Source organism: Ambystoma mexicanum, chromosome 11 (genome assembly GCF_040938575.1).
Source record: "Ambystoma mexicanum isolate Mex_15411 chromosome 11, UKY_AmexF1_1, whole genome shotgun sequence".
In the NCBI taxonomy this organism is placed as follows: domain Eukaryota; kingdom Metazoa; phylum Chordata; class Amphibia; order Caudata; family Ambystomatidae; genus Ambystoma; species Ambystoma mexicanum.
The window spans coordinates 1,296,938,855-1,298,092,287 of record NC_090934.1 but is presented as its reverse complement, the minus strand read 5'-3'; the positions used below and the strand labels follow the sequence as shown (position 1 = coordinate 1,298,092,287).

Here is a 1,153,433-nt window from a genome sequence, read left to right as displayed (position 1 = left end):
GGTACAGCATTTATCCACAGTATGGAAAAATGAGCACATAAAAAAGAATGCAGAAAGACTAGTGCAGAATGGTATCACGTGCCTGCAACACAATGTAGGAAAGGGAACCATGACTCCAGCAGGTAGTTTCAGCCCACCCTCTATGCCATTTGAGGTAATCCATTTTGATTTCATAGAAATGGAAAGGTGCCAAAACTACAAGTATGTGTTGGTGGTAATCTGTGCATTCAGCAAGTGGGTGGAGGCATATCCTTTAAAAGACTGTACTGCCATGTCCACAGCAAAAGTAATGCTGAAGGAGTATTTCTCCCGGTTTGGGTTGCCTCGTGTCCTGTGGTCAGACAATGGCCCCCACTTTGTGGGCGCAGTAGTGCTACAGATCTGTGCAGGTCTGCAAATAGAGAAACGGTTCCACAGTTCCAGGCATCCCAGTTCTGCCGGGCTTGTGGAGAGACACAACGGAATCCTGAAGTCAAAGATAGCGAAAGTTTGCGCTGGGAGCAAGTTGAGTTGGGTGGATGCATTACCCCTAGCGCTGTTGTGTATGCGCACGTCTGTGAAGGCTAAGACTGGGCTCTCCCCTTATAAGATTATAATGGGGAGACCAGCAAATGTATGGTGCGCACCGCAGCCTAGAAAATTATGTGAGGTCAAGCATCCTATGTTAAGCACTTACTGTGGACTTTTAATACAAAAGTTGCGTTTGATTCATCAGCAGATGCAGGAGGCATTGCTGATGCGATATACAGGACCAGGACACTCACTGAAGCCTGGGAGCTGGGTGCTAATCAAAAACTTTGAACGGAAGACAGCACTAGCACCCAGGTGGCGTGGCCCCTATCAAGTACTTTTGGCAACACAGACGGCCATCCGAGTGGACGGACGTAAGGCATGGATCCATGCTATCCATGCCAAAAGGTTCCCAGCGTCACTGAAAACTTTGCCTGATCCAGACGACGAGGAAAAGACAACGGTCTCGGAAATGAAAGAAACTATTGCCAGTCCAGTGCCACAGCATCAGCCTGAGCGAGAAGTGAAAGTTGAAACAAAGCGCAAACGAGAAGTGAAACTCGAAACAGAGTTTGAGGAGGCTGCCAGTAAGGGGGAAGGGCGAATAGTGCCCCAACGTTGCTCAGCGGAAACAACATCACTGCCGAGCGACACAAACCCTGCATTGCAAACACGAGCAGAAACAACAATGTGTACCCCTTTGGCGCCGACCAGTTCTCACGAATGCACTAAAGCCAGAGAAAGAAACTACATCATTGCCACAACGCCCATCACTGCCCATCATTGTGCCACAGGCAGACACTGAGCCTGATACTAAAAATGCAAGGGCACTATTCACGGATCATACCATAGCAGGAGTGAATAGATATAATCTGCGGCCTCGACAGGCAAAGTGATCCACAGATCTTTGGTGCTTTTCTTTTTGTCCTTTGGTTCTACTCACGGATGGAGTAGGAACCAGGGGCGTAGAGGAGAGAAGTGTGAGAATTGTGCAAGTCGGACAATTCATAACTCACGGCTCCTCGGTGCGCTTATAGAGTACCTGTGTCCTAAGCCAGAGCGGGACAAGCTGGATGCACATGGTACTCTATCAATAAAGAACTGTTCAGAAATCGTCTGAGCGGTGGGAGAAAGAACAACTAATCTTGCTCGGAGTGGATAAATGATCTAGGCTGTGAAAAGGCTGGAGAATTGAACTGTGACATTTTTTCGTTGAACTTTTCTGGCATCAAGAACGAGAGACATTCACGACGAACTTCGCCAGCAAGAAGAAGGACGATGAAGAACAAGTCAAGACCGGTTTCAGCCTCCTCCTGCACCCCTGCTGAAAAGATAATAGATTTAGAGACTGTAAATTTAGGGGAAAAGCATGATGAGAAGAATAAGGTACTAATTTGGACATTGGTCCTATGTTTCTTAAGTGTGATAGTACCAACAATAACAGCTATTACATTATGGTTCCTGGAGTACGTACACCCATTAGAAACACTTTGCCAAAAACAGCTACTGAAAGCCCGGTTCATGTAATCACTGGTACTTTGTCCCCAATGGAAGAAAGACATAGAGAAGGTTACGACAACAATACATTGTTGCTCATCATGAACATGACCCATGCAGTGTTAAAGAAAAAAGATTGATGGGTTTGCGCCCATTTACCACAGCACAGTGGGAAAGGGATAGGATGGTATGCACAACCATTGCCATTGATTTATTCCTGTGAAGTAATGTTAAGTGCAATGTTCTTTGGGAAATGGAACAAGAGTAATACGGGTCAGCTAGATGAGACCAATATGAATGAATTTGAGGAAGTAATCATGAGACCTGTGGGTTGTTCCATATTCCAAAAAGCTTGCGTATTTGCACTAGAACCCGTGAGAAAGAATACACGAAAAATAACAAGACTAGATAGATTACATAGGCAGAATAGACCAACCCCGCCAGCAGAAAGAGCATCAGTAATGACATTTCGGATGAGGGATGAATGGAACAAAGATGCTGTGCCCCCTGCCTATGCAGTGGACCACAGCCCCAAAACTGCTCCCCTATGTCTACAGAAAAAGGGTTCCAATAAAGTAGGAACGTTTAGTAACTGCCTGAACACAGTGGTTTTAAAACATGAAATAGAACCCCTGTACGTGGGAGACCCTGTTTATTTTATGTGTGGAGAAAAAGCATATCCATGGTTACCTAGGAACTGGGGAGGTACATGCTACCTAGGTCTACTGTTTCCAGGAGTGTTCCTCTTGGAAACAGCAGAAGTAGCCAGACGAACAAAAGGTAGAACTCAAAGGAGTAGCGAGGATGGAATGATAGCAATGGATATAGCCAAATCATTTATACCGTTCTTTACCCAAATAGAAAACTCTTACAATATAAGAAAACTGTCTGGAATATTACAAAAAACAATAGATTCCACAACGGATATTTTATTGAATATGACGTTAGAAGAAAAAGGAATAAGACTGATGGCACTTCAAAACAGGATGGCTCTCGATATAATATTAGTTGATCGTAGGGGAGTTTGCAAGCTTGTAAAAACTGCATGCTGTGTGTATATCGATGATTACTCCCCTACGATATTTAAAGCAATCCGGAAATTACATGTCATAAGTTGCACACTCTCTATTGAAGCAGGGGGTTGGGGGATAGAATCCTGGTTATGGGGATTATTGCGGTCTTGGGGATGGAAGTTAATTTCAATACTAATGATGGTACTTGGGATATTCATAACATGCCGTTGATGCATACAATGCTTACCAATGATATGCACTGAAATAACTGATGGATGTACTAAGGGATGTATGCACATGGTGTTGAGAGGAAAACAAACACATGGCCGGAATAACAGAGACACTGAGGAAACAAAAATAGTAAAACAATTCATGGCGATAGACATTAATGATAGAGATGATTCAGATACAGATACCCCAGACTCCTCCTCAGAAGAGGAGGATACAATGAATAAATAAGACGTTTGGCACATGGCCAAAAGAAGGGTTTGTCAATCTGGAAAAATGAATACCCTTCATTTGAATGACAGACGTAACTTGATGGCCATGGGCCAACCGTTTTATGCACCAAATTATAGAAATATAGACTGTTATGCTTGACCAACAAGCGGCCATTTTAAACGTAACAGAATCACCATTTTGCTTGTTAACCATTGCTCATTGCTTTCTGACTAAAAAACTGCTTTGCAGCTTGCAATTCTTGCAGATTCTGCTTACTCTGCTCAACTGTTAACATTGTTGTCTGAATATGAAAGGACAAGGTCGCGGGACTGAAGAGTTTGCTGAACTCCTCATGAGTAGCCCAGAAAGGAATGCCCACGCTCCCTCACTGTAGCCTTGGGAGGAAGCTGCAGGGCATTTAATCACTTCACAACTGCCAGCCAGTCTCGTAAGATGGTAGACTATGTTAGAATAATACAGTTAACGGCTTGAATTATGCTTCTCTTACGGCCCCCCTTCGCAAAACCCCTTAGAACGTGTCGGCTCCCAGGACACGAATAGTACCTCATAGATAGTAAAGCTTGGAATGTGGCTCTTCCCCCATGTACAGATTGCTTCCAAGAACAGAACCACCGTGTTCTAAAAGATGCCTCCGCACTTTCTAAATTGCACATTGTTACTAGAATAGACATCGAAAGCATTATGATCGTCATATTCGTCGGATATGTCCATCGTCATCCCGAGTTCAAAGGACCTTAGTACAGAGGGGTGTTGAACATGATTTTGCTGATTGTATGATATGCATTTTGTATATATGTAACTGATGTACGTAATTCGCTCTCTTGCGTCCCTCGAGGTCCAGGAAACTCACGTCGCGGGGCGTGAGATCAGAATTGACCAATTGATACTATCTTTTGCTTGCAATAAACCCTAGCATTGGGATTTTGAAACCTCGTGTCTGGCTCATCTTTTCGTGTATGGTCATTGCCTTGCCTCCATAGCACGAGGGACCCCTAGGGGCCCCTTTTCATTCCGCAAATATGAGGGGAATGGTTAGACAGCCAAAACTACACCATCCACAGTCACACCTGCATGCCCTGGGAACAGGGTGGGTGTGTCCCCAAACTAGGAGGATTCCAGACCCATGCATGCATCCCATAGCCAGGGAGTGCACCTGGATGCAATACCACATTAATGGGACTTACATTTTCCAGATAGACCAGCATAAGGCCTGTATAGTTACTAATCATTCCTTGCTTATTAATAATTATAGGGTGCTAGGAAACCCTCAAGTATTTTGTGTAGATCAGGTCATGACTATTTTAGACATTGTTACTCACACCCTATAGTAATTGACCCGATGGTCTCACTCCACTTTGCATGCTGAGCTCACGCAACTGCTTCACTGGACTGTACCCTATGGAGTAATCACTACCAGGCTTCAAGCTATAAGACAATTTGTGCAAACCGCTTGGAAAGACTTCCAAACGTTAGCCACCTCAGTCATCTCTGCAGAGTGCAAGACGATGATAAACAGGAATCAATTAATCAAAACTGTTGACCATCTGCAATCAGTTACTTCTCACCACTGGTGGGATGTATTCACTGGATGGTCACCCTCTTCTACAAGGCTACTTAATATAATGTTGCATCCCTTGCTGTGGCTGCTAATTTCCCTAATACTAATTGCTATAGTTTTTATTGGGCTCTTGCGCAGAATTACTTTCCTCTTTAATAGAATGACTGCGCTAGAAAAACGTTTGATTGGCCTACAGCACACTGTACATGCCTCAAGATCATGGAACTGAGTCAGCATTTTCAGACCTAACTTCGAAAGTGGTGGAATGTCGTGAAAAGCCTCTAGGCGCTTACGGTAACCTGCACTTGCGTTAATCTACTGAGCTATTTTATGCGTGTATTTAGAGCTTACTCGAAGCGTGGAGGAAAATGCTGAACCAGCCAGGCCTCTCGAACTGGGTGAGCCTGCATGCATGTGAGGAGTTAACTGCAAAGGCCCTTCTTGAAGACATAAACATCTAGTTTTGCAAGAAGCCCTGCGCAGCTTTCAGGAGCTAGGCACAGCCTTGCTCTTCTTCGCTCTGTGAGTCAGGTGCACTGATAACACTGGAATGTAGAAGGCCTTCCCAAAACAACGTACACAGAGCCTGGGAGCCAAGACTGGCCGTTTCTAGTTGTAACTTTCCAGGCGAAAACATATTTTGCTGCATAAAAGGTTGGGCCCAGAAGATTCTCGAAGAGCTAGTATGTCATAGTGATTGACATTGTAGTGATACACGAAATTGCAACCTTGCCAATCAGGGCTTTAGATGACAGCATTAGCCGCTGAAAGCCAATAGTGTATTCAAAGTATGTGCTAAAAATGCTGACAGTAGTCTGTTGTAGCACTTCCATTATGCAGTAGTGAGCTACAAGGAATATGCAGGCCTAGTATGAAATAGGTCACATTATGCATTGTTGATAGACAGGCAGGGAGAGGGCCCCAGCTATGTAGCTAATAGGTATTTTTGGAGTGTTTGGAACATCATGGCACCTATATAGCGCTTAGATAGCCAGTCTTAAGCGCTATAAACACTAAGCTATGAGTGCATGCCTTTTAGAGCTTGCAGATGGGGTTAATACATCCCTGCTTCCCTTAGAATATTCAGCCTCACTAACGGTAGCCCTGGCTCCAAGCTAATCTTCCTTTTCTCTGGGAAGGTACTGATAAGACATTCCTCAGTCAGCGCAGATGGGAACCAGGGAGGGGTAGGAGCGAGCAGGGTGCCTCTCAGAGAGAGTTGGGTTTTTTCCATGAGCCAGTTGCACAGGGAAAGTTCTGGAACTGTGCGTCATGGTGACTGACAGCAAGAGATTATAAAATATCCATGCACACATGACTCGTGGGGAGATCGTCCTGTGGACTTGATTCGTGTACAGTCAAGTGCCCGGAATTGGCTCTCACGGTGTCCTCCAGCATTGTTTTTCTATGAAAAGCCCAGGTCTCCCAGTGCTGATTAAAGGGACGTAAGACTGTGTTTCTCTATGTTTCTCTATATTTCTCTATGTTTCTCTATGTTTATCTAAGTTCCATGTTTCACTATATTTTGCATTGTTCTAAGTTTATGCTTTGTAATATTCTTTAACTTGAATCCCAAATGTATATGAAATTCACTGCTTAGAATAAATATGCTAAAACTTTGAAAGTGTCATTTGTCACTAGCATGAGATCACTGCTCAGCACAATAGAACCTGTATTTTGGGCTGAATTGGGTATTTTTGCTCTCAAAGGGCTGGCCCCGAGGAAGATTTTGCCCATATCAAGACATTTGGTGGCAGCGGTGGGATTTGTGAAGAGCAGTGCCATGCTGACATGACAAATGGTGTGAGAGAACACAGTGTAGAGTGGGGAGCAGGCTGTCGCATTTCCTTGGTGGTCTCACTGCAGCTCTGAGACTTCAAAAGGCAGCAATGTTGTGTCGGCTTGCCGTGGCCGATAGCTTGTGTGGTTAAGACTCCCTTCAGTAAATCAGTCGTGACTGACTTATTGCATGGGATTGGTGCCAGGGAGTACAAGGCGATAAACGAGCGGGAAATGGCTTTGTTTAAAGCACTCCGATGAATGGTTAAGAAAGATCTATGCTCAATTAGAAAAAGAATTTTATCATGCGGTTTCCCCAGTTTAAAGTTGTAATTTGGAATGCATAGTGAGACGGAGTTCTCATCTCTATTCTGTCATGAGGGCAGGAAAAAAATAATTGCAAGAATTTGACATGCAAATTGTGAATAGTGATTTAACCATTGACTCAGCCCCAGTGTGCTAGCGAGTGGGGGCTGTAATGTTCGGAGGCGAAGGTTCGCTTTTTTGATGTATGCTTTTGAATGTTGGCATTCCTGAATAATGAGGAGCCATGCTTAGGAGAATGAGTAACATCTGTGCTGAGAGCCTAAAGGGTTTGTTTTTCTTTTGGCAACTGTAAAATTCCATGTGCTGGTGGTGGCGAATTCTGTTTTAAAGGAAACACACTAAAATGGTTATATTGCATTTTAAGCTGTGCCATGCTTTTAATGGGTGAGAGACTCACTTAAAAAGGAAAGTGAGTGAATTTTATTTGGATTTTCGATTGTGTGTATTGATTTGAATTTGCAGAATCAGTTTGCAATGGTTGGGGGGAAAAACAATTTATATTTTTCTAAATTGCCCCTGGAGTATTTTTGATCCCATGCTATGCCATGGATTTGTGCTGTTGCCTTATAAGTGATGTATGATTTGGAAATAGTGACCTGTTGACTGTGATACATGGGGAAAAATGTTGTTGACACATTAAACAGCCCACAAGCAATAGAGTGTGGGTTGTTCTTGCAAAAAAAAAAACGTGCAGGGAGCTGCAAACTAAATATGGCATTTTTTATTTTTTAAATGCACTGAAATGAGTGGTTATAGTTTGGCAATGGTACAACAGAATTGACATCTGTGTGTGATAAGATAGCACAAAGATTTAATGGGTTGTGAGTTCTCTTGAAAGATCGCACATTACAAAAAAAAAGACGCTTTGACATTTTGCAAAATTACATGGAGTAGAATCTGATGACAAGAAAAGTGCCGCTTTTGAAAACAAGAGTCTTGCTGTGTGTGCAGAGCTTGTGCCTTGAAGCTGTTTTGGGCGAGGTGCGCGAAAGGAAGGCAAACAAAAGCAGAAACAGTACAAGAAAGAGTTAATCTGGATGAACTGTCTGAAACGAGTGCTTCCCATTGAAGCCGCCACAGTATAAGAGTTATAGGCAAAAGAGATAAGCTGCGTGCTCATGGCGCTGCCAGGTGCACACGAAAGATAAACAATGCCTGCATTCCTGAGGAAGGGGGAGCAAAGAGAGAGCTGTTCAGAAGTAAAGAATTTGCCCAGTAAACTGTGGTACGGAGCAAAGGCTTCATGCAGGATGGCAGACGGGCACATCACATCTGAACATTTACCTATGCATCTGTGAATGGGCCAAGAAAAGACAGCTGCCCATTCCAACAGACATTACTGTGCAAACCGCATTCCCATGTGATGTGATGTGAAGTGAAACGCTATTGCTGTGCAAGCTGCATTCCAGTGCTCCATGTGATGTGAACTGAAGTAAAGCGCTGTGCACTGGAGAAGAGACCTCTAGGCGCTTTGAGAAGAGAAAATACACATCTGGCAAACTGCAAGCTACATTGCCAGGGATGGAGCAACTGACAGAGACATTATGGCATTCCAGATGGAAGCAAAACTGACAAAAGTGCTTAGCCGTTTTGCAAGAGACAACATGCAGAGCGGGGCTTTGAAGTATAACATGAACACTGCACATTAGCCATGATCCAGAAGCCTCATGGCTTAGTGCAAGAATGAATGATTTGTTGAAGCAACAAAAGAAACTGACTTAGACTATCGCACTCAAAGGGGTGGTTCAAGAAACAGCAAACACCCTTTGAAAAAATGACAAGTGAAAAAACCAGAGGCTTGAAAAGACACTGCCTGTAAGGAAAGAAAAATAAACAGCTGCTTGTGCAACTGTAAGCGGTATTGGACTGAAAGACTTTACCTTTGAAAAATGGAGTGATGCCAGCAGGGCAAACTAAATCAAGATCATGGGACACTGGAAGCAAGTTGGCGCCTGGCATTGTGATCGCTTTGGTGAAAAAGAAAAGCATTGTGCGACCTGGGTACTTACTATATGGCTTTGTAAAAGCACAGATCAGTCTGAGGTACCATTGACCAGCTATGATTGCATTGCACAAATAAGTTTGTGATTAGGCAGTTACACCCCGTATGGTTGAGTGTAAATAAGCCCCCAGAAACATGCAGAAGGGTGATAAATAATTGCAGTAGCAATGACAAAGTGTGTAGTTACCTGATGAGACTTTTTTGAAAATGGGGGTGGTATTATGGGAAGGGGTGGATAACGCTGATATTGAAGTTTTGATGACATCCTAACATGAAGAATAATGATATTGAACTTTTGATGAAATCCTAACATTTCTGTTTGTATTTTGCCTAGGCAAAAAAGACAAGGCATTTCACAATATCAGAAATAGATGTATGCAGTTTGTGGGTGACACTGATCTCATAGAGTATGCGAGTTACTGATATGCGAGTCAACTTTAACGTGCCCTGCACCGCACTCAACGCTGCTGCAACCTGCGAAAAGTGTCCAACAGAGTAATAACTCTTGCTGAACTGGCACGATGCAGACTTGGCTAATTATCAAGTATTTGATGCTACACATTCAAATGACTCAGTTGCTGGAAATAACTTAATTGACATGTTTTGCCCTTTCTTGTTTAAAGGACTATGGACAATGAGTTGTGGACTGTAACATCAGGCACCACATACAGCTGTGTGACACAGCAATTGAATGCTAACACATTGAAAAATGGTTTTTAAATGCACTGCTAAGATGAATCTGAAAAAACGAAATGGTTTTACTCTTCCAACTGAATTGCTTTAACCAGAGATGTTTTGTTTTTTGAAGAAAAAAAAAAAATATTCTACATTGCACATAGGCAGGAGAATGATTTATGAACTGTTGGGGCAGCAGAATTATGCAAGCAGGAGCGTAATTTATTTTGAGATAAGATGAGTGCGCACATCAAAGTCACCTGTGCGTAGGTTAAGATTCTTAATTGAAGTAATGCTGCCAAGTGTGTGAGCTATAATTTGAAATGGTAATCTTTGAAACACTGGATACTTTTACAGCCAGCTTAAGGCAGGTAAATGAAACCATGACTGACTTGATGTTTGATTTTATGACACAGAGTGTGACACGGTTTTTGTTAAACCAACCAGTTTCATGTTTTTGTGGGGACAGCTGTCTCCAGCACACTAATGCAAAGAGTCACCTTTTGATTGTAGACATTTGGAATAATTCTTTGGAAAAGCGCTACAAATGAGTATCCACATGGAATTGCTAGCGTGCTGGCCTGGCACATTGTCAGGCATCTTTTGTCACTGAATGGATACCATTTGTTTAATTTGTCTAATGTGATGTTTTTCTGACCAAGAACTGCAGCGAGTGTTCTCGCCAAGATTTTATGGACTATAACTTGACTAATGCATTTGTTTAATGTGATGAAACAGCCACTGCCGGATAGTAGTATGGTGTTTGTGGCTAAAGTTAATATTGTATATGGTAGATATCCCACTTGAAGAAGAGTATTCTCCAAGTCACAATAGGTAGACTGGTAATGCACACCTCCATTATTACAGTGCTACACTTAGACATAGATTTATGAGGCAATGTTTCCTTAGTACTACCAAGCTGCTACAAATGGAGTCCATTTCTATGGCCCATCACTAGAGTGCGCGTAGCTAGGGAGCTAGATTCATTAATTGCAGGAGCAGCGGGGAGTAACAGGAGCTTTATATGCTTGTGACATAGAAACTGTGCACAATAAGCTAGCCACTATGGGTTCTGATGCCAGCTCTGCTATAGAACTTCTGGCCTGGCGGGGCCCATTGATACGCCCAACACTGCTACAAGTATTGACAACCACTGAAAATGGCAGAATTTTAGATATGAAGACATTTTTTCTGCCATAGGGCAGGTCAACAAGACTGCTAAATACACACGATGCATTGTATGGCAAACATTGTTAAATCAGCAGGTGTTGGCTTTTTACTGGGTGGGGGCAACCATCCTCCACACACTGGCACGCAGAGCTACAGTTACCAGCATACATATGGATTGAATTGCTTGCTTTTGATTGCATGAATAACACATGCCATGCTTTGATGTAAATTAGTAGAATTGTTTTTATTTAGATAACCTGGTGCCCATGGGTTCACCTTGTTCATGAAATTAGATGGTTTCTGGTTGGGTTCCACATACATGGGGGAAGTGTCTAGTCACACAGCCCATAGTCACGCTTGAATGCCCTGGGATCAGGGGGAGGGTAAGCCCTTAGAGTGAAAGGCTGCCAGGTTTTAGAATTGGTAACCATACATAAATGCAATAGTGCATTGTAGATTAGACTACACTGGATTGCCTTGAAATTTTAACTGCATGCTGCTTTTTAACTGACAATCAGTTATACAAAATTGATTTAGGTATTTTTGTGTAGGCCATGTTTTGGCTAGAGTAAATGTCCATGTTCACTTGGTGTAGGTATTTTTGTGTAGGCCAGGTTTTGGCTAGAGTAAATGTCCATGTTCACTTTGTGTAGGCCAGGTTTTGGCAAGGGTATATGTCACTGTTCACTTTGTGTACATTTTTGTTTAGGTAGTGTTTTACCTTGCATGCCACGCTAACTAACCGCTAGAAGATAGTTTGCTTAAACCTCTTGCAAAGCCCCTAGGTCTTTATCACTGCACTAAATACTATATTGATAGGTATTAGTCAGCATTTGTCGCACAAACATTGAATAGGGGTGGAATGTAGTGATACACGAAATTGCAACCTTGCCAATCAGGGCTTTAGATGACAGCATTAGCCGCTGAAAGCCAATAGTGTATTCAAAGTATGTGCTAAAAATGCTGACAGTAGTCTGTTGTAGCACTTCCATTATGCAGTAGTGAGCTACAAGGAATATGCAGGCCTAGTATGAAATAGGTCACATTATGCATTGTTGATAGACAGGCAGGGAGAGGGCCCCAGCTATGTAGCTAATAGGTATTTTTGGAGTGTTTGGAACATCATGGCACCTATATAGCGCTTAGATAGCCAGTCTTAAGCGCTATAAACACTAAGCTATGAGTGCATGCCTTTTAGAGCTTGCAGATGGGGTTAATACATCCCTGCTTCCCTTAGAATATTCAGCCTCACTAACGGTAGCCCTGGCTCCAAGCTAATCTTCCTTTTCTCTGGGAAGGTACTGATAAGACATTCCTCAGTCAGCGCAGATGGGAACCAGGGAGGGGTAGGAGCGAGCAGGGTGCCTCTCAGAGAGAGTTGGGTTTTTTCCATGAGCCAGTTGCACAGGGAAAGTTCTGGAACTGTGCGTCATGGTGACTGACAGCAAGAGATTATAAAATATCCATGCACACATGACTCGTGGGGAGATCGTCCTGTGGACTTGATTCGTGTACAGTCAAGTGCCCGGAATTGGCTCTCACGGTGTCCTCCAGCATTGTTTTTCTATGAAAAGCCCAGGTCTCCCAGTGCTGATTAAAGGGACGTAAGACTGTGTTTCTCTATGTTTCTCTATATTTCTCTATGTTTCTCTATGTTTATCTAAGTTCCATGTTTCACTATATTTTGCATTGTTCTAAGTTTATGCTTTGTAATATTCTTTAACTTGAATCCCAAATGTATATGAAATTCACTGCTTAGAATAAATATGCTAAAACTTTGAAAGTGTCATTTGTCACTAGCATGAGATCACTGCTCAGCACAATAGAACCTGTATTTTGGGCTGAATTGGGTATTTTTGCTCTCAAAGGGCTGGCCCCGAGGAAGATTTTGCCCATATCAAGACAGACATGCAGCCCCTAATAAGAGAACTTTACCTGGGCCAGTTAGGGGAGGATTCCTCCTGAGATGTTTGTGAGACGCGTGCACAGAGAGACAACACCTGGATAACCAGCTAGCACTAGAGGGCAGAGGATCCTGGCAATCACATTCCCGCTTTGGTTGCAGGCCTTCGGGGAACTAAGCCAGTCCCTGACTGGTGCCGGGCACACTGAGTGGCGTGGGTCCTTGGTGTGGTTCTATCGTATCGCCATTAACGATTCCTAGGAGCGTAAGATTCATTGCTTATTCATCTGTAACTGATAATGTGTATTATTCAGCTTGTACTTCCATTCCCATATTATTGAAAACTGCTGCTTAATTCTGATTAGTCACTGTAGAAATAAATGCAAGCATCAAATCTTCTGTGTGATTGGCTTTCTTCCAGACTGAGTTCATTGTGGCTCACATAGATTCTTACTTGTGTAGGAGAGTGATTTGGAATGATTATTGCACCAAGGGCTGGCCCCAGGGAAGGTGCGGGTTCCCCTTTTCACTACAATGACCTCCTGAGAAGCTAGGCCTTGATTGCTCGACCAGCGCTACCCTATAGAGAATCTTGGCTGGGGTCCTCTGTGCCTCTCCTCTGCCATATAGAGAGCAGGAATACAGACACCGCCCTCCAGTCTTTACACTGCTGGCAGCGGTGGGATGCTTATGGTTTTAAGAATCAGTGTATAAACGTGCCACTTTGTTAAATTGAGGTTTAGTTGTGTGCAAGATAACTGGATTACAAGCAATGGAGTCTATTGCAAATGGTACATTTGACTAGGATGAGTTTAGAGGCTCTCCGGAGTGCTTGTGAAGCCAGGGAGTTAGACTTTGTGGATAAGTCTAGGGCTTAGCTGATAGCTGCCATGGTGGACTACCAGACTGATGGTGATGCTCTTGAAGGGGGGGATGCAACCAATGAGGACTCTGCCCCTGGGGTTTTTGCTGAATCTGATTCTGGGAATGCCACCATTCCTACTGCCTCTAAAACCCCAGCACTGCTCTTCAAGGGGAAGCGCTGAAGAATTAACTTTTAAAATTGGATCTACAATGGGAACAGTTAGCCTTTCAATACAAAAAGTTGGCAACAGAAGCTGAGTTGAAGAAAGAGGAGTTAGCACAGCAAGTGATACTCAAAGATAGGGACACTGAGCACCAAAGAATGCAGCTAGAGAAAGCTAGAGTGGAGACTTCAGCTAAACCAGTTGGGAGTGGCAGGTCCCCGGCCACCAAGTTTATGAAAGATTTGGTTGGTGTGTTTGTGGAGGGTTCAGATATCCTCCAATGGATTGAAGCGATTGAAATGGCGTGTGCAATTCATGATGTTGATAAGAGAGATTGGGCTAAGTGTTTGTTAACCAGAGTGCCTCAGACTGGATATGACTGTATTCTGAAAATGAGTGTGGAAGAAAGGGGTCAGTATGAGTGCATGAAGTCTGCTTTGATTGTCAAGTTTGGCAAGACACCTACCCAATACATTAAAAGGTTCAGGGATTTTAAGAAAAGAGAGAATGCGTCTTGGGTTGACTGGGTGAGTGCTGCGCACATGAACATGATGGGGTGGATTGATGGTTACAAAGTGAAAACGTTTGTTGAATTGTCTCACCTTTTGTTTTTTGAGCATTTTTCTGAAGCTTGTTCACCAGAGCTCTGTCAGTATGTTGCTGACCAGAACATTTTGGATCGTTTTGAGCTGGCTAGGTTGGCTGACAAGTGGGTCTCCCACCACGTGTCCCCTAAGGACTCCAGTGGGAAGGACAAGGACAAAGAAAAGGGGACCTCTCAGAAAGCTGAGGAGTCCCAGAAGCAATCACAGTCGAATACACCAAAACCTTCCTCTCCTAAGACCCAAAAATCTAGTGGGGATAATTCATCTGTGGGTGGGAATAAGAGTAGTGGTCCACCTGCTGCAAAGCAGGCTCCCAGTGGTTCCAGTACCATACCCCACATTCCTGGCACTTGTTGGGAATGTGGGGCTCTGGATCACAGAAAGGGTGACTCCAAGTGTAAAGGTAAGTCACTTGGAGTACTGGCTGTCATCCTGAGCTACCCTTACCCCATGTCTGAGGTGGAGGCCACCATCCTCCCCACCTCTACAGGAATCACCTTTGGTGCTCCTGTAGAGTTATCTTTAGTGTCCCTTGGGGCCTGGGACCAGTATGCGGAAGTACTGGCGACTATCCCACAGAACACCCATAGGTTTTTGAGAAGTGTCCTCTTGAATGGCCAGCCTTCTACTGGCTTGAGAGACACTGGGACAGGCATGACAATTGTGGACAGGACCCTGCTCAAGCCAGAGGACTATGTAGGTGCTCCTCTGAGAACCACCAGGCTAGCTGATGGGCCTCCTAAATTATCGCCTGTAGCCTTAGTCACACTCATGATTGGAGACAAGACAGCAAAGCTTCCTGTCCTGGTTCAGGACAATGTCCCTGCTAACATTTTGATAGGTAATGATCTAGTAGAGTTGGGGTTGATCTCTGATGGTCTCCCCATGACTGCTGCTGCAGTCACTAGGTCACAGGTGACACAGGGTATGGCTGTGAGTCAGGTACCCGAGCCAAAGGCGAGGCCTAAGGCAAGAAGACGGAAGAACACGAAGGCCACCTCTGTGAAAGGGGAGCCTTCTCTTCCTGCTATTCCTACAGCAACCATTGGGATACATGCTCCGGACGGGCTGGGTCCAGTGGAAAACCCAAACTCAACTCCTGAGGGAGAAGAGACAGAAGACTCTCCTGTGGAAGAGGATCTCAACCCGGAGGACCACCCCGACCTTCAATGCCTGTTGGCTGAAGGGGGACCCTCCCGGGCGGACTTCTGTAAGGGACCGCAAGAGTGCCACTCTCTTGAGGGCCTGAGGAAACAGGCCCTGTCCCAGGCACAGGGAGCAGTGACTAGGACATTCCGGATCTATTGGGAGGGTGAGCTCCTTTTTAATGAGCCCACTATGCCAGAACCTGGTGCCCTCAAGAGGTTGGTGATACCCCAGGTTTACCTTCCTGCTGCGGTTGGCACTAGAGGTGCCCTTAGCTGGTTATCTTGGTACCAAGAAGACTAAGCAGAGGCTCTCTGCCCATTTCTACTGGCCTCGGATGGGAGTAGAAGTGGGGTCTCACGGACCTGCCCAACTTGTCAGTTGTTGGGCAAGACTGGAGGCAGTGCCATTGCCACACTGCAGCCATTGCCAGTGGTTGGCACCCCATTTGAGAGGTTGGGCATCAACATTGTCAGTCCCCTTGACCCTCCCACTTCGGATGGACATCGGTTCATCCTGGTCTTGGTTGATCATGCCACCAGGTACCCTGAGGCTATGCCCCTTCGGACTGTTACTACCAAGGTGGTTGCCAGGGCTCTCCTGGGCATTTTTACCCAGGTTGGATTCCCTAAAGAGGTTGTCTCTGACAGAGGATCCAACTTCATGTCTAGTTACATGAAGACCATGTGGAATGAGTGCGGAGTAACCTACAAGTTCTCCACCTCTTACCATCCCCAGACCAATGGTCTGGTTGAGAGATTTAATAAAACTCTCAAGGGCATGATAGGTGCTTTGGAAGAGCCCCTAATGAGGAAATGGGATCCCCTCCTGCCATGCCATGTGGAAAGAGTGCGGAGTAACCTACAAGTTCTCCACCTCTTACCATCCCCAGACCAATGGTCTGGTTGAGAGATTTAATAAAACTCTCAAGGGCATGATAGGTGCTTTGGAAGAGCCCCTAATGAGGAAATGGGATCCCCTCCTGCCATGCCATGTGGAAAGAGTGCGGAGTAACCTACAAGTTCTCCACCTCTTACCATCCCCAGACCAATGGTCTGGTTGAGAGATTTAATAAAACTCTCAAGGGCATGATAGGTGCTTTGGAAGAGCCCCTAATGAGGAAATGGGATCCCCTCCTGCCATGCCTGCTGTTTGCTTACCGAGAGGTACCTCAAGAGGGTGTTGGTTTCAGCCCCTTTGAGTTACTCTTTGGACATCCCGTGAGGGGGCCCCTTGCCTTGATCAGAAAAGGTTTGGAAGCCACCCCTCCAGGTCCTGCCAAGCAAGTGGGGGACTATGTGTTAGGCCTCAGATGGAGGATGACACAGATGATGGGTCAGGCAACAGCAAATCTCAAGGCCAGCCAGGAATTGAACAAGTACTGGCATGACCTTAAAGCATCCCAAGTGGATTGGACTCTGGGACAGGAGGTTGTGGTGATGGAGCCTACCAAGCCTCGGGCGTTGGCAGATAAATGGACTGGATCCGTCAGGATCATCTCCAAGATGGGCAAAGTCAATTATCTGGTTGACATGGGAGTCCCGGGAGTAGCCCCTCAGGTATTCCATGTTAACAGTCTCAAGCCTTTCCACAGGCGAGCAGAAGTCTCATGTCTCTTGCTAGCTTCAGAGCAAGAAGAGGATGAGAGCGAGCCCCTTCCTGATTTGCTGCATAGCAACCCTCAGGATGGCTCGGTGGAGGGAGTACATCTCTCTCCAGATCTGATGACAGAGCCGCAGTAGGCCTGCAGGGCTTTGCGCCGACAGTATGCCTCTCTGTTCTCACTGACACCAGGCCTTACACCGTGGTGTGGGCACAAAATTGACACTGGTGACAGTGCACCTGTCAAAACCAGGTGCTACCGTATGTCAGATACCATTAAGAACCACATCCAGGCTGAGGTCACCAAGATGTTGGATCTGGGTGTTATTGAACCCTCAACCAGTCCCTGGTCCAGTCCCGTGGTCCTTGTCCCCAAGGCAAGTTCGCAGGCAGGTACGAAGGATTGGAGGTTCTGTGTGGACTAACGAGGAGTCAATGCGTCATCAAAACTGACGTGCACCCATTGCCCAGGGCTGATGAGCTCGTGGACACCTTAGGTGCTGCCAAATTTGTGAGCACCTTTGACCCTACCTCAGGCTATTGGCAAATAGCTCTGACGGACCATGCTGAGGATAAGACAGCGTTCTCAACACCAGAGGGACTCTACCAGTTTAGGGTCATGCCTTTTGGGTTGAAGAATGCCCCTGCCACCTTCCAGAGATTGGTCAATCTTGCGCTCAGTGGGCTTGAGGCCTTTTGTGTGGCTTACTTAGGCGACATTGCCGTCTACAGTTCCACCTGGGAAGAGCATTTGACACATCTGGATAAGGTGTTGCAGGCCTTGAAAAGGGCTAACCTCACTATCAAGGCCACCAAGTGCCAGATAGCTCAGGGGAAAGTCACATATATCTTGGTCATGAGGTAGGAGGGGGTCAACTCCAACCTCTCCCCAGTAAAGTACAGGATGTAGAGGACTGGGAGACTCCCACTACTCAAACCTAGGTGAGAGCCATTTTGGGCCTCATTGGGTATTATCGTAATTTCATGGCAGACTATGGAAACATAGCTGCACCCCTGACAGCTCTGACTTCACCCAAACAGCCTAAGAAGGTTAATTGGACTGAAGACTGTCAGAGGGCCTTTGATGGCTTGAAAGAAAGTCTGTGTAGGGCACCTGTGTTGTGTGCGACCAATTACAGCAAGCCCTTTATTGTTCAAACTGATGCCTGCAACCCTAGAATTGGAGCTGTCTTGTCCCAGTTAGATGACAAAGGGAGGGAACATCCTATCATATTCATCAGTAGACAACTCAAGGGCAGAGAACTTAGGTGGGCTACTGTTGAAAGGGAATGTTTTAGCATAGTTTGGAGCCTTAGGCATTTTAGGCCCTACCTTACAGGGTCTACCTTCAAGGTCCAAACAAATCATAAGCCCCTGAAGTGGCTTAGGCAGATGAAGGGTGAGAACCCGAAACTGCTCAGGTGGTCCATTAGCCTGCAAGGGCTAGACTTCACCATAGAGCATAGACCAGGGAAGAGTCACAATAATGCAGATGGCCTTTCCAGAAGGGATGTTGACCGTCTGGATGAGGGTGTCTATCTCGTGGGAGATTAGGCACCCTAACCTCAGTATGAGGGGGCGACTGTAATGCTGGAAATGCATCGGAGGGACAGGGCCTCCGTATCGTTGTCCTTTACTGCCTTTTATTGTGTGTTCTGTCGTGTTTTCCGTACAGGGACTCCTGGGAGTGCAGCTCTCTCTTTTGGTTTGGTGTACAGACCCATGGGATACCCTTATGGCACCCATGGGTGGGGGTACAACCCTGTGCCCCTAGTGTATGTTTTTTGGCACTTGTGTGTGGCCCACAGAGCAGGGTACGGGCTGGTGGCAGCCCCATGCTGAATTTGACAGGTGCTCTGAGTATCCTCCATTTTGGGATACCCAGGCCCTGCCATTGGAATCAGTTGAGTCCTGATAGGAAACAAGATGGCCCCTGTGGCCTCTTGCTTTCTATTGCCTGGTACCTTGTTTTGCCAAAGTCCTGGGAAGCTCTGACTCTGTCTCTTCCCCCGTTTGGTGGAAGTTCCATATATGGTGTGGTTGTGAAGTCCAGGCCAGACTGGCTGTAGCCTTCCCAGTGACTATATGTTGTGGGTACACCCTGTGGGTGGGACCTGGGTGAATGGAGTGTGTGACGAATACGCATTCTCTGTTGTGGATGTCTAGTATCTAGTGTTTGACACAGTGACTGAGACAGCCCTGCCCGAAACTGGTATGAATGCAGTGTGGAGTGTTGAATGGCTGGGTACTTGTCACAATACACATAAATTGTTGTGATGTTGTGATTGTCTGGAGAGAAGTGAATAGCCTGAATGCACTATGCACCTGATTAGATGCCTGCCAGCATGAATGCCCTTCTGACCGATTGGTTGCCTGAGTGTGACCCAGCAGAATGAATGGGAGATCAACTAGTATATCTGGGGGCCTCTCACTGCTAGAATTTGTGTTCAGAAGCTGAGTTGACACTTGAAGTGTCACTGTAACTGCTTATCCTTGACGCCCAGCTGGAAGAAGAAGAACAGCTGCTATTTGTTTCAACCGGATCCGAAAGCTGTCGAGTTCATCAAGGACTGATCCGAGAGAGGACCTGGTTAGGCGCCCTCTTCCCGTGCTCCAAGGGACCATTGAGCACCGCTAACCTTCGCCGAAGCTCCCTGGAAATCAGACCTCCGAAAGGCTGCCGACCGGAGACGGGGACCGCCGAGGAGAACGAAGTAAAGCACCCGGACATAGACGCCGTCGAAGTCCATTGCCGTCGACCAGGGTTCGGAGTATCGCTGTAACCGCTGCAGGCCCGTCGAAGCTGGGTTGCCCAGAAGAAGGGACCGCTTGATGCCGTGCTGCCGACGACCGGAGCTGCACGCTCCTTTGCCTAAGACTTTTGATTCACGGACGCGCTCGTCCGCACCGCCACCCGCCTTATCCTGCCGGAGAAGGCCAGGCTGTCGACATGTCGAGGAGCATCTGCCGGTGGGTTTCCCGCCACCCGAAGACCACAAAGACTTCGATTACTCGACGTTGTTGTCGGGTCACAGTTCTTCAGAAACTCTTTACGGTCCTGAACTATCAAACACTGAGGTGCCCCGCACACGTCATCCTCGCAGGACGTCGCCGACGAGCACTGCCTGGGTCGGCGCCGTGGTCTCGGCACATCAAACTTTTCGACACCGTTGACGCCAAGTTCACCTTCTTCGACCCCTCTTGATGATCCGTGGCTCCTGCTTTAAAGGGAGTCACTCAAGAAGGATCCATCGACGCCTCGTCGAAGAACTCTGCTCTACCAGGTACATTGGGGGTTAGAAACCTTATAGGAGGAAATAAGACTTATAGAACAATATATGCACTGGGTTTGTGATATATCTTTAATTTACAGGTTGCCCAGGTGGAGTGATCTCCACACAGAATTGTGCCTAATTGGTAGGGGTCAATATTCCACCCATTATTCTAACCAACTGCTTTCCTCCTATATCTATTGTTGGTTACTTTTATTCCTTGATCTGTGTGACATTTGACCAGAGTATAGTTAATGTACTTTAATGAGATCTGATAATAATTGTGGTGCCACTTTAGAACTGTGTATATTTGTCATTTTGGATTTTCTGAGCACAAAGTGAGTTACTGTGATAGTGTACATAACCTTGAATATTAATTATATAAAGACTGTGTTTTAACTAATGCAGTGTCTGGACATTCCTTTGTGGGGGCTTGGGGACTACACTGCACTTAAGAACCAGCCTGCATCACCTCCTGAGAAGCTAGGCCTTGATTGCTCGACCAGCGCTACCCTATAGAGAATGTTGGCTCTGTGCCTCTCCTCTGCCATATAGAGAGCAGGAGTACAGACACCCCCTCCAGTCTTCACAATAACCAACGAAAATCTAAATAGAGTAAACCTGCCTACCATCAACACCACAAGCACAGAACACTTCAGATGCCCACTAATATAAGAAAAGCACCCTGATAAGGGGCCTGAGACCAGACAGACATTTAGGAGAACCATGCCCATCCGCTCTTCCAGTAGTGCAAGCAAATACATTAGCAAAACTGGTAAGAGTATTCATAAACAAATCCACACAAATGTGGACCAGTCCCCAAAGTCTAAAAAACTTTCCAAATACTCCCCTCCTACGAAAAGCTTCCCTAGACCTGGCTGTTGTTACCAAACAATAGCAGGTGTTGCCTGACATAAAGGCCCTGATTCATGGATTATTTGCACCAAACAAAACGGGATTTGTGTGCCATTCTGCCCGCAAATCCCTCTTTAAAAAATGGTGATTTGTGGGCAGAATGGCGCACAAAACCCGTTTTTTTTGGCGCAAATAATCAATGAATCAGGGCTAAAATCTCTATATATATAAAAGTCAAAAATGTTTGTTTGTGGCTTGGCGGGCGGTTTCTCCCACAGGCAGTTATATGTCACCTGTTGTAGAGTGGGTTCCCTAAATCAGTTGTATATCGTTGCTCCAACTTGGAAAAATAAAAAAAGTTGTTTATAAACAAGACTTACAATGAACATGTACTTTGGTAATATTAAACTCTAGGTCCATAGTTGTTGGTACTGTCTGCATCATGCCACTGATCATGCTACTCAAGAATCTCTGTGTTGTTCTCGCGTACAGTTATAATTTTGAGAATTAGTTTTTAAGAAGATCAGAAAATTGTGTTGTGTTGTGTAATCTTTAAAAGAATACATTATTAAAATATGAAATAATCGTACAATGGAGTGCATTTTTCTTTTCACCTTTCTTATGGAGCCTTTCCGAAAAGCATAAAGCTACCTTAAGGTATTTCTAACAAATAGTGCCTATGAGAAAATGAAATCCCAGGCAACACCGGGTATATAAGCTGTTAGTTTATAAAGAAGTCAAGACAGAACTGGAAATACACATGGAAACCTACAAGAAATCAACAATTACCCGTCTGTGTTTTGTCTTCATCACGGCACAGAAATTGCCCATCTTCCCACCAGGGGTAACAGACTTGCTCATGCGAACAAAGGATCCCCCTTCCCTGCCAGTCCTTTTCACCCTCTCTGTGGCATTTGATACAATCGATAATGACGTCCTCATGCAGTGCAGCCCTATCTGCTTTTGGGCATTCCTGTGGGAGAGCAGAGAATGAGCTAGGAGAATTAATTTCCCCCCAAACCAAGCGAACTGCTGTGTCACCCAAGGGTCCCTTCTCTCCTGCCTAGTTTGTGACATAAATGTCAGGCATCCATGAACCGTCTTTAGAAACACCAACTACAAACCGTGCGGGAACACAAACATATCTATGTGCGATGGCAAACGGTAAGCCATTTGCAACTGTGTCCTTGGTTCTACGTAGACTAGAATTCATGGTGAACCACAACAATCTTAAATTAATCAAAACCAAGACAAAACCTCTAGCTCTAGTCCTAAGACATATATGTTCAAAAATGTTTATCTCCTGTCCTAACTATATTCGGGGAAACAACGCTCATTAAGCAAACGGTGAGATTCCATGGGGTAATACGGATTGCTGACCTGAGCTTCAATATAGTGGTCGGCCTGGAAATTCTTTCAATACAAACACCTAAAGAAATCCTGGGGCCTCTAGTAAACTCACAGACTCATGAAAAACACCCGATTACAAAGAGTTAGACTACAAAGAGTGTCCAGTGCAACAGGGAGGCTACGTTTTTGTCCAAAAAATAGTCTTCTCCCAACACCTAAGAATTCTTCACCGACACATGCATTATTTTTAAATACAAGGAACAGCACCAAAACACATACAGGAATAAAGCACAAAGTAACCTCATGAACCGTACACCACACACCACTCAAGGTGGCAGGCAAAGAATATACCAGACAAAAGGTACAAGAGGGAAAGGAAGGTTCTCAGTAATTGCTACAGAATCTGGAACGCGTGGTCACGGGACATAAGAAATATCCTATACCTCATGACTGTTATGGAAAAGGCTAATGACGAACCAGCTTTCACACTAACACAATCCACGGTCCGCATGGCAAACATAGCCTAGTACCTATTATGCAAGTCTATGCAAAAAGGACGAGCATACTCGTCCTTGGCACTTAAGGGGTTAACAATGTGAACAACAAATCTCCAAAACAACCGTGGTTAACCAGATAACTGTCTAACCTATGTGCCAATGTATTGTTATGGAAGCAGTGTAATGATGTCATTTCCAGCCATCTCCAAGTCAGCTGCAGGGTCGAGAAGTGATTCGGTGTGTGGTTGTCAACATAGAAACAAAGGTTCCTCATAGGAACTAATATGTTTTGCTCCATTATTGTTTTGCGAAATCAACAGTGTTTGTCAGCTTTTATACTTTGGCATTGTGTGTCCTATTAGAACCCCAACACGTTTGCAAACCTACATAGATTGCCACAATCCAACTTTGCCTACCTAGGTCCAGGGTCTGCGACCTGTGGCTCTCTGAGTGTTTTGGAATACTATTCTCACTTTCTCCCCAAAGTTTGCTGACCCCTGACCTACGTGGTAATCTACCTGCTGAAGTCTTCTTTATCATTTTTAATGAAGCATGCCAGATCATACAGACTATGTAAAGTATCTTCTGTGTTGGCTGAACTTGCGGTCCATGCATTTGTGATTAAAACCATAGGCATGCTACATGATGCATTGCGTGGCAGCCATGAAACGCATCTGTTTTATATCTTAAAGAAACACACCCGCTTCCAGAGTGACAGGTCCTTTCGGCAGCTCTGGGATGACCCAGTCGAGAGAAACACCCCTGGCAGCCGAGCGAGAAAGAATGGAAAACAAACGCCACCTTTTCTAATTCTCATTTGTTTAGATTTCTATTGCCTGAGCAAAGCTTTTCACAATTGATCTTCCAAGTCAGAGTTGTTGAAACTTTCGTTTGATGGAGAACAGTTGATTTAGGTGTCTTTGCAATATCCATATTTGCTAACAGCTAGCAACACTTCATCTTATAGCCACATATTACATCTTATTAAATTTCAAGTTATGGCTAGGTGGCAATTCTGTAGGCAATGCAATACGCTGTCCAAGGTGCAACATTAACCACGAAGATGCCTATGGCCTTGATTCACAATGCTTTGCACAGAAGCAAATGACGAGATGTCTGCGGGCATCTCAGATCTGCACCTGCTACCTTTTACCTGGGTCAAATTCTGCATCTCATCATGTGCTCCCAAAAATGCACCCTATTCTAAAAAGGCATTTGAATGTGCTCATCTTAGAAGCGCACATTTAAATGCCACAAATGCCCTCTTGTACCCCCTTTATGTATGTGTGAAAATCAGTGGGCGTTTCTGTGCATTTTGAAGCGCATCCCATATTGAAAAATCCGATGCACTTTAAAATGCACAGAAACCAGAGACATCCCCCTGTGCCTATTTGGAACTGCTACCGTCCCACTTAAATTGATATGGCGCAAACACATATACAAAGGTTTGTTTACAAAAAATGTTTTTATCATTTCACAATGATAGATCCTGTGAAATGCGACCCCCAACAACACTGGGGGTGCCTGTTGTACATTAGTGGCGGGAGCATGCAGCAGACATTAGTGTATGCAAGGGGGCTGACGAGTTCCCCTTTTGTGCTGCACCTCTGAAATGCGTTGGTCAACTTTGAGAATACAAGCTTAGCTGGCTACATGCATGATACTACTCCTCTGCAGTTCACTTGAAACTTTCGGTGACTCACGCCACACATACAGAGCAAAACATACATGTGTGACAATAATGACACATTTTAGGTACACTCAATGGACGTGTTCTCCAAACTAATTGGACAACACAAAATGATATAGACAAGTGTGCACTTTCTCACGAACCATGAAGCAACCTGGTGCGTATCCCATAAAGTGTAGCGTTAATTTGTATAATTATATAATAATCATATTTAAGAAAGTTCCCAAGTATTAGTTTGCTGTGTGCAATTTGTACATGTAGTTCACAGCTTTATAAGACACAGGGCCTAACTTTTTGGGTTTTGTCACTTTGTTTTGATTTCAGAATATATGCGCACACAAGACTGAGTGTTCTATATATTTTGTAATTACCTTGAAAAAGCTTGGGATGAGTGAAACACTTGTTATGTTTAACATAAATATTTGAGAATGAAAAACGAGAAATTAATTATGTATTTTGTTTTGTACTGTGCAAGCATTCATTATATCTAAGGTACACAGTATTTATCACATTGTAATTCAGACCAGCTCAAGGAAGATTACTATTTGGGTACCCACGGGACTGTGAACCTGTTCAAAACAGGAAGTCTTTCTCAGACGAGTGTCTGAGTACAGAGCATGCTACGAACACTCTCTGGGTGCTTAGGATAGAACAGCCCAGCGTCTGTGCTCCTTTTCCATTTCTCAGTAGAAAGTACCAGTGTGTCCATTTGGATTCCCAAAAGTGCCTTTTAAGTAGTGCCTGCAGAACATCGCCTGTGTAGCAGGACCCGCTCTTGTGTATATCTTGACTCCGTCTTTGTGCACTGAAGCCGATATTAATTTGCACTCTTGCAAGCACAGTCCTGCTTTCCTTTCACTTGGTATGGCCGGCCACGCTGCACTGTTTGCACCACCACTCCATCTCAAGCTTAGTGCAATGATCTCTGTGACATTGCTTGCTTTATGACAGATGCAACACAATGGTACCCTAGCTGTGCATATGATGATGTAACGATATCAGCCCCTCCAATGGGCCATAACAAAACTGCTAAGTTAACCTATCATAATATCTAAGAGAAGGCGGCTCCCTAGGCTTTACTTCGGCTCTGTCTGCCTGCCCCATGACACAAAAGGTCACTCAGATACATGTTACTCAATCTTTGATACTTCTAAGCTCAATTAAATGGGCATAGTTAAGCATGATAAATCGATTTATGCAAAATTGTGGCTATGTCCGTGAAAATTGTGGAACACAAGACAAGATAACTTAATGCAAGAAAATGTTGTCAAATAGAGCCTTCTGGATATATGGTGGGATGAGAAACAAAAGAGCATTGGCATTATCTAGTTGGCATTTGATTGCCATCTTGATGTGAGTTCTGTAGCCCGGAACCCAAATCTGGGCAGGAGAGGGCACTTGTGGGTGCCGATGGACGCATTATTGATTTTCTGATTTTTTTCTCCTCACCTCCCAACTGTGGGGTAGATTTCGCCTTTTTGTATTACATTTAAACTTTTGAACCGCCCAAGGGTTTGTGTGCCAAGATGTGCTAATAAACATCTGAATTTAATGATTGATGCAAGGGAAAATTGTAGCAGTAGTTTAAAATATGAATGTTTAAAATAATAAATAATAAAAAAAAGACATAAAGATATTGAGCAGAATTATCTTTGGGCAAGCTAAATCCTCCCCAAAACAAGGTAGGACTTTTGTTTTTTAAACACCTGGAGATTTTGCTAATGTATGTTGATGATTGAGGGCTTTCAATGTGTCCTTTCTGTGGTGCTTTTACCTCAAAATTATTGCCGTTCTCCAAATTGTCATTCTTAATTTGAAGCTCAATCCTTTTTCTTGTACACGCAAGTTTTCATGAAATTGACAGATGGCTAAATTGTGTGTAATTTCCTAGAAAAGTGTTTGATCTTTAAGGGAGTGTCCCTCATGAATGATAGTTCAAAAATGATGTTTAGGCCGGAGAGATCCATTCCTGCGTGGATTGTTTTGCTCTCTGTAATGGTGGCTCATGCCAACATCCATCAGCCCACATAAAGAATTAAGACACAGCCACATGAATAGTTGCTCAGAAGTGCAACTCATCCTTTAAAGGTCATGCTAGCTGGTGCAATTCCAGGGGCAATTAACCACTTTTGAGCTACTTAACATGTGTATTACATCATTATAGTTTTACTCTTAACTTTTTCAGTATTTACCTTGTATCTTGGAAATGTGATGTTGGTAAGGTTTCAGTACAATTATGGTATATGTCAAATTGAAAATAATATATATATGTGCACTTTTCACATTTTGGCTTTGGTCTACAGCATACCTATATGTGAAAAGTGCACTTGCATGCTATCTAGAAACACATTTCCGGGTAGTATGCAATAAATGTCCTTTTCATTTAATTCTATATATATACTATTCCATTAGAAACAAGTAGTCTAGCATGCATACAGTTGCAGCTCCGCCTCTAAACTCATCCTGGTATCTGATATGCTTTCCGTATAACAATGGGCCAGGGCCGTATCAGTATTAATATTCATAGAATTCACATAAATATGTGCATCAGTGGACTTCGTTTTTTTTCATCTTCTCAAACTTCTAAAAGATTTTTCTCAATTTTGGTATTGTGACATTCTCAGATGTCTTACTTGTCCCCTGACAAATAGCATGAACTTTGATGTGAGTTCTTTAGTAAACCTTCAGTTTACATTCGTGTTTATGATCATTTATATAGCGCTTAAAAGCGATGGCATAAGTAATGGTCTATTGTGGAAATCAACAACATTACAACCTTTCATCACTGTTTTGCAGCCTATTCCCATCTTTTTAAACCTCTGCACACGTTTATCAAGTTTGCTGGAAAAACTGCTTTCCCTATGCTTGCAGGGAAGTGGCTCCATGGTGGACTTCAAGGAGCAGGAAGTTTCTTAGGCAACTGACTACTGGCCTGGTCAGAGTTAAACAGAATTGTGAATCTGTTTAATTTCAAGGATAGTCCTTCATAATGAAATCAAGTGACAGTGTCCCCCCCAAAGTTGTGTCAAGCACAGCTGCAGAAAGTTACAATCAAGAGTAAAAAGTGCCCTGACTTGGCTAAGGTTGTAGCAACAGCGTGCTTTCTGATAGCCAAAGACTGCGACACCTGGTCCGTTCTGAAAATGTCCCATGCCCGGCAGATGACTTCCTTCCCATCAGCTACTGGAATCAGCCAAAAAGGCAGCGGTCCTCCAAAATTAGCCTATTTCCCAGTGTTCCGCTCATTGTCACACTAGGACTTGCAGAACTTAAAGCACAGACGCAATGTGTGACACACGCAAAACCAACATAACTAATAGTCATGTGGTGACTGTTGTGCAGAGTCGCCTTGCCCTGAATGGTATACATACAAACTATTGACTACCAGTATAGCGCCCACACAGTGCTGTATAGCTACTGTGCCAGTTAATATGTCTGGCCAGCGGAGTTGAAGAGCCTGAGGTGGAGAGCCAGTCTGCAGCGTTTTGTGCAGCCCATCCACGCTATTGTGCAGGAGGTGCCTATAAGTGCCTCAATACACCGCGGAGCGGTGAGCGGAGTTGGAGAGCCTGAGGTGGAGAGCCAGTCTGCAGCGTTGTGCAGCCCATCCACGCTATTGTGCAGGAGGTGCCTATAAGTGCCTCAATACACCGCGGAGCGGTGAGTGGAGTTGGAGAGCCTGAGGTGGAGAGCCAGTCTGCAGCGTTGTGCAGCCCATCCACGCTATTGTGCAGGAGGTGCCTATAAGTGCCTCAATACACCGCACAGCGGTGAGCAGAGTTGGAGAGCCTGAGGTGGAGAGCCAGTCTGCAGCGTTGTGCAGCCCATCCACGCTATTGTGCAGGAGGTGCCTATAAGTGCCTCAATACACCGCGGAGCGGTGAGCTGAGTTGGAGAGCCAGAGGTGGAAAACCAGTCTGCAGCAGTCCGCTGCACACGCGAAGTCGGAGTCGTATGGAGCCGGAGGTTCGATCTCTAAATTCACTGAAACCACTCTTGAGACCACACCTAAGAAATTCGCCATCGACCAAAATAACCAAGCCGGAGGGGGCGATGGTCCCGGGATCAACCGACGGGAGGAGGAGTAAATCGGATTCGGCACCAAGACCGTCTTTAACATCAACAATGGTGGACCTTCTATCGATAACGCCCGGACGGACATGTCCACAGGTACTGGTTCATGGACTCGGCAAAAGAAGCAAAAAAGAAAATAATATCCTACCTGAACCACGAAGTAATGGGCGGGAATCCGCTGGAGTGAAGAAGTCCACGGCATCGGCAGAGGAGCTGGAGGAGTTAGCCGCCCGAGAGGAGGAGGCGGAGGGGGCTCAGGAGGGGCCGCGCCCGCCTACCTCGGCTATAGTACACCAAGCTGGGTGCGGTCCGCCGTCACCGGAGGTGGTGAGTGGAGTTCGTCCGGGCAAGGTCAGAGGACGGCGCCCGCCCGAATCAAAGCGGCCGCTGGGCGGCAGAGTTGAGGAGAGTCCCGAACTAGAGGGACCGGAGGATCGGGAGGCACGCATACCCTTGGAGAAACTAGCTGGAAACGGAGCAGTGTCCACCCGGGCACGGGACCCGCGCAGCTGGTTCGAACTGGGGACCATAGAGTCGGTAGCAGGTCTTGAAACATCCGAGACACCAGAACAGCGCTTGGCAGGAGAGGGGCTGTCCCGTCAGCATAGCACCGAAGTAGAAGTGCTGACTAATCCGCCAGGTAGAGCTGAAGACAGCGAATTAGCCCCAAATACAGTGCGCATCCAAGCTATGCTCCATGATACATACCGTGAAGGCGATGATCTCATACAAAGGCAGGGTAAAAGACAATCAAGGGTCTCCAGACCCGTTCTAGAGATCAGTGATAATGAGAGGAACGCCGACCTAAGCAAAGAGGAGGAATCAGATGAATTTGTCTCGGAAAGTGAAAAACAAACGGAGGGAGAGCCGGAGGACTCGAATAAGGAGACGGATGGGGAGCAACTTAAAACTGGTTGCGCAGTGAAAAGAAAAAAGAGAAACAAAAGCAATACCCCGGCCAAAGCAAGGGACAAAAAACACAGCTAACATGAGAGCCCTGAATAAACTTTCCATGGGAGAATCAAAAGGAAAAAAAAAGCATCAGAAGACAGGGGCAAACATCTAAAGGACTGCCTAATCCACTTCTGTCTTGCCCATTAAAGGCGTTTTTTACCCAACAACATAAAAGGAAACAGAGTATAGAGACGGAAGGATCAGATGCAGAAATGCTTGAAATAGCAAATGAAACACAGCCAGCTCTAAAGCAGAGGAAAACTGAAGCGGCAACATTGACAACTAACAATCAAGGGCGTGAAGCCGGTAGCCCCAAGGAGAAAACGAATACAGCTACTAAAGAACTGAGCAGTGATACAGAAAAGGGAGGGAGTCTGGATACATCGGCACTGGGTACATCGGTACTGGGTCTAAAAGGCCTATCAAGAGGGAATGCCCCCACCCCACAGACTCAAAAGGCATTGAAGGGGGTTCCGGCAACTATAGAGGAGATTGAGATACTGGAGGATGAACGGGAGGAGGAAAGGGAGAAATTTGAACAAATAGCCCGGGACTCGAATCGTGAGTCCATCACTCAGCCGGAAAAAGAGCTCCGTCTAGCATGGACAAAGCCCCATTTGTCCACGGGCCATTTGATTTCTTCTCCGACTATGGACAAGAGTTAAAAGCAAATTGGGACAAACCTAATTTAAAAAATGGACCATTAAGAAACCGGGTGAATTTGGATTGGAACATAAGATCCCCAGTGGAAGGCTTGGTTTTGGACTCATCAATACCCGCAAGGCGATCCGAAAAAACCCAAGTATCTCCAAAAAAGAGACGACTTAGTGACATTGCAGCGGCTATGCAAAATGAATCGGCAAATAAAAAACCGGACATGATAGCTATCATGTCGGCCATGACCATCGTGTTAGCACCCTTCTGAAAATTATATGAAGCTACAAAAGAAAATGTGCATGACAACACTGCAATCCTTTCGAATATAATAGGGAAATTAGCGAACGTAGAAAGTTATATAACAGCAATTGAAGATAAAGCGCTCAATCAGAAAACCTGTTGGGAAAGGAAAATTTTAGCCCTGGAAAAAAAGATCGAATTTATGGATACACAAAACAGAATTCAAAAATCAACAACACTGGTGCATGAGGAAATGGTTCAAGAGGTTCAGGTGCGGCCAAAGGGAAAGGATAAAAGCGTGCCAACGCTCCCTCTAGTGTCAAATGAAGTGAGCCATTCCGCAAAACCTAAAAAGACCCTGCTGCCTATAACCCCCCAGATTGAGAGAAACGCTAAGTTCAAGAACACCATTGAAGCGTTGGTTAAATCAGACGGTAGAACTGAAGCGCCCCTAATAAAGGTTAACCAATTTGAGCCACTGATACAGCCTGAAGAAAATAGCGCACCCAGATCGCCAAGAACAGCGGAAGAATTTTTAGTCTGCTCGGACTTAATGAATATATCTCTACACTCAGAAAAGGAGAGGAAGGAGATAAAGGAAGACCGAACAGAAGGTAACAAAAAAAGGAGACGCAAGGATCAAGATGTTTCCTTTATAGACACGGATAAAGTGGCCAAAGAGGGAGCCGTCTGGAATAACAAGAGCGGTCCCTCCCAGCCGGATTCAAATGAGGCCTGGCTCAAAACCAAACCACACCGAAGCTGTGAAGAAAAGCAGGATAAAAGCTATGAGGGTAGAGCAAGAAGGAGTCCATCGAAACCCCGATATGAACGAAAGGAGGCAGACAAACGAGGAAGCTCATGGAAATACCGAGCTGAAAGGGTTGAAGTGGAGAACCATAAAAAAAAAAATGGAAAAGAAGAGACATGAGTTTTTAAATTGGAGCAAATGGAAGCAGATAAAAACTTCCTAATACTGAATAGACCGACAGTATTGCAAATAACACGGAAAACAAAAACATTGAAAAAAATCAGAACGGAGGACTATGAGCTTGTGGAACCATACCACAGGGAAATGAAGGCAAAAGCCTTTCTACATATGAAATCGGCAGGCATTCAATATATTGATGAGTCTGCCCATGAAGAGCTTGAATTTTTGGGCTTCCGTCTGATGGAAATAAAAAGGAAGATTGATGGAGAAGATTATGAAGTTGAAAAAAAAGAAAGGAGCAAAATCCAAAAGCACTACCGATCAAAAACGGAAAATCTGTACCGCAATAATTGATGGTACAGGTCTTAGGAGTCTGATGAATCCAGCAGAAGATCTCATTGGAAGGGTGGGGCAGAGAAGCGTTGGTTTGAGGCAACTTAGAGAGACTCTCCAAAACAAAACCGAAGGCAAAGCCCCAGCAACCAGGAGCATCCTGAATCGGGTTGCAAGGGACCTAGATCCCAAAGAGAGGAACACTAGCAGCCCTCTCCCCGTACAGAATTAGGTCCCAAATACTCAGAAAAGAAGAAAAATTCATATCGATATATTAAAGAGACATCAGGTGTCATGATGCCTACCCCCGGAGCACCAGGCCAGGCCCAGCACCCCCGGAAGCAGGCATCATGCCCTCGGTTAAAGCCCAGCGGCCCCTTATAGGGGCTCTTTGGACTCAGGCTCATAAAGGGAGGTGTTTTGTGCACTTACCTGATGCAGACCATGCTGCACGCTTCAGGCCTCCCTGAGACCTGAAAGGGACTATTTTTTCATAGGGACTATTTTTTCACTCGGGCGTGGCCAGGGAAGGATACACACCTAGTTGGGGAAGGATACATACCTGGGACTTCTTTGGAGGCTATTTAAGCCACGCCCAGACAGCAGCTCATGCTTCGCGTTGTTCTGCTTCCTGCAGCTTAACGCTCACTGTGTCTGCTCCTGCTCCTGGACTCCAGCCAGGCCCGCCTCGAACCTGGAAGACCTGCAAGGAAGGAAGAGAAGAGAAAGGTGAAAACCAAGGACTATTTCAAACTTCTTACCTGCATCCGGAATCTTCTCGCCAGCATCCCTGAAGAAAGACTTCCATTTAAAAGCATCGCGTTGCTCGCTGCAGCGCCATGCTTCACTCACCTGTCCTCGAGACATCTCCCGGCTCCATCGCGGCTGTCAGCATCGGACGCCACATCTCTGCACCTAGGGGAGAGAGGAAGAAACAAAAGGTGAGCAGAAGGAACACAGAAGGAAAGCCTGATTAACAGCCATAATACTTACCGGCTTTTCTTCCACATTTCGGGTCGGCGCCGCCCCGTTGGCAGGTACCGTACCCCGGCCCCTATGGGGAAAGGACAAGAGACATTTCTGGGGAATGATAAGGACATTTAGAGGGATCGCCCTCATCACTACTCACCTCGGCAGTTTAACCCCTCGACGCATCGCCTTCATTCTGCACCTGAAATAAAGGACAGATCACAGGTTAGAAAGACAACATAAAGGGGGCCTCACTTGAACTTTGAACTTTCATACTTACGGCGCATCGCTCAGGAAAGTCAAGTGGATTTTGCCAGCGCCATTCTGAAAACCAGTGAAGTAACTGGACGAACACGCGCCCCTGCACCAGAAGCAGGATGGAGAGTTCATCCTTCCAAACCATAAGGTGAGCTTAAACCGGGATTTGGAGGAAGTTAGAGAGGAACGAAGGGGGAAGGGGGAAAGGGAGGAGCTAGCACACTATTCTGCAGACTGTTAATCCCCTTTCTCATCTGCAGAAGGATATTCCTACGGGCCAGGCAAGCACGATTTGGAGGTCCTGTCCAATCGGTGTTCCGGGTCCTGCGCATCACGCTAGAAGAGCCACAGCAATCCAGACTAGACCAGTGCCCCCGTGGGAACCAGGTGAGCGTTACATCAGGATCGAGACAACCTAAAGGGCCCTGCAAGTGGCTAATGTCAAATTGGAACAAAAATACTGGCAAATAGCAACGACCAGGGTTAGCCCGACTCGACAACAACAACTGCAAGAGAGAAATCGAGCAACCCGTAAAGGAAAAGTATAGTCTGGGCTCATGGAATACGAGAGGACATGTTCACCTCACAACACCTGGAGACGTCAATCTGGGTCTTTTCGACATAGTTTGTCTGCAAGAGACCTGGTTGTTGAACCAACCGGCTCTCGATGGCTTCACAGTGACGATATCACCAGCAGTGAAAGGCCTGTTAGGTAGACCATCATCGGGTCTTTTAACTGCTATCAAAACAGGAAGGGGTCTGAGTGAACCCATAAAGTGGAAAGAGTCCTATGAAATGCTGGTCATTCTGACCTTGCAGCCAGAATTGAACGACAAGAACCAAAACGGTCTGCGAAATCCCTTGGCTATAGCTAATTGCTATTGGAATCCACAGCGGATGTCGATAAAAACATTCTGTTCCAACATGAGTGCAATGATAGACCAGCTTTACGTTGAATTTGACAAAATTGAGCTTATCATCTGTGGTGATTTCAACGCCAAATGCTCAGTGACGGCGGTCGACCAACAAAGACCCGTCCAACCACAGGGAGGCTCTGATCGTACCATCGAGAGAGGCAAGGCGTGAAACGAAGTTATTGCCTCAAGAAACATCCAAAATGTCGCCTCCTTGTTCCCAAACCAAGTGAACATCCCGACATGGGAGCGTGATTCTTCAAAAGCAACTCTTGATTATATTTTTGTCTCTAATGGGTTGATTCAAGACCTGATGGGCTTCAAGGTGCACAAAATGGTGCACAGTGATCACAACGTATTGATGTGTACGTGGCAAACAAGAATTTTGAAGCCAAGCTCTTAGGATCTGGCCATTGAAACAAATCTCCAACAGACACGGCTACGATTGACTGAACAAAATATCATGCTAATTTAACAGGCCTGGGAGCAGAGGGTCAATGGCGACGCCTTGAACTCAACGAAGGATAGACTGAACTACCTGTCTCTACTATTGTCATTCCAAGTAAGGGGCAAGAAGAAATTAATGAAACCTGAGCATACGAACCATACCTATAACAAAGACTTGGTTGCGAAAAGAAAGGTGGGCCGCAGATTGAAAAGAATAGCGAAGAAATCAAATGCCCCTGAGGATTGGGAAAAATGGCAACTGGAAGTGAAAAGCTATAACACCTGGCGCAAACAACGCAGAGCAGCTCAATATCAAAATGATGCCAAGAATATGATGAGCAAACTTCAAACAAAAAAATCCAACTGATTTTGGACTCTGATAAAAGCAAAGAATAGCCCTCAAAGTGCAGTCCAGTGTAATGCCGTGGCGGGAGTAAGGTGGATCAACTATTTTACAACGGAATTTGAAGGCGTAAATCAAGACCCAGCAATGATCAACCAGGTTTTCAACACACCCTGGGAAGACCTCTCGAATGCAGAAAACATCGAAGTAGCCATAAGGAAACTTAAAACATCGAGAGCCCCAGGTCCTGATGGGTTGACGAATGTGGACTTAAAAATGTTCCCAAAGCAATGGTCGGAAATGATTAGCAAGATTTTCGCCAAATGCGGTAGAACAAAGATGATCCCTGAGTCATGGCAGAAAGCGGTGATAGTCCCGATTTACAAAAAAGGAGCTAGAAACGAACCTGAGAGTTACAGGCCAATAGCCCTTTTGGACATAATAGGGAAAATCTATGCAACCCTCCTGCTAGCTCACTTCAGAATTTGGGAAAAAGACGGCCCTTCAAAAGACCATCTAAAACGGGCTTTCAAAAAAATGGCTGTACAACAATCAACCTAATGATAATAAACATCTTGAAAGCCAAAGTCAAAGAAGGTGCACCAAAGATCTACTTGGCTTTTGTTGACCTTTCGAAAGCTTTTGATAGGATCGACAGGAACAGATTGTGGTTTAAACTTCAAGGTTGGAATTGTCCAAAAAAAATACTCGACCCAATAAAAGCTCTTCATTCGCTCACGAAAATCAGAGTTAAACTAAACCTCCAAGGCGCACTTTCCGAGGAGATAGTGGTGAATAGAGGGGTCAAGCAGGGGTGCCCTTTGGCCCCGGCCTTGTTCATAGCGTTTCTAGGCGATTACCAGCTCTCAGAAAGTAAAATAAGATCTTTTCCTCCTAAAATCGGGAATATCGAAATCCCACGTCTTCTGTACGCCGATGACGTCATCTTAATAGATCAGACCCAAGTGGGGCTTTAAAGAAAACTAGTAAACCTGGAGAAATACATCGCTGAAAACCAATTGGAGATAAATAAAACAAAGACCAACATTTTGGTAATTGAAAAAGTAACCAACAAAGCAACGAAAAAACTAAATTGGTTTCTCGACAAGACCAAAAATGAAATTGTCAGAAATATCAAATATCTAGGGGTCCAGATGGACAGTTCAAGAACAGACATGAGTGCGCAAAACCAACTGTGGGAAAAAGTGAGATGTCTAACCTCCCAGACAAGAGTGGTTGACTCCAAGTTTGGAAAGTTCTCCTTAATACCAGCGATAACCTGCTACAAGGCTAAAGTCATTCCCGCGATGACATATGGAATGGAAGCTTCTTTGTATGTACCACGCCATCTATGGAGCAAACTAGAGAGCTATGTTTGGAAAACACTTTTGGGCCTTCCGAAATCAACTGCCATGCCGGCCATCAGGAGAGAGCTGGGGCTAGTCTCACTAGCGTCGATGGTAGATCAAAGCGCCATGAGACTGTACAGGAGAATAATCATGTCGGATACAGTACCCATTTTTAACTTCATGAAGGAGGAAATTGAAACAGGCAATTGTGAGGCTTTAAAAAAATGGGTCAAGGCCAGAAAGGCCGATCTAGCACTAATAGCATGTACAGAAGTAGAGCTGAAGGAAAACCCAGATCGAATCAAAAGAAAAATGGAAGAGATGGACTGGATACTGACAATAGAGAAAGCGGTGGGGAACACACTCTTAAGCCACCTGCCACCGGCTTTTAATAAACTGAGAAAACCGATGAACTACTGCCAAAAATTTCTGGACAAGAAGATGAGAATATACGCCATGAAAGCGAGATTGAACATTTTGTTGACCCGAGATATCATAGCAACTCGAGGAACCACAACCGACAAGAGATGTCGCCTATGTAAGGAGGATTCACCTGTTGAAACACTTAAACACCTGGTGATTGATTGCTCTAAAACCAACGCAAACAGAAAGATCTACCTCCCATCGCTGGTGGAAAACCTATCGATATTCAAATCTGACGATATGTGGAACAGACTGATCTCTGGCGAAAAAACGAGATGGACCATTGCACTGGTCAAACTACTCGAACTCGCATTCGAACAGATAAATCGCCAAGGGCCTGAGGGTGGTGTGGCGTAGGGCGTCCATTTCAAAAGGCTATTTTTTAGTTCCTTGTTCTCATATAATCAGCCACTGCTACGTACCAGTTAGTGTGGGAGGTTTATGTAGTTGGTGAAGTTTTTTCCTCTTTTCGTTCGGCTGCAGATGAGGCGAAATTTTGATAAAACTTATTGTAACTAAGTAAAAGTTCAAATAAAAAAATATATATATATATGTCTGGCCATTAGCTGGTAAAGCTCATATGCAAGTCATATGACTGTTATGGTATATTATGTTACTGTGAATGATACAGCATGCCGCTGCCCTTTGCATGGTCTCCAGGAGCCGACAGGTTTGATCTGACTGATTTCTTATCTTGATGTTTCTTTAACTTTTTTTATTTCTTTTTCAGAACAAAAAGCAAAAATATAATTCATTCTGAAATCATTGCTATTGAAATAATGTTAGAGGCAGAAAAAAGTCTACGAATGGCCTCTTTCCTGGAGAATGGCTGCTGTGAGGAATCTGATGGCATCCTCACTTCTTTCCCCAACATATCACTCCTCGCAAGTGGCCAGCGGAAGGCTGTTGCTTTCAGATACTGACCCTAGGGGTGGATATGCGAGGGAGGATCACCTGTGTGTAGGAGACATGGGGCGAGGGGATGAGGCACCCTTTTGTGAAACATGGTATCCCCCATTTCCCTTTTCCAATGAGCCTATTATTCCCCAGGTCTTTTTTAATAAAAACTTATCTTATACAGCGCACGTTCACCCGAAGGCATCATGGCGCTCACTTAACAGATAAAGAATCAGAAGGGCAGCAGAAATTTCTAACTAAAAAGAAAGGTTTTCATAGCCAGGCGGAAGAGCAAATGGTTAGAAGTAGCCCACAAGGACAGGGGGAGAGAGTTCCAAGCCTTTGCGGCCGCCAAAGAAAAGGCACGACCACCCATGCAACTAAGTCTCACCAGAGGTATTTGAATCATCAAAGATGATTGGGAGCGAAGAGCTCTAGAAGGCGCATACAGCGGGAACTTGGCTTGGAGATAATCAGCACCAAGTCTGAAAAAGGCTCTGTGAACGACGCACAGTGACTTTAACAGCACTCGCTTCTCAACAGGGAGCTAGTGAAGCTGACGAAGAAGGGGTGACATATGGGCACCAAAAGAAGGTTGAAGTACTGCTCGGGCTGCTGCATTTTGCAGTAACTGCAAGCAGTGCAGGAGGTAAGCAGGTTGAGCAAGATAAAGAGCATTGCAGTAATCAATATGGCTTAGCACCAGAGCAGCCACAACAGGAGCATTAAATGTAAGGGGGATAAAGGGAAGGTCTTTCTGAAGAATTCTGAGCTTAAAATGTCCAACTTGGCAGACTGAAAAGACCTGATCGTGCATCAACAGGGAGGAAGATAGTGTAATCCCCAGGTCTCTAACAGAGACAAAAGGAGAAGGAAAAGGGCCAAGAATGGAGTGCCGGAAGTCGGGGGTCCAGAAAGACAGAGGACAGCAAGAGCCAACAACCAGCACCTCAGTCTTCTCACCATTCAGCTTCAGCCAGTTCTCGGCCATCAACACACCAACCTCCACAATGCATCCCCTAAACCGTGCAGCAGTATCCGGTCTGGCAAGATCCAGACCAAGAATAATCTGCATATTGTCGGCATATGAGTAGCACATGAAGCCATGGGAGTGGATAATGCTGAGAAGTGGCTGAATATAAATGTTGAACAGAGTGGGATAAAGTGCACAGCCTTGAGGGACACCACAAGACAGGGGAACAGACGTAGAACAAAATGGAGAGAGAGATAGACGGACTGAGAACAATCAGCCAGAAAGGCAGTGACCCATGTAAGAACCTGGCCCGAAAGACCTGCAGAAGGTAGCTGGGCAATCAGGGTGGAGTGGTCTACAGTGTCAAATGCAGCTGACAATTCTAATAGAATTAGAGCCCCACCCCGTCCTGATCTACCAGGCGAGCAAGGTCATCAACCACGGACACTTAGACGGACTCAGTGTCCATACCAGGCCGGAAACCCAACTGGAAGCGGTGAAAGAATTTAGATGATTCAAGAAAAGAACCAAGCAAGTGGGAAACTAAAGAGTCAAGTAGCTTCATAAGGAATGGTAGAAGCGAAATAGGACAGTAATTAAATACATTAGAGGGGTCAAGAGAGGGTTTCCTTAGCAGGGGGATTACCAAGGCATGTTTCAAGTCACTAGGTATTTGGCCAGAGGAGAGAGAAGTATTGCTTGCCATTGTAATCCATGGTATGATCTCAGCTGAGATCTCCTTGAGAAGAGAAAGAGGAATAGGATCAAGAGGTGAAGCAGATTTCAGTTAATGAATAGCAGCAAGAACATCGTGATCAGTAAAAGTGGGTAAAGTGGACCAGTTTGCAGTGGACGAAGAGTCCAAAGGGGGATGAGTAGAGAGTGAAGGGTGAGAACAGGCAGTAGCGATGTTATGACGAATGGTAACGATTTTATTGAAAAAGAACTCGGACAGAGATTCGCAAAACCCCTGAGAGGGCAAGATCCCAGAATTGGCCGTAGTTTCGTCTTAGCAGGAGAGGACAGAGAGTGTACCAAGTCAAATAGTGCTTTAGGTTGATTGATTGCAGCCTCAACCTTAGTAGTGTTTGTCAAGAAGGATAGCCTTCTGGTAAGTGGCAGTGGCTTTGCGGAAATCAATTTTATCCGCAACGCAGTAGCCGACTCTCCACTTCCTTTCAGCCTGTCTGCACAATCATTTATATGATTTCAGTTCATCAGAAAACCAGGGCTCAGAAGGGCAGTTTTTCTTTTTACAAAGTTTAAGAGGACAAATGGAGTCAGCTATACTGCTAAAGACTGACGACAAGGTCGCCAAAGAGCAAGGAACAGTGTCATCACAATGAGAAGCAATGCGAGCCACAAGATCTGACCATGGAACACAGTGCCAGCTGCGTTTCAGAATATCCTGTCTCCGAGCAAGGAGAATAGGCTCCGAGAGTGGAATAGAGAAAGGTACAACATAATGGTCAGACCAGATAACAAGATAACGGGAAAGGGGGGGGCGTAGACTAAAGAATCTCAGAGGCAAAACAAGATCAAGAGTGTTACCCAGCTGGTGTGTGGAGTCAGTAACCTGTTGGGGAAGACTAAGATCTGCCATAGATGCAAGAAAAAGAGGGACTGGTTGTTCACAAGCTTTATTAACCGAGAGACTGAAGTTGCCAACAATCACATGGTTAGAATGCTTAAGTTGTAGTTCAGACACAAAAGCAGGAAATTCAGTAAAAAAGGTACGATCATAGCCGTGAGGATGATTAATCACTAAAACAACCAAAGTGAAAATGGGCAAAATGGAAATGCGGACTAATAAGCTTAACATCTTGATAGTGTGATCAATCACTATACAAGTGGTTTTAAAGATAGATTTAAAAATCAAAGTAGCCCCCTCCCCCGGATGAATAGAAGGGCAATCACAGTGAACAACCTCATAATTAGGGCACAGGGCTTGAATTATGGAGGGGCCCGAACTATCACGAAGCCAAGTTTCCATGACACAAAGTAAATCAGGCTGGGAGATGGCTAGCAGATTGTAGCAATCCTGAGCATGTGCAACCAATGAATGAGCATTCAATAGGAGGCACTCTAATGAGGTACTTGATTTATGATAACAGTTAGCATTAGGGGCCAATGTTTTAAACCCTACTGACCAACAGGTCTCAGTAGGTGCAAGGCACAGCAAATCACTGTGGGAAATATAACCCACAGGCACATGTGTGCAGTGATTAACTTTATTTTCAGCCCATGGCCCGGTCTGCGCACGGACAAGCACAGACAGGATCGACTTTGGCGTGTGAAGCTATTGCCCGCTGAGCCCTTGCCCTGCACTTCCAGCCAAGGTCTGAACTTTGTATGCACATGATTGCACACTAGAAAGTGTGTCTGTAGGGAAGCCAGGCACCTTCCACGCCGTAAGCGGCGTTCCAAGTAACAAAGTTCGCACTACACGTGTATTTAAAACAATGAGCACAGCAAGGTCTGCACCACGGCGTCCAGTCACAAGCCTTGCACAGTAGGTCTGCTAAAAGGAAATAAAATACAATATGCTAAAAGCAAGGAGTGGAGCAGCATAGCTGACCGTACCTGTAGATGTGTGTTAATGTGTCTTTGTAGGGTATTATCAATCCCTTCCTATGTTTCTAGATAACCATCTCCCAACAAACACCACTTAGGTACTGAGATGAGAAGGCCACCATTAAAACTGAAGAAAGACTGGCAGAAGGAACATGATCGGTCTGGTTCTTGGACTCATTATCTTGGACCTGGGAACTTTAAAACAGGCTCAGCTCAGAGGTATGGAGAGAAGCACAGCAAGCATGAAGGAGAGTTCTACAGCAGAAGTTGTGGCAGCGAGAAGGCACCTTCCCAAGATGCTGGGAGGTTTCTGGAGCGTGATCCGCTGCAGCAAGTGAGAGGGGCTCGTTGGCAGCCTGAGGCGGAGCAGAAAATAAGCAGCGGGAAGCGAGGAATCTGTGGAGAACGGAACGCCAGAGGGAACCAGCGCAAGCAGACCGTGAATGGAGACGAGTATCCGGAATGCCACCGAAATTGGAAATTCAACCATAAGGAAACCAGTGAATCCACCTGGGTAAAAGGGCAGTCCGTAGTCGGTGGATGGGCGGTTTTGATGGCAGAGAAACTAAACAAGCAAGCATTGCTAAGAATTGAATAAGCTATCATTGCTGAGAGCCAAGAATAAGTGCTGTAAGAAAATTAAAATTGTAGAAAAGCTGGTATGCAAGAGAATACGTTTTCTAACAGGAGAGTGTAATAGGAAGCCTATGATGGACTGTGCAACCTGAACTATAACAGTAACTGCCTTTCCTAGCAGGAACGTGTACTGGGAAGCCTATGTTGGTCTTGCAAGTAGAAGCTATTGAATAGGTGAATGTTAACAGAACCTGTGATAATAAAGCCTCAAGGGCAGTTGAAAGGATGCTGAGTCAAGCTTCATTGTGAAGCTGAAATTGTGGCAAGAAACCTATGAAACAGAACCAAGTAAGGTGTATCGGTTGCGTGACCTGTAATGGGTGGACCGTATGGACTGACAACTGCACCTAGACCGAATACACCCACGTAAGGGAAAGCCATGCGGTGAGTGAATAAAGGAAGCCTATGTGAACTGAGATTGAGTGACTAAAGGAAATCTATGTGAACTGAGATTGATGAGCTGGACTTTATAAAGTGGTGACAAGTAACCAAACTTAAAGAGCTGGGGAAATATCCCAAATAACCGGGTTAAGTTGGAACATTACCTATCCTAAGGAATTGTGTTCTTTTGAAACATTGGAAGACTTGAAAGCTAGGGAAGGGAACCCCTCTGTTGTAAAGTGAACTATTTGAATCATAGGGGTAGGGAAAACCTTTTCCACTTAAGAGCTGGAAGAAGCTCTGAGTTATTATTTGGAACACTTCTCATTTGATGCTGACATCCCTACACATTATATTCAGTTAGATGTGAGGGCAAGTATAGGTTCTGGACAAAAATGCAAAAAAAGGTAGCAGGCGCCCCTCTCTCAAAAGAAACTGGCATGATAACTTGTTCTGTGGTTTTTACCCACTGTGAGAGTCCACAGCCATCGCTTTTAGCTCACTGTACTTTTCACAAAGGAGGAATATCCATTTGCATATCAGTCTTTGTCCCGCCCACAAGGGCAGTCCAGCACCGAAATGCCAGGCAAACCTCATTTGAATAAGAGTACCAACAGCAACCCCATACACGTGGTTCAGCCTTGTTGGGCCTCATCAGTGAGCTCGAGCTGTGCCTCTCTGAGCACAGTGAGCAAGGAGTCCACGTCTGGGTTCCCCCAGGCAACTTAGGGTGACCAATCCCAAGTTCCTTACAAAAATGCAACAGATGGACACAAACAGACATTTTCTTTGGACTTCCTGACAAATACTAACATTAGTTTCTTTTAGGTAGGGAAATAACACCTTTGCTTAGGGCAAGTTAGGCATTTTCCTAACCCATATTTTTAGTTAATAAATGTTTGTGCATCAAAATTCTATCTTGTTGTCTGTGTCTCATTCATGATGCCTTCACACTGTCTACGATGTATGATGGGATCAAGCGCAAGTATTTCAGCTCACTTTTGGAAGAAGCCTTTCCTAGTGGTAAACCGTCTTTCATTCTTAACATTTCGGCAATCTGACCAATTTGTATTCTTGGGTAAGGATTCCTTCCTGAGATTACAAAGGTTTTTTTTAGTGCTTTTGCAGTTGCAAGAACGGATACTCCTCTTCTGCCGAATGTCTAAACCATAAGTCTCGAAGCCCTGTCCATCAAAAGCTAAATTCACTTAATGGTTTCAGGATATCCAAACAAAAAGATGTGAATACAGTGAATCTAAATGGAGGGCATTACAATGTAAGTGGTTGTCCTGAAAACCTGATGTGGTTGGACCAGACTTTGAGACTCCTCGTATAAACCAGAAAATAGCCCTTGGTCCATCAGATCTTGTAGAATTGGCAAGATGGATAGAGAGTAATGATTTCAATTATGGTGTATATCTTGTGGATGTGTTTTCCTATTTACTGAAAAGTTACAATCAGGGCACAAACGTTTCACCCACTGCCCCCAAGCCCCTGCCCTGACATTCATTGCAGAAATAAAGCCATTATTAAGCATATGTATCCAAATCTGACAATGTATGCAAATCTCCTTTCTTTTATGTGGCATGGAAGAAAAATCAAACATGAATGTTAATACAAAACAGGTGGATTCTGCCAAAAAGCAATATTGCTTTGTGTTATGGGACAAAGGTAGGACTCTGACAACTGGACATGTTTGACACAGGATCTTTATTAATTTAAAGGAAGAAAATTCCTCAACTAGCCATTTTGCTACAAAGAGGCTTCCTGTCTAAGAAAGTAAATTCTAAAGGTGCTGTTCAGGACGTCATACACAAAATAACACTGCCCTCTGGTCCAAACCTAAGCTACCTAACTGGCCCTGCCACTCTAAAAAAGAAACCAAAATACTATAGATAAATGTTCTGGCTCGGTTGTTGTTGGGTGGTGTGTGCCCCCCTCCGGCTTCACATGTTTTGTTTTGCAATTTCCTTCGCTGGTTCTCCCAAGCTTTAGGGCTTCTTGCCACAGTTCCAACATGTGTCTAGAAAAAAGTCTTATACAGAGCTACAATTAGCCCTCTTGGCTAATTCCTCTTTACAGTCTTTACACTTTGAATGGAAAATGTATTGTATTCTTCTTTTAGACTTTCCTAATTCTGATAGGTGACAGTTCTCAGAAGTTATTTGACTCAAATAAATAGGGTGAATTGCAAGGCTCCTTCCCTGTGTCCCTGATAAGCCTTATCAGTTGAACCCGAGGGGTCTCTTTAAGATGAGGTGGCGCTCTTATGGGAAGGATGAGGATGCAGAAATTACTCAAACATCAATCGTTTCGAGTTTCTTTTCAATATTAAATGGTATAAAAACGAATAGAACTTGGCATTCATTGTCTCTCAGCTGTACCTTGGCAGGAACTTGGCTCGTCTCTTGTATTCATTGTATCCTTTGAATAGACAACCAGTTTTCGGCAGCACTGGCCTTCTTGACACTGGGCCAGACAAGCCTCCTTGATTCTTTCTTGCTCGCCAGCTACTGTTTGTGAACTGCAACACACTTCAGGCTTCCTTCTCCTGGAATCCCAGTTTCCTAAAACACGATGTGGAACATCCAGATTTATTATGCTTACATATACCTTGGCGGCACCGCCTGTAGTAAATATACTACGTATAGCTAGTTTCTATGATCACTTAGTCTACTTGCGTTACTGACTCTGTACAATTATCAAATGGTTTCGCATTTTCTTCCATGCTCTTCACACGTGTAATCTTCTTTTTTCCATGTAACAGATTACTCGACTCTTTACTTCGTTTCCTGGATTCTATATGTTCTCTTTATGTTCTCCACTGTTATCTCTTCTTAGTGTGTCATGTTGCATCATGTGACGTCACCAGTCTGCTCTTTCATTCATCTTCTCCCGCTCTTCAGGGATCTTTTCCAAGGGGCTGTCAGCTCTTTGTGGACACATAAAGAATGGCTTTCCCAACTGATACTTTGCTTCAAAGGCTGCTCGTGTTATTGGCATCATTACAGGTGTCACCTTTGTCACAATCTCTGGTTCCCAACATATAGGCAGGTTAGGGGCTGGGCTTCTAGTTGAGGCTTTTGGCTCCTCCTCTACACTCCCCCTCTGGTTGATTCATCGACCACTCCTTCATCATTCTTCATTTTTAGACATCCTTTCAAGAAAGAAATGCTTCTTTGGAGTCCATATCTTCATCACTTCCTTGAAGGATCCTGCAGATTTTGCATGGTCATCAACGCTCCACACCATGTGACTGCATTGTCGGCTTGAGCCACAGTAAATCCAGCTTCCCACATATATCTTGTGATCTCTTGGATACAGGAACTTTATTCCCTCAGGTGCATGGATGCTGGCTTTTATGTAGTCGCTGATCTCTTCATTCGTTTGCTCTTTAGGTTCAAATCCAGATCCGAAATCAATCATGATTTTCATCCCTATTGCTTTCTTTGTTGTCTTCTTGCATTGTGTGATGATTTTCCTGATCACACAGAATCCAAACATTATCATTACTAGAAGTGCTCCAAGGAACTTGAAGATGTTCGCCATCCACTGTGGCACCCATGAGAAGATCGATGCAAACCAGCTGTCATCTGCAACATCTTCCACTTCATCTTCCATCTTGATGTGTAAATTCATCAACATCGTTATGATCTCTGTCAAGGTTCCATTCTCGTCATCATGAGAAGGTATGAATGTGCAACATGAATCTCCAATTTTGGCACAAACACCTCCATCCATCATTGTGATCATGTCTAGGACATATCTGTTCTAGAATGCCATTGGGCTTATGGCTCTCAGCTCTTCCTTGATTGAGTTGAATCCCTTTATGGTAGTGTTGATTTTCTGCAGGAGCTCCCATCTGGTTATTTGTAACCATTTAGTATTCACCAATCGTCTGGATCCCTGGCATGAAAATAATTGTGAATATCGATGATGTCTTGCTGAACAACCTGTGCTCATATGGAATGGAGTCAAAAGCCTCTATTGATTTTGCTGAGAAATAATTCTTCTTCTTCATCAGTTTGAGAATCTTAAGTAAACTCTACTTTCTCAGATGAATATCAGCTTTGGGAAACTCTCCAATGATCAGGTCACTTTTCAGAATCACTAGTGCTGGAACATGAATGATTACTATGGAGCACAGTGCACCCCAGTTCTTGGGCAACTTCATGTATGCTCTGGATCCACAGGCCCAGTAGTGGTTAATTATCATTACTGTCCCATCCTTCATTCCTGGTACATCGAAGATTCATCGCACTGCTGATTCTCTCCAAGTTTTCTTGTGCCATTGTTTCTGAAACACAGTTCTGCATTTGCCAGAGGCACTATCTGAACTGGGCCACCTCTATCTTCAACCTAGGTTAGTAGCTTGCCAAGCTTCGGCCATAGAGGTTTGCCTATCCTCTCCACATTCTCTACAGTTGATTTGCGAGGTCCTGTTACTGCCAGTCATCTGCATACAACCACGTCTTTTTCCCATCCATCTTGTGAAAGTACTGTTCCCCAAATCTGCATTTGTCCTCTCTCTTTGCAATTTCGTATTTCTTCTTCATTCTTCCCTTGGCAATTAAGCTTTGTATTTACCTCCCATCTGATTCCTGCTCCTGTCATTCCAGGCTGTTCGTATCTTATCACATGATTCCTGGTTTGTGATCTTGCTCTTGTTTTTGAATCTTGAACATAATCATCTTCTTCTGGTGCTGACCATTCTGTTACCCAGACTAAAAATTCTGTTCGGCCCTGGAATTGACCTCTCGTATGACAGAGTGCACGGTGAGTCAGGCAATGAGCCGTCTGGACATCTACTTCGATAGCTATAAATAACTTAGAGTTCCCCAATGCGTAAGGTAGGAGAGCACAAATATAGCAACTCTCCTCTGATGTTATTGTGCCTACTTCTTTTATGTGCTGATACTACATGTTATTCCCCAAATGTGCTGTACTGTCAAGATAATTATTTAACTCATAATCATCTTCCCTTATGCCTCTTTTGGGTCTCTTCCTTGCTAGAAGAGAACCTCCAAGTAACTCATGAAACATATCAGAACACATCCTTCCTACAGGGGGAATCATCGGGACACTTGTCAGAGAGATAGGTGATCACATGCCACTGGTGTAGGGACAATCACATATGGCCCTGGCCTTCGTGAAACAGTCATGTGTGCAACAGTCACTTGTGTGGGAAGGATCAAGGGACCTGTTACCTTCCTCTGACCAACAAGATAAACAGTGTGTATCGTGAGAAACAGGAAAACAATAATGAATGTGGTGCATGCATATATTATACACCAGTACATCAATCTCCACCAACAATGATTCCTTATACGTCACTGTGCTATGTCGTTGTCTGCTACAGTATCACTATTAGGACTCCACATCATGCCTGTAGACTACTTTTTGAGGAAGGAAACATTTCTTTAATCAGGCCAAGTTTGTCGGATGCTCTGGAAGTTGTCGAATCTGTTCAATAATCTCCATGTTAACCGACGAATTGCAGGACGATTGATAGGATCTCCTAGAAACACATAAGTATTGGTGTTGCGCCAAACAAGATAAGGATGAACTTGAAGTATATAGTAAAAGATCATAACAAGTAGTCTGTGGGCATCGTCATTAGACAGTACCATTAGGGAGACCAAACAAGAACTCGTGAGAAAGGAAACTGCTCCCTTTCCCAGTTGTGAAATAGAAACTCAAGATTTGGCATACTTTTTCAGGACTTCACAACACTTTTCTAAAGTTCAAAATTTTTAAAGATTTCTGTGGCTCAACCAATGGGTTTTCACACATGCTATAATATCTATAAGGAGTGTTCCAGGGGAGCCACAGTCCAAATGCACACTTGCATTTATTTAATCAGCACTTTCTGTGTCCTTCTTCCTCGTCATCGATTGGGTCTGCACGTGCTGAACTACTTTGTGTCGACTTGCTTCCGAATCAACAGGTGGAGGTGATCGGTCTCACCGGCATATGGCTTTATGTCGTTCAAATGTATTCAGGGTCGTCTTTCCTGGACTTTTACTGCTGAAGGGGTCATGTTTTCAATTACGAAGGTACCAATAAAACGGGGCTCATGCCACTTCTTAGTGAAATTTTGAACTAGGATTGGATCTCCCAAAAATAGTCTAGGTAGTGATAATAACTCTGGTAGTCCGATTGCTGAATGGTCTTTGCTTGCATCCTGAGACCGACACCCCTTGCTGCTGTATTGATCTGAAATTACATAGATACTAGCTGTCATACATGTGAAATAATCAAATATCTAATTTCCTAACATTTCTGCTGTCTTCTGGGCATCATTTCTTTTCCTCGATGGAGGAGTCAGAGGCGTTCTCTTTGCAACCCTTTTGGCCTCTTCGTCTGCGGCTTCTTTTCTGCATGAAATAAAATCAGTTCTCTTAGTGTGTGCTGTGCATTTAACCATTGCGATTGCTGCTACTGGGAGCTGTAGTGCCTTAATAAGCCTGTCCAATAATACTGCGTGTTGCACCGGAGTTCCATCCGCTTGGAGGTAGCCCCTCCTCTTCCAACGTGCTAACACTGCGTGCGCGGTCGACATCACATAGGTGGAGTCACTGTACACCGTCACTTCCTCCCCTTCACATTTCTTAAGCGTGATAATAAGCGCCACCAATTATGACGCCTGTGCTGAAAAATGAGATGTCAGCCTTATGCTTGTCACTGCTTCAAACACCCCATTTTCCCTGTATCTTACTACAGCTGACCCAGTCCACCTTTCTCCATTATTTTGATCAATTTTTGATGAACCATCAATAAAGACAATCTCTCCTCCCGACAATGCGGTTTCACTTACACGTGGTATGTCGTCATACGATTCCTCATAGCTAGAGCAATCATGCACATGTTCACCCTCTGCCACTGGTTCAGCTACAAATGTGGCAGGGTTTACTATCCTGCACCTAACTATCTTAATTGCAGGATTCAATATGACTACTTCATATGCAGAAGCTCTCTGGTGTGTCAATGTGCCCTTAGGTTTTTCCAAAATTGCAACTGAGGCATGCTCAACAAATAATGTCATAGAGCATCCCATCACTTTATTTGTAGCCTTCTCAATAGAGAATGTGGCTGCAGCCAGTGATTGTTCACAAGGAATGTGTCCTTTCATGACTGGATCTAAAATCCCACGGTAAAATGCTAGAGGTTTATACCCCAGAGTAATCCTGTTTCAACACTGCTGTCATAACTGTCCCATTTTAATGTGAAAACCAGTAAAACTCTTCAGAATAATTGGGAATCCCTAAAATGGGAGCTGTGCGATTGCTTTCTTTAACTCATCAAATCCTTCCTCCATCTCCTCAGTCCATTCTATTGTATCTGTGTTTACTTGTGCCTTTTTGAGAGCATGTAAAAGTGGTCTTGTGTTTGAATTGTAATCAAATACCCATGCTCTTACATAGATGCACAGTCCCAGAAACTGTTGCATCTGTTTTTATCATGTGCAGTTTTGCTGATTTCATGATTGCCTCTGCTCTTTCAGGTGTAACCTTTTTTCCCCTCATGTGAAATCAAATGGCCGATGTATAACACCTCCTTTTGGCAATACTGTAACTTTTCCTTATCCACTGTATATTCTTTTTCTGCTAGAATAATCATTAACTGAATCGAGTCTTCCCCTGACTCATCTTCTGTCATGCTGCAAACTAAAATATCATCTACGTATTGCAGTACAACACTTTTCCCTTTCAATTCAACATTGTCTAGGTCCATCTGAAGGACCCAATGAAAAATTGATGGAGACTCACAGTACCTCTGAGGTAATCTTGTGCTTTTCAGCTTTGTCTGATGGAATGTAAATGACGTCAGATCTTGAGAGACTTTATGAAATGGGATTGAGAAAAATGCATTTTTCAAGTCAATCACTGTGAAATATTGTGCTTCAATGGGAATACTACACAATATAGCCACATGATATAGAACTATAGGAAACTCTGTTTCTACAATCTGGTTGATTGGCCTCATGTCCTGGATTAAACGCCATGACCCTCCCTTCTGTTTTTTAATCGAATATACTGCGGGTTGCACAGTGACTCTGACGTCAATAGAATACCCTGTTCCATTAATGCGGAAATGGTCTTAAAAATTCCTTCATCTGCCTCTCGAGACATGGGATACTGCCTTGCTCGAGGTAACATTGCTTCTGGTTTCAGCTTAATCTTGACTTCCCCTATCCCCTTCAATAGGCCTACGTCATAAGGGCCTGTAGTCCATAACGGGGTTGGCACCTTTCTAAGTCGTCGTCAAAATATTCTGGATGCTGCTGTACTATCATCATCCATTGTGGGACCTCTCTTTTCTCTATTTTAATCCAATATGTAATATTCATTTCAAATATCAACTCATCATCTGCTGAATCGCCTTTAAACAAATCCTCGCCTGTGACATCAGCCAATCCATACCCTTCCCTGATGGCAATGACTGTTCTCCATGGTCTGCCCTGATCCCATCCTTCGAGCATGGCCAATTCCCCTCGTACTACAGCTGTGACTAGTTCCAGAGGAACCACTTGTCCCCCCTCTTCGTCCCTGGGTATCTGTAGTCTAAACAGAAACTCATCAGGTATTCCCATAGTCTTCCCCACTAAGCCAGGCAACCATGTTAGCAAAATGCGTATCCCATACAGAAACAACTTCCTAGCTTATTCCTGTTTTTTGTTCTTCTCTTGCAGCAGTTGACAATGATGCACAATGGTCAACTGTATTTCTGCCCATGGTTTTGCTTCCATACCCACTAATTCCTTGAGCTGCTTCTGCACTTGCTCTGGCAGTCCTTGACCTAATATGTGGTCAAATACTGCTATTGATTTCCCCAAAGGCTTGCACGTTTCCAAAGACGATTGCTCTTGAATAGTTTGAATGTAAGCAAGCAGATCTTCCCTTTCTTGCATCTTACGTGCCATAATTGCACCCATATCTGAGCTATCAGGGTACTGTACTGTATGTCGTCAGCCCTTTCCCCAAGAATAGCAGCTAGGAGGCCCTTAATGTCCCCTATTGCTAGAGTATTCCCTCCTGTCATTTTTCCTAGCTCATAGATCCATTTTCCCGTGCCCGTCATTAAACTAGGGAGTTTACATCTTAAATTATCCTTATCCATCTGCGGCCATGGGATATACTGTGGCCTAGCTCCTTTCTTCTCTAACAGGGGGAACTGCATATACCCAGCTCCGCCATCGGCACCCATCGCCTGCCTATCCATAGCAGGGACAATGATTATGCATTGCCGTCTACCTGGCAATGACCTTATCCTGCTCACATATGGTGGCAATTCTCATCTCTCACTATGTGATCGGCCTTTAGGTAGCTCAGGATATACGATGGGATCTGGTGTCCTATCCTTAGGTTGTTCCAGATCTGACCATCTTACTTCCTTGTCTGACAGCATCCATCCTTCCGGACCACATGCGCTTTCTCCCTCCTCCCCTTGGAAGGCTTCCCTTTCATTGTCTGACGTATCTAGTTCCCAACTAGTAGGACTTTCATCCCTGTCATTCCTATCTAAAGTTAACCTGTCCAAAGACAAGGTTCTGTGTTCAAAACTAAACAGGCTTCCTTCCTTGCCTCGCGATTGGGCAATTATGGATCGATCTTCTTCTCCCCTGCTTCTCGATTCACCCTTTGTCCTCATCTCTTGATAGACTTTATTGATTCTATCTCCGATACTTCCTATCTTAAAATTCTGCTCTATGTCTACCCTGGATGATCAAGGCATTGCTTCCTTTGATGGAAGAAACTCTTCTAAGTTTATTCTAAGTGGCTCTGTCGTCGCTCCCTACAACAGGAGAAACGTCTCTATATGACTCCATGATATTACTGGACTCGGTTCCATGAGCTTTTTATGAATGTGATCAATGTTGCTTGCTCTCTGTCTCCTTTTTCGCTCCATTTCTTCATCTAATTCCCTTTGTTTCTTTCCTCATCCTTCCGTTTCTCTTCCCCTCTCTCGTTTGCTCTACCTACTTCCTCATCTCTTCATCTTTGCCTCTCAATTTCTGTTCTTCTTCCTCTTCTCTCTTCTTTTCTAATCTGTCTTGTTCTGCGAGTGCTCTCTGACTGTTGTTATACTTCCTTTGTTCCTCGGACCTTTCTTCCTTTCTTTGTTGCTTCTTCCTGATATCATCTGTTCTCGTTGTTGTCTATTCTTTCTTTTGTCTCATCTTCTCTCAGCCTTCTTTCTTGTTCCCTGTCTTTTTTTATCTTGGTTGGCTTGATCTTCCCCTTGCCTAACTTCCTTGATGCTTTTCCCATCAAGTTTAAGCAATATCTGTCCACCTATCCATTCATTCTGTACGAGCGTTATCTTGTTAGCTTTCCTCTTTTCCCCTTTCCATCTCTTAATCTCTTGTTCAATATCTGTGGTCATGCTTAATCGTTCACTTGTTTCCTCCTTGTTCTGCAAGGCCATAATGATTTCTTCCTTTCTCTTACTGTCCTCTGAACTATCGCCACTGCTATACGCAGGTGGTTTGTATATCGGATTAGTATACTCTGTCGCCGTTTTTAGTTCCATTAATGGATACAGTCCCATATCTTCTGTACTATCGCCGTTTATTTCTGATGGAGTAAGGGGAGCAGAAGGCTCAGCACCCTTCTCCTTGCTCTGGTTAAGCATCCATTCCTCAGGAGGCGGATCCTCTCACTCCTCCTGGTATATTTTCTAAAGCTCTAAAATAGCTAATCTTTGCTCTAATTTCTTTTCCGTGAATGCTGCGTGCAGGTATGTGGTCATGTGTTGCAAAACTGCTTTCGACAGTAACCCCCCTTGTGGCCAAAGCATGATCATCTTATCTGCTGTGCCTTTTATCCATTCTGCACTGTACTGTTTGATCTTGGGCATGTGTTTGGGCAATGTTTTGCACATGTGCATCAATGGTGTGTCTTCTCCCATTTTGACAAGTCTCAATCGACTATCTATACTTACCAGTATTTACATAAAAATATGTTTCAGAAAAATAATAAATATGAGCGTGCTCCACACTTGCCGCTCAAAGCCTTTACTTGTCAATAATTTCAATATACTCTATGGTCGGCGCCAACAATGACCTAGAATAGATAATGGGCCTCATTACGACCCTGGCGACCATGGTGCTATTAGCACCATGGTCCATGCCGGATTCCGCCATGGTGGATGGCGGAATTACCGCCCCATTACAAGGTTGGTGGGGCGGTAATTCCCCATTCACCATGGCCCCTTCCCCATTCCCATTTTTGGCCCATAGGGCACAATGGGAATGGGGAAGGCGCTAATTACTGCACCGTAAATTACGGTGCCGTAATTAGCACCAAGGTCCCTTAGCGGGTTGGACTTTAACGCCTGCAAAAAGCAGGCGTTAAAGTGTGAATCGGGCGTTAATGGTTTAACGGCACCGTAGCCTTTTACGGCGCCGTTAACCCCTTAACGCCAGGGTTGTAATGAGGCCCAATATCCTTTGTCTACATACAGCACAGCCTATCTTTGCAGTCTTTTCCAACACTTCTTTAAAACATTCAATCCACAAACAGACAAACTTAGTCGACTCTTACATGCACGTCATGACACCTCTTTTCACTAGCCCTTAAGATACTGTGATGGGAGTGTAAGTCAATTCCTTTCACAGATCTATCTGCATCTAGCCTATTTTCTCCACTTGGATTTTGAAATTACTTCTTCTGCGCTCCTTGAACGAGGACTACCGGGCTTTCAGACATGGATGTCATTTCACCAAAATGCCAGGGGTAGCGGAAGTGACATCACATGACCCTTGACCTCTGATGACATCACAGGAAGTGATGTAATTTGACCCCACCCCAAAGTGATATTGCGGGAAGCGATGGAACACAATCTTTCACCCCTTGACAAAACAGGAAGTGGCATCACATTGCATTGTTCCTAAGTAAACTATGAAAAATATGGTTACGATATGACTATAATGTAATATACATTTCATACAAGAATGGATCGCCATATGTATCATTAAGATCAGTGTCTAGGCCCATATTACCAAATTACTGTGAATGCAAGCTGACGTCCATGGCCAAATGATAATGATGTGTTATTTATTTATTTATTTATTTTTTACATTTGTAAAGCGCACTGCAGCCCTGAGGCATAGAGGCGCTGATAAGTGGTGCTTAAGAAGGCTTGATTAAGGGTTACAAAAAAGCCACCCCAGAGGAGATCTTAGAGTATACAAGCAGAGTTACAGATACATAGGTCCAAGGTAGCGAAACAGAGAACAGGCACATTAATTGAAGAGACTAGTCTTGATGGCCTTGCGAAAGGCCGTGTGAGAGTCGAGTCGTCTGATGTGCGGTGGAAGGGAATTCCAGAGGGTGGATGCCATGGTGGGAAAGCTTGTGCCACCAGCACGTACTCGGCGGGTTTTTGGCACAGTTAGTAAATTGGAGTAGGCCACTCTGGAGGGCCTGGAAGCACAAGGTTTAGAAAATCTCTGGGCGAGATATATGGGGGCCAGATCGTGAAGACATTTGTGCGTGAGGGCAAGGGTTTTGAACAGGATTCTTTCCTTGACTGGGAGCCAATGGACCTGACGCCTGAGGTCAGAGATGTGGTCCCTGCGTGATAGTCCAGTGGCGGCCCTTAGGGCATTGTTTTGGACTAGTTGGAGTTTCGCTAGGTTTTTTCCAGACGTACCTATTAGAAGGGCGTTGCAGTAGTCCACTCTTGAGCCAATGATTGCCCTGGCGATAGTTAGGCAATTCTGTTGGGAGAGGTACGGTCTGATTGCGTTGAGCAGTTTGGAGTAGTAGGCTGAGGAGGATGCAATGGCATTGACCTGCCTGTTCATGTTCAGGTTCGAGTCCAGGTAGACACCCAAGGTCTTGACTGTTTGGGATACAGGGATATGAATGTTATCTATGGTGAAGGAGTTGTATTGCTTGTCCAGCTTGCCCAGGGTGGACGGGGAGCCAATCAGCAGAAGCTCGGTTTTCTCGCTGTTGAGGCATAACCAGTTTTCTGCCATCCAGGATTGGATGGTGGTGTAAATGGAGTTGAGCGTGTTCAGGTCAGACAGGTAGTCCCCAGAGAGGGGGATAAGCACCTGAGTGTCATCAGCATAGTTAGTGTATGAGATGCCCAGGGCGTCTAGGATCTTGAACAGCGGCCTCGTGAAGAGGTTGTAGAGGGTAGGGGCGATGCATGATCCCTGAGGGACGCCACATTGGATGATGCTCGGGTCAGCGCAGGAGGAGTCGGAGAAGACCTTCATTGCTCTGTCCTGCAGGAAGGAGGTTATCCAGTTGCAGGCAGTCGGGGAGAAGTTGGCTGCGGTGGCAAGATGGTGGCATAGGGTCTTGTGATCCACCAAGTCGAATGCAGCTGATAGGTCCAAAAGAAGGAGTAGAGCAGGTTTGCCTGCATCTCTGAGGTCGTCCATCTGGTTTTTGAGGTCAAGAAGTGCCGTTTCGGTGCCATGTCTTGGCCTGAAGCCTGACTGCCGAAGACCAAGAAGATGGTTATCTTCGAGGAATTTTTGAACTTGCAGGTAAGCTGCTTTGTCCAAGATTTTTAGTAAAAATGGGACAGTGGTAATGGGTCTATAATTCCCTGGGACCGAAGGGTCTAAGGAGGGTTTTTTGATAAGCGGACGAACCCATGCTTCCTTGAGCTCAGCTGGAACATGGCCAGACTTGAATGAAGCATTAATGAAGGCAGTGATGAGGGGGACAAGGGCAGGGGCACAATCCTTGATCACCTGGGCTGGGCAGACATCCCCTTTACAATTGGAGGGCTTGATGGATCTAAGGAGGGCAGCGACTTCGGATTCAGTCAAGTCCTTGAACTCAAACAGAGGGGCTTGGCAGGTGTCAGCTGGTGGAGCAGGGGAGCCAGTGTGTTTGGCTAGAAGGTTGTTGAGGGCTTTTTGGTGTGCAAGGATCTTGGAGTGTAGAGTGTCCAATTTATCCAGCATGGCGGATTGAATTTTGTTGCACCAGGCTTCATCTTTTAGGAGAGTAGAAGGGGGGGACGCAGGGGTCTCGAGCTCTCTAAAGATGGAGAAGATTTCTTTGGTCCCTGATTTGGCTTCTGAAATCCTAGTGTTGAAGGAAGACGCCTTAGCCTTGATTATGGAGATTTTGTATTCAGTGGATAGGGCCTTAAAAGCGGCTTTGGTGGTGTCATTGGGGTTATTCTTCCAGGCCGAGAGTGCAGCTCTTTTTTTTTGACGTAGCTGTGAGAGCTCCTGGGTGAACCAGGCATTGGTATGTTTGACCTTTTTTGCTTTTTTGAGGGTAAGAGGGGCTGCAGTGTCTACGGCCTTGGTGATGATCCTTTTGAAGTTTTTAGCAAGTATTGATGGATCATTAGAGAAGGGCGGAGAAAGTGCAGGTACGAGGAGATGTTTAGTAAGGTTCTCCTTTGTGAGCTGCCGAGAGCTTCTGGTGAGTGCGGCAGGGAGGGAAGTCGCTGGTCTAAGCGGCCCTTTTGAAGTGGAGATGTCAAATTTGATGCAGTGGTGGTCAGACCAAGGGATAGGGGAGATGTCTTTGACCTCAAGGGTGCAGTTGTGGTGGGCAACCCAATCTAGCGTCCGCCCTTTAGAGTGGGTAGGCCTGGTGATAGATTGGGAGAACCCAAGGTTGGAGAGCGCTTTATTGAGGGCAGTGGCGTGGGAGTCCTTAGAGTCATAGAGACCGAGGTTAAAGTCACCTAGGAGGATAACTTTAGATGAGCTTTTTAGATTGTCTGAGAGCGAGTGAATTAGAGCTTCATGGAAGTCAGTGCTCGGCCCAGGCGGACGGTAGACCGCATGGAAAGCAATGGTACAGGTGGCTGAGAGCTGGAGTTTGAGCAGAAGGTAATCAGAGCTCTGACCCAAGTCTGCTTGAATCCTTCTGAGTTGTAGATTCTCCTTGGCAATAACAGCCACCCCCCCACCTCTATGAGTGGAGCGATCTTGTCTATGGATGGAATACCCTTCCGGGATGGCAAGTGAGAGGGCAGGGCCAGATGTATCGTTAAGCCAGGTTTCACTAATGAAGAGTAGGTCAAGTTTATTAGAAGTGATAAGGTCGTGAATATCGAGAGGGTGCGCCGGCAGGGACCGTGCGTTAACTAGGGCACAGTATAGTGTGGTGTCCTTAGGTTGCAGGGTGTGGTCGGTGGTGGCTGGAGTTGTCACAGTGCGAGTTGGTGGTACAGGGCCGGGGGCAGCATTAATACCAGGGGCAGCAGTCATGGAGATCGGCAACAAAGTACAAGGCGCAACAGTATTAGCAGGGGCAGCAGTCATATAAGCAGGCACCAAGGTACAGGGCGCAACACTTTTACCTGGGGCAGCAATCATAGAGACAGGCAACAAAGTACAAGGCGCAACAGTATTAGCAGGGGCAGCAGTCATATAAGCAGGCACCAAGGTACAGGGCGCAACACTTTTACCTGGGGCAGCAATCATAGAGACAGGCAACAAAGTACAAGGCGCAACAGTATTAGCAGGGGCAGCAGTATCATATAGCACTTACGCTTAAGCACTTTATATAGAAGAAATATGCATACAATATCACCCAACCCGTGTTGGTACTCATTTAGCGACCTCAGAAGGATGAAAGGCTGAGTTGAGGTGTTCAAGAACAGACCAAATCAGTGACTCACCCCCTGAAGTGTGCCTGAAATAAACCTTTAATGAGTCTAGCAATTATTGTATAGAGTTCCAGAAAGACACATTATTTGGTATTCCTATTATTCTTATTTAGGGTCACTGCTGAAAGTGTTAGACTTATGGAACCCATGTCATTTTTTTTTAAAGGCCTGAACAAGAAAGCTGGCCAATCCAGAAGCAAAGAGACAGATGGGGCCTCATTACGAGTTTGCTGGTAAAAAATGGTACAAGTTTGCCGGCATGCTGGTACTACCATTTCCGTGTAGCACTGCTGCCGGAATCAACGGCAGATTCCGAGTCAGCGTGCACGCTCATTCCGGCATGCCGGAAACGTTAGCACTGGCATGCCTGTAATGGCCCCAAAAGCCCTGATACCGGCATCGATGATGCCGCAGACACCGACTCCGGCACCTACAATGCCGTAATTACCGGTATCGGTATAACCAGCACCGGAAGCAATGTCATCGCGCCAGAACAGGAAATTAACCATTGCAATCCTCATTCTACAGGAGTCTAACTGGAAAACCAAGTAGATACTGACAAAGAAGAACATGTCAGCTAGGCAAGGCACCGTCTGTCGGCACAAACCCCGTTTCAGAGAGCAGGAGTTCAACATGTTGGCAGGCACACTTGTGGACCATGCGGATGTGGTGTTCTGCGCTGATCTGCGGTGGCCAGCACAACTTAGAAAAAAGGCCATTTGGGAGGAAGTGGCCAGCAAATTGTCGGCAGTGAGGACAACACCCCGGATCGTCTGAGATTATCAGAAGAGGTGGGACGATCTACGTCTCCGTGTCCACAACCTCCTCGCTGCATAGCACAGCCAGGGGCTGGCCACAGGAGGTGGTGCGCCATCCCCCATCAAACTCCAGGCATGGGACGAGAACTGCAGCACCGTACTCCACATGGAGAGCAGAGAGGGAGTAGGAGATGTGGAGACGGGAGCAGCGACATCCGATGATGACGGTGAGTGTCCGTTACCGTAATCCCAAAGTCACAGCACACACCTTGTATCCCCAATGCCAATGATGAAGTCCAAATGTCAAGTAAGTGGCACCAGAACCCTGCTGCATTTCCACCAACTGAAAGCCTCCTTCTACACAAGTGCAATGTAGCTGCCAGGAAGACAAGCAACAAACCCCACTGACACACCCCACATGTCCCCTGTATTGCCCACACAAATACCATCTGCATGCACACAGACACACAGAACTGTCCAACTGCTGCGGTCACCACCGTGCCACTACATGGCCAAAGCCACCTCATGTCAAGCTGCACACGTCACCGGCACCCGTTGCATACCTGTCACACCCACCATGTCCCTACACGCAGAGTCAACATCAATTCATCAACGTATACAATGGGAACACATCAGTTTGATAATCAAACTCCACATGGCACACAGCCCCTGTGGCATGGCCACAACACCCAAGCCACTAGACACCAGTACCCCAGCCAACAGACACTGCGCACTGCATGGACACACCACAAGGATGCTCCCACACTGCATCCCCCACAAATTCATGTGTGCGCCATGCCAGTCCCTCCACCATGTCCATGACAATGCACATGACTCTGAATGTACTAGCATCGATGTATATCAGATGGATTCACACCCATTACTAATGCCCTGCCTCACTGTCCTCCACAGGCACCTCATCTGACAGCGAGGGTGAACATGCCACCACACCCCAGTCCACTGCTGCACATCGCCGCCACTGCGAATCCACCGCCTCTAACCAGGAGCCAGCCACCTCCACAGCAAGACCTGAGCATGCCACGGCATCTTCCGCAAAGCCACCCCACCACCAGGAAACACATGCTGCCAAGCAACCCCAGCACCCACCAACACCTGACAGAAAGGCCGCCCGGCAGTCCACAACAACTGCCAGCAAGGACCCCTGGCAGTCCACAACACCTGCCAGCAATGACCCCCGGCAGTCCACAACAACTGCCAGCAAGGCCCTCCGGCAGTTCACAACACCTGCCAGCAAGGACCACCGGCAGTCCACAACACCTGCCAGCAAGGACCCCCGGCAGTCCACAACACTTGCCAGCCAGGACCCCTGCCAGTTCACAACATCTGCCAACAATAACCCCCGGCAGTCCACAACACCTGCCAGCAAGGCCCCCGAGGATGAGGCAGAATCCCCAGTGCACACCCTGCAGGAGGAGGCAGAATCCCCCGTGCACAGCCTGCATGAGGAGCCAGAATCTCCAGTGCACAGCCTGCATGAGGAGCCAGAATCCCCAGTGCTCTGCCTGCAGAAGGAGCCAGAATCCCCACCACCCAGGCAGGCAACCATACATGCAACACCAACAGATGGCAATGGAGCACACAGCACTGTGGATGCCAGTGGGCTGGACAGACATATGCAATGTTGGACATGAGGATGAAGCTGTGTTCTCTCCCCGAGGCCCTCGGAGCCCACCTCCCTTGCCACTAACTGGACTCAGACACATAAGAGATATTGAGGAGCGCTTCACTAAAATGGTAGAGCAGCAGCAGGCAATGCACGCCTTGATCACCCAGTACCTCACAGAGGCACAACTGACACAGCAGACTATGCAGGACTCCATGCGTAACATGGGATGTTTACCACCTGGCGATGCGTGTGCGGTAGGGGAATGGAGTGATGTCTACTAGAGCTGAGTCCATTAACATGTTGGTGAATGCTATCGCTGAACAGCGGCACACCATCACCCCAATCGCCCAATCCTCTAGCACAACACTGACCAGTTCCATCCAGCGTAGCCCTTTGCGTCAGTCACAATGACTCAATCGGCCACCAGAGGCTCACCCCATCCTCAAAAAAGGTCCCGTAAATAGGTCAAGTGACTACTGCATGTGGGGAGGGAGTAGTTGGGGAGGGGTAGTTGGGGTAGTGGTGGAGGGGGTGTTGGGGTATTGGGTGTGGCGGTAGTGGGGGAGGGGTGTTGGGGTATTGGGTGTGGGGGTAGTGGCAGAGGGGGTGTAGGATGTGGGGTTAGTGGGGGAGAGGGTGTTGGTGTATTGGGTTTGGGGATAGTGGGGGAGAGGGTGTGGGGTCAATTTAACAGGGTAGAAGTGTTAGGTATAAAAGTTCTAATTTGTACATAGTTTATCCTCATCCAATACACATGGTGTCGAAAACAAACATGGCTGGACATTGCTTCTTCAGTATGTGTCAATTTAATCATGTAGTGTCCAGTGCCCAGTGTGAACCATGCCCAGTGCCGTTTATTCTCCAGTCCATCAAAAGTTGTGGTCAATTAATTCTTGACAAGTTGCACATCCATCAGTACTATTGTGACGCTGAGGAATTCCAGCATCTCCTTCATCCTTAGGCTGCATCATGTCCATGTCAGGGGACAGGGGGACGTTGCGCCGGATGCACATTGTGTGGCATGGCACATACTAGTATGATTTTTCCCACCTTCTCTGGCCCGTAAATGAGGGCTCCCCCGACCTGCTGAGGCAGCGGAACCGGGCCTTCAGCAGGCCAAATGTCTGCTTGATGGTGACACGAGTGCGTGCATGTGCACGGTTGTAGGCCTCTTTGTGCCTGTTGTGTGGTTGCCTGATGGGGGTTATGAGCCAGCCCATCAGGGGATAACCAGAATCACCTGCATGGGAGCAAGAGAAAGGGTACTTGTGATTTATTAGGTCATTCCATGTAAGCAGTAGCTCTAAAGTGTTCATCATAAAATGCAACTAAGCACAGGAAATCGTAACTGTACATGGCATGTGTCATTCTCTATGAACCCAGTAAGTGAACTTAGGGCTAATCCATGGGTGGGGGGGGGTGCAGTTGCTGTCACATGGCCCACTCAAAGTGGACCTGCACTCTCACAATTCAAGTACAACAGACCACAATGGTATTGATTTTCCAATATTGTGTTACCAATGGAAATGGACTGTGCATTTACAGTGTCAACTCACACATTTGCCTAATTTGCTTCATGTAATACAGTGGTATCCCCAGTAAGCATTCAACATATACAGGTCTCCGTGTACATGTCCATCGACACCTTCCCCCATTTGACTAGGTCAGATCTCCATTGGTAGTATGTATCACGGGTGATGGGTTACGTTACTGTGATACGGCGGGGTGGATGTTAGCATGCTGGAATGAAGCTACATTGGATGTGTCCCGCAGCTCTCAATCATATGTTGGGTGTGCTCAATAATTATGTATTATTTCATTGTCATACTTGACCCATTCTACTTGGAGGTGTTCCTTAAGGTGACATGACAGGCATACTGATATGCGGTGTACCTCGGACTGAGTGCAGTGACTAAATTTTTTCAGTGTGGCAGACGGTTTTCTCTCTGGAGGAGCATCATGATTCGTCATTTGCTTTGCTGAGATCATGCATCTAATGCATTTCCACTGGAGGGTGGTGCATTGTGGTACATGTGGTTTGTGTTTTGAGATGTTCCTGATACATGTGGTGGTGTGAGCACTGTGTCTGTTGATTGCATGTAGACACGGCTGTGAAGGCCTTGCACAACTGTATGCATTAGCTCTATTGCACATTCTCTTACATTTACATAAGTCACAGTTCAGGGCACCTAGTACACTGTGTGTGGTCTTGTTCCATTCAATGTGTGAGGTTACAGGTTGGGCAGGTTGGGAATGATGCAGTTGCTTGGTCTAATTCCTCATCTGACTTAGCCTTCTATTGCCCTACCCAGTCTCTCTGCGCTTCAGTGCATACCTGTTGATGTTAACAGGTTCTTGCAGGAGTGATGATGGATTATTGCATGCAGTGTGCACTTGTGCTCCTCATCCATGCATTCCTATGCTATGTTCCGACACCCCTCATGGCCCTGTGGTTAGACTCACCCAGCAGACAGGTTGCCTATGCTGTTCATCCCCCCGGCCCGAATTCAACACCCCTCATGGCCCATCCAGCTGACAGATTGCCTATGCTGTTCACCCTCCCCCTCCATTTAAAACCCCTTGTACCCCTGTGGTTAGATTCACCCAACAGTGATGTACGATGTCTAGCGTGTCGTGCCATGTAGCAGGGCAGCGTGGAGTTGCACAGCACCATGGCGTCATGTGTGGAGCCAGGGTATCTTGCACAGCAATGCATGAATATTGTGTGTGCATCGCACACCATCTGGACATTCAGGGAATGGTACAGCTTCCGTTGTGGTACACTACCTCCACAGCATGCCGGATAACAAGCTCCACATGTGTGTAGTCGAGCGCACCTATTACATTTGACATGTCTGCAAGTGCAGGGAATGCTATTTTGGTAGCATTCACCTCTGCCGCATTCCGTGGTAAGCTAATGTGGTCGCATATGTGGGACAGAAGTGCAGCTAGCACCTGGGTGAGCACACGGGAGAAACAGGTTTGGGAGATTCCATGAAGCTGCACCACTGCGTGCTGATAACTGCCTGTGGCAAGGAAGTGTAGCACAGACACTAACTTCAGAAAGGGGGGGATGGCTGTCCAGATGGTGATTAGGCTCACCAGGTCATCATTTATGAGGTCCACTATTGTGGGGATGGTGTCCCTGTCCAGCCAGTACAGGGTGTGGATCTGAGCAGGGGTTAGATTGAATGGGTTGGCCCTTAGGCGAGGGATTGTTGGCTGCCTGCAGGGTACAACTGCCTGCACAATGGGTATTCTCGCCCTCCTTCTCCCCTGCGCCTCTGCAGCATACTCTAGCGCATTCCCTCCTCAAGGAGTAGCTGTGCATGCATGTCCTCCAGCTCCAGCAATGCTAGTGCTAATGGAAGCATTGTGGAATTGGGAGGAGTGTGGTGTGTGGGAGTGCTCCTTTTGTGCTGTGCCAGACTCCATTGTCTCCACCTGTGCTGATTGTGAGCACTTGTGGCAGGTTTTGACACACCAGATTCCTATTAACGGTTGCTCCGTGATGCCGGCGTTTACGGCATCATTTTATCCATTATTACCGGCATGTCCATGCCGGTATTTGCATGTCCATTCACCTCTTAATGTGGACTTCATTGCGGCATGCCGGTGTCACTGGCATGGCTGCCGCATGTCAGTGCTGATACCGGTAACGGTGTGGCAAGGGTGTGGCTGGCCACGGTGTGTCCCTGTCAATGGCGGTCACACCGGCATCGTGACTCAGAATACTCCGGTCCAGTAAAGGATGCCGGTACGGTGATACTGGAATCGTTTTTACCGGACCGGCAACCTCGTAATGAGGCCCACAGTCCCATTGACCCTAGGATTGCGGCTTAAAGGAGGAGTCAGCAACCACACCAACCATCTCTGAAAGTCCCAGTAAGTCAGCATTTCTCTCTATTCCCATATATGCTGAGAATACTGGGATCATGGGAACTAAGGGATATCCTACAGTTTTACTAGATTGGAAGCCCTTGTCCCCTAAAAGTGAATGACTATCAGTGAGATCTGCTTGCCCAAACCACAAGGGAGGGTTTTGCGTAGCAGGCACACCCCTCTGGTCTCACTGAAGGCGATTCCCCCTTGGGGAGAAGGAACTGGATTCGTCCCACATTTGGTTAAAGACTTAATTTTAACCCTGCAAAGAATAACTGCTTGATGATGGAACCTTTGCGGTCTTCAAAGCTAACAACCAGAAATACGAGTTAGCTTAATTAAAGGTATTACCTCTGCAAAAGTTCAAGGGTTTTTTTATCACTAAAAAAGTTGCACTTGATTAATCCAAGGGTATCATTTTTAATGAGTGGACGGACTGTTGTCAGTTGGAAAGCAGGCTTCAAAGGCATGAGGGTTTTGGATCCGTGTCTCCTTTCCCAGCGTGCCATAGGCCTTGCCGACATGTCCTGTCAGCAGCTCGCTCAACCTCTTCCCAGTTACCGTCCCTCGTGGCCCGGAAGGCCTATTGGTGCATTACCAAAGGAACTAAGCAGCGTGAGGCAGCCAGATTGCCAGGGCATTGTCTCCCAGCGCCCCTTGAATCCGGGAAAAAGTAGAAATTTGCCAGCATCCATTACCGTCCTGCGGGCAAGCACTTCACCACAGTGGGCAGTACCAACAGCATTGCCACTGCTGGTATGCCTCTCTGAACCCCGGATCTTCATAGCCTCTTAGTGCTGACCTTTTTTCAATTTCTCCAGCAAACCATTATCACATAGGGAGTGGTAGGATTAGCAAACAGGATTGGCAGCCGTGTAAAAATACATGGCGACCCGTAGGGAGACATTGCAAGTCTTTGCCCAGTGCGCATATTTTGTACATTGCTACTTCTATAAACTGGGCAGAGCTAATGTAACACTGGGTGGATGCAAGATACATTTTCCATGCTCTGTTGTTCTCCCTTTGTAACCCTTCCAATTAGCTAATGGGCCACAGTAGATTTGAAAGTATGAGCGCATGTGGGCAGAGTTCAAAGCATATTTGCATGATTGCATCCCACCCTGGTCATTTAGTGCCTTTAGCATAAAAATTGAAACATCCATGTTTCACGTCATTTCTTTTCCCCAATGTGACAAAAGAATGTCCATAAATCATATTTTTTCATGCATTAGTGGGGCATATTTCTGGTTCGCACCCAGGGAAGGCCGCTCAGCCAATCAGGCCAGACATTCGCAGCCCGCTGACCCAGCCACCCAAGGCCCTTCCACGGGTGGCACCATTTTTTATTGTTTTGTTAATGTGGTGAGGCAACAGGGAGCCTCTGCAATATGAGCGTGATCTGCAGGTTCCAATCCCCACAAGGCCAACTCAGCCTTTCATCCTTCCGAGGTCGATAAATGAATACCAATTTCGGTTGGAGGATATTGTATGTAAATATGCACTCTTTAAAGTGCTTTGGATGAAGGCGCTACTCAGCCTTTCATCCTTCCGAGGTCGATAAATGAATACCAATTTCGGTTGGGGGATATTGTGTGTAAATATGCACTCTTTAAAGTTCTTTGGATGAAGGCGCTATTTGAATAAACATGTCATTATCATATGGCGGTGGCCATCTTTTTTTCCTAAGGACATCGGCTGTGCAAGCAGCGCAAATCTCCTGAGGAAAAATAATGAAAGCCATTCGCACCCCATATGAACCCCGGGGTGCAAATGGCTTTCATGCCCTCTCAGGAAGGCGGACATGGCTGGTAACGACCCACAGCCCGAGCTGAGGTTCTCGCTTCGCTCAGGCCTGCCTTAGCTTGGGCTGGCAGACCGTTACTGACCATGCCCACCCTCCTAAGCGGGCACGAAAGCCGCATTCATTCAAGGTTAGTATTGTAACAATCTGATACTCAGTGGAACATAACCTAGAACACAAACCCTTCATAATGTTCTAGATGTGACATCACAACTGGTAAATGAAATGATGCAACCGTCCCTTAGCTGTGGCATCATAATTGTCCGAACGTATTATGAGCCATTAGTTGCGATGTCAGCAAAAACAGTTAGCTTGAGAGTTTGACCTTAAATCTAGGGGCTGCATTATGAGTTGGGTGGTAATACGACCGTCGTTACCGCCGTGGTTTCTAGCAAAATTACAGCTGCATTACAAGTTGTCAGGAGTACACAAACACACCGTAAGCGTTAATGGTAATTCCATCCGGCAGAATTACTGCTGTAAATGAGTTTCGGGCAGAAATTCCACCTACATTGATGGAAATTACCATTACTGACAGGAACGGGAAGTCTGCCAGCAGCAATTTAGAAAAATGTAATCCACTGTGAATCTCCCATTTTCCGGTGTCATTCAGAGACAAGAGTTGGTAGGAGCATGTCCCAGGAAAAGTGGAAAGCAAAGGTGGCAGAGATGAAGCTACAGAAGCACAAATTTGGTGAGGGTGAACTGCAGGTGCTGGTCGATGAGGGTGTCACTCATGCGGCTAAGCTATGTGGAATCAGACAGCGGAGGACCTCTGGCCAGAGGAAAGCTGCCATCTGGGTGAGCATATGGGACAAGATCGTGGCAGTGGGCATTGTCCTACTAGACGGTGAAGACTGCTGCAAAAGGTCAAATGACCTGAAGGGCAGGGTCCACAGCCTCATCGCCAAGCACAGGCATAAGACATCCGCCACAGGAGGTGGCACCGTGGAACCACTCGCCCTGACTCAATCGGAGGAAAAGGCCAGCTCATCCCTACCTCCCACCACATCACCTCCATCATATTGGAACAGCAGGAGATGAGCCCTATGTGGGAAACCAGGTATTACCCCAATACGGCATTGAGTGTATGAGAGACGATATGCACTCAGACAACCGTATCGAATGTGCCCTCGCACTGAAAGGGTGGAAGGATGTCTCCACACACCATTGGACATCGAAGACCTATACGTGAAATCGCACAAGGGCCAAGTGACATCATGAAGGAAAGACACAAAGACCCACTGAAACGATATGCAAATAACTAAATGATAAATATGTAACTAGAGTGATTAGAGAAATATGTAATTGAATACAAAGAAATCATATGTACCAAAGAAATAAGTGAGGAGAGATAAAGTGAATGTACAAACGCAGAAACGCAAGGTAGCTGTGAAGAGGGAAAAACCGAATTTCACTTCCCTCCCGACGGGCCAACCAACCGGAAGAAGCACCCCCGACAGAATAACCAACGACCGTATGAGGTTGCACCAATCCCCACTGCTCCCAGCATGAGCACGCACCACGAACGGTACCCAGCCGCCCGACCATATAACCCTGCAATGGTATGGACTCTATCCAAACCAAGCGACAACAGTCAAGACCGAGCTGGAGATGATTATATGGACCGAATCGACTGAATCTCCCGAAAACCATGCTGCAGGTCGTTAGAGACACCATGACAACATAGCTGCGTTGGACAGGAAGCACACATGCAACCTGCACATTCGAGGCACTCACACACCAAACCACACGAAGAACACGTGCGTACAGTTCGATGAGTTAGAGGAGGGTGACATATACATACTGTCTGCATGTTCATTATTTTGCCACTTAGGTTTGCTACAGCACAGCAGAAACGCAAGATGACAGAAGAGCTTGTGTATATGCTTGCAGAAGCTACACACTATTAACCCTATCAATGGACCGGAGCATTCAAGGGACCTAACCGACCATGACATGCCTTAAACCTATGGATAATTATGCCGAATGCCGGAGCCGAAGTAGGCCTTAGGAAAATCCAGCAAACCAAAATCCTCTCTCAGACATCCCAAGCCGCAAGATGCTGTGCAAGCAGAATAGCCCTGGCAGGGACTGCAGACGCCAAGGACATGATGTTGCAAGTGACATTCCTCACCCAGCGCACCACGGTGAGAGCGGCTACAGGAGAGAATATTCCAAGCCAAAATACAAATTAAGTCAAAGTAATTTGGCCTCACCGACGGTCTCCTCACACGTGACTTGGCCGAACTGACACAATGCCAAGGCCTGGAAGCTGGGAAGGCGCGGCTGTCTCATGACGGGGACCGAGCTCGCAACAAATTGTAACAATCCACATACAGCATTTGCTGGGAATGGGCCGCTCTCATGGCATTAGCAGAAGCACCCCATTGTAACACACAGTCACATAGTCATACCTTATCGATACACACTGTACGTAAGCAGATGTCTTGCGGGCTAGGAACAACGGTGGTCCCAGGCTTGGGGGCCCGCAGCCTGACCAATGAGGACACCGGGGGCTAGGGACTGGCGGCGGGAATCCCCAACCAATCATTGGGCCTCTAATGTAACACTTTTTAGGTAGCAATTTTTAGGGAGGATCCAAGTACACCACCTGACACCATGGCCACCAATAAACATGCTCTCTATATGTCCCTATAGTGGACCTACCTCTCCGGGAGCCAACCCAGAGTGGCGCTTGGTTTGGGGAAGGATTTTGGTAAGTGACGCTGATTGTGACGTCAAAAGTGTACAAAAGTGGCTTGCGAGCCTAAAATCAGCGAGATGTGCCTGGACTAGATTTTGCTGCTTGCGTGTGATCCCTGCTTGTTTACTATAATAAAATAGCAGTAACCCTTTGCTCCTTGTGTGCACCTCGACTTTGTTGGGACATTGGAAGGAGTTAGGGCCTTCCGAGAGCTGGAGGTCCGCGGAATTTACCCTAACAAGTTGGAGGCCCCAGCGAGATCGTGTGTGACGTTGGCTCGGCAAGGCGCTGCCCCCTCTGCAAATTGCGACACAACCGGAAAGCGCAACTGGAGAATTGACCGTCGGGAGCTGACTTCATAAACATCCCGCCCGCGGTTGGCGAGTGTCCAGACGTGGTCCAGAGGAGGCGAGACGAGCCGAGTGGGAGGGGAGCCAGCAGCCGAGCGGAACCGGGAGACGTCCACCTAAAGTAAGTGTGGTCCACACAACAAGCAACAATCTATTGTGCAGGTGGGGGGAGGATGTGTAAATAGGACGGAGGGTGGTGTAACATTGTCATAACGTTCGGTACCGAGGCGGTGGTTGGCACGTGTATCGTAGTAGGTAATGGAGCAGAGGCAGTCTCTTCTTGTGTTAGTGAACGTTTTGGGGGTGGAGCAGCATGTCCCCATGTGAGAGAAGGATTGTTGCGCCGATAGGTCTGGACAGTGAACACATGCGTAGGGGCGTGGTCTTCCTATGAATCAACATTGTAGCTCGGTGAATAGATGTGTATTTCCTATTAATTGAGCATTCTAGCTTGATGAGTAGATGTCGGATTCCCTTAAGATGTAGCTGAAGCTATCTTAGATTGCGGAAGGTAGTTGGCTGGTTAAGTTTCTATGGTAAGAAACGTATCACACGTCAGACGGCGCAATGGGTGCAGTTCAATTACAAGACAAGTTGATTGATGATGTATACTCCACTCCGGGGGAGGTGGGAAGACAGCTATGGGGATTTTGGATTTTTACATGCAGAAGTAAAATGGCGGGATTGTTGTGTGTAATACGTGCACTAATTGGTTGTGAAGCATTAGCTTGGTGACGTCACCCATAGGTCATTGCATAGGACACTGGGTTATCAGCGAGCGCGGGGCTTGCAGCTCGGCGCTGAAACTACAGGACAGGTGAACAGGCGGCCGTGCGCAGAAAGCACCGGCACATGATCGAAGGGGCATGCCGGGCAGACCTCGTGAAGGCGTGGCGGTATAAGAGTACGCCGTGCAAGGTGTGAGGCTGCAGGGGGCTTTAGACATTTAAGGGGCGTGCCGGCTGCCCCAGTGAAGGCGGGGAGGTATGAGTGCACGCTGCGCAAGGTGTGAGGTCGCAGGGGGCCTTGGATTGCGAAGGGGTGTGCCGAAAAGCAGCAGCCCTAGTGAAGGTGGAGCAGCACAAGAGTCTGCCACAAGGTGCAAGGCCGAAAGAGGCCACAGGTGTTGCTAACTGAATATTGAACTGTATAACAAAATACATTTTTTACCCTTGCACTGACAGCAGAAAGTCAAAATCCTCAACTCGAGGTCAGGTAAAATTACAAACAAACAATGATGTACCACGGGGAGGGGGAGGGACATCATACGGTGGCTACGGGACCCTAACAATCCCAATTCAGCACATCTGTAAAACGCTGGCTATTTATAAAGATAGAATAGTGAAATACAGCGTAGAATGGACTAAGGGTACGGATGGAAAGACAACAGTACCATGGCTGCCTAACGGTAGTTTCTCCAAGGATGTGCTGCAGTCACTACTCACCTACCTACACAACATGTACAAGGGGAAGAAGCTAGCTAACCGTATGGAAATATTTGAGTTGTGACGTATGTTTCAGGGGTATTGATGGGATGATGAGTGTACAGGAGATAAAAGAAGGGGGAGGGGATTCCTGTGTCCCACCTCCTGCACCTCTCAGCGTTTTCTCAGGCGATGCAGAGGAGCGGGAGGAGGAGGAGCAGGGATTATATCCGATTAGAGAACTGAGAGAGGCTACAGAGCCCCGAGAATTAACCGCTGCAGAGGGCTATTCAAATTCCACATACAAGCCGCCCCCATACGCGTACGCCCACAATGCCCCACAAGGTGCGGGATGGGCAGAGGCAGACAGCACAGGTGCCGATGGAGGCGGGCTGCGGCAGGCGAAGAACAAGTTTGCTGGAATTGGCCCGGATGAATGGGTAGCAGCACAGGTGCTCCTGAAGTTACAAGGGACTACTACAGGAGAGGCAGAAGGGGCAACTAAGGCCATAGAGGAATTGGAGCTGGGCCAGGGATGCAGAGGAAAGTCAGTGCATGACGTGAGTGTAGGTGAAGTGCGGGAAGAAGAGGAAGCGAAGTTAGAAGCGAAAATAGTGGAATTAAAAGAGAAAAGGAACGCGTTAGCGAAACAACTAGATCAAAAGGAACAGGAAAAGCAGTTGGAGCTAGAAAGGAAGGAGAAGGTGGAGCGGAAAGTAGGGAACGTGAGGCATTACTGGAAAGGGAGCAGAGAGATTAAATGGAGAGAAACACAACGGGAGGGAGAAGCCAGGTCAGTACGGAGGCGAGAGGAGGTAGAATACAAGAAGAGGAAAGAGATGAAGATGAACGAGAAATGGCATTTTGGAGGAGGAAGATATTTTTAGAAAACACACGTAAGTACGATGAAGGAAGATTGAAGAAGCTAAGGCTAGTAAGGGCAGGGGGAGCATGAAATCAGAGAGATGACAACGAGAGAGTGCTACGAAAAGTAAGCGAAGAAATTATAGGAGAACTAGATCGGTCAAGGGAGGACGAAATGGAACGGGAAGAGCAACAGAGCCGACAGGTATCGAAGGGGTACACGGGGAGCGGCACGAGAATGGCAGGGGTGCACCCGAAGGGGGCCGGAGCACCGAGTAGCGAAGGGGGCGAGAAGAGAATGCAACTAGCTTTACAAATATTGATCTTGAAAGTCTAACTGTGTGTTACCCACTCCCATGCAAACTAACATTCTCAGACGGATTCTGTAGTGAGGAAGAGGAAGACAGTAATGATGTAGAAAAGGAAGGGCTTAACAAACTTTACATTACACCAACAGGCACGGGAATGTCATGGGAATGCAGGACACAAGATGAAAGGAGCGGCGGACAGCACAATGGCAAAACGACTGAGGACACAGCAGCAGCAGTAGCCCCGCATACACCCTACACGAATAGGCTCAGAGACCTCCCCGGACACAGACGAGATGGGACAGCTGTAACACACAATAGGGGACACACCTGTCATCGGAGTGGGCATTCAGGAACATGGGATGCCCCACAAGGGTCACATAATATAGACATTACAGACATTTGAGCTGACATGGAAGATGAGATAGGACCCATCCAGATACGACAGTATAGACGGTCACCTGAACAAAGGGCTGGTTATACACAGATGCCCCTATTAGAGAGAGAGGGGACAAGGCCACAGTATGTACCCTGGAAACACACAGACAAGGAAAACATTAGGTACAGGTTACCGTCTTTAAGTGGAGGAGCAGGAAAATGGATATACGAAATGGGAAAATTGATGGCGGGGCACAGGTTGGCAGTGGGGGACGTAAAGGGGTTGCTAGTATCCATATTGGATGTTGCAGCAGATGACATCTGGAAGAGCGCAGGGTTCCCGGGGGTGACCACACAAAACACAACACATGACGGATCCCCATTTGAAAATTGCAGGCATGTGGTATGGCAGACACTAAGGACGCAATACCCTGACACATCAGACATAGGGGCAATTACGTCACGCAAGATGCATGACGATGAGGATCCCGTTAGCTACATTCAAGAGATTCAGGAGCTTTGGCGCCTTGAAACTCGAGAGCCGTGGGACAAAACAATAGCTATCTTCTATCACATCTTAATGCAAGGGTTGCCAGAGCCAGTGCAAAGACAGCTGAAGAAATTGGTGGGGATGGAAGCAAAGGCATGGTCAGAAATACAACTCACAATAGTGCACCATTGTAGATTATGGCAGGAGAAGATGAAACAAATGGCGGAGGATAGGAAAGAAGAAATTATCAAAATGCACTCTAGAAGGGGCAGTAATCACCAGCCCAGCAGCACAAACCCAGACAGCAGTGTCCCAACCCTAACCTCAGCTCCAGCAGCAGCTGCCACAGCCCAGCAATACCAACAACCCACGGGGGGATACATGGGTTTGGGTGGATACCCAACAAAATTTAGAGGAAGGGGAGGGTTTACGAGGGGGTGGGGTTTCGGGCCACAAGCACAGCATCCCGGAGGTGAGTTCTGAAGCTACCCACAGCAGGGATTGCAAGGCCAAGGGGAGGGAGGAGGAGGATTCCCCTGGCAGGTGCGAGAACCACCCCAATGCTGGACGTACGGGCAGTTAGGTCACATTTCTCGCACGTGCAGATACAGAGCCATACAACAAGGGTGGGGTGAGCAAGGGCAACAAAATTACCAGGGAGGCCGGAACGGGTATTACCCACAGGCAGGGCAGAAGCCAATGGTACAACAGCAAAGCATACCCCAGCCACAGACGCAACACCAAGCGGGGCCAGGGACATCACAACCACAACAAACACAACAACAACCACCACAATGCATACAAACATCACAGCAGCTGATGTAATTACAGGATGACTTACCGCAACCAATGGACACAACGGTGGTGGTGCCAGTAACGAAAATGGGAGGGGTTACAATAATGGGACGCGCAACCCATACACTGGGAACGGGCACTCCCTATATCTACAATAGGACAGCCCACAGACCAACTTGTTGTGTCCCATCCTATTGGTAACACCTAACCCTGTGGAGGAACATCATGGCGATAGGTGACAAAACTTTTTCCTTTCTGATCGACACAGGGGCCACTAGATCATGTGTACGGGAGAGGAAATACACATTCTATGCCATGAACACTCAAGGATTTTCTGGGGCTCGAAAAGTGGTTCCATTTACTGATAACATCTCCTTATCTATAGGGGATCACGATTCATCACTACCCCTACTTTACTCTAAGCACTCGCCTGTAAACATCTTGGGACGTGACATAATGAGTAGACTAAACATGACTATCTCCTTCACAGACAAAGGTATAGTGTGTTCCACACCAGGCATACACATGCTCACAGCCAGGCAAATACTTCAGGCTTACTGTGGCAAAAGCATGCAGAGGAGGGAGCCAGTAGACCCTGAAGTATTTCAGTACGGGACAGACATGGCGTTGGCATGGCTACACGGGATCACAGGGAAAGTGTGGAGGAGGCCAGGTGAGTACCTCTTTAGGCCAGAGACACCAACAGATGAGAAGGAGGGAAGGTTTGTACCAATAGACATAGAAGGAATAGTGTCAAGGGAGGATTGGATTGCAGTACATGCACTAGATGATGAAGGAAAGGCATGGAGGGCGGTAATAGCACTATCAGAAGGGTGTTGATTGACTCAAGTCTCAGACGAGGAACTTTTCTCACAAGAAAAAGCAGAGAGTGAGATGATGCTAGGGATGAGAGTGTACTTTTGGCAATGATTAACATACAGAGAAGTGGCCCAGAAAATGGCAATGGCATTGGAAGCACCCCTCCCTGCACCACCCCCCTTCTGGGAGGAAGACTTAGCAAAGGTAGCCACAACACTATGGACAACAAGTCCCTATGACGTAGGGTGCATCAAAAGGATAGGAGGAGTGAAAATAAAAATGAAAAAAGGAACAATTCTGCCCAGAGTTAGACAATACCCACTGTCGAAGGAAGCAGATGATGGCATTTATGAGACAATAAGTGCCCTCATAGAAAGAGGCATCCTGGTCCCATCAGAATCCCCCTGAAACACTGCTGTGTACCCCGACCGCAAAGCAAATGGAGGTTCATGGCATTTCATACAAGATTTGAGACCCCAGAGAGTACGATTTTGCAATATGTGGATGATATCCTCATCTGCAGCACCACAGAAGCAGAGTGCCGGAAGGACACAGTCAAAATTAACACTGTATTAGCAGAGAAAGGATACAAAGTAGACAAGGCAAAGCTACAATACTGCCAGAAGGAGGTACTGTACATAGGACAACTAATATCCCAAAAAGGCAGGCACATAGCACCACAGAGGGCACAGGCAATACTCGAGACACCCCAACCAAAAACAGTACGGGAATTACAACATTTCCTCGGTCTATGCAATTATTGTAGAGCATGGGTATTCGACTAGAGCACATAAACAGGTCCTTTGCGCACAGCCCTCAAGGAAGCATAAAGGGGAGGGAAGAAGCTGGGGTGGACACAGACACGTTCAATGAATTAAAGGAAGCAATATCAACAGTATCAGTCCTGGGTACCCCCGACTATAAAAAAGAATTCTTTATATTCTTATACTCTGATGGAGTGGTAATGAAGACAGTGCTCACACAAAAGACAAGCCTGTGCCACAAATCAATTGCATACTACAGCGGGCAACTAGACCCAGTAATGACAGGGCACACAACACTTGGCTGCTGCAGCTTTCGCTGTAGAAAAAGCATCATCAATAACTATGGGATGTTCCACAACACTTCATGCGGGGCATGCCCTCGTCGCGATTCTGCACAAGCCAAAAAGCACACTGACATCACACAGAGCAACAAGATATGAGATTATACTCTTAAGACCTGAACTAAAAATAGTGAGGTGTAAGAATGTCAACCCAGCACAATTCCTAGCAGAAGAATTCAAAGAAGGAGAATATGTCCATGATTGCACAAAATCTATTGAATACTGCACAGAGACACGCAAGGTAGAGCTAGAGAGGGAGAGGTGCTATATATTGACGGGTCATCAACAATTGATCAAGGTGATGGGGTGAGAACAACAGGGGCGGCAGTGGTAAGATTAAGAGAGGATTGGACAAGCGAGGCAGTAAAATGTGCTAAATTACCCTCCCACCCCCCAATATTCGGCGCAAGCAGCAGAACTAGTGGCCTTGATATTATCCATCAGAGAAAGCGGAGGGAAAAGGGTCACCATCTATTCGGATAGTGCCTACGTTACATCAACAGTACATTCTGGCTTAGCAAGATGGTTAAGAAGGGGGTTCAGAAGAGCAGATGGCACACCAGTACAACACGCTCTCCTACTAGGGGAACTAATAGAGGTTATAACATCCTGGCAGAACTCACATTAGTGAAGTGCCAAGCACATACTAATGGGGAAGACCCGATAGCAAAAGGGAATGAAGCAGCAGACTTCTATGCAAAACATGCCTCCTATTTTGGGGAAGTGTGGGACCTCAAAGAAAAACAAAAAGAGAGGGGAGAGGCGAGACAGATGCTAATGAAAGAAGGTTATAACCACCTACCAAAGACCCAGGGAATGAAACTGCAGGTAGTAGCCCCAATGACGGAAAAGGAACTCTGTGTAAAAAGAGGGTGCTCAATGTCCCCTCCAGATGCCCTGTGGAGGCAAAACAATACGGGGAAAGTCGTTATGCCCCTTGCATTATTGAAAATAGCATTAACAGAACTACACCATCCTACACATACAGGAAAAGAGATGATCGCAGCACGTATTGGAAAATCATGGTTCTGCCCTGAGTTAGACGCCCATGTATCCAACTTCATCAGCAATTGCCTTACCTGCCAGCAATTTACTACCGGCCACACTCTAAAGGTGATCAAAGGAATAATACCCCTACCCGAAGGTCCCTTCTTACACCTCCACATCAACTACGTTGATATGATCAATGTGTGTCAAGGCTACCGCTACATGATTGTGGTGGTCTGCCCATTCTCAGGGTGGATAGAGGCAGGCCTGTGCTCCCATGCTGACACTCTAAGGGCAGCCACATTTCTGGTTAGAGAGGTATTCCCAAGGTGGGGCGTCTGTGAGGTCTTGCGGTCTGACAATGGCCCTCACTTTGCAAATGAATTATTCCAGCATATCACCACATTGTTAGAGATAAAGCATACTTTCTCATGTGCATATCACTGCAGGCCAATGGTGTCTACGAATGCCTCAATGGACTTCTTATTGAGAGTATAGCCAAAACACAGCAAAGTACCAAGAAAAACTGGCTTTACTGCCTGCCCTGGCTCTTTTTGAGCTGCGGAACAAACCCCGGTGAGATCACCACCTCATACCCCACGAGGTGGTGACCGGACGCCAAATGCAGCTCCCGTTAGCTCCACACACAAGGGCTTTCAGACATAGTGAGGGCGGGCAGCTGAAGTCTTTGGCATGGAAATATATGAATATGTCAATTCACTTGTTTCTAGCGCCTCTTTTATCTTTCAACAGATCCGACGGGCACAGGGGAGGTCGGAGAACGACAGTCAAGAAACAGACGAGACCCAAGAGCCCACAACAGATCTGCCTATTAAGAAGGGAGACAGGGTCCTTCTTAAAAATTATTTGAGGAAGTGGAACCCACCCAGATTTACCGGTCAGCATACAGTAGAGGCGGTCACAAATAGGGCAGTAAAACTTGAAAATAAAACTGTTTGGTATCACCTCCACGACGTCAAGCCCTACAAAGCATCAGCCTCACCCTAACGTGCCATTGACAGGGCCAACGCTGCAGCAACGATATGATATGATATGATATTTTATTTGTATCGCGCTCGTACCCAAGTGTTTCAGAGCACGACTAGGCAGACACACAAGACAGCAGTAGTATTCCACTAGCAATAACTTCAAGTGTAGATACTTCCCTGAACACAAGTGAGCAAGAGTGTATCAATCACCCTATGGTCAGACGCTCACAAGCACTTGATGCCCCCACAGCTTCACTGAGACAACTAAATTAATAAACTGAATATCCCTGTTAAAAGGTACAGAGTTCTACAGGAAATACACACAGAAAAAAGATGAACAATGTTCTGATGTAGATATGACCATACAGCATGCACAATCTCATTAGGAATACATTGTGTTTACACTGTCTTAGCATGTTCTCTTTTTTGTCCACACATGCAGGGTTCTGCATTTAATAAATGCATATGAATGAATGTTAGAGGTAGGCACTGTCTCACCAATATATACATGCTCTACAGAGGCCAACCCACTCCAGACCAAGGCCACCACGTGTATATTATAACGCATTCGTAGAATACATAGCCCAAACGTACCCAGAACTCCACCACGCCCTACCAATACTTAGAAACAGATTCATATGAAAAATCTGGGAAGAGCTATTTGCGAGGGCATTGAACGATTATTTAGTGCACCGGGCTTGAAGTACTTACAAATTCTAACATAAGTAACATTTTTTATCACGATTTTCAGGCGGGCAACTTTATCATCTTATCAATGGCTGGACAGGGTTTTAAGTAATATATATATATACTCATGATAATAAAATTTGTTCTGACAACCGTATGGCTAATGCTGTCTGCAGGGCTGCTAGCCGCTGCCATTTGACAATTGTACACCGCTCTGCTTGTCTCTGCAACCCCTGATAGTAACACTTCCCCTACCCAAGCGGCAAGGAGCACTGTGTCAGGTGGTGCGACCAGTAGGGCTGAAAAGGTAAGCAGAGGTAAGCGTAGTACTGGTACTGATGTTAATGTGGTTGACACATACCTCACTGGTACGGCCCACCTGTCAGAATTTGCTAAGGACACCACACGGCACAGCTGCTATGTCTGCTCATTGATCCCATATGCCATGAGCGCCTCCATGACCTTCAGAGCTACAGAAGTACCAGCAACGACGGCACAGTGTCTCCTATATCTCGCACTGTTCCAGACATGAGGGAGATTCCAAGAGAAAACAGCAACACTCAGATGGAGAGCAAAGGCAACATACCCTACAAGGATAGATTTATAAAAACACTGCCTATGTTCGATAATTATTGGCAACACACTCAAGCACTACGGTACATGACTGATGGACCAGAAAAGGGAGAAACAAAGGAAGTAACATTAGACTACCTCCCGTGCAAATGGAACGCTAGGAAGACAGGCGGAGAACTCAGCTGCTCGTAACGGCCTCAGATGTTGGTATTTGGAAAAGTATACACTAAAGAAGGATGGGTAGATGGAGTGGTGGGAAGCAAACTGCTAACGTTGACAAAAGCTGCAGTAAACAAGGTTTAGGAAGAAAATGACATGTGTCTCAAGGAATGGGCCAGGAGCTCAAGCTTGCTGACATGGTTGGATAAGGAAGATGGACTGCTAACAATTATTCCCTTAACAACACCAACATTTTGCTACCAACATGACTGGGCTAATGAAGTAGGAACAAACAAGGGAACCAGGCGGATAGAGAAGATAGTGGAGATGGGATCAGGCACTGCAGTGTTCATGGATCATTATTGGGCCTATGGGTCAAAAGCATACGACAAACTACCACTGAACTGGGGAGGGATTTGTTCACTGGCACATGTCAACGTACCCCCACTGGCAGTATCTAAGAAACATGTCAAAATAGATGACTTCCCCAAAAATGGATGAAGGCAACAGAAGAAGGAAGAGGTTGTTATCCCCAGCCGAACTACCACCAGGCAACATCACCACCAAAGATAGGAAATTACGGAGATTAAAACGACAAGGAAACTACTTCTGGGACAAATCGGAAGCTGCTTTCTACTAAGTAGCACCATCACATCGGTTGTTCAGCAGGACTGCCATGTTCTTCTCAGCAATAATACATCTGGGATTCCAAACGTATGCAAATGCAAAATGGCTACAGATCACAAGATGGGAGCTAATGATGAAAATAACCTCAACAGTGAACGGATTCAACGCAATAAAAGAAGAGCTCTGAGCTATACAATTGATGGACTTACAAAACAGGTATGTCTTGGACCTCCTCACAGCAATGGAGGGAGGAGTCTGCGCAAAGATAGGAAGTTCCTGTTGCACGCTCACAGCTGCAAATGATGAAGACAACGGGACATTATCAGAAGCAGTATCACAATTAGCGAAAATGCACGCTAAAATGGAAGAAGAATCCAAAGGCACAAGGCAGGATGAAAGCTGTTTTTTATACATTTGGTCCTGGATGCTGTCCTGGCTATCGGATGGTCTAAAAATACTGAAAGGATGCCTGATCCTGTGGATGGCCTCACTACTTGGGGTAAAAGCGTGCATGGCAAAATCCAAGACGACGGCAGAAGAAATGATCGGTATGCAGCTACTCCTGCCTGCAGAGGATGACCAGCAGATAGATATCATACGTATGGAACGAGAGAGACTACGGCAACAGCTAATGGAATCAGACATGTATCCACCATCAATGAAACTAGAGAATCTAAGGAATCCAAAGATTTATGTTGGAAAATGAGTTTACTGCAAGCCTGGAGGAGGATGCGTGTATATGTATTGGTCGTTTGAAGACCACGTAAATCACTACGGACATCTGGCTGGGATCAGGAAGGTGTGGCGCCTGAGAGATGACAAACAGAGCTATAATTTTGGAGTTGACAAGTCGACCAGAGGGGGGACTGAAGAGGGAAAATCCAAATTTCCCTTCCCTCCCGACGGGCTCCCAAACCGGAAGAGGCACCCCCCGACAGAATAACCACCAACCGTATGAGGTTGCACCAATCCCCACTGCTCCCAGCATGAGCAAGCACCACGAACGGTACCCAGCCACCCGACCATATAACCCTGCGATGGTACGGACTCTATCCAAACCAAGCAACGACAGTCAAGACCGAGCTGGAGATGATTATATGGACTAATTTGATTGAATCTCCCACAAACCATGCTGCAGGTCGTTAGAGACATCATGGCGACATAGCTGCGTTAGACAGGAAGCACACATGCAACCTGCACTTTCGGGACACTCACACACCAATCCACATGAAGAACACACACATACAGTTATATGAATTAGAGTATGGTGACATATACATACTGTCTGCATGTTTATTATTTTGCCACTTAGGTTCGTTACAGCACCGCAGAAACGCAAGATGACAGAAGAGCTTGTGTTTATGCTTCCAGATGCTACACACTATTATCCCTATGTTTGGACAGGAGCATTCAAGGGACCTAACTGACCATGACATGCGTTAAACCTATGGCTAATTATGTTGAATGCATAATCGGAGCCGAAGTAGGCTTTAGGAATATCCAGCAAGCCAGAATTGTCTCTCAGACATCCCAAGCCGCAAGATGCTGTGCAAGCAGAATAGCCCTGGCAGGGACGGCAGCCGCCAAGGACATGATGTTGCAAGTGACATTCCTCACCCACCACACCACGGTGAGACTGGCTAAAGGAGAGAATATTCCAAGCCAAAATACAAATTAAATCGAAGTAATTCCGCTCACCGACGGTCTCCTCACACGTGACTTGGCCGAACCTACATGATGCCATGGCCTGGAAGCTGGGAAGGCGCGGCTGTCTCACGACGGGGACTGAGCTCGCAACAAATTGTAACAATCCACATACAGCATGCGCTGGGAATGGGCGCTCTCATGGCATTAGCAGAAGCACCCCATTGTTACACACTGTCACATAGTCACACCTTACTTATCGATACACACTGTATGTAAGCAGGTTTCTTGCGGGCTAGGAACAATGGTGGTCCCAGGCTTGGGGGCCCGCGGCCTGACCAATGAGGACACCGGGGGCTAGGGGCTGGTGGCGGGAACCCCCAACCAATCATTGGGCCTTTTAATGTTACACTTTTTAGGTAGCAATTATTACGGATGATCCAAGTACACCACCTGACACCGCGGCCACCAATAACCATGCGCCCTACATGTCCCTATACTGGACCTACCACTCCGGGAGCCAACCCATAGTGGTGTTAGGTTCGGGGAAGGATTTTGGTAAGTGATGCTGATTGTGACGTCACAAGTGTACAAAAGTGGCCTGGCGAGATGTGCCTGGACTGGATTTTGCTCAATGCGTGTGATCCCTGCTTGTTTGCTATAATAAAACAGCAGCAACCCTTTCCTCCTTGTGTGGACCTCGACTTATTTGGGACATTGGAAGGAGTTAGGGATGTCCGAGAGCTAGAAGTCTGCCAACCCTAGGTACGGCTCTGTCGACCCCAGAATTTACCCTAACAGCTGAGACATATCGAAGCTTGCTGCAGAAGAAAACATAACGTGGCTAAGGCAGTCATGAGAATAAGATGGAAGCCAGATGGAACTCGTGTTAAAACCAATCAAGCTATCTAAGAGACAGACCAGGGCTCTGGGAGAAGCTGGAAAACCATCTTTGTGTGAGGAATAAGGACGAGTCTATTGGCCTGGGATCAAGGATGCCACATCAAGGATTAATTGCAAGGCACAAAGGGAATAAAGAGGATAAGCCATATACGAAAGACATATTTCTCTTAGATTAAGTGAAGAAGAAAACATCTGCAAGTCCCAAGTATTGGACAATCAAGGATGCAAAAAGCATTTTCAAGGTAGAGTGATCAAGTCTCCAGAGGCCAAAAGGAGCAATAACACCCAGCACAATTAAGTCAAATAGCAGTAAATAAAAGGTCAAAATTGACAAAATCATGGTCTCCTCACAGGTGATTCAGAAGTAAAAAACAAGGGCTATTCATTAAGCTCTAAATGAAGATAATGGTCTACTTACACTCCCTTGAAAGTCCCTGAACAGAGAACAGGCTGCAAGGGCAACTATTAAGAAGCCTTGGCTTAGGGCCTGACCGATGAGAGATGAAGAACTAATTGTGCAAGTCGGTAGTAGTCTGACATTGCTCTCTGCACCTAAGTTTTGTTTTGCTTAGGTGCTGCTAATGAGCCGAAAGTCCACAGTTGGGAGAGAATGCTAACCAATCAAAGGGTCTATGTAGCAACATGTTATACAATGTTACACAGGCCAAACCGCTGCTGCTATTCTGCTATCATTTGCATTATATGTATTTAGAGGTGGTTCAAGGCATGCCTATTAGATAAGGGGCATGCAGTGATATTACTAATACTTATATGATATATAGGTACATATGTTCCCTTAACCAATCCCTCCCGTCAATAGTATGCCATGTAGGAGGTCCTCATAGCTGACGTACATTGGGGTATAAAACCTTTGTGTACTCAAAAGTGAAGTGTAAGTGCGCGGACTACAGTTTGTTGTTTGCCAGATTTTTCAACTTTATTTAAGCTGATAATAAAGTATTAATTTGGCATATTCTTTGAGTCTGTATGGTTAGTTGGGTCTGAGATCATTATTGGTAATTCCATCTAGCACATGAGACGCTTCAAGGTGCTAGAGCACATTTTGGTAGCTGCACGGATGGTTCTGGTGCAGTCGACCTGGGCTTGGATCTAGACTCTTGGACTATCAACTGCTTTCGCCATTAGCCAGAAGATCGTGGAGCTTCCTGTGGAGAATGGTGCGTAATACACAAGTGTGAAAGAAGTGGTCAGAAGTGCCCCTTTGAAGAAATTCCTGTCCGGTCCCTGCAGGTGCCACGCAGACTGAAGGCGAACTGGTCAATTGTGGAAGAGCGGATGCAGAGGGACTCAAGCTAAGCCAAGGATGTAAGTAAAGCATCGAAAGTGGCAAATATAGGGGGAGGGACTGTACTGACAATATATGAATATAAGTAATGGGGTTTTTGGGGTTTAGAAAGACAAGAGATAGCTACCTCGTTTCCTGGTTCCAAGAGGGACGAAAGGGTATGCACTAAAACTCAAATAGGGGTATTATTTAAGGATTCTAAAGGCAAGGCCAAAAAGAAGAGTGCGTATCAAACTCCAAAATGGGGTAAAAGTGAGATAAGATATATTTACTAGAGATAGTAAAGGAAGGCATATGCAAAAAATGAAAAGTGCACATGTGTATGGGGTTATACATGTGTCAGTGTAAAACTTGTATTGTGTTTAGATTAGGAGGAATAAAATGATAGTAAAACATTAAGGTGATCAATCAGGAGGATAAAAATCAGAGAACAATAAATAAAAAAAGAAGAGATTCTTAAAGTGTTAATAATAAAACAGCGAGACAGAAAAAATTGATAAAACTGTAAACGAAGGAATAAAAAGAATATCACTGCATAGATTTTTTTAATTGGTTAAAAATGTGGTTTACTGCTAATGGGTGGCGATTGATGGTGCTTGCTCAAATCAATCAGTGTGGTATATTTGATAACGTAAATAAAAGAATAAAAGAACTGGTAAGTATTGGCAGACGAAATCGACTTGTCACCATGGGGGATGCTCCCCCTTTACATCCATGTAGGACACTGCCATGATATACACCCAAAATAAGGCAGTATCATGCAGACTGGGCGAAGGGCACAACTAATATAACATGCATGCCGTGGCTCCAAGAAGGCTTGTTGTCAAAAACAGTATTGCAACACATACGATTATTATTATTATTATTATTATTATTATTATTATTATTATTATTATGACTACATACTCGCATGCTAAATATAAGGGGAAGAAGTTACAGAAAAGTATGGCAGTTTTAGAATTGCAGACGATGTACCAGAGTGAGAAAGAAGATCTGCCTGAGATGGAGTGGCTTTGTAATCAGCATAAAGGGGAGGATGTAACGCCTTCCGCTTCTTTTTCCCCTTCTGAGAGCAAGAGCGCAGACACTGAAAAGCAGGGATTTTATTCTTTAAAAGAATGGAAACCAGCAGGACCCCACTTATAACAGTGAGGACAATGTTGAAAAGAACAAAAGTAGAGAGCGCAAATATATGTAAACACACAATGAAAGTAAACAGTGTGATGAGAGAAAGCACAGCCAGAAAGAGATGGAGGAAGAAGCAAAGAGACAAAGAGAAGTGAAAGACAAGGCTAAAGGAGTGACGATAGTACAGAATGAATGGATAGGAGGACAGATATTACTCAAACTAGATGACAAGGGCATTGATGTGTTAGAGAAAGAGAAGAGCGGAAAAAGAAAGAAAGATAACAAGAGAAAGCATACACAGAAGAGAAGGAAAAAGAGAGGAATCAAAAGGAAGAAGGAATGAGAAAAGGAAGGAAAATGAGAGACTGGAAGAGAAGAAACGAGAGGCGATAGAAACACAGAGATTGAAAGTATATAGGTTGCAAAGAAGGCAAGAGGAAGAAGATATGAGAGAGATGAGGAGAAGGGAAGAAGAGATGAACAAAAATAGGGTTCTAAGGGATGACGAAATAGATCATCTATTCAATAAAGGCATGGTGCCGATTGAAGCACAAGAACGATTGGAAAAAGAGAGAGGGTCACAACAGTCCCGTAGAGAGCTGCAAGGCATACCGACAATGCAAAGATGGGCTGACAAGCATGAAGCAGAAAATAGGGAAAAGGATTAGGGATTTATATAGGAAAATAAGGGATAAAGATGGGTATGAATCCAAAGAGAATGTCGAAGGATCTTTATCGAGGGAAAAAGGAGGTAATATCAGATGAACATAGAGCGCTGTCCTTAAGTAGACTAGATATTCATGATGTAGAAATGGACGCTAGCCATACAAGCTGGGGCATAATAATGTCAGATGAGGAAAGGGAAGAAAAAAAGAAAGCGCAATGAGAGGGCGCATTCGAATTTCGAAAGAGTCAAGTGTAGAAAAAGGGGTAATATAGTTAGACTTAGAGGACGCTAAAGAGAAAACACCAGAACCGACACCATACAATGATCGACCAGAAGTACTATTGTGTAGTACATGCGATATATCCCGCCGTATGTAAGCAGATTAAGGTCACTACCAGGACGAAGACAAACGAGCGAGACCAGACCCACCTGGAAAACAAGAAGTGTAGGTGGGTATGATTACCGAATAGGATTTACACAATTCTCATTATTAGAGAAAGGTGGAGGGTGACCACAATATATACCGTGGCCACAAATGGACAAGGATAATTTGAAATGTAAATTACCTAGTTTGACTTCAGATGTGGGAAAATGGATTTATGAGCCAGAGAAAATGACATCAGGAATGACGTTGGCAATAGGTGACATAAAAGGCCTGCGGGCAGCCATTCTAGGGGAGAGGGCTGAAGACATTTGTAAAACAACGGCGTATGCGGGTGTGACTGCACAAAACACAAAACACGATGGAGTGCCATTTAACAATTGCAGAGCAGATGTATTGTGGGCACTCAGAGTACAATATCCTGATATATCAGACATGGGTGCGATTATGACTAGGAAAATGGGTGAGGATGAAGATCCTGTTGCCTTTATTCAAGATATTCAAGAGCTATGGTTTCTCGATACGAGAGAACTGTGGAATAAAACAGTGGTATTATTTTACCCCATTTTATGCCAGGGTCTGCCCGATCCAGTGCAGCGGCATATAAAGAAACAGGTAGGGATGGAAGCAAAGCCATGGCCAGAAATACAGTTGACTATCGTACATCATTGTCGATTGTTGCAGGAAAAGAATAAGAAGAAAGCTGAGAATAGAAAGCAAGAGGAAGCAAATTTAGTGCAGAATTATTTTTCAAAACTAACCATACCGAGAGCGGTATTGACGAATGGTGAAGGTGTGACGACACAAGAGATACGACCAGCGCAGCAAAGCAATGAAGTGAACCCTATGGATCAGAATGGATAAAGGTTTTGGCCAAGAGGGAGAGGGAATGGACCTAGGGGAGGACGAGGTGGATTTCAAAACCTTCAGAGAGGAGAAGGATTTAATGACAGACAGCCGCAACAATGTTGGAATTGTGTGAGGATGGGACATATAGTTAAAACATGCAGAGGTAGAGGGGGCATGCAGCAAAACTGGCAAACTCCAAGAGGAGGAATGGGCTATGCGCCACAATACAATACAGAACGGAGTGTTATGTCCAAGATCACACGCAGAATCGAACATGTGTACCACAAACACATTAAACACATTTCTTTTTATTGTTCATTTATAATGCGCATAATACCAACAAGTGGTTTCTAAGCGCAGGATCGGAATTCAAACCTGTGTATTGTGCTGCATTGTCTTGCTTCTAAAACAAATGTGTTTCCCCTAAGCAAGCTCAATTACAAATACAATCGCCAAAGGGCAACCACAGCAAGTGCCTATGCAAACACAACAGATACAAACCCAGCAAGCGCAGACACAACATGCCATGGTACCACAATGGAATTGGAATGCAGGAGTCCTGCAAATACCCATACCTAGAATAGGGAGTGTGACCATGGTAGGAGGAAATCCTTTCACAAGTGCAGGGATGCATTTATATCCACAATAAGACAGCCCACAGAGCGACCTGATGTTTTCAGTACTATCAGTGACACAAGACCCCCAAGAGAATCCAATGCTCAAGGCAACAATAGGAGGCAATCTGAACAGATGGGAGGTGCACCAAAGTGATGATCACTGAAACTCAATAGGTGTGAGGAAAATTCAATACTAATGTTTCTAATAATTCACAAAAATTCAGGTGGAATCGGCTGGTGCCCCATGACCTGTTGGGGCTCTGGCATCAACTAAACAAAACACATACCAGTCGTTGCTGGCTGGTGACCCCGAATGCACTCCTCAGAGTCCAACAACCCTCTGTAGTTAAATTGAACTTATATACCAAAATTTAAAAAATTCAAGCATATCTTACAAGTGTGTTTAATACAATAAATAACATGAATTTGTTCACACGTGCTATTAAATACAATCCTATATTTTTTCTGTAAAGCCAAAAACAAATTTGAATCCATGGTGTCTAAATCACATTACATGTGTAGAAATGTACATATGGTCAGATGAAAACATCAAACATTCATCTAGATATTCATCGCACAGTGTTAACATGGAATGTCCATTTTGATAGGTCTCAATAGTAAAACATTCCAATATGCCGACGCGTTTCTGTGTGAGTATGATGGAAAGTCTCAACATTCATCAGTTCTCATGTGTAAATAATATGTTAAGAATAATAATGCTTACAACACCATCCTTTCAACTGGTGGATTCTATCACAATGGTAAGAAACACCCACTCAGAAGTAATCTAGCAAGTGTAGCCTGTTTGTAAAGAAACTTTTCCTCAGAGGTCTGTAATATACCTGGATCTGTAAATGAAGAATTCTGTAAGAACTCCCGAAAGTGTAAAACACACAAATTTCCCCTAGAGTTAGTGTGTAGTCCTACATGTCAGAAACGTTTCAATCGGACCACAGAGCATCAGACCGGCGAACCGGTCTGGTGCCCTGCAGCCATATTTAAAGGCAGAGACAAGTCAGGCACTTTTGGGTCAGGCGAGGCTGGCATTTTGGAAAGGCCAACAGAGCAGCCATTCTGGAGTAACTATAATATTGAGAGTGTATACTTGTAAGTGCCCACAGCTTTAAAATAATTATTGAATGAACACTGAAGAAACGCATGAATCCATTTCATAACTCACATAACCTCAATACAGCAAACAACAGTAATCCTAGTCAATCCCAATCTTTAGGAGTGAATGTCACCAAAATTAGATCATCCAGAGCATCAAAACAATACTGTAATACCCCATTTCATTGGGAATCCTAGTTGTACAAAAAATACATATTTGGAAATTCAAATAAACCAATGTTCTGCAGATAAGCCTGCTCACAGTCTACCATGACATTGTCCCCTTTCACATCCTCTTCCCTCACAGGTAACACATGTAGTCTACATCATGATTCATACCCCTTGGTGTCATCGAGTCCATACGCTCCACCCATACAATTTAGTTTTGCAATAATGTTCTTGCTATAGGAGGCAAGACATTTCTGTTCCTTGTAGACACAGGAGCAACTCGTTCCTGTGTACGGGAGGGTAAATACCCAATGTCAGGCATTGCCATGAATGCACAGGTATTCTCTGCAGCGATGAGCTTAGTTCCTTTTACAGACAAATTACCAATCTCTATAGGAGAACATGACGTGTTTATGCCATTATTGTATTCTCCACACACACCAGTTAACATATTAAGGTGTGACTTGATGACCAAACTTAACAAGACAATGGCCCTCATTACGACCCTGGCGGAAATCGAAAAACGATGGCGGAAATGCAATACCGCCATCGAATAGCGCTCGGTGCGACTATGACCCGTCACCGCAAAGTACGATGCCATTAGCGACACCGTAGTGAACGCCAACGCTAACTGCACCAAGTACGCGCGCGCGCGCCATGCCAAACCGTAAATACCACCATGGCGCAAGGGTACGCGAATTCCGACCCTAGCGGACATGTACCTAACGCCATCAACCACGGCAGAAAGTACCATTCCGCCATGGCGAGAAGTACGGCATCGCGAATCAACCGTAAACGGCCCCACTGAGTGCCTGTACACCGCTCCCTGCCCACATAGTACAACTCCCCGTAGGTGCAATGAAGTCACAATGCAACCAGTGAAATGTACAAGTCACCCATGCATGCCAACGAACAAAAGAATCACAAGAGGGGCCAATGGGAGCTGCAGGGCACAGATGGCACGAATACAGAAGCCATTCCAATGGACATGACCACAGTCCCCCACCAAGAAACGCACGCAAACACAGGCACCTGTGACCAGCAATATTTCGAAAATCACATCATTCCACCAGTCCACCTGGCTGACCGGCATCTGTTACACAAAACCCAATCCCCCGCCCCTGAGCATGACATCATTCAAACAGTCATATTGGCAGCCCTCATCCCTGACCTCACTGGGCTTCGTAGGCAAACGCGCCCAGCACAGTACCACGCAACTATACTCCGAAGCTGGAACCCAATGCAGATCTCCTCACAATACATCGCTCCCCAAATAGGAATATGCCACATCACTTGCAAAGAAGAACGCTACACGGCCCATATCAGAATAGAAATGTAATGCACAACAAAATCACCAAGCCCATACAGCCATTAGGCCATGAACTCCAAAACACATTTCACCATTGTGGGCTGCATCCGCAAGAAATGACCAGCTACTTCTTGTGTGACGCCCTGTTCCATCATGGTACACAGAGCCACTTTCACGTACGAAAAGGCAACATGGAAGCGCACAGAACCGCAGGGCCGTCTCAATGGGGAGGCACTAGTCCAGCTGAAAGGCCGAAATGTTGCTCCGAGCCACTAGTACTGCGTAAGGGCATGTGGCCCATTGGCGATCGTCCCATAAGATCGTAATGCTGCTCCACTGATTAACACGAAGCAGCAGGTGTCGGGAGTAAAAGCCATCTGCAGGAGTGGCATACAGATGGCAGTGGCAAAAGGGGAGGAGATACCTGTCAACCAAAAGAAAAGAAAAAGAACCGAATGGCCATCAGAACTACATTCGAACAACTCACTTCAATGATCACACTAAATCCACAGCCATATGCATGCTAGCCCACTCCAAAGGATCATCACCACCCCAAAACCACTTGCGACTCATAACTATCTATATCGAGGTGTAAACACCATCACAAACGAGTGTACCTGTGCATGCGTCTGTGAAAACAGAATCCATCAGATGGGATTGGTAACGTGCATGGACACAAGTGTCTGAGGGCGCGTCGAGACAGGGAGGGCTCAACAAGGCCAGATAGACGATGGTCCCACTATGGCAGCCCTGCATCACATAGCGCAGGGGAGGCGGACAGATTTCAAGAAGCCCTGTACATGGCAAACACTGTATCAAATCATCTGTCCATGCATCCATTCATCATTCCCTCATCCCGGGATAAAAACGCCTGAATATTTACTCACATAACATTAGAAATATCCATTGAGTCTGTGCGTTATGCAGCCTGCAAAATCCACAGTGCCCCAGCCCGTAATTCCAGTGTTGTGAAGTAACATGTATTTGGGAACGTCCGGCCTCATCGCCCACGTCGCTATTGCGCATCCCAAACTATTCATATCAATCATTGTATCCTCGCCATGGCCCCTGTCTCAAGGACATTGAACAATAGAACGTTATATTTGCAGTCAGACCTGTGGGCATCTCCTCCCCGCTAGCTGATAACCGAAAGCGCCGCCCTTCGAATTCCTCATTTGCAACATCACGTCGAAAAGGCATCTGTGGCCGCTTGAAATCACAAATTAATCCATCTAGTGCGGCTGTGTGTGAAAATGGCAACTGCCTTCACTCACAAATGGGACGCCCCACCCGTCGTTGCAACTCGGTACAGTGATGCATGAGGGCCCACCGTTACTCGAGTACTACGTTCCACTGACCCTTCACAAGTCTGTTCGCGACTGCAAAGATTGTATGTGAAACAATGGGACCATAGCCGAATGAACATATCAACCAATGTTACACGGCCATCGGGTACAAATACATGATTGCAATAGCAAGATGCCATTCCTCGAATTGCAGCGTTGTGTGCGGGACGTGCTCGGCCAAAGGGGAGAGCAGCTTGCACAGGTGGAATGAATCACCACAGGTGGAGGCCATACAGCCTGAAAACACATAAATTGCACACCCAGTCTCCTCCCACAACCACACCCACTCCGAAATGCTACCGGCAGGACTCGCGATGTTGGCCCTGGGGGACCTGATAGCACTGCAAGTACTCCAACTCCAAGAAGAAGACGAACACCAACTTCAACCGGCCGCACGGAGGAGACGCAGGAGGAGGAGGAGGGCAAGGCAGGGCCAGCAAGGGCCGCCAGCACAGCCACTACCACCACGCAGGCAGCCCGCAATCCCACGCCTCCGAGCACATCCGTTCAACCTCACTGATGAGCAGATCCACACCCTCTACCGTTTGGACCGGGACACCATAGCCGCCATCGTGGACATGACACAGGCTGACCTTGTCAGCATGATAGATAGCCCAACCGCCATCCCACCCCTACTGAAGGTGGTGTCTGTACTCCACTTCCTGGCCACAGGCACCTACCAGCACACAGTCGGACAGTTGCATGGCATTTCTCAGCCACTGTTCTCACGGACACTATTGCAAGTGCTCGATGCCCTCCTGCAGCACGCAGACGACTACATCTCTCTACCACGCTCGGAGCAGGAAATTACGAACACAAAAGTGGGATTCCATGCACTTGCCGGCATACCGGGTTGCCTTGGTGCCATCGACTGCACCCATGTGGAATTGGTCGTCCCACATGCCATGGAGGCCCAGTACCGCAACCGAAAACAATTTCATTCTCTGAATGTACAAATGGTGTGTGACTCCAACAGGATCATTACACATTGTTGTGCCCGATTCCCTGGATCAACCCATGATTCTATGGTCTCGAGGAACTCTACAATACCACGCTACATGGAGCGACACGCAGGGAACAGATCCTGGCTACTCGGTGAGTCTCATTTCATGCATGATGATGTGGGGTATGTGATTCGGCAATGACCTGGCAGGAAGGGGGGGGGTGTGTGTGCGTACGTAGCAATGGCATTCCACATTATACGTTTATCGTCCACATACAGGTGATGCTGGATATCCACTGAAGAGATGGCTCCTCACACCAGTCCGGAACCCACGGGACCAGCATGAGGAGGACTACAACCATGCCCACTCACGTACCCGTGTAGTCATAGAACAGGCATTCGGCCTACTGAAGACTCGTTTCCGCTGCCTCAGCAGGTCTGGCGGGGCACTCCTGTACCGCCATGAGAAGGTTGCAAAGATGGTGATGGCATGTGTCATGCTCCACAACATGTGCGTACGTAGAAATGTGCCCATGCCCCCTGACGCAGAACTGCAAGCACCTGAGGATGGTCATGATGAGGGTGGGGATGTGGCAGCACCTCAAGGAGTCTGCGAGGCACAGGAGGGCCGTGACATTCGTCAGCATCTTATTGATGCATGCTTCTAGCACTCACGCCTGGTGGCTGATACATGGACACGGTACTCGTGGCACTGTGTGTGTCTGGTACATGCACAATATGGACTGTACGCCTATGATGGCCTAGTACACAAAGATCAATGTCCACACATCTCATTGGTTGATCGTGCATTGTTTATGGCATATGTGATATCATGTTAAACACCCTATCGACCCGCCACCCAAGTGAGCCCAACACACCCCCTCCACCCTCCTACCTCCCCCCCGAACACCAGTGTCCAAAGATGCTCATTGTCAGTGGGCAGTCGCTATTGCAAGCCCCCTCTGCGGGTATCAGGGGCACCCCTGCCTGTGGAGCGCAGGTTCCTCCCAGATCTACGTTGGGGGCTGCCCTGGACGGAACTTGCAACGGATGATATCTCTGCCTGCTCACGTCCATGCATGTCCCTAAGGGTTTGTGAGAGCTCAGTGAGCACACGGCGCACTGCGGCAAGTTCGGCACATACGTCTTTGGACGTCGCATGCAGTTCCCCCCTCAGGCTCTCGGTGCTTCTCTCCATTTGGACTCTCAGGCTCTCGGTGCTTCTCTCCATTTGGACTCTCAGGCTCTCGGTGCTACTCTCCATTTGGACTCTCAGGCACTCGGTGCTACTCTCCATTTGTGCCCTTAGTGTCTCTGTACTTCTCTCCATTTCTGCCCTAAGTGTCTCAGTTGATGTTTCTATGTCTGCCTTAGTGCCCCCACATTCATCGGCATGGTCCTTGAGGAGCGTGGCCAGTTGCTGCTGTTGCACGATTAACTGGTCGAGGGACTGTTGCCTCTGCTGGGCCATGGCCATTTGCGGTGGTGTCACAGAGTGGCTGTTCGCCTCATGTTGCCCTGCCACAGGGCTTGTGGGGGATGGCCAGTCGTCGTCTTGTGGGTGCCCCTGCGTGGTATCCTCATGTTGTACGGGATGGGACAGACAGGGGGATTGGGACAGGTCATGGATGGATCTGACTTCGACATCCCCGTCTTCTGTGTCGGAGCATGCTGCCATCAATGGGGTGTCACCTATGGTGCTGCTGCCACCAGAGGCAGTGCCTTCTGTGGCATCCATTGGGGGGACCTGTGGTGCTGCTGTTGTGGGCATGCTGGCTGCTGGGGTGCCTGTTGATGTTCCCTCCTCTGTGCTGCCACCTGATTTGTGCTGCTGCCGTGTCTTGATGCGTGCAGCTGAGGTGGAGGGTCTTTGGCCGTTGGTCTTGGCCCTCTTTGCAGGTGTGCTGGTAGGGGTGTCCTGAAGCTCGTCGTTTGGATCGGACCCTGTGGTGGAGTAAAGGAGGGCGAGGGTTATTAATGGGTCTGTGGGAATTGGAATGGCATTGTATCACATGCATTGGGGTGGTACCTGAGGGTGATTTGGGTCGGGGCCTTGGAGGTGCTTTCATTTGTGTGTGGAGTGAGGGTGCAGTTGTTTGGCAGCCTGCAGTTAGGGTGTGCCTGCTGCACGTGTAGTGGGTGTTTTTGGGTTTTTTAATTATTTATGTATTTATTGTGTGTTTTAAAGTGCGCTATCAGGCCAATGTGTGTGGACGTCCTCCTGGCCATGTGTTTCTGTTGCACTATGTGGACACATGGTACTTCACATGATTGGACATTGTGGATTTGGCATTGTTTTATTTGGGCCACCTACCTGATTCTTCGGATGTCTGCACTCCTTTCTCCATCCCTCCGACTCCCTCTATGCTCTCCATTCCAATGGTGGAGGCACAGATTTCTTCCCAGGGGGTCAACTTGATGGGTGATTCCGATCCTCCCCCGGTAGCTGTGGCAATGTTGCGGTTGGCAGAAAGTATGCTACGGACGCGTATCCGCAGGTCGTCCCATCGCTTTCTGCATTGCTGTGGGTTGCGGGGTGCGGTCCCCACCGCACTTACCCGCTGTGCCACCAGAGCCCATATGGCCTTCTTGTTCGCAAGTGCCGTCCTGGTCATTTGCGTGGAGAAGACGGCGGCGGCATTCTCCTGGAGGGTCTCTGTTAGCACGGTGAGTTCCTCACGGGAGAAGTGGACCTGCCGCTTGCGGTCGCACGCTTTCTTCGCTACTTTTCCCATTTTTCTTGGTTTCGCTAGGGTGGATGACGGGTTGGGGTGTGTCTCAGGGTAGTGTTTTTAGTGGTTGTGTGGATTTTGTGGTTTTATAGGTGTACGGCGGGATGTTTCCCGTTCCGGGCCCATGTTTTTACTTCCGTTTCCGTATATTTACGGTCACCGTACTTTCCGGTTGGCGCTCACTGCGGTGTCCGCTAAGATGGGTGGCGGTATTGCACCTAGGGCGCCGTACGGCGGCGGTGTGGGCCGTTTTGGGGTCATTTCCGCCATCGCGGACTTTGCACTTCCGCCATGCCGTGGTGCTCGTGCCCGATGGGTCGGAATGGGCCGCACTTTGCTCCATCGTGCAATGGCGGAAACGCTATTTACGCTGTGGCGGTCCGGTCAGTCACTTTCCGCCAGGGTCGTAATGAGGGCCAATATCTTTTATTGACAAAGGAATAGTGTGCTCCACTCCAGGGATACATTATATGAATGTGCAAGAGTTTATATTAGCCTTTACAAGGCAACAGGCATTACGAGGAGTCCCTTTAGATCCAGAAGTATTTTTGTATGGAGTGACTGTTTTATTGAAATGGTTACCCAGAATTGTAAGTAAAATGTTGAGAATACCTGAAGAGTTTCTGTTTAGAGCAAAAATACCTATGGATGATGAAGAAGGACAGGCTATCCCCTTATAGTTAGAAGCAGCAGTGGTCAGAGAAGAAAGGGTGGTTGTCCATGGGACAGATGATGAGGGAAGAGGAAGGAGAGCAGTGATAGTCCTCGGTGAAGGATATATGTTGACAGACTCGACAGACAGGGAGCTTTTCAGGGATGATTACTCAGCTAATGAATTAGTATTCTTCATAACTCTCACTTATTGGATTAAAGTGGAGAATAGAGAAATACTGCAGAAAATGGAAATGGTAAAGAAGAAACTGTCATTTTTGCAGGCGGATTTAGGGAAAATGCCAAATATTTTATGGAATACTAGTCCATATGGCGAGGGTCTATTGAAAGGAGTAGGAGCAGTTAAAATCAAGCTTAAACCAAGAGCAATCGTGCCAAGAGCAAAGCTATATCATATGTTCAGAGAAGCGGATGAAGGTGTATTTGAGACTATTTCCGCTTTAATGAAGATGGGAATATGCAAATAAAAAGGGAGATACTGGGTGTCTCTTTACTGGCCAATAACTCCCGGTTTCGAGAGTCTTATCCAGATTCTTTAGCTCACTATCTCTTTCACAGAGGAGAAATATCCATAACATATCTGTCTTTGTCCTGCCCTGGGGCAGTCCAGCACTGAACTGCCAGGCAATTCTCCTCTGAACAAGAGTACCGACAGCAACCCCAGACATGTTTTTCTTCCTCGTTGGGCCTCATCAGTAGGGTGGAGCTGTGCCTCTCTAAGAGCAGTGAGCAAGGGGCCCACGCCCGGATTACTCAAGTAATTTAGGGTGAGACCCAAAGTTACTTTAATTATGCAAAAACAAGGGGGGTCATGGGAGTCTCTCTGTCGGCCAGTAAGTCCCGGTTTTGATAGTCTAACCCAGATTCTTTAGCTCACTATCTCTTTCACAGAGGAGAAATATCCATAACATATCAGTCTTTGTCCTGCCCTGGGGCAGTACAGCACCAAAATGCCAGCCAATTCTCCTATGAACAAGAGTACTGACAGCAACCCCAGACACGTGTTTAAGCCTTGTTGGGCCTCATCAGTAGGGTGGAGCTATGCCTCTCTAAGAGCAGTGAGCAAGGGGTCCACGTCTGGATTACCCTAGTAACTTAGGGTGAGACCCAAAGTTACTTTAATTATGCAAAAACAAGGGGGGTCCTGGGAGTCTCTCTGCCAACCAATAAGTCCTGGTTTCGAGAGTCTTACTCAGGTTCTTTAGCTCTCTATCTCTTTCACAGAGGAGAAATATCCATAACATGTCAGTCTTTGTCCTGTGCTGGGGCAGTCCAGCACCGGAACGTCAGGCAATTCTCCTCTGAACAAGAGTACTGACAGCAACCCCAGACACGTGTTTTGGCCTCTTTGGGCTTCATCAGTAGGGTTGAGCTGTGCCTCTATAAGAGCAGTGAGCAACGGATCCACGTCTGGAGTACCCCAGTAATTTAGGGTGAGATCCAAAGTTACTTTATTAATACAAAAACAAGCAGGGTCAAGGGAGTCGCTCTGCCAGTCAATAAGTCCCAGTTTCGACAGTCTTACCCATATTCTTTAGGTCACTATCTCTTTCACAGTGTAGAAATATGCATAACATATCAGACTGTGTCCTGCCTTGAGGCAGTCCAGCACCTAAATGCCAGGCAATTCTCCTCTGAACAAGAGTACCGACTGCAACCTCAGACACGTGTTTCAGCGTCGTTGGGCCTCATCAGTAGGGTGGAGCTGTGCCTCTCTAAGAGCAGTGAGCAAGGGGTCAACGTCTGGAATACCCAAATAACCTAGTGTGAGACCCAAAGTTAATTTAATTATGCAAAAACAAGGGGGGTCCTGGGAGTCCCTCTGCCGGCCAATAAGTCCCGGTTTCGAGAGTCTAACCCAGATTCTTTAGCTCACTATCTCTTTCACAGAGAAGAAATATCCATAACATAACAGTCTTTGTCCTGTCCTGGGGCAGTCCAGCTTCGAAATACCAGGCAATTCTCCTCTGAACAAGAGTACCGACTTCAACCCCAGACATGCGTTTCAGCCTCGTTGGGCCTCATGAGTAGGGTGGAGCTGTACCTCTCTAAAAGCAGTGAGCAAGGGATCCACGTCTGGATTACCCTAGTAACTCAGGGTGAGACACAAAGTTACCTTAATTATGCAACAGCAAGGGGGGTCCTGGGAGTTCCTCTGTCGGCCAATAAGTCCCGGTTTGAAGAGTCTTACCCAGATTCTTTAACTTACTATCTCTTTCACAGACGATAAATATCCATAACATATCAGTCTTTGTCCTGCCCTGGGGCAGTCCAGCACCGGAATACCAGGCAATTCTCCTCTATACAAGAATACCGACAACATCCCCAGACACGTGTTTCGGCCTCATTGGGCCTCATCAGTAGGTGGCGCTGTGCCTCTCTAAAAGCAGTGAGCAAGGTGTCCATGTCTGGATTACACTAGTAACGTAGGGCGAGACCCAAAGTTACTTTAATTATGCATAAACAAGGGGGGTCCGGGGAGTCCCTCTGCTGGCCAATAAATCCTGGTTTCGAAAGTCTAACCCAAATTCTTTAGCTCAGCATCTCTTTCAAAGAGGAGAAATATCCATCACATATCAGTCTTTGTCCTGCCCTGGAACAGTCCAGCACTGAAACGCCAAGCAATTCTCCTCTGAACAAGAGTTCCGACAGCAACCCCAGACACACGTTTCAGCCATGTTGGGCCTCATGAGTAGGGTGGAGCTGTGCCTCTATAAGAGCAGTGAGCAAGGGGTCCATGTCTGGATTACCCTAGTAACTCAGGGTGAGACCCAAAATGATATTAATTATGTAACAGCAAAGTGGGTCCTGGGAGTCCCTCTGCCGGCCAATAAGTCCCGCTTTGAAGAGTCTTACCCAGATTCTTTAGCTCACTATCTCTTTCACAGAGGAGAAATATCCGTAACCTATCAGTCTTTGTCCTGCCCTGGGGCAGTCCAGCACCGAAATACAAGGCAATTCTCCTCTGAATAAGAGTACCAACAGCAACCCCAGACACGTGTTTCAGCCTCGTTGGACCTCATCAGTAGGGTGGAGCAGTGCCTCTCTAAGAGCAGTGAGCAAGGGGTCCATGTCTGTATTACCCTAGTAATTTAGGGTGAGACCCAAAGTTACTTTAATTATGCAAAAACAAGGGGGGTCCTGGGAGTCTCTCTGTCGGCCAATAAGTCCCGGTTTTGATAGTCTAACCCAGATTCTTTAGCTCACTATCTCTTTCACAGAGGAGAAATACCCATAACATATCAGACTTTGTCCTGTCCTGGGGCAGTCCAGCTTCGAAATACCAGGCAATTCTCCTCTGAACAAGAGTACCGACTTCAACCCCAGACATGCGTTTCAGCCTCGTTGGGCCTCATGAGTAGGGTGGAGCTGTACCTCTCTAATAGCAGTGAGCAAGGGATCCACGTCTGGATTACCCTAGTAACTCAGGGTGAGACACAAAGTTACCTTAATTATGCCACAGCAAGGGGGGTCCTGGGAGTTCCTCTGTCGGCCAATAAGTCCCGGTTTGAAGAGTCTTACCCAGATTCTTTAGCTTACTATCTCTTTCAGAGACGATAAATATCCATAACATATCAGTCTTTGTCCTGCCCTGGGGCAGTCCAGCACCGGAATACCAGGCAATTCTCCTCTATACAACAATACCAACAACATCCCCAGACACGTGTTTCGGCCTCCTTGGGCCTCATCAGTAGGTGGCGCTGTGCCTCTCTAAAAGCAGTGAGCAAGGTGTCCATGTCTGGATTACACTAGTAACGTAGGGTGAGACCCAAAGTTACTTTAATTATGCAAAAACAAGGGGCGGTCCTGGGAGTACCTCTGCCGGTCAATAAGTCCCGGTTTAGAGAGTCCTACCCAGATTCTTTAGCTCACTATCTCTTTCACAGAGGAGAAATATCCATAACATATCAGACTTGGTCCTGTCCTGGGACAGTCCAGCACCGAAATATCAGGCAATTCGCCTCTGAACAAGAGTACCGACTACAACCCCAGACACGTGTTTCAGCCTCGTTGGGCCTCATCTGTAGGGTGGAGTTGTGCCTCTCTAAAAGCAGTGAGCAAGGTGTCCATGTCTGGATTACCCTAATAACCTAGTGTGAGACCCAAAGTTAATTTAATTATGCAAAAACAAGGGGGGTCTGGGGAGTCCCTCTGCTGGCCAATAAATCCTGGTTTCGAGAGTCTAACCCAGATTCTTTAGCTCAGCATCTCTTTCAAAGAGGAGAAATATCCATCACATATCAGTCTTTGTCCTGCCCTGGAGCAGTCCAGCACTGAAATGCCAAGCAATTCTCCTCTGAACAAGAGTTCCGACAGCAACCCCAGACACACGTTTCAGCCATGTTGGGCCTCATGAGTAGGGTGGAGCTGTGCCTCTATAAGAGCAGTGAGCAAGGGGTCCATGTCTGGATTACCCTAGTAACTCAGGGTGAGACCCAAAATAATCTTAATTATGTAACAGCAAAGGGGGTCCTGGGAGTCCCTCTGCCTGCCAATAAGTCCCGCTTTGAAGAGTCTTACCCAGATTCTTTAGCTCACTATCTCTTTCACAGAGGAGAAATATCCGTAACCTATCAGTCTTTGTCCTGCCCTGGGGCAGTCCAGCACCGAAATACAAGGCAATTCTCCTCTGAATAAGAGTACCAACAGCAACCCCAGACACGTGTTTCAGCCTCGTTGGACCTCATCAGTAGGGTGGAGCAGTGCCTCTCTAAGAGCAGTGAGCAAGGGGTCCATTTCTGTATTACCCTAGTAACTTAGGGTGAGACCCAAAGTTACTTTAATTATGCAAAAACAAGGGGGGTCCTGGGAGTCTCTCTGTCGGCCAATAAGTCCCGGTTTTGATAGTCTAACCCAGATTCTTTAGCTCACTATCTCTTTCACAGAAGAGAAATATCCATAACATATCAGACTTTGTCCTGTCCTGGGGCAGTCCAGCTTCGAAATACCAGGCAATTCTCCTCTGAACAAGAGTACCGACTTCAACCCCAGACATGCGTTTCAGCCTCGTTGGGCCTCATGAGTAGGGTAGAGCTGTACCTCTCTAATAGCAGTGAGCAAGGGATCCACGTCTGGATTACCCTAGTAACTCAGGGTGAGACACAAAGTTACCTTAATTATGCAACAGCAAGGGGGGTCCTGGGAGTTCCTATGTCGGCCAATTAGTCCCGGTTTGAAGAGTCTTACCCAGATTCTTTAGCTTACTATCTCTTTCACAGACGATAAATATCCATAACATATCAGTCTTTGTCCTGCCCTGGGGCAGTCCAGCACCGGAATACCAGGCAATTCTCCTCTATACAAGAATACCGACAACATCCCCAGACACGTGTTTCGGCTTCATTGGGCCTCATCAGTAGGTGGCGCTGTGCCTCTCTAATAGCAGTGAGCAAGGTGTCCATGTCTGGATTACACTAGTAACGTGGGGTGAGACCCAAAGTTACTTTAATTATGCAAAAACAAGGGGCGGTCCTGGGAGTACCTCTGCCGGTCAATAAGTCCTGGTTTCGAGAGTCCTACCCAGATTCTTTAGCTCACTATCTCTTTCACAGAGGAGAAATATCCATAACATATCAGACTTGGTCCTGTCCTGGGGCAGTCCAGCACCGAAATATCAGGCAATTCTCCTCTGAACAAGAGTACTGACTACAACCCCAGACACGTGTTTCAGCCTCGTTGGGCCTCATCTGTAGGGTGGAGTTGTGCCTCTCTAAGAGCTGTGAGCAAGGGGTCCACGTCTGGATTACCCTAATAACCTAGTGTGAGACCCAAAGTTAATTTAAATATGCAAAAACAAGGGGGGTCCGGGGAGTCCCTCTGCTGGCCAATAAATCCTGGTTTCGAGAGTCTAACCCAGATTCTTTAGCTCAGCATCTCTTTCAAAGAGGAGAAACATCCATCACATATCAGTCTTTGTCCTGCCCTGGAGCAGTCCAGCACTGAAATGCCAAGCAATTCTCCTCTGAACAAGAGTTCCGACAGCAACCCCAGACACACGTTTCAGCCATGTTGGGCCTCATGAGTAGGGTGGAGCTGTGCCTCTATAAGAGCAGTGAGCAAGGGGGCCATGTCTGGATTACCCTAGTAACTCAGGGTGAGACCCAAAATGATCTTAATTATGTAACAGCAAAGGGGGTCCTGGGAGTCCCTCTGCCGGCCAATAAGTCCCGCTTTGAAGAGTCTTACCCAGATTCTTTAGCTCACTATCTCTTTCACAGAGGAGAAATATCCGTAACCTATCATTCTTTGTCCTGTCCTGGGGCAGTCCAGCACCGAAATACAAGGCAATTCTCCTCTGAATAAGAGTACCAACAGCAACCCCAGACACGTGTTTCAGCCTCATTGGACCTCATCAGTAGGGTGGAGCAGTGCCTCTCTAAGAGCAGTGAGCAAGGGGTCCATTTCTGTATTACCCTAGTAACTTAGGGTGAGACCCAAAGTTACTTTAATTATGCAAAAACAAGGGGGGTCCTGGGAGTCTCTCTGTCGGCCAATAAGTCCCGGTTTTGATAGTCTAACCCAGATTCTTTAGCTCACTATCTCTTTCACAGAAGAGAAATATCCATAACATATCAGACTTTGTCCTGTCCTGGGGCAGTCCAGCTTTGAAATACCAGGCAATTCTCCTCTGAACAAGAGTACCGACTTCAACCCCAGACATGTGTTTCAGCCTCGTTGGGCCTCATGAGTAGGGTGGAGCTGTACCTCTCTAATAGCAGTGAGCAAGGGATCCACGTCTGGATTACCCTAGTAACTCAGGGTGAGACACAAAGTTACCTTAATTATGCAACAGCAAGGGGGGTCCTGGGAGTTCCTCTGTTGGCCAATAAGTCCCGGTTTGAAGAGTCTTACCCAGATTCTTTAGCTTACTATCTCTTTCACAGACGATAAATATCCATAACATATCAGTCTTTGTCCTGCCCTGGGGCAGTCCAGCACCGGAATACCAGGCAATTCTCCTCTATACAAGAATACCGACAACATCCCCAGACACGTGTTTCGGCCTCATTGGGCCTCATCAGTAGGTGGCGCTGTGCCTCTCTAAAAGCAGTGAGCAAGGAGTCCATGTCTGGATTACAATAGTAACGTAGGGTGAGACCCAAAGTTACTTTAATTATGCAAAAACAAGGGGCGGTCCTGGGAGTACCTCTGCCGGTCAATAAGTCCCGGTTTCGAGAGCCCTACCCAGATTCTTTAGCTCACTATCTCTTTCACAGAGGAGAAATATCCATAACATATCAGACTTGGTCCTGGCCTGGGGCAGTCCAGCACCGAAATATCAGGCAATTCTTCTCTGAACAAGTGTACCGACTACAACCCCAGACACGTGTTTCAGCCTCGTTGGGCCTCATCTGTAGGGTGGAGTTGTGCCTCTCTAAGAGCTGTGAGCAAGGGGTCCACGTCTGGATTACCCTAATAACCTAGTGTGAGACCCAAAGTTAATTTAATTATGCAAAAACAAGGGGGGTCCGGGGAGTCCCTCAGCTGGCCAATAAATCCTGGTTTCGAGAGTCTAACCCAGATTCTTTAGCTCAGCATCTCTTTCAAAGAGGAGAAATATCCATCACATATCAGTCTTTGTCCTGCCCTGCAGCAGTCCAGCACTGTAATGCCAAGCAATTCTCCTCTGAACAAGAGTTCCGACAGCAACCCCAGACACACGTTTCAGCCATGTTGGGCCTCATGAGTAGGGTGGAGCTGTGCCTCTATAAGAGCAGTGGTGAGCAAGGGGTCCATGTCTGGATTATCCTAGTAACTCAGGGTGAGACCCAAAATGATCTTAATTATGTAACAGCAAAGTGGGTCCTGGGAGTCCCTCTGCCGGCCAATAAGTCCCGCTTTGAAGAGTCTTACCTAGATTTTTTAGCTCACTATCTCTTTCACAGAGGAGAAATATCCGTAACCTATCAGTCTTTGTCCTGGCCTGGGGAAGTCCAGCACCGAAATACAAGGCAATTCTCCTCTGAATAAGAGTACCAACAGCAACCCCAGACACGTGTTTCAGCCTCGTTGGACCTCATCAGTAGGGTGGAGCAGTGCCTCTCTAAGAGCAGTGAGCAAGGGGTCCATTTCTGTATTACCCTAGTAATTTAGGGTGAGACCCAAAGTTACTTTAATTATGCAAAAACAAGGGGGGTCCTGGGAGTCTCTCTGTCGGCCAATAAGTCCCGGTTTTGATAGTCTAACCCAGATTCTTTAGCTCACTATCTCTTTCACAGAGGAGAAATATCCATAACATATCAGACTTTGTCCTGTCCTGGGGCAGTCCAGCTTCGAAATACCAGGCAATTCTCCTCTGAACAAGAGTACCGACTTCAACCCCAGACACGTGTTTCAGCCTGGTTGGGCCTCATCTGTAGGGTGGAGCTGTGCCTCTCTAAGAGCAGTGAGCAAGGGGTCCACGTCTGGATTACCCTAATAACCTAGTGTGAGGCGCAAAGTTAATTTAATTATGCAAAAACAAGGAGGGTCCTGGGAGTCCCTCTACGGGCCAATAAGTCCTGGTTTCGAGAGTCTAACCCAGATTCTTTAGCTCAGTATCTCTTTCAAAGAGGAGAAATATCCATCATATATCAGTCTTTGTCCTGCCCTGGAGCAGTCCAGCACTGAAATGCCAAGCAATTCTCCTCTGAACAAGAGTTCCGACAGCAAACCCAGACACGTGTTTCAGCCATGTTGGGCCTCATGAGTAGGGTGGTGCTGTGCCTCTATAAGAGCAGTGAGCAAGGGGTCCATGTCTGGATTACCCTAGTAACTCAGGGTGAGACCCAAAATGATCTTAATTATGTAACAGCAAAGGGGGCCCTGGGAGTCCCTCTGCCGGCCAATAAGTCCCGGTTTGAAGAGTCTTACCCAGATTCTTTAGCTCACTATCTCTTTCACAGAGGAGAAATATCCGTAACCTATCAGTCTTTGTCCTGCCCTGGAGCAGTCCATCACTGAAATGCCAAGCAATTCTCCTCTGAACAAGAATACCGACAGCAACCCCATTCACGTGTTTTGGCCTCATTGGGCCTCATCAGTAGGTGGAGCTGTGCCTCTCTAAGAGCAGTGAGCAAGAGGTCCACGTCTGGGTTACCCTAGTGACTTAGGGTGAGACCCAAAGTTACTTTAATTATTTAAAAACAAGGGGGGTCCTGGAAGTCCCTCTGCCGGCCAATAAGTCCCAGTTTCGAGAGTCTTATCCAGATTCTTTAGCTCTCTGTTTCACAGAGGAGAAATATCCATAACATATCAGTCTTTGCCCTGCCCTGGGGCAGGCCTGCACTGAAATGCCAGGGAAGAAATCAACTGGGAGGCCATGCAGATTTATTCAGGCTCTCTGCTCCCTAAACAATATACAACATCCCATCTAAGGCCAAATATTTGACAGTTATAGTTTTAAAAAATGTGTTCATCTCAATTCCCCCTTCATGAGGACTCAAGATTTGACTTCATTTTCATATAGAAATACGTGCCTGAAACATTTTTGCTTGCCTCAGGGGTACTGTGAGTCCACCTCAATCTTTAACAGGGCCCTCCAGATGGACCTAGGTAATTTACAGCTTGAGAGTGCATTCATTCAGTAAGTAGATGACATGTTAGTCTGCAGTGAGACAGAAGAAAGATGCAGAGAAGACCCAGTTCAACTCATGACCATACTAGCAGACAAAGGATACAAAGTAAAATTACAATAATGTCAAGAAGAGGTCCTGCATATAGGACAGTTAATCTCTTAAGAAGGGAGAAAAGTTACGCCTGAAACAGCAGAAGCAATTATGAAGACTTCCAAAACTAACAAAGTGAGGGAAATGCCACCATTTTTAGGCCTATGTAACCAATGCAGAGCCTGGTTTTTCAATTACAGCGCATATATTCAACCACCTTTAAAAGGACTTAAAGAAGCACCGGTAGACAAAAGTAAGATAACATTGACAGATGAAATGATTGAAGGATTTGAAGAATTAAAAAAAGGCAATTAGTACATCCCTATTTGCTAGGAATTCCAGACTATCATGAAGAATTTGATCTATTTTGCCATTTAAATGGAGAAGTTATGACAACAGTCCTCACACAGAAAATGACATTAGGACATGGACACAAACCATTGGCTTAGTAGAGTGGGATTTTAGATCCAGGAATGAAAGGGCATTAACCTTATAAACAAGCGTTAGCTGCTGCTGCACTGCTGTATTTGCTATAGAAAAAGCTTCAAGTATTACAATGGGGTGTTTAGTGACATTATTTGTTGAGCATGCATTATTTGCTTTTTGTCACACATCCTACTCCTGCTCCTGCACACGCCACTAACACCCTTTGGGTTCCCACAGCTCAACCATGTCCTACATCTTCTCTGCACATTACTCACATGGGTCGGGGCTCACGGGTGCAGCTGGGTGTCCCTCAGGGACATGCGCGGCATGCCAGGTGCACTGCCCAGTCCCGACTGCGCCCGTTTCTCCACTGGCAATTTGCCTGGCGCTTTGGTGCCTGGAAACACAGATGGGCGCTTCCGCGTCACGTGACCGCCTGCTCCCGCTCACGTGACCCGAATCTTCGTTCACGTGATGCTATTGCCCGTCACGTGACAAGGAAGCAAGAGGTACTAAAGCAGTGATTCGCTTTACGTTCATCGCTTCACAGCTGTTGTTTTGGAAACTCTGTTTGGCGCCACGTACCTGCTTCTGCTTTATGGAACCTTCGCCCTCGGAATTGTTACACAGACTTCTTTGGATTGCCCCTTTTTGCTTCTGGCACCCTGTTTTTGGACTGCTCCTTGCCGATAACGGATCTCAGGATTGTTTCACGGACTCCATCGGATCTCCCTCCTGTTCTCGCATTTTGTTATCTGAACTTTCGCTTCCTGTTGGCTAAAACAACTGGACTGCTTTACGCATTTCTGGTACTGGTCTTCAGCTCAAGTCACAGGTGGGCCATTTAGTGTTACTCAACACTCCAGTAGGGCATTCCCATCACCCTCACCATCATCTGAGGCTGCTGCTCACGTGCCCCCCACGGACCCATTGTCCCAACCTTGCATGGTTAGCAGTGACCCTACTGCCATTACTTGGTAAGCCTCTTTCCTTCTCCTTCCATACCGTGTTGGTTACTGTTATTGCCTGGTGCTGATTGCTATTTTCTTTGCAGCGGCTTTGGGGTTTCCAGTGTTCCGTGGTTCTGGTCTTTCAACATCTCCCACCTGTGGCCTCAAGGACTGTACAGAGAATGGCGTTGTTTTCTCTCTGTGCGGTACTTGGGGACGGTGGTCTCTTTTATCTTCATGACAATCAAGTCTCTACACTTTTCTAGAGAAACCCAAAAGTACATTTACTACACAAAGGGCATCAGGATATTAGGTAATAATTTCAAACCCTGTGATTAAAATTGTTAGATGTAGAACAGGGAACCCAGCAACATTTATAGCAGAACCAGTAGGGAAGGATGACTATGTACATGATCGCACAACGTATACTGAGTTTTATGATGACATTCCCTGTGTTAGAGAAAATGCTCTTGGAGGGGGGAAATTCTCTTTATTGATGGTTCTTCATAAATTTGACCAAACACCTGGTGAAAGATATACTTTATCAGCAGTAGTGAAGCTAAAACCGTGAGGGTGAATTTGAAGTAGTAACAAGTGCGAGATTGCCTTCAAATTGCTCAGCACAGGATGCAGAATTAGTGGTGCTTATCGCTGCACTTCAAAGATATGAGAATGAGGAAGTGACAGTGTACTCTGATTCCACCTATGTGACATCAACTGTACACGCAGGCTTGTCACACTAGAAAAGGAGGGGCTTCCTTTGCATGGACGGCACACCAGTGCAACATGCATCTCTACTGGATAAGATTGTTGAGGCGTTAAGACTCCCATTGGCTATCGCTGTTGTGAAATGCGCAGCCCACACTAAAAGAACAGACATGATTTCTTGCGGTAAAGAAGCTGCAAATTTAGAAGCCAAAAAGGTGGCATATTTCCAAAACATTTCTGATCTTTAAGTAAAAAGTGTTAAACTGATGTCAGGACGGTGTATGAAGGTAAACAAGGGTTTTAATATATTGTCTATTGTTCTGTTAATTGAGTTATAAGGCTGAGTCCCACAAGAAGAGCAAAACCAATTGAGGAAGTGGGGGTTTTCTTTATCCCCCACTGAGACAATATGGAAATAATAAGAAGAATCAGTATATAGGTGCACTCCGGGAATTTGGTAGAAATGGAGTGAATGTGGTCTTTAGGATGTAAGAGGGTGTAGGGGAGAGGTAAACAACCCTGTCACTGGGCTGTACATTCACAAGGAGAAAGAAACTGGTGTCCACAGACTGTCAAACACTTGTGTCGCCTGCACACCTGGTGTGTTTGCCAAAACAAACAATAGTTATGCTGTATCTGTATTGTAGAGTTTAGGAAATAAATTCAATCATAGTGTTTTCATACCCAAAGGAGTGTATATAGTAACGGTTATAGTAACATGCTGGTAGTGGTATGATCCTTTTCCAGATGGATTGAGGCAGGTCCATGTACACACCCTGATGCCACATGCCCTGCCAAGTTCCTTGTGCGTGAGGTGTTTCCAAGATGGGGTGTGTGAGAAATCCTGCAGTCTGACAATGGACCGCATTTTGTAAATGAACTATTTGAGCAGGTTACTTTTTTATTAGGTGTAAAGCACAAGTACTCTTATGCCTATCACCCTCAGGCAAATTGGATTTTTGAACGTTTAAATGGACTCCTTAAGGAGAGAATAGCTAAAATCAAGATTACTTTAAAGAAGGGGTGGTTACATTGCCTACCCCTTGCATTATATGCCCTGCGAAATCAGCCTGGCTGAGATCACCAGCTAACTCCTCATGATTTGGTGACTGGACGCTGCATGAGAATACCTCTTGCTCCTTCTACTAGGTTAGAAACACAGTGTAGCAAAGAGGATAGGTGATGTGATGCATGATTATTTGGCAACTATGACCGCTAGTCCCTCTTTTATTTCTCAATAGATCAAGAACCAGAGGGAGGGGTGTTACATTGCGGCGGATGCCTCACCTACAGAAGCTCCCAGGGGGTGTTCGGATGTCTACAGTACTCCCTATCTGACGAGGACCCATGGATCGTGTGGCCGAGAACCGAACTGGCAAACCAAACAACAGCCGGCCCGGAATGCCGTTCATAGACGGCAGGAAGCTGTTAAACAATGGAACTGATGTTTGTGTGTATTTCTGACCTTATTTTCCAAGAACTGTGACGAAGCTGAGAGGGAAGGCGAAAGCTACCACTGGGCCTACTAGCTGCCTCTTACACAAAGTAGAAAGAGGTCATCACTACCTAAGAGCAGGGAGCTTGATGGTCAAGTAAACAACCAGGACTGCTCGGTTTTAAATCTTGTTTTCGCTTGACCTGGATAAGCCTGAGTCTGGCTCGACTTCTTCACAAGGGGTCAAAGAGGATTGAAGAAGACAGCCAACCAATGATCCCGAAAATCTATTGAAGCAATCTAGTTTATATACAGGGGACCAGGTGCTGGTATGAAAGTTTGTTCGCAATTGGAATAAACCCTGTTTTGAGGGACCATACAAAGTGGAAAAAGTTACTCCCACATCTGTCAAGCTAAAAAGAAGACAAGCCTGGCTGCACCTGCACGGCATCAAACTGTACAAAGGAGAGACCTTAACCCCTCCTGCATCTGCTGACAGAGAAGCAAGAGAAGAGGTTCTGCGCCTTTAGACCAGATCGGCCACCAAGAATAAGGATAAGGAATTAATGGACTAGCAGCTGTTGTGGAACTATTTTTGATAGGAACAAGAGACAATGTATTGCGTATCACACCCAAAGAAGAAAAGCAGACTGTGCTGCCAATAAAAATAACATTGCACAATTTCTTGTATGCGGTTTTACCTGTATATTGCAGTCTTATCCAGCTCTGATAAGACGACACATGGCCATTGTGACATTTCTTGGCAATCCTAAAAACAGTCATATTATTATCAGAATCACTATTGCAAATATTTTGCAGGTTTTTATATAAAAGTGTGATTTACAAAAAATAACAAAATTAGCCATTGAATTAAAACAAGATGGGATGGTTCTAAAATATAAAAGACTCACTACCATCAGGATAATCGCGGAGTTTTTCTGGAATAGTAATTGTGATTTAATTCTGCATTACGATTTGTATTTTCTTCCTTATTATTATGGCCTTTAGACACATAAAGTTAAAAATGCAGATTCAGTGGTTGAGAATGAAACATTTCTTATGATCCCTAACAAAAGCACAAGTAGCATCTTCCCTGATTTTATATAACACTTTGTTTGACTTTAAAGGGATGCTGGTGAAAATAATGAAAATATAAATACATAGCTTGATAATGCGACCCATTTAAATAATAACATGCAGGGTCAGCACATGAAGGAAGTGGGACAGAAAATGTCAGATGAAAGCTGCTACATATGTTATCTTACCCCCTAAGCCATGAACGCAGCCAGAACATTAAGTGCAAGAGAAATACCTGCACATGATGCGAAGCACCTCAGCCATCCAGCAGCATGCACAACCAGAAGACAATTTGAAGGAAGATGGGCAACCCTACGATGGCGATCAAGAAGATAATTTCCATATGAAGATACATATGTGAAAACCCAAAAAATGGAAAAACAGATAGGCTGGATGAGCAAGATGCTTATATATCCATCCCTGACTGGAGAACAAATAAAGGTTGTTGAAATGAAGAGGCTGGGATGTTCAGACATACTGGAAAAATCAGGAGTACCAGGATGCTGGAAGACAACTCAGCTATTGGTATATGGACGAGTTGCCACCAGTACAGGATGGGAGAAGGAATGTTATCTTGCACCGTACACTTATTGAAGAAGGAGTCAATAAGCATAGAGCAAATAGTAAATGATATATGCCTAAAGTCATGGGCCAAGTATTCTAAGCTACTAACATGGGTTGACAATGAAGCAGGACCGGTGTCCATAAGCCCAATAAATAATGTGATAACATGCTTCAGGAACAAAGGTCTGGTTCTAGTTGGAGAAAAAAAAGGATGCAAGCAGATACTCGAAATACCAGGAATTAGTGGAGGAACTGCTGTGCTAATTCATCACTATTGAGCCTGTGGATCCAGAGCTTATATGCAGTTGCCCAAGAATTGGGGAGGAATATGTTCTATCGTGGTCATACATGTTCCTGCATTAGTGATCCCCCAAAGTGACCGTCATATTGAAGAGTTCCCAAAAATGGATGAATACCAGAGAAAGAAGAGGTCGCTCAACCTCCATCGGCTGAAGAGGGAGAACTATTTCTCAGCAAAATGAATAGCAGCCTATGACGATATTCCAGTGGAGCATAGATTATTCAGCAAGGCATCAATGATATTTACATCTATATTTATGCCAGGACTCCAGACTGTAGTGAATGCCAAGTGGTTACAAATCACCAGATGGGAGCTGTTACAAACGATCAACACGAGTATAAAAGGATTTAATGCGATCAAGGAAGAACTGAGGGCCATCAGGCTTATGACCCTCCAGAACAGGTATATCCTGGACTTAATTAATCACAAGGGCCTGTACCTGAACCTAATTAGCCCGCATGAGGGGCATAAAAGGCTTCAGCACCGAGGAGTAATAGAAAGAAGCTAGGGCTGGAGCTGGAAGATCAGCACTAGCAGAAGCAGAAGAAGCAGAGTACGTAGCCAGCAGTTCACAAGGAAGTGTGACCACAACAGAGACATCAGAATAGAAAAGAGGCAGATTTCATTTGCAGACTCTGAGTTAGTCCTGTGCTCACACACCCTGTATAGCTGTGGCAGCACTGGAAGGGACTGGAAGCAACAGGCAGTCTTTCCAGGTGCGTCTCATTGCTGTGAACGCAGAACTAAAGTTGCAGTTGTTACCAAGGCCAATGAGCAGAAGCAAGCCGAGGGAAACTGCAGGGTAGGAGACGCTTCCGTGATGAGGCCAGATTGGAGACAGCCATGCAACCATGTGGTGTGGATCCGTAGAGTGCCCGCAGTAGTAGCAGAAGAAAAAAAGTTGAGAAGCAGCAGCAGCAGCCTGCAGTCGTAATTAGGAGTTGGAAAAGGAAGCTCTGTACTCCTGAACAGCAGAAGTACCTTGCTGGTAACTGTAGCCAGCTTTTATTTGCACTCACGCTTACATCTAAGCAGGTGGAAGTTAACCGCTGAAGTGGGAAGTCTTTTTTATTAATGGGAAAGCAACATGTGCTTATGTGAAACACTTTTTGTGCGAAGGTGATGTATTCCAAAAGTGTGTACATACAAAAGTGTGATGCATGTGAATATTTAAGTTACTAGAAATAATGTTCTATGAGTTCTTGATGCATCAGGCATCCATCACGGGCTTTCTCACACTCATTGTGAGGCGGAACAGCATCAGCAGACAGTGCATCGTTGTCTGCTGGTGGAGGCATATCCAAATCAGGGGCTGGTGGACATTACGCCTGAGGCAGATGTTGTGCAGCATGGCATAGGCCACACATAGATGCCCAACCATCTCAGGCCTGTACATGAGGCCCATCCAGTACGGTCCAGGCACCTGAATCATGCCTTCAGCAGGCGAAAGGTCAGCTCGGTGCTGAGTCTGCCTCACGTGTGCCTCATTGTAGCTGTGACGAATCAACTTCCGGGCTACCAGTGGTCCAGGGGTGAATAGCGGTTTCTAAACCATCAATCAGCCCCACACATCTAATGCACCTTAAGAGATCCGAACAGATTGGAATAACAAGCCAATTATAAACCTTCTTGTCCAACTCTGGTAACATGGGCGGAACGTCAAGCTTATCTCAGAAAGGTCATGGATCGTTGGTTAGTTGCAACACAGCAAAAATACAATCATTACCCAACGATAAAAGGACTGTCCAGTCAAGGTTGTATTACAAAAAATCTACTTTATTAATCACAACAGTCTAACAGCACTACGAAATACAACCCACTCTGGAAAGGAATGCAGAGGACAGACAGTTTCAAAGAAGGAACAGGGATGCACTCTGGATACTGACAAGAGGGGAGTCGGTATGGTTAGTAACCACAACAGTTTGCTAAGGTTTCTTGGCTTTAGTACAAAGGGAGCAATGGGTCTTAAACTGTCTCTAGGGGCTTTTATGGGAAGGTCCACAGGTACAGAACCAAAATGTGCCTTGTGCTGTAGATGTTCTTGGTGCTTGACAGGGTCAAGTCGGCTTCAGGGTGCTTTGCAGGCTTTGAGATGGGAGTCAGCTGCAGGTATCAGGTTGCAAGACGGTTCAGCGAGCTAATATGGACGAACGGCTGCAGGCTGGCCTACATGGTGGCTCTGGGTCAGGAATCATCTCAATGCTGATTGGCAGTTCTGAATCATTGATCGAGACGTCTCAGGTGGCTTTAAGCAATGGCGGATTGAGAACGGTCAGTGTTGCCCCTGGTTTCACATCGAGGAACGCGACTGGCTCAAAAATGTCTTTTAAGGCGGACGACAGTAGATGCTCGTCGAGGAACTTCTCCCAGCTTCTTTAATGGGCTTGTGTTGTCCTGTAAGGAGGACAGCCTACAGTTGTGAAGTGTGTTGCAGGCAGCTGGCTTGTCCTGGGTTCGAGGTTCAGAGACCTTCTGTTACTTCCTATCCAGGAAGCTTGCTGCAGAGCCTAGCAGGGCATGCTGCGTGCTGGCTGGGTACCGGTTCAGGAGAGGTTGGAGGGTCCTCTGAGTTCTGTATCTCCCTCTGTTCCCTGGAGATGTTTAGGGGAGAGATCTTGCTTCCCTCTTTGGATATCCTGGTCTCCTTCACTGGCGGAAGATGTAAGGCAGACTGTACCTTCAGACAAGGTCCAAGGTTGCGTTCTTCTTTGTTACTTCAAGTGAAGTCTTCAGAAGATCTGCTTAAAGAGGGGCTCCATCCCTCTTTTGAAGCCATGTGAGCCACAGTGATTGGTGTAGGCTAAGCCTACCTTAATGAACCAATCCTGGGGTCCCTACCAACAATCTCCATTATGTGTGAGGTCATAACCAGAGTGATTTGCAACAGGAAAGGTAAAGGGGTCAAAACAGGAACAAGGTTTGCCCCAGAATTAAAATGGCGGAAACCTTCTCTCAACAGAAAGCTCTGGCCACACTGCCTTGTGACACTAAGTTCCACTGATCTTCCTGTCTGTTTTGTTCAACGAGTATCTCTGGTTAATGGTCCTCTCTATCTGGTCCCTGTTAAAGCGGTATGTCTCCCTTGAAGCTGTGGCGCGACCAGACACTCTGGCACCTGCAAACCACATTCTCATACCTAATGAATGAGGTCCCCCTAGCTGGGTGGCCTACTGTACATTGCAGTCCCAGATATGACAGCTCACTGTCATTGATACTCAGGGTGAGAACTGGCCTCAAGTTGACACATATGAAAGGTTTTTGGGTTTCCTGTCTCCTTTGTTAACCTCTGCAGCCAGGCTCCATGTGGGCCTGTTTGAAGTACCCTTCATTGGTATGTTAATCACTGACACCAGCTGCAGCACTTTACAAAAGAGCAGAGCGGATCCATGGAGCCTTCGTTAGTTAATCAGGCTGTCTATGAAAGGGGGAATCTGGTCCTCCCCCTTCCTGGAGATGACATAGTATACTCGTGGCTGTCACATTGCAACTAAATATGACAGGGCGGACTGTGCCTGTAGGCTGTGTCCAACCAGAGTACACAGGTATAAGCGTTTGTCACGGTGTCGCATTGGAAAATGTGTGCGGATTAGCCCCACACATTTTTCTGAGGTTGGTCTACCATCATTCAGTTTAATAAACTTTTCAAAATGCCGAGGTGAGCACACGCCCATCATGCAGACGGTCACATTCCTCACAGTAGCCCACCTCCTGTGGTGTATGTGGATGTCTCACAGGTGTGATCTGATGGTAGCTGTGGGTAACCAGAGTGACCTGCAAGAGCACAGAAGACAGGTATGAGTCACAGTGGATTGAGTGTGCATGGCATGCTACACCGCTTTTTGATGGGCACTCTCTTACTGCAGTTAGGGTTAATTTGTACATCATTATTTTCATTTCCAGTTATTGCATAAAGTGTGATGTACTATGGGTGCGATGAATCCAAAGGTATCATCACTTCTTTCCCAGCAACAACCTCCTTCCATGTGGCCAGGGGATGCTAGCTGCTACCTGATCCTGACCCTGGGGTTGTTATATGAGGGAGGATCACATGGGGGGAGGTGGCCTCCGGGAAAGGGTTGTGGTATCATCGGGTGAGAGTATCCCCCTTTCCTTTCTGAGGATAAATCTCCAATTCCCCATGCCCTAATAGCCTATTGTATCACCTTTCCTCTTCCGCCCATGAAGAGTAGTAACAATCTTTTGTTACACCCCAAACGCCAACTCTCAAAATCTAACTTGTCTTTTAAAATTACGAAAGACACTTTTTCCAATTCCACCTACTCTTCTTCCAAACCCAGTTTGCCTTTAAAACCCATTGCACACAGTGTTTTCAGGAAGGGACTACTATCCCCACAACACTGAGACAAGGAAGAGGAGCAGAGTAATGCAGAGCTCAGGAATCTACGACCACAGGCATCGCTCTAGTGGGAGCGAGCGTACACCTGTGCCAGGACATTTAAATCAGCAAAGCAAGAAATGCAAGGAGGCTGCTGGCAGGAGCGGATTGCTCCTCTCCATGCAAAGGGACGTCTGGATGGAAGTCAGTGGAGCTAACTTACTTGGGAACCTTAATGGAAAAGGCTGCTCGAAGCGGATGACACGTGGTGAGATGGCCAGAAGACAGTGGAGGGCTTCTGGGCATTCGCCGGCATTGGAGAACAGCACTTTGCTCACCAGAATCCCATGCGAAGCAGAGGAGTGCAGCAGAAGCCTCGGGAAGCAGGAAAACAGTGAAGAAACGGTTGCAAAGCAGAAAGCGGCAGGAGACTGTCTTCGGCAGACCGCAGAAGAAACAAGAGATGACATCAAGAACCACAAAGGGACAGAGGCAATACCGGGGTGTATTGGTGACGTGCCAAAATGAAATAATTACTAATAGTGAAACCAAGAGAGAGAGAGAAAAGAAACGGTATCTAGAACTGGAGAAAGACTAAAAGAGCAATTATCTAAGACAGTGGTCTTCAAACTTTTTTGGCCAGGGCCCCCCTGAGCAAAATTTGGGCAGGTCGGGACCCCCCAGAAATGCCAAATGGACAGTATATATTGCGCGCCGTCAACTGCTCCCATCAAAGTCGCTGGGCTCCCTCATCCCACTCCTACCAGTCGCTGGTCTCTCCCCACCCCATCACACACCCAGGGCTCTCCCCACTCTGCTCCCATCACTATCCCATGGTTCCCGCCCATTGTGCTCATACCATAGTCCCTCGGTTCCCCCATCCCGTTCCCAACACAGTCTGAGGGCCAGTGGCGGCTGGTGAATCTTTTTTAAGTGGAGGGGCATTAAGGGGAGGTCCGGGGGGGTTTCCCCCTGTGAATTTTTTTTTAAATAATAGGTTAAAATGTTGCATTGTAGAGCATACTTTTAACAAAAAATGGGTAAATAGCCAAACAGTTTGCAATTGTTGCTGGGAGTCCAGGGGGCAGGCATTGATATTTTATTTCTATCGCGCTCGTACACAAGTGTTTCAGAGCGTGACAAGGCAAGGGAGGGGAACAGAGGAGAATAAAACAGCGATCTTACTAGGCCCAGTGACATTGAGAACGCGCAAGTGTGAGGGGAAAAGTGCATGGAAGGGGGGAGAAGTGGAAAGTGCGAAGCAGAGGAGAAACAGATAAATAACAATAAATAAATAATAAAGGCAACAAACAGTGGTAGTGCAGCCAGCAATTTGCAAGTGCTACGTTTAAGGCAGCAGACAGGGTAGGTCTGATAAGTGCAGGAAGAAAGATGGTTCTCCTCAAGTTTTAGAGTGGCAGGGCGCTGTTCCAGAGGGAGGCCCCAGCCGAAGACGGAGATCTACCCCCAGCTCGTTTCTTTGATAAACGACTGACCCTGAGGGAGTTGGAGGTAGAGGAGTGAAGAGCACGAGAGGGGAGGTATTTGCGGAGGAATAGCTGAAGGTATTTTGGACCCAGGCCCCAGAAAGCCTTGTGGACAAGGCAGAGGGTTTTGAATGATAGATGTCCGGTAAAAAGATACCATCCCTGTCCCCTGGGCCCCACTGGTCCTAACACAATGAACATGATTATGTGTATATGCAAGGCGCTGCACATTCATACAGCAATCACTCTATCATTCACATGAGCATCCATCACCATACACTCACTCATAACGCATCCATACACATGTTTAAATAAAAACAATGAACATAAACGTACCTTCTGCATTGGCCTGTGTGTGGGTGCTGAAACGGCCTGCTCCAGCTGCTCTGTCCGTATGTGCGAGGAGGCGCAGGAGCTCCCCCTCGGATATACAGACATGCAGTGCCCCAGCCAGCATTTCCAATGAGCTATGCAATGCTGGCGAAGCAAAACGCCCCAGCACTTGCATGGCTCAGTGAGCATGTGCGGCTGGGGAACTAAACTGAACTGTCAAAGGGAAACAGTGTTTCCCTTTGACAGTTCAGCCAGCCCAGGAGCACTCCATTAGCTGGATAAAGCAGCTGAGGGAGTGCTCACTGTTTCACTGGGCTGGCTCCTTAGCTCCTCCATAATGGGTGAGGGGCCACTGGGTGGGCGCCTCTTGCCATTATGGATGAGCCGCCAGGCTCGGACAGGCCTATAGGGCAATGCCTGTACCAAAAATGTAAAATGCTAGTTTGGGCCAATCAAAATGGGCCACCATTTTGGCCAATGTGGACCATTTTGATGAGTTACTTAACTATGCAGTTAGTAATGTTGACCATTGTTGCTGAATATATCACAATTTACTTACATTTTAACACAAAGCACCCCTTTGGGTACTATTGAAACAGTGGGCTTCATAACTACTCTGGCGGTAGCTGTGCCGGTAAAACCGGCACGGCTGCCACTGGAGTTGCATCCGGGTCTGGCCCCCGCGAATGGGCAATTACTAGGTCATGCCGAGTTAGGCGGACATGCTAATTGCCCTTTCGAAGGTGCCGGTAGATTCCCCATTCCCATTTGAGCCCCATATGGCTCAAATGGGAATGGGGAGCTCGGATGCACCGGCACCGTTAATAACGGTGCTGGTGCATCCGACGAGCTGAGGTCAGACCTGGCGGGGGCTGTCAAGCACCCACGAGCACAACTCTTACTATGGCGGAACGGTAGCAACGGTGCCGGTAGCTTACCAGCACCGTTGTTACTGGTCCGCCATAGTAGTAATGAGGCCCAGTCTGTGACTAAAGGAATGAATATCCATTTACAACTGTGGGCCACTTTTTCATTGTTGCCTGAGACAGTTTCATGCTTCAGCCCGCCCATGTGGGCCACCCCTGCCCATTTCTTCCAATCTAAAAAAAAAAAAAAAAAAAAAATCTTTTTTCATGCTGAGCTCTCAGGGCCCCCCTGGGATGCACCCGCGGACCCCTAGGGGGTCGCGACCCACAGTTTGAATACCACTGATCTAAGAGGAGAGACTTTCAAGTGTGCCAATGCATGTCGCAAGCATTAAGAGATACATTAAAGAGACCATAAATAAGAAACCCATTATATTAGTCAAGAAAGCAAAAAAGTGGAACCATCAAAGGTGCGAGATTGAGCAGGAGCTCACATATGTCAGAAGAGTGCACCAAGCAGGTATAAGGTTGTGCATTTGAAAGAATCCCTGGTAGAAGAGTACTCCAGGCAGCTATAGGTTTGTGCATTTGAAAGAAGCCCTGGAAGGAGAATACACCAGGCAGCTATAAGTTTGTGCATTTAAAAGAAGCCCTGGCAGGGGAGTATACCAGGCAATTACAAGTGTGTGTTTTCAAGAAGCCCTGGCAGAAGAGTATACCAGGCAATTGTAAAGGTGTGAATCCAGAAAGCCTGGTAGGAGAGTTTACCAGGTAGTTGCAAGTGTGTAAAAGAAATCCTGGTATGGAAATACACGAGGCAAGGTGGAAGTGAATAAGATACGAGAATAGCCAGCTGGCTGAGTTTGTTTAAGAGACACGGGACCCAAAAACCCTGGCATGGGAGTACACCAGGTATACCAACCACACATAAAAAGGAAGACAACCAGTTTGAAGATCATTTTTGTTGTTGACCCAAGGGAACGTCAAGAACTGTTAATTGTAAACCAAGAAAGTGACAAAGAATCCAGGGAAAGGGAAGAACCCTCTGGAGCAAGGATAACCATCCTTGATAGACTTAATTTTGGAGGAGTTGTATATTTTTCCTTTCTTTTGAACATTTACAAAAACACTCAAGGCCAAAGACATTATCCTTTTCACTTTAGAATTAATGTGTTTTGAGTGAGAGGGTCAGAATTGTACTTTGGACATGGACGGTTTTGTTTTGGACATTTTCACACCAACAGATCCTTCATTTTGAGTTTAGGTAGGGAATCCCTGCTAGTGCAGGGACAGAGAGACCTTTTTCCAACTCCTTTTATGTTACAATAAATGTCTTTAGCCAAAATCATGTGTCACTTGTGTCCGAGTATCATTCCATACTCTTCACAGGGGGTATATATGCATTGTCACTTCGAGATACACTGTGCACACAGCTCACACACCAGTTATGCCAGACATGGCCTGTGATGGGATTTCCAATGTGCATGTTGTCTGTGTTGAGGCAGTTCTGTGCTACTAAGCATATATCCCGCTGGGTGAATTGTTGCTGTTGTGCTTGTTTGTGGTGTCAGCATCCTGTCGCAATGGATTCACATAATTGATTTGCAGTATAGATGCCATCACTGTCTGGCAGTGTTGTACTGTCGTTGTGCAGTGTTGAACTGTTGTTTTGGCTGTGTAGGTATGTGTGCCTTATTCATTGTGGTTCCTGTAGTTACCTGTTTGTGTATGAGTTAGTTGCTGGGGCAATAAACATTGCTGGCATTCTACTGAATAGTCCTGCTGGGCTTAGTCCTGTGGGTTGGTGGATGCAATAAGCAGGGTGAGAGGGTAGAGCCTGCATGCACTGGGCCTTGACAGGGCATGCATTGGTCTGTGGTAGTGATGCCCCCTTCACATAGCATTCAACTTGTGCTGCGAGATTGCATTGTGTGACGTCTCTTGCAATTACCCAGAAACCATGTGTGTTGGCCTCTGTGCTGCTCCGTGTGCGCTGGCAGGGTGCTACTGCGCAGGATCATGGCATCATGGGTGGATCCAGGAAAGCATGTGCAGCAGTGTGTAATCGTCAGGTCTGCATCGCACGTAATCTGCACATTCATGCAGTGGAAGTGCTTCCTGTTGCACAATGCCTCTCGTGGTTCTTGAGGGGCAACCAACATCACATGGGTGCAGTCGAGTACCGCAATCACATTGGACATGTGACTGCTTCTTGCCTTTGTGGCATTTATCTGTGTGGTGGGCCTGGAGATGTGCTGGGATGCATGTCACAGGATTGCCTCTAGCACCTGCCCAAGCACAAGGGAAAAGTTGGGCTGGGACTTGCCATGCAGCATGCCCACAGTGTGCTGGAAGGTCCATCTGGCCAGAAAATGTAGCACCAACACTAGCTTCAGCAGAGGAGTCAGGGCAGTCCTGATATTGATCCTGCTCTGGATGTTGTCATGGATCTTGGCCAGTACCTCTGCTATTGTCTCCCTGTTCAGCCGGTACAGGGTAATTAGCTGGATATCAGTTAATGCCCAGGGTGAGGGCTTGGCACTGGGAATGGGCACTCACCTTGCATAGCATCTCATCCTCCTCTCTAGGCCATGTGCCATGTGCTGCTGTTGCAGCCTCTGCAGCATGAGCAGGAGGTGCTGCATCTCCCCGTTCCTGACTGCTAGTGGCAGCATGGGGTTGGAAATTGTGTTTGGGTCAGGTGTGGGCCTTATGTTCTCCTGAGTGGATTTGGTGCACGTGTGACTTGATTTCCATCACCTGTATTCATTTAACTCCACCTTTTAGGTGGAGGTAAATGCACTGGGTTTTTGGCAGAATTATTGCCCATTTACAGTGGTATTTCAACTTGTAATACGACGTAAATACTGTTTTTTGCATCTTGGCAGTAATTATTACTGCTGAGGCTAATTCCACCGAACGTTAGTGGTAATTCTGTCGCCGCTAATTATGCTGGCGGAATTAGCGCCAACCCCTGATTTGGCTGTGTGGTAAAAGTGGCAGTAATTCCAACGCGTAATGAGATTTCATTTCAGGGACGTTCCAATTGGTCATTTTAAGGACCTGGCATCTCACCAGCCAGGTTCTGTTATGTTACTGTGACAGGGCTATTGATCCACCCCTTTCAGGGGTGGGGGGAGACAACCCCAACAACCCTGGGTGCCAGAGAATGTGTAGACAGGCCTCCTCCAATTATCTCCTTACTTGCCAGGACGGTATCAAGGCAGAACCTGGCGTTGCGCTGCACAACATCCTTGCAAAGGAAAACGACAGACCAGAAAAGGAGAAGAGCCAGCTTACCAAGAGAAACCCCCTAATACAGCAAAGCCGCATAGAAAATGGAGTCGGGCTTAAATCCCTTATGTAACCTCCCAAGCCTTCCCCTGTCATACCCCTTGAAAACAAGGTAAGCCATGTAGGGTAAGCCATTGGTAGGGTAAGGGGCCAATCCAGAGAGAGAGGGGGAGGGATATATAAGAGGGAGCTTGGGAGTTGTTTGGTGTGGGCTGCAGTTGGGTGAGGACTGGTGGTGGAGGAGGATGCCCAAGAGACCAGAGGAGGTGAGAGCGACTGGAGTGCAGAGACTATTGGTAAGGAGGAAGTCTGTGGAGTGTTTGTGAGAGAGAGGGTAGAGGGTGAGTAGTAGAGGTAGAGTAGGAGTAGTGGTGGAGTGGAGTAGTGGTAGTTGAGTGTAGCAAGTGAAGGAGATAGGTGGCAGGGGGTGGTAGACTGGTGTGCAGAGCACCATATCCCTAGGTTTCCCTGGGGGTCTGACCAGGGACTAGCGACAGAGGTGCGCAGGGCACTATATCCCTGAAGGTCCAGTGAGAGGAAGACAGTAGCAGTAGAGAGGTAGTGGTAGTAGAATAATAAGAACAGTAGTAGAGGTAGAGCAGAAAGAGTGACAGGGAGTGGGAGAGTAGCAGTAGATATTGGTGTAGACTAAAATAGAAGTTATAACTAGAGAATCAGTAAGAGGCGGGGAAAGTAGAGTGAGAGTGTACAGAGGAGCGGGGTTTCACTGACGGGCCCATAGATCAGTGCGCACCCTCTAGTACCTGTAAGCCAAGATAGCTGCACCATGGGAGGACTGAGGGTGCAGGATTCACTTACTCCAACACAACTCAATAATGAGGACTCAGTAATTTGGCAAAGGGAAGTCAGTTTAATGACAAGTACATCAAACAGAGAAACAAATGGAAATCAGCAGCATTGCGATCACCTGTCTCGCTCCAACTTCCCCGAACTTCAGTCGAACAGCAATAGTTATAGGCTAAACTCGTCATCACTGACGTCTAATTCTACAAAAACTCGACATGCAATACAATTGGTTAGGAAAGGTAACTTAAGTATAGGTGCTATATCTGTGTATGATAATAGGGCATGCGGATTGGATAACTCTTATCGGGTGGGCGTCTACGCCCATCCCACTATATCACACGTGATTGACGTCACTACAAGTACAACGTCTTATTGGTTCTACTATCTATAGGACTCCACATAACTTGGTCCATTGTGATTGGGCAGGTTCCACCCCTAGACATAAATCCCCATTTTAATTAGCAGCATGCAGAATGGACACCCATGTGCCTGGAGTCCCAAGTTTCACCCTGCCTCCCTTCCATCAATCAGTATCTTAGGGCTATGTGTCAATTAGTTGGCTGGGCATGGCCTCGAAACTGTAGCCTCTTATCGGGAAAAGTCATGGCATCCTCGGGTCCTGGATGACATCAGGCGGTGGTACCTCTTTGTGCCTGGCTGGTCACGTGTTAGTTCACCATGAATCTGCTTCAGCTTCCAGCTTTTAGCATATTTAATTCTGTTTCAGCCTCGCCACCTGCATGGGCCCCCCTTATCTTGACCTTCATGGGGCAGGCTGGTATGCTCTGAAGTTTGCGTCTTGTTAGCTGACGCTCTACTCCCTTCCTCTGGATGACCTCGATTTCCTAGGCATGAGCCGCTCTTTGTTGAGTTTCGATTCCGCTCCTTCTCCTGCCTCTGGCTGGGTTACGAAACTTGGCCTGTCAGGCCTCTGGCAGCCTGGGTAAATTTCTGCTTTTACGAAATGGAGTCGCACTTGCATAATGTGTCTTATTGAGGTAGATATATAGTTGGCGCTTGCCGCTCTAATCTTCTACTAAGCATTGCAAGCAGTATCGTTTCTTTAGCCTCTTTCGTTCCAAGCCTATTTACACACGTTAAACTGGTTGGTTGCTTCCATCTTGTCTCGTAGCAACGTTTCCTTATGTTTTAACATTGTCTCTTCTCTGTGTCCATTACATTTATTTTCGTAGTTACTGGCGTGCTTGTCTTCGATAGCCGCTTTTGTTCATTCACGAGTCTGTTCAGGCCCTTGTGTCATTTCCACTGGCCTTCCATTAGGGCTCTTTGGGTCTCTTCATGGACCGTCTGTAGGTACTCTTCATTTCGTATCAGCTGGTACGGCTGTCTGATAGGGTACCGTGCTGCCCACGGTTGTCTGGTTATGGGCGCTTCAACAGGTATGGATCTTCTGATGTATACTGGGCAGAGTCCCAGTGCAGCTCTTTGTTGATTCATTTGCTCCTCATACGTCACATACCTTGGCGAGTATGCGCCTGGTACCTCGAAATGAGGGGATAGGGTGCAGGCCATGTCTGGGACCTCCTCTACACACCCCCCTCTGGTCAGTTCATCGACCACTTCTGCAACCTCTTTTGTATTTATTTCTTTTGATTCTTCGGTGTCATGTTCATCGTCTTCAGGGTTTGTATATGATGGTGTGAATGTGTGAGTCTTTGGAGTCCATATTTTTATCACCCCTTTCAAACTCCCTGCTGTTTTCACATGTTCGTCTTTGTTCCATGTCATTAGCTGACATTGTCCATTTGGACTGCAGTAAATCCATTTTCCTTCATATCTTCTTCGTTTCTTAGGATATGTGAACTTTGTTCCTTCTGGTGCAAATTTGCTGGCCTTCACAAAGTTTCTTATTTCTTCATCAGTCAGGTCTCTGTGCTTCCACCCTGGCTCGACATCAACCATTATTTTCATCCCTATGGCTTTCTTTGCAGTTTTCTGGCACTGTGTAATGATTATCTTGATAACACAGAATCCTAGCAGTAGCATTGCTAGTAAAGCTCCCAGAAACTTGAATATATCTGCCATCCATTGTGGGACCCATGAGAACAGGGCTCCAAAACAGCTGTCATCGTCCACTTCATCACTTTCATCGATCATCTGGTTTTTCAAGTTTGTCAACATATTTATGGCCTCTGTTAAGGTTCCGTTTTCTTCATCGTGTGATGGTTAAATGTGCAACATGATTCTCCGATTTTTGCACAAACACCTCCATCCATTGCTGTGATCATGTCAAGCACATATCTGTTTTGGAGGGTTATCAGTCTGATTGCTCTCAGCTCTTCTTTGATCGTGTTAAATCATTTTATAGTGGTATTGATGGTCTGCAATAACTCCCATCTGGTTATCTGCAACCATTTAGCATTCACTCCAATTTGGATGTGTGGCAAGAGTATCGTGGTGAACACTGTTGAGGTGAGGCTGAACAGCCTGTGTTCGTATGGGATTGCATGGAATGCCTCTTCGGATTTGGTAGAAAAGTAATTTTCTCTCTTCATCCTGGATACCAGTTCCACAGATCTCCTTCTTCTTAGATGAGCAACTGCTTTTGGGAAACTGTCCAACTTCAGGTCATTCTTAGGGATCACTAGCGCGGGAACGTGGACGTTCACTAGTGTGCATATGCATCCCCAGTTTTTCGGCAGCCTTATGTATGCCTTGGATCCACACGCCCAGTAATGGTCCATAATAACGGCGGTTCCTTGTGTCATTCCTGGGGCTTCAAAGATTTGTCTGCAGTTTACATTCTTTCCCATCTTCCTCGTGCCATTATTTCGGAAGCATAGTTTTGGGCTTTCCAGTGGTACTATCTGCAGGGGTCCTCCTCTGTCTTCGACCCATGCTAGCAGCTTTACCAGTTTTGGCCATAGAGGTTTGCATAACCTCTGCGAATTCTCTATTGCTTCTCGGCATGCTCCAAGGACCATCCAAGCTCGGCAGATTACTACTCCTTCTTCCCATCCATCTGGGGAGACCACTGTTCCCCAAATCTGCATTTGGCCTCTGTTCTTCCAGCTTTGAGCCTCTTCTGCAGTTTTTCCTTGAACGTTCAATCTTGGGTTTACTACCCATCGTATTCCTGATCCTTTGACGTCAGGATTCTCGTATCTGATCACATGATTACTTGTGTGTGCCCTGTTTCTTGTCTTAATGTCCTGGACTTAGCCATCTTCGTCCAGGTAGTCCTTTTCTTTGGCCCATATCAACAAGGCTTCTCTTCCCATAAATTGCCCTCTGGTGTTGCACATTGCTACATGTGATATACAGTGGGCTGTGGGTACATCAATTTCTACAGCCACGAAGATCTTGGATTTTCCCATACTATATGGTAGGAGTGCACAGACGAAGCATTCTCCTTCTGACTGCCTTCGTCCTACTTCCTTCATGTGCTGGTACCATATGTTGTTTCTGAGATGGGCTGTGCTGTCCAGGTAATTGTTAAGTTCATTGTTATCTTCGAGGGCTTCTCTTGATTCTCAGCGTTTTTCTATAGTTTTCTATGACTATGTCTCTGAATGCGTCAGTGCTGCTTTTCCACTCTGGGTGTCTCGGTGGGGCAGGGTCCTTTGGCTGCATCGCTGTGGCAGGAAAAGGTTTTTCATTTCTCTTCCTTTCCTTTTGTAAATCTTCATCGAGGTTCTCTGGCCGCCATTGGCTCACCAACTCCCCAACGTGTGGCTGTGTCGTAGATCTGGTGCTTGTTAGCAGTGTTCGAGCTGGTGTGCTCATTATTACAGTATCTGTAGTTCTATTTTTCAGCTCCTCGTGCAGTTTCTTTGCTCTGACTATGAATGGGAACAAATAATCTATCAGTGCTTGTGTTTTCTCTGTGAGTTCCTTTGTGGCTATTTCTGTTCTTTTGAGGAATTTTGCTATGCCCTCTCTCTTGGGTTTCTCACTTGACTTCTCTTGGTTACTTCCACTATTTTCTGGAACTGATTGTTCGGCAGGCTGTCTCCCCTTCTCTGCTGCCTTCGTTGGAGGCTCTGTAGCCATTGATACTTGCCCTTGTCTGTGTGCATCCTGTGTGTGGGTGCGTGCAGTGGTCAGTGCCGCATTTTCATTCATTCCGTGCTGACCCTGTCTCCAGCTTTTCTCTTCATTTGTTACCTCAAATGTGTCTAAATCACTGCTAATTACATTTAATTTTAGTTTGTTAATTTTACCATCAGGTTTTCTTGGGACTGGAATGACTATATAGGGTCTGGGTGCTTTCGTAGGCCCCAGACGTTCAGTATCTGGTGGGTGTACTGAGATTGGGACACTTCGTGCCCCAATAAAGAAAGCAGTTCTGATTGTTAATGACAGAAAAACAATAATAATTACTATACATATGCACATTATCGTTCGGAAAGATAATTTGCAACATTTTCTTCCAGGGAAGTGGGGGCGCCCTTCTGCTGGGGGTAAAACCAAGTTACTTCTCTGGGCCCCCATTTCGAACGAGTTCATAGTCAGTTATTTATTCCTTCTCTTGCTCTGATCTTGTAGTTCAAAAGTTAATTACTATTAAAGTGACAAGTGCTTTTTCATGTTTCCCCCCTCTTGCGGGTGCTTTCGGTAACCTCTGGGTATGCAGTACAGTTCCTGTGCCAAACTATGGAAAAAAGGTTAGGCTAGCAACTTCATAATACATATTTACTGTAGGTAAAAACCCAGTGCATTCCTCGACTTTGCCTTGGTGCTGTGGACATGCTGGAACCTGCTCAATGCGAAGGAATGAAAAGATGGAACTGCTAAAAATCACACAAAAATAAAATGTTGTAAAAATAAAAATAAAAGTGAACATAAAAAATAAAATAAAAATGAAAAATAAAAATAAAAATAAAAATAAAGAAAACTAGAGGGAAAGTACAAAGAAAAAATAGGATGGTGTAGTTCTTGTCTTTGCTCTCCTCGATCTGTCCTGCGGCTGAGTGGTTGAAGAACTGTGTCTCTATCCTCGATCTGTCCCACAGCGAAAGTCTTACTGGAATCTCCTAAGGTACTCTCGCTGGAAGTTGGATAGCTCCACCTGGAGCATTATGCCGTGGAGGAGTGTGCCCATGTGTGGGGCGTTGGCCGGATCTCTAAGGAAGGTGATGACATCAACATCTGCAGGCCTCCCCACCATTTCTGGATAGTCTGTGACTAGTCTAAGCAGGACATTGTGCGCCAGCCGGGTGTCTTCGGTGATAGGGACATTTGTCCTGTGTTGGCTGGGTCCTGGTCATTCGTTTTTCTTTTGATTTGCACAGTCTCTGCACCTTCCTGTTGCATGGACTACCATGAGGTGATTTAGTTTAGTCCACAGCTGGTTCAACTTAGCTAGGTTTCTTGGGTCTCTGATGAAAGTGCGTGTGTCAGTTGTTCTCCCGACAAGTCCTGGGCATTTCTCGATTATTTGAAAGAACAAATTAAATGTGAGTTCATCAATGTCTACTGGCAGTGGTGCATTTGTGTCCTCTTTGCTGTGCTCGGGTAGCTCGGCGAAGGCTTCCATGATGACAGTCAGCAGTTGCCAAGTTACCTTCTTGTTTGCAGGATCTTGAATAAAGTCTGTGACACTGGTCTCTCTCCCTATGAGTGACAGGTATGACTGCACCACCAATTGAAAATACGTAAGCACATCCCACTTGAGGCTTCTGCTAGGAGATACCATGAGTTCTGTGAACAAAGTCTTGATAGTGGTTACTTCAGGATACTGTGTTACACTCTCTACAGTCTATCAAAGTCTTGATTCTTTGTACTACTTGGGCATGACGTGTTTTCAAAAGTTCGTTTTATCAATGTTGTCGTGGCTTTGGATGTGCTTCTCTTTACCCTGCAACTAGGATGCAAAGGGTGTTCGTTTTATGTCCTTTATTATCTTTCACTGGTTTGCGAAAATGTCTTGTTTAAAAGCCACACTTTAAAACTGAGTTCTTTTTGCCTTTATTTCGCTGCTCATGCATCCTTCTTCCTCGTCATGGATCTTGTCTGCACGTGCTGAGGTTCTTCCCCGTTGTCTGTGGTTTCTTCGTGGTTAGATGTAGCTTGGGGGCTCTCTCCTACATAAGGTTTAATGTCATTTATGAAGATCCATGTCCTTCTGCCCTGGAGCTTGACGCAGAAGGGGTGCAGTCCTCTACGATGAAAGAGCCACTGAATCGCGGCTCATCCCACCTCTTCCTGGTAAAGTTCCTTACCAGCACATTGTCACCAGGGAAGACGATGGGCGCATGAAGACTTTGCGCGATGCCTGCTTCAGCACTTCCTGATCTGTTTTGTGCTGCGCTGTCCCCTTTTCGCCGTCGCTGTAGCTGGCCTGAAATGACAGAGGCGCTGGATGTCATACAGTTAAGGTACTCCTGCATCTCTGCTCCCAGAACCTCTCTAGTCGGCTGGGCATCACATCTAGCTCTATCTCAGGGGGTAAGAGGGGTCTCATCCTTCTGCCTGTGACTATCTCGTGCGGCGTGAGATGATGGTCGGAGCCTGGTCGGTGCCGAAGTGCATACAATGCCAGTGGTAGACAGTGCAACCATCCCTTTTTTAATGTGAGCTTCAACTTGGCTATCCTCTCCTTTTACACGCCATTGAGCCGTTCACATATCCCATTCCCCTCCGGGTGACACGCCGACGAGAACTTGTGCTTTATACCAAGCGACAAGCTAATCTGTTCAAAAACTGAATTAACAAAGTGGGCCCCATTATCTGATCTCATTACCTCACACACCCCCATCTAGGGAAGACTTCCCTCACCAGGAACTTGGCAGCACAGGTAGCGTCAGGGTATGTACAGGGATCTGCTTCTATCCATCTAGAGAATGTACACAACACCACAATTAAATACCTGTACCCATTGCACACTTGAATCATATCGACATAATCGACGTGTAAGTGCTGAAATGGTCCATTTGGCCTGGGGATAACTCCTCTCATTACTTTTAATGTGTGCCCAGCGGTGCATTGCTGGCAGATTATGCAGTTCACCATAAAAAATGCTCCGCTAAATTCGGCGTGAACCAGTCTTCTGCGCGTGTTGCAGCTAGATTTTCTTTTGACATGTGGATGGGGTAGTGCAGTTGTTCTAATGCTACCTTTAGCAGGGCAACAGGCATCACTGGTTTACCAGTGCTGTCTTGCCTCCACAATCCATCAGAGGGATTTAAGGAACACCCTCGATGCTTCCACAAATTTTTCTCCTCCTGAGGTGCCTCCCCTTGGAGTTCCATTAGCTGAGTCTTCCCCATGTTACTATAGGCCTCAGGTGTGGCTCGTGCTACCATCATCCTGTCATGGGTACGTGCCACCTCACGTCCATGATTGTTTCATTTTTGGATGCCATGCCCTTGGCTTCCGTGTCCGCTTCATGGTTTCCACGTGACACGAAATCTGTCCCCTTGCTGTAGGTGGCGCATTTCACGACCGCTATGCCCACTGGGAGCTGTAGTGCTTTTATCAACCTGTCCAATAAGGCTGCATGTTGCACTGGCGTGCCGTCCGCTCGGAGGTAGCCCCTGCTTTTCCAGCGCACTAGACCTGCATGTACTGTGGACGTCACATAGGCGGAGTCACTGCACACAGTTACTTCCTGGTCTGCATGATTCTCAATGGTGAGTATCAGCGCCAATCGTTCTGCAGCTTGCGCAGAATAGTGAAAGGGTATTCGCGCACTGACGAGTGCTTAGAACTCTCCATTCACTACGCCTGTATATCTTTGTCCGTCTTCTTGATCGATTCTCGAAGAACCGTCAATGAACACGATTTCGCCACCTGCCAGGGCATTTTCCTTTAACCAGGGGATTTCATCATAGAATTCCTCATAATTTGCACAGTCATGTATAGGTTCTCCCTCTGTGACTGGCTCAGCTATGAATGTGGCTGGGTTCACAGTTTTACATCGCACTATTTTGATCGATGGGTTAGAGATAATCACTTCATATGCGGATGGCCTCTGAGATGTCAGCGTGCCCTTTGGTTTTTCTAATATGGCGAATAACGAGTGCTCGACGTACAATGTCATGGAGCACCCCATCACAATGGATGACTCCTTTTCAATGGCGAACGCAGCAGCAGCTAGATTTTGTTCGCATGGGAAGTGGCCTTTCATGACCGGGTCCAAACTCCCACTGTAATACGCTAGGGGCTTGTACCCCAGTGAGGTTCGCTGAGCGAGTACTGCCGTCATAAAATTGCCATCGGTGTGTGAGAACAGGAAGAATTCCTCTGCATAATTAGGAATCCCGAGAACTGGGGCCGCACACATTGCCCCCTTAAGTTCTGCAAACCCCTTCTCCATTGCCTCAGTACATTCAATTTCTCCTTTTGTTGCCTGGGCTTTCTTCAAAGCCTGAAGCAAGTGCTTGGTATACGAGCTGTAGTCGAAAACCCATGCTCTGACATAATTGCACAGGCCTAAGAAGCTTTGCATTTGTTTTATCGTGAGTGGTTTAGCCGTGTTCATGATAGCTTCAGCCCTTTCTGGGGTTACCTTTTTCCCTTCATGTGAGATTAGCTGGCCTATGTACAGCACCTCTCGCTGACAGTATTGTAACTTTTCCTTATCAACTTTATATCCTTTCTCAGCCAGGATAGTCAGTAGCTGGACAGAGTCGTGCCTGCATTGTTCCTCAGTGATGCTGCAGATCAGAATGTCATCCACATACTGCAAAACAACACTGTCTACTGCAATATTGCTTAGGTCCATCTGCAGGACTCTGTTGAAAATGGATGCAGACTCACAGTACCCCTGTGGCAACCTTGTGCTTTTCAGGCGCATTTGTCTGAAAGTGAATGATGTCAGGTCTTGAGAGTCACGCTGCAAAGGGATTGAGAAAAACGCATTTTTCAATTCAATCGCTGTGAAATATTTTGCCTCAGTGGGTATGTTGCATAGAATTGTGGATGGATTAGGGACTAGAGGGAATTTGGCTTCAACTATATCGTTTAATGCTCTTAAATCTTGGATTCAATGCCAAGACCCTCCTTTTGATTTCTTGACAGGGTAAATCACTGTGTTGCAAGGTGATTCTGACGTCATTAGAATGCCCTACTCCATCATGGCGGAAATTGTCTTCGCGATTCCGTCATCTGCCTCTCTGGTCATAGGATATTGTCGTGCTCTTGGTAAAATTACTCCTGGTTTCAGTTTAATTTTCACTTCACCTGCCCCCCTCAGGAGGCCTATGTCATAGGGCCCTGTAGTCCAGACCGCGGCAGGCACTTGGGCCATGTCGTCATCAAAGTATTCTGGACGTATCAGCGCCAGCATCATTCTCTGTGGCACCTCCCGTTTGATCATTTTGACCCAAAATATGAGACTTACTTCCACCCTTGTCCCTTCTAGATCAGGGTGTTCTTCGAACAGATCGTCATCAGTGACGTCAGTTACTCGATACCCTTCTTCGATGGCGATAATCACACACCATTGTCTGCCTTCATCATCATATTCCCTCGCACTGCGGCAGATTGTATCATTAAGGGAAATACTTGTCCCTCCTCTTCGTGCATAGGTATTCTGGGTCTGAATAGAAACGCATCAGGTGTCCTCATAGTTCTATCTGCAAGGCCTGGCAATCCCGCCATGAGCACCCGCACCCCATATGCAAAGACTTCTGGATCTAATGGTACATCTCTCATGGCTATGCGTCCTGAGTATGCTCTGATCATTTCACACACGTTCGAATAATGCATTCCTGGAGTGGAGCACAGTATACAGTTCTCGGTAAACAAGATTGTCATATTCAACTTAGTCATTAAGTCCCGACCCAGGATGTTTACTGGGGTCTGACATGAATATAATAAGGGTACATTCATTTTGCGTTCTCCCACAGAGACTGGGAGTGCGTCTGTAAAGGGAACTCTACTGTGAGCTGCCGTGAAACTCTGAGTATCTATGGCCTTGCCGGACAAGGAACACTTGCCTTCTCATATGCACGAGCACGTCGTACCCGTGTCAACTAAGAAGGAATATTCTTTACCCCCTATGATGACATTCACCCTAGGTTCCCTATTAGGGTCTGGTGTCACTGATAGGATAGAACACATCAGAGTCCCCCGTGAGCTGTCCTATTTCATATATAAGTTCGGCCCACTGTATACTTGCTGATTTCCCTCAGCCCCAGGGTTGACTCCCTCTCTGGAGCTAGTGCCCTGTGACATTTGTGGTGGTGCCTGCTGGGATTGTCCCTGCGGTACGTTCTCCATGTGCGGGGTTGAACCACTTGCTGTGCATCTTGCTGCAGGCCTGCTGCCTGCTGCTGCACTGTGTGATTTTGTGCACTTCCCTGCTGCGGGACGGCAGGTTGATTCACCATGCCTGCCCCCATCCCTTGGCTATTTTGCCACATGCCTTGGCTTCTTCACATGCGCGCCACATGTCCTGTCATTCCACACAGCCAACACACTGGCGGTGGTCGGGCCATCTGTCCATCTGGCATAGCTGGACTGCCCATCTGCGCATTCTGAAAGCCACTTTGATTATTCTGAAAGCCTCCCCGGTTACCTCGAAACCCACCCTGATTACTCTGCCATCCTCTTCCTCCAAAACCCCTTCCCCTTGGGTAAAATCCCGCGCTACCTTGGTTATTCTGTGCTGGGTTAGTCGCCTGCTGTGTGCGTGGTTCAGCTGGGCTTGTCAGCATGGCTCCCTCGAGAGCATACTTTGAGAGTTTCTTTTGCACCAGCTTTGCCTCCTCACCCTTATGGGTTGCTTCCTTTTTCCGATTCTTTTCTTGCAGCAATCTACAGTAATGTGCAATTGTCAACTGTATTTCAGCCCATGGTTTAGCTTCTATTCCTACCAATTTCTTGAGCTGTTTTTGCACTGGCTCAGGCAACCCTTAGCATAATATATGGTAGAATACAGGGATAGATTTCGTCCAAGACTCATGCATTTTGAGCACCCATGCGTCTTGAAAATTCTGGATACAAATCAACGGATCCTCTGACTCTTTCATTTTCCGAGTCATTATTGCCCTCATATCAGAAGTGTCTAGATATAGCGTTTGCAGCGCTTTCCACACTGCTGCTCTACAGTTATTAAATGGTGCTCCGTCATGGGAGGTGTTAGTTAGGGTTACCCTAGGGTAGCCTGCCCGTTTCCATACATCATCTGCTCTTTCACCAAGTATGGCAATTAGGAGGCCCTTAATGTCCCCTATAGCTAAGGTGACACCCCCCGTCATTTTCTCTAACTCATGTATCCACTTCCCGGCTCCCGATGTCAGCATTGGAAGCTTATTTTTTAAGTTCTCTCGGTCTATGTGTGGCCATGGAATATATTGTGGTCTTGCTCCCCCCTTTTCTAGTAGCGGGAATTGGAATACGCAGTCTTCCTTTTCTTTCCCCATAGCTCTCCGGTCTATCGCTGGGGCAGCATTTCCGCCTTGCCATCTCCCTGGCAATGCCCTTAATCTATATGCATAAGCAGGTGCTGACGCCCCCCTCTGACCGTGGGGTGTTCCTTCATGTCGGCCAACTGCGCGACAGGCTTCGGTGTCCTACTTGTGGACCCGCTAGCGTCTGACCATCATAACCCTCGGTCCCCTGGGAGCCGTTTTTCGCACCGTCCCCCTTCCTCGTGTGCCACATCCATTTCCCCACCGGAGTCAGATTCTGAATACTCCCAGTTTACACAACTCCTTGCATCCTCTTCGCTCTGCCAATCTCCAGCCTGTCTAGGGACAGTCCCCTGCTCCCACTACTTCGGGTGACATCCTCAGTGTCATATAGCTGAGTGCTCTCTAGGCGCTCATCTTCCCTTCCCCCATTGGATATCTGTTCTAGCCCCATCTCATCATATATTTGATCAATCGTTTCCCTGATGCTTCTGGTGTCGAAGTCATCTTCAATATTTGCCCCACTTATACCTGGTACTGCATCGCTTGCAGGAAAGAATTCTTCTTTGTCTTCCCATTCTACTGTAGGATTGGATTTTATGACTTCCCGCTCCAAATATTCAAGATCTTGTGCCCTTTGTTTGCATTTACATTCTCTTTCCTTGTCTATTTCCTTGCCCCTCCTTGCTTCTTCTCTAGCCTTATCGACTTCCCTCATCCGTTCATTTCTACATTCCTTTGCCTTTCTAATCTTTTCACCTTCTTTTCTCTTCACTCTCTTCTCACGTACCCTTTGCTCTTCTTTCAACCTTTGCTTATTCTGTTTGTACTGGTCATAGGCTGCCTTCTGTTTGTGCTCGAGCTGTTTTTCTTGCTCTTGGCGATATAGTTGTTCTCACCTCAGCCTATCCTTTCTTCTTATCCTTTCATCCCTCATTTCCTTCTCCTTTTCTTTCTCCCTTCTTTGTACTTCGTCAGGCCTTTCTCTCAGGATGACATCATCACTTCTCTTCCCATCTAATTTCAATAATATCTGTCCTCCTATCCATTCGTCCTGTGCGAATGCTATCTCATCGCTTCCTTTTCACTCCTTTCCCTCTCTCTCTTTATTGATAGGTGCACTAGTCTGTGCCTGGTCCTTTCTTCCATCAATGCGTCTCTCCTTGTCCCTCGGGACTGCGGAGGCCAGATTAATTTCCTGCTCCTTCTCTTTGATTTCGTCACTACTGTATGTAGGTGACTCATATGCAGGGTTACTATACCCCGTGGCTGCCTTGAGTTCTCTTAGCGGGTAAAGTCCCTCTGACTTACTTCCCTCGATGACTGGCTCAGGCGGGGCTGGTGGCGCTGTAAGCATCTCACCGCCCTCCGTACATACGTTTAATATCCAGTCAGTGGGTGATTCTTCCTCCTTCGTCTGCTCGAACATTTTCCAAAGTTCGAGAACTGCGAGACATTTCTCTAACCGCTTGCCGGTATATTTGGCATGTAGGAAAGTCATCATATGCTGTAAAACAGCCTTAGAAAGGGACCCATTCTGTGGCCAGGGCATAAACATCTTGTGGGTGGTACCCTTAACCCACTCTGTGCTATACTTCTTGAGTTTTGGTGCATGCTTGGGTAGCTGCTTGCACAAATGTGCAAGTGGAGTAACTTCCTCCATTCTTGATTTTGTCAACAACAATATTTATACAGTTTTTTATCCTTCCAATAGTATGAGCGAGCACCAAATACGCAAGCTCCAATACAATCTTTTCCCACCAAAATGTATACTATCAATTTGCTCAGAAAACCATCAATTCGTTGGCGATTCCATCTTAGTTACAGAATCGCGTAAAGCCAAATTACATTTCAAACAATCAATAATACAATTATTTTACATTCGCCGTACAACAAAACACATATGACAGACACTTGACAGACTAGACAGACACCAGCTGGTCATACATATACCTGCCGTTTCTTCTGACCGCTGTATTAAAGCGCAGGAATAAGGCGAATCCTTACATTTTTATCTCAGGTGCCCCCCTGGTAATCCTTCGTTTTTATCTCAGGTGTCCCCCTGTTACCCCTTGTTTTTCTCTCGGGTGTCCCCCCTGTATCCACTCTTTATATCTTATGCTCGAGTCATTACCCCCTATATATATATATACAGTTTTCTCTACTTCTGACTATTTTAATTTTTTCTCCGCCACCCAACGTTACATTTCCCTTACTGGCTCTAATGCCTACAAGACATTTGCCAAAGTAACGAGTTTATTGTTTCACTCACCGCTCGCATCTTTTCCTCTCTGGGACTTCGGGATCACCGCCCCTTCCTCTTCCAGCGTTTTAAGATTTTTTCGTCCGATTGGCTGCCCGTGGGAATGAGAAGGGTTATGCTTGGAAAGGGGGGTTCCTTCAGACCCAATGCAGATTTTTTATGGACTTACACTATCTTTGTCCACGGGGAGCTTCTCAGTCTACTCAGCCGGAATGACGAAAGGACACGTGATATTGCCGAAGGCCTAGAGTTACTTCGTGCCGTTGGACTATAGGTGTCTTATGACTATATTAATCAATAATCAATGGCCGAAACCACCCTCACGCTACCAAGTGTACAGAGGAGCAGGGTTTCACTGATGGGCCCATAGATCAGTGCACACCCTCTAGTACCTGTAAGACAAGATAGCTGCACCATGTGAGGACTGGGGGTGCATGATTCACTTACTCCAACACGACTCAATAATGAGGACTCAGTAATTTGGCAAAGGGAAGTCCGTTTAATGACAAGTACATCAAACAGAGAAACAAATGGAAATCAGCAGCATTGCGATCACCTGTCTCGCTCCAACTTCCCTGAACTTCAGTCGAACAGCAATAGTTAGAGGCAAAACTCGTCATCACTGACGTCTAATTCTACAAAAACTCGACATGCAAACAATTGGTTAGGAAAGGTAACTTAAGTATAGGTGCAATATCTGTATATGATAATAGGACATGCGGATTAGATAACTCTTATCGGGTGGGCATCTACGCCCATCCCACTACATCACACGTGATTGACGTCACTACAAGTACGACGTCTTATTGGTTCTACTATCTATAGGACTCCACATAACTTGGTCCATTGTGATTGGGTAGGTTACACCCCTAGACATAAACCCCATTTTAATTAGCAGCATGCGGAATGGACACCCATGTGCCCGGTGTCCCAAGTTTCACCCTGGCTCCCTTCCATCAATCAGTATCTTAAGGCTATGTGTCAATTAGTTGGCTGGTATGGCCTCGAAACTGTAGCCTCTTATCGGGAAAAGTCATGGCATCCTCGGGTCCTGGATGACATCAGGCGGTGGTACCTCTTTGTGCCTGGCTGGTCACATGTTAGTTCACCATGACTCTGCTTCAGTTTCCAGCTTTTAGCGTATTTAATTCTGTTTCGGCCTCGCCACTTGCATGGGCCCCCCTTATCTTGACCTTCATGGAACAGGCTGGTATGCTCTGAAGTTTGCGTCTTGTTAGCTGACGCTCTCCTCCCTTCCTCTGGATGACCTCGATTTCCTAGGAATGGGCCGCTCTTTGTTGAGTTTCGATTCCGCTCCTTCTCCTGCCTCTGGCTGCGTTATGAAACTTGGCCTGTCAGGCCTCTGGCAGCCTGGGTATATTTCTGCTTTTACAAAATGGAGTCGCACTTGCATAATGTGTCTTATTGAGGTAGATATATAGTTGGCGCTTGCCGCTCTAATCTTCTACTAGGCATTGCAAGCAGTATCGTTTATTTAGCCTCTTGCGTTCCAAGCCTTTTTACACACGTTGAACTGGTCGGTTGCTTCCATCTTGTCTCGTAGCAACGTTTCCTTACGTTTTAACATTGTCTCTTCTCTGTGTCCATTACATTTATTTTCGAAGTTACTCGCACTGGCATGCTTGTCTTCGATAGCCGCTTTTGTTCATTCATGAGTCTGTTCAGGCCCTTGTGTCATTTCCACTGGCCTTCCATTAGGGCTCTTTGGGTCTCTTCATGGACCGTCTATAGGTACTCTTCGTTTCATATCAGCAGCTCGTACGGCTGTCTGATAGGGTACCGTGCTGCCCAGGGTTGTCTGGTTATGGGCGCTTCAACAGGTATGGATCTTCTGATGTATACTGGGCAGAGTCCCAGTGCAGCTCTTTGTTGATTCATTTGCTCCTCATACGCCACATACCTCGGTGAGTATGCTCCTGGTACCTCGAAATGAGGAGATGGGGTGCAGGCCATGTCTGGGACCTCCTCTACAAGAGGAAGGTGGGAAAGGAATAACAGAGGAAGGAGGATAGTTGGAGATAGAAGTGATAGCAAGAACAGAATTGGGAAAGGAAGTAAGATCAATGGGTAGAGGTGGAAAGGCAGAGTTAAGGATTGGAGGGACAGTAAAGTGGTGGGAGGAGAACAGCTCAAGAGATAAGTATAGCAAAGAGCCAGGTACAAGAGGGTGTAAAAGGTGTGAGCGTGACACTGGGCGAAAGAAGGCACCGTTCCCTATTCCCTGAGTACTAACCGCTGACAGGAGAGGGAAAGTTAGAAGTTCCCTAATGCGTCAGGTAGCCATTGTCTCAGGGCAAACACCTAAAGTGTATAGAGAAGAAAGACTGATAGGGGTTACCATTCTGAGAGTTACTAACCACCACGATAGGGATGTCTGGGCTATGGAGGTGGGAACCAAGCCTGGGAAAGCTTAAGAGAGGAAATCATCAGCCCATTAGGCCCGGAAAATAACATCCATTCTGACCAGTAAATGTTTTAATAAACAGCCTTGAATTTTACTCTAGGAGTCAGCGTGGTTATTTGTGGCAGGCCGCTCCGTCACATTTCTCTGTAATTCCAAACTTTGTGGTCTTAACAAAAAACATCAAAAGTCATCTTCTGAAGCCAAGAGCCAACCTGTTTGCCTGAGACCATGCAGGACTTTGCATTTCCTCAAGGGCATGGCTCCTGCTCCCCGAATCCATCTTCTCAAACAGCAGGACTTTCTCCTTCTTCATTGTTGTAATGTGGGACCAGTCAGCTGCTAGAAGCCTAAGTGCAGGGATTGAAATTAACATTTGACGAACAGGAGCTAAAACCAGCTCCTGGGTATTGGGCAACACCCGATAGGCAGGAGCTACCTCTGGGGTGCCAGGAGTTCATACTTAGCGCACTGCAAATTAAACTTTCACACTAAAGAGAAAAGTACACTTTTTGGCCATTATCTATGAACAATTGGGCTTAAAATGTGTTCTAGATGCTCCCTAAAGCTGCTTTATAAATTCGGACAAATACAAGTTATTGTCACATCGGTATATTTGTATGTCACAAGTTCGCTGGGGCGCTAAAGTAGCTCCTGGGAGCTGTTGGTGTGAAGCAGGGGCACAACAGCCCCTCAAGTTTAGAAAGAAGCTAAAATGTGTAGTTTCATCACAGATAGGGTCCGTCGGAGAGACCAGCAGAAGAGCACCTTGAATGCAAAAAGTGCATGGAAGGAGCGGGAAATCAGAAACAACACTACGCAATGAATGTGCAAGAACTGCATTGCCCCCTGAAAATTGAACTCAACACATCTGAAAGGGCTATGACTCTGATGAAGAGTGACGCGCCAAATGGAACAAAGGATCCTGAAATTCAAGCAGAGAACAGCTGCAGCTGTCATGCTCTGAGAGTTGGACAGGGAGCCCGATAGCATTGATGCAGCCGCATATCTTTATCAGGATCTGAAAGCACGTTTCCCCTGAAGCATTTTCAGAGTCTTCACATGGTTTCACCGAAAGCATCCACTGACCAGGCTCAACTTTGTGAAAACCTCTCCAGACCCTGCTCTGGCTGGAGAGAACTTTCCTCTCTACCGGTGTCTTCAAGAGAAGTTACTGAGGGATCATGATCCACCAGTAGCATATCTAATTTCAGCCTTTGACAGTACTTCTTCCACCCTGGAGCTTTTTCTTTACCTCAGGTCTGTTTCCATGAAGGCTCAGATTGGATGATTCTCCCAGTCATCGACCATGGTGTAGGCTTCGCTTGTAACCAGTTTCGACTCGAGCTACCTGAGCTCTGAAAAAGACTTCAAAATCCTTGAGTAAATTGTGACAGACAGCCCAACTCACACTTGCCTCTGTGAATGCAGGATGTTAGTAGTACGGCTGTGGGTTCTCCGGTAGAAAGAGTTAACGCCCTACCTCCACTCCCTCAGTGGTTTTCTAACAGGGGGAATATGCTTAGTCAATCATTTGAAGAAGTATGGTGGTAGAACTGCATACCTAAGAGGTTGTACAGAACCCACTTATTGGTTTCTCTTGGAACCCCTGATAAGCCTGTATCTTTGTTCACTCTTGTCTATTGGGTGCAGGATGTAGTTATGGTGATTCACACGTGTATTCCTGCAGGTCATTGAGGGGATTCTCAGTGCTCCCACATTCAGAAACCCAACTGTGTTTGGTGGGCTGAGTCGAGATGGGCAGGTTGCCTGGCCTCGCTTTCTGTGAAACTCTTGCTCCAAGATGGATGGTGCTAGGAGCAGGCGGTGGGTTGGTAGCTGCAATGTATCGCAAGGTCATCAGTGTTGTGAACACTGGCTGCCGGCTCCCCAACTTCGACCACCACCTTCTGCTGTGCAGCTCCCTTCCAAAGGAGTTGGGGGAGGCCTGGAACCTTTGTGGGGCTGCAGAGGTACATGCATGGAGTCAGAGGGCTTCACATAGACTTGGTCTCTTCTTTTCTGTAGCTAAGCCCCATTTTATGTTAGATGCAGTCAGGTATCCAATGCATACGCATGTCTTTGAGGACAGCACAGGAAACACAGCAACAGTTTCAGAAGCTCTTTAATTAGCCTTAAAGGCGGTCCTACGCCTGTGATGCCAGGCAGATTCTGGTGGTGTAATCAGGATTCCTTTTGGAACAGAGAAGAAATTTTGATAGACTCTAATCAAATCTTTGAGCACCTTTGCGTTATCTGAATGTTTGGACTTACACATTTAAATTCTTGTTTGAACTCGTTTTTAGGATCTTACAGGTGGCCCTTGCCACTGCATGAAAAGAAAAATCTGTATTTAAAGTATATGTTGGCTTGGCACAATTTTCTGGCATTTGTAGTTGGATACATAATAATAATAATAATAATAATAATAATAATAATAATAATAATAATAGTAGGCCAACAGGTTGGACATTCTCTGTATTACCTACATTTCTGCTGCATTGGAGCCTTGTTTTAGTTTGCAGCACAAACCAGTTGCAAAAGAGTGTGTGCTGCATTCCCTGATTCCCTGTCCCCAGCTGTCCCTTGCCCCCACTTCACTCACCCACGCCTACCCCCGCGTAGAAGGCTTTTGAAAAAGGACAATAAAAGGTAATTTGCCTTAGTTATTCACATAGCGCTTCCCCACCAGCAAAGAAGAGAGAGTAAACTGCTATGTGATGCAGAACCAGCAATTACAACAAGTATCAGCATGGTTGGTTGCATGCCACTCACAAACACAGACTTGCTTACCTGTAAATCAGTGACAGTGGATCCAAGCAGAATGCAGGAACTCTAAAATGAACTTCAACATTTTTCAGGGCAGGCTGCCATTGACAAAAACTGGCAGACCTCTGTGAGGAAAAGGGACGGGACTTATCCCACTTTTTATGTATTCACCTGCTTGTAACACCTCCCTAGGGGGTAATGTCTGAACTAATTGGCCCAGGGAACCAGTGGGGAAACACCAGTAGAAAAAGGGAGAAGGATAAAAGCAGGCACAGGAAGGCATGGTTGCTTGGGTAAGGTCAGAGGAGACAGAGGTGGAAGACCAAGAGACCCAAAGGAGGAATGATGGTGTGGAGTGGCGGGGCGGGGGGCGGGCGATTGCTAGAACAGGTGAGGTATTGGTTGATGAGAGAAAGTGGTACTGCATGGTGAATGAGCGGGTAATCCCACAAACTAGCGAATCAAAAATCCCGAATGCACTTTTACCGTGCATTCGGCACAAATGAAAATAGCGAATCACAATATACCGAACAGGGGTTGCGGGGGTGACCCCCTCTCCCATATTCGGTATATTATGATCCGTGGGCGCCTTTCGAAGCTATTTCCAACTTGCACAAACTTGCACTGAGGAAATCTGTGATTTTTTTTAAAGCTGAACGTCGGGAAGATTAACTTTTGCTTCCTCGTTACCCACTCTCGTGAGGTAACAAGCGGGATTTCAGCGAGCCGACAAACAACACGGAGTGGCTACCCGGCATGAAAAAAGGAAATATATGTGGTTTTCGTTTAGCGATTTTGGGCTAGAGTAATGTGCACAAAACGTCCTTGCATTGTGAACATACAGGCATTAATCGTTTTCGTTTTTCGAGGCATTGTGCCACAGAGTAAACTGCTGCGTTGTTTACGGATGCAGGTTTTCTACGAAGAGCCGAATGTGCGTGCCAGTGGTGTGGGAGTAGTAATAGGAAGATAGGGTGTGGGTGAAAGGGTGACTGACTGAGGGAGGGAATTGAGTGTGACTGAGTAGAGGGAGGAGTGTGAGTAATGTGGAGAGAGGAGTGGTAGTAATTTGGAGGGAGGAGTGGTATTAGTGGAGTGGGGAAATGAGAGTAGTAGTGGGGAAGAGAGCAGAGAGCAGCAATGGATTAGAGGGGGAAGTCGTTGTGGAGTGGAGAGGGGAGAGTATGAGAAGAGAAGAGAATGGAGAGCAAAAGAGTAGAGAAGGTGGGGTAGTTTTAGAGGGGGAGTAGTAGAGTGTAAGATATAAAGGTGGAGGTAAACTGTAGAGATAGAACATCAAGGGTACAGCAGAAGCAGAACTAGGAAGAGAGTGGAGAGACGGCAGGTGGAATAATAGGGGGGAGAGTAGGACTAGGTGAAGTGACAGAGAGACTAAGGGATAGGGAAGTCAGAGCGTAGAATGGACAGAGGGGGCGAAGGTTTTTGAATGGTGCAATCCTTAAACCATCTGCAAATCCTGGAAAGGAATTTTCAGACTTCTGAGCCTTCTACATTGTCATGGCGAGCCAAGGCATGTAGAAACCATGTTCAAGAAAACACAGCATGCAAAGCCCCCCTATTCACTCACCTGTGTCCTGAGTGGCCATGAGTGGCAAGATTGTATAAATGGGAAAGCTGCATGGCAATATGGGCACAATTAACTGAGGGTGGGATTTCAAGTACGGCTTCCTTAGGAGCAGAATTCCCAGTCTGGCTTTCCTGGAGATTCCTGGGTCCTGCTAGGGCCTTTAAGGTAATGGTTACATTGGTGTGTGAGGCAGGAATCCTCTTAGGCTGAGGTTTGGCGATAATGGGAGTTAATTTACATAATCCTTCCTTTGACTAGCCTGCTGACCCTGGGCTGGAGTTACTGTGTCCTGTTAATAGGAGGCATCATGCAAAGGTTAGGTCAAAACAGGGGTGCATGATCCAGTTAACAGATTAGATTTCCTAGCCTAGCCTTCTGTTTTTTTTTCTTATTTTTTACATGTTTAGGGGGTTGCTACCTGCCGTTTTATGGAAGATTCAAAGGCGCTTGAAAATTAGACATTTAAATCAAAACAATATAATGAAACTTCAACATAATATAACATGGCCTATTCAGCGAGCATAAAAGGAGGCCAACATCATACCCCCCTCCTCTCCTCTTTGTCTTTTTCCTCCTCTGCCCGTAACCTGGGCGTCATTTTTGACTCCCCTTTTTCTTTCTCTTTACATATTTTCTCTACCACTCAATCGTCTCTACATGCTCTTTATAATATTCGACGTGCTCAACCGTATCTTTCTTTTCACGCTACTAAGCTCCTTCTTTCCTATCTAGTGTTTTCTCAAAGAGATTATTGCTCATCTCTGCTCTTTGGCTTCCTGCTTCTAACCTTCTTCCTCTTCGCGCAATCTATAATTCTTCTGTTCATCTTCTTTTTTCTCTTTCTCCTAGATCTTCAATTATGCCTTCTTTACTTTCTATGTGGCTTCTTCCTTTTTTGTCTTGTCTCCTATATCACTCCTTGTGATTGTCTTTAAGTGTATCCATGGTCTCGCCCCTCTCTATCTTTCTTCACTCATTTCGCTCCATCCACATTCCTGGCCTCTACATTCCCAGAATCAATTTCTTCTTTCTGTTCCCAAAACCCCTTGCGCTTCTTCTCGTTTCCGGTCCTTTGCCCTTCTTGCGCCTAAGCACTGGAATTCTCTTCCTTTTCCTATTCGCTCTTCCCCTTCTCTTTGTGATTTTCAGTCTAACCTTAAAACCTATCTGCTATCTTTTTTTTCTAATAATTGACCGGTTGTCTCTCCCACTCTTCTGATTTCTTATTTTGGGAATGCATTGCTCATATTGATTGTACCAATGTTATTTTAATTTGTAACAGTGCTTTTGGTAAAAAGCGTGATATAAATTCAATAAAATACAAAAATACAAATGAGCTCATACAGTAGCACTCGGGTATATTCTAGTTAAAATGCATTTAGTTTTGGGAAAAGGACGCATTGATCCCAGCAGAATAAGACATCACACAACATGTTTCTACACCTTAAAACATTTAGCATAACATATGCGTGTGCGCATGTACACACACACAAAGCAAATGATAAGAGTGGATGGAGTGCCACTTTCCCCCCTGTCTCTACACAATGGACCTCATTCCGAGTGCTGCGCTAAGGGGTTAACGGCGCCAGTAAGGATGCCGGTGCCGTTAACCCCTTACCGCCGCATTCCGAGGTCCTTTAGCGGGAGCCGCTAAAGGACCAGGGAGCTAATTAACAGGCCCGTTATTAGCTCCCTCCCCATTCCCATTCGAGCCTTATGGGGGCTCGAATGGGAATAGGGATGGCTTCCCTGAATGGGGAAATACCAGGTCCTCCAAAATTTGGAAAGACCTGGTAAAGTCCCCATTCAGGGAACCCGGACCCGGTGTGCGGTAAGGGGGTTGCCATGGTGCTGCTAGCACCATGGCTACCTCCAAACTCGGAATGAGGCCCAATGTAGAAATACTTATGGCTACATGGACATCACTGAATCGACAAAGACGAACCAAATACAAACTGGAGACATTCAGTGAGTGAGCACGAAGCCTCTAGGGTACTGTGACAAGGCGCCAGAAGCAGGAATTGGTACAGAGGATGCATGGTTCAAATTGAGATTTATTTATAAGAAAAGAAAACCTAACTATCCCTAACTCTACTGGGATTTGCCCACCGAGTAAGCAATAACCTTGGGTCAGTCTAGTCAGAATATCCGTTCAATGAATAAATCTGTCCTTAGTCCAAACTCCCGATCTAGCCCTATCACTACTAACAGAAAATCACTAAATATTATTCAGGAGGAGGAGTCCCTATTCCTGATTAACAAAAGGTTTTAACCTTCCAACACTAAAAACTTAGAATTCAAATCAGAACGCCGATAAAATGACTCCCTTCTCCTCACTCAGTTCCAACAAGGATTTCCAAAGTTGTAGTTTTTGCTACTCTAGGGTCCAATTTGCCAACCAGGAGAATGTCTTTGTGACAAATCAACTTGCGGGGCACCAGTGGTCCAGGGGTGAATATCGGTTTCTAAACCATCAATCAGCCCCACACCTCTAGTACGCCAGAAGGGATATGAACAGATTGAAATAACAAGCAAACTATAAACCTCCTTGTTCAATTTTGGTAATGAGGATGAAACAGCAGGCTTATCTCTGAATGGTCATGGATCGTTGGTTAGTTGCAACACAGCGAAAATGCAATTATTACCCTATGATAAAGGGGGCTCTGTCCAGTCAAGGTTGTATCAAAAATATCGACTTTATTTATATCACAACAGACAGTTCTAGAAACACTACGAAATACAACCCACCCTGTAAAGTAATGCAGAGGACAGACAGTTTCAAAGAAGCAAAAGGGATGCACTCTGGATACTGACAGGAGGGTAGTCGTTATGGTTAATAACCACAACAGTTTATGGTTACTTGGCTTCAGCACAAAGGGAGCAATGGGTCCTAATATGTCTGTAGGGGTCTTCCGGGATGGACCAGAAGGACATAACCATAATGTACCTTGGACTGTAGGTGTTCTTGGGGCTTGACATAGCGAGTCGGTTTTAGGGTGCTTTGCCGGCTTTGGTGACAGAGTTCAAGACGGGAGTCATCTGTAGATATCAGGCAGCAAGACGGTTCGGCGATTGAAGCTGGATGAACGACTGCAGGCTGGCCTACACAGCGACTCTGGGTCAGGAATCATTGTCTCAGTGCTGATCGGCGGTTCTGAAGCATTGGCCAAGACATCTTGGATATCTTTAAGCGAATGTGGCTTGACAACGGTCAGCGCTACAGTGGGTTGCAGCTTGATGAACTCGACTGGCTCAAAAATGTCCTTTAAGGTGGACAGCAGTAGATGCTTGTCGAGGCACTTCTCACAGCTTCTTCAATGGACTTGTGTCATCCTTTAAGATGGATGGACAAAAGCTGCAGAAACGTTTCAGACAGCTGCTTTTTCCTTGGTTTCAGGTCCAAAGACCTTCTGGCACTTCCTACCTAGGAAGCTTGCTGCAGAGACTACAATGGTGCGCTGTGTTTTGGCTGGGTACCGGTTCTGGAGCTGCTGAAGAGTCCTCTGGGTTCAGTCTCTCCCTCTTTTCCTGGGAGATGTTTAGGGGAGGGATCTTGCTTCCCTCTTTGGAAGTCCTGGCCTTCTTTAACTGGCGGAAGATGTAAGGCATACTGTACCTTCATCCAGGGTCCAATGATCAGTTCTTCTTTCTACTCCTTGCAAAGTCTTCAGATGATCTGCTAAAAGAAGGGCTCAGCTCTATTGTAAAGCCAAATGGGCCACAGTGATTGGTGTAGGCTAAGCCTACCTTAATTAACCAATCCTGGGGTCCCTACCAACAATCTTCTATAAGTGTGAGGTCATAACCAAAGTGCTTTGCAACAGGAAAGGTAAAGGGGTGAAAACATGTGATACTAAGTCCCACCCACCTTCCTGTCTGTTGTAGATCAAAGAGTCTCTCTGTTTAATGGATTTGTCTGTGGTTCCTGATTAAAGCGGCAGGTCTCCCTTGAAGCTGCGGTGAGACCACACTCTCTGGCTCTTGCAAACCACAATCTCGTACCTTATGAATGGGGTCTCCCTGCGGGGTGGACTTCTGTAAACACGCAGTCCCAGACATGACAGTTCACTGTCATCGATACCGAGGGCGGGTGCTGGCTTCAGGTTGACACAGTTGCATTTGAAGGGTTGATGGATTTTCCTGTCTCCTTTGTTAACCTCTGCAGCCAGGCCCCACATGGGCCTGTTTGAATTACCCACTGATTGGTATGCAAATTGCTGCCACAAGCTGCAGGCCCAACAAAAGAGCAGGGCGGATACATGGAGCCTTTGTTAGTTAATCAGGCTGGCCATGGCAGGGGGAAGTTTTGGTCCTCCCCCTTTTGGAGATGCATTGTGTACCCTTTCTGTCCTATCCCAACTAAATATGACAGGGCAGACTGTTTCTGTAGGCTTTGTCCAACCAGAATACACGGGTCTTTGCGTTTGTCATGCTGTGAGCATAGGAAAATGTGTGTGGATTAGCCCCGTACATTCCTGAGGTTTGTCTACCATCATTTTATTTAATTAACAATTTCAAAAAAGTCCAGGCGAACGCACACCCACCATGCGGATGTTCGAATTCCTCAATTTCACCTCTCCTGGTATAAATAGTTCCTTGGTATGATCAACAAACACTTTCCATCAGACATTGTAACTCCTGCCACAGTTTCCCCAATTGGTGTTGCACTTTCCCCTTTGAACCCTGGATAATGGCCCAAAGATCCTCTCTTTGGTTCACTGTCGATTTACCAATTATTCCCAACCTTGAACAGTATATCTCTTGATGAGATTTGTATAAGGGAGTTTACTTTTGACCAATACTGCACAGTTCTTTTCTTCTGTAGTTTCTTCACTGCTACTGTGCCGATGGAGACCACCCCTGACGTCCAAATTAGTTTTTTCCGTGAGTGGCTTTATCTCCACCACTGGGCTCAAGGAGATCACTTTCAAAGTACAGATTAAAGTATCTTTCACTAGTAGTGTTTTCTCTGTCACTGGGCCAAGGGAGATTACTCCTGATACACAGATTACAGTTTATTTCACCAGTAGCCTTGTCATTGCCACTGGGCTGGGCAAGGTTACTCCCAATGCACAGGTCACAGTCTCTTTCACCAGTAGCCTTATATATGCCACTGGTCTGAGGGAGATTACTCTCAATGCACAGGTTACAGTCTCTTTCACCAGTAGCCTTATATATGCCACTGGGCTGAGGGAGATTACTCTCAATGCACAGGTTACAGTCTCTTTCACCAGTAGCCTTATATATGCCACTGGGCTGAGGGAGATTACTCTCAATGCACAGGTTACAGTCTCTTTCACCAGTAGCCTAATCTCTGCCAATGGGCCGAGGGAGATTGCTCCTGATGCACAGGTTCTAGTTTCTTTCACCAGTAGCCTTGCCTCTGCCACTGGGCCAAATGGGATTACTACCTATGCACAGGTTACAGTTTATTTGACCAGTACCCTTGTCTTTGCTACTGGGCCAAGGGAGAATACTCCCCACGCACAGTTCACTGCTTCTTCCACTAGGAGCCCTTTTCTCCGCCACCCCCGTATTCCCAGCAGTTCTCCCGTACTTCCATTTACCTTCCTCAGGGTTGCGCATGTCACTAGTTCTTCCTGGGACTGGGGTCCATGTTGGCGACTGCTCTGGTTTCTCTATTCTCTTTATGCTGTTACATGATGGCTCTGCGGTCCTCATCTCTGCACGGTGTCAGAGAAGTCGTTGGACAGAACGGTCCACCTCGTCGAGGTCACACCACAGTTTCTCCTCCCTGGCCTTATAGTCGGGTCTGCCCCTGCAAGACCACTGCAGGGCTATCCCAGCTTGTTGCCGGCGTCCTTCGTTCTGCAGTCTGTCCTCCGAGATTGTAACTCCCGCCTCTGGTCTGCTCCACTCCTGGTATTCCCAGCTGGACTTGACACTATGCTAAGTTAATTGTCTCTTTTTATACAATGTTGCCAGTTCTATCTAGAGTCCTTTATCACTTCCAAGGGATTGATCTTCACGCCTCCTCGGGGCCTCCTGGTCTCAGTACTTCAGGGGTCTACCGTGTTACAATATAACATGTTGGCACTATGAAGAGTGTTATAAGACTGTTGTGGTTAGCTTGGGATTTCAGATGGATGGGGGTCAGGGAAGGGAACCACAAAATGAACGGCCCCATCCCCAAGAAGAGTATCCTCCCCTGGAAAGTTCTCCCGCATGTTACCACCCCAAGGGGGATTATTGATTAGCTGCCACACCACCCTAGCCTGAAAGGAGAGGGCTCCCTCCTGGGGAGAAGTGACATCATCCAGTGTTTCGTCACAATACTTAGAATAACAAAGCACAATAGGAGTACTAAACCCAGTCAAACATGAAAGCACATAATCATATTTGAGGAACACAAAAAGAAGTTTCCGGGGAAAAAAAAATATTCCAGAATGTGATTTGATTTGATTTACTTATATTGTTCTTGATCGAGCAGAGGGAACTGCATCTGGCGGTGCAGGTTCTAAGTCAAAAGATGAACAAAGGAGAAAGAGGGGACACTTATTTTAAAAGCTTAATTGTAAGAGCAGGTCAAGAGCGGGCTTTACTGAAGTGGGTCAAGGACTCCACGATTCTCAGACTGATGAATGGAACCACATATGCATTCCAACACAAATAGAATTAGAGCTTTGGTGAAAATAGTCTTTCATGCTTCTTTCTAACAGGAAAATCACAATAGGAATATTAGAATTACCAGGTGACTCAAAGTCACCTTGTCACTAATTTTGCAGTTCGTTGTTTTCTTTGTATAACTTAATGGCATTAGGTGTTAACGTCCAGTTTGTTCAATGGATGATAGCGAGGACTACAGCCCCCAGAATGCAATAGGTTGTTACGAGAAAAGTGCTTTCTTTGTGATAATATACCCTCATCTGGTCTGACTAGCAACTATTCATTTAAGGATGTCAGATCATCGAAAGGCCCACGAAGTGCATGCACGCAGGGCTATGAAGATATAACAGAACTAATGATGGAGCAATCAAAACTAAATGCTACAACTCTGAAACCCTTTACACAACCCAGAACACTCCACACCTGCCTCGCTATCGTCCCCTAATGTATGAAATCCCATCATCTCCGAATTAATAGAGCCAAGACTGCAATTGTGCATTTTAGTGTGAAAAATTGTAAAGCACTACAAGCAATCACTATTTGAGCCTTTTCTTACCTTTTAAGTCGTAAAATAAAAATATTAGGCTTTATTTTTTAGAAGGAATATGACCCTTGCCCTGGAGGTTAATGCAGTTATTAGTTGCTTCTTCTTCCAGCTGCGAAAGCTGAGAAGGGATGTTCCTTAACATCATGTGATGCATAAAGAACTAGTGGTTGGGGCTGAAATTCACCCTAGACGGGACTATTCGAATATCCTGGAACGGGGGTCTTCTTCTATCCCCTGTCAATAAAACTGCAAGCCACTCAAAATGGGGCACTACAATTCGTTTTTGGTCAGGGCAAACGTGACCATGTCCCCACAGCTGTGGCCTCATTAAAGTGACTACAGGTCCACAGTAGTGTTATAGATGACCCTGGTGTACCGTGAACACTAGATGGCACGTGATCGCCAAAGAGCACACAGACACTGTTTTGGTTTTGCTGGTCCATGTCGGTCTGGCACACCCATATCAGCCAGGACCTTCTAATTATCTGCGGCGTAGTGATGTCAAATGCAAGTTCCTGTATCTGAGATGGTACTTGAGAAGAGTGTGAAGGTATAGTCCCCTGAATGCATCGGTCCATTAGTGCTTTGCAGGAGCCACACCAATCGAGGAGTGTGCGTTGTTCCTCACTACAACAGGAATTGGTACAGACCTTGAGGCAAAGAACTGTCCAATCCCATTGCAATCCTAAACATCTTGTTCGGGAGATGCAGAAATCGTTCTGCATCTCTCTTGGCCCGCCCACAGCGGGATGTTTTTCGATGATGACTAACACTTAGTGTTTGGGGGTATGTCTGAAACTCAAACCCGGAAAAGGGGATCCATTGGCAGTCTTGACTTCCACGGTTATTCCAAGTGTTGCAAATATTTGCTCCACACTCAGAACTACATCCTTTGCTGCAAGGGACTGCACTAAATCCACTTCGGAATATCTCAACCACTAATCAGTGTTGACCGTTCCAAAATCGATGCTGATTTTCTCAGATGGAATCACACTTATTACCAGTGATTGTATGAGAGTGCTCGGATAATTAGTATGGATGATTGACACCAAACTGATCATTTCACGATCTCTTTCTGTTTGGATTCTAACTGCGCAAGCCACACTTTTTCTCATAGTCGGGCATTTGTTTTAGCTGTGCCTTGAAGTCTCTTGTGTGGCAACTGTAGCACCTTTGAAACAAGAATTAACAGAACCACTATGCGGTCATCCCTTAAGAGAAGGCCTTCAGGTGAGACAGAGTTCATGTCTAATGATCCATAAGCATTGTAGTGTGTTTTTTGTTTCTGCTGTGTGTAATTTCTGAAAGGCTAACAGCTCTCAGTCTGCACTGCTTCGACCACCATCTGGGGGCACTCATTCTTACTGGATGCATCAGTGATTTCACTCAGTTTAATGGCATCCACCATCGTCCATATGTGGTCTTCTGCCATTAGTTCCTAATGCTCAGAGTCAGTGTCTGACTATGCGGGGGTCTGGGTAGATAGTCAGCTGAGTTATGCCATCCAGCTAATATGTCAGGGTTATGCCATATTCATGGAGCTGAAGTAGCCATCTTTCAATCCGAGCAGGGAGGAGTAGAGCTGCCCCAGACTTTACTGGTCTTCACGGCTTGTGACACGTCACTAGGGATACTGGTTTAACCTCCTTATGCAAGAGATAGTGGTAGCATCCCAAGATTATTTGCCATTGCTTCCCGTTTGATCTGTGAGTATTGTTATTCTGCTCCAGAAAATGATTAGCTCTCATTGGCGATGGGCAATACTTCACCATTGCTATCTTTTTATGTAACAACCATCCTTAATCCACAAGGGCTGGCATCCAATATAATCTCCATCTGTGAGCTGGATTAAAGAAGGCCATTTCAGCACTATCTGTTGCTTTTTTCATGTTTTCAAAAGCCTTTTCCTCAATAGAACTCCATTGCAATGGTACTTCCTTTTGGTGAGATTGTGTAAAGGTTCTGACATTGGTTGCCAGATGTTTTATGACTCACACATAGTACATAACCATTCCAATAAAACTTCTTACTTCAGCTGCATTCTTTAATGCAGGCACCTTGTGCATGTCCTCACTTTCTTGGGGTCGGCCGATAATCCTCATGTCTGAAAAACCTAGCCAAAAAAAATTTGTTTGTGTTTTCATGAATTCACACTTCTCTTTGTGTGGTGTGAGACACTATTCCTGTAGTCTGCTAAGCACTGCAGCCAGATGTTCAACGTGTTCTGATTCAGTGGAGCCATACACAAAGATGTCATCGCTTATGTTGATGACTCCCGAGATGCCTGCTAACACACTTCTTACAAAGTGCTGGCAAACCTTGACTGCTGAAGGTATCTGAAAGCTTAATCTTTTGTACAGGTACAGGCTCTTACCAGTGGTGAAGGTAATTATGTACAGTGACTGTGGGTATAGCACCACTTGGTGGTACCCAGCCTTTAAATCGAGTTTTGAAAAAAGCCCTGCCCCTTGGAGGTCAGCTACCACATCATGTATGGTCGGCGTCAGATGCTGTTCTCCCCTGATGGCTTTTTTGGGAGCATCATGTCCATGCAAATGCGTATTGATACAGTATGTTTCAATTTGGTACCAATCACAATGCGAGATACCCATGGGGTGGGCCCTGTAACACTCTCAATGATTTATCCCTTAACCAATGTGTCCAGCTCTTGTTTTGCTTCTACTCACTAATAGAAAGGCACCTTCCTGTGTTTTCGAGCCACATGTTGAATAGTCTCTTTGATATGTAACCTGATGGGCTTTCCTTTCGATGGTCGTACTTCTGAGCCTTTTGCTCAATTAAGCTGGAAACGTCTTCAGTGTACACTCCAAAAGTGAAATTTACCACTTTCAATTCTTCAGCTCTATCACACCCAAGCAATGTATACTCACTGATTTTCATGACATAAAACCTTGATGTGAGATCATTGGGGCTGTAATGTACTTTTGTCATGAATGTGCTTTCAATGGGATTGGCATTTTGCCACCAAACGCGTATATGTATGCCTTAGCAAGGGGTCAGGGCTACTTGATCTCGCAAGGCAAAGACATGGGAGTGAGCCAATACATTAACTGAGGCTTCGGTGTCACTTAAAAGTAGGGTATCCTTTCCTTGCATATTCACTAAGCAGCGGGGCTGTCTTTTCCGTTTTTGTCCTGCACCTAGGAGAGCTGATATGAAGAACACGATTTACACCAGTTCTTCTTGAGGGATATCTGTCCGGGAATGGCTTGGTGATTTTACTTGAGCTATTTAACCTGTGTTGAGGTATGAAGGCCCTACATACCTTTGCAAAACGACTGGGTCTGCCACATCTAGCACAGTTCAGACATTTGGCCGGGCATGAGCCGTGGTGTAGTAGTGTATCTTTACAATAACCACAGGCTCCTGCAACTTTGTTCTTTGTGAAGAAGCACTCGCTTCTTCCACTGTTTTGGCTCGCAAAGCTCTGTTCATTTATGTTGCCCTTTCATTTGCCAATTCATGAGCACGACCCAATTTAAGTATTTTGGTGAGGGAAATGCCAGGTTCTCGTAGTATGTGTCTGCATAACTTAACCGTAAAACATTCCTAATACCCTGTGCCCACACCTCACTCATCTTCTTCGCTTAATAGGGTGCCGATAAATGCTAATTGTCTGAGACTAGCAAGGATGGCATCAAGCCTTCTGTCTTCTCCCTGTTTGGCATTATGCAAAAGAAATTGTTTATAGTGCTTATTTAAAATGGGACTTAAAAGCTGGCGAGTACGCTTTGGCCATTTGATAGGTGGGAGTGCTGGCGAGAGAGTTTTGAAAATGTGATGCACTTAAGGGACTGCCATGTATAGCAGTGAAGATCTCATTGCTTCCTCGTCATCTTCCTATATAGCATTATAACACATTTTAAATCTCTTGACCCAGAGGGGCCAGTGGGGTCCTTGGCTCGAGGGAGCCTCTTTAACACCAAATTCAGCTAAAGACGCTATCCAGATTGCGGTTCTGGTCCTCTCCCAACCATCAGCAGCTGCCAGCTCCATTGCTGATGCAGATATGGCAAGATTTACTTTATATAATTCCAAATAGTCTTCCTTATTCAAAATGGTGACAGCTAAGTTTCCCCATAACATTATGATATACCGGCACGGGCAATGGTTTGCATTATGAATGATGACCCTTGGTGTGGGAAATTAGTGGGCCGCATGAGCATTCTCTCAGGAACCGTTGCCCTGAAGCACCAAGCTGAATGTTTGTGGTTGTCTTCCCCGGCTTCAACCATTTACCTCAATGGTTGAAGAAGCAATGTTCAAGGTTTTTTAAATTTAATTTTTGGAGGAGTGCTAGTTGGCTTGCCTCATTGGTCTTCAGGGGGCTGCTATTGATTCTCAGCGTTCTTATTGTAAGCCGCGACAACTGCTCTCTTTTTAACTCAAAAGCTTGTTGATACAGAGTGTGGTAGGCCGCGCTTAGCGCGATGCTATCAGGGTAATCAGATACCACCCTTGTTGCCAAAATGCGATAGATGGGCCCGGCGTACGGTTAATACTAGATGGCACCTGCGGGCCAAAGAACACACAGACAGTGTTTGGATGTTGCTGGTCCACGTCAGACTGCCATGCCCATAACTGCCAGGACCTTTTATTAATCTCAGCATTGTGATGTCAAACGCATCACTACACTCCCGCGTGATCAACCATGACACGTAAAAAGTAGGATCACATTCAAAATCACTTGTCTCACTTTCAGGTGAGTTAATTCCTCATCTCTGGTGTATCTCTCTTTTAAAGTTAGATATTATCTTACAGAAAAGGGAGTCCGGTCAAAGATTCGAATCCAAAAGGATCGAATGCCATAGGGTCGAGTCAATAGGACCTAAAACAAAAGGGTCGAATTTTCTTTTTAAATGTATCTTTTTTTTGGGGTTTCCGTATAAAGTGTTTTTTACCACAAAAACGGGGGTTTGGGTGGGGGACCCGGACCCCCCCCAAAAAAAAATTAAAATAAATACTAAAATAAAAAAATGGACCCTTTTGTTTTCGATCCTTTTGATTCGATACTTTGACCTATAACCGCAGAAAAGTACTAGTCAATGGTTATTACCCCCTCCCCTTTCAAGGTGGAAACAGGATGGACACCACATTGCAGTCCTGGAATAGCCCGCCATTAGCTATTTGGTCAGCGAACGCCCTCTCAGTATTCAGGTCACAGCTACAATCCCATCTTTTCCCCTATGCCATGGTTCTGCAACTTGTGGCTCTCCAGATGTATAAGTGTACTATACAAATGGCCTAACTCAAGCATTCAAGGTCGCCAATTCCTATTGAAATCACTGCACATTGTTTCTAAGCAAAGACATAACCTGAAGAAAGGAAGGACCCGCCATCTTACACATGTTAATGCATGTTCTAGTAATATTTGCCTTTAAATGATAGCGGTATGTATGTATGCCTGGCTCAACATGAGTATGCGACAGTAGCCAGGGCAGAGTGAAAGATTTGACTTATTTCTTCGTTGGCGGTGGAGAAAATAACATTTTTATAGGAGGAGAGGGAGGCTTGGATTCTGAGAAAATGAAGTGTGCGGGGCACTAGCAACAAAATGGGTGGGGACGGTAACAGAATAACGAGAAGCATATGGGCTGGATACATAGGGAAAGATGTGGAAAACTAAAAAAAAAACTAAAAGACATGGGCACCATTGCCAACACCTGCCACAAGTAAAAGTTCCTGGATAGCCCGGGCTTGAAATCTAGTCCTTGAACTCTAATTGCAACCATGTATTGATTTATCAGAGAGTCATAATGATGTGTGAGCTTCTTCAGGGAATTCATATTTTAGAGTTGCACAGATGTGAGTAAAGGCAGCAATGCAAAGTCTGTCAAGGGACTGAAACATGCATAGTTTATGCACCGGCCAACAGCAACGCCTCCAGATTGGGGGCCGATGCGTGGAGATGGAGGGAGCATGGCGTCTGAACACCAGGGATTGTTCTCTTTGTCCACCCGCTGAATCACGAGATTCAGGTTTAATGGAACAGTCACGAACTCCAAGGAAAAACACTTTCATGAAAAAAAAGAACTCATCATTAAAAAGAAAAAAAAATACATTAACATGTTCTCAAAAGTTGTCTTTTTGAATGCTTAAGTATCCATGCCAGGGCTGCGAGGAAGCTCTGCATGTGCATGGGTAGGAAAGGCTGCAAAGAAAGAAACTGTGCCAATTTGGCAGAATATCCAAACACCACATGGAGCCTGGATTAAGAGGAAGTTGGACTGTAAAAAGAAGTAAGAACAGCAGAGCATAGGAAGAGGTGGAGATTATGTGGGAAGGGCAGGGGGATCCTATACAGAAGGCATCCTACGTGGGCAGAGAGGGAGAATGTGCAATGAGTGGAAAGTGGCTAGGGGTTCTGGGGTGTCGCCCCATAGGGTATAGTAGCAGGAAGCAAGGTACAAAGGCAGGGGCGGGCAGCACAGCAGGCACAGGGGCCATTGCTTGTATACGGAAGACACTACCAATGACCCTGTTGAACTGTTCACAGAAACATTATATGTATGCTATAAACACAGACAAATAAAATCAAGTAAAAGAAGTGAAAGAAAAACAGCATATAGTGTAATAGAGAGATGGCCAGTGGATTAGTACTGAACCAGTTGTCTCAGCAAGATACAAAGAGGAGGCAGACAGAACTGCCATAAATGCACTGGAGCGAGGAGCGCGACATGTACTCTGAAAACCAGACCAATGGAAAGATGCAAAGTGGAAATTGATGAATATTCATTTGTAACCGTACCTTCCCTTTGCAGGGTACTATTGGACACTGAGGTATTCCAGTCCTGAAGAGAGGTCCATAACAGGACCCTACCTGGATTTTTGCCCTGAGGCGAAGCCAAGGGCCCTTAACGAGAATAAAGGATGATAATAGCGTTTTACAGCCATCTCCAGCAGGGCGGTGGCACAGTAGTGCATTATGATATAGGTGAATTAAAAAAACAGGTTAGAAACAAAAGAACACATTTGGAGAAAGTGCTCAAGGCTTGCAGTGGGCGTTGTCCTGGTGGGATGTTGGCTAAGGGAGGCAATTGGGGCAGAATATTGAGAGAAACATTAAGCTTTGTAACAGTGGTTAAGGCTCCCTGCTGACCCAGGCCACACCAAGATTCCAATGTTATAATGTAGCATTAATCAAGCATTGGCAGAGCATGCTAATGCCCCACTAACCTGAGCCATGTTATGCCCAAGTGAAGCCAGGGCTTCTGCAAGATCTACGGCCAAACCCAACCCTCAAAGTGTGGATTAACACTATTAGCACCCTGGGCTCTGTTTGGGTTGCTAACATTGACTACAGAACGAGCCCAATTCCATTAATAAAAACACAGTGACCACCACACACACATAGAAAAAGATGCAGTTGCTGGTGGTGGTCATGGCAGGATGGAGCAGAAGACGAGACACCGGAGTGGTGGCTAGACGATAAGTGAGAGCAAGGGAAAGAAAGGGAGGAGGTAATGAACGTGGGTAATGAACGAGGAAGGGTGTACAAAGGCGGGGACAGGGCATTGGCACACAAATAATGGCAGCACATGCAGGAGACTGGAAAAGAATGCAGGCTTTCACCAGCAGTTCCAGCCTGCGTTCCTAGCTCATATATTGTGAACTGCATGTCTGCAATTCAGGAAACTGGCAGTTACCCTAGAGCAATTTGTCTTTTGTTATATTGGCCACTTGGAGTCACTGATCCCAGCAGTGTGGAGAATTAAACCTTCAACTCCAATCATGATCGAAGTGCCCCAATGTTACCTCTGAACTGGTACAGTGAACACATTAATTTGACATCAATCAATGCCAGTGGTAAAATGAGATAACTCTGATAAAGGTCCCTTGAAGCCCCCCACCCCCTTTACTGGATCCAGCGGAAAATGCAGAAGAAATGGGAAAAGCTGGTGCAGGATGGAGGATATGCTTTGGGGGGCGGGGGGAGCGAATCCGTGCTCCAACCCCTGGCAGGAAAGAAAACACCAGAGATGTTGGTATATAAATGGAGCAGTCAGATGTCAGGATGTAGGATGCAAGCTCAATGAAATGCCTGAATGGTGACTAGTATGGTAGGAGACCAAATCCAAGACGGTAGAGGGTCATGGGACCTATGCTATCCAATGGCGTGTGAAAACGAGGCGATGTGAGGTAGACTCGACAGAATGCAGATGGCAGGATGGTGTGAGCACGGCAGGGTGGGGAAGGAGAAAAGAAGGCTGGTAATGTTAAGCAAAACAAGGACAAGGCAGAATCAGTCCAAAGGCAATGCACGATTTATAAACTTGCAAGCTTAGGAATTACCCAGGGGCTGACTGAAGACGTCCAAAAGGCAGTCCTGTTTGTGTATGGCTTGATGGCTAAATCGAGGCTTATCGGGTCATCACGAGAAAGTGTTGCTAGATAAGCAAACACGATGGCAACGGCAGTCCAAACAATTGGTCCAAGTTGCCAATGGAATAACAGGCAGAAACAGGACACAGTGAATATAAAAAACACTCTTGTCAGCCAGGAACACTATAGAGTATAAAGTTGTGTGGCGAGAAGATGGAAATAGGCCCAGCGGCATGATGCCACGCATGCGGGTGCTTGGAAATGGGAGTCCATTCCGACATGATGAAACAGAGTAAGGTACCATGCAGTCTCCCCTGATGCCATTTCGGGACCCTGTTTGGCAAACCGCGAGTGCCATAGCGAGTACACTTGCATTGGACCAGACTTGACCGCAGATGTTGATAAGACCAAGCTGATTTGTTAACACAACTTTTACATCGTTATGCACAATTATTGTGTGACAATTTGTTATTAGAAGGAAAAATTATTCACCGTAATGATCTTTCTATGGATTCTCTTCCCGCAGATTCCTCATCTTGATAGATATCTATCATCCAGCTCGGCTGTTCTGAAATATTTCAACAGAGGCGTAGTGGACCTCGACTCGGCCGTCGATCGTTGATCCATCTTGCTGCGCTTTCCATCATTGGCTCGTGAAGTAACATCAGGCGTCATATATATAGCACGTCGCTACCTCCCATGATTCAGTTCATACATTTTCTCCCCTGTGCTTGAATGCTGCAGAAGGAAAAACCACAGGCGAAGGCTAATAAGCCGGTAAAAGACTTTAACAAGGATACATCGCAACAGGGTGATCCAACACAACAATGAGTAAATAAAAACGTTGTTTTATTTTTGTTGTTGTTGAAATAAGACAGAAATGGTCATCACCAGACGTGTCCTCGTTTGGACAAAATTGACAAGCCACAGAACTTTGTGAGCAAGGACGGATGGGAGGGTCGACGAGGAATCTGCAGGAGAAGAATCCATAGAAAGATCATTACGGTGAGTAATTTCCCCTTTAATGGATTGCCTTTCTCCTGCATATTCCTCATCTTGATAGACTCCCCAAGCAGTTAGATTTACGTAGGCGGGCAGAAGTTTTAAATAAGTAGATTCTGAAGAAGCACCCTACCAAACTGTGCATCAGCTTCCCGTGCGACATCCAAGGCATAGTGCTTGGTGAATGTATGTAAGGATGATCAAGTGGCTGCCCAACATATATCCCTAACAGGAGCCCCTCTATGGAGGGAAGTAGAGGCTGAAATCCCTCTGGTTGAGTGGGCCCTGATCCCTGCCAATTGGTAACACTAGGATATGCACAAAATAATCCAACGTGACAGGGTTTGTTTAGTGATGGCAAGCCCTTTACTAGGCAAGGAATGTGCCACAAACAACTGGTCTGACGTCTGACACTCGGATGTGCAAGCAACATAGAAACTTAATGCTCTCTTGGGATCAAGGCGGCGGAACCGCTCTTCCTCTTTTTCGAGGGATGCAGAGAAGGCTAAAAGACAGGTAAATCAATAGACTGGGACAGATGGAACTCTGACACCACCTTATGAAGGAATCAGGGCCTGACATTGAAAGAGATTTTCTCACGAAAGAACTTCAGAAAACGTTTGCAGCACAAGGCTTGCAGCTCGCTAACCCTCCTGACAGATTTGATTCCAACCGAGAAGACTGTCTTAAGGGATAACAGCTGCAAAGAACATGAGTGCATAGGCTCAAACGGAGCCTCCATTAAGCAGGTCAAAACCATTGTTGAGAAGGCCCTTCATGAACTGGGCCATGACTGGAAAACTAAAAAAGGGACATTGTTCTGGGGACCTCTTGAACACAGACAGGGCCGCCGAATACCCTTTTACTGTGGCAACCTGAAAGCCTGAAGAGGCCAGTGGCAGAAGGAACTCCATCACTGTGGTGGTAGGGCAAAGGCAAGAGATAGGGTCCGTCTCGTGTTCCCTGCGCCACGGCTCAAATCTTCTCCACCTGCTTACGTAGAAATCTTGTAGAAGGTCTGCATGCAGCCAGCAACAGTTCAGGTACCTCCTCTGAGAGGTCCCAGTCATCATACCTAATCCTGTCAAGAGCCACAGATGTAGGTTGAGGGAATCCGGGGTCAGGTGGAGCACTCGACCCTCCGACTTGGTAAGGAGATCCGGACACCGAGGCAACCAGTGAGTTGGACAGATGGTCAGATCCAGTAGATCGGAGTATCACATTCTCCTCGCCCCATTCGGGCCGATCAAGATCATGGTCGCTCAGAATCTCTTCAACGTCCTGAGAATCCAAGGAATGACGGGAATTGGGGGTGGGGGGAAGGCATAGTGGAGAGGGAAGATCCAGTCCACCAGAAATGCGTCCCCCAGTGCACCGTTCATTGGGGATTCCCTCAAGCAAAACTGTTTGCACTTCCTGTTGGACTCCGTGGCAAACAGATCCGATGCTGGGGTACCCCAGAGAGTGAAAACCTCCTCTAGGACTTCCTGGCACACTTCCCACTCGTGTGTGTCGAGTACGAGGAAGGGAGAATAATAGAGAGTATACTGGAAAAAGAGGGTGGGACGTGGAACGGCAAGGACAGAGACGCAAGGGTGCTAGGACAGGTAAGTGACGCCATACGGGGAGACGTGAAGGTGCTAGTACAGGTAAGTGACGCGATAATGAATGAACTTTGCAGGGCGAGTACGGAGTTAGAGAATTAAGTAGACCAACAAAGCAATCAAGGGCTAAGAGGAACAAGCCAAGCACCCAGGAGTAAGATCAATGCATGTAGTAGTAAAGAGGTAGCAATACCGCAAGTATGGGGAGACACAGAGGAGACAGGTGAGTACACAGATATAGATTTGGAAACTGCAACAGTGGGAGGAGCACGCCCATGCACAAAATTGACATTCTCAGACGGCTTTTGTAGTGAGAGGAGGAGGGATCCTGCGGAGGTCAGAGTGACAGGAGTGGAGAAGGGCTTGTCAAAAGAAAAAAGTATATTGTGCCTCCTATTGTAATAATTATATTAATATTGGCCTACGCCAAGCTGCTCCAAAGTCGCTTGCGAAAGAAACCCGTGTTGCAAGGTCCTGACCTTAAATCCATGTAAACCGCCATTTTAGGTCAAACCGCCATTTTAGGATTCGTTGTGTAAAAGTCACCCTGTGAGTTAAAATGGTGGATGATGTCATTCCATAATACAACATGGCCGTCTTGACCTCTGTACATAGCTAATGTGTAACTTGCCTGCAGGCCACTTGTTGAGGTCGTGAACTGAGACCTTGTCCTTTGTTGACCTATGTGTAGAAGGATTACTTGTGCAATGAAGCTAATCCACGAGCACATGTTGAGACAATGTATTCAAATACTGAACGAAGAACATCTGTTTAAACTACATTGAATTAATGTTTAAGAAGGCCTGCATGGAAAATCTTAGAATACACAGTTATTGCATAGGCTTGTTGATACATGTATTAAAGGCAAACCAGTTATATGCGGTTGTTTGAGACTTGGCACGAACCCTAGATCGGTGATGTATTAAAAGGAATATTAACCCGAAGTGGGGCTGGACATCGCGCCCACCAAGTGTATAAAAAGCTAATGCATTCTAATGTACAACGTCTCTCACTGAACACACTGAACCACGCTGGAGTTCGTTGTGTTGTACTGAGGGCCGATAGCTATCTGATTTTGCTCTGTTTTTGTAACTGGATTCAATATAAAATAAAGTACTTTGTATGTTCCTTTGTAACCCGTGTTCGGTGTATTTCTTTTTGGGGTACTCAGCCTCGATATTTTGATTCTGTTTTCACAGTTGGCGCCCAAATAGGGACCCACAAGATTGATGCCGGATTGTTGAAGGTTGACACACGCTATCAGACCGGGATCGGACGGTGTGACATAAGGGGCCCCCTGAACAAGACGCGACACCTCAGCAGCGCTGCACGACCCGATCCTTGGACGATAAGCGTGTGGTCCGAGACAGCATCTTGACGAGGGTCCAATTAACGAGGCGTGTTTGCCGAAATCACCATACACGAGGTAAGATTAGTTAGGTAAGATTCTTAGAAATCCGATCGGACCTCCTTAGGTTTGGTCAGGTGAGCCGTGACGAGATTCTTAATTTGACCCTGACAATTTGAATGTTGGCGCATTGTATCTGCAGACACAATTATTGACCAGGTAACACCAAGAATTTGAGATATGCCTGGGAAATTGTCTACCTGCTCTAGGGCATTATTCCGCAGTGATAGACAATCTTTGGAATTTAGCTGTCCTGCACCACAGGAGGGGTCGCCGGAACTTACTATGCACTGTAAGCATGGCATTGGAAGCATAGTATTTAATGACATTTGGCAGAGACAAACCAGACATGCCTCTGAACTTCAGTGGCTAATCAGGGGTAGTTTTGAAATCCCTTGTATTGAGTATTTAGAGTCAATTCTATTAAAGAAAAAGGCTAGACCTGCAGCATTTGATGTTTTGCAGAATTGGAAAAAAGAAGCGTTGCAACAACTTAAAAGTAGAGAGAAACATGCCCGCCGTCATAAAACGAACACTGAAAAAGCGTTCTTATATGATCAGGACAAACAGTCTGAGGCGACTAAAAATATGGATAGGGCTTTTTCACTCGGAATTCAGAAAATCTACCCTTCTGAAGATCTTCATATTTCTGATGAGTTTATTGACAAAATATTAAATGAACGAAGGCCTGGTGCCTCTGCGCCACCTCCGTATGTTCTTCTTCCTGCTGCTTTGCCTCTTCCTCGTCTTATTCCTGCTCCGCCTGTTGTTGTTCCCGTTGTTCTTGCTCAGCCTAATGTTCCCCTTCCTCCAGCTCCCCCACCTCTTTTTATCGCACCGGTTATAGTACCTCCATCAGATATGCCTGCTCCCTCCCTTCCAAGTGGTCCTGAGCCACTTGTAATCGATCGAGGTACATGAACAAAGGTTGTCACTCGCAATACCGTACCACCGGAGAAGAAACGTGATTTAATTGCATGGGCTAAGCATTGTATGGAGAAGGATGATCAAGCTAGCGTTTTTGCCACACTTTGTAATACGGATACTTTTCCTGAGAAAATGTTTTTATTGAAGGTTTATGGATTCAGTTATGTATAATGTGGGGAAGATTAAATAATGCAGATTTTCCGCAAGCGTTAAGGGATCTAAATACTCTAGCACTTTCTAGAGACACAGTGGAGAAGGTAAATGAGCATGTCGAGAGGTTGTATGGGTAAAGAAAGGAGTTAGAAAAGTTACAGAATGAGGATGACGAAGAGGAAAATATGTATGTACAGAAATGGTTCCTTCCGTGTCGTAAACCGATATCGGAGGAAATACGAATTTGTAAGAAAGACGCGATTAGATGGATTTCAGACATATCGATAACTCCAGTTGTGGTATATGACACATATAGTCAATATACGCTAGAAATGCAGAGGAAAGCGATACAGGTAATGGTAGAGTACCTACAGGATGAATGTGTAAAGAGAAAGATTAGTTGTCCCACAGAGTTATTGGATATTTATAAGAGGGCTTTTTCACTTGACACTTCTTCGACTGCTTTAGCGCTCGATTTAGCTCTGCTGCTTAGTAAGCGTTCGGAGTTCCCTACATCTCAGTTGCCTATGAGAGAGGTTCCTCCAACATTTGGCCCAAAGGTTGAGATTGCGGCCGATGCTGCATGGGGTATAGTCGCTGTGGACATTCCTGCACATTATGTATCGCAGTTCGTTCACGTCCCATTCTTCAAGACAGGAAGTGAATACTATTAGGCAATCTATTCCTGATATTAGGAAAAACCCGACAGGGTTCTATAAAGAGATAGAATCCGTTCTGCAGTCCTCAGTGTTCACCTTAGGTGACATTGATTTGTTGTTTCCTGTACTCCTGCGTGTAGATTTATGGAAACAAGTTAGAACTATTGACGACGTACCCGGGTTGAGAGATACATGGGTGAATATAACTAGACTTGATGGGGAAAGGCCAGCTAGCGAAAGACCACCTCAGGTGATATTAACTCTGCCTGATAGAATCGTTGCTAAATTAAAAACCATAATTCCCGAAAAGAGAATTATTTGGGACAAGCTTACGGCCTGTGTCCAAGGAAAGTCTGAGGGTGCTACCGAGTTCTTTAATCGGTTCGAACAGTTATTCTCAGATTTCAGTGGACAAGACTTAGGCACAGAGTCTGGGAAATGATTATTTGTGGACAAATTTGTACGTGGATTGCTGCCTGACATCCAGTCACAAATTATGTCTTCTGAGAGCGCTTGACAGGCAAAATCACAATCAGAAGTACTGCAGATGGCTCAGTACTACAAAAACCGTGTCAATAATGAAAAAGATAGGATTGAAAAACGGAAAGGCAATTTAAAAACTAAAATGCTATTGCAGCAAATTGTTAGGGGCCCCAGATGGGGTAGTTCTCAGGTTAGAGGTCAGTATGTCCCACAGGGGAATGTGCCCTTGGGTCCTGTGAACATTAACCAGTGCGCTTATTGTCGTCGAGAGGGTCATTGGCGAGCACAATGCCCCCTCCTTCAACAAAGGTCGAATAATACATTTGGTAATATGGGTAGGCGATCCAGTGGTCGCCCGGGCCTAGGGGGCCCTGGTAGAGGTTAGTTTACACAGGACCCTCAGCAACCTTTTTCGCAGGACAATCAGACTCCGAGTGTGGACACCAGGAACATATTTGATCATCCTTCCGCTGCATATTTATCTGAAGAACTTCCTTTTGATATTATGTTTCGTTAGGATTGCCCGAATGCAGGGTTTGGAACCTACAATTATTCCCGTCAATCAGAAAGGTCCCTACATTGAAATGGTGGTGGGAAATAGGAAACATCCGTTTTTGATAGACACTGGATCACAGAAGTGTTCCATTGATCATTCGCGGGTTCCAAACATTCCACTGTCAGGGCAAACCAATGTTTCTGTAGGGTTTTCTGGTACACCAGTTGTTTGTCCGGTTTCTCTGCCGGTACCTATTTCTTTGGGTCCCTTTACGGACCATTGTCCATTTCTGTTGACTTCGGATTGCGGAGAGAACATGCTGGGGTTGAATCTGCTAAAAGAATTAAATGCAATGATGTATTGTTCTTCTGATGGAGTGCGCGTGACGATTTCACCACAGCAATTTTCTGCCTCGCAATTCTTGACTAGACCATTGCCTCCAGAATTCATTGATGTACCAGAGAGTTTGTGGGCTGTCGACGACAATGATGTTGGTGTTTTACAGATCGAGCCTGTCAAAATAGTTTTGAAACATGGAATTGAGCTGCCACGCATTCCCCAGTATAAGATGTCGGTTGAGGGCTAGCGAGCTTTGAAATGTATTGTTTCCGATTTTGTGCATCGAGGGGTGATTGAAGAAATTTCAGGAAGTTTGTGTAACAGTCCGATTTTACCCATGTACAAGAAAGGCGATAATTTATTTCCATTCTGTTTCATAATTGATTTACGTGCCATTAATAAAGTTGTGGCACCACAATTTCCAATTGTGCCTAATGTAACGACAATCCTAACCATGATTCCAGCTACAGCTACTTACTTTAGTGTTGTGGACTTAAAGAATGCATTCTTTAGTATTCCTATACACAAGAATAGTAGATATTTGTTCGCGTTCACCTTGGCGGGACGCTTGTTTACATTTACTTGTGCACCTCAAGGGTACACAGAGAGTCCTAGCATTTATAGTAGGGCTTTGAAAGAACAACTTGATACCCTTGAATTGCCCTCTACCTGTACTTTGCTTTAGTACGTTGACAATTTGTTTCTAGCTGCTGACTCAGAGTTCCTGTAAGGAGGGCACTGTGTCATTACTTATTCATCTAGCTAAGCATGGTCACAAAGCTTCGCTTAAAAAATGTCAATATTGTTGTCAGGAGGTCGCCTATTTAGGCTATCTCCTGTCAAAGGAGGGAAGAAGATTGACACCTGAAAGAATAAAACACATTTCTGGTATGTCTGTCCCAAATACACAGAAGGAAGTTAAAGCCTTGATAGGTATTGCTTCTTACTGTAGGTTGTGGATCCCGAATTTCTCACTAGTGATCAAACCGATGTTGGCTTTGACGAAGAAGGGCATTTCTTCGCCATTGCCATAGAACGCGGTACACCAGCAGTCGTTTGACTTGCTTAAGACTGCATTATGCTCTGCACCAGTTTTGGGCACACCAAACTATGAAAAGGCCTTTGTGTTGTTTGTTCATGAATGTGATGGATGTGCTTTGGCTGTATTAACGCAGGAACATGGAGGGAAGAATAGGCCGTGCGGTTACTTTTCTTCCGCCCTTGATCCTGTAGCATGCGCTTTACCAAGATGTTTGCGCGCTGCCGCTGCCGCGTCTGTAAAACAGAGTGAGGGAATGGTCCTAGGCCATGATCTAACCCTGATGGTGCCTCACTCTGTAGATGTTCTACTAAACCGAACTCAAACGCAACACCTCACTTCTGCACGGTTGACAAGATATGAATTGATCTTGTTTGCTCCTCACATTCAAATTAAGAGGTGTTGTGACCTTAATCCGGCTGAACTCCTACCTTTCCCGCAAGATGCTACTTGCGGCGATGAAGTGCCACATGACTGTTTATATACGACCAAACAAGAGACAAAGGGTAGAATTGATTTGAAAGATACTCCCTTGGATAATCCGCAAGGAGAGCTGTTTTGTGACGGCTCCTGCCTCAAACTTCCGGATGGTACATCCACAGCTGCTTCTGCGATCACTACATTCAGCACGGTTGTGGAAACTAAGAGAATCACGCATAATTCTGCGCAGGCTGCATTGACCCGAGCTTGTGAACTTTCCGAAGGGCTTGCAGTAAATATATATACTAATAGTCGGTATGCCTTTGGGGTGGTCCACAACTTTGGGAGACTTTGGTCAGAGAGAGGGTTCCTAACTACGCATGGCACCAAAATTCAACATGGCCCCCTAATAGTACAACTACTCTCAGCGCTTGCGCTCCCTACTCAGTTAGCAGTTATGAAATGTGCAGCACATCGAAAGATTACAGATGATATCGGGAAAGGGAATGCTTTCGCTGATCAGATAGCTAGGCAAACTGCTACCGATCTCCTTACGGAGATGTGTTTCAAGGGAAACTGTAGATGCTTATAGAATAGATGAGGGTGTTGGGTCTGTATGGGATATCCAAGCTGATGCCACGTTAGAAGAATCCAAAAGGTGGGCTGAAGGCTTGGGGAAACTTGATGATGACGGGTGTTGGGTGGACATAGTAGAAGGGAAATGGCTACTCCCTGACGCGTATGTCATGATGATGGTCATGATGGCCCATGGTCCTACGCATGTATGTGCCCAGAAAATGACAACAATGTTAGAGAAGGTTTGGGTAAATGCAAAAATTTCGAAAATTGCCCAGCGCTACATGCGGGAGTGCATGATTTGCCTGCAACACAACGTGGAAAAGGGGACAGTAACTCCAAGGGGTCGTTTTGGGCCACCCTCCGTCCCCTTTGAAGTGATCCACTTTGATTTCATTGAAATGGAATGATGCGATAATAAGAAATATGTACTGGTGGTTATCTGTGCTTTTAGTAAATGGGTTGAGGCTTTCCCTGTTAAAGATGCTACAGCTATGACTACTGCAAAGATCATGTTAAAAGAATACTTTCCATGGTTCGGTTTGCCAAGAGTTATCTGGTCGGACAATGGTCCACATTTTGTCGCCGCTGTAATTCTACAGATATGTACAGCATTACGAATTGACAAACGGTTCCATTCGGGTAGACATGCTCAGAGCGCCGGACTAGTGGAAAGACACAATGGTATCATCAAGAACAAGCTCGCTAAGACGTGTGCCGGCACCAAACTAAGATGACCGGACGCCTTACCGATCGTGTTGTTATCTATGTGCTACGAGTAGCACTAGCTGTGTTGTTACATAATAGTGAAGGGTTAACCCCTTGAATTTGAGGGTATGCTAGTGCTATATATCCCTTTATCTCTCTCTTTTGTTTGAATGAGTTATCTATGTGCACAACCCCTCAAACTAAGACTGGGCTCTCTCCATTTGAGGTGGTAATGGGTAGGGATGTAACGGTATAACGGTATACCGTTAAAGATACTGTGAACCACTTAATTGAACAATAAACACCGTCACATTGTTTATACCGTTATACCGTTCATACCGTTAAGTGTGCTTTCCAATCTGATTTGGAAAGGCTGCAGTAAGCAATTGCTGCGCAGTCTTGGGTTTGCACTGTTGGATGTGCCGTCTGCCAAGTAGTTTCAGTTGGAGCAGTTTTTAATGCCATTCCATAAACCACACGTGCCTTACACAAAATCAATATGTTAGCAATAGGAAGAATAGATACAGTGCCAATAAGGAAAAGGGTTTACTTTGGGGTGGCGGCTTTGGGGTTTATATATTTATAATGGATAATGTTCTCTGAACATATGGCAATGGGGGATTTCCCTGGTTCTGTCATTGAATTTACATATAATAAGTCACACTGCGAAATTCATTCATCTCTGTGGGTATTCCCTGCTGCCATACCAAAGGGTAACATGTCAGTGATTACTGAACACCTTTTGGCCCGCAAGTAAACTAAAGGCTGTAACGTAAAGAGAAAGTGCGTGTGTGTGTGTGTGTGTGTGTGTGTGTGTGTATGTGCACAAGCGTATACTACCATCAGCCTCCATTGATCTGTGGCATGCAGGTTATCAAGATGGCAACATGTTCATCTTCACCAGTAGCCAGTGGGGAAGCAAAAAGCCTTAATGACCACTTAAGAAAAGCTATTCAGTTTGCTTTGCCAGTTGCAGCAGGCCCACCCCCCCCTCTCCACACGTGTGTTTGTGTTTGGTGGAAGCAAGGCATTTCAGTGGAAAGTATGTTGAAAAGCCCAATTCTGGCCCTGGGTGCCTGGTTTTGTTTGTGATGATACATCTGTCAATTTATGACCTTTTAGAAAATATTTGTTAAGATCAGTTAACTCCACCTGCTATACCGCGATAACCATGATATACCGTCATTTGGCAAGAAGGTTATCGTACCATCATAAAACGAATACCGTGACACCCCTAGTAATGGGGAGACCTGCCAATATTTGGAACCTTCCTAAATGTAACCCGTTAAGAAATGTTGAAAATGTACTACTTTCAGATTATTGTAGCCAATTGACTAAAAACCTGTATTTGATTTATCACAAGGTACGAGAAGCTTTACCTGTGCGATACGAGGGCCCGGGCCACGGCATACGGCCTGGGAGACGACATACCGCCTGGGAGTTGGGTGCTCGTCAAATCGTTTGAGCGCACCTCCTGCCTCGCTCCTCGTTGGCGTGGCCCATTCCAAGTCCTGTTGGTCACCCAGACAGTGGTGCGGGTCGCTGGGCGAAAGAACTGGATCCACGCGTCCCACATCAAGAAACTTCCTCACCCTGTACCACACGTTACAGAAGAAACAGAACCCCTCGCTGACACTGCAACCAATGGTCCCAAAGCAGTAAACACCATTGAGAGTGTGTCAGAGAATATCTCTGAGCCCGGGAGGCTTGGGGAAGCTGTCATTTTGTCTCTGCACTCTCCACAAATTTTGCACCTGGAAACTACTGTTTCGAATTCAGCCCCTTTACTTGCCTCCAACACGTTGCTTCCAGCAGGAAGTGACGACATATTGTTTCCGGATCAATCAGTAGCAGGAAAAGTACGATATAATCTACGACCACGAAGATAGACTTACAGCACGGTTTTGCTGTGCATCTGATAGACTTACGGCACGGTTTTGCTGAGCATCTGATAGATTTACAGCACGGTTCGGCTGTTCATTCAGAGAAGGGAAAAAGTCACCGAGGGCTTGCTTTATGCCCAAATTTGAGTAAGGGGATTCTGTTGGCTAGGGTAGTGGAAGGACTAAGAAGTCGCTCGACCGGGAGATCGCCAGCAACAAACTTTGGAGTGTCCGTTTGAAGACTACGATGCCCGCCACCGCTACCGCTCGCATGGGACTTGTAAATAAGGGGGTGACCAACCGGGACAATGGACAAAATGCCTGGGCCCCGAAAACGTATTGCTGTATTCTTATAATGATATTTTGCTTTTTAATAGTCACTGCCTTAGGATTGTGGTACCTAGAGGAAACTCACTCTTTAGAACTTTTGTTGCCTACTGAAAGTGCGCCCATTGTTCTTACTCCCTTTGTACATTCGCATACTTTATCCCCTCGGGATTCCCAGCACAGACAAAGGTACCACAATAACACTTTACTACTTATCATGAATGCTACACATGCCATTTTTAATAAATCTAACTGTTGGGTCTGCTCACATTTACCGCAACACAGGGATAAGGGGCTGGTTTGGTATATTCATCCTTTACCATTGACAACTGCTTGCTATGCTTCTCTTAGAGCACTGTTTTTTGGCCGATGGAATGATAGCATCTCAGGGAACTTTGATGGCACCAATTTGAATAGTCTTGAGAAACATGTTTTGACTCCCCTGGGATGCTCGCTTTTTGCAAATAGGAGTAAACCGAATGTTGCTTCTATTAGGCCTTCTGATAAACTGTCCCGTCCTTTCTAATCTTTGATTTCCTTTAAAATGGCTCCAATAGGCAATAAAGACGCCATACCTCCTTCTTACACTGTTAACCATATCCTCAATTCAGTTTCTTTTTGCATACAGTGGAATGGAACCCAGTCAATGGGAAATTTTCTAGGTTGTGCCAACGTTACAAATTTGACTGGGGAGAACAGACCTTAGTATGTAGGTGAACCTGTCTACTTTGTCTGCGGTAATGTAGCATTCCCATGGTTGATTAGGGATTGGCAGGGAATCCTGTTGTTTCTTTGTTGCTGTATTCAGTGTCTACCTGGTATGTGTTTGATGCTAGGGGGATGTTGCGCACAAGCGATAGGTTCGATAGGGCATAAAGTGTATGCCTCAGATAAGACTTCTAAAGAATATGTGTTGAAGGATATTTTAGCAAATGACATAATGGCAATAGATATTTCCGACAGTGATTCAGGGTGCATGGCATGGACGATGATGCATGGAGTTATTTGCAAGGAGATCCAGAGTAGTTTTTTAGCACTTGGCATAGGCCAAAAGGAGGGTTTGTCGAAAGACAAAAGTATATTGTGCCTCCTATTGTAATAATTATATTAATATTGGCCTACGCCAAGCTGCTCGAAAGTCGCTTGTGAAAGAAATCCGTGTTGCAAGGTCCTGACCTTGAATCCATGTAAGCCGCCATTTTAGGTCAAACCGCCATTTTAGGATTCGTTGTGTAAAAGTCACCCTGTGAGTTAAAATGGTGGACAATGTCATTCCAGAATACAACATGGCCGTCTTGACCTGCATACATAACTAATGTGTAACTTGCCTGCAGGCCACTTGTTGAGGTCGTGAACTGAGACCTTGTCCTTTGTTGACCTATGTGTAGAAGGATTACTCGTGCAATGAAACTAATCCACGAGCACATGTTGAGACAAGGTATTCAAATACTGAACGAAGAACATCTGTTTAAACTACATTGAATTAATGTTTAAGAAGGCTTGCATAGAAAATCTTAGAATACACAGTTATTGCATAGGTTTGTTGACACATGTATTAAAGGCAAACCAGTTATATGCGGTTGTTTGAGACTTGGCACGAACCCTAGATCGGTGATGTATTAAAAGGAATATTAACCCAAAGTGGGGCTGGACATTGCGCCCACCAAGTGTATAAAAAGCGAATGCATTCTAATGTACAACTTCTCTCACTGAACACACTGAACCACGCTGGAGTTCGCTGTGTTGTACTGAGGGCCGATAGCTATCTGATTTTGCTCTGTTTTTGTAACTGGATTCAGTATAAAATAAAGTACTTTGTATGTTCCTTTGTAACCCGTGTTTGGTGTATTTCCTTTTGGGGTACTCAGCCTCGATATTTTGATTCTGTTTTCACAGGCTAAGTAAACTATATATCACACGCACAGGCTTGGGTCATCATGGGAATGTAGGACACAAGAAGGAGAAACAACAGGATGGGAGGGCAAAAACTCACAAAGGGAGGGGGCACTACGAACAATGACGCCACCAGCACAGCACATGCCATATGTCAACAGGCTTAGAGACCTCCCAGGACGCAGAATGGAGGGATCAGCAAACACACACAACAAGGACCAAGCAGGTCAACGGAGAGGTCATAACGGCGTAGGGGACACACGGCTTGCACAACACCTTACTGAATTTATCGAAGACTTTTTTGACATGGAAGAAGAGAGTGAACACACACACATATCACCACACAGACGCACACCAGAGGAAATAACAGAATACACACTGATGCCATTATTAGAGAGAGGGGGGGGCAAGACCACAATATGTCCCATGGAAGCATGCAGACAAGGAGAATATTAAATGCAGACTTCCATCTTTAAGCAGAGGGGCAGGAAAATGGATATATGAAATGGAGAAGCTAACTGCAGGGCACAAGTTAGCTGTTGGAGATGTCAAGGGGTTATTTACTTCAATATTGGGTGATGCAGCAGATGACATTTGGAAGAGGGCGGGATTCCCAGGGGTGATCATCAGTGACTCTTCGCATGACGGGCACCATTCGCAAATTGCAGACACGCACTATGGCAAGCACTAAGGGTACAATACCCATTACATCCAGGAAATTCAGGAGAAGTGGAGCCTGGAAACGCAGGAGCCATGGGACAAAACATTAGCAATTTTTTACTGCATACTGATACAGGGGCTCCCAGGACCAGTACAGAGGCAGTTGAAAAAATTGGTAGGGATGGAAGCAAAAGCATGGCCAGAAATACAGTTAACAATAGTACACCATTGTAGGTTATGGCAAGAAATGATGAAACAGAAAGAAGATAGGAAGGCAGATGAGGCAAATCTGGTCCAGAAGAAACTGTCAAAATATTCCATGGAAGGTGCCATGGAAGGTGCACTGATAACAAGCCCTGCCCCACCGACACCAGCCGCTGCACAGCAGTCACAACCACCAGCAACACTGTCACAGCAAGTACCAATTACAACACAGCAATTGCCACCACCACCCCGTACACAGCACAACACATATACACACCACCGATGGGGGGTGGATACACGCCAATGGGTAATGGCTACACCACCAACTACAGAGGGAGGGTGGGTTAACAAGAAGGAGGGGATTAGGTCCAACGGGACACATGCCAGGGGGAGGGTTCCGAGGATATAACCAATACGGATAGCATGGGTATTTAGACAACTCTGGAGGATACCCGTGGCAAGCACGAGAGCCACCAACGTGCTGGTCTTGTGGACTAATAGGACACGTATCACGCACATGCAGGGCAAGGCCGACACAAGCAGGATGGGGAGAGAAAGGGCAACAGGCTTACAACGGGGGACAAAATTACTACCAACAACCACAGCTACAACAAATGGGCGAAACACACATGCAACAGCAAGAGGGACTGGCACAAGTGCCACAACGACCACAGCAGCATACATACGTGACGCCCACCGCACAACAAATACAGCACCAACTAGCCCAGCACCAAGCACAACAACAAATGACGACGGCACAACAACAACACATCCAAACGGTACAACAGCTCACACAAATACAAGACAATACACAACTACCTACAGACACGCCAATACCACAGACACAAATGGAGAAAGTGACGATACTGGGTCACAAGCCATACACAGGCAACGGACAATCACTATATCCCCAATAGGACAGCCCACAGACGTCCTTGTTGTGTCCCATCCTGTCGGTAATACCTAACCCTGCGGAGGAACCACGCATAAAGGTGGCGATAGGTGACAAAACATTTTCTTTCCTAGTTGACACAGGGGTCACTAGATCCTGTATTAAGGAAGGGAAGTTCAACTTGTCAGGCGATGCCATACACACTCAAGGATTCTCTGGAGCTCAAGGGCTGGTTCCTTTTACTGATAACATCTCCTTATCTGTCGGAGATCACGACCTGTCTCTGCTACTGCTATACTCAAAAGAATCACCAGTAAATATACTAGGGAAAGACATCAGGAGCAGATTGAACATGACTATATCCTTCACTAACAAGGGAATAGTATGCTCAACACGAGGCATACACATGCTGACCGCACAACACATACTTCAGGCTTACTGTGGCAAGACAGTGGCAAGGGCAGAACCAGTGGACGAGGACATCTTCCAACAAGGAACAGACATGGCAATAGCATGGCTACCGGGGATTGAGGGCAAGGTGTGGAGGAGGCCGGCAGCATACCTTTTCAGACCAGAAACGACCACTAGTGAGAAAGAAGGGGCAATAATATCAGTGGACATTGAGAGTATTGTGGCAAAGACTACATTGCAGTTCACGCTCAGGATGGGGAAGGGAAAGCATGGAGGGCAGTAATAGCAGTGGCTGAAGGATGCAGGCTGATGCAAGTGTCAGACGAGGAACTGTTCTCAGACGAAATAGGAGATGGGGAGTTGGTGTTCCAGATGAACGTCTACGTTTGGTTGAGAGTGACCTACAAGGAGATAGCACAGAAAATGGCAATGGCACTAGAAACTCACAATAAACTTAAGAGAGACTAGAGATAATATTTCCTATGACCGATAGTGAACAGCCCTCTATAAACAGAACTCTTAAACAATACACAATGTTCACTCGGTCCCTTGCACTAGAAACACCCGTCCCCACACAATCAGACTTATACGAGGAAGACTTAGCAGCTGTACCCGCCTCACTATGGACTACTAGTCCCTATGATGCGGGATGCATAAAAAGCATCTTAGAAGTGAAAATAAAGCTAAATAAGGGAACAATGCTGCCCAGAGTAAAGCAGTACCCACTATCAAAAGAAGCTGATGAAGGGATTTATGAGACCATAAGTGCCCTTGTAGAAAGAGGAATATTAGTACCATCAGAATCCCCATGCAACACTGCGGTATACCCAGTGTGCAAGGCAAAGGGAGGGTCTTGGCATTTCATACAAGATTTGAGACCTCCTAACCACATTGTGGAGGCAGAGTACCCGATAGCAGCTAACCTAGCCACAATACTGTGCGGAATACCAGCAGAGGCATCACGGTTCACTGTGATCGACCTCAGAAATGCGTTCTTCTCAATACCACTGCACACTGACTCACAAGATTTAACAAGTTTCACATACCGCACCACCAAGTGGAAACACACTAGACTACCCCAAGGATACTGCGAGTCACCATCCATCTTTAACAAAGTAATGCAAATGGACCTAGGGAACATCGACCTGGAGAGCACAGTGCTGCAGTATGTGGATGACATCATCATCTGCAGCACCACCGAGAAAAAGTGCAGGAGGGACTCTGTAAAGATGCTCACAGTGCTGGCTGAGAAAGGATACAAGGTTGACAAGGAAAAACTGCAGTACTGACAGGAGCAAGTACTGTACATAGGGCAGATCATCTCAAAAAAGGGAAGGAACATTGCACCACAAAGGGCACAAGCAATAAAGAACACACCACAGCCACAAACGATAAGGGAACTGCAACAATTTCTTGGCCTATGCAACTATTGCAGAGCATGAGTTTTTGGCTACATCACATACATAGGACCCCTATTAGAGGCTCTCAAAGAGGCACAAAGGGGGACAAGAAAGTTGGGATGGACAAGAGAGATGACTGATGCATTTAATGAACTCAAAGAGGCCATTTCAACGGCACCAGTTCTAGGTACCCCTAACTATGATAATGAGTTCTACATATTCTCACATTGCAATGGTGCAGTAATGAAGGCAGTGTTAACACAAAAGACAAGGATGGGACACAAACCAATAGCATTTTACAGCGGCCATTTGGATCCAGTAATGAATGGACACTTCCCGTCTGAACAACACTTGGCTGCAGCAGCTTTTGCAGTAGAAAAATCATCTTCTATTACTATGGGTTGATCCACCACACTATACGTGGGACACGCCCTCTTCGCGATATTAAACAAACCAAAATCCACACTGAATACCCAGAGAGCAACAGGGTATGAGATTATTCTCTCTAGGCCTGAATTGAAAATAGTAAGATGTAGTAATGTCAATCTGGCGGAGTTCATAGCAGAGGAAGTCGCCGAAGGAGAATATGTACACAACTGTACACATGCAATTGAATTTTTCTCATCCACTAGAAAAGTAGAAGAAAATGCCGTATAGGGGGGCTGAGGTGTTATACATTGATGGGTCATCGGCAATTGACCAAAGTGATGGTGTGAGGAGGACTGGAGCAGCTGTAGTGCGATTGAGGGAGGATTGGACATACGTTCCGGTCAAATGTGTTAGATTACCCGAACAATACACAGCACAAGCAGCAGAGTTGGTAGCACTGATCATAGCTTTAAAAGAAAGCAACGGGAAAAGAGTAACAATATATTCTGATAGTGCATATGTCACCTTAACGGTACACTCAGGATTAATAAAGTGGCTCAGAAGAGGATTCAGGAGAGCAGATGGTACTCCAGTGCAACATGCTCTCCTCCTGGGTGAACTAATAGAAGTAATAGCATACCCAGCAGAGGTGGCTTTGGTGAAGTGTCAGGCACACACGAATGGGGAAGATCCAATATCAAGAGGTAATGAAACGGCAGACACACATGCAAAGTATGCTGCGTACTTTGGCGAGTCATGGGACCTCCAAGAAAAACAAAAAGATAACAGAGGGTAAGACAGATGATAATAAAGGATGGGTACACACACATTCCAGAGACACAGATTATGGAACTGCAAGCGGCAGCTCCAATGGCAGAAAAGGAACTGTGGGTTAAAAGAGGATGCACCATGTCCCCCACAGATGCACTATGGCGACAGAATAATACAGGGAAAGTTGTGATGTCCCTGGCCCTACTAAAAACAGCTCTGGCCCAACTACACCACCCCACTCATACAGGGAAAGAAGTAATTACAGCACGAATAAAAGAATCATGGTTCTGTCCCGAGCTAAACTCACACGTTGCAAATTTCATTAGCAATTGCCTCACCTGCCAACAATTTACGGCGGGTCATACGCTGCAAGTGATCAAAGGTACAATACCCCGGCCCGAAGGATCCTTTCTGCACCTACACATTGACTATGTCGACATGATCAATGTATGTCAAGGATACAGGTACATGATTGTAGTAGTATGCCCATTTTCAAGGTGGATTGAGGCCGGCCTGCGCTCTCATGCAGATGCATTTAGAGCAGCTACATTTTTAGTAAGGGAGGTCTTCCCGAGGTGGGGGGTTTGTGAAATATTAAGGTCAGACAACGGTTCCCACTTCGCCAATGAATTATTTCAGCACGTAACGGCCCTTCTGGGGATCAAGCATAAATTTGCCTGTGCATATCCCCCACAAGCCAATGGCGTCTGTGAACGCCTCAATAACCTCCTGAAAGAAGCGATAGCTAAGATCCAACAAACAATTAAAAAGAGCTGGCTCTATTGCCTTCCTATGGCTCTGTTTGAATTGAGGAATAAACCAGGCTTGGACCACCACCTCACACCACATGAGGTGGTGACCGGATGTCAAATGCACCTTCCCCTCACACTGCCATCAAGGGCTATGAGTGATTGTCATACAGCAAGTACTATTTCTGGTGAAGAAATGCATGAGTATGTCTCTTCCCTGGTTACTAGTGCTGCTTTTATCTCTCAACAGATTCAACGGATGCAGGGCGGGTCAGAGAACAACCAATGGGAAACCGCAAACAACAAGCAACAGGAGCTGACTGGACAGTGAAAGAAGGAGACACAGTACTCCTTAAAAACTATTGGAGAAAGTTGAAAGCCCCTAGATTTACGGGGCGACACACAGTCCAGAAAGTGGCCCCTAGGGCCGTCAAATTGTATGATAAGGACATTTGGACACACATTCACAACATCAAGCCCTAAAAAGCACAGACCTGCCCCTATCCCTACAGCGACAGGGCCAATGCTTCAGCAACGACAACTAACAACAACGACACAGCACAAGCACCATATATCCCAAAAGACACAAAACAACAACCACCCGTAGCGCACCCCATGGTTACGAGGTCGCAGACCAAATATGCCCCCACGCCAGAACAATAAAATTATTTTAATTAGGAAACTGCCAATAGAACTGGAAACATAAGTTTAACTAAAAAGCACCCGCCAACAGCAAAAGAACAAAATTGTCAAAGAGATCTGTAATATACACCACACAGTGTAAACACGTGCATGCTCTCTTCTCTTTTTGTCTCGCACATGCATGTATCGCGCATTATTGTTGTATGCAAAATATCTGATAAGGAACATACGCCACTGTCCAGAGGCAAATGCTACTCACAGACGATATCCCAGAAGCCCTGTCACACCCATTGTGTATACATTATAAAAAGGCCAAAGTACTTATGGCCCAGGAGAATATACATCTATTATAACGCGCGTCTCATGCTAATAGTATGTTTGTTTCCACACCTCCATGCAGCATAACCTGCCTTGAGAGATAGGACGGTAAGGAAGGCGTGGGAGGAGCTTTTTGCTTGGGCATTGAACGACCACTTGATACGCAGGGCTTGAATAACAAACACTAACAGAAATAAAGCAACTTTTTAGAGATTTTCAGGCGGGCACCTATATCATCTAAAGTAAAGTAGCTGCAGGAGGGCAGCACAGGTAAGATAAAAATGCCAGTGGTAATAGCAACTGTAATAAAGATGTTAGGGATATTTGTCACCACTGGTCTGATAATTGCCGCTGTCTGGCAGGCCTACTATGCTTTTAATGTGACTGCAACTCACAATACTAACATTTCCCCTACCACGGCTGCAAGGAGAACTGTGTCAGGTGGTACAAGTAACACGGGAGCCAACGTAAAAAGAGGTCAATGTAGTATTTCTATAGATGTACATGGGGTGGATACATATCTTACAGAATCCGCACACGTCTCCAACAAGATGTGGTATAAGCGCATGTTCAAAATTGGTAAGGACACGACAAAGGACAACTGCTATGTGTGCTTGTTGATCCCATACGCCATGAGCGCCTCAAGAACATTTGTGGCTACTGAAGTACCAGCAGCAACAGCAGAATGCCTTTTATATTTAACATTATTTCAAACATGAGGGCGATTTCAAGGTAAACAGGCAACACTAAGATGGAAGTCAAGATCAACATACCCCTACGAAGACAACTTCATCAACATACTACCGATGTATGACAAGTACTGGCAGCTGACTGAAGGACTTCAACACATAACCGACGGACCCGACAAGGGAGACACAAACGAAGTGGCACTGAACTACCTGCCATGCAAATGGAATGCAAGAGAGGTTGGAGGTGAACCAGAGTGCTGAGAGAGACCACTAATATTAGTGTATGGCAAAGTACATACGAAGAATGGATGGATGGATGGAGTAGTAGGAAGCAAGGTAGTGAAATTGGCAAAATCATCAGTCATGACAGTACAAGAGGAAAACAAGTGCTACAAGGAATGGACAAAGAGTGCAGCGCTGCTAACATGGTTGGACAAAGAGGAGGAACCCATAACGATAATACCCGTTGCAGAACCTACACTATGTTACCAGCATGATGGTGAGGTTGATGTTGGAGTAAACAAAGGATGTAAAAGAACAATAAAGATTCCTGAGGGGCGAGCAGGAACAGCCGTGCTGATGAATCACTATTGGGCCTGCGGAAGAAAAGCTTATAACAGTTTACCACAGTCATGGAATGGGGTATGTACCACGGTACATGTCAACGTACCATCCCTGGTAGTACCGCAAAAACACATCAACTTGGAGAATTTCCCTAAGATGGACGAAGGAAACAAAAGGAAGAGAAGGTCCCTGGAAAAAGCAGGAAGCACCTCAAGGAGTGACATTACTACAGAGAATAATGTATCCAGAGTAAAAAGACAAGGAGAACCACTGACTGGAAATTACCTGTGGGGAAGGTCAGAAACAGCACTGAGTGAGATTCCACCAGCACACAGACTATTTAGCAGATCAGCAATGTTCGTTTCCTCTGTGATACATCCAGGAGTGCAGGTGAATACAAAGTGGCTACAGATAACAAGATGGGAGCTAATGATGATGATTAACTCCACCGTTAACGGATTCAACGCAATCAAAGAGGAACTGAGGGCAATAAGGATGGTGGCCCTACAGAAAAGGTATGTGCCAGACCTTCTAACAGCAATGGAAGGAGGTGTTTGCGCAAAAATTGGAAGTTCATGCTGCACGTTCATTCCTGCAAACGACGAGGACAACGGCACCCTATCTGCAGCAGTTTCCCAGCTGGCCAAGATGCATGCCAAGATGGAAGAAGAAGCAAAGGGAGTAAAGAAGGAGGGTAGCTGATTTTCTTATATCTGGTCCTGGATACCGTTCGGGCTGTCGGACGGCCTCAAGGTTGTGGCAAGATGCATGATCCTGGGAATGGCTTCACTAATCGGTATAAAACTATGGATGACCAGGTCAAAGCTTACTGCCGAGGAAATGATAGGCATGCACATGCTAATGCCCACTGAAGACAACAAACATGCAGATATAATCATCAAGGAATGCGAACGGCTGCGGCAACACATAGTGGAAGCAGACCTGCACCCGCCATCGATAAAAGTTGAAAATCCACGAAACACGAAGAGCTATGTTGGAAAATGGGTTTATTGTAAGCCCGGTGGTGGATGTGTGTATATGTATTGGTCATTTGAAGATCACGTGGTCTGATACGGACACCTGGCAGGAATAACGAAGGTATGGCGAGTAAGAGGCGATAAAAGAGTGGATAATTTAGTGGTGAACAAGTCGACCAGAGGGGGTACTGAAGAGGGAAAATGGGATGATCCCTTCCCCCGATTCCTGTCCAGACCATGGCCTATGACGTCACGACCTAAGCACCCACCACGGGATGAGTTCAGCCCTCTGACTGCTGCACCAGACGTCAAGATCCACCGTGGCCAGTTGCACGTCATCCAAAGCATGTGGTGGGACCTCGGGTGGAGCTGAAACCGACCATATGGACCAACTCGATTAGACGTCACCCACCAATATCGCCATTGTTAGAGATGGCATGACGACATAGCCAACGGACAAGAACACACATGCCACCAAGCACCTGGATCAGACACACACTAACCCACACAAAGAACATACTCAGTGCTATGACGTAGAGGACCGCTCACACTCACACTCATGCATCATTGCTATTTTTTAACTACTGCACTGCAGAAACGCAAGACGCCAGAAGAGCTTGTGTATATGCTTGCAGACACTTTTTTGCTATTAAAACCATGAAGATGTCATCCTGTATGTATAAGGACCCAAGTCTCACCTCACGACCCCCGTGTTATGGACTGTATGCCGCCACCCATAGACTAAGCCAAGGTAGGCCGCAAACCAGAGTCCCCAGGCCCGGAGCAGCTCAGACGGAGCTGCAAAATGCTGATCATGCAGAACAAAACCCTGACGGGATCCCCACAGCCAAGACCACGAAGTTGGAATCTACACGCCGCGCTCCCAGCGCCAAAGTTACACCTGCCCCTGCTAAACACTCCACGGAGCAGAAATACAAATCAAATCCCTGTAATTCTGCTTCAGCCACGGTCTCTAACACGTGACCAGGATGATCTGATACGATGCCAAGCTCCAAGGACCAGAGAAGGTCTGGGGTCTCATGTCTGGGACCCAGACTGAAACAACGAAGTTACAAGTTGGACACCGGAGGCAATGGGAAAGGGACACTCAACAGCCAGTAGTAAGACCTGTCCATTGTCCGCCACTGCCACATAGTCATACATTGTTGCCAACACGAGGTAAATCGCGAGCTGGGAACGACGATGGTCCCAGGCTTGGGGGCTTGTGGATGAACCAATCAGAATACGAGGGGCTAATCACTGACGACACTATAATTCAACTAATCACTAACTTTCTTCATGTAACACTTTCTATGTAGCCATTTTTAGGGATGACCCAAGCGTACCACCTGACCTCTTCTCCACCACTAATATTTTCTCCTATAATGATCCATACTGACCCTACCACCCGGGGAGCCAACCCGGGGTAGCGTTAGGTTTAGGGGCAAGCATTGCCAGGTGACACACGTAGTAGTGTCATCCGGTTAGAAAAAGGGCCTGCAAGCCCATCACCGCTGAGATGTTCCTTGGGTGCCTATGCTCCGAGAACCTGTCCATGTCTGTTTTGTGCAATAAACAGCAGTAGCTCTTTGTTCTTGTGTGTGCCTCATACTCCTTTGGGACACGGGAGGAGTTGGGGCCTCCCCAACCACAGAGGTCCGTGGACGGCCCTGTCGACCCCCGGAAAATCACCCTGACAAAATGCAAGCCATTTAATAACTGTATAGTAACAGCAAGGCAAGTAGACTAAACAATCATAAAGGCTGGCTATACGTAGTGAATAGACTACAGGCGGTGCCGCCATTATATAGAAGTAGGACATCAGTGTCACATGTTTAGTAAGCTCAGACCCGTAAAGAAGGAAGGATTGGAAAAGCTGTGTCGCAGCAACATGAAGCTAAAGGCATGGAAAAGCCTGGAAGAACTGTCTGGCCTGGTGTCAAAAGATGAAGTAGCCAAGGACTGGTTAACTATCTGAAAAGAACAGTAACCGTGAGATGCTGAATCGTCTCTTGTTAAGTTATAAAGAAAGAACATCATGAGTGCCAAGTTTGTTAATTAAAGACAATGGGGGTGATTACGAGGTTGGAGGTAAGTAACAGTCCTTACTAGCATGGAGCAAATACCGTGTCCGTGTAGTAAACATCCCGATAATAGAGGGCTATTACGAGTTTGCGTGCATGAGCTTTGCGCCATGCCGGTAACAACATTACCGGCATGCCATTAAACTAAAAAAATGGCCCTTAGCGGCATCATGGAAAGCGAAGACAGCACTATCGGCATCAATGGAAACAGCATTAGCGGGCACCGCTATTAGCGGTGACCGTAAATAAGCAGAACCGGAAGTAGCGGCATCGCACAGGAACGGGAAAGAGCACGGCGGCCATCTTGAAAAACACAATCCATTGCCATACTCAGCACTCAGGACCTGAAGCATATTGCTGACTACAGACATCAACCTCTCACAACAAAATCATGCCCAAGGCAGTAAAAAAAGGTGCCTCCCGCCAGTGCAAAGAGGGCTTTAATGAAGATGAACTAACAATGCTAGCTGAGACCCTGGCTGACAATGCTGAGGTTGTTTTCGCAAACAGTGTCAAGAGAGAGGCAGTGATAAAGAAAAAAGAAATCTGGGAACTTGTTGCCCAAAGAGTCAGCGCGGTAGGCAACACCCCCCACACAATAAAGGATGTTCGGAAGAGATGGGAGGACCTGCGCCTGCGAGTCAAGAACATCCTGTCCGCAAGCAGGAGCCACGCCATGGCTGCTGGTGGAGGACCAAGCTCACCAATAAAGCTAAGCCGGTGGGAGGAGATCTGCGCCAGCACAATTGGCATAGAGGCCATCGAAGGTGTGGGCGAGATGGAGCGTGGCGCCACCTCATCGGTGGAAAGAGGTGAGTGTCCTAAGAAAACACTGTAATGCAAAGTATGATGATAGTCCACCAATTTGTTTGTCTAAAGAGGCAATGCATGGCCCAATACATAGACATTCCCTGCCTAGTTGTCGTCCACAGCACAGACACATGCACACGCATCCAGCATGGCAATGCCATACCTGAAACACGCCACACAAATATGAAAATGGCATAAGTCACACTGCACGCAGGCCACAACAGAAATGCATGTCACATAGCATACGACCGCCCTAACATGAGTGACACCGACAGATGCCTGCATGCTCCACCCAAATAGCAAGCAACGTGATCATCAAAACTCCACTGCCTAATCCCCTCTAATGTGTAGAAGAGTAATAATACAAATGTATGCATGATGCTTGTCAAACCATCACTCATGCCATTCTTCTCTTGGTCCCCCACAGGCTCAGATCCTGACAGCGAGGCCCGGGACCATCCCCACAGGCGACTACACCCCGGAAGAGGGCCATGGATGAAGGCAATGGGCCTTCCACTTCGAAAGGCCCAGACAAGCCACGAAAGGCACTGAAGACCAAAACAGCCCAGGATGCCACGGCACTGGTGCAGCTAAGGCCCATCACCACAGTCCCCACAACACCTGTGACACCTGCACAGGAGACAGTTGATGGGGCACAATCTGCAGATAACAGCTCTGTTGGGGAGGCGGCAGCTATGGCACCCCTGACAGATGATGATGTGCAGGGCCAGGTGTGTGTGCCTGTCAATGGCGACTCCTTGGACCTACCTGCAACACCAAGTCCTGCTCCATCCCCCCAGTTCAAACCTGTCGACTCCTACCATGACACCACCCCGGAGCAGTCTGGGGGGAGTCCGTACAAGGGAGCATGAGTCCCACAGAGGATCCAAATGGATTTTTCTATGTCACACATGCACCCTCCACCTCCACTGGTGTAGAGGTGGGGGTGCAGCAGGCAGGACACGCAGCACGGCGCCAGGAGGAGCTCACTGCCCTAGTGAGGCAGTTCGTCGCAGACAGGCCCAAGCAAGGCAGGAGGGACGTGACAACACTGCGTCCCTGAGACAGGTAAATGTGGAAAGCACCGATAGATTATGCGAGAGGTGTCTGTCCTGAGGCAGGTCCTCACTCGCATTGCAGATTCCATGGAGGCTGAGCGTCCAGCCCCCAGAATGGAGCAAGCAGCCACCCCTTCTTCGTCAAGCTCCACCCAAACCAGCCCCCTACGCAGGTCAGTGCGCACGCTGTGCCGCTCGGACATGCTGCCACCAGGTGCAGGAAGTGGAAGGATGTAGACTGGGCAGCCTGATGAAGGCAATAGACACTGACACATGAAGCATTTGCTTGGACACTATGGGGGTCATTCCGAGGTTGGAGGTAATGGAAAAACGATGCCGGTAAAGGATTACCGGCATCGCATACGGCTCCGGGCTATTCCGACCTAAGAACCCGCTATTAGAGGAACCATTAATAACAGTGCCTAAAATAGCGGCATGGGCGCGGACACGCGTCCCATCATACCGGCAATACCGGCATGCCGCTGATGGGAGGAAATCACAAGTAAGGCGGACAAGCAAATACTGGCATTATGAAGACGCTAATAGGGGATACCGGTATGCCGGTAATACCGGCATCTCGAACCAACCGTAAAATGCTATGTGCAGTGTTCCCAACTGCCACAGGTGCACACAATCAGCACCTGGTGGAGGCAGTGGAGTCTGGGCCAGTACAAAAGGAGCACACACCACACCCTTTCCCACACCAAGATGATTCCAATAGTAGTAGAAGCTGGAGGACATGCTTCCATTGCTACACCAGCAACAACAACAACAGCAACAGCAGGCACCACAGAGGAGATGCAGGAGGAGAAGGAGGGTGAGACAGGCCCAGCATGCCCCTCCAGTGCAGCCAGCGGTACCATGCATGCCACACCCAATCGCTCACATCAGAGCCAGTCCTTTCAACCTAACCCCGGAGCAGATCCACACCCTGTACCGTCTGGACCGGGACACCATCACCACCATTGTGGAAATGATACACGACAACATTGTCAGCCTCATTGAAATACGCACCGCCATGCCCCCTCTACTGAAGGTAGTGTCGGTGCTCCACTTCCTTGCCACAGGCACCTACCAGCAAACAGTTGGGCACATCAATGGCATTATTTTCTCGCATTATGAACCAAGTGCTGGATGCCCTCCTCAAGCACACAAGGGACTACATATCCCTACCACGGACTCCCCAGGAGATTTTTGATACAAAAGTTGGCTTCCATACACTGGCAGGCATGCCAAATTGTATATGTGCCCTCGACTGCACCCATGTGGAGTTGGTGGTCCGGCATGCCATGGAGGTGGTGTACCGCAACCGCAAGCAATACCACTCCACCAATGTGCAGATGGTATGCGACGCGAGCAAGATCATCGCACATTGTTGTGCCCGATATCCCGGATCAACTCATGACTCTATGGTCCTGCGGAACTCCACGCTACCACGCTTCATGGAGCGACATGCTAGACGACGTGCTTGGCTGCTTGGTAAGTTGCATGACAGGCACATGGCACTGAAATGGGGAGAGATGCACACAACACCATGGTGTCAATGTTGATGTGACAGCAAGATGTGCACATCACTAAACACTGTGCCCCAAAGCATCCCAAACAGAACATGACACCCAAATCCCATAGGAATTAAGTAAGTTCGACACCTATCACAACATGACAAACAGTAAACCACCCCACATCCCATAACACGTGCACCACTCATCAGCGGACCTCTCCCTCCGTAACACCATCCAGCAACATGCAGTGTATATGCACTATGTTGCTGTCTCCAGCAAATCACCACACAGGACAAGCATCCATGGGAGTGCATTGAACAGAACCACCAAGGGAATCCACTGTCTGTCACAGGGCCGCCACAACCAGAGAAATGCTGCATGTCACCATGGGAAAAATCAGCGCTGAATGCCTAATATTGCTGAGCCTACTGCCAACGCTCCAAGTCAGAAAACCATACAGAACACAACACATCACAAATTTGACACGAACACAGCTGTATGCATAAACAATGTATGACCAACAATATGGCAGTGCACACCGTGTAGCAACTTGAAGATGCAACCCACACCATTATTCCATGGCACAGGACACATTGAGGGCCTGCAAATGCTGTGCATACAACCAGGGACATGTGCATGTGACCAACGATAATCTGCAGGCATGTGTGACTAGTACAGCTGTCCATCATGAATCCACTGAATATCTTTTTTTGCCTCCCATGCAGGTGACAGTGGCTATCCCTTGAAGCCGTGGCTCCTCACCCCTGTCCGAAACCCACAGAACAGGCACGAGGAGGACTACAATCGTTCCCAGACCCGTACCCGTGTGGTCATCGAGCAGACCATTGGCCTGTTTAAGGTACGGTTTTGCTGCCTTAGCCGGTCGGAGAGGAAGGTTTTGGTTTACCCGACTGTGACTGCTTTTGGGACTCCGCAGCTTTCTGAGAGGCCCCCTTTTCTTTGTCCTTGTCCTTCCCACTGGAGTCCTTAGGGGACACCCGGTGGGAGACGCACTTGTCAGCCAACCTAGCCAGCTTAAAGGGGTCCAAAATGTTCTGGTCAGCAACATACTGATGCAGCTCTGGTGAACAGGCTTCCGAAAAATGCTCAAAAAACAAGAGGTGAGATAATTCAACAAACGTTTTCACTTTGTAACCATCAATCCACCCCATCATGTTGATGTGCGCAGCTCTCACCCAGTCAGCACAAGACAAATTGGGCCTCTTTACGAATCCGGCAGTAACCAGGCGGTTTTACTGCCTCAGTTACCGCCAGACTCATACTACCAATCCGCCTCCGTGACTCCCGGAAATACCAGGGCATTACGACCCTGGTGTCCCGGGAATTCCGGAGGCGGAATTCGGTAAATCCCCATTCCCACTGAGTCCAATAGGACTTAATGGGAATGGGGAAGTGGAAACACCGGCACCATCTCGTGATGGTGCTGGGGTTTCCATGTCCGCCTGCAGGCGGGCGGTGTTAAACCCACCAGGTCAGACCTGGCGGGAACATCACCTCCCGCCTGCAGGACTCGGGATCAGGCGGTCCGGAATTAACATTGGCGGCGGGTTTACCGCCACTGTTAATTCCGGACCGCCCGACCTGTAATGAGGCCCAGTCTCTCGTTTCTTAAAATCCCTGAACCGTTTAAGATATTGGGTAGGCGTTTTGCCAAACTTGGCGATTAAGGCAGACTTCATGCACCCATACTGACCCCTTTCTTCCACACTCAGTTTCAGAATACAGTCATATCCAGTTTGAGGCACTCTGCTTACTAAACACTTAGCCCAATCTCTCTTATCAACATCGTGAATTGCACAAGCCATTTCAAACGCTTCAATCCATTGGAGGATATCAGAACCCTCCGCATACACACCAACCAAATCTTTCATGAACTTGGTTGCTGGGGACCTGACACTCTCAACTGCTTTCGCTGAAGTCGCCACTCAAGCTTTCTCTAACTGGATTTGCTGACATTCAGTGTCCTTGTCTTTGAGTTCAAGATCCCTATTTTTGAGTTCCACTTGCTGTGCCAACTCCTCTTTCTTAAGCTCAGCATCAATTTCCAACTTGCGATATTCAAAGGACAACTTCCTTAATAACTCAAGTTCCAAGGAACTGCTGGGGTTTGGAACAGAGGCAGCAGGAAGGGTGGCATTCCCAGAATTAGATTTGACGACAACCCCCAGGGTAGAGTCCTCATTGGTTGTATCCCCCCCTTTAAGAGTTTCACAATCGATCTGGAAGTCCACCAGGGCAGCTATCAGCTCAGCCCTAGACTTATCCACAAAGTCTAATTCCCTGGCTTCACAAGCACTCTGGAGAGCCTCTAAGCTCATCCGAGTCAATTTACCATTTGCAATAGATTCCATTGCTTGTAATGCAGTTATCCTGTACCCAACTAAACCTTAATTTAACAAAGCGCAGATATCCTTCGTAAGTGGCACAGTTATACACCGAGTCTTAAAACCATAAGCATCCCACTGCTACCACCAGCAGTAAAGACTGGAGGGGGGTGTCTGTACTTCTGCTCTCTATATGGTAGAGGAGAGGCACAGAGAGCCCCAGCCAAGATTCTCTAGTATTGGTAGTTGTGGTCGAGCAATCAAGGCCTAGCTTCTCAGGAGGTGATGTGAGCTGGTTCTTAAGTACAGTGTAGTTCCCAAGCACCCACAAAGGAATGTCCACACACTGTATCGGTTAAAACACAGTCTTTAAATAATTAATATTCTAGGTCGTATACACGATCACGATTACTCACTTTGTACTCCGAAAATAAACAATGGTAAATATATACAATTCTAAAGTGGTACCACTAACGTTATTAGATCTCCTTAAAGTGCATACGGTCAGAATGACACACAGATCAAAAAATAAAGAAGAAACCAGCAGTAGAGAGAGGAAGGAAAGCAAGATGGTTGAGCAATTGGCAGAATACTAGTCCGGCTACCTAGACACAGTTCTGTGTGGAGATCCCCCCCACCTAGGCAACCTGTAGAAGAAAGATACAAGCCCAGTCCATATATTGTTCACACTAGACTTTCCAATAGTTCTGCACCCCCAAAGTACCTGGCGTTGTAGCGTTCCTCGCCGGGGAAATCGACAACCCTGCTTGAGTGTCCTCCCTTTCAGGCAGGAGTCACAGATCGTCGAACGTCCGACGGAGAACAGGTCGAGCTACGACGGTGAAGTGGCTGCGTCGTTCCTAGCGGTTCTCATTGACGGGGAAGCGTAAACGTCCTGCCAGGAAGAGGCATGCGGGGCACCTCGGTGTCGATAGTTCTGGACCGCAAAGAGTTGAAGAACTGTGGCTCAGCAAGGGCGTTGAGTCGTCAGCGTCTCTGTGGTCGATGGTCAGGCCTTCTCCAGCAGGATACAGCGGCGACGATGTGGATGAGAGCGTCCTTGGATCAATGAAGTTCTTAGGCAACGGGAGTGGCGGACAACAGTCTGGGCGCTTCTCCTTGGAGTTCCGCAGCAATCCCCGTATCGGGTCGGCAGCCTGTTGAAGGTCTGTCTACCAGGGAGCTTAGGCAAAGATCATCTGTGCAAGATGGTGCCTCATAGCTCGGGAAGAGGGCGCCTTACCAGGTCCTCTCTGGGTCAGTTCTTGAAGCACAGCAGCTTTCAGATTGCAAAGGAGAGCAACAGCAATTCTTCTCGTCCAGCAGGGCTCAAGGTTAAGCTTCAGGTACTCCAGTTACTCATCGTAGTAGACTTCAGCTTCTGAACATGATTCCTAGCAGTGAGAGGTCCCCAGATATACTGTTGATCTCCCATTCATTCCACTGGGTCACACTCAAGCATCCAATCACGACTACGGTCATTCATGCAGGCAGGCAGCCAATCAGGCACACGGGGCATTCAGGCCATTCACTTCTCTCCAGACACTCACAACAAGTTATGTGTATTGGGACAAGTACCGAGCCATTCAACACTCCAAGCTGCATTCTTACCGGTTTCAGGCAGGGCTGTCTCAACCATTGTGTCAACCACCAGATACTAGACAGCCACAACATAGAATGCATATTCGTCACACACTCCATTCACCCAGGTCCCACCCACAGGCGTACCCACAACATAGGGTCATTGAGAAGGCTCCAGCCAGTCTGGTCGGCACTTCCCCACACTACCATATATGGAACATCCACCCAACAGCCAGTCAGGGGGAAGGGACAGAGGCAGGGCTTCCCGGGACTTCGGGAAGATCAAGGTAACAGGTGATGGAAGGCAAGAGGCCATGGGGGACATTTTGTCTACATCCGGAATCTACCGATTCCAAATGACAGGGCCTGGGCATCCCAAAATGGAGGACGCTCAGGGCACCAGGCATTTCAGCACGGAGCTGCCACCAGCCCGTACCCTGCTCTGTGGGTCACACACAGGTGCCCAAAAACATACACCTTGGCCACAGGGTTGCACCCCTACCCAGGGGTGCCATAAGGGTATCCCATGGGTCTGTTCACCAAACCAAAAGAGAGAGAGCTGCACCGCCAGGAGTCCACATGAACTCCTGCACAGAAAACACGACAGAACACACGATAAAAAGCAGTAAAGGACAAGGATACAGAGGCCCTGTCCCTCCGATGCATTCCCAGCATCACAGATATGCCATGCATGTGCCCCACTGTGTGTTGGTAGGTGCCTGAGGCAAGGAAATGGAGCTCCGACACTACCTTCAGAAGAGGGGGGGATGGCGGTGCATATTTCAATGAGGCTGACAGTGTCGTCGTGTATCATGTCCACGATGGTGGTGATGGTGTCCCGGTCCAGACGGTACAGGGTGTGGATCTGCTCAGGGGTTAGGTTGAATGGACTGGCTCTGATGCGAGGGTTTGGGGGCTGCCTGTGTGGTGCCACTGGCTGCACTGGAGGGGCATGCTGGGCCTGTCTCACCCTCCTTCTCCTCCTGCATCTCCTCTGTGGTGCCTGCTGTTGTTGTTGTGGTTGCTGGTATAGCAATGCAAGCATGTCCTCCATCCCCAGTATTGCTACTACTAGTGGAATCATTTTGGTGTGGGAAGGGATGTGGTGTGTGGGTGTGCTCCTTTTGTGCTGGAACAGACTCGTTTGCCTCCACCTGTGCTGATTGTGTGCACCTGTGACAGTTGGGAACACTGCACATAGCAGTTTACGGGTGCTTCGCAATGCCGGTATTGCCAGCATGCCGGTATCCCCTATTAGCGCCTTCATGATTCCAGTATTTGCATGTCCGCCCTCCTGTTAGCGGCATCCCAGTATTGCTGGCCTGAAGGCCCGCGTACCCGCGCCCTTGCCGCTATTAGAGGCACCGTTATTAGCGGTGCCTCTAATACCGGGTTCTTAGGTCAGAATAGCCCGGAGCGGTATGCGATGCCGGTAATTTCTTTACCGGCATCGTTTTTCCATGACCTCCAACCTCATAATGACCCCCACTGAAATGCTGCAAAACAGGCCGAAATACGGTCTTCTGCTGCGTGAGCTAAGGATGGAAATAGAAGGTAGGCATGCTGCTCTGAACTTGAGATAGTGTGTCCCAGTACTCCCTTTTATTCCCAGGAGTAAGGATACATTGCAAGGCCAAGTTCAAAGACAATCTGAATGGCAGAAGGCATGAGCGATGAGAGATGCTGGGCTAATTGGGTAGACATGGTCAAAGTCCAACCACTGGCACCTGGGGTACCAGCGTACATGCTGCTAATGAGCCAAATGTTTCAGAAGGGTACAAGCATGATATGACATGATATGATTGTTTATTTATATAGCGCATATACACAAAGCGCTTCAAGGCAAGGGAGGGAACAAGGGAAAATACAACCACATTCTTACAGGCCATGAACAGTAAGGATGTGAAATTAACTATCGTACTCGGCCTGACGACATTTCAGATAGCGCAAGAGCTAAGACATAGATAAGGAAGGGTGGGGGAGAGTGGGAAGGAAATGGAAACAGACAGGCGACTACCGTACTAGGCCTGATGACATTTCTGGTAGAGCTGGAGAAAAACAAAAGGTGAGGGAGAGGGGTGCAAAAAGGGAGGGGAGGAACGAAACAAGCGACTATCATACTAGGCCTGACGACATTTCAGATAGTGCTGGAGGGGTAGTGGGGAGGATAAAAACAGTAATGGGAGGGTGGAGGAAACAGACGAGGTTGTTATCATATTAGGTCCAGGGACAATTCCGATAGAGTAAGTGCATAGAAGAAAGTAAGGGGAGGAGATAGGAAAAGGGAGAAGGGAAATGAGGAGAGAACAGAGAGTAAGCAGTCAAAAAGAGTGGAGAAGCAAGAGTGGAGAGCGAATACAATTGCAGAAGTCAGTAGTAACACATAATGTTGCAAGCCAGGATACAAGATGAAGATGAGAATAGCATGATTCAGGGCCACCATGAGTACAAGATGCAAAGGAAGTCCAGCATGAGAGTTGAGAAAGAGTGACGCACCGTGAATGAATAAAGTCCATAAAAGTCAAATCCAGCATTGGCCACAAGACGGTGATGGTGAAGGAAAGCACCAGGTGGGCGGGGCTTGCTAAGTAGTGAAAAAGAGCAGCAGGCAGGAAGGCACCAGGTGGGCGGGGCTTAGGACAGGTGACCTAGATCACGCCAACCAATTATAGAGGACCATATAAGGAAAGGCTGTATATTTTGAAGGCCAATAATATACTGTGCACCTAATAACTGATGAGGATGACTTGCACTAGGGATGGGCATAAATTGTCCACCTGACTGTAGAGACTCAATCACAACCCATCCGTATATAGAAGATATACTTAGATATTCCCTTTGAGTGTATCACAACCCCCATAGGTTTTTCTTATTTGGTCACATAGTATAACGTCACGTATGACACATTTTTGCTATATAAATGTTTTTTATTACATTTTTAGGAGAGAACTTAAGCGAACCTCCGTTGATGTCCGTTGTAACTCCCTGTTTTAGACAATTGATAATAAAACAGTCTGAGGAGACTTTTTGCCAACTTCCTGAGACGGTCTTATTTGGTGTAAGAGTTATTCTGTGTCCCATTCATGCATGACGTGTTACTGATTTAATGACCCCCCCCCAGGTTCAGTGTTCCACCAGCTGAGTTTGTGGACTACCTGGCTGGACACTGAACGGCGATCAGTGAGCGCTCCCAGATACTGGTACAACTGGTCTCTCAGGAGCCACTGGAGGGATCTTATATGCAGCCTGGCCTCTGGCACTAGAAAAATACAGGAGACCATGAGACCCAAGAGGTGGAGGAAGGAAGCCGCTGGAAGGGTGGTGTGATTCTGAAACAAATGCACCATCTGGGTTAGGTTGCTGACTCTCTCCTTAGGAGGAAAAGTCTTCCCTACCCAGGTGTCTAGGACTGCTCCGATGAAGTGGTGTCAAATGGGACTTTGTCAAGTTGAGGGAGAAGCCCAGCCTGTGCAGCAGAAAGCAGGTGTCCTCTAGATGAGACATAACCTGCCCGGCCGACTTCCCTCAGATCGCCAGTCATCCGGATATGGGAATACGTGGACCCCGGAACTCCTGAGGTGAGCCGCAACTACTGCCATGAGCTAAGTGAAGACCCTTGGTGCAGAGGTCAAACCAAAGGGAAGCACTTTGAACTGATAGTGCTTGTCCCCTATGAGGAACCTTAAGAACTTCCTGTGCTTTTGGTGCATAGAGACATGGAAATAAGCGTCCTTTGGGTCTATTGACACTAGTCAGTCCTGAAGTTCAAGAGTGTGGAGAATCTCTCTCAACATCACATCCTGAATTTGTCTTTCCTCATGAACTTGTTCAAGGCCTGAGGTCCAGGATGAGACAGAGACCTCCTCCCTTCTTGGGCACCAGAAAATACCGGGAATACCAACCCGACCCTCTCTGATCGGGAGGTACCTCTGGCACAGCACCCTTCGACAACATCACTCTCAGTTCTTCCTGGAGCTCGTGTCCCAGTTGGATTGGGGGAGGTTGAGGTCTGTCTGGAGGCCTCTTTAGAAAAGGCAAACAATAACCCCACTGAATCAACTACACGGCCCATGCGTAAGAAGTTATTTCCTGCCACTGGGGCAAATGCCCTGCCAACCGTCCACCAACCAGTGCATCGTGGCCTCTAGAGGCCCCTCTGCCCCTTCAGGGATGCGAGAAATGCCTCTGCCCTTTCCTGGCTTGCGGGAGCTGCGCCTTCGTGTGATAAGGTACATAACGTCAATAGCCTCTGCCCCTCGAGGCGAAGCCGAAGGCAGGTTTTGCTGCTTGCGCCACTAAGCCCAATGATTTAGCAGCCAACTTGGATTCCTTAAAATCCTCTAAGGATTTGTCTGCTTTCTGACTTAAAATCATTTCACCTTCAAAGGGCATGTCCAGCAGCCTATTCTGAACATTCGAAGAGAAGCCAGAAGGTTTTAGGTAGGCTTGGCATCTCATTACTACTGCTGAACCTATTGCTCTGCCAACGCAGTCCGCTATGCCCAGGCCCGTTTGCAATGACTGCTTGGCTACCTCCTTCCCATCCTCCACCTGCTGTAAAAATCCGTCCTGCATGGATGTATTCAGCAGCATATTGCACAGCCTTTCATAAGCCAAAGGAGTACTTGACGAATCCACAGGCTATGTTTGTGGCTTTGACTGCCATGCTGCCAGAGGACCTAGGATGTGTATCTAGTTCTATGAATATTTTACATTCATCACTCAAGTGGTATTGACATTCAGGTGCTCTGTTGAAAGTAGTTAGATAGGGTCAGTAGTATAGGACAGGGTTTGTCCAGTTGTGATAATTTGATTGACTCACAGCTATAGCTAATCTCGTGTTTGATCATTCATACTCTAACCTGATGTCAACAAACAAGACGTGTTTCCTTTGTTCTTCATATTTGATAACAAATCATGTATAAATGTCATTGGGCCTCATTACAACGAGTGCGGCCACGGAATGAACGGTGCCGGTAAGGGACCGGCACCGTTCATTCCGGGCCGCCTCATTCCAAGGTCTGCAGAGGGTCCCGCAGAGGACGTCTGGTCAGACCAGGCGTCCATAGCGGGACCCGCTAGCAGACCAGGATGCTAACAACGGGCCCGTCATTAACAGGCCCCTTTTTAGCATCTTCCCCATTCCCATTGAACCCTATGGGGGCTCAAATGGGAATGGTGATGTACCGGGTCCGGGACCCGGGAAACGGAATTACCAGGCCCTCCAAGGTCGGAATGGCCCAGTAATTCCCTATTCCTGGAACCCGGACCCGGTACCTGGTTTTGGGGTAGCCAAGCCACTAAGAACGGCATGGCTACCTCCTAACTTGTAATGAGGCCCAATGACTGCATTATAGGTCTGCTAGCATGCAATCTTTGGTCTGAACAACAGGCTCTAGGTGGGGTTTTATTTTTTTGTTCATTTATTCATTTGTCTTATCTGTGTAATTTGACACAGATTATATTCATCATGTTTATGTTTGTAGGATCCATGGGCCTACAGAATAAATAATAATTATTTTTTTTAAATATTCGATTGTGTGCTTTTTTACAGATTTATTCAAAAATAATGCACAATAGCCACGTGCCCTAGCAAGGGCGTGGCCTTATAGAATCATAATTTGAAGTGGTTCATTTAGGGGACTCCCCTTTGTGTGACAGATGCTGCCAGGGGTGAACACCTTTCTGGCCAATGCGCCCGATTTATTTCCCTCTCTGTCCATAGGCAGATTGGAAGTGGATGCCGCAGGTCTGGTGGAAAGAGTGGCAGCCTGTATAAGTAACCCGTCTATGGACAGGGGTGTGGAGAGGACAGAAAGGTCTCCTCTTGCTGACCTATACTTCCCTGTAAAATTGGCATTCACAGGGGGAATAGTACATGGGTGCTGCCGTAAGGAGCCTAAAGGGTCCGCAATGGCTGGGTTGAATGGCATGTTATGCTCAACTGTGGGACCCTCGTCCAAAATGTCAGTGAGCTCCTACCCCTGAAGAGGTGTGGTGGGCGCCTTCAACCCAAGGGTGTCAACATCTCTGTGAACCAGATACCTGAACTTCATATTAGCATGGGTATAGGGCTGATTTTGCTGTAACTCAAGGTCTGGGGAAGTATCCAGACCACTGGTGTCTTGTAGGCCTTGAGCTAGGGTCAATACATCGGCCTGGTTGATGAAAATAGTGAGGACGCAGGCTCCCTTGTAGGCAACAACTACTGGGTTAGGGCGGTCATTGATGCCAAATATGGATTGCATGGAGTCGAAGAAACCTGTTCTCGACAGCGGCACAAATGAACCGTCGCCGACTGTCAGCGCTGAGGGCTTGAGAATAGGTTTCAAAGCCAAAGCTTTCGATCCCGAAGGTTCTTTTGGTGCCAAGGAACGCTCGGATAACCGATGGGCGTCGTGGGCCTCGGCCTTATGGCCATCCGGCGATTTATGCCTGGTAGGCGGGATGCCCAAAGGCGTCTTCGACGTTGACGTTGTTGACTGAGTGGATGGCTTGGGGTTGGGAGCACCAAGCGCCGCTTTCGCCACCAAAGATTGTTGGTTGGGGGCCGGAGCAGTACTTCCAGCAGCTTGTTGCCTAAACATAACAAGCATAGAAATCCTAAAGCTTTCCCACTCTTCCTGGCCCCACTGAGGGCTTACCTCGATCCGACAATGAGCTGGACTTGCATCGATGGCGGTGGTGCCGCTTCTTCTTCCGCAAGGAAGGTCGATGGGAATGGCTCCTGTGGTGGGACTGTTTCTTAGTCTTCTTGTGATGTCGTTCCTTCCCTTTGTCAGGGATGGACTCCTCAGTCTCGGCCTTTGAAGACCAGACAAGGGACCGCGACAGAGATTTGGTGACCGATCAGCCCAAAGCCAGTTTCCCGGCCCTCTCATATAGAGACTTGGGTTACATCTTTGCGCACGACGCGCATGCCTCTGTGTCTTTAACAACACGTTGGCACCACAGACACACGTCTTGGGGGTCGGTTACAGACATTTTGGCATCGCAATCGAGGCATCGCATGAAGCTCGAAACCCTGTGAGATGACATCGCATACAACTAGGTACGAAATAACATAGAGTAAACTCGAGTCGTGTTCCCGAAGCAACGCACAAGCGCGCAGAAAAAAGGAACTAAAGCATGGGGTGTAGTGATGTGCTATATATAGGATGCCTGATGTCACTTCTGGAGCCGACGATCGAGAGCCCAGCAAGACGGATCGACGATCAGCAGAGCTGAATGATGGATATCTATCAAGATGACGAATCTGCAGGAGAAAAGCAATCCTTTGAATGACTGACTTCCCTGTGTACACATATGATTTTGGGTATGTAGGTTGTAGAAGTTAGTAAGCTTAGTAGTTAATTATTTTATTTCATTTAGGTACTGTAGGAATTAAGGGCCTCATTATGAGTTTGGCGGTGTAGGAGAAAATGGTGGTAGTAGAATTTCCTCCACTTTACCGCTACTTTCCCACATGGCCAAATTCCTAAATTGATGTGAATTGGACTCTGAAAATGGGGACTAACGCTACCGTTATCCCACTCGTAACCCTTTGTGGCTGTTAAGTGTTTAGTTGTAATGATAATCTTTATTCGTGTGTACTGATTTTTAAGGCAAAGAGCTGTGAAATCACTTAGTGCCATGGTGAAACAGGGGAATGTACAGTTATACATGGGTTTAGTTGACAATCCCAATTCTCCTTTGCTCATCACAGCCAAAATAGAGAGTGAGGCACGTTTCCTGCTTGTTATATTTCACCATATGATCATTCAATCATCAGGGACAGCGCCAGCCCCTAGCTTAGGAGGACTTAAGCCCTCTGAGTTTGAGGAGGATTCAGGAAAAAGGCATCCTGTCGAATTTCTCCCCTGGAAGAGCAGAGTATTTACATTGAAATTATCATTATCATAGCAGCAGCAAATCATACAGCGGGAGAAAACAAAACCCTGCCTAGGCGATATCAATATATCCTCTAGGATGAAGGCAAATGCTTGACTGCTGGGCTCAGCTTTGAGGTGGCCCACGCCTCCAAAGATCAGCATCGCTTTGTGAAACTAAATAGCCTCAAAATTGGGGTGAAACATGCATCTAATGGACCAAAGGAATGTCTAATAGCCATTCGGGCTCCTGGGCTCAGAGGAAGTAGGTAGGGTGGGCCGACAGCGCAATGGGTTAATGGCCCGAATCACGATCAGCTTTCCAAGTTTTCATCCAGCCCACCCCTGATAATGTTGAGGCTGTCTCTGCCCCTGTCCCTCATCAACCCTGAACTCAGGTCGCCTAACTTTTGGGGAAAGAAAGGGATCATACCAAAATAGAGAATCCCGAACAATTCGTAGCCTAAAATAACGAAATTCGAGACCCCCACTTTACCACATATATATATGTTGGGGGTGGGTTAAGTAAATAAAAAAGGTTGTTGGTATTGGGAGGGCTGGGGGAGTCTCATGCCGTATATATATGCAGCAAAAAGGGGTCAAAATATTAATACATTGGTAATTTGTGATTCGATTTATTTTTTCTCGCAGTATTCACATAGATCCGGAAAGAAGAGCAGCTAGGAGACAGGCTCCTGATATGATTGATAAGCATGTAGACTCACATGGTAATTCATTGAGATATCTATGCACAGAGAACATACTTTACTGAGACTGTTAAATACTTGCTCCATGAAGCCTGGCTTTCGCCCAACGTTCATGAACTGTGATCGTTGAGTATATAATAGTGCCTTGATCATGAGTGTCAATACTTATGGCACCGTGAAAGGACACTGGGCCTCCTTAAGAGTGTGGTGATAATTCAGCTGTTAATCTGCCGATTTACTGCCAAACTCGATTACTTTTATCACCACTTGATCCTGCGGGCGTACTGCAGAATTACAAGTGCTGGCAGGGCGATATAATTCCCCATTGTTGGATTCCTAGGACTCCATGGGGATTTTTGGCAGACCTTCCGTATTGCGCAGATTTTTAGAGGTAAAGTGAATTATATTTTCACGCTCTGAAACACTTGTGTATGGGCGCACTATGAATAAAATATCACATCACATCATAGCAACAAGCTGGAGGTGAATCTGTAGCTTGTTGGAAGCTTTTCCTACAAAGCTTGCAAAGTCTGCAAGCTTATCCTACAGAAATCAGTGGATTTACCACGCAGTACTTCTACTAACTGCAAATCTGCCAAAATCTGCAATTTGGCAGTGTAGGAAAAACGGTGGTATTTCCATTACCACCAAAAAAGGTGGCTGTAAAGGAATTACTGACACGTTTTGCCCACCCTGCCAAATCTTTTTTCAGATTATGGTGCATTTTGCTACAAACAGTCATTGATGAAACAAGAAGGCTGACAATTTTTTTTTAAACTGATATAAAAGTACTGAGCTGTTTGAAAATCTTACAACGTTCATAAAAAGACCATTTTGGAGGAGCTTCTGAAAAAGATTAATGAGTTTTGAATGGGGAAACCTATTTTGTCCCCTCTGCCTGAGCTTGGATTATATTCCTAAACCCTACAATAATAATAATACCTCGTTTTTATATAGCGCTTCATGCTGGATTCCTCCCTGCCCCTAAGCACTGCAATGATAGGTGGTATTATTGCCCAACTTAAGGGTGCTCAGTGTCTCCGCCTCTGAAGGATAAAGGCCTGAGTCGGCCCTGCCAGGATTCAAACTTTCAAAGTACGGGCCACCACCATATCTGAGGCGAGCGCTTAGTTCGTGGACTACCCTCCCACTGCCCTAGACACACCCTCCTTTCTTTTCCACAAAGGTTTACTCATGGAGTAGTACCAGCAGCTAAGCTAGCATCACCTAATCCCATAGGTGATTTTGTCTCCTTGCTTTCTAGGGCTCCCTGATGACCAAGCATTCTAGGTGTAGCTTTCCAGAGGGCAAGGCCTCATGTGCCGTGCTCACAGCCAGCCATAGCATACAGGGAACCAGGGACAGAATCAGGGCATTTCAATTGAAAGGGGCCTCGAGCCTCAGGGGCCCACCAGCAACTACCCCCATGTTCGGCAGTCTTATAACACAGCAATATATTTCTTTCTATATTCCTTCTGTTGTGGGGCGTCAAGTGTGTGGAGCCCTTCCGTCGTCACTTCCATCGGGGTAAACAGAAGTGTTATCACCTTGTTGTCTTTTAACACAGATTCCTTTACAACATCCACTTGCTGCCAAAGAAAGGTTTATAGCTTTTCAGCGGGCATTTCATGTTTTAGCTCCCTGCTATCAGCGGCTATTAACCCCAGCTATATTTATTTGTCTCCATTATAATCAGGCTTGAACTGTCCTATTGGGCAATGCCCAAACCAAAAACACAAAATGTTAGTGTGGGCCAGATTTTTGGGTCAAAATTAGCACTCTTTAGCCCATGTTGGCCAGTTTGATAATTTACCTCACAATGTGGTTAGTAGTTTTGACAGGTGTTACTGAATAAATATTCTTTAAAATGCACAATTTAAATCACATTTGATCAAAAACCTCCCCTACTCAGTCTGTCACAAAATGAATTGCCATTTGCAACTGTGGGACACTTTTTCAATGGTGCCTGCAACAACCTTATGCCCCAGTCCAACCCTGATTATAATTTATGCACCACACAGGTTCTCAGACTGTTTTCCACTCTAAGCAAGGGGGGCCCCAACATGTTCAAATTGGCCCCTACACATCATGAGCAGGGCCTGCAGGGTAGTGTCACATCAAGTTATAGTGTATGTTGGTGGTTTCACAGGCAAAGGTATGCCGATGCCCTGCTCTGCAGTGCAAACCAGCTTTTGACTGAGCCACTGGGCAATGGAGCAATCGCTAGTAGCTACAGAAGGAGCCGTACACAAATCTCGCAAGTGTTGAACGTGATCCGGCGTTGGCCGTCGGGTGCCACTTGCTCCAGCCAACGTGATGCATCAGTCAGTCACTATCGTTGCCTCACCACCTACACCGGGCTAAACATTTATTTAAACGAACGTAATTTAGAACTGACTGCGTGGTGCTGACAGAACGGTACAGGTTTCGCAGCATCCCCCTCCCTAAAATCATGTATGGACAGCTTTTTCATATGCAGGCCCTTCTTTTTCTTGGCTCCCAGCCTCTCATTTCCTGTCAGCCCCTCCTGCAACATGTATTTCTCTCCAACCGCCGCAGCTTAAATTCTCACCCTGCCCTTCAGCTCCGGCGGCCCAATTCCCCGCTCAAATACTCACTGCGGCAGAAGCTGCGTCACGCCGGGGCCCAGGCGCGCATACTTTCCGCCAGCACTTCACGCTTGGCTTGCGCGAGGAGCTCATAAGAGGGGAGGTCGCTGATAGGCCAGGGGCATTCCCAGACCGCATGCCATTTGTCACCCCCTAGTTCATTGTCCCTCCCGAAGGCCTTTCACATACTCAAGGGCGGTGGCTTTGGCAGCACTGCATGTGGCAGGCCTTAAGACAAACGGAACAAGAATGTACTTTTTGTCCTAACTTGCGAAATACATTTTCTTTAACTAATAAATCAGCGCTCTTTAAAAAATAAGTATTTGAAAGTATTAAAATCACAGCACTTACACATTTCAAACTACAAATATCCAATACATGAATAAAATATGCATTTTATACATGAGGTTGTACAAATGTCACATGCTAAAAAAAGGTGTTTCACATTTAGCTTACAAAAGTGTGCATGCATGCACAACTGTATTTGTCCATCTATCCTGTTTAATTATACCTTTGTGACGCACTGTTTCAGGTATTAACATGTCAATGATACACACCTGTTAGTTCTATGCTCCATCCGGAATTCTCTGGTAATCCGTATTGGAAGAAACCAACAGACACTTGGCCTCATGACAAGTTGGGTGGTGTGGTAAAAATCGGCGGAGTGAAGCAGAGTGTTGTCAGTGTGGAAGACGCTGCTTTTGGACGCATTTGCTTCGTTTTGTGAGGAAGTCCTTTCCTCAGACTCAAATACACTGCTCCGGTCGCGGAGCGACGCGGAGTGAAGCAGAGTGTTGTCAGTGTGGAAGACGCTGCTTTTGGACCCATTTGCTTCGTTTTGTGAGGAAGTCCTTTCCTCAGACTCAAATACACTGCTCCGGTCGCGGAGCGACGCGGAGTGAAGCAGAGTGTTGTCAGTGTGGAAGACGCTGCTTTTGGACCCATTTGCTTCGTTTTGTGAGGAAGTCCTTTCCTCAGACTCAAATACACTGCTCTGGTCGCGGAGCGACGCGGAGTGAAGCAGAGTGTTGTCAGTGTGGAAGACGCTGCTTTTGGACCCATTTGCTTCGTTTTGTGAGGAAGTCCTTTCCTCAGACTCAAATACACTGCTCCGGTCGCGGAGCGACGCGGAGTGAAGCAGAGTGTTGTCAGTGTTGCCAGGGGTGCAGGGGAGCATTCCCTCACCGTAAAATCCTATGACTACACTGGACCCCGGCCCATCTGGGCTGATCCTGGAAGAAGCTGTGATCCTTCAAGGAGGAGGCGAGGTGGCCCACCCGCTAACAAGACAACAGAGGCGTCTCCTTGCCGGTGGAGGTGGATCCACCGAATCACGGGTCCCCCCTTTGGCAAGCAACGGCAAACACCACAAAAGGGTAAGCGCCTCTACTCCTTCCTTATCATCCATAAGCTCTGAACCTTTTTTTGATTGCCGTACAACAACCTCCCCTAGAACAGTAATGAATGCACCCCCACTACTGCAAAGACACTCGGCTAATGGCCTGATCGCGGAGGGCGATCACTACAGGCATATATTACCAGATACATCTCCAGACACATTGCCAGACGTCTTTTCAGAAGGTGAGTCTGACGTCGAACCTGGCAGTCGACTGCACAACAACGTGCAACAAACACCCACAGTCCACAGACGAGAGGGTGAGGGCGCAGGCGAGCCCCCACGCGTCAAGACCCTACAAGCCCTGGCAGGCCAAGCAGGCCAAGCAGCGACAAATAATAAGAGGGGTCCAGTTGGGGGCAACAACATAGTGGAGAGGTGTGCGATCCTAGACGAGCACAAGTCTGGCCCCCTGCCTCGCCCAGCTCGACGGCGACCCCTAACGAAAATGACCCCACTGCGCACGACAGTAATGGAACCAGTCCTGACAGTATCAACTTATTAAGGACCTCGCAAGTAGCACCTGGCACTGGCAGAACGGACTGGCCTAATTCGGCTAGCGTCCTGGACCTAGTCTCTAATCCTGGGACAAGCCCCAACCGGCGGAGCTCGATCTCTATTGTGGACAAGGTCCTAAAAGACCTTGTAGAAATCAACATAAGATTGGGAAACCAACAGAGCGCCGAGAAAACCGCTGATCTACCACTGTTCGAAAAGTATGAGTCTCCAACAATAAATGAACCGGAGAGCTGCGCATCTAATCCTGCGAGGGTGAACGTCTCCTCTCTTCCCACCACAACACGAGGGAAAAATCAAAAGAGCATCTTGTGGCCGAACCCACTGATGAAAAGGAAAAGAACTGACTCCCTGAACGATGACGACAGTGACCAGCTGTCCCCCTCACAAAAAAGACATATAAACGTGAGTGATTCAGCCCTCCAGATCATAGCCACACATGATGGCATCCCTTCTTTAGCCCTAGCTGGGTCCTCCCCAGTGGGCTTGCGCTCAAGGAAAAGCAAGACACAGAGAAGGAAACATAAAGCCGATAAATCAAAGGCAAGCACTTAAGAAAAGGCAAGTGCTCCAACACAGTATCTGGCAGAGTGCCTGTCGAGAGAAATTACAAGAGACCTAAACTCCCTGATAATGGCCGCACACACCATATCGATGCTGCCATACGTGAAACTATATGAACAACTGAACGAGAACATCAAGGACCAATCCACGCTCCTGGCAATGTTAAACTCAAAAATGATAAATGTGGAACAAGAATTAAATCTAATGAAACAAGCGAATTTAGATGAGCACTCAACATCTGAAGCAAATATAAGGATAATAACGGAACATACCAAGAACAGTGCGACGGACAAACGACTATTCGCAGAAGTAGCCCGTGAAGCCATTGGACTACTAAAACTACAGAAGCCATACAATTCCGGTAAGTGGCTTGCTCCGAAAGATAACCAAGACTCCTGTGTCGCGACTGAGGAGATGTTACAGGTTGTAAATGCATCCAACCAAGACACCTGCAACACATCTCCAGACATAGGGAATGTCGGACAGAACAACTTAAAAGAGACAAGGAAGGAAGAGGATGGCGAGAAAAACGCACCCATGAAGTGCAAACAAAAACTAAAACGACTAAACGTTGTTATCTCTCTGAAAGATAAAGCGAAAAGCACAAGTGACGAAGCGCAGCTGAACGAGAGGTTTGTCCCCTCAGACTATGCTTCCCGAAATCCAGAAGGTGACCTGGAAACGAACACATCTCAACTGCATGACGAGCATCACGGGCCTGTTAACCGCCTGACACCTGAGCTCTCTACATGTTCTGGTGCTAGTTCTGCTACACCTGCCTCTCAAGAGGCCCCCAGTACAAATCATAATTCAGTGAATCCATCAAAAGAGAAAGACGAGAGCGGCTCCAGAAGTGATCCAACGAACAACGGGCTGCCATCCCAAAAGAAACGTTTTCCATCTTCTCCAAAACACTAGACTCCAGCGTAACTACCAAAGTGAGGGAGCACTCAACGGGCAAAAAACAGAAAAATATGAAGATAAGAAAAACCCACACAAGATCAGGTGCGCGCTCCTTTCTAAGGAACATAAAAGGCTTCTGCACAGCAACATCTGCCAAGCCAAAAGTGGACGCTCCGGCAAAGTCCATTGCTGGCAACATGAAGACCCCCACTATACCGGATAAACTGAACAGCCAGAAAGTAACCAAATTCCAACAAACTGAAGGCTTGGGAACCACAAAGGACCTAATTGGATCCCCACCCACTGAAACACAGAGCCTCTCAGAGGATCTCCTTGACCTCTCAACGTACGAGGACTGCGAGGATGACCCAGCTGATGTAAACGTTGCGCCAGAGGCGGAACGGAACAAAGACTTTGCACTATCAGGTGTGGCCATAAACATCGACCCCAGTACAATACCGAGTAAAGAGGCATTGTCAGCCACAAATCACCACCTGCCCGATTACCTCACAAGCAAATCAGCTTTAAAATCCTGCTGTATAGCCGTGAAGAAATCAATAAACCAACCCAGAAGCGTCATGATGGACACGCTGAATCATGACGGAACTAACACAACTCGCCCAGAAAACAGAGACTTAGAGTGCATCACGCTAGAAGCAAGAAGAGCTTCAACTATAGCTCTAAAGAAACGTGAACCGCTTGTCACGCCCAGCACCTCTTATAACATGGACTTCCTAAAATATGAGCAAAACCTTACAGCTTTGGAGGCCAAACTGGCCTCAATAGATGCCAACATATCTAAACTCTGTCTACGGAGTAAATCCGGAACTGAAACCCAGAAACATAACAATCTCCCCATCCAACGACTGTGGAAAGATCGATCACCACAAAAAAAGAGCGTTGACGACATGGGTTTATCTGTGACTGTAGACACTCGGTTCACTGAAAGATTCAACGATGCTGGTGGGAAAGCTCATGGTAACCAACTGCAGAGCAAAAAGAAAATGGGAAGATACATGCTGCGACTGGAAAGAATAGAGAGAGAACAAGACGGTCTCCTGTTGAACAGGAAAAACGTGATGAGACTATTACATCACATCCCGCAATTGCGTACTGTTACCTCTGACGATATTCAAATTGTGGAATTTGCAGACGAAAAAAACAACGACTGTGTGATTCTACACATAGCATCCAAAATTATTCGGGACTTACTTCTGAACACCGGTGCCATAATGAATTCAATGGGGTTCGACATAAACGACATAAACGAGATTCGGACCCCCAAGGAGCTGGAACCTCTGCCGGACACACAACTGCTATTAGCAGGTAAAACTACACCAAGCAGTATTCCCGCTCCACGAGCGGAAGAACGTAGCACTGAGAGTAAATCTGTCACCTTAAGGAAACTACCTGACGATGCCACCCCAAAGACACTGGATGAATCATTCACAACAATGATGAAGCACCGGAACTCCACAAGCGGGAGGAACCTCAATTCACGATATGAAGATCTTGACTGGTCCTGGGTTGCCAAAACCATAAACAAACCAAAAAACAGCTAACGCCAAAAGTTAAATGCGTATGGCAATCTATGCATAGCGTCATGGAATACACGCGGGCATACGCACTTGTTTGAAGAACTTCCAAACGACCTGAAAGACATAGACCTACTGTGTCTTCAGGAGACATGGCTAATGCAACCTCCGATCGCAGATGGTTTTGAGATCGCCTTCAACCCAGCGATAAAAGGAATCAAAGGACGCCCCATGTCCGGAATGGCAATCTTTGCAAAAATTGAAAGCAAAGTTCGCATACTATCTGCAACCAACGTGTCCGCGTACATACAGGTATGCAAAATTCAACTGCCTGCGAGCCCAATGAAGAAAGTAAACTCACTCATGTTGATAAATATATATTGGCAACACCTAGCCATAGATCTTGACCGATTCCTGGAAACCATCTCAGAACTCATCTGTAACAGCAAAAGAAACGACAAAGACACGCATATCATTATATGTGGAGATCTTAACATAAACTGTATGATTAACAAAAATCACATTGCCCACGACAAGAATGAAACAAATGCCCTACTAGGCGCCAAGCGCTAGCTGTCGGAAATGAAGGCGTGGAATCTCCACATGCTGAACGGGCAAACAACAGGAGATATGCCTGCTCAACACACTTGGCGAAGAAACCACTCAAGATCGACAATCGACTATATGTTTGCCGATGATTTGTTGAGGTGTGAAATATCTCACCTAACCATCATCGAAATGGAGTCCAGCGACCATTGTATTCTAAAACTATACCTGAAGCCACATAACCGTGGCCGTGAAAACGTCTTGCCAAAACTTCCTCTTGAAGTTGGACCAGGTCGTAATCGGCTGAGACTCAATGCGAACAAAGTGAGCTCATTGTGCAAAGCACTGGGAGAAAAACCAGTGAAAGAACAAACTGAATACACAACTCTATTGGAGACCTATAGAGAAAAAAGATCTGGTAAGGCAAAAGCAAATTTCAAACAGACACATGTCTGGGACGCAGAGCTGAACCTAAAGAAAAAAGTCCTGCAAAAATCCTTAAGACTGCTCAAAAACAATGGAGTCCCCAGTAATCACGATAAGGCTAAACAGTTGAAACAGACTTACAAGAACTGGCTCATCAGTCACAAACATATAATGGTGCAAAGAGACGCCGAACACATGATGAAAGCACTTGCAAATAGGAACACCAGCGACTTCTGGAGCTACCTGAATAACATCTCAACCCCTCAGGGTGCCATCATAAAATCCATGATCCCAGAAGACATATGGGTAAGCCACTATGCAGAGGCCTTTAACAACAACTCAACAAAGACCATAACAGCCCCACGTCAAGAGCAAGAATGGTCAATTGTAATAAAGAAAGAAGATATACACAAGAATATCGCCCGATTGAGTACCTCAGGAGCACCAGGCCCAGATGGCCTAACAAACCAACATTTGAAACAATTCCCTGATTTATGGGCAGAATTTTGTTACTCCCTATTCAGATCAATAATACAGTCGCGAATGATTCCATCGTCCTGGAGGAGTGCCATTGTGGTACCGATCTTTAAAAAGGGTGATCGAACAGACCCCAAGAACTACAGGCTGATAGCCCTGCTCGACGTAATTGGGAAAATCTTTGCGGCGCAACTTCAAATCCAACTACTCAAATGGATTAACGACTCTAAAAGATACGATCCCCGCCAAACAGGATTTGTAAAAGGAGTCGGCTGCGGGCTGAACCCGACTATCTTAAACTTCCTGAAGATGGAAGCCATTCGTCAAAACCGGAAGATCTACGTTGCATTTATTGATCTGTCCAGCGCCTTCGACACCATCGATCGAGAGCTGCTATGGACTAAGATGAAAAAATGGCACTGCCCGGAGAAACTGCTTCAACCCATAAAAGATCTGCATTCTAACACAGAACTCAAAGTAAGGCTGGACTCTGGTGGAACACTGAGTAAACCTATAAAAACAAATCAAGGTGTGAAACAAGGCTGCCCGTTGGCAGCCACATTATTCGGACTATTTCTGTCCGATATTGGAGAATACCTCGAAGCTGTCACATCATTCCCCCCAAAAATCAATGGGATGACTGTAAACTGGATGTTATGCGCAGATGACATTGTAATATTGGATCAAACCCCAATTGGCCTATCCAGAAAGCTTGTTGCACTTGAGGGCTACGTAAAAGAAAACAAACTGAAAATTAACTCTGCAAAGTCAGAAATAATCATCCTCCAAGACCTCACAAGAAACAAAAAACGGAACTTAAAAAGTGCTCCGAATTGGAAGCTGTGTAATGACAACTTGAGATGTGTGAAAAAGGCCAAGTATCTAGGAGTCTGGTTCAACAGCAACATAAACGATGCCCCCTGGACGGAGAACATCATACAAAAATGCAGACAACTAGCATGCCAAGGGGTCATCATAAATAAAAAATTCGGAAAATTCTCCTTGCTACCAGTGCTAGCTCATTACAACCAAAAAGTCACTCCCACGCTCATATACGGCGCGGAAAGCGCCCTAGGCGCCTCTGCCACCTTGTGGCCACAGTTGGAAAACCAATACTGGAGACGAGTTCTGCACATACAGAAAGGAATCTCGAGTGCGTGCATCAGATATGAACTAAATCTCATCTCTTTGCAGGCACGAGTGCTATGGAACATGCTATCCATCTACCGGAAAATAATCTCAGAAGACTGTACTCCCCAGTTTAAGATCTTACAGGAAGCACTTAAAGGCAACCCTGAAACCGTGCTGTGTAGATGGGCAACTGGTTGCAATAATCAGCTAAAGCAACTCGGCACGGACCAACTTACACTGCAAAATAATCCTACACTCGTTAAGAAAAAACTATGGGAACAAGACTGGTGTCTAACAGTGGATGCTCGAAATCGCCACAAGCTCTTTGACGACGCACCCATTGAAGCTAAAGACCGCAACCAGATGTTGCAATACCTGATAAAGACACCTAATGCTCGACATAGAATGATCTATATGAAACTTCGCTTAAACCTATTCAATACAAGAGTAAGCCAAGCGACTAGAGCACGAAAAGTAACAGCTATGCTCAAATGCCGCTTTTGCGAGAAACAAAATGAGACTCTCAAACATCTTACATTGTACTGTGAAAGCCTGAAAGATCTTAGATCTGTCCATTTAGGCCACCTGGTACTACAGAATGACACTTTATGTGGAGAGGACCTGTGGCGCAAACTCCACAACCCCAGGGAAAAAGAAATCTTTGGGTTATCACATTTTTTACAAAATCTAGAAACACTACTGAAGTTGGACACGAAAGATGTAAACTAGTGAGGCCCATGATGGTGTGTCGGAGTAGCTGCAAAGCGAAACAGGGGAAAATAAAACAGCAGCACACTGAGACACTGCCGCATGAACGAGAATTGAGAGTCTAGAAGTGGCTGCTAGCTGGTTTCTAGTAGCTCCACAGACTAGCTTCTCTTCGCGGCTTGGGACCCTCATGGCACTTCTCCGACACACTGTGGGAGGGGCATGGGATATCTCTTTTCAAAAAGTTTTGTATAAACTAAATGAAATAAAAAAAATAAAAAAAAAAAAAAAATCGGCGGTAATGTGGTGGTAATACATGACAAGGAAGAAGGCCAGGAAACACTGCAATCACCCATTCTATTTCGGACCGATTCCCAGTGGTCCAATTAAAGATAAGTATGTTGAGAGATACCCCCTCAGCCAGCCATACCCCTCAACCAGCCCTACAGACCAGGTGCAGTGCGGATTTATCCCAGCGTGGGTGAAGAGCCACAGGCCATGATCAAAGACACCTCTATTGACAGCCTGGACTAAGCACCAAGAAGCCATGTTGCTTACGCCGTTAGAGACACTGCGACATAGCAGCATGAGACATGAAGCACAAGTGCCATCCGCACTTCGGGACCCAAACATACACTTGAATACATGAAGAACACGAGTGTACAGTTCTATAGTTAGTGGACAGATACATATACATACTGTCATTGCTTTTATTTATTTATTTATATGATATTTATAGAGCGAACAAAGACTGCAAGGTATCGAGGTGTTGAAGGAGATGAGAGAGAGGGAGGTCAGAGAACTAAAACAGAAGGTTCTTTGGAGCCTTTTGCAACGGGAAGAACTTGTGAAGATTGCAAAGATCTAGAGGAAAAGTGTTCCAAAGGGTAGGGACAAGAACGGAAAAGTATCTGCACCCAGCTCTGGCACGGAAGAATCTGGGAGCATGTAGCAGAAGTGTATTAGCTGAGCACAGTGGGCAATTTGGAGAGTAAGGTAGAATCCGTGATCGCAGGAATGCAGGCCCTACATTGTGAATTGCCCCATGAACCATACAAAGAACCTTAAACTTAATTTGGCTCCTGATGGGAAGCCAAAGCATTCTGAAGAGTTTGAAGTCGTTGTAGTAACCTCTCCAGCTGCCCGAGGTAAATTGCATTGCAATAATCAAGAGAACTCATGATTGAAGCTGTGACAATTTTTGCCCTAAGAGCAGGTGGAAGGAGGGGGAGAACCTTTTTTAGAACCTTAAGTTTAAGAAAGCCAGTATGGAAAACTGCAGAGATCTGAGCTTCCCGCGAGCCAGTGGTCATAACCTTGATCCCAAGACTTTTAACCATGGGGGAGAGATCAGGACAAGGGCTAAGGGAAGACGTCAGTGATCAGAAGACCAAGCGTGACTATCCACATTTGAACCAACCAAAAGAACCTCTGTTTTTTTGCCATCGAGTTTTAACCAGCCATTAGCCATCCAGTCTCCAACTGCAGCCAGGCAATTTCTCAATTTACAGCGAGGGTCGGAGGAAGGCGTGTTGAGGCGAAACAAAATGTGGGTATGGTCAGCATAGGAAAAGAAATGTACTACATGGCTGCTGATAAGTTTGGCAAGTGCCTGCATATAAAGGTTAAAAAGCAAAGGGGACAAGGCAAAGCCCTGAGGGCCCCCGTAATGCAGCCCACTGGGAGGAGATGTGAACGGGGGAAGGGAAACTGAGTGGGCCCTATCTGATAGAAAAGAGGAGAACCATTTAAGCGGGATGCCCGATATTCCCACTCATACAGGCAGGACAACAGTTTCTGGTGGTCAACTGTATCAAAGGCCGCAGAGAGGTCAAAGAGGATCAAAGTTTCCACCTCTCTGTGGTCCTGAAGCAAAGCAATGTCATCAATAAGTGCCACTGAACTGGGGTATCCGACCCAGCACATTAAAATGAGGCAGCAATACTTAGAGGCAGATGGGGATGCAGAATATACTTAAACATTAATAATCAAACTGACTCAGGAAGTTGGCAAAATATGTCTGTTTTAATATCAATTATCTAAAACAGGGAGTTACAATGAAATTAAATGATATTTTATTTATATCGCGCTCATACACAAGTGTTTCAGAGCGCGACCAGGCAGAGAGAGGGGAAACGGGAGACAAAAAAACCCCAACAATCTTACTAGGCCCAATGATATTAAGAGCGTGCAAGTGCACGGGAGAGGTGTTACGCTCACCTGGCTCCCACAGAGGCGTCGATTGGTTCTCGACAGCTGAGGTCTCCACCAATGTGACGCGTAGGGCCGAGATGACGGACTGGACTGGCCCACCTAGCTTTGTTTGCTTGGCCCGTAGGAATATTCTTCTGCAAATGGAGAAAGGGAATTAACCACCCATGGAGTTGAGCATAAATCCCCCAGCCCCCGCTGTTCTCCCCACAGATCACCTTTGATGTCCCCTCTTATAGTCTCACTTGATGGTTTGAAAAGATGAGCTCTCCATCCTGCATTGAGCGCAGGGGCGCGTTGATAACTAGTTCCTACACTGGCTCGAAGGAATTGGTGAGTTCCAGAACAATATTGACTCAGAGATTCCCGGCAAGACGCCGTACGTATAAAGTTCGTAAGAGTTAAAATACCTGACTTTCACTCTTGTCCGATTCCTTGCAGGTTGCAGCTTGATCGTAATGAAGAGTTCCTCGTGGCAACCGGCAGTATTCTGGTAAGGATTTGTATTTTCCAACACAGTTGGATAAAATAATGTCAATATGTAACCTGTTGCTTTCTCCCTTATTCAGGCGCTGAGAGAAAGTATGAAGTCTTGGGGAATAATACCTCCGGCGGTAAAATCAGGTAAGTCTATTGTGGTGAGGAGGGTTCCCCTTGTTAGTCCCTTTGTTTCACCTTGCTATCCTTTTGTTTCCCCTTAGGGGCCGGGGTTCGACGAAGATGCAGTGGAAGCTGCGCCGACCCGTGAAGAGGAATAGTACCCCCGGTGGTAAAATCAGGTAAGTCTATGGGAGGGTAACTAATATTCCTCTGTGTATTCCCTTGGCTCACCTTGCTGTTCTTGTCTTCTCCTTAGGTGCCGGAGTGCGGCGGGAACATACAGGAGGATGCGGTGGAATGTGAAGATGCTCCGAAGGCCGGTGAGTTCAGCGCGGCGCTGCAGCAGGCGAGGCGACACGCATAAAATAACTTCTTTCTTCCAGCTCGAAGGCGCGATGGATCGGGAATTCAGGTAAGGATTAAAGGTATTGCTCTTATTCTAACCTTTTCTCCTTCTTTCTCCCTTTTTCTAGGCGCTCCAAACTCGAGGCGGGCATGGAAGAAGGCTGGATGCAGACTTGCAGGCACGGTGAGCGTTACGCTGCTGGATGCAGAATAACGCGAAGTGTGTGCTGCTCTTCGGGCGTGGTTTAAATAGCCTCCAAAGTAGTCCTAGGTAAGTATTCCTCCCCAGCCCCGCCCGAGAAAAAAATAGTCCCTAAGTAAAGTAGTCCCTTCCAAGCCTCTTTTGGCTTGGAGCTCTTGCAGCATGGTCTGCATCAGGTAAGTTTGCAGCATGGTCTGCATCAGGTGAGTTTTAATCTATGAGCCTGGTACCTATGGCACCAGGACTGACTCTCCATATGAGCCTGGCGCCATTGGCGCCAGGACTGGATCCAAATAGCCCCTAGCAGGGGTTGTTGGGCTTGCTTAGGATAACTTGATGCCTGCTTCTGGGGTTGCTGGATGTGGTCTGGGTCCCCGGGGGTCGGCATCATGACAGCACTCTCCCCCAAGGCCCCTCCTAAAGTCGTTCTTCCCTGTGGTTTCGGTTTGTCTGGGAAATTTCGGTGGAATTTTTTCACCACTCGGGGTGCATAAACATGGTCACTAGGTTCCCATTACCTTTCCTGTGGTCCGTAACCTTTCCAGTCGATTAAATAAAAGAGTTTTGACTTTATCAGCTTGGAGTCCAGGATGTTCTTAACTTCAAATTCGGGTTCTCCGTCGATAAGGATAGATTCTGGTGGCTTGGTTAGTCTTGTCCCTGGTTGCACTGGCTTCAAAAGTGACACATGAAAGACGGGGTGAATTCGCATATTAGCAGGTAAATCCAACTTGACAGCCACCGGGTTGATAATGGCCTTAATAGAGTAAGGTCCCAAATATCTGGGGTTAAAGGTCCGTGTTCCCTTTAGAGGTATATGTTTTGTGGCTAACCATACTTGGTCCCCTATCTAGTATTGTGGAGTATCACTTCTATGCCGATCAGCATCTTTTTTGTATTTTTCTTTCGCCTGTTTTAAATGTGTAGTTGCTTCCTCAAAGGCTTGTGTAATCGTAGCGTGCAGATGGTCCACTGCGGGCATTTCGAAGTGTTGAGGTGAGTCAAGGTCTGAGGTTCGAGGATGGTGCCCATATAAGGTATAAAAGGGGCTTTGTCCAGTTCCAGAGTGTACTGAATTATTGTATGCATATTCGGCGATCCAAAGAATGTCTTTCCAATTACTCTCGGTCTGATGTAACATACAACGCAGGTATTGTTCGAGAGTCTGGTTGGTCCTCTCCGTTTGACCATCGGTCTGGGGGTGGTGACTGGTCGATAACCTCACATCAATTTGCGCCAATTGACATTTTTTTTTCCAAAAATGTAAAATGAATTGACTGCCCCGGTCAGAGACCAATATGGACGGAAATCCGTGTATGCGAACAATGTTTTCGAGGAACTCCTTGGCCAGGATTGAAGCTGAAGTAATCCCTTTAAAGGAATAAAGTGGGCCATCTTGGAAAAAAGATCCACAATAACTAGAATGGTGTTAAATCCATTGCATGGGGGTAGATCAGTAATAAAGTCTAACAATAAGCTGTGCCATGGTGTAGGCGGAATGTCTAAAGGTTGTAAGAGTCCAGCTGGTTTTTTCTTTTGACTTTTGTTTTGGGTGCAAATGCCACAAGACATCACAAATGATTTAATATCCTTTCGCCAGGTGGGCCACCAGAATTGTCTTTTAATTTTAGCTTCAGTTTTTGCAATACCTGGGTGCCCCTCCATTAGGGTATCATGATAACGGGAAATGACTAGCTCTTGTAGTTCCTTGTGTGGCAGAAATAGCCGCCCTTGGTAATAAGTCAGATCATTGGTGACAGAGTAGTCCGGGCCTTTTTTTACCCAGTCCTGCAGGGCTGTAGGATCAAAGAGTTGCTGGATCTTTACCTGAATGTCCTCTAGTGTCTGTAGAGTAGTCATGCCAAGAATTCTTTGTTCGGAGATTATAGGTACTGGTTCTGGGTTCACTTCTGCCTCTCCCATCCCTATTCGGGATAAGGCGTATGCTTTACCATTCTTACAATCTGGTCGATAGGTTATTACAAAATTGAACTCAGCAAAGAACAATGCCCATCGGAGTTGACGTGACGATTGGACCTTGGCTGTCTTTAAATACTGTAAGTTCCGGTAATCGGTGATCACAGTAATGGTATGCCTGGCACCGAGAAGATAGTGCCGCCAAGCCTTGAAGGTGGATTTAATGGCTAATAACTCCTTGTCGGTAACCGCATAGTTTAACTCGGGTGCCGAGAACTTTCTGGACCAAAATGCTACTGGATGAAGCTGGCCAGTTTCAGGGTCTTTTTGAGACAGGACAGCTCCCATGGTTAGACTGGATGCATCAGTTTCCACTATGTATGGAAGTTCAGGGCGCAGGTGCTTTAATACAGGTGCACATGTGAATTTCGCTTTCAGCTCTTGGAAGGCATTTTCAGCTTCTTCAGTCCATATAAAGCGTTTATTTTTTTTCGCAAGAGTGCTGTGATGGGATGTACAACATGTGAAAAATCCGGGATGAATCTGCGGTAGAAATTGGCAAAGCCGAGCATGCTTTGTACTCCTTTAACTGAACTTGGTGATGGCCACTTAAGGGTTGCGTCCACCTTTCGTGAGTCCATTCGGACTCCCTTTGGGGTCAGGATAAACCCAAGGAATTCAACTTCTGTGGCATGAAAAACGCATTTTTCCAGTTTTGCATATAGTTTGTGCTGGCGCAATTTTTCAAGGACTGCTCGGACGTGCTTCACATGGTCAGATTCTGAAGAGGAGTATACTAGAATATCATCGATATATACGACAACACAAACGTCAATGAGTTCACAAAGGACATCGTTCATGAAGTATTGGAAGGCTGCTGGTGCGTTGCACAACCCGAAAGGCATCCCCTGGTATTCGAATAACCCATACTTAGTGCGGAAAGCAGTCTTCCATTCGTCGCCTTCTTTTACACGTACCAGATGGTATGCCCCCCGGAGATCTAATTTAGTGTATATACAAGCGTCCTTCACTTGGTCTAGTAGTTCAGGGATCAGAGGCAATGGGTATCGGTTCTTAACAGTTATCTGGTTCAATGCGCGGTATTCTATGCACGTTCTGAGGTCACCTTCCTTTTTGGGCACGAAGAACAAAGCTGAAGATGCAGGGGACTTGGATGGGCGAATAAAGCCATTGGCAAGGTACTGATCTAAGTATTGTCGTAGGTGAAGGTTCTCAGGTTCCGTAAGGGCATAGATCCTGCTACAAGGGGGTTGTGCACCGGGTATGAGATCGATTTGACAATCGTACGATCTGTGAGGAGGTAAGGTGTTTGCCTTTTCTTTTTTGAAGACATGCTGGAATTCTTGGTATTCTGGAGGTAGTTGCATGACTGCTGTGGTTACTGTGGTCAGGCCTGCGTTCTGACTTTTCTTTGGGTAACAGGTTTGTGCACAATCCGGGAAGGTTATTCTCTTCTCTTCTCTTGGTCCATGCCGGTAAATTACCGGCACCGCCGTGGAGGAAAGGGGAATTACCGCCCTATTCCAAGGTTGGTGGGGCGGTAATTCCCCCTTGCCCCATTGCCCTTCCGCATTCCCATTTTTGCCCCATAGGGCATAATGGGAATGGGGAAGGTGCTAATTACGGTACCGCAAATTGCGGTACCGTAATTAGCACCCTGGTCCCTTTGCGGTTTGGTTTTTAACGCCTGCTAAAAAGCAGGCGTCAAAGTACCAACCCTCAAAGGGACCTCGTAATCAGGCGGTAAGGGTTAACGGTCACCGGTACCATTACCGGTCACCGTTAACCGTTACCGCCTTCCGTGTAATGAGGCCCTTAGAGTTTCCTGGTTGCTGATTTAATGGGGGCTACACGTGCTGGCCCCTTGTATAGGCAGCCCATGCTCTACCCAAAGAAACAAAGTGTTGGCAACTTTTTGGTTACAGTCGTTGGTGCTACAGGTCAGCTGCTGGGCCTATTCAGCAAATAGCCCAATGATTCTAGCTTGAACTTGCATAACAGGCTCTGCAGCGGTTTTAGGTCACAACCTTGACCAGAGTTCAGAATGTTGCAATCTGTGCCCTGATGAATGCTGTATGCTACAACACAGCAGAAGCACCGGTTCTTCAGTGAATTCCAGTCAGGTAGGATATTCTTATATCTTCACAACCATTCACTTCAAAACCTTGCGGTTGGCTTTTTCCAATTGTCTCAGTCAAGTGAGGGCATTCAAAGAGTTATTGCACCGTGGTAGCAAGATTCTCCCACAAAAGGCTTCAATGTGCAAACCAGCATTCTCTGGGGATATTGTAGCAGTTCCCAGAATCTCTGCTTACTAACTGAATCTGCAGTAGGTCACATAGATGGCTCTGGGACACAGATCTTCACTCTTCGTCCATACAGATGATCTTGGTAGTCCCTCTCAAGATGTTTTTCCCGGCCACAGATCACAGATACAATTGGCGCTGTCTCTTTGAGAGTTGCAATGTCCAGGCTCTTCTCAGAACCTGAACCTTCTTCAATCTTCTCAACTGGGTCTGCAGAGGATTCCTCTGGAGATTCACCTTTTTTTCCCCCACGCCTGGACTCGCCTTTCTTCTCTTTCTTCTTGAAAAGATAGGGGCGGGCTCCTTCGGCGGCCACTTTGCCTGAATGAGCAACAAGCCAGGAAGTGGGGACTCCGGGGAGCCAATCCCTGTCCAGGGAAAAAACCCTGGAGTCCTTGATCAGGGTGTCCTCAAAGCGTGATGTTGTTAGGAGGATGATGGTGGAATTGAGGTAAGTAGGCCACCACACAAGTAAGCACCGAATTGTCAGCACCAATGGGTGACAGCAATGAGACGTTGTCAAGGATAACGATACAGGTGGGAACAAACAGAGTTGGTAATACGGAGAAGAGGATGTAGGTAGTAGGAGGTAGCAACGAGGGAAACAGAGTATCCCTGGCAGGAAGGAATAGGCAGCCGCAGCTGAATCAGAACAGAGAACACCCAGGAGGAACCACAGAGCGGGAGGGAGAGAGCTTAAGGAAAGCCAGAGCGGGAGGACCGCTGCACAAACGAGGTGCTCGCGGAAGCCAACAGAAGGTAAACAGTGTAGGAAAAAGGAGAAAGCAAGGCAGCAATGGAAGAGCGAACTACAAGCGTCTTACCCGAATGGAAGATGAGGGTTGCAACGCTCCGACGGGCGTACTGAACGCTAGTATAAACATGCAGCGGCCATATTGAAAAAAGACTAGACCACTGCATTTGTCACGGCGGGACATGGTGGAATCTAACGAAGCCGCCAAAGTCTCCATAGACTCCAATGCTGATTCATGACAGCTCTCTCACTTCAGGATCTGTGCATTGGTCACAGCTAGGCGTCCCTGGGCAGGGGACCTCGAGAGCTTGTGACTCGGAAGAAAGCACAACATCGCTCCCTGTTCTTTGTAAATCTAATATGTATGTACATGTATATGCACACATACACACGTGTGGCAGGCCAGCCGAACTTCCTCACAATACACCTTGGTTTGGCTTCATATTATGTTTGGAGAACATCCCGAGGCTCAGCTTCCATTGGCAGCCAGGTATTGGGGCAGACGGAATAGAGTGCCAACTCAGCTGCTAATTACAGGATTCCAGTCATTAAAATGTTTGCTGGCCGCCTAATCACCCAATCAGGGTTTTGTTGAAAAAATCCACTGGGCCATCTGTATGGAAATGGTAAATGGAAATTCACAGAGTTTGGATCTTCATTCGTTCTTTCATTTTACTCATTAGTTTTGACATAAAACTACTTCTGTGACCTGTCAAATTTTCTCATGAATATCAGGTTGCGCAGTTTACATTGACCAGGATGTATCGGTTGCCTGATTTGAGGATACCAGTGATCTGACTACGTCCACAGGGCACCTCAATTATTGGTAATGGTTGCAGAGGTGCTCCGGGTACATCATCCAGAGGTCTTCTGACAGACGGGAAAAAAGGAGCAATACTGTTGGTCTCAGCATACACTCATGGGCAATAAAACTGGCTGTGTAGTATCTTTTGCACCTTTTTTAGCCCTAGATGCCCTTGTGTCAGATTAAAATTTGTATTGATCACTATTATGCACCTTTACACGTGTGTCTCAAGGCACAGCAAGGCAATGGGAACGGGGGTGATCCTACCAGGCCTTGTACATTCAGATTGTGCAAGTGCAGGTTATTTATAAAACGCTTAATCCCAAAATCGGTTTCAGGCGTGGATCTGGGATTCAAACCTGTGTTGCTCAGCGTGGTCTTGCTTCCCGACGCGCATGTTGCCACAGAGATATCCTCCCATCACAGATTGCAGTTGGCTAATTCCAGCACAGCCTCCCGCAAGAGTCTTGGGACCAAAAGCGAGTGATAGTTGATGCCATCTCCCCTGGGGTTTACACTGACTCGATGCATCAGCTCTAGTCTTTCTATAAAATGTGGAGTCTTCAGAGTTGGGCTCTCGGCCTCTGAAACCAGGATCTTCCAGGCTTGGTCTAACAGTAGATATGTTTTCTGTGCCTCTGCAAGCTCCAATGTGTCAGGATTGTGAGGGAAAGACTGTGTGGCCGTAGCCATCAAGGGCTGGCTAATAAACCCCCAGAGTACATTACCCAGGAGTCCGGGGGCCTGCATACAGTGCCATACGTTGAGCCAAAGGGGTTTATAAGGCCTGCCCATGCAAGGTGCTGGTGATTGATGGTTGGCGGCATGGGCGGAGGCCATTGCAGTTGTACATGTGTCCTGACTTCCCCAGCTTCGGCGGTGAACTTCAGGCAACCCAGGTACGGCGGTGAGATTATGGGCATCTGACTCACGCCACCCGGCTGCTTATTTGATCGCTGGCAGATTGTTGGATCGAACATTGACAGGCTGCTTCCTTCAGGTTGCTACAAAGATGACTTCAGTCCGGGAGCGTCAGTGAAAAGTTAGGCGCACTGTGCACCATCAGGCTGATTCAATGCTTCACTTCTTGTTCCCGGGATGCCTCACGGGGCTCCCGGGTTTCCGTTAAGTGTAATGAAATAACTGCAAATGTATGTGGGTACAATCATGTGTGAAGATAACACATGGCTCTTCAAGTTGGAAAGGCAATATCTGGACGTTTGAATCATATTGTTCGCATTGCTTGTCTTTGTATTCATATTTGGTTGCCTTCCTTTCAAGCTATTTCATGCCTATTATCTGTGCTTACCATTTCATGTGTTTTGTTATGTTTATGTTGCTTGTGCTCAGAAAACCATGTTTCATTCTATGATTGTTTGGTCAAGAGGCTTTCCATAAGCTTTTCAGAGTTTAGGTTGGAATTTAGAACTCCACATGTACTAAGATGCGCATGTCAGGGGCCGGGGGTGAAATATGATGTGTGACTATAAGGGTTGCCGGGGAAACATATTATAGGTGAAACAGGATTGGTTGCTCAGGAAGTGTGCAGGAAAGTGTGTGTAGTCACAACTAATAATAATAATAATAATAATAACAATAATAGGAGTGGCTGCAGAGTGTTCAGAGATTTTTTTCCCTAAACTCCCCCTCACCATCCAATTATGTTACCCTAACCCTCTTTCTGGTTTCCCTAAAAAGAAACTACCTAACCACAATCCCTCCCTAACCCCTTTTCCCTCCATTACCGGCCACACGGTCACCTGTAATTCTGAAATCAATAAAACCTGTGCCAACCAAGGTGGGAGGGTTCATCCTATTCGGCTTCTGTGGTTCAGGAGGGGGTGTTGATACCCTTTCTTTGGTTGTGACATAATCACCAGCCCCCAGTTCGGGTTAATAACAACACCCAAGCCAAATGGAGGTGGCTCCTCTGCATTAAGCTGAGGTGCTAAAGGTGCTGCAGGATATTCAGTTTGAGTTATCTATCTCTATGCAGGAAACAACAGCATTAAAAGCCCAGGTGCATGGATTGATGGCTCAGGGAACTGCTTTACATTCTGCTGAGGCTGTTGCATCACCAGGACCTGCGGGACGGCCACCCACGGTAGGGGTTCATCAACCAAATAATGTTGTCTTAGCTACTCCAGAGCGATTTGCAGGACACCCTAAGAAATATCTGACATTTTTAACTCAATGGCAGTTACATTTCCTATGCAAACCCGCAGCAATAGAGACCATGCAAGCTAGAACAGCCTTTGTTATTTCGAATTTGATGAGTGACGCAGCAGTTTGGGCTACGTCGTTAGTTCAGAAAGATGACCCCATGTTATGTAATTGGGACTTATTTAGTGCCGAGTTTGGGAGACTGTTTGATCGTCGACACGTGTCTCTCGCACAGGATAAGGAATTGTTGGCATTTTGGCAGGGCTCTAGGCATCTCGTGTCTTATTTATTAGCATTTTTTGTGACACAATTCAATAGACTGATTGGCCACAGTCAAAGCAAACAGTGTTGTACTACCAGGGTCTGCGGGATGAGCTTAAAGACGCTATTGCCCAGAAAGAGCCACAGCCCACGACCTGTTCCGCTCTCATTGATTTGGCGCTAAGGTTAGATCATCGGATTAACAAAAGAAAGGGAGAGAAGAAGAAACCAGAAACACAACATTTTGTACGTTTGGATATAAGGCGTGATTCGGGAGCATAGCAGGCAGAGGGCGAACCTATGCAAACAGGGAGTGTACAGGGACCTTTGTCCCACGAGGAAAAGGAGAAACAGAGTCTAAATAATCTCTGTTTATATTGTGGCAAGTCAGGGCATTTTATTCTGACATGCCCTAACACTCCTAACGGGGGTTTTGGGAGTGAGAAAAGCAGACAGAGTCGGGAACAGCCATGGCTCAACCCTAGAGGGGGCAATGCAGCCAAGCCCGACAGTGAGTACATTCCCCAGCATGGTGGCTAACACACTGCACACCAATGTACTGTATTTGTACATTCTGGTCACTTATTTTCGCTGCAACTAAACATACGGTGTCGGCCATGGTTGATTCCAGAGCCAACGTTAATATTGTGGACATCACTCTGGCAGACAAACTAGGGTTACCAACAACTAGTAAAGGGAATTCAGAGGTGGTTCAGTCAGTGGATGTGTCTAATTTAACATCAGGGCCAGTCACTGTGCAAACACAACCAATACATATGCTGAGTTTACCGGGGCACAAAGAAGAAATTGAGTTTGACCTTTTTTGGGCTTATTCTAGGCATGCCATGGTTGGGCAAGCATAACTCCACACTCAATTGGGCAGAGCAGAGAATAGCTTTCAATTCCAATGGGTGAAAAAAACATTTACAGGACATGACGAGTCCAGCTACATACTTGGTGGAAGGGGCTAGCAAGGTAAACATGATAGGGGCTGTGGAGGTGGTACCCCAAGAGTTATATCAGGAGTTTGCAGAGGTATTTGATAAATGAAAGGCAGAATCCTTGCCACCACATCGGCCATACGATTGTGTCATTGATTTTGAACCCAATGCTAGGTTACCATATGGCTGTATATATGCCTTTATGGAAGCAGAGAATGTACATTTGAGAAAGTATTTGGATGAAATGCTAGAGCGGGGTTCATACGAAGCTTACATTCAACAGTGCCGCAGTCCTCACTGCTGTTCTTTGTACCTGAGAAAGAGGGCACTCCAAGAACTTGCATTGATTATTGAGCATTGAATAAAGTCACAATTAAGAATCGCTTTCCGCTCCCTCTAATCTCTGTACTCCTTGACCAGGTGAAGTCGTTAGTGATATATACCAAGCTGGAATTAAGAGGCGCTTATGATCTGATACAAGTGAAAGAGGAAGATGTCATTCAGGACCAAGTTCGGGTTGTACAAATATTTGGTGATGTCATTTGGACTGTGTAACGCCGCTGCTATGTTTCAACATTTTATGCAGGAGGTGTTAAGGGATGATGTGTTCATCATTGTTTACACTGATAATATTTTGATTTACTCTGAATCAAGGGAACAACATATCCCCATGTGAAAGCAGTACTTAAATGATTGCAGGAGTATCAATTATAGGCAAAATTGGAAAAGTGGGTGTTTCATGCAGAAAAGGTGGAGTTCTTGGGATTTATTTTGACTCCTATGGGAGTGGTCATGGACAAGAAAAAGTAACAGGCAGTAACTGAGTGGCCTTCACCACAATGTGTGAAGGATGTGCAATCTTTCGTGGGGTTTACAAACTTTTATAGGAGATTTATTGGCAATTTTTCACAAATTGTGACATCTATTACACAGTAAGTTTAAGAAAAACATGCCTTTTGCATGGGATAAAGAGGGCAATGAGGCATTTCAGGAGTTAAAAATCGCCTTTATGAAAGCCACCGTGTTGAGACACACAGTGTAGTAGAAACCCTTTCAAGTTAAGACAGATGCATCAAATCAAGGCAGTCAGGCAGTTTTGTCTTAGATAGATCAGGAGGGAGAGTGGCTCCCAAAGGCATTCTATTTGATAAAACTCATGGGGTGTGAGCAAAGTTATTCAATCACTGACAAGGAATTATTAGCCATTAGAGGCACCATTTTATGGGAGTATGTCATCAGGTCACGGTGGTGACTGACCACAAGAACTTGCAGTATTTGTAGTCAAGGAGAACCTTGAGTCCCAGGCAGTTGAGGTGGTCCCAATACTTTAATGAATTTCGATTTTGTGGTGACCTATCGGCCTGGGAGGAAGAATCGGAAGGCGGCTACATTGACTAGGCAACAACATCAGGAGGTTCCTGTTACAGAAAGTAAGGCAATCATTCCTCTGGAAAAGATCCTTAGGCCAGTGACGAAAGGCCTACTTTAACAAGTACGGAGCAGTATGACGGGTCAGGATTTCATCTCCTGGATGGTGGGCCATCCTTTAAGAAACATTCAGGATTGGTTTCCCTACCATGACCAGTGTCTGTATTTACCTACGCAAGCATTATGAGAGAAAGCATTTTATTGGTGCTATAAGTCACTGTTGGCAGACCATTCTGGGGAACGGAAGACACAATGCATGCTAGAAAAAATATTTTTGGTGGCCGGGTATGAATAGGCATGTACATAACTATTTGCAGGACTGTGATGTATGAATGTGGGGTAAGGCAGATCCTACTAGGAAAATGGGATTGCTGCAGCCGTTGCCTACTCCTGATGTTGCTTGGACACACATGTCTATGGACTTTGTGACAGATTTAACAGAGGATCGTAAACATGAAACGATTATGGTGGTCATTGACTATTTATCTAAAGAGGCCCATTTTGTTCCATGTAGAGGAGTGCCTAGTGCTAGTCAACTGACAGAATTATTTTTACAGCACATAGTGCGACTGCATGGTTTCCCAATGTACCTCTCGGTTTTGGCGAGCCTTCTGCATACTGTTAGGAATCAACTGCACGCTCTCAACTAGTTACCATCCACAAGCAGATGGAAAAACAGAAAGTGTGAACCAGACCATGGAGCAAGATATGCAATGTTATTTTGAAGATGGAATCACTTTCTGGGTACAGGTGTTGTGGTTACCTGAATTTACATATAAAAATACAGAGCACATTTCTCTGGGGATGTCACCTAATTGATGTTTATATGGAGCAGAGCAAAATATGCTCCCAGAAACATTACCTGTGGTGGATACTGTTTCTGCGGTAACAGAGCACAAGCAGTTGCTTCTTGATATTAGGCAGAAGGAACAACCACATTTGGAAAAGGCGAAGGAGGTCTACAAGAAACAAGCAGATAAGAAATGCTGTATGGCTCCCACATATGAAATAGGAGACAAGGTGTGGTTATCGACTCAACATTTACGACAAATGGGGCCATGTAAATTCATGCCTAGATTCATTGGGCCATAAGTGATTGATAAGTGTGTGTCTCAGACAGCAATGTGATTGAAGTTGCCTAGTCATTTGAAGATCCATCCTGTTTTACACGTGCCTTGGCTTAAACCTGCAGCTCCTGGTATTCAAACGAAAAGACTGCCGGTCATCATGAAGGATGGACAGGAGGAATTTGAAGTTTGAGTGTTTTGGAATCAAGAACACGGCAAAGTAATTTGTGGTATCTTGTGGAGTGGCTGGGGTGTAGACCTGAAGACTGTTCATGGGAGCTGATTCAGGCGGTACATGCACCGCATCTGGTGAGACAATTCCACATTTGATTACCAGGAAAGTCTGAGAGGGGGTAATGTCAAGATTGTGGGGGCAAACCTGTGTCACCATAGCCATTAAGGACGGGCTAATACTCCCTGGCAATGTGATTCATTGGGCCCCCAAACTACATTACCCAGGGGCCCTGGGGCTGTGTACATTGCTGCACGTTGACCTGAAGGTGATTGATGGTTGGAGGCACGGGCGGAGGCCATTGTAAACGTACGCACACCCTGACCTGCAGCGGTGAACTTCAGGCAACCCCTGGTACAGCAGTAAGATTATGGGTGTCTGACCCATTATTTTATTTCTTTTATTTTATTTTTTTGCATTTTTAAAGCACTCACACAGCCCGCGGGCATGAGGCGCTGTTACAGGTATCTTTTTTTTTCTTAGTTGTGTATTTATAACACCCTTAAATACCCAGAGGTTTCTAAGCATGGACCCGGGATCGAACCTGTGTTGCTTCGTGTCATTTTGCTTCCAAGGCGAACAAGCTGCCACTGAGCCATCCTCCCGGGACATCCAAGCTTATCCAAGTGCTGACAGATTGTTGGATCGAACACTGACAGGCTGCTTCCTTCAAGTTGCTACAGGGATGGCTCCAGTCCGGGAATGGCAGTGAACAGTTCAGCACACCGTTAGGCCGATTCAAGGCTTCACATTGTGCGCCCGGGATGCCTCACAGGGCTCTGGGTCTTCAGTTAAGTAATTCAACAGTGCATAAACATGTGCGAAGATAACACATGGCTCTTCAAGTTGGGTAGGCAATATCTGGACGTTTGCATCATATCCCTCACCTCACATTGTTTGTCTTTGTACTCATATTTGGTTGCCTTAAGCTTATCAGAGTTTACATTGGAGTTTAAGACTCCTCATGTACTAAGATGCGCAGGTCAGGGAGTGGGGGAGGGGGGGTGAAATATGATGTGTAAAATAGTATTGGTTGCTCAGGAGGTGTGCAGGAGAATGTGTGTAGTCTCAATTAAGAGTGGTTGCAGGGTGTAGAGAGTGTTTTTCCCTAAACTCCCCCTTCCCTTCCCTTTCAATTATGTTACCCTAACCCTCTGTCCGGTTTCCCTAAAACCCCCCTACCTATCCACAACCACGCCCTAATCCCTCTTCCCCCCATTGGCTGCTTCATGGTCACCTGTAATTCTGAAATCAGGAACACGTGCCAACCAAGGTGGGAGGAGTCGTCCCAATCGCCTTCTGTGGTTCGGGGAGGGTGTCGATACACCTCCTTTGGTTGTGACAAATGAAGCCTGGGCTTAGAGGTCTGATTGTGAGACATCTGCTTATCATATTTTGGTCATGTATCCAAATCCTGCTTCGGCTTTGTCGGGAGTGTCCAACATTTTGAATTTTTCTATAGCAGGACTAGTATCTTCTTGCATGTATGTTGGGCAATGGGTTGACCTTGTTTCAGGTTGAAGGGTGTATTCCTGACATTCAAAGGATCATCTTGACCCCTCCACTGCAATCCTGGTCAAAGACTCAGGCTCCCGCTTCCAGGGAATACTTGTGGGGCAACCCAGACTTTGGAGCCACTCTTCCATAAGTTCCCTTCTCTAACTCCAACTTCAGTCTGGTCCAACCATAGCTTGGGCTCTGGTGGGAATAGTGACTTGTTCATCACCATAAAGGTCATTACTGCTCTGGGCTAGACTCTAGTGGGTAGCCAGGCCGTATTCAACAATCAAATAATTATTAACATCTTGGACGGCAGTGTGGGACCTCTGCTTCAGGGTCTGCAGAATCCCACTTCTTTTTCTTTTTTTTATTGAGAACTTTATTTATGAAATTTTCACAAACATTACACCTCAGTCTGTCTCAGAGCCATCACTTGCCCGACCCCTTCCCTGACACCTTACTTCCTGATGCATTCCCTGTCTCCTCCACCCCTTCCCCTTACCTGCGTGTCTTGATTGGTTATATTGAACAACAATCACCCTGTGTATCATGTCTCATTAAGCACTATAAAGTGCGCCATCTAGCCCCGATCCCTGCCCGTAATTCTACCCATGCTCACATTTTTTTTGTAAATACCACCTTAGGGGGTTCCAAATGCCATGCGGTCTTCTGCAGGCTGGTAGCGCATGTCCACATTATATCTCATAAATCTCACAGTACGCCAATGCCTGTAACCAACTTAGCTACAAGGTACCTAGCCGTTATTGACACCATAGTAAGGAATTTTTCGTGAATAACTGTCTTCCACCTGAAATGTACCAAGAAGCCATATTTTAGAGGACATCACTATATCTGCCTCGATCATCTAATTCGTGATTGTTAGAAATTGGTTCCAAAGTTCTGCACTGATGCGGAGGCCCATGCCAAATGTTAGGAATCCTCCTCCACCGCGTGACATCTAGCACAGCTCGAGGAGGCGCCCATGTAGTATTTAGCCAGTTTACTCGGGGTATATTATGTTTGATGCAGGTATTTATAATGTGTAATAGTGTATTTATAATGTGTAAGGCTAAACCTACTGTTCAATGCTATAGTCCTAGTCTGTGAGCAAGCCTGCTTCCATTGCTTGTCCGTAAATGTTTCCCATAGCGAGGTCTCCCACCTAGTTCTTGCCGCCTCTTGTCCCTGCACTTTTCCGCATCTTGAACATCTTATATATAGTGGATACCATTCTGTTGTATCTAGGGAGCTTGTAATGTGTATAGCCAGAGGAGATATGACAGGTGCTGTAGGTGTTCCTTGAATCTGTTCTCTCAGCATATTTCTAAGCCTCATATATAAAAATGCCTTGATCTCATTTACCAGTCCTTTCTCCCTAAACTGGTGCATTGTTATGAATTGTCCTTCCAGTACAATTTGTGTAATGTATGAATACACAAGGCCTCGAAGTGTGAACGGAATATTTTTTCCTGCGTCAGCTCAATCCCCTCCACCCCGGATTTAGAAATGTTTGGTGCATATAACCGGTCTAGTCCTACTAACTTGGCCATCTTGTCCCACGCCGCACATGTTACATGCACTGTTTGTCTTTCCTGCTTGCTCATAGATCTCATACCCCACAGCACTGATTTTATGTTTGCCGGATGCATGATTGCTTTTTTCTATTCTCACGTGCGGGTATTCATGTTGTTCAGCAAACCACCATGTGGCATACTGCGCCTGTGCAGCTAGATAATACACGTACAGATGGGGGTAGTCCATTCCCCCCTTTTCATATGGTCTCGTAAGAATCTCATTGGCGACTCTGGTTTACTTACCGGCCCACACTAAGTTTGTCATCATTTTAACTCTATGCCAGTAAGCCACAGGTGTGATAAGTGGGACATTGTTAAAGATATACAACAATTTAAGAACAATGACTATTTTTGCCAGCGCCATCCTTTCTGCTTGTGATAGCCATAGTTTTATCCGTCTCTCCACCATGGCCTCTAGTGGAGAATCCCACTTCTGCCACCACGACACAAGAATCCAACTCTCAATGGTGGCTCAAGGGTTTTAATTATTTTTATTACAATGCCCTAGGGCCATCCCTCTCTCTCTTGTCTTGTTTAGCACCTCCTCTCTAACCAAGACATCCCTAAGCCAGGTTAGTTGATACAGAAGGATGACCGTTTCTGTTTCATTTCTGTCTTATACTAGGAATGAAGAGCTAAAGGAAGATTTGCCTTCGAACTTCCTCAGGGACTTCCTAACTTTCCGCATTCTCTCCAGTGGTTAGTGTTCTGTTTGGGATTTTGGAAGTTGTACCTTACAGACACGCTGTTGGATTTAGTCTCCCTTTTATCACGCTAACTCTTTGATCTCACTCTCTTGCTCTTCCTTCTCCCTACACTCTTCTCTCTCCAATCTTCTGTCACTCTGATTTCTTCCACTCCTTCTAGGTCTTGCCTCCACCCTTTGATGTTACTCCCCCCATATATTGCACTACCACTCCCTCTTCTGCACCACTACTCCATTCTCTACATCACTACTCGCGCCTCCATACTGCTACTCCCTCCTTGTCCTCCTAGCACTCCTCCCTCCAATCTACTCAACCACTCTTTTACCTTGTACCATATGCTTCACACCCACTGCTTTACATTAACTTCTCTAACCACTCTTGCCACACTAACATGTACCCTCACACTGCAGTACTACTTCCACTCCCTAGCCAATACCTCATCTGCTCCTGAAAATGCCTAAACACTCAGCACCTGCTGGTCTCTTGGATATACAATCCCTCCTCCTCTGACCTCGCTCACACTTCCTGTTGTCAACTTACATCCCACTTTCTTTGCTGGTATTGGTTTCCTCTCCCTAGCAAATCTGTCCCTGTCTTCCACACCCAGGGTGGGATAAAGAAACAAAAGGTAACAGGCTCAGCCCCATCCACCTTTTCTATGCAGGTCCACCGGGGAACAGAAATGGTGGCCCGGGAAGACAGTTATTCATGTTCGTGTCTCAGGGACCGCTTCACGTCCCCCTGAGGTAAGTTCCATGGAGGAGTGGTGGTATTTCTCCCTTCTTAGTCCCTGGTGGTCTAGACATTGCACAGGCTTGCCGGTGTCCCCTGGTAGCCCTGCAAGGTCATCCTATCTGCTGGCTATGGACACAACTTCTCAATGCTACTCTCCCTTTTCCTGTCAGGGATCACAGAAGCCAGTGGTGTACATCTGCATGGGTGTCGTGGCTTCTCCTTGTTGGTTTCTCTCTCTCTGTGGCTGATCACTGATGCAGGTTAGCTGCGTATCACTAATGTAGGGCGTCAGGTCTGGGTGTCCGCTCTGATGTTTCTTCTTCGTTTCTCCCTCAGATGATGTGCCTCTAAAAGGGAAACACTTGCAAGCACGTTGTATTTGAAACATGGCTTCAGACAGTAGTGTACCGCTGAGATAGATACTGGTACAACATGGGGGGCAGGAATGGGTCCCTCTCAACTGCTACCATCCTCCTCAGTGGAATGACTGCATCTGAATTGCTTCCTGGTAGGTCTACCACCCCTGGTTTAGAGGGTTTGACGTCTCTTGACCAGGTCAGATTACTTGCCTTCTCACAACTGTCATAGAATTTAATGGCAGTAGGATAACTGTGCATTACACAAGCATCTGATATCCCCACGCTAAGGAATCCTTCCAAGGATGTTCCAGTTTACATTTCCTTTGCTTGGTAACATTGCAATTTCTAGTAGGTTACCTGGTAATAGATACATGAACACAGAATTATAGATGAGTCCCTGAGAACCCAAAATAAGCTAACCATCTACCTACAAGATCATACCTCAAACAAGAGTTTCAAACCAGTCGAGCAGCTTACAAAATCAGGGTAACATGGGCGAGAGCTTGAGGCTGAACTCCCTGTAGAATAGATGAAGACAAACTCTCCAGTGGCAGTAAACAGACACTTTTGTCAAAACTCCACAAAGTGAAAATGTGCATTTATTACCCAACACCACAATAGAAAGTAGAGAAAACATGAGAGAGAGTAATAGGAATAATGCCTTGTAAACTGAAGCACCCAATCTCCCCTTTCTGCTCTTCACCCATTAATGGTGGCACTAGATGGGAAGTACTCTTGGCTTACCTCTCATCCTCTAGGTGCATCATTAATGTCTATCACAATAACACTATCATGGCACAAGGTTCTCAACCGACTCTTCTCCTTCTTGACTGGCGCCTGCCCTCTCTCATTAATTTCCTCCCTTCTCCTGCTACTCTTCCTTTGTCCTCTCCTCTAACCTCTCCGCCACCACGGACGGGAGTACCACAAAACTGTACCCCTTCTCAGAAAAATTTAAAAGGTGGTAATCAGTTACACTTAGCTACTCTAAATGCTTGTTCTGCTGCCAAACATGCTCTGACATCTGTCTCCTTCTTGAAGACTTTGACCTCGATGTCGCCGTTACTAAGACGTGGTTCAATGCCAGCTCTGTCATTGCTCTTGACACTCTTTTTCCTGAGGGCTACAAACACCTCTCCAAACCCAGGTCCAACTCGCCTGGAGGTAAAGTGGCCCTGATTTTCCCTGAGTGGGTCCCTGCTTCTAGCATACCTACGTAATCCTTCTCGTCTTTTCAATGCTTCATCTGTAGGCTCAGGGTCTCTCCTACTCTCTCACTCACCCTCACTACCATCTACAAGCCCCATAGTCCTATCCCTCTCTTCCTCTCTGAATGGGCCAACCTCACCTCCTCTGACTTGAAATCTTCTTCCAAATTCCACTTCCTGTGTGACTTCAATATCCACCTCGACTCTCCTGAATCAGCCACCTCACTGTTCTGTGACCTCTGTGACTCCCTCTCTTTCACTATTCTTCCTTCCGGTCAGACCCACTCAGCAGGACACATCCTGGATGCCTTCATCCTGGAGACATCCTTATCTCTAAACACCTCCTCTCGTGGTCTGACCACTCTCTCCTCTTCTCCCACTTGGGGCCCATCAGTCCTCTGAGCCGTCCCCTGCACTGCCAGCCCCCTTTGCCATCATTCGACCAATGAAGCGAGTGTCAGTTGCTGCTTCTGCTTCCACTTTCATCCACCCTCACGCCCCTGCTTCTGACTCTCACTTTGACTCTCTCCTTGCTAAACTTCACCTCTCCATCTCTAACCCCCTCGACATCCTTGCAGCTGTCATGAGGATCTGCCTGAAGCCTGCATCCAAGTGCAACGGCTGGTATGACTCTGATCTAGCGTCTCTGAAACTTCAGTGCAGAGTTTCTGAAACAAAGTCGCAGACCTTGGGTTCATCCTCTGACAAACTGGCCTGTCGCCTGCTCCAAAGGCAATATAATTTTCTAATCCACTCAAGAAGAGGGCCCACATTCAATCCTGCATCTCTGTAGACACTAACAACATTGCTGAACTTTCCAAAGTCTGCATAGAACTCACCAAGTTGTCAACTGCAGTCTCCACCTCTCTCCTTCCTTCCCAGGCTCTCTGCACCGCTTTGGCCTCCCATTTTAAATCTATACCTCAGGACACCCTGTCCTCACTCTCCACCACCACCTCTCCCACCCCCACCACCACCCCCACTCCTGCTCTCCTGCCTCCCCTGGCTAAACCACCCTCCATCCCACACTCTCCTCCCTCCTGCCCATAGCACCTGATGAGGTCTCTAAAGTTCTCTGCTCTATGAAGGTCTCATTCAAACAGGTGCGCACCTACTTTTCTAGTACCATTAAGCAAAACATCTCCTCTCTCTCCAGGCTCTTGCCAATTTCTGTAACGACTCCTTTGCCACTGACTCTTTCCCTCTATCCCTAAAGCACTCCCTTGTGCACCCTCTCTTAAAAAATCATCTGCTGATCCCGCCTGCCCATCTACCTTTTGCCCACCACCCTCTACCTTGGTAAACTCTTGGAGAGGTTGGTCCTCCCCAACTGATCCTTCATACTGAACTTGTTGGTTGCCTCCATGACCATGACTCTGGATTCCGGGCATCCAGAGGCACAGAAACTGCTCTCCTGAACACCTGTAAAGACATGCTTGCATAACTTGATTCTAACTCTCCTGCTGTTCTCATTCTCGTTGATCTGTCCTCTGCCTTTGACACAGTCAACCATTCTGTCATCATAAAGCGGCTCTGTGATACCCTCAGCATCATGGACCAGGCACTGGATTGGCTGACCTCATTCCTTACTAACCACCCTTCCCAGTTGCAGCTGGGCCCTTTCTCCCCCACCACTTCACTCTGTACCTGTGGCGTCCCCCATGGCTCTATCCTATCAATGGCTCTTCAATATCTATCTCGCCCCTCTTGCTCACCTGATCTCCTTCTTCTCTCCTAATGTCCAGTGTTATGCTGATGACACACAGCTTTCCTTCAAACTTCCCTCTACTACCTCCTCTTCCTCCTCTCTCATTCCCAATTGTCTGACCACTATCCATGCATGGTGTGCACGTAACAACCTCTGTCTTAATGCCAGTAAGACGGAGATCCATTTTATTCGGACAGCTGCACCCTGTTTCCCTCCTACCGTATGGCCACCTTCCTTGGGCCTTCCTACTCTCACCCTCCTGTCAGGCAAAAACCCTTGGGTTCATCTTCGACTCCTCTCTCTCCTTCATCCCTCACATCTTGGACCTTGCCAAGAAGGCCCACTTCCAGCTTCACCTCCTCAGAGGCTTTCTCCCCTTCCTCACCTTTCCCCATAAGCTCAATGTTTCCAGAGCTTGGGTCCTCTCCAGGACGGACTACTGCAACAGCCTCTTCATCAATCTCCCCCTTTCCTCCCTACACCCACTTCAGCTAATCCAGAAGAGGGCTGCTAGACATATCCTTGGCCTCAAGCCCAGGGACCGTATCTCTCAAGCCCTAAGATCTCTCCACTGGCTCCGGTGGCTGCGAGGATCAGATTCAAGACCTTCTGCATCATCCACAAGGCTTTCTGGGGCCTGGGACCACACTATCTCCAACTTTCTCTCCCTAAATACCTTCCACCTAGAGCCCTCTGCTCCTCTAACTCCAACTCTATGCTTGTCAAACACTTCTCAAAGCAGAGAATAGGGCGTGGGGGACAGATCTCTCTCTTGGGCTGGTGCTGCTCTTTGGAACAGCCTCCCTGCCAGTCTCAGACTTGAGCAGGACCTCCTTACATTCCTGAAACATCTCAAACCTCTGCTTTTATCTACCTCGTTCCCTGCCCTGCAAATCATCCCACTGCCGCTGAGACTGGCGGCCTGGACCTTCATGAATCTCATAGGTTACCAGGCCCCTGCCCAGTCGACACCAGCATCCCTCCCCACCCATCAGCACTGTCCTTGTGGGACCCCTACCTGTCGGCTGTGCATCCCACCATTGGGATTCCTCGATCAGAGCCCTTAACCGGGGTCCTCCTCCCCTGGAACCTCTCAGCAATTCCCTCCCGGGCCCTCACCAGCACTTGCACATCCCTTGCTCCCTGCCCCCTCTGTTCCCCATCTCCTGCACTTCTCTTCACTACACTTGCACGTCTGAATGCCACAAGGCCTAGTAGGACCACGATTGTATAATTACTGTTTTTTTGCCTCTAATATTTACTCCCCTTGTTCACTTCCCACTTTGTCTTGTGGCGCCTGGAAACACCATTTTATTTTATAGGCGCCTAACAAATGTTCAATAAATAAAATAAAAGAAATAAATCTCAAGCAATGATACATTTAAAAAATTGACCAAGTTAAAAATACCTTAAAAAACAATTCCCTTTTACTCATGTGACCCGAGAGAGAAGCACGATTCTTAGTAAGGAAAGGTTTACTTAGTTACCTTGTTTACTTTTCACCGAGGGGGCGAGTGGTAACATTATAGCATACTATCTTACAAAGGTTCCTTTCTTCTTATTAAGGAAACTATCAGCTATCATAGGACTTCATAGCAAATTAAACTCTGGTTTGCAAAACGGCGTGCAGAAATAGCGTGGCATGTGATAGAATGGCCAGGAGAGATCTCTTGAAAGAACGTTCGTTGAAGAAAAGATGTCGCAGAAATATGTTTAAAAACACTATGGGGATTCAGAGCATCAAACATGATCAAACTGTGACATGACGTAAAAATAACTTGACGAAGAAACACCCCCGGAGAAAGACAACCTGACGAAAAGAGTTTCTAATGAAATTTGACTCATACATTAGAAGTAAAAATATGAAAAGCGAAAAGGTGTAAAACCACCAAAAAGCACCAGAGGGCGATTCAGGCCAAGAAAGGGGATGGATGGATAAATAAATAAATGAATCAATGGGGATATGTTTCCAAGTGTAACTTTTCCCTCTGGAAAGAGAGAGAGAGAGAGAGAGAGAGAGAGAGAGAGAGAGAGAGAGCAAAGGAAAAAGTAGACATGTAGAAATAAAAATGAACACGACGGAAATCGGTCAAAAGAAAACCAAACCAACTGACACAAACACCCAGGAATGCAATTCGACAGAATTTCAGTAGATATTTGTCCAGTTTGCTTTAAAAAAAATAAATAAATAAACCTGTAAAACACAACATTAGCATTCAAAAATCAATATGGATCATAAATGTTTTCTCTGATTATGATTTGGTTCTGAAAGCGCTCTTTCAATTTACATACAGTAGACATGTTTCATGTATCTGGCTGCCCTACCGCTATGTAGCTCATTTTGCTCCAGTGAGTAATTTGGCAGCGAGGAGCTGTTGCGTGTAGGCATGCACTGGGGCGGCTCTCCGCGTCCACATGTTGCTCATTCGCTCCATAGGGATCCCCAGCATTTGCGCCGGCATGAAAACAATGCTGCTGCCAATGCTGCGCCATTTGGATGGCGGAGGGGCCGGGAGGCGGCGGAAACGCAAGTTGCGCTCTGCCCCTTCTCTGCGGCATAGAAATGGGGGAAAATGTGGTGTGGCCTGAGTAAAAGGTGTAAATGTCCTATGCAAGGCTTGGACACCTGTCATGCACGTTACGCCACAGATCAAAATGAGCTCCTATGCGCTTTGTGAAGACTCATGTCGTTCAGGAAGTAGCCCGTGTGCCTTCTCTTCAGGGTACACATAGGGATCAGTTAGGACCTGCTACTCCCAGGCATAAACTATACCCATCGTATGTAGCCTCCCACCAGCACTTGACACCTGATGTCTGCACTTACCCTTGCACTTGCCAGCAGCTGGCCCTACTTCTCTTATTGTTTTAATGTATTCGATTACCCCACGTACTGCACTGTCCCCACCCCACTCCCACTCTGCACTTTTCCTCTTCCCCCTTCCCCTGCACTTGCGCGATCTGAATGACACTTGGCCTAGTAGGAGCGCTGTCTCTGTCCTCCCTCTGTTCCCCTCCCTTGCTGCGTCACGCCTTGAAGCACTTGTGTTTAGGCGCGTTATAAATGTCATATCATATCAAATCATTCCACTCAGCTCTGTAGGCACCAAATTACTTGTACAGCGTCCCATTGCTTCCTTTACAATCCTAGTTTCTCCCTCCCGCCTTGCAGGTGGTTTGATATCATGATAATTAGCAATTATGAGTCTGTCATTTTCAATTGACTCCAGATCATATTCCGTAATTTGCAGATGCAGCTGGTGGCGGCCTGGGTTATTTTAACGTAGCAACAGCGTAAGTCTTGAGTATTGGCCCAGGTTTCATATCCTGGCTGGCTCTCCCCATTGGCCGCAGCTGAACTGACAAAAGTCTGAACTCACTTTCTGACCCCGCCCTTTCTGTCAACATTGAGGCCAAAAGTCCTCGAGTAGCTCGACGTTCTCGCCCTAATCAGGTTTTCTCGTGTATATTTGACTTTCAGTAGACAGATGCCAGAAGCAGAAAACGTGCAACACGGTTGCACTGGATGCACAATAGCGTTAGCGATAGCTTTCTCCGTTCTGCAGCCTCTTCCAGCAACGTTTCCGGGTTTGGCAAACCCTATCTGGCCTCAAGAAAAACAGTGGGCCTCTTTCAGACTCTGGTGGCCATGGAAGGAACGGTGCCGGTAAGGGACTAGCACCGTTCATTCCGGGCCGCCACATTACGAGTTCTGCAGCGGGTCCCGCTCTGCACGCCTGGCCAGACCAGACGTGCACAGCGGGACCCGCTAGCATCCTCCCCATTCCCATTGAGCCCTCTGAGGGCTCAATGGGAATGGGGACGTACAGGGTCCGGGTCCCGCGAAAGGAAATTACCAGGCCCTCCAAGGTCGGAATGGCCCGGTAAGTCCCCTTTTGTGGGACCCGGACCTGAGTTTGGAGGTAGCCATGCCGGTAATGATGGTGAGGCCCAGTGTGTCATGATAACTGTAATCATTGTGAACCCAAGGGATCCACGTCTGGCGGTTTAAAAGGCTGCCAAATTCACAAAGCATTCTGTTACCTTTGATAAATAAATAATATTTGTGAAAAGGCCTTGGTCTGATTATTGCAGCTGTTAATAAAAGTCTGCCTTGTGATTGCAGCCCACATTTGACAAATTACTGAAATAAAAGGGGATGAGTTGGTAGTTTTTCTTCTGTGACAAAATTTGAGTGGGGCAATAGTCTATGGCCCACGTCATGGTATTATTGAATAAGTCCATCAGTTCTTCAGGGTCTTCTTATCTAGTGGAGTTCAGTGTTGGGATAAGAATAGGTATTAGCTTCTCAGCTGTGATGTTACGTTTGTTTCTGGTGAGAAGAGGCAGCGCAATGATTTTAGTTTTAGTAGCTGGTCGATTAGCACAGATGGTGAAAGAAATGAGACTGGTCGGTCTATGACTGGGGTTCAATGGCTGTAATTGACGTGACACAGTTATGGTCAGCTAGCCAGTCTATTGGTTGATGCTTGGTGGCCTTGAGGTGTGCTCAAGAGCTCCTGGGTGGGAGTTGTAGAGCTGCTAACCAGATAATCCTATTGGATCCCTTCTGCTGGTAGCCGGAGAGGGTTCTGGTAAAGCCATGTCTGCTGACTGAGATGTCGGAGGCAGGACTTGACTGTGTGCAGAAAAGAGTGCTGTAGAACAAACAGATCTTCACCCCCCACCCAGAACCATACCAGACTGGCCTTGGTCGAGAAGAGCGAACAAATGTTGCCCTTGCAAAATTAGTAAACGAGGCACTGGAATGTAGTATCGCAGAATTAAATAAGTGGTATGTTGTAAAAAAAAGTATGGCAGACTAGCTAGGTCAAATGATAAATTCACATTAACTCTCAGCGGGCAACTGTCCATCGTAAGGCCCATATACAGAAGCTGTCTGGCACCTTATGTACAGTCTTTGAGGCCTTTCTGTACTGCATAGGTGTATCCAAGCAATGCTCAAATGGGCTGGAGAGCCCATGCTCTTTCCTTTACTTCATGGGCATTAAACGTCCAAGTCTTATAGATCGGAAAGCAGGGAGAAAGTACAGGTACTCTTTAAATGAGTGGCATTTAGTGTATTTGTATTTATTTGAAGAACGGGCATGTCAATTTTGATCAGAAAATACTTGCAATAACACATTATCAGAAGGTGGAGGCATTACCACAAAGGATGCCTGTACAATAGCATAAAGATCAGACAATGTGGTAAGCCGATTTGATGGTGTAACAAAAGTGAGACATATACCTGGGACCAAACAAACGGGGGAAAAACATATGTAACGTAACAGTTTCAAACTAAAGAAGAGTGCTGTTTAAATTTTAAAAATTACACTATGAAGCGTAACTGAAGGTAGTGGTGGGATCAGGTAGGCAGGATAGGGGAGGGCCAAGGGGAGATCCCTCTTCAGCAAGTAAGTGTTAAGGCCAAGCTTTGAAGAGGTCTGCAGTTAGGCAGGCTTTGATTGCTGTGGGGCAGCAGGTTCCAATGGAGTGAGACAAAAAGAGAGGAGCTGTATCATGAGGATGTACAAGAGGGCACAAGATGGTGAGTAAACTGAGATACAATCAGGCAAGTACTAAGTAACAAGACCATTGATCGCTTTTCAGATTAGGAGAATGAATTTGAAAAGAGAGCCGGGTGCCATGTCATTTCCACAATTTATTTTGTGTGGAAATGACATGGCATTTCCCCGCCACCCCCTCTGCACCTCTTCCTCCTTCACTACCACCCTACCCCAAACCTCTCCCTACCTCCTTTATATAATATATAAAGGTTGAAGTAATTTACTGTGTGGAAACAACCAGAGACTGAGCGCAGTTGTGCATGGACAGCTAACCAGCTTGTTGTGGGTAGATATGCGTGGTAGAGGGTCTGGGTGGGTTATAGAGTGCAGGTAGAAGTGGAGGACTCTTGTCCAGAGACTTGCAATGGATTTCACCTTTTTTTTTAACACTGCCCACCCCAAACCCCCCCCCCCCACCCCCTCCAAACCCCATCACCCCTCTCCCGCCCTGTGTAAATATATTGTTTTGGGCACCCCAGAGGCTAAAACTACTTATCTATTCAAAGCGGTCACTTTGGTCATCTTTTGGGGTCAGCCCCACAGTTTGAAGACCACTGGGAGGGAGGAAGGGGGAGAGAGGCAATCCACTTTGCTGAGCACAAGAGTGTAGATTACAGGTTTTGTAGAGTGGTTAGTAAAAAAAAGAATGTTGAGGTGGTTAATGAGCAGCAGTAGTGGTGAATTGTTGGTTGTATTTCGCTATCAAAGAGGACCACAAGATGGCGATCCTTGGTTGAGGGAGCAAGAAGATCAGCTGCGAAGGAGAAAGTAGAGTATAGGTTCTGGATGTCATTGTAAACCGAGAGAAAGGTGACTTCCATTTTGGTGTGTGACCCGGGCCTGGTTGCTTTGTAGGATGCCGAATGGTAGCTTTATGGAGATCTAGTAGTGGTGGTGTGGGAGGTTAGGTTACTCGTGGTCCGTGGATGGGCTCTTCTGGTTGTCAAGGTGCATAATCCAGCCTTTACTACCCTTCTCAGTCTGGGCTGCTATAGCTCGTCCTGTTACCAGAGGACAGCAGGGTAATCTTTGGTTCAGAAGGGTTGTAGTGTGCTTTGCAGGTCTACATAGTGCAACGTGGACCTTTCCCTTGCCTGAGTGCCGCCAATGTTTATTTTTCTAATTGGGGTGTGTGTGCACATGTTACCCTCCCATTACTTCAGACCTTGTGCGCCTTGTACAAAACGATATGAAGTAACAAAACGTGACCTAAGCCTCATGGTTGACTTTACACAAAGTGTTTAACACTATTTTTTTGGTTTGTAATATTCTTCTCAAAGCTTTATCGTATCACTTAGGTTTGCGAAACACCCTTTTTTACATTCAGTTGTGGAGAGTGCAGTGAGACCGTAAGAGATTTCAATGTTTTTTAGATTGTATTTCTCTCCAAATCACGCCCACCCAAATGAGACTGGTTTCTTCCAGGCCACTTGCCCAGTTGTACAGTTCAAAGTTCAGGTTTACACCATGTCCCTTTATTCTTCCTACCCTCCTTGTGTAACAGTCTGACTTTTGTAGCCAGATTATAGTTACTCAGCCCTGGAAGATGGTGTCTCTCTCTCCCCCCCCCACCCCCCGCTTTGGGTTTGTGTCTTGCATCTCCTAACCCGCCTTGGGGGGGTGGAGGGGTCTTGCTTGTTTATTCCCAACCCACCATGTGATACGAGAGGTAGCTACTGGGTTTTGCACCATGCTTGCTTGTTTTTTTTATTTAATCCACTGGTCTCCCGCATTTGTCCTCCTGTTGTCCATTAACCAGTTCTCTCAAGTGGTTTTCCGAGGGGTTAAACTGGGTGGTCTTTTAAAAGGTCTATTGAAATGAAAATTCCACATCCAACAATATTTGGACGTGAATACCGAGATCTTCCTCCAGCATGACCCATGGATTAAATGGAAACTGTTGCCAAAGGCATGGAGGGGGGCGGTGGCTGGGTCCGGTGCAGAGAGCTATCTTTTCAGTCTTTCAACACTTTAGAAAACTGATATCTTAGCCTGAAACACACAACTGAAGTTATGTGTCCTGGACACAGGAACGGAAGCTGATCTATGAAATTCAGAACAGGTTCTCCAGGGGCTTGGTATCCATTATAAACCGGGAACACATTATAAACCCTGAGGTACACACTGTTAGGCGGCAAAATAGATTGACAAAGGTACCTCATGCCATTTTTGGGTACCTCTGTTGGAAAGAGGATTAAAAACAATTGTGCTTCAGTTGGCACACAGCAACAAACCCCAGTTAATGTATCTGGCTACTGTTCGAGACCCGTCAGAAATGCAGCGATCGGCTCAGGATTTTAAGAGGATATTGCAATTTCCACTTTCAGATTGTTTTGAAGGGCATACAAGACCATTTTAGCAAATGAACTTAATAAGGCACGGCTTGCCTTGTGACCTGCATAGAAGTTATAGGTAGATCCTTGCCAGTGACCAGCATATCTTTCCAGACACTGACCAGTGGAGGTTAAGTTCCATGTTGGGGCCGGAGTCCAAATTGATGAGGATCAACGTATCACTCCCCTTCTGCATGAAGCTTATGCATTCTTACTATATTTTCCGTGATCTTTGAGACGCCCAAATGGCCTGCAATAGGATGATTGAGGAATTGCCACAATTTAAATTACCCCTAAGCACTTTAAAGAATGCAAGCAGGGTTTTCAAATCGCGCGCAAGTGAGGACACTGGAAAATCCTTAGCTTTTTTAAAGTGCCTACTAGTACTTCGATTTGGACTTAATACTAATAAAGTCCTTAACTCTGGAGAGCATTCCAGAATGGGTGCCTCTGTTGTGCCAATTGGTATGTTAGTTAAAAAAGATTGTCAGCTTTCTGAAAAATGTAGTATGCAGCAGGAAAAAATAAATAAATAATTTGGGCTTCAGGTAGTGTGCAAGAGATGTAAAAGTATTCTTTAGGGACGTGAAGTGAAATTCTGTGACCAAAATGTTGTCTTAAATAGATGCTAGACCATCAAACCGCAACCATAGTGTGCACATTTTCTAGTCACCTGTTTTGCGTACAGGATCATAGAGGAGATACCTTAACCCCCACACCAAAAATCTGATATTTTAACATAAAGAAAACCAGCTTGTTATTGCCATTTGCTTATTTTCAAATCAAAATAACATATTTAGTATCTCAGCACCTTCCTCCAACGGTATTGCTTCTTTCCAACTGCATGCATTCATGTTATTACCCGACCAATGGGGTTTTAATTCGTTTTAGGCAGTGAGGGAAATACTTGATTGAACAGAAAATTACTCCTAAGAACAAATATACTCTATCCTCCAGCACAAAGAAGCAATAGTCTCCTTTGGCGCGACGTAGTTAATTTCTACCTACTTTGGTAAACTGCTCAGAGTCTGGAGAAGGCTGAGCTACGGAAAGCGCCCAGTTTCCCATCTGCGATTGCTTAATGCAGCCGCCAGATTCTGTGAGCATATGAATAAAAGGTGGTTTTATCAGGTTATCAGGTTGGTAACTGCAAACTTGATGCAGCATTAGTGTGTAGGGATATGGTCCGTCATGGAACACCATTCCCCTCTGTACAAATGGTTACTTTCAGATGTTACACCATTACCCCAGCTTGTCGTTTTTGTAAAGAAGGACTTTCCCCCGAAGCACAGCCTAACAAGACTTGTTCTAAAGGTGAGTGAATTCTGCATAATGACATAGTCTCGGCTTTGCCAGCACAACTCTTGTTGTTCTTGACCATTCTTTTATATCATGTTATTAGGATTTGTATGGCACACCACTGCCTGCATTGTCTCGAGGCACTCTGGTGGATATGGAAGAGTGGGTGGATTTTGTAGTAGTAGGAAATGGGGAAATTGCAATGCTTTGTGTTGAGACTGTAGATCTGCATGTAAGATGTCTAGGTGTGAAGTGCAGGATGCATTGTGCCTATAGTGTAGCTGTGTGTTGGCCAACGACGCAGATGAAGAAATATTCACCTCCACATGCGCAGGAGAACACGCAAGATCCATCATAAATGACTCCCTTTCCTCGGGTATCTTTCCCGACGCATTCAAAACGGTTCATGTCAAACCTCTATTAAAAAACCTTCTCTCGACCCCCTCGAGCCCAAAAACTACCACCCCATCTCAAACACAAGGTTCCTTGCCAAACTCATTGACCGAACAGCCTACTCCCAACTAAATGCCTTTGTCGAGGCAAATAATCTCCTAGACCCCGCACAATCAGGTTTCAGAGCCCGTCACAGAACCAAAACCACCCTAACCTCAATCTGGGATAATCTCAAAATAACGGCCGACTCCGCGGGATGCGCTGCATTAATCCTTTTTGACATATCCGCCGCCTTCGACACAATCAATCACTCAATCCTCCTTGACCGCCTCCACTCCCTAGGAATTTGTGGAACCGCTCTTAAATGGATAGCTTCATTCCTCAAAGATAGGTACCAAATAACGATACTCTCCACCTATTCCTCCCATGCTCGACCAGTCGCCGCGGGAGTCCCACAAGGTGCATGCCTATCTGCCCTCCTGTTCAATCTCTACTTGATCACCCTCCCACCAATAATTCGCTCACACAACATCCTATGTTACAACTACGCTGACGACACTCAACTAATCCTAAAACTCCTGAACTCAAAACCCAACTCCCGACCTGACCTCGCATCCTGCCTCCTTGACACAGAGCTCTGGATTACCCAAAGTCACCTCTTGTTAAACCCCTCCAAAACTGAAATCATGGTATGCGGCAACTCCGAACTTCTTCCAGACCCACCCCCCTGGCCATCCGCCATGAGCAACCCACCGACCCCCTCTAACACAGTAAAAAACCTTGGATGCACGCTTGACTCTGACCTAACACTCTCGCGCCAAGTCAACAACGTCTCAAAGTCATGCCACTACCACCTTAAAACCCTTAAGCGCATCTTTCCATATCTCTCCTTTCCCAACAGACTCTCCGCGGTCCAATCAATTGTTATATCAAGACTCAATTACGCAAACCCCCTCTACCTCGGACTCCACGCATACCAACTGAATAAACTTCAAAGGGCACAAAACGCCGCAGCCAAACTGCTACTTGCGCTCGGCCCAAGAGACCACATCTCCCCGGCCCTTAAGACTCTGCACTGGCTTCCAGTCGCCCGAAGGGTGACCTTCAAAACCTTATGCATCTCCCATCGAGCAGTGCATAAAACCGGACCTCAATATCTTCAAAACAAGCTAAAACCCTATCACCCTCAACGCACTCTAAGATCAAGCTCAGCCGGCCTCCTAATCATCCCTAAAACAAACTCAGTCAGGTTAGGCGGATCATCATTCTCAGCCTTGGCCCCCACACTGTGGAACGCACTCCCACCCCACATCCGCCTTAGTGAGGATCTAATGTCTTTCCGCAAACTGCTGAAAACCTGGCTCTTCCCCTAGAACCGACCCGTACGCGAAATGACCCAAACAGAATAAAAGCACCTCAATGACACCAACCCAACAAACTACCAGATGTGAGACTCGACATCTAACAACCACTAATATAAACTGAAAAGACAAACAGAACAGAATGAGTAAAGTAGAGCAAAGCAGCGAAGTGAACAATAAGAATAAATCGTACAAAAACAGATTTAAATCAATGAAATGGATATTATGCATGATGAATGAATGGAGTGAATGGAGTGGATGAAATCGATAAAACCGATGAAACATGTAAAACGGATGAATGCACTGACCGGATGAATGCGGTGGGCAGATGAGTGTGTAGATCAGATTAGTGTGTAGATATGAGGAGTGTATAGAACGGATGAATATGTTGAACGGATGAGTGTGTAGAGTGGCTGGATGTGCAGAATGGTTGAACGCATAGAGCAGATAAGTGCGTAAGTACAGAGATGTGCGTAGAATGCAGAAGTGCGTAGAGCAGATGAGTGTGTAGACCGAGTGACTGCAGAAAAATGTGAAGAAAGCTGAGAAGATGAGTGTGTAGAGCGGATGAGTGTGTAGAGCAGATGAGTGTGTGGAGCGGATGAGTGTGTGGAGCAGATGAGTGTGTGGAGCGGATGAGTGTGCAGAGCGGATGAGTGGATAGAGCGGATGAGTGTAGAGATGAATATGTAGAACAGGATATTACTGTTAAATGCGTGGAAAATGATGAGTGCATAAAGCTGATGAGCGCGGGGAGCAGAAGAGCACGGGGCGGGGATGAGCACGGGGTGGGGATGAGCACGGGGCTGGGATGAGCACGGGGAACAGATGCATAGATGCGGGGAGCGGATGAGTGCAGGGAGCGTATGAGTGCGTAGAGCGGAAGAGTGCGTAGAGCGGATGCGGGCGTAGAGCGGATGAGGGCGTAGAGCGGATGAGGGCGTAGAGCGGATGAGGATGGATGAGTGTGGAGAGCGGATGTGCGCCGGGAGTGACTAGAGGGGACGAGTGAGTAGAGGGGACGAGTGCGTAGAGGGGACGAGTGCGTAGAGGGGACGAGTGCGTAGATGGGAAGAGTGCACCGAGGGGAAGAGTGCGCCGAGGGGAAGAGTGCACTGAGGGGAAGAGTGCGCCGAGGGGAAGAGTGCGCCGAGGAGAAGAGTGCGCTGAGGGGAAGAGTGAGCTGAGGAGAAGAGTGCGCAGATGGGATGGGTGCGCCGAGGGGAAGAGTGCGCCGAGGGGAAGAGTGCACTGAGGGGAAGAGTGCGCCGAGGGGAAGAGTGCGCCGAGGAGAAGAGTGCGCTGAGGGGAAGAGTGCGCTGAGGAGAAGAGTGCGCTGAGGGGAAGAGTGCGCAGATGGGATGTGTGCGCCGAGGGGAAGAGTGCGCAGATGGGATGGGTGCGCAGATGGGATGGGTGCGTAGTGTGTGGAGCGAAGGAGTGCCGTACCAGGAGCAAAGTAGTGCGCGGAACAAATGGACGTGCTGCGTAGAGCAGACGAGTTACGTAGAACGGAGGATGACGTAGAGCTTGCATGGTCCAGACTCGTGCGCGCGGGGCAGACTGGAGCGCGCAGGACGGACTACAACGCGCAGGGCGAACTGGAATGCATGAGTGCGTGGAGCGGACCGGAATGTAGGGAACAGACTGGGTCCATGGAATGGATAGAGTGCATGGAACGGATGTTGTGAAGTACATAGGACAGTTTGGAATGCTGAAAACCTTCGAATGACCACATAACCCACCACATCTCTCTCCTTTACTCCACCACTCCACTAGAACACAGAGATACTATGACACCATTCGGTATAACTGTTCTCATACCAACAACCGCCACATACTCCACATCACTCTATGTAAACCCTGCTGGTTTCACACCCCCAGCCAGGCGTACTCCTCAGGCCTAACGCAGCCACATCCGGTCTGGATAAATCCTGCCAGAAGGAACACATATTCCTGACCCCGCAACCACCACACCTACCGCTAAGAAGCAGCTATTACACGCTCAAGCTGCACATATACCTGGTGCTCACACGCACCTTTGACTCGTCCTTACTCCCTCTACTGATCTGAACTTCGGTTCCCAAGGGCGTTCAACCTACCAGCACCTTCAGACCATACCAATGGTATGTAAGGCGCTATATAAATGCAAAATAACATAACATAACAATAGACCTGGAGGAAAAGTGGCTAAGGGTAATCGGTAAGTTTACTGTCTTTGGAACACAGAGATCTGCGTTGCAATCCATGTTAGATTTTGACCAGAAAATCGTGGAATTCTGGGAAAGCACTCCCTCTGCCTCAAACTGTAAATATGGAAAAATAAATGTTTACATGTACTATTAAGTACTGTTTAAATGTTAGGTTCCCATTTCCCTCACCTCCACATCTGTTTTTTGTCAGATAGACCCCACGAAAGATGTTAGACGGGCAGCAACCCATGTTCAAGATGCTCCTCATACCTGAAAAAGGCTCAATTGTATTCTGGTGTTGAATTCATCTGAAAGAGCACTTACCACTTACGTGGTGCACGCTCTTATTAAGGGAGTTTGATTATTCACTGCAAAAATAGGCTTTGATCTCCCCCCTTGCACGCATAGTGCAAACCGGACACGGTGGCCATCTTGAAAAAAATATAAGCATCACTACAGAGGCTCTTTGTTGGCTACACCTCCTCTTGGCAAGTGCAAAAAAGCCAGCAGCGTTTGCATGGATCCCTGCTATGGTGATGTGGCCACGCTATGCCCGCGAAGGAGTGACGTAACTCCATCACGGGGGAAGAAATGGGGCAGTCCTGTGCATGCGCAGTAGTGCGCATGCAGAGCCCGGATGGAACTCCTGCAAGTGTGTGTCCATCTCTAGGGGGCCTAGGGGCTACTGTAATGCGAGGCCGGGTGGCCATATAACAATGGCGATGAGGAGGTTGGTTTCCCGAATCCACGTGCAGCATCAGCTGAGCTGACGGAGGTGTATGGAAATGTTTGTTGTGCTCGACAGCTGTGCCGGCACAAAGGGGAAGGTGAGACAGCCCCAATAACACCAGCAAGATGGAGGTTGCGGTTTCCCAGCCAGAGAAGTGCACGTGTGCCTCAGGACAATTTTTGAAGCACCTGAGGTTGCGCATTCAGAAAGAAATATAAAAAAAGAGAATTCTTTTTTCTCTCTTTTCTCCTGACTTACAAGAGAGTTTTGAGAGATTTTCTTCATCGCTGATATTTTTCCTTGGAGCTGCTCCTGTGCAGGTCCCATAGGCAGTCACGCTGAGTTGCGGCCTCTTGTACTAGGGGGTGCCTGTCCACACAGCGTGAAGCTTCCCAGTGGGGTGCTGCACCAGTATGCAGGACGGCCAGGCGGCCGCCGAAGCTGCTCCGGCGGTGGCCCATGTGCATCATCAGCAAGAGGCACTGGATCCCAAGCCAGAATTTGACGTATCTGGGGCGCCAGAGGCCCTGGGCCCCAGATGCAACCTGTGGCCTAAGCACCTGGACATGTACTTCTCCACTGTTAGGAGGTGGATGACCAGTCAAAGAAGTCGACACTTCTGTATGCTGCAGGACCGGCTGTGTTGAAGCTGTTTGAGACTTTGAGGCCGGTGGATGAATCCTATGGAGCAGCTAAGGACTCTGAGAGACCATTTCATCCCTTTGGTGAACTTGGATTACGAGAGGTTCATGATGTGTGCAGCTGAGCAGAATGACGACGAGTCATTGGACTCCTTCCACAGCAGATTGAGGAAACTAGCGGCCACATGCATTATGAAGTCGAAATGGTGCCCAAACAGCTAATTCAGGGGTGTGCCTCAGGGAAACTGAGGCGACAGATCCTGGGAAAGCCATGGCTCACCCTGGTACAGATCCTTGAACTGGGGCGATCCTATTAGCTGGCTAACACGAGGGCTTCCAGAATGGACGAGGTGGATGAAGCTGGAAGATGTCTGTGCGATAGTGCGACAGAAAGGCACCAGTGGCAGTCGGTGTGGAATGGGCCCCAGAAGAGATAGTGGGCCAGACCCTGTGCAGGTACGACCTCCTACATGCAGCTGATTACCCTGCAAAAGGGCAAGTGTGTGGGAGATGTGGGGCAGTCGATCACTTTGCACGCATGGGCAAAGCCCCAGGGCCAGTAGTCACACCATGAGGCCATACAAAGATGGACATGTTTGCTCAGAGACGATTCCCGAGGCTTGCCCAAGTGGATCAGGATGGAGACCAGCCAACTCATGAGCCAGACCCGGAGGATGAAGAAGAAGATGTGTTCTTTATCTCCAGCCTCAATGACTCGAAAGGCAAGAGGAAGAGGCAGCTGAGATGTGCCGTGTCTGTGGATGGATGTGAGATCCCAGTGTTGATAGACACAGACGTGGCTGTGAGCGTAATGGCTTTGGAACAGTATGGGGGGCTGCCAGTCCCACCACCCCTAGCACGGGTGAAAGTGAGAATCTTCACCTTTGGTGGCAAGCAGCTGCTGCTGCTGAAAGGGGCTTTTGTCTTGAGAGTGGGCCATGAGTCAAACACCATCAAGGTGAGATTTTTCACCACCGATGTCAGCAAGGACACTCTATTAAGTTGTGCCACGTTTGAGGCCCTGAAGATTGTCAGTTTCAGGTATAGAGTCTATGTGGAGGACATTCACAAGCCACTGCAGAAGTTTGAAGAGGTGTTTGTGGGCATGGGTAAACTGACAGGCAATCCAGTAAAACTGCATATTGATGAGTCCATCCTCCTGGTGGCCCTCAAGCACAGGAGGGTCCCGTTTCCTCTTAGGGACCAGGTGGACAAGGAGATAGAACACCTAGTGGAGATGGACATCATTGAGACAGTAGAGGGGCCAACCCTGTGGGTATCACTGATAGTAGTGGCAAGGAAGCTGAAACAGCTGGAGTCAGTTTGGATTTGTGTGGACATTTCTATTTTATTTATTTGTAAAGCGCTGCCGAGCCTTGAGGCAACTGGGCGCTAATCCTACAGGTTTCACAAGCATGAAGTAATCAGGCAATACGTAAGGACATAGATAGGCACACAATTTACAGACAAAAAATCTTACAGGTTACACAGGCAAGAAATAAAACAGGCTATACATATGGACATAGATAGGGCACAAAATTTACAGGCAGATATTTACAGAAGGAATTGAATAGCGGAGGACGTTAAAGTGGTTTACTTTAAAAGAACGGGCTGGTCAAGGTCCTGCTCCAGGAACCCATTTTTCACCTTTTTACGGAATTGGGCGAAGGAGGGTTCCTCTCTTATGGAGATTGGGAGTGCATTCCATTTCTTTGCAGCCAGGACAGGGAAACTGGCTCCACATGCGCGTTGTTGGTTAAATCATGGGATGGAAACGCAATGCGTTTGTGTAGTTCTGGTAGGTCACGTCGATGTGTGTCGTGAGAAGGTGTCAGATAGGTAGGTGGGCGCCTGGTTGTAGAGACACTTGTGTGTATGTGATAGTGACTTCAGATCTATCCTTTGCTTTATATTAAGCCACTTTCTGGTCTGTCTAGTTGTTGTGATATGTGGTTTCCTAGGGATGTTGCATGCCGATCTGACAGCGTTATTTTGCATAACGTGCATTTTGTTGATATTTTGTTGAGATGTGCCCAAGTAGAGCGCATTGCAATAATCAAGCTTTGATAAGACTAATGCTCTTGCAACTGAAATGCAATTAGTTGTAGTTAGGTAGGGGTTGCAGGCCGTGATGGGCTTACAATGTATAGGGAGTGGAGGGTGCTAAGGCATTATATTGTCTCGTAAGTGAAAGTGCTGAGTTGATATGGATTCCTAGGATTTTTACATCCTTAGCGACTTTAATAATATTGCCGTCGATGTTAAAAAGGGTAAATAAGGCCCCATAGTTAGTTCAATTTGGTTGGAGATCTAAGAAGGCGCAGTTTGGTCTTTTCGTCATTTGGACAAAGACTGTGCTCTGCCATCCATATTTGTATAGTACTATAAATATCGTTCAGTGTCTTATTGTCTACCGTGTAGTCACCGGTGATAGGTTTGAGTATCTGGGTATCAACCGCATAGTTGGTGTACGTGATACCCAGATAATCAAGTATATCAAAAAAAGAGGCTTAGTGAACACATTGTAGAGAGTTGGGGAAAGGCAGGATCCCTGAGGAACCCCACAAGTCACTGGCGAGCGTGGGGCAGATTCAGAGGGAGCGAAGACCCTCATGGACCTGTTGCTAAGGAATGATTCGATCCACGCATTGGCTTTGTCCGAGAAGTGTGTGGCAGATGACAGTTGTTTGCATAGGATTTTATGGTTCACCAAGTCAAATGCCGCAGATAGGTCAAGTACTAAGAGTAAGGCCGATTTGCCTTTATCTTTTAAGATCTGAATTTGTGTTTTCAGGTTGATAAGCGCTGTCTCTGTCCCATGTCTGGGTCTAAAGCCTGATTGTCTTAGTCCTAGCAGATTATTTGTTTCCAGACACTGCTGTATCTGAAGGTAGGCTGCACGATCCAGGATTTTTAGCAAGAAAGGGACTGTAGTCATGGATCTATAGTTTGATGGGTTGTTAGGGTCTAAGGATGTTTTTTTAATAGTGGGAGTACCCATGCGTCTTTTAGATTATTGGGTACGGTATTTGAGTTAAAAGAGGCATTGATAAAAGATGTATTGAAAGGGGCAAGTTTGTTGGCCGCCTCTTTGATAAGCGAGGCAGGACAGGTGTCGCCCTGGCAGTTATGAGGTTTGAGTTTTAGTATAATTGTTTCCACTTCTTTACTAGTGAGAGGTTTGAAGTTAAATTGCGGTATGTTCAAAGTAGGGTGTGGGGGCTAGTCCTGTGGGATAGCTGCATCGATGATGTTTTTTTTTATTTGAATTTTGTTTAAGAGTAAGCTAATTTTGTCTTGGAGTGCATTCTGTATGTTTGTACACCATAAGGTGTCTTTGGTGCAGGTATCGGGTGCAGGGGCAGGAGTTTCAAGTTCTTTCATGATATTTAATAATTCCTTTGTACTGGACTTGGCTTTGCCTATGCGATCATTGAAGTTGTCTTTTTTTGCCTGGACAATGGCTGTCTTATAATTGATTGAGGCGGCTGTGAAGTTGTCCTTATTGGACTCCGAGGGGGAGTTTTTCAAAGCAGATTCTGACGATCTTTTTACTTTCCTTAGAATCTTGAGTTGGGGGGTGTACCACTTATTAATGTGAGCGCAAGATTTAGATTTTTGAAGTTTCAAGGGTGCTATTGTGTTAATGGCCTTAAGGATGGTATCATTGTATACGTTCACTAGGAATAAAGGGTCAGAGTGCAGTATGCCTGGATGAGTAATAGGTTTTAGTAAGGGTAGTAGGTTCTCTAACTTGAGATTCTGTTTGCTTCTCGTCATCCTAGCAGGAGCTTGAGTTTGTGGGGTAGAGGGCGCTGCCTTGTTGATGGTGAATGTGATTAAATTATGATCGGTCCATGCGCACAGGGTATTGGCAAGTATGTTAATGTTGCAGTTAAGGTCTGATAGCCAATCTAGCGTTCTTCCTTTGATATGGGTGGGGTTGTTTATGTGATGTAAGAACCCTAGCTCAGAAATGGTGTCCTTGAGGGCAGAAGCTTTGGGATTTTTCGGATCATGGAGGCCTGAGTTAAAGTCTCCTAAGATAATGGGCCTCATTACGGGTTTGGCGGTAGCCATGCCGCTATTGGCTATTGGCGGCATGGCTGCCTCCAAAACTGGGTCCGGGTTCCCTGAATGGGGAATACCAGGCCATTCTGAGTTCTGAGGGCCCGGTAATTCCTCCCTCAGTGAACCCAGGCCCGGACGATCCCCATTCCCATTCGAGCCCCCATAGGGCTCAATGGGAGAGGGAGCTAACAACGGGCCGATTACGACTGGCACGTTGTTAACTCCCTGGTCCCCTGACGGGACCCGGTAATGATGCCTGGTTTTACCAGGCGTCTTTACCGGGTCCCGCGAGGGGACCTCGTAATCAGGGGGATTGGGAATAATGGGTCCGCACCCATTAGTGGACCCTGTTAACCCATTTTGCTTGACTTGTAATGAGGCCCAATGACTTGGGAATTACTTTTAGTGTTAGTAGACATTAAGTGTGATACGTCATTTTCAAAGGTAGTGGTTGGGACTGGGGGTCAGTAAATCAAATGCATAGTGATAGTAGATGTGGTGGAAGTGGATAGTTTGATGGATAGTAGTTCAGCAGTCGGTAGGTGTTGCTTGTTGGTCATTCTTAGATCTAATGCTATTTTGTAGATGATTGTGATTCCACCTCCCTTGGATGTGTCTACCCAACAAGGCTATCAAGCCGGAAAGGCGGCTCACGCCCATCCTGGATGACATCATTGCAGAATAACAAGGGGCAATGTTTTTCTCCAAACTGGACCTCAGGGCGGGCCATCATCAGGTGGTCCTGCACCGGAGTCGCAATACATTACAACCTTTACAACTCACAAGGGCTTGTATAAATACAAGTGGCATAGTATTGTTCTATCGTCAGCCACAGAGGTCTTCCAAAATAAAAATATCATACGCGGGGTGCTGGCCGCCCTGACCGGAGTGATCAACATCAGTGATGATATTTTGGTGTTCGCCGGGTCATAGATTGAGCACATGGAGCAGCAGGAGAATACACTGGATAGAATCAGGTTCCTGGGGCTAACTCTCTACAAGGAGAAATATGAATTTTTCAAGGAGAAGATTGAGTTCACCGGCTTTGTATTTCAGCAAGAAAGTGTATTGCCGGCTCCCAGGAAAGTAAAGGACATCAAGGAGGAAATACCAACAGAGTCGATCACAGTGGTGAGAAGTTTCCTTGGTATGGTGACATACTGCAGGCGATTTATCCAGAATCTAGCGACGCTGTCAGAGCCACTGCAAAATCTAACAAAGAAAGAGTGTGCTTAGCAGTGGGGCCCACTCGAACCGAATGCAGTTGCGGAGATCCGGTCGGCCCTGATGGATGAGAGCACTATGGCATTTTTCAACCCTGCCGTGGCGCCGGAGATTGTGGTTGATGCAAGCCCATTTGGTCTTGGAGCAGTGCTGACCCAGCAGAACTCGAAGGGTGATGTCCAGCCAGCAGCGTTCACAAGCAGAGCCTTGACAGACACGGAACAGCTGTATTCCCAGATTGAGCGGGAAGCACTGGAGGTGCTCTGGTGGTGCACACACTTCAGGCTCTATGCATTGGGGAAACTGGTGATGGTGGTGACCGACCATAAGCCATTTTTACCAATCTTGGTGGGGTCATCATCGAAGCCCCCCACTCGCGTCGAGCGGTGGATGCTAGCTTTGCTGGAATACGTCTGTCTTGTGTACCGGCCCAGGCGAACAATGCCACTGATTATCTGTCCAGACATCCAGGGAAGTCTGCAGCAGAGTCTGGGAACAGAGAGATGGAAGTCAAGGAATTTGTCAGGCTGGTGGTGGATGCCAACGTTCTGAATTCCATGTCTGTGCAGGATCTGGTGGATAGTTCCCCCGGAGACGAGTGTTTCTCCCTTTTCTGTGCAGCCCTCAACAAAGAAGACTGGAAGCAGGCCCTGATGGGGTTGGACAAGCGCACACAAGAAGGAAAGACCTTGCTTGAGCAGCTGTGGATAGTGAGGAATGAGCTGTCTTTCACAGAATCGGGGCTGCTGTTGTGAGGCTAGAAGATGGTCATGCCGTTGGCGCTGGTTGCCAAGGTCATATGACTGGAACATCAAGGGCATCAAGGGTCAGCCAAACCAAGTCCCGATTGAGGATGAAGGTGTGGTTCCCCAATCTGGAACTGCTGCTGGACGAGTTTGTGAGGAATTTTGTGTGGTGTCAGGCTGCAGCCCATGTGCGGAGAGAACCCTCAATCGAGTTGATGCCAAGGGAGAGCGAGCTGTGGAAAGTGGTGCACATGGACTTTGGCTCAATAGGGAGAGATGTGCATTTTCTAGTGGCTGTTGACAAATAGAGCAGATATCCGGAGGTGGAGTTCATCGAGTCGATATCATTTGAAAACGTCATATCCGTGGTGGAGAAGATGTTTGCGTTGCATAGCTTCCCGAAGGAGGTGTGCAGACGATGGTCTGCCTTTTTGAGATTTTTTCAAGTTTTTCAAGTTTCCTGCAGGAGTGGTGAGTCAAGCACAGGAAGATATCTCTGTTGTGGCCCAGAGCGAATGGGGAGGCTAAACACTTCATGCAGATGCTGAACACAGTGTTTTGGTTGCCAATGGGCAGGGGCAATCTTTGCGTCGAGCCCTATATCAATTCCTGAGGGGGTACAGAGCCACCCCACACTGCTCCACAGGAGTTGCTCTGCAGACGTTATGTTTCGTAGGTGCCTGTGTGTGGTTTCTTGCCAGGCAATGAGGACAGAGAGCTGGGGTGATTGATGATGAACAGGGGGCCCAAGATCGAAGGAGGCGAAACGAGAGGGCGAACATAAGGTGGAAACTGTGACCACCAGACATATCGTTGGGCGATGAGGTGCTGGTCAGGAACCGGCACCCGGAAGGCATGATCTCGCTGCCCTATGACACACAGCCGCTGGATGTCGTAGGAGTAAAAGGGTCCATGGTGACTGCATCTAATGAGAGAAAGACGGTGACCCGGAGCTCCAGTTTCTTTAAGAGGCTTAGTGGGAGAAATCCTGTCGATCTAAGCCCGGTGCAGGATGAGACTGACCCATACCATGATCAAGCCTGGAGCCCCTCAGAACCAACAGATCTGGGCCTAGGGGCAGAGGAAGAAGCCTGAGGGTGCACAGGTAGGAGATATCCCCAACGTGATTCCTGGTGCCGTCCGTCACGTCTGAAGGACTATGGGCCTCATTACAACCTTGGTGCTAAGTGCACCAACTTTACCACCATGGTGTAAACTGTGTTTACACCATGGTGGATGGCGGATTTACCGCCCCATTCCAAGGTGAGTGGGGCGGTAAATCCCCATTTCCCATTTTCCCTTCCCCATTCCCATTTTTGCCCCATAGGGCATAATGGGAGTGGGGAAGGCGCTAATTACGCCGCCGTAAATTACGGCGGCGTAATTAGCACCATGGCAGGTTAGCGCCATGGATTTTAACGCCTGCTAAAAGCAGGCGTTAAAATCAGAATCAGGCGTTAAGGGTTAACGGTGGCGTTAACCCTTAACGCCTGAGTTGTAATGAGGCCCTATGTGATGGACGATTAACATGTTGTCAAGATTGCACCGAAATAAGTCAGAGACTGGCGGTGTTTGTTGTTTTTTGAAGTTTAACGATTTGCTGTTTGATGTTTACAGTGATAACAAGTTTGGTGTGCCTGTAATATTCATTGTTATGAAAAAGGAGGGATGTGGTGACGTGGTCACGCTATGCTCGCGACAGAGTGACGTAACTCTGTCCCGGGGAATGAATGGGTCAGTCCCGTGCATGCGCAGTAGTGCGCAGGCAGAGCCTGGATGAAATACCTGTGTGTGTGTCCATCTGTGGGGGGCCCGGGGGCTACTGTAATGCGAGGCCGGGTGGCCATATAACACCTGCCATGATTATGCATTCAGGTTCCCAGCATAGAGAAGTGGAAATTCAAAGAGCAGATTTCCCGCTGTTCATCCTGGTCTAAGCAAGAAGCCAGATTGAAATAATGGCTCAGAAGCATGCCTGTCTAATCTCTGAGTTTAGCTCAGAGACTCTGGGTTTTTACACTATTCGCCACGTCTGCGGGGAAGAGCGTAGAGACTCTGTGTTTTCTGACCGTCCCATAACATTTCACTGCTTTTTAAAAAAGAAGAATAGAAATTCCGACCAAAAACTTGTTCATGGCCGTAGTTCTCAGTATCGGCTTATGAGAGCAGGCAAGAGACGGCCCAATCCTTGGCTGCCACTATCACAGAACAATAATGAACCAGTGATGTTTGCCTGACCTTTATGTCATCTGTGCTCTCAATACAGGCACTGCGTACAATTGGCCGCACATGCGCAGTTCTTAATATAAATAACTAACCTCTAGTGGATTTTCATACCTGCCAACATTATGTGACCAAAAAGATGTAGGATTTTTGAAGTTTCAAAAATTAATTCCCATAACAATGACATCACGGGAAAATACATTACATACATTGTTGGCACCATTGAAGTATTCTAAAATACACAACCCATCAAATAGCACAACATGGAAAGATGTTCAAATGTTAAAAATGTATAATTCTGAATGGTAACTTAACACCAAATTCAATTACCTAACTTCACAGAAGGTAATTACACAGAGCTGGTGGGCAACGTTTGATACTGCTCTGTAGCAGTAGCCCAGGCAGTACATATTTATTGCAAGTTGAACACTGAATGACATGGTGACTGATACCCCCCTAAGTCTGATAGGCAGATGTTGTGTGAAGGTGTTACACTCTGCCACCTGCCTTCACTGGTGGTTTACCTAAGGGTTATCCCGGCCAGAGTGCAGGACACTTATGTAGCTGTCAGGTCAGTGGATTGGTCTGAGCCCAATCAAAGTAATTACCTACCAGTCCACTGTACAGACAGACTAATTAATGTGTTGCATGCTTTGTCCTGGAGCTTGCCTTATAGTCACATAAATGACATCACTATAAAAAGCAGTAGGATCTGTCACTGAAATCTGTAGGCGGTAGGACTGCTTAAAAAGCAGTGGCCTACTGCCTAACTCTGTAGGGTTGGCAAGTATGGATTTTTGTTTTGTTTTGCTATGCATTGAACGCGTCAGCCATTTTGTGACAGGTTATGTCCCTTCCTTCTGGAGAGGGAAAAGGAGAGGAACTAGCATCCTTTGCAAGACAGAGACCGTGAAACTAACAAGGTTCAGGCGGGTTTCATGTGCATTGGCCAAGTACTACGGTTTTCGACATCCACGGTCACTTAAATAATACGCACTGGCAACGCCAATAGTTGTAGATTTTGCCGCTGTTCTTTTTACAGGCATTTATGAGCACTAGGTTGTAAGGAGTAGTGTGCAAGGGCCGCCCAGTGTGGGCGTGTCCTCGCAAACGTGTGCGTTGGGCATTCTGGTGAGGTGACGTAGATCTCTGGGTTTTTCATTTTGGAATGTAGGCAGGAATGCTCCGAAGCTGTAAACCTGGTAGGATCTGTTTCCACTTCTTTTTCTTCATCCATTTATTTTACGACCCAAGGAAAATGGGACTGTAAGTGGATATTTTTTTTAAACATGCCAATTGCAAAGGGGCTTGCAAACATGTGCACCCCAGTCTCCTTCATGCAATTTTGATTGCTTGGACTGTGAAGTGCATATGAGGCACACCCATCTGCGTGGACCCTGACTGCCATGCATTGTTTGACCTTTATAGTGCAAATAATCATACATTCCGCCTGCCATGTATGTGCATGGCGCAAGACATTTCAATAGATTGCTAAGCAGGCGCTAAAAGCTTGCGGGTTCCATGGGAATCCAATACTTTTAAAACCAGATTGCGGCAGCAGTGGCAAAGGCAGATAGTGCCATGAAGGGCTGTGCTATGCTGTGATCAGAGCTGTTCCTGGCTGCTGACATGGGTGCATATTTGCTTACTTAATGTGCAAAAACATGTTAATGAGTGTTTGCTGAGCTGCAAATATTATGCAGATTATGTTAAAAAAAACAAGATGCATGTCTCCTTCAACAAATTACTAAACACGCGTGACTCTGTCACACAGGCTTTTCTGGAATGTGTCTAAGTCTTGAATGTAAGGGAGGATCGCAAGCTGTGCCTTGTCAGATGTGACACACTCAATTGGGCTTCTTTTACATTCTGGTATTTGTAGTCCTGTATGTGTAAACTGTCAGAGATGCAAAATGGCCGGCTTTACCAAAGGTGGCTTGTCTCCAGTACTAGCTTCAGATCTTTCACAGCCAGCAGCTATTTTGTATAGATATTACTGTTGTCTGACAAAGGAAAACACATGTATCTATTTATGTATGTATAAGATTGATATAGCACAAACCTAGCTACCAAGCATTAGTACTCAGCGAGGGGGGTTGGCACCCTGCCAGCCGTTGAGGAGGCTCAGAACGGGGTCTTTACCACGCTGGGAAAGACCCCACTCCGAGCCTCCTCAGAGTGGGAGGCCGCCAAGTTCCCTCCCCAGTAATGAAGATAAGTTTGCTCCTGCGTCCCCTGCCTTTCTCCTCCACCCCACCCCCATTTTCCACATAGCCTCTCCCCTCCCTAACTCCACCCCACTCACTTGTGCTACTCTGTTCCTTGCTGGCGCCCTGAACAGTACTGTTCCTCGCACATCTCTGCTGTGCAAATAGCCACCATGGAAGGGCAGAAGGGACTATGTGTAGTCCCTTCTCCCCGATCCATGGCGGCCATTTTTTTTGCATTTTCTCTTTTCTCGAGTTGAGAAACGGTTTACACGCTGTTTCTCAACTCGAGAAAAATACAATGTGCCGGGGTGCTAATAGCAATAGAACCTCGGCAGGGGCGGGGGGGACGGGGGGGGGGGGTATGATCAATCAGGTAATGCCCCAGGCCTTACGTTAAAGCCCTTGCTTCGCTTGGGTTTGTAACTGACAGCCTGGGGCATTACCAGACCAGTAATGCTCCCCTCCAAGGGTTTTATTGCTTAAATTGATCACTGTACAAAACAGCAAGTTAATGCAGAGAGAGAACATCAGGGAGAGCTGGGGGAGGAAGGGCAAATAATAAGGGTTCTACCATAAGGGCCTGTCTAAACATATGCAGAACTCTGGCATCCTTTTTGGAACCCACATGCATAACTTCAAATGATGGTATGGGCCTTTCTACCTTACATCCTTCCAGTGTATTTTATGAGTACAGTGTATATGCCTCCTAGTTGCAGCTGTTATTTGAAATGCAATGAAGACAGGCTTGAATAGATCACATTTTAACTGTTTGTGGGAGCGCTCAAAGAGCAACTCTTCCTCCAATTAACAAAATACATTGCCCTTTGTTTATGGGGATCCCTGCTCTAGGCACACTTGCTTACGATGCAGGGCCACCCAGTAGTACACATCATGGTGCAGCACTGACCGGTGGAAATGCAATTATTTTTGATTAGAAGAGCCCCACTCTCGGCCTATCAAAAAAGATGAAAATCCCAGAGAATATTAATTGAGGTGTAAAAACCATGTGCAATGTTTTTACAGCTCATTTATCACTCCAGGGTCTTGCAAAATTACTCCTTAATAGTTCTCTGCTGAGAAGGCCTGCTGCTCCTTCAGGTGGGTCTGCACAGTTTCCAATACCTAGAAAAGTTAATTTCCGGTATCAAAGATGAAATCACAATTTCAATGATTGCACAGCCGCCTCCATAGAAAAGGGATAATGCATCTTGCGGAAGTAACTTGTAATCTGTCAAATTGTTCAGTTGCAGTGAAGTTTGGTAAAAGTAGTATCTGGTATTGTGAGCGATTTAAGACTAGCCTGCCACAGCCCTATACAACGAAATAGTGGAATATGGACAGAGGATAGCACAGGGGCATGCAACTGGTCTTGGAAGCAAGACCACGCTGAGCAACGGAGGTTCGAATCCCAGATTTGCGCTTAGAAACCAGACTCGGGTACGGTATTAGGCGCGTTATAAAATAAATAAATAAATAAATGTAACCATGAGTTATTTAAAGAATAAACCGTGACAGGTGTGAGATTTACCTGGTCAGGTAACGCCCTGGGGTTACAGGACAGATGACAAGAATGCCTTAATGTGAGCCCTGCAGCATCACCAGACCCCATTTATTGTTGTTAGCATCCCTGGATGCTAATAAGTGCCATTTCACAACCTAAAGACCGCAAACCAAAATGGCTACCATAGTTAAGGGAGAAGGGAACTAAACGTTGTCCCTTCTCCCTTTTGAGTGCCGGCATAACAGTGGTGGGGAAGCATGAGAACACTAAGTGTTCTAGACGCCTGGGAGGGACCAGGCAGCTTAAGGTAAGTGGGGCAGGATTGGGGGAGAAGGAGGAGAGTGTGTATGTGTATGTGTGGGGGGGGGTGTACGGGAATCCTCACCTGTCAATTGGCAGGGCAGATGGCAGCCTGCTGCTTCTGACGAGGCTTGAAAACATGGGCTTTACTATGAGGTAAAGCCCCCATTCCGAGCTTCTTGATTGGCTAGCAGTCCCCCTGATCTCCACCCCATCCCGCCGCCGGTGTGCTAATATTATTTATTGAAGCTTTCGGCTTTTCAGTTGTAATGAGACAATGGCAGGGCTCAAGCAACTATCACTTTACTTTAGTGAAAAAATACTTTTTTCCCCTGGTGGGCCTCATTAAAGTTGGACAGATAAGGTCACAATGAGCATGATTTTGCATAATTTTGCATGATTGTGCATATATGTGAAAATGTGCATTTATTTTTGTTGCACTTTTTCATATGTCATGCCAAACTGCCGTATGCAGCATTTTCCGTCAGTAACTAAGTCAGGCTACTCAAACGATATGCGTGCATTATCCTAACAGAATGTTTAGGATTTGCATGTATAGGTAGGTTACCCAAAAAATACGCATCGTTAACATTAACACATTTTTATTAAAACTGTATGGGTGAGGAGGAAAGATTCATGGGAAGTTGGAGGGAGTGTGGGAGTGGACATGGGATGTGGGTGTGCCATCACGCCGAGATAGTTGGGAAGAGGGTAATGGGCAACATTTAGGGGTTCTGAGATCATTAAAATTCAGGACTGGAAATTGCAGCTTGGAACTGCCATTGTTGAACATATGAAAATGTATAAAACATATAGACACACACATGCTAATGTACATGTGTCACTATATATCTCTTGCTATATCCTACGCCTGATAAGGTTGTTTTCCTCTTTGTTTAGCCTCGTGACGCTTCTGAAGATGGTCATTAGACGAAACGCATTAAGAGTACACTCATGTTCACATGGCTCTGTTATAATTGGATTAACTACAATGTTTGCATTCAAATGTTTTTCCTTCAATTATTAGGGAGCACATATTGTCTAGACTATAACTAATAACATGGTACTTACCTCATTTTGAGATGTGTTTTAAAAAATCATAACATGATAAATTATATAAAACATTGTGAAGCTGTGAAGTTGAGCATTGGGAGTCTCTCCTAAGGTAGGAGATCTCAGTGTATTATTGTTCATTAGTACCCGGCTGGCGGGCGGGTGGCGGGGGTTGGGGGGATAGCAGCCTTCCAGCCAATGAGGAGGCTCGTAACGGGGGAATTACCACATTGTAACCCCCGACTCCGAGCCTCCTCACGGCTGGAGGCTGGCATCTTCCCCCGCTGGGGAATCAGGTTAGTGCTTCGCCTCCCTCTTCCACTCCACAGATCCCCCTCCCTTCCCTCCACTTAGCAGCTTTTTCGCTCCTTTCTTTCTCCAGCTAGTCTGCTCCCGATCTGCGACACGCCGCCATGGAAAGGAGAGAAGGGACTGTGTAGTCCCTTCTCCCATTTCAATGGCGGCAATTTGTTTTGTTTACTTTTTAAAATATTTACATTGGCCACCATGAAAAGGAAGAACGGACTAAGTCAGACTAAGTATGCCCTTCCTTGGTGGCCATCTTTGTAACTTTTTTTTCTGTTGCGAAAAGCCAGAAAAAAATGCTTTTAGTACCCTGTTCTTACGGGCCGGGGTACTAATAGCAATAAGACCTGAGCAGGGGGGGCATTACCACTTCAGGTAATGCCCGGGGGCCTTCGTTAAGGCCCTCGCTTTGCTCAGGCCTTTAACTATGGGCCCCGGGGCATTACCTGAAGTGGTAATGACCCCCTGCTTGGAGCTTATTGCTTAATTACACGCCAAGCCAGGGTGTGCTGACCTTTGCTGCTCATGGACCTAGTGTAAGGGTGCAGGAGAAGGACTCTGACACAAAGGTGGCATGTTTGGAGCTAAAGACTTTTACTAGGTAGAAAAGCAAAAGAAAACCTATCTTTCCCTATTCCTAAGAGGGGTTTCCCTGCCCCAACTAAAGATCTAAGGTGCCTGTCAGGATGTCTATTAAAGTAAAAATGTCCACCGTCCTGTGTCAAGAAAACCCTACTTCTGGCCAGATGTATGTGATCAATTAAAAGGAAAACAAATTTGAAGACGAAAATACAGATTTTGTTTTGCAAACATTTTCCCGCAGTTATATGAGAGGGAGACCCCCGCAGCCCTTCCATAATGCCCTTATATTTTTTCTAACCCTAACCTCCCACATATCATTGTGAGGAAATGTGCATCTCGAAATTTGGCATTTTGATCTTTGACTTTTTTCATGCTCAGTAATTGACTGATAACCTTCTGGCCCTTCTAGCCCTTACACTATAACCTAAAGAATAACATAGTAGTGTTCTGATAACAGGAGAATGTCTTCCTTCTCCTGTTTTATGGTTCAAGTCTCCATACCATGTTTCCTTGCTGAGCCAGGAGAATGCCTTCCTTCTCGTGGCAGTCAGTCTCAAACAGCCTGGTGCAATGACTCCCTTGCTCACGGCCACCCGCCAGCGTCTTCCCGACTCTCTCTCTCTGGGTCTCGCAGACCTGTTCGAAGCTCCTGCCTCCTGCACGCTTGGTGACTAGAGCCTTTCGGGGCTGGATTCGACACAGGATACAATCACGTCTCTATTTTAATACTTTGTTGCTGTTTGTAACACTCAGAGTCCTTTGTTGGTTTCCCCTGGGTAATCCTTGGATCTTCACCTGGCCTCCTCTGTCCCTGTGGGGGAATCCCTCCCCATGAGATCCCCCTCATTATACCAGCCACAGGGGGACTATCCGGTAGCAGCCTCACCTCCCTGGCCTCATGGGAAAGGGCTCCACCTCGGGGAGAAGTGACGACATGTAGTGAATCGTCACACTAGCAAAATTCTTTCGTATTGTAGAAACGTTCTTGAATATTGCTGACTAAGGTGTTGTGCATTTCACCTAGTATTGATTCCGATGGAACCACAGCCTATCATCTAAGCTTACTAAGGTGCGTCCTTCCGCTGATGATGCTCTCCCACAGTTTTGCCCTGCAGTGGTCCAGAACCATGCATCATGTCTCATATTTTACCTCCAAACATAGGACCATTTAACGCTCAAGCCTCTACAGCATTACCACTGCTTTTACTGCACTGCCGAATTCAGAATTTGACCTTGAAGTGAAGGATTTACCTACAGCATAACATTTTATTTACAACATTAATATATTTGACATGTTATGTAATGCTGTCAATAGAACATATATACCCAACCTCTGCCTTCCCCATTTAGTGACCATAAACTCGATGTGAACCTTTATTCAGGCAACCTATAGCACTTTCTCAATGAAACAAACCCAAACCTTTTCTAAGAGATTCAGTGTATTTCTTACTTTCCACAGATCTCTCTCTGCTAGGGATATTCGGCACAATTCTTGCACCCATTCAGCCTCGATCGGAGATCTAACATCTGTCCAACTTTTTAAAATAACTTTTTAGCCGACTTTGCTGCACTAAAAACTGTGGCTAAGGCTTTGTCGAGACGTTTGGAGAAGATTTTACCTAGAATGGGTAAGGCAATGTGTGAGAGTAAAGCTTTACAATCCAGTGTCTTAGCAATATCACTGGATTCAGAGACGGCATTTGACTGGATAGAATGGGAATTTCTATTTAAAACCATATCGATATTAGTATTTGTAACTGTTTCATTGTTGTGCGCATACTTTAATGCTTGTGCTCCAGTGCGTCCACATTATTCTGCTGCATATTATTTCATGTTTCTCTTATTAATATATGTTGTTAACTGTTTTCCGCTTGGGCTATTAGGTGGCGCTGAAAGCGCGGCCTACAAGCCAATATTATTGTCATGGCAAGTGAATGTAGGAGAGAGATGAAATGTGAGCAGGGACACATAGCCCATGGGTGTTGTTTGATGATTTACCCACCCATTGATCACCCATGGCCATACTAGTCCCTATTCCCACCCACTATCTGTCCCTCTAGTCCATGTTGAGCTTAGCTCTGTGCTTTCTGTGCAGGTCTCTGAAATGTAATGACTTAAAAATTATAAGATCTTTATACTGCACTTCATATTTACATATATTATTATTACCCAATCGAAATTGGTACTCACTTTATCGATCTCGGAATGATGAAAGGCTAAGTTGGCGTTCCCAGAATTTGAACCTGCAAACTGCAGATCAAACACAGATCAAGCGCTAAACCTGCTGAGCCATTTTAGCGGCTGTAACAGTAGATATAAACTAGCTACAATAGCTCCAAATGTAATACAACCAGTTATAGGTCAATAGTTTTTTTAAATGAATAACAAAACTTCAATTTAGTTTAGTTGAATAACGTTTAGGCTTTTTCATCGTAAATAATTTTGTATCACATATTGTTTCTCTGTCATGTTGTGCTATCTAGGGGACTTTGATGGCATGAAAAGACAGCTAAACAACTACATGTAGAAACTAATTTCCCATGCCTATTACTATTACAATTGTCTAATGGCTTACATATTATGTATTTATTTACGGGGCACCCCAAGCCCCTCTTACTGCCCCTTTGCTCCTCCAACCCAATCCCCATCCTACACCTTTACACCAACCTGATGCCCCCTACTGCCCCTTCGATTCCCCCCAAACCCCACACCCAACACCTTTACTTTAGAATGGTATCCAGTGATTATCCTTGCTAATAACTACATTACAATGTTCTTTTCAAACAACATTTTTTTAAAAGATATTTTTTGCACACTATTTTTTAAATTGAGTTGTTTTCACTGATAATATGACTGGATACCAATACAACCCTCTTAACCAAGTTTGCCTTTTTATCACTTAATTTATAGTCAATAAGTGTGCCCTTGCATCTGTTCCTTGCCCTGAATTCCTGTTAAAACAAGCATTAGCAAAGCAAAAAGTTTGGTCTTTTTTGCAGAAATGCAAGTCATTTACCCAGCGCTGACATAGTAGTATCACCTTGCCATAAAACGGCAATAGCTGGAAAATGGTGTACCTCTGCCTATAATGGCAGTGCGCTGCAAATGCCTACCTAATGCCTATACACAGGTAAAAACTGTTGGCTTTACCAATCCTTATTTATTCTCCTATTTGGATATAAGTTGTATGAAATAATTAAAAGTTTTATGATTTTTTTAAATTATATCTTTTTTTATGCTTTGTCAAATTTTTGGATGGAAGTGATATCTTTTAGGACACAATAGGTTGCTACTAATTAGAACAACATTGTAATTCCTTGTTAAAATGAAGCTTGCATATGCACATTTTTTCTTGGTGTTTACTTCAGACATGTATCGACTTGACAGGACACAAACTGAACTATTTGGAATCTCCTCCTCACATGACGTTATGGAGAGGAAGAGTTTACCCATTACTGTGGTGATGGACAATTAGGGCAGGGAAAGTCTAGAAAGAAATCAGCCAGCCAATAAGAACACTTAATGCCCCCGTCACCTTATTACCCACCAAATAAAAGGGCCAAACTCTGCTTTATGGGGAAGGGGCGATATTCATGAGATCTGGTTTTAGAGAGAGAGAGACAGACAGGCAGACCGATCTGAAGGGAGGTTGGAGAAGGAGGAGACAGAGGAGTAGAAAGCATGGAGGAGTGAGAGGGAGAAGTTTGAGGAGAAGTGATAATGAGAGCAACAGAAGAACAAAGAGTGAGAACAACAGGACGACAAGAGGGAGTTGAAGTAAGAATGGGGGCATGAGTTGTTGGAGGAGCAAGAGCAGGACAAAAGGAGTGGGAGGAAGTCAAGAGTTGGAATGTAAAGATCTGGAAACTATCCTTAGGGAAGGCAGAGCCAGGGGCCAATTGGGAGTCAGCTCTAAGGAACCAGTCCCGAGCAGCAGAATCTAGGCCAAGGCCTGTTGAGTATCTGGGGACAGCAGCTGGCAGGAGGGAGACAGATCCCCTTAAGGTTGCTGGGGGAGTAAGGATTTCTGTGTCACATTATGGTTGCTGGAGCAAGTCAGGGGCCTATAGCCCCTGAAGGTGTCAAAGCGAGAGGGCTACTGGTACTATATCGCCCAGGCCAATAATATCAGAAAGTCATGATGGTGTACAGATTAGCAGTGTTCAGTGTGCAGGCCATAAGCACTTCCCAAAGACCCTAGAGTTAGTAGACAGGTACAGGGCGAGAAAAGTGTATCCAGACTGTCCCAAGTAGTGGTGAATACCTTCCAAAGTTGTCCCAGGCATGACAGCTCAGCCTAGGAGACATCTAGCTTCAGAGGGTGAACGATGCACCTGTCCACTCCAGCCCTGTGATGACATGAGGCAAGCCGTTGATGCCCGTTTAGCCAGACTTGAACAGCAGTGGATCTATCAGCTTCAATCTCACATTGATGGTCTAAATGATCAGTTAGGTAATTCTTGTTGTAAGAAATTGGTATTAGCTTCTAATACTCCCACCTACATTGGATGGGCCACACTATGTAAGGATTTTGTATCTGGCTACCAGTTAGGACATTAGCCTTTGTGGTACATTGATGTTTGGGCTTGAAATATAGTGTTTGTTGTGACTAAAGCACAACTTGTGCTGTCACGTGTTGGTGTCCAAGTGATCATAGCACATCACTAGAAAGGATGGCTGTGATCACATGTTATAAGTCAATAAAAGAGGAATGCGGTATCTCGCTCACCGGTTACTTCCACTCTAAATCTGGCGCCAGTGTGTTATTGTATGTGCATGCTGAAGCAGGGTTCGCCTCCCCGGAGCCCTTAACAACTGACAACGAGGGTTGTGCCTGGCTCCCTGTAATGGAGCCCCGAGCAGCAGGTGCATCCTGTGGGGCGACCGGTCTTCCCGGCGCGTCAGAGGTGCCTCTGTGTGGAGGTTCCCTTTCCCCTCGTGTGAGGGATTTGTCAATAGAAAAAAAAGAGGCTCAAGGTGCGGTGCAGGAGGAGGCAACCATCTGGCCGGGCAGGCCATGAACTACCGACCGGCGCCCATGTCGTTCCTTACCGCGCTCCCGCCTGTAGGTTCCCCTCAGCGGTGGAGTGCATGCAGAGGGCGGGAAGAAGGCTGGACGCTGGTGGGTGGCCAGCGAAACAAAAGAACTAGGCTCCGCCTTTGTAATCATCTCGGTGGTGGAGCGCAGGGCCCAAATACAATATAAAAAGGAGAAAAGTAAGCCTCCAGGACCATGCCTGCAATGGTAGCACAGCGCAGCCTGCCGGCAGGCCCACTGTACCTACAGTCCCCATTGCGGCTCTTGTTCCGCGAGTGCTTATGCAGCGGGGGAGGCGATATGTAAGTGGGCAGCCCGGAAGAAGGGTCCAACAGGCTTGCTACAGATCAGTGGTGTTCCCAAGGCTGCTTTGGTGCTACAGCCTGCATTACAATGGCCTTAAAGTCTTGACTACAGTGACACTACAACACACCAGTGCCCATCAGCCATCCAGCCTTCGGCAGCAGGATGAGAAGGGCCCAGCACCATCAAAAGACATCCAGCACCATTGTCCATCGGTGGGTGACCTTTCTGCTGTGGCCCAAAAGAGGGTGCTTGTGCGGCAGGGGTTACATTGGCTCCTGAAGGAGCACACCTGCATAGTAGTAAGATCAGCAGGGGCCCATCACGATGCAGGGCTCCATGTTTGGCAGCAGTGGTAGGGGTGCAGATGCCTAAGGGGTGGGGCTTACAACACCAGGACGCCACAACTTCCTGACCCCAATCCCAAGGGGCACTGCACTGCCCACAGCCACGCCGTTCCACAGCCACCTGGTGCTAGATTTTGACATCAAGGCAAACCCTGCAACCCTAGGCCCAAGCTGGACACATTGCCTGGAGCGGCTAGACACGTTTTTCGAAGTGGCCGAAAAAAGATGATGATGATGATGCCAAAAGGAAGACACTCCTGCTGTTCTACGCTGGGAGCGAGGTCCATAAACTGTACAGGGAGCTGCCACCAGGTGATGGGTCGTACTGAGCGGCGGGAGGGCACTGTCCAACTATTTTGCCCCAATGGTCAACATTGACAATGAATGATTCCTGCTCTAGCAGGCGGCACAAGGGCCCACAGAGTCCTTTGATGCATTTCACACCCTACTGAGCCATTTGGAAGTGACATGCACATTTGTCAACGAAGGAGAGTTGTGGGCCAGATAATTCAAAAATGCTGGTCCAACAAGTTGCACACCCAGATACTAAAAGAGCCAGGAATTCCTCTGGCACGAACCCTCGAACTAGCAAGAGCCCAAGAGCTGGTCAAGGTACTGTCGACCCAGATGGAGGTAGCAATGAAATGGGTGCAAGTGAAAGAGGTGCACACCTTCTGGACACAGAGCAATAAGACTGCTCCAGTGACAGGTGCCGCAAGCACGCCAAGGAAGAGCAAAGAAGTGGTGTCCGAGAGACTGTGAGTTCCGTGGAGGAGGGTTGCTGCTGTCAGGGCTGTGTCCCATGGTGGGACGACAGTGTGGAAGGTGCCACAGGGCATGACATTACTCCAACTTCTACGAGGCCTCCTGGGCATTAATCACCGGGGCCAGCGTGCCCACGCCATGGAGAAACAGGCAGGCCGAAGTAGCTGCAAACATGGCACTCATTATGGAAGACGCCAACTGGTCAGAGGGGGAGGCATGAGAACGCACCAACGAGGACGGAATGGTCACCCTGGTTGAATATGACTATGATTTTGAGGACGTGTTCTTTCTACAGAGGAGGAGCCGATACCACCTGCAAGTGACCTGTGGGCGGTGGACCAGAAGAGGCAGAAGAAGAGGGCACAGAAGGTCTGTGCCCGCCAGCGCAGAAGTGTGAGTGGCCAGGGATAGTTGCTCAGATGAACTCTGGATCTGAATAATGCTGTTGTTAATAAAGTTGACGTTAATGTTGATGTTCCTACCCTTGGCATGGGATGTTGTGACTAAAGCACGGCGTGTGCTCTCACGTGGTGGTGTCCAAGTGATCACAGCATGTCAGGGGCCAATATCACAGCACGTCGCTAGAAGCGACGGACCAATGGAAGGCTGCCTTTAAGACTTGCATTGGACATGACCAGTATCTTTTTGTTTGGGAAAGTATTGCCCCAGCAGCCTTTAACAATTCTGTTCATTACATATTCTGTGCTTCATTGGATGTATTCATTTTTTAACTATCTGTAGGACAGGCCGAATGATTCATCTACATATTGTGAGAACGTGAAAGACGTAAACACAGTTCTAAGCCATCTGCTGAACCATCACCATATTCATAAATCACAATATCCCTGTTTTATCAGTGATGGAATGTAATTCTATCAATAGGATAGCTATCTTTATTGGCCCATAGCAATACCATTAACTAATTACAGAGATTTCTGTGTTTCTATCATTTAGTTTTGCTCAATTCTTCAAGCACTTCCAGCCCCTGAACCAGTTGTTATGTAATGATAATCCATATAGTTGGATAGCTAAAGCCCAATAAGAAAATGATACTGTACAATGCATGCATGTACGCATTAAGGGTGTGATTTAAAAATCCCACCTAAGACCGTTATCCAATTTGTTAACCAAAATTTGTCATCTGCTCCATCCACCCACACTCCAAATGCACGACAGCTGTCTTTGTATTTTGGACCCAACATCTTCAGTCATCAATGATTGCTGACAGTGATCACCTCTGATCAAGGATCACAAATTGTGCTATAGGTTTGGAAGACATTCAATATACTACTGGAAACATATCAACATTGTTTATAGACATATCATCCCCATGATGGTAGACAAACAGAAAGGATTAAGACATATCACCCCCAAGATGGTAGACAAACAGAAAGGATTGAACAATGGAAAGATCAGTATCTATACCGCTGCCCTTCAGGAAAACAAATGGTCAAACTATCTAGCCATTGCAACAGTTTCTTGTCCTAAGCTACCAAGATATCACTGCTCTTCACTAACTATGATGCACATCCTAAAGAAGTTTCAGCTATGGAGCCTCTCAGAATATTTGTTTTAAGTACTTCTACCTTTTTCTAGTTCATTTTTCCAAAGAATCTATGAGAGTGCCAGACAATTATTATAGGAAGTCTGCTCATCCACATGCCATAGTTGATTAATGTTAATGTTTAGTGTAAGCAGCCGGTCTCAAAGGGGTGCTTCTGAAATCCCATCCAAACTTTCAATCATACCCGATTAAGTCAATTGTCAATTCTCCAGCGTAGCATGCACTGAATTTTTCATGCATTCATGAAGTATCCAGTGTGAATAGTTACAAAAATATTGGTTGTCTGAAGTCTTCCATAATTCAGTTTTTGCAAATTCTGTTTAAAGTGGCCTGGGTGTTCCATTCCTGGTTAAAAGGCCCGCACATCTATTACCTGCTGGACTGGAAATGCCATGACCATGATGACTGCACTTGGAAACCCGTTAAGCATATCCGAGATATGCTGTTGCCCAGGGATTTCATCGTGTTCATCCTGTCAAACTGTAGAGGAAGTGGGAGTATTGTAAGGTCCCCTCGGCCCCTAACGCTAGCGTTCCAGACTATTAATGCATATGAAGGAGTAACCAAGAGTGTTTTAGGCAATTCAAGGTCAAGATAAAGGCAGAAGAATGTATATGCAGAAGGGTGTATCACATAAAAGCCACTGGCTAGGAGATACCAGTGAGGGGTAGGAGTGGATCGTACCATGGAACCCAGGATCCTGGCAAGGGGCCAGTAGGAATGAGCACCTTTTTAAAGTTAATGTGGGGTGCCTGACAGGCAGAGGTTGCAAACTGAGCCGTCACGGCATCCAGCAGATTGGTGCTTAGAATGATGAACCCAGCGTGAGTGGCACAATTCTACGAGAGGATAATAGTATATTTTATATTAATTATTTTCATGTGCTGAAAAATCTTTTGAAAATGGTTGTTATTGGTGAAGATGATACTTTAGTTCTTGTTCCAGACTCTACCATTCTTAGTTACTAGAAAATTGTTTGAAAAATATACAAGCACTAATTCCAGGTTATAAAAGGGAGAATAAAAATCACATCATATCATGGAGGAAACAGATGAAAAGAAACAGTGCAGGTTACTTTTTTGACAGAGACATATTAGGGAAAATTGGAATACTGTTGAACTGCAGAACAATAGAGGATCAGTTTATTGCTTATGTCCTAAAAGGTGTTCATCCAAATACTCTGCACAAATACCACAGTTCTGTATTCTGTATACAGTGCTCTGTGTCTTCCCTCCTTATCCCTTTAACTGTATGGCAGGATTTTAGGATGGAGATTTTCTGATCTCTCATGCCTCTGTAGTTTAATTTAGAATATCTCAGTGTGCTAAATAAACTAATCCCCTCATTCCTTTGCATTTATAGTGGAAGACCTTTTGGAAGAAGACAATGTACTAGACCAGGGATCTGCAACCTGTGGCTTTCCAGATGTTTTGGTCTATGACACCCAGGACCCTTGCCATTGACTCTACTTGCTAGGGCTGTTGGGAGTTGTAGTCCAAAACATCTGGTGAGCCACATGTTGTAGACCACAGACTGACCGCCGCAGTCTGCCTCCTCTCAGCTGGCTTTGTGAAACTGACAGGCTGCCTTTTATCTGTCAATGACATTGTCGAGGGAACCATCCCTTATCTTCCATTCCAGTAAGGAAGATGATGCCACCAACACCACATTCCACAAGATGTGGGAAAACATACCTATTGCACACAAGATGTCCAAAGCCTTTAGCACCATGAACCCGTTGCAAAGATCTTTTTGCCAGGGCGTCAGTCTTTTTAGCATCCTCATCTGATGGAAGAGTCAACTTTGACAGTTTTCATTTCACTGTAGTGTCTTGAACCACCAGCCCTTCAGGAGTTGGATGGGTTCAGAGAAACACATGGTCACCACATGCTGACTATTACTTCCTGGTCAGCTCTTTATAACTATCTGCACCAAGAAAGGTTGTTGCAACAGACCCATACTGCATTGAACAAGAGGGCAGACTCCAACTGAAGACCTCTATCTAGAATGCCTATCAGGTCGTATTGAAACAACGGTTTCACCGTAGCACCGAGGCCCAGAGCCGCTACCAACTTTTCAATAATATTTGGGAATTGTGCTTTCAGCTGCATAAATGGTGACATCTGGGAAGTACTAAGGATGATTGCATCATGGAGCCCTGAATCTAGCGCTATGTGCTCAGCTCGGTCCATCAAAATATCGGGCAGGGGGTTGTGCCTCGCTATCTCGATCCCAAAAGTGACAGCGTTCCCTTCTTTGTTGAATATCAATGCCATGGATTGGAAAAACTGCTCTCAACTCCAGCGCATAGTCCAAGGGCTGTATGAAGACCAGGGCAGAACCCGTGGTGGCATTGGCCCAACTCAGTGTTCCAACTATAACTGTCACCAGCTTTGAGGGAACCAAGCTCAAGGGCATGCAGCCTGACTCCTTTGCCTTTTCAATGGCTCCTACAGGTATGGTGGATAGCAAAGATGCCAATGACATCAAGACCAAAGCTATATCCGTCATGGCCTTGGCAAAGAGGTCAAACATTTGTTGTTTCAAATCCTCCCACTCCTTCCTAGACACCCCCTTGGACAGATGAGACTTAACCCAGTCCCTCGACTGAACAGTCACTTCTTGTTGGAAAAGGTAGAAGAGGAGTGTTGTCACGCTCTGAAGACTAAGGAATCAAGCATGCTGCCGACTTCAAAGGGGTAGGCGGCCTAGCACTGCTACATGTCGTGGTCTGTCCCCAGAGATCACATGCAGATATTGAGCGGGTCGGTGATGGACATCTTGGAGCTGCAGTCATCAAGATGCAGGCATATTGATGTTCTGAGAAAACACAGTGCAGAGAGTGCAGAAAAAAAGGAACTATGATAGCGGGTGTAGTATTTACTTTATATGAATGAGTGCTATCATCATTTCCTGGGTCGAAGTGCACAGGAGCAGAGGAAGAACTTGTTGAACCGCACTATGCCGCTGTCGAGATTGTCCAAGAATAGCTGCGCTTGAGGATAAACATCCAGATGAGGAATCTGTGGGTGGATGCAATCTACTGAAAGACTATTTGGAAGAAGACAAGCTACTTTCATATGTGGACTTATAGAGGGGATGCATGTTAAAATGCAGGGGGAACATATGTGTACTATTGTACAATGCAAAAAATATAGTTGTGAAGAGATGGTCACTGGAATACCCCTCGTGAACCCTATATGCTTGATAGCCCGAAGACTAAGAAACAAGAGATGCCAATCACTGTTTGGCCAGCCCCCAGAGGGCCACTAAATTCCACATATGTGAACAGTTATCTTAGACAACCATTTAAACCCTATCCAGCTGATGTCTTCGTGGACACAGGTGCCTCAACGCTGAAGCAGGTTGACTAACGATAAGTATCCAGCTGTGCTGATGTCACTAGAGACACCATGACATAGTAACATTAGCCATGAAGCAAACTCGCATACCTGTTCAATGTTACACGGACACACACATGCACACACGACTAACATGCATACACAGCTCTATAGATAGAGGACAGACACACACATACGGTAGAAAGCCTTTCTTATTTTCTTTCATTAGCCAAATGCAGAAATGCAAGTGAGCAAGAGTCACACAAAACAAGTTTGCAGCCGCTTATTGCAACTAACCATATTGAACATCAGGGACCTTAAAGGAACCTGGAAGAAACACATACTAACCTCAAGAGAAAGCAATACAATAACATATATAGGCAGGTGGTGATGCGGGAACATTACCCCTGCCGTAGATAGAGGAACCATGAGAGAGCTATACATCCCAATTTCCGTTACTCGAAAAAGGGGGAACAAGACCACAATATATTCCATGCCACACATGGCTCGAGAACATTTGAAAAACAAGCTTCCAATGCTGACATCGGGAGCCAGAAAGTGGATACACAAGTTAGAAAAAATGACAGGAGGGAACATGTTAGCTATAGGGGATGTCAAGGGTCTCCTAATCGCCATACTTGGTGAGAGAGCAGATGATGTGTGGACATGGGCAGGTTACCCTTGTGTGACCACAATCAACACTGCACATGACGGAGCTCCATTTAACAACTGCAGAGCTGCAGTATGGAAAGCACTTCAAGTGCTTTACCCAGACACTTCCGATATGGGAGCTATAATGACACTAAAAATGAAGGAGACTGAGGATCCATTGCTTTATATACATAATTTCCAAGATGCTTGGTTACTCGAAACTCATGAATCTTAGGGGAAATCAATACCTGTATTCTACCATATATTGTGCCAAGGGCTGTCAGAACCAGTACAGAAACAGCTCAAGAAATTGGTAGGAATCAAAGTCAAGCCATGGTCAGAAATACAGTTGACCATCGCACACTATTGCAGATTGCTGCAAGAAAAGAACCGCAAAAAGGAAGCTGCACGAAAGGGTGAGGAAGCGTAATTGGTACAGAAAAAATTGTCAAAATATGCTCTTGAGGGAGCCATGATAACTAGCACAGCTGAATCGAGCATGCAACAGGTGACTAATCCACAGCAGAATAATCAGAGCAATACTGGGATTTACCCCAGGGGAAGAGGATTTAGAGGAAGAGGATGGCAGAAAAATCAGGGAGGTTTCCAAAATAATCAAGGAGGCTTTCAAAATATGCAACATGGTAATCAAGATATGTCAAATGGGCAAATGATCCGACCACCGCCAGTATGTTGGTTGTGTGGGATGGCAGGGCATTTAGCGCACACATGCAGAAACCAAGGCATGGTGCAGAACGGCCAAGGGACAAGAGCAGGTACGGTGAATCCACCTGCATTCATGCAACAAGGTGTTGCACAGAATCACACAATGCAACAACAAGCGCCAGGGGCGCAACAAGGCGGGCAACCTCAGAATATGGGGAGTTTTCCACAAGGACAATCCCAACAGGCACTGATGCAACTATCACAGACAGTGAGCACAGGACAGATCATGAACCCTGGAATGGGAAGTAACAATGGGAATGGGGGAAATCCACCAGCACACAGTGGGCCAAAATTGTATATGGACTAGGACAGCTCACTGGGAACCCTGATGTGTTCTATCCCATCAGTGACACCAGACGTTCACTGGGAACCTAGGGTGGATGTTGTTATAGGGGATAAAGAAAATTCCTTCTTAGTTGACACGGGTGCAACACGCTCGTGCATACGTGAAGGCAAGTTTTCCTTGTCCGGCGAGGCCATAAATACTCAGAGCTTCACAGGAGCTACAAGTCGTGTTCCCTTCAAAAATGCACTTCCAATCTCTATAGGAGAATGTGAAATGAATGTGCCTTTATTATATTCACGTCAGACCCCAGTAAAAATTTTGGGCTGAGATTTAATGACAAAGTTAAACATGACAATCTCATTCACGAAGGAGGGCATAGTATGTTCAACTCCAGGAATGCACTATTCAAATGTATGCAAAATGATCAGAGCATACGCAGGACACACAGCTATGAGGGCTATACCATTAGAGCCAGAAATATTTGCGTATGGGATGCACATACTAATGGCAGGGCTGCCAGGCCTTGCAGACAGAATCATGAGAACCCCAGATGAGTTCCTATTCAGACCAAGAATACCGATGCACGAGGAGAAGGGACGAGTATTTCCCTTGATGATACACCCAGTTGCAGTATGAGGTAGAATGGCCTTGATTGATGGTTATGACGATGAAGGCCAACAATGGTGCGCAGTAATGACCCTTAAAGATGGATATCGATTGAGTTATGTCACTGATGACGACCTGTTTGAAGAACAAGCAGATATGGGAGAGACAATGCTGGAAGTGAGTCTCACCTTTTGGGTGAGAATGATCAAAAAAGAAGTGCCTCAAAGAATGATGTTGGCACAAAACCATCCTGAATATTTTGATGATGACATGGCCCAGGTGCCTGTCTCAATATGGACTACAGGACCCTATGACGTAGGACTTTTGCAAGGGGTTGGAGAAGTGAACATTTAACTGAAACCAGGAGAAATTCTACCAAGGGCCCGACAATATCCCATGTCTAGAGAAGCAGATGAAGGGATTTTTAAGCCAATTTCAGCTATGATGGAGCAAGGCATCTTAGTGACGTCAGAGTCGTCATGCAATACTGCGGTTTATCCAATCAAAAACTCAAAGGGATTGTCTTGGAGGCCAATTCAGGATTTACGCCCAATAAATGATATTGTTGAGGCCGAGTTCCCTTTAGTTCCTAACACGGCTACAATCCTTTGTAATATACCTGTTGAGGCAAAATATTTCACGGTAATTGACTTGAAAAATGTATTTTTCTCAATCCCGTTGCACCGTGACTCACACGATCTGACGTCATTCACATTCAGACAGATGCGTCTGAAAAGTACGAGGCTAACCCAGGGGTATTGTGAGTCTCCATCTATTTTGAACAGAGTCCTGCAGATGGACTTAAGCAATATTGCACTAAAAAGTGTTGTCCTGCAATATGTGGATGGCATCTTAATTTGCAGAACGACAGAAGAGCAATGCAGGCAGGATTCTGTTCAGCTATAGACTATACTGGCTGAGAAGGGATATAAGGTTGACAAGGAAAAGCTACAATATTGTCAACAAGAAGTGCTGTACATAGGCCAGCTGATCTCACATGACGGAAAGAGAGTGACCCCAGAAAGGGCTGAAACCATACTGAACGCGGCTAAGTCACACACGATAAAACAGATGCAGAGCTTCTTAGGCCTGTGCAACTATGTCAGGGCATGGGTCTTCGACTGTAGCTCGTACACCAAATCTTTGCTTCAGGCTTTAAAGAAGGCCCAAGTGACGAAAGGAAAAACTGAACGGTCTGAGACCATGGAGGAAGGATTTGCTGAACTCAAAAGAGCTATTTGCACAGCACCAGTTCTATGGATTCCCAATTATGCAGAGGAATTTTACCATTTTTCACACACAAATGGCAGCGTTATGACGGCAGTGCTCACACAAAGAACCACATTGGGGTACAAGCCCCAGGCATACTATAGTGGAAATTTAGACCCAGTAATCAGAGGTCATTTCCCATGCAAACAGAGTTTAGCTGCCGCAGCATTTGCCATAGAGAAGGCTACAACTATTGTAATGGGTTGCTCAATGACGTTGTACGTCGAGCACTCACTTTCTGCCATTCTAGAGAAACCGAAGGGCACATTGACATCTCAGGGAGCTTCTGCTTATGAAGTGATCATATCAAATCCATCGATTAAGGTAGTCCATTGTAAGATAGTGAACCCAGCTACATTTATAGCAAAGGCAGTCACTGAAGGAGAGCCAATACATGACTGTGCAAACTATGAAGGATTCTATGACAAAATTCCCAGGGTGAAAGAAAATGCCTTGCCAGAAGGAGAAAGTGGCCTCATTACGAGTTTGGCGGTAGCCGAGGCAGTAAAACCACCTGGTTACCGCCGGACTCATATTACGATTCCACTTCTATGATTCCCGGAATTACCGGGGCATTACAACCCCGGTGACCCGGGAATTCCGGAGGCGGATTGGTGCTAATCCCCATTCCCATTGAGTCCTATAGGACTCAATGGCAACGGGGATCATGGGAACACCGGCACCATCTCGTGATGGTGCCGGTGTTTCCTCGTCCGCCTGCAGGCGGGCGGTGTTAAACCTGCCAGGTCAGACCTGGCAGGTTTGACGCTTCCGCCCGCAGGAGTTGTGATCACCCGGCATGGAAACAACAGTGGCAGCGGGTTTACCGCCACCGTTGTTTCCATTCCGGGTCGATTGTAATGAGGCCCAGTGTCTATATTGAGGGCTCTTTGAGAATCAATCAAAATGATGGGCAAAGATATACAGGCGTTGCTGTGATGAAGCACAAAGCAAATGGAGAAATCCGAGTACTTATTAGTGCGTGAATACCATCTCATTATTCAGCACAGGCTGCAGAATTATTGGCATTGATACTTGCTATTGAGAACCACGCAGACCAGGAAGTAACGGTGTACAGTGACTCTGCCTATTTGACGTGGACAGTGCATGCAGGCCTAGCACGCTGCAAAAGGAGGGGCTACCTCTGAGCAGACGGCATGCCAGTGCAGCACGCAGCCTTATTGGACAGGCTGATTAAGGCACTACAGCTCCCAATGGGCATAGCGGTCGTGAAATGCGCCGCCCACACAAGAGGGACAGATTTTATCTTACACGGAAATCAAGCAGCAGACACAGAAGCCAACCGTATGGCATCCAAAAGTGAGACGATCATGGAAGTGGAAGTCATCCATACCAATGAGAGAATAATGGTTGCACGAACAACACCTGAAGGCTATAACAATCATGGGCAAACAGCTTGTGGCAACAAGAGAGCACTGGTAAACAAGTGATGCCTGCAGCCCTATTAAAAATAGTGCTGGAGCAGTTAGATTATCCGGCACACATGACAAAAGAGAATTTAGCAGCAACACTCGCAGAAGAATGGTTCATACCCAATTTAACAGAGCACGTTTCATTTTCTTATAGTAAACTGTATAATCTGCTAACAATTCACAGCTGGGCACACATTAAAAGTAATGAGAGTGGTCATCCCCAGGCCAAATGGGCCTTTTCAGCACTTGCATGTCGATTACATCAACATGATTCAAGTATGTAACGGGTACAGATACTTAATTGTTGTGGTGTGTCCATTCTCTAGATGGATTGAGGCAGGTCCCTGTACACACCCAGACTCTACCTGTGCGGCCACATTTTTAGTGAGAAACGTGTTCCCCATGTGGGGGTGTGTGCGAGGTCATGAGATCAGATAACAGAGCTTACTTTGTAAACGAGACATTCGAACGGATTAGCTTGCTGCTTGGTATAAAGCACAAGCTCTCGCTGGCGTATCATCCACAAGGTAACGGGTTCTGTGAGAAGCTCAACGGCTTATTAAAGGAAAGGGTAGCCAAGTTGAAGCTCACTCTAAGAAAGGGATGGTTGCACTGCCTTCCTTTGGCACTGTATGCACTTAAGAACCAACCCGATTCTGACCATCATTTTACGCCACACGAGATAGCCACAAGAAGAAGAATGCGAACTCCTCTGACAACCCGAGACAGAGCTAGATGGGATGCCCAGTCAACATAAGACATTTTAGGGTCTGAAATGCAAAATTACCTGAATTGCATGACATCTTGCCTTACTGTAATTTCAGACCAACTGCAGTGACGACGAAAGGGGTGCAGGGCAGCACGGAACACAGAAGGAGATACTACTACCGACACAGCTCAAGGACTTTGTGTACCATCAATTTAACTTGGAGACACCGTCCTTGTAAGGAACCATACAAGGAAAAGGTGGGATGAGCCAAGATTTAACAGTCCCTTCACAGTGGAGGACTGCAATCCATCTGCAGTGAAACTACAAGGCAGGAGAGCTTGGATTTTTCTGGGCGATATCAAACCCTACATCTGAGAAGGCTCCCTGCCTGCAACCCAACACGAGGAGACTACGAGCGACGGAGAAGGACCACAGCACGTGCAGACGAGATCCATGACGAAGAAAAAGGACGCATGACCAGCCAGACAAAGACAAAGAACTTTTTGCAAATTGTGTCTTAAAATTGGACACTTTCTCTGAACAAAAAACAGGGAATAAGGAAATAAATGAAGGACACTCTGTGTATCCTAGTTGCAGGGTGAAGAAGAGAATTGCACGTATAAGCCACAACGTAGTTTGTTCAACTTGAACTTTGAATCAAGACACATTAAAACTGTGACGAGGAAATAACATGCCAAATTTTGATCGAGGACACGTAAGTTGGAAGAAAATACAGTATCCAGACTCATTCCACATCAAGACCATATTCGGAATCACTTATGGTGTCCCACAGTAGCAGCATCGCCGAAGACGTGGTTGCATACTCTGATCTAGTGCTAAGATCGTACCGGTCATTGGTGGGGAGACTCACCAGTGTCACTGCCTTTCCTCAAGATTTTGAAAACAAAAAGACAATAAGGAGGCTGCTTACTGTAATTGCCAAACAATTCCTCCTACTTCCTGAGTACAGCGAGGAGAAGCCAAATGTCCCAAGCAGAGAAGGAAGTAAATGAGCTTGTCAATACATTGTTCTTTCGAATAATCGAAGACTGTCCAAATCTTGTTGGAAGAACGACAGACACACTGACGTTTCTCCGAGATCCAGCGAATACAGAACGTCTGAGCACACCTCTGAATAACATTGTGATCTTAGTTGCACTCCACGCAAACAGACGGTGCAGACATTGCTTACATTGAAGTGAAAGCATACTGTCCTAACATCAACAAAAAGGGACAGATGTCCCTGTCACCAGAAGACAGTAGATTGGCACACAACGTCCTCTTTCGTCTTGTCACTAACTTTCCAGAGCTAGTGGGGAGACCAATCAATGTTGACATCCTCACATACATCAGAGATCCAGCTAATGTTGCACAGATGGGCATGCTCTTGCATGGAATCATACTGCAAGTAGAACTCTCTAATCGTCAACAGAACTATCTGAGGAGATTCTAAAAGCTTTCCGCCGAGTAAAATATCGAGGAAGAAGTGTCAAGGGTTTCACATTATTCCATTTGTTATTATTTTGTCTCTATTCTTCATACTGACCAAGATACAACATGTCTTTGGGACTGAAGCTAATCCGAGGCGTGGACTGGGAGCTGACCTACTTTGAACATGCACAGTAAAAGAAATTGCTGAAGTGTTATTTGATTTGATTTTCCCCATAGTTTAGCAAAGGAACTGTATCCTGAGATAAGAGACAATTCACCGCCCGCAAAAGGGGGGACACTTGTGGGACACCTGAACCTCTTAAACACAGAATCCTAATGACAATATTGTTTAAAGAAGTACAGTAAAAGTTAGACATTTGGCGAATGATCGAGATGGGGATCCAGAGTAGCACGCTTGTCCTTCCGCAGGAGGAAAGAAGTCCACATTTCTCTGGAAGTAAATGCTGCCGCATGACCTAGAGGGGCATAATGTATTTGTGTATCATATTCATCATTGTTTTACTTACTGTCATTAATGATCAGAACTGCATTTTTTATTGGAGCACAAAGCGTTCCAATTCCAGTGCACCCACCTAATGATGCATGCTTGAAACCCACAAAGACACCCAGACCTTACATAATCATTCCGGTCCCTAGACGATCTGATGGTGGAATGAATGAGCTTGAAATGGATGTGACTAGCAATGACACACACACACTTGTGGTAACAAACAAAAAGAAAAGCCAGAGACAAGGTCGGCAATGAATGATGAAAGGTTACTGACAACCACACACATGCAAACACTGAATGCACACACAACAGGCATAGTGTCAATGACTGCAGAACCACAATCCAAAGCATTAGAGCAGAAAAGACTGCACACTATAAGAAACTCCACAACAGACTTTGTGGAAAGACAAGAGGAATTGGAGAAGAAACCAACAGAAATGATAATGATAATCACCCCTGAGACAACACTGATGGAGACAAAGACAAGCTCAACGAAGATCTCACAAGCACAACTAATAGTAGGCGCAGTAATGCCATCATTAGCCAGAGAAAGGAAAGACTAGAGGAGCCGAAGAATAAACACCCAGAGACAGCAGTAGCAAACATATATGTTGCAACGAAAGGGACAAGTACAAGTTCCACAGTACGACCATAAGCTTGGACCAATTTCAGTATGGATACAAACATTCCTAACCAGAAAGAAAAAGTTGTATGAGGACCAGGAAAGAACTGCCAGAATTTGGTCTACTCAAATGGTGCAGATGAGGAAGCCTGCACCATGGACCGGGATACCTGAGAATCCTCCAGCAAGAAGGAGCCATCCAGATGCATTCAGGGATGTAGTTATAGCCAATTACAGGAAAACACTAAGAATCAAGAGAAGCATGCACGGAGACGACAACAAGCTAAACGATTACTTGGACAGCACAGCACATTTGGGAAACAACATTTGGTACCAGCATAGGAAAGAAGTTGGAAGACATAGTTCAGAAGGGGAATGCTTTGTTTGTGCACTCCTACCATACATCATGGGAAAGTCCAGGATCTTCGTAGCTGTAGAAATCGATGTCCAGACAGCACACTGTCTTTCACATGTAGCCATGTGCAAAACTAGAGGCCAGTTCATGGGAAGTGATGCTTCCCTAATATGGGCAACTGAAACAGCTTATCCTGACGTGATGATTATGTTCAAGACATTAAGACAAGAAACAGAGCTCATACTAGAAACCATGTAATCTGGTACGAGAAGCCTGGAGTTAAGGGAGCAGAAATAAGATGGGAAGTGAACCCGAAACTAAATGTCCAAGGAAAAATTCCACAAGAGGCTTGAAGCTGGAAGAACAGAGGCCAAATGCAGATTTGGGGAACAGTGCTTTCACTAGACGGATGGGAGAAAGGAGTAGTAATCTGTAGAGCCTGGATGATCACTGGTCACTACCAAGGTACCAACGACATCGTACAGAATGGATGCAAGCCATTATGGCCAAAGCTTGCAAAACCTTTGACATGGGTCAAAGACAGAGGAGGACCCTTGCATTGCCACTGGAAAGCCCACAATTCTGCTTCAGGATGGCACAAGAAAAATGCGAGAGAATCAGAACTGTGGACGAGTTTTTGATGCTCCAGGAATGGTTCATGGGTCTACCGTAATTATGGATCATATCATTATTGGGCATGTGGATCCAAAGCATACATCAGACTGCCAAGAGACTGGGGAGGTATATGCATAGTAATGAATGTCCACGTTACAGCATTAGAGATCCCAAAAAGTGATCTGAATATTGACAGTTTCCCAAAAGCAGATTCTCACCTGAGGAAGAAGAGATCTGTGGAACTGCTAACTTGAATGAAGAGAGAGAATTACTTCTCTGCTAAATCAGAAGAAGCCTTTCATGCAATCCCATATGAACACAGGCTCACCTCATCAGTGTTCACAATGATTTTTGTGCCGAGAATCCAAGTTGGATAAAATACTAAATGGTTACAGATAACCAGATGGAAGTTACCTCAGACCATCAACACGACCATAAAAGGATTTAGTGCAATCAAGGAAGAACTAAGAGCCATCCGACTGATGACTCTCCAGAACAGATATGTCATTGACATGATCACAGCTATGGATGGAGGAGTTTGTGCAAAAATCGGAGAATCATGTTGCACATTCATACCTTCTCATGATGAGGAAAATGGAACTTTAACAGAAGCTATACATATGCTGACAAATCTGCAGAACCAGATGATCGATGAAGCTGATGAAGTTGATGATGACAGCTGGTTTGGATCACTGTTTGCATGGGTCCCACAGTGGATGGCAGATGCATTCAAGTTCTTGGGAGCCCTGCTACTGATGATATTACTAGGATTTTGTGTTATCAAGATAATAATCTCTCAGTGCCAGAAGACTGCGAAAAAAGCCATAGGGATGAAGATCATGATTGATGTCAAGCCAGGTTGGAAGCCCAAAGACCTAACTGATGAAGAAATAAGAGACTTTGTAAAGACCAGCATTCACGCACCAGAAGGAACAAAGTTTCTCTATCCGAAGAAGCACAGAAATTATGTGGGAAGATGGGTTTACTGCAGCCCAAATGGACTATGTAAATTGATGACATGGAATAAAGACGAACATGTAAGGACAGCAGGAAGCCTGAAAGGAGTAGTACAAATCTTGACTCCAAAGAGACACTTCTTCAAACCATCATTTACAGATCCGGAGGACGAAGAAGGAATGAACCCAGACAATGGAGTGAAGGTGAATACAGAAGAACAAAGTAAGATGAATCCGAAGACGGAGGTGAAAGTGGTTGATGAATCGCCCAGAGGGGGGAGTATAGAGGAGGTCCCAAATAAAAACTGCCCTCCAGTCGCGCATTTTGGAGTACCAGGAACGTTCACACCAAAATATGTGATATTGATGAGCAAATAAACCAGCAGAGAGCCGCAGTAGGGCTCTGCCAAGTGCCTATCAGAAGAGAAACACCTATTGAAGTACCGATACCCAGAAAACCATGGACAGTAAGGTATCCATTAAGGAAACCCTACCAGCAAATGAAACAAAATGAAGATCGGCTAAGTACTGTCCCAGAAGAAACCAAAAAGGTCTTAATGGAAGATGAATGGTGACATCACGAGGACTCGGACTGACTCACAGATAGAAGAAATGACGACCAGAGAATGACACAAAGAGACGAAACGCCATGAGTAAGGATATTGTGAACTTAAAACAAAAGAATGATGTCCAAATGTAAGAAAATTAAGCTGTAAGTAATACGAAGACAGTCGACCAGTTTACACCTGTAAATATGCTTGAAACCACAAGAAAGCTAAGTAAACAGTGCTGCTTGCTATGCTAAGTAGAAGAGTAGTGCTGCAAGTGCCATTATACATAAATCTACCTGAAACGAAGTACTTTATTATAAATATATTTCCACTTTGCAAACAAAGCAGAATCAACCCAGGTTACTAAAGGCCAAATGAGCAGAGATTCATATTTAGCAAAACGAGAAGAGACGGATGAATCGAAACACGGCAGAAGCAACTCGTGCCAGGGAAGCCAAGGTCATACTAAAAGATGAGGCGAACAGTAGCTACATTTAATTGAAACTAAGAACAGAATATCCTGCCTCTGAATGATTGAGATAAGAAGGCGAAGGCAGGTGGCGGGTGAAACGAAAATCAAATACGCAAATTGATGGAAAAGAAGCAAATTCACAGTGTCTGCATCACGTGACCAGCCGAGAGAGAAGAGACTACAGTTCACACCTACGCTTGCCACCCAACCAGGCAGAGATATCAGAACTTTTCCAGACAGAAGATGCAGTTTCAAGGCCAACCACAGTGAACTAATTGACACATGGCTACTAAAGTGGTGATTGATTGTAACCATAATCGGAGGAAAGCTGGGTAACTAAGGGGCACCCCACACGTGGTCGACCATTCTGCGTGCTGCTAAGCGAAGTGGAGAAGTATGCATGGGGTTGGTGCCAACCCAATCAAAATGGACCGAATAATCTAGGGTCCTATAGTTAGTAGAACCAATGAGACGTCATACTGACAGTGTTTAGTCAATCCCCTCACTCCGTTACCATATACAGTTATATAGTACCTATAGTAAAGTAACCTTTTCCTAACCAATAGAATTTCATGTTAACTTGTGAGTGTTACACGTCAATTATGACGAGTTTTGAGTATAAATGTTACAACTTGTATGAAGTTCGTTGGAATGGAAGCGAGAAGGACGATCACATCATTTCTGATATCCATGACTCCCTGTTTTTTGTACTTGTCTTTAAACAGACTCCCTTTGCCAAACCGTTGAGTTGTCCTTATTGATTGGTGTTGGAGTAATGAATCTGCACCCCCATCCATCTGAAGGGTGCAGCTATCTCGTCTTAAAGTACTTCTGAGCAAACCTTGGCTCTGTGGGCTGGCCGGGGGTCTCGGAGTACAACTCTACAGCATGAAACAAGGGGCCAGTGCTCGCAGTCAAGGACAAAGGCGGTGGAAAATTCTGGACTCCAGGAGCAGGGACTACCTGAAAAATAACAGAATACATCCTTACTAATTGCAGACCAAAAACCTCATTTGTACGGTCCTCACCCATGTGATGCGGCTGAGCCGAACAATAGCCGTTTACCCACCGCGTGTAGAGGAGCAGTTCCCAGCAAAACAGACAAGAACTGCTACATGTGTTGACTGACAAAGTTGCAACCTGCAGGCACTCTCTCGGGCTAGGTGGATATACCAGTAGCAACAATTAGGACACATTCTTTCTCATCACTTTGAGAAGGTACACAGAGTGCTGAGAACAGAGCAGGGTCCCAGGCCTGAGGAAACCCGCTCTAGCCAATCAGGGAACACAAATCCTAGGGTGGAAGGTAAGGGGAAAGGGCCAATGGTAGTCTTGTGACCCTGCAACAATGTAATAGATAATTTTTGGGGAAGTCTCAGGCGAGACCACCTGACATGCAAGGATCAGTTAGCTAACACCTATATGAGCCTTCTATAGGTGCCACCACCCCAGACACCCAATTGTTTGGGGTCATAGGTTTTTAGGGAATGTGACGATATTTGCTAACAAAAATCCCTGACATGGGATCAGGAGCTGTGATCGCTGGAGAATTGTTTTCCTGTATGATCCCTGTCTGTTTGGAATATAAAAGACAGTTATAACTTGCCCTTGGCTGAGTCTTCATTACCGGCGGAGGGTTTGTTGGGCCCTGGGTACTCTGCTGAATGGTGATTGTGTAGCACAAACTTCGGTTCTCTGGTACACCTAGTTTACAAATTGGTAGCAGAGGATGGTTCACTAGGCCCGCTCGGCATAGAACCGCCTCTTCCAATGCAATGCCTGGAGGGCTTTGAGGTGACTCACGGAGCGCGGGTTACACGGAGGTGCACTTCGTGCAGAGGCCATCAACAGTCGCTTTTTGAAATATCCTTCCTGCGGTCTGTGAGGAGCCCAGCAGACCAGAAGGGTGGGGTGGCAGTTTTGGGGAGAGCCAGTGGACGGACGATGGCAGTGGATCACAGAGTGTAAATATTGATTCAGCCACACAGCAATTAAGGCGGGTGGTAAAATGATGTTGGTTGTAGGGTGGTGATGCGTATTGTTCAGTATCGTTGAGGTATTGTTCAGTATTGTGGAGTACAATTAAGAAAGGAGCACAGGTAGATGTCATTTGTTCGTGGTTAGGGAACATTCGATCTTGAGGTAAAAGGCTAAGGCGGTTAGCTTAGACTTTTGACTTAAGGGTACGGATGACAGAAGTAATGTAAATATTGGATTTCCTGTGGATTGGGCATTTTAGCTCAGGTCATGGATGATGGTATCCTTGTTTATAAGGCTTAGCAACTGAGGCTAGCTTGAACAGCGGAAGGTATTCTTCTGGTTAAGTCTTGGACAATGTCATTGTTAGCTCTGAGAGTGGTCTTTATCGTTCACTTACTGATTGTAGAGTTGACGTCACCAGTAAGGCCTGTGTATAGGACTAGGAGAACATGAGGAGGTGCAGAAGTAGTATTTGACAATAAAGGAGTGACAGAGTAGGGTGTTGTGTGGCAGTGCGCGGAAGTCGCATGCACAAGATTGGTAGGTATGCCTAAAGGAGGCAGAGAGTTGCAGAAGGGCAGTATGTGGAGCACGCCTAAGAAGTTGATTGAGAGCCCAGGAAACTTGTGATGTTGTGAAAAGGAACTGGTAACTGTGAAATAGAAGACAAATACGATACAACTGTATTTCTGTGTCTGAATAACAGCAGAAGTGTTGAAAACCTCGATTTGAGGTCAAGTAAGTATTAAAAAGCAGTGTATTGTGGAAAAGGTGCAGGGGAACCAACCCTACATGATATAAGGACAAGATCTGTAAATATAGCTTGTCTAAGCCATGGCCAAAGGGCCGGAGCTTCTTCAAATACGTGCAGCAACGGTTACACGCACACATACAAGAGCTTTATAAGGGGAAGAAGCTGAGCAATTGTATGGCAATATTTGAGCTCTGGAAAATGTTCCAGGACTACGGAGGGGGTGTAGCGCGGCAGCAATGGATGCTGTAACGCCCACCTGGTTCCCACGGGGGCGCTGATCTAGTCTGGATTACTGCGGCCTCTTCTGGCGTGATGCGCAGGACCCGGACCACCGATTGGACAGGACCTCCAAATCGTGCTTCCTTGGCCCGTAGGAATATCCTTCTTATGGTTTAGAAGGTTGAGCTTCTGGTGCAGGGGCGCGCGTTCGTCCAGTTACTTCACTGGTTTTCAGAATGTTGCTGGCAAAATCCACTTGACTTTCCTGAGCGATGCGCCGTAAGTATGAAAGTTCAAAGTTCAAGTGAGGCCCCCTTTATGCTGTCTTTCTCACCTGTGATCTGTCCTTTACTTCAGGTGCAGAATGAAGGCGATGCGTCGAGGGGTTAACCTGCCGAGGTGAGTAGTAATGAGGGCGATCCCTCTAGATGTCCTTATCATTCCTCTGAAATGTCTCTATTCTTTTCCCCATAGGGGCCGGGGTACGGTACCTGCCAACGGGGCAGCGCCGACCCGAAATGTGGAAGAAAAGCCGGCAAGTATTATGGCTGTTAACCAGGCTTTCCTTTTGTGAGTCCTTCTGCTCACCTTTTGTTTCTTCCTCTCTCCCCTAGGTGCAGAGATGTGGCGTCCGATGCTCACAGCCGCGATGGAGCCGAGAGATGTCTCGAGGACAGGACAGGTGAGTGAAGCGTGGCGCTGCAGCGAGCAACGTGATGCTTTTAAATTGAAGTCTTCCTTCAGGGATGCTGGCGAGAAGATTCCGGATGCAGGTAAGAAGCTTGAAATAATCCTTGGTTTTCAACTTTCTCTTCTCTTCCTTCCTTGCAGGTCTTCCAGGTTCAAGACGGGCGTGGCTGTAGTCCAGGAGCAGGAGCAGACACGGTGAGCGTTAAGCTGCAGGAAGCAGAACAACGCGAAGCATGAGCTGCTGTCTGGGCGTGGCTTAAATAGCCCCCAAAGAAGTCCCAGGTATGTATCCTTCCCCAACTAGGTATGTATCCTTCCCTGGCCACGCCCGAGTTAAAAAATAGTCCCTATGAAAAAATAGTCCCTTTCAGGTCTCAGGGAGGCCTGAAGCGTGCAGCATGGTCTGCATCAGGTAAGTGCACAAAACACCTCCCTTTATGAGCCTGGTGCCTATGGCGCCAGGACTGATGTCCAACATGAGCCTGGCGCCGAAGGCGCCAGGACTGAGTCCAAAGAGTCCCTATAAGGGGCCGCTGGGCTTTTACCCGAGGGCATGATGCCTGCTTCCGGGGGTGCTGGGCCTGGCCTGATGCTCCGGGGGTAGGCATCATGACAGCACTCCCCCCCAAGGCCCATCCCAAGGTCGTTCCTTCTGGAGGTTTCGGTTTGTTTGGGAAATTCCGATCGAACCTTTTTACCAGCCGAGGTGCATGTACGTGATCACTGGGTTCCCAAGACCTTTCCTGAGGCCCGTACCCTTTCCAATCAATTAGATAGAAAAGCTTTGATTTTAATATTTTGGAATCCAAAATGTTCTTTACTTCAAATTCTGGCTCTCCATCTATCAGGATTGGGTCTGGTGGCTTTATTAATCTGGTTCCTGGTTGTACTGGTTTCAAAAGTGACGCATGAAAAACGGGGTGAATCCGCATGTTGGCTGGTAGATCGAGCTTGACTGCTACTGGGTTAATTATAGCTTTGATTGAGTAAGGGCCTAAATACCTTGGATTAAAAGTTTGAGGTCCCTTGAGCGATAAGTGTTTGGTAGCCAACCATACTTGATCCCCAATTTGGTACGGAGGCGCCTCCTTTCGATGTAGATCCGCATTCTTTTTGTATTTCTCTTTCGCATGTTGCAAATGTGCAGTTGCATCCTTGAAGGCTTGAGTTATCGTAGAATGCAAATGACCCACTGCGGGCATTTCAAGGCTCGAAGGTGAGTCCAAGTCTGAAGTACGAGGGTGATGTCCATATAGGGTAAAAAAGGGGCTTTGACCCGTTCCAGAGTGTATCAAGTTATTATAAGCATATTCAGCCACCCACAGAATATCCTTCCAAATACCCTCCGATTGGTGCAACATACATCGTAGAAATTGTTCAAGGGTCTGGTTCGTTCTCTCCGTCTGACCATCGGTCTGTGGATGGTGGCTGGTCGAGAGTCTTAGGTCGATTTGTGCCAGCTGACAAAACTTTTTCCAAAAATGAGAAATAAACTGGCTTCCCTGATCGGAGACTAGTATGGACGGGAATCCATGCAAACGGATGATATTCTCGAGGAATTCCTTGGCAAGAACAAAGGCTGAAGGTAATCCTTTCAACGGAATAAAGTGGGCCATTTTGGAAAATAAATCCACCACGACCAGAATAGTATTGTAACCATTACAAGAGGGCAGGTCCGTGATAAAATCTAGTGACAGGGTGTGCCAAGGTGCTGGTGGAATGTCTAAGGGCTGAAGAAGACCGACGGGTCTTGTCTTTTGACCTTTGTTTTGGGCACAAACTCCACAGGACATCACGAAAGATTTAATATCCTTTCGCCAGGAAGGACACCAGAATTGTCGTCTAACCTTTTCCTCAGTTTTGGCAATGCCAGGATGTCCTTCCATCAGGGTGTCATGATGACGGGAAATAACCAGTTCTTGCAATTCCTTTTCTGGCAAAAATAAGCGTCCTTGGAAGTAAGGTAAGCCATCCTTGACTGAAAAGTTAGACCCCTTTTTGATCCAATCCTGCAAGGCTGAAGAGTACAGGACTTGTTTTACTCGTGCTTGAATGTCTTCAAGGGTTTGTAAAGTGGTTATTCCCAAAATTCTTTGTTTGGGAATTATCGGCACAGGTTCTGAGTTTGTGTCTATTTCTTCCATTCCAATTCGGGATAGAGCGTCCGCCTTACCATTCTTAGAACCGGGGCGGTAGGTGATTACAAAATCGAACTCAGCAAAGAACAAAGCCCATCGGAGCTGTCGAGACGATTGGGCCTTGGCAGTTTTTAAATATTGTAAATTTCGGTGATCAGTGATCACGGTGATGGTATGCCGGGCACCGAGGAGATAATGCCGCCAGGACTTAAAGGCGGACTCAATGGCTAATAGTTCCTTATTGGTAATCGCATAATTCATCTCCGGCGGTGAGAACTTTCTGGACCAAAATGCTACGGGGTGCATTTGGTTGGTTTCAGGGTCTCTCTGAGACAGGACAGCTCCCATGGCTAAGCTGGACACGTCGGTTTCGACTATATATGGGAGATCAGGACGCGGGTGCTTCAAAATAGGTGCGGACGTGAACTTAGCTTTCAACTCCTGAAAGGCCTGTTCGGCTTCCTCGGTCCATTCAAAACGTTTATTTTTTCGCAAGAGTGCAGTGATGGGTTGCACCACACGTGAAAACTCCGGGATAAACCTGCGATAAAAGTTGGCAAAACCAAGCATGCTTTGGACACCTTTCACTGAACTAGGTGATGGCCATTTGAGGATGGCATCCACTTTCCGTGAATCCATTCGGACCCCTTTAGGTGTCAGGATGAATCCGAGAAACTCAACCTCGGTGGTATGGAAAACACATTTTTCCAGCTTGGCAAACAGTTTGTGCTGGCGCAGTTTCTCTAGGACGGCCCTGACATGTTTTCTGTGATCAGATTCCGAAGAGGAGTACACAAGAATGTCATCGATATACACGATAACACAGACATCGATGAGTCCCCGAAGGACATCATTCATGAAGAATTGGAAGGCAGCAGGCGCGTTGCACAACCCGAAAGGCATCACCTGGTATTCGAATAGTCCATATTTTGTACAGAAGGCCGTTTTCCATTCGTCGCCTTCTTTTACTCGTACCAGATGATAAGCCCCCTGGAGATCTAACTTGGTGTATACGCAAGCGTCCTTCACCTGGTCAAGGAGTTCAGGGATCAGAGGCAGACGGTAACGATTTTTAACAGTAATCTGGTTCAATGCACGGTAATCGATACAAGTCCTAAGGTCGCCCTCTTTTTTAGGCACGAAGAACAAAGCTGAAGATGCCGGGGACTTTGACGGGCGAATGAAACCATTGGCGAGGTATTGATCTAAATATTGTCTCAAATGCAGATTCTCAGGTTCAGTAAGGGCATAAATACTGCTACAAGGGGGTTGTGCACCGGGCACCAGATCGATTTGGCAATCGTACGATCTGTGGGGAGGTAACGTGTTGGCCTGTTCCTTTTGGAAGACGTCCTGAAAGTCTTGGTACTCTGGAGGTAGTTGCACGGGGACAGAGGTTACTGATGCTAGATTAATCTTTGGATTTTCTGGGTAACAGGTTTGTGCACAATCCGGGAAGGTTATTCTCTTCGCTCGCCAATCAATTCGAGGATTATGTGTCTCTAACCAAGGGACTCCGAGAATAAGCTGAAACTGTGGAGCCTTGATCACATCAAACACAACTGCCTCCCAATGGCCATCCGGACCTACAAGTGTCACCTCAGCTGTGGAATGTGTTACCGGTCCAGAGGCAATTTCGGTTCCATCTACAGTGGTGATGACATCTTTGCTGGTTTTAGGACGCAGAGGGAGGTTTATCCTAGAGACCAAATTATCGATCCACATAGTTTCCTATAGCCCCGCTATCGATGTATGCCTTTATAGCATGCAACCGTTTTGGCTGTTCCAGATCTATGAGGACCATTGGCACAATGAAATGCGAGGTCTGAGAGTTAGTTTTCAAGCTCGGCAAGCGGACCCCTAGGCTTGCCGGGCGTGGTAGTTTCCCGATACAGAGTTTCCATGGATTTTATCAGCGGCTCCTACCACCTTCTTGGGCGGCTTAACCGGGCAATCTCGTAGAAAGTGTCCTGAGGACCCACAATAAAGGCATAATTGCATCTGTCGTCTTCTTTCCCGTTCTTTTTGAGTTAGGGGTCCTTTAACTCCTCCGATTTGCATAGGCTCCGAGGCATCAGCCCCCTTGGGGTTAGCGTGGGTTTTGGCCCACACCCGGGTTTCAAACTTGGACCGATCTGCTTTTATGTTTTGCAGCCTGTGATCCAACTGGACCACTAAGTCTATATATTCAGTGCATTCTTGGGGTGGATTTACAACTTGTGCCAGGACATCTTTAAGTTCTCCGCGTAGACCTCGATAGAATAATGTGATTCTTTTATCCTCTGGCCAACCAGTTTCCACAATTAGTCTATTGAAGGTTGCAATGTAGGATAGAAGGTCTTGATTGCCCTGTCGCAGAGATAGAAGTTTGTCATCCAGAGCCTGTCCCTGGGAATGTCGAGCAAATAACCTTTCCATGCTTGTTTGAAATCCTTGAAAATCACGAAGAATCGGGTCATCTTGAGTTACCAGTGGGACTGGCCAATCGGCAGCACAGCCGCTGAGATATGACAACACAAAGGCTACCTTGGTCTGATCATTAGGGAAGGCCCCGGGTTTGCATAGGAAGTGCAAACGACACTGATTCATGAATACGGCGAATCGTTTGGGGTCCCCAGCAAAGCGTTCGGGTGGGGCCAGCGGCATGTTTGCCGGTAGATTAATCAGCACAGGGTTACTGGAAACCACAGGAGTGGGGTTTCCCCCGGAACCGGGTAAAGGAGTTTGTCCAGTTTGACCTTGCAAAAGCTGTCTAGCCAGGTCATCAGTCCTTCCCCTTGTTACAATCACTTCTCTTCTGAGGGCATTAGTCTCTTGACGAGCGGCGTGTACCTCAGCCCGTAATTCCCCCAGTAGTTGGGCCAGTTGGTCAGTCTCAGAAGTTTCCATAGCGCCTGGGTGGGAATTTGTAGGGAGGCTTCGCGTTCTGTAACGCCCACCTGGTTCCCACGGGGGCGCTGATCTAGTCTGGATTACTGCGGCCTCTTCTAGCGTGATGCGCAGGACCCGGAACACCGATTGGACAGGACCTCCAAATCGTGCTTCCTTGGCCCGTAGGAATATCCTTGTTATGGTTTAGAAGGTTGAGCTCTCCATCCTGCTTCTGGTGCAGGGGCGCGCGTTCGTCCAGTTACTTCACTGGTTTTCAGAATGTCGCTGGCAAAATCCACTAGACTTTCCTGAGCGATGCGCCGTAAGTATGAAAGTTCAAAGTTCAAGTGAGGCCTCCTTTATGCTGTCTTTCTCACCTGTGATCTGTCCTTTACTTCAGGTGCAGAATGAAGGCGATGCGTTGAGGGGTTAACCTGCCGAGGTGAGTAGTAATGAGGGCGATCCCTCTAGATGTCCTTATCATTCCTCTGAAATGTCTCTAGTCTTTTCCCCATAGGGGCCGGGGTACGGTACCTGCCAACGGGGCTGCGCCGACCCGAAATGTGGAAAAAAAGCCGGTAAGTATTATGGCTGTTAACCAGGCTTTCCTTCTGTGAGTCCTTCTGCTCACCTTTTGTTTCTTCCTCTCTCCCCAAGGTGCAGAGATGTGGCGTCCGATGCTGACAGCCGCGATGGAGCCGGGAGATGTCTCGAGGACAGGACAGGTGAGTGAAGCGTGGCGCTGCAGCGAGCAACGTGATGCTTTTAAATTGAAGTCTTCCTTCAGGGATGCTGGCGAGAAGATTCCGGATGCAGGTAAGAAGCTTGAAATAATCCTTGGTTTTCACCTTTCTCTTCTTTTCCTTCCTTGCAGGTCTTCCAGGTTCAAGACGGGCGTGGCTGTAGTCCAGGAGCAGGAGCAGACACGGTGAGCGTTAAGCTGCAGGAAGCAGAACAACGCGAAGCATGAGCTGCTGTCTGGGCGTGGCTTAAATAGCCTCCAAAGAAGTCCCAGGTATGTATCCTTCCCCAACTAGGTATGTATCCTTCCCTGGCCACGCCCGAGTTAAAAAATAGTCCCTATGAAAAAATAGTCCCTTTGAGGTCTCAGGGAGGCCTGAAGCGTGCGGCATGGTCTGCATCAGGTAAGTGCACAAAACACCTCCCTTTATGAGACTGGCGCCAAAGGCGCCAGGACTGAGTCCAAAGAGTCCCTATAAGGGGCCGCTGGGCTTTTACCCGAGGGCATGATGCCTGCTTCCGGGGGTGCTGGGCCTGGCCTGATGCTCCGGGGGTAGGCATCATGACAGCTGCTGAGCCAACAGGACACCCCGGGCGACAAGCCCTCGGCCCCCTTCTCCTCCTTCTGAACATGGGAGCGATGGGGCAGCAGCAGGAGTACAGGGAGTATACCCAATATGGGAATTGAGAACAGAGACGGGGTACACAAACCCAATATTTGCACCTCCACCATACACCAAGGCGGAGGGGCAGAAAGGGGTTGCACAAGCTGGAGGGAGAACAAAAGGTGCTGAAGGTGGAAAAGAGGGACATAGCGAAACACAGATAAGGTTAAAAGACAGTGACCTGGGAACAGGGGGAAGAAGAGAGGGGCTGGAGAATACAGTTTTGAAAGAGTGGTTGGGAGGTCAAATATGACTGAAAGTAGACGGGAAGACAGCTGGAGAAACAGGAGGGATGAGTAAGGAAGCAACGGGGTGTAAGGAGAAAAGTGAAGCACGAGAATGGGAAGAGATAATGGAGGAAGTGGAGAGGCAAGAAAAACAGGAAAGGGATGAATGCGAGAGAGTGCAAAGAGAAAAGCAAAAGTCAGGAGAAGTAGAGCGAGAACAGCTAGAGATGAGGAAAAAGAGAGAGTTCGAGAAGATAGCAAGGAAAAGGGAAGATGAAGAAAGAGAGTGCATAGTGAGAGAAGTAAGGATTAAGTTCGGTTTAACACATTTCGAGGATAACATGGAGAGGGAAGAGCAAGTAGATAGAGAGCAAACCCGAGGAGTGACAGGGCAGCCACACTCCCAAGCAAAAGCAATACCGAGTCCTCCTTGATGGGGACTGCAGAGGCATGATTGATATGGAGGAAGGGCAGTGGGGAGGCACTGTGTTGAGAGGACTAAGCTTCCAAGACGATATTGACAGTGATGGCAAAGACACTGAGTGGGACGATGACTTTAGAGGAAGTAAGGATGAGGTACTAGGACGGCCTGCCTGAGGAAGCTTAGGGAAGGGCACGGACCAAGACACTATAGAGGGATTGGTCAATGACGGACGTGGATTGCGGGGTGACAAAGATGAAAGGATACATCGTTCTAGGTCAAAATCATGCAGCATCGACAGCGCTACCCTGTAAACATAGAGACTAAAGGACCTTCCAGGGTGCAGGAGGGGAGAATTAGCGAGGGCGTTCATTGCCACCAAAGACAAAGACATTGGGAAACTGGAGGGGGAGATCGGACGGACACAGTTCCCCTTACTGGAGAAGGGAGGGAGGGCGACCTTAATATATACCATCGCAATAGATCAACAAGGAAATCTTAAGGTGTAAACTACCCTCGTTAACCGTGGGTGCGGGGAAATGGATATGCAAAATGGAAAGAATAACAGCAGGACAGACACTAGCGGGGATCCTCAGAGAGGCTGCAAATGATGTATGGAAATGGGCTGGATACCCAGGAGTAACCACCCAGAACACGGCACACAATGGTTTGCCATTTAACAACTGGCGAGCGGCTATATGGCAAGCTCTATGGGTGCAGTACCCAGACACATGAGATATTTGCATGATCATGGCATGCAAAATGGGGGAAGACGAGGACGCCCTACAATATATTCAGGCTATTCAAGAGTTATGGAGACTTGAAACATGAGAACCGTGGGATAAAACAGTGGCATTATTTTATCATATACTATGTCAAGGGTTGTCAGAGCAGGTGCAAAAGCAACTGAAGAGGTTGGTGGAATGGAGGCAAAGCCATGGTCAGAAATTCAACTTACAATACTACATTACTGCAGGTTAATGCAAGAAAGTGCGAGGAAAAGCATGAGGAAAGAAAGCAGGAGGAGGCAAAGTTAGTGCAGAAGAAACTTTCTAAATAGGCCATGGAAGGGGCAGTGTTAACAAGCACGGGAGGACAGAGCGCACCACAGACATAGTACACAATCGCCACCTGCGGGAGGAGGGTTCATGCGGCGAGGGGTTGCACAGCATGGGTTCCGAGGAAGAGGGGGCCACCTAGGGGACATGGGCATCAAATGGAACAAATCCAAGAGGGGTTTTCGGGAGGGTATTGCAGATATGGGCAATCTGTAGAACAAGGTCCAGAAGTGTTAGCTAGGGGTACCAGAGGCAGATGAGAGAACCACCCCAGTGCTTGGTCTGAGGACAGGTAGGGCACATTAAAAAGAGTATGCAGGAGCAAAGGGGGGATGCAGCAGAATGGGGGAATGCAATATCAGCCAACATATCAAGGAGAACAGACTGAGTACTATGCCCAGGACCAGACTCAACAACAATGACAGATGCCAAATGTATACTCGCAGACACACCAATCCATGACACAGACACCACAAATGCAGGCACCAGCACAAGAGTATTTGCAGACACCACAGGTGCCACAGATACAGAATACCATGCAACCACCATACACGGCACCACAAAACGACAGGACATTAGCACACAGACTCCATGGGAATGACTCCCATTTGGAAACTAGGGGGGGCTACCGTGGTGGGGCAAACCCATTTGCAGGGAAAGGAATCTCATTATATCCTCAATAGGACAGCCCATAGACAGACCTGGTGTGTTCCATCCTATTGATTACACCAAACCCAGCGGAAGAACCATGCAAATGGGTGACAATAGGTGACAAGACTTTCTCCTTTCTTGTAGACACAAGGGCAACTAGATCCTGCATCCGGGAGGGGAGGCATAGGATCTCAGGCAATGCCCTGAATGCTCAGGGATTTTCTGGGGCAACGCAATTGGTTCCTTTTACAGACAATCTTACACTTTTTATATAGGGAGCATGACCTAGCTCTACCCTTACTGTATTCCAGACAGACACCTGTAAACATAATGGGAAGGGACATCATGAGCAAACCTAACATGACCATCTCATTCACTGACAAAGGGATAGTGTGTTCCACACTAGGAATCCACCTTCTAAACATGAGAGAAATTATTCAGGCTTATTGTGGATGCACGGTACAGAGGTGGGTGCCAACAGATGAAGAGCTATTCTGATATGGGGCTGAATTAATATTAGCATGGCTTCCAGGGATTTAGGGAAAATCGGGGAGCCTTCTGAATTAATACATGTTTAGACCAGAAGTACCACTTGACAAGAAAGAAGGGATGATAGTACCACTAGATTTGGAGGCAGTAATAGTGGGAGATGACAGAATAACAGTACGTGGGACAGATGACACCAGATGAGCATGTAGGTCAGTGATCGTGGTGGCAGAACGGTATAGGTTAACTACCGTGACAGACAAAGAACTGTTCAAAGATGACCGCTTTGATCACGAGGTAAGATTCGACATTAGCATTACATACTGGGTGAAGATACACTACAGGCAGGTACCACAGAGGATGGCGATGATGCAACAAGCACCGCCAACATTTCTCGAGGAAGACTTGGCAAAGGTTCCCAACATCTTATTGAACACAAGTCCCTATGACGTGGGGATTCAGAAAGGGATAGGAGCAGTACAAATACAATTGAAGCCAGGAGTAATTTTACCATGAGCTAGGCAACATCCCCTGTTGAGGGAGGCAGAAGAGGGTATTTATGTGACAATTGCAGCACTAGTGAAGCAAGGCATCTTAATACCATCAGAATCATCACGCAACACAGCGGTGTGACCTGTCAAAAAGGCAACAGGTGGGTCATGGTGTTTTATACAGGACTTGCACTCACTGAACCATATTATCAAGGCAGAATTTCCTTTATTTCCAAATCCACTTCACGGTTATAGATTTGAAGAATGATTTCTTCTCTATACCCCTACACCCAGACTCACAAGACTTAACCTCATTTCTATATAGAAATAAGAAGTGGAAACACACTAGACTTCCCCAAGAGTACTGCGAATCACCATCAAAATTCAACGGGGTCCTTCAAATGGATGTAGGAAATGTACAGTTAGAGAGCGTTGTTATAAAGTATGTAGATAACATATTGATTTGCAGCAAAACAGAGGCACAGTGTAGCAATGACTCCGTACACATGTTGACTGTGCTTGCAGAAAAAGGATACAAGGTAGACAAGGCCAAATTACAATATTGTCAGAAAGAGGTGTTGTACATTGGACAACTAATATCACAAGATGGGCGAAGAGTGAAAAAGAGCAGAGGCAATACGTAAGACAGCAAAGCCCATAGCCATTAGACAAAAGCAGCATTTTCTAGGACTATGTAATTACTGCAGAGCATGTGTATCTGACTACAGCACTTATACTAGGCCCTTGTGAAGCGCACTGAAAGATGTACATAGAGGGGAGGGCACCTTACAGTGGACAAAAGAAATGACTGAGGCATTTGAGGAGCTGAAGGAAGCAATATGTACAGCTTCAGTATTAGGGATCCCAGACTATCAAGATGAATTATTCTTATTCTCACATTCTAATGGAGTAGTTATGACTGCAGTACTGACACAAAAGACAAGCATGGGGCACAAACCGCTAGCATATTACTTTGGGAAGTTAGATCCAGTGATGAGAGGACAAAACGTGTGCGAGAAGGCACTGGCTGCTGCCGCATTCACGGTAGACAAGTTAGCAAGTATTACCATGGGATGCAGCACCACTCTTTATGTGGAGCATGCTCTATTCCAATATATAAGAAATACCCAAATGTACATTGACTACACAGAGAGCTCTGGGGTAAGAGATGTTACTGTCAAAACCAGCCTCAAGATGGTGAGGTGCCGACATGCCAATCCGGCGACTTTCATTGCCGAACCCATAGAGGACGTGGACTATGTGCACGACTGCACCACCAACATAGAAATCCATGATGACATCCCAAAAGTACAGGAGAATGTACTTGAGGTGGGAGACGTACTTTACATTGACGGGTAATCAACAATTGACCAGGCAACAGGGGAAAGGCATACAGGGGCAGCAGTAGTGAGATTAAAGGAGGACAGGACAAGTGAGGTGGTGACAAGCGCACGATTACCATTGCATTTTTTAGCACAGGCTGCAGTGCTAGTAGCGTTAAAAGTGCCACTGGAACATAGCAAAAACAAGGAAGTGACGGTTATTCAGATTCAGCCTACATGACATCCACAGTGCATTCTGGGCTGTCACGTTGGCTGAGGAGGGGCTTCAGGCGTGCTGATGCGTCACCGGTTCAGCAATTTACGAACAATGATATTAAAAGAAGGGTATAACAGATTACCAGTGACACAGATTATGGAATTGCAGGGAGCTTCACCCAGGGAAGAGAAAGAATTATGGCTATAGAGGGGATGTACAGTATCTACGACAGATGCCTTATGGTGGAAAAACAATACAGAGAAAGTAGTAATGCCACTCTCACTATTACACAATGCACTGACACAGTTACACCATCCTATCCATATGGGGAAGGTGGTGCTTTCTGCTCATACTGGAGAAGATTGTTTCCGTCGTAATTTGGAGGAACATGTGCATTCTGGACTGTCATGACAAATTGCCTTGTGTGTAAACAATTTTTAGCGAGTCATACACTAAGAGTAGTGAGAAGAGCCATACCTCGTCCAATGGGTCCATTCCAACACCTTCTTTTCGACAATGCTGATATGTTCCAAGCATGCCAGGGTTACCGCAACATGATAGTGGTTGTATGCCCATTTTCCTGATGGATCAAAGACAGTTCCTGTTCCCATCCTGATGCCATTAGAGCAGCAAAATTCCTAGTGTGTGAGATTTTCCCACAATGGGGCGTGTGTGAGGTACTGTGGTCTGACAAGGGTCCACACTTTGCTAATGAGATGCTTCCCCACATCACAACCTTGTTGGGAACACAACACAAACTCTCTTGTTCCTATCACCTGTAAGCAAACAGGGTTTGTGCACCTCAACGGGCTGCTCAAGGAAGGCATTGCCAAAATAAAAAAGACGTTCAACAAAAGTTGGCTGTATTACCTGCCTTTAGCATTATTCGCATTACAGAAAATAAACGAGGGTCCGACCACCATTTAACCCCACATGAGGTTGTAACCGGACGGCATATGAGACTTCCCCTTGCTCCTCCCACTAGGGCGTTAGGAGATGCAGAAATAATGTATGATGTATTGGGGTAACAAATGTATGAATACACTGATTCCTTAATGGCTAGTGCTTCTTTTATTCCTCGCCATCTGCAGGGCCAACGGGAGAGGCCTGAAGCAAGAGAAGAAAACAACAACCCAGAAGCAAACAAAGAACTTTTGAAACTGCCACAGCTATATCCCAGAGACCAGGTGCTTTTACGAGATTTTACATGTTGATGGTACAAGCCCGGTTTCCAGGACCATGTACAATAGAGCAGGTTACAGATCGTGCAGTAAAATTGAAAGATAAAAAGGCTTGGAATTACCTTGGGGGCATCAAGCCATGTCAAGCGATGGCCTCTCCTAGCACCAACAATGAAAGGGCCAACGATCCACAAACCGAAGAGCAAAACGATCACCTTGGAACATCTCAGCCCAGCAGGGGCCAACCTATGATTACTCACTCCAGAGCAAGAGAGATAAGGAAAGGAATTCATACACATTCAGAGTGAGGGCACACTGTCTGCTTATTATTTTATTTACCGCACATTGACAGCATTCATCGTGAAAGTTGTGACTGTCATTATTGCATTATCCGATGCTTCCCTTTGATCATCAGCCCGAGACTTTCCAAGGCCAATTTATCCAATTCGTTAGTAGATCCAGCCACGATAGGAGACTCCATCCTAATGTGTTTTTTCATGTTTTCCTGGCCTATTTAGCACAAACGTGCCCTCAGTTGAATAGAGGAAACCCTTCTGTGCTTGCAGTACTTCGTGATCCTAGAATATGCACAATTTGGGAACAATTATTTCCCCTTTGCAATGACCCAACATCAAGTTCGCAGGGCTTGAATCAATAAAATACTAATAACCATAACGTCTTTTCTAGCGCATTGCAGGCAGTCAACAAACATACACAAGATTTCGAAGAGGAGTAAGTAATGTGTGATATTATTAAAAGAATTCTTATTGTGTCCTGTGCCTTATTTACATGTGTTTTTTTTGCCCACATCTTTTGGCGAATATAGTATGTTACAAGTAATACAGCTGTAACCCTTACTAACATAACCCCAACATCGGCAGGGGGAACTACCACGTCAGTTGGAGAGGGCAGCACTGTAAGTACAGTAAGAAGAGGTGGACGCTGTGCTGATGTAGACATGGGAGCAGTGGATCTCTATCTCACTGATACTGCTCGAGTATCTAATAACATGTGGGACAAGCACATGACTAACGTAGGCAAACAAACCACAGGGTAGAGCTGCTATGTCTGCTCTCTTATCCCCTACCCCCATGAGTGCCTCTAGAACGTTTTTGGCAACTGAAATACCAGCAGCAAGTGCACAATGCCTTATGTACCTGTCCATGTTTACAATCCGAGGAGGATTCCTAGGGAGAACGGCAACATTGAGATGGATGTCCAAGACAACATTCCCATATGAAGATAGCTACATCAAGATGCTTGACATGATGGACAATTATTGGAAGAAAGACCAGGCTATACAATACATAACTCATGATCCACAAAAAAGAGAGACAAAAACAGTAACACTAAAGGAATTACCATGTCCTAAGAAGGGACCCAAGGAAATAGGAGAACAAGGATGCTGGGGACGACCACAGATGCTTGTGTACGGCCAAGTGTATACAGCTGAAGGATGGAGAGTTGTAGTAGGGAACAAGGCACACACACTCCTGACAGTTCCAGTATACACAGTACAGGTCGAGAATGACAAATGCCTAAAGGAATCAGATCAGATGTGAAGTTACTGACCTGGGTGGAAAATGAAGCTGGACCAATGCCCATATTACCATTGAAGAAAGCAGCATTATGTTTAAGCATTATGTTTAAGGATCTAAGGTGTATGAAAAAACTGCCACCCAACTGGGGAGGTGTATGCTCACTAGTGCACATCAATACGCCAGCACTAGTGGTCCCACAAAAAGACATTGAAACAGAAGGTTTCCTTAAAATGGACAATGCCAGAAGAAAGAAGAGATCTGTAGAAGTGAGTAGGGTAAAGAGAGAGAACTACATGTCGTCAGCATCAGAAACATCTGTGGATGACATACCACCTGAGGGCCAACTGTTCAGTAGGACAGAAATGTTCTTCGGCATCAGTAGTTCCAGCTGTACAGACATAAACAAATGGAAAATGTCTCCAGATTATGAGGTGCGAGCTTATGTAGACAATATATTCAACTGTCAACAGCTTCAACGCCATAAAAGAAGAGCTCCGAGCAGTAAGGTTGATGACCCTCCTGAACAGATATGTTCTAGACCTACTCACAGCAATGGAAGGAGGGGTTTGCGCAAAGATCGGGTTTTATTGCTGCATGTTTGTGCCAGCAAATGATGAAGCAAATGTAACACTAATGGAAGCGGTTACCAGATTATCGAAAATGCATGCCAAGATGGGGGAGGAAACCAAAGGTGCGGGAAAAGACGAAAGCTGGCTGTCATATATATTTTCATGGATACCCATGTGGATGAAGGATGGACTAAAAGTACTATTAGTAGCAGTGATAATAATATTATTAACATTATGTCTAATAAGGATATGCATAACACAATGCAAGAAAACGACAGAGAAAACAGTAATGAGGGAAATATTAGTAGACAGAAATGGTGAGGAAGACAAGATAGTAGAATTGCATCATACGCCGAAGGCTGCCAAGACCTGGGTACATCGACCGTCGACGACGAAAACCTGGGGCCCTCATCGATCAACGCCATTGTGGCCGACGACACCACTGTAGAGACAGACACTGCAGCTGACAGTGAAGCCGTCGATGACGGGACCCCGTCAATGGCGCTGGCAGTTGTGGCACATCCCCCTTTTTCGAATCTCTGGACAGGTGCTTCACAGATTCTCTAATCGAGGAAGACCTATGATGATGTCCTGACGAGGAGCATTTTGAAGACTCCTTTTTGTCCTTTTTAGAAGAAGAAGATTTCTCAGGCCTTCAGGACTGGTCAGATTGACCATGTTTAGATGATGAAGGAGCCCCTTTCGTCAGATGTTTTCCCAAAGAGGGGCGACTCTTTTCTGTAGGCTATGACTTCTTTGCCGGTGGATCATCTGATACCGACCGGCGAGGAACTGCGGGGGAAGGCCTCTCTGATGCTAGACTGCGCACTGATCCTACCTCAGATGGCGGGTAGGCTCCTTCGTTCAGCCACGATATCAGACGCCGATTGTGGTCCTTCAATGTTTTCTGCGAGAAACCTTTGCAGATGTCACATGTATCGGCAGAGTGATGAGGGTAGAGGCAATAGAGACAGTCCATGTGCCCGTCCCCTTCATATATCTTTTTCATTCCGCACGTAGCGCAGGGCCGAAACAACGCTTTCCCCGACATTGGGAAAGAAATGACTACAACCGACAAAAGTGTAGAAAGCACAAGGTGATCCGACACTTTGGAGACGGTTGAAATCTGAGGAGAAGCCACGGGGCGGGTCTATTTATAACCTACGTCCTACTGGGTGGTGCGTAAGTGCCTCAAAAGGACATCGATAGGACACTAAAGTGTCAAAGTTTTCCAAGGGAAAACGCTATTTAAAAAATACAGAGGGTTCCCATCCTGATGACGGGGAATATTCTAAGAATGTGAATCCATGAAAGATCCAATGCTGGAGAAGACAAGATAGTAGAAGCATGAACTAAAATAAGGACAAAGATAATGGATTGTCCACCCTTCCCGACTGAAATGATAGTATTCAATGATCTCTGCAACTACAAGAAATATTGGGCTAAATGGGTGTGGTGAAACCCAGAAGGAAACTGCTGTTACATGACATGGAGTTTGGATGACCATGCAAATTACTATGGACATCTTGGAGGAGTAACGAAGATATGGCTGCCAAGAGCTATGGTGAATAGATTTGGTGATGTGGTCGACAGTTTGACCAGAGGGGGGACTAAAGAGAGTGTGCCTGTAAAATCCCTTGTGACCCCTATACGCATGAAATCCCAAAGTCTAAGAAATGAGAGATGCCAGTCACTGTTCGGCCAACCCCCAGGAGGTCCAGCATATTCAACATATGTGAGCAGATATTCTCTTAAACAATCATTCAAACCCTATCCAGCTGACGTCTTTGCAGACACTGTTGCTTCAACACTGGAGCAAGTTGTCCAACACTATGTTTACAGCTGGGCTGACAACATTAGAGACACCACAACATAGTAACGTTAGCCACAAAGCAAACTTGTAACCCTGCACCAAGTTACACGGACAAACACGTGTACACATGAAGAACCTGCATACACAGCTCTATAGACAGACCACAGACACGCCTTTCTTATTTTCTTTCTTTAGCTAAATGCAGAAACGCAAGAGTCACGCAAAACAAGCTTGCAGCTGCTTATTCAACAAACCATATGGAACTTCAGGGACATATAAGGAACCCGGAAGAACTGAATACTACTAACCTCATGAGAAAGCAATGCAATAACATATATAGACCTAGAGAAACCATAGAACAACTGTAGTGAAAGTGCACAAAGCGACAGGCCTCAGGACAACAAACAAAGACATGCAGACTGCAGCATGAAGCAAGGGGTCAGTGCTCGCAGCCAAGGCCAAATGCTTGTGGACAGTTCCGGATTACAAGAGCAGGCAGCCACCTGCAAAATAACAGAATAAATCCTCATGAATTGCAGACCAAAAAGCTCAGTTTTGCGGTCCTCACCCACATGATGCGGCTGAGCCGAACAATAGCTATTTACCTGCGGTGGGAAGAGGAGTAGTTCCCAGCAGAACAGACAAGAACTGATACATGTGTTGTCTAACAATGTTGCAACCTGCAGGCACTCTCTCAGGCTAGGTGGATATACCAGTAGCAACAATTTGGACACATAGGGCCTCATTACAAATCGCCCGGTATGGGAACAACGGTGGCGGTAAACCCGCTGCCACCGTTGTTTCCATGCCGGGCGATCACATCTCCTGCAGGCGGAGGCGTGAAACCCGCCAGGTCTGACCTGGCTGGTTTAACACCGCCCGCCTGCAGGCGGATGTGGAAACACCAGCACCATCACGAGATGGTGCCGGTGTTTCCATGATCCCCGTTCCCATTGAGTCCATAGGACTCAATGGGAAGGGGGCACCATTCCGTCTCCGGAATTCCCGGGATACCAGGGTTGTAATGGCCTGGTATTTCCGGGAGTCACGGAGGCGGAATGGTAATACGAGTCCAGTGGTAACCAGGCGGTTTTACCGCCTCGGTTACCGCCGGACTCGTAACGAGGCCCATAGTCTTTCTCATCACCTTGAGAAGGTACATGGACCGCTGAGAACAGAAACCCGCTGCAGCCAATCAGGGAACACAAATCCCAGGGTGGAGGGTAATGGGAATGGTGCAGTGGTAGTCTTGTGACCCTGCAACAATGTAATAGATCGTTTTTGGGGTAGTCTCAGGCGAGACCACCTGACACGCAAGGACCAGTTAGCTAACACCTACAGGTGCCTTTTATGGGCACTACCACCCCAGCCACCCAATAGTTTGGGCTTATAGGTTTTTGGGGCATGGTTCTAAATTGTGACGATATTTGGCAACAAAAACTCCTGACACAGGCTCAGGAGCTGTGATTGCTGGAGAATTGTTTTCCTGTATGAACCTTTCTGTTTGGAAAATATAAGAGAGTTTCAACTTGCCCTTGAGTCCTCCGTCATTACCGTGGGAGGGTTGGTTGGTCCCTGGTTACTCTAATGAATGGTTATCGTGTAGCACGAACCCTGGCCCCCTGGTATATGTAGATTACAGTTGCATTATGAACATGTGTGGAGACTCACTGCATCCCGCAAAGGTCTCCCCTTACGTCCTCATTAAGAACGAGCGATCTCTCGTATTTTTGCACGTTTAATCATTATGCTGTGTGTGCTTCTTTAAACTGCCCTTTTCACCCCATTCAAGTAGTGCTTAACAACGTTTTAAAATGGCATTCTTCATTCGTACGGACTTTGTTTTAAGTGAATTATATTTTTTTCAGTAGATTAATTTTACTTAAAGTTATTCGTTTTGTGTTATACTAACAGCGTAATGTGTAACATGAATGGCGCTGGGAGACAGGCCCCACTTACATATGCATGTCTTTAAACATTTTAAACCTCTTCTGATTGTAAGCAAAAATCAAGTACACCTTAAAAAAAATAACATGACAAGTTGAACATGTCACCTGAACAATTAATTGCTCGATTTAAACCCACCATGTGTTGACACCCAACTGGTGCTCAGAGCATTCAAATCCTGACCTACTTTCCCATATGACCTTCAGCTCCCTCCATTTGCTTAATGGTCCTGACCCCTGGATGCACCCAGTGAACTAGCCCTGAGAGCTGGTAAAACAGAGAGCCTGCTGGTTGAATCCAATACCTATACGGGCAGACTTTCGTTTGACCCTCCAAAGTAGCCTCTGCCGCTGCTCCAATGAAATGTCTCTACAGCCTCAGAGTACAACTTGATGACAAACTCTTTCTTAAGGTCCAGTTTCGATACACTTATAACATCCTACATAATTCACTTCCTACCAATAAACTACAGCACCAACCTCATTGGAGCCATCATGGTCTACAGACAGGGCACCCTTTGCATTAGTCTTCTTCTATCTTGTACGGACATGCTCTAATGCATTCAAAATAAAATGTCCATACAAATACAGACGAATACATCACAAAGGCGCTGAAATGATACAACGTGATTGTGTAGCTGAATATTCCCTGCACATATTATTCAGTGCACAATATTCAGCAATAAAAATCACCAAGCATTGACAAATGAAAAGAAACAGATGGTTCCTTTGGGCAAGGGGATATTGAATTAATAATGGTCAGGGATGGGGTTGGGCCCCTCCCCCCCTGGGCCCCTCCCTCCCTCCCCCACCGCGCGTTTTGTTAAAGAAATAAGTTTCAAATGTGGTAAACATAATCCGTGGTATAAAAAGTGGCAAGAAATGGGTGATAAAAACACACAGAATCGCTCAAATAACTCCTCAGGGCAAGCTGTCTCATCCTGCATGAAGCAGGAGGTCTGTAAGGGTCAAGACCTTTAGCTTCACAGACAGAGCAGTCATATACAATAGTCCTTATTACCTCCAAGAATGTCTCAAACTACTACAACCTTCAGAAACCTGCTGGTCCTCCAGTTCCTGGCCACTCACCAGGTTAAGATTTTCAAAGCCGCCACTTTGCCACGCAAGCCTTGAAGACATGCCCCATGACCACCCAGAGAAAATCCATGACGTTCTTACACACACATTCAAGATGTCGGAGCTCTGCCGTGACTATTGTACTTTTGCCATCCATTTTCCCTATTAACTTCTCTCCCAGTCCTCCCTTCCCACCTGACCTCTTGTCTTACACGCTCGCAGTGTCTTCCTATGTAACATTAGTGCTTTGCAAGTTCACGATACATAATGCGAAATCATCCTCTTCTTAGATTAACAGAATTGAAGCAAAATAACAAATACTATTTAACACAACAATCATATTTTGCACCACACGGCGGTGATGATCTGATCCAGCTCAAGAGTGATATATCGATAAATAAGTACTTACTTTAAAAAAAAGTTACACTATGGAAGTAATCATTTAAAGAATATCTATGCGTCTGTGCATTACATTGCCTTTCCATCATTATTTCTGCTTTTCATTAAAACCCCCCACTCAAGGGAATTAGCTAATCAAAATATATATCTTATTTTAACGTTGTTCCATATTTCCTGCTTATAGCATATTTTCTCTGTCCAGAGACACATTCCCTTCACTGTTTCTAGCTGGAACCAGGGAACGGCAAGCCAGTACAGCAATTCTTCTCCTCCTTCCACAGCAATTTGCAATGCCACATATAGATTTCGGTGCCCCTTCACATTGTCATATATCTTGTACAGAATGGGTTCCTTTAGTAAATTCGGGAGTATATTTGTCAGATCAATTTCAATTGTTTTTTTCCAGAAAAATACATTAAGTAAAAGAACATGGAAATTAATATTTGTAGAACGTCAAAGATTTTAAGTAGAGTGAACAATTTTGGAAGTTAAAGTCACGTTTTTAGAACACGGTTTTTATTTGGATGGATTTGTTTTGGCTTGTGAATGCCTTATTCACTGAGCGATGCAAGTCAGCTCTTTAGCTGGATGCAAACCACGTGTTCGCAGCACTAACAGTAGGATGTTGTTTTCAAGATTCTATCATCAACTTCCAAAGCATCCTTTCTGTGTTTTATGAACCCAGCACAGTATTGTGCTTGAATAAAACAAATCAAACAAAGGCCAAGTCATTTGGGGCAACGCATTTAGCTGCAGAAATTTAAATGTATAAACACTATATTTAGTACATTCTTTTGCTATGCACACAAATAAGAAAGCCAAAGAGAAATAATAAAAACACTGTTTTATTGTGACGTTCATGACATGGAAACCTTGGTCTGAACACTTTTGGGCAGTTGTGATATTTGAAACCTATGGAATGTTTTCTGACAGCGCTGCATATTGTCTGCATTTCTACAATTGCACTGGCTCCTCTTGACCTCTGTGCTTTTTGTTCAATCACAGAATTTTCACCATCAGGTTTGTGTATACAGTTAAACAAAAAGTATTTGGTTTCTATAAGCACCATTGCAAACCCTCAAATAAGGGTTTTCATCTAGTTTACAAATGCTTCATTGATAAAAAAAAAGCATGGTTACAGTACAGAGACTTAATTTACATAAAATATAGGTTTTAACAGAATTTGACTACAGAGCTAACGATGGTTGATTGTAAATTAATGAAGTATTTAGACTGAGTAATTGTAGCTTGACTTCTAAGTTGTGTAAATATTACAGTGCATTCATAAAACTAGTTTTGAAAAATTATTAGCACCAACAGATATGATACGCAAGTCGCTGATTTGATTAAGTTGTACTTGGCAAAGCAGTTTACGAATTAAAGTTACAGAGCAGTGCATAAACTGAGAGCTCATTCTGTGCACCTCTGCTGAAAGGGTGGATGGATTCAGCATCAATGGCCAACTCCCAATGAGCAAGTCCCGTTCTCAAGATTCAACATATCATTGTACAAGAAATCAAGGTAGGTTAGCTACACGTGTAGGGAGCCTGAGGAAGTGGTTGTCTTGAGCCGTGATGTTCATCCGGTACCTCAATCATCTAGTATTATAAAAGTGCTTGTTCGTTGACACGCATGAGGAATTGTACCTATGATATGGAGAACCTGCCTGGGAGAAACGTTCAGTCCGACCTGTCTATCTTTGGTTTCAAATGTTTGGTCTTTGGCTGGTGATTTAATGAAGGAAGATCTGGATTTTCATTTTTAAGATGTCCCCTATCTCCCCACTGAGGTAGTCTTTGTCGTGTTTGTCTTCGAGGAGGAGGAGTTCTCTTTGTTTGTAGAGGGGGACACTGCTAATGTGCAAGGAATAGGATCCAGACGCAGGTTTCTTCTTTGTTAGGTGGAGGTAACTTATTCCATCTTTTTTGTTGATTTTGAAGAAACCGTTCTCATTTCCGGAATCGATGACATATCGGTTGTGGTTGATCAGGGTTGTTAGAGCAGGGGTTAGTTCCAGGATGCGGTCTTTGCTGTCGAGTGCGGAGATGTTAAAGGTCAAGGCGACGGCTTTTTCAATGTCCCAGCTAGCGAAGTTGACAGGAGATTCAATCTGTGGTTCCTCCTTGAAAAAATACAAAGTATATGTATTTTGATCATTGGGAAGACATAGTGGGATCATTAAACAAATGCAAACAATGCAAGTATAAGTCACTCAACAGGACATGCAGGATCCACCCACTCCTGTAGCTCTCATAATAAATATTTATGGTCTCATTATGAATATAGAGGTAATTGCAAAAACAGCTCATATTTTGAGCACTAAACACTTTCTTCTCCATCTGACAATAGCGATGGAACTGCTGTTCTTCCCATGTGACTATCCACACCTCAACCAGGGTTGCAAATATTTTTTTTTTCTTTTTGATCAAAGAGGACCATTAGATGTTTTGGAGCTCCCGCGTGGAGTATTTCTGAATTTCTGCATGGACGGTAGGCTTTTAGTGACTGTGATTCAATAACAGAAGCAGACTCCTCCTGCGTACCTTGACTTAATAATAATTACTAGCAGAGGTACTGCCATATGAAATAAAATAACATGCCGAATGAGGAGCATAGTGGGTTGTTTCCGCCAAAAAGAGTGAATCGTTTGTCTATTACATTGAGCTCTAATGATGTCAAAAATGTGCAAGTGGTTTAAAAAATAAAGTGGGGACACACAGAAGTCGTTCACTTTATACCCTATGAGCAAATAGTAAGTCGTACAATTTACCTTTGACCAAGGGCCGAATGTTCCACTCTGAAAGCCGCCTTTTCTAATGCATGAGCTTAGACTCCAACTTCATCCACACACACCAAGAATCCAGTGCCCTCATGATGCCTGCACCTGGGCTGGTAGCACTCATGAGATGTTGCAGATGTGTGTGCGGCCATCTTGTTTAGAGACAGGTTGTGGTCTATCCGAATAGATGGATATGAAACCGGAGCAAAATATTTCAAGCGGCACCATGGATTTTTTACCATGAAGCCGGGAAATTCATTGAATTAAGAGAGCTATACGGTTGCTGTAAGAGAGGCCAACACGACCCTATCAGGCAATCTAGACACTTGGATCCATCTAGCTAGCTGCTTGAGTGTTTGATTTGTATTCAAATGCCTGATCTATAGTTGCATCAGCTGTTCTACAGCATGAACGTGAAAGATGATAGGAGGGAACATTTTTTGCATGAAGTAATATCAAAGAGAGATCTTTGCTGGGATTTCAGGCACGCCTACCTGAGAGGTCAATTTGGTATGAATTTGACGTGCTGCTGAGCTTTGATCTTCGACCCTCCCCCGATCCCCCAACCCCTCAGCTCATGAATGCAAAGGCAACATCAGCCATGGAACAGGGTTTTTCTAAAGCCAATTATACAACACAAATGTGTGACAAACGTTACCTCTGTGTCATTTGAAGCCGTTTCATTGGTGCTCCTGCGCTTCCTCCCGCGCTTGGGATAACCGTTGATTTTGCAGTCGTAGCAGGCTTCCGGTGAGAGGGCATTGTCGTCATCCTCACCGCTATCGGACATCTCCTGGCCTCTGCTGAGTCCTGCGCCAGACACGCAGTGCCTATTTTGAGAACAGACAAATGTGCACAGAGTTTTAATGCACAAACACTGAAACGCATTCACAAATAAAAAAAAAGACTGAACTAATTCAGCAATGGGCAAGAGTTCACTGGGGCTCCCTGACGAATCAAGGCAGCTGCACAGAAAACTGATTGCCTTGGAACACCCGAAGCGCCTTCCCTTTTCTTGTTCATCTTCCATGATATTAGCTGAAGAGGGCACAAGCTGCAAAGACTGCTAAATCCTGCCAGCTCTAAGCCTTAGAATTTAGGGAGCTTTCTCAGGCCTCTGTGTGTAGGCCCGGCTTCCTCTTAGGACTCCGGCTTTTACATAGGTCTACCCATTGGCAGGGCCCACGCTACATGTACATACAGATGCTGCCGAATCCTCACTGCTTCTCCTCTGGAAGGCGGGACTTGTTGTACCACACTGACAAGCATCTTCAATGTCCATGTGCACTGCCGCAAGGGTCTACCACTACTTGCTGCTTGGCCCTAACTTCTGTAATAAACTCCTCTAGGAATTCCCTCTGCAAATGAATGGCCATCTTCAAGTAAGACAGACTTTGCATATCTTCTTGTAAGACCGAAGTAGGCAAGCAATGGCACTCATGCGCCAGCTCCTAGGAGATGATTACTGCTGGGCACGCTCTAGACGAGTAACTTACTGACTCTCACCAGCTATCCCATTCACTCGCTCATCCACCATTCACTCCCTCATTCACTCACCCATTCACTCAATCACTTACGAACGCTCTCATTCATTCAGCTACATCCCACCATCCACTCCCTCAATCACTCACCCATTCACTCAATCACTGAGTAACTCTCGCATTCATTCAGTTACACACTCACCCATTCCCACATTCGCTCCCCCACCCGCTCCCTCAAACACTGACCCATCTGCTCCCGCAACCACTCATGCGCTCACTCATCTACTTATACACACTCCCTCCCCTCCCACTCACTCCGCCTCACATTCAAGTAGTCACTTATGCTGGTAAGTTTTGGGCTTCACTTCAGGAGTAGGTAGATGGATTGAGCTGACTCATTTTAGCTAAACAAAATATAATTTGAAATACATCTTTTTTTAAGCGGAATACTAACTAAGATGCACTATGATTCGTTGAACAGATTGTATGCTTTTGTGTTCTTTTTTCCTTGTTCTTTTTGTCTTTTTTCTATGTCTATACACATGGTGAAAGGTTTGCAATAGACCAATGCACACACACAAACGTCAACGCATGCATGCAAGCTGTGGAACTGGCAGCCCTTCCTTACCCTTGTCCTATTCTGAAGTAATCAGGTGGGCATCCGCAGACATAGCCCCCCTCGGTGTTGGAACAGCCAAAACTGCAGGGCATTTGGGAAGAGCCGCATTCGTTCACGTCTTGGCAAGCCCCGGCAAACTGCTCGTACTGGAACCCGGTGGGGCAGGTGCACTTGAAACTTCCCAGCGTATTGTGGCAGGCGGCGCCACCGCAAATGTGGGCGTTGTGGCATTCATTTTCATCTGCAAGAAAAAGCAGAGCTCGGTTTCAGCAACCGTAACTTCAAACGTCACGTTTCCTCGACATAACAATTGTGTCCGTTGTAAACAACTTTCCGTACAGCTCCAAAGCGTGTCACAGGAAAATATTGCAATTACAACTCAGCTTGCTCTAGCTGCACCACCAAATGGATTCCATCGAGGACCACTCACCCTTTTTATTTTTTTGATGTTTTTAATTAAATCGTCATGAGTTGCAACATATGCACAGTGTTGTAGTCCTGTACCCTCAAATCTGCTGCACAATGTGGGCGCTCGTTCCCCTCGTCGCCAGAGTTTGTAGTCCTCACCTGGACCACAATATGGTGTCAGCATGCACCTCTGTGCCTGTGAGCCCTGAGGGGGCCATATTGTACAAAGGCATGCAGGAGACAGCTCAGGGAACAACCTCCTTTATTGCCCTCTACATGCATCTGTCCCGGGCTCCAGTAGCCCCTCCTCTTTCTCCCATGTCCCTTGTGTCAAGTCCTTCCTCCTCGCCATAAGGTGGCCCCTCACTTAAGGTGGCATGCCCACTTTCACCCTGCAACACACAGTACTTATATTTATTTGGAACATGTGGAATAATCCGTTTATTTAGCCTAAACTTCTTTCACACGCCCTCTCTACCTCGGAGAGAAGCAGGCGTGCAGTGCTATCGGAAGCAACGTGGCTTCGAGACATCATCCAGCAGTCACACGTTAGTCTTAAATCTTCAATAGAAGGCTTTACTGGCTATTAAAGGCCCGGGACCAAATTAAAGAGCCAAGCCAAGCAAGCCAAGTAAAGTGCGGGCCTTTAACACAGCCTATAGAGTCTTTAACAACGGATATAGCCCACTACAGTGGGCCAACCGAATTATTAGCAGCTATCACAAACAAACGAGTGCTCAGTGTGTTCGGTGTGGGACCTTTGGTTTTGCTCTGGGCAAGCTTCCTGCACTGAAAAAAAATACACTAAGATGGCAAAATTTAAAATGGGAAGCGAACTCCTTCACAAACCAGACAGATCCCTTTGCATTTCCAGAGGAGCCACGCGGAGGAGCAGAGCGGCCACTGGAAGGAAGGACGGGAGGGGCCACGCGGCACGCAGAGGGCTCAGGGGTGTGATCAGTACACTCACTCAACTGTGGTCTACAGGAGGCAGCCACATCGTGGTCCAAAGCACCCTTCCAGCAACCAGCGAGTAGGGAGTGGCAGCTGCAGCCCAGCCAGCAGAAAGAACATTCTGGAAAGGGGCTCAAGATAGAGGCTGTCCGATTTGATGACCTACTGCCAGAGATAGATCAGAACTACCTACTAGCCATTGAGCATGCCCAGACCCATCTCATGCCCCCTACAGCCAATCAGACTAAAGGCATTCATTTCAAGTGCCATATAAAAGCCTCTCCCCAGCACAGAAGGGAGGAGGAGTTCTGGAGTTGATGAGTGGGAGATTGGAGGCAAGAACAGGAGGAAGTAGGCTAGAGAAAATTGGCCAGGGGGCATGAGAGGAGGTTAGAGATTGTGAAGAATAAGGAGGCGCCAAGGAGGGACAGCAGGAGGAGGTACAGAGAATAATAAGGTGGGAGGGAATGCAGTAAGGGAGAGGAAGAGGGTGAAAAGGGAAGAAGGGGATGAAAGGAGATACAGAGGATGAAAGGAGTGGTGGTGGGAAGAGGTGCAAGACCGGAACTGGAGAGGAGTAAGGTAACACAAGGGGTGAGGATGAGAGGAGGAACATGAGGCGGAGAGAGGAGGAAGTTAACCAGGCCCGGTGCTAGCACTAGGCGCTGCCTATAGTCAGAGAATGGCAGCGAAGACAATTCCGCTGACGGCAATAAGCATGCAGACATTTTTGTATACGTTATTTATTATTCTCCCTCTCTCGACTACTTGAAGGCGGCACTCGCAGCACTGCTGCAGCAGCCACTGTGCGGTTCGGTTTGGATGTGGGTGTGGCGCTGTGAGTAGGGTCTCAGAACGCCCCTGTGCATTAGCACTGCACATGCCAAACAAATGTTCTACTTCTCTGGACCGTGGCCCGCCCTGCACTTGCTGCAGCCTGCTGCACTGGCCCGTGGTGCTGCGGCCCTGCCTGAGAGAGACAGCTGATTTTGAGCAAGAAAGAAGCCCAATGAGAATGATGGCAGACAGGCTCAGGAGAGAAGTACATACTGGTGGTGCCCACTGCTCAGCTAGTAGCAGCAGTACAGTCAGCACTGCAGCAGGTCAGTGTCTAGTCTGTCACACCGGCCAGTGCGTGTGTGTCAGCGTGTATGTCTCTACTCTGACCCTAATTCAGGGAGGCACGTGGCATATTGATATTTGGTGCATCCCCAGTCTGTGCATTAACTGGCTTGCGTGCCCTTCACTTAGACATCCTAAAGGGTCTTCAGCTTTGCACCTATCTGCAAAGCGCTGTTGCTCGCTTGAATGTGCCTCCCTTCCACACACTACAGCACTGGTCTTCAAACGTTTTTGGCCTGGGCCTCCCCTGAGCAAAGTTTGGGCAGGCCGGGCCCCACCAAAAGTGCCAGATGGACAGTATGTAGAAATCGCTATGAACTTTTGCGTGCCTACAGCAACATAATTCATTCTCTCGCTCTCTCCATCTCTCTCTCTCCCGCTAGTCTCTTGTAGCTGTGATGCTGCTACATGTCTATTCCCTGCCATGTCTTGGCAGGGTGACTACACCGTAAGTGGTCTCCAACTTTTCCCTCATTCAGTGCGATTAATCCACATGTGTGCACCAAATGCCACATGATCTCCATCGTTACCATTGCTTAGCCAGTGTTAGGGAATCCCTTAATTGGTATTAAGCACTACTTATCCAGTTCCATAACTACCCATTGAAAAACTGTATTCTTGTCTCTACAGTACTTTCCGTCCGCGTGTCTGCTCATGCAATCATCACATATCCCTACCACACAAGCCTTTTACAGGCCCAGAATCGCTGACGCGTTTTATAATGGCACAATCTCATAGGAAAACGTTCTGTGAATCAGGCCCATAGGGCCTCATTCCGAGTAGGGCGCAAAGGGATACCGGGCACCATTAAGGACTTCGGTGCTGGTAATCCCTTTGCGCCCTTCTACGAGGAGCCGCTAAGGGACCAGGGAGCTAATAACGGTACCGCAAATTGCGGTACCGTTATTAGCGACTTCCCCATTCCCATTGAGCCCTATGGGGGCTGAAATGGGAATGGGGAATGTTTTTTTCAATGGGGACTTACCGGTCCCTCCAAGGTCGGGATGGACCGGTATGTCCCCATTGAACCAGGGCGGACTCGGTACCGATATGGGAGGTAGTCAGGGCGCAAATAGCGCCATGATTTCCTCCATACTCGGAATGAGGCCCATAGACTCCAGATGTTATACATCCTTCTTTGTCAGCAAGTGGCTGATGTGGAGGAGGAAGTGGAACCAGTGTTAGAAGGCAATGAGTTGACTTCTGCTTATCCCGTGAAAAGTGACGACCAGAAACACAGCCTGTTATGTGAGCGGTGCCTGCAAAGCGCACATTTTAAGCCCGAGAACAAAAACAGAGAAAGGGAAATATTGCAGTGTTACAAGACTGGTGACAGCAACATGGATGCAGTTGCCGCCCCCCCTCCCCCGAGGCGGGAGGCCCCTTTCATTTGAAAAGACTGAAAGGCCCTGACGCTGTCCCTGCACCCATGTGTCTGCCTCATGCCCATCCACTCAGCCCTCTGCATTGCCTACCACAGAACTCACAGCTCTGACATGGCCTGCAGATTAACTCTGTTTAACTTTTATTCCCCCAGCCCATGAAAATACTTACAACGTATGTATCTGTCACATCACAGTGGCGAGCTTCATGAAACCGAAACAATGTCAAGTGCGCTTTATGCTAGCCTCTAAGCACTATATAATTGTTGGTGTCTGCTTGCATTGTGCTACTAGCAGTACTGGGCTCGTGGCGCTACATGTGGGACTCAGCAGCAAGCATTTGGTGTTTTATTATTTTCTAGTTATTACAGAATAGGTTTGATTAGAAGTGAAACACCTTCTTGAAGTAGTACGTTTCCCGTGCCTTCTAAACCTATTTCGGTCTTTGCCAGAACTTACTTGCCTATAGAGGTAGTCCCAGCGCTGGGAGTTTTCTAAAACTCGCGCACGGCAATCTCTCGCTCCCAGGAGGGGGCGGAGCTCAGTGCAACTCACGTGACTGCTCACGTGACATTCCCTGCCCACAAAATCGTGCATTAATTGATATTAGGTTTAGCTCGTATCTGATGCACGCAGTAGATGTACCCTTCGGTAATTGCAAAACTCTTACCCAGAAGATGTTTTCTAGGGTAGACCAGACATCGGCGGAACAACCAAGAGCATTTTCTGCACCAAAGATCAAGGCCGGCACTACCTTTTGACAGTAAAAGTTCCTTACCGGTTTTATTGAGAATTTTCCGTATTTCTTATGTAATACGCTAGCTTGGCATGCAAATTGCCGGCATTTGGTTTTGGCTACCTGTTCCCATTGGCTGTCATTCAGGCTTGAATTGATTTGCATGCCTAAATATCTTGTGTTTGTTGTGTTGTTTAGCCATCCCTTTCCCAAGTGCCATTTAGGTTTTATGTGCTTTGATGTTTTCAAGTTTTGCAATGTTAGCACCTCACACTTCTTTTTGTTGATTTGTAAGCCGTTTGCACTCACATATAGATCTACTGCGTCGATCTTTCGTTGTAGCCCTATAGGTGTTACATCTAGCAATATTAGATCATCGGCATATAGCATCCAGCTTAATGGGGCTCCGTGTATTTTTGGAGAGAAGGAGCGTACGCTGTCAATAGCTCCTCCAATGTCCGATAAGAATAAGTTAAATATTATAGCAGCCAGTGGGCAACCCTGTTTAACCCCGCGAAAGGTGTGTATCGCTTTGGATAGGGTGCCTTTTTGATCTAGGCGGATTTTAATGCTTGTGCCAGTGTGGAGCTCTTTGATGGCCGCTATCAGATCTTCCGGACATTCCCACGACTTCATTTTCTCCCATAGTAGCTCTCTATCTATGCTGTCGAAGGCGTGTGAGAAGTCTATCAGTGCGAGGTACACCTTAGATCTTGTTCGTATGGCTTCCATTTTGAGAAGGTTAATTAAGAGGAGGTTCAAGGCGCAGCCTACCCCCTTGACAAAGCCAGTCTGTCGTGGGTCCAGGTGGTTTGAGTCAGCTGCCCATTTCACAAGTTGTTGTTGTAGGAGAGTCGCATACACTTTGCCTAACACATCTAACAGCGCAATGGGTCGATAATTTGTTGGATCAGATCGATTCCCTTTCTTGAAGATTGGGATGATTATTGCACATTTCCATGAATCCGGGCTTTTACGATTAGCTGCTATTCTTTTAAACATCGTGTGGCATAACTCAGCCCACAGCTCTGGATTTTCTTTGATTGTGTGATTTGTTAGACCGTCCGGGCCTGGTGCTCTGGAGGAGCTAGCTCTTTTTATTATCTCCTCGATATCGTTTTTCTCAAATTCCAACTTCCATTTTTCTCGGATAGGTGATAGTGTCTCGGCTGCGGTGGTTCTCTTGCTGTATAGCTTCGAGAAATGATGTATCCACTCAGCTTCAGTAATTGCGTTTGTCAGTACTGCCATTTGCGGGGCTCCTTCGTGGTTAATTATCTTCCAGAAAGCAGAGGAGTTTTTATTTTGCAGTTTTTCCATAATTAGTTCTGCGTCGTTCTGCATCATGTCTGCTTTGTGTGCTCGTAACCAGTTTTTATACTTTTGTTTGCACTCTCTTTTTGCAGTTAAGTAACTGTTGGCGTCAGTTTTCGGTAGATGTCTTATTTGCGCTCTTAATTCTCTCTTTCTTTTTCTCAGCTCTAGATCAAATTTGTGTCTTGCAACAAAGCCACGAGCTTTGGATCCTTGATGTTTTTCTTTGAAATCGTCTAAGAGATGGATGTAATCGATCTCTTTTTGTTCGACTACATATGTGGTTAGTATGTTTTTAACCTCTGTTTTCTTTAGTTTCAGTCTGACCCTGTTGGATTCAATCATTACCGGGGATTTCCATGTTGTGGGTTTGGCTCCATAAGCTGTGATGCATGACAGAATAACTAAGTCATGATCACTATTGGTCATAGGGTGCACCACGAGTGAAGTTGCGTGTTGATGTATTTTCTCGCTGACGTAAAAGTAATCAAGCGTCGATCGTTGGGTGCCTCTGGACCAGGTTGGTTGAGCTGGAATATCGCCTGCTATGTTTCCATTCATCAGCATGAGGTTTCTTAGCTCCATCTCTGTCGCCCATTGACTGGCGAGTTGTAATTTATTGGTGTTTTTTGGATCTAGTTTGTTATTTGTTGTTAGGCAGTTCATATTCAAGTCTCCACAGATCACTATATCGACGCCAACATCTGCTTCGAACCAATCATCTATGACAGTAGTAACTTGATCTATGTATTCATTGCCGCTTGTAGTCTTGTGGTTCCAATATAGATTCAGGATGTGGGTTTTCTTGTTTCCTAAGTTGCTTTGTACAATTGTCGTGGCCTGAATGTAGGGAGTCACGTTTTCAGTATTGAGAATTTGATATCCAGAACTTTTTTTAATCAGGGTAATGAGGCCTGCCATGGGCCTACCCTTCAGTTGTTTGATGGCTGGATTAAATGCGATCTCATATTCTCCAGAGATGGGGTGCTTGTCCATCCACGTTTCTTGAAGGCACACAACATCCAACCCCGGAAAGCAGCTCTCTTGATGTAGATGCACAAATCCTCTGGTGTTCCAGGAGCCGAACTTGACTGTCGGGGGCGGGTTTTCTAGTTGGCATTAGCTTTGAGTTGTTTTGTTCAGGGCTTTTGCCAGCCACCCCCAGTTATCCGATGATTCGTTTTCGTTATTTTCCAGTTCGGCAGTACAGTTTTTTTTGTTGAGAGCTTGAGTGCCAGTAATTGTGATTTGGATTTGTTCCACCATGTCATTTTGGACATGTTCCGCTTTTCCTGAGCCACAATCACTATTGATGCGCTGAATTCTATTAAGTTGTCCAACCTCTTGCTTTTTCTCAGGACTCTTCACTTCATTACTTTTCTTCCAGAAGGATGAGACTAACTGTGGTTCTGTAATTTTGTAAGAGTGGGTTTTATGGTTTTCTTCATTATTTAGTTCCAGAATGTCGAATCCAAGCGACATCAGCTCTGGCGTTGCATCCAGGATACTGTTGGTTATCATTTTTGATTTTAGATGTATTAGTACAAGGTCGTTTTGACCTTCCTGTGGGAATTCCACTGTTTTAATGTCGTACGATTGTATCGTTCTCAGACGCGGGACGCAGTGAAGTAATCGTAGAACATTGTTACGGTTCATGATCACGTCATCTTGACTTTCCAAACTTTCAATCTTTATTTTGTAAGTAAATGTGGAAGTTTTGTTATCTAGGTGTTCGTTTTGGTAAGAGTCACTTCTTTTGTGTTCTCCAAGCATTTGTTTTGTTGCGGGAGCTTTGATCACCAGAGATCCTTTCCCATAACACTTGTTTGGTGCGAATTTTCGAACCTCTTCGTGAGGCTCTCGAATTACCTTCCTGGATTCTGGTTCGGGCAGGCTTTTGGGTATTTTTATGTTTTGACAATCTCTATCCTCAATTTTTTTTAGCGTCATTTCTCGTCTTTCTGTCAAAGTGAGGAAGGTGGTGCTAGCTTCCGCCAGTGGGGCTTTTTCGGTGTTTACGATCTTGGGCATCATTGTGCAAGTTCTTTGTGACGTTGTCGTATGTGAGGACAACAGTGTGGGTGTTGATTTTCGTTCCATATTCGTGTTTACCGTGTCTCGTAGAGGCTCATTAAGACTTGAAGTTGACTCAGATGAATTCCTGTGGTCAATTGGCTCTAATTCATCAGTGTCATCGTAAGTTGACATATTTATCAGCTCGTTCATTTGTTCAGCTTCCTTGTTAGATTCCTCGCTTTTTTGATTAGAGAACTCACCTGTTGCCTCCTTTTCTGAGCTCTTTTTGTTCAGAGTTGGATCCGCAGGTTTTATATTCTGGTTTACGGTTACATTTACTGTTTTTATGTTACGTAAGAACTTTCTGGAGTTGTTACCACGTCGAGAGTTCTTAATGCATTGGTTTTTTGTTTTTTTAATTTGAGATTCCTTTCTTATTAGGTTTAGGGGCGTTCCAGTAGTCTGTTTAGTGTTTTGCTTGAAGATCGCAAAGATGCCATTATTTCTTTCAGTTTCAGAATCAAGCTGCCCAGGGACGCAATCTTGCAGTCTGGCACAATTCTCAATATCAGTTGAGGTAGTTGGTATTTGGGGATCAAGAGAGGCTGGATTCAGTATCGATCTTGTTTTGTCTAAGATTGTTTGAAAACAAGGCTTGTTTAGTTGGTCCTGTGGGTGCATATTAGGTGAGATGATTTTTGTTGCGTTGTCAATTAGTTCAGAATTTCCTATCTCCTTCGATCTTGTGCCAACATGTAAATGTGTCTGCTGTGTGGCAACGTCTTTGGTTAGATCAATGGATGGAGGCAGAGGGCTAGTCACCCCTTGGCTTTCGATTGGTATGCTCTCGGCTTGTTGCAATGGAGAAACTCGTTTATTCAGGTCGGGCTCCAGGTTGGTGGTCACCTGAGGACTTGTTTTGGTGTTCTTACAGATCCGCTCTTGAGATTCCGGACGGATAGTGATTCGTTCTTCATCGGCAGACTCCGTTGTAAATTTCCTTGTTTTTAGGAGGTTAAGTGCTTCTTTAGCGACTTCTGCCAGTAGCTTTTTTTCCGATCCGTTAGTTTTCCTTTGATCCAGAAGAGTAGTCAAGTGAGTCTCAATTCTTTTGTTGGAGTCTCGTTGCACTTGGTTTGTTAATGTGATTTCCATGTCCAGACCTACCAATTTTGAGTTGATCATTGCAACTAGTGTGGACAGATCTCTAAGGTTCCCGTCAACTTGCTCATATAGTTTTAGAAACGGAGCTATAGATATTGCAAGAGAAGACATTACAAGTGGTTGAATCTCTTTCATTATGCAACCGACTAGTTCAGAGGAGATCTCCTCGTGCTTATTTTGAGGGGGTTGTTGCATTCGAGGTTTGAGGCGCCTTGATATGTTGTACTGTGACTCTGAGTAAGAAGAGTCAGATGATGATGACGGAAGGGGGGGTGATTGTCTCATCTCTGGGAGACCTTCGTGACTAGGTGAGAGTGTTGTTGGTCTCGTTAAAGTTTGTGAAGGGATTTTTTTGCCTTTTCTCTGTGAACACGGTAGAGTAGGAGATCGACTATACTCGATACGCCTACGTTTCCCATAGGCATTTTTCCATTGTGATAGAGAAGGCGCACCCAAGGTCTCCTTCATTACGTCTACAATATCTTCAATAGCTTCGATGACACTGGACTCGTGGATCGAAGAGACCAGACTGTCTTTTACTGTGGCACCTCGTGCTTTGTTTATTAGTGTGATGTCATTTAGTATCTTATTAACAACCTCCAGTGAGTTTCTCCTGTTGGATCCCGAAGCAATAGGCTCTTTATTGCGTAGGGTCTCAGTTGTATCATGATTTGCTTGATGGAAAACCTCATCGTCATTTGAGGCACCGACGCAAGTGTCAGTGAGTCCCGTTTTTTGCTTTAGATGCAGGTGTGCATCTCCGTTTACTTGCCAGTTCTTCAAGGAAGTTATGGAGGAATCATGTCTATTTATGAGTGGTCTATCTTTCGTCGCTTCCATCACGGTGCCCTCTGATAAGGAGCCACTTTCGTCATGTATCAAAACCTGGCTCCTTTCGATTTCTAAAGGAAAATTACGAGGTGAACCGTTAATGCCTGGCTCGCCCTCGCAGATAACATTGCTCAGAGGTACACTTGGAAGATCACTTTCTTGGTCTTCTTCTGTATTGGTGAGAGCAGAGTCTAACGCCGCTGGGCAGAGTGCTATCCAGTTTTGACCAGCATTCTGTAGACTTATAGTGTGTTGCTGGTTATCGGTGATAACATCGGTAGTCTTCAGTTGTTCTTCTCTTGATTGGGTCTGAACTGAGTCTTGGTCTAGATCTTGTGTATTTTCGGGGTCAGAAGCTGATGGTAAACAGTTTATCTCCCCCGTGTGGTCGCCGTCACCGTCTGACTTACCATCGGGTTTACGATTGGGCTTGGTCGACTGCCGCCCAAGGGGTTTACATGAGGTAGCCAGCGAGTTCCATCTTCGCAGTTGTGATCTTGTGTGTGGATGTGTCAGGCTTTCCGCCGGTATTTGGCCAGCAGACAGCGTTCTAATCGTTACTGATAGGTCCACATTAGGGTTTCCGTTGTGGCCTTGTGTATCAGCCATTCTCCTTTTGGTGTAAGTGCTCGAGACTCTACAGCTATGTGGTTCGGTCAGCTCAGTTTTGGAGTAGTCACTGAACTGTGGGGGATTAAGGATCGAGGGGGTCAGGCCCCTCGCAGACTCCCGATAATGCCCCGCCCAGATGCTAGACTATATCTATCAGGCGTTATGCGATATTTGATTGGCTTACAAGAGTATATAGGGTTGGATATCTGCTTAGAGTACGGGATTAGCTCACCTTGTGTGCTCAATGCAGTGCGTTCAGCCTGTCTTCGATCTCAGCTCAGGATAATATCCCCCAGATGTAGGTAATCCGTTAGTCTGTTAGCTTTGTCTTGCGCCCATCCAGCGCCAAACAGCCGCACAACAGCCAGTAGACTTTACTCCCCCGGGCTTAACGCCACAAGGGTAGACTGGCCCGATTTTGTGGGCAGGGAATGTCACGTGAGCAGTCACGTGAGTTGCACTGAGCTCCGCCCCCTCCTGGGAGCGAGAGATTGCCGTGCGCGAGTTTTAGAAAACTCCCAGCGCAGATTCAAAGGCGCAGTGTCGAGGCGTTCGTCTGCAAAAGGAAATGCTTCTCTGCAATGTGAGAAAACTGCGTGTTGGGAAACTCCCACCCTTTGATGACACAAGTGTGGTTCTTCTCCTAGACCTCTCTGCTCAACCTGTGGGAAACTCAGCAGAAGTGGCAATGTTTCCAGCAGTAGCGAAGCAAGCGAGATTAGGATGGGAGAGTCACCCTCTGGTGCAATTTTCAGATAACGATGCACCCCCTCCCACCTCCTGTGACCACATAAAGTAGTGAAATTGTACTTCATGTCAACCCGGGTAGAGACCTCCGCCTCTGGCACTGTGGCACTGATGGGACTGTGCTCTTGTGCAGGTGGCGAAGTGAGCTACATGGTGCACCTCTGACCCGGGACAAAAGGCAGCATGAACATGTGTTGTGCTTCCAAAACATAGAGTAAATAAAAGGCGGATTATTAGAATACTCTGGCTGCAGTCAAGAGAGAATTAGTTCAGTGATGATTCCTGGAATGTGTGGATTGTTTGTACCATCTTTGCGGGTATGCTCCCAGTTTATTTTAATTTTACTCCTGCTTCGTGAAAGGGGCCAGTACTGGCGTGCAGTGCCAGGCAGTATTGTTTGTATTGGGCACAAGGCATATGAACATGTGTTTTACAGTGCCAATAATGTTACAGGGCATATGGTTTTCTTAGTGTGTTGCAAAAGGCTCTGGTGCCTCGCTGGAGACTTGGCATCTACTAAACTGCCTCAGATGTACTGCTACGAAACTGATGTGTTTTTGCCCAATTTCTCTGACATTTGTTTGGTAAAATGCACCACTCCTGCTCAGTATTTGCCAAATGCATCTGAGTTGGTTTGGGCACTTCTAGTTCAGGAAAAACATTTACACCTCGCCGCTTTACAAATGCCCTAGCCACCACTGGCTGCACCTGTTCTATGTGCAAGTGAAACCTGCAGCCCTGATGCTCATTCTGTCACTCTTATGCTTGTGAGTTGAATAATTGGTGCGCGTGTGTAGCAATGCATTATTAGCCAGTCAGATAGCACAGTGAGTAGAGCGCTTGCTTTGACATCCGTGCAGTGCCTGCCGACGCAGGGTCGAGTCCTGGCAGGGACAAACTCAGCTTTTCATCCACTCAGCAGACCTCCTTCCGAGGTCGATAAATGAGCACCACACGTGGGAAATAAGCAGCGCTCAGATATCTGAGGGTTCGTAGCGCTATATAAATGCACAAAAAAACAAACAAAACAAGCATGGAGAAACAGGGCTCATTTGGAGCAGAGATTGCAGTGGTCAGGATGTAGGGGGCAGCAAAAAGACCTTTCGCCTAGGGTGGAAAACATCCTTGCACAGGGCCGGAAGTTAACAGGAATGAGGAGGAGGTTAGTGGAGATACTTGGAGAAGAGAGGTGGAGAATGGGATGAGGAAGAGGGTGAAGGGAATATCCCGGAAGAAGAGGAGTCGAGTACTTTGAAGGCAGCTAGAGGTAAAGGGGAGTGTTTAAGGGGAAGGGTGGAAAGAGTGTTGAGGAGGAGGAGTGTATTCAGGTAGTGGTTGGGGAGAGGACGTGCCAGGTTATAAGAGGACCATGGTGGTATACGTCCTAGAGGAGCACCCTAAGACTAACAAGGGAGACCCAGGAAAGGGCTGAGGAACGAGCGCATTGGGAAGGGCGAGGAGATGCAGGTAAAGCACAAGTGAAGAGAGAGAGATGAGTTTGCAGGTGAGGAGGAGCATGAGAAAGAGGAAAAGGAGCAAACAGCCTAAATCTGAGGGCTGTGAGTTGGGGAGCGGCACGGGTAACAGCATGTGGCAAAGCAGCGAGGAGGTGGGAAGAAGAAAGAAAGAGAGGAGAGGAGAGGAGAGGAAAAATAGTAAGTGCAGGAAAGGTCCAATGCCAAAAACAACGGATCCATATCATATTGCACTTGCACAGGGCAGTGAACCGCCGACTGCGGCAGATGCTAACATCATTTTGCTGTCATATCTTTCCATTGGCCACAGTTCAGGGCCTAAGAAACACCTCAGTACAGGCGCGTTATAAATGCCATATCATATCAAGAGGTGGCATGCAGCACCATGAATGCCATTGCCCATTTTGCCACATGACATTGAAACATTGGGGGTCATTACGAGGTAGATGGTAAGGGATTACCGGCACCGGTAAGGACACCGGTGCCGGTAATCCCTTACCACCCTATTCCGAGGTCCCTTAGCGGGTCCCTCCTTAACACCTGGTTTTACCAGGCGTTATGGAAGGGACCAGTTAAGGGACTTCAGAGCTAATAACGGTACTGCAAAATGCGGTACCGTTATTAGCTCCATCCCCATTCCCATTGAGCCCTATGGAGGCTCGAATGGGAATGGGGAATGGTTCCCGGAATGGGGATTTACCGGGTCCTCCAAGGTTGGAATGACCCGGTAAGTCCCTATTTCGGGAACCCGTACCCAGAATGCGGTAAGGGGGTAGCCATGGTGCTAATAGCATGGTAAGGATGCCGGTGCCGTCAACCCCCTACCGTCCTATTACGAGGTCCCTCAGCGGGTCCCACCAGGACCGGCTGGTTTTACCAGCCTGACTTAGTGGGACCCGTTAAGGGACCCTGCAGCTAATAACTGGCCCGCAAATTGAGGGCCCGTTATTAGCTCCTTCCCCATTCCCATTGAGTCCTATGTGGGCTCAAATGGGAATGGGAATGGTTTTCGAAATGGGGACTTATCGGGTCCGCATAGGTCGGAATGTCCCGGTAAATTCCCATTCCTACACCACGAACCCAGACCCGAGTTTGGAGGCAGCCATGGTGCTAATAGCACCATGGCTGCCTCCAAACTCGGAATGAGGCCCTCTGACATGATTGTTTCAAATCAAATGTAATCAATGTCTAACAATCTTCAGCTAACTGCCCTTTTAATTCGGTAAAGAAAGTGAATGTAAATGTATATTTCCTATCATTGCTTTATGGTATTCCTATTTTTAACCATGATGATTATTTTAATGAAGTCCTTAACTGAAGTGTTTTAAATCGTATTTATCACTACGTATGGGCCGCCTAAAAATAATTTCTATTCTACTATTCTTCAATGACTTTTTTATCTATTTAATTTATCTGCAACAATGTTATATGATGTATTCTTATGTTCATATCTGAAAGGTTGTGATTCACAACCAAAAGAAATAAAGAAATACAATAAATAAGATTTAATAACATACTTGAGAGAGATTTTCATCCACATAGAATGGCGCGACTTCATCCTTTGGAGCATGCCTGCTCCCCTTGTTTCACATACCTTGAATACCTATTTATGACGTGCCGAGGGGGCCCTTCCATCAAACAGGAGAAGAAAAGGGGATGGGGACGAGGTGAAGGGGCCTCAAGCAGACGGGGCAACAGTGCTTTCCCCATCTCATCTCTCCAGCGTTCTCGCTCAGACTTTACAATGGTGAAGGAGAACCACTTCTAAGAATGGTCCCCAATCCTCACAGCACCGTTTCTGCCTCTGTAAGACTAACATCACGATCATAGCTTTACTTTGTTGGGGTGATCTGATGTGTTTGGAGTTATCTGAAGAAATTGTGAGGTAGAAGGAGCCCTGACTCAGCATGAAACACTCAATCCATCAATAAAAGCTTATTCAGACATAATCAAACATATCCAAAACAAAATAACACACATTACAACCTAGTTAGAGAATAGGGTCCAATTAAATATACAAATATAAAATCCTATAAATATAAAATGATAGGTGGTTGTTTTCAATCAACAAGCATTTAAAAAAAAAACTTTTAAGTGCAAATGACTGATTCTGATGAATAGTGCAAGAACAAAATTGAAAGTAACCTGGCACTGGGTAAAACAAAAATCCTGCAAAATCAGAAGCAAGTATATACGTCTGTGCGGGATTGTGCATTGCATTGTTAATGGACTCTTGATCACAATGGCAAATTGCAGTGTGGGAGATGCACCCCTTCCAAGCGGCACATGCATCTTTTGTAGGGAGCTGGAAGAATCTCACCTTTGGGGTACAACATCTTCTTTGCCTATTACTTAGCCAATCTAGATACAACTCTGAGACGGGCGTCAATGTCAAGGATAATTCTGATCTGATATGATATGGCATTTTTAATTCACCTATACACAAGCGTTTCAAGGCTCGAATGATATCCAACTGATGCCATATCTTTCACCTTTTAAAAAGCATACCCTCAGAGTGTGGCAGCTAGTGAACGAGGTCTACACTTGACTGCAAATGTCAAAAATCTGTAGGACGAGGATGCCACTGAACCCCCAAAGGTCTCCAAACTTGGTCAGATATAACAGAGACAAAGTGATGTAATCCCCAGTTTACAGGTCATTAGGTCCTCAATTATCTGATGAGAGAGAACCACTGCAGGTTTAGACCACATGTTTGACCTGAGCTTAACAGGAACCTGTTCCAATTTGACCATAACTCGTGACATTCCAAGCTCCCAATAGAGACGTTCCTCGGTGGTGAAACTGGACAAAATGAGAATAACTCTCATGTTGTCGAGTTTCATACCCTCAAGCACCTACAGGGATCTAATCATCCAAATCCAGGCCCCATAGCTGAACAGCCCAATTGACTTTGCTCGCTATCCCTCAGCAGCCATGGACAGAGTATTCCCCTCTTCTGCCTGTATAGCACCACCACCCTAAGCAGCCTCCTGGCTTGCTTCATTATATGAGCATCCCATTTCCAAATATTGTACTATGCAAGTCTTAGGTAATCAAATGACAAAACTTATGATGGATCCCTGCCACTTGCCCTATTAGTTATAAAGCTCCTGGGATGCTTAAAGGCTACGAGTCAAGGTACAGCTGATTTTACAACAGTGACTGCCAATTCATTATCAGTCATATAACCTAAGTAGGACAGAGGTCTGCAACCTTTGGATCTCCAGATGTTTTGGGTTAAAGTTACCATCAGCCCTATCCAGCATAGTCAATGATGAGGGATCTTGAGACTCGTAGTCCAGACCTTCTGGAGAGCTGTTGGTTGCAGACCTTGATGTAGGTGGAAACAAGCTTTTGCATGGCACGTAGGAAAGGATCGCTGCATGGTCCATGCATAGTAGGTTAGCCACCTACTATTGCCCATGCTGAGAAAATCAGGGGTGACCTCGAGAAGCTCTGCATCTACTCCATTCACACAGAGTGAAAACAGAAGGGAGGCCAGGACACATTCATGGCAAACTCCCAATGAAACCACATATGGGGCTGACAATTCTCCTAGCTCACCATATCTAACCAAATATGGCAGATTGGAATATAAATGAATCATTCGGGACAGACTGGGCCTCATTACGACTTTGGAGGTAGCCATGGTGCTATTTGTGCCATGGCTGCCTCCAAAATCGTGTCTGGGTTCTCTGAATGGGAAATTACCGGGCCATTCCGAGTTCGGAGGGCCCGGTAATTCCTCCTTCAGGGAACCCGGGCCCGGTCCTTCTGCATTCCCATTCGAGCCCCCAAAAGGCTCAATGGGAATGGGGAGGGAGCTAATAACGAGCCCGTCAATTACATCCCATTGTTAGCTCCCTGGTTCCCTCGAGGAACCCGATATGTACGTCTGGAAAAACCAGACGTCCAGAGCGGGTCCCCTGAGGGGACCTCGTAATAGTGTGGAGTGGGTTTAATGGTGCCGGCACCATTACCGGCGCCGTTAAACCCATTCCCCACTACTCGTAATAAGGCCCACTGTGCCCTACCATTCCCACGGACCTCCGGGCTTCCCATAAATATTGATCTATATGTTTATCAAAGGTAGTACTTAGATCCATAAAAACCAGAACCAACCAACCACTGTCTGATCGTCAATATGTATTGACTAAAGGCCAGAGAGTCACACATTGTTGAACTGTGCAAATCCTCCTTCTAAAACCAACACACTGAACCTCAGACAGTACATTTCCTTCCTGACGCCAAACCTCTAGTTGGCCAAGGAGGAATTTGCCATTTATTTTCGCTGCCAAATCTAAACCAGAGTTGATAGCAAGTAGTCTTTCTCTTGTTTTGAAAATGGGAATCATTATGGCACTTAATCACGAATCAGGGATCTGTCTGGCTGATAAAAAAGTAGAAGCTATAGATCAGGATTTTGTTTGAAGTGATCTACAGGAAGCAGTTCAAGGTCCGTAACGATGAGAAAGGACAGGACCAGGATGTTGAGTGTCACCTGTCCACACACCCGCAAACAATGCAGCTATTAGGCAGGTGGCAATACATGGTTTCTAAAGGCTGCGATTTCAAACATTTCCGGCCACCTTATTTTCCATGTGCTGCATTTGTTCGATGGCCTTGCCACTAAGCCCTGCCTCGGTACCATTCCCACAGTCCAGCTGTAATACTATTGCATCGCTGATCAGAAAGGATTGCTTTTGAGGAGGTAAAGGTGATGATGGCATGCACTGGCAAAGCACATACCTGCTCTATCAGTATTCCTAACTGTTTGAGTGATTCCCTTGGTATAGGTTGCCACCTAAGAATAAAAGCCGTGGGAAAGGCATGATATTCAAAATTGGTATAAAGGATGGGGCTGCTACTTCTGCTTCTACTTTTGCCCCTTTAGCCTGGGACATCAAACAGCCAATCATGTACTGCCTGAGTAATGGAAAACCAAGTCGATGTTGGACCTCTACTCTACCCCCACCAGCCCTGTTCACCACCTGAGCATCCACTGAAGACCAGACTGAGCTGCAGTGTGCCCTCACGAAGTGGGGGCGTGTATATGTGAAACAGGCCGTGGGGTATGCAGGGTGGTGAGAATCCTGCGGAACCCCACGCCCCAATTGAGAATGTAATGATAAGAAATGTGCCATCTGTCTGTGGTGGGTGTAGTTTTAGGGTGCACCTCACTGTGGCTTCTCATTATGCTCTCAAGTCTTTGCCTCAGCCCCCAGTGGGCTAATGCGGTCAAGAGGCTTCGGAGCCGCAATGCCCTTCGTCCATCCAAACCACCCTTCGTCCATCCACACCAACTAGCATTGGCTCAGATTTCCAGCAGCTCTGCCTTAGTGGCATGTGCTAATTGAAAGGCATGGCATATTTACTCTATTCTGCTCCAGGGCCACAGTTCCCATGCAAATATCCATTCTTTGATTTCAGAGATGAACAGGGTATTGGAAAGGGGTGTGTGTATGAATAACATAAAGGGTGGGGGCAGATTTGGTTATTTTGCAAAACAGATATAATGTGGTTTTGGTAGAGATAATCTGGGTATAGACCAGCTAGGAGAGAGAGGTGTTAATTAAGTGCGCTTTTAAATGGGCACAGTTATGATGGTCCCAGCAGGGCAACATCCCACTGGAAATTAGCCATCTCAAGCTTGATTGGTGTTGGCGAAAGCTGGCCGAGCAGAGACTGCTTGGAGCTATTTGACAGATCAATGTGGTGCCCGATGCGTACAAGTTTACAGATGTTGTTGCTGATTGAATACATGCAGTGCTTTAAGTGGGGTAAGAAATTGAGGGGGGGGGCTCGTTTGGGGGCGTGGCTTTCATTGTGGGCGTGGCCTAAAAGTGCACAAATCATAGTAAGGTGCAGAAACAAATATATAAATGTATGTGAGCATGTATATGTTTGTATGCGTACTACTATGGTGTGTGTACTTTTCAAGCCATATTTTATAAACATAGCAATGTTACATATTTCTATGTTTATAAAAGGTGGCTTGAAAAGTGCACAAACCATAGTAAGTTACGCACACTCGTGTGCTTACCTTACTATGGTTTATGTACTTTTCAAGCAACCTTTTATAAACATAGATATTTGTAAGATGTTTTTATGTTTCTAAAAGAAGGCTTGACACGTAAACAATTCAAGGCATCTTTTATAAAGCGTTGATGACAGACAAAACAAACCGCAAGGTGGCTTTGTCCGTCGACAAAGCTTTATAAAAGATGCCTTGAATTGTGCACGTTTCAAGCCGTCTTTTATAAACATAGAAATATTTCTACCTTTATTAAAGATGGCTTGAAACGTACACAGTTCAAGGCATCTTTTATAAAGCTTTGCCGACGGAGAAAGGCACCTCGGGCTCTGTGATCTATCTGCTCAGAGCACATAGATCACTGAGCCCGAGGCGTCTTTCACCCTCTACGAACCCGCGGGCTCCGTGATTTAATCTGCATTTTAGATCACGGAGCGTGCAGGGGTCAGTGACCTGGAGAGGGAAAACAAAGGGACAGTAACTTCCTCTGATGAGCCTGATGAGGGGTCATCAGAGGGAGTTACGCTAACTGACAGAAGTGCCGCCAGCCTCAGCCTCGCTGTGGCTGGCTGGCACTTCTGTCAGCTTGGCCGACATAATGACGGGCGCATCTCCCGTCGCGGCTGCGGCGGGATAATGCATCCCGCCAATGTTGTGTGTGACGGGGGGCCCCGGCTGGGCCCCGGCTCAGCCCCACTTTCTGGAGACTGCCAGGGCCCGGCCCCGGCAGGCCCCGGCCCACTTAAAGCACTGAATACATGTTTACCAATGAAGAGATCCTACAGCCTATTACAAAGATGACCTAGTGCCGGACCTTGGTAATGCATTTTTAAACCCTTGCTGTGGTCTGACTTACAGCAGAGACCACAGGCATATAGGGACATATTTGAGGGAAGAGATCTGCCCAGGGTCAGTTAATTCACCAGTGCTGCCACTCACACACATGGGTTGGTCTTTTCAGACATTGATGCTAAGGGTCTGGAAATGTGTCGTCGGCGGGGGCAGACCAAGCACTGATCACATTTCCATTCCCAAGCATATGTTATGCACCCATCTTTCAGTGTAAAGGCAGGCAGTTGTCAGTCCCCTTTAGGGCAGTCTGGTATCCCCACCTCACCCACCATAAGGATTCATTTCACAGCTTCAAGAATCGACAAAAGAAGCCAATTACGGGAGTGGGAGCGCAAACAACAAATCACCACTGAATTCTGCTAGGTAGGTATAACGCACTACTGTGGTGGACACTGGCCGCAGGCATGGCTACCCGCACATATCAGAATACAGAAAGGACTATGACAAAATGTGGTTGTGCTTTTCACATAACTCTTTGCCTACTCACACCAGGCTATGCCTCAACACTCTTGACATCAGAATGCAGCACAGACCTATGACAAATTTGGTCACGCTGGAAACATAGTGAGTCTACAGTACACACACCATTTTCTAATTCCTCTCAGCACCCATCCACATGCCTGACTGCATGATTTGCTCTCTACCGGAGCCTGGCCAGCCATGCTAAGCCTTATTTGGCCAAATGCACTCCATGACCTCCAACACTCTGGACTTCGGTTCTCAGAGGGTGTTCCCATGAAGAAAGCATTGAGACTATAATAATGGTAAAAGGCGCTATATGAATGACAAGTACAATACAATACAATACAATAAGCCCAGGCAACCCCAGAGAGACGAATGGATGCCTTAAACATAAACACTTTCACATCATTTAAAGTGGTGACCGCCTTCAGAATTCTCAGGTTTCCATATGTGGTTGAACCTGAACTTGACCCACATGCAGACATGGCATAAGGTACCCTGGAGGCAGCTAGAGCCAGATGCAAAACTCATAAAAGGGGTGATCATGGGACAGCCAAAAAGAAATAACTCTGCTTGCAAGATCAATGAATGATTGAACCCATCCAATGCGTTCTTATGATGCCACCCAGCTCTTGCAACCCAGGTTCAAACTATTGAGTTTTGGAGGTACCAGGTTTGATGTACAAGCTCCTTGGGCCTGGAATACAATTTCCACTCAGTTACGACAGGTGAAAATCCTTCTGAATTAAAAAAGAGAATTAAGACCCCAATTTTCAACTGTGACCCTGATTAAATTGGACCAGCTTGTGCCTTTAGTCACTTAGGTTTTCGTATGTCTGTTACTGTCTTGTTCTATGTGCGCTTTGAGGACTGTGGGCGATTTAGCACGATATAAGAATTAAAATCAAATCAAATCGATTAAATCAGCCATGTAGCATAGCTGGGGTTCTTAAGGCCGGGCCCCCGGTGGCACAGTGACAGTGAGACCAATAATACAAGAATAAAGCTTCCCTTTATCCCACCCACACTGTTTCCATAACCTCATCCAGCCTCTATCAATCGCTGACCCGTACCAAGTGAGGAAGGCAGCCACCCAAATAAAAGCAGCCAATCGCCTCATCAAGCTTTTCTCTGTGACTGGCATAAGAGATTGTTTACGCCACTTGCACTGAAAGAATACTGAGCTCATAGAAGCCTCCTTCTGAAAAGGCGCTATCCCTAATGCGATTAACCAAGCCCTCATGCTGCCTGTGCTAGCAGGCAATACAATGGCAGTCTGTGAGGAGGCTGTGTAAATAGACATTCCTGCAGAATACGTCAATAAACATCTCAACGGAACAAGGACAAAGCATGAAGCATCATGCATCGGAGAGCGGCGCGCTCTGGCAATAACTAGAACCGAATCTGGAAGCACCGGCACAGGCCCAGGGCCAAACAGCTGGTGGTCTCAAAATGGAGGAAATAAAGGAGCCGGCACTCACATCCCTTTACCCCCCTTTTCCTGTCCAAATCTGCTCTCCTTTCCAATCTAGTCCAAATCAACTTGCAAGATGAAAACGGTGCAAAGAAGAGCGGGAGGCGACTGTACCGCTTGCGTTGACTCTGGCAGGGCCCATGTCCTTGCTCCAGCGGCCGCTGTGGACACTATCTTTGCTTTTGGGGGCTCAACCAAGGAATCAACCTTTGGGAAACACAGAAACTGTCTTCATTTCCTGGAGGAGCCACGCCCCCGACTAAAAGAGGGCACCCACGGTTGGGGCCTCCACCCCATGGTCTGTGGGGGAACCCATATGATCGTGGCCAACTCTACTTCTACAAGCTCCGGGGAGAGTGCCCCAAGAATGAACCTAGAAGCACTAGTGCCTAACAAAAACGTGCTCACCACACTGGGCAACGGAGCTGAGAAGATGTTCCCAGGTGTAGCCAAGTCCCCCTGGCCCTTGGCCCTGCTGCAGCCACGGGCATGCTGTTGGGGCCTTCTCCTGGGTTGGCTCTGGGCCCTGGATTAACTTACTGCTTGCCCACTCCATCACTTATTGCCTTGGATCCAATAGACATTGCCACCGAAGGGACCAGCGAAGAAAGAACTTCCCTCAGCTCGATTTGCAGCACTTGGAGTGAGACCATTTCGGCCGTGCACTCGGGTGCCAGCTCCTTCCTCCGTTTAACCCCCCTTTGAGCACCTGGGCCCTGCGCTCAAGGGGATTTGCCCCCCACCCCAAACCCCTGAACCATCACAATCAGAGGCCCATACTGCCCTGGGATGCTCTTGTGAACGTGTGCTTTTAGAATTGGCTGCAAAAAAAAAATATTTGATCAATCGAGGCCCCGGGAGGGGAATCGTTGGGAGGGAAGGTGAGCCTCTATCAGTGGTTCTCATGGGCAGTGCCATCCTTGCTGTGGAGCCTTGTCCTTTGTGTCCTCGCCTGCACACCCCCCCCCCCCCGGTGCTCCCAATGCTCCAATAGTGACGAAGTAGTATCAGGTCCATCAGTCACAAAAATCCAGCGTTCCCCGAGAGCCACCTAGGATTTCCCTGCTGGGGTCTAAACACCTTTCCCCAGGGGCCCATGGCCCTAGCACTCTGAGTACTTTATGCCCAAGTGAAATGCCAACCAGAGCACGTAAATTCAATACAGGGAGGCGCTCGCCTATGAGACTTCCTCTGGGGTTGGGGGCATAGTTGTAATTTTAGGGGGGGGACAAGGGTGTTTGTCCTCCCCAACTTTCATGGCACACCATTTTGTCCCCATTCATTTGGCTGGGGCACCTTTTCTTCAGATGTCATGTCCCCCTCAACATTTTCAGAAAAGTTACTCCACCTTGCAAGAGGGTCCACTGTGTTCCTTCATGGGGTCCCCAAACTGCCCCTAGATAAGCAAGAACCGAGGGATGCCCTTTTGAACAAAATGCATCCACTGGCTCCACTCTTCTGGGGACAGCGCCTTTGTGACCAGGGATGCTATGGTGGGGTGCCTTAGACTGATCAGTGACAAACCCGTAGACTTTGTCAAATTGATTTCTAGGGACGGACAAATGGCCAGGGATGTCTGGAGAAGATCTGAGTGGTATGGAAGGTCAACCAGAAGTGGGATCGTTGTCAGTCCTTCCTCTATCCTGGGAACTGTGTCCTTCCATGAAAATGACCCCATTAATCAAGTTTGATCTGGTGCGAATCTCATCCCTCTGGACCCCTGGCGATCTGGGGGTTGAAGTGGCATCCGACCTGTGGAAATATGAATAGAGAACTGCCCAATGTGGGGTAACAGTGGACCTCTTTTCTCCTCAGGTCTACTCATTTGAACGTCTGTCATCAGGTACTTCGAATTAATCTACTCCTGAAGGCCATGGATGCGTCAATGGTTTTTTACTCTTCCCTGATGCACTTTCTTACTGGGTATGTCCATTGTATTCTTATTATACTGTGTATGTAGGTGTGTGTTTGACAATGAATTGCGTTTATGGTTTCTACAGCCAAGTGAAGTTATGTCGACTCATTTATTTGCTGCATTTTTATGATCAAGTAGCCCTCCATTCACACTACGCCTCCCTCCCTCCCCAACTCCCAAAATAATTAAAAAATTGTTCCCTAAGCCTGCACCCCTTCCCCCAAAGATCCCACAAAAAATGCAGCCAAGCGACCATGACGAGCGGGCCTCCTGCGAGCTGGGCCGGTCCCGTGCAGCACAGCATCACAACATTCCATACCAGCCAGATACTGAGAGATGCATGGGGAAATCAGCACCACATCTGGGGCAGACGCTACCTGTAGAGTAGGTTTCAACACAACAGCTAGTGCTGTGTGTGTGTCAGGTTTCAAATAGTGTGTAAAAAGATGAGTAGTTGAATTATGCTGTGACGCGTAGCCATTGTTAATGTTCAGTACATGCAGGCGCAACACTACCATCTAAGTGAATTGGAGCACTCGTTATCCTTAAAGTCAGTGCACCAGTCCCTACAGTACCCCATCGCCCGAGGGAAGGGTACCCGACACTGTGCTGGCCGTGGGAGGACGAAGGACTGCGCTGCCCCCATTAAGATTCCATCTTGTGCCTCAATTAAAGTATATGCATTGATCCAGCGAGCTTTCCGACTGGCAAGGCGGCATCTTAAAGCTTCTATGAAGGAGAACAGTGAATAAAGCTTGCCACAAAGGGATCAAATAAAGGTTGAAATGTGTAACAACGTATCTTTTCACCGGCAGCCAAGGCCTCGTTGAATATGCTGTTGAAGACTCAAGTTAGAAATGTGATCCATGAATGCTTCCAAACAGCAGGTGTCGTGGCATATCGATACAGAACACATTTCAGTCGCTTTCAACGAGAAAAATGTGATTCTTCATTGAAGAAGCGGTACAGCCCACACAAGTGTACTCGATTGTGTGGTAGGTGCCTGCCACCCAAGCTATTGGCCCTTAAACAAAGGCAAAGGCCTCTAACAAGGGAGAAGGTCGCCTATCACACAATAGTGCCCTGTGGCAAGGGCTGTCAGTTATAAGAGCTTGTGATGGTGGAAAAAAAGGAAGCATTTCTGTGACAGCTCGTCCAGGTCTCGCTGCCCTGTGCCCCAGTATCCAGTGTGTACACATCACAAAGGGAAGCTTTGAATTGAGCCTTTACTGGTGGTTATAGCCTTCGGTACAAGCTTGCTGATTGGCTAGAGAGCTGGAAGCTGTGAGAAGAACAAAGAGGAAGCGTAGAATGCAGGCGTTTACTGCTGGTTAGAGCTTGCATTCCACATATTCTGGTTGGAGGAGAAAGCATATTCTAATGTCGATTTATACTTCATGGCAAGTATCACGAATTCTGAATATATTACACTGTTGCCTTGATCCTGTAATCACGTTGGCTCATGCTCTCGCAGGCAAGGAGTGTGTGTGGTCGGAGGGGTGGAACCTGGACCTAAAGGGATTGGCTAGGGGGCAATGATAAAAAAAGAACCCCACAGAAAGAATTTATAATTCATTTTCGAGGAACAAGGTAGGTATCTGCTGTGTATTATCACAGCTATTATAAGCGATTGCACATTTTATTGTGTGTTAGGATATGGGAAGTAAAACAGTTCTCCCCGTAACCACAACATGGAAAAAGCGCCTCACGGCAAAACTAAAGCATTGTCCACATCTCCTCTAAAATCGAATGCCAAGCCACACACGTAGTCACATGTAGAGGAACATACGTGGCAACCGAAGCATTGGCATGCGCTCAAATAAATATGAGCCAACGCTTAATCAAAGGTCCCAAAGCACTTGATATAATAAATGAAAGGGCGGTCCAGTTCAATTGGACCACCGACTGCTTTTCTAGCAGACCACCTGGCATTTTCAATAAAGCTGTTCACAATCCTGATTTATACCTGCTTCTTATTTGGCACACACTCCAGGGCAAACATACATGGCAATATTGCTTTTGCTACTGGTTTCCATTTTACATCAAAATCAGTACAACAAAACATGTTCATCATAGACCTTCAACAGATATCACCACGCGTGTGTGGGCCATTGTGGGTACGACGGGGGACTATTGTAGCAGAACAAATTCAAATGACCATCATTTCATAGGATGGAGACCATTATGCTGTGTCCTGTGCGCTACTATTTCAGTGCACAGGCTATCATGTAATAATGTCCCCATACATAATGTCGCCAGGAAAAGCCATTAGCGACATTATGTATGGGGACGAGATGTGGGCATGTCCCCTGCTCCCATTTTTTTTTTTTAAAAAGGGGGTTGCGGCAGTGTCGCCCGCATGTTCAATGTAATAATGTTTTGACAAAAAACAGCAACTTTTTTCTCAGGCGACATTTTTGCGGGACATTGTTACATGGAACCGTGCACAGGCCCTCTCCTTTACCTAACAATTCCACCATTATTCTGATGGAACATTCAATTAACAAAGCTGCCGGCACTTCCAGGGCTTTGTTTGGTTTGACAGGATTTGGCGGCCATAGCAACTGCAGGGCAGCATGAACTCTGCGGCTGTGCCATATTGTATTCCCAAGCTTCTCCTAAAAGAGCTACATTACTCACACACAGGGGAAAGGCTCCCTTTGCTCCTGAATGTCCGTCTGTTTGAAATGGAGGGTTCCCACCATTAGTGCATTACATTAAAGAAGGGCACCACTCTGTCACTGCACGCTAAATCCCTCACGCGAGTGGTCCATACACTAGGGGCGATGTCTTTTTACTCATGGAGCTTCCCCATCTCATACAATGTGCCCTAGGACCCAAGCGCAGTCCTCTGGTGCTCTACTTCATCCTCTTCGTTTGATGCAGCTTTATTAATTTATTTGTTTTCTTTCCTGGGCTTTGAAACACACTGGAGTGCATCGAAGCTCGAGGAAGCTGATGCAAGGCAGCATGTTAGCAATGTGCAGAAGACAAATCTAATAAGACTACACTCCATTTGTGGAAGTCATCAGTTGTTTCAAAGAATGAGCCATCACTCTCTCACCAGAAAGGACCCACGTGTACCTTCCTCTGACCTGGATAGATAACACGCTTTAATTAAAGGTGTTGTGGCACATCTTAATGAACGGAAACAGCCATTTGCACCATGGCAGGACGAAGGAAGGGTTTGAGGAGTGGACCTGTATTGCGTCTGAGACCCAAGGCCTTGTCCTACAAAAGAGCACCCATTCACATCTTGAAAGCATTCACCCGAAGACCTCAAACCCAGAAACAGACCTCAAACCCAGAAACAGTGAGAGTCGAGCAGAGGGTGTGTGTGCGAGTGCACGCAACCCATCCAATATCTTTCTGTGGACATGCTACATTTGTGGTGCTGGTTCTGCTGGGTTCCATCATTATTTGTTTGGGATACCTAGTGATGGCATATTTTATTATGTACCTGCACTAATCTAGTGTGTCAATGCTCTGCCCTGTATTGAAGTACTACACTCCGTTAGGTTTAGTATGCTACACTGTGTTATGTCATGCTATGCCATGTCATGTTTTTAAGATGTAGAAACATGTTGTGTAATGTTTTGTTCTATTCAGAACAATGTGTTGTTTTCCTTCCCCGAGTGTTGCTGTTTTTTTAACTAGCATTTGTGTGTACTTTTTCACTCTTTTGGAGTAGAGGGGGAGAATATGTTTTTGGTTTCCTTTTATACTGGCTGGTTAGGTCATGTTATGTCAGTTTATGTTGAGGTTTCATTATTATATTGCGCTTGAAATGTCTAATGTTCAAGCACCTTGAAGCAGCCATAAAGCTGCAGGTAGCACGCTGCTAAACAATCAAATGAAAAAGCTAAACAGGAACAGAAGGTAGAGCTGTAAATCTAATCTCTTAACTAGACGCTACACCCCTCTTTTAACCTAATATTCACATGAAGCCCACTATTAACAGGACACAGCCCAGATTGAGAAGGCTAGTCAAAGGCTAGATGATGTAAATTAACTCCCATGAGCGGCTAGCCTCAGCCACAGGATTCCTGCCTCACACACAACTATAATCATTCCCATAACGTTCCTAGCAGGACTCAGGAACTCCAGGAAGCAGGATCGGGGCTTCTGCTCCCAGGGAGGCTGTGGTCGAAATCCCCACCCATATTTCCTTCCAGCTTTCCCATCTATAGAACCTGGCCATTTGTCGTTTAGTAGAAGGACTTTCGCTGCTGTGTTTTCTTGGCATAGGTGTAGCATGTCCCGGCTCAACATGACACTGTGGAAGGTTCACAAACCTGGTCACTTCAAAGCCAAGGACAGTCTTTGTGTCCTTAAACAATTTGCCCAGCAGCACACACCTCGGGTACGCTCGAGTAAAAAAAAAAAGTCCTGATGGTAACCAATAAATAAATGAGGAAACAAAAAAACAAGGTTGTTTTGCTCACATTTCAGGGAACCTTTGAAACCCTGGCAAATTCGGATTTCTGGCATACAACCCCTTTCAAAAGTTATTGAGGGCACTAGGGAAGTAAGTAGAAGGGCTTTGCCACCTGTGTTTTCTTGGGCATGGCTTCAACATACCCAGGTTCACCATGACACTGTGGAAGACTCAAATGTCTGACCACTGAATGAGCCAAAGACAGGCTATGTGTCCTTAAGCACTTTACACAGAGGACAAGCCTAGGGTCTGGTCAAGTATTAAAATCGCTGTGGTAAGCATGACATAAAATGCAGGCTGGGTTCACAATCAGGACACTGAGGGTAATGTCATTGCCGAGGTAATAATGTTTATGAGGGTTATTCTTCCTCTCCTCTTGCTGGTGAGGTTGACTAAATTAATCAGGTAGAACAAAGAGTAAACGTGTGCTATCTTAAAGGAGTAGTTAATAGATATTGTCATTTGGACACGGAATGAGCATCAATGAGCAGGCATCTCGCTCTGCGGTTTCTTTCTGTCTGATCTGGAGGATGGTGCTTTGGGTATCCAGCATGTGTTGGAATGCATCCTGCAAGAGGCTAAGGTTCCACCAAGGAATGTCATTGTATTCCTAGCTTGGATAGCTGGTCGATTGAGCTATTTCTTATGAATATTATTTTATTAGGTTACAAGGAATTGTACCTAGCTCATGGATTACAGAACCGGAGGTCAATTAAAGACAGACCGGAGTTTGTGCGGCCCGTGAATTGCGAAGACGCCAACATTGAGAGTGGCTTCTCTGCCGCCATTCGACAATTGAGGAAGAAGGACACCGGAGGTCAATTAAAGACAGAATATAAGTGGCGACCAGATGGGAAGCAGAGTCAGACCTGGTTGAAATCAAGATTCCGGCAGTGTAGAGAATTACTGAAAATATACCTACAACAGATGGTGACAAAAGAGAGAGTCCAGTAACGGCAGCAGATGACTGCCACTGAGCAAACATATCGCCCTGTGAGACAGAAAACCGGAAAGAATCAGAATATCGAAGGAAGGAAATATAATTGTTAAATAAGTGTATAAATAATGTGGAAGTGTAAATTAGTGTTCCCCTGATGAAATTCCTGAGAAATAGTTCTTAGAGTGATAGAGGAATGAAACATGTTGGGTATTGTATGAAATGTGAGTGAATGGTTGTAACTTAAGTCAAATGTGAGACGTATAATTGAAAACAAAGTGTTTTACTGCAGGAAGGTGGTGATTTATAGAGAAACATTCACCCCCACACTAATGTAAACTCAACGAAACCATGCCGTCGTATATGAACAACTAGACGGTTGTTATTTTATGTGCAAATGTGATAAATTAAAATCACAGAATTGAAAAAGAGATGAGGTATGTCAGGCGATTGAAGATTTGGTTGAATACTCAAGATATTGTTATGCTATGTGAAAAGAAATTGTGAAACACAAGGTTTGGTCACAAAAAAGTGGAATTGTATGACATTTGAGAGAAGTCACCATGCATAGGGATCCAAAACACAAGACTGGTAGAATGTGTTATTGAAATAATAGTACTGGTGAGTCTGTTCAAGGGCCCTTATAACTGTATAAGAAACGACACTGGCCTTTGATCTACAGGATAATCTCACTTTTAGGCTCCGGAGAAGACTTTTTTTCCCATACCTATTTAAATTCAAAGTCGTTCCTTAAGTTACTTTGAACACCACTTTGCCGGTGGGAACAAGCGTCCTTCTCGCCCCGGTCTTACAATGTGTGTTGGGCTGAAATCTATTGTGTTATTCCCTGTTCAAAGAAGCTGTGTTTATTTCAAAGTGGCCGGGAGGGCATCTTTTACCACCTTGCCAATAGTATTGCATCCTCAGTAACCTTATACTCACTGAAGAAAATGAGAGCGACCAGGTAGGTGGGTGTGCCCACCCCAAAAAGAGGAAACATCGCCTAAATCAAAGAATCATAATGTTAAGCTCACTTGTGGAGAGTGTTATGTTATACAATTGTTATGACGTGTGCCTATCGCAAGGACTAGAGCATGACATTGAAGTTATATAGTTATAGCTGGCCGTGACCATTTTATGAGGGAAAAGGTGTGTCTTTAGTAGCGTAATGCATTGCTCATGGTCTGATGTTAGTATTAGAGTTATCCGTACACTATTCAGTAACCTGGCTCCCAAGACCGAGAGAGAACTGTCTCTTGTTCTCTCTTTTGCTGTCCTGAGAACAGCGAGGAGCTGAATATTTGCTGAGAAAAGCATAAAAAGAGAGGTCTAGTACCAACATCTGCCAATAAGAAACCTTGGTCCTTGATTGGGCCGTGATTCGTGGACCATGTACAACTATTTGAATTTCAATATAACTTTTGCAGGTAACGAACAAAGTGAATGGAAAGCCACAGAACGCCATCATGTGCAGTAGAACAAACCCTCTGCGACAGAAACCCGAACCCACCGGCCAAAATGGCAATGCACATGCAGGAAGGAGATCCAAGGGACTGATCTTTGGCAACCTATTTCTGGTCATTAAGAAGTCCTTGGGCAAGAATCCTGATGAAAGAGATGACAGTCTAATGGTTCTCTTGGGAATCTCTCCCGATCTATTGGAACATCCTAGAAGCGTGTCAAGCGAGACAACCACCAAACATGTCAACAGAAGCAAGAGTGTTAGGAGGAATGGGTCATTACATCAACTGCTGAGTCGGGTTAAATAACGGCTATTGTTGGAGGTAGTAACAAGAGAACGCTGAAATACCTTACTGAGAATAGAGCTTCAGCCACTCGGGGTAGACTGAAATTGGCCCAGAATCCCCTTTCCACAACTTTCTTACTGCCCACATAGACAGATGACAGCACAAAAAAATGACACCCCAGAAGTATAGGAATTAGGTTTACAGAGATAACAGCGGAGGCACAGATGAGGACTTCATCCGAGAAACATAGGCCAGGGGGATGTGGCCAGACCTTATGCCACTGCAGAATCAATGGATAAAATGCCAAAGGAAAGGGAGTGGAGAGGAGCAAATCCATCGAATTGTCACAGAGTAAAGGGAGAGAGGATCTTCAGGACCAACGTAGAATCTATGAATGATAAAGGTGAGGCATTTCATTTAATTGGTTTTTATAACTTGCGCGTTGCCCCTGTGCTATCCTCCGTTTACTATCATAGGAGGTGTGCAATGCAGAGTTGTGGAATTGGAGGGGACAATCAGAGTGACTGGAGCACATTGCGGGGTTCATGAGACTAACAGACGGCCTGCATGTACAGTGACCTGGCTGGAATAGGTCTAAATAGATGGGTTGGCATGTGAGGTTCACGCAAGTGAAGTAGAGATAAATACACCGGTCAAGATTCCCATGTGAATTCTGGAAACTGCTCTCGTGAAAAAACCCTCAAGATCTGCACAAAGTAATCACTTGAACCACAAACCTGAGAATTCATTGGATAATTGACTGCGGGCTTGACAAAAGGTAGCACTTCACGACGTGGGGCAAATGACGTGAAAATGGTGTGCAGATTGTATGCAGGGATATCTGACACCATCGAGTGATAGCACAATAGTGTATACAAATAACTACTTGGTCGAACATGGACCTGAAGGACCTGGGATCTTTTAAGGTAAGGGCAAATGGGGCATGTGCCCCGAAACGCCAAAATGTCCATCCCCAGGTTGCCTCATGTCAGTGCTCTAACCTCAGCCTGTAGGCTGCAACAAGGATCTTAGCGTGACCCGATCTGTCATATGTCTTAATGGGGGCCATGCGTATTGTCCCACAAACAATGTACCGTAGACTGGAGAGGGCCTTTATTGACCAGCATTTTAAACAAAATTGGAAATTACATCAGTATTATTACCTTTGGTGAACCCAGCCCCTCCTTTAAAATAAAAGGAGGGGCTTGGAGCACCAATGGTGTGACACCAGTGCGCCCCAGCTCTCAGATAAAGCAGGCAGCCCTTTCATTCAAGAAGCTACATAGTTAAAAAACACGGACTCCTCGAGTGAAAGGTTTGTCTGCTGCATGATGTCGCTGTACTCAGAAACAATAGGACAGCAGGGCCCTCCCCCTGCTTCTGAGTACAGAGTCATCAGGCAGCCCGTGTAGCCGAAAGCACGGTTACATGCGCGTTCTGCATGTGTCAGCACGTCAGTTTAGAAAAAAAGAAAAGGCAATGCGATTTCTTTTTTTCTATTCCGAGGTGCTGACACCTGCAGGCAGCCCGTATAATCGGCAGTGCTTCGGTTACACAGGCTGCCTGAAGTGTCGGCATGCCTGGGGCTACTCAGAGGTGGGCCTCAGCATGGCCCTGGCTCTGGAGCCCTTTCTGGAGACAGCCGGGGCTCGGCTCCTGGCTAGCCCCGGCCCACTTTAAAGCCCTGATTAAAATGCTTTGGTATGGAAGATAATTTTGATGAGTCACAGTTAACAAAATTCTAATTTTGTAGATCGGGTCTGCTGGTTGAGCTTTCCCAAAGTCCCTTGGAAGTTGGGACTAACACAGTTGAACGCCCAAAACCTGCTGTTTGTATAGCAGATGCGCGCAATAGGCATAAAGAGAGTTGCCCGCTGCAGAGTTTGCTGTCACTTGCATGCACACCACCACTGAAACGCTAAAAGGGGGACCCTCGCTGCAAGAGTGCAAGACATGCACCGTAACAGGGGGCATTCATTGCCCATCCTCATCACCATTATCATATTCAAGAATTTATTTAAAAAATAATGGTATAAAAATAATAGAAAAAAGCCACTACTATGCGTTATTTACTTTGTTTTTTTCAATCCTCTAAACTGCCCAGCCAGCTCCTTACTCAATTAAGCAGTCATTCTCACGCCCTGATGCTGCGAGGCTCATTTTAGAGCCTTGGTTGTATGAAGCAGTACACCTAACCCATGGGGTTATAGTGAGCTCAGATCCTTAACCTGCCGGGGGAACTAACTCCTGATCAGCCAATCAAATAATTATAAATATGTCTTAGGCATGGTCTCCTACTTGTATCCCGAAGTCCTGTTCTTTTTAAGGTATTCCAATGTTCCAATGACCATCTCAGAGCTCTGGCTGACTGACCTCAAGTTGCCAGCCTTTCCCTGCTCTCCCTTTGAGTACTAAGGGTACCTCTGAGAAGTATTATTTTGTAACTATGTCTACTATTCATCCGCACATTTAGACCACAGTGTTATTTGCTTTTCCTTTGCAATGAAATATTTCATAGAGTCGGTTTGATTTGTTCTTCTATGTGTAGATCAACCTGCCAACACTCAATCGAAAGTCACATCACATCTAATTAGCCAAAGTCAGGCTCGGACTTGCCTATAGGGCAATAGGCCTAGGGACGAACCAAACACACAAAAAGCTGCTATGGGCAAGCTTATTTGGTCAAAGTGGGCCACTTCTTTGGCCACTGTGGTCCAGTTTGATGATTTACTTCACTATGCGGCTAGTAGTTTTGACGAGTGTTGCTGAAGGAATATTCTTTATAATGCACAATATGAATCACATTTTATCAAAAAACTCCACCTTGGGTACTATCCAGTGTCACAATAGGAATGAACAGCCATTTGCAACTGTGGGCCACTTTTTCATGGTGCCCGGGACAATTTGATGGCCCAGTCCGATCCTGGTTGAAGCAGAGTATACCCACGGGAAATAATTCAAATCAACCGCGGGCAAATTGATGAGACAGGGAATGAAAATGAGATATGAACCAACCATACTGCTTCTCAGTCTTTCTTGAGAGTAGCAGAGCTGAACATCCTGTCTGCTCCCCTTCTCTCCCTGTTGTTCCTGGCAGAGGCAGAACTCACAAAGTGAGTGCTTCCCGCTTTCTCAATCATTCCTGACAGTAACAGAGCAGTCATCTTGTCTCTCTTCCTCTCTCTCGATCATTGCTGACAGAGGCAGGGCTTACAGGGGATGCTTCCATTATTCTTGCAGAGTCATAACCGAGGCGAGAGGGAGAGCAGACAAGACGACAGCTCTGTTACTCTCAGGAACGACTGAGAAAGAGGGGAGCATTACAGTGATCGGGAGAAGTCTAGACCAGACAAGATGACAGCTCCGTTACTCACAAGAATGACTGAAAAAGAGGGAAGCTTTCAATTTATGAGTTTTGCCACTGCCAGCAGTGATCGGGCGAGGTGGCGAGCAGACAAGACGAGCTCTGTTACTCTCAAGAACGACTGAGAAAGAGGGAAGCATTCAATTTGTGAGCTTTGCCTCTGTCAGCAGTGATCGAGACAGAGGTAGAGCAGGCAAGATGCCAGCTCTGTTACTCTGTGGAATGACTGAGAAAGAGGGAAGCATTCACTGTATGAGCTTTGCCTCTGTCAGCAGTGATCAGGTGGAGTGGAGAGTAGACAGGAAGGCAGCTCTGTTACTCCCAGGAATGACTGAGAAAATGGCACACATTCAATGTATGAGTTTTGCCTCTGTCAGCAGTGATCAGGGCAGAGTTAGAGCAGGCCATATGCCAGCTGTGTTACTCTGAGGAATGACTGAGAAAGAGGGAAGCATTCAATGCATGAGCTTTGCCTCTGTCAGCTGTGATCGGGGGAGGTGGAGAGCAGACAAGATGACAGCTCTGTTACTCTGAGGAATGACTGAGAAGATGGAAGCATTCAATGTATGAGCCTTGCCTCTGTCAGCAGTGAACAGGACAGAGGTAGAGCAGGCAAGATGCCAGCTCTGTTACTCTGAGGAATGACTGAGAAGATGGAAGCATTCAATGCATGAGCTTTGCCTCTGTCAGCTGTGATCGGGGGAGGTGGAGAGCAGACAAGATGACAGCTCTGTTACTCTGAGGAATGACTGAGAAGATGGAAGCATTCACTGTATGAGCTTTGCCTCTGTCAGCAGCGATTGGACGAGAAGGAGAGCAGATAAGATAACAGCTCTGTTACGCTCAGGAATGACTGAGAAAGAGGGAAGCATTCAATGTATGAGCCTTGCCTTTGTCAGCAGTGATCAGCCAGAGTGGAGAGCAGACAAGACGATAGCTCTGTTACTCTGAGGAATGACTGAGAAAGAGGGAAGCATTCAATGCATGAGCTTTGCCTCTGGCAGCAGTGAGCAGGACCGAGGTAGAGCAGGCAAGATGCCAGCTCTGTTACTCTGAGGAATGACTGAGAAAGAGGGAAGCATTCAATGCATGAGCTTTTCCTCTGTCAGCAGTGATCGGGGGAGGTGGAGAGCAGACAAGACGACACCTCTGTTACTCTGAGGAATGACCGAGAAAGAGGGGAGCATTCAATGCATGAGGTTTGCCTTTGTCAGCAGTGATCAGGACAGAGGTAGAGCAAGCAAGATGCCAGCTCTGTTACTCTGAGGAATGGCTGAGAAAGAGGGAAGCATTCACTTAATGAGCTTTACCTCGGCCAGGAATTATCAGGAGAAAGGGGGAGGAGTCATATTGTCATCTCTGCTATTGTATGGAATGACTGAGAAAGATGCATTTGACGACTACTGGCACACAGAGAGGCACACACTTCGAGCTTCATTGTCTGGAATGCGCAGGGCACAATCTGTGTGAGCTCTGCCATGGTCAGGAGGGACTGTGAGAAAGGAAAGCATTCATCCTGCGAGTGATCGTGAGAGAGGGGAGCGTGCCATACTGTCATTACTGTTCCTGTCAGTAACGATTGAGAAAGGGGAGTACTCATGGTGTGATCTGAGAGAGAGAGAGAGAGAGAGAGAGAGAGAGAGAGAGAGAAGAAGAGAGAGAGAGAGAGAGAGAGAGAGAGAGAAGAGAGAGAGAGAGAGAGAGAGAGAGAGAGAGAGAGAGAGAGAGAGAGAGAGAGAGAGAGAAGAGAGAGAGAGAGAGAGAGAGAGAGAGAGAGAGAGAGAGAGAGAGAGAGAGAGAGAGAGAGAGAGAGAGGAGAGAGAGAGAGAGAGAGAGAGAGAGAGAGAGAGAGAGAGAGAGAGAGAGAGAGAGAGAGAGAGCTGTTAGGAATGAGCCACGGAACATGGAGAAGTCACAGTGGGATCTCTGTCACTGCCAGGAATGACAGTGAGGAACCTGCACTCCTTGAGTGAAGAGAGCAAATCATTCACCTTCAAAGCTTCCTCTGCTAGGAACGAGTTCTCTGGAAGTGGGCATTCCCTTTAAAATGAAATCTCGACGGGTAGCTCAGGGTTAACGTGCGACACGGAGCATCACAGGTTCGATTCCCGCGTCCACGTCTAGAAATTCTGTGGTTATTAAGTGCATTATAAATAACCTATCATATCAAAAGCTTTGGCTCCGCTAGGAATTGGCAAGACAGCACAAACCATTCATATTGAAGCTAGAGAGATAGGAGTGCGCTGGACAGTGGGGAGGATTCCTTTTTAGATTGTGGATCACACATGTCACATGGGGGTCAGCCATGTTGCCAAAACCAATTGAAACGAGAGGGCATGGTTGTATTTGCGCAGGTTTACACCTACGCCAGCCAAATAACCAGCAGCCGATCCTCTGTGTTATCGGAATTCCTGTCACATTACAGTAATTTATAACAGCCAGTTCTGGCTGCAAAACCAGCTATCTGAAAGGGCACTGGATACATGTTAGCCGCCAAGTTATCTCCTTATCTTAATCCGTGTCATGTTATGAAGAGTTCTCATACCATTTGGACCAAGCATGTCGATGTTAGGTCCTTGATGGCTAAGAACTGCATCCTCCCACATGCTAATTTGAGGTGAAACTATTTGCAGACACTTCACGCAGGTTTCATCTGTAAAGCATGTTTTATCCTGATCGCTCTTATGATGGGGGTATGCTAGAAAATGTACATGGCCGTATTATCCCGTGTATATAGACAAGGAATAACCTGGCATGTATGTGTTCTAACTCATAATTACTGATCCACGTCCAACTGGTGCAGTGAAACAGCTCATCTAAAATAAGGAATCTAAACTAATCTAATGTAATTCGTTATTATACAAAACAGTATGAAGTTTGACTAAGTAATGTAAAAGTAATGTGAAGTAATTCAAAGTAATGTTCACTGACCCAAAAGTAATTCAAAGCATTTGGGCCCAGTGAAAAAAACATTTTCTAATGGTTTTTACTAGATCTAGTTGCTGACCTCTGCGCTTTTTGTAAATCTCCTGAGCTGCTACGAAGAAGGGTTTAGTGGAGCTTTTTTTTCCCTCCCTGTACACTGCGCCGCCGCCCCTCTCCCTCCCTGTACACTGCACCGCCGCCCCTCTCCCTCCCTGTACAGCGAGCCGCGGTCCCTCTCCCTCCCAGTACACTGCGCCGCCGTCCCTCTCCCTCCCTGGACAGTGCGCCGCCCTCCCTCTCTGTACACTGCGCCGCCGTCCCTCTCCCTCCCTGTACAGCGAGCCGCCGTCCCTCTCCCTCCCTGTACACTGCGCCGCCCCTCTCCCTCCCTGTACAGTGCGCTGCGGTCCCTCTCCCTTTATGGGGTGTGAGTGTTCGGGAATAGATAAAACATTTAAGGGGTGGACTCTTGGCAGAGGAACCCCCCCAAAAAAACAATTCGATTATTTTTTCGTTATAATATCCGTAGATAAAAAAAACCTGCGCAATTTCATCCCGCGATGAAATGACATGGAAACCTACGCCTCTACTAGCCAACAAGAAGCCTAAGGGTGGAATTTCATAACCCGCTAAAGTGCCAGAATAAATATGCCCACCCTGAGAGTAGACCCCTCCATGGTCAAAGCGTCTTCCTCTGGCACGAATGACTGCTGACTTCTCACTGATGCTATGTTGAATGGAGTTGGCTAGCCCAATATGATGCTGCTAAGGGAACATGACTCTTAAGTAGAGCTGCCCTGTATGATTATCCATAAACCTCACCACAATAAAAGTCACACATACAGTTAATTAAAAAAGAGTTTACATCATGAGTTCATTTCCTAATGGTCTGCTTTACCCTCATCATACTGCAGTCGCTAAAATGAGTGTCCTCTAGACGAGTAACAGTAACAATTCCTATTTGCATCCAGTGCTATGCAGTCGCTGCTGTGGCAGATTGCATATCCAATGCACGAAAAGAGATGTCCATACAAGTCATATATTAAGATTATCCTGAACTGGTTAAAGTGATTTATTTCTAGAGAATGGGGAGGCCCCCAAATAACACCTCTGTGATCCTCTAAAAAACGTGCTTTCCTTAATTCTTCAGCAACTAAATCCAGAATATCAAAATGTTTCTCTCACCCGACGCACAGTCTTAGCATGCCAAATAGGACAGGAAATTCAAAATGCCAGGCATATGCGGTGGTCTGATATGCAAGAGTTCTAAGTGACTGAGAGTGGAGTTGCCATTGAGGAAATGTAGTGTAGCCTCACAATTTATCACAAAACCACAAATAGCAACAGTCTCCCTCATACTACAATCCACGATATAGCTGTTCCTCTTCACCTGTTTGTCAAACGCCATGCACAGTCAATTCTTCACCCCTAAGCGGTGGTGGTTGGTACAATGTTTTCAAAGTCCAGGAAGCCTTCCACACATCCTCAAGACCAGGATCAGTACCTGGCCGTCAGACAGAAGCTATTATCATGCCCGCCTAAAATATGCATACTCTGCTGTCCCGAAGAACCAAGCAAACTCCAAAATGTGAGCAAATTATATGAAAACCAAAAACAGTTACACACTGGAGCATCATTCCTACTTTGTGATCAACAATCAGATTTCAGACCAGATAGACTCGGGACAGAAGCCATGCTTTCAGACATAACACAGTACTTAGGGTTATAAATGTGGAAGACCTCAGTATCAAATAAGTCTGCCTTTGCAGAATCCTGCAAACACCATATGCACCCTTGCACGATCACTCTAAATGTACAACTTTCTATTCAAGAGGTACGCCAAAGGAACCCTGACCATTCTTCACTCCAGGAAGATAGATCCGTGGCGAAAGAGTTCCCAGCGTCTAAACGGAGCTTACAGCCAGATCACATTTGCCGGAAACCATCTCCCACCTTTCCACTAGCAACCAACATTGGGGTACGCATTAACACCTGTAACCAAAGCAAAGCATTCGGCGATATCACTGACATTCAAAATGTCCTTCATCCTTAATGATAACTTAGTAGTCAAATAAGCAGACTTGGAACTTAACACATTATAAAGATGTCTCCTCTGCTCCAGACTGGGGTTCAACGTAGCTTTAATCGTAACCCAACTGCACCATACTCAGGTGATTTAGCTTTGAGGGACCAACACCAACCTGTCACAACTAACCTTTACCTTAAAAGGCATCCCCTCATCCTGCTACCCCAAGTTGCCACCATCATCTGACTGCAGAGCCGAGAATCTATTAACAGTTCTCAGGACTGTTCACATGGCTTCTGGACTATGGGGCCACCAGATAGCTATAAGCACTGTAGGTCCGCCCTTGATGACTGACAAGGTGTTGCACAAAAAATACAAACACAACAGATTATATGTTTACATACAAGATTGACAACTTTGGAAAACCCCAGACCTGAAGTTCGTGTTCCCTGGCTAACTACCAGCTGTACAGAAACAACTCAAAACTATTCAGTTCGAAGAGGTTTTCGACACAACTACTAAACACTAAGATCTTAGACATTCTCTTCAACCCGGGCAGGCCTCGGATACAAGCTTTGCAAGTCCAATGGTTTCCACTGTGGCGTAACGCTTTCACGGTATGTGTTTCGATATTTCCCACCACAAGTCCCCTAAAGTTTCTAAAAGTTGGCATGCAGGGGGCATACAAACCACAATGTGTGCATTATCACATTATTGCAATTGCTATTATGATAAACGTGCAAACGATGCCCCTATATGTAGCATGTGAGAAACTACAACCGCTGGCTATATGTTGCAGGGAACGCTGGAATAATCCATGAAGAAAGCTGTCTAGCGTGCCAAGTGAGAACTGCTTCAGATGTCAGACTGTTTGGTATGCATGATTAAAAGCAGAGTCCTCCAGACTGCTATGCAATCATAATGGGAATAGACAGTTTTATTTGCTCATTAAACAAGCAAGGCTTATGGAACTCAACAGCGTGACCTCAAAAGAAAGGGGCCATGATAGACATATCTGCTTGTCCTTGCAAAACCAAAGCATGTCGGAAAAACAATTAAATATGGGCAGATCCGTCGAAACAGTCATGGCAAAGACCTTCATCCCCCTTTTATTAGTACATAGTATTCATTATGAATTTCCAGTGAGAAAACATATAGCTCCCAGGCACCCGGGGCAAATTAAACTAAGTCAGATACAGCCCTGCCACAAGAACAATCTGCCTTGTGTATTTGACATCTTTCAATAACAGACAGGAGTTCATTTCCAAGCAAATATTCCCTAATGGCAGAATATGTTCCTCAGAATAATTCTTACGCCTCTAGCCATGCAGGGTTCATTTTATGGTGTAATTTGCATGGACAGGATTTACTTCTGAGTTATGTTTTCTCGGTTGAATTGGGACCATCGTATTGTACTATTCCATGAGTCACACTCACAAAGAAGAGTACAATGAGCCCCACCACACTAAATAAGTCTAAGAGAAGTGTTGAACCTTTGTATAACACAGCTTGTTGCGTGCGGCCTTTGAGGCACAGGCACCACAGGAGGATAATCAGAAGGGGTTCTTCTGCAAAGATTTTCACCATCAACCACCTCACACTGCTCAATAGGCTGCTCGGCCTCTGTAGGAGGGCAGAGGGGCACACCCATTGGGCTTTCTGCTTGATCCACCTTTCCCAGTCCCTGAGCTCATCACAGACCAGTTAGCGAAGTGTGGCTGGTCCACCAAAGGGCTGGTGAACTTTCTACTGTTGCAGCAAGCTGGGGTAGAGCCCAACACAAAGAAGGAACAAGTTACTTACCTGTAACTGTTGTTCTCCAGCATGGGTCTGGCATGGATTCACATGCTCATGAATATTCCCCGTCGTCAGGCTGGGAATCCTCGGTAAAGAAAAAACCAGTATCAGTTTCGTTTCTGATCTGTCTTTCGTAGTAATAACCAATCACTGGTCTCTGCGTCATACTGACCACAGCCAATGACTGCCCTCTACCTAAGCACCGCCTCTGGCAGCCATCTTCAGATTTGGAAGCACGTGAAGTGGCAGTATGACCAAGTGAAGAGCCGCAGAGGGGTAGGCGGGAGGGTTCGCATGTGAATCCATGCCAGACCCATGCTGGAGAACAACAGTTACAGGTAAGTAACTTGTTCCTTCTCCAGCATGGGGTCTGGCATGGATTCACATGCTCATGAATAAAGAATACATAGCAGTACACACATGCACAACCACAGGAGGTGGCAAAGGCTCAACATTAAGCAGTACATCAAACTCAACATTAAGCATCTTACCTCCTCACCAGGCTCACCTCAGGCGAACAGGTTGCGCAGCACTGCTTGGCCGACCCTGGACTCCTCCCTGAAATCCCGTTCGACGCAGTAGAATTTTGTGAAGGTGTGCGTCGACCTCCACGTAGTAGCCCTGCATATGTCCAGCAGGGGCACACCAGAAAGGAACGCCGTGGTAGCTGCGATCGCTCTGGTGGAATGGGCTCTCGGACGGCCAGGCAGCGGTCGGTTTCCCAACCGATGACAGTACATGATACAGCCGGAGAGCCATCTGGAAATGGAAGCCTTCGAGAGAGCCTTCCCCTGATTGACAGGTCCAAAGTTCACAAAGAGTTGTGACGTCTTCCGAAAACACTTTGTGCGGTCCACGTAGAACTTCAGCGCTCTAGCCACATCCAGCGAGTGCAAAGTCCTCTCAGCCGGCGACGAAGGCGACGGGAAGAACACAGGCAACACCAAGGGTTCGTTGAGATGGAAGTCCGACGGTACCTTGGGCATGAAGGAGGGGTGCGTCCTGAGCACTACCCTTGTGTCGTGAAAAGTCAAGTACGGGGCCTTGCAGGAAAGGGCCTGGATCTCTCCCACCCGTCGTGCGGAGGTGATGGCCACAAGAAACGCTGTTTTCCACGACAGAAACTTGAACGGGGCCGAGTGGAGAGGCTCGAACGGAGGTCCCATGAGCTTGGTCAGCACCACGTTGAGCTCCCACGCCGGGGCCGGAGCCTTCACCGGCGGGAACGATCTGAACAGTCCCTTCATGAACTCTTTCACCAGACGATGAGACCACAAGGCCGTCCGGCCCGTGGTTCTGGTGTATCGGGAGATCGCAGCAAGATGAATCTTGATGGACGCGTGTGCCAGTCCAGCTTTGGCCAGCGTCAGCAGGTACGGCACTACCTGGGGAGCCGTAATCCGTAGAGGGTTAATCTTCTGTGCGTGGCACTAGACAGAGAACCTCTTCCATTTGTGTCCGTAGCATTTAAGAGTCGAGGACGCCCTGGCCTTTGCAAGAACCTCTCTGCAGTCGGCCGGTATGTCGTATCCTCCAAACTCTAGCGCTGCAGGAGCCAGGCCTGCAAGTTCAGCGATTTCGGGTCGTGGTGGAGGATGGCGCCTCCTTCCCTGGAGAGTAGATACGCGTCCACCGACAGCTTGATTGGCGGGGACGCTGACAAGTCCAGAAGGTCCGGGAACCGTATCTGCCTCGGCCACGCAGGTGCAACGAGGATCATCCTGCACCGTGACCTCTTGAGCTGGTTGACGAGCCGGATTAGCAGTGGCAAAGGAGGGAACGCGTAGAGGAACAGGCCCTCCCAGGGGAACGAGAAAGCATCGCCCATGCTCCTCGCCTGGGGAAACCTGCTGGCGAACCTCCGGCACTTGGAGTTCGTCGCCGTCGTGAACAGGTCGATCTGGGGTGTGCCCCACCATCGGAAGAGGCGATCCACTAGATCCTGCCGTAGTTCCCACTCGTGGCACGAGCGCAGCTCCCTGCTGAGTGAGTCGGCGATGGTGTTTTTTATCCCTGCCAGATGAAACGGCACCAGAAACATCCTTTGGGCGACGGCCCAATGCCACAGGTCCTGCGCCTCCTTGGACAGTGCTGGGGACCTGGTTCTGCCCTGTTTCCTGATGTAAAACATGGTGGTGGTGATGTCGGTGAAGATCCTCACCATCTTGCCCTTGAGGGATGGAAGGAAGGACCTGAGGGCCCAGAACACTGCACGGAGCTCCAGGACGTTGATATGGAGGGACTTCTCCGTCGGGAGCCAAAGGCCTCTCGCGTGCAGATTTTCGGTGTGCGCTCCCCACCCTTCCAGGGAGGCATCCGTGGTCACTGTCCCCTGGTGGTCTGGGGTCTGGAAGTCCATGCCCGCCGTCAGAAGCGCGCGGTTGCCCCACCACCGGACCGCTCGGCGGAAACTCTCGTCGAGTGTGATCCTCTCCTCGAAGCCGCCCGTCGTTTGGATCCAGCGCGCGTCCAGGAACTCCTGCAACGGGCGCATCCGGAGCCTGCACATGGGAATGAGGTAGATGCAAGAAGACATCATTCCGAGGAGGGACTTGATGGACCTCACCTTGGCCGCTTCGGAAACCAACATCCGCTGTACCTTGCCCAGGATGGACCTGGTCCTTTCCTCCGACGGGGAGGCCAGAAGGGACACTGTGTCGAGCTTCGCTCCCAGAAACAGTGCGTTTTGCGCGGGTACCAGGTGGGACTTGGCGTAGTTCACGGAGAATCCCAGGTCCGTGAGAAGTTGGACGGTCCTTGCCGTGTGCTCAACGGCGAGCTCCCTCGTCTTGGCTCGGATGAGCCAGTTGTCCAGGTAGGGGTAGACGTGGATCCCCTCACGGCGCAGCTGCGCCGCCACCGGTGCAAGGCACTTGGTGAATACCCTGGGTGCCGACCGTAGTCCGAAGGGGAGGGCTTTGAACTGGTAGTGACGCCCTTGGACCACAAACCTGAGGAATTTTCGGTGCCCCTTTAGGATGGGAATATGGAAGTAGGCATCCTCCAAATCCAACGACGACAGGAAGTCTCCTTCCTCCAGCTGACCCAGGACGTGCTGGAGGGTGACCATCCGGAACTTCTGCGCCTTGATGAACTTGTTCAGACGTCGCAGGTCTAGGATGGGGCGCCATCCTCCCGTCTTCTTCTTCACGAGGAAGTATCTCGAGTAAACTCCGGAGCCCCGAAGCCTCTTTGGGACGAGTTCGATGGCGCCCTTCCTGAGCATCGCCTTTACCTCCAGGAGAAGCTGAGGGACGTGAAGCTCTTTCCTGGCCACGGGGGGGACGCGCGGGCACCTTCTTTGAAACTCGAGCGCGTGGCCCCGGGCTAAGGCGTCCAGCACCTAACGGTCGGTGGAGATGGACTCCCACATGCTGACGAAGCTCGCCAGCCGGCCTCCCACCGGGGTGCTTCGGTGGGGGCCCGACCCCACGGCCGGTTCAATCCTGTTTCGATGAGGCTTTGCCGCCTTGACCTCCTTGGCGACGACGGCGGGGTCCGCCAGACTTGCCTCGTCCTCTGTAGGCCTCCTGAGACGACGAGCGGGCCGCTTGACGGTAGGTGGAGAAACCGCCGCCGGAACCTTTGGAGGCGCCCTTGCCTCTGCTGCTCCGAAAGGGCGTCTGTCGTTGCTGCAGAACCCCAAGGGCCCGGGCCGTCTCAGTGTCCGCTTTAATGGCCTGAAGGGAATCGTCCACTGTTTTCCCAAACAGGTTGTTCCCATCGAACGGCATGTCCAGGACTCTGGTCTGTACGTCTTGACGGAAGTCCGTAGCCTTGAGCCATCCACGCCGCCTAAGGCACACGCCGTTGCCCAACTGGCGAAACCCAGTGTCGGCGATGTCCGTCGCAATAGTGATGGCGTGGTCCGACGCCACCTCACCTTCCTGTAGGATCTCCAGGGCATCCGCCCTCTTGTCGTCCGGTAGGAAGTCCAGCAGGGGAGTCAGTTTGTACCATAGCTCCCTGTCGTAGCGGGCCACGATAGCCAAGGCGTTGGCCGCTTTAATCGTCGTCGCTGCAGACGAGATGACCCTGCGTCCCATAGCATCCAATTTCTTTCCCTCGCCGTCCGGTGGGGAAGTCGATGTGGAGGCCGCACCCCCCCGCTTACTTCCTGGCCGCCGCGGAGACGACGGAGTCCGGGGTAGGCTGCGCCCGGAGGCACAGGGGGGCGCGTCCGGGACCCGGTACTTCTTCTCGTACCGGTCTCTTCTAGCTGGCGTCGTGGAAGGGTTCTTGAGGAGGGCGAGGCCCTCATCCCAAATGTCGTCCAGTAGAGGCACCGCGAGGACCGTCTTCCTCTTGGCCTCGCGCCGTTGATAAAGGAATCCTTCCTTTTTCTTCTCCTCAGGGCAGAGTTGGAAAAGCTCAGATGCCCTGGCGATCATGGAGTGGAACGATCCAATCTCGTCGGGCGGAGAAGCCCTGGTGGGAGGTGACGACGGTAGATCCTCGTCGTATACCTCGTCGTCCGTACCCGTCGCTGCCGTGTCAGTCCCCGTATCATCCCCTCGGGTGGACGGGGAGGAGGGCTGGACGGGGCGCGACGGCTGAAAAGGAGGTGGAGGGTGAATCCTTCTTTTCTTGGGCGGGGGAACACCAGAAGGTCCCGGTTCAGGATCCCCCGACGGGAGAGGTTCCTCCGTCGGCAACGGTAGTCTCGTCCTTATCTCTGAACATAAGGACTGTATAGCCAACAAAATGGCCGCCGAGTTGTCCTGCGGCGCTGGCAGAGGGGAATCCGATGGGCGATCAGGGGCCCCGTCGGCACCCTCGACGATGTCGTCATCACCTGCGTCAGGATCCATCCCGACGGGCCGGTCTTCTTCCACGCCAAGGCCGTGGCTTAAGACCTCAATCAGCTCTTCCTCCGAGGTTGAGGCCGAATGTACGACGACGCCCTGCCCCCCCTTTTTCTTCCCCGCCGGGGATTTCACGGGGGTCCTATCGATGGGCACAAAAGAGGACTCCCTCCGAGGTGGCAGGGAGACTCTGAGCCCCGAGGTCGCCACCACTGGTGTAGCCTCCACAGGCTGAGCCAGGGCCGCCGCGACAGTATCGATAGAGGGCTTGGCCGGATGGATTAAGGCCTTCACCACCTTAGGTGCGCTCACCGCCTTATCCTTGAGGGGGGGACACTGCCTCGCTCCCCCTCCGATGGGGCCTTCGAGCTCGACCGGGGCCTCTCCAGGAGCTTCGCTGGGTGCTCGCCCTTCCTCTTACCCGACCCAGAGCGTTGGCTCGTGGCTGAAGGTGCCGGGGAGGGTGCGCCCTGCCTGGCGCCCGTAGAGCCCGACCGTTCGGCGCTCCCGGTGCCAGCGGACTCGCGGTGCTTGGCCTTGTGTTGGACCCCCGTCGCCGGGGCGTCCTCAAAGGTCTTAGAAGACCGCTCGGATTTCTTCCTCTTCTTCTCGCCTGACGGGCTCTTCCCTTCCAGCCAGTTGGCGAGACGCTGATGGCGGTCCTTCATGGTCCGCTCCGACATATTGCCGCAAAACGCACAGTCCTTCTCCACGTGCGTCTTGTCCTCATGTAAGCAGTAGAGACAAAAGGAGTGTTCGTCCTCCTTAAAGACGTTCTGCAGCTGGCATCCAGGGCAGATCCTGAACAGCTTTCCGGGCGTCGAGCTTCCCTTCTCCTGGGCCATGTCCGGGCCTGAGAAGCTTCTGGAGTCCTCCAAAAGCGTAGCTCGACGAAATCTTCACCCTTGAGGGGCGCAGACGAATCCGACACGGGTCCCCGTTGATCGGATGGAGAGTCGGTGGAGCTTGAGGCTCTTTTGACCGAAAAAACGAAGTTTTTGAGAAAAAACGTGAAAAAATAGCACTAACGCTCAAGAGCAATAGCACGAGGATCCCAACACATGAACGTGCGGTAAAAATCTGAAGATGGCTGCCAGAGGCGGTGCTTATGTAGAGGGCAGTCATTGGCTGTGGTCAGTATGACGCAGAGACCAGTGATTGGTTATTACTACGAAAGACAGATCAGAAACGAAACTGATACTGGTTTTTTCTTTACCGAGGATTCCCAGCCTGACGACGGGGAATATTCATGAGCATGTGAATCCATGCCAGACCCCATGCTGGAGAAACAAGGGTACAAGAAATAGCACAAAATAAATGCTATAGCGCCCGTAGGTGCCCATCCCACAGGCTGAAGCAAATTGCAAAGAAATGATTGGACGTCACCAGGAAAGCCAGTACAGGGGTCATCATAGGTTAAGGAAGTGGTTGCAGCCCATGGACCAATTTCAGATGGAATAAAGCCAATGGAATTTAGAAATCAGACTAATAACCCAGATGGGATGAAGTTGTCACCTCAAATGCCCTTCCCTTAATACGGGGCGGTCACAATGAAAGCGAATGCAGTGATAATAATTCAAATTGACATGATATATCAGGAGGGTCAGGGGAACATTCTGTGACAATAGCAGAAGGAAAGTAGAGAAATAAATACGATGAGTGAAGGAATAGGTGGAGGGGTGACTGCACGCAGATTAAATTCAATGGAAGAGAGCGTGGGCTAGACTGACATCAATTGGAAGTCCGATTTTGATGTAGATATGTGGATATCTGTGTGAATGATACCCATCTCCTCATACATTTGGATGGTAAGCTGGGTTACCCAGCTTCCAGGTCTGTGTGGCTATTACCTCCCTCGGCGTGAGCTCTAACTAATAAAAATTACATTAACACAAACGTGATTGAGGTGGTCATTGTTGGCAGTCATGTCAATATCTGAGCCCACCGGTTCTTGCCCCTCGTTGCTGGGAACCGGCTCCAACAAAGTCTCCACTTTAATATATCTTGACTTTAAGTTTGATGACAACCTCACACTTATCCCCACTATTACCCAGCTATCATCGTCTTGTGATTCTTTTTTGTCTGTTATGCGCGATCATTCCATTTCCCAATCATTGGGCTCTCAAAAAGTCTTGATTTGATTTTTCAAATGCTCCTAATTAGGGTCTTACTGCTTTTAACCACAACGGTCTTCAGATTCTTTAGAATGCATCTGCTTGGCTAGTGTTTGGCCTTCATCGCAATACCCTTAATCACTGCTTTTTTTTGGCCATCCTCCACTGGCTTCCTCTTAAACAAAGTGTCCAGCTTTAGACACTCTGCATCACCTTTCACTGTGTTTTTCCGCAATGGGCCTAATTTTCTGACTGCTTGATTCAACGTTTACAGCCAGTTGGATATCTTCGCTCTTCAAACCATGAACACCTCTCTGTGCACAAGTTACACCGAGACTGCAGAGGAGGTCACACTTTTTTAGTGCTAGGCATATTCCCTTTAATTTTACCTTATCCTATGTTCTATTGTCCTTTTGTCACATGTTCCTTTCTGAAGTACACCATTGCCCCATGAAGTTAGATCCATGTTATAGGACTATTTAAAAATAAATAAATAAGTCTAGAATAAATAAATGATGGCATACATATTCTTCCGTAATGAAATGTGTAAGTGTGCAAGTGACATGAGAATGCAATGGTTGCATAATTGCACCACAGTTCCACCTTATAATGTACTATGAAAGCTGTACATATATATTCCTGTTCATTGTTTTGGAGGATATTCACCCACTGCAAATATATTAATCTCCCTGCGGAGCATACTTGTGCAATTTATAGTCACGCATGGGGCAAAGGAATATGTAAAAAAAACTGAGCGTGGCTCTAAATATAAATGAAGCTAAATCAAAAGGTTAGGTGAGATACAAGGCATATAAAAGGCAGATATCTCGGACAAAAGGCGATCAATTCGTTCAAGGTGACTGAAATTAACTTTTAAAAAGTTCTTGAGGATAAAGAAATTGGAAAACAAATGCAGGGTGCCCAAGTGATAAGATACAGAAGACTAAGGGCATGAGAGATGTTAAATCATGGTTAGCAAGAGAAGAGGACCATCTATGTTCAACCATCCTGATACATTTCCTGTCCTATCATGTGCTTGGGCTAATCTCAGAATGTCCTTAGTATAATTCAACCTGGTACATTGGTTTGATTACCCCTTTATGATACCAGATAATGTGATGTCCATTATTAATGGAGAAGGCAACAAAAGACTTCCCCATGCAGATTAGCTTAAAAGCGTTCTATGCCCTTGGTTTATGCATTTCTCCAGGGAGTCAACTAGAAAGGGCTAGTGAAGTACTTAGATCTGATCCTTAACTCGGTCAACAGAAGGTTAATGACATGTTTTAGGATAAATATGCTCTCCCTGAGGGATTCCTAAGGAAACATTCAGAAGCATTACATGTGCCATATGCAAATGAAAGGAACTTGGCACACTTTACACTATTTTGTCCTTACATTACGTTGTTGAGAAGTAAATGACTAGTACTATTTATCCGAGCAGCCAAGTTTGTATCGTACAGAGAGGCCATCTTAGATATAGCTTCAATGGAGGATCAGATGCTATTCCATAGACCAGAGAAAAAATGCTACTAATATCCCGACCCCCATTACTCTGACTAATGAAAGCAAGCGTGGTGGGGGTGTCCCCCTCTCCTGTTAGTCGGGGTAATGGCGGCGCGGGGTCCCCCACATCCATTAAATGGTAGCGGGGACACAAAGGGTAAAGAAAAGAAAAAAGAAAAAAAGGACCCTGCAGCACCAGCGCCGACACACGTAAGTGGGTGGGAACTGACGATGCAGGGATTGAGGGAAGTCGGTGGCACACTTCCATGTGCCGCCGTTAAGGTAAGTGGCCGACGGGAGTGGGGTAAGGGGATGCGGGCCACAGTGGCCTATCTGATCACTGCGCCGCGCCGTAATGGTCATTGACATTTTCGGATGCCAGAATTACGGGCGGCCCAGTGATCAAATAAATCCGTTTACACCCTGCAATTGCTGCTCTGATCTCAATCAGGATTAATATTTCTTTTGCTTGGTGCAGCTTGGGTTCTGACAACCCTTCTGTATCTGAAAAGAGCTCTGCACTTTAAGGAAAGCATACAGAGTGTTCAGATCTGAGGCCGTATAAAGGTTATTAGTGCACAATTTAGGGAGCTGTACGACTGTGCAATTTCTAGCTGTATTGAGGTGGTTTTAAAATGCATGTATTATTGTGAGGGTTCACGTGATGTAATTAAGAAAACAACATGATGACGTTTTGAGGATCTGCATTACAATGTGTGATGACTGTTGCTGTTTTTTTAATGTCGTTTTGTTGTTTCAATTTTTAATCAGTTGTATGTCTCATATTTTGCTGTCCTCAATCCTAATTTTAGGCTGGTTTTGATAGTTTGAATTTGTGTTTTTATGGTAAATTACCAAAATAAAGGTTGATTTGATTCCCTTAAATAGATTTGTACAATTCTTCTTTTTCTTGACTTTGTCATTTTAGAGTTAGACTGTGCATATTTTATTTCTTAAATTATTGAATTGTGTTATAAACTTAACTGTGCCTCAGCACAAAATCTAAATTAAAGCGTTGTAGCAGGCAGACTGCAGGAAAGAAATCAAGCAGTAACACCCTGTGGCCAATCAACACAATAAAAAAAATAAAAAAAACGGCAAACAAAAGAAAAATAACTAAAAATCTACCTGCTCATAAAGGTAATTAAAGGAAACCTCCACATACATGTGTATACTCCCTCCCGGTGGAAGGGGAGATCATCGACCTGAACTCTCAGGGGTTTCCTGACATGGAAAGAAGTCTATCAATTGACTTGTCTATCTCACATGAGCCACCTACAGAACCCGGCCAAAGGGGGGAAAAAGAAAAATGACCACTTCAAGTAGCCTTCAAGAGAGGGAACTTCTAATATTCCAAGGTCTGGGTTATCCTCAGTATCCAATCTCGAACCTTTACATCAACCCTCTGCTAGTGAGGGTTCTTCTCAGCAGATTGAGCAATAATTCGCATGTAGTACAATTGCACTGTCAGTGGCACCAGGGGCCAGGCAGGTAAGGTTAGACCTGAGAATAGGACTCAGGGTGCTAGTAGTACAGCTAGTAGTACACATAAGCATGTGGGTGGTGACTTTGGGAACAAAGGTAAATAGGTTTCCTTGTTGTGTTCTCTCGGGGATCTGCTGAGTTATGTGTTCAAAATGGAGGACTGGGCCAGAACCCAGTCCAAGATGGTGGATCTTCGCAGCAGGGTTCCAACATAGAATGTTGAGGGAAGAAGATCTTGACTGCCCATTCCGAACTGCATTTCATCACTTTCCTTTAGAATAAGCAGCCAAGTTTCTTGTAAGCTCCCTTAAGGCCTACCTTTTTGAACATTTCAAGTCAGAAATTGCAAGTTAGCTTTGGAAGAGACCTTCAATCAACAACTCTGGTGGGAGCACCACTTTTTATTAAGCATAACAAGATTTTAGTGCAGCGAAGACTAGCACTGCATTTTTTGGTAGAGTTATCTGCATAGTCTGTAACGTGGAACTGTTTACCAAGAGGGATATTTGTTTTACAAGCTGTTTAAACTGAACTGCTTAATACCGTAGAAAAAACGCAAGTGATTTTGAAGGTGCGCTTGTGAGTTGAAAATACGTAGTCTGGTGCTGACTCGGACTCGCATGAAGCAGCGAGCCGATTAGGAGCGGAGGCAGAGTCTTTGAGCTGAACTTTTACTCCACATCTGAGTTTGAAGTTAAAATTTGCAGTAGAGTGCAGCAGGTTGCTTTCGCTCATTTAGTTCTTTGAGCGTGAGCGGTTGACGAAACGTGAGGCGCGCTCGCAGCTCCATTATCAGGCTGCGGCCGTCTGGAATGAGCGAAAGGTCGTTCCTTTTGATTAATTGCATTCAAGGAAGAAAAATAAGGATTGTAATCCTCTCACTCATCAGATCATTTTTTCGGAGCGCGCGGATGCGTGCAGCAACTGGTCTGTTTAATCTCGGCATGCTGGGAAATGTAGTTAGGAAGAAGTTTAAGGGAATTTAGGTATTTAGGTTACACGCTTTGAATTGAGTTGCTTGACATAATTTTCAAACTATGTTTTGGGGCACATTTATCCAGAAAAGAGGTGCAACTGAACCCAGAACACTGAAACTACGCAAGGTGTTTTAAACTACTGTTAAAAACTGCCGAATAAGAAAAAGGTTATCTTTGGGAAAATTAAATGCAGAAATGTCCTGGTAAGGCAAGAAGCCATGCAACTGAGAAGAGATGTGTAGAAAGGCTTGATAAAGGCTGTTGTTTGAAAAAACTTAAAGGTTTTGATTCCTCCAGGCAATTCGTGGAGGAGCCACAGGTATTTTGGGTTTTGAAGTGAAGTGAGAATTACGCAGCAATTAATATGTGATGGTGTACTAACTCTTTGACTCCTATGCAGGGTGCAAGTAAGAAGCAAGACTGTCTGAAACCTGACAAAGACAAGCTCCTGTGTCATTTGTTGTTTTGTCCCATTCCCTCTTCCCCCCTCTGACTGAACTGCCTCCACTGTAATTCTGAAAGTGGGGCGCTGATCAGCTAGTGAGGGACTGAGGGGTCCAGCAGCTCCCACGGAAGGTTTGAAGAGAACCAGACAGTGGTACAATCGCTCTGACTACAGAAATGTCAACTCTGTACCCAATACAACACCTAAACAAGTCAGTTTGACAACTAGGGTTATAGGCTGGGAGAACATTGTGACTTTAAACGGTGAGCTAGCATTAAAGAGAAGCAAGCTACTTGAGATCTTTCAGAACATACCAGAGCTGAGGCCACTTCATACAGGGGATATTGGCCACGTATCTCTCCAAGATCATGGTGGTAACCGTGTGGTTTGTCATCCCTATTTAAACCTAGTGGCATGCTTGGTTCTAGTAGAAAAATCTACTCTAAGAACATTGGGCTATGACTTGTACGAACTTGAATTGCTCGAAGAGACCTCCAAATTCTTAGCTGCTCTACCATCCAAAAGCAGTGAATATCTTAAGGCTTACTCTTACCAGCAATGCCCTAGAAACCCACAAAAGGCCACATTTCATATGACCTCAAATTCCAGGTTGAACTCGAACAAAGAAACAGCACAAGACTGGTCTTGGTTGGAACCAGCTCTTAAAATGCTTGCTAACTCCAGAGCAGGGGGGTCCCATCTTTAACCCAACAGAATTATCTGTGGCAGCCTGGAATATTTGCAGCTGCACCAATTTACTTAGGGGCTTACAGAGTTTGAAGTTTCCCCTTAAAAAACATATTCTGATGTGCCACGAAACTATGGCAATTAATCAGTTTGACATGGATGGCTACAAGACCTTTACAAAAGCTGTGCTTAAATGTCCATTGGGGTGTCCATCTGGAAGCCTATTAATTGCAATAGATCTACATTTAAAAGTGTCCTAATACGAAGTTGACACACAGCATGACAGTCTTTTGGCAATTGGTCTTCACATCAAAACTCTATTTAAGGACCATTAATCATAAATATATACTGGAATCCGAGAACCAGTTCCTGTTCCAACATACAAATGGCACTCAATGAGGTGATTAACAACTGGTTGGATTCAGGACATCCGCATTACATCCTCATTGCTTAGAACTTCAATTCTGACTGTGCCATTGGGCACTCATACAATGAAAGAAAAACCGTGTTGCTTCATGCCTCTTCCAGTCGTATAATCAACAGACTCCAGTGGGACTCTTACATGTGCAGCTGGGGGCTTCTACTTTGTGCCCCGAAGGGTGCATCTCAGGGTAAGTCAATCTCCACCTGGAAATGTGGTGGGGCTCCGTCATGGTTGCATCATGTATTTGCCTCCCATGCTTTAATCTCTGTGTGCAGCCCCATAACAATCACTACGACCAACTTGAGTGACCATGCAATACTTTCCTCTGACGAAAGGCTTCCGGTTGAGATGTTTACCTGTTACCCGACTAGGACGAGATTATGCCGTCTAGGAATGGCCGTACCATAAAATGGAACAATAATACTTGCAGGGGCTTTCTAAAAGCTCTAAAGGAGACTTTGAATTGCCACATACCAGGTAATACAAGATCACTGAATCATTGTACTGTTTCTACATTAATCGCACTATGCAATATTGTCTAAAGACCGTTGTGTCTAGGGGAAGACTAACCACGTTAAGAACGCATAGGCACAGTTACAAGGACAATATTGTGGAAGCAAAGAGGCTAAAAAGGAACATGTTGAGAAAATTGGGACTGTTACAACTTGTGCCTGATTCTTAGGCTCAAAACAAGAGGCTCATACTACAGACATAAAAAGTACATCAAGTCGCTAAAAATCCTGAAGTTCAACAACGACAATCAGAACATGTTAGAGGAATTTGCTCTTAGCAATACTACCGACATTTGGTCTCAAACTACTAATAAAGTTGGGTGGGGGGGCAATTGTCTCCATGATGTCCTCTGTTACTGAGCAAAGCCGGAAAAATGTTTTCACTGCAAAATATGCCTCTCCTATCAACGCCATACAGTTAAACACGAGGATCGCGCGGCCTATTGTTGAAGCAGCATAAATATGGAACAAAGATGACATCCTTTGGGCTATCAGAAAAGCCGAGGCATCCAGCGCTCTGGGTCCCGATGGCCTTGCCCGTGCAGTCATCAAGTGTAATCTTGAAGATTGTCTAGGTCCTCTCACAACAGTTTTTAAATTAATCTTTGAAACTCACAAACTTCCACCCACGTGGCATGAATCTATTATAGTCCCCATCCACAAAAAGGGTGACCTTAATGACCCAATAAACTTTAGACACTTGCTCTACTGGATGCCTCCAGCAAAATGTTTGCATCCCTTCTTTTGAGAGAACTTAATACATGGTCCTCACGTCTTGGTATAATTTTTAGATTTGAGGTGGGTTTTAAGTTACAAATGGGCATGACATTGAATGGCGTATCTTTCTGCTGAAGTAAAAAAAGGTGTGGTAGGTACTGGCTACATAGCATCTCTAGACATGAGTAGTGCATTTGATACAGTAAACAGAGAACAGCTTTGGAATATAATGTTTGACTGAGGTGTGCCTTGGAAGTTGATTCAATTGCTGGCTGCTTTGCACAACTGTACCAAGATTAGGGTAAGATTAACAAAGGAGGGCATGATATCCGGTCCAAGTCCAAACGTTTGTGGGTTTCAAACAGGGCTGTGTCCTGGCGCCTGCCCTCATCAACATCTACGTATCAGATATAGATGAGCTTTGGTCGCCTGAGAGACACTATCCTGCGAAATTTGGTCATCTAAGATTAAATTGGTTGGCTTTTGCTGACAACCTTATATTTTTTGACCAAACTCCCCTGGGTCTCCAACGAAAGCTGGAGTCCTTTTTAAATATTCAACCAACAACAACCTTATGGTAAATGGGGAAGAATCTAAGGTTATTATATATACCACCAAGAAAAAACCTAAAACAATGTACTGGGGGTGGGTGAGCAGAGACTGGAAAGGGTCTCTAGTATTAGATATCTGCGCTAAACTATGTCTTATCGCTCTTCAAAGTCTTAATGGCAGAACATCTTGATAGAGAAAAAACTGTCCTTGGTCAAACAACTTAGAAGACTTTACAGTCAATTGTGCAAATAATAATTGCTCCCTCTCATCAGATTTTATCTGGCAAAAGTGCAACCAACTTTATTGTATGGTTGGTTACTAAGCAGCTTGACCTAGGCCCTTACTTAAACATTCTGCAAGGCCTGATTTGGAAGCAGACGCTTCAATCGACAAATTCTATTCCTAATTCGGTAATAAGGCAAAAGTTGGGTCTCACCTCATTACACTACAGAGACCTCCAGAGACAACTCTCTAGCTATGCAAAAACGCTCAGGCCCCCATCAAACTCTCTCTCTATATTGATTTGGGGAAAATTATTGTTCTGAAATCGTCAGAATCACTCACTGGCTTCAAGATTAGGATGGTCGATCTGCTATATAAAATTCAATCATCAGAAGTAGAACTGGCCAACAGACCATGACAAACAAATAAAAAAGTGATCTCTGTGGACTGGATAGAGACAGTCAAAACATTGGAGTCCTATAAAACCAACAAGGAGTATGTTATGCTTGCCAGGAAGAGAAACACGCTGTCTCAGTATGCTTATCTGTTTCCTTGCAACAAACTTCAAACTTTCTACTTGCGTTTCCGTCTAAACCAATGTTCTACCTTGGAACGCCTTAGCCGGATGACCAAAACATATAGGACGATCACTGACCTGCAGATTTTGTAAGCTGTCTGTTTCAGACTCTCTCAAACACTTGGTTCTGGACTGTTCTTTTTTAACGAAAGTAAAAACTCTCTGTTTCAAAAATCTTGGGCCTGCCTAACAAGGGGGAAAAATTTCTCCTTAATACTGGCTCTATGCAGATTCCTTCCAGAAATATCCATCTATTTGTCAGACGATGTCAATTGAGGGTCCTTGATGAACTGACTTGCTTGATTGCGTCTAGTTGAATAATGGGTGTCCAACGTTGGAGATTGTAATCAATGCTAACTTTAACTCAACTTCTAACTATAATCAAACATTGTTGTTTACTGTAATGTTTATTGCTTTTCTTCATTTCATTATAGACTTCTTTATTTGGTTTTTTTTCCTCTTGTATATGCCATTGTGAAAGGTTCATATTCTTAAACCATAATACAATAAAAAAAAAAGAAAAAAGAAATCAGTGGTTACTGAAATAAGCTGTTGGGCTCTTTTTTGGGCTTGCTATCAACATCTGCTGTTGGGAGTGCTGCTGTGGAAACTACCACTAGCTGAGGGTTACATAAATCATCACATTCTCTATATTTTCAAAAGCAAAATCTCCCCCAAGTCATTGAAGGATAACCTATTTTCCATTTGTTTCAATTCTGCTTTTATCAAAGTTGACTGCGCAATCACTCGATTATAGCCTGCAGGTTCAGGTATGACTACTTTGAACTAACAGTCAGCAGGGTAACACATGAGCAGCTGGCCGGAGTGTACTTGCTTTCGATGCTAAGGATAGACAAGGGACACAGAGAGACAGATCAGGATTGAGGTCATAAAATCCAACAGGACAATAAGCCACAATGCAGGCAGCTATTAATATGAGTTTTGCTTCATTGAACATAAAAGAAAAAAGGACTTAGAGGTGTGCATTTCTATAAATTGACGTACATTTTTGTTGCCACAATGATGCAACGTTGTTCTGTGGTGTCCTATGCAGAGGCTGGCATTAAGGGCTGATGTTACAAAAGAGTAAATCACAAAGGGCTGGGCTCTTAAATTATACAATTTTACTGAAACAAAAACAACGAACAAAATACAGTTTTTAGGGGCGGGGGCGAGGCTCCCATTTCCCCATGTTTAAAACCCCAACCCAACCCCCTCCTCACCAGTTTTAACAACTTACCCCACCCCCAGACGTATATTTTGTTTAAATTCGGTATTTATTTGTTGCATTTATTTTTGTTGAAAATGTATTCTTTATTTTCTATTCGTTAAAATCACGGGATACCCTGTGCCCTAGTTGCAACATTTTAAAAACTCATTTTATATTGTTTACACAGGGCGGTCCAATTCATACAATCTATGTTTACAGGCCGGACCGTCCAATCAAAGACACTCACGTTCAATGTTTCATTCTTGACAGGGCCAACACAGATCATTACGCTTTAGAAGTTTACAAAATGGGTATTACTGGAGTTGATCTGAATAATAATAGCACATGTTATTTGAGTACCTAGAGGCAATTGCATTTTGATCGGCTGTATGTAACTAGAAATTGTGATTTGCGACTGATTGTGTATATTGTGTTTTTCATTTTTCAAATCTGTATTAATCTGTGTATCCAACCTTAGTTACCTCTTTGAATGCATCAGTTAGAACCAGAAATTGCTTCTCTGATAGGGGGTGAGAAGCCAGCCTTCATGATAAGCACAGTGACGCTTCATAATATTGCCCCAAACAGGGAATAAAAACATACGTTTGCCTCACCCTTTGTTTGGACACTGGTGATACAGTCATTTTCAAGCTTGATCATGGAACAAAGTAAGAGTAATTAGTAATCTGTTTATGGAATCTACAATATAATTTACTTTTTATCAGATGACATTTATTTGTGTATGGTACAATCAATGGCCATATTGCCCAGGACCTTGGACATATTCAAACAACATGTTTGTACTGTTTCATCTACCTTGGGAATCCTAGTTATATGCAACCTGCCCCCCTAATCATTTGTTTCTACAAGTGTGGGCTTTCTTTACCTCAGTTCATATGCCAGACAGGCCCTAAAAGAAGAGTATTACACAAATCTGCTGGACGCATAGTAACCTTGAATAAATGAAAGTGCAAGAAAGTGTAATGATTCTGCTTAGTATTGTGTTACTTTGCGGATTTTGTAAAAGGGGAACTTCAGATTACTGGGAAAGAAATACGTTTGGATCATGTCTTGTGCTAAGGGGAATCCCCCAAAAATGAAACTGGATGGCAGCACTACACTCTGTAAGTAAAACTCATTGGTGTTTGCTCTGCCATAAGGCGCATTTCAAGCTTTCCCAAGAGGGCTTTCTTGCTAACCTACTTTTTCACCTTAATGAAGAAAGACAAGAAAGACTGCCCTATTACAAATTCCAGCAGACGTTGGTGGCATCTAAATCTTACCCGCCCCATGGTTCTTTAAGCCCTTTCCATTTGGTGCGTAATTGAAGTGTTCATTTTAGCCTGGAGTCTACTTTACAGTATAAGGGACTATACAGAGCAGTCCTGCTAACGCTAGCATTTTAGTTCACCAGCAGATGTGAACATTTCTGAGAGTAACTAGACCCAAAAATGAATAGTTTAGCTGCTACAGTTTCGTGTTAACTTTGTAAAGTCAGGGTACAGGTATTTATAAAGTGGCAGGGCATGGAGAACGCACATGATTTTCATAGAAAACGTAACCTTCCAGTGTTGTAATGAAGACAACACACACCATTTAATTATTACATGGATGCTTTAAAGATTTATATGAGGAGCAAACCTACATAGTTTGTGATTAAAAAAGGAGACGAGAAACAATTCATTGAAAAACTTCTACTGATTATGAAGAAGACAAATATATATCTTTAGAGATTGGGCAATCACAAGTCCAATTCCAAAGTTTAGCACCATTAAATGAACAGAAATTGTAAAAATAAAAAGGTATACAATATATGAATGGCACAACAAGGCGGGATGATCAATGAGTTATCTATCAAATATTAGTTAGCCTATTGATAACACTAGATAGGTTGTAATGTCGAGTGTTAGTGAGATATGATGATGAAGATTACTGAAGCAGATGTGTTTTAACAAGCTTTATTTTGGCTTTAAGAAGTGGAAGGAAGCAGCATATAATCACGATTGACAGGAGAGGACAATACACATTGCAATAAGCCAAAATTAATCAGATGTTATCAAGACAATTATCAAATAAATGTTGGATTGAACACTGCCAACAGGCTAGGCGTTGGTCAGCCAAAAGGTTATTGACTGAGCACTATAATAGAGCAAAGTATTTGTACAACATTGGTGTGTACCCCCATGGCAGAAGTCTTGGTTATAATTAATAAAGGGCAGCCAAGTTGCGACGTAGGTTGAGTATTTCCCCTTGGCTACAGCTGTGATTTTCTCAGCGGTCAGAATGTCCCAAAGCTTGTCCCACCACGTTGCCAGGAGTGGGCCCTCGGGGGACTTCCAGTTATGGGCTAGGGAGATCTTAGCAGCCAACAGAAGATGGGTGACCAGTTAGGAAGTTTTCCCCATTAGCGGATACACTCAACCCCCACTATCCCTGAGTAGGATTACAAGAGGATCCTGGGGAAGGGAAACCTTTAGCATTGATTTAATGTGGAAGCGAACATCCTTCCACTAAAGCACATAATAATCTGTATTCACCCAGGTATATCTCAGAAAAGGTGTACGCTGTAATGTTAATCAAAGGTTGTGAGAAGAAATTGTGTTTCTTGGGTTAGCTAAGAAATAAAAGGTTAGGAATGAAGAAAGAAATAATGAGCAGGGTGGGTGGAGAACTATTCAGAAAGAAATCTACAGCCATCATCTCTAAAATGCTTTAAGATGAATTGACCTCAATGTCAACTAAAGTCATCAGCTATAACTATAACCACTAATGAAGTCCCACTCTTTCTTGCAGAAGTCATTCGATATGTACTGCTTAAAATATATGGACTTAATAACCTATTTCATTACTCAAGATTGATAACTAAATGTTTTAAAGATAATATTTTCAATAAACATTACGACAGTATGGGCACGTAAAGAGGCAAATATATCTACTGTGAAATGCCCATTTTAGTGCTATTAATACACATAGCCAAAAAGATTGCAAAACCATCAATCATGTAAATATTGAAAAAGCAATTGGCTGGCTAAAATGGTCTTGTTTATGGAACGTGATGGCTAAGGAGTGGCAATGGGTCTGGCAGAGATTTATAGTTGAAACCTCCAGGTAAAGTGGTCACTCATAAATCATTTAAACATAGTGTGGCATGTGGTAGTGATGATCCTCTACACCTCTGCTTTATGTTTTATATCTAGAGTCACAAGTCAGGAAACATTGACTGTTGTTATATAAGTCTGTACCTCTGTACAGTGGATACAAGCTAAAGTGACACAAACTACAGCCCTCCCTTATTAGTATGATTTATTTAGGACAGATGGTTGTGGCCTGTGGATTCTTGTATTTGAAGGTGTTATGAATATGAATTTACAGCCAATTTATGAAACGTATGAGACAATGTGTCAGACTAGTTTATACAGGCATATCTAACACCCATGATATTGTGGTGTTCATTATGTTGTCCTGAATTCAAAGGTGTGGTGGGCGGGGTGTACTGTGTATTGCAATATGGTATGACTTTGCCACAACTACTAAAAAAGACTCAAATTATTCAGGAACCTACTCTATGAAAAGGAAGAAGAATATTACAAGGTTTACATATTTGTACACTAGGACATATAGTACTACAATTTGACAAATGTAAGATGTTTTTCAAAACAATCGAATCTTGGACTTAGTAACATAAAGGGCATGTGCTGGAGATCCTCATAGAATTACAGTGAACAATCTACAACATTATAGCCCTTTTAGAGGCTACCCTAATATATTATTAGCTTTTTTGCAAATGGATAGGTGAGTTATGTGAAAGTGACGAGTTTGGAAATTCTGTACTTAGTGAAAAGTGGCGTAATTTCGTTCTTGAAGAGGATGAGGTCCCAATGATAACTTAATGTATTTTGGATCTTGTGTTTCAATTAACATGTGAGAACTGAAATACAAATAAGACAATGCAGATTGCGTCAGTTGTTTGAGCAATACGCAAGACTCTATGATCATGCTGTTACACTGCTACAATGTGTTTACTGCTGTTGAAGCGACCGAAGCTGTGCGTCCTGAAGAGTCTATCCATGCTATCCATCCCGTTACCTTGAAAGCAGCCCGGAGGAGCTGAGCAAAGCGGAGTGCATTGAGTTTTTGGTGGGATTGGGCAGCGGGGTCCCATTCAGCCCGAAGCAGCGAGGGGCCAGTTAATGTTCAATTTACACATGCATACCGCAAACTGTGAGTAATACGTGAATAAGCATGAGCCCTATATAATATCCTCTGTTTACATGAGCGGAGCCAGGATAGTGGCCACCCCTGGGGTCGACGCCTTACTAACAACGAATTGCCTGTGCTTGGTCCACAGTGTGTATGACAAGTATTCACTGTACTATTGATCCCAACGGCGGTTGGATGATCTATCGCTCGCATTAATTATAAGAGCGTTGGTAGTGTCAATAGAGATTAAGCACACTGTGAGATCCAAACTGGTGAAGAAAACCAGCCTGAGGAGCGAGGTTCGTCCTAAAGGCAAACATGCCCATAGCCCCCAGCTATCCATAAAACTGAAACGAGATGGCCCTAAAAGGAAGAAGAGCAAGAAAGAAGGGGGTGTAGGCGAGCTTGTTGTCACCTCCACCCAGTCAAACATATTGGGATATTGTTTGGGACAAGGACCAAGAAATCCAGCCCTGGACATGGATTTAGAAATTGATAAAATTACCATAGACCCAGGGAGGTTACTGAGTTTAATGCAAGTGGAGGTGGGAAACGGCGAGGCAGACCTGGATTGTCAACTGTCCGGTATCGACCAGTCACTGGATAAAAATGGTTTGTTATTGGCCCTCTGTAACACTCTCAGAAGGAAATCTTCAGGGCATTGCCGGAGCAGATGGGACAAGTTACTCAATTTAGCTACTTATCCGAGAGCCCAAACTTGGAAGACTTGGTTTAACCAAAGGATCAAACAGGGCATATGGGAACCGCTATTGGGGTAGACCGTTGCTCGATGAGCCTAGGTTCATCGAGGGGACAATAGCACCATGGAGCTATTGACAGCTCTGACATCTAAGATGGACGCCTTATTTGTCCTGTGCTCGGTGGTGGCAGCTGACCAGCGAAATCTACATACATTGATGTCAAACCTCACCTGTGACAAAACTGCTGCTAGCTCGCCCAGTATTCCATCAGGCCAGCCACTAAGGACATCTATGAGACCCCTGGTGGCGCATTGTCATAGGCCTACCCCTGAACCCCCACGTTATCCAACTAACTTAGGGCTATCACCAGATACAGCCGAGGTAAGGCCCGACATAATAACTGTACCAGACAAATCTGACATCTCATGGAGATCCCAAAACTCCGTAAACAGAACAGCCATGTCAGAAGAAGGTGCAATTGACGCCCTATGCGTGGAAATCTCATTGATGGAGGCCGAGACCCTAGCCTGTACACCTGGCCAGCTACGCAGGGAGCAACGGCATCCGCCACAAGATGAGGAAGAGCCCCCCATGAGAGCTTTCAACCTGGAGTATGGAAACATCCCTCAGTGAATAACCGAGGACAGGGTGCCAAGGCACCAACTGTAGTATCCGGGACTCAGCAGGATGGGGTCAGAAGATTGGTTATTTTGCAAGGCCCTTTGGACAAGTGGGTACACGCGCAACCATTTAAACCTCTAAAGTTCCATGTTAACCAAGCACTAATAGGCGGCTCAGCCACTGAGGGGGGGGGGTCTCCAGCAAACTAGGGAGAGAATCGTAGACCTGCCAGGCAAATCTGGCCACCTGAGACCCACTCCGGGATGACACAACATCAAATTGATGTTGGGGCGACCCTATGCCTAGGCGGGTGAATTGGGTACCCAGGCCGAAGACTGTCCTCTATGACAGATTTACACTCCCAGAGTCACGAGGACCAAGAAATCATAGTGCCAACGAAGATAAACACTTACGCCCAGGTTGCACCAAGTAATTTAAATGGGAACCAGGAAAAGACTCAGATGGTCGCACTAAGACTAGGACTTTCAGTGAAAATGGAGGAGATCCATACTTGGGACGCTAGTCTGTTTCTAAACCGAACTGCCCTGTTGAGATTATGGTCCTCTATTCCGTTGGTGTCAACTATTACCTAAAGGGACATGTTACAGATCAAATTGCCTAAATACGGAAGTGAACTTAATCGGGCACTTATCCGATTTGCATCACCAACAGAAGTATCCTTGCTGTGTGCAAATGCTAAGCTGTTGCACAATGTTGGCTTAGAACGTACTGTTTGTAAGGTACAGCCAGTATTTAATGAACAACGTAGTGTTCCACAGGAAGAAGTTGAAAACACGCCCCTGGAGAAACAATGTCGTTTAAAGCCGCGTGGAGTGAAGACACCTGGGGGAGGTCACAGGGCCTACGAAGCAATAACTTTAACCTCAGAGGAGAGTCTGCAACCCCATTCGCCTATTGGAGTAGCCAGTGGAACAGACAGGGACATAGTCATTTACTACAGGCACAAGGATCTATGGTGCCGTTGAAACGATTTGACATCTTTATGTTACAGGGGACATGGCTAGATTGCCCTCTGTACTTGGATGGATATCATATCTACCAAGTTAGGGCTAACAAGGGTAGAAGGCGTAGACCCTATGGGGGATTGGTCATTGGTGTTAGCCAGAAGATGCTCTCGCGAAAGGTGGGTGGCCAGTCTATCGAGGACAATGTGATTGCTGTGGCAGTGTTCTAAGACGACAGCACACAAGGCTGGAAGATGTTTATTATTGTCTACACACCTCGCAGTAGCCAAGGGAGAGTCGATATATAACTATATAGACAACATTTTGTTGGCAACTGAGGGCAATACGGGGACATACCCGATAATACAGGGAGGTGACTTAAACACCAGATGTGTGGATGAGAAGTTATGTGCAGTGTACTGTAAAGTATCACAAAAAAAGTGTCATGATGCATGTTGGGTAATGCCAAGGGAGCTCAGTGGGTCTCTTATTTGGAACAATGGAACCTGCATGTGCTAAACGGTAGGACAGGGTGATATCCCAGGGGGTTACACCTGCGATTGAAATAACTGTGTTGCCACCCTGGACTACCTGTTTGGCAATAACGACAGTCTCCGGTTGGTAGAAGAATTAAAGGTGGTACCAATAGAATTTAACAATCACAATGGCTTGGCTTTTGTCATCAATGAACAAGCTCAAGGGCTAAGGCTGAGTGGCTACACTGGTACCCATGTTAATCACAGGGGGAATGCCGGGAGATGGACAGCAAAACACTTACAAAAAATGGATAGGAAGGTAACGCAACTTCAGGAATCTGACTAGGTTTCCATGGGTACTAAATAATGGGATGAGTTCGAGGCATGGATCAGGAAACTTACTACCGACACTAGCTTAAATAAATCATGGCCACATGTGATGTGTAGCAAAGCCACATATAGGTTTGACAGGACTATCCAAGAGGCAAAGCGGGCAATAAGGATAGGAATCCGACGTGTAGGGGGACAGACCTTTCCTACTTCGGTTGTAGCTTCACACATCAGGGGCATTCTCAGGTACTGTCAGGTTACAGTGGCATATTCTCAATTACATTGGGTCTGGGGAGATTTAGTATAGAAAGGTTTTGGGAAGTTTTTATGGAGTTTAATTTTAAAACAGCCAATTTTGCCCTTAACATTCATTGCAGTCTATGGAGAATGCCCCAAGCCAAGATGGAGGTCCTCAGTCTAAATTCTAATTGGCTGGTGATTGTTTATAGGGAAGACAGTGAACATTCTAAACTGCCTTTCATCGTCTTTGCCCAGCTGAGAGGTCGTGTACTAAGCTGCTCCTGCTTAACTTGTTCAGGGGTTTCAAGTTTCAAGCAGTCGAGCGGCTTCTTTGGAAAGTAAGCAGGAATCTTTATGGAGTTCGTTTTGGCACAGGACAAGAGTAAGAAGATTTCAAGTTGCCTAAGAAAATAAGTTTCCAAGACTCTTCACAAGATAAGTTCTTTTAAAACTCAAAACTCTTTATCTAATGTTCTTGTTGAAGAGTTAAATTGATTTTCAAGCTCATATGAAGACATTTAATAGAACGGTAGTGCTATCGTTTGTTTTTCTTTTTTACGCTACGTTTTTTCTATCAAGCGTGTGCGTTTACTCGCTCCTTGGATAAGCACGTGTGGATTTTTCCCGCGGTTTAGACTTCAGCGCATGTGCGTTTATTCGTTACTTGGATAAAGCGCGTGTGTATTTTTCCCGCGGAATGGACATTATCGCGTGTGCTTTTTACTCGCTCCTTGGATAAGCGCGTGTGGATCTTTCCCGCGGTTTAGACTTCAGCGCGTGTGCGTTTACTCGCTCCTTGGATAAGCGCGTGTGGATTTTTCCCGCGGTTTAGACTTCAGCGCGTGTGCGTTTATTCGCTACTTGGATAAAGCACGTGTGTATTTTTTCCTGCGGAATGGACATTATCGCGTGTGCTTTTTACTCGCTCCTTGAATAAGCGCGTGTGCATTTTTCCGCGGTTTGGTTTTCAGCGCGTGTACGTTCCACACTCAGTTTGGATTTTTATGCTTGTGAAAGATATTTCCACGTGAAATTTTTCGTCGCAAGTTGCAAAGGCAATTAATAAGAAATATAAGAACTTTCCAGAAACACTAGAACTTCCATTTACTTTTAATGAACTTAAGACTTTGTTCAAGCTTCTTGAGTTTTTAGAAGATATCTGCAAAGTTAATTTCGCATTCATGGACCTACTGAGAAGGCTGAATGATCATTGAGATTCAAGTCAACTAGTAAGGAAGTCTAGTCAGCTTATCACTTCTCTGGGCATTCTGTAGAGAAGTTCCAGGTATGGTTTTTACTTTTATTGGTAAAGGATATTGAGAATTAAGGTTAGTATAGTACTCAATGAATAACAAGGTGTATATATGTTTATGTTTTTACTACAGGTGAAGAACCAGCTAGTTAATAGCTTCCAGCCTGGTGTTTGTTAATTTGTCCCTTCCCCCTTTCCCCTGGAAGTGAGGTAAACTGAGCAGTTTATAGTATCAGCTCAGAGTGCCACATTTTGGGTGGATTGTTGGGGGCTCAGCAGCTTCCGCAGACACCAGGATCTCAGCCTGACAGGCATAAGGAAAACATACTCTGGATGGCTTAAGCGATGTAGGTATTCCATCCAAAATGAGAGCTGGCAACAGATGCTTATGGCCCTTCGGAGTAACTGCCCCAAGAAGATCTGGGAGAAGCTGTCCAAAGCAAAAGGGGAAGTCAAAAAAATGATATTTAACCCCATACAGGAATTGGAATGGGTCAGGCATCTGGAGGAAAGTGCGAGTGTCAATATCCCAGTACCTATTCCGAATTATTTGGTCGGAGGGTGGCCTTTGAAATTACGCGAAGATGAAATTGATAATATCATTCACAAATTAAAAAGCTCTAGGGCACCCGGTCCTAATGGGTTGGCCAACACTGTTCTAAAAAAGAACCTGGAACAGCGGGCCAGGATACTGAAGGTATGGTTTGACAAGGTGTGTACATCCCAGAATATCCCAGAGTCATGGCAGCAAGAAAGGTGACTGTATGCGCCCAGAGAATTATAGACTGCTGTCGCTCTTAGATATGACCGGAAAGCTATTCTCCGACTAGGTCTTGAAGGCCTTACAGGATTGGGCTGACGAATCAGAGATCCTGTCATTTACGCAGACAGGCTTCCGGCCAGGTAGTAGTACGATACACAACCTCATGGTATTGGATTCATTGATAAAAACGGACCGAAGGGGCGGGTGGGCAGACACTTTATGTGGTTTTTGTTGATTTTAGTGCAGCGTTCGATGGTGTGAATCGCTCAAGGCTGTGGGGTAAGCTACTAACATGGGGTTGCCCCATGTGGATTGTTAATATATTGAAAGGTTTACATCAGAACACACAGGCATGGGTCTGTTTGACTGCGGATGGGGATGTCACTGCCCCAGTTAAGAGCTCTAAGGCGGTCAAGCAGGGCTGCACACCTGCACCCCTGCTGAACAACTTATATATGCCAGACCTGCCATCCCATCTGTCATCAATTATTGGGTGCTGCCCAAAGAGTGGTGGGCGAACAATCCCTTGTATGCTCTATGCAGACGACTTAGTCATGCTAAACTACACATACAGTGGAGCAAAGGCCATGTTCACCAACTTGAATAACTATGCAATTGATAATGATCTCAAAAACAACAGGGGGAAGACAAAAATATTGGTTGTTTCTAACAAAAAGGTGATGCGCCCTAGTTTTACCACTGCCTTGGGTAAGGTGGACTATGTTGAGACATACGCTTATTTGGGCATAGATATGAGTTGTAGGAAATCCTATAAGAATATAGTAGAAGCCAAGAGAATGAAGGCACTATGGCTGACACAGCTGATCTCCAATTTTGCAAGACAGGCTGCAGGATTCGCATTGGAGGGGATCATAATATTATATAAACAATGTTATTGTCCCATGGTGCTGTACGGGCTGGAGGCTTTGGCTTTGAGATTTCTGGAATGGCTGGATGGTTTAGAGGGAGTGTTCTGGAAAAGGATACTGAGATTGAGTCCCTCTACATCAATGCATAATATTTGCTTAGAGTTGGGGTTGGTCTCGCTCAGAGGCGAACTCCTAATCCGGCGAGGTTTACTGCATTTGAAAATGCATTCAAACCCGAAATGCTAATTGTTTGCTGTGTTTGCTGAGTGTAGTAATTCAAGCAAAGGGAGAAGTGAGGATGAGTTTGAGAAGTTAGTGGTTAAATCCTATAAGGACATCGGATGGAGTCCTGCTTTCCTAAGGGGAACCAAGTATGATACATGAAAGCATACCTTTATAAGTAAAGCCAAAGAGTGGGATTGGATTAATAACTACAACCACCTGGCAACCTTACAGAGCTCCTCCTATGTCTCAGGAGTTACAGACAAATACCTCCATCCGCAGAAATATTTGAAGCAGTGGCCTAACCTTTCAGTCCTATATTTTCAATTAATGCTGCAAATTAATCAACTGCCTGTACATGTCCGCATTGCTGCCCAATTGGGGATCCTTTTTAAGGACAAATGTTGTCGAATTTGTAAAAACCCTGGTAAAGTAGAGGCTGCTAAACACCTTTTGACGGAATGTGCTGCCTTGGGTGTTGAATATATTAGCATCTTGGGTAGCATGGCTCACTTCTATGATTCCATTAAAGATGACACCTTCTGGAATTCCTGTTTGAACACAGAGAACCAAAGCATCCATATAGCCATGTATCGATTGTGGGATGTTATTAAAAAGCTCTTAACTTAGGGAAGGCGAGCGAGCGGGAATCAGCACATTGTAGTAAACTGTAACCAAAAAAGTCGGATGGAGGCTCTGGACTCAGTGTATATTGAGTATTTTAGACAAGCCTTAGATAGATTTGATAAAATGGTTATACAAGTTGTTTTATGATGTTTTATGACATATCAAGATAATTTTATGAAGTTTATGTGGATATAATGTGCATTTTGTAAAGTTCTTCTGGAACTAAACAAATAAAACAATAAATAGGACAATAATGTATGAAGGCTTGATCCATGTGAATGTTCTAAGACTACAAAACAAGTTGAGTTATCTAGCTGTTTTGTGTTCCAAGAGGAGGGTGAGTGTTGCATGAAACAGTCACATTTCATATTGTGAAGAATATCAGAGAAGTAGGACTTAATCTGCATCCTCCAGAATTGTTGATTTTATTTGTTCTAGATTTTAAACAATGGAGTGGTAGATGAGGATGTTAACGTTTTGCCACACTGGCTAGTATATCCATAGTTTGGAGCCAAAGGTTTCTGCTACTCCACCTTTCTCAGTATGGCATAATGCATGAATAAAGAAAAGGCTATGAACTTGCTTGAGAGCCAATTGAAAAAGAGGAACCAAGCTTGGTTGTCAGACTTAGCAAAGCAAGCATTTCTAATATAACTCTGACACCTAGTTTTTTAAATGACTGTAAATGACATTTGGGCCTATAGCTAAACATCAACACCTTATTTCGTTCTGTGCAATAGAATGCAGATCATATTCATTATTAAATTAGTGCAACTATGTTTCGTTTCTCTGGCATTTTGAATGCCTAAAATTGATTTGCAGCTATGTATGTGGGGGTCACTGAGAGACCTAATTTATGTATCTGTTTATTTGTAATGCGCCAGAGCACGCAGGCATCAGGGCGTAGACGAAAAGGGAAAAGTCAAGGTCAAGTGCCAGGGCAGGTCAAATCAAATCAGTGAGTTCATTCAAACGGTACTGTATTCAAACGTTTCCTAAACGTTGCAAGGTTGCTATCCGTGCGCAGGTCTTTAGGGTGCTTATGGCGTACTTGAGTTGCCTGTGACTGGAAAGACCTACCAAGGCCTTTTGCCCGTTTACTCTTTGGGACGACCGGGCATATGGAATCACTAGATCTAGTCATTCTTTTAGAGCTAGACCCACTAACAGAATAGTTTAAGTACCACGATGCTTGACGGTAGAGGGATTTATGCACCACCGTGCAAGGTCTTCACTGGAAGCCAGTGCAAGTTTCTCCGATGGATCAAAATCAGTTCCTGTCTGGAGATGTTTTTTACGATGTGCACAGCATCGTTTTGCAAAATCTGGAGTTTTCTCAAACTGCCTTTGCACAAGCTTACAACGCACTACAATAGTCTATTCTTGGCAAAGGACTTCACCATCCTAAGTAGTCTCAGGTGATATTGTGTTTTACTGGTGATGTTGTGTACCTGCATGTCTGCATTAAGGGATACCTCAAGGACAACTCCTTAGCGACCATACTGACGTGATGAATTTGAATAGTAAAGCCTGAGTATGTGTAATCAAGTTTAGAACGTGTCTGAGAGGAGCCAAAAATTAAGAGTTCAGTTTTGGCAGCGTTCAAGCACATTCCATTGGTAGCCATCCAGTTCTGAATGGTTCCATAGATCAGAGAGATCCTCTCTGAGTCTTTTTCATATTATCCAAATATTTATAATCAGCTGAGTATTGTCAGCATAATTAGAGAAACGCACTCCTATTTTAACTAGGAGGTCGCATAACGGCGGCAGTAAACATTAAAGAGAGCCGGTGAGAGACAAGCGACTACATAACACAATCTCTCTGGTTTGGAACGTGCTTCGCCCCATACAATTTTAGACATTCTATTATGGAGAAAAGATTTGATTCAGCAGACTGCATCACTAGAACAGTCACCTAGGTCCTTGAGGTGGTCAGTGAGTTTTTCAGGGTCAACAAGGTCAAAGGCTGCTGAAAGATCTAGTAGCATCAGCAGCCCAGCTTTACTGTTGTCCATGATTTTAAACATCTCCGTCTACATGTCCAACAAGGCACTTTCTGTGCCATGATGAGATCTGAACCCAGACTGCTTGGGATGGTAAACTTCAGATGTCTCCAAGTGTTCTTGAAGGTTAAGTGTAGCCATTTTATCAACCACTTTCATCAGAAATGGAACATTAGAAATAGGCCTGTAATTAATGTATATCTTCGGATTCAATCCTGACTTTTTCAATAGCGGGGTCACTGCTACATCTTTCAGTGAGTCTGGGATAACATTTTCCCTTGGCGTAGCATTAGTAAAGTGGTCCAAGAAGGGGAGGAATACCTTGAGGTTTTGCAGAATTACTTTAGATGGAAGGATCTCTCCTTCGCAAGTGGTAGGTTTCATTTTGTTTGGAGCTTTAGCCAGAGTTTCTTCAGAGATGGCTTGAAATGTAAAGGTTCGGTATCGCTCATGTTTAATATCCTCCCTAGACTGAGCAGATGGTACATGCTCTGGATTGACCAAGTTTTGCTTAATTCTGGCATGAGCTGCAGCGATCCTGTCCACAAAAGCCTTCTGCATTGCCTCACAGTCCTCCTCTGTTGGTGTGAACTGATGGAGCATTGCTTTTGGTTTTTCCAAATCTCGAAGGATTTTAACCAGATTCCTGGAATCATTTTTTGAATGCATTATTTGGGAATCAAAATAGCATTTATTGGCTGACAACATTTCGCCACAATATAATTCTTCCAGGGTCTTCCAGGCCTCTCCATTTGCCTGTGCCTGGTCCCTTTGCAAAGTTCTTTCTGCTTTTCTTGTTTCCTTTTTCCTAGCAGTCAGCGCTGGGGAGAACCATTTTTGATCATTGGACTTCTATCTAAGAGACTTAGTTTTAAGAGGCGCCACCCTATCAAGGCAACTGGTTATTCCCTTTTCATATTCTACTACCAAAGAGGGTGGTGAGTCATCATCTGCAGTGGAGTTCATGAATCCGTTAAACCATTGCTCCAAGCGGGCATGGTGCACCCTATTAAAATTCCTACTTGTAATTTTTGTTAATGTGTTACTTCTCTGGGTTACAGGAAAGGGAAGGGTCAGATTAAAAGTCACCAAGAAGTGATTTGACCAGACACATTGTTTAACGCATATCGGGCTGATCACCAAGTTCCTTGCAACGACCCAGTCTAACACGTTACCCAATTTATGGGTTGGCTCCTTGCTATAGACCATAAAGTCATTAGCTCAAAAAAGCTGTTCGAGATGAAGTGCTTCAGGGTCCAGAGGATTACCACGCCACCTGTTAAAGTCCCCCAACGCTACAGTGGAACTGTTTGGTTTGTTTAATGAGGCTATGATACCCGCGATTTCTTCATAGAAGAGAGGCTTGTCAGTAGGCGGACAATATATGAGCACAATATTAAGACAGTTATTAGGGGTAGGTGTGGTTTTTAGTAAGATAATTTCGCACCCTGTGCATGCTATAGGGACTTGAAAAAGGTTTCAATTTTTTCATGCCAAGCATGCCACTCCCCCACCCCTCCCGCGATCTCTGTGTTTGCCATAGAACACGTAGTCCGTAGGTGTTGCCAGATGGATGCTAGGGCACTGGAATCTCGTAGCAATGTTTCAGTAAGGCGCATAATGTCTATTTCTTGTTCCAGTATATGAACCCTAACATCCATGGCATGTCTATCTAAGGACCGGGTGTTAAGTATGGCACAATTTTAACACACTTTTGATTAATTTCTCCAGGTTTATCAGGACAGGACTAAGGGGTCTCACAGGACACACGTTCTGGTAATTGTGAAGACCCAGAGGGAACTACCTCTGTAAGATGCTGCACTGTAGGCATAGGACAGACGGGAGTACAGTTAGAGAGAATGAGGGACTGTGGGATCAGACACTGCTCAGACATCTTACCTTGTCACGGCAAAGCCTGTGTAACCGATACACACCAGGATTTGTCAAGGCAAAGGGGAATGAAATGAAAGAGCGCTCAGTGTTGGCGCATCACACGCGGAGTTGCTGGACCCTGACGCGCCTGGCTAAGAGTAAGTATGTGCTGAGGGAATCCAAGTCTGATGGGATCTGTAGTTCCCAGCATAAAATGCGCGTGAGCTGTGCAACAGAGCCTTTGTTCACAGGAACCCCACTTCTAAATACACAAATCAACAGTAAGCAACACAATTTCCTAAAAGTTCTAAAATATTACAAAAACGATTCTAAAAATAGGGTAATTTATACAATTAATTCTAAAATCGAATCTAGCTGTGCAAAAGTAGCGTATTATGGAAAGCAAGCTAGGACCAGCGTACCAACGCTGCAAATTTAAATATTTTTTTCAAATGCAGAGTTGATGGAAAATAATTCTTAAATAAAACATTAAAAAAATATTGTCCAGCATATATAGGTTCGAATGGATGTATCCAGACAGGAAGTGTATATGTGATGACTGATTTCCATGCAATCATAGTATGCTTGCAGATCTCAGTCACGTTTAGGGGCATAACATTTTGCCCTAATTAACATGTTTTCAACTTCTCAAGGATATGGCCTTTAATGGCTAGCAGAATAGTTTTTCTTTTCGATTTTGAGCATTTGTGATAATCTCTACTCTTCCTACAAGAACCCGTGCTTCACTATCCATGCAAAGGAATTCCAGTTGTAGAGTGTAAAGGAAGAGATAGGTGTTAGCTATAACCCCCAGGATGCATTTAGCCAAAGTCAGTAGGGCTGGGGTGTGTGGGAATAACCAAGAAGACTCCTTCGATCAGTAAAGGGTCATTTCTTTGAGAAACTCTCTTTTGCTCTACCCACCCTAATATAGTGTGGTAAATTTCTGTAAGATTTTTTAAACATTCATTACATGACATGGGATTGATACAAATACTGGGGGGTAACATGTCACTTTAAATTTGTTAGTCTATTCAAGGGTCTGCAGCCTGCAGCTTTCCAGATGTATTGGACTTCGACTTCCATGATCCCTCACCATTAACTATGCTGTCTATGACTGATGGGAGTTGTAGTCGAAAACATCTGGAGAGACGAAAGTTGCAGACCTCTGGCACTCTACAGGTACAAAAACAAAATCACTTTGTAGTCATGACTCCACGCTAAAGACAAGACTTTCAATAATCTAGCCGCGGCTCAGAAGATTTCAGGATGAAAGCAGCCCATCTTCAGATTAGCTTAACTGCCTATTTTCAGCCAGAGCAATTTCCCCACAGTCCCATGTCCAGTCCCTTTAGGCTTCTATGCTAAGGCTCAATAATAAGGAAGATATTGCAGGCACTGCTACGGATGCCTACTTCTTCAGTGTGCCGTAGGAGAAAAGACAGCACCGGTCAAGATTCCCCCTGCTCACCGTAGAGGCTTAAAGTCAGGGTCAGGGAGCCATTCCAACAAAGTGATGGGCTGGTTGGAGCACGAGTCCCACTTTTGTCAACCATTGTCTGTTCAAGGACAACATCAGATTCAAACATGGTCATTTGCCTGTAGAAATGTGCATCTAGTGTCCAGCTGCTCATTGATTCCATAACTCAGCATTGTGAGTCATTTCTGCACTGTTATTTGATCTGGCTCTGGAGAACCTAGACATAGGCATTAGGGCTCACACAGATATAAAGGGTAGGCAATAATGGGGTGAGGTGGGAGATGGAATGCAGATTACAACTTTACAGTATTTACCCTTGCCTGCTTGACTGGATTGACAACTTTGGCAGCTTCGAGGGGTGCAGAGTCCATTAAGCCAAGGCCTTGTGTTCTCTCTCAGTCCAAAGGTCTTCACAAGGATAATGTGACACAATGGGGTGAGTTGACCTCAATAAGCCTACCTGGGCATTTTCTACAATTCCAGTACCTCCAACTTGATAACACCAAAGGAACAACCGATAATGAGCCAGGATCAGGAAAACATCATTAGAGAGAACACGTTCAGAATGTCACTGTTGGAAGCAGAAAGGTGTCTGCTTCCTCAGTTGTTGTACGTGCTCACAAATGCCCCTCTGAGATGCCCCAGGTAGGTCTTCCCTGAGTGTCGCATGCTTGTACAAGATCTTCCATTGGGTTGTTTCGGGAACCCATACAATCCCTTCTAAGTCACAACGCCATGGGAAGTTCTTTTTTCTGAAATCCAGCACTGCCATGTGACCCAGCCCTGCATACAACGCTCGTCCATGGAATCCCCAAATGGGCACGCGAGGAGCAGAATTCATAAACATACATCACTCTAACAGTCTCTCTATTCTCCAAATCCTTGAGTGGAAATGGCCCCATCTTGGAACCTCTTAAGAACATTCAATATGATATGCCCTAAAAAAATGGACAAGATACTTGGTGTTAAATTTGCACTTCACAGCTGGGCTGTTATCCGCAAAAGTGCTGTAATAAGATGGAATAAGAGGAAACTCTGATGACCTCAAGGATTGGAAAAATAATTGTATGGATCCATGGGGACTAGATTACTCATGGGGAACTGTTAACCGTCAGAAGACTTTGTTAGTCCTTTGTCTGCCTGCTTCATGTGTATGTGAGTATCTCAAACTCTCTGCAGTCAGTTTGTCACAGCTTGGGAGGGGCCTGATGCTCATAGCATCCCATAGCCTGAAAGTCTTGCAAAAAACGTAAGGCCTTTACTTGATGCAAGGCACTTGCTTCAATTTCACTCCCATTGCAGACAAAGTTTGACAAATGGGGGCACAACCCTGGAGTTCAATTGGGGCTAAAGGACTGGTCAAGGATCATTAAAAATTAATAGGCACAGCCAAGCCGATATTTGTGAGCCAACTGAATGTCCTTCCTCCAAGGCTTTGTTCTACTGGCTAAAAAGTCAATACTACAACATAGGAATGAGAATGGTTGCTAAAATGTGTGCCCATGTGTTACATCACCCACCCCATCATGTTCCTTTAGAATCCCAATGCTTGAGAACAATGACAATGAGCAGGGTTAAGTATCTTAAAACGCCCAGTGTGATGGCCCAACAACCTCAACACATTAAATGATATCCTGCAAAGTAAAAACAATCTTACACAACATAGGACTCATTGCCGGGTGTTCCTGGATAAGTTTACACGTAGAATCTGGTATACCATTTAACTTTCATCACAAGGATACTGCAAGAAGATTGACTTGAACACTCAGTATAAACAATTTAAAGGTAACAACATATGCCAATAGTGTTAGTAAAAAACATGAACTTGCCGACACACTGATTCCATTGGTAGTGCTGGAGGTATCCTTGTGGGCAGCCACACCTGTATCCTCCCATGATGTTCTGGCAGCCATGCTGGCACCGATGGGGCCCCTCACATTCATCAACATCTACAATCAAGACACAGTACATCCTTTAGATATTGAAGAGGTAGAGTACTGATGCAGATAAACAGGAGCGATGCTAAGAGAGCCATAATTCTCACTGAGCAGGCAGGATAAAACATTACATTAGTGAGTGGGTGAGTGGGTAAGTCGGTAAGTACTTTTACATAGCACTGAAGGTTCAGTTAACCCTATGTTAGCACCTTTACAGATGGCTTAACAAGATTTTATCTTGACACTAAGGGATTATGGCTTCTTGTTTATTTTATTTTATTTATTTTATTCAGCATTTGCAAGGCACTTTATACAATAGAATTGCATTTCAAAGCACCACAAGGATAAATGGGAAAGGAACAGGGGAAATAAAAACAATGGCAAAACAGGAATATAAGAGTTATGGTCCTACTAGGCCTTCTGGTAATCAGCCGTGCAAGTACATTGAGGAGAAGTGCAGGGGAAGCAGATGGAAGAGGAAACAGAGGAGTGGAGAAGTGCTGGAGAAGGGCCATGGAGGGAAGTACTAAGGGGAGACAGGAGGATAACCTCAGGTTAAGTGCTGGTAGAGGCGTCTCTCAAGATGCCATGTGGCACCACCAAGAAGGGGCCCACAGGACAGTTCAGTGGGAGGGAGTGGTGCTGGTATTGACTTGGAGGAAGGGCCGGGGATCCTGTGAGATTCATGAGGATCAGGCCACCAGTCACAGAGGCAGTGGGGCGATTAGCAGGGAAGGGAAAGAGAGAAAGAGGTAAATAAGGGCAGTATTTGACAGTTTTAGGAACTTAAGGAGGTCTGGCTCAAGTCTGAGAAGGACAGGAAGGCTGTTCCAAAGGGAGGTAACAGCCTAGGAGAGAGACCCGACCCCCACTCTCTGCTTGGAAAAGCGTTTGGCAGTCAGATAGTTGGAATTAGAGGAGTGTAGGGCTCTAGCAGGAGAGTATTTAGGGAGGGAAAGTTGGAGATAGCGTGCCCCAGAAGACCTTGTGGATGATGCAGAGGGTCTTGAATTTGATCCTTGCAGCCACCGGGAGCCAGTGGCAAGATTTTAGGGCTGGAGAAATGCAGTCCCTGGGCTTTAGGCCAAGGATAAGTCTTGCAGCACTGTTGTGGATTAGCTGGAGGGGGCATAGGGAGGAAAGAGGGAGATTGAGAAAGAGACTGCTGCAGTAGTCCAGCCTGGAGAGGACCAGAGTTCTGGACATTGAGCTTCTGTGGGAAGGTGTGAGAAGAGGAAGAATGCCTCTGAGGAGGTGGAGCTGGAAGTGGGACTTCTTGGTAAGGTCCATGATGTGAGGGGTGAAGGAGAGAGCAGAGTTGAAGATGACCCCAAGGTTTTTGGCCTCACAAGGTGATAGGGTAGAAGGCCCAAAGAGGGTGGCCAAAGGGCAGGAGGAAAAGAGGGCACAGGTGTCCCAATGAGGAGGATATCCGTCTTACTGGTATTGAGATAGAGATCATTCGCTGTGCACCATGCCTGAATGGCAGACACACAGTTGGGGATGAGAGAGGAGGAAGAGGGGGAAGTAGAGGGAAGTTTGAAGGAAAACTGTGTGCCATCAGCATAAGACTGGAAATGAGGAGAGAAGGAGGAGATCAGGTGTGCAAGAGGGGCGAGATAGATATTGAAGAGCCATGGCGATGGGATAGAGCCCTGTGGGACGCCACAGGTAGAGAGGGTGGTGGTGGAGGAGAAAGGGCCCAGTTGCAGCTGGGGAGGGCAGTTAGTGGGGAACGAGGTCAGCCAATCCAGTGCCCTGTCAGTGATGCCGAGGGTGTCACAGAGTCGTTTAATGAGTATGAAATGGTTGACTGTGTCAAAGGCAGAGGAGAGTTCAAGGAGATTGAGAACAGCAGGAGAGACAGAGTCGAGATTTGAGAGCATGGTTTCATGGGTGTTCAGCAGAGCAGTTTCCGTGCCTCTGGATGCCTGGAATCTTAATGAAAAGGAGGGGATCCTTTTTTTGTCTGTGAGGCAAAGGGATGAGGTTGCAAGGTTGTGGGTCAGTAACTGGTGTATGAGAACGAACACTAATATTACATTTGTGCTTGAGCTAGTGGAGTCTGATAGGGGAGTGTGCTCAGGTGCTTTGGGGAGGCATATCGTGGAATCAAACCAAATCACTTAAAGTTCCAGATGGCCCTAAAAAGGTTCCTCAACAAGGCCTTTCAAATCTACCGTTCTCTGATTGTTGTGGTTCTCCTTGCATCACAAACATGCACGTTTTGGCATATTTCACTACAATATGTCCAAAAGATGCAACACAATAGGTTTTGTCATGTGGGAGCGAGGTGGAGAGGCAACAGGAAGATAATGCTCAGGACCCTCCAAGCTATAACTTCCACCTATAGTTACAAAGGCGTGTACATTTATTTGCCACAGTCATCTGCAAAACTAACATACTGGGAAACAACAAGGGCGGGGAAGTAAACGCATTGACGTCAAATTGGCACAGCATGTGAGCAGCAAGTGACAAAAGTCATTTGAAGATTATGTGCAGCCAGGAGAAAAAAAAGTGTTTCGAGGCCAGAGGTTTTGTATCCACGTGACCACACGTTCAGGCGTAAGCTTTTTCTTGGACAAACACTGACATTCAAACAGGTAATTTACACCATGCATAAGACACATAGTTTGAATACTTTTGTGTGACTCCCATGTCCAGTAATAATGTAAAATCACACCTAGGTGTAACTTACACATGGCATAACTTACACACGGAACATCCTCCCTTCGGCACACATCGCCTTTTACATATTGCTTTTGATGGGTTCTATATTTTCCTGCAATGCTTACTTGAAATATTATGTTAAGCCGAGGCAAGTTAATACTTCGACAAGTTCCATATAATATAAAAGGTTGGTGCAAAGAAAACACAAAGAAAACACTACTGTTTTTGTTCTGTCAGGGAGAAATCACCATGATTCTATTGCAAAGTAATTTTTCGGCATAATCACCCTCTCGCATTTTAAGGCGTTTTAGAGCATTTTGTCCGTAGAAAAGGCCTACAGGCAAGCTCCCTTTAGAGTGTATCTGGGAAAGGGATCTTACATGCTGAGCTATATCCCTTGCAGGGGTGTTGCTAGGTCTGGAAAAGATCAGGGGCTACACTCATTTTGGGAATGTCGGGACTGGGGGCTAGCTAGCCTTTTTGGTTGTAACCCCTGAGCTTTTATCCAGGGCTACAACCAATAGACCTGGGGCTACAGCCCCCGAGCCCCCACACCCCCCTCAGCAACGCCTCTGTGCAGGACCATTTTAGCTTCACTACCATTCATCTTGAGCCACCTTATGTTCACGTGCATACCCTGGGCCCAAAGGTCCCCTTACTTTTCTTTTATTCGGACTGAAGAGCAATTACTAATATTTTGCAAAATGGTGGGCACTGTTTGAGAAAAGCTGTTTTAGTGAGAGCAAGATATCTACAGACGTTCTTCAAGGGAGAGTGCACATACTCTTCAAACCAAGAGCTTCAAGAAGCGTACTCACTCTCGATAAGACCGCTCATAGCCAGGATGCTGACACTTGCTGTATTCCAAAAGAAGTATCACATTTTAAGCTGAATAAGAAAAAACGCCCAAGAACACACTTGCAGTATGGTTCTGGGACTTGATAGTGCTAAAACGCAGTAGTTTTCCAGGATGTATTGAGTTGGTCAGGAGAGGGTTCCTTTGAAATGAATGACTGATGTTAAAAAATAACAACTGGGATTTTAAAATAGCATCATTGCTTCCCATCATGGAAGAGTTGGGTCTTGGCAACTTGCACTATTGTAGAAATGCACACCTAGTCATCATACACTCAGAGAAGCTGGCGGCAATGCACTTTGAGGATACATGGGGTGTAATACACAAATAAGTTCCTAAGACTAACTCTGACTTTATCCCGACTAAGTCCGAACCACTCACAGGAACATCTTTCTTAATTGAATAACCCTCTACAGGTCTAAGCCTAGGGTACATCAGAATAACCTCTTTGTTACTCACTCTGTGGTATTTTTCTGACCACCTGATAACCCTCCCTCTAGGATATGGAGGCGAATATCATCTTATGAAATAAACCATTTTGAAAAGTATGTGTCCACTTAAATTTGTACCATTTATTAGAGCCCTAATTAGCCTCAGAATGCTGGGAAACACTATTTATCTTTTATTAGTTCACCGGGTACAGAGCCGCCAACCAATCCGGTAGCTGGGAACGTGGTCTTTACTGTTTAATAAAGCCCGCATTTCATGTGGGCCACTGGTTCCTCTCCACCAGGCCGCCATTTTCCACTTCCGGCTCTGACCCTGTGCAATGGCTCCGGCTGTCCCTAAGACCCGAAACACGTGCTCCCATTGCCCCCCCCCTTCCGCCCTTAGCCAATGCACACATCTAACTCACACACCCCAACCCAAGCAACAACGTAACTGCGCATCTGTTCCCTCGTCGTGCAATACTTAACCTGGGACGCAACAGTGATAGACAATGGACTATGTTCAATGTCCATGGCAGGCGTCATTGTCTTGTTTCTTATTTTTTTTTTACTTGGGCCTCAAACTTGGGCGAAGGGGCCGTTAACTACCAGTAATGCCCCCTCCTCATTGTATTGCATGTATAGCAGACGGTATTTTGCGAAAACCTGTGGCACCTGTCCTTATGTTGATGGGATTGTGATTCAGAGTAGAAACACCACCAGAAGTAGTGTGCACCTAAAATTCTGTTATACTGACCAGACCCATTTTTTTCATTTTCTTCAAAATTGTACCTTCACAACCGGCTCCGCTTTGATCCAGAGAGAAGCCCCGCTGGCACTCGCAAGCAAAGCTGCCCGGTGTGTTCTGGCAGACGCCTTTAGAGCCACACAATTGAGGTTCAGCGGTACATTCGTTGTTATCTAGAAGAAAACAAGTAAGTTAAAGCGTGTTTCCCTGTCTGAGGACCACTATTTATCACACAAAATGAAATACACCAAACATTAGTACTCGTCGCAAATTAAGAAAAGCAGCTCCAATTCATGAGAACCTAAAGAAGACAGATAAAAATACCAAAACAGTGGGGCTCATTCTGAGCCTACCGCTCCGGAATCAACGCTGCCGGTGAGCTTACCGGCAATGTTGTTTCCAGACCGGAATAATACAGGTCTACATTACAGGCCAGACCCAGCCGGACACAGCGGCCACGGTAAGCAGACCGTAAAAGAAGCACCGGCATCGTTATGAACTGTGCTGGTGCTTCCATGTTCCCCATTCCCATATTATAATGCGGAATTACAATTTACCAGCGCTTGGCTTTCCGGACTGCCGGGGTTGGAATCCCCCGGTGTTACCTGGAAGTCAGGCGCCGGTAAATATTTACGGGTCCAGCTGCAACCCACCTGTGGTACCGGAACGGTTACCGCCGGACCCGTAATAAGGCCCATTGTCCTTTACTGATAGTACGGCATGCTTCCACGGGAGGCCATTTACCATCGTTTTTCAATGGGTGTATGAGTACAAACAAATATTTTTTATTATTTTAGGTCTCGCCATAAAATGTAATCTTCCTGGGCTATGTCAGGTCAATGAAGAGTTATATGTAAGTTAAACGACGTTATGTGCATGTTTGTGCTATTAAAATCCCTCTTGGGGAAACATATTACTTGGAGAGTGGCGCCTTCTTGGCGTGTTGAGGGAACAGGCAAGGACTGATTTTGGTTTCTGTAGGCTTCCATTTCTGGTGGAGCTGTGCATATGGACCCTGGTATAGGTGTCTGTGTTTAGTAATAGAACAACAGTCAACCTGGGTTTCCTGTTGTTGCATATGTTGGATCCTCCACAGTGGGCTTTGCTTGCGATGATGATGCATTTGCAGGTAGTTTGTGCTTGAACTGAAAGCCTGTCCTTAGCAACAATTGGGCTGATGGGGGCTTGCTTTGTTAGTTTGATGATCTTGGCTATGCTGTTTGGATTTTTGCCTAGAGAACAGCTGTTTGATAACTCCGCCATTGACGATATCTACAGCTTGTGCAACAATGTGTACAATTTATACCAGTTGACATCCTTAAAACACAGTGGCCCTGCTCTATTTATTGTGCAAGGACGGTTAACATTTTCCCACCTTTTATTCACTGGTTATTAAGTGTTGTATTAAATTATTCCAGCCACAGGGCTGTTGTACTAATCCCTTGTGTGATGATTTCTCTATGCTCTTTCCCGCAGATCGATGCAGGACTCTAATTTCGGGGAGAAATGATTATAACGTCACATTTTTATGAATCTATTTTACTTTTATATCGTGTTTATACCCGGACACCTTGCGCTTTGGAAAGATTCTTACTCTTCACATCTTTATTTGCAGTGGGCTGTGTGCATTTTAGTAGGGTGATTTGGGTGGTCCGCCAACACGTGTTTCGACCTCTCAGGGTCTTTATCAAGGCTAGTGTGTTCGTTTACATAGACCGGATGTCTGGGTATGATGGATAGTCAGCTTTATACGATGGTGTTTACTGACAGCAGGAAACATGCACAGTGAACACGGTGAAGGGTACAAGAAAAACCTGTCCGAGCTGTTTGAGTGACTCATCTATTGTCATCAGACATGTTATGATGCTTGTGTGATAAATCTAGAGGGGGCAAAGTCTTCAAGATCAGCAATTAAAGACAGGAGATTCCCCTCTCTGCTGGAGGATGTCTCTTTCAACAGCCAATTATGGCATAGGTCATCCATTTGATATGATCCCTACTGAAGCAATCAGAATCATTTCACAAGGGGTGTAGTTTCATAATTTGTTGATGTCTTTCAGAAAGCTAAAAGGAAAGCATGGGGGTGCATGGTAGGGTTGAAGTTAATGGGCCCTTAACAGGCCTGCACAGGGTGATGACCGGGTCATACATACATGTTTATGAAGATCATTAAAATAGCATTGTCTATGCACACCAGGTTTTCCCCTCAAGGGAATGGAAGATCTCCTTGAGACCCCCATTGTCTCTGGGAAGCTAATTCTGTATCCTTGACCACAGCCTCTGCACCGTAAATACGACTCTTGTGGACTCCACAGCAGGCCCTCTGAGGGTAACTCTGGCTGAAGAGACTTTTCACCCAGAATCCTGTTTCCATGTCTCCCTTAGATGCTGGCAGCTGGTGCAATATTCTCGTGCTGAACATTTTTTGTGAAATGATCAGTATTGGGAGGCAGTGAAGGGCTGTATGAGTTCTTTTGAACCACCAGGTCAAATTGTAAAGACACCTCTCCAACTTGACCCATTGAGGGGATGGAAGGTATGTCCAGTCCAGACACAATGAAGCAGAGCATTCTGGTCAGGAGGATAGCCCAGGGGCAACGCGTTTGTCTTGCATGCAATACAACACATAGCAACACAGGTTCAAATCCCGGGATCGTGCTTATAAATTAGTCTCTGATATTAAGTGCGTTATAAAAGAACAATTATAATTCTAGTGTTAAAAGGCTTCATTGTGGGATATTTAAAATCAGTCTGTGGGAGTGTAAATTCTCCAGGGTGGGGTTCAGCCATCCAGTCACTGATGTTTGCACAAACCTACACTGATGCAATTACTGGCATGCATTGGTGATGATGGTATTTCCATGTAAAAAGCACGCTGTGAACCCGTGAGCTACTGCGTTCATACAAACAAAGAGTATTTTGCACTAGGGCCTTGAGATATTGCTAGTTATTACCCTTCAGTAGAATGTGGCTAAGCACAGACAATACCACGCCTGGGTGTAAATTGGAACTGTGACAATCTCCTGCTTTATTTGTCCTTTGTGTCGAGCCATCAGAAGAAGTCATGCCCTCTTAATCCCTTTGGGACCAGTTTGACAGCATGAATTTGCATGGGGTTTGTAATCTACGGGGCGTGTTCTTAGCAGTATACCAGCTATTTTCGGGTGCTGCATGAGTGTACTTCATAACGATCAACCAGAAAACAATGTACTATTGAGAGAACCCATTGATGCTATTGAGAGAACCTATTGATGCTATTGAGAGAACCCATTGATGCTATAGAGAGAACCCATTAATGCTATTGAGAGAACCCATTGATGCTATAGAGAGAACCCACTGATTCTATTGAGAGAACCCATTGATACTCGAGACTAGTTTGATTAAACAGATGGCTCTAATGTCTTGCTCGGGAGCGACGGGGATCCCCCATCTATTTTAAGTTATTTCTTTGGCCCCAGAATTTGGGGACAATGCTTTTGTCCATGCTCTCTTTAAGAACCACAGCAGGACATGTTCTGCTGTGAGCCTTTGTTATAAGTTTGCTTTGGCAATGGGGGATCTTGCATAGATCTGCTGATTGTGTTTCCAAGGGAAGGAGCCTGTACATCATGCCCCCTTGTGTGGCAGCTTAAAGACCAGAATAAAACAGTGGCTCTCTAAATGGAAGTCATCCTTTTAAAAGGGCCTGTAGTGTAAGTGTGGGTTTATGGCATTGGACTTCAGGATGTCTGATTTCAATTCATCATCTCAGCATTTCAACGTCAAGCACCCAAAGAAATCCACTAGAAAACAATGGGAAACATAACCTTCTCTGCAGATTATTGAACGGGTTCACCCTGCTCCAACAGATGTAGAGACTGGAGGCTGCAGTTGCCTGTGTTGAAATCTCAATATCTATTTCCTCTATGTTCACCTGCACATTCTTAAATAAAAAAATGTCCGGGTCCATTCTAGGGTAGATCAGAGACTGTACTGGGAAAGATTCAGAAGCATTGCTACTGTTATTAGAAAACCACGTGTAATATATTTAATTGATCGGCTTAGAAGGCAGTGATAGTCAAAAGACATGAAGCCTATGGTTGTCGATCAGCCGGGATGGCACACTCTTTTGCCAAGTGGCACCATACATACTCACTGGCTTAAGAGACTTTAGAAAGATGTCTTCCGAAAGAATGTGACCTAGTACTGGGGACATCAGGGAGAGAAGCTCTCCTTTTGGTATGGTGCAGGACGAGGAAAGTCGTCAGGCACCAGATTGTTGTACTGAGGCCTGGAGTATGTGTGGAAGAAGGACCACATGATTTGATAATGTGGGTTTATAGTGACTTTTTCGACAGTCACTATTTGGAAATACCAATATGTGGAACCAAAAGTGCAGAAATATTTTTTTTTCGAATGCCTTTTTTAGGGGGGGGGATCACCCCAAGCCCCACGTTTTTTTTAAAAATCTGATAGGGTGCTGCACCGGGGTGACACATGCCCTGCTTTGGAGTATCTCACTCTAGGCTACTCCCCCCCTTTCCCCACTGTGGGATTGGGTGTGAGTTTGTTTCTGTTAAATGTCTTAAGTTAGATCATCATAAAATACTGTATGAACTAAATCGAATTTCTACATTTTATGTCTGTCTCATATATTATATAACTACCTTCGAAGTTTGCATTTCCATGGGGCATCTTTATAGTCGAAAGGGCTTATATAATGTATATGTGATAATGTATATGTATGGATGTAACATTCAGGACAGAGGGAATATTGTAAGTAATGTATCTGTAAAAGAATTACTGGGCTGCGGGCTTAATACAATTCCAAACATCCCGGAATCCTCTTTTTTTCAAGTGAAACCACAAAGCCAGAAAAAGACAATATTATTTAACCCAACTAATTTCAACTACTATAATGGTAGTCAACTAAATAAGGATAATAGAACAGAGTCAGTACATCACTGCAGAGCCGTACAAGGATGTATCCTAAAGTGGTGCATCTGTACTTGACATGTTCATTAGAAGTGATGGAGCTTTCTGCTTTACAAATGTGGGAACAATCTGATAAGGTGGGCTATAGGGGCAATGTTTGTGTATGTTTTTGGGGTTGGCAAGGACATTGCGGTGTCAACTGAGGAAATAAACTTGCACTGTACCTTCCATTATTCAAATTTTGCCAAATCACTTTGTCCCAATTATATTCTGGATGCAAAACATCTGGTAAATTAGTTACTTAATGGCAATTGGAAAGGTGGATAGTAATTAATGTCACACTGGCAAACTATTTTTATATTAGGGTATTTATTGAGTGCGGACCTAGCTCCAGGAAGCAACGTAGCGCTTTACAATCACAGGGGGAAGAACACATTAAGGTAAGCAGAGAAAAAGGGAGCAGGGAGCTAACAGGGAAGGGTGAGGGTGGGCAATTGGCAGTAAGGGATCTACAAGCAACCAGGGGCAGAGACAGTGGGGAGCAGATCACCGAGTCTCAGGTAGGCTGAGGAGTGGAGTCTGTGTGGACCTAGGTGTTAGGGAGGAACCATTCCTTGAAGAGGAAGATCTTGAGCTCTTTCGTGAACTGTAGAAGTGATGTGGCAAATCTGATGTTGACGGGGGGAGGTTCCAGAGTTTGGAGATGGGCTGTCTCCTGGTTCTTTCCATCCTGTTCCATCGGAGTTAAAGTCTGCACATTTCCATTCTGGTGGATCACAGGCCTCTGGAGATGCTGAATTTCTCAGAGGATAGGTTGGGGACTTCTGGGTGAGAGTAAATGATGCAACAGTATCTGAAGATGATACAGGCTTGCAGTGGGAGCCGGTGCAGTTCGATGAGGGTCGGGTTGATGTGGTCGAATTTGCAGAGTCCTTTAAGGAGTCTTGCTGCAGCATGCAGGAAACATATCAAGCGTGCCAGAGTAGTCGCCATAAGGCCTTCCAAAAGGGCATTGCCACCATCCACGTGGGAGAGGATCAAAGTTTGGATAGCGGATCCAAATTTGTTTTCTGGGATGAAGGGCTGGATTTTCTAAAGGAGAGAACGTTGGTACCAAGCCATTTGTGTCTTCCTTGCTATGTGCTGTTAGAACATGAGGTGTCTGTCGATCTTGAACCCAAGGCACTTTTCGCAGGTGGCCAGCTGGGGTGTGAAGCCCTCAAGGTTCATAGCAGAGCATCAGGCCTGGATGTCAGGGTGTTCTGTGTTGTTGGTCAGCAGTAGCAATTCAGTCTAGGTGAGGTTGTGCTTAAGGTAAGCACTGGACATCCAGAACTGGATTAATGTGAGGTGAGCTTTGAGTCTGTTGATTTCTTGCATGGAAGAGACTTGTGTGTCATCTGCGTTTGGCAGATGTAGATGTTATGTGGAGCGAGGAGGGTTCAGAGCGGTTCCTTGTAAAGACTCAAAATCATAGGGGACAGGATGGATCCTTGCAGGACTCCACAGGTGATGGGTAGAGTTGGTGTTTTGAAGGAATCCATTTGTACGAAGTGTTGGCGATTAACAATGTAGGATTTGAACAAACTGAGGACAATCCTGCTAATCCCCATGCAGCGATGTGGATTGTCGGTAAGTGTCTGGTGATCTAATGTGTGAAATGCTGCTGAGAAGTCAAGGAGAACTAGGAGACAAGGACCGCCATCATCAAGGATTTTAAGGGCATTGTCTAACACCTTGATGGTAGACATTTCTCTGCTGCGTCTGGATCACGAGCCAGATTGTAAGAACTGAAGGAGGTTATTGGCTTTGACGTGTTGGAGCAGATGCGTGGCTACCTCCTTCTTGAAGATCTTACCTAGAAAGGGAAGATTGGTGATGGGGTGCTAGATGCTGAGGGTGTCAGTGTGCAGTGTTGGTTTCTTAAAAAATGGGAGGATTTGTCAAGAATAGGGGAGCAGTGAGGGAGGGCGATGTAGGGTGGGCAGAGCAGTGATGATGAGGTCGCAGATATTACCTTTCCTATCAGTTGGGTATTTCGTGTGCTTTGTGAGGTTAAGTGTGTCGAGTGGGCAGTGGAGATATTCCTTCATTGACTATGTTGCTGGGTTGTCAGGGATGTTGAAGGTGCAGAGGTAGATGTTTTTGGCATGCGTGAAAGACATGGTGGTGACCCAGTCAGTGAAGTCTTCAATGAAGGAGGAGTTGGGCTTGGGTGGTCTGTGAATGAGGCGAAAGTGACGGTGTCCATTAGGGAGAGCGGGAGTGGCAGGATAGTTTTTTGAAAGATCCAATTGTGTTGACATCCAGTTGGGTGCCTGCCGAACAATAGACATCAAGCTCAGACAGAATAAAGATGGGTATGTTAGACTGCACATGTGGCTGAAACAGGATTACTTGATCCTGGAAATACATGATGGCTTGACCTGAATTATCTCACCTACATTGAGGACGCAGTGAAGGCAACGTCATTCCTTTGACTAGGGTGTGCTTCGCTCTGTATTTCGTATTAAGACATTATTCAGGATCTTGTTTTTTGTTTGACCTTAATCCAAGACACTGCCTTCCATTACTCTTGTCATTAAACAAGAACACGCCATAAAACACATTTTGAAGCTGGACACGGCCGGGGAGTTTGGCTAACTTGCAAATGCAGTAAAACGTACCATCAAAATGGCTCCAAGCAAGCCAAATAAATGAGTCAACCCCTGGCAATGGGACCCAGCTGAAACCGAGCGGTTGCTATTAGTGCTGGTCACAGATACTTGACGCTCCATAAAGTCTTTTTATTTTAATGTTCGGGGGCTTCAGAGGACCTCAGAGATGCCTGTTTTGCCCGCACATGTTAAATGTGCCTCACATTCCAAAAAAGCAGAGCCAGAGGAATGAGAAAGATGCTGCTGCCTTGTGTCAACATAATTAAAATGCAAGTGATGCTGGAAAACAAGCGGACAGCACTAAATGTAGTGTTTTGTGACTGTACAAAGGGGTCTTTTAAGGTCATCACACCGCCTTATTGAGAACTGCTATCCTGAAATCCTCCAATTTGTAGTCTGCCTTGCCCCAATCCGACACCACCCCAAAATAAAGTGTGGGACATGCATCTGTGCGTTTCCATTTGTTGTAAAGGGTTTGTAAGCATTTATATGAAGTGCCGTAATCTTTCTTTTTGAATTTTCTTTTTATTGTCTTTTTAAAGTGTTTCTAACTTGGCCTCATCAGCAATCCTAAGGTAATGAGTCAAATAAGCATTTTCTGAATTTAGCCCAAAGCAAAGCATCCCTGTTTATACATCAAAGGTTACTCCAGAAAGCAGGTTGCTATATTTTGATGTACAACGATTTTACTAAATAAGTAGTTTGCCATCTAATGTGGCTACTAATGTTGGGCTTGTCCAACCATGTTTTATGCCAACATGCAGGGAGCGCCCCTCTCCATGTTGAACCTTACGCTGTGGGGCTGGTGCCGACAACACTCAGTTTTCCCAATAGCCTCCCATGATGTGGTAGTGGAAAGTGTTTGGGCGGCCACTCTGAGCGAATGCGTCTTCAGAGATTGGCTGCAAATTTGCTTTGTGCTTACACCAGCCACCCGTATTAACCCTTACAGTGCCATATGCATTTGTTTACCTGTGTTTAATAAGTGGCAGGAATGTACTCTCTCTGTAATTTGATTGATACACTGCACTACTCTCATTCTCTACGCCTTGTGATCTGTACCCATGTATGTCTGCATGCAATACGGTACCCTATGAAACAACAATACAATAAAAAAAATGATGGAGCTCATTTTGATCAAATGCGTAATTTAGCGACGGGGAGCCGTTACCTATAGACATACACGTAGGCAGCTCCCCACTGCCAAATTTTGGTCATTTGCACAGCAGAGTGCAAACGTGCAAGGCAGAAGGTGGCAAACACGCATGTACGCCACCTTTTCCCTGCACTTTTGCACTCTGCCGTGCAAAGTGAGTAAATGCTGCCTGGTATGTGAGCATGCCAGGCCGCATTTACTTATAATTGTGCACGCATGGTAAGCAACAGTCACAATTACAATTAAACGCTGCACGACAAGCGCGCATGGTAGGCAAATTTAAATGTACATGCTTCCTGCCATGCAAGGGAGTATGTACAATGGGACCATATGGAGTGCGCCGGCTTTATAAAGCCAGCGGGCGCCATAAGGATCCCCAGCATTTGCACCGGCATGAAAATACATGACATGAAATAGTGAAGACTAGAGAACACAGAAGTCAAAACAAGAATCTCAGCAGCCAGGAAAACAAGAAATGGCTAAGCCTTGCGGATTTAGTAAAGTTGGTAATGACAAGACCAAGCAAGAGAAGAATTATTTAGAGTGAAGGAAGAGAAAAGAGTCCATCGCTCTTACCTGACACGATGTGCCAATGCGTTTCACAATGTTTTTGAGGTCAAAAGTAGAGATCACTCTCTTTTTATTATTAGTATACGAAATCTTTAATATATAGTGAATCGAAATGACATTGTATGACAAAGGTGCATTTAGAAGGATAATGCAAGCTTTACATTATAATTCAGTTTTTCTCTATTTTGGTCTACATTTAATATATTCCCTCTATTTACCCGGGCAGTTTACCACTTACCTCATACCCCCACTGAATGACTGTATCACTCACCTATACACGCCGTCTGATGCTGTGTAAATCCAGGTGGGCATTTGCAAGTAAAACTGCCAATGGTGTTCACACAAATGAACTGGCAGTTATGCTGCTTGGTGGAACACTCATCAAGATCTGAAACAAAAGATCAGCCATTTAAATGCTGAAGTCACAAGGATGGTTTCACTGGACTCCTGATCTCAACACAAAGGAGAAAATCAAAAAACACAGCTTATGTCATCCCATCTTTTTCAGGATAGGCAGGTTGTTGTAGCTAACCTGTTTCACATCTCTATTGACATGATCTCTACTTGCCCTAAACTCAAGTGTTGACAAGATTGAAAGCAATTGCCAAATTGTCCTTTGACCCTCCTCCTTCTGACCCCTCTCCTCCCTCGAGGGTAGCCTCCTCCACTCAATGCTCTGGGATTAACACATTTGTATTTCTTCTTAATAAACTTTTCCCTCCACCCAAATCAAGTGAATTGTTTTTATTCAATTCTAAAATCTGCAGTTCCTCAAGAGAATTCTTCCCTGCCTCCCCTTCCCTAACAGGGCAATTGCCTTCGATGCGTTCATGTAATCGAGGCTGTATTAATGCCACAACCTTGACTTTGGTCTGTCTTTTGCCTCAGTCTCCAAACAGCAGAGTACAGAATGAGGCGGCCCACTATTTCTTTCCCCATAACTCCTGTGGCTCTGGAAGCGTATACAAATTCGCCCTGACCTTATCTCCCATCACTGGAGTCAGGTTTCCCGGCCGTCCCCACTATGGACTGCCACGACAGCGGGGATGTATGGCCAAGATTGTGAGCTTTCCTGGCGGCGTTGCTGACTTTGATTCCCAACATCCTCGGTGCGGCGCGCCTATGTGTGCTTGTCATGCACCTCATCTCAGGATACGGGAGATGGAGGATATCCATCCCTTGAGAGCAACAGTCCGTGCTCAACAAACTGTTAGGCTTGCTCTCTACGTTCCCTGCATTCCTCTCCAACTATATTTCTAATGGCGCTTTAGATTAAGGCGAAGGCTGAAAGAGACTCCTTCTCCTGCTTAGCTGCTCGTTTCTTGAAGCCGTTTCCAGAATTAAATAGGAACAAGCAGGATCACCTCACCATCTCTATGACCATCAACACTTGGCTCTTCCCTCTCAAATGCTGCCTCTTTCAAACCACTTGTCTCCATCACCAAGTGACCACATCAGTCATATGCACTGCACTTTCCAAGAGACCACATCAGTCATTTGCACTGCACTTTCCAAGAGACCACATCAGTCATTTGCACTGCACTTTCCAAGAGACCACATCAGTCATATGCACTGCACTTTCCAAGTGCTCCAAGTAAATAATGCAAATAAATACCACAAAGAAAGATATTGAAATAGACTCATATTAGCTGAAATAAACATCCATGCACAAGTCGGTGGATGTATGGGTATTCATTTTGAACACAGTGCAAGAATGACAAATGAATGAATATGATATCTATATAATAAAAGGCTTACAGTTAGTTTTTACTCAGTACCTGTTGTGGCATACAGACCCTGACAAATGAGTAGCAAACCGGCAAGAGCAGGGCAAGAATTTTGTGCTTAATATCGATTAAGGGGTGGTTTTCTTTAATTCATGTGTATATTTCACCATACCTACTGCATACTACCGTATTTTAGTGCCCATATATAATTAAGGTGATCTATGATAATTATGACATCATTAAAACACTTTACCTAAATGTGCCAGTAAAATGTTGTCTTCTCAATAGGATTGGATCGCCCCCTTTGTTTGGCTAAAGTTCTAGATGGTGGGTGAATTGTTTTGGTGTAATTCCTGTGGTCTGTATCACATTTTCCACTTATATCTAATGATAAACTAATGCCACTAGCAGGGCACACCAGGGTTGTAGTCAAAAGAATCATGTAAATAGCTGAACAATGGCTAATATGCTCTCCTCTTGAACTGGGCATCTCTAAAGCTACAAGGACTGTGTATCGAGCATACTGAAGATGGACTCCATGTTGCTTTTACTGCATATCTGTTAGAATGTTACTCTGTGACAGAGATTTTCATGGAATCTTCATAAAATACAATTCAGCACATATCAAGTGATAGTTGTTATAAAGGCACTGTAAGTACCATTAACACTGATATGACACATTAAAAAGAAAAGAACTAACACAACTGATGCTTTCGCGCTCCCAAGTGGTTTAAAGAACTTCTACCACAGCCCCCATTTATCATGTAAGTGGTGTCAAGCCAATGAGGCACAGCTGGTCCTAAAACAAACCCGGATTGGTATCCGCTAACGAAAGGCTAGCAATGTAAGCAGTTGGACCTAACATTCTACGGGTGGTATAGTTGCTAGCTAGCACCGTTTCATCCGCTTCAGCCATAGCTAGTGCTATAGCAGCTTTGTGCATGTTAAGACTTTGCAGCGCCTGGGCTGGTACACGGCAGCCATGGATCTGGCATCTATGTCCCTCTATGATCAGGGTTCTTCTGACATGTGGGGTGAGCGGTCTTTATCCAGAAATAGTCTCAGTGCCAGATTTGAGCAGTAATCCAGTCTCACGATTGGTTAATAAGCTCAGGATGAGGAGTAAGGTCTAATTTTCTAAGCTGTGACTACTAATTTCTTACATTCCTGTACTGATTTATAACTTTTGCATGCAGAGCTCTTTCCTCTGACCTCAACAGGAACACTATTTCTGATGTGCCAGAGGAGGAGTCGAGGTACTCAATGGTAGTTCCCCAGGCGAGTTTCCTGGCCTGTCTGACTGTGATGTGCTGCCTGATCGGTGGCAGCCTTTAATACAAGCCCGGGGATACATGCTGGATGTACTCATTTGAGGTGACAACCATTTTCCTCTTTTTCTAAACTCCACGGCAGGGATTGAAGTTGAACATTGTTCCCACAAGAGCACATTTGGGGTCATTTATGGCCATGGCTTCCTTGTCTGAGTTTTCCATTTGCAGTGTGTCAAGAGCAGATTGACTGGGAGGACTTGACTGAATCCACTTCTTCAGAAAGGAGTCCACTGAAATTGAATTTGACAGCCTTCACTGACTGGGTGGCCACCAGCATGTTTGAACATGGGCAAGACAGTGACAGGGGCTTGGGCTACAAACCTCACACCATTTACCATTAATGTCAAGGGAAAGCTTCCCTGCCATGTTGATCTACAGATGATGCCAACATAAAGACGCCCTTCCGAATACGTGACAAAACACAACCTGCTAAAACTGCCTGAAAGCATAGCTATGCCCAGTATCCTGGGAAGCGGGACTTCCTTCCCACCAGGGTGAGATCAGGGTTGGCGCTCAGCTCTCTTGTCTCTGTCGATCCAGCAGGGGCACCCTGCACCTGACAGTGTCTGATGCCTACAGCTTTGAATCCTACAATGAATTTAAACCAATTTTCTGATCTGGCCTTTGTTGTGGGATGTCATCCTAACATCAGCAGAGCCAAGCAGGTCTACCAAACTTGAGGGTCTGCACTGTACGCCTCAGCAACACTGACTGAACTCCTTAGCGTCTTGCAGCCCTGATGCCTGTCAGAAATTATTTTTCGTCTCCACCCTGGCCTTCATTTGATCGAGATCTCCAGCACTAAGGCTTAGCACCACAAGATGCCCTGAGATATGTCTTGTAACCCCAAAAGTTCTTAACTTCAAGAATGAACCATTTGACATCTCAAGCCGACACCAACAGAAAACATAGGACCAAGTGGTAGCACCATGATTTGTTATTTCATATAGCCCTTACACCTAAGCGCTGTACATTACATACATTAATCATCCCAACCGAAGTTGGTACTCATTTATCGACCTTGGAAGGATGAAAAACTGAGTTGGCCTTGTCGGGATTCGAACCTGCGACCGGCAATTCACACGTCCTGATGAGGACACACTGTCTGAGTAGATGTATCGCCTTTTGGCCCAAATCCAGCTTCTCTTGCTTACATTCTCGCATAGAATCCATCTCTAGCCATGATCAGAAACAGCACTTTTTACCTTAAATAGCAATGAGCACTGCTGGTCTAAAACCTTGGTTCCCGGGCTAATTCAATGCTTCAGTTGTGCTAAGAATCCTTAAGCAGGCATTTGGTTCATCCCTCTGATCACATATGGAACTGAAGGACTTCCAGTAAGGTAATGAGCCACAGTGACCTTGTGGTTAGAGACTCTTGAATACCCAAACCAAGGGTCTTGGGGCTTTAACAATTTGACACTACTTCCCACTCAAACTACCTACTCATTGTGCCTTATAGTGACATATCTCCTACCATTCCTTTTATTGTGATCACTTGTTACACTCTATCCAGTGCCGAAGCACTCCCGTAAGTAAGGCTAGACTGCTTGCCAGCGTCTCTCGAGAGTTGAACAAGACCAGCTGAAGAAGGACTCTCTGCCTGCTTCAAGAAGAACAAATGGCATCTATCCTAAATGCTGGAGAAGGTTCCTGACATGGGGAACAACAGGTGTGCAGAGTCAGTGGGTGATACTTGAAAGGTGGAGTGCTTGTCAGATGCGTTGTTTGGAATCGGAATTGGTAAGCGGGCCTGATCCCTCATTGGAGGGGCTTCGTTGGTCATGCCTGGTGATCAAGCTGAGAAACGTTTTGAATAATATGGTTTCTCAAACTTTCCGGAAGGAAGCAAGAGTTGTCTAGAGATCCAAGGCCAATGCATTTCAGAGACAGGAACGCTGTACCTGGATGGTTTTCTCTCTATGAATCACGCACCTAATTGCACCATAGGAGATTGATCAGGTGTGGCTTCCACCCAATGTTCCATGTCTGTGCGTCATGGGAGGTCAATTTCCGACAGTGGACGTATTCTTTGTCTCCCCAGCTTATTTATACCATGCATAGGAATTTGAACTCAATATGTTGACCTACTGATAAGAAATGAGAAGCTCATAAGGCAGAAGTGGTTCCCCTATCTCAAGTTCAAACAATGCCCGGATGGCTTGTACCGAATCCTCTAAAGCGCTCTTTATGTTCGTGTTTCCCATGTCGACTCAGTTGTGTCTCTCCAGGCTGCAAGTGCCAATACTCCAGTGATTCCATTGAACATCTGGCATCATATAGGACACTAAGGTTCCTAGCTTTTAACAAGGATCTTGGTGCGCTTTTCAGCAACTGAGACCTGGTGATGAGTATGCCATTCTGCCTCAACCTATGCCATGTACTGTCAGCCTATACCTATAATGAAAAAAGGACAACTACAAGCCCATGACATGCAAAGACACATTTAGATGACATTTTTGCATCTGGCAACTAATAGCTAGTCGTTGGTAAACCAACATGAATTAAAGAAATGAATATTCATTTTGAGACAGATATTAAGTGCAAAATAGAGGCCTCCCTTTGCAAAAGCAATGTCCCTGTATATGTGCCATGTGATGACGATGTTCACCAAAGGGACCGGAACTGATGAGGTCAAGGGAATCATTCTGTTTGCAGTTCATGAATCACGTTGCAGGTTATCCACCTACCTTTGCAGCTCCTTCCGTCTTCCTGGATAAGATACCCTCTAGGGCAGGAACACTGGTAGCTTCCTGCTGTGTTTTTGCAGATGAAATTGCAAGGTTTCGGAGCCTGGTTGCACTCATCAAGATCTATAGGTTTAAAAATATGTTGAAAATAATATTGGGCAAAAAAGAATCAGCCGCAACAGAACTTATCTAACTTTTAAAAAAGGGGCCTTATATCATAAATCTTTTATTGACAGAAAATGTCTAAATGAGAATAAGATTATTAATATTATTATTCATATTAAAAAATAAGCATTTACATTTAAATACAAATATGATTTTACTCAAATTGCCTAAATGTATGGTGTATGAATTAACTTCAGACTATTCAGTAAATGGTTTATTAAATGTTGATGGGAATAGCTCATTATACAGTGAAGGCTGAGAGACAATAGTAGAAATTCACCCAAGCAGATGGTGCCTGAGATGTCTGTGGTGTATCCAACTTTGCATTCACATCTGTATGATCCTTTCTCGTTGACGCATTCTCCGTTGCGACAGATGTTGGGTAGAACCTTGCACTCATCAATGTCTGCAGTCAGAGAGTGGAAATAGAGGCAAATAGGTTAACTCTGGTAGGCTCGGGTCTTTAAAGAAATGTAAAGAAGTTATGTCTGTCAGAAGGGTTTTCATGTCATGTGCCTATTTCATTATTCAAAACATTGCTATCGAAAATGTTTTTCATAATAATTGTTTCAAAAAAACAAACTGGCGGTGCAGGTGGAGCATTCTTTTCTTTCTCATTATTCCTTGAGGTACGGGGCGGGGGGGTCACATCCATGTCCCTAATCTTTTGACCCATTTGCTCCTTTTCTTCTTTAGAATTTTTTGTTGCTATTGTGTTTCATATTCTGGGCTTCTTGCCCAATCCTGGCATCCCCATGCCCTGTACTCTTGTCAGGTTGACACATTCTTACTTACATTGGGTCAGGTGTTACATTGGGTCAGGTGTTACATACATTGACATGTTCTTAGGTCAGGGGTTACATACATTGACTTATTTTTACATACATTGGGTCAGGTGTGGCACATATGTAGTTAGTAAGGGTTTTGGTGTGTTATGATTGGGTTTATTTGAGATACAGACAATTTAGCCTTAACCTTAATTGCAGCCTTTGGAAAAGGCCCCAAGCCAAGATGGAAGTGCTCAGCCTAAGTTTTGATTGGCTGGTGATTGTTTATAGGAAGGACAGTGAGCATTCTAAACTGCCTTTCATCGTCAAAGCCCAGCTGAGAGGTCGTGTGAAAAGCTGCTCCTGCTTAACTTCATCAGGGGTTTCAAGTTTCAAGCGGTCGAGCGGCTTCTTAGAGTAATAAACTGGAAAAGAATTATTTGGATTTCGTTTTGGACACAGGACAGGAGTGAGAAGATTCCATTATCAGTGATAAGAACTTTTCTGAGACTCATTCATGAGATAAGTGCTTTCTAATCATTTTTAAGTGGAAGGAAACTTAAATACAGAACTATCTTAGACTTATGTAATTTTTTTAAAAAAGTTAATTTAATTGAAAAGGTTCACGAGCAAGTTCATCGTATCCACGCAAAACTGTAATGCGCGCGCATGCTTTCATAAGCTACGTGACTTTTCAGAGCTAGCGCGTGATTGAGCCATTAAATAAAGCAACCGCGCGTGCGCGCAAATCCTGCTATGTGAATCAACTGCGCGTGTGCGCATGTTTGCTATGGGAATTAATCACGTATGTGCGAGAACTTTGCTACTGGAACAAAAGCGTGTGTGCGTGTTTTCTGCTACGTGGATCTATAGCGCGTGTACATGTTAACTGCTACTGGAACTAAATCGTGTGTACGTGTTTTCTGCTACGTGGAACTAAAGTGCGTGTACGTGTTTTCTGCTACGTGGATCTATAGTGCGTGTAAGTGTTCACTGCAACTGGAACTAAAGCGCGTGTACGTGTTTTCTGCTACATGGAACTAAAGCGCGTGTACGTGTTTTCTGCTACGAGAAACAATCGCGCGTGGACATGTTTTTTGCTACGTGGACGTATAGCGCGTGTGCGTGTTTTGCCACGTGGAATTTTAGCACGCAAGTGTGAATTTTACTACGTGAATTCCCTTCGCAAGTTTCAAGCTCTACATCTTTAAGAGACTAATAATAGCATACAAACAACTTTACCAGATTGAATTTCGTTGGAACTTCCTTACTTCATCTTGAACTAAAAAAGTTTGTAAAAGTAAAAGAAGAATAAGAAGTTACTGGGAAAGACTGTTAATGCATTCAAGGACCTATCTTAGAAGGCTGAATGATCCTTAAGTTTTTCTGGCAACTAGTAAGGAAGTCTTACTACTAAATCACTTCTCCGGACATTTTCAGGAGAAGTATCAGGTATGGTCTTTTTAACTATTTAGTAAAGGATATAGTTTATAAGGTCAGTGACTCAATGAGTAATTGTGGTGCTGTATATGCTTTTGTCTCAACTGCAGCTGAGGAACCAGCTAGTCAATAGCATCCAGCCTGGTGGTTGTTATTTTATCCACTTTTCCCCCTTTCCCCTAGAAGTGTGGTAAACTGAGCTGTAAAACAATTTGGAGCTCTGAGTGTTACATTTTAGGTGGATTGTCCGGGGGTTCAGCAGCTTCCGCAAATGCAAGATCAGAATCTCAGCCTGACAGAATGAAAGGCCAATAAAGGTAGTCTGCCCGAGCTGTTATGAACCCCGATGAGACAACCATGGAGGCGTTGGGAGTAATGGTTAGAGAAATGTGCGAAGAGTTACGGGTTGCTCATCAGGAGTATTCAAATCTTTGTCAGAGGTTGGATGAGTTAAACTTAAAGGGATGGTCTAGTAAAAAATGTTATTTAAAAAATAGATAGGCAACATAAAAAAAAATACTAGCATTCTCCGTTTTAAAACTTCCTATGAAAAATTTTGAGCTATTCAAGCTCAGAATTCGCAAAAGCAAGCACACGGGCGCATCCATTTTGTGAAATGGAGGCCCTCCTGTGCTGGCTTTTGCTTTTGCGGCACTAATGAAGGAAAAGCCAGCCAGCTGTAGTAAACAAAGGCTACCGCTGGGTGGCTTTCCCTTCATTAGTGCTCTAGGCGGAGGACGGGGACCGGAGACCAGAGCAGGAAAGCTGCAGCTGAATCTCGGTAAGTGCTATTTATTTAAAATAATAAAATAAGCACTAGCTGTGGTTTTTTTTCTAAGTTTTCCGGGCTGGAGGAGTCCGGAAAACTTAGAAATAAAACCGCAGCTTTAAAAACGTTGTATTTATGTTTGCAGTCGCTTTTGAAGCGACCGCAAACATAAATACAACGTTATTGTGTTGGAAAACGCTGCGGTTTTTCTTTCCAAGTTTCTCAGGCTCCTCCGGCTCGGAGGAGCCTGAGAAACTTGGAAAGAAAACCGCAGCGTTTTCCAACACAACCGCATGTGTTTCTGCCTGCTGTGGCTATCACTTTGGGTCTCCGGTGCTCCCAGGGGAGTACCGGAGACCCAAAGTGAAAGCCAAGGAAGGCAGAAACACATGCGGTTATGTTTACATGCCGTGTAGTGTTTCTACCTGCAGCTGATTTCCCATTTGGGGCTCTCGGGCTCCCCGTGGGGAGAAGTTTTTTAGTAGAAGTTTCGGGGGGTGCTGGGTCTCCCCCTGAGTTGGTGAGAGAAGGGGAAGAACAAGAACCTAGGCTTCCAAGAAGAGTGGAGGCAGTGGGGGGTTTAGGAACTTTAGTTATGCCTGTTCCTTTGGCTGCCCCGGGGGGCTTTTTGGGAGATTCTAAAAAAATACAAATATTTCAGACTCAGTGTGAATGACATTTCCTAAGTCATCCAGAGTTATTCACCATGGATGCCTCAAAGGTGACATTTACTCTATCCTATTTATCTGGAGAAGCTTCTGCGTGGGAAAGTCTTTTGGTGAGTCAAAAGAGTTGGGCATTGAATAATTATTCCCTTTTCCTGGCTGAATTAAAAAAAATGTTTGACAAGAGACAGGTATCTTTAGAGGTTGATGGTGAACTACTGGAGCTTCGTCAGGGAGGTAAGGAGTTGATTTCTTATATCACTCAATTTAGATCTCTAATTCTAGAGATTAGGTGGCCAGAGGAGAAGAGGGCTTCTTTATTTTATAGAGGTTTAAAGGATGAGTTAAAAGATGCCTTGGCGGGTGTTTTGAAGCGTCCTACTACTTTGGATGCTTTAATTGATTTGGTTGTGCAGTTAGATTTTCGTCAAACTGAAAGACGTCTAGAGCGTAGACGTTCTAAGGGAGATGTAAGGTTTCAGGGAAGGAAGGAGAGGTCTATGGTTGAGATGGTGAACAGAGAAGTGAAGCCAAAAGGGAATGAACCGCAGAGTCGGGTGAGGGGTTGTCAGGGCTGGCTGGAGTAGTAATCAGGAAGAGTTTGTACATAGAATTAACATTGTGGTTGCCCAAGTCAAGATGGAGAGAAAGAAACTTAATCTGATTGGTTTAAGGAACAATAGTATGTTTGGTTTGTCTGATTGGTGGATAGGATAATGGGTTGGATTCTTGGGAGGTGAGCAAGATTCTAAACTGCGTTTCATCCATAGTAATTCAGTGGCTGGTTGTACATTAGTTGAGCTCCTTAAGTAAGGCCTTTCAGAGTTCAGAAGATTTACCAAAGAAGTAAGAAAATCGTTTGCTGAGCCAGAGTGAACTAGAAGACATCAGGTGGGATCGTTCTTTTTAAAAGCTAAAAGATTTTCACAGTGAACTTTCATCTTTCATAAGAAAACTTAAAGAGTTAACGAGTTTTAAAGTTTACTGAGTGAAAAGACGTTTTACAGTTTTATTACTATAAGGAACCACGTGTGAAGACTGCGCGCTCAAGTTTTAAAGTTGTTTACTGCATGAAAAGTGTTTCAAGACTGTTTTAACGCATGCGCGAGTTCGCGTGACGTCAGTAACATTGTTATGGGAGCACGCGGGTATTCTGAGCGATAGAGCGCGTGTCCAAATGAATAGCGCGAGTGTTTTTTGAGCGTGTGCACATTTTTAACGTGAGAGACGTTGTGTAAGAAAGCGCGTGTTCGGTTGCGATAGAGCGCAAGTCCATTTTTAAAAAAAGAAAAGGTTCACACGCAGAAGGAGAGCAGCATTCAAGAAAGTTTATGAGTTTCTATTTAATGTAATTTTTATGCAAAAGGAATTCAATTCTTCAAAGAAAGACTGCATTTGACAAAAGCATTTAAAAATCAATCTTCATAGAGTTAAATGAACTTAAAAAGCAAAGAAGAATATCTAAGTCTGTAAGGTACTTGCAAGGGTCATTACTTTAGGATTCTAAAGAGACTTGAATGGCTTGAGATTATATGCACTAAGCATGATAATTGTTTACAAGATATTCCGTACAGATAATTAACCTCTAAGTCTTATACAGAGGTTTAAGAGGTAAAGAAGTTAGAGTTTATTTTAAAATAATTTTAGAAAAGAAGTTTATATTAATATATAAGTAACCAAGTGTATTTGTTTACTACAGATACCAGAGCCTACCAGAAGGTTGCAGGGCTTCAGTGTCTCTGTTGTTATATTTTCCAAATTCCCCTATCCCTTTCTTGGGGTTCTCAGCTCAGCTTATTCTTAAGGGTTGAGAGGTGAACTCCTGGTGAGGGTCTGTGGGCCAGCATCAGCTCCTGTGGAATTCAGTCAAGCCGGACCCTGACAGGATGAAAGGCCCACGATAATTTTTTGCACCTGAGCTGATATGGATCCCACAGAAGCATTAGCAAGTTCCATTAGGGACATGTTTTCAGAGTTAAAGGAGGAGATGAGGGATGTGCGAAAAGAGAACCAGGAATTACAAGTTAAGCTTGAAGAATTAAACTCTAAGGTTACCCGTAGGGGTGAGGACATTTCTTTGGAGTCAAGAGTTTCAGAGAATCCTAGTAGAGAATTACCAGAGAGCATTTGGGTGAAGGAATGAGTTCTCAGGGGATAAGTAGGGGAAGTTTGAATATACCTATAGGTCCAGTCCCTTTAGCACCTCCAAAACGTTTTGGGGGAGATGCCAAGAAATGCCAAATTTTCCTTACACAGTGTGAACTTCATTTCCTTTGTAGACCTGAAGCTTTTAAGACAGATGCTACTAAAATAGCTTTTATGCTGTCTTACTTTACTAGTGAGGCGGCAACTTGGGCAGTGTTATTAGTTGGTCAAGAGAATCCTATACTAAAGAACTTGTTAGCCTTCAAGTTAGAATTTGAAAAAAAGTTTGACAGACGACAATTATCTCAAGAAGTTGATGGAGAATTATTAGAGTTAAAACAGGGAACCAAAGATTTAGGGGCCGATTCATAGAATTCAGCGCACAAGTGGCGCACGCGGCTGGCGCACAGTGTGCGCGTGCGAATCCCTGCGCCAGCCGCGTGCGCTAAAATCCATTTCCGCGCACAGCGTATTCATGGATTCCAGCCACCAAAACCAGCCGTGGCGCACAGTTGCGCAGCGACCCTGCAGCAGCGCCAGTTACGCCTCCAAGAACGCCTCTCGCGCAGGGAAAAGCCATCAAAATCCCCAACCCAGCGCAAAGGGCAGCAGCAAACGCAGAGCTGGGAGCGTGTATTCCAGGGGTGTGCGGGTGTTTCCATACGCGGCTGGGCTGGGTACGTGTATTTCAGGGGTGCGCGAGAAAGTCTACACGCGATTGGCCTGGGTACGTGGATTTCAGGGGTGCGCGAGAAAGTCTACACGCGATTGGCCTGGGTACGTGGATTTCAGGGGTGCGCGAGAAAGACTACACGCGATTGGCCTGGGTACGTGGATTTCAGGGGTGCGCGAGAAAGTCTACACACGATTGGCCTGGGTACGTGGATTTCAGGGGTGCGCGAGAAAGACTACACGCGATTGGCCTGGGTACGTGGATTTCAGGGGTGCGCGAGAAAGTCTACACGCGATTGGCCTGGGTACGTGGATTTCAGGGGTGCGCGAGAAAGTCTACACGCGATAGGCCTGGGTACGTGGATTTCAGGGGTGCGCGAGAAAAACTACACGCGATTGGCCTGGGTACGTGGATTTCAGGGGTGCGCGAGAAAGTCTACACACGATTGGCCTGGGTACGTGGATTTCAGGGGTGCGCGAGAAAGACTACACGCGATTGGCCTGGGTACGTGGATTTCAGGGGTGCGCGAGAAAGTCTACACGCGATTGGCCTGGGTACGTGGATTTCAGGGGTGCGCGAGAAAGTCTACACGCGATTGGCCTGGGTACGTGGATTTCAGGGGTGCGCGAGAAAGTCTACACGCGATTGGCCTGGGTACGTGGATTTCAGGGGTGCGCGAGAAAGTCTACACGCGATTGGCCTGGGTACGTGGATTTCAGGGGTGCGCGAGAAAGACTACACGCGATTGGCCTGGGTACGTGGATTTCAGGGGTGCGCGAGAAAGTCTACACACGATTGGCCTGGGTACGTGGATTTCAGGGGTGCGCGAGAAAGACTACACGCGATTGGCCTGGGTACGTGGATTTCAGGGGTGCGCGAGAAAGTCTACACGCGATTGGCCTGGGTACGTGGATTTCAGGGGTGCGCGAGAAAGTCTACACGCGATAGGCCTGGGTACGTGGATTTCAGGGGTGCGCGAGAAAAACTACACGCGATTGGCCTGGGTACGTGGATTTCAGGGGTGCGCGAGAAAGTCTACACACGATTGGCCTGGGTACGTGGATTTCAGGGGTGCGCGAGAAAGACTACACGTGATTGGCCTGGGTACGTGGATTTCAGGGGTGCGCGAGAAAGTCTACACGCGATTGGCCTGGGTACGTGGATTTCAGGGGTGCGCGAGAAAGTCTACACGCGATTGGCCTGGGTACGTGGATTTCAGGGGTGCGCGAGAAAGTCTACACGCGATTGGCCTGGGTACGTGGATTTCAGGGGTGCGCGAGAAAGTCTACACGCGATTGGCCTGGGTACGTGGATTTCAGGGGTGCGCGAGAAAGACTACACGCGATTGGCCTGGGTACGTGGATTTCAGGGGTGCGCGAGAAAGTCTACACACGATTGGGCTGGGTACGTGGATTTCAGGGGTGCGCGAGAAAGACTACACGCGATTGGCCTGGGTACGTGGATTTCAGGGGTGCGCGAGAAAGTCTACACGCGATTGGCCTGGGTACGTGTGTTTCGGGGTGCGCGGGTAGTTCCACACGCGATTGGCCGGGGTACGTGTGTTCCGGGGTCCCGTGAACTTTCACACGCGATTGGTTGGGATCCACGTGTGTACTGTCATCACGTGCAATGAGGGATACTCCCTCGCACGTCACGTCACAGACGCGCTCACGCGCTGAGGGCCTTTGGTCCAATGAAAATGCGTATGCGTGCAGACGCGCTTACGCGCTAAGGGCCTTTCCTCGAATTACACGCTGACGTGCAGAATTTTCACGTGCCAAATCACTCCGTATCAAGCTGGCCACGCGTAAGCACACGGAAGACCACGCTCCTGCCCAGAAGGCCGAACTACTGCCCCCCAGAGCCCCGAGCACGCTCCCACCTGCCATCTGCTGCTGCCTGACTGCCTGCTGCCCACGTGCCCTGCCATTTGCTGCCTGCACATCAGCCAGGGGTGCTGTTGGTGTGACCACCCCTGCTGGAACCAAAGACTCCCGACTGGGATTCCATCGCTCCACAGCCCAGCCCCAGGACCCAGTTGCCCACCCACTCCTGCCTCTGGGGTTGTCATGTCGGGGCAAACTCCATCTGTGACCACTGACAACCCCCGGCCAGAGAGGCAGAGGGGCACCAGCTTCAGTGCCACCGAAGTTGGTGTCCTGGTGGAGCAAGTCCTGGGGCAGTATGATGCCCTCTTCGGAAGTTGCCGCGCCGACAAGGAAGGACGGACTCGGATCTGGACTGACATCGTGACTGCCATCAACGCGGAGGGGGTGGCAGTCCGTGACTTCCAACATGTCAAGAAGCGCTGGGAGGACTTCAGGTCCAGGACCCTGACCAAGGCCCGGCGCCTCTTGAAGGCAGCGGATGCCAAGGGGCGCCGGGGCCACTTGTCGGAAGAACAGATGAGGGCCCTGGAACACATATCCCCAGCGCTCCACGTCCAGGTCCTTGAGAGGCAGACCCGTCTGGAGTCGAGCGGTGAGTGTACATGCATCCTGATTGTGAGCAGTGCGTGTGGTGATTGTTCAGTAGTGTGCAGGTTGCACATCTGTTTGTATGGGGTCGAGTATGGGTGCGGGTGTACAGGGCCGTGGGGCTGACACATGCGAGGGCTGTAATGTGTGAGACATGGATGGTGCCTGTGTGTGTGGGCTTGCATGCCAAATGCAGTTGTGTGGGCACACAAGTTTGTATGAATGTGTATGTGAGTAGACATGTCCGTGATGTCACGCATGTATGTTGTTTTCAGCTGATTGTATCAGCGCTGTGTACATGTGCATGTGTGTGTATTTGACAAGGGTGCAACAGTGATGCAACATGGATGCATGTGACAGCGGTATGTGGAAGCCTGATTGGCAGATGTGACATGGATGCCCGTCTGATCACTGCGACACTTAGCAGAGGTGTACACATGCATGCAAGTGTGGTGGTTGGTGTGTACATGTGTGGTGCACTTCCTGTGTTGCATGTGATGTCTGGCTCACCTTTGGCTGCTGATGCTGTTGTATGTGTATGGATGGTGTTGGCAGTTGCAACATGGCTGTGGTATGGCTCGTGTGTGCAAGTTGTAATGACATGTGTGTTGGGGATTGTGATGACATGTCTGAGGTTTGCCAATGCCACTCATGTACAACTGTCATGTGTGTATGTGTCCATTGTACAGTGCCCTGATGCCTGTGTTTTTTTTCTCCCTGTCTGCAGCGTCAAATGATGAAGAGGGCGGAGAAGGTGCTGTGGAGCACAGCGGCGGGGATCCCACCGCCAGCCGGAGACGCAAGGCCCGGCTCCCCTCCCAGGTTGTCATCTCGTCGGGGAGTGAGGAGTCCGGTGCCGCGTCCCAGGCCACAGCTGCCGGGGGGAGGTCCAAGAGGCGGAGGTTGCAGTTGGACTCCTCGGCAGCAGAAGGGGCAGCTGGGACCCCACAGGGCCCAACGGGGGAAGATGGCACAGAGTCATCCAGGTTGGTGGGGGGTTTGGTGGAGGAGGAGGCCGTGCAAGCACCGGAGACGGGGTCTGGGGGTGGGGATCCCACTGGTGCTAGTGGTGCAGTGCAGGACCAGGGACAGGAGGCAGCACAGGCCGCCGCGGAGGTGCCTGTGTGCAATCCTGTCCCTGATCCTGTCCCTGCATCATCTTGCACCAGCAGGGATGCCCATGTCCAGACCAGTTTTCAGGCAGGGGATGAGCTGACGTCAACTGGCCTTCCTCTGCCTGCGGACGTGGCTATCCAGGCCCGGGTTGAGCCTGTCCTGGCTGGAGTGGCGTTGCGTCAACGGGCCATGCGAGGTGACCTGCAGTCTTTTCATGAAGAGACTGCACATCATCTCGAATGGCTCGTTGACCACGTCAGCCTGCTGGGACAGGTCACCCAGGCCGGATTCCTCCGTCTGATGGGGCTTGCCACGACCCCCTCCTCAGCTGGACCCCCTACGCGCCAGTCGTCCTCTGTGCCATCTTCCCACCCATCAGTCACCTGGGTGCCCTGTGGAGCTGCCTCTGACGGTGCGGCCAGGCTGGTGGAGGAGGCATCCCTGCCGCAGTCGGGAGTCGGACGTCCAGCAGGGGTGGCCACGTCAACGACTGCACCCCAGCCGGCGGAGGATGTGCAGGCAGCAGGAGGCAGTGCAGGGGCAGAGGCACAGCAGCAGCAGCACCATGGTGGGAGCCATGAAGGCTCGGGGCCTTCGACATCGGAGGGGCAGGCATCGGCCGGAGGGCAGGAGGACCCAGGACAAAAAGTGTCTTCCGTGTGGCAGCGGTTGGGCCACGCCATAGATGCGGAGCGGCAGCGGGCGGAAGAGGCACGGCTCTCAATGGTCAGGGCGGAGAACTCCATGCAGAGGGCCCTGAGGCGGGTCGAGTGCCTCGAGGCAATCCGCAGGGCTTTGGAGGTGGACACGTCGACGGCCCTGCGGACCCTCGGGGCCATGGAGGAGGGCCGCCTCCGGGACATTGAGGAGGAGTTCGATGATGCCCTGGCCCGGCACATCCAGAAGTGAGCCGTGGAACTAGCCCGCTGCCCTTGTACATAGTTATGTAGGTAGTGTTAAGTTTCATTTTTGTTTTTATTTCATTTGGACCTTTTGGACATTGGCCACATTTTTGTATATAGTTTTTTTTATTAGTTAGTGTAGTTAGTTAGGTTTCCTTTATTTTGTTGGGATGATGGACCCTGGCTTCTTGCATTGTACATAGTTGTGGACTTGTACATACTTTCTTTTTTGACATTATCCATGGATCAATGGCTTATAATTTTTTTTTCACATTGGATTTTGTTTGGTGGACATTGACTTTGTACTACATTACTTTGGATTTCTATGTTCTTTAATTTTTTTTTTATTTTGAACGGACATGCTTCTTTTCATTTTTTTCCATTCAGATTTCTGTTTCTTCATTTTTGTTTCTATTCATCTTTCCTTTAATACATTATTTATTTGTTGCACTTCAATGTGTGGTGTCTCATTGTTTTCATGCATTTCATGTTATGTGTTTAGAGAATCACTGACACCCATTGGGTGTATGTGAGGGACATGTGTTTGTTTTGGAACTTGCAATTGGTGTTCTGTGATGTAATTGCAGAATATGAGTGGGTGGATGCAATACTCGGGTGGGTGTTTTGCATTTGGGGGCTGACCATAGAGACCAGGGATCTGGACTGTGATGACATGTTGGGTGGGGAACATGAGTTGGACATGGGTGGGGGCCTGCTGGAGGCTGCCCCTGGTGGCTGGGGGTTGGGGGTGGTGGGAGACATGGGTGGGGGCCTGGTGGAGGGTTCCCCTGGATGCTGGGGGGTGGGGGTGCAGGGGGACATGTGTGGGGGCCTAGTGGAGGGTGCCCCTGCACTGCTGGGGGGTGGGGGTGGTGGGAGACATGTGTGGGGGCCTGGTGGAGGGTGCCCTGCACTGCTGGTGGGTGGGGGTGATGGGTGACATGAGTGGGGGTCTGGTGGAGGGTGCCCCTGGATGCTGGGGGGTGAGGGTGCAGGGGGACATGTGTGGGGGCCTGGTGGAGGGTGCCCCTGCACTGCTGGTGGGTGGGGGTGATGGGTGACATGAGTGGGGGTCTGGTGGAGGGTGCCCCTGGATGCTGGGGGGTGAGGGTGCAGGGGGACATGTGTGGGGGCCTGGTGGAGGGTGCCCCTGCACTGCTGGGGGGTGGGGGTGGTGGGAGACATGTGTGGGTGCCAGGTGGAGGGTGCCCCTGCACTGCTGGGGGGTGGGGGTGGTGGGAGACATGTGTGGGGGCCTGGTGGAGGGTGCCCTGCACTGCTGGTGGGTGGGGGTGATGGGTGACATGAGTGGGGGTCTGGTGGAGGGTGCCCCTGGATGCTGGGGGGTGAGGGTGCAGGGGGACATGTGTGGGGGCCTGGTGGAGGGTGCCCCTGGATGCTGGGGGGTGAGGGTGCAGGGGGACATGTGTGGGGGCCTGGTGGAGGGTGCCCCTGCACTGCTGGGGGGTGGGGGTGGTGGGAGACATGTGTGGGTGCCAGGTGGAGTGTGCCCCTGGATGCTAGGGGGTGGGGGTGCAGGGGGACATGAGTGGGGGCCTGGTGGAGGGTGCCCCTGGATGCTGGGGGGTGGGGGTGGTGGGAGACATGAGTGGGGGCCAGGTGGAGGGTGCCCCTGGATGCTAGGGGGTGGGGGTGCAGGGGGACATGAGTGGGGGCCTGGTGGAGGGTGCCCCTGGATGCTAGGGGGTGGGGGTGCAGGGGGACATGAGTGGGGGCCTGGTGGAGGGTGCCCCTGGATGCTGGGGGGTGGGGGTGGTGGGAGACATGAGTGGGGGCCTGCTGGAGGCTGCCCCTGGTGGCTGGGGGTGCAGGGGGACATGCGTTGGTGGGCAGTAGTGCTAGTTGATATGTGGGTTGGCTGGTGGGCATGGCCATGGTGGATGGGGTGCCTGCAGGACATGTGCTGGGTAGGCCCCTGTGGTGTGAGCCACCTGCAGGGGCCGTGGAGGGTGTAGAGGGTACACCTGGGAGGACCCACACGTGCAATTCACGTGTGCTGCTCCCCGCGCACCCCCGGAATACACGTACCCCGCTCAATCGCGTGTGGAACTTCCCGCGCACCCCTGAAATCCACGTACCCGGCCAACTCGCGTGTGGAACTTCCCGCGCACCCCTGAAATCCACGTACGCGGCCAAATCGCGTGTGGAACTTCCCGCGCACCCCTGGAATCCACGTACCCGGCCAAATTGCGTGTGGAACTTCCCGCGCACTCCTGAAATCCACGTACCCGGCCAAATCGCGTGTGGAACTTCCCGCGCACCCCTGGAATCCACGTACCCGGCCAAATCGCGTGTGTCACTTCCCGCGCACCCCCGAAATACACGTACCCCGCTCAATCGCGTGTGGAACTTCCCGCGCACCCCCGGAATACACGTACCCCGCTCAATCGCGTGTGGAACTTCCCGCGCACCCCTGAAATCCACGTACCCGGCCAACTCGCGTGTGGAACTTCCCGCGCACCCCTGAAATCCACGTACCCGGCCAAATCGCGTGTGGAACTTCCCGCGCACCCCTGGAATCCACGTACCCGGCCAAATCGCGTGTGGAACTTCCCGCGCACTCCTGAAATCCACGTACCCGGCCAAATCGCGTGTGGAACTTCCCGCGCACCCCTGGAATCCACGTACCCGGCCAAATCGCGTGTGTCACTTCCCGCGCACCCCCGAAATACACGTACCCCGCTCAATCGCGTGTGGAACTTCCCGCGCACCCCTGAAATCCACGTACCCGGCCAACTCGCGTGTGGAACTTCCCGCGCACCCCTGAAATCCACGTACCCGGCCAAATCGCGTGTGGAACTTCCCGCGCACCCCTGGAATCCACGTACCCGGCCAAATCGCGTGTGGAACTTCCCGCGCACCCCCGGAATACACGTACCCCGCTCAATCGCGTGTGGAACTTCCCGCGCACCCCTGAAATCCACGTACCCGGCCAACTCGCGTGTGGAACTTCCCGCGCACCCCTGAAATCCACGTACCCGGCCAAATCGCGTGTGGAACTTCCCGCGCACCCCTGGAATCCACGTACCCGGCCAAATCGCGTGTGGAACTTCCCGCGCACTCCTGAAATCCACGTACCCGGCCAAGTCGCGTGTGGAACTTCCCGCGCACCCCTGGAATCCACGTACCCGGCCAAATCGCGTGTGTCACTTCCCGCGCACCCCCGAAATACACGTACCCCGCTCAATCGCGTGTGGAACTTCCCGCGCACCCCTGAAATCCACGTACCCGGCCAACTCGCGTGTGGAACTTCCCGCGCACCCCTGAAATCCACGTACCCGGCCAAATCGCGTGTGGAATTTCCCGCGCACCCCTGGAATCCACGTACCCGGCCAAATCGCGTGTGGAACTTCCCGCGCACTCCTGAAATCCACGTACCCGGCCAAATCGCGTGTGGAACTTCCCGCGCACCCCTGGAATCCACGTACCCGGCCAAATCGCGTGTGTCACTTCCCGCGCACCCCCGAAATACACGTACCCCGCTCAATCGCGTGTGGAACTTCCCGCGCACCCCCGGAATACACGTACCCCGCTCAATCGCGTGTGGAACTTCCCGCGCACCCCTGAAATCCACGTACCCGGCCAACTCGCGTGTGGAACTTCCCGCGCACCCCTGAAATCAACGTACCCGGCCAAATCGCGTGTGGAACTTCCCGCGCACCCCTGGAATCCACGTACCCGGCCAAATCGCGTGTGGAACTTCCCGCGCACTCCTGAAATCCACGTACCCGGCCAAAAAGCGTGTGGAACTTCCCGCGCACCCCTGGAATCCACGTACCCGGCCAAATCGCGTGTGTCACTTCCCGCGCACCCCCGAAATACACGTACCCCGCTCAATCGCGTGTGGAACTTCCCGCGCACCCCTGAAATCCACGTACCCGGCCAACTCGCGTGTGGAACTTCCCGCGCACCCCTGAAATCCACGTACCCGGCCAAATCGCGTGTGGAACTTCCCGCGCACCCCTGGAATCCACGTACCCGGCCAAATCGCGTGTGGAACTTCCCGCGCACCCCCGGAATACACGTACCCCGCTCAATCGCGTGTGGAACTTCCCGCGCACCCCTGAAATCCACGTACCCGGCCAACTCGCGTGTGGAACTTCCCGCGCACCCCTGAAATCCACGTACCCGGCCAAATCGCGTGTGGAACTTCCCGCGCACCCCTGGAATCCACGTACCTGGCCAAATCGCGTGTGGAACTTCCCGCGCACTCCTGAAATCCACGTACCCGGCCAAGTCGCGTGTGGAACTTCCCGCGCACCCCTGGAATCCACGTACCCGGCCAAATCGCGTGTGTCACTTCCCGCGCACCCCCGAAATACACGTACCCCGCTCAATCGCGTGTGGAACTTCCCGCGCATCCCTGAAATCCACGTACCCGGCCAACTCGCGTGTGGAACTTCCCGCGCACCCCTGAAATCCACGTACCCGGCCAAATCGCGTGTGGAACTTCCCGCGCACCCCTGGAATCCACGTACCCGGCCAAATCGCGTGTGGAACTTCCCGCGCACCCCCGAAATACACGTACCCGCCCAAATCGCGTGTGGAACTTCCCGCGCACCCCTGGAATCCACGTACCCGGCCAAATCGCGTGTGGAACTTCCCGCGCACCCCCGTAATACACGTACCCCGCTCAATCGCGTATTTTACTTCCCGCGGCGCCACTTTTTTGATGCGCTGGGACTCTACCGCCTGCCTTCGTGTGGCGGACGTGTTTCAGCTTGTGCGCGGCTTTGGCTGTGCGTGGGTTTGCCCTATTCCATTCCATGAATACGTGTGGTTCGTGTGCGTGTGGGCGTTACCTCTGCTTCCGTGCAGTGCATCCCCAGTTACGCCCTTATTTTCGCGTGTTGTTCCCCATTCCGCGCGTTACGCCCCATGTCCCGCCCACTTTCTGCTGTGTGCGCTGAGGTGTGCGCTTTCACTGTGCGCGTCGCGCACCGTCGCGCACGCCTTTCGCGATGTTGCAGTGACTTGTGCGCCATGCACGGGTTTGGCGCACATCCCGCGGTGAACACGCGCAGGGACTTCCATGAATCGCACGCGTGCGCGTGCGCCTGTTTTTTTCCGCTTGCGCATGCTTGCGCATGCTTGCGCCTAGATTTTCGGCGCACGTTGGTTCCATGAATCGGCCCCTTAGTGTCTTACATCACACAGTTTAGATCTTTAGTATTAGAGAGCAATTTGCCAGAAGAGAAGCAATCATCTTTGTTTTATAGAGGCTTGAGAGAGGAGTTAAAAGATGCTTTATCTACAATTGTTAATAGACCCACTCCATGTGAAGATTTAATTAATCTAGTCATACAAATTGATTATAGATTAGCGGAACGCAAGGCTGAGCGTAGAAGAGGAGGAGTTGAGCAACCCAGAGTTTTCCCTAGAGTTGATAAGGGAAGATTAGAATTTGTAAATAAAGAATTGAGAACTGGGAATGCAGAGAGAGTAAATAAAGTGAGAGGTCCATTAACTAAGAATGAGAAGGATAGGCAAAGGCAGAATAATTTATGTTTATATTGTGGTAGATCAGGACATTTTGTTGGAAATTGCCCTTGGTGTCAAAAACCTCTTTGTCTACAAACAGTTCCAGAAATCAACAAGTGGCTAATACAATCCAAGCTGCGGTACCACATATTACATTGAATGTATCCTTGTATATAAAAGAGGAATTAAAGGGAAGTGGTCCAGTAGTAATTGATTCTGGAGCCACTGGTAACTTCATGGATTGGAATGTGGTTAAAGATATGAATGTTCCTTATATTGTAAAAAATATACCAGAGAATGTGAGAGCGGTGGATGGATCTCAATTCATTTCTAAGTTTTGGTGAGCTTTCTGTAAGGAGTTGGGGATTGAGATAAAGCTTTCTTCAGGTTATCATCCACAAACCAATGGCCAAACAGAACGAGTAAATCAGGAGTTAGAAAAATATATCAGAATTTATTGGCAGGAGAAAGGGAGCTGGGTGGATCTTCTTTGGTTGGCAGAGTTTAGCTATAATAATTCTGTCAAAGACTCTACTAATTATTCTCCTTTTTTCAGTCATTACGGTTTTCATCCACGATTTTTGAAAGAAGTGTTACCATCTGAGTATTCCAATCCAGAGGTTGAGCATCGTTTGACTAGTATTAGGGATGGTTTAGAACAAGTAAAGAAAACTTTGGAGAAAAGTAAATTAAGGTTTAAGGCCTTTGCTGATAGAAAACGTCAAAATGCACCACATTATCAGGTGGGTCAAAAAGTTTGGTTGTCCACAAAAAATCTACGCTTAAAGGGAAGAACTAAATTTAGTCCGAAATGTATTGGTCCATTTGAAATTGAAAAGATAATAAATCCAGTGGCAATCAAGCTGAAATTACCCCCCCAATATCAAAAGTCATCCTACATTTCATGTCAGTTTAGTTAAACCTTGTGTGTTAGGGACTTGATTGGGAAAACCACCACCAACAGTTTTTACAGAGGAGAATGAAGAAGAGTTTGAAGTTAAGAACATTTTAGATTCCAGGTTTGTTAGAAGTACTTTGCAGTATCTTATTGATTGGAGGGGATTTGGGCCTGAAGAAAGATCTTGGGAGGATCAGATTGATGTACATGCCCCTCGATTAATAAGAGAGTTTCATAGAAAGTTCCCTGCTAAGCCAGGCCCTGGGACAGGGCTTTGAAGAGGGGGTACTCTCAGGGCTGGCTGGAGTAGTAATCAGGAAGAGTTTGTACATAGAATTAACATTGTGGTTGCCCAAGTCAAGATGGAGAGGAAGAGACTTAATCTGATTGGTTTAAGGAACAATAGTATGTTTGGTTTGTCTGATTGGTGGATAGGATAATGGGTTGGATTCTTGGGAGGTGAGCAAGATTCTAAACTGCCTTTCATCCATAGTAATTCAGTGGCTGGTTGTACATTATTTAAGCTCCTTAAGTAGGGCCTTTCAGAGTTCAGAAGATTTACCAAAGAAGTAAGAAAATCGTTTGCTGAGCCAGAGTGAACTAGAAGACATCAGGTGGGATTGTTCTTTTTAAAAGCTAAAAGATTTTCATAGTGAACTTTCATCTTTTATAAGAAAACTTAAAGAGTTAACGAGTCTGAAAGTTTACTGAGTGAAAAGACGTTTTACAGTTTTATTACTATAAGGAAACACGTATGAAGACTGTGCGCTCAAGTTTTAAAGTTGTTTACTGCATGAAAAGTGTTACAAGACTGTTTCAACGTGTGCGCGAGACCGCGTGACGTCAGTAACGTTGTTATGGGAGTGCGCCGGTATTCTGAGCGATAGAGCGCGTGTCCAAATGAATAGCGCGAGTCGTTTTTGAGCGCGCGCATATTTTTAACATGAGAGACGTTGCGTAAGAAAGCGCGTGTTGGGTTGCGATAGAGCGCAAGTCCATTTATTAACTAAGCGCAAGTTGTTTTGAGCGCGTGTACAATTTTTATGTGAGTGACGTTGCGTATAACCGCATGTGTTCGGTAGCGATAGAGCACAAGTCCATTTTACTTAGCGCGAGTTGGTTTTTTTGCGCGCGTACAATTGTTTTCACGCGTGCGTGTATTTGTTAATATGCGTGTGTGAATTTTATATGCGAGGACAATTTTTCACGTCTTGTGATTTCACGTGTTTATCGCAAACGCGTGTCAAGAAAGAAACTATGCGTTCGTATGTGTAAAAAAGAAAAGGTTCACACGCAGAAGGAGAGCAGCATTCAAGAAAGTTTATGAGTTTCTATTTAATGTAATTTTTATGCAAAAGGAATTCCATTCTTCAAAGAAAGACTGCATTTCACAAAAGCATTTAAAAATCAAACTTCATAGAGTTAAATGAACTTAAAAAGCAAATCAGAATATCTAAGTCTGTAAGGTGCTTGCAAGGGTCATTACTTTAGGATTCTAAAGAGACTTGAATGGCTTAAGACTATATGCACTAAGCATGATAATTGTTTACAAGATATTCCATACAGATAATTAACCTCTACGTGTTATACAGAGGTTTAAGAGGTAAAGAAGTTAGAGTTTATTTTAAAATAATTTTAGAAAAGAAGTTTATATTAATATATAACTAACCAAGTGTATTTGTTTACTACAGATACCGGAGCCTACCAGAAGGTTGCAGGGCTGCAGTGTCTCAGTTGTTATTTTCTCCAAATTCCCCTTTCCCTTTCTTGGGGTTCTCAGCTCAGCTTATACTTAAGGGTTGAGAGGTGAACTCCTGGTGAGGGTCTGTGGGGCCAGCATCAGCTCCTGTGGAATTCTGTCAAGCCGGACCCTGACAGGGGTCCATTGTCCAAGGAAGAGAAGGCTAGAAGAAGGGAGAATAATTTGTGTCTATACTGCGGTAGGAGTGGCCATTTTCTTGGAAACTGTCCTTTTACTCCCAAGAAGATCTTCAGTTCTTCCGGCAGAATGCAACAAGTGGCTAACACTATACAGACAGCTGTTCCTCACATAACTATAAACGTATCCTTGCTGTTTGAAAAGGTGATTTTAGGTTCTGGGCCAGTTATAATTGATTCTGGGGCTACAGGTCATTTTATGGGCAAGGGATTGGCAAAGACGTTAGGGGTTCCCTTGGTGGCAAAGAAGGAGGTGGAGCAGGTCAGAGCAGTTGATGGAACACCTCTTTCTTCAGGTCCAATCACTCATACTACAGCGTTACTTGTGATGGAGTTGACTGGAGGTCATAAAGAAAATATCTCTTTTGAGTTAATAGATGCTCCAATCGTGAAAATTATTTTGGGTATCCCCTGGCTTTCCCTTCATAATCCTAGAATTGATTGGGGTGCAAGAACTATAGCTTTAGAGTCTACTTTTTGTCAGGAACATTGTTTCTCTGAAATTTGTCCAGAAGAGGGAGAAAGAGTTGTGAGTTCAGTTTCATTTTTGCTTGCAGAAGGAGGGGCAATAGGTTTTGACATCGGAGCAGTTTTGGGTGAACTTCCTGCTTGTTATCAGGGTTTCTGGGATGTATTTGATGAAAAGGAAGCTGGAGAGTTGCTTCCACATCGGGCCTTTGATTGTAAGATTAATTTGGAGCCTGGGGCCATTTTACCTAGCAGTAGGGTTTATGCTTTAACAGAAAAAGAGAATGATTATTTGAAAGAATATTTAAAGGAAAATTTGGCTAAGGGATTTATTCAGCACTCTCAATCGCCGGCAGCTTCACCATTGTTCTTTGTGCCTAAATCTGATGGATCCCTTAGGACTTGTATTGATTATAGGGCAGTAAATAGAGTGACTGTGAAGAATTGGTATCCTCTCCCTCTCATCTCAGAAATGTTAAATCAGATCCAAGGTGCCACCATTTTTTCTAAGTTGGATTTACGTGGGGCTTACCATCTTGTACGAGTCCAAGAGGGAGATGAGTGGAAAACGGCATTTAAGACCAGGTTTGGACTGTATGAGTACCAAGTGATGCCTTTTGGTCTCTGCAATGCCCCAGCGGCTTACCAATTCTTTATCGATGAGGTTCTTAGAGAATATCTTGATATCTTTGTTATCGTTTATATTGACGATATTTTGTTTTTTTCTCAGGACTTAGAGGAACATAAGGTTCATGTTCGACAGGTCTTAAGGATATTAAGAGAGAATAATCCTTATGCTAAATTGGAGAAGAGTCAGTTTCATACTGATTCAGTTGAATTTTTAGGTTTTGTGATCACTCCAAGTGGTTTGGAAATGAATCCAAAGAAGGTGCAAGCGGTACAAGATTGGCCAACTCCAACTAAGGTAAAGGAGATCCAGAGTTGTTTGGGCTTTGCAAATTTCTACCGAAGATTTATTAAGGGATTCTCCAGTTTAGTAGCTCCAATTACTCGGCTTTTGAAGAAAGGAGTTCCGTTTATTTGGGAGACTAAAGTTGATGAAGCTTTCCAGATTTTGAAGGAGAGTTTTGTTTCCAGTCCGATCTTGATTCACCCAAATACATCTAAACCATTTTTTGTAGAGGCGGATGCTTCCAATGTGGCAATGGGAGCAGTGTTGTCACAGAGACATAATGTGACTGGGCAATTACATCCAGTGGCCTATTTTTCTAAGAGGTTTCCACCAGCTGAGGAGAACTACACCATTTCAGACCGTGAGCTTCTTGCTATTAAAGTTGCATTTGAAGAATGGCGACATTTCCTTAAAGGAGCACGTCACACTGTGACGGTATTAACTGACCATCGAAATTTACTTTTTTTGAAAACAGCAAGAACTCTGACGCCTCGCCAACTTAGGTGGTCATTATTCTTCACAGAATATGATTTTGTAGTAACTTTCAAGCCAGGAAATCAAAATAAAAAGGCAGACGCTTTGTCTCGGCAATTTCCAGAAAGTGAAGTTAAGTCGGAGAGTGAGCCAATTCCGTTAATCGCTCCTGAACTTTTTATTCTTGCAGGAATTGAAAAGGAGAGTGAAATTTCCAGAAGGTACGGGAATGCATCTCTGGGACGCAACTTGAAGATTGGGCTCGTCTGGACCCACCTCGCAAGATTAAAGATGGTTTGCCTTATCTCGATAAAAGACTCTATTTACCTTCTGTAGAACTGAGAGAAAAGATTTTGAAAGAGTGTCACAAATCTGTTTTGGCAGGACATCCCGGGTATCGAAAGACTTTAGCGTTTGTCAGAAGAAATTTTTGGTGGAATAAGATTCGACAAGATACACTGAATTTTGTTAAGACCTGTGAGGTTTGTGCAAGATCAAAGAGCCTCGTCGGAAAGCCATCTGGGTTATTGGAGCCTTTACCTGTTCCACCGTGGCCTTGGTATTCAGTGTCCTTCATTTCATCACAGATCTTCCGCTGGATAAAGGGTGTACTTCGGTTTTGGTTGCAGTTGATTTACTCACTAAAGAGGCACATTTTATACCGATGGAAGGAGAGGTTACCGCCGTTAGTTTAGCTCACAGTTTCCTGCAAGAAGTTGTTAGACTACATGGAATTCCCAGTCAGGTCATCTCAGATAGAGGGTCTCAATTTATTTTGAAATTTTGGAAGGCTTTCTGTAAAAGGTTGGGAGTCGAGATATGTCTTTCATCAGGTTATCATCCCGAAACTAATGGTCAGGTGGAAAGGATAAATCAAGAGTTGGAAAAGTATTTGAGGTGCTATCTGCAGGCAGGTGAAGAGTGGGTGGATTTGATGTGGGTTGCGGAATTTGCATATAACAACTGCAGTAAAGATGCCACGTCTATGTCCCCTTTTTATGTGGGACGGGGTTTTCATCCTCGTTTTTTAAGTATTGAGGTAAATAGAGATTCACGAAACCCTGAGGTGGAAGAAAGACTAGAAGTTATGAAAAGAAATGTGGAGAAGTCTAAAGGTGTGTTGGTGGAAAGTAAACAAAGATACAAAAGGTTTGCTGATCTTAAACGAAAGGCGAGTCCTCAGTATTGTAAAGGAGATTTGGTGTGGTTATCAACCAAGTTTTTGTTGGACCGTAAGTTGTAGAAAGAGTGATAAATCCTGTGGCAGTTCGTCTTATATTACCTAGGCATATGAAAACTCACCCAACTTTTCATGTTAGTTTGTTAAAATCTGTGGTTAAAGGAACTAGATTAAAACCTTCTCCTTCGGCAGTTGTGGTTGAAGAAGATGCTTCAGAAGAATTTTTAGTTAAGAGAATTTTAGATTCGAGAAGAGTGAGAGGAAAGTTGCAGTATCTTATTGATTGGGAAGGCTTTGGACCGGAGGAGCGCACTTGGGAAGAAGCAAGAGATGTGCATGCTCCTCGTTTGGTAGAAAAAATTAATAAGAAATTTCCTTTTAAAAGTGGCCCAGGGACTGGGCTTTAGGAGGGGGGTACTGTCAGGTTGACACATTCTTACTTACATTGGGTCAGGTGTTACATTGGGTCAGGTGTTACATACATTGACATGTTCTTAGGTCAGGGGTTACATACATTGACTTATTTTTACATACATTGGGTCAGGCGTGGCACATATGTAGTTAGTAAGGGTTTTGGTGTGTTATGATTGGGTTTATTTGAGATACAGACAATTTAGCCTTAACCTTAATTGCAGCCTTTGAAAAAGGCCCCAAGCCAAGATGGAAGTGCTCAGCCTAAGTTTTGATTGGCTGGTGATTGTTTATAGGAAGGAGAGTGAACATTCTAAACTGCCTTTCATCGTCGAAGCCCAGCTGAGAGGTCGTGTGAAAAGCTGCTCCTGCTTAACTTGATCAGGGGTTTCAAGCGGTCGAGCGGCTTCTTAGAGTAATAAACTGGAAAAGAGTTTGGATTTCGTTTTGGACACAGTACAGGAGTGAGAAGATTCCATTATCAGTGATAAGAACTTTTCTGAGACTCATTCATGAGATAAGTGCTTTCTAATAATTTTTAAGTGGAAGGAAACTTAAATACAGAACTATCTTAGTCTTATGTAATTTTTGTAAAAAGTTAAATTAATTGAAAAGGTTCACGAGCGCGAGCAAGTTCATTGTATCCATGCAAAACTGTAATGAGCGTGCATGCTTTCATAAGCTACGTGGCTTTTCAGAGCTAGCGCGTGATTGAGCCGTTAAATAAAGCAACCACGCATGCGCGAGAATCCTGCTACGTGAATCAACTGCGCGAGAACTTTGCTACTGGAACAAAAGCACGTGTGCGTGTTTTCTGCTACGTGGATCTATTGCGCGTGTACGTGTTAACTGCTATTGGAACTAAAGCGCGTCTACGTGTTTTCTGCAACTGGAACAAAAGCGCGTGTACGTGTTTTCTGCTACATGGAACTAAAGCGCGTGTACGTGTTTTCTGCTACGAGAAACAATCGCGCGTGTGCATGTTTTTTGCTACGTGGGCGCAAAGCGCGTGTGCGTGTTTTTCTACGTGGAATTTTAGCGCGCAAGCGTGAATTTTACTACGTGAATTCCCTTCGCAAGTTTCAAGCTCTACATCTTTAAGAGACTAATAATAGCATACAAAAAACTTTACCAGATTGAATTTCGTTAGAACTTCCTTACTTCATTTTGAACTAAAAAAGTTTGTAAAAGTAAAAGAAGAATAAGAAGTTACTGGGAAAGACTGTTAATGCATTCAAGGACCTATCTTAGAAGGCTAAATGATCCTTAAGTTTTTCTGGCAACTAGTAAGGAAGTCTTACTACTAAATCACTTCTCAGGGCATTTTCAGGAGAAGTATCAGGTATGGTCTTTTTAACTATTTAGTAAAGGATATAGTTGATAAGGTCAGTGACTCAATGAGTAATTGTGGTGCTGTATATGCTTTTGTCTCAACTACAGGTGAGGAACCAGCTAGTCAATCGCATCCAGCCTGGCGTTTTTTATTTTATCCACTTTTCCCCCTTTCCACTAGAAGTGTGGTAAACTGAGCTGTAAAACAATTTGGAGCTCTGAGTGCTACATTTTAGGTGGATTGTCCGGGGGTTCAGCAGCTTCCGCAGACGCAAGATCAGAATCTCAGCCTGACAACTCTCACACTTCTGTTTCTCCCACTGAAGGGTGGTGGTTTTATACTAGAAAACATGAAAATATATCACTCATGATATTTCAAAATAATGTTTGCAATGCATTTTGTTCTTCTGAAACTGTACCTGATTACCTTATAATATGTTATGGGTACATTTGCATAGACGGCTTTAGGGTGTGCTTTTACAGGTTAGCCCATGTGTCTCCTCCTGTTTTGGCTAACTTAGCGTTGATCTAAGTTTTTAAATGTTTGTAGACTTGTGTGAAAGAGTTGAATTAAGGAACATGCTGATTTTCTTGAGGTAATACTTTCTGATGCTCTGGGAAAGGTGTGCTCTAAGTGTGTTCCATGTGGAATATCTGGCACCAGAGGGCAGAGCCTTAGCGGGCAAGGACCACCCAACATCTGTAAATACCCACTCATCAGCACTAAGTGGGCATTTATAGATGCCACTGTGCAGCCTGAGCAGCAGGGGTCACTCTATGGCTCATCCGCACATTGCACGGATGAGCCGGAGGGCGGCCCCTGCTGTGTGAATGTCAGGAACCCGGAAGCTCTCCCTGCTTCCTGGCTGTGTGGAAGCCAGAGTCCTAGAGAGCAGCTGAGCGGACAGCACTGTGGCGAGACTGGGGGAGACAGGTAAGGGAAAAAAGTGGTTTTGTTTATGTGTATGCGTGTGTGCAAGGATTGTATGCATGTATGAATGCATGCATGCGTGCATGCATGCAATGGGGTTTGTAAGTTTGTGTATGTATGTATGCAAGGGGATGTCTGTAAGGGCACACATATGAATGACTGCAGTGTGATTAATGTACATGGGTGTGAGAGTGTGTGTGAATAAGAATGCAGTGTGAATGTTCTAGGTGCTTGTGTGAATGACAGAGAAGCTGTATGGGTGCATGGCTGGTAGATATATATCTGTGTGTGGGTGGTGTCTGTGTATGTGTGTAGCTGTGTATTTGGGTGTCTGTGTGTGTCTGTGTGTATGTGAGTTTGTGTATTTGCGTGTGTCTGCATGTGTGGGTGTCTGTTTCTGTCTGTTTTTGTGTGTGTCTGTGTAATTGTGTGTATGTGTGTGTGTCTGTGTGTCTATGTCTGTGTGTCAGTGAGTCTGTGTGTGTCTTTGTAAGTGTATGTTTCTTTATAATTGTGTGTGTCTATGTATGTGTGTGTGTGTGCGTGCGTGCGTGCGTGTGTGTGTGTGTGTGTCTGTGTGTGTGTGTCTGTGTAAGTGAGGCTGGAGCCCAGGGACGGGCACTGATGCATGAACATGTTTTGACAGGGGGATAGCATGTTTTACCGGCATTTATGGACAAAGCAAAGCCAACATGAGTGTTATTATGTGAAGAAGGGGTTAGGGTGGGGGAAGGGTACCACAATGGGGTTGGATGGGTACTCCTGTGGGATGGAATCTTGTACTCATATTAAGGGAAAAGACAGCATGATGAGTGTTCTTACATGGGGTAGGGGAGGAAATATTTCCTTATTGTGACATGGCATTTATTTTACTGGTGTTAAGGTCAAAGGCAATATACATGCATGTTCTTAAATGGGGGTGGGGACATTTGTGCAGCCTCCAACGCATTGTTGACTTACTGAGGCATGACATTTTTTACTGGTTTTAGAGGGCAAATACAACATGATGAGTGTTTTTATAGGGCGGGAAGTGGGGATCTTTGTAGCCAGCAAGGACATGTTTTCTTACTGTGGCATTGCTTTTTTTTTTTTACTTCTATTAAGGCAAAGCCAACAGGAGTATATTCTTATGTGGGAATACTGCCATATTTTGGCAGAGCCAGCATGAACATGTTTTGTCATAGTATCATTACTGGCCTTATGGGCAAAGCAAACATTCGTTTTTTCTGATGTGGGACTACTGACACCAGAATGGACATGTGTGGGCACAATCAGTATACACATGCTTTTTACACTTGCAGAGTACTGGCATATAGTGGGCAAAGGCATTATAAAAATGCATTGAAAAAAGCTCCTGAGCATTGTTGGTTACTTGGCATCTAATGGATTTTTTGTATATCTTACCCTAAAAAACGATGCAGCACTGTGTGGCTTTTTACTTAATTTATCACCAGACGTGGACTCCCTGCTCGCTGTGCTTAGAGAGGCGCAGCTTCACCTCACTGATGAGGCCCAACAAGGCTGAAACGTGTATGGGGTTGCTGTTAGTACTCTTGTTCAGAGAGGAATTGCCATAGCATTTCGGTGCTGGACTGCCCATGTGGACGGGACAAAGACTGATATGCAAATGGATATTTCCCATCTGTGAAAGGTACAGTGAGCAAAAAGCAGATGGCTGCGAACTCTCAAAGTGGTTAATAACCACTGAACAGGTTATCATGCCGTGTTCTTTTCGAGAGAGGGGCGCCTGCTACCTTTTTTTGTATCACAGAAAATGTACTGCAAAATACACCATTTTAACCCATTATTTTAAAAATGTTCTTGGGGAGAACCCCTTACCCCATACCCTCCTTGATCGGGTTGCGCTCCCTCACTATGCTCAGTCGTTCCTGCGCATTCAGCTGGGGTCAGAACAAACCCTCTCCCCTCTGCGGGTTCCCCTTACGGTGGCCCCCTACAACATTAGCTCCAGGCCCCACTTGTTACACAATCCTGGCTACGCCGTGGTCTGGCACACTAGAGCTATGAAAAGCTATGTTCTGTCTGAAATTAGTTAAGATAATCATCCTGGTCATTATTAAATTTGGACTGAAATAATGCAGGAATGTTGGCTTCTAGTTGGTTGTTGTGCTGATAACACATTACAAACATGATACAGGTCCAAGGCAGCCATGCAACTTTGAAATGAAAGGTGCCAGGAAATTGGTGGCGGTTTAAACAAGAAACAAGAAAAAAATAGGACTGGTTCTGGAAACAAAATAACAACTGTTTTGTAAAGACCATAAAATTCAAATGATACCTAGCTTTCAATTTTGAAATGTGATGGTATAGAAAGGTGAACCCGCAAAGAGGGCAATGTGCAGGTTCCACTACAAACTAGTGCAGAGCCAACCCCCATTCCAAGCTCGCTTACCCAACTCTACTACTCAGCGGAACAACAACTGCACATACAAAGGTGATGTAAAACTAAGGAGCAAAAGTAAGGCATAAGCAGTTTACACCTTACTTTTCTACTTCAAGGATTCTGATGGCATTCCGCCTTCATCTTGTTATATGGTAGAATGAGATTTACAATGCAATCTGCCTGTTTCCAGCACCTACAAAAAGCAGGTGGATTCTCGTAGAAATCCATGGTAAATGCCACCTGTCATGTGTAATTGACAGGCAGCATTTACTCTTTTAACAAAACCGAATGCAAAAAAATGAGACGTAAAGGTAATTTCAACTGTTTCACATCTTAGTTTTTGCACCGATATATGAAAATTGAAGAAAATTAAGTGGACGGGATCCAGCAGATGCTTAGTGCTAATGTTGGCAGTCCTTTCCAAGCAATTTGCACTTCATATAAAAGACGCACAAAGTGTTTTATTCAGATCAGTACAGTACCTTCTCCAGTTGTGGTGTAACCTCTGCCATGAGGGCAAAGTTTCCGGAATGGGAGTGTCCCAGGCAGCGGGCAGATCTCACAGTTAGCGCCCCAGCCTCGACCGCCATCACAGCAGCACTCTGACTTAGTGACAGTGTTTCGGTTGCTGGATCCAATTTGGCACATGGTTTGCAGTACTTCCGCAAAACAATATCCTTGTCGGTTGTCTGTTAATGAGATAATCAGAAGCATTGTGATGATTTCAGTGGATAGTGGCATCAACGCAAGTTTGCACTGGAAGGTGCCCACAACAATCAAGTGTGGAAAGAAGGAAATACACCATGGTGGGCACTAGTGAACAAGCACGTCTTTGAAAAGATAGAGAGAAATAACAGAGAAATAACAAGATAGGACTCATGTCTCAGCACCATGCAGGATCTCTGACATGGAACCACACATTTGAGGATAAAAAGTTTGTGGTTTTCAGAAGTCGAGGAAAAGGAGACAGCATTTAACAAGTAGGGGGAACATTTAGATATGGGAATGTGTGTTACATCAAGAGAGTCAGTAATGGAAGCAGCCTCATTTTTACTATTAACTCATGACTACATATCAGCTTGAAAGTGACCTAGTGCCAGATTTTAAGTGGCATTAGATTAAGACTTTGTATTCATTTCTAATTCTATCTTGGGAGGATACCTCAGGGGCAACGTCCTCGCCTTGAAAGCAAAACAACACAGAGCACCACAGGTTCGAAACCCCAGCTCCGCGCTTAGCAACCTCTGGGTATTAAGCGCATTATAAATAACCTATCATGTCATGTCATGTGCAGTACCCACTTCTCCACTAAATACTTATGCACCTGAAAAACATAAGAAGATAGACTTTGTTCTGCTGCGTTAGGGACATTCGTTGACACAGATTAGCAATTCACCAGGTCAGGGTTTACGTGGTTGTATATTGATCAGACAAAAATTGTATTTATTTTGCTAAGAACAAAGGCTAGTGGATGGTGGGTTGTTATTACCAACAGTAAATAGGTTTTGGATCATGGCCTTTTCAATAATTGATAACTCTTTGCTGGTTTCGTCAGCAGGATACGCAACTTACCAATGCATTCATTTTGCGACTCGCTAGCTGTAAATCCATCGTTGCACTCGCATCGGAAGCTTCCCTTGGTGTTAATGCAGCGTCCATTTTCACAGATGCCAGGCTTTGTCTGGCACTCGTTTTGATCTAAATTTGAAACAAGACAGACCATTCTTATTAATGCTAGTTCTCAAGAAAACCAAAGTGCTCCCAAGGAACAATCGTAATTTAGAATAAAAAATAAAAAAACACAAGGGATACAAAGAAAAATATCACAATGATATAGTGTCCAAAAAAAAGTACATTTTTAGAAAATGTTGGAAAACTCAGAATCAGCATAGGCTTAGTAAAATAAAACACTGTTATAGAAATACAAAAAATCTCTAATTATTAATATTATTTGGGACTTAGCAGGCCTTTATGTCAAACTGGGAAACAAAGAACTTGTTAAATTTTATAACATAATTTGAGATTGTTTGATCAGTATTAGACAGAGGTTTATTAATACACTTTAGTCTAAAAAATATAATAACAATGTTAATCTATTGGTGCCGGTGGCATATGTGAGGGTGACGGTTATTCTTTTTCATTTCAATACTGCACAACAAAGCATGACGACCATATCTCCTATACAGGGATGACATTACGAATGTAGGAAGGAACAAGGGTAGGAAGAAGGAAGAAGAGTAAAAATGGTGATACCTCTGGTGTGTTGAAAAAGTGATCATTCGAGAAAGATTTCGGAAATGTTCTGAAGCTAATTTTTTACAAGCACTATTTACAAAAATGCTAACTCAACAAGTTAGCAATACAAAATATACATATTACCACCAGAGTTATTACTCAGATTTTCAGAACCTTTTTAACTGTACCTTGGAGTATTAAAATGGAAACAGTTATTGATTCAAAGACCATTTATTTAGTTGCAGGTAATATCAATGCTGAGGGAAGACAGTGTTTCGGATTTGCCAGTTTCAGGGCATACATGGGAAAACATAGATAAGAAAGGGAACTGCCTATCATGTGACTTTGCTTAACTGCCACAAGGATGCATAATAGACAATGATAAAAAAAAGTCAGGGAATAGCTCTGAGTAAGATTCTGAGATAGGAGGAGAGAAAGATCATAACACCATGTTCTTTATGGCTTATGTAGTTGACCTGTAAGTGCAGGTGAAATTAAAAACTCAACTCAATTGCAATTAGTCCTGACAAGAAAATAGTAGACACAATACCTCAATACAGGATACAATTTGGAAGGAAATTGATAGTATGGTAATAGATGATCTAAGAATTATTTCAAACTTAAATCAAGATTACTAATTTAGGACACCTGTTATTGAAAGGATTATGATATGGCCATACGGCTGCATGAATGGACACAAATGAATAGATATGATAAAAAGACTCTGAAAACAATTTGGCCAGCTCTCTCCCGTAGGTGCTAATGTATAATGCAATCATAATCGGAGCAACACGACCTCTGGAGGCTAACTACAGTGTATGATATTGCAGTGGCTCTGTAGATGTACAGTCAGGATGGAACTATTGATCACTAGTTTGCGTAAACATCTGGTTAGTTCTGCCTATTCATTATGCTAGAGGAAAGAAAGACTATGCAGAGTAGATACCATAGCAGGCAGAGAACTGTATAAACTAGGTGGAATATTGTAGTTGGCAGGCACCGCACTCTCAGGGTAGCTGGTATAAAGCAACAGGTTGATAAGAGATAATGTCAAGGAGTTTGGGATCAGCTCATGGGTTCAGCACCAGTTGCACAGATGCATGCTACCAGCAGATCACAGAACCAGGTTTGCCATCAAAAACATGTGGCTGTGAGATCATGTACATTTTCAAAATTGTTTGCTCTGCAAGTCAGGTAAAGCTTCTTGATGGACCTCTTTTGTGTCTGACACTTGTTACATGACATAGATTTATGAGTCCAATGAGTTTGAAAATCCTGCCCTCTTTCTTCTAATTCTTCAACGGGAAAGCCACACTCCTTCCACTCGTTGTGTGTTTTTGTGTCTGCAATATTGAAAACAAGTAGATATCATGATTTTCGGAAATGTGGGTCGTATTAGAATATACTACATAAAAGATAATAATGTGATAAATATAGAAACCTGATGTTAGAAAATATATATATATTCTTTAAAATCCTTGACAAGCAATTGTACCTGGAAATATTTATCCCACCCAAATGGACACCATGAAGAAATGTCTCAAGATGAAGTCAGTGTGGAGCCTGCCATCTATCCATAACACAAATGAGTGTGCATTAAACTTCACAGGTGCGGGCCAAGGGTATTGTTTTTAATAGCATTAATAAAGCAGGTTTTAATATTCCTGGGCTTGGTCTAATGATTGTGATGTACAACTCAAGGTGATGAAACTTCAAAAGCCTATGGTGTGATTTAAAAGAACATTCAATGGATCTACTAAAGATATGCCCAGTCTACTAATATTGATGTTTGTGCATCTGATCAAAGGGAGCCATGCCTTCAGCAGGAGGAAGCCACACTGACAGTGCGAACCTAATTTAAGAAGTCATTCCATCCCTAATTTAAGGAAGGATGCACTGCCTTGAGGCACCTGCCTGAGAACTTTTGTCCACATACACCCCATTTTCAGGAGACCCCGTACAATTGACAGCACTATTTGGTGTCACATTAAATGAGCTGACATGCTCAGTGTACATTCTCTCCTTTCAGAGGTATACAAATAAATGAAGGTGTTGGTACCGCAATTCCTTGGACAGACTCTTCAAAATGATACCCTGCAGACTTTACACCCTGCCCACTAGGAACGAGACCTCCACTCCTGCTCTTAATGAAACACATCAACTTATGACTAGCAAGAGGGGCATGCATCGGTCTAATGCCCAGTCATTGGTACAGGTTGGGCAGTACAACGCTGCATGCTTTGCGAGCTTTGTAAAATGCACACGGTCTGTGAATAGGGCACAAGTGCATATCTGAGCTGAGCATTCTTTTTATGAGCTGACATGCAGAACATGTATGTGAATTCCTCCTTCAATAATTACTTTAAAACATTGTGGCTGCTTGACATATTTTTCCATGTACAATTTTACTTTACAAATGCACACATCATTGTTGGGGACAAGGGAACTAGGTAGTAAGAGGTGTTAATCCTTCTAAAAAGTGTTACCAATAAGACACACAATTGTAGGCTGCAGAAGGGTTTTAATAATCCCTCAGAATTTGTATGTAAAACAATCAGGTATTACGTTCTTGAAAGTGACATTCCATAAAATCAGGCTCCCATGCCACATGTTTTACCATTTGATGTTGTCATGGACCACAATATGGGCAGCGAAGGAACACATGCTGGACCTAAGTCACATACTTGAACGTCATCACTGAACCAGAGTTGTAATAAACCTTGTACCTGAGGAGCAGGGTATTGAAAGATGTTCTCTGGTTGATAGAGAGGCGGGCCACGTGTGCAGCATAGTGTATTTATATGCTTGCATGCCATTTTGAGTACAGCTGCAGAACAATCGTGAACATGGCACAACATCCCATTTGCTCGTGGCTGCATTCGTTTTCCTCGCAGATCACGTGACTTGCTCTACTGTAGACGGACTGCAGCCCTGTATGGAGCACCCTTTGAACGCGTCCCACCCGTACACAGAGCACTGCTGTGGCCTTGCTGTGCCACAGTCTGGTCCGAGGTAAATGGTGCCACTGTGTTTCCTGACTAAAACGTCCCCAAAATATCACAGCTCCTAAATGAAAGAAGCCTGCTCGCTCGGACTATGGAAGCAGGACGATGTCTAAACACATACATGCAGGACATTTCATATCGATCCTCCCAGCAGTTATTCCGAGTTCATTCTAATCAACTACTTCTAATATGGTCAGTATTGTAACTGCATGGCCCATCTAAGACCAATTATGGCCCATCTAAGACCAATTATGTAACGCGCTTGACATCTGGAAATGGGTGTCAACAACCTCATTCTCCGTTGGACCAGTGGGAACTACCATCAGCTTTTCAACCTTCATTGCATCCCTCTGCCCTCCCCAAGGCACTGAAGAGTCCAAAATGCAGCATGAGCAAGAGACCAAAAATCCTTACAAAATAAAAAAAGTATAATAAATGGGAGCGCCACCCTCCATGTCTTATTCTATCCTCAATTTATCGCAAACAACTAGACAAGCACTCCACGGATATAGGGTCATTTCAAATGCATATGTGTGTAACCCCATGTGAGCAATACACTGCTAAGCATTGTAGGTACAGTATGGTTAATATAACCAATGATCATATTGAACACTTTTATGGTAAATATTGGACTGTTTGGGAAAGAGGCAAAGAAAATGTGGTGATTTCAGTTTTCCGCTTGATTTGATCCTATAGCTCTATCCTGTGTCAGTGTGGGTGCATATCTTCAATATTCATATTTTCTGTTGGTTTGATGCCGGAAAACCGTATAGCATTTATAAAACATGAAGCAATAAGCTTATTGATACCAAATAGGTGTCTGCATAAATATGAAACCACTTTTTAGACTGAAATGAAAACATTAGCTTCACTCTGTAGGGGACAGGTGAGTGGGACCCATTTTACTAAAGATGAATGCAAGTTGCAGCACTTATGCTTCCTTTCATAGGATAAAGGGGTCAAGTAAAAACAACTCAGGAAAGGCACTGCAACTCAAAGTTAAGCAATACACCCTTAGAAAATGTGCATCAACAGATAGGGAAGGCAGTGTGAGTGGCAATGGCAAGAAAAGAGAAAAGCCAACCCGAGGCAACTCTTAGTAAGTACTCTTTACAACCAGAGTGCTAGAACTCTCACCTCTACATCAAGATTGGCATTACACTTCTCTCTGTGTAGCTCAGCTTGAGGTATTTTCTTTCATTCTTTCCCTTAAAACTCTGCACCTGATTCAATCTGGTCAAATAGGGCGAACCTCCCAGCAAACAAAATCCTGACTTTGGCTAGGTACCTGATCGAGGTCCTTATCACAGTTCATCCAACACATTTCACACCTCCAATCAGTCTCTGGCAAAGATCAGGAAACAGAAGAATTTTTCCACCCATGAAAATACCTCCTAATTGGAGAATGCATTCAAAATGCTGCCTCCAAGACATTCTCCAACAAGATCACCTTCAGTTCCTCCTTTTGAGACCGTGTATCTCGGAGAGGTAGTGTAAATGAACTTATAACTTAAATTCTGGTTAATTCTTAACAATTTGTTCTATTACATGAACAAAATGGAAATAATAAACTTTACTTTCTTTCGAGGCAATTTGTTCAACAGAAGGAATCTACCAAATGACAACACAGAAGGTACCTACAAATGTCACGGCCAATGGATACCAGTTTGAGATCCATTGCATTTGCCATTGTCCGTACTGAAGAATGGACCCATACTGTACCTATACACCCTTCACCATCTGGTCTGCGCTGATATCCCGGTCCACAGATACACATGTATGTTCCAATCAGATTTTTACAGGTCATTTGCTTGGCATCACAATCATCAATTCCTTCTTCACATTCGTCCTGGTCTGGAAAGGAGTTGAAGATCGGAACATACAACATAAATGATTGCTTTTTAAAGAACATATCACTTTAAAGATGCATCAAAGTGAAGGCCTTGCTACAGGGTTCGAGCTCCATCAACGTAAGTGAATACTAAGGTCAAACACAGACAACGACAGAAAAAAGGTTTTGAAGTAGAACGGAGGCAAAGGTACACAGAGATGTTGAAAGAAAAGTAGGTTTGGAACCACAGGTACGTTTTCTACCAGAAACATACTTATGAGAATTATGATATGATCATTTATTTGTATCGCGCTCGTACACAAGTGTTTCAGAGCACAAAAATAATGATATGAGTACCAGCATACTGATTTATGGAAACCCCACAGCCCCCCCACAGCCATACAACACAAAATAACAATTTCACAAGATAATAACACAAAAACAGCATTAGAGTCTCTGAGACAACATATCTTTTTTGTAGCATAATCCAGATAGATTATACTACAATATTTTCTTTATATGAAAAACATGCCACGGTACATTAATGCTCAGGTAAAGTGTGGCAAGTACATTTATGTGTATCTCATGCTGTTTTGAACTTGCAGTAGCGGGTTATCATATACACTGGTTTAAGCAGAAACCATTTGAATGCATATCAAGATATTTGACAAATGTATATTTGGTTCTCTCGCTTTCTTGTGAGATTTAAGGCTGTCAGGCTTGTATTAACGCCTGTAGATTGGAGTTCTGGATATAGCTTTGCTTAAACTCACCTTTGCACATTCTGTTGTCCTCTCTGAGTACATATCCAGCTGGACATTTGCACTCATACGCCCCATAGGTGTTTACACATCGGAAAGCACACAGCAGAGGATTCTGAGAACATTCATTCACATCTGTGGTTCAGAAACATAAAGGAAATGGTTAGAGTGGACAGCATTAGATTTTAGCCCTGCTTTTTTAGCATGCATGTAAAGTTAACAAAATTCCAACAACTCACAAAAGACAAAGGTGCATATGCTCTTTAAAATAAGGCATCAATGACATGATTGCAACTTATTCAAAAAAGACAGATGGCAGCTGTCTGTTATTATCATCTTAAAGGCTGAAAAATGTTTGTGGATGCTTGTTGTCTCGTATAGAAGGGATGTGACCTAGCAGTTCAGGCTGGACTTCCCCTTTGGGGTGGAACCAAGCCTGATTTGCATATGATCTTTCCCCTTTCTGTAATGGCTTGTCAGGCGAAGAACGATGGTCTGGAGGGTTGCCCAGAGCAATGCCAGAGGTTAAGATGTATTCAAAACCTTCCAGCTATCACCTCTTTGTTTTGCTTTAGTCACCCCAAGTGGGATGGGTATGCCCAGACTTGGGTCCCGTGCCTACTGGGCCTAGAGACCCAAGCTACTCCTCACTGATGAGGCCCAAGAGGCCACAAACCTTTTTGGGGATGCTTGTGGTCTCGTGCAGAAGGGATGTGACCTAGCAGTTCGGGCTGCAGTTCCCCTTTGGGGGTGGGATCAAGCCTGATTTGCATATTGTCTTTCCCCTTTCTGTAATGGCTTTGAAGGTGAAGAACAATGTTTTGGAGGGTTGCCCAGAGCTATGCCAGAGGTTAAGATTGATTCAAAACCTTCCAGCAATCACCTTTTTTTGTTTTGCTTTTCCTCTTTAAAATAAGGCATCAATGATATGATTGTGATTTATTCTAAAAAGACAGATGTAAGCTGTCTGTTATTATCATCTTCCAGGCAACATGATTAAAAGTTTACCATACTCTAAATTCCTGAGAGCATAGCGCATTATCTCAAGAGACATACCTGTTGACCAAGGTTTTCAGAAAACTTAGAGGTAATTTTAGAAAGAGAGGATACTGTGAGAAACTGTGGGTTGATCCTCTAGCCAAATTTCACTCCAGGTCAAGCATTCTTTATTATTGACCACCCCACAGTGCACCGCAGATTAAATATTGCATTGCATTCTTACTGTTTAGTCCCCTTAGTGTGCTAATTGCAAGAATCATCAAAACAATATGGAACCCTCTTGCAAGCTGATACTGGAATTACACTCTTTGTTAAACAAAATCCTATGTTAATTTTAAAATGGATTAGCAATATGGGAGATGATATATCCAGAACTGATTGCCGTAACTGATGATGCAACAACATTTGGCAACTATCAAAATTACAATCTTTCCCTGCAAGTGTTGTTCCAATTGTGGGACTGTAACTAAATGGCATTATGTTTTTGCCATTCATGAACAGGTGAGAATATTAATCAGTGACAATCTATCACTTGTTTGTGGGATTTTGCTGTTTACAGTCCCAAGAATCTTGTGGTCTCTTCTACCTATCACAACTCTCGAGGGATTGGAGACCGAACATTGAGATGAAATCTGACATTTACTTTCCTAACGTGAAAACGAATGTGGTGAGAGACTTTGTGGATAATGGCCACAACAACCAACCAACTACGTTTTCAAGGTTTAGAAAAGATTCTCAATTATCACAGGTTACGTGCCAGATCTTACAACTTAAACGAGTGGCCTTTTGAATCCATAAACTGGGTTTTTTTGTACCATCTGATACAAATAGGATGGTTGACCTTTCCATCTTCATTTGAGGGAAACTTGCCCAAATGTATGATCAACTGTAATGTCTTACTAGATCTCCCTTCTGTCTACATCACTTTTTCAACTTATCGACATGTATTTGATGTTTTCTTTTTTGTCATGTTTCTTTTCTCTGCGTGCCACAGCATTTTTTAATCATGATCCTTGTTTTATTTCTCATTTCCTTATCACTTTTCTTTCTTTCAACTCTGTAATTTGTGTCTCCTTTTCTTTATTAAGGCCATTTTGTAGTTTCCTTTTCTAGTCTTTCTTCTATTTTCATATCTTTCATATCACCATTGGCATCACACACTTTTTTATAAACATGCATCCAGCAATCTTTCTTCCAAACTGACTTTTTCTGTTCACAAATCACACTTTTCATTTTTGTTTTCCCTTCTTACACAGGCAATGATTATTGAGTCTATGCCAGAAGGACAATGCAATACATAGTTCAATTTACTCTTAAGCATTCTACATTCTTCGTCACACCATGGGTTTGAGCCTTTCGATCTTTTAATTCCTCTTATATCTGAAGTAAAATATGGGAATACACTTTATATATACAACTAAAACTATTTTCTGTATAAGAAACTAATATTGCCAATTAATTAGCGGAAAAAATGGATTTTGAACTTATGAGTTGGCAATGTTTACTTACTGCAGCCATATCAAAGGATATGAAATGTTTCTGGAAAATAGTTCGACATAGATTAAGTAAACATGATTACTCAGAGGAAGTACCCCAAATAGACCAACAAATATGGCTCACATATTTTGAAGGATTATATGGCTCTATAATTATTAGCCCCACTAATTCGGAAAAGAGACTCCCATTATTGTGTTCAAAGGAAGAAGTTGAAATTGATCTTCTAGCACAAAGGGTTGGAAAGGAAACAGAGCTGGACATGATCCTGGTTGATTTTTTATCAAAATGAAAGAAAAATGTGGATTCCCTTTTTAACTGAATTTTTTAATGTTATTAACAAACTGCATTTTGTTCCTGAGAGTTGGAGAATGGCAGAAATAATACCAGTCTATGTATAAGAAAGAAAGCAGAGACTGCCCATAAAATGACCGGCCCTGACGTCTCTACTGGACAGTGCTCTAAACATTTATGGTAAATTAATCTTAATGCAACTAGAAAAATGGATAAAGAGTAAACAGCTTATTACCAAACCACAAGGGAGTTTAGGAAAACGTGAGGCACTGTGGAGCAGGTTTTTATTGTATCAGTTTTACTACAAACACGTATGGTTAAAAATAAAATGTTGCTATATATGGTATTTGTCGATGTTAAAGTTGCATTCAATGGGAATTCCTAATCCCTTTTTGGAAGCAATCAAATTATTTTACAGTGATAAGAAGGCGAGGATATGATATGGGGCTACTGGGGAATATACTGGCCCTCATTACGACCCTGGCGGAGAGGGGTTTACGCCAGCGTAATGCATGGCGTACCTCTCCGCCAGATTACGGCTTTCCGTAGCGCCATGGTGATTTTTACGCCCGGATTTTCCGGCCGGAAAAATCCATGGCGCTACGGGACCTCTTGTTAATTACGCCACCGTAATCTACGGTGGCGTAATTAACGCCTTCCCCACTCCCATTATACCCTATGGGGCAAAAATGGGAATGGGGAAGGGTAAATGGGGATTGGGGACTAACCGCCCCGCCAAGGTCGGAATGGGGCGGTGAGTCCGCCAACCCCCATGGCGGAGTTGGCAGCTCTGCGCCATGGACCATGGTGCAAATTGCACCATGGTCCTCCGCCAGGGTCGTAATGAGGCCCACTGAGTTTTGTGGTATAAAATAAGGGTCAGACAAGGATGTGTTCTTGCCTCCTCCTCTTTCTAATTTACATCAATGAGTTGCCTATAAACACTGAAGAAAAAGAAGAATGTGATGCCCCTTATTTAGGTGTTTTATGTTACGCTGATGATGCATCTTCATCTCTAAAACCCTGAAGGTTATTAACAAACAGTGAGAAACCTTAAGTGATGGTCAATATGGCAAAAACAGTCCCTGTGACTTACCAGAGAAGGAGAGTAGGAAATGTTTTAGTCAAATTTAAGGGCGTCATAAATAGCGGTGTCTTTTTTTATTATCTCAGGTTTACGTTGTCCTGGAATGGGAAATGGCATCGACACATAACAAATAGACACACTACAATGGTTCAGAGAATAGGAGCCACATATAGGTTTTCTAACACGTGCGGAGGTAAAGCAATTTTGCCAGCAGTGGAGGTTTAAAAAGCTCAGGCAAGTTTGGTGACATTATATGGCGCTGAACTGTTGGGGAACTTGTCTTAAGTATTTTTGAGGCAGATGAAAGAGGATTTTTAAAGAAACTCCTGTCTCTCCCCACAAAATGCACTATCAATCCCAATCTATATGGTATTAGGTTTCTGCCGTCTTAATTTTGACAGCCAATTGAGGCTCGATATGAATATAGCCAATGAGCTTTGCACATGTACACACATTGTTTGGGATATGATCCACTCAAATAAGCGAGTGACATGGGGCTAGTTAACTCACATTAGGGCAATGCTAAGTAAAATAGGATGTGGATATCTGTGGAAAGATAGCGGGACAACAGTACCCCGAGATCTTGATAAAGTTAAAGAAGCTTAATGTGAGTGGGCCAGGAGACACCTTTTAAATGATCAAGCTATTGGTATGGTGTCTGATGTTTACTTGTACTGTGTATTATTCTTTGGTCACAAATTGTAACTTAATGTAATTACAATCACTCGTAAGAGACTGCTATTTATGAAGTTTCAAATTGATATAGTCCCTTTCGCTTCTGTGACTGAAGATGACTTAAAATTAATTTTCTGTTTACTCATATTGCAAAACATCTTGCAAACCCTTGCAGATTGTGCTCTATTGTGCCCTCTTTATAGGCAACTTTGAAATCAATGGATTCCCTAGCATCATTTTAAGAGGGAGCACATTAGTCAAATCTATGTATAGCCAACTCTTTAGATGGTGCTTGGTGTTTGCATGCTAGAATCTGAACATACATTAATAGGCATTATTTTAGTCATAGTTTGTATAGTCCAGCTTTACTGTACTTTGTGGCATTGATGACATTTTAAATAATTATTTTGTTTTTAAATTGCATGTATTTAGATGTGTCATTTATTAATGGAAATGGATTCTTTCCAAAATAAAGAATTGCGAGTTTTTCTTTTCATTCTTGTTTTTCCAGATTCTATGGTCAGATACTGTTACCATAACATGTGTATTGCCCCATACTTTATTCTGCACACTTGCTCAAATTATGCCATGAATACCTCTTCCATTTCTGCTAGGAGAGGCATATTCTGGCTGGCCAGGTATCTCTATGCTCTTCGCCCACGGCTGATGTTTCTTTTTCATAGTTAACTTCCTGTGGCAACCACCTAGAATGGAGTCATTGGAGCATGTTCCTGAAAGTGTCTTACCTGACGGATTGGCGTTTTGTTGACTTGATACCTTTTTGCAAGAAGGTGATGTTTTGGTCAGTGTGCATTGAGCCCTTTCTACAGATGTAATTTAGTATAGCTCACTACTTACTTTATATAAGTGTTGGATTAGACTAGCTGCTACTTTATGTTTGTTTGTCTTTAGTGCTTAACAAAGGACCTAATTCTTAAACATGTTGCGCATGCAGTAAAAATGGATCCGTCACATGGTCTTTATATCACGCTTGACAGTGGATACATTCATTGCTTCAAAGTATTGGAGTTTTTGAATGCTTCATAAGGAGGCAGGACACAGCGCTGACAAGAATAGTTGGCCCACTCATTTATTTCCACATTCTACCCAGCCTGGGGTTTGTGTACCAGCTGAACCAGTGGGCTTGATTCTCTACTTATTGACAATCATTGATATGTTTATTAACTTTTAGAGTGACGTTACTACACTCCCAAGGGACTCAGCCTTGGGGTCAACAGGATTTGGGGACGGGCACATTAGTTACTGCTCCCCAAATGAGCATATGCATACATATACAGTTGTTAGCAAAACTGGACTTCTAATGTACAATGTGTATTTACATTCTGAGGGCACTCAGTAGGTTAATTCCTTATTTTAAATATTTTACAGCGGGGTCCGGAAGCACACATTCGCTCTCCTTTTCACTGAATGGCATGTTTGCTCATGTTTATGTTTTGCTCATATTTTTTAAAAAAATTCAAATTTGTGTTTCAAGTTACTGTGTGGGTGTACCATTGTGCACCCAAATTAAGAAGAAGAATTTGGTGGAAGTCCACAGACCCCATTACAAAATATACCCTTATGTTTATTCTGTACTGTGGGAATGTGCCACGGTAGAGAGGGACTAAAGAAAGGAAACACATGGCTAATGAAGTGTAGCCCAGGAGGTGTAAGGTGAAGTGCTTCCCTAGAGTGCTGGCAGCAGTCTAATCCATAGGCAGACAGTGGCTGATGTGATCTCCCACCGGCAGCCAAGATGCCCAGCAGCACTCCTCCACCGCCATGACAGGCCACGAAGAAGCACAACGTATCTCCCTCAGCATCATCAGAAATAAGAAGCACAAAAGCTCTACTTTCTGGGTGTGTTGGGCCAGCATCTGATAGTCCTGGAATGCGCCAAAGGATTACAGCGCCTTCACAGGTTGAGGGCAAATCTCATTTGCATGAGGCATGTACTCATGGAAATGTAGTCTGTTTGTGATGAGGCTACTCCTGAAGGCGTGAGGGAGAACCCACATTTAAAAATAAACACATCTGTACAGATACCTTTGCATAGTGTGTTACCTAGATTTTGAACCTTTTCTAAAAGTACACTCAGTCTCCTTTCATTTCCCTGGTGGAGCAATTACGAATGACTGGTGAATTATCCTGCTTTAGAGTCTTAATCTCCAGCGAAGGTTGGGTCAAGAGTTTGACTTGTCAATTAAATGTGGTAATTAGCCATGCCTGCCAAGAAGTTCATGCGAACAAAGATACATGGACACATGTCTTCTGGGAATGCTTGGTGGCTTAATCCTGATGGGAGAAAGTGGAGAGCTAGATTTGAAATATGGATGTTCATAGCTATACTACGGCAATGCTCGGATATTCCCATATCCTTAATAGCAGTAAGGATCGCGACTTTGATTATGCAATCTTAAATTGTAATCTACATTGCTTTTTTTGGAGATAGTGGTTGTTTGTATAGTATTTTCTTTTTAATCTCAAAGTATCTCAATCCTTCCGACAATAAATGTTTTTTTTTTTTAAATGAGTGATATCCTATGCTAGAGTACACGGGTCAGTAACTGTCTGCAGTATACCCAGTCTTGAATGACCCCTTTAACCAAATGGAGTCAGTCTGAAGTGGAATGAGGCCTTCTTCACCAAAATGAAGAAAGCAGAGTGTGGGCAGATCGTTCAGCAGGAAGGGGACATCATCGTAGGACAAGCCTAGAGCAGCCGAAATCTCAATTCCCTGGGCCGATGACCACCACTATGCCAAGTAGCTCTTAGAGGTGGACTAAAAGCCCAAGGGATGCTGGGGAGGGACTTGCCAGTGGGATGGGGCTGGGTGAGATGTAGCGGTCTGGACATTAGACATGCTTTTGCCAAGAGCTGGTCTTGCTATTTTGCAAATATTCCGGTACTGTTTTTCCTCCGAACATTTAAAAGGGATTTCAATGTTTTTATAAAAATAAAATCCTACGCATTTGGGTGGAATGTAATGCATACATTTAAACCTGATATTTAGGGTGCAGTTCATGATATTTTGAAAACATTTACTTTTTAATAATTTGAGGCATTCTGTGATATTAATATTAGTGATAGTTCGAAGATATTTATTAATAATAAATTGCGGAAGCTTCACGATATTTTGCAGCATTTAATGTTTATGTTTTGGTGGGATTTCAAAATATTTGGAAAACAATGGGCCTCATTACGACCCTGGCGGTAAGGGGTTTACGCCAGCGTTAGCTGCGCCGACCCCTTACCGCCAATTACGAGGTCCCTTAGCGCCATGGAGCTTTTAACACCCGCTTTTAGCGGGTGTTAAAATCCATGGCGCTAAGGGACCATGGAGTTAATTACGCCACCGTAATTTACGGTGGCGTAATTAACGCCTTCCCCACTCCCATTATGCCCTATGGGGCAAAAATGGGAATGGGGAAGGGTAAATGGGGATTGGGGACTTACCGCCCCGCCAAGGTCGGAATGGGGCGGTAAGTCCGCCAACCACCATGGCGTAAACGTAGTTTACGCCATGGTGGTAAAGTGACGGCCCAGGCGGTAACTTACCGCCTGGGTCGTAATGAGGATGACTCTTTACAATCTTGAAGCATTTTATGAAGCTTTGGCCCACATGCAATCCAGATGTTACAATGGGTTGCCACGATCGTTCAACCCTTTTCCTGTCCACTTTAATGATGTTTTGGAAGGCTTCATTTATATTTCGGGAATTTTTATTATGCGTGTCAAATGTTACCCTGATCATTTGAGCAATTGCATGACTACTTTGGAAAGTATTTAACCTTGTATCCTGTGTGTCACTTTGCGGTAAATCTTCCACCTTCTATTGTATACTTGTGGGTATTTGAGAATGTTTTAAGCAACATTTGGTAATGATATTTCACAGGCACTCCATAGGCAATTGCCTCTCAATAATCCTCTCTGGATGTTTTATCCATAATGGTGACATTTCCTGACTCTATTTCTCGCTGCTATAAACAAACATTGGACCTTACTTACAAAGCGTTTTCCAACTGAATTTCCCCTTTATAAAACGCTTTGCTGTAAATCAGGCTCATTGTCTGCAACACCAACACTCTTTGGATTAATAAACATCTTTAGACTGAATGGAACTTTCCCTCACTGACGAAGACACAGACACACAAACACACACACACACACACACACACACAGACACAGAGACAGACACTCACACGGACATACACACACTATCACTAGTGGTTGAATTGTGGTTTTAATAAGTGATGTGGGATTTTCAAGTAATAATTCTGGCATCACATTGGTTGTTAATGCTGCAATGGCTGATCTGAACAACTAAGAGCACTTTGAACCTAATGAACCTGCATACAATGACTCTACTGAGATGTGATACTAATATTATGTACTCTTTTTATGTATTTTCCTTTTTCTCTACCTTCTTTTTCTTTGCAATGTGTTACCAGTGTTGTGTTCTTTATGAATAATGAATGATTCATGTAAAACTCTGCAGAACATTTCAAAATATTATTTGCGCATGATAACTGATGTGAATGTTTGTCCAGGAGTACAATTGCCATTAGACATTCTTAAAAATGACCAAGACTGGTCGAAACACGTGTTGGCTTGGGCAAATATTTTATCTATCTTTTGCAACCACAACACAAGGCCTGTATACAAACAAGAGGTTATGCTCAACTGTGATTAAAATAAAAGCTGCTTTTTTATGACAATAAGTCTGACGATGTTTCAGGATATGCGCAGTTGCACTGTTGTACACACTTTTTTGTTACTGTTGTATAGGCTTTTGGCTTAGCCTGTTATACACATAACTAGCAGCTGTCCACAGTAAGAGAGACTGCAGAAACATTATTATTTTTCCAAGGCGCAGCTGAGCCTGGTTTGCCCAAATACACACACACTTGCCAGCTCCTGTTTCTTGTTACAGTTTTACTTATTTCAGTGTTAAGAAACATGCCAGCCTTAGTTGTCATGCGCAGACCATTACATCACTTTAAAGAGAAAATCACCACTTAATTATACTAAGAGATGCACAGATTACATTGTTCAAATTGTGAAAATGCAACACAATCACGAAGTGAGACATGTTTGTCATTGATTGGAGCCAAAGAATCATCTTTGTACTTTCTTAAATAATGCCTTTTCTTGTTGACTCTTTTCTCAAAGATTTTCCTCATCCTATTACTGTATACCTATTTTAATTCTTAGTTTGTCGATGTTTAGTCTCTATTGACATATTGCCAACCTTTGATCTGCTCCAGCCAATAGCAGTCTCATTTGAGACAGTCTGAATTCTGTATGTCAACCTTTGCTTGTTAGAACTGTGTCAGATGTTGCGGATCTCAGGAGTTGATTTAATTTGTTTTGGAGGAGCTGGTTGCAGGCATAATTGGTGCCTCTCTCAAGTTCCGGCGTCATCCCAGTCCGTACTTTACTGCCAAGCGAAGGACACCACATCATGCTCACCATGAGATTTTAGAGATGGTGGAGCACTAACAGAGGAATGGCGTAACATCATGGCTCTCTTTTGAGCCAGTCCATTCATGAGGCGAGACAAAAGAGGTCTTGTAAGGCAAAGAATGTGGCCAATCCAGATGTTGGCTCTACTCTTTAGCAAGCGACACATAATTGATTTGTGAAGATGGGCTCGAAGACAGACACCTGGTTTAAATCAACCTGTTGCTACATCAGATTTATGCTCTTTATACATAATTTTCTCCCCTTAAGAATGTCCAATACTAACGTCTTGGGACAGAAACATGTTGGGATAATCCACTGCAGTAAGTCATTTTGCAGGGAGAAAGTCTAAATATTTTTTCGATTTACGTTTTCTTTGTGCGTACATTAGTTCACTATGTCACTTGGTGGCGGTTTTTGGTGATGTTAGACAGTGTGAGAATTATCGGAATAGAAATTGTGATGATTCACTCCAGCAGGTTATTTTTCCGTTGCTTTGTATATTAAATAATCTGAATTGTTCTTTGTGATATTGTACACAAATGGGATACGGATGATCCGGTTTTAACTATTTATCAAAAATACATTTTCCACGTTTCGCATCAATTGAATAATTAGTTATAACGTTTATTACAGATGTATATTACCACTCATGTATTTGGAATCTATTGCAGCTTCCGCTCTCCCCTTGTTATATTGATTTTTACAAAGGTTCAGTATTAGAGAACAGTTATTTATCCGGGTCCTTCTACTTTTTGGGCGTAGCCTCGCTCCAGGGAGCCTTTCAGACAAGGCAGACGAGGTTGAATGATGATATCCATTCCAGTGGGAACCAAAGGATAGTGTAGCTTTCAATACGCAATATTAATGTTCCAAGGCTGAGTTCGGGTTTTGCTGCTGTGTTTTGACACAGGTTGTTACTCCAATCGGCTCATGGCTAGTTATTGGTGAACTAGGTTGAGGGAAACTCCACCACCTGAATTTTGGGTAGTTTCAGGACTCAGAAACATTTTCAGAGATTCAGAGATGAGAAAGTTTAAGGTTTATCCATGGTCAGACCCTGCAACGGGGGAGGGCTGCCATCAGTCAATCATTACTGCTGTGAAGCAGTCAACATACGAGTGCATGCAGGACCTTGTAACATGTTATGGCCATTTAGACTATTTTTGTGTAAGTAAATATTGCAAATAGCCATTCATTTATTTCTGTGCCAATGTGTATGTGTCAGGTACTGTTAGGATACAGTGACATAATCTGAGACATTAGGTCTGGGGAAAATTAGTATAGAAAGGTTTTTGGAAGTTATTATGAGTTTAATTTTAAAACAGCCAATTTTGCCCTTAACATTCATTGCAGTCTATGGAGAATGCCCCAAGCCAAGATGGAGGTCCTCAGTCTAAGTTCTGATTGGCTGGTGATTGTTTATAGGGAAGACAATGAACATTCTAAACTGCCTTTCATCGTCTTTGCCCAGCTGAGAGGTCGCGTATTAAGCTGCTCCTGCTTAACTTGTTCAGGGGTTTCAAGTTTCAAGCGGTCGAGCGGCTTATTTGGAAAAGCAAACAGGAATCTTGCGGAGATTCATTTTGGCACTGAACAGGAGTAAGAAGATTTCGAGTTATCCAAGAAAAAAGAAAGGTTTCAAAGACTCTCCACAAGATAAGTCCTTTTAAAACTCAAGACTCTTTCTATAATGTCATTGTAGAAGATTTAATCTGATTTTCAAGTTCATATGAAAAATATTTATTAAGAACTTTATTGCTGTCGCATGTTTGGCTTTGTTACGCTACGTTTTCTATCAAGCGCGTGGTTTTTCCGTTAACAGAAGCCTGCGCGTGAGAGACTTCGCTTGAGTATCTAGCGCGAGCTCTTTGGTGTCGCGTGATACTCTTTTGCGTGTGTTTTTTACCCGCGGTTGAACTTCAGCGCGTGTGCTCGCATATTGGATTAAGCGCGTGTGGATTTTTACCCGCGGTTTGTCGTCAGCGCGTGTGCTCGCATATTGAATTAAGCGCGTGTGGATTTTTACCCGCGGTTTGTCGTCAGCGCGTGTGCTCGCATATTGGATTAAGCGCGTGTGGATTTTTACCCGCGGTTTGTCGTCAGCGCGTGTGCTCGCATATTGGACTAAGCGCGTGTGGATTTTTACCCGCGGTTTGTCGTCAGCGCGTGTGCTCGCATCTTGGACTAAGCGCGTGTGGATTTTTACCCACGGTTTGTCGTCAGCGCGTGTGTTCGCATCCTGGACTAAGCGCGTGTGGATTTTTACCCGCGGTTGAACTTCAGCGCGTGTGCGTGCTTTCGTTTAATCGCGTGTGGATTTTTTCTGTGGTTTAATCTACAGCGCTTCAACGATCTTCACTCAGTTTGGATCCCTATGCGAGTTCAAGAGATTTCTACGTGAGATTTTTGACGCAAGTTTCAAGAACTGTTAATTTAAGTAAAAACACTCTAAAAAGAAATAAATACTTTCCAGAAACACTAGAACTTCCATTTACTTTTAATGAACTTAAGACTTTGTTCAAGCTTCTTGAGTTTAAAGAAGATTACCTGCAAAGTTAATTTCACATTCATGGACCTACTAAGAAGGCTGAATGATCGTTGAGATTCAAGTCAACTAGTAAGGAAGTCTAGTCAGCTTATCACTTCTCTGGGCATATTGTAGAGAAGTTCCAGGTATGGTTTTTACTTTATTTGGTAAAGGATATTGATACTTAAGGTTAGTATAGTGCCTCATGAATAACAAAGTGTATTATATGTTTATGTTTTACCACAGGTGAAGAACCAGCTAGTCTTAGCTTCCAGCCTTATGTTTGTTAATTTGTTCCTTCCCCCTTTCCCCTGGAAGTGAGGTAAACTGAGCAGTTTATAGTATCAGCTCAGAGTGCCACATTTTGGGTGGATTGTCGGGGGCTCAGCAGCTTCTGCAGACACCAGGATCTCAGCCTGACAGAATGAAAGGCCTATAAAAAAGAAAAAGTCTGCCCAAGCTGTATGAACCCCGACGAGACAGCCATGGAGGCGTTGGGAGAAATGGTTAGGGAAATTAGAGAAGAGTTACGGGTGGCTCATCGAGAATACTCAAATCTTAATAAAAGAATAGATTAGTTAAATTTAAAGGTAACACAAATACAAGAAAAGGAAGTTTCGGAAGGTGCAGGAAACCCACCTGAGCTAGTGAGAGTAGGGGAAGAACAAGAACCTAGACTTTCAAGGGAAGTGGTGGGTGGTTTAGGAACTTTAGTTATGCCTGTTCCTTTGGCTGCTCCTGAGCGTTTTTTGGGAGATCCGAGAAAGTTTCAAATTTTTCAGACTCAGTGTGAATTACATTTCTTAAGTCGTCCCGAGTTATTTTCAACGGATGCTTCCAAGGTCACATTTACATTATCTTATTTATCAGGAGAAGCATCTGCGTGGGGAAGTCTCTTGGTGAGTCAAAAGAGTTTGGCTTTGAATAATTATTCCCTGTTCCAGGCCGATTTTAAAAAGATGTTTGATAAGAGACAGGTATCTCTAGAGGTAGATGGAGAACTACTGGAGTTGCGTCAGGGAGGAAAGGAGTTGATTTCTTATATCACTCAATTTAGAACTTTAATTTTAGAGAGTAGATGGCCAGAGGAGAAGAGGGCTTCCTTATTTTATCGGGGCTTAAAAGATGAATTGAAAGATGCTTTGGCTGGTGTTTTGGAACGACCAACTACTTTAGATGCTCTAATTGATTTGGTGGTTCGGTTAGATTTTCGTTTAACCGAAAGACGTTTAGAGCGTAGACGTTCTCAGGGGGAAGTTAGGTTTCCAGGAAGAGTAGAGAGATCTAAGGTTGAGGTGGTGAACAGGGAAGTTAAGTCAAAGGGAAATGAGCTGCAGAGTCGGGTGAGAGGTCCGTTGTCAAAGGAAGAGAAGACAAGAAGAAGGGAGAATAATTTGTGCCTATACTGCGGTAGGAGTGGTCATTTCCTTGAAAACTGTCCTTTTACCTCCAAGAAGATCTTCAACTCTTCAGGCAGAGTACAACAAGTTGCTAACACGATACTGACAGCTGTTCCTCATATAACTGTGAACGTATCCTTAATGTTTGAAAAGAAAATCTTAGGTTCTGGGCCAATTATTATTGATTCAGGGGCTACAGGAAATTTTATGGACAGAGGATTGGCAAAGAGTTTAGGTGTTCCTTTAGTGGCTAAGAAAGAAGTTGAGCAGGTAAGGGCAGTTGATGGTACATCTCTTTCTTCAGGTCCAATCACTCATAATACAGAGGTACTTGAGATGGAGTTAACTGGAGGTCATAAGGAAACTATCTCTTTTGAATTAATTGATGCTCCAATCTTGAAAATAATCTTGGGGATGCCCTGGCTTACTCTGCATAATCCTAGAATTGATTGGAGTGCAAGAATTGTATCCCTAGAATCAAATTTTTGTAAGGAACATTGTTTCTTAGGGAAAAGTCATGGAGAGGAAGAAAGATTTGTGAATTCTGTTTCGTTTTCACTTGCAGAAAGAGGGGCAATAGGTTTTGATGTTGGAGCAGTAGTGGGTGAACTTCCTACTTGTTATCAAGATTTTTGGGATGTATTTGATGAAAAGGAAGCTGGAGAGTTGCCTCCTCATAGACTGTTTGACTGCAGGATAGATTTGGAGCCTGGAGCTATTTTACCTAGCAGTAGGGTTTATGCCCTGACAGAAAAAGAGAATGACTATTTGAAAGAATACTTAAAGGAAAATTTGGCTAAGGGTTTTATTCGGCACTCTCAATCGCCGGCTGCCTCACCATTGTTTTTTGTGCCAAAATCTGACGGTTCCCTCAGAACTTGCATAGATTATAGGGCGGTAAATAGAATGACAGTAAAAAATAGGTATCCGCTCCCTCTCATCTCTGAGATGTTAAATCAAATTCAAGGTGCCACCATTTTTTCTAAATTGGATTTAAGGGGGGCTTATCATCTGGTACGAGTTCAAGAGGGGGATGAGTGGAAGACGGCATTTAAGACCAGATTTGGCCTGTACGAGTACCAAGTGATGCCATTCGGTCTTTGCAATGCCCCAGCGGCTTTTCAATTTTTTATCGATGAGGTTCTTCGGGAATTTCTTGATATTTTTGTTATTGTTTATATTGACGATATTTTGATTTTTTCCCAAAGTTTGGAGAAACACAAAATTCACGTTCGACAGGTCTTGAGAAAATTGAGAGAGAATAATCTTTACGCTAAATTGGAGAAGAGTCAGTTCCATACGAATTCGGTGGAATTTTTAGGTTTTGTGATCACTCCTAGTGGTCTGGAAATGAATCCGAAAAAGGTGGAAGCGGTTCGTGATTGGCCTATTCCAACGAAGGTGAAGGAGATCCAGAGTTTTTTGGGATTTGCCAACTTTTACCGAAGATTCATTGAAGGCTTCTCCAGTTTGGTGACTCCAATTACTCGACTTTTGAAGAAAGGAGTTCCTTTTGTTTGGGACGTTAAGGCTAATGAGGCTTTTAAAGTATTGAAGGAGAAATTCATAACTACTCCTATCTTAATTCATCCTGATACTTCCAAGCCATTTTTTGTAGAGGCTGATGCTTCCAATGTGGCAATGGGAGCAGTGTTGTCGCAGAGGCATAATGTTACTGGACAATTGCATCCTGTGGCCTACTTTTCTCAGAGGTTCTCACCAGCGGAAGAAAATTATACCATTTCAGATCGCGAGCTTCTTGCTATCAAAGCAGCATTTGAAGAATGGCGACATTTTTTAAAAGGAGCACGTCACACTGTGACAGTATTAACCGATCACCGAAACTTACTCTTTTTGAAGACAGCAAGAACTCTGACACCTCGACAACTAAGGTGGTCTTTATTTTTTGCAGATTATGATTTTATAGTTACTTTTAAGCCAGGAAATCAAAATAAAAAAGCAGATGCTCTGTCACGACAATTTCCAGAAAGTGAAGTTAAGTCGGTTTGTGAATCACTTCCTCTGATCGCTCCAGAACGTTTTGTTCTTGCTGGAATTGAGAAAGAAAACGAAATCTTTAAACAAGTACGAGAATCCATATCTGAGAGACAACTTGAACATTGGGTTCGTTTGGATCCAGCTCGCAAGATTAAAGATGGTTTACCTTATCTGGACGACAGACTCTATTTACTATCTATTGAACTTAGAGAAAAGATTTTGAAGGAATGTCACGATTCAGTTCTGGCAGGACATCCAGGATATCGAAAAACACTTGAGTTGGTCAGAAGACATTTTTGGTGGGAGAAAATTCGACAAGATACTCTTAATTTTGTTAAGACCTGTGAAGTTTGTGCTAGATCTAAGAACCTCATCGGAAAGCCTTCTGGGTTATTGGAACCGTTGCCCGTTCCACCGCGGCCTTGGTATTCAGTGTCTTTAGATTTCATCACGGATCTACCACTAGATAAGGGGTGTACATCAGTATTGGTTGTAGTGGATTTACTCACTAAAGAAGCACATTTCATTCCAATGAAGGGAGAGGTTACCGCTGATAGTTTAGCTCACAGTTTCTTACAAGAAGTAGTTAAACTGCATGGAATTCCCAGTCAGGTCATCTCAGACAGAGGGTCTCAATTTATTTCTAAATTTTGGAGGGCTTTCTGTAAGAGATTGGTAGTTGAGGTATGCCTATCATCCGGTTACCATCCCGAAACCAATGGGCAAGTGGAAAGGATAAATCAGGAGTTGGAGAAATATTTGAGATGTTATCTACAGACAGGGGAAGAGTGGGTAGATATGTTGTGGGTGGCAGAATTTGCATATAACAACTGTAGTAAGGATGCCACCTCAATGTCTCCATTTTATTTGGGACGAGGTTTTCATCCTCGTTTTCTTAGTATAGAGATCGATTATGATGCTGAAAACCCGGAAGTGGAAAAGAGACTAGAGATCATGAAAAGAAATTTGGAGAAGGCAAAAGGGGTGTTGGTGGAGAGTAAACAGAAATATAAAAGATTTGCGGACCTTAAAAGAAAGACTAGTCCCCAGTATAGGGAGGGAGATTTGGTATGGTTATCAACCAAATTTTTGAGAATTAAGGGAAGAAATAAGTTTTGCCCTCGTTTTGTAGGGCCGTTTGTGGTTGAAAGGGTGATAAATCCAGTGGCTGTTCGCCTTAGATTACCAAGACATATGAAAACTCATCCAACTTTTCATGTTAGCTTGTTGAAACCAGTGGTTAAAGGAACTAGATTGACACCTACTCCTTCACCAGTTGTATTTGAGGAAGATGATTCAGAAGAATTTGTAGTTAAGAAAATTCTGGACTCTAGAATAGTGAGAGGAAAGCTACAGTATCTCCTTGATTGGGAGGGTTTTGGTCCTGAAGAACGCACTTGGGAGAAAGCAAGTGATGTACATGCTCCTCATTTGGTTAAAAAATTCCATAAGAAATTTCCATTGAAAAAAGGCCCAGGGACTGGGCGTTAGAAGGGGGGTACTGTCAGGTACTGTTAGGATACAGTGACATAATCTGAGACATTAGGTCTGGGGAAAATTAGTATAGAAAGGTTTTTGGAAGTTATTATGAGTTTAATTTTAAAACAGCCAATTTTGCCCTTAACATTCATTGCAGTCTATGGAGAATGCCCCAAGCCAAGATGGAGGTCCTCAGTCTAAGTTCTGATTGGCTGGTGATTGTTTATAGGGAAGACAATGAACATTCTAAACTGCCTTTCATCGTCTTTGCCCAGCTGAGAGGTCGCGTATTAAGCTGCTCCTGCTTAACTTGTTCAGGGGTTTCAAGTTTCAAGCAGTCGAGCGGCTTATTTGGAAAAGCAAACAGGAATCTTGCGGAGATTCATTTTGGCACTGAACAGGAGTAAGAAGATTTCGAGTTATCCAAGAAAAAAGAAAGGTTTCAAAGACTCTCCACAAGATAAGTCCTTTTAAAACTCAAGACTCTTTCTATAATGTCATTGTAGAAGATTTAATCTGATTTTCAAGTTCATATGAAAAATATTTATTAAGAACTTTATTGCTGTCGCATGTTTGGCTTTGTTACGCTACGTTTTCTATCAAGCGCGTGGTTTTTCCGTTAACAGAAGCCTGCGCGTGAGAGACTTCGCTTGAGTATCTAGCGCAAGCTCTTTGGTGTCGCGTGATACTCTTTTGCGTGTGTTTTTTACCCGCGGTTGAACTTCAGCGCGTGTGCTCGCATATTGGATTAAGCGCGTGTGGATTTTTACCCGCGGTTTGTCGTCAGCGCGTGTGCTCGCATATTGAATTAAGCGCGTGTGGATTTTTACCCGCGGTTTGTCGTCAGCGCGTGTGCTCGCATATTGGATTAAGCGCGTGTGGATTTTTACCCGCGGTTTGTCGTCAGCGCGTGTGCTCGCATATTGGACTAAGCGCGTGTGGATTTTTACCCGCGGTTTGTCGTCAGCGCGTGTGCTCGCATCTTGGACTAAGCGCGTGTGGATTTTTACCCGCGGTTTGTCGTCAGCGCGTGTGTTCGCATCCTGGACTAAGCGCGTGTGGATTTTTACCCGCGGTTGAACTTCAGCGCGTGTGCGTGCTTTCGTTTAATCGCGTGTGGATTTTTTCTGTGGTTTAATCTACAGCGCTTCAACGATCTTCACTCAGTTTGGATCCCTATGCGAGTTCAAGAGATTTCTACGTGAGATTTTTGACGCAAGTTTCAAGAACTGTTAATTTAAGTAAAAACACTCTAAAAAGAAATAAATACTTTCCAGAAACACTAGAACTTCCATTTACTTTTAATGAACTTAAGACTTTGTTCAAGCTTCTTGAGTTTAAAGAAGATTACCTGCAAAGTTAATTTCACATTCATGGCCCTACTAAGAAGGCTGAATGATCGTTGAGATTCAAGTCAACTAGTAAGGAAGTCTAGTCAGCTTATCACTTCTCTGGGCATATTGTAGAGAAGTTCCAGGTATGGTTTTTACTTTATTTGGTAAAGGATATTGATACTTAAGGTTAGTATAGTGCCTCATGAATAACAAAGTGTATTATATGTTTATGTTTTACCACAGGTGAAGAACCAGCTAGTCTTAGCTTCCAGCCTGGTGTTTGTTAATTTGTCCCTTCCCCCTTTCCCCTGGAAGTGAGGTAAACTGAGCAGTTTATAGTATCAGCTCAGAGTGCCACATTTTGGGTGGATTGTCGGGGGCTCAGCAGCTTCTGCAGACACCAGGATCTCAGCCTGACAGTATGCAGCACCTGGTCACTCATTAGCATATGTGAGAACTTAAGTAACTGAAGGGGACTATTGTTTGATACTAATCCCAGTGCCATCAACCTCCCCTGTGGCCTGACACACAATTCCCCCTGATCACCTTGAAGTCAGTGAAGTCAATGTCAGGGAGATTGTGTAGTTGCTGCTGTCAGTGTTGCATATGAAGCTTCAAGTGCCATTGTAATGTCATCTTATGCCAGTTGCAGAAAAAGAAAGTGCTTGAGTGACAGCTTTAGTGAACAAGCAATGGAGACGGATAAAGGGGACAGCCATTTTCAGGAACATGATCTCTATGCCCTGTGAAAAATAGCCGCTGCTTTTCACATTTTCCACCCTCACAATTGCCCAATTAAATTGAAGAATTTGCTAGAAAACGTACATGTTATTGACTGCTGATGGATCCTGGATTCTTACCTTCACACGTCATCATTGGTCCGGGCTCAAAGCCTTCATCGCACGTGCACTCGAAGCCTCCAACAACATTCTTGCATGTGCCGTTTCCACAGAGGTTTCCCACCAGGCATTCGTCGATATCTGCAGTTGAAAAAGCAGTTATGTATTCATTTTTTGATCAAGCGGAAGACACCACAATCTGCCAGAGAGTTGCTTCAGGGTGCCCAAAATAATATCAAATAATAATAAATGTTAGTAAACATTACAGTAGGCATATTATAAATTATAGTTTTAGAGCCTATCACCAAAGGCTTTAGCAGCCATTTTATATTGAGCTACCAGCATTAAAGGACCATGCCCCACGGAAGGGATTACCACAATGCTGGGGACATCACTATGGCTCCATGTGACCTTGGACAGATAGACTGTATTGCTGTTAGAAATGTCCATCCATTGAACGCCGAATGCTTGAATCAAAGCATGGGCAGAGATAGGAGAAGACACTTCCTGCTTTACCACTGCAATCAAGGTAGCTTCTAACATTCCACTCTACTAATTAAGCTTCATAGACTTATTCTGAGGGACGTACCAGGGCCCTAAAGAGAGAGAGTTAAAGCTATGAGCACGACGAGGGTGTGTAATGTGGTTTATGGGCCAATAGTGCCCATTATGGTCAAAGGGAAGGGGTCTATGAAGTTTGTATATACCAATTTTGGGATGAGAAAATGATACGAGGATGCAGGACTATTGCCTAGATGGCTGCAGGGAATTGGCAGTGGGATGGGAGAAGAGGCTTTTTGGGGCAGCTGCGCTGTAAATCCCTTGTTGTTTCTGTCAGGTGCTGCCCAGGCAAGGATGGGAACAGCATCACGGGAAGAGTCACGGCCATGTTCCACTGGAGCTAGTAGCAAACCAGGGTTGAGGTGAGGAGTGGTGGGGGGCAAGGCTAGAGAGGACAGAAGTCCCAGGATGCATCTGCCAGCAACGACTCAGGTGAAGATGGGAGTGTGGTCAGCAAAAGGGCCGGTAATGATTGAAGTTACGGCCCTCATCTGTCAAGAGCCATCCAGGTGCAGAGTGGAGCTATGCTGTCAGCAGGGTCCACAGCGGGGCTCCTGCGATGACCGGCAGTGCGTGCTGAGAGCCCTAGTTGTTCAACAGATGACACAGTGACAACATGGAGGGAGCACTGCCATTGGTGAATCTCTGGCCTATACTGGTTCGCGTAGCTGGGGTTAAGACATTTGCTACATTCTCTCAGTGTTCTCGTAGACATAATGTAGAGTACAGATTTAAAGAGACAAAGACGTGTTTCAAATTTGTGAATAATTAAACTCCTACTCCAGAGTAATACATTAGAACTGTTAAAGTTTATTATGTAAAACTCAAAAGTATGCAGATATATATGATGTTTTAAAGACAAAACTAAGACCTTCACAGTACCCACCTATGCACTCCACTCCAGACAGGATGAATCCAAAGGGACATTCACATCGATAAGAGCCATCTGTGTTGATGCACTGCCCATTTTTACATCTATCCGGGTCTTCACATTCGTCCACATCTTAATGTAGTGAATGACAAAACAATGGAAGAAAAACACAGACACAATAAATAGGATTAGAGAACCTATATTTTCTCATTATTCTCTTGCAAAAAAATAATTTACTTGCTTTTTCCAGTCTTCAGGGAAATAATCATGATAACATAGAAGACACGTAGACAGGTTTTAATTTGGAAGTCTAAGAATTACTGCCACTCCCTTAAATTCACTTGATTTGTAGAGGTATTAAGATGTTGGAGGCTTTTCTAGAGTGAGAATTAAAAAAAGAGAGAGTGTGTGTGAGAGGGAAAGAGAGAGAGAAAGAGAGAGAGAGAGAGAGAGAGAGAGAGAGAGTGAGAGAGAGAATGATAGAGAATGAGAGTGTGTGTGAGAGGGAAAGGGAAAGAGAGAGAGAGAGAGAGAGAATGACAGAGAAAGAGAGAGTGTGTGTGAGAGGGAAAGAGAGTGTGTGTGTGAGAGGAAAGAGAGAGAGAGCGAGAGAGAGAGTGAGAATGATAGAGAATGAGAGTGTGTGTGTGTGAGAGAGAGAGAGAGAGAGAGAGAGAGAGAGAATGCTAGAGAATGTGACAGTGTGTGTGAGAGGGAAAGAGAGAATGAGAGAGTGTGTGAGTGTGTGTGAGAGAGAGAGAATGATAGAGAATGAGAGTGTGTGTGTGTGTGAGAGAGAGAGAGAGAGAGAGAGAGAGAGAGAGAGATGGAGAGAGAGAGAGAGAATGATAGATAAAGAGAGAGTGTGTGAGGTCCTTATTGATTTGAATGTTTTATCTATGTTCCAATGGGACGCTAAGGCACACAAATGTTGAAAAGTAAGTAATGATAAAATAGAATGCGAAAAACGATCAAAACATTAAGTAACGCGTCTAGAAAACAGAAATCTCATATTTGAAAATAAAGAATTAACACAAAAGCTGCATTTAAAAAAAAACGATCAGAGACTGGACAAAGCACAAAGGCTGGGTGTGCAACCACGAGAACTGCTTTTTCGTTCAGATAAAGTGAACAATACCTTCATTTAAGATGTTTTTTAAAGAAATCGGAAAGCTTAGAGGCAAGCATGGTAAGATTTAGGTGAACCATCATGTGTAGCCATTCAAGTTTAAAGTTTTGACTAAATTGAACTTACAATGTAACACATATCCTTTCTATCATTTGAGAATGATTTCAAGATGTTCGCATAGAACTGTTGCACACAAAAGATTACGAAAAACCACACAAACACACAAAAACACAAAGAGATACAATCTAAAACAAGAACAATGACATAATTAAAGTCACATGAGGCAGAAATGAATCCTGTATTCAGGATTGTACTGAATGAAGGCAGAGGGAGGCAAGCAGATGGGGTGGACGAAAAGTATGGGGGGAAAAGGGACACAGGAGGATAAGCCATGATGGGAAGGAGACTATCGTGAAAAGCTACAGGCCTGCAGTCTAATTCTGCAAATCCCATCAGGCTGATCCTGTTTCATGGGTGTGTGTCTCAGGTGGGCATGAGCTATGAGTGATAAGGGGCAACAGGGAGTGGGCAACTAATGGTAAGGTGTAAGGAATATGTGGAATGAAGGCACTGTGACACAATACCATAGGCTAGGCTGAAATAATGCAGTAAAAAAATATACACCTACCCAGGAGCTCATCATTAGGTCCAAAGCGAACTCCAATTGGAACTAGGCAGATCTGTTTGAAGGACTCTGTAAACAAAACACATGCATTGTTAAAGTCATACTGTGTAAAGGGTAATGATAAATAAGTTAGAATCTATGATGCATACATTGAAAATCTGCCATTTCGCGTGTGCCCACTACCGGAAATGTGTGCTATGGTGAGTCCCCTCTATTTGGCACGGCTAGTATAACATCAGGAATATTTGGTGAGAGAGTAAGGGAAATATTAGTTAGATGCACATGGCTAAATAAAATGTCTGCAGTCGCCTGCTCAATGGCTGCTCGGAATCCACATTTATGAAAAAGCATGGACTGTAGGGAAACTGGGCGATCTCCCAGCAAGAGGGCTTTTCAGAAAGACAAGCATGGCTAAGGCAGAGCCTGTGACATGTAAATAAAGGAAAACCAGTATTTTGAGTCACTGACCTGCAGTTCTAGTAAGAATGTTGCATAGAAGGCATTTTCCCTCCACACATTCCACTTAATAGCATGAGCTGTGTGAAAAGCCCAGAGCAAACCTTGGAATCGCTTACTTGTAATAGTGTGGAGAAAGAGAGAGAGAGAGAGAGAGAGAGAGAGAGAGAGAGAGAGAGTCTCCGCCACACCTATATATAGTCCAGATTAGGGGGAAATGTAATTTTTTTTAATTGGCTTTTGGTATTTATTGAGCATGAACACAGCTTCAGGGAAGCAAAGGAGTGTAGTACACTGTAAGGGGCTACACACATACATCAGATTAGGGGTCTGCAACTTGCGGCTCTCCAGAAGTTTTGGACTAGAACTCCCATGGTCATGCACCATTTACTATGCTAGAGCTGATGGAAGTTGTAGTCCAGAAAAAAAGAGAGCCAAAGGTTGCAGTCCCCTGCATTAGATGGTACCGAGGGGAGTGAGGCTGTTTTTGCAACATAGCATTTAATACCAGCATACCATTTAGTGTAACAGGGAATAGATACCATTTACGGTTAGCGGGGAAACAGGCAACAGTGTTGAAGGGGGGGCACTAAGCTAAGGGGGTGATCTTTAGTCAAAGTTCATCAGGAGGTTTGCTTGACTAGGTGGGTTCATGAAGGCGTGTTTCTTACAGGATATGTGTTATTGCGCCCATTTCTACTCATTATTTTTGCTGTGTGTGTTATTTGTTATAGGACAGATTACCAGCTTTTTTTTGCAACATACCATCGCCTTCCACTGGGCAGAGCTCACATGGGTCCCCCCATCCAGCTCCATTGATTGTACAGCAGCACTCCTGCTTGGAATGGTTTTTGGCTTTAGGTGCAGAACACCTTCCATTTTCAAATTTTGCAAAGCAGAAGCTTGATCTAAGATCTGCATTAAAAAAACAAAAACATTTAAACAACCTTTATCACATTCAAATAACCAAAGAAATGTGAAGCACTTTTATCCCTCTAGAGAAAAGGAAAACAAACTCTTATGTGACAGTCTACAACTACATTTCATTTAGAAACTTTTTACTAAAAGACCTTGACAAGCATTATGTAGAAAATGGTAAATCAAGTGAATTTACGAAATACAGTTTTACCAAATATGAAGTATTCTTGCAATCAGTGTGGTTTTTTCACCAAATAAGTGTCATAGCAAAATGATTATTAACAAGTTAATATTAACATTTGCCAGCTTTCGGAATACCTTGGATGATTTGTGACAACATTATCACCATTATTTCTAACCTTCTAAAATTGTTAACATTAGAACAGCTAATTATTATTGTGCTTAGAACTTGGAATTGTTAGACAAAAATCAAATTTGAATTAAATTTTAATTTGAATATAGACTTTCATACATCATACATGTTGTTAAAAAATATAGCCTTTTCACAAAATCTTTTGAACACGTTCTGAAAAAGCTGACTGTTTTATAAATGTATGTTTAAAATGTTGGACAATTTCAGCTTTCTTAAAAATGTTAAAGTTATATTATAGTTTGGAAAGCATAATGATTGTTAAAGAAAAATGTCCAAACATTGATGTTAGGGTTTAATAACCAAACAAACTTTTAGACAAATTATATACTCTTTCAGAGTTTTGAAAATGTTGCAGCTCTTTTTGAAAAGGTTGTAATTCTTCCATGAACAATGACAACTTTTAAAAAAGTTATAGAAGGGATCTGGAGCTTTAAAACAAGGCATTGCTGTTTATGAAACAGTTGTACTTTTTGAGGGTTTAAGAAAACCAAACTGCAACAAAGTTGTAAATATGATTTATAGCTATCATATCAACTAATTAAACACTTTTAAAGTTGTTACATGTAAGGAGAATGTGCTAAATAATAATAAAACACTTTTAAAGTTGTTACATGTAAGAAGAGTGTGCTAAATAATAATGAAACACTTTTAAAGTTGTTACATGTAAGAGAAGTGTGCTAAATAATCAATCTGAAATTTGATAACTGTATAAACTGGCTCAGACATGAGGTTTTCTTAGTGAAACAGGAAGTGGACATCTGTCTTTCTTAGAGAAACAGGAAGTTGACATCTGTCTTTCTTAGAGAAACATGAAGTGGACATCTTTAAAGGAGGTACCATGATTAAAATAAATCTTACATTATTGGGAGACTTAAAGGCTGCATTGATGGGTTCACTTCATTTTCGTTGATACTAGCACAAGTCACAATACCATACAGATTGTACTTTCTTATCTGCCTGTCCTAAAAGTAATTGAATTACTCATCACAAGTAAATCCCTCTCTAGCTCAGCAGAAACACTTGCAACTTCATCTGAGGAAGCATGGCATGAATGAGAGAGGCACTTTCCATATGAATATCACTCTTGTCAGTAAAAGGCAATCTATACTTTCCCTGCATTGCGGTCACAGAGTAAAAGTATTAACAAGAAAAATTGATTGACTTTTTACTCTTGTGACCTTACCGATCCCAAATCAAATCAGTTTTGTTATTCCTTCCCACCCATGTATGGCACTTTACAAACATTCAAAGTGTCAGGTAACATAGCAATAAACTTTACAAAATTCCAATGGTTCAATTAAAATAGTATTATAGCATCCTGGAATGCCATTTAGGATTAAGAGGAGTGCAAGCCTTTAAATTCATCTTCATTTTGACTGTGCTACAAGAATCCAAAAATGTGAATTTCCTTACCCATGCATCTTCTGCCAGTGGATGATAACGCATATCCGTCAGGGCATTGGCACGCAAAGCTGCCCGGGGTGTTGCTACATGTGCCAAGTGTACAGATGTCTGGTTCTTCTACACATTCATCAATATCTAAAGTAATAAAAATACAATGAAAAAAGAGAGAAAACATGATACAATTATTCATTGAAAGTAGTACACAATAAAGTGCCAATGCCCAGGTGAGAAATTGAAAATGTTTAACTGTAAATGATCTCATTAAGTATCACAGCCTATGATTGTTGGTTGTTCATGTACATTATTAGCTGTAAAAACAAGTAAGATAACTCTGGATTGTGGAAAGGAAATGCACTGTTAATTTTGGAGCACAGAACCGACAGTCTATGTTTACGTACATGGCAGTCTACCACCAGAGGTTCCAGTACACCGATGCCGACAGTACAAGACTGTCCATTGCAGGACGTTAGCTCTCAGCGCTGCTGTGCTGAGGGCGTAGCCTGTCCTGGCAGGATCTGCTCTGCCAGTGGACCTCATTTACATGGAGGCATGCCCCAAACAAATGATGACTGTCCTCAATCTCCTCAGTTTGTGTCATGCTCTACCATGTTCAACATCGGACGGAGGCAGGCCTGGAAACAGCCATAATTTAGACTAGATATTTACTGAGTTACATTAACATTAAGTGTTGTCCTTGAACCATCACGCATCTAATGCTAACATTGTCCTTTACCTGTGCAACTGAGACAATGCACTTTGATGAGTCTATTCGTATTGTTATTGTTTAACTATTCACGTGTGTCTAAAAAGTTTCCAAACATTGGCAAATCTGATTCCCTCTACCAGTAACACATCATCCATTGCAGACCTCATCTGCTGCTTCCATTTCAGCTACTAACTAAAAAGAAACTTCACCCATTTCTGCCTCTCACAGTAAATGACAAACTACCCACCATTATTTTTTAGTATATCCCTTTTAAAATGAATTGCAACAAGAGCAGGTAACTCCTCTGGCCCCATTTCTGTTCTGATGCATTTGAGTCTTTCTCGTTTTCTTGAAGGTAAAATAGTTGCTTCGACTATAAATTCAGCCCAATGGGCTCATTAATTATGGTGGAGCCAGTAAAAAGTGGCAGTAAAGTGGCAGTAATTCTGTTACTTTATTGTCACATTACAGAACCACCGTACTATCCGTTTCAGAGGTAAAATGAGGGTGGGCCTCCAGTAAAACGCTGGTGGTAAATCATTCATATAGCTCTACAAATGGCTGTCCTTACCACAGCAGAATTACCGCTCATGGTGATTCCCAAAAATTCCCCATGGAAAATGGGAAATAAGACAACCATGATATATGATATGATAATGTATTCATATTGCGCTCGTACACAAGTGTTTCAGAGCACGACAGGGCAAGGGAGGGGAACAGGGGAGAACAAAAACAATGATCTTACTAGGCCCAGTGACATTGAGAATGTGCAAGTGCATGGGAAAGGGGAAAAGTGCATGGAAAGGGGAGAGTGGAAAGTGCGTAGCAGTGGAGAACATATAAATAATAATAAATAAAAAATAAATAGATAATAGAGGCAACAAACAGTGGTAGTGCAGCCAGCAAGTGCTGTGTTTAAAAGAACAGACTGGGTAAGTTTGATAAGTGCGTAAAAAAAAGAAAATGGGGGGTGTGGAGAACTGTATGGGTACAGATAAGGGGGGGCCGGGAGGCAGTGCAGGAGGGTGGCAGGGTGAGCAGGTACCTGGGCCCAGGTGACAGAGGGTGGCCAGGTGCACAGTGCCAAGAGAGCAGTTCAGCAGGGCAGAGTGTGAGTGAAGGCAGAAGCAAAGAGGAAGGTCTTGAGGAGCTTCCAGAACCAGAGATGGTTCTCCTCAAGTTTTACAGTGGCAGGGAGGCTGTTCCAGAGGGAGTCCCCAGCCGAAGACAGGGATCTACCCCCAGCTAATTTCTTTGAGAAACGACTGACCCTGGGGGAGTTAGAGGTAGAGGAGCAAAGAGCTTGAGAGGGGAGGTATTTGCAGAGGTATAGCTGAAGGTATCTTGGACCCAGGCCCCAGAAAACCTTGTGGACAATGCAGAGGGTTTTGAATGTAATCCTTGCATCCACTGGGAGCCGTGGAGAGATTTCAGAGCTGGAGAGATGCGATCCCATGGCTTGAGGCCAAGGAAAAGTCTTGCAGTCCTGTTCTGGATTAGTTGCTGAGGGCGGAGAGTAGAGGAAGATAGATTTAGAAAGAGGCTGTTGCAATAGTCCAGCCTAGAGAGAACCAGAGCTTGGGAGACAGTGAGCTTCTGGGGGAAGGAGAGGAAAGGTAGTGTACCTCTGAGGAGGTGCAGTAGGACATTTGACTTTTTAGAGACCTGAGAGATGTGGGCGGAGAAGGAAAGTGTGGAGTCAAAGATGACCCCGAGGTTCTTAGCCTCGCATGTGGGGCTAGGAGGAGGGCCAAGGGAGGCCGGCCAGAGAGTGAGGGGAAAGGATGGTGAAGGTGTGCCAATGAGGAGGATCTCCGTCTTGCTGGCATTCAGACAAAGATCATTGGCGGCACACCAATCTTGAACGCCAGTTAACCAATCAGAGATGAGAGAGGGAGAGGAGGTGGCCGAGGGATGCCTGAAAATGAGTTGAGTATCATTAGCGTAGCACTGGAAGTGTGAGCAGAAAAGGGCAATGCACTGGGCGAGAGTTTCCAGGTATTGGTTGAAAAGCCAGGGTGAGATGTTAGACCTCTGGGAAACACCACAGGTAGAGAGGAAGATAGATGATAGGAGGACCCAAGTTGGACCTGGGAGGGTCGATCAGAGAGGAAAGAGGTCAGCCAGGCCAGATCCTGATCAGTGATACCCAGGTTATCACGGAGATGGTTGAGCAGAATGGCATGGTAGACCGTGTCAAAGGCAGAAGAGAGATCGAGTAGGATGAGGACAGAGGGAATGTTAGAGTCAAAGTTGGAGAGCAGATCTTCACGGATGTTCAGGAGACCAGTTTCCGTACTTCTGCCAGCTCTGAAGCCAGACTGATGCTCATGGGGACAGCCAACAGAATCCGAATTAAGGTTTAGCTGAGAGATGGCCAGCTTTTCCAGGAGTTTGCCCAGAAAGGGAGTTATGTAAATAGGGCGATAGTTTTCCGGACAAGAGGGATCAGCTGTAGGTTTCTTGAGAAGAGGATGCACAAGGGAGTGCTTCAGAGGAGAGGGGAAGGATCCTGAGGCAAAGGAGTGGTTGCAATAATCGGCAAAGGCCAGAGCGAGGGTGTCAATGTGGTCCTTGATGGTTTTGGAGAAACAGGGATGAACCTGCTTTGAAGAGGCCTTCATACATCGGACTTGTCTAGCAACCTCATCAGGGGAGAAAAAAGGAAAGGATGAGAAGGAGGGTGAGGGAGTGGTTGAACGAGGGTCAGCAGACTCAGACTGAGAAGGAATAGGTGGGGTGGGGGAGGGGAGGAGAGGGTGGACCGGATGTCCTGGGTTTTTGAGATAAAGTGAGAGGCAAGGGCATTGTAGAGAGCCTGGGAGGCAAGAGGAGGGGTAGAGACTGCAGCAGGGTTGGCCAGCTCCTTGCAGATTTGAAAGAGTTTGGCCGAGTTGTTAGATGCCGCAGAGACACAGGCTTGAATGTGGACTCTCTTCTTGGTGCGGACAGAGAGTTGGTATTGCCTTTGGAGCAGGCGACCTCCATTTCCTCCCAGCCACCCTACACTTACGTTTAAGTGTAGTTAGGTGGGAGTCATACCAGGAATTGTACTTGGCTTTGGACTTAAAGCGGATCCTCATGACAGGGGCCAAAATATGTAATCGCGTGGTAAATTCACGGGACTGAGTGGCAGTAACGGTAATCTATTTTGGTGGCAATTCTACAGAATTACAGCTGAATTACCACCAAAATGTAAAATGAGGCCCACATGTCTGCCTGCCTGCTAGACAATTCCATGTCATAATATCATCAAGCCAAAGAGAGAATAGCTTACTAGCAACCCCATAAAAAAGGAAGTCCAAGCATAATATTCATACTAATTACACTTCACCTGATGGAAAAAAGATACATCTCCTGATTAGTTCAATGGGACTGTATGAAGAATATTCCAATTGGTTTTCCAAAGAAAGCTTAGTGGGGACCCACTGTGTCCCCTTACCCCCATTTGAACAGGGCTTTCTGTCTTCTCTCTCTTCACCAATAATACTCACTCTGCCAACTGTTTTTTTGCACGCTCTATTTATTGGCTTTTTCTTTTGACATGCTTGATATTTTGCATTCGTTGTTTTGACCCTCTTTATTTCCCACTCTAGATTTTGAATGGCTAGTCTGGTCAGTTGTCCGACGTCCCTATCCTTCAGGTGGGGGAAGTGAGACACTGGTGACTTGGCTGATCCTTCCATTACCTAATGCGTCTCCAGAGGGTGGATGAGGTGGGTTCCAGCTGGCTCAATGTCTCCGCAAAGACCAGGTAATGCCTTCATGGGGGTCTAATTGCTGAGCACAACACTGCCACAATTAACACATCCTGGTGAAGCTTGCAGGTAAAGAATTAAGGCTTTGCAAGTCTGAGGAGGTCACAAACTATGAAGAAACTAACAAGAAGTCTACCATCAGGCAAGTGAACAACGGGCAGAGCCACAGCAAAGTAGGGGAGCGGGGAAATACAATGGATTTCTACATCAGGGAAACATCCAAGATTGCACTGCACACCGCAGTCACATTTAACATTTTCCAGGCCCGCTCTAACAGTCCTAACTGTCCTAATGGAAGGGCCCAATACAGAGACTCTACTAAAAATACTCAAATATCCCTGAGGAAACTCCTGTCAGGGGTGAGAGTGGTGACCCAGCCACTAGGTAGGGGAGGTTAAAAGATAGCATGGAAACAGGTAGAGAGACTCCTAGAGGAGGTACATGGAAGGGGAGCTTTGGGAGGGCAATGCTTGATGGGAGAGGATGCTGTGGAGAAGACCCTGTGCTCACTTAAAGGAAGGGTGCAAGCCACCCATAACTTGGGGTCCTGGAAGAGAAACATATCCTGGAACTGTATGCCACTGACCCCCTACCTACAGGTAAATATATGGCTGAAGTCAGAGGCTATACACCAGTGACCTTGAGGTGTAAGTGAATAACCTGTGGGAGGTTAGGTGGGGGGTGGGAATACATATTACCAAGATGTGCAAAACCTCTGTGAAACTAAGGTCAACCAGGGGATCTGTTGAAAACCTGTTGTGAAGTCATAGTCCAGGAGGCAACTGGTGTGAAACCAAGGTCAAGAAGAGACAAATTGTGAAGACAAGTTTCGGGAAGACCAGCTGCAAAACCTCTGAGACGAGGTCAAGTTCCAGGAGGGACCTGTTGTAAAACCACTTGTCAAGCCAAGGTCAAGAAGGGAGCTAATGGGAAACCCCTGTGAAGTCACAGTCCAAATGGAATACAGCATAAATTCAGTTAGTTAGTTGAGGTCTAGGAGGGACCAGTTGCAAACCCCAACTCCAGGATGGACCTGTTGGGAAAGCGTTGTGAAGTGAAGGTCAAGGAAGGGCCTGTTTCTGAAATCCAGGTACAAGAAGGGACAAACCCAGAGAACACAGGGCTACTGGAGGTACTTAGTGAAGAGATTGATTCAAGAAAAATGATTACTGAAAAGACCGAATTAAAAAAACTGATCGGAGATTGCTCAGAGTGACCTTTCTAAATCGGACTGTCAGCCCCTGCGACACACACGAGTGTGGCCAGGGCCTGACAGGTGCGGCCGGGCTGGAAGAGGGGAGATGGAGGTGCCCAAGGGGGGGAGGTGTTGGGGGGGGCAGAGGGGTGTGTGTGTGTGTGTGTGTGCATGCAATGTTTGGAGAGGGAGCGGGTAAATGTAAGTGTGTGCATGTTTGTCTGCCTGTTAGTATGTAGCAGGTGAGGGGTGGCACTGGAGAAAAGCTTTTGACGGGGCGGGCGGAGTGGTAGGAAAAGGAAGATTGGGAGGAGAAACCCCTTGATTTAGAAAGAATCTCGCCAGTGTGGTAGGGAGATCAGATGTGTGGCGAGGGATTGGTTGGGGGTCATGTAATGTCATATTTCTGCATATTGAGGGATGCACAAAATCGATCAAAAACAAATCAGTCTTTTTTGTGTTTGGTCTTCAATATGCAGAAATATCACATCGAACCCTAGCACAGAAGCAACAGTGACAAGTCCGAAGAAAGCCTAACGAGAGGTGGAGACTCCCGGAGGGAAGTGTGAGGAATACACCCGTGAAAGCAGGAGACCATAGCTAGAAGGAGCCAGTCTGAGTAATAGCAAAAGGGCTTTCCAGAAGAATACTTCTGGCTATAGTTGTTTACATTTTCCAGACAAACCTTTCAAGAGTACTTTTAAGACTTTCCGTTGGGCCAAATGTTGGAACTGTTGTGTCATAGAATAGGGTTAGCCATGAGGCTAAATGACTCAATAAGATTTGAATTTGAACTTATCACTGGCCAATTTCCTGCTGTAGACTATGGTGCCTCAAGGGGGACAAAGCCATAATTAGTTTAGGGACCAGGTGTCAGACAACTGAAGAAAAAAAAACAGATGTGTGATGGGATCCCCCATAGACTGTTTTGTTTAGGGCATAGCTCATTTGGGTAACATCCTTGAAGACATGTATCCAACTCGAGAAACCTAATGCTAAGAAAAATAAAACTGTTTTGTGATCCTGACAAATTGTGTCAGTGTATCATTTACTCGGCCTCGCTGCACCACCCAGCAAGAAACTGACGCAGCCTGGATGGGTTCCCATAGGGAGCCCTGCAAGTGTTACCTGATTTGCATTAACATGAACACACTGAACGTACCTTCGCAATTGTCGTTCTGCAGAAGGTATCCAGGGGGACAGATGCAACGGTATGTCCCATCCAAATTCTGGCACGTTCCTGGTGCACATTTACCGGGATCCACTAAACATTCATTGATGTCTGAAAAACACAGGGAACTTGGTTATCATTCCAGCATGAGGATATATATATATATGTCTTTCTGATCTTTGAATGGTGTCATGGCACAGTACATTCTGAATTAGCCCCATAAGTCACTTCGAGGCTATGTTTTAACATTCCTTCCTAGTATGAGAAAGTGTGTTCTCGTAGTTGTAATCCAAGCAGAATGTCCTCCAGCAGCAAGGCAATCACAAGGCTTGGTATACAACTGTCAAGCATGGAGAAGAGTAGGAAACAGTACTTCTCCTTCTATGCCCCAGCTTACTGGAATACCATCCCAGCTGCAATCAGAACTACTCCAGCATTCCTCCGATTTAGAAAAGAACTAAAGACCTTGCCTTTTAGGAAAATGCTCTGTATGAAAAATGGCAGTAACACAATCCGGATATTGATGTTAGACACAAAAGCCCCTCCCTATACATGTATGTATGGTTTTAATAATTCTTTCATACCATTTCTACTTTTCTACGGTTTACTGTGATATGACTGGAAATAAAACAAATCTCAATAGAATGTTTTTTTTCTCCCCCTTTGACCACAGATATATCTGGGGGAGACACCCGCAGCCTTCCCCCTTTGCCCTCCACATTTTGTATTCATTTTACCCCCCACCCTCCTCCCCATATATATGGGGTCAAATTGGGCATACCAAATTCGGTCTTTTGAGATTCAGTCTTTTCTATATCAGTCTATTTGGGTGTTTCCCTTTAGTACTATTGGTAAAAGATTTTTTGGAACATAATGAATGTTTAAAATATTAACATGTTATTAAAGCAAATGGTGCAGCAGGGGAAGCATAGATTCCCAAGATTCGATAGATTTCTGGGATTCCTAATCCCAGAAATTGGGCATAATTGCTTGGGGTCTTCGATACCTATAAAATACCCTGATGTCTCTACGGTTTTGTTAACAGATGTCTCTTAAAACCTTCCTTGACAACTTTGTTAGCCGCAAACCTCAGGCATCTCCTTCTCTGGGAGTATTTCCCGTAACCCCTGTAGCCGCAATCCTCAAAGCTTTCAAAGTGTCTCATTTTGTACAGCAATACGTGCGTGGCGCCACATAGTAGAGCCACGCTGCTCCCCAACTCCCTTTACAAGGGAGACATAGCCATGTGAAAAGAAAGGTGAGCGAGGGGAGGAAAAATGATGTTTATTGCCCTGGCACACGCCCCCAGCAATCCATAGGAGAAGAAAGTGTGGCTCCCATTAGCCTGAGGCGTCAAAACAATGGAGATTGCCATTCACCCTATATAGCCGTTTGGGGAAAACATTCCTGTCGACTAGGTTTAGAATAACACTTAATTGCCTCTTAGGTAGCAACCTGTAGTCCTCCAGAGAGAGTTTTTTTGTTTATAGGAACCCTTTTGACATTTTACTACGTATCCTTACAGAAGGGGTCTGCAAATGTTGGCTCTACAGATGTTTCGGACTACATTTCCCATGATACCTGGCTATTGACTATGATGGCTAGGGATGATGGGAGTTGTAGTCCAAAACATCTGCCGAGCTGAAGGTTGCAGATATTGCATATGAAACAAATGAGATACATTCATCCTATAACTTGTCGATAAACGCTGCTCTTTGGTTTTATATCCATCGCTGTCATTATTTAAGTTGAGGGCAAATGCTAATATGCCATGTCAACTAACCGATGCAAGTCCTGCCATCCGGTGCCACCTCGTAGCCATCATTGCACAGACAGGTGAAGGATCCCACGGTATTGATGCAGCGCCCGTTCCTGCACATTAGTCCATTTCCTGCATCGCATTCATCAAAATCTGGAAACATAATGACATTAAACATTTGAACAAAAGTGACATTTAAAAGAAAGAGAAACTATCTCCAAATATGATAAACTTTAGTGATGTACCAATTCCGTACTGTTTCTGGGGAACTGCTTTTTGAAGTACTGTTTTTACTCATACTTGTCCACAGGTGTAAGAGTTCCTGCTGGATGAGCCTTGCAGCTGCTATAAGGGATGGAAAGATGGGCTACAGACGACGTTGTGGTAGAGTTCAAGTAGGACGGGAAGGGGATGGACACACTTTGAGCAGAGCTTGCATTGGTCAGTCTGCGGGGCATCCTTGCACTCGCCATCAACCCTTTCGCTGCCTTTAGAACGTAGATTTAGGTCTGAAGGGACTGGTCCCATTGTGCCCTTAGGATGTGTGTGTGCATATATACTTTCTAAACAGGGAGGAGGATGAGGGTTGATGTGTGCCCCACATGTCGCAGGCACTGTGGATGGGGGATTATCTGTGTGCCCTCCATGTCGCAGGCACTGTGGTTCGGTGGGGGATGATCTGTGTGCCCTCCACATCACAGGCACTGTGGATGGGGGATGATCTGTGTGCCCTCCACATCACAGGCACTGTGAATGGTGGATGATCTGTGTGCCCTCCACATCACAGGCACTGTGGATGGGGGATGATCTGTGTGCCCTCCACATCACAGGCACTGTGAATGGTGGATGATCTGTGTGCCCTCCACATCACAGGCACTGTGAATGGTGGATGATCTGTGTGCCCTCCACATCACAGGCACTGTGAATGGTGGATGATCTGTGTGCCCTCCATGTTGCAGGCACTGTGGATAGGGGATGATCTGTGTGCCCTCCACATCACAGGCACTGTGGATGGGGGATGATCTGTGTTCCCTCCACATCACAGGCACTGTGAATGGGGGATGATCTGTGTGCCCTCCACATCACAAGCACTGTGAATGGGGGATGATCTGTGTGCCCTCCACATCACAAGCACTGTGAATGGTGGATGATCTGTGTGCCCTCCATGTTGCAGGCACTGTGGATAGGGGATGATCTGTGTGCCCTCCACATCACAGGCACTGTGGATGGGGGATGATCTGTGTTCCCTCCACATCACAGGCACTGTGAATGGGGGATGATCTGTGTGCCCTCCACATCACAAGCACTGTGAATGGTGGATGATCTGTGTGCCCTCCACATCACAGGCACTGTGAATGGTGGATGATCAGTGTGCCCTCCATGTTGCAGGCACTGTGGATGGGGGATGATCTGTGTGCCCTCCACATCAAAGGCACTGTGGATGGGGGATGATCTGTGTTCCCTCCACTCCGCAGGCACTGTGAATGGTGGATGATCTGTGTGCCCTCCACATCACAGGCACTGTGGATGGGGGATGATCTGTGTGCCCTCCACATCACAGGCACTGTGGATGGGGGATGAACTGTGTTCCCTCCACATCGCAGGCACTGTGGATGGGGGATGATCTGTGTGCCCTCCACATCACAGGCACTGTGGATGGGGGATGATCTGTGTGCCCTCCATGTTGCAGGCACTGTGGATGGGTGATGATCTGTGTGCCTTCCATTTCGCAGGCACTGTGGATGGGGGATGATCCGTGTGCCCTCCATGTTGCAGGCACTGTGGATGGGTGATGATCTGTGTGCCCTCCACTGCGCAGACACTGTGGATGGGGGATGATCTGTGTGCCCTCCATGTTGCAGGCACTGTGGATGGGTGATGATCTGTGTGCCCTCCTTGTCGCAGGCACTGTGGCCAAAGCTTTTTTCTTACAGTTGCAGAATGATGGCCCTCAGGGGGAATTGGCAGGAACAGGTCAGTAATTAGAGTTCTTAGTCAAGGAATACCTGGGAATATATTTGAACATTTTGGAGGGTGGGGCACAGTATGAGAAAAGCCATATTTGACCTCATTCCTGAAAAGAAGATGGTGCTTCGTGGTAAGCAATTTTGTAGGTAGGAAGGTCTAGAAAGAAGTATGACAGGAATGCTACTAAAACCCCAACTCCTTCCACCAACTGTACTGCGCTACTGTATAATATGCCAAGCCCAATGCTGGTAACCACCGCTGTATAGGGCTCTATTGCTCTCGATCCAAGTTCGTGGGACGATGGACTATTCTGGAAATGCTACAAGAAACTTGAGGATAGCCAGGCTGCAGTAGCACTACAAAATCACTCAGATGAGCGACTACTCCTGGTCATCTATGTATGTTTCTCAAAGTGAGAACTATAGGTATTGGTTTAAGCGTGCAAAGGATGCAAAGGTGTTACAGAACGTCCTCCATCTTTAAAGGGAGATCCGTGACGGCTGATATTTGTATTATCAGACACAGAAATGCAAATCGAAGAACCATTTGTCATCTATACTTCCATATTTACTTCTGTGTCTGAAGATGTTAAACATGTAATGACATTGTCCCACACTTATTGCCACTACACAAACATTTTTGTACAACCATCACCAAAAGGCTTGTGTCCCTTCTAAGATGGCATCCATTTTGTAACTCTCACAATATCATCTTTTGCTCCTTTTACTATCTACCATCAACCTGAGATCCTCCTGCACTGCTACGACCAATGATGGGTTCCCACTTGGAGGGTATCCAGCAGGTTCTTAAGTTTAATGAAGTTCTGCAATTATCAACCAATTACACGTTCTCAAAATGTAGATGGGAGAGGACATTGGTTCCCTAAATAAGATGGCTTTGTAGATTCCTGCTAACAGAGTTCTCAACTATGCCTTTTCATTATTACAGTGGACGTATACTGTGCCATGACTCATTTCTACCAATAGAGGTTAGGATAACACGCTTTGATGTGCACAATAAACTTGTCCTGTGTGATTAACAAATAAATAAACACACTTCATAAAGTTGACATCCTACTACAACTATACATGGTTCGAAAGGCGCAAGACATTCCAAAGTAATATGTCTGAAGGCGTTTCATATAGGCTACCTGTTCTATGGAAAGACTGTAGGAATAATATACAAATACGTGAACACCTGTGTTATTCATGTTTGGGAACTCGAGGTGTCGGGGTAGACGCTACTCTTCACCATATTGGAAATCCATTATGTAAACCCTCACGCACATATTTGGTCATTCCCAGGATCCACGGCAGAGGAAGGGTGCACGGGCTGCGTATCTATCAGTACCTTACCTATGCAGTCGTTGTTGTGGGAGAGAATGAAACCGTCAAAGCAGCGACAGTTGTAGGAGCCAATGGTGTTTCTGCATGTTCCATTCCCACACGGGTCCCTTTCACATTCATTGATGTCTAAAAGAAGAAGACACAGTATACATTGACATTATGCATCAGCGATACAGAACACAAGATCATGTTACCTATTCTCTGAAACGTGCTGATTGTCCAATGGGGGTCGTTTCTGCCACGGTTGTGTGCCTAGTTCATTTTTTGTAATATGGCCCCATTGGTCATATTCCACTTAATTTGCTCAAGAGCAAATACAAAGGTACCTGGAACCTTCATTCAGTACTCAGTTAGTTGCGCAATCCCTCCAAACATCTACACATATGTTTGATAACTATGTAAGTTATACAGAGTCAAGGCAGTTACTAACTATGACCCCAAATCAAAGCCTAGTTCTTTATGGAGCAGGATCCCTGTCTGGGGGGCCCTACACCAGAGGTCTAACATGGGGTTCCAGCAACATGCAGGAACTCCTCAGACTCTTCTGCAGGAATCAGTTATCTGATCCCCACAGACCGATTTTATTACTACAGGGTGTGCCCAGTTCTCCTGCACTTGGAAAAAGCAGGCGCAGTCCATAGAAATCTACTGGCACCACCAGCCTCCATGTTTCTCTGGTGGCTTCCCATTGCAGATCTCCTCCATAGGCATGTGTGCATACCTGAGAAGGAGCGCAACCTCTGTGGATCCAGAAACAGATAGCATTCAGGCTTCCCCCCATTCAATTTGTACATAAGACTGAGACCCTGTGTACTAAAGAATATACCAGTGGACCGAGATTACCCCAATGACCAGCTCATAATCTTGCTCATCGTCGGAGCGGCCCGTGTCCGAAGTAAGTAGACAAAAATAACTTGACATCCTGGAGGGCACAGATGCTCCTGCAGAGACTTTTTATCACTCAAAAACCCTGAGCAGCCAGCATGGTGCAGACTCTATGAGAAACACTGCATTTTGTCACCCTTTTCCCCCACAGAGTCAAACGGGTCAGTTTAAGCTTCATCAAACTAATATTACATTCTGTTCCACTCAATAAAGCTTATAAGGAGCAAATGTTTTAGTTATGCGTAATTTACACAGAGGGGACACGTTATGTTTACACTTTAGCGTAGGAGGGTCTCGTCCGCGTAATTTCCTACTTTTGCATGGCATGGAGCAGAAGTGGAGTGTAAAAAGGTTGTGTACTCGCTTGTACGCCACCCTTTTGCGCTCCACCGTGCAGAAGTTGTAAATGATGCAAAGGGGCCTGGCAACGCAAAGATTGACGCATGGCAGGCACCGTACAGAAGGGATTCCTATAGAATCTGCCTTTTTGTTGGTGTAACATCTAGGTGAACTCCACAGGGATCCACGTCATTTGCGCCAGCATGAAATACATGCTGACGCAAATACTGGAGTATTTGCATGGCGGAGAGGACGGGAGATACAGAATCATACCTTACGATCCGCACCTAGTCTCCTCCATAAAAATAAACCAAAATTTGCTGTAATGAAAATTACGAGACAAAAACCTGTTAAGGAAACTACTAATAACGAAAAGACCAATAATAAAACACTATTAAATGCCACAGATGGTCTATATAATAAGACGGATATTGGTCGTCACCTACCCATGCACATAGTTTGGTCAGCGTTGGTTTTAAATCCATTGTTGCAAATGCAGTAATATCCGCCGACCGTGTCCTTGCATTGTCCATAGCTGCAAAGGTTAGGGATCTCTTGGCACTCGTTTCGATCTTTAAGAGAAAACGTTGTGACATTATATACCTTTGAAATCACAGGTGTGCAACGTCAACTGCGGAATTATAGACAATACCTGGCGTGTGGATAGTTCAGGAAGGTTCAAATTTGTATAGGAAAAACACATTTCCCACTTAGAAAATAAATACATTGCACAATAGCTGGTAAATGTCAGTCTAGCACAAACAAGATAAACGCAGCATCATCATTTACAAAAACAGACATAAAAATATAAAATCAATATATAGGATACATTAATTGCCCATCCAGTTGTCGCAAATGCCCAATCAAGCATAACTTCAAAAGATTATTAATTTTTTTTTAAACAGAATCCAATGAAAGCAAGTAGTAGACCATGGCCCCGTCTGCACGAATGGACACATCCTGTTGGACAGCTCTTTGAAGAGAAGCGGCAAAGCAAGGAAGCCATGTCTTTTTGGACCTTGGAAGGCAGAACCTTCAATCCACATTGCATGTGAAAGTACATCCATTGGGGCAGCTCAACCCATGTGATTTCAATCATTTTTGGACTCATTTGAGGCCAGCTGGCAATAACTGTGACCATTTCCAGCTTTTGTTTCTCCAGAGCATCTCACAATATCCTTGCAGCCAAAGCATAATTCAGTTTTGCTTTGGTCTTCTGAGTCATAGCACGTGCAAGCATGAGCGCGACCGCGTCTGCAATCAGCGTGTTCCCTGCTACTTGAGCGTACTGCCAGGCCTCAGACTACGCAACAGCAATGGCTGCTTCTACTTAAGGCGGCACGCCCGCCTCCAAGCAAGAGCTATTTCATATGTTATGGTGGTTACTTTCATTGTGATTGCAGTTAATTACGCTGTTCTTCATTCTTCTTCTTTAGTAGGAACTAAGGAAAGGGAAATAACAATCGTACCAAGGCATGCCATGTTATTGTGACTCATATCAGATTTTCTTCCCATGGTTTTCCTGTTCTGCTCTTCAATAAATGGGTTACAATAACAACTCAATTCGGGGCTTACTCAATTTTTCCAGTGCGCTACTTTACAGGGAACAAAACAAGCCCTGGTTATTAATTCCTGTGTTTCTAGTCCCCTTTCATGGACAGGTTTCATGAGCAAGGGAAAAGGCATGTAAGGATAAGAGGAACTTGAGGAACTGTGAATACAGCCCCGCTGTGAAAGTCAAGAGAGAGAGAACATTTACCCCAGTGATGGCAAGGTAGTTACCAAACATGTTCTTCAGGAGTTTTATTTTTTAAATGTCATGCTGGCTGGGTTTACCGCCCCACGGAAAAGTAGAATCCCATCATGTGTTTCAGAATATCCATTGTAAGACTCTATGCACCAATTTTACGTACATGTTATTTCTATGGAGATATTTCCATGGATCTACAAAGCATTTCCAGACAGAGAAGGGATTACCCAGGGATGGTTCAGATGAACAAATTACTAAACTGCTGGTAATGTTCTTTCCACTGGATACGGTTATTACTCCCACAGATTCCTCATCTTTGCAATGCATCCAGATGCAGTCATCTCCGGTTAGTCAGACAGTAGGTGGCACCATGCGGCTCAGTGGCTGGTCCTCCATGGACCCCCGGCACCACACGTATCGAAAGTGACATCATGACTGCATATATACTTGGAGCCGCTAGCGCCGTTTCCTCAGTTACGCAATGTGAAGAGGATGCTGAGAGGAACATTCAGTGACTTGAATTAAAAAACAATGTTTGAGTGAATTCCGAAGCTTCCAATTAAATCGTCATGCGGTGGGTAGGAGGGAAGGGCGGTGCGGAATCTGTGGGAGGAATAACTGTATCCAGTGGAATAACTGTATCCAGTATCCAGCAGAAAGAACATTACCACAAGGTAAGTAATGTGTTCTTCTGAGGGATACATTCCTCTTACAGATTACTCATCTTTGAAAGACTCCCAAAGTTGTCTCCGCTACAAAAAGAGGGAGGATGTCAAGTAGATCTCATAACAGCAGGTTTGGCAGCACCAAGCTACCCATCGCGGCTTCTTCACCCGCTATCTGGTCAGCAGGTAATGTTTAGTACAGGTATGAAGTGAGGCCCAAGTCGCTGCTTAACAGATTTTCTTTAGTGGGACATCCCTCTGCAGGGTGGACATTGCTGCTTGACCGCTAGTGGAATATGTCTTGGGGTGCTTCTTTTTTTGCTATTTCATTGCCAATATTTATACAGAGGACGTTCTATCTGGAAATGGATTCTTTGCTGATTTCCGTGCCCTTTATAGGGCCGGAAAAGCCAAGCGGAAGATCTTTATCAATCTGGTTGTCACTCTTCCTGGATAAGTGACATTGCAATGCCCTTTCAGGGTTCAATCTTTCAAATCCATGAAATACAGGTACCACTTTTGGCAGAAATTAAAGTTTCACCCTACGTTTGGCCTTGGTCTTGACGAATAATAACAATGGCGTGGAATAAAAGCAATGCCTACGCGGGAGGATAGCTCAGTGGCAACGTGCACGCCTTTGAAGCAAGACGATACGAAGCAACACAAGTTCGATCCCCGGGTCCGCGCTTAGAAACCTCTGGGTGTTTAAGCGCGTTATAAATACGCAACTAAGACAAAAAAAATCAATTATGTAACTAAAAAAATAAATAAAATAACAATCCCTGTAACAGCGCCTCGATGCCTGCGGGCTGTGTGAGCGCTTTAAAAATGTAAATAAATAAAAAATAAAAATGAAATACAACTATGTGATCTTATGTGCCAAAGTTGTAGCAATCAGGAATGAGGCTTTACATGAAAGAAGCCATAAGTGGCAAGAGTGGATTGGTTTGAATGGGGCTGTCAAAAGGAATGTGAGTACCAAATGAATATCCCACTATGGTACATACAGCAAAAGGCTTTGAAGAGAAAGCATTTGTGAGCCCACTTAGAAATTGAAGAATCACAGCAACCTTAAATAATGAACCTTGTTTGACCCTGCATTGAAAAATGGATAAGGCTGCAAGCTATGCCAACGTTAAGACCAGACTGGGCCAGTGAAAGCAAGAACTCCAGCACTGTACCAGTGGAACACGACAATGAATCGAGCACACTGTCCCGGCACTACATAATACATGTGTGCAAGTGACAAGTGTAAATAACCTAGTACAGGTGCTTTGTAGAAGGTGTCACACCAAGAACATGTTTTGAGAGATCTCAACACTTGTCCCTCAAGCGTTCAATAGCCAGGCATGAAGGGTCATAGCCATATGCCGCATGATTGGGTCAGTAGATTCTCCCCCCATAATAATCCTCCAAGAAGGAGGGCATGGAGGCATGTCTAGCACAACCGTGCACCAGGTCCTCAATGCCCAGTCCAGGGTGGTTAAGAACATTGTAGTTCCACTCTCCTGCACCAAAGGAATCAGTGAAAAAGAGGGACAGTGATACCAGGTCGAACTCCGAAGTGATCACTAGTGCCGCACCCAGAAAGACCCCTTCCGAAACTCCCTGGAGAAAAATCATTGCTTTTTTGTTTGCACTTGTGGTGCAGATGTGGGCCTGGGGAAATCCTACCTGTAGAAGATCTCCTCCACAGTCTCCCCGCTTCTGCTCCCATTAATGTGATACAACAGAGAGTCAACACATCGAATCCGCCTGTACATTGAAAATACTGGCAAGGTGAGATGTTGTCACTGTCACCCGGTTCTCGATCGCCCAAAACCAAATGAGCATGGTTTCTTGCACAGCTTGAGTAGTCACAAACCAGCCATCTTGTTGATGCAGTGTAGAGCATAGGGGAGGGTGTTGTCCCGGAGGACCTGAACAGTTGAATTCCTCATTGATGGCGAAAATTATTGCAATGCTAGACAAACTGCCCTTAGCTACAGCAAGCTGATGTGGAAACACTTCTCTGGGCCTTCCCACAAGCCACTCACTTCAGATGAGTGCTTCAATCAATGAGAGATTCATCTGTGCCCAAGTAGGTCATCCGGCCATGGATGCTGGAATGGGCCACCCCCAGGAGGTTGGTCATGGATGCCCATCAAAGCAGGTCATTGTGAATCTCAGGGGGGTCCAGATAATGTCCTTCACGCCACCATTGAATTGGGACCACTAGCTTCTCAAGGACCGCTGTAGAGCTCGAACCCTCACTCTTGCTTTTAGAACGAGGAAGATGCAGGACGCCATGAGTCCTAGCATCTTTAAGAACATCACAGCTGGGAGTCCCCCATCCGGTTGGAGGTGGGCTCATGGTCTGAATGCTTTGCACCTTCTCCCATTGGGTAAGCTATGCCACTCTCCATATACAGAACATACCCCTATAAACCTAGAGGAGGCAGAATTAGCTTTTTTAGGTTGATGGAGAAGCCTAGTTGGTGGAACAGGATGCATCTTGTCCCTAAGTCCTTTAGCGTGTGCTCTTCAGATGTGGCCCACAGGAGCCTCTCATCTAGGCTAAATGGGAGCACTGTGAGCTAGCAGTGAGTGTTTTCCACCATACAGCTGTGGTATTTTCAATGATTGGGGTGTAGAGAGACTTGAAAGTGCACTTTCTGCAGAGCTAACAATACCCATCAAGCTTGCAACTCCAAAGCATGGGGGATCTGCACGAGGGTGAAATATCTTGAATCAATCCTTTTGGAGGAGCTTGTGAAACTTGTTCAGATCTAAGTTGCGTCTGAGACCTCCATCCTTCTTTGGAACTCGGAAGTAGCGGGAACACCAGCCTTTTCCAAATTCCTGTGGTTATACAAGCTTCACCACACCCTTCAGCAGCAGCTGAGAAGATTCCTGTAATAGGAGCGGGTCCAGAGGAGGCAATGCCAAAATAGGGAGATTTTAGCAGAACCTCAACAGAGAGGAAAGGCGATACTCTTGGGTCCAGGATCTGAAGGTCTCACTTATCCAATGTTATTTTCTGCCAAGATTCCCTGAAGAGTCCACCGCTGCCCTGTGATACGAGACTTGTGTGATGAGAAGGAAAAAATGTAAGTAGGTTCGGTGCTGGAGAAATGGAAGGCACTGTAGCTGCTGATTTGGCTTTTTGAACACCTCTCCCCCCTCTAAGGTTGGTAAGGCTTCTTCAGAGTTTGTTGCTGCTGATGCTGATGCGGTTGCTGATGCTTCAACTAGCCATGGAATATTCGTGGTAAATAGAACAGTCTAATAGTCTGACTCTGCCCCAGAAAGATTAAGAAAGAGTGGAAGAAGCATAAGGAACTCGAGTTTTTGCCGCCTAGCGTGAACCTGTAAAGTTTGCAGACTTTTATCTGTTTGGTCTCATTGTGACTGGATCCAACAATCAGCATGCCTGATAACTAAGATGGGACATCATCCTGAGTAAAATTAGTGGTACAGGTCCAAGAGTGCCATGCATATCTGCTGCAGAGCCCATGGCGTGGCCCACACAGTCAGTCAATCAAGGCCCACATCTAGAATATTGTGAGCAACGTCGTTCCCATCCTGGAACAGTAGGGTAAACAAAGCCTGAAAATCCAGAATAAGATGTTTCCAGGCTAATTTAGCCACGTGCCACAGGGTTCCATGTGTTAATATCCCCTCAAAAATATTGCCATACACAAATATCACCATATTTTAGCTGCGATATATTCAGGCATGGAACGCATTATTTTTAAAGGAGCGGGCGACACCCGCGCAACCCCCGTTCCCAAAAACCCAAAAATTATCCCCCCAAAAAGTATCACCTATGGCCGTTCCAGATGACCATATATACGGCGATATTTTGGGTGGGGATAATATGTAGTGATACTGTGCCATAGTACATGAGAATATCTAGCTCGGTGCAGAAGGAGTTCAGAGCCCTTCATGCAATGCTACCATATGCAACATTTTGCATCAAGAATCAGCTTTATTTAGGACTTATCGGGAGGGGTTGTCAGAAAGGTCCTACATTTGCTCCTGCGGTGGCTGTCTGAAATACTAAGCACTCAGGTGAACAGTGAGCCGCAAGGGACACTGGATCACCCAGACCGGATCAATGTTTTTGGGCCAGGTCCTTGTCAACATGATGTATACTGGCAGGTCTTAACCAAACCAGCAGTAGTCTCAGTAACTCCCCACTGAATAGCAACAAAGGTACTTTTGTCATTGTCAGTTGTAAAATGTCAGTGATGGAGTGTGTTGCAACCTTCTCCATGATAGTGGCCAAGCCAACGGTATGTAGAGCCCTTTGAAGTATTGACCTAAAGGACCAAGCTGTGAAATAGGGTCAGCCGCAATCTCCCAATCTGGCGATGTATACAGGATGCTTCCTTTCTGGAAATTCTTCTTAATCTGCAGCAAGGACTCTTCATGGCCATACTCTTCAGGTAGGTCTCCTGTGGTACATCCGATAATGGCTGCAACCCATAAGTCATATCATTTACCTCTTCATGTTCATCTTGATCGTCAAAGATACTGTGAAATCTTTACATTTTAGAGGCTGTGCTCCTGATAAGAATATATGAGGTTTCCATTGGTGTCGGATGCAATGGAGCTCATAAGAGCGTCTCTGAATCAACCTAGCCCTCAGTGAGCCGTCGCTGACCACATCAGTTTTGAGGGCTTCGGTGCCAAAGGTAAGGTGGAAGAGGGTCCCGTATGGCACGCTGTCAGCGTCAACACTGCCGCCGGGACTGTGTCCGAACATGATGAAGGAATACCAAATCCCAAGCTCTTAGGCGTGCAGGAGCGGCTTGTTTAAACCACTGGGAGTGGTGGGGACTGTGGTCTTAATAGGCCCCGGTGCTTCTTCGAATAACCTGTCCATTGTATGTCTGAATGCTTCCTCTGTTATTGAGGGCAAGATGAGAAAGGCAAGGGGAGCACTCGCCTGTACAAGTTGCGGCACCACTTTGTCAGAGTCCCGGTGCTTGTGTCGAAGTCACTTGTGGTTGGAGGGCGAATGTGTGTGAGACCAAGAAGTCTATCTACTGGAGGAGTGGTGCCCTTTCCTTTTCTTTTTCTGTCTCTCATTCTCATGCGAGCTAGTTCAACACAACACAGGTTCCGCGGGGGAAGTCTTTGTCGTATCCAATTTTTCTGGTGTAGTTATAGAGGAGGCTAAAAATAACCTTGCCACCTGTTCTGGAATGGCAGTGAGGGTTTGTCATCGATGTCGAACTATGCCGTTATTTACAGACCTTGAAGTCTGATCATGGAGGAGACTTCTCAAAAAAAGTAAACAGACATCCTGAAGTGACTGCTGTTAGAAAACATCCCTTGAGTGTTATCTAGAACAAAAGGAACTGAAGAAATGGTGTTGGCAGCGCCAAGTATATATGTGGGTCTGATGTCGTTTCCATCATGTGTCAGCGTCTGGTGCCCATGACATATACAACCTCGGATCTGCCATGTGCTACTGACTGGCTGAATAAAGTACATTTCCATAGTTGATGGTGTCACAATGAATTCCAAAGATGAGGAATCTGTGCGAGAACGTATCCACCTGAAAGCATTTGTAGACAAACATTCAAATATCTTATATGTTGGAAACAAGATTAGCACCAGTTCCATATACAGGTGGTCGCTGAGGCCTTCTTCTGACCACCCTCGCCCGAGCAATCACTACGAATTTCAAGTTTCGTGGTGACAGTGGCAGCCCCAGACATTTTTTCATAAGGGTGGCCTGATGAGATCACTGAAAATCTTGGGGTTGCACATGAAGTTGCATTCATAAGCAGGCAGGCTTGTGACAGGCAGTGTCTTTATAAGGGTGGCCATGGCCCCCCTTGGCCACCCGTTGGTGGGCGTTTCTGCATGGTGAAAGCAATCTACCTTTCAGTCGATTTTTAAAATTCTAACCATGTAACTGTAAAATACTCCGAGGGCACATTAAGCAGTCGCTTACCCATCCCTAAAGCATTTGCAGGCGGAAGGATTTTGCAGGATATGGGAGTAAAAAGAAGAACAGTCCATTGCGTTCACTTTCAATGTCAGTTTCAAATGTTTACACGCATCTGGCTTTTAAGAAGTAATTTGACTACATTCATCTCCCACTACCCCGCATCTATGGCACATATTTCGCAGTAAATATGTACAATTTAATCAGATTCTGAGGAACGGATAACTTCCGGTGAAGTATCTGATGAACACGGAAGTGCTTATAGACGGAAGCGAAAGTGGTAGCAGCATTGTTGTGCTCCTCTCTCTCCATCGCGTGCTTCTCCACTGGAGGGAAGTGGCAGCATGCTCGGTGATGTGCCACCCCTGACCCCCACCCCTATGAAAAACGCCTTTGAGAGAATCAAGGCAAAGAAAAGGTTTGGTGCTGTGTTGGTCCATTTTTAAAATCACATAAAATCCAGAATTGTATACCTTTTATTGGACTAGCTGGAAATGTTGTGCAGAAATTGAACAATTCTTCTCTGCATAATATGTCCAGTAAAAGTATTATAAATCTGCATTGTGTTCAGAGAAAGAAGCAAGTGTTGCTTGAAATAGTGGCCGTCAATTGGGGGTAGGTCAGTCCTGCCAGACAGCTCAGGTAATTGAAGAGCGGCATTCCCATTTGTCTTTCTATTTTTCGGAGCGAAGCACCCCGTGTTATCCTCTTACGCCACACCAGCTATACCTCATCCTGATCCCTGCTTTTATGGGGAAATAAGTGTTACATTTGCAGCCATTGCACTTCAGATTCACAGTATGTTAATAAACCAATAGAAGCACACCAATCACGCCAGGGTCATATAAACATGCATTGTGCACCGTGTGTTTTAAAGGGTGATACACAATGGCTTTGTTCCTGCTGTTGGTGACGTGCCAAAGCTGCATATCGAGTGGCAGAGGCGTTGCTAGGGGGGGGTTTAGGGGGCTTTAGCCCCAGGTGTTTTGGTTGTAGCCCCCGATAGAAGCTCAGGTGCTCCAACCAAAATGCTAGCTAGCCCCGAGTCCCGCCCGTCCTGACATTAGCTTAGCCTCTGATCTCTTTTCCAGACCTAGCAACACCCCTGCTGAGTGGGGGCAAAAACGCTTATACTAAAAAGAGAATAAGTGGCACTTTTTATGACACAGCTCCCACACTGGCACCCCCTCTCCGGTCACACAGTGTGTCATCCCATTTTTTTGTTTGTGTGGACCCCAACTCTTACTCCAGAGCCTAAAAATGCTCGACGCGTGGGGGCACATCTCCAGACAATATAGGTGGAAATAAAGCTGCACTGGTGGTTTGACCAAAAGTAGATACATGAATGGTATGAGCAACTTCCCCATGCCCATGCTTACCAAGGCACTGCCCTGTGGATGTGAACCTGTACCCAGGTTTGCAGTCACAGCGATAGCTGCCCGCAGTGTTGATGCAGTCGGCATTCCGCTGGCAGACGGGCCCATTCTGGCATTCGTCAATATCTGTGAATGTGAAATATAGATATTAACATTACTATTCAGAGCTTTGCAACATTTCAGATCATGCTATTCGGAAGAACATATATACCGCGGTCAAACCTCAGAACGGGCATCTTTTCACTTTTCAGCCCCACTAAAATGGCTGGATTTAGTTTTATTACTGAAATATTCAGGCAGTGGGTTATTCTATTTGGAAACATTCGGGAACTGGCTACAGAATGTCTACCAATCAGACCCCTGAATTGTGTTGGATGATACTTTGATCAGCCAGTACCCACCAGCAACGCCCACAGGTTCTAAGGTGATTAGCTGACAACAATGTGAACGTGCTAAATTTGGTTGAAAGAAATGTGGTTGCAGCATTTTGTTCTTTTTTTCTTCCAATGGAGGGGTCCTCCAGACCCTCACTAACTTCCTCTGTCCGCGCCCTTCACCCACCTATTCTAACCTGCACCTTAGCTCTCTCACTCTATCTATATATATAACACTTTCAAATTTGCATCAATGAAAACCCATGGGACCACCCACTAATCCACGTATCTTTAGGGATGGACTGTTCACACTAAACATACATTTGGATCAAAAGTAATGTTGTAAAATACACATTGATGTTGGCTGGTTGGTATTTTTCTACTGCTCACAATTGGTACACAATTGTCCAATGTGCTCAGGGTATAAGCAATTATGTCAATGAGGACAATTTTGGAGTGTGTATGGGCACATAGAGAGTATCCTGTATAACGGTACTTCCCGTTGATTATGCTTTAATCTACAAATGATATGTATGTACATTTGGATCCATAGAGTTAGAGCAATATGATTTTAGAAGGTTAGGGACAGGTCAAAGCAAAGATGTTACTGCTGTTGATGTCCTGGGCAGATGGCGGCCACTCTTGGATAGAGCTGCTCAGGCTGCTGGAGTCAGAGCACTGGTGGAGAAAGGCACTGTGGGGCAGAGGGCACTGGAGCATTTACAACACTGATTTACCCAGCACATGGACAGTGCAGACCAGTGATGCCCGCTACTGATGGTGCATTGCCAAGATGGCACCATCCAATGATGAGCAGGGTACCTCGAAGGGTGCAGCGAACACTGTAAAGTCTGGAATTAAGAGTAATGAGACACTAGATGTACTTAGGAAGAATCAGAGGTGGAGCTGCAATTATTGACTTGTTATGTGTCTTATGCGCTACCCAGAAATAACAGTCAACCATGGGGGAGAGTCGCCGAGTTCAAGCAACCACCAACAACTATGAGATTTCCCCAGAGGCTCTCATCCAGGTCGCATTTGCTATGGTTTCAAAGTCACATGGCATTTGTTTGACCATGGCTCTCCAAAGCTTTGGTTTTACCATTCCACGCCATCTGCAAAGTCCTGTGTCATCATCCCCTTCATATGCATGCAGAAGAGGCCACAGTGGCTAGGACTGTGAAGTTCTAGCTTATGATGGTTGATTTGCGCCACCTGAGGTCATCCACTGGTACAGACGCACTGATACTGTGATACACGATACACAAAACTCCTTGTTCTGCCTAAGATGCAAACTTCAGTTATGCAGAATGCTTCTGCTTGAATGCTGTGGGGGAGTTGTGTGCTATGCGCACCCCAATCCTGTCTCGAGACAAGTGCACTAGCTACTGATTGCTTTCCATGTGAAATACATGCTTGCTATCATGGCCCCCAGAGCTTTGCAGGGACATGTTCCACTTATTTGCTGTTCTATGTGGACACATAGGAGAAATGTGCCATCGCTCAGATAGGAGGTGCCACTGGAGGCCACGCCTTCTGGAGGGTTGCCTCTGAGATCTAGAATGCTGATGTCCACTTTCGTGTTCTAAGACACATCCTTTTCTTGCTTGGTTTTTGCCTCTCTGGCCCGCATTCTGATGAGACGCAAAGGCTTGTTTTAATGAAAAGGACATGCTAGTCAGCACTACACTCATGTTGCATCATACTCTGATGCAAGAGTGCAGGTCAGCATTTTGCAAGCCTTTTGCTCTTTGGAAAGGTGATGGCACTGACATGAGAAAAGATGTGTACACATTTAGAAACATTGTAGGCAAATCTATTGCATGATTGTTAATACAGGGTATCCTGAAAATCCGCCATGTTTCTGACCCTGAGGCCTGGAATGGGATGTCCTTGCACGACACCCATCTTTGCTCTTAGAAACAAAGGGCGTGCTTAACTTGCTAGCACTTTCAGGGCAGATGTGCACAGGAGTAGCCTCAATGCCATATTCAGCCTTCCCTGCATGGCCACTTGCAAACGCTGCTGCACTTGTGCTTGGCTTGCACGGCACATCCGAGGCAAAACAGATGGCGACCTAAAATCAGAGGCAACGTCCATGTTAACCCTCAATTTTCAACTTCACTTGGCGATTGCCTGCTCGCCTGCTTCTCAGCCTGTCAGCATCTCATGCAATTTGCACTGGATGGGCCGATGCAGTGACACTGAGGTGCAGGGGAAAAACAAAACAATCATCAGAATGGGGGGGGGGGCACTTTTCATTCTATGTGTTATTCCCTTACACAGTTTTCTGTTGGTCCCATAAGTAGGGGCATTGTAGGACTTCAATAATTAAAGGTGAAAGTTGAGAGACTGCAAAGGACCCTGAAAAGCGAGCAGTTGCTCTCATGCAGAAACTGCATGCTCTCTGGTGTTATCAGCGACTAAATGCACCTTTCATCGGCAATGTCATGTCTGGGTCTTCTCTTTCGGGTCTGCCTTTCACTGAAACATGCAAATCATGTGATGGTTTGTGTATTTAATAGGAAAGAGACGCAAAAACGGTTGCATTGAACTTTGCAGTTCCCACTGTGTAGATGCAGGGATTGGGAGTCTCCTGCTGTGATGGCTGAGGGGGGAATGCTAATAGATAGGGATTGCGACTCTCTTGTTCTAATGCTTGCGCTGTAATGCTACTGAATACGGTTTGGGACTCTCCTGTTGTGATGGTTGAGGCTGGAATGCTACTGAATACGGTTTGGGACTCTCATGTTGTGATGGTTGAGGCTGGAATGCTACTGAATACGGTTTGGGACTCTCCTGTTGTGATGGTTGAGGCTGGAATGCTACTGAATACGGTTTGGGACTCTCCTGTTGTGATGGTTGAAGCTGGAATGCTACTGAATACGGTTTGGGACTCTCCTGTTGTGATGGTTGAGGCTGGAATGCTATTGAATAGGGATTGGAGCTCTCTTTTTGTAATGGTTGCAGCTGGATTGCTATTGGATAGCGATTGTGACTCTCCTGTTGTGATGGCTGAGGGTGGAATGCTATTGAATGGGGATTGGTTCTCTCTTGTTGACATGGTTGTCCATTTGTCCATTTATTTGTCCATTTATAGAGCGCCAGAGTCCACAGACATCAGGGCGCAAAGAGGGAAACGACTACGAGAACACATTTGATGCTGAAATGCTATTGGATAGGGATTGTGACTCTCCTGTTGTGATGGTTGAGAATGGAATGCTACACTAGGGATTGGGACTCTCCTGTTGTGATGGTTGAGAATGGAATGCTACACTAGGGATTGGGACTCTCCTGTTGTGATGGTTGAGAATGGAATGCTACACTAGGGATTGGGACTCTCCTGTTGTGATGGTTGAGAATGGAATGCTACACGAGGGATTGGGACTCTCCTGTTGTGATGGTTGAGAATGGAATGCTACACTAGGGATTGGGACTCTCCTGTTGTGATGGTTGAGAATGGAATGCTACACTAGGGATTGGGACTCTCCTGTTGTGATGGTTGAGAATGGAATGCTACACTAGGGATTGGGACTCTCCTGTTGTGATGGTTGATGCTGCAATGCTATTTGGTTGAGAATGGAATGCTACACTAGGGATTGGGACTCTCCTGTTGTGATGGTTGAGAATGGAATGCTACACTAGGGATTGTGACTCTCCTGTTGTGATGGTTGAGAATGGAATGCTACACTAGGGATTGGGACTCTCCTGTTGTGATGGTTGAGAATGGAATGCTACACTAGGGATTGGGACTCTCCTGTTGTGATGGTTGAGAATGGAATGCTACACTAGGGATTGGGACTCTCCTGTTGTGATGGTTGAGAATGGAATGCTACACTAGGGATTGGGACTCTCCTGTTGTGATGGTTGATGCTGCAATGCTATTGAATTGCGATTGAGACTCTACTGTTGTGATGTTTGAGAATGGAATGCTACACTAGGGATTGGGACTCTCCTGTTGTGATGGCTGAGAATGGAATATTACACTAGGGATTGTGGCTCTCCTGTTGTGAAGGTTGAGAATGGAATGTTACACTAGGGATTGGGACTCTCCTGTTGTGATGGTTGAGAATGGAATGCTACACTAGGGATTGGGACTCTCCTGTTGTGATGGTTGAGAATGGAATGCTACACTAGGGATTGGGACTCTCCTGTTGTGATGGTTGATGCTGCAATGCTATTGAATAAGGAGTAGTGCTCTTCCGTGTGGTAGTTGAGAATGGAATGCCAATGAATAGGGATTGGGATTCTCTGGTGGTAATGGTCGGGATGGGATGCTATTTCATAGGGGTTGGGACTCTCCCGTTGTAATGGTTGATGCTGAATTGCTATTGAAGAGGCATTGGGACTCTCCTGTTGTGATGGTTGATGCTGGACTGCTGTTCAATGAGGATTGGGGCTCTCCTGTTGAGCTGGTCGAGGCTGGAATGCTATTGAATAGGGATTGGGACTCTCCTGTTGTGATGGTTGGTGCTGGAATGCTATTGAATAGGGATTGTGACTCCCCTGTTGTGATGGTCGAGGATAGAAAGCCATTGAATAGGAATTGGGAATCGAATGCTATTAAAGGTGAAATGTTGCAGCTCATCCACCAATGGTTCAGGATTATAATGGTTCAGGACTATTCGTATGTAGAAAAATCTGAGGTTATTTAGGAAAATGTGGCAGAAACATAACCACGGGTAATTTTGGGCTGCAAATTACAGAAGATGGTAGTGTAGCAGGGAGTGTGCAATGGGCCACCCCAGCTTTCTGAGTTGGTAAGTGATGCGCAGGTGTGATCTGCTTTATGTAGAGGCAGGCAGCCTACAATGCGCTCCCATCATCCTCGTCTGCAGCACTGCAACTGCATATCCGCCATTCCTCTCCCCGGATACCCTCACCTGCAGCTGATTGTCAAGGGACATGGGCTACACAGATGACTCCATTGTTTGCAATGATGAAACACATGCACACTGGCTGAAAACTGAAACGGGAGGGGTGCAAATGTTTCTGGAGTCTGAAGCCACTCTCCTGGAGTAGCTGCACAGAATCAGACCACCAGTGGCTCACATTTCTGCGATCTTTCTGTGGTAGGGAGTCTCAGAGGTGATCCATTGGGCCGCCATGGTATGGCGACGGGTTACCTCCAGGATCCGGTGTGCAGCAGCCTGTGGCACTCTACGCCCGTCTCAAGGAGAGAAGAAGGTGAGGCCGCACAGAGGGGAACTGCGTTGGGGAAAGGCTGCCTACTGCATGTGGTTATCATGAAACCCCGGGGATATCCGCTTAGTGGGTGAAGTGTGATTATGAATGATGGTTTATCTTGCTTTCATCTTGATTGCTGGGAAGGAAAACGGATGACAAGATGTGAAGTCTTGGGTGGATTAGAAATAATCTACTCCTGAAAGGCATCATGGGTAATTTACAGAATTCAATGAAATCATACTGTTTCGTCTATCCAGCCGATACAGTGAAATGCCTTACCTTCGCAGACCAGTAACTTGTCGTTGTACACAAATCCCATTGGACATTCGCACCGGAAGCTTCCCACCATATTTATGCAGATTCCGTTCTCACACACCCCGGGGATCTCTCGGCACTCATCAATATCTGAAACCAAAAGCACAAATAGTCAGAGTACGGTTCTGACTCCGAATGAGCAAATTACCAAATACTGGGAATACAGGTAATGAGAAAAAATTGCATTAAATTTACAAACACACAATACTATGAAAAATAAATATAATAATTCATAGGTTCCTCTAGAAGCATGAAGAATTCAAACGAGAACAAATGCCAGTCCAAAAATAAAAATGGAATCCATTTAAGATACAGTCAACATAAAAATCAAAATAAAGGCATTGAAATGCATCTAAATGCGCAAAATAAAACATAACATAGCATACTGAACCCCTAAACAGTAATTCATCGTTCATGTTCCCAACACCACAGGTAGAGAACTTAGCCACTTCTCAAGTATTCACAAAATAATAGGAAATGTTCAATGGATGACATTTGGTCACAAGCACAGAAGCCCACCTTTTCAACCAAATGTTCCCTTTTCTTAATGTTCTGTAGCTTTGAAGCAAACTTCTTTTTAGTTTGGGATATTAGGTGTCCTTGCGACACGTATAAGCCGAAACTATTGCATTGGAGTAAAGATAGGGCAAAGTGGCATATGAGGAGGGACGCACAGCTTGTAGGGTTTGTTTGGTTATTTGCCTACTCAGTGACTGCCCATAGCCACACGAATCCCTATGGTCATTCCCACCCAGGTCTTGCCTCTCACCACCCAAAACACCTCCTCATGGGAACTCTTTGGGCTCGCTTTTACCGAGCCTTAACACCAAACGTTTTTTCAAAGCAATCTGCTGAGAGTTAATGACTTAATTGGAGCTCTAAACCTGCTACTGGTGTAATACAAGTGTCTTGACCAGGATCTGCCATCTGCCACTTATTTATAAGCACTATGTGTGTCCTTCACTGAAGTCATTGGCAAAGCAAGCAAGCAGTTTTGGCTTGTGTGTAAGTATTGGGCATTTGCCATGCACTACCATTCGATGTCCAGGTACTTGCACCATTTTGCACCTGATACTATCAATGGCCAGTTAATGCCACAACGGCGGTGCCTGGCAACTGTTGGCATTGCCAATGCTGGCTTTCTTTTCATTGGTATCCAAATCAATATGTGCCCCTAGACCATTCACATATCACACACCACTATGACTGCTTTTATCCAGGAATTCCCACTTCTAGAAGCAACATGAAGTGTGGGGTGCTAGGGATACCAGTTGCTTTCTTTCCACCATTTCTATTGCCAGGTTCTAGTATAGTAGTAGGTTCATGTAGAGATTGTCCAATGATCTTGGACATGCTAAGTAGGCATTGTACTGGGTGAATTTGGAGCAGGTTTGATGATCACTTTCTGCATGTTGCCAAACTGCTGCATTCTCAAGACAGTGGGCCTCATTATGAGTATGATGAAGGAGAAGAGAGAGATAGGGAGAGAGCGAGAGAGAGACAGAGTATAGATCGCAGTTTATGAGGGCGGCGGTGGAGGGCGGGGGGGGGGCTCTGCCATACATGACATGCAATGATTCATGCTAGCAATGCAGCAGGCCAACAGCATTGGGAACACATCATCCAACCCTTCCCACCCACATTCACTCTGAACCCCAGTTACAGACATACAGCACTATGATTCATGGAATGATTTGCACGGTGCACAGTACTTTTCACAGGTGCAAAGTGACTTTGCATTGCCAACAAACACCCTGATTCATGGAGTGCAAAGTGTATTTTTGCAGTGCAAAGTGACTTTGCATGGCAAAAAGCCACGTTGCATTATTCCATGAATCAGGGAGTTTGTTGGCAGTACAAAGTCACTTTGCAACAGTGAAAAGTGCTTTCCACAGTGCAAAATATTCCATGAATCAGGCTCCATGGTTGTAGCTCTTTATGGCAATTTGTTGCCCTTGCTTGACTAATGAGCAGCAATTTCCTCATATTTACCAGTTGTAATTAGACCATTCATCCATTTCCAGATTGCAGACACATGCCTTTACAAATCTGATGAAGATGTAAACTATAAACACTGTATGACTATGTTAACATTGCCTTATTTCCCAACCCATAGGCCTTTCATTATACTTCTTCAGCAATTACACATTGTCAAACTCATAGCTTACTTTTACATTTATTTATTGCACATTTGTAAGGTGCCTATACAACTAATGGGTTTTCAAGGCACCACAAGACAAAAAAAGGGGGGGGGGGAGATAACAATAACGGTCCTACTAGACCGTGTAACATTTAGATTGTGCAAGTGCAGTAACAAGAGGTGCGCTGAAGGGGAGGGGAGGGGTGCCAGTCTGTGTGAAATGCGAAGTGCTAGGGTGGGAAGGGAAGTGCAGGGAAAAGAGGACAGAGTGTAAGTGAAAAGGGGGAGGATGGAGGAGAAGAGGGCCAAAGGGGCTAGGCGAGTGCTAGGGTGAGGAGGCCAGGAAGGCATGTGCCAGGGAAAGCATGGGGTACAGTGGGTAGGAACCCATGCTAAGTGCAAGGAGGGGAGGGGACTGGGCAGTGGGGGGGTGCCCTGTAGAAATCAGAGGGAAACCAGGCAGCCAGTCACAGCAGCAGACAGGTTGTACACATTGTCACTTAAGCATCTAGTTGCATTCAACACCCTACATAATGAGTGGTTTAAATGTACCAAATGGAAACGTCGACTATTGCAGTGTAGTCTAACGTTTTGAATTTGAATCTGACAAGTGTCTGCCTGGACCTGATGCCAGTTCCTCTTTATCAGTGCATAGCACGTATCGCCCTTATAGGGAAGATTGCCGATATCCCAGAAATAGCCGCTTATCCCCTTGTTCACTCCCAGAGTATGCATGTTATTCTTGCCAGCTTGGACACTGGCATGGTCTGATTCACGCATGACTCATAGGAAGGAATGCAGACAAAACTAAGAGCTATGCTTTCCTTTATCAGGGAGGGAACCACAGCATAAACCAGGGGAACTCGATCTTGCATGTTCACCCTTCCCAAGCCTTAGAAGGCCGACTGAAGAAATAAGTGATCACTCACCCACAGGTAGTCCAGTGTAAATGTCGATGACAAATCCAGGCCTCTGGCTCCCGCAGAAAGATGTAAATTCATCTGCAGGAAAAGACGAGATCATGAGTAAACTGCAGGCTTCCAGTCAAATAGACATGTCTGGCTCAATTAGCTTGTCAAATGGATGTCCCTGGTGTGGTCCTTTAGCAAATCTCCATTCTGAACCCTTAAGAAATGTCAGCAGAGAAATCACCTTTGACTTGCAGCCGCCGCTGGACCCTCTGATGAGCGAGGACATTGCATTCCTTAAATAAGGTTAGGATTTCAGAACTACAGCACGGACTCCAGGGGGTTCAACATGGGTCTTGATGATGGCGTAGTATGTAACCAGGGCAAATAAGGAAAGGCAGAATGGGCATCTCAGAAAGCGTTGCCCTTACTTCAGGAATAGGGATGCATGAGGAATCTGCTATGTCCAGGCCGATATGGGTCATTAGTATTGGCTAATACTAGTAATGGATGTAAATATGTCCTATGTAAAGCACTTTAGATTAAAGCGCTATATAAAAACAAATTATTATTAGGGACATGGGATCTAAATCCAATCTTACACAAGGGAACAGAGGATTGGAGGGTTGTATAAATCTGAGAGGTTCGAAGGGTGTCCTCTAGTGGTGAAAGAAAGGTCCAGGTTGCCCTGTTTACTGCTGGAAAAATGTGTCTCGTAAGACTATTTTTAACCATGTATTCCCATTATAAGGAATTATAAATGGACGAGCCATGTGGCCTTTCAATGTTCAGGGATTAATGCCTCCACTGAGGAGACAAATGTTGCAAGGACCCTCAAGATGTAGGAATGCTGTCTCAAAAGAGTATGTATTATCATACGAGTGTCTTCAGGATATCTTCTCAACTAATTGAGATAATGCATTTGAAGTGGGACTCAAATAATTGCAACATGTTTCATATCTGTACAATGCTGATATTACTAAACATTTTCTCAGATCAAATAATATGTCCCCCCCCCTGCGCGGACATACGTACCCGTAGTAGGCACAGGACATTGCTCGCAAGGCCTGTTCCACGCGCGCCCAATGTTGTAGGAACAGCAGCACATTTTCTTGGTCATGTTGAAAAGCAACTCTCCATCACAGGTTTGGTTGTCAGCGTAATAGTTTCTGAAGCACAAGCTCCTTCTCATATCTGCAATGAACAAAATACTCAGCTGATTGGACAGAAATACCTTATGGGTGTCTCTGTGTGAAATGAGCCGCAATGAGGTGGAACTATGCCACCGAGGAAGGCTATTGAATGGATGCTCCCAGCATTTACAGTGATTGTAAATCCCCACTGCCTTAATAAAACATCTGCTGCAGCATTCTACTCTTAGAAGGTCAAGCAATGTCAGGTATGAGAGCTATATTCCATGTACGTTCATGAGGAGTGGATGTAGATTAATGGCTGTTCTAGAAACATGCAAAGGTGTTTGTCATGGGGCAAACAGAATGGTATCCACATTTTATATACAGCTTTACACTCTAGGCTGGGCTGGGACCTTCGCCGCTACACTCACAATGCTTATTTTATATTATGTACTGGGTTTTTATAATGCGCCTATACACAATGTGTTTCAATGCTTCCTACGTATTTCCTTCAGTCTAGCACTTCGTTGCTAGATGTGGCCGCATACTGGGCCACAACAAGGCACAGAGTTGACAACCTATTTAAAGACTGCCAAGTTTGGACTTTTGCAATATTTTGGTCACAACTGCTGCGTTGCGTTTGCCCGTGAATTGGGAGTCCCATCAGGGACGTCATTAAGGGGTCGTGACTGCAACCCCTGAAGTCTTCCTTGCTACCCCTGGGGTCTCCCTTGCTCCCCCTAAAAAAATATATATATTTGTTGTCATTGAAGCTCCTGGGCTGTGGCCAGCAGCATGTGTTTTTTTGTTTCTGGAATGCCTGGTTTTCTGGTAGCTATCGCCTGTAAGATAGCTCAGTGGGTAGAGCGCTAGCTGCTGAAATGTGTGTGTGTGTGTGATTAAACTGGTACAGGTTCGAGTCCCGGCAAGCTCAACTGAGTCTTTCTTTCTTATGAGGTTGATAAATGAGTACCAACACAGGCTGGGTGATATTGTATGCGTATTTGTTCTATATGAAGTGCTTAAGCGTAAGTGCTATATAATAACTCATTATTATCATTTGGCCTTGGACTTCTGCTTGCATTCAAAGTAATTTGGCAATATGGGCCTATGCGCACTGATATTAACGATACACGTGGGGATCCATTCTTGTATGCAATGTTTTTCACTTTATAGTGATACCGTAACCATATTTTTCATAGTGTACTTAGAAACAATGCTATGTGATACAGCTTCCTGTTTTGTCAAGGGGTGAAAGGTTGTGTTCCATCGCTTCCTGTGATGTTACTTCAGGTCAGATGACATCACTTCCTGCGATGTCATCAGAAGTCAAGAGTCATGTGATGTCACTTCCGCTACCCCAGGCATTTTGGTGAAATTACGTCCCTGAGTCTCATGAGGTTATTTTATGGTGTTTAAGTTTGATAAGTAGAGTCTTGGTTACTTGAAGGGCATTTAAAGGTGCTATTGTCATGTAATAGTCACTCAGTGAATAGCTGTGTTCTCTCATTTGTATAAAAATTCCAATGCCCTCTAGCCAGGCTAGCAGGATGCTCAGTTAGAGGGAAGGTACTTAAACAAAGTGTACTATCCCTGGCTGAATTTGTGAGGGATGGTGCAGTTTCTTCATGGAACTCTGCAGGGTTCAGAGAACAATGCCTGCTATTTTCCCCCTTAACTATTATCTTAGATTGAGGTAGAACCATTAACTGAAAAAGGTCCCTAGTACTCATCTTAGCAATTTAATTCTCCAAATGGCATGGACTATCACTGGCGTGTTCCATATTTACCATCTTTAAATCTCAGCAAAGCAAAGCTCCATGTGCAGCCAGCATTCATTTTGTATTGCTTTGCTTTTGCATTTTTTATAATGTAAATTAGTATCCGGCGAGGGACAATCAGATTGCAAGAAACCATCTGTTTTACCCTTGCTGGGCCGATACCTACCTGAGGAAGACTTGCCTGCTACGGTTTCTGAGTGGGGTCCCTCAAAGTTCCTTCCCTTTCTCTATCTGCCCGCCATGTACAGGGAGAAGAGATTACGTATAGTCCCTTCGCCCGATCCATGGCGGACATTTTCTTTGTTTTCTTTTTTTACTATCTTTTGAATGGCCGCCATGGAAAGGGAGAAGGGACTACAATGTAGTCCCTTCTCCCCGATCCATGGTGGCTATTTTGTTTGCTTTTTTTGCTCAAGTTGAGAAACTGTTTACATGCTGTTTCTCCACTTGGGTAAAAATACTTTTAGTACCCTCCAGTACAACGTTCCGTGGTACTGCTAGCAATAGAATCCAATGGGGGGGGGCATTACCGGTCGGGTAATGCCCCCGGGGCATAAGTTACAAGCCAGAGGGAAGCAAGGGCTTTCACCTTCGTCTCGAGGCATTACCCGACCGGTAATGCCCACCCCCCACCCTCGGGTTCTGTTGCTTTAGTAAACATTTTGCATGTGATTAGTCTTCTATTTCGGAAACTCAAAGTGCCTTACTCTGGTCCAGCTGAGCTTACTCCATGGAATGTGTGGTGTCTACATATTAGACGCGTTATGTCGGGGTACGTTTACTACATCTAATAGACCTGGAATCAGCCACAGGCACCTGAACATTGATTAAAGTACCTTGTCTGTAACGACAGCCGACACCACATGACAGTGAACAAATGGTTCAGGGAACCCTGACCATGATTGCTGACTGAACAATCTTGAGTTCTGATATTGATGGAGGAAAAAGTATACATCAATAACTGGGAAATATACCCTACGGATTTAGGGGTATCAGGACTATTTTTGATCCCCACATTTCAGTGTATGTAGATTCTACGGAAGTGCTACATGGACTGATGTTGGGAGGGCATTGTGCTTCCGGCCCAGAATCAGAGGCATTTAGCTGGCCACAACATTCTTTCTGAATTCACCTAAGAGAAACGGTGAGTGTTGCATGAGTCTCCATTTTCAGCAGCCAAAGGCAAGCCACAATAGAGAGTCAATAAATGAGTGTGTTCACTTTCCCTCTAAACTGCCATCAAACATTGTTCTCATTGATGGAAGTACTCAGATCAAAGACATCATGAGTAACCCACTCTGAAATCAGGAATCCCCTTTTTGAGTATTTCAGGGTGTGCCTACTCTTTAAAGCTCCTATTGCAGCAATATATTGTCTTTCTTCAGCAGCCAAGCGCTCTTCAGAGCTGTAATGGGCCTCTTCTTTACTGCCATTAAACACACTTGCTTGACTGCACGGTTTTGTGAAAAGGAATTGCAAATTTCAGGATTGCGTTGAACAATTGGATGGCATCAAAGGAGGCGGGGTGGACACCTAAAAATTCACTCACGTCGCCAATAGTCACAGCTTGTTTACAAAAATATGTGGAGGTAGGTAGTAAGTGAGAGAGGTGCGTACCCATGCAGTTGTTTCCACCATTGACTTGCATGTAGTCTGGAGGGCAGATGCAGGTGTAGTTTCCGACTGTGTTGTAGCAAGTACCAGGGCCACAGATGCTTGGCGTGTCACATTCATTGACATCTGAAAAAAGACAGAGCTTATTGAAACATATGAACACAAAATAACAGCTGTATTCTGAATATTCACCCCTAGAGTGGTATCTTGGCATTATAGAGAGATATTAGATGTCTCGTTACCCACTTCAATGGCACTCAATAACTTCTAGTTCTTTTTAATTCTTCGAATGCAGCAGTTACTCCTTAAATGCTTTTGCATTTTTTATAATCTAAATTAGTACCCGGCCAGGGACAATCAGATTGCAACAATCGATCTGTTTGAGGAAGACTTACCTGCTACGGTTCCTGAGGGCCGGGTCCCTCAAAGTCCCTTCCCTTTCTTCGTCTGGCCACCATGGACAGGGAGAAGGGATTATGTGTAGTCCCTTCGCCCGATCCATGGCAGACATTTTCTTTGTTTTCTTTTTTTTACTATCTTTTGAATGGCCGCTATAGAAAGGGAGAAAGCTTTGGATTAAGGCTTTGGATTAAGGCGCTATATAAATAATACATCATTATTATTAGTGGTGCCATGCCAGCATCTTCTGCAATGGATCTGACATAGCCAGACAGAAAACGCTTTCAAACGAGCCACAATTGGCACCTCTGTAATTTGGCCTATAGCTGCACCCAACGGAAAGGCAGGCTTGGAGCATAATACTCGCTGCACTAGGTCTGGGGGGGGGGGCAGGTTTATGGAGTACTCCAAACAAGCCACTACAGGATACGCGCACGCACATCATGGTGGGTGGTCATAATTTCGAAAAAAAAATTTCGACAGACAAAAATGTCGACAAAAAAATGTCGAAAAAAAAAATGTCGACTTTCGTTTTTTTTAATTATATATTTATTTTAGGGGTTCGGGAGTTAAAAAAAGGGAAAAATTAATAAAAAATTAAAAAAGGGGGGAACCCCCCCATTTAAAAAAAAAAATGCATTGGAAAAAAAAAGTCCACATTTTTTTTTTCGACATTTTTTTTCGATATTTTGACTTTCGACATTTTTGTTGTCGAAATTATCACTGTAAACCGCACATCATATCGCGTATGACGGAACTGCTTGCTGTTATTGGTAAGGTGGGGCAAATGAAATGAAGGCGAGTGAAAAATGTATATTTTCATCAGCACACAATACCAAAACAATCTATTTTGAGAGTGGCTTCCATCAGACTGATTATGTGAACGCTGTCAAGTTTTGCCAAATAATTTTAAAAAAAAGATTGCCCTTGATACTGGACAGCCATTTTGTTGGATTTTTTAAAAATAGAAACATGACAAAAACATGATTGGCCTACATTCCGAGGACAACCATCACTGGAGCCATAAGACTAGGCAACGGGGAGAGCAGGGCAGGCGCAATGAATCATGCATGACCTGGACATTGTTTGGTCAAACTAACTGCAGCACGTCTTTAATCCCCAGCTGTCTCGGCAGGAGAGATCTATGCACTCTTTCTTCTCCTCTGCCAACGCATAGAATGGCTGGGGGAGTAGCCAAAGGTTTCTAGCTTTTGACCCAGTAGGACTTCAGGCATTCCCCAACTCAAAGCCCTATCAATCCCCTCCCAACTCTCCTCCCTCTGCCCATGCATATTATGAACGGGCGGCTAGACACGCCCTTCTCTGGATTATACGCCTGCTGCTGGGCACTGGAGAAGGGGTCCACTCCCCTGCCCCAATGAGATCAAGCCCAACTACTTGGATGGTGGAGTCACTAACCTAAAAAACAGAGCAGCCAATGAATTGGAGTGACAGGAACAGGCCACTTATGACAACAGCCGTGTCTGAATGTTTGCATTTTTTTCCATTGTCAAAACTAATTAGGCTTTTTATAATTTTTTGGGTATATTTATTTATCATTTTTATGACAGATTTGTTTCAAAAATAAATACAAATGTTTGCTTGATTGGCTTATTTTATTAATAGTACATTTTTTCAAAAAGAAAACTGTTTCTACTGAAAGTAAGCTTCTGGAATTATTTTCTGGCTTCCCTGTTACCGGCCCATAACTTCTTCACTCTGCTCCGTCCACACTGGAACTCCATCTAGTGTCTACAGCTCTCAACTGCGCAAACTAGCAGGCAGCCCTGAAATATAGAAGACTTCTCCCCGCCTTCATTTTGCATACCACTTGAAATTGCCCACTGGCATGAAGCTGCTACCTGTTGACCCCATAAAAGTGGGAAAGGTCCCCCCCCTCACAGCCTCAGCACCCCTCTTCCGTTCACGCATTTCTTTCTTTGAGATACCCTGGTTTTCTGATCATTAATTAACCAGGATTATCAGGGATTTCCTCATGTTCGGACATTGTATTCAAAATGGGGATCCTTTGGGGTGTATTAAAAATCGATTGACCTCAATCGACCACTGTACTTCCAGCTTCTAATACCTCCACTGTTTAACACATCTCAATGTGTTCAGGAGCTGCAGAAATAACGTTTATTTGATATAAATTATAGTTTTGCGCAGATATTTTTTTTATTACTGAAGTGGAAACATGCTGGAAATTACAAATTGTTTCCAAACCTTTCTGCAAATGTCTGCAATGGGAATCTTCTTCCCACTTGGAGATTATGCAAAGACCACTTACCATCACAAACCCGGGTGTCTTCGTTCAGATAGTAGCCCGTGGGACACTGGCACTGGAAACTGCCAAAGGTATTGATACATTTTCCTCCTTGGCAGAGGCCTGGCAACTCTTGACACTCATCAATGTCTGTTAGGGTGACACACCAAGAGAATGTATTTCAGGTCCTGATAATAACACATTGCTGCACGCAGAGCGTGTACAATAGAAGCCTTGCTTACCCTCCAGTATAACTGTAATTTGATTTGGCCGAAACCCTTCTCCTCCAGGACACAAGATTTTGTAGTCAGCTAAAAAAAATAGAAATAGATTAGTATGTTAAAAGGTTTGAGGAAAAATCTGCAACTTGTCTGTGGGGCAATTTTAATTTACAGGAGTGGTGCGGACAGGCTAGATGTAGACATCTCGGGGATCTATGAACATTCCTCATATCTACTTTGCCGAGTGACAATTGCGACTATTTATTTTTGCAGATTGTACTGCTTTTTTTTACCTCAAAAAGCAGGGAGACACCCCCACACCATCCTCTTCCCTTAAACCTCCCCTTCTATATACCTAACGCAAACGTACCATTTATTTTTGTGCAGTAAAAAGTCGGCAAACATTTTTTGGGGAAAATGCAATTAGGTGAAAGTGGGTAATACCACCTCAGGTGGCCTATTAGATAAGCTCAAGCGGGTTGTGTAGAGACTTCAATAGGTGGGTAAACACGTTTGCATGGACGCTTAAAGCCCAATACTGCTGTAGAGTCCAGACAGTTTACTGTGGCTTATTGTCTTAGATTTGAATGAATAGTGAGAGCATGATTTTCAGTCATTATCAAATTATGTTTGTGTTTGCAAACCATACAATATCCAAGCAGGTAAAGGGAGTACACTCCACGATATTTGATTGCATATCCATTTTTTTGAAATGGCTCTAACAAAGCACTTGAGTCTCCACTGTACCAAGTGCAGAGACAACAGCGACTGGTTTCGCTCTCTTTCCAGAGCTTCATCAGGACTCTTTAAAGTGAATCTAGAATCTATTCATATTTCTTTAATTATCAATGAAGATAACCCTGGAAATATGCCAAGATCAACTTACATGTGTTAGTTGCAGGGCACGTTTCGCAGGGAGTACCCCAGGCTCTGCCGAGGGAACAGCAGCAGGAGGCCTTTGAGACACCAACGCCGATTTCATTGCTGCAGGAGACACCGCCATTGTCGCCGCGGGATTTGACATCTAAGAAGCAGTTGCCATGTCGTGTGTCTGTTCAGAAGAGGAAGAAAATGCAAATGATATTATTGCTGTCAAGGAGCGGGAGCTGGAGATTTGTGCGGAACACATCGTGATCCCTCCCAGTGCCCTCATGTGAATTTTGAAAGTTTGGTTCCGAGACTTTGATGGCGAACACTGGCGCTACCACAGTGTGAGCTAGCTCACTATGCCTATTAATGAGTCAGTGTTGATGGACCCTTTTGCCCTTCTACTGTGGCGGTCTAGCAATGCAGCCATGCCTGCTACTTGTGATTGTGCTTCTATTGTCAAAAGGATTCCACCCTACTTTGGTCGGAAAGAGGCCTCAAATTGGCTCGGGTGCCAAGAAAAAGTGTGCCACGGTCGCAAATGGTGACTCGTCCCTTTGGTGACAGACTGTTTGAGTAGCCCCCATGGAGACATTTTGCGGTAAAATGTCCGCCAAATTGTGCATTTTAAAGAATATTTGTTCCTTAACACTGGTAAAATCTACTAGCTGCACTTTACAGTAACTCATCAAATTGTCCCACATTGGCTGAAAACTGGCCTACTTTGACCAAAAGAAAGTGGCCCATACTAGCATTTTGGGCCTGCAATTCGAGGGTTTGCCTGATTGCCGTATAGGCCAGTCCGAGGCTGGACCCTTTGTATAACAACATCACAGAATTGCAGGGAGATCCGGCACTTAGGCAGTTCTAATCAAACCAGAGGGTCCCCCCAACAATACAACTTATGCACTTCTGGTCGTACTGCTGCTCTTACCACTCTAAGAGACGAACTAGGGTTAAGGAAAGTCGCAACCCCTCCTCCCTGTGATATATCATTCATTAACATCAGCCCGACTACCACCATGGGAATTACCATTATTAGTCTAATCGTTCCCCTAGAGTGGGACAACCCTGTTCAAAGTTCCCCTAGAGTCGGACAACCCTGTTCAAAGCTCCCCAAAGTGTACACTCTTGTAAGTGGGCCACCAATAGATCCAGTTGCGCCTAGACGCCAATACCAGGCTTACTAAATCCCCATTTCAGAATGACCATGCCCCAGTCCTGACGAAAAGACCCCATGCAATCATACACCATCGCTGTCAAATTACAAATATGTCCCAAAGCTTGTTCAGCCAGTCTGCTTTAGTGGGTGTGTTCCGGCTCTGCCACTTCTGGGCTACCGCCATTCTACCTGCTCGGGGCATCGCTACCAACAATCTGGTGAACCGATACTCTTCCCTGTCCCTCGCAGGAATACCCAACAATAATTGTCGGGGGCCCATCTTTAGCTGTACCCAAACTGTGTCCTTTATCCAGCTAAGGAGCACAGACCAATGCATTTGAAAATGTGGGCATTGGCACCACATATGAAACAAGGACCCCAATTGACCACAAGCTCTGGAGCAAAGCGGGGGAAACACCACTGTACATTTTAGAGAGTATTAGAGGGTCCAAGTGCCATCAATGCAGTATTTTAAAATGATGCTCCATGGTCGCTGTAAAGAGATTGCCATGGAACGTCTCTTTATACATTTCATCTCAGGTCTCCTCTGATATGATCAGCCCTGACTGTGTCGCCCAACAGCCTTTATGTTTTTGCCTCGGCAAGGTATCTGCAGTCACCAGAACCCTGTAGAGCCTAGAGTGTGTCCCTTTCCTGGACACTGCAGTGTCAATGGTTGAGGGGTCGTGCCAGCTCCACGCTCCATCTAGCATCTGCCAGGAATCCTTTTAGTGCCAGATATCGTACAGTGTGGATTGCCAAGTGCATGTTGACTGCTTATATTCCTGCTTTCTATTAAGGCCCACAGGGCTTGTCATCTAAAAGGCTGTTGTACATTTCCACTCACAAGTAGGGGTGCAAATGTACAAATAAGAATCAAAATGCTCATGCTACACAGGGACACATCCATTCTAGACCCAGCAAAGATGGCCGCCGGCTGATTTGGCCTTCCCCTGTGCCTGGATTGTGAAAGGGCAAGCCAGTCATAGTGGAAGGTGCCTCACGTGAAAGCGTATCCCTTCTTCTTCTTCTTGTTAGGGAGACTCATAAACATGGAGCCATCGATTTGTTGTTCACCAAAGTATGCACCAATCAGCCAACCATCACAACTAGATCTCTTCCCACTTCCCAGTCTCCTGCACAAACTGAAGCAGGAACCTACACTGTTTATCCTCCACCCCTCTTTTCCAACAGACCAGATCAGATAACACCCACACAACCACCCCAGTGCCACTCATCCTAACTGAGCAATTCCCTCTGCAGATGAAACCTCACCCAATCCAACCTATAATGAGACCCCGTCTCCGGCCACCCGCAAGCCTCACACGCCGCCATGGCTTTGGGACGCGTGTTCCACATCTCCGGCATGACCAACACACACTGTTTGCTCAGCATACTCTACATGCACAAGCAGCTAGCATGCCGACAAAGTACATGAACTGGGCCTTGTGTGTTCACAAATGTATGCTTTGGTAGGATTCTCTCAGAATGTGTGCCCTATTAACAATGTAATTTTTTTATATTTCTAACGAGTATGTCTGGCTCCCAAAGGTGTGTAGCTTTACGCACGTCTTAAATGAGCAGTTCTAATGTGCGTTGACTTAAGAATGACCTTTTAGACCAGAAACTTCACCGAAGATATAAAAAACAGTGCCACATGGTTACTTTTGTACTTGCTAGAATAAAATGGGTATCTTACCTACGCAGCCGACACGGGTTGGGTTCAGCTCAAAATCGGGTGGGCACTCGCAGGTGTAACTGCCGGGGGTATTTTCACAACTTCCGCTGATGCAGGTGGTAGGGTCTTCACATTCATTCACATCTGCGGAGAGAGGGGCGCCACATGCCAGGTTAAACTTGTTCAACCAAAGAGGGCAAAAACCGGTGGGCAAATGGGAGGAACCAGGACTCGGCTATGAAAGCCAGCAGAGCTGAGTGGACGGGGAGATACCACCTGCATAGGACCTGGAGACAATGACACTGTGGTTTATACAGTAACCCTAGGGGCTCATAGTAGCCCAATACTTTGACGACTGCCATCAATAAAAGAACATTTGGAGATGGACACATGCATTGAGTACAATGAAATGGTCATGATTCACAATTATTTAAGAGAGCTGTCGAATTGTAGTTATTTTGTTTTTAGAAATAATCATTCCCAATCTGATCTAATGTTTGTTCTTTTTGGCCAGCTCTGCACAGCTAAATAGGAAAATAATTCATATGTACATTTTTAATGACACTTGAACGTTGACACAACAATTCTGATTATATGCAAGCCAGGATTCTATAATAGGTTTTGCATTAAAATTGTCCTTGTCAAATGCAGTAAATACTGCAGGTCCAGTATAAACATACATGTGGACAGCATTTCTATTTTCTATGACCCATTACTGTACCCATCATCCATGGCTGGCGAAAATGCCAAGCTCCGTGTCAGTGAGGCCGGAGCAGCCCGGCCGAAATGGGCATCACATCACTGCTTCTCAGGCATGCCGCAAATACTTCTGATTGCCCCATAACAACTTGGATGTGTCCCTCCAGCGTTAACAATCACAACATGATGTGGTATTTCTTTCCTTAAGGGGAAAGTTGGCTCACATGGAGGCATCTTGGCGCTCAAGAAACTGTCTGCCTGTCCTGGGACCTGATCAAAAACCTTGCCCCACGCTGTGGTTGGGCCAGAACATGGGCAAGAGATGGGGAAACATGCAGAGAGAAAGCCCCCACCCACGTGTTTCTCTGCCTCTGGTCCATTTGGGTCCAGAGTCCATGGAGGGAGTGCCGCACAGATCAGCAAATCTGCTCCATGCGTTCCCTCCATCCGGCGTCTCCGCCTGCATCAGGTTTTAATGTGAGCGACAGGCTAGGATACTGCCTCCTTTTTTACCCCACGTAAGAGCAGGTGGTATCCATAGGGACACCTTATAAAGGCAACTGGCCTGTTTGTATATGGCTGCCCCTGTTGCTGATCGCCACCTTAGGCGGATGATGGTGTGGGAACCTGGGGACCACACGAAATCCCACGCCGTTATCTGCCCCAGGATGGAAATCCCTCAGAAGGAACTGCCACCATAGAAGCAGTCCAGAACATATTTCTTCCCACAGATTCATCATCAGCTTGAAATTGACCTTGCGTGTTGGTATAATGTTGTGGGAACAAACATGTCTCGGTAACTTTCCTGACTTGCAAGCAGTTGTCCTCCTTCCATGACTTGAGTAAGAAATTCCACAAAATGGCCGCCTGCACTCTAAATATTCGTCCATCTAATCGTCCCACCGGAAATGGGGGAACAATCTGATTTTCTGAGTTTTCGGATGAGGAGTGCAGATGTCTGCCATGCGGATAATGGGCAGAAGTTAAGCCGAGAAAGGTGGGCTCATTGTCATGCATCTCTCTGTGTTATGCACGAAATACATTTGGAAGGTTGGCCGACAGCAGCAGAGAGAATGCAAGTGAGGACATATGGACTCAGCCCAGTCTCCTCTGGAAAGAGGTGTGCTGACATTCCTTGCACTCCATAGATCCTAAAATTACTTTTTTGGGAATCCTATGGGCAATGATTTTACTAACGTCCTAATGTTTGGAAACAAATGTGTTGACTGCCAAACCACGCAGAGCATCAACAATAATGTAGGATTACAGTACTTCAAAACCAGGGCTTGAACAGTAGAAACATGAAACATAGGCCAAGCGTTATCTGGGGATTGGCAGAGGTTTCCAGATTCCTGAAACATTCAGGTACACTAACTACTATGCGAAGGAAGCAAGTGCAAGCAAAGGACCACCCAAAACAGAGGATCACTCGTGCACATGGGGTAACCTCTGCAAGCCCAAAAAGGAAAAAAACACCAATACCCTCCCACATTTGATATTATAGGCTTCCTCGCTTTTCTGACTCTTCACCCCAGAAAACTGAAAAACCACATGCACTCCACACAAGGATGAACAAAATATCCTACACTTCAAGAAACATCTGAAAAAGCCGACTTCTGCATGCCCACTGTTCTGTTCCTCTTACTGAGATGGCACCCTGAAATGTTAGCAATGCTCCATATTCCATGAAGTTAAAACAAAACTATCTCTGAATAATTGTTTAGGCTCTTAAAGTCTCTTTCTTACCTGTGCAGTTCCCGCCACTTCTGTCCAGTTCATATCCTGAGTCACACTCGCACCGGAAGAAGCCGGGAAGGTTCTTGCAAGTGCCAAACACACAAATATTGGGAAGGGTGCACTCATCAATATCTAAAATAGAAGGAAAGAAGAGGAAGCCACATTACACTGCAGAACTTAATGACAGATGCCAAAGAAATTGACTCATGGACTTTCTTGTTTCTGCAATATACACCTCAGATTAACTGAAATATCAATGGTACATATGTCTAAGTTTGCATTAGTAAATTCATAATTGTGTCACTGTAAAAAGAAATATGAGCAAAAAAGAAAATACTGATGAAGTAATATGAAAAATCATGTCTCTGCAACCCACTGACTGACAGAAGTGGGCGTGACAAGTAGCGTTTTGAACCACATAACGGTGGGCCGAAGTGCTGAGCACAATGATGAGGGAAACACCACACAGCCCTCCCTGTGTTCCATTATTTGTACTTGTATTTTGATATTTATATAGCGCTCTTTCCCCACTTGTGTGACCTCAATGCGCTTTTTCCTTGGTTGGAACGCACTTGGTGACCGTAGTCGATGTGGTTAGAGATTCTAGGGGACTAGCTTAGATGTGTGTGTGCATGTTGCCATTCTAAGACTTGGGTGGCTGGCAAGGCTCAACTAAGCAGCCCAGTAGAGGTCATTCACATGGGTGGGCGCTCTTTGAGGGTTGGAGATAGATTGCTGTTGTCAATTTATCTAATGTAAAAAGCAGAATGGGGCCCTGCATTGTGGAAGGAATGCCCGTGGTTGCCACACATGGTACAGCAGAGAAAGGTGAAACACACCTTTTCCCAGGACAGTCTACTTTCCAGTGGGTCTTCTAGGTGGCTGCTTCACCTCCTGAGTATTGATGTATAAACTTGTCTTTCTCCATCCAATTGGCTGTTTTGAGATACTGGGGGATGTGGCTCATAAAAGGGGCTTTTCCGCAAAAAGAGGGCACACACTTTGCCAGCCTGGTCTGTGTATCCAACACACTGAATGAGTATTGTCATGATTAACCTCTCGTGCTGGTAGAGAGATTCCCAGACCCCCCCTTGTTTTGCATAAATTAACTTTTGGCCTCACCCTAAGTTAAAAGGGCAATCCAGACGTGGACCCCTTGCTCACTGTGCTCAGAGAGTCGCAGCTTCACCTCACTGATGATGCCCATCAAGGCTGAAACACGTGTATGGGGTTGCTGTTGGTACTCTTGTTCAGAGGAGAATTGCCTAGCATTTCGGTGCTGGACTGCCCCTGGGCAGGACAAAGACTGATATGCAGGGAAATGTCTTCTCTGTGAAAGGGACAGTGAGCTAAAGACTTGGTAGAGTCTCTCCCAGGGTTTACTCACCCAAGAACAGGCCATTTGGCTGTGTTTGTGCTGGTAGAGAGATTCCCAGACCCCCCCTTGTTTTGCATAAATTAACCTCAACATATATTGCTGTCACTCACATGCTTGCCACTCAACGGGAACAAGTTAATCTTAGAAGGCGAGTCATAGTTTTGGTTCTAAAAGTGTCAGATGGAAAATGGCTCCCATGGAGCAGCTCTGTCAATGCTCATGGACATTCTGAAACACATCAGGTAATAGGATGGAGAAGAAGAACTCCACCAATACTGATTCACATTATTATCTTAAAATTCTACAGTGCCCCACACAGGTGTGTTAATGTTGGGATTAAAGTCACTATGTTGGGATTCCCTGTATGGTTATCTTGGTGTAGTCACTCTGTGCTCACAAGAGATTCATGTTTGCATGGTCAATGGGGGATGTCCCAGCCACCACTCCCGAACTCTGCCAATCACTGTGACCATGCATTCCCAAGATCCGGACAGTGACCCAGACACCACTCCCGAACTCTGGCAATCACTGTGACCATACGTTCCCAAGATCCGGACAGTGACTTCAGACCTCCGTTCTTGCAAAAGCTGGAAATCATTTGCAAAATCTGACCTTTGGCAGAAAAATGAATACATCTCCCCAACATTACAATCGGACATTATAGTAGACTGCTTAGCCCGGTGATAACTCGCTTTACCTTGGCATGTTTTCCCATCAGGACTTGGTAAAAATCCCATTTCACATTCGCATCGGTACCCTCCAGGAGTATTAAGGCACAAGCCGTTGTCACATAGGTTCGGGTTTTCTGAACACTCGTCAACATCTGCAATGAGAAACATGTACATTTTACTTTTAACTATTATCTGCCACTATATACAATAAAGGTCCCTAAAGTATGGTATGAAACTAGACAGGTGACTCTTTCTGAAATGTAAAGATCGCAAATAAAGGCCGGCACAGTTTCCACAGTTTCATTAACGAGGCGGCATCAGCGGATGAGGTGCCCACAGGACCCTGAATAAGGGAATTGCTTTTGCAAGCTTACATTTTGCCCATGGAGACATGACAAAATATAAACTATTTGTGTACTGCTTTTTAAGAGCTGCAATACTAGAGGGATGCATTTACTGCTCCCCAGAAGCATGTCATTGCAAATGGCAAAGTTGACTGTGATCAAGTTCAAATTGCAACACTTAGGAATTCACCCACACTGGAGTTGGGTCTTTCTGCTTACTTGGGTTGGGCAAAGAGGTGGAGGCTCAGACGAACAATTGATGTCAATTACATCTATCGAGTAAATGCTACAGTCTTACACCCCCCTAACTGCTAAGAGCTTGTGTGTTCATCCTGGACTTCACAGGGAACCATTGTAAGCCCTGCACACTCCAGCAATTAAGAAATGGTCCTCTGCATGCATATGTAGTTTTCCCTCATGCTAACACATGTTTTTCTCATTGCAAGCTTTTTAAGGCAACGTTGTACAACACGAATTATTCCAAATTGATTGTGTCCTCTGTTATTCTCCCACTTGGTGTTTGGGATCACTTGATATGTTTCTCCCTTGTGTACCATGTTGTTGCCTGCATTGTGCAATCGTGCATGTTTTATGCTTTGTTGGTCTCTTTATAAACTCCTTCGGTTTAAGGTAGTTGAGTCGTATCAGAGCTGTAGCGCAGCGTGTAAGCTTCAGTTTCTCATTTTTTCCACAAAATATGGGCACATAAATACGCCCTCACACACATGCAAGCAAATACAAATAGAAGCCTCCTAATTACATACAAGCACCCCACTTCTGAACTTAACTCCAGAAAATGAAATTCACACTCCACTTCTAGATGATTATCCACTCACCAAAACATTCATTCTCTTTACCGACCGCTAACTCCCACATCCACACTTTAACTACTCACACAAACATCCGGCTCACTCCCTAGTGATACCGTTGCAAATAAGACACAATACTTCTTCACTCCAATACACTCCACAAGTGCCAATTCCGCACATGACAAACACACATCACTCATTCACCAACAAAAAAACAAACCCCAAAACAGAAACACTCCACTGACGTGTACGCTCCAAGACCTAAATACTTTGCCCACATTCGATCTACAATATACGTGAAAACAACTGATTCCCATTGGAATCAAACAAAAACCACCCTCTATACACATCAACAGACCATTGTTCCACATACTCGTATTCCTCTGGCGCACATTACTCTCTCAACATACACAGAAAGTCCTTATTTTCGTGCATCCATACATATTCTACAAACATTAACACCCGCTTCCCACTCTTTTTTCATGATCCATTAAGTCAGCAAACTATCCATTGCACCCCTACACACACGACTCACTCACATGCTATACTTACCCACGCAGGGTGAGCACACACGGGGGCGTATCCAGGATTAAACTACTTTAGGCAACATCTAAGCAGCTGCATATTAGTTCTTTTGTAAAAGAAATTCATAGTCTGCATTGATTATCAGCAACTGGAAGATCTCTTACATTAGAGTAAGGAAGAGGCCAGGTATTAAAGGGGATGACAGTGCATGGCCATGTATTATAAGGAATATAATACCCCCTAAATGTGCGTAAAAATGATATTGCGAGTCATCTTGGAGCTCTGTGACCTTATAAAGGAACCCAGCTTTCAGCCTTGTTCCTCAAATTAGTCGCGGACCAGCCTCGTTCCTCTATTTAGTCGCGGACCAGCCTCGTTCCTCTATTTAGACGCGGACCAGCCTCGTTCCTCTATTTAGTCCCCGACCAGCCTCGTTCCTCTATTTAGTCCCGGAACTCCTCTGTGACTTGCAATATCCTTATAATGTATGGTAGGGAGTAACATATTTATTATTTATTATCTGTCAATGATTTTTTTTTTTAAAGTGAAGCTCAATTTCCATTTCGAACGAGGAATGTGTGCATTGTGTTACATTTGAATCAATCCATAATCTGAATTTCCAGGATTAATTATTACAAGTAAAGCAGCTACTCTGGGCAACGTAATAAAAAGTGATGATATTTGATCTTTAGTTGCATTGCAGGCTAGATGCCAATAGTTTCCAGGATTATGGTACAATGACGGGCAATAAGAACATTGAATATCTTTGGCATTCCTGCAGCGCATTACAAAACACCTGATCCATAAATGAGTAAATGTCATCAAGATATCTAAATGAGAACTTACCAGTGCAGACCAGTCCATCCCCAGTATAGCCTTCCTTGCAGAGGCAACGGTAGGATCCCATTGTGTTCTTACATTCTGCATGCGTGCTGCACATGTGTGTCCCATTGGAACATTCATCCAAATCTAAGACATCAAAGAAAAGCAATCAATACATGAAGAGTCAACCAGTGATTATTGATTAAGCAAACAGGCGTTTCATTTCTATGAACTGAGGGGCAGAGGTGCAGTCTTGGTCAGCATCTTGAGTCTCGGGCAGGAGGAACTAGGTGCCAGTCCAGCCACTCAAACATGGTGCCTTAACAGTAGACCATCTGTGCGTGCTCCGCGTTAATCAAGTTTAGCAATGCAGACATGCATTGGAAAATATACATTTATCAATCTAATGAAACAATGTTGGTTCCTATATGTAATGGAATGCAAATGGAATGTTAATATTTTTAACAAATCCTTTAGGTGGTTAATGGGTTCTGATGACATCATAAATGAAAAGGTTGAACGTTTAGAGAATGGTCCTTTCACAAGTACCTGGGACGGCCTTTTTGTGCTGAAGATTGTTTAAAAAAAGATACATTTTTAATATGCTTGACTCATTCTGCTCTCCAAGTTATTGTGTCCGAAAGCATTTTAAAGACATGGGGAGGTGTAAAAAATGTCCATGATTGTGACTCATTATTGCCACTGTACTATTTAACCCTCTATATTTGTCATTAAAATGATTCTTTAGTCCCTTAACTGCTTCAAAGTCCTCCCAAAAGGACCTCCATTGACACAGATATACTCAATGATGCAGGCATCTCTCTTATTTGTGATCAGAATGCCTCCAAGTAAGTCATCACTCGCAACTCTAAAATTATAGTCATATAGAGAGCCAGCAACCTCCTAAAGAGGGAGGAAAGAGAGTCTACGGATGACTGACTTTTTGCATCTCAATTTACAGGCCTGCACTGATGCCTCCAGACTTGACCAGCAGTAAATGGGGGCGGGGGGTGTACCTGACGCCCTCTCTGGCTACCTACTGTCCATTACCATGCCAAAGTTCCCTGCACTCCCTGCAGAAGCCCTCAAGGGTTCCCCACCAGGCAGCGTTCATGAGGACTCAGAATGAGTACCATAACTCAGCATTGGCGTGAGCTGGGTTGGTCCATCTCTCCGCATGCGTTCATTTCCTGTAGGTGCATGCAGAAAGGCAGACTAGCTGACCCAGGGGACCTTGTCATGGCGTGCTAGTTCTGCAACTGTCCAATGTACGTTTGATACTGCAAACGCAACACCTATTGAGTTGTAGAGTATAATGACATCATCTCACTAAGTGGCTGTGTGGACGCAGTCCCCCCTTACCTGTGTACATACATGAAGAAAGGGGCAGAATGATCGATCCAAAACTAGTTAAACTATTAACTTTTTCGGACTGTGGGAAACTAATTGCTTCTCATTAGTTCAGATTAAATATTTGTTTACCAGTAGTACTGATACTTGAGCCACCTCTCCCTTTAGACATTGGTAATGGGAAAACACAAACAAATCTTTACATTTAGCAACCTGGAACATGCTTACAAGTCCGGTCCTTCAATTTCGTGCACCCAGATTGCGACTCTCTCATATGTGTTTGGCCGCTCTGTCCTCTGTTCGGAGACTTGGAAACAGAAAGCAGGGCGACTCTGCCTGCAGCACGCCTAACCACTAAGTTTCTAACCACTCTTTCTCTTGCAGCTATGTATTGCATTTGGGGCCTATCATTTGAAGGTATCCTCTGCCAATACAATAACTGAATCTGAAACTGTTACACGGATTGCTGGAATCAAAACTTACATTTGCACCTAGCAGAGTATTTTCTGTAGATAGCCCTTTACTAACATGTTGGAAAAACATACTGCCACACCTAAAGAAAAATCTTTGAAGTGCTAATTTCTGATATGGTGTTTAGGTTTTGTGTAATTGCAACTTTTTTCTATGTCTTTGTGCATGTACAAACGAACCATTCCTTTTTTGCCATAGTTGGCAAGCTGTTTCATATTAATGAAGAAAGTGTGACTCAAATTCAGCAGTCATTCAAAGATACAGTCTGAGACCCAAAACTTTGAAATTCATTTTCACACCAATCAGAGCGGATGCACATGGGTCTTTCCTAAAATCGTATTTATGTCAACCTAGATTTTGCGTCAACGAGCTGCACAATCAGCCGCAAACTAACGCAAAACGATGCGAGTCCCCTGAAAAGCGTGTTGAGGGGCACCTTAGATCCCCACCACTCGGGGGCATACAGAGGCTTTGGGGCCAATCTGGTAAGAGATGTTTGGGGGTTCACCCAAACCTAGGCTTTGTGAAGCCAGGCTTAGACCCAATAAGGCAGTGGGGCACGAGAAAGATTTTCGATTCCGAGCGCAAATGTGCAAGAAAAAGAAAAAACATACTTTTCTACGTCTACTGCAAGCGGGCCGCAAGTACCTTTTCAGTTTCTACCACAAATGGGACAGCCCGAGCTGAAAATATTAAACTTGTTTGTCGAGTTCCAGTGCAAGCTATGGATTAGTCCAAAATTGAGGTCAAAACCCAAAATCAGAATATTCCAAGATTTTCGATAAATCCAACCATCTCTTTGAGAAAGGTCGAGAGGTCATAGTAAGGGATGAAAACTGCCCCTCCATGCACATAAGGCGCTGCATGAGTATCTGCAATGCACCTAATGATCAGTGGTGGTACCCGAAAAGAGTAGACCTTGATGAGAATGGAAGCCTTTGACCGCATCTCCCCCATGCTGTGACCACACTTACCGCTACACTTGATACCGTCACCGATCCAGCCAGGGCTGCAGTTGCACTTGAAGCTTCCGGCAGTGTTTGTGCACACCGCGTGTCGGTCACAGTTGTGTGCTCCAATTTCACACTCATTAATATCTGTGAAAGAAAAAATGATATCAGAAGTGTTACACATTCAGCCACTGTGAACAGATTAGAAATTCAATCTGAGTGGGCTGGTGACATTCACCAAAACACATTTGATTCATGCATTAAACATCACAGTGTTTTTTCGTTTTAATTTTTTACTTTAGCTCCCAGAGAAGCCCTCAAATACATACATTCTTTAAAAAATGGATCGATTCAATTTCTCTACCACACAAGGACATCACCATTTAAAAAAACTGTGATGCTACATGGCAGTCGGAACACTTAACACATTGCATACATAAGAGATTTGTTATGGTGGGCTATTGGACCTTATTTACTTCAGCTTCGACAAGTATTAATAACAAGTTACTGTATCTGAATGTGTTCTTATCTTCTGTTGTAATGGTCTATATAAACCATAAACAAAATAAAAAAATTAAAAAAACCAAGTTATTTATCCAGAGTGATTTAAATGCTTTAATTCATGTTTTGCATTTAATGAAATGCTCTATGCAGCTAAAAAAAAGTATGTTAAGGGGATTAGAAATCAAACATAGGGTTATCCATTCTCTGCATGATGCACTGATTTCGAGTGAACGCCTCCTACTCAAGGTCACCTGCCAGTCTACCCATGCAACGCAGCAAGCTAGATTTGTCTTCTAATTCTTTTTCCATAAAAACACCTTATTTTCTCTGTGTTAGGAAGACACTGGATTTTTCGTGCTGGTTGAACTCAAGTATTGACTGCATGCATTTTACCCAGTTCTCTGCTAAACACCTCAACACATTTCTTCCTGGGCCACCGCAATACTTTGATCTCAACCAAGTTTTGATTAATGGTCAGAATTTTGGTAAGTGATTTTGTCTTCTCCTCTCTCTACTCTACTAACCATGCTACCGCCCTACCTTCAACTATAGGGCCCTCATTACGACCCTGGCGGAAAGTGACAGACCGGACCGCCACAGCGTAAATAGCGTTTCCGCCATTGCACGATGGAGCAAAGTGCGGCCCATTCCGACCCATCGGGCACGAGCACCACGGCATGGCGGAAGTGCAAAGTCCGCGATGGCGGAAATGACCCCAAAACGGCCCACACCGCCGCCGTACGGCGCCCTAGGTGCAATACCGCCACCCATCACAGCGGACACCGCAGTGAGCGCCAACCGGAAAGTACGGTGACCGTAAATATACGGAAACGGAAGTAAAAACATGGGCCCGGAACGGGAAACATCCCGCCGTACACCTATGAAACCACAAAATCCACACAACCACTAAAAACACTACCCTGAAACACACCCCAACCCGTCATCCACCCTAGCGAAACCAAGAAAAATGGGAAAAGTAGCGAAGAAAGCGTGCGACCGCAAGCGGCAGGTCCACTTCTCCCGTGAGGAACTCACCGTGCTAACAGAGACCCTCCAGGAGAATGCTGCCGTCGTCTTCTCCACGCAAATGACCAGGACGGCACTTGCGAACAAGAAGGCCATATGGGCTCTGGTGGCACAGCGGGTAAGTGCGGTGGGGACCGCACCCCGCAACCCACAGCAATGCAGAAAGCGATGGGACGACCTGCGGATACGCGTCCGTAGCATACTTTCTGCCAACCGCAACATTGCCACAGCCACCGGGGGAGGATCGGAATCACCCATCAAGTTGACCCCCTGGGAAGAAATCTGTGCCTCCACCATTGGAATGGATACCATAGAGGGAGTCGGAGGGATGGAGAAAGGAGTGCAGACATCCGGAGAATCAGGTAGGTGGCCCAAATAAAACAATGCCAAATCTACAATGTCCAATCATGTGAAGTACCATGTGTCCACATAGTGCAACAGAAACACATGTCCAGGAGAACGTCCACACACATTGGCCTGATAGCGCACTTTAAAACTCACAATAAATACATAAATAATTAAAAACCCCTAAAACACCCACTACACGAGCAGCAGGCACACCCTAACTGCAGGCTGCCAAACAACTGCACCCTCACTCCACACACAAATGAAAGCACCTCCAAGGCCCCGACCCAAATCACCCTCAGGTACCACCCCAATGCATGTGATACATTGCCATTCCAATTCCCACAGACCCATTAATAACCCTCGCCCTCCTTTACTCCACCACAGGGTCCGATCCAAACGACGAGCATCAGGACACCCCTACCAGCACACCTGCAAAGAGGGCCAAGACCAACGGCCAAAGACCCTCCACCTCAGCTGCACGCATCAAGACACGGCAGCAGCACAAATCAGGTGGCAGCACAGAGGATGGAACATCAACAGGCACCCCAGCAGCCAGCATGCCCACAACACCACCACCACAGGTCCCCCCAATGGATGCCACAGAAGGCACTGCCTCTGGTGGCAGCAGCACCATAGGTGACACCCCATTGATGGCAGCATGCTCCGACACAGAAGACGGGGATGTCGAAGTCAGATCCATCCATGACCTGTCCCAATCCCCCTGTCTGTCCCATCCCGTACAACATGAGGATACCACGCAGGGGCACCCACAAGACGACGACTGGCCATCCCCCACAAGCCCTGTGGCAAGGCAACATGAGGTCACCAGCCCCTCTGTGACACCACCGCAAATGGCCATGGCCCAGCAGAAGCAACAGTCCCTCGACCAGTTAATCGTGCAACAGCAGCAACTGGCCACGCTCCTCAAGGACCATGCCGATGAATGTGGGGGCACTAAGGCAGACATAGAAACATCAACTGAGACACTTAGGGCAGAAATGGAGAGAAGTACAGAGACACTAAGGGCACAAATGGAGAGTAGCACCGAGAGCCTGAGAGTCCAAATGGAGAGTAGCACCGAGAGCCTGAGAGCCCAAATGGAGAGTAGCACCGAGAGCCTGAGAGCCCAAATGGAGAGAAGCACCGAGAGCCTGAGGGGGGAACTGCATGCGACGTCCAAAGACGTATGTGCCGAACTTGCCGCAGTGCGCCGTGTGCTCACTGAGCTCTCACAAACCCTTAGGGACATGCATGGACGTGAGCAGGCAGAGACATCATCCGTTGCAAGTTCCGTCCAGGGCAGCCCCCAACGTAGATCTGGGAGGAACCTGCGCTCCACAGGCAGGGGTGCCCCTGATACCCGCAGAGGGGGCTTGCAATAGCGACAGCCCACTGACAATGAGCATCTTTGGACACTGGTGTTCGGGGTGGAGGTAGGAGGGTGGAGGGGGTTTTTTGGGCTCACTTGGGTGGCGGGTCGATAGGGTGTTCAACATGATATCACATATGCCATAAACAGTGCACGATGAACCAATGAGATGTGTGGACAATGATCTTTGTGTACTAGGCCATCATAGGCGTACAGTCCATATTGTGCATGTACCAGACACACACAGTGCCACGAGTACCGTGTCCATGTATCAGCCACCAGGCGTGAGTGCTAGAAGCATGCATCAATGAGATGCTGACGAATGTCACGGCCCTCCGGTGCCTCGCAGACTCCTTGAGGTGCTGCCACATCCCCACCCTCATCATGACCATCTTCTGGTGCTTGCAGTTCTGCGTCAGGGGGCATGGGCACATTACTACGTACGCACATGTTGTGGAGCATGACACATGCCATGACCATCTTTGCAACCTTCTCATGGCGGTACAGGAGTGCCCCGCCAGACCTGCTGAGGCAGCGGAAACGAGTCTTCAGTAGGCCGAATGCCTGTTCAATGACTACACGGGTACGTGAGTGGGCATGGTTGTAGTCCTCCTCATGCTGGTCCCGTGGGTTCCGGACTGGTGTGAGGAGCCATCTCTTCAGTGGATATCCAGCATCACCTGTATGTGGACGATAAACGTATGATGTGGAATGCCATTGCTACGTACGCACACCCCCCCCCCTTCCTGCCAGGTCATTGCCGATTCACATACCCCACATTATCATGCATGAAATGAGACTCACCGAGTAGCCAGGATCTGTTCCCTGCGTGTCGCTCCATGTAGCGTGGTATTGTAGAGTTCCTCAAGACCATAGAATCATGGGTTGATCCAGGGAATCGGGCACAACAATGTGTAATGATCCTGTTGGAGTCACACACCATTTGTACATTCAGGGAATGAAATTGTTTTCGGTTGCGGTACTGGGCCTCCATGGCATGTGGGACGACCAATTCCACATGGGTGCAGTCGATGGCACCAATGCAACCCGGTATGCCGGCAAGTGCATGGAATCCCACTTTTGTGTTGGTAATTTCCTGCTCCGAGCGTGGTAGGGAGATGTAGTCGTCTGCGTGCTGCAGGAGGGCATCGAGCACTTGCAATAGTGTCCGTGAGAACAGTGGCTGAGAAATGCCATGCAACTGTCCGACTGTGTGCTGGTAGGTGCCTGTGGCCAGGAAGTGTAGTACAGACACCACCTTCAGTAGGGGTGGGATGGCGGTTGGGCTATCTATCATGCTGACAAGGTCAGCCTGTGTCATGTCCACAATGGCGGCTATGGCATCCCGGTCCAAACGGTAGAGGGTGTGGATCTGCTCATCAGTGAGGTTGAACGGATGTGCTCGGAGGCGTGGGATTGCGGGCTGCCTGCGTGGTGGTAGTGGCTGTGCTGGCGGCCCTTGCTGGCCCTGCCTTGGCCTCCTCCTCCTCCTGCGTCTCCTCCGTGCGGCCGGTTGTAGTTGGTGTTCGTCTTCTTCCTGGAGTTGGAGTACTTGCAGTGCTATCAGGTCCCCCAGGGCCAACATCGCGAGTCCTGCCGGTAGCATTTCGGAGTGGGTGTGGTTGTGGGAGGAGACTGGGTGTGCAATTTATGTGTTTTCAGGCTGTATGGCCTCCACCTGTGGTGATTCATTCCACCTGTGCAAGCTGCTCTCCCCTTTGGCCGAGCACGTCCCGCACACAACGCTGCAATTCGAGTAATGGCATCTTGCTATTGCAATCATGTATTTGTACCCGATGGCCGTGTAACATTTGTTGATATGTACATTCGGCTATGGTCCCATTGTTTCACATACAATCTTTGCAGTCGCGAACAGACTTGTGAAGGGTCAGTGGAACGTAGTACTCGAGTGCCGGTGGGCCCTCATGCATCACTGTACCGAGTTGCACCGACGGGCGGGGCGTCCCATTCGTGGGTGAAGGCAGTTGCCATTTTCACACACAGCCGCACTAGATGGATTAATTTGTGATTTCAAACGGCCACAGATGCCTTTTCGACGTGATGTTGCAAATGAGGAATTCGAAGGGCGGCGCTTTCGGTTTTCAGCTAGCGGCGAGGAGATGCCCACAGGTCTGACTGCAAATATAACGTTCTATTGTTCAATGTCCTTGAGACAGGGGCCATGGCGAGGATGCAATGATTGATATGAATAGTTTGGGATGCGCAATAGCGACGTGGGCGATGAGGCCGGACGTTCCCAAATACATGTTACTTCACAACACTGGAATTACGGGCTGGGGCACTGTGGATTTTGCAGGCTGCATAGCGCACAGACTCAATGGAAATTTCTAATGTTATGTGAGTAAATATTCAGGCGTATTTATGCCGGGATGAGGGAATGATGAATGGATGCATGGGCAGATGATTTGATACAGAGTTTGCCATGTACAGGGCTTCTTTGAATCTGTCCGCCTCCCCTGCGCTATGTGATGCAGGGCTGCCATAGTGGGACCATCGTCTATCTGGCCTTGTTGAGCCCTCCCTGTCTCGACGCGCCTTCAGACACTTGTGTCCATGCACGTTAACATTCCCATCTGATGGATTCTGTTTTCACAGACGCATGCACAGGTACACTCGTTTGTGATGGTGTTTACACCTCGATATAGATGGTTATGAGTCGCAAGTGGTTTTGGGGTGGTGATGATCCTTTGGAGTGGGCTAGCATGCATATGGCTGTGGATTTAGTGTGATCATTGAAGTGAGTTGTTCGAATGTAGTTCTGATGGCCATTTTGTTCTTTTTCTTTTCTTTTGGTTGACAGGTATCTCCTCCCCTTTTGGCACTGCCATCTGTATGCCACTCCTGCAGATGGCTTTTACTCCCGACACCTGCTGCTTCGTGTTAATCAGTGGAGCAGCATTACGATCTTATGGGACGATCGCCAATGGGCCACATGCCCTTACGCAGTACTAGTGGCTCGGAGCAACATTTCGGCCTTTCAGCTGGACTAGTGCCTCCCCATTGGGACGGCCCTGCGGTTCTGTGCGCTACCATGTTGCCTTTTCGTACGTGAATGTGGCTCTGTGTACCATGATGGAACAGGGCGTCACACAAGTAGTAGCTGCTCATTTCTTGCGGATGCAGCCCACAATGGTGAAATGTGTTTTGGAGTTCATGGCCTAATGGCTGTATGGGCTTGGTGATTTTGTTGTGCATTAAATTTCTATTCTGATATGGGCCGTGTAGCGTTCTTCTTTGCGAGTGATGTGGCATAATCCTATTTGGGGAGCGATGTATTGTGAGGAGATCTGCATTGGGTTCCAGCTTCGGAGTTTAGTTGCGTGGTACTGTGCTGGGCGCGTTTGCCTACGAAGCCCAGTGAGGTCAGGGATGGGGGCTGCCAATATGACTGTTTGAATGTTGTCATGCTCAGGGGCGGGGGATTGGGTTTTGTGTAACAGATGCCGGTCAGCCAGGTGGACTGGTGGAATGATGTGATTTTCGGAATATTGCTGGTCACAGGTGCCTGTGTTTGCGTGCGTTTCTTGGTGGGGGACTGTGGTCATGTCCATTGGAATGGCTTCTGTATTCGTGCCATCTGTGCCCTGCAGCTCCCATTGGCCCCTCTTGTGATTCTTTTGTTCGTTGGCATGCATGGGTGACTTGTACATTTCACTGGTTGCATTGTGACTTCATTGCACCTACGGGGAGTTGTACTTTGTGGGCAGGGAGCGGTGTACAGGCACTCAGTGGGGCCGTTTACGGTTGATTCGCGATGCCGTACTTCTCACCATGGCGGAATGGTACTTTCCGCCGTGCTTGATGGCGTTAGGTACATGTCCGCTAGGGTCGGAATTCGCGTACCCTTGCGCCATGGTGGTATTTACGGTTTGGCATGGCGCGCGCGTGCGTACTTGGTGCAGTTAGCGTTGGCGTTCACTACGGTGTCGCTAATGGCTTCGTACTTTGCGGTGACGGGTCATAGTCGCACCGAGCGCTATTCGATGGCGGTATTGCATTTCCGCCATCGTTTTTCGATTCCCGCCAGGGTCGTAATGAGGCCCTAGGTGTCTGATTACGGTGCACTGCTGGATTCCCGGTAAGCATCAAAAGATCAATGCCTTACCCCACCAACTTCCTGTGCACAGAAATCCTGGCGGCCTAGCAGAAGGCAACGGAGGGTACTGCCTACACAGACCCAGGGACTCAGCAATGCAGTGAGATGGTTGGACCATGTGAAACTCACACAAATATAGCTTCAACTGGTTCATGGCTGCATCAAGACTAAGTCCGCCTATCCCCCAAAACCCAATCCGTATCCTCATGCCTGAAACTCTCGACAAGTTCTTCCAACCGTCCCTTTAATATGTGAACCTTATAACTATATGTATATTATTCACAAATAAGTTCAAGCTATATAAACGCAGAACATACGCAAACACATGGGTTAAGGGTTCAAGATGGAAGTCGCCCTGAGAAAATGTGCAGAGGCTACTGTAGGAGGTTCCATGAGACTGTGTGTCTGTGCGAGCCGACCCTGCCAGGGCCGGGCCCAGACCACGTGCTGAAAAATGTGAAATAAAAATAATACCTTTCTCAACAGGAAACCAATGTCTGTTACTGATCTCAGGGGAGGTCAAAGATACACATTTTGGCTAGAAGTGAAGGGAACGGCTATAAAAAATTTCAAGAGGTCACCTCGGTAGTGACGGGCAAGAGAAAAGGTCCAAACAGTCCATGTTTTATTTTAAACTGAAGCATAATACAATTATGCAGTTAATCAGTTGTGGATATACAGCGCAGCTGCTCTGCGTTTGATTATTTAGACCTTTTTAAGATTTATGGGATCACATGCCTCCTTCAAATCTCCGGGGCACAACAAAACAACAAAAGGGTAGCAACCCTTTGCCAAGCTGCCCTGCCAAGTATTTTCTAAACTACCATTAAACACCAAGCGGAAACTTGCACGCAAGGGCTGTGCTGCGAGCGGTTGCGCAGAGTCTGTCTGACAGCAACTGGGACCTAGCCAAAGAAAATGGTTCCAACAAACCATTGCATGTTGTCAAGGTCTACCTTTGTAGAGTGTTGGAATGAAGGTCTCATTGCCAAAACAAAGAGTTTCCCGCAGGGATCCTACCAGCCGACTAATTTCAATGAAGTCGCCTCCAATCAAAGTTGAGTGAATTTGAAGTGATTCTGTCTCTCGGTCTAAAGCTATTCGGACTTCTCCGGGGAGGTGTAGTGCAGAGGGGGGAGGAGGTCGCCTAGACTGGCAGTATACAGGCCAACAAGAGGATGCACCATGAATGATAAATGCTGGAAAATAAGGTATCTGCTGACAGTTTAAGGAATGAACGCCAAAGGCTTAAATTAACTCACAGACTTTGAGGAGAGCCTGGCGTGCAGCATACAGCCAATTGGGTGTTACCTCTCACCTTTGGGGAAGGTCGCAAAACTCATTTGACGGGTAAAACCATACATTAAAGGGAATACTCATTTTCATTCATCAAAAGGTTTACCTGCTCCTCCTGCAGAACGAGTCCTACATTTCCAAAGGGAGTAAAAATTGATTCAGGACTTGGTGGTATGTGAGTAACAGGGTTTCCTGTTTCAACCCATCCCTGTCCGAAGGGACCTGCACTATCCTTAAAACTGAGCTAGTATATCCAATTTGCAAAACTATGATTTATAATACATTTTTAGGATAGGTAACACAGTTCGATTAGATATGGTTGACATAAGACTGTGCCAATATCGGACCTACTTTGAACAATCCTAAGAACATTTTGAGTGTGACAATACATTAGGAACAGTCAATGCAAAACACGCACAGCTTTTCTGCGCGACCATCCTTGCTACTTTATTTGTATTCTCTTAAGCCTTCCTCGCGTGCCCTACGCTGATCTTTTGTACTCAAGTGTACACATGAGTCTTATTATGTTTCCCATAGAGCTGGAGCACATGTTGATGGGTGCATACTTCAAATGCTAAATTGTCCTTTCCATGAGAAGCATTAAGTGACTTGTGAGAGCAAAGGGATGGAATTTAGGGAACTTCCTAATTGGGCAGGAATGTTCAACATTTCATTGCGGAAATTATTCTTTTCAACCAAATAAAGATAAAACATGTGTCTCGATGACCAGAGCTTCAAGAGGCCTCTTTTTTATTAGAGTTCTAAAGTTTCTGGGCAGTTTGTTTAGTATATACACAAATGTAATGAATGAAAAACATTAAATGAGGACATGATCATAAATCCATCCCCAGATGTCTCTGGTGACTGAGGTCCAGGGACACTAAACAATAAGTCCAGTATCAGGCCGCGTTCTATTGAACAAATCAAGTTCCTGCTTAGGTTTCATTTAGTTTGTGGATAGTTTTTGTCTGCTTCTTGCTTACGTCACATTTATTTAACTTTTTGTTCTGGTCTAGATTGTATTTATTCTTGTTAATCTTGCATTTTTTGATCCAATAAACTTGATATTGATGTTGAGTTGAGAAAGCAGCTTTAAGGTAGGAGGACTCCGTTTTTAATGTTACACAAATTCACCTTTGAAACGAGGTGGAGGTAGCCAAAAAACAAAAAAAAAAGCAACCATAAACATGCATGGTTCAGCAAGGAGATGAACACAAACACAACTGCATGTAAATTGGTAAGTGTTGCAACTCACAATTGTTCCATTGACCAATACAATAAAACGACTGTTTGTCAATGCAATAAAATGCATTTTTTTTTGTTCTTAAAAAAAATAGTTTGAACATCTATAAACTTAATGAAAAAGCACAAGCACATAATATCATTTTATACTTATTGATTTTTTGGAGTTAAGGTCAAATATGCTTCAGCATTTTTTGTTTTTTTTTAAATGCCTGATGTGGGTTGTGTTGCAGGTCTATGGGCCGCGTTTCCTAGACTGCCCACAAAGAGGGCAACCAGTAAAGGCTGCCGATTGAGTCCCGCCAACGAGTGCAGGAGGCCTGCATAGGCCAGGTCATAGGAGTACAGCATCACCAGTGTGTCAAGCAGGTATGTGCATGGTATAGTGTGGGTGGGGGCTGTGAGGAGGGCTGGTGGGATGCTGGAAAGCCATCAAGATCTTGGGTTACAGGGCTGGGAAGACGCTGTGTCAAGCGGGATGCGGTTGGTTGCTTTGGGAGTGGCCAGGGGCACCCCGTGGAAGGTTCGGGTGTTGAAAACCCTAGATGTAAAGGGAATATGTGTATTGCTCACTAGTTTCAGGCCACCTTAGTGCAGCCAAAAAAAGCAGTCTGTTTTCAGAGTGACTTCAAATTTGCAACTTAGACACGTAGGAGTGACGTTTTCATAGGAGCGATGGTTTCATGCCTCTTCAAAAGCAATTTTCTCAGTGGCTCAGTTGTTCATGACACTGTATCTCGTTCTTTTCACACCACAACTAAGAGTCTCTAAGTTCCTGAAATACTGTTCTGGTCTCTTCAATGATTATGTATGGATCAGTGAGGAGAGAGGCGGAAGGATCCATCTCTACTGGGCCTTCCCTTCTACTCTGCAGGAGCGTCACCTTACCTCTTCTCTGAGCTATCGGTAGGCACCTTGACCCTTGAACCTCCTCATTCCTCCTGGACCTGGCTTGACCCCCGGGACCTTTACCCTATAATTGGCTGATCTTTTCCGGGAATGACCCAAAATGTCATCATCACAATTGAGATGCCCGAAATGGTGACTTTTTTTTAAAAACACCCCCTTTACACCATATGTGGGGGGTATAGGATATTATAGTAAAATGGGGAGCTGTGGGGCGTCTCCCCCGCATATCTATGTGGTGTAAAGGGGGTTTAAATAAAAAAACACATTTTTAAAAAGTCTGCATTTTCGGTGCTCGCCTTGATCACATAGGTCCATCTTTTCCCAGTCATCCACTTTGCAGGTTAGTGCTTCAATACAATCTTGTTCTCTTTTCTGTATCGCACTCTGACTCCACCATCTTATACCAAATAGGTTCTCTCCCACTAGCATTTCCTAAACCAACTCCTCCTTAGATGATACCACCGCCATGACACTCCTGCTACCACTATTAGTGCTGCCTGTCTCCCTTTCTGAGGGCACCACCTCCTTTCTCTCCATCTTTACCACCTACTTAAACACCTTCTTCTTATCTGCTAGCACCACCTCCCCTAGTCCTGGTGCAACCCCCTCCATCTTCCCTTCTGATCTCACTGCTTTCTTTGCCTTTGTGGACATCACCAACTCCTCTCTCCCACTCCCCTCTCCATCTCTCCAGCCACCTACACTTCTCTTCCCCTCACCACTCCTCGCCAAAGTCTCTCCAGCCAACCCTGTCCATGCTGCTCTCCAGTCTCAAGACTTCACTAAATGGGAGACTCCTGCAACCAGCATTGCCAAACAGAGCTGCTTTGGCTTTCTGAGAATCTCCTTCCTCTCCCAAGGAGTAAAAATTCGGGTGTGGGTCTACAACTCTATTCTCTTGTTGTCATATGGCTGTAATTCGTTATGGATCCTAAGTGTACAAGGGTCTGTTTTGGGGTTAGGGTGTGGGGCCAAGACTATAACTGGCCTAGCCACCATCCTGGAAGCCAGTAATCCATCTGTTTCTCTCCGCTGTTTAGCCAGTGCTGCACTGAGAGCCCCTGCTCTCCATATGTGTGAATTGAATGCTGGAAAGACAATGGTCATGCTTACCACATTCCTCCATTTAGTAAGTAGGGTGGGTCCTTGGGAAATCTGCAACATTGCTTTCCTGGCGGAGAAACATACTAGCACGGCAGAATGCTTCAGTAACTTGGTCTTTTGATGCAGACCCTGGTTAAGATGGGGTGGGTTTGTAATATGGTATTCTTGGCATTGCCGGACACATAGAATTCCCTCTTAGTTATGAAATAACTTCTCTGATGTTCTGGATGAAGTAATAACAATGCTACAGCACACACTAGAAGTGTCCCCTGAGCTAAAACCTTTTTCCTAAAGAGAAAGGGAGATGTTTCTACACTAGAGCCACAGGTTTCTTCAAAGGGCGCTGCATGGTCTCTCATTTGGTGTAGCGCATTATCATTACCCTGGTTGGTTGAGGATTAAGCCTGTAGGACTGCTTTGCCTTGATAAGTTTGTGGTGCATGGCGCGATAGGACCCTTGTGTGTCGCCTGGGCTGAGGGAATGTGACTCTCCACTGCTAAGCACGGAGGACCACCACAGTGTGACCCCAGGGATTAGCCACATTCCACACCGGCCCTGAGCAACTCTCCCAGTAGAGTCAGGAAGTGGACTTCGTTACAGTACGTGAGCGTGTTTGTGGGGCATTCACTGGCGCGTGCACGAGTGTGTGAGGTGAGAATGTAGTGGAGTTAGCCACCTGCAATGGCTCATTGTTCACTTGGAGGGAACATGTTCAATTGGGACAGAACAGTCTTCCAGTGTTGAGAAGTCACAAAGGTAGTACTCATTCTTGACATTGGGGCATTACGTTAAGTGAGCTTTTCAACTGAGTCTATGTTTAATGTGGGAAACCCCAAAAGAGCCAGACAAAAAAAGCAAATAGGTGGGATAAGGCAGTAAAGGGAGTAGTGAGGGTGAACAAACATGTTGTTGTAGGTGTCACCTAACATGTTTTAAAGTGTTTGTTTATTGATTTGTAGGGCGCACAGAACCCATAGGTAACTGGGCACACAAGACACAAGAAGACTTAAAGATTAGGTTACCCAATGAAAATCAATACAGTGAGGTGACAGGAAAAATAAAACAATAAAGTAATTTCAAACAAAAATAAATAAATATGCACAGATAAAGGTCCACCGAAAAAATAGCAGACAAGAAAAGGCATGACTCTGTAAAGTTGTGGGCCAAATTTCAAAAGGAGATACCTTTTTAAAGATTGCCAAGAGGCACTGACAAAGGAGCTGTGCAGTCTTCTGCAAGAAAACAATCTGTAAGCCCCCATGTAAACATGTGGTCACCAACTATCTCCATTCAGCCTGTGTGCAGGCATAAATATTGTTATGTTGCAACCACTGTAGGTGATTTAAAGGTATGCTAGGATTATGGATCAAAAAACAGCAAAACTCTCAGAGGTCTGTCACAGCTAATGATAAAATGCCCTGTGCAACATGTCATAAATAATGTATGAATAGGTAAATGAAAGCTGATCTATGCGTTGTCCTCCTAGAATTGTGAGGGTATTTCGATGTTGAAATTGTAAAAGCTTAGACGGTTTAATAATGGTGCATTCCTCAATTCTTAATGGGAAAGAGCTCGAGCCAAGGCTTCTCCCTCCAACATTAATGCAAGTGGAACATTCTAAGCTGACGGACAGGAAGTGTTTTTGAAGAGATGACAGGAAGTGATCCTGAGGAGAAGAGGCAGTTGGAAGTTGGTGTGGTTGTAGCTGAATGAATGGAAGCACGTGGTCCTGGCAATCCCTCTCAGATCTAGAACCCCTGTCCTGGACCTTCAAAATGAGGTCACAGCAGTCTGCCAGTCACGAACTCCAACCACTGGGACATCAGTACCACGAACAGTCTGGTTGGCACTCAAGCCGTGAGAGAAATGGAACCATTGAACAGTATCCTTTGTCCTGACCCCAGAGGAGTCACGCTGCAGTGTTCTCAGGAGTGCACTGAAGCCCAGCAGCACCCGCCACTTGGCGGTCCGCTCCACTGGGGTGGGCGGAGCTCCCCGGGTGCTTGTCTGTGGTGATCTGATGAGATTTGTCACTTCGGAGCATCTGAGTCAAATGAACCGGCAGGCTGGATTGCCCGTGTTCGGCTGTTTAACCCGCAGCGTAAAGTAAGGTGAAACTTATTATACCTCAAACTATTCTGAAGTGATCACCATCATTGTTTGTGTGGTTGCCAGGCAACTTGTATCTCCGCAAGCAGCAGCTGCAAGGCCACTTTATTTTGTGGCTTAGACTTCAGTGTTTTCCTTCGTGCACTTCTTCCCCTGTTACCGAGTGAAGCAAGGCTGTGTTTCTTTATGTGAGGACCCACATTCTCAAGTCTCTCACAGGGCCTTTTTCTCATCTTAATAAAATCCCCAGCCTCCCTTTTCAACCTATATAGATGCATCCACGCCTCTCCTTACCATCAGCACGCTAGGTGGCGCGCGTCAAAAACGCATTCTCTTTAAATACTTGCTACTCATTAAATCCATTCATGGTCTTGCCCCCCTCCCACACTACTTCACTGAATGTAACTCACTGTACTCTCCCTCTCAGGCTCTCTCCTCCTCGTCTATTCGTCACCCATCTGTCCCCCGCCACACATGTGCCTCCTCCCGCTTTTGCTCCTTTTCACTACCAGCCCCACTTCCCTGGGAAACGCCCCCTCCCAGGGCCTTCAAAGCCATCTCTTCAGTGGAACTCATCAAAACAAAGGCTCAAACTTACCCTGGTAGCAATATAAGGCCCCCCACCCCGATCCTACCCTCCGTTCAAAACTACCACCCACCCCAATCGCCTGCATTCTGGCATCAGGACTACTTTACGTAATTTGAAAATAGGTGCATGTTCACCTCATTCTCTGAATGTTCAAAATATTGTTATGTCCTTCAGTCATGTCCCTGGCATATGTTTCTACACTTAGGGCCTTATGAGGAGTTGGGCGGTATCCCGGCTGTAATACCACCCGACTGTAATAGCCTTAGCACCCACCGGTCCGGCAACATTACTGCCGGACCACGAGTTGGGCGCTAACGGTAAATCCCCATTCCCCACTGGGTCCATTGGATCCAATGGGACACTTTCAGAGCTAATACTGCGGGCTAATACAGCTGGTGGTAATACCGCCAAAAACAGGGCGCTAAATGGGATTTTCACCTCCAGAAAAAAAGCTGGAGGTAAAACAGCCCATTTAGTGCCCAACTCATGATAGGGCCAGTCCTTAAATGCGGTGGTAATACTGTTACTGCCACATTTAAGGGCTACAACCCAACTTGTGATGAGGCCCTTAGTAAGTACCATTCACTCCTAGGGCCTCATCACGAGTTGGGCGGTATCCCGGCGGTATTCCTGCTGGGATACCGCCTGCGCTATTAGCGCTACTGCCCCCTGGTAGTGCCGGATCACGGGTTTGACGGAACGGTCCTTCCCCATTCCCCATTGGGCCCATTTGGGAATTCCCCATTCCCCATTGGACCCAATGGGGAATTTTGGCAATAATACTGCCAGCGGTATTACCGCACAGTAATAGCATCAAAAATGGGCAAATTTCCTGTGGATTTCCAAACCCGTGATTTGGCAGACCCTTAATTGCGGCAGTAATAGCGTTACCGCCGGATTTAAGGGTTACCGCCCAACTCGTGATGACCGTGTAACAATGTTCATATGTAAAGGAACCTTACCCTGGGACTGCCTCAGCTCTCTTTTACTGCCTATTTAATAAGTCATTTCTGTTCGGTATGACACGCAGTTCATAAAATACAAAAATTCAAGATACTTGCTCTGTAGAATGACGCCCCCTAGCGTTCTAACCCAAGGATAGCAGCTCAGAATTCTCAGCATATATTGAATGCCATTTAGCAGCACTTGCATACAGAGAGCTTTCTATGGTCCAGCTCTGACTTCTCCTTGACCTCTTAGATGGCGGGAGCCACCGCACTCAGAAATCCTCATCTAATCGGTGCATACTGATGAGCGCCACACTGCCGGCAATTCAGGGACATACACTGTAGTTCATACGTCGAGTGCACGCAGCCTGAAATCGCAACAATCCGATTCCGCAGAAGCACCGCTGCCATAAGGGTAGGATGAGGACTTTTCGACAAAATCTCCAAGGGTGTTCTTTGAGATGCCAAATGGACTGCACAACTTTCCTTTCAATTCCGCCATCACATTTGCTTTATTCGCAGACGCAACGGCAGGAATGAGAAAGGAAATATTTGTATATGTATTGCCTGCAAGTCAGGACGACCATGGTACTGCCGGGTTATGGTTCCTCTTGGCGAACTGGACATGCGAATGCAGAAACAGTGCATCCTCAGAGAAAAAAGGACAGGATCACCCTATTCATATTTAAAAGGCAACCCCCCGAAATATACATACCCCTCCTCTGGAGAAGTGGAGTAGGAGTGTGGCTGGAATTAATGTGCTGATGCACCCACAAAAAAGATTGCAAGGAACTTTGACGTGAGTGTCAGGAGGGAAACGGGCTCGGGAGGATAGCTCAGGGGCAACGTGCTCGCTTTGGAAGCAAGACGATGGAAGCAAGACGATGCAGAGTAACACAAGTTCGATCCCTGGGTCCACGCTTAGAAACCTCTGGGTATTAAGCGAGTTATAAATAACCAATTATGAAAAACTAAGCCACCTGCGAGAGTTTTATAGGGGAGTATAGTACCCGCGCGCGGGATGGAGGGTCCAACACAACAAGGGTTCCGAATTGCACATTCTCCTTCTGGCTTGTGCAGCGTCTTTGGAGTCGTTTTCTGGTCTGCGTTGCTGCAGGAATAGGCAGCATCGCTACTGCCCCGGGAAGCTGAGGGCTTTTTAGGGGCTGGTGACCAAAAAGATCTGACTGGAGCTGTTAGAAGAATGTCATCAGTCCAAAATGCGTTGCCATGAAAACACCTTTCAAGATGGTGTTTGTGTCTTGCTGTACAATCTTCTGCAGCATGTGTGCTGTCGGTGTGGGCATGCATATTGTACTAGAGGCAGATGGACAGCTGGTGCAAGTGGATCTAGGTCAAGTGACCTCTGCCCCAATCACCTACTGATCACTGATAGTCTTTTATCAGTTTTTTGTCTGCCCACCCCTTCTTTCCCCTTCTTAAGGTGCCCCACAGAGGGCCTCATCACGAGTTGGCCGGTAACGCCGGCGGAATTACCGCCGGTGCTATTAGCCCTACCGCCAAACCCCCCTGCGCTATTAGCGCCGGATCACGGGTTTGGCGGAACAGTTAGTGCCCATTCCCCATTGGGCCCATTCGGGAATTCCTCATTCCCCATTGGGCCCAATGGGGAAATTGTGCACTATTACCGCCGGCGGATTTCCCACCGGCGGTAATAGCACCAAAAATCAGCAATTTTGCCACGGATTACCCCCCAGCTCAGAGCTGGGGGGAAATCCGCCAAGGCCATGATCTGGCGGACCCTTAAATGCGGTGGTAATAGCGCTACTGCCGCATTTAAGGGTTACCGCCAAACTTGTGATGAGGCCCAGACTCTTTTCCCTTGCAGTTTATCATCTGGTGCAAGTTGACCGAGGTCACGTGACCTCTGCCCTGCCCACCCCCTAATCACTGAGAACGATCTGGCACTTTGTTATGTCTGCCCTGCCCTTTTCTTTCCCTTCTTAAGGGGCGTTTTAGCCTCTTTTCTTTTGCAGTTGGTCAGCTGTTGCAAGTGCATTTATGTTATGTGAGCTCTGCGCCGCGCACCCAATAATCCCTGCTAATAGTGTGGTGTGCTTTTTCGACGCCATGTCCCTTTTTTCCCTTCTTGACTCTTAGATCATCAGGCCTCTTGCCTGGGCACCGTAAGTGAAGGTTAGATGAAGGAAAAGGAAATTCCGTGTTGGTCCTATTCAGGTCTGGAAAGTGCTAAACCCCGGCTCCATGTATCGCAGGTAAACCCGCAGCATGTGTATCAAACCTCACTCAAGCCTTCCCATCTCCATCCTCACACATGAATGCAAACAGCCATTCTGCACCCCACTCCCGCTTTTTGAAGTGCCACTGAGACCCTGCTCTCCACAAATCTAGAGATCAAATGAATGATCTCTTTGGCATTTGGAAACAACCAGATGTGCCACAGCTGGACTGAAGATAAACCTTCATTTTGTAATGCAATACAGAGCGGGCCTGTGAACAGCCTCTGCCACAGAGGTAGGCCTTTCCTGACCTTCTAACAGAAGACATTAAATAGTGAAACACCCCGCAAATATTTGTGGGTCTCTAAAATTGTGCATCAGTATCGGACTACGATGAATTGGTCAGGCCTAGGGTAGTTCGTCCGACCTGACTCTACGGCCACTTTGCATCGTTATGCGCCTGTGATGTTAGAGCAGATGCGAGGTGCTGGGGGCTCCCCCGGGATGGTAGGATCCTGATTGGTCCACAGTTTGTTTAGTAATGTGGCACAGGTCTGATCTTCTTCATCGAGGAGTTGTCCCTCGTGCTGAGCGTTGACAGGTTGCGGAACTAGCCTAGAAGTTGCCAACTGCATTTGAATGTACCGAATGTATAATTTGCAGGAGAGGAAATGTTTGCTCAACCTCTAAGGACGTTTAATTTGCACGAGAGGAAATGTTTGCCCAACCTCTAAGGACGTATAATTTGCACGAGAGGAAATGTTTGCCCAACCTCTAAGGACGTATAATTTGCACGAGAGGAAATGTTTGCCCAACCTCTAAGGACGTATAATTTGCACGAGAGGAAATGTTTGCCCAACCTCTAAGGACGTTTTCAACACAATGAGCATCTGCGTGGGATAGGAATGTGCTGCATGTTGTGGGCGCACCCTGGGCCCTCTTAAATGAGTGGGAAAAACATGTTTATTTGTTAAAGTGGAAACACTGTGTAATGACAAGGGAGCTGAAATATTTAGACAGAAATGTAATAGAACCCAGAGGAAACGCTTTCTGCTGTTCTCACGGATAAAATGGCTCCCCATCAAAACCCCATTGCCATTTTTTTATTTTTTTTAACACAAGGCAAAAAGCGGAAAGAATTCTGGCTGCATTTTTCAAATGATTCCTAGAAGAGATGGGGACCAGGCCAATGTTGGTCCAGTGCACTTGGCCCCCGTGGGCACTAGTTCAGAGAGACTGGGACCCACCCAAAGCAAGGCAAGAAGGGGGCGAGAAGGGTCCGGCTGAAAGATCCACGTCGCTGGCAGGCCACCTAAGAACCAGATTGTTTATTGTGTGGAAAGAGAATTCACGTCCTGGGACTTGGGAATTGTGCTGAAGGCAAAACTTGAAGGAAAAATGTATGCTGGACTAGAAAAAGTACATTGCTCGGTTCTGTCAACAAACCAGGACCAAATTCCTTGGAATTTGTGCCAGGCCTAAAGAATCACCCGAGTGCAAATATGTTTAGCTACTGGAATGGGTATGGGGTACACATTTCCGTGTCCTACTCCTCCTGTTTTCAGCGATATTGCTAAAGATTAGTACTGATACTGGTAATATGCACATTCTAGGGTTTACGATTCGGGTGCCCGGAAGCTCTCCTTCAGTCGGCCTCGATGTCTCCTAGTTGTGATAATGGTCTAAGACATGTCACCAGCGATAGCCTGTGCCTTTCCACATACATCGAATGCTCTTTTTTCCTGCAGTTCATTGGGTGATTTGGGAAGCATCTGTGCAGATACCTGCGTGGTGCAGCTCCTTCATTTCTAGAAATGGCTTTCCCGTTTCATTCAGTACGAGGATGCAATTTCCTAGGTTGTCGTTTCTCCCTAATAGTTTTTCAATGTTGAAATATTTCCTTGATTGTTGAATATCTACTCTGTTTGATTTTGCTGTGCAAAGCTTTACTGCTTCTAAATGGTTCTTCCAATTGCAAAATGTAAATTATCCAACATATACAACCTGCTCATGAGTGCCAGACACTGGAAAAAAACCTCTCGGTGCGTGAGGAGGCTAAACACTGGGTGGTCACTAACTTGAAGCAACGCAGCGCAATGAAACTGCCTTCTACAAACCTACCTGTCGGCATGTTAAAATGCACCCATCTCCTTACAGAAGCCTACCTGTAGATATGTTAAAATAAGCCCTGCTCCTTACCGAAACCTACCTGTTAGCATGTTAGATTAAGCCCTGCTCTTTACAGAAACCTACATGTAGGCATGTTAGAATACGCCCGCTCCTTATAGAGACCCACCTGTGGGCATGTTAGAATAAGCCCGCTCCTTACAGGAACCTACCTGTCATCATGTTAAAATAAGCCCTGCTCCTTACAGAAGCTTACCTGTCAGCATGTTAGAATGAGACCTGCTCCTTACAGAAACCTACCTGTAGGCATGTTAGAGTGAGCCCTTCTTCTTACAGAAGCCTACCAGTCAGCATGCTAAAATAAGCCCTGCTCATTATAGAAGCCTATCTTCCAGCATGTTAAAATGTGCCCTGCTCCTTACAGAAACCTACCAGTAGACATGTAAAAATAAGCCCTGCTCCTTACAGAAACCTACCTGTGGATATGTTAGAATGAGCCCTGCTCCTTACAGAGACATGTCAGCATGTTAAAATGTGCCCTGTTCCTTACAGAAACCTACCTGTCATCATGTTAAAATAAGCCCTGCTCCTTACAGAAGCTTACCTGTCAGCATGTTAGAATGAGACCTGCTCCTTACAGAAACCTACCTGTAGGCATGTTAGAGTGAGACCTGCTCCTTACAGAAACCTACCAGTCGGCATGTTAGAATGAGCCCTTCTTCTTACAGAAGCCTACCAGTCAGCATGTTAAAATAAGCCCTGCTCATTATAGAAGCCTATCTTCCAGCATGTTAAAATGTGCTCTGCTCCTTACAGAAACCTACCAGTAGACATGTAAAAATAAGCCCTGCTCCTTACAGAAACCTACCTGTGGATATGTTAGAATGAGCCCTGCTCCTTACAGAGACATGTCAGCATGTTAAAATGTGCCCTGTTCCTTACAGAAACCTACCAGTAGACATATTAGAATGGGACCTGCTCCTTACAGAGACCTACATGTCAGCATGTTAAAATGCACTCCACTCGTTATACAAACCTACCTGTAGGCATGTTCGGATGCGCCCTGCTCCTTAAAGGAAGCTACCAGTAGACATGTTAGAATGAGCCCTGCTCCTTACAGAGACATGTCAGCATATTAACCTGATGTATACAGACACAGGTGATGTAACTCTGTACACATGCAAAATGGGTCACGGTCGGGATCTACGTGAATGGTGATACAAGATTTAATAGTACTGTATGACTGGTCGAGCCGGCCTCAATTGCTCTAGCTGCCTTTTTTCTTTTGTTTTTGTTTGTTTTGTTCGTGTTATAACTATTCAATAAAAAAATGTTTTATTAAAAAAAAAATGCACATTGCTCCTTACAGAAACCTACCAGTAGGCATGTTAGATTAAGCCCTGCTCTTTACAGAAACCTACCTGTAGGCATGTTAGAATAAGCCCTGCTCCTTACAGAAAGCTACCAGTAAACATGTAAAAATAAGCCCTGCTCCTTACAGAAACATACCTATAGACATGTTAGAATGAGCCGTGCTCCTTACAGAGACATGTCATCATGTTAAAATGCACATTGCTCTTTACAGAAACCTACCTGTAGGCATGTTAGAGTAAACCCTGCTCCTTACCGAAACCTACCTGTAGACATGTTGGAATAAGCCTGGCTCCTTACAGAAACATACTTGTAGACATGCTAGATTAAGCCCTGTTCCTTACACAAACCTACATGTAGACATTTACAAAAGTGCAGGAGCCCCTCTACTGAGTATGAACACGGTTCAAATAACCTGTTTTTTGGAATTTCTTCCATTAGCGAGGGTCTATAACCGCGTTTGAGCTCACTGTAACCTTCACAGAGGAGAAATAACCATGTGAATATCAGTCTGATTCCACCGACATGGGCAGTCCAGCACTGAAATGCCAGGTAATTCTCCACTGAACAAGAGTACCATCGGCAACCACAGAGAGGTGTTTCGGCCTTCTTGGGCCTCCTCAGTGAGGTTAAGCTGAGCCTCTCTAAGGCACTCTGAGCAAGGGGTCCACAATTACGTCTGGATTACCCTTAGTGACTGAAGGTGAAACCCCAAGTATTACAAAATTTACAAGAGTGTGGGAGCCCCTCTACCAAGAACGAGTATGGTTCAAATAACCTGTTCTATGGAATTTCTTCCACTCAGGAGGGTCTACAACCACGTTTTAGCTCTCCGTACCCAACAAGGCCGAAACAATTGTCTGGGGTTGCTGATGGTACTCTTGTTCAGAGGAGAATTGCCTAGCATTCCGGCGCTGCACTACCCAGGTGGTGGGAACAGACTGATATGCAAATAGTTATTTCTCCTCTGTGAAAGGTACAGTGAGCTAGAACGTGGCTGTGGACCCTCTGAGTGGGAACCTCCCAATCGAACAGGTTATTGGCCATGTTCATCTTGGTAGAGGGGCTCCCAGACCTTTGCATATCTGTAGACATTGTAAAATTATCCCTGCTCTTACAGAAACCTTCTTGTAGAAATGTTAAAATAAGCCTAGCTCCTTCCAGAAACCTATCTGTAGGCCGGTCAGACTGAGCCCATCTCCTTATAGGAACCTACCAGTATGCATGTTCAATAGGCCCAGCTCCTTACACAAGCCTTCGTGTAAGCATGTTAGAATAGGCCCTGCTACTTACAGAAGCCTACCTGTAGGCATGTTAGAATAAGCACTGCTCCTCACCGAAACCTACCTGTAAGCATGTTAACATAAGCCCTGCTCCCTGTAGGCATGTTAAATAAGACATGTTTTTTACAGAAACATATCTGTAAGCATGTTAAAATAATCCTTGCTCCTTACACAAACCTACCTGTAGGAGATCTATGTGATCACTGAGACCGTCTTAATTACGACGGCTGAAAATGCCAACTTTTTTTGGTTTATTTTTTTTAAACCCCTTTACACCACATATATATAAGGGGGAGACCCCCGCACCCATCATATTAATATTATATCATATACCCCCCCACATATACATGTGGTGTAAGGGGGGGCTAATTTTCGGCCGCCGTAATTGTGAGGGCGACATTTTGGCCCATTAGCCCTGTAGGCATGTTAAAATAGACCCAGCTGCTGACTCTAATGAAAGTCTTAAGAGTGAAGTTGCAGGCATCAGTTCTTACAGGAAGGATCAGTAATGGGTTCACTTGTCTAACCAGTTAGTTTTAATCTGATACATTCATTTTTCCCTAAATGTAAATAGGAAACGTGTTTTAAAAAAATAAATAGATGTGAAAAATAACGATGTGCATCTTTTTTTGGGGGGGGGGATGCATTCACATGCCAAAGTGTATTTCTGTACATCGGTGTGTGCATGCACATGGATGTATGTGTATGTGCGTGTATGCATTTGTTTTTTAATGTATGTGTGTGTATGCACCGGTTAGGACAAAATTCCCAAAGTAGAAAAGTCCTACCACCAAAAGTCTGACCCCCATTTATTCCCACATGTATATGTGGGGGGGTAAAGTTAATAAAAATGTATAGGTGTAAGGTGGGGGGCTGCGGGGGGTCTCTGCCCATATATATATATATATATGCGAAAAAATGAAGGGGAACAAAAACAGACTTTTGGTGGTCGGACTTTTGAACTCAGTAATTTCACGCAGATCTGTATGCACACATGCATACATGTGTGTATGTGTCGGAGTGCACGTGTGCCTTGATCATGGAACTTTGAACTGCAGCTAAGTTTGAATCACAGGAAAAACCTTAAAACCACTCTAGTAGCAGCTGCTCTTAGCAAAGAGATGGTGGGCTGCTTTATTAGGTCAACATCTGAACCAATGTATTGAGTTTCATCTTGAGTTTGAGGAGCGAGAATATGAGACTGCTGGTGTCGTGGGCGAGCTTGGGAAGGTCTTGGGTGGACATCCATTCAGATGACAGCAGGAGGCAGCTGCTCCACATCTGAAGAGTGTGCTGTTTCTTTTACTAGCAGACATAAAATCCCTGGCCCCTCCAAGAAATGGGAATTCAGCCCCGCAGATTACATCATGTCTTTCAGGCGCAGTTGAGGAATTAATGAAAAGAGATAAGGTTTTCTTTGCTGTTTACTGGCCACATAGATAGATTGGCCACACAGGGCATGTCATGCAGTGTATGTTACGTCTACAGCACTTGGGAGAGTACAATGTCAGCCCTCAAGCTCCAGAACTCCTCACTCTTGTAGAGGAAGAGGCTTGTCTGCTCAGTTGGCAGAACTTTCAATCCGAATACCAACTTTTTGCTGCGGTCTGTGGGCCCAAGTCAAACTGTCACATCTTATTTCTGAAGTGGAAGGAAAATCTTCTAATGATGGCGAAAAGGGCGAACATTCCAGGAAAGGGAGAAGCTTCCCCATAGAAAAGCGGTGTGCATGGAAAGCCGTCCCATCCCAGGGAAACATATTCCCAGAGAGTCTGGGGAACCGCAACTGAGTAAGAGGAAATGATCTATTGAAAATTACACAAATATGGGTAAAGATCTGTTGTAAACATGCAAAAAAGCAATTTTCTTCTAATTCGATTTATTAGAGCCACCATTTGATGAGCATGATGCTTTGAAATACAGGCACCGGATGTAGCTGTTTTGCTAGCACAATGCTGCTCCTGGTAATGTGGCTATGGAGACTGTATGGTGGCCTTTCGCACAGCAGTTTACCACCCAGTCATCAAACATAACAGGCGCATTTGTAAACCGCACGTTCACCACCAAAGGGGCATCTTTGTGCTAATAACAGATGTTTATTTTTACACAACTTAATGGTACTCATTTTATTGATCTCGGAAGAATGAAGGGATGAGTGGAACTGCCGGAATTCGAACCTGTGACCATGAGGTCAAACACAGGCCTGGATGCATTAGTCCACTGAGCCGCAGACCCGGCTCACCGCTGGGCCGACCAAACCACTGGACTGATTCAAAGTGTAAGGCCAATCATCTGTCCAGCCATAATATCAACCAGTGTGCCCTTAATTAGTGTGGTGTTTCCCGTTTAAGAACATGAATTGCTTCTTTAATGATGTGTCATGACAACGTCATGACTGGCCGGAAATAAAAGGGGCCTTTGCCAGCACGTGCACCAGAACGGAGGCAGACTCCATGTAATGGTACTGTGTCTCTGTGTCTCATTTCGTGGGGCCTGCAAAACCACACAGTCTGATCATGGTCCTGCTGCCCTGCTGGTATGGATGCCCCCAGACCAGCATGCATAACCTGGGTGCCCCCAGGCCGCTGTCCCTATGAGTGATCCCAAAGTAGCTGCTTGTCCGGGAGCCCCCAGCAGCTGAGGCCTGGCCGTGTGACCACGGCTCACAGGGTGATCCCTGCAACGATCAGAGTGTGACCCATAAACCAGCCTGCAAAGGTAACTGCTGAGGTGAATGCTGGGTGCCCCCAGCAAAGCTCTGTCTGGCCTGTGTGCTCACAGGTCCAGAAAAAACAATTAGAGAGGCCTGAGAGGTCTGCAGCCGGAATATACTGCAAAATGGCGGTCCCACATATCTCAGGAGGTCTACAACTCCCCCCAGCTCCCTTGAAGGTCTGCAGATGGGAACTAGAATGAAATGGCTGTTCCATATTTTTCAGGTCATCTAGTAACCCTCCCTGCTGAGGGGCCACACATGGGAACTAGAATGAAATGGCACTTCCATATTTTTTGGGAGGTCTAGTAGCGCTTCCTCCTGAGGGTCCACAGATGCCCAATAGAATGAAATGGCAGGACCATTTAATTCTGTTCGTCTGTGTAACTAACCCTCCCTCCTGACAGTCCGCAGATGGGAACTAGAATGAAAAGGCTGTTCCACTTAGTTCTGTTTGTCTGGGTAACCTGAACCAAGGTGCCTTGGCGGGGGAATGGAGGAAAAGATTGAATCTAAAATGCCAAATGCACATTTACTGTGCATTCGGCATACTAGATTACATCGAAGCCCATAATTACCGACCAGATGAGCAGGGGTTGCAGGGATGTCCCATGATCCCCCACTTCGGTATTATAGGTTACAGGGGTTGCAGGGAGTGTCCCACGCATACATTAAAGGCAGTGCGGGGGACAAACAGGCAAAATCCCAAAAGATCAAATTACAAAATGTGGGCAAGTGGGCAGCATAATTTTGCAATTCGATCTTTTGGGATACGTTCTTTTAACGTACATCCCTTTAGCGGCAAATATTGGCACCCATGGAAGTTTAACGCTGGGCTCCTTGAGAAAGTTGAGCCTGAGGATTGAAAAGGCTCACACTCATCCCTTTAAGTGCCTTTGAATCGCTGCTTCATGGTGGAAGGATGCCTCCGTCTTAGGCCTACATGCGGTTGCATTTTCAGTAGGCCGCGTTGCACATCATAACAGTCAGCAGCCACCCCAAAGCTGCGCACGGTGAGCAGAGGATCAATGCTCTCCTAAGAGGCGTTGTGGCCATGCTATGCGGAATGTGAACACCAGATAAGTGAAACTGGGCACGCGCATTTCATACCATGAACTTCAAAGATCAGAGAAAGTGTGCTGGCCAGGCACAGTTTATGCCATCCTGCACTTCGACGTAAAAGAGATTAGCGTCTTAATTAGTTGGGGCACATCAGGCGTATTGGGAGTTGGCATCATCACAGTTGGCAACGTCACCCAGTCAGGAACTGTGAAACCACACAGGGGAAAAAAGCTGAGCAGACTTCAGTTGAAAAGACATTGCGCATTAGTTACTAATACACAAGGGAAATTCAATTGATCTTCAATTATTGAAATCTATTGTGAGCAATTCGTTTTGAATACATACGCAATTTCAAGTAGGTGGCATGTTACTTAGGTAGTTTGTAATTTTAGGCAGGTAGTTAGTTTCATAGAAAGATATCTCATCACTTTTGTAAATAAATCCTCTGGTTAAAGAGAATACCATTTGTAAGAAGGTGAACAGTCAGTACAGTTTTCATCTGAAAGAGGCTTCTCCTTTTTGAGACCATGGCTTATTGGCACATCTACAGGAAGTTCTGCTGAGACAAACAGGTGAATAAGATACCTGGGGAAGGAGGGAGGGAGGGAATGAGCAGGACAAGAAGGTGTGCCAAGTGCTAATGTAGCTTTCTTCTTCTACCTTCCAGGGCATAGACATTGTGACTTCAGGAGGCTGCTTTGTTATTTTGTCCCATCCCCTTTTCCCTGAGGGCTAGGAGGTCGGAGCAGTAGATTGTTAGACTCGAGCACTGGGCCTCAGTGGTAATACAGGTGAACCTTATCAAAAGTGATCCGCCAGCTCGCTCGACACTCCTAGTGAGAGTCGCGTAGGTTTGTGGGTTCTGTGGATTTTTCCTCTAGACTGAAATCTGCCCGAATTGCCTTTAAGTGCATCTTGAGGGAAGTTTGGGGGAAGATCCGGCAACTGTTGGCTGATTCGTGGAACCTCTAAAAAGCCTGTAGGCCTTCGGAATATGCAGTCATGCATTGCGGGTGCATTAGGATTTTCCTGCCGTAAGGGCTACTTAGGTGATTTATGCAATGAAGTTCAAGGGTACAGGTGAATGATCTTAGAAAGGCCACTAAGGCTGAAGCAGAATCAGTTACATGTCATGATGTAGACTTTTGACATTCCTTAAAGAAATACCATTTAGTCAGGTAGCATTGCCATGTTAGGAGCTTTGCACCTGGAGAAAGCCACATGACATATTAAATACACTGAGAGGCCTACGGGTGCAGGGAGCGCCATACATTCTCCCTGCACTAAAGAATGAAAGGGGGCTGGCCCGCATATTATTTTGTGCTGCAGCACAGCCTTTTAGAAATGTTCAGGATACCTTTGTTAATAAAGTAACATGGACATTTATCAAAAGAATGCAAAGAAATCAAATGTATCCTACCAGCATTTTTAATGTGCATTGCATTGTGAATTTGGCACTTAGGGCCTCATTATGAGTTTGGCAGTATTTTGGTGGTAATTCTGCTGAAGTACCAACAAACAGAAATATCGTTGCTGCCACTTTGTCCTGTGGGTTTACCATGGGATTATAAGTGGTGGTAGGCATAGTTAGTCCGCATTTTTGGGAGTCCACAGAACTCCATTGGGGACTTTTGGTATAATTACTGAGTTGTAATTCTGCCCATTTTTGCAGTAAAAGTGGAGGATTTAACTCCAGCATCAAGTTGGAGGTAAATCCTCCACTTTTCCTCCTAAAATCGATGGAATTACCCCTCAATAATTCCACCGGTGGTAATTCTGCCAAACTTGTAATTTGGCATTGCAGGGAAAGTGGCGGTAACAGAATTACTGACACTTTTTATGATTAGAATTTTATGTCAGCTGCAAAGAAATAGTAAATTTGTGTTGCTATATTAAAGAAACAGCCAGGTGCAAGCCATTAGTCATTTAGACATGTTGCTTTCTTTGTGCATCCCTGGCAGGAAATGTTCCGAACAGCTAATTTATTCGATTCACTTTATTTCTACGTTGTGTGTTTTGAACATGTGCTGGCAGGAAAAGATCTGACCTCACAATGTTTTCAGCAACAATTAATTATCATGAATTGTCGTAAACTTAATCCAAATCTGTCATCTGAATCTCTTAAAGGTTTGCCCAAACCCGAATGACCAGAATACAGTGAACAAATATCCCCTTTCCCAAACAATCTGTTCTTTTTTAGTTATATATCGTAAGTGATTTTCTCAGTGTTGAATATTCTACACTGCAAAATATGTGTGCTGAATTTTCTGCAATGAAATCACTGGGTATGCATGGGATGAATGAGGCAAAAGAGAGTTTGCCAAGGTCTATAACTTCTCTCTTTATATAAAAGATGTTAAAGGAAAAATCCTATGTTGATATACATTGGCATTTTCAATCTCCACTTCTTTTGTCTTAAGGAATAGTTCTCAACTTGTCCGCCAAGGGAATGAGCACTTTATGAGTGTCTAGGAACAAAGTTAAGTTGATGGTTAGACCTGCAAATGCCAGCGGTTTGAAAAAGACTCCCTTCATCTTCCACCCACCTCAATTTTGATCTGCTGTATATTTTCAACAGAATATTTCTCTCAGTACTTCTTGGATGTTTCAATGTATCTTCAATAGTGTTCTTGGCCCAGATGATGGCTTAATAAATGAAGTGCGTCATTGCAGCATGTTATTAAACATGGATTCACGGTAGGCGGAAGCAATCAGCTGCTAAAACCAGCAAAATCTGCAGAAGTACTGACTTGCATAGATCGGAAGTCAGATTGGGTCAATGAAAGTGGTTGCAAAGCAGTCAACAGGGGTTCCACGCACCAACAGAGGGTGGTAGGGCCAGCCATAGCTTCCCCCAAACGACACCCCTGGCCTAAAAGATCAATTATGAAGCCTACCTGTACATCCAGTTGTTCCCTTTTTGCCAGAATATCCTTGATCACAGTGGCAAATGAAGGAGCCCTTTGTGTTCTCGCAGGTGCCACTCAGGCAGATGTTTGGATTGAGTTCGCATTCATTGACGTCTGTGAAGGCAAATTATTCAAGTTATGAATCGTGAGGAAGAGGAACATGTGTACATTTTCAGATTTTACAATTAGTTTAATGACAATCTTGTAGTTTGCCTGTGTGGTAATGTTATTGATTTTATGATTGGCAATCCGCAGTGGACTCCCCATGTGGGGGATTGCAGTTTGTGAAAAGCACTAAGGTTGTGGTGGTCAAAGATGATGTTATTCCTTGCTAATATTTTACCGCTGCTAGATTAGTTTGATTGAATAATCTAGCCTTATAGACCGAGGGAGGGGTCATTATCGCGCCTCATGCGATAGTTGTGGAAGGGTCATTAGCCCACGCGATACTGACCCCTGCAGAGGGTTCAAAAGACTACATTATTAAATCAAACCTAATCTAGCAAGGGTGCAATTACTATATTAGCAAGGAAAAACAACATTCATTATTGACAACATTATTGACTGCACTCTGAACATTCTGATTGGCTGAGAGGAGGTCATGAACGATCTCCATGTGCTAATACGAACTATAATAGCATTTCAACATAATATTGCAGTCTGGTGTTTTTATTGCATTGTTATTGTAAAATTATTTTTATATGACAACTTTTGCATCAAACTAAAGGAATGAATGATGATGAGAATCGTTAATAAATAATGTGAATGCCATGTACCTATTTGACTAGGGTAGCACAGGACTTACACTTCAAAGTATTTGTGTTACCCTTTTGTTCCAGCTCCAGACATAGCTAAACATGGAACACCCTCTAGTAAAAACAATCCTCCAGGCAGGCTTTCTCTGTGGCAGCACCACCTTTCTGGAAATGTACTGGTTTCTTTACCACTGACATCTTCACTTCTATGTTACAGTTTAGGACTGAATTATAGGTACAGCCTTTCTCCCAATATTAAGTTAACTGCCAAGTCTGTTCTTTTATTCTTATGTTTCTCTGATATCTTTGATTGTATGTATGTTTGTTTACAGCACTGTTTTAAACTGTGACTTTTTTGCCTTGCATTTCTTTTTCAATGTGTTATGTTTTTCTTTATGTTGTGATGTAATGCTCTCATATCTATTGTATAGTCATTCATTTGTTGAAAGGTGTGTGCTATGTAGTAAATACTTGAAATAAAATGCACAATGACATATTTTATTAGGGATACGCTCTTTTTTGTCTTCGTTTGAAAACTTCAGACACAAATATAAACACATTCAGGAAAAACAAAATGGAAAGAGTTATAATGATAAGCCTTGATGGCTGGATGATGGCTTGGTAGAGGCCTTCTGCGTTTGTACAGACCTATGCAAGTCTTCATGTCGTCAGATGCCATGAACCCATCGTAGCATAGGCACCGGTATTCGCCCGGGATGTTGGTGCATTGGCCGCCGTCGCAGATGTTAGGATTGCTTTCACACTCGTCGATGTCTACAGCGGAGCAAACAGATGAGAGTTAGCAACATGCAGAGTAGGACATTTCCATGCACACATGACTCTTCTGCATAGAGCTGAACCACCCAAAGCTCAGGATCCATTGTTGGCTTTCCTTTCAATAACATAGTGCCCTGTTAATGCAACTAACAACGGGAGGCACTGTGAGTGTCCACGGGCAAAGGGCGTATCACGCTAACATTTAGGTTAATCGGTCAATTGCGGTATAGGGACTCATACAGCTGCACAGACCAATTATAATCATTAATAAGGTGGATTTCATGGAAAACATCAATCTTGCACTTCTGATGAACCCTCTGGTTGGGCCTTTTGGAAATGATTTAATAAAGACACTAGAACATAGCAAGGTGAGGAAACACTATTAAGAAGAAATACAATCACATCAATTGAAAATGTGCTAATAATCTCCCCTTTGAGTTGAAAAAGTGGACAAATTGTTCTGAAATTGATGGAGAAGAGGGGCGATCTTGGGAGCTTTTCATTGGTGTAGTGCAAGAGGCCTGGTGGCCATCACCCACTTACGCTTTGATTGGGAATAAGCAAGATTCCAATCCATCAAACCTGGTTGGCGAAGCGGCCATTTGGAGAAATGCAACAAGTGCGAGTCGATGGTAGCTCGTCTGCACTGATCTGCTCGCGACTGACCCAATGGGAACACAATACTAGCGCTCCCAATCTCGGTCTCTTAAATCTACAGTCTAATTGATTCTAAATGTTCCCTTCACAAATGCACTGTCAGTGGGCTTAGGCCAAAAACCCAACAATCGTTCCGCATGACTGCCATGACAACTTTTCATGTCACTCTAGACTGCATTTTCAATCGTAGAACATTAACAACAACTATCAATGCCCTATTAGAATAAACCTAGCATTCTCCAGAACTTGAGGTCTACGTTCAATTTTGGCACTGTGGTCAAAGATCTTTGTACCGCTTGTCAGTGTTGCAAGGAAAATAGTGGGTTCTAGCCCCTTATGTGTTTCAGCTGCCACCTGATATCTCTTCTGGAGCACACTAATATGTCCACGTACATCCTGGGCCATGCTGTTGGCTGCCACTGGACTACTACAAACTACTCCATTTGCCTCTCGCCCTTTTTAACTATGTTGCTTGTGTTCTCTTAGATGAATACTCGTTTTGACTCCTAAAAATGGACCCATCAGTCGTTAAGATCTTGATTCTCCATACGATATGACTGCTAACATTTAGTCAATTTGTGGGGCATTCAATGTGATGCTCTGCTTTCTCAATGACCGCCGCCAGCTTTGACCGTTCCCCAGCAAGTACAAGTATGTAATATCACAATCCTCATGCCGCCTATTTTATCAAGCCAACAATGACCACATAAGGTAGCGCCACACAGAGAGCAGACATTAAGTCAACGCATGAACTCATAAGGCTTTGACACACTGTGTGCAGTCTGCGTGGTGTCCCTTCCTCTCCGGTGCTGATAAAACCCTTGAACCCCCTCCCCCCGGCTCCAGCATTTCTGGTTTGTGTCCGGTGAGCCAATGCCAAAAAAGCCACATTCCACAGCTGATCTCCATTAATGTCAGCCTCTTCAGCTTTCCCCCTGGTCTCTCATTTCAGCTGCCAAACAAGCATACTTTCCAAGAACGTTCCCACACGAGTGCAGCCACTCTGCCCACACAGTACAGGATGCAGCCTCCACTGCTGTGGGAGCCATGCATCTTCCAGCTGAAGTCAACATCTCCTACATGATGTTCTCAATAAAATGTTCGGATGATGTTTACATTTACGGCAGCTTTCCAGTGTCGAGCATGTTACCTGGACCCTATGCATGTCTCCATTATACAATGAGGATGGCAGAGTGTAGGAATGCTACACATTAATGGATGGAATGTAAAGCTGGCAAACCAAGGAATGGCTTGAAGATATGGGCAGGTGTGAAAGGGGTAATAGCTTGCTGGGTCTGACACTCCCAGGCGCTGATTTCAAAGTGCGAAGTAGACAGTATTGGTGAATAACTATATTAGATTGACTGGAGCAAGCCCTTGGCTGCTTCATGAAGCATTTCCTTCATTTGATTGGTTCTAAACTTCACAATTGGATGAATGATACCCTTGCAGGCAGTGGAGCAGGAGACCCAGGCTGGAAGAAGTGAGGGCAAATACGGCACATGCGGCCCCTTCCAAAGGGGAGTGGCATTGCCTGCGGCTGCTCAGAAGGCTCCCTTCAAGTCATCTTCCTTTTTTGAGGCGGGTTGGAAAATTGTATCATGTGGCTTGTTAGAGTGCTCCTATCGGGTGCTTCTATCATCCGGTGCCTGATGGGGAAGGCAGATCTCACTCCACGTTGGTGGCAGAGGCCAGATGTCCCCGCCACACTGGGGCGACACAGGGTGGGACCTAATACTGACCCCGCCCACTACCAAAATAAAGACCCATCTTTGAAGGGTCTAAAATCTGGCGATGCCAGCCAGCAGCTGCCATTCCATTAATACAGCTGAGGACGAACTCACTGGCAGAGTCTGGGGGAAGAGTGCACTTGCATGAGGGACACCCCCATGTCAATGACCTCCCATCACACTCCGCAGAAGCAGGGGAGCACTGAGAGCAGTAGGCCCTCCCTCCTCATTACATGCAAAATGCTCACTGCTACTGCCAGGAGTTAGGAATAGGGGCTAAGCGTCTGGCAATCTTTAAACGTTTCTATTGGCTAAAAACCTACCATTGTGGCATAGCGATGTTTAGGCACATTTGCCAAGCATATTTAAATATACCTTAGTTCTGACATTATGTAAGAGATGTCGAAGTCCAATAAGTTCATTACAGTGATCTACTACCTCTTAGATATGCACGAATTCCATACCCTTTCTATAAATTGTGTTCCCTACATGGACGTCATTTATCGGTTGCACATGCGACCCCTGAGGTCTCCCTTTGCTACCCCTTAAAAAAGTTTTTTTTTAATTGAGGCTCATGGGCTGTAGCCAGCAGCATGTGGCTCTTTGTTTCTGGAGTGGCTGGTTTTCTGATAGCTATAGTGGTAAGATAGATCAGCGGGTTGAGCACTCACTGCTGCAATGTGTGTGAGAGTTGCAGGTGGCAAGTTCGGCTCCCGGCAAGGTCAACTCAGCCTTTCATCCGGCTGAGGTTGATAAATGAGTACTAAAACAGGTTAGGTGATATTGTATGTATATTTGTGCTAAATGAAGCGCTTAAGCATAACTGCTATATAATAACACATAATTATCGTTTAGCCGTGGACGTTTGTTTGCATTCACAGTAATTTGGTAATATGAGCCTATACGCACTGATATTAATGATACATATGGTGATCCATTCTTCTATGAAATGTATATCACTTTACAGTGATATCATAACCATATTTTTCGTAGTGTACATAGAAACAATTCTATGTGATACCACTTCCTGTTCTGTCAAGGGATGAAAGGTCGTGTTCCCTTGCTTCCCGTGGTACCAAATGACATCACTTCCTGTGATGTCATCAGAGGTCAAGGGCCATGTGATGTCAATTCCGATACCAGTGCCATTTTGGTGAAATGACGTCCCTGGTTCCCTTTTTATTTCAAGAATAAATTAAAAGAGTTTCTCCTTCTGTATGTTCAAAGAAAAACATGCTTTAAAAGCTGCAGCTGGACTGGTGAAATAATCAAACACTACTGCCATGTTTTGATGTTTAGCTGTTGCTAAGGAATGACATAGCAGTGAGGCTAGCTCTGGGGTCAGGCGCTCGGAGAGAGAACGTGGGTTCAAGATGTCCTTATAAATCTGTCCCACCTGCAGCTTTTAAAACACACGCTTGCATATTTCAGGTGGAAACCCTTAGCCACAGGAATTCTAACATTAAACATGTCTTCAGACACCACAAATACATTACTGTCACTAACCAGCCACTCTCATCCAGCAAATGGCTGCGCATTTTTGTGCTAGTGATTTCTAAGGCTCTATTGAAGATGGTTTAACGCAAAGGGAACTGGTATGTGGGTGGCACAGTCCAACAGGTGGCCATCAGAAAAGTGGTCTTTTGTCACAATAAAATCAGCAGGATGGCTCTGGTAAGGGCCAGACTTTGGTGACTGAAATTAAGCATCTCCCACAAACATGCCACCGAGCTCATATCACGACATCTGACGACAACAGGTCTTCCAATAGCGGCCAGGAAGAGAAGGATTTCAGATGTAAATACCTTTTGATGATTGTAAAGGAATGCATTGCAATATTTAATTGTATTCAAGGGTCGTGATATGCCTAATACCTATATTTCAACAAGATATGGCAACATGGTCTTATAATGCATGCACATGTGGGCAGCGTAATGCCGAAATGTTGGGCAGGATTATATTTTTTTACAACATTAACATGGTTGCTTTGGCAACACAACTGAGCCCTATACAACTGCATGCAATAAGTATGCGGTCAACTTCCAGGCCCATCTAAAACTTCATGAAAGCACTACCGACTCGTGTGCAAGTATAGTCACCCCACAACAAAACAAACACTCCTTAGACAGACGGACTTAACAGTGCTCCGACTTGACTGGCCATGCAGCCAGAGAACCCGCTTCACAACCTACATGGAAAGTGTGCCCCCCTAAATCCAGATTAACATTGGCCAGACCCTACCATCCAACCCCAACCTCGGAACTAACATGGTTGTGAAGTCCTGTGTCACCAATGACGCTAAATGCTAGCCTCCTAACAATGCCTCATTGTAGCACCTTGGTCATTAAAATGGCCGCCTCACGACTAGAGTATGGCAACGCACACAACAAAACAGCAACTGCCAAAAGCTAGAATCGAATTTCAAATGACAAAGAACTATAATATGTTTATCGTTCCAGATTTGCAGAGAGCAGACTATCATCTCAAACGTTTTGAATACCCTGCACCGACTAACAATTGGGGAGCATGCCCAATTCTAGAATCTTCCTCAGAAACACAAACTATTACATGGAAGGGCACCAGATTATCACTAGAAGCTCGCCCATCCTTATTGACCCACCAGACACTCAAAGCCGGCTTTTTTTTTTAACCCAGTAACTACTTAACCTGCTATCAATACACAGTTTGTCAAGAGATTTTTCCAATTACAAGACTCCACCTTCTGGAACTCTCTTCTCATCTGCTCTAGGCTTGGAAGTGATTCCTTTGAGGGGCAATCACTCCAGGTAGAAACAGCGGTAACTCCCTTTCTACTGAAAAGAATAATCCTCTGTCTAAAATTTCCCATTCTCCAGCTCGGTAGAGGAAGCCAGCAGAAGACAACATGAAACCTCTCAGGCCAACGCTCATCCCATAAAAGAAATACCACATGTGAGATCATGCAAGAGTGACCGTGTAGGCCCCGGGGAGAAGGACATCTGGAAATCCACAGGGACTTTTAGACTGGACTGCAGTCAACGTCTCGCTTGATTGCCAGGCTCGAAGCTAAAAGAACTAAACATAGAGGCCCCCTGGTGTGAGAGAAACCCCAAATGGGAGTGTTAGAGAACAGGTTGAAGTATGGGATGAGGTCACATTTGAGGGAACTAGGGATGGGGTTTGAGGATCCCTGAGGGCCGGGGATTGTCGCTCTCTCAGCAATGCTCCCCAATAGGCAGTATATGCTCAAAAATTTCAACCCATCCTTACTCTCATTTAATATGAGCCATGAAAGGGACAATGATCCTCCCTTGGGTCCCTAGAGTATCAGTTGCTAACAGAAAAAAGAAATGTGGGATACGAGGTAAAGGACACTTGCAATCCCGTATTTATGGGGCACTGGGCGATGCATATCACCTTTAGAGAACAGCTGCTAGAGGAAGACCAGAGCATGTACTTAGTTCACGAGAGGCATGGCTACTCCACCCCTCTGAGAAACAAAGGGAACTTGGGGTCAGGCCCAAGCCACAGGGAATCACACAGAGTTAGTAGCCTTTCCCAGCGGCACCATCCTTCAATCGGGCTGCCATGATTCAGGGCTGCATGACGCCGAGATGAGGGACTGCATTTATAATCGCTCATTAGGTGGAGCAACCAGGTGTCCCAAAGAACAATTCCATACAGATGAGGGATCTGGTATTTGTTTGGGGTTCTGGTCAATGTAAGAGCCCTCTCCCAATTCCACCCTAGCTGTCATGCATCCCTTATTCCCAGGCCCAAGTACACTACTCCCAGAAGTATAAAAGCTCGGCCAAACAGGACAGAGTAAGAGGTGTGGTGGCAAATAAGGAGAGAGGCAAGTGGCTATGAGACAGAGGAGAGAGAATGAGGAAGAGAACGTGGAAGGGAGGAGGCAGTTACAGAGATTAAGGAGGGGGAAGGCATGGAATAAACATTTCAAAAGAGTGAGTAGAGGAGGTGAAGAGGGAACATCTGAGGGAGGGAGGATACGAGGTGAGTGAATAATATCTTAGAAGGTGGGGAGGTGAAGGAGAAACATCTGAAAAGAGGAGAAAGAATAGGAGGTAAATGAGAAACATCTTAGGAGGGAGGTGAAGGAGAAACATCTAAAGAGAGGGGGATAGGAGGTACATTAGAAACATTTTAGAAGGTAGGGAGGGGAGGAGAAACATCTGAAGAGAGGGGGGATAGGAGGTAAATTAGAAACATCTTAGAAGGTAGGGAGGGGAGGAGAAACCTCTGAAGAGAGCAGAGAGAATAGGAGGTAAATGAGAAACATCTTAGAAGGTAGGGAGGGGAGGAGAAACATCTGAAGAGAGGAGAGAGAAAAGGAGGCAAATGAGAAACATCTTAGAAGGGAGTTGGAAGGAAAGGAGCGGGGAGAATCAGCTGAAAGGGGAGATAAAGGAGGGCAAGGATTGACAGAAGGTAGGTCATATGTAGAGATTGAGAAAGGAAACCAAGGTGATAAGGAACATTTTCACAGCAAGAAGGAGGAGGGATTCAGAGAGACAGTGAAAGGAGAGCAGGGATAGGGAGGGGAGGCATTACTTTAGAGAGAAGAGTGTAGGGAAAGCACCACGAAAGAAGGCGCAAAGGGCAGAGTGGGGAACGAGAGAAAACTAGATGTGGAAGACAGTTCACAGGAGGAGTGTCGAGAACTCAAGTAAAAAGAGAGGGTGAGGAGAAAGCAGAAGGATGGAAAACCCTGTTAAGGCCTGAGCCAGGAAGAAACTTAAAATCTGGTGGAGAAGGGTCTGATGGCAGATACCAGAGAAGGATCTTGCTGGTATAGACAGAGCTAATAAAAAGTCATCAGAGAGTAGGAAGGCCCTTCTTTAGTCAAGCCCCACTTTGAGAGGGGCATTGCTGAAATCCAATAGAAAGGGAAAAGGGAAGCACCCTGGGGGTTACCCTGTTCATGTAGAGTCTGCAACCTGAACTATATCAATTGACCTAAGTGTGCCGGGTGGAGGCACCATGTAGATGCATCAGGAAGAGCCAATGAGAGACCCTGACAACCCTCCAACATGCCAATGAAGACAAGCGCAAAGAAATACAGAATTGTTCGGTAGACTATTAAATCTATTATATCCCAGGGACTTTGAGTGACTGTACTGAACTGCCCAGAAAAGGACCAGTCTTAGTACATACATTCTACATCTGCCACTGTTTCTTTACACATCTGAAGACTTTAGCATGAAAAATAAAGTATCTGGAAGCTCTCATATTGGTCTAGAGCAGGGGTCTGAAACCTGCGTCTCTCCAGATGATTTAGACTATGATTCCCATAATCCCCCATCATTGACTATGCTGGCTTGGGCTGATGGGAGTTCTATTCAAAAACATCTGGAAAGTCAAAGGCTGCTGACCCCTGCTCGAGAGTCATCTCTTTGTCCATCGGCAACATATCGCCGCAGCCACACATTAGAGAGAACTTGCGCAAGTAAAATGGCTTCTTACAGTCATTCAAACCACGTCATAATTATCTTGAAAGGAAGATCCTTTCAGTATTCAGAGCTTAAAATGAAACAATTTACTTTTTAAAAACAACATATTTTTCATAACTGTATTTGACAGATTTGCCAAATTTTTAAAATATACCTTACCAGTGCACGATCTTTGATCAGGCATCAAGGCAAAGCCGGGTCTGCAGCTGCATTCATAGCTCCCTTCGGAGTTTGTGCAGAAGGTATCGCAGCCACCGTTTATTATTTCACATTCATTAATATCTAAAAGTGAGAAAATGACATGGATTATGATAGGATCACAGCTTGAGGTTCGTATTCATGCACATGGAACTTCATAAGGCTACAGTTTGAGAAACAAGCAGGGAATTATAAACACAGCTGACTCACTGCGAATATGGTCTTGGATTTGTTTTCGCCTGTCAGTATCATTAAAATCTGCCACCTGACTTGGGTCTGGGAAACATGAAGGCTTTCGGAATCAGATCATGGTTTGGAGCTGTTTAAGGATTGTTCCATTAGATGAAAACAAGGCCAGGCTGCAGGCCCTCTCGAATGAACATTTGGTACTGCCTGGCAAGGAGTCCATTTTATTTTCTTCCGACCCTCTTTTTTTCAGCAGAAGCCAGATGGCAACTCTTTGGATTTCTGCACCCCTCTTGGACACACTTGGAGGGATTTCTTGGTTGGCAGGATCTGCTGATGTCCCCCAAAGCTGGATTAAATTTCCCTTGATGGATCAGAAGAGACAGGACTGATGGGACCTCACAGCTTTCGCCCCAGATTTCATTTCATGTAAGTTATATCTCTGGAATTCAACTTGTGTGGATAATTATTATCTTATTGACATCTATCTAACTGAACAGGATGAACTTAAACTCTCACTCAGCAGGTTGATAATAATGCAATTTAGTTTAGTGGTCTTACGCTAAAAGGGCACTACTTGGGTGTCCCTTTCTATGAACTTTCAGATTTCTGCCTCAGCATGACCGGTAGGAAGTGTTGCCTAAGTGAAAGAGTTGTTATAGATGACAACACATATATCCTGTTTGGGACAGAAGAATCAGTGCTGCAGCAGGGCTAGAACGTGCTCATATAATAGGAGGAAAAAGGTCACTTGTTTTTCATTCCTTAGCTCTGGCAATTTGGAGGTAGTGCCTTAAAACACACCTGATAGAAAGGTAGGCAGCTAAGTAAAATAGGCTCCTACCAAATGCACTTAGCTACGTGCTAAGTACAGCTAGGCAAAACTACTACCCATGGAAAGTAAATAATTAGAACTTGGAGGCTAAATTGGCAGGAACTCCACCTTGTAGAATTTGGTTTCCTGCTTTCTCTGTCCATCCGACTCTGCCCGCCCACCCACACGGGGAACATTCCGGAATTCCCTTGCCCAAACCCGACAAACTAAAAAGAATTGCGGAATATTATCACATGCCGATGGAGAAGGGACGACTATTTTAGTTTTCACTGTGGATAAATTGGGTTCTCCAATGGCAGCTTTCTTTCAGGAAGAAAAAGGCAAAAAGGAAACACGCCCCTTCCACTCCCGACCACCCGGCCACCTGTATGTTAAGAACCTGGTTCCTGGGATTCAGAGTTAGATCTGGAGTGAGTGACCCACCTGTGCCCGTGAGCTGCTAAAACTGCATACAATGTGCTGGAGTTTTATCTAGGCATGTTCCTGACTGTTTACAAAAGGTCTTACGCACTGTTTAGCAACTCATAAATGATGGCATATTTTGATAAGGGATACAAACATGTGAATTCTATATACTTGTTCTCTGAGTTACCTTTTTCAAAATCAGCCAAAAACAAAATGTGTGGGTACATTCCCTCATAAATGCAACTTTGCATTCTTGTCCCTTAAACCTTTTGCAATATGGGGTTTCCAATCCATTTGATGAACTTACCGATACAGAACAGTTTGTCCGGGGTTGGGTGGTATCCTGGATCACAGGCACACTGATAACGTCCAATGAGGTTCACACAGCGGCCATTGTTGCAGAGGTTGGTGCTGAGCTCACACTCATTGATATCTAGAGGAAGAAAAAGAAATACAAAATGGTTGGCGCCAGCTTCATTGGAAAAGAGTGGACATACTACAACTCTTTCAAGATATTTTCATGTGGCTCAAGCTATTAACTGTGGCTATGTTATGCTACAAAGCTTTTCTACTAAACCAATTACCACTGCAAGGGTGTTTCCACACTGGTACCTTGCCAGAAAAAAATGGCGTGCTGTGCCCCTGCCAACAGTAACCAGTGATGATGGAATCCATTATAGATTAAGAATTTGGCAGTTATTAACTGTACGTTCTGAATTATGAAAGCCATATGTCTGAAGGACATGTCATTCAGCAGCTGTTGCCATTTACAAACAATGGGAGTCACTCTAAGTTTGGCGGTGCAGTAAAATATCGGCAGTAATTCCATTGCCGCAGATCTTTTAGGTGGAAATGGAATTACCACCAGATTATTTTGCAAAGAGGCCAAGTGGCTGATATACTGGCAACAGCTGGAGGTAAATACCCCAGTCGACTGCCCAAAACTGTTGGTTACCACAGTTAATTCCACTTGTGGTAATTCCACCAAATCCCACATGGAGTCCTTTGGACTCAGTCAATGGGGACGCACGCTGCCATACCGCCACTTGTTATCCAAAGGTAAATTCATGGGATCAAGTGGGAACATTGGTAATGGAGTTTGGCGCTATTTCTGACTAAATTACCACCAAACGCGGAATAACTCCCAGATGTGTTAATGGCAACCTGAGAACGGATAACTGTGCATTTGTCCAAGAGAAAATGCAACTTGCAGAGGGGCAACTGCAATAGCCACAGTGAAAAATCAGGGCAAAGTACTTTTCAATAGTGCTAAGGCAATCACACAGGTGCAATGCTGCTTGTGCAAGCAAACTAGTTATGAGGTTCAACAAATGTACGGTAATCCAGCTCATTAAGTCAATGCATTAGTAGATCACCACTAGCAACTGTCCAATGCAGACTGCCCAGATTGAAGGATTGTAATACACTCATAACTGTACTGGCTGAAACTCATCCACATATAACTAACGATGAGAACAGCTGAGGTCAATACAAATGTTCCAGTTCACAAAGCACTGTTAGGGTAGAATGCATGAGGACTTTGCCCCCATCCTCATATCTGCCATTGCAATGCTCCCTTTGGAAGGCCCTGATACATTACAGCATGGATGTGCAGCTGTTCCTATCCAGATGTTCTGGACTACAGTTCCCATCAGTCCTAGCGAGCAGAGTCAATGGTGAAGAATCATGGGGGTTGAAGTCCAAAACATCTGGTGAGTTGCAAGTGGCAGACCCCTACTTTCCAAGGACTTGGAAGGAGTAGGTGTGGCTGGCTACAGGGACAAGGAACCCACAATCAACCCTCTATGCATATTAAAGTGCCAGGAATGCTCACATTAACCCACACTAGTGGAGAGCTGGTGACAGGCCTCTGCACACCTGGACCTGCCTTAACCACTTTCATTTGTTGGAATAGGAGCAATGTGCCATAAGGATCTTCGTTAACACGTCGCCCGTAATCTTCAGACGATAACTCCTCCTACCAAGTGATCCCCACCACAAATCCAGGAAGTATAAGATTCTGGGTCCCGCACACTGCATCGCTTTCAGTTCAGCAGTTGCCATGAGGAAGCCCACCATAGCCCTAAGGTTAGCACCCACCAGCATAATTGTGCCCATACACCGTTCATTCATCAGTCTTCTCTTATGCAGCCTGTAGGATGTATGCATCTGCAATGAGGAGGCAGGGCAAACAAGTTTGAGGGTGAGGGTTTGAGGGCGCCTCCTTCCTGAGGATGGTGTCGATGAACTCTACAAGACCATCTTCTCCAGCTTGGGGTGCCAAACCTGGGCACTCCTATGCCGGCCTCTCTTGGCATGTCTATCAGATGGAAGCAACCACGTCAGAGCCTTAAGTGGATCATGTTATTGTCAGCCCCTAGTTTTCCAGCTGTCATTCCCTGCTGCTCAGCCTTAGTGCATTTTCACGAGCATTCATAATCATTGCCATCTTTTCATTATATGGTGAATGCACAGGTGTATTCAAGTGACTACCATGATCTTACCTAGGCAGGCTGAACCATCCGGAGCTATGCTGTGTCCGGGGGGACATTCACATCGGAAGCTGCCTTCAGTGTTGGTGCAAATGCCGCCACGGCACAGAAGAGGATTTCTTTCACATTCATCGATATCTACGAAAAACGAAAGGAAGTTGATAGATAATTAGTCGTACAGGTAAGTCGCACGTGCAGGGTTACAAAACCTTAGCCAATGTGCCTCGAGTCAGAGCCAAGTGTGCGCTTATGTAGAAACTGTGTGGTAAGGAAACATGGGAGACTGAGTGCATCTCACAATACACATGTCCTGTCCTATTGTGTGTCTGTGTGCTAGCCTCCAAAGCATATTCCAATGCGACAAACGGTGCAAACAACATCTTTGAAAGACTGCCTAGTCTAAATGTTGCTGTGTGTCTGCTCTGTGCGTTTGTGGGAGGGGGAGACTCTTAAAACCATCTTTATGGCAAATCAGGGTCAGGGTCGGGCTGGGACATAAAATTGTCTCAGATACCAATGAAAAAGTGGCCCACAGTTGCAAATGGCTATTCATTCCTTTTGTGACACTGTTTGGATAGTAACCATGGGGGAGTTTTTTGCTAAAGTGTGATGTAAATTTTGCATTTTAAAGAATATTTATTCAGCTATACTGAACAAACTTGCTAGCCGTAGAGGGAATTCCCTCCCTAAATACCTCCCTGCCAGAGTCCTTCGGTCCTCTGGCTCCAACTCCCTGCAGGTCAAATGTTTCTCTAACCAGAGAGTGGGCGGTAGATCCCCCTTCTTGGCTGGTTCCCCCCTCTGGAACTGCCTCCCTACCCCCTCAGACTTGAGCCAGATCTTCTTAAGTTCTGGAAACTTCTCAAGACTTTCCTTTTCTCCTCTTCCTTCCCTCTTCCCATCCCATGCTAAATGTTCCCTTGGCCGCTGCAACTGGGGCCTGGTCCCTTCCTAGTCATACAGGGGCCAGACCACACCCCTACCAGTGCCCCCAGCATCCCCTGCCAGCACTTGCCCTTGGGCTATCTTCCCCGGACTAGCCCTAACCTGTTCCACCGTCTGCACTGCACTCACCCTCCCTTCCCGCCTCTCTTTCCCCTTGGCCCCCCCAGCACTTGCCCAAACTCTCCCTTTGGGCACCCCACTCCTACACGTCTCCCTCTTCACCCTCCCTCCCCCATTTCACTCATCCCCTTGTCTTGTACTTGCATGGTAGGATTGTCACAAGGCCAATATAACGTTCTCTGTTGTTTTCCTATGCCACCACCCCTCCACCCCCGCACCTCCAACTTCTAGTGTGGCACCTGGAAACAGTTGTGTATAGGCACGATACAAATGTCCAAGAAAAACATAAAATCGCATTCAGCGGTTGCGTGAATTGCATGTTTAGTCCCTAGATTTCTGTTCTGTATTCATTATACACTTTTAACCACATACTTCTCTGGCGTCAGTAATTTCTATGCAGGTTGGATCCCTTTTTTTATCTCTGAATTAAATTACAGGCACAGGCTCCTTCTGCTTCAAATTACTGATTGCGTGATTTTGACATTGGCACGGCTTATCCTCAATAACATCCACATTGATCGGGTCCGGTCTGACAGTTGCAAGGGTCATCAATTGTTATTACTTCGTGGGTATGGATTTTTAATCTTGAGATATTAAAGGTCTATCTCTTCGGCTTCCCAGTGGGGGTAGCCATGTGTCTGAGAACGCTCCCCTTCACCCCCCACTGGATTCCAGATTTGCCCCCCTGCAATAAAAAGGAACCCTTTAATCTGCAAAATGCCTATGCAGCCCCCCACTGCTATAATCCTTCCATCATGCTCCGGTTGCTCCTGCGTTCACCGTAGTTACTGGAAGGCTCCCAATAGTCAAAGATGAAATATTATCTTAGCTTTTTTGGAACAGGGCATCAATTCTTTGGCCGTTCCATGGTGGGCTGGGCTCAGGCAGTTTTGCTAGGTTTATCCTGAGTCTGTATTCCTGGAGTATTTGTATTGGTTATTTATAACGCGCTTAATACCGGAGAGGTTTCTAAGCACGGACCTGGGATTCAAACCTGAATTGCTCTGCGTCGTTTTGCTTCCAAGACGAGCGCCTTGCCACTGAGCCACACTCATAACTTTAGCCTATACATGTAGTCTGTTTATAGAGGATCATTTGTGTATGTTCTATTTCTCTTTTCCTATACATGTTTCTAGAACCAGTGGTCTTGGTCAGGGGTTTCGCTTGAGGGTTGCAGTCTTGGATGGGGTTTTGGAGGAATCACACAACAGACCCATAGCGCCCTCACATATCCAGGCACCAAGATATGCGTGTTTGTTGGCACTGTGCAGGTAGTGATCTGCATGGTGTGGTGAGTTTGGCTGGCATTCTTTTCCCACAGACACAGGGAATGGCTTTATTGCTCACCAAACAGTTATTATCTCTGTACATTGGCTGGGGTAGCGGCCTAACTACATATGCAAACCTCAATTGACGGCTACTGGCAACAGATCACCTCCTAAGTTGTTACTCTATTGCTGAGAGTGTAGCCCTCTACAGTTTGCGCCAGACCCTAAGAGTTTCCTTGTGGATGTCAGCATTCACTCTCTCAAGTTGAACATTTGTTCACTATGTTATGTTCACACTATATTACCGTTGTGTATGATGGTAGAGTGAGGTAGACTGTATTCACTGTTGGTCTAATTTGAGCTTTCATACGGCCCTTCGATGTAGCTGCCACATTCCCTACATTGCCTCCCATTCATTGCCTTCTCGGTGGTTACCGCCAAGGCATGGAACGCTCTTCCTCTCACCTTGCGTGAGACCATGGACCACCTCTCCTTCCGTCGATCACTGAACACACTTGTGTTCTAGACTCTGGTAAATAATTAACTCCTGATTAGGCTTCAGCGCCATGGAGCCCTTGAGCGTATGTTCGCTCAACAAATTAAGTTAACATAACATAAAATTAATCAATCAACAGTTTGGGGGCAGTCGTTAAGAGTTACTGCCCGGGCAGCGGTCTTGGAAACGTACCCATGCAGTTTTTCATCATCATGAAACCACTTTCGTAGCCTTCGAAGCAGTCACATTCGAAGTCCCCGGGAGTATTTATACAGTTTCCTTGGCCACAGAGATCAGGAGATATTTGGCACTCGTTGATATCTGCAAAGGGAAGAAAATGTTTACACATAGTTTTTAAAATTCTGCCTTGTTTTATGAAAATCAATATTTGCGACAATCCAATAACAGCGGCAAATCGGCTTACCTGTGCAGTTCCTCTCTTCTGAATCGATAGCGAAGCCGCTGTCACATCTACATTTGAAACTGCCAATGGTGTTCCTGCATTTTCCATGAGTGCACAGGCTGGGGATCATTTTACACTCGTTAATGTCTAAAAAGGGGGAAAGAAGAGATGCCTCAGGTTTGCTGCCAAATACTCTTTTTAACTTGAACTTGAGATGACTTTTATGCCTTGTAAAGAAGCTTTTTTTTGGTGGCGATGCCTTTTGTCTGAGCGTGGTGGGTCGGGCGCTTTCTGGGTAGCACAGGGTAGCATGCTGAGGTGATGACAGAAAAGATTAACCATTGGTGGGTAGCAGAGCTGCTAGGGTATTTAATTATGAATATACAACTTTCAGAATGCATGCCTCTTCTGCTTCTAATGACATTAATCAAATACTATTCAAAAGGAGTGCATCTACATATCAGTCATTGCAAATAAAGAATACGGCCATCATGGCTGGAAGCTGCAACGGTATAACAAACTGAGCCCTGTGCCAAACAAGAGGTGGGTAGCGCAATGGCCACTTCAAAAAGGGTAGAAGAGAACAGATTGGCTACATTTGTCAGAAAGCAATAAGTGTCAGGATTAGAGGAATGCTTGGTAAAGAGGGGAGATAAGTGTGGTGGGCAAAAGGATGATTTCCTGCAGACTCAATAAAAGGCACTTTGTGAAAAGGAAAATGGCCACCAAGGAGCGGGACAGGTTATAAGAAGGGTAGAGACCTTGGCGTATTCGGCTCTTTTCGAAGTGTTGGACCCAATCACTAGACAGGGCAGAAAGACCAATGGTGTACTCCGAGTGGTAGCTACCAATGTAATACTACTGGAACGCCCGATTGGATTGCTGCCAAATTGCTTAATGAGGACCCCTCTTATCTCAAACATTTGAACATAACACCGGGGGTGTTTACCTTTGTTAAAAAACTTGTCAGGTCAATAAATAAGATCTGGGGGACTATGAAATTGCTGTTGTATACATTTCGTCCCAGCGGGGTGCATTGAATGCCCATTTAAAGAAACAGATGATTGGGCATGCCACCCATAGAGTAGGACATCAACAAGAGGTGATTGAAGCTCTTCAATCTAAGATCACATACCATGGCCCACAATTAAACAGGACAGAAAACTGTAAAACCCTTGCTCATATATTGTTCCTGTGTGCGGAATTACAAGACAAGCTCAGGTCCAGAGGTGGTTTTGTGCTAGAGGACATCCTGCTTCAATACAGTAGTTCCTCCAGATTACAGATGAGAGGGGGTTGCTCTTTGAGTAATTTGCCATTAATCCCAGATATGCTTGTCATATACGATATTCCTCTACAAAGTCCTGCGTTGTATTGTTCCACCATTGTTCCACCATCCCTTTCATTCGATGATGGAGAGGCCCTCAGGAGTCCATTTTCAGATGTCAAAGACAGAACAAGCATTATTGTTAAAGCTTGCAAGAGAAATCTGAGCAGCTCGTTCTTACTGGGTATAGAGGAGAACATTTGATGTGTACTGAGAGAGACAAGTGGGTCACGTGAGTGTGTCGTGAAAATGATGAGCAGTGGTTTTATTATGGGTAGGTATGTTCCAATGGAAAGAGAATAGTATTTACTTTTAGGTACTACATTTCTCCTTAATTCTGAGGTGAAGGAGGGCAAATGCAGAAGTGTACTTTAGTCCAGGCTCACAAAATCTACTAGCCCACTCGCATTGGCGAGGAGGTTTTATGAAGGGGGAGTACCATTTGCATGCATCATCCCGATGCAAAGGAGGGAACTCGCTCTGAAAGGTTCCAATGAATGCTTGTGAGCTTGAGAAGGGTGGGGAGCAGTCTTGCAGGGTCACCAAGGATACATTGAGAGCACGAAACATGGAGAAACAGACATGAAATCTGTGTGAGGGCCATCCATGCTGGGAGACTTGGCGCAACACTGCAATCAGAATTCTGATTGGTACGAGCTGTTCATTGGGGGATCATGTGCTGGTGGAGTTGGGCATTGGTGCATTTTGTTGGGCTTCTATAAATAAATTACAGATTTGTTATGGGTTTTGGGCTAAACCTGAGCTGTCACGTCTCACCTCCAAGCAAGGGATTTACATGATCATTTCTCACGCATACACGCAGACGTGCACCTACGCTAGATTTGCCACTGAGAAATCCTGTCTGTGACTTACTAAGAATCAAAAAGAAGCAGACTTCACCTTACCTTTAAAGAATGGTTTTCCATTGATAACCTCTCCCCTGGTGGCAAACCCGGGGCCCCTTGGGCACAGAGCTTCATATGTAGGTGTTCCCTTTAGGGGGCACTCTTCACAGTCCGGACCCCAGGCGGCCCCCACGGAGCAGCAGCAGCCATCCACCCGATGCCGGCCGGAGATGGAAGCGGTGCACTCTTCGTCCTCATATTTCATGTAGCACGTTTCCAGGCGAATATCTGTTGGCAAGTTAACAGGACAGACGTCAATGGCGCAGTTCATCTGCCATCTTTGAATTCCCCAAAAGGGTGATGGTTTTTAGGGAGGCGTGTCAACATGGACAAGGGGATGGTGCATGGGTAGTTTCTGTAATCTGCCACTAATGAGTTATGATAGCTCAATCGCCTAGAGGAGGGTGAAACTAAAGCCAATGATTACAAGCCATCACTCCCAGACCCTAGGGTCCGGAGGAAACCTTCTTTGCTATTTGGTGAACTCCCACTCTGCAATAACAGAGTTGTGTTGGCTGGTGTTCACTACGCCCTAGGAAAATATGCAGTGTGTGTTCTACTCCCACAGGCTTCCTAGCCTCCTTAATATTTTTCTAGCCACCTTTTTGCTAGGATATCAATGGTGCAATGCATTGACTTTGGTTACACAGTGTGGAAATCTGGACAGGTGTCATTTGATAATTTGGTAATATTTAAACCCCTTCCCTCCCCCCCTCTGATCCCCAGTGGCTTGGTGTTTACCCCCACCTGCTTCATATTTGAAAAAAAATAATTGTGTTGTCCCACAGTCCTAAAATGACTACCTCCACTCTAGGAACACTCTCAGGTAGCATGACATTATTGTTATGCTGGAGGTGGAACCAAAGTCGCATAGGGTAAAGCACACCATTGAACAGTCGGAGCAGAGGAAGGAAAAAATGTATGTTATGATTGGTTATTTATAATGCGCTTACTACCCAGAGGTTTCTAAGCACGGACCCGGGGATCGAACCTGTGTTACTCCACGTCTTCTTGCTTCCAAGGTGAGCACGTTGCCCCTGAACTATCCTCCCGAGACAACACAATGACACAACACAATGGGGGTCATTACGACCCAGGCGGTAAGTACGCCAACTTTACCACCATGGTGTAAACTAAGTTTACACCATGGTGGATGGTGCATTTACCGCCCCATTCCAAGGTGAGTGGGGCGGTAAATCCCCATTTCCCATTTACCCTTCCCCATTCCCATTTTTGCCCCATAGGGCATAATGGGAGTGGGGAAGGCGCTAATTACGGCACCGTAAATTACGGTGCCGTAATTAGCACCAAGGCGGGTTGGTGCCATGGGTTTTAAAGGCTGCTAAAAGCAGCCGTTAAAATTGGAATCGGGCGTTAAGGGTTAACGACGGCGTTAACCCTTAACGCCTGGGTCGTAATGAGGCCCAATGCATATAATCACAATTATGTGCCTTAAGGATATATGGCCTCGTGAGTTGCCAACGGCAAATAGTTGCTGTTACTTAATGAAATCTTTTTTAAAAAATAAAAGGCTAGCTGTTGAATAGGACATTTGGAAAGAACTATTTGAAATCATTGCTAGAACATAGTGTCAATAGTCATGGCTTTTCTTTCCTGTACACATCTTAGTAGTGTAAGCGCACACCAATATGGACGTGAAACTAGTATTCGATGATGGCCCATGCATAGATTGTCGTATTAAAGTGCAATCATACCAAGACATGTGCGCCCAGCTGTGTCCAGAGTCATTCCGCTTGGGCACTGGCACAGGAAAGAGCCCAGGGTGTTGACACACTGTCCGTTTGTGCACACGCCAGGGAAGACGTCACATTCATTGATATCTGTTTCCGAGAAAAATCCAGTTTAGTACACACAGAATCACTCGCTGGGAAACACAATTCTGCCAAAACCAACTGCATGCTACCAACAGTGCATAACACAATATCAATATTGTAACCAGTACAACAGCCCACTCGGAAACTGGCCAACTAGCCACATTTGGGATTGTCAAGCCCAGCGTTGTGGGCTTGCAGCGAGCCCCCGAGCCCCGCATGGCAAAAAAGTGTTTCTTCCTCTTAGGAAATATGAACAGATCACTCTTGTCAGTTTACGGATGAGATGCTGCTTGACTGACATATTGGCAATCAAACAAACAGCTGGTTAGATGTGGATTTTAAATTTATTTATTTAATTGTTTTTTTTTTATAATGCACCTAATAATATACCTGATTTCGGTTTCTAAGCTCGGATCCAGGATTCGAATCTCTGTTGTTCTGCGTGGTCTTGCGACCAAGACCAGCGCGTTGGCCGTGTGCTATCCTCGGTTCAGATATGCAGATGTCTGCAATGCAAACTATTTTTCCCATTCGGAGCGCACACATTTTCCCCCAAATTGCTATCGCTTCTTACCTAACTGTCATCAGTCTGAATACTGATAAACACTTGTTGAAAATACATTTATCAGTCAATCCCTCACTTCTAAACACAAGCCTGGATATCGACCCAGAATCTGAACCAAAGTAAGGTACCACCATGTACAGATGGGGCCTCATTATGAGTATGGAGGTAGAATGGCCCGGTATTTCCCCATTCAAGGAACCCGGACCCGGTACATCCCCATTCCCATTCCCATTTCAGCCCCCATAGGACTCAATAGGAATGGGGACCATGCTAACAACGGGCCTATTAATGACGGGCCCGTTGTTAACATCCTGGTATGCTCGCGGGTGCCGCTAAGGACGCCTGGTTTTACCAAACGCCCTTAGAGGGGCCCGCAAGCAGACCTGGTAAAGAGGCGGTAGAGGGTTATGGCGCCGGCAGCTCTACCGGCGCCGTTAACCCTCTACCGCCTTCCTCGTAATGAGGCCCATGGTGTTGATCCATGTCAGGGGCTGGATTCCAAGTCCAGTTCCCAAGAGCCAAATCCACTTTATGTTTTCAGGGTATCCTCACAAAATGCCTTTGAGTTCTGTAAAGCAACGTGAGAGGTTATCCTGAAAACCCGGTGCAGATCATGGGACTGAACAAATGGACGTGGTGACCTCTGGACTAAATATATGTGGACGAGAAACATGAATATATCTTGAGCAAAGGAATATGAGATCTAGTTGAATGTATTCCTAGTGTCTTGAGGCACTAAGATAAAATAACATAACATTTTACAGAGTATTGCAAAGGTACTACTAGCCTGTCTTCAAGACTGCTGGGGCTGAAGCACCCTCAAGCTGTACATGAGTTTACTGGTCTATATTGCCTGATCTTCAGAATCATTTCACAGGATGAGGCGCTCAAATGTTTAGAATTATTTCAGGGATGGGCAACAGGCGAGCCCTATGCCAAGCCTATGGGCCTGGGCCTGGGGGGGCACTGGATCTAGTGTAGGAGTCCATTGCGGGGCTGGCTTGTTATAAGGGCTCGGGAGTACCCCCCACATTCTACATTTCATAGATCCCCTTAAGGACGGAGGGCCGCGGCAAGACTAGGATGGTGTTGATATCCACGACCATCTCATGCGCGAGAAGCCATTTCTGCTTGTCTCTGAGGTCCCCTGTCTTAAAGGATGGGCTGCAGTGACTCGCCTGCTCCTGTCAGGTCTCCTCCTTATTCCAGAGTGTCTCCCACCTTTGCTCCACCCTAAAAGCTTCTTCTGAAGAGGGGACTGTGCGCTCGCAGCACTCTCATTGTGGAGTACAGGTCACTCTCTGTGTTTTTACCCTCTCTCCTGCCGGATCCCTATTAGTTTCCTTTGCCCCAGGCTGCCCAAGTTGGTATATTGATTGCACTTATTAACTGTTTTATTGATCAGCTATACTTTCTAAAATGTCAAGTTCTGCTCATCCTTCTGCCGGTGGCACGATGTCTCTTTGGAGGTGAACAAGTGCTCTGTTTCACTAATACTCATAAACATGTCAATAGAAAGCGGTGCCATCCTGCTGATGGCCTTCACATACTTTGCATGGAAATAATGATATATCTGCATGCATACATATGGCATTCGCATGCTTTACAGTGGTAGCGGTGCGCATGTGCAGGCCCCCTGCTAGAGTTCACAGCAGCTGTGGCTGGCGAAGTCTGGGGTCCAGCATCTCAGAGGCATGTTTCAAAACATGTGCACATTGAATATTGGCAGGCCGGGCATCCCGCTTAATGGGCTCAGATAATACTGATATTTAAAGGAGGTGTTTCCGGTTTATTCAAAGGCATTTCTCAAAATATGCCTCAATCTGCTTGGCAGGCCAGGAACAGCCACCATGTCTTCAGCACTCATGTCCGCGCGCCCCCCTCCATCACCTACGCAACTTCACTTTGGATCATGTTCTTACAAACCCACAAAAGGTTTACACAAGAATAACAAAACCCCAAAATGTAATCACAGAATATAACACCTTTCATTACAGGCGCATACAAATACTTTGGCCTAAGAACGCATCTCATGTACACCAACTGACATCATTTCCTGTCCAGCCCCTTGCCCTATCAATTTCGAATAAAGTGCAAACTATCATAAAGTGCCTGTGGCAGTAAAGATGGCTGACAGACCATACAAGCTGCCAACATGAGTCAAATAGGAGATATTTTGCTTGAAAATGTATTAACAAAACAGCAACAGACCTTCAACCTTGCATTCAGGCAAACGGTAAATGGCAGTGCCTAGAGGTCGTTAACAAGGACCAGGTCAGTATATGTTGCCAGTATAAGCAATGTTTTGGGGGCTCCAAGCAAGAGAAGCACTTGTCAGCATCTCTGTAGTGGCAACATCTTCAGAAGTGATAAACTAAAGAGGCTAGTACAGGAGATGAATATGGCAAAAGATAGGAGTGTGTGTGTTTTTGTAGCTCTCACCATGAGAATGTGGAAAGACAGGCGACGCCCCAGCTGCTGTTGCTTTTGGCCACTTTCACGCAAGGACTGTACAGGTCGGACACGTCAAAAAATTGTATCAGGAGAGGGCGGAGGCAAAACTATGTGGTCACCGTTTGGAGAACAGAGCCCATGGGGGCGGAGGAAGGGGGGCTCTCTGCTTAGTGCTATGATGCAATCCCTTGGAGTAGCTTTTGGAAGGCTTGTGTTACAGCGTCCTATCTGTTCGTGGCAGCGGTCAGGGAGGGGTACCCTGCTCTGGGGAGACTGTAATCTTTGGGGTGGGGTGTGCCGCATTGTTCGACACGCCAAGCTGTAGCCAACCTGCTATCAATAACGCGGCAGCCCACTCCCACTGTCTTGCATGTTGGCTGACCTCGTATGGGGCAGTGAAGTGGCCTTCACAATGCGGGGCGGACCCCCAATACATGCCTGAAGGAGGTCTAGTGCTTTAAACAGGGAGCACGGGGACTGCTATCAACAGAACAAATAAGCAATATTTGCTTGAATATATTTATTCCAGGGGGAGGGGTCCAGCATAAAACGGTTCGGATGACCAAGGACTGGGGCATCACCCTTTGGTACAAGCCTACGCCTGCCTCACCAGATCTTTGTATAGATTAAGAAATATTGGACCTAACATTGAAGGAACAAACATGATAAAAACTAAGAATCGCAGAAACCAGGCGAAAATGAAAAGCAAGTTTTGCAAAGGTTTAAAATGGCTGTGCCTCTTTTTCATGGCCCTTACATGGCCTCAGTGGCAAGAACCATGCAGTACACATGGGCGTAATTTTAGGGGGGGACAGGGGTGTTTGTCCCCCCCAACTTTCATGGCCCACCATTTTGTCCCCATTCATTTGGCTGGGGCACCTTTTCTTCAGATGCCATGTCCCCCCCAACATTTTCAGCAAAGTTACTCCACTGACAGTACACCCTCATTGTTTCGGCAGAGCCATCCTCCCACCCTTCCCTAACCACACCTAGCAACTATGTCATACCTCGCCCAGCCGCCCCCCTGGCCACGCCTCCTGTCCCACAGGCTCCGCCTGCAGTCTGCGCCTTATTCCGTGTCCTTTCCACCCGTGAAGTCTGAACAGCAACTGCCTTCTATTCTCCTAAGCAGTGACTTGCCAGAAAGTGTAAAACTCTGTTGCTTGATGTATAATTACGTGCCTTTGCATTTGCAAATCATAACAAAATATGTACTCATCCCAATGGGGACCATTTAAGAAGTTCTGGAATTTATCTGGGCTTTTCTGTAGACCTTTTCATGTTCGCTTCCGACGAGGGATTCGAACTGATGTTTTAAGTTATTATTCACAGCCGTGCATTTAAATCCCCTTAATTTTAGGAATTTGGCTGCACATTATTTTGACATTAGAATAATATTATTCATGATGTTCAATTATATCATAAAATTGTCCTTTTTTATTTTTGGTAAAACTACACTATTGCTGTTTCGTTTATCAAAAATATTGGCATGTTCTGTTCTTTATAAAAACACAAACATATTCAAAATGTTTCTGACCCGCAACTCATTAGTGTGCAATCTGAGCACCCTTCAAAAGTCACCAGCACGATGCAATCCACAACACTGTGTTGACCATCAGTGTCATGGGGTGGGGGGAATTCCCACAACACTGTTTAGTCCACCAATGTCATGGGGTGGGGGGAATTCCCACAACACTGTGCAGTCCACCGGTTTCATGGAGCGGGGGGAATTCCCACAACACTGGGCAGTCCACCAATTGTCACGGAGTGGGGGGAATTCCCACAACACTGTGCAGTCCACCAGTGTCATGGGGTGGGGAATTCCCACACCACTGTGGAGTACACCAGTGCCATGGGGTGGGGGGAATTCTCACAACGCTGTGCAGTCCACCGGTTTCATGGAGCGGGGGGAATTCCCACAACACTGGGCAGTCCACCAATTGTCACGGAGTGGGGGGAATTCCCACAACACTGTGCAGTCCACCAATGTCACGGAGTGGGGGGGAATTCCCACAACACTGTGCAGTCCACCAATGTCACAGAGTTGGGGGAATTCCCACAAAACTGTGCAGTCCACCAATGTCACGGAATGGTGGGAATTCCCACAACACTGTGCAGTCCACCAATGTCACGGAGTAGGGGGAATTCCCACAACACTGTGCAGTCCACCAATGTCACGGAGTGGGGGGAATTCCCACAGCACTGTGGAGTCCACTAATGTCACGGAGTGGGGGGAATTCCCACAACACTGTGCAATCCACCAATGTCACGGAGTGGGGGGAATTCCCAAAACACTGTGCAGTCTGCCAATGTCATGGGGTGGAGGGGAGTTCCCACAACACTGCGCAGTCCGCCAGTGTCATGGGGTGGGGGAATTCCCACAAAACTGTGCAGTCCACCAGTGTCATGGGGTGGAGGGAATTCCCACACCACTATGGAGTACACCAGTGTCATGGGGTGGAGGGAATTCCCACAACGCTGTGCAGTCCACCAGTGTCATGGAGTGGGGGGAATTCCCACAACACTGTGCAGTCCACCAATGTCATGGAGCGGGGGTGGGGGGGAATTCCCACAACACTGTGCAGTCCACCAATGTCACGGAGTGGGGGGAATTCCCACAACACTGTGCAGTCTGCCAATGTCATGGGGTCGGGGGAGTTCCCACAACACTGTGCAGTCCGCCAGTGTCATGGAGCGGGGGTGGGGGGAAATTCGCACAATGCCGTGCAGTCCACCAGTGTCACAGAGCGGGGGAATTCCCACAACACTGTACAGTCCACCAATGTCACAGAGTGGGGGGAATTCCCACAACACTGTGGAGTCCACCAATGTCACGGAGTGGGGGGAATTCCCACAGCACTGTGGAGTCCACTAATGTCACAGAGTGGGGGAATTCCCACAACACTGTGCAATCCACCAATGTCACGGAGTGGGGGGAATTCCCAAAACACTGTGCAGTCTGCCAATGTCATGGGGTGGGGGGGAGTTCCCACAACACTGTGCAGTCCGCCAGTGTCATGGGGTGGGGGAATTCCCACAAAACTGTGCAGTCCACCAGTGTCATGGGGTGGGGGAATTCCCACACCACTATGGAGTACACCAGTGTCATGGGGTGGAGGGAATTCCCACAACGCTGTGCAGTCCACCAGTGTCACGGAGTGGGGGGAATTCCCACAACACTGTGCAGTCCACCAATGTCATGGAGCGGGGGTGGGGGGGAATTCCCACAACGCTGTGCAGTCCACCAGTGTCACAGAGCGTGGGAATTCCCACAACACTGTAAAGTCCACCAATGTCACAGAGTGGGGGGAATTCCCACAACACTGTGCAGTCCACCAATATCACGGAGTGGGGGGAATTCCCACAACACTGTGCAGTCCGCCAATGTCATGGGGTCGGGGGAGTTCCCACAACACTGTGCAGTCCGCCAGTGTCATGGGGTGGGGAATTCCCACAAAACTGTGCAGTCCACCAGTGTCATGGGGTGGGGGGAATTCCCACACCACTATGGAGTACACCAGTGTCATGGGGTGGAGGGAATTCCCACAACGCTGTGCAATCCACCAGTGTCATGGAGTGGGGGGAATTCCTACAACACTGTGCAGTCCACCAATGTCATGGAGCGGGGCCGGGGGGAATTCGCACAATGCCGTGCAGTCCACCAGTGTCACAGAGCGGGGGAATTCCCACAACACTGTACAGTCCACCAATGTCACAGAGTGGGGGGAATTCCCACAACACTGTGCAGTCCACCAATGTCACAGAGTGGGGGGGAATTCCCACAACACTGTGCAGTCCACCAATGTCATGGGGTGGGGGGAATTCCCACAACACTGTGCAGTCCACCAATGTCACAGAGTGGGGGGAATTCCCACAACACTGTGGAGTACACCAATGTCACGGAGTGGGGGGAATTCCCACAACACTGTGGAGTCCACCAGTGTCATGGGGTGGGGGGAATTCCCACAACACTGTGGAGTACACCAGTGTAATGGAATTCCCTGATCATGGATGTGGATAGATATAAAACGCTGCCTTTCCCAATCCCCCCACTGTAACCCTGCCACATAACCTTCAAGCAGCTTAATGGTCCAAGCTACAGTTAATATTATTGGATTACAGGTATTATGGCGGATCCTAGCTTTGGGGTAAACCAGCAACACCTGCAGAAAGACACAGGGGTCCAGAAACCTGGGTTCTCCAGATGTCTTGGACTGCAACTCGCATCAACCCTAGACAGCACAGTCAAGGGTGAGGGATCATGGAGGTCGTAGTGCAAAACATCAGCAGAGCTGCATTTTGCAGACCCCTAGGCCATGCCCTGCAAAGCAGTCAGTTAAAAGGATTCTCGTATTTATTGCATGTTAAACCTTGCTAAGAGTTTAAAAAAAGAACTTACCTTCACACATTGTGCCTTTGCTTCTGGCGAATCCTCTTGAACAGACCTGGTCTGGAAAAACAATGCACAGTGATGTCAAACACATGTGGACCCAGGACATGCCTTTGCATCAGACATACTGTGAAAGCCCACCTTCGGTCTCCAGAGAGGTAAGGGAGGAGAGAGGGGACAGACAGGTTAGAAGGCCTCACCTGGTTCGCAGGGGATGCATGGGCTGCCCCAGGCTGCACCCATCGAAGAACAGCATTGCGATCGCAGTGTCCCACCGTTGATGTTAACTTCGCATCGTCCACCCACGTAATGCAGCCAACACGTACCTTTGATGGTTTCTAATGGGTGGAAAAATCACAATTTGGCACTGTCACATGATGACGACCAATTCGATATTGGAGCTGTCTTAAGACCTTTAATGGCATATGACATTGAGTCAGCACCCTGGCTAAGCAGAATCAGCCCAGAAAGGTGCCTTCCAATGCCGGGTCCTGAGCCGTTCACAAACTTATACTGTTACTTGTGTTTACCATTTTATTTTTACTTTAGTCACCTTCACGTTTTCTTCACTTTACAGATCACTCTATTACTTCCAGATCAAACAACTGCATGCCTCTTTTGTTTTCATTTGTCCAGAAGCACTGTGAGGGTTCTAGTAATTGTTTCATGCCAATCAGTGTTTCGTCATTCATTTTTTGTTTATACCTAACTTGACCCTGAGGAAGCACTGCTGGCGAAACACACAGGCCTTTTATCATATTTTGATGCAGATTAATGATTTTCATTGTCTCTGGATGAGCGTGCAATATATCTTATGCTGGGATGTCAATGAATCGCCTGCCATATGTAATATCATGACTCCCCCCACTAGCACTGGTACCTACTCTAGAAATGCTTCCAGACAGTGGCGGCCCATCCATAAGGGGAGACGGGGTGAGGCAAACCATCAGGGTGGGGCCAGCATTGCTTGTCACACAGAGCACTCATTAGTAAACCTGCGGACCATCAGGTTTACTAAGTAAGTGCCACATGGAGTAGGATCTACGCACTCAGATTGGGGCAGAACTGTGGCCGGGAGGGCTGCATGAGCAGAACATAGGTACTATAAAATACATAGGGGCAGAAGTTGGTTACAGAGAGCAACATTTGGGTAACACATGGTAGTGAGGGACACATAGAGCAAAACTGAAGTATGGAAAGGGGTATGAAAAGAATAAGTGCATAGAGAGAAAAATAGGGCAGCGCTTAGAGGCGGGGGGGGCAACACTCAGCAGAACTGGACCATTAAGAATTATGAAAACATGTTTTGCAGTGGCAATGCTGCCACATCTATTGTTGATGGAGGACTCATCGTTATTGTTGTGTATAAGTAGCATGAAAACGTGTTTTGGAGTGGCAATGCTGACATATATGACTGAGACAGGCCTAGGTACAAATAGAATGAACATGTATTTTACAGTAGTAATGCTGGCATTTATTATTGAGACAGAACCTCACAATTTTCTTTGGGCACATATAGCATGAAAATGAGCTGTAAAACACTCCCTGTACTAAATATATTTTATTTATTTATTTAATCGTTTTTTTATAACACGCCTTATACCATACCTGAGTTCAGTTTCTAATCGCAGGTCTGGGATTCAAACCTCTGTTGCTCTGCGTGGTTTTGCTTCTAAGACCAGCACATTGACCCTCTGCTATCCTCCGTTCACTACTATATACAGGCATGCATCATTTGTTTTCGGAAAGTTGTGCTGAGTAGGTCTCGGGAGGATAGCTCAGGGGCAACGCGACGACGCTGAGCAACACAGGTTCGATCCCCGGGTCCGCGCTTATAAACCTCTGGGTATTAAGCGTGTTATAAATATTACATTTCACTTATGCACCATTTCACCCATTATTGTAAATTCTGTAAGGTTCCCCCCAGGCCCCTGAATTGGTGTGTGCTCGTTCGATATACTTGCTCAAGCTAATGTGCAAAAACAACATATACCCTACCACTTAAACATTCACCAGTCACTACTTAATTTTGAGAATCTACAAGTGCACTAAAGCACACTATGCGCCTGATTCACAGAAGTGTTTTACAATGGCGCAATCTCATTAGAAAATGCTCCATGGAGCAGGCCCTCCATTGCAAACACGTGAAGTGATGCGGGTGCAGCATACGGCTAGAATGCCACTCACCTGTATATACTCCCAACGATATGTCATGGTTTCCAAAGGCACATCTCATCGGGGACGCGGAGCCCGTATCCTGAACACTGAGATACCTTATATTTGTAGAGTTCATTGTTGTTGCTGTTATTGCAGTCATAATATCGTGTCCCCATTTAGGGCCTTCTTTTTAAGGTGTTTAATGTTTAGATCAGCAGATCGAATCAAACCTGATGACACGTAAGGCGTTATTTCTATGTGTGTGTAATATATAACTGGACATGATAGCCACAGAACACACATGTGAAAGGCGGTAGTCACTTATGCATGATGGAAATGACATACCGAGTTGTTGAAAATTCACAGAGAAACACAATTACACTTGGAAGTTGTCGCACTCTGCATGTGTATAGTACACAATATAAGCAGTAGGATAACAAAAAAAGGCATTTTAACCCCTTAAGTGCCAAGGACGAGTATGCTTGTCCTTTTTGCATAGACTTACATAATAGCCTGGCACTTAATGTTAACTTTTGATTAAATTTGTTCTGCCTACAAATACTTTGCCATGATTGTTGCCAGTTCCCGTGCAGGGCACTATTCAACAGCTGAAGCACTTCAAGGTGCTTACTGCACCACATAGGAGCAGATAATGCAGGTGTAAGGTGCACACATATGTGTCCGAGATTGCACTTAAAGTGCTGGTGAGTGCCCAGGCAGGTTATGAGACTGTGTCCGAGTTCATCAACATTTGCATAGTCCATCTGTATCCCCTCCCCCACCATCCCTAGGAAATACCCACTAGTTCCGATCTAGTGCTTCTTTGTGACTGTGCCCCAAGTCTCTCTTTCCCAATTATAATATCCCCTAGAACCAGGGGTCTGCAACCTTTGGCTCTCTTTTGGACTACAACTACCATCGGTCATAGCCAGCATAATCAATGGTGAAGGATCATGTGATTCATAGTCCAAAACATCAGGCGGGCCGGACGGATTGATGATTGCTCTTATTCTTCACTTATTTATTTTATTCATAATATGTATATGTTTTCTATTGAATCAATCTTTTCTTCTGCATTATGCTACAAATGTGAGGCTCTTGTTTGAGATACATTGCTATTTTATGTTTTATTGTATCCCATGTTTTTCATTGTACCTGTAATTATTTTAAGTGCATTTCCATTTAATTTACTGTTTTATATGTTTTTCTTGCAGATACAGTAGGTGGCTTGTGTAGGATTATTGGTAACCAAAATATTAGTTTACAGTTAATTTGACTTGTTTACAAGCAAGATCACTGAGAGTCTCTTTTCATCTTTATTTTGTATTCAATTGTCAGTACTTTTGAAAAAAGGGGATTTGCAACCTCCTGTTGTACAGATGTTTTAGACTATGACTCCCACGATTACTCACAATTGGTGATGCTGGATAGGGCCGATGGGAATTGTAGTTCAAAACAGCTAGAAAATGAAAGGTTGCAGTCCCTGCATTAGATATAGACGAATTCCAAAAATGTACTTGATCCCTGCCCCCTTATTTCAAAGAAAGAGGGAAAAGTAGGAATTAGGGTGCATAACAGAGCATGCATGTTCCCCTCACCTATGCAGATGGTCGCTGTTGTATCCAAAGTACTTCCTGGGGGACACTCACATAGGAAGGAGCCTGGGGTGTTCTTGCATACTCCATTAATACAGGGGCTGGACTCACACTCATCAACATCTATAGGATGGAAGACGTAAATCAATATGATGTATAAGAACCCCGAAGATGATATCCCAAACATCCCAAAAGATATACAAGTATCACCGTGGCAGGCATGAGCGAAAGGCACATGATAAGTATGGGACAAAGACAGACTCAAAGAACGTCTACAACAGTCCTAAAAAATATTCTGAAATTATAAGACAATAACAAAATGTTTCCACTGCCCTTCTACATTACATCAAATAGGTAACTCCAGCATCCATAGCACTGAATTACTATTGGATGGATGGAGATGAAATGGAGTAATCCTGGTGGATTCCAAAAGTGAAGCTTCTACAGGATGTGAGACCCTAGCTTACCTTCACATGTTTTCTGGTCCGGCTTGTAGACAAACCCCTTCGGGCAGGTGCAGGCGAAGCTTCCCGGGGTGTTTCGGCACTGGCCGTTATCACAAAGCAGCCTGTTGAGCGCACACTCGTCGATGTCTGCGAGGGGAGAAGGGAAACCATGGGTACTTCTCAGAGTGCCACTAATGTGCTAAAATGAACATATTTTTTTATCATATGCCATATCTATCACACAATTAACTGTGTAATATACATGGACATATACACACATTCTGTGTAGTTAAACTAAAGGGTCTTGAATTAGTGTGTGTTCTCTTAGCTCAATGGTACAGTTTGTCCTATTGGGAACATGCAATGGTAACACACATCCAGCGTAATATTTAATACATGGGACAATCTCTTAGCCCAGCATCTATCAGAATAATCAGAAAAATAATTGTAGGTATCCGTTTTTTATCAGTAATGTGGACTTTTATGTTATATGTAAAATATGAATAAAAAGTAATATTCATTAACATTTTAAAACATTCTACTACAACCTAATGCCTTTCACGCATGCCACATTAAGTCTAAAAGGTTACACATTGATTTATGTGGGAACTGTGTAATTACAACTCTGTTTTACATGGACGGAATCCGCAGACGTCCTGGCATGCAGTGAGTGCACTGTACTCTGAGGCGGGGTCTTTGCAAGGAATCCCTACCCAGGCAGTTCTTGCCGCTGTAGTCTATCTCATATCCAGAGTTGCAGATACACTTGTAGGTGCCCCGCAGATTTTCACAGATTCCATTGGGGCAGATGTCAGGGTCCAGCGCACACTCGTTGATGTCTGTGAATGCAAAGTGGCCAGAGTGAGCACCTCGTTTAATCAATAGAAGTGAAGCAGGAGGAGAAAGGTACAGCTTTGGTAAAGATCGTTTCCCTCGATTTTAATCTCTTCACATCTACCTACAGACTGCAATCTATAACATAAAAACAAACATCACGGAATGCCTTACCATGTAAACATAAGGGAATGCCTTGCCATGTAAACACCAGGGAATGCCTTGCCATGTAAACATCAGGGAATGGCTTGACATATAAACACCAGGGAATGCCTTGCCATGTAAAGATCAAGGAATGCCTTGCCATGTAAACACCAGGGAATGCCTTGCCATGTAAACACCAGGGGATGCCTTGTCATGTAAACATCAGGGAATGCCTTGCCATGTAAACATCAAGGAATGCCTTGCCATGTAAACACCAGGGAATGCCTTGCCATGTAAACACCAGGGAATGCCTTGTCATGTAAACATCAGGGAATGCCTTGCCATGTAAACATCAAGGAATGCCTTGCCATGTAAACAGAAACAATAGCTTGAAAAACAACATACATATTGTTAACTCCCCAATTAAGGAATTCTGGGTATAAGGCACTACTCCGTGTGCACTTTCTGCAATGCTCCCCTGCATAAGCTCACTGAAGCATAGTGGAAGTTTACAGAGATCCAAACACTTGAAGTGCACAATTCACCATAATTCCATCGTTCCATTCGCATTTAACCTAAAAGAGGTTTGGCTTGGGAAGCTATTTTCAACAACCCATTGTTGGATGAAACATGGGAAAAGTGTAGGGTTGTGGTGCACGCTGATTATAACTAAATACATTCCATTAGGAAATAAATAATTAAATTAAAATAAAAACACCTCTGGAATTTGGTCCGTTTTTAAGTCTTTTTTTAATTCTCTTTGTCCTTTACGGGAGTTATACCCCGCATGCTTTTCCTCTCTTGCTCGACACCTTCGCAAATGTTTTTTAAAATCCATTACATCTTTTGATGAATGTGCTTTTTTGGTACAACTTTTTTAATTTAAGTTAGTTGCAAAAAAAAATCAAATGCTGCTTCTATGTGTTACCAGTAGAACCCTTGAACGTATATTCACAATAGACACTTTACTTCTTGAGATGACACTTTCCTCGCTTGCGGGACTACACGCCTAATGTGTAGTGCTATTTTTCCAACAGGTGTTCTCATTTGCCCACTTTCCCTTTTTTTCCCTTTTACATTTTGACTCTACCCATTCTCATTCTCTTCCATCTAATCCTACTTTCTCCCATTGCAATTTTCCTTACATCACCCGAAGTCCTAAAGTCTTCGAGTACCGTCTTAAGGGGGGCTAGATATGCCCCAGAAAGGACATGCACACTGTACGGAGGCCTGCAATCCTACCACTAGTTCTGCTTTTTTCATCGTTACTCACAAGCATCACAAAAAGAGTATGGCTATGAATGTACAATGGTGAGAGGATAATGTACATGCCATTCGAGTGTGTCCTACCAAACGAGCCCCGTTCAGACATCGGAATGATAAAGATGGATGCTAGAATATTTCACCACGGAGCAGCTGCGGCAACTTCTTTGTCACTGATGTCTCAAGGCGCCCTGGCCTCATTGCGGAAAGGGCTGTATGGGTAATGGCGGGCGCAACTGATGAAACACTGCATTTTACACAAGGGAAAACCTCCCAAGAGACACATCCTCCAGGCTGCTGGATGACTCTAGGACCACTAGCAACCCGCATCATACAACAAAATACAGCCCAGCAATAGTTCAGATCAGCGCCAAATCCTAGCAAAAAGGCAAAAGAAGTGGTGTACACTGGGACATCGTCAAAGCTTTTTCTGATAACTGGTGCGTTAAATACAGGTACAAAACAATTGCCAAATAGCCCCTCATGGCACTGTGTCTCTACCCACTGACAATAGGGCAGCTCGCATGACGGCGTAGTAAAAAGCATTAAAACCATGGACTGGGTCCTTTCCTCCCAAATATTACATGAAAGTTTGATTCTTACTAGCTTTTTTTTTATCGGTTACGCATCACGTGGCCCTCCAGATGTTTTGACTACAAGTCCCATGATCCTTCAGTATTGACTTTGCTAGCTGGAGCTGATGGGAGTTAAAATCCAAAACATCTGGCGGGCCACATAACGAGTAACCATACATATAACTTTTTCCCACGTGATTTTGAGCCACATCAAATGTAGTTTGTCTCTGAAATGTCTGTACAATCGCATAAACATATATGTTTAGATATGTATGTCATGCATTCTTACCTCTTCCGGGTGATGTCATTCCAGGCCCGCTGCTACAAAGAGCTTGGTATTCCTCTGAAAGAAATCAGAATATTTTGTTAAGCCTCACTTTTCTTTCTTTATTGTCATTTGATAATTAAGCAATAATAAGTCGTTCCACGGGCTGGAAGGGGTGGTTACAGCCCGAGGCCAAAGTTAAAGGCATGAGTGTCTCCGGTGCTGTTATTCCCCGTTCCGGCACATAGAAAGGGTGATTATTGCTATTAGCACCCCAAATTGCCCATCAGCTAGGGGTGCTAAGACCAATGAATTTTCTCTCACTGAACAGAACGCCTTGCGGTGTCCCATTCATTGAAAGAAAATACTTTCTTAAGATGGCTGCCATGGGTCAGGAATGCGGAGCTCCTCTTCCATTTCCATGGCGGCCAGGATGGAGATGGAGCGTCAACAGCGGCGTAGAAATAACGTAAGTGGGGGTCGGCAGGATAGGAAATTTATCATGAAGGGTAGGGAGGCAGAGGGAAGATTGCGGGGCGGGGGATTCAGCCTTCGGGTTCGTTGGAACGCGGGCTTGGATCGTGAGATTCAGCCCGCAATCCAAGCAACCTGATTGGTTGCTCCCTTCCCCTCTGCTGCTAATATAAAATCAGTCCCAAAAACAGTCATCTACTTAAGAGATTAATGCATCCCTTTAATAAACATTTTAGCATACCCTGCAGGAGGCTGATTCCTTTTGCTAACTGTATGATATAATTTCTTTTGGGCGGGGGTTATAAAAATAGGGGTTGACTAACTCACCACTCCGGGAAACCATTACAAAAGTGGGTGTCGTGCATTCAGCTCGGGAATGATGTTTAAGGGCCTCAGGCCCTTTTTAGTTTGAGCTATTAGCTGGTGCTAAAGCACCACCGATATGTCAAAACTATTGCATGAGACTACGGCTGGGGAGAAATGGCTTATAAGTACGGACACAAAGCTTGTAGGTGTTGTTCAGCTATTTACCCACCCATTGACTGTCCATGGCCATGCTAATCCCTATTGCCATTCCAACCCACTTCCTGCCCCTTCCCACCCAAAATACATCCCCCTGGGAATCTCTTGCGCTTGCTTTAGCAAGCTTTACTATCAAATTGTGAGCTCAAAGTGCCTGTCAGTGTTTTATCAAGGCAGTCTTCTCAGAATTAATGACTTAACTGGCGCTGTAAATGAGCAACTGGTGTAATAATGTCACCCAGGCCTGATTTCAGACACTCGATTTATAAGCACCAATGTGCCCTTCACTGAAGTCCTGTTAAAAAATAAGCATTGGCAAAACCAACAGTTGGTACAGTATGCCCATTTACTCGCTCCATTTGGCAGTTGCTACCACCAATGGCCACTTACCACTTGCACAGTGCCGGTAAATGCCTTTCCCATGCCTGTACAAAAGCCCAAGCTGTTGGCATTGCCAATGCTTGTTAGATGACGTACTGACGGTATCCAGGAGTGTGGGTAAACTCAAGGGGGTTCCGAGGCTGCCCTCAAGGCAGAGTTCCAAAGCACAGAGAATCAATCTGGCAGAGCGTGGCGTCATGCACCAGAGACACTGTCCCAAAGGGCCAGGACTTTCATGCCAAGAGGTTAAGATAATAACTGTTCTTTGCAACCCCCTGAATTCTCTTCCTAAATTCGCCATCCAGAGGCTGTGGGGTGCAAAATATAGAATGCTTCCTGGGTTATTGACATTTTTCACGTGCCTTAGGAGTGACCCCAGCCAGGTAAATAGTTGGCAATGGGAGCATGTGGTGGGTTGGGCTGAGCAGACTTCCCATGCTAGGTATATCCCGCCATTTTAAGTGCGTATCACTGAAAGAGCAAGTCCCCTCTTAGAAACCTAAGGACATATGCATTGATAAATGGTTTAAATGCTTCATTTAGCCTATCCACCTTCATCCATATTCTACTAAGGAAGGGTGAAATAAAATACGAACTGATATGGAAATAACGAATATAAGATAATTAATAAAGAATTTGCAGCAATGCTATCAGAACAAACATTGGCAAAGCCAATACGTCTGGTTTTGAAAATGTTTTATTTATTTATTTGGTGTTTTGAAATGCATCATGGATGCATAGGAAATGCATAGGATACTTTTTAGCACAACTGTAGATGATGAGACTTCTTGATCCTGTGGGTGTGTTACAAAAAAACATCTCACCCTCTAGATCTGCAGAGCCAAAACGGTTGGCTTTGCCAATGTTCAATATACTGGAGGCCATGATGGATTCTGAACAATGCTCACGTACAAGGCTCTTAATGCATCATGGTCCCAGTCTTCAACCACACAAAAAGCAGCAGCGGAAGACATTAGTAAAGATAATAAGGATCACAATGAAAGTAGCAAACAATGTAAAAAAGCACAAAAGTGGAAACTATGTTAACGTACCAGGCGCCCTGGAAATAAAATATGCTCTTAAAAGTAACATTCAACCATTCTTTCCCCAAGTTAAACAGTTCCACTTGCTTCACCAAAATAGCTGCCACTAAGCCAGTGCTATCATCATGAAGCACTCGTTCTGCGTCGTGGAGGGGCTGGTTGAAACCAGGGCCTCTTCAATGTGTATCTTCAAGAGCTGCAGCAGAGGGCCACAGCTCTCTCTAGCAAGAACTAAAAACAGGAACGGGTGGTCGACTCTTGAAGCCAGTTCCATGGAGAGGTGAAGGACATGTAGGCATGCCATGGGGAGAGGACCCGGGATTCCAAATTCCAAATTCCGTGGTTGCCTGCTGCAGCATCTTTGGAGCAGGTTTCTGGGCAGGCTTGCTGCAGGAGCAGGTGTCTCAACAAGCTGGGGAGGAGGAAGAAGGTCGTGGACCGAGGAGTCATTATTGTGCAGGCAGGGTGCACAATTGTGTTCACCTCCCTACCAGAAACAATGTATCCTGCACAAATTGTATAAGAATAATTCGAATTTAAAAGCAACATGTAAAAGGACCCTCTGGAACACATCTTCCATGAGGTGGACCAAAGGCTCCTCCCAACATTAACAACAGGAAGCCCTGGGTGTAACGCGTTGTGCAACTGGAACATCACTAACAGCCTTCCACAGGTGCACCCATGTGGGGGATGGGGTAGAGGAGACAGTGGGGCTTCTGAAAAGTTGGTGGGGTCCATTAATGTGCTCACCATTAGTGGGGCAATGAGACCTCTCCACAAATGTTTTTTGCATATTGGCAAGGAGAGCTGTTCTCTTCCAGTATGCTGAGCGGTCTGCTCCATATTAAACCACCAGGTTGTACTGGTAACACAGTCACGTGATGTTTGTCGAGAGGCTTGTCCCTTGCATGCCAGTGATCCTCTCTTTGTAGCGTTGGGATAAGTAGAGTGGTAGGCATCTTCATACTTCTACTTCTCATCACCTTGTTTAATATAATGCATAACATTATATTATTGCTACTGTTAGGATAAGTGTAACATGCCAGTCATAACTCAACTGAAAGCTAGAAGGAAAGACGCGATTCCATGGAAGGGACACGGGAGCGTGTCAAGCAATGGTCAGAGCAGGTCAAGATCAAGGAGTCGCCGCCACGATTCTGCAAATTCGCAAACTATCTATTTATGTTCCAGAACTACAGAGATATTTACCAGTCTGAAAATATGCTTTATTCTCCGTGACAGCTCTATTCATACTGTACCTGCGTTCATTGCAGGGCAGGGTTGACAAGGCTCTCCGAAAGCAAATTCCGTGTTGGCGCAGCAGCATTCCGATTTGGTTACCGCTCCTAACAAAGGCCTCACACATTGACCTCGCTTGTAGCCACCGTAGCATGTGCTTCGTATGTGTGTATCTAGGTGGAAACAGAATGACTCAGCATTGCGCCCATACCTTAATATGAACATCACCACATGTGGTAATACACTTTGACTCTTTTAATTAGAAAACATCTGTGTCCTTTTCCAATTCACAGCTCTGAAAAAATGTTTGTTGCTTTGGCATTAGAAACAAATATTCAAGTAAGCTAATAAATATAATGAAGTCATAGATGATGCAAGCAATTTATATAATCTAGGGCAGGGTTCTGGAGCCATTGCCTTTCCATGTGTTTTGCACTACAACTCCCATGAGCCTAAGCCGGCATAGTCCATCTCAAGGGATCATGGGAGTCATAGTCCAAAACATATGTAGAGCCAGAGGTTGCAGACCACTGGCCTACGGGAAGTAACGTAGTTCACAAGCTTCACCTTCCTCACACGTCCACGCTTTTAAAGCGTGTGTCGCTTGCCTGGGCTATTTTGCTCACATTTGCCTCGTATTGCCTTGCCCTAGAACCAGCCCTGACTGAAGTATAATGCATCTCGTTTAAAAGTACCAATGTTTTTTCCACGGTGTCCACATTTTACTAAAACCCCTATGTTGACGTCAAAGGAACAATCCTCATGAAGAACATTATCACAGGGTCTTAGCGTTCCATTTTGCAACAATTTTGGCCTTGATCCAGTGATCAGGAACTGGACAAACCTGAATGGACGTATTCAACTTGGAGGCCCATCTTAGAAAGAATGATTTTGTAGCAGACCAACAATGAGAAGGGGTGGGCCTGCAAGGTTTGCTGCATCAAATTGAATTACCACAAAGTAATTAACGTTGATGTAACAAGGTGTGTCCTCCATGGTTAATCATTATGGGGCCCTCCAGATATTTTGATCTTTCCATTGTCTCTAGCTAGATTATTCAGTGGTTAAGGATCATGGGAGATGTGGTAGAAATATACACAAGGCCACACATGCACTAGATGCAAAGTTATCAGATTGTGCTGCCCACAGGGATGCAGGGATGTAAGTTAATGCAACATGAGAGTCAACCAACACCCAGTCCTACCGGTGGTGGAGGGGCCTTGGAGGACCATGGAGATGAAGCACAGGACCTGCTCTCTCTGTCGTAAGTAAGCTGTACTCAGAGAGGAGTTTAGGCTGCTCTGTGCCATGTTGGCTTGGTGTAGAGACAACTATCTTTCCTCACATCTACAATCCATGCACAATTCTGTTGTGCAATTGATTACTTTATCAAACGTGCTTTAGGTGCATATAAAGTACGTCTTGGTGGTAGTAGGTTTTTGTGGCTACCTAGTGTCCACATAGCAATTCATGAATATATTTTATTCTAACTATATTGGTACTCGACCCTCGTGAAATTGTATATTGCTGATTACCTCATGCAACATTCTGTTCTGGATAATATATTGGTTTGCTTCTTCTGTCACTTTTATATACTTTCTTAGTATGCCTTAATGCGCACATATTGAAAGGGACAAGATACACAATTGCCAAATCGTGCATTTGTTGAAGTGGGCAGCATGCAGGACATCTTCATGGCAGGTTCCATGTGATCATTTTAAGTAAATCATCAATGGGCCTCATTACGACCCTGTCAGTACAGAAAGAACGGTGGTAGTAAATCCGCCACCGCCGTTCTTTCCAGACCGGCTGATCTGGCATAGACGGAGCTGGTGTTTCCATGGTCCCCAGGGAGTCCTTTGGGACTCCATGGGAATGGGGATTTACCGATTTCCGCCTCTGGAATTACCGGGTCACTGGGGTTGTAATGCCCCAGTGATTCCGGCAATCACGGAGGCGGAACGGTAATACGAGTCTGGCGGTAACCTGCCAGAATTTCTGGCACGGTTACCGCCAGACTCGTAATGAGGCCCAATGTCCTTGTTATTGACATGTTCTCTGGCATTGCGAGACCGTGGTTCTTCCTGATGGTTTTACTTGTTTAATTCCCTGTAAACTTCCCTTTCTGCCCTCACCTGTCCCCAATCTCTTCACATGTCTGTGCTCGACATTTTCAGTCGTTTTGTTGCACACACCCACCTGGTTCCTAGTCTGGCCTTTCTTTAAAGTGCAATTCTTGTGCGTGCCACCCCATCCCCCCACACCGGGCCACCCCCAGTTCCTTATACCCTGCGCCCCTTGCTACAAAGCTACAAAGCATAATTAATTGTATTGTAGCATATCTTTTCATCACAGTCAACTCAAAGGCTTATCTTTTCATCAGTTACTTTTCACTGCGGATCCATTCAAAGCAACAACAACAAAATTATAAAAAGAGCTATGCAGGGGTCTATCACTTTAAAAAAGAACAAAGAAATTACAAAAAAACAAGCCATAGAAAAAAGATTCATAACGAAAGGACCACCAATGCACATACGTGAATTCATCTGATTTTTCATGATCAGTCATGATCAGTCATGATAAGTCATGATAATTCAGGCTTTTTTATAATACTGGAACCAATGAAAAGATACAGATTCCAAAGCTTTTGTTCAATGTTTGCACTGCCACTGTTCTATTTCTCTCTCTATTTTAAATTAGTAGGGCAGAAAACAGGCGACATTGTTTTTTCCGGGGCTTGGTCCTGTGAAGAAGGAAGGGATTCATGCCAACACATCTTCATCTGAAGGCATCACAGTGGGTTTAGAAAGAGCTGTAAATTGACGCACGCCGCCTCGGATTCATAAAGTTACATGCTTTCTAAGCCTGGAAAACATGGTTGCTCGTTAAGAAGGGCTATCTTACCAACACAGACACGCCCATCAAGGCCAACGGCTAGGCCGGGGAAGCACTCGCATCTGAAGGAGCCGTCCGTGTTCACGCAGTGGCCGTTCATGCAGATTCCGGCGGTCTCACATTCATCGATGTCTGTGGGAACATCAAATACACTCAGTATTAAAGCAGCGGAATGCTGTGCCAAACCAATGATCAGAAAACACATAGGAATCTCATTGCAAAGTAATAGAGCAAGTTCATACACAACAGGGGAGCCTGATTTAAGATACGACTGAACTTATAGACCCCATTGGGGTTTCCAGGATATCTGCCATTATAATAAATCCGAAAATTCAAATGGAATGAATCACGGTGGGAATTTGTTGGCAATTTGTTGGCCGCTCTGAAATCCCAAATGGAATGTATTATTCCGTGAGTTTACAAGCAGAGGCCTAATGCAAGTGCAGGTGTCCGTATGGCTAAGTACTACATATTGTACGCCTCACAACATGGCCTCATGGGTGGTCGTGGAAGAATTGGACCAAAGGGAGTTTAATCTTTGCTTTCAGAGAAAATCACATACAACAGAAATAATAAGATAGAGTATACACACTATTGACAATTAATCACTACCTCGTTCTTACGTTCTGTTTATACGCATTTATCAGAACAGACGACCCTTCATATTTTTCAGAGTTTTTGATTGGTAATTTATATTGCACTTAATGTTGGGCCTCTCCAGCTTCTAAGAGCTGGAGAGCAGATCAAACCCATGTTGCACAGCATCATCGTGTTCCCATGGCCAATGCATTGCACCTGAGCTATCCTCCGGGCCTTTGATATGTATATGAAATGATAAACTAATTTCTTAGTATAACAGCCCGGGAAGACTACATATCCAGCAATACACGAGTGATTATGTATTAACTGAACACAGGCCGATCGAAATGAGTGGACATTCTTAAAGCATGATCCGAGTGTCAGGGTATGGCAGCTTAATGGTGGGGGATTGTGAAAAACCAGTGAACCCCAAAACCAGCAGAAGGCTTCCTCAACAGTGCTCCTTCATTGCATTATAAACATCTTACGGATCACGCCTTCAATTGCACTAGATCGCGCTATTCTCATTGCATACTATGAGCTTTCTGAATTGGTGCAATAACTTTAATGATATTTAAAAAAGAAATACAAATTAAGATTGGCAGAGTAATAAAATGTGTACTTTGCTATGGAAAGTACTACTTATATGGAACAGCAGATGGGCAAATATAAAAAACAAGAAGGCTTTACTCTGGGGGCAGAAGCGGGCTCAGGTTGGCATCTTGGTCTAGAAGAAAGCTCATGTTTTCTATGATGTAACTTGGAACCCTTGAGTGGAAAACACATCCTTGTTCATGTCTCCCCAAATCTAAGTTCATGTTGTGTAAAGCCTCAGTGTCTCCCTTCTCACCCCTGGAATGTCCCAATGGATCTTCAGTGCGGTGAGCAAAAGGGAAGTCATGATAGGACCATAAACAACATGAGTGGGAAAAATATATCGTCTCACTGAACGCTCCCCAAATCCCTCATGTTTTACCACCCCAAAAACAAAGAATACCTGCCACCTCATTCCCTCTCCGTGCTCCCCATCCACCCCATAAAGCACAAAACATAACTGGAGCCCTTCCACCCTCTCGGGCTTCCCACAAGTGACTGTCCCATGATAATAAAACCGGGCCCACTACTTCGCTCTTGTCTTTTCCTTCTACCAAACACAAAAAATAGAACCCATCTTGCCAGCTTTCCTACCTACCCTTATGTGCCTGCCACCCAACCCCAAAACAAAGTCCTTTCTCATGTGCTTTCTAACAACACAAGAAATAACTGGCCTGCTTACACCCTCCTTGTGATGGGTTGCCATCTGCGAGGATGTGACCTAGCTTTTTTTAAATTTTAGAAATAAAATGATGTGGGTAATTCTGTGTCAGGTCCTAATCAGACACTCTTTCATAATTCTCCATGACAAAATCTTAGTGCAATAATGTGCCTTTGGCCTGGCCATCTCGGACATCTTCAACAGCTGCCCTGCAGTGGCAGCAGGACAGGTTCAAAAGTCACAGGTGCAATCCTGAAAACTGCGTGAACACAAAGTTCTAACAGGCAGATGTAACTTTTTAATCATCTGCACATCTGATTCAAAACATAATAATTATGTATCCTATTCAGCCTGTTGGTAGATTAAACTGTAAATATAAGCCATGTCGGTTATGACATGGTGACTACTAGGGTCATACAATTATAGAGCCATAGCATTTGGATGTCATATTAGTGTCAGCTTGGTGAGCAGTGTTTCAGACATGACAGGGCTGGTGCATATTAGTGGTCTGGCCTGAGTGTCTCCACCACAGTCATGTGGGGCCAGGCTCGGGAACTCTCTCTTTGGACCCACCCAGAGGAAGGTGATACCTTCCTCCTAGGACAAAGGTGCCCTCACCAGGAGGTCCCAGGGAGCCAGTGATTCAAAGGCAGGCCTGAAATAACAAAGCCACTGTCACACCAGGCTGCTGATCACTGGAGTCCTTTTGATGTAGGCAGACCTGGGAAGGGGGTAGAGTTTGAATAATCAAAGAACAGGTTTAGGCCAAGAAAAGGGTCCCATCATCTCTGAGTGTGCTGAGCTCCCTACACTTCCTGCTCACCCTCCACCCCCCTTCCTGCAGGCAAAGCACTCTGGATATAACATCAGAAGGCAAAGGACATGGGTTACAGAAGCCTGATTCGAATCCCTGAGAACAGGCTTGCTTTAGATCAACGCACTGTAGCAGTTTGCCTTTACAATGGGGCGGAAGAACTGCCCTTACTTGATTTATCTTCGGAAGAAGAAGAAGAAGAAGAAGAAGAAGAAGAGAAGAAGAAGAAGAAGAAGAAGAAGAAGAAGAAGAAGAAGAGGAGGAGGAGGAGAAGAAGAAGAAGAAGAAGAAGAAGAAGAAGAAGAAGAAGAAGAAGAAGAAGAAGAAGAAGAAGAAGAAGAAGAAGAAGAAGAAGAAGAAGAAGAAGAAGAAGAAGAAGAAGAAGAAGAAGACGTCTTCACTGAAAGTCTGCTGGGAATACATTATATTCTAAACTCCTCTTCTATAGTGGTGAGGACAGAACGCTCCAAGGCAGAGGCAAATTCAACTCCCTTCTCATCCCAGGGGCACTGAGACACTGGTACCAAGGACCCTTCTCAGTGGAGGCAGCAGAACCATGCAAGTGTTTGCTACACCCTCAAGGATGGGAAGTGCAGGAAGAAAGGACTCTCCTCTTTAGAGAAGACCTCCCAGCAACCCAGAAATCAAGGAACAACTCTGGGCCCTCAGTCCCACATCAAACTGCTTGTGAGTTAGACCACAACAGACATTGGCTGCCTGTCCTAAGCTTATACGTGCCACTGCTACTTCTGAACAAATTAAGTAAGCTTCGCTAAAACCGAATATCTTTTGGATTACAAAATAGATTTCTCTATTTTCGTATTACGATATACTGATATACTAACATGAACTATGCGTTGCCACAGAGCTATTGTATTTTGTAACCTGTTATGTTTTGCTCTGTGCGCTCTGCTATACAGTTCTTGGAAGGGATTGTTAATGTTCATGGGTTTACTTCCCACTGTCCACTGTATCAACAGCTGGAGCACTTTGCAACTGGACAGCTATTTCCCGAGGCAAGGTTTATCATTTGTTTGTGTAGTTCCCAGGGTTATTCCGGGCTAATTGCAGACATCGGAAGTTGCCATGTGCCTCTTTGAGATGCTCACAAGCCAAATGAAAGCCCCTAAGAATTGCCTCAATTGCCAATTTAACCTTTTGGGTGCCTATCCCTGGAGGGTTAGCAGTGTTTGGACAGAAAGGTTTTGGCCTGTATCCCTAAGGCTTGGGATGGGGTGGGGGGTGCTGCATGCTATACGTATGTCATCCCCACCCCAAATTAGGATTTGTATCTATACACTTTGCGGCAAAGCAAGATCACTTTTTAGGGTCCATATACTCGCCTTAAGGCAGTGGTATTCAACCCTTTTCACACTGAGCCCCCACCCCCTTTGAGTACAAATATTGTTTCATGGCCCCCGCCATCTAGGGGTTCCGCCCCTCCCAACCCCCATGGGTCCCAAATGATGTCCATGGGTACCCAGGCTCTTTAAAATACAAGCAGATTTTCTACTGCTTATATTTTCTATTTAATGTACCTTTTTAAAGTCCTTCAGGGCCCCGCCCAGTTTGAAGGTACAACTTAATTTCATCGCCGGATGTTTTTTCGCAGTGTTTTTGCCACAGATTTTTTTTTTGGAAAAAAAATCATCACATTTTTTGGGGGGGCTGAAAAAATATATAAATTGGGTGTGGGTGTACGGGGATATAAAAATAATTATAGGGGATAGGGTTTTGGGGGGTAACCCCCCAAAAAAAAAACATTCGAAGATTTTTTCCCCAAAAAAATCTGTGGTAAAAAACCCTGCGATGAAACAGCAGGCGATGAACTCACATGGAACCAGTTTGAAGACCCCCACCCTAAGGTCACTCAAAGTGTTGAGATCTCCAGTGCCAATCTCTGTGAATACCCTGCAAGGGGACTTGTGCTAGTCTGATATGCCCTGGGCACGTCTAGTCTGCTCCAAGGAAAACCTTTGGAACACAGGACCTCTCTGTTTAGCAGTCTCTGCAAATAAACATGTCTTTGCGAATACACAACTATGTGGTGTAAAGTGCTATAAAGGAGCACTTCTTTTGAACGTAATTGGATATTCTCAACCCTCTATTGCCCTGATATATTTCAAGAAAAAATAATGGGACACCATGATTGCATTGATCATAGTTGTTAAGTAACTATTACCCCACTCATCAAATGGGGGAAAAGTCTATTAAAATGATCCTATTCAGAAATGTTTCTTCCCGATTCCTAATACCGGGAGCAGCCCCCAAATGAATCTGTCTGCAGTCGTGCGTGGAGGAAGTGGAGGTGAATCCCTTCAGGTCTGCCCTTAGAACTTCCTTTCCCTGTTCCAGGCCTTGACCCAGGGGTATCTGAGGGCCAGGTGGTGAGACACTGACCTCAGCGCTGAAGCCGGCAAGTCTTCCCAAAAGCATTGTGTCAACCGGGGAATTTTTGAATGCCAATAAACCGGGGGCGCAAGTGAGGCTAAAAGGGAAATTTGAAAGTGTGGAAGTGGCATGAAAGAAAAGCAGAGAAACTGGAATGTGCGAGCGGCACGAATGGAAGAAAAGAGAAGGGCCTGAAGTATCAGAGTGGCAGCGCATACGGGAAAGTAAAGCTGTGGGTTCTTGAAAGTCTGTGATACTGACCCAGCATTAAAAGGAAGATACAAATATCACTAGTTGAGAGAAGGTGAAAGGAAGGAGAGCTACACCAAAAGTGAAGTGGGAGCAAAATCCCCAACATTTTATGAAAGGCTGTTTGAACTAAAGAGAAAGAATTGTGTTTTGAAAGTGAATCTTGAAAAACAAAAATGTTGTGCTTTGTGAACTTTGTGGTGGATCTTGAAACAATAGAGGCCTAAGCTTGGGGAAAGGAACCCTGAGAGGACTAAAGGAACTGTTTGCTTTAAGAAGCTTGGGGAGGGGAGTCCAAGCAACTCTAAGAGGATTTTGTGAACTAAGATGTTTTGAGGTTACAGGAACCTTGCCTCTAAATTGTTTTGAAGCTACAAGAACCTTGCCTGGGAGGTTCTAAAGATACATTGAAGTTGAACTATATGATGTACTGGCATTGCCAATCCTGACAAGAGGTCCACCTAAATCCAATTTTGGATATATTTCTTTGGGGCACTATTTGTCTTTTAGAAGAAACCCTTGCACAACATATATTTCCAGAGTGAGGACCAGCATAGGTTTGAAACGGACAGTTTTTGGTTTTGGGACTTACTGACATTAACTATCCTTATAAAAATCAGTTGAGGGAATACCCAGAGTAGAGATAGGGCAAGATAGGTATTCATCCCAAACCAAGTATTTCAATGAAACTTGTAAGCTTCTGTGTCTGTGTCAATCTCTTGTCACCATGCCTACCTCACACCATGTTTAGCTTTCTCTTTGCGATGTTAAAAAGTATGTTGCAGTGAAAAACCAAGTGCCTTGGAAGAAGTTAGTTATGAGTCAAACAACAAAGTTGTACAGGATCCTGACAATATACACTTGCGCTAGATAATTTGAGTGCTGTAACTCTGGGTCTTTGCGAAGGAGAGGTGAGATCCCTGAATGAAATCTTGCCTGGAAATTGCATCATTGTTTCCCTGTCAGCTTTTGAATTCAGAATGTTCAGGACGCAGTCAATGCCAGTAGTTATTGACTGCACTCCGAACATTCTGATTGGTTGGTCTTGCTATTGATTTCTTCACTGCATTCAATTTATTACTTGATATTCTGGGCCCTGATGTGCCTTTTTGGCAATTGTCCAGTTTCTTTTGTCCACCCCGAGCCACCCTGAGCTCTACTTTATAGACGCAAAGGTAAATTGGTATGTGGCATGTAGGGTGCTGAGTGCTGCATATGCAGGGCTTTAAGGGCCCTGGGCTAGCCGGGGCAGAGCCCAAGAAGTCTCCGACAAAATGTCTCTGAGATGGGGCGCTGCCAGGATGCCCTAAAGTACCCACTAGCCCCAGCCGATGAGCCCACTAGAGGCCAAGGCCTTTTAGTTTCTAAAGCCTGAAGCTCTCAGTCATGCACAAGAGCTTCACACAGGCTTTAGAAAAGAAGGCTTTGGCCTTGTGGCTTTGCCTTTTCTTCCATAATGGTGGCAATGGCCTCCACCATGCGTCCCTTTAACTAAGAGATGCAGCGATCACCAGGGGGTGATACCTGCGTCTCTTAATTAAATGGGTGCCTAGTGAGGGTCAGTGTCACCACTAAGGAAGAAAACGGGTGGTGCTGACCCCCACCAGGCATTCCTTTAGCTGAGAGATGCAAGGATCAGCACCCTCTCCCCATGGGTGTGAGAGTCATGACCCCTGAATCTCTTAGTTAAAGGGATGCCTAATGGGGGCCATCACCACAATTAAGAATGAAAGGGTGTGGTGCAGACCCCACAAGGCATCCCTTTAGCTAAGAGATGCAGGGATTATCACCATTGCACCTTGGATGAGATGTGATGATTACTACAGAGGGCTGCCTGGTGGGGGTCTCTGCTGCCCATTAGGCTACATCCCATTGGATACCATGTCACTTAAACGACTGTGTATATGGTAGGTCCTGTGGTACAGTGGGGTCCAGCTGAACTGAAATGGTCAGAGTAGTGGGTGCATGCCAGTGTATAGCAGCACTGTGCTTGGCTGGTAAGGCACAGTCTTAAGGAAAATAGCTGCACTGATGTAGTGCCTGCACACTCATTCTATGCACTGTGTTTGCGACTTCACCTGATTATGGTTGGGACATAGAAGGAGGTAAACAGTGTGCACCATGTCTGTTTACAATATTTAAGATTTTCTAGCCTTCAACCTGGGAAAATACCCATTCTTGCTCTACATTGTTAGCACCCCCTTAAGCCGAAACTATTGCATAAGAGGGACACGAAGCTTGTAGGTGTTGTTTGGTTATTTACCCACTCATTGACTGCCCATGGCCATGCTAATCCCTGTGGCCATTCCCACCTACCCCCTGCCCCTCTCCGCCTAAAACACATTCCCCTGGGATCTTTTTGAACTAGCTATATGAAGCCTTACCATCAAACGTTCTGCTCAAAGTGCTTGCGGTCTTTTTTAAAGCAGTTTTCTGATTGAGTTGAAGAGTTCATGACTTAATTGGAGCTATAGACGCGCGGCTGGTGTAATAAAAATGTCTTAACCAGGTCTGCCTTCAGCCACTCGATTTATAAACACTATGCGTGCCCTTCACTGAACTCCTTTTCATATATAGGTCTAGAGGTCATTGATGTTTCTATCTACATAAAGCTATGTTCATAATTCTCATAGTATCGTTTTTCCAACAATAAAAGTAATAAATAAAATGAACATGTCAAAGGAAACTACAGAAATAACACTCATTTTCTTCCTGAAGTCAGGGAGGGACGAGAACACAATTTTTCGTCTTAATGAAAACATTCTTGATACATTAGGAAATGATTTTTATGACCCTGACTTTTAGCTTGTAGATCAAACTGCGTTGGACAACGGTTTTACCTTAAAAGGGCAAACGCGGAGGAACACCTCCGTGATTCACGTGTGTGTATCATTTCGCACAGAGCAAGGCTCGTGTGGCACGGAATTTATGACATAAATCGAGCCTTAAAAATAGAAAGCGCCTTCAAGGAAATGTAGAAAAGTCATTTGAGATTAGCCTTCGGCCTTGGCTTGAGAGAGCACAATGTTTGGAGAAGCACGGAGATTAGATGAAGTATACAGTGCATTAAGAGGGGGCCTGTGGAAACGTCAAGGTCTTAGCCTTGCAAAGCATTATGCGGGGGGGGGGGTGGCGAGCGGTGCGGGGGGGCGATTTCCAGATGGAGAGCAGCACCTACGCCTTCGAAAAAAATGCATGCAATTCACAATGGAACATGCAAATGAAAGAAATTGCATTTCATGTATTAATTTACTGGGGTTCAAAAAGGCAAACGCGCCAGAAAGTGCTCCGTGGCTCAGGGGGGAAAGGGAGGGGCAGCGGAAGGGGGAAGAAGGCGATGTCATTTCTGGAGCCTTGTCAATTATTGCAGAGACCATTTACGTTATGTTATGGCATCTACGCTAGGGTTAGGGGTTTGCCATCCAAGTTGACTCCTGGAAACCCAAGAGAGGGCAGCCTTCAGACTGCAGGATGGAGGGGGAGCAGGTCAGACATATAATCGAAGGCCCGAGGGAGCAGGTGAGTTTTCAGAAACTTCCAGGACTTTAAGTGATCTTTCTGAAGTCTGAGACCCAAACGGAGCTGATTCCAAACCTTTGCTGCCATGGTGGAGCGCAGTCTGTGGACTTTGCGCTCCTTTTTAGTTTGGATATTAGGTGTTGCTTGCGCCACCTAGAAGTCAAAACTATTGCATTAGAGTACAGATAGGGAGGAATGGCATATGAGAGGGTCACACAGTCTGTAGGTGTTGTTTGGTTATGTGCCAACCCATTGACCGGCCGTGGCCGTGCTAATCCCTATAGCCATTCCCACCCATTCCTGCCCAATAAACCTCCTCATGGGAACTCTTTGAGCTCGCTTTAATTAAGCCCACTATCACACCTTGCACTCAAAGTACCTGCCAGTGTTTTTTTCAAAGCAGTCTTCTTAGAGTTTACTTAATTGGAGTTGCAGTGTTTTTTTCAAAGCAGTCTTCTTAGAGTTTACTTAATTGGAGTTGTAAACCCACTACTGGTGTAACAAACATGTCTTACTAGGCCTTCCTTCAGCCAATCAAAGTATATGTGCCCTTCATTGAAGTCCTTTTAAAAACAAACATTGGCAAAGCCAACAGCTTTAGCTTTTGTATAAGTATCAAGCTTTTGTCAGGCACTGCTATTAGATGCCCAGGTCACCACAGCAATGTTCACCTAGTACCATCCATGGCCAGTTAATACCACTATGGTGGTGCCTTGCAAGTGCCTTTCCCATGCCTACACAAAAGCCCAAACTATTGCTATTGCCAATGCTTGTTGAATTTGCCACTGCCAATCAACTCTCTGTCGTTGAACGTAGATTCATAGAGTGGGACGGAGCAATGGCAACAGTGCGTAGCTTTTTAGGACAGGTTTCCCGTGGCCTTGTGGGTGTTGCATAGCACCTTGATGATTATACAGTAGTCTACTGCAAGTCAATACCAAATCTTCAAGACTAATGAGATGTGTTGTGGCCCCTTATAAAAAAAGTTCTCATGCCAATGATTTTTAAAAAGGTTAAAGCCACGTGGTCAATTTCTTTAGGAGAGGCTGCGCATACTGGTGGCATTTTACATTAGGCCGAAATAACGTACATGATCCGTGACGGTACTGAATGGCAGCCATCATTGTGGCATTGACGACAGAGCCGCAGCCATGCTAGGAGAGGTGGCGCAGAATGAATATCGTTGATTGGCAAGCGCTAAAATGTCCACAACGCTGTGCGATAATGCAGCAAGCCACCTTCCGAGTCACGGGTACGCCTGCCCAACATGACAGCATGAAGGCAGGGTTAGCCGCGTGAGAACAGGTATGCTGATTACGTAAAGGCGTCCACATGTTATTTTTTTACCATTCAGTGTAATAGAAATCTCCCGAAAAGGAGGTGGTCTGTGTGACATGGGTGGGCCAAGCAGTATTACATCAAGCTCAGGTGGTCCTGAAAAGCTAGTATGTACCATTATGAAATCCACTGTTAATAGGACAGACTAAATGTATCATACTGACTTTTCTGTATGAGGTTCGTGGTATAAAACCTTAAGAAAACTCAAAGGTTTTTGAGATGAGGGCCGACTTTATTGGGACAGGGATGTTATGCTGGTTTCCCGACTCCTTTCTGCACAGCTGTAAGAAAATAAACCCTATCTCTACAGTTGCTGCCTGTATCCCCTATTGGATAGTTTGGTGATGTGCTGTGGGTGTCTGCATGAATCCCATGCCAGGTCCAAGCTTTACTCAAAGACCAAAAGCGAACACATTTCCTTTAACATGAGGCCGTTAGAAATTCACTTTCTTTGCCAACCATGCGACACACTAAGGAGAGATCTTAATCGATGATTACACCAGGATACTAGCGCTTGGTTGGTTGGAGTAGGGTTCACCCAAAGAGGACAGCCATGGGCCAGGGAGGGTGCTTATGCTTGGTGTGCTAAAGTGGATGATCTCTGTTTGGTCGGAATCCGGAGAGCGACTGCTTGCCGCCGCCCACACCTGGATCTTATCATTGCCCTGCTCAATGCTTCTTGGGTGGCTACTATCTGCCCCAGGTGGGACATGATTTGGACATAAACCGCATAGAGTTGGGAAGGTTGAGGAAACATGTTGAAGGCGGAGGCCGGGGGCTTCAAATAGATTTTGAAAGGGTTGTGGGTTGGTCATTCAAGATGCACCCCCCAAAGGAAGAAGTTCATTGATTGGACAAGAACTGTCCCAGTTTCCAATGACAAGGTCCACTCCGGAGAAAGGTTACAACCATTTAAGCACCTCTCCTCCAATTCAAGCATCAGAAACCTTTGCGAATTATGGGCTCATTCACACAGGCTTAGGGCATCCCATGACCGCCATAATGTGTTCAGCTTCCGTCCGATTTTAGAACACAAGAAAGAAAGTTAGTATTTAGGATCCGAGGTCTATTCCTCCACTATGGCTACCTCCACATCCACATTCATCATAATGTTAAAAACGAAAGTGCACAAAATGGGCATATTTGATGGAAAGGTATTTCAAGTGTGTTTTGTGAAAAGGAAGACTAGCATGGGTCTGATTTATTCCAAGAGTTATCTGGGAGTAAAAGACTCTCCACCAGCCGGTCATGTGCTCACATACAGCCCACGGGAGCTGTGATATCAAGGCCTGTCATCATAGGGTCTGTTCCATAATCTGTCCAAATCAGGGTGTTTTCTAGGTTTTTCCCTTAGTATCTTTATGCTCATAGCACGGTGGCCAGTTCCCATTTAACCTGTGCAGAGCGTTAACAGAGGTTGATGTGTGAGATGCAGGCGTGGAACATGAGCATCAACAGAGGTTGATGTGTGAGATGCAGGCGTGGAACATGAGCATCAACAGAGGTTGATGTGTGAGATGCACACGTGGAACATGAGCATCAACAGAGGTTGATGTGTGAGTTGCAGGCGTGGAACATGAGCATCAACAGAGGTTGATGTGTGAGATGCAGGCGTGGAACATGAGCATCAACGGAGGTTGATGTGTGAGATGCAGGTCAACGGAGGTTGATGTGTGAGATGCAGGCGTGGAACATGAGCATCAACGGAGGTTGATGTGTGAGATGCAGGCGTGGAACATGAGCATCAACGGAGGTTGATGTGTGAAATGCAGGCGTGGAACATGAGCATCAACAGAGGTTGAAACATCAGATGCACGCATGGAACATGAGCATCAACAGAGGTTGTGGGAGATGCAGGCGTGGAACATGAGCATCAACAGAGGTTGATGTGTGAGATGCATGCTTGGAACATGAGCATCAACAGAGGTTGATGTGTGAGATGCAGGCGTGGAACATGAGCATCAACGGAGGTTGATGTGTGAGATGCAGGTCAACGGAGGTTGATGTGTGAGATGCAGGCGTGGAACATGAGCATCAACGGAGGTTGATGTGTGAGATGCAGGCGTGGAACATGAGCATCAACGGAGGTTGATGTGTGAGATGCAGGCGTGGAACATGAGCATCAACAGAGGTTGAAACATCAGATGCACGCATGGAACATGAGCATCAACAGAGGTTGTGTGAGATGCAGGCGTGGAACATGAGCATCAACAGAGGTTGATGTGTGAGATGCATGCTTGGAACATGAGCATCAACAGAGGTTGAAGCGTGAGATTCAGGCGTGGAACATGAGCATCAACAGAGGTTGATGTGTGAGATGCAGCCGTGGAACATGAGCATCAACAGAGGTTTATGTGCGGGATGCAGGCGTGGAACATGAGCATCAACAGAGGTTGAAGCGTGAGATGCAGGCGTGGAACATGAGCATCAACAGAGGTTGAAGCGTGAGATGCAGGCGTGGAACATGAGCATCAACAGAGGTTTACGTGCGAGATGCAGGCGTGGAACATGAGCATCAACAGAGGATGAAGCGTGAGATGCAGGCGTGGAACATGAGCATTAACAGAGGTTGTTGTGTAAGATGCAAGCATGGAACATGAGCATCAACAGAGGTTTACGTGCGAGATGCACGCGTGGAACATGAGCATCAACAGAGGTTGATGTGTGAGATGCAGGCGTGGAACATGAGCATCAACAGAGGTTGAAGCGTGAGATGCAGGCGTGGAACATGAGCATTAACAGAGGTTGTTGTGTGAGATGCAGGCGTGGAACATGAGCATCAACAGAGGTTTATGTGCGAGATGCAGGCGTGGAACATGAGCATCAACAGAGGTTGAAGCGTGAGATGCAGACGTGGAACATGAGCTTTAACAGAGGTTGTTGTGTAAGATGCAGGCATGGAACATGAGCATCAACAGAGGTTTATGTGCGAGATGCAGGCGTGGAACATGAGCATCAACAGAGGTTGAAGCGTGAGATGCAGGCGTGGAACATGAGCATTAACAGAGGTTGTTGTGTAAGATGCAGGCATGGAACATGTGCATCAACAGAGGTCGATGTGTGAGATGCAGGTGTGGAACATGAGCATCAACAGAGGTTGAAGCGTGAGATGCAGGCATGGAAAATGAGCATTAACAGAGGTTGTTGTGTAAGATGCAGGCATGGAACATGAGCATCAACAGAGGTTGATGTTTGAGATGCATGCTTGGAACATGAGCATCAACAGAGGTTGATGTGTGAGATGCACGCGTGGAACATGAGCATCAACAGAGGTTGATGTGTTAGATTCATGCTTGGAACATGAGCATCAACAGAGATTGAAGCGTGAGATGCACGCGTGGAACATGAGCATCAACAGAGGTTGATGTGTGAGATGCAGGCGTGGAACATGAGCATCAACGGAGGTTGAAGCGTGAGATGCAGGAGTGGAACATGAGCATCAACAGAGGTTGAAGCGTGAGATGCAGGCGTGGAACATGAGCATCAACAGAGGTTGATGTGTGAGATGCACGCGTGGAACATGAGCATTAACAGAGGTTGTTGTGTAAGATGCAGGCGTGGAACATGAGCATTAACAGAGGTTGATGTGCGAGATGCACGCGTGGAACATGAGCATCAACAGAGGTTGATGTGTGAGATGCAGGTGTGGAGAATGAGCATTAACAGAGGTTGATGTGCGAGATGCAGGCGTGGAACATGAGCATCAACAGAGGTTGAAGCGTGAGATGCACGCGTGGAACATGAGCATCAACAGAGGTTTATGTGCGAGATGCAGGCGTGGAACATGAGCATCAACAGAGGTTGAAGCGTGAGATGCACGCGTGGAACATGAGCATCAACAGAGGTTTATGTGCGAGATGCAGGCGTCGAACATGAGCATCAACAGAGGTTTATGTGCGAGATGCAGGCGTGGAACATGAGCATCAACAGAGGTTTATGTGCCAGATGCAGGCGTGGAACATGAGCATCAACAGAGGTTGAAGCGTGAGATGCAGGCGTGGAACATGAGCATCAACAGAGGTTGTTGTGTTAGATGCAAGCATGGAACATGAGCATCAACAGAGGTTGAAGCGTGAGATGCAGGTGTGGAACATGAGCATTAACAGAGGTTGTTGTGTTGCAGGCATGGAACATGAGCATCAATAGAGGTTGAAGCGTGAGATGCAGGCATGGAACATGAGCATCAGCAGAGGTTTATGTGTGAGATGCAGGTGTGGAACATGAGCATCAACAGAGGTTGAAACGTCAGATGCACGCATGGAACATGAGCATCAACAGAGGTTGAAACATCAGATGCACGCATGGAACATGAGCATCAACAGAGGTTGAAGCGTGAGATGCACGCATGGAACATGAGCATCTACAGAGGTTGAAGCGTGAGATGCACGCATGGAACATGAGCATCTACAGAGGTTGTGTGAGATGCAGGCGTGGAACATGAGCATTAACAGAGGTTGTTGTGTGAGATGCAGGCGTGGAACATGAGCATTAACAGAGGTTGTTGCGTGAGATGCAGGCGTGGAACATGAGCATCAACAGAGGTTGTTGCGTGAGATGCAGGCATGGAACATGGGCATTAACAGAGGTTTATGTGTGAGATGCACGCATGGAACATGAGCATCAACAGAGGTTGTGTGAGATGCAGGCGTGGAACATGAGCATCTACAGAGGTTGTGTGAGATGCAGGCGTGGAACATGAGCATTAACAGAGGTTGATGTGTGAGATGCAGGTCAACGGAGGTTGATGTGTGAGATGCAGGCGTGGAACATGAGCATCAACGGAGGTTGATGTGTGAGATGCAGGCGTGGAACATGAGCATCAACGGAGGTTGATGTGTCAGATGCAGGCGTGGAACATGAGCATCAACAGAGGTTGAAACATCAGATGCACGCATGGAACATGAGCATCAACAGAGGTTGTGTGAGATGCAGGCGTGGAACATGAGGATCAACAGAGGTTGATGTGTGAGATGCATGCTTGGAACATCAGCATCAACAGAGGTTGAAGTGTGAGATGCACGCGTGGAACATGAGCATCAACAGAGGTTGATGTGTGAGATGCAGGCGTGGAACATGAGCATCAACAGAGGTTTATGTGCGGGATGCAGGCGTGGAACATGAGCATCAACAGAGGTTGAAGCGTGAGATGCAGGCGTGGAACATGAGCATCAACAGAGGTTGAAGCGTGAGATGCAGGCGTGGAACATGAGCATCAACAGAGGTTTACGTGCGAGATGCAGGCGTGGAACATGAGCATCAACAGAGGATGAAGCGTGAGATGCAGGCGTGGAACATGGGCATTAACAGAGGTTGTTGTGTAAGATGCAAGCATGGAACATGAGCATCAACAGAGGTTTACGTGCGAGATGCACGAGTGGAACATGAGCATCAACAGAGGTTGATGTGTGAGATGCAGGCGTGGAACATGAGCATCAACAGAGGTTGAAGCGTGAGATGCAGGCGTGGAACATGAGCATTAACAGAGGTTGTTGTGTGAGATGCAGGCGTGGAACATGAGCATCAACAGAGGTTTATGTGCGAGATGCAGGCGTGGAACATGAGCATCAACAGAGGTTGAAGCGTGAGATGCAGGCGTGGAACATGAGCATTAACAGAGGTTGTTGTGTAAGATGCAGGCATGGAACATGAGCATCAACAGAGGTTTATGTGCGAGATGCAGGCGTGGAACATGAGCATCAACAGAGGTTGAAGCGTGAGATGCAGGCGTGGAACATGAGCATTAACAGAGGTTGTTGTGTAAGATGCAGGCATGGAACATGTGCATCAACAGAGGTCGATGTGTGAGATGCAGGCGTGGAACATGAGCATCAACAGAGGTTGAAGCGTGAGATGCAGGCATGGAAAATGAGCATTAACAGAGGTTGTTGTGTAAGATGCAGGCATGGAACATGAGCATCAACAGAGGTTGATGTTTGAGATGGATGCTTGGAACATGAGCATCAACAGAGGTTGATGTGTGAGATGCACGCGTGGAACATGAGCATCAACAGAGGTTGATGTGTGAGATGCATGCTTGCAACATGAGCATCAACAGAGGTTGAAGCGTGAGATGCACGCGTGGAACATGAGCATCAACAGAGGTTGATGTGTGAGATGCAGGCGTGGAACATGAGCATCAACAGAGGTTGATGTGTGAGATGCAGGCGTGGAACATGAGCATCAACGGAGGTTGAAGCGTGAGATGCAGGAGTGGAACATGAGCATCAACAGAGGTTGAAGCGTGAGATGCAGGCGTGGAACATGAGCATCAACAGAGGTTGATGTGTGAGATGCACGCGTGGAACATGAGCATTAACAGAGGTTGTTGTGTAAGATGCAGGCGTGGAACATGAGCATTAACAGAGGTTGATGTGCGAGATGCACGCGTGGAACATGAGCATCAACAGAGGTTGATGTGTGAGATGCAGGTGTGGAACATGAGCATTAACAGAGGTTGATGTGCGAGATGCAGGCGTGGAACATGAGCTTCAACAGAGGTTGAAGCGTGAGATGCACGCGTGGAACATGAGCATCAACAGAGGTTTATGTGCGAGATGCAGGCGTGGAACATGAGCATCAACAGAGGTTGAAGCGTGAGATGCACGCGTGGAACATGAGCATCAACAGAGGTTTATGTGCGAGATGCAGGCGTGGAACATGAGCATCAACAGAGGTTTATGTGCGAGATGCAGGCGTGGAACATGAGCATCAACAGAGGTTTATGTGCGAGATGCAGGCGTGGAACATGAGCATCAACAGAGGTTGATGTGTGAGATGCACACGTGGAACATGAGCATCAACAGAGGTTGATGTGCGAGATGCAGGCGTGGAACATGAGCATCAACAGCGGTTGATGTGTGAGATTCACACGTGGAACATGAGCATCAACAGAGGTTGATGTGCGAGATGCAGGCGTGGAACATGAGCATCAACAGAGGTTTATGTGCGAGATGCAGGCGTGGAACATGAGCATCAACAGAGGTTGAAGCGTGAGATGCAGGCGTGGAACATGAGCATCAACAGAGGTTGTTGTGTTAGATGCAAGCATGGAACATGAGCATCAACAGAGGTTGAAGCGTGAGATGCAGGCGTGGAACATGAGCATTAACAGAGGTTGTTGTGTAAGATGCAGGCGTGGAACATGAGCATCAATAGAGGTTGAAGCGTGAGATGCAGGCATGGAACATGAGCATCAACAGAGGTTTATGTGTGAGATGCAGGTGTGGAACATGAGCATCAACAGAGGTTGAAACGTCAGATGCACGCATGGAACATGAGCATCAACAGAGGTTGAAGCGTGAGATGCACGCATGGAACATGAGCATCTACAGAGGTTGAAGCGTGAGATGCACGCATGGAACATGAGCATCAACAGAGGTTGTTTTACGTGAGATGCAGGCATGGAACATGGGCATTAACAGAGGTTTATGTGTGAGATGCACACATGGAACATGAGCATCAACAGAGGTTGTGTGAGATGCAGGCGTGGAACATGAGCATCTACAGAGGTTGTGTGAGATGCATGCGTGGAACATGAGCATTAACAGAGGTTGAAACGTCAGATGCACGCATGGAACATGAGCATCAACAGAGGTTGAAACGTCAGATGCACGCATGGAACATGAGCATCAACAGAGGTTGAAACGTCAGATGCACGCATGGAACATGAGCATCTACAGAGGTTGAAACGTCAGATGCACGCATGGAACATGAGCATCAACAGAGGTTGAAACTTCAGATGCACGCATGGAACATGAGCATCAACAGAGGTTGAAACGTCAGATGCACGCATGGAACATGAGCATCTACAGAGGTTGTGTGAGATGCAGGCGTGGAACATGAACATTAACAGAGGTTGCTATGTGAGATGCAGGCATGGAACATGAGCATCAACAGAGGTTTATGTGTGAGATGCAAGTGTGGAACATGAGCATCAACAGAGGTTTATGTGTGAGATGCAAGTGTGGAACATGAGCATCAACAGAGGTTTATGTGTGAGATGCAAGTGTGGAACATGAGCATCTACAGAGGTTGAAGCGTGAGATGCAGGCGTGGAACATGAGCATCTACAGAGGTTGTGTGAGATACAGGCGTGGAACATGAGCATTAACAGAGGTTGCTATGTGAGATGCAGGCATGGAACATGAGCATCAACAGAGGTTTATGTGTGAGATGCAAGTGTGGAACATGAGCATCAACATATGTGTGAGATGCAAGTGTGGAACATGAGCTTCAACAGAGGTTGTTGCGTGAGATGCAGGCATGGAACATGGGCATTAACAGAGGTTTATGTGTGAGATGCACGCATGGAACATGAGCATCAACAGAGGGTGTGTGAGATGCAGGCGTGGAACATGAGCATCTACAGAGGTTGTGTGAGATGCAGGCGTGGAACATGAGCATTAACAGAGGTTGATGTGCGAGATGCAGGCGTGGAACATGAGCTTCAACAGAGGTTGAAGCGTGAGATGCACGCGTGGAACATGAGCATCAACAGAGGTTTATGTGCGAGATGCAGGCGTGGAACATGAGCATCAACAGAGGTTGAAGCGTGAGATGCACGCGTGGAACATGAGCATCAACAGAGGTTTATGTGCGAGATGCAGGCGTGGAACATGAGCATCAACAGAGGTTTATGTGCGAGATGCAGGCGTGGAACATGAGCATCAACAGAGGTTGATGTGCGAGATGCAGGCGTGGAACATGAGCATCAACAGAGGTTGATGTGTGAGATGCACACGTGGAACATGAGCATCAACAGAGGTTGATGTGCGAGATGCAGGCGTGGAACATGAGCATCAACAGCGGTTGATGTGTGAGATGCAAACGTGGAACATGAGCATCAACAGAGGTTGATGTGCGAGATGCAGGCGTGGAACATGAGCATCAACAGAGGTTTATGTGCGAGATGCAGGCGTGGAACATGAGCATCAACAGAGGTTGAAGCGTGAGATGCAGGCGTGGAACATGAGCATCAACAGAGGTTGTTGTGTTAGATGCAAGCATGGAACATGAGCATCAACAGAGGTTGAAGCGTGAGATGCAGGCGTGGAACATGAGCATTAACAGAGGTTGTTGTGTAAGATGCAGGCATGGAACATGAGCATCAATAGAGGTTGAAGCGTGAGATGCAGGCATGGAACATGAGCATCAACAGAGGTTTATGTGTGAGATGCAGGTGTGGAACATGAGCATCAACAGAGGTTGAAACGTCAGATGCACGCATGGAACATGAGCATCAACAGAGGTTGAAGCGTGAGATGCACGCATGGAACATGAGCATCTACAGAGGTTGAAGCGTGAGATGCACGCATGGAACATGAGCATCAACAGAGGTTGTTGCGTGAGATGCAGGCATGGAACATGGGCATTAACAGAGGTTTATGTGTGAGATGCACGCATGGAACATGAGCATCAACAGAGGTTGTGTGAGATGCAGGCGTGGAACATGAGCATCTACAGAGGTTGTGTGAGATGCATGCGTGGAACATGAGCATTAACAGAGGTTGAAACGTCAGATGCACGCATGGAACATGAGCATCAACAGAGGTTGAAACGTCAGATGCACGCATGGAACATGAGCATCAACAGAGGTTGAAACGTCAGATGCACGCATGGAACATGAGCATCTACAGAGGTTGAAACGTCAGATGCACGCATGGAACATGAGCATCAACAGAGGTTGAAACGTCAGATGCACGCATGGAACATGAGCATCAACAGAGGTTGAAACGTCAGATGCACGCATGGAACATGAGCATCTACAGAGGTTGTGTGAGATGCAGGCGTGGAACATGAACATTAACAGAGGTTGCTATGTGAGATGCAGGCATGGAACATGAGCATCAACAGAGGTTTATGTGTGAGATGTAAGTGTGGAACATGAGCATCAACAGAGGGTTATGTGTGAGATGCAAGTGTGGAACATGAGCTTCAACAGAGGTTGTTGCGTGAGATGCAGGCATGGAACATGGGCATTAACAGAGGTTTATGTGTGAGATGCACGCATGGAACATGAGCATCAACAGAGGTTGTGTGAGATGCAGGCGTGGAACATGAGCATCTACAGAGGTTGTGTGAGATGCAGGCGTGGAACATGAGCATTAACAGAGGTTGTTGTGTGAGATGCAAGTGTGGAACATGAGCATCAACAGAGGTTGAAAAGTCAGATGCACGCATGGAACATGAGCATCTACAGAGGTTGTGTGAGATGCAGGCGTGGAACATGAGCATTAACAGAGGTTGTTGCGTGAGATGCAGGCGTGGAACATGAGCATTAACAGAGGTTGTTGTGTGAGATGCAGGAGTGGAACATGAGCATTAACAGAGGTTGTTGCGTGAGATGCAGGAGTGGACCATGAGCATTAACAGAGGTTGCTATGTTAGATGCAGGCATGGAACATGAGCATCAACAGAGGTTTATGTGCGGGATGCAGGCGTGGAACATGAGCATCTACAGAGGTTGAAGCGTGAGATGCAGGCGTGGAACATGAGCATCTACAGAGGTTGAAGCGTGAGATGCACGCTTGGAACATGAGCATCTACAGAGGTTGAAGCGTGAGATGCAGGCGTGGAACATGAGCATCTACAGAGGTTGAAGCGTGAGATGCACGTGTGGAACATGAGCATCTACAGAGGTTGAAGCGTGAGATGCACGCATGGAACATGAGCAACTACAGAGGTTGAAGCGTGAGATGCACGCGTGGAACATGAACATCTACAGAGGTTGAAGCGTGAGATGCACACGTGGAACATGAGCATCTACAGAGGTTGAAGCGTGAGATGCACGCATGGAACATGAGCATCTACAGAGGTTGAAGCGTGAGATGCACGTGTGGAACATGAGCATCTACAGAGGTTGAAGCGTGAGATGCAGGCATGGAACATGAGCATCAATAGAGGTTGAAGCATGAGATGCACGCGTGGAACATGAGCATCTACAGAGGTTGAAGCATGATATGCATGCGTGCAACATGAGCATCTACAGAGGTTGAAGCGTAAGATGCACGTGTGGAACATGAGCACCTACAGAGGTTGAAGCGTGAGATGCACGCGTGCAACATGAGCATCTACAGAGGTTGAAGCGTGAGATGCACGTGTGGAACATGAGTGGTTTCTGACAAAGCATCAAAGAAAACGAATGGGGTAGCATGAGGGTGGTCACACTTCCGCAGACTTCACAGTGTTCTTCGAAAGCGTTGTTACCCCCACCGCATTTCACAAGCATGAAACGCTTACACAAAAATCCCAAATGTTGCACTGACCTCATTAAACTCATGTCAGAACTGGACAAAGTATGTGCTACGTGCCGGGACTCTGTTCTTATGCGCTGTTGTGTGGGAGGCTTCAGCATGGGACCTTTTATGACCTAAGAATACTTCCAGGGAACACTGTGTACTGCGCCGCACACTACACTGTTCAACTAAACTCACGAAGGGAGCTGCCACTGCTGTAGGGAAAACCTATCAATGTGTTACTCAGCGACCACCAGCCAATGTGCAAGTCACACCTGAGCACACACTGGCAGTATGCAGAATATTATGGTATATGCACCGATGTGTGTCTATTAGGATCGTGGAATAGCACTATAGGCTCGCACTCTGTCCAGCCCCTGGGAAGTCAATAGGAACAAACCCTACATTCCGTGAAGTTTGCCCTAGTATGTGTGCGCATACACAGAATGTTTGCCATTCGGGCTGGACAGATGCATTTTTGAGTTTCCATGTGCTGACGATACAGCATGGCCCGCCTTGACAGAGCAGTCATGTCACCAGACACACTCTCGCAATGTCCCTGAGCCCTGCTGCTATGAGGGAGACCTGCATGTCCCCGTGAGGACGGGTCAGAGCTTCATGGCCAGGTGCTGGGGAACTCTAGAACAGAGGCAGGGAACCCCTGACCTGTATTCTGCAGGGTTCAGGCCCTACCTCTGGTGACAATGCCCTTCGTTACAGGGTCTGCAGGATCCCAACTATTCGCTCCCAAAGTCCCCCCTGACCGCTCGTAAACTGGGTGGGTTGCATCCTGTGCCTCTCTCAGAGAGGTGCTATATTTCATAATGGGATCATCTAAAGTGCTACCTATGGGAGCCGGCAGGGGAAGCCGGCCCCCCACTAAGGCCCTACACCTAGGCCTCCTCCTGTCTGGCCCTAGATGCAAGTACAGCTGGAGGAGTATCACGGCCACGCTCCTAGGATCAGCAAAGCAGGAAAAGCTGCATTAAGGTATGTCCTGCTGGGCTTGAAGCCATTTCAACCAACTTTGAATTTCTGTGACTAGGGACCGAGATACCATTTAAAATGGTTGCAGCTGTTGCGGTGCGCTGTGTCTCCAAGGCCTGCACCTCTGACTGCCTGCCTTCGCCTCCCTGCGATTGGATGCCCAGAATCATCGACAGTGCTACCTATGTGAGCTGGCAATGTTGCCTTTTTTAAAAATTTGGTCTCTGACTGCCTGGTGCAATTGGTTGCAGTGTCACACCGTGTGTGTGAAATGGAGTGCGGTTTGGAGTGGAAAGAGTGGGGGATAGGGTTTTGTGTGTGTGTTTTGTGTGTGCGTGTGTTTTAGACCATGGGTTGTGGTAAGTACTTGCACTTTCATTTCACTTCATGAATTAAAACTTCTAGTTAAGTGAAGAATTAAGCAAAATATTCTGTTTAAGAAATAAACAAGTATTGCATTTAAGTGGCAAATGAAGGATGTGCCTGAGCGGGCTGGCAGCTTTTTTCAGATACCAATCACACAGAGAATACTGCAGTCCCACATTTTATATCCGTGTTTGCCAACTTCTGAAACATGAATAATACCTTTTCCTACTGTGTGTCCTAGTGCTTGTGAAGTTGTTAGTTTAAATGTGTGGATACATTCACAACTTCATCAAAGTCAATCCCTTTTATGGATGCACAAAAGACAAATCTTTCTCATATAATTTCCTGAAAAGCAGGCCCTCATGGTGGATCCAAGCTTGAAAGCAGATCAAACAATCTTCTGGGTAAACAAGTTCTCCCCACTGTTTCCTTCATCTGCCACATTATGAAACCATGAAAAACCAAAGTCCCTTGGCTCAGAGTTTGTTTATTCCTTGGTTGCCACATGGGTGGGCGACTAGCAAACATAATGACATTGGAGTATTTACATGGAGACAAATGTAGGTTCCTGGCCTCAATGGAACAGTTTGACGTTGTGGATCTGCTGCAGGAACGGTATAACGTCTATATGGATGAGCACAGAGTAGCCGGTGGATAGTCAGATAGGTGTGTGGCTATAGATTGACAGATGGACAGGTACAGAGAGAAACAAAGGGCACTGACGGGAAGGGCCACAGACAGAACATTGTCTAAGTAATAGGACTGCCAGATATGCTATGACTCGACAGATCCATAAACCGATGGTGGGGCAGGTGGATGGATGGATGGAGAGAGGGATGGATGGATGGAGCGAGAGAGGGGTGGAGCGAGGGAGGGATGGAGCGAGGGAGGGAGGGGGGGATGGAAGGACAGACCGACGTACGGATGGATGGAGCGAGGGATGGATGGGCGGATGGATGGATGGAGCGAGGGATGGATGGATGAAGGGAGGGATGGAGCGAGGGATGCATGGATTAAGGGGTGGATGGATGAGTGAAGGATGGACGGATCAAGGGATGGATGTCTGAATGTATGGATTGGTGGATGGATGGCTGGATATATATGGATGGGGATGGGTGGATGGAGTGAGGAATGGATGGATGGTGCGAGGGGTGTATGGCTGGAATGTCATGGATGGATTGTTGGATGGATGGATGGATGTATGGATGGATGGACTGACTGACTAGCGGGCGGATTGATCGAGTGGGTAGATGGATGGAGGACCTCTGGGAGGATGGGTGGATGACCTGGTGGGGATTGGTTGGTTGACGGATGGATATAAAGTTGGGGAGAGCACAAAACAGGCAACCAGGGGTATCCATTTATAGACAGGCCGATGAGAGTACAGCCTGGGTCTTACTTCTACCTTGCTGTTTTACAGAGTGCCTGGAAGAGAGCCAGCTGGATGAGCACACCCTGCAGCAAGGTCACCGCTCTCTTGTGCACGCGCTCCATATTGGGGTGGCGTGCGCCTCCTAAATGAAGTGCTCGTGTCCCCTGCAGAGAGTGCTTCCTAAACATGTTTAGCACGTCACAAGCTGCACCTTGGTGTGGATGGTGCACGGGTGGACATGGCGGTAAGAAGGCAATACGCACCCGTGCAGTAGCGGCCGTTGGGCGCGAGCTGGAAGCCGGGCTTGCAGATGCACTTGAAACTGCCGTCTTCGTTGATGCACATACCGTTGAGGCACATGTTCCTCACGCTGCACTCGTCCATGTCTGGAAGACAGAGCAGACACTTAATATGTGCGCATGCGCCCCAAATGCAATGCATTGCCATAGTGCCATCAAGCACAGCGCAGCGTCTAGGAACAAGAACATGAAAACAATTCATAAAAGCAGGGCAAGGAAAATCGCTAATAATACAAAACAAAGTGGCACATTAGATACTGAATGCTGGGCAAGACCCAGGCGCGCCCAGGCCCAGTACACGGATTTTGGTGCCATGTATTCCATACAACGGAGCTAAAATGGATCTTTTCATGGACAAAATGGGCCCGGTTGGAGCCCCTCTGCTGGGAGCGCCTTGGGCATTTTGATTCTTTGTGGCAGGGGGCATGCGTAGGTCCCTGGGCAAGCTTGACTCCATCAGGTAAGACTCAAGCAGGAAGATGCTGGGTAGGCATGCAAAGGAATAATGAGTCCATTGGTGATTCCTCAGGTGTCGCACTCAGGCCGCCTCAGGGTCAAAATCAGGAAAGGCAGGTTTCCCCAATGGGAGGGCTGTTGAAGGGGCTCATGAGGTTTGCGCAGAGTCCTAGGATGGTGTTGATGGTTCATGAATGCCTATAGAGGCATGTTGCACATGTGAACACTGCAAACAGAGCCATGAAAGACTCGATGGCACGGTCCACGAGAGAGGCCATTTTTGGACAGTTCTTTAGCTCAGGGACAATGGATTGCAAACGCCACTGCCTGCTAAGCAGCCTAATTTGTGCTTTAATTTCTCTGACCAACACCTGATATTCATGCACCTGCAATCAGCCATGTCTCCTCTGCATACCAATGAACCCTGTTGTTTGGCAAAGACACTTGTGTTTTTTTCCTGTAAACCATGTTATAGCCGCACGGGATGGGTTATCAAGGTTTGAGAGAGGAGTGGTGAGCAGATGAGCACTGCTTTCAGAATTAACATTGTCACTACACCTGACATTTTTTCTGAAAAGTGCTACATAAAAAAAATCATTTGGCTTTGAAAAAACCTATTTGGGAAAATACTGAGGCAAGAAATACCATGCAATCATTTAATAAAAGTGATGCACAACCCCACTACCACCCAACAACAGCAGCTTTGAAAAACGTAATTGAAAGAATTACATTATCTTAGAAAATATTAACCTATAAAGAAAAACAGATAGCTCATAATGCAATGCAGTGTTTAATTCACAAAAATGTGTTGCTGTATGTCTCAGTTCAAAGTGATCAAACACATGAAGAAAACACACACTAAATAGAAACATGATCATAAAAAGGACACACACAAGTAAGTGATAACATTGTCAGGCCTATAACATTTCAAGATAGCGCCTATGGATACGCTACTCCAGCCGAGCTGCCATGATCCAATGCAAGGCCCTCCATCAAACAGACTCGGATTGTTACAAATTGAGATGATTGGGTCTGATGATCTGGCCATGCCTTTCAACATCCTGCACACTATTGCCAGTCAAGAACTCACAGCTGAAACCCTTCAGACAAACCTTCCCATGCTTCAAGAACTTCCTGGTAGAAGCCCTCATGGAAGACCTCACTAGCCTCGACCTCACATGGACCGAACACCTCCAACCAAACTGTGACTCTCTACTAGAAGCAATCTATGCCCCCATCTCAGCCTCCATCGACTGGCACGCACCTCTGAAACAAGGCACCTGCAAACTGAAACCGTCAGCTCCCTGGTACACACAAGAACTCAACCTCAACAAAAGAGTCATTAGGAAACAAGAGAAAACCTGGCGCTGCTCCAGAACCGCATCTGACCTGGTGCTCCCCAAGGAACTCTGGGCAACCCTCTGACAACTATTCAACACAGCCAAGGCCTCCTACTATCAGAACACCATAGCAGAAGCAGACAACAAAAGCAGCACCCTCTTCAAAGCAGTCAAGCACTGTACCAACCCACTACCCGGCCCTGCCTTACAACAATCCATTGAAAAATCCACTGCCATTAACACCTTCTACATCGACAAAATCAGCAAGATTCGCCAGCACACAGACACCAGCCCTGCATCCACAGACCCACCTCGCATCCCTCCTGTTGAAATCTCCACACCCTGGACAACACTGAAAACACTCTCTACAGAGGACCTGGCCGTCCTCAAAGCCACATCGTATACAGACGACTTCCTCCGAGCACCCATTCTCAAAACCCTCCCAGCAGAAGCTCTCCTTCCCTACCTGGCGATCATCAACAGCTCCCTACCTCAAGGCACCTTTCTGTCGACCCTAAAGACAGGACAAATCCTCCCTCTACTACAGAAACCCACTCTGGATCCAGACAACCTAGGTAACTGTCGCTCCATCACCCATCTACCCTTCTTAGGTAAGAAAATCGAGAAAGCGGTAGCAGCGCAACTGCAGCAATAAATCAACACAAACTCCTCCAAACCTACCAAGTCCTAGATGCAGTACGAAGATGGCAACGATACAGGTGGTCATCGACGCCCTCAACATCGTTGACGATGGCAACCCTTGCCTCCTGGTTCTACTGGACCTCTCGGCTACTTTTGACAGAGTGGACCAGCGGCGCTCACGGACACCCTCCATCAGGGCATGGGGATCAGCGACCTTGTCCTATGTTGGTTCAAGTCCTACCTCACCAACCGCCAGCAGTTTGTTCAAATGGACTCTTCTAGATCGCCAGTGCTACCCGTCACCTGTGGAGTACTGCAAGGTTCTATCCTCTCCCCAATGATCTTCAATCTTTACATGGAGCCACTGGTATCCCTCCTAGCCACACACATCACCCACCAATATGCCAACAACCCATGGCTATAACTCAAGGTCGACTCCATAAAGGACATCCACAGGCTCAAAACCTGCCTCTCGCTGAGCCATTCTTGGATGTCTAGTGCATACTTGAAGTTCAACCCCTCCAAGACCGAATTCCTACTCATAACCAACAACACCTAACACTTAGCTACAGAGCTGGCAATCAACTATGAACCTTGAAGTTTTCACACGACCTCATCTCCTGTGCCAAGTCCCTAGGGTTCTACATCAACAAACACCTCTCCTTCAGGACACCCAAAGCTAAGAAAACACAGACAGCCTGGTATCAGCTCTCCCTCCTGCGGAAAGTCACGCCCTTCCACCCTCCAGACATTTTTAGGTCTACTGTTCAAGTACTGGTGCTATTTGATCCGGAAGGGGGCAATGCTCTCCTCGAAGGCCTCCCATTGTACGCTGTTGTGCCCCTGAGAAGTGTCCTAAACGCTGCTGCATGCCTCATCAAGGGTCTACGTAAATACGACCACATCACCCGAGCCCTCATCAACAACCTTCACTGGCTCACACTGCCCACACAAATCACCTTCAAGTCTTATTGCATCGTCTCTATGGCAGTCGCCCTCAAGTCGCCCAGCTACCTCGCAGAGAACTCAGCATCTATGGTGGACAGTGCACCACCAGAAGCCAGGACAAGTGAAGACTTGAAACGCGCCGCTGCAAAAAGAAAAGCACCAAAAAACAAGCCTTCTCTGCCGCTCCTACAATCCAGAAAAGAACTCAAGACCCACCTCTTCAAGGAGTTTCTCCTTCTCAACACCTAGTCCATCACGTCGCCCCTACGTCATCTGACTCACCACATGCCGTCCAACCCTTTGCTCCCCGCCCCACCACCCTGTGCAGCTGAACCCCTCCAATGGTGCTCCTCTGTATCCTACCCCCCGCTATATTTCTGTTCTGTTGTTACCTCTGAAAAGCACTCTGTTATGCATCTGTACTGTTATATACCCCTGAAAAGCGCTCTGTTTTGTATTTGTATTGTTGTATAGCTCTGTAAAGCACTCCATTGCTTCTCAGAGCTAGGTCCATGCTCAATAAATAAATCAATAATAATATTTAAATATGCTTGCTGTGTGCATTTCACATTAATCCCACCAGTCGCGCATTTGATAGATATGTCTGAATGGAGCTTGGAAGGTTCTCTAAACTTTATTAATAAAGTCTAATGTGTGGGTACTGTATGATTGAAATTGGAACTCACAACTGTGCAGAGCTTACATGAATTTGACGATGAACCTAATACATTAGTATTGTGTTCGATACATTCAAGTGAAGCTCAGGACCCTAGAATCGGTTTGGGGGGAGTCTCCGGCTTCCTGGTATACACATAGCTGTGTCTTTACCATGGTGCCAATTTGTGAGACCTGATATCTATCAGCCTCTCTCTGGCCAGGTCTTTCTTTCACTCTCTAATCTTTCAGGTCGTGCCAGGGAGACAGAAACATCCAGAGAAGAAATGGGTTTACAAGTACTACAGGCCCAACAGACACAACCCGTCTGAACCAGGAGCAACAGACTGGTTACCCAAGCTGGAATGCAATAGGCCTCCCCATTCAGTAGCTGTAGCCTACTACAGATTGCCCATGCATGCTACAGGAGACCAGGAGAGCAGCAGCTGTGGGGCTAGAACCAGCAGAGAGGGACAGGCATAAGTGGAAAACAGGGAACACTTCACAAAGCCTTTATGGATAATGACTTACTTGATCCTTGAGGGGAACAGAGAAAAAACTACCAAAGTGAGCGCATGACTGGGTGGAAGAAAATGGAGACTGGAAAAGGAGCGGGCTAAGGGCACGGATGGACTGGGAATCAAAAAAGGCCCTGGAAGTAATTTTCAAAGTGGCACCATATTACAAATGTTCAGCAAGCCCAACTCTTTTTCTATGGGAACATTTGTAAATACCACAGAAAAGAAGCCCAGGGTACGGAGGCCTACCAGGAAATCACCAGTTCTCCCTATAGGCCAGTCCACCCGGGGCTAAGGGCCATTATGAAGACTTCCTGGGGAAATTTCAGTCCACAAGGGGAGGAGATGGGAGGAGTTGAGATTATTTTAGCTAGACATGGAATAGCTGACTAGGATAGCCAAAGGAGCAGAGGGAACCTTCTAGACAGGACGGGGCAGACTATACAAAGCTACCAGAGTCCCTCTGCCATGAGAGGTGTTTGGTTGAGGTTGGAGGAGGACCAAAGGACCAGGGAAGAGTGTGCAGGAGATGAAGGAGGTCTTGGAGGAGTCTTATGCATGGTTGGAGAGAGTGATGGTAAGGTGTTGGGATTGAGAAGTTGACAACAATTGACAGTGCCTCAACTGGCTTGTTTTGCACAGTTTCATAATAAAACTGAAAAACCTATTCCTTTCATCACATGACTTATTGAGTATCAAGTCACTGTATGTAAAGAGTTGGCTTTCAAGGCTGTGCAGAGAATGCATGAACTGATGAAATGGTTGTATACGAATTGTTCGTTTTACAACTGCTCGAATGACAATTGACCTTTTCACAATTGACCGAATTGTGAAGGTCAATTGTACCATATATGTGGGGGAAACCCCCCACAACCACCCACCCAATGCCAAACCCCCCAAAACCCATATATATATATATATATATATTACCAAACCGATATATATATATATATATATATATATATATATATATATATATTCGGTCAATTGTGAAAAGGTCAATTGTGACCCTTTAAATTCGGTCAATTGTTCATTCGAACAATTGTAAAGGAACAATTTGGGTAATACCGATGAAATGACTTTACAGGTAGATGATATTCATGCAGAAATCTCTAACAGCCAGGCACAAACTATGCAAACATAATGTAATAGATGTGGATGGGCTACATACACCACCATTAGCTAAACATCATAGTCTGCATGCGGTGGGATGGTAATCAATCTAGAGCCCATGACACATAAAGGAGATCTCCACGTGAACACCCCATTTACATAACAGCGTGGTATCGACAAATTCTTGGAACTGACTCTTAGTGTTCATGGCAATCTGCTCCGGCATCTCTGTTCACTTATTAAAGAGGCATGCGTGTAGTCTTGCCGTTGACCCAGATGTGGTCAGAAACTGCTCGTGGGGCAGTGCCAACTTAATTAGGGAAGTATGCACATGAATTCTGTCAGGGAGTTCTGAAATTCTGCAGTCGATAAATCAGTGTACCCTTTGACGCTAACTAGATCTATATGGCTGTCTCCTTTGGTTATGCGGCAGCCCCATTGTGCTTGCTGAACTGGGAGAAGAAATTATGAGTTTGCTTAAACTAAATAATAATAGTTCTCATTGCCCTATGTGTGCACTTTGTAGCCTACTGTGTTCTTACTTTGAAAAAGTAAGGGCTCCTTGGTGGCTCAATTTACACTTTGGCCAGCGGTGGCTGGAATTTGATGGATGGGTCCCAAGGTGTATTTTCGTTTCCCTTCCAGGCTAAATCATACTCCAATTCCAAGTAGGAATTTTGGCGCCTGCTCTTCGGGCTGAATCATTAAGATAATTTGTCTCCAAAATGTTTCAAAGAATCTTTTTTTTTTAAACTATTGAATGTTGGAAAAGATGATTGGACATTTTTCCAAAAGCCCAGGGAAGACAATAAAGAACATTCCTCCCTTTTTCCTCAGGGTCTGCGAGCTAGGAGCTCGTTCATTACCGCGGGAGCATAGCCTCCACGTCATGTCACGGCAGGTGAGCAATAAACAAAGCCTGCGTTGCTTAGTCTGAGCCAAGATGCTTCCTTTCGCTCCTTCCTCCGCTGTGTGTCAATTGTGTGTCTAATTGTCGGTGCATATGTGCCAGAGTGTTAACCGGGAGATGTTGGCAGAAAAGTAATAAACCACAAATGCCCATGTCCAACAAACTGGTTTATTATTAACACGAGCCAAAGCAGGACAAGACTGTTATCTTGGGAGAGCAAATACATCCTTACACTCTACAGTAATGGCAGCTTTTCTGAAGGAGGATTAAGTGATACTGCGAGCCTTTTTTTTTTTTACATATTGCTGACATTTGCCAAAATTCTTGCAACTTTAAAAAAAAAACATTTAGCCACACTTTCCATTTAGAGAAATGTAAAGAAAGCATAAGATGTGGTATAGCGCTCTATAGGGGGATATCGATCTCCTTCAATGTGCAAGTGCACTAGATCTGCCTTCTCTAATGTCCTCATCAGGCAATGCCATGTCACAGACAAGTGGCAGAGAGGCATGCGAGGACCAGGTACCCAAACCTTGGAGCAAGAAAGTCTACTAAGGAGAAAAGCATTTCCCGCCTCCAGCTCCCATTCTAGTGGGGCTTTCAGGGGTGAGAAGATCACACTCCTGATCTCCAGGGCTGACGCATCTCTCTCCTAAGAGCCTGTGCCCCCCCCCTTTCTAATCTGGGACTTGCAGGCTTGGGTAGTAGGGGATGTGTGGGTGCCCTGACAATGCAGGGTGTCTTCATAACGACTATACTCAACAAAGACTGATCACAATAAATAGACCTGCTGTTGGTTTGGGGCAGCCCTTCCATCCTCTCTGGACTAAGGGCCTCATCATGAGTTGGGGGCGGTATCCTGGCAGTAAATCCACTGGGATACCACCCAACGTAAATAACGTTGCTTCAACTTGGTCCGGCGCTATTATTGCCCGATCCAAAGTTGCGGTAACGCTGTAAATCCCCTTTTATTTTGAGTACATTGGACTCTATGGGGAATTTTCAGCACTTTTACAGCAATTTGCGCTGTGGCATGCAACAATAGGATTTAGTAAATGAATCACAGGATCATATTACCAAGGAACATTTTTGATGCAAGTTTTTACATGTGTGACTGGGGGGTCATGACCCTGCCAGGGAGGGAAAGGAGAGATGGGGGACCCCAGTCTCTGAAACACCTCAATGAGCCACGAATGTCAACAATGGTACCACCCTTTGTCACATAATGCCTCCTGGTACTCTCTCTGGCGCGTGTTCACTTTTCTCTGTTTTAGGACAACAATTCCCAGAAGGCAATTGGGAGCAACCAAGAAAACCTAGACTAGAACCTGGAGAACATAACTGAGAACAGCCAGTTAATGGACTGGAGGTTTCCCAGCTAAACAGAAATCAGACACCCAAAACCAGGCACATCTCAGGCGAATGGTGGGGACACATAAAACAAACCATGTGTGAGGAAAGACTGCAGGGGAACAGTTGAGACACAGAAACCCTGTGTGAGGAATTCTACCATACAAACGGTGGGTGTGCGCTCACCTGGGCTTTTTTGAAATTTTATATGAAATTGAATGTTGGTAGGTCAACCTCTGGAAAATGTGTGGGGCTAATCCGCACACATTTTCCTATGCTCACTGCACAACCTGCACATAGATCTGTGTACTCTGGGTGGACACAGCCTACAGACACAGTCCTGCCTGTCATAATTAGTTGGGATCTGACAGGTGGAGTACACGATACATCTCAAAAGGGGGAGGGCCATAACCTTCCTCCTGCCATGGCCGGCCAAATTAACTATCAAGGTCTCCACAGATCTGCCCTGTTCATTTGTTTAACCTCTGCAGATGGTGGCAGCAATTAACATAATTAACATACTAATAGAGTATGCTTCAAACAGGCCCACATGGGGCCTGGCTGCAGAGGCTAAAACAAAAGTGGCAGGAAACCTCAACAACCTTTGATATGCGCTGTGTCAACTTGAAGCCAGCACCCACCTCTCAGTATTAAGGGCAGTGACTTGTCATGTCTGGGACTATGTGTTTACAGTACGCAACCCCCGCAGGGGGACCCCATTCAGAAGTTACAAGTATGTGGATTGATCGAGACAGAAAGTCTGTTCTTTCTACTGTTTCGGGGGAGACCTGTCGCTTTAGTCAGGAACCACAGAGACCTCAATTGACCATAGAGACCCTTTGATCCACAACAGAGAGGAAGATGGGGGGAATTAGTATTACATGTTTTCACCCCTTTCCCTTTTCTGTTGCAAAGCACTCTGGTTATGGCCTTGGGCATACAGGCGATTGTTGGTGGGGACCCAGTATTCGTTAATTAAGGTAAGCTTAGCCTGCACCAATCCAACCACTGTCGCCCACTTGGCTTTAAAAGAGGGCTGACCCCCTCTTTTGGCAGATCATCTGAAGACTTTGCAAGGAGTAACAAGAATAACTCATTTGGACCCTGGCTGAAGGTACAGTCTGCCTTACAGCTTACACCAGTGAACGCAGGGCAGGATTTCCGAAGAGAGAAGTAAGATCCCTCCCCCAAACATCTCCCAAGGGGCAGAGGGAGATAGTGAATCCAGAGGACCCTCCTGCAGCTCCAGAACCGGTACCGAGCCAGCACACAGTGTGCCCTGCTAGGCTCTGCAAGCAAGCTTCCTAGGTGGGAAGTGCCAGAGAATCTTTGAGACAAACCCAGGACAAGGCTGGTTCCTGTAACACGCTCCTCAGCTTTGCGCCGTCCGCCTAAAGGACGACGCGAGCACAGTGGAGAAGCTAGGAGGAGTGCTTCGACAAGCATCAACCAGCATCTGTCTTAAAAGACATTTTCAGGCCACTTGAGCCCCTCAGGCTGCAATCGACTGCACCACTGACTGTTGTCATACCGCAGTCGGTAACATCGTCCGAGACACCTCGACCAGTGCTTCAGACCTGCCAACCAGCACTGAGACAACAATCCCTGTGCCACTGTGTAGGCCAACCTGCAGCCGTCCGTCCAACCTCGTTCGCCAAACTGCCTGCCGCATGATACACGTAGCTGTCTCCCGTTTTGAACTCTGTCACAGGAGTTGCAAAGTGCCCTGAAACTGACTGGACCCTGTCGAGCACGGACACCTTCTACAAGCACAAGGTACATTGTGTTCTATCCCCTGGTCCTACTCCGAAGGCCCCTAGTCTCATTTTTTTATTGTTTATTAATTGTTTGCTTGTTAGGCGACCCATTTCTCCCTTTGTGCTGAAACCAAGTCTCCTTGAACTATTGCGATTAGACTACCTCCTGTCAGTATCCAGAGTGCATCCCTTTTCCTTCTTGAAACTGTCTGTCCTCTGCATTCCTATACAGGGCGGGTTGTATTTTGTAGTGTGCTAGAACTGTCTGTTGAATACTAATAAAGTAGATATTTGTATACAACCTTGACTGGACAGCGCCTTTTATCATTGGGTAATAATTTTATGTTCGCTGTGTTGCAACTAACCAACAATCCACGACCTTGACAAGCCTGCTGTTCTGTCCATGTAAATTGGACAAGGAGGTTTATAATTTGCTTGTGTTTCCAATCTGTTCAGATCCCTTCTGGTGTACTAGAGATGTGGGCTGATTGATGATTTAGAAATCGATATTCACCCCTGTACCAGCGGTTCCCCCGGAAGTTCATTTGTCACACCCTGTCCAAACCAAATTGGCAACAGAACTCACCAACACCTCAGGAAAGCCAAATGGAGAATGAGCAGCGTGAGCCCACCACACCATCAGAGACTTCAAACAAGAGTGGGAAGGGAGAGAAGACAATGGAAGAAAGGAAGGAGGTAGTACGATCATGGAAAGGGGTGAAAGGGAGTGGCTGAGGTTGAGATTGAACCAGAGCATATTGTAGTGGCAATTTTTCCACCAAGGCAATTAGATAATCCTGGGAATCATTAGGACAGGGCCTGTCTAGGAAATCTCAGAGGGAGCCAGTGAGAGGAGGATGTTGTGTTTCGGACCCTCGCCTGAGCTTGTTAGATAGTAGGGGTCACCAAGCACTCATTCGCCACACTGGGATTTCGTGATGATTGGGCTGGGGGGTGGGGCGGGGGAAGCCTAAGGGAGTGACAGAGGGACACCAAATAGTGAAGCCTCCCCCCACCATTTTCATCCCAGTGCCCTGCATCGAACAAATCCGCCCATCTTAACATTGAACACTCCACTCCTTTGCAGAGGATGACAGTCGATGTATCCTATGCTGTTTTTTGGGGAAATATAAAAACTCTTCCATCTTCCTGGAGAATCTGTGTGTTTTTAGGCCCTCTGTGACACATGATAGCGAATGAATCTGCAGAATAATTTAGGAGGGCATGTTCGCTTACAGGGTTTCTGATATTCTATTTTTTTCCATGAGCTTTTGCAAAGCTGCGGGCTGTTTGCTGAAATAGTGCATTCTATATAGTACTGGCAACGTTTCCCCAAAATACTACGTCTTAAGATTTCATACTGATATATTTAGCACTGTTGCGAAACGTGGCCAAACGAGTGAGCCGTGTTTATTCTGAAACTACTGTCCATCCACTCAAGCTTTCGTCATCCGTCCTGTGTGAAAATAAAACATGAGGAAGAAAGACGCATAGCACAGCCTCATCCAAACAGCAGTGGTTCATGGGTATGCAAATGAGGTCTGGTTGATTGTTCAAGGCAACATGATAGGTGCTGATCATAGAAATTATCAAAACAAATGAGGCTCTGGGTGCACAGGCTACCTTAGCAATCTGGCTGACATTACGAAGTGGAAGCATTGGGAATTATTACACTAACACGCACTGGCAAAGTCGATAGGTCTAGGTCTTCAAATGTAGACGGTAAGCTTTCGTGTAGGTTGAGGGATTTATACAAACAAATACATTTAGAAAGCCATACCTATTCGCTTTGCCAGTGCTTGCCTATTAGAGGCTTATGGGGGTGTCACTGGGAAATCCTTCGTCCAGCTCCAGCTGCCCTTTTCTCCTTTTCTGCAAAATGGACTTGCCAAACTAACATACTTGATGTTACACAGAAATATCTACATCAGTGCATAAACCCGCTGAGCTACGTTACCAGCAGTAAAAGATTGCGTTTAAAGAGGTGTTACATAGGGTAGGTTTTGGTTCACGAATTACAACCACGGTAAATGTTCGCAGTAAGATGATGAATTTGACCACATCCCTCGGGGTGTGAATAGAAGTTTGGGGCACTTACCTATACAATTCTTGCCGTCAGCTGAGACATGGAACCCGGAGTTGCACACACAGTGGAAGCTGCCGTCTGTGTTCACGCATCGGCCATTGTTGCAGATGCGGCCATTCTGGAGACATTCGTCAATATCTGCAAACGAGGCAGACACAGGTTAAGGTTCACTTTCTTTACTACTGTGGGGACAGGCAGAGATATCATGCGATCATGTGCTGGGCGTGTAGGTATCAGATGGGGTTTCTTCAGGGGTTCACAATTCAAAGTAGCTCAGCTCCCTTGCAATGAGGGGCAATTGAGCTATTCTCCCCGTGTTTCAGGGTGTGCAAAAAGAAAGCTAAAATAATTATTTCAGAGCTATTCTACGCAGCATGACGACAGTAATGAATATACAGGTAATCGGATTGGTGGCAGTTATGGGGCTTCATGCGTTGGGTTGTAGAGCTTTCTAGTCTGATAGAGCATTACTTACATGAATTGTTCGGAATTTAATATATAAAATCAGCACCATGTAACAAAAAGTCAGCAAACTCTAATCAGCTGCCTCATTACGACCCAGGCGGTAAGGGGTTGACGGCGCCGTAAAAGGTGTCGGCGCCGTTAAACCCTTACCCCTAATTACGAGGTCCCTTTGCGGGTCCGGACCTTAACGGCTGGTTTTACCAACCAACTAGGTGCAAAGGAATTATTATCACAAAAACATTTCCGTTTTCGAGTTAAAACATGTTTTACTTGCTTATAAAATACTCCCATTGCGAATTGGACTTGTGTTTTTACTCCCTTAAAAATAATTTTACTCCAAACTTTAGAAAATAGGGAGTAAAATACTCCCACTTCAAAATCTTATCTGGAGCAATGGCGTTATTGCATGTCAAGAGCTGTGCTTGCTTGAAGGTTGAAACACATCTGGACACCACTTTGAACCTTGACTGACATCCGGGGGCATCAACAGCACGCAAGACGCAAGGGCAATCCATAGGCTTGTATGAGGCAGCAGGCAGGCTTACCTCGGCACTCGGTCCTGGTGGATGTACTCTGGAAACCTGGATAGCATTTGCAGATGTAAGACCCTTGGGTGTTCACACAGTCTGCATGGAGGCATGGGTTCCTTTCACATTCATCAACGTCTGTAAAACAAAGTTCCGAACATACGGTCATCGTGTGTTACAGCGACCCGAGGCTATATGCTATCCAGGCCTGACGGAATAGGTTTGCACTCATAACACATCAATTGACGTATTCGACTTTAAGACATCTTTGTTACTGTGGTTCCGATTAGCATATAGGCATAAGGGTCTTCAACCTTTGGCTCATCAGACTTTTTGGACCACAACTCCAATCAGCCCTAGCCTCTGCAGTTAATGGTGTGGAATCATGGGAGTCGTAGTCCAAAACATCTGGAGAATCGAAGGCCAAAAGGGTAATGTCCACAATGGCCGGTCAAAGCAGCCACTAAAGATCACACTGTGCAGCTGATCGTTTTTGCCAATAGTACAGGACTATTCCTTCAACGCGCACTATTCCCACCCACACATTTTCCCAAACAAATGCAACGTCTGCTACAGTTTATTTTAAAAATTACGAACAACAGGGCATTTTTTCTTCAGTGCTAACGACTATTTTTTTTACCCAAGTACGAACCAGTTACCCCTGGATTTGAGTTACAATATGACAGTGACTTTGTATCATGGCTCACAGGGCATCAATTACTGATGTCAAATCAGTGGAAGGATTAGAGAGTCCAATTAATTGCATTAATTCATCATTTAACGAATGTATTGCTTCTCACCCCCACCATCAATGTATGGTTGCTGTGAGCCAGCAGAGAACTGGCATTAAACATATGAAGAAGTGTGAAAGAGCAGAGAAAGAAACAGAGGATGGCAAAAGAGCAACATAGAAAACAAAAGAAAAGCAATGCAGGAAATCAAGCAAGGCCAGCAGATTGATGGAAAGGATCTTTGCAAGTAGTGGAGCCGGGAGGATAGCTCAGGGGCAATGTACAGGTTTGAATCCCGGTCCCGTACTTAGAGACTGATCCCCGGTATTAAGCATGTTATAAAAGATAAATTAATTAAATCAATGAATTAGTGAGGTCATGCTATGACATGCTGGGCCGCATCGCCTGGAACGGCCATGCCTAGGCTGGTAGGAGGACGGCATGGCCCGTTCAGGTGACCGGAAGGATCTGAAGTTACATGGCGGCCACAAGTCCCTTTAATTCACAGGTTGTAGCATAGACTAGGATTCTCATTAATTTAAATCTGAAATAGGCTCCAGCAAATGTTGCATCTCATCAATGGCACCCCATGGTGAGTAAGAAAAGCGATAGGAACGACAAGGGGGTTCACTGAATCGTCGGAACAGACATACAGCCAGGGTCGGATTGGCCACTCAGCCTTTCGGCCCGTGGCCGGGCGAAATCATCCTAGGGGAGTGGGGGCCAGTTTCTGGCCATGCCTGGTCCGGTTTGGAAGAAAACCCTTTTGTTTTTTCATAAAGCCTTTCATCCTTCTTACGTCGATCAATGAGTACCAACACAGGTTGGTGTTATTGTATGCAAATTTGTTCCATAAAAAAGTGCTATACAATGACATTATCTTTTGGCTTTTGATGCCTACTTGGATTCACAGTAATTTAGTGTACTTAGGAACAATTCTATTTGATGCCACTTCCTGTTTTGTCAAGGGGTGAAAGGTCGTGTTTCATCACTTCCTGGGATGTCACTTTGGGGTGGGGTCAAATGACATCACTCCCAGTGATGTCATCAGAGGTCAAGGGTCGTGAGGCGAGGGGTGGGACACTTTTTTTGGGTGACCGGGCTTATTTCTTGTCCCAGTCTGACCCTGCATACAACTATTTCTGTGCAAGAGCTTTAGGGAACTATCTGACATTTGTATCAAATGGCACTTGGACGAGAAATATTGTGTGCCTCACCGCCATACCTGCCTAACCTCGGATTTTTCCCAGAGACTCGGGAATTTGAACCATTTCTCCAGGTCTCTAGGAAAGACCCTGGAATCTCTGTAATCTCAGGATTTTTTTTTTTTTTTTAGTTAATTGATTTTTATTGAAAGTTGTGTTCTTTCCGGGTCCCATCAGATCGTCCATCCGATTGGCTGCCAAAGACTGCTGCCGGTAGCCAAGATGGGGGTGTGGGCGGGACCCGGAAACGGCGCGAGATTGCAAGCGCTATTACTGAGTTCTTTTTTATGAAATGGTTACTTAATCCTAGGTTTCTGGGTTACAGACTTGACGCACTGTTGCATACTGAAACATTTCCGTGTCAGCAGATATGTTTCAGAATGCGGCACGTCGTACCCCAGAAACTCAGGATTAAGTAACCATTTCAGAAAAAAGAAATCGGTAATACTGTGGTGGTAGATCCTTAATTTCATATATTGCATTCCACTGACAGGTGGGTGGGGCGTGTGGGTGGAGCTGGGTGCAAATGGGCGGAGTCTTGCATGGCTGTGGGTGGGGCATACATCTCAGGATTTTTGATTTTCAAATGTAGGCAGGTATGCTCAGCATGCCCACACAGCGACCACCGTCCGTCCGCTCGTGGTCATCTATGAGTGCCGCAAAGGCCGGTGTCCGCGCGTCGCTGCTTTCGTGTGGAAGATGGCAGTACTTGCTCTGCCGCCTTCCATCAACAGCACAGATTGCACACCTGCGCCCGGGGTCAGCAGGTGAGCGTGGTGGTTACAGAGAGGGAGGGAGGGAGGGAAGGGGCGAGTGGTTAGGCACTATCCATACCTGAAATGCAGGGCCTTTTCTGAGGTGCGAATTCAATGCAGAACAGATAGAAGGGGGCGGTGCTGGAACAGAGGCTTGAGAGCAGAACACACATCACTGAGAGAGAAGTGCCTCTGTCGGATGTGAGGCAAACCTGTGAAGCCCCATAGAGGCTAGAAGGAGGTCAGGAACGCCCCCCACCCGCCACATACATCAAAACTAGAGGAGCGAGCAGCCGAGCGGCAGCTTTCATGGAGGTGGTCTCCATGGAGCTGCTGCGTCACTCTGCTGTATGAGCGTTCCATGGTGTTTTATGACGTCACACTAGCTCCACGGATTCAAGAGAGAACGAAGGCCGCAATGCTGGCATATTGCACACGGGGATAAAGTTCCCCAATCAGAATGTTTCTTAAAAACTAAAACTAAAACTGTTTTCTTTTTTTTAAATGTGGAATGAACCATATGTCATTGGGCCACTAGAGGTGAACTTCAAACTGACCTACAAAATGGTAATCAAGGGTGTAAGCTCGCAAGATCGTCTCTTTTGTGCACAGATCTAAAGGCTGCCGACTACCCAACATGGGGCTGAATCCCTTTGTTTTCTCTAAATCACTCTACGGCCTAACCAGACTTGTGTTCAAGTTTCTTTCATTTCAAATATTGGTTGTTTGCAATGCCTCATGACTAGATATATGGGCAAACAAGCATTGGCAAAAGCAAACATGTTTGTGTTGTGTTTTGGGGATGCAAGATTATCAATAGTGGTAGTAGCTGGCTATAAATTGCCAACTGCTTGGAAAGGGTTTGAGAAGATGGGTATATGCTGTCAGTGCCTAGTAAAGGCTATCTAATACTTATACCGAAGTCAACACTGTTGGCTTTGCTTGTACATTTTTAGATGTAGCTTTAGTGCAAGGAACAGATGAGAGGACACACACTGCTTGAAGATACACTTGGTTAAGGCATTTTTATGACCCCAGGAGACATTTTCCAGCTGCAAGCAAGTTATTCACTCTTACAAGACTGCTTAGAAATAACACCACCCGGCCTTACAAAGCACATCTTTTGATGTTACTGAATAATAGATCTAGTCTATAGATATTCCATGATTGTGTGTTTTTGGAGAGGAGGGTAATAGGTGAGAATGCCCATATCGCTTAGCATGGCCATAGATGGTCAATGTGTAGGTAACAAGCCAAATAACACGCACAGGCTGACACAGCGCGTCATCACATCTCCCTCATCTGTGTACTCCAATGCAATGGATGGCGAGAAAAGGTAAAGTGGAAATGTAAAAATGGGATGAGGAGGCAGAAAGCCATGAAAGCAAAAAGAAGTTGCACATTTAGACCAATCTAATTCGAGTGGACATTTTGGGCCAGCATACATTTGGGATCAAAACACACAAGTCCCTCCTGACATTCAAATTTGCCTTCCAAAATGTCCAGACTCTTAAAATAAATGTGCTGTCCCTAACTTTCAATGAAGCAGGCCCTTAAATGTCTCTTTGGAGGCGCATTACTCAGACTAAGGAGAACGCTTTTCACCATTCTCAGGGCTTAGCAGGACATGGGGCAAGATGCCTCCATTTTTAGCAGCCTCGATGCATTGGAAAAACACAATGTTAGAAATTGGGGAAGGCAAAAACAGAACGTGAGAGCAAAGGCAAAATACATTTGGATAAGCAGATAATTCATTGATCAACTACAATCCACTGCGGGTTGTGTAGCACGCAAAGCTATAAACGAGACCGCGCAACCCTGGTGCCTAAAGTTTTAGCCTTCCTGTGACATAAACTCTCCAATTCTAATACAGCAGAGACACAGGTCAATCAAGAGTGCTCTCTGTTCCTTTACAGAAGGGGTCTACAACCTGCGGCTTTCCAGATGTTTTGGACTACGACTCTGATGATCCTTCACGGTTTATGGTCTATCCATCGAATTATTTGCATAGAGGGACATTTCCATCAAATTTTTTGCAACAAAAAAATGTGCATCGAATGCATTTTTTTTTAAAAAGGGGGCCCCCCAATCCCCTGTTTTTTACCCTTTAAACCCACCCCCCAAAAAATTAACCCTTTACCCCTCAAAAACATGCATTCGATGCATATTTTTCGTTGCAAACCCCTTGATGCATCACCTATTATTGCACGCTTAGAGATGTGACCGATCCACCATTAAGCGGTAAATATATCGTTTTTAGGAATCAGTCATTAAAAGACCATTCTGCCAGTGAGACTCTTGAAGTATTGTGCCCTTAGAATACTGGGTATTATTGAGTTTTCCGAAGTCATTAGTGAGTTGAGTACTTACATGGGGAAATAAGCATGGAAGAGCGGACCGTTCCTCTAGGACCCTTCCTCTAAGGCTGTGATCATCAAAACGTGGGGCTGGTCCCCATAGTATATCTGGGGTGTAGCGGGAAGCTCTTTAAAAAGGGATTACAGTGATTATTTTTAATAGAAAATATAATCAGTTATAACCTGTGTGGGGGAGCAGGAAACAACATTTTTACTCAGTATAAAAAAGTGTGCATACTACTGCTTTCGGGCATTGGCTTGCGCCATTCCATCGGAGTTCATGCTCCAGTCCCACTTTTTCTTTGCATTCTAGTCTTGGATTAACAATGGGGAAATCCAGGACTGCACGTCTCAGAATCCAAAAGAAAAACAGAACTGGACTAAATTGCAATAACCTGAATGGAGCAAGCCACTCTGGTGCGTATGCCTGTGCACGGGTTAGTGCTGCTTCAGGAGGAGAACACTTTGGCCCCCATTTTCATTGCAATGAGACCAGGTTTTCCGTTTTCAGGGACACTTTTGCACCTTCCAAGACCGCCTCCTGATGGCACCTTAATAGCGTTGCTGTAGAACCAGCTGTGCCCCCCTCCCTGTGATCATGCGCAACTGTGGTCCGGGCATCCTGCCAACCCCATTTTTGATCAAAACTCTATGTGGGGGGTTTGGAGGGGGTAGGGGAAAGGGGGGGTGACATGTGAGTATTTAACAGTTGTTGTTTGCGAGTCGTACCGATGCATTCTCCGCGGACGTCCAGGTGGAAGCCTTTGTTGCACTCGCAGCGGTAGCTGCCCAGGGTCGGAACACAGCGTCCATTAAGGCAGAGATTTCGGAACAATGCGCAATAGTCCACGGACGCCTTGTCCGTCAGGTTCACTGGCAACACCACTGCAACGAAACAAACAAGGGACACATGAGCGCCTGCAAGCCACGGGGAATTCTTCTCATGACATACTATGTTCTACATGTACGCATGCACACATGCTTTGGTGTTTGTTGCACTTTTAATGAGCTTCAAAAAGGTCAATGGCAGCTCCAGTTGTACACACACCTGCAAGTCATGGCGAAAAGACCTACCCGAGACGGGGTGAACTGCTCCCTCCTGTTTCCTCCCCTGGTTGCTTGTAGATCCCTTGCTGCCAAATTGCCCCCCCACCACCATCCCCCAGTTGTTAGCTCCCTGCTCCCTTGTTTCTCTGCTTCCCTCACCATATCCTTCCCCCTATGATTGTGAAGCGTGCCGCGGCTTCCCGGAGCTAGGTCCACGCTCAATGCATACCTTAATAATAATGATAACCCGTGGGTCCCTTGTGTCTGCCCGTTTCCTACTGGCCTGTGGCACGCAGAGACTCTAACGCCTTTGTCTTTCTGAAAACTCACGTCCCATTGAAGCTGTGGCTTTGTTCAATTGTATGCAGAATTTAAATTCTGCTAGCGTAATTGGGCAAAATTCATAATTCTTTCACTTCGCCAAATGGAGAAATTATGAGTTTCTCTAAATGCCGAAACATTTCCTGAAATTGGCAAATTCAGTCGAACATTTTGTGAAGCGCCTGGGAGCCATATTGCGCAATCTGGCACACCCCTATGTCTGTTTCTGGACAAGCACTCACTTTTGCTAAAATCATAGAGATTAATTACGAGCAGTATTCATTGCCCAAAGGTTTGCCCATGCCTCTTGAAGGCTCCCAAATGAGGGAAAGCCTCATTAAGGAAGAACCCCCTCACCAGGTTTCTCTCTAATGAACCAGTTGGGGTGGCATTGCCCAAATGCAAGGGTAATACAAGAGACCAGACACATTGATGACATTGTCTGGATAATGTCCCGCAAAAATGTCACCTGACAAAAAAGTTGCAGTTTTTTTGCGCAAACATTATTACATTGAACATGCGGGGGGCACCCCAGCAACCCGTTTTTTTGTGTTGTTTTTAAAAATGGGAGCCTGGCACATCCCTGCAAGCCATAGCCATGCATAATGTCACCAAATATAATGTTGTCAATGGCTTTTCCTGGCGACATTATATATGGGGACATTATATATGGGGACATTATGTATGGGGACATTATATATGGGGGCATTATTACCTGATACCATTGTCACAGTGGATGGGTAGGCGTGACCGCCGCCAACCAGGCTGTACAACTATAGGCGTTCACCACTCACAATATCCAAAAATAGTTGCGCTCCAGGAATGTCTCACACCTCTTTCAGCAAGATGTGCTGGGAGCACCCACCCTTCACCCTCCAGCATCATTTAAGTCAGGGAGATGAGCAACGGTCTGGCATGGGTAGTTGCCCCAGCACTGCTTGCACAGCGCCCCCTGGAGGATACCGTGCAGCATCATTGACACAGGTGCAGCAGACATGCGATTTAGTACAGTTTAAAGGTAAGTCTAAGCATCCCAAAGCAGTCAGGTTTCAGCACAACTAATGTGAATATCGAGGCGCTATATTTACATATGCATGTCTTTATTCATTTATAGATTTAGTTGAGCGCAGACTGCATTTAAATGAACCTTATGAATATTCACTTGGAATAATCTCACTGTTTAGAGGTGGACACCACTCATAAGGGCCAGCTGTGGACAATACAACCATCGTACCCCCAGGATAAACAGCAAACCCACCTTCACTGCACAAAGGCACCTGCACCCCACCCTCACTATATGAGTTGTGCAGCTCTTTGTCGACTGTGAGGTCACGCAGACATTTTCAAAGGTTGCTTTAAAATGTGATTGTAAAAGTATACGAACAGGCTGCTCTTGCATTTAGAAGCACGCCCCTCCCCCGAACCCCCTGACCCCCTGTGTGCGACTCTGGAGCCCGATCTCACTTGCAGCGTCGTTTGTGGACAGACTCAGGGCTCAAGTCCAGGGTACACGCTAGTGGACGGAGTCCATTCAGAGGGTGGACTCAGTCCCCTCCCCCACAGCTAAAATTCGAAACGTTGAATGTCCTCTTTGAATTTATGAATGAAAGCCGACCTCGGGGGTCGTGCCAGAGTCGTCAGGTGTGCAGGCCAGACACTTCACCACTGCACTAGATATAACTCGATGACCAATTACAACCAACTAAAGGTGAAATGTCCCATTTTGGTAATGCAAAGGAAAAACATTTGCATTGGCACTTGAAGGTTAAAACATGCACAACACTATTAGAAGAAAATATCCTCTCTAGTGAGGTCATCAGGGTATCAAGACCGCATGGATGTGGCTCCCAGCGGAAACCTCTCCGGTCTGTTCCTCACTGAGGGCATCCTCCCCTGTCTCATGCCAGGGTCCAATCTGTGACTTCGCCCGGTGGAGGCTCACTCATTGCATCCAGGGATGGATGATAGGAGAAGAGTATACAATGTACCTACAGAAACCCAGAAACAGCCAGGCAGACGGCAGACCTAGAACGGGCAGGCTATGCATTCAGTCTGACAGAGGAGAGGCGCAGGGGGTTCAGGCTCAGCAATCAGTAGGACGGGAGGGGACCGTGGAGAGGCCATCCCCATGCACAACATTGAACATGACAGTGGAGAGAGAGCAAGAGGGGCCAGGCTCAGCCGTCATTGTGGTAGCGGAGAACACAGGAGAGATCACGCTCTCAGGTCACTGTGACAGAGGAGGGAGGCCCAGAGGGGCCAGGCTCAGCAGTCAGTGTGCCAAGGGGAGCCAATGCAGGCCAGGTCACAGGGGCAGACTTAGAAATGGCAGGTCCTGCAGTTAGGATGGAAGGGGGAGACCTAGAAATATCAGGTCCTGCACTTAGGTTTACAGGGGGAAACACAGAAATGCCAGATCGTGCAGTTAGGGTGGCAGGGGGAGAGATAGAAATGCCAGGTCATGCAGTTAGGGTGGCAGGGGGAGACCTAGACATGTCAGGTCCTGCAGTTAGGGTGACAGGGGGAGACCTGGAAATGTCAGTGCCTGCAGTTAGGGTGACAGGGGAGACCTAGAATTGTCAGGTCCTGCGGTTAGGATGGTAGGGGGAGACCTAGAAATATCAGGGCCTGCAGTTAGGGTGGCAGGGGGAGACCTGGAAATATCAGGGCCTGCACTTAGGTTGGCAGGGGGAGACATAGAAATATCAGGTCCTGCAGTTAGGATGACAGGGGAGACCTGGAAATATCAGGTCCTGCAGTTAGGGTAGAAGTGGGGAGACCTAGAAATATCAGGGCCTGCAGTTAGGGTGACAGGGGGAGACCTGGACATATAAGGGCCTGCACTTAGGGTGACAGGGGGAGAGCTAGCATTGTCAGGTCCTGCAGTTAGGGTGACAGTGGGGGAGACCTAGAAATATCAGGTCCTGCAGTTAGGGTGGAAGGACTGAGACCTAGAAATATCAAGGCCTGCAGTTAGGGTGGCAGGGAGAGACCTGGAAATGTCAGGTCCTGCAGTTAGGGGGACAGGGGAGACCTGGGAATGTCAGGTCCTGCAGTTAGGGTGGAAGGGGAAGACCTAGAAATATCAGGGCCTGCAGTTAGGGTGGCAGGGAGAGACCTGGAAATATCAGGGCCTGCACTTAGGTTGACAGGGGGAGACCGAGAAATATCAGGTCCTACAGTTAGGATGACAGGGGGAGACCTATAAATACCAGGTCCTGCAGTTAGGGTGGAAGGGGGGAGACCTAGAAATATCAGGGCCTGTAGTTAGGGTGACAGGGGGGAGACATAGAAATATCAGGTCCTGCAGTTAGGGTGGAAGGGGGAGACCTAGACATATCAGGGTATGCAGTTAGGGTGGCAGGGGGAGACTTGGAAATGTCAGGGGCTGTAGTTAGGGTGACAGGGGGAGACCTAGAATTGTCAGGTCCTGCGGTTAGGATGATAGGGGGAGACCTAGAAATATCAGGGCCTGCAGTTAGGTTGACAGGGGGAGACCTAGAAATATCAGGTCCTGCAGTTAGGGAGGCTGGGGGAGACCTGGAAATGTCAGGGTAGACAGTTAGGGTGAAAGGGGGGGTAGAAATGCCATGCCCTGCAGTTAGGGTGATAGGGGAAAACATGGAAATGCCAGGTCCTGCAGTTAGGTTGGTAGGGGGAGACATACAAATGTCAGGTCCTGCAGTTAGGGTGGCAGGGGGAGACCTAGAAATGTCAGGTCCTGCAGTTAGGGTGACAGGGGGAGAACTGGAAATGTCAGTGACTGCACTTAGGGTGGCAGGGGGAGACCTAGAATTGTCAGGTCCTGTGGTTGGATGACAGGGGGAAACCTAAAAATATCAGGGCCTGCAGTTAGGGTGGCAGGGGGAGACCTGCAAATATCATGGCCTGCACAAGGTGGATAGGGGGAGACCTAGAAATATCAGGTCCTGCAGTTAGGATGACAGGGGAGACCTGGAAATATCAGGTCTTGCAGTTAGGGTCGAAGGGGGGAGACCTAGAAATATCAGGGCCTGCAGTTAGGGTGACAGGGGGAGACCTGGGCATGTCAGGGCCTGCAGTTAGGGTGACAGGGGGGAGACCTAGAAAGATCAGGTCCTGCAGTTAGGCTGGAAGGGGGAAACCGAGACATATCAGGGCCTGCAGTTAGGGTGGCAAGGGGAGACTTGGAAATGTCAGGGCCTGCAGTTAGGGTGACAGTGGGAGACTTAGAATTGTCAGGTCCTGCAGTTAGGGTGACCGAGGAGACCTGAAAATGACACGTCCTGCAGTTAGGGTGGGAGCGGGGGGAGATCTAGAAATATCAGGGCCTGCAGTTAGGGTGGCAGGGGGAGACCTGGAAATGTCAGGGACTGCAGTTAGGGTGACAGGAGGAGACTTAGAATTGTCAGGTCCTGCAGTTAGGGTGGAAGGAGGAGACCTAGAAATGCCAGGTGCTGCGGTTAGGGTGTCAGGGGGAGACCTGGAAATGTCAGTTCCTGCAGTTAGGGTGACAGAGGGAGACCTGGAAATGTCAGAGCCTGCAGTTAGGGTGACAGGGGAAGACCTAGAATGCCAGGTCCTGCAGTTAGGTTGACAGGGGAGACCTGAAAGGTCAGGTCCTGCAGTTCGGATGACAGGGGGAGACCTGAAAGGTCAGGACCTGCAGTTAGGGTGGAAGGGGGAGACCTAGAAATGCCTGGTCCTGCAGTTAGGGTAACAGGGGGAAACATAGAAATGCCAGGTCCTGCAGTTAGGGTGGCAAGGGTAGACATATACATGCCAGGTCAAGCAGTTAGGGTGGCAGGGGGAAGACAGAGAAATGCCACGTCGTGCAGTTAGGGTGGAAGGGGGAGACCTAGAAATGCCAGGTCCTGCAGTTAGGGTGACGGGGGATACCTATAAATGTTAGGTCCTGCATTTAGGATGACAGGGGAAGACCTAGAAATATCAGGGCCTGCAGTTAGGGTGGCAGGGGGAGACCTGGAAATGTCAGGACCTGCAGTTACATTAACAGGGGGAGACCTAGAATTGTCAGGACCTGCAGTTAGGTTGACAGGGGGAGACCTAGAAATATCAGGTCCTGCAGCTAGGGAGGCCAGGGAGACCTGGAAATGTCAGGGCAGTCAGTTAGGGTGGAAGGGGGAGACCTAGAAATGCCTGGTCCTGCAGTTAGGGTGACAGGGGGAAACATAGAAATGCCAGGTCCTGCAGTTAGGGTGGCAGGGGTAGACATATACATGCCAGGTCATTCAGTTAGCTTGGCAGGGGAAAGACAGAGAAATGCCAGGTCGTGCAGTTAGGGTGACAGGGGGAAACATAGAAATGCCAGGTCCTGCAGTTAGGGTGGCAGGGGTAGACATATACATGCCAGGTCATGCAGTTAGGGTGACAGGCGGAAGACAGAGAAATGCCAGGTCGTGCAGCTAGGGTGGAAGGGGGAAACCTATAAATATCAGGGCCTGCAGTAAGGGTGGAGGGGGACACCTATAAATGTCGGGTCCTGCATTTAGGAAGACCTAGAAATGTCAGGGCCTGTAGTTAGGTTAACAGGGGGAGACCTAGAATTGTCAGGACCTGCAGTTAGGTTGACAGGGGGAGACCTAGAAATATCAGGTCCTGCAGTTAGGGAGGCCGGGGAGACCTGGAAATGTGAGGGCAGTCAGTTAGGGTGAAAGCGGGGGACCTAGAAGTGCCATGCCATGCAGTTAGGTGACAGGGGAAAACATGGAAATGACAGGTGCTGCGGTTAGGTTGGCAGGGGGAGACATGGAAATGTCAGGTTCTGCAGTTAGGGTGGCAGGGGGAGACCTAGACATGTCAGGTCCTGCAGTTAGGGTGACAGGGGGAGACCTAGAATTGTCAGGACCTGCAGTTAGGTTGACAGGGGGAGACCTAGAAATATCAGGTCCTGCAGTTAGGGAGGCCAGGGAGACCTGGAAATGTCAGGGCAGTCAGTTAGGGTGGAAGGGGGAGACCTAGAAATGCCAGGTCCTGCAGTTAGGGTGACAGGGGGAAACATAGAAATGCCAGGTCCTGCAGTTAGGGTGGCAGGGGTAGACATATACATGCCAGGTCATTCAGTTAGGGTGGCAGGGGAAAGACAGAGAAATGCCAGGTCGTGCAGTTAGGGTGACAGGGGGAAACATAGAAATGCCAGGTCCTGCAGTTAGGGTGGCAGGGGTAGACATATACATGCCAGGTCATGCAGTTAGGGTGACAGGCGGAAGACAGAGAAATGCCAGGTCGTGCAGTTAGGGTGGAAGGGGGAGACCTATAAATATCAGGGCCTGCAGTAATGGTGGAGGGGGACACCTATAAATGTCAGGTCCTGCATTAAGAAAGACCTAGAAATGTCAGGGCCTGCAGTTAGGTTAACAGGGGGAGACCTAGAATTGTCAGGACCTGCAGTTAGGTTGACAGGGGGAGACCTAGAAATATCAGGTCCTGCAGTTAGGGAGGCCGGGGAGACCTGGAAATGTGAGGGCAGTCAGTTAGGGTGAAAGTGGGGGACCTAGAAGTGCCATGCCATGCAGTTAGGGTGACAGGGGAAAACATGGAAATGACAGGTGCTGCGGTTAGGTTGGCAGGGGGAGACATAGAAATGTCAGGTTCTGCAGTTAGGGTGGCAGGGGGAGACCTAGACATGTCAGGTCCTGCAGTTAGGGTGACAGGGGGAGACCTGGAAATGTCAGTGCCTGCAGTTAGGGTGACAGGGGGAGACCTAGAATTGTCAAGTCCTGCGGTTAGGATGATAGGGTGGGACCTAGAAATATCAGGGCCTGCAGTTAGGGTGGCAGGGGGAGACCTGGAAATATCAGGGCCTGCACTTAGGTTGACAGGTGGAGACCTAGAAATATCAGGTCCTGCAGTTAGGATGACAGGGGAGACCTGGAAATATCAGGTCCTGCAGTTAGGGTAGAAGGGGGGAGACCTAGAAATATCAGGGCCTGCAGTTAGGGTGACAGGGGGATACCTGGACATGTCAGGGCCTGCACTTAGGGTGACAGGGGGAGAGCTAGAATTGTCAGGTCTTGCAGTTCGGTTGACAGGGGGAGACCTGAAAATGTCAGGACCTGCAGTTAAGGTGGAAGGGGGAGACCTAGAAATGCCAGGTCCTGCAGTTAGGGTGACAGGGGGAAACATAGAAATGCCAGGTCCTGCAGTTAGGGTGGCAGGGGTAGACATATACATGCCGGGTCATGCAGTTAGGGTGACAGGGGGAAGACATGGAAATGCCAGGTCGTGCAGTTAGGGTGGAAGGGGGATACCTAGAAATGTCAGGTCCTGCAGTTAGGGTGACAGGGGGAGACCTGGAAATGTCAGTGCCTGCAGTTAAGGTGGAAGGGGGAGACATAGAAATATCAGGTCCTGCAGAAAGGGTGACCGGGGGATACCTGGAAATGTCAGGTCCTGCAGTTAGGGTGAAAGGAGGAGACCTAGAAATGCCAGGTGCTGCGGTTAGGGTCGCAGGGGAGACCTGGAAATGTCAGTTCCTGCACTTAGGGTGACAGAGGGAGACCTGGAAATGTCAGAGCATGTAGTTAAGGTGACAAGGGGAGATCTAGATTTGCCCGGTCATGCAGTTAGGATGACAGGGAGAGACCTGCAAAGGTCAGGACCTGCAGTTAGGGTGGAAGGGGGAGACCTAGAAATGCCTGGTCCTGCAGTTAGGGTGACAGGGGGAAACATAGAAATGCCAGGTCCTGCAGTTAGGGTGGCAGGGGAAGACATATACATGCCAGGTCATGCAGTTAGGGTGGCAAGGGGAAGACAGAGAAATGCCAGGTCGTGCAGTTAGGGTGGAAGGGGGAGACCTAGAAATGTCAGGTCCTGCAGTTATGGTGATGGGGGAGACCTATAAATGTCAGGTCCTGCATTTAGGATGACAGGGGAAGACCTAGAAATATCAGGGCCTGCAGTTAGGGTGACAGGGGGGAGACATAGAAATATCAGGTCCTGCAGTTAGGGTGGAAGGGGGAGACCTAGACATATCAGGGTATGCAGTTAGGGTGGCAGGGGGAGACTTGGAAATGTCAGGGGCTGTAGTTAGGGTGACAGGGGAGACCTAGAATTGTCAGGTCCTGCGGTTAGGATGATAGGGGGAGACCTAGAAATATCAGGGCCTGTAGTTAGGTTGACAGGGGGAGACCTAGAAATATCAGGTCCTGCAGTTAGGGAGGCTGGGGGAGACCTGGAAATGTCAGGGCAGACAGTTAGGGTGAAAGGGGGGGGCTAGAAATGCCATGCCCTGCAGTTAGGGTGATAGGGGAAAACATGGAAATGCCAGGTCCTGCAGTTAGGTTGGCAGGGGGAGACATACAAATGTCAGGTCCTGCAGTTAGGGTGGCAGGAGGAGACCTAGAAATGTCAGGTCCTGCAGTTAGGGTGACAGGGGGAGACCTGCAAATATCATGGCCTGCACAAGGTTGATAGGGGGAGACCTAGAAATATCAGGTCCTGTAGTTAAGATGACAGGGGAGACCTGGAAATATCAGGTCTTGCAGTTAGGGTCGAAGGGGGAGACCTAGAAATATCAGGGCCTGCAGTTAGGGTGACAATGGGAGACCTGGACATGTCAGGGCCTGCAGTTAGGGTGACAGGGGGGAGACCTAGAAATATCAGGTCCTGCAGTTAGGCTGGAAGGGGGAGACCAAGACATATCAGGGCCTGCAGGTAGGGTGGCAAGGGGAGACTTGGAAATGTCAGGGCCTGCAGTTAGGGTGACAGTGGGAGACTTAGAATTGTCAGGTCCTGCAGTTAGGGTGACCGAGGAGACCTGAAAATGACACGTCCTGCAGTTAGGGTGGGAGCGGGGGAAGATCTAGGAATATCAGGGCCTGCAGTTAGGGTGGCAGGGGGAGACCTGGAAATGTCAGGGACTGCAGTTAGGGTGACAGGAGGAGACTTAGAATTGTCAGGTCCTGCAGTTAGGGTGACAGGGGGAGACCTAGAAATATCAGATCCTGCAGTTAGGGTGACAGGGGAGACCTGGAAATGTCAGGTCCTGCAGTTAGGGTGGAAGGAGGAGACCTAGAAATGCCAGGTGCTGCGGTTAGGGTGTCAGGGGGAGACCTGCAAATGTCAGTTCCTGCAGTTAGGGTGACAGAGGGAGACCTGGAAATGTCAGAGCCTGCAGTTAGGGTGACAGGGGGAGACCTAGAATTGCCAGGTCCTGCAGTTAGGATGACAGGGGGAGAACTAGAAATGCCTGGTCCTGCAGTTAGGGTAACAGGGGGAAACATAGAAATGCCAGGTCCTGCAGTTAGGGTGGCAAGGGTAGACATATACATGCCAGGTCATGCAGTTAGGGTGGCAGGGGGAAGACAGAGAAATGCCACGTCGTGCAGTTAGGGTGGAAGGGGGAGACCTAGAAATGCCAGGTCCTGCAGTTAGGGTGACGAGGGAGACCTATAAATGTTAGGTCCTGCATTTAGGATGACAGGGGAAGACCTAGAAATATCAGGGCCTGCAGTTAGGGTGGCAGGGGGAGACATAGAAATATCAGGTCCTGCAGTTAGGGTGGAAGGGGGAGACCTAGACATATCAGGGTATGCAGTTAGGGTGGCAGGGGGAGACTTGGAAATGTCAGGGGCTGTAGTTAGGGTGACAGGGGGAGACCTAGACTTGTCAGGTCCTGCGGTTAGGATGATAGGGGGAGACCTAGAAATATCAGGGCCTGTAGTTAGGTTGACAGGGGGAGACCTAGAAATATCAGGTCCTGCAGTTAGGGAGGCTGGGGGAGACCTGGAAATGTCAGGGCAGACAGTTAGGGTGAAAGGGGGGGGACCTAGAAATGCCATGCCCTGCAGTTAGGGTGATAGGGGAAAACATGGAAATGCCAGGTCCTGCAGTTAGGGTGGCAGGAGGAGACCTAGAAATGTCAGGTCCTGCAGTAAGGGTGACAGGGGGAGACCTGCAAATATCATGGCCTGCACAAGGTTGATAGGGGGAGACCTAGAAATATCAGGTCCTGTAGTTAAGATGACAGGGGAGACCTGGAAATATCAGGTCTTGCAGTTAGGGTCGAAGGGGGAGACCTAGAAATATCAGGGCCTGCAGATAGGGTGACAATGGGAGACCTGGACATGTCAGGGCCTGCAGTTACGGTGACAGGGGGGAGACCTAGAAATATCAGGTCCTGCAGTTAGGCTGGAAGGGGGAGACCAAGACATATCAGGGCCTGCAGTTAGGATGGCAAGGGGAGACTTGGAAATGTCAGGGCCTGCAGTTAGGGTGACAGCGGGAGACTTAGAATTGTCAGGTCCTGCAGTTAGGGTGACCGAGGAGACCTGAAAATGACACGTCCTGCAGTTAGGGTGGGAGCGGGGGAAGATCTAGGAATATCAGGGCCTGCAGTTAGGGTGGCAGGGGGAGACCTGGAAATGTCAGGGACTGCAGTTAGGGTGACAGGAGGAGAATTAGAATTGTCAGGTCCTGCAGTTAGGGTGACAGGGGGAGACCTAGAAATATCAGATCCTGCAGTTAGGGTGACAGGGGAGACCTGGAAATGTCAGGTCCTGCAGTTAGGGTGGAAGGAGGAGACCTAGAAATGCCAGGTGCTGCGGTTAGGGTGTCAGGGGGAGACCTGCAAATGTCAGTTCCTGCAGTTAGGGTGACAGAGGGAGACCTGGAAATGTCAGAGCCTGCAGTTAGGGTGACAGGGGGAGACCTAGAATTGCCAGGTCCTGCAGTTAGGATGACAGGGGGAGACCTGAAAGGTCAGGACCTGCAGTTAGGGTGGAAGGGGGAGACCTAGAAATGCCTGGTCCTGCAGTTAGGGTAACAGGGGGAAACATAGAAATGCCAGGTCCTGCAGTTAGGGTGGCAAGGGTAGACATATACATGCCAGGTCATGCAGTTAGGGTGGCAGGGGGAAGACAGAGAAATGCCACGTCGTGCATTTAGGGTGGAAGGGGGAGACCTAGAAATGCCAGGTCCTGCAGTTAGGGTGATGGGGGAGACCTATAAATGTTAGGTCCTGCATTTACGATGACAGGGGAAGACCTAGAAATATCAGGGTCTGCAGTTAGGGTGGCAGGGGGAGACCTGGAAATGTCAGGGCCTGCAGTTACATTAACAGGGGGAGACCTAGAATTGTCAGGACCTGCAGTTAGGTTGACAGGGGGAGACCTAGAAATATCAGGTGCTGCAGTTAGGGAGGCCAGGGAGACCTGGAAATGTCAGGGCAGTCAGTTAGGGCGGAAGGGGGAGACCTAGAAATGCCTGGTCCTGCAGTTAGGGTGACAGGGGGAAACATAGAAATGCCAGGTCCTGCAGTTAGGGTGGCAGGGGTAGACATATACATGCCAGGTCATTCAGTTAGGGTGGCAGGGGAAAGACAGAGAAATGCCAGGTCGTGCAGTTAGGGTGACAGGGGGAAACATAGAAATGCCAGGTCCTGCAGTTAGGGTGGCAGGGGCAGACATATACATGCCAGGTCATGCACTTAGGGTGACAGGCGGAAGACAGAGAAATGCCAGGTCGTGCAGTTAGGGTGGAAGGGGGAGACCTATAAATATCAGGGCCTGCAGTAAGGGTGGAGGGGGACACCTATAAATGTCAGGTCCTGCATTTAGGAAGACCTAGAAATGTCAGGGCCTGCAGTTAGGTTAACAGGGGGAGGCCTAGAATTGTCAGGACCTGCAGTTAGGTTGACAGGGGGAGACCTAGAAATAGCAGGTCCTGCAGTTAGGGAGGCCGGGGAGACCTGGAAATGTCAGGGCAGTCAGTTAGGGTGAAAGTGGGGGACCTAGAAGTGCCATGCCATGCAGTTAGGGTGACAGGGGAAAACATGGAAATGCCAGGTCCTGCAGTTAGGTTGGCAGGGGGAGACATAGAAATGTCAGGTTCTGCAGTTAGGGTGGCAGGGGGAGACCTAGACATGTCAGGTCCTGCAGTTAGGGTGACAGGGGGAGACCTGGAAATGTCAGTGCCTGCAGTTAGGGTGACAGGGGGAGACCTGGAATTGTCAAGTCCTGCGGTTACGATGATAGGGGGGACCTAGAAATATCAGGGCCTGCAGTTAGGGTGGCAGGGGGAGACCTGGAAATATCAGGGCCTGCACTTAGGTTGACAGGTGGAGACCTAGAAATATCAGGTCCTGCAGTTAGGATGACAGGGGAGACCCGGAAAGAACAGGTCCTGCAGTTAGGGTAGAAGGGGGGAGACCTAGAAATATCAGGGCCTGCAGTTAGGGTGACAGGGGGAGACCTAGAAATGCCTGGTCCTGCAGTTAGGGTGACAGGGGGAAACATAGAAATGCCAGGTCCTGCAGTTAGGGTGGCAGGGGTAGACATATACATGCCAGGTCATGCAGTTAGGGTGACAGGGGGAAGACATGGAAATGCCAGGTTGTGCAGTTAGGGTGGCAGGGGGAGACCTGGAAATGTCAGTGCCTGCAGTTAAGGTGGAAGGGGGAGACATAGAAGTGTCAGGTCCTGCAGAAAGGGTGACCGGGGGATACCTGGAAATGTCAGGTCCTGCAGTTAGGGTGAAAGGAGGAGACCTAGAAATGCCAGGTGATGCGGTTAGGGTGGCAGGGGAGACCTGGAAATGTCAGTTCCTGCAGTTAGGGTGACAGAGGGAGACCTGGAAATGTCGGGGCATGTAGTTAAGGTGACAAGGGGAGATCTAGATTTGCCCGGTCATGCAGTTAGGATGACAGGGAGAGACCTGCAAAGGTCAGGACCTGCAGTTAGGGTGGAAGGGGGAGACCAAGAAATGCCTGGTCCTGCAGTTAGGGTGACAGGGGGAAACATAGAAATGCCAGGTCCTGCAGTTAGGGTGGCAGGGGAAGACATATGCCAGGTCATGCAGTTAGGGTGGCAAGGGGAAGACAGAGAAATGCCAGGTCGTGCAGTTAGGGTGGAAGGGGGAGACCTAGAAATGTCAGGTCCTGCAGTTGTGGTGATGGGGGAGACCTATAAATGTCAGGTCCTGCATTTAGGATGACAGGGAAAGACCTAGACATATCAGGGCCTGCTGTTAGGGTGGTAGGGGGAGACCTGGAAATGTCAGGGCCTGCAGTTAGGTTAACAGGGGGAGACCTAGAATTGTCAGGACCTGCAGTTAGGTTGACAGGGGGAGACCTAGAAATAGCAGGTCCTGCAGTTAGGGAGGCCGGGGAGACCTGGAAATGTCAGGGCAGTCAGTTAGGGTGAAAGTGGGGGACCTAGAAGTGCCATGCCATGCAGTTAGGGTGACAGGGGAAAACATGGAAATGCCAGGTCCTGCAGTTAGGTTGGCAGGGGGAGACATAGAAATGTCAGGTTCTGCAGTTAGGGTGGCAGGGGGAGACCTAGACATGTCAGGTCCTGCAGTTAGGGTGACAGGGGGAGACCTGGAAATGTCAGTGCCTGCAGTTAGGGTGACAGGGGGAGACCTGTAATTGTCAAGTCCTGCGGTTAGGATGATAGGGGGGACCTAGAAATATCAGGGCCTGCAGTTAGGGTGGCAGGGGGAGACCTGGAAATATCAGGGCCTGCACTTAGGTTGACAGGTGGAGACCTAGAAATATCAGGTCCTGCAGTTAGGATGACAGGGGAGACCCGGAAAGAACAGGTCCTGCAGTTAGGGTAGAAGGGGGGAGACCTAGAAATATCAGGGCCTGCAGTTAGGGTGACAGGGGGAGACCTAGAAATGCCTGGTCCTGCAGTTAGGGTGACAGGGGGAAACATAGAAATGCCAGGTCCTGCAGTTAGGGTGGCAGGGGTAGACATATACATGCCAGGTCATGCAGTTAGGGTGACAGGGGGAAGACATGGAAATGCCAGGTTGTGCAGTTAGGGTGGCAGGGGGAGACCTGGAAATGTCAGTGCCTGCAGTTAAGGTGGAAGGGGGAGACATAGAAGTGTCAGGTCCTGCAGAAAGGGTGACCGGGGGATACCTGGAAATGTCAGGTCCTGCAGTTAGGGTGAAAGGAGGAGACCTAGAAATGCCAGGTGATGCGGTTAGGGTGGCAGGGGAGACCTGGAAATGTCAGTTCCTGCAGTTAGGGTGACAGAGGGAGACCTGGAAATGTCGGGGCATGTAGTTAAGGTGACAAGGGGAGATCTAGATTTGCCCGGTCATGCAGTTAGGATGACAGGGAGAGACCTGCAAAGGTCAGGACCTGCAGTTAGGGTGGAAGGGGGAGACCAAGAAATGCCTGGTCCTGCAGTTAGGGTGACAGGGGGAAACATAGAAATGCCAGGTCCTGCAGTTAGGGTGGCAGGGGAAGACATATGCCAGGTCATGCAGTTAGGGTGGCAAGGGGAAGACAGAGAAATGCCAGGTCGTGCAGTTAGGGTGGAAGGGGGAGACCTAGAAATGTCAGGTCCTGCAGTTGTGGTGATGGGGGAGACCTATAAATGTCAGGTCCTGCATTTAGGATGACAGGGAAAGACCTAGACATATCAGGGCCTGCTGTTAGGGTGGTAGGGGGAGACCTGGAAATGTCAGGGCCTGCAGTTAGGTTAACAGGGGGAGACCTAGAATTGTCAGGACCTGCAGTTAGGTTGTCAGGGGGAGACCTAGAAATATCAGGTCCTGCAGTTAGGGAGGCCGGGGAGAGCAGGAAATGTCAGGGCAGTCAGTTAGGGTGGAAGGGGGAGACCTAGAAATGCCTGGTCCTGCAGTTAGGGTGACAGGAGGAAACATAGAAATGCCAGGTCCTGCAGTTAGGGTGGCAGGGGTAGACATATACATGCCAGGTCATGCAGTTAGGGTGACAGGGGGAAACATAGAAATGCCAGGTCCTGCAGTTAGGGTGGCAGGGGTAGACATAGAAATGCCAGGTCCTGCAGTTAGGGTGGCAGGGGTAGAAATATACATGCCAGGTCATGCAGTAAGGGTGGCAGGGGGAAGACAGAGAAATGCCAGGTCGTGCAGTTAGGGTGGAAAGGGGAGACCTATAAATGTCAGGACCTGCAGTAAGGGTGGAAGGGGGAGACCTATAAATGTCAGGTCCTGCATTTAGGATGACAGGGGAAAACCTAGAAATATCAGGTCCTGCAGTTAGGGAGGCCAGGGAGACCTGGAAATGTCAGGGCAGTCATTTAGGGCGAAAGGGGGGGACCTAGAAATGCCATGCCCTGCAGTTAGGGTGACAGGGGAAAACATGGAAATGCCAGTTCCTGCAGTTAGGTTGGCAGGGGGAGACATAGAAATGTCAGGTCCTGCAGTTAGGGTGGCAGGGGGAGACCTAGACATGTCAGGTACTGCAGTTAGGGTTACAGGGGGAGACCTGGAAATGTCAGTGCCTGCAGTTAGGGTGACAGGGGGAGACCTGGAAATGTCAGTGCCTGCAGTTAGGGTGACAGGGGGAGACCTAGAATTGTCAGGTCCTGCGGTTAGGGTGATAGGGGGAGACCTAGAAATATCAGGGCCTGCAGTTAGGGTGGCAGGGGGAGACCTGGAAATATCAAGGCCTGCACTTAGGATGGCAGGGGGAGACATAGAAATATCAGGTCCTGCAGTTAGAATGACAGGGGAGACCTGGAAATATCAGGTCCTGCAGTTAGGGTAGAAGGGGGGAGACCTAGAAATATCAGGGCCTGCAGTTAGGGTGACAGGGGGAGACCTGGACATATAAGGGCCTGCACTTAGGGTGACAGCGGGAGAGCTATAATTGTCAGGTCCTGCAGTTAGGGTGACAGGGGGGGAGACCTAGAAATATCAGGTCCTGCAGTTAGGGTGGAAGGGGAAGACCTAGACATACCAGGGCCTGCAGTTAGGGTGGCAAGAGGAGACTTGGAAATGTCAGGGCCTGCAGTTAGGGTGACAGGGGGAGACATAGAATCGTCAGGTCCTGCAGTTCGGTTGACAGGGGAAGACCTGCAAATGTCAGGACCTGCAGTTAAGGTGGAAGGGGGAGACCTAGAAATGCCAGGTCCTGCAGTTAGGGTGACAGGGGGAGACATAGAAATGCCAGGTCCTGCAGTTAGGGTGGCAGGGGTAGATATATACATGCCAGGTCATGCAGTTATGGTGGCAGGGGGAAGACATGGAAATGCCAGGTCGTGCAGTTAGGGTGGAAGGGGGAGACCTAGAAATGTCAGGTCCTGTAGTTAGGGTGACAGGGGGAGACCTGGAAATGTCAGTGCCTGCAGTTAGGGTGGAAGGGGGGAGACCTAGAAATATCAGGGCCTGCAGTTAGGGTGGCAGGGGGAGACCTGGAAATGTCAGGTCCTGCAGTTAGGGTTACAGGGGAGACCTGGAAATGTCAGGTCCTGCAGTTAGGGTGGAAGGGGGGGACCTAGAAACATCAGGGCATGCAGTTAGGGTGGCAGGGGGAGACCTGGAAATATCAGGGCCTGCACTTAGGTTGACAGGGGGAGAACTAGAAATATCAGGTCCTGCAGTTAGGATGACAGGGGGAGACCTATAAATACCAGGTCCTGCAGTTAGGGTGGAAGGGGGAGACCTAGAAATATCAGGGCCTGCAGTTAGGGTGACAGGGGAGACATAGAAATATCAGGTCCTGCAGTTAGGGTAGAAGGGGGAGACCTGGACATATCAGGGTATGCAGTTAGGGTGGCAGGGAGAGACTTGGAAATGTCAAGTTCTGCAGTTAGGGTGACAGGGGGAAGACATAGAAATATCAGGTCCTGCAGTTAGGGTGGAAGGGGGAGACCTAGACATATCAGGGCCTGCAGTTAGGGTGGCAGGGGGAGACCTAGAATTGTCAGGTCCTGCGGTTAGGATGATAGGGGGAGACCTAGAAATATCAGGGCATGCAGTTAGGTTGACAGGGGGAGACCTAGAAATATCAAGTCCTGCAGTTAGGGAGGCTGGGGGAGACCTGGAAATGTCAGGGCAGACAGTTAGGGTGAAAGGGGGGGACCTAGAAATGCCATGCCCTGCAGTTAGGGTGACAGGGGAAAACATGGAAATGCCAGGTCCTGCAGTTAGGGTGGCAGGGGGAGACCTAGAAATGTCAGGTCCTGCAGTTAGGGTGACAGGGGGAGACCTGGAAATGTCAGTGCCTGCAGTTAGGGTGGCAGGGGGAGACCTAGAATTGTCAGGTCCTGTGGGTGGATCACAGTGGGAGACCTAAAAATATCAGGGCCTGCAGTTAGGGTGGCAGGGGGAGACCTGGAAATATCATGGCCCGCACTTAGGTTGACAGAGGGAGACCTAGAAATATCAGGTCCTGCAGTTAGGATGACAGGGAGACCTGAAAATATCAGGTCCTGCAGTTAGGGTGGCAAGGGGAGACTTGGAAATGTCAGGGCCTGCAGTTAATGTGACAGTGGGAGACTTAGAATTGTCAGGTCCTGCAGTTAGGGTGACCGGGGAGACCTGAAAATGTCACGTCCTGCAGTTAGGGTGGAAGGGAGGGAGATCTAGAAATATCAGGGCCTGCAGTTAGGGTGGCAGGAGGAGACCTGGAAATGTCAGGGACTGCAGTTAGGGTGATAGGAGGAGACTCAGAATTGTAAGGTCCTGCAGTTAGGGTGACAGGGGGAGACCTAGAAATATCAGGTCCTGCAGTTAGGGTGACAGGGGGGACCTGGAAATGTCAGGGTCTGCAGTTAAGATGGAAGCGAGAGACCTAGAAACGTCAGGTTCTGCAGTTAGGTTGACAGGAGGAGACCTGGACATATAAGGGCCTGCACTTAGGGTGAAAGGGGGAGAGCTAGAATTGTCAGGTCCTGCAGTTAGGTTGACAGGGGGGGAGACCTAGAAATATCAGGTCCTGTAGTTAGGGTGGAAGGGGGAGACCTAGACATACCAGGGCCTGCAGTAAGGGTGGCAAGGGGAGACTTGGAAATGTCAGGGCCTGCAGTTAGGGTGACAGGGGGAGACGTAGAATCATCAGGTCCTGCAGTTCGGTTGACAGGGGGAGACCTGCAAATGTCAGGACCTGCAGTTAAGGTGGAAGGGGGAGACCTAGAAATGCCTGGTCCTGCAGTTAGGGTGATAGGGGGAGACATAGAAATGCCAGGTCCTGCAGTTAGGGTGGCAGGGGTAGACATATACATGCCAGGTTATGCTGTTAGGGTGGCAGGGGGAAGACATGGAAATGCCAGGTCGTGCAGTTAGGGTGGAAGTGGGAGACCTAGAAATGTCAGGTCCTGCAGTTAGGGTGACAGGGGGAGACCTGGAAATGTCAGTGCCTGCAGTTAGGGTGGAAGGGGGAGACCTAGAAATATCAGTTCCTGCAGTTAGGGTGGCAGGGGGAGACCTGGAAATGTCAGGTCCTGCAGTTAGGGTGACAGGGGAGACCTGGAAATGTCAGGTCCTGCAGTTAGGGTGGAAGGGGGGAGACCTAGAAATATCAGGGCCTGCAGTTAGAGTGGCAGGGGGAGACCTAGAAATATCAGGGCCTGCAGTTAGGGTGACAGGGGGGAGACATAGAAATATCAGGTCCTGCAGTTAGGGTGGAAGGGGGAGACCTAGACATATCAGGGCCTGCAGTTATGGTGGCAGGGGGAGACTTGGAAATGTCAGGGCCTGCAGTTAGGGTGACAGGGGGAGACCTAGAATTGTCAGGTCCTGCGGTTAGGATGATAGGGGGAGGCCTAGAAATATCGGGTCCTGCAGTTAGGTTGACAGGGGGAGACCTAGAAATATCAGGTCCTGCAGTTAGGGAGGCTGGGGGAGACCTGGAAATGTCAGGGCAGACAGTTAGGATGAAAGGGTGGGACCTAGAAATTCCATGCCCTGCAGTTAGGGTGACAGGGGAAAACATGGAAATGCCAGGTCCTGCAGTTAGGTTGGCAGGGGGAGACATAGAAATGTCAGGTCCTGCAGTTAGGGTGGCAGGGGGAGACCTAGAAATGTGAGGTCCTGCAGTTAGGGTGGCAGGGGGAGACCTGGAAATGTCAGTGCCTGCAGTTAGGGTGGCAGGGAGAGACCTAGAATTGTCAGGTCCTGTGGTTGGATGACAGGGGGAGACCTAAAAATATCAGGGCCTGCCGTTAGGGTGGCAGGGGGAGACCTGGAAATATCATGGCCCGCACTTAGGTTGACAGGGGGAGACCTAGAAATATCAGGTCCTGCAGTTAGGATGACAGGGGAGACCTGGAAATATCAGGTCATGCAGTTAGGGTTGAAGGGGGAGACCTAGAAATGTCAGGGCCTGCAGTTAGGGTGAGAGGGGGAGACCTAGAATTGTCAGTTCATGCGGTTAGGATGATAGGGGGAGACCTAGAAATATCGGGTCCTGCAGTTAGGTTGACAGGGGGAGACCTAGAAATATCAGGTCCTACAGTTAGGGAGGCTGGGGGAGACCTGGAAATGTCAGGGCAGACAGTTAGGGTGAAAGGGGGGGGCCTAGAAATTCCATGCCCTGCAGTTAGGGTGACAGGGGAAAACATGGAAATGCCAGGTCCTGCAGTTAGGTTGGCAGGGGGAGACATAGAAATGTCAGGTCCTGCAGTTAGGGTGGCGGGGGAGACCTAGAAATGTCAGGTCCTGCAGTTAGGGTGGCAGGGAGGGACCTAGAATTGTCAGGTCCTGTGGTTGGATGACAGGGGGAGACCTAAAAATATCAGGGCCTGCCGTTATGGTGGCAGGGGGAGACCTGGAAATATCATGGCCCGCACTTAGGTTGACAGGGGGAGACCTAGAAATATCAGGTCCTGCAGTTAGGATGACAGGGGAGACCTGGAAATATCAGGTCATGCAGTTAGGGTGGAAGGGGGGAGACCTAGAAATATCAGGGCCTGCAGTTAGGGTGACAGGGGGAGACCTGGACATGTCAGGGCCTGCACCTAGGGTGACAGGGGGGAGATCTAGAAATATCAGGTCCTGTAGTTAGGGTCGAAGGGGGAGACCTAGACATATCAGGGCCTGCAGTTAGGGTTGCAAGGGGAGACTTGGAAATGTCAGGGCCTGCAGTTAGGGTGACCGGGGAGACCTGGAAATGTCAGGTCCTGCAGTTAGGGTGACAGGGGTGACCTGGAAATGTCAGGGTCTGCAGTTAAGATGGAAGCGAGAGACCTAGAAACGTCAGGTTCTGCAGTTAGGTTGACAGGGGGAGACTTAGAATTGTCAGGTCCTGCAGTTAGGATGGAAGGGGGAGACCTGGAATTTTCAGGGCCTGCAGTTAGGTTGACAGGGGGAGACCTAGAATTGTCAGGTCCTGCAGTTAGGGCAGGGGTGTTGCTAGGTCTGGAAAGGATCTGGGGCTACACTAATGTCGGGATTGTCGGGACTCGGGGCTAGCACACCTTTTGGTTGTAGAGCTGAGATTCTATCTGGGGCTACAACCAAAAGACCCGGGGCTATAGCCCCTTTAGCCGCCCCCTAACAACGCCTCTGAGTTAGGGTGACAGGGGGAGACCTAGAAATACCAGGTCTTGCAATTCGAGTGACAGGTTGAGACTGAAAAATGCCAGCTTCTGTAGGTAGGCTGGTCCTGTGGGGAGAACTTGAAATGTCAAGTTCTTCAGTCAGAGTGACGGAGGGGAGGCACAGGGATGCCAGCTTTGGGAGTCAGTGTGACCGAGGAGAAGCCAAGCGTGTCCAGACACTGCAGTCAGTATGCCAAGGGAGAGGACCGGGGATGGCAGGCTCTGGAGTGAGCGTGACTGGGTGAGATGAAGAAATGCCAGGCTGTGCAGTCAGAGAAGCCGAAACAGGCCAGACTCTGTTTTCCAGCAGCCCCATAATCTGCCCCACAGAGCCTGCACATTCCAACACACACATGATGCATCCGTTTGACCCACACACCACTCGTTCCACTCACACCCCCATCACATGCATTCATTCCCCGGCCTATTTTGCCCCCCTTTTATCTTTCTTCCCCTTTCTAATTCCTTTTCCTATACGCGCCTGTGTGTCACAGCCCAGAGCTGGATAATCTGCTACTCCAGTACTCAGGGGAAGGTAATAAGAAAATGGACTGAAGAGTTGGAATCTGGCAACCCTAAATTATAAATAAAGACTTGCATGAAAAATCTCAGTGGATGGTTACCCTATTTGAGGGATCACACCCACTGGGAATTAATGGCTTACGGCGCTGTTTGTTGAGGTCACAGTAGCAGCATTACCCGGTGCAGGGCATTTAAGGGGAACGTTTCAGCAGCAGGGCATATCTTTCTGGGATGCTTAAGTGGTTTAAAGATGCAGTTGGTTGCATTGTATTGCAATTGTCATTTATATAGCACCTTTTACCATTATTATAGTCTCAAAGCGCTAGATGGTTGTGCGCAATCACATGCAGCAAATATCAATGGGACTATTTCTTAGATGCTTTAATTCTTACATTTATTTTCTTGCCATTAAGCATTGGCACAATATGTTTGAACAATTCTTTGAGTTCTAAGTGATATTCTTGTACCTGGGGGTCCACGGGACGGGAATGCATCTGGAAACCGACCAGGATGGACCCAGGGGGGGAAGAGACCACCAGAGGGGCCCCCAGGCTGCACTATAGGAGGTCCTGGAAGTTCAGGCCTTCCGGGCAGAGGGCCGACACCGGGCACTAAGTCTGCCACTATGCAAAGTTTACGATACTCATCTGAAATAGAAAAAAGACAACAATTAATCCACATGTAAAAACCCTCCTCTGGGCAGCAAACAGACTCTGATCTATTTAACACAACACCATTCATACAATATATATATATTACATTATTTTAAAGAAAAATGCAGAAGTGTGAAGTCTTTATGTAGTTACATCACATGGCCATCTAGCAACTAATGAACTACCTCCCCATCAATTTCAGCGTCCCCATGCTTGAATATGCTCTCTCACTACTGATGACCTGCTTAAAAAGGCGCCATGATGTCATCATTTTGCGACAGTATGATTTGTTTACAGTGCCTGATACTCGAGGTGCTGTTCACGGCCTGCCATCAAACTCAAAACCTTTTTAAACAGTGTCTTCATTTAACTTTCAGAGTCTGAATCCACAACTCTACAATCGGAGCGTACATGGAACCCATATGAACAGACTGACACATCTAGTCTAACAGACAGTTTCCATTATCCACTGAGGTATTGCAACACATGGGGAGGAGGTGACAGCCAATCGGTTTGCTCAAAACTCATGCTTTATTCGCAGATTCAGGCCTGCATTGCTTGTTAGCTTAGCTTTGCCTCCCCCGCTTTATGCTTGCAACACCACAATTCAGTTTCTCTTTAGATACAATTAAATTAGCAATATCGTTCTGCATGTTTTCTTCACTGCTCTGACATTGGCTTAGTCCCTTTTCATACTTCATTATACGTATAGTAATGAAGAGAGAAAAAAGACTTCAACGAGATGTGCTGAGAGGGAGACAAAACCCACAGAAAGATATGTTTTTTATTAATTTCTTTAGTACCAATTTTTCCTCTCGTCAAGCCCTTTTTAAGCACGCTTACTTTGCTGGAGCCCTGTAATAAAGTGCCCTGCCTAACTCTGAAGGTTTAGGATGGGGTGGTGCAGTGGGCTGGGTACCGCCACCTGCTACGTAATGCAGAACCCAAGGCAGGCATGGGTACGAAGCCTTGGTCTCCTGGAACTGTAGCCCACAAGTTTTCCAAGGACATGTCGCATGAGCCTAACATTTAGTATGTTTGCTTGAAAGAAAAAGATTATGGAGAGCTATCAAGCATGGAGGGCAACTCCTGCATGCTCAGGTCCCTGTACCCGGGTGCAGAAATCATATCCAGAACCACAAGGCGAAGCAGAGGGACCCGAACTGAGACAAACAACTTGGGCAACTAACCAGTCTCTTCACAAGGTCTCTACCCACACGTTCCTATGGTTAGTTAGGTTAAGGGTGTGGCAGGCAGAGATGAGAGCCCTCCCCCATAGGGAAGAACGAACCAATCCAACGTTCCACATCAAACTGCAAGGCGATCGCACATGCACACCCATCAACCAATCTCATAAGGAGACAGACCTAATTTCTCATAAGAGTGCAGGTGCACTGTGGAGACAAGGCCCGATAAAAGTGAGGCCCCATGCGGCGGAAGGCAGTGGGAGGTTAGAAAAAGTGGAGACAAGGAGAAGGAGCAAGCTGGAAATGAGAAGATGTCAGGACCCTGCATTTCTGGGTATCGCAAGCTAGACCGTCAGGTGGGATATAAACCTTCCTCCCGACAACAAGTCAAAGGGCCGTAAGAAGGCTACGAGCCCCCATCGCAAGCTGAACAGTGATAACAACAAGTGAGCAGTATAAATGTTTAATCAGGTGCAACCCACTCCTTACCATGGATGTATTGTACCTTAGAGAGTAGAGAGATCCGCCCAGCACTCCCGGTGGTAGAAGCATGGGGACAGAAGCAACTAAACAAACCACAAGGTCCTGACCGACACTGAATGAGGGCACCACTAAAATAACTGATCCTCTAGTACCAAAGACAGTTCTTAGGCACTTTTCAACAGAGGGTCCTGATAAGAAGACACTAACAGTGTCAAAAAGGGGGCAGGGTCACTGGAAAATGCCAGAGAGGCCGTTCTGGAAACATGTGAGCCCAACAAGAGCCGAGGGGAAGGGGAAGTAACACCCAAAAGTGAGGAGAAACACACAGAAATGCAAGGCTCACTACACACAACAGGTAAGGTCAGTGCAGATTAATCCAGATGCCATCTGTAGAGCAGATGAGGATCAGAGGACAACAAGACCAAACAACACTGCAGTGTAAATACAGGGGCAGGTGCAAGGTCACAGCCAAAAGTCAGGAAAACTGGATGAAAAAGACAGAATTCAATGAATCCCAACAACAGCGAGGATCCGTCGGACAGCCAGCTGAGAAGCACCGCTCTGCGTGAATCTGGGGCTTTCACTTCTGCATCGACAGACAACAAAATGGCCATTGTCATTGGAATGAGTGCATGCTGTCTACGAGGGCGTGCGCAAGCCCGATATCCTGAGAATCGTAGCTCCCCAAACGCTGTGCCTGCTGCAGATGTCAGGGTGACTTCCACACAGAGGCATAGACATTTGGTTTTGCTGGCGGGGGCTAGGGAGGGTGGCAGCAACAACAACAAAAAACAGTCACATTGTAAGTGTAGGGACTTTTATGAAATTGGTCTCTCCCGGGTGTGCCCAGACCTGCTCCTACAAGTTATCGAACAGCCGTTGGCACGCTGTGGTTCGGGGGAAAAGAGGAGATGGTAATGAGGATGCTGGGCTGCAGTTGGCATGGCGGTCAGAGAATAAGGGGGACCCACCCTCCAGCCCAAAAAGAGGAATGAAACCTTTGGATGAGGACATGACCATGGAGGGGTATGGACCATAGAAAGTGGCTGGCTGAAGGGGCAGTGGGGTAACATGATCATCCACATGAGTGTTTAACCCGCGAAAGGCCCTCAAGCAATCTGAGCATGTTGTGCATTCCATATGCCGACTAGTAGGTGACGAGGATATGCCAACCAACGTGAAGTGGCTATCAGCTTTGTGGACCAGTAGACTGGATGACAAACATTCTTCAATCAATAAACATGCATCCTTCTGGTAGGATAGGCCCCACCTTTCTGCCTCCCTAATAATGTATGTAGTTTCTCATTCACTCAGATCCTCTTTCATGCTAACTTGCCAATACAGAGGTAACACCATTAGCAAGGCCAGGCATTGACCCTTTGCAGCTTCTCGCCAAGGGCATCCTTTGCACCGCCTTCAAACCTGGCACCACCACTGCCCCCTCCAATGACTATGTCATGCCAATTCTCAGTGTCCCCCACCCGAATCGTCCCTATGGCCATGTGTCTATGCCCATGGAGGGAATAGCCTTGCCCCAAATGGTGTGCATACTCCAAAGAAGCAAAAAGAGCCCGAAAGACAAAATCAGTAACATTACCTCCCCACAGAAAGTCAGAAAACTATTATTTATGACGAAAAAGACAAGAAACACGACCTATTTGCAACAATAACACAGTTGCTATAAACTCATGGTTTGAATGAGCAGCTAATCTAGATCTAGTCTCAAGGTATGTAGCATAGTCTCCCGCGCGTGTAGGGTTCATCATTATGCATCTGGAAAATGGCCCCACTCTCCCAAACACTGACACATAAGAGCCATTGTTTTTCAAGCAGAGATGGGCTGTCTTTAAGGATATTACATGCGGTCAGAGATACTGTATGTTTCGTATAAATTACTTTAAGTATACCACCCATCTATGATCACACGGCAAAACAACTTACCAGTTCCTCGGATCGGGCACATTTCAGGAGCGCTAGTTGTTGCCGCTGACCAACACCGTCCACTGTCACAACAGCATTGCATTTTGGGTAAGAGCTGCTGCCTTTGATCTGCACAGCGTCCGCCCACCAAAGAGTTGAAGCAATAGCCTGGGCGTACATCTGATGAATAGAGAAAATTGAGAATGACATATCGGTTCGCATAATGTTGGAGCATACCTGCTTCTTTAGAATACATTTCCTCACAACACAACAGTATTTTATTGAATACATTTCGGGAAAGAAAGGCAAAAGGTAACTGGATGGAGATTTGTAGAGTACAAACCGAAACAGTTTTGTCGTTTCGCTCATCAATACTCAAGGACAACACACTTCAACAGAAATGTGAAAAAATTGACACTTCAAACAGAGATTAAATTCTACAGATAAAGTTATGCTTGAGTGTCTAATTGATCTAAAAAATACATTATACAGTCTTGTTTGAAAGTAATTTAATTAATTAAAGAGCTGATAGTTTAAGTGGACACTACCTATTATTTCTAGGGTTGGGTCTATTTGACCTAAAACATTTGACCTAATCACATTTGATCGAATTTATTTGAATTTGTGTTAGGTCTAAAATGCAGGTGGAGACCCCCCTCATCCCCCTACTTCCCCACAACCTAATCTATACCCTTACCCACCCCTATATATATATATATATTTTTTTTATTATTATTTTTTTTATTATTATTATTTTTTAAATAAATATGACCAAAGAAAGGTCAAATAAATTCGATCAAAAGTTTTAGGTCAAATGTTTTTAGGTCACTTATGCTAATCCCTATTTCTAGAATGATGTACATCTCCCTGCCTCCACATTTCAGGCATTGGGATGCTCCAATAACCACATATTGATCTACCTCCCGTTCTGAGGCCACACATCCCGAGGCTTTGGCCCTCCTCACTGGGTTGGCAGTCAGAGTGCTTCATGGTTTTATTCTAAACGTGTTCTGCTCATTGGTGTAATGGTTAACACACAAGGCAGGGTTCTTCATAACATCTCTATCCATATTTACTCATCCAATTCGTGCCCTGAACCTTTTCTCTGTTGTAGGAAATTGATTTGTTCTCTAGGCCCAAAATTAAACAGTGACAGTGACCGTAAGCTGTTCAATGTGTGAGCGAGAACAACAATTAATGAGGAAGAGCACTTGCTTTTGCCCACATGGTTGGCATACCTCTTTCTGATATTGAGGAAAATGGAATTCAGGTGTGAAATGTAATGAAAGTGGACAATATGCTATTTTCCAATTGAGTAATAGAGAACGGTGATCTGAGGATCAGAGGTAAGGTGTTCCAAAGGGACAGGCAAAGAGACAATAGTCTGAGGTGATCCCTGGGAAGAAAGCTCAATTTTCCAATTGTTAAGGATCAGTAGGAAGAATTATAAATAGAGCAACAAGGCACATGGCACATGGCAAGTGCGGGTCCCTGACGCCCAAGACTCATTCATGTCATCCATTCCCTGCGAAAACCAAGACCCCTGCCTCTCTTTTGCAGTTCCTTGTTCAGTCCAGGCTTATACTGCCAATGTCAAAAAATAGTTTCGAATAATGAGTGGTAGACACAGAGTTAGGGCACTGTTTAATTGTCCAGCATCCTCTGGGCAGGCTCAGCTACGATGAAAAGGAATCAGGGATATGGGTGTGCTTTCCAAATCAGACCCGTCTATTTGCCCAGGAATTACGGGAGGCCAGAGCACCCCCATATCCGTGATAATAGACATCCTCTCACACTGAGAACTCAACCAGCAGCCATGGCTGACCGAAGCCCGAGTCATGGGTCCACTGGAATATTGCAACATAACATACATGGGCTTCATGAATGAAGTCCACCAGGCATGCACAACATGGTGGTGGAACTGTGCATTAACTTGAAGAAAGTAATAGCACACACCCCTCCACCTAAAAAATACTCAACTGGCACCTGGGGGGCGAAGGAGCACAATGCAGAGTTAATTCTACTCCGGGTAAGTTCGTCATTAGTAGTGAAAAGTAAGGTTGCAAAACATTGCACCGCTATCCTTGCATATTGAACTTCATTCCTTGGCAATCTGGCTATAATTGGCTACATGTCTACAAGATGGGGTGGGGGGCAGACCCCCCAGGGTGTGAGACACAGCTGTCTCTTTTTATCATTGCCCTGACAGGCTTCCTGTGATTGCAAGCCTTAAGCTGGCAAGAAGCAGCAAGTATGTCAGCGACTGAGAAGTGCCACGTTGACTTGGCAACCACCTTTCATGACCATACTTGAGCGCCCTAGGTCTACTGCACCATGAGTCAACTACCTTTTCATTGGTGAGTGTGCGCCAGGCTTTGCCTCCTGGGACAGAACCCTGCTGGCATAGGTTGTCGGTAGCTCAGAAAGGTTATTGGTATGAATTGTATATTGGCAGAGAGACGGGTAGCCGTGCCTGAGATACGTGCTGCTTGGGCCATGGGCTTGCTTATGAAGAGTGCTGACTGCTCATGATGCAGGCTGGTGCACTGCACACTTGATGTAGTTAATGATTGCTTAATTCCTGCCTGATGCCTTGGACGACACCGTCCACGTCCTTGCAGGACCAGCTTTAAATCAAGGCGCCACAGTTCGGGCTGACAGCTCTGACACAGCTAAGCAGTTAAAATAGTTCTTGTGAAAGATATGTAAACACTTGACTGCCAAGGGCATGGCCACGTCCTCAGCAAACCCGCTGTAATTGCACGTGTGGGATTTCAGACTTTATTTTAACAGCAGCACTTCGGTTAATAAAGATATTTTTATTTAAAAGGTTTTATATTGCCTACTCTATCTCGATGACCTCCTGTCCTAACTGGACCAGAAAACTGGTCAGCCACCGCAGAACATCTGCCATCCCAATTGTTTATGTCAACTTGGAAAAGTTGGTCTTCCCCCAACTGATCTGTCATATTGAACTTGTTGGTTGCCTCCATGACCATCAATCTGAATTCCCGGGCATCCAGAGAGACGGAAACTGCTCTCCTGAACATCCGTGAAGATCTGCTCGCTAACCTTGACTGCAACTCTCCTGCTGTTCTCATGCTGCTCGATCTCTCCTCTGCCTTTCACACGCTAAACCATTCTATCCTCATAAAAAGGCTATGTGATACCCACGGCATCACGGACCGGGCCTGGATTGGCTGACCTCCTTCCTAACTAACGACCCTTCCCAGGTGCAACTGGGAACTTTCTCCTCCACCACCGAACTCTCTGCTTGCGGCGTTCCCCAGGGCTCTTCAATTTCTACCTCGCCCCTCGTGCCCACCTGATCTCCTCCTCTCATTTCCAGTGTGATACTGATGACAGACAGCTTTCCTTCAAACCTCCCTCTACTATCTCCTCTTCCTCCTCTTTCATTCTTGCTTGTCTGACTGCTAATCAGGCACGTTGTGCAACTAATGATCTGTGTCTTAATGCAAGTAAGACTGAGATCCTTCTTATTGGGCCACGTGTGCCCTGTTTCCCTTCTGCCCTCTGGACTCCCTCCTTAGGCCCACTACCCTCAGCATCCAGTAATGCCAAAAATCTCAGAGTCATCTTCGACTCCTCTCTCTCCATCATCCCTCACATCTTGGACCTTGCCAAGAAACCCCACTTTGAGCTTCATCTCCTTAGATGCATTCTAACTTTCCTCACCTTTCCCCAGAAGCTCAATGTCTCCAGGGGTCTGGTCCTCTCCAGGCTGCACTACTGAAACAACTTCTACCTCAATCTTCTCCTTTCCTCCCTCCGCCCCTTCTCCAGAATAGAGTCGTATCCTTGGCCTCAAGGCCAGAGACTGCATCACCCCAGCCCTAAAATCTTTTCACTGGCTTGCGGTGGCCACAAGGATCAAGTTAACGACCCTCTGGATCATCCACAAGACGTTCTGGGGCCTGAGACCCCAATATCTCCAACTCTCTCTCCCAAAATACCTCCCTGTTCGGCCCTCCACTCTTCTAGCTCAAACTCTGTGCTGATCAAACACTTCTCCAAGCAGAGAGTCGGGGTAGGTCTCTCTCTCCGGCTGGTGCCTCCCTTTGGAACAGCCTCCCTGCCCATCCCAGACTTGAGCCAGACATCCTTAAGTTCTGGACAATTCTCAAAACTCTTCTTTTCTCTATCTCTTTTCCTCTCACCCTTCCAAGGTAATTTGCACATTGCCACTGGAACTGGCGGCCTGGTCCTTTATGAGTCCTACAGGTTACCAGGCCCTCTGCCCAGTCAATACCAGCACCCACCACCCTGAGCACTACCCTCTGGGCCCCCAGCTGGGCGACTGTGCTCCCCGCCTTGGGACACCTCTGCCCTCACACTTAGCCAATTGCCTCCTCCTCTGGCACTTCCCCTCCTGGGCTCACAATAGCTCTTGCCTATACCTGTTCGCTTCTCTGCCCTCCCTTCCCTCAACCTTTGACAACCAGCCATAATTGCTTCAAATGATAAATTAGTGAAATGGCATGCTCCTCGAGGGAATGATTCCCAATAATAGACGTATCAACGTGCACTGTGCACACAAATCCCACGGCTCGCAAAGCGCCCCTTCGTTCAGAGATCCGCGCCAGACATTCCGTAATCAGACGTTTAGCAGTCTCTAAATAGCCCATATTAAAGCATATGCAGTTACGCAAGGAAAGATTACATTTCTGCCGTGGTCCAAGGACCGCTAAAGTATTAACCACATTACATTTCAATCTCATATATTCAGTTCTGTGTTAATATATGACCCTGTTTCGGGATGACTACATCTGCCATTTTTATAATCCTGGCTATTGGTCTTGGTAGATAAATCAATCCATGTTTGCTCACTACAAATTGGGGTTTTAAATATATGTTGCAGAAAAATCATGAATTACATTTTTATAGTTTTATGAAATAAATTGCAAAACAATGAGCATTTCAGAAAGTTGTTCTTCTCTCTTCCAGATTGAATCACTATGTGGTGGTATTTGAGAGAATCTTGCTATGCTCTGATTGGAGAAAGGCAGGAGAGTGCACAAAGATGCGAAGGTAAGAGCTACTATGATTGAGAAAGACTCACCTACTAATCACTCTTCTCACTATAAAATACATGTTGCTGAGCTACTTTATCCTAGGGTCCCTCCATTTGGCACTTAAAAACAACGACTTAAAGAAGATAAAGGATATCTTATAGCAGCGGATCGTGTCCAACCATGCTCTTTGAATTATTCACAGGAATATCGTAATGATTTTAAAGCACCACGCAAAGGCTTTCAGTCAGTATGCCATTCTCTTTCTCACTTACACCTGAAGCAAGAATTCTACCAGAGAAACTCCTTTGCAAGTGTTTCACATCAGTATCCCACTAAGGATACTTGTGGTGTTGGAGGTTGTACCAGATTAGAAGTGTGAATCATTATCTATGATTCCCAGCAAATTCGTCTCTATCATCGATGAAAATGACCCACTCAGCTTTATGATGAACTACAGATGAGTCCAATTGCTACCACTGTTAGCATATCCAGGGCCAATGAACCATAGGATGCAAAGTTGGCAGAACACAGAACATTGGTCTCATTCAGTTGACTGAATTAAAACAGAAATCAGAACATTTGTGCTTGCTGTCATGATGGCAAGTTCTAACCCTGCCATGCATTTTGTAAGGACTGGAGCCAACCAACTTGGTATATTCAACTTTGTTGCGCCTTAATTAATTGTAACATGTTTAAGAAATCAGTGTATAGCTACCCATACAGTGTTGCGGTTAATACGTTTTTGTGGTGGAATCGGGAGAAGGTAAATTGATGAAAAAAACACAGAATCAACGTTGCATCTCTTATGAAAGGGACAGACTGAGCAAAGACTGGTAAGGTGATAATAGGCCTCATTACAAATCTAGCAGAAGTAGCAAAATGTGTCAGTAACCGAATTACCAACACTTTTACCATTCTGCCAAATCACAGGTAACGGAAATTGGGCAGCAATTAGCCCACTCTTAAATCCACCAGACGAATTACGTACTGACAACAACATCAGGTGGTCCTTTCTCTGTTGCTATTACGTTCAGTCGAATAAGCCCTTCAAAGAAATGTTAAATCCACGGTATTACAAGGTGAAACACCACCAAAATACTGCCAAATACACAGTGCGGTTACCTCCAGCTAAGCGATAGGATAACATTTCTGCAAGACTGTATATATTTATTTAATAAGTAGTAAATAGTGGGCCCACACTCAATGATGATTTTGCTTTCCTCAATTATTGGTTAAATGTTAATGTCTTACTACACAACACCCTTGCCCTCCCTCCAACCACATCTGCAAAACCACTGCCTTCCCAGCAACCTCATACCCTGCACACGTGCTCTCCCTCCACGCTCCTCCTCAGCATACATTACCTTTCTTTGCAGAGAAAAGTCCTATTCACGTGACCATTTTTCCAGGACAGGTTCCTCAGCTAGGGACCATGTGACTGATCGTTGGTACCAATGACAGGGGCTCCCTTCAAGTGACTCTTCAGTCGGGGTGGCAAAAGTGGGCTGCATTGTCAGAAGCAGTGTCATCTGCATCGTCTCTGTGCCTAAATATATTGCCACTGCAAGCTCAAGTACGCTTTGGCCCACCACAGCATTTTATTCCTCTGCAACAGTGAGGTTGCGGTACTGCCCTTCTGTCGCCCTAGCCATCAGTCGTGATGAGTCATGCACGACACCTCTCATTGCCTGCAGGTGTTGCAGCTTCTGCCCTGCAATATTTTCAATGCACTCCTGGTGCTGTGCAATATATTTAAGCCTGGTGCATATTCATTATAGTGTGCACTGGGGCTCGCTCTCAGGGTTATGGACAGGGGAAGGGTTGTCACAATGGTACCCCCCGCCCCAAGCAACGTTATTCACAGATTCTATGGCCTCATCATCAGTCCCTGTATAGTGTCCTGATGCTGTTTCCCCTGAATAGGTTGAGCACGTGAGAAGAGGTCAGGGGGGCCTGGGGATTGGTCATCATTTGAGCCATCCCTGTGGTAGGCAGTGTAACTTCTGCGACGATCGGAAGCGTGTCCAAAGGCTGGGTGTTCTCTACAGGTGTCTGTATGTTGGAGGTGGTGTGCCAGATGTAGCGCCTGCTGCAAGAGAAGTCTCCTGGTGGTGGTGGTGACAGGTGAAGAGGCTGCAGCAGGAGTGTTGTCTGTGGTGGTGGTGATGGTGGCCACTGCTGCTGAGAAGGTGGACGTCTGGATGGTGGTTGCAGCTTACTTGCAGTCACTTGAGGCAGATGTTTGCTCGCCAGAGGTCTACTGGTGTTTGCCAAGAGTGCAAGGAGAAGGCGTGGTGGCTAAGATGCTGGTGGATGGTGTCGTCCCCTCTGTTGTGTTTGACCAGAGGTGCTTGGCACATCTTTCTCTGCCCTCATGAGAAGTGAAACGGGTTGGGTATAGGGCTGGGTATGACATTCATGCATTCTGGAGGATGCTGGCCTAAGGCCAATAGGAGAGGGGAGGGTGCATATGCTGGGCTAGGTCTCTTCTGCCATTCGCTTGCGATGTACACACGCCTTAATAGGCGTGGCCAGGGGCTTAGGTTTCTCAGGGTTTTGTTGAAATGTGCCCCCTCTGGTTAGCTCTGTGTAATCGGCATAATATTGAACCACCATCATGGACGGGGTATGCTTTTATTGGCCACACGCAGAAGTACGATGATGAATGGGTGTGACCTGGCATACCTGTTCATCCATTGGCATGGTTGGACTAGGGCATGGAGAAATTTGCTCTGGGCCTGCCATTGGTGTGGATTCTCTTTGGCAGAAGAATTTCTCCTGTGGCCTTTGCATTTGTTCGGCCCGTTGTTGACACTGGTATTTTCAATGAGGGTTTGACAGTGCTGGATGCTTTTTCGATGCATGTGGCCATCAGGGGATTTGGTTTGGCATATGGCTACGGCTTTCTATGATTCACCCATCTCCAGAAATTGCACCTTTTTGACATAACACTCGCGCATATCTTCAGACCTTTTTGGGTGTCACATGCATATTATTGCCTCAAGAAAACTCCAATGGAGTTTGCACCGTAGCCTCTGCTTGGCCATTGTGACCATCTGATCCCATAGGAAGGATAGCTCAGGGGCAACGCGTTTGTCTTGGAAGCAAGACAACGCAGTGCAACACAGGTTCGAATCCCAATCCCGGGCTTAGAAACCACTCGCTGGTATAAGGCATGTTATAAATGAACATTAAATAAATAGCCTTGCAGAGTGCCTTTGGCTAGGGTAGGAGGGTATGCAATCACGTCACAGAGATGACTTTCCGCTCAAAAAGTACTCACCATTCTCGGGTTGACTGCCTGATCCAACCACTGTTCCTCCCTTATCCTGCAGGCCAGCCATGTGGAGGATACAGTTGACTCGGTCCTTCCACGGTATGAGGATGAGTGGCTCAACTGTGCCGAATCCCATGGCAGCTGGCTCGGATCAGAGGATGTACACTATACTCAGCCCCCCGGCCTTTGGCATATTCCACCTCTTGCAGCAGTCTTCCCTGGCACGAGGGACACTGGCCAAACTACCACCTTGTAACGTACCTCTGTACAGTTGGTGTTCTTCTGGTCAGTTGTGTCGCAATGCTGCACTCCAAAAAGCTCCTCGGTCTTTCTTATCATCTCACCAGCCAGAACCTGGAGCTCTGCCTTGTTGAATTTGAGTTTTCACACCCGTTTTTCTGAACTCTTCACTTTGCCTTTTTCCCTCTTCGAGATTGGCAGTACGCGCGGGTTGGGATGGCAAGAGAAAATGGGTGATATTGGGTGGATTAAGTTTTCATAAATGGCCGCCCACTGAGCTTCCCGTTTATCGAATGATGCTATTTCTTTGTGGTGCAGATTGTGCTGATTCTCATCTGATTTACAGATTGGCAATTCCTCGTTTTATAGTGAAAGCAACGAATGCAAAAGCATCGAAAAAAATGCATCGACAAAATGCATTAAAATTATTTTTTTTTTTTAATGGGGGCCCCATAACCCCCGTTTTTTTACCCCTTAAAACCCATTATAAAAAAATAAAACCTTCACCTTTAAAAAATTCATTTTTTCAATGCTTTTGCATACGATGCTTTTGCCTTCGATGCTTTTGCCTTCGATGCTTTTGCATTCGATGCTTTTGCATACGATGCTTTTGCATTCGATGCTTTTGCATACAATGCTTTTGCCTTCGATGCTTTGTATTAGAGGGCATCACTGGATATCCAATTCTTCCACTTTTTCCAGCAATGCTTTTTCCCTTGAAAAGTGCAGGAATTGTCAATCAGTAATGATTTTTTCCACACTATTTCCACAGAAAAGAATAATTGTTGCCACCAAAACTTGGGCCACACATCCGTGGGCTCATGATTTTGTGCTACTGGTATTTCAGTCCCACGAAATTAGCTCCTTATTTACCGTCAAACTTTTAGTGGGCCCCAAAGTTCGACCTCGACCACAAACACACTCGACAGCATCCCTGCTGGAGCCCAAATCAGATATCCTTCCACGCATTTGATGCGTGGAAAGGTTCCATTAGCGGAGGCAGTAAGTCACTTCTGATGTTTGAAAGGACTAACTCTCCCCCGCCCCCAATTAGCATGTCCTTAATTGTACCCTTGTTGCAGTGGATGCCAACCTTAAACTAGCTTTAAACACGTTTTTTTTAAAGACCAACACCCCACAATTCCCAGTCTCAAATAACTCAAATGCAAAACATCAAATGTTATATGAAAGACCCCTTGATAAGTTATTATAGAGAAAAGCGAGGAACCCCACGCTTAGCAATATGACCATTTAAAATTGAGAGGCATTTGCAAATGTGATGCATGTGGTAACAATGGACCCAAGTGTTCACTTGGGTGATGGCAAGGCCGTGATCACTGGATCTGCTAGTCATGCTTCTGTTCCCCGAGTTACAGGTGATTATTTCTGTTCTTCAACGTCACCTTCACGAAAGTTACTGAAGAATGTGACTGTGTCTTGTGGCCTAATATCCTGCCATGTCCTAAGTTAGAGCAGCTATCTTGGTTTCCCAAGCAATGCTCACATCCTGGTTGTTTCTCATGGATGTGAAGCATTTTAAGGGTCTTTCCATGAGAAAAGGAAGGGGACATGTTGTTAAAGCCTTAAAGGCATCTTTTATTTACTCATCGCCAACACAACGGCATGGGCGTAATTTTAGGGGGGCCATGGTGTGTGTCCGCCCCCAACTTTTGGCAGAGGTGCCTTTCCTTTAGCTGTCATGTCCTCCCTCTGACCCCCAACAGTTTTAGCAAAGTTACTCCACGGCACAATGGACATAAGAAGTGATGGAATGGGCTGAATATCAAGTCCAACGATTTGCCAGCATCCAACGCCTGACTATTGGTAAAGTTGCTTACGTTGACTTCCAATGAGAAATGGGTGCGTGAAAGAACGTGAAAGTTGATCATTATAGAGAATTCTTTGCTCGGCCCTGTAACCTATGTTAGGTATGGGACACGTCTGTGACTTACCGATGCATCTTGAGCCATCGGCCGCTGCGTAGAAACCAGGAGGGCACTTGCAATAGTAGCTGCCAGCTGTGTTGACACATTCACCCGCTTCGCAAATACCCAGAATAGTTCTGCACTCATCGATATCTGAAAAACAAGATGGCTCCAGTGAGTATCACTCTAATTTCACGGATTGTGGTCAAAATAATGCATTAGCTAATTTAGTATGTGGACCCATTGAAGTCTCGTATTAAATTTCTGGTTCATAAAAATCGAACATTTGCTCTGCTTTTGACATAGAGCATGAAGCCACATTCTTCAAAACCCACATTGGTCTTCCTTTAATATTTTCTTCGCTGACTCCTTTTTTCTATCATCTGTGCAGCATGTTCACACCACACACAGTTATACTTGACCTTCATGTTTTCATATTCCGTATTTATTTTCAGTGCAGCTGTTAACATCAACTTTTTAAAAAGAGACAACAAAACATGTCCCCTGACATGCAAAATGTAAAATAATTGGGTCTAAAATGCCAACCAAGAAAAGCAAGCCAGAAACCTCAACTTAAAAATAATGGTACATAACTAAATATGCAGCCACTGTTACACACCTCACTTTCACGCCATACTGGGGGGAACACTCCTTAGCCACCAGCCTTCTACTTCTCCCCTTCTCCCCAGGTGCCCCAGTATTTAACTTTTGCCATGACACAAAGATATGACTTCCACGCCTCCAATTCAACGATCTTACACTCACCAAGAGGCTATGATGGCATGGTCATTGGAGGATAGTGATCGTGACTTCTTCCTTTTTCCAGCTTTCCTGCGGTGTGGCCCGCATTCATCTTTCATGCATGCAATTCTCGGCTATGTCACTGCTGAGAAATGGCAAGGCAGACCGCAGATTATTTGAGACAGCAGGTCAGGGCCGGCCTTAAGGGCAGCAGCGCCCTGAGCGAATTGGCACCTCCCCTCCCCATGCGCCCCTGGTCAACAGGGGGATGGGGGGCAGGATGCGCCTCCTTTTTTCCCAAACTCCTCGCTCCGGCGCCTCGCAGGGGGCTCATCATTGGAATAGGACACTCACATGAGTGTCCTATTCCAATGCAATCCACCTTGCTCCCGCGTCAGAGCAAGGTGGTAATCAGCACCCTGTTGTTATTAAATGTGTCCCGCAGCAGGCGCATTTAATAGCAAAAGGGTGCCTGCCGCAACTTCTCCCACTACGCCAGCTCGAGGGAGCCCTTGAAAGACTCCCACAAGCTGGCGTGGCAGGGCGCTAATAGACACCTGGGGGCATGGCGCCCCAGGCGGTGGCCCGGCCCGCCCTTTCCTAAGGCCGGCCATGCAGCAGGTTAACCACGCTACTGAGAAACTTCGTCCAACAATTTAACACGGAATGTCTGAGCATTTCCTGTGTCCATCACGCATCCATGCTTTGCTAATTTCCAAACAGTTCTCTCTGAGGTTTCAGAAAACTGCTTGCACAGGAAAATATAAATATGCATCTCCACGAGAAATCATATTGTGCTTTTCTTTCATCATGACCATTTTTCCAACATCACACCACAGTACACTTACAGACACACATTGTGACGCCACCTGCTCACCCATCCTCATTGTGGACATTACCTTGTGTTTCTGTGTATCTCGCCACCTCTTAATTCCTGCCTCTCCTGTTTCGATTATCCTAACTTCTCTTCCTTACTCCAGACTATGGTCTAAATATCTGTGGCGGGGTCACATTGCCCCTAATTATCAGACAAGGTCTCAGCGCCGTAAGACCACTACCGTGGTGAATGGCGAGGTATAAAAGACATGTGACATAATTTAGCAGAACACCGTATTGTTTTATATCCCTTCATCTTGGTTGACATTAATTTGCTCGACATGTAAAAATGTCGACATTACTAAATCAATATTACCGTAGCTGCAGTTTGTGTGTCACATATCAGTGGACGCCTTTATTATGCATTAAACATGTTAATGTTAAAGGATGTTTGTACCGTGCACTGTCACCACCGGAGTGGTCCCCTGGTGCTCTGGATGCTCTGAAAAAGGGAGTGGGGGGCGGTTAGTGGGAATAAGCTGGAAAAGTGCAAGAGAGCAGTGATGTGATGTTGGCAGCCTCTGTCCGGTGGGTCCGTTGGCTGGGCTTGGGGTGTTTTACGGTCTGTAGTCGTCATGTGCTGTTTTGCAAGTCTATGTGTGGTTTCTTTTGTTTTTTTTTTTTTTTTTTTTTTTTTTGTTTTTTTGTTGTTGCAGTGTGGTGAAGTTTGTGCGGATTGCTGTGTTTTAGGCTTGTGGTTGTGTTTGGTTAGAGTTTGAGAGGTGTATGCAGAGGGATGACATTGTTGCATAAAATGGGGTGTCTTCTTCGACTGCAATGTATGAAAGCGCCTCTATTTGCCAAATGATCTCACCCATATAATACAGAGTTAGGTCTCGCAGTGCCTAGGTAGCGCCAATATAACTTTTTAGGCGAATGAGCGCTGTAGACACTGAGCACTCAAATACATCATGCAACTTGGATGAAAGTAACTATTTAAAGGAGAATCTAGTGGAATTAGTCCGTTCTAAAAAAAGTTATTTCTTTTTCCGGAATTGTACATGCCATGTCTATTTAATCCCAACTGGTGCTTCAGTGAAACCTCCTGTTCCCTCGAGATTGGACTATGTAAACGCTCATCTGACTAGTCCCGCCTAAAAAGAGACTTGCCCCTCTAAATGTTGTGCAGCATGCAGCATGCAGCAGCCCGGCCCATCTCTGCGCCAGGAAATGAGATCATATTGCTGCGGTCCTGATCTGACGTCACCGCCTTGCCATAGAAGCAAGATTGGAAATGCACACTTGCACAAATTCTCAGAATCAGCAGCAGTCAGATGCGCCCCAAAAATCTACAAGACTCATCCTCCAGAAATGGGCTCTGCGTAATCCCTCGTTATCTTTCAGAAAAATCTGAAACGTCCTCATCAGGATATACCTCACAACGAGCCAGTGGGCCTCGAATAATCTGCCCAATTACATCGGTCTTGCTGTATCCTGGCCTGGCTAGTTTCTACCACTGTGTCACCTCTGCCTCGTCAGTCACAGTGTCTCCCGCCATGCCACGACCCCACCTTACTATCCCTTCTCTTCTTGCTCCTTACCACCGTACCCTACTTCCGCCTCATCTTACTAGCAATACCACCTCGGCAGCTGTTCACCCCTTTTGTGAACCACTCTGACCTTCTAGTGTAGGTCCCCATCCATTTCCCACCTTGCAGGTGTGGCCCTCTGCTGTACCCCTTGACAGTGGCAAACCCGGAGTTAACTGTCATGGCCACCCAGATAAGTGGGCCTCGCCATGGCCAACCTATATTTCTACCTTTTCTGCTAACATGTCCCTTCCCTTATCCACCATCATCCTCCCCCCCATTTAGCCTATTGCTGGGTGGGCACAAAGCTCAAGTATCGCTCAGTGTTCCAAAATGATAGCTCAGGGGTAATGCGCTCACCTTGGAAGCAAGATGACGCGGAGCAACACAGGTTCCATCCCTGGGTCTGCGCTTTGAAACCTCTGGGTATTAAGCACGTTATAAATAACCAATTATATATATATTTATATGTTAATCTGTGATGTAATCCTAACAGCGCATTTCTTTCTCCTTTTCATGTACAATGTACGCGTAGTGTGGCTTAGAACAGCCATCAATTGCAAAGTAAATGGGTTCTGGTAATGTTAGCTCTTGTAAATTATAAATATTTTTTGCAAGAAAAGCCACCTGTATTCAGCCCTGGCCCCCTTCATTGATGTGTTTCATTTGGAATGCTCGCCACGAACAATGGGAATGTACCCAGTTTCGCTGTTTTAGAATGCAATTTCAGCAGTAGCCAGCAGAGGGCAGAGTCAATGGGTAAATGGAGTTGGAGCCAGTGTGCTTAATCAATATAACTAAAGGGGGTACATTTATGGGGAAAACAATGGTTTTGAACTGAAAAAATGAAAGGCCAAGATGCCTCAAAGTCTTTAGTATTGTGTGTCAGTAAGAAACTGTAGGAAAGGCCCTGAAATCACCTCAAAGGCTGCTAGGTTCCGGGTTGAGGTTAGTAATATGACATGTTTTATACTTTCCTTTTAAGGCAATGGCAGATGCTGTGAAAACTTTAAGTCTGACCATTTAAAAATGTGTTTTTACCAACATGTTACGGGTCTACGTGATTACGTCGATCATTATTTCTCGGAGACGGTTTCATCGTTTGGTTTTTTTAAAGACACTTCACTGCAAACATATGCAGGGGGAGACCACCCGCAGCCCCTCCCCAAAACCCTCCCACTTTAATTATTACTCTAACCCAACCCTCCGCATACATTTGTGGTGAAATTCATTAAAATAAATTCGATGAAATTGTTTTCGAGTGAAATCTTCTGCCATGTGATCTACGTGCACCCATGTTTCCAGTATGTTCACAACATGCCATGTCAGATATTGCATATGGGGTATTTATCCACCATATCATGAAAATAAGGGCAACGCGTAGACAGATTTCTAGGAAGTCCCATTGAAAGTATAGGGACGGTTAGCACAGATGGCTTTTTTCGCGCTGTGCCGCCCGTGAAACTCGGGGCCCCTGCTTTGAGGATGTTCAGCGAGGGGACTGCTGCTCTACAGAAAATGCCAGCTCGCTTACTACTCACATGGAAGCTTTGCCTTGCCCCTCGATCGCGCACTGGCTGTTCCCTGTATCTTGCTTGGCACGAGGCTGGCTCTAGAGAGCATTGCCTAGTGGATGAACCCCACTTTGCTAAAGGAGTACTGAGGGCTCCCCAGGGCTTCATTATGCATGCCTACATATACATCGAAGGTCTAGGGATAGAGAGGGTGGAAGGATGCCAGTTTGATGGGTCCAGAATGGTTGAAGATGTCATTTAGGTTACATGGTGCCTTGTTTCGCTGGCCAGGTGCTCATTATGTTGGCCAACACTGATCTGGGCATTGCTATATAATAGCCGAAGAGTTTAGTTAGCAATCCTTGTTCTTTTATATAGGGATCTCGACTCAAATGATGGGAGATTGATCCTCGTATATTTTAATCTGGGGAGGCTTGATCACTCCCATGGTTTTCCAACACTACCAGTGTTGCGGAGCCCTGCTGCTGAAAGGGCTTCTTACTGATTGGTTCTTGGAATAGGATGGAAAGACAGAGGAGCTCCAATGCCTCAAATCAAGAAAAAAAGGCGGGAATAACTAATTTAAAAAATGTGAGATTTAAATGCTGGCTGTGGTTTCATTAGAGCAAACACAAAGGACGGACATAACCAGTGCCCTGGACCTAACTACACAGATGAAACCCACAGACCATCTGTCACTCAAAGCAAACCAGGAAATGACTGGCCCAAATTCCCTCTGCTGGAGAATTGATCACCACCCCCACTTTTATAACAATTTGTATAATGAAAAAGAAGTGATTAATTTCCTAAGAAAAATATGATTGTTAAGAAAAATAAATCAATACGTTAAAGAATAAGAAGCAAATAAAATCTTCAAGCCAAAAGAAACTTGTGACAAAAAAGAAAATTAAGCGATTTGTTACTTTGTCAGTCGTTATCCGTGGGGCTGGGGTGGGGGCGGGGGTACTCTACAATTTGCATGCTGGCAAAATAGCAAATGCAAGTGATTTTAAGCCTAATTCGCTATTTGCTTTACACGAGAAGAAAACACGTTTCTTAGCTGATATACAGGAGGCCAGAGGGCTTGAACTCTCATAAACCTCCCTGAGATTGCAATATTCTAGGGATCCTCTGAAATGAACCCGGAATGTGGTGATGGTTGAGGCCTCTGGAAGCCCTTTTCCGGTGCACTGCTGGCTCTTACCAGCCTCCCTTATCTTCTCCAGCCCGTAGTTTAGTGGTTCTGTTCTGCACATGGCCCATCCAGTGTCTCTCCTCATAGTGCATTCACTTTTAATGGGGCCACTTTGTCTGATATCGTTTAAGGCCCCCACTCAGGGACTGAAGTTTTGGCAGGGATTGGAGGGGGCGGGGGGGGGGTGGCCCATGAGTGATGGAAACATTTATGGTGACAGCTGTTTTTCCCCAAAGAGCTATGCACTTTATAAAATGCACTTGCTGACTTCATTTTGTCTCATTTTAGATTTTCCAAATGTTTTTTGCTACCGCCCCTATATGAAATGCTGATGTATGTAGTCTCTTCAGTGTTAGCATCTGCGGTTAGCAACATAAAGCAAGGTTGAGTGCTAACTAGGCAGTGCCATCAAACAAACACTTGAAAACCAGGCAGAGATTTCATTCCGGCTTATTTCAAAACACACAACATATGTATATTTTTAGGTATAATAAATGCATAACGCGTCCATAGATATCGCTGATCGCCTATAGTACTAGTAGTCAGCTCTATTTTCACTTTATGAATGTAAGGCGTGTGCACATTCTTAACCTACTTTAAAGAACTTCCCTTTTGCAATCGTTGTGGTATGTTATTAATATTCCAAAAATATATCCCATCAATCACGCGAGACGGCCGTCACTTGCAGTTTGCCAATTCACTTCTCAGAACTCAGAATATTTCCAGGATATTCAAAATGCATTTAGAACTATGGGGCTTAGTATTAACAATGGTACTGGTCTGTTAAATTGCCTACAATACTCCCTCCGCGCTTAGCCAGCAGGGACCCAGAATTTCTCAGAAGGGAAATCCTACCTTACTACCCAGGAGGACAGAGTCATTACAGTGCCTCGCTGTATCATGGCAGAGGCCCACCGCTCCCAAGCATGACCGCTCAACGCTACAACGCAGTGCCCCTCCAAGACCACCTGGCCTTCCAGAAAGCACTCAAGCCCCGGCTGTTCACCAGACCTCAGGCAATTCAATATCCCAGTATAATGAAAGGATGCACAGGGCCGTAGACACAGAATCACCCTTTCAGAAACCAAACCACCATCAGAAAATAATCTTACTCAGGAGCAGGCTTATATTGGCTAAGCCAGATCATGACAAGATCACAAAAAGCCTGAAACAGACAAATATCCAATCAACCAACTAAACAGCTGTGCAATAGATATGCTACCAGATCTAACAGCGGGAACAGCACCACACCAATAGTCTAGTCAATGGACTCAGCTAACTTGAAATCACCCCGTGATCAAACCTCGCCCTAACCCATAGTAACCATCCAGTCTCCCGTAAACATTTGGCAGCTTACTCTGCCCACGGAGCGCGGTTTCCGCCAATCTGAACACATCAACACAGCAGCAAAGCAACCCTGCCCTGCTCCCTTGGTTCCTGCTAACCCAACACAACTGATTCTGTTGCAGGACCCGAACCGGCAAGAGACTACCGAAATGGTAGATGCCGCGCTATGTGCAATGGATCAGTGTTCTCCTTGTTGTCACTGATGCATGCATTAATTGCACAGCGCTTGGCAGTAATACCTGAGTCCAATAGCCTGAAGTTCTCTCACGGCTCCATGCAGCTCCACATAGCTCACAGGAGCACTTGATCACGTGGAAGCAGCGAGATCCATCCTCTTGATCTCACCACGCACCACACCCCTCCTACATTCCTGCCAGGAATGATGCTAGCAGTTTTGTAAATCTCTCGCGGGTGGAGACCTCCTTAGTTCTTCTATCGCTTCCAGAGGGATGCCGTTCCTATCCTCTTTACATGCACTTTTCAGTCAGCTCATCGCCAATGTAATTCTGCATAGCCGGCACATCAAAGGAATAACTGGACATGAAGCTAAGTTAAATATCTCTTTATTGTGTGTTCTCAGTCTGGTAGGTGTGTAGGCAGTTCAGGTAAGTACTTATACAGCAGTCCACCAGCCCATCCATTCATGCCAGCCTCTCAATTCAACGGTCAACAGCCACTCCTCCAGCCCTCAGACCCAAAACACATAACTCGGGAGGATAGCTCAGCGGCAACGTGCTCGCCTTAGAAGCAAGACGACATGGAGCAAAACAGGTTCGATCCCCGGGTCCGGGCTTAGAAACCTCTGGGTATTCATCACGTTATAAATAACCTATCATCTCATATCATATCATAACTCTTCCATTCAACACATCAACATTCATGCCATTCGTGAAAGTCTGTCAACCACATGAGGATGGAAGGCAGGCACCCCACCTAGAAACCACACATAACGTTGCTGTCGCGCCACATGACTACATCACAATAATAACAAATGGCAAAGTCAACAGGAACCTATGAGCAATATGTGGTGGGGGAGTAGCCTAAAGACATGTGGCATCACTGCCCCCCAAGGCCACTTCCCCAATCTCATGGACAGGAGGACTGTCTCGGGAAGATAGCTCAGGGGCAATACACTCGCGTTGGTAGCAAGACGACGCAGAGCAACACAGGTTTGATCCCCTGGTCCGCGCTTAGAAACATCTGGGTATCAGGCACGTTATAAATATCCGATTACAATTACACAGCAGTGTTGGCCAGCTGGCGACCTTGAATAAGGGACTCACCAGGAGTTGCTGGTGCACACATCTTGTGGGTGTCTCCTCGACTATCCTGTGCCTCATGTCCACCCCGTCACCCCCCAGGAGGATGACTGAAGAAGGCAGGCGGCGTGTACCTAGCCTGCATTTGCTGTTAAGGGTAACCAGGTATGCTGCATGAAAAAGATTGGGGGTAGACTAACCCCTTAGTCCTTAGTGGCCAGGTAGTACAGGTGAGGGCACAGTACCGGCAGCAGCGTTTCTGAAGTCCATGGCAAAGAGGTTTTGCCCAGTGAAACACCTAACTGGATTCTGGACTTCTTGCGGCCAGCAAGTGTGTCACTCAAAGTGGCCCCGCTCTTACCTGTTTGGTGACAGTGTGGGAAAGGGGTGATTCAGCAGATGCAGGTGTGGGGGAGTTACAGTGCCTGCAGCACTGAGTGGGTTTAACGTGCCCCAGGACAATACTATCATGCAGCAGCTGGCGTCCCCATTGTGGGGGAGGTCAGAAGCTCGGCTCTCCGCAGCATCTTGAGCCGAAAACGATGACACATCCAAACACTGAGAGTTGCAGCGTGTATTTGGCCGGTGCTTACAGTTTTGGGGTGTGGGGATGGCCAGTAAGTATCCCCCTCCTGAGGGGAATGGAATTCTGGGGTTTCTCCATGAGGAACTAGGCAGTTAGTGTCACAGGTGCACATAGTGATGAAGTGGCTACACTGACCTTTGAGGAACGTTGGGCCAACGCTGCCTCACGTGGGACCAAGCAGCTGGTTCCCAGTCCTGAAAAGGAGATGTGCAGCACCTGCGCTGCGCCGCTGCCAGGATTGCAGCAAAAATCACCCTGCTGCGGCACACGGAAAGTAAAGGAACAGCCCGTAGCCGCGGGGCATACATTTGCTGGAGAACAGGGGCACAATGAAACCTACATTTTGGGGGGAGGCTAACTGGTGAGTGGAGGGGCCACTTCAGAAACTTGGGCAGGGCAAACTTGGAAGCTCTGTCCCCTCTGTTCTTCCCCCAGGCTTGTCTGGCATGGAGCCCAAGTATCAAATGGTAGCGCCCCAGCATTACATACACTCACACAACACATTCACTCACACGTTTAACCCCCGCCCCCCCTTCACCATACACTTGCTCATTTGCATGCGCACCCAACCCCCATACATCATGCACTCATACACATTCACACATACTCACTCATTCACACATACACAATGAGTTAACATGCAACACCTTTTAACACTTATGCAAACTGCTAGTTTCAGATAAGACTTCCCTTGCCTCTCTGCCTAACAAAAAGGAAGTGTGCACATCAGCCCCTTCCCCTCGGATGCAAAAGAACACTTAACATTGTTAAATGTTTGCTCGCATCGGTGGGGAGGGGGCTGATGTGTGCATTTGATTTTTGTTATGGAGAGAGGGAGGGAAGCCTTTATTGAAACTAGCAGCTTTAAAGTGTTAGTGCGTTTGCGCACATCATTCTTTCTGCATGCACCTCAGCTCACATTTCGAGGGGGTTGTGGTGGGGGGTGAGGGGGCTGAAGACCGGTTGGCTCAATGGCGTTGCGCGCCTGCTGGAGAAGCACTCGGATATGATGCCCAGGAGCTGGCGTGAAGGTAGGTCAGAAGTGGTTCCATTTGGTTGTGGGCTCTACATGGCCCTCAAAGAGTTTTCTCCAGGGCTGCAAGAGTTGTTGCAGGAATTGAGGGGGTTGAACCCTAGGGAAGCTGAGATCTGCCCATGTTAACACTGTTATGGAGTGTATGTGAGCTATGCTATTGGCTTAGTATGTTATGTGGCGGCCTTCTGGTCTTTTCTAGGCAAGATAATTAGGGGTTGCAGAGGATTTTGCCTAATGCGTAGTGTATTTTAGGGTACGCGGTGAGTATTCTAACTCAATGGTGTTAGCTTGGTGTTGTGCCTTCTAGGTGTCATCCCGAAGGGAGTTGTCACGTGGTTTGAGTAGGTTGCCAGACATTTGATCGAAAAAATTTGGTCGACTGGACAAATGGTCGAACCAATTTGGTCAAAAGCCAAATGGTCGAATTTTTATTTTTTTTATTTTCACCCCTTTTTTATTTTTTTATTTCGGGGGGTCCCCCCCCAACCCTTTCGGGGGGGTCCCCCCCCAACCCCCTTTTTTTCTAAAAAACCCTTTTTTTCCCTAAACGAAAACCAAAAAAATACATATATAAATAAAATAAAAAATTGGACCATTTGGTTTTCGACCAAATTACGTCGACCATTTGTCTTTCGACGAATTTACAGTCGACCACTTGTCTGGACATCGTTTGAGTATACAGATGTTGTGAGCTTCACGTTAGTTTGTGTGGTAACCATGGGTAGAACAGGTATGATATGATATGATATGATATGATATGGCATTTATAACGCGCCTATACACAAGTGTTTCAAGGGTGTTCATTTAATGGAATGAAATCGTATAAACTGCATTTTACAATGTGCCAGCTCATATGCAATGCTCCTTTGTTATTGTGTGTTCTATTTGCTTAAGCGAAAGGGTTTTACCCTGGATTTGTGCACAGATATTGCAAGGGAGTGGAGATTGTAATTTGCAATGGGGTGTACATGGAGATCATGCTAGTGGCATGTACTGTTAGTTTCCCCTTGCTGATGAATTTGCTGGGGATTAGAACCCACTAGTCCACACCCCTCTGGCTTGTCAGAGTTACACCTGTGTGTATGTGCAGTGTTTTGTAGCAAGTGTGTGCACCCCGGGATGGTCGGCTTTTCTAGGTTTGTGTTGCAGCCCGTGCACACTGAAGTGTGTACACGGTGTGTCTGGCTGATCCTTTTGGACTTGTTTGCATGCAATCAGCACGTTGGCGTAACCCTTAGAGTCTGATGTTGCAGATGAAGATGCAGACTTCAGGTAAGGTGACATCCAATTAAATTAAATGGATCAACGGCACATAATCAAGTAATAACGTGAGCAGCCCCCGCCTCTTGCTTCAGCCCCCCCAGGCTCTTGCTCCATCAACTCTCTGTTGGAAAACCTAACATTCCTCCAACCTCAGCGATTCGAGGTTGGTGCTGGAACTTAACTGAGCAATCCAGAATCTAAAGTAATGCAGTTCCATGACATAAATAAATACAACTCTTTACATGGCAGTCTTCCTTCTGCACCTAAACAGATATTATTGGTATCAGGTAATATTATTCCCATAAATAATGTCGCCATATATATAGTCGCTGGGAAACGGGATAGGCAACAGTATTTATGGGGGTAATTTATGGGGTAAATGGGAGCGGGGGTTGCGGGTGTGTCCCGGCTCCCTTTAAAAAAATATGAGGGTTGCAGGGGTGTATCCCGCATGCTCCATGTGGTAATATCGCCGGGAAAAAAATGGCGCCATTCTTGTATGGCGACATTTTGCGAGGATATTATCGCATGGAACCATACTATTTACACATGTAACATCTGACTGCCACTGTTAATCCTGCATGGTGGCTACTATTGCTTGTTTTGCTGGTGGGTTTGTAGGTTTTCTGTTTATGGTGTTCTCTTTTTAGCCTTTACTATTTTTCATGGCTGGTACAGCTGATACCGCAAGGTTGCATGTATGCTTGGGCGACAGCTGCTGTAAGACGAAGAGTGGAGTGTTGGTAGGGTGCACATATGTGCCTCTGCAGCCCGTGCTGTAGCTTATAGACCACTGTGGATTTTTCAGTGGGATGCAAATTGAAAATCTAGGCAGCTGGTTTTGCATTTCTAGTTTTCTGCCCTTCCTTCTTGTGTGGCTGTGGGTAACGGTAAAGGTGATACTCCCTATGCGTACACGGTACAACACTGCGTGGTGAAGGATGAACGTCTGGTGTTGCTCTGATCTGTATGCCTGGAGGGAGTTTGGTCTTTTTCTATTTAATTTCTTCCTACTTGCACAGTCTCATGAGCTGGTGAAAGATGGTGGGCAGTCCAACCATCTTCATTAGGCCATATGGGAACCTCCTAAAATAAGTGATGTACCTGGGGCAATCAGACTAATCTCAAAGTTGCACATGAGTTCTAATTTCACCCAAACCATTCTCCTAAAAGTACCAAAATACAGTACAGAACCTGATCCCAAGTGGAATAAAAGCAATGATCCATCAACATTGGCAAGAAACTCTTAAGATCTGGTCATTTCTATGCACATAATACCACTAAGACAATAACATCGCTTCTGCAAAGAATTCCACAGGCATAAATAGAGAACTAAGAGATCCCACAAACCAACAATAATTCCAGAGACTAATATCAAGTGCTTTCAACAACCAACTAACTCACTTCATTTAATAAAATGTAACATAAATAAATTAATTGTGAAATGACTACTGAACAACTTGGCTTGTATAATTTCAAGAGAGCCAAAGAAACAGTGGTTTATGCCATAATCTGAATTCAATATTACACCGCAATGTGCAAGCTAACCCCAGGACCATACCTAACATGCCACATCAGGTGAAGGTCTCAGACCTGTTTAAGAAGTGGACCACTTAAATGAGCTGAACCGCCCATGGACAGATTTGCAGAACACTGGTCAAAGAAGGGTGGGAACACAAGTTTGCATCTGACAGTAATTTCTCAGAAAAGATAAAATGGTTGCACAAAGATTTGATGATTTATCGTATTAGAAACTCTCAAAGCAATCAGTTTCTCTTGGTTTGATCACCCATGCTCCATGCTGTGAGGAATTCGACCATGCACACAGGGAGAGTGTGCTCGCCTGGGCTATTTGCTTTTTTGTTTATTAAAAAGAATGAATGATGGGAGATCAACCTGCGGAAAACATGTGGGGCCATTCCCGCACATATTTTCCACACTCACTGCACAGCAGAAAAATAGTCATGTACTCTGGGAGGAGGCAGCTTACCAGCGCCGCCCTCCCCTGTCATGTGTAGCTGACACCTGACAGCTGTGGGTACATCAAAAGCCTCTGGCCATCAGGAGCCTGATTATCCTTTCAAGGCCCCATGGATTTGCATCTTCATTGTTAAACCTTGCTAGTGGCGGCAAATACTGAAGTATGAGCGCGATACAAATAAAATATCATATCATATATCATATGTTAATTAGCAGGCCTCAGGGAAGGCTTGGGTGCAGGAAGTGACAAAGGAGACCAGAGATAAACACCTCTTTGTAATGCAATGTGTCAACATAGAGGCGTAGGCAGGGTAGGGCCTGAGGGGCAAGCCCACCCAAAATCTGTAACTGCCCACTCAGCAGCGCTGTGTGGGCATTTACAGATATTTGTGTCAGTGCAGTGGGCCCAACTACATTAGCTTCAGGCCCCATTCGCTAGACAATCCTGGCTATGCCTCTGTGTCAACATGCTACTAACAGCCCTCCTTGGTATGAAAGGGCAGTGAATGCCCTGTCTGGAAGCACTCCTTTCAGAGTAGGGAAGTAAGTGAATTATTGGAGATGAAAGTCTGCCTGCAACCCCTACTTCAGAGGAGGCCCATGTTGTGACAAAGCTCTGCATAGGGCTCAGTTAATTAGAGAAACACTTTGATGTACAGCAGACAGGAAGATGGGTGGAACTTAGAAGTATATGTTGTCATCCTTCCACTGTATGTTGCCAAGCGCTCTTATTCTGACCTGAAGCATCAATTGAAGATTGTTGGTGGGGACCCAGGATTGGTTCATTAAGGTGGGTTTAGCCTGCACCAATCAGTGGGGTCTGTTTGGCTTTAAAAGAGGGCTGAGCCCCTCACTGATCAGATCATCTGAAGACTTTGCAAGGAGCAAGAAGAAGGATTAATTTAGACCGAGCTGAAGGTACACAGTCTACCTTAAATCTTAAGCCAGTGAAGGAAGCCCAGGAGTTCCAAGAGGGAAGCAAGATCCCTCCCCTAAACATCTCCCAGGGAACAGAGGAAGATACCGGACTCAGAGGACCCATCCAGCAGTTCCAGAACCGGTAGTCAGCCAGCGCACAGTGTGCCCTGCTAGGTTCTGACCGCAAGCTTCCTAGGTGGGAAGTGCCAGAGAGTCTCTGGACAAAGGACAAGGCTGTTGCCTGCTAACACCCTCCTGAGCTTTGGGCCGTTCGCCTTAAAAGGACACGAGCCCTGCAAAGAAGCTAGGAGGAGTGCCACTCAAGCATCATCCAGCGTCCATCTTTTTAAGGACAATTTCAAGACAGTCAAGCCCTCGAACCGCATCCGGCTGCACTGCAGACTGTTCTCACGCCACAATCACCAGAGCCGTCTGATATGCCTCGACCAGTATTCTAGATCCGCCAACCAGCACAGAGAGAACGATTCTTGGCCCCGAGCTGCTGTGCCAGGACAGCCTGCAGACGTACGACCAGCCTCGCTTGCCGAACTGCCTGCCGCCTGGTACCCACAGCTGTCTCCCACCACTAACTCTGTCTCACGGGTTGTGAAGAACCCTAGAACCGCCTCAACGCTGTCGAGTACCAAGAACCTCTTAAGCACCAGGTATATTGTGGTTCTGCCCCCCTGCTCCTTCTCCGGTGGCCCCTAGATACAGTTATGACCCTTTGCCCCTTTGATGTTGAAACCAAATAACCTTGCACGATAAGACTGATTACTTTACCAACTACCCTTGTGTCAGTATCCAGAGTGCATGCCTTTCCTTTCTGAAGCTGTCTGTCCTCTGTTCCTTTACACTGTGGATTGTAATTGTACTGTGCTAGAACTCTCTGTTGCAGTGATAATAATGTGGATATTTGTATACAGCGTTTGGCACCAGACAGGGGAAGGATGACTATAAAAGGCATGATCATTGCGCCTCGCTCTCCCTCCCGGCCTCCGTTATATTCGATACAAGTCAATAAAGAAGCAAAGTACAATTCATCAGATGTGAATGGAGAAAAAATCAATTCAAAGATTGTGCAATGCTCAATGTCAACAAATGAATACGAAAAGACAGACTAATTAGCAGCATGTACCCAGAACCCAGAGGTGGGAAAGGGGGAAGCACATCACACATAAACAAGCACATTCCCTGCATAGAGCAGCGGGCCGCAAAACACGACTCCACACGGACACAGAGGGGATTTTCAAAGGTCTTACCTTCACATTTTTGTGTGACTTCACTAAACTTGTGTCCAGCTGGGCATTTGCACTCAAAGGACCCCACGGTATTAATGCAATTTCCCCCTTGACACATGCCTGGGATGGCTTGGCACTCATCCACATCTGTCAAAATTAAAAATGCAATAACAGTCAGGCAGAGAAAATAGCAAAGCCAGGAGAAAAATGTAACTTTCCATTTCGAGTTCTAGCACTTTTGCATACACCCTCTTATTAGATGACAGGAATGAAAGAATATGTTTCTCCAATATTAAAAGAACACACTTTTTTATATCAATGTCTAATAAATCAAAAAAAGGACTCATTTATAGATTTTTATTTTTGACTCAGGTTTTTTTCTACATTTCCGTGTCAAGCAGCGCAAAGTGTTAATGTGCACATGCACGATGCAAAGCATTTGAGATGCATGCAAACCAGCACCTTTCTTCTTATTATGAAAATAAAATCACTGCCTGTTGTGCGGCAGCAAACCTTTGCTGTTAGCGGCAGTGGAGCACATCCTCTCATGCACCACTACTGACTGGGCGGTGGCATCACTCGCTGCTCCATCAGTCTCAGGCTGTAGCTGCCTTATGGGTCCCCCCAGACCCTCCTTCGGAAGTCAGGATGTGCAGCGGCCATGCTGGCTGTACCCCCAACCAATGTTTGGAAGGGGATACACTGGATACCATCCCTTGTCGGAGCACCCCGGAGGGTCCTAATAGCCCTCAATGAAACCCTCGAGTGACTAAGGGCAGTCTCTTGGATGGTTGACCATCAACTCAAGAGGGCCTGGTTGCACTTCCTTATGCTTTATCTACGGAACTATGCAGCCCCAGAATGGGGACTCACTCTTTTGCAAGGGAAATGTTCCTGTGGAATGAAGAAAAAGGTCACTTGCAGATGGAGTCGGGACTTTGCAACCACACTTTGGGTGTTTCAGAAAAATCTGCGCAATCATTTGGGGGCATCCAGTAAAATCATCCGAGACCTAGAGGGCCTACGTGCTCTTGGCACCCCCAACAATAGCTGTGTAATATGGGCTCAAATGTCACAGAACTGACTGCTCACACTGATTTCATAATACATGCTCCTCGGAAATGTCTTTATTTCCATTGGACGATAGATATCAGAACAGGGTCAAAAGAGAGAGAGAAGAGAGAGAGAGAGAGAGAGAGAGAAGGAGAGAGAAGGAGAGAGAGAGAGAGAGAGAGAGAGAGAGAGAGAGAGCGCGCGCCGCGGGCGGGGATCGGTGTATAAAACGTACCACCCCTTCCATCATCAAAATTGTGCTTTAATGGTGGTAATAGACATGACAATTCTTATTATTTTCCTCCATTTTCGAAACTATTGTGTGCATGCCCGGTTTATCTGCTTTACAAGCAAATCAGAGAGCAAGTGGAGCAAAATGTGGCATTTTAAAGCACATTCACTCAAAAACAATGGCACAAAAACTACTTTTACAAAGGAGGAGCTAATAAAACACTGAAAGAGTCTAACTTCTAACTTTCCAGCAGCCTTACGCCTCTACAGAAGATCATAATCATAATTACAATTGCTCATTTTTAACGTGGTTTCTAAGCACGGGATCGGGATTCGAACCAGTGTTGCTTCCAAGACAAACGGGTTGTCCCTGAGCTATCCTTCTTCCCCTATGCCTATACGTGCATGCACCAACCCAAAGTGTCTGCGGGCTCAGTATATAAACAGGAGGAGTTTGGTGCAGTTGATTAGCTTGTGGAGAACTGCATGCGATCTATAGGCGATGCAGAACACGCTTCGTGTCACAGGTAATATGATGCAGCAGGAAAAGTACTGCTTATCCTGAGAAATAACACCCAACAGGACACACAACCACCATCACCATCCATGAGCCAGGAGAGTATGCCCGTTAGGCGTTTTGTACTAGGAGAGTATGCCCCTTAGATGTAATGTGCAAGGAGAATATGCCTGTTCGACTTAATCTGCAAGATGAATATGCCCCCTAGATTTAAGGTAGAGGCAGAATAGGCCCATTAGGCTTCTTGTGCCAGGGCATTAGGCAATTAGATGTAAAGTGCAAGCAGAATAAGCCCATTAGGCTTCTTATGCCGGAGAGTGTGTCCATTAGACATAATGCTCAAGGATAATATGCCCATTAGTATTATTTTACCAAGAGAACATGCCATTGTGCTTAATGTGGAAGCTGAATATGCCCATTAACTTAATGTGCTAGGAGAATATGCCCATTAGTATTATTTTACCAAGAGAACATGCCATTGTGCTTAATGTGGAAGCTGAATATGCCCATTAGACTTAATGTGCCAAGACAATATGCCTGTTAGACTTAATGTACAAGATGAATACGGCCATTAGACTTAATGTGCCAAGACAATATGCCTGTTAGACTTAATGTACAAGATGAATACGACCATTAGACTTAATGTGCCAAGACAATATGCCTGTTAGACTTAATGTACAAGATGAACACGACCATTAGACTTAATGTGCCAAGACAATATGCCTGTTAGACTTAATGTACAAGATGAATACGGCCATTAGACTTAATGTGCCAAGACAATATGCCTGTTAGACTTAATGTACAAGATGAATACGGCCATTAGACTTAATGTGCCAAGACAATATGCCTGTTAGACTTAATGTACAAGATGAATACGGCCATTAGACTTAATGTGCCAAGACAATATGCCTGTTAGACTTAATGTACAAGATGAATACGGCCATTAGACTTAATGTGCCAAGACAATATGCCTGTTAGACTTAATGTACAAGATGAATACGGCCATTAGACTTAATGTGCCAAGACAATATGCCTGTTAGACTTAATATAAAGATGAATACGGCCATTAGACTTAATGTGCCAAGACAATATGCCTGTTAGACTTAATGTACAAGATGAATACGGCCATTAGACTTAATGTGCCAAGACAATATGCCTGTTAGACTTAATGTACAAGATGAACACGACCATTAGACTTAATGTGCCAAGACAATATGTCTGTTAGACTTAATGTACAAGATGAATACGACCATTAGACTTAATGTGCCAAGACAATATGCCTGTTAGACTTAATGTACAAGATGAATACGGCCATTAGACTTAATGTGCCAAGACAATATGCCTGTTAGACTTAATGTACAAGATGAATACGGCCATTAGACTTAATGTGCCAAGACAATATGCCTGTTAGACTTAATGTACAAGATGAATACGGCCATTAGACTTAATGTGCCAAGACAATATGCCTGTTAGACTTAATGTACAAGATGAATACGGCCATTAGACTTAATGTGCCAAGACAATATGCCTGTTAGACTTAATGTACAAGATGAATACGGCCATTAGACTTAATGTGCCAAGACAATATGCCTGTTAGACTTAATGTACAAGATGAATACGACCATTAGACTTAATGTGGAAGCTGAATATGCCTGTTAGACTTAATGTACAAGATGAATACGGCCATTAGACTTAATGTGCCAAGACAATATGCCTGTTAGACTTAATGTACAAGATGAATAGACTTAATGTACAAGATGAATACGGCCATTAGACTTAATGTGCCAAGACAATATGCCTGTTAGACTTAATGTACAAGATGAATACGGCCATTAGACTTAATGTGCCAAGACAATATGCCTGTTAGACTTAATGTACAAGATGAATACGGCCATTAGACTTAATGTGCCAAGACAATATGCCTGTTAGACTTAATGTGGAAGCTGAATATGCTCATTGGGCCTCTCGTGCCAGGGGAGTATGCCCGGTCGACGTAATGTGCGAGGAGAATGTGCCCATTAGAATTACTTTGACAAGAGAACATCTTCTCATTTTCCGCCAACTGGATGCTCATAAGGTTTAAAGGTTTACAAAGGCCACATAACAGCAATGCGACTCCCCTGACTGAGAACAGGGAAATAATTCACAGTAAGGGCCTTCAAAGTGTCTTTTGAACGCCCTCGTGGTAAATCAAAATGAAAGAGTCGAGCTAGTTCTTGAACATAGAGCTAAACGGTGTGGTTTCATTCCTGCCTGAGTGCAAAATCTTTATGGCATATGGCTCTTCTCAATCCCTATTAACTGAGAAAACCAAATGGTGCACAATGGGTTTCCTTCATTTTTCACAAATCAGTGGGACAAAACCTGGCCTACACATAAGATTTAGGGAAGGAGCGGCCTAAATACTGATGATATAAAGGGAAGCCCGTGGGGCATGCAGGATGTACAGTACTCATGCACACATGAGCAAGGTCATGTGCAGAGCCGGAGGACAAGTGGGGAGCCAATCAGGGGAGCGCTGCCCAGCCTGTTTGGAATGCCATGGAGTAGACCACTCACTGACACAAATACAGGTCAAAGACCACACCAGCCCCTGAAGTGTCGAGCCAGGAGAAAGCTCCGGGAAAGATCTCAAATTTCACATATTTTAGGATACAGAGCTGGAACGGGCTTTATAATAGGAAATAATATTCAAAAGTGGAAGTCAAGTGGAAAGGGAAGTACAGGAATGGTCTTGGAATAGGACAACCATGACGTTACTGTAGTCACGTGGGATAAGCAGCAAATACTCTGCAATCGGGAGTGTTTGACTTTCAACTCCATTCCAACCATAATATTCTTAGAAATTCAGGCAGACAATTCCTTTCTCTGAGGATTTTTCCAGGAGAATTTCATGCTGCACCTCTGTCTTGAAAAGTTCAGTGCCTCCTCACTAGCGACCTTAAATAGGGCCAAGAATCAACATGGTGGCTTTTCACACGCCTTGGAAGTGTAGTCACGCCACTGTGATACTGTTTTCCTTTTACAAGGATCTGTTAATGCTCACTCACCACGGAAAGGTGCCTCTCATATGCCCAAGTGTGGCGCTGCACTGCCCGTCTCAACATCCCCGCGTGGACATTTGCAACATTATGTCAGCCTCCTCTCCAGATGTATAGGTTCACTGGAAACAACGTTTAACAACACCATGTGCCTCAGAGAGCTTACCTCAGAGAGCTTACTAAGGTGGAGTTGCTAATATGCAGCTACCCCTTAAATCAGGCGGCGTCTCAGGCCGCAGGCAGGAAAAAAGACTCATAGCCTGCACCTACCCCATTCCATGCCGGCACCAACACCCAGCAGAAGCAAGCAGACTTCCCCAGACATCCCATAGACCTACCCCTACCTGTGAAGGTGAAAATGGACACAGAATGTGGGGTTTTGTGAGTTGTCATTGGACTATAGGTTGAATGAGTACACGCGTGCAAGCATGAAAGGACAATCCGGTATTGTTCTGTTGACGATATAGAGCTATTGCAATTTGTGAATTAATTAGGTACATTTAGATGTTCTGGTCCACGTGTCCCCCTCCTGCACAACCACGCGGCTCTAGTTTCAGAAATGTGTGTACTTCCTTTGTGGCAGTGCGTATGGGACTGACATGAACCCAGTTCATGAGACGAACCTAATTGAACTATCGATTCAGTACAAGAGATCTCTAGTTCGCTTTGTGAAGAGTCCTTTGTGGTCATTATGACACTTCTCCTGATGGTCTTCCCTCCCCTCCCACCCGTCTTTCCTCATGGTCACTGTGCAGTGACAGAGCTTTGCAGAGGCCTTCCGGTGCAAGCAGCACTTCACGTCAGATATCTGTGATGTGCAGCAACTGTGAACGGAAATTCTGAAACCTTCACCATCGATGACCATCTATCTACTGAGCCGCGGTGGTGCTCCAGCAGTGATCAGTGCCACATTGGTCCTCTGCCACCATACTTATTGAACCCGTCTTCGCATAACATGAACATTTCATCTAATATAAAGCACCGGCTGCCCTCAGCGTCTTGCCTCGCTTCCAGAAAACGGATCCTCTGCTATGAAGGTCTCCCCATTAAGGTCTTAGCTCGTACCATTCAGATTTCCTCAGTTAACCTGATCCCAAGAACTCCCATTTCATGTAGGTAAGGGATTTAGAGCCCTGCCCTTGCACCCCAGCTTTTCAGACACGGATTCCCCCATGGCCCCATCCTTTGCTGGGGAACCAAACTCAACCACCAGAGGGCACTGTGCGGATCACTATCCTCCTTCCTGGATGCATAACCATTGGCTCGTTCAGCAACCGCTAACCAGCGCAAGAACACACTACGACACCCCTTCCTCTTTGATGCACATTCGGACATGGATGCAAAATGACATGTATGTCCAACATAAAACCTAAATAAATACATGATTCCATATTAATGGGACAACAAAAGGGAGGAAGCATCTAGCGTGCCGCAAGTTTAGCTCCGTCTCTGTTACATGTACTGAATTTACCTAGAATTAGCAAGTCATACCGAAATTGCTATTCACTTAGGAAACTGATAGTACTTGCGTAGAATTTTATGCCCGCAACCTTGCCAAACAATGCTGCAAATATAATTAATCTTGATTTAAAAAATGAACTGATTCAGGTCAGGGTATACTTTTTGACCTACATCTTGAGCTGGAGAAGAATAACCCATAAAAATGGTTTAATGTGATGATCACATTCTGACTAAGTGTACTTGGCAGGCCACGCTTTCGTTTTTATTATCCTGCGTTTTTTAAGGTGCTCTTAAAAGTTAAAGTCGCTTCTTTCCATGTAACTGGTGATACAGTTATAGGGGTGTAATAAGCAGTCTTTGGAAAGCATGAGCAAGCTAGGCTTTTGCAGTTCATGTCCAAAACACAAACTTTGTATTTGTCCAAATTTAGGGCAAAGACATTTTTTTTTTAAACTGAGCTTTCATATCACGCTTCATACCAGAGACCAGCCTTAAGGGGCAGGACCAGGATTCGAACAAATGACACTCTGCGCTACGTGGCTTCTAAGATAAACTCGTTGACCCAGAGCCATCCCCCCAACCCGTACCAAGAATGTATATCTGACCGATCGATCACTTTGCAGTGCACCCCGCCTATAAGTCTAAGGGCTTCATTATAAGTCTGCTGGACCGGTACTAACGGTGCTGGTAAGCTACCGGCATCTTTGCTACCAGACCGGCAGACTACGAGTTGTGCTCGCGGGTGCCTTACTGCCCACCAGATCTGACCTGGCGGGCAGACCCGCACCCACGAGCACAACTCGTCGGATGCACCGGCACCATTCATGAATGGTGCCGGTGCATCCGGCCTCCCCATTCCCATTGAGCCCTATGGGGCTCAATGGGAATGGGAAGTAATGAATACCGGTACCCGGCAATGGGGATGGACCGGGTACACCGGGGTCGGAATGCCCCTGTAGGTCCCCAGTGCCGGGTGCCGGTTTTTTCACAACTTTGCCGGCAGCGGCACGGCTACCGCCAATGTGATAATGAGGCCCTCTGTCCGCTGCAGACCGCCTTTCCATGGAATTCAAACTGGGCAGATATGATGGTCTTACAAGTCCTTTCTTGAGGCTTCCGTACTCTGTGGACCACTTTGCAACGCTTGTGATTTAAGCGATGTGGATACTGTTCATGTCTTTAGATATTGATAGTTTAGCAGCTGCTATCAATATATTTATAAAGGCAGGTCGCTGCAAGGCTCCCTGAAACTGCGAGGCTGCAGAACGCCGCAAAGCAAGCAGCGACTGCAACTCTTAATCCAACATAGTGCCAACAGCATGACGAGCTAAGGATTACAAGTGGTGGTAGGGTGGTGTAAATCCCCATTTTTGGAGTGCATGGGACTTCATGGGGATTTCAGCTGTCATTTTGCAGATTTTTGGCAGCAAGGTGGAAGATTGACTTACAGCTTTTTGGCCACTTCACCGCCAAACTCTGTATATGGTGGTGTGGTAATGCGGTGGTGACGGAATTACTGCCACATTACCGCCATTTGCACCCACACTGCGGTCACTTATTCCTGATCACCCTGTTCAATGCATGTATTGAGTGTTAAGATGTGTGCCATGCTTGGTGAATGAACACAAGGGTGCATCCATGGCGCCTCCTTTGATAATAGTGCACCAGATAAAATAATGTGTTAGTTCTTCTGTTGTGGCTTTAGCACTTCTGGGATAATATACGAGTGAAGCTCTCATTCATCGGAGTGCCAAGCGAGTCTGTATTTATCAGCCTGAACATGTGTTCGCTTTTTCCACTTTTCCTGTTGACATGTGTTGAGCATGTTCGAAGATAAGAGCAAGCATCACATCCCATTGAATTCCAACTGGTTAGATCACACAGGCCGACGAGTGCGAAAAAGCTCAACAGTTCCTTGCAATGAAAGTGACGCGTGCGCACTGACTTCTGTGGGAGCTGCCCGCCCCAAGCTCGTGATTATGGTGCGTGCTCTCTAGCTGACCTGTCTTGGTCACTGGTCCCTTGTCAGGATAAAGCCAGTTCACTCTGTAGGCAGTGCAGTTTGATCAGGAGGTGAATGGGCACAAGTGCTTTAACAGAGAGGCTGCCTTTCATGAGAACATTTGAATGCATGGTTTAAAGAAGTACTTCTGTTAATAGTAAATGGTAATTGCAAGTAACAGTGGTGGGAGGGGGGCACATTGTTTTATCTGTAGACACAGCACAACGATCTGAATAATTTGGGGATTTTACCCCCAACCGCACTACACCCCTGTGAATTTTATCCATCCGCTAGTTCACAGGCGGAGGGATACACAAGACATTTCTAAATGGGTGAACCTCTTTGATTCATCTGATGGGCTCAAACTACTCAGCTGAAATGGACAATAATTGTTTTGTGCATTTGTGCAGAGAATTAAGCAATAATAGCCGGTTTCCTGGAGTGTACCAAGTCAATAGGCCCAAGCAAAGTGACGTTACCACAAAAGTATAGCCCGGCGACCCAGCTATTATTGCTATTTGCACCCTGGATTAAAATCCCGAGTGCTAACAGCAATGCATTTGTTTGAATTAACGGGTCGCGCAGAGCATGCAAGCCGTTCATTCAACAAAATACTCATCCAAGTATTATTGCTATTAGCACTCTGGGTTAACATCCCGAGTGCAAACAGCAATGTATTTGTTTGAATTAACGGGTCGCGCACAGCGTGCAAGCCGCTCATTCAACAAAATACTCATCCAAGATGGCCACCATGGAAATGGAACACAGGGCTACATGTGGAGCCCCTCTTCCATTTCCATTGTGACCCAGGATGGAGAAGCGGCTGAGCAGTGGCATCCGCTGCAACAAGGAACAGGTAAATTGGAGGAAGGGATGGAGGGGAGGTGGAGCCGGCCAGCAGTGGGAAGGGGAGGTGGAAGGGAGATGGAATGGCCGGGTGCGAGAAGCTTCGGCTTGAACGGAATGAAGGCTTTCATTGTTGGATCCAAGCAATCTGATCGGCTGCGGCGGCCACCCCGGGATCTCATGAGGAAATCTGCCCAAAGACAGAACAATGAAAGAGCCAGAATGTCTCAAATTTTCTGCCACTACGTTCCACAGAATATGGCCATGTACGGCACAGCCATCCTGTCCATAGTTAATGGATTCATATTTTTGAGAGCCCGTAAATCCTTGTGTCTCCCACCAAGTAGCTCATGCAATGATAATATAATTAGCGAATTCCAGAATGAATCAAGGATCCTTGGACTCTGGGAATCACTGGATTGCTTGCTCACTGTAGACAACGAAAAACAAAAAGTGACAGATCACATTCGCATAAAAAGACGTTGAAGAGGAAGGACTCCTCTATCCACTTGCATGACCTTCCAACGCAAGAGCACCCATTAGAGCTCTGGAGTGAGGGTTTACTTGCAGATTCAGAGAGTTAAAAAAGTATGCAGAAAAAAATTTCCTCTGATCGATCTATGCTTGTAGAATTGGAGCAAGATTCAAGAATTTGCGAATTTCCATGCACAACAATTGAGAAATGACACTAGAGGAAAATGACATACGGATGTTTATGGAGTTGGAAGTGCTAACCTTTCGGAGCGAGGGATACCTGGAGGCAAACTCCACAATTACCACATAAAACATACTAGATAGGGTTAACTGGGTACTGAGCAAACTTAGTGAAAGCAGGAAGGGTTCATGCAGTTGGGACAATTCTGAATAGGCAGTGGCAGGGAAGGGACCTGTAAACAAATGGTGTAGACGGCCCAAGGGTAAGAGCATTCTGGGGTAAAAGGCGTCCCAGCGTGCACCAAGCGGACAACAAGTCAAGTTTAGTCATGGAATGAAAGTACTTAATCATCATATGGAAACTAACATAGTGCAGGAAAGGCCAGTGCAGGGAAGGAAGTATCTGTAGGAAGGATGTCAATAACTCAAAGGGAAGCAGGAATGTTTGATCCCCAAAAGATATGTACAGGTGTATTATGGTTACTGTAGCCTCTTAAAGAAAATCCTAATTAAGTATACAGCTTCTTAAAACGTTCCAGGGGTTGTCTTTGTCCTGTGTTGTGTGGTAGTCTGGGCAATGACCCATGTCTTTGTCGTCAGGTTGCTGGTTTCACCAGGTTATCAAACCATTGTCGGTACAGTAAATAGGCCTAGGCCTCCGTGGCCAACATGCCTTAGGCTGGCGAACCCCCTGAAGAATTCATCCAGGAGGCAGGTACCTCTCCAGCTCAGGCTCTGCTGGGCAAGCTCTCAGAGGAAGATTCAGGGAGGTCCCAATGCATTGGTCAGCCCCGGTGCTGGTGTGCTCTGGTCCCTGGGCAACCCCTTGATATACCCGGCCACAATATCCTCCCTCAGTGACATTTTACTCTCTCTTACCTCCTCCCACCAGTTGTAGAGGGAGGCTGCCCTGGACCAGGTTGGCCCACTGGATCCTCCTAAGTCTTTCTTTATAGGGGCACCTGATCTCCTCCCACCACCTCAGATCTCATAAATCCATCCACATCTAGTTCATCTATCCCCCCCTCTAGTTCATCTATGCCAGCAATGGTTTGAAAAAGCCTTCACCTCTCCCGTTCCTTTTCTTGAGTCTTTTAGGGGGCTTTCCTCCAACCTCCCCTCTGGCTTTCTCACTTAATGTCCACACTCCTTTCCAACCTCCTAACAACTATTCTCCACTTGAGGGTGACACCTTCTCTCCTTGATGAAACATTCTCCCTTCAATCTCCTTGATATTTCTCCTCCAACCTCTCTCTGACTCTCACTCTTTCTCTGATGATTCACCTGCTTAACTCTCCACCAACTTCTCTTCCCTTGATGGTAAATCTTTTGCTCCAACAGCCTACACTCCCCACCAACCCCTCCTGTTGCCGAAGACAACTCCCTCCTGTTCCAACTCCGTCCATACTCACCCTCCAACACTCCCTTCCTTTTTCCCTAAAAGTACTCTTTTCTCGGGCCACCCTCCACCAAACTCCTTCACCCAACTTCTACTTGTACTCCCCCCACACAATACTGAGGTGACTGCATTACATAGTAGAGTTACCCCCCAAACTGCCCCCAGCACAGTGCTTTCTGGCATTGAGGACACCTGTGTACTGAGTGCAGTGCTTGACTGTGATTGGGTCCTGGTTTGAGGATCATGAGGTTTGCAAAGGGGGTGGCCTGAGGTTTCACAAAGGACTGCCACCTTGGCTATGGGCAGGTTTGGGGTCTCACTCCCTTCCTTAGAATCCCCAGTGTTATTACCCGTACGAACATGGGCTCCTTTGCTCTGATAGCCTGGAATTGAGAAGTTAGAAAACCTCCCAGCAAGCAGGGGCGGATGCTACATTTACTTGTCTTTATTGTGGAGGCCTGGCAAGCTTGTACCCCTGCAACGCAGACAGAGAATTTGGTTTCCTTATTTCATTGTTTGCACATTTTGCATGAATCACCCTTGCATTGTTCATATGCAACTATGTGCCTCAGGACTTCTGCACGCCATCCAAGCATGAATCACAATGGAAACTAATTTCTCCAGCAGCTGCTCTATTGGAGAAAATGCATATCCTTGCTCGTAATTTATGGCCATGACATGCATCTTTTTTGGCAGAACAACGCTTTAAGATGTCGCAAGCCAAGGGACGGTCTTTCCAAGTTCTGGCAGCTAAGCTTTATCACGCACTACAACAGACCTTTGGGGTATCAGTGGCCTTCTGATTTTCAGAAGGAAATTGAAACCTTTCCTGTTTAGCTAAATCCTCTCCTACTTTACTGGTACAGCGCTTTAATGCCTTGGCGATTAGAACTATATAAATATTAAGGTTAGAAATTGGTGGAGCTGGGAGCTATTTAGCTCCTGCTTGTAGTCTAGAGGAGCCTAGTTAGCTTGATACCAACAGGTACCAGGAGCTACCTTCAGCTTCCCAGGCCAACTAATGCAGAACAAAATCCGCCTTTGTGAATTTAACTCTGTCTGTTTGGGACAATCTATAAACAAACATTAGGACATATCTATATAACATTTAAAGCATAAGGGGTCAAAAATAATGTAGAAAATGATATGTTTGCATATTATGTGGAAGTTAAATGCTCCTTCTCCCTCCATAGTAGCTCCTGGTCACTGGTTAATGCCTGATACCCAGGCGCTGCTTTTAGCTTCTGCTTATCCAGTCTTAATTTCGATCCCTGAAATGCTCATAGTTATAGCTGTAGCCAGGGATTCTGAAGTGATGCAACTTTGTTTCTTTGAAGGCAGAGTCTTCTCTTCCTACAATGTAATTGTTGTCCTATAAGGGCAGCCCACAATAACAATAACCAACTATCGCACCCCAACTACAAACAAGCTAAAGCCGGAGGTGCCAGCTTTCCAACCTTCGCAGCTAAACAGTGGAGCTCACCCCCCTCTGCCCTGAGAGCAGGGAATTCATACTGGATCTTCAGGAAAGCCCTAAAAATGTGGTTATTTGCATAAAGACCAACATTGGTCTTTGGACTTCTTCTCTCTTGAAAATGGATTTATGTATGCGTAACCGGTTTGTAATAGCGCCTTGACGCCTCAGGGTTTAGTGGCTTTAAAAATGAAAACAAATAAATGAATAAATATGAAAGCCTTCACCTCATGGGATGGAGTTTCTTCAACGATTCTGTGCAGCCTCCTCCTGTGGTCAGAAGTAAGGATAAGCATGGTGAGGAGAGTATTAGAGCCCCTGGGATTGCCCCTTTCATGGACCTAACTATGAGGAGCGGGGTAGGGTGGGCTGAATGTCCCAGTGGCTGTTCCCCTCTGTCCCAGCCCTGCTGCAGGTTATGTGGGTGAGCCTTTCTGAGACTACCCCTATGGGGTTCCTGTCCATTAGAAGGGATGAACTATTGAATACCTGTGTTAGTGCCCTTTATTTTATTGTGGGATGACGGTGGGGTGGTCCTCCCTGCAGGTCTAGCATCCACTATTTTAGGGTGGCCCCTACTCATTCCTCAAGGTTAGGCAGGGGGCGTTGTCACAAGTGATACATATGATGAACAATACTCTGGATGTGTGGTTGGAAGAGAATAAAGCATCTTTCTGAGAACAGTGGCCAACCCCATCATGATCAGAAGAGTGGAGAAACAAAGTTCTGGACACAGGAAGCCTCAGTATTCTGCAAATAGGCGAGATCTTGTGGTTGACACTTTAGGCGCAGACAGGTGGACCCCTCTAGAACACGGGAGGGGGGCCAAAAAACTAAAATAATGAGAAAGTATACAGATTTCTACAATTGTTTGGCAACAATAAAAATATTCTCAAAAAGTAAAATACAATCCATGCCCGGATGGATAACGGTCTGGGCTTTTAACGTTCCAAGTCAGCTATTATAGCTTATTTATTTGAAAAATGTCAACAAAAGCCCATTGGAACATAGTAAAGCAATCCATGTAAAATATAAAGCAGGAGCTGTATATCCTCTGTATTTCACTTGTAATGGTATCCACTAGGAAATTGGAACTTACCCAGGATACCAATATTTTGTGTGGCTAGAAATAGAAAACGGGTTTACTGAGGTATATGCACACAGAGGTGGGCATTTTAGAGTGCCCTCCAGAGGATGGCAGTTCTATCCCTTCCGGGGGGTGCTCTTGCTCATATGTTTTTATTGAAATTGGCTCCAAAAATGTGGTGACTCAAGGAGTTTACTTAAATCTCAGGGATTCTGAGATTACCCAAATCCTATTGAGTAGAAGTATCAAAAAGGCACTGCTCTTTGGTTGCTATCTGATGTCTGCCTAAAAATCACCCGTCGGCTGCCTCTTCTAAGGATGATAGGTTTATACCAGTTTACAGGAAGTTCTTATTTTCCTTCACTAGGGTCAACCTTGCAATCTTGTGCTTATAATGCTGTTTTGCTACCAAAGATTTGAATGGCAGTAGCTCTGTGTGAGAAACCTGAGGGCATCCTCACTGCTACTCCCCCTGGATCCTCTTCTCAGGTGGCCATGGAAAGGCAATCGCTTTGGGATCCTGACCCTGGAGTTGGAGAAGCAAGGGATGATCACTTGCGTAGAGGGCCCTTGGGGATTGGGAAGAGGGTACCAAAAGGTGAGACATGTTATCCCCTTTCCTTTATGAGGACCAACCTAACTCTCCAACAGCCTTCATGGGCTATTGTAAAACAGCTCCCCTCATTTTTCCTCATTCAACATACTACAGTACTGGGACGAAGAAGAGGTGAGAAGGAGTAGTGAACACTAGTAAGTCATTTCACCACTCTACTACTGGGACGAGAAAGCTGCCTGCAGAGCATTGGAAAGATCAGTTATGTCTCAAGTTCTACCCTAATTGCAGTCAGGCACTTCCAACTGTCAAGTGGTTGCAGGTGTATTAGAAGGGAGGAAACCAACAGCACTCAGACCAGCAGGGAGTCATGTGTGCAAGGAGGCAGCTGTGATGGTTCCTGCATAGAAGCCAGGATGCCGGCAGATGATTCTGAGGAACTGTGGAGCCCAGGAGCAGGTGGATCATAAGGAAACCACAGGTGGGGGAGCCTCTGTTGTCGAACTTACGCAGCAGGAGCTGCAGTCGAAGAAAAGGAAAGAAGGAAGCCACAAGTGTCTGCGGAAGGGAAGAAGAGCTGCCAGCGAGCACAGAAGAGCATCCAAAGTGTAAGCGGGGCTCGGGCTAAATGAAAGCCAGCAGGCAGAGCTGAAACTGAACAGCGCAGCTGCCCGGAGGGAATGCCGGAGACCGGTTAGAGAAGAGATAAAGTCACTCAAACCTGGGCACTCCTGGGGGCTGTGGGGAAGCAAGGCCAATGCCGAAAGAACAAAACAGCATATGAATAATGAAACAAAACCCGGAGCTGCGGGTTGAGTAAGAGTTAAGCGGCAAAGCAAATGATTGCAAATATTGAATACTGAACTGAATGAAACTTAAATAGGCAAAGTTACTAACAAATGACAAATTAATATTAAGTGCAAGTATTTCCGGTTTGAAAGCAAAGTAAGAGGCAAGAAGATATTGCTGGTTTGAAAGCAAAGTAAGAAGCAAGAGAGCAAGAGTGGAGGATTGCAAGAGAGCCTGGCCACAAGGTGATAAAGAAGTTAAATCACCACGAAATGAACTTTATGCATGAATGCAGTGAGGCAAGGCCAGGGACTGGCCAAGGACATGTGACACATTATGGCAAAGCCAAGAGGCTGACAAGGAGAAGCCAAGTCAGTTTAGTTTAGTTTAGTTTATTCATGTATAATGCACACCAGACCCAAGGGTATCAGGGCGCAACACACAGGGGCAGATACAGAAAAACCTGTATGGACCCAAAAGACAAGGGTTCCTGGTTGTGCAAACTTTAATGGGTGAACCGTCTGGTCTGACAACTTTGCCTAGACCAGGGAACCCTCAATTGTGAAAAACAAAGATCTTGTTAAAGCAAACCAAGAAGGAGTTAGCTGATTGAGTTTCTAAGCTTATCCAGCAGGAGTGTTACGTTGACTGGAGCTGATTTTGAACACTAAAAGACGGAGACCAAGTATAAGTTGGAAAGTGTAGTCTTGGGGAAGGTAACCCTGAGAGTTGGTGAACTTTGATGCTGTCTTGAGGACAGAGCCCTCAAGACCCTTTCTTTTGGAACTGTGTTGCCTTTACCTTGGGGAAGGGAACCCCAATGCTGTGTGGAAATGTTTTGAACTTGAGAACAGTAATCCTGAGACTTTTGTGGAACACTTTCTTAAGCTTGCAGAAGGGAAGCTGAAAAGTAAGCCAGGAGCTGGAAGAGGCTCAGACTTTGTTTGATCACCATTTCTTTCTTTTGTTACTGACATCCCTACACATTGTTTAGCTTTAGCTGTGAGGGCAGGAACAGGTTTTGGACACAGACAGACTTTTAAGTTGAACTTTCTGACTCAAACTTTCCTTAGTTTCGCTCAGGCAGGGTAATCCCACCTTAGCATAGGGCAGGCCAGGCCTTCAACCATCCTGACATTTGAGTTAATAAACCATTTCATTTTGAACTTTGAATCCGTAGTCTGTGTCTTACTTCATGATGCCTTCCCATCTGCCATTCTTATTTACACACTAGCTTTTTGAACAAGATATGCACTGGCAAGACACCTGCCCTCCCTGATATGGATTTCAAAACAAAACGCCTCCGTTTTAACAGCAATATCATGGGCAGCCTTCCTCAAGCCGTGTATTGTAGGTTGGTTGGTTACTCTGCTACTAATATAAACTGCATTTGCCTACCTGGTCTCCCAGTTGGAGCCTTTTTCTATTGTGCCATGCCTACTGCAATAGCTATAGCTCTACCCCAGCCCTGATATTGCTATGTAGAGAGTTTCTGACCTTCTAGTGTTTCCTAATAAACCCCGAACACTCCTAGAAATATATGCCAACCTCATCACTACTCATTTATTATACAGTTGCCAACTCAAAACACACTGCTCCTGCCAAGACACTAAATTGGTTGTTAATCATTGCCCTTGAGAGAGCTTGTCTGAGGGTCACTTAGCTCCCTCTTCCAGGCCTGCTGTGCTCTGGCTACTTGATGACTTGTGAAACAGATGACGCGTCATCTTGGGTCCTGGAAACATTCTTTCTTTGCCAGTGAAGAAAAGTAAGTGTTGAAACCAGGATTGAGAGTCCGTGCTTTTGGGCAGCTCTCTGTATCCTCAAAAAGCCTATTACCGAGCCTTAAAGGGACGTTCAATTAACATGGGTTATGGGAACATATAGATTCTGTATCAGTGATATCCATGTGGCCTACATGTTTCTTACATGTGTCCTGTCATTACCCTGAAAGTCACTACTTCCCTCCAACTCAACCCCAACTGGTAATGCTTCTTTTACACTTTCAATGGTTTGTTTTCATCCATTTCTCTGTTTGCCACAAACACAGGGGCCCGAGGACTCAAAAAAGTGATCTTACTTGCCAACGTGAAACGTTCGTTGGCAGGGAGGACTAGATGTGTGTAGTGTGAGAACAGCACGGAACTCTTTAAGCGAGAGCTGAAACTTTAAATATGCTATCCTCTGAAACGCCATACCTTACATTCTCCCTCTGGCTCCAATTGAAGGATATTTGCCAGAAATGAGATTCAAGGGGAATGACATGTGGAGTGAGATACTGGGAAATTGATTATGGCCCTCATTACGACCCTGGCGGTAAGGGGTTTACGCCAGCGTTAGCTGCGCCGACCCCTTACCGCCAACTACGAGTTCCCAGAGCGCCATGGTCACTTTTCCGCCCGCTTTTTGCGGGCGTAAAAATCCATGGCGCTATGGGACCTCGGTGTTAATTACGCCACCGTAGTGTACGGTGGCGTAATTAACACCTTCCCCACTCCCATTGAGCCCTATAGGGCCGAAATGGGAATGGGGAAGGGTAAATGGGTCAATGGGGACTTACCGCCCCGCCGACCTCGGAATGGGACGGTAAGTCCGCCATCCGCCATGGCGTAAAGGGACTTTGCGCCATGGCGGAAAAGTCCGCCGATGGCGGAAAAAATCCGCCAGGGTCGTAATGAGGGCCTATGTCTGTTAATAAACAATACATCCATTCACAGGAGCAGAGATCATCGCAAGGGAGGGCACGTGGTGGGGATTGGTGAAACAATTCAGAGAGTTGACGCCTGTGACATGGAACCCTCCTCCCGCCCATCCTCAGCTCTCCTGTGTTAAGGAGCCCAAAAGGAAGCAGAGTCAAAGTGGTTCATGGCAACGCCTTAGTCTCGGTCCGCGTACAACCGACGAGCTTCCAACTTGTCTTTGTAAAAGTGTAACCAAACAGGAAGTGATCTTGAAAGAATTACATCGTTGTTAGGCTAGCACGAATTTTGATTTAAAAGCTTTCAGGATCACTTACGCCCCTTCATCAGGCCGTGGTTTGAGAACTGCCAGGAAAAGGGGGTGTAAAGGTTTCCAGAATGTTTCAAACCAAAATACGTGTGTGAGGCAAAGAATCGTCTCATCCTTTCAATAATATAACATCTCCTATTTTTGTTTTTTGAGTGGCAAATTGCATATTTAGCCTGGCTCAAATGGTACCCCTTAACTTTTATTAGCATAAAGGTACTGGTCAGATAGTGCTGAGCAAGAAGATGTAGTGTGTGTGTGTGTGAGTGAGTGAGTGTGTGTGCGCGCGCACGTGCATGCCTTCGAGTGTGTGTGTGTGGGTGAGTGTGTGCGCGTGTGTGGGTGCGTGTGTGGGTGCCTGTGTGTAAAGAAGGTATTTGTTGCCAACCTTAGGAAGGCAGGCAAGAGGGGAGTCGGCAAAGTGTGCAATTCACTCGTACCTATTAGTGCACATGTTAAGCACAGAGATGGTACGGTGAGAAAGGAACTAGTACCTCCCATTAGTGCTTGAATACTTGCAATGAGGCAGCATAAGTTAATAGGAACACATCAACACTTCTCTGTGGAACGGCATATTACTGTGCATTGCCACAGAGCGGAGGAGTTGGATCAATGGAGGATCTTGGCTCCAACAAACATTTAATAGGGATTGTACAGATGTGAGCTAAATTAAGCTAAACAGAATTTAGCAGCAAGATTATCTTCTCCTTAAGGCTCAAACCACAGAAAAATGTCTCTGGGTTCCAATTCTTCCAGGTCTTTCCCGGGCGGAGGTTCCCACGGTTCCATCGCTCACTGTCTTGGGTGATCATGTGTCCCCACACATCTTTCCTGACTCGTCTTCTGGTTACCTCAGGTCCTCTTCTTCTCATTCTCCTGGGAAAGGCTGCTACTTGGCGTCTCAAAGTCCAAAGGTGTGCATGCATGTCAGACTGGGGTGATGGTAGAAGTACCGGTTTGGTGGCATCCGAATGAGCCCCAAAACATTCGCCAGGTGGCTGGCCAGCTAGGCTTTTCAGCTGGCATGGGTATGTTGGCATTGCCCTTTCCCTGGCTGAGGACCAAGATGTAATGCCTTGCACCCTCTCCTCAACAGCCTACTCAACGAGTCACTAGATTCTCATACGTAAGGGATTCTCTCTACTGCAGGTCCTATTCTCCCCTCTTCACGGATTCTATCCGTCACTTCCTTCTCGACAGTCTTTCACATGTTCGTACACTCTATGTCTAATCGCTGCCAGTTTTGGTCTGCACCTCCCTCCACCTCCTTAGGGTCTTCTATGAATGCAATACACTCATCCGCCTCTCTTCCTCAGCAGCACTGTGTGGGCATTTACAGATGTTACTGTCAATGAGATGGGCCCCACTACATGAGCTTCAAGCCCCACTTGTTAGACAATCCTGGCTACGCCTCTGGCCCCGAGCCCTGAATATAGCCAGGCACCACCTTGGATAAACATTCGCCAGCAGTCTGAGGCAGAATTGCTTTTCAAGAGTTTCACTGGATGGGTGAGCCTACTTATGCTCAGTTTAAAGCGGTTTCAGACTTGTTTACCAACGAGACAAGCCGCAGCCCAGTGTCCAGGCATGGTGGGGCGGACCAGGGGATCCCCTCGTATCTTCTAGGGTCACTGCGTAGCAGGAGGTAGTCTCCAGCCCCCATGGCCACCCCATTGTTTACCCCAAAGGCTAGGCGGGACACTTCTTCACAGCCCTAGCAGTATTTCGCAGCCAAGCTGCTATACTTTTTATGATCACTGCCAGCACCTGTCACAAGTGCTACTATACTTTCAAAAGGACATAGTACCACCCTGTCTTTGCAGGGCTGATATAGCTTATTGGGACAGTGCTAGGAAGTCTCAGAAAGGTTGCTACACTTAAAGTGGCAAGCCCAGTATTTCACAGCATAGCTTGACTACATTGCGGGGAACAGTACTAGTACTTCTCAGCGGGACTGCTATTCTTGAGATGCTAGTACATCTTTAGACTAGTGGTCTGAAACCTGCGGCTCAGATGTGTGGGACTACAACTCCCATGATCCCCAGCATTGACTAGGCTGACTAGGGTTCATGGGAGTTGCAGTCCAAAGCATCCTGAGAGCCAAATGTTGCAGACCGCTGTCTTTCGACTCTTCAGGTCACTGTGCCCTTAATCCAGCACCTTAAATTACCTCTGTCTCTAATGACTGACAAGTGTCTTACATTGCAGAGTGCTCCTGGCTATTAGAGCAACTGGTGTGTTAGGAATTCTATACATTTCTTTAAATGATGGTCCCTTCAGCAGTCAGAATGACTGGGGCAGATTAATTCACAATATGCTTTTTAGGTGAATGCCGTTGTCTCATCCCTACAGACCTTTCATAGACACTGCCCAGTTCAGATCTGATGCACAGGATTATGTCTAACCTGTATGTCCCGCATCTCAAATTGCTCCTGGTAAGGTAGGATGGTGGGTCAAAGCCCTTGTTGCAGACATATGTATCTAATCTAGAGGTGCTACGTACCTAATCTAGAGGTGCTTGATCCTAGGTTCTAGTCCAGGTTAGAAAAGTGCCACATTTCTGCAAAGGTAGTGTTGGATTTCGAGTCTTCTATTTCCGACTACAGCTTCATGCAAATCTTGGCTAACCGTCTGCCCATATCCACCCATTGAGTAGTGCAAAGATGTCAGGCAGTCAGAAGGCTGGAATTTTTAGTGCTCTCTGATTGGCAGGAATGCTGGGAATTTCAGCCAATCAGAGTACATGGAGCATTCAGGCCTCCTTATTGGCTGAAATGAATGCATGCCCCGCCCACCTTCCAAATCTGAGTAGGCAGATGATGCCCGGTGGGAGACGGGCACGGACTTCCGCCCTTAACCCTGTGCTGTTGCTTTAGGATGGAGGAATGTCTGCCCATTCTGCCATCCATTTCTGCAGTAGAACCGGAGCCACTTTCACCTATAAATAGCCCTAGCTAGATAGAGCAGAAGGGTAATAAACCTGCTGCAGCTATATGTGGTAGTCGCGGGTATGAGTCGCAACAGAGCTACCCTTTCACATCTCATGCTTTACTTTGAAAAGTACCTGTAATTCCCAATAGGGCTGCAATATATTGAATGGGACACTACCGGCACTTCTCAAAATGGCCGCACACTGAATGAAAGATGATCTGCACTTCTCAGACGGTCCTGCCACACATGTTAAAGTGCAGCAACAGGGCGCCTGCTATCCATTTTAAAGGATAGCACCAGCACTTCTCAGCAGTGCTGATTGCTGATTCATGTCTAATGGGACACTATTGGCACTTGCCAGCAGGGCGTAAACACAGAGGGCCTGATTCACCGAGCCTTTTCCTATGGGATTGCGCTATTATAAAACGCTTCTGTGAATCAGGCACATGAATAAGCACGTCTACAGTTTGTAGGCCACAGAACCAGCATTTTTCAGAAGCGTATATTCTGAATGGGGCACTACAGGCATGTGCTAGCAGTCTCAGCACAGAGTCCCAGGACTGATCAGGCACAGAGTCGAATCCGCAGACTGATAGATAGTGAAAGAAGCTTGGAGTGCGTTAAAGACTTCTTTAGGCCATAGAGTGCCTGCAATGTGCCACTGTTTATGGCCTCCCTCTTTCCAAGGACTGGCTAGCGACTGGCTATGCCCCAGCTGCAGAATCCTTCAAAGAGACAGGCTTGTAAGGTGTGACGATGTCCGGTAGAGGACAGGGAGAAGGCGGTAGGGGGCAGGGCTCAAGTCCAGGGTACACGCGGGGAGACGGAGTCCACCCACTTTATTCAGAGGGTGGACTCAGTTCCCCGAGCTAAAATGAGAAACATTGAATGCCATCTTTGAATTCATTAATTAAAGCCCTCAGGATTACACTGCACTGTATAACCTGATGAAAAATAACAAACAACTAAAGGTGAAATGTCTAATTTTGGTACTGTAAGTCCAGGGAAAGCATTTGTATTGGTTCTTGTAGTTTAAATCATGCACACCTTTTAACCTTTTAAAAAACACTATTAGAGGAAAATATCCTCTCTTGGTTTTGTGTGTGTGCTGATTTTATGAAAGGAAAATGCTGTTTGTCCTGTACAATTTGGGTGGTTATGCAAACCCAATTTAATGAAATGTGCATATTTCACCTTGATATGCAAATTTCTGGTGACGTCACATCCCATTGGTTTGTTGATGAGTCCCCCGCTTCAATTTTTAGGACTTGACTCCTAGATGGGGGGTCGAGTCCTACTGGGCTCCCTTCAATTGCTTCAAGGTGCATAGTACATTGGTACCTGCAACATCCGTGAGACGCCCATCTCTTACGGGCAGAGTGCTATTAGAACCACCAGGGTAAGGAGGGTTCATCAAGTTGTGCCTGCAATGCTTAAACCACAGGAGAAGGTAGAACTGGAGAACCACTTGGCTCACTGGAAGATTACTTTGGTCTGCGTGCAGGCAGCATAGCCGAGCAACCATGAACCAAGAACCATTTGCTTTACAGATGTGCACCTGCAGCAGAGCGATGCCATATGGAAACACGGGAAGTAGAACTGCTCTGTGGCAGTTCTGCTCCCTGCACTGGCAACGTGGAAATCCAAGATGGCGGCCACCTCTATTAAGGCTCAAACTTTGTCGCCATGCAGTGGGTGCAGGCTATAAACCGGGCTGAGGAGTCCCAAGCAATTAAGCCATCGCCAATACAATTTCGGGCCCAATAAAGAGAAACACCTGAGTGGGCTAAGTAAGGACAGCCCTGAGAGATGGGCCTGTGCACTATATAAACACAAGTTTTTAACATATGTGTGGGTGTTTGGAAGCAAAAGAGGACTTTTGGTGAGAGTTGGAGAGCGGGATCACGCATTGGTGAAGCAGCTGGAAGGAAACTGGAGTGAGGTGACCACTGAGGAAAGAGAAGTGGAGGTGGACCAGGGTAAGGAGGTACACCAGAAAGAATCAGGATGAGGTGGAGAATCATAAGGAAGACAATGGTGGAGATGTCAAGGGAGAAGAGGAGGTAGACATTCAAGAGGGGGTTGGAGGAGACACTAGAGGTGGAAAGGAGTAGAAGGCAAGTGGGAAAGGCTGAAGGAAAGTAGGAAAGGAGCCATCCCACCCCTATGTTGAGTTGTGTGAGCAGAGGAGGGTTGGAGATAAAAGCATGTGGTACAGCAGCAGGAAGGAAGAGAGATAAGGGTGAGGACAGACCAATGGGTGTAGGAAAGGTCGCCTTAGGCACGAGACCACTGAGGAGGTAGAGGAGGACCGGGTGTAGGGACTAGAGGCAGGACCCCAAGAAAGGAAGGGTAAGAAGGCATCCTAACACAACCTGCAGAAGAGCTCAGCTGCCCACCTCCTGGTCAAAGGCCTGTGGCTCATTCTAGCCTCACCCAACACCGCTGCCCAGAACTAACATGCAGGCTCACACAGGGCCTAAACAGTAAGATGAAATACTCTCCCAAGAGTAAAGGGCGAGAAGCAAAGGAGCTGAACATGCAGAAGAGCCAATAAAGAAGTGTGGGGACACACAAGCCCCCAATACTGTCAGTGACGGAAAGGGAAGAATATATCCCAGGAAACAGATGCCCAGTCTGAGGATTACGTAACAGAGACTTTAGTGAACCAAGAGACTTTTTTTAACACAGGGACTTGATTGTTTGAGACTCAAGACAAGCTATCCTCTTGTTGCGTTATTTTACTTTCTGGACACACTGGTGGAACAGTCCCTAATACAAATCTCTATTCGGTGAACCCTCACTACTGGTCTGCCTTATATTGATCCTACGCAACTTCGTGACAAGGGGTATCTACAGTATTTCATATAGAACTGGCTATTCAGATTCTAGCAGAGCTGGCACCAAGGCTTTCACTAGTCAGACACATCTCTGACTGACATTGCCTGCCCCATGAGCCTTTATTTATTTATTTATTGTTTGCTTGTTAGGCGCTTATACAGCAAGTAAAATACTGTTTCAAAGCACTCACAGGAAAAAACGCTCCGTTATGAAATTTGGTGGTATAGGACTTGGTTGCAAATAAAGACATGTTGACAGTAATATGTCATAGGCGGTATTAGTAGCAGCTACAGGGAGGTATGGACTGACCCGTAGAGCAATGCCCAGAGTGCTCTCATGACATGCGAGTGTGGGCCGACTTGATGAGTTAATATACTGTGAAGGTGCGAGTTTTGATCAAGGTTGCTAGTCGAATGTGCTTAAAAATCCACTTCATGCCACCACGGTTCCTTACAATTAGGGTGACCAGATGTCCTGGTTTTCCCGGGACAGTCCAGGGAAATCGCCCTGCGTCCTGGGAGATTTTTAATTTTAAAAAACCCCTTCCAGGGTTTCAAGTCTGGGTGGCTACAGTCCCGGTTTTTGCCGGGACCCGATTTCGAAATCCCGAAATTAAGTCCTGGTACAACTCTTGCTGTTCAAATGGCGGCGTAAAATGCTTTTCAGCCCCCATTTCCTCCCACTTCCCCGCCCTGGCTCTCTCCTCCAATGAGAGGAGTGTGCCTGTGAGCACACATCCTCCGCGCCCCCCGCAAAAGGCCAGCGACATACAAGTAGGACTACAGTTGGTTTAGTATTTACGGTAGTCCTACATCTATGTCCATGGCCTGTCCATTTTTTTTTTATCTGGTCACTCCACTAAAGATGTACACCCAGGTACTGCACTTTTGAATCGAGAAATAATGACCAGTGGTTCGTGATCCACAGGTACATTTTTACTGGTCACCGGGCCTGTGTTTGCCGGTAGAAAACAGACCCCTGGTTGCAGAACTGCTTTTAAAAACAACGTCCCCGTTTCCACAGCAGGGCCCCTGACACAAAAGAGGGACTACATTGGACAATGGCTACCACGATTACGCTTCAGTGGTGGGGGAAGGGGTGTGTGTGGGGGCTCGGGGGTTCCAGTCATTCCCCTCGAAATGCACTATGCAGACTTGGCTATGACTGCGAGCATTTTGCTATTTCACCTCTAGCTATGAAGACGTTTCTAAAGCAGCCGATGTGCATACATGCCAGCATTCGAAGGCACCTGGGAGGGAGATTTCGCCCGCGTAATTGGGAGACATAAAGTTTGCCATTGGAATTAATAGGGGCTGAGATTATTTTAGGCAGGAGAGTGTGAAAAATAGCAACGTTTTTCACAGAAAAATCGAGAGGGTTGGCATGTATGGATGTGGCAGAACCAATTATTGCATGTGGATGTTAATGTTAACTGAAAGGTTGGGGGCTCGAGCCACGCTGGGTGGTTTACGTGTTGATGCAAAATTAACCCACGATAATGACGTTTACTTGATGTATAACTGTTGGTAAATGAGCTCTGTGCATCCAGATATGACTGTTATGATATAGTATAGGTTATTTATATCACGCTTGATAGCCAGAGGTTTCTAAGCGTGGACCCGGGGAATCGAACCTGTGTTGCTCCGTGTCATCTTGCTTCCAAGACGAGCACGTTGCCGCTGAGCTATCCTCCAGACACAACTGTTGATACTATGCCCACAGTCACAGCTGGGGTTCTGCCAGTGGTCACCCTCCTTTTCCACCCAAAATCGGGACAAGTTTTTTCATTAAAAAAACTCTCTGGGGAATTTCCGGAGCAGTCCAGGCAAAATCGGGGAGTACGGTCACCCTATCCCACGCAAGCTTTACTACAATCCAGGAAGAACTCACCTGGTAAATGCGCCTTGGGGTGTTCTTGTTTTTCCCCAAGGAACTCCGAGGAAGAAACAAAGCTCCTTACTGCCTACCGACCTGCCATTGCGTGCGTGTATTTCATCATCTTTCAGAATGTCTGTTTCTTCACATGTCACATAGCGCTTCAATAAAGAAAAGCTCTGGTGCCACAATAGTCGTAATGGAATTCGTGTCTCCTTTCGCCTTCCTTTTTAGCGAGCCTCGGATCATGCATCTGAGAGCAATTATTGCACAATAAGAGTTATGTACATGACTTTCCCTTTTAACTTTCTCCTGCTTCCTTCCAAAAACCAGACATCCAGACAAAGAAAGAATTTAAACAGCTGGACACACATGAACAAAAGCCAAAAGCAGCGTAAGGCTTTTCATGCGGGAGACATGCTCTCAAGCAAGCAACATCTGGGGGGGTTCGGGGATGTGACCCGAGAACATCTATAATCACATACAATATAGACCAGGCGGGGTTCAAATTCACGACACGGGGGGCGCCTTCGCTTTAGGGGAGACATATTCTGCATGGTCACTGTTAAATGACTCTATGTGAGAATGGAAACTTGTAAATTGGAATATCGAAAGCAAGGATTTTTCACAAATGATGTGTCTCTTTGCATTGTTTGACATAAAATATATTCCCAGGGAAACGAGTTCTAAAGCAGCATTATATGATCAAATATGGGAGTTTTTGGCAGAGAGAAATTAATTACAGTCTTGGCAGCTCCTTTGCGAGCCAGGTTGTGAATACACTCCCATGGACAGAGTGCACTCGGTGACTCATGAGGTAATGCCGCTGACACCGGTTTTCCAGTCTCCCCGCCCGAACTGGAGAATGAATTTGGACAGCAGGCTCTCCAAACCAGAGAACCTCAATTAAGAGGAGGCCATTAATAACGTCCCCAACTCTTTGCGGAAGGCAGTTAGCCAATTACCTTGACAAGCTCCTGTTCGGATGTTCGGGATGAAACCGCGGCGGCATGGGTGAGGTTGGGCGGGACACATCTCGCAAGGGTGGCCCCAGGCTCGTCCAACGGTGGCGCAACAAAGCGTTTTCGTGCAAACGATGCCGGTGAGTTGGCCCTGGCACATCTGGTTACTCACCACCGTGAAGCATGGTCCTGTCCTGTAATCTGAAAGTAGACGAAAGACATAGGTTCTTGTTAGAGGTAAAGAAAGATGAGATCAATAGATACCTTTTTATTTGTGCACACATAGAATTGTTTGTGATTAGCATAAAGAAAATACTAAGTGGCCTTCCCTGGCACTTCAAAGCTACACCCTGAGGCCCTTTTAAAAAGGGTGGCTAATTCTGTTAAAGTCCATCAGCAGTCACCCTCCTACAAACATTTGGTGTTATTATTTGTGTCACTATAGAGACTTACTCAGCTGACTTTACTAAATAGGAAAACTTGGTGATGGCTTCCAATAGCTTTGTTGGTTCGGGAATGTGAGTCAATGGCCATTCATTTATCTGACTGCAATTACAAGTTGTTTAAACCAGCCAATGTATAGAGCAACCATCTGCCATTGGAACCCTGTCACTGTGTGGTAAGGGCTGTTCAAGCGACTATGACATGTTTAACCACAATGCAGATCCATATGTAAAGAGTTTCCTTTCTTAAGAAATTATATTGTTTCTCAAGAATCAATTTCTTTTTTTTCATCATCCTCCCGTTTTTGTCCTAAATTGATCGAAGCCGGAAAAACCTCAATATGTTTTAGCTTTTTCTCATGGCAAATTTGTGATCGAACAGAAGCAATTCAACCTGGTACTAAATTAAATTCAGCTATATTATTAAAGCGCATTAAATTTGCCCGTCCTTGCAGCTATCCACTGCTGGATTACCAAACAAACGGCATCACCGAGGTAGCCATATATGTGGATCGAAGTAAACAGCCGCACAGAAAATGAACTGAGGCACGCATTATGCTGGCCTTCTCAACATCAAAATCGTCAAGTAATATATGTTATTGTGGATGCTAACGGCATCAAAGCTAGGATGATAACTAGACATTTGCGCTACGACCCATAAGTCAACAAAACTCTGCGTAGCCCCCTCCCCTCCCACTGCAACTTGCTGTAACCACCAGCAAACAAGCATCAAGGAGAAACATAGCTAGAAATGTCGAAAGGAAGACCCAATCATACACCCCTAAATCAAATCCATAGCATTTTAGCTTTTTATTGCACCTCAAATATAGGGCATTTTCTTCACCTTTTTGTACTCACCTAAAACAAACATAATTAGTTCAATGACGGGGGGGGCAGACTGGCGCTCCCTCATTAGAATCTGTCCCATACCCAACAGTTTTTTTTTTTTTAAATATACGTTTATATAGCAATTTGGTGCTATCAATCGTCAATTTTAATATAAGTGAGCTATATTCCATGATTCTCATTTCTGGAATTGCCTAATAATTTGTTGCAGAAAGATAGAGACTCAGTTCATCTATTTAGGAACCACAAGGTGTACTATAGTCTTGCTTCATGGCTGGTGATTATTGATTATTGGTGATGGTTATGGGTCGTAGATTCGAATGTCCCTTTATTTTGTTTTACTTTTCTACGAATATATTTATTTGCCCTTTTAAAAAAATGGGGTTTCACCCCCATGCCTAATAATTTGATGCAGACAGATAGAGACTCAGTTCATCTATTTAGGAACCACAAGATGTACTTTAGTCTTGCTTCATGGCTGGCGATTATTGATTATTGATAATGGTTGTGGGTAAAAAATTCGAATGGTCCTTTATTTCGTTTTTCTTTTCTATGAATAGATTTATTTGCCCTTTTTAAAAAATTGGGTTTTCACCCCCATACGACCTTCCTAACCCCGTTCACACTCCTGCCTTCTCCCCTACTATACCCTGAACTCTTTTGTTTACCCTTTTTAATTTTTAGATACCCCTTCCCGATTTACACATATATTTCCTTCCCCAACATTCTTTCGGTCAATGAGACGGTTGAAATGGTCGGCTCTCAATGGCTTTTCCCAAATAATGACTGAACGCGTTAGCCGTTGCTGTATCTAAATATGTGGCTTTCTTTGGACATGGGTGACAGGGACTATGAGGGTATTTAACTAGCTGTATTTCCAAGATTAACGTTTTGCTAGCCATAGAAGCACGGATAAACTGTAAAATATGCATTACCTTTGGTGCACTTAAGCAACATATATGCTGTGGGGTACAGTCGCCAATAAATAACTAAAGTGACCTGACCAGGTAATAGGATGAATTTGCTATTCATTCTGGTGGACCTGTACATCTTAGATAACCTTGAGCAAATATTTTAGGATTAATCTGTTCTTCATACCATGCTTTCAACCAATGATGTTATGGGCCTGATTCATGGAACGTTTTCCTATGGGATTGCGCCATTATAAAACACTTCCATGAATCGGGCCCTATGTGTTCTTTTATCAGTCAACTAACGGCACTTGGAGAGATCTAGGAGCTGTCACCATAAGATTGTCATTAAGACTATTCCCACTGGTGAATAAATCAGAGCTAAAATAATCTGTACTGACACTATTGAATATAACAAGGCTAAAACCAAAATTATTATTAGATTCAGAAACAGAGGATATGAATATACAGTTATTTATAAATATCTGCTTATGGCAAAAGAGAAACATCATGATCAATCGAGAAAAATCAAACACTGACAAAACAGTTGAGCAGGCAGAAAGAGGCAGATTCATTACACAATAATCACTTGATAATTATAAGGTCCGAAATGTTCTCAGGAAACTTTGGTTTCTGCTTAAAGCAGATCCCACAATAGCAGAATACATTGATGAGTTTTCAAATATGACACAACACGGCCCAGACTCTAAAAAAATAAGTTAGATCCCAGCTACATATTCACAGTCTCAGACAAAACTAAGAGCTGCTTAAGTTGTGATTTAAAAGGTTTCCTAAAATGTGGAACCTGTAGAAGAAGTAACTTTGCCTTAGATAAAGTTTCAGAAGTGAAATTTGGTCAATACACCTTTAGGATCAATGAACTCATCAGATGTGAGAGCAAATTTGTGATCTATGTCATCAGATGCATTTGAGAAAAGTACTATATAGTAGCACAAAAAGAGTGCTAAAAATATCAATCACTAAACATCTTCAAGCACTGAAGATATCCATTTGTGACGCATTGTCATACGGAACATACAACAGCTAACATTGAAAACATTTGTTTTGCATGAGTTGAGAATATACATCAAAACTATAACGCTGAAGGAGGCCAAATTCACCTTTTATACCATCAATATTGTGCTAGGTCTCAATGTGAACCATGAACGGTGCATGTTTCTGTGAATTCTGTAAAAAACCAACCCTAAATCATTATTTCTTCAGAATTAGACTTTTTAGCCTTGAAATGTGTGCGATACAATTAACATTTTGCAAATTCTGATTGGTGACATCTTCCATTCGAGTTTCTAGCCAATAGTAATCGTTAACTCTACTGCAATCAAAAAGGAAATTTCTTGTACATTATCATGAAACAAATATTTATACTATATTCTGACATCTTTTTGGGTTCAAACAACAAACAAAGAATTACTTAAAATCAATAACAAATGTAGATGTATAATTAAATTTGCTTACACCTCCTGCTTAACATTCAATAATTGCAAAGGATTTTAAGACAGAGCAGCATTGGCCATTAAAATATGGCACTCACTGCACGCTATAATTTCATAATACACCTTAAATACAAGATGGCAGTGCCACATTAAGACTGCGTGTCTGGTTGTTTAGGTTTACAGACCGGGGGAACACAGAGAAAGTAACCAACATGATTATTTGGTAAGGTTAGACATCTCTTGTGATGAGAATAACACTGATAACTATTAGCCCTTCACACAATAATACATTACATTGGGACTCATTATTCTATTTCCAGTAAACACCCTACCTTAAAAATGAAGTCCTTAAATAAATCTACTTTGCAGCTCATACAAAATTTGATTCTTGAAAGTATCCTTTATATATAATCAGAACACAAACATTTAAAACATTTAAATAAATAATGTAAGTATCTTGGATACATAATCAGAACACAAACATTTTAAAAGTTGAAAGAAATCTGTACACAATAGAGGTTTATAAGATACATTTTAAATATTCCAGAACAATCTCAGTAAACTACAAAAGCAGTACAATATTGAGATTATGCAAGATCCATATGCTCGTGAAATCTGAACACATCCTATTGGAGAAAATACAAAAACTAAAATACACTACAAATACTTACTAGGTTGTCTTGTTATTGATTACTGTAATTGATCTATCCACTCTAATCCAAACCTTTGTCTCACTTTTCTAACTCAAAGGTGTACCCTTAACCCAAAGTGCTATGACAATTGAAAACACAAAAATGGTTTAAACACATCAGACTTCATACACGAAATAGATATGAGACTATTAAACTAGGGCATCACTTATGGACTATGATATACACTTACAAAAGGTTATGTTATAAGCCATACACATAATGTATAGAATTACATTACATATTAGGGAGATGAACAGATCATCTGCTACAAAAATCTTTTCCCTCTACAATATGAGCATGAGTCATACAACATAATGTTGTTAATAAGAGAGAGACTAAGTGCATACGATACATCAAACTCCAATGAGATGTTCAGCACTTCCTCTATTCTTTGTACAGCTTGTATGAGTAAACTGTGTCAAAGGAAATGTATATTAGCAAGAAGAGGTGATGATTGATTAGTGCGCCACTTACTTATCAATTTCTTTTCTTTTTGTTGTTTTGTATATTCCTTTCTCTTTGGATGACTCAAGTGGCCACATCGGAACATGGTATGGCCCATCTAATGTTCAGTGAAATGTACTAAGCTGTTCTTTGTAAATTATTAAGATGAATTACAATAGAAGTACTTAGACCCTGAGGAAGCTTAGCTCACAAGTGAGTGAAATGTGTGTTGGCCGGTCTTTACCTATTAATTGACTATATTTCTATATTTACGACCGTTTATTTGTGGATGATTTCAACTATAATTTGCATGTTCAAGTTTCTTACTGAATGCATCAAAATAATAAAAAAAAATGTTCTCAAACGTTAACGTGCAAGAATATTTTGCATTCTTTACATAGGGCACGGATACCTTTTCAAGAAACATAGCTTTGTCAAAAAGATTGGGAGAATTGTCCAGGAAAACCAAAATATTTTCATACCAAAGACAATACCTGGATGGAAATGTAGTGCAGCATATCACATAATAATAACCTTTGTTAAAAAAAATGTCATTTATAATAATAAAGGGTTTAAGTGTCCTATTTTGTGATAACTAGCAGCTCAAACAAAATTCAAAAGAAGCTTCACCAGTGCCACGTTATATATCGTTATATATACCCACACCCCACCCCCCTGCATGTTTTAGGTATTCACGTGCTACTTTACATTTTGTATGTTCAAAGTAGAGGATTTCGCCCAAGCGGCTTAATAACTTGTCAAGATGGTGGCCGCTTTTACATTTTTTAGAAAGATATCCATTTGTCAGCAGTAGCTGCCTCATCTTAATGAAGCCAGAAAATACTTTCAGTGTTTGTAAACAAAAAGTGTAAAGGGTCCATCAATAGTGTAAAGGGCACCCCTCTGCCTTCCTAACCTCCATCTCATCTTTATAATGTCCCCAATCAGCCATGGCGTTGTTGTGCGTTTCCACTTAGACAAAAGTTTCACAATCGAACTGCAAGATTATCTACAATGGAGCATTCCTTTTACACATTAAAAAAAACATTGTTATGGATCACGCTTCATCACATTTTCCAAAACAATGTTGTGTTATTTGAAAAGGCAATCGCAGCAAAGTTTGATTTCAGGCATGTCACTAAAAGTAACTGTTGTGCCTACAGATGCTGGCATATTTTGTGGCAAGAACACTTACTGGGGAGCACACTTTTCTGGTGTAGGTATATGTTTTGCAGCAAGCCCCTTGACCACAATAAAATTGTCAAATTGTCAAGTTTTCCTTTTGTAGCTTGACGACAGATACCCACTCTTTGATCTTCAGAGAAATATCAGATCTTCAAATGCAGGAATGTTTGTCTTCCTAAGTGCAGGTGTCTTTACTCGAGTATATCTCCTCTGTTCTTCCCAGAAACATCATCACTGACAATGTGCTGTAAAGTATGCAAACACATATCTAAAGCAACATCTGTTGTGTAAAATGTGACTATTTATAGTACTAAATATACAATTCACCTGAGCCAAGGAAGTGCACGTGGACACATTTATTTTAATTTTGAAAATACACTGACGTCAAGGTCACAAATAAATCATGTATTTCCATCTTAGGGCCTACTCATATGTATTTAGAAACTGGCCAGGACTAATACTTGCTCTGAGGGTAGAATGAAGTTTGGCACAGTCATCTATATGGTTTGCATACTGGGGAGTTTATCTCAAATACTTTGGTATCATATTGTCCTGCATCAAGCAGTAAGAGCCCGATTGTCTTTTTAAAGTATTGTTAGGTCATTGGCCTGGGTCATCCCTTGATGTTGTAATGGCAGGGGTAAGGGCTGGCATAGCTAATCGTTATATTCCTGCATGCCAGGCTAAATATATCATCATGATAACAGGAAGCTACCAGGTGCATAGACATTTCCTGGTTTCAATTACTAAGCACATGTATGAATATCTACAAGCTTGGTTTTGGAAGCTCTGCCGACCCCACCACTAGTTTGGAAGTCTCAGAGTTCAACTTGAAGAATGCCCTGCTCACTTTTCTATGTATCATCCGCCCATGGATTCTGCCTTAGCGGGAGGTTTATCTGTTCTCTCCTGAGAAGCTATCGAGCAAGTCTTGTGAGTAAGGCTTCAAAGCACCATGGCAGTTAAGGCAGGTCATACATCCATCTTGTATATTTACGTCCCACAAATATCTTTAGGTAAATAGCTCAAACAAAGGATCCAACACAACAACTGCCTTTTACACATCTGAAACTAAAAGGACTCTGTTGAAGTTTACTTTTGAATGCTTAAAAATCACCATAGAGGGTCAGGCTTAACAAAATCAAATTCGGATTAATGTATGATTTCCAGTAGACATGACCTGGCAGATTAATATTGTCATTTAAAAGATGATATAGGATAATACAATTTGCATTGCAGGTGGTCAGTTTCCTTTGAAGAAATATGCAGAGTTGTTCTATTTGTTTATTTATGTTATTTATTAAGTGTGAAGATAGCTTCAGGAAACAACGGAGCGCTGTATATCAGAAGGATTTAAGGCAGCAATTGACATTGGTTACATGGAGAACAGTCCTGACAACATAGCATTCATAACAGCATAACATATAGGCGGTTTCACCATAGAGCCTGGTATTATCCTTACCCATAGCCCCCTGGAGGCATAATTGCTCATCACACTTTAATTATCATTAATTTCAGATGTGAAATGTATTTTCAGAGGTTACTGTAAAATGGTGCATATATGATCATTTTTCAAGGAATCGAATAACGTGTTTCGTTAATAGTCTCGACAGGATAGCTCAGGGGCGGTGTGCTCAGCTTGGAAGCAAGACAATGCAGAGCAACAGAGGTTCAATCCCCAGGTCTGTGCTTAGAAACCTATGGGTATTAAGCACATTATAAATAGCCAATTATAAATACAGATAACTTCCAATAATGTTCTTTCATATGGTGATAATGAATTTCTATCTAACGTATTGAAGAATGCTTGCACGCGTACTGTTTGTACAGAATATTGTCTAATAAATAAATATGCTTTTTAAAATGCACTGCTAAAGAGTATGTGATTGATATTTAAAATATCTTATTAAGCTACTCCTTTCCTTCATCAGAAAAAAATACATTCTAAATAAATAAAGTAATTGGTGAAACTCGGGAACTCTCATTTTATTTTATGTTAAAATTCCTCAACTCTGCCTTCCATATGTGTGCCTTGCTATTATTTCTTCTGATCATTGTTAACATTTTCCAAATTTCTTCTCCATCTATATATTACATTTTTGCCTTTTGTTGACCTTTTCTTCCTTTATCCACTTTCCAAACCTGTTCTGGTATCTCTGGCTTTATTAACAGAGAAGATAATTTAGAAGACTGCATCTTGACTAGTTAAATATGAAGACCATCGACAACTCTGTGGTGATCTAAAATGGCAGGTTAGAAAAGTGATACCATAACATATGTGGCTCAATTTATATGTAATCAGTTGTCATAATAGGAGTGGTAGATTGATAGAATCCATAATTCAATATGGATTACTTGATTCATTAAATTACGCCCCATATTTGCATTCTAAATAGGAATCCCTCTTCAGCCACTGTACTCAATTAAGATAATCATGCAATTTATTTACAACTCTTGTCTGAGTTAACACTGCACTTTGAAAAACAATTTTCAGTATGTCTAATCGAACATTAATATGCGGTGCCCAGATCCCAGAACTTGAGTTCACAGAGCTATAATTCATAAAGCAGCAAGGCTGAACAGGGCATATTTGTACAAATTCAAGAAAGCAAAACAAATATTTGGATGAATCACTGCACTTGTGATGTACGTGAAACAGCCAAATTGCACTCACAGTGGTGGTGATAGAATCAGCACCATGCCAATTGGACAGATTGGGATGCGCTGCAGGGAATTGTCACGAGAGGACATGTGCCATGGCCATGTCTGGTACCAGTAGGCCAGGCGGGGTTCCCTGTGCAATACTTCAGGAGGGTAATCAAGAACCAGCCCTGCAATCCCTCTGGAAAGAAGGGGGCATGGGCAGGTATTGCGCATGTATGAACTATAGGAGCGGCCGCCCATGGTAAACGTAACAACTGAAAAGGTTCATTAAGAGCTCGATATTTGGGTAGACTCGCCATCTTATCCGCCTAGAAGAACCTGGAAATACAACCCGTGCTCATTTTGTTACAAATAGTCGCAGCATTGACTGTCACTAACTGTTTTATTGCAGCCGCAAGAATCAACAGAAGAAGCCAATTACCTGAACGGGGGCACAAACCACAAATCACCACCAAATTCTGCTAAGTATATATAACACAGCACTCCGGTGGACACTGGCCACAGGCATGGCTACCCGCACACATCAGAATACAGCAAGGACTATGACAAAATTTGGTTGTGCTGTTCACATAACTCTCCGCCTAGTCACACCAGATTATGCCTCAATAACTTTCACATCAGAATGCAGTGAAGAACAATGACCAATTCAGGCACACAGGACACATAGCAAGTCTCTAGCACATACGCCATGTTCTGACTCCTCTCAGCACCCATCCACATTTCTGTCCGCATGGGTTGCTGAGCCTTATTTTGCCAAATGCATCAACACATCCTAATCTTACTCCATAACATCCAACACTCTGAACTTCAGTCCTCCTAGGGCGTTACCACTAACAGCGCACTGAGACTAAAACAATGGTAAAAGGCACTATATAAATGACAGGAACAATACAATACAATGCAAACAAAACATTATTTCGTCAAGTTTGGGGCAATAACTATAACTAATTATCTAATTTCACATAATGCCCTAAATGTGACATATGAATATCATTATCCCTTGGCTGCATCGTAGTAGATTTCTTTCCTAAGCAAAATTGTCAAACACCAGGATGGGAGAAAGCCGATTTAACGAAAGATGTATTTATCATTAACACAAACCATTAAATGATCTTAGGAGACAAAGGCCCTCATTACGAGTCCGGCTTTAACCAATGGCACTATTAGCGCCATGGTTAACGCCGGTAACTTACTGATTCCACCATGGTGAAATGGGGAATTACCACCCCATTCCAAGGTTGGCGGGGCGGTAATTCCCCATTTACCATTGGCCCTTCCCCATTCCCATTTTTGCCCCATAGGGCTCAATGGGAATGGGGAAGGCGGTAATTACGGTACCGCAAATTGCAGTACCATAATTAGCTTCAAGATCCCTTTGCGGGTCCCTACTTTAACGGCTGGTCCAGACCAGGCATTAAGGTCGGGAGCCGCAAAGGAACCTCATAGTAAGGCGTTAAGGGATTAACGGCGCTGCAACCTTTTACGGCGCTGTCAACCCCTTAACGCCTGGGTCATAATGACCCCCAAAATGTAATTTTCTTGAAGTTGAATGCTATTGTATTATTGTATTATAATTTACATTTTATCTATGTATTAAAATAACCCTGAAATGTGAATCCTCCGCATATCTTCATCTTGTGTACCCACCAAAGACAGACAAAAAAGTACATGTCAACAAGCATTGGCCAACAGGGGGTCTTTCCCCATCTCCAAAGGTAAGCAACCCTGGGGCTTTGGGGTCTTCTTTAATGGCAACCTTTATCTCCCCCACTTCATTACTGTTACCTTTGCTGCCACTAGATTAGCCTTCTTCATATCAGGACAATCTGCCCTTGCCTCACCGACCACTCTGGCAAAACCCTCATCCTCAGTCACCTTGACTACTGCGATATCTCCTCCTTGGGCGCCCCCCTCAACTCCTTCTCCACTTTGACAAAATACTCTATTCACCTAGAGGCACCCTCTATAATCCCCCCTACTCTTTTACCGCTTCGCATCACCACCTCTTTGCTAACTGGCTCTTGATGAGAAATCAACCCTTAATCAAATTCCTACTGCTTGTTCTCAAGTGCACTGACGGGCTTCCCCCTTTACCGGTCGACCCTCTCTTTCGCTACTCTTTTCCACGCAACCCCTCTCAAAGACCCTCCTCAATCTTTCTGTACCCCACACACCCTGAGCAACCTCTTGCTTTTGCACCTTCTTGGCCCTTACAACTGGAATGCTCCCCACCTGCATTAAAGAAACACTAACATCCACTTCTTTCACCCTCCATAAAAGCTGCGTGCCTTATTCCCTCTGCACCTTAGTCCCTGGGCATTTCCAGTCTGGCAAGTGTCTTACCCAGTCCATGATATATGTATCGCGTTCTCCCTAATATCACCTGCTCAGTGACTTATCATTCAATCTCTTGTAAGTCTCCTATTATAGGATCTCTACAAGGCACTGTTGCTTCCTTTGAGGGGTTTATGGTCCCTCAAAAAAATAAATGCATAATGACAAACAAAATGTTTATTGTTCTGGAAGAGCTAGTTGGAGAGGGGTGTCTCCAGCAACTCACCAAAAGGCACAACTGGATGCCTCTACTCTGAGGCATAGTCGATTGTCTAACAAGTGATATGATATGATATGTTATTTATAACGTGCTTAATACCCAGAAGTTTCTAAGCGCGGACCAGGGGATCGAACCTGTGGTGCTCCACGTCATCTTGCTTCCAAGGCGAGCATGTTGCCCCTGAGCTATCCTCCCGAGACGAGGTCTGAGCTAATGCAGTTGTGCCCACAGCAGTGACATTAACACCTATAAATGTCCAGACAGCGCTGCTGAGTGGGGATTTACAGATTTTGGTTGTGCCTTGCCCACTCAGGCCCTATCCTGTCCATGCTACTCCTGCTATTTCCAAACTGTGCCACTGCGAAATACAAAATGAAGGGTGACCGGTGCACAGCCACGTTTGACATTTCTTTGGCGCAGGGAAAGCTGGTATTTCAAGTTATTGGTCCCTAGATAACCGCAGACGAAGTTACTCCATTCAGTTATCCTCTGATCCTACACGTTCTGGACCATCAAAGAGGTCAATCCCAAATGGTGCAATGTTCACTGGTGTCCAGAGTATGCTGAGGAAGGGGGCCATGAGTCAGTGGCTGGCATAATATAGTGAACATGCACCCTCCTGCACCCTGATGACAACAAGCGATATTACATAACCTTTAACCTTGATTTTACCACAAGAAATGACATAACAGGACCATGCACGCTGATGAAATCAAGGGCAGTTGATACAAAAAACAAACTCTAGAGAATTTGTAAAGCTAATCAGTAATTTCAAAATTCCTAAGGTTTAGAAAAAGAAAAGCCTGGGGTTGGAGTCAAATGCAGTAGGCATGTGGATCAGAGTTGCAAGACTTTGTAATCACTAGAAGACTCCCCGGCCCATCTATTACTATGCAACGGGATGGCTGGTGTTCCTTACTGTTTTGGTATAGCATCGGCTTGATGAGCATCTACTCACTTATCTATGCGCACGTTGGTGGTGGAAACTCATGTGAAAGGTGAGAGTGTCTGGAATTCACTAAGTCCAGTCTTCAAGAGAAAAATCTACCCCATGCTTTGAGGATTGCCGCCTCAAATAGATTTCAATACAATGAATCTAGAGAAACAACCAAAAAGACCGAATTCATTTGTACGAATGGTACAAAAGACAGAAAAAGGCCTGTACCATTCGTACGAATGCGAAAATACTGAACATGAGGAGCAGGGGTTACGTGGGTGTGCTCCGCTCCCCATGTTCGGCATTTTGGGATTCGGGGGTTGCGGTTGTGCCCCTTGCATGGCGGACAACCCCATATGTAAAAAACGTTTTATTTTAAAAAGGAAAGGACCCTGCCACGCTGGTTCCCAAGCATGTAAGTGAAGGAAACCGGCAATGCAGAGGGATTTATTTATTTATTTATTTATTTATTTATATTTATATAGCATGCAAGCAGCCCAGGGGCATTGAGGCGCTGTTACTTGCAAGAACTTAGTTACACAGGTACAGGCATGGTAGCGGTCGTTGACACATTGTGAATACTACAAAACATCATACTGTTGTTACAGATATTGCACATAGTCATTATATTACAACTTGTGCAACTTTGGGGACGGCGGCACACAAGGAGGTGTGCCGCCCACAGGTAGGGGGCAAGGGCAAAGTCTGAAATGTTCAGGGGAGAGAAGACCGAAAGTTATTTTCGGAAACATAACTTTCTGTCTTTTCTCCCTTGAACATTTCAGCTACTTTCTTGCAACCCCAATCTGAATCTAGATGAGCTTTATCTCACCAGTCAGTAGTCATCCTGAAAACCTGAGGTGGTTAAGGCTTTTGTGGATCAGACCAGGAGATCCGTACAGTCTAAACTTCCCACCCCATCACTCTCCCTCTAAGATTATAGAGGTAGCGAGACAAAGTGCAGTGGATCCAGTTGCAACCGCTAGGGACTCCCAAATGAAATCCATGTTCATGGAGCCGTTCAGACTGTGCTCCGGTAAGGAGAAAACTCAAAGTCATTAGCGACCCCATCCTCCAGTCGTGGTCTTTCATTTCTCCATCATTCCATTCTGGAAGTTGTATTCTTGGGTCACTTCAATAAAATGGTCTCATATCAAATGAAAGGCAAGGGCTGGACTAGGATTTCTCCGGTAGCACGGGATCATCTGGTATCGTGAGACAAAGCACATCTTTAGGGACCTGAAATAACTTTTTGGGAAGAACCAGAAGCCCCTGAAATTCCCCAAGAGCATCAGATACATGGCCTCTGGAGATGACAGAGACCAGGCAGAAACAGCTCAGGCTGTAATCTCTCCAGCAGCCTTTATGAGAGTAGAACAATTGAGAACATTGCGCTAGTACAGGAGTCGGTAGCCTGTGGATCCTCAGATGTTTTGGACTACACCTCCATTCAATGCTGGCCAGGGTTCATGGGAGTTGGAATCCAAAGCATGGGGAGAGCCAAAGGTTACAAACCCCTGCTCTAGTACAAGTGAGTCAGGCAATCAGGCAAGATCCAGTTCACCTGACCTCTGTCTTGGCAACAATGGCATAATCATTTTCATTACAGGGAGCAGGGGGAAAAACATTTTGACTATGACAATGTACTTTCTGTTGTCAAAAATGTAAATGCCCAGCAGTGAGCAGCAAAGTGGTGGCTGGCAACTTTAAGCTGGTATGCTGAGCAGACACCGCCAAATTAAATCTGGGTCCCGGACGCCATTTTCTCATTAGCAATTGCGGCAGAGCATAGCCAGCCTTCTGTCCTGTTCGCCTGGATACAGTCTGTTTACTTTTCTTGTTTTCTGCTGGTGTTTCTAAGATGGCAGCAGCGAAGGCTCTTGGAATTCGAACGTGGTACTAAATAACCGTCAGCTATGAGCTTAACTGTTACAGATCAGGCACAGTACAAAAATGCGCCCGTACAAATAATAATTCATGCGTGCAGCTTGGTTCGAGGAGTCTTCTAAAATTATGCTGCGCAACGTCAAATGGAAACATTAGAAGTGAGACAAAGATATCGGTCGATCGCTTTCCTAGGGAACAATCTTTGCCAAATGTGTTTTGGCAAGATAAGACAAGCTGCTTGACCTTTCCAGGACACAGTCCTCTCTTTATGTAGCCGTTTAAATCTGCGAAAAGCGCCAGGACAGGAAAAGCTCCCTTGGCATGGAGTTTATACACTAGCAGCTCGGACTGTGGCCTTTTTATGATCAAATAAAATGGCCACCCTTCCCAAAGAAACATTTTCTGCTTAGCAGCATTCCATCTGGTAACCAGGACTCTGTTCCCAGAAACACAGATGTCACTTGTGAGGGAGTGGATTTCACAAAGGTCATTCTGGGTAAATGCAGTGCAGCAATGCTATTTACACCGCAATCTGTGAAGATATGCAGTGGAACAGTGGAATGCATGCAAATTGATCTCATGTACATTAATGAAGGGTCTCTTGAAACCCCAACATGTTTGGGCCCTGGAGTTAGGCACCCCTGATATAACTAACCCACACAGGGCCTCAGAGTACAATCTCTTCTCATCCCCCCCTTTGAACATTTTTACTTTGAACCTTTAATGTGGAATCTAGTTTAAATGTCTTGTAATAATCTTTTTTTAGATACAGTGGGCCTCATTACGAGTTTGGAGGCAGCCAAACCCGGGTCTGGGTCCCGCAAAAGGGGACTTACAGGGCCATTCCGACCTTGGAGGGCTCGGTAATTCCCTTGGTCTGACCAGGCGTCCAGAGCGGCACCTGTGTGCAGACTCGGAATGTTGCGGCATGGCAACAATGGCGCCGGTAGCACTACCGGCGCCATTGTTGCCTTACCGCAACACTCCGAATGAGGCCCAGTAAGTTTAAGATGATTTATTGTGGAGAACCTTCATTCCTGGATCAGCAACTGCCTCGTGGTGGAATTCCTGTGTCCCCCCTATATAGTGCTGGCCATGATTACTCCATTGTTGACAGGAAATAGCATGTGACACTAAAACCGTACATAGGTGTTGGTCCAGAGGGAGCCAGGCATAAAAGCCCTCCCTTACACGATGAGAAATAACATTGCTTAAAGATGAGCAGTTTCCATGCTCTTTCCTATATTGGACAACCATACTCTTGCTCCACCGCATAGCCTCTTCTAGCGCAGCAGTGCCTTCATTCACTGCAGTTATTCTCTTTCACAGATGTACTTAGGTAGCTCTCTCTTTCCCTAGCGCCTTCCAATCACACCATTTCCTCCTCACAAAACTCCACTGACTTTGTGCCATGTTTCTATGTCAAAATAGTCCTTGCTTTTCCTTTGTTTCCCCTTAGAACTCCTTCTTGATCTGCAATGAGGATAGAAGGAATTCTCCTGTATGCATAAATGAGATAGCTCGCAACCTGGGTTCCTCCCTGTCATGAGCACAAATGGTCTGACCCCTTGTAACTGCACAGCGGGGTGCGGGAAGGGTGAATCTGTATGCTGTGACTGCCTCATTTATCATCCCCTTCCCTTTAAGGTTGCTCACTATTACTAGTTGGACACTACGCTTAATGAAACCATCCATCCTCTCTACCAAGCTATGAAAGGAGGGATGCTGCTGAGCCTTCCTATGATGTATAATGTTCTTGTCCTTAAAGAACTCATAACCTTTTCTGCGGTGACTGTCCCCATGGGTTCCCGAACCTCCCTTATGGATGTATCTAACAATATAATAAAAGGCCAGATATATATTTGTCCGATGCAGTAGCTTTGCCTGTTGTCACCGCTAGAAGGAGCTGTAGATTTAGGATCTATAGTGGTCCTATTCTGTGAATTACTACCTGATACCCTTGGGTCTGATGCGCATTATAAATAATAAAACAAACACACAAACAAACAAAACCTGTACTTTGTCTCGTGTACACGGCCTGTACACTAGTAATCAAACAATATAACAATGTATACTGCAATTGCCCCAAGCTTCCCAATCATCGAGATAAAGTCCATGGCCACCTTTTTCTGTACCCTCTCTAGATGGAGAACAGTTTGAGAAAGGTCAACGGCTGGTTCAAGATCACATCCAACTCACATAAATGACCATGCTATAACGGAGGCTATCAATGAGCATAAACCATGACCACCGTGGCTGACAATTCAAGCAAAATGTGGGTGATTTAGCATGAGGTTAAAAAGAAGTAGGCGGCATATGTCCTAAACTGCGGTTGCTGAGAACATTGCTTAGAAGGCCTGAGCTGGTGGCCGGTGAGCTCTAGTATGGTGTTACGTGCACATATCAATACAGCTGACTATTAAAGCATTATGCCCCTTGAGGCGGGGGCATTACCAACTCAGGTAATGCCCTCGCCGCGAGTGGCATATAGCTATTGGTACCCCAGCCTGCAATAGCGCCGTGACCGGGGCACTAAAAGCTTTTTTTTTGTCCCCCCAAAAAAAGGAAAAAAAAAGACAAAGAAAATGGCCGCCAGGAAAGGGAAAACAGACTCCATTTTCCCTTTCCATGGCGGCACTCAGGAGTGGACGCGCTGGAAAGAGAAGTGTTCCCAACGCGTCCTCTCCCAAACAAAAAGAAGGTAAGTGGGGTTTGGAGGGCGTAAGGGAGGGGAAGGGGAAAAAAACAAAAAAATGTACCGCGGTCTCCGGCGGGGGGCGAAGGCAGCCTCTCAGCCGTGGGGAGGCTTGGAGCGGGGATGGCCCCCCGCAACGACAAGGCGGCTGGAATCCCGGCCGAGAATCTGATTGTGCCCTCGCAGGGTACTAATAAATATTCAAACACCAAACCAAATGTATCATGGACTTTGGAACTTCAAGAATTGCAGTCAGTACACCAATGAGCCTCGCTATTGCACAATCTTGGGCCATTAGCTTTCCACTAAATGGTGTTCTCACCAAATGCCCACACATTCTAGAGAGTGGTCTGACTTTCATGACTGAGTTGAAGATGGTCCATTGAAGAATCTGACAGGACTTTGAATACCATTGGCAGCTTCAGTAGCATTCTCCCATTGGTGAGTCCCTGGCTTTCAAAAAGTTTCAGAGTTGGGAGTGTTTGGCAGGCCAGTGATGTACTGCCACGTGCCACACCCCTGGTGCTGCACTGCCCCTTCTTCTGTTCCCCTGACTATCAGGCAAACATGGTCACTTAGTAATAGGCAGCTAGTATGCCACCAGAGGGGAGGCTCAAGTGGGTAGTTCCTGGACTGGATTAGTGGGAGGACATTCAAGACATCTATCCAGCTCCGAAAGACAGGCAGTGCCCAAACCAGATAGGAGGCCTACAATGCTTCGCGTCATGAATGTATCTAGCGTTCTGCCAGAGCAGTTTGCTAGATCAGCCTGGGTCCACATAAAAAAGCTCAGCTCTTTTCTGAATTGAAGGGCTTTTACAAAAAAATTAAGTTGGGCATATGCCTATAAAAAATGTAACAGTGTCACCAGATAACAACCCAGATGAGGATTTGGAGAAAGGATAGAGAGGACTGACTGCATCCAGCAGACTGGCCTACAGGGAACTGTGGAGGTTCCCCGGTGCGCCTCTTAACTATGGGTCTCTTTTGTTTCTGCAACTTGGTTTTCTGCTCCGCAGTTCCTTTCTCCCATGAACCCTATCACTTCCCTTCCTCTGCCAAATTTCTCTGAAGTAAAGAATTTGTAATAAAGCTTTTATGCCTCACTGTCAACAAATGTCATATGTCTGTTTTGTTTTGTGTTGTGTAACTACTTTTTTAATAACTATATAGGGACAAATTAATCATTCTTTTATAAAATGCTCAAGTGCAGGACGGGGATTCAAACCTGTGATGTTTTGCTTTATTTTGCTTCCAAGACAAACGCATTGCTCCTGAGCTTTCCGCCCAGCGCTAAAAGGAGTTGGGCTTGCTTGCACAGTGTAACGTTTCCAGGGCCACTTTTGGTTCCCTGTCCACCCTTGGCAAGACTGGAAAAGCAAGTCCAACTCAAAGTACAAGCATACGGCAGGAAGGGCTTAGCAGAGAGTGTGAAGAATTGCCCTCTGGCAAGGGTGCAAGGCCCTGGCTTTTTTTATTTGTATTAGTACATAAAGATACGGTTGATTCCTTGGTCAAAGGGGTAATCTCCTAACCAGATAACCCTTTGTCAGAAATGCATGCCAAAAGCATAGTGCACTTGTGCCCTGCTGCATCAGTAGCGTGATCTGCAGAGCCTGCTGTGTTCGTGGCACAGAGCAGGTTCACAGGTCGCAAGATGCCCACTTGACTGCCGCGGCGACAGCAAAGTCATTGCAGCACATGGGTGACATTTAAGATATGTCCTCTGTACCCAAACTACTATGAACATGAATACCCCATGCTGGTGGCAGGGTAATCTCCAAGAACAAGCTATCCCTGAGTTTAGGCATAGTGCATGGTGATAATAATGATCAGGGCCGCCACATTCCAATTGATATTGCACATGTGTCAGCTCTTGTGAGTCAGCTGTGTTGTGAAAGGGAATGTGTATTCAGGTTAGACGGGCTGATACTGCCTCACGGCAGGACAGAAACTTAGAGGACCTAGCAACTCTTTGATTCTCTTTGGGAGGACCAGTAACCCCCTCCCCCAGAGACAGACGGACAGCAGGCAGCTGTCCTAGGCCAGGTATCAAAGACACACGCCCCTTCAGGAGGAGTAGCTTCACACCAGGGTGCTGCATATTCAAAGGTCTTTGTTGTGAGTAGGAGGGAAGGGTTGGAGTAAGATAGGCAGACACTGGAAGAAGCCTTTCACCATCTTGCTTCTCACTGTCTCTCTTTCCCTTTCCTGTCTCCTCCACTTCCTACGGAGCAAAGCACTTTGGGTGTACTATCAAAGGGGCAAAGTCCACATCAGCCAGGAGTAGGGATTGGTCCCCTAAAGCAGGCTAGCTTTAGACCAATCACCTGAGGACACGTGCCATTAAAAACAGGGGTCCCGCACACCTTCAGTAGAGTTCCCTCAGTTCCTCAAGGATCCTTTAAGGCTGAAAAGAATTTCTAAACATTTTCACCTGGACTTCCTTTGGGACAGTTGCACTGTCTAAAGTCCTCTGCCAGAAATGAACAAGGAGCGGCCCAAGACAGAAGGAAGTCTGTCCCTGACCCACTCACAGGGAACATTGGGAGTGGCCAGTGCTAAGGAACAGGATCAACTATTCTGTAACAATGTTCTGTGCCAGTCTTAGTTTTTTTAGTTTGTTTTATTTTTTAGTTGTAGTTGATAAATTGGTTGGCTCGAGGGCCTAAGGGCGTACAAAAAACAAACATATGGACAAGACACCCACCAGTAACATCAATACTGTCTGCAGATACACATTATCTGAACATGAAAGTCTTCAAGCACCATTTGAGCAGTTCTTTGGAGTCGATCTTCCTGAGATCTGGTGGGATCGAGTTCCAAGCTATAGGAGCTGCTGCAAAAAGCACGCCTTTACTAACCATGGTTAGCTTAGTCCTGGGCACCACATGGAGATTGTCCTTGTTAGAAGTCAAGGACCTAATCTCAGTTTTTTTCTTAGACTTTCTGAAAGGTAAGAGGGGCTCTTGCCGTAGAGGCAGCTGTAAGTGATAGACAGTAGGCGAAAAGAAATTCTCGCATCTACCAGCAGCCAATGCAGCTTTTTTCTGGCTTTAGACACATGCGTTCTTCTGTTAAGACCTACCACAGCTCTGTCCACACTGTTCTGAATAAGTTGCAGCCTGTCGCTGCCCCCATTGCTAATGCCAACCAATAACCTACCAAAGTGGTCGATGTTGGTGCCTATGATGGCTCTGGCCAATGTCTCACAGCTCTTTTCTGCCAAGAAAGGGTGTAACTGTGACAGAAGTTTGATATAGTAAGGCGAGGTAGAGCTATTCACCTGAGCCTGCATATTTAAAGTGTGATATAAAATAACTGCCATGGTCTGAACTTTCTGTTGGGTCGAGATTCTGCAGCCGGCCAGCTGTATATGTTAATATGCTGGGTCTAGCTTCAGAATTCTGCTTGGGGAGCCCACTACCAATACTTCGGGCTTTCCATCATTTAGTGCAAATCCATTCTGTATCACCCATGTCTGAATCACTTTGTATTCCTCATTAATCTTGACAACATCGTCAGTGTATGCTCTGGAGAGGGGAATTATTCATTGGGTGTCATCCGTGTAGTAAGTGGAACGAATTCCCCTCTCCTCAAGCAGATTGAATAGAGGGATAGTAAAGATATTATACAAGGATGGAGAGCGACAGGGCCCCTGTGGGACCCCGTTGAGTAAGCGCTCTGGGTCAGACTCCATATCCCTTCTACAGACTATCACTTGTCTCTCATACAGAAAGGATTTAACCCATGCTGCAGCTTCAAATGAGAAGTTTGCGATACTTGGCAATCTGTCAATCAAAAGTGGATGATCGACTAAGATGAATGCGGCTGATAAATCCAATAGGATGAGTATGACCAGTTGTCAATGTCCTGACGAATGGATGATTTTAAGTCTAATAGGGCTGTCTCCATTCCATAACCTGGTCTAAACCCCGACTTCCATTTATTTAAAATGTCATTCTTAGCCAGATGATCTAAAATCTGCTCTTCGAAACCTGGACTTTGAAATTGCTAGGATTTGGAACTATTATGGGGTTCATTGGGCACAGTACACAACCATAGTAGCATAACATTACTCCCACAAGTCTTTTCAAGGTCCAAATAACTAGCCGAGGTCAATGCATATGTTCAGATAAAGCAACAAATTCTGGAGGTACAAAGGGAATGGCTAAGACTCGGCACGGTGCTCTGCCTGCCCTAAATCCTGATTTGCTGCCTTGCCCACTGTGCTCTTTTTACTCTTTATTACAATCAGGCATTTAACCTCATATTACTAACGACATTTTGTGACATATGTGTGCAATTAATCAGAATCTTTCCGAGTGATGATAATAATAATAGTTTGATCTCAGTGCAACACCTCAGGCTGATTCCTTCTGCTTCAACCTCATGTTATGCTGCTCATTTTATCACCCTCTGAAGGATGAAAGGCTGAGATGGCCCTGGCGGGTGGTGGCTAGAACTAGTGAAGAGCAATCTGGCTGCATGTGGGAGCTAGGCTCGTAACTTGTGAGATAGCCCCCCAGAGTAAAAACTTCTTACTACTTGTCATGAGTAAGTACATTGGCACTTGTGGACAATAAAATATTGTAAACTGGGTTTGGGTATGTTTGCCCGAATTTCTTTTTTTGGAGGCAAACTGACTGAAAATTATTTGTTCGTGGCCCAATTTAAATGCACATGCGTTTTTTTCCCCTCCTCCAATTTTAAGGAAGTGGGGGGACACCCCTGCACCCCCAAAATTGCAAAATACCAACCATGAGGAGCAGGGGACACCCCCGCAACCCCTGCTCTCCAGGGTTGGCATTTTGTAATATATGCGACCAAATTGCCCCGAATGACCCATGCAAAATTCGACCACATTGGTCATTAGGTCAATTTGTTTACATCAAATTGGCTAATACCGTAAACTGCAGGATTAAGGGTGTGGGTTTCTCCAGCTATCTGTCAGGCGCCTTGGTTAGTACCTTGAAAGATATTCAAGCTTTCTCCACAATACAAACTTCCCCTGCTCCCGCCAAATAGAATATCAACTTCTGTAAAATGTGAAAACCTCTGGTGTGGATAAAAGAAATGTGGGCGCTATATTGCTGTGTTTATGAGTTGGGATCTAATACCTACCCTGGAAAAAGTATGAGTGAAGGAAGCAGTAAACATTGTCTGACGTGACAATATGTGGAGGCAACAAAGGAAAACGGTGTGACAATTCCTGCACTCAAGAGGTGGGGTCTTGTACAATTATAAATCTGCAATTAGAAAGAATGTGCAGAACCCAAGCATTTGTAACATAAAGGTCTGAATGGTCCACACATTGTTGGCTCGTATCCCATAGCAGTGTCAATACTCTTACTACCTCTTTCAATCCAAAAACGATGAGAGATATATCATGTCATCTTAAAGAGTATTTGGGTATATATCCGTGATTCTACGGAACTTGGGATAACTTATCTAGATATCCATTCTGTCTTGGATTGCAAACACCATCGTGGAAATTTAGTTGATATCGTCCTGATTAATTAAACAGGAAAATGTATAAAATTCCTCTTGTTAAATGTTCATCACTCTTTCAGAGTAAGTTTCAAAACTCTATGGTAAAGTCAGATCTAAAAATGTTCACTCGCCACTAGCCATTCGCGAGTGACAGCTGACACTTGATGAGTACAAAATGGTGTGCTGTTTGCATGTGGGAAATTGAGGGGGCAAGTAACTTTTTATACTTAGCTAGTAGCTTGCAACTTGAACTTTGGACCCCTGGTAAATAAGTATTAATTCTACTCAAAGCCCAGATTGGAGATCCGATGACCGTGCAGGGATTTGAAGAGCACTCAAATTATGAACGATTCATTATGTTTAAGCTGGCCTCAAAATTCTCAAACTCAAAATACAAAGATAGCAATTTTATTTTTGGAAGTGATCATTGAAATGAGCATTGTATTAATAAAGGGGAGCAACACTACCCTTCCCACAGAAATGATAAATGTATCCAGACTGCTCACCAAAGTCCCATTGACAATACGAAGGGCTGACACCTCCAACATTCCCAGTAATAAATGCAGGATTTCCAAGGCATGGCATTGCCCAACGTTCTATTAATTCTATGGCATTTCCTGTAAACTTGGTGTTCATACCCCAGATCCTTACCACCTATATTGTTTACAGAGCACTAGTCTTACTCCACCACCCTTAACATGTCTCTGCCATCCAAACTGGCCAGATTATTAATCATATAATCATTTGATGATCAACGTTAATAGATCAAAAGGAGGATTGTCACCGCGACTTTGCTCCTGAGTACACCTTGACTAGATGCCCGCATAGCTACAACTGATAGGATACTCCAAACACCCATTATGGCCTCGCATGACTGTTTCCCTCACTAAGAACCTCAAGTTCTACTTTCCTCTTAAAGCCACCCACACACTGCGATTGAACTTTCGCCTCCCAGCAAACACTAAAATCATCGGAATGCTGCATCTCTCCTAACCAATTTGTGTAATGCAGTTCCAACCAACATACCTTGCGCTATGGGCAGACGTGGCTTCCATCTGGATACAGATACCTTAAGTACCGTCCCCATAAATCAACTAAAAAACTACCTACACGCTGAACCAGGGTTCATTCAACCTCCACACACCAACACAACAGCAAAGCTTCCTTGCATGTTCCTTCTCTCTGCTCACCAAACCTAGCTCACATGTCATGCAGATCCCAAAGTGCCAGGACACCATGCACATTTCAGCAGACCATAATATGAAACCCAACTTTTCAGAGAAACCTAACTTTAAGACATGGTACATTGGAACACTTTGATCACTTTGATGTACATTTCACCTTAATCTTAAAATGGAGCCTTCATCTAGGCTGGCTCCGAGCATGAATAGCACAAATGCAGGCATTGTAAAGAAACGTGTTAAAGTCTGGGGTTGGATGGGAGCATGTAGATTAACTAGTTTAAACCTGCTGAAACCTACCCTACTTGGTTAGGGGGACCAGGCACGCGGCCTTCACCTGAAAGTGTTGCGATAGACGATCTAGAAGGTCAAGAGGAAATATTGAGGACATACTCTAGAGTGGGCATGTTGGGCCTCTTTTGAAAACATTCATGCCAACATGCCTCGTATCATTCGGGAGACACTAACCCAGTCCTGGTTTTTACTTTGAATTCTGGCAATTAAAGTGCTAGATTTCCCCATTTTCAATCCAGGACTACATGAATTGTTGAATGGAAAGAAAACAAGCATTGGCAATGTCAACAGTTTGGGCTTTTGTGTAGGCATGGGAAAGGCCCTTGCTTGGCACAGCCGTAGTGGCATTAACTGGCTATTGCTGGTAGCAGGTGAGAACATGGTGCGAGTATCTGGATATCTAATAGCAGTGCCTGGCAGATGCGTAATACTTACACACAAGCCAGAACTGTTGGCTTTGCCAATGCTTGTTTTAACAGGACTTCAGTGAAGGACACGCATGGTGCTTATAAATAGAGTGGCTGACCCAGACCTGGTTGGGACATTTTTATTAAACCAGTAGCACGTTTACGGCTCCAATTAAGTCAATAACTCTCAGAAAACGGCTTTGAAAAAAACACTGGCAGTCACTTCGAGTGCACAGTTTGATGCTTAGACTTGATTAAAGCGAGCTCAAAGATTTCCCATGAGGAGGTATTTTGGGCAAAGTGGGGCAGAAACTGGGCGGGAGTGGCCATAGGGATTAGCATGACCATGGTAACTCAATGGGTGGGCACATAACCAAACATCAGCTACAAGCCCCTCCTCATGATATTTATCTATCTATACTGTAATGCAATAGTTTCAGCTTATAGGTGGCACGAAAGTGCAACCTAATACCCAACCTAAAAGCCAGGACATTCGCATCTCCCGAATGAAAAAGTCATGTTGGCATGCAAGCGAAGTCCCTCTAATTTTGGGTTTCAGTGGAACTTTAACTTACAGTAATACAGAGAAGAGCTTCTCCCAGTGCAAACAGCGGAATGACTTTTATTAGGGCTGCCTGCCTCCTTTCCCTTCTGAAAACTTGCCACCACACCACAGTCCTGCCCAACCAAATACATCTTGTATACCTTGCCTTGAAAAACAGAGGGTTCTCCTTGAATGCGTATTTACTCCTCCAATTGTGCTTGAATAGACTGCTTGTTTTTGAAAAAAAAATCTCAATTGGTTTAATCACAAAATATCCCTCTTGCCTCCTTCATCAGGTGCACAAGCTTTCTGAACCCTGTCCTGCTTTGTGTTTGTTTAGGAGCCCCTCCACACACCCTCAGCCAGCCTGTTCAATCTGGCTCTTGTCAGAATGCTGTGAAAGACTGGAAAGAAAGCGTCTTTCAACCCAAGGTCTACTTCAGCAAATTGACTCTTACCCTGCAAAATCAGCAATATACCAGATGCATTACTAAAATAACAGCTACATTGTAAAAGATACATGATTAAAGTCTTCAAATTCACTTCATATGCCTTGAGAGAGAGTCAGTCTGTGGATAAAGGCATTGGTGATGCACTGAGCCTTCTGTGCTAATAGGGTTCACTCTATTACCCCCCAAAGGTGCATATTCTGGGCTGAACTGCCTGCCACCTGATACCCGCAGCTGTCTCCCACCTTGAAATCTGTTGCAGGGGCTGCAAATCAAAGCGCCCTGAAACCGGCTTGAGCTGTTGAGCACCAAAAACGTCTACAAGCACGAGGTACATTGTGGTTCTGTCCCCCTGGTCCTTCTCTGACGGTCCCTAGTGACATTGTAAGACCCATTGCTCCCTTTTTGCTGAAACCAAGTATCCTTGAACTATTGCAATTAATTACTTTTCCAACTAACCTCCTATCAGCATCCAGAGTGCATCCCTTTTCCTTCTTGAAACCCACTGTCCTCTGCATTCCTTTACAGGGTGGGTTGTATCTTATAGTGTGCTAGAGCTTTCTGTTGTGATAATAATAAAGTAGATATTTGTATACAACCTTGACTGGACAGTCACTTTGATCATTGGGTAATTGTATTTTTGCTGCGTTACAACTAACCAACGATCCACGACTTGCGGAGATAAGCCTGCCGCTCCATCCACATTACCAAAATTGGACAAGGAGGTTTATAATTCACTTGTATTCCAATCTGTTTGGATCCTTTCTGGTGTACTAGAGGCGTGGGGCTGATTGATGGTTTAGAAACCGATATTCATCCTTGGACCAATGGTGCCCCGGAAGTTGATTCGTCACAAGGTGTGCCTAATGAAAGGGCATCTTTTACTTGCATATCCTCAAGACACCTGAGAAAGGATATTTCTAAATGTAATTGGCTGTAGTTATGGCGAGGATTCCTTCCACAGTTTTGAAAGCATATGTTTGGAAACCGTGGGCAGATTTCTTTATTGTATGTGTGTTTTTATTTAACGTACACATCACATGTTGGCTGCTTTCCAAGCACATTTAAACTGTTCACAAAACCCCAGGCAAGATTCCATCATTATACGTTTAGGAGCAGGGAAAAGGCTGGAGAATGCTTTCTTTGCCTTACAAAAAGGGCGACGAAATGCGCGTGGCCAGCAGTTCACGTCTGTTTCACTTTTCACATGAAAACATGATTCAAGTTGTAGCTAAGGCTCGAAGTGTATGTGCAAAAATAGTTTAGGTGTAAAGGGCAGGTTCCACCATGCAGAACTAAAACAGTCCCATGAATGAGGAGTCACCACTTAAAAAAGTACACACTGCACAGTGCACACGTGTTCTCTCGGTGCAGAAAGAGCAACTACAGAACTATTACACACACCTGTGTAGCCATACTCTTCACTCCATGGTACTCAGAGTCTCTGGATATACAAAGGGTGTTGGTGAGACTGGCAGGATACGAATGAGGGTGGGCTCTTGTGCAATAAAGGCTACTAGATTTGGTGATCAGGCGATGAAGTTGTGCTGTAGAGGTTGAACATGGGTTGAAAGGTGTGGCGGCAGACCACTTACAAGTAGGCCACAGGGTGTTCCAAGGTTACGTACCAGCGCCTTCACTCTTTGCTGTTTTTATGAATAATATTCTCTAAGCATATCCTCCAGAACAGAAGTTGCTCCAGCAGCTTGAGAGAATCTTTGGACATCCTATGAAGATGATGCAGTATTTCTGCAGTTTTGTTATCAAGGACCACTCAGGGCTACAAAAGCTATTGAAAATTAGTCTCATTCTTAAGTCTTAAGAAACACTAAGCCTGTGTGCTGAGAAGGAAAGATCACTATGGACCTAAATATATATGTTAATATATGACGGCAAATAAAATTATTTGATCACTTAGGAATTTGCTGTTCGGAAAACAATGCTTGGGCAGAACAGCTAACACAGAAAAAGGCCGTGTTAGGACAGAATCTGCTGCCATCATATAGTTTAGCCTGAATGTAATACCCGCGACATTAGAGGTCATCAGTCCAGGCGGTTTTACTGAATGACACAGAATTGTGGGCATATGGCGGAAGCTGTACTTGGCAACAAAAGAAAGTAATTTCAACAAATCTCTCTTTTGTATGCCGAATGGTGGCTCTAATAACCAATTATGTTGGGTAGGATTTAAAGGCATTACAATATTGTTTTTCCCCCAGACAAGGGACTTTTTGTGTTCGTCCGTAGGTTACGCAGAAAGCCAAATCCTATTACCATTGAACATGTGTGCTCCTTAGGCATGGACATAAAAATATGTAATAATTGGGACTGGAAGGTCTGTGGGATAAAATGACTTCATATACTTACAGCTAATTATCTACTCTTCAGACAATTGGGATAGAGTGTTTGCGCAGACTATAAAGCTCTAAAGGTCGCATTAGTACAACCTCAGACTTGGAATCTTTCCAGGGTTTGACTTTTCATTGAAAAGGCATGAAATTGAGGCTAAATAAGGTAACCGTTTATGAGGCCTGCAACCCGCGGCTCTCAAGAGGTGTTGGACTACGATTCCCACGAGCCCTGCCCACTGACCATGCTGGCTGGAACCTATGGGAGTTGGACGCCAAACCATCTGAAGAGCCAAATGTTGCAGACCCCTGGATGTGATCACTGTAGCAAGGGTTCTCTTGCCCACATTTTTATTTATGTATGAACTGCACAAACAAATTACAAAATGGGTAAGGGCTGCTGGATTCAATGCTTGTGTCTTTCTAGAGAGTCATGTGTTTACGAGGTTTAGCTTTTGCTAATTCTTATATAACAGTGTGTTTTCAGGGGTTTATCTTCCAAACTGTGTGGTCCCTCTCACTGCACCCTACAAACGATGCTGCCCCGTGAAGGATGATATTGGGCACAAAGGAGCTGAGATGAGGAGAGACACATATAGGGTGTCCTCCAAGGATGTTCCAGTCCATGTATACTTTTCATATTAACAGGGGAGCCGAGGAGATGTGGACATTGGTTTTCCTCTTGTTTGGAATATACTGACCACTGCACAGTAAAAGATCAGGAGGGGATTCAGATCTATGCTATTGATGATGATAGTGGAGAGAAACGAATGGTATAACTTGCGGTAGCTGAATTTGCTGGGAGCGTTGCTGGGCGAGACTAAATAGATCATATTATGTGGCTAAGAAACTGAAGAAAAGCCCAGGTTTTGCAAATTAAAGCTCTGACCCGATAATATGCACTAGGGATATTGCATAATGAATCTGTGAATTGGGGATATAAGGCCCAATGGTTTCTACTTTTAAACATTCATTACTAAATATTTTGAAGCAATACCTTTCTACTTTTGTATGATATACTTGATTGTAGTGTTTTGTGGAATTAGCCGCACATCAACTTAAAACTCTGCTTGATAGCACATGAACAAAACCTCTAAAAAGCCGTTCGTTTCCTTCACTCACTATGTTTTACCCAATGATATTGATCTACAGAATTGTTTGTTCTGGACTGATTCCTTACTTGGTCCTTGCATTTCTGCAATCCACTTATTTTCCCCTTACTCACTTGGGCGGATTAACTAACAATTGAACTCTGCAACACCTTGCAGAACTGTCACAAAGTTTGCTTTTTTGTGGATTGGCTCAAGATCCTAGACCCCATAATGGGAAATCTATGCTCCCCTTCAAAAATGATCCTTGATTGAGAAGACCTGAAATATACTGATCCGCCAATCGGCGAGATCTCGATAGAGTGCGTCTAGTGATCTGGAACACGCCCAGGGGTAGTAGGCGCCTGAAGTTTAAAAAAGCGACCTCAAAGATGAAGGCCCTTCCGGTAGCTGAGACGTAGTTTCTACGCCTCAGCCGATATCTCAAGCAGGGAGCAGCATCTAGCGCCACCTGTAGCGCTTCAATAGTCCATTTGCAATTGACAAGCGCTTCGACAGCCGTTGATGCCGTGTCTGTTGACCGCAAGGGCCTAACTGCTTGCAGTTTCCACATTAGCTAGAAACATATCTAGATAGTTTTGGCCACACTGTGGTCCAGGGACACACTCATATCTATAATAAACCCACATATTCCAAAGGCATCAGGCGAGCTCTCAGGGTTGCTGGAAATGGAAGACAGCAAAGGATTGTCAAGCCACCAAGATCAATGTTCGTTCACACACAAGAGTGTGACCTCTGCCTTAGCATCTTTCCCTGACATTCCGCCTTCTTGCATCCACCTTCAGGCTCCAGGGAGAAGGTCCACTGGCTGATTAAAACCCCTGCAAGAAGGTGACAACCTAAGATAAATGCGGGTATCATTGCCGCAAGACTGACAAGATCGAACAAAACTCACAGTAACAGCGAACCATGCAACAATTACAAATAATAGCTGACTGTTTGCCATATTGTGGCAGACAGAGGCAGGCTTTGTTTCTCTCAAGAAGATGGGCCCAACCTTACTCGGTGGCTTCTGCCTGTAAGAAAGGGTTTAATTAACAAGCTCCATGCACCTGGACACCCCCACAGTGCGCTGATAACTACTCCAACACGGTAGGCTAATCCACCGTACCAAAGGAAGCCGGCTGTCCATACTGAGAGGCTTGTGACAGGCTAAGTTGCATTGTGGTATTGAAGATGGAATGGGACTCTTTCGTGGTGCCTCTAATTGTGAGTGTGCATCCATATTGGCGCCTGTTTCCATTTGCTAGGACCCTGATATAGTTTGGAAAATGCACTCAGTATGTGGACATGTTTTGCATTATAATGGATGGCTCCGGTCCTCAGCTTCTGCACTAAGGCGAGCCGAGAAGGCACCTGCCACACGGGTGTGTTCTCATCTACCATGTGCACATGCCTTGCCTTGCCTTGGGTGTCAGTGCTCCCGTGAATTTTGAAGCATGTCCAAGATTAGAATAATTGTATGTCCCAAAGAGCATTTAATAATATGAGTGCAATACTTTTTTGCAAATGCTGTCACAAACGCTGAATTCCACATGCATGATATCATTTGCAGGACAATGGGGCATTGTATCTGCCGCTGGGCGACAGGGCGTGTCTATGGGCCTCATTACAAGTACGGCGGTAACCTTGCTGCTAAAACCGCCAGGTTGCCGCTGGACTTGCAATATTTACCGGCACCTGGCTTTCCGGAAACAGCGGGGGATTACGACCCAAAGTTAGGCACCGGTAAATGGTAAATCCCAATTCCCATTTGGGAATGAGGATGACGGTAGCACCGGCACCGTTCATGATGGTTCGGGTCCTACTGTGAAAGTCTGCGAGCAGGTGCCGTTCCAACAGCCAGTTCAGACCTGGAGGGCGGGACTTCATACGACCCGCAAACTTGTACTCTGCCGGGCCGGTAACAATGGTGCCGGTAAGCCTATAGGGGTCATTACGAGTTGGGTGGTAAGGGTTAACGGTCACTGGTAAGGAGAGCGGTGCCGTTAAACCCTTACCGCCCTATTCGGAGTTCCCTTAGCGGGTCCCACCTGGAACGGCTGGTCTGACCAGCCGTTATTTACGGGACCCGTTAAGGGACATTGGAGCTAATAACGGACCTGCAATTTGCGGGCCCGTTATTAGCGCATTCCCCATTCCCATTGAGCCGTATGGGGGCTCAAATGGGAATGGGGAATGGCATTTGGAATGGGGACTTACTGGGTCCGCCGAGGTCGGAATGTCCCGGTAAGTCCCCATTCCGCCAGACTGGACCCGGACCCGGGTTTGGAGGCAGCCATAGCACTAATAGCGCCATGGCTACCTCCAAACTCGTAACTGCTGCACCCATATGCATGCATTGTATTGGCCGACCCCTTACCATCACCCAGAATTATTTGGCTCACACAATGTTGTCAAGTGTTGGCAATAAAAGGCCGTAGGTTGTTATTGTACAGATATGGTTATGGAGATAACAATAATCACATTTCATAATAGTAGCATACTTTTGGGCACCAGGTCCTGAGGTTACCCCCTCTGGCCCGTGCCGCCTTCTCATGTCCCACTCGTTTGTGGGCACCGTACAGTGCCTTATACCTCATTTCCTTTGTTCTTCTCCCTTATTTTGTAGGGTGGGAGGGTTCTGTGGTAAAGAAGCAAAGGTTGGAAGACACTGAGTAAACAGTGAACCTCCTGTATGCTTGGGTCCCCGTTCAGGGTCCACAAACAGATTGTGTTTTCTCAGAGCATACCGCTCTGTATTTATAAGACACAGCGGAGCCCTGGGTCTTTGATGTGTATAGGAGTGGGGGCTGTGTTCCAGCCCCCAGCCGGATAGCTGAGAGTCTGGCCCCCTCGGGGGGGGGCAGGTCTTTGAACCTGAGCCCTGCCTGACTGTTGGTTTCCTTGGGGGCTTAGCACCTTGCTGCTAGGAGGAAGGGTGAGGTGATTGTTCACACCTCACCCTTCCTCAGCTTTGTGTGGCAGAGACTGTGTGTCTCTGCAGTTAGAAAGAGGATAGGAGCAGACAGGGTGGGGGGGGATTGGGCTGCCCGTCTCCTGGCCTGCTGAAGGTAACACCAGTTACCCTGCCTCGCCTTGGGCGGCCCTGCGGCATTGCCCATAATGAGGTCCTATGTCTTGAATGCGGTGATATGCTTCTCCTGACCATTACAGCCAGCGGTTACTAGGTGCGCAATATGGTCGGTGTCAGGTAGCCCCCGGGGATGAACTATGCCACATTGACTGCAACACACAACAATCCTTATTCTAGCACAAAAAAGACACGTACACTTTGTGATCTTGTTTCGTCTTCTTTTCCTTCCTTCGCAACCTGTTGCCAACAACTTGCACTTAGCTTCTTTCCCATTACACAGACCTGGGTGGCTCCCAGAAGGTCAGTCCAAACAACAAGGAATTTGTTTGAGTTAATGCCTAGCAACTGTGTCTGGCCCTGCTTCATAATCGGCTCTGCGGTGTGCCTGCCATCACTGGGTGTACCTCCACAAGCCATTGCCGACCACAGTTATGAGCGTAATGGTTTGGCATGAGGCATGGCTATAACAATGCAGCGGACGGCAAATGCCGCTCTGATTCACGGCAGTGCCTGTGCAACTGTGGCACACAGAGCTCCTCTCATGGTACACATATCTGTGATTCGCCACGTTAACACAACTGCCTGGCTTTGCGAGATGTAGCTTGCCCTGCAGCACGCATGCCACAACTTTGTGTAACTCCACAAGCTTGGAGTTCCCAATTATGAGTATATTGTGGTCATTAAATGCGATATGCTATGAATAATAAAAGTTTGGAGGGTGAATCCCATTTAATAATTTGGTACAGCCCTTGAAAATAGGGCACGGATATGAGTAAATATAAATGATATTCAGAAGGATCACAATCCTTATCCGTCACAACGTGTTTCTTCTGCAGTGTCTTCCAGTTCGCAGGGTTCCAAACCTTGTATTATGGAGATAAATGGCAAATAAATCACCGGGCCTCATTCTGAGTTTGGCGGTATTTCAGTGGTATTTCCGCCGAATTATCACCAAAATTAGATACCATTACCCCCACTTGGTCCCGTGGGTTTACCAGTGGTGGCAGGGCTGTGTTAGATTTGTGCCAGAATTACCACCTGCGGATTCACCAAGTGGTAATTTCATACATTTTTGGAGGAAAAGTCGTGGATTTACTCATGATGAGGGAGGTAAACCCTCAATTTTTCCTCCAGAAATTGGTGGAATTGCCACTCAGTAATTTCGGAAGTGGTAATCCGGCCAAATCTTGTCATTTGGCGGTGCAGTAAAAGTGGAGGAAATTCCGGTACCGTCCCCAAAAATTGACGGTAACAGAATTAACTCCACTTTTTTCCCACACTGCCAAACCTGAAATGAGACCCATTGTTTCCTATGGCTTCTATTTATCTTGTGGTGCTTTAAAGTGGTTATAGGGTGGCGTGAGCATGTCAGTAAAACTAGAAAACAAATATATCATCTCTCCTACGTGAAGTACATAGTTTCTAGTGTACATGTCTTCCAAGTTTTATGTTCTGATTTGAAGGAAAAAATGCTTATAATCTTCGGAGAGTGATGTAGGTATAACGTTTCTACCCCTACAGAAGATTATTCAGCCTCATCACATCACAGGAACTTGATCAACATTCTATATCTGTGTTTTGATTGGCTGCCATTCCCATAAACTACTACCAGAGATTGTGAAAGTGGGACAGTGGGAGGTTTCCCTAACAGATGGCGGAGGAAATAACACCAGAGCGATGTCCTTCACCTTAGCGAGTTCTATGTCTTCAGTGAAGACCTAACTCCTGGTGGTGGCCTTTCCCGGGGGACTGTACTTCTAATAGTCCCAAAACGTCACTGTACTGCTAGCATCAGGTGAGCTTTCAATAGCCAGAGGGTAGCAGGAGCTCGCCTGTGTTGGCTCTGGGGCTGTAACAGTTGTGCTTGTGGTTAGGTGTAATGGTTGTGCTTGCGGTTAAGTGTAACGGTTGCGCTTGCGGTTAGGGCTAACCGTAGACCCCCTGATATGTGGTGGCGGGGTCGTGACTGGGATCCGTGAGCAGGTGATTTTTTATTTTTGGGGGGTTTTAAAATGTTTTTATTGGCATTTATAAGAACACATACAATCAGCATCTTATATTTGCCATACTCAAAATTATGCAACTCAGATTTGGTAACTGAAAATAAACATAAAACAGTAAACACTAAAAACCAACATTAACTGTCTTCATACATGCTTCCATTATCACAGTTAGTCACAGACTTGCGGAAATATGGTTTACACTGTGCAACTACCAGTTGCGGAGTAGTAGGGTGGGTGGACCTTCCCCCTTTCTCACATTCCACAGTGTACCATAGATGTGCTAGGCGGGAAATATGCATTCAAGGGGGTTTGTCGTCAGAGGGGTGAAACGTGTCCCAAACCAACGCTTTCCATGCTTCAAATGTTGCGCTCACCTCCTCCACCGCACTGGAGATTCCCGCACCCCATGTCCTAGTCTCTGCCTCTGTCCAGCGTTTCAACTCCCTATACTACATTGCGTATTGTGGGCCTCCTATTGATTTCCATGCCATTGCAATGGATCTTTTGGCTAGTATGCATACCATATCCATGAATTTCAGCACATGTTTAAACTTGCTTATTCTAGGGTATGCACCCAGGAGACATTCCCTTGGGGACCGGTCGCATCTTATTATTCCTGTTTTCCTGCAAGCCTGTTCTATCTTGGCCCAGAAACACATTACCTTTACACATCCCCAGAACATGTGCATCATTCCTGCCTCCCCCATGCCACACCACGGGCACTGAGACTGTGCCTGCCTCTTTAATCCGGCCACCCTACGTGGGGTCATGTAGGTGCGGTATAAAACATTTAGTTTCTGTGAGCAGGTGAGAGGGACTCAATTCTACATGTCAGATGAACAGTAGTAAACATAGCAAAATTGATTTTCATAGTTTTGCGCACTATTTGTAGGAAAAATATACAACGGTTTCACTACTTTTGTCATCTCAACAATTTCTGACACAGGTAGTATAGTTCAGAGGCAACGCACGACGCAGAGCAACACAGGTCCGAATCCTGGCTCCGCACTTTAGAAACCTCTTTGCTATTGAGCGCATTATAAATAACCAATTATAATATTATAAAATATAATTAACTAATAAACATAGCAATGCAAACAATGAAAATAATATCATGGACACCGCCACGGATGATGGGCCGACGAGTTATCTACCAGCATACTTTAATCTTACACCCCGAATATACTAATCTAACTAAAAGGTAGGGTTTTGTAGATGTTTCAATTACGTGGAAGAAATGCGAATATTGAAATTTGATCAAGAAACAAGCTCTTTGGTGAAAACAAGAGAATCACTATTTGCAGATAACACCAAAGTGATCAGCCTTGGAAGAATTGCATGTGAAACACTGTTCCATGTGAGCAGAACAATACTTCTGCCATGCAGTTTCCTTTTCAAGCCCTGGTCATTGTAAATCTCTTGATTGTTTTCTATTGAGAAGAAATGGATGCGTGTCATACCATAGGCGCTGTCTTCGAGAACAAGGCTAAGCACCCTATTTCCCATGGTCTGAGAGTTCCACTTAAAAAAGAACAGACTGGTTCCAGCGTCTTACTTTTATGGGTACCTTTCAAAGATGGCACGCAAATGACCCAATCTGAACAGACAGTACTGCAGGACATGAGCCATTCAACTGTGAACAGGAGCATGTGTGCTCAGACTAGATGATGCCTGTAGAGAGGTTTTTTTAATGCAAGCAGTTACCTAATAACGGGCCTCATTGCAAGTTTGGCAATAATTCGGTGGCAAATCTGATGAATTACGGCCAAAATTGATTACTTTTACCGCCACTCGGTCCTGTGGGCTTACCAAGGGATTACAAGTAGTGGAAGGGTGGTGTAAATCCCAATTTTTGGAGTTCATAGGACTACATTTGGATTTTGGCGGAAATAGCGCCAGCGGGAATTCCACAGCAGTAATGCCACCGATTTTTGGAGGAAAAGTGGAGTAATTACTGCCATTTTTGGCCCGCACCGCCAAACTTGTAATGAGGCCCAAAATCTGCGATGGGACACTGTTCATGAAGGATGGACAACTGACATATAGGTTTTGGATCTTGGTTTTCCAACTACTGTGTTTTGCGTTGTGTTTTTGCACTAGCCAATACATTTGTAAACGACTTTAATATAGGAATTACTGCTTTGTTGTTTCTAACCCAACATTGTGGGTTTTGAAGTTGTTTCTCTTTGCTGTCGCTTAATTATAGTCAGTCCTGATTTTCTCCCAAAAATATGATAGGAAAACTTGAATGCTTTGCTATTTTACTGGCATCAGCATCCCTCCAAGACTGCTAGCACCATTGCAAGCACCAACGGCAACATCATAAACAACACCCCTACAAGCCCCCAAGCAGTGCCACTGACACACTGACATCACCACAAGCAACTTCTGCCTCAAGAACTTCCACCTGCCACCACCTCGAGCATTTCTACCAAAATCTGTTATCCATCTGTCACCAATTCTGTTGACAAATCCATTAGCACCATTAACGGCACTACTTGCACCAGCACCTTACACATCAGTGGTACACCCACAAGCACTACTCCTAGCATCAACACTAACATGATGGCCATCAATAAATACCACATGTGGCGCTGTTTGCACGGTTAACATCATTATCATCAAAACCAGCACCACCAGACACATATAGTTTTCTCATTAATAACCAGCACAAAACAGATAGCAAATTATCCATGTGTTAAATGCTGTGTTACAAATACTGAATGCTATAAATAACCAGATGATTACGGCTCTCATGCCTTCTTCTCATTGTACTCTTTTCTGCTTCAAACCCTAGCGCCGAACCCTCCACTTCCACAACATAACCATGGCATAACCGCCTCCACTTCCATTTTAGGGATTGTGTAGCAAAAACAACAGAGTTCTTTCTTCAGGGTAAATCGGTAATAGCAAAATTCCTGGCGAATAAGTGTTTCGGGATGTTGCCACAGTGCAATCCTTTAGGGGAATTGCATTATATGTTTGCCCTGCTTAACTATGGGTCTGTTCTGTTTTATACCAGTTCTTTTCAGAATGTTGCCATCTAATTTATCTTCCAGACTGTCAACCTCATTAAGAGCTAGGTTTCAGTGGTAAAACAGGTGGTATTTGAAAACACCACCTGTTTTATCACACCACCTAATTATGAGTTTTGCAATATAAATGTCAGGGGTTTGAGGGCAGAGACGTGCCCACAAAGCCAAGGGGAGAAATGTACACAAGAGACAGGAGTGTAAGGAATCCTGCAGACAAGAAAGGATGGACTAGCACTACCGACAGGAAACAAAGGCAGTGACCACAAAGGAGCAGGGAGTACAAGTAAGACAAACACTTAAGGTTCCCACTTGAGGTGTACACGGACGGGGGAAGAGTTTTCCACAGGGTCTGGTAAAACGCTAGCCTTCTGAGCTGGTTACTGTTACAGGGCCCTATTCTGTATGCTCATGGAAAGGAGCAGCAGAAGTGGGTGCCTGTGGCTGGACCCTAAGGCATAGACAAGGAAACAGTACTCACAAGAATGATGCCTGTACGGGTCCAGCAGGAACTGAACAATGACTGCCTCCTGGAGCAGGAACCAGCACACTGTTAACAATATGGCACAAGGTACAATACTGAAACGCGACAAAGGTAAGGGGCAGAGATTGCCTGCTGGGAAACTCAGCAGCCAAACGCTGAACAAAAGCATTACACAAGCACAAGCGAGGACAAGAACAGTAACAGAAATATCCAGGGAACAATAAGAAGTCAAAGTAATCAAGGTTCAGGACAGAGTCTGGAACTGCAGACTATAAACTAAGGACCAGAATCTAAGGAACAGGAAAACTCAGGACTGAAACTATAGACTTGGATAGCAAGGACTGAACTCCAGACTGGTAACACAGAACTATAACTATGGACTGGAATAACTAGGACAGGACTGCAGACAGATGACAAGAACACTAATGACTGGAATCTAGGAAGCTAAAGCCAGGTGTCATGGACTATAGCACACAACAAGCAACTCGAGGCAGGGAGCAAGGTAATTGCTGGTAGAGAGCAAGGGGCTGCAGGCGGGGGAACAGAGGACTGCAAGCAGGGGAGCAGGGCTGCAGTGCAGGAAGCATATAATTGCAGGGTACAGCAGGGGAGAGCAGGCAGAGTAGCAGGGCTGCAAGGCAGAGAGCACAGGGCACTGGAACAGGAGTAGATTCTGGAAGCAACAGGACACAGCAGAAACCCAAGGATCAAAGCGCAAGAGTCCAGTGCTCCTGCAGGCAGCTGCTTGAATACTGGCCTGTCCTGGGCTGAAGCACGCTCATTAGCTGCACCTGGAGCAGCACACCTGAAGGTACTGTGCCTCCTCCCTCTCTAGTCCTGAGAAAGTGAAACCAGCACTGATCTCTAAGGCTTATGGGCATTGTAGTGCTAAGACTGCTGCATAGGAATAGCCTGGGAATGAGAACTGCCACAAGGTGCATAATGGGATATGTACGTAGTTTGTGAAATTAAATAAGGAAGTACCAAAGTCTTGCAAATGGAAAATAAAGACAAAAATATGAATAGGCATTATCCGGGGAGGATAATGGTAATGAATGTGTTCAAAATAGATGCCAATTGGTGCTCCAAAGATCTGTCTTTGTGTTGGAGGTATTACTTTGAATAAATGGTGGCAATGTGGCACGTGGAATAACCACTAATGGTATTATGTTTTCCACTGAATTCCTATGAGATTTCAGAATGCAGAGTAATTATATCCCTAGATCGACCCTAAATTGCCTGATAAATTACCATTAGCTTATAGGGTAAAGACAATGGAGTTTGGTGATAGTAATAAAACTTGTACTGAGCTCCTACGAGTTTTTCGCTAACTCGACAAAATGAAAAACATTGGACTTGAAAGATGAGTGTTATAGGAAGGAGGATGCATGCACAGGGCATACGTTTATGCAGAAGGGTATCGTGCCCCCATTTCTAAAGAAAAGTCCATTTGCAATGGAAAAGGAATTCAGTGTTTTAATTTAAAACATTATATTTCATATTCGTTTCATATAAACCCGGCATTTCTCTTGTTGAAATTATATAGTAGACAAAAGATAATCACTGTTAACACTTTTAAATGTTACTATGGAACCTGCTCATTTGTTAACAGCATCTGATATTTACAGGCATATCGCCATTCCTATTAGAATTCTATACTTTGAAAATATGACAGTATTTTAAATGATGTGGCCAAACTTGTCCTTCTGGAAAATTCCTGAGAAGAACCTTATCCACAATGAATCCTAAAATCCCCGGATAGTCTTCATCTGCGGATTATGATTCAAAGTTTCCCAGGTTGACCAGTCACGTATTTAAACACAAAACACATATGTAGACCATCTGGACTCAATGAATGCAGAAGATGTTTCTGCAGAGTGGAGCGGACGCAACACGTGAGAATGGGCTTTGGCAAAGTCATATCGTACGAGATTGAGATAGAGCGTTAATAATCAAGAAGTTATGAAAACATGTGTGTTGCATCTTCACGACACTTTAACGTTTTATTTTTCAGAATCGAATAATTTATTTCCAGAAAAGTATTAAAGAAAATGTATGAGTATGGGATTTAGGGGTGGGGAAGAGGCATCACCTACATTCAGTGCATGTAGAATATCATTTATTCAATTCTGTTGGTCAATACAAATGGCTTTGAATGCATTGTATTGAGATAATTGGAGAAATGAAAAGGATGAACTAGCAAAAGTGTCATTATCTAAGATACAATGATGTTAAATGTACAGTACACACAATGCATGGGTGGCAATTAGATGCATTTGCGGGTATATAGGGTTGAGCTTAATCTTAATGTTTGTGCTTCCTTATTCATTCAAGATTCTTGCCTTAACTTTCAACAAGGTTATGCCCCTTTACCTACTGTAATACCACTGGTTGCACTGTTTGTTTTTATTAATTAATCCTGCAGATTCCTGCTCCCATATTTCACACCAATATTAGATGGAGATGATTAAGGCCAACAAATGTGCATCGATGGCTTTTAAGTTTATTTTCCATTCAGCAATGCGTCCCAGTGCATCAGAAATTAGCAGTCTGCAAGAGTCAATCCCAGATTACGGTGGGAGCACCTTTGGTTTCTCTTGTGGGCATATCGCTACCCGTCCATCTTGTAGGTGTTTATTCAAAGCAAAGACACCTGTCTGGAATGCCTACTAGAAAAGTATGAGGCGTTGGTGACCTGTTTCATTTGCCAGTGACCTTCGCATCAGAAGTTACTATGGTGGCCAAGAGGTACAATTTGCGTGGGATGTACAAAGTCCTACCGTGTATCTCACATCCGCAACAATAAATAGTTTTGCCATTTGCCATTTTGAGCTCAGACCACAGTAATGTATTCACTGTCAGCCCACCTATCAGGCTGCTACAAAAATATCAACTCGTTCAAATCATACAACTGGACGCATTACTGACCCCAAAAGATCATAAAACATCCAGTGGCAACTTCTGGCTACGGCTTTAACAGATGTGGCAGGCTCTAAAGAGAGCTTGTGAGCAAGTCTTACAATACTTTACTTACAATACTTTACGTGCACCTGTTACTCGAGATTATGCCCTGCAAGACTTAGAACCAAGTGGCAAATGTTGCTTAGAGATGCACAGAAGCACTTTCACCAGTGCCGATGGAGTTTCTCCTCATCCAGTAGTGTTCTGCTTTTGAATGTGATGCCTATTAATCTCTGGCAATGGTCCAAGCATGCTCATCTCTAAAAGCACATTAGCTCATTATGTCCAAGCTGGACTATAGCAATGCTCTCCCCACTGGACTCCCCAACAGCACCCATAACCCAACCCCTGCAAGCTGTACAAAACGCAGCAGACAGACTCATCCTCCACCTACCCAAACATTCACACATCACCCCGCTCTTGCCCAGGGATGTCATTTGGGGGTCGCCAGAGGTCGCAACTGAGACCTCTGAGGTCTCCCTTGCGACCTCTGTGAAAAAATAAAGAAAAAAACTTTTTTCGTTTTTTGTAATGCAAGGTCCTGGAGTGGCTGGCTTTCATGTTCAGGCCCTTTAAAAAAAAAGAAGAAAAATAAGAACAGGAGTGCCACCAGTCTAACACTTTCAGCACTGACCCTAAATAAGAATGAATAGGAAACCAAATAATGTGTCCTTCTGGAATTCTGTACAATAATTGCTAGACTCATTAAAGGTTTATTTCAGGCACACTTCAGGGGGTGAGTCACTGATTTAGTCTTTTCTTAAAGGCCTCAACTCAGCCTTTCATCCTTCTGAGGTCAATAAATGAGTACCGACACAGGTTGGATGATATCAGGTTTAAATTTTCTTTATATAAAACGCTTAAGAGTAAGTGCTATATAATAACACATCATTATCATTTGGTCATGGACGTCTGCTTGCATTCACAGTAATTTGATAATATGGGCCTATACACACTGATCTTAACGCTACATATGGCGATCCATTCTTGCATGAAATGTACATCACATTATAGTGATATCGTAACCATATTTTTCGTAGTGTACAATGCTATGTGATGTCACTTCCTGTTTTGTCAACGGGTGAAAGGTCATGTTCCATCGCTTCTCGCGATATCACTTCGGGGTTGGGTCAAATGACATCACTTCCTGTCACTTCCTGTGATGTAATCAGTGGTCAAGGATTGTGTGATGTCACTTCTGCTACCCTTGGCATTTTGGTGAAATGACGTCCCTGCTTTTGCCCAGCTCCACTGCCTCTCCATACCCCAGGGAATTGCCTTCAAAGAACTCTGCATTGTATTCAAAGCGATCAACCTCAAAACTCCATCTTACCTTAATGATAAACTCAAACCCATCACCCACACAAACACCGGACGGGCCAGCCAACAGCGTCTACACATTCCACTCTGCAAACTCACATGCACACAAAAACAAACATTTACCCACTGGGCAACCAGGGCATGCAACACCCTACCTCTTCACATACGCACTGCACCCTCCATCACCACTTTCTAAAAGAACCTCAAAACATATCTGCTTCTCCACACATAATCCTGCCCTCCTCCACTGCTATCACTTATCTATCCTGATCTTAATCTTCCAATCCTTAGCTGAAAACAAACTCCCATCTTTTCAAACTTTGAAGCATGTAAAATGGTCCAAGACCCTCTGGGTAGGGCGAGAGCTAAACAAAAATTCGAATAAAATAAAAATAAATGCCATGGAACAGCAGGAATGGGTTTGTCAACAACCCTTCAATGTCCAAAGTGCACACCTAAGTGGGAGCCTTACAGGGAAACAGAGCCCATTAGAATGGAAATGTGATCAATAAACATGGGCTTTGCCCTATGTTTCCGTCAATTGCATAATCTCCCACTGTGATACACGACCAATGGATCTTCTGGGTAACAAAATTGTTTACAGACACAGAAACTCTAGAATACACTAAACTCAAACGAAGGCTAACATCACAACTTCCACTTCTGGAAAACTTGGGAAGACCAATAATATCTCATGTGCGATCAAAATACCACACCTGACATCTTGGATGATTGTACGCCCCTCGTTATGACGAGAAAAGAACACATCACACTGGCCCTTGGCATTCTGCATCCAGGTCTCAGGTCCAGTATTCTTTAACATTGTTGGTGGACCTGCTGATTCCATCTGCGTCACTTTAGGCCACCAGCCAGCAGTTCCCAAGGTCTCTCTTTCTCTTTCTCTTTGAATTGTTTTGGCTTGGGTTCTGTCACTGCTCGGCCCCATGTGAATAAGGCTTTCAGCTGTCCTTGCCCTAACACTTTGACGCCTTCCTACCCTAGGCCCCACCAGCTCTGTCTACCCCCTCCTGCCTTCCCCTCCATCTCTTTGCTTCTTGCTTTGGCTCATGTCTCTACAGGGTTATAAACCAGGTGCAGTGCCACATGGTGCATTAGTTAAACCCAGGCATGGAAGAAAAACATTTCTCAGGCCAAACATTTTTCAGGCCATTTGTATCAGTAATTCATTACAGCAATTTTGAATTATTTTCTGAAAACATTCCTGACCATTGTAAGCCTAGAGAGTGTGAAGAGATTATCACAAATCATCAACACAGAGTGGGCAGGCAGAGGTGCCTCCAGCAGACGCTCCTCAAAATGTGGCTCTGTGTGTTGTTAAGCCACAGTGAGTCACCTGAGAGCTCGAGGCGCAAGACTGAAGTAACAAAACACGTGGTAGTGTGCTGTATGGGCTAGGATTAGAGAAAAGGTGAAAACAAAATGGAGGATACGCCTCCATAGACAGAGTGAGAGCAGAAAATAAATATGTACACTGAATATACACAGGACTATGTTAGGGTCATCGGCCTGGATTAAAGTTCAACAAATGTTCATTGAAAAGGGGCCACAAAACAAAGTCACTCAAAGTTTCCTCTACAGATGCTCACAACTGAGGAATCCTTGTCACGGAGAATGAGGAACATGCTTGTCATTTGACCAGTGATATCATCCCTGTCAGGGTCGGACTGGGACAAGAAATTGGCCCGGACACCCAAATAAAAGTGGCCCACGACATGCCTCAAAAAAGTGGCCCACCCCTCCTCACACGACCCTTGACCTCTGATGACACCACCGGAAGTGATGTCATTTAACCCCACCCCAAAGTGACATCTTGGGAAGCAATGAAACACGAACTTTCACCCCATGACAAAACAGGAAGTGGAATCAAATAGCATTGTTCTTAAGTACACTACGAAAAATATGGTTATGATTTCACTAATGTGATATACATTTCATACAAGAATGGATCACCATATCTATGTGTATAGATCCATATTGCACGTTCCAGGTGGTTTTCTTTTTTTTTTCTTCAAAAAAAAAGAATTTTCAATTTTTTTCCCCCTCAAAACCGGCCCATGAGCGTCCAGAGATCAGCCCCCACTCCACAGGGACGATTTCGGCCCGGCCACGTGGCGAAAGGCCGAGGGGCCAATCCGGCCATGATCCCTGTCAAACTCGGGTGAATTATCAGCCTACCTTTAATATCCCTTACACCCACCTCGATGGTCAATTTCTCAGGTTAACCAACCTCCTTTTTTGAGGTTTGATTCTCCATCTTGATCTTTCAACCCTAAACCCGACTGCAAGGGCACCTACTGATTACAGGGGTCTAGAAATGAGCCACTGGGTCATTGGCTGCTAGCACTGGGTCACTAGACAAGTGTTCTTCAGCACATTAGGCGGATTTGCTGTGCACTTCCCAGTTCCACCAAAGTGTGGCTCTGGCTCGGCTGTTTTTCCTTTTGGTCTCAACCATCTCCTGTTCTCAGGTCCAGTATTCTTTAATGTTGTTGGTGGACCTGCTGATTCCATCAGCGTCACTTTAGGCTACCAGCCAGCAGTTCCCAAGGTCTCTCTTTCTCTTTCTCTTAGAATTGTTTTGGCTTGGGGTCTGTCAGTGCTCGGCCCCATGCGAATAAGGCTTTCAGCTGTCCTTGCCCTAACACTTTGACACCTTCTCACCCTAGATCCCACCAGCTTTGCTGACTCCCCATCTATCTCCTAGCTTCTTGCCTTGGCCAATGCTTGTTTGGTTTTCTGGACATCGCTTTGCACCTTCTCCGCTCTACCTCTGCCTAACAGTGCTCTCTTTTCTCTTCTCTTGAACCTCCTCGCCTCTGTCCAGCTTGCTTCCTCCATTCCTCCTCCTGGTCCCTTCTCCAGTGCCTCATTGGGCTGGTCTTGCCTTCCTCCTCATTCCTGATGGTTTTCTACCTTTAGCTGTCTTCCTTTCTGATCTCTCCATTTTCGAGCACTTCCCTTTCGTGTGCTTGTGCCTTCCTCCTTTTTCTAGATGCTTCCCCTCTTCTTGCTTCCCTAATCCTAGCATCTTCTTTCCTCCTTTGTCCTACTCTCACCATGCTCGTTCCTCGCCCTGCTCCTTACTCCTCGTTACACTCTACCTCACTGACTCCAACCACCTTGAAACTTACACACTAACCACAGAGTTTAGTCCACTTTTTTTACTCTAGGCTGTGGGTAGTTAAGCTCACCGAGGGTTTTCAAAGGCACACTTTCGGGGAACACCTGAAAAAAGCTTAGGGATTTGTTAAGATCTTTCGTCCTGGCCTCCAAACCCAATGCAGCGAAGTAACTTCTCATTGACTCTAATCAACCCCCAGTCCTGCTGCCTACACGAAAAGCCTCATTTGCTCCCAGGGGCATTTTCTTGGCCCCCTAGGGAGGCAAGTCCCACAATTTGAAGGTCACTGTTTGAAGGTTTGACGCCTGCGTTCGGGCAATTTTTGCATGGGAAAAATACAGTGTTTTATCAAAATCATGATGGCGGAGAATGGTGGGGTTTGGAAGGTGGATTAATATAAGGGCAGGTTGAAAAACAAAAATACGTCTATGAAATAAGTCATGCAATAAATATCAGGAAACAAATGTCCTGGTAGCACAACTTTTGGAACTAGTCTTGGGAGGATAGCTCAGGGGCAACGCGCTCGTCTTGGAAGCAAGACGGCACAGAGAAACACAGGTTCGATCCCCGAGTGCACGCTAAGAAACCTCCAGGTATTAAGCGCGTTATAAATAACCAATCATAACCAAATCTGCTATGACCCACGGAGGGGCCATCAGAGTGACACATGCTTAACCCAGATCCGGACCTCTGAAGTGACGTAAGGGACAAGGTTATTTTTCAGAATCAGGGAGCAACAGTACAGTGCGGAAAAGTGAACTGGCCACCAGTTGAATGCTGGGTAATAAAATGAGGTGGTTCTGGCAACCAACCACTGGCTAGTGCCAAATGTGTGCATCTTTTGTAAAGGAATGTTTCCAAGTTTGTTAAGCGTGACCTAACATACGTATTCCTTGGGCAGCTGCACTGTTTGCTGTCGCGTAAGAGGCTGTGTGCCTGAGAAGACGAGCTGGGATCACGGGCATGGCTGAGATCGCAGCGTTGCTGCAGCGCCGCTCTCTCGAACCCCCTTCGATCTTTTTACACATCTCCCTTCTGCAATGAGGAAGTCTAAACACTAGCGGACATGTTTCAGCGCCCGATGAAGGCCGCCATTCATAAAAGATACTGAGCCTTTTTCATGGGCGTGGGATGCCCTTTGCTCACGAAAAATGCAGCACAACTTGAGAATGTTGCTCTGTGTGGTTTGCACATTTTCTAGCTACAGACACTGTTTGTATGCCATCCCCTTTCAGAAAATGTTACACTGGGAAGGAAAGCGAACCTTTGGCAAAGCCAAACGTGTTGGTCTTTTCATGGGCAGACAGGCTCGCTCTCTGCAGATATCTGTAACTTTACAACTTTTGCATATTGCAATGTTCTACAAATGACCCCACAAAATTAATAACATTTTACTGGTGGTATTTAAAACACAAAATAATAATAGCATTTGACTATTAGTCTTTACATTTCCTATGAACGAGGAGGACAATGAGACAAGGCCTTTAAGCCTAGGGGTACATGGCCGCATTCCGAGCATTCAGACGAGGATGTATGCCTTTACTTCGCCAGCATTCACTTGGCCAGCACTTTGTCGCCTTTACTTCGCCAGCATTCACTTCGCCAGCACTTTGCCGCACTTACTTCGCCAGACTGACATTTTGTCTTTCCAGGGGGTGTCCCCCAGCACCTCCTCTTTTTTTCTACCCGATATTATTCCCTCGATACACCTTGACCCCAAACCTAGCCTTACACTATCCCTAACCACATCCACTGCCAACCTCACAATGGGAAGATGCAGACAAAATAAAGGCATGAGAAAGTAAATAACTGGCCAAGTAAATGTATGATAAAGTAAGTGTATGTGGCGTGTTAAGGGGGCATACTCCTGAATGACCCTCCCATGTTGGCTCCATTGCCTCTGCCTTTGTACTTCACTCACCTCTTCTGCACCTGTGATGCCATTCCTCTCTTCGTCCAAGTGTTACGCGCCAACCCCGGCTGGCCGCTCGCACCCGTGCTCACAGGTACGGGAGCTTCTTACCTGCTCAGAGAGCCTGGAGGCTGTACCTGCGGTGGTGCCGATGCCTTGACAATGACAGAGGCTGCTGCGGCTGGTCCCTGCTTCATATCCGATGCCGGACGGCGTTACTGGGTCCCGCCATGTCTTCCCCAGGACGCATGCGTGAGTTCATGCAGAGGAACGGCGCGCATGTACAGTTTTGTTCCAACTTACCATCGCCTGGCAATCAACACCAATCACAACAACGCCACCTCAGGGCTATATAAGCCCACTGAAACTGCGCTCCTCGCGTCTCAACTTCTTCAGTTGTGCTTTGCTCCTTTCTTTCCTCTGTCTCTGTCTGGAGATCTGCTGGGCCCTTGGTCGCTCTGTTTCACCTTGCCTTCTCTGCTCGTCTTCCTTGGCTTCCCGGCCTTGTGTCAAGCCTCTTTTGGCCTTCTTAGGCCTTGCTTTCTGCTCATTCTACTCCGGTGCCCCGGGTTCAGTGCCTTGCACTTTATTTGCACCACCTTTCTTGCCAGGGCATCCCTCGTGGTGCAGGGAGTTTGTCATTCACGGATGAGAGACCAGAGCGGTCTTTCTGAGCTACTTAATGACTGTTGTCTGCGTATCGTTCTAAGAATACACCATTCTGGAGCAGCGTGCCTGCCCGTCACGACTGGATCTCAGATACCAAGCACCAGTGCGCTGAAGTGTATGACACCAACTCGCTGGCCACCATAAAAATGGAAGCTGGATTGCCCCAGAGCGCTGGTCTGCCATTTTTATGGTAGCAATTTGTGTTGTCATTTTTTCTTTGTTTTGTAAAAGCACAGCCCTGTTTGCTACCTGTATGAGCATGAACTAAATGATTGAGCATATGAGAGGATGTCCAGGGTGCACCGACTCATATTACATATGTCGAGCAAGGACCAAAATCATAAACCACATTAACGCTCCGGGTTACAGTATGGCAGCCGACTAGCCTCCTTGCATTTGCAGTGCAACCATATCATCGTAAATGCAAATGACGTAGTCCCCCAATGCTCCATCCTCTCACCTATCCTCTTTACCCTTTACATGGAGCCTCAGGGCACCCTGCTCAAAGACCTGATGTAGCCGTCCACCAATACAGGGAAGAAACTCAGTTGTACATGAGAATAAAATCCCACAGGACATCAGTCATCTCTGTGAGTAACCAGCCATCATCCAGTCCAGGATGTCGACAGCCTACCTCAAATCTAATCCCTCAGAGACTGAATTTGTTCTCATCGGTCCTTCCACTGTCAACATCTCATCCAATAATAGCTCAATGATAAGCATCTAGAAGGATTCGATCCCCAGCTCTCAGATTCTGCAGAATCTTTAGGTTTCACCATTGACAGCAGTATTTCCCTTCCAGATACATATAGCCAAGAAGGCCCATTCAGCTTGGCTCCAAATCTCCACCCTTTGAAAAATGAAACCCTTCACGACCCCCCGCCCGCAGGTCTTCCTGACCATAGTGCAGGCCCTAGTGGTCTTGCACGCTACTTTAAAACTAGTTTACCGTGTTGCAGCATCCCTTATTACAGTGCACAGGAATTTGACCGAATCACCCCCCGCACCGTCCTACGTGAACCGTGCTAGCTTCCTCTCCAGGCCAGGATACTGTTCAAGACTGCATGCATCATGTATGATGCAGTCACGATTAGCACACTATCATACCTGGTGGCTAAGCTCCACATATCTAATGGCACAAGCTCCTCACGCAGAAAATCGACCAATTGGCTCAAATGACAACTTTCATGCAAAGAGACGACCCCCATCAATCCTTTTCTTGCCAGGCACCCATTCTCTGGAACTCGATCTATGTACCGGCTCGGAATGCCCCACCAATTCTCCTATTCCACAAAGCTCTCAAAACGTGGCTTATTCAACAATGCCTGACGTAGGACTAATACCAAGGGTTGCAAAGAATGACGCACAGCCCATAGCTCACAGTACTACGCTACTGTTAAAAGACGTCAGCCCAAATGTTGGCAGGCCACAGCCTGTACCGGGCTGCTTTTGAGCTACGTCTGCGCTTTAAACAATTAGATAAAATATGACATATAACCTCAACATTTCACGAATTACTCTTTTTGTAGAATGCATGCAATTCATATAAAAAGACAATTATCAGGTGTACCAGCGCAACAAACCGCAGGCCGCAATGGAAGAGTACACTAACAACACTTTTTCCAAATGCAACATGGTAGTGCGGAAAGGAGTTGTTAAGGGCAAGCACTGCAAAGTGAGGCACACAGCCAAGCACACAGACGTTTAATGGTTCACAGACTACAAGAGGAGCTAATGGTTGGATTCGGTTTACCCTGTTCGTAAATGGCCCATGTTCTGACAGGATTTCAAAAGGAGCAAGTTTACAGGGTCATGGCCAGCTGCCATCTTTGTGATACATTTGTAGTAAAGGAAGGAGCATGCCACTTAAATTGAGGACTTTCCTTCTCGTGATATAAGCGCTTGCTATAAAGGGTTTTCGCAGCAAAGACACAAGCATTTCCTAGAGTTCGTTACACAGGATCCTCTGTGCACGTCCCGCTCGCAGGAAACAAGCCTATCTATTCCCGGATCACAGTTCAGTAACTAAGTTCCCGCCTCTCAATACTCCCTATGTGGGGGTTCAGTCACTGAGGTCCTCCTCGCCACTCAATGTTTAGATTGGTCATTGTTAGGGTGACAAGACGCCCCGGTTTTGCCAGGACTGTCCAAGTACTGGGCCCTCTGCCCCCCCTCCCCCCCTGATTCCCCCTTTCCGAGAGTCAATCCAGTCCTGGTTTTGAGGAAAGGGAGGTTGGCAACTTAATTTACTGGGCAACAACTACAACCATTATAATGCTTTCACAATTTCATCATCGCAGGTTGGGCTGGAACCGCCATCCTTTCCGATACCAGGCACATGCATTCAACGATTGTGCCACAGAGACTTGTTCGGGAAACAATAATCCACAAGGCCTGTAATAGCAATCAGAGCCAAAGCACCTTTTTTAAATTTACATTACCCACCGCACCATGTATATTCAGAAGCGGTGCTGGAAATACTGTGGGATGCCAGGAGGGGTGGGGGCAGGTTGAAGGGGATCTGATGGAGGGGTGCCTGTGACCTGTGAGTGGTGAAGGGGTAGTCCGTCTTCTATGTTGTTGGCCATCCCGGTTTTTCGTCTTGAAAATCTGGTCACTCTAGTAATTGTGAAACAGGCTTATAAAAGATTTTCTCAAACGCTCCTTATAGGAGATTTATCCCACACTTCCTGTCCCCTAATCCATTTCTTCAACCACTAGACCCTTCTGCAGTCACCAATGTTTTCACGGCAATGCAAATCACCGGGGAACGATGCCTTTAAATAGTAGAGGGAAGCTATTGACCCTGTGTACTACAACTGGCAGCACATCCCAACTCCTGTTTATTTATTTATTTATGTTGACATTTGTAAAGCGCACCTCACCCTGAGGCATCTAGGCACTGATATTCTTTTGTTAGGTACGTACAGTGTAATGGCACATCCATTGTCAGTTGAGGTTACATTTAGTAGTACAACAGACAACAATGCACACATGTAAGGGTATACATTGGCAGTGCAGATAGGCTAGTAGCATATAACTGCGGTGGTAGGGGGAAGCATGGAGATGCCTGGAGGTATGAGAGGAGGTTAGGGTTAGTTGTGTTGTGCTAATACTCTCGGACAAAACTCTAGTGCAAATACGTGGCTCTTCGTGCAAGCTGTTCCTACAACCCTCACATGCACGGAGGGTGCTCACACCGCAATGCTGGCCTAGTGCGCACGTCCAGAATGCAGGATGGAGGGAAAATATTGCGAGTCCAAATTTCAAACATCTGTTTTCGGGGAGGATCTCCAGGTCCTGGGCTCGGATCAGCCGCTTTATCCAGTGCGCTCTCAGCATTTGGGTCTTTCTGGAGTTAAACATTTAATAGAACAGCTGCACATGTTAACATCTTTTGGAAGATGGGGATGTGAACTCTAGCACACCCTGTAAAACATACGTTTCTTAGCATAAGAATATGTTATTCATGTGCTCTGTACATTAGGTCAGTGATTACTCACTCTCTTTGGCCAGCAACCAAGGCCTCCGCCCCTTAGAACAGACCCCGCTGTATTATTCTGCGGCGGAGTCAGGACAGCAGACTGGCTGGAGTATACACAAGTGGCTGGAACCCCGAATCCCAAGAGGATACGCTAAGCGCCTCTCTCTATCTGTCTTCCCATCGTTTCCCTCGCTTTTATACAGAAAAAATGATGTTTTCAAGTAACTTGGTAACCATTCATATCTAATGTAAATACTAAAAACATAGGAATGCCTAATTGGCGTCTAACTTAAACAATCGAGTTCCTTTAATGCCACGCTGTATAAACATTACAATAGTAACACCTCTCCCAATTGCACTCCGCCAGTCTGGGTTCAGCTAATTCAACCTTTCCGCCTCTTTTTGGCCAGCAACCCTTCAAGCCTAGAATGCGGTGCTGATCCCAGCAAGGACCGCGCTCCCGCCCAAAGGACAGCTGTCTGCTCCCTGGTCCGTGTGTGAGTACACAGCTGTCAACTCTCCCTAATCAGGCTCCAAAGCCTTTGCAGGCCAGCCACCAGCCTTATCATTCAACTGAATTCCCTCTTTCCAAAAAGTGGGACACTGTGCTGGATTATCACAAAAATAAGACTCCTTCAAATCGCGTAATAAGGGATGACCTGGTGTTAGTCAACATAGTAAGTATGTGGTTAAAAAGTTGGAAGGCAGGGCTACAAGGAAGTGGATTTTAGAAGGTGAATCGGTTGTGCCCCCTCAGAAATAAGACCGCCTCTTCCTTATTTTGAGTCGTAAAAAGATTCTCAGATGTGGGATTACCCAATCCTCACAGATTACGCCTCTCCTACGGGAGGGAGCAAGAGGCTGGACTGTTTCATGTCATGATGCGTTTCCATCAACCCAACCCATAGCCAAGAGACTCAGACAGTCTCTTCTCTCAGCACGCTTTACTGATATTCACCCATAGTCCTTTACACGAAAGAGTAGGGCTCTGCGAAGATGCCGGACTGCCTCTGCATGCTTTGTGAAGTTTACTGTAAAAGTTGAGACGCTTTCCACGGGTACCATTAAATCGTGTTAGGCGGGCTTGTACGTACACATTTCCAGTTATTAGAGTGATACAGAGTGCTCTGAAGGTACTGTGCTTTTCCTGTTCATAAATAGCTGTAACCAAAATCAAATTTAGCTGCCTTATACCTGTTGAACCAAGGATGTGTGTGCAGCAATTCTTTCCCTCAAATGAATTACTTCCAGGTCAATAAAGGGTGACAGAGACGAGCATGCCGTGCACTGCGGAGAGCGGGATAGATAGTACACTGCTTCCACCTCCTGTTTTGCTCTCGTGACTTCCGTGCGAGTGATGCTTGACTAGATCTTCATCACTTGAAGAATCTGGATTCTCCTTGTCTGTTGTGAAATCCTCACATTTTATTTTAGCCTAAAACATAGGGAAGTTCTAATTGCATTTATAAGAACTAATTAATTCGGTTTTGTGTTTTTTTTCTTACATTTATATTGGACGGATGGCAATGAGGTTATGCATCTTTTGCTTTCCTGCAAAATGTACTTTGGCAGTAAGAAACACAAGCAAAAGTGGCTGGATATTATATTTTCGACTAAATGTGCATTTGTGCAATGATTTTTTGATGCAAAGAGAATGTGCAGGACATTTCATCCACGAAATGGATCGTACTGACAAAACACTTCACTGCTGGCCTAGTTGGAAGAAACAAGAAACTTTGCACAATTAAACTGGCAGCAATCAGCTCTGCACGACCCTATGAAAACAATGCTGAGCGCAACCCCTTAGCCATCTGGTACACAAACCCAACAGGGAACATCTGTGGCATAGGATCATTTTAAAGGATTTGGCACTCCGCACAGACTTCCGACACACCCTAAAACTGTCCCCACTTCACATAATCATTGCATCAGCAACGCCATGTCTGATCATGACAGGAGGACTCACCCAGAGATTGACAAAGAACTCACCCAGAGATTGACAAAGAACTCACCCAGAGATTGACAATGAACGCAAAGCCCAACCTCAAGCCCCTCTCACCCCCATTGTACCCCCCTCTTCTTCTGCAAACCTTCACCTACATCAACCACTTTTACCTCAACCAAATAAACACAACAATCCACAACATACACCTTTTCAGAACCCATTGGGACAGTGCACTCACAATTTGCACTGGCCCAATAAGGAATTCGTTTGAACCCCTAACCATTAGTTCCCAATGCAACATCCTCAAATCTCTCCAGGGAAGCTCATGATGATAAAGAACTACCACCCTCTCTTAAAATCCCTCCTGCCTCAGCCCGCACACCCTTTGCAAAGTCACAATCCACTGAAAAGCAGGAAAAACACCCCCCTCAGCAAACCGCGCAAAGACATACACATCGTCGCAAACTATTGCCTCATCACCCAATTCCAATTCCACATCAACACTCCCAAAAAAGGTAGCATGGATGGTCCCAAGATCACTTTGGTCAACGTAGCCTACCAATGATGCTTCCATACCCACAGCATTACGAATGTCGCAGCTATCAACAATGGCAAAAGTCCCACATCAATATCAAGGCAGTGCATCATCCTACATCAGCACACGGATGAAAACGACCTCTAGCTAAATGTTTGAAAACATTCACAGCCTCAGACGTGGCCTGAACTTCATCCAAAGATGGACATCACCAGTTTACCTCAAACTGCATCACAGCATCACTGTGTTTATCTTCTGAAACAGAGGAAGAACCAGCAGAATTTTAAGACCACCTGCTAAAGCACCAAGTCACTACTTTCAATTAGAATATGACTTCTCACTCAAAGAGTAGAGGAAATTGAAAGTCCAAATTGGTCAGCAATAGCCGAGCCTTCCGAGTAGGATCAAATCTCCAACCCTACAACCTCTGTTTCACTATTCAAACCTTGTCCACTCCCAGGTGAACAGGATCAAGACACTGCTTAATGGCTTCCTCAACCCCACCTTGTACCCCATTGGCAATCCATGCAGCAAGCTGCCTGGTTCATGGATAGCACACATATGTGCGCATGACTCACGCATAATGACCTCCATTTCCTTCTGCCACCTTCCTGCATTCAGTTCATGTTGCTATGCATCCTTTATAAAGCCCTTCTCACCAGCAAAGCAAACTATGATGCCAAGAAACATCTCTCTGGACACCCCCTGGAGGACTCTGCAGCACCAATGAGTAGAAGCTGCCAGTGCCTAAAACTTGCCAAGAGAAGTCTAGAAGACAGACGTTCTCCTTCTATGACCCCAACCACTGGAGGAAACGAGGCTCTGCCGGAGACACTTGCCTGACTACTGCCCAACCCTTGAGAAAGGAACTTCACATGTTCTGCTTCAGTCGCTATTTATCTTCCCCCCCTGACCCCACTACACCAATGCCGGCCCTGGAGCACCCCTATCCAGCTCCAACTCTTTGCTCAGCGAGTTAAGCATTTCCTTTGAACATCCGTGTACAGTCAAACAGGGCACAGGTTCGAATCCCAGCAGTGTTGCCTCAGCCCTTCATCCTGCCAAGGTTGATGGGTTAAATACCATTAAATTGGTAATGATATCACTGATTATTCCATAGGTTAGAACTGCAGGGAATCCATCAAGAAGTGCTATATAAGAACCTAACATTATCTGTATTCAATCTGTACCCCGGTACTGTGTAGACCGGCCTGCAAATGTAACACCTCATCAGTGGACTGAAATCTTTGCCCTTTTTGAAGCTCGTTGCGCGGGAACACGTTTGCTTCATATGAATACCTCGAAATGACTTAAATAATACCTATCAATCGTTGAAGTTCCTGGTCATAAATTTACTAGTGTTTCTTCCGAAAATTCCAACCTAACAACTGAGAACAGGGTCTTCTGAGAAAATATTGGCCTTGTGGGTGAACAAAAACAGACTGGATCAATCTGCAATAGGGGCTATTGAAGAGAATGTGCTGTAAGCACATTACGGTCATAAGATTCCAATGGGTAAAGCAATGGGCACCATTCATCCCCATATAATGGTTTTGAATCCTTCTGCGTGCTCAGAATCTTCCATAAAGTCATGGAACCCACGCACAAAATGAATATTTGCTACTAGTAACCATTACTTTTGAGGTTTGCAGAAGAGACGGTTTTATATGACACCTGACAAATTGCTAGGTTTGCCCGCAAAGTCGCGTCAACTGGATCATGGTCCTTTTTAACGCTAGCTCTCCTAGCGGTTTGCACCTCTGCCCGCTATTCCCTCTCCCCTTGCTGAATAGCCGCTCCGTTCTTTGGGACGTCTCTTCACAGGAAGACCACCATGGCAGCCACACCTTTTCCCCTTAAATGCCAGCCTATGGTAAACCTTGACGCATGACCTGGCATCCGTGAACCGTCCTAGGAAGAGCTGTTCAAAGTCGGCCATTTTGTTTGGGATCAAGGACTATGGCAGTGGTATGTGCTCTGCATAAACAGACCAAACAACTGTTTGACTTGTTTTCCACGTTACAGCGCCTACAGGAATCGGGTCAAACACAATGTCATGTTCACAGACTGCGAAAGGACTTGAAATAAACATTTAGAAGAAATAAACAGCCCCGCTAGACTGCATTCCAAAGAATATCTGCATTTTCCAAACAGATCTTTGTGCGCTCTGCGTTTTTGAGAGAAATTCCTCTATCACGAGCGCCTCAACTCTTTCTTGGCCTAATGCACACTGGACAGGATTGGAAAGGATTTGGCTGGTCAGATAATTTTGGCATGGCTCAATTTTAATTATAGCACCGTTGTTAAATTTGATTTCTAGTTTTGAACAAGTGGTGTTATTAACCTCACGCGAAGGCGCAAAGTCTATGGGCCTCATTACACGGTAGGAGGTAGCCATGGCGCTATTAGCGCCATGGCTACCCCCTACCGCCTTCTGGATCCGGGTAGGCGGTATGGGGACTTACCGGGTCAATCCGACCTGGAGGACCCGGTAAGTCCCCATGCCAATTACCATTCCCCATTCCCATTTGAGCCCCCATAAGGCTCAATGGGAATGGGGAAGGAGCAAATAACGGTACCGCTGTTAGCGGTACCGTTATTTGCTCTGAAGTCCCTCAGCGGGTCCCGTCCTTAACGTGTGGTCTGACCACACGTTAAGGACGGAACCCGCTGAGGGACATCGTAGTAGGATGGTAAGGGATTACCGGCACCAGTGCCCTTACCGGTGCTGGTAATCCCTTACCGCATAACGTATAATGAGGCCCATAAGAGTTTCATGTGTTTATAGAAACCTCTATGTAGACAAATGAAATGTCGACATTACAAGGGCTGTATTTGACATTCAAAATTGTAACATTTGCATATTAAAAAATCAGCTAATGAAATGTAATACAATAAAAAGAACAAGCAGGCAAAAAATAAAAACACAAAACAGGACCGATAGATTGTTATTCCATTGTATTAGCTTTTACCGCAGCAAATGCTTTCAATAATTTGTTGCAATTCTTTTTTTAGACTAAACCCTTAGAAATTGCAGCAACAAGTCTTCCAGATACTTAAATACTGAATTCATTAAATTGTGTTGCTATGACTGTGCGCCATTGACTATTCAAATGAGTGTAAACAGGTAGGGTGGTCCTGCATGCATAGCGCAGTCGCCTCTGATGCAAACAGAAAAGCGACATGCCTGGCAGTGACGATGCAAGGGAATTGTGGCCTGTTGCACACAGCTGGACCCTGCGGCGTGTATGTGCCTCTACAGACTGAGCTAACCTTGATGACACTGAAGCAGCTGCACCAGGCTAAACTGAACTCTAGATCGCCACCAGCACAGAAACACAAGGTGAGAGGCTCAGTGATGCATTTTAAGTGTCTGTCAGTGCCACACTGACTTTACAACTAGTTGCACGTTTAATTTGGTCAAGAGCTTTTTTATTTGCACACTTTGGAGTCACATTAAGCTTTTAAATCTATATTTATTGAATGTGGAGCCAATAGAATATGGGGGTCATTCCGAGTAGGGCGGTACGGGTTAACGGTCACCGTTAACGAGACCGGTGCTGTAAAACCCTTAACGCCCTATTCCGAGTTCCCTTTGCGGGTTGGTACTTAACGCCTGCTTTTTGCAGGCGTTAAAAAACCAACCCGCAAAGCGACCTAGGAGCTAATTACGACACCGTAATTTACGGTGCCGTAATTAGCGCCTTCCTCATTCCCATTGAGCCCTATGGGGCAAAAATGGGAATGAGGAAGGGCCCTTGGTGAATGGGGAATTACCGACCCCGCCAACCTTGGAATGGGGCGGTAATTCCGCCATTCACCATGGCGGAGTCGGAAAAATAACGGCGTCAACCAAGGCGCTAATAGCGCCTTGGTTAACGCCAGGGTCAGAATGAGGCCCTATATTTCTTGTTGTTGACCATGAATTCATTAACTGCATGGTAAAGGTCTTATGGCACACTTATCCACTCGGATCTTATGGGAATGCCAGTTATTGGGGTTTACAAACTCCACACCATAGGATGAATCGATATTAACATATCATGGGGGTCATTCCGAGGTTGGAGGTAAGGGATTACCGGCGCCTGTAAGGGCACCGATGGCGGTAATCCCTTACCTCCGTATTCCGAGTTCCCTTTAAGGGTCCCTCTTTACCTCCTGCTTTTAGCAGGAGTAAATTACGGGACCCGCAAAGTGACCTTGGAGTAAATTACGGCACCATAATTTACGGTGCCATAATTACCTCCTTCCCCATTCCCATTGAGCCCTATGGGGGCAGAAATGGGGATGGGGAAGGGCTATGGTGAATGGGGAATTACCGGTCCATCCAACCTTGGAATGGACCGGTAATTACTCCATTCACCATGCCGGTATTCCATGGAGTAAATAGCTCCATGGTTGCCAACCATGGAGCTATTTACTCCATGGTGTAGTCCTAACTCGGAATGAGGGCCCATGCCTTGGTTGTAAGTAATAACTCAGAGCCAGTCCCATAAGGTATGATTAGTGCCACAGACAGATTAGTTAATGAATGGTTTATGGCAGTAGCAGATCATTATGGCACAGATGGGTGACAATCCTACCAAACTGGAACCTATCATATCCTATGTCAGTCTGTCCCCACTGTTAAAGTGCATTGCATAACTTGCTGATGAGCATGTAGTAATCAAAGGCAATGATGCCCTCAGTGGAGTGACTTTGCTGAAAATGTTGCGGGGGGGGGCATGACATCTAAATGAAAGAGGCCCCTGCCAAATGAGAGGGACAAAATGGTGTGCCACAAACGTATGGGGGAGGGGGACAAATACCCTTGCCCCCCCCTAACATTACGCCCATGGATGCATTTTCAATAATGAGGCTGTTTACATGGGAGTAATTCCAGTAGCTGGGAAGTGCAGTTGTATACCAGCACTTTAGCTGGGGCTGTGTCTGTCCATGAAAGTGCCACCGACGAGTTGGCTTGTCCTTTTTGCATAGACTTGCATAATAGCCTGGCACTTAAGGGGTTAATCTCAGCCTTCAGAAGGCATTGGGCGGTCTAGGTGAAACGCAGATTCATAGCATCAGCAGCATTATACAACCTAAAAAAAAACATTGAAGCCATGAATTTTCCATGAATTTTGTAACGGCGCTTGGGTCTCCAGAAGATTTTGTTTCTGCAATGGGCGATAGTAAGTGTGACCCAGGCGCGGACATACTGGGAATGACTTGTGTGTCCCTACAGTAGTTCAGCCAACACACCCCATGTGTAGCAGAAACTGCTTCTGATGTGACAAAGTATGCATTCTTACAGACATTACTGTCCAAGCTGCTGAAACTATTGCTTTTTATCACAGCAGTAATTGCCAAAGGGACTGAACCTTTAGGTATTGGGTGAGCCACCAATGTCCAAGCTGCGTAAGTGACAGGTAAATCCATAGGTAAGTCTCAGTAGACGTGTAGATTCAACCCTGGTGTATCCACCGCGTAACAAGCCAGCTCCCAAATGACATTCCCAGAACTCTGGTGCACGTCACTCACTCGGTTGTATACGAATTGTTCGAACTACAATTGTCCGAATTACAATTGACCTTTGCACAATTGACCGAATTGACAAGGTCAATTGTTACATATATGCGAGGGAAACCGCTGCAACCCCCATTTGATATATATATATATATATATATACATTATATATATATATATATACATATATATATATATCCAGACCCTTGACTTTCGGTCAATTAGGTCATTCGAACAGTTGTGTTCGAACAATTTGGGTAATACCACTCACTCAGCACTCCACTCACAGCATCGGTCATGACATCACACTTTCACTCATATGGAGTCATAAGGTTGACATATAAAAGCTAAACAGACTCATAATATAGCCATTGTAAGCCCTACCAGGCCAAAAGATAGCGAGGGTCAGATGATGGACATGTAGATCTGGCTGTGCGAGATGAGGAATGGGACAGGTGTGAATGGGCAAGAAAGAGGAGCGTGGTTGGTGAAACTCTGTTATAAAAACAGGGCAGTTTGAATGAAAGGGAAAAACCCCATTCAGGTGTGTATTTGTGCATTTTCAGTTTATCAGGATTGTATTGGTAAGGTGGGCAAGGGGTAGGTTAGGAGGTTATGAGGGTGAGACCCCCACCTTTAAACATGTCAAGCTTTTAACCTGATGGTATTTCACTGTCGAAATTGAAAACCTTTTTCATTTAAAAATAGACATCTCATCCTTTGTAGCAGGCCGGCCTTTTACTGTCTATCTTTCGTCATGCTGATCTAGACAGCCAAGGCATGTCGACCTTTGCTTCCAGTCCATCTTTTACTGCCTGTTTACTAACACTGGAATCTGTCGATATAGATCAAAAGACATACAACCGTTTTCTTTCACTAAAAAGTCCGAGGCCAACATGGAATGCACAAAACAACAGGTATGGCAGGAGTTGACACTGGGCAGCATTTTGTCAATGAGTCCTTGAGTAAGGCCTACTTCCATTCTGTCCTGGCGTTCATTTCAGCAGCACAGTCTGGGCGCCGCCGGCAGGGGAAAACCAGATTCAATAACCCATCCTGTAGACTGCTAAGGTGGGGCGAGGACATTCCCTTTTACCTGGCATCCGGTATGGCTCAAAGCACACAAAATCCAATGATCAAATGTGAATGAAATCATGGGTTAAACTGTACTACAGCATGGAGAAGCGGGCTTCGGTAATCAGTATGACCTTTCTACCAGATACACTGAGCTCAAGGCTTTGCCCAAGGGACCTTTCACTCCCACATGGCCTGACCTTCTAGAGGACATCACTCCTTTACTGAAGCTATCATCTTTCAGAACCCGCGAACAGCAAGATGCATTTGTAAAGATTGGAAGGTACCATTGTTCAACCCGCTTTAGCCACTGGTTGACCATGTTATATTAGGTTCTGTTAGTGTACCGTGTAGACCGCAGCCTAAAGTGACCTCAGAGCATTATATGTATCACAGTCTGAATTGGAATAGCGCTGTAAATTAGATCCTGAAAAGCCACATTTTGATGACAATGGTGAATCACAATTGTAGCAGCCAAACATCCCTCCCAAATGGAGAGCACTCCCAGCTGTGCAGCTGTGAATGAGGATGCCTTCCCACTTTTTGTGACTAGCTTGAATCTAGGAAGGCTCTGTAGCACAGATGTAGCCGACATGACTACTCAGCCTGGTGTATAAACTACAAACGTTGGGCTCAAGCAGGCAGGGCTAATTTCAGAAAGCGATATGTGAACAATTCACACCACCACAAAGCCCGCCCTCGTGGCTACTGGCAACCAATGCAATAGCTTAAAATGTGGGGACATTTGATCTCTTATTTTGAATACAAAGGAATAACCTCACTAAATTATTCTGGAACTCCTGCAGATAGTTCAACCATTTTGGGTGGTAGGCTAAAGGAAGCTTTTTCCCATAGCTAATGTTGGATGGGAAACTCTCCTCGATCACTGGCAACCTGTTAGGGAATTAAAAAGCGGGGAGCATCCTATGGTGAAGTCTCAAATAGAAAAAGGTGGGGTCAACATTACAGCTAATTCTGGGGGCCAGGGACAATGACCAGTCAACAATAAACCCCAGGGGTGGGTAGGATTGGGGGAAGGGTGGGATGTGTGGCATTTGACAGGAGGGGCAACAGATGCATCTTTATGTTAAGTGTATATTGGGGCCTGTAACGGATGCTATCACAACATGATCGGTTTGTGCACTGAAAACTTGAATAAACTAATGTTAAAAAAAAATAACCAATAAACTCCAGGTCCCTCAACTTCTCTACAGAAGTGACGTAAACACCCATAGGGCCTCATTACGACCCAGGCATTAAGGGGTTAACGGCGCCGTAAAAGGCTGCGGCGCCGTTAACCACTTAACGCCTTCCTACGAGGTCCCTTTGCGGCTCCCGACCTTAGCGGCTGGTCTGGACCCGCAAAGGGACCTTGATGGCAATTACGGTACCGTAATTGCCGCCTTCCCCATTCCCATTGAGCCCTATGGGGCAAAAATGGGAATGGGGAAGGGCCATGGAGAAAGGGGGAATTATCCGCCCCGCCAACCTTGGAATGGGATGGTAATACCACCCTTTCTCCATGGCGGACTCCAGCATGGACCATGGTGCTAATAGCTCCATGGTTTAGCGCCAGAGTCCTAATGAGGGCCATAGAGTCCAACCAGATAGCTTCATTGCATCAGTGATGTTTCCCGAAGCAGAACAACTGAAGCTTTAAGGTTTCAAATGTAAATCACTGGTGCGCATCGCAGCATCTATGGCCACCAAACGCTGCATCAATGGGGTGGCAGTATCTACGTGTTGTCACAATATAAATAATAATGAAACCCAAGAAAAAGATAGGGCTCAAACGGTTTGGTTGATAATGCCAGTGGTCCACGGAGCCACACATGCAGCCAGTGCTGGAAAGGAACAGCGCAACCATTTTTCGATGTTCAACATAGACTTCATACAGCTACAAATGATGAAAAATCTACAAGGCAGACTAGTCAGAGGTCCCTGATATGTGGATAGACAGGATATCACTAATAAACTGAGATCTCATACATTTAGCAAACTGATGTGTGTAAAGCCAACGCCACAAACATAGGAATGGAATAGGCAGAGCCCAGGCCAGCGGCTTCAAGAGGACCACGAGATATTCTGGAAGGAGTTTGGCTGTTCTGCCAAGACTTCAGGGAGTAAGAAACTAGAACCTGGAAGCAAGCGTGTGCAACTGTATGGTAATCTAGGCACTGTTAGGGTTGCCTCTCACTCATGTTGTCTTCCAATTCCTTTCTACCTATCCCTTTCATCTCTTGGCACTCTGAAGCGTCCTGTGAGCAACCTACGGCGGCCAAGAAATCACCGCCGACTGAACAAATGAATTCCGTCACTGAATCCCTCAGAATAGTGTCTGCCGCACTGACCGCTTCGGTGGAAGATAAGGTGCATCGCACAGCTCATCATTCCAGCCCTGGAGCTCAGTAAGAAGACTTCTAAATCACCCAGGCCAGCTGCTATTCGGGGAACAGTCATGACTCATATCTCAGTGGCACTGAAAGTTCTTTGATCCTCCGGCTCAAAAGTCAATTCTTGGCACATTGCGGGAGCAAAAAAGGGAACGTTTAGCCATAGATCAAGAAGAAGAATGGATCGCCTTAATCCAGCTTTCAGTATAGAAAATGATAAAAAAATATATATATATATTTTCCAGGCAACCAACATTCCTTGATCAGCCACAACCATTCCACTCATTTCTCTTTCCCTTCTGTATCACGTGAGATTTGCAAACATGTCATTGGCCGGCTCCATTCACATGACTCTGACCCGAGTGTAGGTGTGTTAGCTGCTAAATTTGACACTTGATTAAACGGTCAGAATCTTTATTGTCATTACAAGTGGACAAGCTTTGGAAAAAGCATCCTTGGTGAAACCCAAGAAGTGGTATTGTGCATATATTTTCTTTTAAAACATTGCCATGTTTAATAAGCTTTTAATGTTTTTTAGCATTAATAGATTGACTACACAGGGCACAGCGGCCAGTGTAGATGAGACCTTCACAAATTGTCGAGGGTGCGGTCAGTAAAAATAAAGGTTGAGAGGCCCCATCCAAAGATAGAACTGTTTATGTTTATCATTGAAAGCATCGACCCTTACTCCTTTTTAAGTGCTTTGCCTTTCCCCTCCTCCCTAGGACACATTTTGGGTCCACCTGGAGGGTCAGAACTACAGTTTGAAGGCCACTGTTAAGAACTAATAATTTGAGAAAGATATATGACCATGGCCTTGTAGTTATTCGATACAGGTACTGCAAAATGGACAAACACTGGTGGTCCAGTCTTTGCTTCACTGCCACTTAATCCAATTCGAGCTGGGCATTAAATACAATATTCCTACTACCCAGTAACTATGCTCAAGTGTCAAGTACTGTCAGGTTGGAGTGACATATTCTTTACATACAGTATTATATACTCACTTACATTGGGTCAGGGGAGACACATATTTAGTTTGGAAAGGTTTTAGGAAGTTAATATGGGTTATATTTTTATACAGCCAAATTTTGCCCTTAACCTTCATTGCAGTCTATGGAGAATGCCCCAAGCCAAGATGGAGGTTCTCAGTCAAAATTCTGATTGGCTGGAGATTGTTTATAGGGAGGACAATGAACATTCTAAACTGCCTTTCATCGTCCTAGCCCAGCTGAGAGGTCGTGTGTCTAGTTGCTCCTGCTTAACTTTGTCAAGGGTGACAAGTTTCTAGCGGTAGAGCGGAAGATCTGAAAAAGAAACAGGAGTCATGTTTGGAGTTTGTTGGTGACACAGGACAGGAGTCAGAAACTTCTGAGGAAAGAGGTTTTCCAGTCTTTTTCAAGATAAGTGACTTTCCAGATTTGTTGAACGTGTAAAAAGGTTATATTTATCTATGAGACTGAAATCAAATCTGTATCAAAAAGATTGAAGCGCATACGTTTGTTTTTATCGCTACAAGTTAAATCAAACTAGCGCGAGAGTTTTTTGTCCGTTATTTTTTACCCGCGCGTGTGTCTCTGCGTGTGAGAGTAAAGCGCGAGCGTGTACTTTGGACTCGCGGATATTGTTCGTTTACGCAATGGGTTTTTTCCGCGAGATAATATAAGCGCGTGTGACTGTTGCGCGTGTACTTTATCAATTCGTAAGTTGGACATTAGCGCGATCGCGTTTACCTGCGAATTGAGTTGCCAGCGCGAGTGCGTGTTTTCCGCGACTAGGATAAAAGCGCGTGTCATTTTTATCGCATCTTGGACATCAGCGCGAGTGCGATTTACCCGCGATTTGAGGCGTCAGCGCGTGTGCGAGTTTCCCGCGACTTGGAGGAAAGCGCGTGTAATTTTTATGCGTCTTGGACATTAGCGCGAGTGCGTTTACCCGCGAATTGAGACGTCAGCGCGTGTGCGTGTTTCCCGCGACTTGGAGGATAGCGCGTGTAATTTTTATCGCGTCTTGGACTATAGCGCGAGAGCGTTTTTACGCGTGTGCGTTTTTCCCGCGATTTCTGGCTTTCCACGTGAAGATTTCAGCACAAGTTTAATTCGTCTTGAGAAAAAGACTTTCCACAAAAGAAAATATTAAAAGCCAATACCAGAACTAAAAAGAACTTCATTAATCTTACTTGAAGACCTAGTTCAAGAATCTTGATTTGAGCAGACTAACTACAACTACAAAGTTAATTTACACTCATGGACCTAAGGAAAAGGCTGAGTTTTCTATAAGATTCTGGTCCTCAAGTAAGGAAGTCTTGTCTGCTTTTCACTTCTCTGGGCATTCTGTAGAGAAGAACCAGGTATGGTTTTTAAACTATTTTGATTATGGATTTAGAGTTTAAGGTTAGTATAGTGATAAATGAGTAATGAGGAATTTTGCATGTTTGTGTTTTTAACTACAGGTGAAGAACCAGCGAGTTGATAGCTTCCAGCCTGGTGTTTGTTTCTTTGTCCCTTCCCCCTTTCCCCTGAAAGTGAGGTAAACTGAGCGGTTATATTATGTCAGCTCAGAGTGCCACATTTTGGGTGGATTGTCAGGGATTCAGCAGCTTCTGCAGACACCAGGTTCTCAGCCTGACAGTATGAAAGGCCAATAATAAAAAGTGCCTGCCCGAGCTGTTTGAACCCCGACTAGACAACCATGGAGGCATTGGGAGTAATGGTTAGGGAAATGAGAGAAGAGTTACGGGTGGCTCATCAAGAGTATTCAAGTCTTTGTCTAAGAATGGATGAGTTAAATTTAAAGGTAACACAGATACAAGAAAGAGAGAGTGAAGTTTCGGAAGGTGCAGGAAACCCACCTGAGTTGGTAAGAGTAGGAGAAGAACAAGAACCTAGGCTTCCCAGGGGGGCAGAGAGAGGTTTAGGAACTTTAGTTATGCCTGTTCCTTTGGCAGCCCCAGAACGTTTCTTAGGAGATTCTAGAAAGTTTCAAATCTTTCAGACTCAGTGTGAATTGCATTTTCTAAGTCGTCCAGAGTTATTTTCCACAGATGCTTCAAAAGTAACATTCATCTTATCATATTTATCTGGAGAAGCTTCTGCGTGGGGAAGTCTTTTGGTTAGTCAAAAGAATTTGGCTTTGAATAATTATTCACTTTTCCAGACAGAATTTAAGAAAATGTTTGATAAGAGACAGTTATCTTTAGAGGTTGATGGAGAATTACTGGAACTGCGCCAGGGAGGAAAGGAGTTGACTTCTTATATCACTCAATTTAGAACTTTAATTTTAGAAAGTAAATGGCCAGAGGAGAAGAGGGCTTCCTTATTTTATAGGGGCTTAAAGGATGAGTTAAAAGATGCTCTAGCTGGAGTTTTGGAGCGACCAAATACCTTAGATGCCTTAATTGATTTGGTGGTACAGTTGGATTTTCGTTTAACAGAAAGACGTTCTGAGCGTAGACGTACTCAGGGAGAGGTTAGGTTTCTGGGAAGAATGGAGAGGCCTAAAGTTGAGGTGGTGAACAGAGAAGTGAGGTCAAAGATAATAGACCAGCAGAGCCGGGTGAGAGGTCCATTGTCTAAAGAAGAGAAGGCAAGAAGAAGGGAGAATAATTTGTGCTTATACTGTGGGAGGAGTGGTCATTTTCTTGAAACCTGTCCTTTTACCCCCAAGAAGATCTCCAAATCTTCAGGCAGAGTGCAACAAGTGGCAAACACAATACAGACAGCGGTTCCTCACATAACGGTGAATGTATCCTTGATGTTTGAAAGGGTATTTTTAGGTTCGGGGCCAATTATTATTGACTCAGGAGCTACGGGTAATTTTATGGATAGAGGATTGGCTAAAACTCTAGGTATTCCTATTGTTGCTAAGAAAGAAATGGAGCAGGTCAGAGCAGTTGATGGGACATCTCTTTCTTCAGGGCCAATCACTCATAATACAGAGTTACTTGAGATGGAGATGACTGGAGGTCATAAAGAAAATATCTCTTTTGAGTTAATTGATGCTCCAATCTTGAAAATTATTTTGGGTATGCCCTGGCTTACACTTCATAATCCCAGAATAGATTGGAGTGCAAGAATTGTATCTTTAGAATCAACCTTTTGTCAGGAACATTGTCTTTCAGGAAAATCTTTTGAAGAGAAAGAAAAAGTTGTGAATTCCGTTTCATTCTCGCTTGCAGAAAGAGGGGCGATAGGTTTTGACATTGGAGCAGTTGTGGGAGAACTACCAACTTGTTATCAGGATTTTTGGGATGTTTTTGATGAAAAGGAAGCTGGTGAGTTGCCTCCTCATAGGCCTTTTGACTGCAAGATAGAGTTGGAGCCTGGAGCTATTTTGCCAAGCAGTAGGGTTTATGCTTTAACTGAAAAAGAGAATGATTATTTGAAAGAATATTTAAAGGAAAATTTGGCTAAGGGATTTATTCGGCACTCTCAATCGCCGGCAGCCTCGCCATTGTTCTTTGTGCCTAAAGCTGATGGTTCTCTTAGAACTTGTATAGATTACAGGGCAGTAAATAGAATGACAGTAAAGAATCGGTATCCTCTCCCTCTCATTTCAGAAATGTTAAATCAAATTCAAGGTGCAACCATATTCTCTAAGTTGGATTTACGTGGAGCGTATCATCTTGTAAGGGTCCAGGAGGGGGATGAGTGGAAGACGGCATTTAAAACCAGATTTGGCCTGTATGAGTACCAAGTGATGCCTTTCGGTCTTTGCAATGCCCCAGCGGCTTTTCAATTTTTTATCGATGAGGTTCTTAGGGAATTTCTTGATGTTTTTGTTATCGTCTATATTGACGACATTTTGATTTTTTCACAGAATTTGGAGAAACACAAAATTCATGTTCGACAGGTCTTGAGGAAATTGAGAGAGAATAATCTTTTCGCTAAATTGGAAAAGAGTCAGTTCCACACGGATTCGGTAGAATTTTTAGGATTTGTGATTACTCCTTGTGGTCTGGAAATGAATCCTAAAAAGGTAGAAGCTGTTCGAGATTGGCCTACTCCAACTAAGGTGAAGGAGATCCAGAGCTTTTTGGGATTTGCCAATTTTTACCGAAGATTCATTGAAGGCTTTTCCAGTTTAGTAGCTCCAATTACTCGACTTTTAAAAAAAGGAGTTCCATTTGTTTGGGAAGCTAAGGCTGATGAGGCTTTTCATATTTTGAAGGAGAAATTCATTACCTCTCCTATTTTGATTCATCCTGATACTTCCAAACCATTTTTTGTAGAGGCTGATGCTTCCAATGTGGCAATGGGAGCTGTGTTGTCTCAGAGGCATAATGTTACAGGACAATTGCATCCAGTGGCTTACTTTTCTAAGAGATTTTCACCTGCAGAGGAAAATTACACCATTTCAGACCGAGAGCTTCTTGCTATCAAAGCAGCATTTGAGGAATGGCGACATTTTTTAAAAGGAGCGCGTCACACTGTGACAGTATTAACTGACCACCGAAATTTACTCTTTTTGAAGACAGCAAAAACTTTGACACCTCGACAACTTAGGTGGTCATTATTTTTTGCGGATTATGACTTTATAGTTACTTTTAAGCCAGGTAATCAAAATAAAAAGGCAGATGCTCTGTCTCGGCAGTTTCCTGAAAGTGAGGTTAAGTCGGTTTGTGAGCCTCTTCCATTGATCGCTCCAGAATGTTTTGTTCTAGCTGGGGTTGAAAAGGAGAACGAAATCTTCAAGAAAGTAAGGGAATCCATTTCGGAGACGCAACTTGAAGATTGGGTTCGTTTGGATCCAGCTCGCAAAATTAAAGATGGTTTACCTTATTTAGATGACAGACTTTACTTACCATCAATTGAACTTCGAGAAAAAATGTTGAAGGAATGTCACGAATCAGTCTTGGCAGGACATCCAGGGTATCGGAAGACTCTCGAGTTGATCAGAAGACATTTTTGGTGGGAACGAATTCGACAAGATACCCTCAATTTTGTTAAGACCTGTGAAGTTTGTGCCAGATCTAAGAATCTCATCGGAAAGCCTTCTGGGTTATTGGAGCCGTTACCAGTTCCACCGCGGCCTTGGTACTCAGTGTCTTTAGATTTCGTCACAGATCTTCCACAAGATAAGGGTTGTACGTCGGTATTGGTTGTAGTTGATTTACTCACCAAAGAAGCACATTTCATTCCAATGAAGGGAAAGGTTACCGCTGATGGTTTAGCTCATAGTTTCTTGCAAGAAGTGGTAAGATTACATGGAATTCCCAGTCAGGTCATCTCAGATAGAGGTTCTCAATTTATTTCTAAGTTTTGGAGAGCCTTTTGTAAGAGATTGGGAGTGGAAGTATGCTTATCATCAGGTTACCATCCAGAAACCAATGGGCAGGTAGAAAGGATAAATCAGGAGTTGAATAAATATTTGAGGTGTTATCTGCAGACAGGTGAGGAGTGGGTAGATTTGTTGTGGGTTGCAGAATTCGCATATAACAATTGTAGTAAGGATGCCACCTCTATGTCTCCGTTTTATTTGGGACGAGGTTTTCATCCGTGTTTTCTTAGTATTGAGATTAATAATGATTCTAGAAACCCAGAAGTCGAAAGAAGACTAGAAAGTATGAAAAGAAATTTGGACAAGGCAAAAGGGGTGTTGGTGGAGAGTAAACAAAAATACAAAGAGTTTGCTGATCGTAAAAGGAAGATTAGTCCTCGATATAGTGAGGGAGATTTGGTGTGGTTATCAACCAGGTTTTTGAGAATTAAAGGAAGAAATAAGTTTTGTCCTCGTTTCGTAGGACCGTTTGTTGTTGAAAAGGTGATTAATCCAGTGGCTGTTCGTCTTAAATTACCCAGGCATATGAAAACTCATCCAACTTTCCATGTTAGCTTGTTAAAACCTGTGGTTAAAGGAACTAGATTAACTCCTACTCCTTCGGCAGTTGTAATTGAGGAGGATGCTTCTGAAGAATTTCTGGTTAAAAGAATTCTGGACTCTAGAAGAGTAAGAGGAAGGCTACAGTATCTGGTTGATTGGGAGGGCTTTGGTCCAGAAGAGCGCACTTGGGAAAAAGCTAGTGATGTACATGCTCCTCGTTTGGTAGAAAGATTCCATAAAAAATTTCCATTGAAGAGTGGCCCAGGGACTGGGCGTTAGGAGGGGGGGTACTGTCAAGTACTGTCAGGTTGGAGTGACATATTCTTTACATACAGTATTATATACTCACTTACATTGGGTCAGGGGAGACACATATTTAGTTTAGAAAGGTTTTAGGAAGTTAATATGGGTTATATTTTTATACAGCCAAATTTTGCCCTTAACCTTCATTGCAGTCTATGGAGAATGCCCCAAGCCAAGATGGAGGTTCTCAGTCAAAATTCTGATTGGCTGGAGATTGTTTATAGGGAGGACAATGAACATTCTAAACTGCCTTTCATCGTCCTAGCCCAGCTGAGAGGTCGTGTGTCTAGTTGCTCCTGCTTAACTTTGTCAAGGGTGACAAGTTTCTAGCGGTAGAGCGGAAGATCTGAAAAAGAAACAGGAGTCATGTTTGGAGTTTGTTGGAGACACAGGACAGGAGTCAGAAACTTCTGAGGAAAGAGGTTTTCCAGTCTTTTTCAAGATAAGTGACTTTCCAGATTTGTTGAACGTGTAAAAAGGTTATATTTATCTATGAGACTGAAATCAAATCTGTATCAAAAAGATTGAAGCGCATACGTTTGTTTTTATCGCTACAAGTTAAATCAAACTAGCGCGAGAGTTTTTTGTCCGTTATTTTTTACCCGCGCGTGTGTCTCTGCGTGTGAGAGTAAAGCGCGAGCGTGTACTTTGGACTCGCGGATATTGTTCGTTTACGCAATGGGTTTTTTCCGCGAGATAATATAAGCGCGTGTGAATGTTGCGCGTGTACTTTATCAATTCGTAAGTTGGACATTAGCGCGATCGCGTTTACCTGCGAATTGAGTTGCCAGCGCGAGTGCGTGTTTTCCGCGACTAGGATAAAAGCGCGTGTCATTTTTATCGCATCTTGGACATCAGCGCGAGTGCGATTTACCCGCGATTTGAGGCGTCAGCGCGTGTGCGAGTTTCCCGCGACTTGGAGGAAAGCGCGTGTAATTTTTATGTGTCTTGGACATTAGCGCGAGTGCGTTTACCCGCGAATTGAGACGTCAGCGCGTGTGCGTGTTTCCCGCGACTTGGAGGATAGCGCGTGTAATTTTCATCGCGTCTTGGACTATAGCGCGAGAGCGTTTTTACGCGTGTGCGTTTTTCCCGCGATTTCTGGCTTTCCACGTGAAGATTTCAGCACAAGTTTAATTCGTCTTGAGAAAAAGACTTTCCACAAAAGAAAATATTAAAAGCCAATACCAGAACTAAAAAGAACTTCATTAATCTTACTTGAAGACCTAGTTCAAGAATCTTGATTTGAGCAGACTAACTACAACTACAAAGTTAATTTACACTCATGGACCTAAGGAAAAGGCTGAGTTTTCTATAAGATTCTGGTCCTCAAGTAAGGAAGTCTTGCCTGCTTTTCACTTCTCTGGGCATTCTGTAGAGAAGAACCAGGTATGGTTTTTAAACTATTTTGATTATGGATTTAGAGTTTAAGGTTAGTATAGTGATAAATGAGTAATGAGGAATTTTGCATGTTTGTGTTTTTAACTACAGGTGAAGAACCAGCGAGTTGATAGCTTCCAGCCTGGTGTTTGTTTCTTTGTCCCTTCCCCCTTTCCCCTGAAAGTGAGGTAAACTGAGCGGTTATATTATGTCAGCTCAGAGTTCTACATTTTGGGTGGATTGTCGGGGGTTCAGCAGCTTCTGCAGACACCAGGTTCTCAGCCTGACATCAAGTGGCTGGTAAACATTTGCATCAACACAGCAAGCCCTTTCCTCACCACAATCAATGCTGACCTACGTAAAAAATAAAACACAATCTCCACTGCAGGTCAGCCTTCAAAACTGTGACTAGCCCAGGGCTCATGGAGAATGTACTAGAAAGAGTGAGAACCACTTCGTATTTCATGCCACCAATCAATTTCCAGTGAAACAAACTAGCTGTTTTCTAAAGAACGAGCAATGGAATGTCACTTGGCGCGGGTACATGGTGGCACGGTTTGGCTTTCATTTGGGGAATTGAAACAATGGCTAGGCAGATCCCCCGTGCAAAACCACTGCCTAGCATTATCAACCTAACAATGATTGTGTGTTGTACAAAAAGGAATGCATTATTAGAAATCAAGGATCTGGTAACATTAGTTTCTCAGCAATTGTCTCATAACATGAATGTCTCCTTCAACAACTACTTCACACTACCATTTCTGAGTAAGGTGTGTTGTGAAAACAGAGCCATATTGCATACGTTTTAATACGCGAAAATCTCAGAATAAAACAGGCGTAGGATGCACTGAGCTTTCTTGGATTTAAAACATTCTGTGAATCAGTCGGATCCTACTTACACTTGACAAAGTCATAACCTACCCAGGAGCAAATTATGCCGGGTTCACCAACAGTAAATCCCATGTGCCTTAGTGTAATGTGCAAGTGTGCAATGTAAGTATAAGTGCATCTCTGACGTCTCTAAGAAGTCGCACTACCAGCTGCACCTCCTCCGAGGTATTCTTCCTTTACTCTCCTTCCCCCAGAAGCTCACTGTCTCCAGAGCTCTGGTTCTCACTTAGCTGGACTACTGCAACAGCCTCTTTCTAAATCTGCGTGCCTCTACTCTCGGCCCTCTGCAACTCATCCAGAACAGGACTGTAAGACTTGCCCTTGGCCTCAAGCCCAGGGATCGTATCTCTCCAGGACTGAAATCTCTTCATTGGCTCCCAGTGGCTGCAAGGATTAAGTTCAAAGCCCTCTGCATTGTCCACAAGGCCTTCTGGGGCCTGGGGCCTCAATACCTTCAACTCTCTCTTCCTAAATATCTTCCTTCTCAAGCTCTTCACTCATCCACCTCCAACTCCCTCAGGGTCAGTCGCTTCTCCAAGCAACAAGTTGGCGGTAGATCTCTTTCTTCTGCTGGGGCCTCCCTCTGAAAAAAGCCTCCCTGAAACTTGAGAAACATCTCCCGTTCTGGAAGCACATCAAAACCTTCCTCTGCTTCTGCTTTCTCTCTTCCTCTCCCCTGCTGAACTCCTGGCTGAAACTGTAACTGCACTGGTCACCTGGACACCCTCTGATCTCGGGCTCAGGTCCCCTCACCCGCCAGTTGCACACCTGCACCACCTTCCTGGCAACCCCCCCTCTTGTGGACTGTTTTTCTGTATCCGTACAGTCCCCTACCAGCACTTGACACCTGATGTCTGCACTTAGCCCTGCACTTGCCACCAGCTGGCTGCACCTTTTACTTATTGCTTTTATTTATTCTATTTATTTTTTTACTGTCGATCCCATGTACTGCACTTCCCCCTCCCTCTTCCCCCTTGCACTTTTCCCATTCCCCCTTCCCCTGCACTTGCGCAATCTCAATGTCACCTGGCCTAGTAAGATCGTTGTCTCAGTCTTCCCTCTGCCCCCCACTTGCCTTGTCGCGCCTTGAAACACTTGTGTATAGGCGCGTTATAAATGCCATATCATATCATAGAGCAGGGGTCGAAAAAACCCTGCAGTTCCCCAGATGTTTTGAACTACGACTCCCATGGTTCCTCACCATTGACTATGCTGGCTCGAGATGATGGCATTTGTAGCCCAAACCATCTGGGAATCCAAAGGTCTCGGGCCCACAAACAAATACACTGCACTCACAGCTAACACCCATAATTGCACGAGGGCCTGTTCCCAGAGGAGGATCAGAGAGGCACCAGGGTGACACAGTGCAAATGCCACGTTAACACCCACAAAGTCATAAATCGCATGGGTTTCATGACCACGGGCCTAGAGGCGTAACTCAGAGAAAGTGCACCAGTTGTTGCAATATTGGCAGCATGTGTGCAGTATGTGGCAACATTCATGGATACATTTTCAGCCATGAGGAAAAAGGAAACTAAGGGCCTGATTCACAGGAGCGTTTTACAATTGAGCAGTCCCATTGGAAAACGCTCCATGAATCAGGCACTAAAGGTTAATCCTTTTAAAATGGTTCTTTGTTTGTATGCATTCCATATAACAGTTACATGTAAGGTCACACAGCCAGGGGTAAGGCCCCTACCTTTGTGACTCTCTGCCACTGTATGTGCAGATTTGGATATGCATCCGGTCCACAAACGTTGGACATTCTTTCAATGTAATCACACAAGGGCGCAAATAAAGCCTGACGTGATGTAGCCGAGTAATTCCTTATCTCTGGAAATCCTCCCCTTAATGTGATTCTTGACTAGAGCATCATTCATGATTTCAGAAAAACACGTTTTCCTTGGAATGAAGCAAACATATTTCGAGCAGCACACCTTTTACCCAAAGCTGCAAAGCAAAATGTCACCCGGTTTCCTACATGCACAGAGTAGGCTGAAATTAAAATGTGAACCTTTTGCCATCGACCATGATTTTTCAAAATAAAATTGCCCAGTCAGTGTGATTCAAACGGCCACCTCCATTTCACTTCATCCAGAACTTAAAGTTTATCTGAGACTCTCGGCAGACAGAGACTTGATTTATAAGTGACCGAGTCAAACATTATGAAAGCAGAGATTTTGAAGCTGGTAGCACTGGAAAAAGGGGAAAAGGCCCACTGCTGGCACTTCACTAAGAGCTGCAATGCCACCATGAAAAATCCTCACTTGCGAGAAGTGCAGTTTCAGAGTAATTCTCGCTATGATTTGGCAATTGATGTGAAAACATGAACAGCATTGATGTGTGTGGCATTAGCAACAATTTCTGTTACAAAATACAGAATCCCCTTGTTGTGAAGTCACGGCAGAGGATTGTGGCAGCACTGTAAACGATTTTAAAGGGGAAGTTCACACAAAATGGTATTTTCTCAAAAGATGGGCCATATTAAAAAATATATACAAAAAATATTTAGAAAGAAAGTTCCTATGTGAAATTTTGAGCAAATGAGGCTCAACGTAAAACATTTCAAGCACTAGGAGGCATCTATTTTGTGAAATGAATGAGCCTTCTGTGCTTGTGTTAAGCTCTGCTCTTGCGGCAATAATGAAGCAAAAGCAACCTACTGGTAGCTTTTGCCTATTACAGCTGGAGAGCAGAGAATGCTGTCAGGCTCCTTCCTCGCCCGTGCTGCTGGTGAGTGCTTCATTGTTATGTTTTCATGTTTTCCCGGGCTCCCCTCGGCAGGGGGAGTCCGGGAAACGTAAAGTGAAAGTCCAGGCAATTATAAATACAACATTGTTGTATTTATGATTGCCGTGGCTTTCGTTTCAAGGCTCCCAAGCTCCCCCGAGCGTTGTTGTATTTATGATCGCCGGCACTTTTGCTTTAAGTCTCCCGAGCTCCTCCGAGCCGGGGGGAGCCCAGGAGACTTAAAAAGAAAGGCCACGCAATTAAGAGTACTTTGCCGCCCATGGGCGGAGTTCTCATAATTGTTGCGACTTTGGTTTGAATTTTTCCTGAAAATTCTACACTTATTAATCTATTATGGCCAGATAATTTTGCTATTATATTCGATGTACCCGGGCTTGTTGTTCCCTCTGTGGCAAAACAGGATAAAATCAAGATTTCATTTAGGAGTAAACATCAATTTACATCTCAATCCCTAGCACCAACACATTTGACTACGTTTCTGGCCTTGATCTTATGGTCGCCTCTTATAATCAGTGTATAACTGGTATTATGGAGGACGTTGCTCAATTCAAACTAAATTAGTTTCTCCAAGATGACCTAATGAGATATGGTATTCTGCTAATTTATGACTTTTAAAATCTTCACTCAGAAAATCTGAAAGGTCTCAGATAAAAAGAAATACCAATAAAGAGAATATCTTGAAATACACACTACATCTTGCTGATTGTTTGCAGGACCAAGTCCCACTCAGTTTCCATCATGTACCCAGCCGCACCTCCATTCGCCAAACTCTGTGTTCTTTGTGGTCTATGTCGAACTGAGGCCTCTCAACGCTTTCCAGCTTCTCGCCTCCCTGAGGCAGCCGCTCAATCAGTCTCCTCCACAACTCTGGCCAGATTGGTCACATGAATCATAGATGAAATGGGTATTGGTAATGGGAGCAACAGCATCTAAAGCCCCTGCCACCAGTGCTAAGCTCAAGCATATCCTGCAGGATCAACAAATCTTCCTCCGACACCACCATCTTCAGGTCGCTCAAGTGTAGCACAGCGTTAGTATAAATATACAAAGCATGGTAAAGTCATTATCTGGACGCCCAATTCCATGGAGTCGATCACTGAGACTACACAACTTACCAGGCCTTCGATGAACATGACAACATGACGATAGCTTAAAAAAATGAAAAAATAAGTACCTACTACCCCATGTCAGACATGTCAAACACTTGTGTATAGGCACGTTATGAATGCCATATCATATCATATCATGATCCGTGTAGGGACAGCACTCATCCACACAGGGTTGTGCAGCCGCTCTTGGGAAACGCAAAGGACTGCATGCACTTGGCAAAGCACACTTGCAGACACACCAGGCACATTGCTTTGGTTAACGGGCACAAGGTTTAGGAATAGATGCTAGATTTATAGGGATATAGAGACAGCATTTTACTGCTAACAGATGGACTTCTTAGATGTCTGGTGGATCCCAGTGACCCACATTTACCATATGCTGCACTGGTGCTTTGAATGTGGCACCGGTTTTGGAACATACTGTAATAGCTATGTACACATGGTTATTTGCCTTCGATTTAAACACATTCCACAGATGTGGCGCGCTAAGTGGCAGAAGGGTCTTTTCGGAACAAACACATTTTTATTTTCTCGTTGCGAGGGCACTGTGGAAAAATATGCAAAGAACCATAATGTTTGTGGAACTGTCACTAAGTGTGTCCTTCGCAAGCACAAACGTACCTCGGCAGGAAGAATTTGTATTTTTAGCTGCAAGGGGTTTGCTATTTCGAAAGCCCATGGCTCTCTTGATTCTAAGTGAGTCCACCTGTGATTGCAAGGGACAGAGTTGGTGTTCACGCAGGGCCTAGTTACGCATGCCCAGAGCGGATGTAAGAATGTATGCCACCCGTAGGAAAAGGACCATTTTGCCCTCCCACCCCTTACAAAAGGTTTTTAGGGCCAAATGATAGCTTTATGTGCCTCCCAAATCGTGGCACCATGGGCAGGTGCCATGAATTGCCTTATTGAACCATTACATCCACGTTTGTATAATGCAGGGGTCTGAACCCTTTGCATCTTCAGATGTTTTCCACTGCTACTGCCACCAGCTCAGGCCAGCATAGTCAATGGTGAGGGATCATGGAAGTCATAGTCAACTCCTGGAGAGTCCCTAGAGGCAGACCCCTGGCAAGGAGACTCGATCTCACTGTATGCATGTGCACAGGGACGCCAGTTAGTGACCACCAAGAGGCACATATGTAACAACCTTTTGAAGTTAGCACATTTTCTTAAATTGGTGCCTGCCTTCATGCCCCAGAAAAACAGCCTTTATGGATACGGAGCATTTGAGCTGAATGCTTTTTGGGTGAAGAGGAACCCGAGCATTTTTAATCATGATTTAGGGCAAATTGTACTGCCCTGCGGCAAATATTTAGTTTAAGTTATCACTCGTTTTCTAAAAATCTATAAATACTAACTACTAGTGTTCGTTATCAGACCGAGCGGATAGCTCAGGGGCAACGCGTTTGTCTTAGAAGCAAGACAATGCAGAATAACACAGGTTTGAATCCTGGTCCCACGCTTAGAAACTGAACCCAGGTTTAAAGTGTGTTATAAAAGATTTATTATTGAATTTGAGAATACTTTTGCAGAGGCAGTCTGCACCTGAAGGTAAATAATCAAAGGGGGAAAAGCTGCCACACCAATTCTAGGACTTGTCAAGGGTTTATAAATAACCCTGCTTTACCCCACAAATCCTGCTCATTCTTCACAATCTATGATATGATACTGATATTTTATTTGTATCGTGCTCGTACACACGCGTTTCAGAGCGCGACTAGGCAAGGGATGGGAACAGGGGAGAACACAACAACGATCTTACTAGGCCCAGTGACATTGAGAACGTGCAAGTGCATGGGAAAGGGAAAAGGGGAAAAGTGCATGGAAGGGGGAGAGTGGAAAGTGCGGAGCAGAGGAGAGCAGATAAATAATAATAAATAAAAATAAATAGAAAATGGAGGCGATAAACAGTGGTAGTGCAGCCAGCAAGTGGCAAGTGCTGTGTTTAAGGCAGCAGACTGGGTAAGCCAGATAAGTGCAGAAAAAGAAGAAAAATGGGGTGGGGGGCTGTATGGGTACAGATACAGTCCCCAGTGCAAGGGGTGGCCAGGAGGCAGTGCAGGAGGGTGGCAGGGTGAGCAGGTATCTGGGCCCAGGTGACAGAGGGTGGCCAGGTGCACAGTGCCAAGAGAAAGCAGATCAGCAGGGGAGAGGGGGACCGAAGGCAGAAGCAAAGAGGAGGGTCTTGAGGTGCTTCCGGAACCAGAGATGGTTCTCCTCAAGTTGACCTCCATCTATTGATGATTGACTGAACAGTGTTTTATTTAGTAGAATCCAGCAATTACCAAATGAATCTCTTTGATATATAAATCCGTTGGGGATTTAAAAGACAATGGGCCTCATTACGAGGCTGGCGGTAGCCGTGCCTCTAGTTCAGGCACGGCTGCTGCCGGTATTAATTTTTTTCCGGCACCCGCGAATGGGCAATTGCCGGGTCATGCCAAGTTTGGCGGACCCAGTAATTGTCCATTCGTGGGTGCCGGTAATAAGGGACTCCCCATCCCCATTCAGCCCCATAGGGCTGAATGGGAATGGGGAAGGTGGTAGCACCAGTACCGTTAATAACGGTACCAGTGCTACCATGTTCTGCTCGCGGGTGCCGGTATGGCCACCAGGTCAGTCCTGGTGGCTGCAAGGGCACCCGCGAGCAGAACTCCTAGTATGCTGGTACGGTAGCAACGGTGCCGGTAGGGATGCCAGCGTCGTTGTTACCTTACCTCCATACTTGTAATGAGGCCCAGTGGGCCTCATTACAAGTTTGCCGGTCCGGTAACAACAGTACTGGTAAGCTTGCCGGTACCGTTGTTACTGGACCGGCAAACTACGAGTTCTGCTCACGGGTGCCTTCCCACCCGCCAGGTCTGATCTGCCGGGCGGACCGGCACCCATAAGCAGACCATGTTGGATACACCGGCACCATTCATGAATGGTGCCGGTGCATCCGGCCTCCCTATTCCATTCCCATTGAGTCCTATGGGGCTCAAATGGGAGTGGGGATTAATTATCACTGCCACCCAGCAATGGGGAAATACAGGGTCCGCCAGGGCTGTAATGCCCCTGTATTTCCCCATTGCCAGGCACGGGAATAATTCGGAAGTTTCACCGGCAAGGCTACCGCTGAACTTTCAATGAGGCCCAATGTGCACTGTTTGAAGATGTATATAACATAAAAGGTATGGAATACATTGTAAGACCAAATTGATGATATGTGGAAGGAGGCTACAAAAATGCAATGAAGCTGAGGCTGGTGAATTTAAATAAGGATGTCAAAGAAGTGTCATCCTTTGATTATTTAGGAATAAGATTTAGAAATAATGGGTTATGGTCTAGACAAATGAATACAAGTTCACAAATGACTGAATACCACCATTACCCCCTTTTCTGGGTTCCATGTGTTAATATCCCTGTAAAAATATCGCCATACAAAAATATTGCCATATTTATGCGGCAATATTAAGGCATGGAACCTGCGAGGGACACCCCCGCAATCCCTGCATTATTATTTAAAGGAGTGGGGGTCACCCCTGCAACACCTGCTCCTAAAAACCCCCAAAATTATCCCCCCCCAAAAATATTGTCTATGGCTGTTCCAGACGACCATATATAGGGCAATATTTTTGGTGAGAATAATATATGTAGTGATACCCTTTTCTGGAGGTATTTAAGATGCAAGGCCAGTAAGCAGCTCTCTATGGAGCAGACATTTTGGGATACAGCAATTAATGATTTTGGGCCTCATTACGACCCAGGCGGTAAGTTACCGCCTGGGCCGTGACTTTACCACCATGGCGTAAACTACGTTTACGCCATGGTGGTTGGCGGACTTACCGCCCCATTCCGACCTTGGCGGGGCGGTAAGTCCCCAATCCCCATTTACCCTTCCCCATTCCCATTTTTGCCCCATAGGGCATAATGGGAGTGGGGAAGGCGTTAATTACGCCACCGTAAATTACGGTGGCGTAATTAACTCCATGGTCCCTTAGCGCCATGGATTTTAACACCTGCTAAAAGCAGGTGTTAAAAGCGCCATGGCGCTAAGGGACCTCGTAATTGGCGGTAAGGGGTCGGCGCAGCTAAACCTGGCGTAAACCCCTTACCGCCAGGGTCGTAATGAGGCCCTTTGTCTAAACTGAAAAACTGTTTTTTAAAGTGTTTTTTTTACATTTACCCCAAATCGCTCCAAACACTGCAAGCTGAATTGGATGAGCATAGAATTTTAGCCAAAACCAAAAACACTATTATCCTGGTTATGGCTATGGTTAAACCCCCCCTATTATTTGGAACTATATGAGTGACTTGTTGGACGTCCTGGGGAGTTTAGGAGGTGTATATATTGCTTGGCCACAACATGGAAAACTTCTATAGAGAGTTAAACAGTTTCACAGGCAGTAAAGCTGCACAGAAAGATCTATATAGTCCATATGTGCTTGAGAAAATGTTTGACACATTTTTGAGTAGTAAATTAGGTGTAGAACATCTTCAAAATGAAATGGCTCATCGCGATGGCAGAATCATAGATATGATTTAGCCCTAGATAGCATGTAGACTATGGGCCTCATTACGACCCTGGTGGAACGGGTTAAACGGCGCTGTAAAAGGCTGCGGCGCCGTTCAACCCGTTCCGCCACATTACGAGGTCCCCTCGCGGGACACGTTAAACACGCCTGGGAAAACCAGGTGTGCATACCGGGTCCCGCGAGGGGAAGAGGGAGCAAACAATGGGCCATCTCGTAATGGCCCATTGTTTACTCCCTCTCCCATTCCCATTCAGCCCTATGGGGGCTGAAATGGGAATGGGGATGAACCGTGTCCGTGTCCTCGAGTGAGGAATTACCGGGCCATCCGAACTCGGAATGGTCCGTTAAGTCCTCATTCCGAGGACACGGACACGGATGCGGTTTTGCCGGCAGCCATGCCGCCAATAGCGGCATGGCTACCGGCATACCTCGTAATGAGGCCCTATATATTCAATTTCACTTAGGCATTCTTCCTGTGCCCTCATGGTCAAAAAGATGGAGGGTTGATAATGATGGCCGTTGCTCGTTTTGCAGTCGTCAAACAAAAGCAAGGTCACTATCTGTAGGTAACATATATATGCCCCCCTGCTCATAGCCAGGGAATCTTGCCACCAACCTCTAAACAAATACAAGGAGATAACACTTGAACACAAAATGATGTTTCTTACATAAAACATTTATCAATTTTATTAATACATCAGAGTGCAAGTATAACCACCTGCTAAATCATATCAAAAACATTTCATAGAACGTTAAAAACTTACATACAAATAATCTTATATCAATACATCAATCTATAAATACCAATACACATACAATTACAAAGTCCAGTCGCTATGACTCGACCTCACACAGTGATGGCTAATTCCACCTAATTTTCACTATGTCCATATTAGCCTGATTTATATAAGTTTCTGTCCTGTATAGCTGCTACTAGCTGGACGTTCCTCAGGGGCAAAAAATGTGTAGAAAATGTGTTTCTTGTTGGTGGCAAGGAAAAATTCCCCCTGGTTGCTCCTTGTATTACTCTTCAGAATCCCTGAACAAAAATGTCAGCGTTGGTAAGTCATCAGACAATTATGCAACGCCAATTGTTTGCGAAATATTGCTCTTGCGATTAACTCACTCCCACTCAACTGAATGCTTTCCACAAAACATCAAGGCCTTCAATATGGCTACAAAGGATATCTGTTGCTGAATATATCAGTGTTAATCACTTGTAGTTCAACAATGGTCCCTTGAGAATGCACCACTTCTGCCAATCAAGAAAATCCATTCTCTCAGGCTGTATAACTGCTCTCTGAAAACATGACTATTGTCCTCAGGGTGATGGCAGGGCCTAAGGTGATGGCCGGGAGCTAGGGGATTCCAGTGTTGAGGAGAACAATAGTCATGTTTTGAGAGAACAGTTATACAGCCTGGAAAATGATGTGATTCTGGCTCATGACCCGGATGTCAATACCCCTTATGGTATCTACGTGATATCAGGGAGTCAATGTCCTTTTCAGGGAGTATTTTAGCATGCGCTGTAGAACCACCAAAGCACTTTCCAGGTGTCATGTTCAACCTTGCAGGGCCTATAAACAGCCCTGTCAATGAGAGAGGTGCTTTGAACATTAAATGATAACATTTGAGAATTACCTTTAAAACGCTCTGCCCTGAAGTCAATTGATATCCCAAAATTAGCCAGGAATGCCATTGCCTTTGGATAAGTCAATATGTACTAAAGCACCCCGGGTCCTGCCTCATCTTTATCCTTGAGATGGGGAGACAAGACAAAGGAACAAACCCCCAAAAACCCAGATCACCAGCCAAAATGTATCTTCATTCAGTTACTTGCCAAACATGTTACAAGTGCTTGTGCTTCTAGTACATGCACACATACATTAATGCGTCCCGCCCTAACAAAAATGGGTATCAACACGCCAGGATCCTTCAGACATGGCTTCATTCCGAAGAAAAAGTCAAATTCTGTAACGGTTTCTTACGAAAGCCGCTTTTTTGTAATAATTCAAGAGAAGTTTGATATTACAGTAAAATAAATGTTGGCAGCGTACTTTCATCCAACATTCTTTGTACCACATGCTAAGGTAATTGCGGCCTTCCTAAAGCCTTCCACCCTAAAACAAACAAAGGCTTGCTATAGGTTACCAAAAAGGCAAACGTGTTGGATATGAAGTCAGGGTAGAGATGGCTAGTAGCCAATAGTGACCGACTCATTGTTGAATGCACATCTGCAGAGAGGGACGTTTTGAGCTTAGGTTTCTGGGTGGAGGACGGCCAAGACTCCGAAGAGGGAGTTCTAGTGTGATATGAGAGCTAAAGCATGAGGCAGGACGCGCCCTAAAGAGAAAGCAGGGACTTGTGGCTAAAATAACTTCCTGTACAGGGACTTAAACCCAGACCTTCAGCCCACAGACCAGAAGCACTGTTTACAGTGTGCACATGGCAAATATATATATATTTTTTTAACTAAGCTGCATCTTTCCAATCAATATCAGAAGAAGCCCTTCGATCTGGCAACGAGAGCATTCATCCACCAATCGAGGGCAATCATAGTGGTCTCTGTGGGCATTTGCCAAGATCAGAGTAGTCAGCAGTCGTTTAACAGGGTTCCCTGTGAAAACGACTTTTTTAATACCTTTGTCAAAAAGGCCGACTGAATTAGGCCGTTTTTGGCCAGAACGTTTTTCTCCTTTGTCCTCTTTTTGCGGTTCCCACAAAGTCGCCCGAATCCACTTGCTTTCTCCACCTAGCCCTGTCTGTTAGTCTCATTTTTTTGGTTGTGCGTGGTGCGATTGATACTCCTTAAACCTTTCCTACCTTCTCAATGTGGTTTATATGTCAACGCTTTTCAGGTCGACCTTATGAGCATAGGCGTTGTTCAAAGGCTGTCTTCACATGCCACCCTGATCATACTCGCATATCTGAAGACTGCCAGCCAGGCTCTGTGATCTCGCATAGTCAATGTTTGTCAATAGCCTTTGAGCAGTAAGGTAGTTTAGTGGATTAATGATTCCTCTGCAGGAATCTGTGTGTGATCTGAAGGTCAGATATTTGAATACTCGAGGCTCCACTAAACCCCTCATTCTTCCAAGGTTCTTTAAATGAGTATCATTGAGTTGGGCAGGAATAACACCTCTTGTTTGGGCCCAAAGAGATACGCATTGTAAAGTGTGCTATGTAAGTGTAGCCTTTATTATTATTTAAGCAATATTACCCAAGCAGGTGGGGGAGGGGGACTGGGCCAGGTACAGGTAATGCCCCGGGCCAGGTAGAAGCTTGAGCGAAGCTTGTACTTTACCTAGAACCTGGTAATGCCCCCCTTGAGAGAGTAATATTGCCATTAGTATCCCAGCTCACATTGTACCGGGACGCTAAGTGTTTGTTTTTTTAAGTTGAGAAAGTATGTTGTTTCTCAACTTAAAAAAAATATTTTAAAAAGATGGCCACCATGGATTGGGGGAAAAGGGGCTACATGTAGCCCCTTCTCCCTTTCCATGATGGAAAGTCATGCATCGGGACGCGCTGGGAACAGTGCTGTTCCCGGCGAAGGCGAGGGACATGGAAGCTGAAGGTAAGTGTTGGGGATCGGAGGGGGCAAAATGTGTGGAAAAAGGGACAGGGGGTGTGGGATGGAGACACGGGGCACAGGGGAGCGCTTACCTCATTATCCGGCAGGGGAAGATTGCAGCCTCCAACTCGGAGCTTGGGGCTTTACTGTATGGTGAAGCCCCACTTCTGAGCCTCCTCACTGGCTGGGAGGCCAAGACCATGCCCCCGCCGGGTACTAATAAACATTTAGGTCAATTTCCTCAGATCTCTTTATTTAGTTGATCGAAAACCAATGGGGATTTCTGGTCGGTGGCTTTATGTGGTAATGTCGGCTATTATTTGGTTGTACCATTATAAATTCACACTTGCACCAGGTTACAAAGAATGATGACAAGACAAACCAACCTAGCGATGTGATGGACGTTTTAGGGCAGAGCTAACGGCACAAAGACATGCACCTTAGACTTCTTAGCCAAAGAGAGGTGGGATTATGGGAAACAGAGAGCGCTAAGCAGCTTACAACCGCAGAAGGGTTTATTCTTTCAAATTCCTTACGATGCTCATGGTCTATGCAAGTAAACATGTAGGAACACCACCTGCAGAAACACTGCACTCGTTATGGGATCTTTCATAGGGTTCGCAGTCACCATCATACCATGTTTAGGGATAAACAATGATCTGACATATTTGGGAAGTGGTTAAAGCTACAGTCAGGTGGCTGAATCGTCCACGCTATTCCAAATGTCCAAATACATTAACACTAAGGGCCAATGCACCAAAGGAAAGATTACTCCAAAAAGCATTTATACCTAATTTAGGTGTGCAGTTTACACATGGGTGGAATTCAATCGATCAACAAAAGTGCACAAGGCCCACATTTTTAGGGGGCTGCGTGGCCTTGATCCGCAAAGGCTCATGCAAATTTGGGCCATTGGCCCTTTTGAAAGCCTGGTGTATTTTATCAACATGCAAAATACACATACCAAGTGTTTGCAAGTGCTTTTGGTAGTCACAAAAGTGCACATTTCTCTAGTTTTCTTAAATGCAGCTGGCAGGTCCCATAAGGTTGGTTCTCAAAGTTTCCAGGCAAATTTGAGCAATTTGCACTTTTGTGGATTGGTGTAGTTGGCTCAAGGGATCATTATACGTCTAGAGTGGTCTTAATCATATGTGTGATCAAGAATTAATTTCTAAATAATCCTGTAAAGATGCCGGAACTAAGAGCTTCTAACACTATTACCACAAAGACTTTGGGCCTCATTACGACCCAGGCGGTAAGTTACCGCCTGGGTCGTACCTTTACCACCATGGCGTAAACTACGTTTACGCCATGGTGGTTGGCGGACTTACCGCCCCATTCCGAGGTGGGCGGGGCGGTAAGTCCCCAATCCCCATTTACCCTTCCCCATTCCCATTTTTGCCCCATAGGGCATAATGGGAGTGGGGAAGGCGTTAATTACGCCACCGTAAATTACGGTGGCGTAATTAACAACATGGTCCCTTAGCGCCATGGATTTTAACACCTGCTAAAAGCAGGTGTTAAATCCGCCATGGCGCTAAGGGACCTCGGAATCAGGCGGTAAGGGTCGGCGCTGTTTACGCTGCCGTAAACCCCTTACCGCCTGAGTCGTAATTAGGCCCTTTGTTCCCCGAGAGTCTTACTTTGTCCATGAGCGCTTCTCTATTACCATCAATGGGGTACTCTTTACTCATCCTGTGGGTAGAGGACATGTTGTGCCTTTAATCAGTAGCCAAGGGCTGTATCTGCAGCCAGTTTTCTACCTGTTGTCAGATTTGTCTTGGTAATGTATATTTTCAACATATGTTCTCGAGCAACAGATGTAACCTTCGCTCCCATAAATCAAGCATGCTGAGAACGATTGAGTGCTTTCGGCGCATGCCTTTTCATTCAGCGCAGTATAGAAGCACATGCTTTACAGAAACAACATGCAGTGTGCCAAGATAGCAGGGACAGTGTTATGTTGGTTTATGATACGTCAATGCTGGAGTGCTGGAATGCTGGTGCTGGGCTGATGCCGAAATTGCATGGCACTTTAAAATCTCCTTCTCCCAGGACAACCCATGAAGCTAGCTGCATTCCCTTTCATTAAGCTATGAGGGAAACGATAGACATGAGTGCACAAGGGGGTTGGACTCAATGTTAGGATTCATGTGGCTGAAGAGAAAGGGTGAGGAGCACACTGAAAGCCAAAGCGATATTCACCGCATCCAGGCATCAGCAACTGTGCTCTGTAAGAAGGGACACTGCACGGCTTGACCATAAACTCATCTCAGTATGGCCAATTTCGCAGGACATAGGGATTGGCTGGTTCAGACATCGACAATGATGAAAGTTGGACCGGCATTAAATAAATGCTTTCATTGTCTACGATGGAGAGATAGAGTACAGTAGCATCATGCTTGGACTAGCCTATAGTGCAATGCCTGAAGGGCCGGTCCAACATGGCATTGAAGGCTGGTTCAGTGGACGAAGGTTGGCCATTTTGATAAATTGGTGTATGATGCAACTGAATCATTTCACCGCTGCTTTTGGCTTAATGTTCTTTAAAATGCACCACTAGCCCTATGTCCCTAAATTGCACCCCCTACTACCACTCAATGGGCTTCATTATAAGTTTGCCGGTCCGGAAACAATGGTACCGGTAAGCTTGTCTGACCTGGCAGGTGGAACGGCACCCTTGCGCAGAACTCGACGGATGCACCAGCACCATTCATGAATTGTGCCGGTGCATCCGGCCTCCCCATTCCCATTGAGACCAATGGGACTCAATGGGAATGGGGAGTGATATCTTCTGGCGGCCAGGAATGGGAAATTACCATGTCCACCGGGGTGGTTGCGATCTCGGAGTTGCCGCGCAGATGGCAAAGACCACAGTGAGTTATTGATGCGCGGAGCGATGCGCTGTTTATTGGTGTGAATTGCTAACCTGTATTCTCTTCCCTTCTTTGTACAGGTTGCGGTGATGTTCTGGAGTGATGAGCGATCGAAGCACTGCTTGCCCAGGTAAGTGTTTTGTTAATGCTGACCTTGTTCCTTCTCCCTTGCAGGTTGCGGTGAAACCCGGAGATGGGCGAGGTAAGAGAAGTCCAGGGTGCTGCCAGGACTCGCTGCTTGCCCAGGTAAGAATTGTTATTAATGCTGTCCTTGTTGCTTTACCTTTGCTGGTTGAGGCGAACTCCGGAGATAGGCGAGGTAAGCGAAGCGCAGGATGGATTCAAGACCGGTTACTTCACAGGTAAGTGTTCTTGCTCGCTAATGCTGTTCTTCTTCTTCCAGGTTATTAATGGACTCCAGATCTAGGGCTTCAGGATCGGGCCGCCAGAGAAGCAGATGAGCAGGAGCTGGACACGGTGAGCGTTACGCTGCAGGAGTGCAGAATAACGCAAAGCATGTTCTGCTGTTTGGGTGTGGTTTAAATAGCCCAGGTAAAGTAGTTCCAGGCCAAGTATTTCCAGGCCCAGCCACACCCAAAACACTAGACCGCATGGCTTGGTTCTAAAGAACTGATCTGTGTAATAGGCCTCCATGTTGGATTAAGGTCCAAAACTGGTATTGCTTTATTCCAGATAATGAGCCTGGGGCCAAAGGCACCAGGACTGACTCCATGTATGTTTCTGGTGGAATTGTAAGGCCCTTGGGGCCAGTGTAAAGGGCTTTAGCCCCACTGCTGCCAGGAGGCTGTTATACCTGAGGGGGTAAGGGGCATGGATCGTGACAGATGGTGAAGGTGTGCCGATGAGGAGGATCTCTGTCTTGCTGTCATTCAGACAAAGATCATTGGCGGCACACCAATCTTCAATTGCAGTTAGACAATCAGAGATGAGAGAGGGAGAGGAGGTGGCCTCAAAGATGATCCCGAGGTTCTTAGCCCCGCAGGTGGGGGTAGGATGAGGGTCAAGTTGTTCAAGTCTGTAGAGGATGGACGGATGGAGCTCCGGCCAACATATATGGGTAGGAAACTGAAGGTGCAACCATGAATCACGGATGCAAACCAGTAGATATATTATTAAAGAAGGCTGCTTCACTAGTAACTAGTAAACAACTGAAGGGCCTTGATTCAGAGTGGGGTGTGCATCGCAGAGAGAGAGTATCTTCCAGACAACCATGCACTGCATGAACAAAATAAATAGGCATGTACTCACCCAAAGTATATGTTTGTTTTGTTTGTTTGTTTGTTTTATTCACTTATAATGCACACCAAACCCGAAGGTAACCGGGCGCAACAGAACAGGATATGCAAAGCTTGAGGTTACAGGTTACTGATTACACAACTGAAGAAAAGTAAATACAGGCAATGTGCAGCATATAATCAGTGGCAGATTACAGATTACAATTGAAGCAGAATATATACAGTTACAGATTACAAGCATGACAGAGTATATACAAGCACCAGCAAAATATCAGACCGTTAGCCAGGGAGGGGGGAGTGTGCAGATAGGCTGCATATTGGTAAGTAAGTGTGCATATACAAAGGGAGGTTTCGGTAATTTTAAGAACTGGATAGCAGCTAGTCATCGGTAGACTTCAACAGCTTGATGTAGTTAGATATGAATTTCAGGAACGGTTGCTCTTCACGTAGTGGGTGTGGAAGTGAGTTCCATAGTTGGGCGGCACGGACTTGGAAACTACATCCCCCAGCCTTATCCAGTCTGAATCTCGGTATGATAAGGCTATTGGCATTGGAGGCTCTTGCCGGTCGGGTGGAACTTCTCTTCAGGAATTTGTCTGTGAGGTAACTAGGTGCAGCATTGTTCAAAGCTTTGTGAACAAGGGATGCAACTTTTAGGTGGATTTTCTTTTGGGTGGACAGCCAGTTGTTTTGGTGCCTAATCTTAGATATGTGCGATCTTTTAGGTACATCTAGAGCTGCTCTCAATGCTTGTATTGTAAGATTTGAATTATGTGGATGATGGACTTGTTAGCACCGATGTATAGGGAATTGCAATAGTCGAGCCTAGACAGAATCAAGGCTCTAGCTAAGATGATGCCGTTGTTATCAGAGAGAAAGTGTTTGCCTGCTCTAATGAGTTTACAGGTGTAGGCTGTGGCGGATGCCATGGATTTCACCTGTTTATCGAAGGAGAGGGAGGAGTCCAGTTAGAAGCCAAGTGTCTTCACCTCCTTAGACACCTTGACGATATTGCCATCAATCTCAAACGAGGTATAGTCTAGGCTTAATTTTTTAAGATTGGAGTGAGTACCCAAGATGATAAGCTCTGTTTTATCATCATTCAGGCATAGACCATGAGTAGCCATCCATGCCTGGATGATTAGATACACCCTATTCACCAAGGCCAAATCCTTGTTGTAATCCCCTGAAAGTAGGAGGAGAATCTGGGTATCATCTGCATATGTATGTACAGGGGATGGTTTAGCACTAACCTGTATGGCAAGCAATGTAATGATGTACAGGAAAAGGGTCATATACCTCTGATGGGAACACAGAGGTGTGGTATTGTTACAATTCTTTAAGCAAGGGTGGGAGGAGGCTGAAAATGTGGGCGTGGCAGGGGGGTTGGCGCTCAGCATGCAGTGAAGTGTTCTTTTAAGAACAGAGTCTTCAGAGCCGTTCTGTAGGAGTGGGGAGGGAGGCTGAAGTGTTGGTAGGTTGTTTCATACAGGTGCGCCACTAAAATAAGCCTGTTTCTGGGTTTCCTTGCTTTCATGTCTTCTGGTGTTGCCTGGTTCTGCTGTTACTTATTGTGATGATATTGATGCTTTGCTTTCTGTTGTCCTGCCGTGTTCTACTCTGCTTATATTTTTAGGCAACTTCAATCATCATCTATTTCTACTCAATTGTTCACTTCCATTTCTCTTTATTTTATTATCCCATGTCTGCTCTTTCCGTCTCCATCTCATGTTTCTGGTTTTAGTTTGGATCTTTTTTTGGTTTCTTCATGATCTGTGTCTCCTGTCTCTGCTTTACCTGTTTATTCTTCAGATCACCATCTCCAATTCCTGTCTATTTTCCTTCCACTTCCCTCATCTAACCCAGCCTGTTCTGAGGCACCTATTTATCTGTGTCGTGACTTCGTGCCTTTAATACTACACAGTTTGGTTCATCTTGTAATATCTGTCTCCCATCTCATTCTGCATTTGCTGCTCTCTCTGCGGACCATGAACCCTCGAATATATCTTATTCTCTTTACTCGTCTCTAGATACTCTCTATCCTGCTTCTTCATTTTCTCCCTCTCAGAAACCACCTTACCCTTGGCTTACTCCCCATCTCCATTCAATGCGGCAGGTTCTTCGTCGTCTTGAGCGTTGTTAGCGTAAAACCCTATCTGATTCTGATTGTCTGTCTTTCCCATCCTATCATTTACTTTATGATGATGGTCTTCTCTATGCTCAATCTACTCATCCCATCTACTTTCTCCTCCTTCTCCAGACTATTCACTTAATTCCACTCTAAATGCTTCTGATCTCGTGACTTATTTCTCTTCTTAAGTGGCTACTCTTTGTGCAACTATTGTACCGTTGTCTTTTTCTTCCTCATCTTCCCCCTCAAATGTGGTTATTTCTAATTTCTTGCCTATCACTAACTCAGATACTTTTCTTTTATTATCTCACTCTCATCCCACAGGTTCTCCTTCTGATGCTATTCCTTCATCACTAATAGCTAAAGTCTATCCTTCTCTTGTCTCTTATCTCACTAGTCTTTTTTATATTTTTCTTCTTACTTCGACCTTTACCTCTTTATCCAAGCATGCTTCTATGCTTACTATTCTGAAGAAACCATCGTTAGATCCTTCTCTCCCCTCTAATTTCCAGCCAGTCTCTCTTCTTGCTTATCTTTCTAAATTACTTGAACGTCTAGTCAATTCCCAGGTTTCTACTTTTGTCACAGATAACTCGATCTTTCCTTGTTTTCAGTCTGGTTTTCGTCCTTGTCAATCAACTGAAACTACTCTTCTATCTGTGTGTGACTCTTTGCTTTCCACTCGTTACTCTAAACACTCTTCTGTTCTTATACTATTGGATCTTTCTGCTGCATTCGACACAGTCGATCACACTTTACTCTTCTCTTCTCTTTCCTCACTTGGTTTCACTGGTTCTGTCTCAGCCTGGTTTCATTCTTATCTTTAAACATGCATATTCTCTTTCCTGGGCTGGGTATTCCTCTGACACCTTACCTCTTCATCATGGTGTTCCTCAAGGTTCTGTTCTTGGTCTTTTTCTCTTCTCTCTTTACACGTCTCCTCTTGCGGTGGTCATCTCGACTTTTGGGATATCACGTCATTTTTATGCTGATGATACTCAACTTTTTCTGTCCTTTTCCTCGTTTTCATCTTGCATTCATGATAATCTAACTTCTTGTCTCTTAGCAATCAAGTCCTGGATGTCAGATCACTTTCTTGTTTTGAATGCGACTAAAAACAAAGTTATTTTTTCCATGCTAATACTATTCCCCTGCCTTCTCCTCCTTCTTCTATCTTTTTTCCTCCCTCCTTGTTACCTATTTCTAGCACTACTAGCAATCTTAGTCTTTATCTTGACACTGATCTATCTTTTTCTTGTCATATTTATACTATTTCTTGTCGCTTTCATCCTTTTAATATTTGCAAAGCTGGCCCTTTCTTACCTTTAATGCTACTAAAGTTCTGTTTTCTTCTGTCCTTTTCTCTAATTTTTTCTACTGTTCTACTATTCTCGTTGGCCTTCCTTTATCTTGTTTGGCTCCACTCAAGTCTATTTTCAAAGCATGTATTCGTCTTTTATATTTCTTATCTCATCGTGATTCTATTTCTTTATCCTTATCTTCACTTGGTTGGCTTTCTTTCCACTCCCGTCTTAAATGTAACATTGTCTGTATTGTGCTTAAATCTCTATGTGGCCTTGCACCTATCTATCTTTCATCTTTTGTTTCCTTCTATTCTCCTTCTCGTTCTCTCCGATCTCAATCTCAATTTCTATTATCAGTTAATCGCCGTCCATCTGCCCAATCACGATTTCAGTCCTTTTCTCTTCTTTCCCCACTTCACTGGATTTCCCTTCCTTATTCTTTTCGCTCTATTACTTATTGTCCTCTATTTAGTACTTCCTTGAGAAATAATCTTCTCCATTCCTAATAGAAACGTGTAAATTGAATGTATTGTACTGTGATTTTTATTTCTGTACAGTGCTCTGGAGTAAAGCGCTTTATAAATGTCAAATGAATACAAATGCACACAACTTGCATCACATAGAGTTTGGCTTCTAATATAAAGGTCCTATCAGTCAGACTGAGTTTATGAGAGGCTGCCATTATAAATAATAATAATAATAATTTGGCATTTATATAGCGCTACGAACCCTCAGGTATCTGAGCGCTGCTTATTATTACCCACGGTGTGTGGTACTCATTTATCGACCTCGGAAGGATGAAACGCTGGCATTCGCAGTCTCTGCACTGATGTCAAAGCGAGCGCTCTACTCGCTGTGCCACTTGACCGGCTATAAAGAGAGCTGTGCTATACACATGTGATCACTCACTAAATTACCTCCTTCCCTTACTCCATCCATTTTGCTCAATTGTTATGCAATTTTGGCCTTATGCAAAGGGTTTCATGCCAGCAGCAAATAACAGAAATCAACACAATACAAAATTGTCAGGCAAAAAAAGTGCTGATAGTGGGCCAAAGCACCAAACCCAGAGAAAAGCGTAATCCAATGGTTTGTTTAAAGTTCAACAAGTTTCATTAAAGTGCCATCAGCCAAAAGGGAGCCGATATCCTAGACTTCAACTCCTAGCTTTGGTACAGCTCTTCCGGGACTCATAGCTAAAGCGGGAGCAGGTTAGCAAGAGAAGCGCAGGATCCCAGTGAGATGGGCAGACTCAATACTCACTGAAGAGTGGGCATGTATAGAGTCAAAGAAAACAGGAAGCAGGTAGATGGCCCCACCCACTTAGCCCACTTGCCCAACCTCTGGTCTTTCGGACAATGAAATGTTGTGTGCCTTGCGTATTCTTGTAAGTGTCTTTCAGCTCACTTGCTGGATTCTGCACCTCACAGGCTGTCTGTGGACCTCACTCAGTACAAGGGCATATGATTCTATCATTTCATGCCAGACGCAAGTCACAGCACAGCATACATCACAGCCTGATGTATTTTAGGAAGACCCAGCGAAAACATGCTGCTCTTGGACAACCGACTGTGAGAACATTAGGGTATGCTCCACCGTTTGAAAACCCCCCACCTGCAGATAGGAAGAGCACCACTATATGACCTGAATAATTAATCAGTGGCAAAAGAGACAGAGGAACACCCAGAATGTAACCCAGACGGCTCCCATGTGGATGCATCGTGGGGGGTCAACCAATTCCCTCAATAAAGAGCTGCTGGAAGTCGTCACGGCGTTTCTTTTCGGTTAGATCCTATACACCCAGATGTCCATCATTGCTAATGAAAAGAAGAATTCTGTAGCACCAGCACCGCAAGATGGGAAAACAAGAATCAGGCCTTTTCCTGCTATGCACCCTGTCTCTGAAACAAGTTGCCAATACCGGGATTGACTGGCCCACTCCATCCTACTCTTCAGGAAGGACTTGAAGACCCTACTCTTAAGAGCATAATCGTGGATCGCTCCAATCAACCATACTTCTCCCTCTCCACAGCTCCCGTACCCATCCCAGATCTTGTGTCCCTCTCCTGGGTGGGTACATCCCCTGTTGCTTCCCAGCTAGTGCCACGCTTTAGCAATCCCATATATCCATACATACAGAGAGGGAAGACACAAAGGTCCTTGTGCATCTTACCAGGAGGTACCCCGGAGTGCACCGCTGAACAACAGGCTGTCAAGCAGCAGAAGACAAGTGAAGCGTGTACGGCAAATATAAAGCGCCTTCAGGAGTGGTTAGACTTCCCCACCATTTTGGTCATCAGCAGATTTGCAACCGTCAAAGTACAGTGGCATATTTCTACTAACAGTGCTTTTGGTTCTGCTAGAAAAAACCTCTGCAGTCCCCATAAAAGTCTTTCCTGCAGCTAATGGTGCAGGCACCTGGGTGGGGTTCTATGTTATGTTACTGGGCCTTACATAGTGCATCTGCAGCCATTGTTATGGTCTCCTGGCACTTGAAGTGACAAGAATTGATGCATACATTGAGGAATTATTTCAGGAACATTTCATTTGGAAACTTTCGTGAGGCAACTCACCTGTTGTCTAAAAAGAAACAGTGAACTTTTTCGATGGAGGGAGCCTTGTAATCTCCTAGAGGGCCAAGCCCTTAATTTACTGATTCATCTCTCCATAGTGTATCTGCACTGGCAGGCTCCTTACATTTCCCAATGATTTGGGTTGAGATCATGCTTTTCAGGCCCAAAGAATGTGGTGAAAGCAGAGTGTGGTATCATAACATTGACGCTCCTCAATATTGATGCAGGTACCCGAGTCCATGGTCTACTAGCGGAAAGGTCTTTGCTTTGAACACGGGAAGAGCCTTCTTCAAAATGCGATAGCCAAATTGGAGGATACATTGTGAAACCTTTTTTACAGTCGAGAGAAGTGGTGTAGTTCCTTTCGACTTTAGCGGGAGCCTTCTCGCACCTGGGGCTGTTGAGTTGCCACTGCAGTAAAGCTTCTGGTGTAAACACCCAATACACCGATGCCCGATTTGGATTGACCTGCACTTGCCGCCCAGGTGTATGCGGTACACCATTTTGCAAACATGGCTTCCGCCAGGGAGAGTGTCGTTTCTTAATCTAGGATAAGAATATTCTGGTACCAGTGCTATCAATATTAAAATCCTTTCTCTCACTCATATGGCCCCTGTGATCACCCTGCAAATCCCCATTAAAAACTGAAATTGCTTTCTTTATATAGTCCAGCCTCTAGACTCAGGACCTGGTATCAAACCCATGATGCTCCGCATTGTCTTGTTTACAAGACAAGTGCGCTGCCCCTGATCTATCCTCCCAGGCCATGAAATGAAATTATCGTGTGCAACCACCTTGGGGCACTGGGGCTCAACCCTTATGAACTGCAGTGGAGGGAGGCATGACTGTGCATTTAAACGTGGATCATTCTCTGAAGGCATTCGGACATTGGGGGTCATTCTGGGTTGGGCGGTAATGGTTACCGGGCACCGGTAAGGAGACCGGTGCCGGTAAACCCTTACCGCCCAATTCCGAGGTCCCTTAGCGGGAACCGCAAAGAACGTGTGGTCTGACAACACGTCCTTTACGGGTCCCGCTAAGGGACCAGGGCACTAATTACAGGCCTTCTATTCGCAGGCCCATAATTAGCGCCTTCCCCATTCTCATTGAGCCCTATGGGGCTCAAATGGGAATGGGGAATGGTTGGTTGAATGGGGACTTACCGGGTCTGCACAGGTCGGAATGTCCCGGTAAGTCCCCATTCAACCAGACCGGACACGGACCCGGTATTGGAGGCAGCCGTTGGTTCTAATAGCATCATGGCTGCCTCCAATCTCGGAATGAGGCCCATTGACTCAGCAATATTAGCATCCCTTCAGGACACCGAAGGTTAGATGTTTCAGAAGTTCTCTTCTCTGGACTTTACATATTCTAGGGTATAATTGTAAAGCATCTTGCCTAATGCCATCGCACAGAGTATTACCTTATCCCTTCTGTGCTGGAAGACAAATCCATCGTGATTGGACTTTGGGACTATTCCCTTGTGAGGGTTTGGTGATAGTATGTTTCTCCTGTGCATTCCTATGAGGCAAAGGTTCTGATAGTCAATGGGGAAGGGTCATAGAAGTCACAGCCAAAGACATCTCTGAAGAGCCACTGGTTGCAGACTCCTGCATTGGCCGCGACGAGCGTTGGCATGCGTCCGTATAACGAATGCACAGCACAGAAAAGCTGCACACGTCTCTGAGTTGGGCGCTTGGGGCTGCCCTTCTTTTGAGCCAATTATGAACAAGGGTCTTCAATGGAGACACTACCCCCGAAAGTTCCAGATTCATAAGCAGATTCCTTATACTCTGAGCTAGAACCGAATGTAGCAACGCACATATTTCCAATCCCTACCACCATGAAAAGGGGGCTCCGGCTTCACTGCCCATTGCCAACCACTTGAGCTCTTCATATGTTGAACACACAATAATTATCATGTGGGGAATGCACGTGAAAGGGTCCCAGTGTCATCTAGCATTGACCCACCACAGCCCCATCTTCCATAGCTGAATTACCCTAGATTTAGAATAATCTTTAGATTAAAATGAAATCAAATGGATAGTTCTTTTTTATTTTATTTTTATCGTTGTTTTTTAGTTCGCTTAACAAACTTTTACAACAGTTCCATTAGTCTTTGTACAGATTTTCAGAAGTTTCCAAAATATTCCAAATCGATAGTTCTTTCTACTTCCAATATTTTGCATGCTGACATGTCATACTGGTGGCATGTATGTTGTGATCATTTCATTTGTTTATGTACATATAATGCTTGATGACGGATTCCTCCCACATCTAATACCTGTAATCATAGCTGGCATTATTACCCAGATTATCGACCTTGTAAATGATGAAGGGCTGAATCGGTTCTGCTGGAGTTAGGACTTGCGATGTGGGAACTTCAGCGTCATGTCAAAGCCGGGCACTTAACGTCTAAATTATCCTTCGCTACAATCAAAATATTCCAGTGGTTCAACAAGTTGAATCTTTCCTTCCTCTACAATCTGGAAGTCCTATTTTTCTGTTCAATAAAATCAGTACCTCTTTTCCAAAGCACAGGAATATTCCGGTACGCTTCCTGGTAGACCTTCAATCACATTTGTTTTTGGGCAAATACATCTGGTTCACATTTTCCTTTGGAGATTCTCCAATCTCCAGCTAGAAATACACAGAAACATTTCTCATGTTTTAACACAATTTTACACATGAACATCATGTGACTTCAATCACCCATCCACCCGATTTGAGTCTTCTGTCTGAAAGTCCAGGAAGTCCAGACCAGATGCCATCTTTAGATTCTTATCCTGCTCACTGATATGTCGAGAGGCTGGACAGGGTGTCCTCTCTTAAAAGTTGTTTCCTCGTTCTTTTTTTAATTGTCAAAAGGTGCTGATGAAAGTAAAAAGAACTCTCCAGAATGTGCAAATATTGCAGTCAGACAACTTGGGCTGGAGCTGTAGACCACATCTCCTGCCTACTTTAGATAATGGCAAGGCCACCTGCCAGATCTTCTCTTCACATGCAGTGACTCCCAGATATGCCTGAACTGACAATGACAGCCTTTGGGATGTAAGGATGCTAAGGGTTAATGAAGCATAAAGTACAAGGTTCTAACCTTAGCTGGCTTGAAACAAGCACATTTACAAGACGTTTCCCAAGCCTACTAAGGTTTCTCAAGACCTATCCCTGATTCCAGGAATCAGAAAAACATGTCTTCCAACACATTGTGTTTGAAGATGGTGTACTCACTACGGTGAACTCCATTTTCTTAAGTCCGCCATTTATAAACGACTCCGGAATCCTCCATGGCACTTCCTCCATGCAAGACTCCAATAGACCTGGGTCTGTTTCCTTGAGGCAGTCGTCATTATCTCCATCGCTGCTGTGAAGTCCACCATGAAAGAAGGAGAAGGTGATCTCTGATGATTCAATCAATTCTTACATCCGATTGTTATTCATGCAGGGTCTTGCCCCTGGTAATGACTGTGGGCCTCATTACGAGTATGACGGTAGAGGGTTAACAACACTAGTAAGGATGCCGGTGCTGTTAACCCCCTACTGATGCATTCCGAGGTCCCTTAGCGGGTCCCACTAAGGCCGGCTGGTTTTACCAGCCGCCCTTAGCAGGATCCGCTAAGGGACCAGGGAGCTAATAACGGGCCCGCAATTTGCAGGCCCATTATTAGCACCTTCCCCATTCCCATTGAGCCTCCAAGGTTGGAATGACCAGGTAAGACCCCATCCCGACTACCTGGACACGGACACGGGTTTGGAGGCAGCCATGGCGCTAATAGTGCCATGGCTACCTTTAAACTCGTAATGAGGCCCTGTGTCCCACTCGGTTCCACTGAATGCTTGGCAAGGTTGACGGTCCACATTGAGCCAGACAGTTGCATTCTTTTACTTTACCTAACAAGGTACCTATTGAAGAGGCGGGGAATACTCTAGGAAACAGCTTCAAAATCAGGAGTCATTGCATTGCCCTCAAATATACCTACTCCTGGACTGCCTCTGTTAGGATGACAACGCTTCATTTCCTGGCTTCGGAAAGAGAGGGTAGGTAACTCATTTGTAACTCTATTCAGTCAAAGCCAAAAGGTGTGGATTCTCTTCATGAAAACCTCAGGACTCTTTCCAAAACAGCCATTGCAGTTTCCATTATGGATACTATACAGAAAAGATAGGCGTGTAATGAATGGACGGTCATGTTTGAATGGGTTCCATGTGACAATATCCCTGCAAAAATGTTGGCATACAAGAATGGCGCCAGTTGTTTGGGTCAATATTACCCCATGGAACCCGTGGGGGACACCCCTGCAACCTCCATATTTTTTTTAAGGGAGCGGGAGACCCTTTCTGTCAAACTCTCCTTTTGTGTACCCCAGGAAAATTACTGGCCCTGGCTCCTCCATCATCTGACTCTGTTTTACACGAACCCCCCTGCCGGACATCAGCAGGAGGGGATCCAATATGATTATCTGGTTAGTGGCCCACACAACTCCCAGGAACTCTTGAGCAAATCCCAAGGCCATCACGCATCCTCAATTTTAATTAACATAATACCACCCCCACTCTAGTAAGGCTGCCATGAAAGTTCAGCAGGCCAGTAAGGGAGGCTCTCACCCCTTCTTTTGATGGCACTTTTTTCTGGTCAAAACTGAAAACTATATGTTAATCTCATCAATCACTAAACTAAGCCCATTTGCCCAGTATTGACAGTGAGTGGTAATTCCGTCTGAGCATAGTATATTTAACGCTCGCTTTCACAGCGCTTAGAAGCAAGGAAACACCTAGTATGAAGCACCATACTGAAACATGATTTTATTGAATTGTTTTGCTTATATCATACTGTATGCATGTATGGCTAACACCAGTTATCTGGCCTCTGAACGTCACATAGATTTGGGTCATTTTTCAATACGGCTTCACAAGTGGACGTGCATTCAATGTATCTTTGACATATCTGACCATTACGCATGTCATTAACATGTGATTGCATATTATTCATGTAAAGCATAGCAGAGGCCTCCACTGTAGACAATTACCCTTGGGGATGATAGACCAAATCATTCTAGCTTCCGTTCCACCTTTAGCGCTGAGCCCCAATCATTCTAGCTTCCGTTCCACCTTTAGCGCTGAGCCCCAATCATTCTAGCTTCCGTTCCACCTTTAGCGCTGAGCCCCAGTAGAAAAATGTGATCTCGCTATCACATAGTTGCTGCCATAGATCTGTGTCACACCTAAACTTTCGTCATACTAAGCCATTATAATGTGACTACACTACTCATCTCTGCTACTAAATGAAGAGTCGCTTGAAATGATAAATACTATTTGCATTCAATGTATTGCTCCTTTCCTGTCTTGTCTCTTCAGACTTTGGTCTGCCAAAGTGCTCATCTCATTTGCCCGGCCCCTACACAGCCACTCAGGGAGCTTCCAAAGACTCCAACAATCCTTCTGGTGCTCAAGGCACCTTCATTGGACAGATGGAAAAAGACATTGCAATGTCCCAAACATTTGCTGTCCTGAGACACTTGATGTTGCGGCCTAGTGATTGCGTGTTTGCAAAATGAGACATTTGTAATTGTTAGGGAAGTTGCTTTTCTAAACTGAGGCCTTTCATTTAAGAATGGGGTTTTGGTGGTATTGAAGTATGTGCTCACAATAGGGCGCAGTCTCATGAGACGTTATAAATATTTAAGAAGTCACCACATGTTTGCGAGTACGTAGACCAAGTTGCCTGATATGATGAAATGTGCCAAACCTCGTCTTACTAAATTGGGTACATGTGATCACAGAGGCCTCCCGATTAGGCAATGCTCTGACGGGTATTCAATGTTATTTACTTCGATGACATTACTACGCGCGGAAGTTACATTTTATATGTTTTTGGAGGGTTAAGGGAAATGGGGGATAGGGGTATGGTGGTGTTTGGGCGTAGTAATGTTGACAAAGAAATTACAAGGTAATTTGCTTTGGCAAAACGGTGTTGCACCGCCAGAGCTCCATGGAACAGAAACTTGAGCTAGGTGCCAGGCAGAATGAATCTGTTTGTGGACCTGAACCCTTCAAAGGAATGCCAAACACTAGATGTGTGCATATGAGGTGCCACCTGTATGATTGATACCCCTAGTGTGCTTGTGTTTAGTGCTTACTTTTATGAAGGTGCAGTTCAACAACAAGGCAGTTACAAGCATCTGCCTAGGGCGCCGTATATGCCCTACAATTTTAGAATGTTCTAATGGAAATTGAGTGGCAGAAGGGCCCTCTGCTGGAGCGGTTTAAATCCCTGCCCCTGCCCTGATGCTATGGACCTTTCCGCTATTAATAGGGAGCAGTAGACATTCTCCCGTTTGGCATATGCTCCCGCTAGCCGACATACAGACATGGGAAATAGCTGCGGGTAGCCTAATGGAATGGCGGACTGCACAATCCTCTTAAACCTCAGGCGTGTCTGCGGGGGTAAATAGCCCACGTGGCATTAGATCATGACACATTTATTGCCCTACTGCAGATGAATAACTAAGTGGTTGACAGAGAGATGGGGTCTACTGAGCGACGCTGGCGCAAGTACAGTAGCTATTGAAAATGCCCAATTGGCAACATATGCTAGGATGTATGGCACGAGGCCTGAACATATCTCATTGCTAACAATGACATTCTTGCTGAAATGTAGCCCTTCTTAGGGTGGAAAGTGTTGCACTGCAACAATAAAGTAATACAACAGAGATGCATATGTAAACATGTGACAATAGTTGCATGTCATTGATATATTTTCAAAGTTTTGTTATAATTAGAAATTGTATAATTTGTATTAAAAAATCATTTTGTGGGGATCTTGGCCAACCTTTCAAGCACTACTGGAAGTCAGGTAGAACAGTGTATCGCACTAAACAAGAATAGACAGCTATATTGCAAGTCAGGGCATTAATACATGAGTTCTCTGGACTGACGCACAGACATATCATAAGTTTGCACAGGAGGAACTTGAACATTCAACATGAGTGTGCCTCACGACCAAACCCAAGGATATGATATTTTATTTATATCGGGCTCATACACAGGTGTTTCAGAGCGCAACCAGGCAAGGATGGGGGACAGGTGAGAACAAAACAACGATCTTACTAGGCCCAGTGACATTGAAGAACGCACAAGTGCATGGGAAAGGAGCTTTCAGGATTCTGCCAGTAAGTGGGAAAAAGTCTTAGGCAACTCTCTGATTTTCCATTCTTAATGTGGTCACGTGCATTTTTTGGTTATCGGCCTGAAAACACTGAGAGGAAGAAAGCAAGTGTATGCCATGCACACATTCTGCACCTGTTGAACATGCCTATGAAGAGAGGACTAGTGTTATGGAGTTGCGTATGAAAATGAGCAAGGGTTCTGTCTCTTGCTAGTCCTTGTTAGGATTCCATGTGAAGACCCACCACTGATCTCCTTGGGCTATGGGTATGCGTTTTTTCATCGTCCCTTTGGCATTGATCTGGAATCGTTCTGCTTCTTGACTCTCTCTTTTTCTTGTAAATACACAAGTACGCTACCAAACTTCACCGGGTAAACAGATCCCCTTCAAACACATGCTGGAGGGTGAGTACGAAGGTTCATTTTCCAGAGATAGATTTCCACTTCCATAGAAAGGACACTGCAATACCTGTCTGACCCAACTCCAGGGCTAGCATTACTAAGGATCGACCACGCCTCAGACCAACCAAAAGGGGTCAAGACAAGGCAGGGGCTAACACGCTGTCTAATGCCAGAACAAGGGCCCTTAGATGCTAGAAGAAGAAAAAACAAGCCATCAAGGGAATGGAATGAGCTTTTAAGGCATGTAAGGGTATGAGCCCCAGGGACTCTTATCTGAAGAACAATAGTTGAGATATGTGGTCACGGTTTCCCGTGGTAGAGATGGAAGTTTGTGGAAATGGCAGATATCTTTCATGACCAGAGAGGTTCATGCAGGTTTACATCTGGGAAATGTTAGGAAAGGGAGTGAAGGAGGAGGGAGGGAGTGAGATGATTGCATCCTAACACCTCATTGCAATTGTTATGCCTTTTCTTCCTGAAAAATCATCTGTCTGAAACGTCATGAGTTAATTGTAGCTATCAAACAGGTTCTGCAGCAATAAAAAAGAACTCTTAGCCCAGTGTGCCTTCGTGCAAATTGTTATTAAACAATACAGCATCCCAGCACTGGCCCTGAACTAAAGTACTTGCTGAAAGTCTCTGCTAATACATTCAATAGATTTAACTTTTAACTCCTTGGCACTTGCAAATTCATGTTTTCTTCTACTATTATTGTTTTTCATTAGATCATTTGTGTTCATTTATCTTTGAACTAGTAGGAGTGATAGTGATAACCTTTACGCTGTTAATACTATAAAGTAATTTAATGCATTGAGCGCATTAATAAAAACTTTGGTGAGTGATTTGAAATGCCGCCTTTTCAGGGCAACTTCCAAATGTCATAACTGAACTAAAGCACTTAGCATGTCTCAATGTTTTATTTTGGATAGGATAGGCAATGTATGTAGAGGCTATTAGTAACATGTCAGTGTTGTCGTGTAAGGAAAATGTAAAGACATGTAGTGACTTTATCAATTTTGGTGTTGTGATGATTTGTAGAAAACTGAAACTGTCAAATATGAACGTTGTAATGTCAAAAAGTTGAACATGGGGAAAATACCTGCCTACAGAAAAGACACAACTTTAGGTTTTGTCCATGCTTGTTTATTGTGCAAGATGTTCTAACACCACCTCCATGAACCAACACTAATGATAGCAACATTTACTTGTCGATCTGATTTACTTTTATGTGTGTAATCTCATGGATCCCCAACAGTGAGCATCCCTTGCATGCTTATATGCCCTGGGCCACCACATGTCCGCAGGGGAGCATCTTTTGCAAACACACTGACTGGCAAAAGCCTCCCTCCTACTCTGTGACTTTGCTTAAGCCACTTGCAGTTTACAGACTCCGGGCTTCGTTATGTGCCGAGGGATGGACTGGGAACCAAAGGAGGCCTGGAAATACTGCTTTAACTGGCCCCATATTACACATTTTCAGGAAGGCCAACCCTTTCACTATGGGAACATTTGTAAATAAAATAAGTTACCACACAAAAGAGGTGAAAGCCCACCAGGAAGTTCCATATAAGTCAGTCCACCCCTGTATGTGTCTAAAGGTATATTAAAGAGGTGTTATTCTAAATACTTACATTTAAAATTACACATAATCATGAGTTGGGATCAAAAGTCTCATGTATGTTATGGGTTACATAGAAAGTATTGCATGGGGTGAACATGGGTTATTTACTTGACCATACACCTCCCCTAAAGAGTCTTATGTGTGTCCATCATACTATTACTAAAGCTCCTTGGGCCAAAAGAAGCGCTACCCTCACCCGCCCCTCACCCCCTCAGGTGCAGCCAGTCTGGGGGCACCGGCATCTTCATTACATAGATGACAGCCCCATCCCCTCCGCTGTACAGCTCCCTGCTGCCTATCTTGCTCACTCCTTTTAGCCCGTCTGGCTACTGGTCACGGTCACTGGCTATATGTATGGTAGAGCGTACACGGAAAATACTGTATGGGGCAAATATGGGTTATTTGCTCCACGCGTGCCACTATGATCATGTGTGACGATTATACATTGAGATAGAAAATGTAATCCCAGAAGGTTACATTCAAATAATGCTGTTTAAATCCTAGGTGATTATGTGTATTCACTCGAAAAAGCCTACAAGGGCACATATGAATGGCAGCATCAGTCAGCAGTGCAATGGTCTAAAATGGGTTTAAATGACAGCAGAGCATTCCTCCACTTCATCATCAAGTATGTGAATTTCAGAAAGGCCATTTGTTGTAAACAGCTTTAAGGGTGTCTTTGAACCATTAAATCATCACAATTCGGTTGTAAATCAATTAGGCAATAACAGCGCAGTAAAAGGCATTTACCACTGGTAGCTGCATCATTATTAGCTGGTCACGGCTCAAGACCCAAGTAATTATGCCCATTGGCACCCCACAAAAACTTCTGTGGTACTATTAGATTTAAAAGTAAAAGGGTTAACTTTGAAGAAAAGATTTTCTTGGGGGATCACCTTTTCACTAAAGAAAAACTTTCCCAAGCTAAGATGGCCACCATGAAAAAAAAGAAAGAGATTAAAAAAATGAGCCCCTTTTCTCTTTCCATGGCAGAGATCGTGACAAGAGTTAGACTGGCAGAAACGAACAGGAAAGTGGATTTATTTTTTTATTGGTGATTGCAGGGTGAACAGCAGGCCTGTGGGAGGCAAGTGTGGCAGCAGCTAAGCTTGGAATGCAGGCATTACACCATCAAGTAACTCAGAACTGGCGGGAGGGACGGCAGCCGCTCGCAGACTCAGGGTGTGCTGGTCCGGAAACAACGGTGCCGGTAGGCTTACTGGCACTGTTTTTACCCCACCAGCACACTCGTAATGAGGCCCATAGACTTCAGTCCCCCCTCCACCAGGGGCTCTCACCTACAGTGCATTGAGACCATAACAATTGGAAAAGGCGCTATACCATGGCCATTACATTACATTAATGGAGCAGTAGAACGCTATGAATAACGTATCTGAGTTAATGAGCAGCATTAACCTGTGAAAGGACTGGAGACAAATCTGCGAGATAACATGTTCTGTTGTACCCATAGCTATTTCTTTTTTCTCTTCTAGTTAATCACTTTTTCAGTTCCAAATAAAAACTCCACCTACCAGGAAATACATCCTGAATATCTTTGGCTCTGTGGGAAAGGAATTAAGAGGCAATGAACTCACTATTTCTGGTAAAAACTTGGAACTCAGAGCCATAAATCAGGTCAGATCGTACAAGGGGAAGGCGCCTCTGGCTTCTATTTTGCAAGCCCTATGGATTGTAAAAGCTAACATTCTGCGAGAACAGTGACTAAGTGAAGGAACTTGAAGTATGCATTTCTCTGATCGGCTCTTGGTAATTCCTGTGTTGCTTAGCTTTGTATTCTCTCTTATTGCAGCATAAGATCGTATGGGCCTCATTATAACCTTTGTGGAATGGGTTAACGGCCGCCGCTAATGGTGGTGGACCCGTTAAACCCATTCCGCAAGATTACGAGGTTCCCTCGCGGGACCCGATGTGGACGTCTGGTTTTACCATACGTCCATAGCGGGACCCGCAAGGGAACCAGGGAGCTAACAACGGGCCGGTCGTAATCGGCCCGTTGTTATCTCCCGCACCCATTCCCATTGAGCCCTATGGGGGCTCAAATGGGAATGGGGAAGGTCCGGGCCCGGGTTCCCTGTAGGAGGAATTACCGGGACCTCCAAACTCAGAATTGTCCGGTAATTCCCCATTTAGGGAACCCGGACCCGGTTTTGGTGGCAGCCATGCCCTTTTTGAGGGCATGGCTACCGCCAAAGTCGTAATGAGGCCCTATGTCTTTTCATAGGTGCCATTCTGTGACTGACAGAGCTGCAGTGACCGTGTCTCTAAACGGTACGATGTTCATTCATTGACAGTGTTTTTATGGGATTTTTGGGAATTTTGTTTTTTGAAAAATTCATTGATAAAATTTAGGGGGTTGGGGGAAAGGGTATATAAGGGGGGACCAGCAATAGTGTAAAATTATTAGGGGAGGGAGCTGGATGGAACCCCTCCAAAAAGTAAAATATTCTGAGTGTTTTAAAAAAAAAATATTTCGATAAAACACCCATCGAAACAAACGCAGTTGATGAATGAACATAGAACCCTCAGATCAGTGCTCGGAAAACAATTTCGACTAATGGAACACTTGAGTACTAACTATATTTTCACAGCATGCTGCCCGCACGTCTACAGGCTATTAGAAATGTATATACAAATTCATTCTTAAATGCTTATTTTTTGCTTTGAAAAATAAATAGAAAACGAAAAATCTTTTGGTACATAATATCTTCTTATAATGAGTTGCGTACGCCTGTTTTGTGGAGCACAAACTCTAGATTTGGCTCCATATTGGATAGAGCTACTCATAGTTCTTGGTCCAACCTGAGCAAATCTGACCTCTTGGTATTTTTAATTGATGTTAATGATAAAAAGTTAATACGGTACATTTTGGAAAATGGTAGCAAAATCAAAATAGCCTTATTAGAAATTATTGGTTATGCTTGTTTTCGTATTCTGTTGTCTCGTCCCCACAAATTACAAACTGGTAAATTACTTTGTGGTGGGAAAACAGATCAGGATATGTCAAGGGGTGTGGGGCGCGGAGGAGGGGGGAAGTGTGGGGTCCACTAATAGAGGGGTTCATAAATGGGAACGTCAATGAAACGATTTTTAAAAAACACAATGAAATGTACCACGTAGCAACTGACTCCTCTGTAATTTGCTGTGATGAAATGTACTTTAAGCTAGCAGTTGATACATTACTAAAGTTCAATGTTAAAGTTCGTACACCTAAGGTTAGGCAACTCTTCTCTCATCTTAAGAGAAAATACTTTTATTGATGTTTCGGCAGACGCCGCAAAGGGATTGCAAATCCGATCCTACAAATGAGTAGGCTTCCTCAAAATAGTGCCTATTTTCCTGGATCAAATGTTTTTCTCACCACCTGTAATAACATGTCTGACACATATTTCCACTTTCTGTGTCAGCTCCCATGTCGCAAGTGCTCCACGCTTTACTTGCTCACGCCATAGCGGCAACTTTGTTTCATTGAATTAAATGTCTCCAAACAGGTCAGATTGTGTGGCTGCTGAATGGAATGATTCATTCTTTACTTGGTTGAGTATATCTGAATGGCTTTACCTGCCTTGGAACTTCAGTGTCCTCAAAGCATATCAGCTTCATCACAAGCAGTGCAAATATTGTTTAGCAGATACCTAGATCTTGCCGAACCCATGTCCAGAGGGTGGAGGGGGGGGGGGGGTATAGCACATGAAATCCTTTGTTTCGCTCCGCATTCTGGGATGTTGAGTCCCGCATTCTTAATGTAACAAGCAAATCCTCCACTACCAGAATACAAAACATAAAAAATAGGGAATGAGTTGGCCACACCTTCCACCACCACCAGAAATAAGTGGCAGCAAGCACTAAGCAGCGCAAGGAGAAATGCATGTTTATATTATATTTCCTTTGTATATTGATGGCCTTCATAGTGCTTTGGTTGAGTCTGGAGCCGATTTCCCCACGGTAGATGTTGGGGCGTTGCCACTTTTTGGCATACGCAGATGATACTGTTCTTATCGCCCGGACACTCCAGAGGCGGATTGAGGTGTACACAACTTTTATGAACTCACTGGACGTAAACAACTAATGCTGTGAAGTCTGCTGTTCTGGCCTGTGGTCCCAGCAGGAAACCCATTAAAATGTGTCCCCTGATCAGCAAAGGGGTGGTCATTCCAAGGGTGCCTGAACACGGGTCAATCTCTGGGTGCGGTTTCTCGTTTTAAAGCAATGTGCACTGGCCAAACCTTAGGAATGATTCAGAAAGTGTACATGCACTAATAACTAAGGCAGTAACCAATTATGGTGCATTCTTATAGGACATTGAAAAAGTGCTGCCCCTTACGAGTGAGAGAAAATAAATTCATAAAGGGAATTCTGGGCTTTCCAGGCTCTGCGCCTGTATTTTCAGGACTTGGGTTTCTGGAGGATGATGGGGCTCTTGCACCTCTATTGTGTTGGCTTTGAACTTGGTCTAACCCAAGAGCCATTTTGCCACACTATATCCTTGGAGCTATCTTGGGGGCTGAAGGTTGGCTCAAAATTCCTTGAGCAAGCTACACCAATAGCCCCTTGACCTAACTCAAGGCACTGTCACTAATTTCTCCGGGTGATTTACTCAGTGCTGAATGTAAACACAGTGTAAAAAAAAAATCTTCATTGCATGCCTTAAGGAATCTCCAGAAGGCAATGCTTTGTAAATTCCTGCCAATAGAAGACAGGCGCTGATGAGCTCTTTGGACATTATGCAACCTTACCTTCTATTCATTGATCACATTTCTATTAGGTGACCTCTCACCAGGGCTTGGTTTAACTTACTGAATCTAAGAGGTGACACAGTCAATTGCAAGGGTTTTTCTGACTCACTTAGATGTCCTTACTGTGATTTTTATCAAGAGGATATTCTACATTTCGTAACGTTTAATCCCTTATATTCTTTTATTCGTTGGCAAACAATCCTTCCTGTTCTAAGTCAACTTCAATTTGTTCAGTGTCGTTAGGCCCTATGCTATTTGTTACAAGCTGATTCACGGTATGTGGCATGGGCATTGCTTTCCTAGCTGAAGGGAACCCTAAAACTGAGGACGTTTTTTATTAATCCTCGCGTCTCCCTAGTTAGGGGCCCATACTGGACCAATTGTTGTTTTACCACTATATGCTATGCAGGAAGTTTGTGCATTTGCTACTTTACATTATTTGTGTTGTTACATGAATTATTGTATGATGGACTGTTTGCTGTGTATTTATTGTTCAATCTGCACATTTGTGATTTTTCTATTTGTTGTTTTATTTTATTCAATGTTTTATTGTAATGTTATACTTATTTTGTATTTGTTTCTTACTTTTATGGCATCTGTATGCCGAAATGAAGCATTAGAGGAACAAGATATTGTAAAAGTGAGACTGTAGAAATTATTTGAAAGCAATCCAGTCATTCAGATTGTACAGGTGCAAAATGATAACACTTACTAAGGGGATACCAGGCTATTATGAAAGAGAGGGGAGCAAACCTGGTTCATACAAAACACGAACACTCTAACAGCTCCCAATGTCTTGTATTCTATGGTGTGAATCTCTAGGAGTTAAGGACTTGTATTTAGTCTATGCATCGCTCCATGCGTTTAAGTTTCCATTGTTATCGGAATATTCAACCTGACTAACAAGGTTAACCAACATCAATGTGTAGAAATGAATTCTTGTTTATTTAGTACAAAAAGTAAAACATACATATTCAGTTAAAACCATAGTAAAGTGATTCATGCTACATACACCTTATCTGTGACTTGGAGTGCAAATATGATCAAATACAAAATGTTCAAGTCAATTATACAAAGTACTAATCCCTCGTTCTGCGTGGTTAGAGGCACAAGTATGATGTTGCAAAGCACAATTCTCATTAAGATCAACAATACATGTTCAAAACCTACTCATAAGTACACGTACGGGCTTGGTTTAAATAAGCCTTTTGGGTAGTCTTTACAGTGTGATTCTTAAAACAAACCCACTATCTGGTATTGTGCAAAATAACCCAACATGTTTCGTTCCTCTACTATGATATACAGGTTATTGGGGGACCTTCTGCAGGGGTAGACAACAGTATTGATAGTCCAACCGGTCTGTCGTGTGGTAACTGTGTGTGGCACTGGTGATACTCCAGATCCTTAAAAGACGCTACTAAGTCATTGGTAGCAGTATGGAGCAGCATATAATACAAACACAGAGATATGCTTGGTTTAATTCCTCAATGTGATCCTTATCATTGGAGAGTATGCCCGATTTTTAGTGTGGTTAATGCACCGATTCTGGCTGCAGGCTCTCGGTTTATCTGCAGCTATTTCTTGATATACCCTGGAGGGACTCTCAGTTTAATCAAATAGTGGACTTCTCATAGGTGAAGATAAGTTCAGGTGCGCTTGGGTTGTAATTCTCCACTGGGCAGTGATGTATAAGGAGCTCCTTAATCACAGCGAGAAACATCTGTCCTCATTGGCATAAGATTAAATCGTATGCTCGCCAAAATGATAAGAGGCATATTGCCATACAAAAGCGAAAAAACAGAGAGCTACAGAAACCCTTTTGAGTTAAACATTTTCTCTTGATCGTGTTGTGGCAACAAGTTCTAGAAATCCTGCACTCAGCGGCCTGATGAATCTCGGTGTAGTACTCAATCCATTGTTACATGCTTAGGCTGGCATCAGTGTGTTCAACAAATGGGCAAACACTGGTGACTGCTGCATAATGGATAGCGGGTGGTGGGGCACACCGCAGACCACTTATGCACCAGCTGTCACCTATTCTGCCATGCACACTGCTTGAGGGACAGAAGCCTTGCTGACTCTCACATGGGGCGCTGTCACAATTCAAGGTCTACAAATCCTCAGTCCCTGCAGCCAGTAGATGTCAGCAAGGAGGCAGAGCCCATACAGAGCCATCAGGGTCTTTAATTTGACACTCCTTGTATGTCTTTCCATGGTGCATGAAGACGCACTCAGGGAGGGAGGTGTCAATCATTCTCCATCCCTGGTTCCTGAACTTCCTTTTTCTGCATATGCACATGCAAGAATGGTCAGTGCAGAGGGGCCAAGCACAGGATCAGGCTTCCAGAAAGCCTGCAAATGAGCGTTCCTAGGTGTGAAGCAGGACATCTATTGGTGCAGCCAGCCTGGACTTAGTCTTCTTACACTGGCAAGAATGTGTTGTGGGTAAAGCCGACATGTATTCTTATATGGGAGACCAATGCCAAGATGAGTGTGCTCTGAGGTGGGAATGCTATCATATGGGGGCACAACTAACATGGAGATGTTAACTTACAGTAGCATTACTGACATTATTGGCAAAACCAATATATGTATTGGATTACATGGGAATACTGGCATGTATGGGCACAGCAAGCATGGACATGTTTTCTCACAGTGATATTACTGGCATTATGGGCAAAGCAAGCATATGTGTTGTGATGAGTTAACAGAACTCTCCATTTTATGGTGTGAGGACTGTGAGACAGAACAAGGGACTGGAATAGTCAGGGTGCTACCTGATGTGCCTCCCGGAAGTTGGAAGAAGAGAGATCTAATATTTCTTTAACCCAGTCAAGCGGATCAATACATGAAAAGGTATGACCTGACTATTTATTTATTTATTGTTCTTATATATAATTCACAGCAGGCATTAATAAAAATGTCTTCTCAACCATGCTGGAGTAAACAAGTACACATGCTTTCAGCAGTATGAAAATCACTGCCAAACATACAAAATAGAACTAACTGCTTCTATCATACGCAGATTAAAGAGTCAACCTCTCCCAGCCTGATAGGCAGAGGTACCCTGACCCATGGAAGTGTGCGCTACTTTGAACACAGACCCGCCGTGAACCCCGGCGAGACGACAGAAACTGCATTCCCTATCTTGGCAAGAGTGAATGGCTCATGGTCCGGAGTGGAAGCAGGCTCCAGCGATTCCTCACACGTGGAGCAACGCAGAAGATGGCCGAGCTTTGTTTGAGCCCAAGGGGAATCCCAAGATGGCATCACAACACGGGAGTACCCTTATAGATTCTGGACTGACCACTAGGACAGCTGGTTTCTAATTATCAACTGACCAATCTAAATCAAAGAGGGGATGGTACAATACGTTAAACCATGAATTAGAAATCCTAAATCAATTACAAGAAACCTTGAAAACCAAACTTGGGCCAGGTCACAAAAGCCCTCCCTGGGCCTATAGAAAAGGCAGAGCAACCTCAGAGGAGAAATGACTGTAAAGAGGCAGACATGCTACTGAAAGCTCCCAGTGTCAACAGCAAAGCCACTTCCTGGGAAAGAGGAAATTACGAATCTGCAGGCTGCGAAGAAGATCCTTTGGCCATAAAGAACCATGAAACTTACCATTGGGCAAAACTGTGCTTTTGTTGTAAAAGCTGGCGGTAAGTGTCAGAAAACAGAGTCCAGTCCTAAAGGAAACCTAAGGAGCGGGCGGTTCCCTGGACAGCAGAGGAAGACATACCCGTGTTTGAAAGGAAGCATGAATGAGGGGTGGAAATACCCCTTTGACTTGAAGTGAAGATCTAGGAGAGTCATGTAGTGAATGTGCTGAAATCCAAAGTCTGGGAGAGACCTGATGTGAGTGCCAAAAAAACGAAAGGTCTGGGAAAAGCCTGCAAGTGCATGCTGTGTAAAAGCCTGAGAAGAGAACGCTGTGAAGTGTGAGGCCTTGGAGAGGTCTTAGGAAATATGGCGGAAGCAGAGATACTCGAGAATAGTCCATACCACCAGTAACTCTAGGAAGAGCCCTCCGAGAGGAAGGCATTTTGTTTTGCTGTGTTAGACTAGGGATGGACATTTTAGACTAGTCTTTGTGAACACTTTTGTTGGCCAAATCTTTGAACATTTGTGTTATTGAAAAGGTTAAGCAGGAGGCTAAGGACTCATCAAGATTGAGAACATTTCTGCCGGCCACTGCATTAAAGATTACTTTGAAGAATAGGGTGTCCCTGGCGTGACAAGGACTCTTAAAATGAGGTTAATACATCATTATTTGGATCATCTACTAGAGAGGTGTGTAATACCGAGGGACCCCACTTTTGTGTTCCCATGCTCCTGACATGTCATGCCCTGCAATGGGAAAACCAATAGGTAAATATAAACAGTACAATCTAATCCCGGGCTGCATAGCAATCAAACTGGTCAGGAGGCAGCTATCACGTTAGAAAAAACTACGGTTTGCATAAGACTATTGACACTCTCTGAGCATCAGGTCTGTAAATGTCATACATAAGTTGTCATTCAGACACAGTATTTTTTTCATTATACTCCTTATATTTATGTTCCTTGAGCCGTCTTCTACTTATTACCCTCGCGATCGCACCACAGTTCATGACACTCTTTACGGCACTCCATGCACCTTGATCCGTTTTCGGATTATTACACTTTTGATCATCATATCCTTCATGACACAATTCATGACACACCCCATACCCTCACTCCTTGATTCCTTGTTGGCTCGTTACGCTTTTAATCACTGTATATTCATGACACTCCCCTACGCTCATGCTCTCTGATTCGCCTTTTGCTTTTGATCGATTTATGCTTCATTCCACTCTCTCCCTTCACTTGGTACACCGGGGACTATCTTACTCTCTAGGCTTCCTTGCTTAACCTCTGTAGTCTATATTCTCCCTAGTCTTATCTGTGCACTCTCTGCTTATCCACAGGACGCCTTCTCTTCAGCCCTCTCCATTCATGCTAGAGCGCTTTATGCTTTTGTTCTTAAATATTACTGATCACTAAACTGCGAGATTCTTACTTGATCATCAGTACCCACCAAGAGTTCAAATCTCACCTTAACCCCGTGCTTTTCCCTCAATCCCATGGTTCCTATTATTCTCCTGTAATTCCTTGATTGCCGAATCCCCCTTCACAATGTCTATCGTTTTCCAGTGTCTTTGCGCGATGTAAAGAGCTTTGGCAAAAAGTATACAAACAAATCAATGCACAAAAGAAGCACTCACTTGCAGCATCAGGCAAGACGGATACACCTAGGATTCAAGATAGCTCAGCAATTTAAGAGCTTGCGCATGACATGTTGTCACAGTTCCGCATCAGGGCATTACTGACTCAGCCCTTTAAGAGTCCAAGGTGGATACATTCAGTATCATTAAGGTAGACACTAAAACAAGCACTTTTTAGATCATTTAGAAGTGGAAGGAATCTGGCAAAAACTGCTATTAAAAAAAACCTCATATTCCTATTATTGATTTTTGCCTGATGCATCCTTTTGAGGTCGATGAATTGAATGCCATTAATCTCACTTATGTTACATCACTTAGACACGTGATGAATAAAGCATGATCGGCTATATAAAAACCTGATAATGTTATTACTTGAATATTACTTTTATTATACAAAGCCTAATAGTCATGGCCAAATCAGTCTGTCATACTTTCAAGGATGAGTAATTGAGTACAAATGAATTGGCAGGTGATAGAAAAGTCTAGAAGCGGTTTGAGGGTGATATGAAGTGCTATATCAATACCTGATCTTATTACTATTATTATTAGGGTGATAACCAGAGAAACACAGCCATCCTTCAAAGATAGATAAACTGAGTAGAAATAACTGGGTCACAATAATTTCATTTATTTCAGCAGTTAAAAGCAGGAAGCACCTGGAATGAAGCACTATGATAGCTGATATCACTGTTAATCGCCTGCTTGGTAAAACCAGCCCCTCGCCAATTAAGGCTGATAAATTAAGCACCATTACATTGATTATTAAGAATAGCTTTCATGAGTCACTTTCGTAAAATTATCATTATAATATTTCCTAGTAGCCGGCAAGATACACCAGAGTTCTAAGACATCTGAAACTTTAGCAACTGAGAAAATGCTGTAGATCAGAGCATTAAACACAAGACAGACATATCCCTGGTAACCATGCTTGCCCTAATCCAGAGCAATGGGACAATACAAAGCCCGATAACTGCTCAGACTTTAGGAACCAAACAGCGTGAGATAACAAGCTCCTTGGTAGAGTGGTAATAATTCTATAACAATCCGAACACATTCTAATTGATTTGGCCAGTCCCTACAATATCTCAAAAACACATCTTGGATACCAGATTAAACAAGTACAAAGAAGAGAGAAACGTAGTTATTTGTTTCGACTCTTCTCCTTTCATAAGAAGCCTATTAGTTCATACGTTGGTGCCTAATGTCAAGGCTCAAAGCTTCCTTCATTTAAAATAAGGCTGCCAATCCTAGGTTTTCCTCACACCGGGGGCAATGTTTTCATTCTAGTCTTCATAAATCTGGCAATACAAGTCTCTTAACCTAAATTATTTCTGTTATATGGTAACATATTGAGCCTCTGAGAAAAGGGCATCGTTCCAAGCTGTCTAATAAGCTTCATCCATCTTGGAAGTCGCTTGACATGACAACGAGCTAGGCCATCTTTTTGTACTTTCCGGTGTCACTAGATCGGTATGTAGAGATTATACTGAATACAAAATAACTAATGAAAAAATAATGAATGAAAAAACAACTAATACAAAGATAACTAATTTTGAAAAGAAAATAAAAATGCGGTTGAGAGAATGAATAGTGGTTTTAGTGCGTGGGAGAAACGTTTTATAAAAAAGGTGGTTTGGGAGGGGGACCCAAAAACAACAAAAAAAGAATTTGTTATTTTGGAAATAGTTATTTTGCATTTGTTATTTTTATTAGTTATAATCACATGTAACCCCCTAGATCAGTTGATCAGCTGTTTTTATGCAATGCTACATTTATACTGACAATAGGACCATATGCATGACGCGGAGAAGGAGGAGGAAGTAATGAAGATTGGCCTACCTCTTTCGCACTGGGGTCCAGTGAAGCCATACATACAGGCGCATCGGTTGGGAGCCACGCACCTTCCTCCATTTAGGCACCCTTGCTCACAAACAGCTGCAATTTAGAAAAACAAAGACATGATCTTCCATGTGCGGAGGGTAATATACAGTGCAATTACTTCTTAATGTGATTACACGTAGGATTTCACTTTGAATTAACTGTTTCAGGGCCTTAAGGATGTAATGATGGATGTATGCATATATATATATATATATATATATATATATGCATATATATATATATATATATCCTAAAGGTTATCCTTTTTGCAGTTATTATGTGTTTTGGGAGGGAGGCAGTGCATACTGTGCCCTCTCCTTTCCACTCCAAACTCCAGCAGCCCTCTCCTCCCCCCCCGCCCCACTTAAATCTTTTTTAGGCTTTATACTCTTGGAACTGGGGGAGGCACTAAAAAGGTTTGTTTGTGCAGGATAGCACACCCCATTGATACTGGTGCTACATGTTTGAGTATACAATGGCCTATGCACCTTTAATGTGTAATATTAGATGCAAAACTATGCTACTCATTATGGATCTATGGACGCACATTTGAATTCCAAAATAGATATTTACTGTGGGTGCATATAATGCCAAGAAATTGAATTGCCATTTTGCACACTATAGGCTCGCCCGCTCACTCTTACATGCAGCTAGAATTTTAATGTCTCCTCTCAAACCTCATGCAAATCCCTCAGACATGTTGGTGCACAGCCACCACATAGGACTTCAGGTGTTGACATCAAACCATTTGTTCAACAGGTCGGTCTGTCGCTATTCCGGTTTGGCTGAAAGAAGCGCTCGGCTCATCTATCCCCCAGATAGAAAAATTCAGCCAGGTTTCCAGGACATCCACAGCCATTATGTATCAGAAAAGCCTACATAAAATAAACTTGAATGGAGATTGCTGGCATATTTTGTGGTGGCGCTAAAAACCCGACTGCATTTTTCTATTCAGTGGATCGACTAGCCTGACACTGACTGAACATCGGCAGACACCACCCACACCCTGCAACTGACCAACAGTCTGCCGCGGTAGGGATTGTGAAGAAAAAGTAGCTTAGCATCTTGCATGTGTCTCTGCTCCATTTGGTAATAATGGTAAACTGGAGTCATAACATGGATGCAAGTCCTGCATGGCTGCATAGTCCTGTGCCTTTGTTAATAGTCTTACACAATAATTGCCCTTACCTTCAGGGTAACACCGCAGGACTCATGTAGGACTGCTAATGAGAAATTGGAACTAAGAAACATAATCACAAATGCACTGTAAAGGGTGGAGATAGTTTAGGGATAATTCAATGCTTTACTTGGGGTACTTTCCTACCCATAAGGTATTAACATCACATATGCTGCGGGACCTTTCTTTGCTACGTTGGTATCAATTGCAACTCGGCGCGTTAGTTTAAGCATAAGGTTTAGCCACTTTTGAAAATGCTACAATCACTTGTACAGTGACTGCAATATGTTCCATCATAGTCTAAGCCAATTACACCCACGCACTGCTTTCTAAGCAAGTCATGACAAATGTAAATGTACATTTACATACAAATGCAATATATTTTTCATGATATATTTGTTGTATGAATGCACAAGGAAAAGTATTTAAATACAGTAAGACACATTTGAGAAAAGACCCTGCTCTGTGACTAAAACTTAAGATTCACGTATCTTACTAAGAAAGTTGGGCTGTAAGAAGACATTTTAGCTTTGCAAACACTGCTCAAAATGTGGTGCTTTTCTCCGCTGAGGTCGTGGTAAACCTGCACACTGCAGTGGTTTCCTCTTACAGTGTATTTTTTTCTCCAATTGTTAGAAGTGAATTTGCAAATCGTTTTTCATAATAGTTCCATCTAGGACTTAGAAGACAAATAGCTGCGTGCCGCTTCTAAACCACAAAACACTTTTTCATAAACTCAAGTAAAATGTGTTTGGGCGATATATGGTTATTCATTTTGGCAATATAACTGAATGTTTTGACTAAGCTTAAGTGTTTGCGTATTCACTTCTAGAAGTTCTACAAAATGTTTGCATAGAGTACGAAACCATCTAAAACAGGAAATAGAAAATCATTGTATTTCTAAATCTTTCTCTTTTGATTTCTACTACCGACAGCCTCAAATATAAAACCCATACCTGCATTGCGGTGCGCTAACAACGTACAGCATAACTGCTGCGGGCAGTCATTGACGGCCAGCAACACACATACGTGGGAAAGCACAGTCCACTCTGGAAGTTGCGACGTCGCCTAATGGGCCGCACTGAGAAGAAAGCTGCAGGGGTAAGAAAGACCGGCCCAATGGATTCCTACACAAGCTCCCAACAACAGGAGACACCAGGAGGTGCAACACAAACTTCCAAAGGCCAAAACACAGACCCCTTAGACCGCTTGGCAACAATTGTGCAAAATGCGTTCCTGGCCGTCAACGTGAAACTGGATGACATAGTGGCGACGATTGGTTCCTTGAAAGCGCGAGTGGAAAAGGAAAGTGCACGCATCTCAGAGGCAGAAAACAGGATAGGTGTAAATGAAGACGTGCTTACACAACACGGTCGTGATATAGCCCTACTCCAGACGGAGCTCTGTAAGATGCAAAATAAGTGCGAGGATCTTGAATCCAGGTCCCGCAGGAATAATATCCGCATTGTTGGAGTGGCGGAGTCGTTTGGGAAGGGCTCCATGGAAAGGAGTGTGGAAGAATTATTGAAATCCGTATTAGGGGAAGACTCCCTGTCCAACCACTTCCTCGTTGAAAGGGCTCATCGCACCCTGGCACCAACCCCCAAGCCGGGCGCTCCACCCCGAACCATCATTGCACGTCTCCTGAATTATAGGGACAGCGACACGATCCTTCGACTAGCAAGAGAAAAGGGTACACTACACCATGAAGACAACAGGATACATATATATCCGGACTTTTCTGCAAGTATACAAGCACAACGCAGATCCTACGAGATGGTCAAAAAACAGTTACGACTCCGCAATACACCCTATGCCTTGACTTTCCCTGCGAAAATGAGAATCCAGCATGGGGGCAGAGCCCACTTTTTTGAAAACCCTGCAGAGGAGATGGCATATATTGAGGCCTCTATTCCGCTGCCCCCTAGAGATCGTGCAAGAGACCCAAATGCAAGACCCTGCCGGGTGAAGGCAGAGGCGATCCGGTGGACGGATGAGGCATCCCCCCTGCTAGCTGAAACATGTTCTCTTTGCTGTGCAGTCGACACAGCTAAACTGGACCAAAACCCGATGTAACCGGGCCGTAGAGTCTCCCGTGTGGGCGGCCAGACGGCTGGGCATTGCTCTGCGACGAAGCACCCTCAGGAATGTTCCAATCAGTTGTTTGGGTTCATCGTCAAGTTGGGGCAGATGATGTGGGTGGCGGGTGGGAAAGGGCAAAAGGGGAAGTTTTCTTGTTGTGATCACCGCCCAGACGAGTTTAAGTCTGGGAAGAGAGTTTGCGCAGTTGAAGGTTGTAGGTTTGTTGGAAAAAGGTCTCACAGATGCAACCACCACTCCAGTCCTGATTGCACATGCATCTATGGTTGTCACAATACAATACAATGCATATACGTAGGTAATGGGTGATGGGTTAAAGGTTAAACTAATGACATGGAATGTCCGAGGCCTAAACAATCCAATGAAAGCCAGAAAGGTGGGCAATTACGTCAGCAGGCACGGGCCTCAAATTTTAATGCTACAGGAAACGCATTTGCAGGGCTTGATTAATGATCAAATACTGGTGAAATGGGGCAAGCAACGCTATTACACGAACTACTCCTCACAATCTAGGGGGGTAAGCATTTTGATTCACAAATCGTTAGGGTTCATCGAGAAAGGCCACCTGGTGGACTCGACGGGTAGATATGTGCTTGTTTGGGGGGAAATTGCTGGAGAACAGACAACCCTGGTAAATACCTATGGTCCTAATCTAGAAGACCCAGACTTTTACCTACACATATTTGAAATCATTGCTAAACATGAAGCGACAACCATACTATGGGGGGGACTTTAATGTGGTGCTAGACCAGACCCTGGACAGGTCCGCCAAGACACCTAGACCACCGTCTAGGACGGCACTTGCTCTGAAGCAGATAACACAGCAGCTGTCCCTGCTAGATGCCTGGAGAGTGCTCCACCCAACAAGCAAGCGTTACATGTTCTATTCCTCCGTACATGATAGTGAGTCACGTATAGACTATTGGTTTGTCCCCTCGAATACTACACACGCCCTACAGAGTTGCGAAATCCTCCCCTGTACATTATCTGATCACTCCCCCGTGACCATGGAAATTACCCTCAGGGACGTCCCTAAGCCGGCTAGAAGGTGGAGAATGCCTATTGGTATATTAAAAGACCCAAACGTAGCGGAAGGCCTACACACAGACATCGCCAATTTCTTTGCAGACAACATAGGGTCTGTTGACCATATCTCGTCAGTCTGGGAAACATTCAAGGTGTGGGTAAGAGGGGTCCTAATATCTAAAACAGCGGGCCTTCTAATGGAGGTGCGCCGGGATATGGAGAGGGTGGAGAGGGAACTGAACATACTGGAGGAGACATATGGCCGGACACATGGAGGAGACACCCTTGCTGAAATACATAAATCTCTCAGGGAATTTGACAAACTGGCGGTAAGGGAAGTACATTATATAGCAGCCCCTTCCAGGGCTCGGAGGTACGGGGAGGGGAATAAGGCAGGGCAAATGCTGGCCAATCTGGTTAAGCAGGAACATCATGTGGCCCCGATTGCATCGATCCACACGGCGCAAAATGTGATGGTAACAAGCGAACAGGGAATAAACGATGAATTTGTAGAGTTCTATAAAACACTATATGCAAATAAAGATAGGAAATCCCTCGATGAGATCAAAGCTTATTTGGCCACCTTGGAGCCCCCCAAACTCATAGAAGAAAATAGGCTGATATTGGAGCAACCTGCACGGCAGAGGAGCTCACTGAGGCGATCAAGGGGCTCGCGTCTGGTAAGGCGCTGGGCTCGGACGGCCTGGGAGTGGAATTCTACAAGGAATTCCGGGAAGAACTGGTCCCTGTTTTGCTCGAGGTGTGGGGGGAGGCCCTGGGTAAACAAACCCTGCCACAAACAATGCGCAAGGCCATAATCACGGTGTTGCCCAAACCTCGACGCCCGCCGCAAGATATGTCATCCTATAGACCCCTGTCCATGATAAATGTGGATGCAAAAATCTTTGCGAAAGTGCTGGCAAACCGTATGCTACCCATCACGCCATTATTAGTACACACAGATCAAAGCGGATTTATTCCCCAAAGGTCCACCGCCCTAAATTTGCGTAGGCTATTTGGCATAATGTCACAGATTAACCCGAACAAACAAGCAGCGGCGATCTCCCTTGACGCCGAGAAAGCGTTTGATTTGGTTTCCTGGGAGTATTTGTTCTTGGTGTTGGAGGCATTTGGGGTTGGCCCATATTTCATTCAATATGTCAAATTGCTTTATACAGCTCCATGTGCGAAAGTATACACGAATAGAACTATGTCTCAAATTTTTGAACTGGACAGAGGTACCAGACAGGGGTGCCCCTTCTCCCCTATCCTTTTTGCTTTGACAATTGAACCCATGGCAGCGGCGATACGGTTGAGACATGGCAACAGGGGCATAACACTGAAGGGAGCCACCCAAATAATATCGTTATATGCGGATGACACGCTACTCTATGTTCGAGAACCCGATAAAAACATTGTCCCCATCATGACAGACATCAACGAATTTGCAGAATACTCGGGATACACGGTCAACAGCTCCAAATCAGAAGTGTTCCCGCTCACCCCCTCTACAAAATGCCCAGCTCACATGTGTGGCCTTAAATGGTCTGAACACCACATCAGATACTTTGGGGTGCTGGTCTCTTGTAATAAACAAACATTATACATGGATAATCACGACCAGGCGCTGCATACACTTAACATTAAATTGCAGGTCTGGAGGCGTCTCCCTATTTCATTACACGGTAGAATTGCCATTCTTAAAATGATTGTACTTCCGAAACTACTATACTTATTTGTAAATATCCCTATATGGCCGGGGAGAGAGTTCTTCTCTAGACTTCGCTCCATGGTGGTGTCCTTTCTGTGGAACGGGAGGACGGCCAGAATCAGCTGGGAGAAGATGACAGAGCCATATGAGAAGGGGGGAATAGCTGCACCAGACTTTGAGCTCTATTACACTGTGTCACAAGCACAATTTGCAAAGTACTGGTACGATGAATGTGACAACTCCCCTCATACGCAAATAGAAGAATACACCACCGAGCCCACGAACATCAGGTCAGTGATTTTTAATACTGGACATAAAGACTCTTGCGAATTCGACCCTGTGAGTTGCACGGTGAAAGCCTGGGGAGCAATATACAAAAGACTGAAAATAGAGATCCCGTATAACCCCGATACACCCTTGTGGAAATACCCTGGCCCCCCCCACACGTTTGATACCGACATACAGGAAACCTGGGACCCTGGCATGGAGATGAAAATAGGTGACATGTACATAGAGGGGAAGTTTGCGACCCTTGCGGTGTTCACTAGGGGCATGGGAGGTGGGCAACTGAAGACATTGCAGTATTATCGAATGAGATCTGCATATCAAAGGCGCTGGCCGTCATTTCCAGACGAACCCCCTTCCCACCCGTACTTGCGGCTGGCCACTACACAGGGCGGGTTGGGAATTTCCAAACTTTATAAGGCAATACAGACTCACTCCGTTGTGGTAAACCAGGTGAGGGAGAAATGGGAAACTGACATGAAAATGCCAATACCAGAAGAAAAGTGGGCAAGATACTGTGCGCTTACGAAAAGAGTCTCCCTCAATGCTGGGCTTCGTCAAATACAGTTTAAAATTCTAAACAGGCTGCACTATACCCCTGCTAGGATAGCTACATTTACGCCTGACGACCCAGGCAAGTGTCCCAAGTGTGGGTCCCCGGCAGCGGGGTCCTATCATATGTACTGGGAGTGTCCAGCCGTGGCGCGGTTCTGGGAAGGAGTTGCGAATATACTAAATGAAGTCACACAGATCCCCCCGCACTTGACCCCACAAAAATACTTATTCGGTGACATCGGTAAATGTTCCGAAAAACTCAGAAGGCTGTTTAATGTGTCATGTGTCACAGCTAAAAGATGTATATTGAAGGCATGGAAGAGCCCGGCCGCCGCCACCATGGACGCCTTCCTACGGGAGTTAACCTACATAAATGAATGCGAGGAGCAATATGTACTGACCCAACCGAGCATGAGTAGGCCAAAAGACATCTGGGGCCCATTCAGGGCATACCTCTGTGATATGCTTTCAGATACTGAAACGACTATTTAAATGACAACTGTTAATCATTTAACGAAGATATTGTTATGAATGCAATTGTATGTTGAGTTCACTGTGCGCTAATGCAACTGTTGAGACCATCAATAAAAATATGTTTAAAAAAAAATATATAAAACCAACTGATGGAACCAGGCCTCTTAGTAAAGACTAAAGGAAAACTCTGAGAAGGCAAAGGGACATCCTAGCGTATCCTTGTTGGAAAGACATATTAATTCAATTGACTTAAACAAGGACATGCGTAGTTCTGTTACTCATTCATCAAGGCTTATGGTGTATAACTTAGCTGGCTCAAGAATGATTCCACATTATGGACTAATTGGTGGAATATTCCATTGAACAACCAGATGCATTGAAATAAAAAGGGTATTATCTTGGATATACTGCATGGTGAGTGTTTTGTCTCACTGCTCAGACATGGATTATGAAGAATTTGCATTGTTTTTCCATACAATAGCAGTGCAGAATTATGGCTTTCAGGAGATTATGGAGTACGTACGCTGTCCACAGTGTGGTCCGGTGTAACCTTTTTGACACTGGCACTGGTCCTCAGTACAGGTTCCGCCATTCATGCATCTGATGTTACAGTGTTGTACTGGGGAAGAAAGGAAGAGACAATGCCACACATAAGTACATCCAAAACAAAAATGGTTGGAGCCATGTAAAACCGTAGTGATTTGAGAATAGGTGTTTTGTTAAGAGGTGCCACTTTTAACTGCAAGTCATGCATAGGCTTATACAAATAAAACACTATTGCGGATTAATTGAAACCATTTGTTTTTACATTGTGACCAATTGAATCGAAAGAGCCCACCTATCACCATTTACATGGAACACAAAAAATATGACCTATGGCGTACCACAAAGGTCAAGCCTCTCCCCACTCCTCTGCAACATTTACACAAGACCCCTTAATGAAGCTCATTCTAACCCATGGACTGACAACTTCCAACTATGCAGACAACAACCAACTCATCTTCAAGATAACCACCGACCACAACCCTGAAAACTCCCTCAATATATACAACAGATATATAAACACCTGGTTGGCAATCAACAACCTCAAACTAAAACAGAAATAATGATCTCCCCACAAGAAGACAATCTGACACAGACATTCCTCACCTGGGAACCCAACCAGAGACGTGAACAGTGATAACAAATAATTTGGGAATCCTCATGGACAATGGTCTCACTCAGGAACCACAAGTCAACACAACAGCAAGAACATATTTTTACCATCTTCGGTTAATAAGAGGGATCCTCCCTTACCTCAATTCCCACATAGAACTGTCATGATAATTTCCATGGCATTATCAAGAATAGATAAAGCAAATAGTCTATACCTGGGAATGCCTGAACGATTCACCCAAAAACTACTGCGCATCCAAAATATTGCAGCAAGACTACTTCCAAGGCTACATAGAAGAGACCACATCACCCCGGCCCTGAGAAGTCTACACTGACTACCAGTAAAGAAACTCATCAACTTCAAAGCCCTCTGCATTGCTCATAAATCACTCCATGGACAGGGAGCTGAATTCCTCCAAGCAAAAATCACCCGATACCAAGAGATTTAAGGTCTAGCATCTATCTCCAAATAGAAACAAGACACTAAGAGAAAAGACAATTCTGAGGAACTGCCTTCTCCCATCTGATAACCAAATTATGGAACCCGATCCAAAAGGAAATAATAACTATTTAAGACCACCTAACTTTCAGTAAAGGACTAAAAATCTGTCTATTCAGCACAACAAAATACACATTTACCAACTATACATCAACCACTCCAACGAGCGAACTGCCCCAACCTCATACAATGCCTGCTTCTACAAGCGGTAAGCTTGGAACAATGAAAACACAGGATAAATACCAGCAGAAAGAAACAATTATATAGCTACACAATGCCCAGAGACTACCAAAACCCTACTAACCACCCCTCTTCTCTCTTCCACACCTCTCACCTACCACACATGCCTAAAGGGCTAGTGAGACAACCCACCAATACACTCAAACCACACCTCACTGTCTAGCCAAACTACAAAATCAATAACCTCTGACACCAAACAACTCTAACACTGGATGCCACCATTCCGAACACAACACAACCCAGTGCACAAAACTAAAGCACACCCACAAAGCTCACGCACGCAGACACCAGTTCCTCCTGGTTATGTATGCATCAACAGATGAGCACAACATCTATCCTATATCTCTCTCCCCACTAACCAACCCCACCCACATTTCCTTACAGAGCCACGTGAGCGCCCGGAGACCATGAAACTGGCAGCAGTGCACAATATAAATCAACTTGACATAACATATGCGTACAATGTCAACAAGTCAATGTAGCACTTTGCCTGCCCTTAGGACATATATATTATATATATATATATATATATATATATATATATACATATATATATATATATATATATATATGTATATATATATATATATATATATACCTCCTACTAAGGTGTTCATGATTTGCCATAGGATGCATATTTAGGTACTGAATTCTGGAGTAAGGGATCATTGTATCCAGAAAGTCTGAGGTACTCTGGAGGGTGGGTTAATTGTATGAAACATCGACAAGAGATGGAGAGTAGGCAACCACGCTAGAATTAAGTTTGTTGGCAACAACTTGTGTTTTTTCAAAAAATGATGTATTGACCTACCACGGGTGACGTAATTGTCCTGAAGAATGCTATGAGTGATTAATTATAGAAACAGATCATCATACCCTGGAGATTAGTCTGACAAGAATTTTTTTTTCAGAAAAATGGTTTTAACCTAGGGATCTTTAGTGAAATACAATTGGGGATAAAAAGAATACATAGAAACACGTTTCCTCTTTTTTGTAAACAATTCACTGATGATTTTAGTTGATCTATCCAGCCAATTTGGTGCACACTAGGGCCTGGAATAGACCAGACAGTGGAAATGGTATGTACTAAGAATTAGGACTCCTTTGATAAATCCTTTTTAGATAGGCATTGTATGGGCCGCTATCAGGGACAGATATGTCCATGAATAAGTGCTTCCTCAAACTTGGTTAGTTTTCATTGTATAGATACCTCCTCATGTTCATACTACAGTCCTTGCTCCAAAGTGAAGAGGTACCTCAAGGTTAGACAGGCTCCATTAGATATCAGCCATCAAGGAATCACACTGTGATGGGTAGGTATCTGGTTACAGAGCGGGCACGAGAGAAATCCAACTGGACCATCATGTTGCTAGAAGTATAAAGGTCATGGTCTGCTCCAAAATAGTCAGAGTTTGGCAACTTGCCTATATGTGATGTTACTATAGTTTTGTATAGGACTGAGTCACCACCATAGTAGTTTCAAAATGTCAAGTGGCATATTGTGTGCCCCGCCTAGAGACAACCAGGCCTTAGTCTCATTGAGCAGAGTGCATGAAAAAAGGATGAGGTATAGGGGAATGAAGGAGGAATAAGAGGTGACAAACATAGGAAGGGTATGCAGAAAGGGGGGATGTTTGGTGTCAGAAGGGATGTAGTGAGTCCACTATATATGGACTAGAAACTAGAGTGGGGAGACAGAGATATATGGGTTGTAATAATGTATGGACTGTGTTTTCAAGCCGGCAGGGGAGTCGTATTAAATATATATGTTGTCGTGTTAAGTGCATGAGTGTCTCAAGACTGTGCTCAGACAATCCTGACAGACATGTAGGCTTATTTACCTTGGACGTCCTTTTATAGCATAGTAAGGACATTTCAAATAAGAAATGTTGCAACTGCCAAATAAGAGCCACAAGGTGGCCTAGTCCAAGGGTGGGAAGTGCACAAAGGTGAATGGTGTTGGTTACACTAGGCCCAGAAATGGAACATCCTAACTACTAAAATGTGTATTGTGCCTGGCACCTAGATCTAAGGTAAATGATATATAAGTGTTGTTCATATAGGATGATTTCTGATGAGATCCCATTAGTGAGGAGGGTCAGGGGTCAATGTGAATTAGAAAGAATGTACTGTCTGTAGCTGCCATTCTCCTTAAGCTCAGATAACGTGAATAGGGTATAATAAAGCATGATGAGTCCAAAAAACTGAGGGTATCTACAAAGAACTATATGAAGTTTACAATGGTATCTAGCAAGAAAACTTGAACACATAGGATGCTCTTATCACGCACTGAGTAAAAAAGGGAAATGCCTTGGTTGGTGTATCCCAGCGGATGTAGCTCCATGGTTCTTTCTAGAAAAGGAACCATCCCGACATTGCAGTCCCTTTCTAAGTTGAGTGTGATTGTGCTGACAGACATAATGATAATGCACTGGACTTACGTGCATAAATGGGAAACATTCCTGTATATAAGATCATGCCATTAAACTATGTAGTATGGTGTATGGATGTACAGAACTGTTAAAGTTAGCACTACACAAACCAAAGCAGGCAGTAGAGAAATTAAATGGCAGATATAATAAATAAATGAATGTTCAAATTTTCCATATGTACAGCATGATCTGTAAAGGAAATTAGGTGCTATTTCAATCTCAGGAGCAATAACAGGAGCAATATATGGCTATTATGGCAGACCTAAATAAACAATAGATACCTGTACCCTTTTGTAAATACAAAGGCAAATTAAGATGGCAAAATTATTGAAGATGTTGTTCCCTGTCTTTCTAATCTTTAACCTTTATGTCTCAGACATTGGTGATTTTATTAGCACAGTTTCTTTTGTGTCTCCAAAACTGAGATCCTGGCGCCCCATTTGGTTGGCGTACATGGACGATTTTATTTTATTGGACTGTACCCCTGTTGGTTTGCAGCACCTTCTAAGATCTTTTACGGAATATGCATCTGCTACCATCTTAAAAATCAATGTCGCCAAGATCAAAAATAATTTATTTTTCCTCACCCTAGAGATCTTCTGGTTTCCAATGGCCTTTTGACGGTAAAAGACTGGAGACAGTAGATAATCGTATTTCCCAATTACGAGTATACCTGGTAAAACACATAATAGGGCCTACCTGTGTCAAAAAGCTGAGTCCTTAGCCAGTCAGATAAAAAATATCCAAAATAAATATTTCAAATTCTCATAAATAGCCTTAGTCGAGTTTTACATAGGAAAGGAAATTGCAAAGCTCATCGACAGGATTGAAATACTGCAGGCATGGGCTTTGGACATACTGAATAAACTTGAGAGTTTCATCTGGCGTAGAGTGCTGAGTATTCCAAATGAGGTCCCATCTCTTGCTAGTCATTATGAGTTGGGACCAAGCTCTTGACGAGCTAAAGCTATTTGGAAGTACCTGGCATTCTATAGTAACATTTTAAGCCCTTATCCTAATACTCTGCTTGAGGAACTAAATGCAATGGTTCTATCTCAATCTGCCTTGGCGATGAATGACTTCAGTGATTACTGTAGCAAGGTGCTAAACAATATCTCCATGTCCTCAATTGATTTGAGGGGCCCACCTAATAAGGTAAAGGGTGCATTGTATGATTGGGACTGGTTTGAGACAGTGGATAGATTTCATGGGGTGGTCTCAATAAATCAATTAGCTCATGAGCATAAGCGTTTGGAAGTATTGGTGCCCTTTTTTAGATGTTTTCCTTGTTCAAAAGCATGATATAACTTTTCCAGGCTCAGATGGAATTGATATCTTACAAATTAGATTTTTTGACGGTACAACAAAATCGCTCCACTTGAAACCTTTTGAAGGTTGTGTAAAAATGTGAGTGAATTAGAAACACTTCAGTACATGCTGCACCATTGGGACATTTAGGTTTTGATGCAAATTATGATTTGATGCAATTAAAGAGCATCCAAGAAGCTGTATATGGGAAATCCAATGAATAAAACAGAAACTTGTTTATTCCAATACAATGGATCTTTCTTCATTTCAATAAATGAGAAATACACTTGTACTAATTAATTGCAGGCGCAGTAGCAACCCACCACTTTTCAGGATTTTGCCTCTGCTGCAAGCCATTTTTCTTGGACGTTTCTAGTCTCCCTTTTTGGATCCAACCATCATCATGTAAGAGATGTTTTCTTCCCTAAGGGGTTCGCCGTCTGGGAAATGGATCTGTGCTCGAAACTAGCCCTTCTAACTACCATGATTACATCACTGGGGTGTCAGTCTGGCCTCCTCCAGAAACAGACCCTACCTCTATGATTCCCACAGCCGGAAAGAGAGAGAGAGGTAAGGTGGGAACCTCCCTGCAGATCTAACAGCTTACGACGCCCACCTTATCCCGTGAACATGGCGCAAATCCAGGATCTGAGGGATGCGCATCAGGGATTAACTGCAGAAGTACAGGCATTAAGGCTAGAGAACCAGACCTTAATACAAGCCATGGTGGTCAGGGCGGGTGTTCCTATCGACGTACCTGCAAGGGGAGTAGGTCCATTGAATTTTGATGGAACCCACCCCCGCTCTGGAAATTGAAGGAGTTTTTAGACCATTGGTATATCCAATTTACTTTTCGACCCCATCAGTTCTTATCAGACCGTGCCAAGGTTAGCTATCTGGTTACCAACATGATTGGCAGTGCACTGGACTGGGTGACTCCCTTGGTTACCTCGCAAAATCCTGCCTTGGACAACTTTGATACAGTTGGTAAAGGGTATGTTTAAAAGACCAGAGACTATGGGCCGCCAGGAAAACTTGCGGGATTACATACAAGGCACGCTGATGCAATGTCCTACGTTACCAGATTAAATCAATTAGTTGATCAAACCGATTGGGCAGAGGAGACCCGTTGTTCGTTATTTCAGAGGGGTCTTAATGAGGAGCTAAAAGACGAACTGGTTAGTGTGGCCGGTCCAGGTACTTTTGCAGAGCTAGTCATGTTAACATTCAAATAGGATTATTGCTTGCAAGAGCGGAAGGCTGAGCAGAAGAAACATCGATCTACCCATCAAGTAGTGTATTTCCCCTTGCCATCCCCTGTAAGCAACCCTGAGCCTGAACCAATGCAGATCAGAACAGCTGAGAGACCGCTGTTGGAGGCCGAAAAACAGAGAAGGAGAGCGCTACGCCTTTGCATGCACTGTGGAGCAAAGGCCATTTTGTGAAGGATTGTCCAGTTGCTTTCTCTCGTCATCGGGGAAACACCACCTCCCATCCTTAGTTGGGATTAAGGGGTGTGCAGAATCCCACTGTATTATCCGGTGTAGCGAGAGGAGTTTAATGGCCCTCCGAGTCTGTTTGAGGGCTGACGAATCTCACAGCCTGGCCCTGCCAGCCTTACTTCATTGCGGAGTCACCGGTATATTCATGAACTTGCTTTGGGCCAAAGAACATCTGTTTTCTTTTCAAGAAAAGGGTCACTCCCTTCCTATTGAAGCGGTGGATGGGATGCCTTTGAGCTCTGGTCCAGATGTTTATCAGACCAAAAAACTCCAGTTTCGAATGGGAAACCACTATGAACGTAAGTCTTTTGACTTAATTAAGACAGTCCACTACCCAATAATTCTGGAAATAACGTGGTTAAGAAGAAATAACCATTATATCCATTATAATTATATTATAACGTTATATTATATATTATAACCGTTATATTATAACCATTATATCAACTGGAGGGCTGGTACAGTTTCTTTGGGATCCGAAGAGTGCATGCAACATTGCTTTCATGAACTGGAGTCTCATAGGACGGTGTCTTCAGAAGCTGTTTCTGTTAACAATCTCAACACTTTACCTTCATATTATCGGTATGCTGATGTGTTTTCTGAAGATATAGAAAGCCGGCTTCCCCCGCATAGGGAAGAAAACTGTTAAATTGAGTTGTTGCCCAACACTACAATACTATTTGGACAAATGTTCATCTTGTCAGAAGCTGAGAAAAAGGCCCTAAAGGAGTACTTGGATAAAAATCTACAGAACAGCCTTATTACTCCTTCGAAGGCTTCAGGGGTGCTTTGTTGTTTTTTGTATCGAAAAGAGAAATATCAGAACTTCAAACTGGTTTAGACTTTCGTGGATTGAATAAAATTACCAGAAAAGACAAATACCAGTTACCTTTCATCAAAGATATCCTAGAAACAGTAAGGGGAGCCAAGGTGTTTACTAAACTCGACTTACGAGGAGCCTACCACCTCATTCGCATAAGACCTGGCAATGAGTGGAAGACCGCATTTCGGACCCCCTTTGACCTTTATGAGTACAGGGTAATGCCCATTGGGCTTGCCAATGTTCCAGCTGTATTTCAGCGCTTCATAGACCGGATATTCAGTAATCTCTTATACACCAATGTGATTGTCTACCTGGAGGACATTTGAATTTTTTCTGACTCTTGTGAAGAACATCTTATGCACGTTTCGGAGGTGTTGGAGAGGCTGCGTCCCCACAGACTTAAGGCCAAGCTGGAAACATTTTACTTTCATGTTTCGTCCGTTACATATTTTGGATTTATATTGTCACCCAATGAAATTGCCATGGACCCTTGAAAGGTGGAAGCCATCTTAAGATGGGAAGCTCCTAAGTCTGTAAAACACATTCAACAGTTCTTGGGTCTAATCAACTTTTATCGAAAGTTCATCAATCATTTCTCCATTCTGGTTAAACCCCTAATGGATCTGCTCCATAAAGAGCAACGTTTCTTCTGGGCAGATGAGCAGATCAAGGCCTTTCAGGACTTACAAATAGTATTCACTGTCGCCCCGATCCTGTGCCTACGGGACATTACGCAGTGTTTTATAGTGGAAGCAGATGCTTCGGAAGGGGCAATCAGACCGGTTTAACTCCAGCTGCAGGCTGACGGCTTGGAACAGCCAGTGGCCTATATTTCTGAGGCCTCAGAGCTGCAGCGAAATCCAATACTCAGAATTGGAGAAATAAGTGTTGGCCTTAAAACAGGCCTGTATCGAGTAGAGACATGGCTTAATTGGTGTTGCTCCTCATGTGGAGTTCTACATGCATAATCGCAATCTCCAAACCCTCCAACATTTGGAATGCAGGAACAGCAGACAGGCGCGATAACTTTCTTGCTCAATTTAACTTCAGCATAACGTTTATACTGGGTGGCTCTTCTAACACCATCGCTGACGTGCTGTCCCATAAGGAACCTGGCCCCTGTAAAACTACAGTGATACAGGAAAGACTTCTGCCTGCTAAACTGGTTGTTTTTGTTGTTGACTCCTTCCTGCAACAAGACTAAAACCCTTAGTTTGGACCTCCATGAAAGACAAGCATACCTCTTTAAGGATCAGTCACTATATCTTGAATCTTCAAGTCATTCAGTGGCTGGTCACAGAGGACAATCTTGTACCAAGAAAGCCAGTGTGCGTTATTTTCGGTGGCCGGGATGGGAACATGACATTGTAGACCATGTGAAGTCCTGTGAGGTGCATGCTCAGAACAAGAACATTCTGCAAAAACACATTGGCAAGCTGCTTCCTTTGCCGATTCCCACTAGGTCATGGGAAGCTGTTGCCACCCACTTCATAGTAGAGCTACCACTATCTGAAGGTATGACAACAATCATGGTTACGGTTGACCAATTTTCCAAGATGTCTCATTTTACGGCCTTACCCTAATTGCCCACTGCAGTGGGTATGGAAAGGATATTTCTGCAGGAGATATTCTGCTTACATCACCTGCCTTCTTACATAGTGTCCGACAGAGGACCTCAATTCATTTCCAAGTTCTGGAGCCATGTATGTACTGTTGTGGACATTAATCTGGATTTGACATCAGGTTACCACCCCCAGTCCAATGGTCATACCAAGAGAACGAATCAAGTATTAGAACAGTACCTGTGCTGTTTTGCTACTACTTCGTATTGTAACTGGGCGTCTCTGTTGCAGGTGGTGGGGTTCGCTTACAACAACGCTTACCATGCTTAGATTAAGAGCTCCCTGTTTCAGGTTGTTATGGGTGTCATCCAAGGAGTTTTCCAGTTACTGCCATACCTGAGACTCAAGTACCTGCTGTGGATCAATGAGTCTGTGAACTTCAGTCACATCAACGTCATGTCAAAGATCAGCTTGTGCCAGCTCATGAATGTATGAAAAGGTTTGCAGACCAACGCAGGCAGGAGGCCCCAACTTATGTTGTAGGGGATTTGGTCTGGTTCCTTTCAAGCTGGCACCCAGATGCTTTGGGCCCTTTTGAATACTTTGTTGCATCAATGCTGCTGCCTACTTACTAGAAAAACCCCCATACATGGAAGAAGATCCATCCAGTCCTCCATGTATCTCTTCTTTGCCCTTACCTGGGTAGACCGGCTGACCATCTGAAGACAGCAAAACCTCCTCCGATCGAGGTAGACGGAGAGTAAGAAGCTAAAGTTGAGTTAATTTGTGATTCACGTTATTGTCGTGGAGCACTGCAGTATCTTGTCCACTGGAAAGGATACAACATTTGTGACTGGACATGGGAGCTTGCCCACCATCTATACACCCCACTATTGGTACAGTGTTGTTATCACCTCAAACTTGTTAAGCCCGAACTTCCAACATACTTTATGGTCCCGTTATGGTGTGTTTAGGAAGCGCAAGTGACGGTCTAGTCATTGCGCGTTCCCTTCACCGTCGGACGCACAAAGAGTGATGTCTTTTTCGGACCCAGATATACTGGGATGTCAGAAGTGAATATCTGTGTCACAACTTCATCGTGCGTTGCAGTGGCACTGTTGTGCTTGTTTTCTCTCCGTTCTATCTTGCTATTCTCTGGATTTTAGTCTTGATTTCTATTCCTCCTTACCTCAGCCTGCTTGTTCTTGTGCCTAATTGTTTCTCTGTTTTCCATGTTGGAATTTTTCTTACCTTGGACGGTGCCTCTGCTGCAAGCCATTTTCCTTGGAAGTGTCAAGTCTCCCTTCCTTTTTGGATCCAACAATCATCACATCAGAGGGTTTTTCTTCCCCAGAGGGTTTCACCTCTGAGAACAGCCTGTGTGCTCGGAGCTAGCCCTTCTGACTATCCTGATTCCATCACTGGTGTGTCAGTCTGGCATCCTCCAGAGACAGACCCTACTTCTACGATTGCCACAGCCGACAGAAGACAGAGGTGAGGCACAAACCTCCCCGCAGATCTGACAAAGCCTTCTCTGTGGCTGCCCTGAAGCTCTAGAATTTGCTTTATCCCCACCTCCAGATCTTTTCTGTCTTCTCTTTAGAAGTACTCAGATGACCTACCTTTTCAGGGTGACCTTTCCAGACACGTGAATCAGTACATTGTTATTCTATAAATCTTGTGTAAGTTTATTAGTTTACGTTGGTGTTAATTTATGCTAGTTTTGTTTGTTTTGACATTTTGTGTTTTGTCTTCTGTTCAGCGCAGCACAGGACACAGGCACTATCAATGATACTCAAATACTAAAAAGTAATAACAAAATCAATCATTGTCGTTGGGTCATTCTGGAACCCTATGCTGTTTCTGTATATTAATTAATTATGAAAAATCAGGTGCATCGCCAACAAAGCAGGATATATATCTACCATTTCGATAGGTAGGGTTACAGTTACACCTTAGTTAACAAGCAGGCATGTAAGGTAGGCATGCGAAAGAAATGCGCAGTTGTTTCTCTGTTTTACATGTTGGAATTTTTCTTACCTTGGACGGTGCCTCTGCTGCAAGCCATTTTCCTTAAGTGTCAAGTCTAGACCGTCACTTGCGCTTCCTAAACACATAAGAATGTTGGAAGTTCGGGCTTAACAAGTTTGAGGTGATAACAACACTGTACCAATAGTGGGGTGTATAGATGGTGGGCAAGCTCCCATGTCCAGTCACAAATGTATCCTTTCCAGTGGACAAGATACTGCAGTGCTCCACGACAATAACGTGAATCACAAATTAACTCAACTTTAGCTTCTTACTCTCCGTCTACCTCGATCGGAGGAGGTTTTGCTGTCTTCAGATGGTCAGCCGGTCTACCCAGGTAAGGGCAAAGAAGAGATACATGGAGGATTGTATGGTATACAATAAAAACAATGGCACATTACTGCTCATGTGCGAAGAGTCAGGTTTTCAGATTTTTACTAAAGGTCCAGAAAGACGGTTCGGCTCATAATGACAAAGGCAGGGTGTTGCACAGTTTGGCTGCTAACACCAGGAAGCTGTTACCCCTGCTTTTTGAAGTTTGTATCTCGGGATCGGAAGAAGGTGTGCTTGCGTAGACCGAGTAGGTCTGTTGGTTACATTTTTTGTGAATTTGTTCGTTAGATATTTAGGGGCTGAGTTCAACAGGCACTTGTGTGTTAGTGATGGGGTCTTGCACTGGGAGCCAATGAGCATTCCGTCTTGCCGAGGTAATGTGATTTTCTCTAGGGATGTTGAGGGCCGCTCTTAAGGCATTGTTTTGTATCACCTGGAGTTTTCTCAAGTTACGACTGTTTGTGCTGACATACATATATTATAAATGATTAAACAAACAGGGCATTACAATAGTCTAATCTGGATAATATGAGGGCTCTGGCTAGGGTGATACAGCTGTTTGTTGAAAGGAAGGGTCTGCAAACATTGATGAGTTTTGAAGTGTAAGCCGCTGCAGAGGCTGTTGCATTGACTTGTCTAGTTAGCATAAGATCAGAGTCTAGGTAGACGCCTAAGGTTTTCACTTTTTTGGATACTTTAATGGTGATGCTGTCAATGTCAAAGGATTTTAATTGGTCATCTAGTTTATTCAGTCGATTTTGCGAGCTGATAAAGAGTAACTCTGTTTCATCGTCGTTAAGACATTGGCCATGGATAGCCATACAGGCCTGTATGGTTTGGTAGATTTAATTTAGTAGTTTAGAGTCTGTGTATTACGGACCTGTGATGGGGATGAGGATGTGGGTGCCATCTGCATAGTTAGTGTAGGTGACACCCAGGTCGTCTAAATGGTCAAAACGTGGCTTAGTAAAGATGTTGTAAAGTGTTGGAGGAACACAAGAACCTTGTGGAACTCTGCAAGAGACTGGGGCAGGCTCAGTAGCTGCTGTCGGGGTGAATACTCTCATAGTTTTATTGGAACGGAAGGACTGTATCCATTGTGAGGCTTTAGTAGAGAAGTGGGCCACCGAGGCAAGATGTTTGCTGAGTACTTTGTGATTGAACAGGTCAAAGGCCGTTGATAGATCTAGTAAAAGGAGGAGCATTAGGTTGCCCTTGTCTTTGAGCTCGTCCATTTGTACCTTTAGGTCTATGAGAGCTGATTCAGTACCGTGACCAGGTCTGAAACCTGACTGGCAAAGGCCCAGCAGATCGAAAGTGTGTTTATTTGTTTCCCTTTTGGTGACCAGATTAGTACACATACAGAAATCTTCAATCATGATTGGTTATTTGTCATAAATGTCCCAACTATCGAACTTCTCAGGCTCCAATTGACTGTACACGCCATAGGTTCAGAGACTTCAGAATGGTGGAGTCCTCACAGTTGGATCCTAGAGTAAAATAGTCTGTGTTGCAATGCAGACAGGTAGGAACAAGTGTTCTGAATCACCACCTTATCTCAGTGGGACAAAGTCAGGTTGTAGACTCTAAGTCATGCAGAGCAGTGAGGGGATCCAAATGGCTGAGAACCCCTTGATACAACAGGAAGGAGGTGATATCTTTAACACTATGACAAATGAGAAGCGATGGGCGTAACAAGGATTTAAGACCTTATTAAAGGTTTTTTGACATTCTCTGGGCCAACGTGTTAATACCCAAAGTGGAGAAAATTAAAATGGTCTCAAGCCCTTACTTGCATGATTTTCAGTCTGGAAAACTGGCATCTGATTGGCTACTATGCAAATGTCTCCCATCATGGATGCTGTTCTGAGAGAGGCCACCACGGAAGCAAAGTTTGATTGTGGTGGGCCTGCTGCTGCATTCCTTTCTGCAGCGTAGCCCTCTGCCCGCTGTTCTATCTCCTTTCTTCCCCCCCTGTGTGCCTCCTGTCCTGCCTTCCTTTCTTGGGCGGGGCTTTCACTTCACCAAGGGGCAGCCCTTTTACTTGTCACCCCCACAAAGGTTACTGCAAAAAGAATGCTGCAGTGAGATGGCCCAGCACTGCTAAGTAACACTTCCTTGGGGAACATCGGGGCCACTAGCTGTGCGTGAAGCAGTCTTTATGCCCTTGCGGGATGTGCTCTGTGTCAAGCACTAGCATTCAGGTGTTTCACTAGACGGACCCCAAATCCTTGGAGACCGGAAAACCATTGTCCTTCTGGGATTGGATGCCTGACTCGCAGGCGTGAAAAAATTAGGGGCTAAACTAATGTCAGGACTGGCGGGACTCGGGCTAGCTATCATTTTGCTTGTAGCACCTGAGCTTCTATCGGGGGCTACAACCAAAAGACCCTGGGCTATAACCCCCTAACCCCCTCAATCCAGCAACGTCTCTGCGTGACTGTGTCCTATACACTGTATCTTGGGCAACAGATAACATGATACCTTTCCGACAGGCATGCACGAGATAGGAGATACCAGGGCACCTGTCTATACTTGCATCAGTAAAAATGTAAACGGATTTGACATTAACCCTCAAATCAAGTTTCAAGTTGACAGGCAAATGGCGGTTGCGTGTGTCTTCCAGTGCAGCCCGGGATCCACTGTTCACAGGGGCTTCGAAGAGGGTCATGGGGAGGTCAAGGGGAGAGACGCGTGCTTGTTTGAACATCTACAGCTCTCTACTCAGTTTTACACAATCTCCAAACACAGACAGGCTGGGGAAAGGCACGGGAAGTGATATCATCTCTGCAGCAGGGGAAGGAACTCGAGCCATGAATTCATTTCAATGGGAGCGAGCCATGCCAAGGGGCGCATTTCCCATTCCCACACAAGCAGCGCGGCCATTGAAATGCTTTGAACCGCTGTGTAGATAAGGAAAGGCCAGCAGCAGCTTAGCCACTCGGTTTCACATAGTCCCTCCAAATTCCCAAACAGTTCCTGCTGTATTTTTGGAACCAGTCTGATTTCGCAAGTAGGGTAGGTTTAGAGTTTTAAGACCAGGTTGTGCCCGACAGCCGAACACTGTGTCCCAACGAAAAGAAGTCCAAAAATGTGTGATTTCTCAGCGTTCACGATTTATTCTGTTTAGTAAGCTGAAATAACATTGGGAAAGCAGACATCTTGGGCATTTCCTGTTAACCTTTCATCATCGGCAAAGTTTATTGTAGACAGAACTGTGCTTTCTCTAAACTTTGCATAATGGCAACACTGCTAATTCCTGCTGTTGCTTTTCTCTAAAAAAATAAATGTTGCATTCAGTCCCTGACTGATAAGCACTGCTACCTGACAAAAACGAGGCATTAATGCTTCTTAGAAATTGCAATAAACTGCTAAGAATGACAAATGCGTTTTTATGCTCAGAAACAGATGAACAGTATTATACTTTGATTAGCGAGGACATAAAATAACTTTGAGCAACAGAGGTAGGCCTTAGCTAAATGCTAGCATTGCTTTGATGAAAATGAAAGGTAAACGTTTTCTTTGAAACTTTGGCAGGGCTCCTGCCCACGAACTTCGGTGGAAAGATAAATAGGGTGCAAATCTGACTGAAAGGATACCTGTTTTTTGAAAGAGGGGACGCGCGCCCAGCCCACACGCCCCCTTCCCGTACGCACAATGTGGAAGGAGGCACATTACAGCGCGTGAACTCAGGCAGATATGGAGCAGTATGGGAGTCATCGCCAACCACTGGGTTGACCTCATTACTGAACTCCTTTTCTTAACTTGTTTCTTTATTGGCCAAAAATGTGAGAGCACCTCGAGTGAGAATGAATAGCCTGTTCTATAGGAATGTACCCACTCAGGTCGTTCTACAATCGCAATCGCGTCTTAGCTCTCTGTACCATACCGGAGGAGAAATATCCATTTGCTTATAAGCCTTGTCCCGCCTCAAGGTCAGTCCTGCACTGAAATGGCAGGCAATCTGTCCTGAACAAGACTACCATCAGCAACGTGTTACACGTGGCACAACAACACTCTGAGCCTCGAGGACAGTTCAAGGGTTTTTAGTTCATTGTTATGGGCACTAGGCATGTCCCACTCTCTCTCGTCTCCCTTTCAATTTCCTCCCTAACCCAGGCGTTGGGAACTCAAGTTACTGCTACCGACCGGTAACCCCTACTCTCTAATCTCTACCTTGGTCTATCTAGGAGTGTCTCCCTAAATGCTGACGTTCTATGCTCCTACTTCCTAACTGTCCCTACGTTAACCAATTATGAGTATTCTAATGGGGTTTGGGGATTTGTGCCTTGCACTAATTATGTTGGTTTCAGGCTAGTTCACACACGCATGCTTCCTTTCTACTCTCACTACAACACTCCTCCTCTTCCTCCCTGATGTGCCACTCCTCTCCCTTCCACCCAATGATGTTACTTCTCCTCCCACTCCACTAATCCTCCACCGATTACTATTCCTGTCCCCACTGTGGTAGGTCAGAAGAAGGAGGCAGACCAATGTACCAATGTTTTCCATATTTACAGATATCTTTATTGAAAACAAAAGAAGAATGCCTATCTTTCCCTATTCTAAGGGTTGCCCTACCTAAGACAACTAAACTAGAGTTCGAATCGTCTTGTCTATAGTCCAAAGTCAGCCTGTCTTCCATCCAAAAACTAATCTTCACTGACCCTACAACTTGTCCTAAATAACTAAAGGCCATGAGAATGACTCCCTTCTCCTGGGGTTTGCGTAACCAACAAATGTCTCTCAGTATAGGCTTTTCAAAGAGCTTCTTGCTATTTCCTCTAACAGTCTATTCAGTTCTTTCCAAGGAAGTCTCCACTTTTCACTCGTTACTTCTGTTGGAACTTTCCAGTTTCTCTCCGTAGGCACTCAAGCCTACACACCTTTACTTATTGGGCTTGCCCCAGGTTTTGTAGGAAACTCCTCTTTTCCTGGAATAAGCTCTTTCAGTTCAAAAACTCTTGATGTATTATTAGTTATCTCTTGTTATCTTCACACTGGGATCTGTGTAATGGACCCAGTGACCTCTTTTATCCCTTTCATAGGGTTTCCATTCCCTAGGATAAATAGGTTGAATCTCCTTATGATTCTCACTCTTCTTAATAAATTCACACTCCCTAGGGTGAGTAGATTGACCAGGGAAATCCCTGCATCAGTTTCCTAATGTCGCTTTGCAGTTTGGGGAACAGCGCTTCCCCGTGTGAACCAGAATCCCTCTCATAGCTGGTTTGAAGCTACTGGGTTTCTCTGCTCTAGGTTCACTTGGCCCTCCCCATTTTATGATGGAGCTCTGGGGCTTCCCCAGTTCGTGGTGATAGTCCGTTTTTTGTGTCGGAGCTATATTCATTATAACTCCTTCGGGTTCCTTCATCCCAGTAGTTATCAGGTATTGACTCTTGATTTTTCTTGTGATCTTACTCTTCTCAGCACTATAGCAGATATACGATGAGTCTGGTTTTCTGCCCACTGGTATGTTATTAGTGGGTTTCTGAGTTTAGTGAAAAAGGAGGAAACGGGAGTCCTTGTCCCCATGCAGGGAGTCTCTCCCTGTGAGGTCCCGTTTGCCGTCACCCCCCGGGGGAATATTGCATAGCGGGCTCACCTCCCTAGCCTCACAAGGAAAGGCTCCCCAAAGGAAGAAGTGACGGAATCCCTCCATTCGTCACACCACACAAATACATCCTCCTTCCTTAAATCAACATATAGTGCAAAGGCAAACGTTGCTGATATCTCTATTGTCTTTGGGTGCAGCGTCTGTGTTCATCGCAAAGACACCTTTACACGAAAGTGATGGTGCATTTTAGTAAAATGGTGTGAATCACTGGATAGTGTCATAGAACTGTGATTATTATTTGATAGGAATACGGGTAGCTGAGTTGATTATGGTAAATGAATTTGGTCTTAGAACTGATGAATTTTTTAAGATTGTGCTCGTGTGATGGCTAAGGATGTGCTTGAATATGTTAAATGCCGCTGGGAACAGTGAGATGAAAAGCCTCTACAAATGTCCATTTGAAAGATAGGTTAGTGGAATTGCACTTTTTATTCTAATGGTTTTTTGTAAGTCGAACCATTTTTATTTGATTTAATGTATAGGTTTTGTATTTGTTGTAAAGGTGCTTGCATCAAAAACAACAATAAATAACAAAAAAAACGTCCTCCTCAAAACTACTAATTGCAACCTCCACACTAATTCTCTCTCCTCCCACTACTATTCACTTCCCCCTACTACTCTTCTCCAACACTCCACTACAAAAACACCTTCCTATTATCTAGTACCATACACGTCACAACCCCTCCTTACACTACCTTCTACTCACTTGCCACCCAAACAGGCACACTCACACTGCAGCGACACATGCACTCCCAAATCATTGCCTCATATTCTCCATGAATTTCCTCCAAATGCTCTGCTCCCTGCTTCCTCCTCCTAGTCTCTCGGTCCAGCTTCACCTCCACTGCTGACCTCAACTGAATAACCCATACCTTCTTGCTTCTGTCTCTTTCTTTATACTCACCCTCTTCCTGCCATTGGCCGACTTTCTCTGACCAATCTAGTCTTTCTTTCCCTTCCACAGGGGTGTATGGAAGCCTTCCTGGGGAGTGTATGTGTATGGAAGAGACATTAAAAGTGGACAAAGCCCCACCTCTTTTTCCTGCATGAGAGTGCCGGGTTTGGGTGATGGCGGTTTAGGGTGGTCCCTGTACCTGTCTGGTTTTCCAGGCCTGTCTGTAAGAGATTCTGTTTTAAGTTTGTTGGGGGAGGGTGAATCCCTCTCCCTTTTCTGTTACTAGTGGTCCAGGGGACTTGTGGATTGGCATGTGCGGCTGCCGATTCACTTTCCCGGCTTTGTGCCGTTCTCTGTGTAACTGTGTACTGCTGCAGCTCGTCTCTCTCTCTTTCTGCCACACCGCCTCTCTGTTTCTGGCTTGCTCGGCCACTGGCGCTTCGATATCTGTTAGTGCTTCTCTCCTTCTCTATAGTGGTACTTGACTGTGACTGGACCTCGGCGTGGTTGTGGCCTCTCTTCATGGCCAGGGCTTTTGGTTATCTCACACAGGCAAACCGATCCTGGCAAGTACTTGGGGTACGAGGAAAGGCTGGAGAAAACAGTGGTCTGCAGAGATATATTTCAGCACAGAGGAAAGAAGTAGGATTTCGGGCATTCCCAACTGAGGTTGCCCTTTGAAATATGGTGGGATTCTAACTCTTCCCTACCGCTCTACTCTCCTGTTGCAAGGGGTCTTCACCCCCCCCTTTGACTAGGACAGGTTACTGGCCTTGTCACAAACCCCAGACATGTGTTTGCGCTTTGTTATTATGTCTCTCAAATGAAAATGAAGTGGGCTATTTCTTATCCCCTATGTGGCAAGCAATGGGACTTAAGAATTTTTAAACTGGCCTAAATTAGACACCACCTACATCAGTTAATAAACTAGTCTTGTTTAGAAACGTGGGACATGTTAATGTTTTAGTGTACTGTGCAGCTGGTAGAGTCGATGAACATTCTTGTATAAAGTACTTTAAAAGGCACCATTTGCCACACAATTTCCCAAAAATGTGTTTCCGCAGGCCACACAAAAGTTGGTTGCAAAAGGTCCCTAATTGCGGCTCGCATATGTGGGCCACATTCGATTTGTTACAGAGGACTGTTTTTTTCTCCTGTCCGCCCATGCATGTGGAATGTGTTGATACAATTACAGGACAATGATCTCGAAGAACATCCTGTCTTCTTTTTGTCCCGGAAGCCAATGGATTGTGAAGACACTATTTGTGCCAGAGGACAAAAGGACTTCTTGGTAGCATGGAAGGCTTGTTGGGAGTGGAGGCCTTTTCTGCTGGGAGCATTACACACAGTAGAAAGTTCTTAAGTGGTTTCAACCCCACAATATTAAAAAAGTGCACGGCTTGGTCGTGGAAAATTGATCGCCACTGCATAATTAGGGGTGAGCGGAATTTCGACCCATGAAAAGTGCAGAATTTGCAATGAAATCTGTTTCTGCCTATTCTGCGAAAACAGCCTTATGGTTCTGCGGCCACTGAAATGTCAGCCAGTTTTGAGCAGTTTGACGCAGAACGTGGTATTTCATTTCCATGTTGTTTTCGTGCAACGCAACGAGAAACTTTGCACAGGTCTTTTGCTCGATCCGTGATAGTTTTGTGCAGCGACAATAGAAACTTTGTGCAGGTTTTTATGAACCATGCTAGTTTCACAAAGTGGCATGAGAAACTTTGCATGGTTTTTTAATTTGTGAGAGGCACGAGCAGTGACACGAGAAACTCTGCAGGTCTTTTTTCAATGTGTGCTAGTTTCGCAACGTGAGAAACTTTGAGTAGGTCATGTTTTTTATTCATGCTAGTTTCATGCAGCAACAAAAAAAAACTTAATGCAGTTCTTTTTCAATCCATGCCAGTTTTGTACAGAGGCACGAGAAACTTTGCATGGTTTTCCCCGGTCTGTCGTGCAAGTTTCACACAGCGACACAAGAAACTTTGTGCTGGCTTATTGTCAATCAGTACTAGTTTTGTATTGCGGCATGAGAACCGTGCTAGGTTCGCACAGCGGCATGAGAAACTTTGTGCTGGCTTATTGTCAATCAGTACTAGTTTTGTATTGCGGCATGAGAACCGTGCTAGGTTCGCACAGCGGCATGAGAAACTTTGTGCTGGCTTATTGTCAATCAGTATTAGTTTTGTATTGCGGCATGAGAACCGTGCTAGGTTCGCACAGCGGCATGAGAAACTTTGTGCTGGCTTATTGTCAATCAGTACTAGTTTTGTATTGCGGCATGAGAACCGTGCTAGGTTCGCACAGCGGCATGAGAAACTTTGTGCTGGCTTATTGTCAATCAGTACTAGTTTTGTATTGCGGCATGAGAACCGTGCTAGGTTCGCACAGCGGCATGAGAAACTTTGTGCTGGCTTATTGTCAATCAGTATTAGTTTTGTATTGCGGCATGAGAACCGTGCTAGGTTCGCACAGCGGCATGAGAAACTTTGTGCTGGCTTATTGTCAATCAGTACTAGTTTTGTATTGCGGCATGAGAACCGTGCTAGGTTCGCACAGCGGCATGAGAAACTTTGTGCTGGCTTATTGTCAATCAGTACTAGTTTTGTATTGCGGCATGAGAACCGTGCTAGGTTCGCACAGCGGCATGAGAAACTTTGTGCTGGCTTATTGTCAATCAGTACTAGTTTTGTATTGCGGCATGAGAACCGTGCTAGGTTCGCACAGCGGCATGAGAAACTTTGTGCTGGCTTATTGTCAATCAGTACTAGTTTTGTATTGCGGCATGAGAACCGTGCTAGGTTCGCACAGCGGCATGAGAAACTTTGTGCTGGCTTATTGTCAATCAGTACTAGTTTTGTATTGCGGCATGAGAACCGTGCTAGGTTCGCACAGCGGCATGAGAAACTTTGTGCTGGCTTATTGTCAATCAGTATTAGTTTTGTATTGCGGCATGAGAACCGTGCTAGGTTCGCACAGCGGCATGAGAAACTTTGTGCTGGCTTATTGTCAATCAGTACTAGTTTTGTATTGCGGCATGAGAACCGTGCTAGGTTCGCACAGCGGCATGAGAAACTTTGTGCTGGCTTATTGTCAATCAGTACTAGTTTTGTATTGCGGCATGAGAACCGTGCTAGGTTCGCACAGCGGCATGAGAAACTTTGTGCTGGCTTATTGTCAATCAGTATTAGTTTTGTATTGCGGCATGAGAACCGTGCTAGGTTCGCACAGCGGCATGAGAAACTTTGTGCCACTCTTTTCGATGCATGCTAGGTTCAGGCAGGGGCACGAGAAACTTTGCGCAGCTCGTTTCGGTTCATGCAACAGCATGAGAAACTTTGTGCCGCTGTTTTCAATACAAAGGGGTGATTGGAAGATGGATTGGGGTGAAATGGATCGAAATCTTACAGATTTTGCTTCTGCGGCTAGCAAAAAGGAATTTGACAATTTCGCCCAGCCCTATGCATAATATATGTATACCACGTATATAGTGGGAGGAATTAGGCAGGTGCGAGACAAGTGACGGAAGGCGTGTGGCAGGGTCGATGAAGGTGCGTAGGAGGTGACCTCCCTCCCATTAAAAGAAAGACGAAAACAATTAGAAAGTAATAGTGAATTTGCAAGGACCAAACATTCACTTTAAAAATTGTGCGGATTAACCCAGAAAGCACCCTGAGCAAATAGGGAACAATCATAACAACAGTTAAACTACCATAACAATTGCATCTGGTGGTGGGTCTTTTAAGCAGAATATTAGCAAAAAACAGCATACCTTCAAGGCACCAAATGTAAGTTGGCAGATGCCCTAGGTGTCAGGTACCTAGTGCATACTTACGAAGTTCCAACAGCAGTCTAATCTTTCGTCTCAAAGGTTTGTAAAATATTCTATCGCTTTTCATGCTGGCTGAGACCAGTAAGGAATGGTTTCCTGTAAATCTGAAACCAAAGGCCATACAAGTCAAATACTACTATATTAAAAAATGTCAGAACTAGAAAGATGGAGAGATGCAATGTGGCATAACCCCTCGTCAGCTGGACAACAAAATATTCTCTCCACCCAGGAACCCATCACCCAAGAGCACTGGTGGCTCCAGCCAAACCTTCTTCGATCTGCTGGTCTTCTCCGTTGATGAGAGGGCATCCAAGGAAACAAGGCACCCCATTTCTTCGGGCTTTGTTATGCATTCCCTGCCACCTGATGGATGCACGGGCAAGAGTGGATTATTGCCAAAGATAGATCACTTGGGATCCCTTGCAAAAATACCATCTCCAACTGAAACAGCTCAGGTATGCAGAGGGATATCGTAGGCATACAAGGATAGAACCCTAAGATTGTGGGTCACAATACGTACCCCAATTTTTAAAAACTGTTTGGCAGAGATTTGTAATAGAGTTCATTTTCATCTGAATCTGACGTAAACCTGGTCTTTGAGCAACACCTCTTTTCGCACCATACACTGTTAATTCAAAGGCGCTGCTTGCCCAGGTCTAATTTGCCTGCACAAATACAATCTATTTAATGGGTATGTTGTTCTTCCTTCTTTGGCATGTACAGCTGTTTTGCACAAGTATTTCCATCCACTTTTTTCTGATGACCATTCAGAGCTTCCTTCTTATTTTAGACTATAACAGACAGTCCTGCATTGAGAATTGGAAACTTTCCACATGCTCAGGACCATTCTATCATAGCTGGAGTCGCCAAGAAACTTCAGTCTATACATTAGGAGGCTGCATGTGCCAAATTCCTGCCCTCTCATTCTTTGCCAGCCTAGTTGGATCCGCAATATTTTGATCCTTTTCTTCTCACTCAGCTTATCAATTCTGCAGATGCACAACTTTACTTGTGAAATGGCGGCTACTACGCGCGGTTATTTCACAGGTAAAAGATATTATTGCCAATCCATTTCTGGTTTGTGCATGTTACCTCCTCTATTTTTTGTAGCTTCTCAAACTTATAGAGATATTTTGGTGCCTGCTCCCGTGCAAAAAGGGATCTTTTTTTACCTTGTGGTATTTAAATGTCATGCCCCAGTCCCAATGGTCATGAGAATCTGCTTCTCCGGTCCATGCCCCTTAAATTGGTATGTTTTTTTACTTCACACATGATGGATCCCAGACTTGTGGTCAGGGGGCAGAAACTCAAGTCCTGATGTGCAAATACCTGTGGTTGACATCAAACATATTCCAAAACCCCAATGTTTTGAGTACACACTATTGCGGTTAGTTAGCAGTGTGGCAAAGGGAACTGAGTGGGGTCATATTTGGCCCGTGGGTATGTCTAAAAGCTGAAACTGCTGTAGTAGTAATGTTGGAGGGTCATTCCGAAATGTGTACTGCCCACTGAGCTGAGCACTGCTATGTGCGAGTACAGCAGTTTACAGTTTGCTATGGTTGCCAAGAAGGGCAATCATGCAGCAAGCCTCATATTTCCAGATCATGGCTATGTGCTAGCTGGCATGGTACTAATGTAGAGTGTTCATAGACAACATACTATAAGGTTAATGGAGCTGTCCCTGTGTCCCTGTGTCACCTGTGCTCAAATGCCCCGCTTAAAGATGAGCCAGACAATATTCAATGCATATTCGAATCTCTGTCTCGTCTAAACCCACTTCAAAATGATGCAGTGTCATTTCCTGTACCTTTGTAACTATATAGCAATGTGCTATCGGAGCATCTTGTCTCTGGCTTTCAGGTCTTTCAGTTTGCTCTTTGCAGCCATCTTGTAATAGTCCCCTTGTCTAGGAATTCCTAGCAGAACTAGTGATGATTCCTGTTTGTTTCTCTCCAGCTCTCCTGTTCCTCCTGCCTCAGATCCTTAGTTGATCTTTGGCTTTCTCCTCATTAGGACCTCTAGTTATACTGTGTCATTGCAGTGCTAACAGTTCTCTAGAGAGGATGTTTACCCTATAGTCCAACCTATTGCTTCCTTTTGTCTTCAGCCATTGGCTGTTGCCATCTTTCAGTGCCTCTTCCTCAGGGATCATTAAGGCTCTTCGGTTTCATCAGGCTCCGTCCTTGTGTCGATTACCAGCAGCGGAAGAGAAGTCCCAATGTGCTGGCAAGATCTGCCAGCAACAGGTCAACACTTCTTTCATGTAGTTACATGCTTTTACTGTATGTGTAAAGTGTACTTTTAGAACATATGGGGTTTTGAACAAAATTTAGTTTTTGGGAAAGAGGCCCCATCTTTTTAACATTGAAAGAAGCACAGATGGCAAAATTAGTTGCTGTGTGTTTCCTGATTAAGGCCCCTGCGCTGTAGCAGGACTGAAACATGTGTTGCTGTTCTCTCTCAATAATAAAGTTAATAAAGTAGTATTTATCAAATAGTTTCACCTATATTGCTCTGATTTATGAGAATTGAGCAGAAACATGACTGAAAGGCCTGCAGTGTTGGATCTCAAAGGTTTGAGATTTTACTAGCCAGTTACCCCAATCTACACTCAAGGCATCCCGGGGGTGAGTACAATCCTGTTCTGTGTGTTCCTGACTGAAATTCCTCCTAAAAGCCAACATAAGGTTAGCATCAGGCTATCACTTTCAATCTGAGGCCATCATATGAGGATAAATACCTCCTCAATAAAGATGGTCGTTGAATTGGATCTGCTTAGCATAAGCACATGACGTTCATGATGGCCTTGCCTACAAAAGACTATGGTCTACAAAATAAACTGCCCACTGTTAAATGTAAATGGACGGTGGAGCTAGCTGGGGACATGCACAGATTGGAGGTGCTGTGTCATTATGGAAGAGAGATTTCGGATGGTCAAGTGAGTAAAGGAGGAGGTGAAGGGCTGAAAGACATCTAAAAAAGTTCACATATTTTCTTTTCTCCCTTGATGATAGGGGACAAGAAAAAGGAGCACAATGTGTGAAAACAAAAAAGAGTCCCCTAAGTCCCACATCAGAACTGGAAGCCTTTCTCATGGGTGACACTCACCAACCAATCCCTGCACCAGTCACCTGAAGAGACACACTTGAGATCTCTTTTTCAAGTGGGATTGGATGTTGGTGGAAGGGTGAATGAAAGGGGTGGAGGAGAGGAGAAACACCTAGGTGGAGGAGGAGGTGGTAGAGGGAAGTAAAGAAGAAACGTGGTGGAATAACAAGGGGTGAAGGAGGAGGTGGTAGAGGGAAGTAAAGAAGAAAAGTGGTGGAATAACAAAGGGTGGAGGAGGAGGTGGTAGAGGGAAGTAAAGAAGAAAAGTGGTGGAATAACAAAGGGTGGAGGAGGTGGTGGTAGAGGGAAGTAAAGAAGAAACGTGGTGGAATAACAAGGGGTGGAGGAGGAGGTGGTAGAGGGAAGTAAAGAAGAAAAGCGGTGGAATAACAAGGGGTGGAGGAGGAGGTGGTAGAGGGAAGTAAAGAAGAAAAGTGGTGGAATAACAAGGGGTGGAGGAGGAGGTGGTAGAGGGAAGTAAAGAAGAAACGTGGTGGAATAACAAGGGGTGGAGGAGGAGGTGGTAGAGGGAAGTAAAGAAGAAAAGTGGTGGAATAACAAGAGGTGGAGGAGGAGGTGGTAGAGGGAAGTAAAGAAGAAAAGTGGTGGAATAACAAAGGGTGGAGGAGGAGGTGGTAGAGGGAAGTAAAGAAGAAAAGTGGTGGAATAACAAGAGGTGGAGGAGGAGGTGGTAGAGGGAAGTAAAGAAGAAAAGTGGTGGAATAACAAGGGGTGGAGGAGGAGGTGGTAGAGGGAAGTAAAGAAGAAAAGTGGTGGAATAACAAGGGGTGAAGGAGGAGGTGGTAGAGGGAAGTAAAGAAGAAAAGTGGTGGAATAACAAGGGGTGAAGAAGGAGGTGGTAGAGGGAAGTAAAGAAGAAACGTGGTGGAATAACAAGGGATGAAGGAGGAGGTGGTAGAATAAAGTGAAGAGGAGAAGGGGTGGAAAAACAAGGGCTAAAGCAAGAAAGAAGGATGTGGGAACCCCTTAAACCCAGGAATGAGAACCAAGGAGAAGAGACCCCACGAAAGCCAAAGAAGAAGATTGTGGGAATGCCCTTAAAAAACTGGTGTGAGAACCAAGAAGAAGAGAACCGAAGAAAACCAAAGAAGAAGAAGAGTGCAGGAACCCTTTACAGTCGGGTCTAAAAGCTCATTGTATATTGTGCTAATCGGCCGGCGGGAAACTCAGCTCCAGACTTACTGAGAACTGGGAGAACTGTTTGCCTGAACACTCTATTTCCCTGAGAGACAATTTCTTGTGTTAAGCTGACCTGAAGCACTACCCACCTTCTGAAGAATAACCATTGTGAGAAACCTGAAGGTATTCTCTCAACTACTTCCCCAGGATCTTCCATTCAGGTGGCCAGGGAAGGGCCATCGCTCTTGGATCCTGACCCTGAAGCGGACAAGTGAGGGAGGATCACCTGAGAGGAGGGTCTCTGGGGATTGGGAGGAGAATACCAGAGGGTGAGACACAGTATTCCCCCTTTCCCAACTATCCATCACCCCACTCAGCCTTTATGGGATATTACTGGTCATGTCCCATTCCCCCCTCCCCATTTCCAACATGTACTGAGACGAGGAAGAGGGTGAGACACAGTATTCCCCCTTTCCCAACCATCCATCATCCCACTCAGCCTTTATGGGATAGTACTGGTCATGTCCCATTCCCTCCAACATGTACTGAGACGAGGAAGAGGCTACAGAGAGTTAGAAAGATTACCTATGGGAAACGTCCCTATAGTACTGTGAGGAGGAAGATGAATGGAGAGACCTACTACACTACACCACTAACATGTCCCTTTAATGAGGCGAGGCAGAGTCAGGCAATTGACAACAACTATGCACACCTGATTTCTATTGAAAGCCCACCAAAGTATAAAAGGTGGAGTTCTGCCAGAGAATCTGAACGAGCCGTGGGAGCTGGAAATAAGGAGCAGCAGCAGCAGGGCACTGAGGTATCCGGAGGAGAATTGGATGCTGATCGAGTGCGCGAGAAAGGTTGCAGCGTGTCCTGGGAGCTTTGTCTCCAGGGAGCTGGATTGCGGCATGCTGAATCCTGTTGGTCGTGGCCAGGCAAATGCTCATTCCCCTGGGAGTCGTCCAGGTCCCAGGGGTATCTGAGGGGCAGGTGGTGAGACCATGACCTCGACACTTAAGTTGATAAGCCTTTTCTGACAGCATTGCGCTAACCGGTGAGTTTCTGACCTATAAGAAACCAGGTGCACGTATGAGCCAGGAGCGGGAGATTTAAATGGGAAAATAAGTGTGCGAGTGGCACGAAATAAAGAAAAGGATAAAAGAAGCAGTGTACTAGTGGCACGAAAGGAGAAAAGGAATAAGAGTTAAATCGTTCAAGAGTCACCAAAGGAAATGATAAAACAAAGAAAGCGTGCGAGCGGCACAAATGAAAAGTAAAGAAGTGACAGTGTGCAAACGGCACGGAAGAAGGGAAACATAATTGAAAGGCAAAAGGAAAATAGTGCAAGTGGCACGGAAAAGAAGGAAAGAAAGTATGCAAGAGGAATAAGGGGAAAATGAAACAGAAGGAAACAGAGGGTGCCATAGACATGGGGAGAAAGCAGAGTCCTGTGTGTTAGAGGCATTGTAGCAGCCAAAATAAGACAGAGAAAGCAAGTAAGAAGAAAAGAGGAGGTGAACAGCGCCACTTTAGAGGATGTGGGAAAAGGGGGAGCTACACTGAAGGTGAAGTCGGAGAAAAACCTCCAAAGTGGTATAAAAGGCTGGTCTGACCTAAAGCGAAGGAATTGCATTTTGAAAAGCCAATCCTGACAAGCTGAATTTTTGTGTATTATGAATTTGTTGTGAACCATTGAGACAAGAGGGGCCGCAGATTCAGATTCAGGAATGGAACCGTGAGAGGCCTAAAAGGAACTGTGAATCTTTTGGAGCCAGAGAGGCCTAGGCTTGGGGAAGGGAACTATGAGAGGCCGATAGGCTATGAAAAATTTAAATAACTTGGCAAAGGGAGTCCAAGCGAACCTAGGAGCTTCTGTGTGAACTGATTTGTTTTTCTATGAGAGTCTTGCCTGGAAGATTCAAAGGGCACTTTTTAAGTTGAACATAATCAGCTAATGGGTAATTTGACCAAAGAAAATTGACCATATGACTAGCAATGTCTCAATGGGGCTGCTGCAAAAATAATCTGCATTCACTTCTACAAATAAAGAATCAAGAGGCAGCAAAGAGGGCAAGGCCAGGGGACCATACAGATCAATTTAAAAGCACTTCACTGGTCCCCTATCAAATACAGGAAACAATATAGATTCCCTGCGCCATCAAAAAGGGCAAAGCATACCTTGAGATGTTGCCAGCCACCACAATTCCCAGTCCATTGCGCTCCTACTATGACCTTCAAGTCGCAATTAGCATCACGATTCTCAGTAACTAGGGAACGCTGGGCATGAGGACACACCTCATTCTTCAGCCGGATTCAAGTGTCATTATCCGCTCCATGCTCACAGGGAGTCTGACCTACTCCACGGCCTCCCCCACCATTTCTACCGTCTACCTCATCAAGCTGTATACCTTATTCCCAATGATGTTTGTAACAAAGGGCTAAGAGGTGGCACTTTATAAATCAAACAAGATAGGGCGAGGTATGCCAGCTCTGAACTCCAGAGAACTCCTCTAATATATTGGCATTTTCGCCAATCTCTCCATTCGCCATTCAAAACTCTGAGCAGTTTCAGATAATTTGTGAAGTCAATTGGGAAATATGTGCTTGGCTAAATTAAAGAACGATGGTCTGGAGGGTTGCCCAGAGCAATGCCAGTGGTTAAGATTAATTCTAAACCTTCTAGCCATCACCTCTTGTGTTTTGCAATAGTCACCCTGAGTAGGACGGTTATGCCTAGACGTTGGTCCTGTGCTTGTGCTTGCTGGGCCTAGAGACTCAAGCTACTCCTCATTGATGAGGCCCAACAATGCCGAAAAATCTCTGAGGATGCTTGCAATCTCATGCAGAAGGGATGTGACCTAGCAGTTTGGGATGGACTGCCCCTTTTGGGGTTGGACCAAGCTTGATTTGCATATGGTCTTTCCCCTTCTGTAATGGCTTGGCAGGTGATGAATGATGGTCTGGAGAGTCGCCCAAAGCAATTCCATAGGTTAAGATTATTTCTAATTCTTCCAGCTATCACCTATTGCATTTGGCTAAATTAATTAACCACAATGACTGGTGCCATATTGGGTGTTTAGTTTAGAATGGCAGAAACTATTCAGTGTGCTATAGGTGCCTTTGTGGCCAGCTCTCCGGGTGTCTTTCCGCCAAAGGTCACAAATAGTTGAGACTCCTTTCAGAGGTCTTTTGTTCTTTCTAAATAAAATGTCAAAGCCCTGGCTACATCAGGGTGTGCAAAGTCTTTTCAGCCAGCATAGAAGGAGCCCGGAAAAAAACTGGTAATGTTATTTCTTCATTCAGGTGCAAACTGCTGACGACGTTTGGTAAAAGGTTCGGTTTTGTTGACAACACCACCTTTCCCTTGTGGAAGATGACATAAGGCTCTTCAAAGCAGAAGGCCTGTAGTTCCGAAATCTGTCTTGCCGATGTGATGGCTGTCTTCAGAGTAACCCATTGTGGTGCATTCCATGTTTACTGCCGATGTGGCAATGAAAGGTCTCAGGAGGATAGCTCTGGGGCAACGTGCTCGCCTTGGAAGCAAGACGACACAGAGGAACACAGGTTCGATCCCCGGTCCGCGCTTAGAAACCTCTGGGTATTAAACGCATTATAAATAACCAATCAATCATTATCATATCAATATTATCAGACATGACGTATTCATGAAATACCATATGAAGTAAACATGTAATTGTATGCAGTTTGTATCACATGAAATGCACAGAAGGACTGGTTAAAACATTGTGTGCATCTGAAATGCTCACAAGGTCCCCTCCAATATGCGCGGCTCCCCCTGCATCGACTTGTCCCTAAGAAGGAAGGCGAATTGTCGACGTGTTACAATATCCTGAACACATAATTGACTGCTGCACCTTTAGGTAAGGGCAGACATTTGGGGTAATGCTTCTGATTTGAAGACAGTATTCTTAACCCGGGTTCTTTGTAATTTACTGCCTGCAATATCAGTTAAGGAAAGTACCCCAAAATCATATTGGGAATGGCGCATAGTAAAAAAGCTATACCTGAAGTAGAGTGTGCTCTGAAATAATGCCGTGCACCTACCCTGTGCTCCTAAAGGACGTAAGGTGGTATGCCTAGAATCTCTGACAGTACCCTTTCCTCACATTACGTATTTCTGGATTCAGAATCGCGATTTTATTTTTTTAAAAGTCTACTTCCAGAATATTTTTGAAGATATATTAGCCATTTTCACATCCTTGGCAGGGGTGCACCCAAAAAAAAAAAAAGAAAGAAAGAAAAAGAAAAAGAATTAGCCATTTTTCTAATTAGTTGTTTCCAAAGTAAATGTTTGGACAAAAAGTGCTAAGGGCCGCAATACCAGTTTGGCGGTGTGGGGAAAAGTAGCAGTAATTTCATTACCACCACTTTGCCCATACAGACAAATTATATTTTTTTATAATCCGACGATTTTTGGGAAAAAAGTGGCATATTCATCTCCAGCTTGTTGCGGGGGATAAATCCTCTACTTTGCCTCCAAAAATCGATGGATTTGCCACATGTTAATTCCGACTGCGGTAACCCAGCCAAAGATCCCAATGGACTCCAATGGACCACAGAAATGGGGACTTAACGCCACTTGTAATCCTGTGGTAACTCCATGGGGCCAAGTGGTAGTGACAGTAATTGAGTGTGGCGTTATTTCAACAGATTTACCACCGGAATACCGCCAAACCCATAATGAGACAACGGTTCATTTCCAAACACATTGTGCCTCATCATGAGTTCAGCAGTGTGGTAAAATAATTGCTGCAATTCCAGTGCCATCCACTTTTTGAGTGGTAACGGAATGACTGCCACATTTTCTGCACCAAAAAATTCCAAACTTGCAGGTGAAGTGGAGGATTCACCTAGATAAATCCTCCACTTTGCTTCTGGAACCTGAGGAAGTAACCACACGGATTTACTGCTTGTGCTAAATCCACTAAACATTCCCATGTATTCATATGGACTCCAAAAGTAGGGATTTACACTGCCATGCCACCATTCATAAGCCTGTGGTAATGCCAGAGCCTCCAGTGGTGGTGGTACTGATGAACAACTTTGGCAGTAAATCAGGTTCCATGTGTTCAAATCCCGCAAAAATATTGCCATAAAAAAATATCGCCATATTTTTGCGACAATAGTAAGGCATGGAACCTGCGGGGGACACCCCCGAAACCCCTGTATTATTTTAAAAGGGCCGGGGGACACCCCCGCTCCCAACAAAACCCTAATATTATCCCCACTAAAAATATCGCCTATGGCCGTTCCTGACGACCATATATACGGTGATATTTTTGGTGGGGATAATTTTACCTGATATCGTAAATCAGAGGTTTTACTGCCAGTTAACCTCCAAACTCATACTGAGCCCTTTGTTTCTACCATATTATTCCAATAAAATAAGTGTTAGACCATTTGCTTAAAAGGAAAACACCTACATCTATAAAAACCGTACCTTTTAATATTTTTCTGACTTGCGCACACTGCACCAAATAAAGTAAAAGGAACTTGGGAGACTCAAATGAGGTAAGGCAACACAGTCATGAAAGGGGGCTGTGGAACTTACTTGATTTTGATCCGCAGGAAGGTGCTGTTTGACCGGTTGGGCATGTGCACATATTTGGTCGCGAGCAGAATCCATCACCACAGGAATGCCTACAGATCGCTGTAAACAAAGCACATATTATCATCAGAATCCTCGTCACCCAGAAAATAAACAGCTTAGAGGCTAATACAAATAAAATGAATCCACTTCAACAGTATAAATGCAAGATATGAAAGAGTGCAAGCCACAGTACCAAAGAGTAGGGCCAGGGAAAATTGATGGACGAATTGACTTCAGTATTGAATTTGGTGGGCAGCACCCGCTCTTCTCCCTTTGGGCCCAATCAGAGAAGAAGAGCATTTAAGAAGCCTGGTGCTCTACACATTTCAGAAACCAGGAGCCCACAATGCCTAAGCACCCCGATTGGTTGCAATTCATCCAAACAGGGTGCACAGGATATTCCGGCATGCTGATTGGCCAGGTTTCTAAAGTTGCGCTCACACATCCCTACCACCGAGCCCTGCATTTCTCACTCTACACGCTGCCTGCAGGTGCCACCATCTACACCTTTTCTTTTCAGAGTTAAGAGACAGAGATTTGTTTGTCGGATTCCCAAAGTTATGGCTTCATCACAATTTAGTAAAAGGAAATTCAGGCCACTTCAGAGAAATATTAGGATTGGTCCTATGCTGCCTTTTTCACCGAAATTGTTCAGCGTTTGACCTATCCTAATCTACTATGTATAACCCTTTGACAAAGACGATTCCGTACTCCCATAATAAGAAGGAAAGGACTCCTGCTATTCGATAACTTATGCCTCTCCCTGGTCGAGAATCTTGTTATCCGAGCCTGACCAGCTAGCTTCCCAGCTGCTCCTTAGTCCCTTTTGAGTCTATGGCCTGCTATGGAGCTGCATCTGGTTGCTTGGAGCTCACACATCTGGGGTCTTTGTGCCTTCCATGTTTGCTCTGTGGCCCTCCAGTAGCTCAATGACGTCATGAGCCATATGCTCTGTGCCCTGACACTAGACAGGACTAAGATGAGTTTGGAAATGGCCCACAAAGCATGTAGCGTTTGCCCAGTAGCTGTGCACATGTGAATTGGGTTTGTGGGACCGAACCCCGAAGAGAATCAAATGTTTAAGTACTACGAGAAGTAAAATTGCTGCAGAAAAAACCTTTCAGAAAGTTTAAGGGACATTGGAGGATTAGGACGACCCTCCAGCATGAGTCTGGTTAAGCCATGACCTGCAGACCTGAAGAAGGGCAGCACTAGACCCAAGGAAAATCCAAGTACACAATGGCACTCCACAGCAAGGTTTTTCATCATGCAACCCTTTGTGACGACTTTGTTGGCATCACCCACTGGCCCGAAGGAACCAATGATATAAAGGCTACAAATGGATGCAGGATCCATGCAAAGCCCATTGCCCATTCCCAGACAGGGCAGGCCTTCCAATTGCACGTTTTTGTCTTCATCGTCTCTTGGTTATTGCAAGGTCCTGCCAAGAGTATCTGGCTCTGTGGAAACTTGTTCAGTAGCCACCTGCAGTCTTGTTTCACTGGTCCTATTTTTGCTTTTTGTGAAAGACTAACTACAGAGATAAAACCCTTGGCCAACTCAAACGAACTCCTCAGGCTGCCCACGTGTCCTTTGACTCATGCAGGAAGTGTGACATCTGAACTTGGTCAATTTTCTGAGATTTGTACCTTTTCCAACATTCTTTCATTCCCGTCCATAGATGCCATTGTTGTCGATTCTTCCCACTGTCTAACAATGAAGCAATTAAAACCATTTTCTCAATGTCTTCTTCATCATTTTCCCGTCACATGTTTCTCTTTTTCTGAAAATGCCACGTAAACATGACATTCTTCATTCATCTGTGTTGCTGACTGGGTGACTTCACCATCAGCTCCTTCGGATGAATACCTGAGCTCAGCCTATGCTATTCTATGGTGAGCCACAGATACTGTGCAGTGGGAGCTCTGTCATCAAATCTGCCAAACTCATGGGCCACTTTTCCTCCTAACCCTGACAGATTTGGTTTCACCTTGCCCACTGTGCTGGCACCTTTCTGATGAAGCCCAATGAGGCAGAAATGTGTCAAGCCTTCCAGGCTATTTCTCGCAGAGGCAGAGCCTGGAAGTCACGGATAGGATCCAAGGCAGGGCCTTATCCCTGTGACTGGGCCCACACTGATTCACATATGCCATTTCCACTTCTATAATGTGAGCGGGAGCTAAAAAGTAATGGAATGCTTCATCAACTGAGAAAAGAAACGAAAGAACCATTGAGTTCCAAGCACCCCCAAAAACTGTTATGATTTCGCTCTTTTAAAGCACGCCAACATCAACCTTCCTGTGGAGAGAATTGTGTATGTGGCAAATCACCATTGATTTAGAGATGGCGGCAATGCTTGGCTGACACTTGTAAATGAAACAACAGTATAGTATGTAACAGGCCATAGAAAAAGCCATGGAATATTTTTGTACAACATTTGTGCTGAGCTATTTATGTAAGCTTAAAAACAACTTACCTAATTTTTTTTACCTTGTTTTGTTAGAGATGTGCTCTTCGACTAATAAATATCAAAATCTTGTCCAATTATCAGAATGATCACAAAAAAGGTGAAAGGGTATTCATAAAAAATGCATCATATCTCATTATGTCTCATGTAGAATAATCACAGACATCCTGAAGCCCTAGGGGACTTCACCATGTGATGGGGCTAAGCCGCAATGCTACATGTTAAAAATGCATGTATTTACATAAAGCTGAACTTTACAGGCAAGCTGATTGATGAAGTCAAAGTAGTGCGATTGAGAAGCCATGATGGATACACCTCATTTTTTTCATACGTAAAGGGGGTTCTGGGAGTTTCTCTCTAGGCCTATGCCCCCGGTTACAGAATTTGATTAAATACATGTGATCCTTTTTCATTGTGCAGTTCTGTAGTGACTTCAAAGAGATATGAAAATGAACTTACGAACAATGCACTGGTTTCCCGCAGGTAATGTTTTCCAGCCAGGGCAGCAGTAGGCATTGTAGCGCGATCCGCACACATTGGGTCTGCAACACAAAAGTTAAGGAGTGTTATTTAGATGGCATCATGGTATAGGTGAACTTACTATAAGTATTTACAGCACAAAATTCAAGAAGCAGGATTCAGCGATCAGCCAAGTTTTGCCCGAAGACCAATATTCGACAGGTCGCCTTTACCCTCGGGATCATCACATGCCTGAGATCACACCTGCCTCTGGGAGACCCTAAAGCTGGACCGGCAGCGACGGCCTGAGGAGCTACATAGTGGGTGGGGCGGGTGGGAGAGAGGGGGCACAGCCGGAGTAAGCGGGTCCAATGGGAGCTCTGGGGTTGTGGCAGCGTCCCCCGCATGGGAGATGGGAGATGGAGGGGGAGGGGAGCAGTGTGCCTCTGGGGCCTGTGGGGGGTCCCCAGAATCGGAGAAAGGGCAGAGCAAGTCCATCAAAGTGTATGCCTGTAGCGCCTTAGTCGGACCAAGGAAACTGGTTTCCCCAAAAATGGCCGATGGGGAAAACCCATAGGAGCTCATAACATAGGCAGTTGGGTACCTTCTGCGACCCCCTTCCCCTTTCCCCCCAACATAGTCCCAAATCCTCTGTAGCTTCCTGGTTTGAATAAGTGGGGCCACACCATGCTCTTCTCATTGTGGCAAAACAAGGCCACAGTTTCTTATTACATATTTACAACCATAAACACACATTCATTTATAATAACCCAGACCATTGGCAGCACACTTTTGTTTAGTCTTCTTCGTCATCCGCACCCTCCTTTTGCCTTTTTTTCTCTTTATTCATCTCCATTCAGCTCTCTTTTCCTCCTTATCAACTCTTTACCAAGCATACTTACAATCTCACTCCCCAAACCTCGGGCGAAACACATTGGCAGCCGCCGCTGTTGGGCTGCGGGGAGCACCGTTATGCCTTCCTTTCCACCAGCCAAGGCTGGAAGCTGATGACCAACCGAGGTGGGGGGGGGTCGGGGTGCATCCCCCACCGTGCTGGGCTAACAGGGGGTTATTTACTCCTGGTCATCCTTGCCTTCGTTTTGCACTGCTCGATCGCCTGAGTAACTGCCACAGCAAAAAGGGGTTTTCGCCACCTTTGCTGCCCCCATCAGTGAGAAAAAGAATGTTCTTTCCATTCACCCTCGCTATCTTAAAGCGCCTTCTAAATTCAATAAAAATTGGCCATGCTCCCTTGCACATTTCTTTCTTTCCTGCACCCTTCAACTGGTATTCCTTCAGCTTTAGTTCCTCAATGCACCTCATTGCATTGTCCATAATCTAGGTCTCGCGCCCTAACCTTCCTGATCCTCCCGCTCCGGACGAGTTTGGCTGTGGGGAGCATTGTTATTTGCTTCATTTTGCCAGCCGGTGCAGAAAGCTGAAAATGTAGATGCCCACTTTACAGACATCTCGGCCCCTCGCCGTTTCAGGCTCCCCAAGGGGCATATTAGGGAGTCCTCTATATCGGGTGATGGGCACCTTCGAAAGGTGAACCCCCTTTTTATCGCAATCACCCGGTCCTCCCAGGTTTAACACACTGTGACTGATAGGTGAAAAGCCTGCACGGCAGCAGAACATTTGCATTACCCTATCCGAAGGCTACCATTACTTACCAATACCTTGTGCATATTTGCCCCCACCCAATTAGAACTGTATATCATCTCTCACCACATGAGCTCGCCCGAGCCCCCTTGCAGCTCATTATTCCACAAAGGTGGCACCCTTCTCCTTGAGCCGCATACACCTACCCCTCTGTGGTACCTCATTCCCCAACTAGCTCTCTTATTATGGCCTCTGGGGGTAGTTCTTGTTAGAATGGATTTCTAAACTCTGGCCTTGTGGACAGATATTTAGGAGGCCACCCTCGTTAGATGAACAGGGGGACAGTTCTGGGATGATAGCCAAACCAATTCACGGGAGCTTGGAGAGCAGTCAAGGCTACATCTCAGGAGGGGGAGGGTAATCATGGGTCTCCAATGAGCACACGCAGTGAAACACCAAGAATTTCAATTAGACAGTCATATACTAAAACTCTACTATTTATCATAGGCCCAATAACAAAACAAGTGAATCATGAAATACCACAGTAAAATCTCAAACAAGCAACACACTATGTATCATTTATACAATCACTGGAGTGAGGGCGAGAAAATTAACCACTCCACCAATACCTCTAAAGGAAAAAAAGCGAATAACCTTTATAGCACAGACAATCTTCAGAGATGACACTCCTAACTTTATAAGTCCAGCCCTAAGATAAATGTAGCCTTGTGATCAATGTTCGATGTGTGCGTAAAAGCGCCTGGTTGTGCGAAAAGTTCACAAAGTACTTCTTAGGATGCAGGAAAAAGTTAGGGGACGGATTCTGAAGGGGTGCGATGAGTTTCGAAAGTCAGGTGAGGTTCTGCTACGGTGAACAAAGCTGTTCCCGACTTTTGGATGTCTTTAGGGAGCGAACACTACCCAAGCCAAAAGAAGGCCAAAATTAACCGTATATGCGTAAAAAGTGATTGGATGAACAAAAGGCCACTGGTAAAGGACTTCAGTACTCACCGCCCTTAGCTCGGTTTTGGTCCAGACTTTGCAGGTCTACAGGTGGTTATCAGAGGTTCGATTTCCCGCCCTCATTTTGTCTTCTAGATGCACAGGCGCTGCGGGTGCTGACACAGGTCTGGTATGGGAAAGGAGCTGCTACTCTTGATTCAGATGGAGAAGGAAGAAAACACTGAGGCAGCAGGTCTCAGGGCACAGGAAGACACAAGGGAAAACCACCTTCAGCGCCCGTCACTGTCGCAAAGTTGCGCAGGGGCACCCAACTCTCGCTGTATGTCGCAGCCTCCTGTCTCGTGACCCAAAGGTGCTGGGACAGCAACATTCAGTGGAATGGTGCTTTGAAGGGCAAGCTGGAATTCCCCAAAGTCTCGGGTTGAAATTCCAAGCGGTGATGCTCCTGCATGGTACCCAAGGTTTCAGCTGGTCAGTCCACTGGATGGCCCAGGGACACTTCCGAAAAGTCTTACTGAAAGAGGTACCAGGAGGCGCTGAGAGTGATGTGTCCCACCCACTTCAGTGCATCTCAGGATTGTCATTTGTACTGCTCGGCTCTTCAGGATACTTGGATCCTTCTGCAAATCCGTTCAAATCTGTAGCTGATCTTTCAGATAACTGCTGGAATGAATGCCGGACCCCTCCTCGAACTTTCCCTCTACCTCTTCGCAAACTTAACCCCATTTGGCTGCAAAAAAAATGGGCGCATACCATATGCCCTCACGATGTTCCACACTGCATCACCTCGTTATACAACTAACGCGACCAATAGGCTCAACGCAAGCCGAGGCCCACCAACTCAGCCCCTTCAGGCCAGCACCATAGGCTTCCCTCATAATCATTTATACCAATTGTGTGTGCGGTGTACACCAACTTCCGAAATGCCTCTGGGTGCCAATATATTACGCGTTACTAACCAATAGTAGTCAGTGACCTCAGAGGCTAAAAGGTAGAGGCAGATGCGGGCTTGTGACGGAAAGATACAGTGACTTAGATGTCCGGAGCTGAGACTCAACCCACAGATAGCAACAAGACATGCTTGGAAAAGGTCTGGTGCAAACACCTAATGTGTCGAAGCACTGGCACCATCTTCGAAGGACCCGACATAGCGTCTGGCCGAGCGGGTTGCTTTAGCCTGCAGTCACGGGTACACATTAGCGGAATCAACGGACATGCAACTGCAAGATTTTTGTCATAAATGCCTAAAGCACATAAACACTGGCACCCTTTGCGAAGGTGCTGACGATATGGCGTCTATCAGGGCGGCTTAGCCCACAGTCGCGGCTGCTTCACAATTCAATTCTTAACCGGCACTCATTATTCATGGCAAATGCTTTCTCTTGTATGACCACAAACCATTTCCCGAATCACATGTCCAACATGGCGTTTGGCAAAGAAGCGATCTTGGCCGACTGTCGCGGATGTACATCAGGAAACGGCTTAACAGACACTCATTAGGCACTGCAACATGCTTGCTCTTTTAATAAAGACACCAACCCTTTTTCCAATCACATAGCCATTGTGGCGTCTGGCAGAGTGGCTATCTTAGCCAGCTGGCACAGATGTGATCATTTTGCACTGCAACACTCGCGATTTGCCTAACCTCACTAACAATCTTCGGAATTACATGGCTTTCACCAGAATGATAGTGATAAACCGTTTTCAACTTTTAGTGATCACATTTGATACTTACATTTCTTCCACCTGAGGGCAGGATCAAATGCCGCCTGCATTTACTAATGGTGCCACGGGGGCTTTCTTTGAGCGTGAGAATAACCGAATTGTGACGTTACTATGAGCCACTAACATAACCAAATGTCACACGCGACCTAACACAGCTGTTTTCACCACATTCTTTTTTTAAATGGGGGTTCGCCCCAAACCCTCTCCAACCCCCCACACCACCTCACCCTCCACCGCTCCGTCCCCTACTCTAATCAAACAACAAACATACATTTTATTTTAAAATATAGCAAAAACGGCTGCAATGAAAACACCATGTTGAAAAGGCCAAAGGTTTAAATAGCCACAATGACAACCCGGTAAGTGTATATATATATATATATATATATATATATATATATATATATATATATATATATATATATATATATATATATATATATATATTCAGTGAAAAACCCTTCAGTTAAGAGAGAGTTAAGATGATGAGATTGTAATTCAGCACTCGCATTTGGAGCAAGTCCACCTTAACTTTGCACTCCCATTTGCGCAGCATATGACCGCAAAGATGACATCACAGATGACATCACCAATGACATCACTATAGGACGACCGCTACCCTATAATTAAGATAAAACCTTTGTTCATACACTTTTCCCAAAATTCTATTGCCAATAACTTTTCACTCGCTGGACGGATTTGGATGACATCCTCCCATCACGCCCAAAAAAATGTGTTATGGGTCACACCAAATTGGAAATTCTGGGGGAAAGATTTGTTACAAAAGTAAAAAGTTATTAAGAAAACAAAAAAAACAGCCTATGCCCATTCATTTTCCCATAGAGAAAAGGTGTGATTTGTGAACAGACATAGCATAAAAACAGCTGGACGGATTTGGGCCAAAAAGGAAACAACTTGGGCACAAAGCGTTGACTTACTTTCCTTGATTGGTTTGTGTTTAATCCGTCCAGTAGCTTTTAAAACAGTTGACAGAGAGGGGTTTCCCCATAACCTTAGAGAGACTCTTCAGTAATGAAAAGCCAGTATTTTCCTTTTTGCTTGTAGCAAGCGACTCTCGCGATAATACAGATGGAAGCGGAAAAAGGCAAAGAAAAGTGCTCAAAAAGCTATTTGAAGTAGGAAAAAGGATGCAATTGCATCAGACTACAGTTGGGGAGGCGAAACAAGGACACTATGGGCCTCATTTCGAGTGTGGCGGTCTGGAAACAAGCACACTTTCCACACAGAGACACTACAAGTCTGCCTGCAGGGGCTGTTGCACCTTGCAGGGTCAGACCTGCCGGGTGCAACGGCCTCTGCAGGCAGGCTTTTCACAGAAGCACTGGCACCATTAGTAATGGTGCCAGTGTTTCTATCTTCCTGCTCCCTTGGACTTCACAGGAATGGGGAATTACTGGTTCTGCCACCTGACTTCCCGTGCCGCCGGGACTTGTAATGTCCCGGTGGCACCGGGAAGGTAGACAGAGGAGTCAGTATTTCTGGGTCAGCAGCAACCCGCCAGTGGCACCAGCGGTTACAGTGGACCTCAGAATGAGGCCCCTTTGTTATTGGTCCAAATTAGGAAAAAGCAATGTATGACTCCAGTGGCAAAAGCAGCATGGATTATCAGTGCTTCAATTAGTTTAAGGGCCTCATCACAAGTTTGGGGATAAGCAGCCGAGCGGAAATAGCGTTACCACTGGGTCATGCGGCAGTATTAGCACTGCATCATAACCTGGCGAGAAGCGCATGCCCCACTCGGCGGTAAAGCTATTACTGCCCGGCGGAAACAGCGCTGAAATAAGGATTACCACCTGAATATCAGCACAAATAGCACTACCGCCGCAGCTAACAGCACTGGCGCTATTAGCGCCGGTGGAAATTGCGTCATAGCCGGAATGGGAAGCAATGCAGAAGTCTTTTTGAAAAACACCATCCATCCACAAGCTCAGCTTCCTGGAGCCACCCGGACCTGGAAACAAGCCAGAATGTCACAGGAGAGGACCAGAGGCAAGGTGCTTGAAAATCGTCTGTGAAAACCCAGGTTTAGTGAGGGGAAGCTGGTGGTCCTCACTGATTAGGTCATTGCCCACTGTGAGGAGCTATACGGCAGTAGGCAGCATAAGACCACAGGACAGCACAGGACAGCCAGCTGGCATGCCATCAGCCAGAAGGTGACTGCTGTGGTGAGTATACCCTGTGACAGAGAGGACTACCGCAAGCGGTGGAATGACCTGAGGGCCTGGGTGCATGGACTGTTGTCCCAATACCACTAGGAGCTCCTAGTGACTGGAGGAGGCACCGTGGAACCACTTGTCCTCACAGCCTGGGAGGAAAAGTACAGCACAGTCCTAGATATGGAGGGAATAGGAGGAGTCGGAGGTTTAGTGATGCGGCGGCGGGTGCCAGCAACCAAGAGGCAGGAGGTGAGTCAACCCCCCAGCACAAGTGCATGCACATATTACAGTCTAGCATAAGATGTCCCAGTGGACAGGTGCAAATGTCAGCAGTCCCCGAAGCTGGGCATGCCAACAGGGCAAAGTGACAGGGTGATACATAAGCCACCCTCCACAGCAGCAGGAAGAGGTGGCAAGTGACCTATCCATGCACACCACACCCCTGCTGGTGCACCCTGTTCCAGCGGGATTGTGGTGCAGGAGCAACTACAACACTGTGCAGCAGTCAAACTATCATGTTGCACGCCCAGTTGGCCTGCCCCATGTTGGCATGGCAGACAAGCCACACGGAAGTACACGTCCCCTACACCAGTGCTATTCAATCTTTGTGGTGCGCAGCCTCATGTCCAGGGGGGCCACACTCACAATCTAAAAATATATATATTTTTTTAAAGTCTTATCTAGAGTCTAGATTCCAGACTCGGGAGGTTATGGAGCATGTAGACAGGGTCAACATTACCTTGAGGAGTCTTTTGGGGGGGCGGAGGGGGTGTGTGTGTGTGTGTTGGGATGATAATTGTATGCAAATAGGTTCTATATACCGCGCTTTGGTGAAAACACTATATAAATAACAGATCATCATTATTATTATTTTAGTTTGTATCTAAAAGCCAAACTGAACCCACGATGGCAAAAAAACACAATAAGACATTTGACAAAGCACAAACCTGTACTGGCTGTTCTGCCTCCCCATCCCCACAATGAAAGCCTTGCCTTGCATCCTGCCTTTCTGACCCCACAACACAAGGTCCATATATAGAATCCTGCCTGCCCACCCTCCGAACCCTACTAAATAGCTGTGGCTGTTTAAAAAGTATATTTAATACTGTTCTCCTTGGGTAAAAGGGTTATCATACCCTGCACATTTGTGACATACTGCAACATTCCATTCAGCCTAGTTCTAGTAATCTTGGGAATTGCTTCTTAGCATACTGCGTGTTAGTGGCATTCTCAGTTTTCAAAACATAAATAGTTTATAGAGAAATACAGCAGCTGTCACCGATATCCAGTAAAAAATACCATGCCTCCCCCCTGGTCGCCCAGTGCCAATTGCAAACTGTTTGGCTTTTTACCCAATTTCTTTTAAAAGTGTGCTCTAAAATGCAGCATTTTAACTAATTATTTTTAAATAATTCCAGGGGTGGTTACCCCCCCCCCCCACTCCGCTCAGCTCCACTTGATTGGTTCGGGCACCCTCACTACGCTCCCTCGCTATGGCATATCTGGGGAAAATTCATCAGCCACCACTGGCCCAGGGACTGTGGTGGGAGCAGGATGGGGAGTAGCCATGGTATGGAGGTGGGAGCAGAGTGGAGGGGATGCCAGGGACATTGGTGGGAGCAGGGTGGGGAGAGTGCAGGGTCCAGGACTGGGATGGGGATTACAGCGACTGTGATGGGAGCAGGTAGGGGAGCCCAGGGACTATACTTGGAGCAGGGTGCGTTGACAGCACGTGATAGTTCATAGTCATTTGGACTTACTGTCCATTTGGTATTTTGGGGCTGGCGGGCTGGCCTGCCTGCATTTTGCTCAGGGGGCCCTGGTCAAAAAAGTTTGAAGACCACTTCACTACACTGACATGGGCTGAGCGAGCCAGTCACTGTATACCACAGCGCAACCCTGCTGGCTGCACAGCAGTGCCCCATAGAGACATGCCACTGCCATGGAGTAAGCCACCACACCCACCCCCACAAGGTGAGTGCCACCTGGAAAGGGTTCCTTGGCCACATGTGCTTTCACACCTTAGGCCCGGGTGAATTCAGAAGATTGGTTATGGCAGCACAGGACAAAACTGCAGAGCTTCCACCAAGAGGCCAGTAGTCTGAGAGGGCCTAGAGGCTGAACTCCTACTCTCTTGCCACCTACCTACCTCAGAGGCCGAACACCATCCCCCAAAGTTCCAGTCCCCGATTCCTCCTTGTCCTCCCACCATGTTTTCATACGCAGAAGAACCTATCTGTACCCTTGTATACTCTATTCTGCCGTCTTTCACCTTTCATTCACACCAATGCCCTGCCACATGCTCGTACCTCCTCCATCATTGGGCTCACCTTCTACCAGGCTCAGGCGGACTTCTCTGCCACTCTCCCTTCAGCTGCTCTCTTCAACCCCTCCTACCATCTCATTGCACACTCCTTCCTCCCTCTGGTGCCTCTTTCACCCTGCTCCCGATTGCTCCTTGTCTTGCACCCTTCTTCCTCTCACCAATATCTTCTTCACTCTCCTTCTGGTGTCTTCCCCAACCCTCTTTTCTCTCTCTCAACTCCCTCACTCTCCATCTGATGAGTCCATCCAATCTCCTTTCGCTCCCTCCGAACATCCTCATACCTCCCTCTAGCAACTCTTCCCACTTTTGCAGCTGTGTATCATAATGAATACAGTGTGCATATTGATGTGGTGGGGACCACAGGTTTATGATACCTACTTGTGATTGGGAAATGCTGCTTTGGTTGGTTCCTTCGCCCAAGTCTTCTTTATCCACACCCGCCATCTTGGTGTCAATACTTTTAACTTTTTCTCCGCTGGGTGGACCTTGTTCACAGAGTAATTTTCCTCTGGGCTCTCGCAATGATCACTCTACGCAGATCGCCGCCAGTCCACTCCTGCTTGTAATTGGAGATTGTGTCAGACGTACTCCTGTTTTCCCAGGCTTGGGTGAGCTAATGTTAATGTGGGATGCATGTCTGAATGACAGTGGACTGATTTTCATCACAAGCAGAAAGAAGTCCTAAAGGGGAAGACCATGGCTGTACATCTCTATATTGACAGTACCCTCCTAAATCCTGGGGTGACGTGGGCTAGTCACGGGGATCCACCATGTATCTCCTTATGTGCCGATAAGATGTGAGAGAAAGCAAAGCATTGTAATTAACTGTAAATTAAAGATACAAAGTAACAGAGGGGTCAGGTGAAAAAAAGATTGCCCAATCGAAAGTCTCTGGGGAATTCTTTATGCTGTAGAAGCGACGGGAAAGAGAAAGAAACTGAGATACAAGATCTGAACTGTTGTTAGGTTTGATCCCGGCAGAGGGAAACCTGGATGTGAGAGATGTCTTTTAACTGTTAGGTTTGATGCCGACTGAGGGAAACCTGGTTGTGAGAGATATCTTTGAACTTTGAAATAAGTACTGTACTCAAAACTACATTTACCAAGAGGCAATTGGTGTAGGAGAAAAATGTGACGTTTGAGGAAAGAAGGCTGAAGTGGTCATGCCGAGGTAAAAGCAAAAGCCTTGCAGTTTCGAAAGTCTTTGACATCGGAAGGAAAATGAGAGGAGGCTCGAGCCCGACAGAGGGAAGCCTATGAAGGTGTGATCGAAGCTTGGGGAAGGGAACCCCCACAAATTGTGATTGAAAGGTTTGAGCTAGCTGAGGGAAACCTGTACTGAATTGTGGTAACCACAAGGAAGCAAGCTTTTGTTGAACTGTATTGACTTATCGTGGAAGGCAAAGTGGGCCCTGGTCCATGAAACAAACTGCATCCTTCTGCCCGAAGCCAGAGTGTGTTGCAAGGTCCAAGTGTGACACCTTAACTCCTGCTACAAAAATGTGGGGAAGGGAGTTTACTCTGCCATACTGACATTTCTTTTGAACACTGATTTTCCTGTTTGTTTTACACATTCCCTTTACACATTTATTGTATTAGAAAGAGGGCAGGCTTTCGGTTTATTAATATATGCCATTTTATTTTGACTAAGGACTGACTAGGATTGTATTTGCTTTTTTGTTTGATGGTCAAAAATATTCCCATCTTAGTTATAGGGCAATATAGGAGTTTTCCAACCACTTTTAAACCATCAATGAAGGTTTTGAAACATGCAGGTCTTGTGTCAGTGTCTACTTGTGATACCATGCCTCCCTCACATGGGTCTCTGGGGCACCCGGAGTCTTTGTCCACCTGGGGATCGTGTAGTGGACCGGTCACATCCTGGACCAGCCTCCGACTCTCTCTCCCTGTTTGCAGCATCCCGATCAGCACCCGCCTGCATGTTGGACTCGTACTGGCTCCCGCGGTTCTTCCAAGGAGGCCTTGACGCTGTGTGAAGTCCTTCTTCAGTTTTTATCTTGTTTCTTCCCATCATTTGTCACGAACTACTACTGTGGTAAAAGTGGTATTGATGGTTATTTGGTATTGCTACGCACTTCGCCCTCATTTCAGTACTAAGTGAGTGTTTATGTGGTAACTCTCTAAGGATTTTCCTTGTCTCAGTACACTCTACCTGGACTGCCTTAGAAAAGTATATAGAGTATGACGGTAGGATTGAACAGGAAGAAGGTGAAGGGAAAGGTGGGGTAACTGTGGGAAAGGGTCTAGGGTCAGGTGATTGGTGGGAATTCTATGTTCTCCTGATGTGGTCATCACTGATCTCAAAGGGGTTTTCCCCTCCCATGAGATCCACCCGCTGAGTACCACCACCAAGGGCACTATCGGGTAGCAGACTCACCGCCCTGGCCTAATGGGAAGGGGCTCCCCCTTCGGAAGCAGTAACAACATCCTGGAATTTATCACAATTGGTGTTACGCTCACCTGGTATCCACGATGACGCCACCCAGCTGCGGGGACTCTGGTGCCCTTCTCAGCCGCTCCCTAGTATAATCAGCGGGGAAGTTCTGCCTGGAAAACAGGTGGGCAATGTTCAAGACTGGGCAACTGGGGTAAGAGCCTCCCAACACCCCGTATGCCTGCAGCCCCTCCCCGGACCTTTCCTCACCTTGTTATGGATTTTGGCATGCTCTCCGTCCTGCCTTCTTGGCAGGGGCGCGTTGTCCTTTGTGGGTGAGTGCGATCTAGTTACTTCACTGATGCTGCCCTTTAGAGTCTTTCAGGTAGGTCTTATTACTGTTATACTGTAAGCCTTTCTTGGATTCAATAATGTCTTTTCTCTCTCCTTAGGTGCGCGGAAGTTCGCTGTGGAACGTTGGCTGAATTTGGACTCACCGGCAGGTGATGGTGTTTCGAGAGCGCCTTGATGCGGTAAGTAGGCGCTATGCGCAGCGCTATGATGCCTTGCCTTTGCTAACCTGTTGTCATTTGTTCCCGTAGGTTGCGGTGCTCCCCCGGAGCAAGAAGTCCCAAGGCGGTGCTGGTCGATGGGCGACTTGAGAGGTAAGCTGCCGGCACAATTGTAAATGTCTAATGTCTTGTTTCTCTCCTTTTGCAGATCCGACGGTCCGGGAGGCTCGCTGTTCCTTGGATGCTGTTTGCAGGAGCAGACGGCAGCTTGCGGTGGAATCACAGGTGAGCTGCTGCTAATAACAATGTCCTTTTTGTTTTTCAGGTGCTGTTCTTCCGAGGTTCGCAGATGCTGCTGAACACGATGAGCGTCACGTTGCAGGATTGCAAAGTAACGCGAAGCGTGTTCTCCAAGTCGGGTGTGGTTTAAATAGCATCAAGAAAGTAGTCCAGGTAAAATAGTCCCTAGGCTACCACACCCAAAACACTATATCACATAGCTTGGTTCCAAGGAGCCAAACTATGTGGATGCCTCCATGTTGACTGGCATTGAAATAAAGTAGCTCCCAAGCACAAGTCTTCATTAAGTATGAGCCTGGCGCCAAAGGCGCCGGGACTGGCCCCAAGAGGGCCTAGGCAAAGGATGCCTAAGCTTGTTGGGGGCCCGAGCTGAGACCCCCTCCTGGCCCATGGGCCTTCCAGGGGGGTTTCAGGAAGTGGGTCGTGGCAATTGGTTTTCTTTTGCTTTCTTTGTTAATAAAGGTATTTAGCAAAGACCCCCAAGCATGGCACCTTTGTGTCACCCTCCTTCTTCTACACCCTTACAACACTATAGTTTGCCTGATGCGATTTTCAATTTACCTTCAGTGTTCGCCAGTTTAAGGTAAAGGCTAGGTGCTAGCCAAAAATCTCGAAAATTGAAGTGGACAATTTTGATAGTGAGCTTGAGGCTCTGCGGAGAACACATTGAAAAAAAAAAACGATTGCAAAATTTCACCAAATTTGGCAAGTGTTCAAATCTGTGAATATTCCAGAGCGAGGTCAAAAGATAGAGAGGTACATGTTTTTACAATTTCCGATGTGAAGAATTATGTAACCAGAACTATAGATTTGCGGTATAATATATGTTCACTGAATAGCTTTAAAATCAATTATAATGTTCCATTCGATCTGTGGCTAGAATTGTAACATTCATTAACTCAACCACCAATGCACTGCCCATTATAACCCAAATGATGACATCCACATGAAATCACCACTCATATCATCAAAGAGATAAATAAGATGAAGCTTCACAAGTCAAAGGGCATATCCTGCAACCTTCCCCACACACAAAACCCTCAACTTGAGAGTACTGTTTATTGACCATGGCCCTATCTACTTTCTACCTGCAGATTTTTACTGTGCATTCCACACACTTGTCAAAAGCTCCATCTTAGGACTTTCAAGGACCGGGCCTACGGCCATGCCTTGTGCAAGAATTCCTAACCTCATTATACCCTACTGCAGGTGTCTGCAACCTTTGGCTTTCCATATGTTTCGGACTGCAATTCCCATGATATCTGGCTATTGACCATGCTGGTTAGGAATGATCAGAGTTGTAGTCCAAAACATCTGCAGAGCCAAAGGTTGCAGACCCGCGCCCTTGTGGAAACTTGTGCATAGACAGGTGCAGAAACCATGAAAACAGTACCAACAGGCAAGGGACTGATTCCATGCCATGCCATGTGTGGATGGAACCTGGGTCAAAGCCTATTACAATGCCACAGATTCAGTATCCATTTCAGAATACATAAAGCTCTGCTTATATCCTCTGTGGCAGGTCGGAGGAAGGAGCCGGACAACTGGTGGACATTTTAAGGATTCTTTTATTTAAATTATAATAAAAAGGCTTATCTTTCCCTATCGATAAAGGGCTAACCCTGCGTAGCTAAAGAAACTAATCGTGCTCGTCTGTCGTCAGGAAGTCCACAAAACATAAATGTCTGCGGTCCAAATCTAGTTCTACCTAATCCTACCACTAATATGAATAACTCAAAATTAGGCCAAGAGAATATCTCTCTTCTCCTGGTCTTGTCTTGTTAACACAATCTTCCTATATATCTTCTTGCTATTTCTTTCATGAGCTCCTGTAGCTCTTCAAAATTACTCTTGTCTCTTCTCCCCTCTTAGAGTTCTGTTTAGGATAATTTTCCTTGAGATACTCTCGCTATGTTTTATCCTTGGCTGTATATCTCGCCCAGACTTTAAACCTTCCTCAGGTTCGTTGTGACTTTATCCAATTCAAGCCTTTCCCTCTCCTGGCTTCTTATTATTGGATTGTCTCTTATTTCATCTTGCTAACTTGACACTTTTATCTCACAACACTTTTTATTTGGCTGTATGCTGTGTTCTCTCCACTCTCCCTCTCTGAGCTCATGGGGCCTTTCCCCTTCTTCCAAGGGTATTCGTTTACAGCCTCTTGTATTTTTCCACCCAAGATTATTAGTTACTTTTTAATGGGTCTTTCAGATCCCCTGCTGAACAGTTTTACTGTTCGTATTTCGTTCTTATGACTGGGAGGTGTTTCTCCAGTTCTATAATGTTGCCCTGGCGGCCTCCTGCTTTTGCTCATTCTCTCCGGTACCTTCTTGAATGCAGGGGAACATTGCAGGAATCAGCACTCGCTTGGGTCACACCGCCACCTGGTACAGGACTCCTGTCTCAGCTCTGTTAACAGTTTCTTTGTTGCTTCTTTTGCCATGCTTCTGGCGCCACAAATCAGCTTTCTCAGCCTCTTCGAAAGTCGCTGGCTCCACGGCTTTCCTTCGCTCCGCCTCTACAAGGCGCAATCACGTCACGGGGCTTCCCCTGTAATCTCTCTTCCTCTGTAATCTACTTGTCTCAGTTAAGTACACGTCTCTCCTTAAAGAGACATCTGCTTTTCCTTTGCAGAATACGTTTGCTCCAGCATTGCCTGCAGCCAAGTGTAAGAAGGACATATCATTCTTCATTGCAGGCAGTCCCATGGTTTGCCGAGATGGTGGCTGGTCTAGGGAGTTCCTAGAGGGAACGAGAGTCCTTGTTCCCTAAGGGAGGGTCTTGTGGAGTGGGCTCACCTCCCTAGCCTCAAAGGGGGTGGCTCCCGCTCGGGAAGGAGGGACAAATACCTTCGATTTGTCATACCTCCCACTGAAATCTACCTGCAGTGGGTTCTGAAAAGTTCTGGGTGAGCTAGTTAGGGGCTTCACAGAACAAGTTGAATGTTTGGACGTTTGAGGCCCTGCTAGGCCCTGGCAAGGCAATGGAACATGTTGCACTTTTTTTCTTTTCCAGCTCTGCTTTGCTGGAAATGTAAAATAGTTTAAACTATTATTGGGTTGCTGGGAGGGGACAGAGGCTACCTGGTGTAGTGGGGGGACAGGTGGGAAATATGGATGCATTAGGGGAGCCAAACATCTGGCTCAGTGAGTGAGAATATTTTTAGATTACTTTTGGGGAAATTGAAATGGCATTATCTCTGACATCCACCAGGGCGTGGCACTCCATAACTCATGCACAGCGATAGCCTCCATCTCGCACTACACTATCTTGCCCCAGGGAAGACGTGCTTCAAAACATACACCAAGGCTTATGTAGTATAATGCAATAAATGTACTTCAACTCAGGATTTTGGTCAATTAGAGACAATTTGTTATGAATTTCCATCTACCAATTTCAAATACCATTCAAATTCCTAGAGTGGTTCACAAAACAACCCCTGAGCACTCGTGCCACATACATGTTAGTAAGTACATGCTAAGGCTGGTTAGATGAAATGCGGACCACGAAATCCTGCAGAGAGGCTGTGCTTTGCTTAGCGATGCCGGTCACTTGAGGTAAGGCGGCTTGCTCACAGCGGAAAAAGCTTTTCCAGTGAAAAAGTATTTTCTAGCTCTGGCACAACCATCTGTCATTTATTACATGCAGACCTGTGGACAAATGCGCTGTGCACAGTAAGAATATGTGAAAACGCTCATGAAAGAAATTCTATTTCCAGAAGAAGGCAAACAGAACAAGGTTTGACTCAATCAGGGCAGGCCCAAGAAATCAAGATCTGTCACAAGATGTACTAAAGTCAGTCAGTGTAATGGTTCTTGGCAGCAACCTGCACATCTTCACAATGTTATTTGTTTCTCAAACCCACTCTGTTTTTTCCATCAGTTACACTTGGGTGGGGGCCAAACGGTCATTGTTCTTCTTTAAAAAATTAGTTTTATTTTCAAATATAATGATTGCCTGTATTCAATGTTTTGCCACATTAACAGCTTAATCATGAATGTAAATAACAAACTACCACTTTGTGCATACTTATCAAACAACCGTCATCCAAGCAAGATACGAACTGCATTACCCACATATGTTCAACTGAGAAACCTGTGTCTGTAATTTGGGAAGGCATCATGAAGCAAGACACAGAGAACAGGTTCAAAGTTCAAACAAAACATCTTTATTATTTCAAATGTTAGGGTGGTGTAAGGCCTAACTAAGGTGGGATTTCCCAACCTAAACAAACTAAGGATAGCCAGTCAGTAAGTTCAACTTAAACGTCTGTCTGTATCCAAAACCTATGCTTGTCCTCCCAACTAAAGGTAAAAAATGTGCAGGGATGTCAGCAACCAAAGAAACAGTGTTCAAACAAACGTTCTGAGCTTTTTACAGCTCCTGATTTGCTCTTAACTCCCTTCTCCAAGTTCAAGAAAGTTCCAACAAAATGGTATCAGGGTTCCCTTCCCCAAGTTCAACAAAGTTCCACAAAATGGTATCAGGGTTCCCTTCCCCAAATTCAACATAGTTCCACAAAATGGTCTCGGGGTTCCCTTCTCCAAATTCAACACAGTTCCACAAAATGGTCCTGTTCCCTTCCCCAAGTTCAACACCGTTCCACAGGTTTCAAGTTCACAGTCACATTCACTTGTTTATTTTGCCTTCTCGTTTTACCACTTGAACAATCTTAGGCCAACCAGCCTGAGCCTCTAGACTTCTCTTGGTTTACTCCAAGTAAGAGCTCCTCAGTCTAGGCACAGTTATCAGACCACATGGTCCACCCATCACAGATCGCGCAACCTATTAGCCTTTGAACTTTACAACAGTCCATACATTTGTACTTTCTAGACAACACAGATATCCTTTCTGCAGCTATGTCATAAGTCCAAATATGTTTTGGGTTTACTTCAGCGGTTTCTTGCCTTTACCAACATGTGATTCTTACACACCTTCCCTTTGTGGTATTACTCCTGGTTACCACCTTGCTTCCACACTATTCAATAGTGTTTCGCTTCTTTACTCATTTCACTTTGTTTGCAAATGCTGTTTCTTTTAACTCCACTTTTTTGGAGAATGCACATCACTTTCTGTTTAATTCATGGGTTTTTCTCATACCTCTTCTTTTGTTTAACATTCGCCTTTCATTACGTTCTTGACAACTTGTTTGGTATTCAGTATTTCAAATTGGGTCTCCAGACCCCTTTTCCACATCATTCAAAGCTCATTTTACGCTTGACAACTAGTTCGGTGTTCAATATGTTGAGGTCGGGTCCCCAGACCTCTTTTCCATAGACTTTTGTTTGACCGGTATCAGCCGTTACACACACCATGCCCCTGGAGCACCCGGCCTGAATGATGCATCCCTGTCATTCATAGGTGTGCGGCCGCTCCTCCTTGTTCTCTGGTCTCACGCTCTGGTTCTCACTAGCTCTGCTCTCTCTACCATGGAGCTCCGACGAGTAGCGATTGCTTTCCCCAGACCTTCCAGAAGCATTTGCCGGCTTTTCGCTGTACCCCACTCCCAACAGGGAACACACAGCAATGGGCTCCACTCAGCTCCAGACCCGCTCATGGCCGTCTCCGGCCTCAGTATCTTACTGGCTTCTTTGCAGTCAGTGCACTTTTCACCACCCCATGCTTTGCCTGCCCCAACTCGGCTTGCAGTGCTCTCCTGCCCGCCTGGTTCTCTGCTCTGCTGCTTTCTTCCTCTTTTATACACCGGCAACCCTTTAACAAGATGCAAGTGAGAATCCTTCATTCTCATTGCCTAAGGATAGTAAGTGAGACATGCAGGAGCCTCACAACAGTCCTCAGGCCTCCTCCTAGTCTCAACACCAGAGTGGTAAAATAACATGTTAGTGTGCACTGCTCATAGTCGCCTCTTCCTCGTCCCAGTACTATGATGATCTGAAAGGGGAAACATGATGGGAGATGATTTACAACAACCTATGAAGGCCAGAGGAGGGTGAATTGGTTCTCATCAGAAAAAGGGGATACCATGTCTCAACTGCAGATACTCTCTTCTTTACCCTTTTTCTAGTGTTTCGATATTGAGGATGTCTTCTGGTGTTATTTCGGACAGCGGAAAAAGGGTAAATGGGTATTTAAATATAATTAGTTTCTCTGTATCTGTTACTACTAGTATTATTACTAGAAATTGGTTTCAGTATTATGGCCTGGCAGCAGAGCCTAGCAATGACTGGTATCCACTAGCCAGTCAATAAGTAAACTGGAAGAAGTGGTTTTGGAAGGTTACTTGCTCCCCAGCCTATAACATTTTAATTCACAAAAGAAAACCTCATCAGGGCAAAGTAAAACTACGAAAAACATCCAGGGACGACAGAGACTATAGGCAGGATAGAGTCTACACATTTCAACAGAAGTAAAACAATAAAAATAAAGCATTGTCCCGTACTGGCACCCCTGGAGCATCACCAACAAGCTCAGATGGAGACAGTGAAAGCGACGGCGCTTCAGCAACAAACAGCAACCAAAGTGGATAATCTAAGACCGACCAAATCTGGTTTTCTAGAACCTATAAAAAGGTACCACTGTGGCAACAGACATGAAACAAGTAAGATTCCAGGACCCAGTGTAACAAAATATTTCAACCACAAGACCCACACCATAGGTGGTAGCGGGAGAGCAAGGGGAAGAAAGAGGGATCAAACCCAGGATGAGAACACAATCAGAACACATGAGGGAGGGTATAGAACAGAGGTAAACATTGTTCTTAATTTAACAAATAAAATCCTGTATGATATAGACATCAGTGGGATTAACAAAGGCCTATCATTTGTACCTAATGTTTATCCAGACTACATTAACTTACAGACTGATACTTTTAAATGTGTACGCAAACTAAAATTAAAGAGGTTTTTTCATACCTTGGAACCCATCCGGGAAGAAGGAGCGCAGCATACACCTATTAGTGCGCTATCCATTAAAAATGTGATTGACACCAGAGTACTTCTATCCTTGGAAGACAATGTGGACATACCTGAAACAGACTTGATCAACCAATCATCAATACATAGTTGTGTATTGAGAGAAAGCAAACTCAAACCAAATTGAAAATGTATTCCCATCATGCAACAGGGGAACTGTATCGACCCTTTTCACAATGCAGTCACTAAAGATATAGAGAGAAGGATGGACAAGAGTCACAATGCCCCTAGGAAACATGCTAACAACCTCAGTGCCAGAGAGAGAGACAAGCTCTCGACAACTAGAAAGCAGACAGGGAAATAATAATCAAGGAGGCAGACAAGGGGGGCAACATTGTGATTTTCAACAGATGTGATTACATAAAGATGGCAAATGAACACCTTGCAACTCCAGGGATCTATAAAGAAGTGTAGAAAAGCTTTGTATCAAATACCATATAAGAACTTCACATACTGGCATGCAAATGGCATACCAAACAATTGCTTAGTGATGATGGTAAATCTTTTTTCATAATCAACAAACCAAGGATACCTACTATTTATTTCCTGCCGACGATACATTAGGAATACCGGAGGTCAGACCAATTGTCAGTGGCATCGGTTGGGCCATTAAGAATGTATCTAAATACATTGACAACATTATTAGGCTAGGGGAATACAAACTTGCCTCCTATACAAGGGACACTATGTATGTGTTAGAAACCTTCAGCAGATTGGAATGGGAAGAACAATATATACTAGCAACCATGGACTTGAAAGCCTTGTAAATTTCTATAGACCACATATTGGCACTTAAATATATTGATTTCACTTATAAAATGTTTCAGTTTCTCACTATCTGTTTATAGAAATGTTAAAAGACCTTCTGGCATTTGTCTTGCAAAATAATGTCTTCTTGTTTAAGGATATAATGTACCGACAGACAAAAGACATAGCAATGGGCACATGTTTTGCACCAATTATGGCCAATCTGTTTGTTGATGAATTTGAGAGTAAACATAAATTTGTACACCGAATAAAATCTGAGAAAATTAACTGTGAATTGGCAAAGATATATAGATGACATCTTTATTGTATGGAAAAGGACTGAGAAAGAACTGCATGCATTTTGTAATTTCCTGAATAACAACACTTTTGGCTTGCAATTCACACTGGAAATGAGCAAGACAAAGGTGACATTCCTTGACCTATACATCTATGTAGATAATGGAGCCCAACAGACTAGGACCTACCACAAAAAGACAGAAGCTAATGCCACCATACACACAGACAGCTTCCATTTGAAAAGCAACATTTAAAATATCCCTATAGGGGAATTCACAAGAAGGAATTGCAGCAAAGACACCACATAATGTAGAATCATTGAAATAGTTTCCTGTCACAGGGTTATCCTAAAGAATGCATCAGTAAAGCAAGAACCAAAGTTAATAGCAGGCAACACTTGGAATACCTAAAGCCCCAAAGAAAGGATAAGACTCAGGACAGAGAAGTATCACTCAGTGCTCCAGGAACAACCAAATAGTCCAGAGAATCTTTCAGAAAAATTGGTGTTTACTACAACTGGACCCTGACTTAGGGAGCTACATCTCTAAAGGACCAAACTGAGTGCTAGCTTCATGTACATGACAAACCTCAAATACCAAACTAACATTCTAACTGGGAATCCAATCAAGGGCTTTTACAAATGCAGTAACTGCAGCATGTGTAGGCATGCCTGTTATGCTTGAACTAAAATGGCGCTGGTGCGCAGTGCATTCTGGGAGCGCTCGGAGCCATGATGGATATTTACTTAATGCCGCAGTGAAAAGCTGCACACATTTTGCCGAGTGTTAGATTCACGGTGCTGAGGAAAACATGCTTTCCAAACCTGGTATGCGGTCAAGGACATTTCTGCTGGGAAAGCTAACTTTGTTATGGTTTGTTATGAGCGTGTTTTTTAGAGGAGGGAGGCACTCTGTTCCTTGGGGGTGGCTGTCGATTGACCCAGCTGGCAACCAACGGCTGCTCATCAATGCACAAGTGCCATTTCCAGAAGGTTCGAGAATCGCCACCCCTTTTCGGAGTGTGCATATATGCGGGGCCCCGGGAGTGGTCAGGTGAGACTTCAGCCGGAGGAGGATGCTTACGTCCGGCATTCCTGTGAGCTGTGGTGCTCTCGACCTGGCTGTTCCCAGAGTCTTCCAGCTGCTTCTGGGCGTGATGAAGAATCCAGTTATGCTCACGGTGATGTATTTCCTTTCGAATTCTTTGTTTCTTCTGTGATTTATGTCTATATTACTTCTGTGAGTTATTTCTATGTTATTACTGGTTGCTTTTAAACTTTGAACAAATAGCCGTATAAGTGCTGATTATCTTCTAAGAGTGTGTGGGTGTGAGTTAGTGCGTCTTTCTGCGTTCAAAGTATTGGCTCTATAATTGCATTGGTGATTTATGAGTTTCCGTGCACTTTGGGGAGAGCAATACATTTTTGGCGTCACAAACAGGATACTTGTGATGAGTTGTTCCGAGTATTCAAGAATCTGTTTGAACGTAGATAGGATTCGGTTATCTTGCAGGTGAAAGTAAGTGGGTAGTGAAGTTGTTGAGTAGTGAAGTTTTTCCTTTGCCGGTGTGTGCGTGCCTGTGGGACTGATTGCAGTGTGGAGAGAAAAAAATATATAGATATAAAGAGGTTTTGTTTTGTTTGTGATAATGAGTAGTTTGTTCAGGAAAAAGAGCGTTACCGCTGGCGGTGACTGTTCTGATGTTGTTATTCCAGGCTGGACTAAGAGTCCATATAATAAGTTGGCCCAGGCGTGGGCATGTGGTGCAGGGCTAAGTGAAACATGGGATCAAGGATTGGGAGATGTCGATCCGTCTGATGTAATGGCATGCTTGCAACAAGTTCCAGTGGAACGTGGCAGAGAATGTGCGGCATTAAGTAGGCGAGGTGGGTTCTTTTGCATGCTTGTAGGAAAATACATCAAATGAAGGTGGAAATTAAAAATGAGGTTTTGCGATTAGAAAGAGAGCTGACTGCAGAAAGTATAGGAAAAGACGGGTAGGGGTCAACAAAAGAAAGGTGGCAGCTGTAATCGCTACCGCTGGTGTGGACTGGGATCCGGATAAGTGGGATGGTGATATTTTTGACTCAACCAGTCTAGAAAGTAGTTCCGCAAATGGAACTGACCCCAAAATGGAAGTGAAACAGAAAACAGTGGCGGCTAAGCCTGTTAGAAGACGGCGAGCCGGACCCCACCCGGAGAATCCTGCTGGCGGAATGGTGGATTTAACCACGCTGGAGGATTACACACAGCAGGAGGTTGAGGAAATTATTACCCTTTTGAGGCAAAAATCAGGGTAAGCTTTATTGACATGGATGGTGAGATTGCTAGATGGGGGTGCTGCAGGGTTGTTGGTAGATTCTACGGATTCACCGCGTTTTTTACCCCTGTCAATTGACACCAATGTACAGGAGGTTTTAAGGGCAGGACCGCCCCCTGACGGAAATGGCCAAGATACACAGGTATCTTTGTTGCACCTGATAGCCCAAGCATGTAACCGTAAATACCCCATTACCACAGATTGGCCTAACGAAGAAACGAAGTGCTATACGTTGAGAGAGGCAATTCAAAAAGTCAGAGAGCATTCTATGAAAGAGGCTATTCATATAGATGCTCCTGATCACATGGGAGCCGTGCCGCTCTCAGTTTCAACTTGAAACATGGTGATTAGAACCGCGCCACCCGCATACAAAAGTGTCATTATGACTTTGCTCATAGGTATGACGGGCAAAGCTACTGATGAAGTAGCGGATGCCATTCGGCAACTTGCAGATTTAGGGGAGTGGGATAAGAGCGATAACAAGCCACGGGAGAGAGAGAGGCGTAGTGAGAGAAGAATCGAAGGCAGGCGGCAAGATAGCAGAGACTCCCGAGTGTCCTGAAAAGACATGTTTTTGGCTTTGTTAAAAGATGGTGTGCCACACGAAGAAAATGATGGCATTGAAACGAGAGTAATGTATGAATTATACAAAAAATGAGGACTTGCAGCCAAAGAGTGCTATAAACAGCGTAAGAAACAGGTAGTCACCACGCCACAGGGGGACACTTCACCTTCTGCTCCCCCTGCGGAAGAACAAGACGAAGGGTCTATGGGGACACCTTCCCCATACCAGCCGACATACGCTGATTTGAGAAAGGTGGTGAGTGCGATGTTAGAGGCGGAGTCGAGTCACACTCATTCGAAGTTTGACTAGGGCTACGGCCAAGCTGCGGCAGCGTCTGCCTGCATAAAAATTGATAGGCGGCCTCATGTAAGATTTTTTGGGGGCCTGGGAATACACAAGGGGTGCGAGCATTGATAGACACCGGGGCGGAGGCCTCTTTGATTCATGGCAATCCAACACGATTTAAAGGCAAACAGTTTACTATTACAGGTCTAGGGGGAAAGGGGACCCCGCCGTACAAACAAAAGTGGAGATGAAAATAGGTCATTTGAATACGCAGAAATACCAAGTGTTGATTGTCCCGATACCTGAATATATAATTGGCTTTGACATTTTGGAAGGGTTAACCTTGGGACTTGGCGATAAAACGTCCCATTTTGGGGTGAGTGCATTGATCTGTACACCCAATACGGTAGGCAAATTGAAGATGCCCCTAGTGCAAAATCCGGTGGCAACCAAGCGGGTAGCAATGAAACAATACCGCATTCTTGGGGGGCACAAGGAAATTTCAGACACCATCAAAGAGTACGTGGAGGCGGGTGTGTTACGCCCTATTACCACTGCATGGAACAATCCTCTCTGGCCTATTAAAAAGGGAGATGGGTCGTGGTGGATGACGGTGGATTACCGGGAGTTGAATAAACACACTCCTCCCTTAGTGCCCGCAGTCCCAGATGCCATTACCTTTGATTGAGAATGTCCAAAAGTTTGAGGGGACTTGGTATGCAGTGATCGATTTAGCCAATGCATTTTTCTCTGTGCCAATTGCTGAAGAGTGTCAAGAGCAGTTTGCATTTTCGTGGAGTGGACGTCATTACACTTTCACGAGGCTACCTATGGGGTACATACATAGCCCGACTATCTGTCACCGGCTGGTGGCAGAGCACTTAGACAAGATACCGTGTAAACCTGACATACAAATTTCTCATTACATTGATGATATTTTGATTCAGGACAAGGAGGAGCACAGTGGGCAAAGTCAGTTAGATGACATTATGGAATGATTGAAGAAGGAAGGGTGGGAGATTAACCAGAGTAAAATGCAAGGTCCAGCTGAAACAGTGATATTCCTAGGGATTCAGTGGGATCATGGGCATCGAGAAATGGTGCCAAAAGCATGACAGAAAATACTTGAATTCACCACTCCAATGAACAAAAAGCAAGCTCAGCAGTTTATAGGGCTGTTTGGGTTTTGGAGACAGCACATTCCCCATTTAGGGCAGATATTGGCCCCCCCTTTACAAAGTGACACAAAAGAAATATGAGTTTCAGTGGGGGGAGGAGCAGCAGAAAGCCTTTGAGCTGGCGAAAGACACCGTGCAGCAGGTGCTTGATTTATGGCCATTGAAGGAAGGCGAAGTGGAATTAAATGTGTCTGTACAAGACAATTATGCTAACTGGAGTGTGGGGCAGAAACAAGACAGGAAACGTGTGCCATTGGGGTTTTGGAGTCGTAAGTTGCCCGATGCTGGTAACGCATACACTCCTTTTGAGAAGCAATTGTTGGCGTGTTATTGGGCCCTTGTTGATACCGAGCAAATGACGGTGGGCCATGATGTATTCATGAGACCAGAAATACCAATCATGCAATGGGTACTGAGCTCTCCTAAAACGCATAGAATAGGACATGCTCAAGAAGCCGGCATAATTAAATGGAAATGGTATATTTAAGACAGAGCCAAATCAGGGAAGGGTGGAGTTGCAAAATTACATGAGCAAGTAGCCAACATACCGCCCTCAGATTACATACCATCGGAAGTGCGTGAAAAACGTGAGTCTCCCGTGAAATGGGGAGTACCTTACAGCGATTTGACCGTGGAGCAAACAGAGCATGCTTGGTTCACGGATGGCTCAGCTCGATATGTGGGAACTGAGCGGTACTGGAAAGCAGTGTCGTATAATCCCAAGACAAAAAAGATGTTGACAACGTCAAGGAAAGGGAAGAGCACTCAGTTGCAGAGCTTTATACAGTTTACCAAGCATTGAAACAAGAGACCCCTGGTCAATGTTATGTGTACACAGATTCATGGTCAGTGGCGAATGGATTGGCAGTGTGGTTGCCAACCTGGCAAAAGAATGGGTGGAAGATTCATTCAAAAGAGTTGTTGGGAAAAGAACGGTGGCAAGATATTGCAGAAATGTTATCACAAAGTGAAGTCACTGTATATCATGTGGATGCGTATTGTGCCACAGACTCATTAGAATGTTGGTTTAATTCTGTTGCAAACAAACACACCAAGATTTCATCCGTGGATGCAGAGGCTCAGGAAGACGATTTGGAGCGTTTGGCCAAATGGGCTCATCAGAAATGTGGGCACTTTCGAGAAAAGGCTACTATCAGGTGGGCACAAGATCGAGGAATCAGTCTTCCTTTAGAAGTAGTGAAAACGATTATTTTGCAATGTCAGTGTGCCAACACCAACTGCATAGACCTATCCCTCAGATTGTTCGAGGTACATTGCGAAGAGGAAAATTACCAGGTCAAATTTGGCAGATTGATTATATCGGTCCCATGCCAATCAGTAGAGGTTGTCAGTATGCATGCAATATTGTGGATACATACTCAGGATATTTGATGGTTTTGCCGTGCAAGCGTGCAACACAATTGAACACCATCAGGTTGTTAGATCAGATCATACTACATTATGGAGTGCCTTTGCAGATTCAAAGTGACAATGGGTCACATTTCAAAGGCAAATGAATTCAGGAGTACTGTCAGGAAAAGAGCATTGAGTGGTTGTATCACGTACCGTATTACCCAGCTGCTTCAGGGTTAATTGAACGAATGAATGGGTTATTGAAAGAGCAGTTGCGCAAATCTGGAGATGGAAATCTGGCAGGCTGGCGTGATCGTGTGTTTGATGCGGTGCAAGTATTAAACAATAGACCTGTGAATGAGCATGAAACTCCTTTAATGCGACTAATGACTCCTACTTTACAGGTTCAACCCAATTCAGTCAGGGAAACACTATTGTACTGGGAAATTATTCTGGGTTCTTTAGCTCCCTATCTAGCAACTCCAAAGTCAGCAGGGGTGGACTTGCATTCCCATGAAGAAATCAGGTTAGACCCGAGAGGGATGGTTGTAATTGAAACAGGGATTGGAGTACAAATTCCCCCAGAGCATATGGGATGGATTGCCCCTAGATCTGGCCTAGCATTGAAGGGAGTTCAAGTGTTGGGAGGGGTAATTGATGCGGATTACCAAGGCAAGATTAAAGTCATCCTAATGAATAGTGGGGACCAATTGTTATCGATCCACAAGGGTGATCGAGTGGCCCAATTGATCATTATTCCTGTTAAGTTATCAATGATTAAGAAGGGGGAGCCTCCTACAGTGTTAACTACCCATGGGGATCGCGGTTTTGGCTCTTCAGACAGTATGATACCGGGTGCAAAGGTGTGGGTGGAAAAGCCAAGTGGCCCACCAGTGCCTGCAGATGTCATTGCATTAGGCAAAGATCAAGTAGTTTTAGTCATGGAGCCTGGTAGAAAGAAATGGCAATATGTGCCCGCAGACAAATGTTACCTGAGAGAGTGATGTACAACACTGATATCTCTTTTCTGGGTTTGCCTTTTAGATCCTGTGTCTGGCTGGTGTAATTGTGGTACTAAATAGACTCCTTTTGGGAGAGTTAAACAGCCTGCTGCTACCAACGAAAAATGTCACATCTGTGCCAGTGATCAAGGGGATACTGATAGTGATGAATAGTGTTGTCTCAAAGCAGCATTCATGCCGATGCCGAAAAGCCAGCCAGACCGAAGGCATGGATTTGTGATATGCGGCAAATAAGACAGGAGCAAGTGAAAACAACCTTGACGCTAGTCATGCGAGAAGCATTTTCAGGACGGCGAAAACATTCTCCTATGATCACCCAGACGGAGAATATGTGGATATATCTGGCAGAGCAGGTGCTCAACATATCGCACTTCTGTCTTACTGATGTGCCCAATGCTGAAGCTTTACTGACTACGTGTTTAGTAGCAGTGCCAACGCCTGTTCCGGTTTTAAAACATATCTTCGGCGTCACACACAATGATTCTTTGGTTCAAGATTCGGATATTAGGCAATCTTTTTCCATTTATGAGTACTGTAGGTTTTGCCAAGAAACCGATCGCAAATGGAGAAATTTGACACTTCTTATTACTTATAATATAACCCAAGGTGATGTATGTTATTTCATGACATGCAATGCACAAGAAATTGGCAAATGCCAACAGATCGATTTAATCAAACAGCACAATCATACAAGGTTTGAGCAGCGACTGTGTTCGCGAGTGCCACGCACGTGCACCAGTGTAAATAATACTATGTCTTGTAATCATACAGTGATAGCTGCTAGTCATTTGAATCATGTGAAACTTCCAACAGGATGGCTCTTTTCATGTGGCAACATCACATACACTTATATTCCAGCTAACATTTCCGGAGGTCCATGTGCTTTAACTCGATTAGGACTGATGATGTTTCCTTTACACCCAGCGATAACTCGAGATAAAAGGTCAACTTTCGAATCTGTGGGTCTATCTCCTGATTGTGATTCACATGTACACTTGTTATCAGAAGCTGAGGTTCTAGCATTAACCCTTTCATTAGTAGGAGTTTGGGGTTTAGCTGCTGGGGGTTATAAATCTTTGATGAAATTAGCATGTTTAGTAGTCAAAAGCCTTAATCATACTTCTCAGGCATTAGAAGAATTACTCCTTGATAGTCAAGTTATTAGAAAAGCAACTTTGCAGAACAGAGCTGCTGTTGATTATCTATTGCTAAAGCATAATTTAGGGTATAACGCATTTGAAGGTATGTGTTGTTTTAATCTAAGTGACCATTCACGATCCATTGAAAGTCATATTCGAGGTTTGAGGGATCTCATTTCTCAAGTGTCTCAAGATCGTACTGGGAATTGGTGGGTTTGGTTATTCTAATGGATACCTGATATTGGGGGTACACTATGTTACGCTTTTGCTTGCATTTGCATTATATTAGCTATCATAACAGCTTGTTGTTGTTGTATTCAATGTATTCCTAATTTGGTTTCAATGTTTCTCGGGTTCAGAGACGGGCTCCTCTGCCACTGGGCTATGGAAGGTAAATATCCAAGGGTGGAATTGTTATGCTTGAACTAAAATGGCGCTGGTGCGCAGTGCATTCTGGGAGCGCTCGGAGCCATGATGGATGTTTACTTCATGCCGCAGTGAAAAGCTGCACACATTTTGCCGAGTGTTAGATTCACGGTGCTGAGGAAAACATGCTTTCCAAACCTGGTATGCGGTCAAGGACATTTCTGCTGGGAAAGCTAACTTTGTTATGGTTTGTTATGAGCGTGTTTTTTAGAGGAGGGAGGCACTCTGTTCCTTGAGGGTGGCTGTTGATTGACCCAGCTGGCAACCAACGGCCGCTCATCAATGCGCAAGTGCCATTTCCAGAAGGTTCGAGAATCGCCACCCCTTTTCGGAGTGTGCATATATGCGGGGCCCCGGGTGTGGTCAGGTGAGACTTCAGCCGGAGGAGGACACTTACGTCCGGCATTCCTGTGAGCTGTGGTGCTCTCGGCCTGGCTGTTCCCGGAGTCTTCCAGCCGCTTCTGGGCGAGATGAGGAATCCAGTTACGCTCACGGTGATGTATTTCCTTTTGAATTCTTCGTTTCTTCTGTGATTTATGTCTATATTACTTCTGTGTCTTATTTCTATGTTATTACTGGTTGCTTTTAAACTTTGAATAAATAGCCGTATAATTGCTGATTATCGTCTAAGAATGTGTGGTTGCGAGTTATTGTGTCTTTCTGCGTTCAAAGTATTGGCTCTATAATTGCATTGGTGATTTATGAGTTTCCGTGCACTTTGGGGAGAGCAATACAATGCCCTGAACAATATGCAAACATATAATACTGTTAATGGGAGAACCATCAAAATACAAGAATTTATAAATTGCATAACAACCTATGTGATTTACATTATTATATATATATATGTAACAAAGTATTAGGTGGGCAGCACAATATGCAAATTGAGAATACGAATTACGGAACACCATGGAAAACTGCTGGCACCAGAATGTAAATCAGCCCTAGTGGAACCTTGGCAAAGGGAGCATGCAAGAGACAGGAAAGAGGACATCAAGTTCTTCGGAGCAAAACATATCAAACTGGAAGCGAGATTGGGTGATCAAGAGAAGGCCTTATGCCAACAGGAAGCTAAAATTAGATTACATTTTAGATCAATCACAGAAGGCTTTAAAACTGATAATGAGATGCATTATTTTCTGTAAAACGTAAGATGTGAATGTTCAGTCGACAAGCATATTGGTTACTGTCCAATATGCCTCATAGAAGCCATAGGACTGTAGATCACTGATAGACCAATTCGGCCAGAGAACCAGGAGCCACTGGACCAAATGTTTCACGATATAACTATAGAGAAACTAAGAAACAGTGCAACTGATATCTCTTTCCCTCCCAAGACCGGACAATCAAAAACAAATTGACTATGTGAACAGGGACTTTCAGCTGGAAGTAACTCACATACGCCCAGAATAACTAGAATAACTAGAATACCAACTGGATATAGTTGAATGGAAACACGGGAGAATTGTAATAGACTAAAGGACAACTAAAAGACTATTCATCTAGAAAGAAGTCATTGTATCTCTGGGAATTCACAGTCCTGGATCTTCTAAAAATACAGCTTCAATAAGTAGTATTAGACTTTACCAATCCCTATTGTAGAACATAAGGGATAGTTCTCATAGATAAAAAAAATGGACCAATGAGGGATTCCTATAATCCACACCATGTACCAATCTAAAATTATAATGAGTATTCAAACTTTTTACTCATATAGACCAACAAGGTTATCAAAAAAGAGCTCCTTAACGCAACATTGAATCATGAAATGTACTAATCCATCCCAAAATGTTGAGTTCATTAACACTGACTTATTTTTGAGTTACTGCAAAAACAAGTGACGTTGTGACTATTATGAAGGATATCCTCATGAATATTGATGAACCGGGACCTATGGTTACCTCAATAATGTGATTCTTCTAAGTGAAGTTATGTTACTATTGAATGCACTCACGATTGGGTATAAAATGAAACCGACCGTCACATCACTATATTGGATCAAACCAGCTCTAGGTCTAAGATTACAAACACGAAGACGCATTATATTTGCCGCAATAACAAAGACACTGTGACAATTATTTAAGATATTTGTATGACTATTGATGAACTGGGACCTACAAGTACTCCAATAATGCAGTACAAACTGTATTCAAGGTACTAATTAATGTACCCGCAATTGCAGAGATAATGAATACGTTCATGCAATGTGGATGACGTTGGCGGCCATTAATACTTCACTTTCAAGATGGTGGAAAACAAGCCACACACGGAACTCCGCATCCTGAAAGAATCCAACCCCTGCAAAGCAATCCTGCCCTTAAAAAGGTAAGAGTGGATCAACTGATGATGGGACCAGTGTAAGATGCAATATTGGGGCACATAGTGGATAAACCTATAAGAACCATGAGTCTGATCTTTTTTAGACAGCACCCATACTCAATGGAATAACTAGAATAAACGTAATAGACAAGCGGAACATAACAGGAGGCTACTTACCATTTTAAGGTAAGACAATAGCAAGATATACAGGACAAATACACAATCTACAGTATTAAGCCAAGCTAGGGACATTGCCTATAAACAAACATAATCCATATTAGCACAAACGAGATTAAGGAACACTTGGATCTAAAGCCGGGACCTAACCCCTAGAAAAATTCCATGAGCAACCAGAAAAGGTAAAATTGGGATACCAAATACCACTTTATGCACTGCTGATGTTATTAGTTTACAAAATAATTCCTTACATCTCCATAGGCACTGCACTCAGATGCATTATATTGCAATGGGATCGTCTAAGAATCACTGCTAACTAGCCTCACTATTTGTGACACTACTAGGGTTTTAAACTGAAATGAACTAATCTGAAATGTATAGGTAAGACCTATTCTGGACAAAGTTGCCAAACTGACACTTTCGACCAGACACCTAATAGACTCAACCTCATATATTATGAACACTACTCTACCCTATCTCTCCTTTCCCTTTCTGACTACAGAGCCACTAAGCTTCTCTACTTAGCAATCAATTGCTCTGAATCTCATGCAATGGTATATATGAATTACCTATATTTGAAATCTGTGTAAACATACTGAACTATGCTTGAAATGTATATCATATGTCCATTATGTGCAAAACTATACCAATAGAATACAATACACAATACTATACACCTAATCACAACTGTGCCTTTAAAAAGCCTGGGTAAGGGCATAACAAATGCACGTGCCTCCAAAAGGAGTATGTTGCCACCTTTTCACTAAGAAGAAATACTTTTGGCATTCAACTAATAAAAACTATTATTTAAATACCACTTCGGTTTTCTTTTGTGAATTAAAAATTAATCAGCTGGGTGCAAGTAACCTTCCAAACCCACATTTTCCAGAGGAAAAAGGGCAGCAATATCCCATAGATGTGGTTGGGAGTGAGGGTTCATCATGGAATGGCAACGGGAATACTGTGTCTCACATGACGGCATTCTCCTTTCACCCCCAAGGACCTTCCACCCCAGTGATACTCCTTCGCAGACCCCCTCCCACAGGATTGGGATCCAAAAGTGATGGCCCTTCACTGGCCAACTAAGGAGACGATCCATGGTGAGTAGATAGGAGGATGCCCTCAGGTTTCTCCGAAATTATAAAACATGTTTGCAGCGGTCGGGGTGCATCAGATCTGTAATTTAACACATTCATATAACATGTTATATGTCTTGATGAAAATAAATATTGACCACCACCTATCCTCCTTATTCCAAAAAAGTCTGCCCTAGTGGCATGTCTTAGGATCTGTGATAAAACACAATGGGCTTCATTACAAGTTCCAGTCGTGGTAAAACAAGTGGTATTTCCAAACACCACATGTTAGTTAACACTTTGCCAAATTATAGGTTTCACATATGAACCAATCACATGCCACCTATTTTGTGTGGAGATTTCCCTTCATACAAGGCCGGGGTCTTCCAGGGTCCACTGCTTTCTTCCTAGCAGCTCCATCAAGGATAGATATGGTTTCCCATGGAATGATACTGACAATCTGTCAGGCTGGCTTTTAGAGTCGGATCTCCTGTCCTTGGGTGGTGCTTAGGGGTAAAGACTGCCCCTGTGTAATAGAGGCGGAGCTTTCCTGTGATTGGGTCATGTGCTTGTGATCATTTGGCATAAGAGAAGTACGGCCTGATGTTATATTAAGGCCTGCTGTCGTTTTGGATTTTGCAGTGGCCTTAAAACATATGGTTGTTCTGGAAGGAGAGTTAAACTCCATACATATTAAGGGGCTTCTGTCTTTGTCTTTCTCTCACCCTGAGGGTCAGTTGCCCCAGCCTAGGAGGCCCGGGCAGGCTGTGTGGATATTGCCTGTGACTGTTCTCTGCACACAGGTGGAGGGCATTGTCCCAAGGTGGATAAAGAGGTAACATCAAGTGTTACCAGGCTACAATCGCATTCCCATGCAATGTCAGTAATTTAGTTAATGGCATGCTGCATATATTTTATATACAAGGGAGATCTGGTGACATATGGATTTAATAATGATCATAAAACTAGCTTGAGGTACAGTAATGGCACCTATAGGAGTAACTATAGGGGGGCCCTGGAGGATCCATGAGAGATGTATTCACTTTCGGCAACAGGTTGAATGTTGGATCCTTGAACTTTAATAAACCAATATTTGCCCTCCTCACACTCTAACAGATCCGACACCCCTCAAATCCACAATTCCTTTGAGAAAGACTCATTTAATTATTCCATTGCATCTTTGGTCAACCGTTTATAACAGAGGGTATCTCCCAAATGTTGATGTACCACTGTGATAATCAGCCTGTTTCACCATCTGGTGTTTTGGTCAGCAGTGATGTATCGTTTTCCAGGGATTTGAATGTTTGGATCTTGGGGAGGGTTAGATTTAGATTAAAATGTTCCCTAATATCTCCCATTACTTTACTCTCAACTTGGTTAAATAAATGATCATTCATACTGGTGAGTACAAACATAGACTTTAGTTTGATGCTAGTAGGTCTATCAAAATAGATACTGATCCTCAGCGAAGGTTCCAAAATGACGTAAAGACGTGTGCGAGATTACAATTCTTGATTGCTTAATCTTCCTAATGCTGCCCTATTACATGCAATCAACTCATTTGGTGGGCATGAGAACATTTCTTAAAAACTGAAGGAATAGCAATACAATTTTGCAAAACACAGCGTTCTAGATAATTTGAATATATATGTTTTGCTATCTACTAGATACACATTGGAGCTAGGTAAACGAGAGAGACCTAGATTCAAGACTGTCAGTTCACATGCTGACAATGTTTATTAAGATGATGTCATTATTAGTCAATCTCTTTGAAGGAGTTTACAACAAAACATCCTCAAGCCCCAACACACATAACCATATACACAAATTCCGTTCAATCATGCACAGTGGGGTGGGAGAGAGGAAACGAAATAAAGGGTACAGTTTGGAACATATCAAAACGTCTATAGCCGCCAGGGCACACACGTCCCCAGCCACAGTAGGTTGAAGGGGACAAAACAAAAAGAAATGATATAGCACACAATGCGCCAAAACATCTGCAATCACCAACTTGAGCGCACACACACGGACAAACACACACATGCCGTCATGTGCACTGTGTGTGCAATAGGTCAAGAGGGAGCAAATGAAATAAGCAATATAGCACACAATGCACCAAAACATCTGCAGCCCCAAACACACACATTTGCTGATACACACACAAGCACACACCCATTGAAACACAATAATCATGTGTCAAAATCGCTTCTAAGACAAGAAAACACATACACAAATAGAAGCCAAAATCATTTGTAACAGCAAAACACAGGATCCACAATGTCGCCTTTGCAAAACAAAACAACAAACACAGCTCTTGAAACACATGCAGAACTGCTCATCTCCATGAAAGCACAAGCACATACGTAGGCCACACCACTGCAGCACACTTTCACTTTCACACACTTCCAGAACAATCCAAGCAGATATGCAATCACATGCACAGCATTTACAAACATGAAAATACAAACCATTTTGATTGGCTAAGGCTTTCACAGCACTCTTATTATACATCCCACAATTAAAACCCTCCCTCTTTCTGTTACAAATGTCAAACATCAAAGATCTCTCACTCTGGTGATGCACCTGGTAAAACATAAACAAGCACTGACAACGCCAACAGTTTTGGCTTTTGTGTAGGCATGGGAAATGCAAATACCTAATACTTCTAGACAAGCCAGAACTATTGGCTTTACCAAGGCTTGTTTTTAAAAGGACTTCAGTGAAGGACATGCAGAGTGCTTATAAATCGAGTGGCTGAAGGCAGACCTCATTAAGAATTTTTTTTCTCCAATTAAGTCATTAACTCTCAGAAGACTGCTTCGCAAAAACTTTGAAGGTGGAAGAGGGTGGAGAGAAAGAGAAAACCTGCAGAGTACAAGAGGGCAGAGAGAAGGAAAAAAGTCAGGGAGTGAAAAGAGGTGGGGGAGCAAATATAGTAAGTGAAAGAAGGTGGGGGGAGAAGAAAACCTTGAAAGTGGAAGAGGGTGGAAGGCAAGAGAAAACCCATAGAGTGGAAGAGGGTGGAGAGAACAAGAAAACCTGGAGAGTGGGAGACGATGTAGAGTAAGACAAAAGCCAGACAGGGTAATGAGGCAAAAAGATGGAGAAAACCAAGAGAGTGAAAGACGGTGGCAAGAAAGAGAAAACCCGGAGAGGTGAATAAAGGAGTGAGAACGAAAAATACTGCAAAGTGAAGTAAGATAACTACAAAGAGAAGCCAACGAGTGAAGGAAAAAGCAGAGACTGAGAAGATCCAGGAAACAGAGAAAGAAGAAAGTACCAAAGTAGAGGAGGAGGGGGCCCATTGTTCCTAAGAACAGAAGAAGGTGAAGGTCAGTATATCCCACATGGGATCACACGAAGAAAGGCACCATGAGACATTGTTTATGTAAACAACCCATATAAAGTTTATAAAATATTGAAACAAAATATGCTGCACAACTCCTTTCATAAACTACATATACATGTTCATAACGAGTGTACTAACACATCAAACAGAATACAATAATTGCGCATAGTACATTAACTGACACTATCACATAGCCACAACACTTCACACACTCCAGCAGAATAGAAGAGGGTGGAACCATCTGAAAACTACATTAGCATCCTGGTGGGGGAGCCAGCCAATCAGTTGGCTAGGAACGCGGGCTTGAACTGGTGTTAAACCTTTTTGAAACATTGAACAAGTGGCTGAGCTAAGGTCTTAGGGTAGAGAATCCTGAGACTTGTGGAACAGCAAGTATTGTCTTGAGAACAAAGCCTCAAGACCCTTTCATTTTGAGCTGTGTTGCTTGGAACTTGGGGAAGAGAACCCCACGGATTGTGAGGAACTGTATTAACTGGAACGCGAGAAAGGTAATTCTGAGACTTTTGTGGAATTTTCTTGAACTTGTGGAAGGGGAGAAAAAAGGGAAGCTAAGAGCTGGAAGAAGCTCAGAACCTTGTATTGATCACCATTTCTTTGTTTAGTGACATCCCTACACACTGGTTAGCTTAAGTTGTGAGGGCAAGCATAGGTTTTGGATACAGACAGACTTTTAAGTTGAAATCTTTGACTCAGACTTTACTTAGTATTGTTCAGGTAGGAAAATCCCTCCTTATCCTAGGGCAAGTTAGGTCTTCTACCATCCGGACATTTAAGTTAATAAATATCTTTTGTTTGAACTTTAAGTCTGTTGTCTGTGTCTTGCCTCATGATGCCTTCACAATGGAAACTAGGCAACTTGTAAATTCAGTTTAATGAAAGGAGGGATTTGGTAGGAAGGTTATTTTCACTATAAAGTAAGCTTATTATAAAAGCAGCGCAGAGATTAATTAACAAATAGTGTAATCCGATCACCTTCTCATTTTCAACTCTATCGTCTCCTCCACCAATAGATCTGTTTATGGAAGCTCTTTACAGGTTAGACATTTGCTCAATAAGTGCAATTAGTTAACTCTAAACTTGTGTGCATCGAACAACCATTTTGCACAGTCACCAACATGCTAATTCTTGCCGGACGGTTAGAGCCGACGTTTTTTGAAAAGTAGCATAATCTGGTAGACCGCTGTTTTTACTCAAGAGAAACACAAACGGCCAAGCAAGAATCAGCATCTTTGTAGATATGTGAAAAAGTTGGTTTAATGAAATTAAAGCATAAGTAGTTTTGGCCAACTAATATCGTTAATATAGAAATTAAGCATCTGAATAGGTCAAAATGCAGAATATAATCACATTGCTACTTCTGCACACAGTTTGCAAAGTATGGTAAAGCAGTGTGTATAAGGCAGGCTGTGATGTGTGCCACAGGAATAATCTTAGACTGGTGCTGTTAATTTGTTCACTTTTTTCTGTGATTAGTTGTACATCTCTAAAAGGTGAAGTTGTCTGGGGTCCTGGATGTATTTTAAAAGTGACCACAAACACCAAAGTACTTAAATCTATTAAAAAAAAAATTTGATTAAAAAGATAAAAGCAACCCTCCAGCTTGATGCACACTGGTGCAGACAAGTTCCACTCAACACATGCAAAGTAGTGTGAGCGCTATCCTAATTTGGCTAGGGATGCTATTTTGACCGGGCCAGAATCAGAATCATGGTTCAGTCAAGATGAGGAGGGTGGGGCAGGAACCCCTCCCAATCTGAGTCAGGCGGCTCAAAAGGACAAATGCCAGTGCCGGCACTGCCCCAGAGGCAGTGTGTAAGAGTAGGGAGTGGGAACAGTCTCTGTCCCTTCTACCTGTGCCTGCCTAAGTGAGTTAAGTACAACCTTTCCTTTCCAAGGACTTGTAAGAACTGGAAAACCATGGAGCGATCCACCTATTAAACCAGCAGTCCAGGCGCTCAGTGTAGTCCTGATGTGAGCTATGGGATTGACTACAACTTGAGAGAGAGAGAGAGAGAGAGAGAGAGAGAGAGAGAGAGAGAGAGAGAGAGAGAGAGAGAGAGAGAGAGAGAGAGAGAGAGAGAGAGAGAGAGAGAGAGAGAGAGAGAGAGAGAGAGAGAGAGAGAGAGAGAGAAAATGCATTTGCCTTTGGACTATCACAACCAGCTAGTCAGTTATTAGACAGTAGGGGTTACCAATCTCTAGCAAACATCTTGGGTTTTGGGGGTGCCTGGGTGAAGGAGGGAAGGAGGGAAGCACCCAGAGGAGAGAGTAAGGAACTGCCCAAAGTTAACCCATACTCAGTGATTTCAATAAAAACCCTTGAACTGTCTTCGAGAGTTGGTGTGTTCTTGAGGCCATCTGTGGCATATTCCAGACCTATTGGCTGTTGCTGGAGATCGCCTTGCTTCATGCACTTTCCTTTGATGGAGTGACTTTTGGTGCCATGTTGGAGTGCAGAGGTGTGCTGGTAATTTGCAAGGTAGAATGAGTTGTTGCTGAATCTCTTTGAAGTTGTTACAGTTCGTCTTGAAGATGATGGGTGGCTGGTGTGGGAGCCAGTGCAAGTCACTCAATGTGGGGTGACGTGATCATATTTCCTGAGCCCTTTAATTAGCCTGGATGATGCACGTAATAGGCCTTTTCTGGGGAATAATGCAAACTCAAGAGTTTCAGCAATTGGGTAATTGCTTCAATCGAGTTCTGAGAGAGCTAGTCCTTGCACCAGCGATCTGAAGTCATCTTCGGGGGTAAACGTTTGATTTTATGGAAGAGGGGGCACTGGTGACGTGAAGTATTAGCTTTCATGCCAACATGGGTTTTAAAGGAAAGGTTCCAATCAAAAGTGAAGCTGGGCGATTTATCCTGAAATATTTGTTATGGGTGAAACCATTGAGGTCCTTGTGAAACAGCCAGTCCTGTATCTGGGCTTGTTTAGAGTTATTGGCAACAAGGGCAGCTTTTAGTATCAGCTTGTAATGAGTGGAAATCCAGTTTTGAAATAAGGGGAGACAGTCTCTGAGCTTGTGGATGCCAGCGATGGAGGAGAGCTTCATGTTTACTGTACACTAATGAACCTAGATACCATGCTGGGTTAGAGAGAGCAAGGAATTCAACTTGACACGAGTTCAGGTGAAGTGGACTCAATGCCAAAATTCAACCGATTCCTTAAAGCCATGCAAAAGATCAGCACACTAGACAAATCCCACACGATCAGGACAACGGCAACAGTCACTAGGGGCCTACATGAAAGAAGGTCCAGACAGAAGAGTACCCTGGTGGTGGGACCCAACAGCAAGAATATCTGTATAACCAGGGCCACCACTACTGCCACCAGAGGATAGCCAGAGGCATCCTTACAAATGCCACCTTTTCATTTTTCTATTTTTTTAATTGAAGGTACACAATTAAACATTGCATAGCACGGTATCATAATACCAAAATCATTAAGTGCCTAGCTGTGCAAAAAATGCAAGCACATTTTCTGCTAAAGAGGTCCACACGTCTGTGACTTGTGTGCATATAAGATTCCATATGGAAACAGTTTAGTGACTGCATAGTGGGTGATTTTTGTATTGTATTGTAGTTGTCATTTATATAGCACCTTTTACCATTATTATAGTCTCAAAGCGCTGGGTATGCCCTTGGTGGATTGAAGTCCAGAGTGTTGGAGATCACAGAGTAGGATTTAGAATGTGTGTGTGCATTTTACCATGAAAAGGCTTAGCAGGGCAACCCACGAAGATCAGGCATGTGGATGGATGCTGAGAGCGGTCAGGAGATGGCGTGAGTGCTAGAGACTTGCTATGTGTCCAGTGTGCCCGAAATTGGTGTAGGTCTTTGCTTCACACTGATGTCAGGGGTATTGAGGTATGGTCTGGTGTTAGTAGGCTTACAAACATTAAGTGTCCAGCTAGTCTGAATTTTTGTCATAGGTCGTAGCTGTATTCTGCTGAGTGGATGGACAGCCGCGCCTGCAGCATATGTCCACCAAAGCGGTGCATACATATGTACCAAGAGCAGCAATGGAGCTTATCTTTGATGTTGCTGTGTCATCCACATATATACGTACCAGGAGCACCCATGGAGCTTATCTTTGATGTCACTGTGCCGTCCGAATGTCTCTGGAAGTAAGACCAGCTACCCTTGCTACCCTCCACCAAGGGGGCTACCCTCACGTCTTCTTACCACAATGGACTGGATGACCTAGTATATCTACCAGGCGGCTGCCACAGGATTTAGGCTGGTAGGATTCTCTGGGCTTCTTGGACAGGCTACTTTTATAGTCTTATTAGATCTCTTCCTAGTTCTATGTATGCTCCTAACAGCTGTCTACTAGCTGCAATATCAGGATACCAAGGCTGAGATGGGGTCTTTACGTGTAATGGAGGGATTACCAGCATAGATCTGGGTGTAAAGGCGGGCTAACCTCATGGGTGCAGCATCAGCGATCATTCCCAGATCAATTCAATGCACACACCGGCCATACCAGTGCCAGTCTAAGTTCTTCAAGAGAAATGCGACCACAGAAACTACACTGAAACTACACAGAAACATACAATGCAAGCTTGTGATAAACTTCATAACTCTACAACTAACCATCCATCTAAGTGTAACACATTGCTTGTCTCTCAGAGACAGGTATGACACATTTCCTACCTTAGTAGACGATCTAGGTGTAACCCAATTCATATCCGTTACAAAAAATGTAAGTGTGGCCCATTCCTCTGACAATCCATCTAAGTGTAACACATTTCCTACCCTCAGAAATCCAGCTACAATCATAAATGCACGATAGAGGTTCCATACATAAGTATGCTACACCTGCCATTATTCTTAAATTTCTCCAACATGATAAAGGCAACCTCTGGTTCAACATCTCTACTAATAATCTGGGCCCGCACCCCAAAGACTTCTGTCCAGAACAGGGCCAAGACCAGACAAACAGCTAAACATGGATACTACTAATATCTTAGGTATTTCAATTTCAGCTATCATCTCTCAATTTCCAATGAAATAGCTTCTGCTGGGTATAGTGTCGATAAAATGCTGTTTTCAAAATACTCAAGCTTGCATTTCACTGATTGGATCTATCAATGTCCGTCTCTAAATGATTGTCAATCAGTGCTAACCTTTGGCTGGAACATCTTTCCATTCCGACTGAGATCCTCCCCCGACAAGGAAACAGCAAATCTCTGATAGCTGGAAGTATTATTGTGATGCTTCTTTTCACCAGACATTTTCTTGCTTAACAAATTATCTTTCAGAATAAAACTTTGAATCCAGACGTTATCATGTTCAACCTAGAAAGTCACACGGCTCAGTGAGCTAATGGTCAGCAAGAATACATCTCTACAAAAAGACCACAAGGGATTCAAATCTGAACTTAAGTGGCCATTTAGTTGTTTTAATTTTCCTATGATGGTAAGTCTTGACTAGTGGCTATCAAATGAGAATAAACAGAATGATTAATGTATGTGGCTTATTTTAATTTCATGCTATGTGAAACAATATTGTTAGGTCACAATCTGGCATCCTGTGTTCGGGGGCTTGTAACGTTTAGCTCGCCCGATGTTTTGGACTTCAGCTCCCAGCAGCCCCTGCCAGCATATTCAATAGTCGACAATCATGCGAATTGTAGTCCAACACATCTGGAGGGCTGCAGGTTGCAGGTCCACTGACCTAGTGGGATTGCTCCTTAATTGCACCAGAAATTAACAGAGTAAAAGAGTGTGAAATGTTGATGTGAGACAAATATGCCCCAAATAGGAGAGAGAGGTGTACTGAAGGAGATCATGTCCATTCAGAACCCATGCAGGCGAGTGAATGCAAAGTATTGCCCACCCTTGTGCAGGGAAGCAGGCCCACACATGTATCACATGTTCAAAGCGAGCAAAGCCTGGTCAGTACTAAAGAGAAGTTCATACATGTCTTCGAATGTAATGTTCATTGGGAAACATCAAAAGAGAATTTCAAAAATTCCAACTGCAAATTAGTCCAGGTTAATAAAGCAGACAAAGAGCTATCTGGGTCTACAGATGAATGTGCAATGTGGGGCGGGACTCACAGTAAAATCTCAGCTCAATGGTAGAACTGTTGGACATGTAATGGACTGGCATTGCTTTGTCCAGAAGAAAATGGTGTATCAGGCAGGGACTGGTTGGGTCAAACTTTCCTCTGAAATACATTGTGAAGTTTTAAACATAAGATTAACTTGAATTGTATTGCCTCAATGAGTGTTCCCCAACAAAGAAAGAAATCTCTTTGATCGACTGCAGCACACATTTTGTTTCAAAGTTGGAGAAAAGCAGCGAGAAGCCTGTTTTCCTGGGTTAGATTTAAAGGCCTCTGTTACGTGGGGTCAGTTGTTTTTAAGATATCATGATTTTCACGGTTTACCTTATAGCTGGAATTAATCAATCTATGCTACAGGTGCACGCCCATGGGGAGAAAAGCCCAAAAAGGAAGGTGAGGCAGAGCAGAAAGCAAGAAAAGGGAAAACACAAAGGGAATAACAGGAAGAGCAGTAAAAACATGAAACCAATGGGCCGGGAAATTGACACGCGGTCCATAGGAGCCAGCCCCACCCTCTGTCCATTGTTATAAAATGGCAGCACTCTTATCACTAGCAAGCGGGTCGACAGAGCTGCCAGTAGGGATGCTAGTGGCGGCACTCTAAGCTTCAGCACAATGCCAGAAGGTGTTTTTTTACACTGTATGTTTAGCAATTAATTCAATTATTGAATGTTATGATGGAGGACAACAATCACGTGAAGTACAGTTTAAATAAATAAAAAAGAGAAAAATAATTAATCAAGCCAAATCATTTATCCACTCTTTAGCATCATTTTTCTGGCTAAAACTGGTTTAGCAAAGCAAACTAAATGTGCGAGTTCCATTATATAAACACCCCAGATTTCTTGGGTATTCCTCACTTTTGCCAAATGGCATTTTGCCGAATTCTTTTTGCACGCTTTCTTTACCACTCTTTTTACCACAAATCTATATGTCGGAAGTTGTGGAATGGTATATAAAGCGGGAGGGAGTTGGTGGTCCGGGGTGAGGTAAACAAATGTGGAAAAGTCAGCAAAAATAAAATCCTGCAAAATGTCTATCAGCAAAATAATTCGAGGAAACCTAGTAGATCCGTTTCTTGAAGTCAAAAAATATGAAAAATTGTGAGAAGTGCTCAAGAACATGTAGCTTATGCCTTCATCTTGTTGGTCGGAATACACATCACGGAAGCAGACCACACTCATGGCTGAAACCTGGAGTAACATGAATGCCTGAGTTGGTTCTACGAGCCTCACGGGGATCGCCATCCTAGTGGCCAAGAACATTCTACTAGGTCATGTGACAGGTCAGCTACAGTGTCATATCTTCCGTTCTTTTTTTTTCTGGGACAGGAAAAAAAACACAAATTAGTTGCCATTCATTTGTGAAGCCTCCTCTATCAGCGGTCTTAGGTTTACCAGATGTTGAGGTTTATTATATAGCCACCCAGCTCCAATCCTTATCATATTGGCGCTCTCCCCAGCTGATCGACCTTGTGTTAAGGTAGACAGAGCAATAACCACTTCGGCATCTCTAAAATTGATCAGCATCAAGAGATCATTGTAGTACTATATACCTGCCAAGTCAAGCCTGATCCAAACTGGTGGTTAAACTAGGAACCTCTTGTTTACATTACCCTTGAACTCCTGCACTACCATTGCAGGAATTGCCATCACCTTTCACATTGTTTGCATTACATCTCTGGAGAAACTGCAGATAAACACTCTCTGTGATTCTGTTCCCTGGGGTACAGCGCCTGTCAATATTGCAATTCACGGAATTAGGAAGCATAGCATCCCTAGAAATATTTGTATAGCTCAGAATACTTAGTACCTTTAAAAATACATTTCCAACTTTTCAAACACAACCACAAACATTCACCCTATTACTTGGGCTCAAAAAGCAAAGGGGAATTAGTTTCTATCACGAGTCATCAAGCAAGGAGCCCAATGCATTGAGAAGGCTCTCCCAAAGCGCACAATCTCACTGCAGTTGGCAGAATAAGGTTAATTCATTCAGGTTATAATATTTGTGCAACTCAAACTGATGCATTGTTTTCTCTGTAGATTTGAGTGAGGTGGGAATTTATTAGCATGGCTGTGTGATGTCAGCACACTCTTGGGTCTATCCATGAAGTGAGCTAGGCATGTTTGGATACATACCTTCCATTCCACCGGGGCATTGCAACTCAGCCAGGAGATGTATTGCTCAAGTCAACCGAATAAATCAGCAGCAAGGAGGCTTACCACTCTAGTGTCATAATGTGTTGATTTCGCAAAGGCCACAAGTTAAAGGTCTGATTCACATCCAACACGCTTGTGCGCATGTGCAGGAATAAACTAGGTGGAACCCTGCATAGTTCCTGAGACACGTTCAAAATAGTCACTAAGGAACAAGTGTGAAGGAGCGTACCATGCATACAGCACGGGCATGTCATGCTACAAAACAGTGCCCAAGCAGCATGTGGGTAAAGTTAGACAAAAGAGGCTGGCGGGGGGGTGGGGGGTTTAGGGGGGAACTTATTTTTAGAAAATTTGTTGAATCAATGGGGAAGTGTGGCTTTGGAAATGTGTGTTTCCTATGGACCACCTGGCCTTCCCCGCCCGCACCTGACACACTTGTACTATAGAATAACCATGTACCGTTGACATACATTTTACCATTAAACACCCCATTACCCACTCATGGGACCCTTTCTTCAATAATCTAAAAAGCTATTAAGTACTTTTTTTGTGGCATTTCTCCTAAGCTGCCGCATCCGTCAAATGTGTTGATTGCCACCATGGTGAGTGCTTTCTGACTGAAAGCAGCTCCTCCAGTCTCATTAGAGCTTCAGCAGCGATGCTTTATAAGCAGTACTTCTGTCTCCTTGAAATAAAGCCTTGCAAAAAAATGTCCAACATAAACTTCCCTCCTTGCACACATCCGGTAACAAGCGCACAGACTGGTGCTCTTTGCTACATTGTGTGTGGTTCCCCGCTCACCGGATGTTGCGCCGACACTGCCTGTGTGCTTCTACCACCGTGTGCCTCTGTGGTCCTGCTGTCTGGACCCTAGGTCCCGCCTCGGCTCTGCACCCGAGCTGCCTGTGCACTTGAATTATCTGGGCACCTTAGGCACATGTGAACCCGAGTAGGAGAAAGCACAGCCCAGTCTTTTCAAAACCCACTCTATATTGCAGTGCCTATTATGGAAATGCTCATAAGTCATTCATTATTTACTCTTTTCAGTGTCTCAGCGCGGGACTACGATTCAACCCCATGTTGCTCTGCCTTGTCTTGCTTTCAAGACAAACGCGTTGTCCTCTCAGCCTTCATGACATGAGCCTTGCAGTTATATTTTAGAAATGTTGGGGCCCGCCTTGCAAATGATGTCCTAATAAGTTTGTAATTTTCTGCACCGCTTTGTTTTGATCAACTGCGTGGGGCCCCTAAAAGGAGTGGGGCTCACAGACAGGTGCCCACTTGGCCTAATGGGCCAGCACTGTTTATTGACATGGAATAGTGCAGGGGTCTGCAAACTGTCTCTCTGCAGATCTCAATGGTACCCATGATCCCTTTCCATTGACTATACTAGCTAGGGCTGTTGGGAGTTGTAGTCCAAAACATCTGGAGAGTGAAAGGTTCCCGCCCGGGCTACAGTGGCAATTCCTACAAAACTGTAAGAGTCGAGACTTGCTAGGCCTGCTGAAATGATGTAGGATGAAAGGGGCTCCATAATATGAGAAAAAGAGTGACCATCCTTACACTTCTGCCATAGGTGAGAGGCCCAGAAGATCATTAGGGCCGCATGCTCGTGGCCTCGGTCTATGAGGATGAGGATGAGCCTGTATGCAATGGGGAAAGGCATGGGGAAGCTGGCCAGATCCAGGGTTTGGGTGGCTTTTGCAGCTGCGTGCAGTGAATAGGACATGTGCCGGGTGGACAGCAGCCGCCATATTCAAGATGGCACCTATTTTTCCCCATTGGGCTGCCCAGAACAGCAGGGCCAGGACTACACTTGGAGGTATGGCTGCTTAGGCTACTGGCAATATCAAAGTGTTGAACGGCTGCCGGAAATGCATCGTTATTGCAGTTCCTTCGTTTCTTTTACCCTTTTTGACCTGGAATTTTTGATCGCCCTTAGTCCTCCTCAACCCATAACAAGAAGTGCACGAAGAACCCCCTTTTTATAATAGTTTTTTTTCCTGAATACGTACCTAAGTTGCTGAGAAGGAGAGAGTGTTAAGAAATGTACCCACGTGTATTTTTTCTTGCGCTTCCTGTGTGCTTTTGGAAATGGCTCACAGTAGCAGCTACACTGGCAGGCATTTCTGAACTGAAAATGGGGAGGTGAGGGGTTCTGTGGGTGTGAAAGGGCTAACGAGATCAGGGTGGGAATTTGGATTTCTTTGATATATGTGCTTTTTCATAATAGGCCAATGGAGGTACAGCTCCCTCCTTCGTCACTTTTCAATTCCTTGAGGTTTTTGTTAGAATGACACTTGGAATTGCAAATGTAGTTTGCCTTTGGGACTCTGCTGGACCTACTTCCTCCTGCTTTCTGGGTGCTGGACCTACTTCCTCCTGCTTTCTGGGTGCAATGTCTACAAGAAAGGACATCCTTAATTGTACCCGAACATGGTACTTTAGGCCATATTTCCATCCTTTCCAAACCCTCAAAAATTCGGGAACTGTAAGTCCTTCCCCGGCACCTCTTGAACTTTTGGCAAACTAAGGTACCCAGCAGAGCAGATTGCATCCCTCCCGCAGTGACTGTAAACGAAACGCTGAGGATTGCGCTTAGGCTGCCGGCCGTCACCTGTCCACAAAACATCACCCGAGGGTTTTGAGCCCAAGAGAAAGAAAGCTCACCCAAAACTAAGTTCAGAGCGCTTGGCCACCAGAGGAGAGCGCTTGGCCACCAGAGGAAGATACGGCATTTCTAAGCCCAAAGTCGGGGTTCAGCAGAGATAGACACCTCAAGCTGGGGAGGGTGAATCCTTAGTCAGGTCCATGAGCCGCCTTTGCCACTCAGTTCTTCGGCAACACGCTCGGGGGAGAAGTCGCGAGCAAAATAACGTGCTAGTTCATCAGGGCAGGATTTGGAGATCAAAATACTTGGTTCTCCAGGCTACCATCCGAGATTAAAGGCCTCGTTACGAGTTTGGTGGGATCCCAAAATACCACCAAACTACAGGTGGAGGTCATTTACAATTTTTGGAGCACATCGGTCTCCATGGGGATTTCTGGCAGATTTACCGCCAGCAGAATTGCTGCACAGGAAATCTGTCGAAAAATGGCAGTAATTTAATTACTTTCTATATATATTTTATATTTCTTCACTTCCTGCATTCTGGCCAGCTGCACCCCAGGACCACGAGGAGCAGGTAAGTGCAGATTTTCAGGACTGCACCACCCCCAAAAGCTGCCTCCCTTTAAAGTTCACTTTACCCCCACACGTTCCTTAATTTTAATAAAATTATCTCGACTGCTGCCCTTCATTTTTAATTGATTAAATCCTGCCCCTCTGCCCTTAATTTCAATTATTTAATTGCGACCCTTCTACCCTTAATTTAATTAATTAAATCCGATCCCCACTGCCCTTAATTTTAATTATTTCATTCAGACCCCTCGGCCCTTCATTTTAATTAATTACATTTTACCCCATCCTTTAATTTGTTTATTTAATTCCAACCCCTGTTTAAATAATACAATCCGACCTCCATCCCCTAATTTAATTATTTAATTCCCAAACTCTCCTGCCCTTAATTTAATTAATTCTGACTTAATCCCTTAATTTAATTTAATTAATGCTGACACTACCCTTAATTTTAACCAACTAACCCCTATCTCATACCTTTATTGGCTTTTACCCTTTTTCAGAAAAATGAGAAAAAAAGGAGCAAAACACCCACTCCCAATTCCTGTCCAATCCAGAGGCTCTCCCTCAAACCTACCTTCACACCTGATTGGTGCTGCTGGCGGTCACGTGACCCCCACCAGCAACACCAAGGGAAAAACAAAGCAAACCAGGCGAGAGGAAGCCCTTTTCCCATCCTGACGACTCGCAGCTGGACCCCAGGACCACGAGCTGCAGGAAAGTGCAGGCTTTCAGGCCTGTACCTCCCCCAATAACCCCTTTATCCAGACACTGACCTTAATTATAATCAGTTTTTCCCGTCCCCTGCCCTAACTTTTAATCAAATTAGCTCGACCCTCTGCCCTTAATTTTTTATTAAATGTCACCATGCTGGCCCAAACCTGCCACCGACACCTGATTGGGGCTGCTCAAGGTCACGTGACCCAACCAGCACTCTTACTGAACCCTCGCAGGGAAACCTTGCCCGCGGCCGGCAAAGGGCAGTGGAGAAGGACGATTCATGTAGGCCTGTTTGCCTGTGCTCGGCCCTGCAGCCCCTCCCTTGCCAGAGGACTACAAAAAAGAAGGTAAAGGACATCACAATATAATTTGAACCAATTTGGTTTCCGCTTCTTTGAATTTAGCTGCACTTAAATAGTAATGATTTAGTTAAAAATGCTTTGAACTTAGCCACACTAGAATTACACTAAGTTAGTTAACGCTGCTTTTGAAACAAGCCATACTAGAATTGTACTGATTTGGCATTCACTGCTTTTGAATTTAGCCACAGTAGAATTGTAATGACTTAGTTAACGCTGCTTTTGAAGTTAGCCACACTAGAACTGTCCTGATTTGGTGTCTGCTGCTTTGAATTTAGCCACACTAGTTTTAGAGGAGGAGCCAAGTGCCTCTACCAGAAGTCCGTCCCCATTTTGCCCATATGTTGGAAACCGGAAATTACGACATTCACGATGCCAATAATGGTTCCTATACCGCGAAGTGTCCCTGAAACAAGGTATCCATTGAGAATGCCCTATATGATGTACCCGAGGAGACATTACAGTCTTCTATTGGAAGTTCTGGAAGAAGCGTGAAGATGAATGAAAGAGAAGACTGGTGACGTCACATGAAGCAGAAGTGACGAACCCAGAAGAGATGACCATGAAAAGAGTATATAGACCTTATAGAACCTGATGGCGAAGTAAAGAATTGAACAACATTTAATGAGCAAAGTGAAGATTGCACGATCGGAGAGCACTGAAGAAAATGCAAGCCATTTTATAATTGTACAGATACTGAAACGCAAGTAGACTAAGTAATCATGAGGCTGGCTATATGTAGTGAATAGACTGCAGGCTGTGCCGCCAATATATATATGTGTGTATAGAATCTGGGTGTTCCACGTCATATTTTAGCAAACTAGGACCCCGTGAACAGAAGAGCTGACAGTATGGCGCAGTTGAAGTAAACAGCTGATGCCGAAGTAAGATTAGAGAAAGGTTGCCTGGCTCAGTGTAAAGAGTTGTGGCCGCCAAGAACCTGGTTATCTATTCGAGAAGATACAATGAACACGAGGAGTGAGACGAGCTTCTGTTGAGGTGTAATGGAAAAACACTAGAAGTGCCAGGTTTTATTAATTTAATAGTATTAAATTCAAAGAAGGAGATCAAAATACAGTCTCCTGTCACATGGTCAAGATGGAAATAGACTTGGGGCGAGCTACACCGAGACCAGAAGATAAGGCCATGCTCACACTCCCTTCTATTCTCAGGTGCAGTGATACTTGCAAGGCCGAGTACAAAGACTAATTGAATGGCAGACAGTAGGAGTGATGATGGATGTTGGGCTAATTGGGTGGAGAGGCATGGTCAAGTACAACCCTCTAGCACCTGGGGTACCAGCTTGCGTGCTGCTAGCAAGTGGAATATTCCAGAAGGATACAAGGGTGCCAACCAATTATAGAGGGACACATAGTAAGGAGCCCTATAGTTTGAAAGCCATTGAAATGTTGTGTATTTTATGAAAGCGAAGATGACATGCACTAGGGGTGGGCATAGCTGTCCACCTGACCTTAGAGAGCCAATCACCATCCAGTCACCCATAGAAAGTATACCTAGATGTTCCCTTTAAGTCTATCACATCCCCCAGTAGGTTTTCCTATTTTGCCACGTAGTATGACGTCAGTGATGACACATTTTTGTTATAAAAGAACTGTTTTAATGAAATGTGTTGAGAGACTCGAGTGAACGTCCATTGATGTCCGTTGTACTCCCTGTTTTAGATACTTGTTAATAAAACACCTTACGTTGTGCCAACTTCCTGAGTCAGTTTGATTATTGATGTACGAGTAAGATCTGCATCCGCATCCATCCCAGATCGCGCTACCTCATCTTAAAGGGCCTGCGGGTTCACTAGAATTGTACTGATTTAGTCGTTTATATTTACTTCAAAGGCGCGCCTCTACAATCCATACACCAGGACCAAAGAAGTCACTGGAGAATAGAGAACGAAGAACAGACAATAAAACTACTTAACATCCAGAGAACACCCGAAACCAACTAACCGCCCCTCTTCCCTTTTCCACACCCTCACACCTCCCACGTACCACAACACGTGCTCAGAGGGCTAAGGAAACAACCCACCAAAATCGTGCAAGCCGCACACCCCTCTCTAAGCATACTAAAGACCCAAACTCTGCAGACAACAAAAAACACAAGACACTGGACGCTACCCTTATAGACATGACAAGCCCAGTGCACATAATAAAGCACACCTAGAATGCTCACACGCACAGACGCCAGTTTCTCCTGGTTCTCTGTGCATCAACAGAAGAACACAAACTCTATCCTTTCCCGCTCGTCCTCATTAACCAACCCTACCCACTTTTCTTACTGAACCATGTGAGCGCCTGCAGACCATGCAAATGGCAATGGTGCACGGTTTAAACGAACATAGCAAACAAAAAAAGGACGTGACTGTAACGAAATTATCACCACTTTTATCTTGCACCGCCAAACTTGTAATGAGGCCCATAGGAGGATCAGCGGGATGTAGCACCAACATATAGTTGACTAGGCATCACTGTGAATCGGTCTCCACTGCGAGTGGGTCCCTCTCCGTTCTCAGAAGCTAAAACAAGGAGAGATGCTGTCCTTTCAAAGAGTCTCACCAGTGGAAAGTCATTGATAACTGCCATTGACAATGAGCAGGTCACTTTTGGGAGTTCTATTCTTAGAGATATCTAGTACATGTGTTTTGTTTCATTTTAAGAAAATGCATATGCCTTTTAACCCTGCAAGACTCCACGCTCCTGTCTACCTTATTGGACCACTTGGGCATGATGGTTATCAGACGCTCTAAAATAATAATAAGAGGTTCAGTGGTGTCAAAGACCTAGAAACAATATTAAAAAATAAGGTTTTATAAAGCGCTTCATGGCTGCTTCTGCACACTCGTTCGCTCTGCAATAATGAGTGTTATTACCCAATTTAGATTAAGGTACCTGATTTAGTGCACTCAGAAGCATGAAGTGTTTGTGCAGTGGTTCGAACCTGCATTATGCAGGCTGAAGACAGATGTCAAACTAAGTGCTGTGCTCACTGAGCATACTCATCGGCTTTGTGGGTTGAAGAGAAGCCGACTATCAATATACTTTTGTGGCCAATGACAGGTGCAGGGTGTTGACCCTGTCAGAAGAGAGCAGGGACGTCTCTCAAACTCAGGTAGGTGGCCGACCAGGGCACTGCCAGAGCCTTTCCTACCCCAGATGTGTTGAGAGGGAGCTGTGAGTGACCCCAGTCCCTAACTTCTCAGTACCACTACTATGGTGTGAAAGTGTTGGTACCACTATCCATTCCGCAAGGCATAGCAGCCTCTTTTATGGCTGGATTTCCTCAACTTCTTTTTCAGTACTGCAGCCCCTACAACATCCAGTTCGCAGCACCAGTTAACCACAACAGAGTAGAGAGACTGGGATACCCGCTACAGAAGGCTCATGGAAAAAGCAGAGGAGGACTTGGAGACCAGGCAGTGGAGAACAGGTGGTGGAATGAATTGCTGAGGAGACTGTGGTGGTGGTGGTGGTGTGAGAGAGTGCGGGTCAGGTATTGGGCGAGAGCGAGTAATACCAATTGAGTGTTGTGGTGTGAAAGGTGTGTGTGTGTGTGTTTGTGTGTGTGTGTGTGTGTGTGTGTGTGAGAGAGAGGGAGAGAGAGAGACAGAGAGAGAGAGAGAGAGAGAGAGAGAGAGAGAGAGAGAGAGAGAATTAGAGAGAGAGAGAATTAGAGAGAGAGAGGAGAGAAAATTCATGGGGTTAGAGAGAGGGTGAGTTTGGGTTACTGAGAGGGAGAGTGTGTTATAGGAGGGTGGTGGTAGAGTGAAAGGCAATAGTGGTTAGGTTGGTGAGGAGAAGGAGAGGGGTAGTTGGGAGAGACAAGAGACAAGAGGAGAAAGTGTGGAAACATCAGGACAGAGAGGGAGCAGATAGGGGAGATGGGGGAGGTGAGTGGTAAAGGAGAGAGTACAGAGTGAGTAGAGGATATGGGGAGAAGAGTGATGGAGTGGATGGAGACAAGGAGTACAGTTAGAGGAAGAGAGAGAGACAAGGAAGATCAAGGAGTGTGTATGTGTGTGCTTGTGTGTGTGTGTGTTTGTGTGCTTGTCGAATGTAGCCATATATCGCCACGGCTGTGCTGGCCTCTGACTTCCAGGGCTGCGGCCACCATTCTATTCTCATATTAGACTAGTTTGTGAATAGTGTTAGGATTTAAAATTGAATCCACACCAAAGGTGTTTTCCTGGTAAGAAGGGAGCCCAACGTTTGAATATGGCAGCCTCCACTGATTGGGTGGGAATTCAACTTTCTGAATGAAGAGAATCCTTTGATTTTGGCTTGTGGTCTTCATCCTCAACCTAGTTCCCACAAAAGTGGAGGGTCCACTTCAGGTACTTGCAGTACTTTGGGTAAGCTTTGGGGATGGGAAGAACATGCTGAAGTGAAGCTCGGATGTGAGAAAGCCCTGCTGGAATATGCAATAGTCAAAGACACTCCTGATGGTGAAGCGTTGCCCAGTGACTGATGAAAGCAAGCTTAATGATGCCACCGGGAGACCAAGAATAGGCTTGCCCCGCTGAAGTGGCACGAGCCACCTCATTGCAAATCCCGAGCGTTGAGCCGGCCAGAAGCTTTGCTGACCAAATCACTGTTCTTATCCCAACATGAAGCAGTGAGGACAGCACCACGGGGATGCCCCGTCCGCAGACAGGGCCAGTGACCTGCAGTTGTCCAAGCCGAACGAACTTCTCTAACCATTGTCATTGCACCCGTCCGCATTAGAGCTGCACATCGTTGTAACCCTCTGGTGCACCACCAGCAGATTAGAACATTTTGCAAGTATATGTCTCTCAGCTGATTATCAATCCTGATGACCATCTGCTGCATGCCCTGATGCAGATGAACATTCGGGGACCTGCAGCAGCATTCCCTGTGGTCCCTATACATTGTCCACAAGGCCTTCTGGGGCCTGGGGCCTCAATACCTCCAGCTCTCTCTTCCTAAATATCTTCCTCTCGAGCTCTTCGCTCACCCGCCTCCAACTCTCTCAGGGTCAGTCGCTTCTCCAAGCAACGAGTTGGTGGTAGATCTCTTTCTTCGGCTGGGACCTCCCTCTGGAACAGCCTCCCTGAAACTTGGGGAGAACCATCTCCGGTTCCAGAAGCACCTCAAGACCTTCCTCTTTGCTTCTGCTTCCTCTCCTCCTCTCCCCTGCTGAACCCATGACTGAAACTGCACTGGTCACCTGGCTACCCTCTGATTTCGGGCCCAGGTCCCCTCCCCTGTTGCTGCCCACCTGCACTGCCTCCCAGGCAACCCCTACACTTGGGGAATGTTTCTGTATCCCTACAGTCCCCACCAGCTCTTTACACTTCATGTCTGCACTTACTTCTGCACTGTCCACTAGCATGCCATACTTTTACCTACTGTTTTTATTTATTCTATTTATTTTTTTACTGTTGAACCTCTGTATTGCACTGCCCCTCCCCCTACCCGCCCTTTCCCCCCTCCCCTGCACTTGCGCGATCTCAATGTCACCTGGACGGTTATAGGTGAAAGGATCGAATCAAAAGGAACGAAATACAATTGGTTCGAGTCAGAAGGACCTAAAACAAAAAAATCGAATGTACATTTTTTTTTTGGGGGGTGGGGAGTCCCCCTTTCCCCCAACCCCTGTTTTTTGGCCAAAAACAACAAATTGTATCTATACCAAGCAAAGAAAAAACAATACATTTTAAAAAAGGCATTCGATTTTTTTGTTTTAGGTCCTTTTGACTCGAACCATTTGTATTTCGGTCCTTTTCATTCGACCCTTTGACTGGACACCACCTGGCCTAGTAAGACCGTTGTCTCTGTCTTCCCTCTGTTACTGTTCAAACCTTTCCCTCTGAACTGAGCTACTTTTTCAATATTTAGCCAGTGAGAAATAGGTTAAGATTAAGGCTCTACGGTAGAGTTGTTGTCCTATACATGTGCAACGTTTGTGATGTGAGTTCCAATAAATCGCTGCCCAAAATAATTGCTGTGAAAAATACTCAAACCTTAAACAATGCAAACTTTAAGCAATTAGCTGCCAACTTTAAGTAGCGTGTGCACGTCCAGCCAAGCGCGCCTCCACATATATGTTGATAAGCTTGTATAGTGCTCCCATCACCACCATAGCTCGTATGTCACCCTAATTCCGTTCCAGTAACATTTTTATAACTTTCTGAAAAGTTTCCCAGTACGTAGCATATGCACCGCGCTCAATTTGTTGCATGAGTGTGTTGGGCCCCGCAAAGGAAGTATTTTTCAGTAAAAATCCTAATAAGACCTCATCCCCCAGGAGGGACATTTTTCAGCTCAGGAGTGATTATACTGAAACGTGTTGACTGCGTAAAGAACTGTTACTGTAGGAACTTGCCAGGTGGATTACAGTAACCATTTTTGACAAGGTATAAAGGGCTGTTGTTTATTAAAATACCATTTTGTATCTGGCACAGTTAGGGGTCACAAGGCAAAATGCCATCCAGGCAGGGAGCCTGAGGTCTTCCAATTTATATTACATGTAGTGGCCATTGTAATCTGATTTTAGTGCAGTGAGCTTTCAAAGACTGCAAAAGCTTTTAGTAAACCCTATGCTCATTGGTTTAGAGGGACATATATTTTCCCGTTTAATTTGCTACAAAGTCCCTCATTCAATTGCATGACAAACAACCTTGTCATTTCCTTGTTGCAGGGGATCGATTTAACTGTGGATGCTACAGTGAAGCATTGTTGCCATTGGCTTCGCCTCAAGGTACAGAGAGGTATGCACTGGCCACACCGTGTTGTGACAATTACCTAGGATGGCCAGATTTAGAAAATAAAAAAACAGAAAGGCCACAAACATAAAAGTAGAACGAGCGCCGACCTCCCATTCAACCCCCCCTCACTGCACCTATCTGCCACCCCCTCCAACATCCCGCCCCATCACTGAGTAGGGTCGCACATTAAAATAAATACAGTTTCCAACACTTCTCTAATTCCATATAAACTGCAGATTCATCGGTGGCACTAAGCATGTTAACAACTCAGAGCTTTTGCTTTGCTTGTTATTACAGGCTTTTCAGTGGGCGTTCCCATGGCTCAGTCAGTAAATGCATGCATAGCAGTGAATACAAAGGTTAGGGGTTTGTGCCTACCGTGGGGTGGAAGAGATGCATACGTGACAAACGGTTATTATCAATGAATGTCATCTTGATTTATTGCATCTCTGCAGTGGTCACCAACCCTTTCTTTAAATTTAAAAAAGGACGGGAGCATAGAGGGCCTAATTTTGGGAGAATCCAGGCACAACAGTGACATCTGGTCACCCTACAATTACCTGCTGAGAATTAGTTGGTAAAGAAGGAGCCATTTTGAAGGCCTCGTTGATGCTGATGGCGATATCTACTGCACTGATGGCCACATAGAGGCTGTTATCCAGAGGCAAGAAGACTAAGTAGCTTGCTCTCAGTTCCCAGTGTGCTAACTTCTTATGAGCGGCTGATAATCTTAGACCAACTGGACCTTTAATCAGGTGTGGGCCGGCACCTTGTATGTAGCGGTGCATCGAAAAAACATATTATGTATTCGGCCGAATACCAAATAGTTTGCCAAGTATGTAACTGAAGTTTTCAACATTAAGCTCTGGCTGACAGCTAACAAACCTCTCCAGCATCATCAACCATTAAGATGTACACACCTTATCGAACATCTTCAGTGGTCGAAATGTAAAAGAAAAAGTAGCGGAACAATGTTCCCCCTGCCCCACCCCCTTCTATTTCCTCTCCACTCCCCAAAGACACCCTCACCACCCTCTGGTCCCCACAGACCCTATTCTCAAACACCCCACAATTCAAACGCCATGTCTTCCTTTCTCCATCATTCTGCCCCCACACTGCTGTATTAACAACAGTACTATCAAGACTAACAAAAAAACACAACGAAAGAAAATGAATTTAAATAACCACCATTAGTTGGTCATTGTCTCCCACAGCATGCAGCTTTAAACAGCCTCCCTCTTCCAGTAACAGAGGCATAGACAGGGTAGGGCCTGAGGGCCAAAGCCCACCCAAAATCTGTAAATGCCCGCTCAGCAGCTCTGTGAGGGCATTTACAGATGTTAATGTCACTGGGGTGGGCCCAACTACATTAGCTTCAGGCCCCACTTATTAGACAATCCTGGCTACACCTCTGTCCAGTCACCCACCATTCCCACCTCTTACGGTACATTCCTGGGGCTATAGCCAGACACACCCACCCATTATCTGTACAGACAATGCATCTACTGCAATTCCTGATTAATTGCAGAAGACACTGAACACTGTTGTGGGGTTAAGTGGCTGCTCGGCAATTAGCGTTATGTCCCATGCAGTCTATCCAAAGGAACAAGAGCAAAAATGCACAGCATAGCGTGACACTGGTGTGTTACCAGCACTGCCCAGGTTCAAATCATCATTAGGAGAGAAGTTAAATAAATAAATAAAGGTGTCCTTCACTGTCACCCTGAAACGGTGCTCTAGGTCGAACAAAGTAAGGGAACTCTGACTGATTTACCCAAAAAGTAAGGGAACATACCCTTTAGTTCCTGCCCACTTTGACCTCTGGTCATCTTCCGCCATCCCTGTTGTATGATACTCTCCCGTGCTGTTCCTGAGTTCCACCCATGTATTCTGGAATGGCACAGGAGGAGAGCTGTTGAAGTGAACAGATTGAGCCAGTGAGAAAGGCAGCACCTTTTCACTTACCGAGGGAGTCTCTGTTATTGAGACTAAACTACTTACGGCCATTTCTGACTTCTGAGGTTTCTTTCACAACATATAGCAAAAAGACGACAAGCCACGGCCAGGCAGGCAACCCTTGATGTATCCAGACTCCGGTCGTAGGCACTGCTCGTGGTGGTTTGGCTGTGAGGTGTGCAAGTGGCTTCCGAGCTGCAAAGAGTGAAGGGTGCGCCAAATTAAGGGGGGGCGCGAGACACCAACTGTGCGCTGTGCCATTTTGAAGTACAGCACGAGGGGAGAATACACGGGTTAGGGAAAGGACCTCAAACTGTGAGTTTGCGTGAGGTCATTTGGGTTTGGTCGACATGATGGAGATTGATGGAGATTAACACAATGCAATCTTCTTTGTGCCAGTACTTCTTAAACAAACCCTAAAACAAAAACAAGAAAGAAAATGCAGGCATGCAGAATGTGCCTGCTCCATGCTCATTCTTAACATCTCCTGGAGATCCTCCCATACCATGGAAGCAGTGGATTGACTCTTTTCAAGTGTATCTTTGTGCCATTGGTGGTGGCAAGTTTAATGATGATCTGAAGGAAACGTCACTTTTGAACAGTATTGGTACTGAAGCCCTGAGGATTTTTTGCACTCTTCCAGATGAGTCTAGTCCGGAATGGGCAGGGGACTCTAGTGTGTTGGACACAACGAGAAAGTATGAGATGGCATTGGCTAAACTAGAGAAACGTTTTGGAAATAAAAAAATGTGCCTGAGAGATACTACTTCTTCAAGATAAAGCAGAAGAAAGGGGAATCAGTAGACAATTAAATTGCTGCACTGCATGTCCACAGTCAAGATGTTACAGGTGTGGGTGCATCAGACATTACAATGGCAAATAAAAGAGTGCCTGGCTGCCAACGCAGAATGTTTTAAATGTGGTATGGTGGGGCATTATAACAGGGCTTGAAAAAACTCCAAGGATAAAGGGCGACACATTACAAAAGCCATGAAAAAGATAGGGGGACCCAGTAGTCTCCTCATCATTGCAGATTAGCAGGAGGAGGTTTTTATTCTAACTGTAAATATTCGTGGAAAGAAAAGCCCATGAGAACAAATGGAGATAGACAAGACCCTTTTGGATGTTATGGTAGACACTGGGTCACCCTACACCATGGTGGATGTTTTTATGTATCAAAAAGAACTGGGTGAGAGCTAAAAGGTTTAAAACATACCAGTGTGAGAGCTACGGCTATGGCAAGCACACCATCAGAATTTTAGGATATAAATGAGTACACATCAAATATTAGAATAGAGAAACATATTGTAAACTATTTGTACCTGAAATTGGATCATCAGTCATAGGATGGGAGGAGTAAACTGCTCTACTACTTAAAATACATCCGGGTCAAGACAACCCACTACTGAGTGTCACAACCCAAGACCTTTCATCTAAGGAAGGGCTACTGAAGACATTTCTGCATGTGTTTGAAGACACCATTGGGAAGCTTACGGGGTTTAATCACCCGATTGTGTTGAGAAGGGGAGCCAGGGCAGTTGTACACAAGGTGAGAAACATACCCACTGGCACCAAGGATACTCTGAAAGTTAGAGAAGTTGTGCACGCAAGACGTTATAGAGCTGATAGAGTCATCAGAATGGTTGTCCCCCATTGTGATAGTAGAGAAGAGTGATGACTTGATAAGGATGTGTGTAGACCTTAGGGACCTTAATGCAAGCATGTGGGTTGACAGACATCCCCTTCCAAATATCATTGGGTTATTGACCACTATGAAACCGCCAAAGACCTTCACAACATTAGACCTGTCATCAGCTTACCATCAGGTCCTTCTTGATGAAGATTCAAAACACTTAACATCCTTTGTTACACTTTTAGGGGCATTCAGATATAAATGCAAGTGTTTTGTTTTGGCATCAGCAGCTGCCGTTTTGCAGAGACTCATGCAACAACTTTTTGGTGATCTAGACAGCATATATTATTTCCAGGACAATATTCTAATAGCTACACTCATGGAAAAGGAACATGATGCAAAACTCTTGGGTGTCCTGCAAGTGATCCAAGAGAGGAGACTCTGCTAAAAATTGAAAAGTGCAAGATCAAGGTTCGAGAACTTATGTATTTGGGCCATGTAATTAACAGTGAAAGGCTCAGGCCTAAGAAAGAACTAACAACAAGGGTGAAACACGTGTATGGGGTTGCTGGTAGTACTCTCGTTCAGGTTGGAATTGCCATTGCATTTCGGTGCTGGACTGCCCCTGGGCAGGACAAAGACTGATATGCAAATGGATATTTCCCATCTGTGAAAGGCACAGTGAGTAAAAGCAGTGGCTGCGAACTCTCAAGTGGTTAATAACCACTGAACAGGTTATCAAGTCTGTTCTTGAGAGAGAGGGGCGCCCGCTACCTTTGCAAAACTATTTCTCAAGGAACCTGGGATTGGTAACCCTAGGTCTCCTGGGGGCAACCAGACGTGGTCTCCCTCTCACTGTGCTTAGAGAGGCATCAGCTTCACCTCACTGATGATCCCCAACAAGGGTGAAACACGTGTATGGGGTTGCTGGTGGTACTCTCGTTCAGGTTGGAATTGCCATTGCATTTCGGTGCTGGACTGCCCCTGGGCAGGACAAAGACTGATATGCAAATGGATATTTCCCATCTGTGAAAGGCACAGTGAGTAAAAGCAGTGGCTGCGAACTCTCAAGTGGTTAATAACCACTGAACAGGTTATCAAGTCTGTTCTTTCGAGAGAGGGGCGCCCGCTACCTTTGCAAAACTATTTCTCAAGGAACCTGGGATTGGTAACCCTAGGTCTCCTGGGGGCAACCAGACGTGGTCTCCCTCTCACTGTGCTTAGAGAGGCATCAGCTTCACCTCACTGATGATCCCCAACAAGGGTGAAACACGTGTATGGGGTTGCTGGTGGTACTCTCATTCAGGTTGGAATTGCCATTGCATTTCGGTGCTGGACTGCACCTGGGCAGGACAAAGACTGATATGCAAATGGATATTTCCCATCTGTGAAAGGCACAGTGAGTAAAAGCAGTGGCTGCGAACTCTCAAGTGGTTAATAACCACTGAACAGGTTATCAAGTCTGTTCTTTCGAGAGAGGGGCGCCCGCTACCTTTGCAAAACTAAGAAAGAACTAGTTGAGACAATAATAGGTATGACTGCCCACACCAGTAAGGATTGGTTCTATGTGATTTCATTGAGGAGATTTGGTGGAATCCAAATCCATCTAATTCATTTTTTCTTTTAACCCATTTGGCCGAAAATATATGTGAGGGGGAGACCCCCCACCTTAATTATTACCCTTACCCACTCCCCACATATATGTGCAGCAAAATTCTTCTTAAAAGATTTGATGTATTTGGCTTTGATCAAATCTCCTGCGATGAAACCTCCTTAACCCTAAGGATAAACTCTGATTGTTTATGGGTTGCCGGATATTATTATAAATGTGTTCCATGATTCACAGAGAAAACTCAGTACATGAGAGATCTAATGACAAAATGTGTGAAATTCTATTGGTCTGAGCATTGCCAGACAGAATAGGAAGACATTGAAAAAAGTGTCAGTAGAGCCCTGAATCTTACAATGTTCAGCACCACAGCTACAAATATCATCATGGTAGATGCCAGCAATGAGGGCCTGGATGGGGTATTGGAATTGATTCAAGAATGGCATAAGGTGACCTTTACCTTCACTTCCTGAGTGTTAAAACAAGCAGAGTTCAATTATTCAACCATCAAGAAGGATGAAGCGAGTTTTGGAGCATTTCAGGACTCTCATTTGGGGTCTACCTGTGGTTGTTAAGACAGATCATAAGGTGCTGATCCATATCATGAATTCCAAAAGTCTGGCCTCACCAAGAATACGCAGGTGGATGTTAGAGATCATGCAGTATAATGGCAAGATTTTGTATACCCCTGTCAAAGGAAATGTTATAGCAGATTGTTTCTCCTGGTTACCGTGGACCAGCGGAGTGTTACAGTCAGAATCCGCAGATATTGAAGAGAGTATCATTGCACACATATAACCTGGAATTGCGAGGGAAAAGTCAGTCAAGGAGTCTGAAAAGGACCCAGAACAGTGTTTATTCAGACAAGCCATTCATGATGGATGGGAGACAGTGGGGAAATGATCTCCCAGAGTATGCTCAAATTCGAGGCAAAATTGCAGAAAACACAGGATATGTGCTTAGAGGAGATTTTATAATACCTCTGAAGTCCATGAGGAACAAAATTGTGGGGTTAGCACATGAAGGGCATTTGGGCAAGAGCCTCACAAAGAGACGGCTGATGGAAAAATACTGGTAGGCTGGGATGTTGGGAGAAGCCAAAGATTTTGTGAGATTTTTATTCAAGCTTGGCCATCAGTGATATATAGAAAAAGACGAATGTTTCAGCTCTTCAACCAGTGCAGATTTTCTATGTGGAATGGAAGAAATTTGCAATGGATATTGCGGGATCTTTTGAGAGTTTGGAGACCTGCAAAGTGTATATAGTTGCATTGATAGACTATACGTCCAAATGGGTCGAATGGGGCATTATGGAAGGAAATTTGACTGCCATGAAGATTGTAAGATTTTTGGAAGCAGTATTCAGTAGAGAAGGGGATCCAGAGGAAATAGTCGGAGACAATGGAGTGCAGTTCATCTCCGAGGATAAGCAAACGTTTTTGAGAGATCGTGGAATTGACACTGGGAAGATCATTATATCACTGCATGGCAACTGGACTTGTAGAGTGTATGAATGGATTCATGAAGGGGATGATTCAATTGGCGGTGGTGAACTTGCTGCCATGGAGAGACACACTCAAAGAGTCATTGGATGCGTACAGGATGATCGCTCATTCTACGACTGAGATTGAGCCTTTTGTCATGATGGGAGGTAGGATCCTGTGTAGTCGCCTCAGCCCATCTTGGTTGACAAACAAAATGTCAAGGCAGTAGACATGGAAGAAGTTATCAACAGAGTGAGAGAGAAACAAGTGAAGTACAAGAGTTATGATGATCAAGTCAAAGCCACTTGTGATGTTAAGTTCCAGGAGGCCGATTCAGTCGTTGTTAAGGAGCATCGCAAAGTTATATTAAAGGACAATCAAAGTTCAGGAACCCTCAGAGGATTGAGAGATTGGGGAAGAAGAGCGTGATTCTGGATGATGGGAAGGTGTGGTCTTTCAAATATATTGTTCAATCCTCAGCTGATGTGCCCAGTAGTGGAACACCAGGTGAAGAGCATGTGGTGAATTTTCCGGATCATGTATGGCATTCCAAGGAATCTGCATTGCCTACTAGAAGATGGAAGATCACTCCAAAAGTCAGAGATTATTTTATTTTTTATTAAGTTACGTTCTCTTCCAGTTTTCCCATCCAATATGTTTGTTTTCCTGTTCTCGTGTGAGGAATTCGACCATCCGTACAGTGGGTGTGCACTCACATGTTTTTTTTAAATGTTTAAATGAAATTGAGTGATGGTTGATCAACCTCCGGAAAACGTGTGGGGCTAATCCGCACACATTTTCCTATGCTTACTGCATGACATACGCATAGACCCCTGTACTCTGGGTGGACACAGCCTACAGGTGCAGTCCCCTGTCATATTTAGTTGGGATATGACAAGAGGAGTACACAATGCATCTCTGGAAGAGGGGGGACCAAACCTTCCTCCTGCTATGGCCAGCATGATTAACTAACAAAGGCTTCATGGACCCACCCTGTACTTTTGTTGGACCCTGCAGCAGGTGGCAGTGATTTGCATAACATTCATAGGGTAATTCAAACAGGTACACATGGGGCCTGGCTGCAGAGAGTAACAAAGGAGACAGGAAACCCCAAACAACATTTCATATGCAACTGTGTAAACCTGAAGCCAGCTCCCGCCCTCAGTATCGATTGACAGTGAGCTGTCATGTCTAGGACTGCATGTTTACAGTAGTCCTCCCCGCATGTGGACGCCATTCATAAAGTAGCAAAATGTGGTTTGCAGGAGCGAGAGAGTCAGGTCTTGCCGCAGCTTCAAGGGAGACCTGCCCCTTTAATCAGGAACCACAGAGAGCTCCATTAACCAGAGAGACCGTTTGATGCACAACAGACAGGAAGATGGGTGGGACTTAGTATTACATGTTTTCACCCCTTTACCTTTTCTGTTGCAAAGCACTCTGGTTATGACCTCACACATACAGAAGATTGTTGGTGCGGACCCAAGATTGGTTCATTAAGGTAGGTTTAGCCTACACCAAACCATGTGGTCAATTTGGCTTTAAAAGAGATCTGAGCCCCTCTTTTGGCAGATCATATGAAGACTTTGCAAGGAGTAGCAAGAGTAACTCATAATTGGACCCTGTCTGAAGGTGCAGTATGCCTTACATCTTCCATCAGTGAAAGAAGGATAGGGCCTCCAAAAGGGAAGCAAGATCCCTCCCCTGAACATCTCACAGGGAACAGAGGGAGATACTGAATCCAGAAGACCCTCCAGAAGTGGTACCCAGCCAGCACACCGCATGCCCTGCTAGGCTCTGCAGCAAGCTTTCTAGGTGGGAAGTTCCAGATAGTCTCTCAACCCGAAACCAAGGACACTGGAGCTGCCTGCAACACACTCCCCAGCATTGGGCCGTCTGCCTTAAAGGACGGCACAAGCCCAGTGAAGAAGCTGGGAGAAGTGCATTGATGAGCCTACCAATGTCTGCCTTAAAGGACATATTCGAGCCTGTCGAGTCCCTGAAGCTGCAATCGACTGCAACGCTGACTGTTGTTACGCCGCAGTCACTTAAAGTCATCGGAGACATCTCGACCAGTGCTTCAGAACCATCGACCAGCACTGAGACAACGATTCCTGAGCTTGAGCCGCCGTGTAGGCCAGCCTGCAGCCATTCGTCCAGCTTTGCTCACCGAACTGTTTGCCGCCTGTTACCCGCAGCAGTCTCCCGTCTTGAACTCAATCACAGAAGCTGCAAAGCACCCTGAAATCGACTCGACCCTGTCGAGCACCACAAACACCTACAAGACAAAGGTACATTGTGGTTCTGTCCCCCTGGTCGTCTCCGACGCCTAGTATCATTGAACTGTTGTGATTATTTACTATAACGACCACCCTACTGTCAGTATCCAGAGTGCATCCCTTTTCCTTCTTTGAAATTGTCTTCTGCATTCCTTTACAGGGTGGGTTGTATTTCATAGTTTTGCTAGAACTGTCTGTTGTGATACTGATAATAAAGTAGATATTTGTATACAACCTTGACTGGACAGTGGGCCTCATTAAGACCCTGGCGGACAGCTGTGCCTGTAACACAGGCACGGCTGCCGCCGAGGTCGTTTTTTTTCCGGTGCCCTGGAATGGGCAATTACCGGGGTATTACAACCCCGGCGGACCCGGTAATTGCCCATTCCAGGGTGACGGAAAGAATTCTTCCCTGAGCCGATAGGGCTCAATGGGAATCAGGAAGCCGCATGCACCGGCACCCTTCATGAATGGTGGCGGTGCATGCGGCATGCTGTGCTCGCGCGTGCTGCTCTGCCCGCCATGTCCGACCTGGCGGGCAGAAAGGCACCCGCGAGCACAACTCGTAGTTTTCTGGTCCAGGAACTACAGTCCCGGCAAGCTTACCAGAACAGTAGTTCAGATACCGGCAAACTTGTAATGAGGCCCAGTACCTTTCAACATTGGGTAATAATTGTACCTTTGATGTGTTGCAACTAACCAACGATCCGTGTTCTTTCGGAGATAAGCCTGACGTTGCGTCCATGTTACCAAAATTGGACAAGGAGGTTTATAATTTGCTTGTGTTTCCAATCTGTTCGGATCCCTTCTGGTGTACTAGAGGTGTGGGGCTGATTGATGGTTGTCAGGACTGGCTGGGTTAGTAACAGGAAGAGTAACAGGATTAACATTGTGCTTTCAGAGCTGGCTGGGTTAGTTGTGCCTTCAGAACTTGCTGGGTTAGTAACAGGAAGAGTTTGTACATAGAATTAACATTGTGCTTGCCCAAGTCAAGATGGAGCGAAAGAAACTTAATCTGATTGGTTAAAGGAACAATGATATGTTTGGTTTGCCTGATTGGTGGAGAGGACAATGGGTTTGATTCTTGGGAGGTGAGCAAGATTCTAAACTGCCTTTCATCCAGAGAAATTCAGTGGCTGGTTGTACATTAGTTAAGCTCCTTAAGTAAGGCCTTTTCAGAGCTCAGAAAATCTACCAAAGAAGTAAGAATATCGTTTGCTGATCCAGTTTGAACAAGAAGACATCAGGTGGGATCGTTCTTTTAAAGATTTTAAGATTGTCACAGTGAACTTTCATTTTCTTTTATAAGAAAACTTAAAGAGTTAACAAGTTTCAAAATCATTTGGGAAAAGAGACATTTACAGTTAAAGTTATTATAAGGAAAACAAGCTTGAAGATAGTGCGTAGGAGTTTAAAGTTTATTACTGCGTGTAATGTTCTTCAAGACTGTTTAATGTGTGCGCGAGCTCGCAAGTCATCGTTTATGTGTTTTTGAAAGCGCGTGCCCAAATGAATTGCGCGAGCGAATTTTAGCGCGTGAACATTTTTAACGTGAAAGACGTTTCATGAGAAAGCGCGTGTTGTTTTGCGATAGAGCGCGTGCCCAAATGAAATGCGCGAGTGAATTTTAGCGCGTGTACATTTTTTACGTGAAAGACGTCTCATGAGAAAGCGCGTGTTGGTTTGCGATAGAGCGCGAGTCCATTTTGATGAAGCGCGAGTTGTTTTAAACGCGTGAACTGTTTTACGTGAAATACCTTTTGTTTCTCCACGTGAGTTTGGTAGCGATAGAGCGCAAGTCCATTTTAACTAGCGTGTGTTATTTTTATCGCGTTTACGTATTTTTTCACGCGCGCGTGTTTGGTAAAGAATCGCGTGTGTATTTTGAACGCGAGGACAATTCTCACGTCTTCTGATTTCACGTGTTTATCGCACACGCGTATCAAGGAAGAAACTATACGTTCTTTGTGTAATTAAGGAAACAATTCACACGCAGAAGGAAAGCAGTATTCCAGGAAGTTAAAGAATATTATTTAATGTAATTTATGCAAATGGAATTCAATACTTCAGAGAAAGACTGCAATTTATAAAAGCATTGAAAACTACATAAAGTTAAAAGAACTTTGAAGCAAGATGAATATCTAGTTCTGAAAAGGTGTTTGCAAGAGTCATCACTTTAGGATTCTAAAGAGACTTGAGTGGCTTGAACTATATGCACAACACAAGATATTGTTTACAAGATATTCCACACAGATTACTAGCCTCTAAGTCTTTTACTGAGGTTTAAGAGGTAAACAGTTTAGAGTTTATTTAGAATAATTTTAGAAAAGAAGTTTTTCTTATCATATAAGTAACCAGGTGTATTTGTTTATCACAGATACCAGAGCCTACCAGACGGCTGCAGGGCTGCAGTGTCTCCGTTGTTATTTTCTCCAAATTCCCCTTTCCCTTTCTTGGGGTTTTCAGCTCAGCTTATATTTAAGGGTTGAGAGGTGAACTCCTGGTGAGGGTCTGTGGGGCCAGCATCAGCTCCTGTGGAATTCAGTCAAGCCGGACCCTGACAGGATGAAAGGCCCACGATAATATTTTCCACCTGAGCTGATATGGATTCCACAGAGGCACTAGCAAGTTCCATAAGGGACATGTTTTCAGAGTTAAGGGAGGAAATGAGGGCTGGGCGAAAAGAAAACCAGGAATTACAAGTTAAGTTTGAAGAGTTAAACTCTAAGGTTACCCGTAAGGGTGAAGAAATTTCTTTGGAGTCAAGAGATTCAGAGGATCCTAGTAGAGAATTACCAGTGTTAATTAGAGAGGATTTGGGTGAAGGAACGAGTTCTCAGGGAAGAAGTAGGGGAAGTTTGAATATACCTATAGGTCCAGTCCCCTTAGCACCTCCAGAGCGTTTTGGGGGAGATGCCAAGAAATGCCAGATTTTCCTTACACAGTGTGAACTTCATTTCCTTTGTAGACCTGAAGCTTTTAATACAGATGCTTCTAAAATAGCTTTAATGCTGTCTTACCTTACTGGTGAGGCGGCAACTTGGTCAGTATTATTAGCTAGTCAAGAGAATCCTATACTAAAGAACTTGTTAGCTTTCAAGTTAGAATTTAAAAAGATGTTTGACAGACGCCAATTATCTCAAGAAGTAGATGGAGAACTATTAGAGTTAAAACAGGGAACCAAAGATTTAGTGTCTTACATCACACAGTTCAGATCTTTAGTATTAGAGAGCAATTGGCCAGAAGAGAAGCAATCCTCTTTGTTCTATAGAGGCTTGAAGGAGGAATTGAAAGATGCCTTATCTACAATTGTTAATAGACCCACTTCATGTGAGGATTTAATTAATCTTGTCATACAAATTGACTATAGATTAGGGGAACGCAATGCTGAGCGTAGAAGAGAAGGAGTTGAGCAACCCAGAGTTTTCCCTAGAGTTGATAAAGGAAGATTAGAATTTGTAAATAAAGAATTGAGAACTGGGAATGCAGAGAGAGTAAATAAAGTCAGAGGTCCTTTAACTAAGGAGGAGAAGGATAGGCGAAGACAGAATAATTTATGTTTATATTGTGGGAAATCAGGACACTTTGTTGGAAATTGCCCTTGGTGTCCAAAAACTTCTGCATCTACTAACAGCTCCAGAAATCAGCAAGTGGCAAATACAATCCAAGCAGAGGTACCACATATTACATTGAATGTATCCTTGTATATTAAAGAGGAATTAAAGGGAAGCGGTCCAGTAGTAATAGATTCAGGAGCCACTGGTAACTTCATGGATTGGAATGTGGTTAAAGATATGAATGTGCCTTACGTTGTAAAAAATATACCAGAGTATGTGAGAGCGGTGGATGGGTCTCAACTGACATCAGGTTTAATTACACACAAAACAATCCCATTGGAAATGGAAATTGGAGGACACTGGGAGGAAATTGTGTTTGAATTAATTGACACTCCACAGTTGAAAATAATTTTGGGAATGCCTTGGCTGACGTATCATAACCCTCAGATTGATTGGGGAAGAAGAGTGGTGAAATTGGATTCTGCTTTTTGTGTTACAAATTGTTGTAAAGAAGTAGTTCAGGAAAATGTTTCTAGTGGTAATTGTTCAGAAGTAGTGGAAGGTTTGGTGAATTTGGGAACTATAGTACATTCTATAGGGGCTGTAATGGGAGAATTACCAAAGTGTTACCATGATTTCAATGATGTGTTTAGTGAAAAGGAAGCTAATGAATTACCTCCTCATAGAGAGTATGACTGTAAAATTGATTTAGAACCAGGGGCCCACATTCCTTGCAGTCGCATCTATGCCTTAACAGAAAAAGAGAATCAACATTTGAAAGATTACATCCAAGAAAATTTGAATAAGGGGTTCATCGGGCACTCTCAATCGCCAGCAGCTTCTCCACTATTTTTTGTTCCCAAAAAGGAAGGCACTTTACGAACATGCATAGATTATAGGGCATTAAATAAGATAACAATTAAAAACAGATATCCTCTACCCTTAATATCAGTAATGTTAGACCAGATTCAAGGAGCCTCAGTATTTACCAAACTAGATCTTCGTGGTGCATATCATTTGGTGCGGGTACGTCAAGGTGATGAATGGAAAACGGCATTTAGAACAAAATTTGGTCTTTTCGAATATCAAGTAATGCCATTCGGATTGTGTAACGCTCCCGCGGCCTTTCAATTTTTTATAAATGAGGTATTAAGAGATTTTATTGACATCTTTGTAGTAGTATACATAGATGACATTCTCATTTATTCTAAGGATTTACTGCAACATGAAGAACATGTAAAGAAAGTGTTACAGCGACTAAGGGAGAATAAACTATTTGCTAAGTTAGAAAAGAGCCAATTTCATACCATGGAAGTGGAATTTTTAGGTTTTATGATTTCTCCCAAAGGTTTGGAAATGGATATGAAGAAAATTAAAGCAGTTGAACAGTGGCCAACTCCAACTTGTGTTAAAGATATCCAAAGCTTCCTGGGCTTTGCAAACTTTTACAGGAGATTCATTAAAAATTTCTCTCAAACTGTTGCTCCTATCACCAAATTATTGAAGAAAGGAATGAAATTTGAGTGGAAAGATGAAGCGGATCAAGCTTTCAAAACATTGAAGAACTGTTTTACATCTGGACCGATCTTATTACACCCAGATCCTTCACAACCATTTTTTGTGGAGGCAGATGCTTCTAATGTTGCAATTGGAGCGGTGCTTTCTCAGCGGCATCCTGAAACTGGACAGTTGCATCCTGTGGCCTATCTATCTAAGAAATTGCTTCCAGCAGAAGTGAACTACACAATTACTGACACAGAACTCCTGGCAATCAAGAGGGCATTTCAGGAATGGAGGCATTATCTGTTAGGAGCAAGATTCACAGTAACCGTTTTAACCGATCATAGAAATCTTCTGTTTTTGAAATCTGCTCGAACACTATCACCTCGACAACTTAGGTGGTCACTCTTCTTTTCAGAATACGATTTTGTGATAACATTCAAGACTGGGCGGTTAAACGGTAAAGCGGATGCTTTATCGCGACAAGGATCTTCGGGAGAAGTTGAAAATCAATTATTACCAGAACCAGTGATTGCAGAAGAAAAATGTATTCTAAGTACTACAAAGGAAGAGAATCAGCTTCTTAAAAAGATTCAAAAGGAATTAACAGAAGAGGAGATTCAATCTTGGTTAGCGGAGGATTCTGGAAGACATTTAATTGAAGGATTTCCATGTGTCCATTCTAAAATTTACCTTCCAAGCAAGGAACTGCAAAAGGAAATTATGCAAGAATGTCATGAATCCAAGTTGGTGGGTCACCCTGGAATTCGTAAGACTATTGAACTGGTTGAAAGGAAGTTTTGGTGGAAAGAAATGAAAAAAGATATTGAAGACTATGTGAAAACATGTGAAGTCTGTGCTCGAGTAAAGTCAGGAGGAGGAAAACCATCTGGGTTATTAAATCCGTTACCAGTGCCCCCTAGTCCTTGGTTTACAATCTCTATGGATTATATTGTAGATCTTCCTAAAGATCAAAGTTACACTACAGTATTAGTAGTTGTGGATTTACTAACTAAAGCTGGGCATTTCATTCCCATGAAAGGAGAGGCTTCTGCAAGGAATCTGGCAAAAAGTTTTTTGCAAGAAGTGGTACGATTACATGGTCTACCAACACAAATTGTATCAGATCGAGGGTCTCAGTTCATTTCTAAGTTTTGGCGAGCTTTCTGTACAGAGTTGGGAATTGAGGTAAAGCTTTCTTCAGGTTATCATCCACAGACCAACGGCCAAACAGAGCGAGTAAATCAGGAGTTGGAAAAATATATTAGAGCTTTTTGGCAAGAAAGAGGAAGTTGGGTAGATCTTCTTTGGCTAGCAGAGTTTTGTTATAACAATTCTGTCAAGGATTCTACTAAGTATTCTCCATTTTTTAGCAATTATGGTTTCCATCCACGATTTTTGAAAGAAGTGTTGCCATCTGAGTATTCCAATCCAGAGGTTGAGCAGCGATTGACTTGTATTAGAGATGGTTTAGTGAAAGCTAAAGAAACTTTGGAGAAAAGTAAGCTAAGATTTAAGACATTTGCTGATAAGAAACGTCGAAAAGCACCACATTATCAGGTGGGTCAAAAAGTTTGGCTGTCCACAAAAAACCTACGTTTAAAGGGAAGAACTAAATTTAGTCCGAGATTTATTGGTCCATTTGAAATAGAAAGAATAATAAATCCCGTAGCAATCAAACTGAAATTACCCGCTAGTATTAAAAGTCACCCTACATTTCATGTCAGCTTAGTGAAACCTTGTGTGTCAGGAACTAGATTGGGAAAACCACCACCAGCAGTTTACACAGAGGAAAATGACGAAGAGTTTGAAGTTAAGAAAATCTTAGATTCCAGGATTGTTAGAGGTACCTTGCAGTATCTTATTGACTGGAAGGGATATGGGCCTGGGGAAAGATCTTGGGAGGATCAAGCAGATGTACATGCCCCTCAATTGATAAAACAGTTTCACAAAAGGTTCCCTGCTAAGCCAGGCCCTGGGACAGGGCTTTGAAGAGGGGGGTACTGTCAGGACTGGCTGGGTTAGTAACAGGAAGAGTAACAGGATTAACATTGTGCTTTCAGAGCTGGCTGGGTTAGTTGTGCCTTCAGAACTGGCTGGGTTAGTAACAGGAAGAGTTTGTACATAGAATTAACATTGTGCTTGCCCAAGTCAAGATGGAGCGAAAGAAACTTAATCTGATTGGTTAAAGGAACAATGATATGTTTGGTTTGCCTGATTGGCGGAGAGGACAATGGGTTTGATTCTTGGGAGGTGAGCAAGATTCTAAACTGCCTTTCATCCAGAGAAATTCAGTGGCTGGTTGTACATTAGTTAAGCTCCTTAAGTAAGGCCTTTTCAGAGCTCAGAAAATCTACCAAAGAAGTAAGAATATCATTTGCTGATCCAGTTTGAACAAGAAGACATCAGGTGGGATCGTTCTTTTAAAGATTTTAAGATTGTCACAGTGAACTTTCATTTTCTTTTATAAGAAAACTTAAAGAGTTAACAAGTTTCAAAATCATTTGAGAAAAGAGACATTTACAGTTAAAGTTATTATAAGGAAAACAAGCTTGAAGATAGTGCGTAGGAGTTTAAAGTTTATTACTACGTGTAATGTTCTTCAAGACTGTTTAATGTGTGCGCGAGCTCGCAGGTCGTCGTTTACGTGTTTTTGAAAGCGCGTGCCCAAATGAATTGCGCAAGCGAATTTTAGCGCGTGAACATTTTTAACGTGAAAGACGTTTCATGAGAAAGCGCGTGTTGTTTTGCGATAGAGTGCGTACCCAAATGAATTGCGCAAGTGAATTTTAGCGCGTGTACATTTTTTACGTGAAAGACGTCTCATGAGAAAGCGCGTGTTGGTTTGCGATAGAGCGCGAGTCCAGCGCGAATTGTTTTAAACGCCTGAACTGTTTTACGTGAAATACGTTTCGTTTCTCCACGTGAGTTCGGTAGCGATAGAGCGCGAGTCCATTTTAACTAGCGCGTGTTATTTTTATCGCGTTTACGTATTTTTTCACGCGAGCGTGTTTGGTAAAGAATCGCGTGTGTATTTTGAACGCGAGGACAATTCTTCACGTCTTCTGATTTCACGTGTTTATCGCACACACGTATCAAGGAAGAAACTATACGTTCTTTGTGTAAATAAGGAAACAATTCACACGCAGAAGGAAAGCAGTATTCCAAGAAGTTAAAGAATATTATTTAATGTAATTTATGCAAATGGAATTCAATACTTCAGAGAAAGACTGCAATTTATAGAAGCATTGAAAACTACATAAAGTTAAAAGAACTTTGAAGCAAGATGAATATCTAGTTCTGAAAAGGTGTTTGCAAGAGTCATCACTTTAGGATTCTAAAGAGACTTGAGTGGCTTGAACTGTATGCACAACACAAGATATTGTTTACAAGATATTCCACACAGATTACTAGCCTCTAAGTCTTTTACTGAGGTTTAAGAGGTAAAGAGTTTAGAGTTTATTTAGAATACTTTTAGAAAAGAAGTTTTTCTTATCATATAAGTAACCAGGTGTATTTGTTTATCACAGATACCAGAGCCTACCAGACGGCTGCAGGGCTGCAGTGTCTCCGTTGTTATTTTCTCCAAATTCCCCTTTCCCTTTCTTGGGGTTTTCAGCTCAGCTTATATTTAAGGGTTGAGAGGTGAACTCCTGGTGAGGGTCTGTGGGGCCAGCATCAGCTCCTGTGGAATTCAGTCAAGCCGGACCCTGACAATGGTTTAGGAACTGATATTCATCCCTGGACCACTGGTGCCCCGGAAGTTGATTGGTCACATCCTGCGCTCCTTGGTCCCAGTGTTTCCCCACCTCCCTTTCTGCGGAGGGAGATGTTGTATGATACTACCCCATGATGTTCCTGAGTCCCACCTATGGATTCTGGAACGGCACGGGAGAGGGAACGGATTGAGCCATCGAAAAGCGCGGCAGCTTTTCCCCTCCGGAGGGGGTTTCTGTTATTAAGAATAAACCTCTTACCACCATGTCTGCCTCCTGAGGTTTCTTTCACAACACCTGCCTGGCCTCATTCCCACTGCACTAACTCAGCAGGGCCCTTTCTATCCCTCAAAAAGAGAGTTATCCCACATACCACTGCTTAAGCCCTGAGGCTGGTTGACCCAATGGAGGGTTTGCCAACATGAAGTTTCCTGAGAGAGGCCGATTCGGTGGGACATGTTGCACTTGCACTGCCTACCCGGCAGCCCTACTGCCCTCAAACCGCCTGTTGTGAAGTCCTTCAGTTTCCCTATAGGCCACGTCCCACCAGAGGCGTAGCCAGGATTGTCTAGAAAATGGAGCCCGATGCTAATGCAGTTGGGCCCACTGCGCTGACAAAAATATCTGTAAATGCCCACACAGCGCTGCTGAGTGGGCATTTACAGTTTTTGGGAGGGCCGTGCCCCTCAGGCTCTACCCCACCTAGGCCTCTGCGTCCCACACGAGCAAAGCCTTCCCACTTTTGATTAACCCTCCATTTCTCCAACGAATACATGCACGTAAGTCTAATATTCAATCAAAAATGATTCATGGCAATGTTTGCCTGCCTTCCGAATTGCAGTTGGCACTTCATGTGTGCCTCTGGTCGGCTGTCTTAGCTCCAGAATAGAAGGCAAGCTGTGGTTGGAATGGAGCCAAATACCCACCCATTTTGTATATGCATTCCTACCAACCCTTATCAACCAAAACGTTTCCTCGCTGCCCCCTAGCATGCCCTCACCTGCACTAGTCTGCTGCTGCCAGGTGAGCCGAGGAATCTCTGCGAGGCTGATGTGCCAGCGCGGCCTCACTGTACCACCTGCCAGCTTGTGTAGGCGGCCCTTCAGTGCACAGGTAGACTCCTCCCCTGCTGGCAGCTTTCACCCGGAGTGAGTAGGAAGCGCCTCTGTCTGTCTTCCCTGCGCGACTCGAGGCGCTAGGAGAGGGAAACATCCTGTCTGTGCTTCTCAGGCGATCAAGGCGGCGTGCACGCATCAGGGAGCGCTGCTGAAACCGTGCAGTCCGGTGTAGGCGCTGCCAAGTAGTGGGACAGCGTGCTCTGAACGTCACAGTCAGACTTTATCGTCCTCGCCGGCTACATCCCTCCTGCAGCTTTCTGGCGCTAACAGAAGGGCAGGGAAGGGGGTTATTATGACGTGCCTGTAACGTGGTCGCCTGTGTTGCTCGACGAAATTATGACGTGGAGACCCGCCACGCGAGCTCTCTAACAGGCGGCCCCTTTCCTCTGACTCGTGTGCCAGTCTCAGTGTGTGCTACCCTCTGCCCAATCCCGCTCAGGGCCGTGCGACGGGAGCAGCAAGCAGTCCGTCCTCGCCCATCGTTATCCTCCCCTTCAGGACAGTGGAAACTGGCCTACAGGACACGGCCTCCTTCAGGACAGTGGAGACTGGCCTCCTACAGGACACGGCCTCCTCCGGCCTGCTTCAGGACAGTGGAAACTGGCCTCCTACAGGACACGGCCTGCTTCAGGACAGTGGAAACTGGCCTCCTACAGGACACGGCCTCCTCCGGCCTGCTTCAGGACAGTGGAAACTGGCCTCCTACAGGACACGGCCTGCTTCAGGACAGTGGAAACTGGCCTCCTACAGGACACGGCCTCCTTCAGGACATTGGAAACTGGCCTCCTACAGGACACGGCCTGCTTCAGGACAATGGAAACTGGCCTCCTACAGGACACGGCCTCCTCCGGCCTGCTTCAGGACAGTGGAAACTGGCCTCCTACAGGACACGGCCTGCTTCAGGACAGTGGAAACTGGCCTCCTACAGGACACGGCCTCTTCCGGCCTCCTTCAGGACAGTGGAAACTGGCCTTGACGAAGACTAACGCGGAATCGTTGTCTGTTTCAGTGACTCGGGGCCCCACGGGTCAATAGCTCTGATCTCGTTAGGGAGCAGCCGGCCAAAGTGACATTTTTACCGTGACAGCAGATGAAGAAAGTAACGGAAGTCCACCCCAAGGCCCAGGACACCCTTTGAATGACCCGCCATTGTCGACGGCTCCTCTGCTTGGCATTAAGGGGTCAAGTCATTCTGCTATGGAAACGCTCGCAAGTTCCAGACCTACACAAACCACCCTTCGTCCTTCCGAGGTCGATGTCTGGAGTAACATAAAATGCGGTACCAATGCCACCTGTCGCCAGTGCGGCGCTTAGAAGAGGGAGGAATTATGCAGGGCACACAGTATTATTCTCCTGCGAGACAATGAAAGACACGCGCTGGGCCGGGGGAGTCTGTAGCGCATTGTTTTTTTTGTTTTTTTTTTGTTTTTTTTACACACCTCCGCAAAAGAACTTTCTACAGATGTGCTAACTGGTGGGTGCCGAGACTACATCACCCACAGACTGGCAGAACCGACCAGCCACGGTGGGTGGACGATGGAAGGATGGGTCGAGCCATCAATGGATAGATGAAAAGATGAATATAGAGAGGGTTGATATTAACCATGTATGTGGCGAAGAGATCCTAAGATATTGTTTTGTAGCGCCTAAATTACAAACATTATTATTAAAACACTATGCAGTACTCATTTTAAAAGCCTGAACAGGATTAACGGCATGGCCGGCTGAGGTTCGAAGCTGCTATTCCAAGGAGAGAGTTCACACAATTACCACTGCAGCCAGCGCACGAACACCTGAGCTAGCACACCAAAGAGCAGCATAAGATGCAACTTAGTTGCCATTTCCTATCATTGCAAAGAGAAGCGATAAGATCTTTTGCAAGTACTTCACACTGATTTTCCCTATACTCTGCCGACAATGGCGGGGGCTTAAGCAGCATACAGGTGTGGAGTCCTGTCTGAGGCCGCCATCCACCGCAATCGCTGCAAACCTGCGTTGCGTTGCCTTGGGTTGCGTAAGCGCCTCGGGGTTACTTGCGGCGAAGCGCTCATGTACGCAAAGGCTTTGGGACGGAGCCGCGGTCATGTGTTTTATCCATGACTCTGCGCCGCCCTCCAGGGCTTGATGTCATGCGGGCAGGAGGCGGTCTGGGCCCCGAGAGCGCAGCCTTGCTCGGAAACAACGCGCGCTCGCTCTCTTTGCTTTGGCGCCGACGAGATCGCCCCGGCATTTAAGGGCGTTCTCAAGACCTCCATAAAGATGGGAGGCAGCATGGCACGGAAGGACAGCCGCGCCCCCTGGGCTTTATGGAAAATAACCGCCTCGTGCCCACTAGTGGACGCCCCGCTACCTGCAATTCCAGGTGCCCGCTGTCTGCGTGGACATTTGTGGGGTTCTTTTGTACTGCAAATGCTCCCTCGTCGACCAAGATGCGCGGTGAACAAAGTTTCTGTGAAATTAGAAACGTTTTTGCAATTTAAAAAAAAAGTGCATACACAAACTCCCAGCTGAAATGAACTTCGCCCGGTGGGGGCACTCTCAGCTTATAGTTGTACCCATGCATGTCCACATTTTTATAAAACACCCCATTTCCTTGTTTTCAACATTGATTTGAAACATCCCTTACTCCCGAAATCAACGGGTCCATAAACAAGTACAACACCCTGATGCTTGCAAATGTCATCCCTGCACGAGACAACCAGACATCTCTGTGTATTGCCCTACTTGTCTTTACATCACAGAACTGAGCATCTTCTGAATAAAATGTCCAAGTGTGCATGCATTACTCTGTTTCGGGCCTATGCGGTGCAGCCATTTACTGTGAAGAATAGGCATAATGAAGGGCTTTGGAAGGCTCATGGCCCCTTCCCAGTGAGCTGTGACTTGTCAGGGACTGGGGCCACTGGAACTCTCCATTTCTCATTGTGTCTGCCCCAGCCCAATATTAAAAGTCCTGAAAGAAACAGACTTAGGGAATGACCTAAGAGCTGTGAGGATCAGCCAGGGCTTTTACCATCATGGTACCTCAAAGCCCTGGTTAGTGCCAACTTGCAGTATGCACACAAAAACAACCCTTTTGTTAGGTTTGCAAGAAGGCACACCCGTGTTTACACTTCAAAAAAGGAACCTTTTCTGCGTTTTTGGGGACGAGGATGTGCACCACAGAGCAGTTTAAGTGCCACCATCGGGGAACATCGGTTGACTATAATTGCCCATCTGAAAGGGGGCGGATAGTGTTTGGGAAAATAAAGGTGGGTACACAATCTTCGGTCAAGTGTCACACTTTTCTTAAACTTTGATAAAAGAGGGACTCCGCTAGGGCACAGTAGGGCAAAGAAGGTGTGACAGGGGAGTTTGCGTAAAAGTGTTTCGACCTCTATATTATTCACTATGAACTTCATCAGGGCATCAGGCGAGATAACACATGCATTGAAACCGTAGTCATAAGAATGGAAGATGAGCAAGGCCGCCACCTTCAGAGGCAAGAGATCAGAAAGGTTTTAGCAGATGTAAGTCTCACCAAAAGCAGGCACAGGGTCCAACCACTGAAGAAATGGACTAAACGGGATAGTGCACGCTCACTAAACTATTCCTTTAGGTAGTCAAACATAAAGCAGGGATATTGGGGTGCATGGGTTTAGTGTTTCTGTGTCCTCGGGAGAAGGAACGTTTGCTAAGCACATGGTAAATTGAGTGGTAAAATGTGCAGCCCATTGCTGGGCCTTTTCTTTACAGATACTACTTAATTTCCCCTGGTTTTCCTATAATAGAGCAATACTATTGATTAGTTCTGTCTAGCCTCAGACATCTAAGGCTCTTTCCTTTAAAGTGACAGCAAAGGCAACCAACTGCAGCCAAGGCACAAGCAGAAACTTCACCGTAAGCACAGCACATTGCCAGAAACAGACACAAGAAGGGAAAACTGACACCTCACTAAAGGTAGCGTGCATGCATACACATTTTCCATCCTCCACTGTCCGTACAAACAGTTTTTGCTTCACTGGCTGCCGCTAAAGCTGCGCCTCTGAGCCAAAACCTAAGGAACGTCGATTGACCACTATACACTAAAATGGGGCTTTTAGTGGTTGTGAAAAGAAAGGCTACTGCGAAAGTGAGTTCTTATTCACCAGCCAGGTACCAAATCTCGCTGCAACCACGAGACTCGAGTCTCCGGATATCCAAGGTTTAACCACTCTGGTTTCGCAGCAGTGAGAATCATACAAAGCCATGCAACAGGCGTTAATGAACTGCAATAGGATTGAAGGTGACATGCGACTTTCACTAATACCACCGGCTCCACAGCAGAGGCTAACTTTGGCTTTTGTCACCAGGTGAAAGAAATGTTGCAAAGGAAGAAATGTCAAGTTGTTCGAGGTCCGGCCTCGGAAATTAACTGTATACTTTTAATCTTGCAAATTACAACTGAATAACAAAAGTGCTGCACCAGGTGTGATATTATTGCAGCAAAATCCAGATAAATATAAGCTAAGCTTGGAATTGAAAGCTTGGTGTGTCTGTTCTCTTGCTCATGCATCCTATTTCATACTAAGGAGTGCTGCATACTCCCATGGAAAGTATTGCACGCCAGCTGAGAAGTGTCATTACCCCCCATTGACAGTGTTGCATCCCTACTGAGAAGCACCACGGATATCTTGCTGTAATGATTGCACCCAAGCAGAGGTGCTGTTACTCTACATTGAAAATATTACACACCTGCTACGAAGTGATGGTACGGTCCCAATGAAATGATTGCAACTCTGCTAAGTGATCGTTTTCTCCCATTGAAAACATTGCACCCATACTCCACGCCTGCATGAAAAGTTCTGCATCCCTTTTTTAGATGTGCTGTTACTGAATTACACATCTAGTAAGTGCCATTACTCTCCCTTCTAAAGTGCTGCATTCCTGTGGGGAAGGGCCAGTGTTATATCCCTGAAAGTATTGAAGTCTCTGCTGAGACCTGCCAATATTCTCTAACTGAAAGCTGTGTACCCTTGCTGAAAAGTGTCGGTACTCCCCCACTGAAATGGCTGTGCCCCTTGCTGAGAAGTGCGTGTACAACCTTACTGGGAGGACCCCCGCTAAACTATTGCTAAAGGCATGCTCCCCCCTGCAGAGCACTCCCTCATTGAACGCATTGCACCTTGCTGAAAACCGCTGATATATTCTCCAAGAAAGCATTACACTACTGCTGAGAAGTTGCATTGCTCTCCCTAGCTGAGTACTGATTGGTGCAAGTACTTTACCAGTGAAAGTATTGTAACCCTACTAAGAAGTACCAACACTCTCCCATTGAAAATACTGGAACCCAGCTGAGTTGTCTCATTAAATGTAATGCACCCTTCTCAGCAGGAAAGGTAGTCCTATTGAAAGTACCACAAACCTGCTGGGAAATGCAGGTACTTTCCCAGTGAATGCAACAGCCCCTAGGTTTAAAGTGCTGCTACTCTCCCACTTTCCCACTTAAAAGAATGCATACCTGATCAGAAGCGGGGATACCATTCTCCCTGAAAATGCAGCAACCCTGCCGAGGAGTGACCTTGCTATCCCATTAAAAGTGTTGCAATCCCGCTAAGAAGTGTCCTTACTCACCCACTCAAAGAGTTGCACCCCCCTGGAAAGTACTCTACCACTGAAAACATTAGGCCACTGCTAGATAAGTGCCACTACGCTTGGTGGAAAGTATTGCACCCCTCCGGAATACTGACATGACTCTCCAATTGAAAGCAGCGTACCCTTTCTGAGATGGGCCAGAACTATCCCACTGAAAGTATTGCATCCCAGCTGAGAAATGCCATTGCTCACTTACTGGATATTGGGCACGTTTGATGAGCAGTGCCAGTACTATCCCACTGAAAGTATTGCCATTGTTACTGGATATTGGGCACATTGGATGAGCAGTGCCAGTACTATCCCACCGAAAGTATTGCCATTGCTCTGTTACTGGATATTGGGCACATTGGATGAGCAGTGCCAGTACTATCCCACCAAAAGTATTGCCATTGCTCTGTTACTGGATATTGGCACTTTGGATGAGCAGTGCCAGTACTATCCCACCGAAAGTATTGCCATTGCTCTGTTACTGGATATTGGGCACATTGGATGAGCAGTGCCAGTACTATCCCACCGAAAGTATTGCCATTGCTTTGTTACTGGATATTGGGCACTTTGGATGAGCAGTGCCAGTACTATCCCACCGAAAGGATTGCAGCCCTGCTGAGAAATGCCATTGCTTTCCCACTGGATATATTGCACTTTGGATGAGCAGTGCCAGTACTATCCCACCGAAAGTATTGCCATTGCTCTGTTACTGGATATTGAGCACTTTGGATGAGCAGTGCCAGTACTATCCCACCGAAAGTATTGCCATTGCTCTGTTACTGGATATTGGGCACATCGGATGAGCAGTGCCAGTACTATCCCACCGAAAGTATTGCCATTGCTCTGTTACTGGATATTGGGCACTTTGGATGAGCAGTGCCAGTACTATCCCACCGAAAGGAGTGCAGCCATGCTGAGAAATGCCATTGCTTTCCCACTGAATATATTGCACTCTTGATGAGCATCGCCAGTACTCGCCCACCGAAAGCATTTCACCCCCATTTAAGGCATGCCAGTTCACTGAAAGTGTAGCGCCCCTGATGAGAGGGGTTGCCTCGGTCCCTTTCGGGTAAAGAAGTGCAGTCGCCATGAGCATGACGCCACCTGCACTGGACAGGAGGTGGGTCGCCCTGGACGTGTTGTTCTGGGAATGTAGGACAGACACACTTTAATTACCCTTTCAGCACATCATGGCCTGCTCCACCTGCGCCGCCTCCAGCACCAGCTCCTCCGCCTCGCCTCTTGGACCTGTTGGCTCTGGTCTCCTTGATGGCATCGGCCTGGGGCTCCTCCTGCGCACCTTCACCCGGTGCCGGACTGCATAGAAGCACGAGCGCACATCCCACAGCAAACCCCAGTAGCCTGCACAGCCGCATCCTGCCGCCGCCGCCGCCGAGCCGGGCTCCTGCACGGTGGTGGCTCTCCCTGGACAGTGAAGCCTCTCCCCGCACGGCTCTCGCAGGACCCGCAGCAGCAGCTCCGAGGACAGACCTCCACAGCCCAAGAGGCGAAACTCACACTAAAGCGCCACGATCCCTGAGAAGATGCTTTAATGAGGCGTAGAAAAAATGCGCGCAGTCCCCACGGAGAGCAAACTATTCATTACGCAGTGAGGCTCTCGGCCTGCCCTGCCCAAAAGCGGGGCTGCTGGAGCGCAAGGGGATGCCCCGCCACGCCCGGGGGACATGGGCAGGATCCGCAGAAAGGATGCCTTCGCCGTGCAGTCATGCAGCCCCGACGTGACAGATGATTGGAAATGATGGGGCGAGAGGGAGCCTCCACCGCCCGCGACCATGGGAGCTGGGCTGGCTGCCCCTTCCCTCCTATAGCCCGGCCCAGAGAGGAGGCTCCGCTGGCGCGGCGGTGTAAAGTTTCTGGAGCCGCAGCCAGAAGCACACAGCACAGAGCCTGCCAGCAGGCCTTGCTCAGTCTGCAGCCAGCTTTGCTCACTCCGTGCAAAGGCAAACAGTTACAAGAGTTTTACTGAGGCTTTGCAACAGCTGAGAAAACCTCGGCAGATCCAGCTGAGGCCTGGAGGGCCAGCCAGGGCCAGGGGAGAGCAGACTGGGGAGCGTTCAACCAACCCACAGAACAACTTGGGGGCATTAGCTGGTGTATATTTAACACAAACGCTTGGAGTCCAAGTTGTATAAAGTTTGTAAGATTTTGACGGCAACACAATTCTATCTAGCAGAAGTACGTAACACATGGTCCTATGTAGGGTGATTATGATGGCCTATGTCCAAGGAACATCCTTCATGGATGAACCCGTAGAATTCTAGGATTTGCAGTCAAAGTTAAGTTCAACTACACACATAATACCAGTTTTTACACGGCTGACCAAAACCCTACCAGTGTTGCTGTAACCATCAACTACAGACACTTGGTTCTTTACAGTCCCCCAGTACTACCACCAACCTACAATCATCATGAAAACAGAACCAAGCACAGGCAGGACTCTCTGCACTGATTAATAGTACCACTGCGGGAAATCCCCTATTTTTCCCCCACAGACCGCAACCCTACTGGTTTGGTCTACCCATCAACCACGGACAGAGGGCTCCTCTGAGCAAGGCCTGGCGCATGCAGGGTCAGCATTTCTGGGAGTGGTGCCGAGCCGTGGAAGAACTATTGGGAGGCAGGCTGACACACATGACGTCCTTAGGGCGGCGGCTGAAGGTCCCGAGGTCCTGTGCTTGGTCTCTGTCACGCACCGGGATCTTGACCCAATAAAGGGGACACGCAGGAGGTGCAACTCCTCTTTCTTTCTGGGATTGCAGGCCCTGAAGCTCACTCATAGCCACTAACATTTTCGTTAAGAACACAGGTACCTTTGGGTGTCACAGATGGCAAAGAAAGAACTCCTCCTACCAATCCTTCACCCTTTGATGTTACATCACCTCTGCACTGCCTTACCTTTCCTCTCCACTGCTCCCTTTCTCCACCCTACTACTCCTTCCTTCCCCGCTACTACTCATCATCACTAGTACTACTACTCTTCACCCACTGGCTGGTTGGATCCTTGCAGTTCCCTCAGATAGGAGTTCAAAAGTGGAAAATCTGTGCCAAGTTCACCTCTTGCAGGACACTGGGCATCATGATCACTGGCTTCTGGAATTTTTTTGATTAAGCACACACTGAATCGGGGGTTGCTTGGGATGTAAGGCATTTTGGGGACACCTCTGGCGCTTTACATTTCTTCTCTAAGCAGCCTTTTAATGCCGGTTCCGAGAAGGATTTCTTCATGAGCAAAAGTCCTTCTTCACAAACATGGTTTAGAGTGGGAGTTGACATCACTGCCTTTCTGTGCTTGTGCATTAAAATCGAAACTATCTTTTTTCTGCTCAGATGATATTAGATTAAATTCTGTACAAGACTTCTGGATTGTAATGTGGAATGCTGTTATGTCATCCAATGGAGACTGACACAATGGTTCTTCAGAGTCTTGGTTTAGACCCAAGTCCATGTCCTCCCAGTTATCTAGCTGTGGTGGTAGAGGTGTCAGTGTCCCCATTGTCTCCCTCATCGTCCTTGGTAGAAGATTGGAGTTCCACCTTTTCCTGATTGTTTGGGGAATGTTATGGCGGAACCCCTCGTGTTCTAGTGGGGCTGCTAGTCCTGTGCAGTCGTGTGTGCCTCATTGGCTTGATAGAAGAACTTTTATTTATTTATTAGCATTTTTTAAAGAGCTCACACAGCCCGGGGGCATGGAGGCGCTGTTACACATTTTTTGTTGTTGTTGTTGTCTTAGTTGCATATTTATAACGTGCTTAAATACCCGGAGGTTTCTAAGTGCGGACCTGTGTTGCTTCATGTCGTCTTGCTTCCAAGGCGAGCACGTTGCCACTGAGCTATCCTCGTGGGACAGTGAGGTTTGCAGTGAGGTTGTACACCTGGTAGGTGTATTAGTTCTTGGATCATTGACCTGGCCCATCACTGTTCTGTCAGAGTTGCGGGGTTCCCCCGAAGAGCCTGGTGCGTCGTTGGATGCCTGTGGGTGTGGATGCTTCACTGGTAGCCTATTATTCAGTTGTTGAAGTAGAGAATGGAGAGTAGATAAAATATGTATTGATAACAGGGACTGTGGGTTGAGTACAGGTTCTGTTGGCTTTGAAGGGGCAGTCGGGGCCGCCGCCGCTGTTGGTTCCGGCAACTCCTGTAACCTTGGTTCCACAGTTTCTTCCCCTGGAAAATATTGGTCTCCCTCAGATGACTGTTCAAATTCTGAATCAATATGGTACTCCAGTATCTGATCCTGAGGAATTGACGAGATTGGAGACATGACTGGGCCTTTGGACGCTATAGAGTGATCAGTGTCTCCCTCTGGTGGTTGAGGTGACCATGGTTCCCCACTTCCTGCTATTATGGCCTGGGTGTCTATGACATTGGGTGAGTGTAGGGGCCCAACAGATATTTTAAGGACTATTGTTGTACAGGTGCAGAGTCTCGTATTGGCTCTTGCTCCTTTCTTTCTGGTATGTGTTTGCCTCGAGGCCTGTGCTTGCATCTTAATTTTTTCAATTTTCATTCAGTTTTCCTGATTTCTGATATTTTCTGCGTTCCTGTGGAAGAGGGCGCTCTAATTTCCTTTTTTCGGCCCCCCACCCTGTTGAAGGCACGGACAGAAAAGGTATTGGCGACTTTCTATGTAGCAATGCTGCCGTCAACGTTGTTTGGCTCTCCGTGGACTGATGGGAAGCAGCTGACGCTGATTGCTGCTCAATGGTTCAGTAGTCAAAATTGCTTTGGGGACCGCTTTCACTCACGCGCAAGTGCTGCGCTAGCTTCTTTCCAATCGGTCTCGTTCGTTTTTCAAAATTAACTTCAAGGTTATTTTCACTCATACCCGAGTGCTCCTCTTCAACTGAATGCCTGTCTAGGATACGCAAATGGGTAAGGGACGCTCCGGGGTCACTACCATCATGTGAACTCATCGGGCAAGCTTTGTCTCTCCGGTCCCTTTACAACCACAGGACGTCTTCTCCTTCTGTGGCTCCTTGCGACCTAGCAAACTGCTTCTTGAAGTCTGCCTTTGTCCACAGCCACGAGCCTATGTCACTCCAGAGATCCTCTGGTGCAAGCCAGACACCAGAGACTGTTTCTCTGTTGCTTCTGAGGCCCTCTGGTGCACGCCAGCCACCACAGAGAGCCACAAGGTCCTCAGGTGCATGCCAGCCACCTGAGATGGCCTCCTGGGAACTAAAGCTTCCCTTGCCTTCGATTACCGCTGCACTGCCTCTGCACTTCATGATTTGATAGTCCCAGACCCTATCTGCCACATAATGGTCCCGGGGTCTTCTCTCTCTCCCAGCTTCTGTTTGAGCTGCAAGCAAGTACCACACTTTTCTGCTTCATGCTGAGACCAAATATGAGGTCAGATGTTAGCCGGGCATAGGAGACCGATTACCAACGTCTCCTCCATCTGCACTTTCATCCTGTGTTTTCTAAATTCACTGGCATGGAACATGTTTTGCTTACAAACAAACTGCCAGTTAAAATGTACAAATGAATGTTTTATTTGCCATGCCGCTTGCATTGATGTCATAGTGAATGTATAACTATGCTTTTGTGTTCCACAATGGACATTATAGATTGTCATCTACTAAAATGCTTTGCATAAAGAAAATAAGCTTCAGCTAATTAATAAAAAGCTGCAATTTTGTATAAAAGAATTGGAATCTTGTACATGAATATTGTATTGGAGATACCTGTTTGACAGCAGCAAGCATGCTGTTTCTTTCAACGGTTGCCCAAACTGCACGGGCACCCGTAAGGGTCTAAAACCAGAGTGCACTGAATTCACTGTGCGCACCCCTAAGATCCTTAGAGGGCAGGACAACCCCCCTTGTTATAGCTCCTGCTGATCTTCTCTCCTTTTCTCGTGGCCTGCACCCGAGGGGGGCATTTTAAGCCTCGCAGTCTCCCTCCTGTGTAGGTCATTTGCATTAATGATCTGACCACCTCTACGTACTTAGAGGACTATGGGGCTTGAAGTCCCTAATGATAAAGTAAGGTTTTCTTATTTCTGTTCTTTTACAATAAGCCATAAGAAGAGTGGGGCTTCGGGGAAAGTTGAACAAGGGGAGTTCCCAACCCTCCTGACCTGCTTCCCCTGTCATGTGATCCTCCCGCAGAACACCACCCCCAGGGTTGGGATCAGAAAGCGTCTGCCTTTCCCTGTCCACATGAGAAGGGTACCAGGCCAGGTTTTCTGGGGGAACTATTACTAATCTCTTCCTCCCACTCCTACTTCCCTCCTCCCACTTCTACTCTCCTCCCACCAATTGCTACTCTCCTATCAACTACTACTCTCCTCCTCCCACTCCTACTCCACTCCTACCAATTACTCAAACACCTTTTTTTCACTCTGTAGCATTTAAATCACATTAACTCCTTACAGTAACCACTCTATTTACCACACAACACCTACACTCAAACTGCAGAACCACTATAACTCCAAAGCCAATACTTCACCTGCTACATGAATCTCCTCCACAAGCCACTGCTCCCTCCTTCCTCCTGCTGGTCTGCTGGTCATTTTCCTCCTCCTCCTCTGAACTCACATAAAAACCACACTTCCCGTTTCCTGTACCCTGCTCAAATCCCCTTCCCTTTACTTAAATTGGGTAACTCTCTGTGGCCAATTTTGTCCGGCATTCCCCTCCCGCGACATGTATGTGCGAGGGAAAGTCATCAAAAGGGAACTATGTCAAGTTCACCTTCTTCGCGAGGGCTCGGTGCATAGGCAAGCTGCCAGCGTAGAAATTCCTATGTTCCATTTTGTGTTTTCTCATGGGTCATCGCAGTAAGTTTGGGGGAAGATGGTCCCTTTCTTACTCTTAGTCCATGGTGGTCTTGGGGATCTCCTGTCAACTGTGCTTTATCAACGATGGCCAGCAAAAAATGTCATGCCACAGCAAGAAATGGCTGGATTGGCTGCCCCACACCACAATGCCAGTCTAGCCATGTAATAACACTTATCATGCTTGTTGTTTTTATCAAAGATGCCCTGTAAAGAATTATGCATCACAGCATCATTTTTTACTGGCCATCTTTGGGTTTGCCATCATCCCCACCACCTCCCCCAAAATCAGAGGTCCGGCTGGGCAGAAACAGACAAACGCACACCACCACACACATTCACACATCATTCACTCGCTCATTCACTCACAACATACAACATTAACTTGTTCATTCACACGCGCACCCAACACCCGCCCATGCACATACACCCACTCATTAATTCATTCATGCACACGCGTATATATAACACTGATTCTTACCTTCAGCCCGGTACGGGCTCTGCTCTTCTCCGTGGGCCAACCTACCTGGAAACACAGAAGTCCTCCAGCTCCCGTGCAACAGGAACCAGGAAGCAAAGAGCGCTTCCTAGTTCTAGCACATGCAAGCAGGAGTCATAGCACTACAATGTCACCGCTGTAGACCCTCGGACTGTGCAGGGAATCAAAGGAGCGCCACTAAGCACAAAGGTGGAGTTCCCCAGCCTGCTTCCCCAATGAGCAATGCAAGGCTGGGGAAGCAATACACCCTTGGCCTTGCATGGTCCACTGGACATGCACGCTGGGGAACAGAAACGGTGAAAAGGAAAACACGTTTCCATTTGATAGTTTAAGCCGCACTCCCCACCTGGAGAAATCAGCTGTGTGTGCACTCAGTGTTTATACTGGGCTGGCCCGGCAAGTCCATAATGGGCGAGGGTACTGATGGGTCAGCGCGCCCCCTTGTCCATTATGGAAAAGCAGGGCCGGCCTTAGAGGCAGAAGCGCCCTGGGCGAATTGGCCTTCCCCCTCCCCGCACGCCCTGGTCAACAGGGGGAGAGGCAGGAGCGCCACATTTGTTTTGTCCTTCCCTGCTCCGCCGCCTCGCAGGGGTTAATCACTGGAATAGGACGCTCATGCATGCTAATGCATGAGCGTCCTATTCCAATGAAAACCTCCTGGCTCCCACGTCGGAGCAGGGAGGTAGTCATCCTGTGAATAGGGTGCTATCAGCACCCTATTGTTATTAAATGCGCCCCACCGTCACGGGAGCATTTAATAACGTAAGGGCACTTGCCGCACCTTCTCCCACTATGCCAGCTCCGGAGAGTCCTTGAAAGACTCCCCGAGCTGGCTTGGTGGGGGGATAATGGTTCCCTGCGGGGGGGCATGGCACCACGGGAAGTCGCCCGGCCTGCCCTGCCCTAAGGCCGGCTCTGTGGACAAGCCGCCACCGCGGAAAACCATCTTCATAATCTAGCTGGAAAAGTGGCAAGTAAACGGCACTCTTCAAACTGAGAGTCAGAACATTCATATCTTCGTAAAGGAGCATCCAGCATTTAGTGAAGGTAATGGAGGCACAGCCAGCATCTCCAACTTGCCTCTATTAAATGAAAAGTTCCATTGTTGAGTTACCAACTGCTTGAAGGCCAGCCAGGTATGGCAGACCAGCCTCTGGGAATAGGGGAAATCAGGGGAGTTGCTAGGTCTGGAAAAGACCCGGGGCTAAGCTGATGTCAGTACTGTTGGGATTGGTGGCTAGCTAGTCTTTTGGCTGTAGCTCCTGAGATTCTATCCGGGGCTACAACCAAAAGATCAGGGGCTATAGCCCCCTTAGCCCCCCCCTAGCAACGCCCCTGGGGGAAATCATATGGAAACCTCTTGTGGTTTTCATTTCATGCTGGAAAGGCAGCAGTATATTTGGCTTCGATCAATAAACAATTCTTATTCTTTAGGATGGGGGGTTTCCTCTGGATCTCCAAATTCTTCAACATTTGCTCCAAGCTACTCTCCAATGAGGACCAAAGAGTGCAACCAGCAATCTGTTAACTGCTGGGTTCAAAATGCGAACGTACCCCTCGTCTCCCGTTGGAGTCCTTGTGACTCGGACGCATGGCCATACCATTGGAACGCTATCAGAAACATTCTTTTATAGACCTGCTAAGTGCAAATTTAAACTATATTTATGGTCTTCTGCAACCTACCTACTTGCAGGAACCTTTAAGTACATTTTGCCAAACCACAACTCCCGTTTTCTCTGGCAAAGCATTCTGGATACATTGTTGAGCAGGGTTCTCGCAGAGTCAGAACGTCCCTCCTGGCCCCTGCATCAGACAGAGGTCACCACAAGTAGGGAGGGCGGTCCAATAGGTAAGAAATGTGCACTGGCTCCGTGGCCTAGCTGAGTCTCTACTCAGTGGGTATGGCTTCTGCTGAGCAGCGGCCTCCTTAAGACTCTGTTTTAGGTGGGGCAGACTCAGGTATTGATTAGCAGGTTCTGCCACCTCCCTGCCAAGGCCGATCTCAAAGTAGGTAGGTTGTTGGCCTTTGCACCTGTGTTCGATCACAATACGTAGTTTATTAATGTGTCAGGTAAGCTGTTTCATTGGAACAGCCTGTCAAGAAGTGGTACCAACTCTGGCACCAGGTACCCTCCGCCACCTGATGCCGGAGTTAACCACATAGTGGTGCATGTGTCAGTTAATCTCCAACAGCACCTGGGGCCAGGGAATGCAGCACTAGTGGTGGTGACAGGCTGGGGCTTATGGGAGTAGACCATCCATCCCCACCCTCAAGAGCTCTTAGTGATACATGTAGACACTGAGGATGACGATTCATCGACTCTTGAGTATGCAGCCGTTGTGGAATGACATGGCTGGGGATGATGGCAGGATTCAGGGGCATAAGAAGACTCCACCAACAACTGCTGAGGCCTGTTATTGCTTTGATGTGTGGATCCATGCTAAAGCAGACCACCAGTTGGCCCTGGCAAACCTTGCCTAAGAGCTAGTTGTTTTACCTGTAAAAAAAGGCGGCAGCACTTTTGGCCACAATGGAGAGGAACTGGGCGACAAACAGTCAGACATTGCCCAGGATCAACCATTCAATATGGTCTAGAGGAAGAGCCAATGGATGCAAGAGGCCAGGAAAGAGAACAGTAGGGCATTTTCCTGTGTTGTCACTCATCCTGCAGTACCAGTAAAGCATCACTGCCCAGATGGAACTGTGTTTGGCCAAGAAGCCAAGCACACCATCCACTACCAGGTCCTCTAAACCGAAGACACTTTAGTGGCGGGCAGACCACAGTTGTTTTACTGATTTCAAAGGCTGCAGGCACCTTCTCTGTCACTTCTACTGGGCATGGAAAATAGCCCCCGAAAAAACGAAATGGAGGTGTTTTCTGGGGGTTTGGGGGTAGGGGGGGTTAAGGTGGTGGTATTTGAGATGGGTATTCAAGGTGTTTTGGTTTGTGTTGGGTAGGAGGGGGCATTTGCTGTGTTTTGTGTGATGTTCTGTGTTAGGCTTAGAAGCGATTGGCATTTGAATGTGTTTCTGGGTATGTTGGATTAGGATGGGGGCATGAGAGAAGAGGATTTGGGGTGTTTTTGATGTGTATTGGGTTAGGGTGAGGGTAGGTTTGATGAGCACTTTGTCTTTCTCGGAGTGTGTTGTGCTGGAGGGGTGCAGGGTCAAATAGTCGGGCTCTGCACTAATTTCATGTGTCTTCATCAACTCATCTTTTTTGGTATCGCCCTGCTTGGTTTGGTATGTTGGACAGTGGTTACATCAAACCTTTGGGTGGAAGTAAAAATATGATATTGAACCACATTTAACACAAAGATGGGTGATAAGAGGGTAACTTGACCACAAGGGAACACCCTCAAACCAAGAACAAAAACACTCAAAAGGCCCTTCGGTCAATGTTGTGTAGGTGGCACATCACTGTGCATCAGATGCTTTTTTAACACCCATGTTTTAAAGATATAAAATTAACAAATTAATGTTTTAAAATTCCAAAAAAACAATAGCAAACATTACAAATGCCAAACAATTGAAAAAGAGTCAGTCCCTTACAATCATGACCATGATTCAACACATTTTACTAACTCCTAGGTCTAATCACACATTGAAAAATATGCCCAGAATACTCATTCACCACATCCGCACTTCACTCCATTCATACCTCTCCCTATATGTTCCTTTCCCCTCATACAATTAAAAAAGAATTACATCACAGATTCATCAGCAGAGAGTTGATTCTCACTGACAATGGCCCTCATTACGACCCTGGCGGAAAGTAACTGACCTGACCGCCATAGCGTAAATAGCGTTTCCGCCATTGCACGACGGAGTAAAGTGCGGCTAATTCTGACCCATCGGGCACGAGCACTACGCCATGGCGGAAGTGCAAAGTCCGCGATGGCGGAAATGTCCCCAAAACGCCCCTCACCGCCGTCGTACGGCGCCCTAGGTGCAATTCCGCCACCCATCATAGCGGTCACCGTAATGAGCGGCAATCGGAAAATACGGTGACCGTAAATATACGGAAACAGAACTAAAAACATGGTCCCGGAACGGGAAACAGCACGCCGTACACCTATAAAATCAGAATTCCCACACAACCATTAAAAATACTACCCTGAGACACATCCCAACCCGTCATCCACCCTAGTGAAAACAATAAAAATGGGAAAAGTAGCGAAAAAAGCGTGCGACCGCAAGCGGCAGGTCCACTTCTCCCGTGAGGAACTCACCGTGCTAACAGAGACCCTCCAGGAGAATGCTGCCGTCGTCTTCTCGACGCAAATGACCAGGACGGCACTTGCGGACAAGAAGGCCATATGGGCCCTGGTGGCACAGCGGGTAAGTGCGGTGGGGACCGCACCCCGCAACCCACAGCAATGCAGAAAGCGATGGGACGACTTGCGGATACGCGTACGGAGCATACTATCCGCCAACCGTAACATTGCCACAGCTACCGGGGGAGGATCGGAATCACCCATCAAGTTGAATCCCTGGGAAGAAATCTGTGCCTCCACCATTGGAATGGAGAGTATAGAGGGAGTCGGAGGGATGGAGAAAGGAGTGCAGACATCCGAAGAATCAGGTAGGTGGGCCAAATAAAACAATGCTAAATCCACAATGTCCAATCATGTGAAGTACCATGTGTCCACATAGTGCAACAGAAACACATGTCCAGGAGAACGTCCACATACATTGGCCTGATAGCGCACTTTAAAAGTCACAATAAATACATAAATAATTAAAAATCCTAAAAACACCCTCTACACGTGAAGCAGGCACACCCTAACTGCAGGCTGCAAAACAACTGCATCCTCAATCCACACAAAAATGAAACCACCTCCAAGGCCCTGACCCAAATCACCCTCAGGTACCACCCCAATGCATGTGATACATTGCCATTCCAATTTCCACAGACCCATTAATAACGCTCGCCCTCCTTTACTCCACCACAGGGTCCGATTCAAACGACAAGCTCCAGGACACCCCTACCAGCACACCTGCAAAGAGGGCCAAGACCAACGGCCAAAGACCCTCCACCTCAGCTGCACGGATCAAGACACGGCAGCAGCACAAATCAAGTGGCAGCACACAGGAGGGGACTTCAACAGGCACCCCAGCAGCCAGCATGCCCACAACAGCACCACCACAGGTCCCCCCAATGGATGCCACAGAAGGCACTGCTTCTGGTGGCAGCAGCACCATAGGTGACACTGCATTAATGGCAGCATGCTCCGACACAGAAAACGGTGATGTCGATGTAGGATCCATCCATGACCTGTCTCAATCCCCCTGTTTGTTTCATCCCGTACACCATGAGGATACCACGCAGGGGCACCCACAAGACGACGACTGGCCATCCCCCACAAGCCCTGTGTCAAGGCAACATGAGGTGATCAGCCCCTCTGTGACACCACCGCAAATGGCCATGGCCTAGCAGAGGCAACAGTCCCTCGACCAGGTGATCGTGCAACAGCAGCAACTGGCCACGCTCCTCAAGGACCATGCTGATGAATGTGGGGGTACTAAGGCAGCCATAGAAACATCTACTGAGACACTTAGGGCAGAAATGGAGAGAAGTACAGAGACACTAAGGGCACAAATGGAGAGAAGCACCGAGAGCCTGAGGGGGGAACTGCATGCGACGTCCAAAGACGTATGTGCTGAACTTGCCGCTGTGCGCCGTGTGCTCACTGAGCTCTCACAAACCCTTAGGGACATGCATGGACGTGAGCAGGCAGAGACATCATCCGTTGCAAGTTCCGTCCAGGGCAGCCCCCAACGTAGATCTGGGAGGAACCTGCGCTCCACAGGCAGGGGTGCCCCTGATACCCGGAGAGGGGGCTTGCAATAGCGTCTGCCCACTGACAATGAGCATCTTTGGACACTGGTGTTCGGGGGGGAGGTAGGAGGGTGGAGGGGGTGTGTTGGGCTTACTTGGGTGGCGGGTCGATGGGGTGTGTAACATAATTTCACATATGCTATAAACATTTCACAATCATCCAATGAGATGTGTGGACATTGATCTTTGTGTACGAGGCCTTTATAGGCGTACAGTCCATATTGTGCATGTTCCAGACACACACAGTGCCACAAGTCCCGTGTCCATGTATCAGCCACCATGCGTGAGTGCTAGAAGCATGAATCTATGATAATCTGACGAATTTCACGGCCCTCCTGTGCCTCGCGGACTCCTTGAGGTGCTGCCACATCCCCACCCTCATCATGACCATCTTCAGGTGCTTGCAGTTCTGCGTCAGGGGGCATGGGCACATTTCTACGTACGCACATGTTGTGTAGCATGACACATGCCATGACCATCTTTGCAACCTTCTCATGGCGGTACAGGAGTGCCCCGCCAGACCTGCTGAGGCAGCGGAAACGACCCTTCAGTAGGCCGAATGCCTGTTCTATGACTACACGGGTACGTGAGTGGGCATGGTTGTAGTCCTCCTCATGCTGGTTCTGTGGGTTCCGGAGTGGTGTAAGGAGCCATCTCTTCAGTGGATACCCGGCATCACCTGTATGTGGACAATAAAGGATGTTTGTGGAATGACATTGCTACGTACGCATCCCCCCCTTCCTGCCAGGTCATTGCCGCATCACATACCCCACATTATCATGCATGAAATGAGACTCACCGAGTAGCCAGGATCTGTTCCCTGCGTGTCGCTCCATGTAGCGTGGTATTGTAGAGTTCCTCAAGACCATAGAATCATGGGTTGATCCAGGAAATCGGGCACAACAATGTGTAATGATCCTGTTGGAGTCACACACCATTTGTACATTAAGAGAATGATATTGTTTTCGGTTGCGGTACTGGGCCTCCAAGGCATGTGGGACAACCAATTCCACATGGGTGCAGTCGATGGCACCAATGCAACCCGGTATGCCGGCAAGTGCATGGAATCCCACTTTTGTGTTCGTAATTTCCTGCTCCGAGCGTGGTAGAGAGATGTAGTCGTCTGCGTGCTTCAGGAGGGCATCGAGCACTTGCAATAGTGTCCGTGACAACAGTGGCTGTGAAATGCCATGCAACTGTCCGACTGTGTGCTGGTAGGTGCCTGTGGCCAGGAAGTGGAGTACAGACACCACCTTCAGTAGGGGTGGGATGGCGGTTGGGCTATCTATCATGCTGACAAGGTCAGCGTGCGTCATGTCCACAATGGCGGTTATGGTGTCCCAGTCCAAACGGTAGAGGGTGTGGATCTGCTCATCAGTGAGGTTGAACGGATGTGCTCGGAGGCGTGGGATTGCGGGCTGCCTGCGTGGTGGTAGTGGCTGTGCTGGTGGGCCTTGCTGGCCCTGCCTTGCCCTCCTCCTCCTGCGTCTCCTCTGTGCGGCCGGTTGTTGTAGTAGTTGGTGTTCGTCTTCTTCTTGAAGTTGGAGTACTTGCAGTGCTATCAGGTCCCCCAGGGCCAACATCGCTAGTCCTGCCGGTAGCATTTTGGAGTGGGTGTGGTTGTGGGAGGGGGTTGGGTGTGCAATTTATGTGTTTTCAGGCTGTATAGCCTCCACCTATGGTGATTCATTCCACCTGTGCAAGCTGCAATCCCCTTTGGGCGAGCACGTCCCGCACACAACGCTGCAATTCGACGCATGGCATCTTGCTATTACAATCATGTATTTAATCCCGATGGCAGTGAAATATTGGTTCATATGTTCATTCTGCTATGGTCCCATTGTTTCACATACTATCTGTGCAGTCGCGAACAAACTTGTGAAGGGTCAGTGGAATGTAGTACTTGATTAACGGTGGACCCTCATGCAGCACTGTACCGCGGTTCACCGACGAGCGGGGCGTCCCATTTGTGAGTGAAGCCAGTTGCCATTTTCACACACTGCCGCACTACATGGATGGATTTGTGATTTCAAGCGGTCACAGATGCCTTTTCGACGTGATGTTGCAAATGAGGAATTCGAAGGACAGCGCTTTCGGTTTTCAGCTAGCGGCGAGGAGACGCCCACAGGTCTGACTGCAGATATAAAGTTCTATTGTTTAATGTCCTTGGGACAGGGGCCATGGCGAGAATGCAATGATTGATATGAATAGTATGGGATGCGCAATAGCGTAGTGGACGATAAAGCCGGACGTTCCCAAATACATGTTACTTCACAACACTGGAATTCCGGGCTGGAGCACAGTGGATTTTGCAGACTGCATTACGCACAGACTCAATGGAAATTTCACATGTTATGTGAGTAAATAATCAGGCGTTTTCATACCGGGATGAGGGAATGATGTATGGATGCATGGACAGATGATTTAATAGAGAGTTTGCCATGTACATGGCTTTTTGGAATCTATCCACTTCCCCTGCGCTATGTGATGCAGGGCTGCCATAGTGGGACCATCGTCTATCTGCCCTTGTTGAACCCTCGCTGTCTCGACGCGCCTTCAAACACTTGTGTCTATGCACGTTACTAATCCCATCTAATGGATTCTGTTTTAACAGACGCATGCATACAAACACTCGTTTGTAATAGTGTTTTCACCTCGATTTATATAGTTATGATTCGCAAGTGATTTTTGGGTGGGAATAATCCTTTTGAGTAGGCTAGCATGCATATGGCTGTGGATTTAGTGTGATCATTGAAGTGAGTAATTCAAATGAAGTTCTGATGCCCATACTATTCTTTTTCATTTCATTTGGGTGACAGGTATCTCCTCCCCTTTTGCCGCTGCCATCTGTATGCCAGTCCTGCAGATGGCTTTTACTCCCGACACCTGCTGCTTCGTGTTAATCAGTGGAGCACCATTACGATCTTATGGGACGATCGCCAATGGGCCACATGCCCTTACGCAGTACTAGTGGCTAGGAGCAACATATCGACCTTTCAGCTGGACTAGTGCCTACCTAATGGGACGGCCCTGCGGTTCTAGGCGCTTCCATGTTGCCTTTTTGAACGTGAATGTAGCCCCTGTGTACCATGAAGGAACAGGGCGTCACACAAGAAGAAGCTGGTCATTTATTGCGGATGCAGCCCACAATAATGAAATATATTTTGGAGTTCATGACCTAATAGCTGTATGGGCTTGGTGATTTTGTTGTGCATAAAATTTTGATTATGATATTGACCGTGTAGCGTTATTCTTTGCAAGTAATATAGCATATTCCTATTTGTGGAGCGATGTATTGTGAGAAGATCTGCATTGGGTTCCGGCTTCTGAGTATAGTTGCGTGGTACTGTACTGGGCGCGTTTGCCTACGAAGCCCAGTGAGGTCAGGGATAGGGGCTGCCATTATGACTGTTTTAATGATGTCATGCTCAGGGGCGGGCGATTAGCTTTTGTGTAACAGATGCCGGTCAGCCAGGTGGATTGGTGGAATGATGTGATTATCAGAATATGGCTGGTCACAGGTGCCTGTGTTTGCGTGCGTTTCTTGGAGGGAGACTGAGGTCATGTCCATTGGAATAGCTTCTGTATTCGTGCCATCTGTGCCCTGCAGCTCCCATTGGCCCCTCTTGAGATGAGCCTGGCTGCTCAGTCACTCTGCCAACTTGTGTGGTACATGCTTATGCTGATGGTTGGTTTGTTTACTGGCAGGAGTACAGGGCTGGTGCAGTCTCACTCAGGATACTGCTTTGAATGTTGCCTTACACTGGTGTCAAGCGATGGGGGGCCTGTTTTTGTTTGTCTCATATTTCAGTTCATGTTGCTGTACTTGAACCTTCACATGCCTGTGCTGCATCAGTACGGCAATGGTGCCATGGCAAATATGGATGGCCACTCACGAGGCACTTGGAGCCCCTACATTCATTTGTTCGTTGGCATGCATGGGTGACTTGTACATTTCACTGGTTGCATTGTGTGACTTCATTGCACCTACGAGGAGTTGTGCAATGTGGCCAGGGAGTGGTGTACAGGCACTCAGTAGGGCCTTTTACGGTTGGTTCGCGATGCCGTACTTCTCACCATGGCGGAATGGTACTTTCCGCCATGCTTGATGGCGTTAGGTAAATGTCCGCTAGGGTCAGAATTCGCGTACCGTTGCGCCATGGTGGTAATTACGGTTTCGCATGGCGCGCGTGCGCGTACTTGGTGCAGTTAGCGTTGGCGTTCACTACGGTGTCGCTAATGGCATCGTACTTTATGGTGACGGGTCATAATCGCACCGAGCGCTATTCGATGGCGGTATTGCATTTCCGCCATCGTTTTTCGATTTCCGCCAGGGTCGTAATGAGGGCCAATGAGTGTACTTAATCTTGTGGTTTTAGTTCCGCTATGTTTAACAGGTATCCACAATTTGTGGCCCTAGATCTTGTTGTCATCCGTGGTACTTCTTCTCTTGCTTCCCTGTCATCAGTTACCAGAGGGGTAGAGGTAGGGATCTCTCCTATGTAGAGTTTTGCATCATTCAGATGCAGCCATGCTCTTCGGTTTTTTAATTTGACAGCTATGGATGTGGCCTCCACTACTAGGTACAGTCCTTCAAAGAGGGGCTTATTCCAAGTGCGCAGAAAACTTTGCTCTAACACGTGGTCCCCTGAGTACAAACTAGGCTGTTTAAACAATTTGCTGGGATCACTGGGTTGGTGGTCTCCCTCATTCTTCTCTGACCACTCCCTCCGCTGTTTGATCTGTTGAGAAATAAAAGAAACACTACCAGTCATATTTGTTAAATAATCATGCATCTCATCACCTAAGCCTTTGATACACTGTGGACATCAGTTTCTGTTCGAGTGGGAGGAGCAAGGGGTATTCCCATGCGGCGTCCAGTAACCAACTCATGGGGAGTCAGGTGGTGGTCTGAATCATGCTGGTTTCTTAGTGCGAACAAAGAAAGTGGCAGAAAGTGTAGCGACCCCTTTTTCAGAGTCATCTTCAATTTCAATATCGTTTCCATAAGAAGTCTGTTTAGTCTCTCATAGATACCAGTGGCCTGTGGGTGATAAGCAGACGAAAATGTGTCTTCTATACCAAATAGAAGCACTACCTGTTCAAATAAATCATTCACAAAATGTGATCCACTTTCAGACCGCAGGACTTCCCACACACCTCATCTAGGAAACACTTCACATACAAGGAACTTGGCAATGCATGTAGGATCAGGGTGTGTGCATGGACCTGCCTCGATCTATCTGGAAAAGGGACAAACTATCACAAACATTTACCTGTATCCTTTGCATACTTGCAACATATCCACATAATCTATATGTAGATACTGAAAAGGACCATAAGGCCTTGGGATTGCTCCTCTCACTGTTCTTAAAGTATGTCCTGCTGGGAACTTCTGGCATACAATACAGTTCACAATAAACTACATGTTCTAATAAATTTGGTGAGAACCAGTCTTCTGCAATCGTGGCAGCAAGACTCTCTCTTGTTGTGTGTGTGGGGTAGTGAAGGTGCCCCAGCACTACCTTCAATAATGCTATAGACATAACTGGCTTTCCAGTGCTATCCTGTCTCCATATAGCCTCAGTAGGGGATCAAGAACACTCCCGCTCCTCCATAAATCATGCTCTTCCTGTGGAGCTTCACCTTGTAGCTCAATTAACTGTACGATGAGCAACATATAAAATCCTTCCCCACCATCATTCACCAGTGAACTGGGTTGTCCAGCCCTCTAGGAAGAGTAGCAATACCCTGCAGATGGACGGGGAAGCAGACTGTATTCATACATAAATAATCAAATGACTCAGGTAATTTGGCAAAGGAAGTCCGTTTTAATTTCAAGTATCTAAAACAGGGAGTACAACTAACATCAGCATTCGCTTGATCCTCTTACTCAACTTGTCTTTAGTAAAAACAGAGGTTTTATCATGCAGAATCGTCATCAGTGACATGCTGACCTGTGTCATTACCAACGGCATCCTGCGTGGCAAACTACAAAACCTATTGGAGGGAGTGATTGGCTCTAAGTGAATATCTAGTTATAAGTTCCATATCAGTATAGAACAGTGAAGGAGAGTGATAGGGCACCTAACATCAGGTGGGGCAACTGAGCCCTCCTCTTAAAATGGCCACTATGAACGTCACTAAATACACAACTTTCCATTGGCTACACAAACTATAGGACCCTTTATTACGTGGTCCTCGACAATTGGTTGGCTTCTAACCCCCGTCACTACTTTTCCACCTATGTCCAGCAGCATGCAGACTGAATGTCCGGGTGCTCTTGGGCTCATTTTAACACTAGCTTCCCACCAATTAATGTATCAATCTATCATCCCCTCAATGGTCCAGTGTCAATTAGTGCTTTGAAGTTTGGCCTTGAGTGTATACTGTGCTCTGAGAAATGTAAGGAGTGCAGGCACATCCTGCCCTCGTGCTTAGGTGTGACCACCTCGATCGTTCAACTTCCTTCTTCCATATGACTTGACACCATGAAATCGAGCCTTTTCGTGTATTTAATATTATTTTCTAATAGTCCTCTGACGTCGTTTGTTTTGCTCAAGCTTTCCGAACAGGAGTCTCTGTACTTTTGCACGATTTGTATCCAATGTCTGCCAATTCAAGTTCTGATAAGACCTTGGCCTCTTGGCTCATCCAACTCCTTCTGCTGAGATTCACTTGTAAATTCAATTAGCTTTTTAACTGCGACACACTGAAGTGAGGCCATCTTGTTAGCGTTCAGCACTGCTTATAATGCGTAGTGGAAACACCCATCTTTTACTCGTCCATATGCATCTATCTATGCTTGCGCAATTTATTTACCATAAAGCTTGAAGCTAGCTTTTAAGATTACTTTGCTGCTTGCGTTTCCTGTTGCATCTGTACACTTTTAAACTAGCTTAATATCTTCATCTGTTTCTGTGGCATAAGCTTCTTCACCTTGATCCCAAGATGTCACCTATCCTTAGTACTTTCTTGATGCCTTACAGAATAACTGCATCCTCTGATCCCTGCATCTCTTCTATGTGATGTTACCATTCATCCTTGCCCTTCATCTTCTATGCTTCTTCAGGAATCTCATTTAAATGGCCATCATATTGTCTTGTATGCAGGAACGGTTTTCTCAATGGGTACTTTGCCTCTCAAACCTTCTTAGGTATAGGTACTGTTACTGGTACTGGATAGAGTCCACGCTTTGCCCTTTGTCTGTTCAACTGTTTGTGTATGTCTCATATTCTGGTTTCCACTCTATAGGTAATAGAGGCGGGGCAGTTGGAGTAGGGGTACTTGGCTCCTCCTCTACACCATCCTGATAATTGTTCAACACTTACTACTTCAAAATCAGAAATGTTTGGGAAATATGCTGCCCTTTTTGCTTCAACATCTGCTGCATTGTTACAGCGAGTGTTACGCTCACCTGGTATCCACAGGGACGCCACCCAGCCGGGTTACTTGCTGGTATGCTTCTCAGCTTTGCCCTTATGTGGTCTGCAGGGAAGGTTCTGTCTGAAAATACAGGAGGACTGTGTTTAAGACTGACCGACTTGGGTAAGTATCCTCCCTGTATTCCCGTATGATTTCAGTCCCTCTGGCGCCCTCTCCTCACCTTGTGGTAGAATTAGGCGTGCTCTCTGTCCTGCCTTCTTTGCAGGGGCACGTTGTCTTTCATGGGCGAGTGCAGTCCAGTTACTTCACTGACGCCGGCCCGTTTGACATTGTTCAGGTAGGTCTTATTGCTGTTCTTTAGTTTTGTTACTATCCTGCATGCCTTTCTTTGTTTAAAATGTCTCTTTTTTCTCCCTTAGGTATGCAGAGCTTCAGAGCGGCAAACTGGCTTGGTTGAGCCCCGCTGGTAAATGTTGGCACATTAAGAGCGCTATGATGCGATACGTAAGCGCTGTGCGCAACGCTGCAAAGCCTTGCCTTTGCTAACCTGTGTTTTCCTTTCTTGCAGGTCGCGGTGTTCCTTTGTAATTTGTAAATGACTTTACTGATTTCTTTAATGTTGCCTCTATTTTCCTCTTCTGGGTCATTCTGTCCGGGAGGCGTGCAGATTCGAGGAAGCTGTTCTCAGTAGCTGCGAGTGTTTAAAGATGAAGACTGCATGAAGACTGCCCCCTCTCGTGCTCCTTCTTCACCTCCTTCTTCAATACCTCCGCAGGGCGTACCTCTGATCTGTACCCCTCCCCGGAAGTTCTTCAAGGATGGCAGCCTTCTCCACATTGCCACACTAAACACTCGCTCTGCCATCAAGCACTCCTCCAATATCTGTCACCTTCTTGAAGAACTGGACCTCGACGTCCTTTGTCTCACTGAGACATGGTTCACAGCCAGCTCTGCCACCAGCTTTGACACACTCCTACCTGACGGTTACAAGATCCTCTCCAGGCCAAACCGTGCAGGGGGGGGGTGTTGCCCTTATCTTCCCTGAGTGGATTCCTGCCACTGTCACTCCTACACAGACCTACTCCTCTTTTGAATGTCTTGTCTGCAGACTGTCTCTCTCCTAGCCATTCCCTTACCGTGGCTACTATCTATCGGCCACCTGGTCAAATTTCCTCCTTCCTCTCTGAGTGGGCTGACCTCTCCTCCGCACTCCTGTCCTCAACCACTCAACTCCTCTTTCTTGGCGACTTTAACATCCACCTTGATGCCTCCAGTCCCCCCACTGGTCTCTTTCGTGACCTCTGCGACTCTCTCTCACTCTCTATTCTCCCATCTGGGCCTACTCACTCTGCTGGGCACACTCTTGATGCTCTGATCTCTTCTGACCTTCCCCTCTCCGTCCCTCTCTCCACTCCTCTCTCCTGGAGTGATCACTTTCTCCTATCCTCCCACCTCACCCTGCCTTCCCCACAGGCAAAGCCACCCTCTTCACTGCCACCCACCTTCTCGGTCATCCGACCCATGAAGCGTGTGTCAGTTGAGGCTTTCGCTGCTACCTTCTCGCCCCCCCCTGCCCCTTCGGCTGACTCCCACCCTGACACAGCCCTCTCCATGCTCCACTCTGCTATATCTGTTACTCTTGATATCCTTGCCCCCGTCATGAGAATCCGCCTGAAGCCCAAAGCCAAATGTAACTCCTGGTATGACTCGGATCTCGCCACCCTAAAACGCAAGTGCAGGGTTGCAGAGAGGAAATGGCGTGCTTCATGTTCATCCTCTGACAAACTGGCCTGCCGCCTGCTCCAAAGGCAGTACCGGCTCTCCGTTCTCACCAAGAAGAGAGCCCTTATCCAAGCCCGCATCTCTGCGGCATCAAACAACTCCGCCGAACTCTTTAAAACCTGCAAGGAGCTGGCCAACCCTGTTGCAGTCTCTACCTCTCCTGTCCCCTCCCAGGCCCTCTGCACTGCACTGGCCTCTCACTTCATCTCTAAAACTCAGGACATCCTGTCCTCGCTCTCCTCCTTTCACCTCCCTCCCTCCCTACCCGGCCCTTCCTCTGGCCCTTCTGTGGTCACCCCTCCTCCCTCTTTCTCTGCCTTTCCACCTTTCTCTGCTGACGAGGTTTCCAGACAAGTCCGATCAATGAAAGTCTCGTCTAAACAGGTTCACCCCTGTTCCTCCAAAACTATCAAGGACCACATCGACTCCCTGGCTCCTGCCCTGGCTGACTTTTGCAACCACTCCTTCGCCTCTGGAGTCTTCCCTTCCCCCCTCAAGCACTCCCTTGTGCACCCTCTTCTCAAGAAACCCTCCTCCGACCCCTCCTGCCCGGCTAACTATCGTCCTATCTCCATCACTCCCTTCCTGGGCAAGCTCCTGGAGAAACTGGCCATCTCCCAGCTTAACCTCCATGCTGAATCTGTTGGTAGTCTTCATGACCATCAATCTGGCTTCAGAGCTGCCAGAAGCACGGAAACTGCTCTCCTGAACATCCGTGAAGACCTGCTCTTGAAACTCGATTCCAACACTCCGTGTGTTCTCATTCTGCTCGATCTCTCCTCTGCCTTTGACACTGTCAACCATGCCATCCTGCTCAACCGTCTCCGGGAAAACCTGGGTATCACTGGTCAGGCTCTGGCGTGCCTGACCTCTTTCCTTTCAAATCGACCCTCCCAGGTCCAACTGGGGTCCTTCCTCTCCGACATCTTTTTCTCCACCTGTGGTGTCCCCCAGGGATCTAATCTCTCTCCCTGGCTGTTCAACCAGTATCTGGCACTCTTTGCCCACCGCATCGCCGCTCTCTGCCCTAATTTCCAGTGCTATGCGGACGATACCCAGCTCATTTTCAGGCTACCCTCAGCCTCCCCCTCTCCTTCCCTCATCTCTGACTTTCTGTCTGCTATCCAAGAATGGTGTGCCGCCAATGACCTCTGCCTTAATGCCAGTAAGACTGAGATTCTACTCATCGGTACTCCCACTCCCTCCTTCCCTGCAGCTCTCTGGCCTGCCTCCCTTGGCCCCCTCCCTGCTCCTACCTGCAAGGCAAAAAACCTTGGGGTCATCTTCGACTCCACACTCTCCTTCTCTCCTCATATTTCTGACGTCGCAAGAGGTCACACTACCAGCTGCACCTCCTCAGAGGTATTCTTCCCTTCCTCTCCTTCCCCCAGAAGCTCACTGTCTCCCGAGCCCTGGTTCTCTCGAAGCTGGACTACTGTAACAGCCTCTATCTTAATCTGCCTGCCTCCACTCTCCGCCCTCTGCAACTCATCCAGAACAGAACTGCGAGACTTGTCCTTGGCCTCAATCCCAGGGACCGTATCTCTCCAGGACTGAAATCTCTACACTGGCTCCCAGTGGCTGCGAGGATAAAGTTCAAAACCCTCTGCATTGTCCACAAGGCCTTCTGGGGCCTGGGTCCTAAATACCTTCAACTCTCTCTTCCCAAATATATTCCTTCCCGAGCCCTTCGCTCATCCGCCTCCAATTCCCTCAGGGTTAGCCGCTTCTCGAAGCAACGAGCTGGGGGTAGATCTCTCTCCGCGGCAGGGGCCTCCCTCTGGAACAGCCTTCCTGCCTCCCTGAAACTTGAGGGGAACCATCTCCGGTTCCGGAAGCACCTCAAAACCTTCCTCTTTGCTTCTGCTTTCTCTCTCCCTCTCCCCTGCTGAACAGCTAATTAATTCTTCACTGAAACTGCACTTATCCTGCAACTGGACCACTCTAGACGGCCTCGGTCCTGGGCCCAGCCACTCTCCTCTTGCACTGATGCCCTGGAACCCCTTTGCACTGCGGGACTGTCTCTGTATCCCTACACCCCCCCCTTCCCCAGCACTTGCTCTGCACTTACCTCGCACTTGCCACCAGCTGGCCCTATTTATTTATTTATTTATTTATTACTTTACGCCACTTACCTTGTACTGCACTTCCCCCCCTCCCCTTCCCCTTGCACTTTTCCCCCTCCCCCACCCCTACACTTGCGCGATCTGATTGACACCTGGCCTAGTAGGATCGTTGTCTGTCTCCCCTTGTCCCTCCCCTCCCTGCCTCGTCGCGCCTTGAAACACCTGTGTATAGGCGCGTTACAAATACCATATCATATCATATCATATCTTGTGAGATGCTGCTGCTAATGATGTTCCTTTTGTCTCCTTGCAGGTTCTGCTTCTCTGAGGTTCGAGGGAATAGCTGGACATGGTGAGCGTCAAGTTGCAAGCTGAAAAGCAACGGAAAGTGTGTTGTCTTGCTCGGGTGTGGTTTAAATAGCCCCAATAAAATAGTCCAGGAAAAGTAGTCCCTAGGCTACCACACCCAAAACACTAGACCGCATAGCTTGGTTCTTAGGAACCGAGCTATGTGGATGCCTCCATGTTGGCTGACAATAATAAAGTAGTTCCCAAGCACATTGTTTATTCATAGTGTATGAGCCTGGCGCCATAGGCGCCAGGACTGGCCCCATGAGGGCTTTTGAAGAGGATGCCAGGCTCTAGAGGCCCGAGTCCTGACTCCACCTGGCCAATGGGTTTGCCAGAGGGGGTTTTGTGCGAGGGTCGTGACAGTGAGTAATCAAATCTTCCCTTTTAGTATGGGCTGTGCACTTCATGACTGCGATAGCCAATGGAAGCTTGTCCATTAGCAGTGCATGTTGCGCTGGTGAGCTGTCTGCATAGAGGAAACCCCTCCTTATCCAGCGTGACAATCAGGCATGTATGGTTAGTGTCACATAGGCACAGCCAGAGTACACTGTCGCTTCCTCATCTTTGTATCTCTGGAGTCCGGCGATAAGCACCACTGATTCTGCAGCCTGTGCTAGATAATACGAAGGCAGTCTCGCACTTTTCCCTACCTCGAATTCACCATTCATTTTTAACTTTAGTACTGGCATCCCAGTATGCCTTTAGCCAGTTGTTTGGTACATTTTTGAAGAACCATCAATAAAGAGAACTCCTCCCGCCCAAGGTTATTTTCGCTAACATGGGGAATATCATCATAGAAGTCAGGATATGTGGTGCAGTTATGTACATAGTGCTCTTTCCCTACTAATTCTGCTAGAAATATCACTGGATTCATTGTTCTACATCTAACAACTTTAATCGATGAATTTGAAATAATCACCTCGAATCCTGATGCTCTTTGTGTAGTCAATGAACTTTTAGGTTTCGCTAGAATGGCAAATAGGGAATGCTCACCAAATAATGTCATTGAACACCCCATTGTAATAATAGCAGCCTTTGCCCTCGCAAAGGTGGCAGCAGCTAAAGCTTGTTCGCAAGGATAATGTCCTTCCATTAATGGGTTTAAAATCCCACTGTAGAAAGCTAATGGCTTATGTCCATGTTCTAATGTCGTTTTCTGTGTAAGGACTGCTGTCAATACCTCTCCATTTGAATGTGAGAACAAATAAATCTCTTTATTATAATCTGGGATTCCTGTCACAGGGGCTGTGCAAATTGCCCTTTTTAATTCTTCGAATGCCACAGTCATTTCCTCTGTCCATATTATCTTGCTCTTGCCCAACTGTGATTTCTTTCTTCCTTTTAAAAGTGGTTAAATGTATATGCGGCAATCAAAAACCCAGGCCCTACAGTAATTACATAGGCCTAAACATTGTTGAATCTCTCTTACTGTTTCTGTTTCAGGAGTCTTTCGGAATTGCTTCTGCTTCTTTTAGGTTACTTTTCTTCCATCTTGAGAGATTAATTTGTCTGTGTACAGGACCTCTTCCTGACAATATTGTAGCTTCTCTTTGTCCACTGCTGTCCTTTCTCTGCTAGTATGGTTGTGAGTCGAGCTGAGTCTTCTCTGTATCTTTCTTCTGTTTCGCTGCACACAAATATATCATCTACGTACTGAATTATGACACTCTCGAGCTGTACATTACCTCGGTCAATCTGAAGGATCCTATTAAAGATTGAGGGGGACTCACAGAAGCCCTGAGGCAAACGAGTATGTTTAGGTGCGTATTTCTACATAGAAATGAAGTCAAATCTTGTGAGTCCTCATAAAGGGGAATTTAGAAGAATGCATTTTTTAAATGTTACTGTGGAATATTTGGCCGTGGATGGAATATTGCACAATATTGTAGCTGGATTTGGAACTAGAGCAAACTCTGCTTTGACAATATTATTGAGAGGGAAGGGATCCTGAATAAATCTCCATTACCCCCTTTCAAAAGTGTACACAGCCTTGTTGCACAGAGAATCTGATGGTACTAATAGCCATTGCTGCATTAAAGCGGAAATGGTTTCAAATATGCCCTCATCTGCTTTTCTGGACACATGATACTGCTTTGCTTATGCCAGGATAGCTCCAGGCTTGAGCTTGATTTTAACTGCTGATACTCCTCTTGGTAGACCTACATCATAAGGACTACTAGTCCACACAATGCTTGGCACCTTGTCTAAATCTTACTGAAAAATACTGTGGTATGTCTATGTTCTCTATTTTGATCCAATAAGTAAGAATTATACAAATCATAATTCATCTTCTGAATAGTAATCTCTAAACAGCTCCTCACCTGTCAAGACTGTCAGTCTATATCCTTCACCAATGGCTACCACTGCTCTCCATCCTCTTCCCTCATCATCTGTCCCATGGACAACCACCCTTTCTTCTCTCACTGCTGCTGCTTCTAACTCTATGGGAATTGTCTGTCTGTCTTCGCCATGCATAGGTATTTCATCAGGTCTTCATCAGGTATTCCCAATAGTTTACCTACTAATCTGGGAAGCCATGTTAACAAAATAGTTACTCCATACAAAAATACCTTTGGGCCTAGAGAAACCCTCTCACTATACATGCTGGCCTGTAAATGCCAATATTTCTTCCTTCCTATTTCTTCTCTTACATTCAGAAGATGTATTCCTGGGGTGGAACACAATCCCTTTGTCAGTAAAAGATATTGCCATGTTTAATTTTGTCATCAGATCACGTCTTAATATGTTAACTGGTGTCTGTCGAGAAACAATAGTGGCATAGACACATGCTGTTCTCCTATAGAAATTGGTAACTCATCAGTGAAACAAACTAAACTTGTCTCCCCCAGAGAATCACTGCATGTTCACGTCAATGCCAGCCATTGGGTATTTTCCCTCTCGAACACAGGAACGGGTCACTCAAGTGTCTCCTGGAAACGAAAATGTCTTGCCTCCTATCATTCCCCTGACCCTTGGTTCCTCTGGGGTCCGGTATCACAGATAGTATTGAACACATCACGTCGCTCTGTGGGCTGTCCTATTTTGGATATAAATTCACCCCAGTACCTGGGAAAGGTTGCCCTCCTACCACAGTCACACTCCCTATACTAGGTAGGGATGTCTGTGGGGCCCCTGCACCATGTTCCATTGTGGTGTCGCAGCTTGCTGTGTCTGTAATTGCTGTGCTTGTATAGACACTTGCTGTAGATACCCTTGTGGCATCTGCACTTGTGCTGGGCTCGGTTGTGCCTGCTGTATTTGTGGTGCATGTGTCTGATTCTGTGTGTGATCTTGGGCATAATACTCCTGTGGTTCTGTATAATACTGCAGAGAATAGCCCATCCCCCCATTGGAGCCTGCCAGTTCTGCTGCATGGCCCCTCTACTCCTAAAAGTCTGGGCTTTGTGTCCTATTCTCCCACAATTCCAACATTGCTGCAGCTGTCCTCCATTAAAGCCTAATCCTCCTTGGGGGTTCTTAAATCCCCCTTGTCCTCCTCTAAGTACATTCCCTCTGCCTTGTGGCCAAAAATGTTATCCTTCTTGATCTGCAGGATACCCTACATTGCCTAACTACACTGGTTAGACGCCATGTGTTATCACACCTCCACCACTTGTCAATACGGCTCCTTCTATAGCAAACTTTGACAATTGTTTCGGAACTAACTTCGCTTCCTCTTACTTTCAGCCCTTTGCTTTTTACTTGTTCTTCTCTTGCAACAATTGAAAATGATGTACAACAGTCAACTGTTTTCTGGCCAGGGCTTCTCCTCCATTCCCACCGGTTTCTTCATCTGTCATTGCACTGGCTCGGGCAGTCCCTGACATATGATGTGGTAAAATAATTCCACAGTTTTATCCCAGGGGTCTCTCGTATCGAGCCTCCAGTGGTCTTGAATCTCTTGAATAAAGGCAACAGGGTCTTCATCCGCCCCTATTTTTCTTGTAATAATCGCACCCATGTCTGATGTGTCTGGGTACTGTACTCAAGGCGCTCTCCATACGTCTGTTCTGCAATTATTAAATGGCACTCCATCATGTGTGGTGTTTTGTGCTGTTACACTTGCATACCCTACTCGTCTCCGAATGTTATCAGCTCTCTCTCCTCGAATGGCTGCTAGCAGGCCCTTTACGTACCCACTGCTAAAGTCATTCCTGTTCTCATGCTGTCTAACTCATAGATCCATTTCCTGCACCTGCAGTCAAACTAGGCAGTTTACATTTCAAGTTATCTTTCTCCATCTGTGGCCACAGTATATGTTGCGGTCGTCCTCCCCTTTCTCTAATAATGAGAATTGTGTATACCCTCACCCATAATTGTACCCACCTTCACTTTCCATTTCCAGGTGGGGCTAGTTTCACCCATCTGTCTTGTCCTGGCAGTGACATTAATCAGCTCACATATGGCAGGGATGTATCCCCTGCACTACCCAATCGTACTGGTGGTCATTCCGAATCTGGTATTGGTTCTGGTGTTTTCTCTTTAGGGTCTTCTAAATCTGACATTTTTTACCCCTTTTTCTATACTTAGATCTATTGAAAAACCACATGCATCCTCCCTCTGTACTTTCTCATTGTGTTCCCTTTCTTCATCTGACACCATGATACCCCAGCTTGTATGGCATCGTCCCTGTCATCATTAAGGTTGAACCCACTTACAGTGCTCGATATTCATCTGCCAATTTTGTCACCCAATCTACTTCCTATTCCTTCTGGTAAAGATCCCTCATTGTTCCCTTTGGTTTTATAGCCATCCTTGTCCCTCATTTGCTTATATAGATCCCCAATTCTCTTCCATATACCTTCTGTCTCTTGCTCGCCAGCCCATGTCTGTATTCTTGGTATTCCCTGCAGCTCTGTGCGGGGCTGTTATGATCCTCTCTCTTCTTACCACTGTTCTTATGTATCTGTTAATGAGATAATCTATTTCGTCATCTTTTTGTTTCCTGCTCCTTCTCATTTCTTCTTCCCTTCTCCTTATCTGCCTGTTCTCTTCTTCCTCTTACTTTCTTTGCAACCTATGGTCTTTGATTCTCTGAGCTTCTATTTCAACACATTATTTCTCCTCTATTCGCTCTTTCTCTTTATTTTGTTCCTCATACATTCTTCTTTCTTCCTTTCATTTCCTCTCTTTCTCCTTCTCCTCTTATATTATTTCCTGTTCATTTACTTTCTCAACCCATTTGTCTCTTTACCCCCTTTCTCTGACACCATCAATGCCCTTTCGGTCTAACTTAAGTAGTATCTGTCCTCCTATCTGTTTGTTTTGCACTATGATCCCTTCATTGGCTTTATCCTTCTCCTCTTTTTGTCTCTTGACTTCATCCTCTATTTCTATCTGTCTACTTCTTCATTCGTCAAGCTCTTTATATTCAATGTGTGTCGATATATTTTTTCCCTCCATTAATCGTACTTTCTTCCATGCTGTCCTCACTATTATAACCGGCAGGTGCGTATGTTGGATTTACATACCCCGCCACTGCCTTTAATTCCTTTAAAGGATACATCACCTGTTTATCTTCTGTTGTGCTATTGTTTTTGGGAGGAGTAAGAGGAGCTGAGGGCATTACATCCTCCTCTTTCTGCTGATTGAACATCCACTCCTTCTCAGGCAGGGTCTTCTTTCTCATTTTGATACATCCTCCTTAGTTCTAGAATAGCTAATCTTTTTTGTAGCTTCTTCCATGAATATGTAGCATACAAATATGTTGTCATATTTCACAATACTGTTTTTGACAACGCGCCTTCTCGAAGCCATGGCATAAGTGTTTCATTAGTCGTACCCTTCACCCACTATGCATGATAGTGTCTAATTTTAAGTGTGAATGCTGCTAATGTCCTGCATAGATGTAAAAGATGGGTGTCCCCCATGATGACAAGTCGATTTCGACTGCCAATACTTACTGTGTTCTTAAATCACCCACAATACAAACATTGATTTGGGCAAGCACCATCAATCTACGCCCCTTACCACAAAAGACCAATCCTTTTAACAAATTATAAAGTTGCTTTGATATCGTTTCTCTTTATTTCTTTGTTTATAGTTCTACAAACTCTTGCTGGCATGTTGTTCTATTATTGCCACAGCAAGAACCTTTATTTAACTTTATTATTTTTTCTCAGCTTTTATCCTTCTCTGATTGATGTCAATTGCTTGATTTTAAGGCCTGATAATGAGCTAATTTTATTACTATTGTTTTATATTTCTTAGTTTATACACAATAAATGTTTTACACTCATGTATTTATAACCACAAATAAATGTGCACTTTTCTTTTTCTGTGATCACCATCCTTTACTTTCCCTTACTAAATGTATCTCATCTCGCTATTTACTCCATTTCGGAGTGTAATACGCATTCCTCTTCAATGGCACTTGCCTCAGGAATCCCTATGATATACTCTACTTGGAGTTTAATACATATTCTTTGGTCCCCTTGGAACCTGAAATTGAGGTATCTATCTCCTTAAACACAAATCTCAATACCATATATTTACAGTTAGGACTATAGCCCCTCCCCTTTATTTTCCACTTTCAATGCTCTAATTACATCCGTGCTCAGCTCGTGTCCCTCGGCATCAGCTCTTCCTCAATCGACCAGTTCACCTTAAGTTGCGCGGGGCACCTGTGGGGACCAGGCAGGAATTTCTTCAAAGGGGCACCTGTCGACTGATTCTTTCCATACGCGTGTATTGAACACCGTTCTCCACAGGAAGCGCCATGATCTTCTGGATAATTTGCGAAAGTTGTTGATAGTTCGAGAGTCTAGATCTGGGCCCAGGTAGCTGGATCTTGAACCATCCGCACCACTTATAGTTCAGTAGCAGCTTCGAGCATATCTCATGCGCCGAATGGAATTACCATAATAAAAGATCTCAGACCCAAATAACCAGACAGACTCAAAGAATATAGAAAAGTTCTACTTCATTGTCAGCTCAAATAAAGTAGGGAAATCTGATGACCATACGAAATGCAGCTCACACACTCTCATCTATGTCTTGATTACACAAAGGCTTTGTACTTCGATGTACGTCAGCTATGACATTATCCTATGTGGCAAACAGTAAAACCTATCGAGGAGAGGGGTTGGTTAGGGGAACATATATACCTATATTATGTATAAGTGCTAGTACCTTAATGCTGCCCCTTATCTGGTAGGCACACCTCAAACTACCTCCAAACACATATAATACTGATATTGAGAAAATAATAACAGCAGATTAGCTTCTGCAACTTTGTATAGCATGCCGCTACATAGCCACTCATGATTGGTTGGCATACTTTCTCAACCTTGGATATTCGGCTCACTAGCAGCACGTGAACAGAACAAAACCAAAGTGTGAGGAACAACGTCAGACCACTGTCCACATTGTTCAATTAGCCTACCATCTCTGATCAGTTCGACCATGCGCCAAGGCTTCTCCGTTGTAGTTCACCTTGGTGACTGTTTTCTTCTCTGGGATTTTTAAGGGAGTCAGGGTACACCACTATCCTTGCCTTAGGCTTAATGAACAGACCTTGTTTTCAAGTCTTGCACCACGTGTAAGTAGACCGCGAATTTGTCCATTTTGACCTATTATTTACTGCTATTTCATTTAATTATGCTGGGTGCTATTACTCCTCTTGGCCTCTGGAGACTTGGTTGCTCCGTCTTACACGTGCTTTCTTCACCCTCGATTGTCCAATACTTGGCACATGCAGAAGTTTTTGCTTTTGGTTAATTTAAGAAAATTGTGCCCTTTGTTCATATCTTATCCTGGTTAACTCCCTTTGTACTTTCCAATTATCTGTGTCATCCTTAGTCTCAGCAAAACAGATATTCTTTGTTCCTCGCATGAAGCTGTTTTCTGCAGAGTTTCAGATCTGCAGCCCTGGTTTGTCTCTGAGGTAGTTTTGACCCGATCAGACGGCCATCTTCTCATCATAGCCGCTTTACTCATGTTATAGTTTCAACTGCAGTAAGCTTCTATCTAACCCATCTACATTGCGCGTCTGCATATATACATTTGTTGAGCTTCATCTCACTCATTATCTCAGCATAGAAGATTTCCTCATCTCTTTATACTTGATTACTTTGTTACTTGGATTACGCTTTCTTTCTTTAAGTATTCTTATATCATTTCTAAGCGTTATTGTGTCTTCTCTTTATGACACCACTTTACTTTCACCGGTTCACTCTTAAAGCTCATCCATGTCCAATGGTGTATGCCAACATCCTTCAACCACGTCAGTTCAAGGGTACATTTGATACGGTTGTCTGAGTGCATAACATCTCTCATATCTTCGGTGTGGTTTTGGGATGATACCTGGCACCATGCACAGAGTATTCTTACTTTGCTTGCAGTATAACAGAGGTGAGGGGGTGGGCACTAGAGATGGCGTCATCTGCTCCTCTACAGGTGCATATCTTAAATGCAACCCCTGTGCTGTAATGTCTTTGGATGTCACTGAAACTGTCAAGATGGTACCTGTGACCTGAACCTGCTCTGTGCCACTTTAGGGCAGGCACTGAAATCAGGCTACTGATGCAGCAGAGCACAGGTGTACAATATGCTTTTTGCGTGCAACTTGTGAAAGAGGAATTTGATCAGAAAATTACCTTTTCAGAAATGGAATTACCTGCATCATTTTATTAAATTAATAAAAAATAAAAAAGCCATTGCTTCTACACCCTTGCAAAATTGCAATCTGCTACACTAGTGATGGTTCGCCTTTCCAACTTTGGGCTTGACTAACTCTGACGGAAAACTGGGCTCAGGTCTGCAAATACCCATGGAAACTACAACTTGTTTCACATTCTAAAGTCCACCTTGGAAGGAAAAATTACTCCGGCATCACTGAAGCCTAAATGTTAAGGAGAATAAGTCTTGGGTGTGGGTGGGTAAGCGGCATGGGGAAAAAAAAGTTGCCAAGTCAGTGGGGAGAGAAGGGGAAGGAGTAGGTTTAGGTGTAACTTGCAATTGCTGTGCATATTCTGCATGAGAGAAGCTTTCACTTCTACAGCCTATACACTCTTGCTGCTTGTCTGCACTAAACCTATTTTTTTCTGACTGAGGTGGTGGTATACTTGCAGTAATCTTGCCTATGCAGCAATGAAGATTATCTTTTGATAGCTGTGCCCTCCCACCCCTGGACTAACCTTAAAGAGTTTAGCTCGTTTTTTATGTGTACATTGACTGTTATCAGTGCTAGTTATTGGGCCGGCTCTCGACGGATCCGAGATCCGGCACCAGATATGGAGCCGGATCTCGGGATCCGGCCTGAGTCAGTCGCCCAAGCCCATGAACGCGCTGGAATAATTAAAAAATGAAAAAAGAAAAAAAAAAGTGCCGGCGACGGCAGCATTGCCTTTTACCATGGCCTTGGCACTGGTGTTTAATGCACAATGCTCCTACATGTACAACTGATTACTTTCAGTTGTACATGTAGCGAGCATTGTGCATTACACACGAGTGCCAAAGCCAGCGGTAAAAGGCAATGCTGCCGTCGCAAGCACGTTGTTTTCCTTTTTTTTATTTTATAAGTATTCCAGCATTGCTGGATGTCCACTACGAGCCTCACCCACTCTAGACAACGCCCCCTCAGGCACAGCCCTCCCAAATTCCTCACCCACCCCAGCCCTTGTGTTGTGGGATGTCAGGTTTCCTATATTTTGGTCATGTATTTTGGTAATTCATTTTAAGTTCCTTAACCTTCCTTGTTACAGGGGGATAGTGTCCCAATTCATCATGGTGGCAAAGATGCAGGGGTTTGATTGGTCATTAGCAAGCTGTGAGATGATTGGAAGACAATGAGACTAGGGAGTTGCAGCAGGATTCTAAACTGCCTTTCATTGTCACATCTGAAGCAGGAAGGTCCTGGTTCTTATGAATTCTGAGTTTATGCCCAATACAATTTATCTGATGATAAATTACCTCGAGTTTGATTCAACTTTCAAGTTAAATCGCAGTGAGTCAAGACAAGCAGACAATTTGGTGGGAGCGCTGCGCTTTAGTGCCTAAGGAAAAGAGACTATTGTCAAAACTATATCTTTGAAGTAATTTCAAGAGGAAGTTAAAACTGAACATTTTAAGAACTTGTGGTTAAATATAGTTTAGGTATTTAGTGAGGTTAGTGGAAATCAAATTATCTGAGACTGATGTTTATTTATAATATCTGCATATTCAGAGCCTGGATGGTTTTCCTGTAACACGCTTTGGACTATTGTATCAGCTGTTTACCAAGTGTAACTGTTACAGTGATTAGAGTTGACAAAGTACTGGGTTTCTTTCGACGTAATGTTTAACAATGGAATGAAATGCCGTTGTGGCGTGAAATCCTTACTTTAGTATTGGTCAGATGTTCAGGCACGAGACGGCTCCGTTTCATTTCCCGTCTATGCGCAAGCGCGTATTACGGAGTAGTTGTTTCAAGTTGCTCCGTCTTCGCGCATGTATTTGAAGCCAGCATTTCGTTCTCGCGCACGCGCGCTTGTGAGATATAGCATTTCTTTTTTGCGCACGCGCGCTAGCGAGATATAGTGTTCCTTCACTAATCTCGGTGCGCTTAACATTTAGAAAGAGTCAAACGTGATAGTTGCACACGCGCGTAGTGGTGTCAGTGATTAGTTTCATCACTGGTCTTTCTGCACATGTGTTACAAGAACTTTTCAAATTAGATTTTAGTGCATATGTGTTGGAGTGTCACTGTATCTTTGTTTCAAGCTGCTAATGTGCAGACAGAGAAAAACATTGTATAATGGGTTCGTGTTTGACAAATTTTGTAATGCAATGTGAAATGTTATGATTTAATGTTTTGCACAATTCTATGTGAAAAGAATATGGAATTTAGTGTAATATAACATTAGTCATAGAAAGGAAGGTTCTTTTTTAATGAACTCTGAACTAATTCCATGCCAGCAATTTAAGAACTCTTTTTGTAGAAGGGTTGAAAACAAGATTCATTTTAAAAAGATTTTATTTGAAATACAAACTGCTCTGCTAATTCATCTCAAAGGAAGAAAAGGACATACATCTTTTTTTGAGAAGAACCTTTTGGTGTCAGTCATTTTGAACTCACAATTTGTTCTCCATTCGTTCACATGTAAAGGAGTTGTTTGTGGAACATTTTAGTCTGGAAGAAATCTTCTAATAAAGTGTCAACAATAGCCAGCTCAAAAGACAATGGGCCTCATCACGACTTGGGTGGTAACGGTAACGCTATTAGCACGGGCGGTATTAGCCCTACCGCCGAACTCCCCGGCGCTAATGACGCCGGATCACGAGTTTGGCGGTAATGTAAGTCCCCATTCCCCAGTGAGCCCATTCGGGAATGCCCCATTCCCCATTGGGCTCAATGGGGAATCTTCGCGCTAATCCCGCTGGCGGTAATAGCACGAATTTTCAGCGGATTTCCCCCCAGCTCAGAGCTAGGGTGAAATCCGCCGAAGCCCTGATTCAGCGGACCCTTAAATCTGTCAGTAATAGCACTACCGCCGGATTTAAGGGTTACCGCCGAAGTCGTGATGAGGCCCAATGTGTAATTAGAATAAGCAACAGTCGCTGAATTGGAGTAAAAGAAGTTTATCATTTCATCTAAGAGTTCTGGAAAAGAATACAAGAAACTTCTTAAATATATGCCTTTCAGATTTAAGGAAGGCTAAACAGGTTCTCATCTCTTCAAGGGGTTTTTGGTGGGAGAGAGGTATTTTGAGAGAAAGTAACTAATTATTATTTTCTCATCCTCTGCAGGTGCTCCGCTGTTTCGAGAGAGATAGAGAGATAGAGAGAGTGACCTGTGTTCTGTTTTTTATTTTATCCACTTTCCCCTTTTCCGTCAGAGGTGTGGCGATTTCTGCTGTATAATTCAGTAGTTGACTGCACATCTAAGGGGGACCTGTGGGGCCAGCAGCTTCCGTGGATCCAGATTCAGGACCTGACAGAATGAAAGGCCATTGATATATCCACCTGAGCTGCTGAACCCATTAGGTGATCATGGCAGAGTTAGAGAATTTGATTAAGGAACTTAGGGATGAGTTACGTATTTCTCATCAAGAGAATGCTAACCTTAGAAGAAGAGTTGAAGAATTGGGGGAAGTTGTATCTCAGATTCAGGGATGTATAGGACAGCGGGGTTTGGAGGCAGGAGATCTTAGGGGACAGCAACCTCCAGTTTTGTTTAGAGAGGATGCAGGAAGTGGTCAAGGTGCTATAGGCGGAATGGAGATTTTGAGGGTCCCAACTCCTTTTGCTCCAACACAGCGTTTCGGCGGAGATACAAAAAGATTTCAAATCTTTGCAACACAATGTGAACTTCATTTTCTCTGCAGACCAGGAAGTTTCCCTACAGCTGAATCTAGAGTAGGGCTTATGTTATCTTATCTTACAGGGGAGGCAGCAGCATGGTCTGTTTTGCTTGTTAGTCAAAAAAGTCCAGCTTTAAAAGATTTTGATCAGTTTCTGGAAGAATTAAAAAAAATATTTGGAAAAAGACAACTCTTGATTGAGGTTGAGGGTGAATTGTTCGAGTTAATACAAGGTAATAGAGACTTAACAAGTTATATCACACAGTTTAAATATTTGGTAATGGAATATAGTTGGCCTGAGGATAAAAGAGCGACACTTTTTTATCAAGGTCTTTGAGAGGATTTAAAGGATGCTTTGGCTAACATAGTTGATAGGCCCACTTCTTGTGAAGCTCTAATTGATTTGGTCATGCAAGTGGATTTTAGGCTTAATGAAAGACGCAGTGAGAGGAAGAGAGGTTTGGGTGAGGTCAGATTTGTTCAGTGAAATGAAAAGTCTGAAGAATAGACTAGTAAAGAAGAAAGGAGTTGTAACTCTCACCTGACTCCCACGGAGACGCTGACCAGGCCTGGGCTGCTGCGGGCTCTTCTAAGGTGATGCGCAGGACTCGGAACACCGACTGGGCCGGACCCCAAACCTCGCCTGTCTGATGCGTAGGAAGATCTTTCTGTAGATGGGGAAAAGGATTTTAATCACCTGGGGAGTGACGAGTCGAACCCCTCCTTTCCCCTTTTACTCTCTCTTCAAACCACCTCTGAACCTTCCCGTTAATTCTCACCTCAAGATTTGAAATGACGAGCTCTCCATCCTGCTTCTGGTGCAGGGGTGCGGTAGAATCCAGTTACTTCACTGGTTATCGGACGGGCATTCAGGTCCAGTTGCTTCACTGTTTTTTTTGGATGAATAAGGCGCTTTCGTAAGTATATGACTTATCAAGTTCAAGGGTTGTTCTTCCTTCTTTTTTGGCCTTTAGATTCAATGGACTGCTTTTAGTCTTTTAGCGCAGGTGCAGAGCGAAGATTCCACGTAGAGAAGACAATTCGCTGTGGATAATTCAGGTGAGCTTATGTTGGGGTGGTTTTTCTAATGTCTGTATGTTCACCCACAAATGCGCGTGTTCTCTTTTCCCCAGAGGGGCCGGGGCGCGGTACTGCCAAAAGGCGTGACGACCCGAGATGAGGAAGGATTCTCCCCCACCAATCGCCAGGTAAGCCTACTGGCAAATCAGTTTTTTCCCAATGTTGTCTCTGGCTCACCTTTTGTTCTTCTCTTTTCCTTCCTAGGTGCTGGAATGCGGTGGAACGTGCGGATGGTCGTAGGAGTACGGAATTCCTTGTGGACAGGTGAGTTGAGCGCGGCGCTGCAACGAGCAACGCGAGGAATCCAAAAATAATGTCTATTCCTTTAGGATCGTCGGCGTGTTGGCTCCGGATCCCATGCAATATCAGGTAATGTCCTTTATTCACCTTCTCTTCCTCTCTTCTTCCTTTTAGGTGTTCCAGGACTGAAGCAGGCGTGGCTGGAGTCAGGATGCAGGAGCAGACACAGTGAGCGTCCAGCTGCTAGGAGCAGAGCAACGCGAAGCGTGAGCTGCTGTCTGGGTGTGGCTTAAATAGCCTCCAAAGAAGTCCCAGGTATGTATCCTTCCCCAATCAGGTATGTATCCTTCCTTGACCACGCCCGAGTGGCAAAATAGTCCCACAGGTAAAGTAGTTCCTTTCAGGCCTCAAAGAGGTCTGGATCTGGCAGCATGGTCTGCATCAGGTAAGTCCACCAAAAGCACTCCCTTTATGAGCCTGGCGCCTACGGCGCCAGGACTGATGTCTAAAATGAGCCTGGCGCCTACGGCGCCAGGACTGATGTCTAAAATGAGCCTGGCGCCTACGGCGCCAGGACTGTGTCCAAAGGGCCCCTATTTGGGGTTGCTGGACCTTCCCTTGGGTACCTGATGTGTGCTTCCGGGGCTGCCGGTCTTGGACTGGCTCTCCAGGAGTATGCATCATGACAGGAGTAAGGTGGTAGAGTCAGGTGGAAAGAAAAGAGGTCAGTTGACTAAAGAAGAGAAGGCGAGATGTAGATTGAATAATTTATGTTTATATTGTGGAAGGAGTGGTCATTTCCTTAGTAATTGTCCTCATACCCCAAAAAGACTCCAGACTTTTGGAGCCAGAACACAGGTTGCTGCTAATACTCTTCAGGCTGCTGTACCACACATTACCATCAATGTATCCTTGATTTATGAAGGTATTTTGAAGGGGTCAGGTCCAGCTATGATTGATTCAGGAGCAACGGGAAATTTTATTGATTAGAAACTTGCGGAATCTTTACAAATCCCTTTGGTTCGAAAGGTAGTTAGCGAGCAAGTCAAAGCTGTGGATGGTTCTTATTTGACATCAGGTCCAATTACACAGGAAACTGTTCCTTTGCATCTGTTTATCAGGGATGATCATGGGGAGTACATTTCTTTTGAGTTAATAGATGCCCCACAGTTAAAGATAATTTTAGGGATGCCCTGGTTAACTTCACACAATCCTGAAATTGATTGGGGAAGGAGAGTTGTGAAGTTTAGTTCAGAATTTTGTAAAGAGCATTGTTTTAATTTCAGAAATTCAGTTGTAGTGGAAGGAGAGGACAGTTTAGGCACACAGTTTTTGGCCCATAATGGGGGAGTAAGTCATTCTATTGGAGCAGCTAATGGAATATTGCCTGACTGTTATTCTGATTTTCGTGATGTTTTTGATGAGATAGAAGCTGGGGAGTTACCTCCACATAGGTCCTACGATTGTAAGATTGAGGATGGTGCGTTGTTGCCTAATAGTCGGGTTTACACATTAACCGAGAAGGAGAATGAGTATTTAAAAGAATATTTGGAGGAAAATCTAGCTAAGGGTTTCATCAGACACTCCCAATCCCCTGCCGCTTCTCCCTTATTTTTTGTCCCAAAGAAAGATGGAAAGTTACAAACTTGTATTGATTATCGTTCCTTGAATAAGATAACTGTTAAGAACAAGTATCCTTTACCTTTAATATCTGAAATGTTAGATCATATTCAAAGAGCTGAAATGTTTTCTAAACTATATCTTAGAGGGGCTTACTATCTAGTCAGAGTAAGACATGGAGATGAATGGAAAACCGCTTTTAAGACACGTTTTGGTTTGTATGAGTATCAGGTCATCCCTTTTTTAAGTATTCCAGCATTGCTGGATGTCCACTACGAGCCCCGCCCCCTCTAGACAACGCCCCCTCAGGCACCGCCCTCCCAAATTCCTCCCCCACCCCAGCCCTTGTGTTGTGGGATCCCCCACCACATGTTTTCCATTTCCACCTCTGACTGTTATAATATATGTGTAGTTGTGTGTCAGCGGGGCGAGTGGGGATATCATTTGGAGGGACCATATAACTACATTCCACTGAGACACCTTTTTCCAGAAATTTTTAGTCCAGGAAATATCCCAACAGTATAGCGCAAGCTATTGGTCAGAAGACTAACCCACTGTTGCTAATCTTACTAATATGCTGAAACAAAGCTCTTCTGTTATGCCCTGCAAGGGCCAGGACATTTAGGTGCCTGCTTACAGCACAGTTCATTCAGTATTCTTTTTCAGTAACTGTAGTTTTAGTTTCCAACTGTAAAGTCAGGTTCATAAGTACTAAAATGAAATGTGATAATAACAGATTCCGCATCTCACACCTGACATGGGTTAATTTGAGATGACTGCAATCATCCTGCAGGCTTATGAATGTGCATTAGGCATGCAGCTTGTTGTTACGCATGATGTGCATAAAAGCAAAGAAAGCACATCTTTAACAAGACGACATCACTCATAGTTCGAGCACCTAACCATATGCACTGAGCAGATGACTTGCTTTTAACTAACCCATACACAACTGCCAGCTGAGCCTAGAATAATATGTAGTCAGAGATTGTGCTTAGCAGAAGAGCCATCACTCATAGCTCAGCTTCAAATAACTTGAGGTCAATGCAGTCCGCTTAACAGAAGAGATCATCCATACAGGGACACCTGATCCCTTAGTTCTTTAGTACCTGAAGTAGGAACCTGGCCATGCTCCCCTACCCCTGTAGAAATGTATAGTTATCCGTTTCTGACTGTACATCCTAAATGAGACTGAAGGATTGATTCTCATGTGGGCGCAGTAGGCGTGCTAAACAGTACGCTACACTGTGCCTTTTTGTGACGCCCAGGTACCACGCTTATTCTGAAGTGATACTGGACATCGGTGCAGTGCACGACACAGGAGTGTCGAAGCTCTCTGCAATCCGTCATGTTATGGAGTTTACGGGCGGCACAGAAATTCACTGCAGCATTTTCGTTAAAAATATAAACATTGTAATTTAATGAAAGCGCTGCCGAGAACACCGTTCCTGGCACAGGAGCCAATGTTCTTTTGTGCTGCCCCCAGTGTAGCAGGGAACGAATCAGAGAGGGACCATGGGGAGGGGAAGGGAAGAAAAGGGGCGGAGAGTACTACAAAGGAGAATCAACGAAGGAGGTGCGGAGAAAGGAAAGACAAGTTAGGCTGTAAATGTTTGCATGGCACGTACTTTGGGGGGAAAAACGGTCCGCAAAGGGGTAGGGTGCACATAAAACTGCAGATATGTGTACAATGTTGTGAACTGGGTTAGTGCAATTTGGAATCCACAGCTCTTTATTTTGGATGCAAGGGTGCCCTTACCTGGTGTCACTCCTCCACAAGAGCGAAAGTGCAGTGAGCGGACCGCCAGCAAAGGAGGTGCCATATATATCAATTTAAGACTGTCGCTAGTGTGGAGGAGTGATACCAGAATAAACATGCAAACTAACGTTTCATAAATTGGCGGTTGCCAGGTTGGTTTTTCAGCCAACCCTTGCAAGCGGCGCACAGTTTTGCAAAGTGGCGCTTTGTATGCTCACTCGGAAAAATACAACATGATGAGAATAGGTGTTAATTACCGAAAGTGTCAGTAAGCCTTAAGATGACGTTTTGGGTAATTAACACCTTGTTCATAATCGGGCACAGAGTGTCTGGAGAAGAAACACGATTGGCTTTAAAGTCATGCACTTGAACCATATTGCTGGTAAGGTAGTGATTTTGAGCATTTCCCTGAATTCATATCCAGTGTTAATTTCTTCGAAAGCAGAGTGCCATGTCCTAAAGGTGAAAGATACCAAGGTAGCTCAGCAGGTGGAGTGACTGTAATGCTGCCTGTACATTTTATGGCTTTGTGCAATTCCTTCAAAAAGAAAATGGGCCTCATTACACGGATGGCGGTAAGGATTTACTGGTACCGGTAAAATACCGGTAAATCCTTACCGCTTTACTACGAGGTCCCTTTGCGGGTTGGGGGATTTAACGCCTGCTTTTTGCAGGCGTTAAAAACAAACCCGCGAAGGGACCCAGGGACCGTAATTGGCGCCTTCCCCATTCCCATTATGCCCTATGGGGCAAAAATGGGAATGGGGAAGGGCAATGGTGGAAGGGGGAATTACCGCCCCGCCAACCTTGGAATGCGGCGGTAATTCCCCTTTCCACCAAGGCGGTGCTGGTATTTTACAGGCATGAACCATGGCGCTAATAGCGCCATGGTTCTCCGCCATCCGTGTAATGAGGCCCATGTCCTGTAAATTCTCCATTTGGTCAAACAAGTGGTTGGGTTGGTCATTTGATCATATTCAGAGCAGGTGGTGGATAGGGGAATTTTGCCACAACAGTGAAAATCAAAAGGTTGAACCCATGAATCCACAAGGGCAGTATCCTAGTAACTGCTGTCAGTAGAACAGGACCATTCAATTCAGCAGTTTGTCGAACCAATATCATGTAGAGAGGCAGATGTGTAGGTCATCTCTAGACTCCGCCCCCTTACCTCTGTCATACTGGAAGAATAACAAGAGAGCACTGTGTGTAACACCAGGTATCGTCCCAATACCACATCGAAGATATGAGTAGACGTTATGCACTCAGGCAACTGTATCAAATGTACCCTCACGCGGACCTGGTGGAAGGATGTCTGCATAGACCACTGAATATAGAAGAGCTGTAAGGGAAATCAGGCCAGAGCAAAGTGATGTCATGAAGAAAAGACACTAGGATGCAGTGAAACAATATGCAAATACTTAAAGAATGATAATGTAACTGAAGTAACAAGAGAAACACGTATGCAGAGATGAAGAAATCATCTGCACTAAGATACAGTGGAGCAACCTTGCTGAAAGTTTTGGGGGGACATGACATGTGATGAAAAGGTGCCCCAGCCAAATGAATGGGGACAAAATAGTGTGCCATGAAAGTTGGGGGGGGACAAACACCCCCGCCCCCCTAAAATTACACCCATGCTAAGATAAATAAGAAGAGAAGTAGCAAATGTATATATGCAGAAACACAAAGGCAGATAAGATATATAAAAGTTTGCTGCAGAATAAAATATGATGCGGGTAAAGCAGTGTGATTTTAGAAATGCATTAGAGGGACATGGCCTCCTGTCCTTGTCCTTTAGTCCTTTTACCATGTGTTTTCTGTGTTATATTCTGCACAGGAGTCCATGTGGGACTCCTGGCAGTGCAGTTCTTCCTCTTTTTGGTTTGGTGAACAGACCGTTGCGTTACCCTTATGGCACCCATGGGTGGCGTGCAACACTGTACCCCTAGTGCATGTTTTGGGGCACCTGTGTGTGACCCACAGAACAGGGTATGGGCTGGTGGCAGCACCATGCTGAATTTGACAGGTGCTCTGAGTATCCTCCATTTTGGGATACCCAGGCCTTGCCATTGGAATCAGTTGATTCCTAATAGGAAACAAGATGGCTCCTGTGGCCTCTTGCTTTCTATTGCCTGTTACCTTGTTTTCCCAAAGTCCCGGGAAGCCCTGACTCTGTACCTTCCACCTGACTGGCTGTTGGGTGGAAGTTCCATATATGGTGTTGTTGCAAAACCCAGGCAAGGCTGGCTGGAGCCTTCCCAGTGACTGTATGTGGTGGGTACATCCTGTGGGTGGGATCTGGGTGAATGGAGGGTGTGACAAATATGCACTTCTTGTTGTCGATGTCTGGTTTCTGGTGTTTGACACAATAACTGAGGCAGCCCGGCCCGAAACTGGTATGAATGCAGTGTGTAGTGTTGAATGGCTGGGTACTTGTCCTAATTCATATTCATTGTGTGAGTGTCTGAGAGGGAGGATTATGGCCTGAATGCACTGTATGACAGATTGGCTGGCTGTCATGATGCCTACCCCCGGGCATCCGGACCAAGCCCATCAGCCCTGGGAGCAGGCATCCAGGTGCTTATTAAAAGCCCAGCAGCCCCGGCTAGCGGCTGTCTGGGTACAGTCATGGCGCCATAGGCACCAGGCTCATAGAAGAAATCAGTCCTGGCGCCATAGGCGTCAGGCTCATATGCATTACTTACCTCATGCAGACCATGCTGCAATGAATCCAAGCCAACGTGAGGCCTGAATGGGACTACTTTACTTCAGGGACTATTTTTTACTCAGGCGTGGTTCTGGGGGAACTTCTTACCTGGGACTACTTTGAAGGCTATTTAAACCACGCCCAAACAGCAGCTCACGCTTTGTGTTATTCTGCATCAGCAGCGTGACGCTCACCGTGCCTGCAGTCAGCATCCAGTCTTGTGCCACGCACGTCTCGAAGCCAGAGCTCCTAGAAAAAGAAGAAAGAAGAAGGAAAGGTTACAACACGAACATTATTTAATTCCTCACCTGATTCCGGATCCATCACGTCTTCGAACTTGGAAAGGACATTATTTATGTACGCGTCGCATCGCCAGCTGCAGCACCGCGCCGTACTCACCAGTCCTCACAGCATCTTTCGATTCGGCGCTGCCTCCATCATTTTCTTCGCCGAACTCCAGCATCTAGGGGACAAAAGAAATAACAAGGTGAGCCGAGAGAGCCAACAAATACAATCTCTTTTTACCACCATAGACTTACCCGATTTACCACTGGAGGCAGTATTCTTTAACACGCCACATCTTCTTACGCCACACCTGTAAGGAGAGAGAAAACAACAAGTTAAATACACGCATCTATTACCGGACAGTGTTGGGTAATACAGACTCTTACCTAAACGCCATCAGCTGCCACAAAACAATGTTCTCTTGGACCCAGCTGCAACACAAGAAGGGAATGGAACAAGAGTGAACATCGGACATATTGAACTCTTTGAACTTTGTACTTACGGGTCCTCGCCAGGAACCTCGGAGTCAATATTCATCCGGAACTCTTCCAACGCCTTCGAACCAGTGAAGTAACTGGTATCTACGGGCCCCTGCATTCCCCGCAGGATGGAGAGCTCATCATTCAAAAACATAAGGTGAGATTACTGAAAGGGAATATCGGAGGTGATTAGTGGGGAGAACAGTGGGGTGCCATCACTAGAATCCACGGGTGGCTAAATCCCCTTCTCCCTTTGCAGGAGAATACTTCTACGGGTCAAGCAGACGAGATTAGGCGGGCCAGTCCAGTCTGTCATCTCTCACTACGCATCACGTTGGAGGAGACTGCAGCTGCCTGGATCCGATCGACGCCCCTGTGGGAGCCAGGGGAGCGTAACACTGACTGACTGCTGAATGCCCTTCTGAGTGATTGGTTGCCTGGGTGTAACCCGGCAGAATGAATGGAAGATCAACTAGTATATCTGGGGGCCTCTCACTGCTAGAAATCGTTCAGAAGCTGAAGTTGAAACTGACGCTTAATCTCGAAGCCGAGCCTGAAGAAGAAGGTTGACTGTTGTCTCTGTTCGTGGAAAGCTGAAAGCCGTTGAGACTGTTCCAAGAAAGGACAAGGTAAGGCACCCTCTTCCCGTGCTCTGAGGGACCATCGAGCACCGCTAACCTTTGCCGAAGCTCCCTGGAAGTCAGACCCTCGAAAGGCTGCTGACCGGAGACTGGGACCGCCGAGGAGAACGAAGATCAGCACCGGACATTCCGTCCACCGTCGTCAACCAGGGTTCGAAGGTTTGCATAACCGCTGGAAGCCCGTCGAAGTTGTGTTTCCCAAGACCGGGGACCGCTTGACGACGTGCCGCTGATGACCAGAGCCGCACGCTCCTTTGCTTAAGAACATTTGATTCACGGGAGCGCTCGTCTGCCCCGCCGCCCGCTTTATCCCGCCAGAGAAGGCCAGGCCGTCGATGCGCTGAAGTGCATCCACCGGTGCATTTCCAGCCACCCAACGACCGTAGAGACGCCGGACAACTCAACTCCCTTACTGGGCCACAGTTCTTCACAAAATCTTTGTGGTCCTGAACTACTGACATCGAGGTGCCCCACACGACTCTTCCTTGCAGGACGTCGTTGAATCGTCGTCGACGAGCACCGCTGGGACCGACGCAGAGTTCACTTTCTTCGAGGGATCTCGATGATCCGTAGCTCCTGCTTTAAAGAGAGCCGCTCAAGAAGGATCCGTCGACGACTTGTCGTCGAAATCTGCTATTCCAGGTACATTTGGCTTGGTAGAAACATTATAGAAGGAAATAAGACATATAGATCAATATATGCACTGGGCTTGTGATATATATTTACTTTACAGGTTGCCCAGGTGGGGGGATCTCCACACAGAACTGTGGCTAGTTGGTAGGGGGCCAGTATTCTGCCAATTGTTCTAACCAACTGCTTTCCTCCTATGTCTGTTGTTGGTTACCTTTATTAAGTGATTTGTGTGACATTTAACCAGAGTACAGTTGATGCACTTTAATGAAATCTGATAATAATTGTGGTACCACTTAGAAATGTATATATTTGCCATTGTAGATTTACTGAGCACAAAGTGAGTTATTGTGATTGTTTACATAACCTTGAAGTTAATTATATAAAAACTGTGCTTTAACTAATACAGTGTGTGGACATTCCTTTGTGGGGGCTTGGGGACTACACTGTACTTAAGAACCCGCCTGCATCACATCCTGAGAAGGTAGGCCTTGATTGCTCGAATACGTTACCAATAATAGAGAATCTTGGCAGGGGTCCTCTGTGCCTCTCCTCTACCATATAGAGAGCAGAAGTACAGGCCCCCCTCCAGTCTTTACACTGGTGGCATTGGTGGGATGCCTATGGGTTTAAGAATCAGTGTATAACCGTGCCACTTACAAAATATCTGCACTTTGTTAAATTGAGGGTAAGTTGTGTACAAGATAACTGCACTACAAGCAATGGAGTCTATTGCAAATGGTAATGACTAGGATGTGCTTAGAGGCTCTCCAGAGTGGTTGTGAAGCCAGGGAGTTAGACTTTGTGGATAAGTCTAGGGCTGAGCTAATAGCTGCCCTGGTGGACTACCAGACTGATTGTGAAACTCTTGAAGGGGGGATGCAACCAATGAGGACTCTGCCTCTGGGGTTGTTGCTGAATCTGTGCCTGGGAATGCCACCATTCCTGCTGCCTCTGTTCCAACCCCCAGCAATTCCGTGGAACTTGAGTTATTAAGGATGAAATTGGCCCTTGAATAATGGAAATAGAAGCTCAGCTTAAGAAAGAGGAGCTGGCACAGCAAGTGGAACTCAAGAATAGGGATCTTGAACTCAAAGACAAGGACATTGAATGTCAGAGAATCCAGCTAGAGAAAGCTAGAGTGGAGACTTCAGCTAAACCCGTTGAGAGTGTCAGGTCGCCAGCCACCAAGTTTATGAAAGATTTGGTTGGTGTGTTTGTGGAGGGTTCAGATATTCTCCAATGGATTGAAACAATTGAAATGGCTTGTGCAATTCATGATGTTGATAAGAGAGATTTGGCTAAGTGTTTGTAAAGCAGAGTGCCTCAGACTGGATTTGACTGTATTCTGAAACTGAGTGCGGAAGAAAGGGGTCTGTATGAGTGCATGAAGTCGGCTTTGATTGCCAAGTTTGGCAAGACACCTACCCAATACCTTAAAAGGTTCAGGGATGTTAAGGATTTTTAGAAGAGAGAGAATGTGTCTTGGGTTGACTGGGTGAGTGCTGCACACATGAACATGATGGGGTCGATTGATGGTTACAAAGTGAAAACGTTTGTTGAATTGTCTCACCTTTTGTTTTTTGAGCATTTTTCTGAAGCTTTTTCACCACAGCTGCATCATTATGTTGCTGACCAGAACATTTGGGATCCCTTTAAACTGGCTAGGTTGGCGGACAAGTGGGTCTCCCACCGGGTGTCCCCTAAGGACTACAGTGGGTAGGACAAGGACAAAGAAAAGGGGACTTCTCAGAAATCTGAGGAGTCCCAGAAGCAGTCACAGTCGAGTAAACCAAAACCTTCCACTTCTAAGACCCAAACATCTAGTGGGGATAAGTCATCTGTGGGGGGGAATAAGAGTAGTGATCCACCTGCTGCAAAGCAGGCTCCCAGTGGTTCCAGTACCGTACCCTGCATTCCTGGCACTTGTTGGGACTGTGGGGCTCTGGATCACAAGAGGGATGACCCCAAGTGTAAAAGTAAGGCACTTGGAGTCCAGGCTGTCAGCCTGACCTACCCTTACCCCATGTCTGAGGTGGAGGCCACTGTCCTCCCCTCCTCTGACATGATATGATATGATATGATATGATATGGCATTTGTAACGCGCCCATACACAAGTGTTTCAAGGGATCACATTTGGTGCTCCTGTAGAGATTTCCTTAGTGTCCCTTGGGGTCTGGGACCAGAACGCAGAAGTACTGGCGACTAGCCCACAGAACACCCATAGCTTTTTGAGAAGTGTCCTCTTGAATGGACAGCCTTCTACTGGCTTGAGAGACACTGGGGCAAGCATGACAGTGGTGGACAGGACCCTGCTCAAGCCAGAGGACTATGTAGGAGCTCCTCTGAGAACTACCAGGTTAGCCAGTGGGCCTCCCAAATTGTCGCCTGGAGCCTTAGTCACACTCATGATTGGAAACAAGGCAGCAAAGCTTCCTGTACTGGTTCAGGACAATGTCCCTACTAACATTCTGTTAGGAAATGATCTTGTAGAGTTGGGGTTGATCTCAGATGGTCTCCCCATGACTGCTGCTGCAGTCACTAGATCACAGGCGACACCGGGTCTGGCTGTGAGTCAGGTACCCGAGCCAAAGGCGAGGCCTAAGGCAAGAAGATGGAAGAACAAGAAGGCCACCTCTGTGAAGTTCTCTTCTCTTCCTGTTGTTCCTACAGCACCCATTGGGATCCATGATCCGGACAGGCTGGATCCAGTGGAAAACCCAAACCCAACTCCTGAGGGAAAAGAGACAGAAGACTCTCCTTTGGGAGAGGTTCTCGACGCAAGGACCACCCCGACCTTTAATGCCTGTTAGCTGAAGGGGGACCCTCCCGGGCGGACTTCTGTAAGTGACACAGAGAGTGCCACTCTCTCGAGGCCCTAAGGAAACAGAACCTGTCCCAGGCACAGGGAGAAGTGCCTAGGACATTCCGGATCTATTGGGAGGGTGAGCTCATTGTTAGTGAGCCCACTAAGCCTGAACATGGTGCCCTCAAGAGGTTGGTGGTACCCCAGGTTTACAGGCCCTTCCTGCTGCAGTTGGCGCATGAGGTGCCCTTAGCTGGTCATCTTGGTACCAAGAAGACTAAGCAGAGGCTCTGTGCCCATTTCTACTGGCTCCGAATGGGAGTAGAGGTGGAGTCCCACTGCAGGACCTGCCCAACTTGTCAGTTGTCTGGCAACACTAGAGGCAGTGCCATTGCCCCACTGTAACCATTGCCAGTGGTTGGCAACCCGTTTGAGAGGGTGGGCATCGACAATGTCGGTCCCCTTGACCCTCCCACTTCAGGTGGACATCGGTTCATCCTGGTCTTGGTTGATCATACCACCAGGTACCCTGAGCCTATACCCCTTCGGAATGTTAAGGCCAAGATGGTTGCCAGGGCTCTCCTGGGCATTTTTACCTGTGTTGGATTCCCTAAGGAGGTTGTCTCTGACAGAGGATCCAACTTCATTTCTAGTTGCATGAAAAACATGTGGAAAGAGTTTGGGGTACCCTACAAGTTCTCCACCTCTTACCATCCCCAGACCAATGGTCTGGTTGAGAGATTTAATAAAACTCTCAAGGGCATGCTAGGCGCTTTGGAAGAGCCCCTAAGGAGGAAATGGGATCTCCTGCCATACCTGCTGTTTTCTTACAGAGAGGTACCTCAAGAGGGTGTTGGTTTCAGCCCCTTTGAGTTACTCTTTGGACATCCCGTGAAGGGGTCCCTTGCCTTGATCAGAGAAGGTTTGGAGGCCACCCCTCCAGGTCCCGCCAAGCAAGTGGGGGACTATGTGTTAGGCCTCAGACGGAGGATGACAGAGATGATGGGTCAGACGACAGAAAATCTCAAGGCCAGCCAGGAACTAAATATATACTGGCACAACCTTAAAGCCTCGCAAGTGGATTGGACTCTGGGACAGGAAATCCTTGTGATGGAGCCTACCAAGCCTAGAGCTTTGGAGACAAGTGGACTGGACCCTTCAGGATAATCACCAAGATGGGAGAAGTCAATTATCTGGTTGACATGGGAGTCCCTGGGGTAGCCCCTCAGGTATTCCATGTTAACAGGCTCAAGCTTTTCCACAGACGAGCAGAAGTCTCATGTCTCTTGCTAGCTTCATAGCAAGAAGAGGATGAGAGTGAGCCTCTTCCTGATTTGCTGCATAGCAACCCTCATGATGGCTTAGTGGAGGGAGTACATCTCTCTCCAGATCTGACAACAGAGCAGCAGAAGGCCTGCAGGACTTTGCTCCAGCAGTATGCCTCTGTGTTCGCTGACACCAGGCCTTACACCGTGGTGCATGCACGAAATTGACCCTGGTGACAGTGTGCCTGTGAAAAGCAGGTGCTACCATATGTCAGATACTGTTAAGAACCACATCCAGGCTGAACTCTCCAAGATGTATCTGGGTGTTATTGAACCTTCAACCAGCCCCTGGTCTAGTCCCGTGGTCCGTGTCCCCAAGGCAAGTTCCCAGGCAGGTACCAAGGATTAGAGGTTCTGTGTGGACTACCGAGGAGTCAATGCCATTACCAAAACTGACGCGCACCCATTGCCCAGAGCTGATGAGCTCGTGGACACCATAGGTGCTGCCAGATTTGTGAGCACCTTTGACCTTACCTCAGGCTATTGGCAAATTGCTCTGATGGACCATGCCAAGGGAAAGACAACGTTCTCAACACCTGAGGGACTCTACCAGTTTAGGGTCATGCCTTTTGGGTTGAAGAATGCCCCTGGCACCTTCCAGAGATTGGTCAATCATGTGCTCAGTGGGCTGGAGGGCTGGAGGCCTTTTGTGTGGCCTACTTAGACGACATTGCCGTCTGCAGTTCGACCTGGGAAGAGCATTTGACACATCTGGTTAGGGTGTTGCAGGCATTGAAAAGTGCTAACCTCACTATCAAGGCCACCAAGGGCCAGATAGCTCAGGGGAAAGTCACGTATCTTGGTCATGAGGTAGGAGGGGGTCAAATCCAACCTCTCCTCAGTAAAGTACAGGATGTATATGGCTGGGAGACTCCCACTACTCAAACCCAGGTGAGAGCCTTTTTGGGCCTCACTGGGTATTATCGCAATTTCATGGCAGGCTATGGAACCATAGCTGCACCACTGACAGCTCTGACTTTGCCCAAACAGCCTAGGAAGGTTAATTGGATTGAAGGCTGTCAGGGGGCCTTTGATGGCTTGATAGAAAGTCTGTGTAGGGTACCGGTGTTGTGTGTGCCTGACTACAGCAAACCCTTTATCGTCCAGACGGATGCCTGCGACACCGGAATTGGAGCTGTCTTGTCCCAGTTAGATGACAATGGAAGGGAACACCCGATCATATTCATCAGTAGACAACTCAAGGGTAGAGAACTTAGGTGGGCTACTGTTGAAAATGAGTGTTTCGATATAGTTTGGAGCCTTACGCGTTTTAGGCCCTACCTTACGGGCTCTACCTTCAAGGTCCACACAGATCATAAGCCCCTGAAGTGGCTTATGCAGATGAAGGGTGAGAACCCGAAACTGCTCAGGTGGTCCATTAGCCTGCAAGGGCTAGACTTCACCATAGAGCATAGACAAGGGAAGAGTCACGATAATGCAGATGGCTTTTCCATAAGGTATATTGACCGTCTGGATGAGGGTGTCTATCTCGTGGGGGATTAGGCACCCTTACCTCAGTCTGGGGGGGCGACTGTGATGCTGGAAATGCATTAGAGGGACAGGGCCTCCCTGTCCTTGTCCTGTAGTCCTTTTTCAGTTGTGTTCTGCATTGACTCCTGGCGGTGCAGCTCTTCCTGTTTTTGGTTTGGTGTACAGACCCATGCAATACCCTTATGGCACCCATGGGTGGGGGTGCAACCCTGTGCCCCTAGTGTATGTTTTTGGGCACCTGTGAGTGGCCCTCAGAGCAGGGTATGGGCTGGCAGCAGCACCATGCTGAATTTGACAGGTGCTCTCAGTATCCTCCATTTTGGGATACCCAGGCCCTGCCATTTGAATCATTTGATTCCTAATAGGTAACAAGATGGCCCCTGTGACCTCTTGCTTTCTATTGCCTGTTACCTTGTTTTCCCAAAGTCCTGCAAAGCCATGACTCTGTCATTTCCCCCTGACTGGCTGTTGGGTGAAAGTTCCATATATGGTGTTGTTGTTGCGAACTCCAGGCCAGACTGGCTGGAGCATTCCCAGTGACTGTATTTGGTGGGTGCATCCTGTGGATGGGACCTGGGTGAATGGAGTGTGTGACCAATATGCACTTCTTGTAGTGGTAGTCTGTTTTCTGGTGTTTGACACAATGACTCAGACAGCCCTGCCCGAAACTGGCATGAATGCAGTGTGTAGTGTTGAATGGCTGGGTACTTGTCCCAATACACATTCCTTGTTGTGAGTGTCTGGGGGGGAGGAGTATGGCCTGAATGCACTGTATGCCTGATTGGCTGACTGACTGCTGAATGCCGTTCTGAGTGATTGGTTGCCTGACTGTGACCCAGAAGAATGAATGGGAGATCAACTAGTGTATCTGGGAACCTCTCACTGCTAGAAATCGTTCAGAAGCTGAAGTTGAAACTGACGCTTAATCTCGAAGCCGAGCCTGAAGAAGAAGGTTGACTGTTGCCTCCTTTAGCCGAAAGCTGAAAGCCGTCGAGAGTGATCCAAGAGAGGACCTGGTATGGCGCCCTCTTCCCGTGCTCCGAGGGACCATCGAGCACCGCTAACCTTCGCTGAAGCTTCCTGGAAGTCAGACCCTCGAAAGGCTGCCGACCGGAGACTGAGACCACCGAGGAAAATGAAGAACAGCACCAGACATTCCGTCCACCATTGTCGACCAGGGTTCTCAGGTTTGCATAACTGCTGGAGACCCGTGGAAGTTGTGTTGCCCAAGACCGGAGACCGCTTGACGCCGTGCCGCTGACAACCACAGTCGCATGCTCCTTTGCCTAAGAACTTTTCATTCACGTACACGCTCGTCTGCACCGCCGCCCACCTTATCCCGCTAGAGAAGGCCAGGCCGTCAACACACCGAGGCGCATCCACTGGTGGGTTTCCAGCCACCCAACGACCGTAGAGACCCTGGACGACTCAACGCACTTGCTGGGCCACAGTTCTTCATAAACTCTTTGCGGTCCTGAAGTATCGACATCAAGGTGCCCCGCACGCCTCTTCCTTGCAGGACGTCTTTGAATCGTTGTCGACAAGCACCGCTGGGACCGAAGCTGCCGCCTCGACGCCAAGTTCACTTTATTCGAGGGATCTTGACGATCCGTGGCTCCTGCTTTAAAGGGAGCCGCGCAAGAAGGATCTGTCAACGACTCGTTATTGCAATCTGCTATTTCAGGTACATTGGAATGGTAGAAACATTATAGAAGGAAATGAGACTTATAGAACAATATATGGACTGGGCTTGTGATATATATTTATTTTACAGGTTGCCCAGGTGGAGGGATCTCCACACAGAACTGTGTCTAGTTGGTAGGGGCCAGTATTCTGCCAATTGTTCTAACCAACTGCTTTCCCCCTATGTCTGTTGTTGGTTACCTTTATTAAGTGATTTGTGTGACATTTAACCAGAGTACAGTTGATGCACTTTAATGAAATCTGATAATTGTGGTACCACTTATAACTGTATATATTTGCCATTGTAGATTTACTGAGCACAAAGTGAGTTATTGTGATTGTGTACATAACCTTGAACTTAATTATATAAAGACTGTGTTTTAACTAATACAGTGTGTGGACATTCATTTGTGGGGGCTTGGGGACTACACTGTACTTAAGAACCAGCCTGCATCACCTCCTGAGAAGCTATGCCTTGATTGCTCCACTACGTTACCAATAAAAGAGAATCTTGACAGGGGTCCTCTGTGCCTCTCCTCTACCATATGGAGAGCAGAAGTACAGACCCCCCTCCAGTCTTTACAAGCAGCCATGATGAAAAGATGGATGTCGTTTTCGTATGATAATGGGCTAAACTGCATTGAAGGGAGAGACTAGAATTGCACAACTGACAGGCATTGGAAAACAACTTTGTGCGAGGAACAAAGAACATTTGTTTGGCTTGGGATCAAGGATGTGACTTCAAGAGACTAATGCAAGGCACAAGGGAGTCAAGGATGATAATCTACATACGCAGAGCATATTCCTCTTAGATTAAGTGAAGGAAAAGACATTTGCAAGGGCTAAGTATTCGACAATGAAAAAAGCAGAAAGCATATGCAAGAATGTGCAACCAAGTCTCCAGAGGCCAAGAGGAGTAATGGCACCCAGCTCAATTGAATTAAATCTCAATTTAATTAAATATCACTAAAAAAAAAAGGTTGAAATGTACAAAATCATGGTCTCCTCACACGTGGTGCAAGACTCGAAAATAAGGCCTATTAATTAAGCTTCAATTGAAGATAGCGATGTACCTACACTCCCTTAAAAGTCCCAAGGCAGAGAACAGTCAGCAAGGTAAACTACAGAGAAGAAGCCCTGGTTTAGGGCCTACCCGATGAGAGATGGTAGGCAAATTGACCCAAGTGGGCAGTGATATGACAATGTTCCGCGCACCTGGGTTTCCTTTAGCTCACGTGCTGCTAACAAACTGACTGTCCAAGGTTGGAAGAAAATGCCAACCAATCATGAGGGCCTATGAAGCAGTGTGCCATACATTGTTGCAGTTGGCAATCCGTTGCTGTTATCCTGCTATTTGTGAGGAATTCGACCATCCTCAAGTTTTGAATTTAAAATTAATGATGGGAGAGCAACCTCATAAAATGGGTGGGCCTAATCCGCACACATTTTCCTCTGCTCACCGTACAACAAACACATAGTCATGTGTACTCTGGGGGGACAGAGGCTACAGGTGCAGTCCTTCCTGTCACATGTAGCTGGAATGTGACAGCCACAGGTACAGGAAAGAAACTCTGAAGGGGGAAGGCAACACCTTCCTCTAGCCTTGGCCAGCCTGATTAAAATATCAAAGGCTCCATGGATCCGCCCTGTTCTATTATCAAAGTTCTGTGTGGTGGCAGTGAATACTGATGAGAGTTAAATGAAAATAGGCCTGCAAAGAGGCCTGGACATAGAATTAACACAAGGGATAGGAACCACCAACACCTCTTTGACATGCAATGTGTCAGCTTGAAGTTAGCTCCCACTACACTGCATGAAGGGCAGTGAATGTCATGTCTGGGACAACCGTAGGCAACCGTAGGCAACCCATGCAGGGAACACCCTTTCAGAGGGAAGAAGTATGTGATTTGATGGAGACAGAAAGTCTGTTCTCGACACAAACGTCAAGGGAGACCTGCGCTTTGATCAGGAGTCACAGAGAGCTCAATTAACCAGAGAGACACTTTGATCCACAACAGACCAGAAGATGAGTGGGATTTAGTAGTACATGTTGTCACCCCCTACCTTTCCTGTTGCAAAGCAAAATGGTTATGACCTCAAGCATAAGAGTACTTTGTTGGTGGGGACCCATGATTGGTTCATTAAGGTAGGCTTAGCCTGCACCAATCACTGATGCCCATTTGGCTTCTTTAAAAGAGGGCTGAGCCCCTCACTTAGCATATCATCCCACAACTTCGAAAGGCATAAGAAGGATGACTCATTTGGACCCTGGCTGGAGGCACAGTCTGCCTTACAGCTTCAACCTGTGAAGGAAGGCCAGGATTTCCAAGAGAGAAGCAGGATCCCTCCCCTAAACATCTCCCAGGCAACAGAGGGAGATACCGACCTCAGAGGACCCGTCCAACAGTTCCTCAACTGGTACCCAGCCAGCACACAGCGTGCCCTGCTAGGTTCTGCCAGCAAGCTTCTTAGGTGGGAAGTGCTAGAGAGTCTCTGAACAAAGGACAAGGGTGTTGCCTGCAAACACACTCTTTAGATTTGGGCTGTCCTCCTTAAAGGAGGACACAAGCCCTGCGAATAAGCTAGGAGGAATGCCACAACAAGCATCAAACAGTGTCCATCTTTTAAGGACATTTTTGTGGCGGTCGAGCCCCTCGAGCTGAAACTGGCTGCACCGAGGACTGTTGTCACGCCACAGTCACTAAAGCCATCCGAAACGCCTCCTCCAGCATTCCATATCCACCAACCAGCACAAAGACAATGATTCTTAACCATGGGCCACCATGTAGGCCAGCCTGCAGCCGTCCATCCAGTCTTGCTTGCCGAACTGCCTGCCGCCTGATACCCGCAGCTGTCTCCCATCTTGAACTCTGTCACAGGAGCTCCAAAGTGTCCTGGAACCGACTTGACACTGTCGAGTATCAAGATCATGTCAAGCACCAGGTACACTGTGGTTCTGTCTCCCTGGTCCTTTTCTGAAGGCCCCTATTGACATTTACGACCTCTTTCTCCATTGGTCGGAAACCAAATAACTTTGAACAGTTAAGACTGATTGGTTTACCGACTATCCTCCTTTCAGTATCCAGAGTGCATGCCTTTCCTTCGTGAAACTGTCTGTCCTCTGTGTTCCTTTACAGGGTGGGTTGCATTTTGTAGTGTGCTAGAACGGTTTGTTGTGATAATAATAAAATAGATAATTTGATACAACCCTGACTGAACAATCCCTTTTATCATTGGATTAATAATTGTATGTATGCTGTGTTGCAACTAACCAACGATCCACGACCTTGAGGAGATAAGCCTGCTGCTCCGTCCACGCTACCAAAATTGGGCAAGTAGGTTTATAATTGACTTGCTTTTCCAATCTGTTCGGATCCCTTCTGGTGTAATAGCGGTGTGGGGCTGATTGATGGTTTAGAAACTGATATTCATTCCTGGACCACTGGTGCCCCGGAAGTTCATTTGTCAAACTATTAATCTGTACTATACGAAGTAAGAGGTAGTTCCAGACGTGCTTACCTGCTTAAAGCCAAATATGTTACTGACACGTAAACAAAATATAAGTCTATATGTTCCCTTAACCAATCCCTTGTTTCGATAGGTTTTACTGTTTGCCACGTAGGATGACGTCATAGCTGATGTACATCCAGGTATAAAGCCTTGGTATAATCGAAATGTAGTTAAGAGTGTGCAAGCTGCAATCTTTTTGAGCACCAGGTTTCCCTACATTTTTGAGCTGATAAAGTATTATTCTCCCACAAGCATCTTTAAAAGTATACACTACGATTATGATGAAATACTGAAAAGAAAAGGCACGCAAATGGTAGGGTTTTTGTGGAGGCATTCCCCGAAAAACTAAAAATGGAATTAAAAAAATACACTGGTAACCTTCAGTTAAAATATATGTTTTGCTTTTCAAATGTCTTTTTTGGTGGTTCATATTACATTTTAGGCAGCACATTTAGCCAACAGCAGTGTCCCTAGCAAGTAGGAAGCCCGCGTTTAACATAGATGGCCCCCACCGCAATGATATCATGGCCTATCTACTCCTGTGTTGTCTGCTTCAGGCCAGGCCAAAGGCCAGGCTAAGCAAATAAAGATACTTTAAAAAGGTGAAGGACAGCTGGTTAGGGCCCTGATATAAGGTCAGACACCCGGGTTTTATAAGGCATGCGCATGTAGCAAAAAACAATCCTCAGGTCAGGCTCCCGGGCCTTATAAAGCATTTGAATGCAGCAAGAACCCGGCAATAGGCCAGCCACGTGGGCGTTATAAAGCATGTAACATCTGGTCGGACAACCAGGTATTATGAAGCATGTGCATACAGCAAGAACCCAAGCACCAAGTCAGACACCTGGACGTTCTAAAGCAAGTGCCCACAGCAAGAACCCAGGTCAGACACCTGGACGTTCTAAAGGATGTGCATACAGCAAGAACCCAAGCACCGGGCCAGACACCTGGACGTTCTGAAGGATGTGCATACAGCAAGAACCCAAGCACCAGGTCCGGCACCTGGACGTTCTAAAGCATGTGCCCACAGCAAGAACCAAGAACCCAAGCACCGGGTCAGACACCTGGACGTTCTAAAGGATGTGCATACAGCAAGAACCCAAGCACCAGGTCAGACACCTGGACGTTCTAAAGCATGTACCCACAGCAAGAACCCAGGTCAGACACCTGGACGTTCTAAAGGATGTGCATACAGCAAGAACCCAAGCACCAGGTCAGACACCTGGACGTTCTAAAGGATGTGCATACAGCAAGAACCCAAGCACCGGGTCAGACACCTGGACGTTCTAAAGGATGTGCATACAGCAAGAACCCAAGCACCAGGTCAGACACCTGGACGTTCTAAAGCATGTGCCCACAGCAAGAACCCAGGTCAGACACCTGGACGTTCTAAAGGATGTGCATACAGCAAGAACCCAAGCACCAGGTCAGACACCTGGACGTTCTAAAGGATGTGCATACAGCAAGAACCCAAGCACCGGGTCAGACACCTGGACGTTCTAAAGGATGTGCATACAGGAAGAACCCAAGCACCAGGTCAGACACCTGGACGTTCTAAAGCATGTGCCCACAGCAAGAACCCAGGTCAGACACCTGGACGTTCTAAAGGACGTGCATACAGCAAGAACCCAAGCACCAGGTCTGGCAACCGGGCACTACAACGCATGTGCACGCAGCATACAGCCGGCAGTGTGTCTGATTTTGTAAATGTGGGTTACAAAAGAACAATGCTATAAATGCAGGCAATACCCGCCATGAAATATAATACCACACAAAAGGGATTCCTTATTTGAATACATATGTATGAGAAGCATTAACAAGCTTAGAACAAGGCGTTCGGGAAACTACCAGTTAAATGACAACGGCAGCTGTTTGGTAGCTGCTCTCCTTTAGTCCAGACTGATGGCATAGTGCAGATGAATGCAGATAGTGATTGGCCCATGCTGGGGGCCAGTGGGACACAAAGGTTATGTTGTGTTTCTTGGTCCTCAGCATGGTCCATACCTACTGTGACTGACCCCCCGCAAAGCGCTGGGAAATGAAAGGGACCAGAGGAGGAATACAATGTCCCCGTTCCACAGACTGCATTTTATTTGGTTGTAAATCCCTTTCATGTAAGATTGTATAAAGAGGAAAGCTAGGTCTGTGTTTACTTTCACACAATCTGCCAGTCCAGTGCTCGCAAGTTCACTTTGTTGTGTTTGTGCTCTCAATATTGGTATCTTAAGCATTTTGTAAAGCGCTCGGTCACCCCAAATGCATATCATGGTCTCGGGGTGCAAACCACTGGGCAAACTAAGAGGCAGTGTAGGGCGTTGGCCAACAGGCGGCACCAAAAAGCAGTTTTTCCCCCTCTTTTGTTATGAATTACAAAAGAATAGCAAACCAATCTGTGTTTAAGCGGCTGCCAGGTGGGATTACATAATTAAGAGCTGTTTAGGTTGCATCAGAGCGCCATGACTCTGGGAGGAATAAGACCATTTTAAATAGGGCTCATCTGATAGTATTGCTATTAATCTGAATGCTTAGAATGCAGGCAATCATTCTGGGATTGACCTCAAACAATTGTTCTGCTCTACTACAACTCACATAACTAGAATGCTACTACCCCAACATGATCATAGCCTTACAGACCGTAAAAGGGGTCATTATCGCTCCCCAATTTGTGGCACTCAGGAAAATGAATGTGGCAGCAATGATCCTATTATAATGGCCCTCTGTTTTTTTATGAAGCTGAAATAAACTTTTCTTGTTCAGCAGTGTGTGGTTTGACCAGGTTGATTCTCCCATCGATTTTGTCTAATTAAAATATTTTCTCTCAATTTAAAGTCAACAAACCTATTTCCAGTTTCAAGCCATGTACTTTATTGCCACGGCAATTACATTTTCCTGCTGTATTATATTGTATCGGTTGTACCCCATTTTGACAGTGCCACATCCCATAAAAATAAAACATTCGATGACCCTTTTCATTATTTATGCACGTTTGAAATGCAGGCTTTGAAATACCTGGCAATGAAAGGACACAGGACCAAAAACGACCTGTGGCCCAGTCTTCAGAAAAAAGGCTCAACATCTGTATATCCTGGCCCCTGCTCAGCGGTATTGGCAAACAGCACTTTCTCTGCACCAATACCAACACGGAATGCATAAACTTGCACAAGTTACTGGGCAGCATCTATAGGCGACTTCTGATTGTGGATTTCATTGGGGATCTAGACTTCTCTCTCACATGGTCTTCTGCCGCTGAAGGGGTTGCGAAAAAGTTTGCTCCGGCTGTGAGGAATATCGATCTTTCGGCTCCTTAAAACCCTGGCTTAGGGCATTTTATTCCTTAGCATTCTAGATAGTTTGACCATGGTATGAATTGATTGCCCAAAAACGAAAACTATTATGAATGCATAAACACTATACACAGACAAAGTATGCACTCACATACAGCAATTTAAGATCCACCCTACTGTCATTATACAAGAGAACTTCACTTCTCTACAATCAACGTACAGCCCATCTTCCTGCCCAATGCACCCAAGCACCACCGACCCCCAGGGCTCCTTTCTGGACATAGATGCCTCAATGCCCACAACACAGACCAGCTAGAAACAGACCTGCACACAGTATGCACCAATACAGAAGCAAAGCTATCTTGCAGTTTCCATCTCCCAACCCACCTGGCTCTCTTTCCGATCTAAAGCATCTGGGGGACCATTCAGAGGGCAGCAGTGCACAGTATTAATCCCCTTAACATAACATGTCATATCATAACATAGACAGGGTACCAGGGAGAGCTGTAATGACTCATTGCCATGGAATATATTGGCTTCTCTATTGATCTGTTATGGAAAAATACCCCTGTCCTAATACCCACTCCCTCCAACGCAGCAACCCTACCTCATAAACTGGGTTAAAAAAAAGGTTGTTTTCATCTAAATATTTTGTTTTATTTAAAATAATGAAACAAAGAATGAAAGGTCGTTGCCTAACTTGTAATGCTGGGAAATTCATGCATAAAACTTCAAATTAAACAGGCAGCTTGTCTACAGAAAGGAAAATATGACAGCCCGCTGTTGTCTCACTGTTTCCATTCCAACTCACACAAACATCCGTGCATAGAAAATCAAATATGAATGACTATTGTAGACAATAGTGGGATCTTCCAATATGCGTGGATGGTTGAAAAAGATACTTCATTCTCTGTTTTAAATAATACATAACTCAGAAGAAACAGTTCAATAATAAGAGTGAAATAATTCTATGGTGTCTTTATCAAATAGTAACAGCAACCTAATGTGCGATAATTTCCTAATAGTTCACACAGTAGTACTCTTCAAAAAACATGGCAAGTTGTGTTGCAAATATATGGTGATCTGAGCACATCATTTTTAGATCAGCAACCTGCACAAGGCAACCTGGACAAGGCAACCTGCACAAGGCAACCTGCACAAGGCTTTTGTGAATCACTCAGATTTTCCGGTTGAAACATATGGAAATCACTATACGGTAGAAGCCTTTATTTTGGAGAGCAACATTCATTCATGTACTAACATTTCAGACAATTTGAAGATTATAAAATTGAAATGGAAGAGGAAGTCACAAATACATTCTAATTGGCATTAGGCGTCCACTTGAGGCAGAATTCTTCTATTTTTGCACATTTCTGCAAGGAGCTGGCCAACCCTGCTGTAGTCTCTACCTCTCATGTCGCCTCCCAGGCCCTTTGCACAGCCCTTGCTTCTCATTTCATCTAAAAAAAAAACAACAGGACACCCTCTCGTCCTCTCCTCCTCTTCCCCCTTCTCTATATGCTACCTCTGGCGTTCCTTCTGCTGCCACCCTCCTCCCTCTTTCTCTTCCTTTCCTCTGTTCTCCCCTGACGAGATTTCCAGATAAGTCTGATCTATGGAAGTCTTGTCAAAACAGGTTCTTCCCTGTTCATCAAAAACCATCAAGGTCCATATTGACACCCTTGCTCCTGCTCTGGCCGACTTCTGCAACCTCTCCTTCACCTATTAAGCCTTCGCTTCCCCTCTAAGGCACTCCCTTGGTGCAACCTCTTCTCAAAAAACCCACAGCCTACCCTTGATGCCCGGATAACTATTGCCCCATCTCCATCACTCCTTTCCTGGGCAAACTCCTGGAAAAGCTGCCCATTTCCCAGGTAACTCTCCACACCGATTCTGTTGTTTGTCTTCATGGCCATCAGTCTGGCGTCAGAGCTGCCAGAAGCACAGAAACTGCTCTCCTGAACATCTTTGAAGACCTGCTCTCCAGCCTTGACTACAACATCCCTTCTGTCCTCATCCTACTCAATCTCTCTTCTGCCTTTGACATGGTCAACCATGACATCCTGCTCAACCATCCCCGTGAGAACTTAGGTATCACCGATCAGGCCCTAGCCTGGCTGACCTTTTATCTCTGATCGACCATCCCAGGTCCAACTTGGGTCCTTCCTTTGTTCTATCTCACTCTCTACCTGTGGTGTTCCCCAGGGGTCTAATCTCTCTCCTTACCTTTTCAACCAATACCTGGCACCACATGCACACCGCATTGCTGCTCTCTGCTCTAACTTTCAGCGCTATGCGGATGACACTCAGCTTGTTTTCAGGCTTCCCTCTGCCACCTCTTCTCCTTCTCTTATCTCTGTCAGTCTGTCTGCTATCCAGGAGTGGTGTACCACCAATGATTTCTACCTTAATACCAGTTAGACAGAGATTCTTCCCATTGGGACACCTGCACCCTCCTTTCCTGCCATTCTCTGGCTAACCCTTTCTTGGCCCTCTTCCTGCTCCGACCTGTGAGGCTAAGAACCCTGGGGTCATCTTCAACTCCACACTTTCCTTTTCTACTCACATCTCTGACGTCTCTAAGAAGTCAAACGACCAACTGCGCCTCCTCAGAGGTATTCTCCCTTTCCTCTCCTTCCCCCAGAAGCTTAATCTCTAGAGCTCCAGTTCTCTCTAGGCTGGACTACTGCAACAGCCTCTTTCTAAATCTGCCTGCTTCTACTTTCTGCCCTCTGCAACTGATCCAGAACAGAACTGCAAGACTTGTCCTTGGCCTCAAGCCCTGGGATCGTATCTCTCCAGCCCTGAGATCTCTTCATTGGCTCCCAGTGGCTGCAAGGATTAAATTCAAGACCCTTTGCATTATCCACAAGGCTTCCTGAGACCTGGGTCCACAGTACCTTCAACTCTCCCTCCATAAATACCTTCCTACTCAAGCTCTTCGCTCCTCCACCTCCAACTCCCTCAGGGTCAGTCACTTCTCTAAGCAACTGGGGGTAGGAACAGCCTCCCTGCCTCTCTGAAACTTGAGAAGCACCCTCTTAGGTTCGGGAAGCACCTCAAGACCTTCCTCTTTGCTTCTGCCTTCTCTCTTCCTCTCACCTGCTGATCTGCCTGCTTCGTCACCGGGCACCTGGATGCCCTCTGATTTTCGAGCCCAGGTCCCTACCCACCCAGCCACACACCTGCACTACCTCCGGGCAACCCTTGCACTTGGGTCTGTATCTGGAACCCTACAGTCCCGTTACCGGCACTTATCAGACACTCCTTGTCTGCACTTTAACCTTGCACTTGCCACCTTGCTGGCTGCACTACAAGTTGTTTTTGTTTTATCCCTTGCTCAGCACTTACCCTCTCCCTTACACGTCCCCCATTCCCTTCCCCCTGCACTTGTGCATTCTAAATGTCACTGGGCCTAGTTAGATCATTGTTTTTGTGCTTCCTTGTTCCCCTCATCACTCTCAGAAACACTTGTGTATGAGCGCGGTACAAATAAAACCTACCAATGTTGCTTGGAAAAATGATGTTGGTTATTTAAATGGACATTTTCTTGGGAATGAAGGTGAGACACCAACCTCCTTTCCTATACCACTTTCTCACACCCACCAAGGCTCTCCACACAGCTTGCATTGGCCCACTGAATTCTGTGTGCCATAAAGGGGCATGACAGCTATGAATGAGCCCTCCCCACGGGAATGAGGAATCAAAATTGGACTATTCATCTTCCTTATAATACTCTGAATGGAAATGTTATATTATTGGAAATGAAATTCAGATTTATATGAATATTCTTACAGGGTAATTCATAGAATTTCGCAGAAAAGTGTCGCAAGCGGCTGGCGCAGAGTGTCCGCGTGCGATTGTCTGCGCCAGGCACGTGCGCTAAAACCGATTTCCGCGCACAGCGTATTCATGGATTTTAGGCTCCCAAACCAGCCGTGGCGCAGAGAATCGCAGCGACCCTGCAGCAGCGCCAGTAACGCCCCCAAGAACGCCCTCGCGCAAGGAAAAGCCATCCAAATCGCTAAATCATCGCAAAGGGCTGCGCTAACCCTGGACCAGTTCACCGGGCTGGCAAACAGCAAACGCCAAGCGGGGAACGCGTATTGCAGGGGTGCGTGGGAAGTTCCACACGCGACTGGCCCCGTGCAAGCAGGGTACGTGAATTTCAGGGGTGCGCGGGAAGTTGCACAAGCGATTTCAGCAGGGTACGTGTATTTCAGGGGTGCGCGGCAAGTTCCACACGCGATTTCTGCAGGGTACGTGCATATCAGGGGTGCGCGGGAAGTTCCACACGCGATTGGCCCAGTGCGAGCAGGGTACGTGTATTTCAGGGGTGCACGGGAAGTTACACACGCGATTGGCAAAGTGCGAGCAGGGTACGTGTATTTCAGGGGTGCGCGGGAAGTTCCACACGCGATAGTCCCAGTGCGAGCAGGGTACGTGTATTTCAGGGGTGCGCAGGAAGTTCCACACGCGATTGGCCCAGTGCGAGCAGGGTACGTGTATTTCAGGGGTGCGCGGGAAGTTCCACACGCGATTGGCCCAGTGCGAGCAGGGTACGTGTATTTCAGGGGTGCGCGGGAAGTTACACACGCGATAGTCCCAGTGCGAGCAGGGTACGTGTATTTCAGGGGTGCGCGGGAAGTTCCACACGCGATTGGCCCAGTGCGAGCAGGGTACGTGTATTTCAGGGGTGCGCGGGAAGTTGCACACGCGATACCAGCAGGGAATGTGTATTTCAGGGGTTCTGGGGAGTACTACACGTGAATTGGCCGTGTGGGTCCACCCAGGTGTACGCTCCACAACCTCCACGGCCCCTGCAGGCAGCCCACACCACGGGGGACTACCCTGCACCCCTGCTCATGTCCCGCAGGCAGCCCATCCACCATGGGCATGCCCCCCAGCCAACCCACATGTCACCTTGCACTACTGATCAACAATGCATGTCTACCACCACCCCCACCCCCCAGCAGTGCAGGGGCAGCCTCCACCAGGCCCCCACCCATGTCTCCCACCACCCCCCACCCCCCATGGGCATCCTCCACCAGGCCCCCACTCATGTCCCCCTGCACCCCTGCCCCCCTGCCACCATGGGCAGACTCCACCAGGCCCCCACTCATGTCTCCCACCACCCCCACCCCCCAGCAGTGCAGGGGCAGCCTCCACCAGGCCCCCACTCATGTCTCCCACCACCCCCACACCCCAGCAGTGCAGGGGCAGCCTCCAGCATGCCCCCACTCATGTCCCCCTGCACCCGCACCCCCCTGCCACCATGGGCATCCTCCACCAGGCCCCCACTCATGTCTCCCACCACCACCACCCCCCAGCAGTGCAGGGGCAGCCGCCACCAGGCCCCCACCCATGTCTCCCACCACCCCCACCCCCCTGCCACCAGGGTCACCCTCCACCAGGCCCCCACTCATGTCTCCCACCACCCCCACCCCCCAGCAGTGCAGGGGCAGCCTCCAGCAGGCCCCCACTCATGTCCCCCTGCACCCCCACCCCCCTGCCACCATGGGCATCCTCCACCAGGCCCCCACTCATGTCTCCCACCACCCCCACCCCCCAGCATCCAGGGTCACCCTCCACCAGGCCCCCACTCATGTCCCCCTGCACCCCCACCCCCCTGCCACCATGGGCATCCTCCACCAGGCCCCCACTCATGTCTCCCACCACCCCCACCCCCCAGCAGTGCAGGGGCAGCCTCCACCAGGCCCCCACCCATGTCTCCCACCACCCCCACACCCCTGCCACCAGGGTCACCCTCCACCAGGCCCCCACTCATGTCTCCCACCACCCCCACCCCCCTGCCACCATGGGCAGACTCCACCAGGCCCCCACTCATGTCTCCCACCACCCCCACACCCCAGCAGTGCAGGGGCAGCCTCCAGCAGGCCCCCACTCATGTCTCCCACCACCCCCACCCCCCTGCCACCATGGGCAGCCTCCACCAGGCCCCCACTCATGTCTCCCACCACCCCCACCCCCCAGCCACCATGGGCAGACTCCACCAGGCCCCCACTCATGTCTCCCACCACCCCCACACCCCAGCAGTGCAGGGGCAGCCTCCAGCAGGCCCCCACTCATGTCCCCCTGCACCCCCACCCCCCTGCCACCATGGGCATCCTCCACCAGGCCCCCACTCATGTCTCCCACCACCCCCACCCCCCAGCATCCAGGGTCACCCTCCACCAGGCCCCCACTCATGTCCCCCTGCACCCCCACCCCCCTGCCACCATGGGCAGACTCCACCAGGCCCCCACTCATGTCTCCCACCACCCCCACCCCCCAGCAGTGCAGGGGCAGCCTCCACCAGGCCCCCACTCATGTCACCCACCACCCCCACCCCCCTGCCACCATGGGCAGACTACACCAGGCCCCCACTCATGTCTCCCACCACCCCCACACCCCAGCAGTGCAGGGGCAGCCTCCACCAGGCCCCCACCCATGTCTCCCACCACCCCCACCCCCCAGCATCCAGGGTCACCCTCCACCAGGCCCCCACTCATGTCTCCCACCACCCCCACACCCCGGCAGTGCAGGGGCAGCCTCCACCAGGCACCCACCCATGTCTCCCACGTACCCCCACCCCCCAGCATCCAGGGTCACCCTCCACCAGGCCCCCACTCATGTCTCCCACCACCCCCACACCCCTGCCACCATGGGCAGACTCCACCAGGCCCCCACTCATGTCTCCCACCACCCCACCCCCCAGCCACCAGGGTCACCCTCCACCAGGCCCCCACTCATGTCACCCACCACCCCCACCCCCCTGCCACCATGGGCAGACTACACCAGGCCCCCACTCATGTCTCCCACCACCCCCACACCCCAGCAGTGCAGGGGCAGCCTCCACCAGGCCCCCACCCATGTCTCCCACCACCCCCACCCCCCTGCCACCAGGGTCACCCTCCACCAGGCCCCCACTCATGTCTCCCACCACCCCCACCCCCCTGCCACCATGGGCAGACTCCACCATGCCCCCACTCATGTCTCCCACCACCCCCACCCCCCAGCAGTGCAGGGGCAGCCTCCACCAGGCCCCCACTCATGTCTCCCACCACCCCCACACCCCAGCAGTGCAGGGGCAGCCTCCAGCAGGCCCCCACCCATGTCTCCCACCAGCCCCACCCCCCAGCAGTGCAGGGGCAGCCTCCACTAGGCCCCCACTCATGTCTCCCACCACCCCCACCCCCCTGCCACCAGGGTCACCCTCCACCAGGCCCCCACTCATGTCTCCCACCACCCCCACCCCCCAGCCACCAGGGTCACCCTCCACCAAGCCCCCACTCATGTCACCCACCACCCCCACCCCCCTGCCACCATGGGCAGACTACACCAGGCCCCCACTCATGTCTCCCACCACCCCCACACCCCAGCAGTGCAGGGGCAGCCTCCACCAGGCCCCCATGCATGTCACCCACCACCCCCACCCCCCTGCCACCATGGGCAGACTACACCAGGCCCCCACTCATGTCTCCCACCACCCCCACACCCCGGCAGTGCAGGGGCAGCCTCCACCAGGCCCCCACTCATGTCTCCCACCACCCCCACCCCCCTGCCACCAGGGTCACCCTCCACCAGGCCCCCACTCATGTCTCCCACCACCCCCACCCCCCTGCCACCATGGGCAGACTCCACCAGGCCCCCACTCATGTCTCCCACCACCCCCACCCCCCAGCATCCAGGGTCACCCTCCACCAGGCCCCCACTCATGTCCCGCTGCACCCCCACCCCCATGCCACCATGGGCAGACTCCACCAGGCCCCCACTCATGTCTCCCACCACCCCCACCCCCCAGCAGTGCAGGGGCAGCCTCCACCAGGCCCCCACTCATGTCACCCACCACCCCCACCCCCCTGCCACCATGGGCAGACTACACCAGGCCCCCACTCATGTCTCCCACCACCCCCACACCCCAGCAGTGCAGGGGCAGCCTCCACCAGGCCCCCACCCATGTCTCCCACCACCCCCACCCCCCTGCCACCATGGGCAGACTCCACCAGGCCCCCACTCATGTCTCCCACCACCCCCACCCCCAGCAGTGCAGGGGCAGCCTCCACTAGGCCCCCACCCATGTCTCCCACCACCCCCACCCCCCAGCATCCAGGGTCACCCTCCACCAGGCCCCCTCTCATGTCTCCCACAACCCCCACACCCCTGCCACCATGGGCAGACTCCACCAGGCAGTGCAGGGGCAGCCTCCACCAGGCCCCCACCCATGTCTCCCACCACCCCCACCCCCCTGCCACCATGGGCAGACTCCACCAGGCCCCCACTCATGTCTCCCACCACCCCCACCCCCAGCAGTGCAGGGGCAGCCTCCACTAGGCCCCCACCCATGTCTCCCACCACCCCCACCCCCCAGCATCCAGGGTCACCCTCCACCAGGCCCCCACTCATGTCTCCCACAACCCCCACACCCCTGCCACCATGGGCAGACTCCACCAGGCCCCCACTCATGTCTCCCACCACCCCCACCCCCCAGCCACCAGGGTCACCCTCCACCAGGCCCCCACTCATGTCACCCACCACCCCCACCCCCCTGCCACCATGGGCAGACTCCACCAGGCCCCCACTCATGTCCCCCTGCACCCCCACCCCCCTGCCACCATGGGCAGACTCCACCAGGCCCCCACCCATGTCTCCCACCACCCCCACCCCCCAGCAGTGCAGGGGCAGCCTCCACCAGGCCCCCTCTCATGTCACCCACCACCCCCACCCCCCTGCCACCATGGGCAGACTACACCAGGCCCCCACTCATGTCTCCCACCACCCCCACACCCCAGCAGTGCAGGGGCAGCCTCCACTAGGCCCCCACCCATGTCTCCCACCACCCCCACCCCCACCCCCCAGCATCCAGGGTCACCCTCCACCAGGCCCCCACTCATGTCTCCCACCACTCCCACCCCCCTGCCACCATGGGCAGACTCCACCAGGCCCCCACTCATGTCTCCCACCACCCCCACCCCCCAGCATCCAGGGTCACCCTCCACCAGGCCCCCACTCATGTCTCCCACCACCCCCACCCCCCAGCATCCAGGGTCACCCTCCACCAGGCCCCCACTCATGTCTCCCACCACCCCCACACCCCTGCCACCATGGGCAGACTCCACCAGGCCCCCACTCATGTCTCCCACCACCCCCACCCCCCAGCCACCAGGGTCACCCTCCACCAGGCCCCCACTCATGTCACCGACCACCCCCACCCCCCTGCCACCATGGGCAGACTACACCAGGCCCCCACTCATGTCTCCCACCACCCCCACCCCCCTGCCACCATGGGCAGACTCCACCAGGCCCACACTCATGTCCCCCTGCACCCCCACCCCCCTGCCACCATGGGCAGACTCCACCAGGCCCCCACCCATGTCTCCCACCACCCCCACCCCCCTGCCACCATGGGCAGACTCCACCAGGCCCCCACTCATGTCTCCCACCACCCCCACCCCCCAGCAGTGCAGGGGCAGCCTCCACCAGGCCCCCACTCATGTCACCCACCACCCCCACCCCCCTGCCACCATGGGCAGACTACACCAGGCCCCCACTCATGTCTCCCACCACCCCCACCCCCCTGCCACCATGGGCAGCCCCCACCAGGTCCTCACAATCCCCAATCATGTGCGTAATGGTCAGCCTCCACAGCCAAAAAGCCCTACCAAGTAACCCATTCACCCACATGGAAATGGAAATCACATGTTACACCCCCAATGTTCATTAAGCTAATGAACCCATGTCCGTCACACACAATGGTTGCAATTGAATGGGAAAACACACAACATGACATGCATGAAACCAATGAGATGATACCACACAGTGAAGTATGCTAACAAAATTGTATTGAAAAAAATAAAGAATGCTAAAGAAAGAAAACTAACTACAATGTGAATGTGAAAAAAAAGAGCTGCATGTCCGTATAAAAACACAAAACTGCAAATCAGAATCCAAAAAAATTATGTCCAAAGTCAAATGTAAAAAAATCTCCATGCAAAAAAGAACTATGTACAAAACTAACAAGGGTCCATGAGCCCAACTGAACAAAGGAAACCTACTAAAAAACCTACCTAAAAATCAACTATATACAAAAAGTGGAGCAGTGTCCGTCGACTCCAAATCATAATAAGAAAGAAAGGAAACCTAAAACTAAAGAACTATATACAAAGGCGGCGGGCAAGTCCAGCGCTCACTCCGTGGTGTCCCGGGCCAGGGCATCATCGAACTCCTCTTCGATGTCCCGGAGGCGGTCCAGTTCCATGGCCCTGAGGGTCCGCAGGGACGACGCCGTGTCCTCCTCCAACCCCCTGTGGATTGCCTCAAGGCACTCGGCCCGCCTCAGGGCCCTCCGCATGGAGTTCTCCGCCCTGACCATTGTGAGCCGCGCCTCTTCCGCCTGCCGCCGCTCCGCACCTATGGCGTGGCCCAACCGCTGCCACACGGAAGACACTCTCTGTCCTGGGTCCCCCTGCCCTCCGGCCGATGCCTGCCCCTCCGATGTCGAAAGCCCCGAGCCTTCATGTCTCCCACCATGTTGCTGCTGCTGCTCTGCCTCTGCCCGTGCACTGCCTCCTGCTGCCTGCACATCCTCCGCCGGCTGGGGTGCACTTGTTGATGTGGCCACCCCTGCTGGACCTCCGACTCCCGACTGTGGCAGGGATGCCTCCTCCACCAGCCTGGCCGCACCGTCAGAGGCAGCTCCACAGGGCACCCAGGTGACTGATGGGTGGGAAGATGGCACAGAGGACGACTGGTGCGTAGGGGGTCCAGTTGAGGAGGGGGTCGGAGCAAGCCCCATCAGACGGAGGAATCCGGCCTGGGTGACCTGTCCCAGCAGGCTGACGTGGTCAACGAGCCATTCGAGATGACGTGCAGTCTCTCCATGAAAAGACTGCAGGTCACCTCGCATGGCCCGTTGACGCAACGCCACACCAGCCAGGACAGGCTCAACCCGGACCTGGATGGCCACGTCCGTCGGCAGAGGAAGGCCAGTTGACGTCAGCTCATCCCCTGCCTGAAAACGGGTCTGGACGTAGGCATCCCTGATGGTGCAAGATGATGCAGGGACAGGATCGGGGACAGGATTGCACACAGGCACCTCCGCGGCCGCCTGTGCTGCGTCCTGTCCCTGGTCCTGGACTGCACCACTAGCACCAGTGGGATCCCCACCTCCAGACCCCGTCTCTGGTGCTTGCACGGCCCCCTCCTCCACCAAACCCCCCACCAACCTGGATGACTCCGTGCCATCTTCCCCTGTTGGGCCCTGTGGGGTCCCAGCTGCCCCTTCTGCTGCCGAGGAGTCCAACTGCAACCTCCGCCTCTTGGACCTCCTCCCGGCAGCTGCGGCCTGGGACGCGGCACCGGACTCCTCACTCCCCGACGAGATGACAACACGGGAGGGGAGCCGGGCCTTGCGTCTCCGGCTGGCGGTCGGATCCCCGCCGCTGTGCTCCACAGCACCTTCTCCGCCCTCTTCATCAGTTGACGCTGCAGACAGGGAGAAACAAAACACAGGCATCAGGGCACTGTACAATGGACACATACACGCATGACAGTTGCACATGAGTGGCATTGGCAAACCTCAGACATGTCATCACAATCCCCAACACACATGTCATTGCAACTCGCACACATGAGCCATACCACAGCCATATCGCAACTGCCACCACCATCCATACACATACAACAGCATCAGCAGCCAAAGGGGAGCCAGACATCACATGCAACACAGGAAGTGCACCACACATGTACACACAACACCACACTTGCATGCATGTCTACACCTCTGCCAAGTGTCGCACTGTTCAGACGGGCATCCATGTCACATCTGCCAATCAGGCTTCCACATACCGCTGTCACATGCATCCATGTAGCATCACTGTTGCACCCTTGACAAATACACACACATGCACATGTACACAGTGCACATACATGCAGCCGAATACAACATACATGCCTGACATCACGGACATGTCTACTTACATGCACATTCATCCAAACATGTGTGCACGCACAACTGCATTTGCCATGCAAGCCCACACACACAAGCACCATCCATGTCTCACACATTGCAGCCCTCGCATGTGTCAGACCCACGGCCCTGTACACCCCCACCCATACTCGACCCCATACAAACAGATGTGCAACCGGCACAATGCCGAATAATCACCACACGCACTGCTCACAATCAGGATGCATGTACACTCACCGCTCGACTCCAGACGGGTCTGCTTCTCTAGGACCTGGACGTGGAGCGGTGGGGATATGCGTTCCAGGACCCCCATCTGTTCTTCCGACAAGTGGCCCCGGCGCCCCTTGGCATCCGCTGCCTTCAAGAGGCGCCGGGCCTTGTTCAGGGTCCTGGACCTGAAGTCCTCCCAGCGCTTCCTGACATGTTGTAAGTCCCGGACTGCCACCCCCTCCGCGTTGATGGCAGTCACGATGTCAGTCCAGATCCGAGTCCGTCCTTCCTTGTCGGCGCGGGAACTTCCGAAGAGGGCATCATACTGCCCCAGGACTTGCTCCACCAGGACACCAACTTCGGTGGCATTGAAGCTGGTGCCCCTCTGCCTCTCTGGCCGGGGGTTGCCAGTGGTCACAGATGCTGTTTGCCCCGACATGACAACCCCAGAGGCAGGAGTGGGTGGGCAACTGGGTCCTGGGGCTGGGCTGTGGAGCGATGGAATTCCAGTCGGGAGTCTTCGGTTCCAGCAGGGGTGGTCACAGCAACAGCACCCCTGGCTGATGTGCAGGCAGCAAATGGCAGTGCACGTGGGCAGCAGGCAGTCAGGCAGCAGCAGATGGCAGATGGGAGCGTGCTCGGGGCTCTGGGGGGCAGTAGTTCGGCCTTCTGGGCAGGAGCGTGGTCTTCCGTGTGCTTACGCGTGGCCAGCTTGGTACGGAGTGATTTGGCACGTGAAAATCCTGCACGTCAGCGTGAAAACCGAGGAAAGGCCCTTAGCGCGTAAGCGCGTCAGCACGCATATGCGATTCTATTGGACCAAAGGCCCTCAGCGCGTAAGCGCATCTGTGACGTGACCCGCACGGGTGTTTCCCACACAGCACGTGATGACAGAGCACACGTGGAAAGACTGCACGTCAGAGTCTCATCGCGTGTAATTGGACAGCACGGCAGATTCTCATCGCGTGTAATTGGACTGCACGTCAGGGTGTCATCGCGTGTAATTGGACAAAAGTACGCGTACACGCGATTGGCCTATGTACGTGTATATCAGGTGTGCGCGGACACTTACACACGCAAGTACGTCAGCGCACCTGTATCCCGCTGTGCGCGGGAATTTCCACACGCTATTGGACTGGGTACTGGATTTCAGGGGTGCGCGGGTCACACGCTCGCCTACAACACGCGCAACGCATTAATTTGCGCGCTAAAAAAATAACAAGCTCAGACCAGGATGAACATACCGTTCCTAGCAGCAGTGGGCGTGGCCTAACAAAGGACGAGGAGGAGGATAGTCAGGGCCAGAATATTCACACCCAGAACCAGCCTTTTCGGGATGCCTGATGACCAGGTGCATGGGAGGTACAGGTTTCCACCACACATCATATTGGACCTGGTGAGTGAGTGGGAGGATGACCTCACATCACCCACCCTGTGCTCCGAAGCACTCAGCCCCCTGGAGAAGGTCCTCAATGTACTGCACTTCTTAGCCACTGGATCATTTCAGCGGACAAGTGCCATTGTGGGTGGTGTATCACAGGCCACCCAGTCACGCTGCCTACACCAGGTCTTGAACATCATCACTGCACGCCCATCAGTCCGCAGGCACATATACCTGCCCAGAACCCCTGCAGAAAGGCATGCTGCCGCCCTGGATTTCTACGCTGTGGCACGATTCCCCAAAGTGCTAGGTGCCATCGACTGCACCCATGTGGCTCTACGTCCCCCCAGGGCATCTGAGCACATCTATAGGAACCGCAAGCACTGGCATTCCATCAACGTGCAGGTAGTATGTAATGCCAAGGGAATCATCACCTCAGTATATGCCAACTATCCTGGGTCAACCCACGACAGCTTCATTTACCGAATGTCCACCCTAAGCCGGGACCTAGAAGCTGGGCGGCATGGCGATACATGGCTGCTTGATGAGTATGAATGCCACTGCACATGCATGCATGTCAGATACTGAGCAAGGTCACAACCCCACCAATGATACCAATCACCACCTCCACAGGGGACAGTGCCTACCCTCTCAGCCCCCACATGATGACGCCAATTCGGAACCCCACCACGCCACCCCAGGTAAGATATAACGCAGCCCACATTACAACCCGGGGCATAGTGGAGCACACATTCGGAGTGCTGAAGTCACGCTTTCGCTCCCTTGACCGTTCTGGCGGGCAGCTGTTGTACGCTCCCCCAGTAGTGTGCAGGATCATAGTGGCAGCATGTGTCCTGCACAACGTTGCAACACGCCGGGGCCTGGCCGTGGACATGGTGGTGCCCCCCCATCCCCAACCACATGCACAGCCGCTGCGCATGGGAGGGGAAAGGGCACGGGGGGAGGCAGCCCGTACACAGCTAGTGGCTAATTACTTCACATAGAAATCACACCCCTGTGGAGTGCACACTGCCCTGGCACATTCCATCTGACAATCAATGATGACTCAACCTGACACTGATCCTGAATGTCTGGAGAAAGAACCGTGAAAACCATATCAGCCTGAGATTGTTCACCTGGAAGTGTCACAATGTGTGCATCCCTACCCACACAGACACCACCAATGCAGTTTTGTGAAGTTACACATTCAAGCAGCTAAAATGAACACCCACTTGCAAAATGCAACAAGAGGACAGTGCCATGTCAGCCAACCCAACCCCAGCACCGCCACACCACACACCGTGCCATGTCATGCTATTTGCAGGTAAACAAAGTAATCCACACAACATGACACTAGGGTCACAATGTACAGTGTCCCTATTAGAAACTTGCAACACCTGAAATGCTCACAGTAATGCCGGACCAACAACAAACTTGAGCACGTACTACCATTAACATGACATCACTAATGTTAAATATTAGTAGTCTCACCACCTGGAAATGCCTGCACTCCCACCACTACCAACTGTGCAGTGTTGGCGCCATGTAGAGTTGTAGGTGCACTGCTGCCAACAGGGACCACATCTCCAGACTAGAGGTCCTTGTGTCAACATGAGGAAGGGACCTGCAAATTGGGAGGTAGACACAGAAGATGAGTTACACATCAATGCAACATGCAGTGTACAACACAACAGCAATATGCACTAGGAATGTATACACAGTATTGACTACAGACTGCCCACACAGCTCATGGGAGTCCAACGTCACTGTGTAATTCACTGTCACTTGGGCACACCCTTTGCAAGCCCATGGAAACGGGAAGCAGGAGGGGTGTGTGTGACTCAAACCCAAGCATCGGAACCAAATACATTACAAGCCTGCATGTGCCCAGCCACAATGCAGCGTATGCCCACAGGAACCACGGAAGCCAACAAATCGTCCCAAAAAAATTGGGAATAAAATAAATAAAAATAAAAATAAAAATAAAATCAAAAATGGCCATTGAAGGGCCCGGGGGGGTTGGGGAGGCCACCCAGGAGGTCCGAGGACAGGATGCACACCAGAACCCACTTGCGTGGAACCTGGGGAAAAAAAACACCTCAATGGGCTCATGGCCCACACGGCTACCCTATTGTGGGAGTATCACTGCTGTCGCTATTATCACCCTGTGCAGCTGCATCCGGAGGTGGTTGCACTATGGGAGGCAGCCCACGCAAGGCCCTAGTCTGCTCCTCCATGGCTGCAAGCATGCAGGTGTGGTAGGTCTGGTTCTGGAGGATGAGTGTGCGGAGGTCCCCATGCAACAACTCACGGGATGCCCGGACCTCCGCCCTCGTTGCCTGCATCTCAGCTGAGAGCGTACGGGTGAGACGCTCCAGCTGCTGTTCTGTCCTTTGGTGTGTTGAAGCCTCAAGCTCAACAAGAGTCGTCCTGAGGTGAAGGAGCTCCTGCCTCAGGGCTTCCCTGTGGCCCTGGGACTCAATGGAGATGGCCTCCTGCAGAGTCGCCAGTGCCGCCCGCCTGTCCCTGTTGGACCCCAACATGTCCTCCCTGTGTGACTGGCAGATGGAGTCGGTTGCCTGCTCTAGTCGCTCCATCAGCCTTTCAGGGGGGACAATGGAAGTGGCCACCCTATCCATGGCCTGAGCCATCATCTCGGATGATGCTGCCTGTTGGGTTGCCATACCGTAAATGGATTGCTCCCATGCGGTATTGCCAGGTGGCGTACGGCCACCACGTCGGCGGGCACCACACCTGTCTGGGGCAAGGCAAACTGCGCCTTGCTGTGCCGGCACTGCCTGAGGCTGCAGGACTGCATTCCCCCTCTGATCTGCTGGCCCAGGAACAGGATCAGATGTCGCGGAGTGTGACCCTGCATCCGTAACCACCAAAGGCGTAGCTGCCAACACTGACATCCCCATTGAGGGTTCTGACCCTGGTGCAGGTGGGTGAGACAGAACAGAATCCCTCCCTGGAACACTCACCTGCGACGGCACGTAGGTCTCATCCGAATCAACACCGGAGTACAGCTCGGGGGAGGTGCAGCCAGAGACACCCCTTGAGAGCAGGACCTGCAGCACTTGTGGGTTCTCACCCACCACCACACCACGTCCCTCACTGGTGGTTGGTCGGCCCTCGGACCCCTCCTGGGTCTGCACCATCTCCACAACCCCAGCAGTATCAGGTGCGTCTTCCCCTGCAAAGACATGAAAACAAAGAAATGGAAACAGGCATTAGCACCATGGCACACAATGAGGGCTGAGAAGCAAGAGAACCAGTACTTGTTTGACACATGTCCCACATGACTAAAACCCTCCCATGCATGCACCCTCACTGCGTATGAAGGGCAGGCAAATGGCACACACTGATGACACCAAGATGGAAGATGAACACATTTTCTGCATGTTGCCTGGCAGTGGCATCACACATTGGCCTGTGATTGGCAGGTGAAACACACATGCCATCACACAGATGGCATGTACCATTGCTATTGAGTGAAGATGGAGAGGAGGGCAGCACCTATTCATTCAGTCCAGTTCCCGCATGTAATAGCTTTTCTAATTCAAACAGGTCAGATTCTTCACCTGGAGCTGCCAGTCCGAAATGGTGCAATTGCACAGGGACATGTTTGAACAAATGATATCCAGGTAACAAAGTCACTCCACTTTACCATAGCCATGTCAGACATGTGACTAGAGGACTGCGACATGCCTAGTAAAAGTGGTGGAATGCAAACAATCTGACTAAATGAACAGTGAAAAATCAGGCAACAATGTTGTGGCAAGGTGACACTTCAAGGGCAACTGGCGTGCAGTTGGGCTAGATGTCTACTGTTGGCAGAAGGGATACTGCTATGGCCAAATGCAGCTGCGCAGGACGTATTGCATGAAGCACATGGCTGACCCATACGACTCAGGTGCACACACTCTCACCTGTCACACAAACAGAAGCCCTCACACACACCATGCACATGGATGACACACACATGCATGTGCACTCACCGGACAATGCCTCGTAATCAGCCAAATCTCCCACGCCTTGGATCTGTTCCTCCGTGACGTAGGTCCCAGCGACTGACTCATGTGGAGTGAGTTCCATGTCTACTACTGGAGACCCACCTCCAGTCACTAGAGTTGCGGCATGACTTGAGGCCAGCTTACTCTTTGCCCTGCGCTTTAGGTCATTCCAGCGCTTATAGCAATCATTGGCTGTGCGCCTCACGATTCCAAGGGCACTTACGATGTCCGCAACGGTCTGCCAGTGTGCCTGGCGTTGTGCAGGTGTGGTCTTGGGTCCTGCAACAATGACCATCTCGTTGTCATGTGCGGACACATACTCGACAAGTGCATTCAGTTCGTCATCCGTGAAGCTGGGCTTCCTGGATGGGCCGGACTGTGTAGCGTGTCTGGGGCATCAGCCTGTGCCGGACGAGTACTCTTCCTCTTCCGCTTCCGCTTGGAAGGTGGTGGTAATCCTGAGTGTCCTGCGCCGCTCTGGACACTAGGGGCAGGAGCCCTGGTGGACTCTGTATCAGGAGTGTGGGATTGCACACTCAGCATGGGAGTTGGTGCAGGCATTGGCTCTAGTGTGATGGTGTCAGGGGGAATGTCAGCAGCATGGACTAGGACCGACACTGTCCGGGCAGGGTGTGTGAGGGCTGGGGTGGATGGAGTCGCAGCTGCCCCTGCAGCCTCTCCGCCCTGCCTACTTGGTGCAGCAGATGACCTTGCTGCCACAGATGCACGTGGCATGGTGACATCAACGTGCACCAGCGCACGTGTCATAGGCCTGCTGACCTGGAAGTCAGCCATGGAGTCAGCCAGGTCTGGTGCCACAATGGGCTGGTCCAACAAGGGCTGAGCATGGATGGTGTCAGCCACATCAGCCTCAACGGGAGGAGGGGGGGATTATGGGTGCCCTTGACTGGTCCTCCACACATGGGGGGACAGGCTCACCCTGCAAGTAACGACCACGTCCCCTACCGGATCCACCACGGCCACCACTTGTGGCTCTTCCACCTTTGCCACCCTTACGGAATCGTCGCCTCCCAGCCATGGCACTGATGTTAATGTGCGTATGGGAGTGGGTGTAAAATATTGTCCTGGGCAATTGGGGGTCAAAGGGGTTGGGTACCAGATGGTAATTGTACCCTAGTGCTCTTGCAAGGCTGATTGTAACCCCTGGGGAAAGATGACGGGTCACGCTACGCACAGGAGCCCCAAAAAAGGGAGATGACGTGCACGCAACCCCTCCTAGACCACGTGTGCAGAAAGAAAAACCTGCACTACGCTGTGGCACCCAGTAACACAAGAATGAACGTATGCGTGTCACACGCAGCCTAGAATGACCTCTGAAGGGGTAGGCTACACACGGGGCAAGCACAGATGTTAGATACGTGCGTGACTCACCGTCTGCCAGGTAAAAGAGCGTGAAAAAGGAGCGAGTTTGGTTGGCAACACCCCCGCCAAAAGAAGATTTGTACGCTGTCTGAGGAGACAGGACAACAGTAGTAGGGAACACTGTTTGAGGGAACAGGCCCAGGTAAACCAGTAAAAGTGAAAAAAGAGAAAAAGCTGTCAGAGGTAACAGGGAATACGAACTTGAAACGCCGTGAAGTAAATCGCGTGTGAAACGACAAGAAGTACAGAATTCACCCACTCGCTCTCCACGAAAAGCACGTACAAGGAAATGGTGTTCTACGCGTATCTTTTATACAGGCCCACACGTCCAGCGTCACTTACGCGGCGTGTACGCGCTAGGGCCATTTCCACCAATTACACGCTTTGTCACTTCTGCGTGTAGGGCCATTTCCACCAATCACACGCGATGACACACTGACGTGCAGTCCAATTACACGCGATGAGACTCTGCCGTGCTGTCCAATTACACGCGATGAGACTCTGACGTGCTGTCCAATTACACGCGATGACACTCTGACGTGCAGTCTTTCCACGTGTGCTCTGTCATCACGTGCTGTGTGGGAAACACCCGTGCGGGTCACGTCACAGACGCGCTTACGCGCTGAGGGCCTTTGGTCCAATAGAATCGCATATGCGTGCTGACGCGCTTACGCGCTAAGGGCCTTTCCTCAGTTTTCACGCTGACGTGCAGGATTTTCACGTGCCAAATCACTCCGTACCAAGCTGGCCACGCGTAAGCACACGGAAGACCACGCTCCTGCCCAGAAGGCCGAACTACTGCCCCCCAGAGCCCCGAGCACGCTCCCACCTGCTGCTGCCTGACTGCCTGCTGCCCACGTGCACTGCCATTTGCTGCCTGCACATCAGCCAGGGGTGCTGTTGCTGTGACCACCCCTGCTGGAACCGAAGACTCCCGACTGGAATTCCATCGCTCCACAGCCCAGCCCCAGGACCCAGTTGCCCACCCACTCCTGCCTCTGGGGTTGTCATGTCGGGGCAAACACCATCTGTGACCACTGGCAACCCCCGGCCAGAGAGGCAGAGGGGCACCAGCTTCAGTGCCACCGAAGTTGGTGTCCTGGTGGAGCAAGTCCTGGGGCAGTATGATGCCCTCTTCGGAAGTTCCCGCGCCGACAAGGAAGGACGGACTCGGATCTGGACTGACATCGTGACTGCCATCAACGCGGAGGGGGTGGCAGTCCGGGACTTACAACATGTCAGGAAGCGCTGGGAGGACTTCAGGTCCAGGACCCTGAACAAGGCCCGGCGCCTCTTGAAGGCAGCGGATGCCAAGGGGCGCTGGGGCCACTTGTCGGAAGAACAGATGGGGGTCCTGGAACGCATATCCCCAGCGCTCCACGTCCAGGTCCTAGAGAAGCAGACCCGTCTGGAGTCGAGCGCTGAGTGTACATGCATCCTGATTGTGAGCAGTGTGTGTGGTGATTATTCGGCATTGTGCCGGTTGCACATCTGTTTGTATGGGGTCGAGTATGGGTGGGGGTATACAGGGCCGTGGGTCTGACACATGCGAGGGCTGTAATGTGTGAGACATGGATGGTGCTTGTGTGTGTGGGCTTGCATGGCAAATGCAGTTGTGCGTGCACACGTTTGGATGAATGTGCATGTAAGTAGACATGTCCGTGATGTCAGGCATGTATGTTGTTTTCGGCTGCATGTATGAGCACTGTGTACATGTGCATGTGTGTGTATTTGTCAAGGGTGCAACAGTGATGCAACATGGATGCATGTGACAGCGGTATGTGGAAGCCTGATTGGCAGATGTGACATGGATGCCCGTCTGAACAGTGCGACACTTGGCAGAGGTGTAGACATGCATGCAAGTGTGGTGGTGTGTGTACATGTGTGGTGCACTTCCTGTGTTGCATGTGATGTCTGGCTCCCCTTTGGCTGCTGATGCTGTTGTATGTGTAGGGATGGTGGTGGCAGTTGCGATATGGCTGTGGTATGGCTCATGTGTGCGAGTTGCAATGACATGTGTGTTGGGGATTGTGATGACATGTCTGAGGTTTGCCAATGCCACTCATGTGCAACTGTCATGCGTGTATGTGTCCATTGTACAGTGCCCTGATGCCTGTGTTTTGTTTCTCCCTGTCTGCAGCGTCAACTGATGAAGAGGGCGGAGAAGGTGCTGTGGAGCACAGCGGCGGGGATCCGACCGCCAGCCGGAGACGCAAGGCCCGGCTCCCCTCCCGTGTTGTCATCTCGTCGGGGAGTGAGGAGTCCGGTGCCGCGTCCCAGGCCGCAGCTGCCGGGGGGAGGTCCAAGTGGCGGAGGTTGCAGTTGGACTCCTCGGCAGCAGAAGGGGCAGCTGGGACCCCACAGGGCCCAACAGGGGAAGATGGCACGGAGTCATCCAGGTTGGTGGGGGGTTTGGTGGAGGAGGAGGCCGTGCATGCACCAGAGACGGGGTCTGGAGGTGGGGATCCCACTGGTGCTAGTGGTGCAGTCCAGGACCAGGGACAGGAGGACCACAGGCGGCCGCAGAGGTGCCTGTGTGCAATCCTGTCCCCGATCCTGTCCCTGCATCATCTTGCACCAGCAGGGATGCCTACGTCCAGACCCGTTTTCAGGCAGGGGATGAGCTGACGTCAACTGGCCTTCCTCTGCCTGCGGACGTGGCCATCCAGGTCCGGGTTGAGCCTGTCCTGGCTGGTGTGGCGTTGCGTCAACGGGCCATGTGAGGTGACCTGCAGTCTTTTCATGGAGAGACTGCACGTCATCTCGAATGGCTCGTTGACCACGTCAGCCTGCTGGGACAGGTCACCCAGGCCGGATTCCGCTGTCTGATGGGGCTTGCTTCGACCCCCTCCTCAACTGGACCCCCTACGCGCCAGTCATCCTCTGTGCCATCTTCCCACCCATCAGTCGCATGGGTGCCCTGTGGAGCTGCCTCTGACTGTGCGGCCAGGCTGGTGGAGGAGGCATCCCTGCCACAGTCGGGAGTCGGAGGTCCAGCAGGGGTGGCCACATCAACAAGTGCACCCCAGCCGGCGGAGGATGTGCAGGCAGCAGGAGGCAGTGCACGGGCAGAGGCAGAGCAGCAGCAGCAACATGGTGGGAGACATGAAGGCTCGGGGCTTTCGACATCGGAGGGGCAGGCATCGGCCGGAGGGCAGGGGGACCCAGGACAGAGAGTGTCTTCCGTGTGGCAGCGGTTGGGCCACGCCATAGGTGCGGAGCGGCGGCGGGCGGAAGAGGCGCGGCTCACAATGGTCAGGGCGGAGAACTCCATGCCGAGGGCCCTGAGGCGGGCCGAGTGCCTCGAGGCAATCCGCAGGGGGTTGGAGGAGGACACGGCGTCGTCCCTGCGGACCCTCAGGGCCATGGAACTGGACCGCCTCCGGGACATCGAACATGAGTTCGATGATGCCCTGGCCCGGGACACCACGGAGTGAGCCGCTGGACTTGCCCGCCGCCTTTGTATATAGTTCTTTAGTTTTAGGTTTCCTTTCTTTCTTATTATGATTTGGAGTCGACGGACACTGCTCCACTTTTTGTATATAGTTGATTTTTAGGTAGGTTTTTTAGTAGGTTTCCTTTGTTCAGTTGGGCTCATGGACCCTTGTTAGTTTTGTACATAGTTCTTTATTGCATGGAGATTATTTTACATTTGACTTTGGACATCATTTTTTTGGATTCTGATTTGCAGTTTTGTGTTTTTATACGGACATGCAGCTCTTTTTTTTCACATTCACATTGTAGTTAGTTTTCTTTCTTTAGCATTCTTTAATTTTTTTCAATACAATTTTGTTAGCATACTTCACTGTGTGGTATCATCTCATTGGTTTCATGCATGTCATGTTGTGTGTTTTCCCATTCAATTGCAACCATTGTGTGTGACGGACATGGGTTCATTAGCTTGATGAACATTGGGGGTGTAACATGTGATTTCCATTTCCATGTGGGTGAATGGGTTACTTGGTAGGGCTTTTTGGCTGTGGAGGCTGACCATTACGCACATGATTGGGGATTGTGAGGACCTGGTGGGGGCTGCCCATGGTGGCAGGGGGGTGGGGGTGGTGGGAGACATGAGTGGGGGCCTGGTGGAGGGTGACCCTGGTGGCAGGGGGGTGGGGGTGGTGGGAGACATGGGTGGGGGCCTGGTGGAGGCTGCCCCTGCACTGCTGGGGTGTGGGGGTGGTGGGAGACATGAGTGGGGGCCTGGTGTAGTCTGCCCATGGTGGCAGGGGGGTGGTGGGTGACATGAGTGGGGGCCTGGTGGAGGGTGACCCTGGTGGCTGGGGGGTGGGGGTGGTGGGAGACATGAGTGGGGGCCTGGTGGAGGCTGCTCCTGCACTGCTGGGGGGTGGGGGTGGTGGGAGACATGAGTGGGGGCCTGGTGGAGTCTGCCCATGGTGGCAGGGGGGTGGGGGTGGTGGGAGACATGAGTGGGGGCCTGGTGGAGGGTGACCCTGGATGCTGGGGGGTGGGGGTGGTGGGAGACATGAGTGGGGGCCTGGTGGAGGATGCCCATGGTGGCAGGGGGGTGGGGGTGGTGGGAGACATGAGTGGGGGCCTGGTGGAGGGTGACCCTGGATGCTGGGGGGTGGGGGTGGTGGGAGACATGAGTGGGGGCCTGGTGGAGTCTGCCCATGGTGTCAGGGGGGTGGGGGTGGTGGGTGACATGAGTGGGGGCCTGGTGGAGGGTGACCCTGGTGGCTGGGGGGTGGGGGTGGTGGGAGACATGAGTGGGGGCCTGGTGGAGGGTGACCCTGGTGGCAGGGGGGTGGGGGTAGTGGGAGACATGAGTGGGGGCCTGGTGGAGGCTGCCCCTGCACTGCTGGGAGGTGGGGGTGGTGGGAGACATGGGTGGGGGCCTGGTGGAGGCTGCCCCTGCACTGCTGGGGTGTGGGGGTGGTGGGAGACATGAGTGGGGGCCTGGTGGAGGCTGCCCCTGCACTGCTGGGGGGTGGGGGTGGTGGGAGACATGAGTGGGGGCCTGGTGGAGTCTGCCCAAGGTGGCAGGGGGGTGGGGGTGGTGGGAGACATGAGTGGGGCCTGGTGGAGGGTGACCCTGGTGGCAGGGGGGTGGGGGTGGTGGGAGACATGGGTGGGGGCCTGGTGGAGGCTGCCCCTGCACTGCTGGGGTGTGGGGGTGGTGGGAGACATGAGTGGGGGCCTGGTGTAGTCTGCCCATGGTGGCAGGGGGGTGGGGGTGGTGGGTGACATGAGTGGGGGCCTGGTGGAGGGTGACCCTGGTGGCTGGGGGGTGGGGGTGGTGGGAGACATGAGTGGGGGCCTGGTGGAGTCTGCCCAAGGTGGCAGGGGTGTGGGGGTGGTGGGAGACATGAGTGGGGGCCTGGTGGAGGGTGACCCTGGATGCTGGGGGGTGGGGGTGGTGGGAGACATGGGTGGGGGCCTGGTGGAGGCTGCCCCTGCACTGCTGGGGGGTGGGGGTGGTGGGAGACATGAGTGGGGGCCTGGTGGAGTCTGCCCATGGTGGCAGGGGGGTGGGGGTGGTGGGAGACATGAGTGGGGGCCTGGTGGAGGGTGACCCTGGTGGCAGGGGGGTGGGGGTGGTGGGAGACATGGGTGGGGGCCTGGTGGAGGCTGCCCCTGCACTGCTGGGGTGTGGGGGTGGTGGGAGACATGAGTGGGGGCCTGGTGGAGGCTGCCCCTGCACTGCTGTGGGGTGGGGGTGGTGGGAGACATGAGTGGGGGCCTGGTGGAGTCTGCCCATGGTGGCAGGGGGGTGGGGGTGGTGGGTGACATGAGTGGGGGCCTGGTGGAGGCTGCCCCTGCACTGCTGGGGGGTGGGGTGGTGGGAGACATGGGTGGGGGCCTGGTGGAGGCTGCCCCTGCACTGCTGGGGTGTGGGGGTGGTGGTAGACATGAGTGGGGGCCTGGTGGAGGCTGCCCCTGCACTGATGGGGGGTGGGGGTGGTGGGAGACATGAGTGGGGGCCTGGTGGAGTCTGCCCATGGTGGCAGGGGGGTGGGGGTGGTGGGAGACATGAGTGGGGGCCTGGTGGAGGGTGACCCTGGTGGCAGGGGGGTGGGTGTGGTGGGAGACATGGGTGGGGGCCTGGTGGAGGCTGCCCCTGCACTGCTGGGGTGTGGGGGTGGTGGGAGACATGAGTGGGGGCCTGGTGTAGTCTGCCCATGGTGGCAGGGGGGTGGGGGTGGTGGGTGACATGAGTGGGGGCCTGGTGGAGGGTGACCCTGGTGGCTGGGGGGTGGGGGTGGTGGGAGACATGAGTGGGGGCCTGCTGGAGTCTGCCCATGGTGGCAGGGGGGTGGGTGTGGTGGGAGACATGAGTGGGGGCCTGGTGGAGTCTGCCCATGGTGGCAGGGGGGTGGGGGTGGTGGGTGACATGAGTGGGGGCCTGGTGGAGGGTGACCCTGGTGGCTGGGGGGTGGGGGTGGTGGGAGACATGAGTGGGGGCCTGGTGGAGTCTGCCCATGGTGGCAGGGGGTGGGGGTGGTGGGAGACATGAGTGGGGGCCTGGTGGAGGATGCCCATGGTGGCAGGGGGGTGGGGGTGCAGGGGGACATGAGTGGGGGCCTGCTGGAGGCTGCCCCTGCACTGCTGGGGTGTGGGGGTGGTGGGAGACATGAGTGGGGGCCTGGTGGAGGGTGACCCTGGTGGCAGGGGGGTGGTGGGAGACATGAGTGGGGGCCTGGTGGAGGGTGACCCTGGTGGCAGGGGGGTGGGGGTGGTGGGAGACATGAGTGGGTGCCTGGTGGAGGATGCCCATGGTGGCAGGGGGGGTGGGGGTGGTGGTAGACATGCATTGTTGATCAGTAGTGCAAGGTGACATGTGGGTTGGCTGGGGGGCATGCCCATGGTGGATGGGCTGCCTGCGGGACATGAACATGGGTGCAGGGTAGTCCCCCGTGGTGTGGGCTGCCTGCAGGGTCTGTGGAGGTTGTGGAGCGTACACCTGGGAGGGCCCACACGGCCAATTCACGTGTGGTACTCCCCAGAACCCCTGAAATACACGTACCCTGCTGAAATCGCATGTGGAACTTCCCGCGCACCCCTGAAATACACATACCTTGCTCGCACTGGGCCAATCGCGTGTGGAACTTCCCGCGCACCCCTGAAATACACGTACCCTGCTGTAATCGCGTGTGGAACTTCCCGCGCACCCCTGAAATACACGTACCCTGCTCGCACTGGGCCAATCGCGTGTGGAACTTCCCGCGCACCCCTGAAATACACGTACCCTGCTCGCACTGGGCCAATCGCGTGTGGAACTTCCCGCGCACCCCTGAAATACACGTACCCTGCTGAAATTGCGTGTGGAACTTCCCGCGCACCCCTGAAATACACGTAACCTGCTGAAATCGCGTGTGGAAATTCCCGCGCACCCCTGAAATACATGTACCCTGCTCGCACTGGGCCAATCGCGTGTGGAACTTCCCGCGCACCCCTGAAATACACGTACCCTGCTCGCACTGGGCCAATCGCGTGTGGAACTTCCCGCGCACCCCTGAAATACACGTACCCTGCTGAAATCGCGTGTGGAACTTCCCGCGCACCCCTGAAATACACATACCTTGCTCGCACTGGGCCAATTGCGTGTGGAACTTCCCGCGCACCCCTGAAATACACATACCCTGCTGTAATCGCGTGTGGAACTTCCCGCGCACCCCTGAAATACACGTACCCTGCTCGCACTGGGCCAATCGCGTGTGGAACTTCCCGCGCACCCCTGAAATACACGTACCCTGCTCGCACTGGGCCAATCGCGTGTGGAACTTCCCGCGCACCCCTGAAATACACGTACCCTGCTGAAATCGCGTGTGGAACTTCCCGCGCACCCCTGAAATACACGTAACCTGCTGAAATCGCGTGTGGAACTTCCCGCGCACCCCTGAAATACACGTACCCTGCTCGCACTGGGCCAATCGCGTGTGGAACTTCCCGCGCACCCCTGAAATACACGTAACCTGCTGAAATCGCGTGTGGAAATTCCCGCGCACCCCTGAAATACACGTACCCTGCTCGCACTGGGCCAATCGCGTGTGGAACTTCCCGCGCACCCCTGAAATACACGTACCCTGCTGAAATCGCGTGTGGAACTTCCCGTGCACCCCTGAAATACACGTACCCTGCTGTAATCGCGTGTGGAACTTCCCGCGCACCCCTGAAATAGACGTACCCTGCTCGCACTGGGCCAATCGCGTGTGGAACTTCCCGCGCACCCCTGAAATACACGTACCCTGCTCGCACTGGGCCAATCACGTGTGGAACTTCCCGCACACCCCTGAAATACACGTAACCTGCTGAAATCGCGTGTGGAACTTCCCGCGCACCCCTGAAATACACGTACCCTGCTGTAATCGCGTGTGGAACTTCCCGCGCACCCCTGAAATACACGTACCCTGCTCGCACTGGGCCAATCGCGTGTGGAACTTCCCGCGCACCCCTGAAATACACGTACCCTGCTCGCACTGGGCCAATCGCGTGTGGAACTTCCCGCGCACCCCTGAAATACACGTGCCCTGCTGAAATCGCGTGTGGAACTTCCCGCGCACCCCTGAAATACACGTAACCTGCTGAAATCGCGTGTGGAACTTCCCGCGCACCCCTGAAATACACGTACCCTGCTCGCACTGGGCCAATCGCGTGTGGAACTTCCCGCGCACCCCTGAAATACACGTAACCTGCTGAAATCGCGTGTGGAACTTCCCGCGCACCCCTGAAATACACGTAACCTGCTGAAATCGTGTGTGGAACATCCCGCGCACCCCTGAAATACACGTACCCTGCTCGCACTGGGCCAATCGCGTGTGGAACTTCCCGCGCACCCCTGAAATACACGTACCCTGCTGAAATCGCGTGTGGAACTTCCCGCGCACCCCTGAAATACACGTAACCTGCTGAAATCGCGTGTGGAACTTCCCGCGCACCCCTGAAATACACGTACCCTGCTCGCACTGGGCCAATCGCGTGTGGAATTTCCCGCGCACCCCTGAAATACACGTAACCTGCTGAAATCGCGTGTGGAACTTCCCGCGCACCCCTGAAATACACGTACCATGCTGAAATCGCGTGTGGAAATTTCCGCGCACCCCGGTATACACGCACATGTATTTTTTGTCAGCGGGTGTCCGTGTTTGTGGGTACCCCTTTGCACGTCATTTGTCCTGGAGGGCCACAGTATAGGACATTCATCATGGCAGTATATAGGTGCTATTTGTTGGCGCACCTTTTGGCGCACATTTCTTACAGCCGCAGAGACGCTACCGCCTGCTTTCTTGTGGCGGTCGTGTTTGTACCTGTGCGCTGGTTTGAGCGTACGCTTTTTTGCCCTATTCTATTCCATGAATACGTGTTGTAGGCGAGCGTGTGGGCGTTCCGCGCACTTGTGCCCTGGACGCCCACGTTTTGGCAAGTTGTTCCCCATTCCGAGTGTTACGCCCGTGTTCCGCCTACTTTTGTTGCGTGCGCCGCGCTATGTGCGAATTTCGCTGTGGCCTGTGCGATTTTCGCTGTGACCTGGCCTGTGCGCCAACGTGCGCCGCACTCTTTTTTATCGCACATCCGCTGGTTTTCTCGCGCACGGACTTCCATGAATCGATGTGCGCTGCTTTTCGTGCGATTTTCGCACTTGCACTGCGATTTTCGCTATTCCACTGCGATTCGCACGTTTTTGCGCACTTGCGCCGCGCTAATTATTCCATGAATCGGCCTCTTAATCTTGCGATACCATTTGCGTTTTTGAGACTGCAGGTAGACTCAACTCATGAGTATTTCTAATTGGTCCCTCAACATCCTGTGGGCTCCCTCCATCCTAACCCAGGCTTCCCTAGCATCTAGGGTTAGCATAAATCCTATATATCAGGGACTCCTACTGTCTAGTCTACCCTTTCTATGGCAGGAAGGAATGAAGGCCAAGAACGTATATAGCTATATCCTTTCTCGGACTTCCTTAGGGTGTTCTGAGCAAAGAATCACACAGGAATGGTCTCAGTGATGTTCTGAATTGTTCCTTGTAGACACTTTCCCTTTATTTCCATCTCTCACACTAACTTTCACTCCTTTCTGATCTTGCCTCCCTACTCACTACTCCCACTTCTCCTACTCACTCTGTAGTCTCTCTGTCCTTCTACCTCACCATCTTGTCCCTCTTTCTCTCCCGCCTACTCCCTCCGGTGTTCTCCCTCTCTCTTCTCTCCCCTCTCTCTGCTTCTATCCCTCCGGTCTTCGCACACTCCTTTCCTTTTTAGCTCTAGAACTTCCATCCTTCAATGACTGCTTCCTCCTACCTCTAACCTTCTCTCTACAACTCTGTCCTCCTTCTCTCATTACCTCCTGCTTTCTTTCTCTCTCCCTCTCTCTCTTGCAGTCTGTCTATCTGTCTGTCTGTCTCTCTCTCACAGTCATGATCCCTCTATACTATCTCCTTCACCCTCTACAACCTCACACTACACTACCTCCTTCCACCCTCTGCACTCACTCTCACATACACCCTCACAATCACAGCTACACTTGTTGCACTTGGTACTACTCTCTCACACAAACACCTTATATCTGTGACTTCCTGTTTCAGCTCTTACCTCGCCCGCACCCCACCTATTGGGTCTGCATTTCACCCGACTCAAATACAATACAATCTGAATCTATTTTTTTCCAAAGAGGTTGGGTTATCATAGTGCAATGCAAGATAAACCTCCCTTAGCCCTGACCCCTTTTGGTACATCGCCATTTGAACAGTCTCTGTTATTTCCTCCGGGGCATATGGTTTTGGTTTTCCTCTTTCTATGAGTCGCTGTGTGTAGCTCTTCTCTCTATTGATGGCGCTGAAGTCTTGCAATCCACCTGGAAGTCTTCGACTTTCTCCCACAGTCTGTGAGCTCTCCCGTTACTACTTGGCATGATGGTCCTTGTAGTAAATAAATAAAGAAAGAAAAGGGAATTGAGGCTTGAATTAAGGGTAGAAAGCACTGGGTGATGAACAGTGGTATCAGAATTGTCCATCAATGCATATTTAGGGCGTTCATGGACTGCCACTCTCCCAACTCCCACACCCCGCTGCTCATGTAGGATCAGCTGTCGCATGCGCCCTGTTAGGCCGCCTATCGCAGGTCCGGAGGGGTCCCTTCCTGACTGACAGGATCAAGCCCCTGACTCCGTCACACATTTCTATATGTTTGGGGGGTGTCCAGTCATTTGGTCGACTACAAACTGGTTGACTGCAATTTGGTCGACGCGATTTGGTCGAAAACCAAATGGTCGAATTTTTTTTAATTTTATTTATATATGTGTTTTGTGGGTTTTCGTGTCGAAAAAGAAAAAAAAGGGGTTGGGGGGGACCCCCCCAAAAAAAAACAAAAAAGCGGTGAAAATAAAAAATAAAAAAAATTCGACCATTTGGTTTTCGACCAAATGGCGTCGACCAAATTGCAGTCGACCAGTTTGTAGTCGACCAAATGACTGGCAACCTGTTTGGGGTCTGTGTTTATCTGTTGAATCCAGATCTAGATCCTGTTTCCTAATTGGACAAAGTATTCAGAAGTTACATCCAACATTTTTTTTCCAATTTATCCTCTTTGTATGCACATTTTTAAAAGGTTAATTCTGGACTTAAATTCTCTGAATTGCTTTTCATTTTGGCTGCCCCTGTAACAACAGAAATTATCTGTGTGAGGAGTCAGAGATGGGAGACGGACACATAGGTGAAGTTTTCTCATATGTCACCACTTATGAAATAATAAAGGGTGAGACAAATGCCTAACTTTCCCTAACCTAACAAATCAAAACTAAAGGAAAATGACCTAGTGTCTGAAAAAATGTCTATCCCTCACACCAATACATGCCGGCAAAATCATACACAGTTAATTTAACAGTTTCAACATATACATTCAAACATAAAGAAAACAAGAATCATTGTGACCAGGGTTGGATCCCTTTCCCCTGGATCAATTTAGGATGTTTCAAATCAAAGTTCAATTGTAGGAAAGTTATTTTCACTAGCCAAGTTCCTCTCCAAGTAGAATAACACAGTTCTTCTCATCCAGTGTGTCTTTCCCTTGACAAAGTGACCATCTCAGTTTCAAAAAGGATCCTCACTCTTAAGACAGTTGTTAACATTTTCACAACCTCAATTTGGTGAACAAAAATGACTCTTTTTTCATACATCAAATTGAAATGCCAATGGAAAAAAGTGATTTTCTCAAAAGGACCAATTAACTTCTACCACATTACATTTCTTCTTCATAAACAATACCTTAGGCAGGATGTATTTATACAACAGTTAATTCTTCTTCATAAGCAATACTTTAGTCAGGATAGGTTATATAATATTCATCAAAACACAGTAGTGAAATTACCACCTCTTTTCCACCACAACCATCTACCACAATGACAGTATTTCAAATCTTCTTCCTGGTACACTTGCCTGCCAGGACTAAACACTATTTGTCCCTTTCCTGGTGTACTCTCCTGCCAGGATAAGGCTCATACTACTACAAATGGTACTCTGTGGTGAGGTTTGCTCCAAACTTTCCATACATAGCTCTTTCATGTGGAAAGTTGATCGAACAACTCCTTCTTAGGTAAGTCTTTTGACTTGTAACAAAATTGGCTTACAACTTCTTTTGCATTTTTGTTGTCCAAAAAGACAATGGGCCTCATTACGAGGTAGGAGGTAGCCATGGTGTTATTAGCACCATGGCTACCCCCTTACTGCATTCCGAGTCCGGGTTCTCGGAATAGGAACTTACCGGGTCATTCCAACTTTGAATGACCTAGCGGGCCCGTTATTAGCTCCCTGGGTACCTTGTAATGCGGCGATAATGGGTTAATGGCAACGGCACCCTTACTGTTGCCGTTAACCCCTTACCGCCGGCTTCGTAATGAGGCCCAGTGATTCTCACATTGATCTGTTTGCCATAGGCAATGCAGATTACAGTCTATATGGAGGAACTTTCTCCTGCCGACTCTGATCTCTTGCTACACAACCTATTGGCTGTTGGCAATAAGAATTACAATAGTCTCTTGACCAACATCTCTCTCTGCGGAGGTTGCATTCACTCTGTTGAATTATTTACTCCTCTTGGCTTTGGCAATGTGGGTTACAATGTTCTCCTGTTTGACATCTCACAACAGGACAGTTGCTCCCTTTTAGCTTTAATTTAAAGATTCTATATTAAAATCGTGCACTTTTGTATAGCGGTCTATTTCTGAGAGCATCAGGTTCACCTCTATTAGGCTAACTCACTGGTGTGTCCTGGCATCTCCGTCGGACATGCAGCTTCTGCTTCACATGTCAGAATCTTCCTAACGCTTGACAGTTCTGGTCAGCCTTCTTCTGCCTGCTTGCGCCGTCTGTCAGTGGAGCATCCGTTGCTCCATGCGCGCTCCGGTGTAGACTTTGCACCAGAGTGGGATGCAGGACACAGAGCTTTTCTCTCCTTTGGAACAGCTGGCCTCCACACCGCTTCCCGCTGCACGTCCTCTGCATCTGGCTGGACCTCCAACCTCTGCCAAATTATCTGCATGTTGTCCTGCTACTGGCAATGCGGTGGCTCAAACCTCTGCCTTCCTCTGATGCTTTGGCTGCTCCTTCTCAACGGCCAACACCTGAAAGGCCTTTACATGTTTGGAGGTCCCGCTCAGGTGTGGGTCATTATAACAACTAGACCACATATTAGAGTTGTGCAATTCTAGACCCCTCTTCCTCATCTCAGTACCAAGCGCATTATGGGACTTGAGTCCACAAGGTTCTTAGCTATTTTAGAAAACATTTAATCCATTTTGTGTAGGGGATTTACATGATTTATATTTAGGGAAAGATTTTAAAGCAAGTCTGGGTTTTCTCTTGGGTGCATAACCTGAACACCATAGAGAATCATTATTATTAAAAGTAGTAGCATTAACTCCCTGATTCTTATATACATAATTTCCATGTTTATAAAGAAGGTTCTTATACTTGTTACCTTGGGTAGGTCAGGGAGGGGAGGCCCTACGGTGACAACATGTCATTAAATATTTAGGCATTCGAAAAACCTCATCCTCAGAAGAGGATGAATACAGCGTCCCTCCTGGCGGAGTCACCACATTCTCTTGACAGCCTTCTCCTCCCATGTTATCCTCCCCTCTGATAATAGCCCTAGGGTTAGGAAAAGGTAGCGTCTGCCTATTACTGGCCACATGGGAGGAGATTCTAGACTGTAATTCTGGGAGGATTTAGCGGGATTCATCACCTCTGTTTCAACTTTGTCACTTGATTTCACAAAAACACAAATTGGACATCTGTTTTGTATGGCTCATACTTAATGAAATAGACAATTTTTTTTGTAAAACCCTAATGTGTTCAAGAGTCAGGGTAGGCATTTGCTATTAACTTTCAGATTAGCTTAAAAATCAAATGCCATTGATATGGGCCTATTTGAGGCAAACCATCCACATTTAGATGTATTTCTTCTAATTTAGAAACACGGCCCATTGCCTTCAATAAAAACACAGATGGTTTCCTTATCTTATTGTATTGATTTATGTTGTATTTTAATGGGGTCTAGACATTCTGGCTTTACTAAAGAGCTGACCTTCAGAACACATGAATCACTTTACTTCAATTTAAGGTGGCAATTTTGATGTTACCTGTAAAAGGAAAATACTATATCATTTTTACTTGTAGTGACAAGCTGTCATGATTCCTGCCCCCAGCCCCCTGAGACATCAGGCTGGAACCAGGCCACGATCCCCTACATGGCCCATAAGGGCCTCTCCATCCTACCAGAGACCCACTTGGAGACAGATCTGGCGCCTGTGGCGCAAGGCTCACACATAGCTCTAAGAATCACTTGGCATTGGACTTGTAATGTATTGTGAGCAAGATGGATGCCCGCACATAACCCAGTTCCTTGAACTGAGTAAGCAGTCTGGCCTTTTGGGTGTGGTTCAACCCAGGGATACCTGGGATACCTGAAAGCTATTGAAACAATGCCCGGCTGAGAAACACACTTTGCGTTCCTCTGCAACTGCAGCGTGACACTCAATGCGCACCGATCGGTCTCCTGAAGGCCTTCACCTTTCCTCTGCATCTCATGCTCCTGCAAGAAAAAGAACAGCATTAATATTATACTTACCCTGAAGAGCATCCAGCTTCCATCCATCACTCCTGTGGGCAGCTACGGCGGTGTCATCTCCATCTCGGCAAGCCGCATCCTACGGGAGAGTAAACGAACGGAAGAATAGACATTAGTAAGCATTCTTCATATCTTAGCTTACTCTAAAACTGTAAGAAGAGTCAACGCTTACCTGAACTTAAGCCGCTCGGGGTAACTTCAGCTCCGGAGCATCCCATCAACCTGCAAGGGGTAAAGACATTCCAGGTTAGCACGGAGAGCATAAGGAGGCGCCGCACATCGCGCTTACTCACCGCACCGTAGTCTCTCAGCCGGCAGACACGCTGGAATATTGCAGCACCTGAAAGGGACACAGAGACAAACATTGGTCAATACAAGGAAGAGCAGGCAGCATCGCGCATCGTGCTCTCACTCACCGTTAGTGCTCGGCTCTCCTCAGCAGCACTACGCCATCTTCGACCCCCTCCAACACCTAAGGGAGGAGAGTCATGTTATAGAAGGGACAAGAGTCAAAAGGACAGTTCATAAGAATCATTCATCTTACCGGTTGGGCTGAAGTTACAACAAGCCCAATCCGTTGGGCCCAAGCCAGTGAAGCAACTAGGCAGCATAGAACCTGCATCAGTCGACGCACCCATGTACCGAAGGGCAGGATGGAGAGCGTGCTACACAAGAAAGAAAGGTGAGGAGTAGACAAAGGGGAAGGTTTGGTCCCCAGGGAAGAGGGGGTCAAGCAAGCAGAGACAATAGAGTACAACTCTGGCAATCCTGTGTTTCAGACCCAGTCTCCAGTCGAACAGATTCCAGGGAAGGGTTCGAGGTCGTAGGAGGTCCAGACAGGCTGAGCGGTGTTCCCGTGGATACCAGGTGAGCGTTACAGAATCTGATAAAGGGTAGGTCTAGCAACAGATATGGTGTGCTCTGTAATACATATTCTAACATGGTAAATTACTTAACAGTCAGTTCTTTATCTTATGAAACATGGTAATAAACATGTAGAAGCTCATTTACATTACATAATTTAATTTTTATTAAAACCTAAAATATAATAGGCTTTTCTGTTGTTCTGTTTTGTCTTTTTTACATTTCAGTGTAAAATAATGATCTGACCATGCATTATTTAATGGAGAACAACATAATCAACCAAATAATACACGTCTGCCCTTTGTCTCCATGAATTTCTAGCACACCTAATGTCCTCCTTAGTGCAATAAATATAAGAAGCTAAATTAAGGTACTGGATTATAAGAAGCAGGAATACAAATTGTCTGGTGTCCGGTCAAATGGTCAAAAATAAAAGATCGAATGACCATTTGATCGAAAGTCAATTGGTCGAAAAAAAAATGGTCGCATTTTTTTATTTATTTATTTATATATTTTTTTAGTTTTGTCTGGTAAAAAAAGATTAATATAGAAAAAGGGGGTTTGGGGGGGAACCCCCCCCCTAAAAAAAAAGAAAAGAAAAAAAATTCAACCATTTTTTCGACCATTTGACTCGATCAAATGGCATTCGATCATTTGGTTTTCCACCAAATGACTGGTAACCAAATTGTCTATGTATGCAGATGGCACGATAATCTGTGTAAGAGAACGCACTATTTTGATCCAGTAACTAATGAATCCAGTTCAGATATTTTGCCTTTTGCTCTAGTTTTTGTACGGACTAACAAAAGGATTGTTTAACTGAGCCGCCAGAAATTGGCAGAACACATCTTCTGAAAACACACTCGGTCATATGGTAAGCAAGCAGTATTAGATTTCTATGAATCAAAATCCCCAGATATGTAATCCAATCCCTTTTGTATAACATTGATATCATAATATCCAATGTCAAAGAAGAGTTTGATAGATGGAGAAAGTTGAATTTTGTTTTGTGGGGCCATATGCACACCATAAAAATGGCTGTTCTAGCAAGGTTTCTAAATCTTCTGATCAATCTTCCTTACATTATTTAACACAATGGCAGCTCAAGACAGACCATTTATTTAAAGGCTTATTACAGAATAAAAACAAGCTCTCCTTTCACTATTCAAGCCAAAGAGACATTGAAACAAACGAGCGATAGAGGGAGAGTTAAAACGTAGGTGCTTGCCATAAAGCCAACATTCTTCAGTAAGTGCAGCACTGAATAGAGTCTTCTTCCTCCACAACAACTGACTCAGCTAGCCTAGGTCTAGCAAATCCCATAACATATATTTATTGCATCCTCCAAAATGAGGCACTTGCATAAGACGAAGTATTATGGTAATTAGAAAGACTGTGTCCTGCATCTGTACTGTTGTATACCTCTGTAAAGCACTGCATTGCTTCTCGAAGCTAGGTCTGTGCTCAATAAATACCATAATAATAACAAAACAGAAAGATGGCAACCTGATTTTTCATTCCATCGCAGATTTTTCAAAAACCCTAGAGAATGAGCTGAAGACTCAAATAGGATTTTGAAAATGCTGACAAAATCTAAGCATATCGCACATTGGCATAGACTGGTATTTGAACAAGATGAGATCTTTCAAAGTCCTGCAGGAATCATTTAATCTACTGTCGCAGGAAGCTTGGAATTATTCAACTTTCAGCAATTGTCTTTCATCTGTGATTCTGGCTTACAGAGAGGAAATGTGAATCCCTTTCTTTATGCACTATTGCAACCCCAAGGCATAAAATAAGCAGTGTCGCAGAGCAATTTGCTATGCACTTCTGTAGGTTTGCTAGTTAAATTGGCACTTGTGTAGCAAAGCTAGCTATTTAAATTACCCAGTTCAATTAAAGCACAGCTCACCCTGCATTCCTCTTGCCTTCAGAGCTCTCGATACCCTCATTTCTCTATTCACTGCAAGTTCAATGGGGCTAATGGCGATAGAGTGCAGCAGTAATCATCCCCTTCACTCATGTGCCAAAAGGCCTTTGTACGCACATTTATTTTTCTTTAGAAAAAATTTCAACCAAAAATAAATCGGGATGATACTGTTATTAAGCTAACTGTATTCTGTCTGCCAAAGACCAGGATGTGTTCGTTATTTTTTTTGTTTAAAAGGCTTTCAATTCCTTTTCTAAAAATGAAATTGGTTACATAATGCATAATTACAATATTGCTACTGTAAAACACTGCATGGTCTCCATGCTTTACAGTTAAGTGTATCTAAATCTCAGTGTCAACTAGATTTCATTTTGTTGGGGAAGATGCATCATATTGACGAGTGGATACATTTGAAAATGTACATTACCACACTGCCAAATGCTTTGATGGCAAACCAAGTTCTGTGGCCTGCTGGTTACAAACAGCTTGCAACTGGTGCTCAACCCATGAGCTGATCCCATACTACTTGACATCCTATCTTACCATGTTGCTTTATACCCGCTACCTTGAAAGTGAGATGGCCGCAAACTACAATATTCTGCCTAGTTTGCCCAGTTCTCTGCCTGATATGGCATCCACTATGCTTATTCTTTTACATAATGAATACACAAAGCTAACTTGATATTTACTTAAAGTAGCGATCAATAGTTTCATCCAGACTGTACATCTACAGTCCTACTGTAAAACTGTACACTGTAGTTGGTTTTCAGAGCTCACTTTGCTCTATGATTATGACTGCATTACTTATGTGCATCTGCAGTAGAGAGAGCTGGGCAAACTGTTTTCAGAGCCTTTTCGTCATATCTATGTATTTGTGTCCATTCATGCAGCCAGCTTTCCTACAGACATTCATCCAGGGCGTTCAAAGTATTTTTGCACACTCGCTTAGTTGAGTAGATTTTAAGAAGGGCCAGTACCGTTTGCAGCAGATGTTGGAAACCTATTTAACCTTTCCTTTGTTTGCAGTAAATGTCAAATAAAAGTTTCACTGTGTATGGCTGGCCTCTGGATGGCAGCAGTGTGCCAAACTAAAGGGGGTTTGTGTTGCATGTACCATTTTACAGTGCATTTAAATTTGTTGGCATACGTTGCCGTGGGTCTTAGTGCATATCTCTTCAGTCGAGTTGGTAAACTAAATTACTCAACCTGCAGGTCTAGTGGAATTTTAAAGAATTTGCAAGGCCTGACTTTTCTCACTGTCTTACTTCAGCAGTACACAAAACTGCTGCATTGTTGCTCATTTTATGTCTTGGTTACAAGTATCTTCTGGTGGCATTAAAAACATTCATACAAAATTGCTAATCAAATGGGTTTGGTTGCTAAACAAGAACAATTTAATTAGCAAAATCTGCTAATCAATTTTTGAAAACTAATTTATGCCTTGCAACCCAGAAGCCCATGAAAACATCCTGACATCTAAAAATCACCCACCAGGCCCATGTGTGTAATATTAGGAATCTGTGTGATTTTTGCGGAAATGTACGCAATACAAACATTTTCGTACATTTCCGATGCAGACATCCATTTTAAAACAACCCCAAAACACACCCCCACACTCCCACCCACACCCCCAACACGCCACCACCCCCCAGCTTACATTTCCTTCCGACACACTGTGTCCCTGCGGCGCCAGTTCCCTTTCACTTCCATGATCGGGAACCGGCGCCGCATGGTCCTTTTATTATTATTATTTTTTACCTTTGACCGGGTGAGCTGCGGGGGTGTCCCCTCTACCCCCGCCCACTATTTTGTATAGTTTAGTGAGCAGGGTGTTGCAGGGGAAACCCCTGCAGCCCTGGTTTATTTTGTAATTGTTTTAATTTTCTGTCTGGTAAGCTGTTGGGGGGTCCCAGGCAATCCCCACTAACTATCCTGTATCGTATCGTGAGCAGGGTGTTGCGGGGGACAACCCCGCAGCCCTCGGCTTTAAAAAAAATATATATTTTATTTTCAGCGGGACAGCTGGTCAGCTGCAAGTGTGTCCCCTCAACCCCCGCTCCCTATACTATACATTATAGTGAGCGGGGTGTTGCTGGGGACACCCCCGCAGCCCCTGCAGTCTTTGTGTTTATTTTTTTACCAACTCCACCAAAAAAAAACAATACCACTAAAAGTTCAAACTTTTGGTAGTTCGTACTTTTTGTGGTATGCGTTTTAGGTCTTTTGGTGGGGTCGGTAATTTGGATACAGTCATTTTGACCTATTCCAATATTAGTACCCGGCCAGGGGGGTGTGGTGGCCTATCAGCCAATGGGGAGGCTCAGAACGGTTGCGTAACCACACTGTAATCCCGCCACCCTCAGCCTCCCCAGGGCTGGAGGTCACCATCTCCCGCACTGGGGAATGAGGTAAGTGGTGTCCCTCACCCCCTTTACCTCATATTTCCCTTACCTTATTCATTCTGGTCCGGATCGAGAGTGGACGCGCTGGGTACACTTCTGTTCCTGTGCGTCCGCTCCCAATCTGTGACACACCGCCATTGAAAGGGAGAAGGTTCTACATGCAGTCACTTCTCCCTTTCCATGGCGGGCATCTTCTCCGTTTACTTTTTTTGTTACTTTTTTCAATGGCCACCATGAAAAGATAAAACGGACTTCGTTTTCCATTCCATGGTGGCCATTTACACATTTTTTTGTCTTTTTTCAGTTGCGAAAGGCAGACGTGTCCCTCAACCGAAGAAATACACTATTAGTACCGCGGTCTAACAGGCAGGGGTAATAATAGCAATAGGCCCCTCGACAGGGGGGCATTACTGTGTCAGGTAATGCTCCGGGCATTTGTTAACTGTGGGCCCCAGGGCATTACCTAACACGGTAATGCCCCCCACCCCAGTCCCAGGGCTTATTGCCTAAATATTAGGCCTTTAATATAATACAGATTTGTTAGAAAAAGAACCTTATTCAGTGAAAAATACTGGACCACCAGATAGTTACTACGTGCAAGCACAAAACATATGAACGTTGCAGCAATCGTGGTCATGAAAGCCATTGGTGTCAAGTTCTAGCCCAGGGAAAGTAGATTGCAAATATTTGCAGTCTATGCATAACTCAACAAAAGATTCAATTATTGATATATTATGTTCCTGTACAAGCTAGGAAAAGGCATGTTCCACCCAGAGGTCAAACTACATCCAAATTCTTCAGAACGTGTTCTCTGCAACCATAAGACAAGTGTATACACTTGCAGATATGGAAGACCCTGGATAAACAATCTTGTGCCATACTCAAGGCAGAATGTTGCAAGTCCGCTGTCAGACCCGTGGTGGCTACTACACCTAACATGGGCATGGAGTCTCTTGTTCCTTCAGCGGTTAGGAAAGGAGCCCAATAAACGCATTATTTGTGCATGGAAGGCATCCCAGCGCACGGTTGTAGATACTTTCGGTTCATTGACAAAGATTCTGCAGCCTGGGGAAGCTGCTCACATTTCGCACAACCTGTTGGACACAGAGGCGGGCAGAGGTTTGGCTCAAGGTAGTCTAATGCTTTCTTGGGAATGTGAAAGTGGTTATTTCAACTGCGTATTGCACATGCCTCTTGATCTAGCTTGGGTGAGCTGGCATTGTTGGAGCTGGGGCCTGGTGTGAGCAGACTTTTGTTGATTCTGGATTTTGTGAAGAAGGTGAGTACGTCTGTCATCACTTGACATTGCTAGGTAGGGCTCAAATCAACAGGGAGTTTTCTGGAAAACGGTTTCTTCCCAGAAGGGGTAATGGAAAGGACATCCTTTGACTCCAGTGGTTTCCGCTGTAGCCTTATTCGTGTCAAGAATATGGGCAAGGGCTATTGACCCATGATACATCTCACCAATTTCAATTCCTTCATCCTATATGAACATTTCAAAATGAAAAGTATCCATCATCTGCAGGATGCAATCTGGCCAAAAGATGACATCTTCCACCTAGCTGTCAAGAACACCCTTTTGACGTTCCTCAACTTTGGTCACCACAGAATGATATGACAGTTTGCTTGGGAGCCATGTTTGTTTGTTTGTTTGTTTATTTATTCATAATGCGCGTCCCACCCGCAGGTATGTATCTGGAGGCTTTCCAGTCTAACATTCAGTCGGTCTTCTGTGCCGTGATGCTTCACCAAACAGTTAGAGCAAATTCCGGCAGTGCTTCAAAGCGCAGTCATCAAAATATTTGGACATGATGTCTTTCACGTCTAAGTATTTATTTCTTTTTGTCCAGCGGTTGGGTTGGGCCTTTTCTGTTCTTCAAGATACGGGTTCCATCATGAATGGAGAGATAATGGCCTTGATCCCTTCCTAGATCGTCAATTTTCTGTTTTTTTAATACATTCTGTCAGTCTGTTTTGCAGCTTATGGACCACAAACTGAAAACTATCCTGTGGAAAATATTCAGGGTTCTGCATCAAGACTGCATTACCCTTCACCTCTTATCAAGGACTGCAAATCTCCTGTCCTCATCATTTGAAGTGGTATTCTTGGGTCCTCTGCACTACTGCGCTCTGCAGTACAAATGGTCTCACTCGATTAGAGGCTGGACCCGACCTCCATGTGGTATCCCGGATTGATGGCTGTCTGCTGATGTCTCGACACTGTTCCATCCATTCACAAACATCCTGCTCATCAAGTATTACATTCATCATCATTAGTGCTTTTAAGAGCAATGAGGCAAATACTAGTAGTGGCTTGATGTGCCCGAATAACCTGTATCAAGACTATCCCAATGGAATCAGTTATGGTTCAAGACAAGAGTATTTAGAAAAAAGAGGGAGGTGAGGCACACACTCTAGTTCCCAGCTCTGTTTACCTTCTGCAGTCCAGTTGCTCTTCTCCTCCAAGCGCTTTCATGTTTCTTGCAATCTTCAGGGAGGCAGTCTGTTCAGGTGTAGCTGATTAAGTACAAATTTTGGCCTCAGGGAATTCTGGTAGCTGTAGTCAATGCTGGCAGCCAGGAACCAACTCCCCTCCAATAGTATATAATTCCCTGAGGCCAAAATTGGTATTAAATCAGCTACACCTGAACAGACTGCCTTGCTGAAGATTAAAGAAGGTCTTTGGGAAGGTTCTGTTAGTTTGGTGGGTTGCCGTGAAACCAGTAACAACGACTGTTGCGAAAACAGAGCTTCCCGGTTTCTGCGGTCTTAAATACAGGCTTCCTGTACAAAGGCTTCCAGGTCCGTTGTGACGTGCTCCAGGCTAGAGGAAAGGACCCAACAGCATGGTTACGTACCAATCCCGAAGACGGAAATGTGGATGACGCGAACTAGCGTCGAGACCCCTGGCTCGTCCTTCACCGGTCTCCTAGCCACCATGGTAGGCGATGGAGCAATGATGACCAAGACATTCTCCCCACCCGGGAGCGCAGTGGCAGGACTCGGGAGCTCTGCAGGGAGTTCCTGACAGCAACTGAATAAAACTAAATATCAATGGAGCAAGAAATGATTTATACTATAAATACGATCTATAAATTAAAATGGAATTATTTCATGGGGCAGAGGCTGTAGTAGAACCCCCGGGCACTATTATGGAAACTTTTACCTGTGCAAGTGCAATTTGCACAGTGTTTGCACGGGGGACACAACTGTTAAGTAGGCAAACATTAATTGTTTCAATGCAGTTTTGTACCAGAACAATGGTTGCCCTGGTGTAAATATTGTGCAACACTACACTGGAACATTGACCGTTTCTGAAACACGGATTCTTATTGTCTTCATGCAGATGAGGGTTTTAATTTTAATGTTTTTATTACAGTAGATGATTGAAAATGTTGCATTACATACACAAAAAAGGTACCTGGAATGGCAAGAGAGGCTCAAACGTCCATGTTTTTGATCAAATAGAACTGCCCCAACAACTATTCTAAAATTATATTTATGAAGGTCGAGAGGGGGTGTGACAAAGAAGGCACACTGGTGAGGCTGAGCAGTAGGGTGAAAGGAACCCGCTATGACTCATGGCTACTCATTATGAGGCACTCCAGATGTTTTAGACTTCAACTGCCCCGATCCTTCACTGCTGCCTATGCTGGCTAGAGATGATGGGAGTTGAAATCCAAACATCTCTAGGACCACATAATGATTAATCATCCCTAAACCCCCCATCCCCTATTTCCAATCCTGTTAAACCCCTAAATAGTATGAATGGACAAAATTAAAAAGCGCAGATGGACCGTTTCGTCTGCAGTGTACAAGCATAGATTGCGATCGCAGTACGAAGACTTGGAGATAGGGAAGGGTGTGAAGGTGGTATGTAATACAGACCCCAATGCAACTGCGAGCTCACTTGTTAATTGTGTGAGCTAGAAACCCAGAGGACACCTCAATCAAGCAATGGCACCAGGGTGTCATGCAGTGCACACACCAGTCCCGCAGAACAAAGGCAGAATAACACAGCTACCATGACCAGGCTGCTGGTTCCCAGATGGAAGACCCCCTTTTACATTTCTAGGTCCTCTGTGCCACTGACAGAATCAGTAACACGAACAGTTAGTGCTACACATGGGAAGGGAGTTAGGCCATAAGGACCTCATCCCATCGTACACCAATTCCACTAAATGATTCCAGATGTAACCAATACAGACCTAGAGTCCCAAGTAATTGCAGGACAAGAATATAAAATAGGACAGGGCTTAGGCCATATTGTAGTAGTTTGGAGACAATGGGCCTCATTACGACCCAGGCGGTAAGTTACCGCCTGGGCTGTGACTTTACCACCATGGCGTAAACTACGTTTACGCCATGGTGGTTGGCGGACTTACCGCCCCATTCCGACCTTGGCGGGCGGTAAGTCCCCAATCCCCATTTACCCTTCCCCATTCCCATTTTTGCCCCATAGGGCATAATGGGAGTGGGGAAGGCGTTAATTACGCCACAGTAAATTACGGTGGCGTAATTAACTCCATGGTCCCTTAGCGCCATGGATTTTAACACCTGCTAAAAGCAGGTGTTAAGTCCGCCATGGCGCTAAGGGACCTCGTACTCAGGCGGTAAGGGTCGGCGCTGTTTACGCCGCCGTAAAACCCTTACCGCCTGAGTCGTAATGAGGCCCAATGTAGCAAAATAGAGTAGTGTAGCGAGAGCAAAGTGAATGGAGAAAGGGGTAGTGAATTGAAGACATTGAAGAAAGAAGAGATCAGGAGAATGGAGGAAGGAGTAGGGAAGGTAAGGCTTTGGAGGAGGGAAAGACTGGTGAGAGTTTAGGAAGAAGGAAGGTGTAGTAAACAAAAAGGTGTTGAAGGGGGGGCAGGGGAGCACAAGCAGAAGCTTGAAGGAGAGCAAGGGAGGAAGGCAGGAGAAGGTCATCAGAGGAGGACTGAAGAAAGAGGAATTTAGGGAAAGTGGACAGTGAAGTCCAGATAAAGATACAGTTCTATGTGACGTTCTTGTGAATGGTATAGTCCTGCTTGCGGCAACTGATACAGACAGTTATTCTCTTAGTTTCCTTTTACTATGTCAAGGTAGTTTCTCCACAATAGGTTCCAAAATGATCAATCTACACATTTTGCATAGAAGGTTTTAATCTTTAGTTTCCATTTGATTTATATAGTTCTCAACTCTCTACATGTGTTTCACCTTCTTACATTCAGAAGGCTCATCAGGAGAGTATCTGGCATAGTAAAATAAAAAATAATGTATTCACATTCTTATTAAAAACACAAAAAGATTCTCAATCAGACACATAATTACATTTTGATCATGGATAACCTGTTCCATTGTTGTTTCTTTATCATATTCCACTATTAGGGTCCATTTAATTTCTGTTCTAGATAATTAAGGACGACTAGAACTGTGCACAAGGAAAGACAAGTTACTCCTTTCTCTTAAATTCCTGGTTCAATTAAAGCATCTAGTTTTCTAATTTTAAGGATTGCTAAGTATGGGATGCAGTTCTATAGCAGGTTTCCTACCTTAAATTTCAAGTCTTGAGCCTTTAGTAGAAAGAGGATTCAATTGCCCTCCTTCTGATGCAGCTGATCCGTTGCATCTAGACTGCATTTTCACGGGTATTAAGGTGCTTAGTGCCACTTTGATGACATAATCACCCCCATTTGCGTGAGCGCGATGACGTCACTGCATTGCTGCATCACAGCAATTTTCAGAGATTTTAGTTCATGCACTGTCTAGCCTTAAAGGTTTATTTTTAAAAACCATGTAGTTGGCTCTAAATGCGAAAGATGAACCTTAAATTACATAAAGGTATTTGAAGGGAATCCCTCCTGTTTTCTTAAAAACCAAATATTCTATGTTAGATGTTCTTTAATGAAGTAGGTATTTCGTATGTACTTTTAATCAGGTTCACTTCTCTACTTTTGGTACCAAATCTAGAATCATTTGTAAAGCTTCTAAGATACAACACTTGTTTTGGTGTTTTTTCAAAGTAGTATTCTTTTTCTTATTCAGCCAGAGTTTCAAACCCTAGATGGTCTTATAATTAAGGGATCAGGTCTTCCTTCTTTTTCTATTGCATTTATATAAGCAGTATCCTATCTACTTGGCTTTTATAAGAAATTCAGACTTCAAATTATAGGCATTGTACAGTTATTGTCATAACGTAAGAGATGCTTTTACAGTGAATTATACATATCTTTGTCACAATTTAGACCTGCATCACACGTGTCCAGCAGACAAATCTATTTTGCTTCCTTCTGTCTAAATAGTAGTTCTTTATTTCCACCCTTGAAAATGTGTTCCAATCCAAATACTTTCAATTGGTCTACTGAACAGTCTAGATGTTCCAAACAAAAGTGAGTAGCCATCGGGCATCGTAAGTCATTGTTCCTAATTGCACGTAAATGTTCAAATATTCTTATCTTTAGTGCTTGAATTGTACTCCCTATATAGAGTTTGTCACAAATGCATCGTATTCCGTATACCACAAATTTGCAGTTGCAGTTTATAAAATGAAAAATGTGTTTTTCTATCACATTTGGTAAGGTTACATTTTAGATTCCATTTAATATTTGTGGGCAAAATATACAATTTCCACAGTTATGTGTTCCTAAAATTGTTTCCAAATTGAGCATTCTACTCAAATCATTTGTTTTCAGTGGCTTTAAATGGCTTGGACTGATCATATTTTTGATGTGATATGATCAAAACGTTTTTGATATATGGCATCTGGAACGCGCCTATAAACAAGTGTTTCAAGGCGCGACGAGGCAAGGAAGGGGGAACAGAGGGAGAACAGAGACAACGATCTTACTAGGCCAAGTGACAATGAGGTCGCGTAAGTGAGGGGGAGGGGAAAAGTGCCCGGGGAAAAGAGGGGGGCAGGGCTGTACATGGGATAAAAATAATAACAAGAAGTGTGGCCAGCAGGCGGCAGGTGAGAGGGTAAGTGCAGACAGCAGGTGTCCAAAAGTGCAGGTAGGGGGACTGTCGGGTTACAGATACAGACCCAAGTGCAAGGATTGCCGGAAAGCAGTGTAGGTCTGCAACTGGGTGGGCAGGGACCTGGGCCCGAATCAGAGGGTAGCCAGGTGACCAGTGCAGTATGAGACAGGAAATCAGTAGGGGAGAGGAGGAGAGAAGGCAGAAGCAGAGGAAGGTCTTGAGGTGCTTCCGGAACCAGAGATGGCTCTCCTCAAGTTTAGAGAGGCACGGAGGCTGTTCCAGAAGGAGGCCCCAGCCAAAGAACGAGATCTACCACCAACTAGTTGCTCCTGGTGGATAAGATCATCCTGTGTACTGACGTATTTCCCATATTTAGTAGAATGAAATCGATACTGATGTTTATGTTTACTCTGGTGCCTAATGAGGTGACTGTTCCCACTGAAGCTTTTTCCGCATTCAGTACACACATGAGGTTTCTCACCTGTATGTGTTCTCTAGTGCATAGCAAGATTTCCCTTGTCAGCAAACCCTTTCCCACATTCACTGCACTCATGAGGTTTCTCACGTGTATGTGTTCTCTGGTGACGAGTAAGCAGTCCCTTCTCAGCAGACCCTTTTCCACATTCACTACACTCATGACATCTCTCGCCTGTATGTCATCTGGTGTATAATAAGACCTCCCCTCTGAGCAATCCCTTTCCCACATTTAGTGCACTCATGGGGTCTCTTTCCTGTATGTGTCCTCTGGTGGACGGTAAGATCCCCCTTCTGAGTAAAACATTTTTTTTTCCTGGTTGATTTTGTCACAAATATATACGGGGGAGACCCCATGCAGTCCCTTCGCTTAACACCCCTACATTCATTATTTGATTAAATCCACCCCCCATATATGCTTGTGGCAAAATCTGTTGTAACAAATTTGATCAATTCTTCTTCAACAAAATCTTCTGCGGCCAAAACTCCCTATCCCAAAGATACCAGCATTGTCCAAGTCAAGAGACCATTAAGGCTGGAAAGGCTTCAGAGAGGCAAAGAGGGCCAGTGCTGGGAAGTAGCTACGGTTTCAGGACTAGTGGAGTTGAGAAGATTTTGGACCTGGGCCTGAGGACTAGCAGGGCCAAGCCTGTAAAACCCTAACAAAACAGAGAAATAGATGTGAGAATAGCCATAGTCTATCCTGAACTCCTACTACTGACCTGATTCTGTAGGAACAGAAAAGTGCACCAAGAAAAATAAATAACACTTGCTTAAAAAAAATCAGTCAGTGAGAAAGCCAGAGAAGAATCCCAAAAGAAACTAAAACCAACAAACTTGTCGGGAACAATACTCTAGAAGCTGATCGGAGGGCCACAACCCTAACAAAGAAACCAGAGGGATCACCCTGCCTCTGTGATACTGAGAGAAAAGGGTATTTGCAGAAACTAAACCCGAGAAGTCTCATTGTGAAATGTGAGCCAATACGAACAATTGCCAAAGCCAAACCTCGAGGAATCCTGGAGAATTGAACTAGAAGAGTTTATTGAACATTAGTTCCCAGAGAACTGCAAGAATTAAGACCAAACAAGTCAGTGGAAGGCTCACAACATGGATCCTTTGGTGTGCTCACAAATCTCCCAAGCCTGGGCATCTCAAGTCATCTGTTGACCACTTGCTTTGCAACATGGCTTATAAAGAAAAGGTTAAAGGAAAGTGGGATGTACTCAAATTAACTCTTTACTGTTGCCCATAATCAACAATGCATTCTAAAGTAATGATTAACATTTAAACAACTTAACACTTGGGACAGGTACAACTTAATAAGCGACTTCAAGGAGCAATAGTCTTCATCATATAATGAAACAATAATTTTTTTACCACTGACCTTTTCTAGGAAGGGAGGGTAAGCTTCTGATTAGGTTAGAAAGAGGTCCTCATAGACTAAGCGTGGAGATACACTAAATGATGCAATGACGTTTGGATCCACAGATCTAGCAATGCCTTCTTTTCTTTTGGAAGTGCTTCTTAATTTACTGGGTTTTAGGGGTAAGGCCATAAATTACTGACCGTCTTTCCGTAGCAACAAACCTCTGTACAGAGACAAGCCTCCCCAAAACCCTCTCACCATCAGCCATATTCTTCAAGGGCCACCATCGCAGTTTCATCCGCTACCCAATCTTTCTCACAGCCTCTTAAGGGCAACCAGTGCCTCATATGCGTTACTACAGACGTGATTTCACAAACAATTCTATGCAAACAGTTCCCCTCACTTGTGATGATGCAGCCACAGTACCATTACATTGGCCATCGGCAGTAGGTTTTCTGTGTACTCAAGGTTTATTTTTCCAACTGGAGCAGAGGGATTACTTCATAATTCATGAGTTTTGTGAAAATTATTCCTGAATGTCAACACCAGTCCCAAATGCAACAAATCACCTCCCCAGAGCTACAATCAATGTGTCAATCTTGTGTTTTTGTGAAGGGCTTCCAGATAAGCCATCAAACTTTTTCTCTTCTCAATAGTTCAGCAATATCTTGAAACGTCCCCTCTGTATCACTTGCAACATTATTAAATTAGCAGGGCTTGAAAAGACCTCATCTTCAATTTGAGTTTTGTGATGTATGTACAGGTAGCAAATGCTTTGTGGCCTGTAAGTCTAAAGGAGGGAGAACGCGTGGACATGAATAGTGTTCTCACTGAACGACAGACTTTGTGGTGGCACCCATGGCTTCCAGCAGATTACTAGATTATGTGTTAAATGTTGCTCCTGATTATCGTCCCTCTGGTAGCATCCTGGCACCACAGCTCAGCCATTAATCACAAAGGGACTTTTTGAAAATTAATTGGAGGTAGCACATTCAATGTGGCAACGTTTGCGTTGTGAATTGTAAATTAATAATGAGGATATTATTAATTCACGTAGAACATGACACAATCCAATTTGACTGCTGACACCTTAATGCCATGTGGTATCACAACTGCAAGGAGCTACACCACTCAATTTCATGGCGTGTGGTATCCATCTGCTACAAAGCACAGTTGTACACACAATGAGATTTAATTTAATTTTAATATTTTCATCGGGCACCAAACAGAATTAACTGCATCTTAGCAGAGAGGTACACTAAAGACAAGAAAATGCACTTCTGACCCGTTATCAACCGAGAAGAAATTACAGAGAGAATTAGTCATCTAGGTTGGGATCAACTGAATGGTTCCTTAACGTGCCCCGCTTAAGTAAAAAGAAAGGTTTTTAATGCCTTCTGAAAAATGGGGAATGAGGTCACATTTTGTATAGTTAAAGGGAGCAAGTTCAACAATCCGGGGTCATATATGGAAAAACGTCAATCCGTTCTAAAGACGAACCGGGATGCAGGAATAACCAACAGGTGCTGGTCTGCTGAACGCAGCAAACGCTTAGGCTGATAGTATCAGATAAGCAGGGGTGTGACCGTTAATACACAAAGTCACCCCTTTGTCTGGCTGGTAGCCAGTGCAGGGACATCCGTAATGCCGACACAGGGGCTGTCTTGGTACCCTATAAATAAGACTGAAGGCTGCATTTTGCGCCTTCTGCTGGTGATGCATTTGACTTACAGGGAGCATGTAAGTATATTTCCATAGGCCAATCTAGAGTTCACCACACAGCCCACCACCACCGCATAATCGGTGGGTGAGATAAATGGAAGAGCATTTCGGAGTCGGCGTAAAGAATAGTAAACAGATTATACCATAACTCCAATTTGTAATTTACATCCAAGGTTAGACTCCCAAAGGCAACCCAGGTTCTACACTTTACAAGAGAAAACCATAGGTATGCCAAGCAGGCAAAGAGGAGATGGGATACAAGAGGAATCCCTGAGCAAGTGTTTTGGCCCAAGCAAAACAAGCTCAGTTTTGTTCGAGTTCAACTGAAGCTTATTGGTTGTCATCCAGCAACTGACTTCATCAATACAATGTGCAGAGACTCGGTGGAATAACTCACGCCCATATATATTTAGGAGTCGTCCGCATATGGGTGTTAGCAAAGATTGTACTTTAGCCATAAATGGGTGCATATATAACAGCAGTGGTGACACTGATGACCCCTAGGGAACTCCATAGTATACTGGGATAGCGTCTCAGGTGTAATTCGCTATCTTGGCACATTGGGCCTCATTATATGGTTGCCGGTCTGGATACAACGGCACTGATAAACTTGCCCGTACCATTGTATCCGGACTGGCAAACTTCGAGTTGTGCTCGCAGTTGCCTTTAATTCCGCCAGGCCTGACCTGGCGTAATGAAAGCCACCGCGAGCACAGCAAGCCTGTAGCACCGACACGGTAATGAACCGTGCTGGTGCTACAGGCATCCCCATTCCCATTTGAGCACTTTTAGGCTCAAATGGGAATGGAGATCTACTGGCTCCGGCACCCACAAAAGGACAATGATCGGGTCTGGCGGGGCCGGAATACCCCGGTAATTGCCCATTCACGGGTCCCGGACCCTGTTGCAAGTTTGGAGGTAGCCCTGTTGATTTTACCTGCAAGGCTACCTCCAACCTTGTAATGAGGCCCATTGATAGTGGTTGGATAGGAAAGATCAAAACCATTTCAGAGCATCTTCTGAAACACCAACTACCTGGGACAATCTAGACTAAAAAATGTACGGGTCCACTGTATCAAATGCTGATGACAAGTCCGACATAATCAGTAGATTGAGGTCCTCATCATCAACATGTATTAAAATATCATCCCACACTGCCACCCATGCAGTCTCAGTGCCATGACACGGTTGGAAACCGATACGTTTTGAGTGGGTTTCCGCTTGTTCCTGTAATTGTAATGTAACAATCTTTTCCAGGTTCTTGGCTGGCCAGAGCCGGCCAGCCACAGGAGGGCGGTTCTGAAGATCTTTGGGATCTAAGGCTGGCTTTCTTAGCAAAGGTGTGACCGAAGACACTTTCAAGGGTTATGGTACAACTCCTTGTCCCAGTGCGACGAGGTCTGTTGACTTTCCACAGCATCTTCATTTTGGAACACATCCTAACTTCCACCAGCCCACAAGAGATAAATGACATGATTGTATGCAAAGTAATGCAGGTTGTGGCACCATTATCACGAATGCTGCTGCATGTTGGCAGATAAGTCTTGAGAGTCTGACCAAAGTAAGACCTTAAGGAAAACCTGGTCAACTCACCAAACAAGCACATCATATCATTAACAATGGCACCAAGGCACTAAATAATGGCTTGTTTGTTCGTGCTCCTTGCCTACAACTCATGGAGCGCATGGCATACGCTTTACTTTGTCCGATCCCAAATCACGGAACACTTCCACTTTTCCAGAGTTGCATGTCTCCGCGATGCGTAAGAGCATATTATAGATGACTACTTACAGATGTGGCGCGATGCGCGCCAACAATTGTTTCCTACTTGGAAGGACTGCAAAACAACTGCATTCCAAGGCCTGCATAGGAAGTAAACAATCCCTCCACCAATTGCTCGGTTTGTGCGCTGCAGACCGAGGCTTAATATTTGGACAGATCATTTGACTTCAGTTTCCATATGGAGCGGGTCCAAAGACATTCTTGCTGTGTAAGCCGCCCAGCTCTGGACTGCTCTGCTAGAAGACCTCTGGACAAAATGTTTTATGGGAAGCCTCTGCAGGAGATGTGTTGTAGATAACTAGCCTTGTGTCTTACATTAGTGGGTTGAGATGGTTGTTCAGTAGATCCTGCGGCAAGCAGAAATATCTATCGAAAACCTAATCTTGAAGAAGTCAAAGAGTGCAATCCTGCTGGTCTAATCTCTATATTATTCCAGTTAATTAATAGCGCATATTTTCCAAATAGTTCATGGCTTTTTGTGCTATAGTTACAGGATGTCCAAGTATAAGGTTTCCCAGCTATCCAGATGGTGAGGCGTGGGAAATTAGCACGCGATGAGAAGAAACAGCTGGCGCTCATGGTGACTGGTTATGTGTGAATGAAATCTATCCTGCTACAAAATGAAGCGCACGTGAGCATACAACATAATTTGTGAATGACAACATATGTATATATATATGTCATTATCGTAAATGCGCATAACGTAAATTAAGAAGTCTCCAAGTGGTAATGGTGTATGCGCTGGTATCGCAGGACACATCTGCTAAGGATGTTCTGTTCCACCAGGGACCAAACAGCCTCTAATGTTTCCCTTGAACCCCTTGAAATGAGTCCGAGAAGGTTTATGGTCATTGCATCGAATTCTTTGCATCTAATACCTTGCCATCTAAAGCATTTGCATCGAAAATATTAGCATCAAATGCATTTATTTTTCTTTTTTTGGGCCCTCCCCAAAAACCTCCGTTTTTCACCCTTTAAAACCCACCACAATAAAAATGAACCCTTTACCCCCAAAAACATGCATTCGATGCAAATGCCTCGATGCAAATGCATTTGACGGAAAGGCTTTAGATGCAAAGTCCAGATACCGTCCTAGAAAAACCAATGTCAAAGCAAATCTGCAGAGCAATATTAAGCTTTGCATTAGCAACTTAAACGTAAATGTTCATTGCTTCACAAAGTGGTGGTATCGATAAATGGAAGGAAAGGAGACCACATCGAGTAGAGGACAGTGACTACGTTCTCTGCCTGTGTCTTGGGGCAGTGGGTGCGGTGGTCATTGGGGACGGGTGTCACCACCAGTGTGTGATGCTGGACAAGGAGAAGGCTTATTGTAGACCCACTGGTGCACCTCACCATCTCCTGGTTTTGGCAGGGGACTGTCACTGTATGAGGTGCTGTTACTTAAGGGCTCCCAACATGTGTACCTGGCATCCAACACCCAAGTAACCTCAATGTGCAACCCCCCCACTAAATGTGCACCTGGTGTGTTGCCCTCAAGCACCCTGGTAATTTCATTCTCTCGAAGATATCTATATGGTGTCAGAGACTCGAGCAGCCTCGTGGTATGGCACTGCCCAAATTAATCACTAATACGGAGATCAAGCTTATGGCTCCCACGGGATGGGCCTAAGCCATGGTGACTGCTGGAGGAATGGCAGCCAAGGGACCAGAAACTCGAGCGAGCCTGCACACAATCAGTCCGCTCTGTGGCATTCAAACCATGCATCCAAAAACCAAAAATGACAGAGCCTGACACAGGCTTAGCCTGCCTCACTGCACAACGCAGCATGCAATTAGTAAGGCCAAGTGATCCTGCACCACCCGGCCAGATGAACCAATCCCTGTGGAGAACTAACATTCATAAACAGGGGTTCCCAATAGAGAAGAGGGTGAGCCAGGGGGAGGAGCCAGACCACTATAAAAAGAGCAGAATTTCCAAGTTAAGTGTGAGTGTTTGGAGGCAGCAGTGGAGTGCTGGAGTCGAACACAGAAGGAGATTGAAGTTTAGAATGAGGAAGGGGGCTGGAGAGAGGTGGTGGGAAAGAGTGGAGAGGAAGGTAGAGAGCTATAAGGAGGATGTTGGGAGAGAAATCAGGGGGAAGGAAGTGGTTAGAGGAAATTCAGGAGAAGGAAGGTGGACTAGTGTCCACCTTCCTTCTCCTGAAGTTTCCTCTGACCAGGAGGAAGCTGGAAGAGATATTAAGTGGAAGGATGTGGCTAAAGGAGACACTGGGCCTCATTACAAGTTTGGCGGTAGCCTTGCCATTAAAACGGCAGGCTGCCGCCAAACTTGCAAATTTTTCCAGCACCCACGAATGGGCAATAACCGGGTCATTACGGCCTGGTCCGGACTCAGTAATTGTCCCTTCGCGGGTGCGGTATAAAATGCTCCCCATTCCCATTTGAGCCCCAAAGGGCTCAATGGGACTGGGGAGGTCGGATGCACCGACGGCATTCTTGAATGGTGCCGGTGCATCCGACATGCTCTGCTCGCGGGTGCCGGTACACCTGCCAGGTCAGACCTGGCGGGCGGGAAGGCACCCGCAAGCAGAACTCGTAGTTTGCCGGTCCAGTAAAAACAGTACCATCAAGCTTACCGGTACCGTTGTTACCGGACCGGCAAACTTATAATGAGGCCCATTGGGAGCAAGAATGTGGATGAGGAATGATGTGACTAAAGTAGGCACCAGGTGGAAAAATATGATTGGTGACATGAAAAACCAGAGGTTGTTTCACAACCTAGTTTCTGGGGATCCGTACTCAGGTGGCCAGGGGAAGGCCATTGTTTTTGGATCCCAACCCTGGGGGAGGACAAGCAAAGGAGGATCATCTGGGTAGGGGGTACTCAGGGAGTGGGGGAGACGCACCCAATGGTACCTTCTTCTACTACCCATCTAACCTCTATCCCTGCATATTTCATGGGAAACTAGAGCTCCCATAATTCCTCCCCACTTTACATTGACAACAGTACTGAGCCGAGTAAGATGAGGAATGAGGTCGGAAATATTACCTCCACTGACTTGCATGGCCTCTAACCCTGTAATGAGGCCAGGCAGAGTCAGGCACATGGTACTAACAATGCACACCTGCCACTTGTTAACACTTCCTGTGAGAATAAAAGGTGGCGTGCACAGGCACACTTTTGAGCGAGGCTGGACACGAGAAGGAACAGCTTTTTCAGGAGTGATGCAAACCACGCTGTGGAAGTGAGAAGGCCAAAGGGCTGATCGGCAGTTGTACGGATCAAGAGAGAGCCAGACGAAAAGGCCACACTTTCGGGAGGCTGAAGCAGAGTGAGCAGGGGCAAGAAACCTTCAGGTCGTAAGAAAGCGGCCTGCGACCCTCCCAGGTGAACAGCAGGTTTGGAGAGGAGCAGAGGAGGCATTGGCAACGGCCTTGACTGCTGCATGATTAAGATGAAAGAAGACCAATGAACCCGACCCGTGAGTTATCAAAGGCAACAAAAGTCTGGTTCGTGTTAAAACGAAATTAACTATATTCTGAAAGTTGAAGGTTGCATGTGTGCTGATAAAAACGCCAATGGAAAGAACAATTGTTGAATTGTAAAAGGAAAGGATACAAAGTAAAAGAGTGGTCCTGCAAAGCGAAGCCACACATTTGAATGTCTCTGTGAAATGGTATGAGAGTTGAAAGATATAACAGCGGGAACCAAAGGAAGGAAAGTAACTGCGATAAGGAAAGAAACAACAAGTTACTTTCTTACCTGGTAATGTTCTTTCGATGGGATGGTCCGACGACGTATTCCATATGTATGACAGGTAATCACCACAGCTGTGCTGCTTCAGAAACTTTTTTCAGCGTCTGCGTCCTGCGTCGATGACGTCGCTGCGCCGTCGTCGAGGACCTCCTCCGACGTCCGACGTCATCCGATGTAATAAGTAGGACGCACGGCGCCCGTAGCCTCAGTTGTAGTTTTTTCCCCCAGAACGTGTGACATTAGTCAACTGCCAGTCAGACACAAAGCCTTGCGGAACGTAAGCTGCAATCGCAAAAGAAATTCTGCAGCGGGGAAGGCAGGGAGGGAGCGATATGGAATATGTCGTCAGACCATCCCATCGAAAGAACGTTACCAGGTAAGAAAGTAACTTGTTCTTCGAGGGGATTGGGTCCTCCGACGTATTCCATATCTATGACAGACACCCAAAGCAGTACCAGAGCAAGGAGGAGGGAAAGAATTTAGAATCAAAATTTAGAATTGCCAATCAAATAGCAGAGCAAAGGACCGCCTTGCCAAAGGCCAGATCCTGTCCTCGGATGGAATCGAGGGAATAGTGACGTACAAATGTATGTACAGAAGCCCAGGTGGCTGCATCACAGATGTTGCGAATAGGAACACCCCTCTGCAGGGCAGTAGATGCAGCCGTACCCCTGGTAGAATGGGCCCGCAAGCCAGCCGGCGGGTCCTTACCCGCCAAGCGGTAACACTCCGAGATGTCCAAAATAATCCAGCGAGACAAAGTCTGTTTCGTCACAGCCTGTCCCAAACGCTTTCCAGCGTAACCAATAAAGAGTTGATCGTCCACTCTGACCCGGGACATGCGTGAAACATAAAAGCTTAAAGCTCTCCTAGGATCAAGCCTATGGAGCCTCTCCTCTTCCTTACAAGGATGCGGAGGAGGATAGAATGCCGGAAGAACAACCTTCTGGCCAAATGAAATTCCGAAACCACCTTCGGAAGAAAAGAAGGACAAACTCGAAGGACAACCCTGTCCTTGTGAAATACAGTGAAGGGTGGCTTAACTGAAAGTGCCTGTAACTCACTCACTCTGCGAGCGGAAGTAACCGCAACCAAAAACACAGTTTTCAGAGTTAACAGCCTCAAAGGACAAGAATGCAAAGGCTCAAACGGAGCACCCATAAGAAACTTAAGAACAAGGTTTAAATCCCAACTGGGCACCAGGAAAGGTGACGGAGGGAACACATTAGTGAGTACTTTCAGAAACTGTGAAATTAAAGGGATTTTAAAGTAGGAAAACTCTTCAGACGAGCGCTTAAAGATGGAGAGCGCTGCCAGGTAACCTTTAATGGTACCCACTTGCAAGCCCCTTTAGGCCAAAGAAAGTAAAAAGGACAGAACCATGGGGATGTCACATGCAAAAGGATCCACATTCTGAACTCTGCACCAGTCACAGAACTTACGCCAATAGCAACGGTACAGAGACTTTGTTGCTGGCCGTCGGGCCGAGAGCAACACCTCCATCACGTCTTCAGGGAGGACCCAATCCTTATACCTCAACCTTTCAGAAGCCAAGCGTGAAGGTTGAGGGATCTGACCTCTGGATGGAGAACCTGACCCCCCTGCCGTGAGAGCAGATCGTCTCGGTAGGGAAGACGACGTGGAGGGCAGATGGACAAGTCGAGAAGGTCCGGGTACCACGTCCTCCGAGCCCACGCCAGAGCAATGAGGATCATCCGGGAACCGAACTTCCGTAACCTCCGCAGCACTTGCGGGATGACGGGGACAGTAGGAAACGCGTACAGCAGCGGGAATGACCACTCCACCACGAACGCGTCTTCTAAGGCTCCTTTTGGAGGAAATTCCCGCGAGCAGAACCTCTCGCACTTCCGGTTGACACTGGAGGCGAAGAGATCCACTTGAGGGGTCCCCCAAAGGGCGAAGATCTCCAGGAGAATCTCCTGAGCAAACTCCCACTCGTGAGAGATCGTGCTCTGCCTGCTCAGAGCGTCCGCCGTCACGTTTTCGTCTCCGGCCAGATGAACTGCTGAGATCGAAACTTCCTGCTGGATGGCCCAGAACTCGAGCTGCATCGCCTCCCTGCACGGAGGAAGTGACCCTGCCCCCCCCCCTTTTTGTTGAGGTAGTGCATGGCCACTGTGTTGTCCGTCAGGATCAGGACATTCTTTCCTCGCACAGTCGGCAGAAAAGCCTTCAGGGCTAGCCTGATGGCCCTCAGCTCCAACAGATTGATATGGAGTCTGGACTCCGACGGAGACCAACGACCGCTGACTGTCAGCTCGTTGGCATGAGCTCCCCATCCCCTGAGGGATGCATCCGTCACGATCGACACCTCCGGCCAGGGAAGCCAAAATGGAGCCCCCTTCATTAAGTTGCCTTCGACGGCCCACCACAGAAGGTCCCGGGCGACCGAGGGCGGCACCTGAACCGGGTCCGACATCCTGCCGGAGGACTGCGACCATTGCATCTTGAGTACCCACTGGAAAGATCTCATCCGCAGGCGAGCCTCTGGCACCAGAAGAATGCAGGATGCCATGAGGCCGAGCAACCTCAAGAACTCGAACGCTGGGAGTGTCTGGGCATACTGAAACTTGTGCACCATCTGCTGAATGTGAAGAGCCCTCACCTGGGGAGGAAAACACTGCCCCAGGGAAGTGTCGAGCACTGCTCCGATGTACTGGAGCCGCTGTGTTGGCGTCAAATGGGACTTCTTTAAATTGAGGGAGAAGCCCAGCCTGTGAAGGGAGTGGCAGGTGATGGACAGATGATCCAGGACTTGCTCGGGAGAGCTCCCCCTGATCAACCAATCGTCCAGGTAGGGGTAGACGTGAATCCCCCCTTGCCTGAGATGCGCTGCCACCACCACCATGAGCTTGGTGAAAACCCTCGGGGCGGAGGTCAATCCGAACGGCAGGACCCGAAACTGAAAGTGCGAGTCGCCAACCGCAATCCTCAGGTACTTCTTGTGCTTGGGATAGATCGGCACATGAAGTAAGCATCCTTGAGGTCGAGAGACACCAACCATTCCTGAAGGGCCTGGAGGACTTGAGAGAGAGTAACCATCTTGAACTTGTCCTTCCTGAGGAGTTTGTTCAAACCGCGCAAGTCCATGATGGGTCTCAATCCCCCGTCTTTCTTTGAAACCAAAAAATAAGAGGAATACCATCCCTTATTCCTCTCCGCTACAGGCACCAGTTCTACGGCGCCTTTCTCCAGCAGGGCTTGAATTTCCTGCGCAAGCAGCGGATCCGGACTCTGCAAAGAGCGGTTCCCCGGTGGATTGTCGTGAGGCCTCTGCCGAAAGGGAAGACAGTAGCCGTGGGTTATGATCTCCAGAACCCACACATCTGAAGTAATGGCACGGCACTCTACAAGATGCTGCGCCAGCCTTCCCCCAACCGGCGAACCATGGGACATGGCCTCATGACTGAGAGGTAGGGGCTGCGGCGTTACCTGAGGGCAAAGAGGCAACTGCCCGAGCGGCCTTGCCACCACGGGTACCCTGTCATCCACCTCTGGTACCCCTGCGTTGGCCTCTTTGACTGCCAGCTCCTCTCGCTTTACTGAAGGACGAGTAATAGCGAAAGGAACCACCCCGCCATTGCTGTCCCCTAGGACGAAAAGGCGGAGGTTGGCGAACTGCATCGCCCAACGACTTCGCTGCAGCTTTGGAGGTCTGCAACCTCTCAAGGCTCTCGTCAGCCTTGCTGCCAAAAAGGTGTTCACCGTCAAAGGGCATGTTGAGGAGCCGGGACTGCACATCAGGAGCAAACCCCGACTTCCGCAACCACGCAAACCTGCGTATCACGGTGCTCGCCCCCATGGACCTGCTGACGTATTCAGCCATGTCCAAACCCGACTGAACGGACTCACACATGGCATCCTTACCATAGGAAGGAAACCATCCCGTTCGCCCCCTTCGGGAATATGTTCAGCCGCTAACGCAACACAGTTCCACAGAGTGTGTGTGAAATGAGACAAGGCACAAATGGAGTTGGCCGCTTGAAGCGCCATACCACCAGAAGAAAACACTTTCTTCGCCCAGCCATCAAAACGTTTGTCGTCCCTATCAGGAGGGATGGTAGGGTACGACGCCTGCTTTGCCAGGGCCGTGGCCGCCTGCACCACCAAACTCTCCGGAGGGGGGTGCCTGGTCAAGTAGCAGGGGTCGCTACTGGCTGGATGGTATTTTCGCGACAAGGACCTGCCCACCGCCAGAAGACTCTCCGGAGCAGTCCAAGCCGCCGCCACCCTTCTCTGTAGAGCCATATGAAACGGCAGTACCGGGTCAGTTGGGGGACCAACATCAAGGATGTCCGTGAGATCATCCTGCACAAACTCCCCTGGGGGAGCAGACCATGCCAAGTACTCGGAAACCCTAGCCATAAGGCGCCGGTACGAGGAATCGGCATGAGAGCCAGGCTCAGGCCTACAAAACTCCACCTCCGGAGAGGTGTCCAGTCCACTGGCATCATGCAGTGACTGCCTCAAATCGTCAAACTGACTATGGCCCGAGATCATTTCATCTGGAACCTGACTAGGAACCAGGCCATCAGAATCCTCATCCACTTCCGAAATATATTCCAGGTGGCAAAAACAAGGCACCCGAGAGTGCTTGCTCTTAACCAGAGCCTTCCTAGGGGGTACCTCCGACACCCCGGCCTTGAAAGGCGTCGAGGGCGTCGAGTGAATCGGCGCCGGCGTCGAGAGAACAGGCATCGGCGCAGAGAGGATCGGCGTCGAGTAAATCGGAGTCGACGTCAGATGCAGCGCCGCCAGCATCGACGGCGTCGACACAGTCCTCGAAGCCGGAGCTCCGAGCGTGTCCTTCGACGACCTGAGCGTCGACAGCTTCGACGACTTCCTCGGAGCCTCGAGAAAGCCTGTCGACGCCCTTGACGCCTCAGATGTCGATGTCTTCCTCGAAGACATCACAGGTGCACACGGTCTCGAACGCGTCGAGGACCGGGACCTGGAACGGGTACGTCGAGAACGAGTCCCCTTGTCCGAACGGGACCTCTCCCGTGACTCGTGCCGACCACTCTTGCGAGCGGTGTCTCTCGACCTCTGACGGCCGACCCCACTCGGGGGCGCGGACGGCTTAGTACCCTGCGACTCGAGAATCGCCAGCATTTTCTTCCTGAAGGAAGCCCATTCCTCCGGCGTCGCACGGCTGGAGGGGTAAGCGACGTGCCGGGCAGAGTCCTCAGAAGAGGACCTGGAAGACGACCGCTGTCGGCGCTTCCGAGAATGCCTCGAAGAGGCCGAGGAGTGGCGAGACCGACTCCTAGAAGGAGACCCACGAGACTTCCGACGATGACGCAGAGAGTCACCTCTCGAATCATCCATCGAAAGCCCCGCAGACTTCGACTTCCGGGGCTTGGACACCCGACCTACCGACAACTTCTTCTTACGTTCACGTAAGGCTTTGGACGTGAGCGACTGGCAGTCGATACAGTCATCCGTGTCGTCGGCCTCCCCGAGGCACCAGAGGCAGGCGTCGTGCGAGTCCGTCACCGACATCTTGGACCCACACTCCCCACACTTCTTGAAGCACGGATGCGGGGTCGAAGACGAAGTAGAAGACATCTTCACACGAAGGATCTACTCACAAAAACGAACAGGTTCGAAGAACCGAGAAGAACAGAACTCCAAAGAGTCGAGGTGTTAACCGAGATTCACGAAGCAACACGTTCGCGGAAAAAACGGAACTGAGGCTACGGGCGCCGTGCGTCCTGCTTATCACATCGGATGACGTCGGACATCGGAGGAGGTCCTCGACGACGGCGCAGCGACGTCATCGACGCAGGACGAAGATGCCGAAAAAAGTTTCCGAAGCAGCACAGCTGTGGTGATTACAAGTCATAGATATGGAATACGTCGGAGGACCCAATCCCCTCGAAGTTGATGTTTGTGAACTTTGAATATGCCAAGAGGATACATTATATGAACTTTGAAAAAGGCCAAGAGGGCAAGATAAAGAGTCTAAGAACTCCAAGTACCAGGAAGCATTGGTGGTGTGAGATGAGGAAGAATGGGAATTGCCGGATTGTTCAAAGAGAGGTTGAAGTGGTCATGCGGAGGTCTCTGTAAAATCCTTGAAGTTTCAAAAGTCTTCGACAGTGAAAAGATACCCAAGGTAAAACGTGGGGAAGGGAACCCCCACAAAGAAGACAGATTTTAGCCCAGCAGAGGGAAGCCTGTGCAGAACTGTGATGTGAACAGAGTATTGATGACAAGGCGGGTGAAGCCTAAGGAAGTGATTGAACTATCAGAAGTTTGAAGCCCAAGACTGAAACTGTAGAATTGTTCCAGGAAGCCAACGTTTTCAAGACTGATAGTACTGTGCCATCCACCTATCCTTTTTAAGAAACTCTCTAGACCGTGTGGGGCTGAACGTGGGGGAATGGAGTTGTTACTTAAGCCATTCTGACATTTCTTTTGAGACACTATTTTTCTTTTTGTATTCCCTTAACACATTTGTCAACTTGAGAATTAGGACAAGGTTAGGTTTTCTTAGTATAGGATTTTGTATTTTGACTAGACTGACTTGGATTTATTTTTTATTTGTTTAATGGTCAATGACTACTCCCATTCTAGAGTTGGGGCCAGTTAGGAATTCTACCAACCCAACCAAAATACTGAATAAAGGTTTTCGAAACTTATATCCATTGTGTCTGTGTCTACTGCTCGATACCATGCCTTCCAGACAGTGGGGATATTAGGAGGTAAGTGGTGTTTAGAGTAGAAACCAGGAGTAGGCAAATGGAATAGAACTTAGCAAGTATTGAGAATGTGGTTGGAGGGAATATGAGGTGCTAGGGTTTGGAAAGTATTGAGTAGGTAATTGAAGGAAATCTCTCGAGTGTGAGAAACCTGTGGGTATTCTCCTCGCAAGACCTCGAGAATCCCTTATTCAGGTGGCCAGGGAAGGGCTAGCGCTCTCAGATCCCAACTCTGTCATACTTGGGGGGATACCCCAGGTGAGACGCCGTATTATAAAGGCGAGAAGGATGAGGAAGACTAGGTCTAAGAAGTCAGTTTGATTTGGGCCCCCATATGATGCAATCTCATCCAGCATGGGCAGACTCTTCAGATCTGCACCCTCCTGGTTCTCCACCTCAGGTTCCTGCGCTATGCCAGGCAACTCTGCAAGTCACTGTGTCCCCTGCTACGAAAGTAGTGTCCTCAGTAGCTACCGACCCCTCTCCTGCAGGAGTAGACAACTCAGCAGTCTGTGGAACTGGACTGGGATCTACCGGCCACGCCGGTCCCTCCTACAAGCCCTAAGGAAGCACTCCAGGGCCTAAGGTTCTGAGAGTGTTCAATATGGCGATCTCTATGGCCCTTGATCAGGTAGCCTCTGTGACTATCTCAGGATCAGGAAGATCATTACCTAACAGACATGGGACAGGGATGGAGTCTTTCACCGCTGCATGGCACAGGGTCGTTTCACCTCGCCAGCTGGACTCTACTATCGCCATGGGGCACTTACTCTTTCCGTAAAACCCACTGATGCTACAATCAGGCCCATCAATATGTTGGCCTGGCTGTACACATTGCCTGGTGACAACAGTGACGCTAGCCACAGTGTCTCGGACTGCACACGTTTTGTGCCCATTGATATACACATGTTCTAAATAGAGTTGATTATTATTGGGAACTGGGATCTCTTCTACAGATACAGTACCCTTCCCACTCAATGTAACCAATCCACATTTGGCCACTCATTGGCCTAGTGGGAAGTTCTCCTCTAGGAGGCCCACACTAATGATGGCCTCTTCCATGAGTCCAACATTCACTATGGCTTGCTTGAGTAAGCCCTTGAAAGCAGGATCCCATTTCCTATGGCCTAGCTCTTTACACACAAATCTGTTGGGTGGTGAGAACGCAGGTGTCCCAGTGTTAGGAGTGCCTGTGCTCTTCTTTTTACAGCTGAACTAAAGTTTTGGGATTTCCCTTCATTCTTTTGGGGACCTGACCTCAAAGAGGATTGTGTTGGACCTTTGTCCTTCCCATCCTCGTTTACTTTATTGGCTGAAGATTTTTCTTCTGGTTTGGGTGTGCTTGCCTGAGGCTTTTTCTGGACTCGAGTACTCGCAAACCTGTCGGCAGCCTTTGCAAGCTCCCTAGGGTCTGTGATAGTCTTATCCACAAGATGCTTGTGTAGATCAACCTCACAATTCTTCAATACATGCTCACACGCAATCAAATTGTACATCCCTTTAAATGTGTGAACGCTGTTACCAGCCAACCAACCGCTCCACTATTTGAGCGACAAGTGTGTGAACGCTTAAAATGTCTGCCCACTTTTCTTTCCGAGCACCCTGAAGCTCTTGAGATACTGTTTTGGGGTTTTACAGAACTTCCTGAGGAGGGCCGCATTCATGCTTTCATAAACAAGCCTTTGCTCAGGAGTTAACTGAAGAATTGCATCAGTCCCTGGTGTCGGTAAGCGACTCATCAGGGCCACACCCCACAGTATCTCATCCACCTACTGTAGCTGAAAAGCAATCTTGAGCGCTTCAAACGAGTCAGAAATATCCTTCCCCACTTTGCAAGCCTGCACTAAGCCTTTGTGGATGTGCCGCCGGGGCTTATCTCAGGCACTCTGGTTTGAGCCACTGCCGCTGCTTTCACTAGAGGTGGATCGGTTGGCCTCCTATTCTTCGAGCATCAGCTTGCGCAGCTCTATGGTGACCTTGTCCTGCTGTTTCTGTTGCTCTAGCGCTAGACTCCTCTCCTCGAGCAGAAGCTTTCTGGCCGCTACCTCATTAACAGCTAGAACAATTACTGGGCCATTTAGAGACAGTGCTGAGGGCTAGGACCTACGGGATGCCGCACTAGCCCCTGACCACACTAACACCCTAGAGTGTTGATTTACCACGCTTGTCTCCCGGCGGGATGGTTGGCGAGAAACACTGCTCATGCTGTCTTCCTCATCATCTTCCACCCCCCCTCCCAGAAGGTATTTTCCGTTTGGGTACACAGGGCCTCGCCCATCGCACAGGGTCTTCTCCCCAACTGCCCTTGCTTCTACTGAAGCTTGAAAGCTGGTCAGCAGCTCAGGTCTGTTAACCTTAGTGTTGTGACGAAGTCCCCTCTATTGACGTAGGACGTGCAGGACATGCTTGGTCATGCCTGATCCATGATTATTACAGATAGCGAGCAGTGTCTAAACATTGTCTGCAACAGTACTTTTATTGTTGGGTGACTAAGCTGTCCGCAAGGCTCCAACTATATCTGACCGCTTGCCACCAATGTGACGAATCAACTTCTGGGGCATCAGTGGTCCAGGGACGAATATAACTTTCTAAACCATCAATCAGCCCCACAGCTCTAGTATACCAGGAGGGATTCGAAAAGATTGGAAATGCAAGCAACTTATAAACCTTCTTGTCCAATTTTGGTAATATGGACAGAACTACAGGTTTATCTCTGCAAGATCGTGGATCGTTGATTATTGCAACACAGCGAAAATACAATTATTAGCCGATGATAAAAGGAATTGCCCAATCAAGGTTGTATACAAATATCTACTTCATTATTATTCAACTGATAGTTCTAGCACACTACAAAATACAATCCACCCTGTAAAGGAATGCACAGGACAGTTTCAAAGAAGGAAACGGGATGCACTCTGGATACTGGCACAAGGGTTGTCGGTAAAGTAATGAATCGTAATATTTCAAGGATACTTGGTTACAGCACAAAGGGAGCAATGGGTCATAAAATGTCACTAGGGGCCTTCAGAGAAGCACCAGGGGGACAGAACCACAATGTGCCTTGTGCGTGTAGACGTTCTTGGTGCTCGACAGGGTCGAGTCGGTTTCAGGGCGCTTTGCAGATCCTGCGACACAGTTCAAGATGGGAGACAGCTGCGGGTATCAAGCTGCAGGCAGTTTGGTGAGCAATGCTGCAGGCTGGCCTACATGGTACTCAGAGTCAACAATCGTTGTCTCAGTGCTGGTTGGCTGGTCTGAAGCCCTGTCGAGACATCTCGGAATGACAAAAGCGGCTGCAGAATGACAACAGTCAGCAGTGCAGTCGGTTGCAGCTCGAGGGGCTCGACTGGCTTGAAAATGTCCTTTAAGGCAGATGCTGGTTGATGCTTGTCAATGCATTCCTCCTAACTTCTTCACTGGGCTTGTGTCGTCCTTTAAGGCGGACGGCGCAAAGCTGAGGAGAGTGTTGCAGGCAACAGACTTGTCCTTGGTTTGATTCAGAGACTCTCTGGCACTTCCCACCTAGGAAGCTTGCTTGCAGAGCCTGGCAAAACACGCTGGGTGCTGGCTGGGTACTGGTTCTGGAGCTGCTGTAGGGTCCTCTGGATTCAGTATCTCCCTCTGTTCCCTGGGAGATGTTTAGGGGAGGGGTCTTGCTTCCCTCTTTGGAAATCCTGATATTCCTTCACTGGCAGAAGCTGTAAGGAAGACTATACTCAACCAGGGTTCAAATGAGTTCTTCCTGTTACTTCCTGCAAAGTCTTCAGATCTGCCAAAAGAGGGGCTTGACCCCCTTTTATAGCCAAATAGGCCCCAGTGATTGGTGTAGTGTGGGCCTACCTTAATTAACCAATCCTGGGTCACCACCAACAATCTCCTGTATGCATGATGTCATAACCAGAGGGGTGTGCAACAGAAAAGGTAAATCTTCCGGTCTATTGTGGTTCAAATGCTCTCTTTGGTTAATTGAGCTCTCTGTGGTTCCTGATTAAAGCAGCAGATCTCCCTTGAAGCAGTGGCGAGATCAGACTTTTGGTCTCTGCCAAACCACATACTCATACCTTCTGAATAGGGTCCTCTGCAGGGATGACTACTGTAAATACATAGTTCCAGACATGACTGGTCACTGCCCTTGATACTCAGAGGCGGGAGCTGGCTTCAGGTTGACAAAGTGCATATCATAGGTTGTTGGGGTTCTCCTGTCCTTTATTAGTCCTGCGACCAGGCTCCCCCCATGGTCCTGTTTGAATTAACTCTGATTAGTATGCGAGGCTGCCACCAGCAGCTAACAAAGGAAAGGGTGGATCCATAGAGCCTTTGTTAGTTAATTAGGCTGACAATGGCATGAGTAAAGTTTTGCACTCACCCTTCTGAGATGCCCTGATGTACTCGTGGCTGTCATATTCAAACTAAATATGACAGGAGGGATGGCGCCTGTAGGCTGTGTCCACCCAGAGTACACAGGTCTATGGGTATGTTCTGCAGTGAGCATAGGAAAAAGTGTGCTGATTAGCACCACACATTTTCCGGAGGATGACTTACCATCATTCAATTTCATTTAAAATTTCAAAAAAGTCCAGGCGAGCGCACACCCACTGTGCGGATGGTCAAATTCCTCACAATTATAGCTAATGTTAAAACATAACAAGAGAGTTTGGTGAGGTTAATAGAAATCAATTTTAGCATATCAAATATCAATTGGCAATATTGTAAAGGCATTTGAAAACTAATCTGGCTGTCTTAAATTTAATTCCAGCTTCCAATGGAAGCCACTGTAAACGAGCCATGATTGGTGGATCGTGATCTCTCAGTAATCTCCAGTTAATGATTTTTGCTACACAAGTTTGTATTGTTTGAAGAAGGTATAGATATTTTAGGGATCCCAGGTAAAGATAATTAGCTGATCTAGTTGCGAGCCTACTACAGCTCTGGCATCAGAAATGTGTACAACCTGAAATAAATGGGTGAATTTGATGGAACAGCCTGGTATAATAGTTTGAAGCTCTACCCACAGCATTCATTTGAGAACTTCAGAGTGAAGGTTGAAATATAACCCCAAGAGTCTTAGCTTTAGGGTCTAACGACTGAACCACGGTAAAGACAGGAGACATTACTAGCTCTCTTACTTGTCCAAACTAAAAATCAACTGAAATGCATGACTTCAATTGTGAATAGCAGTGTCCTTTCTCTGCTTTTCTTTAGAAATATATTACTCTAGCAAATATCCTGTATGTAAGCAAGTCAGAGTTTCCAGGCAATTCACAGACAGCAGTCAGTGTGGTGTGTTTCAGCTGTGTGGCAAAGCCTTGCCAAGAGCGACTGGAAACACCTCTCATCAGGGTGGGAAGTCTACCAGAGAGAAATTAAGTGCCAGTGATAACCAGAGGTGGACGGTGACCGTTGAGAGGGGCCCAGGTTTAGCCCTTCCCCTTGTGCTAGTAGGTTCTTATGCAGTACACAGTCTCCCCAAGCCTTACTTAGTCAGATACTTGCCAGTAGCTCTCTGTTTTTTCAAGTGACCACATATTTCAAAAAGGAGGCAAGCAGTAAGAGGGACTGGAAACACCTTAGCAGGGTGGGAAGCCTACCAGAGAGAAATTAAGTGCCAGTCATAACCAGAGGTGGAGGTGGCCGTTGAGAGGGGCTCAGGCTTAGCCCTGCCCCTTGTGCTAGTATGTTCTTATGCAGCACACCGTCTCCCCAAGCCTTGCCTTAGTCAGATACTTGCCAGTAGCGCTTTGTTTTTTCAAGTGACCACACATTTCATAAAGGAAACAAGCAGATAAACTCATGAGAGAAACCAGAATGAGCGCCCCACATCCTGAGCAGGGAAGATGAAAACCCTTTCTCTAACACCATGACAAGACCATCAAGCAGGCCACTGTGTGTTATTGTCATACAGAATATACGTTTCCTTTTGAATAACAACACTTCACGAGTATTAGGAAGAAGAGGGGTGGTGGAAGAGTAATAATGATTGCTCTCAATACTGTAATGAAGAAGAGTGAACTAAGGATGCAGAACATTCTGATCCCTCCTCACCTCCACTGGGGAGGCCCCAGCAACCAGTAATAAAAACCGAGGACATACACCTCTTAGAGTCAGATAGGAAAGAAGCTCAGGAGCTTCCAACCAGTCAAGTCATGGCTGTACTGGAAGCCTCCATCCGGAGGATTGAAGAAGGTGCTGCTGGCCAGAGACCTCGAAGCAAACTGAGGCTGACAAGCAGAGGGAAAGGAAACCCCATGAGGAAGAAGCAGGCAACAGCAGTGGCATGACCCAGAAGGAGTGGACTAGTGGGTCAAACAACTTTGCCAAGGGAATTGAAGCCTGGAAGCCGCAGAAAGAAGCAGAACGCTTACGGAATGAGAGAGCAAGTCATCCAGACTTCATGTGAAGTCCTGCTGCTGAGAAACAGGCCCAGTGATGAACACCCCGGGTAAACAAGATAAAGGGGACGGCGGGGGACCCAGGAGCGATCACGACAATAGAGAGTGCTGCCATCATACTTTTTGCAGTACTTGGCTCGAAGTAAGGAAGAGTAACGAATACTCTGGGACTCAGCCTGCTCATCCCAGTAGTCCAAACGAAGTTAAGAAGAGTAATGCATACTCCGGGCCTCAGTGAGAAGCTAGAGAATAAGAGAGGCACAACAGAAGACAGTGAGTGTGAAGAAGAGGAATATGATTCTCATTGTCTGATATACAAAGAGTTTACGAAACAGAGTAACAGTAACATTAAAAGTAAGGAGAAACAAGAGAGATTCATTCTCCAGGCTGGAAGTAGGAAAAGAAGGACTTTCAGAGACAATGAAGAGAGACTTTTACCCAGCATCCCTAAAATACACAAGGCTAAAAGGGAAAGACCTAACAGGAAAGCAAGCAGGTGAAAGAGAGACTGGGAAATATCCCCTACAGGAGCTAAATCAGTTACTTAAAGATATTGCTCTACAACATCAGAGGATTGCATACTAAAAGTAAGAAAGGAAGTTTAGGAGAAGGGAGTAATTCTCCTAGACTTTGGTTGTTTGGAAGCTGTAGAAACGTATTCAGGAGAAGTGGATTATTCTCCTGATATTTTTGTTATTTGAGAGTGGAAGAAAAATATCCCAAGAAGCGAGTCCTTCTCCTGCTCTTTTGCTGTTTGGAAATTTCCAAAATCTATCCAGGAGAAGGGAGTCATTCTCCTGGTCTTTTGTTGTTTAGAACTGTTTGAAACCTATTCATTCGACCCGGACATTTGTTGTTTTCTTATAGTGGTAGGGATATAATAGCTTAGAGTTGGACGAACGACAGACCATTTGTTTTTGGACTTCGCTAAAGACAGCAAGGTCCCTAGTTAGTTGGTAAGGTAGGGAACCCCAATAGGTTAGGGATGGTTATGCATTTTATTCTCTGAATATGTAAATAAAATACCTTGAACCAAGAAGAACTGCTCCGTCTTCTCCTCCTGACCTACCACACTGGGTAGAGCTGCCCATAGGCATGGCCAAGAGATAATGACAGCGGGGCCGCCGGGAGGCTCTACTATGTTGCACAATGCAAGGAAGCTTCATTAGACTACTAGAGGCTAAATGGGAAGAATTATCCGCCATTCCCAGGATAAGTATCTAGGGGCTACCGAACATCAAGCCCAGTGATACAAATACAATCACTCACCAGACTAGGCTGCAATGGCCACTCTGCAGCAACCCCATGCAAGAAAAGTGGGTGGGGCTAGGCCCACTATTTATGCTTTTCCAATGCACATGCATGACAAAGCCAGATTGACTGCGAAAAGAAACCAATCTCCAGGGAGGAGGGGAAATATAAGGGAGGAACAAGTAGCAGGAAGGAAGGAGCAGTGGACTGTGGAGATGATTTGAGAAGCAGGTGAAATATAGTCTAGAGTGTGGCATTGCAGTGTGAGCATGCGTGTGTTTGTGTGTGGCAAGTGTATAGAAAGTAACTGCAAGGAGTGGGTGTGAAGTGAATGTTACAGAGTGAAAGGAGGGTGTTTTGAATACTAGTGTGGAGGAGGGGAGTACTAGCGTGAAGGAAGAGAGTAGTAGTGTGAAGGAGAAGAGTAGTAGAGTGGTAGAAGGGAGGAAATAGGACAGGATGGTGGTAGTAGTAGTAGCATGGAGGAAGGGAGAGGTTGTATGGAGGAAAAGAGTTACAGAGTGGAGGAGGGGAGTAGTAATGTGGATAAGAGCGTAACAGAGAAGTGGGAGTAGTAGTGGGAGGAAGAAAAACATTAGACTAGAGGCAAAATTTAGGAGGGGTAAAACATCAAAGGGACAGAGAAGGGGGCAGGAGGAGGGACAGAGAATTAAGAGTAGGAACAAAGAGGTGAGAGTGAGCATGAAATAAAAAGCCTGAATCAAACCACTGTAACTGTAAGGCACTATCCAAATCCCCATTAGAACACAGACCATTGGCTAGAGTAGGGGGGGCAGTTAGAAAGCCCCTGAAGGAGACTTAGATACAAAAGGCTGCTCGGCCTGTAGATCCTCACCACCCGGAGAAGACAGATTTTAGACAGTAGGGGTTAACCTTCAATAATTACTAACCTGAGGTCAGGGCCACCTGGGTTAGGGTGGGGGTCGGATTAAGATGAGAGAGGGATGGCCCTAGGGCCCACAATGATGACAACAGAAACCCTTGAACCATCTCTGAGGCTTGAAGTGATTCTTGTGTCACCTGACACACCCAACTCTAGGTAATCCGGTCTGGCTCAGTTAAAAGTTGCTCCAGGCTTGCTCATTGAGAAGGCCCATTCACCTCCAGATAGTATACAAGCTCAGGACTCATTCGTTTGGGACAGAGGTTCCCTTTTCTGCCACCTTCACAATCCCAGAGTGCCTCCAACTCACTGCGTTTTTCTGCTTATATAATGTGTAATATTCCCACATTATATCATAGTGACATCAGAATTCTTAATTGGTCCGGACTTTTCATTAGCGTGCATAGGCAGACACTCCCAGAGAATACACCCCATCTTTTCACACGTTGATCATATTTTTTGCACATGTGACATGGTGGGTTCTTTACAATTTTGAAATTCAATCATATTTCTTCAATACCTGCTCATAGCACATTACATATCTATTAACTATGGATTTCTAAGATTCCTACAATCCCAATTGTACAATTGTTTTTACAAAGTAATACATTTTGATGATTTTATTAATATTGGATAAATATGAAAATAATGTATTTAGACTGCTAGAATGTGGGAGAAACTCACAATGTCAGAACATCTTTTCTTTTGGCTCTAAATCATATCAATGTGGAGATATGTAGCACATAGAGCCTCATTACGAGTTTGGCGGTAACCCACTGGTGCTCGTGCTACCGGCGGGTTGCCATCAAAGTCGTAACAACGTTTATGCCGCCCGAGATCCCATTGCCACTGGGACATTACAAGTCTCGGCAGCCTGGGATATCAGCCGGCAGAAAATATAAGTCCCAATTCCGATGGGGATACAGAAGTACCGGCACCGTTGCTACCCATGCCAGTGCTTCCTGTGACAAGCCTGCCAACCAGAACCGTTGGGCCCGGCAAGTCAGACCTGCCGAGGGCAACGGCCCTGCATACAGATTTGTAGTGTGGTGGTCCGGAAAAGGTGCTGGTACGTTGCTACCGGCACCCTTATTTCAGGAACATCACACTTCTAATGATCCCCATTATGTTTAAATGCATCAATTAATGCTAATTCTAAATAGTCAGAATTGTGCATATTCAAACCTCATGCTAGCATAATGAGTCAAATCAACAACTCTAAGAGGCTCCTTTGTGAAGCCGTCAATCAGTGACTAACATGGTTAGCTGACAAGCCTCTTTTGTTTCAGTTTGCATTAACTCTAGATGTTTGGTTTAATGGGAAGAGCTGATGTCAAGAGGTGACATCATAAATGCATTCCAGCCTTTGATGCTTTGAAAATAACCTCTCAGGCCTACACAATGTGGCCAACTTAGATTGTTATCAGCTCAGAGCCTATAGATTTGGCTATGTGGGAATAAAAAAATATATTTAAGAATATTTTTCATGAGATGAGCCCATGTGGGTGGGGGAAACCTGTTAACGAAAGGCCTGGAGTTTTGGATTTCTTTGTAGCAATCTAAAGTTCTTGTTTTATGACAGAGCCGCAACAGAGGAGACTACACAAACAAAGCGCATCAATTCAGGATAGAGACGCAAATTAACCAACCCCTACTAACTATTTCCCTTTCTGCATACACCTCTCAAACTCCAAACCAAACACAACCAAAACCTACAGCACAACAAACCGCACAAACTTCACTACACCGCAACAACAAAACAAAAACATACATAGCCTTGCACAACAGTACACGACGACTACCGGCCGCAAACACCCCAGGCCCAGCCAACGGACCCACCGGGCTGAGGCCACCAACAGCACATCACTGCCCTAGTGCACTTTTCCTGCTTCCTCCCACTAACTCAACCTCCCCTCCTGTTTCAGAGCCGCCAGAGCGCCAAGGGACCACTCCGGTGGTGATAGTGCGCGGTACAAATGTCCTTTAACATTAACATTGACATAACTAAAAAAGAACCCAGTCCTGCAGATAAAGAATTTACAATACCCTTGGGGGTCAGCCCTACCCCTATCAGCAATGCACATCATAGGTAGATAGAAGTTTATATTGTTGTCAGGCTCAGTAAAGAACCAATAAACATAGCTTTGGAAAAGCCACACTGGAACACCAATCTGGCCATGCAGATTAAGTATTAATATATTCCCTGTTTAAAGTCCCACATATACCTATAACACTCAATACATTTACAATAAGCTTCAGTTTGCATTTATAGGTGTATCATAGTGTTTTTCTGACACATACATGAAAGTATAGTCCACTGTGTTTTGACTATTGTTGGAAAAAGAAATACATGTCATTTTGCTTTATGAAATGACAGGTGAATACATTGCACTCTCTTTAAATGCTTGACAATATATTACAGGTAGTGTAACAACTGGCAACGGATCTCTGGCTTTCTCACGCTCTGCTCCCCACTATCTGTTTAGAGTGATGTTATATATTGTTTTAGATGAAGTGCTCCTCTACATTTCAAAGACTCAGTGAGAAATCAAAGGGGGTCTCCCTTGCTAGTCCCCGGGGAGCTCTCTCTCAGGTAGCCAGGGCATGGCCACAGCCTTTGTATCCAGACCCTTGGGGTGGACCAGTGCAGGAGGATCACCTGGGTGAGGGATCTTCAGGGAGTGGGGGTGAGACAACCGATGGTGAGACACAGCATCCTCCTTGCCCGTGCCCATAGTCCATCCAATTTTATAAGACCAACCTCCCCCCCTTTTTGCACAAACACTGGGCAGAGGAAGAGGAGGATTGAGAGTAAAGAGGCTAACACTTGCATATCCCATTGGACATGTCACGTTAATAAGGTTAGGTGAAGTCAGGCACTTGACCTTAATCACATACATCTGATACCGATTAGCTCCACCCACACGGATAAAAGGCGGAACATGCAGACACACTCTGAGCATGGTGGAACACGAGAAGGAGCAGATCTTCCGGGGCAAAGATAAACCCACTGTAACAAGATGACCGATCAAGGGACCAGAGCGAGGGGAAGGGAAACCCTCAACATCCCTGCAGGAGGTCATTGCCTCTGAGAAACCATGGAGGATATGCAGAGAAATCCAAATCCCTGAAACAAAGAAGCCTGCATTGTGTTTCAAGGATTCCAGTGACCCTCCCGGGTTAATGGCAGAGTTGGGGAGGCAAAGCCAACCCTGTAGTATTAACCTTGACTCGTGAAACGAACCCGCAGAAAATAGAGAGAAATGTACACAACCGGTGAGTTAGGGAAAGACATGAAAGGCCGGTTTGTGTCAAGGAAAAATTGAAGCCGCAACAGTGTATCTCTGAATTGAAGGTTGCGTGCGTGCTGATGAGACACGAAAGAAAGCAAACCTGTAATGAACTTTAAAGTCAGCAGCAAATGTGAACCCAGTGATACAGAGTAGTGAGTGGTCTAGCGAAAGGTAACATCCCCCTCGAAAGTCTCAGTGAAATGTTTGATGTTTTGTTATAAAGCGACAAAGTGAACTAACTCTGAAATGCGTGATGGTCAAGATTAACCCTGATGAAAGGGGAGGTTAAAAGGTGATTGCTTTAAGAGAAAGAATTTCTTTGGACTTTTTCTGATTGGGTTATGGAACTAACAAGACCAAGAGACGGTGGGGCAAATACCATAAGGGAGAGCTGAAGTGAAAGTCAAAGTGGTCTTGCCGAGGTCTATAGAAAAAGCCTCGACAATTGGAAATTCTTCGACATCAGTGAAAGGTCTGAACCATACTGAGGGAGACCTGGAACATGAAATAAGATAGGGGAAAGGAACCCTTAATAAATGTATTTATTTGCATTTGTATAGCGCACAGCGGCCCTGGGGCATCATGGCACTTGTTACAGAAGACTTATAGATTGCAGTTACATAATATAAGGCATTTGGTTAGCATTTCAATACAGACACGGGGTTCCTTGGTTACACTGGAACCTTGCCTTATTGGGTAGTAAGGCAGGCTGTTGCGCTTTTACAGGTTAGTTGAACAAATTAGTTTTTAACAATTTACGAAATACAGTGTATGATTTTTCATTTCTGAGTGCAGTGAGGAGGGCGTTCCAGTTCTTGGGTGCAAGGTGTTGGAATCTGGTGCCTCCTGCTGTGGCTCTTCTGAAGGAGGGAATGTGAATAAAGCTTGGGGAAGGGAGCCCCTGCAAGTGCTATGATTGCGAGGTCCGAGCGCGGCTGAGGGAGATCTATGTTGAATCAGGTACTTTTATTGAGAGGTCCAATCACGGCTGAGGGAGACCTATGTGAACTGTTGATGCATTGAGAGGTTCGAGTCTGACAAAGGGAGACCTTCGTGAATTTTGTTAAACCGTGAAAGAACTGTTTGGTGAACCTAGGTGACTAACATCGAAGGCCAAACGGGCCTCGACCCATGTTTTGAAGTGCCTTATTTTTGATAGCCTGAGCCTGAGTGTGTCATCCTGTCTACGGGGGGGGCCCTTACTCCGTGCTGTTCAACATGGGGAAGAGAGCTGACTTAGCCATCTTGATCCTTTATGTTATAACAATGACTTTCCTTTGCATACACATTCCCCTTTACACACTTTTTTGTATAAGAGATAGGGCAGGTATTAGGTTTTTTAGTGTATGCCATTTTGATTTGACATAGACAACTAGGACTGTGTTTTCTTTATTATTTGATGGTAGAGACTACTCCCAAAATAGATATATGGCAAAGTAGGAGTTGTTGCAAACCCCAAGACTTTAACAAAGGTTTTGAAACTTGTAGCTCTTGTGTCAGTGTCATATTTCTTTTTTGATACCATGCCTCCCTTACACTCCATATTTCTTATTTGTAGACTTCTGATAAGTATTTTATTTCAATGCTGTAAAATTACATTTTAGCTGAAAGTAGAAAGATGTATTTGCAAAGTGTGTTTTAGGATTTCTTGCTGTTAATTTGAAGTTGGTCAAAACCCATTCCTTGGGCCTTGTCGCATTTTGGGCCAGTGTAATTCAAACTTGACTAAAGTTTATTTGGGAAATTGGTGTCATTTGTCTGGTATCATCTGTTACCCAAAAGGGCATCTCTGTTTGCATTTTACAGGTGCACCTTTCTCATTGTTATCAAAGAAAAATATAATGTAGATGCACAATATAAGGCACCAGTTTGGTTCCTCACACTTCAGTTGAGCTAGTCTCCATTTCTCTCATTTCTTTTTCAATGTGGAGAGCGATAGTGAAAATGCGCCTGGTGAAACATTCCACCAGTGGACAAAAATACAATACAACATCTACGCCAAGAGTTTGTATTAGTATTAAACTTGCAGAATGCTTAATATACAAAAGGACAAAGCATGGGTGGTCACTCCACCAATAGCCTTCCTTTTATTGATATTTAGATCCATTCATACAACAAATAGAAGCAAAGACGTCAATCCTCTTCACGGAGACTAAAGACAAATATTATACAACTCTTGTTTATGTAGACAACATTACCGCTGTAACAGAGAACATAGAATTAGCACTCCTGAAAACAAACTCTGATCAAAGAATTTCAACATTCTCTGAATCTTGTTCGAACACTAAAAATATGGATTTTATAAATACATGCGCATATGTTGAGGGTTCAAACTTAATCAAACAGTCTGTCAATTACCTAGCCAAATGAGAGACAATTTTAAAAGAAATGCGTGGTCCCTGTAAGGTACTCATCGTGGCAACAGTAAAGACAGACACAAGTGATCACAGTTCAAGGGTGTTTATTAAACTGTATGCAGGGGTGAGAAAAATGCCTAATCTAAACCTATAATGGGAGTAAGCTACGACCATCAAATAGTAAGCCTATTAGGGTCTTGTCAAATAAAAAGGGCCTTTACTAGTAAAAAACATTTTTTAAAATCCTTACCACTAAGTTACAAAAGAGTGTGGGAATGTTGACCCTAAAAGAAAGAAGTGTTCACAAAATGATAAGTCAGGTTGGTATGGCTGGAGTCTCCCTTCCCCACGTTTTAAGCACGGGACAAGGCGGAACTCCTGAGCACAGCACACTCCTGGGCCTCTCCATCACGAGCCTCACAATTCCAGTTCAACGATACCGGAAACCTTCAAGGGCCAAGTCTCTTTCATACAAAGTCTCTTGCCTTAGAAGGGCTGCTGGATTAAAACAACAAGCACATCTCCTTGGGTGGTCTTGCACCTTGGACGATGGCTCTTTGCCCCATGTGGGATTCACTCTCAGTAGCTTTCCCCTTGGCATCCCTCTGTTGTGTTCACATAGCCATCTTTCACATAGTTTATGAGTTGCTCAATTTCATCAGAAAGCATGGGTTCCCTTCGCCTAGCTTTCTTTCGGCATCCCCCTGTTGGGTTCACACTTGCCTTATTTCACAGTTTACAATCTTCAAAGAAAGCGTGGTTCCCTTCCACTAGCTTTCTCTCTCAACCACGAGTAAGAGACTTTTCGATTGTACAAAGGATCTGCCGTGACCTTTGTAGGACCACGCTGACATCTCAGGTTACCCTTTCCCGGGGCGTTCTGGTACTTGCAGTTCTCAACACAAAAGGAGCCAGCAAGAGCCCTTAGATTGAGCACTCCTACGACAAATGACCACTCTGCAGCTGGCCCTTTGCTGGACTTTCAGAAACGTTTGAATATACACAAGTTCTTTGTTTCAGGTTCTTGCATTCATCAAATGTTGACACTTGCAACCTTAGGCTCAGCACATGTTGGTTTGCTATCAGCTTCCTCCGACTCACCGGCTGTGTTCAACCCTTTGGCTGGTCTTGCCTCTGGAGTCAAGGACAGTACCACGGTAGTCAGCACGCCTGCCTGCCTGTGCTATAAATGCGATAGGACTCTGTGCACCATTGACTTCTGCTCCTCCACATGCCAGCTGTAACTCTTGGTCTTATGAATTCCACCTCTGAAGCTTTGCGCGTCTGAGGTGAAAAGGGCAATGGTAGTAGTTCCCCCTTCTTCGTCATTCCAGGTCTCGCCGCCTTTCTCTTCCGTTTGAACTACCGGTTCGGTGTATCTGTTTCCTCGTGCGTTAGATCTTGCTCGAAGTGTGCTTTCGTGCTCTGACTTTTATACCTGTGGGGAAAGTAAAGGGTTGTCATGTGTGCGTGGTTATTGTCAATTGCCTGCCCTGTGTGTCGGGACATAAATAATAATAATAATTATTGTCAGGTAAACAATAATAATTATTGTCAGGTAAACAGCTCTGGTGTTAGTCCATTGTCTGCTACAGTGTAAGAGGGTGTTCATCTCGGAAAAGGGGGGATTGTGGGAGCTATAGTGTTTTGTTACAATCGACTGGGGATTTGGAAAATGATAATTAGAGGGACAGGAAGAAGAATGATTGGGAGTACTCGGGTAGGTAGCTGGAAAGTAGGGCTTCTATGAGATGTGGTTCCCCACGATAACATTGTTCAGGTTCCTAGTGGTTTCACAGACAAGGAGGGGTTGTTAGATTTTGATAAGGTAAAATGACTGTGGGGAAGGAGGTTGACTTTGGAATAGCATATAAATGCTTCAAGGACTTCGTCCTCCTCCTTGGTGTAATAACGCGCCTCACCTGGGGCATTCCCCAAGCATAACCCTGGGTTCCCTCATCCCGGTGATGCTCCCTCACTCGTCCGAACCCAGGGCTGGGATCTGAGAGCGTCAGCACTTCCCTGACCAGCTGGATAATGGATTCTCGAGGTCTGCTCTGGAGAATACCCTCAGGTTTCTCACAGCCCTTAAAAAGGGAATTATGAGGCAGCTGAAGAAACACAATATTTTATCGATTATATTGGGCCTTAAGTGTGGTGGTGTGGCAAAAATGACGTGAACATAATTACTGCCACTTTGCCACACTGCCACATTTGGATTTTGGAGAACAAGTAGAAGAAATACCGTTAGCCCTTAGCTGGAGGATTCAATACACTTTACCTCCATAAAATGGAGAAATTACCAATAGCTGTAATTCCTCAAAGCTTCAGTGTAGTACTCTGTGACCCCATAATGGGGGAAAAACACCGCCTGGTGGATTTACTTCCAGTTCCAAGGTGATATTATGGTGGTAACAGTAACTGAACTTGGATGAACTACCACTGGTAATTCTACCATATTCTTAACAAGGCCCATTGATAGATACATGTAATGATATAGCCATCCACCAAAACGCAGACAATACTCAGTTGTACATGAGAGTAAACATTTGACAGTTTGTACAATAGGCATGTGCACATTGGCACCTTAAATGAGAAGCAAATTGAATAAATAAGTTCTTTGAGAATCAACTAATCGTTGATTGCTGTTTAAATTACTTTATGGAATTCATGACCCATCTGATTCAATAGGACATGCGCCAACCAGAGGTGCGAGCTCGTTTGTTCTGAAAAAATCCCACAGGACATCAGTCCTCTTTGCGATAACTTAGTCATCATCCAGTACTGGATGTCTACCTCCTACCTCAAATGTACCCATCCAAGACTAAATGTGTCCTCATCGGCCACCCACTAAACAACAATTTGTCCAATAATGGCTCAATGATATGCGCCTGAAAGGATTTGATTGGCAAATCTCTGATTTAGCAAAATACTTTAGCTTCACAATTGACAGCAGCATGTCCTTCCATAAACGCATAGCCAAGAATGGCCAAATGACTTCGCTCCAAAATCTCCATCCTTAGCAAAATCAAACCTTTCATGCTGCTGCCGGACTTCTGGGCCGTAGTGCAGCACCTTGTGGTCTCGCACATCGAAGTGGAGAGAGCCCTCCCAACATGGCATCTAGCCGCTCACTTGGCTCCCCTAAAAGCAGTCAATCATGCTGCTTGTTTATTACAAGTGCACAAACATTTGACTGAATCACTCCCATTTTACGCAAACTAGATTGGCTTTCTCTCCAGGCCATGATACTGTCAAGATTGTATTTACCATCTAGAAAGCAGTCACGAGTAGCACATCGGCAGAATATATGGCAGCTAAGCTCCACATATCTGGTGGCAGAGGCTCCTCGTGCAGCAAATCAATCAATTGCCTCCAATCTCAATTCATCCGCAAAGAGGATTGAGAGAAATCTGAGGGTGCCCTCACTTCTTTCCCCAATACATCTTCCCCCCAGGTGGCCAGGGAAAAGCTATTACTTTCAGATCCTGACCCTGGGGATTGATATGCGAGGGAGGATCACCTGGGAGGAGGAAACCTGGAGAGTGGGGGTGAGGCACACTTGGGTGAGACACGGTATCCCCATTTCACTTTCCTAAGGAATCAAATGTCCCCTAGAGTTTTATGGGGTATTTCCAATCCCTTCCCTATCTTGTCAGAAAACCATCACCCAATACATACCACCAAGGTAGTGAGATGGGCAAGAGACCACACAGAACCATACATCAATCCTTTATTAACTCAGACATACACAAACACCACTCTGATACTGGGACGAGGAAGAGGGATGCCGAGTACCAAGAACGTTGTGCAATTGTAGAATATGGTCTGCACCAGAGGCGAAAGGGGTGGTATAAAAGGCCTGCTCAGGTGAGGCTAATGAAATTGCCGGTGGAACGCTTGCAGACAGAGAAGCCAGAGGTGAAGGCAGGGAGATGCATGTCCGAATCGCTGAGGTGCTGCAGAGTTGTTGCAACCGGATTGTGGTGGGTGTTTTCGAAGGTCTCCGGTGACAAGGTTGGGCTGCCGACCTCCTGGAGTCAAGACAACTCCCTCTCCGGTAACCTGAGGTGTCGGAGAGCCTGGAAGAGAGGTGTGCCGAGCTGGGAGCAGTGACTGCCACGAAGAGCTGACCGAAGCAAAGGGGATCACACAGAGACAGCATACCCAGTGAGCCAAGTCAGGCTGAATGACTCCGGGACGCTGTGTGCGTGCCGCGTGGTGAATGCAGGTCTTAAGCGCACATGAGTGAAGGACAGCAGAGGCAATGAGATTGCCGGTCCAAATGTAAAGTACAGATGATTGATAACTACTATAACGTGAAGGTTGAAATTAATGAATGGAGAAGTTTGTGAATACCGAACTGTACTTAAATTGAAAAGGCCAAGGAAGGGCCAGAGAAGCAGTGTGCTGTAAAGGGAATGATAAGCCTGTGAACAGGGTGCAAATTCTCAGCAGGAGAGGGAACTGGGAATTTGCGGTTACGTTGTTTGATATGAATGATCTAAAGTTTTGAATACCGAATCAAAGGAAAGTAAAAATGATTGAATGCCACTTGAATTGAAATCAGAGAAAAGTGTTCCCTGATACAAAGGAACTGTGAATTATGTAAAAAAGAAAAAGAAAGCAAGCATTGGTAAAGTCTATAAGGAACTTTGAATTGTAGAATCTGAGAGAAAGCAAGCACTGGCAAGAGCCATGAGGAAAGGAGGAACTGTACAAGTTGAAAGTTGAAACTCTGACAAAGCTATGAGAAGGTCTGATAATCCAGCAAGGACATGGTGGCAAAACAAGTATTGAAAAAGACTGCAAGGATATACGTCCAATACCACTTTTGAGCAGAAGCAGTGGCAGTGTAACTGTGCAATAGAAGTCAATAAGGTGTGTCGGTTGCGTGACCTGTAATGGGCGCACCATGTGGTCCGACAACTGCGCCTAGGCTGAATACACTCAACTAAAAAGAAGCCACTCCACTCATCTATAAGTTTATGGTTGACTGTCAAGAAAAGCTTGTATATTGTAAACTTAAAGAGCTGAACTTTGTAATATTGGTGAAAGACACAGAATCCTGAAAGCTGGAAAGAATCCTGAGGGATTGTGTTGTGAAAACAGCGAGAGACTTGAAAGCTTTGGGAAGGGAACTCCTTTTTATTGAAAGTGAACTGTCTGGAATCCTGGGGAAGAGAGAACCCCTGTGCCAACCAAGAACTGGAGGAAGCTCTGAACATTTGTTGGAACATTTTTCATTTGATGCTGACATCCCTACGCATTTCAAACAAACAGGTGTGAGGGCAAGTGTAGGTTTTGGACACAGACAGACATTTACTTTGGACTTCCTGACACAGACTACCATTAGTTTCAGTTCGGTAGGGAAATCCCACCTTACCATAGGGCAAGTTAGGACTTACCCCAACCTTATTGTGATTTTAATAAAACGTTATAGCCCACTCTTTCCTCAGCTGTCTGTGTCTACTTCCTGCTGCCTTCACAGGACCCCAAAACAGTCCTTCTCCTGCCCCACACCAACCATATAGAAATCAATCCCTGTATCAGGTCGGAATGCCCTCACAACTCTCCAATTTTGAAAATCCCTCAAAACATGGCTTTTTCAATAACATATGACCACGAACAAATCCCATGGATGCACAGAACACAACTCACAGTACTGCGGTATTGGTATAAGAGGCTAGCCAAAAATCTGTCTCCCCACAACCTTTATAGCGCTCTGCGGCTCTCAAGCTAGGTCCGCGCTTCAAACAATATAAACAAATAAAAATGATATTTAAAAAGGCTATCACCTGGAGGTATCTTTGATTGTTTTAGTGTATACTCTTATACATAATAGTGTCATAATAGCTTCTTACTTTAATCACTGAAATGCAGCCACCACAAGTTAGTGTGAGCTTATAATAAACCACATTGAGCCAAAACGGCGGGGTTGTAACTTTGGGATTTCCTTTTTTTTCTATTGGGCTGCCTTTTTATAGATGGTTTCAGGCTCTACATAACCTGTTGATGTTACAAGATATTAGTATAGTAGCCAACCAACGTGATGAGTAGGGCTGGCTTCTTGCTGACATTTTGGGCTACTGTGTGTCCATTAAAAGCAGGACCCAGGATATACTGCACACTTGCTTATGCATGCCTAAATATTTTCTAATTCACAAGCTAAATCCATTCACATCACTACAAAAGACGCAACTGCTTCCCATGATTTTGAATTGATGTATGTATGCTACTATGTGAAGGGACTGGTATGGCAAAGGCGGGATAGTTGTGGGTTGGATTTGTGCTGAAATCCTTCCAAAGTTTACAGGAGGAATTTGCCATCTGACACATACAATTCTTCAAACTGCTTTTCCTCAGAGCTGTTAAAAATTGCCAATGCTGATAGGCTATCGGGACGAAACACTATATATACATTTAATTGAAGTGCATTGTACCAGGATTCCAGGCTTAACCATACGTGAGGCAGATGGAGACAGATGTGTTAGTATTTAAATAGGGGTAAGTCTATCTAAGTATAAACTAAAAAGCAATAAGATTATATTTATCCTATATTATAAAAGGTATGAAACTATTTAGCTGAAAATTATGAGAAAGCTTAAACTGTCTCAGATGTAGTAGGGAGAGAGCAGATATTAAACACATTCATTGGTTGTGGCAATACCCACAGATATTAAGACAATATCTTTAATGAATAAGACAGAATGTTTACACTAGCGGCTGCCATGATTGGACACGTTTAAAACACATAGGCGGTACTAGGTTAGGGTATGTGGCTAGTAAAGATCAAATGAGGGGGCATGTTTTTGTGCATCTCAAGAAACCATACTGTCCAAAGCACACACAAGTGTAAATCTTTGCTTACCGTAAAGTCAGATAACCAAAGGTGCAGTGCCGTTCATTTACTTGTGCGCAGCAATGTACAGCATACATGCATGGTCCAAGGTCCTCATGCCAATCTCCTCCTCTTTGATAGGTGCTTCCCTCACCTCATCAATTTCCTCTCATCTCCTGCTGTCCCCTCCTCTCCCCCCCTTGGCTACCTTGCCCTCTCTCTCCTCCCTCCTCTGCCCCTCCTAGGGCTCCTCCTCATGCGCAGGGCGTACCTCTGATCTGTACCCCTCCCCGGAAGGTCTTTAAGGCTGACAACCTTCTTCATATTGCCACTCTCAACTCTCGCTCTGCTGTCAAACACTCCTCTGCCATCTGCCACCTCCTTGAAGAACTAGAACTTGATGTCCTTGGTCTTACTGAGACATGGTTCACAGCCAGCTCTGTCACGAGCTTTGACACTCTCCTCCCTGATGGCTACAAGATCCTCTCAGCACACAGATCCTCCCGGTCCGGTGGGGGGGGGGGGTAGCCCTTATCTTTCCTGAATGGATTCCTGCCTCTATCATTCCCACTCAGACCTACTCCTCTTTTGAATGCCTTGTCTGTAGGCTTTCTCTCTCGCCTACCCATTCTCTTACTGTGGTTACCATCTACTGGCCTCCTGGTCAAATCACCCCATTTCTCTCTGAGTGGGCAGACCTCTCCTCCTCCCATCTGGCCTCTACCACTCAACTCCTCCTCCTCAGTGACCTCAATATACATTTAGACTCTCCTTGCTCCTCCTTTGTACTCTTCCGTGACCTCTGCGACTCACTCTCCCTGTCCATCCTCCCCTCTGGCCCGACTCACTCTGCAGGACACACACTCGATGTCTTGATCTCCGCTGACCTCCCCCTCTCCATCCCTCTGACCATTCCTCTCTCCTGGATCGATCACTCCCTCCTCTCCTCTCAGCTCTCCCTCTCTTCCCGCCCAAGCCTACCCCAACACTGCCACCTACCTTCTCGGACATCCGGCCCATAAAGCGTGTGTCAGTTGAGGCTTTTGCCGCCACTTTCCCTCCCACCTCCACCTTTGGCTGTCTCACATCCTGACACAGCCCTGTCTCTGCTCTACTCTTCAATTTCTGATACGCTTCATGCTCTTGCCCCTGTCATGAGGATCCGTTTGAAGTCCAAAGCCAAGTGCAATTCCTGGTATGACTCTGACCTAGCTACACTTAAACATAAGTGTAGGGCGGCTGAGAGGAAATGGAGGACCTCCAGAAACTGGCCTGTCGCCTGCTACAAAGGCAATACCGACTCTCTGGCCTCACCAAGAAGAGAGTCCACATTCAAGCTTGTGTCTCTGTGGCATCTAACAACTCTGCCAAACTCTTTAAAATCTGCAAGGAGCTGGCCAACCCTGCTGCAGTCTCTACCGCTCCTGTTGCCTCCCAGGCTCTTTGCAATGCCCTTGCCTCTCACTTCATTTAAAAAACCCAGGACATCCTGTCCACCCTCTCCACTCACACCCCTCCTCTCCCCTCTCCATCTGTGCTTGCTGACCCTCCTTTAGCCACCCCCCCACCATCCTTCTCGTCCTTTCCTCTTTTCTCCCCTGATGAGGTCGCTAGACAAGTCTGATCTATGAAAGCCTCGTCAAAACAGGTTCATTCCTGTTCCTCTAAAACCATCAAGGACCACATTGACACCCTCACTCCGGCCCTTGCTGATTTTTGCAACCACTCTTGCCTCGGGATCCTTCCCCTCCACTCTGAAGCACTCCTTTGTGCATCCTGTTCTCAAGAAACCCACAGCTGATCCTTCTTGTCCAGCTAACTATCGCCCAATTTCCATCACTCCCTTTCTGGGCAAACTCCTGGAAAAGTTGGCCATCTCTCAGCTTTACCTTCATTCCAATTCTGTTGGCTGTCTCCATGACCACCAGTATGGCTTCAGTGCTTCCAGAAGTACGGAAACTGCTCTCCTGAACATCCATGAAGATCTGCTCTCCAACCTTGCCTCTAACATTCCCTCTGTCCTCATTCTCCTCGATCTCTCTTCTGCCTTCGACATGGTCGACCATACCATCCTGCTCAACCATCTCCGTGAAAACCTGGGTATCACTGATCAGGCTCTGGCCTGGCTGACCTCTTTCCTCTCAGATCGACCCTCCCAGTTCCAACTTGGGTTCTTTTTTTCATCTACTTTCCTCTCTACCTGTGGTGTTCCCCAGGGGTCTAACCTCTCGCCCTGGCTTTTCAACCAATACCTGGCAACTTCTGCCCACTTTCTGCTCAAATTTCCAGTGCTACGCTGATGACACTCAACTCATTTTCAGGCTGCCCTCTGCCACCTCCTCTCCATCTCTCATCTCTGAATGCCAGCAAGACGGAGACCCTCCTCATTGGCACAACTTCACCATCCTTTCCCCTCACTCTCTGGCCCGCCTCCCTTGGCCCTCCTCCTACCCCCACTTGCGAGGCAAAGAACCTCGGGGTCATCTTTGACTCCACCCTTTCCTTCTCGGCCCACATCTCTGAGGTCTCTAAAAAGTCAAGTTTCCTACTGCACCTCCTCAGAGGTACTCTGCCTTTCCTCTCCTTCCACCAGAAGCTCATGGTATCCCAAGCTCTGGTACTCTCTAGCTTGGACTATTGTAACAGCCTCTTTCTAAATCTACCTGCCTCTACTCTCCGTCCTCTGCAACTAATCCAGAACAGGACTGCAAGACTTGTCCTTTGCCTCAAGCCCTGGGATTGTATCTCTCCAGCTCTGAAATCTCTCCATTGGCTCCCAGTGGATGCAAGGATTAAATCCAAAACCCTCTACATTGTCCACAAGGCTTTCTGGGGCCTGGGTCCAAAATACGTTCAGCTATCCCTTGGCAAATACCTCCCCTCTCGAGCTCTTCGCTCCTCTACCTCCAACTCCCTCAGGGTCAGTCGTTTTTCAAAGAAACGAGCTGGCGGTAGATCTCGGTCTTCGGCTGGGGCCTCCCTCTGGAACAGCCTCCCTGCTATTCTAAAACTTGAGGAGAACCATCTCCGGTTTTGGAAGCACCTCAAGACCTTCCTCTTATCTTCTGCCTTTGCTCCCCCCTCCCCTGCTGATCTGTTCTCTCTTGGCTCCATGCACCTGGCCACCCTCTGTCCTCCGGGCCCAGGTACCTGCTCACCCTGCCACCCTCCCGCACTGCCTCCGGGCCACCCCTTGCACTGGGGTCTGTATCATTACCCATACAGCCCCCCCTTTTCTTCCTGCACTTATCAGACCTACCCTGTCTGCTGCCTGAAACCTAGCACTTGCAAATTGCTGGCTGCACTACCACTGTTTGTTGCCTTTATTATTGATTTATTGTTATGTATCTGTTTCTCCTCTGCTTCGCACTTTCCACTTTTCCCCCTTCCATGTACTTTTCCCCTCCCCCTCTCCCATGCACTTGCGCGTTCTCAATTTCACTGGACCTAGTGAGATCGCTGTTTTGTTCTCCCCTGTTCCCCTCCCTTGCCTTGTCGCGCTCTGAAACACTTGTGTACAAAAGCGATAGAAATAAAATATCAATATCAATATCAATGCATGCAAATTAACAAACGCTGTATGTTTACGAGATCTTCATAGTAAACTCAGATTTGTGTCTGCGTGCATGATGGACATTTCATATTAATTCAGCCGTAGTCTTTCTTCCATTACTGCTGTGAAAGATGCTGGAGATCTACTTATGGCCATGGCAGAATTGCAAGTTAACAGCCTATAGAAAGGGGCACAATCACCAGTAGTCTCAGAGTGGAAACAAACTGTTATATGTAAGAGAAGAGAAACTACAAGGGATGGTGGATCTGCCAAAATGTTTAGGAGTATCTACCTAAACATAAAAAATATTTATATATAGACTTAAACATAAAGGCAAAAGCTATTGTGTCTTTAGAATAGAGTCCTAGTCTACCCCCTTGTAAAATATATTTGTCTTTTACTTGAGACATCTGTTTGGGTGGGACTGCAGAGGGCACTTCCAGAAAGTATGGCTAATTTCAGCCACTTACTACAGTATTACAGCTCCGGAAAAACAAATGTGAAACATAACCAAACAATCACTAAATATGGGGTTGAACAAATATTCTGCTCAAATGATTTGACCTATTAAGATCAATATGCTCATAAAGATGCCAATCTTTTGTCTGAACATCAACTGTTTCCTATTACATGGTGACTTACGTCAAGCAGAAAAAAGGAACTGTACTGGGGACATAATTTGCCCCAATATATGCTGAAGCTCACCATGGGCTGGTGGGACAAGGGGCATGCATGGTCCATCAACACCCAAGCAATTATGGACCAAGTAGTTATATTGCTACATTCTGACAATCTCAGTCATCTGAAATGGTCAGATGAAAGATTTGATGGATTTTGTGGCCATTATTAATAAAAAATCTGATCCTGAGTCTTTCCCGCCATCCTCAGCCTTCCACATTCTATATGAATCCCCCTCTTAGACATTCTGGATTAGGTCTTCCCTTCACACTTTTCCTTCATTCCCCTCTCCCCCTTTGTCTTCCTTCACCTCATTCCCCCTTGCCCTCCATCTTCTCTACCCCTTGAAAGGGCATGCTACAGTCTCCTTTTATCTCTTCGTTACAGCATCCTGCACTAACACCAGCATGTTTTCACGAGGGCACAATTTAGTAAGCCTACCTTGCCTTTTCCACTTTAGTCAGGACTTCTGGATATGCTGAGGGGAACTTTTTCTTTCCTGTTGACAATTAAGCTCCTTACTGCCTGGTATGTCCGATGTGCCTCTCCTTGTTACTTGGAGTGTCTGTCCCTTCCAAACATACCCCTCACTCCTACATGCAGGGAGGCCATCTGGTTACAGAGAATGACATTTCACTTTCCTTCACCACAAAATAGGCTACCTTTCTTATGTAAGGAAACTTTGAGGATAAGGATATGCGATTGCCAGCAGCACGCTTATTTCATATAACTACCCTGGCAAAAGAGGTTGACACCTTTCATTTAGGATTTTGTGATGGATCACAAATGAGAGGCAGACACAAAGTTGCAGAGTTTTCAACACCAGACATCTTTATTAAAAGAAAAGGGTTGGATAAGGGCTTCTCTGTCCCTATCCTAAAGAGAGTTTACCTTCCTAGGAAACTAAAACTGAAGATCGGTCTATGTCTCGGTATCAAAATTAGGCAAACTGTCCTTGTGTCCAAACTTATCTGACCCTCACACTAAAAATGAACATCAAACGTGTAAGAAAAGTGTCTCTGTTTTTATTTAGCAAAAAGAATATCAAATTTCAACAAACAATCCTTGAATCCAGGAGGTGGGTCCCTTCCACTGGATTGTTTCAGGAAGGATAGTCCTTTTCAAACATTGATTCCTTAAGAGTAGCAGAAATGTCTCTTTCACACAGCACTTTCTCCAGTATGGCAAAAAGTGTCTTTTGAAGAATAGCAAAAGTGTCTTTTACACAATAACTTTTATGGGTGGCAAAAGTGCCTTTTCAAACAAGGATTCCTCAAGAGTCGTAGAAATGTCTCTTTCACACAACACTTGCTTCAGGATGGCAAAAAGCGTCTTTTGAAGAATAGCAAAAGTGTCAGGCTGTAGAATCTCTAGTGACAAACTCGTTGTGAGGAGGAGCTGATTCCAGGATTGCCAGTCCTCTTCTTTGTTTTTTGCACCAGCGTCCACCAGTGTCCACCAACGTCTTCAAAAACCACAGCCAGCCGCAGAGCGGGTCGCGGAGTCAGGCTGTAGAGTCTCTAGTGACAGACTTGTTGTGAGGAGGAACACATTCCAGGATTGCCAGTCCTCTATTTGTTGAGCCAGCGTCTTTAAAAACCACAGCCAGCCGCGCAGCGGGCCGTGGAGTCGGGCTGTAGTGTCTTTGTCTCTGGCTCGAGGGCTCAGGGCTTAGGGCTCCAGCTGGTCAATGCTGCCTGAACTGAAGAAAACATCTATCAGCAAAGAACTTGAACGGTAAGGTGAAACTAAGATCACTTTGCAACTACAGACTGTTACCTCGATACTCCTAGCTCTATGTACACGTGACTGCAGGGCATTTTCCCTTTGAACGTGAACATATGAAAATACACCATCACAGCTAGACGAGTTTATGCATGCACTCAACTGAAATCCCGAAGAAACAGTGCATGTTTTCTACACCAAGTATAATCCTTTCGCCCAGCTCCAGTTAGTACAAAGAGCATGAGACTGCGGGGATGCGCCCTTTGATCGTGCTCTTTCTACATCTGAAAGAAGCTCGGTCAGATCACTGGCGTTCAGATCGCCACACACAAACTCATTATAGCGAGCAGAAAACACGCAGGACCACCTATAGGCCCCATAGGTTGAGAAACTTCAGGAGACTCTCAACTGATTTGATCTGAGACCTTTCTTTCCACGGAATACAGCGCTGGTTCACCAACCCCATGCGACGAGGCATACCTATCGCCTAGCCATCTAACAGCCTTTCCACAGCCACTCAACATTGTCCGAACGTTTCCAGCACAGCATCCTTTTAAGACGATGTCATCAAGCACAGGCATAAGGACATGAAAGAGGGGGAAAGCAGAGCCGGAGGAGGCCACAGATACAAAACCCAACAAGAATGGGCGGCAATCACTAATACACCAGGTAGAAAGAAACAAAACCTAGAGTGATATCATTAACGATGAGCGAAGATATTGTGGAAGACATGTCACAAAATGAAGAGACACCCGAACAACAAAGAACGGATATCACCAACCAGAAAAACAAAACAAATTCACAGGATCAGACTTTAAGCTCTAATAGCCGAGATGAGAAAGAGCAAAATCACAAGGGGTTGCCTGAGACCCCCGCACCTTCAGAGACGCAAAACACACCAATGCTCCAAACTCAGACAGACATACATGAAGTGAGAGAAATCCTCAACCACTCCCCGCCCTTTCTGCCCCAAGGGCAGCACCCGGAACGCCCCATCTTCTGGTCGATATACAAGGAGATAGGAGTGAAGGAGTTAGGTCTTTAAAAAGAGCAGATCGAACAAAGCTCGATGCGTCAGCAAACTCTGAAGCAGTAGAAACTCCAACTGGCCTTTCTTTCCATACACCTAAGGAATACACAATTAGTGAGGGTATGCCAGCAGTGAACAAATCGAACAGAATGGATGACAGCAATACAGCACAGCATTCATCGCCGGTAGCAAAGACTGACACCATACATTCTATCATGAGAGAGGAATAATGCAATAAACGACCAGATAACACCAGAGACAGAAGATCAGAAGGAAAATGAGGAATCGAAGAAGGACGACCACGTTCAGTATGGGCCAGCCCAACCTAACAAACCTTCCAAGCATGACCAGATTTACAGGGCTAACGTGAAATCCACACTTAAAAGAATAGAAAAGGCCGGGAAAGCAAGACAATATGGATGCAATTGCAAGAGAAGACCAGGTTCAAAGACATAGAGAAGTTTAAGGAGGGCAACCACCTTTCAACCAGGGTTGCTCGCCTATCACTCGACCCATTCAAATTCAATATAAGCATGAGTCTGCATGAAAAATCGAAAGTACAATGGAAACAAAATGCTGAAGAAACAGAGATGCATTGCTATACTTCAACACCAGCATCCAAGCAGCGGGCATACAATTTCTCGTTTACCACCAAAGAGGCGAGATGATATACAGAAAGAAAAGCAGATGAATTGCCAAAAGCACCAAAAGAGGAAAGTCCAATAACTCAGGAACAGAGTCAACAGGGGTCTCCAAATATAACAGAACACTATCCGCTGACTGAATTCTCAGGAGAGCATCCATGCACGTGTCTACCAACAACGATGCAAGAACTGCAAAACCTCCTGATTACAACCACTACACAATCTCTGATACCTTATCTAAAACTGCATGAGGCAAATGTGGATGCGTTAAAATATCAGGCAACACTACTAGCTCTCATGCACACGAAACACAACCATATTGAGAATGTTATAGTACAGTTACAGCAAAGATTGGAACATGAGGCCGAGACAAGACGGACATGGCAAGCAAGACTAGCGGATATAGCTATTGCAGATCGTGCAGAGAGAGTACACACCACCACCCCTCTAATGTCATTAATGAAAGAGATGTCAAAGATTACAACTAAGTTGACAGACTCCCAATCACGCCCCACAATCATACCGCAGTCGATTCAATTACAACGTCAAGCGCAACAAAAGACTCAGGAGCAACTCCAAAAAAAGACACTGATCAATAAAACAGACACCCAGCAAAAACAAGTGCAAATACGGGATCAGACTCAAATAGAGAATGCACCACAGTCTTTCCAAATCTTCACAAAGCAACCAAGTGTGAACCTTCCGCAAAAGACAAAGAATAACGGCAAACAGACAACAAAGCGGAACACGGGTTCACAGGCTTTTCTAAGGACCTTACACTACCACAAAGTACTCATAATGTGATTAAACCATTATGAGCAGTGTTGAAACAACAAGGAAAATCGATATATCAAATCAAAACACTAAAAATATCAAAGGATATTACTATGACACAAAAAGATGAAGAGGTCACAATACAGAAAGAACTTTTGGATCTCTCAACATATGAAGTAGATTCTGACTCAGAGACGGCGGCATATGGACAAGAAGCCAGCGAAACAGAAATGATAATTTTGGATCAATTCCCAGAAACCATACATCAGATGAACAAAATACAATCTTGACATGCGAAGAGATCTCGGATGTCGAGTTGGAGCTTTCTAAGAGCCAACTGAGGCCAACCCCTGATGAAGGAAGGCAAAGTGACAGACATAAGCAATACGCACAATAATATTAATAATAACAGTAGAAATCTCAGAGAGACATTTTGCATATCCCTATTGAGAATGCCAAATTTCATAAACCCTGTATAGATGCAAGAAAAGTTCTTGATATTACTAAAACAAACTGCCAAACAGCAAACCCCAGTGATACTAAACAGAACTAACACTTTACGATTACTGGGGGCTCTTCAGGAACTTAAACATATAAGATCTCAAGACATCAAACTCGTAAAATTTATAGATGATGAAGCCCTCAATGAAGTAGAAATTGAACTGAAGACCAAGAGCATAATGTAAGAGATCTTAATGTATGCAGCACACTTTGAGCAGATAGGATTCAGTTGCATAATGAGATCAGAACTGAGGATGAACACACAGACAAAATATGCAATAGAGGAAAAGAAAAAACAGAGGATCTTTTATCGGGAATCAACTGAGAGAAGCTTATATACTGAATACACGGACACTGATGATTCCTATACCCTGCCAAATGAGCGAACAAAAGAAAAATAGAGAAATACCCCAAGGACGGGGGACGATAAATACCATTAGAGGAATCCAAGAAGAACCTCAACCACCCAAGATAGATAACAATTACCAGTGGCCAGACAAGCAGTGACAAAATGGACCTTGTGGAACACCAGCGGGTTTGGTCATCTGTTTGAGCAGACACATTCGAGACTAACAGATAGTCACATCATATGTCTACAGGAGACGTGGATGACACAGCCACCAGTCTGTGATGGATACACTGTCTTTCACAATCCAGCACAAACACAACAATTGGGACGACCATCAACAGGACAATTGATGTTGATTAAAATTGATTCACCTTGGACCCCCAATAGAAGGCAAAAATCTAAACCCCTGGATACAATATACCCTACTGCAAAGAGAAGAAGGTCCTGGACCCTTGACGAAAGGTCTCTCCGACTTTACTGGTATTTAATTTTGAGTGGAACCCAGCATTAATCAATGAGTCGAGCTTCATAGACAAAGTGATGACCGAGCTCGATTGGTTAATCGCACTATACCCTAACACTGAGATAGTGATCTGCAGTGATTTGAATATGCACCTAATGGACAAACAAGGGAGACCCAAAGAAAAAAACCTATTATCAGCTAAAGAAAGAATGTGGATCAAAGAAATGGAGATGAGAACCTTGAACAGTACAGGGATATATCATAACCAAAGCAAAAATAAAATGATCCCAACATGGATCCAGTGCTCGTCGGAGGCTGTATTGGACTATATTTTCATTTCAACACGCATCCAACAAACAAAGATGGAAATACTGCAAACTTCCCAGAGTAATCATTGCATGCTATCCCGGTCATGGTTGACCCAAGGTACTCAAAGAAACAACCTTTACCAGAAATGGAGATTAATATGGAAAAAACACGCCTAGTAATTAACCCAGGTCAGATGAAGCAATGATAGGAACATTTATGTATACAGAGAAAACTCAGATCGAAAAACTCAACTATGAATGGCTATTAATCCCTTACCAGCGAGCATAGAGAACCAACTCAACAGTCAACAAGTTGCACAAACATCAATTTGATCCACTAATCAGAGAAAAAAAAAGAGTTGAGGAAGAAATGTAGAGTACTAGGGAAAACTAATAAGCCAAACACCAAGAAAGAGGTACAAAAAGAAATAGACATATACCGAAATTGGATAAAAAAGCACCAAAGCGCACTAATACAGGCGGATGCAGAACATATGCTACTCTGCCTCAAAAACCGAAATACACGAGATCTGTGGGCTCTCCTTAATTCAGCATATTCGATTCAACACCACCTCATACAAAATGTGCTGGAAAAAGATTGGATAGAGTACTTCACCGAACTATATGGGAAGAGATCAACAGAAATGAGGCACAAGACAGCTAGTACCACTAAGTGGGTCATCTCCACTACAAAGGAGAACATTCTACACATAATCAACACGCTCAACACGTCACGAGCACCTGGGCCGGACGGGCTGACAAACAAAGAGATTAAGAAATCCCCAGAGGCATAGGCAACGTTGATGATTCACCTCATAACCATAATAAATGACCACAACTTAATACCAACTACATGGAGATGTGCAACCTTTATTCCAATATACAAACAAGGTCCAAAAGAAAACCCGGCTAATTATAGACCTATAGCCTTGTTAGATCCCCTTGGAAAAATCTTCACAACCATCTTGCAAAAAAACCTATCAAAATGGGCTATAGACGAAAATCGTTTAGCAAAGAGGCAAACAGGTTTTGTCCGACAAGTAAGTACAGAAGTAAATCTATTTCTTCTTAGCTTGGTAAAACGGGAAGCCATGATGACAAAATCAACAGTATGGATGGCGTTTGTAAATCTTCATTTGGCTTTCAACACCATAAATCGTCAGATCCTCTGGAACAAGTTAGAAGACTGGAACTGCCCAGACCACATCTTACAGCCGATTAAACTTCTATACTCTGACACCAAATCCGAGTGAGACTGGCAAACGATAGTATTCACACAACCGAGATAGAAACATCAAACAGCCTTGTTCAACCGCGGAGATTGAGCAAGAAATGGGCATTTCACAAACCAATCCACCAAAAATAAACTCAACACCGGTGCCCATAATGATGTATGCTGACGACATTATACTGTTTGATAAAACACAACCCGGTCTACAACTCAGCATGGACGTATTGACTAAATATATGGACCAAAACGATCTCAAAATAAACATCGATAAAACGAAAATCATGGTTAATGTACTTTGTTATTCCAATATATGTTTAGAAGGATTTTTAAATATGTATAATCTGTGTCATTGATTGTATATGCCCCCAATTTCTGGGCGTTCACTATATGCACAACTCTTTAATATAAAGCCTAGTTTCAAATGTATACATTCTTGAATGATTCTCTTTGGTGTTTTGGTTTGAGATGTATACAAATTATATGTAGATGTAACTACCCAAGAAGGTACATAGGATTGGACCAGAGGTAGGGCTTTAATTCATTTACACCCCCCTATAGGCCAATCTGCATATGTACCAGTACCTTGTGTTAATATTAGTTTCCTTTGCCCCCTTACTGGTATGATAGCCCATGGGCAAACCACAGCCACAATAGTGTGGCATTTCTTCTTGCTTTATATGTTATTGGACAACCACGGTTGTTAAGTGGTTGGGCACCCCACCAAGTGGGGTTTAATTGATTTCACAATTATAGCCACATTCAGGCTCCCTTGTAAAGCTTCTTTCATTACTGTCTTTGCTTTATCCTGCCTTAGGTATTTCACTCTCTTCCCCTATCTCTTTATATCTCGCATGGGCACCGACACCCACACAGGTCCTTGACCTCAGGGGTTGGGTGGCACGGAGATGGCCGAGAATGCTACTTTAAGTTACTCAGAGGAGGAAACCATTGAGTTAATCCGGGGCCCTTCCTTCTTTGACCTTCCAGATCCTAATCAGCCGACTACTTCATCAAGCACAGCTGAGGAGCTACTAAAATTAAGATAAAAAGCTTTCCGCACTAAACTCCACGGGCACTTCCTTTGGGAATATTTGAAAAAGAACATCATACCAAGTGGATTAATAGTGTGCAACGAACCCAGACTATTTTTAGAAGATAAAGAATATACCACAAACTTTAGCTTCATCGCTACGAAGTGCAGTAGAGACCTTATGGTCCTTACTATTACTACAGCACAACGCATTAATACAGAATTGCAAAGAACCTTACAGACAGAAGAATCTAAATTTAAGACCAACACTTTACTCACTGATATAGAGGCACAACTTTCAAACATTAACAAACTGTTTGACCAATTCAAGGCCAACACACTAACTAAGAAAACCAACAAATTGAACAAAGACATTAAAGACTTCAGGACTGGAGTCATTTATCCTTACACGACTGACGGCTACATTGATTCCCTTAGGAAACAAGGAAGTGGATCCCAATCCTCGCCGAGAGGCAGACGAGGCAGAGTTACTTTTCCGGGATCAAGTAGCTCGGGCTCGTCTGGTGGAAGCTCCCACCAGAATTTTCCTCCATATCAGGCCTACCAATTCGCACCACAATTCCAGGGCCCATACCCCCACCTTTCCCTTTTTTAGGCAGAGGAGGACAAGGAGGGGGATGGGGTCCTCCATTTTGGAACACACCGAACAAAGGACAACGGTGACGACCCAGGAGACGGAGACGTTAGATCACATTTCAGACAATAACCAGTTACCGATCTTCAACTTGGGTAACTTTAACCTTACTCCCGATCAAATTTCACTAAAGGTCTGTCTTTTGTACCAACCAGCGACAAAGACTGGTATAAGGCCGAAACAGAGATGCACCGTTTTTTTTCGCAATTTAAGACTTGTGTCTTATTCCAAGATCACAATATACAAAACGCAGACCCGGACATGGGCCTTCACCCACAGTCATCCTTTACACCCTCTGATAACCAGGTACCCGATGACCTACTCACTTTTGAGAGATATGTCTTGCGAGACATCAGACAATTGAAGCAAAACAAGCACAGACTTAATCAGAACTTAACCAAGGGCGAGAGAACAGCCCTTAAAGATCTTTCCAACAATCGGCACCTTATTATCAAACCAGCTGACAAAGATGGAGGCATTGTCCTTATGACAAACGATCAGTATACCAATTTGATCATGACTCTACTAAATGATGGGGTACACTTAGGAAGGACCCCACCAAAGAAATGCAAACAGAGATCTCCAAAATGGTTGCATACGCCCATGACAGAGACTGGATAACAGATAAGGAAGCTAGTTTCCTTACCACATCTTCTAACCGTACACCCTGTTTATACGCTCTCCCCAAGATCCATAAAAACCCACAGGATCCACCGGGGAGACCCATTGTCTCTGGGTGTGGTTCCATCTTGGAACCTTTGGATCAATTCATTGACCATTTCCTTAAACCCTTGAGCAGCAAAACTCAATCATACCTCAGGGACACGACACATACCATTCAGGTATTTGAGAATTTGCCTTTCATTTGTTCAGAACAACTCTTAGTTACAATGAACTTTAAGGCATTACATACTTCTACCCCACAAGATGCAGCGATAGATTGCATATATGAACATCTCACCCGGGACTACGCTGAATCAGGACCACATCGGGTCCCACCAGAATTCATCATTGAATTAGCGACTTTTGCCTTATGTAAACATTTTTTTACCTTTGACAACCAGTTTTATCTACAGGTCAAAGGCACGGCCATGGGTGCAACATTTGCACCCAGCCTAGCCATTCTATTCATGGCCTCCTTCGAGGACAAATACATTTTCAATCAAATTAACCAGTGGAACGCAAACATTTCCCACTGGCATCGATATATCGATGATATTATTTTCATTTGGACAAGCGACAATATATCCCTTCAACAGTTTTTGGAATGGCTGAATACCTGTAATAACAACATCCAATTTACAATGGAGTACAGTACCACACGGATACATTTTCTGGATCTGGAGATCACATGTCTAAACAACAAACTTGCTTGTAACCTCTTCAGGAAAACCACAGATCACAATACTCTCCTTCACTATCAAAGTGATCATCCACAACACATCAAACAGAACTTGCCATATGGTCAATTGCTAAGAATCAGAAGGAATTGCACCTCTCTGAATGATTTTTATGAGAATGCCAAAGCACTTGGCAAGCGACTACGCACACGCGGATATCCCAAAAGATTGGTGAATACTGCAACCAAGAGGGCTAGATTTACGAATCGGGACTCACTTTTGACACCTAAGCCGGAATCCAACGCACTTGGTGAAGAAAGATGCGTGATGACTCAAGGACCCAATGTTTTTGATTTTAAAAAATTGATCCGCAAATATTGGCCCATAGTCAGACTACAACTTATGGATGAACCCATGCCCCGTTTTGCCTTTAAAAGAGCAAGGAATATCAGGGAATATTTGGTTCACTCTTCATACAGTAAAGTTCTACCACATACAAGTCTGTGGAACCTAAGCAAGATCACTGGACACTATCCGTGCGGGTCATGTTTGGTATGTAAATTTACCAAGAAGATACAAACATTTAACATTGGCGACAGACAATGGGTCCTAAACAATGTATCCAATTGTAAGACCAGCCAGGTTATATATTGTATTGAATGTCCATGTGGCCTTCGATACGTGGGACAAACTATGCAAAATGTTGGAGTTCGGATCTCGGAACATCGCTCGAGGATCCGATGCAAGAAAACCACCTCTCCCTTGGTCGCACATTTCCTGGCCAACTCTCACACTCTGGGCGATATTCTGTTGTGGGTTCTGGACAGGATCCATTCAGGCCAGAATGTACAACACAGACTACTTGAATTGGAAAAAAGATGGGTCTACAGACTGGATTCCCTGGAGAACGGACTCAATGAATTACCTCCTTCCTAACAGCTCACCCTAGATATGGGCATCTAATCTACACAATTTGAGCCGAGAACTTTATGCTCCATTTGCCTCGCACAATACCTCCATACAGGGACCGCCATGGGCTCCAGATGTGGTACATATATCTACTCGGAACTTCCTTTATGAGACCACTCAGTCTCATGGTCTTTTCGGTCCTTCCACTTCTTACCACCACACAGCCCGTGAATCTTCACAGTGCAGTCTGCATGACTACACCTTTTTTCATGCACACTCATTAATCAAGTCCTACCTGGCAGATCCGTCTGACCAGACATACCCTTTAACGAGCACAGGCTCTGACATCCCCGGGTTCCGTGGAGGCAACCTTGTCCCCGGGGCACCGGCCTTTATCAATCTCGTGCAGATATCGTCTCGTGCTGCCAACCTGGGGAATCGATCACTCGCTCCCGGGGTGCCGATATGTTTTATTTAGAGACCGGCACCGTCACGCACCCTTCGGTCCTCGATCCAGCGCACATGATTGAAGATTCGGGACACACACCCCCCTGAAACTTAGCGGATGTGCAGGCACCGTATTGGTTGCTGCGCACACACCAGGCATCAGCCCACACGCCCGCTCTTACACGTCAGGGCGGCACCCTGGGAATGAATGCTTTTCTTCCGCATTCCTGCAGCCACTCAGAGCGGAGTTCTCAGCGCGGCACACGTATGGCCGCAGGCTGTTTCTCTCTCCCTCCAGCTTGGGCTGCGGACCATGGAGCTTTGCACTCCATTTTCTGAAGTACTGTACACCACCATATCTCCTTAGTTGGTCCGGCCGATACCATTGGCACGGCTATTTATCCTCACTGTCAGGCACTCTTAGGGCAACCCTCCTTCCATGTGCCCCCCTTTCATTGTTCTTTCTGCTCTACTGTGTCTCTCTCCAGTTGCAGAATCACGGGCCAGAACGCATCTGAGGACACAAACCCATTTGATGCACTAATCCTTTTCACTGATACCACACAGGACTCAGTGACTCCACAGCGACCGGAGTCGGGTACACCTGTTCTTTTTGTTCAAAATAGGACAGCTTGCAGGTAATCTTACGGTTTATCTGCCCCGCCTCCCAGGTCAGGGAGGCCCATATGGCCATCTCCCTGACCTCATCTCCCTGCACCTGTCTTGATTTTACATTGCATGGACACATTTCTTTTGTATATTTCCAGATACTGTCTACATGGTCTGGCGATACCGACTAACAGGATGCCTGGACTCGGGAGACTTCCCAGCGTTCCATACAGGCACTACTACATGCACTTCCCTGATGCATGAACAAACGACTACGTGCCACAGGTTTCAATATTTTCCAGCATCACTTTTGGTAAGTGACGTTCAGTTTAGCTTCTCAGTCACTTTTCCAGTCCACTTAGGCCCTCACCGGCTGCTGCTGCTCTCTCGCCCGCCCCGCCTGCTGTCCCACACCCAGTGGGGTTGGCGAATCCAGTGTGGGTAGTTGGGGCCCATGCGATTTGTTTTTGTAAGGGGAACCCACACCATTATCTTTTGTTCTCCACTGGGGGATCCACGGGTAGTTTACCAGGGGATCCCCGAACGTTAGCAGATCTAGACATGGTTATGATGTGATTGGCAAACATGACCATATTCATTGGTTTGCATCTAGACTACTGTATTTCGTCTACATTACATTGCTTTGTATAGATCACTCCCTTCATCATGCCCATTCAATTTTTCTTCTTCCTCCAACTCCTTTTCTTCGTTTACTAAATTTATTTTTTCCTCCTTCCTTTTGTTTTCTACAGGGTCTTGCTATTACTGCCCTGATGAAGGCAGAGCAGTCTCTTCAGCTGTGAAGAGCATCTTTTTCATCCACTTGGTACCGCCAAAACGCATCACTGTTTAGAAGGGATTTGAGGTCCCTCATAGAATATCTGATCAAAATTGGACCTCTCACTCAATTGCAAAATTTGTTTTTTCAGTTAGTCAGGATACTTCCTTCCGAAATTCTGATGACTTCCTGGCTCTATTGTCCTTTTGCTTTTTCCTTTCTTTCCCCCTCATGCGTTGGCAGACCCCACCCCAATGTATAATAATGTTTACACTGGGAGTTCGTAGGTACTCAATATGACCACATATTATTGAAAAAAAGTATTTGTTACCTTTTTCAAGTTTTGTCTAGTTTGATGTTATCACACTGTGGGAAATATTACATTGATTTCTCATCATGTTTTAATGACTTTCTTGTCTTTCCTTTTTCAATTTTTCATTTTTTTTTCGTTTCATTGTACTTTGTTATTCCAATATATGTTTAGAAGGATTTTTTAAGTATGTATAATCTGTGTCATTGATTGTACATGCCCCCACTTTCTGGGCGTTCACTATATGCACAACTCTTTAATATAAAGCCTTGTTTCAAATTTATACAAGCTTGAATGATTCTCTTTGGTGTTTTGGTTTGAGATGTATACAAATTATATGTAGATGTAACTACCCAAGAGGGTACATAGGATTGGACCAGAGGTAGGGCTTTAATTCATTTACACCTCCCTATAGGCCAATCTGCATACGTACCAGTACCTTGTGTTAATATTAGTTTCCTTTGCCCCCTTACTGGTATGATAGCCCATGGGCAAACCACAGCCACAATAGTGTGGCATTTCTTCTTGCTGCATAATGAAGCTGAAACCAAAAGCACGGACCCCAATTTTAAGAATAAATGAACAACTAAATAAAAGTAGTACAATCGTTCAACTATTTGGGCCTCATGATCAACCAAAATAAGAATGAAACAGAATGGACTGACATGCTCAAAAAGAAAACATATGCTCTTGCCAGGCAAGGAGTCCTATTACACAAATAATATGGCAAATTTTCTTTTGTACCAATAACAACTTTTTACAAAAGTAAAGTTATTCCTGCTTTAGTGAATGGTGCTGAAACATTGATAAAACTGGATACAGCTATATGGGACAAATTAGAAGCGATATGCTGGAGGAAAATGCTAAACTTACCATCAAGTTTCCCAATCGCACTAATACGTTTCGAGCTGGCACTACAATCCATAACCTCCATAGTAAGCTGGAAACAAATTTGCTTATATCAAAAGATAATTTCAAAAGAAAAAATTCCAGCAATAGAAATAATGAGAGAAACACCTAATTCAACCTGCACAGCAGTTCTAAGAGAATGGACTCGAGCACAGAAAAACTTTTTGGACCCAGAGGATACATCAGAAGAGATGCTGCTATACTGGCCTCAAAATGTAAAGAAAAAATTGAGGTGGAATGACTGGCTTAAGACCATAGCAGGAAAAAATACATATAAAGAAAATCTGAAATGCGAGTTAGAAACCAGGGCTATCCCACAGCTACCAGCGTATCTGAAGATCTTTCCAGATGCAAGAATAAGATCGCTCTACATGAGATTCCGCCTCAACCAACTCCCCACGAGATCAAGACTGGCGGTATTACCAGCAAGGTCAAGGAGACCAACAATGTAGGTTCTGTGAACAGAAAGTATCCATTGAAACCCTGTACCATATCATAATGATATGCCCGAAATTACAGGAAGACAAAGCACTATGCAGAATGTACTTTAACATCAGCAAAGACGTGCTCACCACAGAAGAGCGATGGGCACAAATACTGCTGGGCAGGACAAAAAAACTGATATTTATCATAATAACATTCTGGGGAAAAATTATGAACCCAGCATTTCCTTGATTCTGGAAACAGCAAATATGGCCAAAAAGGCAATCAATAGTTTTGTTATAAAGAAACAAAATGTATGTAATGAAGGAAATGTGTAAGAAATGAAAAGTGTATGTATAAACTATATCATTTTAATAAAAAATAAAAAAAAATAAAGTGTCTCTTTTACACAATAACTTTTATGAGTGGCAAAAGTGTCTTTTCAAACAATTAGTCCTCAAGAGACGTACAAATGTCTCTTTCACACAACACTTTCTTAAGGATGGTCTCCTAGTATACTCCCCTGCCTGGAATACTTCTGGGTTTTGCAGATCCCCTAGTATACTCTCTTTCGAGGTATCTTTTCTCCCAAATGTTCACTGCCTGATGTGCTTCTTTCACCAGGACATCTTACAATGTTTTCTTTCTCATATTCTAAATGGATTACCTGGTATACACCCCTGCAAGGAATACTTCTGGGTTTTGCAAATCCTGTGGTATACTCTTTTTACAAGTATCCTTCTTACAAAGGCTTGCTGCCTCCTGTGCTTCTTTTACCGGGACTACTTATAATGTTCTCTTTCAGTATAACACAGTTGTACTCCTTCGCTGTTTATACTTATTGACTTTAGGTACTACTTGATCCAACTTGGGGGCGTGGCTACGAGAGCCATGTAGGAGGACGCGTTCCAGCGGAGCTCCTGAGATCCTGAACAGATCCGGGCAAATTAGTGCGGTGTGACTGCTTATTGAATACCGACGATACGCATGCCAGCGTGTGAAAGTGCTACCTATGCACTGTGAACTTTTGGAGGACATAGTAGCTACGGCGGCGAAGATTGGAGAAGAAAAGTCGAGAGACGTTGAGGACAAAGGGCGACTCAAAATGGCCGACATAGGCCCGAGACGGAATAGAAAAGAGTAGCGGGAAGACCTAACCAGGCCAGCGTGCAGTGCGCCCACTCATCATTCGGAAGACCTGCACATCCCCAGAACCATGTCAAGTAAGGCAGTGCGACCCAAGGCGAAACAGCCCACGCTGGACGACTTCACCAAGACGTCCCCGGGCCCGGACGCCACCAAGAATAAAGATGCATCGGCCGTGGGTGGCGTGACGCCTTCGAGCTCTAATCAAGAAATCCTGGCGGCGATTGCGGACCTGAGAGCAGCCTGGGAGTCGAAATTAGAACTGGCTGTCTCTGAATTAAAAACGGCATTGGACCTCAAAGTTGGGGAGGTCCAGGAGGACGTCAATCTGCTGAGACAGGACGTTAGGGTTCTGGCAGAGCGCACAGAGTCCCTGGAAAAAGAAGTTGGCCCGAATACGGCGGACTGCGCCACCCACAAGGCAAAACTGCACGCCCTAATTCAAAGGGTGGGCAACTTGGAAAGTAGAGCGGAGGAGGTGGAAGGACGAGCCCGTCGCAACAATATCCGCATTGTGGACCTACCGGAGGGGACGGAGGGCCGTGACCCTACTGACTTTGTTGAGACCATGTTACTGCAGGAGATACCCGGAGGGGCCTTATCCCAAGGCTTCGCAGTGGAAAGAGCGCATAGAGCCTTAACGAGGAGGCCGCCTCCCGGAAACCCGCCTAGACCCATCATTGCCAAAATTCTTAACTACCGCGATCGGGAAAGAATATTGGAACATTTTCGAAAAGGAGGCACGATCAAGAGAGGAGCAGCAAACATCACGGCGTATCCGGATTACACTCTAGCTGTGCAGCGGAGCCGCATGAATTTTGGGACTGTGAAATGGAGGCTGAGGGAGGCAGGTTATAAATATATGTTGCTTTACCCTGCAAAACTGAAGGTTATACAGGCGCATAAAACTTTATTTTTCGAGACCCCAGAGGACGCCATGGAGTGGCTCGACACACAGGGGTGCCCCCAGGAATCGGCGGACCGGCCCCAGAAGGACTCGGAGGAGCTGCGGAAGGCGTAAAATGGCGTCGCAAGATGGCGCGACTCATGAACTTTGAGACTTGATTATAGTCGGTTCGGAACCTTCGGTATGGAAGGTCAGTTGGTTGTACTGTTTGTCGCAAACACTGGGATTATTATCGAACGGGAGCCCCATGGAGCGATACTCTTTCCCCACAATAGCTTAGGTTAGGTGGCCATTAGGGCGACCTCACCCTACTGGGCTCCGTGCACTGATCGGTGATTGCGGAACTAGATGTGGGGGTGCCTGAGCTCTGTTGTTGAAGCTGGGCAACAGTTGGGGTGTGTGGTGTTGGGGGGAGGGCGGGTGAGGGAGGGGAAAGGGAGTTGGGGTTTGGTTGTGTGTGTAGTTAGTTGGGGAATGAGCTTATTCGCGGAGTGGCTGCAGTGGGACGCCTTCTGTGTCATGCGAACTGCTGGAGGTTCCTGCAAATGGGGTGGGAAGACACATAATTGCCATGGGTGACCTTAAGATTGCCACCTGGAACGTCCGCGGACTCAATAATTACCTGAAAAGAAATAAAGTCATGTTGTATCTTAAACGACAGAAGATCGACATTGCCCTGCTACAAGAAACGCACCTGACCCAACATAAACTAGACCTTGTAAAGAAAAAATGGGGTGGCACGGTGGTGGGCTCCCCGTACTCGGCCTATGCCAGGGGTGTGCTGATCTGGGTGGGCCCGCATGTCCCACTCAGAATTGTACGAGAGGAGGTAGACACGGAGGGTAGGCTGGTAATACTAAGGGCACTGATTGAGAACAGAGGACTGAGTATTATTAATACATATGCCCCCAACCAGAATACTGCTATATACTTCAGGACTTTATGTACACGCCTGGGCCCGTGCGCAGAGGAACCGATTATCTGGGGGGGGGGGGACTTCAACTGTGTTCTTGACCCCAAGACAGATAGGTCCGACAGTAAAGTGGACAGGCCCACCCCGGCAGCTAGGGCTTTACGGGTACTATTAGACGATTTTGGACTAGAAGATGTCTGGAGATTGAAACACCCCACTGCCTTGCAGTACTCTCATTATTCGGCCCCTCAACAGTTGCATACGAGACTAGACTATTTCTTTGCCACGCCAGAAGTGGCGATAGCAACTACTCAGATTGAATACAGAGCGAAGGTCCTGTCGGACCATTCGCCCTTGGTGATGGCCTGGCAATATGGCCGCCCCAGAAGGCGGATACCAACATGGCGCCTTCGGGCGGAGGCGCTCAGAGACCCGGTCTTCAGAGAGGATATTAGAGAGGTGATTATAAGGTACTTTGAGGAGAACACGGGCAGTGTAGATTCGGCTAGTACACTTTGGGAGGCGACGCTATTTCCAAATCAAAGGGCCTTCGGGGGGGGGGGTTCTAGCTGAGCTAGAGAAAGTGGAGAAAGAATTGGAGCGTGAATGTACCAGAGCGGGGGGGGACACAGACCTAGTACTCGAATTACAGCAACGATGCTCGGAGCTTTGGGAGCGGCTTTGTGACCTCAACTACAGGAAATACGTGGAGAGGCAGCATGCAGGCGGTGACAAAACTGGTCGCCTACTGGCATGGCTTTATAAGAGGGAAACCCCTAGGGCCCCGATCATGATGATAGAAAGGGAAAATGGGGAGGAGGCTCACACTCAGGAAGAGGTTAACGCTGCTTTCTTAGATTATTATAAAGCGCTGTATGAGGACAAAGGGGAAGACAATCTGGATAAAATCAGGGACACACTGGAAGATATGGAATTGCCTAGAATTAGTGCAGAGGAAAGGGAGGAGTTAGATGGTCCCATTACGCTAGATGAACTGGAAGAGGTGGTGAAACGGCTGCCTACTTGCAAGACCCCGGGCACTGATGGACTCCCGAGTGAGTTCTACAAAACATATAGCGCAGAGATACTCCCCCCTATGCTGGAGATGTATAATGAATCATTTGAGAGAGGCCGATTGCCGGACACGCTCAGAGAGGCGCTGATCGTGCCGCTACCCAAGCCTAACAAGCCGAGACAACACTGTGGGTCGTACAGACCGCTGTCGATGTTGAACCAAGACAGTAAGATCCTGACAGCGGTCCTGGCAGACAGGCTATGCAAGGTCATCGGCAGACTGATACACTCGGATCAGACAGGTTATGTCCCTGGCAGGAATATAACCCATAATCATAGGCGGCTCCACCGGGTGATCGAAGAAGGGAACAGAAGAAATGAGGAAATGGCAGTGATCTCCTTAGACGCAGTCAAGGCATTTGATTCGGTGAGGTGGCCGGGGCTGTTCGCGGTCCTGGGGGAATACGGGTTCGGGCCAGGCTCTATCAGATGGGCGAGGCTGCTGTATAGCCAGCCAACGGCTAGGGTGCGCACGGGATCGGTGATATCCGATAAGTGGCGCCTAGGTAGGGGTACTAGGCAGGGATGTCCTTGGTCCCCGATGTTATACATATTGGCCCTGGAACCCTTAGCGGTATATCTTAGACAGCAATATGACCTGGTGGGCATCGAGGTGGGAGGAGAGAGCCACTTGATATCCCTATATGCCGATGACTTGCTGCTGTACCTAAAATATCCGGAGGAGAACCTCCAGTATGTTTTGGAGGTCATGCAGAAGTATGCCGAATTGTCCGGCATAGCGGTTAATGCCGGCAAGTCGAGCATGTTCCCCCTAGGGTATTATTCGAGGGTCCCCACAGAACGCTTACCGGTATTACCCGTGCCTTGGGCAACCGAGTCCTTCCGATACCTCGGAATAGACATATATCATACTGTGGTAAACGAACATCTGCACAATACTGCAGTTGCTGTGGATAAAATCCGTGCGTCCATGCGATTTTGGGAGAAGCTGCCGCTGGCGATGATAGGGCGGGGGGCGTTGCTTAAAATGGTTGTCCTGCCTAGACTGTGGCATTTCTTCAACAACATACCATACTTAATACCTAGGAAGTTCTTTACCAAACTCGACAGTATGTGCAGGGACTTCCTATGGCACGGCACTCGCAACCAAGTGGCACTGTGGAAGCTGCAAAACTTTTACGATAAAGGAGGGATCAAATTACCACATTTTGAGGCCTATTATGTAGCGAGCCAATTGCAATATGTTACACAGTGGTCTCTGATGAGGAATCTCCCGAGTCTAGGTTGGTTGGGACAGATTGCACCCCGTTTTATTTGAAGGAGATCATCTGGGTCCCTAGACAGGACTTAAATTTTCGCCCTGGCATGCTGTTACTTGGGTGGAGAATGTGGCGTAGAGCATGTCGGCTACTGGAAAGCCTGGACCCGTGTTCGCCGCAAGTGCCACTGGTCGCCTTGACTGCGGGGGATAGCCAACTTAGGGAAATGATCAGAATATACTGGGAATCGGTTGGGTTGGCCACGTTAGGAGATATATGGCAGGATGGGGCCATCAAGGATTTTGCAGACCTAGAAGAGGAGACTGGGTTACATGGGGGCCAATACGTTACATACCTCAGGTTGGTACGGATTATCCGAAAATCTTGGCCTGAGACGGTGTTAGCGGAGGATCCGGACGCCCTGATTGACACGATATATGATATATCAGAGGGCGGACACAAGATTTCCAGATTGTATGAGGTGGTGATGTCCCGGGTGGGAAAGGACCTGATGGATTTGAGACTAGAATGGGAAACGGAGGTGGGGGCTCAGATGACTGATGGGATGTGGGAACGGGCTATGGGATATCATAAAAAAGTGTCCAGAAATGCTAGATTACAGCAAATCCAACTATATATCACGCACAGAGCGTACATGACCCCCAAAAGGATAGCTAAGTTTGCGAACACAGGCAGACAAGCATGTCCGAAATGTAACGAGGAGGACGCGGACATGACGCATATGTTCTGGTCCTGCCCAGTAATCGAAGTCTTCTGGGGAGAAGTGTCACAGAAGTTAGCAGACAAAGGGGTCCCGATAAGCATTGACACGGCCTGGGCTTGCCTCCTAGGGGGGTTCCCCAGACCGAAGAACACCAGACATCTGGGGAAACTGAGAGACCTAGCGTATATACTCGCTAAGAGGAGGATAGCCATGAACTGGAAGCAATGCTACAAACCCAGGATAGAGATGTGGTGGAGGGATCTGCAAAAATGGGCGGAAGCTGAAACCATGGTCTGGCAAGAGGCATGCAGTAAATGCGGGGAGGAGGATGTGGGCAACCTAGTAGCCTGGAGGTTGTTAGTTACTGGTCTGTTTGGGGTGCAAGGGGAACCTACTGCCTCGGAGGAGGAAGACACCCGGCCACTCCAGGTCGATACAGAACTACCCTGTCGATAAGCTCTTGGGGGGGAGGGGGGGAGTGCAGTGTTGTGTTTTCTTAAGTGTCAATTGTCCTATTGTACATAATGCCACAAGTTTGTTTTGTACTGTTTTCATTTAAAATAAAATAAAAATATTATTAAAAAAAAAAAAATACTTGATCCAACTTCCCCCATATTGACATCTCATATATGGTGGCTTGTTCAAGTTCCTTCTGTTAATTTCTATTAATTTAATTTCTTCAATAGAATGAATTTGCTTGTGGCAATACTTGTTCCAATGTTCCACAAATTGACATCTGATGTATGGAGATTGTACAGATTTTGCTTTTCAACTTCTTCATTAATGTTCATCTGCTGGTGATAATATTTACTCCAACTTTCCCCATATTGACTTCTCTTATATGAGGATTTGTGTAAATTCTGGCTTTCAAACTAACTTGGTAGATATGCAAAATAAGTTTTCAATTGTTCATCTGCCTGTGGTGATGGTGTTTCTGAATCATGGCACATTGAAGCAGCAATGTTTTTACTCTGCGAAGGCTTCTCCTGCTTTGCTCATTCAGTTCTCCCGCCGGCTCCGCATTCATTGGCCGGTATAACTGTTGATGTTCAACAAGACCATGTCCCCAACAGCCTCGCTGCTGCTGCCGGCCTTTCAGCTGTCCTTCCAAGGCATCCGCTGCACTTCTCCCGGTCTCACCCCTCTCCGGTAAATTACGCTCACAATCAGTTGCTTGGAAGCATCTGCCTCTCTCAGCCCCATCCATTTCCATGTGTCTGCCTCTGCCTTCAGTTCTGCTTCCCGCTGTGCCCGCTCTGTATCTCTCTTCTCCACTTCTCTGTTGAAAGTGTTCACCATATTTAAATGTCACACACAGTTTATTTCTATTGTAGCAACTAGTCTGCACGTTTAGCTAGGTGTTTCCTTCAATCCCCATGAATCCCTTCTCCCTCTTCCTCATCCCAGTACTTGGAGTCCATAGGAATTTTAGATCTTTTAAAGTTATATTGTTTTGGATCTTTGTTTAGATCAAAAACATCAGAGACAGGAGATGTTAATTGAGTATTATGTGTATATGAGGTATAATAGTATTCTGCTCAGATTGTTTTTGCAGGAGCACGCTTTTGAATCTTACAATGAGAGGGACTTGTAAAGTGACAACAAAGCCATTAAGGATTCCAGAATTTTAGGTACTATACATATAGGGGGGTGTTGTTTATGTGGTTCTTTTGTGTAGACTTGTTTGTCTGTTATTTGTTTGATACATTTGGTTTGGTTTTAAATTTATCTTACAGTTTAATATGGTGGGATACAGGGTTATAGTGTGAAATTCTGTTGTATTGATTCTCGCTATTGTATATTTTGCTTTTCAATGACTTGTGATGATGATGCTGTTTGTTGAATATTGTTGAAAATAAGAAATAAAGAGTTAAAAAAAAGAATTACAAAAAATTCCAGAATTATGAGATCTTCAACTCTGGGAAGGGAAGAATACCTTGTCTCTCCCAATGGGGTCATTACATCTCCCCGACAGCCATCTACTCGCATTTGACTCATTATACGACCCAGAGGGTCAGAATCAGGTAGCGGCTGCCGTTCCCTGGCCACATCGGAGGAAATCATTGGCTGGGAATCAGTGATGACTCTACAGGATTCATCACAATATCTAGCACTCAATGATTCGAGAATACAACCACAGGTTGTGTGCTAGATCAGAATTAGGAGACGCGCAGGGTGGCATGTTGTCTGAACGTGTTTATTTATTATAAATCACAAGCCCTAAGCTATCCCTACATCCTAGGTTCTCTGCCCTTTTCTATAAAGGAAACCAATAAAAGGTATCTGTCAGGATGTCATACAAAACAGGAAGCATCCTCTGTCCACAATCCTATGCTAATCTAAGTTCTGTCCCTACCACTACAACAGAAAACAATACATTTAACGAAGGTACATTTAGGGCCTTAGCCCATGCAAAAGAATGGTGGATGGTTTCTGCCCGCCAGTCAGGTGTACTGGTATCAATGGGGGCTTCTCACCCCGAAGCACAGTCCAAGCAAGTATATTGCTTGTCTCTATAATCTTTATCTCGTTGGAACAGTTCAATCAAACACACTGAATCTCGTTCGTCCTCTTTAGCACTTGGAGATCCCTGGCTCGTGTCCCCTACTGTGAGTGGTCGCCTTGCGTTTTTTACCAAGCAAAGTCCTTGTGCCATCTCCACTTGTATAGTCCGTTGTTTTCACCTCACCTTGGGGTCTCATTCTTCTCAATCCACCTTGGAGTCTTGTGTCTCTAACCCTGCATTGGTGCCTTGTTTCTTTCACCCCACCTTGGGGTTTGGTTCCCTTCACCCCGCTTTCGGGTCTGGTTTTGTTTACCCCACCTTGGGGCTTGGTTTCCTTCATCCATCCGTGGGGTCTGGTTTCTTTCAACCTGCCTTGGGATCAGCTTTCCTTCACTCTGCCTTGAGGTCTGCTTGGGCTTCGTTGCCCTCCTGCCGGTTCCTCTGAGCCATCGCATACCTCTGGTTCCTGGGGGGTGTGCCACATGAGTGTCAGGCCGGTCGGCCAACATGGCACCATTTCCTTGGCTGTGTTCCATGTCGGGCGGAGCTGGCCTTTTCCTCCAACTGGCTTCCAACAGGACTTTGGTGCCAGCCCTTCAGCATGCTGGTTGTCCACACCTCAAGCCATGATTGCGCCTTAATGTCCTTCTGGGCAGGGCGCTTCCGGCTCCTAGCCTGGCAGAGACTCAGGGCATTCCGTGGGCTTGGCCACCGATGGGTCCGCCACACCGGGTGTATGCTCGGACTCTCTTGCCAAACCTTCCAGGAGCTCTGTGGGCTTCTTCCCCGGTCAGGCTCTGATTGACTCTTTATCTTTCCATCTGTTGGGGGTGATACTATCCACAGTTCCCCCATTTCAGGTGAGGACAGAGTGCACAGAGGGCCAGCAAGCATACCATACCACTCCCACATAGCCAACAAAGATATTGGGATACTGATACAAGGGAAGATAACTGACATCCCTCTTTGGGGGGTGGAGGGGGTTACGCCCAGTGGGGTCCCGCTTAGCCTGTCCGGGAGGGGTGCTAAGGTTAGCAGGCTCACCTCCACAGTCCCACAGGGGATGGCTCACCCTTGGATTCCCCGGATTCCTCACAGCTGGCATGGAGACACTGCACCATGGTACACGCAAGTGCAATGCTCTCACCGAGGACTAGGCAAAACAGAGCAAGAGCACTCACAAACTCGCGCACATACACACAACTGATTACCTGTTGTAAGGCATGGGAATGCCGTTTCATATTTTTCCATCAATCCAATGCTTTTAGTTATAGACACCTACCCTGATCTCTGCACGTCTCGCAAATTACGTTTCCAACTGATAACAAGGGGATAACGCATGTTCACTCTGCAAATACAGCCCAGTAATCGCACATGCATACCATATTAAACATGTTTTAAACAGTGCATCTTTTAGAGAGGATGTCCAGGCAAAAGCAAAAATCTAGGTACCTGCACCACCAGAACTTGCCCATACCTCAATGGCAGTGCATCAGATTTTGAAACATACCAAGGTTGTTCCCACACGTGGGTTCTTTAACTTGGCCACGCCCCAAACAAAAGGCGCATGGCCATACTAGACAGAATGTTCAGCACTTAGTCATTGACGCGATGAATGTCATCATGAATTGTCCATGCCATCAGCCTCCTGATGCCTCTGTGAAAACTTTTTGTAAAGATTGAGAGAAAAACTGGGCTTCACTTTTGAATGACTGGGCTATTTCTATAGATATTTCTGTACATCTTAAAGCATTTCCAGAGGCCTTGGTTAGTTAGCGAGGAAATGTGTGTAGCTTTTGGCCTAGCGTTGTTCAACTACCAGGTGTTTCTTCCACTACCGTTTCTCTTCTCTCCATATCTTTGTCCTGGCCCTGTCTGCTGAACAGAAGCAATTAAGCGGTATTCTCCTCGAGGATCTCCATGCTGACATCAAATCGCATTAGCACCCTCGGTAGGGGAGCCAGCAAATCAGGAGGCACGGAACGTGAGCTGGCACAGCTAGTGCAAGCCTGCGTTCCAAACCAGCTGATGCCTGGTTCTCCCACCTGTCATCTTCCCCCCACTGAGCCTGCATTTGTTTTTGTGCACCCCCCTCCATTTCCAATTTCCTGCTTGCTGTGGTGGCGGCACCAACGCCACAGCTCCTGCAACTTCAGTCTCCCCTCTGTTTGGCCGCCATGGAAATGGAAGGAGGGGCTCCATACCGAGTGCCGCCTTCCGGTTCCATAGCTGCCATTTTGTTATAGTATTTTTTCTCCGTGAACAGGACACCCTGAGGCATCCCGTTCACGGAAGGAAAATGCGCAACAACAGCACCTTTGTTGGGAACTACACAGGTGCTAATGGCGATATGCCACTCAGTGGCAGTCTGAACCTGTATGTAACGGCCGCCACCCTGGAAAAGGGACCCTCACTATGCTCAGGCCCTTAAATTGTGCAGCGGACCAGGACCTGCAGGTTTGGCCACCTCTGGGACTACTGCCTCATTAGCTCTTCGTGCTTGTGAGCCTTTACCTTGGCCCTCCACTTAGAAACAAAGCCTTGCTTTATCAAAACTGTCAATAATACGATTCAGGATGAATCCCGATTATTTTAATTCTTCCTTTGGCTGTATTAAGGAGAAGGATTTGTGGCCATCAGGCCAAAACATTAAAGTGAGAATCGCCTATAGTAACACCAGCAAGTCCTAACCCCCAAGGTGGAATATGGCGCTGCGATCGGAAATGTCTTAATCGGCTTACTATGCCATTTAGCTTCTTAACGCTTAATTGTTCCCCTGATACAGCAGATTCCTTGGTACACCATCCTGCGCTAAGTGACATGAAGGAATTGGCTGCCCCCACCGTAAGTGCCGACTCTCCCTACCGTCCCCCCTTCAAACCGGGCACATGAGCAGATCAACTAAAGAGATGTGATCTAGGGTCCATGTTGCGCCTCATGAGATTCTGTATCTTCAACTAGCTTTCTCCTCACTCACCCCAAGGGGGGTGTCGTTCCTGCAGCAGGGGAGGCCCCAAGCACCAGCTGCAGGACTAAGGGGGCCCCGCACTTGCCTCCCTTGCACCGCCATTACGCCGTTCCAGATTCTGCGGCTATGCCGATGTTTCTATGCTTCAAGTTGGTCCAAACCTGGGGCATTCAGTGCTGAAATCGCTAAGGAACAGATGAGGCATTCATTCTTCACCAGCACATGCGTGGTGGGGTGTGACCCCAGTACCCAGGTCCTAGAGAACAAGCGAAGGAGAAGAGGAAAACAGCCTAATACCCGAGGGACTTTTATTTCCGTGGATTACCCAGGAATGGGACCACGACTTTGAAACTGTTGAATCGAAACTCACTTTTTGGTTTATTTATTGCGGCCAAGGAGAAGTGATCCTGCTATTTCGTATACACACACAAACACGGGTATACACACACACACACGCGTATATTTTATTCTTCCTCTCTCTCTCTCTGATTTTCTAATAATATAATCATAGTGTTCCCACTTGAATCCATGAATGACGAGAACAGCAAGTCAAGGATGATCTCACCAACTCAATCAAAATAGTTCTCCTTAATTAACCAATCCAATTCTGCCTTAGTACTATCTAGGTTTACATACCAGTCCAGAGACCCAAAGCAACCAATCAATCAGTATTAGTGACATCTGCATCCTGGCATGTGTCAACAACCCGGAAATATCTCTACATCTGTATGGCATTTTTTGAGCCACTGAATGGATTTTCAGCAAAGCAAGTAAAGATAGCAAGTAGGCCGAGTCTCACCAGTCTATCCGTTTTTGTTTTAGGTGACAGCAAAAATGAACTATAGGAATTTGCACAGAAAGAGCCATTTTGGGTCCCCCGTACAAATGCCTCTCACCACCCCTCTGACCAAAGTCAATTTGCACAGAAAGAGCCATTTTGGGTCCCCCGTACAAATGCCTCTCACCACCCCTCTGACCAAAGTCAACAAAACACTGGAATAATTAGAGTTAGGTGTAACTTTTACTCTGGAAATATTTGTGCAGTTGTAAAAAACAGCACCAAAGTTATTAGCATCTCAAAATGTTGACTTCGTACAGGGGGTCCAACTTAACCAAAACTACACAACTGCTATTGCAGACTCTGTTATATAGACCCATTGTCAAGTGTGAACACCATGGACGCAGCACATAAGCAGAAGACTGGAAAGCAGTCAAATGGTATTTGGTGGAATGATGAAATAATAACATTGATCTCATTCTGTTTCCTCTAGGACCTTTCAGATCATGCCAGAATGCCTGCTGCCGGACATGACAGAATGATATTCTGGCACAGCTTTGCTCCACTTTTTACTGCGGTTCCTGGTGTGCATTTCAATAAAAGCTGATACAACCTATTGTGGGTGGACAGCTGCAGCCTGTGCCTTTGGTCACCTTTGTTCCCAAAAAAAGGAGCAGGAAAGAAAAACAATCCCTGCCTAGAGGGACTGCCATCAGGCACCAGAAAAAGAGAGCCTGGGAAAAAATAGCTCCTGCAGAGTTGTGGGTTTGAATGTTGTGTCTGACCCATGGTGGTCTGGCTTTGACAACTGCTTTTTTGTGTACCCTGGGGACATGGCGCAGCCAGTCAGCCAACTTAACCCTTTCACCGCAGGACAACAATGCTTTCCTATGGACATTAAAACATATAGTTTGTCCTAATGGCAGTGACGTCCATGTCGTGTGGCTGCTCCTCGAGAGACAGAGCCTCTCAGACTGGACACTCGGCCCTAGACTGAATGACATCTAATTGGAGGATGACCAGAAAATCAAATTGGTTTCAAATGCTGGGCCTGGCACGCAGTTCGTGTTTTTCCCAGCTCAAGAGAATGCTCCCAAGGGTTCCTGTGGTGGAAAGCTAGGTTCAAGCGCTGGTCATAGCTGCAAGGGAAAGAAAGCAAAGAGGCCTGTTTTTTCACTCAATTCATAGTGACAGGCTCAAAAGCAACAGCGATTGGGATCTAACTGGCATGACATCAATTTTTTTATAGATCCACGGTAGACAATCATCGAGGGGAAGAGAAGTGCAACTGAGGATCACGCTGGAGGACAGTGCCATGTATTTAACAACCAAGGTTGTACATACAACAACAGAGTGACCTGGTCGAAAGGCAGGTGAAAGTAAGAGTTCGGGCTAAACCTATCGACAATACGTTTTAGGCAAACTTGTGTAAATTGTCAAGCTATCGCGTGACAGTTGCAAATGCAGTTTTCAAAGGAAGTGATATAATTAAATGAGTGTTAAAAATAAAAAAGTATCCACGTTATCCAATGAAGAACCTACTCGCAAACACTGCCGACGGCCCCAAAGATAGCTAGAAATATCAAGAACCAATTGCAACCCTACATGCCGACGCTTCTTGACCTTCTGCGTCCCAAAGGCTTTGCAGGGCAAGCCTTAGCAATGGGAGAAGCTCAGTTGAGAGAGCCATCAGTGAAAGCATACTTCTGGGGTCAGATTTATAAGAAGTCTGAAGTTAGTTAGGGGTTACTCAAAGTGTCTGCGGCCCCCCATCCTTCAGAACAAAAACTAAAAAATGCAGATTTTCTGAGCCATTTCTCAAAGCTCACCTCCCCTGCCAAAAAACCCATGGAAGCAGTTCAGTTTGGAAGTCACGCTATACACATGTGCTAATTCATTTGCTCATGGTGAGAGTAGGACTGTTCCTCCAAAACATCTGTTCTCGAATACCGTCTACGGCCCCTTTGGTCATCGGTGGATAGGTGTTAGGAATCAACACATTAATGGGCCTCATTACGAGTTCGAATGTGCAATAAAAAAGTGGCGGTAATTCCATTACCGCCACGTTTTTGGGTGGTAAAAGAATTATCACCACTTTGACCACACTGCCGAGTTTGGAGGTCAAGAGGGGGATTCAATTCCAGCAAAAAACTGGAGATGTATTTTACACTTTACATCAACAATCGGACAATTTACTGTGCATTATTACTGCTTGTGGAAAATCCACCAGAAGTCACCATGAAGACTTGTGGATTAAAAAATGGGGATTTACATCACCCTACCACCTCTTAAAATCCTAGGGTATTGCTACAGGACCGAGTGGTGGCACCCGTAAACAGGATTGCCGGTAAATCAGCGGATACAGTGCGAATTTACCACCAAACTCGTAATGAGACCACACTGAATTTACTAATCCAAAGAGAATGCTCAAATGTGTCGTGGATCATCCGTAAAAATGAATATGAATATTCTTTATTTACTAAAAATTGGGGGGCATTAATCACTTTTTTCCTTGAATATAATGCATGCCATCCTCTTTTCTGGACAACTTTGCCTCTATACTATTCTTCTAATTTAATAATTATTTTTAATAATTATTTTCTAAACAAAGCCTCGAGGTATTGCTTAATTTTGTACAAATCAAGGATATATTTCCACGACTAATCATGGATTTACCATACCGATTGATATTGATATTTTATTTCTATCGCGCTCGTACACAAGTGTTTTAGAGCGCGACAAGGCAAGGGAGGGGATCAGGGGAGAACGAAACAATGATGTTACTAGGCCCAATGACATTGAGAACGCGTGAGTGCGAGGGGGAGGGGAAAGTGCATGGAAGGGGGGAGAATTGGAGAGTGCAGAGCAAAGGAGAAACAGATAAATAATAATAAATAAATAAATAAGGCAACAAACGGTGGTAGTGCAGCCAGCAATTGGCAAGTGCTGGGTTTAAGGCAGCAGACAGGGTAGGTCTGATAAGTGCAGGAAGAAAAAAGGGGGGTGGGCTGTATGGGTACAGATACAGACCCCAGTGCAAGGGGTGGTCCGGAGGCAGTGCGGGAGGCTGGCAGGGTGAGCAGGTATCTCGGCCCAAAGGACAGAGGATGGCCAGGTGCACGGTGCCAAGAGATAACAGATCAGCAGGGGAGAGGGGGGCAAAGGCAGAAGGCAGAAGCAAAGAGGAAGGTCTTGAGGTGCTTCCGGAACCGGAGATGGTTCTCCTCAAGTTTTAGAGTGGCAGGAAGGCTGTTCCAGAAGGAGGCCCCAGCCGAATACAGAGATCTACCCCCAGCTAGTTTCTTTGAAAATGTATGTTGTGCCCCACAGATGTCATCTTGTTATTTTACTTGAGTAATTTGGGGTAGAATTCTTTCAGAACTTCAGAGAAGGGATCATTTTTTGACATCTGATTGTATTATCCGACCTGTTGTTATCAACATGTAATTCATTTTGAAGTTGTGTTGGCAACATCATGTCTTCTTGTGTTGAAACAGCCATTGTATAATTCACTGTTCTGTTTATTGTGTATTTATGTTAATCATGTGTCCATTGACTTGCTGTGCAACATTAAGAGGGGTCAGGCTTACTTGTGCATCTACTATTGAATGCACAGTTGATTCAAGCATCTGTTGTTCTAAATATATATGACTCTTTATATATCTTTATCAATAAATAAGAAAAGGTTCCACTAGGAACACTTTCTTGTGCCTTTGTGTATTCCCGAGTTCCTTGCTGTGTACGGGGTCCCCTTAGTATGTTTGAGAGTACACGAATGAACACAAAGTTTGGTTTTTGGTGATGGTTTATTGTAAATCTGATACGTAGGCTCCAGCAAACACTGCAGTATATATGCTCCAATTCAGGTCACTGTGTGGCAAGCTTAACTGCATGTGTTCAATCACGTGTTAAATCACGTGAGAGGCATTGCCCAACTATGGAATGCCATGTGTTTTCATGCGATATGCCCTCAATAGCATAATGCACAAATACAAATGCATTGGAAATTCATATTAGACTAATTTGGCCCATCATTATCTGGTCCTCCGTCCAAAGCTAAGCTAACCTACCATCTAACTTACCACTAAGAAGATAAAGAGAAATTAAGCTTCAGCTTAGCACTGGTTTGCTCCCCTTTGGTGGTGGCTTGTTTCCTGACCCCCACCAAAGAGTGTTTTACAGTCTCTCTCCTGGTTGTTGGTTTCGTGGACTGCTCAACAAAGAAAAAGTAATGTCTTTGACGCTGGTTCTTTAGTTCAAATAATGGCTTCGTCAGGTAATCTGTATAGTCCCTGGCTTATCCCTTCGCCTGGGATGAGTCCCCTGGATCTGGATGGGCCAGTACTTACAAAAACAACAAAGTTCACTTGTTGTTTCTTATGGCTTGTACGCAAATGTAGCCTTCGGTAGTGTCCATGTGTGTTGCACTCTGTTGGGTTTCTCCCGTCTTTCACCACCTTGTGGGGTAGTTGCTTTCTCAACCCCCTGTGGGCTACTGGCCTGCTCGGCTTTGCTTTGCTTGGTTTGGTTTGTTACTTCTCTCACTCCTGATGTAGACATAGGGCCTCATTCCGGTTAACGGCGCCCGTAATGGTGCCGGTGCCGTCACCCCTTAACGCCGCATTACGAGGTCCTTTAGCGGGTCCCACTAAGGGCGGCTGGTTTTACCAGGCACCCCTAGTGGGAGCCGCTAAAGGAACAGCATGCTAATAACGGGGCCTGTTAAAGGGCCCGTTATTAGCATTCTCCCCATTCCTATTGAGCCCTATGGGGACTCGAATGGGAAGGTACCGGTCCGGGTTCCTTGAGTGAGGAATTACCAGGTCCTCCAAGGTTGGAATGGTCCGGTAATTCCTCATTCAAGGAACCCGGACCCAGTGTGCGGTAAGGGGGTAATGACCCCAATAGTATTAACCAGCCGTGGGTTACGGGGCTGCTCAGCCCTCCTTGATGTGTTGCTTTTCTCTCCCCATCCTGGGGTATTTGTATTGTTAGCACCATGTGGGCTCTGGGCCTGTTCAGCCCTGTTTGTGCGGTTGCTTCAATCACCCCCTCCTAGGGTATTCACAGTCTCAGCCTAGCTTTGTTGTTGCCTCACCACCCTCCAGCTACTCGTCAGTTGCTGCCACGTATGTTTCCTTTGGTTCTGCTTCGCTCTTCCGTTGTTCCCGCCCAGTAGGGGCTCCCACCCTTCTTGATGTGGTAGTGCTCGGCAGGCTATTTTGGGTTTCCACCAGCCATGCTGACTGTGTGTCTTTCAGTTCCCCCTGCGCAGGAGTGCATCTCTCGGCTGCGCATCTGCGCACACGCCCTGCCTCCTCGGCTTTCCACCTGATTCTCTCTTCTGATGGCGTACTATTGTATTTATAATCCTCCCAGGAATGGAGAGAAAGATTCCATTGGGCCTGGTCTTCCTTCAGAGGCGGCAACAAAACCAGGTCAGAAACCAAACCAACCACTTAAAGGGGTCTCTGTACCTGCTTGCAATGTACAACTCCCATGTGGAGGTAGGTGGGATGGAATCCTTGCTTGGGGCTTCCTTGTCCCAGGGGAGTAGGGGGTCACCCCAGTGGGATGCTACATGGCCTGACCCCTACAGAGGGTATTGTGTAGCGGTATCACCTCCCTGCTCCCAAAACAAGTGACTCCCCTTTGAGGAAGAAGGGGGTTGAATTCCCTGGATACGTCACACTCGCTTAACATGCCAGGCATGTTACTTGTATACCAAACTCCTTTTCTTTCCTTCCAGCTAGAACCTAGAGTGACTTTGGCTGGTGGGAAATATGGTGGCACACACACTAAGGCTGAATATTACAAACGTTGCTACAGTGAGTAACTTGTAGTGATTCCGATATATGTTATTTTACCAAAGGTAAATACAGAGTGGTACATTTCAGAGTGGTCCAAATAGCGAAAAAATACTGAATTATTTATTTTTATTTTTTATCAGGGGGTCACCGTCCCCCCAAACTCCCCCTTTTTCTATCCTTTGAAGCCCACCCCAACCCCATCCCCACCCATTTTAACCCTTTACCCCACTACCATCTTTTGTTTTTTTTTCTCTGCATTCTGGCTTTCAGTGAAACTTACCACTGTTTTATTTTGGGTAAAATGACTGGATACCATGTAAACTCCATTCCCTCCCGCCACATCATGGCATCACAGAGACCTCCGCTCGGCCTGCTAAACTGGGGCTTGAACCTCCACATTCCTTGCCATCACATAGCCCACCAAATGCTCTGAAACGGACGCAACGTGGTATCTCGCCGTTTCCACTATTAAGCAGTCCAGTAGCTGTCAGGTATGCACATGTGACCTTTGAGCCTTCTCTGTGCTATATCAGAGCTGGTGCTGTCTCATTGAAGGAAAATATGTGGACTATAATGTCGGTTAATCAAACCTCCCTTTCAGATACAGAATTAACCCCATCATTTTACTATTAAATATCAAAACAGCTTGGGCTATTCTGCCCTCACCAGATGGCATTCAATCACACTCCCTGCACATGGCTCTGTAAAAAAAGGTGAGTAGGGGTGTTAGTCGGAAAGCAGGATGGCAGATGCAGAACAACTGTGGGGTTGATGAGTGCAGGTTAGGAGTACCCATCACCCTTATGCTGATAATGAAACGTGTGTGTTCTTTGTGATGGATATAGACGGAAACAGGTTTGCACCAAATGTCGATCATATAACAGCTTCTTCTATCTAGTGCTTGCTACTGCAGATTTTGTCGTTGCAAGGAAAATAACAGCCATACTCTGGGTTAGAACCCAATTTATCAAACACAGATGGCTCTATCAATTCCAGGATTTAACCTTCTGGTTGAACATATGATTGCTAAAGGTGCCTGGCTGGCATGTGGATTAGAAATGTATATCTTCATTGTGGTCTTCAGAAAAAAACTCACTAGGGGTTAATGCAATAAATGTGTGGGTCAACAGATCCCCATAATAGATAAAACAATAGCCACATATGTTAAAGGTACTTGTACCGCACACTGTCACCACCGGGGCGGTCCCCAGGTGCTCTGGCAGATCTGAAAAGGAGGGTGTGAAAAAGGGTTGGTGTGGTTGGGTTAGTAGGGTGTAGTGGGAATAGGAAAGTAAGGGTTGTGATGGATTGTTGGCAGCATCAGTTCGGTTTGCACCTCTCGCTGAGAGCTTAAGTGCGGATTTCTGGCCGGTGCGAACTCCCACGTGCTGTGCCAGATTGCTTTGTTTGTATGTTTTTGCAGTGTGGTGAGGTACATGCGGATTGATGTGTAGAGGAGTGGTTGTGTACGTTTCTGTGTGAGGGGTGTATGCAGAAAAGTGAGGTTTTAGAGTTGGGTTAGCAGGTTGTTTCTTACCTCTTAGCTTTGCGTTTCTGCGCTCAACAGCTAGGATTATCCTGTGTGATTGTAATTGTTGTTTGGCCCCCAAGTTGGCTGGCACGTTGCGCAGTGGCAGCATTCCTCTGTAGTGCTTTAGTGGTATGTGTACATGGTTGATGGAGGCCCATTTCTCCGCCCTGGGGTTGGTGATGGTTAGGTTAGAGGATTCTGGTCCCTCCCTGCCCATCCCCTGTGGGGTCCTTATCTACCTAAGTTTCCTCTGTGGATTAGTGGTATGTGGACATGGGCGGTCGGGGCGTCCTCCCTCCGGTTAGGGGAGATTAAGTTGGGGGTCATGGGTTCCATCTCTGGGATTCTTATTTCCTGCTGGGTCTATGCTTCCTATTTGTTTCCTTCTGGTTCTGGAGTAAAGAGCCACGTTTTGAGCCGTTTTCTAAATTCCAGATAATCCCTTGTGTTACGCGTGTTTTTTGGTAGGTCAATTTCAGGTTCTTGCTGCCAAGTGAGAGAAAGATGATCCTCTGAATTTTCTTTTGTTGTATGGTTTCGGTTCTAGGCGAATGTTGTTGCTTGATCCTAGTGGTCTTGTTTGATGGTAGACTGTTATTTTGGCTTTTAGGAGCTCTGCTCCTTTTCCGTGAACTGTTCTTTGCGTTATGCACATCGTTTTGCACAACTTCTTGCAGTTGTTTTGGTAGCCAGTGAAGCATTTTCAGCGCTGGGGTAATATGTTCTCTTCGTGATAGTTTGAGCAGGAGACAAACAAAATCAGTAAGCTTATCTAAGAAAAACTGAGCATTGTGAGATTATTTCCTGGTGCCACAAACCCCATTAACTGTCTTCTAGGGATTTGTCTTGAAAAAGTGGCTGACAATCCACTTTTGAATAACCAGAAGCACGCTATGGCTACATCCACAACCTGTAGACTCCAGATACACACACACAATTACGTATCATCGACAAACGATTGAGGGAAACCATGCATCCACAGATTGGGTATTCGTGCAGCTCCATGCATAAATTAAACATGGGTGTCAAGCCAGAACCTTGTGGGAACACAAGAACCAATGTTCCTGAGAGCGTGGAAGATGTACAAATTGTGATCAGTAACATAAGGCTTGAGCCAAGCCAGCAACCGCAAAACCTGTTTCGAAGTCTTCAGAAGGCTCCTATGATCTACCATGCCAGAAACTGCTTGGAGATTCAACAGCGTAAGCAGGGTGACGCGTTCCCCAACAGTGATGGACGAAAGGTTACCCAGGATGTGTATAGTTGTAGTTTCAGGGGTACAGAAGGGCCTGAATCCCGGTTGAGTATCCAGGTAAGTTGTTATTGTAGATTTGTTGTAACACGATAGCTGCACGCTATCACTATTCCTTGAAAAAAAAGAAGATACTACCCCATAACTCACCTGTGCCAAGCGATAGTTAGGGTGGTCCCACTCCTCTGTACCTGATGAATAATAAGGGCGATGCTCCTGTACTCTATGCCAATGCCTGAGAAATACAAAGAGTGCTACTCACACAGTGTGTTTGAGAGATCCTACGTGTGCCTCCACTTCACTCCCCACCAGTGCCCAAGAATTACCAAGGCTGCTCCACCTCCACTCACTCATCGTTACTTGGGATATAGAAGAACTCTCAACTTTTTAAAGTTGTAATGAAGGTTTTCTGACATTGACATTCTTGTCCAACTTGAACATTCAATTGAAAGACATTCTACTGAAGGAATATATTTGCAGTGTCACAGCAGGGAAGTGGTATTTATTTTCTTTCACCAGAACTGATTGTGATCGTCCAAAGGATGGCCATCTGAGAGCTATTTGCTGCAACGGGTGGTCCCCATCACTAATCTAAATCTAAGCTTCCACTCAGACTTCAACCTTGCGCCAGTTCCTCAAAACAGCACATTAAATCTACTCGGGTCTCTGAGGCATATCTTCCATGGAGGAACTAGCGGCTGATTACGAGTGAGCGAGTACGCGCGAAACCCCATGCCGGTAATGGCCATACCGGCATGCCGCTAAAGGCCCCCCAATAGCACCATCACGGGACCCGCTGATACCGCCTCCGCCTAGGAGGAACCCCTCAATACCGACCCGGTAATAACATCATGCTAATACCGGGCTCATAATACCGGACCCGGAAGTAACATCATCGCGTCGGAACGGGAAATGCGCCGGAGGCCATCTTTAAAAACACAATCCATTGCAATCTTCCCAAACCACCAGTGTTTTACAGGAGAGACCAGGGCCTTCCAAATCACCATGTTCAAGGCAAGCAGAAAATCTAAACCCGCCTGCGCAAGCAGCGTTTTTCTGATGAAGCACTAAACACATTGGCAGACACCCTCGTTGCCAATGCTGAGAACATAAATACCCATAACCTCAAGAGGGAGGCACAGCAGCAGAAAAGAGAGATTTGGGAGGAGGTAGCCCGCAAAGTTTCTGCTGTCGGCACCACCCCACGGACAGTCAAAGACTGTAAGAAAAGGTGGGATGACCTCCGCCTGAGGGTACAAAACATCCCGGCCAGCTTTCGGAGGAAGGCCATGGCCACAGGCGGCAGGGCCCCACTCCCCGACAAAACTAATGCGCAGGGAGGAGACGTACAGTACCTTCATCCAGATGGAGTCCATCGAGGGCTTTGGGGGAGATGGAGACGGGTGCCGCAACATCTGGAGATGGAGGCAAGTGACCCTGCAGACCCCAGTAGGGGAAGCCATGACATAGCACAAGTGACCTGGAATGGAGTCTAGGCAAGGCAATGCATGTCCCAACACACACACACACACATCAACATATCCATGTCCAGATGGAGGCCCCAACCCTGCCACACTGCAATGCATGCTGAGTGCCAATACCATTACCAACAGACAGGCAACACACACAGACCATTCCCATGTCATATATCATACAAACCCCAATACAACAGCATGCCACCTGCCATGCAGCATTCCTGAATTGAGACATCACGGCTAATGCCAGAGTGCCCCCTTCAAACTGCCCTGTGTGACACACCTGTAAGATATGAATGCATGATAATTGAAAATCTCCACAGCACCATGTAATGCTACTTGCATGTAACACCATCACTGATGCCCTGCATCTCTTCTACCCCCCCCTCCCCATGCACCGATGGAGAAGATGCCAGTGAGGAACCAACCACAAGGGCATCCACTTCCCGGGCCAAGACAACTGCCACCGACAAATCCACCTCCCGGGCATCCTCGCAGCCCACACCAAAACCCAGGGCAAGTGCTTAGGCCATGGCCGCACATGGGGGTCCCACAGCTACGCCCGAGACCGGGACCATAGAGCTGGCAACACCAGCTAAAGGCGAGGCCAGTAGCACCCATTCGGCGGAAACAAGTTCCGTGGGCGAGGCAGCAGCCACTGCCCCACTGAGCGACATTGAAACTGGAGTGGAGGAGTATGTGGACGAGGATGGACTAATCCATGTGGCACGTCCACACTCCCCTTGTCCACCCCCACAACCCCACACTCAGGCCACACCCACCAGAAGCATTACGGATCCGGCACTCCACGATTCAGACCTCGGCACCACCCAGAGGCCAGCCCAGCCAATGCACGATCGGTCGCAGCACCCTCAACCACTGCTGCTCCCACCAGCCTTGAGGCATGGCCTGCAAGGGTGGAGGCAAGACAGGACTTCATGTTGGAGCTTGTCCGACAATACGTGGCGGAGGGCGAGGACACGAGGCGAGAGATAGCGCAAGCCATAGCAGGGAACACAGCCACCATCAATGCACCTGCGGTGACGATGCGAGACAGTCTCGCAGGTCACGCAGGTCGTGACCTCTATCCTGCTGCACATGCAGCAGCAACAACCCACACCAGCCGTGCCAAACACCACAGCTTCCACCCCATTCACCACACCCCCAGGAGTGTAAGGCAGTCAGAAATGCTGTCCCCGGGCACCAAGAAAACTAGGAAATAGTGTTGGACAACAATGGGAGTGGGGGAGATGGTGTCTGTGGTGTAGGTGTGTTTAAGGGGGTGTTCAGTGGGGTGGTATGGGGAGTTCCTTGGGGGTATGGGGAGTTCTTTGGGGGGGTGGGGAGTTCATTGGGGGTATGGGGTAGCACTTTACTGTATTTTACTTTAATACACCCCGTGTGTAAAATAATCATTTCATGCCTGGACATTGTTGATTTCGTGTGTATCCATTTTATTCATGACAGTGCATGGTGCCCAACTCCCCACATACCATGTGTGCATGTCCACATGGACCCAGTGCTCAGTGTAGCTCTAATACATATCCATCAACGTCCCTGTGGGACAGAAGTATTCGTCAATCAGTGATTGGCGTACAGCACGGCCATCTTGTGCATCGCATACTGGCAGGGGTGCTGCTTCTCCTCCGTCTTCATCCTCATCCTCATCATCCACACCCGGTGCATGCATGTCAATGTCAGGTGGCAGTGGTATATTTCATTTCTCCGGACGCACATGTTGTGCATCATGACACAGGCCGTGGTGATCTTTGCCACCTTCTAAGGCCTATAAAGGAGTGCTCCACCAGACCTGCTTAGGCAGCGGAACCGCGCCTTCAACAGGCCAAAGGTCTGCTCAATCACAACATGGGTACGGGTATGCACCCGATTGTACTCCTCTTCATGGCGGTTCTGCTGGTTCCACACAGGGGTAAGTAGCCACGGCTTCAAGGGATATCCTCCATCACCTGCAAGCGAATACAAACCGGTCTGTGTGTGTCACTCTGAGCTGCCACCTTCAGGATTCACAGCCATGGCTGAAGCAATTTGGTGTTGACATGCACATGTCCCTGTACGTGTGCACAAATATTATTTAGATGCATTGTATAATGCAATATGGTCTGGTAGTCTGAATGGCATTGTACAGATGATGCAGGGTGATTACTTGCATGCTGATGCGGATGTACTGTGGATGCAGGACAATGTTTTGCCTCCCATTATTGCTGTGTAATACTACACTGTGCATGATCACACTAGCCACATTGGCACAGTTGCAATCATGTTTAGGCATGCAGGTTGTGCGTCTTACATGTTGTCATTGATATACGGCATTGTTCCAATGTGTGGCAGTGATGTGTCATGTTCAGGTTTGGAGGTTCAGGTCAGGAGTGTTTAGTTCTGCGTGCATTCTCCGCCAACCGCCCGTTCCCACCCTGGTGGAGTATGCATCCCCCCTCCTCACAACCCCAATGCACTGCCATGGGCCAGTCAGGCAACTCACCAAGCAGCCAGGCACGTCGTCCAGCATGTCGCTCCATATAGCAGGGTAGTGTGGAGTTACGCAGATCATGGCATCATGTGTAGATCCGGGATATCGAGCGCAACAATATGTGATGATCTTGCTGGAGTCACATACCATCTGCACATTGATGGAGCTTGCGATTGCGGTACACCGCCTCTAGGGCATGGGGGGGGGACTACCAATTCTACATGGGTGCAGTCGAGGGCACCAACGCAATTGGGCATGCCTGCCAGTGCATGGAAGCCTACTTTGGTGTTGGCTATCTCCTGGGCAGTCCGTGGTAGGGATATGTGGGTGCTAGCGTGCTTCAGGAGGGCATCCAGCACTTGGGACAGCATGCGTGAAAATAGTGGTTGTGAAATGCCATGCAGCTGCTGACCCACTGTGTGCTGTTAGGTGCCTGTGGCCAGGAAGTGGAGCACAGACACCACCTTTAGTAGCGGGGGGATGGCAGTGCGTATTTCTATGAGGCTGACGATGTAGTCATGCATCATGTCCACAACGGTGGTGATGGTGTCCCAGTCAAACCGGTACAGTGTGTGGATCTGCTCGGGGGTTAGATTGAATGGACTGGGTCTGATGCGAGAGATTGGTGGCTGCCTAGGAGGTACTACTGGCTGCACTGGTGTTAATTGCTGGGCCTGTCTCACCCTCCTTCTCCTCCTGCGTCTCCTCTGTGCTGCCTGTTGCTGTAGTTGGTGTTGATGTTGTAGTTGTAGCAGTATAGGCATGTCTTCCAGCCCCATGATTGCAACAGCTAGTGGTATCATTTTGGTGTAGGAAGGGGTGTGGTGTGTGGGTGTACTCCTTTTATACTGTTACTCGTATGCGGATGACACACAAATCCTGATCGGTTTAGATCAGGATCAGTCTGAGGCCTCAGTGTGCCTCCACGACTGCCTTAAGGCAGTCGGGATTTGGATGTATCCGAATTGGCTAAAGTTGAACGGGGACAAGACGGAGGTACTGTTGGTAGGCTACGCCCCTAACCCCTCCCTGTGGACCTCTGCTTTTTGGCCCGCTACCTTGGGCCCGCTGCCAAACCCAGTTAGTAAAGTAAAGAAAATAGGAGTTATTCTTTCCGCCTCTCTGTCGATGTCCAACCAGGTCACGGCCGTGTGCCAGTCCACCCACCACCAGATTTGAATCCTCAAGAGGGTCATGCCCCTGATCCCGGAAGCCCTTCGCCCCCCTGCGGTGGGCGCGTTAGTCCTCACACGACTGGACTATTGCAATTCGCTCTATCTGTCTCAACCGATTGGCCTTATACACCGCCTTCAGCGTATGCAGAACCTGGCTGCTAGGCTGGCTTCTGGCTCCCCTTACGGTGCCCACATCATGCCAGTACTCCGCCAATTGCACTGGCTTCCGGTCAATGAGCAAATTCTTTTTAAATCTCTGTGCATTGTTCACCGGGCTATTCATGGCCAGGGAGCTGAATTTCTGCAGCTCAAATTCACCCGATACTGTCCGGACCGGGACCTAAGTTCTGCTTCTTCCAACCTACTTACTGTCCCTAGGTTTAATCGGGCAAGGCTCAGAGGTAGAGCCTTTTCTGTCACTGCGGCCAATCTTTGGAACAGCCTCCCTGCATCTCTTAGGGCTACGGCTAACCATCTTGGATTCAGAAGAGTGTTGAAAACTAATCTGTTTTAAGTCTGTCCTCTTCACTGGTCTTTCCCCGATTGGGTGGCTTCCTTTCCAGCGCCATGATGCCCTTGGGCGAACGTGCGCTTTACAAATGTCAATAACATAACATACTGGGACAGGCTCCATTGACTCCACCTGTGGTGATTGTGTGCACCTGTGGCAGTTGCCTTGACTGCAGGTTGCTGTTTACAGGTGGTTTGCAATGCCTGTATGGCCGCCATCGTGCAGGCCCCAATTACCGCCTTCGGGATGCCGGTAATTGCATGCCCGCGTGAGTTGTGATGTCCTCCTATTACCGGCATCCTGGTATTTACTCCGCGAAGGGTCACGTGTACACGCACGTGCCGGTATTAAGGGGCACGGTACGGGCGATAGCGGTATTGGCGGGTTGTCGGGTCGTAATGGCCCAGACCCGTTAACGATGCCGGTAATACCATTCCGCCTTCCTAGTTTCATTACCTCCATTCTCGTAATGAGGCCAGCTGTCTGGGGCTGTGGTGCTCGCACCTTAAGGACCTTGAAAGCACTTGCGTTATCAGTAGAACCTTTCTTTTGCGTGATGGGACATCAAGTAGAAGACCCGACACAGCAGCAGATATCTTGCAAATCTGTGCCCACTGCCAAGTCACTTAAAGGAACAGAATAAAGACCCTTGTTTAAGATGTGTTGGTATACATGGCTATTAGCTTGACATCCCCAGAAAAGTTCCTTTATGTTAATAGTGAAATGTTCTGATATCATGCATAACAACGCGCTGGAAGTCAGGCCAGAGACTTTCCATACACATGTTTTTTGCACAACGTGTGTATCTTTAAGTGGAGAAAAACTGTTTCAAGTGTACATTATTTTACACCCTGGGACTCAGAATTCTTCGTTCAGGATATGGAAAATAAAGCTACAATTACATATTATAAAGATGTACATGTCAGGTTGTTGCAGTGTATTTTATTTTGTAAGTAAACGCTACAAGACAGTATTGTAGTAGCAGGGTTTGAAACTGAGGGGGAGCTGGGGGCTATTTAGCTCCAGCTTCTAGCATACTAGAGCCTGGTTAGCTTGACCCCAACTACCACCTGGGGCTACATTTGGCTCCTAGGACTAACTGGTGCCATCGAACATGGAAATGTGACATTAACTTTGAGGATTTGAGAAGGTTAATAAAGAAGAATTAGAACACATCTAATACACATTTAAAAAGAAAGTTAAAGGAGCATCGCTGGTAGCTCCTGGTTCCCCTAGGGTAGCTCCTGCCTACAGGGTGACGCAAGACACCCAGGAGCTGGTTTTAGCTCCTGTTCGTCGGATATCAGTTTAGAACCCAGTAGCAAGCCTTGAAATCCAAAACTTGCATATTTCTCTAGATGTTCAGATGGGGGACAAAGAACCATTCTGGTGATTTTTATAGACCCTAGCTTCTTCATCTGGAAAGAAAGCTCATTTGTCCTGGGTAATGAAATCCCTCAATGTGTTCAAATGAACAATGAAATGTACACTTCTTCTGGTCAAGAATGCCATCTCACACTAGTACTACAGCAATTTCCAATACATGGATAGGCCCCAAAACAAACATGAGGCCAAGAAACTCTGCATGGCTGCACAACTTTCCTTAAGAGTAGCTTCATGGAGGAAAAGCAGACTGCTCCCCCCCCAAGCCCCCAATCATTTCTCTGCTTGGTTGGTCTAATTTTATTTAGTGTGCTATGCCTTGTTTAACTTTCTGGCATAGCACCATTTTCCAAAATGGTGACCATCTCAGAAAAGCATTACCAATTCCTGTTGTGCAGAAAAGCCTTGCTGCAGAGGGCGAGGGAGCCTGCATGGTTTGTGGAGTGAATAGGCCAGCACACCTCAAGAGGATCCACCGCAATTAAAGCTTTGCTGCAACAGTGAATCTGGCACTCTTGGAGTACACATATGTGGACAAAGAGTAGTGTACATTTAACTGCACTGCATAAGGTATCTAACGTTAATACGCATGTGGAACTGTACGTAGTGGAATTATTGTATTTACAGCTATACTTGCCATTGGTTTACAAGCTCTATTGTGTTTGAAGTAGATTTGATTTTTCCAATCCCCAGGACCAACTGGGTTCTTTCTTCATAAAATACACTTCAGGAAAACATGTCTTTTTGATGGAATTATAAATAATATGATGGAACAAAAACACTGCATTCAGATCCCACCTACTGCAGACGGTTTCGATCTCTATAATGATTTAAGCCTTGCTCGAGGATGTGTACAGTCACCAGGGAGAAGGCAATAACACATCAAAATTCTAAATTGTTACCATATTCCTATTTCTCTCGTGAATATAAAACAGTATATTTGCAAATGAGCAAAGAACATTACACAGGCATCAATGCCTTTGGAGAACTCTAAAGTTTACACAATTCACAAACGCAAATTCAAGACCCAAATCCATCTCTTAGAACAAAACCTTCATGGGGCAATCATTTTCAAACGGTAGGGCTCATTATTCTGTTCTCATATGATTTCTATTTAGCAGAATTCACATTTCTAAATGCAAAATTCAGAATCACCCAAAAAGACTGTATCCATTCCTAGCATTGGTACAAAAGACCGAAAAAAGGCTTGTACCATTCGTATGAATAAGAAAATACCAAACATGAGGAGCGGGGGTTGCAGGGGTGTCCCCCGTTCTCCAGGTTCAGCATTTTCAGATTTAGGGGTTGCGGGGTCTCCCCCGCATAGGGGACACTCCCCTATGTAAAAAAAAAAAAATGTTTTTTTTAAAGGAAAGGACTCTGTGGCGCCAGTTACCAAGCACGTTAGTGAAGGGAAGGGAAGGGAAGGGAACCAGCGTTGCAGAGGGATGTTGGAGATGGCGGCACACAAGGAGGTGTGTGCCGCCCACAGGTAAGTAGGATGTGGGGCCTGGGCAAAGTCGTAAATGTTAAGGGGAGAGAAGACCAAAAGTTATTTTCAGCTACAGGCTTACAACCCAAATCCGCAAAATTAATAAGTGCCACCTGAAGGACATGAGAGGTGTGCTTGGGAGGAGTCATGATGCACGGGTCACTGTAAAGGCAGAGACACGGTAGAGTGCCATCAGTATGGTAACCAACTGTGACCATGTGTTGGGTGAAGGACAACAGCAACATAAGTACACAAAGGCTGAGGCCATCTCTGCTTGGCCAGTGACCGACAAACAGAAAAGGATCTTGAGACCTGAGGGCTACCAAAGAGTGTTCACTCACAACTGAGCCTAGCTGTGTGTGAACAAGGATGCTGAAGGGGACGATGCCCAGCAAAGTTGAGTGAGGTTTGCAAGAGGGCCCTGTCCCAGTCCAATTTTGTAGCCAGAAAAGAAAAGGAATGTGCTTTATCATCCAGGTGTATGCTTCTGACAGATGTATTCATTAGTTATTCTTCATTCACTCCACCATATGTCACTTTGTCACTTTATACCTTTACTTCTTCTATCTTTTACTTCTAACATTAATTTCCTCATTACAGAGGAAGATTCCCTGTAACCCCTCTTTTCTAACACATATACGTCCCACTGACACTGTGTTGACCCCAACCCTAAACTCACAGCTAAAGCAAACCATATCCATTGCCATGGCAACAACGTGAAGACAGCGATGAATCAAAAGCAAGGAGAAGTAAACGTATGAAGAAGTAAGTGTCTGACGAAAAGAGAAGTTTTCTGGGCAACTGGGCGAAGTAAAGGGTGGGATCACACTTCTAATGTGGAGTTTGGGAATGTGATGTCATGTCCATAGTGTACCAGACCCACAAATTTCATTTGGGTGGTCAATTGACAGAAGAGGAGGCATCTACTGGTGGTTTGATGGCTAAGGAACCTGCATGCAAATTTGTATTACACTATGTTTGCGGTTCAGATCAAAGCCAAAACATTTATGGGGTTGCTTGAGTTTGCAAGCAGAGGGATCTGGCCTAGCAGTTCGGGCTGGCCTGCTACCATTGGTGGCAGTAGCTGACTGATTTGCATATGGCTGGACCCATTTGGCGCAGACGTGCTAAAAAAAGGTGGTGCCTTACACCCATCACTTTTTTGGTTGTAGTTCAGATCGACCACAACTATTACCATTTTATTGATGCTCAATGGGCAGAAGTTGAAAACTACTTGTGTATCTTTTAGCTTTGCAAGGATGCAAGTTCATTCCAGAAAACCATGCTGGAAACAGGTATACCAACACTGATGGTCAGCCTAGAATGTCTACTAGGGGACTAGACCCAACAGAGCAAGGCCTGGCCCCCGGTACCTTGAATCTAAGTGAAGGTATAATTGCACACCTGCTTTGGAAAACAAAATGTTTAAACTTCATACCACTATGACCCTTCTTCTGTCTGGGTGGCTGTTTCCATCTCCATGCTGCGCCTGACATACCAACAGAGGACCCACAGCAAGAATGATATATAGGATGCGTTTTTAAAACTGGCAAGAGTCGACCTTTGTTGTACTACATACAGACAGACAATAAGGGGCAATATAAAAGCAGGAACTAAAGGTTTGCCTGATCGTGAAGAATGCTCACGTGTTTGTTTCTGGTTGATCCATAACAAACTCTTAAATTAAGTTTAAGGAGTTGGCACGAGTGCTGGACCCTTGCTGTGCTTGACTTTTGACTAAATCCACGTACTTGGCCAGACTGTTCATTTCTGGGTGACTTTTGCCTGACCTGGGCCTTCGGCTTGGCTTTCATTTTGTCCTGTCCACCATTTTGGGGTCGCAAACTGATGGGAGTCATGCTTTGAATGACGAAATGTTTAACAGGCGGGAAACGACAATACTTCAGACTTTTAGTAGTGCTCGGTATCTGGGTGGCAGTCTTTCAAGATACCCATTCTGAGGGGTTAGGCCGGGCCATTTGGTACCTGGCTGGAGGGAAAGGTGAATGCCCTTAGCCCCTACACCTCCCGCCTCCAGCCCAAGGTTACACCCTCTACCTTTTAAGACGAAACATCTTTATGTTCTTGTCAATTACCTTTGGGATCATTGTTGAAGGGAGGGGAGTGCAATCTTTCTGTGCAATTGTGGTCTTACTGACGCTTTCCCGTTTCCCCCAGCCAAATCGTCTGGAGGTTTCATTTCTAGGAGTCATTTCACTGCAACTTGTTTACCAATGTTGCATAAGAGCGTGAGCTGATTTAGCACACCAACATGTGGCCTAAGATCCAGTGTACACGTCCTTGATTCACAGGGGTGTGCGTCATATCGCCCCACAGGAGTGTGCCTACAGCTTCCCTCTAAACGTGCGGTGCTTTAACCCAAGCACATCACATGTATTAGACACCATAGTAGCTGTACAGTTTGTCTCCTCCTGATTGCCACAGCCGAGCCTGAACGTTTACATAATTAGCTTTTCCTTAAGATTCCGTTACCCAGAAGCACTACAACAACTATCAAGTAAGTTGTGACACTCATCTTTGTGCTTTACCCAGAGCTTGAGAAAACGAGAATCAAATCATACAAGAGATTTCTGAGCAAGCCACCTGCTGGTCACAGTGTGTAAAACGGGCTGAATTGTGCGGAAACATCGGTAACGAGGCGTTCAAAAGTCACACAGTCATTGTGAATAGGCCAACTGTAAGAGTGTGCAAAAATGGCGTACACTCATCAAAAAGAAATATGTGTAAAAACAGGTTGCATTGTCACTTTGTAATTTAAACAGGTCCCAGACCCATTCGCTGTTTTATACAACTTGTAATAGGCTATGCTGTAGGGTTCAACCTCGTTATCACTTACATCCCCAGGCTAAATGATGCATTCTGTAATTTGTTTGTTTTACACACAAGTACATCAAACTTGTACAATCAAATATGAAATCTTTCTAACACCACAAATAAAATGCTGCATATCTAAACTATTTATGATTGAAGCACATGTTTTCGCTATATGTTTTTCTATTCCGATCTTGGGAGGTGGTGATGAAAGGATGCGTGGAGACAGCCGGAGGTGGGAATCAGGTATGAGAAAGAGGTGAGATGGGAGAAGTGAAGCTGGAAGCGAAGTGTAAACCCATAGTCGGACACAAGAGGAAGGTTCGGGCAGGCCTGCTTGGCCAAAGTCAGGACCAAAAGGCTTAGACAGGTGAGCAGATCTTGGTGAGGGTGCCAGAAGAGCAGTCAGGCTGGCCAGAGGGGAGGACACCAGTTTGTGGAAGGCGGGGATCCTACACTTGGGTTAAGCGAGGAGCTAGGAAGCAGAGGGGGCCATTGATATGATTGGTTATTTATAATGCTGCTTAATACACAGAGGTTTCTAAGCGCGGACCTGAGGATCGAACCTGTGGCGCTCCGCCTTGCCCCTGGGCTATCCTCCCGAGACTGGCTTCTAGGCTTCATCTCAACCAGACTGAGAAGTCACATTGGTACCATCAGTTGATCAGCGTGACAGACCGGCTCAAGTCTGCATAACTCAAGGGGGGGAGGGTGTGTGTATGTGCGTGTGTGTACATGTGTATTGAGTGACATCACAGGAAACGAACATATCCTAAACTGAAATATGCAAATATCATTCAATTTGTCTTCCCCAATTGAAGAAAGTGCACAGGACAAATAAGCATTTACCTTTAATAAGCAAGAGAACAGATTTTCATATAGATTTCCTCATATGGTCTCTGTGTTCTGCCCCATCTCCTCCTCTCCCATTAATGGTGGCACTCGCTGGGAAGTTCTCATGGCTTCCTTCAACTCCTCTAAAGTTATCATTAATGTCTACCTAAATGGCACTGTCATGGTCCTCCTCCCTCCTCCCTCCTCCCTCCTCCCTCCTCCCTCCTCTCTCCTCCTCCCCCACCTCTGATCTGTACCCCTCCCCGGAAGGTCTTTAAGGCTGGCAACCTTCTCCATATTGCCACTCTCAACTCTTGCTCTGCTGTCAAACACTCCTCTGAAATCTGGCACCTCCTTGAAGAACTAGACCTTGATGTCCTTGGTCTTACTGAGACATGGTTCACAGCCAGCTCTGTCACAAGCTTTGACAATCTCCTCCATGATGGCTACAAGATCCTCTTAGCACCCAGATCCTCCCGGTCCAGTGGGGGGAGTAGCCCTGATCTTTCCTGAGTGGATTCCTGCCGCTATCATTCACACTCAGACCTACTCCTATTTTGAATGCCCCGTCTGTAGGCTTTCTCTCTTGCCTACCCATTCTCTTACTGTGGTTACCATCTACCGGCCTCCTGGTCAAATCACCTCATTTCTCTCTGAGTGGGCAGACCTCTCCTCCTCCGTCCTGGCCTCTACCACTCAACTCCTCCTCCTCGGTGACCTCAATATACATGTAGACTCTCCTTGCTCCTCCTCTATACTCTTCTGTGACCTCTGTGACTCCCCTCTCCCTGGCCATCCTCCACTCTGGCCTGACTCACTCTGCAGGGCACACACTCAATGTGTTGATCTCCTCTGACCTCCCCCTCTCCATCCTTCTGACCACTCCTTGCTCCTGTAGCGATCACTCCCTCCTAGTCTCTCATCTCTCCCTCTCTTCCCCTCAAGCCAAGCCTATCCCAACACTGCCGCCTACCTTCTCGGACATCCGGCCCATGAAGTGTGTGTCAGTTGAGGCTTTTGCCGCCACTTTCTCCCCCACCCCCATCCACCTTTGGCTGTCTCACATCCTGACACAGCCCTGTCTCTGCTCTACGCTTGAATTTCTGATACGCTTGATGCTCTTGCCCCTGTCGTGAGGATCTGTTTGAAGTCCAAAGCCAAGTGCAATTCCTGGTATGACTCTGACCTAGCTACACTTAAACATACATGTAGGGCGGCTGAGAGGAAATGGAGGACTTCCTGTTCATCCTCTGACAAACTGGCCTGTCGCCTGCTGCAAAGGCAATACCGACTCTCTGTCCTCACCAAGAAGAGAGTCCACATTCAAGCTTGTGTCTCTGCGGCAACTAACAACTCGGCCGAACACTATAAAATCTGCAAGGAGCTGGCCAACCCTGCTGCAGTCTCTACCCCTCCTGTTGCCTTCCAGGCTCTTTGCAATGCCCTTGCCTCTCACTTCATTTAAAAAACCCAGGACATCCTGCCCTCCCTCTACACACATGCCCCTCCTATTCCCAATCCATCTGTGCTTGCTGACCCTCCTTTAGCCACCTCCCCACCATCCTTCTCGTCCTTTCCTCTTTTCTCCCCTGACAAGGTCGCTAGACAAGTCCGATCTATGAAAGCCTCATCAAAACAGGTTCATCCCTGTTCCTATAAAACCATCAAAGACCACATTGACACTGAGCTCTGGCCCTTGCTGATTTCTGCAACCACTCTTGCCTCTGGATCCTTCCCCTTCCCTCTGAAGCACTCCTTTGTGCATCCTCTTCTCAGGAAACCCACAGCTGATCCTTCTTGTCCAGCTAACTATCGCCCAATTTCCATTATCCCTTTCTGGGCAAACCCCTAGAAAGGTTTGCCATCTCTCAGCTTAACCTTCATTCCAATTCTGTTGGCTGTCTCCATGACCACCAATCTGGCTTCAGAGCTGCCAGAAGCACGGAAACCGCACTACTGAACATCCTGGAAGATCTGCTCTCCAACCTTGACTCTAACATTCCCTCTGTCCTCATCCTCCTCAATCTCTCTTCTGCCTTTGACACAGTCAACCATACCATCCTGCTCAACCGTCTCCGTGAAAACCTGGGTATCACTGATCAGGCTCTGGGCTGGCTGACCTCTTTCCTCTCACATCAACCCTCCCAGGTCCAACTTGGGTCCTTCTTTTCATCTATCTTCCTCTCTACCTGTGGTGTTCCCCAGGGGTCTAACCTCTCGCCCTGGCTTTTCAACCAATACCTGGCAACTCTCGCCCACTGCATTGCCACTTTCTGCTCAGATTTCCAGTGCTACGCTGATGACAATCAACTCATTTTCAGGCTGCCACCTCCTCTCTCTCTCTCATCTCCGATTGCCTACCTGCCATTCAAGATTGGTGTGCCGCCAATGATCTTTCTCTGAATGCCAGCAAGACGTAGATCCTCCTCATCGGCACACCTTCACCATGCTTTCCCCTCACTCTCTGGCCGGCCTCCCTTGGCCCTCCTCCTACCCCCACCTGCGAGGCTAAGAACCTCAGGGTCATCTTTGACTCCACCCTTTCCTTCTCCGCCCACATCTCTGAGGTCTCTAAAAAGTCAAATTTCCGACTGCACCTCCTCAGAGGTACTCTGCCTTTCCTCTCCTTCCCCCAGAATGTCATGGTATCCCAAGCTCTGGTTCTCTCTAGCTTGGACTATTGTAACAGACTCTTTCTAAATCTACCTGCCTCTACTCTCCGCTCTCTGCAACTAATCCAGAACAGGACTGCAAGATTTGTCCTTGGCCTCAGGCCCTGGTATCTTATCTCTCCAGATTTGAAATCTCTCCATTGGCTCCCAGTGGATGCAAGGATTAAATTCAAAACCCTCTGCATTGTCCATAAGGCTTTCTGGGGCCTGGGTCCAGGGTCCAAAATACCTTCAGTTATCCCTCCACAAATACCTCCCCTCTCGGGCTCTTTGCTCCTTTACCTCCAACTCCCTCAGGGTCAGTCGATTTTCAAAGAAACAAGCTGGGGGTAGATCGCGGTCTTCGGCTGGGGCATCCTTCTGAAACAGCCCCCCTGCCACTCTAAAACTTGAGGAGAACCATCTCCGGAAGCACCTCAAGACCTTCCCCTTTTCTTCTGCCTTCGCTCCCCCTCTCCCCTGCTGATCTGTTCTCTCTTGGCACCGTCCACCTGGCCACGCTCTGTCCTCCGGGCCCAGGTACCGGCTCATCCTGCCACCCTCCCGCACTGCCTCCAGGCCACCCCTTGCACTGGGGTCTGTATCTGTACCCATACAGCTCCCCCACCTTTTTCTTCCTGCACTTATCAGACCTACCCCGTCTGCTGCCTTAAACCTAGCACTTGCAAATTGCTGGCTGCACTACTACTGTTTGTTGCCTTTATTATTGATTTATTGTTATTTATCTGTTTCTCCTCTGCTTCGCACTTTCCACTTCTCCCCCCTTCCATGCACTTTTCCGCTCCCCCTCTCCCATGCACTTGCGACGTCTCAATGTCACTGGGCCTAGTAAGATCGCTGTTTTGTTCTCCCCTGTTCGCCGCCCTTGCCTCGCCCTGAAACACTTGTGTACGAGTGGGACAGAAATAAAATAACAATATCAAAAATCATCAAGATCAATAACACTTCTTTTTAAGAATCTGCAATAAAATTGTCGTCTGTAGCAGAATGTCGATAAGCTGTTTTCCAGCTTCATGACGAGAGAATCGTGTGTTATTGTGGCTACGTGTGTGCGACCGGAGTTCAAATCCTGGTCGCAGCGCTTCAAGTGGGTGCAGCAAATACATTTTATATATAGTTTTTAATACCTTGAATGTAAAGGGGACGATGCGACCGCCCCTTAAAAAAAGTGGGTGGATGTCATCCACGTGCATGTTCCCTCGAATTGTGCCCCATTATTCTTGTTCTTGTTATTAAATGTAGTCAATTTTTGTATCAATAAGCGCCTGTGAACTGTCCATTCCGTGAGCAGTCTGTTGTACCCCCCACATGGAGCTCCTGGAAGAGCATTTACAAGCAGGCTGTCTCTTGCGTCAGCACAGTTCTGAAATCCATGTGTGTAGTTACTGTAAGAGTTTGCTTTTGGAAGGCATAGTTCAGGGTCGTTCACGAGGTGCAAAATCCCACGGGCACCTTGTAAGCAGCAACAGATAATAATGAAGGAGGGTCTTCTCTCGAACATTTTATTTTTTAAACGTGGTTAACACATTCGACAACAGTGAATAATCTGTGCATATACAATTTACATGACATGCACCAGTGCCGCCAATCACAAGGAAGTTTGCCTGTGACATTATTCGAAAAGTGGCATGCAATGTGCTTATCCTCAGAGGTACTCTGCCTTTCCTCTCCTTCCCCAGAAGCTCATGGTATCCTAAGCTCTGGTTCTCTCTAGCACTCTCTCACTACTGTTATATGGGCATTCCTGTGCTTCTTTTGTTTAAACTACTTATGTACAGAGAGTAAACTCTATTTTATCTTCTTTACGATTCTCCATTTGATCAGGGTTGTGAGAGGTCTAAGAGGACGGCACCTCTTAACGTTTCTCCCAACCAACTTAGCAAGAAACCAGCACCCACTAGCAAACGGATGTCCAGGGTTAATATTTTATCCACTGAAACCTAACTAAAAGACATGGCTGCTCCTAATCTAGCCACTAATATGTCCCAGATCAAGAAACCCGGCTCTATGTCCTGAGGGGTCTGACCGTTTTTTCCCCAGCTAGACATCCTATCCCATCGGCCAACTGCTTGGGGATCGACCCGGCACAAGGATACTTTACTTTACTTTATTGCATTTGTACTGCGCAGCAATGAACCCGTGGGCATGATGGCGAGGACGAGACTAGACAACAAAAAACATATGCGCAGAAAAAGATGGGGGCGCGAACCGAGGATTCAACTGGACTTTATTCAAAGAGCCATGTTTTTAACTTTCTTTTGAAGGCCTCGAGAGTCGGTTCCAATCTAAGGTCCAGGGGAAGGCGATTCCAGGCAATAGTGGCTGCTGTGGCAAATGCACCCCTTTCCACTTTCAGAGATTTGCTTTTAGGAATTAAGAGCATATTAGTATCCTGAGACCTGAGTACGCGAGGAGAACACTTAGGCAGAATGAGTTCGTTGATGTAGTGGGGCATAATGCCCAGGAGGCTCTTGAATGTTAGGAGCATAAGGCGGTACTGGATTCTAGACTCTACATGTAGCCAATGTAGTGCTCTTCTTGCTAGTGTAACATGGTCCCGCCTGGAGAGGCCTGTGACCACCCTCACAGCACCATTCTGGATAACTTGCAGCCAACTGATCTCCCTTTTGCTGATACCAGTCAACAGACTGCAACAGTAATCCATTTTTGCACCTACTATGACTCTCGCCAGTGTTTCGGCGTTGGCCTGAGAAATCATAGGTCTGAGGTGAGTGAAGAGTTTTAGATAGTAGACTGCCCCTGATACAACACTTCTCACATGAGCTTTCATAGAGAGCCGTTGATCAAGAATCACCCCTAGTGACTTAACTTTTTTAGGTGTGTCTAGTTTAACTTTGCCAAGCTGAATTTTGCTGTACCTGGGGTCAAGTTTTAAATCCGATTAGGGGATCCCACAACCATGAGCTCCGTTTTAGTTCTGTTAAGCACCAGTCCATTTTGTACCATCCAATTCTCGATACAGGTGTAGACTTTGTTTATACGCTCTTCATCTTGTGTGTGGTCTCCCGTAAGGTGAATGATACATTGGGTATCATCTGCAAAGTTAGTGAACCCGATGTTTTCATGCACCAGCATAGAGAAAAAGGGGACAGTAAAGATATTATAAAAACAGGGTGAAAGACTTGCTCCTTGGGAGACATCATACTCAATCGGGATTGTGTCTACTTCAGCTAGATCTGAGCATACACAGCTGACCCTATTTTTGAGAAAAGAAGCCACCCATTGAGAGGCTTTGGTGGAAAAATCTGCCACTTGTTCGAGCCTGGTGACCAACAAAATGTGGTCAACCAGGTCGAACGCGGCTGAAACGTCCAGCAGCATGAGCATGGTGGATACTCCCTTGTCTACGTTGGAAAGCAGCCTGGATTTTAGTTCCAGGAGGGCCGTTTCAGTGCTATGACCCGCTCTGAAACCTGATTGCCGACAGTTAAGAATTGGGTGGCTATCTATGTGTTTAGCCATTTGCATATAGGCAACTCGGTCCAGAATCTTCATCAAAAAAGCCGAGTTAGTGATAGGCCTAAAGTTCAAAGGGTCGTCTTTGGCGAGGCCTGGTTTTTTGAGCAATGGAGTAACCCAGGAGCGTTTCATTTCGTCTGGTACGGCACTCTCTTTTAAAGGAGGCATTAACAAATTGCAAGATGGCCTCTAACAATAAAGGGGGACATGCTTTAATTATAATGGCTGAGAAGGGATCACCCCTGCAACTAGTTGTTTTCAGGCGTTTAACCACCTCCGTCAGCTCTTCCAGCATAATTGCTGAGAAGGAAAATTCTGGAATTAGTGGGCTTCTAATGTGCTCCTGAGGTTCTGGGGTGTTACCTTCATTCAGGGCGTTTGCCTTTTTTAGGCTGATTTTAGCTTTGATTGCCTGTAATTTCGTGGCCATAGCATCCTGGATAGCCTGGCACCAATATTCTGTATTCTTTTCCAAAACCTGCTGTGCATATCACAAATGAGCTGCTGGCCCCCGATAGGACTGAAATGTATAGGGGGACCATACAACAAGAGGGGCGTAAATAGGAATTGACCGGCCCACAATTGTTTTTGCTTTCCCAAAACCTGTCAAATGTTAGCCCCTCTGCACTGACGGGAATCTCCATGGTTCAACTCTCTCCTGCTAATACACCCACGTTAGAGGGGCATGTACCAAACACCCAATTACATTTGCCTTTATTTGATTCATCCTTTCCCTCACCGAGACTCCCGATTACTCTGTGGGCCCGAAAAAATATGTTCTTTGCAAATACAGCCCTTTTTACAAAGACTCTCGGCCTCATCACGAGTTGGGCGGTAGCCCTGAAATGTGGCGGTAGCGCTATTACTGACGCATTTAAGGGTCTGCCCACACATGAATATGGTGTGTATAGCGCAGAGCTGGGGGTAAACACGCCGGGAAAATGCTGATTTTTGGTGCAATTACCACACGGTAATATCGCCAGCGGTAATTGTGCGGAAAATTCCCCATTGGGTCCAATGGGGAATGAGGAATTATGTTTACTGCTCAACCCGTGATCTGATGGCGATACCGTTGGACAGGTGGGCGGTAACGCAAATACAGTTGGGCAGAATCCCAGTCGGGATACCGCCCAACTCGTGATGAGGCCCTCTATGTCTGATTTTAAAGCTAACTAGGACAAAATGAAGTCCCAGTTATCAGACGAGCTAACCAGGGACCAATGGTGCTCTCTATGAGTCAACATATAGATACCCAATCAAACCCTATTATCTCTGCATTGGACACTCAACATACCAGAATGCCCTAACCTTTGTCTAGCTCTCAGCATACTCACAAAATGATTACTAGAACGCATCACTTTGCTGATAATTCAAAACTCCAAAGCCCTTAGTTAAAAGAGATCACTTCCTCCCAAGATAAAACAACGGCTAAGGATCACGGAGAGCCAGTGACTTGCCGTCCTTCTACAAGTCTTCTATATCTAGTCATTTACGGTGGACTAGAATAAAATCACTTCCAGTAACATATCTGACAGCACCCAATCCGCCGAAAGCACCATATAAAAGCGCTTTTCTTATACATGGCAAATGTCCCAAGGCTCATTGGAACATCCTGAAGCCTTAGAAAACAAGTAATACACTGTCTGTGCGACACCAAGGATTGCCTATCAGGTATTCAATCAAATATCACCAGAGCCACCAAATATGTGGACACGTCCAATTCTAATTTTGATTATTTTCATTGACACTTACCTCAGAGCATTTGGTACAAGGACTTCTCTCAAAAGAATTCCGCACTTTGCCACCAGTGAACTCATTGATAATCTTACGAACGTAACCCCCCTGTTTAACAGGAGATGCAACAGACAGATCCGGCCAAAAAACCTTCTAGGGACCGTATCGATCTGACATACGAGACAGAAACGCAAAACACTCCAACAGACAACTCATGTATTGATCCCCAAACTGCACTAGTATTGAAAAAAGGTCCTGACCCCTCTTTTGCCATTCATGCTTCTTTGACAGGGACCCTAACCCGATAAAATAATAGTGAGCTGGCTTCTATCCTCTCTTGTAGTATCAATGGGATAACAAACAAAAATTATGCACTCCAACTGACACGGTTCTATTGAACAAAGCAAAATTGAACCCATCCATAAACCAAGCTACTCAAAAAGCCAACTATGGCTGTCCCAAGGGTGGATTATTAGTATGGGTACATGCCAGCCTGGGAATATCCTGCAAAAACCTGACCCGAGTCCCTGGACATATTATGCCTGATACATAACTTTAAGGGGGGTGGGGTCTAAATGTTCCGATTATGAACATATATTTAAGACAGAATCAACGAGCAATTGCTCAACTTGATTTTGCTGGGCGACTTTAACTGCCAACTTGAATTGACTAATCAGCTCTCTGCTGATTTGATCCTAGAAGATGATACCAAGGGTATTTCAACACTCCAAGTTGATCCCCCACCACATAGATACCCCCTGGCTGGTTTGATTCAAGCAATTGTTCATTCCTTTGGCCCAACACCCTGTGATGGGCCCTTCCTAGAGGATTCTCCAGCCTGCCCTACATTTCATAGTCATCGCAAGTCTAGTCTAATTGACTATATAATGATAAATATGGACCACTGGGATATGTTTGCCTCATTCAGAGTCATTGGGTGCCTAGAAAGCGATCTTGATCCCTTGATAGTGAAGATTTCCTCCATTGTGAATTGGACAAAAACCCATATACCAATGTGCCAACACCTTAGGTGTCAGTCCAGAAAAAGTAGACATCCCCTCGATCGGAAGGCAATGTACTTTGTTGGCTGAAGACCAAACACCTCATGTGTTTAGTATTAGAAAGGTGTAGCCATAAGCTTAACTAAAGTGTGGCCATTTTAAGGTGACTAAAATCGCCATTTTGTTTTCTCTAACGTTGCCTTTTGCTTCATGTAAAAACTGCTTTGCTGAAATATTCTGCTTCACTGGTGCATAACGCAAGGCCACGAGAGACATGTTGAAACATAACTCAGTAACCAAGACAGAATATGCCCAGTTTCCTCCCTCACATATCCTTGGGAAGTAAGCAGCAAGGCATTCTAATCAGTATAGCAGGTGCCAGCTAGTCTTGGTAACACAATAGAAATGCTAGAAGCGAACATTTTATGACTTGAATTATGCTCTTCTTTGCGCCCCCCTTTTCTGAGCCCTGTAGAACCCTGGAGAGCAAGTTGACCCCCAGCACACAA

At 46.0% G+C, this 1,153,433-nt stretch overlaps 2 protein-coding genes across 2 annotated transcripts; one reads left to right on the top strand and one right to left on the bottom strand.

Moving 5' to 3' along the window:
• The first annotated feature begins 58,824 nt into the window (after positions 1-58,824).
• LOC138505144 (brain acid soluble protein 1-like) lies at positions 58,825-60,310 on the top strand. Its single transcript, XM_069625427.1, has 2 exons — positions 58,825-58,885; positions 59,571-60,310. Exons 1-2 carry the CDS (start codon positions 58,825-58,827, stop codon positions 60,308-60,310), a joined length of 801 nt encoding a protein of 266 aa, XP_069481528.1.
• A 246,747-nt stretch (positions 60,311-307,057) lies between these two features.
• Positions 307,058-950,655, bottom strand: FBN1 (fibrillin 1). The gene is made up of 65 exons (XM_069624792.1): positions 949,956-950,655; positions 869,895-869,977; positions 866,930-867,028; positions 835,404-835,499; positions 827,511-827,606; positions 712,926-713,123; positions 686,222-686,347; positions 670,743-670,868; positions 660,262-660,420; positions 656,465-656,644; positions 634,576-634,731; positions 628,817-628,936; positions 627,819-627,944; positions 615,997-616,119; positions 591,639-591,761; positions 588,755-588,907; positions 585,100-585,153; positions 582,708-582,833; positions 582,016-582,141; positions 581,552-581,671; positions 577,997-578,134; positions 577,806-577,856; positions 570,268-570,393; positions 568,553-568,780; positions 566,342-566,467; positions 566,110-566,238; positions 563,101-563,226; positions 560,904-561,029; positions 559,132-559,254; positions 551,007-551,132; positions 549,592-549,717; positions 520,401-520,523; positions 517,630-517,752; positions 515,132-515,257; positions 513,066-513,188; positions 510,642-510,764; positions 507,800-507,964; positions 506,935-507,003; positions 506,717-506,842; positions 504,031-504,153; positions 500,535-500,693; positions 499,521-499,592; positions 496,416-496,541; positions 490,579-490,701; positions 481,287-481,412; positions 479,626-479,742; positions 476,327-476,455; positions 474,535-474,654; positions 467,723-467,848; positions 465,784-465,933; positions 464,566-464,631; positions 462,824-462,940; positions 461,398-461,517; positions 441,797-441,919; positions 440,915-441,046; positions 435,525-435,650; positions 434,435-434,641; positions 406,828-406,953; positions 406,383-406,505; positions 400,906-401,022; positions 391,382-391,510; positions 386,528-386,647; positions 311,119-311,350; positions 309,668-309,839; positions 307,058-308,352 (listed from the first exon to the last, which is right to left on the bottom strand). The coding sequence occupies exons 1-65, from the start codon at positions 950,153-950,155 to the stop codon at positions 307,963-307,965; spliced, it is 8,664 nt and encodes a 2,887-aa protein (XP_069480893.1). The 5' UTR covers positions 950,156-950,655; the 3' UTR covers positions 307,058-307,962.
• Between the last annotated feature and the right edge of the window lie 202,778 nt (positions 950,656-1,153,433).

Excerpts from the sequence above, each read along its gene's own strand:
- LOC138505144 (XM_069625427.1), top strand. The coding sequence starts at position 58,825 with ATGGAGAGCAGAGAGGGAGTAGGAGATGTGGAGACGGGAGCAGCGACA. Across the intron at positions 58,886-59,570 it reads AGCGACATCCGATGATGACG|GCACCTCATCTGACAGCGAG; the intron begins GTGAGTGTCCGT and ends TGTCCTCCACAG.
- FBN1 (XM_069624792.1), bottom strand. The coding sequence starts at position 950,155 with ATGCGGCTGTGCAGGCTACTGGGGTTTGCTGTGGGATGTGCGCTCGTG. Across the intron at positions 591,762-615,996 it reads CAACGGCCGCTACTGCACGG|ACATCGATGAATGTGAGACC; the intron begins GTGCGTATTGCC and ends ATGTTCCCACAG. Across the intron at positions 311,351-386,527 it reads CCAATGGAATCAGTGTGTCG|ATGAAAATGAATGCCACAAC; the intron begins GCAAGTTCATGT and ends TTTTTCTTGCAG.